The sequence below is a fragment of the Bombina bombina genome, chromosome 2 (assembly GCF_027579735.1).
Source record: "Bombina bombina isolate aBomBom1 chromosome 2, aBomBom1.pri, whole genome shotgun sequence".
Classification (NCBI taxonomy): Eukaryota; Metazoa; Chordata; class Amphibia; order Anura; family Bombinatoridae; genus Bombina; species Bombina bombina.
In genome coordinates, this window is record NC_069500.1 from 867,976,378 (window position 1) to 869,101,377 (window position 1,125,000).

Consider the following 1,125,000-nt stretch of genomic DNA (forward strand, 5'->3'; position numbering starts at 1 on the left):
AAAAGAAACGTATTTTACATTTTATTTATTTTTTTAACTTAATTTGTGCAGGGTCCATTACTGCATGTCTACAAGAAGGCAAAGTAGGAGCGTTCCTTTCAAGTGGTTGCTAGAAGACACCTGCTCTCCAGTCAGTTTATTTTTATTTATTTTTTCACCATACTCAGTAGAGGACTTTTGCTTCAAAAATCATGTGGCAGCAGAACATAAGTTTACCATGTTTTTCTATAGAAGCAGAGTTTGCAACTATGTATAACATTGCTACAAATAATGTAAGCACTGCTATCTGATGGCTAAAGACACGTACACACTACTGAAAAGCTTTTCTAAATGATTTTGATAACATCATTAAAACAAAACTTACACATACGCTAATGTATTCGAGAATTAAATTTTTGCATTAGAATGTACAGTATCTCACATAAGTGAGTACACCCTAAGGTTTTTTTTTTTTTGTTTTTTTGTTTGTTTTTTTAACAAAATTTTTTATTGAGACAAGTAAATATATAACAATAATGCCTTAAAGTGAAACAATCTGGAGGCATGAATAAATACAGATAACAGACATATTGGGATATTATAAGAATAGAATGTTGGTATCTATATGAATAAGTGGTTAGAGATAGAAAAAGGCATGGATAGTGATCTATGATGGACATGTGTTTGTCTACTGTGTCTGTTACTAAAGGTATAATGAAGAGATGTACTCATATGTCATTCAAGCTTGGTAGCGGGGAGGGATAGAGGAAAAAAAAAAGGGGGGGGGGAGAAAAAGTGGGGAAGTGTTCTGAGGTAGGGCCTACAGGTTTGTGGTCCAATTTGGGAATTTGGTAATCCATGGGGACCAGATTTCGTGAAAAGAGTCAGTCTTATCAAGAGCTTTGTACGAGTACTGCTCCATTTGACCAATGTAGTGTACAGTGGAGATAATCTGGGAGAGAGCCAGGGGTTCCTCTTTTTTCCAGGCCCTTGCCAGGGTTAGTTTAGTGGCCATAAGGACATATATTGTGAGGGCTGCTCCAGAGATGGTAAGGTTGGGCATTTGCATGTGTAGGAGGGCTGTTTCAAGAGTGAACGGGGGAGTAAGGCCAAGTGATTGGAGAAGCATGTATGTTTTCTTCCATAGCGGCTGTATTACCGGACAGGACCACCAGATGTGCAGCTGGGTGACATGAGATTTTAATTTTCTCCAACACTCGGGAGATTGTGAGTGGTATATCTTATGCAATGTAGTTGGGACTAGGTGCCAGCGAACTAGGAGTTTATAATATAGTTCCCACAGGGTGGCGCAGTGAAGGAGTTTTTTGGTTGTCTTGATTCTGGAGTACCAGACATCTAAAGTGGCAGTGAACCCTATTTCTTTTTCCCATGCTTGGTGTTGTGAAATTTTGTGGGGGGGGGGTTCGGGTTAGTAAGTATACCATAGTGGAAAGATAAGAGATGCCTGAGACTATGAGCTCCCAGCCATGCAGTCATAGGGCGTAATGTCTGTTTAGGATAACCCCACGCGCGTAAGCGGGTGCTTAGACGAAATCCTTCAAAGTGTAATCTGGGTGGGAGTTGGAGTTTAGCGCATATTGCAGGGTGTGAAAGCCAATTATCGTTTTCATAGAAGGCTGATACCTGCAGTGTTCGCAGCTGTGGCCAGAGGTCATAGTGAGCGTCTGGGAGGCAGTAAAGTGCAGCTGAGATTGTCAGTATGGGAGAAGGGTGGGGAGAGATGTCTCGTTCATTTCTGATCTGGTCCCAGAATTGTAAGGCGTGTTTAAAAACGGGGTGTAGGTTATCAATGACTCGCCTATGATGAGTGGGGATCCATATGAGATCAGCAAGGCTTATGTAGGGTGGGAGTAGTGAAGACTCTAATGTGTACCAGCTTAGTTGTCTTTCAGGGTCATTCCAGCGGAGGACGTGGGACAGTCTAGCGGCGTTGTAGTAAGAAATTAAGTTCAGAACAGCTAAACCACCCTGTAAGATCGGCTTTTCAAGTGTGCGTCCCGACGTTCTGGGCCTACGGTCCTTCCACACATAGGAAGTAATTAGACTTTGGAATCTGTGAAGGAGTGCTCTAGGGATATTATATGGAACGGATCTTAGGAGATATGTGATCTTGGGGAGAAGGGACATCTTAACCGTGGCAATGCGACCTGTCCAGGATATTTCCCGGAACTCCCATGACTCGAGGAGTCTTTTGAATTCTAGAAGCCTATCCGAATAATTCTGAGCTATAGTATTGGCAGGATCTGGGCTGAGATGGACTCCCAAAATCTTGAGTGACGTAGATTTCCATTGGAAGTGGTATGTCAACTGAAGAAAGGCAAGAGCTTTAATGGGGATGTTTAGAGGGAGGGCTTCAGTTTTGCCCACATTAAGCTTATAAAAGCTCAAGGCACCAAACTTATCCAGGATAGTGAAGACTGCTGGAAGGGACTCTTCGGGTGACGTTAAGAAGAGGGTGATGTCATCTGCATAAAGGGAGATTTTATGGGTATGAGATCCAATGAGGAGGCCTGAGGTTCAGGGGTCTAGTCTGATAGACTGGGCTAAGGGCTCTATAGCTAAAGCAAATAGAAGAGGGGACAGGGGGCATCCCTGTCTGGTACCATTTGCTATAGTAAATTTAGAGGATTGAAACCCTACTCCTCGCACAATGGCCATCGGGCAGTTATATAGGGCCTTCACTGCGGATATGAAAGTGGCAGGGAAGTGGAAAGTGCTCAGAGTTTCCCATAAGAACTCCCACCTGACCCTGTCAAACGCTTTTTCAGCGTCGAGTGACAGGGCCAGGAAGGGAGCGCCCTCTCGGTCTGCTACGTGGAGGACATCTAGTACACCCTAAGGTTTTTAAGAAAAAATTTTTTTGTAAAAATTGTATTATATCTTTTCATATGACAACACTGAAGAAATTACACTTTGCTACAATGTAAAGTAGTGAGTGTACAGCCTGTATAACAGTATACATTTGCTGTCCCCTCAAAATAACTCAACACACAGCCATTAATATCTAAACCATTGGCAACAGAAGTGAGTACACCCCTAAGTGGAAATGCCCAAATTGTCCCCAAACTGTCAATATTTTGTGTGGCCACCATTATTTTCCAGCACTGCCTTAACCCTCTTGGGCATGGAGTTCACCAGAGCTCTTCCACTTCTCCATGACAACATCACAGAGCTGGTGGATGTTAGAGACCTTGCGCTCACCCACCTTCCATTTGAGGATGCCCCACAGATGCTCAATACGGTTTAGATCTGAAGACATGCTTGGCCAGTCCATCACCTTTACCCTCAGCTTCTTTAGCAAGGCAATGGTCATCTTGGAGGTGTGTTTGGGGTCGTTATCATGTTGGAATACTACCCTACAGCCCAGTCTCTGAAGGGATGTCACAGTACATGTTGGCATTCATGGTTCCCTCAATGAACTGTAGCTCCTCAGTGCCGGCAGCACTCATGCAGGCCCAGACCATGACTCTCCCACCACAATGCTTGACTGTAGGCAAGACACACTTCTCTTTGTACTCCTCACCTGGTTTCCGCCACACACACCACACCATCTGAACCAAATAAGTTTATCTTGGCCTCATCGGACCACAGGACATGGTTCCAGTAATCCATGTCCTTAGTCTGCTTGGCTTCAGCAAACTGTTTGCGGGCTTTCTTGTGCATCATCTTTAGAAGAGGCTTCCTTCTGGGACGTCAGCCATGCAGACCACTTCAAACACAAAAGGAGAGTAAAGGAACCCTCCCCTTTAGAGTATACACATATAGCACTCCAGAGTCTAAAGAAATAATCATTCAAATTAGAGTGTGTGTCATCTCACAGAAGGACACTGTTATAATAGTATGTATGACAATGTGGGTCAGATAGTCGAATAGATTAAAAAATAACTTTTATTACTACAGTTAAAAAGTGACAACAAACAACATACAATTAAAACTACAAGAGGAGGATAAATCAGCGTGAAAAGTAGAGATAGAAACTACTCATGTAATATCAAAATAATTAGCAGTACACTGACTGATAGATAAATTATGTGAGAAAGAAAATGCTGGCAGCAATAACTAGCATTAATTTGTAAATATATCACATAATATTACATAGGTATGCATTGACAAAGACTGCTGCTAATCAGTATGAGTGCCAAATCTAAGGGAGATGAGAAGACCATATGTGAAAGTTTAATCGGCGGCTCACAGTTAATTGTATCGCATTCTGTAGTCTCCAGTGTAATGCACACAGAAGTATGGGTCACAGATAACAGTACATCACCATATGGAAAAGAATAGAGTCCAAATGGTATAAAACGTCAGAAATGTTATATGGATTATCAGCTGGTTCAATGGCACACACAGAGTGAAAAATATAATGGTGTGCACCCTTGCAATATATTCTGAGCCCTATAGTATTAATACTTGGAGATAAGATACTCCAACATGAGTAAATGTAACATTACATAGGTGTAGTAGTGATCTCCTGGTGGTTGAGTGCAACCCAGCAACTAGCAAGAGATGAGGAGGCAAAAAGCCTGATAACTCAGTATATAAGTAATTTCCATCAGAGAATGGATTCAAAAGAGTGTGATAAACCACGGTACAGGTTAAGTATTGATACAATTTTTTTTTCTCTCTAGATGGATTATGCTAGTGTGTTAGTATACACACATATCCACAGAAATAATTGCGCAAATGGTTAATGTATACATATGGCTGGTAATTAAATCAAAAGATTTATGGCACATAAAAAGAAAGTAAATAAAGGGGTTTATTATGTATATGGCCGCTTGACTTGTGTCAATATTATATTCAAGAGATTTGTAACACACAAGAGGTTCAGAAAAGGGTTAATTATGTATGTGACTACTTGGCACTGATTAATTACGCTTAAATAATAGGGGTAGAAAATAACTAGACACAAAATAACACATTGTGTCAGTTTAATCTTTGATAACACTAATAAGGCACAAAGCCAAATAATGGATTATCTGTATATATTTTAAAAGTGTAACTTTTGCAAAGTAAACACTTCTGATTATCAGGTAATATTCCGCTGTAGACGGTGTGTGCTCACACTAGTTAAACAACACTAACGATGGTGTGTGAAATATAAATTATTTCAGTTGGGAATAGATTTGTTATATGGTTGTTATAGTGATTGCACACAGTACTACCTTACAGTAATGCCTAGGCGCAAAGCCCATTAGTTGGTAGTTGCCATTTGTATTGTAAGTGTAGTTGTTGCACAGTAATCACACTTTATTGCCAGGTAGTATCTTACTATATGAAGTTTGGTGCTTACATTCAAACTAGAACCTACAAGTGTGTGATGCCTCAAGTACAAATGTGTGATAAATATATGTTAATACCCTGCTGTTGTGAATAGGCAGGTGTGGTATTGGTCACAACGGTCAGTAGTGTTAGAAACACCCCTAAATGAGCAAACCTGAATGATTAGGGGTTAAAGAGTTTAATGGGCAAAACCTGCAAACAATACCAGAATAATAAAGGTAGCTTGAAGGTTAGTATCTAATACGAACTAAACCTGTGTCATAGCGTCTGAACCGGTTTTGCAGTCTGAGTAATGCCCAATCAAATCATCAACCCAAATTAAGCAGGCATTGTACGAATGCCAAACAAAAATAAACTATCGGTCAAACTGCACAATAAGAAATAATGAGTCACGCTGATCGTGTACTCCTACTCGCTTCCTAAAACACAGGAGTTCACTGGACTCCTCACCATTGCCCTGACATGTTTCGCCGCTTATCGGCTTTTACGAAGGGTGCGCGCGTGGCTTGCGATAGTGGGTATATATAACATCAGTGTCCCTAAGTACCTCCTCCTTGCTGACGTGAGTAAATAGCATAGTTACCGTATAAACTCAAATACTAAGTACTAGTGAAGACAAATGCCTTACTGAGTCGATGCCATATATAGTTGGAAATAATACTTGTGGAAATTTAAAAGGTATCTGTGATCCTAACGTAGTGAATTGAGAGGTATTAATCAAGTGACTTTGCATAGTGTTAAACATCAAAGTAATTAGTAAAATGAAGTGTGAATTTAAGTGTATTTGGTGAATGCTGAAAAGATTACACCTGAGACCTTGTAACACTAACGAGTCACATGACACCGGGGAGGGAAAATGGCTAATTGGGCCCAATTTGGACATTTCCACTTAGGGGTGTACTCACTTTTCTTGCCAACGGTTTAGATGTTAATGGCTGTATGTTGAGTTATTTTGAGGGGACAGCAAATTCACGCTTTTATACAGGCTGTACACTCACTACTTTACATTGTAGCAAAGTGTCATTTCTTCAGTGTTGTCACATAAAAAATTTATAATAAAATGTTTACAAAAATGTGAGGGGTGTACTCACTTTTGTGGGATACTGTATTTATGGCACCTGATAAACAGCAGATTAAGAACAGCTTTTTGCTCTGCTTTCAAAATCACTTACATACTGTATCATGGCTGCTGTCTATAAATCCCCCCTCAAAGGACATTTTTATTATAAATATAATGTAATGCATTTTTAAAACAGATTAGTCAATATATTTTAAAGGGATATGAAACCAAAAATGTTTCTTTATGATTCAGATACAGGGGCTGATTTATCAATGTCTGGTGCACATAATCCGCTGTAGCGGATCATGTCCACCAGACATCGCTGAATGCCGACAACATACGTTGACGGCATTTAACATTGCACAAGCAGTTCTGGTGAACTGCTTGTGCAATGTCGCCCCCTGCAGATTTGCGGCTATTCGGCTGCTAGCAGGGGGTGACGATCAACCCGATCGTACATGATCGGGTAGATTGATGTCTGCAGCCTCAGAGGCAGTGGATAACTTAAGGAGCAGCAGTCTTAAACAGGGGTATTTGGCCCCATTCGGGCCATGATAAATTGGCCTCACAGTGTGCAATTTGAAAGCACTTTTCAGTTTACTTCTATTACCTAATTTGCTTCGTTCTCTTGCTACCCCTTGTTGAAAAGAATACCTAGCTAGACTGAGGAACAAAAAAGCACTACTGGGAGTTAGCTTCTGATTGGTGGCTGCACATATGTCCCTCTTGTCATTGGCGCAACAGTTAACCAGAGCCTCAAGAGAGGTTACCCTGAACGGGTTATTAAAAAAGCTTTTTTTGAGACCCAGGACATGAGTAGAGAAACCTTATTGAGGGGGAAATCAAGTGTCAAAGAAGAAAGACATGTCCCAAGATCAACAAAAACCCAAATTAATCACCTCATATTCAAGTCAATATGAGGAAGTGTGTCAGGTGGTAAAGAAAAATGTACTGAGTCTGATGGGCGATAAAAGTTTGAGAAAAACAATTGAACAAGGATTTATGTTTGTCCCCAAAAGGAATGTTACACTGTCTTGGCCCCTAGTATGTTGAAAACAGAAAAAAGTTCAGCCAGTTCCTGGATGCACTTTAATGGGTCATATAAATGTGGGAGGAGAATCTGCACCTCTTGTGATTACATCGATATTTCTACTTCCATTAAATCTTATATCACAGGACAGGAGTTTCTAACAAAAGGATGTGTAAATTGTAAGAGTACCTTTGTTATTTATCTAGTCGAATGTACTTTATTGACAAAAACAGTATATAGGCAGGACCACGAGAGAGGTTGGTACACGCATCAAAGAGCATTTGTCTTGTATCTCTGGTGAACGAGCTTGTTCAGCCCTCTCTAAACATTTTATTGACACACATGTAAAAACTATTAAGTGGCACGCTATCGAGCAGGTTAGGAAACCGCCAAGAGGAGGAGACAAAGTTCCAATACTCTGCAGGCAAGAGACCTATTGGATCTTAAAATTACAGAGTTTATTGCCGCAGGGCTTTAACTCAGAATTTGACATCATTCATTTTTTGCTGAGATGACGTTTTTCCTTCCCTCTTTACTTCTAGCCTGATTCTAACAGGTTGAATTCATATAAATTCTACTAACCGATTAGTGGAGATAGAGAGTATATAATCAAATAGTTATTTATGGGAATAGAGAATAATCTTCTTGCATATTATCTTAATGTATGTTTCGAGTATGCTTTTGGATGAATTGTTTTTCTCTGGGTCATAATACTATTTAATAGGATGATTGATAACTATCGATGGGCGAATGTGTAAATTTTCGAATTTCGATGTAGAACGAATGTTATTACCGAAATTTGAATTCTAAATCCGAATGTCGATAAGAACGAATATTCTTAAAAATTCGAATGTTATTTACAGTTTTCTAATGTCACTTTCGAATTCGAATGTTTATAATTATATCGAATGTCCACATTCGAAATTTCTAATTTAACATTCTATTTAACAAATACTATTCAGAAGTTCAATAGTTCATGTGGTAGGGCTGGAATCTAGTCAATTGATACATAAATAGATACAAATATATCATTTAGAATGTTTCCATATAGAATATTGCATAATTCGAATATTACATTTAAAGAAAGCATTAGAAATACTATTACAAACATATAAATTCGAATTTTTCGAATTCGAATATAAATTCGAATTTTTCGAATTTGAATATTGCATAATTCGAATATTACATTTAAAGAAAAAGCATTAGAAATACTATTACAATCTAAATTCAAATTTTTCAAATTCGAATACACGTATTGCATAATTCGAATATTACATTTAAAGAAAAAGCATTAGAAATACTATTACAATTTAAATTCAAATTTTTCGAAGTCGAATACACGTATTGCATAATTCGAATATTACATTTAAAGAAAAAGCATTAGAAATACTATTACAATCTAAATTCGAATTTTTCTAATTCGAATATTGCATAATTCGAATATTACATTTAAAGAAAAAGTATTAGAAATACTATTACAATCTAAATTCGAATTTTTCGAAAAGAATATTTTCGACTGTAATCGTAAAATTCAAAACCGAACATTCGAAAATCGAATGTTAGAATGTTATGTAAACATTCGAAATTCGAACGAACGAATGTGTTAAAATTCGTGCCGTTTTTTCGAATGTTGCGAAACATTCACCCATCTCTATTGATAACCTGGCCTTCCTTTCTTGATTCTGTATGTATATACCCATCTAATGTATATCTGTTCATATGGAAATGTCATCTGATGTGTACCTATTCATAGGGATATGCCATTTTAGCTATTTCAATATTGCCATATGTCTGTATGCTATGTGCATTATTTTATTGAGGGGTAACTTTGTTACTAGTCTACAGAATGTCAATACATAGTTATCTTATGTTCAAGCAATATAGAATATAAAATCATATAGATGTGCACATATATGTACATGTTATTATGTCCATATTTAAGACATTCCAAATATGTCTATATGTTGAAATATGCTGTGAGCTCCTTGTTAAGAATGATTTAATATGTTACAACATGTTAAAATATCGATTAATTCTGACATGAATCATCCAAATTATAAGTGCTTAAGACTTGCACTAATAACTTATATTTATGCATTGAGTCATCTTCCTAATGTTAATACTAATGTTGTTAAGTCTTTGATAAATTGTCTTCAATATCAGCTAATCATACTTAAAGGGTTATTTACATTAAATACATACTTTTATGTATGTATAATTAAAGGGACATAATACTCATATGCTAAATCACTTGAAACTGATGCAGTATAACTGTAAAAATATCACCTGATAATCTCTATGTAAAAAAGGAAGATATTTTATCTCACAATTTCCTCAGCTCAGTAGAGTAAGATCTGTGTAAAAAGTTATAATTAAGCTGCTGCCCAGCTGCAGGTAAAAAATAAATAAATGAAGAAATGAACAGCAGCCAATCAGCAGTGCTGAGGTCATGAAATTCTTTTACTGTTATCTCATGAGATTTCACTTAACTCTCATGAGATTTCATAGTAAACTTCCTTAAACTGAATAGGGAAATAAGATGAGTGTGCACGAAAGCTCACTCCCTTAGCTCTCCCGGGACATACATACTGATTTGCTGCTTAGAAGTCCTTTACAATGGGATGTGGCTACTTAGGAATTTTTGAGGTAAAATATCTTTCTTTTTTACATAGAGATGTTCAGATAATATTTTCTAGTCAACCGTTTACAGCTATGCTGCATCACTTTCAATTGTTTCAACATTTGGGTATCATGGCTCTTTAACTATCACTGATAATTTTTATTGAGAGTGTATATTCCTTGAATGTATAGGGTTACAATTTCTGGCTATTCTGTTTTTAATCCAATCAGGAAGTGATGTACAATGCTTAAATAGGTGCTTCACATGACAGGTATTAGTCTATGATTACGGTCTGGAAGACCGAAAACCGGTCAGACTCTGTTCTGCCATGGAAATTACCTATATGTCCTGTTGATTTTAACTGGAATAAAGTAAAGTGAAGTTTGTTTAAAGGCTTCTTTCTGAACTTTTATTTTTTTATTAAGTTAACCAGAGCTCTGAAGTTGCGTTAACCCAACGCACGTTAAATATAATACCACTGACACCTGCAAACCCAATATCGCTTGCATGCAACAGTTACCACGCCACTCGTAGTCTGGCCCAGTGTAAGGGAAGTGTATAAATTTGCCTTTACAAGTACTGTGGCAGGGTTTACAAGATGTCCATCACAGTCTGGCCATACAGAAAAAAATAACAGCCACCATATTTGTACAAGATGCCTGGTGCATACTAGCCAAGTGGGGAACAACTCCTCTTGCTTCTATGGGGCTGATCACTCAACTTCTCAAGTGAAATATTTTATTAACAGTGAAGTATACACATAAAAACTGACACTTACAAGATTCGTAAGTGCTAAAAAGCACATCAGTTGAGCACTGTGTAGGTACAGCTGCTGCTCCTCCACACCAGGTTTGAGATGGAAATTTTCAGGCACGGTATCCGGAACCCCTGCTCTGATGACCGTGGATAGGATTCTAAGACAGCTGGCCAGACGCTTGCTCTTTAATAGCCTAACGCGTTTCCCCCGATCAGCGGTCGGGCTTCTTCATGAGGCAGTAATGATCCTGCTCTGTGCTTCTAAGTGTAGATGCTCCAGATCTTGCTGGGTGAGGAGAAAGCCAGGGAGGGAAGCAACTAGCAAGCAGAGTGCACAGCGAGTGGTATAGTCTTCAGCTTACCTCATGAAGAAGCCCGACCGCTGATCGGGGGAAACGCATTAGGCTATTAAAGAGCAAGCGTCTGGCCAGCTGTCTTAGAATCCTATCCACGGTCATCAGAGCAGGGGTTCCAGATACCGTGCCTGAAAATTTCCATCTCAAACCTGGTGTGGAGGAGCAGCAGCTATACCTACACAGTGCTCAACTGATGTGCTTTTTAGCACTTACGAATCTTGTAAGTGTCAGTTTTTATGTGTATACTTCACTGTTAATAAAATATTTCACTTGAGTCGGCCCTGTGCGCCTTTGTTTTTTTTCTCTTTTACATGATACTGCATTGGAGCTGAGGATTGGATTGCCCAGCTGATTACAGGCAGCACGAAAACAGCCACTCAACAAACTGTTTACAATCAAGGAAAGCAACACATGCCTTTTTCTTGGAATATCCAATAAAAGAATATAATTGGACTGGACTCAATCTGAACATTTTTTTGATTGTATGGACACAACCAGTAACCGTAAGGTACTATATACCATTTAAAGGGATAACACAAATAGGCTGAAATTGGTTTCTTTAATTTGCAACTATCTGCAACTGTCTATATTCCTCTATCTTGTGTTTTTTTTATCCTGTTGTGTTTTTGATATAATTCATTTTTAGCAAGATTTATTACGTGTGTATTTAGATATAACATAGATATTGACCAGTCATATATATACATATATATTCTTTAGCGCAATCTATTTTTCTTTCAATCTTTGTGATCACTCAACTTCTACTGATTTCAAACACCCCGAAAGGCCTTTGTTAAAATGGGAGAACCTGTCACAACCTTTGCCCTGTGGCCCAGTAAGGTTTAATTACACCCCTGATTATAGTATTATCAGATTAAATTAGATTATTAGATTATGTATTAGATTAAGTCATTCAAAAAACTTCTTAATGGATGTCTCAAAGACCTATTATTATAAACACCTGGGATTATAAAGATGTATGTAATGTGTACAACTATATGTATCTTGAAAGGCTAACTAGGTAAAATCATAACAGACCGATGGCTTATAAATAAAAATAAGTGGAGCACTAAATTATCGCTCACCCACAAACGGGCAAATTTACTTCTATTATTAATTAACCAGCCATTACAAAATAAAATGTAGCTTTTTAAAAAAATAAAAAATAACTGCACCAGGCAGATGGTAGGAGTGGGATGTTAGAAAAAAAAAAAAACGGCACTGAAAAGTGCCTTTACATTGCGGTCTATGGGAACTGTGTGTTCCCAGTAAATATATATGGTATGTATATGAATAAATACATATATATTTATGTGTTATTATGTGTATATATACACATATTAACACATAAATATATATGTATATACATATATATTTTAAAATATGCTGCAATCTCTGTGCTACTTACCCTTTGCTGTGTGAGGTTCTGATGCCGCCTGACGGCATCACGAGGCTCCAATTGGAGCCTATGGAAGCACGGTCTCCTAGCAATGCAAGCTCATGTTCACATTGCACTTTACTTGTAATACCTGCGCACATTAGAGTGCGCTGGTATTACTCAGTGGAGCGCTAATATTGCTTGCATGCAATCGATATTTAGTGCTCCACTTGAAATCTAACCCTACAACTCATACATTATTTCTGGGTAGGACTATACAACACTAATGGGACATTAAACACTTTGAGATGATAACATAAAATTATAAATCATATATGGAAAACTAACTCTGCAAAATACTTTAATTATTAATTTTTTCCCCTTTTCCTGTGATTCCATTCTGAAATTGTGAGCTTTTCAGTCTCTGTTACAAATGGAAGTGCAGAACACTGTTATATTCCACACAACCATTGGCTGCACACTCTAGTGACCTATTTATAACTGTCCCTAATTGGCCACAGCAGAGAAGGTAACCTAAGTTACAACATGGCAGCTCCCATTGTTTTATAAAAACTAAAACTTTACACTTATTTTGTCAATATTAAAACAACTAATGAAACTTTAAAAAATACATCTTCATGTCATTCTTACACTAATCTTTTCTTTGGATGCATCATTCCATTTAAGCATTTATTTAGTGTTTAATGTCCCTTTAAGCATAAAAAAAACCCTCACATGTATCCAACACTCCGTTACTGGAAAAGTTGCCAGGAAGCTCTGCCTCCAGTTTTTAAAAAGTGAAACAGTAAGTATGCTGTTGTTCAGAAGCATGCCTGCTTCTGAGGAGACCAAGTTGTACTCTTCAACAAAGGATTCCACGAGAATAAAGTCAATTTGATAGCAAAAGTAACGTTTTTTGATTTTTTAATTACAAACTGTTTCTGACTCATGAACGTTTAGCTTTGACTTTACTGTCTCTTTAAAAACACTATTATTATGTATAAATGTGTGTAAAAACTCCATAGTAAATGCTATAGAAAACAGGTTTTATTAAAAAAAATAATAATAATTATACAAAAATCATTCTACATAAATAAAGTATGCTAAAATATTTTTACTTAACATAAACTATATTCTCCAATAATATGGAATTTGTTGTGTTAATATGATAACAAAATATATGATTGATAAGTAAGATATTATGGGATATATTTAACATAGTGCGAGAGGACATGATATGATGTAGTGTATCATGTCTGCTGCACATTGATAAATGCCGAGAGCATATGCTAGCAGGGGGTGTCAATCAACCCGATCGTATTCGATCGGGTTGATTTATGTCCGTGGCCTCAGAGAAGGTGAATAAGTTATGGAGCAGTTGTCTTTAGAAAAAAGGGGCATCAACTACATACAGAGCTTGATAAATTGGCCCCTATATAACAACAAGCCTGTAATGTGTCTTCTATACCACCTGGGGATATACATTATATACTTTGCATTCTATTATATACCAACAAGAAGTCTATATCGGTGTCATCTAAATCCACTGGATTTAATATAAGAAGGGGATTTATTGACCATGTAAAATGATCTAACAATTCTATCAATGTTTTTTGTGCAATGTGCACAAATGCTCGCAGTTTAGTAAATACATTTCCTGAACTTACTGCAATAATGATTTGAGATAAGTTAGATTTGGTAGCTGTAACAGAGACATGGTACAATGCCTCTCATGACTGGGAAACAGTCATACCTGGTTACATTTTGTTTTTAAAAAAAAAAAATAGAGGGGCTCTGTACATAAAATTAAATATTAAAGTAACTGAAATTGTAGAAACCAATGTCAAACTATAGAAATTGAAGAGAAACAGGTGTTTAGAATAGGAGTAGTATAGAGGCCTCAATTACAGGATGAAATATTAGGTCAATTAACTGATTACATTGCCAAAAATACAATGATGGGCAATATCAAAGTAGTGGTGTAGAATGGGAGGTACCAATTGCTAAATCAACTAGAAGTACTGTATATACTGGAATCTTTGCAAGGGGAATCTATTGCACATTTGGTAAAAGAACCAACATGTAAAGGAGCTATATTTTATTTAGTACTTAAAAACAGTGATATAGTATCTGAAGTGAATGTGGGTGAGAATTTAGGGGTCGATTTATCAAAGCTTCAACTGATAATGCGCTGGAAGTCTGCATTTAATTTGTAGCAAATTTGACCGCTGTAGTTAACAAAGCATTAAGATCGTCAAATGTTGAAATGTGTGATGTAATTTAAGCTCCTGCGATATCAATCTGACACAGATCGATGCTTCTGTTATTCGAAAGGAATACTGATCATCCGCCGTCACATTTGACTCCATTTGACCCTCATGCCAATTTATCAAACATTCAACAAGTACGCTCACGTCAATTTCGACGCAGCATACCTATCGTTCAAATTGCCACCCTTGAGGCCGCGAATGCCATAGAACTCAATGGGAGTCTGAAAACACAGAAAGGTTATGTTGAATGCTGCAAGAGAATGAAGCATATTAGATAATAAAAGTAAAAGATAACATTTATGAAAATTGTATACTCTTTCTAAATCAAACAATATTATTGCTCCAAATTTGGTGCTAAGTATTGCTTCAAATTTGGTGCACTAGTAGATATAGGGATAAAAATATAATGAGAGACAAAGATGTAACATAATCCATAAATAGTAATGTATTTATTTCAATGCAAGCAATATTGCTCCAAATTTGGTGTGAAGTATTACTCCAAATTTGGTGCACTAGTAGATATAGGGATAAAAATGAAAAATACATTACTACTTATGGATTATGTTACATCTTTGTCTCTCATTACAAAGCAAGGGGACAATATTATTGCTCCAAATTTGGTGCAAAAAGTGTTGCATCAAATTTGATGCAAAGTATTGCTCCAAATTTGGTGCACTAGTAGATAGAGGGGTCAATTTAACATGGTGCGGACAGACATGATCCGCTATAGCAAATCATGTCTGCTGCACATGAATAAATGCCGACAGCATACGCTGCTGGCATTTATCGTTGCACCAGCAGTTATTGTCTGATTGAAATATACATTTTCTGCTATCACTAACTAATCAAATTGCTCGATACTTGTGTCATTGATCACTCATCAGAAATTGTAAGTGCCATTTGTTACATTGTGTATTATACTTTGAAAGTATGTATATGTTAAATTAATATTAAAGTTAAACATTGATGATGACATTAGGGGGTCTATTTATCAAGCTCCGAATGGAGCTTGATGCCCCGTGTTTCTGGTGAGCCTTCAGGCTCGCCAGAAACAGAAGTTATGAAGCAGCGGTCTAAAGACCGCTGCTCCATAACCTGTCCGCCTGCTCTGAGGCGGCGGACAGACATCTCCAAAAATCAACCCGATTGGATATGATTGGGTTGATTGACACCCCCTGCTAGCGGCCAATCTGCAGGGGGCGGTATTGCACCAGCAGTTCAACAAAACTGCTGGTGCAATGATAAATGCTGACAGCGTATGCTGTCGGCATTTATCGATGTGCGGTGGACATGGTTCGCTTTAGCGGATCATGTCCGTCCACACAATGATAAATGGACCCCTAGGACACACAGTGTAATATTTTAGACAATGATTTTAAAATTCGAATGATGTTTGATTCAATATAATCTTAAACTTATAGCTCAAAGGGATAGTCTACCTAACATTAAACTGCTACGAATCAGATAGAGCAGAAATTAAAATCACCTCTTTACTGTCATGCTATTGTCAGTGTTTTTCTTCCTTCTCTTGAAGGGGTGTGTAGGGGTGGTGTTTAAAACTAGACTGCAATCAGGAGCGGTTACACAGGTGCAGAGAGAAAACTGGCCCAGCTCTTATAATATCCATTGATTGCAATACATATGATACCTTGATTACATGTTATATTCACAATTATTCCTGCTCAGAATAATAATACATTTACCCTATATACATATAGTGGTATAAATAAACACAGAGATATGAAAGACAACATTGTTTAGAACAAAAAAAGGAATTTAGGGACATGTAAATATAATTTCTGACAAAACACACACATATATATATATATATATATATATATATATATATAAAAAAACAAGTATGTGCAAAGATATATGTACAAATTCTAGTATTAATAATCATTTTAAAAAAACAAAAAAACATGAGATAGGCATATCATGATTTCTAGAAATACAAATACACATTAATTTATGTTAAAATATCATATCAGTTTTTTGTATAACAAATACATAGAAAATAACTTTCTATGAGATATTATTGTTTGTTCAGGTATAAATCTAGCTATTTCTTGGACATTAACAGATGAAAAATAAAAGATTAGCTTTAGAGAAATGTGCTTGTTCATGGACAGGAATGAAATTGTATGAATAAAGTTTGAAACAACAGAATATCTACAACATCAATGACTCTTATTTATCAACAGATCATCACTCTGTACTTGATGCACGTGTTTTTGACAAACTTTTTAATAAATAAGGCCGTTGTATGTAGATTCACAGCAGCGATGTCTGGCGAGCGTATTGACTCCAGCGAATGCGTCGAGATTGACACAATGATAAATAGGCCCCTAGTGATCATCAGTCTGTATGGTTTAATATTCAGCCAAAGGTATTGTTCAACCATAGTAAAACAAACTATTTAGATTTTAGAAAGGCTGATTTTTCTTACATGGGCAAATATCTAAATTATTCTACAAAAGGGATGGCACAGATTACAGGAGCACAAGAACAGTGGGAATATTTTTAAAACGCTATTCTAGATGCAACTAAACACTGTATTAGGCTTGTTTGTAGAAGCTAAAAAAAGAAAACAAATATGGTTTTCAAGAAAAGTAGCACATGCAGTTCAGACAAAAAAGACAGACTATAAAAAATTTCAGACATACTGGGGCATATTTATCATGCTCCGTATGGATCTTAAGGCCCCTTGTTTCTGCTGCTCCATAACTTGTCCGCCTGCTCTGAGGCCGCGGACAGAAATCAACCAGATCAAATACAATCGGGTTGATTGACACCCCCTGTTAGTGGCCGCAAATCTGCAGGGGGCGGCATTGCACCAGCAGTTCACAAGAATTCTGTTGGCATTTATCGATGTGCAGTGATGTGCAGCAGACATGATACGTTACTTCATATCATGTCCGCTCAAACATTGTTAAATATGCCCCACTGGCTCAGAAGAGGATAGGGAAAAATGGAGAACCCCAAAGAAATGACAAAGCAATAATTCAGAAAACCTAAAGCTGATGCAGAGGAGAGAATAGCACTATCATTAAAAAATGGAGACTAAGGGGCATATTTATCAAGCTCCGTATGGAGCTTGATGCCCCTTGTTTCCGGCGAGCCGGAAACAGACGTTATGAAGCAGCGGTCTAAAGACTGCTGCTCCATAACTTGTCCGCCTGCTCTGAGGCGGCGGACAAAAATCAACCCGATCGAATACGATCAGGTTGATTGACACTCCCTGCTAGCGGCCGCAAATCTGCAGGGGGCGGCATTGCACGAGCAGTTCACAAAAACTGCTGGTGCAATGATAAATATGCTGTCGGCATTTATCGATGTGCAACGGACATGATACGCTACTTCATATCATGTCCGCTCGCACATTGATAAATATGCCCCAAAACCTTCTTTAAATATATCAGTAAAGAGAGAGAAACTATGAGAAGAATAGTAAGACAAAAGACTGATTATGATAGAGTAGTGAATGAAGATAAACAAATGGCAAGCTGTCTAAATGATTACTTTTGTTGAGTCTTCACAACAGATGGTAAAGATAGTGAAATTCTATTAAGGGGTGTTACTTTAAATGATAATAAAGGTAGTACTTCTCTTTTTACAGAAGAAGAGGTATCAAGGGCTTTATAAAAAAAAGTAAATAAGTGTGTGGGTCCAGATAATATTTACTCAAGTGTTCAAAGAGAACTTTGATCCGTGATAGTAATTTTACAGCATTCTGGAACAACTCCTGTTAACAGTTACTGATTACATAAATCAGCTAAAGGGGAAGCTATTGTTGTTCCTCTTCATAAAAAGGGTTGTAGGGAGGATTCTGCTAACTATAGGCTGTCAGTTTGACCTCAATTTCAGGGAAATTAATGGAAAATCTTTTAAAGGAAAGACTTGTGTCTTACCTTCAGACAAACAACTTAGAAGACAAAGGACATAATTGACAGCATATCTGATCAAAGATCCATGATTCATTGCAGAAGTAACAAGTCCAAAAGGTAGTAACCATGTCTCTGGTGTCTGCATATGAGTGTACACTCTGTTCCTTAAGGTGGTTTTCAATTTTTTGAACTTCCAACTAACTATTTACAAATTGACCAATTAACCATAAGCAATTTAGTAATTGACATTTGTGTACTTAATTTTGGGTTAGGAGGGAATAGAGAGGGAAAGAAAGGGAAGGAATGGGAAAGAGAGAGAAAAAAAGGGTGTTCTTTTGTGTGGAGGTCTAATCTAAACACCCTGTTTTTTTTTCAAAACAACATTACTTCCAAAGGCTCCTGACTCTGTGCGCTATTCTCCGTGTGTCGTCTCCCCTCTCTTAAGTCTGTTTGTAACATTGCCTCCAAGTGGGCAAAGGGCTTCAATACCTAGCTCTGAATGGATGGGTCCAGTGTATCTAAAAATAATCTCCACTTCCGTAGGAAGGGACGTAACCTGCGTGTTGTGTCGAGTCTAACATCATACTGTTCCACAAAAAGTTGTTTAAGCAACAAGTGTTTTAGTTGTGCTATTGTTGGTGCCTGTCTAGTTATCCATCTTTTGAGAATACATTGTCTAGCCAGTAATGTATATAATATGAGGAATCTGTGTAGTCTCTTATGTGCGTCATCCCATTTCAGCATAAAAATTTCCACCTCTGTGAATACTATCTCTATCTGAAACGTAATCTTTAGCCAGTATTGACATTGACCCCAGAACCTCTTGATCTTTGGACAGGTGCAGAAATAATGCCGAAATGATGGAGCCGTGGCTATGCATTTAACACAACAATCCGGGATTCGCTTATCTGCGTTACATTTTTATTAAAAAAGAGGGTTTTTCAGCCCCGCCCTCTCTGCTCTACTGAGCGGGTCTGTTTTTTTTACTGAGCGCATCTGGGCAGCTGTCTAGTCACAGCCCGGCCCGATCGCGCCATTACACTCAATGTAGCTCGCTTAGTCTATGTGCAGAATTATATAACATTATTTTCTAGGTTTACTGGTCCTTTAAGCTACTGCTGGTTTCTCCTAACTGTAAGTAGGATTGTGGTTCTCCTCCCCACATCAGAAGGCAGTCATCTTACAAACAGTAGATGAAGTCAGAATAGGTGTCTTCTATACGACCTGGGGATACATCATTTATACTTTGCATACCATGCTAGTTATAGCACCAATGAGTAACCATTTGGAACTTAGTAAATTAGTAATTTTCCTGAACAATTGTACTCTGTGTTGCTACTTGAGGCACATCACCTCTAATCACTGGAAGAAAACACATTTATTTGGACTTTGGGGTATACTTTTTACTTTACTTTAATTTTTACTTTTTTTTAATAACTTTTAAAAGTCCTTTAAAAGACTAGTTAAGGGGGTAGATTTAACAAATGGCGGGCAGACATGATTTGCTGTAGCGAATCATGTCCGCCCGACATCAATAAATGCAGACAGCATACACTGCCGGCATTTATCATTGCACAAGCATTTCTGGTGAAACACTAAATTATGACAAATAAATGAAATTATCAAAAATAAAAAAGAATCTAATAGCCCTATAAAAATAAAAAAAGCCCCCCCAAAATAAAAAAAAACCCTAGCCTACAATAAACTACCAATAGCCCTTAAAGGGCCTTTTGTAGGGCATTGCCCTAAGTTAAAAAGCTCTTTTACCTGTAAAAAAAAAACACAAAGACCCCCCAACAGTAAAACCCACCACCCAACCAACCCCCCAAAATAAAAAACCTAGCTCTAACAAAAATTTGATTCAAATCAGCCAATAGAACGAGAGCTGCTTAAATCCTATTGGCTGATTTGAATGAACAGCCAATAGAATTTTATTAGCCCTAATTCCTATTGGCTGATTCAAATTTTCAGCCAATAGGAATGCAATGGTACCTCCAGTATAAAAGGGGTACCTTGCATTTCAATCCTCAGTGTGTGATGATCACATGAAGAGGACCTCCACATCAGATCGATGGACCTCCGCCTTGGACCTCCGCATTGAACCATCGCCTGGACCTCACCTTGGACCTTCGCCTGGACCTCCGTCTCCACAGGGATGAAGAATATGCTGGTCCCGCGATGGATGAAGATGGAGTCGCCTGGATAAAGATGCCGTCTGGATGAAGATGGAGCCGCTGGGATGAAGATCGTTCAAGCGGGACTTCAACAACTGTGAGTACCTAAAGAGGGGTTAGTGTTAGGTTTTTTTAAGGTTTTTGGGGGTGTTTTTTTTAAATTAGGGTGGGCACTCTTAAAAGAGTTGAATGCCCTTTTAAGGGCAGCAAAAGAGCTGTATGCCTTTTTCAGGGCAATGCCCATACAAATGCCCTTTTCAATGGGTAGATTAGGTTTTTTAGATAGTTTTTTTTTTTATTTTGTGGGTTTTGGGGGGAAATGTTAATGGGTCTTTTTTTCAGAAAAAGAGCTGATATCTTTAGGGCAATGCCCTACAAAAGGCTCTTTTAAGGGCTATTGGTAGTTTATTCTAGATTAGGTTTCTTTTATTTTGGGGTGTTTTTTTTGAAAATGGGTATTAGAATAGGAATACTTTTTATTATTTTGGATAATTTCGTTTGTTATTTTTTGTAATGGTAGGGTTTTTTTTTTTTTTTTTTAATCTTAGGTTTTAGTGTAAGGCAGCTTAGGTTTTATTTCACAGGTAAATACAAACTTACCTGTGAAATAAAAATAAAACCTAAGTTAGCTACAATATAACTATTAGTTATATTGTAGCTAGCTTAGGTTTTATTTTACAGGTAAGTATGTATTTAGTTTTAAATATTATATAGTTAATAATTGTAACTTTAATTTAGCTCTATCTTAATTATGTTAAAGTTAGGGGGTGTTAGGTTTAGGGTTAGTTTTAGGGGTTAATAGGTTTATTTAGTGGCAGTGATGTGGGAGGCCAGAGGTTTAGGGGCTAATAGCTTTATTTAGTGGCGGCGATTTTGGGGAGCTGCGGAATAGGGGTTAATAGATTTATTTAGGTGGCGGCGATATCGGGAGCGTCAAAACAGCGCTTGTATTTTGTGCGGTATGGGGCTCAATGCAACCATATCGCACGCACATGCTGGCTGTTTCAAAACTTGTAATGGCTGCGCTATAGAGGGTAAAATAACGCAACTTTTGTTGCGTTCGTTAAATTCCATATAGTGCGCATAACTCGTGATCTACCTGTTTGTGTTTTATTTTAGTTCTTTGATAATTTACATTTCCAAATCATCAAAAATCTGATCCAAGCTAAAATCATATGGCGTTCATTCATCGCTACCTTACTTTCAATGGATACTTTCTCTATGACAATGAACAGCTATGGGCTAAAAAAAAAAAGCTGCAGAAGAGTTTTGGAGCCCAAACAGTGAGAATCTGCAGCTGATGGTTAAGAAGCAGCGCCTTAACCTCTCCACCTCCACTTTTCTGACCAGAGTGATTGACAGTCTTTGCTCTCGCAGATCTTTTGGTTGATTTTATTCAATAGGAGTATCAAGGCTTTTAATATCCTATAAAAGCTAAAGCCCACATGCCATGTTAATCATGAAAACATCAGATTGCCAAGGCTTTTTGTCCATTGATTGTTCATTGAATCGTTTTATATTTTTTTATTTTTACTATTTAATTAAGCACCCTCCAACCTGTCAACATAACTGCCCAACTGCTTAACCCCCCTCCCCCCACACACCCGCTGCAATCCAGTTTCATTTGGTTGCATGCTTTCTATGGCCTAATACTATAGAAATCATCTGGGAAACTACAACTCTCAGCATCCTGCAGACTAAGAAGGAATCACTACACATGTGATCACATTGAAACGCAGTACTTCAGGAAGACATAGAGGCAGCTCTAATCAAGCCCGGATATATGTTAAAATGAAAAGGATACAAAGGAAATAAATGTCACAATTTGTGCATTGAAAATAAATTGAATAATTGCTATTTTTCATCCACCATACAAACTGCTTTCATACTTAGGGGATGAGCCTTCAAGCTCGCCGGAGACAGAAGTTATGCACAGAGCTGCTCCACAACTTGTGCACCTGCTCTGAGGCTGCAGACATCAATCTGCCCGATCCTATACGATCGGACTGATTGACACCCCCTGCTAGCGGTTGATTGGCCGTGAATCTGCAGGGGGCGGCATTGCAAAAGCAGCTCACAAGAACTGCTTATGCAATGATAAATGCCGACAGTGTATGCTGCAGGCATTTATCGATGTGTGGCAGACATGATTCGCTACATTCTGCTAGATTATGAGTTTTGCGGTACAGCTATACCGCTGACAAATTGGCCATTTCACATGGAATGGCCGGGAACGCATATTATGAGTCGCATCATTATAGCTATACCGCAAGCATTTTAACCTTTAACCCAACGTCCATTCCGGACTAATAAAAATTATGTTTGAGTGCGGGATTTTCATAGCGCCTGTATTACAAGTTGTGCGGTTGGGCTAAAATGCTTGCGTTACAGCCTATGCTGACACAATCTATACCGTTATCTAAAAGCAGTAAGTTAGGGATTTTGTGTAACAAAAATGTTTCACAGAACTCATAACTAAACTGTTACCAAGTACACTAAACACCCATAAACTACCTATTAACCCCTAAACCGCCGCCCTCCTGCATCGCAAACACTATATTAAACTTATTAATCTGCCGCCTACCCACATCACGACTATTTAATAAACCTATTAACTCCTAATCCACCGCCCCCGACATCGCAGACACTATATAAATCTAATAACCCTTAAATCGCCGCTCCCCGACATCACCGACACTAATAAAATGTATTAAACCCTAATCTGCCACCCCCCCCACATTGCCGATACCTAAATAAACCTATTAACCCCTAAACCGCTGGCCCCCCACATCGCAAAACACTAACTTAAACTATTAATCTCTTAACCTAACACCCCCTAACTTTAAATTAAAATTACAATATAACTATCTTAAAATAAATAAAAACTTACCTGTGAAATTAAAAAAAAACTAAGTTTAAACTAAATTAACCTAACTATTCTAATAAAATAAAAAAACTACCAATTAAAAAAATCTAAATTACAAATTTTAAAAAAACCTAACAGTATGAAAAAAATGTAAAAAATCTAAGATTACAAAAAATAATAAACACTGAATTACGATAAATAAAAAACTCTAAGATTACAAAAATTAATAAACAAAAATTATCAAAAATAAAAACAATTACACCTAATCTAATAGCCGTATAAAAATAAAAAGCCCCCCCCCCAAATAAAAACACCCCCTAACCTACAATAAACTTCCAATAGCCCTTAAAAGGGCCTTTTGTAGAAGAGCTGAATCCCCTTTAAAGGGCAATGCCCATACAAATGCCCATTTTAGGATTTTTTAGAGTTAGGTTTTTTTATTTTGGGAGGTTGGTTGGGTGGGGGGTTTACTTTTAGGGGGGACTTAGTCATTTTTTAAGGTAAAAGAGCTGTTTAACTTAGGGCAATGCCCTACAAAAGGTCCTTTTAAGGCCTATTGGTAGTTTATTGTAGGTTTTATTTTGGGGGGCTTTTTTTATTTTTATAGGCCTATTAGATTAGGTGTAATTGTTTTTATTTTTGATAATTTCGTTTATTATTTTTCGTAATTTCTTGTTCGTTTTTTAATTGGTAGTTTTTTATGTTATTAGAATAGTTATGTTAGGTTAATTTATAGTTTAAATTTATTTTTATTTTTTTATTTCACAGGAAAGTTTTTATTTATTTTAAGATAGTTATATTGTAATTTTAATTTCAAGTTAGTGGATGTTAGGTTTAGGGGTTTAGGTGTTACAGGGGTGTTAGGTTTAGTTTAGTTTAATTTAGTGTTTTGCGATGTGGGGGGCCGGCGGTTTAGGGGTTAATAGGTTTAGTTTATTAGTTGCGATGTGGGAGGTTTAGGGGTTAATAGGTTTATTTAGGTGTCGGGGTGGAGGATTAGGGGTTAATAACTTTTATTAGTGTTAGCGATGTCAGGGAGTGGCGGATTAGGGGTTAATCACATTATTTAGGTGTCGGTGATGGTGGATTGGGGTGTCTAGACTAGGGGCTTATGTTAGGGTGTTAGGTTAAAACGTAACTTTCTTTTCCCCATAGACATCAATGGGGTTGCGTTATGGTGCTCTCCATTCCGCGATCGCAGGTGTTTTTTTTTCTAACACTCTCTCCCCATTGATGTTTATGGGGGAAAGTGTGCACGAACACGTAAACTCAGCCCTTGGCTTTTGTGCGGTTTGGAGCTTAACGCACCCTACCGCACAGCACAAAGAGACTTTTCAGTAACTTGTAATGTCAGCGCTATGGAGAGTGCAATAACGCAATTTTTGTTGGCGTTATTTTCACACCCTGTTTAGTGCAAAACTCGTAATCTAGGTGATTAAGTTAAGAGAGGTCACTGAATTAAAAATCGGTATGTAATCCTTCAAAAGTGCGGCTGATATAAGGCTAGAATTAGCAAAGGTGGCTTACCTTTGTCCCACAATATAATCTCTGTGTGTTAATCCCCTTGGCGGGTTAGTCTGCGTCTAGAGGGATAGTATCTTGCAACGATGGGTCCTCTGTACTTGGGTGTACCTTGTATGAGGTTCCCTTTGGTGGGTGTCCCAGTGTCTAGAGGGATTGTGATATTCCAGCAGTGGTTCCGAATGGAGAAAGGTGCACGTGACTAGCTCAAATGTCACGTGAGGTCAAAGGTTAAACGGCTACAACGAGTGCAACTTTGTAGCGTTATGATTGGCAAAACAAGACTGATAAAAGATTAAATACAAGTATTATAACTTGCAGTCCTGTAAATCCTGTAGTAGCTTTGATGCCAATCCCAAATAGAAGTATTTGTGAACAACACCTTTCTTCTCAGGGTAGGTTAGAGATAAAAATTAGTTGGCACAAAGTGACAAAATGTCCAGGTCAACGTGTTTCACCCTTTCTTGGGCTTTATCAAGACATTAAAAGAAGAAAACACAATCTAATCCTATAGCTGTATAAACGAGGAGCGCCAGCAGGATAGCTCCAATAGCTATACCCCAAAATAATTAATTCTAACAAATACATATTAGGGGATAGAATGGTGAACAAAATATAGTAAAGCTATATAGATAATAATGTTAAGAATAATAGTGAAGATTTTATATATATATATATATATATATATATATATATATATATATATATATATATATATATATATATATATATATATATAAAAATATATAAAATGAAAAATATTTATCTAAAAAATTAAAATATGAATTATGAAATCAATATATGAAATGTGAAATGAAAAATTAACAATAAAGCATAAAAATAATAATGATAAATAAGTGGAATATTCACAGAAAGTCCAAAAATGAATGATATAGTCTCTGGAGCATATGGTCTCAAAGGAATCCCCAAGTCGTTGTGTGACAATAGGCCGCTCTCTCAAAAGATGACGATAAATCAGGTACAATGTCCTAAGAGACAAGAAAACAACAGGCGCCTCTTGTTTTTTTTATCAAGACATAAATTCACTGGTCACTTTTGCTCTTTAAAAATGCATCATTTCCATCTGATTGGTGGGTATCTTTTGCTAAAAAGCAGGGACGTATGCTTAGTAGCTGGCCCATTTCTTGAGCACTATATGGCAGCAGTTTTGCAAAAATGTTATTCATTTGCAAGAGCACTAGAAGGCAGCACTATTTCCTACTGCATAATGCCCCACATGCCTACCTAGGTATCTCTTCAACACAGAGGGGCATATTTATGATTGTGTGAGCGGACATGATCTGATATAGCAGATCATGTCCGCTGCACATTGATAAATGCCGACAGCATAAGCTGTCGGCATTTATCATTGCACCAGCAGTTCTTGTGAACTGCTGGTGCAATGCCACCCCTGCAGATTCACGGCCAATCGGCCGCTAGCAGGGGGTGTCAATCAACCTGATCGGATTCCATTGGGCTGATTTCTGGCGATTTCTGTCCGCGGCCTCAGAGCAGGCAGACAGGTTATTGAGCACTTCTGTTTCCTGATAAATATGCCCCAGAATATCATGGCAATGAAGCAAATTTGATAATAGAAGTAAATTGGATTTTTTTTTTTTTTTTTTAAATGTTATTCTCTGTCTGAATCACAAAAGAACATGTTTGGGTTTCACATCTCTTTAATGTCCCTTTAGATCTGTTACTAAATCTGTTCCATTACTGAGTTAAAATATATTTAAGGATCTCATGTTTTACATGTACTTAATACATAAATAATATTTATAATTGCTGCATAAGATATATTCTCAGATAGGGTTAAGAATAGAAAATCCCATTGCCCTGTGATTAGATATCTCTATACTCATTGACACAGGGCACATCTGTATATTTTGCTGCAGTTCTGATGCTGGAAATCTCTACAGTAGTGAAATTTTATAGTTTGCAGATTTCTTTCTCATTTCTAGACTATAAATTGATCAAACTGCCCTGTTCCAAAGCTTTGCCATTTTTTTTTTTTCAAACCGTATATTCACCAAAGACTTATAGCTAGATCTAAAATCTGTGCACATAAGCTTCCCCTTCTAGTTTTAGTGTGTTCTTTACAGCCCAGTGAGTAATTTGAATAAAAAATTGCTCAACATCTTAAATCATTAAACCAGAGGAAAAATACTACTAGAAAAAAGTATGGTCTTTTTGCATCACTAACATCTGCCAAATGTCTGATTGGGGAACGAGTGACTTGGCAAGTGACCTGTCTCTCCATTTATAGCTCTGATAATAACTCTTTATGCATATGCTGTACTCCAACAAGAATTTAAACACAAATTTATTTCTCAATAAGAAATGTTTTGGCCTGGAATTTTGTGATTTGCACCTGAATGGTTTTTTGATTACCAACATGTTGCCCAGGTGAAAGGGAGCAGCAAGTGACTCCTGCTGCCAAATGCCAAGGATTAAATAGAAGAAGAGCTTTAAAGGTATTCTTTCCCAGCCATTGTATTTTGTTTCCTTGTGAAATCTATTTTAATTTTAAATCACCCTATTTTTAGGTGTAGACAAACAGACATAAGATAGATAGATAGATAGATAGATTGATAGATAAATAGATAGATAGATAACTAGATAGAAATAATGTTATCATATTTACATTCACATCTCAATTTCATGTAATTGGAAATATTAAAGTAGACAACATATTTTTCTGGTACATCATATATATATATATATATATATATATATATATATATATATATATATATATATATATATATATATATATATTTATTTATTATATATATATATATATATATATATATACACACACACACACACAACATAGATAGAAAGATAGTTGCAAGATAGATAGAAATACTTTCATCATGTTTACCTTTACATCCTATTTTTATGTAATTGGAAATATTAAAATAGACAAAATATTTTTCTTGTGCATAATATATCTAAAAAACAGACAGTAGACATTATTTTATCATTTATGTTTATAGCCCACTCACTGGCACTCACAGGAAGCTGTGCTGCCCCTAGAGTCAGAGGCAGTTAACCCCAGACAGGCCTGGGTGCAAGGCCCATAGGGAAAATTACAAAACAAATTAATACAACACACAGAGAAAGTCCAGCACTAACTTACAAGCTCTCAGCTAAGATTAAAAGCAAAAATGGAAAGGTTAGTTACTGCATTTGGCTGTAAATTGTAACATATTGTTAAACGAGTAGTCCGTAGTCCGAGTAGTAGTAGTGCAGGCTATAGGTAAGGCTATAGGTAAGGCATAAAAAGTGGCAGATATTAATTTGCGAAGAGGTCTAAGATGCTATGTGTAACTCTATAAAGTTATTGCGGGGAGGTCCTTACTTATTGGTCGGTCATATCATACCAAGGACCTTAGAGAGTATGTGTATTCGTCCCAAATAAAACGGATAGACAGATAATCCTCTGTTTTATGCAATTTGGAATAGTGATACTGTTCTAATTCTATGGCGGTGGTCACCCTGTCCCTCCAGAATTGTATGGATGGTAGAGTTGGGCGCTTCCAATAATATGGGATGTATCTTTTGGCTGTATTTACCATAATAGTAAGGAGTTTAAGTCTAAGCACACAGTTTAGCGGGGGGGGGGGGAATATTTAAAGAGAAATGTCCACGGTGTGTGCGGGAGAGAGATACCAAGTACTAACTCCATCTCTCTTCCAATATGTGACCAGTATGTTTGTGCAATAGGGCACAACCACCATAAATGAGCAAAAAGTGCCCCTCTGTGTGCATCCTCTCCAACAATCAGTGCAGGATCCCGGGAATATTTTCCCTAGTTTATCAGGGGTGTAGTGCCACCTACAAAGGAGTTTCGTATTCATTTCTGCTATATTTATAGAGGAGGCAGAGGAGCTCATCTGTTTATATATTATTTTTCACATTTTAATTGGTTGGTGGTCATTAAGTTCCATTTCCCAGCTTGCTTTATAAGATGGGGGTGTACTGAGCAGTGTGAGAGAAGCATTTTGTAAGATATGGAAAGGATGCACATATTCTGGTATGGTAAGTAACATGCCGAATCAAATGGGGTTAAGGGTCGGGTCAGGTTGTGTCTATCTGCATGTGTTGAAAGATAATGTAAAAGCTGGTGGTGTACAAGCCATTTATTAAGGGTGGGTCCTATGATCTCAGTTAGCTCCTCTTTAGGTTTAAGTTTGCCATTTTGTAGGAGTAGTAGTAGTAAGGTGTAGAGATTGTCTTATATCCCCTCAGGATTTTTTCCCATGTTTTGAATGTCTCTCGAAACAAGGAGAGGGAGACCAGAGTAGCTCTATTTTAAGCCAGCACTGACCTCCCAGCTGGCTGCCCTGAGAGAGTTCATGTTCTAGGACCACCTATTCCTTGTGGTTGGCATGTTTACACCAATCCACAATTCTGGTCATGAAAGTCGCATAACAATATAGTAGTAAATTTGGGACCCCCAGTCCTCCCTCAAGTTTAGCTCAATATAGAGTTTGTGTGGTAACTCATGGGCATTTATGGTTCCATATAAATGAGTTAATAAGTTTCTGTAGATGGTAGATGGTGGTGTCAGGGATAGGTATGGGTAATGCCTGAAGGACATAAAGAATTTTGGGAAGTATTACCATTTTGATTGCACTTATCCTGCCTAACCACGAGATAGGTTTATTGGACCAGGAGTGTAAAGTGGTAATTATATGGCTTTTTAAAGGTTCAAATTTTAAGGCGACTAGCTTATTAAGATGTGGGGAAATTAGAATCCCTAAGTATTTAATTGCTGTCGGTTAGTGTCTAAATTGTTGTGAGTGAAGTATTCATAGATCCTCGGGTGATGCTTCGAGACTAATGAATTCCAATTTGGCGTTATTAATGCGGAAGTTGGACAGGGCTCCGTACTCCTTGAAAAGGAGCATTAGGGGGGAATGGATGTATTGAGATTTGTGAGTGTGAGTATAATATCATCCGCGTATAATGAGGTCTTATACTCCTGTTTTCCTATGGTAATACCAGTTATCGTGGACGAGATTCTGATGTATGTTGCCAGCTAGTATAAACAAAGTTGGGCATAATGGGCAACCCTGTCTGGTCCCATTGTTGATTTGAAAAGAGGATGATAGAGAGTCGTTCAGTTTAATTTTAGCCGTAGGGACATTATGCAGGGCGAGGATTTTATGAATGAGTTGGTCGTCTAACCCAAATCTCCTCAGGATATGTGAGAGAAATGGCCAGCTAAGGCGGTTTAAAAGCCTTCTCGGCATCTAATGACAGAACTATAGAGGGGATGTGTTTATTTTTAGCATGTTCTATAATGTTCAGGATTTTAATAGTATTATCTCGGGCCTCTCTATGAGGAGTAAAACCCACCTGATTAGTATGGATAAGGTCTGGGATGATTGTGTTTAGTCGGGTAGTGATAATTTTAGTGTATATCTTGATGTCTATATTTAGTAGTGATATAGGGTGAAAGTTTGAGGGTATTTTGCCTTGTTTGCCTGGTTTTGATAGTACTACCACATGCGCCTCTAGCATAGAAGGTGGGAATTTTGCCCCACCTGCTATTTCATTAAAGATTACCTTAGGGTGAGGTACAAGGGCTTCCTGAAATGTTTGGTAATATTTAGCAGAGAAGCCGTCTGGGCCAGGGCTTTTACCCAGTTTAAGTGACTGTATGGCAAGTACAATCTCAGTGCAGTGATGCGGGAGTTAAGGTCTTGTAACTGCGTGTCAGTGATAGTTGGAAGGGGACAGTTCAGGATAAACGGCTCCATTTTGTGTATAATTTGAGGAAAGGGAGCCTCCAAATCTATATTGTATAGGCTAGAATAGTATGTATGGAATGCTTGAAGAATGTCGAAAGTGGTTCTCTGGGGGGGTCTGCCAGGGGGATGAATTTCATAGATATGTGATTTAAGCTTCCTCTTTTTGAGGGTTCTTGCTAAACATTTAGATGCTCTATTACTTTCAAAGTGGAACAGGCTATTCGTTTTCCATTTCAAAGTGTTATATTCAATCTGCAGAAAGTCATCTAGTGCTTTCCGTATGTTCGTGATTTCGGATAATATGGAAGAGTCTGATGGTGATTGCTTGTGTTGGAATTCTAATTGCGAGAGTATGGTAGTCAGGTAGTGGTACGTCTTCCTCTGCGCATTTTTGACTTGGGATTTTAGTTTAATTAAGGAGGCATTTGTGCGCTTCCCAGACTGCAAATTGGTTGGGTGTCAAAGGGGTATTGATAAGGAAATATTCGGTTAAAGTATTATTTAATTTAGTGACATGATCCACGTTGCCTAGTAGTGTATCATCTAATACCCATAGAAAAGAATTAGTTGTATGCTCTGGCCAGTTAATGTAAAGCATGACCGCTGAGTGGTCAGACCATGGAGTAGGTGAGATGGCACATTTGGTAATTTGAGAGAGGCCCGGTTGATTAGTGAAAATGTAATCTATGCGGCTATAATATTTATTAGGGTATGAATAAAATGTGTAATCCTTCATGTTGGGGTGTAAAAAACGCCAGGTGTCATATAATTTATGAATTCTAAGATTTTTCCAGAAATATGTGAGGAATTTAGTATTTGATTTTGTGAGAGGATTGGTGCTATCCAGCTGTGGCTGGAGGGGAAAGTTAAAATTGCCTCCAAGATAAACAGGTCCCTTAGAGGTGTCTGGTGGGCGGTTAAACATTTTAGTGAAGAATGGTTTTTGGGCAGTATTGGGAGCATAGATATTGACGAGGGTTATAGGTTTACTATAGAGAAGTCCCACCAGGCCCATAAATCTGCCCTCTGTGTCTGCTACTTTGTTCAGCAGTGTAAAGGGTAATGTTTACTTGAGAAATATCTTAACTCCACATTTTTTAGTGGGACCGAGTTATGAAAGTGTTGAGTGTATGTACGTCCAAGGTATTTTGGGCAATGATTTCTCTTAAAGTGAGTTTCTTGTAAGTAAATAATGTCTGCCCCATGTTTTGCTAAGTCAGAGAGTGCCTTGGAGTGTTTACAGAGGGAGTTCAATCCATTGAAGCATTTTGAGACAAAATAACCAAGGGAGCGAGGTTCTTTAGAATTCTGAGGTGTCATGGTGTAGGGGTATGTAAGTTATGAGCTAAGGTGGCTAGAATATACTCATATCTGTTGGTGTGACAGTGGATTGATAAGACCTCTTCTGCACTGTAAAAAGACAATATTGCATAGTATGTATACAGCATAGAAAAACAATAAACTAAGAATATTAAACAAACTTTGAAATCAATAACATGAGAAAAATGAACATATCTCCAGGTTTAAAATTAGACATAAATTAGGGCAAAAGATCCTTAAAGGGGGTATAGAGAACAGAGTCTCTCATTTTTATACAACAATAATGTGTCTCTTCCTCCTCCCCGCCACACAAGGCAGCGAGGGAAGGCAGAGGTTGGCGTTCAGATCCTGGGGAGAGGTACATAATGAAGCTAACACAGAGTGGCCTGTTAATAGTGAAAACAGGGGTGAGGGGGGGTGGATATCTTAAAGGGACAGTAAACCTAAAAAATAATGTTATATAATTTTGCACATAGTGCAGAATTATATAGCATTATTTTAGTGATATCATTATAAAACCTTTTTTTCCATTTGAATTTTTTAAAAATATGCCCGTTTTACAGACCCGCTCTGTTTTACAGACCCGCAGGAGCGAGCTGCACTTAATGTTATGGCACGGTCGGGCCGGGCTGTGACTATACAGCTGGCCCGATGCGCTGAGTAAAAAAAACAGACCCGCTCAGCAGAAAGCAGAGAGCGGGTCTGTAAAACGGCATATTTTTAAAAAATTCAAAAGGAAAAAAAGGTTTAATAATGATAGCACTAAAATAATGTTATATAATTCTGCACTATGTGAATAGGGATTCTAAGTACTCAGGAAAGTCTCTTGGTAGGATAGATTCAGGGATTCCATGCAATCTCAAGTTATTTCTTCTACTTCTATTTTTGAGATCATCGATCTTATCCATGAGTGCTGCTATTGTTTCCTGGTACATTAAAGTCCTGTCGTCGATTCTTTGAATGTCTTCTCTAACCTCTTCTGTTTCTGCTTCTAGCATATCTGCTCTAGAGCCTAAGTTGTGGAGGTCTTGTTTCAGCTCTGTCAGTTCCTCACGTAGGCAGGTTCTAAAGATGTCAGAAATCTCTTGCTTTGACGCAAAGTGAGATAACATTGAAGCAGGAATGCTAGTGTGTGCATCAGGTGACAGCGAGGGCTCAACTGCCTGACTCGCCGGACTAGATGAAGGTGTATGCTTGCTGTTAGGGCCGGCAGGAGGGGAAGGGTGCTCAGCAGTGAAGATTGACAACATGGTGTGGGATTTGGTTGCAGCTTGTTTCAGTATCCGTTCTGATTTTGTTTGCTTTTTGGCCGCCATCATATTATAGTAAAATTGGGCTGTTTCATGCAGCAGTGTATAAAGCAAATCGAATCATTAGTATTATCCCTTTACAATCTCCGACGTAGCTGAGGTAGGTGTACCTGTTGTATCTTGTACCCTTTTATTGGAGGTTAGAATGGGGTTACAGAAGATCTATTAGGTGCCCACTATAGGGAGCAAGTGCTTCCCCTTGTTTCAGGCAGAGAGATGTTGAGATGACACACCAAGTAGTATTATATGCAGATCAATCGAACATCAAACAGTGAAAATGAGCATGGTGGTGGTAACTTGATGTGTTTGTACAATAGGTTGTAACAAGATGGAAAGTAAAAGGAAAAAGCCCCCTGCAGAGGACTGTTTGGCCTAAGTGCGTTACCACTGTGCTATCACAAAGTTCTGCTGTGTACCCAATGTGGCTTGTGGTATTTAGAGAGCGTAGTATGATTGTTTGTGCTCTGATCTTCCAACAGTGACCCTTAGTTGCGATGTCTAGAACCTTATGTGACAGCTGTGTATGCTAAGTATGCAGCCCATAATGCAGGGGGGGGGGGGTAGACTGATATGGCAGGAGGATTTGGCCCTTCTCCTTACTTATAAATTGCTCGTTTGGGCGTATGTAGCTTGAGATGTCCCCCTGTTACCCCTATTAGATAAGCGGTGTGGCTGTAAGTCTGGTTCATAGGCTTTACCTGACTGCATACTTCTTAACAGCATCGGAGTATGTTGCATCCGTTTCAGGAGGAGGCCGGCAAGATGGATCTCGGTTCAGCGTTGGAGTGTGGAGTGTGCTATCTATCTATTGGGTTCTTGTAAAGCGCAGCTATTCACCCGAAAGGGTCTCAAGGCGCTGAGGGTTGCAGTTCAGTCGAAGAGCCAGGTCTTGAGGTCCTTTCTGAACTTAGTTAGGGCGGTAGCTTGTCTAAGGTGCAGCGGGAGGGTGTTCCAATTTTTGACAGCCAGGTGAGAGAAGGATCTGTCTCCCGCTGTGGTTTTCCTGATGCGGGGGATGACAGCGAGGGCTTGGTTGGCCGATCGAAGTTGTCTGGCAGGGGTGTAGAAGATAATGCGGTGGTTCAAGTATTCAGGACCGATGTTTTGGAGGACCTTGAATGCGTGGATGACAAGCTTGAAGGTTATTCTTTTGTTGATGGGGAGCCAGTGCAGGTCCCCCAGGTATTTGGTGATGTGGCATTGACGAGGGATGTCAAGGATTAGTCTGGCCGAGGAGTTCTGGATGTGCTGTAGTCTCTTTTGGAGCTTGATGGTGGTGCCAGCGTAGAGTGCGTTACCATAGTCCAGTCGGCTGCTGATGAGGGAGTGAGTGACAGTCTTCCTGGTCTCGGTTGGGATCCATTTGAAGATCTTTCGCAGCAGGTGAAGTGTGTGGAAGCATGCAGAAGAGACGGCGTTGATTTGCCGGTCCATGGAGATCGATCAGTCCAGGATGACGCCTAGATTTCGTGCATGGTCAGAGGGGGTTGGAGGGTGTCCGAGGGCTGTGGGCCACCAGGAGTTATTCCACGCGGATGTGGTGGGACCGAGGAGGAGGACTTTGGTCTTGTCTGCGTTCAGCTTTAGGCAGTTGTAGTTCATCCAGGTGGCGACTGCTGTCAGCCCTTCATGGACGTTTCTCTTGGCGGTGGTGGGGTCACTGGTGAGTGAGATGATTAACTGGGTGTCGTCGGCGTAGGAGACGATGTTGAGGTTGTGTCGTCGGGCGACAGCGGAGAGAGGGGCCATGTAGATGTTGAATAGGGTGGGGCTCAGAGAAGAGCCTTGGGGTACTCCGCAGCTGATTTCTGTGGGCTTGGAGGTGAAGGGTGGGAGTCTAACTTTCTGGGTTCTGCCGGTGAGGAAGGAGGTGATCCATTCCAGGGCTTTGTCGTGTATGCCGGCATTGTGTAGTCGGTTGCGGAGGATGAGGTAGGAGACAGTGTCGAATGCTGCTGAGAGGTCTAGGAGAATGAGGGCGGCGGTCTCTCCTTGGTCGAGTAGGGCGAGGATGTCATCTGTGGCGGCAAGGAGGGGGCGGTCTCGGTGCTGTGGTTGCTCCTGAAACCGGATTGGGAGGGGTCCAGGGTGTGGTTGGCTTCGATGTAGTCAACGAGTTGCGCGTTGATGGACTTCTCGATGACTTTGGCCGCAAAGGGGAGCAAAGAGATTGGGCGGTAGTTCTTCAGATCATTGGGGTCAGCCGTGGGTTTTTTCAGTAGGGGTTTTAATTCTGCATGCTTCCAGTCATCCGGGAAGGTGCCGGTTTCGATGGAGCAGTTGATGGTGCTGCAGAGCTCGGGGTGATGGTGTCACCCGCTTTGTTGAAAATGTGATGCGGGCATGGGTCCGAGGGTGCTCCGGAGTGGATCGATCTCATGATCGTGATGGTGTCCTCTGTGGTGAGGGGGCTCCAGATGGTCAGTTCGGGGTAGGCGGTGGTGTATTTGGGTGAGATATCAGTGGGAGTTGGTGGGTAGACGGTGGTGGGTGAGTTCTGGGGCGCGAAGCTGTCATAGATGTTGACGATCTTGTGGTGGAAGTACATTGCAAGGTTATCGCAGAGGTCCTGGGAGGGCGGGATGTCGTTGGTGTTGCTGTTGGGATTGGAGAATTCCTTGATGACTGTGAACAGCTCCTTGCTGTTGTGGACGTTGGCATTGATTGTCGGTTCCTTGTGTCCCCCACGACTCGCCAAGAAGAGACAGAAGCTCCGGTATAGTTACATGAGAGCTGTATGTGGCGTATCACCTAAAGGCAACAGTTGGTAAGATGGCGTGCCTCCTTGCAGTATCCCCACACTCCAGGCGATATAGCTCTTATCTTATGCAGGGAAGAAAGTCGAGCTCCCAACCATTAGCCTCTAAATCTCAAGAGCTGTGTTAGAACATTCTGTCTGCTGTTTTAGTGCAGTCTAACTACCTAGGATTGATCATAAGAGAGATCTGATTCACAGAGCTCTGGAGTTATGCAGGCATCTTAGCTGCCGCCAGGCTACGCCCCCTTATATAACGGTTTTAAAATACTTTACAGTACTTTCAGTAGATGTTCATCAATATCAATTTAGTGATATTAAGTAGCGCAGTATGTAGGCCTTCTAAGTAAACCTCCACTTGACTGACAATATAAGATTAACCAAAATAACAGAATGATTATGTCTATGTGCAAAAGACAAGGGTGTTAGTTCTTATAAGAAAAAAGGTTGTTTGTTAAAAAGTTTGAGGGACAACAAAAAAGGCATATTGCAAAGGTGTAGAACAATAAACTGTTATTTAAGCCAGGAATTGTCCTTGCAATCATGAGGGGTGAAGAGGGTATATTCTTTAATAAATGGTAAGACTTCACAATTTGTAAAATGAGATATAAGATTAGACAGATAAGTAGGAACATAAGAATGAATAGACACATTTGAGAAGAAAGATCTTGCAGATGCGAGACTTAACAAACAGGGGGAGGTAGGAAGGAATTTAGAAATCAAAAAAAAGGATTTAAATAGCTGAATTTTGTGCAGTCACCAGAGAGTTTGAAAGAAAGAAGGAAATACAAATATAAATAATTAACAATCTTTAAGATAGGAAATAATAGTTATGCAAAACAGAAAGAGAAGCAGTCTGCCAGGAACGAACAGCAGCATCAATAGCTTGTTCTATGGCCCAGTTACCACCTGGAAGTAGCTTCTTTCTGCCCAATTGTGCTTTTCACAAAGGAAAACTTTCCTGTAGTATATCAGTCTAATCCCACCGACATGGTCAGTCCAGCCTCGAAATAGCAGGCAATTCTCCTCTGAACAAGGTAAAGGCAACCCCAGACGATCATTTTGGCCTTCTGTGGGCCTCGTCAGTGAGGTGTAGCCATATTCCTCTAAGCACACTGAGCAAGGAGTCCACGTCTGGTTCCCCCATCACCCATAGGGAGATTATCTCCAGGGTCATATTTACATATGCAAAACAGAAAGAGAAGCAGTCTGCCAGGAACGAACAGCAGCATCAATAGCTTGTTCTATGGCCCGGTTACCACCTAGACTGCATCAGCCAATAGGATTTTTTCAACCTTAATTCCGATTGGCTGATAGAATTCTATTAGCCAATCGAAATCTAAGGGACGCCATCTTGTATAATGTAATTTAAAGAAACCTTCATTCAGAAGAAGACTTCGTTCAAAGAGGATGCTTCGCGTCTGATGTCTTGAAGATGGACCCGCTCCGTGCTGGATGGATGAAGATCGAAAATGCCGTCTGGATGAAGACTTCTGCCCGTTTGGAGGACCACTTCTTCCGGCTTGGATGAAGACTTCTCCCGGCTTCGTTGAGGACTTCTTGCCGCTTCAATGAGGATTTCTGCCAGCTTTGTTGTGGATGGATGTCGGATCTTCAAAACTGTAATTGGATCTTCAGGGGGTTAGTGTTAGGTTATTTTAAGGCTTTATTGGGTGGGTTTTATTTTTAGGTTAGAGCTTTGGGCTGCAATAGAGCTAAATGCCCTTTTAAGGGTAATGCCCATCCAAAAGCCCTTTTCAGGGCAATGGGGAGCTTAGGTTTTGTTCTATGGCCCGGTTACCACCTAGACTGCATCAGCCAATAGGATTTTTTCAACCTTAATTCCGATTGGCTGATAGAATTCTATTAGCCAATCGAAATCTAAGGGACGCCATCTTGTATAATGTAATTTAAAGAAACCTTCATTCGGAAGAAGACTTCGTTCAAAGAGGATGCTTCGCGTCTGATGTCTTGAAGATGGACCCGCTCCGTGCTGGATGGATGAAGATAGAAAATGCCGTCTAGATGAAGACTTCTGCCCGTTTGGAGGACCACTTCTTCCGGCTTGGATGAAGACTTCTCCCGGCTTCGTTGAGGACTTCTTGCCACTTCAATGAGGATTTCTGCCAGCTTCGTTGTGGATGGATGTCGGATCTTCAAAACTGTAATTGGATCTTCAGGGGTTAGTGTTAGGTTATTTTAAGGCTTTATTGGGTGGGTTTTATTTTTAGGTTAGAGATTTGGGCTGCAATAGAGCTAAATGCCCTTTTAAGGGTAATGCCCATCCAAAAGCCCTTTTCAGGGCAATGGGGAGCTTAGGTTTTTTTAGTTTGGGTTTTATTTGGGGGGATGGTTGTGTGGGTGGTGGGTTTTACTGTTGGGGGGGGGTGTTTGTATTTTTTTTTTTCAGGTAAAAGAGCTGATTTCTTTGGGGCAATGCCCCGCAAAAGGCTATTGGTAGTTCAGTTTAGGCTAGGGATTTTTTTATGTTGGGGGCGCTTTTTTTATTTTGATAGGGCTATTAGATTAGGTGTAATTAGTTTAAATATCTTGTAATTTGTTTTTTATTTTGTGTAATTTAGTGTTTGTTTGTTTTTGTAATTTAGGTAATTGTATTTAATTTATTTAATTGTATTTAATTTAGGTAATTTAATTGTACTGTAAGGTTAGGTGTTAGTGTAACTTAGGTTTTATTTTACAGGTAAATTTGTATTTATTTTAGCTAGGTAGTTATTAAATAGTTAATAACTATTTAGTAACTATTCTACCTAGTTAAAATAAATACAAACTTGCCTGTAAAATAAAAATAAACCCTAAGCTAGCTACAATGTATCTATTAGTTATATTGTAGCTAGCTTAGGGTTTATTTTACAGGTAAGTATTTAGTTTTAAAAATGAATTATTTAGTTATTAATTGTAGGTTTTAATTAGATTTATTTTAATTATATTTAAGTTAGGGGGTGTTAGGGTTAGACTCAGGTTTAAAAAAAAAAAAACACACCAAAATAAAAAAGGCTAATCTAGAATAAATTACCAAGGGCCCTAAAAAGGGCCTTTTGTGGGACCTTAAAATTACCTTTTGTAGGGCATTGCCCCAAAGTTAACAGCTCTTTTGCTACAAAACAAAACAAACACACCCTAACAGTATACAACCCCCCAAACCTACAAAATAAAAATAAAGTAACACCTAATCTACCCATTGCCCTGAAAAGGGCATTTGTATGGGCATTGCCCTTAAAAGGGCATTTAGCTCTTTTTCCTGCCCTTAATCTAAAAATAAAAACCCACCCCAAAACAAAAAAATACATTACATAAAATAACAAACAATTGATCAAAAATAATAAAAATGATTCCTATTCTAATACCCATTTAAAAAAAAAAAAAACACCCCAAAATAAAAAACCTAATCTAGAATAAACTAGGTTTATTATATCATATATCAGATTTTTGTATAACAAATACATAGAAAATAACTTTCTATGAGATATTATTGTTTGTTTAGGTATAAATGTAGCTATTTCTTGGACATTAACAAATGAAAAATAAAAGATTAGCTTTAGAGAAACGTGCTTGTTCATGGACAGGAATGAAATGGTATAGATAAAGTTTTAAAAAAACAGAATATCCGCGACATTGATGACTCTTATTTATCAACAGTCCGCTCATCGCTCGCGTGTTTTTGACAGACTTTTTAATCAATAAGGGCATCGTATGTGGATTTGCGGCAGCGATGTCTGGCGGGCGTATTGACTCCTGTGAATGCACCGAGATTGACGCTTTGATAAATCGGCCCCTATGTGTTCAGCTAGGTCACAGTAAAGCATTGCTGCTCCGTCAATAAAGTATAACAAGAAAGCAAAGGAAATTTGATAAAAGAAGTACATTGGAGAGTTGTTTATGCGTATGCTCTATCTGAATAACAAAATCAAAATGTTGGATTTTAAGCATATTTTGGCTAGATTACAAGTGAAGTTCTAATTTATCATGTGCCCACAAACATTTGTGGGCGCGCAATAAATAACCAGCCATCACAAGTGTCAAATTCCCCCAAAATACAGTGGTGTGTATTTTATTAAAAAATAAAAATTATAGCATTTTTATTTTTTAATAAAATAACTGCACAAAGCAGTTTTTAATGATGAAATTTGGCTGCTGTGGGGTCTTAGAAAAAAACGTCACTGAAAATTACCTTTACATAGTGGTTTACGGGAAGTGTGTTCCCAATAAATATATATGTATATGCTTATATACATATATATAAATATATATATATATATATATGTGCTAATATATACACAAATGCACACATAAATATACAGTATTTGTATATATTCATATAAAATATATTTGCTGCCCATCACTGTGTGACTTAGCCCCTTCGCTGCGCTATTTCATATGCTGTGTCTGATGAGATGAGTATGAGGCTCCCATTATAGCTAATGGAAGCACGCTCTCATAAGCGCAATGCTTCCATGCAATGCAAATGCGAGGTCGCATTCACATTGCACCTCACTTGTAATACCAGCACACATTTGTATACACCTTTAAAAAATGCAAAAGAAATATTTTTGCCATAATGTGCAGGGCTGCTTTTGACATAAAAAAATTACACATTTATAAGTGACTATGGGGACGATTTATCAAGGGCCAAATAGCCCCTGATGCCCCTGTTTCCGCGTGAGCCTTCAGACTCGCCGGAAACAGCAGTTAAGAAGTAGGCGGTCTTAAGACCTCTGCTCCTTAACTGGTCCGCCTGCTCTGAGGCTGCAGACATCAATCCGCCCGATCTCATACAATCGGGCTGATTGACACCCCTTGCTAGTGACCAATTGGCCGCAAATCTGCAGGGGGCGGCATTGCATAAGCAGTTCACTAGAACTGCTTCTGCGTAATGTGTCGTATTTAGCGATGTTTGGCGGACAGGCATTTGATAAATCGGCCCCTTTATGTTAGTTCAGTGATTATTTGCAATTTTGTTATTATTTCTGTTTGTAGGTTTTAGCAACAATGCATTTAACATATTTACCACAGATGGCTACTAATAAGAACTGGGCTTTTTTCCCCCAGAAACAATTTAAAATGGCATTTCATCTTTTCTCATTTTCTCTTTTTTTCTTAAATAATAATAACGTCTTGCATTAATTAGCAGTTTGAATTGTTCTCATAGTGTACTGAAATGATTTATTTCAAACATGATTTTTCAGACTATCATATATAAACAAATGTGTCTACTTCTAGCAAATCACAAATGTACATGTGGATTTTTCCACAGAGAAATACTATCAAGAGCATCTGTTTGCAAAGCTGTCTCTCTTACCAAAAAATATATATTTTGTTCTGGAAATAATCCTATAGTATTTAACAGTGATTTGAAGTTGTTTTTTGTATTTTTTTCTTGCATTATCACACAATATGCTTCATAAAATATAATAATGCCAACTCCTGCTGGTACATCTGTTCCCCAGCTTAGTAGACCATAAAATATACCGTCTCTAATCCCCTAATCAGAGACCACTGCAGTATAAGAAAGTAAATCCCACATGACAAGACCTCCCTTACGTGGATCACCTGTGGGAAGTGGTAGCAGTTGGATAGGGATCTGTGATCTCTCTCAAACTGTAGACAAAGTTAAACTCATGAGACTCTCTCTTCTGCTCAACCTCTCCTCCCTTCTGCTTCTCGAACTGATGAAGAACCCTTTGCATTGCTAATCTACATTATGTTAACGGTTCTTTCTAATCAATTACCCTGCCGGAGGCTTAGTCTGAAACTAAGGATTGTTTACTGGTGTTAAGTTTGGCAAGATAGGATTTTTGTTATCAGGCAACAGATGTTCTTGAATTACCCAATAAATATCTGTACATCTGTTTTCAAATATAGGCTAAACTAAGTGATTAAATTGTTTATTCTTTGTTTCCTTTCTATGATTTTTTTCTCTAATATTCATGCTCACAAAAGATCATCACAAATTTAGGATTTATTAAGTTACAGTTTTGTTAATTATACATTGGTTAAAAAAAATATTGTACAAGGTTATCTTCAGAAAAAAAAGGAGATTGTATTGACTTTAATCTGATTTTCTCATAATAATACCAGACTAACAAAAAAATAACAAAAAAAATATGTTTTCAAGCAGTTGGTAATACATTTCATATCATACACATTTTAGTCATCAGTTTATAGATATAGTGGCCATAAACATGTATAATATACGTAATATATTTACCCAGACCTTTCCATTTGCACAAAATTCTCAGAGGATACTTTGGGGTTCTTTGTTATATATGCCAGTGCAGTACAGGTATCTTATGTTAAATGCAGCTTAAAGGGACATAATACTCATATGCTAAATCACTTGAAACTGATGCAGTATAACTGTAAAAAGCTGACAGGAAAATATCCCCTGAGCATCTCTATGTAAAAAAGGAAGATATTTTACCTCACAATTTCCTCAGCTCAGCAGAGTAAGTTCTGTGTAAAAAGTTATACTCAGCTGTTCCCAGCTGCAGGTAAAAAAAATGAAGAAATGAACAGCAGCCAATCAGCATCAGCAGTGCTGAGGTCATGAACTCTTTTACTGTGATCTCATGAGATTTGACTTAACTCTCATGAGATTTCATAGTAAGCTGAATAGGGAAATAATATGAGAGTGCACGAGGCTCATCCCCTAAGCTGTCCCAGGACAGACACACTAAAATGCTGCTTAGAAATCCTTTACAATGGGAGGTGGCTACTGAGGAACTTTTGTGGTAAAATATCTTTCTTTTTTACATAGAGATGTTCAGGAGATATTTTCTAGTCAGCTTTTTACAGCTATACTGCATCACTTTCAAGTGTTTAAACATTTGGGTATTATGGCCCTTTTAATATGTAAATTATATATACACTAGGCCAGTGCTTTCCAAACTGTGTGTCGTGACACATGAGTGTGTCGGCGGCAGTGTGTAGGTGTGTCCCTGCTTCGGCCCACATTTTTTTTAATATAAAATTCTTTTTTTGGGGGGGTTCCAACTTTCCGCCTGCCTGCTACGTGTATCACATAGTTGGCACATGATTGATACCTAGTGGGTCACAGATCATCTTAACCTATTGGCGCAGCTCAGTGGGAACTATTCCCACTGGCGGCTTTGATGGCACATTGGCTCCTGACTGCAGGTGTAGTCTCCTTAATCGGCTTGTGACTGCATGTGTAGTCAGTGAGTGGGACAGTTCACCAAATATTCAGAAACTGTATTCATCGCATCAACCTCATGCATCCCATTAAAATAGTAAGTAGCTATTGGTGTTATTAAACTTTTTTTTAATTCTTGCACATACTGTTACTTGTAAATATATTACCTTACTATATAATTTATGTATGTGTCCGTATCTTTTAAAACAAGTTAGTTTAACCTCCTGTTTGCTAGTACAACTGAATTACTGTGTCGCAAAATGATGTAGGTCTAAAAAGTGTGTCACCAACATGAAAAGTTTGTAAAGCTCTGCACTAGGTGATAAGCCTGCCCAGAGGACAGTCTATGTTTAAAAAAATACAAAACCGAAAGCTAATATTACAAAAAATTAAAAAATGTAAAATTACAAAAAAACATAAACAAAGCTATCCAAAATAAAAAATTTAAATCTAAACGAATACCCCTATAAAAAAAATAAACTCCCCCTAATCTAATACTAAACTACCAATAGCCCTTAAAAGGGCTTTTGTAGGGCATTGCCCTAAATTAAACAGCTCTATTACCTAAAACGAATTACACCCTAACAGTAAAACCCCCCACCCAATCAACCCCCCAAAATAAAAAAATAAGTCTAAAAAAACCTAAGCTACCCATAGCCTCTAAAGGGGCATTTGTATGGGCATTGCCCTTTAAAAAGGGCAACCAGCTCTTTAGTGCCCATTAAAAAATAAAAAAAGCCCTAATCTAAAAAAAACCAAAAAAAAACAAATAGGTACTCACAATTCCTGAAGTCCGACGGTGAAGGTCTTCTTCCAGGTGGTTCCATCTTAGGTTTGTAACATAGTATTTTTTTATTTTATGTAATTGGGGTTTATTTAGGGGGTGTTAGGTTAGGGGGCTTAGTAATTAACTTAGTTATTTGCTTTGTGAGGGGTTGGCAGTTTAGGGGTTTATAGGTTAATTAGGTTTATTGCGATGTGGGGGGTTGGCGGTTTAGAGGTTAATATTTTAATTATGTTATTTGCAATGTTTAATTGGCGGATTAGGGGTTAATTACTTTATTATTTTGCGTTGTGGGGGTTGGCAGTTTAGGTGTTTGTTAATATTTCTTCGGGCGCTTAGGTGTTTTTTTTGTTAATACTTCGTGCAGGTGGTTAGTTTTTTTTGTTAATACTTCGTGTGGGTGGTTAGGTTTTTTGTCCGGGCGGTTGTTATTTCGTACAGGTGGTTGCGTGTTTTCTTGTTAATATTTCATGCGGGTGCTTAGGTGTTTTTTTCTTAATGCTTTGTTTGACTACACTGCATCCAGGTGGATTTTTTTGGCTGCATACGTAGCCAACATTCCTTTGGATGTGTACGCAACTGACAACGGTGACGGACGCGTTACATACGCAATTTTAGTATAGAGATATATAACACTATGCTGTACCCAAGAAAATAACTGAAAAACGTTGACATTTAATTCACAGCCAATTATTGCTAAGTTCACTTGATGTAATTAAAGAGCATTTATTGTAAAAAATATATATACAGTATACAGGTAGCCCTCAGTTTACGCCAGGGTTAGGTTCCAGAAGGAATGGTTGTAAATCGAAACCGATGTAAATTGAAACCCAGTTTATAATGTAAGTCAATGGGAAGTGAGGGAGATAGGTTCCAGGTCCCTCTCAAAATTGTCATAAGTAACACCTAATACATTATTTTTAAAGCTTTGAAATGAAGACTTTACATGCTAAACAGCATTATAAACCTAATAAAATAGTCACACAACACAAAATATATAATTAAACTAAGTTAAATGAACAAAAACATTTGCTAAACAGCATTATAAACCTAATAAAATAATCACACAACACAGACTTCACTTGAATCTTTCTGCAAACAGTTCTTTCTATGCATTCCAATCTGGACTGAGTTATAGACAGGAAGATCTTGTTCCTTTGAAATCTGCTCGATAGCTCAGGTCTGGTTAAACTGATTAATTTTAGTTTGCTTGGCTTTGCTGCAACACAAGCGGACAGCTCCACCTACTGGCTATTTTAATAAATGCACTGCTTCTGAATCAATAGCAGTCACATGACTAGAACAAAAGGTTGTTATTCTGAAACAGTGTAAATTGAACCGTTGTAAAACGAGGGCCACCTGTATATTTTTGTTTATATTATCTTTCTCCAAAAGGATCAATGTTTTTTTAATTTTATTTTTATTTGGTTAAAGGGACATTATACACCTTGTGATTACAAGAATTTTCTGAAAGAAACTAACTTGCTTGCCAAGTGTGAACACTTTCAAAAGATATTAACATATTGTTTGCTGCAAACATTTTTTAATGGCCAAACTCCTCCTACCATTAGAGTTATTTAGAGGAGCCAATCCAAATCAGTTACAGGAGTAGAGATTGCTTTCCACTGCCATTTTGATACCAAAAGTTGCAACCCAACCGTGATCATCTGTCTCACTATAGTGAAGTTTTTGTATTAACAAATATAGTTGAATGCCATGTTATTTCATTATAGGTCTGTGACATTACCTTCTATATATAGGTCCTGGAGATAGCTCTGTATATCAAACAATATCTTTGAGGATTTTGAACCCCATATAACAAATGACAGAGAACCTGTCTGCCTAGCATTGCTGCAAGCCGGCAGCATTCACTGTCTGTAGTTATTGCGTAAGAAACTGCTTATAAAGCCACAGCCCCCTGCTCACATGCAACCAGATTATTTAACCCTGCCACTCTTGAGGTTGTGGAGAGGTTAAGTAGCAGCGGTCTTAAAGGGACACTGAACCCAAATTTTTTCTTTTGTGATTCAGATAGAGCATGAAATTTTAAGCAGCTTTCTAATTTACTCCTGTTCTCAAATTTTCTTTATTCTCTTGGTATCTTTATTTGAAATGCAAGAATGTAAGTTTAGATGCCGGCCCATTTTTGGTGAACAACCTGGGTTGTCCTTGCTGATTGGTGGATAAATTCATCCACCAATAAAAAACGGCTATCCAGAGTTCTGAACCAAGAAAAAAGCTTAGATGCCTTCTTTATCAAATAAAGATAGCAAGAGAACAAAGAAAAAATTATAATAGGAGTAAATTAGAAAGTTGCTTAAAATTGCATGCTCTATCTGAATCACAAAAGAAAAAAATTAAGTTCAGTGACCTTTTAAGGCGGCACCTACTTAAAGTGAAAGTATACATGATTTTTTTTAATCTATTTTTTTTATTGTTTAAAAAGATAGATAAAGCCTTTATTACCAAGTTGTTATATTAATATACTTTATAGCCTCTAAGTTTGCTTTCCTCTATGCCCCTGCAGGCTGCCCTTTATCCCTGGACTTTTTAATTAGCTTTTTAAATCTTGCCCAACAGCCAGATAGTGCTAGTTCAAGTGTGCCATAGAGATAACACTGTGCTCACTGCTGTGGAGAATTTATTTATTTATTTATAAAATATTTTACCAGGAAGGATACATTGAGATTTCTCTCATTTTCAAGTATGTCCTGGGTCCACAAAACATTGCATTGATACAATAGGGTACAATTAAATACAGAAACAATAATAATACACAATATATGCAAAATTTAACATAGAACAGGTAGGAAATATATAATCAACCATGACAGGTGCATTCTGTTTTGAGATATGTAGAGAGGGATCTTGTAAAGGATTTTAGGCTTTTAGAATTATATTTGTTATACAAGAACCAGCATTGATTGGCTAAAATGTAAGATTGTAAATAGCACTGAGACAAGGTAATCAGAGGTAAAAAGTTATGCAAATGGAAATGGGTAATTAAGGGATTATCTATCTTTTTAAACAATAACAATTTTTCAAGTAGACTGTCCCTTTAACTAACATTTAGGCGCACTGGCAGAACTACAGGGGTTGCAGACGTCGCAACCAATCAGCCAATAGGATTGAGCTGGCATTCTATTGGCTGTTCCAATCAGCCAATAGAATGCCAGCTCAATCCTAATGGCTGATTGTTTCAGCAAATAGGATTGAACTTCAATCCTATTGGCTGATTGCATCAGCCAATAGGATTTTTTCTACCTTAATTCCGTTTGGCTGATAGAATTCTATCAGCCAATCGGAATTGAAGGGACGCCATCTTGGATGACGTCATTTAATGGAACCTTCATTCAGCAAGAAGCCGTTGGATGAAGAGGATGCTCTGCGTCGGATGTCTTGAAGATGGACCTGCTCCGCGCCGGATGGATGAAGATAAAATATGCTGTCTGGATGAAGACTTCTGCCCGTCTGGAGGACCGCTTCTGCCCGTCTGGAGGACCACTTCTGCCGGATTTGTTGAGGACTTCGGCCCGGTTGGGTGAAGACTTCTTCTGGTAAGGTGATCTTCAAGGGGTTAGTGTTAGGTTTTTTTAAGGGGGTATTGGGTGGGTTTTAGAGTAGGGTTGGTTGTGTGGGTGGTGGGTTTTAATGTTGGGGGGGGGATTTGTAATTTTTTTTTACAGTTAAAAGAGCTGATTACTTTGGGGCAATGCCCCGCAAAAGGTCCTTTTAAGGGCTATTTGTATTTTAGTGTAGGGTAGGGCTTTTTTTATTTTGTTAGGGGGATTAGATTAGGTGTAATTAGTTTAAAATTCTTGCAATTTGTTTATTATTTTCTGTAATTTAGTGTTTGGGATTTTTTTGTACTTTAGATAATTTTATTTAATTGTATTTAATTTTGGGAATTAATTTAACTGTAGTGTAGTGTTAGGTGTAATTGTAACTTAGGTTAGGCTTTATTTTACAGGTAAATTTGTATTTATTTTAGCTAGGTGGTTATTAAATAGTTAATAACTATTTAGTAATTATTCAAAATAAATACAAACTTGCCTGTAAAATAAAAATAAACCCTAAGCTAGATACAATGTAACTATTAGTTATATTGTAGCTATCTTAGGGTTTATTTTATAGGTAAGTATTTAGTTTTAAATATGAATTATTTAGGTAATGATAGGAATTTTATTTAGATTTATTTTAATTATATTTAAGTTAGGGGGTGTTAGGGTTAGACTTAGATTTAGGGGTTAATAACTTTAAGATAGTGGCGGCGACGTTGGGGGTGGCAGATTAGGGGTTAATAAGTGTAGGTAGGTGGCGGCGATGTTAGGGACGGAAGATTAGGGGTTAATAATATTTAACTAATGTTTGCAAGGCGGGAGTGCGGCAGTTTAGGGGTTAATATATTTATTCTAGTGGCGGCGGTGTCCGGTTAGGCAGATTAGGGGTTAAAACATTTTTTAGAGTGTTTGCGATGCGGGAGGGCCTCGGTTTAGGGGTTAATAGGTAGTTTATGGGTGTTAGTGTACTTTTTAACACTTTAGTTAAGAGTTTTATGCTACGGCGTTGTAGTGTAAAACTCTGAACTACTGACTTTAAAATGCGGTATCAGTCTTGACAGGAGAGGGTTTACCGCTCAGTTTTTGTCAGACTCGTAATACCGGCGTTATGCAAGTCCCATTGAAAAAAGAGGATACGCAATTTACGTAAGTGGATTTGCGGTATTTCAAAGTCTGGCCAAAAAGTGAGCGGTACACCTGTACCTGCAAGACTCGTAATACCAGCAAGCGTAAAAAAGCAGCGTTGGGACCGGCCAACGCTGCTTTTTAAGCCTAACGCACAACTCGTAATCTAGCCGTTTGTGTATTGTAAAAAAATATATATTTTTGCTCTAGAGTCAAGATTAATACTACAGGATATTAAAATCTCATTGAAAAAAATGCATTGAGACACTTCATTCATGCAAAACTGTAAGTTCTCACTGTACAAAATGTGATTCTGCAAGTAAATATCTTTCTGTACATTGAGAACTTACAGTTTTCCATGAATGAAGTGGCTCAATTAATTCATTGTTAGAAAACTCACAATTTACAATGAACAGATAAAGGGATATGAAACCCAAAATATTTATTTCATGGTTCAGACAGAGCATGCAGTTCTAATCAGCTTTACACTTTACTTCTATTATCTAATTAGCTTTTTTCTCCTTTTGTTGAAAAGTATACCTAGGTAGGTGCAGGAGCTAGATGCTGATTGGTTGTGCCACATATATGCCTATTGTCACCCAATGTGTTCAGCTAGCTCCCAGTAGTGCAATACTACTCATTCAACAAACAAATATCAAGAAAATTAAGCAAATTTGATAATGAAAGTCAATTGAAATGTTATTTACTATCGCAAGCTCTATTTCAATTGTGAAAGAAAAAAAAATTGTTTTCATGCCCCTTTAAAAGACCACTATTGTAAATATATTATCCCTCACTATTAATCTTGATTCTAGTCCAAAACCTCACAAAATTAAAAAAAAACATGTTATTTACAATAAACAAAGAAATTGACTTAAGATCCAGTACAAGCATATTGTAGTGTGCGCTGGGGTGAAAGGTTCTTTGACTTGTCACCATTTTAGGAACATATGAGACCTTAAAGGGACATTAAACCTAAAATAATTATTTCATGATTCAGATAGAGAATACATTTTTTTTTTTATATTCATTTTTATTATATATTTCAACATGTTAATACAATTACATTTAATTTCAAAAGAGCAAAATAAAATAATTAGGCCAACAATTGACAATCCAGGTTTTTATACATATAAGCAAAAGAGAAGAGAAAAAAACAAAAAAACAAAAACAAACATAAGACCCTCTGATATTTTCTAAGCTTTTCTGGCCTATGATAACCTGATTAATAAGTTTAGCTCTATTAATCCTTGAGCTTTAAGGTTTTCCTGTTGAAATATTTTTATTTATAATTTTTAACTACCTATGTTATCTCAATTCCATACAACTACTAACAATAAAAAACTAGAGAACAAAAAACAAAAAACACAAAACAAGACAACAAAAACAAAACAGGACAAAACAACAACAACAAAAAAAAGAAGAAAAAAAAAGGGGATTTTCCTCAGTCCTTCTTCCTCCCCCCCCCCCCCCACCAGCTCCCCTGAATCTTGTCCATTCACCATAGCCCCAATAGAACCAGCTCTGTGTTTTGAAAGGGAAATATAATATAGTCTATCTCTGTGGTCGGGAGGGATTTAATAAATGGTGCCCACTTACCAAAGAATTTTCTAGTATCAGTTTCGTTGTTAATATTCGTATCACGTTGCTCTATAATGCATTGTTTTTTGAGGTAATTTTTTATTTCTACCACCGAGGGTATTTCTTTCGTCTTCCATTTTTTAAATATTAGATATCAAGCTGCTAAGATGGAGACACTTATTATCTTTTCATTCGGTTGTTGTTCTGTCTGATTGTCACAGCAGAATATGATTAAACTTGCTGACAACTCAAAAGGAGAAATCTTAAGGGAGGTATTAATCCAATATTCAAGTTTGCGCCAGAATTGTCTAATCAGGGGGCATTTAAACATCATGTGTATAATATCCGCCGCGACCAGGGAACATTTCGGACACTTATGAAAATTCAGGTTCTGAAGCTTATGACCTTTTTCTGGTGTATAGTGAAATTTATGTAACAATTTAAGATGTGCTTCTCTCCATGTCGCTGAGAGAGTGGCCCGTGCCACTTTGTGAATGGATTTTTGGATGAATTTACAATCAATATGATCTAGTGCCATAATTAATCTCCAGTCTTGAGCAATTTTCTCTAAAGTATGTTTCCCTTCTCCGGCTCCTAAAAGATAATAACAATAAGAAATGGACATGCGGCCCTTCTTAACTAATGTGAGCCAGTCCTCTAGGTCGCCCAGCTCCCAGTTCCACTCCCTCTCCCTCACTAACCCAGATACATAATGCCTTACTTGCAAAAAAGCATAAAACTCCTTGTTAGAGAGATTGAAACTATTTTTAATTTCTTCAAATGTTCTGAGACACTTATTCTCTTCATCGATAAATTGTATTATCGTTTTCAGTCCCGCTGATTGCCAATTTTTAAAGATTGCAGAGTCTATACTGGCTTGAAATAATGGATTGCCCCTTAGGGGGAGGTATTTGGAGACCTTGCAATTAAAGGAAAGGAGCTTCCCTATCTTCCACCATGCCTTTAATGGGTTAAGAATCGCTTTGATTTTCTTGATTCTAAGTGGCATGTCTTTTGGAGCGCAATGTAACAATGCGCAAGGTAAATATGGATCGCAGATGCTCTCTTCCAATGCATTGTTTAGAACATAATTATTGCCGGAGATCCAGTCTGCCGCAATACGTGCTAAAAAAGCAAGATTATAAAGCCGCAAGTTAGGTAGTGCAAATCCTGCAAATACCTTGGCGTGTGTCAATTTATTCAAGGCTATCCTGGGTTTTCTCTTCGGCCATATAAAGCTTCTAAGCCAGCTGTTTAGACTTCGGATGTCCCTATCAAATAGTATTAATGCAGTATTTTGTAATATATACAATAATTTAGGAAGGAGGGCCATTTTGAACAGGGCTATCCGTCCTGAGATAGAGAGGGGTAGGTTTTCCCAAGATCTAAGTTTATCTTTAAATATTGTCAGAATTGGGAGGATGTTGAAATTATACAAGTCAAGTGGATTCGTTGGTATTACTATGCCTAAATACTTAAATGATTCCTTAACTGTTCTAAAAGGGCTATTCAAGAAGGAGTCTTTGTTCTTTCGAAGCCAATAGATCTCTGATTTGTTGACATTTGTTTTGTAGCCAGAAAATAACCCAAATTGGTTAATGATTTGTAAGAGCTTGGGAATATTAACCCGAGTGTTTGACAAATAAACAAGGATGTCATCCGCGTATAAGGCTAATTTCATCTCCTGTCTGCCTATCATAACACCTTCCAGCTGTGACCTAATCCTGATGGCCAGTGACTCGATGGACAAATTGAAAAGGAGGGGAGAAAGGGGACATCCCTGCCTAGTTCCTCTATTAAGCACAATTTGTGAAGAAACAATGTTATTAACAATTATACTAGTAGAGGGAAGACTATACAAATTTAAGATAAATTTAAGAAAATTGCCTTTGAACCCAAATTGGCCCAGCGAAGTGAAAAGATGATCATGCTGTATCGAATCAAATGCCTTTACGGCGTCAGTTGCCACAATGGCTAAATCTGGGGTATGTTCCCCTTCCTCCCTCTCCCCCCCTTCAGCATTATAAAAATGTTCTGTTACCACTAAGACTTCTCTAATTTTAGCTGAAGAATTCCGTGAATTTAAGAAGCCTGCTTGATCTTTGTGTATAATATTCGGTAATATCGCTTGCAATCTTTTGGCCAGGATAGACATAAAAACCTTGTAGTCCACATTTAATAGGGCTATTGGTCTATATGACTCCCTTTGCGCTGGATCTTTTCTGCCTTTAAGAATGAGAGTTGTGTAAGATGCTGAGAAGGCTTTCGGTACCAGTTCTCCTTTGATGTACATAGCATTGTATACCTTATTCAGATGGGGCGCAATCTCTAACGACAACATCTTATAAAATTCACTTGGTAAACCATCCGGCCCTGCGGCCTTATTGGTGGCAAGTTCAGAAATCACTTTCTCTATTTCCTTCACCTCTATCGGGGTATTAAGGGTTTCCATTACTTCTGCAGATACTTTGGGGCAGCTAATTTTGCTCCAAAAATCCTCTGCCTGTGATAAGTCAGATTTTCTCGGAGAGTATACCTATTGATAATATTTAGCCATTTCTTTATGTATGTCTGTACTCTCTGTATGGAGCTTCCCGTCTACAAGAAGTTTTTCAATAAATGGTGACTTTCTGTCATTCCTAACCAAGTTTGCAAGTAATTTGCCAGATTTATTTCCGTATCTATATAGTTTAGATTGTAATTTTAGATCTGACTGGGTTTCTCTGTATATTGCAAATGTATCTTTGTCATTTTTAGCCTGAATATAGCTTGCCCAATTGACCGGGTTTTTAGTCAAGAGTAGGCGATTGTATGAATTGATCACAGCATTATTTAGTTCTTTTTCTCTAAATCTTAGCTTTTTGCTGATCATTGCACTATAGGAAATAATTTTGCCTCTTATAACCGCTTTAGCCGCTTCCCAGAAAATTAAAGGACGTTCCCAGTATTCCCTGTTACATTGAACATAATCCTCAAATTTGGTCCTCAGATGTGCTTTAAATTTTATATCTGATGCTAAGAAGGAGGGAAAGTGAAACTGCATGGAACCCGACCCAGAGACTGCTATTTGAAAATTCAGAGAGATTGGTCCATGATCAGAGAGAAAAATAGGTAATATCTTTGCTCTTACTTTAGCTGTGCACAACCTTTCATCAATTAAAAAGAGGTCAATTCTTGACATAGTCTTATGTGCCTTGGATAGGCACGTAAATTCCCGAGCATCAGGATTCTGAATCCTCCATATGTCTCTAATATTCAAATTTTGTTTAATTTTCGCCAGTAATTTGGATTCTAAATTATCCTTTTTGTTCTTTTTTTGTTTCCTGTTTTCCCTCAGTCTATCCAGGGGACAGTGAGGGGCCATATTAAGATCTCCTCCGAGAATTAAATATCCTTCTCTAAAGGAAAGGATTTTAGCCTGTAGCTGGTTCCAGAATTCTAGGTCTATAATATTGGGTGCATATATATTACAAAGTGAGAAAACAACCTTATCAATTTTAATCTTTAAAAATATATATCTCCCCTCAGGGTCTGTCAAGACCTGTAAAATTTCTTCCTTTAACCTTTTTCCCAATAGTATGGCCACCCCCCTTTTCTTGCCAGTACCTGGTGAGGCATAGACTTCTTTTACCCATCCCTGTCTAAGTTTCAAGATTTCCACCTGAGTTAAGTGGGTCTCCTGTAGGAAGACAATATCAGAATCAAGCCGCCTTGCGTGAGTTGAAATCGCTTTTCTTTTGATGGGAGTTGAAATACCCCCCACATTCCAGGAGATTAATTTAAGATTAGAAACTGGACCACTCATTCACCTGAGGAGGGGGGGAGACAAGAACGGGGAGCAGCAGAGGAGAGAGGGAAAAAAGGGAAAAAGGAGGAGAAGAGAGAAAAAAAAAAAAAAAGGGGAAAAAAAAATTGAACAGAACAGATTCTGCCCATTCTAACAAGCTCTTAAATCTATAATTGTAAGCCTTATCCATAAATTTTTATTTTTCCTGAATAATTAATTGATGCAGTAATTTTTCTGCCTCTTGTGGGTTGTCAAAGAAATGAACCTCGCCTTTTACATAGATTTTTAATTTAGACGGGTAGATTATTAAGGCCTGATAGCCTTGTTGAATAAATTTTGAACAGATTGAGGCCAAGTTTCTTCTTTTAGTAGATGTTTCAACTGAGTAGTCTTGGAATAAAAGGATTTTATTTTCCTTATAAATTATTGGCTGATTTTTGCGAAAATGTTGGAGTATCGTGACCTTATCTTGGAAGTTAAGTAACTTCGCTATTATCGGTCTGGGTCTGTTATCTTCCTGTCTACTTACTATTCGTCTCCCCAATCTATGTATCCTCTCTACTACTATCTGTGGGTGATTGGGAGGAATCTTAAGTAGCTGTACTAGTATTTCAGGAATGAATGTGTTTAATTCTTCAGATTGCCCCCCCTCGGGAACCCCTATGATGCGGATGTTGTTGTGCCTAGAGCGGTTTTCCAGGTCCTCAATTTTATTTTGCAATTTAGTAATAATTGCATTGTTGGTTTCAAGATTGGACCCCTGTGCTGAAGTAAGATCTTCCAGGTCGGATACCCTCTGTTCGGCCTCTTCTAGTCTGTTAGAGAATAACTTTATCTCGTGTCTGAGTAGATTAATATCTTGCTTAATCTCAGATCTTAGTGCATCAAACTTAGGAGTTAATGCCTCAGAGATACTAGACACTAGGGCCTGTACATTGGTTAATTCATTTATAGGCAAGATAGAAGCTGCAGGTATAGATACTTCCGAGGAAACTTCAGGAGCGGCCTTAATCCTCCTTTCTCTCTGTTTAGCTGCCATGACTGGTGAAGGAGTCCGGGAATGGGAGTGAAGGAATTTATCCATGTGCTGTACAATTCGTGAATAAACCAATTTCGTGAACACTTACACCATGTGCTATATTGTGCAATTTTAACAGTAAACGTGATAAAGAGAGAAAAAAAAAAAAAGAAAAAAAGGGGGGGGGGAGAGGGAGAGGTGAAGGGGGACCCAATACCCAATCAAGTGCTAGTGACGTGACCCTGGGGTAAAAAAAAAAAAAAATTAAGCCCAGGGAAAATCTGTGAATAAGTTCTACAGAGGAAAAAAAGTAAAGCAAGGAGTTTTTGCTTAAAGAATAATCCTTAAAGAGAGTGGATGGGAGTCACTTGACCAGCCAAGGTGTTGCGTATAACAAGGAGAAATCAGATAATAACAGTGGCTAAGGCGCTTCAAAATCAGCCCACCTTTAGGCTTCAGTAGTATGCTGATATAGAGCTATATGTGTGCACTATCAGGGTAGGGGAGGGCTCAGTCAATCAATACTGGGGATAAAGACGGGGGGAGAGACCCTAGGTTTCACTCCCGTCTGCCCTTCTCCTCCCAGCAAATTTGGAAAATTACACCCTTTAATCTAGAGTAAGGGTATGACCTTCTAAGAGCCCAGAGATTAATTTTATTGTTTTTCCTTTTAATCAGGATTAGTATTTAAGACTTCTGAAGTCTTCCACTGTTAACAAATTGGTTTGTCTGGGACCAGCTAAACAGCTAATTCTTTGCGCCCCCTATAAACTATTATTAAATCTAGTAATGACAGCGTTTTATATTTGAATTAGAACAAGTGTGTATTTTATAACAGTCTTATTTATATATATATATTTTTTTTCTTTCCCTTCCTCTTCCTTCCCTCCCTTCCCCCTTATTACCTTCCTCTTCTTCTCTTGTAGTGTGGTTAAAAAGATATAGTGTGAGGCCTTTAAACCTAATACATATAAGGGTAAGATACTATAAAGCCTTTGAACCCTACACAATACAACATGTTATAAGCCCTACTCTGAGGGGCCCAGAATAATGTGTTAAACCAATTGTTGATTCAATACCTTTAGGTGCTATATACCTGCAATTTCTTAAGCAGAGAGTAGTTTATTATGTTATAAACCCGTCTATGAGGAGCCCACGACACTATAATAGACCATTCAAAACTTGTTAACCATAATCTCTTATGTCAACAAAGATATATGCTTTGTGTCAATTATATAGTATTCTCATATATTGTTATTGAGAGATAGATACTTCTAAATTGCACAATTTATATACCTGTAGCCTATAATTTAGACTAAAGGTACAGCTTTATAAAAGCCAAGAGATTTGATTTTATACTTTTCCCTTTTAGTCAAAATTAATGTTTAAGACTTTTGAGGGCATCCCTCATTAGCAGATTGGGTTTAGATGGCTGATTCCCTGAGCCCCCCAAAAATTTTTGTTAAGTCTAAGTAATGTTAGCAGATGTGGGGCCTTTAAGCCTAACAAACATAAAAATGCTATGAGCCTTAAACTGCTACCAACAAGTAGATCCTTGAGCAAAGAGCAGCCCAATATGTTACAAACACTGCTCTAAAGAGCCCAGAACAACATATTAAAACATTTGTTTGTGCTGTGTACACATAAATCTTTAGGCAGGGAATATTTTAGTGTGTTCTAAATCTTTCTGTGAAAAGACCGCAGAACTATAGTAAACCCTTTGTGTCTTGATAATCATAATCTCATATATCAACCAAGATGTAAATGTTGTAACAATTATATCACATTCTAATATCTTGTCATATACTGTTATTGGGGAGTAAATGCTTCTGAAATGCACAATTTTTAACTCGAAAATTTTGCCAGAGAGAAATTTTTATGCAGAGTCCCATGAATATTTTTAGACCAGCATTAGGCAACGTTTTTTTTCTCTCTTTTCTTTTTCTGTTTTTGCCTTTTCTCTCCCTTTTCTGTTCCAGTAAAAAGTCCAGAAAAGAAAAATAAATTTTGCGTGCTAAGTTAAGTAGCAAGCATAGAACCTTTAAAGACCTCTCTTCTTCGTTCTTTATCCCTTTCTTTCTTTATGAAGCGTCAGGCTGTTTATACCGACTCTCCCCAATGTATCTTTTGCACAAATTTATGCTTCCTTTTCCTTTTCTTTCTTTTCCTTTCCCCCTTGGCTCTTATTATTGGAAGTAAAAATTTCCCAATGTTAGCCCACAGGTAAGAGGACCCTTCATGTGCCCCCTCCTGAGACCGGGTCTCAGACTCACTTCCTCCTCCGGCTTGCCACCTTCAGGATTGAATCACCTTAGGCTTGTCGCTGGATCCCCAAGGGATTCCCACGTTCCGCTCTGACTTGATGTTTATGTCTTCGCCGCCGGCCTACCTTCTCTCATGCAGCATCGGTGAGAGAGAAGGAGGTGGGACCCAAGAAAGAGGCCCGTCAGGCAGATGCACAAACCAGGCTGTATTCCTCCGCTCAGCCCCCGAACTCCTTCTGCCCTGTACCCCCTCTCGCGCAGCACCGGTGGGAGGGGGGGTGGGAGCTCCGCCAGAAGCCGGGTCAGTATCCGCAAGTATCGCAGAGCGGGGGGAACCAGTTCAGCTCAGTCGGCCACCGCTCCGCAGCAGGAAGTCTCCGCCGTCGCCAGAGGTAGGAGGGAGGGGGCAAAATGGGGGAAGCCGAAGACTCTATGGGGTAGTTCTTTCTTTTGCCTCTTTAGAAAAAAAGAGGAAGGTACTCGTTATATTATATGGTGTTGTGAGTCCTTGAAAAGATTAGGTATAGACAAAATGCTGACATCCCCAAATATATCCAGGTAATGGGATATACCTAAGAGTTTGTTTATTTGAGCAGCGGCATGTAATGCCGCTACCAGGGTTCCATGAGTGATGAAGTTAGCTATCCAAAAAGCAACCTCCCAGGCTTTGGGAGAGGCACGAAAATCACCGCCAGCAGCTGTGGGACTGGAGATCAGAGCACAGCTTCACCTGCATGCTCCTCCTCCACCGGAACCCCTCTAGAGAATACAATTTTAAACAACTTTCTAATTTACTTCTATTATCTAATTTACTTCATTCTTTAGATATCCTGTGTTGAAGAAATAGCAATGCACATGGTTGAGCCAATCACACGAGGCATCTATGTGCAACCACCAATCAGCAGTTACTGAACCTATCTAGATATGCTTTTCAGAAAAGGATATCAAGAGAATGAAGCACATTAGGTAATAGAAGTATATTAGAAAGTTGTTTAAAATTGCATGTTCTATCTATAAATCATGAAAGAAAAAATTTGGGTTTCATGTCCCTTTAATATGTTTTGGGTAGAAGACAACATTCACACATGATATCAGCTTGGCTCAACCTAAAATGGAAAGTACAAAATATTCGTTATCCCGTTGCATGAGTTAAAAATACAGTTATATACAAGCAGTAATGCAGTAATATGGACCATTCAAAATAAGGGCCATTCAATATAGTACAATTGCATAATAAACACACAAAGACAATCCAATAACTCTTACTCTGAATATTAAATGCGTATTCAAATATTTCAGAAAAATGTCAAAGTTACTTCAATTTCCCCTTCCCTTGTACCATGTGACAGCCATCAGCCAATCACAAAATGCATATACATGTCTACTGTGAACCCACGCAGATGCTCAGTACTAGCTGGTGCCTCCGACAGTGTGTGTATAAAAAGATTGTGCAAATTTTAATAACTGAAGTAAATTGTAAAGATTTTTTTTTTACATTGTATTCTCTTTCTGGGTCAATAAAGGGACACTAAACCCAATTTTTTTTCTTTCATGGCTCAGATAGAGCATGGAATTTTAAGCAACTTTCTAATTTACTCCTATTATCATTTTTTCTTCATTCTCTTGCTATCTTTATTTAAAAAGCAGGAATGTGATGCATAGGAGCCGGCCCATTTTTGGTTGAGAACCTGGGTTATGCTTGCTTATTGGTGGGAAAAGTAAGCCTCCAATAAGCAAGCGCTATCCATGGTTCTGAACCTAAAATGGGTTGGCTGCTAAGATTTACATTCCTGCTTTTAAAAAAAAAAATAGCAATAGAACGAAGAAACATTGATAATAGGACTAAATTAGAAAGTTGCTTAAAATTTCATGCTCTATCTGAGCCATGAAAGAAAAAATTGGGTTCAGTGTCCCTTTAAATGTAATTTTGAATTTAGTGTCTCTTTAAATGTTCAAACATATTTGAGCATTTTCCTTTTGCCCTTTTATAGACATTATCCCTTTAAGTTTGAACACTTATGTGAAGGTTTGATCATCATTATTCTGTTTCCTTCAGTCTTGGAAATACTCAGCAAAACATTCAAAACTAGCACATATCACATTTATATAAACTAGCCAATGTTATTGCAACCCAGATAAAAATAAATACATCCAAGAAATGTCATTCACAGTTACGAGCGGTGAAAGATATCTTTGTGACAGTAAAGTGTCCAGGTAAAAAGAACTTCTTTATTACAAGCCTATCGTAATGTTTCCCAAGTAGTTCCCTCACCAATCACAGACTCCGCTACAGTCATTAGTTGCTTCCCATGGAGGCAATGAACGTGTCACTTATACTAAATCAGTCAAGAATTTTTATAATCTGAAATAAAACATTGATGTATTTTTTTGAAAGTTTTCCCAACTTCTTAGATTTTAATCTTTTATTATTTATTGTAGAGACAGCTTAAATGGATATCATGTAAAGCAACACTATAAATGTGTTTTAAGGTAAACTTTGCATTTTGACTGCATATGTGTATGGCACAAGCGGTTGTATAATCAATGATACTGCATTAAAGAACACAATGCTCATTAAATAAAAAAAATTGATTTTCAAATACGATTCTGCATGCTATCTATAATCTGCGTGCAGTATCACTTTTCATTCACCTTGGATTTAATATTTTAGTTTTGTCTCTTTATTGTCTTTGTACAGGAAATAATATATTTTAAAACACTCTAGAATATTCACTATAATATTCGTTTTGAATATAACATTTATGCATTTTGCACAAATATGGAAACAATAGTAACAGATGAAAGTTTATATTCATATATAGCTGCTAAAAAATAATATTAAAAAAAAAAGAAAATATTTCAGGCTTAAAAGGATATAAAACCCAAAAAATTTTCGTTCATGAATCAGATAGAGAATACAATTTTAAACAACATTCCAATTAACTTCTATTATCTAATTTGCTTTATTCTTAAGATATCCTTTGTTAAATAAATAGTAATGCACATTGGTGAGCCAATGACATGAGGCATCTAAGTGCAGCCACCAATCAGCAGCTACTTAGCAAAGGATAGCAACAAAGGATAGCAAAATAATTAAGCAAATTAAATAACAGAAACATTGGAAAGTTGCTTAAACTTTCATGCTCTTTCTAAATCATGAAAGAAAAAAATGTGTGTCCCTTTAATATATAATATTGTAGAATAAATGTATGTGTCAATAAAATACAAGTGAATGATTAATAAACATTAGTATTATCATCATGACAACCTTTCAAACATAATGAAGTAATAAGTAATAAGTAATGGGGGTATGAGTTACATTATATACATTACAATATTTAAATTAACAGACTTCAAGGGACACTGAACCCAATTTTTTTCTTTCATGATTCAGATAGAGCATGCAATTTTAAGCAACTTTCTATTTTACTCCTATTATCAATTTTTCTTTGTTTTCTTGCTATCTTCATTTTGAAAAAGAAGGCATCTAAGCTAAGGAGCCATTTTGGTTCAGACCTGGACAGCACTTTTTTATTGGTGGGTAAATTTATCCACCAATCAGCAAGAACAACCCAGGTTGCTCACCAAAAATGGGCCGGCGTCTAAACTTATATTCTTGCGTTTCAAATAAAGATACCAAGAGAATGAATAAAATTTGATAATAGGATTAAATTAGAAAGTTGCTTAAAAATGCATGCTCTATCTGAACCACAAAAGAAAAAAATGGGTTCAGTGTCCCTTTAAAGGGACATTGCACTGTATTAAATATATAATGTCTTCCCAAGTATCCATTCAAGCTGCTGGAGTAAATTAAAATATTTACAAATAACTCATTTACCTTTACTTTTTCATTTGAAATAACAGTTTTTCCTGTTTAACCCACCGCCTATAGCAAAAATTTAGATAATGCAGTAATGACTGCAGAAAAGCTATGTAAAAAAAAAAAAAGAGGCATAAGAAAAAATCGACGTCACAGTGTGGGGTGGAAGAGAGAGACCAGCCTTTTTTTAAAGGGTTTTCTTGTATCAGCTTTAAATAAAATACATTTTTCTCATGTGCCGCTTGCCTGAATAGACTATCACTTAAAATAAAAAGAAGATAAATGCCCTACTGCCAGTAAATAGGCTGCCTAGCTTACGATCTAAAGGAAAAGTAGTGAAACAGATGAAAATGAAGGTGATATAGAAAATAAGCAAAGTCTGAAAATCATGTGTAACAATATAAAAATATTGTAAAATTATGTTAACAAGTAAAGGCAAAAGAAAGTTGTAGTATTAATGGCTTAGAAATCAAAAGCAGTAACATGAGAAAATGTCAGAATATTTACATGTCTTGTACTGAGAACAACACAACTGTTGCTGCTAGCAATTAGGTATTACATAGAGTAGCCAAGGTGGGGTGCAAGTCTGTAATTGACACGAGACAAATGTGTTTACCCAGCAATCACCAGATAATTTCCAGGAATGTAAGTCATGTACATATTATTTTTCAACAAAGGATTCCAAGAGTACAAAGCCCATTTGAAATTAGAAGTGAATTGAAAGTGTCTTAAAATGGCATGATCTGTCTGAATCTAGCAAGCTTCATTTTGACTTTGCTGTTCTATTAACAAGTCTTACAGCTGTCTCAAAGCTACAGGTAAAAAGTACACCTGTAGCTACAATACTTACCTTAATGAGCTCTCCAGAGCATGCTCAGGTAAGTATTAAACACACACTGCTAGGGCACAAATCTAGTCAGGATGTCTGTGGCCATGTACCTACGATTTTAAATGTGATTCAATAAAGGCTTTTTTTGTATTTTAAACAGCCCTTTTTAGGTGCCTCTTAATGTGCGGCTGTACCCTTTTTGTGCTCAGGTAAGTATTAAATCCTTAAAATAATTTAAAGTAAACAAATGAATATTGATGATTTTCATCAGTATTTTTGTTTTTGTTTTCTTTCATTTTCATTGGTGCATTCTTCGGTCAATCAAATTTTTGTGAAAAATGTGCATTTGTCCCGTAAAAAAATGCACATCTCTATTAACCCTTTGTCTGCTAAGCCGTTCCCACCTGTGTGCTATGCTGGTTTTGAGATTTTTCTTGCAGTTCACATTCACACACTTTTAGCAGTTGTTTTTGTGTGAACAACCTATACAAACTATATATTGTTTTTTTTCAGCAGACTCTGCAGATTCAAAATATATCATTATTTTATGTGTATTTGTTATCATGTTTGAAAAATAAAGCAAAACATTATAAAAAAAATAAAAAAAATTGAGAACATTTTTACTGTGTTTTTCTACTGTTTTATTGCCGGGATGTCAATTTAGTATATAATCAAAAACAGTGTTTTTAAATTTAATATTCTGTTACTGGCATTTAAACAGTTATAGCCGCCAGGGAAGTTAAGATATGGCAACTAAACTATACAATTTTTTGAAATTACACTCCCAGGCCTATCAGATGAGGGTTTATTTGTATTTATATCTCAAAACTGGAGTATGTAACAAATTCTATAATATAAAAGGCCAAGTGTGCTTGTCCGAAGCTGTCATGCGCTGTAGAGACAGCGCAAGGGCAAACACAACTGGCCTTCAACACACTGACCTGGTATCTGGACCTGGGCCGACCGTACGTGGTGGAGGCGAGGCCGGGGTGTGATGCGGGCAATTAAATAAAGGCATATTCAGACAAATTAAGAAACAAGCAAGAAAAAGACGACGGCACTACTAATGCTGTGTCCCACTAGTTTTCGAATTTCTTCTCAGAGTATGAGAAATACCAATAGTATTTAGGGAGACTGGGTGCTGTACATAGGGAAAGACTAACTAGCAAATATCAATTGCAATAAGCAATTGCAAGGATGTACTTGGGTAGCACTCACCAGCAAATAATCTATTTTAGGTCCAATACTACCATAGGTAAAGAAGCCCAAAGGAGGGTGAATTAAAACTTAACTTTTATTTCATAAGTTAAAATCTTTACAACACATTAAAATTGGCAAACAGTGTGTGGTGTGGGAATGTCGCTCCTGGAAAGGAGTTAACAAATTATATATTCTAGGTAAATTCTGAGGAGAATATCCTCACTATTGTGGGATGCTACAGTGTACCTCGGGTGTCACCCTTTTAAGTGAGATCCTGAGTTATATCTCAGGTGTAGCTAATCCACCAATAGTTGTGTTAGTCCTCAGTGTGAGGGGTGTGAATAATAATATTAAGAAGTTGAGGACCCTGACTGTAACGGTCCCTGCTTGCTATTTGCCACTTAGATATTAGTAAATAGAATAGAATTGCCACCTTACTGATTATACTGGGGGGAGTGTCAGCTGCATAATACTGGGTTAGGAGGATATTATTATGTTGTGAGGCGGTATCTATAAGGCCATATAGCACGTCTTATATTATTTGTTATACCCACTTATATACGTGGGTTCAAAAGTTTTCCCCAGCTTGTAGGGATAATGAGATTAGGCGTATTCCAGTATTAATCTGATATTACAAATATTCTGTTCTTGTGTATGGATAACTCTGTTGGTTAATTTAAATTGTTGATTGGTGCCAACAAATGTTAGTGGAATTCCATACAGAGAGCTAAACACACATATAAATCCGGTACAGTATTGGTTTATTTATTACTGGATGGAATGCTTCGTGCAAACTAATATATATAGTAGTGTGTATTGCTTATACTCGTGTGATGACGCTTAGCATCTAGGTGAGACCCTTTGTGACGAAATCGGGCAGATCTCAGCTGTAAAATGACAGCTGTGGTATTCAAAAAAGATTGCTTAACTTGATACTGACTTCCTTAGTCTCAGAGTTACTAATTTGTGTAGCTGTGATAACAGGTTACTGCCCCTGATTGGTTATGTGTACACAGACTTTCGTAGCGTCAAGTATATACCTATAGATTCCTTTGCATTAGGTTCAAGTTAGCAGTATACATCACCAGTAATAACTGTCTATATTGACCCCCAGATTTGATCTAATATATCTCATCAGTAAGTATTATATGCTGATCTCGGAGTATATAGCTTATTTAACCGGAAGGCTATCTATGGTTACCATTAATGGAGTGGCAGAACGGTTATTAAAGCCTTGATAATAAAATTAGTATTTCCGTTAAGCCTCCCCCGCTTTAATGTGAATAAATAGATCACTTCATATTCTAGGTTACGATAGCTGTGAAGCCCTTTTACCATAATATATTAATTCGTAGTGTATCTATTGTTAGAGATAGCGGTTTGTAAGGTGCAGGTACAAATACTTAGCAGCTTGTATATAGCTAGAAGGTCTCAATTGCTTTCGTAGCGTCAAGGATATATCTATAGATTCCTTTATATAAGGTTACAGATTAGCAGTATATATCGCCAGTAATTACTGTCTATTACTGTCTATATTGACCCCCAGATTTGATCTAATATATCTCCTCAGTAAGTATTTTATGCTGGTTTGGGAGTATATAGCTTATATAACCGGAAAGCTGTCTATGGTTGCCATTAAAGGAGTAGCAGAACGGTTATTTGAGCCTCGGTAATAAAATTAGTATTGCCGTTAAGACTCCCAGCTTTTGATGTAAATAAATAGATCACTTAATATTCTAGGTTACGGTAGCTGTGAAGCCCTTTTGCCCTGATATATTAATTCGTAGCGTATCTATTTTAGGAGATAGCCATAAGTAAGGTGCCGGTACAAATAGTTAGCAGCTTGTATATAGCTAGAAGGTCTCGGTTGCACATAATCTCTCACACATATACCATTTTTAAATTAAATTCTGGTTAAACATTCATACACCAAATCACACTGTTTGTTATAAGTTAAAAAGGAGAAAGGTTCTCCAGCTGCCCTGACATGTTTCGCCACGAAGGCTTTGTCAAAGGTGGGGCGCCCGCCGAACTCGGGGCTTTTTATTGGCTGACCGGTGGGAGTTACTCCCTCGTCGGCTATATTGATTGGTTCCCTGTTTCTCCTATAGTATTTGTAGGAGAAGGGGGTGTGTAGAGGGTTCGCCATTTCTGTCACCGCTTATTGGGTGCCTGTCTTTAAATCAAAGTGCCAGATTGTAATACTTGGGCACGTAATAGGGGTTGTGTACTTAAGTGAGGTGGGATTCTGCAGCGGATATAAGAAGATCGTTAGAGTACCGGAGCTGACATATCCCAAATGGGCCGTTCTACCAGTTAGAGGATCTAATAATAATTTGATCGCAACCAAAACCGAAATTGATAAAAAACAAACAGAATTAACACTTTCCATGATTTACTGTGTAGTCATAAATGATACGTATTGTTAAAGGGGAAACAGAGTGCGAAGCCATATTGTGTGAATGAGATCAGGATGTCCTCCTGTTTCAAGTAGTGATATCGTGTGAGAGAATAAAAAAAGGGGTGAGAACAGACAATAAAAATAATAATAGTAAAAGCTAGTGCCAAACGTGAACCACTTGATCTAGTGTCCCATTATTTAACCTCATTAGATTCTCGGTCCCAGGACAAAATTGTGATTTAGTCAGTGTGTGGTTATGTGCAAATGTGAGCCCAGTTGCCAAAAGGTCCTGGGCTATCCAAATGATTTGGATAGAGAAATATAACAGATCTGTCTAGATGTGGGCTTCTCAGACTTGTAGTGACATTTAATATTGGTGTCATAGGTGTGCTTGCATCATAGGGTGTGTTTGACAAATTATAAAGTGCACCTTTTACATTACTGTAAAAACGTGAGGAAGGGGTGGGTTTTTAACAAGTTTAGGATTAGTTATTTATTGGTAAATCAAGTGATGAAAGCGATAAGTGGAACCTGTTCATTTGTGGTTCCCCTTGTATACTACTATGCGATTTAATGGTCCCATTCCTATATGGTTTTTAGTGGTTAGTACTCAGTTTTACTCGAACCATATAGGGAATGGTATAGAGTTATATTAATTATATTTTATATCCTGCTCAGGCTTTCCCTTTTGGAATTCTGGTAGTGTTATATCTCATTCTCACATCCAAAGGTGTCCTGTTTGGATGTATTTTAGTGTCTCTCCACAAGGTACTTATTAGTCTCTGAGTTTGTTCATTTTTACAGAAAACAATAATAGTTATTTTGTTCATTTAATCCCTTGGGATACACACTGTCTAGCAGATATATCCACCTACACTCTGCTCTTAACAGGGCCTGTTCTATGTTGCCCCCTCTTATGCCTAAGGATATTTTTTCGATTCCTTGGCACTTTAGCTCTCTTGGATTAGAGAAATGGCGTTTAAAGAAATGGAGGGCCACTGAGGTTATGGTTTTTCCATCTTCAAGGTCCTTTGCGGCATTTTTAATGTTCCTTACATGCTCCTGTAGTCTAATTTTGAGCTGGCGGCTGGTCATTCCAACATAGGTCTTGGAGCAGCTGCAGGATAATGCATATATTATATTATCCGTTGTGCAGCTGATGTAATTCTTGATTTTGTGTGTATGGCCAAACCTATCTTGAATCATATCCGTTCTGCGGATATATTTACAAGAGGAGCAGGTGCCGCACGGGAAAGATCCTGCCCGAATGGCAGTCCTGGTTTTCCCCACTTGGTAGTGGCTACGGGATACCCTATCTTTTATGTTCAGGGTTCTCCTGTATCCTATTTGTATCTTTTCTCCTACAATTGGCTTCAGATCTGGGTCTAAAGTGAGAATGTGCCAGTGTTTGTTCAGTATTTCGTTTACAGCTTGCACTTGTGGAGTGTAAGTTAGAATTAGTCTGGTTTGTTCATCCTTTCTCTTGGACTTTTTATGGAGTAATTCTGTTCGGTTGGTATGGATTGCCCTATTTTTGGCTCTTTTGATATTTCTTTTGCTGTAACCTCTGTCCTCTAGTCGTTGCTCCAGAATTCTGGATTGCTCTTTGAAAAGATGTATATTGCTACAATTCCTTCTTATCCTCAGAAATTCCCCAACCGGTAACGATTTGGTGGTTCCGGGGGCGTGAGAGCTGCTGTTATGCAACAAGCTATTAGTTGCTGTTTCTTTTCTATAGAGATTAGTTTGTATTCTTCCCTCCTGATCTTTGAAGATTGTGAGATCTAGGAAATCTATCTCTTTTTGGCTCATTTTGTAAGTTAACTTGATGTTTAGATCATTCTGATTGAGATTATGGAGGAAACTGTCTAATTCTTCCTTACTCCCTTCCCACATGAACAGAATGTCATCTATGTACCGAATCCAGAAAGGTATTTTGTCTGTTTCGGTAGAGTGCCTGTCATTGAATACCACATGTTTTTCCCAGAAACCTAAGAACAAGTTGGCGTAGGTAGGGGCACAGGCCGTGCCCATCGCCGTCCCTTGAACTTGTAAGTAAAACTGGTTGGCAAAGGTGAAGAAATTGTATTTGAGGACAAATTCCAATAGTTTTAGGATGAACAGATCGTGATCCTCCTCTTCCGAGGAGCCTTGATTGAGAAAGAACTGAACAGCCCTAAGTCCCTTGTCATGTTCTATGGAGGTGTACAGGGACTCAACGTCCGCTGTAACAAGCCAGGTTTCTTTTCCGGCGTTGCTATTGTCCAGTCTTTGTAATACCTCCATGGTGTCTTTGACATAGGAGGGAAGGGCCTCCACAAATTCTCTCAGTCTGTGGTCCACGTATCGACTGGCATTTTCTGATAGACATTCGTTGCCAGAGACAATGGGCCTACCAGGCGGATTGGTGATATTTTTGTGAACCTTGGGGATGAGATAAAAGGTAGCGATTTTGGGGTGTCTGACTGTTAGGAACTTTACTTCATCAGTATTTATGATTCCTCTGCTACTGCCTTCTTTGATTATGTTGTTATAGATCTTACTGTATGTTTCACTTGGATTATTAAATAGTTTTTGGTAGCATTGTCGGTTTTTTAGTTGTTTTTCTACTTGTTTCAGGTACATCGGTAAAGGCCAGAGGACAATGTTGCCCCCCTTATCCGCTTCCCTTATTATTATGTCATCCCATGTCTGGATTTCTTTGAGAGCCAATTTTTCGGTTCTTGTAAGGTTCTGTTCCGGATAGCCCATTTTTAATTGTGAGATTTCTTCACAGACCACTTGATTGTATATTTCCAATTGGGTGGATAGGTTGTATTTAGGTACAAATGTGGATCTAGCCTTCAAATTTCGTCTCCAGGATTTGGATTGAGATTCATTATCCTGTAATAGGCTTTCCAAGTCTTGTAAGCTCCTCCTATCAGCTTCTGACAGGGTGGGATCAGATTTTTTTGCAAAAAATTTTTTTAAATTTAATTTTCGTATGTACAGCTGTATATCTTTTATTATTTCGAATTTGTTGAGTTGTCCAGTAGGGCAGAAAGATAGACCTTTAGATAATACAGAGATATGATCTGAAGATAAGAAGTGCTCGGACAAGTTTATAATTTTTAGTGATTTAGTCTCATCTGAGAGAAGGGACTCGGGGCTCTCTGATGTTGTCTGCCCCTCTGAGGTGTTCCTCTGGGGTAACCTCTTGACCTGGTTGGTTTTTTGTTTGAACTTCTGGCCTCTTCTGGAGGTTCTACCTCTTCTGATGTGCCTTCTTCTAAAAAATTCTTTCTCTTATTTCTGGTTGGTAAAGAGAAAGTGGCAGTAGAAGTACTTGGAGTGTCTCCATTGTTGTCATTGCCTATATTGTCCTCCCCATCCGTGTCAGAAATATCACTTTGGATTATATTAGGATGGTTGGTTCTGGGGGTACCTTTATAGAAGTTTCTCCTTCTCCACTTATATATCTTTTTCTCTTTATAATCATTAATATCTCTAAAAAGCTTGCCCTGTTTCATATCTCGTAACTCTTTAATATATTGGTCTAATTCTTTCTGATAGGTTTTGTACATCTTTTCAAAATCAGATTGTAATTCGTATTTTTTAAGTTGTGTGTATTGCTCTTGGATAGTTGTTTCTAGTTTATCATATTTTTCTTTGTCATGACGTATCAGAATGTTCATAAGTTTGACCGAGCATTCTGATAGGGCTGTTTCCCAATCTTCTGTTAATACTGGGTTCTCAAATTCAAAAGCCGGGAACAACTGAATTCTTAATCCTCTAGGGATTAATTTTTGTTGAATGTATTTGTTGAAAAATTGTTGGTCCCACCACACTTTTTCTTGTTTAAACATATTTTTATGTACCTCTTTTAGTAGGGTCTCTAGTGATCCAATAGGAGTATAGTCATCCGTGGCACTAGTTTTGAACATATTGTCCAAATCAGTAGCTCTTTTAGAGTGTCTATCTGATCTATCTTTGCCGAAAAAGTCAGCCATGATGTTGTTAGATTACCTAGGTATGTTAGGCTCTTGTAATTATTTTAATAATACTGATAAATAATGACCTTGTCTGGTTGCAGTATTTATTTAAATGTATGTGTGCTCTGTCGTCTGGAAAGCTGTGTCACCACAGTAACAGAATTAAGAAACAAGCAAGAAAAAGACGACGGCACTACTAATGCTGTGTCCCACTAGTTTTCGAATTTCTTCTCAGAGTATGAGAAATACCAATAGTATTTAGGGAGACTGGGTGCTGTACATAGGGAAAGACTAACTAGCAAATATCAATTGCAATAAGCAATTGCAAGGATGTACTTGGGTAGCACTCACCAGCAAATAATCTATTTTAGGTCCAATACTACCATAGGTAAAGAAGCCCAAAGGAGGGTGAATTAAAACTTAACTTTTATTTCATAAGTTAAAATCTTTACAACACATTAAAATTGGCAAACAGTGTGTGGTGTGGGAATGTCGCTCCTGGAAAGGAGTTAACAAATTATATATTCTAGGTAAATTCTGAGGAGAATATCCTCACTATTGTGGGATGCTACAGTGTACCTCGGGTGTCACCCTTTTAAGTGAGATCCTGAGTTATATCTCAGGTGTAGCTAATCCACCAATAGTTGTGTTAGTCCTCAGTGTGAGGGGTGTGAATAATAATATTAAGAAGTTGAGGACCCTGACTGTAACGGTCCCTGCTTGCTATTTGCCACTTAGATATTAGTAAATAGAATAGAATTGCCACCTTACTGATTATACTGGGGGGAGTGTCAGCTGCATAATACTGGGTTAGGAGGATATTATTATGTTGTGAGGCGGTATCTATAAGGCCATATAGCACGTCTTATATTATTTGTTATACCCACTTATATACGTGGGTTCAAAAGTTTTCCCCAGCTTGTAGGGATAATCAGATTAGGCGTATTCCAGTATTAATCTGATATTACAAATATTCTGTTCTTGTGTATGGATAACTCTGTTGGTTAATTTAAATTGTTGATTGGTGCCAACAAATGTTAGTGGAATTCCATACAGAGAGCTAAACACACATATAAATCCGGTACAGTATTGGTTTATTTATTACTGGATGGAATGCTTCGTGCAAACTAATATATATAGTAGTGTGTAGTGCTTATACTCGTGTGATGACGCTTAGCATCTAGGTGAGACCCTTTGTGACGAAATCGGGCAGATCTCAGCTGTAAAATGACAGCTGTGGTATTCAAAAAAGATTGCTTAACTTGATACTGACTTCCTTAGTCTCAGAGTTACTAATTTGTGTAGCTGTGATAACAGGTTACTGCCCCTGATTGGTTATGTGTACACAGACTTTCGTAGCGTCAAGTATATACCTATAGATTCCTTTGCATTAGGTTCAAGTTAGCAGTATACATCACCAGTAATAACTGTCTATATTGACCCCCAGATTTGATCTAATATATCTCATCAGTAAGTATTATATGCTGATCTTGGAGTATATAGCTTATTTAACCGGAAGGCTATCTATGGTTACCATTAATGGAGTGGCAGAACGGTTATTAAAGCCTTGATAATAAAATTAGTATTTCCGTTAAGCCTCCCCCGCTTTAATGTGAATAAATAGATCACTTCATATTCTAGGTTACGATAGCTGTGAAGCCCTTTTACCATAATATATTAATTCGTAGTGTATCTATTGTTAGAGATAGCGGTTTGTAAGGTGCAGGTACAAATACTTAGCAGCTTGTATATAGCTAGAAGGTCTCAATTGCTTTCGTAGCGTCAAGGATATATCTATAGATTCCTTTATATAAGGTTACAGATTAGCAGTATATATCGCCAGTAATTACTGTCTATTACTGTCTATATTGACCCCCAGATTTGATCTAATATATCTCCTCAGTAAGTATTTTATGCTGGTTTGGGAGTATATAGCTTATATAACCGGAAAGCTGTCTATGGTTGCCATTAAAGGAGTAGCAGAACGGTTATTTGAGCCTCGGTAATAAAATTAGTATTGCCGTTAAGACTCCCAGCTTTTGATGTAAATAAATAGATCACTTAATATTCTAGGTTACGGTAGCTGTGAAGCCCTTTTGCCCTGATATATTAATTCGTAGCGTATCTATTTTAGGAGATAGCCATAAGTAAGGTGCCGGTACAAATAGTTAGCAGCTTGTATATAGCTAGAAGGTCTCGGTTGCACATAATCTCTCACACATATACCATTTTTAAATTAAATTCTGGTTAAACATTCATACACCAAATCACACTGTTTGTTATAAGTTAAAAAGGAGAAAGGTTCTCCAGCTGCCCTGACATGTTTCGCCACGAAGGCTTTGTCAAAGGTGGGGCGCCCGCCGAACTCGGGGCTTTTTATTGGCTGACCGGTGGGAGTTACTCCCTCGTCGGCTGTATTGATTGGTTCCCTGTTTCTCCTATAGTATTTGTAGGAGAAGGGGGTGTGTAGAGGGTTCGCCATTTCTGTCACAGCTTATTGGGTGCCTGTCTTTAAATCAAAGTGCCAGATTGTAATACTTGGGCACGTAATAGGGGTTGTGTACTTAAGTGAGGTGGGATTCTGCTGCGGATATAAGAAGATCGTTAGAGTACCGGAGCTGAGAAAAGATACAAATAGGATACAGGAGAACCCTGAACATAAAAGATAGGGTATCCCGTAGCCACTACCAAGTGGGGAAAACCAGGACTGCCATTCGGGCAGGATCTTTCCCGTGCGGCACCTGCTCCTCTTGTAAATATATCCGCAGAACGGATATGATTCAAGATAGGTTTGGCCATACACACAAAATCAAGAATTACATCAGCTGCACAACGGATAATATAATATATGCATTATCCTGCAGCTGCTCCAAGACCTATGTTGGAATGACCAGCCGCCAGCTCAAAATTAGACTACAGGAGCATGTAAGGAACATTAAAAATGCCGCAAAGGACCTTGAAGATGGAAAAACCATAACCTCAGTGGCCCTCCATTTCTTTAAACGCCATTTCTCTAATCCAAGAGAGCTAAAGTGCCAAGGAATCGAAAAAATATCCTTAGGCATAAGAGGGGGCAACATAGAACAGGCCCTGTTAAGAGCAGAGTGTAGGTGGATATATCTGCTAGACAGTGTGTATCCCAAGGGATTAAATGAACAAAATAACTATTATTGTTTTCTGTAAAAATGAACAAACTCAGAGACTAATAAGTACCTTGTGGAGAGACACTAAAATACATCCAAACAGGACACCTTTGGATGTGAGAATGAGATATAACACTACCAGAATTCCAAAAGGGAAAGCCTGAGCAGGATATAAAATAGAATTAATATAACTCTATACCATTCCCTATATGGTTCGAGTAAAACTGAGTACTAACCACTAAAAACCATATAGGAATGGGACCATTAAATCGCATAGTAGTATACAAGGGGAACCACAAATGAACAGGTTCCACTTATCGCTTTCATCACTTGATTTACCAATAAATAACTAATCCTAAACTTGTTAAAAACCCACCCCTTCCTCACGTTTTTACAGTAATGTAAAAGGTGCACTTTATAATTTGTCAAACACACCCTATGATGCAAGCACACCTATGACACCAATATTAAATGTCACTACAAGTCTGAGAAGCCCACATCTAGACAGATCTGTTATATTTCTCTATCCAAATCATTTGGATAGCCCAGGACCTTTTGGCAACTGGGCTCACATTTGCACATAACCACACACTGACTAAATCACAATTTTGTCCTGGGACCGAGAATCTAATGAGGTTAAATAATGGGACACTAGATCAAGTGGTTCACGTTTGGCACTAGCTTTTACTATTATTATTTTTATTGTCTGTTCTCACCCCTTTTTTTATTCTCTCACACGATATCACTACTTGAAACAGGAGGACATCCTGATCTCATTCACACAATATGGCTTCGCACTCTGTTTCCCCTTTAACAATACGTATCATTTATGACTACACAGTAAATCATGGAAAGTGTTAATTCTGTTTGTTTTTTATCAATTTCGGTTTTGGTTGCGATCAAATTATTATTAGATCCTCTAACTGGTAGAACGGCCCATTTGGGATATGTCAGCTCCGGTACTCTAACGATCTTCTTATATCCGCTGCAGAATCCCACCTCACTTAAGTACACAACCCCTATTACGTGCCCAAGTATTACAATCTGGCACTTTGATTTAAAGACAGGCACCCAATAAGCGGTGACAGAAATGGCGAACCCTCTACACACCCCCTTCTCCTACAAATACTATAGGAGAAACAGGGAACCAATCAATACAGCCGACGAGGGAGTAACTCCCACCGGTCAGCCAATAAAAAGCCCCGAGTTCGGCGGGCGCCCCACCTTTGACAAAGCCTTCGTGGCGAAACATGTCAGGGCAGCTGGAGAACCTTTCTCCTTTTTAACTTATAACAAACAGTGTGATTTGGTGTATGAATGTTTAACCAGAATTTAATTTAAAAATGGTATATGTGTGAGAGATTATGTGCAACCGAGACCTTCTAGCTATATACAAGCTGCTAACTATTTGTACCGGCACCTTATTTATGGCTATCTCCTAAAATAGATACGCTACGAATTAATATATCAGGGCAAAAGGGCTTCACAGCTACCGTAACCTAGAATATTAAGTGATCTATTTATTTACATCAAAAGCTGGGAGTCTTAACGGCAATACTAATTTTATTACCGAGGCTCAAATAACCGTTCTGCTACTCCTTTAATGGCAACCATAGACAGCTTTCCGGTTATATAAGCTATATACTCCCAAACCAGCATAAAATACTTACTGAGGAGATATATTAGATCAAATCTGGGGGTCAATATAGACAGTAATAGACAGTAATTACTGGCGATATATACTGCTAATCTGTAACCTTATATAAAGGAATCTATAGATATATCCTTGACGCTACGAAAGCAATTGAGACCTTCTAGCTATATACAAGCTGCTAAGTATTTGTACCTGCACCTTACAAACCGCTATCTCTAACAATAGATACACTACGAATTAATATATTATGGTAAAAGGGCTTCACAGCTATCGTAACCTAGAATATGAAGTGATCTATTTATTCACATTAAAGCGGGGGAGGCTTAACGGAAATACTAATTTTATTATCAAGGCTTTAATAACCGTTCTGCCACTCCATTAATGGTAACCATAGATAGCCTTCCGGTTAAATAAGCTATATACTCCGAGATCAGCATATAATACTTACTGATGAGATATATTAAATCAAATCTGGGGGTCAATATAGACAGTTATTACTGGTGATGTATACTGCTAACTTGAACCTTATGCAAAGGAATCTATAGGTATATACTTGACGCTACGAAAGTCTGTGTACACATAACCAATCAGGGGCAGTAACCTGTTATCACAGCTACACAAATTAGTAACTCTGAGACTAAGGAAGTCAGTATCAAGTTAAGCAATCTTTTTTGAATACCACAGCTGTCATTTTACAGCTGAGATCTGCCCGATTTCGTCACAAAGGGTCTCACCTAGATGCTAAGCGTCATCACACGAGTATAAGCAATACACACTACTATATATATTAGTTTGCACGAAGCATTCCATCCAGTAATAAATAAACCAATACTGTACCGGATTTATATGTGTGTTTAGCTCTCTGTATGGAATTCCACTAACATTTGTTGGCACCAATCAACAATTTAAATTAACCAACAGAGTTATCCATACACAAGAACAGAATATTTGTAATATCAGATTAATACTGGAATACGCCTAATCTCATTATCCCTACAAGCTGGGGAAAACTTTTGAACCCACGTATATATGTGGGTATAACAAATAATATAAGACGTGCTATATGGCCTTATAGATACCGCCTCACAACATAATAATATCCTCCTAACCCAGTATTATGCAGCTGACACTCCCCCCAGTATAATCAGTAAGGTGGCAATTCTATTCTATTTACTAATATCTAAGTGGCAAATAGCAAGCAGGGACCGTTACAGTCAGGGTCCTCAACTTCTTAATATTATTATTCACACCCCTCACACTGAGGACTAACACAACTATTGGTGGATTAGCTACACCTGAGATATAACTCAGGATCTCACTTAAAAGGGTGACACCCGAGGTACACTGTAGCATCCCACAATAGTGAGGATATTCTCCTCAGAATTTACCTAGAATATATAATTTGTTAACTCCTTTCCAGGAGCAACATTCCCACACCACACACTGTTTGCCAATTTTAATGTGTTGTAAAGATTTTAACTTATGAAATAAAAGTTAAGTTTTAATTCACCCTCCTTTGGGCTTCTTTACCTATGGTAGTATTGGACCTAAAATAGATTATTTGCTGGTGAGTGCTACCCAAGTACATCCTTGCAATTGCTTACTGCAATTGATATTTGATATTCAGACAAATGTCTGATCTACCGTACAAATACAATGTTAGTCTCCACAGGCTACTGATCAGATAATATACCCTGCAACAAGATAAAGCACTCTTCAAAAACACATTCAATGTCAAAGTATATCTGAAGAGCTTATTTATGAACCTGCATTTTCAGCTTCAGAGCCTTTGAGGTCACATGAGTGCTTCAAATTGCAATTTAGGAAGCAGAGGTTATAAGACAACTGTTTCCTACCCTCCCCACCACATCTAAACTAATTAGACCAGGTTGATTGACACCCTGTCAGGGTTTTTTCCCTGCTTTCTTTGCCTTGTGCTGCTGGCAGCCATTTTACTCCCCTTTCTTGCTGAATCTGGTTCAGAGTGTGTGATGCTGCTCATTTCCTGCACGCCCTCTTATGGCCAGACTGTTGTACATCATCCGTGTGAGACAGGTTGCAGTCTCAGAATTGTGATGCCATCACTTAATATTTAAAGGGCCTCTGTTCAGTATGCTTTGCCCTTGCGTTGTCTCAGACCTGTTTGTGAGTTCCTGTGTATTACCTGGCTAGTCTGATGTCTCTTCTGGTTCCTGATCCCTGACTTGTTCATGACTTTGCTGTTCTCCTTGTTCCTGATTCCGGCTCGTCTGACTACTCGCTTTGGCTCCTGACTGGTGTGATTATTTTTGAACTTCTTGTCTCAGTATGATTCCTGGCACCCTAACATTACGCAAGGGCCATGAATCCTGATGGTGCTAATAATCCACCTTTACCTAAAATCATTTCCAGGATTGAGGAACAGGATCACCGCTTTGCACTAGCAAACCCTGCTGCACATTTGGACCAGAGTGTCCCACAAGTTATGACTGCTCCTGTTTCGCTGCTGCACCTAGTCCTACCAGGAGCATGTCTGGTTCTGCACCTCTACCTCATCGTTATGGAGGTGATCCTAATCAGTGCAGAGGGTTTTTGAACCAGATGGGCATTTACTTTGAGATGTTACCTCAGGCGTTTCCCTCTGACAGAGCTAAGGTGAGATTTCTCATCTCTTTACTCTCTGACACGGCCCTTGCCTGGGCTAATCCCTTGTGGGAGACTAATAAACCTGTGATTTTTAATTACCCTGAATTTGTGGCCTCCTTTCGAAGGGTATTTGATGTTCTGGCTCGCTCCTTCTCTGCTGCCAAATGTCTCATGTCCATTCAGCAAGGTACAAGATCTGTTGCTCAGTATGCCATTGAGTTCCGTACGCTTGCCGCAGAGGTTGGTTGGAACAATGAAGCCCTTGTTGCCGCCTTCTTTCATGGGCTTTCTGATGTGATTAAAGACGAAGTTGCTGCCAGAAGTTTACCAGAGGATCTCGAGGCTTTGGTGTCTTTTTTGATCCTAATTGACATCAGACTCAGAAAGAGGCCCTCTTTCAAGGAGCGCTTTGCGGAAGCCTCCTGTACCGTTGTCTCCTATGTTGTCGTTCCCACCCATGCCTCCCTCTCCTCCCATGTCTCCTGGTCCCGAGTCACCAAGTACTGCTGTGCCGATGCAGTTGGGATTTACACATTTCTCCGCGGCGGAGAGGGCCTTTAGGAGCAGGGAGGGGCTCTGTCTCTATTGCGGGTTACAGGGCCACCTTTTAAAGTTTTGTCCTACATGACCAGTTAAACGCTCGCACCTAAGGTCCTGTTGGGGGCAGACCTTGGGTGCTTTATACTCATCCCCGGAAATGCTAAAGGAGAAACCTTTGGTCATGGTTGTCCTTTCCTGGGTGGACTCCTCAATAGTCACCCAGGCTTTTGTTGACTCCAGTGCTGCGGGCTATTTCATTGACAGTGCTTTTGTATCACAGCACTCCATTCCTGTATTGCCTCGGTCCGTTCTGCTTGCTATTGAGGCCATTGATGGCAGGCCTCTTCAGCTTGCACTCGTTACTCACTAAACCACTCCGTTATCCATGGCTGTTGGGGCTCTCTATTTTGAAACCATCCAGTTCCAGGTGATTAACTCTCTGCATTTCCGGTTGTTCTCAGTTATCCCTGGCTCCAAAAGCACAATCCCAGTCTCGACTGCCGTAGGTCCAAAATTTTGTCGCGGAAACCAGCCAAAGTCCTGTGCACTTCTTCGGTATCTCAATTGCCTGAGGAGTACCAAGAGTTCCAAGACATTTTTGACAAGGTGCATGCCGGTACGTTGCCTCCTCACTGGTCTTACGATTGTGCCATAGACCTGCAACCCGGAGCCATTCCTCTTCAGGGCTGGGTTTACCTTCTCTTGGTTGCAGAGAATTGTGCTATGGAGGAGTATTTTGCCAATGCTCTGTTACGGGGGATCATCCGCAAATCCTGCTCTCCTGCAGGGGCTGGCTTCTTCTTCGTGAAGAAAAAGGGTGGTGAGTTAATACCATGCATCGATTATAGGGGTCTTAATCGTCTTACCATTAAGAATGCTTACCCTAATCCACTCATTATGGAACTCTTTGACCGCCTCAAGGGAGCTATGGTCTTTTCTAAACTTGATTTGAGAGGAGCATACAATCTCGTTTATTAAGGAGGCATCAGAACAAGGCTCTCATGACCACGAACGGAAAACAGCATTTAACACCAGGAGCGGGCATTATGAGTATCTTGTAATGCCCTTTGGCCTATGTAATGCTCCAGCTGTTTTCCAGGAATGTATTAATGATGTCCTACGAGATATTTTGCAACAGTGTGTTGTGGTGTACTTAGATAATATCCTCATACACTCACCCACTCTTGAGGCTCATCGTTCTGATGTTACACGGGTACTTCAGAGACTATGTGAAAACGGCCTGTTTTGTAAACTCGAGAAATGTGAGTTCCATCAGACTCAAGTAACCTTTCTATGTTATGTAATCTCCGTTGCAGGGTTCTCCATGGATCCTGACAAGTTGTCTGCAGTCCTGCAGTGGCCTCGCCCAGTTGGTCTTCACTCTATTCAACGTTTTTTGGGCTTTGCCAATTATTATAGGTAGTTTATTAAAAACTTTTCTTCCTTGGTCAAACCTATCACTGACATGACCCGTAAGGAGAATGATCCACCCCATTGGTCACCTACTGCCAATAAGGCTTTTGATAGTCTTAAGACTGCCTTTGCTGCCACTCCAGTTCTGGCTCATTCTAACCCTGTCCTGCCTTTTGTTCTTGAGGTCGATGCATCTGAGACTGGAGTGGGTGCCCTCTTGTCCTACGCCTGATGGTTCCTTGCATCCATGCGGTTTCTTCCCTAAGAAATTGTCTCCGGCAGAGTGCAATTATGAAATTGGTAACAGGGAATTACTGGCTATAATTTTGGCACTCAAGGAATTGAGGCACCTTCTCGAGGGTACTAGCGTACCAGTGCTCATTCTTACTGACCACAAGAATTTGACTTATCTATCATAAGCAAAACATTTGTCGCCCCGACAGGCCAGATGGGCGCTATTTTTTTCTCGGTTCAATTATGTGGTCTCCTACCTGCCTGGTAGTAAGAATGTTAGGGCTGATGCCCTCTCTTGTCAATTTTCGCCTCTGTCCAAGGAGGAGTCATTACCTATTCCAGTTATACCTCCTGACCATATTTTGGCCACCATACACTATTTGACTTCTTCCTTAAGGGAGGAGATCCTGGCTGCACAAACCAATGCACCTCCTGAGAAACCTAGTGGTAAGTGCTTTGTACCTGAGAATCTTCGAGCTAAACTATTGCACACCTACCACTATCCTAAAGCCACAGGTCACCCGGGGAAGAACTAAATAATTTGGTCTGTCACTCGACAACAATTCTGGTGGCCAGGTCTTCATTCTGATGTTGCTGCATATGTTGCCTCCTGCTCAGTCTGTGCACAGGATAAGGCTCCTCGACGTCTACCTGTGTGTCTTGTTCAACCTATTGCTAATGGCGAGTGTCCTTGGACACATCTTTCCATGGACTTCATTGTCGAGCTCCCTGTTTCCAATACTGTTATCCTAATGGTGGTTGACCATTTTTCTAAATTGTCACATTGCATTCCCTTGAAGAAGTTACCTACCGCTCAGGAGCTTGTTTCAATTTTTGCCCGGGAGGTCTTCCGTTTACATGGGTTACCTAAGGAGATAGTGTCGGACCGGGGTAGCCAGTTTGACTCCAGATTTTGGCGTTCCTTTTGTGCTCAAATGGGGATCCATGGGGAGCTTTCCTTCTCCTCGTCATATCACCCTCAATCCAATGGGGCTGCGGAAAGGTCTAATCAAGCTCTGGAACAGTTCCTCCATTGCTGTGTCTCAGATCACCACAATAATTGGTCTGAACTGTTACCTTGTGCAGAGTTCGCTCATAATAGTTTAATTAATGCTTCCTCCCAGTTATCCCCGTTCATGGCGAATTATGGGTTTCAGCCATCCTTGTTGCCCGATTCATTCATGTCTCAGGGAATTCCAGATTTGGAGGAGCATCTCCAGCAACTCCGTTCCACGTGGGTGCAGATTCAAGATTGCCTTCTTCGTTCTATGCAGTGCCAAAAGTTCCAGGCTGATTGTAGGCATCTGACTTTGCTGTTCTCCTTGTTTCTGATTCCGGCTCGTCTGACTACTCGCTTTGGCTCCTGACTTTGCTCGTCTGACTACCAGCTCTGGTTTTGACTCCTGGCTTGTTATTTGACATGTGGACTTTTTATTATTTTTGTTATTAATAAAGGTGTGATTATTTTTGCACTTCTTATCTCAGTCTGATTCCTGGCACCCTGACACACCCCCTGCTCTTGCTAGATTGGTTGGGCAATAGAAGAGGGTGTGATTGAACAAGAGCTCTTGTGCAATCTTACATTTTCTCAGCCAACACTGCATTGGTGTTGGCAATTATGGGCAGACAGGTACCCTGTTTGGGAATATGTCTGCCCGTACCTTCTTAAATATACCTAAAAGTATTATGTACCTGCAAATCTAGTGGTGTTTTACTAAATTTAAGAACTCCTTTAATAGGAATTATGCAGATAAAACCCACAATATCTTCTCAAAAGATCCCCCATAGACATGTTATAATCAAAACAGATGGAAGAATAGAATAGAGTCAAAATAAATGTATTAGTACAAATAATAACGCATCATTATAAAACATTCCAAACCAAAAGAAATAGGAACTAAGAGGACTTGGTGCTCAAAAGTTTTTTTTATGCATATGGAAAATATATTTTTGCATGACAAAAATTAAAAGAAAAGAACATTTTAATTTAGACTGAAACTAGCCAAAAAAAGGAAAACCAACTCATATCCAACATGTTTCTTTCATGATTCAGATAAAGCATACAATTTTAAACAACTTTAAAATGTATTTCTATTATCAAATGTGCTTCATCCATTTGGTATCCTTTTTCAAAGGTGCAGCAGCAATGCACTACTGAGAGCTAGCTTAACACATCATGTGAGCTAAAGAGAAGTCATATTTGTTCAGCTACCAATCATCTAGCAACATTGGTAAAAGCATTCTTGCTGCCATATAGTGCTCCCGAAGCGTGCACACTCCAGAGCCTAAAAAAAAAATTGCTTGCTCTATCTGAATCATGAAAAATAAAATTTGTATTGCATGGCCCTTTAAAAGCATTGTTGCTAAATGACTACAATATAGTAATTAGGAAGTGCACTTTCCTGTGCCTAGTTAGGTTTGCTCTTCAACAAAGAAGTAAATTTGATCATACAAGTAAACAGAAAGTTTTTTTTAATATATATACTGTACTTTCTCTATATGAATCATGAAAAAATGGGTTTTATAGCCCTTTAATACTACCTAGAACTCTAAGCCGACATTAAATGTAATGCAGCTAATATAGGGTAAAGTATGTCCTGAGTGTATTCTGCGTAGGATTTTCTGGCTAATATAATATGTCAAATAAAATAAGAATTTTTTTTTGCTCACAGTAACACTATATATGTTCAAGAGCAAGTCGACCATAAAGTGCATTCAACCACTTTAGATGATCTTGAATCAATAGCTGCCAAAGAAATGGGCACTAAAATCTGAAAAGAGCTGCATTATTGTGCTTCAGAGTCAACATAGTGCAAATAAATCAATCTCACTGATCCATGGGAGTGAAATAAACTTAGAATTCCCAAATTCACTTACAAATGAGCAAACATGTCAGGTCTTGAGAAAGAAGATAAACAGTATAGGGTATTTTAGTCACATTTTTATAAGCTCATTAAAGGGTTAAACATGATTGTGTTTACTGTTTAACAACATACTTTGCAGCAGATGATTTGTCAGTACAGGAAGTACCATATATGAAAAAACATATTCATTCTGTACGTATGCGAAATTATTATGGAGTAGGTAAAGTGTAAAATGAAAATGCTCTGTTGTGTTAAAACATTTTAGGGTTGGATTACAAGTGGAGCACAAAATATCACTTTTGTGAAAGCGATATTTGTGATCCATTTGGTAATACCAGCACATGCAAAAGTGCCCTGGTATTACGAGGTCGCATTCGCATTGCACAGAAGCTTTACGCTCATGAGAGCCTTGTTCTGATGCCGTCATACACGGTACAAAACCTAAGGGCAGCCAAGGGGGTACGTTGTGCAGCGATAGGAAGCAACTTTTAAATATACCTGTATATGAATATATACATATATATTTATGTGTTTTTTGTGTATAGACATATTAACACATAAATATATATGTATATAAGCACATACATATATATTTACAGGAAACACACAGTTCCCATAGACCGCAATTTAAAAGCACTTTTCAGTACCGTATTTTTTTTCTAACACCCCAGACCCGCTCACTTTAACCCCTAAAAACGGGGTTGTGGAGACTGCTAATTGCTACCGTAAGCTTGAGGTAGCAATAACCAGTCACTTGTAATGGCCGGTTATTTATCGAATGCAAGTAAACGGTCAAATTTTCCCATTTACGGGCGAGCAATAAATTAGCGCTCCACTGGTAATCTAGCCTTTAATTTTCACACTATTGCTTGCATATAACTATGTGATTAACCCAACACATAGTAAAGTCAGCTACAGAGCAACAAATCCCTTTTGGGAGCTAACTGAACAAGCTGCTGAGCAAATCACATGAGGCATATGTGTGTAGCCACCAATCAGCTCCCAGTAGTGTATGGCTGCTCCTGAGCATACCAAGATAAGATTTTCAATATAGGATATTAATTGCACTATATAGAATGATGATAATAATAGAAGTAAAATGAAAGGTCTCTTAGAATTGCATGTTCTATCTGAATCATGAAGGTTTATATCTGACTTCCATGTCCCTTTAATATAACTGTGTTGGTTATGCAAAGCTGGGGAATGGGTAGTAAAGGCATTATCTATCTTTTTAAACAATAACAATTTTAGTGTAGACCGTCCCTTTAAGCCTGCAGATAAGGGTGGGGTTATTGTCCTCTTAGATAAAGATAAGTAGAACAAATAATGCTTAAAACAACTGAATAATACGACTACATATAAACTTCTTAATCATAACCCCATTTAGAAATGTAAGGCTATCTTCGTTAATTTTGGAGTAGACTGGAAAAGGGCATTTTGAGTAAAAAAGAATTTTGATTTCATTTGTTCTGCTTTCCCTAAAGTCCCCACCTTCTATATTTTACCCAAGATCTACAAAAAACAAGAAGATCCAGCAGGGAAACCGATTGTCTCTGGTGTGGATTCTTTAAAGGGACATAATACTCATATGCTAAATCACTTGAAACTGATGCAGTATAACTGTAAAAAGCTGACAGGAAAATATCACCTCTCTATGTAAAAAAGGAAGATATTTTACCTCACAATCTCCTCAGCTCAGCAGAGTAAGTTCTGTGTAAAAAGTTATACTTCACCTGCTCCCAGCTGCAGGTAAAAATAAAAAAAAATGAAGAAATGAACAGCAGCCAATCAGCATCAGCAGTGCTGAGGTCATGAACTCTTACTGTGATCTCATGAGATTTCACTTAACTCTCATGAGATTTCATAGTAAGCTTCCTTTACCTGATTGGTGAAATAATATGAGAGTTCACAAGGCTCATCCCCTAAGCTGTCCTAGGACAGACACACTAAAATGCTGCTTAGAAATCCTTTACAATGGGAGGTGGTTACTGAGGAACTTTTGAGGTAAAATATCTTTCTTTTTTACATATAGATGTTCAGGAGATATTTTCTAGTCAGCTTTTTACAGCTATGCTGCATCACTTTCAAGTGTTTAAACATTTGGGTATTATGGCCCTTTAACTAGTAATGTATCCCTATATATAGATAGGATGCTACAACCCTATGTATGCACTACTAAATCAAACTTGAAAGCCACTATGAGCATACTACAAACACTAAATGATATAAAGTGGGAACCCAATTGGTGGCGCGTAACAGCAGACTTCACCTCATCATATAGCATTATCGAAAAAGATAAAGGTCTAAAAGCAGTTAAAAGCCTAATCTAAAGACCCACTAGATTTCATTTTGCAGGGGATAGAGCTCATATTGGATACTAACTTTTTTTGGTTTAATGACCAATACTATCTTGAAGTCAGTGGTACTGCTATGGGCACCAGATTAACTCCAAGTGATGCCAATTTGTTTATGACAGCTTGGGAGGACACATTTGTGTCTTCTTCTCCCCTTGGAGCGAGTCTGGTGTCCTATAAGTGGTGCATTGAAGATTTATTCTTTATATGGAAGGGATTGCAAAAAGAGCTGGAACTATTTATGAATGCCTTTACAACAAATGGAATATTGACCTTAAATGGCAGTGTAGTCATGATTCTATTTTATTTCTAGATTTGGAAATTTACATTAAAAATTAACATATCCATACAAAAAAAATATTTAAAACCAGTAGATGTGAATAATTAAATCGAACTTAATAGCTGTCACCTAAGGAGATGGTTACTAAATGTACCAAAAAGCCAATTTCGGAGATTAAAGAGAAATTGTAGCGAGAAGGACATTTTTAATAACCAGGCAATTATTTTTAAAAACAGATTTTTAGAAAAATTATATACAGAAACTTTTACAGATGAGGTTATCGAGGAAGTTTCACAAAAAGACAGATCAGAGTTTCTTCACTACAAAAAAGAGAAAAGTTAACTAATATCTGAAAATAATCAGGTTAGCCCTATAATTCTCAATGATAGTGTACAAAATAAGGAAGTAATTAATATCATTAACAAACACTGGGATGTCTTAAGGAAGAACAGAAGTTTATAGTGTATCTTACCCGAAAAACAAAAATTTTTTTTTAAGAAAGTACCAAATATTAAAGATAAAATAACCTCTAGTTATTTAAGAGAAGAAAAGAACACTTGGCTGAGAAGAGATGAAAAAGGTTTGTTAAATGTGTCTCATGTCTAGGATACAATTATTTTAGAACTCAAAATAAGACCTTAAAGGAGTTTCAAGCGACTAATAAGAGTAACAACAAATGATATACAATAGAACAATTGATTACCTGTCATTCGAATAAAGTTGTGTACCTTGTGGAATGCTTTTGTCATCTACAGTATGTTGGTCGTACCAGTAGAAAATTGTTCAAAAGTTTCCAAAAACACATATGTAATATAAAAAAGGGATATGATCTCCATACTGTATCTGAGCATTTCAAGAGGGTACACAACAAAGACCCTAGGCATATAGTGAAATATATGGACATTAAAAAGATAATGCCTCATTGGAGAGGAGGCAATCTAGCCAATAGCAGATCCGAGATGAGATGGATTTTAAACTTAAACACCTTTATACCTAGTGGGCTAAACAAAGACTTTGAGCTATTCCATTTATTATAGGTATACTTCCGATCCTTTTAAAATATACTTTTAAAACTACTTTTAAAATTTAAATGTTCACATTTTTTCAAACGTTTTATATTTAAATTGGGAGATAGTTGTTCCATATTTGTACACCAACTGTGATCCTTATACTATGTCTCCTTAGTATAATTTGTTTTCTTATAAGTATGTCACTTTATATATTGGTCTGTACATACACTTAACATGTGTCCTTTGAGAATGGCATAGTGGTAAAGCATCCACCTTAGAAATAGTTTATCTCCTTTAGTCTAGCAGTTAGAATCCCAAGTAATATCACATATATATCTTTTTATATTTTTACAATTTATTTTTACAATACGTTTTATAAATTTAGAATGCTGTTTATAAATAGAAATGTTATTCAATGAGATAAGGATTTTTATCTAAAATGAGTACTATAAGTATGATTCCTGAACAATACACAGATATGATATCCACATATCACGCTATAAACAAGACAATCGTGAACACCAGAAGACGATTATTTGACTGCCACGTAACAAATGACGTCATGCATTTTTGGCGAATCAGAAGATATCTGAATATTTAAAAGGCGGCACTTTTTGAAACCAATTATCCTTGAAAAAGCTGGCTATTTTCCAGCGAAATGTACGTCAGATACTGGACACTTATAGGACTTTACAAACATTTGTATCGATGGTAGGAACTTTGGGGCTATCTGATTCATTTGCTTAGAGCCATTGGCCGCACATAGAACTGTTGCTTCTAACCTTGTTCCTAGACTGACACAGTTTGTATTTTATGTCCTTTTGCTTTTAATAAACTTTATTTCCCTACCTTGGGATAACCAGAGCATTATTGGGAGTTGCTACTGAGAGCCGTGGGGCTTTATACCTGCCATACTTTCCTCTAAGAGCTTAGATATAGCTCTCGATAGTGTGAGTACTATTCCTTTTGGTACTGGTCCATACAGTCTTCACTATTGTTCTCTCTTTTCTCTCCTATATGGTCTATTATGGAATATCCTACTATTAAGCATTTATGAGACTCTAACACATCCTAATTCCATACACATTGGATTTTTCACATATCTCTTCCTATTTGGATACACTGTTTTATTATAATTTTGTTATATTTTAGTGTATACAGTTACAAAGTAATACCTGTTTTTATTGCTGGAAAAAGTTTTGTGTTTTTAACCCCACACTTAGGGGTCGGACGCTAGCAGGGGGTGTCAATCATCCTGATCGTATCATATTGGGATGATTGCAGTCCGCCTGCAGTACAACTGCTGCCTCTTAACTTTAGTTTCCGGCGAGCTTGAAACTCTGGGCATAGAAAGCCGCATCTGCTGCTTGTTAAATCCCCTTAATCTATTTCTGTAGCCACAAGAAGAGAAACAAGAAGTAATAAAAAACTTTTAAATTATATTATTATTATTATTGGTTATTTGTAGAGTGCCAACAGATTTGGCAGCCCTATAAATATAGGCAGAATACAAGATAACATTTATAGGGATCAGACGGGTAGAGGGCCCTGTCAAGAAAGTGATCTACAAACAGCATGGCTCTTAGGATTACATGCTAAGGGGTTTCAAGGGGATAGCAATGGAGGAGAGGAACTGGTATAAAGAAAGGTTAGTGTAGGTTGTATGTATCCCTGAACAGTAGAGTCTTTAGGGAGCGTTTGAAGTTTTCAAAACTAGGGGAGAGTCTTGTGGAGCGAAGCAGAGAGTTGCACAAGATGGGAGCCAGTCTGGAGAAGTCCTGTAAACGGGAGTGTGAGGAGGTAACAAGAGAGGAGGAGAGTAGGAGGTAATGAGCAGAGCGAAGGGGACGGGAGGGAGAGCATCTGGAGACAAGGTGTGAGATATAGGGGGGAGCAGTGCAGTTGAGGGCTTTGTATGTCAAAATGAGAATGTTGTGTTTAATCCTGAAGGCAAGAGGAAGCCCGTGAAGGGATTGCAAGATAGGTGCAGCAGATGAAGAGGGACGTGTAATGAGCCTAGCAGAGTAATTTATTATGGATTTAAAAGGAGCTAGTCAGCAGCTGGGGAGACCAGAGAGGACAGAGTTGCAGTAATCGAGGCAGGAAAGGATGAGAAAGTGGATTAAAATCTTAGTTATGTTTTGTGTAAGGAAATGTCTAATTTTAGAGATGTTTCTAGGGTGGAAGCGGCAGGATTTAGCCAAGGGCTGAATGTGAGGAGTGAAAGAAAGATCTGATTCAAGTGTGACCCAATGACATTGGGCATGCGGGGTAGGGGTATTGATGGAGTTGTCGCCAGTTATAGAGAGATTGGGGGTAGAGATTTTCCAAGAAGGGGGGAAAATAAGGAGCTCAGTTTTGGAGAGATTTAGCTTGAGGTAGTGAGAGGACATCCAGGAAGACATGTGAGAAAGCCAGTTAGTGGCACGTGCAAGCAAGGAAGGAGATAGGTCTGGTGCAGAAAAGTAGATTTAGGTGTCGTCGGCATACAAATGATATTGGAACCTGTGGTACTTTATTATGGAACCTAATGATGACGTGTAGATTGAGAAGAGAAGGGGGCCAAGGACAGAGCCTTGCGGTACCCCAACAGAAAGTGGTGATGGGGCAAAGGAGGCCCCAGAGAAGGTTACACTAAAGGCACGGTTTGACAGGTAGGAAGAGAACCATGAGAGGGCGGTGTCAAAAATGCCAAAGGATTGGAGGGTTTGGAGCAAAAGAGGGTGGTCAACAGTATCAAAGCCTGTGGACAGATCAAAGAGGATAAGCAGAGAGAAGTGGCCTTTTGATTTTGCTGTAAGTAGGTCGTTGGTAACCTTAACGATTGATATAAGATTAAATAATAATAACAATGAATATAAGAAGCACAGCGGGTATTTTTAAATATTTATTAGCAACAGATAAAATATTTTATATAGATTAAGCCAAAGTAGTCAAATAGTCCATCCGGTGTAGAGACAACAGTTGAATTGCTGTGTCTGTCTTTTAATAGTCTAAATCCATGTAGGGTATCAGGGTGTTTACAAGCTGTGTTGAAATCGGTTATAAACTCTCTCCTGTAGGCTGGGTCTTGTCTGCCTTTTGTGTAGTTGGTATTTTCACAAATTGGATATAAAGGAGGGAACCCCTGTCAAAGTAGTCAAATAGTCAATCCGGTGTAGAGACAACAGTTGAATTGCTGTGTCTTTTAATAGTCTAAATCCATGTAGGGTATCAGGGTGTTAACAAGCTGTGTTGAAATAGCTATAAACTCTCTCCTGTAGGCTGGGTCATGTCTGCCTTTTGTGTAGTTGGTATTTTCACAGATTGGATATAAAGGAGGGAACCCCTGTTTTGTACTTTCCGTGTAGTTGGTACGTGCTGATGGTGTCCTCACAGGGTCTTGTGTAGTCAGCTGTTGCACGGTTTGTACTTCTGGTTGTCAGATCCTCATAAAGTAATTTCAAAGTTTAAAGTATTTAATCCAGTCAGAGTTATCTAGACAATAGAGAAATAATAGATTAGTTTGGATATAACATTAGGAATGATTTCTATAAGCAAGAGAGGTATAACATACTGTGTAAAACACTAATGAATACTGATTGAAGATGTCAAATTCTCATTGTCACCAAGCAAAATGTACATTGTTTTACTAAGTCAGAACATTTTGTGGACATAAAACTTGAAAAATATCTCTGATGGCCAATTAGGTACATAAATCAGCTCCTGTAGTGATTAAACAATCACTGCGTATCATGTTGCAGACTTATAAAGGATGTACTTGAGCATCCATGGTGACAGGGGGAGAACCTCAATTTTATTTAGGGTAAATTACATAAAAAACAGGCGAATAAATAATTTATATAAATTGCATAGTTTTTAGCAATTCCTAATTACATATTTGTGCCAGATTACAAATTGAGAACTATTTAACACTTCCACTCGAGCGTTCGCTCTAGAAGTAAGCCTTTTGAGTGCGTCAGGTTAAGCTCTTATTACAAGTTGAAAGTAAAAAGTAATTACTCGCACTGTAACCCAAGGTGTGTAAAAAGCCAAACTTAGAATATTGCGTGCGCAATGACGTATTTCACTATAGTAGTTAACAGAGCAAAAAAAGTGGGGGGAAAATCGAACACTGCACTTGCGCACAAACACGATCGCATATTCTCAAGTGCGCTAACCTGACATGAAAATATGAAGAATATCTTCTATATATTTATAAATATATATTTATAAATATATATGATTGTTTTTTTGTACAATATATATCTACACATATTTATACATACATACATACATGATCATATATAGGAATAGATATATACAGATAGATAAATATATAAGAATATCTATTTATAAATACTTAGAACATATTCTGCTATGTGCAGAATATTGAAATGTGAAATATTTACTGTAAATACACAGTATAACACTTTATAAAATATGAATATTACATAAATATTATTTAATGGGACAGTCTACTCCAGAATTTGTATTGTATAAAAAGATAGATAATCTCATTATTACCCATTTCCCAGTTTTGCATAAACAACTTGGTTATATTAATATACTTTTTACCTCTTTTGACAGAATGTCCCCTTATTTCAGTTCTTTTGACAGACTTACATTTTAGCCAATTAGTGCTGATTTCTAGGTTACTCCACGTGCGTAAGCACAATGTTATCTATATTTTGCATATGAACTAAAGCCACTAGCTGTGAAAAACTGTGAAATGCATTCAGATAAGAGGCGGCCTTCAAGGGCTTGGAAATTACCATATGAGCCTACCTAGGTTTAGCTTTCAACTAAGAATAACAAGAGAACAAAGCAAATTTGATACTAAAAGTAAACTGGAAAGTTGTTTAAAATGACATGCCCTATTTGAATCATGAAAGTTTAATTTTGACTAGACTGTCCCTGTAACATGTTTTCTTCTGCTTTACAGCAAAGGACTGCTATGCAGTTATATATACAATATATATATATACAATATATATATATATATATATATATATATATATATATATATATATATATATATATATATATATATATATATATATATATATATATATATATATATATATATATATGTAACACCCTTTCCTGACCTTCCCTGAGGTGGGTGATAGTGTAATGCTGTCTACCTGTTTCGTGTATGAGAACTAAGCCTCCGCAGAGTGGGAGTAGGAGGGGGGTTGAAATCAGGTATATAAGGGATGCCTGTATGACGCAGTGCCTCCACCTATAGGGGACACCCTAGAATAATAGGGTGTGGGGTCCTATAAGATTTTAGTACAAAAAGAAAACAAGTAATAACCACACAAGAAATCTTCAAATAAAATGTTGCTTTGATTATTATAAAGTGTTTAACCAATAACATACAGTGCAACAAATACAAATAATAATATTAATCACAATATCTTCTTATGACATCAGTATACCTTTTTTTTAACTCAGAAGTCCTTCATGAGCTCTTGAAATAATAACATAACTGTTGTTGTAAAATACTTTGAGGTGCTGCTGTACAATGCAATTTCATATACTTAATAGAATTTAGTTGAGGTAATTATCCCTTGCTGCTTGTGAACAAAGCTAGAGAGCGCTGCTTGTGATCGATGCAGTGCTCAAGGAAACTTCTCCTCAGAAATACTGAATAACATAAGTCTCTACCTTATTACTGAATTCAGCAATCCACTTGCCTTATACTGCAAAGTCAGTCACTCTTTTACTACAAACAGCTGCAGAAATCTCACAGTTATGCCCTTATGTAATGTAGCTTTATAAATCCAGTCAGTGTATTTGTGCAAACTGTTCAAGCAGAATAACTTCTAGAATATTCTCTGGGTTATCTCTTTAATATACATCACACTCAGTTACTTCCTTATGTAATGCAGCTGTGCAATCCAGTCAGTGTATTTATGCAAACTGTTTAGGCAGAATAACTTCTAGAATATTCTCTGGGTTATCTCTTTAATATACAACAACTCTGCAGCACATCACACTCAGTTACTTCCTTATGTAATGCAGCTGTGCAATCCATTTAGTGTATTTATGCAACTGTTTAGGCAGAATAACTTCTAGAATATTCTCTGGGTTATCTCTTTAATATACAACAACTCTGCAGCACATCACACTCAGTTACTTCCTTATGTAATGCAGCTGTGCAATCCATTTAGTGTATTTATGCAACTGTTTAGGCAGAATAACTTCTAGAATATTCTCTGGGTTATCTCTTTAATATACAACAACTCTGCAGCACATCACACTCAGTTACTTCCTTATGTAATGCAGCTGTGCAATCCATTTAGTGTATTTATGCAACTGTTTAGGCAGAATAACTTCTAGAATATTCTCTGGGTTATCTCTTTAATATACAACAACTCTGCAGCACATCACACTCAGTTACTTCCTTATGTAATGCAGCTGTGCAATCCATTTAGTGTATTTATGCAACTGTTTAGGCAGAATAACTTCTAGAATATTCTCTGGGTTATCTCTTTAATATACAACAACTCTGCAGCACATCACACTCAGTTACTTCCTTATGTAATGCAGCTGTGCAATCCATTTAGTGTATTTATGCAACTGTTTAGGCAGAATAACTTCTAGAATAGTCTCTGGGTTATCTCTTTAATATACAACAACTCTGCAGCACATCACACTCAGTTACTTCCTTATGTAATGCAGCTGTGCAATCCATTTAGTGTATTTATGCAAACTGTTCAGGCAGAATAACTTATAGGATATTCTCTGGGTTATCTCTTTAATATACAACAACTCTGCAGCACATCAGATATGACTAGTATATCTTTTCTCTTGTATTTAGTTAACATGAAGTTATGGAGATCTTAAAACAGCAGATAATGGCTGACACTCACAGTACAAATAAAAGGTTCAAACTTCTGTCTTCAGCAGCCACATGTAGCAATGTCTGAACTGTCTCTGGAATCCATGCATTAGTCTGAATAACTTCTTTCAGCTTGGAAACAGCAACTTTCTTGCTCCACACTTCTCTTAACACCTAAGAAATCACCTCAGCACTAACAACTCCTCCCCCTTCCCCGATGGCATTTCTCTTCCTCAATACAACTATTAGAGCAGCCATCTTGGGTAAGGGCAAGGTCTTTACATATATGTGATAACAGATGAAGAGCACTCTCACTTCAAATCCAACTGCCAGGGTGCAGACAGGGAATCAGTAATTATTAGCAATGGAATGCACTCACTGGTCTTTTTAAACAAATGTGTAGTGCATTCCATTGCTTATATATATATATATATATATATATATATATATATATATATATATATATATATATATATATATATACACACACACACACACATATATGTGTACATATGTATTTATGTGTTTATATGTGTATATTATGTCTGTAAATATATACACATATATATATATATATATATACATATTTAGACATGTATATGTATGTATATCTATGTTAAAGTTCTTTGCCTGCCCTTATAACTTTTTTGTGCAATATTTTTTTTTATAATCTTTATTAGATGATTGTAAATGTACTTTGTAATGTATTTTTGATGTGTTTTGTTGTTTTGTAACACTTTGTTTTGTGAAATAGTTAACCAGAGCTCTGAGGACGCACTATTCCCACATCCATTAACTTTAATTGAACTCAAGCTATCGCGGTTATTTTCAACTTGTAATACGAGCAAAAAATCTAACATGTGCAAACACCCGTGATAAACCCCTTATCACTCGCTCGTAGCTGTTAGCCCTCCACTCATAATCTGGCACTTTGTAGAGCAAACCTAATGGCTTTAGTTTATTATTAGCGCTACAAAAACTTCCAGTGTTTAGGTTGTGCTCACCAGATGGTCCTTATCATGTGTCTGGCTGTCAGATTTATTTATTTCTTGCCCTTTTTAACAAATTGTCATAAAGTTTTGTCTGTTTGTTTTCCACTCTGGTCCTGCTGTTTTCTTTCATAAGGTATGAGAGTCCACAAGCTATTACTCCTGGGATTCAACTCCTGGCCACTAGGAGGAGGCAAAGATTCCCAAAGCTCCAAAAGCACTTAATCCCTTGTTCTGTCGAGAACTCCAATTCATCAAAAACTCCAATCTGACATCACTTCCGGTGACTTTTTTATTTTAATTTCTGTTTTGCCTCTGTCTGGGGGGGCCACCGCAGACCCTTTGGCATACACAGTCACAATTGCGACCTCTGCATCCCCTGTAGTTTCGCCCCTGTCAGCAGGGTCCACAGACAATTCTATTATTTTCTAAGGTGAAGATGACTCACATTTTAGTGATTATTTACCGTTGGTAGCTAAGTGAGCGGAGGTAATATCCAACTTTAAAATAACAATTAAAAAAAACATCAAAATGCTTTTTGTTAGTTTTTTGCTACCACGGTATTTTAAAACACCAGCCCTCGTGGACCCATAACAGTTGGCATATGAGAAGGGAATTAGAAATAATGTGTTGTCTTGTTTGAGAGGAAGACATTCAACCGCTGCGAATCTGAAGGGGGAGGCGTTGCACCAGCAGCTCACAAGAGCTGCTAGTGCAATGCTGAATACAGAGAGCGTATTGCTCTCCGCATTCAGCGAGGTCTGTCGGACCTGATCCGCACTGTTGGATCAGGTCCGACAGACCTTTGTTAAATAGGCCCCATGTTGTAGAAATGTTTGTATCGGTATGAAACGCTCCTCCTGAACAGGACATAGACAGTAAGCAAGGGTTAAACACATAGTTAATGAGCCTCTGTGCAAAAATAAAATGGTCTAATTCATTAAATAATTTTATTATTTCACTAAAATGTTCATTGAAATATGGTTGAGAAGAGAGATTGGGAAGAAAGAACGGCCAAAGTCTGAACCTTAAGATACCCCAACAAAGAAAATCAGTGAGAAGACAATGAAAGAGACGTTATTGAGATAAATAAATACAAAGCTGTATATTTGGAAATTATCCATTAGACACTTCAGCCCCTTTTTCCCTATTCCATTTTTTTCCCTGAACTCATGTTTAAAGGACCAGTAAATTCAAAATGATCATGATTCCAATAGATCATGCCGTTTTAAACAACTTTCAATTATGCTACTATCTAATTTGTATCTTTTCTCTTAGTAACATTTGTTGAAAAGCATACATAGGTAGGCTCAGAAGCAGTAATAAACTACTGGGAGTTAGCTGGTGATTCATGGGTGCATATATATATATGCTTCTTCTCTTTTGCTCACCTGGTGTGTTCAGCTACCTCCCAGTAGTGATTGTTCAATGAAGGATACCAAAAGAATGAAGCCAATTTGCTAAGAGAAGTACATTGCAAAGTTGTTTGTTCTGTCTGAATCATGAAAAAAATGGGTTTCATTGTGTCCCTTTAAGTACTGTAACCCAAGCAGTTGCTGAACAATTAAGTTGAATATCCCCAATGCTCAGAATGTGTTCGTTCTCACATGGCACTTATATGGTTTTTACTAATGTCATATGTATTGCCAGTCTGTATTATTAAAATAGGGACCAGAACCTTACACTTAAACCAAACAAACCAAAACAGAAATGATGAGAGAGAGAGAGTTTTACATTTTAAATTACAGGTAATGGGATAAAATAAATAATGAAAGTATATTGTAATGTTTATATTACAATCACATTGTTACCTCTAAAAGTACTTGTTACTGAAATGATTGCTAAACACAGAATAAACCAGACAAATAATAAACAACAAAACACAGCACTTACCAGCTTCGGACATTAGATGGCAAGGGGAGATCTCATGGATTTCCATTTGTCACAAGCTTCTGTGATGGTGAGTTCACCGCGCTAAAGAGATAAGTGGATTTGTCAGTGAGAAAAAGTAACAGTGTTACACCAATAGTAAAACTATATCTGCTGCACAACTAGGGATTGTACATTGTATAGTGCAGATAATGAGTTTGCTGATCATTTCAGTCAACAATGATGCTTGTTTTGTGTGTTTGGTCTGTACTTTATTTCTAAAGGGAAGAGCTTATTTTACTAACTGCAACAGTAACTTGCAGGATTTAGCCTCAATATTGTATTAAAGGGATATGATACTCAAATGTTGAAACACATGAAAGTGATGCAGCATAGCTGTAAAAAAGCTGACTAGAAAATATCACCTGAACATCTCTATGTAAAAAATAAAGATATTTTACTTCAAAATGTCCTAAGTAGTCATATCCCATTGTAAAGGACTTAAAGCAGCAAATCAGTATGCTTGTCCTGGGACCTGCAACGGAGCGTGCCTCATGCACACTCATGTTATTTCCATTTCCCAGTTTAAGGAAGTTTACTATGAAATCTCATGCAAAGTTAAGTGAAATCTCATGAGATTACAGTAAAAGGGTTCATGACCTCAGCACTGCTGATGCTGATTGGCTGCTGTTCGTTTCTTTTTTTTTTTTTTACCTGCAGCTGGACAGCAGCTGAAGTATAACTGTTTACTCTGGTGAGCTGAGGAAATTGTGAGGTAAAAATATCTTTCTACATAGAGATGTTCAGAGTATATTTTCCTGTCAGCTTTTTACAGTTATACTGCATCACTTTCATGTGATTTAGCATATGAGTATTATGTCCCTTTAACTGAGTTGTAGCGACAACTGAAATGTATATTACAGATTACATAACATAATGATGCAAGAGCAGAGTGAAGTGAACAGAATGCAGTCATTGTTTTTTGTCCTTACTTTTCTGCGGCTTGGCATCCTCTTCTCCCCTCTCTGTGGTGGCAGCGATTCCTGCACACTATGGCCTGTGCCAGCAGACGGGCTGCACATCTTAAGGAGAACATGGGGAGAAACAACAATTACTTTGACAAAAGCCTCAGACCAATGCAATAGAGATTTACTGTGCATTACTCTGTTATTTGGTTGCAGGTCTGTCTGATAAAGCTTTAAGGGAAATTAGACTCATAGCGTATATAGGAAATTAAGCACTGCATTACAAAATATGCTTTTGATTATCACATAACTTAACACTGTTTTTTTTGTAGCACCATTAACAAGGTCGTGGAGATCAAAAGCATTTCAGGTATACACCCCCTAAAATGCCTGGTGGGATCCATGTTCCTGATCTCATTTTCTGTGGCCAATTAGGGACAAATGTAAAAATAATTGCACTCTGTGCTAACTAATCACTGTGCAGAATGTTGCAGATTCAGTTAACTTAACTATACTTAAGTATGATGTACGTACTTCATCATACTTTTAGTCATTTTTTTAACAAAATGTACATTATTTTGCAATGTTCTCTGCTGAAGCCAATTATGAAAATATGTAACAGAGTTGAACTAAATTCTGCAGTGTGCACTTCCAATTCTCAAAACTGGGAAAAAAAACATTTTTAGAAATTCAGATAGAGCTTGTCATTTTAAACATTTTCGATTTATTTCTATTTTCTTAAAGCATAAACCAAGGTACGCCCATAAGTCCTCAGGAGTCTGCACATGTATTTAGTGCTCTATGGCAGCAGTATTGCAACAACATATAGCATTGCTTCAAATATTGTTGCTAATGCTGCTGCCACAGAGTACTAAAGACATGTGCACTCATAGGTTTACACTTCAACAAAATATATGAAAAGAACAATGTAACTGATGTAAGAAGTAAATTGGAAAGTTGCTTAATATTGCACACTTTATCTAGATCATGAATGTTTATTTTGACTTTACTGTCCCTTTAAATTACAGTAAAAGGAGGCAAAGTAAATAATGAAAGAATATTACAAAGTACAGTATATTTAAACACAATTAAACATTTTATATCACGTGTTTCATGTCCATTTGTAACGGTTATATTTTTCCCATTTTGTCGCTAGGTGATTTGAGATAATTGTTACATACCTCTAAAAGTACTTAATAGAGAAATGATTGATAAAGACTGATTGAATAAACCAGACAGATAATAAACATTAAAACAAAACTCTTACCAGGTCAGGACGTTCAATGATAAGGTGAGATCTCATGGATTTCCATTTCTCACAAGTTTCTGTGATGCTGAGTTCACCGCGCTAAAGAGATGTGTAGAAGTATTGGTGAGAACAAGTATACTTGACATTGATGCTTGTTTTGTATTTTACTTTGATTTTATACCTTATATATATATATATATATATTGTATAGTATATATATATGTGTGTGTGTTTTATACTGTACATATAAAATTGTTAATGTTATTACTTTTTTGCGGCTTAGCTTTATCGTCTCCCCGCGCAGTGGTGGGAGGGATTCACCCAGGTTATAGCCTCTGGTTGCATCAGAAGCTGAGTCATATATGTTCTTCTTTAGATCTGTCAGTGAAACAAATAGTTAAATTAAAGTTACATCATTCTATTCATTAGTAATACAAACAGAGAGATAATTTTCATTAGATTTTTTTGGCTGAAGTTACCCACTAAGAGATATAAAGTATTTTCGTACTATAGGGACATGAAAGCCAAACATTTTCCTTCATGATTCAGATAGAGAATACAATTTTAAACAACATTCCAATTTATTTCTATTATCTAATTTGCTTCATTCTTCAGATATCCTTTGTTAAAGAAATGGCAATGCACATGGGTGAACCAATCACACGAGGCATTTATATGCAGCCACCAATCAGCAGCTACTGAGCCTATTTAGATATACTTTTCAACAGGTTGGTTGACATCCTCTGCTAGCGCGAATGTGCAGGGGGCAGCATTGCACAAGCATTTCACTAGAAATGCTTGTGCAATGATAAATGCTGACATCGTTTGCTGTCGGCATTTAACGATGTGTGGAGAACATTGTCCACTACAGCAGATCATGTCTGCCCGCACATTGATAAATCTACCCCAATGTGTTCAGCTATCTTCCTGTAATAATCTGCTGATCCTTCAACCAGGAATACTAAAGGAATGAAGCACATTTATTAATAGATGTAAACTCAAAAGTTGTTTAAAATTGTTTGCTCTATCTGAAACATGAGAGAATATTTTTGGGTTTGATATTATTTTAATCAGAAGATAAAGTAAATTGGAGGTATGGAGAAATCCTCAAATAGAATCAGATTAGTTCTGAACTGACTTAAAGGGACATATCAATGGACTAATAAAATGCTCTAATTCATCATTTATTTTTTGCAGTAATGTGTGTTATTCACTATGCAATGCCCTTCCTAAGCAGGCCATGTACAGTGAGTCGATCAGCCTTGCAGGCCTTAAACACATAGTTGCAGGTCTAATTAAGCCATTTTATTATTTCACTAACATGTTCATTAAAATTAAATTGATAAGAGAGACTGGATGAGTGAGAGGCCAAAGTCTGAACCTTAAAGGGACATGAAACCCCAAAAAACTAAATTTATGCATACCTGATAAATGTATTTCTTTCCGGATACGAAGAGTCCACGGCTTGAGTAATTACTGTTGAGAATATCACTCCTGGCCAGCAGAAGGAGGAAAAGAGCACCACGGTTAAACTGTTAAGTATCACTCCCTTACCCACAATCCCCCAGTCATTCGACAAAAGGGAAATGGAGAAAAAGGAGTAACACAAAGTGTAGAGGTGCCTGAGGTTATAGTCAAAAGAACAACTGTCTTAAAATAAAGGGTGGGGCCGTGGACATATCCGAAAATAAATACATTTATCAGGTAAGCATAAATTTTGTTTTCCTTTCCTAAGATATGGTGAGTCCACGGCTTGAGTAATTACTGTTGGGAACCAATACCAAAGCTAGAGGACACGGATAAATAGGGAGAGAAAAGACGGGCAGTCCTAAACAGAAGGCACCATCGCTTAAGGAACCTTTTCCCAAAAGAAGCCTCAGCCGAGGCAAAAGTATCAAATTTGTAAAATGTTGAAAAAAGTATGTAGAGAAGACCAAGTTGCAGCCTTGCAAATTTGTTTCACAGAAGCTTCATTTTCGAAGGCCCAAGAAGAGGAAACAGCTCTTGTGGAATGAGCCGTAATTCTCTCAGGAGGCTGCTGTCCAGCAGTCTCATAAGCCAAACAAATTATACTTTGTAACCAAAAAGAAAGAGTAGAAGCAGTAGCTTCCTGACCTTTATGTTTCCCAGAGAAACAGACAAAGAGGATCCTTAGTCGCCTTTAAGTAGAATTTAAGAGCACGTACAACATCCAAATTGTGTAACAAATGTTCTTTGGAAGAAGAAGGATTAGGACACAAAGAGGGAACAACAATTTCCTGATTGATATTTCTATTAGAAACAATCTTAGGAAGGAAACCTAACTTAGTACGAAGAACCGCCTTATCAGCATGAAAAATAAGATAAGGAGAGAGAGCCGAGATTCTTTGAGCAGAAGAGATAACAACAAGAAACAAAACCTTCCAAGATAACAACTTAATGTCTATGGAATGCAACAGCTCAAACAGAGCCAGCTATAAAACTTTAAGAACAAGGTTAAGGCTCCAAGGGGGAGCAACAGACTTAAAGACAGGCCTGATTTTTAACCAAGACAAAAAGATTGCACATCTGGCACATCCGCCAATCGTTTATGTAGTAAAACTAATAAAGCAGAAATCTGACCCTTCAGGGTACTGACTGGCAATCCCTTCTCCAGGCCTTCCTGAAGAAAAGATAAAAATCTAGGAATTCTAATTATACTCCAAGAGTAGCCCAAGGGCTACTCATGGAGTATAATTAGAATTCCTAGATTTTTATTCACACCAATAAAGATATTTATGTCATATCTAATGGTAAATCTTTATAGTGATTCAGAAAAACCACGCTTAGACAGAATTAAGCGTTCAATCTCCAAGCAGTCAGCTTCAGAGAAACGAGATTTGGATGAAGAAAGGGACCTTGAATCAGAAGAGCCTTCCTCAGAGGTATTCTCCAAGGTGGGAGAGATGAAATCTCCACTATGTCTGCAAACCAGATCCTGCAAGGCCACGCAGGGGCTATTAGAATTACTGACACCCTCTCCTGTTTGATACAAGCAATGATACGTGGAAGGAGGGCAAACAAAGGAAACAGGTATTAAAACTTGAAAACCCAAGGAACCACCAGAGCATCTATCAGAACGACCTGTGGATCTCTTGATTTTGAACCTTTCCTTGGAAGCTTGACGTTCTGACGGGACGCCATCAAATCTAACTCTGGCACCCCCCATTTGAGGACTAAGCTCGAAAACACCTCTGGATGGAGTTTCCACTCCCTGGAATCAAAATTGTGTCTGCTCAGAAAATCCGCTTCCCAGTTGTCTACTCCTGGAATGCGGATGTCAGATACACAGCAATTGTGGGTCTCTGGTCACTGAAGAATCCGAGTAACCTCCTTCATGGCTAAGGAACTCCAAGTTCCTCCCTGGTGATTGATGTAAGCCACAGAGGTTATGTTGTCTGACTGGAACCTGATAAACTGGGCTGAGGACAACTGAGGCCAAGCCAATAGAGCATTGTAAATTGCCCTCAACTCCAAGATGTTGATGGAAGAGCAGACTCCTCCAGAGTCCAAAGGCCCTAAACGTTTAACGAGTTACAGGCTGGCATCCGTGGTCACGATTACCCAGGAAGGTCTCCAAAAGTATGTGCCCTGAGACAGATGTTCCTGAGAAATCCACCATGGGAGAGAATCCCTTGATGACTGATCTCTGAGATAGATCCGCATGGTCGCCATTCCATTTTCTGAGCATGCACAACTGGAGAGCTCTCAAATGGAATCGAGCAAAAGGAATAATGTCCATGGAAGTCACCATCAGACCAATTACCTCCATACATTGAGCCATTGAAGGATGAGCAGAAGCCTGAAGAGAGATGCAAGAGAAAATGATTTTGTTTTTCCTGACCTCTATTATGGTCCATAAGAACACTACTCTTGCAGCAGGGGAAAGGGAACTTTTTTCCAGATTCACATTCCATCCGTGGAAACGAAGAAAAGACAACAATATATCTGTGAGATTTTGCTAGTTGAAAAGATGGCGCCTAAACCAATATGTTGTCCAGGTAGGGCGCCACAGCAATTCCACCAGAATGGATCACTGCCAAAAAAGCCCCCAGAACCTTTGAAAACATTCTGGGAGCCATGGCTAGACCAAATGGAAGGGCCACAAACTGGAAATGTTTGTCCAGAAAGGCAAATCTCAGGAATCTGTGATGGTCCCTGTAAATAGAAACATGAAGATAAGCATCCTTTAGGTCTATGGTTGTCATGAACTGACCCTCTTGTACTAAAGGAAGAATGAAGCGTATAGTCTCAATCTTGAAGAATGGAACTATGAGAAACTTGTTTAGACACTTCAAGTCTAGAATGGGACGGAAAGTTCCCTCTTTTTTGGGAATCACAAATAGGTTGGAGTAGAACCCGAGACCCTGTTCCTGCACTGGAACTAGAACTATCACTCCCAGAGAGGAAAGATGTTGTATACATTTCCAGAACACCTCTCTCTTTATCTGACCTGCAGATAATCTTAAGAGAAGAAATCTGCCTCTGGGAGGAAAAGTCTTGAATTCCAATTTATAACCCTGGGATACTATGTCTACAGTCCATGGATCTGAGACGTGTATCCAGGCTTGAGAGAACTGAGAAGTCTGCCTCCCACCTGATCCAATCCCGGATCGGGGCCAAATCCTTCATGCTGATTTGGAATCAGCTGAGGGTTTCTTTTATTGTTTTCGCTTGTTCCAACACTGATTTGGTTTCCAAGAAGACTTGGATTGTTCCTGCTTGGAAGAAGAAGGGGAAGGCTTTCCTCTGAAGTAACGAAAGGAATGAAAATTACTCTGACGTCCTTTAGGCCTATTCTTCTTATCTTGAGTTAGAAAAGACCCTTTTCCATCCGTAATATTAGAGATAATTTCTGCCAAACCGGGTCCAAACAAGGTTTTGCCCTTGTGAGGAATCGCCAGAAGCTTGACTTTAGAGGAAACGTCCACAGACCAGGATTTCAACCATAATGCCATGCGGGCTAGGACAGCGAAACTAGATGTTTTAGCTCCTAGTCTAACAACCTGTAAAATGGCATCTGCAATAAAGGAATTGGCCAATTTAAGAGCTTTAATCCTATCTTGAATTTCATCCAAGGAAGTCTCTACTTGAAGAGACTCAGACAAGGCGTTGAACCAATAAGATGCCGCATAAGTCACGGTGGCAATACACACCGCAGGTTGCCATTGGAGACCTTGATGAACATAAATCTTTTTTCAAATAAGCCTCCAGCTTCTTGTCCTTTGGATCCTTAAAAGAGCAGCTATCCTCAATAGGAATAGTGGTTTTCTTAGTCAGAGTGGAAATGGCCCCTTCAACTTTGGGTACAGTATACAAGGGGGCCTATCTATCAAGCTCGGAATGGAGCTTGATGTCCTGTGTTTCTGGCGAGCCTGCAGGCTCGCCAGAAACACAGGTTTCTCCCATTCCTGTGAGATAATCTCCCTAGTATGGTACAGCACAGGAAAAACCTCAGATGTGGAAGGTTCATCAAAGAAAGTATTAAGTTTACTAGATTTCTTAGGAGTGACAATGACAGGGGTATCGGAGTCATCTAAAGTAGCTAAAATCTCCTTTAACACAAAGGTGTTCAAGCTTAAATCTGAAGGATACTACCTCAGTCTCAGAATAAGGAATTATACTGTCCGAATCTGAGATTTCACCCTCAGAAAGTCCCGATGTATCTTATTCATCAGACTTATGAGAAAGGGCAACTTGGGAAGCAGAACTGAGGACAGGCACCTTACTTTCTGAATTTCTAGATTTCCTCTTGCGTTTTCACTATAATCTGGGAATGGCAGCTAATGCCGCAGATACCGCTGAAAATACCTGGGCAGCAATTTCTGCCCTAAAAATAAACTCCACTAGGAGTTATAGAGGAAACGCAGGGCACTGCATGTGATGCCATTCAGGCTTGGGACGTAGCAGGAAAAAGCTGAGGTATTATTTAAACAGCTTTATCCTGAGAGACATTAGGCTCAAAAATGTTAACATAAAGAACAAAATTGCATAGGAGCTGCAATTTGTGCATCTGAACATAATAAGCATGAATTCATGAGAGCAGGCTCTTGCTCCATATCAGACATGTTGTGAAACAGTAAATAAACTTGTACAGATAAGTTTTAAAGATTTTAATATTGAATTAAAATAAGCCAAGGAAAAAATTCACTTTAAATTTTATCCCAAATTAGGATCGATCCCCAGCTAAAATTATGTGAGAAAAGTTAAGAAAAAACATTTAATAAACATCAAATAAACTTCTAAAATACCCCACAGGCAACCCCACACCTCAATTACTGAGGTGCCTTACCGCTAGCAATTAAGACCGGATCACCCAGAAATGGAAAAAAACAACTTTTTCCTCAGAAACGTTATGTTAGTAAAGCCGGTCATGTGACCGCAACTGCCAAGCTCAAATTACTGCTGTGATACAGAGAGGCACTAAAACTAACTTCCTGGTACACTGAGTACCAGAAATAACCGTTTTTTCAAACCGGACAGTTTAAAACGTTGCATTGTTTTATTTTAAAGCAAAGGGGTAATGAATAAGCTGCTGAAATAGAAAATTCAGCCTTACTTTAAGTTTAAACTTGTATTGTTTTATCAAGTAAAAATCGGCTAGATTACGAGTTTTGTGGTAAGAGCGCCTCGGTACTAACTTGCAAGTTATTTCCACCGCTTACCTCCCTATAGCGCTGCTATTACAGGTTTTCATAAACCCAGCGTTAGTAGGCAATATGTGAGCGTTGAGCAAAATTGAGCTCCATACCGCACTCAAATACCAGCGCTGCTTTGAGCTGGTTTTACGTGCTTGTGCACGATTTCCCCATAGACATCAATGGGGAGAGCTGGCTAAAAAAAACCCTAACACCTGCAATAAAGGAGCGTAAATTTCCGTAACGCAGCCCCATTGATTCCTATGGGGAAAGAAAATTTATGTTTACACCTAACACCCTAACATAAACCCCGAGTCTAAACACCCCTAATCTGCCGCCCCCGACATCGCCGCCACCTACATTACACTTATTAACCCCAATCTGCTGCCCCCGACACCGCCGCCACCTACATTATACTTATTAACCCCTAATTTGCCGCATTCAATGTCGCCGCCACCCACCTACACTTATTAACCCATAATCTGCTGCCCCCAATGTCGTCGCTACCTACCTACACTTATTAACCCCTAATCTTCCTCCCCCAACGTCTTCGCCACTATACTAAAGTTATTAAACCCTAAGTCTAACTCTAAGTCTAAGCCTAACACCCCTAACTTTAATATAATTAAAATAAATATAATTAAAAATTCCTATCACTAACTAAATAATTCCTATTTAAAACTAAATACTTACTTATAAAATAAACCCTAAACTAGCTACAATATAACTAATAGTTACATTGTAGCTATCTTAGATTTTATTTTTATTTCACAGCTAAGTTTGTATTTATTTTAACTAGGTAGACTAGTTAGTAAATAGTTATTAACTATTTACTAACTATCTAGTTAAAATAAATACAAATGTACCTGTAAAATAAAACCTAACCTGTCTTACACTAACACCTAACCTTACACTACAATTAAATAAATTACATTAATTAAATACAGTTAACTAAATTACAAAAAACAATAAACACTAAATTACACAAAATAAAAAAGAAATTATCAAATATTTAAACTAATTACACCTAATCTAATAGCCCTATCAAAATAAAAAAGCCCCCCCAGAATAAAAAAAAAACCTAGACTTCACTAAACTGCCAATAGCCCTTAAAAGGGCCTTTGGATGTTCCAATCAGCCAATAGAATGCAAGCTCAACCAATCGTAATTCAAGGGACGCCATCTTGGATGACGTCCCTTAAAGGAACCTTCATTCTTCGTTAGCCGTGGAAGAAGAGGATGCTCCACGCCGGATGTCTTGAAGATGGAGCCGCTCCACGCCGGATGGATGAAGATAGAAGATGCCGTCTGGATGAAGTCTTCTGCCGGCTTGGATGAAGACTTCGGCCCGCTTGGATGAAGACTTCTGCCGGCTTCGATGAGGACTTCTGCCGCTTCGTTGAGAATGGATGTCCCGTCTTCAAAAACTGTAAGTGGATCTTCGGGGGTTAATGTTAAGTTTTTTTAAGGGTTTATTGGGTGGGTTTTATTTTTAGATTAGGGTTTTTGGCACCGAAAAAGAGTTAAATGCCCAGGCAAATCCCAGCAAAAGGCCCAAGGGCTATTGGCAGTTTAGTGTAGGCTAGGGTTTTTTTTTTATTTTGGGGGGGCTTTTTTTATTTTGATAGGCTATTAGATTAGGTGTAATTAGTTTAAATATTTCATCATTTCTTTTTTATTTTGTGTAATTTAGTGGGTTTTTTTTTGTAAATTAGTTAATTGTATTTAATTAATGTAATTTATTTAATTGTAGTGTAAAGGTTAGGTGTTAGTGTAAGACAGTTTAGGTTTTATTTTACAGGTAAATTTGTATGTAGTTTAACTAGATAGTTAGTAAATAGTTAATAACTATTTACTAACTAGTCTACCTAGTTAAAATAAATACAAACTTAGCTGTGAAATAAAAATAAAACCTAAGATAGCTACAATGTAACTATTAGTTATATTGTAGCTAGCTTAGGTTTTATTTTATAGGTAAGTATTTAGCTTTAAATAGGAATTATTTAGTTAATGATAGGAATTTTGAATTAGATTTATTTTAATTATATTAAAGTTAGGGGTGTTAGGGTTAGACTTAGGGTTATTTTTAGGGGTTAATAACTTTAGTATAGTGGCGTCGATTTTGGGGGCAGCAGATTAGGGGTTAATAACAGTAATGTAGGTTGCGGCAATGTTAGGGACAGCAGATTAGAGGTTAATAATATTTAACTAGTATTTACGATGTAGGTGTGCGGCGGTTTAGGGGTTAATATGTTTATTCTAGTTGCGGCGATGTCGGGAGCGGCAGATTAGGAATTAATAATTTTATTTTAGTGTTTGCAATGCGGGAGGGCCTCGGTTTAGGGGTTAATAGGTAGTTTATGGGTGTTAGTGTACTTTTTAGCAGTTCAGTTATGAGTTTTATGTTACGGCGTTGTAACATAAAAGCCATAACTACTGACTTTCAGTTTACGGTATGGATCTTGACGGTATAGGCTGCACTGCTCACTTTTTGGCCGGACAGGCAAACTTGTAATACCGGCGCTGTGGAAGTCCCATTGAAAAAGGACTTTTCAAAAGCTGCGGTAGTTACGTTGCGTTACGGCCCAAAAAGTGTGCGGTACAGATATACCTGCAAGACTCGTAATACCAGCGGTAGTGAAAAAGAGCCATAACGATGCTTTTTCACTCAGAGTAGTCGCAGAGAGTAGCCAAATCTGGCTTCCTAACTAGGGCAGCAATTGTTAGGAAACTCAGTAAGTACCTCTTTACAAGTTCCTAACTGCTTTAAAGCCACCACAACCCGACTGCAAGGAATGACGAGGAATACGGCTATACCCCAAAACTTGCCTGTAGATTAAATTAAAAAAATTCTTCAGACACCTAAATATTACCTCCTTCATTCACCGAAGACAAATAGAATGACTGGGGGTTAAGGGTAAGGGAGTGATACTTAACAGTTTAACTGTGGTGCTCTTTGCCTCCTACTGCTGGCCTGGAGTGCTATTCCAAACAGTAATTACTCAAGCCGTGGACTCACCTTATCTTAGGAAAGAAATTTGTTTTCATGATTTAAATGGAGAATACAATTGTAAACAATTTTCCAATTTACTTCTTTTATCAAATTTGCTTAGTTCTCTTTGTATTCTTTACTGAAAAGGTTCAGGCACTGGGAGCTGCACATATATATCTATTGTCATTGGCTTACAGATGTGTTTTCAGCTAGCTCACAGTAGTGCACTGCTGTTCCTTCAATAAAGGATAATGACGCAAAATTGATAATAGAAGTAAGCTGGAAAGTTGTTTAAAATGTATGTTCTATCTCAATCATAAAATAAATATTGTTGGTTTTGTGTCTTTTTAATTTACCTGAACAAAGAACGGCAGTGAGAAGATACTGAAAGAAAACTCATAGAGATAATTAGAAACAATACAGAGCTGTTCTTTATAAAAAGATCCATTAGACCCTCCAGATTCAGATTGCACAGGCTTATAATATGGTCCATACCTCCCTTATACTTGTTGCCAGTCTGTAATGTTATTACCTTTCACTGATGTAGCATTGTCCAATACTGGTTTTTCCATATACGTGGGTCTCTTTATGTCCTTTAGAATAAAAACAAGAGGAAAATATACAGTTATTAGAAATAAGGCATAAGAAACAGCACTTTATTTGTCCATAGCTTAAGATCAAGTCAACAGAGATTTACAGCACATTAACCTGTTATTTAACTTTTGAAAAATCAAGAGCAGTTCAGGGATTCACCAACTGGAAAAGCCTAGTGGGGTCCATGTTCCTGGTCTCCTTTTTTGTGACCAATTATGGACAAATGTATAGAAGAGTGTGCTTGGTGCTAACCAATCACTGTGTAGATTGATGAAGATTCACTTAAAAGAACAGTAAATACCTTGAGATTTTAATATAAAACATTACTTACAGTATATGTAGTAAAACAAGTTTGCATTATACTTTCATTTTATATTTTGTCCTTTTTTCATGAAATGTATCTGTAAAAAAATTGTAGCGTTTCTAATTCTCAGAACTGGAATTACACACTGCCAGACTTCTCAAGGCCAACCCTGCTACATATCTTTCCCTAATTTACTTCAGCAAAAAACTAACATAATGGCCTTTTCTTCTGCAGACTCAAGCCCATGAGAATGGTGGGTGAAATTTGGCCATGGGAAAAACAACTGCAGCAAACACAATGTTAACTTGTTTTTACATTTTTTAGACTTGGCTAATATGTTAGTCAATAGAAGGACAACAGAAATGTCTGGTAATTACAATTGCGTCTCAGTAATAGTCAGACATGCACTTGTTTTATTTGTCTCTAGACTCATCTTCTCATCCATTGTCCAGTATATTAAATTAACATTCTTTTGCACAAATTATATGCTGATGTTTAAGCCCAGTGAAGGGTTAACCAGTTTACCGCTCTCGAGTTGAACCTTACCCATATGTTTCACCTCTGAGCTGGGGTCAATAATACAACAGTTACATGCCCTAACAAATTAAAGCATGCATTTTTGGCACCAGAATAGCTATTTAACCCCTTCAATGCAGATGGCGAGCTATGTTCGTCATGCACATAGCAGCCTGCAGGTTCATGACGATGCCTCTTTGTCATGCAGGGGGGTCGCCATTAAAACTCTGTTTTCAGTGATACCCTGCACTACAGGGTTTGGTGACCTAGTGGGTGCCACTCCCAGGCTTATGGGAGTGCTGGTGACGTCACCACACGTACGCACGTGTTAACGTCACAAAGATGGTTAACCCAGGAAGATCAGAGAAGCTTCTAGGGTGGAGATTCTTTAAGCCCCTCGATCTCAGCTCCCACAGTGGCTACAAACCTACAAGACCCCTGATTTAAAAAAGAATCACCTGCTTTGTAATAGAAAGCTGATAATTTAAAAACAAATTTCAACAATGTCCCTTTAAATCTCATTTTCCTCAAGAGCATACTGATGTAGGCTCAGGAGCGTGCATGTGTTTGCAACAATGAGGTCGATCAAAAACCCTTTAAAAATTTCATCTAATGATCTTTCTACAAAAATTCTCCATTAAAGGGAGACTAAACCCAATTTTTCTTTCTTTCATGAATCAGATAGAGAATGCAATTTTAAGCAACTTTCTAATTTACTCCTATGATCAATTTTTCTTTGTGCGCTTGCTATCTTTATTTAAAAAGAAGGAATGTGATGCATTGGAGCTGGCCAATTTTTTGTTTGAGAACCTGGGTTATGTTTGCTTATTGGTGGGTAAATGTAATCCTCCAATAAGCAAGCGCTATCCATGGTGCTGAACCTAAAATGGGCTGGCTGCTAAGATTTACATTCCTGCTTTTAACATAAAGATAGCTAGAGAACAAAGAAAAATTGATAAAAGGAGTAAATTAGAAATTTGATTAAAATTTCATGCTCTATCTGAATCATGAAAGAAAAAAAATTGGGTTCAGTGTCCCTTTAAAGTCTATGGGGATTTTGTAGATAAATTATTTGATAAGCTTTAATAAAAAATTGTGATTGGCCCCTAGATTTGTAACCATATTATACGAATATTATACATATAGTACCCAAGAAACGTGCACTCTCCTGAGCCTACCTCAGTATGCTATCATGGAAAGCAAATTATACAAAGGGAAATTGGAAAATGTGATAACAGATGTAAAGGGGACATGAAACACACATTTATTCTTTCAATATTCAGATACAGAATCAATTTTTAAACAGCTTTAGAATTTGCATCTATTATTTAATTTGCTTTGTTCTCTTGGTATTCTTAATTGCAAATTATACCTAAGTAGCCTCAGGAGCTGGTGGCTGACATATATGCCTTTTGTCATTGGTTCACCAGATGTGCTCAGGTAGCTCCCAGAACTGCATTATTGCTCCTTCAATACAGGATACCAAAAGAATGAGGCAAATTTGATAATAGAAGTCAAATTGAAAGTTGTTTAATCAACACACCTGATCTACCTGACATGCAGATAGCTCGTCATAAAAAAAGACTTGTAATATAACCACAAAAATTGAAACGCTTAGGATTGTGCACGAGCGACATTAATAATATAATAATAACTAGTATTTATATAGCGCCTTTCTCCCAGTGGGACTCAAAACGCTTTTTCAGCGCTCACTCTCGGAATTCACCAAATCGGCAGCTGAATAGTAATAGTTGTTATTATTACCCAATTTAATGGTACTCATTTTATCGACCTGTGACCTTGGATCTTTTAAACAGCCTTTTTTTGTTGTAGTCAGGGCATTTACCAACTGAGCTACCTCACCGGTACTACTCACATTTTTGTGATCTAGTCCTCTATTTTTATGGGGTAACTGAAATCACAAAATCTTGAATTGTACACTGATTAATGCAGTTAAATTTATTTGTTGTTTATGCCACTTGAACATAGTGCTTGTTTTTTGTTTTTTTTTATTGGTATATATATATATATATATATATATATATATATATATATATATATATATATATATATATATATATATATATATATATATATATATATATATATATATTTATTTATATTTATATTCTACTTTATTTATAAAGTGCCAACAAATTATGCAGCGCTGTCCATGGACACAAATGAGAAATGTACAACCATGATACAATATTTGTAAGAGAAGACACAATTACGAATACAGGAGGAACTGAGGGCACTATTTCCGTGGGAATTTACAATCTTAGAGCTAGTCCCTCAATTCCTCCTGTATTTGTTTGATAAATTGTGTCATCGTAGTACTTTTATAATTTGAACCCATGGAAAGCACTGCAGAATTTGTTGGCACTTTATAAATAAAGTATATATATATATATATATATATATATATATATATATATATATATATATATATATATATATATATATATATATTTAGCAAAGCGAATAAGATGTAACATTAAAGAAACACACAAAACAAGCACAATTTTCAAGTGACATAAACAACAAACTAATTAGTGTACAATTCAAGATTTAGTGATTTATTTTATAAAATTACAAATATAATTATGCCTGACCATAGAAGAAAATGTAAGAATAAGCAGACGTAATTCAATTCCATTGCTGTTGTAAACATACTTGAAAACGAGAGAAATCTCATTGTATCCTTCCTGGTAAAATATTTGATAAATAAATAAATAATTAAATAAATAACAGGTGGTAACAAGAAGAATCTCCGTTAAAGTATATAGAGCTGTTTTATGTTACCACCAGGTTACACAGTTTACAACAGCTATGGAAACAAAAACTAAAGGTGCTAATTTTACAGATTGTAGCAGCAATTTGCAGGATATTTCCCCAATAGTGTATTAGATCTGTTTTAGTAACAAAATAAAGTATATATTACAGATTGTTATTGTAATTACTTTTCTGCGGCTTGGCATTATCTTCTCCCCTTGCAGAGATAGGAGCGATACCCGCTCATCATGGGATCTGGTTGCTGGAGCAGCCGGGCAGTACATCTCCTTCTTTAGATCTGTGTAGGAAAACAAATAATTAAAGTTAATTCTCTCTATTCATTAGTAATACAGACAGACAGATGAAAGGTAGCTTTAGTTTGATTTGTTTTTTTTTTTACTAAAGTTACCCACAAAATACTGTGCTTTTAAATGAGGATAGAGAGAGAGAGAGTTGACAAACACACAAACTACACTCCAGAATTTCAGTCCTTTATCATCCGTGTGTTAGAGTTCCTCCTCACCCATACTTTTTTCTTTTTTGAAGGGAATTATTATCTTCAGAAATGCGGTACTGCCATGGGGGCTAAATTTTCCCCCTCATATGCTAATTTGTATCTTGGCAGTTGGGAAATTGAGAGCATTTATGGAGATGGTAACCCTTTCAGGTCTTACATATATTTTTACAAAAGATATATAGATGACCTTTTGTTTATATGGTCTGGTCCCCTTCAGGATATAGCCAATTTTGTTGCCTGGTCCAATCAAAATGAGCTGAATCTCAGCTTTACCTTTATTTCTGATCCCACTTGTATTGACTATCGTGATCTACCGCAAACCTATATTGGGCAACACACTCCTGCATGCTTCCAGCTGTCACCCAAAAAATCAAGCAATATACAGAGGTGCAAGATGGAAAAAACACACAATATTCTGTACAAATGAACTAAGAACTGATACTCTCCTTTAGTGCAGACCGCAGCCTTCTTGCGGTTTCTCCCTTATGACTGTGTATAGATAGATAGTGGTAGTAGATGGCGCTGGTCTATTGAATGATGTTCTCTAATGAGTGAAGAGAAAACAAGCTTGAAGCATATATGGAAGCCAATAAATATAGGTGCAGTATACTCACTCCATAAGATGAATCTGTACAGCTGAAAGGAAACGTAGCATCAGATGGCAAGAGTCCACAGGTTCCTGGTGTCAGATACTGAATTTTCAGGTTTATCCAAAAATGGACTATAAATGAATAGAGACCCAAATGACAAAAGTATCCAGTGAAAAATTGAAAAAAATGTAGTAACTTAAATAAGAAGATTACAGCTCAGCAGAGCAAAACAAGATCTTGACAATCTTTCAACAAAGGATAAAAATATTTTATTTGCTCCTCAATAATGAGCAAATAAAATCCTCAGTGAGCAAATAAAATCTTTTTATCCTTTGTTGAAAGATTGTCAATATCTTGTTTTGCTGTGCTGAGCTGGAATCCCCTTATTTATGGAGTAAGTTACTACATTTTTTTTTCAATTTTACACTGGATACTTTTGTCATTTGGGTCTCTATTCATTTATAGTCCATTTTTGGATAAACCTGAAAATTCAGTATCTGACACCAGGAACCTGTGGACTCTTGCCATCTGACGCTACGTTCCCTTTCAGCTGTACAGATTCATCTTATGGAGTGAGTATACTGCACCTATATTTATTGGCTTCCATATATGCTTCAAGCTTGTTTTCTCTTCACTCATTAGAGAAACTCATTCAATAGACCAGAGCCATCTACCACCACTGTCACCCAAAAAATACCTCATATACTGTGGCAAAAGGGCAATTCATGAGAATAAAGAGAAATTGCAGTAGACAGCAGGATTACATGCAGGAGGCTAAGTTGCTCGAGAATAGACTCAGAGGCACTATACTAAGAGTCACATCAAGGAAGCCAAATAACAAGAAGATTGTTTCTAGAGAATCTATGCTACAAGATAAACACAAAAATACAACTAAAGATTTTAAGGGTATTTATTTTGTGACCAGTTTTAGTGCACTGTACTCAGAAATTTGCAATATTGTGAGAAAACATTTTCCACTTTTGGCCGCTGATAAAAAACTTACCCATACAGTTAGGGAAGGAATTAGATGCTCATACAAAACTTGTGCCACTCTTGCTTCCATCTTGTCCCCCCACACAATTAAGGCAGAGCTCTCAACAATCAAGCTCCTGGCTTAGACATTTGGGAATGTTCAGATGTGGCCATAAGAAATGTAAGCCTTGTGATTATGCATTGATCACATCTGAATTTAGATCCACAGTAACAGGCCAAGTTTATCCTATACAGTCATGAGTAAATTGTACCAGCACAAATGTCATCTATCTTATTACTTGCACTCTATGCAATCTTCAATATGTGGGGCTCACCTCAAGGGACATCAATTCCCGGATCAGGGAACACATATCTACACTCACTAGAGGAACTGCTACCACCCCTTTGGTGCAACACTTTGCAACCAAACATGACAGCTGCCTCAATTCTTTCAGATGGTCTGCCATAGAAAAAGCTAAGGTTCCCCACAGGGGTGGTAATCTTGAGAAGGTTCTGGCTAAATGTGAGGTATATTGGATTTTCCAATTAAGATCAAGACTTCCACAGGGTCTAAACTCAAGGTTTGACCTTATTAATTATTAGGAGTCATTTTTTGGTCACACCTTTATCTGATATCTTTAACCTGACATTTAAAACCTGGAATATTTCTATAACCTGGGATTTTTCAATAGCACATATGGTTGCTCAATTGGTAAATATAAACGGTAAATGTAAATATAAATATTATCTCTCTTTCCTACACAGTAAGCAATACAGCTATCCTTCAGCTTTAAGCTGTATGTTTTGACAGTTCACCTTTTTGCAACTATGTGCTTATGTATTCCTATCTCCCTATATACTTAGGTCTTTTTATAGCTAGTAGGTCTAACCTATATTTTGTACTATATATATATATATATATATATATATATATATATATAGTATATATATATATAATACAATATATTATACATATAACCCAGTATATTACATTAAATATAATAGTATACTCCTGTGTTGTGTTTTGCTGTTGCTTATGTTTTGCTTTAGTTTATTGCATTACAATGTACAGCTCGGTTTGTATTCTATTACACCATGTTAGCGTATCCAGACCTGTATATAGTACATAGTACATTATAGTTTCCCTCTTTCTCCTTCTCTCCTTCTTTCCACTCCTGTCTGTTGCTCTAAGGGTTAATTCCTTATATTAGGATTGCTGAAGTGGGCGTGCTTTCTTTGTATCTCATTAGGTGTTTTAGCCTATCAGATTTAATTTCACCCTTTTTAATTGTACACGTGTTTAGCACCACAGGCTATGATCACGGATTTCAGCCGAAACATGTAAGCCATTGGTGCCACGCTCACTCTGCTTTTACTTTGTTTGCACTGTTCACCCAGAGTATGTTTTTGCTCTGTTTTTAAAGTTGGAAACAATAAACCTACTTTTTATTCATCTATGTGCTTTTGGGACGTCATACTTTCTACGTTTTGCTAGAGAGAGAGATAGACAGATAAATAGATAGATGTTTAGATAGAATAAGTGCTGCAAAATCTGTTGTCACTCTACAAATACCTGATAATAATAATAACAATAGATAGATAGATAGATAGATAGATAGATAGATAGGCTTTAACATATACAGTGGGGCAAAAAAGTATTTAGTCAGCCACCAATTGTGCAAGTTCTCCCACTTTAGAAGATGAGAGAGACCTGTAATTTTCATCATAGGTATACCTCAACTATGAGAGACAAAATGTGGAAACAAATCCAGGCAATCACATTGTCTGATTTGGAAAGAATTTATTTGCATATTTTGGTGGAAAATAAGTATTTGGTCACCTACAAACAAGCAAGATTTCTGGCTCTCACAGACCTGTATCTTCTTCTTTAAGAGGCTCCTCTGTCGTCCACTCATTACCTGTATTAATGGCACCTGTTTGAACTTGTTATCAGTATAAAAGACACCTGTCCACAACCTCAAACAGTCACACTCCAAACTCCACTATGGTGAAGACCAAAGAGCTGTCGAAGGACACCAGAAACAAAATTGTAGTCCTGCAGCAGGCTGTGAAGACTAAATCTGCAATAGGCAAGCAGCTTGGTATGAAGAAATCAACTGTGGGAGCAATAATTAGAAAATGGAAGGCATACAAGACCACTGATAATCTCCCTCGATCTGGGGCTCCACGCAAGATCTCACCCCGTGGGGTCAAAATGATCACAAGAACGGTGAGCAAACATCCCAGAACCACACGGGGGGACCTAGTGAATGACCTGCAGAGAGCTGGGACCAACGTAACAAAGGCTACCATCAGTAACACACTACGCCGCCAGGGACTCAGATCCTGCAGTGCCAGACGTGTCCCCCTGCTTAAGTCAGTACATGTCCGGGCCTATCTGAAGTATGCTAGAGAGCATTTGGATGATCCAGAAGCGGATTGGGAGAATGTCATATGGTCAGATGAAACCAAAGTAGAACTGTTTTGTAGAAACACAACTCACCGTGTTTGGAGGAGAGAGAATGCTGAGTTGCAACCAAAGAACACCATACCTACTTTGAAGCATGGGGGTGGCAACATCATGCTTTGGGGCTGTTTCTCTGCAAAGGGAACAGGACGACTGATCCGTGTACATGAAAGAATGAATGGGGCTATGTATCGTGAGATTTTGAGTGCAAACCTCCTTCCATCAGCAAGGGCATTGAAGATGAAACGTGGCTGGGTCTTTCAGTGAATTAAGTAAGGGCTCATCACTCTTACACTATGTAGGCACATCAGTTTAATGTTCAGTTTGTGGGATTCCATCGTATCAATCATTAGGACTATTTTTAATACTTAGCAAAGGTTACACTATATAATCAGTAAGCTACAAGCATAATGTGTATATGTAAATTCATCTACCGTAGCGCTAAATACTTTCTGAAAGATAGATGTTAGCTAATGCAGCAATAAATATGGGTGCACGTAGAATTCGGTAGATAAAGCGAGTGATTTTAGCTAACTTAGCATAATACCATTGCAAATACATTGATTGTAGCAATAGTAACAAAGTACAGCTAACGATCAGTGATTGGGCAAACAGTTGGTTACTTGCAGCCAATCGGAAGTTGAGTTTCACCTACCAGTATGTTCACATAAGATCGCATGGGATTCGCCATGGGATGGGCGTGTACATAACACGCGATGTGATTGGATAGATAACTCATACATTAGGTATTTAAGGAACCGTTAGCGATACACTCGTCTTGTCAATTCTATCTTGCACATTGAAAAAGGCCACTACTCGGCCGAAACGCGTTTGTGTGAAGCATGCTAGTTTGAATGGTGTTTGATTTTAATTATCTTTATCTTTTGACACTCCACTCAATAAGTAATTTTTCTGCAAGGGACTCGAACACAGCATTGAAGCCATCCCTGTCACCTGAAGCCAGCGTATCCAGTTACTGGCCAGGAATACAGGGGGGTGGCTGAATCTGTGTTTATCGTCTCGGTATATTGCAGTTGGTAATTTAAATGTGTGTGTGTGGAGCACAATGGTAATTCAATAGGGATTTATCCCAGTTGTAATTTCAAATACATTTTAATGGTGGTTTAAATAAATAATATGTTTTAACTTATCTATCTCCTCAACTATTAGTTGAATTTGTCTCAACATATTTACTATAATTACAGGAATGAGTGCTAATTAACCCCTTCTTGTCCAGCTTTCCCCTACCCTGTTTATCTTACAATTTTTAAGGGTTAGCACCAGGGATTATCATATCCCTTATTCCTATATATTAATTATCACTGTGCCAAGACTCCCTTTTTATTTGTAAATGATCCCAAACACACCACCCGGGCAATGAAGGAGTGGCTTTGTAAGAAGCATTTCAAGGTCCTGGAGTGGCCTAGCCAGTCTCCAGATCTCAACCCCATAGAAAACCTTTGGAGGGAGTTGAAAGTCAGTGTTGCCCAGCGACAGCCCCAAAACATCACTGCTCTAGAGGAGATCTGCATGCAGTAATGGGCTAACATACCAGCAACAGTGTGTGACAACCTTGTGAAGACTTACAGAAAATGTTTGACCTCTGTCATTGCCAACACAGGATATATAACAAAGTATTCAGATGAACTTTTGATATTGACCAAATACTTATTTTCCCCCATAATTTGCAAATAAATTGTTTCCAAATCAGACAATGTGATTGTCTGGATTTGTTTCCACATTTTGTCTCTCATAGTTGAGGTATGCCTATGATAAAAATTACAGGCCTCTCTCATCTTCTTAAGTGGGAGAACTTGCACAATTGGTGGCTGACTAAATACTTTTTTGCCCCACTGTATATACATACATACACATGTCTAAATATGTTTATATGTATGTGTATATATATATATATATATATATATATATATATATACAGGGAGTGCAGAATTATTAGGCAAATGAGTATTTTGACCACATCATCCTCTTTATGCATGTTGTCTTACTCCAAGCTGTATAGGCTCGAAAGCCTACTACCAATTAAGCATATTAGGTGATGTGCATCTCTGTAATGAGAAGGGGTGTGGTCTAATGACATCAACACCCTATATCAGGTGTGCATAATTATTAGGCAACTTCCTTTCCTTTGGCAAAATGGGTCAAAAGAAGGACTTGACAGGCTCAGAAAAGTCAAAAATAGTGAGATATCTTGCAGAGGGATGCAGCACTCTTAAAATTGCAAAGCTTCTGAAGCGTGATCATCGAACAATCAAGCGTTTCATTCAAAATAGTCAACAGGGTCGCAAGAAGCGTGTGGAAAAACCAAGGCGCAAAAAAAATTACTGCCCATGAACTGAGAAAAGTCAAGCGTGCAGCTGCCAAGATGCCACTTGCCACCAGTTTGGCCATATTTCAGAGCTGCAACATCACTGGAGTGCCCAAAAGCACAAGGTGTGCAATACTCAGAGACATGGCCAAGGTAAGAAAGGCTGAAAGACGACCACCACTGAACAAGACACACAAGCTGAAAAGTCAAGACTGGGCCAAGAAATATCTCAAGACTGATTTTTCTAAGGTTTTATGGACTGATGAAATGAGAGTGAGTCTTTATGGGCCAGATGGATGGGCAGTGGCTGGATTGGTAAAGGGCAGAGAGCTCCAGTCCGACTCAGACGCCAGCAAGGTGGAGGTGGAGTACTGGTTTGGGCTGATATCATCAAAGATGAGCTTGTGGGGCCTTTTCGGGTTGAGGATGGAGTCAAGCTCAACTCCCAGTCCTACTGCCAGTTTCTGGAAGACACCTTCTTCAAGCAGTGGTACGGGAAGAAGTCTGCATCCTTCAAGAAAAACATAATTTTCATGCAGGACAATGCTCCATCACACGCGTCCAAGTACTCCACAGCGTGGCTGGCAAGAAAGGGTATAAAAGAAGAAAATCTAATGACATGGCCTCCTTGTTCACCTGATCTGAACCCCATTGAGAACCTGTGGTCCATCATCAAATGTGAGATTTACAAGGAGGGAAAACAGTATACCTCTCTGAACAGTGTCTGGGAGGCTGTGGTTGCTGCTGCACGCAATGTTGATGGTGAACAGATCAAAACACTGACAGAATCCATGGATGGCAGGCTTTTGAGTGTCCTTGCAAAGAAAGGTGGCTATATTGGTCACTGATTTGTTTTTGTTTTGTTTTTGAATGTCAGAAATGTATATTTGTGAATGTTGAGATGTTATATTGGTTTCACTGGTAAAAATAAATAATTGAAATGGGTATATATTTGTTTTTTGTTAAGTTGCCTAATAATTATGCACAGTAATAGTCACCTGCACACACAGATATCCCCCTAAAATAGCTATAACTAAAAACAAACTAAAAACTACTTCCAAAACTATTCAGCTTTGATATTAATGAGTTTTTTGGGTTCATTGAGAACATGGTTGTTTTTCAATAATAAAATTAATCCTCAAAAATACAAATTGCCTAATAATTCTGCACTCCCTGTATATATAAATATTTTATTATATCTTTTCATGTGACAACACGGAAGAAATGATACTTTGCTATAATGTAAAGTAGTCAGTGTACAGCCTGTATAACAGTGTAAATTTGCTGCCCCCTCAAAATAACTCAACACACAGCCATTAAGGTCTGAACAGTTGGCAACAAAAGTGAGTACACCCCTAAGTGGAAATGTCCAAATTGGGCCCAAAGTGTCAATATTTTGCGTGGCTACCAATATTTTCCAGCACTGCCTTAACCCTCTTGGGCATGGAGTTCACCAGAGCTTCACAAATTGCCACTGGAGTCCTCTTCCACTCCTCCATGATGACATCACAGAGCTGGTGGATGTTAGAGACCTTGTGCTCCCCCACCTTCTGTTTAAAGGGACAGTCTACACCAGAATTGTCATTGTTTAAAAAGATAGATAATCCCTTTATTACCCATTCCCTAGTTTTGCATAACCAACACAGTTATATAAATACACTTTTTACCTCTGTGATTACCTTGTAGCTAAGCCTCTGCTAACTGCCCCCTTATTTCAGTTCTTTTGACAGACATCCATTTTAGCCAATCAGAGCAGGCTCACTGGAACTCCACGTGCGTGAGTACAGTGTTATCTATATATCACACATGAACTAACACCCTCTACTGGTGAAAAACTGTCAAAATGCCCTCAGAGAAGAGGCGGCATTCAAGGGCTTAGAAATTATCATATGAACCTCCTAGGTTTAGCTTTCAACTAAGAATACCAAAAAAACAAAGCAAAATTGGTGATAAAAGTAAATTGGAATATTGTTTAAAATGACATTCTCTAAGTCATGAAAGTTTATTTTGGACTAGACTGTCCCTTTAAGGATGCCTCACAGATGCTCAATAGGGTTTAGGCCTGGATACATGCTTGGCCAGTCCATCACCTTTACCCTCAGCTTCTTTTGCAAGGCAGTGGTCATCTTGGAGGTGTGTTTGGGGTCATTATCATGTTGGAATACTGCCCTGAGGCCAAGTCTCTGAAGGGAGGGGATCATGCTCTGCTTCAGTATGTCACAGTACATGTTGGCATTCATGGTTCTCTGATTGAAGTGTAGCTCCCCAGTGCCGGCAGCAGTCATGCAGGCCTAGACCATTACACTCCCACCACCATGCTTGACTGTAGGCAAGACACACTTGTCTTTGTACTCCTAAACTGGTTGCCGCCACATACGCTTGACACCATCTGAACCAAATAAGTTTATCTTGGTGTCATTGTACCACAGGACATGGTTCCAGTAATCCATTTCCTGTCTTCAGCAAACTGTTTGCGGGCTTTCTTGTACATCATCTTAAGAAGAGGCTTCCTTCTGGGACGAAAGCCATGCAGTCCAATTTGATGCAGTGTGCGGTGTATGGTCTAAGCACTGACAGGCTGACCCCCCCACCCCTTCAACCTCTGCAGCAATGCTGGCAGCACTCATACGTATATTTCCCAAAGACAACCTCTGGATATGACGCTGAGCACGTGCACATAACTTCTTTGGCCGACCATGGCGAGGCTTGTTCTGAGTGGAACCTGTCCTGTGAAACCGCTGTATGGTCTTGCCCTCCGTGCTGCAGCTCAGTTTCAGGGTCTTAGCAATCTTCTTATAGCGTAGGTCATCTTTATGTAGAGAAACAATTATTTTTTTCAGATCCTCAGAGAGTTCTTTGCCATGAGGTGCTTTGTTGAACTTCCAGTGACCAGTATGAGAGAGTGTGAGAGTGATAACACCAAATTTAACACACCTGCTCCCCATTCACACCTGAGACCTTGTAACACTAACGAGCCACATGACACTGGGAGGGAAAATCGCTAATTGGGCCCAATTTGGACATTTCCACTTAGGGTTTACTCACTTTTGTTGCCAACGGTTTAGACATTAATGGCTGTGTGTTGAATTATTTCGAGGGAACAGCAAATTTACACTGTTATACAGGCTGTACACTCACTACTTTACATTATATTAAAGTGCCAATTCTTCAGTATTGTCATATGAAAAGATATAAAATATTTACAAAAATGTGAGGGGTGTACTTAATTTTGTGAGATACTGTATATACTGTATAGTATATATATATATATATATATATATATATATATATATATATATATATATATATATATATATATATTGATATACAATATATATATATATATATATATATATATATATATATATATACACAGTATATATACATACCACTACAAAAGCAGATTCCTAGAACTTCTAAGAAACTAAGACCTCCAGCACCAAAGTATGTCACCTTATAGCAATCTAAATATATTCGTTATAGGAACGGACAAGTTAGAACATATAAGAGCAAAGGAACACCTCCCATTAGAAAATGCCCACTTATATATCAGGTTCTGTTTTTTACTTCTTTTCTGCAGCATTTTCTAATGTGAGGTGTTTCTTTGCTCTTATATGTTCTAACTTGTCCATTCCTATAACAGATATATTTAGATTGCTATTAGGTGACAAACTTTGATGCTGGATAAGAGAGGTCTTACTTACTTAGAAGTTCTAGGAATCTGCTTTTGTAGTGGTAATTATTAATTATATATACTGTATACAGTATATATATATATATATATATATATATATATATATATATATATATATATATATATATAAATGGGTGTACATATATATTTAAATATATATATATATATATATTTGTTTTATTGTATACTTCCTGTTCATATTTCACATTGGTATGTATGTATTGTGTACTTGTAAAGCACGGCTAATCACCCGTAAGGGTCTCAAGGCGCTGCTCATTTTATCAACGTCGGAAGGATGAAAGGCTGAGTGGACCTCCCCGGGATCAAACCTGCAACCCTTGGGTTGCTACAGAGCTCAGCCACAGTGCCTTAGCATGCTGAGCTATCTGTCCGGCTATTTCAAGATATATATAGATATGTATTTTACATGAACATTATGAGATATATATACAGTATATATAGAAATACAGTATAGTAGGTTTGATTTAGATTTAACGCAAACAAATTTAATAAAAGTTATTAAACATGTAAAATATATTGATATATTCTATGGATTATTTCGAATTATCAGTAATACCAATCAGCTAGATTGCGAGTTTTGCGGTATGGGTGAAAAAGCAGTGTTAAGGCTTTTTTTCACTACCGCTGGTATTACGAGTCTTGCAGGTTTATGTGTACCGCACACTTTTTTGGCCGGAACGCAAATAATGGGACTTCCTTTGTGCCGGTATTACGAGTTTACCTGGGAGGCCAAAAAGTGAGCGGTACAGCCTATACCGTCAAGATCCATAACGTAAACTGAAAGTCAGTAGTTATAGGTTTTATGCTACAACGCCGTAACATAAAACTCATAACTAAAGTGCTAAAAAGTACACTAACACCCATAAACTACCTATTAACCCCTAAACCAAGGCCCTCCCGCATCGCAAACACTAAAATAAAATTATTAACCCATAATCTGCTGCTCCCGACATCGCCGCCACTAGAATAAACATATTAACACCTAAACCGCTGCACTCCCGCATTGTAAACACTAATTAAATATTATTAACCCCTAATCTGCTGTCCCTAACATTGCCGCAACCTACATTACTGTTATTAACCCTTAATATACCGCCCCAACGTCGCCGCCACTATACTAAAGTTATAAACCCCTAATCCTAAATCTAACCCTAAACCCCCTACTTTAATGTAATTAAAATAAATCTAATAAGAAATTCATATCATTAACTAAATAATACCTATTTAAAACTAAATACTTACCTATAAAATAAACCCTAAGCTTGCTACAATATAACAGGTAAGTTTGTATGTATTTTAACTAGGTAGACTAGTTAGTAAATAGTTATTAGCTATTTACTAGCTACCTAGCTAAAATAAATACAAATTTACCTGTAAAATAAAACCTAACCTGTCTTACACTAACACCTAACCTTACACTACAATTAAATACATTACATTAATTAAATTCAATTAACTAAATTATATAACAAAAAAACACTACATTACACAAAATTAAAAAATAAATTATCAAATATTTAAACTAATTACACCTAATCTAGTAGCCCTATCAAAATAAAAATGCCCCCCCCCCAAATAAAAAACCCTAGCCTAAACTAAACTACCAATAGCCCTTAAAAGGGTCTTTTGAGGGGCATTGCCCCAAAGAAATCAGCTCTTTTACCTGTAAAAAAAAAAATACAAACAACCCCCCAACAGTAGAACCCACCACCCACACAACCAACCCCCCAAATAAAATCCTAACTAAAAAACCTAAGCTCCCCATTGCCCTGAAAAGGGCATTTGGATGGGAATTGCCCTTAAAAGGGCATTTAGCTCTTTTTCCGCCCAAAACCCTAAGCTAAAAATAAAACCCACCCAATAAACCCTTTAAAAAACCTAACACTAACCCCCAAAGATCCACTTACAGTTTTTGAAGACCAGACATCCATCCTCAACGAAGCCGAATTAGTCCTCAACGAAGCGGCAGAAGTCCTCATCAAAGCTGGCAGAAGTCTTCATCCAAGTGGGCCGAAGTCTTCATCCAAGCCAGCAGAAGTCTTCATCCAGACGGCATCTTCTATCTTCATCCATCCGGTGCGGAGCAGCTCCATCTTCAAAACATCCGGCGCAAAGCATCCTCTTCTTCTGACGGCGACTGAAGAATGAAGGTTCCTTTAAGTGACGTCATCCAAGATGGCGTCCCTTGAATTCCGATTGGCTGATAGAATTCTATCAGCCAATCGGAATTAAAGGTGAATAAATCCTATTGGCTGATGCAATCAGCCAATAGGATTGAGCTTCAATCCTATTGGCTGTTCCAATCAGCCAATAGAATGCGAGCTCAATCCTATTGGCTGATTGGATCCGCTATTAGTACAGTTTTGAGAGTAACCCATTCTGGCTTGTGTTTTTCTCCATCTGTGAACCTAACGGTCTGTAAACGGATGGAAAGAGAGTTTTTTGAGGGCCAAATTGGAAGTTTCTGTCTTCACAAGCAGTGGTACATGAGTATTCCGTAACCCATCGACACTTTGATTCATACTCTGGGAGTGCCTGACTGATACTGTCTACTTACCTCATATCAATTGAGGGTACATCAAGTAAGTGCACATCTGATTGGGTGTTGAACCCTTCTCTTTGGCACTTACTACTAACGTTTGGACTGAGGACTTTTTGCACCCACCTAATTTCTTTTATTTAGATAAAATCTGCATTGATATATCTAGTCTATGTCATGATTTGTTATGCTTTCTGAATACGTAATTTATATGCTTGACATGTACATATATTTATTTGTCTTTTTATGAACATATGTCCTTTTATCATTGATATTACCATTGATGTGGCTATGGAATAATAGTCACCTGCAATAAGTATCCCTAAACACTGGTATACATTTCTATAGACTGAGCGCCATCCCTGATCTTCCTATAACTTTATTTATTTGATAAGTTTGAGGGACTTATCTACTCTTGTGGGGACTGGCTGCTATAGTTTTAGATTCATCTACATAATATACGGAAATACCAATATATCATAGTAGACTGGTTTCCCTTGCTGGCAGCATCTTTGGGGCTTACCTGTGGACTTTCTGTCCCTATATATTCTAGATTTTGTATTGACAATTGTAAGTACTTGTTATTTCTTATTACATTGTGCACTGCAGCATACTCAAACAGTATCAAGGTGTGAGGCCTGTGGGTCCCTTGGGCAAATGTCTATTCTGGTCCCTAGGTAAATGCCTTCTGTTGGTGCAGACCCCTTAGGCAGACCCAAAGGCAAATACTTATTCTGAGCTAGATTACAAGTGGCATGCTAATAAGCGCGGGTCACGAGAAGTAATATTGCAACCTTGCTAACTAGTGTGCATATTACAAGTTCAAAGTAAACGGTTGCCTTTGAGAACAAACAAAATTTGTGCTCAACGGATAAGCGCACCTGAACACCTAGTACAAAGTGTAAGGGATAAATAAAAATGTTCACCAACCTCATAAAAACACATTAAAATAAACTGTTACACTCATATATACATTTTCTGATAAAATATTTAATATAAACATTAATACATTTTGTTTATAAGGGTTAAAAAGTGATATGGTATATGGCAAAGTATTCAACTGGTAAGGGCTAGCATGTATATATACTGTATGTCTAAATATATGTATGTGTGTATATTTATGTGTGCATTCATGTATATATACATATATACATGCATATTTATATGTTTATATATACACATATAAACACACTTTTTACACATGTATGTACATATATATTTTTAGCCCTTTCCAGTTAAATAGCTTGAAACATGAAATATAATTTTTATTCCATTTTAATAATTGTCAATATTTCATTGTGTTTTGAATATAAATACTTTATATTCAATTGTTTTTCACATAGAAGAAAATGTTCATTTTATTTTTAAACATATATACTTCTATTTATATCTGCATATATATATATATTTATATATATTTATATAGATAAATATAGCTATATCTATATATACTGTGTATATATATATATATATACTGTACATATATATATATATATACCTGTATATATTCATATAGATATAGTTATTTATTTTACAAAAAAAATACAGAACTATATATGTCGAGCAACATAATTACAGAGATATTATATACTTAATTAGGGGGGCTGGCCCCCCAAATAAAAATTTTAGACTAAAAATAATTTAGGCTGATAGATATTTGTTAGATCATTTTAGTTTAGTTTAAGTGTTTAAAATGTTAGATCTAACTTGCAAAAGGTGGTATTAATAATCATATCATGGGGGCTTCTACGTATTCAGTATAGGCTGTTAGTTCCCATAATCAAAATTGGACAAAAAGTTATATAATTTGATAGATGTTTGTTAGTTCAGGTATGATCAGTCTGTTCTTTTGTTAGACCCAATTTAATTACAGTGATATTATGTATTAACTTGGGAGACTAGCCCTCCACTTAAAAATTTCATACAAAAAATCATTCAGGCTAATAGAGCTTTGTTAGATCAGGTTATATCAAGTGTTATGTTAGATCTAACAAGCAAAACCTTTCATCAGCCCCCCTTAAAACTGGACGAAAAGTATGATCAGTCAGTTGTTTTGTTAGATCTGACATATATACAGAGATCTAACATTTTAAAAACTTGAACTAAACTGATCTAACACATATTTATCAGCCTGAATGTTTTTATGTCTGAAATTTTGATTTGGGGGGCCAGCCCCCACCCTAATTTAGTATATATCATCTCTGTAAATATGTTAGATCTAACAAATCAACTGACTGATCATGGAAATACCTGTTCCGGCTTCACTGAATAACGGGTTCCTCCATAAAGATGAGTTCAAAACATAAGGATTTATTTTAAAAAGTGCACATAAAAAATAAAAACAAAACACTGGTAATAAATGTACAGATCATCCCAAAATAGGGAATGATCAAAAGGCAGCAAACAGCAGACGCGTTTCATGCGGGACTACCGCACTTGAACACTGCTTAACCGGTCAGTCTGCCAACAGTCTATTTAAAGGGATATCGCTAATTAGCTATACACATTTCAAGTTGACCCTATCATAGACTGAAAATTGGTGCTATGTTACACATGACAGATTGTATACATTAAGAGGAGGAATATAAAACATTTATACTCAAGTAAAAATATACATATTTTACCCATAATTAATTCATTAATCGACATAAACTTATTAAAATTATAAATTCTATTTCATTTCAAGAATCACTATACAAATAAATTAACACCAGCCTCCATGTTAAGACCTGATGGTGATTTTGTGTTAAGAAAAAATATCCATTTAACCTCTTTTTTACTGAGTGTGTACTCTCCCTCACCCCCTCTTTTGGAAAAAGGTACATGATCTATTGCCTGGAAACTAGCTAAGGACGGATCACACAAATGTTCATTCAACTGACTGATCATACCTGATCTAACAAATATCTATCAAATTAAATAACTTTTCATCTACTTTTTGTTAAGAGGGGGGCTGATGGTGGGTTAGCCCCCCTCCAAATAATTGTTAATATCAGCTTTAGCTTGTTAGATCTAACGTTATAAACACTTGATCAAACCTGATCTAACAAATATCTATTAGCCTGAATGATTTTTTTATTAAAATTATGATTTGTGGGGCCCAGCCCTCCTAATTTAATACCTAATAACTCTGTAATTATGTTAGATCTAACAAAACAAATAGCTGATCATACCTGATCTAACAAATATCTATAAAATGAAATAACATTTTGTCCATTTTTTTTTATAAGGGGGACTGATGATGGGTTAGCCCCCCCCCCATGGGTTAGCCCCCCCCATAATTGTTAATACCGCTACTTGTATGCTAGATCTAACCAAAACAACAATTGGTCAAACCTGATCTAAGATCTAATCAACTAAATAAAGTTTGTTTTAAAATGTTAATATGGGGGGCTAACCCAGTTGAGGTGTAAAATGGCTTTTCACGTAACAAACATAGCAGATCTGTTCTCAGATACTGTAGATTTATTGCACACATCTGTATTTCTGGCTTTTTCTGGCTTTGTCTTTCTGTTTTTTTATTTCAATTTTGAAACCTTTATATCTCAGTAACTGCTGATCATTTTTTTTCACCACAAAAACACCTACCACTCTATAAAATATATCTGCTCAACAAATTTCTTAATGATTAATGCAGCAGTTATTAATAAAGATAATTGCTTTAATGTTAAGAGAGAGGAAAAAATATTATTTTTGAACACCTAACAATTCAAAAAATAATGAATACAGTCTGAGAGTGCCCATAAAACTGCCAAATACACTGCTCTGAAAATATTGCATTGTGTTTCTAATTACTTGTTATAACCACTACAGAGTATAAACATTATGGGAAGGGGGCATTTATGTTTATTTTTGTATTTAGAAATGATGGTTTTGCTCATTGGAAACATCACTAATTGCTCTTTCTCTTTATAGTCAAAGGACAATACTTTCTAAATATTCATTTTGGGTAGTGGTTAAAAAAATCAAAGTCAACTATTTAATTTACACAAACAAACCTTAAAGGAGCAGTTTCCAATACATGTGATACCATGTAGCCGGTTGAACAAGTCAATGGGAATATGTTAAGACAAATACGGTGCAATGTCTTCTTAAACATTAAGAACCATTAATCTTATTTGCACAGTATGCAGTAAATTGTGCTTACAATTTGTATCCAATGACACATTTATCTATTTTTCTCCTTCTCCATATCAGGGTCAGACATAGAATGTCACAATTTAACCCCTTGTTATAAAGCTATTACATTTACAGAACTGGAAGCTCAAACGCTTTGTAAAAAGCCCTTTTTCAGTTTTAGGGCCTCATTAATGTTACTATAATAACAGATGTGCAGTCATAATAAATTCCAGACTTCTCATGTGTAGGAGCTCTAATGAACATATTTAGAAATCAGTAACCAATCACATTACATCTCCCTCTAAAACAGACATCCTCAAACTTGGCCCTCAAGATGTTTTGGAACTACATTTCCCATGATGCTCAGCCAGCTGATATGCTGGCTGAGCATCATGGGAAATGTAGCTCCAAAACCTCTGGAGGGCCAAGTTTGAGGATGTCTGCTCTAAAACCTACTCTGTTTTGAACAAAGTACTTAAAAAACTATGTTCTGAAACTTGTTGCATCCATTTAATAAAATGTAGGTGTATAATAAAAAAACAACCACTACTGCACTCAAAACTTGTTACTATAAAGAAGATGGCACAATGAGTTTGTTACCCATACTAAATATGCTCAAACAGTCTTATGACTGATATAAACATTTACCCAAAGCATCAAATCAACTGCAGAATTTTCTCCATCTCTTTAGTCCACCACCCCCTTGAGTTATAATATTGTTTGTAAGTATGGATACAGCTCCAGTACGTGTCATTGTAATAACCCAGAGGAGATTGTTACTAAAATACAAAGGTCATGTTGCTCTCACCCTTCAAAGTCTGGATCACACGGAGATCTATAATCTGGTTCTGTTCAATAAAAAGTTTAGTGGGCTTCATGCCTGTAGAATACATTTTCCTCCACAACAACAACAAATCTTCTCTCCTGTAGCACAGTTTGCTCCACAACAACAACAAATCTTCTCTCCTGTAGCACAGTTTGCTGCACAAGTGACAGTTGAGACTCTTCTTAGGCTTTGTCTCCATGTGACCATTATGACATCATCAACCACTGGATGTCCTCTCCTGTAAGCACAGTATGCTGCACAAGTGACAGTTGAGACTCTTCTTTGGCTTTGTCACCATGTGACCATTATGACATCTTCAACCACTGGATGTTAACACTAAACAAAAGCCCAAAAAAGGCTCTGAAATAATGATAATGTTATAGAGATCAGATTATTTAGCACTATTACACCTTATGTGACTAACTGACCCTTCATTGTGAGAGTCATCATAGTCTCTAAAATCTAATATCTGACTTCTACAGTAAACAAAAAAATAACAGTGCTGGTATCTACTTATTTACACTCACATTTTCTCTAATGTAAATTTTAATAAAAGAAAAAATATTACAACATTTATACAATAAGTAAAACGAATCATCAGTTTAGAGTGGCACTGGGCATGCAAAAACAATGACAAAAAAAGGAATGGTGAAAGAGCAACACATTACAGTGCTAAAAGTATTAGTGCTGGCTTGAGACCTGAAATAAATAGTTAGGCTAGAATAAAAGTGTAACAAAACACATTTAAAACATTAAAATAAAGTATAATTATACTCATTTATAAAAATATTAATTGTAAAATATATGTGTATAGTTGAAATAAATGTATGAAAAGTGTTTTAAAGAGATATAATACTGTATATGACAAGGTGTTTGACTGGGAAGAGCTCAAAGTTCTACACATATGTGTATATATGTGTATAGATTTTAGCAGCTCTAATTCCTATTGGCTGATTAAAAATTTTCAGTCAATCGGAAATGCAATGGATATGATCTTGAATCGCGTACCTTGCATTGAAGATTGGTCCACGTCGGATGTCTTCAGGATGGACTCGCTCCGCGCAACCGGGATCACGATAGAAGATGCCGCCTGGAACAAGATTGAAGAGGCCGTCTGGATGAAGACTTCTCGCCGTTTGGATGAGGACTTCGCCGCCGGGATGAAGATTGAAGAGACCGCCTGGATGAAGACTTCTCACCGCCTGGATGAAGATCGTTCAAGCGGGACTTAAAAAACTGTAAGTGGATCGTAGGGGGATAGTGATAGGTTTTTTTTAAGGGTTTTTTGGGTGTTTTTTTTTTTAGTTTAGGGTTTGGGCAGCGAAAGAGCTAAATGCCCTTTAAAGGGCAATGCCCATACAAATGCCCTTTTCAGGGGAATGGGTAGCTTAGGTTTTTTTAGAGTTAGGTTTTTTCTTTTGGGGGGTTGGTTGGGTGGTGGGTTTTACTGTTGGGGGTCTTTTTATTATTTTTTTTAGAGGTAAAAGAGCTGTTTAACTTAGGGGAATGCCCTACAAAAGGCAATTTTAAGGGCTATTGGTAGTTTATTGTAGGCTAGGTTTTTTTTATTTTGGGTGGGCTTTTTTATTTTGATAGGGCTATTAGATTAGGTGTAATTCTTTTTTATTTTGGATAATTTCATTTATTTTTCGTAATTTAGTTTTTGTTATTTTTTGTAATTTGGTCTTTTATATTTTTTGCAATTAGATACTTTGTAATTTTTAGAGTAGTGTTAGGATTGTTTTAATGTGTAGTTTAGTTTAATTTAATTGGTAGTTAGTTTAATTTTAGTTGAATAATTATATTAGTTTAATTGTTAGTTTAAACTTAGTTTTTTTAATTTGACAGGAAAGTTTTAATTTAATTTAAGATAAGGAAATTGTAATTTTAGTCTAAAATTAGGGGGGTACTAGTTTAATTAACTTTATTGCAATGTGGGGGGCTTTCGGTTTAGGGGTTAATAGTTTATTTTAATATATTTTGTTGTAGGGGCTTGCGGTTTAGGGGTTAATAGGTTTATCATAGTGGCGGCAGTGTAGGGCTTAATAACTTATAGTGGGGCGGACGGCAGATTAGGGGTTAATAATATTTAAATAGTGTTTGTGATGCGGGAGGGCGGCGGTTTAGGGTTTAATAACTTTATGATAGTGGTGACGATGTCGGGGAGCGACGGAATAGGGATTAATAATTAATAAACTATTGCTTTTAGATGGTGGTACAGATCTTGTCGTTTTAGGCTGTAACGCCGTTTTTGTAGCCAGAACGCAAAACTCGTAATGGCAGAGCTATGGGAATCCCATTAAAAAACATGCGGTACTGGCGTTGCATTACAGGCTAAAAGGCTTGCGGTACACCTATACCAGCAAGACTCGTAATGGCTGCTTTGCTGTTTTAATGCTGAAAATACCATATTTTTAGTGTTAAAAGACGAACGCACAGACTTGTAATCTAGCTGTTTGTTCTTTATTCATGAGAACATTTTATTTTTATAGCTATATAAATATATAACTTATGCAAATTGTGTAAAGTCTTTTTTCAATGGGACTTCCATAGAACCGATATTACAAGCTTTTTCTGGGAGGCCAAAAAGTGAGCGGTACAGCCGATACTGCAAGATCCATACCGTATACTGAAAGTCAGTAGTTATGGGTTTTACGCTACAAAGCTGTAGCAAAAAACTCATAACTAAAGTGCTAAAAAGTACAATAACACCCATAAACTACCTATTAACCCCTAAACCGAGGCCCTGCCGCATCGCAAACACTAAAATAAAATTATTAACCCCTAATCTGCCGCCCCCGACACCTACATTATACTTATTAACCCCTAATCTGCCGCTCCAGACATTGCCGCCACTATAATAAACATATTAACCCCTAAACCGCCGCTCTCCCGCATTACAAACACTAGTTAAATATTATTAACCCCTAATCTGCCACCGCTAACATCGCCGCCACCTACCTACATTTATTAACCCCTAATCTGCCGCCCCCAACGTCGCTGCCACTATACCTAACACCACCTAACTTAAATATAATTAAAATAAATCTAAATAAAAACTAATATTAATAACTAAATAATTCCTATTTAAAACTAAATACTTACCTATAAAATAAACCCTAAGCTAGCTACAATATAACTAATAGTTACATTGTAGCTAGCAATTTTACAGGTAAGTTTGTATTTATTTTAACTAGGTAGAATAGTTACTAAATAGTTATTAACTATTTAATAACTACCTAGCTAAAATAAATACAAATTTACCTGTAAAATAAAACCTAACCTGCTGTCAGGGTGCCAGGAATCAGACTGAGACGAGAAATGCAAATATAATCACACCTTTATTAATAGCAAAAAATAATAAAAAGTCCACAAGTCAAATAACAATCCAGGAGTCAAAACCAGAGCTGGTAGTCAGACGAGCCGAGTCAGGAGCCAAAGCGAATAGTCAGACGAGCCGGAATCAGGAACAAGGAAAACAGCAGAGTCAGGAACACGCCAGGGATCAGGAACAAGGAAGGACATCAGGCAGCCAGGTAATACACAGGAACTCTCACAAACAGGTCTGAGACAACGCAAAGGCAAAGCATACTGAACAGAGGCCCTTTAAATAATAAGTGATGACATCACAATTCTGAGACTGCATCCTGTCTCACATGGATGATGCACAACAGTCTGGCCATAAAAGGAAGTGCAGGAAATGAGCAGCATCCCCCACCATGCACCATAGTCAGGAAGAGAGGTGAGTAAAATGGCTGCCAGCAGCACATGGCAAACACAACAGGGAAAAAACCCTGACACCTGCCTTACAATAAAACCTAACCTTACACTACAATTAAATAAATTACCTACATTAAATACAATTACCTAAATTACAAAAAAAACCACACTAAATTACACAAAATAAAAAAAAAATTATCACATATTTAAACTAATTACACCTAATCTTATAGCCCTATCAAAATAAAAAAAAGCCCACCCAAAATAAAAAAAACCTAGCCTAAACTAAACTACCAATAGCCCTTAAAAGGGCCTTTTGCGGGGCATTGCCCCAAAGAAATCAGCTCTTTTACCTGTAAAAAAAAATACAAACAACCCCCCAACAGTAAAACCCACCACCCACACAACCAAAGCCCCAAATAAAATCCTAACTAAAAAAACCTAAGCTCCCCATTGCCCTGAAAAGGGCATTTGGATGGGCATTGCCCTTAAAAGGGCATTTAGCTCTTTTGCAAGTGCCCAAACCCCTAATCTAAAAATAAAACCCACCCAATAAACCCTTAAAAAAACCTAACACTAACCCCCGAAGATCCACTTACAGTTTTGAAGACCCGACATCCATCCTCAACTACATCCTTTCAGCCAATAGAATGCAAGCTCAATCCTATTGGCTGATTGGATCAGCCAATAGGATTTTTTCACCTTTAATTCCGATTGGCTGATTGGTTTGATTGATTGAAATTCTATCAGCCAATCGGAATTCAAGGGACGCCATCTTGGATGACGTCACTTAAAGGAACATTCATTCTGGAAGAAGATGTCGGAAGAAGAGGATGCTCCGCGCCGGATGAATGAAGATAGAAGATGCCGTCTGGATGAAGACTTCTGCCCGTCTGGAGGACCACTTCTGCCCGCAGGACCACTTCTGCCCGCTTTGATGAAGACTTCTCCCGGCTTCGTTGAGGACTTCTTGCCGCTTCGTTGAGGACTTCTCCGGGCTTCGTTGAAAATGGATGTCGGGTCTTCAAAACTGTAAGTGGATCTTCGGGGGTTAGTGTTAAGTTTTTTTAAGGGTTTATTGGGTGGGTTTTATTTTTAGATTAGGGGTTTGGGCACTTGCAAAAGAGCTAAATGCCCTTTTAAGGGCAATGCCCATCCAAATGCCCTTTTCAGGGCAATGGGGAGCTTAGGTTTTTTTAGTTAGGATTTTATTTGGGGGGTTGGTTGTGTGGGTGGTGGGTTTTACTGTTGGGGGGTTGTTTGTATTTTTTTTACAGGTAAAAGAGCTGATTTCTTTGGGGCAATGCCCTGCAAAAGGCCCTTTTAAGGGCTATTGGTAGTTTAGTTTAGGCTAGGGTTTTTTTTTAATTTGGGGGGGCTTTTTTTATTTTGATAGGGCTATTAGATTAGGTGTAATTCGTTTAAATATCTTGTAATTTGTTTTTTATTTTGTATAATTTAGTGTTTGTTTTTGTAATTTAGGTAATTGTATTTAATTTAGGTAATGTATTTAATTGTAGTGTAAGGTTAGGTGTTAGTGTAAGGCAGGTTAGGATTTATTTTACAGGTAAATTTTATTTATTTTAGCTAGGTAGTTAGTAAATAGTTAATAACTATTTAGTAACTATTGTACCTAGTTAAAATAAATACAAACTTGCCTGTAAAATAAATATAAACCCTAAGCTAGCTACAATATAACTATTTGTTATAGTGTAGCTAGCGTAAGGTCTATTTTATAGGTAAGTATTTAGTTTTAAATAGGAATTAATAAATTATTAATAGTATGTTTTCTTTAGATTTATTTTAATTATATTTAAGTTAGGGGGTGTTAGGGTTAGACTTAGGTTTAGGGGTTAATAAATTTAGTATAGTGGCGGCAATGTTGGGGGCGGCAGATTAGGGGTTAATAAATGTAGGTAGGTGGTGGCGATGTTAGGGGCTGCAGATTAGGGTTAATAATATTTAAATAGTGTTTGAGATGCGGGAGTGCGGCGGTTTAGGGGTTAATATGTTTATTATAGTTGTGGCGATGTCGGAAGTGGCAAATTAGGGGTTAATAATTTTATTTTAGTGTTTGTGATGCTGGCGGCCCCCTCGATTTAGGGGTTAATAGGTAGTTTATGGGTGTTAGTGTACTTTTTAGCACTTTAGTTATGAGTTTTATGTTACAGCTTTGCAGCGCAAAACTCATAACTACTGACTTTAGAATGCGTTACGAATCTTGGCGGTATAGGCTGTACCGCTCACTTTTTGACCTCCCAGGAAAGCTTGTAATATCGGCGCTATGGAAGTCCCATTGAAAAAAGACTTTACGCAATTTGCATAAGTTGATTTGCGTTATGGCCAAAAAAGTGTGCAGTACACCTAAACCTGCAAGACTCGTAATAGCAAAACTCGTAATCTAGCCGTAAGTTAGGTAATTATCAACATTTAAGCCTTAAAATATTTCTTCAACATTGGAGCTTTTGGTCAAAGACCTTTATAGCAGATTGAAGCTCACTTTACTGAAAGTTGAAGAAATATGCATAAAGGCTATATAAATGTCTGAGGATATACACAGGACACACTCATGTCACCAAAAACCAATGGCAAAGTCATGCATGTCTGCTATTTCTGAACAAAGGGGATCCTAGAGAAGCTTTTACAACCATTTGTCTTTTGGCTGCATTAGTTATGTGTAAATAATATCAGTGAGAAACCCAAAGTTTGTGAAAAAGTTAACAATTTTTTTACATGATTGCCTCTGGCGGCAAATCAGTGGCAAGAAATATACCAAAATGGGCCTAGATCAACACATTGGATTGTCTAATATATATATATATATATATATATATATATATATATATATATATATATATATATATACACAGGTGGCCCTCGTTTTACAACGGTTCAATTTTCAGAATAACAACCTTTTTTCCCAGTCATGTGACTGCTATTGAAAAGCATTGAGAAGCAGTGCATTTATTAAAATAGCCAGTAGGTGGAGCTGTCCGCTTGTGTTGCAGCAAAGCCAAGCAAGCTGAAATTAATCAGTTTAACCAGACCTGAGCTATCGAGCAGATTTCAAAGGAACAAGATCTTCCTGTCTATAAATCAGTCCAGATTGGAATGCATAGAAAGAACTGTTTGCAGAAAAATGCAAGTGAAGTCTGTGTTGTGTGGTTATTTTATTAGGTTTATAATGCTGTTTAGCAAATGTTTTTGTTCATTTAACTTAGTTTAATTATATATTCTGTGTTGTGTGATTATTTTATTAGGTTTATAATGCTGTTTAGCATTTAAAGTCTCCATTTCAAAGCTTTAAAAATAAATGTGTTAGGTGTTACTTATGACAATTTAGAGAGGGGCCTGGAACCTATCTCCTTCACATCCCATTGACTTGCATTATAAACTGGGTTTCAAACTGAGGGCTACCTGTATATATATATATATATATATATATATATACATATACAGTATATATATATATATATATATATATATATATATATATATGTTTGATAGGTAAATAAAAAAATAAAGCTCTATATCTCTTTAAATGGAGTGAGCAAAAATGGTAAAAATTCTTTGGTATTTTGGTAGTTTTTCTTTTAAATTCCCCTTAGCGAATGGGTTACAGCGGTTGTAAATGCTTTTCTGGGATCCCCTTTGTTCAGAAAAAGCAGACATATATGGTTTTGGCATTGCTTTTTGGCAATTAGAAGGCTGCTAAATGCCGCTGTGAACCACGCTTGTATTATGCCCAGCAGTGACGGGGTTAATTAGGTAGCTTGTAGGGATCTTGAAGGGTTAATTTTAGCTTTAGTGTAGAGATCAGCCTCCCACCTGACACATCCCACCCCCTGATCCCTCCCAAACAGCTCTCTTCCCTCCCCACCCTAAAATTGTCCCCGCCATCTTAAGAACTGGCAGAAAGTCTGCCAGTACTAAAATAAAAGGCTTTTTTAAAAAAATATATATTCTGCTGTGTAGGATCCCTCCTCAGCCCCCAACCTCCCTGATCCCCCCCAAAGAGCTCTTTAACCCTCCTCCCACTATTTGCCACCATTTTGAGTACTGGCAGCAATCAAATGTGGCTTTTTTTAAAAATAAACCTCAATTTTTCTGTAGTGTAGCTGCCCCCCCTCCAGACCATACCCCCTCCCCCTCCCAGATCACTTTTAAAAAGTTATTCCCCCCTCCTCTGCCACCCACCACCTTCTCCCACCACTTCTCCCACACACGCACACGCCCCCCCCCACCCCCGTGCACACCCAACAGTAATTTACAACTGCTTGCCAGAAGTTCCCAGCGATGGGCCGCCCACCCGCCTCCCTGCAATGGCTCCCACCCACCAACGGTCTGCACCATCGCTGGCTGATGCAGAGAGGGCCACAGAGTGGCTCTCTCTGCATCGGTGTGCCAAAAAAAGGTATTTCAGTGATGCCTCAATATGGACGCATCACGGCCATTCCTTGAAAGTGGCTGGAAGCGATCAGGATCGCTTCCACCTCTTGAAACACTGTGCGTCGTCGGTCGTTAAAGGGACACTGAACCCAATTTTTTTTCTTTCATGATTCAGATAGAGTGTGCAATTTTAAGCAATGTTCTAATTTACTCCTATTATACATATTTCTTCGTTCTCTTGCTATCTTTATTTGAAAAAGCAGGCATCAAAGCTAAGGAGCCGGACCATTTTTGGTTCAGCACCCTGGATAGTGCTTGCTGATTGGTGGCTACATGAAAGGGTTTAGTATTCCTTTAATGACAAACAAGTCAAGTCACATAAGCTGCTTGATGCTTGCCCCACCCAAGTCCAAATGAGTTTTCATATGGTGACAGGAAAGAAGAATAAAAAACTATGCAGCACTTCTTTCTTATAGATCTCTGAAACTCAAACCATGAGGATCTATGCTGGCAACATCTCGCAGTGCGCAAGATTAACTTAGAAATGTCACCACTTCTCTATCTAAACAAGCCTCACTGATCTCTCCTGCTTCACCTATATTGAGCCATATTATGAGTGGAGCGCTAATGTTTGCGTGCGAGCGATAAGGTGTTTATCATGGGTGCTTGCGCAAGTATTATGAGTTAAAAATAAATGCGATTGCTTGAGCACCATCGCAATTCATGCTAGAATGATTACCACTTTCTCAGAGCTCTGGTTGACTGTTTTGCGAAACAAAAAATTTGCACAAAACACATAAAAAAATTACATAACTTACACTCATAATAACACCATCTAATATGTTGCACACAAAAGTTATAAAGGCTCAAAGATATGAGATCCCGGGTTTTAGAAAAAAAAAAGGAAGCCAAAGGGTTTTAACATAGACGTACATACATGTCCCAATATGTATATGTATGTGTGTATATATATATATATATATATATATATATATATTTATGTGTGTGTGTACATATGTATGTATATGTTTATATATCTATTTACAGACATTTATACACATAAATACATATTTACACATATATAGATATATAAATAAGTGCACCGCAGAACTTTGCAGTTAAAGGGACACTGTACCCCAAATTTTTATTTTGTAATTCAGATAGAGCAGGCAATTTTAAGCAACTTTCTAATTTACTCCTATTATCTATGTTTATTTGTTCTCTTGCTATCTTTATTTGAAAAAGAAGGAATCTAAGCTTGTTTTGGGTTCAGTACTCTGGACAGCACTTTTTTTATTGGTGAATGAATTTATCCACCAATCAGCAAGGACAACCCAGGTTGTTCAACAAAAATGGGCCGGCATCTAAACTTACATTCTTGCATTTCAAATAAAGATACCAAGAGAATGAAGAAAATTTGATAAAAGGAGTAAATTAGAAAGATGCTTAAAATGTCATGCTCAATCTGAATCACGAAAGAAAAAATTTGGGTACAATGTCCCTTTAAGTAGATGAAAACATGTAAATGCATAAGTATGCAATATTCTTATTTAATAGTGTTAAAGTGTGTATTTCCTTAAATATTTCCCATTCCATTGTCCTGCACATAGCAGAATATGTTCTAAGTATTTTTAAATAGATATTCCTATATATATATATATAGGTATATATCTATACCTAGATATAATCATATAGACATATAGGAATATATATATATATATATATATATATATATATATATATATATATATATATATATATATGAATAAATAGAACATATTCTTGTTGTATGTGAAGAACATTGGAATGGGAAATATTTATATTTTCATGTTGGGTTAGCTCACATGAGAATATGCGATCGGGTTTGTGCACGTGTTGGGTGTTTTTTTTTACTTTTTTTGCTCTATTGACCGCTATGGTGGAATAGGTGAACGCCCACGTGATAGTTCGGCTGTTTGTGCTTATCGGGTCAGCTCACGAGCGAAAACAGTTTACTTTCAACTCAGAATACGAGCACAACCTGGCAAAATCAAAAAGCCGAACTTATATCGCAGTTAACGCTCAAGCGGAAGCATTAATTAGCGCTCCATTTGTAATCTGGTGCTATACAGCTGATTCACAAAAGAATAGACGTGAAATAGCTCAGTCCTGCTGAAAATAACACAAGGACTGGCAAAGATGAAGATATTGTTGAGCCTGATAAAGGTAGAGGGACTACAGAGACCTCTTAGCAAATACAGCGAGGTGGGGGTTAAAGGGACACTTTGCTCCAAATTGTGTGTCATCCATATAAAAATAGCAGCATCTAATTCTTTTGTTTTTAAATAAATAAATAAATAAAGGAAATAAATAAAATAAAAACCTTCTTATCAGTTATGCACTTCCTACTATTGAACATTAGCTGATATGTATGTATGTCCAGCAAATTCTTATTGGTTGTTAGGTACTTCCCTTTTTAATATTGTATTTCAAGTTAAGATCATACAAAATACACATACATAGAAAAGGCAAAAAAAAAAGAGCAGTGTCCCATTAAAGGGACAATCCGGCCAAAATTAAAATGCACATAGATGAATTTCATCTTTGAATACAAACATATTTGTTATATTTACGTATTGGCAAAAATGCTTCTAGTAAAAGTTATAACTGTTTCAGTGTTAAATTTTTTCTCTGCACATGCATGTGATGCATAGTTAGATATTCTTAGTGCACCAGCATTTCAAGTACTGCAGTTGCTCAGAGCGCCAGTGGGGCTTGTATCATGTCAGTAATTAACAAATTGAGTCATTACCAGATGGAACACCTTAGGCTTTCTGAGCAAGTACTGTGTTTAAAATGCTGGTGCACAGTGCATACTTAAATACACTTTTGAAACAGCTATAGCTTTTATTAGAAGCATTTTTGCTAATAAATGTATAATACAAAAAATCTTCTGCTTAAAAAACTGAAATGAACCCATGTGGATTCCAATTTTGGCTGGAATGTCCCTTTAAGATGTAGTATACAGGGGCGGAGCTAGCCATCAAGAGGAGAGGACGTGCTGCGGCAGAGCTCCTGCATATTCAAACATAAAAAGTTATTTTTCTGTACTTAAAAGTTATTTTTTGAGCCTAATACCCCGGTAAAAGACTTTAAAGACTTGCCACATAATCCAACACAAGTGTTTTTATTATTTTGAGGCAACTTACTACGGACCTTCATCCCTTTTCCTACCTGCCTCTATCTCGCTAAAAAGCCCTACTACAGCGAACCCAGACAGCTGCCGCATTACAAGAGGCTTTTTACAAATAAGCTCCGGAGGGTCCCGACCCTCCGGAGCTATAGTCAGCCTTGAGTGCACCCTCTGAAAAGAACTTACACGGCTTTGGTGTATACCTGGGGATTCCCCTGCCTGAACCAGACCGTCTGCCACTTAGCGGTCTCCTAGCTCTGTTGCTGTTACCCGGTGAGGAAAGCCCTGAAGATACTCTAACTGGGGCTATTGTGGCCAGTCTACCTCAAGCTATCCGGCTACGGGAGAAGGACGACTCCCGACCTTGCTGTGCGGCCCAGCCAATTTGTCAGAGGACACCTCTCCGGGAACTACTGCAGGGGCCTCCTGTGAAGAGTTTTGGACTTACCGAGTATCTCGTCCCTGGTTGTGGCCTGTGAGGATCTTGACCCAGACCCGAGACACTTGACCCAGACCCGCGACACCCGCTACAGAGGACAGCCCAACCGACAGTTGGAGGAGATCGTTGTGGTCGAGAAGCTGCACCAGGCCTTTTCCTGCCCTCCATATTGGCGCGAGTGGCGGCCATCTTGGGAGGCCTCTGATTCCAACACAGCCCAGACAGGTCCCCACGTGGCGCTTAACACTACTTGCGCCTCCACATCGACCAGACAGGCAGCGGAGGTGATCAACGGTACCGCATTGGGGTGAGATCGCGGCTGTTAAGCTGCCTTACTTTTATTTGTACGCACTCAGATCTGCCCACATTACTACCCCGGCAGCACACAGGACACAACCCAGTAGCATATTACTGCCTAAGGGAGACCCTGACCTTATTAACACTTGCCAAGGTTTTATAGTCTCTGAGCCTGGAGGCACCATTCCCACCCTCCCCACAATCCCGGCATTGTGTCACCCTGTCTGATCTCCACAAGTGTGCAACGTTCTGCAGGAGGAGATTTTAATAATTTCTAGCTCTTTGTTGGTCAGTGCAGAGGCATACCTTCATCCACCCTACCTAGGTGGCCTGGTCAGTTGAGGTTCAACGATCCCCCTTGATAAGCACAATATCTGCAAACTCATTTCACGCAGACCTGATAAGCCTCAAATACCCTCTAATTTTGCCTCCTCTGTACCTGGGGCTGCAGAACATTTGAGCCTAGATCAAGCTTCACCCCCCAGGGTAATTCACAATAGGGTAGTTTTCTCTCCAGCAACACCACTTAACTCACTTAGGCCCGTAACTGGGTGTGCAGCTGCTCTCTCTTACTCACCAGACCTACTGGGACAGCCTGAGATACTCTGTCTGACACGTTGTGGAACCTGAGCAGATGTGTTATTGCCCTATGTCTTTTAGGCCTGAAAATATCTGAATGTTTGCTATCACTGCTATGTATATAGTTATTTGATCTCTCTCCTCCCTTTCCCGCCGGCCCTTTCTGCCTGCGGGTCATACCCCAAGTACCTTACCCCATATCGTCCTGCAGGAGCAACTCCCTGCGAGAGAGATCGGCCACTCAAAAGCACCTAATGGGCAAGTCTGCAGACCCTCCTATGCTACCATAAGAGCTCAGACCCTACTATACACTTGAAGCATCCTCCTTTTTAATAAAAGGCCTTAGGACACCTTAACATGTGAGCCCCCTCAGGAACAGCCCACAACCCCGCCAACCCATGAGCACCTAACCAACATACTAGAAGTAAGCGGATTCCCATTGAAAGAAGATCAAGGAAAGTAAAGCAGCTCAGGATAGCGTTTGGGAGCCCTGACCCAGAATGTCTCAACTTCATAAAAGAAAACAAAAACCGCACAACACCCCTAAGAGAACGGTCGTTGACCATTTCCAGCACCCGAACAGAATGGCTCTGATACTGGGAGCCTTTCAGATACCCATCCTGGCAAAACTTTAACAAAAAGGGCTTCCCGACTACCATCAGTAGAGGGTGCCCCAAACAACTTGATGGACTCTATCACAACACTGCTAGCATCCCACCATGACTCTCTATCGAGGAAATTCGACAAATCTCATGCAGACCTTAAAAAAGACATAGGCAGCATTGGAGAGCGTACAGATGCGCTAGAGCGCAGACAGGAAGATCTTGCTGTGGATCATACAAATCTCCTTAGTTACTCCCAATGTTTGGCTGGTCAGATAACAGACCTAGAACTAAAATTGGCGGACCTAGAAGACAGGTCACGCCATAATAACATCTGCATCAAAGTGATTCCAGAGACTGTTCAACCACAGGATCTAGATGCCTACCTACAAGACCTGTTCAAAGCAGCACTTGGCACCGACCTGGGTAATGAAACCTTTATTGACAGAGCACATAGAGCGGCCAGACCTAGATCTGCAGATGAGGGGAAGCCTTGTGATGTTATAGCCAAGCTTCACTACTACACGTTTCGAGAAAAGATCATCCGAGTTCTTGCCAGAGAAAAGTCATTACCAGATAAGTATGCCGACCTGCAGATTTTCCCTGACCTCTCCCCACATACGCTCCAGCTCCATAGGCACTATCATCCATACACCAAGATCCTCAGAGACAAAGGCCTTAAATACAGGTGGGGATATCCAGTGTGACTGTTCATCACCAAAGACAGCCAGCAATTCCTCGCCACGATGCCACAACAGGCCAGAGAACTACTGCAGAAATGGGAACTGCTCCCACAGGACTCGGGAGACCGGGATCCTGGTCCCGCTAGGGACAGCGGACTCAGGGCCTCTGCACCGACCTGGAGGCCACTTCCACAATGGCCGGCACCCACTTCCAAAAGATCATTGGACTCAAGGGACCTATCCTTAGCTGAAGATGCATAGGGAATCCGCTTACAGCCCTATTAATACAGTTCGACATCTACCCAGAGACATTTGTGGGCTTCTCCCACGCACATCTTCCAGAGGGGACTTAAGGCCACAGATGAAGATGGGTGAGACTTTCAGATTTCAGATTTCATACCAACTTGAACTATCTAACTTTATGCTCACATAATTTAGTAGTTGAATTGATAACCTCAATGTGTACTGTATTCTAGATACAAGTTGTAATTGATTTTCCTGTTAACGCCCTAATCATAGAACACTCAGTATAAACATTAACAGTGCCTAGTATAATCAGGCACGATTATTCTTAAACTTATTACTGGCTAAGCGGGAGATATACTGTAATGTCTTATCCTAAGTATGTTTTTTTAAGTATGTTTTTTCTATTACCCTGAAATGCTTGCTCTGACTACCTGACTGTAAGGTACCACAAGAGAGATCTGACCAGCCGGCTCCGCACTACATCTTCTGACTTCCCATATGACTCTCACACCCTGCGAATCCACAGTCGACTTGCCCCTACATGACAGTGTAATTGCATCTGACTATTGGCGACACTAGTTACAATATGACAATTAAAGGAAAGCAGGGTCTGAGTGAATAAACCAGTCAGAACCACAACACCGGCAGTACGCCGGAGTAATATACCAACACGGACTTACCTGCTCTTCACTTTCTCATTCTTATCAGGCTATTTGCTCAGCCAGACGACTGTACCCCCTCTTTGACTAGGACCTACATATAACCTATCTTCTACTACACAACAGAAATTAGCTAGACCATTTGAGAGGTAATTCCCGATTTACCTTCACAGTAGGTGCAAGATGCAGCTATATCCTAGGCTCACCCCTGCTCCTTGACTGATTCAATCCTAGCTGTAGACGGAAGCACCCGCACCATTCTCACTGTAATAACAGAAGATTAGGGAAACCACAACATGCTGACTCTCTAGCCCAGTCGTGACCTAAAAGCCAGATACCTATACAGTCCTAATTGATAGATATCTAATGCCTCCTAACAAGGAGTCATCTGGTCAGATGGTGGAGCGCATTTCCCCTCTGGTTTGATTGTATGTTTTTGTTTATTGATGTTTAATATGTTGCATATTTATTTGAGTATGTTATGTTACATTAATGTTTATACTATAAAAGCAAAACTGTAACTGGGTTTGGCGGGGACAACGGCTGACCTCTGCTAACCTCCGCCCCACAAAAATAGTTGTGCCCCCCTGATAGGAATCAGGAGAGGCACTCATTGCGAAACTGATTCTTTGACACTTTTTTTTCCTTTCTCTCTTTACTCTTCCATTAGAGTAATTTTTAGGACACCTGACCTTTTGATCATAGCAGGCACCACAGCTTGGTAGACTACCGTGTCTGGCTCCTCGATAGCAAACCCTGTACTCCCCCTGCCCCTCATCTAGATTTTACCCTCTCCCTTGTCCATAACTGGCCCTAGTAATGGCACCAATACGAATAGCTACCCTTAATGCACAGGGGCTCAACTCCCCAACGAAGAGGAAACTCTTATTTAATTATATTTGTGCCCATAAGGTCCACATCCTATTCCTCAAGGAGACACATTGGTCAGGAGAATCTAGCACCATTAAGAGCTCACGATATTACCCTATCTGCGAAATAGCCTCAAATAATACAGGGAAGACCCGAGGATTGGCAATCCTGCTCAGTAGATAACTAACCTTCACACTAGAGCACATTGAGAAAGACACAGAGGGTAGATTCCTCATACTAATCTGTAAGCTCAATGGCATTCAGTACACTTTAGTCTCAGTATATGTGCCAAATGCGAAGCAGATCCCCTTTGTAAGGCAGTTCCTAGCCAGGGTAGACCAACTTAAAAGAGGCCACCTAGTCATTGGAGGAGACCTTAATATGGTATGGGACCCACATAGGGATAAGAGATCCCTCCTCACCACTCACTCAGATAGAAATATCTCGTCAACCTCCAATGCCTTCAGAAAACTCATGTTCCAGCATAGCCTATACGATGCATGGAGGTGTTTAGCCCCTACTACTACAGATTTCACACATTATTCCAAAGCACACAATTCATCTTCAAGGATCGACTATATCTTATGTGACTCCTGGTCCTTAGACAAGATGACAAACCCAACTATTCAGCCATGCACATGGTCAGACCACGACATGTTCTATCTAGACCCCCACATAACACACAATGCAATACCTGAATTCCCATGTGTCTGCATCCCCACCGTGCCTACAGCACCCACCTATTTCATAGTCCTAATGACTCTATATGTTAACCCAAAAGCCGTCCCAGTTATATATCCACTAGAATGAGCCAATAGGCTCTATATTGTTCAACAAGATCCTAAATGACGGCCTCTGTAAAAACGAGGTACGTGTACCAACCGAGGCGTGAATGCGCCTCATGTTATAAAGTTTATGTACCATGTTATATTGTTATTTACTTTGTTATAACGCATAAGCTGTATGTCATGTGATTCACCTCAATAAAAACTACTTTAAAAAAAAAAAAAAAGATGTAGTAAACAGAGATAAACTGTGATTGGTCTATTTATGGCATGCTGGTCCAATCATGGTTCTCCCTGTCAAAGCTAAACATTACTCTTTAGCTCTAGCCCAACATTTTAAGCATTCATAATTTTATTGTAAAATGTACAGTAGGGATCTGAAAAAAATAATTTAAAAATTGTATTTAACAAATAAATTTAAAATTGAAAAAAAGATACAGTAAAAGAATTATATTGTTAAATGGCAATAAAAATCATAATGAAATTGTTCTGCAAATATTTTTAATGAAAAAAAAAACCAATTACACACAATAGAAAACAGAATTTATGCTTACCTGATAAATGACTTTCTCTTGTTATGTATCGAGTCCACGGATTCATCCTTTACTTGTGGGATATTCTCCTTCCCAACAGGTAGTGGCAAAGAGAGCACACAGCAGAGCTGTCCATATAGCTCCCCCTCTAGCTCCACCCCCCAGTCATTCGACCGAAAGTTAGGAAGAAAAAGGAGAAACCATAGGGTGCAGTGGTGACTGTAGGTTAAACAAAAACACTACCTGACTTAATAGCCAGAGTGGGCCGTGGACTCAATACATAAGAGAAAGTAATTTATCAGGTAAGCATAAATTCTGTTTTCTCTTGTAAGATGTATCGAGTCCACGGATTCATCCTTTACTTGTGGGATACCAATACCAAAGCTTTAGGACACGGATGAAGGGAGGGAACAAGACAGGTACCTTAAACGGAAGGCACCACTGCTTGTAAAACCTTTCTGCCAAAAATAGCTTCCGAAGAAGCAAAAGTATCGAATTTGTAAAATGTGGAAAAAGTATGCAGCGAAGACCAAGTTGCTGCCTTACAAATCTGTTCAACAGAAGCCTCATTTTTAAAAGCCCATGTGGAAGCCACTGCTCTGGTAGAATGAGCAGTAACTGTTTCGGGAGACTGCTGGCCAGCAGTCTCATAGGCCAAACGGATTATGCTTTTCAGCCAAAAGGAAACAGAGGTAGCAGTCGCCTTCTGACCTCTCCTCTTACCAGAATAGATAACAAACAATGAAGTTGTTTGTCTAAAATCCTTGGTTGCTTGTAAATAGAACTTTAAAGCACGAACCACATCAAGATTGTGTAACAGACGTTCCTTCTTCGAAGAAGGATTAGGACACAGAGAAGGAACAACAATTTCCTGGTTAATATTCTTATTAGACACAACCTTAGGAAGAAAACCGGGTTTTGTATGCAAAACTACCTTATCTGCATGGAAAACCAGGTAAGGTGAATCACACTGTAAAGCAGATAACTCTGATACTCTTCGAGCAGAAGAGATAGCTATCAAAAACAAAACTTTCCAAGATAAAAGCTTAATATCTATGGAATGTAAAGGTTCAAACGGAACCCCTTGCAGAACTGAAAGAACTAAATTCAGACTCCATGGCGGAGCCACAGGTCTATAAACAGGCTTGATTCTGACTAAAGCCTGACTAAATGTTTGAACGTCCGGTACCTCTGCCAGACGTTTGTGGAAAAGAATAGATAAAGCAGATATCTGTCCTTTTAAGGAACTAGCTGATAATCCTTTCTCCAATCCTTCTTGGAGAAAAGACAATATCCTGGGAATCCTAATCTTACTCCATGAGTAACCTTTGGATTCACACCAAAAAAGATATTTTCGCCAAATCTTATGGTAGATTTTCCTGGTGACAGGCTTTCTAGAGATTTGGATGCTTGAAAGGACCTTGTATTAGAAGGTCCTGCCTCACTGGTAGCATCCATGGTGGGACAGATGACATGTCCACTAGGTCTGCATACCAGGTCCTGCGTGGCCACACAGGCGCTATCAGAACCACAGAAGCCCTCTCCTGCTTGATTCTGGCAACCAGATGAGGGAGGAGAGGAAACGGTGGAAAAACATAGGCCAGATTGAAGGACCAAGGCGCTGCTAGAGCATCTATCAGCACCACCTGGGGATCCCGGGACCTGGACCCGTAAAGAGGAAGTTTGGTGTTCTGACGGGACGCCATCAGATCCAATTCTGGAGTGCCCCATAGCTGAGTCAGCTGGGTAAATACCTCCGGGTGGAGTTCCCACTCCCCCGGGTGAAAAGTCTGATGACTTAGAAAATCTGCCTCCCAGTTGTCTACTCCTGGGATGTGAATTGCTGAGAGATGGCAGGAGTGATCCTCCGCCCACCTGATTATTTTGGTTACCTCTGTCATTGCTAGGGAACTCCTTGTTCCCCCTTGATGATTGACGTAAGCTACAGTCGTGATGTTGTCCGACTGAAATCTGATGAATTTCGCCGCAGCTAGCTGAGGCCATGCCTGAAGTGCGTTGAATATCGCCCTCAGTTCCAGAATGTTTATCGGGAGAAGAGCTTCTTCCCGAGACCATAAGCCCTGAGCTTTCAGGGAGTCCCAGACTGCACCCCAGCCTAACAGGCTGGCGTCGGTCATTACAATGATCCACTCTGGTCTGTGGAAACACATTCCCTGAGACAGGTGATCCTGAGACAACCACCAGAGAAGAGAATCTCTGGTCCCCTGGTCCAGCTGTATTTGAGGAGACAAATCTGCATAATCCCCATTCCACTGTTTGAGCATGCGTAGTTGCAGTGGTCTGAGGTGTATCCGAGCAAAAGGGACTATGTCCATTGCCGCTACCATTAGTCCGATTGTCTCCATGCACTGAGCTACAGATGGCCGAGGAATGGAATGAAGGACTCGGCAAGTGGTTAAGAGTTTTAACTTTCTGAACTCCGTCAGAAATATTTTCATATCTACCGAGTCTATCAGAGTTCCTAGGAAGGAAACTCTTGTGAGGGGGGAGAGCGAACTCTTTTTGATGTTCACCTTCCACCCGTGAGACCTCAGAAATGCCAATAGGATTTCCGTGTGAGACTTGGCTCTTTGGAAAGATGATGCCTGAATTAAGATGTCGTCTAGATAAGGTGCTACTGCTATGCCCCACGGTCTTAGAACCGTCAGGAGGGACCCTAGCACCTTTGTGAAAATTCTGGGAGCAGTGGCCAACCCAAAAGGAAGAGCCACAAACTGGTAATGCTTGTCCAGAAAGGCGAACCTGAGAAACTGGTGATGATCTTTGTGGATAGGAATGTGCAGATACGCATCCTTTAAATCCACGGTGGTCATATATTGACCCTCCTGGATCATTGGTAAGATTGTCCGAATGGTCTCCATCTTGAATGATGGGACTCTGAGGAATTTGTTTAGAATTTTGAGATCTAGGATTGGTCTGAAAGTTCCTTCTTTCTTTGGAACCACAAACAGGTTTGAGTAAAAACCCAGCCCTTGTTCTGCAACTGGAACTGGGTGGATCACTCCCATTGTATGTAGGTCTTCTACACAGTGTAAGAACGCCTCTTTCTTTGTCTGGTCTGGAGACAAACGAGAAATGTGGAACCTTCCCCTGTGGAGGGGAGTCCTTGAATTCTAGAAGATATCCCTGGGATAAAATCTCTACGGCCCAGGGATCGTGTACATCTCTTTTCCAGGCCTGAGCGAAGAGAGAGAGTCTGCCCCCTACTAGATCCGGTCCCGGATCTGGGGCTACCCCATCATGCTAGCTTGGAGGCAGCTGCAGGCTTCTTGGCCTGTTTATCCTTGTTCCAGCCCTGGTAAGGTTTCCAGGCTGCCCGGGTTGTGCAGCGTTACCCTTTTGCTTTGAAGCAGGGGAGGATGAAGCGAGACCGCTCCTGAAATTCTGAAAGGAACAAAAATTATTTTGTTTGTTCTTTGTCTTGAAGGACTTGTCCTGGGGGAGAGCATGGCCTTTTCCCCCAGTGATTTCTGAAATAATCTCTTTCAATTCAGGCCCGAAGAGGGTCTTTCCTTTGAAAGGGATGTTCAATAGTTTGGATTTTGATGACACATCTGCCGACCAGTACTTTAGCCATAGCGCCCTGCGCGCTAAAATGGCGAAACCTGAATTCTTTGCCGCTAACTTAGCTAGTTGGAAAGCGGCATCTGTGATAAAAGAATTAGCCAGCTTAAGAGCCTTAATTCTGTCCATAATGTCCTCATATGAGGTCTCCGTCTGGAGCGCATCTTCCAGCGCCTCGAACCAGAAAGCAGCTGCAGTGGTTACAGGAACAATGCATGCAATAGGTTGGAGAAGAAAACCTTGTTGAACAAAAATTTTCTTAAGCAAACCCTCTAATTTTTTATCCATAGGGTCTTTAAAAGCACAACTGTCTTCAATTGGTATAGTTGTGCGTTTAGCAAGTGAAGAAACAGCCCCCTCCACCTTAGGGACCGTCTGCCACGAGTCCCGCATGGGGTTAGATATGGGGAACATTTTCTTAAAAACAGGAGGGGGAACAAAGGGAATACCTGGTCTATCCCACTCCCTAGTAACAATATCCGCAATCCTCTTAGGGACCGGAAACACATCAGTGTAAACAGGAACTTCTAGGTACTTGTCCATTATACACAATTTCTCTGGAACCACCATAGGGTCGCAGTAATCCAGAGTAACTAATACCTCCCTGAGCAATAAGCGGAGGTGTTCTAGTTTAAATTTAAAAGCCAACGTATCTGAATCTGTCTGAGGAGAAACCTTTCCTGAATCGGAAATTTCTCCCTCAGACAGCACATCCCTCGCCCCCACTCGCAGAGTGTTGTGAGGGTATATCGGATATGGCTACTAAAGCGTCAGAATGCTCATTATCTGTTTTTAAAACCGAGCTATCACGCTTTGCAGGTAACACGGGCAGTTTAGATAAGAACACCGAGAGGGTATTATCCATAACTGCCGCCACGTCTTGCAAGGTAAAAGAGTTAGACACACTAGAGGTGCTAGGCGTCGCTTGAGCGGGCATAACTGGTTGTGACACTTGGGGAGAGGTTGAAGGGCTAACCTCATTACCTTCTGTCTGAGAATCATCTTGGGCCACATTTTTAAGTGAACAATATGTTCTTTAAAGTGTATAGACATATCAGTACAAGTGGGACACATTCTGAGAGGGGGTTCCACCATGGCTTCTAAACACATTAAACAAGGATTTTCCTTGGTGTCAGACATGTTTAACAGACTAGTAGTAATACAAACAGGCTTTGAAATCACTTTAATCAAGTAAATCTATACTATTACCCTAACACTGCGCTAACTGACAACTGCTGTAGAACCTATTGTAACTTATTATCAACCGGCTGAACTCTACACACTTAAACGCTTACAGGATTTGCATACACAGTAACAATTCACAATGTGAAATATAGTTTTAAGTGAGCCAATTGCTAAGCACTCCTTATACACACTATAACAATACAGTAGATATGGACAAAATTAAATATCAATTGAATATCAATTGAATTGACAAATGTAACACAATATTCAAAAGTGAAAATAAAACACAATCTAACTATCACACATAACTTTTAACACAAACTAAAAAGTAGCATAACAAATGCTACCTATCTCACCTCGATGTCCCCAGGAGTATGGTAGATTTGCACATATATTCGAATGTCAGAGTAAAGATCCTCCTGCCTCTGTTATTGAGAGCGGTGCTGCTTTGATGCTCGTTAGACGCTGAAGAGCGCCCACACTACGGGAAGCTGTGAACACAAAAAAGGAACAGAGCGCAACTGCAACTCAAGGTAAAACTTTTATTTTTATGTCATGCGCTAAAAAACAAATTGCACTTACAAGAAGTTGGCAATATTAAAGCCTTTAGGTATTAACAATCCGCTGGATCACAGTTTTTCTGTTAGCTCCTCACACTGGGATCAGTTCTGGCGTCTCCGTGAAATCCCCAGGATCAGATGTCAATAACCCAAATGGTGACAGATAAGCAAATACTTGTAAGAACAACTGAATGTAAATGTCCATCAACAGTGTCCCTATTAACGTCTACGCGTTTCGTCCTCCTTAGTCGGGACTTTCTCAAGACTCAGGGTATGGTAACTTCTTTCGCGGGGATCCTCTTCTTAAACATCCAGCTGTATTTCCATTGGTTGAACTCTAGACCAATCGTAGACTCCGATCCGACACACCCACCAACAAACAATGTGTCTCGAATGCGGTACGTCAGACAGGAGTCGCCGATGTTGATATTTTGATTAGAATTTAAAGCACCACCTTACACAAATTGAATATTGCAATACAACTGAATAATACAAAACATCAACAACATCATATAATATTTTAAAATATACGAACATAACATTATATTGTACTTTCGAATAACACTTTGTAAGGCTCTTGCTTACTATAACCTCTGCTAATATTTCTTAAAGGGATATTATTAGTGATTCCTTAAAGGGATATGCACTTTACCTTCTCCCTTATGTACCTCCTATTACTAGTAATGGAGATGTACCAACACCAATTCTAAACCTCTCTAATGTGTGCTTACCTATAATTAAAAAATTATTTTGTTTTAAGAATTTAAAAATTTAAAAAATATATAAGCTGGTGAAACCCTAAAATTTTAAATTTATATTTATAAATATAAAAATACTGACTAAGATTAATATATAAATTTAAATAGTTGCTACTTATTAAATTACTTTGTTCTCTTTGGAGTAGTTATTACTTATAAAAGTATACCTATAATTATTGCTTAATAAATTGTTAAAATCAAATCATGAATGCTTCAAGCATTCATGATTTGATTTTAACAATTTATTAAGCAATAATTATAGGTATACTTTTATAAGTAATAACTACTCCAAAGAGAACTAAGTAATTTAATAAGTAGCAACTATTTAAATTTATATATTAATCTTAGTCAGTATTTTTTAAAATTTTAGGGTTTCACCAGCTTATATATTTTTGAAATTTTTAAATTCTTAAAACAAAATAATTTTTTAATTATAGGTAAGCACACATTAGAGAGGTTTAGAATTGGTGTTGGTACATCTCCATTACTAGTAATAGGAGGTACATAAGGGAGAAGGTAAAGTGCATATCCCTTTAAGGAATCACTAATAATATCCCTTTAAGAAATATTAGCAGAGGTTATAGTAAGCAAGAGCCTTACAAAGTGTTATTCGAAAGTACAATATAATGTTATGTTCGTATATTTTAAAATATTATATGATGTTGTTGATGTTTTGTATTATTCAGTTGTATTGCAATATTCAATTTGTGTAAGGTGGTGCTTTAAATTCTAATCAAAATATCAACATCGGCGACTCCTGTCTGACGTACCGCATTCGAGACACATTGTTTGTTGGTGGGTGTGTCGGATCGGAGTCTACGATTGGTCTAGAGTTCAACCAATGGAAATACAGCTGGATGTTTAAGAAGAGGATCCCCGCGAAAGAAGTTACCATACCCTGAGTCTTGAGAAAGTCCCGACTAAGGAGGACGAAACGCGTAGACGTTAATAGGGACACTGTTGATGGACATTTACATTCAGTTGTTCTTACAAGTATTTGCCTATCTGTCACCATTTGGGTTATTGACATCTGATCCTGGGGATTTCACGGAGACGCCAGAACTGATCCCAGTGTGAGGAGCTAACAGAAAAACTGTGATCCAGCGGATTGTTAATACCTAAAGGCTTTAATATTGCCAACTTCTTGTAAGTGCAATTTGTTTTTTAGCGCATGACATAAAAATAAAAGTTTTACCTTGAGTTGCGGTTGCGCTCTGTTCCTTTTTTGTGTTTAATCAAGTGAAAACACACTTTGAAAAAAAACGTTATTGTGCCTTTAAGAGATAAAAAAGGCACACAATTTTGCAAAACAGTGAAAAAATGCAGCAAACTTTTTGAAATTTTTACAGTATGTACCTAACGCATTAGTAAGATTGCACCACTAGCAATATAAACGATTAACCCCTTAATGCCCAAACCGGATCGACAGAAGCCAAAAAAAAACGGTTAAAGAAACTTCAGCACCTTGCCACAGCTCTGCTGTGGCCCTACCTGCCCTTGGGAACCAGATTTGTGGGGAAAAAGCTTCTTATAGGCCCTCAAACTGCAGCAGGACCCTCCATGTGAAACAGCCTGAACTTCTAGTCAAATTAACTGCGCATCTGAGGTGCGAAATTAGGCCCCTCCCACCTCACTCCGGTGCTTGTGAGGCCTAAAGAAACACTCCCAAGTGTTTTAGTAATAGCCATGGGGTTAATAACCCCTGAAAGAAACCCAAAGGAACCTTCAAAGTGTCTCAAAAAACAATATTTTCAATAAAAACCATTTGCCCTGAAGTAGTGTCAAGCAGCATAAACTAGCCCTGTGATGTAAGCTTGAAATTCCATACTTAGTCTCTGAATACAGCTTACCCTTCCCTCATGGGGATATTAACAGTCTTTTCTAGCATTATCACAGTCTTGTCTAGAAATAAATGACTGAACATACCTTATTGCAGCCTAACCTGCAAACCGTTCCCCCAAACTGAAGTTCTCTTGTACTCCTCAGTCCTGTGTGGGAACAGCAGTGGATTTTAGTTACAACCTGCTAAAATCATCTTCCTCCCTGCAGAAATCTTCATCTACTTTCTGCTAGAGAGTAAATAGTACACACCGGTACTATTTAAAATAACAAACTCTTGCTTGTAGAAAATAAAAACTACAATTCTAACACCACATTCACTTTACCCTTCCGATTGCTTAGAGCCGGCAAAGAGAATGACTGGGGGGTGGAGCTAGAGGGGGAGCTATATGGACAGCTCTGCTGTGTGCTCTCTTTGCCACTTCCTGTTGGGAAGGAGAATATCCCACAAGTAAAGGATGAATCCGTGGACTCGATACATCTTACAAGAGAAATTGTAATACAACTACATTGTGGATGTAAAGTATCACTGTGAAATTCATAATTATAAATATGAACTTGAAGGAATATTGTTAATTGTAAAATGTTTCCTTGCATGTGCAAGTGGGCTGAACAGGGGCATTCCATGGGTGTGAAAAGATCTCTGCCTAGTCTTAGCATATTTCCTTAAACATTTACCAAGACAAACAGGATTACTTAAAGTGATGGTAAATCCTAGCGTTTCACAAATGCTACGATTTACTATCACGTTAAGAGACCATCTTGCAGTCATTTGATGATCATCAAACTACTTTAGAAGTCATTTGCACATCATCAGACATCATCAGGCTTGTAAAGTCATCAGCTAAGGTATAAAATTATGTGTGATGACATCAGAATAATTAGCAGATTTACCTTAATGTTTACATTATGAGCCTTAGCAGCCAGTGAATGACTCGAGTCATCTCATTTAAATATTTAAGCCTGTGACCCAGGATGCAGTGCCTTGAGACCCTCATGGATGATTAGTTCACACTCTATAAGTACCCAATAGCTATCTACTATATACATAGAAAGACAGAGACAGCCCCCTTTTAGAGGATTCCCTAAAGGCAGCCCCTGCAGATATTGGTGAGGTTTTGTATGTCTTCTGTGTAAGTGCTCATCTGCTTCACTTCAGAGAAATTTCGATAAAGTACATTTTAGATCAACTGATACTAGGGGGTCAATTTATCAAGCTCCGTACAGAGCTTGATGCCCCATGTTTCCGGCAAACCTTCAGGCTCGCCGGAAACAGAAGTTATGAAGCAGCCTGTCAGCCTGCTCTGAGGCGGCAGACAGAAATCAACCCGTTTGAATACGATCGGATTCATTGACACCCCCTGCTAGTGGCCGATTGGCCGCGAATCTGCAGAGGGCGGCATTGCACCAGCAGTTCACAAGAACTGCTGGTGCAATGATAAATGCCAACAGTGTATGTTGTCGGCATTTATCGATGTGCAGCGGACATAATACACTACATTGTATCATGTCAGCTCGCACATTAATAAATTGACCCCTAGATGTTGTTTCAGCAGGTTACTAACTATTTTTTCATTACTACTCACTTTTCATTCCTTCTACAATCAACAGTGATGACAAAAAAAACAATATGTAGTCTCTCCTAACTATTATTATTGCCATTTTTTTTTTAAATCAATTTCCAATATCTCTGCTTTGCAGTGGGATTAATTCCATAGTCCATAGTCTGGCTATACCCATGAGCCAGTGTCAATACTGTGTCATTATATAGTGCTGGGTGTTATTATAATGATGCAGATACCACTGATCCTATAAACCATCCGTCCTCTGGCTATACCCATGTGCCAGTGTCACTACTGTGTCATTATATAGTGCTAGGTGTTATTATACTGATGCAGATACCACTGATCCTATAACCAGCCCTCCTCTGGCTATACCCATGAGCCAGTGTCACTACTGTGTCATTATATAGTGCTGGGTGTTATTATACTGATGCAGATACCACTGATTTTATAACCAGCCCTCCTCTGGGTATACCCCTGAGCCAGTGTCACTACTGTGTCATTATATAGTGCTGGGTGTTATTATACGGATGCAGATACCACTGATCCTATAACCAGCCCTCCTCTGGCTATACCCATGAGCCAGTGTCACTACTGTGTCATTATATAATGCTGGGTGTTATTATACTGATGCAGATACCACTGATTTTATAACCAGCCCTCCTCTGGGTATACCCCTGAGCCAGTGTCACTACTGTGTCATTATATAGTGCTGGGTGTTATTATACTGATGCAGATACCACTGATCCTATAACCAGCCCTCCTCTGGCTATACCCATGAGCCAGTGTCACTACTGTGTCATTATATAGTGCTGGGTATTGTTATACTGGTGCAGATACCACTGATCCTATAACCAGCCCTCCTCTGGCTATACCCATGAGCCAGTGTCACTACTGTGTCATTATATAGTGCTGGGTGTTATTATACTGATGCAGATACCACTGATTTTATAACCAGCCCTCCTCTGGGTATACCCCTAAGCCAGTGTCACTACTGTGTCATTATATAGTGCTGGGTGTTATTATACTGATGCAGATACCACTGATCCTATAACCAGCCCTCCTCTGGCTATACCCATGAGCCAGTGTCACTACTGTGTCATTATATAGTGCTTGGTGTTATTATACTGATGCAGATACCACTGATTTTATAACCAGCCCTCCTCTGGCTATACCCATGAGCCATTGTCACTACTGTGTCATTATATAGTGCTGGGTGTTATTATACTGATGCAGATACCACTGATCCTATAACCAGCCCTCCTCTGGCTATACCCATGAGCCAGTGTCACTACTGTGTCATTATATAGTGCTGGGTGTTATTATACTGATGCAGATACCACTGACCATATAACCAGCCCTTGTCTTGATATACTTATGTGCCAGTGTCACTACTGTGTCATTATATAGCGCTGGGTGTTATTATACTGATGCAGATACCACTGACCATATAACCAGCCCTTGTCTTGATATACTTATGTGCCAGTGTCACTACTGTGTCTTTGTATAGTGCTGGGTGTTATACTGATGCAGATACCACTGATCCTATAACCAGCCCTCCTCTGGCTATACCTATGTGCCAGTGTCACTACTGTGTCATTATATAGCGCTGGGTGTTACTATACTGATGCAGATACCACTGATCCTATAACCCGCCCTCCTCTAGCTATACCCATGAGCCAGTGTCATTACTGTGTCATTATATAGTGCTAGGTGTTATTATACTGATGCAGATACCACTGACCATATAACCAGCCCTTGTCTGGCTATACGCATGTGCCAGTGTCACTACTGTGTCATTATATAGTTCTGGGTATTATACTGATGCAGATACCACTGATCCTATAACCAGCCCTCCTCTGGCTATACGCATGTGCCAGTGTCACTACTGTGTCATTATATAGTGCTGGGTGTTATTATACTGATGCAGATACCACTGATCCTATAACCAGCCCTCCTCTGGTTATACCCATGAGCCAGTGTCACTATTGTGTCATTATATAGTGCTGGGTGTTATTATACTGATGCAGATACCAATGACCATATAACCAGCCCTCCTCTGGCTATATCTATGTGCCAGTGTCACTATTGTGTCATTATATAGTGCTGGGTGTTATTATACTGATGCAGATACCACTGATCATATAACCAGCCCTCCTCTGGCTATACCCATGAGCCAGTGTCACTACTGTGTCATTATATAGTGCTGGGTGTTATTATACTGATGCAGATACCACTGACCCTATAACCAGCCCTTCTCTGGCTATACCCATGAGCCAGTATCACTACTTTGTCATTATATAGTGCTGGGTGTTATACTGATGCAGATACCACTGATCCTATAACCAGCCCTCCTCTGGCTATATCATGTGCCAGTGTCACTACAGTGTCATTATATAGCGCTGGGTGTTATTATACTGATGCAGATACCACTGATCCTATAACCAGCCCTTGTCTGGCTATACGCATGTGCCAGTGTCACTACTGTGTCTTTGTATAGAGCTGGGTGTTATTATACAGATGCAGATACACATCCAGTATTTCACTCAGGCTTTATTTATTCCATAACTTATCACCCAATATCGCTAGCAATCTCTTAGCAAGCCACTAACTTTATTCACACTACATATTTTTTTTATTCCTATTATTTAATCAGAAAGAAAAGATATACTGAGGTTGTGGCGGACATTGCAAGGGCTAGTCACGGACACAAGTGTCTGTGTACGGACACCTTGCCTATCCCTGCACGGAATCATCAATTACTAGTGGGAATATCACTCCTGGCCAGCAGGAGGAGGCAAATAGCACAACAGCAATATATATTACTTCCCTTACCCATAATCCCCAGATATTCTCTTTGCCTGAGTTGCAAGGAGGAGGTGAAGTTTCGGTGTCTGATACTACAATCAAGATTTTATTATTTTAAAGCAGAGTAGGTTTACTCTGATCTTTCCTGGGGTCTAGCCTTAGACCATGTCAGTCTCTTCAGTAGGGTAGTGGTGGCTTTTAAGCAATTGGGAACTTAAGGGGTACAATCCCCACTGCGTTTTCTCAAACAGTTTTGCTTCCCTATTTAGATTAAGCTTACTCAGTCTCTCTTTTTCCACAGGTCCATGTGAGGGATGGCGTCCTCTCAAACCTGGTGAGCTGTCCTTCTGCCGGACAGATTGGAGTTCAGGTAAGTGACAATATATTGGTCCTTAATATGGGGACAATCTGGCACTTCAATAGTTAAAGCTACATAGGGATGTGTGCACCACTGGTCCTAGTGAGGGTTAATTGTACAAGCAGGTAAAGCAGGCACTGTGGAGAGTGTTTTTTTTAAAAAAAACTTTATTTTGGGCTCAGTATCTGTCCGTAGATCTGGTTTGGACTATGTTGGTAGTGTACCATTTTCATGTATAAGTTTCTACGGCATTATCTGTAATGGCTATGCTATAGATCATAATGGCCGCCGGGACTGCCTCTGTATACAAATGGTTTGTCGCCTTGTCTGTTTCCATTCAGACAGAAACTCCTTTTAAGGAGATCCAGGACAGGATTAAGGCCCTTAAGTTAGCCAATTCCTTTATTACCGATGCTTCCTTACAAGTCATTTATCTGGGAGCAAAAATGTCTGTTTTTGCAGTTTTAGCTTGCAGAGCCTTATGGTTAAGTCTTGGTCTGTGGATATTTCATCTTAGTCCAAGCTCTTAGTGATCCCCTAAACGGGTAAGATCTTGTTTGGGCATGGCTTGGCTGTAATATTTTTTCAGAAGTAAAGGGTTTGTTTCTTCCTCAAGATAAAAAGAATAAGCAGAAAGGACGTCAGAGTAATTTTCGTTCCTTTCGTAACTTTAGAGGTAAACCTTCTCTTCCTTCCTCCAAGCAAGAACAGTCTGAGTCTTCCTGAAAGCCTAGTCAGTCTTGGAACAAGGGGAAGCAGTCTAAGAAGCCAGCAGCTGATTCCAAGTCAGCATGAATGGTTGGGCCCTGATCCAGGAGCAGATCCAGTTAGAGGAAGACTTTCTCAATTCGCTCAAGCCTGGATACAAGATGTTCCGGTTCCCTAGGCATTGGATACCTTATCCCAGGGGTACAATATAGTATTCAAGACTTTCCCTCCGAGAGGCAGGCTCCTTCTCTCAAGATTATCTCTAGACCAGATAAAGGGAGAGGTGTTTTTAGTTCCGTTCCTCTGCAGGAAGAGGGTTTGGTATTCTACTCAAATCTGTTCGTGGTTTCCATAAAAGAGGGAACTTTCAGACCAATTTTAGACCTCATATGTCTAAACTAGTTCCTCAGAGTACCGTTCTTTAAGATGGAAACTATATGTTCCATTCTTCCCTTGGTCTAAGAGGGTCAGTTCATGACGTCCATAGACCTATAGGATGTGTACCTTCATGTTCATTTTCACAAGGATCATCACAAGTTTCTGAGATTCATCTTCTTGGACCCAGAATTTTTTCAAGGGTTCTTTGGGCTCTTTTGGCTGTAATCCGGTCTCTGGGTTTTGGAGTGTCGCCATATCTGGACAACATTCTGGTTTAGGAGTCGTCTTTTTTGTATATATATATTTATTCATCTTTATTTGGTTTTTGATACAGTGAAAAGTGAACTATGAACAGTAAACTCAATTCTTATACATTGTATAACATCCATCTGGACTGTAAATTAGTCTCCTCACTACAATTGTCTACATAAATTTCGAGCAATTAGTGTACTTCTGAGAATTTATAACCAATAAGACTATTACGTATACATAAGAACAAATACATACCAAATAACAATAATAACTAAACTACCGAATCTCTAACTCATGAGGGCCAACCTACTGTTCTTACATTGTATATTAGTCATTGAACCTAAATTAGGAACATCTCTTTACTTGACTTAGAAACATACTGCTAGATTACGAGTCCCAACGCTGCTTTTTAACGCCCGCTGGTATTACGAGTCTGGCAGGTAGAGGTGTACCGCTCACTTTTCTTCTGCGACTCGAACATACCGCAAATCCCCTTACGTCAATTGCGTATCCTATCTTTTCAATGGGATTTGCCTAACGCTGGTATTACGAGTCTTGGAAGAAGTGAGCGGTACACCCTCTCCTGTCAAGACTTCTACCCCATTTAAAAGTCAGTAAAGATTTTTATGGGCTAACGCGTAACATAAAACTCTTAACTAAAGGGAAAAAAAGTACACTAACACCCATAAACTACCTATTAACCCCTAAACCGAGCCCCCCCCACATCGGAAACACTTTAATAAATATATTAACCCCAATCTGCCGACCGGACATCGCCGCCACTTTAATAAATATATTAACCCCTAAATCGCCGCACTCCCGCCTCGCAAACACTAGTTTAATTTTATTAACCCCTAATCTGCCGTCCCTAACATCGCCGACACCTACCTACATTTGTTAACCCCTAATCTGCCACCCCCAACGTCGCTGCTACTATATTAAAAGTATTAACTACTAAACCTAAGTCTAAACCTAACCCTAACCCCCCCTAACTTAAATATAATTTAAAATAATCTAAATAAAATTACTACAATTAAATAAATGAATCCTATTTAAAACTAAATACTTACCTATAAAATAAACCCTAAGCTAGCTACAATATAACTAATAGTTACATTGTATCTAGCTTAGGGTTTATATTTAGTTTACAGGCAACTTTGTATTTATTTTAACTAGGTACAATAGTTTTTAAATAGTTATTAACTATTTAATAACTACCTAGTTAAAATAAATACAAATATACCTGTAAAATAAATCCTTACCTAAGTTACAATTACACCTAACACTACACTATCATTAAATAAATTACCTAAACTACCTACAATTAATTACAATTAAATTAAATAATCTAAAGTACGAAAAACAACAAACACTAAATTACAGAAAATAAAAAAATAATTAAATTTTTTTAAAACTAATTACACTTATTCTAATCCCCCTAATAAAATAAAAAAGCCCCCCAAAATAATAAAATTCCCTACCCTATACTAAATTACAAATAGCCCTTAAAAGGGCCTTTTGTGGGGCATTGCCCCAAAGTAATCAGCTCTTTCACCTGTAAAAAAAAAAAATACAATACACCCCCAACATTAAAACCCACCACCCACACACTCAACCCTACTCTAAAACCCACCCAATCCCCCCTTAATAAAACCTAACACTAACCCCTTGAAGATCTCCCTACCTTGAGACATCTTCACCCAGTTGGGCACAAGTGGACCTCCAGAGGGGCAGAAGTCTTCATCCGATCCGGGCAGAAGAGGTCCTCCAAGCGGCAGAAGTCTTCATCCAGGCTGGATCATCTTCTATCTTCATCCATCCGGAGCGGAGCGGGTCCATCTTCAATCCAGCCGACGCGGAGCCATCCTCTTCAAACGAAGTCTAAGCGAAGAATGAAGGTTCCTTTAAATGACGTCATCCAAGATGGCGTCCCTTGAATTCTGTTTGGCTGATAGGATTCTATCAGCCAATCGGAATTAAGGTAGGAAAAATCCTATTGGCTGATTGGATCAGCCAATAGGATTGAGCTTGCATTCTATTGGCTGTTTGGAACAGCCAATAGAAAGCGAGCTCAATCCTATTGGCTGATCCAATCAGCCAATAGGATTGAAGTTCAATCCTATTGGCAGATCCAATCAGCCAATAGGATTGAGCTTGCATTCTATTGACTGATTGGAACAGCCAATAGAATGCGAGATCAATCCTATTGGCTGATTGCATCAGCCAATAGGATTTTTCCTACCTTAATTCCGATCGGCTGATAGGATTCTATCAGCCAATCGGAATTGAAGGGGCGCCATCTTGGATGACGTCACTTAAAGGAACTTTCATTCTTCAGTCGCCGTCGGATGGAAGAGGATGCTCCGCATCAGATGTCTTCAAGATGGACCCGCACCGCACACTTTTTTGGCCTTACCGCAAAACGACTTACGTAAACTTCATAAAGTCTTTTATCTATGGGACTTCCATAGCGCCGGTATTACAAGTCTGTCCTGGGAGGCCAAAAAGTGAGCGGTACACCCTCTACCGCCAAGATTCCTACCGCATTTGAAAGTCAGTAGTTATGAGTTTTATGGTACAACCCTGTAACACAAAACTCATAACTAAAGTGCTAAAAAGTACACTAACACCCATAAACTACCTATTAACACCTAAACTGAGGCCCTCCCGCATCGCAAACACTATAATAAAATTTTTAACCCCTAATCTGCTGCTCCGGACATCGCCGCCACTATAATAAACATATTAACCCCTAAACCACCGCACTCCGCCTTGCAAACACTAGTTAAATATTATTAACCCCTAATCTGCCGCCCCTAACATAGCCGCCACCTACATTATATTTATTAACCCCTAATCTTCTGCTTCGGACATTGCCACAACTTACATTATATTTATTAACCCCTAATCTGCCGCCCCCAATGTCGCTGCAACCTACCTACACTTATTAACCCCTAATCTGCCGTCCCAAATTTTGCCGCAACCTACCTACACTTATTAACCCCTAATCTGTCGCCTCCCAACGTCGCCGCCACTATAATAAACATATTAACCCCTAAACCGCTGCACTCCCGCATAACAAACACAAGTTTAATATTATTAACCCCTAATCTGCCGTCCCTAACATTGCCGCCACTATACTAAATGTATTAACCCCTAAATCTAAGTCTAACCCTAACACCCCCTACCTTAAATATAATTTAAATAAATCTAAATAAAATTACTATCATTAACTAAATAATTCCTATTTAAAACTAAATACTTACCAATAAAATAAACCCTAAGCTAGCTACAATATAACTAATAGTTACATTGTATCTAGCTTAGGGTTTATTTTTATTTTACAGGCAAGTTTGTATTTATTTTGACTAGGTAGAATAGTTATTAAATAGTTATTAACTTTTTAATAACTACCTAGCTAAAATAAATACAAAAGTACCTGTAAAATAAAAATAAACCCTGTTAGATACAATGTAACTATAAATACAATTAAATAAATTAAATTAGCTAAAGTACAAACCCCCCCCACTAAATTACAGAAAATAATAAACAAATTACAAGATATTTAAAATGATTACACCTAATCTAATAGCCCTATCAAAATAAAAAAGCCTCCCCAAAATAAAAAATAACCCTAGCCTAAACTAAACTACCAATAGCCCTTAAAAGGGCACTTTGCGGGGCATTGCCCCAAAGTAATCAGCTCTTTTACCTGTAAAAAAAAATACAAACAACCCCCCCAACAGTAAAATTCACCACCAACACAACTAACCCCCCAAATAAAATACTATCTAAAAAAACCTAAGCTCCCCATTGCCCTGAAAAGGGCATTTGGATGGGCATTGCCCTAAAAAGGGTAGTTAGCTCTTTTGTGGCCCAAACCCTAATCTAAAAAATAAAACCCACCCAATACACCCTTAAAAAAACCTAACACTAACCCCCTGAAGATTGAATTACTGTTCTGAAGATCCGACATCCATCCTCAAGGAAGCGGCAGAAGTCTTCATCCAACCGGGCCGAAGTCCTCAACGAAGCCGGGAGAAATCTTCATCCAAGCCGGGCGAAGTGGTCCTCCAGACGGGCAGAAGTCTTCATCCAGACGGAATCTTCTATCTTCATCAATCCGACCCGGAGCGGCTCCATCTTCAAGACATCCGATGCGGAGCATCCTCTTCATCTGACGGACTAACGCCGAATGACGGTTCCTTTAAGTGACGTCATCCAAGATGGCGTCCCTTAGATTCCGATTGGCTGATAGAATTCTATCAGCCAATTGGAATTAAGGTAGAAAAAATCCTATTGGCTGATTGGATCAGCCAATAGGATTGAAGTTCAATACTATTGGCTGATCCAATCAGTCAATAGGATTGAGCTCGCATTCTATTGGCTGATTGTAGGTGGCGGCGATGTCCGGAGCGGCAGATTAGGAGTTAATAAGTATAATGCAGGTGTCCGCGATGTTGAGGGTGGCAGATTACGGGTTAATAAGTGTAAGATTAGGGGCTTTTAGACTTGGGGTTCATGTTAGGGTGTTAGGTGTATAAGATAAGATATAACATAAATTTTATTTCCCCATAGGAATCAATGGGGCTGCATTACTGAGCTTTACGCTGCTTTATTGCAGGTGTTAGACTGTTTTCAGCCGGCTCTCCCCGTTGATTCCTATGGGAAAATCGTGCACGAGCACGTTACACCAGCTCACCGCTGACTTAAGCAGCGCTGGTATTGAAGTGAGATTTGGAGCAAAATTTTGCTCTACGCTCACTTTTTGACTTTTAACGCCGGGTTTGTAAAAACTCGTAATACCAGCGCTGCAGGAAAATGAGCGGTGAGAATAACGTGCAGGTTAGCACCGCACCCCTGTTGCCGCAAAAGTCGTAATCTACCCGTTAGACTCTAAAAAACAGCCAAAGTGATCTACTAATAATAGACGTTGGTGGTTATTAACTGGATATCAACAATACAATATGTGCTTATCCTAAGACACGTAACGTTCTGATATATACGTGTTTGTGATAAACTTTCTTGCAAAAATAACCTAGTTGTGCATTCAAAATTCTGACTGTATTACTTGTAATCCATGTGGATCCACAATGAGTCAGGAAGTCAGTTTGGTTAAGTACGGTAGTGAAATACTTGCAGATAGTGCCTGGGCTCTTGCAGATCCAAAACTCAGTGTCTGGGCTCTGTTAAAAAGTGGCATGTATGAATCCAAGTGCCTAAAATGAATTGAGGAACGGTGATCTGATAAACTTTCTTTGCTGAGTGAAGCAGGGATAGTATGTTACTGTAGTGGAAACCTGAAAAAGTATTGCAGCGTGAGGTGTTGTTTGCAGTCTTACTGCGCTCACGTGATGTGCTTTCCTGATGAATTTTCCTATGGCAAGCTGGAGTGCTCAAAGTGACACTGGTCTGTTGTAAATCCAAGTAACTGTCCTTGACAGGTGTATTGGATTATATATATATATATATATATATATATATATATATATATTAGATATTTTTTTGTCTATAGCATAGAGCTTTATCTATATATTTATCTCCATTAGTTTGTAGCAGCTGGCCAAGCGCTCCTGTATCTACCTCCCACATTCCTCTATCTGAATCGTGACAGAAAACATTTGTGTTCCCTGTCCCTTAAGGAAAAAACAAAAAACAATGCTGTTAACAAGGTAGCTTAAAGGGACAGTCTACACCTTAGTCATCTTCAAGTCTTAATTTCGATTAAGCTGCAAATAGCCTCCTGCACCCCTTTCTATATCATGCAGCAAGAACAGTAAAAAAGTTATTTTAAAAGGAATTTTGTTTCTGGCCAATTTGAAATGGTTGCCAAGCTCCGCCCACTGATGACAGTACGATCTGAGCTGCATATTAAGTCCAATCACAAATGGCTCACTAGTTGGATTCAGCAGATTGACAAAGATATTCAGCAGAGTGCCCAGATGCAGATTTTATCATGGCATCATCAGTGGGTGGAGTCTGGTGACTATTTCAATTTGACCAAAAAAAATATTCTTTTTAAAATAACTTTTTTACTATTTCTGCTGCATGATATAGAAAGGGTGCAGGAAGCTATTTGCAGCCTTATCTTAGTTAAGACTTTAAGATGACTAAGGTGTTGACTGTCCCTTTAATTAGCATTGGTTATACTAATAATGCTAGTCCTAAATTTGCAGCGCTGTAAAATTAACAAACATATAAATAACAGTTACTGGTTACATACACATAGGCAATAAGTCATATTGACAAATTGTTGAGTGTGGTTTCAGCTCCACCCTCATTCATCACTGAAGTACTCCAAAACATCAAAGGTGCAGTGAATTTGCAAGACAGAACCATTGACAAATGCCCAGTGATTTCTGAAGCAGATAATAAGGTCCCTATAAGTACCCCATGCACCCTCAATATTACATTTTGTGGTTAAATGTATGCAGCCCCAAATGATATGGTCTAGAATCACCCCTGACCTTTGCATAAATCATATATAATAATACATACATACATGCATATGAAATTAAATAAAAATAAACTTCAAATAAGATCTGTGACCCTCCTGCCCCTTTGCCAACACTCATACCCACATCAAATGATACTCTTCTTTTTGCACTGATCTGCTTTTGTCAGTCCAATGCCCATAGTAGACCTCCATACCCAGTGGCACCTCTTCCAGCCATTTATTAACATCAGACCATGCAGATTCTCTCTCAGCACCATCAGACCTTTTGATCTCAGATATCTGACCCTCTATCAACCTCTTAACTTTTCCATACACCACCCTACTGATGTGGGCAGTTTTGGTTTCCTCTGTGCGTGGCCCTGCAAAGAGTGAAGAGAAGAATAGCTTAAAGAGATATAGAACAGTCGGTTTCCCTGTTGTAATAAAAAGCACTAAGCACTGGGTTATACTTAACACAAGCCATTGCAATATATATTATTCATCATTTCAAAATTATTTATTTCTTTTATTGTTTACTTAATTTGTGCAGGGTCCATTACTTCCCAAAGGGTCTGTGGTCTCTACAGGAAGGAGTAGCTTTTTAAAAAGCACTAAGCACTGGGTTATACTTAACACAAGCCATTGCAATATATATTATTCATCATTTCAAAATTATTTATTTCTTTTATTGTTTACTTAATTTGTGCAGGGTCCATTACTTCCCAAAGGGTCTGTGGTCTCTACAGGAAGGAGTAGCTTTACCTTTGAATTGGTTTCAAGTAGGCACCTGCACTAGCTCCAGCCAGTTTCTTGCCAATGCTCAGTAGAGGACTTTTGCTGGAAAAAATAATGTGACAATAGAACTTAAGTTTTATAATGGTAGCTCCCTTTTCCGAAAGAATCAAACAAAACTAAATTTCCTAAGGAAGAATTTGCAGTTGGTTTTCTTTTTAATTGCTTGTCAAACCCATTTTGGAAAGGTGAGCAAGCTGATATATTTATTTCCTTTTTATGTATATCAGTGAAGTTAAATATCACATATCTCAATTATAAAAAACGCCTGGTTTCACATGTATATGATTAAAATAATGTGTTCAAATACATATATATTGCGGAATTTAAAAAGATATGTTGTGAATATTGTGTTATTGTTTGTGAAGCTACCTATGGGATAGCTCTGATTTTACTAAAACTAATTAAGTAGGAAGTAATTCTATAAACGTTTGCAATATGTTTTTTTCCCCCCACTTATAAAGTCTCAAACTTTTTGTTGGTACGTTACAGCTTTTCATGGAATACTGACCTAAATTGAAAGTGAACAGAGCAGGCAGCTGCCGGCCCATCGTTGCTCTGTTAAGTTAGGATGGAGACTCTATAATCCCCTTGGATTTTATATCTACCAAAACAGCTTGGCCCCATCAGCAAATTGCAGTGGCATATGGTCCAGGTTTATGAGTAATCTGGCACGCGCTTAAGGCAAGGACGTCATCTTTCAGCAAATGTGGAAAAAAAATATATGTGTGTGCTTTATTTTTTTTATTATTTTTTTTTTAATGTAGAATATTTTTCTTAGATAATTGAATCACTTTAGGAAATGTAAAAAAAAAAAATCAGATGCCAACAATTTATCTAAAAAATAAGACAGGTAAAGCCATATTTCTCTATATTTATATGTTTGTGTATGCTGAATATTTGTTAATTACAATACAGAGCTAACAGATTACATATTTAAGGGATTTGACAGATTTAATTGTTTTTGTCCTCTCTTCTTCACTTAACCCTCCCCCACAGCCTTATCATTTCTATTTATATAATTTGGTAATGTACAAATCATGTCTATTTTTTTTTTTATTCTAGGCTATTGTACGGTTTGCCAAAATTCATGGTCAATTAAACATGAACTATAAATACAGTTCAAATGGTGTGTACTATTCTTGATTAGATACATTCTATAATGCTTTATTGCTGAGTATGTCAGAAAAACAATTAGTCAGAAACATTTATAAAGGAGCAAATTATTAGACTGCGTGGATTATATCTAGTATAGGCTTTGCCTGTTTTAATATTTAAATGTTGAATATAAAAAAAAATATCCATGGAGTTGTTTCTTTGATTAAACTCATCTAGATTTAATTTAGCAAAATCAATAGTTTCTTCAACTTTGTTCTGTTCTTGTATGTTCTCCTTAAAGGGACATATAACCCATTTTTTTTATTTCCTGATTCAGATAGAGTATATGATTTTAAACAACTTTCCAATTTATTTCTATTATCAACTTTGCTTTGTTCTCTTGACATTCTTTGTTGAAAAATATACCCAGGTAGGCTCAGGAGCAGCAATGCACTACTGGGAGCTAGCTGCTAATTGATGGCTGCCTCTTGCCATTGGCTCACCCTTAGGGGTAGATTTACCAAGCAGCGGATGCTGCTATCTACCCCCGTACTTTCCATCTCGACAGAAATGTAAGTTAAGAAGCAGCAGTCATAAGACCGCTGCTTCTTAACTCGACCGCCACCTTTGAGGCGGCAGACAGCAATCAGCCCGATCAGATACGATCGGGTTGATTGACACTCCCTGCTAGTGGCCGCGAATGTGCAGGGGGCGGCATTGCACAAGCATTTCACTGGAAATGCTTGTGCAATGATAAATGCTGACAGCGTATGCTGTCCGGATTTTGGACTTTACCCGTAACATATACATTCCATAGTTCACAAAAAGCAAAAACAAACATTTATATAAATACTAGCCTTGTGCATGGCCAAAAAATTAGTTTCGGTTCGGATCGATTCGGATGTTTTCGAATTTCAGTTCGGATCGATTTGAATTCGGAAAAATTCAAATGAATTAGTTTCGGATTTGTTTCGGATTCATTCGGATTCGAATAAATTCGGCTGGATTCAGTTCTGTTCAATTCGGAAATTCAGAATTTCGGTATGTGTTAGGTGGGATGTGCTGTGTATTAGACTAGTATTATGTACTGTATATTAGGTGTAACCCATAGCAGAGTGATATAACCTAATATACTGTACAATACTAGTGTAATCCATGGCCATCCGAATGTAACGAATAAATCCGAACTAATTCGGATTTATTCGGTAGATTCGGTACTACCGTAATTAGGAAATTCGAATCGATCCGAATCTCTGAATTTAACAACATAATTGAAAAATTATACCTAATCCCTATGAAAATAAAAAAGCCCCCCCCCCCCCAATAAAAACACCCCCTACTCTAATAAACTACCAGTAGCCCTTAAAAGGGCTTTTTGCAGGGCATTGCCCCAAGATAGTCAGCTCTTTTACAACAAAATACACAAAGCCCCCCCTAACAGTAACCCCCCCACTGACCAAAACCCCCCAAATAAAATAACCTAACACTGAAAACCCAAACCTACCCACTGACCTTAAAAGGGCATTTAGCTCTTTTACTGCCCACCCTATCTATAGCTACCCACTGATCTTAAAAGGGCATTTAGCTCTTTTACTGCCCACCCTATCTAAATAAAATAAAAAAATAAAAAACCCTTTAAAAAAAACCTAAGTCTAAACCCCAGGTTGCTACTCACTGTTCTTGAATTCCGGCGGAGAAGGTCCTGTTCCAGGCGGTGAAGTCTTCTTCCAAGCGGCGACCTCCTCTTTCTTCTTCCTGGAACATCCTTCGCTGAGCGGAGTTGAAGAATAGCTGATTTGAATAGCCAATAGAATTTCAGTAGCTCTCATCCTATTGGCTGATTTGAACAGCCAATAGGATTTGAGTAGCTTTCATCCTATTGACTGATTTGAATTTGAAGAATCAAATCAGCCAATAGGAATTCAAGGGAAGCCATTTTTAGCGGGGGCTTTGTAATTTTGTTAGGGGGGGCTTTGTGTATTTTGTTGTAAAAAAGCTGATTATCTTGGGGCAATGCCCTGCAAAAAGCCCTTTTAAGGGCTACTGGTAGTTTATTAGAGATGGGGGTGTTTTTATTTTGGGGGGGCTTTTTTATTTTCATAGGGATTAAGTATAATTTTTTAAAATTTGGTAATTTTCTTTTTTATTTTATGTAATCTTAGATTTTTTTATTTTCTGTAATTGTAGCTTAATGGGACAGTCTACTCTAGAATTTTGATTAGACTGTCCCTTTAATTTATACTTAGTTTATTTTTATTTTAAAGTAGTGTTAGGTTTTTTAATTTAGTAGTAACTTTAGTATTTTGTAAATTAGGTAATTTGGGTTCATTTAGGGGGTGTTAGGTTAGGGTGTGTTAGGTTTATTGCGTTGTGGGTTAATGGCGGATTAGGGGTTAATAGTTTTAATAGGTAGTTTGCGTTGTGGGTTAATGGCGGATTAGGGGTTAATAGTTTTAATAGGTAGTTTACGTTGTGGGTTAATGGCAGATTAGGGGTTAAGAGTTTTAATAAGTAGTTTGCGATGTTGGGGTTGGCGGATTTAGGGGTTAATAATTTAGTTATTACTTGTGGTGGGGGTTTGATGGCGGATATAGGGGTTAATACACTTTATTAGTTATTGCGGTGGGGGATTGCGTAGATAAACGTTGCGCATGCGTTAGGTATTTTTGCAGGCATTTTCGGGAGTTACGGTGCTCCCATACTCAGTGCAAGGCTTGCTACGGCTGCCTTTTATGGCGAGGTAAAAATGGAGTAAGATTTCTCCATTTTTGCCACGTAAGTCCTTGCGCTGAATATTGGATACCGATTTGCGACGCGGTCCCATGTTAGCCTATGGGAGTAAAAATTGCGGGCGACGGGTAAAATATGCGTGCCGCATATATATGCAGCACTGTTTATAGGATACCAAACCCGCGCAAAAACCGGCGTCGATTAACTTGTAATCTAATTGGAGTTTTACTCACTTTATTATACCAAAAATGAATTATATTCCAGAATTTTTGGATTTTAGGACAACTCCAAAAGCAGTGATATATATCTGCAGTAGTAAAATTACATTTTCAACAAGAGGTTAAAACTCCTCTATCCCATTTTGATTTCATGTAGGACGTAACATACATTTTATTTATTATTTTTATAGGAGATTCTCTCCAGGCTGATGAGATAGTTGCTTTATCTACTAATTTATAACTTCTTTGAATAGCCTCTACTTGTTTTTCACTACTTATTAAATTCCAGTTGCTGTAAATCCTTTATATATTGTCCTAACCATGAGTCTTTTTAAGAGTCTTGTATAAGATGGAAATCGATCTCTTACCCATTTTATATAAATTAATTATAGGGTCTAACAACAAACCGGTCCAGTCGTCAGGATCCCTGATTAATTCTGAAAAATAATGACGTATTTGCAAGTAAGCAAAAAATTCTTTATGTTTAAGATCATATTCTTTTATAAGATCCTCAAAAGTTTTGCATCTCAGTCCCTCTTTTTCAATACATATAAATAAGCCCTCTCTCGTCCCATTTTTTTAAATTTTTGGATTTTAATGCATATGAAAAATCAGGATTCCCAACAATTGGTAGGTATTTAGAGCAAGAAACATTAATTCACATAGGTTTACACCACGCAAAACAACATTCCTTAGGCTAACTAGGGCTTAGATTTAGAGTTTGGCGGTAGCCGTGAAAACCAGCTTTAGAGGCTCCTAACGCTGGTTTTAGGCTACCACCGGTATTTGGAGTCATTCAAAAAAGGGTCTAACGCTCACTTTTCAGCCGCGACTTTTCCATACCGCAGATCCCCTTACGTCAATTGCGTATCCTATCTTTTCAATGGGATCTTTCTAACTCCGGTATTTAGAGTCGTGTCTGAAGTGAGCGTTAGAAATCTAACGACAAAACTCCAGCCGCAGAAAAAAGTCAGGAGTTAAGAGCTTTTTGGGCTAACGCCGGTTCATAAAGCTCTTAACTACTGTACTCTAAAGTACACTAACACCCATAAACTACCTATACACCCCTAAACCGAGGTCCCCCCACATCGCCGCCACTCGATTACATTTTTTTAACCCCTAATCTGCCGACCGCCACCTACGTTATACTTATGTACCCCTAATCTGCTGCCCCTAACACCGCCGACCCCTGTATTATATTTATTAACCCCTAATCTGCCCCCCACAACGTCGCCGCCAACTACCTACAATAATTAACCCCTAATCTGCCGACCGCAAAGCGCCGCTACTTAAATTATCCTTATGTACCCCTAATCTGCTGTCCCTAACACCGCCGACCCCTATATTATATTTATTAACCCCTAATCTGCCCCCCTCAACGTCGCCTCCACCTGCCTACACTTATTAACCCCTAATCTGCCGAGCGGACCGCACCGCTACTATAATAAAGTTATTAACCCCTAATCCGCCTCACTAACCCTATAATAAATAGTATTAACCCCTAATCTGCCCTCCCTAACATCGCCGACACCTAACTTCAATTATTAACCCCTAATCTGCCGACCGGAGCTCACCGCTATTCTAATAAATGTATTAACCCCTAAAGCTAAGTCTAACCCTAACACTAACACCCCCCTAAGTTAAATATAATTTTAATCTAACGAAATTAATTAACTCTTATTAAATAAATTATTCCTATTTAAAGCTAAATACTTACCTGTAAAATAAATCCTAATATAGCTACAATATAAATTATAATTACATTGTAGCTATTTTAGGATTAATATTTATTTTACAGGCAACTTTGTAATTATTTTAACCAGGTACAATAGCTATTAAATAGTTAAGAACTATTTAATAGTTACCTAGTTAAAATAATAACAAAATTACCTGTAAAATAAATCCTAACCTAAGTTACAATTAAACCTAACACTACACTATCATTAAATTAATTAAATAAAATATCTACAATTACCTACAATTAAACCTAACACTACACTATCAATACATTAATTAAATACAATATCTACAAATAACTACAATGAAATAAACTAACTAAAGTACAAAAAATAAAAAAGAACTAAGTTACAAAAAATAAAAAAATATTTACAAACATAAGGAAAATCTTACAACAATTTTAAACTAATTACACCTACTCTAAGCCCCCTAATAAAATAACAAAGCCCCCCAAAATAAAAAAATGCCCTACCCTATTCTAAATTACTAAAGTTCAAAGCTCTTTTACCTAACCAGCCCTGAACAGGGCCCTTTGCGGGGCATGCCCCAAGAAGTTCAGCTCTTTTGCCTGTAAAAAAAAACATACAATACCCCCCCCCAACATTACAACCCACCACCCACATACCCCTAATCTAACCCAAACCCCCCTTAAATAAAACTAACACTAAGCCCCTGAAGATCTTCCTACCTTATCTTCACCATACCAGGTTCACCGATCGGTCCAGAAGAGCTCCTCCGATGTCCTGATCCAAGCCCAAGCGGGGGGCTGAAGATGTCCATGATCCGGTAGAAGTCTTCATCCAAGCGGGGCAGAAGAGGTCTTCCATCCGATTGAAGTCTTCATCCAAGCGGCATCTTCTATCGTCATCCATCCGGAGCGGAGCGGCAGCATCCTGAAGACCTCCGACGCGGAACATTCATCCTGGCCGACGACTGAACGACGAATGACGGTTCCTTTAAATGATGTCATCCAAGATGGCGTCCCTCGAATTCCGATTGGCTGATAGGATTCTATCAGCCAATCGGAATTAAGGTAGGAATATTCTGATTGGCTGATGGAATCAGCCAATCAGAATCAAGTTCAATCCGATTGGCTGATCCAATCAGCCAATCAGATTGAGCTTGCATTCTATTGGCTGTTCTGATCAGCCAACAGAATGCGAGCTCAATCTGATTGGCTGATTGGATCAGCCAATCGGATTGATCTTTATTCTGATTGGCTGATTCCATCAGCCAATCAGAATATTCCTACCTTAATTCCGATTGGCTGATAGAATCCTATCAGCCAATCGGAATTTGAGGGACGCCATCTTGGATGACGTCCCTTAAAGGAACCGTCATTCTTCAGTTGGACATCGCCGGATGAAGATGGGTCCGCGGTGGAGGTCTTCAGGATGGAGCCGGTCCTCATCGGATGAAGATAGAAGATGCCGCTTGGAAGATGATGGTTGCCAGTCCGGATCTACTCTTCTTCCCGGATAGGATGAAGACTTTGGAGCCTCTTCTGGACCTCTTCAGCCGCCGGATGATGGATCGCCAGCCCCCGCTTGGGTTGGATGAAGATTTTGGAGCCAGGACCGATCGGTGAACCTGGTATGGTGAAGACAAGGTAGAATGATCTTCAGGGGCTTAGTGTTAGGTTTATTTAAGGGGGGTTTGGGTTAGATTAGGGGTATGTGGGTGGTGGGTTGTAATGTTGGGGGGGTATTGTATGTTTTTTTTACAGGCAAAAGAGCTGAATTCTTTGGGGCATGCCCCGCAAAGGGCCCTGTTCAGGGCTGGTAAGGTAAAAGAGCTTTGAACTTTAGTAATTTAGAATAGGGTAGGGCATTTTTTATTTTGGGGGTCTTTGTTATTTTATTTGGGGGCTTAGAGTAGGTGTAATTAGTTTAAAATTGTTGTAATATTTTTCTTATGTAACTTGGTTCTTTTTTATTTTTTGTACTTTAGTTAGTTTATTTCATTGTAGTTATTTGTAGGTATTGTATTTAATTAATGTATTGATAGTGTAGTGTTAGGTTTAATTGTAGGTAATTGTAGGTATTTTATTTAATTAATTTAATGATAGTATAGGGTTAGGTTTAATTGTAACTTAGGTTAGGATTTATTTTACAGCTAATTTTGTAATTATTTTAACTATTTTAGCTATTAAATAGTTCTTAACTATTTAATAGCTATTGTACCTGGTTAAAATAAATACAAAGTTACCTGTAAAATAAATATTAACCCTAAAATAGCTATAATATAATTATAATTTATATTGTAGCTATATTAGGATTTATTTTACAGGTAAGTAGCTTTAAAAAGGAATAATTTATTTAATAAGAGTTAATTTATTTTGTTAGATTTAAATTATATTTAAGTTAGGGGGGTGTTAGTGTTAGGGTTAGATTTAGCTTTAGGGGTTAATACATTTATTAGAATAGCGGTGAGCTCCAGTCGGCAGATTAGGGGTTAATGTTTGAAGTTAGGTGTCGGCGATGTTAGGGAGGGCAGATTAGGGGTTAATACTATTTATTATAGGGTTAGTGAGGCAGATTAGGGGTTAATAACTTTATTATGATAGCGGTGCGGTCCGCTCGGCAGATTAGGGGTTAATAAGTGTAGGCAGGTGGAGGCGACGTTGTGGGGGGCAGATTAGGGGTTAATAAATATAATATAGGGGTCGGCGGTGTTAGGGGCAGCAGATTAGGGGTACATAAGGATAATGTAAGTAGCGGCGGTTTACGGAGCGGCAGATTAGGGGTTAAAAATAATATGCAGGGGTCAGCGATAGCGGGGGCGGCAGATTAGGGGTTAATAAGTGTAAGGTTAGGGGTGTTTAGACTTGGGGTACATGTTAGGGTGTTAGGTGCAGACGTAGGAAGTGTTTCCCCATAGCAAACAATGGGGCTGCTTTAGGAGCTGAACGCGGCTTTTTTGCAGGTGTTAGGTTTTTTTTCAGCTCAAACAGCCCCATTGTTTCCTATGGGGGAATCGTGCACGAGCACGTTTTTTAGGCTGGCCGCGTCCGTAAGCAACTCTGGTATCGAGAGTTGCAGTTGCGTTAAAAATGCTCTACGCTCCTTTTTTGGAGCCTAACACAGCCATTCTGTGGACTCTCAATACCAGAGTTATTTTAGAGGTGCGGCCAGAAAAAAGCCAGCGTTAGCTACGCGGGTCGTTACCGACAAAACTCTAAATCTAGCCGTAGATTTTTTACTCATTCCGGTAACTTACTTCATGTACAATGAAGTAATGCTCTAAGAGAGTATGGTTTACTCTAAGAGAGTTGTTGTTCAAAGTTAAGGGGGTTATAATAATCTGATTCAGAAATCTAATCAAATGTAATCTTTCCTATACAAACCAAGTTGTAAAGTTCAAGGTCTGGTACAGATAACCCATCATCATTCCTAAAGAGGGTTACTTTCTTCAGCACCAGAGCCTTTCTCTTTTTATCACATAAAAATCTTAAAGTCTGTTTAAAAAATAAAAGGTCCTTTCTAGTAATAAACAGAGGTAAGCTTTAAAATAAATATAAGATCTTAGGAAATATCAGCATTTTAATTAGGTTAATACTACTAATCAGGGAGAGTGGGATTTTAGACCATTTGAACAGATCTTTTCTAATTTCAGCCCACAATTGGGAATAGTTCAGTAGGTCCTTACCTATCTTAATACCAAGGTATTTAATATAATCGTTCACCTCTATAGAAGGAGATTTTTTATAACTATCATTGTTGTTATAAAGTCACAAGATTTCTGATTTACCTGGATTAACTTTATAGCAAGAGAAAGATCTGAATGTATCCATAATCTGGATTAAATTTGGAATATTCTTTTGAGAATCCCTAAGGAAGACCAACAGATCATCTGCATATAAGGCTAGGGTAACCTTTTCCTTCCCAATCCATATACCATCCATACAGCTCCTTTCTAACCAACATTGCAAGTGGTTCAACTGCTAAATTGAATAAGTAAGGGGATAAAAGACAACCTTGTCTAGTCCCTTTTTGAAGGCAGATATAAGAGGTAGGACAGCCATTAACTAAGACAGAAGCTTTAGGATTATTGTAAATTAGTTGTACAAATCTTAGAAAAGGAACCATTAAATCCAAACTTTTCCAAAGTATAAAATAAATGGTCCCACGTAAGAGAATTACATTTTTTTTCAGCATCTGCCGCCACTATAGCAATATCTGATTTTATATTAGGTTTCCTTCTTTGTAACTTTTTCCAGTACTATTTGATAACTAATTATAATTTCCTTAAATTATTGTCATAAAGCCAGTTTGATCTTTATCTGTTAGTGAACCCAGAATAGGCTTCAATATTTGCGCAATTATACTAGTCAGTATTTTATAGTCACTATTGGTCTATATGAACTGATCTGTTCAGGATCTTTATCTTTTTTTAATATTAAAGAGAACAGAGACAATGTAAAATAGTTAGAATTCGTAATCCCTTTGTTATATTACCTATTAAATAAAGATATCAGTAATGGATTAATGTCATCAGCCAGAACCTTATACATCTCTACTGGAATCAGGCCCAGGCGCTTTATTCATTGATGCACTCTTAAAGGGACATAAAACAGGTTGAGATCTGTGCATATCCTAAAAGGGCTAATTCATTTAAAATAGTTTGTATAAAAAAATTGTTTAACAATTGCTGGCAAGTATTTTAAAATAATTTTCAAAAATAAGCAAAATTAATTACATAGCTAAGCTGCCTCTTCTATCTTCATCCAGACAGTATCTTCTATCTTGATCCCGGCGGCGCAGAGCAGGTCCATCCTGAAGACATCCAGGGCGGAGCATCCTCTTCATACGGTCGCTGCCGTACACTGAGGACGGTGGTTTAGGGGTTAACAACTTTATTATAGTGGTGACGATGTCGAGGAGCGTCGGAATAGGGGTTAATCATTTTTTTAGTGGCAGCGATGTCGGAAGCTGCAGATTATGGGTTAATAGGTTTAATATAGTATTTGCGATGCTGGAGGGCCTTGGTTTAGGGGTTAATAGGTAGTTTATGGGTGTTTAGTGTACTTTGTAGCAGTTTAGTTATGAGTTTGATGTAACAGTTTTGTAGCATAAAACTCATAACTACTGCTTTTAGATTGCGGAACGAATTGTGTCGGTATAGGCTGGAACGCAGGTTTTTTAGCCACACTACAAAACACATAATGGCAGCGCTATGGAAGTCCCATAAAAAAAAATTTTTTTTTACGTGTACGGGAGTGACGTTGCGGTACAGGCTAAAAGGCTTCCAGTACAGCTATACCAACAAGACTTGTAATGGCTGCGGTGCTGTTTTAACGCTAAAATGTCCATTTTTTCAGCGTTAAAACAGGAACGCAAAACTTGTAATCTAGGTGTTTGCTTGTAATAGGCGCATTGATCTTATTTATATTATCAAAGGGATATTTGTGGGATTTTAATTTTACCCCAGTAATCCTGCTTAGCTTTATAATCGATCGGAGTAGCAGAAAATACCTGCTTAAAATATTCTGTTATATTTTAACTTATACCTTGAATGTCATGGTATCTTCCTACAAATGTATTAATTACTTCTATCTATTGTCTTTTCTGTTTAATCTTAACCAAATTAGCAAGATATTTCCCAACTTTCCCCCCAAACCTATAAAAGAAAGCTTTAGTTTTTAAGTCATCTGTCTTAGTTTTTTTATTTAACAAAAATATTTTTCCTTTTTAACCAGATTATATTTATCCCAGTGTTCTTTAGTAGGGTCACTAATATAAACATTATAACAGTCGCCTTAAATGTTTCCCATAAAATGCCAGGTTTTTATCAACATATAAGAAATTAAAGTTATAAAATCCTTTCCATTTCTCTCTCATTCACATTTTAAAATGATGATTGGAAGTGAGATACCTTGGGAAAAAAACTCCCAATTTTTATTTTTGTTGTGAACCAGATACCTTGGGAAAAAAAATTCCCAATATTATTGTTGTTGTGAGCCCCGATTTGCTGATATAATGATATAATTACATGTTCTGACAAGACAATGGGGACGATTTATCAACTGTAAATGCGCTGGAAGTCCACGTCAAATTAGACGCAAAGTTGATCCGCCCTAGTTAACACAGCGTCAATGTTGAAATGTTCGACATAATATAAGCTCCCGTGAGATCAATCCGATGCAAATCGTAGCTTGCGTTATTCGAACATAATACAGATCATCCACCTTCACATTAGACTGTATTTGAGCGTATTACTAATGATCCACCTTCACATTAGACTCTGACCCTCTTGCCAATTTATCAAACATTCAACATATTCGTTCGCGTCTATTTCGACGCAGCGTACCTATGCTTCAAACCGCCACCTCTGAGGCAGCGAATGCCATAGAAATAAATGGGAGTCTGAAAAGGACATGCAGAATATTTCTAAATTTGCTATACTTTTATGATGCGGAAGGAGGATATTATGAACCATCTGAATCATGAAGTATAAGAAAAAATGTTTCATGTCCCTTTAACCTTTTGTGATAACAAAATATATTAATATCTGCCCTAATTACTAAATAAAATCAAGTAGAGAGATGTTATAATCACGTGTAATTTTAAGGGACAGATTAATTTCAAAAGTATTTTTAGAAATATTTGGTTTATTCTTATTCTTATTTATTTTTATTTGTTTTTCCATCATTTTAGCCTGCCATGTAAGTTTATAATGACTAAACAACCTATAATGCCTGTCTGGCAGCAGCACTAGGGATCAAAATTAAATAAATACTTTACATAATATTTAAAAAAAATATTAAAAAACTTCCTTTTTTTTATAAATCTATTTGCACCATGTTTAACACATGGAATACAAGTCCCACTCACAAATTTGAAGCAATACTTCGCACCAAATTCGGCGCAATACTCAAACTCCTAAAAAACCCACAGTAAAATTTTCCACCACTTTTTATTGGGAAATGCATAATCACGTGATTAATTAAATCAGCCAATCTGATTTAAATATACATTTTCTACGATCACTAACGAATCAAATTGCTCTATACTTGTGTCATTGATTACTCATCAGAACTTGTAAGGGCCATTTGTTACATTGTGTATTATACTTTGTGCTTGTTCATGGACAGTAATGAAATGGTATAAATAAAGTTGGACAAAACAGAAAAAACTGTCTTCATTTGATGGACATTCAGGGTAGATCATTTGAAAAATAAGGATATCCGCAACATCGATGACTCTTATTTATCAACAGTGCGATGCTAATTGCTCCGGACTTGCCGCGCATGTTTTTGACAGACTTGTTGATAACTAAAGCAGTCTAATGTAGATTTGCGCCAGCTATGTATGGCGAGCGTTTAGCCCATCGCAAATGCGTCGCGATTGATGCCTTGATAAATCTGCCCCAATTTCCTTAATGTTTGCCTTAATTCCCATAACTAAAATTTTCCCTGTTGCAAGAAAGATATCTAATCTAGACAGTGTTTTGTATGATTTAGATTGACAGGAATACATTCTGGTATCAGGATTTTGAATCCTCCAAATATCTTAAGCCTAAAGTAGTGCAGAATTTTTTAAAGAGCTTTGCTTCTTGTTTACTATTCCAATTTAGTGAGGTTTTTAACAATGATTTCATCACAAAGTTAAAGTCTCCTGCAGCAACTAGATTCTTGGCACAGAATTGTAAGAGTTTTACCAACATCTTACACCTAAAATCTTTATCAAATTTATTGGGTCTTTATAGATTGCAAATTACTAACTGTAGTCCCTCAATTTCTAACTGTAAAATAATATATCTTTCATCATCGTCCTGCTCTCCAAACTTTTTGTTAATTAAAAGTGCTACTCCTTTTCTTCTAAACTTACAAGGTGTGGCTATAACTTCTCCTACCCAACCAAACTTTAGTTTAACTAGCTCCTTCATTTTTAGGAGACAATCTCATCTCATCTTTATCCGCTTATCCAGGGTCGGGTCGTGGGGGCAGCAGTTCTAGCAAGGCGACAATGTTTTTAGGGGACAATGTCCGAGTTATATTTCTTTGTTTTAAAATAAAAAGCTATTTTATATAGAAAATTGTGAGTACATTATGGGCTAGATTACGAGTGGGCAAAGACTGTTGTGTGCAAGGAATAAGGGGTATATCGTGGGTATTACGAGTTGAAAGTAAATGTGTTCGCGTAGGCATAGAATGACTTCAGAGCTCTGGTTAACTGTTACACTTGACAAAAAAGTTGCACAAAACATCAAAAATCCATTTAAAAGCACAGTTACATTCATAAAAATACTGTCTAATAAAAATGATTTACAAAAAAATATTGCATAAAAAAGTTATAAGAGCTCAAAGATATGAGATCTTCTAAGGTGTTAGGAAAAAAAGGCAGGCAAAGTGCTTTAACATAGAGATACATACAACATGTCTAAATATGTATGTTTGAATATATGTTTATGTGTGTACATAGGAATTTACATACTTATTTTGTTTTTATTTTTTTATTTTTTTGTTTTAGTTCATTTTCGTGAATGGTCACATTCATCCGAAAATTTTCGTTTTAACTAATATTGTCGTTTTAAACTACAGTGCACATTTTGAAGCTGTAACATCATAGAGCATTGTTGTACGATCACTGAACAGTCCATCGCAGTTTGAAGGGTAGACATTAAGCATGTCTCTGCTCCCTCATCCTGGCAATAGGTGAAGGATAGGATATTTGTTTTCATTATAGCACCTAAAGTGTAGCGTGCATAACTTAAGGCGTAGAGGTAGTAAGGCAGCATTTTTAGAGAGTGTAGGGTGGCAGCAGCAGGAAGAGGTATAGTGTGTAGAACTCAAGGTGTGGAGGAAGTCAAGCAGTATTTGTTGAGAGTGTTGAGTGGCAGGAGCAGCAGGAAGACAGTCTCAGTAATTGGTACGAAGACTATCTGCTCCCTCATCCTGGTGGTGGGTGAAGGATAGGATATGTGTTACAGCACCCAGAGGTTAGCGTGTAGAACTCAAGGTGAGGACTGTAACAATGAAGGCGTGGGTGGAGGGAGTGGAGGAGGCTATGGATACTTCTAGTGGTTTAGTCACAGTAGCAATGCTGTTGTACTTCCACTACTACTTTTTTTAAGTGGGTCAGACTCAATAATAAATATTTTACGTGGTGGCTATGGCTGAGATTCAAGAAAAGAAGAGCTAGCATGATTTTTAAGTGGTGCGGTGCCGCCGCCAACACTACTGGTCCCAGCCTCTGAAAAACACACCATCCACCTCTGTCGCTAGCACTACTGCTGGTGGCAGTGGGTTGTACCATTATTGCTGTTGTGGCTGTGACTGTAGTGGGGGCTGCCACTGATGGTGTTGTGGCGCATGTAGTACCTGAGGAACGGATCAGTCTGCTGCAGATGCACTTGGAGGTGGCAGGGCCCTTCTTGTCAGGGTTATTTTTATTTGTTATTAAAATTAAAAGAATATTTTGCTGCCAGCAGATTATACGTCACGGTGTAGTGAAGTGAAATGTGCTGCTTGTGTTTTATTTTACTTAGTAGCTTAGTAGGTAATACACTTATAGTGACCATCTACACCTTAGTCATCTTAAAGTCTTACCTTAGATTAAACTGCACTGAAAACTAAAATGTCCATTTTATTAGACACAACCAGTCCACTATCGGCATTTATCGATGTGCGGCTGACATGATATGCTACATCGTATCATGTCTGTCCGCACTTTAATAAATCGGCACCACTGTCATAAGTACACCTCAGCTTGGGTAGGGAACTTTAACTTTAATTTGCATTTATAAAAAGAATAGAGACTGATCATCTTTCATTGCTTAAAGAACTCCACCCAAGCTCAGTTATACTAATGACAGTGTACTAAAGTTGTATATAAAGCCAGTGAGTCATTCGATTATAAAGAGAACATTGCTATTAATGAGATACCTTATTATTTGCTGTTGTTAAAAAAAAGTGGTTGGAGGGGACCTTCTGCCTTCCGGAAGCTCACTCCCCACCACTATAAAAAGCATGCTGGGAACTAGTGTCCAGAACTGCAGTGTAACAATACTGAGAGGGAAACAGTGAACTATAAATTCCAGAATGCTATGTAACTCTAGCAATAGTGTGCTTCTTCCTCTAAAACAGAGCTACAATTAGGGGAATCAAAAGAAAAAAATGGACATTTAGTTGTCTTTTTTTCCTGCAGTTTGTTCTCTGGGAGGGGAGGTGCCCCTCCCTGTGGACACCTATGCACCAGATGTGTTCAGATAGCTCCCAGTAGTGCATTGCTGCTTTGGAGCTGACTCTAATTATGTGTTTAATCCATTTGCAGGGGTTAAACACACAGTTATATATAAACAACAGTGCACTAAAACAGTACTATGATATATTGGAGAATTTTGTTTTTTTTGCACTTTAATATCGTTTTAAGAGAATAATAAAAGAGAAAATATCTAAGGAGAAGAGTTGGTCAGAGAACAGGTGACACCTCTTCATTTATTGTGGAACTTCATGGTCATGTAAGGACGTTTCTGCAGCACTTGTGCAGCCAAACAATTGAGGAATCTTAAGTTCTCTGAAATTCCAAGAATCCCACAGACATTTGAATAACTTAAAGGGACAGTACACTGTAAAATTGTTTTTCTATGAATGTATTTTCAATGACTTGTTATACCAGCTGCAGAGTATAAAATTTATGAGAAATTGCATTTTCGGGTTTATTTGTGTATATGAAGTAGCTGGTTTTGTGCTTTGAAACCACAGCCTATTACAATGGGTTGAGCTTCAGGTAATATCAGATCTCATTATGTTATCACTTTTATGTACACAGACTTGCTTCATTATCTTATATTTGTCTAGAAAACTAAAGCTCAATACTTAGAGAGAACAATGGAAAATTATAATTTTATTACTTAACTTTCATGCCCCCCACTGAGAGTGTAATCTCTTCTGCTGGCTGTGTTTACTTAGGCTATTCAATAGAATATACTCCAGTATAGAAACTTTCAGTATTGGTTTGGATACCACAGGCTAAATCAGCTATTTCAAATGCCAAAATAGGGGTAAAGGAGCTACTTGTAAACAATTTAAAACACTCCAGCATGTAAAATTGGGAACAATTTAAAGGGGAGAACATTTTGGGGTGAACTGTCCCTTTAAATCTTAAATCATCCTGGACTGATCTGGCATGATTGGCAGGCCCTGCTCTTGCAGGGGAGGGGCTGTACAAGTAAATACTTGCACAATGCTAAAAGTGATTGGTCAATGTTACCTATCTTCCCTGAACAAATGGGCTGATACATTTTGATAATGTTTATGGCTTTAAGTTTAGCAAATATTTAAATAAGTACTGCATTGTAAAATAAATGTTTTATACTATTTACACTCTAATTAGGTGGCCAAGCACTATAGTGCTGGACACCTATTGTTTTTGCTCAGATTATTATTATTATTATTATTTTTATTATTATTATTATTATTATTATTATTATTATTATTTTTATTATTATTATTATTATTATTATTATTATTTTTCCGCCGTTTTTTTCAAATGCTTATAATAACAACAGCATAACTCAAAAACTCATGAAACTTGGCACAGTGCTAGAGATCTATGCTGTGCATAATCCTATGCAATATAAATCTCATAGGTCATGTGATCTAGCAGCCATATTGTTTTTTGCGACAAATTTTGACAAACGCTTGAAAATCTTCTTCTCCAGAACCGCTTATGTTACAGTTGTGAAACTTGCTGTGTGCACTACTGTACTGACCTAGAATAAAGTTTGTTCAAGACAAGTGATTTGGTCACATGATTTAGCTGCCATTTTGAAATGTGCGAAAATCTTTAAACATCTTCTTCTCTGAAACCGCTAAGTTCAATAAAACGCAATTTTGCACATGTACTCTTTGCGAGGTCATCTACCAAGATTGTTAAAACTGTGAATTTTTCATAATCAACATGGCTGCTATGAGCGATTCGCCTTTTTATCGTTGTTTAATTGCGTAAATTTGCACTTTATGCATTATATTTGCACTATTTAACTATATTACAGTGCAGCAGACACATGATTACACACAGTTATGACCCCTAAAGCCAATATTGCAGGTAAAAGTCGTACTGCGCAGTCGCCTTCGTGAAATAAAACATTTGCAAATTCTCATGAAACTTCTGCAAATTGTAGAGGTCTATAGTGAGCATTAGTATGTGCAATTTGAAAGCCATACAATGCATAGCTTGGCGGCCATTTTGTTTTGAATGCGCTGTTTTTAAAAACTACAAAAATCTTCTTCTCCGAAACCGCTTATGGCACAGACTTGAAATTTTGTTTATAGAGTTATCTTATGACTTACATTCAGATTTGTTCAAGAGAAGTTGATACGCCATGTGGTTTGGCAGCCATTTTGAATAGTTAAAAAATGCTTAACGATATTTTCAAATTAATAATAAAACAAAAACCGCTTTACCAAAATGCTTTATTTTTGCCATGCTTATTGACATCTATGGTGACAACTATTATGCATAATATGGAGACTGTATATCATATATTCTGGCAGCCATTTTGTTTTTTGCGAAAATTTTGAAAATTTATTTTCTCTGCAACCACTTATGTTAGAACTGTGAAACTGTATGTATAAACTTATATTGTGACATACAGTTACATCTGTTCATGTTGAAAGTATTGGTCACATGGTATGGCCGCCATCTTGAATAACGCAAAAACTTCGAAAATGTGTTTTCTTTGCAACCGCTTATGTTAAAGCTTTGATATTTGCTGTATAAACATATAATGTGACCTAGAGTTACATCTGTTCACGCTGAAAGTATTGGTCATATAGTGTGGCAGCCATCTTTAAAAACGCAATAATTTAAAAAATGTGTTTTCTTTCCAACTGTTTATCTTAGAACTGAAAAAACTTGCATTATAGCTATATATTGTGACTTAGCTGCTTGTATGCCATTGCATAGGTAATGCGCTTGGCCACCTCTATTGCTGCTTGCAGCTATATTTAGGTGGCCAAGCACTATAGTGCTGGACACCTATTGTTTTTGCTCAGATTATTATTATTATTATTATTATTATTTTTATTATTATTATTATTATTATTATTATTATTATTATTTTTCCGCCGTTTTTTTCAAATGCTTATAATAACAACAGCATAACTCAAAAACTCATGAAACTTGGCACAGTGCTAGAGATCTATGCTGTGCATAATCCTATGCAATATAAATCTCATAGGTCATGTGATCTAGCAGCCATATTGTTTTTTGCGACAAATTTTGACAAACGCTTGAAAATCTTCTTCTCTGAAACCGCTTATGTTACAGTTGTGAAACTTGCTGTGTGTACTGCTGTACTGACCTACAATAAAGTTTGTTCAAGAGAAGTGATTTGGTCACATGATCTAGCTGCCATTTTGAAATGTGCGAAAATCTTTAAACATCTTCTTCTCTGAAACCGCTAACTGCAATAAAGCGCAATTTTGCACATATACTCTTTGCGAGGTCATCTACCAAGATTGTTAAAACTGCAAATTTTCCATAATCAACATGGCTGCTATGAGCGATTCGCCTTTTTATCGCTGTTTAATTGCGTAAATTTGCACTTTATGCATTATATTTACACTATTTAACTATATTACAGTGCAGCAGACACATGATTACACACAGTTATGACCCCTAAAGCCAATATTGCAGGTAAAATTCGCACTGCGCAGTCGCCTTCGTGAAATAAAACATTTGCAAATTTTCATGAAACTTCTGCAAATTGTAGAGGTCTATAGTGAGCATTAGTATGTGCAATTTGAAAGCCATACATTGCATAGCTTGGCGGCCATTTTGTTTTGAATGCGCTGTTTTTAAAAACTACAAAAATCTTCTTCTCCGAAACCGCTTATGGCACAGACTTGAAATTTTGTTTATAGAGTTATCTTATGACTTACATTCAGATTTGTTCAAGACAAGTTGATATGCCATTTGGTTTGGCAGCCATTTTGAATAGTTAAAAAATACTTAACGATATTTTCAAATTAATAATAAAACAAAAACCGCTTTACCAAAATGCTTTATTTTTGCCATGCTTATTGACATCTATGGTGACAACTATTATGCATAATATGGAGACTGTATATCATATATTCTGGCAGCCATTTTGTTTTTTGCGAACATTTCTAAAATCTATTTTCTCTGCAACCACTTATGTTAGAACTGTGAAACTTTATGTATAACCTTATATTGTGACATACAGTTACATTTGTTCATGTTGAAAGTATTAGTCACATGGTATGGCCGCCATCTTGAATAACGCAAAAACTTTGAAAATGTGTTTTCTTTGCAACCGCTTATGTTAAAGCTTTGAAATTTGCTGTATAACCATACAATGTGACCTAGAGTTACATCTGTTCATTCTGAAAGTATTGGTCATATAGTGTCGCAGCCATCTTTAAAAACACAATAATTTCAAAAATGTGTTTTCTTTCCAACTGTTTATCTTAGAACTGCAAAAACTTGCTTTATAGCTATATATTGTGACTTAGCTGCCTGTATGCCATTGCATAGGCAATGCGCTTGGCCACCTCTATTGCTGCTTGCAGCTATATTATTATTTGTTATTGCTTGTATCATTATAATTATTTTTCCGCCGTTTTTTTCAAGTGCTTATAAAAACAACAGCATAGCTCAAAAACTCATGAAACTTGGCACAGTGCTAGAGATCTATGCTGTGCATAATCCTGTGCAACATAAATCTTATAGGTCATGTGATGTAGCAGCCATATTGCTTTATGCCACAAATTTCGACAACCGCTTGAAAATCTTCTTCTCCAGAATCGCTTATGTTACAGCTGTGAAACTTGCTGTGTGTACTGCTCTACTGACCTAGAATAAAGTTTGTTCAAGAGAAGTGATTTAGTCACATGATCTAGCTGCCATTTTGAAATGTGCGAAAATATTTAAACATCTTCTTCTCTGCAACCGCTAAGTGCAATGAAGCGCAATTTTGCACATCTGCTCCTTGCAACGTCCTCTACCAAGTTTGTTCAAACTGTGAATTTTCCATAATCAACATGGCTGCTATGAGCCATTCGCCTTTTTATCGCTGTTTAATTGCGTAAATTTGCAACTTATGCATTATGTTTACACTATTTAACTATATTACAGTGTAGCAGGCACATGAGTACACATAGTCACAATCCCTAAAGGCAATATTGCAGTTAAAATTCGCACTGCGCAGTCGCCTTCGTGAAATAAAACATTTGCAAATTTTCATAAAACTTCTGCAAATTGTAGAGGTCTATAGTGAGCATTAGTGTGTACAATTTGAAAGCCATACAATGCATAGCTTGGCGGCCATTTTGTTTCGCATGCGCTGTTTTTAAAAACTATAAAGATCCTCTTCTCCGAAACCGCTTAAAGCACACAGTTGAAATTTTGTTTACAGAGTTATCTTATGACTAACATTCAGATTTGTTCAAGAGAAGTTGATAGGTCATGTGGTTTGGCAGCCATTTTGAATTGTTCAAAAACGCTTAACGATATTTTTAAATTAATAATTTAACAAAAACCGTTTTGCAAAAATGCTTTATTTTTGCCATGTTTATTGACATCTATGGTGACAATTACTGTGCATAATATGGAGGCTGCATATCATATTATCTGGCAGCCATTTTGTTTTATGCGAATATTTTGAAAATCTATTTTCTCTGCAACTGCTTATGTTAGAACTGTGAAACTTGCTGTATAACCTTATATTGTGACCGAGAGTCACAGTTGTTCATGTTGAAGGAATTGGTCACAAGCTGTGGCAGCCATATTGGTTTACACGAAAATTTCGAAAACGTGTTTTCTTTCCAACCGCTTATGTTAAAGCTTTGAAATTTGCTGTATAACCATATAATGTGACCTAGATTTATATTCTGTTCATGCTGAAAGTATTGGTCATATAGTGTGGCAGCCATCTTTAAAAACGCAATAATTTAAAAAATGTGTTTTCTTTCCAACTGTTTATCTTAGAACTGCAAAAACGTGCTTTATAGCTATTTTTGTGACTTAACTGCTTGTATGCCATTGCATAAGCAATGCGCTTGGCCACCTCTATTGCTGCTTGCAGCTATATTATTATTTGTTATTGCTTGTATTATTAAAATTATTTTTCCGCCGTTTTTTTCAAATGCTTATAATAACCACAGCATAACTCAAAAACTCATGAAACTTGGCACAGTGCTAGAGGTCTATGCTGTGCATAATCCTATGCAACATAAATCTTATAGGTCATGTGATCTAGCAGCCATGTTGCTTTTTGCGTAAAATTTTGACAAACGCTTGAAAATCTTCTTCTCCGGAACCGCTTATGTTACAGTTGTGAAACTTGCTGTGTGTACTGCTGTACTGACCTTGAATAAAGTTTGTTCAAAAGAAGTGATTTAGTCACATAATCTAGCTGCCAATTTGAAATATACGAAAATCTTTAAACATCTTCTTCTCTGAAACCGCTAAGTTCAATGAAGCACAATTTTGCACATGTGCTCTTTGCAAGGTCCTCTACCAAGATTGTTAAAACTGCGAATTTTTCATAATCAACATGGCTGCTATGAGCGATTCGCCTTTTTATCGTTGTTTAATTGCGTAAATTTGTAATGTATGCATTATATTTACACTATTTAACTATATTACAGTGCAGCAGACACATGATTACACACAGTTATGACCCCTAAAGGCAATATTGCAGTCAAAATTCGCACTGCGCAGTCGCCTTCGTGAAATAAAACATTTGCAAATTTTTATGAAACTTCTGCAAATTGTAGAGGTTTATAGTGAGCATTAGTATATGCAATTTGAAAGCCATACATTGCATAGCTTGGCGGACATTTTTTTTCGAATGCGCTGTTTTTAAAAACTACAAAAATCTTCTTCTCCGAAACTGCTTATGGCACAGACTTGAAATTTTGTTTACTGAGTTATCTTATGACTAACATTCAGATTTGTTCAAGAGAAGTTGATACGTCATGTGGTTTGGCAGCCATTTTGAATTGTTCAAAAACGCTTAACGATATTTTTAAAATAATAATAAAGCAGAAACCGTTTTACAAAAATGCTTTATTGTTGACATGCTTATTGATATCTATGGTGACAACTATTGTGCATAATATGGAGACTGTATATCATATATTCTGGCAGCCATTTTGTTTTTTTGTGAAAATTTTGAAAATCTATTTTCTCTGCAACCACTTATGTTAGAATTGTGAAACTTTATATAACCTTGATTTGTGACATACAGTTACATCTGTTCATGTTGAAAGTATTGGTCACATGGTATGGCCGCCATATTGAATAACGCAAACACTTCGAAAATGTGTTTTCTTTGCAACCGCTTATGTTAAAGCTTTGAAATTTGCTGTATAACCATATAATGTGACCTAGAGTTACATCTGTTCATGTTGAAAGTATTGGTCATATAGTGTGGCAGCCATCTTTAAAAACGCAATAATTTCAAAAATGTGTTTTCTTTCCAACTGTTTATCTTAGAACTGCAAAAACTTGCTTTATAGCTCCTGTATATATTGTGACTTAGCTGCTTGTATGCCATTGAATAGGCAATGCGCTTGGCCACCTCTATTGCTGCTTGCAGCTATATTTTTATTATTGTTGTTATTATTATTATTATTTACATTTATTTGTAGAATCACAATATTCTACAGTGGATGCATAATCATTGGGGTATACAGAACAATACAATTAGACTTCTCAATGAAATTGATACAGGAGAACAAGGGCCCTGCACCACATAGCATTGCAAATCTAGGTACAGATGTAAAAGTGCTTGTAGTCTGAGCTAACCAATCACTGTGTAAAATGTTGCAGGCTCAGGTACATTTTACCATTCTTAAATGTTAAAAGTGAAAAAGCAACTCTTCAATTAACTTCTATTTTCAAATTTGCTAGCATTCTCTTGTTATCCTTTGTTAAAGTGAATGTCAATTTTGATGCTAAAGTGCCCGGTTTTTAAAAATTCGATTAAAAACAGGGGCACTTTAATTCATCAAAATTTATATTTCACTCCTGTTGAGAAAAAAAAAATACCTTTTAATCTTCACAGCAGCTCCAGCTTCCTCCGGTTGTTGCAAGCCATTTCTGATGTCAGAAAAGATGGATAGGTCATAATCCAATTACGGCTTCCCCCCCCCCCGGGGGGAATCAGTGTCTGATTCAACACTGTGATTGGAGGAAGCCGGATTCCTCATTTTAGACCCAGCAAGAGACTTTGCGACGGGTAGAGGAAGCTGGTGCTGCTGTGTAGATTAAAAGGTAAAACATTTTTCTCAACAGTGAGTGAAATGTAAATGTTGATAAATTAAAGTGCCCCTGTTTTTAATCGAATTTTTAAAAACCGGGCACTTTAGCATCAAAATTGACATTCACTTTAAGGAAAAAATATATATACAGTTGTATGCAAAAGTTTAGGCACCCGTGACAATTTTCATGATTTCCATTTATAAATAATTGGGTGTTTGGATCACCAATTTCATTTTGATCTATCAAATAACTGAAGGACACGGTAATATTTCAGTAGTGAAATTAGTTTATTGGATTAACAGAAAATGTACAATATGCATCAAAACTAAATTAGACAGGTGCATAAATTTGGGCACCCTTTTCATTTTGTCGATTTGAATACCTGTAACTACCTAGCACTGATTAATTGGAACACACAATTGGTTTGGTGATGTCATTAAGTCTTGGACATCATAGACAGGTGCATCCAATCATGAGAAAATGTATTTAAGGTGGCCAATTGCAAGTTGTTGTTCTTTGACTCTCCTCTGAAGAGTGGCAACATGGGGGCCTCAAAACAACTCTCAAATGACCTGAAAACAAAGATTGTTCAACATTATGGTTTATGGGAAGGCTACAAAAAGATATTGCAACAATTTAAGCTGTCAATGTCCACTGTGAGGAACATTGTGAGGAAATGGAAGACCACAGGCACAGATCTTGTTAAGGCCAGGAGTGGCAGGCCAAGTAAAATATCGGAGAGGCAAAGGATGGGGAGAATGGTCAAAAACAGAGTCGCTTGTGATTGAGTTATTTGGTCATAACAAGGGACGTTAAGCATGGCGGCAAAAGAACACAGCGTTCCAAGACAAACACTTGCTACCCACAGTAAAATTTGCTGGATGTTCCATCATGCTGTGGGGCTGTGTGGCCAGTGCCGGTACTGGGAATCTTGTTAAAGTTGAGGGTCGCATGGATTCCACTCAATATCAACAGATACTTGAGAATAATGTTGAGGAATTAGTCACAAAGTTGAAGTTATGCTAGGGATGGATATTTCAACAAGACAATGACCCAAAACACTGCTCAAAATCTACTCTGGCATTTATGCAGAGAAACAAGAACAATGTTCTGGAATGGCCATCCCAGTCCCCAGACCTGAACAATATTGAAAATCTGTGGGGTGATTTGAAGCGGGCTGTCCATGCTCGGCAACCATCAAACCTAACTGAACTGGAGATGTTTTGCAAGGAGGAATGGTCTAAAATACCTTCATCCAGGATCCAGACACTCATTACAGGCTATAGGAAGCATCTAGAGGCTGTTATTTCTGCTAAAGGAGGCTCAACTAACTATTGATGCAATATTTCTGTTGGGGTGCCCAAATGTATGCACCTGTCCTATTTCGTTTTGATGCATATTGCACATTTTCTGTTAATCCAATAAACCTCATTTCACTACTGAAATATTTCTGTGTCCTTCAGTTATTTGATAGATCAAAATGAAATTGCTGATCCAAACACCCAATTATTTATAAATGAAAATCATGGAAATTGTCAGGGGTGCCTAAACATTGGCATACAACTGTATATGTGCATTGATGCACCTACCTAGGTATGCTTTGCAACAAAGGATACCAAGTGAACAGAGCAAACTTGATAACAGTAGTAAACTGCAAAATTGTTTAAAATTGCATGCTCTTCCAGAATGTGAAAGATTATTTTTTTACTTTACAGTCCCTTTAAATTGATTTACATGTATGTGCAGACCCAGAAATAAAATAAAACCACTTGTACAGAGAGATAGATAGATGGACACATGATAGACATCCCTAGATTATATAGATAAATTACTAGATGATAGATGATAGATAATAGATAGATTGATAGATCAATAAATGATAGACATAGATAGATTATATAGATAGATGATATACAGTATATATATTGTAGATAGTTGGATAGATAGATAAATTATTGACAAATTTAGAATAAATAGACAGTTAGATAGATAAATAAAGGTGAAAGGTAGTTTTCTGTGGTAGTCATAGGTTTCAAGCATGCAGATGATGGTTTGAAAGTGTACGTCAGAGGTAGGCTAAGGTCAGAAGCTGGATTGTCAGATAGCTTGAGCAACACCACACGAGAAAGATCCAGAAATCAGGTGCACAGTTCCAAATATCCAAAGCCATGAAATTAGTCGAAATCTGGCAACACAAAAAGTGGTTAGATATCAATTGGAATTCAGAAGTCAGTCTAAGGTCAAACCAGAGTAAAAGTGTAGAAGTCAGGAATGCCAGGGTCATCTTAAAAGAATAACTGAGCATTAAGTGTTGGGGCCTATATATCAAGCTCCGTATCCTTCAGGCTCGCCAGAAACACAAGTTATGAAGCAGTGGTCTAAAGAGTGGAGAACCTTAGATCATCTCACCTAAAAGGAGAGCTTTAGATCATCTCACCTGAGAGGAGAGCTTTAGATCATCTCACCTGAGAGGAGAGCTTTAGATCATCTCCCCCGAGAGGAGAGCTTTAGATCATCTCACTCTATCTATCCAACTATCTACAATATATATACTGTATATCATCTATCTATATAATCTATCTATGTCTATCATTTATTGATCTATTGATCTATCTATTATCTATCATAATAGAGAGCCTTTGATCTTCTTACCTTAGAGGAGAGCTTTAGGTCATCTAACCTGAGTGGAGAGCCTTAGATCATCTCACCTAAAAGGAGAGCTTTAGATCATCTCACCTGAGAGGAGAGCTTTAGATCATCTTGCCTGAGAGGAGAGCTTTAGATCATCTTGCCTGAGAGGAGAGCTTTATATCATCTCACCTGAGAGGATAAATGCCGAAGAAGGGTAGTGTACAAGCGCTAAGGCAATCCCCAAGCTGTATCCAAACAGAGATCCTAACCAACCTCCAAAAAATATATGCACAAATAGTAAGAAGTGAATACAGCGCCAACAGGAGGCCAAGGGATAAAAATACTCACAGCGAGGTGCAAAAAAATACTCACAGAGAGATAAAAGATTATTTAATGGACCAAGTTAAAAGGCATCAGTAATAAAAGACTATATGTAAAAAGCACATATAAATAAAAGTGCAGGAATATCTTACAAGGGCGGCTCAAAGGGCCAAAGCTGATAATTACAATAAAAACAGAGATAATAACAGGTGATCAGTGCATTTTTCTATGTTTTGAACACACTTTTTGAACACTATCTTTTGAACATTATTGTTTGTACTATTGTTTATAGATTTTTTGTTTGATGTACTTGTTTTAGTTTATCTTAGGATTACTCTGTTTCACTAGTTTACACTCTTATTCTGGTGTACCACTCACACTGATCACCTGTTATTACCTCTGTTTTTATTGTAATTATCAGCTTTGGCCCTTTGAGCCGCCCTTGTAAGATATTCCTGCACTTTTATTTATATGTGCTTTTTACATATTTTTACATATAGTCTTTTATTACTGATGCCTTTTAACTTGGTCCATTAAATAATCTTTTATCTCTCTGTGAGTATTTTTTTGCACCTCGCTGTGAGTATTTTTATCCCTTGGCCTCCTGTTGGCGCTGTATTCACTTCTTACTATTTGTGCAATGATAAATGCCGACAGCAGATGCTGTCGGCATTTATCGATGTGCAGCGGACATGATCCACAATATCGGATCATGTCCGCTTGCACATTAGTAAATAGGCCCCTATGTCTCAGGCAATTTATAGGTTCCTGTGACTATTATGATTCTCATTCCATGGCCATTTAATTTCTACCATGCACACAGTAAACTGCTTCATCTGCCAGCCATGAGATTTTCTCCATGGTGTCTACACTGGAAGTGACATCTTCAATGCACATTGAATCCTGCATCAAACTTCTACCTGGGACTTTCTCAGAGCAAGATGGGGACGGAAGGCCTGATGAAGAGAAATTACACCAAATATTTGTTTTTTTTAACCTTATATTTTAATTTAGGAGTATTTCCTTCACATACAGAACCATGCATAGTGAGATAAACAACTCTCCATGTAAATGTTGTATTTCCAAAATTCTTTTAGGGACCTGCCGCACTGACAAGACTTCTTATATCATATTACCTGAGAGGTGAGCTTTAGATCATCTCACCTGAGAGAAGAGCTTTAGATCATCTCACCTGAGAGGAGAGCCTTTGATCCTCTTACCTTAGAGAAAAGCTTTAGGTTATCTAACCTGAGTGGAGAGCCTTAGATCATCTCACCTAAAAGGAGAGCTTGAGATCATCTCACCTGAGAGGAGAGCTTTAGATCATCTTGCCTGAGAGGAGAGCTTTATATCATCTCACCTGAGAGGAGATCTTTAGATCATCTCACCTGAGAGGAGAGCTTTAGATCATCTCACCTGAGAGGAGAGCCTTTGATCCTCTTACCTTAGAGGAGAGCTTTAGGTCATTTAACCTGAGTGGAGAGCCTTTGATCATCTCACCTAAAAGGAGAGCTTTAGATCATCTCACCTGAGAGGAGAGCTTTAGATCATCTTGCCTGAGAGGAGAGCTTTATATCATCTCACCTGAGAGGAGAGCTTTAGATCATCTCACATGAGAGGAGAGCTTTAGATCATCTCACCTGAGAGGAGAGCCATAGATTATCTCACCTGAGAGGAGAGCTTTATATCATCTCACAAGAGAGGAGAGCCTTAGATCATCTCACCTGAGAGGAGAGCTTTAGATCATCTCACCTGAGAGAAGAGCCTTAGATCATCTCACCTGAGAGGAAAGCTTTAGATCATCTCACCTGAGAGGAGAGCCATAGATCATCTCACCTGAGAGGAGAGCTTTAGATCATCTCACCTGAGAGGAGAGCTTTAGATCATCTCACCTGAGAGCCTTAGATCATCTCATCTGAGATGAGAGCTTTATATAATCTCACCTGAGAGGAGAGCTTTAGATAACCTCACCTGATAGGAGAGTTTTAGATAATCTCACCTGAGATGAGAGCTTTACATCATCTCACCCGAGAGGAGAGCTTTAGATCATCTCTCCTGAGAGGAGAGCTTTAGATCATCTCTCCTGAGAGGAGAGCTTTAGATCATCTCACCTGAGAGGAGAGCTTTAGATCATCTCACCTGAGAGCTTTAGCTCCTAGGGGCACACAGTGATGTCTGATAACCCTTGTAAGTGTTCCAGACTGGAAATTAACCCTCTTGCTGTCCCTGGACAGGACATTAATAAAGGCAAAAGGGTGATTTGAAGCCTTACAGAAAGGGTTGGAGAAAGATAGATAAAAAGTTCCTTTCATAGCTTTAGACATTACAATCTATTAGAAAACCCTGCAATAACCCATTTATCACAAAAATTTTCAACTAATTTGTTCAATTCAAAGACAGTATTCCAATCCATCTGGAAAAAGAGTTTAAAAAAAGCTTTTTGCATTTTGGTCACAGGATGTAGATTTCTTGACTGTTTGAGCACATTAAACATTTTACACACATTTGAACCATATATTAAAAACAAAACATTTTCCTGATTTATAATAGAAAATATAGCTTGTGACGGATTCCGGCTACCCCGACTGGGTAGCTCCACCAAAGAATTCTCCCGATACCTGGAACCTGCCGCTATGTAGCAGAGAAAGTGATTCTAGAAGAACCCACCGAAATAACTAGACAGACTAGCATTCAGATGAAAATACGAAGTACCCTTTATTGATAAAAACACACAACATTTGGGGGCGGAGCCTGGCCAAGCAGGGAAATGGCCGCACACTAACTAGGCTCCGTAGCCAAGTTTCTCCTAAGGGGGTCTAAACACCAAGTTCCCGGTAACTTAAATTGCTCCCACACTATCTAGAGCATCCCTGAGTACCTGGGATAGATCTGATTCAGATATAAGACAACAGCGTGCGAGACGTGAGCAAAGAGGCATTTGTAGCGGCCCAGATCACCTACTCTACATGCAGCTGCCTTAGATCACATAACCCTCATGTGATCCAACCATCGCTTGTGATAAAGAATGTTACCCGACTGAGCTGTCAGCCGACATACCAACTTAACTCCACTACATAAAAGCTCACCGCAAAAAGACCCGGAATCGGCAGACGCCATTGCGACGCAGGCCCAGATCTAGGCAGCAAGACACACTACGCAGTTACTGCGTAGCTCCGGTTGCGGACTTTCACCCGACCGGACAAACATCAAAGCACTGATTTGGCCTGCAGCATATGACTTCAAAGCGGCAGCCTCTCGACACACTGGGCCCTTGATTTAGAAAGTGAGTACTACTCCGGTGAGGGCCAGCAATCTAACAAAGTAAAGGCAAGACAAGAACACAAGGAGACCGGAGGTAAAGTACATACAGCTCCCATCATCCATCAACACCCACAGCCCTACAAAAACAAAATAAGGCGCAAAGATAGGCTTTATGAACATTAAACCAAACTTTGCCTCACATCAGACACAGCCTATATTTGGTGCGGCACGTACAATTTAAGCTGAAGCACCCTAGGCCTGCTTTGACTCTTCAAACAGGGGCTCTCTGGTCAAAACAGGGGTGATTTGGAATGCCCGGTAAACGGGCACCTAGAATGGAAAAACCAATGAAAAATACCACCCTCAATCAATATTTAAAAACAGTGGAATCCCAAACTGAAAAAGGCCCTGATCCCTCTGAGACACAAGCTCAGGCCTCAATGCAGGACACATCACACAACAATAGCCCCTTTATAACAAGAGAAGATCTTAAAAACCTATCATCCAAGGATGATATTAAAGAAGTGCTGAACGAGGTCAGGGGCTTGTTTGGTGAACTAAGAAAAGATATCTCTCAAATAAAACAAAAAGTTGCCAAATTGGAAAACATACAGACTTTGTTATGTGATGATGTACAACAATCTACAAAACAAATACACAACCATGAAGAAAATATTAACTTTTTATTAGACAAAATCGAAGATCTCGACAACAGAAACAGACGAAACAATTTGAGAGTCAGGGGGATCCCTGAATCCATCATCCCATCTGCCATATCTGGCTGTCTGCAAGATTTGTTTCGCACCATCAAAGGCACCCCATCTGCACCAGATATGATCCTAGAAAGGGCGCATAGGGCCCTTAGGCCTAAACCAGCGGGGAAAGCTCCACCAAGAGACATCATAGTCCGCTTCTTGAATTTCCTTGACAAAGAAGAAGTACTGAAGAGCGCAAGTGTTAAATCCCCTGTCACATATGCAGGCATCAAGATTCAAATATTCTCTGACATTAGCCCTGCCACCCTCCAGAAACGCCGAGACCTGAGATTTATTACAGATACTCTCCGGGCAGAAGGTATTCAATACCGCTGGGGGTTCCCAGTAAGTTTAATTACCACAAAAAATGGGGAAACGACAATTTACCGTGGACCAGATGACCTTCATAGGCTTAATGAAAAATTTGGCCTAAAGATCTCTTTCCCAGATACAGTAGCAGACGACTCTAGAAACACTTTCTCCTCTCAACCAGATGATAACCAACCTTCTGCTCCCCCGCCTAGATGAGGTATCGTATACAGTTTAGATAACCACTTTAACAACCATTACCTCCTTTGGAAAAGACTTAATAGTTCATGCCTTAGGTGGCTGTATAAAAGATAGAGACTAGAATGTGAAACTTTGTGTTTTCTTTAAAGGACATTGGGGTTTACACATATCACCCCAAACTGGACTTTTCCTTTTAATCACTGTTATAAAATAGTAAATGTCAGTTTACATGCAATGTGTAAGCCTTAGATTACTTTAACTCATTCCAGATTAAAAGCAGTCTACCAAAATAACTATGTTTATGTTACTAACCTAATCTGTTTTAGATAGCAATGTTAACTTACCCATGATATACAGGTATTCTTTACAGCCACATTATAATGTTAACTCTTATTAGATTCATGAGTTGCTGGTTCTCTAGATTGTAATATTTTATTTGTAACCATTGATGACTTGATGTGTTCACCAGTTTGAATTGACATTTTATCCTATCTTCAAAGACAGCTGGGTTTATGTTGGTAATGGAATAATAAGATATGCACATAATACATAACTAGCTAATGGAACAGCATATACGCACTGTGCATACAAAATGTACTAGCTTTATAACTAATCCTGAGCATAACAGAGTTGTTTAATAATTTACCTTTCCATCTTCTGTCGATGAGAGCATATGAGTCTATATAATATATTATCATATTTACTGTTTGTTTACTTATGACAAGTTCATCGGCTTAATTAGGTTTGCCATCTTTTTCACTCTGTAATATATCTTCATCTCCATCCTGCTAACCCCTAGAACATTACTAGACACCGATTTAAACATTTCTGATAACACACAACCAACAATTTATGCTTCCACACAACGCCAGAAATACCATGACACTTAGAAAACCACACTCCTAGACTAACATGCTAAACAACTGTCTGGCTCTCCATGCTACAAACCAAAAAGAACCATTTCGAATCAGATTGACTTTTTCTATATGGACCCCCTAGACCGGGAACTACACTGTTTATAACACAAGACGTATACCCTTCAACGACCCCTAGGAGACAAGGCTCTTTCCTCTCCCTTTTCACAAGTAACCGTACTCACCTCTCAGTAGGAAGGTTACGAGAAACACTCTTTACTACTAAACCTATAGAAACTTTTCCCCTCTTACTCTCTCTCTCAGACACTCCTTTTATCACCTTTTCATTTTTCCACTACACTAACTCACACTTAACCCTTCTTACCCCCCACACCCACCTCTCCTCAACCACTTCTCCCTCCCTCTTCCCCCTTTTTTTTTTTTTTTCTCCTTTCTCCCCAATAATGGCATGTAAAACCATCAAATTCATAACCATTAATGCTAAGGGTTTAAATAGCCCCACGAAACGTAACATTGTATTGAAAGACCTCAACAGATTAGGTGGGGATATTGTCCTACTGCAAGAATCTCATTTTAGGAAAGGCCACGAACCAAAGTGGCACAACAAAGACTACCCCACTGCCTTCTTTGCCTCTGGCCCTAATAAAAAGAACGGTGTAGGTATTTTAATTAAAGGATCTATACCATTTCAATTGATACATACAGACAAAGACCAGGAGGGCAGATTTATTATTATCCATGGGCTACTATACGGACGCCCTATCACAATTGTAAACACCTATTTTCCTAACAAAGACCAAAAGACATTCATGAGACACCTGACTAATCACATAATGGACCAGAAGAAAGGCCCACTCATTATGGGAGGGGACTTTAACACCCCTATGGACCCTAAACTAGATACATCAGGAGGTAGTTCTACTATACCTAAAAGAGACCTCAAGTGCATTAACCATCTCCTCAGAGAATTGGCTGTCCATGACGTATGGAGGCTATCTAACCCGACTAGAAAAGACTACACCTTTTTTTCTCACCCCCATGGGGTGTACTCCCGATTAGATTATTTCTTTGCGGACCCACTAATATTATCCACAATAAAAATGTCTAAAATTCTACCTATCACCTGGTCAGACCAGTCTTGTGCGTGGTAGAATGGCCAGAAACACCTCTTGCCCCGTTCCAATGGCGACTAGATGATCATTTATTGGACGACCCTCTGGTCAGAATAGACCTAGAAAAAGCCATCCCAGAATATTTCCAAATTAACAAAGCTAATGTGACCTCCGAAGTGAACAGGTGGGAAGCACACAAATGTGTGATCAGGGGGATTCTGATTAAACACAAAGCCAGAATACGCAAATTACACAGAGAAAAATATAATGATTTGCTACATAGTCTATCAGAGGCAGAAAGAGCTCATAAACAGAAACCAGAGGATACAACCCTTCTAGACCTACTATCACAAGCCCGCACAAAGGTTAGGGACTTTCTACACCTAGACCAACAAAAGCAATCCCTAGCACTTAAACAGCACTTTTACACATATGGGAATAAGGCAGGCCGCTTACTCGCTAGATCCCTCAAGCGCAAACACTTAAAATCATATATCCTCACTTTAACAGACAAAAAAGGACACACTAAGACTGACAGCTTCAGTATAGCAGAAACTTTTAGAAAATATTATGAAACTTTATACAACATTGCCAGACCTTCAGATATTAAGAATCAAGACCATAGGTATCAGGGATCTCCTGACGTACATAAATATGTCTCTGACTTGGAACTTCCCCACTTAGACTCAACAGATTCAACATCACTTGACCGCCCTATCACATGCGAGGAAGTCTTACTAGCAATAAAACACACCCCAACAGGAAAGAGTCCCGGACCTGATGGTTTCGGCAGTAAATATTACAGAATGTACTCTACTGACCTAACACCCCATCTCACACAATTATTTAATATCATTGATGAAGTGGGCGGCTTCTCCAAGCATATGCTTGAAGCACACATCACGGTCTTACCCAAACCGGGTAAACCGCCCACAAAACCCGAAAATTTTAGACCAATCTCCCTACTTAACACAGACGTAAAAATTTATGCTAAAATACTGGCGGACAGACTCAATAGGATACTCCCCAAACTAGTGAACCCTGATCAAGTAGGCTTTGTACCAGGTCGCGAAGCAAAAGACAACACGTTAAGGATACTCCAACTAATCTCATATGCCCGAAATAAACAGATCCCTATGATTTTGGTTTCTACAGATGCCGAGAAGGCCTTCGACAGGGTCAGTTGGGGCTTTCTCGGCTCTGTTTTACAACATATGAACATTAGCAGCAAATTTATTTCCAAAATATTCGCACTGTACTCTAATCCTACAGCTAAGGTGAGAGTTAACGACATCCTGTCGGATCCCTTCCAGATCACCAACGGAACGAGGCAGGGGTGCCCATTGTCCCCAATCCTATTCGCCCTTTCCGTGGAAGCATTAGCTCATAAAGTTAGGCAAAACCCCCAGATTAGTGGCATCAAAATTAATGACTCAGAACATAAAATGGCGCTATACGCCGACGATATCTTGTTTATGCTAACCAACGCAGAGACCTCTTTGACAACACTACTTGACGAATTTGGCGTATATGGTAGATTCTCTAATTTCCATCTAAATGCTTCCAAATCGGAAATTTTAAACATTAATGCACCCTTGGAAACTATACTCAAAATAAAATCTAACAGCCCCCTGGTCGTCCAACCTCACAAAATGAAATACCTCGGCATACATCTGACGGCAGATCCAAAAGACCTATTCACACACAACTACAAGCCACTACAAGAACAAATCACAGCTGATTTATCCAGCTGGAGCAACAAACAGATATCATGGTTGGGTAGAGTCCAAGTAGTAAAAATGACCATCTTACCTCGCATTCTGTATGTATTACAAACACTACCTTCTCCATTACCCAGACACTACATACCAAACCTTCAAGAGATCATAGGACAATATATTTGGCAAAAACTTAGGCCTCGCATCCCAAAAGCTACTATGTTCCTCCCTAGACACAGAGGAGGACTAGGGGTACCAAACATAGAAACCTACAGACACGCAACAATTCTGCAACGCCTGGTGGAGTGGTGTTATAACTCAACAGACAAACGGTGGATCCAACTTGATAGAACAATTCTAAACTCAGAAAATATGGGAATATGGGCTTGGATTACTCCAAAACTAAGACCCATAGAAATCTCAAAATACCCACTGTGGAGCGAGCTGTTCCTACTATGGGACAAACTCCTTAAAACGTCCAATCATCTCTCCACCATGCTTTCCCCAATGACGCCATACAGGAACAACCCTGACTTACCGACCACAGGCTTTCCCCCCCCGAACAACCCCTCCCCACACATACAAGAACTCACCCTAAAAAGTATACTAGAAGGTGGCAAACTGATACAAAGGGAAAATTTGGCGAGCTCTGGGGGGGGTCCTCCCCCACCATGGTTCGCCTATACACAATTAGCACACTTTGTTCAAACACATAAGAAAAGGGAAGAATTCAATCGCCCCCTAACCAGATTCGAAAATTTATGTTCCCAACAAATCCAACCCAGACACACTATATCTAAATTGTACAACATGCTTCTGACCAACAGCGGCAAAGCATATCCTTCCTTCACCCACAAATGGGCTAAAGACCTAGAAAGAGATATCAGCCAGGAGGCATGGGATCAGGCCCTACAATGCAATAAAGAAGCCACAATTTCCTCTAACATAATGGAAATGAATTTTAAATTACTGGCGAGGTGGTACCTTACACCAGCCAGAATACGTCATATATACAAAAAGAGTAGTGGCAGATGTTGGAGGGGTTGTGGGGAAGAGGCAGACTTAGTACACATTTGGTGGACATGTAGGGATATGGAGAGTTTCTGGTCTGGGATATTCTCCGAAATAGACACCAAACTCAATATCCAATTACAAAAAGACCCAGGCATCCTTATCTATCTCGACATCCCTAAAATCCGTAGTAAACCTAAAAAACTCCTACTATATATTATGTTAAACAGTGCTAAACTCCTAATACCACAAAGATGGAAATCAAGTGCAGTTCCTTCTCTTGAACACTGGAAAGAGCAGGTCTCTTCCATGCTTCAGATAGAAAGATATCAACATATGAAAAACGGTACAATGGAAATACATGAGGCAATGATGGAACTATGGATTCCATCTATGGCTACCTGCCATGGTTAAACAACTATACCCCCTTAGACGGAATAATTTTTTACCCCAATCTCCCTTTTTTTTTTTTTTTTTTTTTTCTTTCTTCCCCTCCCCCTTCTCTCCTCCTCCTCCCCCTTGACCCCCTACTCCATTCCTTCCCTCCTCTTTCCCCCCCCCATCCCCTTCTTCTTCCTCTCTATCTCCCTTCTCCCACATATACACCTTTACTGATACTTTTTTCTTGATATTAACATTCTGTACCTACAGAAGACTTATCAAAATAGTTATCTAAGAATTGTTATATGAATACTAATGAATAGTTAACTTGTTAAGCTATAACTTATTACTATGTTAATGTTCACAATAAAAAATGAAAAATGAGCTTTGGAAACACCAGAAAGGACAAAAAGACACAGACCACCAACTCAATATAACATCGCTGATTGTAATGTATAATATGTGTAAACATGAAACAGTCTGTGCCTCTGTATTACCCTTTATTGTATGTTATAATTTTCCTTTTTGCTCAATAAAAACTATTGAAATAAAAAAAAAAAAAAAAAACACACAACATTTATACACAAACTCTTCTTGATAAAAGCCTTATCAGTCCCTAAAATCTCCCGCCATTCCCACCCCTCCAAACAGGCTGGCGCCTCTATAGAGCCTCATGTACTTCCAGTGTCCAACGGTATATGAATGGTGCATTCAGGATGATCCTAGGGGAGCGGCGGCACTTCAAGGGTATCGTTGGAAAGCTCTTGGTCCACAGCTGCTACAGTCCAAAAAGCGACATGATCCATTGCTGGGGGCCGGAGCTGTGGATGACCAAATGTACACCAGGAATGTCCCTGGGAAGAGGGTGTAAAAAAGGGGGATCCGGGATCCCCTGGTTCCCAAGAGAGCTCCCTTCCAGAAATCACCCTGCCTCTTGTCCTTCCCATGGGGGACCAACCTCAAAAGAGTGGAGCTTTGGGAAAAGGAGCCGCTGGAGTGACCTGGGTTAAAGATCACCGGAAATCCCAGTTGTCATGGCCAACCTGCAGTTCCATTGGCCTGGCCGGCCGAAGAGGGATGTGGCGGTCAAAGACTAGCTCTTCCAAAATGAGGTTCAAACACAAGAATACAACAAAGGGAAGGTCTAGGAGATCGTGAATGCTCCCAATTGCTTAAATCCGGGGAGAAGCACAAGGGGAGTAGGTGGTAGGGGGGTAGAGGTTTAACCCTTGCAGCCCGGCATTCATGACAACTCCCCCCTTCCAGTTTGGCAGACCCGACTAGATCCACACACCGGTCGGCCTGGGGCTGTCCGAGCAGCTTATGCTACTTCAGTCTGCCGGGAAAGTCCATCAGTGTTCCCATCACTTTTTCCTGGTCTGTACCGCAGCAGAGTTAGATTATCCCCGGAAACTCTGTTAAGCCATACAAGGGTATAACACAAACAAATGGGGAGTGTTTGCACACACACACCAAAGCAGCGCAATAAACCTAGAAGTTATAATTTAAATATCATATAAAAAACATAACAATTGTTATTGTATAAAATATAAATACAAATATCACAAAGTCCAATGATGTAGATACAAGGAAAGTTCTTTATACTTATTCTAAAAAGATCATAAAGCAAAAGACTCCAGCAGCTCCTCTAGGACAGGTGATTCCACAGACCTTGATTGCAAAATACGTTTTTCTCTGAAATTAGAGAAGAGAGGAGCGCAGACTCAAATGCAGAGTAATAACAGTTTTAATATAACACACACGACAAATGGCCACTCACAAGATAAAAGTTAAAAATCAGCATATGTGCAACATTAACACAAAAGACTTATCGTCTCAGGTCAGCCTCCTTCTGTATTCCAAAGATGTCAAAATTGGCGTGTCCCTCCAGTGTTTTCCAAACACAGCTCAGTTGTCAGATTGTGTCCGTTGAAAAATGTCTCCAAACAAACATTTGTCGTGTGTGTTATATTAAAACTGTTATTACTCTGCATTTGAGTCTGCGCTCCTCTCTTCTCTAATTTCAGAGAAAAACGTATTAAGCCATACAAGGGGATTGTGGTCTGTGAGGACGGTGAAGGGCCTCCCTTAGAGTTACGGCTGTAGCTTCTTCAGGACCCATGCCAGGGCTAGACACTCTTTTTCCACCGCCGCATAGCCTACTTCTCTGGGCAACAGCTTCCTACTGATGTAGGCTACGGGGTGGTCCTGCCCTTCTTCATCCACCTGGCTTAACACTGCTCCCAACCCGAACATAGAGGCATCTGTGTGGACACAAAAACGTTTGGTAGAGTTAGGAGTGGCCAGTACTGGAGCAGAGATTAAGGCAGTTTCACACTCGGGGGACCACAGGACCTGTCGGGGCAGTCGATTATGGGTCAGGTCGGTCAGGGGTTTAGCTAGGGCACTGTAATTGGGGACAAAGTTCCAGTAGTAACCTGCAGTTCCTAGGAAAGCTAACACTTGGGTTTTGGTCCTGGGAGTGGGCCAGTTGGCCACTGCTTCAACTTTAGCTGGCTCTGGCTGCTGCTTCCCACAGTCCACTCGGTGGCCCAGGTACTGGACCTCCGAGTGTCTGATAGTGCACTTGACGGGCTTCAAGGTCAGCCCGGCAGCTCTGAGGCGATCTAAAGCAATGTCTAGGTGTACCAAATGGTCCTCCCAGGTATCACTATAGATGGCGATGTTATGCAGGTATGCACAGGCATAGTCCTGGAGGCCATCCAGAAGGCGATCCACCATCCTTTGGAAGGTGGCTGGGGCGTTCTTCAACCCAAATGGCATGACTTTGAACTGATAGAGGCCGAAGGGGTTGATGAAGGCAGACTTGGGTGCAATGTAAAGATAAATTATAAGCGCTAGAGAATAGAACCCAGCTTAACTAGTGAATTCCCCTCCAGGAAGACAGAAAAAGTGAGAGCAAAAGAAAAATGGAAGTTAAGCGCTAAAAGCGAGGGTTAAAGAGAGGACTGTAAGGTGAATTTATCTGTAGCCGATCGTGGTATTACGTCATCATATACCAGAGAGGAACACCTTAGTCGCTACTAGCGACCGCAAAGTTGAATACATCTAAGGATTTCCTAGTCACTACCTAGCGACCGCCAAGCATTTCCAATTAAAGAATTCTAGTCATTCTTAACGACCGCAAAGATATACTTCTAATCCTAGTCGTACAAACGACCGCCAAGTCTCTACACCTAAGGATTTACTAGTTGCTACTAGCAACCACAGGAAGCATACCCCGTTTTTAGTCGCTATACCGCAACCGCACAGCCTACATAGCCTGAGGATCACCTTCCCTTATTTCTATATATAAGGAAGAATTGAGTCATTTTTATTGACCGCAAAGTATCCTATTGATCCCCCCAAGACTTCCACACCCTTTGTGGAATAGGGGCTACTACGAAAATTCTGCACGTAATCATCATAAGTGACGTCATAACGGTCAGGCAGGAGCCACATAAAAGGCACACTCAGTATTATCTGGTAACGCCAAGCCGTATACAACGCGGCCTCTATCCGACAGTTACCTTTGCTTTTTTACTGGATATCCAAGGAGACACATTATTGCTCCATTGCTGCTAATACTATTTGAAACGCAAGTACTATATACCACAATGAGTTTTTTTATCAGCTGTTACTATTAGTAACGATTAAGGGAGACGTCCCTGCATTTTTAGATACATATGTTTTAGATATGCCTACTATTTGACATATTGTTTTAGTCATTTATTTTAATAAATTGTATCTATATTTATACCTACTTTGTATCTTGTATTTATAACCCTCACCACATAGTCCTCTATACACATTTTAGTCGGTTAAAATATTATTTATATATTTTTTTATTATATTATTTTTATAGTATTTGAAACCTACAAAGCACTCGCTATCTCTTGCTCTGTCTATAGAATAGACCTATAATTGGGTTATATTTCTACACCACACGCCATCCCATTACTTTACTCTTATATATTTAGAATACAGTCCTCTCTTTAACCCTCGCTTTTAGCGCTTAACTTCCATTTTTCTGGGGACAGACTCAGGGTCTAAAGGGATCTGCCAGTATCCCTTGCAGAGGTTGAGGGTGGTCAGTAAGTTGCCGCAGGCTATTCTGTCTAAAAGGTCATCAACTCGGGACATTGGGTAGGTGTCGGCGGTGGTTCTGTCATTGAGCTCACATAGTCAATGCAGAACCATGTAGTCCTGTCTTTCTTGGGTACCAGCACCACCGGGGAAGCCCAGGGACTGTTGGACGGTTCAACAACCCCTAGGTCCAACATTCTCCGGAGCTCACGGTGCATGCTGTCCCTGACTGCCTCTAGGACCCTGTAGGCTGTCTGTCACAGGGGAGCCTGTCCCGGGGTCTCCACTCAGTGTATGGCCACTGTGGTGTACCCAGGGACAGTAAAGAACATATCTCGCCTGTCTTGCAGGAGATGCTGGACTTGCTGCCTCTTGTCTAGGGGTATGTTGGCTACTCCTTGGGGGTCTCAATTTGTCCAGGGACCTCTGGGATAGGAAGGCTCTCAGAGTGCTCCACCGTTGGGGTGCAGATAGCTGCCACATCTATGGCCCTTTCTATGTATGCCTTTAACATGTTCACATGAAAGGTCCGGCAGACCCGATCATCTGAGCATTTGGCTACCAGGCAGGTGGTGTCATTCAGTTGTTCCACCACTCTGTAAGGTCCCTGCCTAGAGGCCTGTAGCTTGTCCATTTTGACAGGCTTCAAGGCGAGGACCTTCTGCCATACTGTTAGGGTCCGGGTATGAGCATTCTGGTCGTTCCATCATTTCTGTTTATGTTGGGCAACCTGAAGGTCCTCTTGCACCCTGTCGGCGAAATCCTTCAGTCGGTCCCTGAGTTGGAGAACGTACCCCATAATGGAGTGTTCTTTCACTCCTGTAGTCCCTTCCCAGTGGGCTATCACTAAGTCAAGGGGTCCCCTTATCTTCCGGCCATATACTAACTCAAAGGGGGACAAGCCGGTGGATTCCTGAGGCACCTCTCTGTATGCAAAGAGGAGGTGCAGCAGGAATCTTTCCCAGTCCTTGTGAGTGGCCGAGAACATCCTAAATGGCTGCTTTAGGGTCCTGTTGAACCGCTCACATATCCAATTTGTCTGGGGATGGTATGGGGCACTGTGCAGAGGTTTGATCCCGCACAATCTCCATAACTGTTGGGTGATTTTTGAAGTGAACTGCATTCCCTGGTCAGAGATCACCTCCCGGGGGAAGCCTACCCTGGTGAATATCTGGAAAATTGCATCTGCTACTGTCTCCGCCTGGATATTGGCCAAAGGGATTGCGGCCGGTATCAAGTGGCATAGTCCCTTACTGTAAGGATGTACTTTTTCCCTGAGGGGCTGAGATGAGCTAACGGACCCACTATGTCTACTGCAACCCTGCTAAAAGGTTCATCAATAATGGGGAGGGGATGCAGAGAGGCTTTAGTATGGTCCCCGGTCTTCCCTATTTACTGGCACACTTTGCAAGACTTACAGTAGTCTCCAATATCTGCTGTAGCCCCTGGCCAGAATAAGGTTTGGGTCAGGCGGTGGTTGGTTCTGGACTTTCCTAAATGTCCAGATAGGGAAATATCATGCCCTATCTGTAGTAGGTCAGACCGAAACTTCTTTGTTACAACCAGCTGTCGTTTGGGCACTGGCCCTTTTCTTCTCACAGAGATCCGGTACAGGAGCCCTCTCTCCCACTGGAAACACTCCCCCCCCCCGGGGCCCTGGGGGTCGGTACCTACTCGGTCTCAGTAAGGGGCTAAGGTTGGGTCACTCAAGGTCTCCTGGGCAAAGTCATAGGGAGGCGCCCATGAGAATCTGTCAGGGGGAAGCGTTGGGGTCAGAGTAGAAGGTCGGGGCAAAGTAGGAGTCGGGCAGAACGTCTCACCTGGGTTCCCAGATTCAGTGCATTGTCTTGGCGACCTGGCCTGCTGGTGGGTGGTTACTTGGCAGGTATCCTGGGAGTTATTCCCCACAAAGGCTGAGGCAAGGTGGCAGAGGTCATTCCCCAACAAGACCTTGGAAGGTAGCTGTTGCATGATGCCCACCTATACACCATGGGAGCTGGCTCCCCAGTTCAGGTGCACCCAGGCTGTGGGGATCTCCAATACGGCACCTCCAGCTACCTGAACAGCAAGGTTCCTCCCTGCTCAGCTAGATTTGGGGACCAGGTTGGGTTGGATCAGGGAGATGGTGGCTCCAGTGTCCTTTAATCCCTGGGCTGCCTGCTTATTGACCCAAACGTCCTGGCGATGGTGCTTATCTTCGGTTATAAGGCTGACTTCATGTAGGACTCCAACTTCTTCCTCTGCCCATTCGCTGCATACATGCAGTGGGCAGGGGCTTGATAGGCCATGCCTGGTGTGTTCCCCCACTGGACCGGTGAGGGGTTTCTAGGTGGCTGTGCAGGAGGGTTCCTGGAGGACCGTGCCGAACAGTGCAGTTGGATGTGGCCAGATTGCCCGCATGCATAACACCTCCGGGAGTTATTGGCCCAGGGTAACAGCAAGCGGTCAGGCCTGGGGTGGCTGGGGAGCTGCTGGAAGATGAGCAGGGGTTGAAGCGGAGTGGGTTACTGGCTGGGGATCTGGGGTAGCCTGCCACCAGGTATCCGCATACTGATCTGCCAGTGTGGCTACTTGGTCAGCTGTTTGTCCTTTACCCAGTCCCATATCTTGCCTGGGGTGCATTTGTAGAATTGCTCCAAAAGAATGAGCTGTACCGCTTCATCAAGGGTGGTTATGTGGCAATCGGTGATCCAAGAGTACAAGGACCAGGCTAACTGGTGGGCCCACTTGGTATATGGCTGCCCCTCTTGTCTCTGAAGTTCTCTGAATTTCAACTGGTGTGCCTCCGGCGTGAGTCCATAGTGGGCAAGGATGCGCTCCTTCACCCGGTCGTAATTAGTTTGGTTTTCAGAGGGGATAGTATGAAAAGCCTCCAGAGCCCTGCAAGACAGTTTTAGGATCAAGAGTGTGACTCTATTGGCAGTGGCAACACCCTGCAACTGACACTGGGCCTCAAAGAGCTGGAGGAAGCGATCAATATCCTCTCCCTCCTCGTCCTGAAAGGCTCGAAAAAGCCGCATAAGGTAGCTTCTTTGGCCAGGTAGATGGGTCCAGGGGATCCGGCACAACCCCCCCCCCCCCATAGCTCCAGCATGTGTACCTTGGTGGCTTCAGTAATTACCCGAGTAATGATTTCCTCCGGCGGGTTAGGTCCATAGAGAGCCAGTCACCACTGAACCTGTATCTGTAGGTTAGAATCCATCGTCTCCGGAGTTGAGACTGTACTGGGATGCCTACTGCCTTGGTCATTATCCGACCCACCGGCCGGCTTGTTAGCCCGATCATCCTCCATCAGCTCGGCTATGATCACCGCATTTACCATCCGATTTCTTATATATTTTTTTGATCCTGACTGGTGTAAGGTACCAGCGGGATAAGAATTTATAGTTGGATTCTAATGTTCTGGCTGAGACTGAGGCCTTGGTGTGATTGTGGAATATTTTTTGCCAGTCTGTGTCTGTAAGGGCGTGGTCCAGGTCCCTGTTCCATTGCCTAACGAAGGTAGGTGTGTGAGAGTCCTTATGAGATATCAGTAATCTGTACATAATAGATATCAAATGTTTAGGAGTGTGTGTTAGTAAGCATAATGACTCCAATAGGGTCAATTGTCTTAACATACCGTCGGCTCTTTTATGTGTGAGCAGATAGTGTTGTAGCTGTCTATTGAAGAACCATGATATGCTCAGGCCCGACTCCAACAGATCCCCCAATTCTTTAAGTTTTTTATTTGAAATTAGCCTGTGGAACATTGTCTGATCTAGTTGTGTCTTATTTAGAGCTGTCTGGGGGATATTGGAAAAAGGGATATCTGGATTTTGGACAAAGGGAGTGAGAGGCGAGGGGTTGGAAGAGATGTGTGGGTATTCTACTAGGGATTTGTCCCATACTGAGAAAAATTCCCTCAGAAGTGGATATTGCATGGCCACTTTGGGCCTGTTTTTATTGGAAATCCATCCTAATGAGCCCACATTTTGTGCTCTCAGAATGTGCCGTCCTAATTGGACCCACACTTTATCTTTAGAATTGACGCACCATTCCACCTGTTGTTGGAGATTAATAGCCTTTTTGTATACTGAGAGGTTTGGAATGCTCAAGCCCCCCTTTTCCTTAGGTAGGTATAAAGTGTTTTTGGAAATCCTAGGTCTAGTGCCCCCCCAGATATAGTCTTCTAGCTGTCCCTGTAATTTTAATAGATATTGACCAGGAAATGGGATTGGGAGGGTTTGGAGATAATATAAAATCCGGGGAAGAATATTCATCTTTACCACCCCAATTCTGCCCAGCCATGATATTTTCTTGTTTTTCCAAGACGAAAGGTCTCCTATAATTGCTTTGGTTAATTGAATATAATTGGCCTCAAATAGGGTCTCTACTTTGGGGGTTAATTTGATTCCTAGGTATCTGAGTGTTCGTGTTTTGATCTTTAAGTTACATATATATCCGATAATCGGCATAATTCCGTCTGGGGCAGATTGATATTTAGGATTTCTGATTTGGTATGGTTTAGGTGAAAATTAGAAACTCTACCGTATTCATCAAATTCTCGAAGAATTTCTGGGATAGAGATTAATGGGTCAGCCAACGAAAGGAGGATATCGTCTGCATATAGCGAGACCTTGTGTTCATGGTCTCCTATTTTAATCCCAGATATTTTCTGGTTGTCACAGATTTTTTGCGCCAGTGCTTCTATTGATAGGGCAAACAGTAGGGGAGACAGGGGGCATCCCTGACGTGTCCCGTTTGAGATTTTAAAGGGGTCTGATAGAATATTGTTAATTTTTACCTGAGCAGTTGGTGCCGAATATAAAGAAAAATTTTTATGTACAAAGGCTTGACCAAAGTTCATTTTTGACAGGACAGCTTTAAGGAAATCCCAGCTAACCCTGTCAAAAGCCTTTTCGGCGTCAGTGGAAACAAGAACCGACGGGATGCTATTAAGTTGTGCATAGTTCACTAAGAGGGTAGCCTTTATGGTGTTATCCCTGGCTTCTCTCCCAGGGACAAATCCCACCTGGTCTGGGGAGATTAATTGTGGCAAGAACTTATTCAGTCTTGATGATAAAATTTTAGCAAATATCTTCAAACCTACATTAAGAAGAGAGATCGGCCTGAAATTTTCAGGCCGATCTGTTGGTTTACCCGGTTTCGGGATGGTGGTAACATGCGCGAGGAGCATGGATGACGGGAAGTCCTGATTGTTCCCAATACTATTAAACAGGGAGGCTAAGCGAGGGGACAACACATCTTTAAAAGTTTTAGAGTATTTTACACTAAAACCATCTGGGCCTGGGCATTTTCCTGCTGGTAGGCTTTCTATAGTCTTGATCACTTCCTCTACAGAGATGGCAGTGTCTAAGCTATCTCTCTCCTCCACAGATAGAACCGGGAGAGACAAAGAGTCCAGGTAAGAGTCAGCAGGGTACCTAAAGGGTATCCCATCACTGTCATGGGGAGGAAGATCGTTTTTTTGTAAGTTGTATAGGTTCTGATAGTATGATCTAAGTACCTCGGCTATGGATGGACTGTCTGAGCAAGGTTGATTGTGATGATTGAATATGGAATGGATGTGGGATTTGGCTTGTCTCCTCTTTAAAGCCCTAGCTAGGAGTTTTCCGGGTTTGTCTCCGGACTCATAGTACTTCTGTTGTAGTTTTAATGCAAGAATTTGGTGTTCTCTAGCATGTATATCCTGAATGTCTTTCCTGGCCTGTATAAGTTCTTGTGTAACTAGGGGATCTGAAGGAGTCAGTTTATGTCTGGGCTCTAATTCCCTAATTTGTTTGAGGAGAGCTGTGTATCTAAGTCTAATCTGTTTGGAGTGGTAAGCTTTCTGCTGAATTAGCTCCCCTCTGAGCACGCATTTGTGCGCCCCCCAGACAACGTGGTCCGGTACCTCTCCATTTTCGTTATTGTGGAAGTATTCCATCAATTTTGTCTCAATTTGGGTTTTGATCAGTTGGTTGTTCATCATAAAGTCATCAAATCTCCAGACAAATGGTTTGTCTGGTATTGAAGGCCATTGTATTTTACAGACGACTGGGGCATGGTCTGACCAAGTCATAGGAAGTATCTGGGTGTCTATAACCCCTGCTAAGGTCAACTGGTCCGTGAAGATGTAATCAATTCTGGAGTATGCTTCGTGTGGGTGGGAGTAAAAGGTATAGTCACGCCTAGTGGGGTAAAGCATACGCCAGGTGTCATGAACCGCCAACTCCTCCAATCTGGCATTACACTGTCGGAGGGTTTTTTTGGTAACTGAGGTTGCCATTTTAGAAGTGTCCAATACAGGGTTAAGTGGAACGTTAGAGTCTCCTCCTAATATCAGAGCTCCTTTACGGAGTTCAAGGACTTTGTTAGTGAGAGTGGTCATAAATTTGTTCTGGTGTTGATTCGGAAAGTAGGCATTAACTAGTGTAACCAGTCTATTAAATAGCATGCCTGTTACAATCAGGTAACGGCCTTCAGGGTCCCTTTCTATGTGTATAAGAGAGAATGGGGAGGAATGCTTTATCAGAATGCCTACTCCATTTTTCTTTGAAGGCCCAGAGGCGAAAAAGGAGGTTGGGAATTTAGGGTTAAACCATTTAGGTTCTTTACTTCTGCAGAAATGAGTTTCCTGCAAAAATATAATATCGCAGTGGGCGCGAATGCTATCTCGAATTAAGTGCGACCTTTTTTCTGGGATGTTTAAGCCCTTTGCGTTTAGTGTCATAAAAGTCAAAGTGTGTGAACCGTTTGAAGGCATGATGGAGTAAGAGGAGGGAAAAAAAAAAAAAGGGGGAGGGAGGGGGGAAGGAGTTTTGAAGGGGGAAGGAGTCAAGGGGTAAGAAAAGAAGTAGTTTAGTTTAGGAAATAGCTTTTGGATAATTTATCCAGAGGAGAAAGGAAGATTAGAATAAATGAGAGTCGGACAGCTCTCCACCAGGAGTGGCCGGCCGGAAATCAGAGTTAAAGTAAGCGAAAGAGAAAAAGTGTAAGGAGTAAGGGATCTGTATCCCTGCGCCCGATGCAGGCTTTTCTCCTCTCTTTTTTTAAAAAGAGAAGAAAAGTGAAGTAGATAAAGGATGAAAGGAAGAGTTGTATGAACCTGCCCGTAGGGGGTCTTTAAGGGAAGCCAGGGGTGTCAAAGGGTGATAGGGTACACAGTGAAAGATTGACATATAGTACATAACAGGTATCCATTTGAAAAAACAACACTTAAATAAGTGAAACCCTTCTCGTAAATGCTCCTAGTGGGTAACTTGCAGCTCAACGCACCATTTTTTGTATAGGTTTTTGCATCAGGGCCGCCAAGATCATTATACATAAACCTCTGTGTAATGGGACAGAGAGGTACATAATAAGGAGAGAAAACAGTTTCAATTATACCATGGTGCCAGTTTAGACCATATAGCAGAACGGATACAACAGTGGGAGTGTAACACATGTAACAATTTGAACAGATATTAACTAATAGAACAATGTACAATTCTAACATAGGTGGGTGGTAAGGTAGATCACTGTAACATAGATAGAAGCATTATCATTTCCTAAAACATTACACATGCCTGACTATGGTTATTAGCTTATAGTACAACGCACCATTATCGTATAGGTATACGCGTCAGTACTGACATGTCCGCGGTGCATTCTGCTCCAAGTGGCCATCTGTGGCTCCCTGCGACAAGTTACGTAATGATAAGGAGAAAACAATTTCGTGCATATCATGGTTCATACACATATTACCTAATCGCACTGGCATAGTAATGAGTCACCCTAAATAATTATTGGTTGATGGATAACTATACAACCTTAGCATATACTTGCGGCAAAGACCCCCGGTGTGACGGGAGAGCAGACACCTCAACTACAAGGTTTCCCCTGTGTGGTTGTCTATCAATATTTACTTGCAGCACAACGCACCATTATTGTATAGGTGTATGCGTCAGGGCTGGCAAGGCCATAGAACACAGAGTTTTATGCTGCAGGGCATTTAGGCACTTAGATAAAGGGAAAAAATAGCTTCACATAAAATGAGGTTCAAACCTAAAGTAAGGAACATTGTGATCATAACAATTAGAACATAACATAGATAACAATTCAGGGAGTTAGTAGCAAAGTACCATTTTGATTACTACCTGTCAGTGCAATCGTCCGTAAGAGTCCATGTTAATGATGGGGAACCTTCCAGGTACCCTGGGCATAGCATTAGTCTAAAGACTGGGCAGAAGATAACATCAACTCAAAGGCTCCAGTCTAGAGTCCCAATGGACCCCTCTTGTGAAGGAGACGGAAGGGGGGATCTAATCATTCTGGTCCCTTCTAGTAGAAGAATCCTCTGCAGGGGTAGGTATGTTGATGTCCAAGATGTTACAGAAATCCTGTAGGTCTGCTTGAGTTCTGTATATAGCTTGTTTCCCATTTCGGGTAGCGATAAGGCAGACAGGGAAACCCCACTTATATTGAATTCTGTGTGCTTGAAGTGCGCTGGTTACAAACTTTAAATCTCTCCTTTTCTGTAATGTTATTTGACTTAAGTCAGAGAATATTTGGATGGGGATGCCGGCATGCGTGAGGTCTTTGATAGATTGTGCTTTCTGGGATACCTCTTCCTTATCTTTGTAACACAAAAATTTCACAATTATATCCCTTGGAGGAGCTTTAGGAGACGGTTTGGGTCTAAGGGCACGATGAGCTCTTTCTATCTGAATGTCTGGGGAGCCTGGAGTGCCTTTTATAGTGCGAAACAAGTCCTGCAAATAGCCCTCTAATGCCGAGTTGTTGACAGATTCTGGGGCTCCTCTGATCCGAAGGTTGTTGCGTCTTCCTCTATTGTCCAGGTCTTCAACCCTGGACAACAGGAATTGGATGTCTCCTTCTTGTTCAATAGCTCTTTGAGTATTGGATGTCATCTGTGCCTGCATATTTTCCTGCTTTCCCTCCAAGACACCAACTTGTTGGCTAATTCGATGAAAGTCTTTTTTTAAATCGCCGAATAGGGATCTCATTTCAGATAGCACTATATTAATGTCAGCTTTGGTGGAGTGTACACTGAGGTCCTCTCCAGGTGTTGATTCCTGTGGACGTGTGTCTGATGTCGCACTAGCAGCAGCTGTCAAGGGAGGGACAGTGAGTGGGTTTTCAGTTCCCGTTGCGTCAGAGCCAGAGGCGGCCATTTTGAGATAGTTGGTGAGATTAGTACTTTTAAGTCCTTTTTCCCCAATTGGTGTTTTTCCTGAGAGACATTATAAGCTGTGGGTATATATGTTTACTCCTCTCTGTGATATATTTAATATAGTAAAGATCAAATCTGCAGAGGTAGTACACCTGTGGGGCAGAACAGGGGGTAGAATGTTGTATCCTGGTAGGGGTGGTGCAGAGAGGGTTCGTGAGTATAAACTATATTGTATGGGCTTGTAGTGACAGCAGAGGCAAACAAATATAGAAAAAGAAAGACCCCTTAGGACCAGAGACAGAGTCCTTAACAGTGCTATTGCCCCCTGCTTAACGAGTGAAACCAGGACAAGCGGGCTTGTATGGTCTAGGCCTTTCAAAAGTAAGTGGTATGCCTTTAGGGATGACACACAGGGAAGATTGATTCGTGATCAAAAAAGAAAAAAGGAATGTCCTCCCCTTTATGGATTACACATTTTACCATAATGTGAACTGTGGGGTCAAGATAATAAGTCCTTTATGTGTCATTCACCGGTCATAAGTTTTCTCCCTGTATAAACGTCACCTTTATTTCCTTCACACTATGGCTGTGCAAAGCTGCCTCTGTCCCCTGTAGCGACAGGGTTTAAAGTATTATGGTGTGGGTTTATCGGGCTGTCTCATTAAGGTATATATCGCTGCTCTGTCGGCTTGGATTCTATCTCCTCCTATTGTATTGAGGTGTTATATTAGAGGATTAGACAAGCGGGCGGCCTGGAGCACTCTTCCTCCCATGTGTATCTTGCACTACGGGGTTGTGACCGGCTCTCCCACGTGGCTCAGGCCCCTGTTTGGTCTCAATTAACTTAAGGTACCCGTTTTCAGAGGTCCGGTGTCAGGCGGAGGTTAAGGAGCTCAGCCGGTGCCGTTGCAGGGGAATGAGCGGGTCTTGTCCGGTTTCCGATTCAGCTCATGCGGCCAATCTTCTAAGCATTCCGGTCCCAAAGTAAGCAAGAGGGACTCCGGTGGTTGATGGCAGATCCTTACTGCGGTTCAAGCTGGAGCGCAGGGAGCCGCAGTGCTGTTTTAGGCCGCAGACAGGCCGTGATCAGTAGCAGCGCTGTGTAAGCTTCCGAGGGTCCGCTTGTGAGGTCAGTTCTGTGCAGGGTATGTTCATGTGGTATGGCCCCTGTTTTAAAGTTGGATTAGGTCATTACTTCCTAAGATAGTGGGTCTGCATCAGGCGCAGGGCATGAGAGCCAAGAGCTAAGCAGCCATGTCCCTGCGTGGCCAGGCTCCGCCCCCACAAATGCCCACTATATTTTTACATCCCGAAAGGTCTTCAGGTGATGGTTTGGATCTTCCAGGTAGACCGAAGCATTCCACCTCTGCCACCACTATGAAGAATTCCGGCTACCCCGACTAGGTAGCTCTGCCAAATGATCCTCCCGATACCTGGAACCTGCCGCTATGTAGCGGAGAAAGTGATTCTAGCAGAACCCACTCAAATAACTAGACAGACTAGCATTCAGGTGAAAATACAAAGTACCGTTTAATGATAAAAAACACACAACATTTATACTCAAATTCATCTTGAAAAGTGCCTTATCAGTCCCTCAAATATCCCTCCCATTCAGACAGGCTGGTGCCTCCATAGAGCCCCATGTCCTTCCAGTGTCCAGCGGTACATGAATGGTGCATTTGGGGTGATCCCGGGGGAGCGGCGGCACTTCCAGGGTGTCATTGGAAAGCTCTTAGTCCCCAGCTGCTACAGTCCAAAAAGCGACATGATTCATGGCTGAGGGGCGGAGCTCTGGACGACCAAACGTACACCGGGAGGGTCCCTGGGAAGAGGGGGTTAAAAGGGGGGTCCGGGATCCCCTGGTTCCCAAGGGAGCTCACTTCCAGCAATCACCCTGCCTCTTGTCCTTCCCACGGGGGACCAATCTCCAAAAGAGCAGAGCTCTGGGAAAAGGAGCCGCTGGAGCGACCTGGGTTAAAGGTTACTGGGAATCCCAGCTGTCGAGAGCAGTTCCATGGGCCTGTAGTGGTCAGAGACCAGCAGAGGGATGTAGTGGTCAGAGACCAGCTCTTCCAAGATGAGGTTCAAACACAAGAATACAACAAAGGTAAGGTCTGGGAGATCACAAATGCACCCAATTGCTCAAATCCAGGAAGAAACACAAGCGGGGTAGGTGGTTAGAGGTTTAACTCTTGCAGCCCGGTATCCTTGACATAGCTAAAAACACACTTTAAAACTACAACACTTCTACAAAACTAAAATACAATCATCAGAAAGTTAATTTTTTTGTTGCAATAGATTTTTTTATGTTTTAAAACGTTAGTTACAAAATACTCAAAATGATATGAAAACATAATTTATGCTTACCAGGTAAGTTCCTTTCCTTCCAGATAGGGAGAGTCCATAGCTTCATTCCTTACTGTTGGGAAATACAACACCTGACCACCAGGAGGAGGCAAAGACACCCCAGCCAAAGACATAAATATCCCTCCCACTTCCTCATTTCCCCAGTCATTCTGCCGAGGGAACAAGGAAAAGTAGGAGTAACATTAGGGTATAAATGGTGCCAGAAGAATAAAATAAATAATAAGGGACCGCCCATAGACAAGAAAACAGGTGGGGGCCGTGGACTCTCCCTATCTGGAAGGAAAGAAATTTATCTGGTAAGCATAAATTATGTTTTCCTTCCGAAGATAGGGAGAGTCCACGGCTTCATTCCTTACTGTTGGGAAAACTATACCCAAGCTCCAGAGAACACTGAATGAATAACGAGAGGGAACAAAAAGGAAGAGGCGGACCCTATTCTGAGGACACCACAGCCTGCAAAACTTTTCTCCTGAAAGCTGCTTCAGCCGAATCAAAAACATCAAACTTGTAAAATTTTGAAAAAGTATGTAAGGAGGACCATGTAGCCGCCTTACAAATCTGATCCATAGAGGCCTCATTCTTAAAGGCCCAAGAGGAAGCAACTGCTCTAGTGGAATGAGCCATTATCCTCTCAGGAGGACGATGTCCTGCTGTCTCGTAAGCTAAGCGGATGACACTCCTTAACCAAAAAGATAGGGAAGTTGATGTAGCCTTCTACCCCTTACGCTTCCCAGAATAGACAACAAACAAAGAGTAGCCTAAAAATAGAACTTCAAGGCGCGAACCACATCCAAATTGTGAAGTAAGCGTTCCTTCGATGAAGCAGGATTAGGACACAAGGAAGGGGCCACAATCTCCTGATTGATGTTGCGATCTGACACAATCTTAGGAAGAAAACCTAATTTAATACGTAAAACTAACTTATCTGCATGAAAACTCAGATAAGGGGGTTCACATTGCAAAGCAGAGATCTCAGAAACTCTGCGCGCAGAGGCAATAGTCAATAAAAAGAGAACCTTCCAAGATAACAATGTAATGTCAACGGAATGCAAAGGCTCAAACGGAACCTGTTGCAAAACCCAAAGAACAAGATTAAGGCTACAAGGAGGAGCCCCAGATCTAAACACAGCACTGATCCCAATCAGAGTCTTAACAAAGGACTGCACGTCTGGAATCTCAGCCAGTCTCTTATGCAATAAAATCGACAGGGACGAAATCTGTCCCCTCAGGGAACTAGCAGAAAGGCCCTTCTCCACCCAATCCTGGAGAAAAGATAAGATCCTGGCAACCTTAACTCTGTGCCAGGAAAACCCACGCTCTTCACACCAGAATAAGTAGGTCCTCCACACCTTGTGGTAGATACGCAGAGTAACTGGTTTACGAGCTTGAATAAGAGTATCAATGACACTCTCAAAGAAACCTCTCATGGCTAAGACTAACACCGAGATTACGAGTTTTGTGGTAACAGGGGTGCGTTGCTAACGAGCCTTTTTTCCCACCGCTCACTTAAGACAACGCTGGTATTACAGGTTTTTTTAAACCTGGCGTTAGGCGCAAAAAGTGAGCGTAGAGCAAACTTAAGCTCCAAATCTCACCTCAATACCAGCGCTGCTTAAGTCAGCGGTGAGCTGGCTAAACGTGCTCGTGCACGATTTCCCCATAGGAAACAATGGGGCTGAGCTGGCTGAAAAAAAAACTAACACCTGCAAAAAAGCAGCATTCAGCTCCTAACACAGCCCCATTGTTTCCTATGGGGAAATGAATTTTATGTCTGCACCTAACACCCTAACATGAACCCCGAGTCTAAACACCCCTAATCTTACACTTATTAACCCCTAATCTGCCGTCCCCGCTATCGCTGACACCTACATTATATTATTAACCCCTAATCTGCCGCTCCGGACACTGCCGCCACCTACATTATACTTATGAACCCCTAATCTACTGCCCCCAACATCGCCGACACCTACATTATATTTATTGACCCCTAATCTGCCCCCCCAAACGTCGCCGCAACTATATTAAATTTATTAACCCCTAATCTGCCCCCCCCATGTCGCCGCAACTATATCAAATTTATTAACCCCTAATCTGCCGCTGCCAATGTTGCCGCCACTATTATAAATTTATCAACCCCTAAACCTGTGTCTAACCCTAACCCCCCCTAACGTAAATATAATTTAAAGGGACAGTCTAGGCCAAAATAAACTTTCATGATTCAGATAGAGCATGTAATTTTAAACAATTTTCCAATTTACTTTTATCACCAATTTTGCTTTGTTCTCTTGGTATTCTTAGTTGAAAGCTTAACCTAGGAGGTTCATATGCAAATTTCTTAGACCTTGAAGGCCACCTCTTTTCAGAATGCGTTTTAACAGTTTTTCACCACTAGAGGGTGTTAGTTCACCTATTTCATATAGATAACACTGTGCTTGTGCACGTAAAGTTATCTGGGAGCAGGCACTGATTGGCTAGACTGCAAGTCTGTCAAAAGAACTGAAATAAAGGGGCAGTTTGCAGAGGCTTAGATACAAGATAATCACAGAGGTTAAAAGTATATTATTATAACTGTGTTGGTTATGCAAAACTGGGGAATGGGTAATAAAGGGATTATCTATCTTTTAAAAAAATAAAAAATCTGGTGTAGACTGTCCCTTTAAATTAAACGAAATACATTTACCATAATTAAATAAATTAATCCTATTTAAAACTAAATACTTACCGATAAAATAAACCCTAAGATAGCTACAATATAACTAATAGTTACATTGTAGCTAGCTTAGGATTTATATTTATTTTACAGGCAACTTTGTATTTATTTTAACTAGGTACAATAGTTATTAAATAGTTATTAACTATTTAATAACTACCTAGCTAAAATAAGTACAAAAGTACCTGTAAAATAAATCCTAACCTAAGTTACAATTACATCTAACACTACACTATCATTAAACTAATTACCTAAACTACCTACAATTAATTACAATTAAATTAAATAAACTAAATTACGAAAAAAACAACACTAAATTCCAGAAAAAAAAAAGAATTACAAGAATTTTAAACTAATTACACCTAATCTAATCCCCCTAATAAAATAAAAAAGCCCCCCAAAATAATAAAATTCCCTACCCTATACTAAATTACAAATAGCCCTTAAAAGGGCCTTTTGCGGGGCATTGCCCCAAAGTAATCAACTCTTTTACCTGAAAAAAAAGACAATACCCCCCAACATTACAACCCACCACCCACACACTCAACCCTACTCTAAAACCCACCCAATCCCCCCTTAAAAAAACCTAACACTAACCCCTTGAAGATCACCCTACCTTGAGCCGTCTTCACCCAGCCGGGCACAAGTGGACCTCCAGAGGGGCAGAAGTCTTCATCCGATCCGGGCAGAAGAGGTCCTCCAAGCGACAGAAGTCTTCATCCAGACGGCATCTTCTATCGTCATCCATCCGGAGCGGAGTGGGTCCATCCTCAATCCAGCCGACGCGGAGCCATCCTCTTCAAACGAAGTCCAAGCGAAGAATGAAGGTTCCTTTAAATGACGTCATCCAAGATGGCGTCCCTTGAATTCCGATTGGCTGATAGGATTCTATCAGCCAATCGGAATTAAGGTAGGAAAAATCCTATTGGCTGATCCAATCAGCCAATAGGATTGAGCTTGCATTCTATTGGCTGATTGGAACAGCCAATAGAATGCAAGCTCAATCCTATTGGCTGATTGGATCAGCCAATAGGATTGAACTTCAATCCTATTGGCTGATTGGATCAGCCCTACCTTAATTCCGATTGGCTGATAGAATCCTATCAGCCAATCGGAATTCAAGGGACGCCATCTTGGATGACGTCATTTAAAGGAACCTTCATTCTTCGCTTGGACTTCGTTTGAAGAGGATTGCTCCACGTCGGCTGGATTGAAGATGGACCCGCTCCGCTCCGGATGGATGAAGATAGAAGATGCCGTCTGGATGAAGACTTTTGCCGCTTGGAGGACCTCTTCTGCCCGGATCGGATGAAGACTTCTGCCCCTCTGGAGGTCCACTTCTGCCCGGCTGGGTGAAGACGGCTCAAGGTAGGGAGATCTTCAAGGGGTTAGTGTTAGTTTTTTTAAGGGGGGATTGGGTGGGTTTTAGAGTAGGGTTGGGTGTGTGGGTGGTGGGTTGTATAATGTTGGGGGGGGTATTGTCTTTTTTTTTCAGGTAAAAGAGCTGATTACTTTGGGGCAATGCCCCGCAAAAGGCCCTTTTAAGGGCTATTTGTAATTTAGTATAGGGTAGGGAATTTTATTATTTTGGGGGGCTTTTTTATTTTATTAGGGGGATTAGATTAGGTTTAATTAGTTTAAAATTCTTGTAATTCTTTTTTTCCCCCTGTAATTTAGTGGGGGTTTTTTCCGTAATTTAGTTTATTTAATTTAATTGTAATTAATTGTAGGTAGTTTAGGTAATTAGTTTAATGATAGTGTAGTGTTAGGTATAATTGTAACTTAGGTTAGGATTTATTTTACAGGTACTTATTTTACTTTTGTACTTATTTTAGCTAGGTAGTTATTAAATAGTTAATAACTATTTAATAACTATTGTACCTAGTTAAAATAAACACAAAGTTGCCTGTAAAATAAATATAAATCCTAAGTTAGCTACAATGTAACTATTAGTTATATTGTAGCTAGCTTAGGGTTTATTTTACAGGTAAGTATTTAGTTTTAAATAGGATTCATTTATTTAATTGTAGTTATTTTATTTAGATTATTTTAAAATATATTTAAGTTGGGGGGTAGGGTTAGGTTTAGACTTAGGTTTAGGGGTTAATACCTTTAAAATAGTAGCGTCGACGTTGGGGGTGGCAGATTAGGGGTTAATAAATGTAGGTAGGTGTCGGCGATGTTAGGGACGGCAGATTAGGGGTTAATAAAATTTAACTAGTGTTTGCGAGGCGGGAGTGCGACGGTTTAGGGGTTAATATATTTATTAAAGTGGCGGCGATGTCCGGTCGGCAGATTAGGGGTTAAATTATTTATTGAAGTGTTTCCGATGGGGGGGGGGGCCTCGGTTTAGGGGTTAATAGATAGTTTATGGTTGTTAGTGTACTTTTTAGCACTTTAGTTAAGAGTTTTATGTTACGGCGTTAGCCCATAAAACTCTTAACTACTGACTTTTAAATGCGGTAGAAGTCTTGACAGGAGAGGGTCTACCGCTCAATTCTTCCAAGACTCGTAATACCAGCGTTAGGCAAATTCCATTAAAAAGATAGGATACGCAAATGATGTAAGGGGATTTGCGGTATGCTCGAGTCACGGAAGAAAAGTGAGCGGTACACCTGTACCTGCCAGACTCATAATACCAGCAGGCGTTAAAAAGCAGCGTTGGGACCTCTAAACGCTGCTTTTTAAGGCTAACGCAAGACTCGTAATCTAGGTGTAAGTGTTTAATCTCCATGCAGTCAGCCTCAGAGAATGTAGATTTTGATGAACAAATGGACCTTGTATCAGACAATCTATGCAACAAGGTAACTTCCTCGGAGGTGATAAGGACATCCCCATTAGATCCGCGAACCACGTCCTTCACGGCCACAATGGAGCAATCAGAATTACTGATACCTGCTCCTGCTTGATGCGGGCCACCACTCAAAGAAGAAGTGGTAATGGAGGAAAATGTTATATGTGTTTTAACCTCTAGGGCACTGCTAGTGCATCTATTAGATCTGCTTGGGGATCCCTCAACCTCGACCCGTACCTGGGTAGCTTGGTATTGAGATGGGACACCATGAGATCTATCTCCAGCGTCCCCCACTTGCTGCATATCTCTGCAAACACCTCGGAATAGAGAAACCATTCCTCTGGAAGGATTGCCTGCTGAGAAAATCCGCCTCCCAGTTGTCCTCACCCAGAATGTGGATCGTTGACAGCGAACAGCTGTTGGCCTCGGCCCTCTCCAGAATCTGTGATACTTCCTTCATCACCAAGAAACTTGTTGTTCCCGCCTGATGGTTGATGTAAGCCACCAAGGTTATATTGTCTGATTGGAATCTGATAAACTAGGACGAACCCAGAAGTGGCCAAGCCTTCAAGGTCTGATTGCCCGTAGTTTCAAAATATTGATCGGGAGGGAGGACTCCTCCTGAGTCCACAACCCCTGTGCCTTCCTGGCACCCCTAACAGCTCCCCATCTGGATAGGCTTGTGTCTGTAGTCACAATCTTCTAGGATGGTCTTAAGAAGCATGTCCCTCGAGACAGATGATCTGGACAGAGCCACCAAGAGAGCGATTCTCTCGACTGGCTGTCTAATACAATCTGTTGAGACAGATCTGAAGGATTGCCATTCCACTGCCTTAGCATGCTCAGTTGTAACGGTCTGAGATGGAACCTGGTAAAAGGAATTATGTCCATGCAGGACACCATGAGACCAATAACCTCCATACACAAAGCCACAGAGGGACTCAAGGAGGTCCGGAGGGCAAGACATGCCGAAGTTAGCTTGCGTCTCTGGTCTGTTAGAAATATCGTCATGTATATGGAGTCTATTATAGTACCCAGGAATTCCACCCTGGTACTTGAGAGAAGAGAACTCTTTTCCAAGTTTATCTTCCAGCCATGTGATCGAAGAAGACTGAGAAGGGACTCCGAGAATTCTTCCGCAAGATGAAAGGATGGTGCTTGCACCAGAATATCGTCCAAGTATGGGGCTACTGCAATACCCTGAGTTCCGGCAATGGCTAGAAGAGCCCCCAGAACCTTCATAAAGATTCTTGGAGCAGTAGCTAGGCCAAACGGAAGGGCAATGAACTGGAAGTGCTGGTCCAGGAATGCAAACCTCAGGAACTGAAAGTGTTCCCTGTGGATTGGAACATAACGGTAGGCGTCCATCAGATCTATAGTGGTCATAAACTGGCCTTCCTGAATTAAAGGAAGGATGGACCTTATTGTCTCCATCTTGAAGGAAGGGACACTGAGAAATTTGTTTAAGCATTTTAGGTCCAGAATTGGGTGGAAAGTTCCCTCCTTCTTTGGGACCACGAAAAGATTTCAAATAAAACCTCAAACCTCTTTCTTTGAAAGGCACTGGGACAACAACTCCTAAGGAGGATAGATCCCGAACGCACCCTAGAAAGACATCCCTCTTTTCTGGTCTGGTAAACAGATTTGAGAGAAGGAATCTGCCCTTGGCGGATGAGATTTGAAGCCTATCTTGTATCCCTGAGATACCACCTCCAGGACCCATGGATCCTGTATGTCCTTGAACCAGGCGTGTGAAAAAAGAGACAGTCTGCCCCCTACACAATCCAATCCCGGATCGGGGGCGGCCCCTTCATGACGATTTGTTTTAGGTGGGCTTCTTATTCTGCTTGGATTTATTCCAGGACTGAGCCGGCTTCCAAGTACTCTTGGGTTGCTCGTGCTTGGAGGAGGATTGTTGTTAGGGTTTGTCAGAACAAAAGGAACAAAAATTGGAAGATTGTTGTCGCTTAGACTTGTTCTTCTTATCTTGCGGTAGGAAGGCACCCTTGCCTGCAGTAACCGTAGAAATATAAAAAAGATATTGCAGAACTAGAAAAAGTTCAGAGAAGGGCCACAAAGCTAATAAGGGGATTGGAGAAATTAACCTATGAGGAGAGGCTAGCCAAACTGGGTCTGTTCTCTTTAGAAAAAAGGCGCTTGAGAGGTGACATGATTACTTTATATAAATATATTCAAGGCCCATATACAGAGATGGCAGAAGCTCTTTTTATTCCAAGAAAATTGGTTCTGACAAGAGGTCATAATTTAAGGTTGTAGGAAAGGAGATTTAATCTCCTGCAACGGAAACGTTTTTTCACTGTAAGAGCAATAAAATTGTGGAACTCATTACCAAAGGAGGTAGTGAATGCCAATACCATAGATACATTTAAAAATAGTCTGGATAAATTTCTGTATATAAACAAAATTCATGGATATGATTGCTAGTATTAAATGGGTCACATTTTAATGGGGTTATTTAAGCTTAACTGGAGCTTTTTGTAAGTATTTTAGATTTGTATAGGTTGAACTCGATGGACTTCAGTCTTTTTTCAACCTTATCTACTATGTTACTATGTAAATAATGGAGTCCAGGCCTGGACCAAATAAAAAATAGAGAAAGGAGTCTGGACATAGAAGTCATATCCGCAGACCAAAACTTCAACCAAAGCGCCCGGCGGGTTAGGACCGCAAAGCCAGAGGTCTTTGCATTTAAACAAATAATTTGCATCACAGATAAAAGAATGAGCAATTCTCAGAGCTTTAATTCTGTCTTGAATATTCTCAAGGGAAGACTCCCCCTCAATGAGTTCCGACAAAGAGCCACACCAGTAGGTAGCAGCTCCGGAAACCGCGGCAACTGCCGGTTGAAACAAAAATCTGCATGTTGAAACATCTTTCTCACAAAGGTTTCCATTTTCTTATCCATCGGCTCTCTGAACAAAGAACCATCCTCAAGAGGTATAGTAGTACATTTAGCAAGCGTAGAGATAGCACCATTCACCTTAGGAATGGAGCCCCACAAATCCAGTTGAGAGTCCACGACTGGGAAGAACTTTTTAAAAGTAGACAAGGGGGAAAAGGAAGAACCAATTCTTTCCCAATCGTTCTTAATAATGTTTGCCATCTCAACCAGCACAGGAAAAATCTAAGGAACCTTCCTGTCTTCGTAAACTCTGTCTAAATCAGGTATCATAGGTTTTTCAGGCAGAGCGGCCTCTGGAACCTCTAAAGTAGACAGAACCTCCTTTAATAAAAAAACACAAGTGCTCAATTTTTAATCTAAAGGATGGTTCTTCAGCAGCAGGAGACTTAGACACTAAGGACTCCGACCCAGAAAGTTCACCATCTGAAGCTACAGAGGTTAACTCATCATGGGATAACTGGGACATAATAGCTAAATACGATAACTATTTAGATGAGAGCTGTGTTTAACCTTTCTCTTGCGTTTGTTAGAGCGAGGTAATGCACTGAGGGCCACAGATACCGCCGTTTGTAACTGCGCGGCAAAGTCCGCAGGAAGAAGGCCCCCTCTGAATGGAGGATTATATGTGCTACGGGGAACTGCACGTGGAGTGGATAATGTAGCAAGGGTAGTAATCTCACGGGATGCCAAGTCTTGAGAGGTAGACGGCTCAGAGGGACTAAGAGACTTAGCAGGCTTGTCGCCCTTCTTAGACTTTATAACGGTGTTAAGGCATGTGGAACATAATTGAGTGGGCTGGAAAACCACGGCCTCCTCACAATATAAACAGGTAGGATTTAGTACAGAAGGAGCACCTTCTAACATGTCAGAGTCCTCTATAGCTCAGGTTATACCACAGAAGGACACAAAAATGTTTTTTTATTATAGAAAACTGCACCTTTATACTCCCAGTGGCTAGGGAACTCACCACCTACTAGACCCAGACAGTTAACAGAGGAAATGCTCTCCTCAGGTTCAAGTCTCAGCTGGAATGGAGGAAATGAACATAGACCACACCCAGTCACATGGAGTGCAAAACAGTACTTCCCCTGTTAATGCAAGTACAGCAAGTAATAGGAGCGATGCAACACTTTCAAAATCAAAAGTGAAACCTGTTTGTTCCATGCCAAAAACACACAGTTTATCAGCCCAGGAAAAAATCACACAAAGCAGCATGTAAATAATTAATGCACTAATTAATTAACCCCAACTGTTCAATAAACCCTCTTCAGAGGATATTAACCCTGGATCCTATAAAGGTATAAAGGAGACACACTGTGACCCTGTTATAGCGTTTTATGTGTAAAAATTGAAACAATCTTACCTCCAGAATCCATGCTGTGGCACAGAACACAGCCTCTCAAGTGTGACAGTCTTATAGCAGTGCTATTGACATGGACTTGAGTGAGAGAAAACAGGCAGTGAAACTTGTCAACACTGATTGCTTAGGAGCTGTTAGCAGTAGTCTGGATGGTTTCACAGAAAAACTTTCCCTGCATCTCCAGACTCCAACTTTTATCAAAATCTCGCTGAGAGGTTGACATGACTACATAAAACTCCAGTCCTATCACAAAGGGCAGATACCCTTTTTCAGGACTCTCCGAATCTTCTGATACTTCTCTGCCACCTTCTTATGTGACGAAAGGCAAAGAATGACTTGGGTAATGAGGAAGTGGGAGGGATATTTAAGCCTTTGGCTGGGGTGTCTTGCCTCCTGGTGGCCAGGTGTTGTATTACCCAACAGTAAGGAATGAAGCCGTGGACTCTCCCTATCTAGGAAGGAAAGTATTAATTATATATGTCATGAATTATTATTGGTTAATTTAAAAAAAAAAAAACACCCTCATATATAATAGGTTTACAGGATACTCACTGGGAGCTCACTGTTCAGCCCCTACGATCTCGGTAAACATTGAGAGTGATGCCTTCCATCTCAGCATCCCATGTGGAGGAACGCAGAGACTCCGGTTCCCCTTCAGTTGCGCCTGCAGCCCTCTAGGCACACATGGAGGACTCAGGTGTGGGAGTTCCTATAAAAGCTCACTCAGCCCATCACTCTTGGCCTAATGATCTAAAGCTCTCTGGGCTGGCGAGATTATTAAAGAATGCTCGCCGGTACTTCTATTTCCTTGGTGGAATTATCTAAAGCCACTTTTTACCCTTAAAACAGGGTGTCTCGCTAAGGGGCGTATACTGCATTTTTGTATGAAAAGTACACAATAAAATTTGTATTTTAAACATAGTCGAAACAAATAATTTAACTATTCACACAAAAATAAGCATGGAAATATTGTATTATTAAGGTGCATCAAAAACTGTAACAAAATTCTTCACCAAAAATCGTATTTTACCAAAAACTTAGAATTTGTATGTAAATTACACAGGAATAAATGGTATTAAATATGCACAGTATAAATCATACTTTTAGTACACTGGATGTGCAAAAAACACAGAAATGTGTACTTATAAATACAAAATGCAAAGCACAATTGTTGTATTTTTGTAAAATGGGTTGAACATGGGCGTTCCATGGGCATATATGAAATTGTCTCTCTAATGCCAGTGTAATTCTGTAATGATTTTCGCACAACAGATCTCACAGTTTTTTCTTGTCAACTAAAAGGTGGCAAACTTTTCTCAAAATACTACAAATACTTAATACCCTAATAGAAAAACACATGCATACGAAAATATACGTGAATGTAAAATGCTATACACAGACAGGTTATAGAGATGAAAGATTACACAACTTCAGATTTCCTATAAATTATCAACAAGGTGAAAAAAAAGTTAACATGTGTAATACTATAGAACACAGAAGCAAAAGTGTTTATTGATGAGCACCTTTTGAATAGTGATTTATAAAGACAGCTTTCTATGGACACATCTAACTATAACACAGTTTTAATTGTTTTGTTCTTTTTCATATTCTTCTTTTAATTGGTAAATGAAAATAGAATTGATGGTCCTTTGGTATTCACAGACAGAAAGAATCTGGATACAATCTTATTGCAATGATTTGCTAATGAATTCTCCTTTCTAGCTTCAGAGGTATAAAACCTTAGGTCTATCATCATCAACACTTGATAGCAAGTCTTATGCTTTTATCTGCATCATTGTAACAATATTCAGCTAGTGTCCTTGGGTTATTAATGGAGATGAGTAATCAGTAATCAATATAAGAAGCCTACACCGTTATAGAAAAATAACTAGTTATTCAAACTACATACGCAGCAATGTTAAAATTACATTAAGGTAGATTACCCTTATATTCCAACTTATAATATATCTATCATTAAAAAGTCTATCGGCTAGATTACGAGTTTTTGTCGGTAAGGCTTGCGGGGCTAAGGAGCCTTTTTTTCCCACCGCTCCCTTAAGACAACGCTGGTATTACAGGTTTTTTTAAACCTGGCGTTAGCCGCATGAAAGGTGAGCGTAGAGCAAAATTTAGCTCCACATCTCACCTCAATACCAGCGTTGCTTAAGTCAGCGGTGAGCTGGCAAAACGTGCTTGTGCATGATTTCCCCATAGGAAACAATGGGGCTGAGCTGGCTGAAAAAAAAACCTAACACCTGCAAAAAAGCAGCGTTCAGCTCCTAACGCAGCCCCATTGTTTCCTATGGGGAAAATAAATCTGTGTCTACACCTAACACCCTAACATGAACCCCAAGTCTAAACACCCCTAATCTTATACTTATTAACCCCTAATCTGCCGCCCCCAACTTCGCTGACACCTACATTATATTATTAACCCCTAATCTGCCGCTCCGGACACCGCCGCCACCTACATTATCCCTATGAACCCCTAATCTACTGCCCCCAACATCGCTGACACCTACATTATATTTATTAAACCCTAATCTTAGGGTGACCATATTGCCGCTTTAAAAAGGGACACATATGAAAAATACATATGTCAGGGCTGTTTTTTAGGGCTGTTTAAAGAAATGTTTTGTATAAGAACCCTGACATGTGTATTTTTCATATGTGTTCCTTCTTAAAGCGGCAATATGGTCAGCCTACCTAATCTGCCCCCCCCCAACATCGCCGCAACTATATTAAATTTATTTACCCCTAATCTGCCACCGCCAACGTCGCCGCCACTATTATAAATTTATTAACCCCTAAACCTAAGTCTAAACCTAACCCTAACACCCCTCTAACTTAAATATAATTTAAATTAAACTAAATAAATTTACCATCATTAAATAAATTAATCCTATTTAACACTAAATACTTACCAATAAAATAAACCCTAAGCTAGCTACAATATAACTAATAGTTACATTGTAGTTATCTTAGGATTTATATTTATTTTACAGGCAACTTTGTATTTATTTTAACTAGGTACAATAGTTATTAAATAGTTATTAACTATTTAATAACTTCCTAGTTAAAATAAAGACAAATATACCTGTAAAATAAATCCTAACCTAAGTTACAATTACACCTAACACTACACTATAATTAAATTAATTACATAAACTACCTACAATTAATTACAATTAAATTAAATAAACTAAATTACGGAAAAAAAAACACTAAATTACAGGAAAAAAAAAGAATTACAAGAATTTTAAACTAATTACACCTAATCTAATCCCCCTAATAAAATAAAAAAGCCCCTCAAAATAATAAAATTCCCTACCCTACACTAAATTACAAATAGCCCTTAAAAGGGCCTTTTGCGGGGCATTGCCCCAAAGTAATCAGCTCTTTCACCTGTAAAAAAAATACAATACCCCCCAACATTAAAACCCACCACCCACACACCCAACCCTACTCTAAAACCCACCCAATCCCCCCTTAAAAAACCTAACACTACCCCCCTGAAGATCTCCCTACCGTGAGCCGTCTTCACCCAGCCGGGCACAAGTTGACCTACAGAGGGGCAGAAGTCTTCATCCGATCTGGGCAGAAGAGGTCCTCCAAGCGGCAGAAGTCTTCATCCAGGCGGCATCTTCTATCTTCATCCATCTGGAGCGAATCCATCTTCAATCCAGCCGACGCGGAGCCATCCTCTTCAAACGAAGTACTAACGAAGAATGAAGGTTCCTTTAAATGACGTCATCCAAGATGGCATCCCTTGAATTCTGATTGGCTGATAGGATTCTATCAGCCAATCGGAATTAAGGTTGGAAAAATCCTATTGGCTGATCCAATAATCAGCCAATAGGATTGAGCTTGCATTCTATTGGCTGTTCCAATCAGCCAATAGAACAAGCTCAATCCTATTGGCTGATTGGATGAGCCAATAGGATTTTTCCTACCTTAATTCCGATTGGCTGATAGAATCCTATCAGCCAATAGGAATTCAATGGACGCCATCTTGGATGACGTCATTTAAAGGAACCTTCATTCTTCGTTAGGACTTCGTTTGAAGAAGATGGCTCCGCGTCAGCTGGATTGAAGATGGATCTGCTCCACTCCGGATGGATGAAGATAGAAGATGCCGCCTGGATGAAGACTTCTGCCACTTGGAGGACCTTTTCTGCCCTGATCGGATGAAGACTTCTGCCCCTCTGGAGGTCCACTTGTGCCCGGCTGGGTGAAGACGGCTCAAGGTAGGGAGATCTTCAGGGGGGTAGTGTTAGGTTTTTTATGGGGGTATTGGGTGGGTTTTAGAGTAGGGTTGGGTGTGTGGGTGGTGGGTTTTAATGTTGGGGGGTATTGTATTTTTTTTTACAGGTGAAAGAGCTGATTACTTTGGGGCAATGCCCCGCAAAAGGCCCTTTTAAGGGCTATTTGTAATTTAGTGTAGGGTAGGGAATTTTATTATTTTGGGGGGCATTTTTATTTTATTAGGGTGATTAGATTAGGTGTAATTAGTTTAAATTCTTGTAATTCTTTTTTTTCCCTGTAATTTAGTGTTTTTTTTTTCATAATTTAGTTTATTTAATTTAATTGTAATTAATTGTAGGTAGTTTAGGTAATTAGTTTAATTATAGTGTAGTGTTAGGTGTAATTGTAACTTAGGTTAGGATTTATTTTACAGGTACTTTTGTATTTATTTTAGCTAGGTAGTTATTAAATAGTTAATAACTATTTAATAACTATTGTACCTAGTTAAAATAAATACAAAGTTGCCTGTAAAATAAATATAAACCCTAAGCTAGATACAATGTAACTATTAGTTATATTGTAGCTAGTTTAGGGTTTATTTTATAGGTAAGTATTTAGTTTTAAATAGGAATAATTTAGTTAATTGTAGTAATTTTATTTAGATTATTTTAAAATATATTTCAGTTAGGGGGGTTAGGGTTAGGTTTAGACTTAGGTTTAGGGGTTAATATGTTTAATATATTAGCGGCGACGTTGGGGGTGGCAGATTAGGGGTTAATAAATGTAAGTAGGTGTCGGCGATGTTAGGAACGGCAGATTAGGGGTTAATAAAATTAAACTAGTGTTTGCGAGGCGGGAGTGCGATGGTTTAGGGGTTAATATATTTATTAAAGTGTCGGGAATGTCCGATCGGCAGATTAGGGGTTAATATATTTATTAAAGTGTTTCCGATGTGGGGGGGGGGCCTCGGTTTAGGGGTTAATAGGTAGTTTATGGGTGTTAGTGTACTTTTGAGCACTTTAGTTAAGAGTTTTATGTCACGGCGTTAGCCCATAAAACTCTTAACTACTGACTTTTAAATGCGGTAGAAGTCTTGACAGTAGAGGATCTACCGCTCAATTCTTCCAAGACTCGTAATACCAGCGTTAGGCAAATCCCATTAGAAAGATAGGATATGCAATTGACGTAAGTGGATTTGCGGTATCCTCGAGACACGGAAGAAAAGTGAGCGGTACACCTGTACCTGTCAGACTCGTAATACCAGCGGGCGTTAAAAAGCAGCGTTGGGACCTCTTAACGCTGCTTTTTAAGGCTAACGCAAGACTCGTAATCTTGGCGCTTATTTGCAGTCATACCCAGTTGATGTCTTCTCCGCTGTTTAAGGAGAAAAAAAAAAACGAAACAAATCATGGCTTTTTTAAAAAGTATACAAGGGTAGATTAAATAAAATTAGAATATATTTATTAAAAATGTGTCTCTGTTTATCACATAAAATTATCAATTAACATTTGTAAATTTATTGTGCACCATAACATGTTCAGGCAAATATACATTAAAGTCAAACAGCTAAAATGGAGAGAACATATAATGGCATGTTACAAATTTTACACAGTAAAATAATGCTCTAATAGGTCATTCATCAAACATGTGACCTTCCTTGATTTGTGAACACATGCAGACTGGGAGAGAATGTGGGATTTATGGCAATACCCAGAGGATCCATAAGGTACATTGATAATCCTCACCTTGGAATCACATACCATCTTCACATTGGGAGAATGGTATTGTTCCCTGTTGCAGAACTGCTCCTCTTAATGTAAATTGTGGGTAGTCTATTGACCAAAGACATATAGGTATTCTGAAAATCCTAAAAATTGTTTTATGGTCCCTGCATTCTATTCTCCTGGTTTGAAAAAGTTGTAGTAGGGCTATGTGCACCGTAATAAGATGCCAGGTGAAAAAAATGGCTCATGCTCACAACCACATTGGACCTTAAAATAGAGTTTTATCATGTGGGAGATTTATATAAATGTCTTCTGTTTCTTGTATCCCATAACGGTTTACTTAACGTTAATGCGCTGTATAATATGTTGGTGCTCTATAAATAAACAATAATAATAATATATCCCCTCCACTGGTAATACATAGAAAAGTTAGTGGGTGGGTTCAATTTCCAACAATTTTGATTGGTTATCTTGATTAACCAATCTGTACTGGGTTAAAAATAATAATAACATAGAGAAGGCAGGAGTAGTGGGCAGACCCAACAATCTGAGACGTTGCATAAAATACAACATATTTCACTTCCTAGGAAATTGTTATGCCTATATACTAGACATGCACATTCCTTTTGGATGCATGTATACAATGGCAAATGCTACTAACCAATAAACAAACAGCCCTTAAACGGAAAACAAACAAACCGATTGCATACAAGAGAGAAAAAAATAGTTGTCAAGTTAAAATTGTTACTCTAAAGGCTGAAAAGACTTTTTTACAGACATAAAAGGCTAAAAAAGTTCAACTTTATACTATTCAACAACAATTTAGCAATGTCCTTCTCAGTTAATTCAGCCAATAAGTTTTAACTTGGGCAGTCCTGATCGTCTTTTTGTGCTGCTGCTGGCTTGTACCAGTAGCATTAGCTTCTGCACTGATTTCATTTAAGTTTAAGCTGCTGTCCAGCTGTTCCTCTGCTGTCCTGAAGATGCTTTTCATATGAAATTGAGGAAAAATTGGATGTCCACCGGAGACACTGGAACATGTTTGAATCAACTCCCAGAAGAAAGCAGCAAACACCAAGAATTAGATGATAAATCGATGGGTAGTCAGGAATCAGGCTAGGGTTCAGCAATGGGTAAGCAGACAGGAACCGTTTATCACAGCAAAAGGATACAAGCAGAAGTGTAATACAAAATACAGGTCCATAGGTCAGCAGCCAGATAGACAGATAGGCAGAGAGCATAACCAGGAGACACATCAGGATCAAATGTGCAGGTCAGAAACAGTACACTAGGACTTTCATAGGGAATAACATTATGGGCCAGATTACAAGTAGGGCGCTAAATTTTTTCTGCTCGTGCACAAACACCACTAAAAGAAAGCTTTTAATGCAGGCGGATTATAGCTCATATTACCAGTTCAAAGTAAATTGTTTGCATGCGAGCAAAACCTGACGCGCACTAACAGCTGGACTTTGGATATTACAACTGCGTGAAATTGTTCTCCTCATAACCTGCGTGCTCTTTAAAAAAAAAAAAAACAGTTCTTCACATAGAAGAATTTTTTCTTTTTTCAAAGAAGCTTTATTGAAAATGTATAGAAATATAACGTTTTCCATATTTAACTGCTTATACACAATTGTCGAATTCTCAGCACGCAGTGCCTTGGCAATAAACTCTTATCAATTCTAACACATAGTGTCTCGTTGTGCTTATCTCCACCACTCTCTCAAGGTCATCGTCCATATGTGGGTGGTGTGCCACTCGGCATCTTTCGTGGTTTTAAAAGTCCAAATGTATAAAAAGAGAACACAAGAATGCAAAAAATACAAACACACTGGGACATAACCTGCATTTCAATTTTAATTCCTACTACTGAAAGTCCTCAATTGTATTTGGTTCAACCTGATGTGCCTCTCCCCTTTCTCTGTCACCCCCCTATTAGAATAGGTAATTGATCCCTTGCAGCAATTCACTAGGTTTTCTTCCCCCCTCCTCCTCTAACCTAGATGTGTCATACATTCCTTCCAACTCATCATAAGTTCATGCATGTCTAAAGTGTCATTCTGCATGTGGTGATATCTTTCAAGATGTAATAGGGTGTCAACCTGCCTGGATATTTATAACTGGATTCTTGTACCCCAGCGGAGACTGAGGCCCGTTTTGTGGTCTGAAAGGCTATCAACCAATACTGCACATCGATGTCTATTTGCAGTTCTCTCTCCCACGCTTTAGTGTAAGAAGGTAGTGTTTGTGCTTCCTCTATCAGGAGTAGTCTGTATAAGTGGGAGATCGCATAGGTTGTTGGTGTCTCACGCATGCAAATGATCTTGAATTGGGTCGTCTGTCTGGTGAGGTTGTGTTTTTGTTTATAGGTTGTCAAGAAGTGACTCAGCTGTGTGTGTGCCAGCCAGTTCATAAATAAATTTTATCTTGACTAAGATCTAAGAAATTGCCAGTGTACCCTAATCAAATGCTTCTCAGCATCTGTGGAGACAAGGGCCATGGGTATTTTTTGTGTTTGGGCATATGATATCAACTGGAAGGTCCTTAGGCTGTTGTCCCGAGCCTCTCGGCCTGGCACAAATCCCACCTGGTCTGGGGAGGATCTTATTCACTCTAGTAGCCAGGATTTTCATTAATATCTTAATGTCCAGATTTAATAGGAATATAGGTCTGTAACTTTCAGGCTTCTCTGAATTCTTCCCTTGCTTAGGGATCACTGTTATATGTGCTTCTAGCATCTGGTCTGAGAAGCCCTTGTCTTTTAATAAGGAGTTAAATAAGGCAGTCAATTGGGCCAGCATGTGGTGCAGGTAAGATTTATAGTATTTTATGCTCAGACCGTCTGGGCCTGGGCTCTTTCCATTGGGCATTTGCTTAATTAGCTGATTTTGTCAGCTGTTATTTGCGAGTCAAGCTGTTCAATGTCATCCCCGATTCAGTGAGTTTAAGTGTACATAACCTAGGAATCTGTCAATGTCAGAGGGAGAGAAGCAGCACGGCTTATAGGAACATGTCCAGAGATCAGCAGGGGAATCCGTGAACAGTCAGAGTGCAGATCGCACTACCAGTTTGACTGACGAACGAAGTTGAGGTCTTGAGGTGCCAGCCAAGGAAAAGGGGACTGAGCGTGTCCCAAAAACTAGCACAAAAACAGAGAGGCAGCACACCAGGAATCCATATAAAAAGCGGAGCTTTATTCCCTGAATGAAGACACACAAAAAAAACAAGCATGGGGAGGGGGCGTGGCCTTATGCGTTTCGTGCTGTGCGACACTTAGTCATAGGATAATAGGTAAGTATGAACAAGGTGAGTAAATACCCTGCCACCGCCAATCAGAGTTGCATACTCATTCATGGGAGTGACAACGTATGTGAATACAATGCAAACGAAAGGAAATAAAATTACATAAAAATTATATGAAATTTAAACTAAATTAGACCCATTCCAGTAGCAAATAACAAAAATAACAAAATAACATAATATAATACCCCTGATAATAGATTTAAAATCTTAAAGTGGAGTATGTTGATTACTAACCCGATTGTGGGAATGTGTTAAGCATGTTAGTAATTCATAAAGGATAAGATTTCAATCAAATACGGTGGAATATTGCCACTCAATTAAACACACAGACACACAATACGGTAAACTTTGAAGATATGTTAAAAGTATAACCATGTTAACCAGTGTACGAGTCCTAATAAAAAAATAAATCATCAAACATATACCATATCTCATACACAATGAATCAAAATAATATCAGATGACTTAACAATTTAGATGTCATCTTCTTTTGCATTTTATGATGACATCTAAATTGTTAAGTCATCTGATATAATTTTGATTCATTGTGTTTGAGATATGGTATATGTTTGATGATTTATTTTTTTATTAAGACTCGTACACTGGTTAACATAGTTATACTTTTAACATATCTTCAAAGCTTACGGTATTGTGTGCCTGTGTGTTTAATTGAGTGGCAATATTCCACCGTATTTGATTGACATGTTATCCTTTATGAATTACTAACATGCTTAACACATTGCCTTAATCGGGTTAGTAATCAACATACTCCACTTTAAGATTTTAAATCTATTATCAGGGGTATTATGTTATTTTGTTATTTTTGTTATTTGCTAGTGGAATGGGTCTAATTTAGTTTGAATTTCATATCATTTTTATGTAATTTTATTTCCTTTCGTTTGCATTGTATTCACATACGTTGTCACTCCCATGAATGAGTATGCAACTCTGATTGGTGGTGGCAGGGTATTTACTCACCTTGTTCATACTTACCTATTATCCTGTGACTAAGTGCCGCACGGCACGAAACGAGTAAGGCCATGCCCCCTCCCCACGCTTGTTTCTTTTGTGTGTCTTCATTCATGGAATAAAGCTCTGCTTTTTATATGGATTCCTGGTGTGCTGCCTCTCTGTTTTTGTATCTGTCAATGTTATCCTGCATGTGGTCATTCTGTATATTATACATTTTACCGTAATATTGTCTAAGTGTCTCAGCTATGTGGATACTATCTCTATGCATCTGTCCCTTTTCGTCTACCAGCGAGTGTATTTGGGTATCTAACTGTTTTCTTTTGAGGGTTCTGGCTAGTGAGGAACCAATTTTGTCATTTGTGTCAAAATATCGCTGCTGCAGCCTGGACGCTTTTCTCTGATATTCCCTTATCAGGTGATTGTTGAGATCACGCCTGGCGCAGGTCAGTCTTTCTAGAATTTCTGTGGAGTCTGGATTATTTTTGAGCTTTGATTACCAGTACCTGGGGCGCGATCCGATATAGATCGCAGTTTGCGGCGCAAGCGAGGGAACCGGCGTCGCCCGCAGTTTCAGCTCGCAACTCGAGCTATCCCATATAAGTCGCCGTCAGATGCTAACGTGCCGTAAGTCTGACAAACCAGCGATGTCCAGAAATCTGCGTAAGTACAAATTTCTGGCGTCGCCAGTGACTTGCGCCACGTTAGAAACTGCCGGCGCCTATAAAACCTGACTAAAGTCTAAAACACCCGCACTGTCTAACACGCCTCCCTAACATAGCCCGACAAGTCTAACACGCCTCCCTAACATAGCCCGCACTGTCTAACCCTCTATCCGCTATCCCCCCTCACTAGTCTAACAATAAAAAAGTTATTAACCCCTAAACCGCCGCTCCCGTACCCCGCCGCAACCTAATAAAGTTATTAACCCCTAAACCGTCGCTCCCGTACCCCGCCGCCAGCTATATTATATCTATAACCCCCTAAAGTGAGCCCCTAACACCGCCGCCATCTATATTAAAATTATTAACCCCTAATGTAAGCCCCTTACACCGCCGCCATCTCTATTAAAATGATTAACCCCTAATTTAATCTACCTACCCCGCCGCCAGCTATATTATCTATATTAACCCTAAGTATATTATAGTTAATATAGGTATTACATTATATATATTAACTATATTAACCCTAATTATATTAGTGTTAATATAGTTAATATAGTTACTATAGTATTTATATTAACTATATTAACTCTATCTAACCCTAACACCCCTAACTAAATTTATATTAAATTAATCTAATTCATGTATAAACTAAAATATTCCTATTTAAATCTAAATACTTACCTATAAAATAAACCCTAAGATAGCTACAATATAATTAATAATTACATTGTAGCTATGTTAGGGTTAATATTTATTTTACAGGTAAATTGTTAATTATTTTAACTAGGTATAATAGATATTAAATAGTTATTAACTATTTAATATCTACCTAGTTAAAATAATTACCCAATTACCTGTAAAATAAATCCTAACCTAAGTTATAAATACACCTACACTATCAATAAATTTAATAAACTACAAACATCTATCTAAAAATACAATTAAATTAACTAAACTAAATTACAAAAAAAAACAAACACTAAATTACAAAAAATAAAAAAAAATTACAAGATTTTTAAGCTAATTACACCTATTCTAAGCCCCCTAATAAAATAATAAACCCCAAAATAAAAAAAAATCCCTGCCCTATTCTAAATTAAACAGATTCAAGTTCAATCCGATTGGCTGATCCAATCAGCCAATCAGATTGAGCTCGCATTCTATTGGCTGTTCCGATCAGCCAATAGAATGCAAGCTCAATCTGATTGGCTGTTCGGATCAGCCAATCGGATTGAACTTGAATCTGATTGGCTGATTCAATCAGCCAATCAGATTTTTCTAACTTAATTCCGATTGGCTGATAGAATCCTATCAGCCAATCGGAATTCGGCGGACGCCATCTTGGATGACGTCATTTAAAGGTACCTCATTCGTAGTACAGCAGTCGGCCGGGATGGATGCTCCGCGGCGGCGGAGCGAAGAAAGAAGATTGAAGATGCCGCCGGAAGAATGAAGACTTTGCTGCCGCTTGGAGGAAGACGTCGCCGGAGGAAGAATTCTTCTTTGCCGCTTGGAGGAAGACATCGCCGGAGGAAGAATTCTTCTTTGCCGCTTGGAGGAAGACATCGCCCGGATCGGATCAGGAGTTCGGCCCGGTGTGGTGAAGACAAGGTAGGGAGATCTTCAGGGGGGTAGTGTTAGGCTTTTTTAAGGGGGGTTTGGGTGGTTTTAGAATAGGGGTATGTGGGTGGTGGGTTGTAATGGGGGGGGGGGATTGTATTTGTTGTATGCAAAAGAGCTGAATTCTTTGGGGCATGCCCCACAAAAGGCCCTTTTAAGGGCTGGTAAGGTAAAGAGCTTTGAAATTTGTTTAATTTAGAATAGGGCAGGGAATTTTTTTTATTTTGGGGGTTTATTATTTTATTAGGGGGCTTAGAATAGGTGTAATTAGCTTAAAAATCTTGTAATCTTTTTTTTATTTTTTGTAATTTAGTGTTTGTTTTTTTTTGTAATTTAGTTTAGTTAATTTAATTGTATTTTTAGATAGATGTTTGTAGTTTATTAAATTTATTGATAGTGTAGGTGTATTTATAACTTAGGTTAGGATTTATTTTACAGGTAATTGGGTAATTATTTTAACTAGGTAGATATTAAATAGTTAATAACTATTTAATATCTATTATACCTAGTTAAAATAATTAACAATTTACCTGTAAAATAAATATTAACCCTAACATAGCTACAATGTAATTATTAATTATATTGTAGCTATCTTAGGGTTTATTTTATAGGTAAGTATTTAGATTTAAATAGGAATATTTTAGTTTATAAATGAATTAGATTAATTTAATATAAATTTAGTTAGGGGTGTTAGGGTTTGATAGAGTTAATATAGTTAATATAAATACTATAGTAACTATATTAACACTAATATAATTAGGGTTAATATAGTTAATATATATAATGTAATACCTATATTAACTATAATATACTTAGGGTTAATATAGATAACATAGCTGGCGGCGGGGTAGGTAGATTAAATTAGGGGTTAATCATTTTAATAGAGATGGCGGCGGTGTAAGGGGCTTACATTAGGGGTTAATAATATTAATATAGCTGGCGGCGGTATAGGGGGATTAGATTAGGGGTTAATAATTTTTATATAGGTGGCGGCGGTGTAAGGGGTCAGATTAGGGGATAGATAAGGTAGATGGCAGCGGTTTTAGGGGCTCACAGTAGGGGGTTAGTTTATGTAGATGGCGGCGGGGTCCGGGAGCGGCGGTTTAGGGGTTAATAACTTTATTAGGGATTTCGGGGGGGGGATCGCGGTTGACAGGTAGATAGACATTGCGCATGCGTTAGGTTTATTTTAGAAGATCGCGGTTGACAGGGAGATAGACATTGCGCATGCGTTAGGTGTTAGGTTTATTTTAGCAGCCAGTTTAGGAAGTTACGGGGCTCCAATAGTCAGCGTAAGGCTTCTTACGGCTGCTTTTTGTGGCGAGGTGAAAATGGAGTACGTTTTCTCCATTTTCGCCACGTAAGTCCTTACGCTGCATATTGGATACCAAACTGCGCGGGTTTGGTATACCTGCCTATGGCCAAAAAAACTACGGGCGACGGCAGAAATATACGCGCGTAACTTCTAGGTTACGCCGTATATGTGATACCAAACCCGTGCAAATATTGGCGTCGCCGGCTTTTGCGGGCGACGATTTTTATCGGATCGACCCCCTGATCTGAAAGGTGGTTGAGTTAACAAATTGTCTATTGTTTTTAGTTTCTTTAGCTTTTTGCCTAATGAACTCCCTCCTTAGTACACACTTATGTGCCTCCCATTCTATGTGTGTTGCTACCGTTCCCATTGTATTTTCCTGGAAGTAGTGACCTATTGTGGTATCAATCTCCAATTTGGTTAATGGGTTATCCAGCATATGTTCTTCTAACCTCCACATGAATGGTTTTATGGGGGTACTTGGCCATTTGATGATGCACATAACTGGGGCGTGGTCCGACCAAGTAGTCGGTAATATGTTGGATTCTTCTACTAGTGCTAACCCTATCTGATCTGCGATGAGGTAATCTATCCTAGTGTACACATGGTCGGGATAGGAATAAAATGAGTAATCTCTTACTTGTGTTTTTTTTGTCCTCCAGACATCATGAAGTTTTAGTTGTTGTAGTTGGGAGTGTACAGCCTTAATAACTTTCTGTGGGGTACTGGTTTTGCCTAGGGACGTGTTCTGAGATGGGTCTAAAGGTAGCTTCAAATCCCCTCCTAGCAATATAATGCCTTTTGAGCATTCCAGTAATTTTTGTGTCACCTGCTTAAGCACCGCCCGCTCGTCCTGGTTCGATAGACGTTTACTAATGTTGCATATGAATTATAAAGCAAACCAGTGACCACCAGGTAGGAGCCGTTTGAGTCTTTGATGACATTTGTTTGGCTGAAGTGTAAGGTGTTTCGTATAAATATTCCAACTCCTCCTCTTTTTGAGCTGCCTGAGGCCAGGAACACATTCTTGTATCTATTGTGTATATATTTAGGTTCCCTTCCCTTTTTGAAATGGGTTTCTTGGATATATATTATGTCTCCTGACTCCCTGTGTAGTTGATTGAATGCTATTGATCGCTTTTCTGGATTGTTTAGTCCTTTCGCATTTATAGTTATCAGCTTCAAAGGTTGTGAGGGCATGGTGTCAATGTGCTCTGGTCTGAGATCTAGTTAACCAATTATGTACTCTATTCTGAGCAACTGCACTAGTATCTTGAGGGGTAAGCACTATATGAATTGGTTACTGGCTTGTCCCCCTTTTCTCCCCCTTTCTTTTTTGTTTCTTTTTTTTGTTGGGGGGGAGAGGCACAATGTAGGACAAAAAGTATGTGTGAGTAACAGTTACCCAGAATTACATTCGGCAACCCTAGGAACCCAAAACCCACACCCAAGCTACGGTATAAGGCTATGTCAGGTGTGTGCGGTATGTAAGTTTAAACTAACAATAAAGGTATTACAAAACAATAGAAGTAATACAAAACAATAGAATTCAATACAATGGAGGCAGTATCCCTGTCCCCAAGTCTGACCTGTAAAGAAAAGATTAACATTATAAGCATATGACCTGTGTTCAGCAATGCACTTCCAGAGTCCCTTTTTGTTCAAACCATGAACTAACAGTCACTTCTAGGTTCATTATCCTTGCTGTTCTGCACTCGCTCTTCTCCTAGTTGTGACTTTTCTATCGCTGTACTTGTCGTCCCTGCTTGATGTGCACAATGTCGACGTTCCTGGGGTGTGGGCCTTTGTCCAGTCTTCTAATGGGTTCTGGTGGTGAAATGTTGAGCTGGAGGGCTTCCCAGAATTGGGGCAGGCAGTTATGCTCCCTTTGGTGGCAATTATTACTGACCGGGAAGCCCCATTTGTAGACAATCTTCTGTTCTCTCAGGATGTTCGTGATGTAATGGAGTTCTCTCCTTTTTTGCAGGGTGGTCGAGCTGAGGTCTTGGAAGATTTGTGTCAGGATAGGTAAAGTCCAGAGTTAGACCCAAATGCTAGAATGAGGTAAATAACACCCTAGCACAGTGAGTATATACCAGGACCTGACCCTGCGACAGCTGTAGTTTGATATACTCACAGTAATAGACTGGAAGATGACACAGCAGGGTCAGGAGAAGAAACTTCGTGTAGAAGGGGTTAACCAATAGAGTAATCAGGCAAGCAATGTCCAGCAACGTGTAATCAGGCAGGTAAGGGTTAACCAAAAGAATAGTCAGGCAAGCAATGTCCAGCAACGTGTAATCAGGCAGATAGGGGTTAACCAATAGAGTAGTCAGGTAAGCAATGTCCAGCAACGTATTATCAGGCAGGTATGGGTTAACCAATAGAGTAGTCAGGTAAGCAATGTCCAGCAACGTGTTATCAGGCAGGTAGGGGTTAACCAATAGAGTAGTCAGGTAAGCAGTGTCCAGCAACGTGTTATCAGGCAGGTAGGGGTTAACCAATAGAGTAGTCAGGTAAGCAGTGTCCAGCAACGTGTTATCAGGCAGGTAGGGGTTAACCAATAGAGTAGTCAGGTAAGCAGTGTCCAGCAACGTATTATCAGGCAGGTAGGGGTTAACCAATAGAGTAGTCAGGTAAGCAGTGTCCAGCAACGTTTTATCAGGCAAGTAGGGGTTAACCAATAGAGTAGTAAGGTAAGCAGTGTCCAGCAACGTTTTATCAGGCAGGTAGGGGTTAACCAATAGAGTAGTCAGGTAAGCAGAGTCCAGCAACGATTTATCAGGCAGGTAGGGGTTAACCAATAGAGTAGTCAGGTAAGCAGAGTCCAGCAACAATATCAGGCAGGTAGGGATAAGGGTTCAGGATAAGCAGGAAAATCCAAAGATAAATTTGTACTCACAGAGCCCACGAGTAAAACAAACAGGCACCGATGAGAGGAGACGCCGGAATAAGAAGGCCTCCTGACGTCATCGGAAGGCCGACAGGAACAGGGTTGCTAAGCAACCAATGAAAGCGCTACCGCGCTGAGCCAGAGGAAGCGATCAGCAGCGGCGATCGCGACAATTTGTATACGGTTTCCTGCATGAGTGATGTCTTGTTTTTGTCTTGCGCATCTCAAGATCTCTTCCTTATCCTTAAAGTGTAATATTTTGATTATCACATCTCTTGGTGGAGCCTTAGGCGGGGGCTTTCCTCTTAATGCACGGTGTGCTCTTTCTAGTATTATATCTGGTGCAACGCCTGCAGGCACCCCTCCAATGCAGCTGGTAGTATGGATTCCGGTATACCCCGTGTCCTTAAATTGTTTCTTCTAACCCTGATGTCAAGGTCTTCAACTTTCTCTAAGAGGTGGTGTATGGTTTCCTCTTGATCGTATGCCAATCGTGAGATGTGTTGAATGTCAGTGTCCATTATATTGTGGTTTTCTTCTAAATTAGTGACTCTTTGCGTGACACGTGTTAGGTCCCTCTTCAGCTCTCCATACCAATTTTTGACTTCTGTCACTATTTCCTTCAGGTCACTTTTAGTACACAGTGGCAATAGATCTTCTTTTGTGAGGCCTGTGGTGGTATGTGCTGGTGTAGTGTTTGCTACTTCAGGGGGGGTTACTCTACGGCGGGTCCAGGGGTTTAAGGTATTGTTGTAACATCTTGGAGCGTGGCGTGTTGTCAGGCTTATTTAGTTTTCTGCCAGGCATATTTGGCGTTCTTCTCAATAAGGGGTGAGGTCTGAGAGTGAGGTGTCTATCATTGGTTAAGTGCCTATATGCTCCCTTATTGTGCAGTTTTATCTGTGCTGTAATGTGCAGCTTGTGAATGCTCCTAAGGGTCAGCGGTACTTTATAAATGAGCTTCCTTCCCCTTATTTATATAAAGCTTTGCATATGGGAGGCTCTTAATGTACTTATTTGTTATGAGCTTACTGTCCCCTGACGTATCTTGGTCTCCTTTTAGCTTAATGCCCGTTTATATTATCCCTGGGAGGTGTCTGTGTATGAGCCTGCTGCTGTATTCCTTTTTGCTTATTTGCAGCTTTGTTGTGGCCTACTCCGTGTTATACACGGTATGTCCCTCTCCTGGCTTCCACGGTAACACTTTGAGATATAATATGTGTGCCGTTTTTCAGGGGTGATTGCCTCTGGGGCTTTAGATATTGGGGTTTTAGGCTTCTGTTACTTTCTGCGGGCGATCTAGGCCCCACGTGTACTGCAGTCTTACCCTGTTAGGCCTGTGGAACTGATCGTGACCGGCGGCTGCATTTTGTACCCTGCGCTGTCCTCTGTGTTCCAGTTGCGGTCCTCTCCCTTACAGGTCGGTCGCCTGAGTCAGGTACCTTATTCCTGGGAGTGCTGCCGTTGCGGTGGTTGCGTGCCTGCTCACTTTCCTGATGCTGTCGGCTTCCTTTTCTCCTGCTGTGCTGTGATGGCGACTTCTGATGTTGTTGCATGTATTTTGATCATGCTTGGTGGACTTGGGCCTAAGAGCTGTCTGGCTACGCTGTCATCTTCCAGAAAATTTTATTTTTATTTTTAAAATACATATTTATATATAGGATTATTTATTGGTAAAATATATATCTATACCTATATATCTATATTAATAGATACATGTATAGATAGATTTAAAAATACTTTGAACATTTAAAATATTTACAGTAAAAACACTTTCAAACATTATTAAATATTAAAATTGATTAAAAAATGATTTTTCAACTTTTAAGGTATTTGAATGAAAAGGGTCCCAAAGTGTATATATTTATGTATATATGTAATGCACATATAAATACATATAAAAACACACACACACATATATATATATATATATATATATATATATATATACATACATAACCATACACATATTTAGACATATACAACATAGCCCTTTCCAGTCAAATACCTGGACATATCCTATATACCTTTGAAATATTATAAAAAAATATATTAATAATTATTTTTTATAAACCCTTAGGGGCCTATCTATCAAGCTCCGAATGGAGCTTGAGGGCCCGTGTTTCTGGCGGACAGACATCGCCGGATTTCAACCCGATCGAGTACGATCGGGTTGATTGACACCCCCCTGCTGGCGACCGATTGGCTGCGAGTCTGCAGGGGGCGTCGTTGCACCAGCAGCTCACAAGAGCTGCTGGTGCAATGCTGAATACGGAGAGCATATTGCTCTTCCCATTCAGCAAGGTATGTCGGACCTGATCCACACTATCGGATCAGGTTCGACACACCTTTGATAAATATCCCCATACCCTTTACTTGAGTTCTTCAGTTGCGCTAACCTGACAAGAGTAAATTTAGTTAACACTCGAGCGAACTCATTTACTTTCAACTTATAATATGGGTGCAAGTTTATGATATTGTGACTCGATAATAATAGCACACCACTTGCAATCTATACCTATGTTGATAATTTCCCACCGATTTCCATCCAAAATGGTAGTTGAGCTTCTTGAGTGATAACAATGCAATATTGTTTCTTTGTTAAAAGCCTGCAGTCACGAATGCTCCTGAAAAGGCCTTTTCATATGTTAAGTACCTGTTCTCGAAATAGAAACTGGGAGGTCACCCAAAACTGACTGATACAATAACCTAATTACAGTAGATCTGTGCATTCAGATACTTTTTCAGTATCCAAATGCTGAAGGAGGCTTTTTTTTGGAGCCGGATTTCTACTTGTGAAAGTGCAATACACTGAGAGCTTTGCAACTCCAGTCTTAGGCCCCTATTTATAAAGCCGTCAACCGCAAATACGCTGGAATTCCGCAGCGTAATTGTGGCAACCCTGATTCCCCTTATTTATCAAAGCCTACGATCCACCGGTCTCAGTCCGACACAGATCGATGCTTACGTCACTACAGATGTTCCGAATGCAAATTTGGCACTATCTGACTACTTTTGCTAGTTATCAAATTTCTACCAGGTACGCTCGCCACTATTCCGGCCCAGCGTACCTGGTTTTCAATCCGCCACCCTGGAAGCGGCGGATGCCATAGGAATCAATGGGAGTCTGAAAGCAGCAAAGCTCATGTTCGCTGTTCCCCGATATCCCATTGATTCCTATGGGAGAATAAAGTTACGTTTACACCTAACACCCTAACATGTACCCCAAGTCTAAACACCCCTAATCTTCCACCCCCAACACCGCCGCCACCTACATTATACTTATTAACCCCTAATCTGCCCCCCCGACACCGCTGCCACCTACATTATACTTATTAACCCCTAATCTGCCGTCCCCAACATCGCCACCACTATATTAAATTTATTAACCCCTAAACCTAAGTCTACCCCTAACCCTAACACCCCCTAAATTAAATCTAATTTAAATAAATCTAAATAAAATTACTATCATTACCTAAATTATTCCTATTTAAAACTAAATACTTATAAAATAAACCCTAAGCTAGCTACAATATAACTAATAGTTACATTGTAGCTAGCTTAGGGTTTATTTTTATTTTACAGGCAAGTTAGTATTTATTTTAACTAGGTAGAATAGTTACTAAATAGTTATTAACTATTTACTAACTACCTAGCTAAAATAAATACAAATTGACCTGTAAAATAAAACCTAACCTAAGGTACACTAACACCTAAGTAATCAGCTCTTTTACCTGTAAAAAAAAAATACAAACAACCCCCCCAACAGTAAAACCCACCACCCACACAACCAACCCCCCAAATAAAATACTAACTAAAAAAACCTAAGCTCCCCATTGCCCTGAAAAGGGCATTTGGATGGGCATTGCCCTTAAAAGATTAACCCCCTGAAGATTGACTTACCGGGAGACATCTTCATTCAAGCCGGGCAGAAGTGGTCCTTCAGACGGTAGAAGTCTTCATCCAGATGGCATCTTCTATCTTCATCCATCCGGCTCGGGTCCATCTTCAAGACATCCGACGCGGAGCATCCTCTTCTGTCGACGACTACCTGACGAATGAAGGTTCCTTTAAGGGGCGTCATCCAAGATGGCGTCCCTTAGATTCCGATTGGCTGATAGAATTCTAAGGTAGAAAAAATCCTATTGGCTGATTGGAACAACCAATAGAATGCAAGTTAAATCCTATTGGCTGATTGGATCAGCCAATAGGATTGAACTTCAATCCTATTGGCTGATTGCATCAGCCAATAGGATTTTTTCTACCTTAATTTCGATTGGCTGATAGAATTCTATCAGCCAATCAGAATCTAAGGGACGCCATCTTGGATGACATCACTTAAAGGAACCTTCATTCGTCGGGTAGTCGTCGGCAGAAGAGGATGCTCCGCGTCAGATGTCTTGAAGATGGACCTGCTCCGCGCCGGATGGATGAAGATGGAAGATGCCGTCTGGATGAAGATTTCTGCCTGTCTGGAGGACCACTTCGCCCGGCTTGGATGAAGACGCCTCATCCCCCCTGAAGATCGACTTACCGGGGGTAAGTCAATCTTCAGGGGGTTAGTGTTAGGTTTTTTTAAGGGTGTATTGGGTGGGTTTTATTTTTAGGTTAGGGCTTTGGGCCGCAAAAGAGCTAACTGCCCTTTTAAGGGCAATGCCCATCCAAATGCCCTTTTCAGGGCAATGGGGAGCTTAGGTTTTTTTAGTTAGTATTTTATTTGGGGGGTTGGTTGTGTGGGTGGCGGGTTTTACTGTTGGGGGGGGTTGTTTGTATTTTGTTTTACAGGTAAAAGAGATGATTACTTTTGGGCAATTCCCCCGCAAAAGGCCCTTTCAAGGGCTATTGGTAGTTTAGTTTAGGCTAGGGTTTTTTTATTTTAGGGGGGGGCTTTTTTTTATTTTGATAGGGCTATTAGATTAGGTGTAATTAGTTTAAATATCTAATAATTTGTTTTTTATTTTCTGTAATTTAGTGGGGGGTTTTTTGTACTTTAGATAATTGTATATAATTTAGTTAATTGTATGTAGATTATTTAATTGTATTTAATAGTAGTGTAGTGTTAGGTGTTAGTGTAACTTAGGTTAGGTTTTATTTTACAGGTCAATATGTATTTATTTTAGCTAGGTAGTTAGTAAATAGTTAATAACTATTTAGTTACTATTCTACCTAGGTAAAATAAATACAAACTTGCCTGTAAAATAAAAATAAACCCTAAGCTAGCTACAATGTAATTATTAGTTATATTGTAGCTAGCTTAGGGTTTATTTTATAGGTAAGTATTTAGTTTTAAATAGGAATTATTTAGTTAATGATAGTAATTTTGTTTATATTTATTTAAATTATATTTAAGTTAGGGGGTTAGACTTAGGTTTAGAGGTTAATAAATTTAATATAGTGGCGGCGACGTTGGGGACGGCAGATTAGGGGTTAATACGTATAATGTAGGTGGTGGCGGGGGTGTAAGGGGGGCAGATTAGGGGTTAATAACATAATGTAGGTGGCGGCGGTGTAGGGGGGGCAGATTAGGGGTTAATAACATATTGTAGGTGGCAGTGGGCTCCGGGAGCGGCAGGATAGGGGTTAATAAGTTTATTAAAGTGGCGGTGAGCTCCGGGAGCGGCGGTTTAGGGGTTAATAACTTTATTTAGTTGCGGCGGGGTCCGTGAGCAGCGGGATTGGGGTAAAACAGTATAGTATAGTGGCGGTGTTTAGTGACAGTATACCAATAAAGCTGGGAAAAAGCCGAAGAGCAGCAAGATCGATGACTGTTAGTTAACAACAGTCCGCTGCTCATCGCCCCGTACTTGGTGCACGGCTTTTTGACAGCTTTTTTGGTAACTTTGGAGAGCGTATTCAGGTCCGCAGCTGCAATGTTAGGCGATCTTAGGCGAGCGTATTGGTGCCGGCGAATGCAAGAAAGTTGACGGCCTGATAAGTAGGCCTCTTAGTGTGTTAAAAATTTCACAAGGAGAAATCCGGCTCCGAAAAGACTTAAACGCTGCAAGCGGCCACATTCTTCTGCATTCAGATACTAAAGAAGTATCCGAATGCTCATATCTAATTTATATCTCTTAAAGGACTTGAAACCAAAAATTTTACTTTCATTACTCTGATAGAGAAAACTATTTTGAACAACTTTCCAATTTACTTCTATTACTTAATTAGCTAGCTTCCTTCTCTTGTTATAACTTGTTGAAAATGTTCATCTTGGCAAGCTCAAGAGCAGTAAAGAACCTAGGTTTCAGCTGCTGATTGGTGGCTGCATATATATTCTGATTGTCATTGGCTCACCCATATGTTCAGTTAGAAAACAGTAGTGCATTGCTGATCCTTCAACAAATGATACCAAGAGAATTAAACAAATTAGATAATAGAAGTAAATTAGAAAGTTGATTAAAATTGTATTCTCTATCTGAATTATGAAATACAATTTTGGGGTTTCATGTCCCTTTAAGGATATAGTATAGGTCTATTTATGTAACCCCTTTTTAAGAGAAATTCTCATTTACCTGTATGACATTAACCTATTGTAATAAGAATCCATGTTCATCACTGATTAACCATTCCTTATGTATACTTCCTTAGTCACTTAAAGGGACAGTATAGTCAAAATTAAACTTTCATGATTCAGATAGGGCATGCAATTTTAAACAACTTTCCAATTCACTTTTATCATTAAATTTGCTTTGTTCCCTTGGTGGTATTTTTGAAAAGCTAAACCTAGGTAGGCTCAAACTGATTTCTAAACTGTTGAAAACCGCCTCCTAGCTCAGAGCATTTTGAATGTTTTTCACAGTTAGACAGTACTAGTTCATGTGTGTCATATAGAAACATAGAAACATAGATATTGACGGCAGATAAGAGCCATAGGCCCAGCAAGTCTGCCCCACCTTACCTAACAGTATAAACTTATCTAGTTCGTAGGATAGCCCTATGCTTGTCCCATGCATTTTTAAAGTCCCCCACAGTGTTTGTTGCTACTACCTCTTGAGGAAGTTTATTCCATAAATCAATCACTCTTTCTGTAAAGAAGTGCTTCCTCAAATTACTCCTGAATCTACTACCCTTTAGCTTGAGCTCATGACCCCTTGTTCTTGAATTTTCCATTTTATGTAAAATACCCACAGCCTCAGTTTTACTAAACCCTTTAATGTACTTGAAAGTTGCTATCATATCACCTCTTTCCCTTCTCTCCTCTAAGCTATACATATTTAGGTCATTGAGCCTATCCTGGTAAGTTTTATTTTTTAGACCATGTACCATTTTGGTAGCCCTCCTTTGCACAGATTCAAGTTTGTTAATATCCTTCTGAAGATATGGCCTCCAGAACTGCACACAATACTCAAGATGAGGCCTAACTAATGATCTATAAAGTGGCATAAGAACCTTACTATTTCTGCTGCAAATACCTCTACCAATACATCCAAGCATTCTGCTAGCCTTACTCGCTGCCTTACTACATTGTTTACTAAGTTTTAGTTAGCATTGAGCTCACGCCTGTGGAAATATTTAGATTGGCTAAACTGCATGTCTGCTAAAAGCACTGAGATAAGGGGGCAGTCTGCAGAGGCTTAGATACAAGCTAATCAAAGAGGTAAAACATATATTAATATAACAGTGCTGGTTTATGCAAAACTGGGGGATGGGTAATATAGGGATTATCTATCTTTTTAAACAATAAAAATTCTGGTGAAGACTGTCCCTTTAAGGACACCAACATCTACAAATGGTGTTTTTCATTTTAATATTTGATTGTAAGTCGCACTGTCATCATTGTCACTAACAGTACTGTCGTCTTTAACCCCTTAAGGACCAGCGACGTACCCTGTATGTCGCTGGACTCTTTTTGGGACTTGATTGTTTTATAGCGCGGTCTTGCCACCAGCGTTAAGACTGCTCTATTCCACAAAGCCTTCTGGAGGGAGGGCATTAATAGCGTATTCTTGCTAGACTTGTGCTATTATGTCCTGAAAAAACCCTTAACGACCAGTGACATACAGGGTACATTGTGGTAATTAAGGGGTTAAAATCAGGTTTTAAAAAGGGGTTGCACAATCGAGACTTCCATAGGAATAATACGTTGGTTTGATGGGCAGACTGTGCATTATTTTTCTATAACTATTGTATATGGTTGCATTTAAATTTTGTATTATTTTGTTTTACAATAAATTGTTTAATCTGGAAGATGAAGTCCCAAGAAACCCAATTTGTGCCATAGCTCCAAGACAACTGATGCACTCACTTTCTGCTCCTCCAATTGCTCTCATGGACTCTTGGCAGTGCTCGGCTCTCTAGAGGGAGTTACCCCACCACCTTGTCCTCAAATACTCTGCCCCTGTTGTGCCGATAGGGCCCCTTACAGGGATAGGTTTGGGAAATGGTCATGCAGAGTTGCTCATCCAATCAGGAATAGAGAGGCCATATAATCACCTTGCTTTCAACACTTATATTAGTGCAAAATCATCCTCCACACTCCATTTTGGATTATAGTTATGTGTCAAAAAATAAAAAAATTTGAGTTTTCTTAAAAACCATCAGTTTCTTTATTTTTTTTTTTTTTAAATAATTTTTTTATTGAAGTTAAAGCATATATCGTCTAAACAATGTCTCGCCCTAAGGCAGAAGTTACAACAAAGAGAATAATACATTGTCTATATATAGGCATTATTGAGAAAGCAATATGCACATACAGCAAGATAAAATACATTTCAAGTCTGGTTATGGAGATAGACAATATTTTTGGCGAGATGAAATAAAACTTCTTTTTATAATATCAGCGTATGAACTCCACAGTCTAATAAAATATTACCTAAGACCAAAATATCAGCCTGTGGAGGGTTAACATAAGTATCAGCCACTCTTGGGCCGAGATATATAGGCGGAAGGGGATATTCAGCGGGTAAGCACCGCTATATGTATAGGAAAAGGGGTGGGAGGGCAGAGCCTTATATAAGTAAGTATAAGTAGCATAGGGTACCGGGTACCTGGGGTGGGCTTAGCAGAGCCCAACCGTAGAGACCGTAGGTCTGGCTTCCGGATTACTAAAAAGATAAGATAAATTAGATATGTCTTAGAAAATTAGTCTACTCAGGAGTAGGCAGTGGGGCAAAGTGACATCATAACACTAGGTGGAGTATCTAAATAGTGGCAAAAGGTTACTCTGCTGATACATTCAGGGGGACTCAAAAGTTACATAAATAACCCACAAACAGATGCATACATGTCACAGTGGCAGCACTTCACATAGGTGTTCAGAACTGACCCTAACAGGCCCATTTATCAAGCTCCGTACGGAGCTTGAAGGGCCGTGTTTCTGGCGAGTCTTCAGACTCGCCAGAAACACAACTTATGAAGCAGCGACCGCTGTCCGCCTGCTCTGAACAGGCGGACAGGAATCGCCGGACATCAACCCAATCGAATACGATCGGGTTGATTGACAGCTCCCTGCTGGCGGCCGATTGGCCACGAGTCAGCAGGGGGCGGCGTTGCACCAGCAGCTCTTGTGAGCTGCTGGTGCAATGTTAAATGCGGAGAGCGTATTGCTCTCCGCATTTAGCGAGGTCTTGCGGACCTGATCCGCAGTGTCGGATCAGGTCCGCAAGCCCTTTGATAAATGGGCCTGCAAGAGTAATGAATCAAGTAACATATAAATTTATCCAAACATTACGTATCAAACGTGTCGACCAGCTGAAATGGAGTATGATACATAATACACCTTCCATATAACATTTGAGAAGATATTAAACAGTTATGTCTTGTAAATATAAGAACAAACATTTCTCGTTTTGGTGTCTAATAACAGTTAAGAAGATACAAAACAGTTATATCTTGTGCATTAAGTGTAATATATTAATAAGGTGTCCTAATTATTGAACAAACATATCCATTATATGTAAGCTATACATTTATAAAAGCATGTTAATGCCACAGTATAGTGGAGTTAATATTGTCATATATGCACTATATTGTCACTACATAGCAGGGCTGGATAAACGTATCCCATAGCTGGCATGTTACCGTTATAAGGCAGCAGCAGATTACTGCAATAAGGACTCTACAGGAAAACTCGAGGGTTAATACTTAAAATTATATATACCTTAGTCAGGTAGGAATAGAAGAATTCCTCAAATATCTTAATTCAGGGCCATAGCGGCTCTTGGGAGCAGTGTAATACCAAAATGCAACCTAACTTATATGGTTTAAAGCAAGAATGTATTATGTGGCAAATGACCAGCAAGTGTGGAGACAGTGGAGGTAATGGCATAGAACATGTAACCATTGTGTCAATATCTATAAGGTACTTACTCACATAATAGAGTGCATCAATCTATATTAAAAAAAAAAAAAATTTCCCCTACCTTAGAGTGCTAGGCGTGTAATACTGCCACTATGCAATACTACTTATATTAGATTATCTATATAGCTAACCTAAAAATTTAAAGGCAAAATATTTGCGCCAAAATGTGTCTCTTTTACACTTGGGAGTTGAGCACCGTATTATAAACAGGCAATTTAGTATAGAAAGAGGGCCTAAATGAGCACTTTATTTGCTTAAGCAACAACTTCAGACAGCATAGTTTTCCTCTGTGTGCATAAATTTATACTACAGATCTAGAGATTGGCCATAATACACACCACACACCTCCAAGCTGCATAGCTAGCTTAGTAGGTATCTTGAACATTTTAACCTTATCTGGGGCTAAGCATATATGAGAAAAAAGGAATAAAAACATATAAAAGATAAGAAAAATTCCCAGAACTGCCATCCAAAATTTTAGCAGGTACTGACTGCAAATATCAGACATTGTGCATTCTGATGTTTCAAGTGATACACCCAAAATCAAGAAAATTCTATTATCTGTAACAGTATTAGACATATATTCTGTAGGAGGATAAAAGTAAATCTCTGCTGATAATTTAGGCAGAGGGTAAAATGTCATTACTGAGTCTGCTCGATCAAGATATAGCTCCTAATAGAGTAGAATACACTGGCTTTCAGCTAAGAGTTAAATGATGCATGTATCCAAACTAGGTATAAACAGTGCAGAGGTTTTAAATATGAATAATATTTGTGGGGGTTACTAAAACCTAACTTTAACTATAATTGAGTAGGTTATGTAATGAAACAACTTGATAGATCTGATTAGTATACAATTATATAGTAGATTTGTTGTGTTTTCTTCAAATTGCTAACTGATAAACTGATAAGATAACAACAATTAAGGTAAATTATATTATATGTTCCTCCCCTATAGCTATGGATCTGAAATAACCACAAATGCAGGCAATAATACAGTAAATGCAAACAATAGCAGTTAACAGGTTAATTTCTATAGTATATTATTAAATATAGCATATGCATGGGTTAACGATCCTAAACTGCTAAACTGCTAGGGGAACAGACATTAATACCACCAAAAATAAGCCTGAAGGGCCTGCTTGTATGTTCAGCTGGTGGCCATCTTAGCATGTATACATAAGGTATAGTAGAATGTCTCAAATTCAATTGTATCCTGTTTGACAGCGAGCCGCGGTATCAAGACCGCCATGTCAGGAGTCAGTTAGACCATTCCCCTAAATGAGGGGCAAAGAGGTGATTGAGCGTACAAATAGCAGAGTGTGGATAAGGCGTTATACAGTCTAGCTTAGTATTCGGGGCCTCAAATGTCAGTACACATGTAACAGACCCTCCCAATAAAGAACCCGAAACTTCTAGCCGATTCCTCTTCTGTAGCGGTAGGAGGTAAAATGCCCATAACGATCAGGCATTGGGATCCCGGTGTAGAAACATGCCCCAAGAGGATTCAGATAGTCGGTGTGTGTCGCCATGCTCTTGTATCCAGATTTGTGCACGCTGAATCACTGCATCTTTGCTCCCAAGGGAGGCCAATCTAACTCTGCGTGTACACCCGCACGTTAAGATCACTTCGCCGTTCGTTCAGGGTGATCTGTGGTGGCTCGTATCTGTTAGCGCAAAGCTGCTTGTTTATTACAGCCCAGGTGGTTGCGGGTTTCGCTGGGGCAGCGGGTTCCGGGTCTTCCAAAGACTGGGTATGAATAGTGTTAGACGATCTCCGTTGATCGCCGCCATTTTGGATCCTATTTGGGCCAAGGAGCCGCATACTGAGCTGTATTAGTAAATCACTCATCTCCGAATAGTGAACTTCCAGGGTCACACAGCAGCGATCCTCAAATGTATCTAGTGCTAACGCCATATCCATTTTCTTAGTGGCAATGCAAGGGTTCATCTAGCTCTTCAGGAGAGAAGAACCTTACCCGGTCTGACCAAAATGCAAGGCCTCAAACTTCGCTGCAGTCTGTATAGGTTAAGATGCCTTAAATTCAGGGTTTGTGCTCAGATTAATAAGCAGAAATGATTGATTTTGGTATCTGTAAAGTTTATGGGTCTAGCTCACTTGAAAATCAGTTGCAAAAACATCTTTAACTAGGCACAGTACAGGAGCTCCATGAATATGCGTCTGCTCTCCTTGCTAGTCCGCTCCGCCCCCCAGTTTCTTTATTTTGAATCATTTTAAAGCATTTCTTAATTTGTCCCATTTTGGGCAAGTGTGTTAAGGGATTTTTAAAGTAAAAATGAAAGGGACACTGAACCCAATTTTTTTCTATCGTGATTCAGATAGAGCATGCAATTTTAAGCAACTTTCTAATTTACTCCTATTATCAAATTATTTTCATTCTCTTGGTATCTTTATTTGAAATGCAAGAATGTAAGTTTAGATGCCGGCCCAATCTTGCTGATTGGTGGGTAAATTCACCTACCAATAAACAAGTGCTTTCCATGGTCCTGAACCAAAAAAAAAGCTTAGATGCCTTCTTTTTCAAATAAAGAAAGCAAGAGAACGAAAAAAAATTGATAATAGGAGTAAATTAGAAAGTTATTTAAAATTGCCTGCTCTATCTGAATCACGAAAGAAAAAAGTTGGGTTCAGTGTCCCTTTTAAGCTTTCATGATTCACACAACGTGTACACTGAAATAAATATTATTACAAAAATCCAATCAACTTCTGCTATCAAATTGATCTCTATCTATTGGTCTCTTTGGTTTTAATTTAGCTTCTTTCCATTAAAGCTCACTGGGGTAAGGTCAGTAATAGACATGTATACAGAGTACTGTATGGCAGCAACAATACAACAATATTGCAACAATGTTATACAAATAGTGTTATAGAAACATACATACTTCAGTATGCTCCAATGGAAAGGAGCTAAAGGTAACATTTATAAGAGAAATAAATAGATTTTTTTTTAATTCTACACCTCTGATTCATGAAATTCATTTTTGACATACACGTCCCTTTAAAATTTGCCACCCCTGCCCTAAAGGGACACTGAACTCAATTTTTTTCTTTCGTGATTCAGATAGAGCATGACATTTTAAGCAACTTTCTAATTTACTCCTATTATCAAATTTTCTTCATTCTCTTGGTATCTTTATTTGAAATGCAAGAATGTAAGTTTAGATGCCGGCCCATTTTTGGTGAACAACCTGGGTTGTCCTTGCTGATTGGTGAATAAATTCTGAGAAAAAAAAAAGCTTAGATGCTTTCTTTTTCAAATAAAGATAGCAAGAGAACGAATAAAAATTGATAATAGGAGTAAATTAGAAAGTTGCTTAAAATTGCATGCTCTATCTAAATCCTGAAAGAAAACATTTGGGTTCAGTGTCCCTTTAAACAGTTCTGCAATCCTGCAAGTGATAAAGGCTTTTAAATTCAATTCTTTTTGGAATATTATATAATATTTTTCTAAATATGCTCTTTCTTAGTGAGTGGATAATACACTAAATACACATTTTGTCTTACATTCAGTAAAGCTTTATTTTGTCCTAAAGGCATTATATTATTTTTTTACTGACACTGTCAAGGCATATTTTTTCTGTCTCCATGTTGAATTTCTGTTTATTGTTTTCTTTCTTAAGATGCACATACGCTACTTTTCCATTTTTGCCAACACTTTCTAGCTTTTTTTACTTTAGGCCTGTAATTTCTTGAGATGCACTGACAGTAATAAATAATGACACACATAAACTTGTCATGGGTGGGCTTCTTGTTTCTCTCTCAAAGCAGGAAAACTATCTGACAGGGGACTGGTTTGCTTTTACTTCACAAATCTGACACCTGTAGCTTTGAAGACTAAAGGTTGTTTCGCTGCCACATTATATAGTGTTATTGCTGGAGGGTAAATGTGTTTGCAGTTTTGCTATTGTAATATGACATGATACAGGCGTTAGCAATTCAAACATACACTTTATTCTTCAGTCCTTGCATAAACATTGGATTCTCCAAAGATCCAGCATTTTGCAGTCTGATATGTGCTCTCAATATACAGTCATATAGAGTGCTTCTTAAATATTATAAGGGTGAAATTAATTCAACGTACATGTGAACTACAGAACACTGTACTCAATAATACACATTTCTTCTTTCAAAGATCTGGGGCGCGATCACATATACGGCGCAGGTTTCGGCGCAAGTGTGGGAACCCGCGCCACCCGTAATTTCACCTTGCACATCGGAGTATTACATATACTGCGCCGTTAGATGCTAAACTGGCATAAGTAGGACAAACTGGCGATCCTCTGAAATGTGCGCAAATACACATTTTAGTCGTCGCAAGTAACTTACGCCAGTATTTTATCCACGAAAAGTGTAAATAAAGAGTAGTTTTATGCAAATTAGGCTAACACTCGTAAAAATGAAACGGGATTTCATATAAAAATGCGACACGTAATTATAATATGCTATTCAAAATTCATATATAAACCCATATATAAAGAGATGAAGATAATACAATTATGATTTTCCATTGTTCTCTCCTCCAAGTATTGTTGATTGTTTTGAGAAGAAATTTAAAGTATATAAGCAAGTATATGTCCACAATGTGATAAAGTACCTACAAGCTCAATCCATTTGATTATGTTGTGGCTTCAAACTATTTCAAATACACAAATAAACCTTAAAAAAACAATATCATAGTCATAGTATACTATCCCTTTAACCTTGAGATGCTGCTTAAATGTATGTGTTTGTTAAGGCTTCCAGGGAGTTACGTTGCTTTTTTAGTCAGTGCAAGGGTTCCTGCGCCTGCAATTTGTGGCGAGATAAGAATGGAGTAGATTCTCTGAATTCTGCGCGCGTAAGTCCTTACGCTGTATATTGGATACCAAATTGCGTGTCTGTTCTATGTTAGTCTATGGTTAAAAAAATACGTCAGACGGGTGAAATATATGTGCGTAACTTGTATGCTACGCCGTATATGTAATACCAAAATCGCGTAAAAACTGGCGTCACCGGCTTTTGCGGGCGACGCTGCATATGTAATGGAGCCCCATATTTATATGTTTAGGCCTGGGCTGTTTTAAACTAAATTAGACTTGGCTTTGGGTACCTGATATGGCACTAAATCATCTTCATGACACAACTAATGCATACCTCCCAACATTCCCAAAGTTTTTCCTGGACAGAGAGGTGTGGGAAATTTGTGGGCAGTGGCCCACCTGCCTTTTGGTGAGTGGAGGGACGTGAAGTGTCTTTGACAGGGCTGATTTGTGTCATGGATGGCACTAGGAAAGTCCCTGAAAAACAGGAAATTGCCATAGCCAAGAAGTAATGGGAGAAAAACAGGTCAGACATTCCAGAATCTGAGATAGTTTGGTGGTCTGTTAATGCTGTAAAAGGATACAATGGGGTATATTTATCATAGTGCGAGCGGATTGGCCGCTAGCAGGGCGTGTCAATCAGCCTGATTAGACCGCTGCTTCATAAAGCTTTCTGGGCTGGCAAGATTATTAAAGAATACTCACCAGTACTTCCTTGGTGGAATGATCTAAAGCCACTTTTTACCCTGAAAACAGGGTGTCTTGCTAAAGGTTGTATACTGCATTTTTGTATGGGAGGGGGATGCACACATTACAAAAGTGCACAATGAAAATTGTCATTTAAAAATCCTAAAAAAATAAATAATTGAACAATTCACTCAAAAATATGCAGGAAAAAATTGCATTGTTAAGGTGAATCAAAAATCATAAAATTGTTTGCCAAAAATCATATTTTATCAAAAACGTAAAATTTGTATGTAAGTTATACAGGAATAAATCGTATTAAATATCTACAGCGTAAATCGTAATTTAAGTACAATGGATGTGCAAAAAACACAGAAATGGGTACAGGGCCATCTTTAACACAGGGCAAAAGGGGCAGCTGCCCAGGCCCAGTCTTTGTTGTGGGCCCAAGAAACCTGGTTCATGCCAGACTGCTGATGTCAGTCCTAACACACACAGTCAGTCCTAATACTGTCAAAGTCAAAAGTTCTCTGCTTAGATGTATTTGTGAAAACATGCCGGTATCATGTGACATGCCAAGCTAGTGCCATGTGCTGTTTTAGGTGTGCACTGTGCAGCATTGAATGTTAAGCATCCAGCCAATCCCACTGCATCAGAAAAGGTCCTGCTGCGGTTACCCTTGTTACCAGGTAAATGCTCTGGTGGTGGGGATTGTTCAGGGTAAGGCTGACTGTAGGCCCATGCAGCAGAAAGCTGGAGTGGCAGGCACGTGAGGATTTGAACATCTGTGCAGCTGCAGACACTGCTCTCTTCAGTCTTGAGGCTGTGTGACTCGTGTTACACTGTATCCATGCAGCCTTGGACAGACAGTATCCAGTCTGCTTGTCCCCTTAGCCCTGCTCTTTCTGCTGTGGCCCTCAGATCAACTAACTGAAGTTTGTTAGGGGAACAGTGCTTTGCAGAAAGGTGTCAGTGGGAAGACTTGGTGCACACACGCCTCCAACCCCATGCAGCATCTTCTAGTGCTGAGTGCGATGGAAGTGACATGTGCTTCTGTGGCTGATGTATAGTGGCATGCTGATACTTCACACACTAAGGTAAGGTTTATTTTTATAGATTTTTTTTCTCTCTGTCTTAGATTTTACAGCTTCCCATAATAGTTCTGCTGTTCCAGTCAGTAAACTTATATTTACAAGGGTGAAGGCAATTGCCTACTGGGAAGGTGTGTACATATAAGCACTCATCATCTAAGTTAGCCTTTATAGCAAAAGTAAATACGTTGTCAGAATTATTAACGACAGATATGCATATAGGTCACAAATGTCTTCCCTCATAGAGGAACAAAAAATATTTAAAAATCAACACTTTATTGGTTTAATTAAAATGGCAAAACAAACATTAAAAACACTGTGGAAAGGCAAAATGTGCTTCAGACATAGGGGGATATTTATCACGCCGTCAACCGCAAATACGCTGGAATTCTGCAGTGTAATTGTGGCAAGCTTGATTCTACCTAGTTATCAAAGCCTACAGAGCGGCAAAAGTTGAAATCTGTGATGTAACATACTATCCGCCTGTCTCAATCATCGACACAGATCGATGCTTGCATCATTACAGATGTTCCAAATACACATTCGGCTCTATTTGACACTTTGTAAAAGTTATTGTCACGGATAACAGACAGGGTACCCCCGAGAGATCCAACAGCTGCTCTCGGGAGAGGCCAATGTTCGTTACTCTCAGTTACGTCCCGCTCCCAAATTCTGGGTCTTCTGTCAACTTTTCCAATAGTAACCCAGGGCCGCCAAAGCCCTCTGTGTGGGAGCAATCCTCCAGCCATGGCCGTGCTTCCAGTAGCCGTCCTCCACCCACATATCTGCCCGGACCAGTCGATCTAGTTCCGATAGCCATTCCTCCATGGGCTGCTCTCCCAGGAAAAGCACTCGCAAGTCCCACCAGACCCAGTACCTCTCATCATCTGTGGGGAGGACCTTTCCATCACAATGCTTTTCTTGTTGAAGCCTCTACCTCCATAGTTGCCGGCGGACAATACTCCTGCAGCTCAGCTGGTCCAGTTCAGAACCAGGACCGTCCAGCTGGGTCAGTGCCTCCTGTACTCTCCTTAGGTACTCTGCTTCCATGGTTACCAGCTACTGTGGCCCTTCTCTGTCAGCAGGAATCGTGTGGAAGAAGCAGATCCCACCGCTGCCACCAATGTGATGGATACCCCAGCTACCTCCACTGGTAGCTCCGCCAAACTGGTCCTGCTTCCTCCCTGCCGACTGCAGCTATGTAGCTGGCAAGTGACCACAGCCTATAGCCACCCCTGATGCCCGACAGCACCAGTACTCAGTGTCCCACCCTGTGGCAGACTCCAGCTACCCCGACTGGGTAGCTCTGTCAGAGGGTCCTTCCTTTGCCTGGAACAGGCAGTAGCCCACCAAAATGACTAGACAGACTAGCATTCAGGTGAAATAAGAATTGACTTTATTGGGACAAACACACATCTTTTATACACACACACACATCTTGATAAAACAGGGAGACAATGCCAGTTTTCCCGCCATTGCCGCCCCTCCAGACTGACCGGCGCCTCGATAGCAACCATAGTCCCACAGAATCCCAGGACACAGTGGTGACGGTTTTGGGGTGATCCCGGGGGAGTGGCGGCACTTCCAGGGTGTCATTTGAAAGCTTTTGGTCCCCAGATGCCGCAGTCCAAAAAGCGGTGTTATTCGTTATTGGGGACCGGAGATACAGCCCGTTGAAGTTATGGGGGTAGGGGTGTCCAAAACCCCCAGTTCTCAAAGCAGCTCCCCTCCGGTAATTCCCCCACCTCTCGTCCTCCCTAGGGGCTACTAATCCCTAAAAGAGCGAAGCTCTGGGGCACATGGTTGCTGAAGTGACCAGGGGTAAAGTTAGCGGGTGTCCTGCTGTTCTGTGGCCGACCGGGAGTTCCAGGAGCCCGGACAGCCTGAGAGGGGTTAGGGGGGTGTCCGTTGTGAGGCGGCCGACCGGGAGTTCTAGGAGCCCAGCCAGCCTAGGAGGGTTTTCCAGGTCATAGACCAGCTCTTCTCTAAACAAGTTTGGAACACAAAACCATGCAAACAAAAGCTTCCAGAGATTGTGGTTGCTCTGAGGAGCCCAAAACCACTGAGAAACAACAGGGGTGGGGGGTAGCCTTAGCTGTCTGGTATCCATGACAGTTATAAAATAGTTAAAAGGTACGCTTGTGGCTATTCCGGCCCAGCGTACCTGGTTTTCAATCCGCCACCCTGGAGGCCGCGAATGCCATAGGAATCAATGGGAGTCTGAAAGCAGTGAAAGCTTATGTTCGATGCTGCCAGATATCCCATTGATTTCTATGGTAGAAAACCAGTTACCTTTACACCTAACACCCTAACATAAGCCCCGAATCTAAATACCCCTAATCTGCCGCCCGACACCGCCACCACTAAATAAAGTTATTAACCCCTATCCCGCCGCTCCCGGACCCCTCCGCAACTAAATAAATGTATTAACCCCTATTCCGCCGCTCCTGGACCCGGCCGCAACTAAATAAAGGTATTAACCCCTATTCCGCTGCTCCCAGACCCCACCACAACTAAATAAATGTATTATACCCTAAACCCCTGGCCTCCCACATCACTTCCACTAACTAAACCTATTAACCCCTAAACTTCCAGCCCCCCACATCGCCATAAACTAAATTAAGCTATTAACCACTAAACCTAACAACCCGCTAACTTTACATTAAAATTACAACATCCCTATCTTATAATAAATTAAAACTTACCTTTAGAATTAAATTAAACTATATTAAACTATTAATTAACTTACCCTATTATACTAAAATTACATTAAACTAGCAATTAAATTAACTATATTACATATTAAAAAAAAAAACTAATCCTACTCAAATTATTTAAATCTACTATTAAAAATTACTAAGTTAAAAAAAAAACCCCCCACAGTATCAAAAATAAAAACGAATTACATTTAGCTCTTTTACATGCCTAGACCCTACTCTAAAAATAAAACTCACCCAAAAAAACCTTAAATAAACCTAACACTTACCCCCGATGATCCACAGTTTTTGTAGTTCCACTTGAAGGATCCATCCAGCCGGCAAGAAGTCTTCTTCCGGACGGCAAGAAGTCTTCATACGGGCGTCCTCTTCCATCTTCATCCAACCGGCGAAGTCTTCATCCATGCGGCCTCTTCTATCTTCATCCATCCGGCACGGAGCGGGTCCATCCTGAAGACATCCGGCGCAGAGCGGGTCCATCCTGAAGACATCCGGCAAGGAGCTCTTCTTCAATACGTTCTCCGCTGTAAACTGGATCTTGAATGCAAGTGACGTCATCCAAGATGGCGTCCCTTGCATTCCTATTGGCTGAAAGGTTACAATCAGCCAATAGGATTAGAGCCGCTAAAATCCTATTGGCTGTTCCAATCATGTGTATGCTCTGGAGAGTGTGTGTTTGTGTGTACATGTGTATGCTCTGGAGTGTGTGTACTTGTGTATGTGTATGCTCTTAAAAGTGTGTGTTTGTGTGTACATGTGTATGCTCTGGAGAGTGTATGTTTGTGTGTACATGTGTATGCTCTGGAAAGTGTGTGTTTGTGTGTACATGTGTATGCTCTGGAGAGTGTGTGTTTGTGTGTACATGTGTATGCCCTGGAGAGTGTGTGTACTTGTGTATGCTCTGGAGAGTGTGTTTGTGTGTGCATGTGTATGCTCTGGAGAGTGTGTGTACATGTATATGTGTATGCTCTGAAGAGTGTGTGTTGGTGTGTACATGTATATGTGTATGCTCTGGAGAGTGTGTGTGTATATGGGTTAAGGGAGTTTGTTATGTTAGGCATTCCCTTGGTATCCATGAAAGTGGTAATTTTGCTGTACAGTAAATGTCTAAACAATAAATATGTAGTGAATATCCCAAAACTGGTGAGATGCTTTTAGGGGGGCCCAAAATAAATTCTTGCACCGGGGCCCTGTAGACATTAAGGCCGCCACTGATTTTTACTATGCGATTGCGATGCCGTGCATTGCATTAAATATTTATGTGCTTACTAAAAATATATCAATACATTGAAAAACAAAATTTAATTAATTAATTAGTAAATATATTAAATTAATCCATAGTGGAGGAATTTATATATTTATTTACTTATTAGTATTGTTTAGGTCCAGTTTCGCATATTGCAATTTTTTTTTTTAAATGATTAGCCCAATAGTGGATGATCCACTGCTGGACTAATCATTTATAAAATTTTATAAAATAAATAGATTTTGTTGTTTTTTTGGGAAGTTGGGGTGGAGAGCGAAATTGCATGGGCAGGGGGGCCCAAGAAAATGTTTGCCCAAGGTCCAGTCAATATTAAAGACGGCCCTGAATGCGTACTTATAAGTACAAAATACAAAGCGTAATTGTTGTTTTTTCATAAAATGGGCTGAACATGGGCGTTCCATGAGCGTATATGAAAATGTCTTTCAAATCCCAGCGTAATTCTGTAAACATTTTTGCTCTACAGATCTGTTTTTTTCTTGCAACTTAAAAGATGGCGAGCTTATATCAAAATACTCAAAACGCTAATACTCTGAAAGGAAAACGTATGCATACAAAAATAACAGCGATTTTAAAGTACAGTGCACTGAAAACGGCATAATTTGATTTGTATTAGGTGTAATTAAAGTTTAAACATATGCCCGGTACTCCCTGTGAACTTTGTCCTTCATTGCAAACTTTTACATAGCATAGAGTTCTCATTATTTCTAGGGGAGAAATCTCGCCACCCTTTTTTTTATACAATTCCATGAGGACTGTCCCTGCGAGTGCAGGAGTGGGAAAACACATCTAGACCGGCTAGTTTTTAAAGAGACAGTCAACACCAGAATTGTTCTTTAAAAAGATAGATAATCCTTTAATTACCTATTCCCCAGTTTTGCATAACCAACACAGTTATAATAATACACGTATTACTTCTGTAATTACCTTGTATCTAAGCCTCTGCAAACTGCCCCCATATTTCAGTTCTTTTGACAGACTTGAATTTTAGCCAGTTTGTGCTGACTCCTAGGTAACTTCACGTGCATGAGTTCAATGTTATCTATATGACACACATGAACTAACGCCCTCTAGTGGTGAAAAACTGCCAAAATGCATTCAGATTAGAGGCGGCCTTCAAAGTCTAAGAAATTAGCATATGAGCCTACCTAGGTTTAGCTTTCAACAATGTACTTGTTGTAATTATGCCATGCGACTAGTATTAGTACAATGATACAGTCCTGTAGACCGCTCTATCTTTTGTAAAAAAAGCAGCTGTACTTTTCTAATAGGTTAGTCAATTGTTCTACAAACTTGCTAGCCTTCATCTCCATGTTGTTTGCAGTGTATAGCAGTGTACAGAGGACACTGTGTGTCAGTGGAAGCCCAAAAGGTAAGTCATGGGGGGGGGGGGGGAAACAAGCAGCAATCCTAATAATTCAAGACTTCTTTGGAGAGAAAATCTTCTTATAATCAGAAAGATGTCAGAATGAAATTTAGATGGAACCTTAGACTTAAGATATCCCTTAAATACAATAGGAAAGCTGGAGCAGCTCAAAATTTTGCATCCAAACTGACTAGTTTGTATATATATATATATATATATATATATATATATATACACAGTATATATATATATATATATATATTCTAAATCTATGCATAGATTGCTTTGCTCCATTTACAAATTGTATTTTTACTATTGCTTTAAACTCTTTGCCACTCCCCCTCCTCAAAAAATATTGATCTTAACTGTTGTTGAAGAAGAATTCCTGGGTAAGGCGGTACAGATATTTGTCTAGTTGTTGTTGCACGCAGCTTGCTGTAGAGGAAGTACAGAGTTTTAGTTCAAAGCTTCAATAAAGAAACAATTTAAATCAGGACTTAACTGATAAAGGGACATACAATTTTTAGCACATAGCAAATCAGCCCTCATTTTAAAAGAAATGTTTAAAAAATATATTTCACACCGTCTTTCTGTAAGCATAATTTACATGGTTTTGCAAATCAGGGACGGACCGGCATCAGGACCCCCGAGCCCCACTGTCACCCCTCTATCTTGCCATAGGACCCCACACCCTCGTCAGAAGAGGAGCAACCTTGAAGAAATGCGCTCCGCATGCGCACAAGGCTCACTCCATGACCTCCCTGACCTAGGATGTGACCCTACGACAACGGCGGCACACTGGGAAAAGTCTACTTTAAAGAATGTTAAGGTTGCATACTTTGATTTATTCATTCAAATTGTAATATATTGACATTGAGATAATAAATACTAATTGTTTACATACAGAAACCCTACTGCTTAAGATACCGCTATGATAAAAGTTAAGGCTTGCAATGTACCTCACCAGATATTTAACTATGGCATTGTGCTGATGCAGATGTAGTGTGAGCAAACTTTAGTTTTTTTTTAACTCCCTGTAAACCTGTTTGTGGCTAACATCTTGTGCAGTATTTGCCATTACAAATTGCCTCTGGATACAGAGTGAAGTTTTTGGTTAGTAATTCTAATTTGGGGTCTAGAGTATAACCACTCCCTATGATATTTTAAGGTAATTTAAAAGGATATAGTTTCTCCTTTATGTGTTCACAATGACTTGTTTGACAGCTGCAGTGTTTACAATGTCTGTGAAATTTCATCTTTAGGTATATTGTTGTATATGAAATAGCTGTTTCTGCTTATTGGAACCACAACCCAGTGAAATGGGCTGAGCTTGAAACTATCTTATATGTCAAGCTATTTACACATAGTCCTCCATATCTTATCAATGTTTACTCAAAGGCCAAAACTTGATCCAAACAATGGAAAATGAACATTTTAGTATCTCTCTGTCACTCCCCTTACTGGGAAAAGGATTTCATCTAAATGTTCTAGTTTTTCTATAACCAGTACTTAAGTTACTGAAATGTTCATTATAGGTGGGGATACAACAGACAAAAATCACTATTTTAAATTTCAAAATAAAGGTAAATGTGTTATATGTAAACAATTTAATACACTCCAGCAGGTAAAATAGATAATTTGGAACACATTAAAAGAGAAAAAAATTACAGACCCTTTAAGGTACAGGTATAATGATCTACATTTGACAAATATACCCTGCTTAGCTGCACTGTCCTATTACTGCTTTGGAACTACTGCAATGCATGAGCTAAAGAACATGAACAAATGTATGTTGAACAAGCCATGGGGGCCGATTTACCAAATGGCGGGCAGACATGATTCGCTGTAGTGAATCATGTTCGCCCGACATCGCTGAATGCCGACAGCATATGTTGTCAGCATTTAACATTGCACAAGCAGTTCTGGTGAACTGCTTGTGCATTGCCGCCCCTTGCAGATTGGCGGCCAATTGGCCGCTAGCAGGCGGTGTCAATCAACCAGATCGTATCTGATCGGGTTGATTGTTGTCTGCAGCCTCAGAGGCGGCGGACGAGTTAAGGAGCAGCGGTCTTAAGACCCCTGCTCCTTAACTGCTGTTGATAAATCGGCCCCATGGACTTCAATAAAGAATAGCATACTAGGAAGTTGTTGAGGATAAAGACTGTATAAAGAAACATTGAACACTAAATAAATGCTAGGTAGAATGATGCATTCAAAGAAAAGATTAGTCTGAGAATAACATGTAGATGTAATTTTAAAGTTTCATTAGCTGTTTAAATATTGACAAAATAAATATGAAGCTTTAGTGTCTATAAAACAATGGGAGCTGCCATGTTGTAACTTAGGTTACTTTCTCTGCTGTGGCCAATTAGGGACAGTTATAAATAGGTCACTAGAGTGTGCAACCAATGGCTGTGTGGAATAGAACAATGTTCTGCACTTCCATTTCTAACGGATTTCAAAAGCTTCCAATTTCAGAATGAAATTACAGGAAAAGTAGACAAAATAATTAATGAAAGTATATTGCATTTTTTATATATATATATATATTTGATTTATCATTTTATATCACCATTTCAAAGTGTTTAATGTCCCTTTAAGTTCTGTGTGTCTGAGACCCTCATCTATAAATTGCAAGATTTTATAATACCAGCATCATAAGCAGTAGGGTTTCTCTTTGTGAACAATTAGTATTTATTATTTCAACTATAAGATGTTACTTTTTTTAATTACAATTTGAATTAAAAAATCTAAGTGTGTAACCTTAACATTTTCTTTTTCAATTATTTGATTATATGGTTGTTGGTACCTGAGACAATTGGCTGATCCACATGTAGCCCCATGTCTCTCTCGTTTCTTTTTTAATTTTGATATTTTAATAATAGAAAACTTAAAAAAATCAAATCTATTAACAATGTGAAACTTGATGAATCTATCAATGTTTTAAAAGTGGAGAACTATCTAAACATGTGTGTTGCTTTTATATAGTTACATACATTTTGACTTACACAGACATTCCAGACAAAATTGAAATCCACATGGATGCATTTCAGTTTTGAATAGAAGAATTTTTATAATATACATGTGTTAGCAAACATGCTTCAAATAAAAGCTATAGCTGTTTCAAATGTGTATTTAAAGGGACAGTCTAGTCAAAATTAAACTTTCATGATTCAGATAGGGCATGCAATTTTAAACAACTTTCCAATTTACTTCTATTATCTAATTTGCTAAATTATTTAGATATCCTTTGTTGAAGAAATAGCAATGCACATGTGTTAACCAATCACACAAGGCATCTATGTGCAGCAACCAATCAGCAGCTACTGAGCATATCTAGATATGCTTTTCAGCAAGTGATATCAAGAGAATGAAGCAAATGAGATAATAGAAGTAAATTAGAAAGTTGTTTAAAATGACATGCTCTTTCTAAATCACGAAAGAAAAAAAATTGGGTTTCATGTCCCTTTAAGAATGCAACGTGCACCAGCATGTTTAACAAAGCACTTGCTCAGAGACCATAAGGTGCTTGTACCATCTGTTAATGACTCAATTTGTTAATAGCTTACATGATACAAGCCCCACTGGCGATCTGAGCAGCTGCAGTATTTAAAATGCTGGTGCACTGAGAATATCTAGTTTTGCTTCACATGGACGTGCAGAGAAAAATGTTAACACTGAAACAGTGATCACTTTTACTAGAAGATTTTTTCCCCCCAATACATGTATATTGCAAATGTTTGTATTCAAAGATGTAATTAATTTATGGCATTTAAATTTAAATTAAAGGGACATTAAACCCACATTTTTTCTTTCATGGTTCAGATAGAGAATACCATTTTAAACAACTTTCTAATTTACTTCTCATATCTAATTTGCTTCATTCTCTTGATATGCTTTCCTGAAAAGCATATCTAGATAGGCTCAGTAGCTTCTGATAGGTGGCTGCACATAGATGCCTCATGTGATTGGCTCACCAATGTGCATTGATATTTCTTTAACAAAGGATATCTAAAGATTGCAGCAAATTAGGTAATAGAAGTAAATTGGAATGTTGTTTAAAATTGTATTCTCTATCGGAATAATGAAAGACAATTTTTGGGTTTCATGACCCTTTAAATTCAAAAAGAAGAAAAAATAGGGGCTTGATTAGCACTCATTCCTATTATGTGAAGTAACAAAATTAAAACATACACTTTAATCAATATATATACAGTATATATATATATTCAAACAGGGAGATACCCTGACCCAGTTACCCAACACCCACACACTATAAAAACCGTGGGTCACTCCCCTATATTCCTGTCCGATAACTGGAAGCATATCTAGATAGGCTCAGTAGCTTCTGATAGGTGGCTGCACATAGATGCTTCATGTGATTGGCTCACCAATGTGCATTGATATTTCTTTAACAAAGGATATCTAAAGATTGCAGCAAATTAGGTAATAGAAGTAAATTGGAATGTTGTTTAAAATTGTATTCTCTATCTGAATAATGAAAGACAATTTTTGGGTTTCATGACCCTTTAAATTCAAAAAGAAGAAAAAATAGGGGCTTGATTAGCACTCATTCCTATTATGTGAAGTAACAAAATTAAAACATACACTTTAATCAATATATATACAGTATATATATATATTCAAACAGGGAGATACCCTGACCCAGTTACCCAACACCCACACACTATAAAAACCGTGGGTCACTCCCCTATTTTCCTGTCCGATAACTGGAAGCGTTGGCTTCAGGTGACAGGAGTGACCAACACGGTAAATTAGAACAAATGCGTTTCGGACGTCATACTGCCCTTTCTCAATGTAAGAAAATAATGAACTATTGTATTATTAATGGAATAATGGTACATGCAATCTGTGATTTGTTGAGTTTAGTCCTGTTTCTTTGGTGCTTTCAATTTTGGGACCATTTTCTTGTTTTAATTTTGTTTATCATTGTGAAATGTTGAAATGCAAATACAAAGAAAAGAAAAAAAAATACAGGAAGTGCATGAAAAGAAAGCTCAAATACAAATGTAAATATAAGGAAACCTGTGTTTTACTTCTTCAAAGGGATATTAAACAGTATGCGATTCTAATATAAAATGTGTAATTGTGTGTAGTTAAAAAAAGTTGCAATATATTTTCATTATTTACTTTGTCCTCTTTTTGCTGTAATGTAGCTGTAAAAAAATGTTTCTAAATGCCACAGTTTCTCTATAAAGTACTGGGAACTGCCATGTTTAAACTTAAAGGGATACTAAACCCAAATTTTGACTTTCATGATTCAGGTACAGCATGCAATTTGAAGCAACTTTCTAATTCACTCCTATTATTCCTCGTTCACATGCTATCTTGATTTTGAAAAGCTAGACTGTAAGCTTAAGAGCCATCCCATTTTTGGTTCAGCACCTGGGTAGCGCTTGCTGATTGGTGGCTAAATGTAGCAAACCAATCAGCAAGTGTTAACCAGGTGCTGAAGCTCCTAACCTTACATTACTGCTATTTCCAATAAAGACAACAAGAGAACAAATACAATTTGTTAATAGGAGCAAATGAGAAAGTTGCTTAAAATTGCATGCTCTATCTGAATCATGAAAGAAAAAATTTGGGTTTAGTATCCCTTTAAGTTCCCCTTATCTATCTCTCCTGCTGAGGACAATAAGGGATAGATATAAAAGATATAAACATATATAGAATATTCACTTAAAAGAACATTAAACACTAAGGGCCAGATTACGAGTGGAGCGCTATCTTAACATGCAAATGTAAAGGGGCAAATTTGCCCGTTTACAGACGCACGTTAAATAACCAGCCATTACAAGTGAGCATAGCAAGCATCTTTATTTTTTTAAAACTGCATAAGCAATTATAAGGGGTTAAAGTGAGGGAATGTGGGGTATTATAAAAAAAAAAACGGCACCTAAAGTGCCTTTACATGGAGTTCAGTGGGATGGGGAACTGTGTTTTCTCTATAACTACTGTATATATGCATATGCTTATATACAATATATTAATATGTATATATACACATATAAACACATAAATATATATGTATATAAGCATATACATATATATTTATTTATTGCTGCCCAACACTTGCCAATTTGCCCCCTGCGCTTCGCTAGGTGGTTTGCCATGGCTGCCGGCATGACAATGAGGATCCAATTGGAGCCTATGGAAGCGCGCTCTCGTGAGTGCTTGGTTTTACTGAGTTGAGAGCGCAAATATCCTGCTCGCGTAAGCACAATATTGCGCTCCACTCGTAATCTGGCCCTAAATAAATACTAAATAAAATGATGCAGTCAAAGAAAAGATTAGTCTAAGAATAACACATAGATGTATTTTTAAAAGTTTTATTAGTTGTTTAAATAATGAGAAAATAAATGTAAAGTTTTAGTGGGGGCTGCGATATTGTAACTTCAGTTACTTTCTCTGTTGTGGCCAATAAAAAACAGTTAAAAATAGGTCACTAGATTGTGCAGCCAATGGCTGTGTGGAATATAACAGTGTTCGGCACTTCCATTTCTAACAGGAACTGAAAAGCTCACAATTTCAGAATGGAATTAAAGGAAAAAATAAATAATGAAAATATATTGCACAGTTTTTTCTACATACAATTTATCCTTTTATATTACCATCTCAAAGTGTTTAATGTCCCTTTAAAGCGACAATTTTTTCACAGATATCCACAGGAACAAATAACACAGGAATTACATTTACAGGGGAATACACTACACGTGTGTTTTTGTGTGCCACTTTAAATATGATAATTTTTAGTTATTTTAAGCTAAATATATTTTAGTATATATTTTTACGGTGTAATATTAGACACAAGATAGTTTCCTCTATTAGTGCATTTAAACCATAATATACAGATAAAATAATCACCAACTATTTTATCTTTCACACGGTTTGCATTCTAGAAAAATTACTTCAGTAGTGATTTTTTTTCATTTCAATTTATTTTTATTTAAAAAGACAAAACTATACATACATACTCATGAATATATATTCTTAACTCGCATGACACACAAAGTTTGCAGTCTAAAATCATGCACTTTCCATAATGCAGTATTTATTTGTACAATATCTATAACAATATGTATATTTTTTTTTACTTTTGATGCTGTCTCAAAAACATATTGGAAAATTTATAAATATATATATAAAAAATATCAAATAAAATCAGAAAACAAACCTTTAATGAAGCTGTAAATAGTTGGAACCATTCATTGGATTTTCAATGTATGTCCTTTAAATCTTTATAAATCTAATTTAATTGTATTACACAAAAATTAATTTTTTTATATTTTTCATTAACACCAATGAATAGTTGAATTTGAAATACATTTACGTACCTAAATTGAGACCAGTCTTAAGTATGTAAATTTTGGTTTGGCCTGTAAGAAAACCAAATGTATAAAGATTGATAAAACTGATATCTAATAATACTTCTCAACCTTTATCTTTCAGTCTATTTTAAGTTGAAAACTTATTTGAATTTGTATATAGTTTGGACTAAAACATAAATTCAATTTTATAATTTATTACACATTATAGACCAAACTAAAGAATATTTCTATGTAAAAAGCAATACAATATTACATTCAGAAAAGTATTTTCTTTTACTATTTGATAGCCCTTTGGAAAATACTGAAGCACACTTAGAATATCAAATAATATTTTCAAATTAGAAAATGACCTAAAATTTACATTATCAAATAATTTATTTTTATTCTATAGATAATCTTTTGTTATCGGTTGCCATTGACCATTTATAAAAATCATTCTATTATCTGTAGAAATTAGTATGAAAGGTTTTAGGTTTAAAACATAAAAACGTGTAACTAATGAAATAACGCTTATTAAGAACAATTCTTTTTAAAAAGGGTTTTTACCTCTTCTTTAAGTTTTCAGCAATGCTTCAAAATTTCTATGATCTTAATTTTAAATATCAAAATAGCAAATTAATTAAATGTTGTACTCTGAATGGGTGGATGAGGTGCTTTATATATTATTAAAATTAAGAACCATAGGTTTTATAGCTAACACTACAAACATTAAAAATGAATGAAATATAAATAAACATGGTGAGTTAATCTATAAAATATTTCTTTGTAAAATACAGAAATGATAACCGTGGTGTAATAAACATTGGAAGCATTTGCTAAAAAAAAACGGAAGTGCAGGGCTGTCTATGGTGTAAGTTGTACATATGAAAAATAATATATGTTTATTTATATATATGATAAACACTAAAGCTCAGAACCTATTTGCACGCATTGTTGACATAGTCCCCCCCCCCGCAAAAAAAAAAAATCAGCTCAAGCACAAAGTGTATATAAGAGAGACACTATTTGGGCAGTGCCATATCTTTGGACAACGACCAAGAGAATTATTTATGTCCCTTGCAATTTTGATGAAAAAAAAAAAAAAAAGGATAATTAGACCAGGAAGCATTGCTCTTCCCATCTTGCGCACATGTATGCCCACCAATTGTGAAATGCTCGCCTTTTCCCCTCAAATGTGATGGTTGTTGAACTTATTTTTAGTGTCATTTGATAAGCCTCCCTGCTCGCAGAGAGACATCCCACTGACCCAGCCACTGGTCATTGTCTATACCAGTTCCCATCAAAGCAGGCGCGCTTTGTCAGGTTTCGACTCGAATATCCATTTTGCATCTGAAGTACAGTATCGAAAGTGACTAGATCATTTGAGCCTTTTTCTTCAGCTGCTGCCTCCTTCCTCCCCCACAGTGTTTCCGCTCACGCTAACATAATTTAGAATCGTCAACGTGACACAACGCTGTTTTTCTTCTAAAAAAAAAATAATATATAATAAATTACAATACATACATTTTGATTGTGAAGGGTGGCACACTTGTCTGTGTTTAAATTATTAATTGATAAAAAGAGGTCTTTTCCCTGTTGAATCATAGCCAATGCACAATTCTTTCGAAATATGAGTAATACGCATACAGTGGTAGGTCATTCAATGTCAAAAGGCATAAAAAAGATGAGCAAAATCTTCACAGGCTGCTGCTTGCTGTTGCCTTTAATTATATTAATTAAACTTTGAAATTCTCATGCAATGAGAGTTGCTGAATTGTGACGCTGAAGAGCCTTTGGAGATTTGGGGGAGGGAATGCAGCCCAACATCATGAATTTGGCTATTTTATTTTATTTTTAATCATAATTTTGTTTGCAAAAAAAATATATGTAAAAAAATAAAAATAAAAAGAATCTATAGCACAGCCTATGACTACAAGGTATGGTTATATATTATAATCTTTTATGCCCTGTTGAACTTTGGCAGGCAAAATAGGTAAATATGATCCAGTTACCAAAGTGTCATGGGTCTTGATGTATCAGTCCGTCCAACTTAGTTCAAGATCTTTGGTTAAAGGCTGTCTTTCTGCAGGATAACGCTCTATTAATTTTCTTCCTATCTCAAGTGCATAATGAAAGAAAGGTGTCTTCAAAACTGCCTATCGATGCCTCCAGGCATATGTCTACTTTGTCATGTGTGTGCACTTCTCAGTGTTACAATGGCAAGATTTGTAGTCAGAAGGTACCCGTAAGGCACACTGAGATGGGGATATTAAAAAAAAGATTCTATGCAATGACATTGCTATCAGCCAACGAACTTTTGCACTTGCTTAGCCGGGTGGGAATTATATTCCTCCGCTCCTGGCCAGAAGTCTCGATTTTAATGGAAACACTGGTTTTATATCCTTGCAGCTTTGTGTTTCCAAATAAACGTGGAGCATCCATTGGCCATTTCTGAATAACTGACTTCTGGCTGTTTTGTTTTTGGTAACTTGATAGTACATCACTTCATCTTTTAAGATACTCTGCATTGTAATATTTCTATACTTGTGCATTTAGAAACGAGAAAACAAAATATAATTATAAAAATAAAAAAATTAAAAATAGTTTTAGAAGTCCATGTGTTCCAAGGCAAGGCACATTTTTTTCAGTGGTGTTTATCAAAGGTATTATATATGTTTCTTGCTTGAAGGCTAATCAGGTAGGGCAGTTTTCTCTCAATTTAACTGGATGGAACCCTTGAGAAGTTTACACAACGACCCTGGGGAAAATACAAAAATACAAATTAGAATTAATAACAAAAATAACAAAAGCAAAAAAAGGCATTTCTATATACAGTCACTCGAGTTTATTAAATTGTATTTTCCTTCTATTTGTTGAAATATAAAATGTTAAACAAAATCCTTAATATGATGCAAACTGACATAAATTTCCCTTGCAACTCCTAAAATCAGTTTTAGGTTTTTAAGGTAAAGTGCATTGTGCCTTCATTCTAAGGGGCTGATTTATCATTGTTTGTAGCGTATCATGTCCGACAGACATCGCTGAATGCCGACATCATACGCTGTCTGCATTTAACATTGCACAAGCAGTTCTGGTGAACGGCTTGTGCAATGCTGCCCCCGGCCGCTAGCAGGGGGTGTCAATCAACCCAATCGTTTAGGCAGCGGACCAGTTATGGAGCAGCGGTCTTAAGACTGCGAAACGGAAACAGGCATCAGGGGATAAATCGGCCCCTAACTCATTTTAATGCACTCTGGATTGTATTACTAAGAGAAGTTCCAGGACAGATACGATCTTTAAACAGGCTGGTTATATGTATAAGAACCTGATATATATATATATATATATATATATATATATATTATATTATAACAAAAGGATGTGAGGGACTTTATTTGGTACTATTACGTTTTACTATAAACCACAAAGTGAACAGTGCTAAATTGGCACGCTGAAACACTATAATGCCCATATTAGTTTTGCTTTTGTGATAGACCCAGCGCAAATACATGGTAGAAAATAACATATTTCAAAGAATTAGGTGCTATTTTGTATTAAACACCTATTTGTTGGAAGCCTCATGAAAAAAGGTATTTTAAAAACTGGTAAACTATTATTGTAATTACAGGTAAATTGCTCAAGTAGCTATGTCAAGCTTATACACAATTAGCTAGATTACAGGTGCTTTTTGAGCTTCTCGGGTTCCGCTCGTATTACAAGTTGAGAAATTCTTTATTTTGTGCTAGCGGTAGCCGAAAAGCGCATAAATCGCTAGCAGAGTTTTCTCGTGCATGTGTTCCCCCATAGAAATCAATGGAGAAAGAAAAGTGGAAAAACCCAAACAACCTACCATAAGCTCCTAGCCTAATAATTCCTAAACCGCCATCCACCCACAACGCAAAGTATCTAAATAACCTATTAACCCCTATACCGTCATCCCCCCACATCCCAAACTATCTAAATGATCTATTAACCCCTAAACCACCTTCCCTCCACATTGCAAAATACCTAAATAAAATATTAACCCCTAAACCTCCATCCACCCACAAATCAAAGTAATAAACTATCATCTAAACCCCCTAACTTAAGTCAAATTAAAATACCCATAAATTAACTTAAGAAATATCCTAACTACCTTAAAATAAAACTTGCCTGTAAAATTAAATCAAAACCTAATCTTACCTACAAAAAAAAAAAAAAAACTACCATTACTGAAAAAAATAATTGCATTACAAAAAAAAATAAAAAAAAATCATATTATTCATATGCAGGGATGAGTCTACTCTTCCTGCCTAACCTCATCAACAGAGCTAAACTAAGAGCTTCTAATTAAGTTTTAAAAGCTTTTATACTGGATCTTTAGATCAGTATCTGTGAATATTCTTCTTTATAGTAGTGTCTATTACATACAGTTATGTGAAAATTGGTGTATACTGTCCCTTTAATGTGCAATTTGATGTTATACTGCTGACTTTACATTTTTATATATATATATATATATATATATATATATATATATATATATATATATATATATATATATATATATATATATATATAAATCCAGATAGTGCACTCTCACTTGCCAACCATAAATACAGACCAGGGTGCTTAAAGTAATATTCAATTAAATCAGATAATAAGCACTCACTGGATTTAAGCACAGCACACTTTTATTAGGCAGTGACGTTTCGGTGCATTCACCCCGAAAAATTCACATTTTGGGTTGTCTGAAGAAGGGGTGAATGCCCTGAAACGTCACTGCCTAATAAAAGTGTGCTGTGCTTAAATCCAGTGAGTGCTTATTATCTGATTTAATTTTATATATATATATATATATATATATATATATATATATATATATATATATATATGTCTATTATGGTATAGCTAAATAATGCAAAAAATACCTTGCATTGTTTTATAAAATACATATTCTCGATATCTGGATATTTATTTCTTTGTAAAAAAATAATAAAAAAAATATATTATTAAAAAACAAACAAATAAACAAACTGAAATTTCCAGTTTCAAATGAGTTTGATAACTCATATCTATATAATTAAAACACCATCTAGTAGAATTTGAAATGGACACCATACACTTCCACAAAATGCCTTATTAAAAGGGACAGTCTACTCAAGAATTATTATTGTCTAAAGAGATAGATAATCTCTTTATAACCCATTCCCCAGTTTTGCATAACCAAATCGGTTATATTAATATACTTTTAATTTCTGTGATTACCTTGTATCTAAGCCTCTGCAGACAGCCCCCTTAGCTCAGTTCTTTTGACAGACTTGCATTTTAGCCAATCAGTGCCTTCCCATAAGTAACTCCACGGGCGTGAGCGCAATGTTATCTATATGACACACATGAACTAACACCCTCTAGCTGTGAAAAACTGTCAAATGCATTGAGATGAGGTGGCTTTCAAGGGCTTATATAGGTTTAGCTTTCAACTAAGAATACCAAGAGAACAAAGCAAAATTCATGATAAAAGTGAATTGGAAAGTTGTTTAATATTGCATCCCCTATCTGAATCATGAAAGTTTCATTTTGACTACACTGTGTTGCAAATGGATAGCATTCTTGTAAACCTGCTGCCATATAGTGTTCCAGACAGGTGCACGCGGCTGAGCTTATGACCCTGCTTTTCAACAAAAGATAACAAGAGAACAAGGACATTTTGATAATAGAAGTAAATTAGAAAGTGGTTTAACCTTGTATGCTCTATCTGAATCATAGAAGAAAAAAATGTGAGTTTTATATCTCCAACTAGTGTATGCATGAAAGCTTTTAACATTATCAATCCAGAATTGAGGAATTCTAACTTCTGCAGTATAATATTCAGTTACTGTTTCAATGTCAAATACCAGGTAAATATAAATAATGTTACTTAACCCCGTAACAACAGGGTACGTCGCTGGTCTTATGATGGGGCTTGTGTTTGTTGATAGAGTGGCTCTCGCTGCCAGAGGCGTGACCATGCTATAACAGAAGGCCTGCAGGAGGTTATAATAGTGCAGTCTTGCTGCTGGCAGCAAGACCCATACTATAACGGGCCATAAAACCCTTAAGGACCAGCAATGTAAAGTCGAAAGGCCCATTTTAGGTTCAGCACCTGGGTAGCGCTTGCTGATTGGTGGATAAATGTAGCCACCAATCATCAAGCGCTATCCAGTATTCTGAACCAAAAATGGTCTGGCTCCTAAGCTTTCATGCATGCTTTTTCAAATAAAGATACCAAGAGAATGAAGAAAAATTGATAATAGGAGTAAATTGGAAAGTTGCTTAAAATTGCGTGCTCTTTTCGAATCATAAAAGATAAAAATGTGGGTTTAGTATCCCTTTAACACAGGGGCTCCCCTGTATACGTGTGCATCTAGTCAATTTATCTCAATATATTTGTATGCTAAGGAAATAGTCACCTCAGTGATCATCTGACTATAGTGTCCTCAAAGAAGGATTTATCCTGTGTAAAAATAAAGGGTTTTGGGAATATTTAAAGGGACACTAAACCCAAAATCTTTCTTTCATGATTCAGATAGAGAATAGAAATTTAAACAACATTAAAATTTACTTCCATAATTTATTTTGCTTCATTTTTAAAATATCCTTATTTGAAGAAAAAGCAATGCACATGGTGAGCCAATCACATGATGCTTCTATGTGCAGCAACCAATCAGCAGCTAGCGAGCATATCTAGATATGCTTTTCATCAAAGAATATCAAGAGAATAAAACAAATTAGATAATATAAGTAAATTAGAAAGATGTTTAAAATTGCATTCTCTTTCTAAATCATAAAAGAAAAATATGTGGGTGGCATGTACCTTTAAATGTAAACAACTAAAGATAAGTGCTCAACCAGGAACAAACAATACCTCAGTAGCTTGTTCTTTGGTGGGTCACCGCCAGGGAGGAGCCTCTTTTTGCCCAATTGTGCTTTTTACAGAGGAGAACTTTACTTTAGTATATCAGTCTGGTGTCACCTAGCAAGGATGGACCAGCCTTAAAATTCAAGGCAATCCTCCTATGAACAAGGAACATGGCAAGCCCAGATGATCATTTTGGCCTTGTTTAGGAATATTTCATTATTCTGATCTGTGGATTAGAGCTATCTTGTGCCTCTATTCTAATAAATTACTATTTTATTTTGGTCAAGTAATCCCTTTTTACTACAGTGATAACCTCACTATAAACCACTGAAAAGTGCATTTATTTGAAAGATGGTTTTGGGGGTCTCTAGACCTTTTTGATCACCTGCTACATCCACTTCCTACAAAATGTGTTAATCATTTATTTTTTTTAGAAAATGGCGCTTACTTATTTGTTCCCCAAGACATACACTGTATGAAAGGGCAGGTGATTACCTTTCAAACAGTTGTTCTTGGGGGTTTGTAGATGATCAGGGAGATTAGTTTTTTTTTTTTTTTAAAATAGCCATCTCCATCCTATCCTCCAGTTAAAATGTTTTAGCCATTTCCAGATTTCCAGGTCTAATTTTATTATTATAATTTGATTGAAAAAGTTTTAAAATTAAAAGTATTTATTATTGATGTTTATTATTTATGTGGAAGTGTTAATTTGCTTTGAGTACACTTTTTTATTGGTTGATTTTTATTTAAAGGATCGAGAATATGGAGGCAATCTTAAAAAGTTGCTTTGATTAACACTTCTCTTGAGTGGGTAATAACCCCTTTTTATAATAAGGTCTAAGTGACACCAGCACACTCACTTGTGGAGACGTCCTTTACATGCCCAGATTTTCCCAAGTGAGGCCTAAACCAATGCCCCTTGTAGGGACCTAATTGTACAGGGCGGCCACAATCAGCTCTGAAAGTCCCCCCCCCCCCCCCTTCCCAGGATGATGACACGTAGTTGTCTTTTGCAGTTAAAGCATTAATTCACTTTTTTAACTTACAAAACTATCTCAATTCAATGAATGAGGGAAATTGTGTGTTGCTGTTTGCTTTATGTACATTACAGAAACAAACTTGAGAACTATAATTGTATAGTCAAACCATACCTCAAGATCACCGAGGCAATGTTCAACTCAGTCTTTTATTTTTTGAGTCAGTCAAATTGAACACAATTAAAGGGACACTGAACCCACATTTTTTTCTTTCGTGATTCAGATAGAGCATGAAATTTTAAGCAACTTTCTAATTTACTCCTATTATCAAATTTTCTTCATTCTCTTGGTATCTTTATTTGAAATGCAAGAATGTAAGTTTAGATGCCGGCCCATTTTTGGTGAACATCCTGGGTTGTCCTTGCTGATTAGTGGATACATTCATCCACCAATAAAAAAGTGCTGTCCAGAGTTCTAAATAATAAAAAAAAAAGGTTAGATGCCTTCTTTTTTAAATAAAGATAGGAAGAGAACAAAGAAAAATTGATAATAGGTGTAAATTAGAAAGTTGCTTAAAATTGCATGCTCTATCTGAATCACGAAAGAAAAAATTTGGGTTCAGTGTCCCTTTAAGCTGAGGAATAATAAGCGCTATTATTTATCAGCTGACACTAATCAATTAAGTCTAAAGCTTTGCGCTCAAGTAATTTGAGCCCTTTTTTGAAGGGAAAAAAGCAATGCATAAATATTATTATATATTTGTTTTCTTTATTGTTCCTACAATATACCGACACATTAAAATGTAATCAATAAAAACAGAAACTAAACCTATAATATCACCATGAGATCTCAAAGCACTTTGTTATGGGTTTCAAAGATAATAATAATAAAAAAGAAATCGAGAGTGGCAAGTGATATTATTTATACTCTTGTAGCTTTTATGCCATGTTTCATTATGCTGTCTTTTCTGCACTATAAATGCCCAGTAGGGCTGGATATTTAATCTTAGAGAATGTGCCGGTCGTTTTACACAGTTCTCAGAGAATATTATATCATGCAGTGTTAACACCCCATCAGTGTGTGCTGACAATTCCGTTTCAGGTTAAGTGTCCATATCCAGGACATGTCTAAACATTTGGAACCTGACATCACGGCTTCTCTATTTTCTCACTTTTGCCAGCAAAACGTTAAGTAGAAGGAGTTCATATTCGCCGGTCTGCAGGGCATTAAGATTCCACTGACATTAACATTCCTGGGCTTCTTTACTAGCTCCCTGCAAACGATATATTTTACTGCTATAACTGTGATATTATTACGCTCACCTCGTAAATATTTCTTGACAAGCTGAAGCATACAACTTCACTTTTGATTCTTTTTCTATAGATGCATAAAGCTGTTGGCAAAGCCTTCACAAGACTATTTCTTGGCCCATAATAATAGGTTAACCTTAAAGGGACACTGAACTCAAAAATGTTGTTTTGTAATTCAGAAAGAGCATGCAATTGCAACTTTCTAATTTACTCCTATTATCAATTTTTCTTTGTTCTCTTGCTATCTTTATTTGAAAAAGAAGGCATCTATGCTTTTTTTGGGTTCAGTACTCTGGACAGCAATTTTTTATTGGTGGATGAATTTTTCCACCAATCAGCAAGGACAACCCAGGTTGTTCACCAAAAATGGGCCGGCATCTAAACTTACATTCTTGCATTTTAAATAATGATACCAAGAGAATAAAGAAAATGTGATAATAGGAGTAAATTAGAAAGTTGCTTAAAATTCCATGCTCTATCTGAATCATGAAAGAACAATTTTGGGAACAGTGTCCCTTTAAAGGAGCAGTGGCATCAGACTTAGAAGTATTTTATTTTTAGATGACTGATCCTCAGTTGCTGATCAGATCTACCGTCTATTTCCCTATATCTGGCTTTATTTAAGGAACATTAAACACCTTGAGATTTGTATATAGAATGTTTATGTATAAGGAAACAACTTTGCAATATATATCCATTTTTTATTTTGTCCTCTTTTCATGTAATTTGATCAGTAAATTGAGCAATTTCTAATACTCTGAAATTGATATGCACCATGCTGTCTATTCAGTAATAACTCTGCTACATATCTGTTCTTTATTGGATTTAACTGATAACAACTATAAATACATACTGTATAACCTGATTGGCTCCTCCAAATAGGCTATTGGTGGGTGGAGTTTGTCTATGTGAAATGAAAATTTCAGAAAAACGGATATTCATTTGTTTCAAAAAAGGTTAATATCTTGTGTTTACTGTCCCTTTAACATCATTTAAGGGACAGTAAGTACTTTGAGATTGTCATATAAAATGCCTAATTATGCTGTGTAAAACTACTTTGTAACACACTTTCATTATTTATTTTGCCCACTTTTCCTGTCATTTCAGCAGCTACTGAGCATATCTAGATATGCTTTTCAGCAAAGAATATCAAGAGAATAAAACAAATTAGATAATAGAAGTAAATTTGAAAGATGTTTAAAATTGCATTCTCTTTCTAAATCATGAAAGAAAAAAATGTGGGTTTCATGTCCCTTTAAAGGGATATGAAAGTTAATTTTCTTCTTTCATGTTCAGATAGAGCATGTGATTTTTAACATATTTATAATTTACTTCTATTATCAAATTTTCTTCGTTCTCTTTGTATCTTTTGTTTAAAAGCAGAGGAGTGCACGTGTTTTCTTTTGTGCATATGTTAGCATTAGAGCTGTAATTTTTCGACTGTTATGGCCCTGAAACTCTTTGAATGAGGGATGTTGGGTCAAGATTTTTTTTTGCAAAATAATAAACATGAAACCCAAAATTTTTCTTTCATGATTCAGATAGAGCATGCAATTTTAAACAACTTTCTAATTTACTTCTATTATCAAATTTTCTTCGTTCTCTTGGTATGTTTTGTTGGAGCACTATATGGCAGCAGTTTTGCAAGAATGTTAAACAAGAGCACTAAATAGCAGCACTGTTTCCTTGCATGTAGTGCTTTATATACCTACCTAGGTATCTCTTCAACAAAGAATAATATGGGAACAAAGCAAATTTAATAATAGAAGTAAATAAAAAACTTTTTAAAATTGTATGCTTTGTCTGAATCACAAAAAACTTTTTGGGTTTCATATCCCTTTAAATAGCTACCATTGTCAATCCCCAGTAAAGAATAGTTTATCAAAATCATTGTTAAAGTTATGGCAAACCTTAGCTAATTAAATGCCATATATGTAATCTTTGCCATTAAAAAAGTATATGTGTACTTTTTGTAAAATCTATCCGTGAAAAGGGTTAAATCCGTGCCTACAGTAACGCTTCTATTACAATGTTATGCGCCCACTGGGATGAACTTTTTTTTTTCATGACAATTCAATGAACATCCAATCAGTGTGTGTGTCATATGACATTCTTGAAGTTCAACCCTATGAAAGACCTTAGGACGCCTATGTCTAGAGTGGGTGGGACTGCTCTCTATGTTACAGCCCAGGCAAGAGAGGAAATGAAGGTGGGGCGGAGGAACAGACAATACCAAGTAGAATTATAAATCTTTTATTATAAAATATATATATTCTTCAAAAAAATAAATATGCAGTTTTGCTTGTACACTAATATATTTTTCATTGCAACATTCTTAAAGTCTGAAATTTAACATCACTTTACTCTTTAATCCACTAAATGCACAATTCAAATACTGTTAATTTTAAAGACAAGTTCTTTTATAAAAAATAAACTGTATTTAGTTAGAGAATTTATTTGTAACAAATACCCAATATTCATAGAGCCTTTCCATAAAGGGGAGGTTATTGGTCAAGTAGGATGTGTCCCACTAGCATGGCAGAAGGGGACAGGTCGAGGTTAGAACAGTGGCATGGTTGGGTCAGGGCGTAACCTAGGCAGATTTCGGGGAATTCCCTGAAAACCAGGTCACAAAGAAGCCAGATCTCCCAACCATCGACAATCCCACAGGATTTGGGACAAGTGGAAAGTCTGGGTTAACCACTCCTGTAATGCCCCCTTATTGCACCAGATTAGTATATGACCAGTGATTGGAGTATTCACATGTCTGCTTTCTCATTTGCTCATCAATTCTATCCTTATTTTAGCGTGATAGAGCATCACCACTCTGACAAGTACAGTACGTAGAGCATTTTATAAGATTTGTTGTCCAAGCTCTAACACTTCCGCATTGCTACCAGTGAGGATGTATAGCATAAAATATCAATACGCCAGTTTCCTTTACTTTTTCTATGAACTTAGTTATGTGTAACAATGTTCTCATGAAACAATCACTTTTAATGTTTAACGCCATCAGGTTATATTGTATTTAAAGGGACATTACGCTAGATTTTTCTTTGCATTAATGTTTTGTAGATGATCCATTTATATAGCCCAGGTTTATTTTTTTAATGGATAGTTTTGCTTATTTTTAAATAACATTGCTCTGATTTTCAGACTCCAAACCAAGCCCCAAAGGTTTAGGAGAATACAGACGTATACCTACTCCAGCTTGCTTCTGTTTGTGTAAAGGGTCTTTTTATATGCAAAGGAAGGGGGAGTGTCTGCTATTTCCCACTTGCAGTGGGTGTTCCAGTAACCTTTTAAACAGAGCTAAACTGGAAGCTTCTAAGTAAGTTTTTAAATGGTTTTATACTTGATTTTTATAACAGTATCCGTGCATATTATTCGTTATAGTAGTGTCTATTACATGCAGTTATATGAAAATCGGTGTATACTGTCCCTTTAATGAAACTCTACCTTTAAAGAATCACTTTCACTCAGTCTGCTAAGTTTAGTCATTTATTTTTAAAGTTAGAAAAGGGATAATTTCTATACCTTTATTGTGCATTATAAAAATAGTGGAAAATAATGAAAAAATCTTGTTCTAGCACATGCTGTATGTAACAGTCCTCTAGATGCCACTATGATCCAGCTGTCAGCTTCGTCTGCCATCACAATGAAATCTGAAAGATCTTTTCGAGTTATAATGAATTTAGAGTTAATGACACTGAACTCTGGGTCTCCATTCCAAACACAATTTTTTTCAATAATACCTTTGGAACTAGAAGGAAACAACTCACTTTAAAGAAACAGCCTAATGCCAAAAAATGACATGATTTAGTTCATTAGAGCATGTTATTTTTTGCATTACTGGCTAGATAATTATGGTTTTAACCCCGACAGAAGGGTGAAACACACAGGCAAAGTCCTGCTCTTGAGCTGAAAGCCTTGCAGGTCTCAGACAGGAGATGGTCAGTTAGCCAATCAGAAGTTACGGTTGCTTAACCCTGCCATCACTGGGTTTATTCTGCTTGGGAGCTGCAAGGCCTATAGCTACCAGGTGATACTTTACCTATGTATAAAATACAAAGCGCCAGATTATTAGCTAATATTCAAAATGTTACCTTTTTATTGCACAAATTATCATTAAATATATTTATCTTAAATTATGTCATTAATTTGTGCTTTGGATAGCAGAAAATTATATAATATTAGCAAATATTACACTGCCCCCACACAGCTACTCCAAAATGCCACCAAGCTGGCAACATTTTCTATGGAGAACACTGCAAACCTTTTCCATCCCAAGCAGTTTGGATAAAGGGTTTTGCACCTGTATGACTATAAAATGGCAAATTAAATAGAAATGATTGTATGATTATACATAACAGTGGGGCAAAAAAAGTATTTAGTCAGCCACCAATTGTGCAAGTTCTCCCACTTAAGAAGATGAGAGAGGCCTGTCATTTTCATCATAGGTATACCTCAACTATGAGAGACAAAATGTGGAAACAAATCCAGGCAATCACATTGTCTGATTTGGAAAGAATTTATTTGCATATTATGGTGGAAAATAAGTATTTGGTCACCTACAAACAAGCAAGATTTCTGGCTCTCACAGACCTGTATCTTCTTCTTTAAGAGGCTCCTCTGTCCTCCACTCATTACCTGTATTAATGGCAATTGTTTGAACTTGTTATCAGTATAAAAGACACCTGTTCACAACCTCAAACAGTCACACTCCAAACTCCACTATGGTGAAGACCAAAGAGCTGTCGAAGGACACCAGAAACAAAATTGTAGACCTGCACCAGGCTAGGAAGATTGAATCTGCAATAGGCAAGCAGCTTGGTGTGAAGAAATCAACTGTGGGAGCAATAATTAGAAAATGGAAGACATACAAGATCACTGATAAACTCCCTCGATCTGGGGCTCCACGCAAGATCTCACCCCGTGGGGTCAAAATGTTCACAAGAATGGTGAGCAAACATCTTAGAACCACACGGGGGGACCTAGTGAATGACCTGCAGAGAGCTGGGACCAACGTAACAAAGGCTACCATCAGTAACACACTACGCCGCCAGGGACTCAGATCCTGCAGTGCCAGACGTGTCCCCCTGCTTAAGCCAGTACATGTCCGGGCCTGTCTGAAGTATGCTAGAGAGCATTTGGATGATCCAGAAGCGGATTGGGAGAATGTCATATGGTCAGATGAAAACAAAGTAGAAATGTTTGGTAGAAACACAACTCGTCGTGTTTGGAGGAGAGAGAATGCTGAGTTACAACCAAACAACACCATACCTACTGTGAAGCATGGGGGTGGCAACATCATGCTTTGGGGCTGTTTCTCTGCAAAGGGAACAGGACGACTGATTCGTGTACATGAAAGAATGAATGGGGCCATGTATCGTGAGATTTTGAGTGCAAACCTCCTTCCATCAGCAAGGGCATTGAAGATGAAATGTGGCTGGGTCTTTCAGCATGACAATGATCCCAAACACACCGCCCGGCCAACGAAGGAGTGGACTCGTAAGAAGCATTTCAAGGTCCTGGAGTGGCCTAGCCAGTCTCCAGTTCTCAACCCCATAGAAAACCTTAGGAGGGAGTTGAAAGTCTGTGTTGCCCAGCGACAGCCCCAAAACATCACTGCTCTAGAGGAGATCTGCATGCAGGAATGGGCCAACATACCAGCAACAGTGTGTGACAACCTTGTGAAGACTTACAGAAAACGTTTGACCTCTGTCATTGTCAACAAAGGATATATAACAAAGTATTGAGATGAACTTTTGATATTGACCAAATACTTATTTTCCACCATAATTTGCAAATAAATTCTTTCCAAATCAGACAATGTGATTGTCTGGATTTGTTTCCACATTTTGTCTCTCATCGTTGAGGTATACCTATGATGAAAATTACAGGCCTCTCTCATCTTCTTAAGTGGGAGAACTTGCACAATTGGTGGCTGACTAAATGAAAATTGGTCTCCCCATAATATGCTTTCAGTTACTTGTTGTACAATGTATGAGAAATGGTTCCTTTTGGTTGACTATTGTATATGAAATAGCTGCTTCTGCTAATTGAAGCCACAACCCAATAAAAAGGGCAGAGTTTGGTAAGAAAACATACTTCTATCTTATCTGTCTAATTGACTTTAGTGATTTAGAGTATATAATTAAAAAAAATAAAATTCTAATTTACTTCTATTTCCAAATTTTCTTTGTTCCCATGGTATTCTTGTTGAAGAGAACACTACATTGCAAGAAATAGTGTTGCTATCTAGTGCACTTGCAAATGGATAACATGCTTGCAAGCTGCAACCATATAGTGTTCCGGACATGAGCATGCACCCTACTTTTCAACAAAAAATACCAACAAAAGTAAATCTGATAATCAAAGTAATTTAAAAAGTTGTTTAAAATTGAATGCTCTGGAGCCGATTAATAATTAATCATATTAATGTGCAGGCGGGCATGATCCGCTGTAGCGAATCATGTCCACCCCATATTGATAAGTGCCAACAGCATAAGCTGTAGGCATTTATCACTGCACAAGCATTTTGTGTGAAATGCCGCCCCTGCACATTCGCGGACAATCGGCCGCTAGCAGGGGGTGTCAATCATCCCGATTGTATCCAATCAATATTATTGCTATCCGCCACCTCAGAGGTCTTAAGTCTGCTGCTTCTTAACTTAGGCTTCCGTCGCGCACGGAAACAGCTGCAATTGCAGCTTCATAAATCGCCCCCTCTATCTGAATCATGAAAGAAAAATTGAGGGTTTCATATCCCTTTAATAGAACATGTTTTATTGTCTTGCAGAAAAAAAGCTCGACCTAACATCTCTCATTTAAAGAGTATTGTAACCCACCCCCGTCAGATGCAGATTGTGAGTTAAAAGCCCATAAGAGTCGAAAAATTACATATTCTAATGCTAACATATGCACACAAAAAAAACTTGTAAACAGTGAAAGAAAAATATAAGAAAAATAAAAAGACATACTACGGCTTAGCTGAATCCCTGGAGATAGTTAATTTATCATTGCCATATTCCACACAGCCATTGTTTGCACAGTTCCGCATTTGGGCACTTTATTAACTTGTCGTCAGCAAAAGAGATTAGTTAAGGTAGAAATCCAGTGTTCAACAGGGTGGAGCCAATTACTTTATAGAAAATAACAAAATTTATGTAAGAACTTACCTGATAAATTAATTTTGTTCATGGTGGCGAGAATCCATGAAACCCAACTATTTTTGGGGGGGTTATAATTTTTTTCTATAAAGCACATTATTTATCCTGTTCCTCTTTGTTATGTTTTTACTCCTTATACACCTCACTAACTTGGCTATACGTTAAACTGAGGTATGAGTGAGGTGGGAGGTGTATTTATAGGCATTTGAGGTTTGGGAAACTTTGCCCCCTTCTTCTGGTAGGAATGTATATCCCATTAGTAACTAGCTTGTGGACTCTCGCCACCTATATAAAAGAAAAAAGTACTTTATAAAAACTAAACTTTACACTTATTCCTTCTATTTTTAAACAACAAACAATTATACATCTATTAAATCATTATATCTAGAATTTATTTATTGGTTACTGTCCCTTTAAATTCTATAAAACATTTTCTGCACTGCCACTAGTACATTGAATGACTAATTATTTGGAAATGACAGAAAAGTAGGCCTGGTTTTTGCAGACTTTTAAATTGTTCCCAGCGTGGCCATTAAAACGAATGCATATCGAGCTAATCAGCTTGTTACGTTAGCAGTTAACAAGCTCTATAGTAAATATGCCTCTGCAGATTTATTAGCAAAACATGCCTAATATACAGAGATTGCCTTCAGCATGTTAATATCTTAAAATAGGACAAACCAATCACCCAGTTGACTTCATGAATTACTTGTTGGGAATTGTTAACAAATACGTTCTAACCATATCACATAACAAGCATTTCTGCAGATTGATGGAACTGCAACTAGTCTATGTTCACAGGTAATTTTCTGTTGAGTCTCATCATCTGACATATAAACTACACAGTTGTTAATGTTTTCTGTATTTGGTCAGTCAAATAAAAAGCAAACTGCACCAGTTAAAATAATGAGCTACAAAGTTCAAGTTACAAAGTTTTAATATCTTACTAGACATTAAAATTGTGATTAGGCACTAGGACCTTGATCACATACTTGGCGCCATTTTTGTTCTCAAATCGCGCAATCACAAACCCGGAGACAAGTTAAGCGGGTAGATTTTTCACGGCGTGTGCATTTATTACTCCCATAGACTAACATAGAACTGGCGTTGGCAGTCGATATCACAAAGGCAGCGCATGGACTTACGCACGCAGAATGGATATATTTTACTCCATTTTTAGCTCGCCACACATAGGCAGGCGCAGCAACCCTTGCACCGTAAAAAAGCAGCGTAAGTCCATATAAGGCTTAACAAACACCTAGCGCATGAACACTCACATACATTTGAGCCACACATATCAAACAGTTAAACCTTTCCTGGCCACTTATATTCTGTATGTGTGTCAAACCAATGACAAACAGGACAACCTTTCACCTGCAGCCTTAAAACACCTGACAGACAATGCACACCCTGATTACCCACCATGTTTCCCTTGCAGTCGGTTTGCATGTTGGTTTATTAATTTCTTTGGGTTTGGATTTTTATGTGTGAATTCAACATAAAAAAACTAATCTTTATATTTAACTTACTGACACAATGCAAGGTCTTCAGCACTTTCAATAATTTATTAACACATAGGAATAGCCACGTTTCGGGGTCACAGCCCCTTATTCATGCTTGCATGAATAAGGGGCTGTGACCCCGAAACGTGGCTATTTCTATGTGTTAATAAATTATTGAAAGTGCTGAAGACCTTGCATTGTGTCTGTATATTTACTTGGACTTAGCAGCGTTCTAGGGTCATTTGTGCACTTATTCCAGAGTGTGTGCTGTTCCTATTGACTCCTTTATTTATTTTTAACTTACTGGCAACACCAGAAATGTGTAGTTGTGCATATTTCTAAACCTTGCCAGTTTGGCCTACTTATGTCAGTATATCATATGACGGCATGTTTTATGTGATTCACCAAATGTATGTATGTATTGGGTACTTGTAAAGCGCAGCTAATCACCCGTAAGGGTCTCAAGGCGCTGCTCAATTTATCGAACTCGGAAGGATGAAAGGCTGAGTGAACCTCACCGGGGATCGAACCCGCCACAGTGCCTTAGCATGCACTGCCTTAGCATGCTGAGCTATCTGTCCAGCAAGGTAAACTTACATCGCATGCGAGGTAAACTTACAGGCGATGTGGGTTACGCAACATATGTGATCACGCCCTAGATTATTTTATGTAGTGTAAAAAGTATATAAGGGATCTAAATTGTCATAAAACAGCATCACTATTAAAAAAAAAAAAAAGTAACACAATGTTCAAGGCAATTTGTATTATTGTATTTTTTTTATTCCAATTCATGAGATATTCTAAACCAAATTTGTATACAATTAAAAAGTTACAATATTTATGAAAATATTTTTCCAAACAAGTTTAATGTTTACAGTAGATATAATTAAGATTTAAATTATACTCTCAACGTGTTGAACATTAAACTAAATGCATTGAAACCAGGATTTGACAAGTTTATTTAAAGGGATATGAAACACAAAAATGTGATTCAGACAGAGTGTAACATTTTAAAAAGTTTCCAATTTACTTTTTTTTTTTTTTTTTTTTTTTATCAATTTTGCTTAGTTCCCATGATATTCTGTGTTGAAGAGATACCTAGATAGGTTTCTGGAGAACTACATGGCAGGAAATAAGTATTACTTTATTTGACAGATTTTAATCTACTAATTTAAAATTAAGTTTTAGTATTTTGTTTCTATTCTCTTTCTTTACTTTAGGACAGGGATGGGGAACCTTGGTGCTCCTGATGTTTCAGAACTACATTTCCCATGATGCTCAACTGGATTTCAGAGTGCCTAAGCATCATAGGTAATGTAGTTCTGAAACATCAGGAGCACCAAGGTTCCCCATCCCTGCTTTAGGACAGTGATGGCGAACATTGGCACCCCAGATGTTTCAGAACTACATTTCCCATGATGCTTTGGCCCTCTGCAGTCCACTCGAGCATCATGGGAAATGTAGTTCTGAAACCTCTGCAGTGCCAAGATTCGCCATCACTGCTTTAGGAAATAGTGCTGCCATCTAGTGTTCTTGCAAATGGATAACATTCTTGCAAAACTGCTGCCTTATAGTGCTCCAAAAATGGGCCAGCTCCTAAGCATACATGCCTGCTTTTAAACTAAAAAATAAGAGAATGAGGAAAACAGTGCTGTTTTTTTCTAACACCTCACACCCGCCAACTTTAACTCCTCATAACTGCTTTTTGCAGTTGCTTTTTTTTTTTTATTTAAAAAAAAAAAAAAAAAAAAAAAAAAAAAAGAATATTCTTTATTTTGGGGGCAATTGGGGGTTATTTTGAAAATTAACCAGAGGTCTGGCCTATGGTTAATTTTCTGAGCATTAATTGCTACCGTGAGCTCGCGGTAGCAATAAACAGTCACTTTTAATGTTTCCTGTATATAGATATGTCTATATATGTGTACATATGTATTTATGTGTTTATATGTGTATATATGCATTTGCAGACATATATACACAGAAATACATATGTACACATATATAGACAGTTAAGTAGATGAAAATATGTAAAAGCATATGTATGCAATATTCATAGGACCACTCAATGCAGTAAAAACAGAATTTATGTTTACCTGATAAATTACTTTCTCCAACGGTGTGTCCGGTCCACGGCGTCATCCTTACTTGTAGGATATTCTCTTCCCCAACAGGAAATGGCAAAGAGCCCAGCAAAGCTGGTCACATGATCCCTCCTAGGCTCCGCCTACCCCAGTCATTCGACCGACGTTAAGGAGGAATATTTGCATAGGAGAAACCATATGTTACCGTGGTGACTGTAGTTAAAGAAAATAAATTATCAGACCTGATTAAAAAAACCAGGGCGGGCCGTGGACCGGACACACCGTTGGAGAAAGTAATTTATCAGGTAAACATAAATTCTGTTTTCTCCAACATAGGTGTGTCCGGTCCACGGCGTCATCCTTACTTGTGGGAACCAATACCAAAGCTTTAGGACACGGATGAAGGGAGGGAGCAAATCAGGACACCTAAATGGAAGGCACCACGGCTTGCAAAACCTTTCTCCCAAAAATAGCCTCAGAAGAAGCAAAAGTATCAAATTTGTAAAATTTAGAAAAAGTGTGCAGTGAAGACCAAGTCGCTGCCTTACATATCTGATCAACAGAAGCCTCGTTCTTGAAGGCCCATGTGGAAGCCACAGCCCTAGTGGAGTGAGCTGTGATTCTTTCAGGAGGCTGCCGTCCGGCAGTCTCATAAGCCAATCGGATAATGCTTTTAATCCAGAAGGAGAGAGAGGTAGAAGTTGCTTTTTGACCTCTCCGTTTACCAGAATAAACAACAAACAAAGACAAAGTTTGTCTGAAATCCTTAGTAGCTGCTAAGTAAAATTTGAGAGCACGAACTACATCCAAGTTGTGCAACAAACGTTCCTTCTTTGAAACTGGATTAGGACACAAAGAAGGCACAACTATCTCCTGGTTAATGTTTTTGTTAGAAACAACTTTTGGAAGAAAACCAGGTTTAGTACGCAAAACCACCTTATCTGCATGGAACACCAGATAAGGAGAAGAACACTGCAGAGCAGATAATTCTGAAACTCTTCTAGCAGAAGAAATTGCAACCAAAAACAAAACTTTCCAAGATAATAACTTAATATCAACGGAATGTAAGGGTTCAAACGGAACCCCCTGAAGAACTGAAAGAACTAGGTTGAGACTCCAAGGAGGAGTCAAAATTTTGTAAACAGGCTTGATTCTAACCAGAGCCTGAACAAAGGCTAGAACATCTGGCACAGCTGCCAGCTTTTTGTGAAGTAACACAGACAAGGCAGAAATCTGTCCCATCAAGGAACTTGCAGATAATCCTTTTTCCAATCCTTCTCGAAGGAAGGATAGACTCTTAGGAATCTTAACCTTGTCCCAAGGGAATCCTGCAGATTCACACCAACAGATATACCAAATTATGTGGTAATTTTTCTGGTTACAGGCTTTCAGGCCTGAACAAGAGTATTAATAACAGAATCTGAGAACCCTCGCTTTGATAAGATCAAGCGTTCAATCTCCAAGCAGTCAGCTGGAGTGGGTCGAACGGACCTAGAACAAGAAGGTCTCGTCTCAAAGGTAGCTTCCATGGTGGAGCCGATGACATATTCACCAGATCTGCATACCAAGTCCTGCGTGGCCACGCAGGAGCTATCAAAATCACCGACGCCCTCTCCTGATTGATCCTGGCTACCAGCCTGGGGATGAGAGGAAACGGCGGGAACACATAAGCTAGTTTGAAGGTCCAAGGTGCTACTAGTGCATCCACTAGAGCCGCCTTGGGATCCCTGGATCTGTACCCGTAGTAAGGAACTCTGAAGTTCTGACGAGAGGCCATCAGATCCATGTCTGGAATGCCCCACGGTTGAGTGACTTGGGCAAAGATTTCCGGATGGAGTTCCCACTCCCCCGGATGCAATGTCTGACGACTCAGAAAATCCGCTTCCCAATTTTCCACTCCTGGGATGTGGATAGCAGACAGGTGGCAGGAGTGAGACTCCGCCCATAGAATGATTTTGGTCACTTCTTCCATCGCTAGGGAACTCCTTGTTCCCCCCTGATGGTTGATGTATGAACTTGGCCCTCGCTAGCTGAGGCCAAGCTTTGAGAGCATTGAATATCGCTCTCAGTTCCAGAATATTTATCGGTAGAAGAGATTCTACCCGAGACCAAAGACCCTGAGCTTTCAGGGATCCCCAGACCGCGCCCCAGCCCATCAGACTGGCGTCGGTCGTGACAATGACCCACTCTGGTCTGCGGAAGGTCATCCCTTGTGACAGGTTGTCCAGGGACAGCCACCAACGGAATGAGTCTCTGGTCCTCTGATTTACTTGTATCTTCGGAGACAAGTCTGAATAGTCCCCATTCCACTGACTGAGCATGAACAGTTGTAATGGTCTTAGATGAATGCGCACAAAAGGAACTATGTCCATTGCCGCTACCATCAAACCTATCACTTCCATGCACTGCGCTATGGAAGGAAGAGGAACGGAATGAAGTATCCGACAAGAGTCTAGAAGTTTTGTTTTTCTGGCTTCTGTCAGAAAAATCCTCATTTCTAAGGAGTCTATTATAGTTCCCAAGAAGGGAACCCTCGTTGACGGAGATAGAGAACTCTTTTCCACGTTCACTTTCCATCCGTGAGATCTGAGAAAGGCCAGGACAATGTCCGTGTGAGCCTTTACTTGAGGAAGGGACGACGCTCGAATCAGAATGTCGTCCAAGTAAGGTACTACAGCAATGCCCCTTGGTCTTAGCACCGCCAGAAGGGACCCTAGTACCAATGAGAAAATCCTAGGAGCAGTGGCTAATCCGAAAGAAAACGCCACGAACTGGAAATGCTTGTCCAGGAATGCAAACCTTAGGAACCGATGATGTTCCTTGTGGATAGGAATATGTAGATACGCATCCTTGAAATCCACCTTGGTCATAAATTGACCTTCCTGGATGGAAGGAAGAAGTGTTCGAATGGTTTCCATCTTGAACGATGGAACCTTGAGAAACTTGTTCAAGATCTTGAGATCTAAGATTGGTCTGAACGTTCCCTCTTTTTTGGGAACTATGAACAGATTGGAGTAGAACCCCATCCCTTGTTCTCCTAATGGAACAGGATGAATCACTCCCATTTTTAGCAGGTCTTCTACCCAATGTAAGAATGCCTGTCTTCTTATGTGGTCTGAAGACAACTGAGACCTGTGGAACCTCCCCCTTGGAGGAAGCCCCTTGAACTCCAGAGAATAACCTTGGGAGACTATTTCTAGCGCCCAAGGATCCAGAACATCTCTTGCCCAAGCCTGAGCGAAGAGAGAGAGTCTGCCCCCCACCAGATCCGGTCCCGGATCGGGGGCCCGCATTTCATGCTGTCTTGGTAGCAGTGGCAGGTTTCCTGGCCTGCTTTCCTTTGTTCCAGCCTTGCATAGGTCTCCAGGCTGGATTGGCTTGAGAAGTATTACCTTCCTGCTTAGAGGACGTAGCCCTTGGGGCTGATCCGTTTCTGCGAAAGGGACGAAACTTAGGTTTATTTTTGGTCTTGAAAAGACCTATCCTGAGGAAGGGCGTGGCCCTTGCCCCCAGTGATATCAGAGATAATCTCTTTCAAGTCAGGGCCAAAGAGTGTTTTCCCCTTGAAAGGAATGTCAAGCAATTTGTTCTTGGAAGACGCATCCGCTGCCCAAGATTTTAACCAAAGCGCTCTGCGCCACAATAGCAAACCCAGAATTTTTTCGCCGCTAACCTAGCCAATTGCAAGGTGGCGTCTAGGGTGAAAGAATTAGCCAATTTAAGAGCACGAATTCTGTCCATAATCTCCTCATAAGAAGAAGAATTACTAATAATCGCCTTTCCTAGCTCATCAAACTAGAAACACGCGGCTGCAGTGACAGGGACAATGCATGCAATTGGTTGTAGAAGGGAACCTTGCTGAACAAACATCTTTAGCAGACCTTCTAATTTTTTATCCATAGGATCTTGGAAAGCACAACTATCTTCTATGGGTATAGTGGCGCGCTTGTGTAGAGTAGAAACCGCCCCCTCGACCTTGGGGACTGTCTGCCATCAGTCCTTTCTGGGGTCGACTATAGGAAAACAATTTTATAAATATGGGGGGAGGTACTAAAGGTATACCGGGCCTGTCCCATTCTTTACTAACAATGTACGCCACCCGCTTGGATATAGGAAAAGCTTCGGGGGGCCCCGGGGCCTCTAAGAACTTTTCCATTTTACATAGTGGTTCTGGAATGACCAGATAATCACAATCATCCAAATTGGATAACACCTCCTTAAGCAGAGCGCGGAGATGTTCCAACTTAAATTTAAAAGTAATCACATCAGGTTCAGCTTGTTGAGAAATGTTTCCTGAATCTGAAATTTCTCCCTCAGACAAAACCTCCCTGGCCCCCACAGACTGGTGTAGGGGCCCTTCAGAAACCATATCATCAGCGTTCTCATGCTCTACAGAATTTTCTAAAACAGAGCAGTCGCGCTTTCGCTGATAAGTGGGCATATTGGCTAAAATGTTTTTGATAGAATTATCCATTACAGCCGTTAAATGTTGCATAGTAAGGAGTATTGGCGCACTAGATGTACTAGGGGCCTCCTGTATGGGCAAGACTGGTGTAGACGAAGGAGGGGATGATGCAGTACCATGCTTACTCCCCTCACTTGAGGAATCATCTTGGGCATCATTTTTACTAAATTTTTTTATGACATAAAATACATATAGTTAAATGAGAAGGAACCTTGGTTTCCCCACAGTCAGAACACAATCTATCTGGTAGTTCAGACATGTTAAACAGGCATAAACTTGATAACAAAGCACAAAAAACGTTTTAAAATAAAACCGTTACTGTCACTTTAAATTTTAAACTAAACACACTTTATTACTGCAATTGCGAAAAAGTATGAAGGAATTGTTCAAAATTCACCAAAATTTCACCACAGTGTCTTAAAGCCTTAAAAGTATTGCACACCAAATTTGGAAGCTTTAACCCTTAAAATAACGGAACCGGAGCCGTTTTTATATTTAACCCCTTTACAGTCCCTGGAATCTGCTTTGCTGAGACCCAACCAAGCCCAAAGGGGAATACGATACCAAATGATGCCTTCAGAAAGACTTTTCTATGTATCAGAGCTCCACACACATGCAGCTGCATGCCATGCTGTCCTCAAAAACAAGTGCGCCATACCGGCGCGAAAATGAGGCTCTGACTATGATTAGGGAAAGCCCCTAAAGAATAAGGTGTCTAAAACAGTGCCTGCCGATATAATCATATCAAAATACCCAGAATAAATGATTCCTCAAGGCTAAATATGTGTTAATAATGAATCGATTTAGCCCAGAAAAAGTCTACAGTCTTAATAAGCCCTTGTGAAGCCCTTATTTACTATCTTAATAAACATGGCTTACCGGATCCCATAGGGAAAATGACAGCTTCCAGCATTACATCGTCTTGTTAGAATGTGTCATACCTCAAGCAGTAAGAGACTGCACACTGTTCCCCCAACTGAAGTTAATTGCTCTCAACAGTCCTGTGTGGAACAGCCATGGATTTTAGTTACGGTGCTAAAATCATTTTCCTCATACAAACAGAAATCTTCATCTCTTTTCTGTTTCTGAGTAAATAGTACATACCAGCACTATTTTAAAATAACAAACTCTTGATTGAATAATAAAAACTACAGTTAAACACTAAAAAACTCTAAGCCATCTCCGTGGAGATGTTGCCTGTACAACGGCAAAGAGAATGACTGGAGTAGGCGGAGCCTAGGAGGGATCATGTGACCAGCTTTGCTGGGCTCTTTGCCATTTCCTGTTGGGGAAGAGAATATCCTACAAGTAAGGATGACGCCGTGGACCGGACACACCTATGTTGGAGAAATTGCATACTTAACAAGTGCATAATAAAAATATGATTTAACACCTACTCTGAATTTCAAATAAGCAGTAGATTTCTTTACTTACAAAATATAAATTATGCTTACCTGATAATTGTATTTCCATCGTGAGGAGGAGAGTCCACTGCTTCATTCATTACTTTTGGGAAATCAGAACCTGGCCACCAGGATGAGGCACAGACACCCCAGCCAAAGTCTCAAATACCTCCCCACTCCCCTCATCCCCCAGTCATTCTGCCGAGAGAGCAAGGAACAGTAGGAGAAATATAAGGGTATAAATGGTGCCAGAAGATAATTAAATTTAGGTCCGCCATCCGGAGTTACAGGTAGGAGCCATGGACTCTCCTCCCCAATAGGGAAATAAAATTATCAGGTAAGCATAATTTATGTTTTCCATCTAAAGGGGAGGAGAGTCCACGGCTTCATTCATTACTTTTGGAAAACATATACCCAAGTTTTAGAGGACACTGAATGAAACCGGGAGGGTAAAAATGCGGACCCTAATCTGAGGGCACCACAGCCTGTAGAACCTTTCTCCCAAAAACAGCTTCCACAGAAGGAAACACGTCAAATTTGTAAAACTTTTTAAAAGTGTGTAAGGAGGACCAGGTAGCCGCCTAACAAATCTGCTCCATAGAGGCCTCATTCTTGAAGGCCCAAGACGAAGCCACAGCTCTAGCTGAATGAGCCGTGATCTTCTGAGGAGGCGTATGTCCCGCTGTCTCATAGGTCAAGCGAATCAAACTCCTCAACCAAAAAGACAAAGAAGTTAAAAAATGTCCTCTGCCCCTTGCGCTTCCCAGAATACACCACAAAAAGAGATGTAGACTGTCTAAAATCCTTTGTAGCCTGAAGATAGAACTTCAAGGCACGAAACACATCCAGATTATGAAGTAACCTCTCTTTAGAAGAAGAAGGGTTGGGACACAAAGAAGGAACAATTATTTACTGATTGATGTTATGTTTACACAGCACCTTCGGAAGAAACCCCAAACTGGTGGGAAGAACAGTCTTATCCGCATGAAAAACCAGATAAGAAGGCTTGAATTGCAAGGCAGCTAGCTCTGATACTCTGCGCGCCGATGCAATAGCCAACAGAAGAGAACCTTCCAGGACAGAATCTTAATGTCAACGGAATGCATAGGCTCAAACGGAACCCTCTGCAATATCTTAAGGACCAAGTTTAAGATCCATGGTGGAGCAGACTGCCTAAATACAGGCCTGATTCTAGAAAGAGCCTGAACAAACAATTGAATGTCAGGAAGCTCAGTGAATCTCCTGTGCAACAAGACTGATAATGCTGAAATCTGTACCCTTAAGGAACTAGCGGCAAGACCCTTCTCCAAACCCTCCTGGAGAAAGGACAGAATTCTGAAAACCTTCCCCTTGTGCCAGGGATATCCATGCTTCTCACACCAGGACAAGTAAGTCCTCCACACCTTATGGTAGATGCGAAGAGTGACTGGCTAGGGTAGATGGACCCTATTCCAGCAGATCCCTGCAACAGGGTAACCTCCATGACGGAGAGGATGACATCCCCACCAGGTCCGCAAACCACATCCTCCGTGGCCACGAAGGAGCAATCAGGATGGCCGGAGCTCGCTCCTGTTTGATACGTGCCACTACACGAGGTTGTCCACTCCTGGGATGTGGATCGCTGAAAGCTAGCAGCTGTGGGACTCTGCCAAATTCAAAATCCGAGACACCTCCTTCATTGCTAATGAGTTCCTCGCTCCCCCCCTGATGGTTGATGTAAGCCATCGAGGTAATGTTGTCGGTCTGGAATCTAATGAAGCTGAGCGACTACAGAGAAGGCCACGCCCCCAGAGCATTGTAGATTGCTCAAAGTTCCAGAATATTTATTGGAAGGAGAGACTCCTCCCGTGTCCATTCTCCTTGTGCCATCCTGGCACCCCAAACAGCACCCCATCCTGCGAGACTCGCATCCGTGGTCACTATCTCCCAGGACGGTCTCAAAAAGGATGTCCCCAGGGACAGATGCTCTGGACGTATCCACTAAGAGAGGGAGTCCCTGGTTCGACCATCCATGGATATCCACTGAGATAGATCTGAATGATCGCCGTTTCACTGTCTCAACATGCACAATTGAAGAGGTCTGAGATGGAACCTGGCGAAAGGGATGACGTCTATGCTGGAGACCATGAGCCCGATCATCTCCAGGGCTCGAGAAGGACTGAAGGGCAAGACAGGTGGATGCAATCTTCCTGCGTCGTTGGTTTGCGAGATATATTTTCATGGACATAGAGTCTATTATCGTGCCCAGGAACTCCACCCTGTTGCTGGGAACCAGGGAACTCTTTCCTGAGTTGATCTTCCAACTGTGAAATTGGAGCAAGAAAAGACGAGCCCTCTGTGAGGCTGAATGACTGTGCTTGGACTAGGATGTCATCCAAATAGGGCGAGCCTCAAGGCTCACCAGAAACACGGCTCTTCAAGCTCCATACAGAGCTTGATAGATATGCCCCAATGTGTGGAGCGCAAATTAACGCTTCAGCTTAAAGTTAATTGCGCTACAATTTAGCTTTTTGTGCTTGTCGGGTTGCGCTCATTTTACAAATTGAAAGTAAACGTTTTTCGCTCTCGCACTAACCAGAAAACTGCAAAAACCTGAAGTTAAAATATTATGTGCGCATTCACCCTTAAAAGTCAATGGAGAAAAAAAGTGGAAAAAACATCCCACTCTCTCGCAAACCCGATTGCATATTCTCATTTGCGCTAACCCAACTTGAAAATATGAATATTTCACATGCCAATGGTCTTCAAATAACAGAATATGTTGTATTTATTCATAAATACATATTTCTATATATATCTGATATTATTTTGGGAAAAAATATATATACCTATATATAAAAAGTAAGTGAGTTGAGTCCAGCACCATAGGTTTTGTAAAATTTCTCTCCAACCTGTGTGCTCATTACCAAGGAGTATCAGCCAAACTCCAGCATATACAGTCCATATAGAAAACAAGGTAACAGCACCACAGTACAAAAAATCTTCTTTTATAGGTGAAAAATCTTTATTTGAGGTATAACAACCAATAAAAAGCGACGTTTCGGACCTACATGGTCCTTAATCATGCATGATTAAGGACCATGTAGGTCCGAAATGTCGCTTTATATTGGTTGTTATACCTCAAATAAAGATTTTTCACCTATAAAAGAAGATTTTTTGTACTGTGGTGCTGTTACCTTGTTTTCTATATACTTATATATAGATGATTATATAAAGGTATAGATACAATGCCTTGCAAAAGTATTCACCCCCTTGACTTTTTACCTATTTTGTTATATTACAGCCTTAAGTTCAATGTTTTATTAATCTGAATTTTATGTGATGGATCAGAACACAATAGTCTAAGTTGGTGAAGTGAAATGAGAAAAATATATACATAAAACTATTTTTTTAGAAATAGAAAACAGAAAATTGGCATGTGCGTATGTATTCACCCCTTTTGTTATGAAGCTCATAAAAAGCTCTGGTGCAACCAATTACCTTCAGAAGTCACATAATTAGTGAAATGATGTCCACCTGTGTGCAATCTAAGTGTCACATGATCAGTCATTATATATACACACCTTTTTTGAAAGGCCCCAGAGGCTGCAACACCTAAGCAAGAGGCACCACTAACCAAACACTGCCATAAAGACCAAGGAACTCTCCAGACAAGTAAGGGACAATGTTGTTGAGAAGTACAAGCCAGGGTTAGGTTATAAAAAAATATCCAAATCTTTGATGATCTCCAGGAGCACCATCAAATCTATCATAACCAAATGTAAAGAACATGGCACAACAACAAACTTGCCAAGAGACGGCCGCCCACCAAAACTCACGGACCGGGCAAGGAGGGCATAGATCAGAGAGACAGCACAGAGACCTAGGGTAACCCTGGAGGAGCTGCAGAGTTCCACAGCAGAGACTGGAGTATCTGTACATAGGACGACAATAAGTACGCTCCATAGAGTTGGGCTTTATGGCAGAGTGGCCACAAGAAAGCTATTACTTTCAGCAAAAAACAAAATGTTTTGAGTTTGCGAAAAGGCATGTGGGAGACTCCCAAAATGTATGGAGGAAGGTGCTCTGGTCTGATGAGGATAAAATTGAACTTTTCGTCCATCAAAGAAAACGCTATGTCTGGCGCAAACCCAACACATCAAATAACGAACACCATCCCCACAGTGAAATACGGCGGTGGCAGCATCATGCTGTGGGGATGTTTTTCAGCAGCCGGGACTGGAAAATTGGTCAGAGTTGAGGGAAAGATGGATGGTGTTAAATACAGGGACATTCTTGAGCAAAACCTGTACCACTCTGTGCGTGATTTGAGGCTAGGACAGAGGTTCACCTTCCAGCAGGACAATGACCCCAAACACACTGCTAAAGCAACACTTGAGTGGTTTAACGGGAAACATGTAAATGTGTTGGAATGGCCTAAAACCATCCAACTTGAAGGAGCTGGAGCAGTTTTGCAAGGAGGAATGGGCAAAAATCCCAGTGGTAAGATGTGGCAAGCTCATAGAGACTTATCCAAAGCGACTTGGAGGTGTGATTGCCGCAAAAGGTGGCTCTACAAAGTATTGACTTTAGGGGGGTGAATAGTTATGCACATTGACTTTTTCTGTTATTTTGTCCTATTTGTTGTTTGCTTCACAATAAAATAAAAAACATCTTCAAAGTTATGGGCATGTTCTGTAAATTAAATGATGCAAATCCTCAAACAATCCATGTTAATTCCAGGTTGTGAGGGAACAAAAACACGAAAAATGCCAAGGGGGGGTGAATACTTTTGCAAGGCATTGTATATACAGATATATATAGGAATATCTATTTAGAAATACATAGAACATATTCTGCCATGTGCAGAACATAGAAATGTCAAATATTTACAGCGAATACATAGTTAAAACCTTTATTAAAAATCAATATTGCATAAATATGTTTTATCATGTTGGCTCCAATGCACTTATAAAAGTTTATATATGTATACATATGTATTTATGTGTATATTTATATATATATATATATATATATCTGTAAATACATATATACACATATAAATACATATATACACATATAAATACATATGTACACATATATAGACATATCTATATACACATATATATATAAATATACACACACACACTGTATATATATATATATATATATATATATATATATATATATATATATATATATATATATATATATACATACATATATACAGGTGGCCCTCGGTTTACGCCTGTTCAATTTGCGCCGTTTCAGAATAACAACCTTTTTTTCAGTCATGTGACTGCTATTGAAAAGCTTTTGGAAAGCAATGCACTAATTAAAATAGCCAGTAGGTGGATCTGTCCGCTTGTTTTGCAGCAAAGTTATGCAACTTAACAGCCTTAAATTGATCTGTGTAGATAGATCAGACCAGATCTATCGAGCAAAAATTAGCAGGCACTTCCCTATTATCTTCCTGTCCAGCTGCTTGAGGTGAGGGTGCCTAACTGCTTATTAATCACTGCAGATTGAAATGCATAGAATAGGTGCAGACCCAATATTATCTAACATGCTAACAATGCAGAGAACTGATTGCAGAAAAATGCAAGTAAAAAAAAGTTTTTATTCATTAAACTTAGTTTGATGATGATACAATCTATATTATTAGGTTTACAATGCTGTTTAGCATTTAAAGTCTTCATTTCAAAGCTTTAAAAATAATTAGGTGCTACTTATGACAATTTTGAGAGGGGCCTGGAACCGAATTCCCTCACTTCCCATTGACTTACATTATAAACTGGGTTTCAATTTACAACGATTTCGATTTACAACCATTCCTCCTGGAACCTAACCCCGGCGTAAACTGAGGGCTACCTGTATATATATATATATATATATATATATATATATATATATTTTAGCATTTATATGTATAAATCTCAATGTTATGAGATCTTTGACGCCATATAACATTTTTTGTGTGAGTGTAACTATACTTTGTAATGTATTTCAACTCGTAATACTAGTGGTAAGTCCGACCAGCGTAAACCCCTGCAATAAACCCCTTATCGCTCTGGCACAAATGTCTGCGCTCCACTGGTAATCTGGCCCTGTGTGTATTAAATTGTTTACACATACAGTAGCTTTCTTACCTTTATTTTTCATTAGAAATAGCTCATTCTGTCTGTTGAAACCTCCACCTATACTGAAAATTTCAGTTCTGCAGTATTGGTTCTAGAAACGCTATGCAAACAAGAAGTTTAAAAACTGAATCATAAAAGAAAAAAATTGGGTTTCATGTCCCTTTAAGCAAACTTGTTCCCTTCAGCTATATTAAAAAAAAATATTTTTAATTAATAGACGCCGAGACTTAAATATAGAAATGAAGGTTCTGAAAACGTTGAAACTTCTTCTGAGTATCGAACCCAATTGTAAAAAATGTATAATTTAAAATGAGTTCTAGAAGCTTTAAGGTTCTGAATTATGTCGTGCAATGATTAACCCCTTAACCCAATATGATGTCTATATACATCATGCGGTACTTTGCCTATCGTACCACATAACGTAAATATACGTCTGAGCTGCAGGAAGCTCCAGCAGTCTCGGCTGTTGAGTTACAGCCGAGAGCTGAAGTTCTTAAGCTCCAGGCACCTGCCCGCATATGGAACCGGATCATGTTATGGTCCCATATGAAGGCAGATGCCAGATTGTTACAGACGGTGACACTGTGTGTGTCACCTTCTGTAACAATCATCTGCTGGTGCCGGTGTGGGAGGGAAACCGGGATGTGGATGGGCCATCCAGTATCGGAGGGGTGAGGGAGGGGGAGAGAGTGGGATGGCCTAACACTGCAGAAAATAAAATGAATGGAGAGGGAGGGAGGGAGGAATGGGGAGCTACACTACAGAAAAAAGTTTGGGTGGGCGGTCTCTAACCAACGATCGTGGGGGGTCCCTACACTACAGAATTGTTTTTATATTTTTAAATGTATATATTGTTACTGGCATACACCTGCTAGTTCTAAACATGGCCGGAATTAGTGGGAGGAGGAGGGCTATCGAGCAATTTGTGGGGGGGGGATCAGGGAGGTGCGAGGGTTGCAGGAAATAAATAAATAAATAATAAAAAAAGAGGGGGGAGAGAACTGTTTATGAGAGATCAGAAGGTAGGAGATGTCAGGTGGGAGGGTAATCTTTACACTACAGCTAAAATTAAACTTACAAACTACCTGATTAACCCCTTCACTGCTGGGAATAATAGAAGTGCGGTGCGCAGTTGCAATTAGCTGAATTCTAATTCCCAAAAATCAATGGCAAAGCCATATATGTCTGCTATTTCTGAACAAAGGGGATTCCAGAGAAGCTTTTACGACCATTTGTGTCATGATTGCACAAGTGGTATGTTAATAATTCAAGAAGTGAGAAAGCTAAATTTGTGAAAAAGTTAATTTTATTTACATTATCACATTTTGCAATGACATGATGGCACGAAATATACTAAAACGGGCATAGATACCTTGAGTCTACTTAAAAAAAAAATATATATATAGTTTTGACAGGTAAATAAAAAAGACTCTATTTCTGTTTAAATGAAGCAATATCCAAAATACTAAAAATTCTCCAGGATTTTGGCCAAGTTCTTCTCTTAAATTCCCAGTAGTGAAGTGGTTAATGAAAATCTATGCTAATAAGCATTGACAATATATTTTTTTTTTCAAAAAAGTTGGGAAGTCTAATCAAGATGTACAAAAGCAATTCAGAAAAATGCTAAGCAGCAAGTAAAAACTAATTTGACCTTATTTTCCTTAACCAATGTGAATTCACTGTTATTGAGATACTAGAAAGTTGTTTAATACACACGCATCTGCCTCATATAAACATGGATTCTCATATTCCACACATATAACTATAAATATTAAACATAATCTACAAAGAATTTACAAAAAAATACACACAGTAAACTCTAACCGAGCTGAAATATAATATTCTCTGCAATGTTATGCTACCCATGGGTGATTTCATCTTCTGCTATATTGGGTAACTGCACTGCAATCTTGTTTCGGCTATGATGCAAATCTATGTAGTTTAACCAAGAGCAAAGTCATTTTATCAATGAAAAAATAGTAAAGAGCTGTATTAAAGAATTATTCCAACTCAGAGCAAATTGATACCTTGTTACAGCTTAGAAGAAAAGTGAAATTAATTTTGAAATAAGAAAACAGCTGCAGCTGTTTTCTGCTTTCAGATGTAATTTTATTTATTCCCTCTTTATCGGTGGTACCTGTTTTTATTGTTGGTAGACAGAGTCTGTGTATACGCTCGGTTTTTTTTTTTTTTTAACCATCTTTCTTTCCCTCTTGCTTTTTCTGAATGCACTTCGAGATAAATGCCAGTCATTTGGCCAGGGCTAACTCGCAGAAGGAGCAACAAGCACAGATGGTACTAATGCATAAATGTAATCTAGCAAAAGGATGCCAGCGCCAACCTAGAGAATGTTCCAAATAACTGCAGCGCACTTACAGGCATACAGCAATTGGCAAGGTTAAAGCAGAGATTTGTGAGAGCTCACCATTCCCAAGTCAACAATGGAAAGTCTAAAACAAATGAGCATATTTTATTTATTTAGTTTTCTTCCTCACGTGTCACATGGAAATTGCGTTGAAACATACTGTAGGTGTAAAGGAAGTTACAGTATATTACAGCAATTTGAGTGAATAGGCACCGTTGCTCTGCATTGGCTAATAAAATTGGTTTTATTGGGTCGATAAAAATGGTTAGGCAACTTAGAAATTAATATAATTTAATGCAATTAAAGAAATTGGCTTTTATAAATATATGTTTAATTCTGATAAATCCTAGTTATAAACATGGAATACAAGAGTGTTAAACCGTATATATAGATGTGGGCTGTCTATATTTGAGATAACTTTGTTGATTTTACTATCTAAACCAGGGGTATGAAGCTCACTGTATCTAGGGGAAACTGGCCAAATGTTCTTCTCCCATGGGGGCCACTTAAACAGAGTGAGTGCTCTGGAACTGGAAGTGACATAAAAGGGACAGTCTGGCCAAAATAAACTTTTATGATTCAGATATAGCATGTAATTTTAAACAATTTTCCAATTTACTTTTATCACCAATTTTGCTTTGTTCTCTTGGTATTCTTAGTTGAAAGCTTAACCTAGGAGGTTCATATGCTAATTTCTTAGACCTTGAAGGCCACCTCTTTTCAGAATGCATTTTAACAGTTTTTCACCACTAGAGGGTGTTAGTTCATGTATTTCATATAGATAACACTGTGCTCGTGCATGTGAAGTTATCTGGGAGCAGGCACTGATTGGCTAAACTGCAAGTCTGTCAAAAGAACTGAAATAAAGGGGCAGTTTGCAGAGGCTTAGATACAAGATAATCACAGAGGTTAAAAGTATATTAATATAACTGTGTTGGTTATGCAAAACTGGGGAATGGGTAATAAAGGGATTATCTATCCTTTAAAACAATAAAAATTCTGGTGTAGACTGTCCCTTTAAGCCAAGTAGTAAGGCAAGATAGGAGCTGTAGTCCACAATAGTCATACACAGTGTATATTTATCTTGTGAGTCAGACAATAAAAAAAGAGAATAACTCCTGGATAAGGTAAAACAATTCAAGTTGTACGCATCAGCGTAATCAATAAACATACCATGCATAGCCTTTTGGAAGGACAAGATTAAAAGTTCATTGTTTATTAGAATATAGTAAAAAGCGGAAAACTCACACAGGGGTTAGCGGTCAGCAAGATGCTTATGTCATCTGACGCGTTTTGCACATGCCCTGCGCTTTCTCTTGACACTGACATAGAAAAAAGCTAGACAGTAAAATTATGCATTTTACAATGTTGACAGCTTGTTGTGAACAACTCAGTGCAGCAATGTGTTAAATTACTTGCACAACTGTGACACATAACCAGGCCACATGGTGGGCAGAGCCAAAATGCACCAGAGACAAAAATGAAAGCATAGATCAGCTGACATACAAATGCAACAGCTGCACAAACTATTCCCCAAGCAAATGTTTATACCCCTCTGTCTCTGGCACCTGTCTGCATTGTCTCATGTGTGCCCTTTTGGTGTTCCATGGAAAAAAATCCAGGGAAGCTTATACAGTGCCCATTTATTTTGTTGTACATGCTTAAAGACAGTTGAGGGTTAAAAGCATTAAAGGGCACTCAAGTCAAAATTAAACTTTCATGATTAAGATAGAGCAGCAATTTTTAACAACTTCTCAATTTACTTTCATTACCAAAATGTGCATTCTTTTTAGATTTACAGTTTTTGAGTCACCAGCTCCAACTGAGCATGTGCAAGAATTCACAGAATGTACGTATGTGCATTTGTGATTGGCTGATGCTTGTCATATGATACAGGATGAGTGGAAATAGACATAACTTTGAAATGTAAAGCAAATACAAATATAGCACTCACAACGTTTAATAAGTAAATAATTTGTATTAAGCAAAGGATGAAAAGCAAAAATTAAAACTTTTATTTATATTCCTAATAAAAAATGCATATGCCTACTACGTAAGGTAAAGTGACAAAGATCGAGTTGTAACAAGATAGGAAGCCCAGGATCTGAGTAAAACCTAAATGGTAGGTGACCTTGGAGATTCTATGGGGCCTATTTATTGTGTGTCAGCAGGATCAGGTCCGACAGACATTGCTGAATGCGGAGAGCAATACGCTCTCCGCATTGCACCTGCAGCTCTTGTGAACTGCTGGTGCAACGCCGCCCCCTGCAGATTCGCGGCCCCTATGTGTTAAAGAACCTCAGTGTAAATATATTGGCCTCTATTTATCAAGGTATGGCGGACCTGATCCGACAGTGCGGATCAGGTCCGCCAGACCTCGCTGAATATGGAGAGCAATACGCTCTCCGTATTCAGCATTGCACCAGCAGCTCACAAGAGCTGCTGGTGCAACTCCGCCCCCTGCAGACTCGCGGCCAATCAGCCGCCAGCAGGGGGGTGTCAACCAACCCGATCGTACTCGATCGGGTTGAATTGCGGCAATGTCTGTCCGCCTGCTCTGAGGAGGCGGACAGGTTATGGAGCAGCGGTCTTTAGACCGCTGCTTCATAACTGGTGTTTCTAGCGAGTCTGAAGACTTGCCAGAAACACGGGCCATCAAGCTCCTTTCGGAGCTTGATAGATAGGCCCCATAGTCTGAGCTCACCAAGAGATATAATCTATGTCAAATGATTGCTCAAATCATTGCCGTATGTACCCTGGTGCCGTAACTGAGCCTCAAATAATGTCTCATATATAGGTACTCTCTGGTGATTTACTTTCTGGTGATGCCAGAGACCTATACATTTGGGTTACCAACAGTGATGCTTTGGTGTGGGGAGCCAGAACTCCTATCAGGAAACAAAAAGAGCTGTATTAGCTTTCCAGCATGAGATAAAATAATGCCTCTTGGTGGGAGCCGATTATTTTCACTCCAGACATACCAGAGACCTATACCTGTTAATTACAGATAATAGGGCATTAGTATAAGGAGTCACGGCTCTCTGGTGATACCAGAGACCTATACCTTTTAATTACCGTTAGTAATGCTAAGTGTAGAGAGTCAATACCAAGAAAGGCTGTATTTGCTTAGTGTAAGATAAACAATGCCTCTAAGTAGGAGCTAATTATTTTCTCTGGAAATACCAGGGACCTATACCTGTTAATTATCGATAATAAGGCATCATTTGACATAGATGATAACTCTTGGTGAGCACAGACAATATATTTACACTGAGGTTCTTTAACACATAGAATCTCCCACCTACCATTTAGGTATTACTCAGACCCTGGGCTTCCCATCTTGTTTCAACTTGATCACTTTACCTTACGTAGTAGGCAAATGCATTTTTTTTACAACCTAGTTACCCCCTTACCCTTTCTTTTATTAGGAATATAAATAAAAGTCAAGTTTTAATTTTTGCTTTTCATCCTTTGCTCAATACAAATTATTTACTTATTAAACGTTGTGAGTGCTATATTTGTACTCTTTTTTTTTTTTTTTAGTCTTTATAACTGGTTTGCTTTAAATTATCTATCAGTACAAGCACCATCCCCTTTCAGAAAATTACTATTGAGTAATGACATATATGGGAATGTTTATTTATTTATGAGTAGTGCCATTGGTAGTTCTGTTACATTATAACTTTGAAATGTGTCAGAAGTTCAGACTAAGAAGCCGATTTACCATCTGTCGGACGGACATGATACGCTGTAGCGATCATGTCGGCCCGACATCGCTGAATGCCGACAGCATACGCTGTCGGCATTTAACATTGCACAAGCAGCTCTGGTGAACTGCTTGTGCAATGCCACCCCTGCAGATTCGCAGCCAATCGGGCCAGTAAACATAGAAAATAATGTGATATAATTCTGCACATAGTGCAGATAATAATCGATTATGAAAATAGTTGCCAACGAATCTCATAATCGATTAGTTGGTTTGCAATAAGTTGGTCTGTGCTCTGCACCAGTTGCTTCACTACAATGAGCTCCTGCACATGGTGTTTTATGGTTCTGTCCATAGCCTAAAGGACGTCTACTTTTCACTCTTTTGGACAATATAAGTTTCTTTTTAAGTTTACAACTGCTCCTGTCTTATGTGCAACCCATAAATAATAGGAGTCATCATTTGGATTCTTTATATTAAATCTGGTAATTTGTGACTATGCTTTGCATGATATAGTGCCAAGCTTGTTATTTACCCTTAGCCCTAGATTGACGGTTATTTGAACTGATGTGCACTATTATTTGTTTGCACAATTATTAGTGGATTGCTTGCTATTGTTGATTATATGTACTATATAGAAAAATGTGTATGACTTTGACCTGTTATTGATATATAGTCCTTTACTTACTTTACTTTTTTTATATTTTTAATAAATTGTGATAATATGTACCAGATTTAACCTCTATAAGTATATATCTATTATTTTTAGAGCGGACTAGATATTATTTTCCTAATTTTTATAGCTGGCTATTTACCATTGCATATAGATATTCAAGATGTTTTTTATATTAGAATGAAGTCCAGGCTTACTTTATTAAGAGGCCCCTTGTCAAGGTGGAAAACACTTTGCATTGGTGAAGCGCTAACAAAGATAAATATCCAACTTTGGCAAAAACCCTACTTATGCATCTCAGGCACCTCAACACCATGTGAGCACCTCTTCTCTGCTGCAGGCAACATAACTTGTAAAAAGAGAGCCAGCCTCAGCCAGGAGCTTGTGGACATGTTGACATTTTTGCATTTCAATGCAAAGTTTCTAAAAGAGTGAATAACAGAATGTTATAAACACTGATATAGTTTACATTTTCTAGTTCTACCTCTTTTCAAACAGTTTGTGGTTTTGTTTTGCTTAATTTTGAAAAAAATGTGTACTGGACAAACAGTTGTGTTAATGTTAAGTTTTAGTCTGAAGTTTATACTTGTAACACTCAGTATGTGGATTTTATTTAAAATATATGAAACAATTATTGATTCTTTTTTTGTTCGATTAGTTGATTCATCGAAAAAATAATCGGTCAATTAATTGATTATGAAAATAATCGTTAGTTGCAGCCCTAAAGGGAAACATTTGTTTCTTACTGAAATTCCTATTTTTAATTTTCTGCACAGTCAAAAAGTCCAGTGAATAGATTATTTTTCTACAAGTCATCTTTGTAATATGGCCAAACAAGATAAAGAAAAAACACTAAACGCATATGTAGTCAGCAAGAAAATAAGTAATTGGAATAAGATGTCAGTATTGAGATGGGACTGCTTGTTTGACAGTATGCCATTTGGACATTGCTTTAGTCATGTGGTTCATTTCCAAATCTCTCAAAGGGTGGTACAAGTTAAACTTAAATGATGAAGCTAATGTGCAAAGAAATGTGTCTTGGCTATAACTGCCAGAGCAAAGCAGCTCACAAAAATAATGTCATAGAAGCAAATAAAACATTCTAGGGCGGAAAAAAGTCTATAGCTTATTAAATTAGTGCTTACAAATTATCTCAAGTGTTTAAACATAATTGCAGTAAAACATTCAAATCAAAGCCATGGTCTATAAAATATTAACACGCAATCTTAAAGGGATTCTAAACCCAAATTTTTTCTTTGACGATTCAGATAGAGAGGGAGAAATATCAAGCAGCGGATAATGCTTGCTCCGCCCGATGTTTCCGGCTCGCCGGAAACACAAGTTAAGAAGCAGCGGTCGTCAGAGATGGCAGACTGCAATCATTCTGATCACATACAAATGGGATGATTGACACCCTCTGCTAGCGACCAATTGACCGCGAATGTGCAGGGGGCGGCATTGCACAAGCATTTAGTGATGCAGGGTGGACATGATTTACTATAGCCAATCATGTCTGCCCGGGGTTTGATAAATCTACCACAGAGCATTCAATTTTAAGCAACTTTTTAATTTACTCCTATTATCATTTTTTCTTTTGTACTCTTGCTATCTTTATTTGAAAAAGCAGGAATAAGGAGCCGGCACATGTTTGGTTCAGCACCCTGGATAGTGCTTGCTGATTGGTGGGTACATTTTAGTCAATCAGCAAGCGCAACCCAGGTGCTGAACCAAAAATAGGCTGGCTCATATGCTTACATTCCGGCTTTTTCAAATAAAGATAGCAAAAGAACAAAGACAAATTTATAATAGCAGTAAATTAGTAAGTTGCTTAAAACTGCATGCTCTATCTGAATCGTGAAAGAAAAAAAAATTGGGTTTAGTGTCCCTTTAACCCCTACAAGAACATTTCATTTCCCCGGCCAGTGCTAACATAAAGCACTGTAGAAGTTACATTTCATGACGGTGTCGTACAGATGGGCACATTCATCTTCTTAGCCAAAACAAAGAGCTGAAGGGACCAGTCAGTAATTGAGAGGGGTGAGTTTTGCGGTTAGCGGATTAACTAGTGATGAGTTGTATAGGCCAGGGGTTAATTGTGGTGATTGGAGGGTTTGATGATGGCAAGGGTTAATTATGATGGTGAGACTTCAAAGGCAGTACACAATACAGCCGATAATAAATTGGCCCCTAGTGGTATTAGGGTGGGTATAAGGTGGCAGGGGTTAACTAAGGTAGAGGAATCCACTGAAGTTCATGGGATTTTTATTTATCAGAATTATCATAGCAAATTTATATCAATGATAGACAACAATTTTTTTGCCGGACAACCCAATATTGAGAATTAATTTTACTAAGAAGCATATAAATTAGAGAGGACTTTGTTTCTCATCTATTTTCTTATAAAACCATAGACCCTTAATTTTAATGTGTATCGTTAAAGGACCATTAAATACGGTAGATTTGTATAATTTACAAGTGCATAACAAAAAGACAATGCAATATCACTAATGGGCCCATTTATCAAAGCCCAGACAGCCAAGGTTCGCTTCCACGATCACTTCTGCTTGTGCAATGCTGCCCCCTGCTCACGCTAGCCCAATGGTCAGCAACAAGGGACTGTCTATCACCCCAGGTGAATGTGTCCGGCATGATTTTAATCCGCCAGCTGGCAGACAAGTTCGGAAGCAGAGGTCTGATGACTGCTACTTTTTAACTATCGGCTACATACGCAGCTTGATAAATGGAGCCCTTAGTCTGAATGTTAAATGAGCATTTTTTTTTTTTTAAAGGAACATAGTCATTTTTTGTTTTATTTAAAAGAGGGCTTTTTAAAATGTTTCACATTTTCTTTTTAATTATAATTTTTTTTATTACAACTTGTGCAAACAGATGGTACAGTAGACGCATTTAAACAAACAGAGATTATTAATCTGGAATATTACAAAACCCCAAAATGTTAAAGGGAATGTAAATTTTGATGCTAAAGTGCCCGGTTTTTAAAACTTTGATTAAAAACAGGGGCACTTTAATTCATCAAAATTTACATTTCACTCCTGTTGTGAGAAAAAACTTACCTTTTAATCTTCACAGCAGCTCCAGCTTGCTCCGGTCTCACAAGCCATTTCTGATGTCAGAAATGATTGATAGGTCATCCTCCAATCACAGCTTCCCCCCCGGGGGATTCAGTGTCTGATTCACTGCTGTGATTGGAGGAAGCCGATGCCTCATTTTAGACCCAGGAAGAGGCTTTGAAACGGGAGGAGGAAGCTGGAGCTGCTGTGAAGATTAAAAGGTACGTTTTTTTTCACAGCAGGAGTAAAATGAAAATTTTGATGAATTAAAGTGCCCCTGTTTTTAATCGAAGTTTTAAAAACCGGGCACTTTAGCATCAAAATTTACATTCACTTTAACTTCCCTTTTCCCTAATCCAATTACTACCAGAGAAGCCTGCATTGCTTATCATACTCGGAGCCAACCTAGTTGCTAAGGTGGTAGGCCTTTTACAAACAAATTTGCAATTATGATGGATATTATTTAAATGGTCATCATCTTTTAGGATATATAGATTCTTTTTCAGTATCCTACAGATATCTTTAAACGGTTTGGTGTATTTAGTAGTGAATACAACGGTATCATTGGAGAAATCCCTTTCCTTTTTCATGCTGTGTCTTATTTCTTACACTATTGAATGATTCATATAGAGCTCTTTCATTGTAACCCCTTTGTTTTAGTCTGTTAGTCAATTCCCTGGACTGTGTGTTAAAACTTTCATCTGGGTTAGTATTTCTTCTCATACGAATGTACTGTCCTCTTGGTATTGAACGTATAAGATGAGGGGGGTGACAAGATTGTGCGTGCAAGATAGTGTTACCAGCTGTAGGCTTACAATAGGTATCTGTGATTATTTCGCCTGTTTGTGCATTCCCTGTGAGAGTTAAATCCAGAAAGTATACTGTAAACTGTTGGAGATTACCGGTGAATCTCAAATTGAGATCATTGGTGTTAAGGAATTGTAAAAAGATAGAAATATCAAAAGGTGCTTCAACAATAAACACTAAATCATCACTATACCTCATGTATTTAACAATTTGATGAGCAAATGGGTAACATGTTGTATATAAATAATAATCCTCCCACCAGGCAACGAATAAGTTAGCGAACGAGGGGGCAAATTTTGCCCCCATCGCTGTGCCACAGACTTGTAAAAAATACTCATTGTTAAACATGAAAAAATTGTGTTTGAGTAGGAATTCTAGTATTTCACAAAAGAAAAGATTAAATTCAACTGAATACTTAGTAACTGTATCCAAAAAGTAGTGTATAGCTCTAATCCCCAGTGAGTGTGGAATACTAGAGTACAATGCCGTAGCATCAACCACAATCCATCTGTAATTTTCACTCTACCTAAGATTTTGTAAGGAATTCAAAAGATGAGTAGAATCCCTAAGATAACTATTAAGATTTTTGACTAATTGTTGAAGAACCGAGTCAACCCATTCCGACAATGGCTCAAATAGCGAGCCAATTCCGGAACATATCGGTCGACCGGGCGGGGGACGACGACGACGACACAACAAATCTTTATGTGTTTCGGGCACACAATGGACAATTGGGACTAGGGGGAAAGCAGGAATCATGGATTTAACTTGTGCATCGGTGAAAATACCTAAGGCTACACCGTGTTCAATGATTGTTTGGAGCTTACTTCTGAATTCCTGAGAAGGATTTCTACTAGGTTTCCTGTAGGTTTTATTGTCTGAAAGTTGTCTATTGGCTTAGTTAGAGCCTCATTCCATTCTGTTTGTAAAGCAGGATCCTCAAGATCAGAAGAGGGATATTCCTCTACTGATTTTGAGGATCCTGCTTTACAAATAGAATGGAATGAGGCTCTCACTAAGTGCTCGCTCACCTTAATGGACATTGTTAATAGGAGTAAAACTTCTAAAAGGGATAAACTAAAGGAACTAAAGACAGATGCCAAGTATGGAGACTTTAAAAGCAATCTCAAACTGAGAATACAGAAGTCCGATGAGGAACTGGCACAGAGAAAAGGCAATACATTTAATAGAGATTTGGAAGATTACACAAACAACAAACTATATAACTGGTCAAGATTCCAAATGAAACCTAGAAGAAGGTTTAATCAGAACATGGGAAGCAAAAAAGTTCAACAAGTGTCTAAAGAAGATACTAAGTTGAACACTCCAAAATCAATTCTAAAACATAAGCCTAAATGAAAGGTTGCTTTTTCCTCCACTGACACTTCCGATCAAGACTCTTACGTGTCAGATGGTAGTGCAGCTTCCCTACCCTCTACCCATTCTCTCTCCCCCTTCCTCACCTCCTTCCTCTATTTCTCTTTCCTCCTGCCCCCTCTTGTCGTTGCAGGTGTAAAGCGACAGTGATTCAGATGTGGAGGACCAACCAGTGGTACGCCCTAAGGATAAAGCTATACCTTTGATCCCTTTAGGAGACGCACTAGGAGGGCAGGCAGAAGAACCAAAAAAATCAGCAAGGAAACAGAAAAAAATCATGAAGGACTATCGGTCATAAATCTGTCCAGGGTCACTTTGACAGATGAAGAGGTTTCTCTCCCAAGCAAAGGATTGGGTTTTGCCCCAACAAATACTTTTTCTTTTAGAACTTTGATTGATGTTAACAAATTCATCAGAAAACTGACTCTTAAGAGATGTTTCAAAATACATGAAGGTCAAAATGATTAATCTAGTAATGTTATTATTGACAAAAGAGATGTAACTATTAATCCGAATGTTACTGATAATGAACCTCTGGACTTCAGGTTTGGTGACTTCATCACCCTTAATGAATTAAAATCTTGTGAAGACCAGTTTGGTCCATGTGACTTAGGGGTGTCTACCCCAAATCTGAAGTCCACAGATTTCCATCCTACTAATTTTAGGGGTCACTTTATTAATCTTTTCCAAAAACAAGTTCAGAAGGAATTGCAATATATAGAAGCTTCTGTCAGAGGTCAACACATACACTCTAATCTTACCCAAGCAGAAAAAAAAGCCCTACAAAGCCTACAGTCCAACAACAGTATTGTCATAAGGGCCTCAGACAAGGGGGGGTAACGTGGTCATCCTTAATAAAGACGACTACATCAAAAAAGCCAATAGACAACTTTCAGACAATAAAACATACAGGAAACTTTGTTAGAAATCCTACTCAGGAATTCAGAAGTAAGCTCCAAACAATCATTGAACAAGGTGTAGCCTTAGGTATTTTCACTGATGCACAACGTAAATATATGATTCTTGCTTTCCCCCTAGTCCCAATTTTCCATCATGTGCCCAAAACACATAAAGATTTGTTGTCACCCCCTGGTTGAATTTCCGGAATTGGCTCGCTATTTGAGCCATTGTCAGAATGGGTTGACTCGGTTCTTCAACCATTGGTCAAAAATCTTAATAGTTATCTTAGGGATTCTACTCATCTTTTGAATTCCTTACAAAATCTTAGGTAGAATGAAAATTACAGATGGATTGTGGTTGATGCTACGGCATTGTACTCCAGTATTCCACACTCACTGGGGATTAGAGCTATACACTACTTTTTGGATACAGTTACTAAGTATTCAGTTGAATTTAAAGGGACACTGTACCCAAAAATTTAATTTCGTGATTCAGATTGAGCATGATATTTCAAGCAAATTTCTAATTTACTCCTATTATCAAATTATCTTCATTCTCTTGGTATCTTTATTTAAAATGCAAGAATGTAAGTTCAGATGCCGGCCCATTTTTGGTGAACAACCTGGGTTGTCCTTGCTGATTGGTGGATAAATTCATCCACCAATAAAAAAGTGCTGTCCAGAGTACTGAAACCAAAAAAAAGCTTAGATGCCTTATTTTTAAAAAAGTTATAGCAAGAGAACGAGGAAAAATTGATAATAGGAGTAAATTAGAAAGTTGCTTAAAATTGCATGCTCTTTCTGAATTACAAATGAACAAATTTGGGTTCAGTGTCCCTTTAAGGTTTTCTTTTGTGAGATACTAGAATTCCTACTCAAACACAATTTTTTCATGTTTAACAATGAGTATTTTTTACAAGTCTGTGGCACAGCGATGGGGGCGAAATTTGCCCCCTCGTTCGCTAAGTTATTCGTTGCCTGGTGGGAGAATTATTATTTATATACAGCATGTTACCCATTTGCTCATCAAATCGTTAAATACATTAGGTATATTGATGATTTAGTGTTTATTGTTGAAGCACCTTTTGATATTTCAATCTTTTTACAATACCTAAACACCAATGATCTCAATTTAAGATTCACCGGTGATCTCCAACAGTTTACAGCATACTTTCTGGATTTAACTCTCACAGGGAATGCACAAACAGGCGAAATAATCACAGATACGTATTGTAAGCCTACAGCTGGTAACACTATCTTACACGCACAATCTTGTCACCCCCCCTCATCTTATACGTTCAATACCAAGAGGACAGTACATTCGTATGAGAAGAAATACTAACCCAGTTGAAAGTTTTTACACACAGTCCAGGGAATTGACTAACAGACTAAAACAAAGGGGTTACAATGAAAGAGTTCTATATGAATTATTCAATAGTGTAAGAAATAAGACACAGCAAGAAAAAAGGAAAGGGATTTCTCCAATGATACAGTTTAAAGATATCTGTAGGATACTGAAAAAGAATATATATATTCTTATATAATAGATGACTATTTGAATAATATCCATCATAATTGCAAATTTGTTTGTAAAAGGCCTCCCACCTTAGCAACTAGGTTGGCTCCGAGTATGATGAGCAATACATGCTTCTCTGGAAGTAATTGGATTAGGAAAAAGGGAACATACAAATGTGGCACAAGGACCTGCATGACCTGTGATGTCGTGAGTCAGAATGGAATGTTCATAAGCTCTGTGACTCAAGAAAGTTTTCACGTAGATTTCTATGCGAATTGCAGGACATCATTTGTTGTGTACCTTCTGGAATGTACCCTTTGCTCCCAACAGTATGTAGGCCAAACTAGGCATGGTGGTGGGAGTGTCATGGTCTGGACCTGCATGAGTGCTGCCGGCACTGGGGAGCTACATTTCATTGAGGGAACCATGAATGCCAACATGTACTGTGACATACTGAAGCAGAGCATGATCCCCTCACTTCGGAGACTGGGCCGCAGGGCAGTATTCCAACATGATAACGACCCCAAACACACCTCCAATACAACCACTGCCTTGCTAAAGAAGCTGAGGGTACAGGTAATGGACTGGCCAAGCATGTCTCAAGACCTAAACCCTATTGAGCATCTTTCAGGGAATCCTCAAATGGAAGGTGGGGGAGTGCAACATCCACCAGCTCTGTGATGTCATCATGGAGGAGTGGAAGAGGACTCCAGTGGCAACCTGTGAAGCTCTGATGAACTCCATGCCCAAGAGGGTTAAGGCAGTGCTGGAAAATAATGGTGGCCACACAAAATATTGACACTTTGGGCCCAATTTGGAGATTTCCACTTAGGGGTGTACTCACTTTTGTTGCCAAAGGTTTAGACATTAATGGCTGTGTGTTGAGTTATTTTGAGGAGACAGCAAATTTACACTGTTATACAGGCTGTACACTTACTACTTTACATTGTAGCAAAGTGTCATTTTTTTCAGTGTTGTCACATGAAAAGATATAATAAAATATTTACAAAAATGTGAGGGGTGTACTCACTTTTGTGGGATACTGTATATATATATATATATATATATATATATATATATATATACACATACATATATATACACACACACACACAGTCGTATGCAAAAGTTTAGGCACCCCTGACAATTTCCATGATTTTCATTTATAAATAATTGGGTGTTTGGATCAGCAATTTCATTTTGATCTATCAAATAACTGAAGGACACAGTAATATTTCAGAAGAGAAATGAGGTTCATTGGATTAACAGATACTGTGCAATATGCATCAAAACGAAATTAGACAGGTGCATAAATTTGGGAACCCCAACAGAAATATTGCATCAAAATTTAGTAGAGCCTCCTTTAGCAGAAATAACAGCCTCTAGACGCTTCCTATTGCCTGTAATGAGTGTCTGGATTCTGGATGAAGGTATTTTGGACCATTCCTCATTGCAAAACATTTTCCAGTTCAGTTAGGTTTGATGGTTGCCGAGCATGGACAGCCCGCTTCAGATCACCCCACAGATTTTCAATGATATTCAGGTCTGGGGACTGGGATGGCAATTCCAGAACATTGTACTTGTTCCTCTGCATAAATGCCAGATAGATTTTGAGCAGTGTTTTGAGTCGTTGTCTTGTTAAAATATCCAGCCTCTGCGTAACTTCAACTTTGTGACTGATTCCTCAACATTATTCTCAAGTATCTGCTGATATTGGCTGCAATCCATGCGACTCTCAACTTTAACAAGATTCCCAGTACCGGCACTGACCACACAGTCTTACAGCATGATGGAACATCCACCAAATTTTACTGTGGGTAGCAAGTGTTTGTCTTGGAATGCTGTGTTCTTTTGTCGCCATGTATAACGCCCCTTGTTATGACCAAATAACTCAATCTTTGTTTCATCAGTCCAAAGCACCTTCTTCCAAAATGAAGCTGGCTTGTCCAAATGTGCGTTGGCATACCTCAAGCGACTCTGTTTGTGGCGTGTGTGCTTCTTCCGCATCACTCTCCTATACGCTGAATTGTTGAACAATGCACAGTGACACCATCTGCAGCAAGATGATGTTTGTCTTGGAACGCTGTGTTCTTTTTCTGCCATGTATAACACCCCTTGTTTTGGCCAAATAACTCAATCTTTGTTTCATCAGTCCAAAGCACCTTTTTCCAAAATGAAGCTGGCTTGTCCAAATGTGCGTTTGCATACCTCAAGCGACTCTGTTTGTGGCGTGTGGGCTTCTTCCTCATCACTCTCCTATACGCTGAATTGTTGAACAATGCACAGTGACACCATCTGCAGCAAGATGATGTTGTAGGTCTTTGGAGGTGGAATGTGGGCTGTTTTTGACCGTTCTCACCATCCTTTGCCTTTACAATATTTTACTTCTGGCCTTAACAAGAACTGTGCCTGTGGTCTTTCATTTCCTCACTATGTTCCTCACAGTGGACACTGACAGCTTAAATCTCTGCTATAGCTTTTTGTAGCCTTCCCCTAAACCATAATGTTGAACAATCTTTGTTTTCAAGTCATTTGAGAGTTGTTTTAAGGCCCCCATGTTGCCACTCTTCAGAGTACAGTCAGAGAGAACAACAACTTGCAATTGGCCGCCTTAAATACCTTTTCTCATGATTGGATGCACCTGTCTATGAAGTTCAAGGCTTAATGGGCTCACCAAACCAATTGTGTATTCCAATTAATCAGTGCTAGGTAGTTACAGGTATTCAAATCAACAAAATAACAAGGGTGCCCAAATGTATGTCTAATTTCGTTTTGATGCCTATTGCACATTTTCTGTTAATTCAATAAACCTCATTTCACTACTGAAATATTACTTTGTCCTTCAGTTATTTGATAGATCAAAATGAAATTGCTGATCCAAACACCCAATTATTTATAAATGAAAATCATGGAAATTGCCAGGGGTGCCTAAATGTTTGCATATGACTGTATATATATATATATATATATATATATATATATATATATATATACACATACATACACATACACACACATATATTAAAAACTAAAAAAAAACTAAGTGAAGAAGAAAGTTATTTCAACTATATTTATTAAGAATAAAAAAAAAAACATATTTACTTTTTTTAAAGGGATATGTTGTATGTCAAGGTGTTTGAGTGGGAAGGGCTAAAAAGTTGTAACTTTAGAATCTATAGAAAGAAGTATGAATGGAAGATAATACACACATGCTCAAACAAAGTATGGGAATTCAGCACTCTTAATTTTTAACGTAGAAAATTATTATATTGAATAAGAAAAAAGGTTCATTCAACGGGTAGCAAAATGACTATAAGCATAAAGTGCTAGATTCAAAGTGGCACAGTAATGATAGCGCAGGATGCGATAAGCAATATCGCTAAACTGCTCTAACATTAGAGCAACTTGATATTACAAGTCCACGGTAATCCCATTTACCAGAAAAGGGTTAGCGAAGCTGACCTAGCTGAGCACAGGGATATTCAAAGTCTAAGGCGTCGGGCCTCCCCTCTGATTAAATTTACAAGACAGCGCCCCCCCCATAATAGATGGTACTTTATTTTTGTGCTTTAAAGGAATTTGTAATATTTATTTATAGATTTAATCTGGGGAATTTACATTAGTTTTAGTGTTTACACACAGTTATTAAAAGCTCCTCAGTCAAAAGACTGCTTTACTCAAGTTTCAATTTTCAACTTTTTGCTTTTCTGTTAAATAAAAGTTACTGATCCAGACAACAAATGCAACGTAGTCTCTGAGCGATTTTGACCTCATTGCTTTTCTTCCATCTACATTCTGCCCTTTGCCTTATACCACCACAAATTGGCAAGTGTCATTAATATTTCTTAAAAACCATTCTATGTATTGTCAAAGTTAGCTGCTACTTGTGGTTTCCATAGTTTGAAGTATCAATTCTCCTGCGCCTCTCCTTATCTACTTTCGCACTCCCTTATACATTTAATGGATATCGTGACCAAGCTAAATGGCACTCATATTACAAGCTTGTGCAAAATTGCACTACAATATTTAGCACGAGACTTGAAGTAAAGTGAAAGGGTTAAAAAAAAAATGTATGCTTACCTGATAAATTTCTTTCTTTCTTTCCGGTTTTGGAGAGTCCACAACGTCATTCCAATTACTAGTGGGAATATCACTCCTGGCAAGCAGGAGGAGGCAAAGTTGTTAAGTGTCACTCCCCTACCCATAATCCCCAGTCATTCGACCAAAGGGAAATGGAAAAAGGAATAACACAAAGGTGTAGAGGTGCCTGAGGTTTAGTCAGAAAAAACTGTCTTAATTAAGGGTGGGGTCGTGGACTCTCCATATCCGGAAAGAAATACATTTATCAGGTAAGCATAAACTTTGTTTTCTTTCCTAAGATATGGAGAGTCCACGACGTCATTCTAATTACTAGTGGGAACCAATATCCAAGCTAGAGGACACGTGAATGAAAAGGGAGGGAGAACAAGACAGGCAGACCTAAACAGAAGGCACCACTGCTTGATGAACCTTTCTCCCAAAAGAAGCCTCAGCAAAAGCAAAAGTATCAAATTTGGAAAACATATGCAGAGAGGACCAAGTTTCCGCCTTGCAAATCTGTTCCACAGAAGCTTCATTTTTGAAAGCCCAAAAAGAGGAGACAGCCATAGTAGAATGAGCTGTAATTCTCTCAGGAGGCTGCTGACCAGCAGTCTCATAAGCAAAACGAATCATACTTCTCAACCAGAGGGAAAGAGAAGTAGCAATAGCCTTCTGACCCTTACACTTTCCAGATTAACAAACAAACAGGGCAGAGGACTGGCAAAAATCTTTAGTAGCCCGTAGGTAGCATTTTAGAGTGATTTCCTTATGTGAAGAAGGATTAGGACAGAGAGAAGGAACAACAATTTCATATTAGGACAGAGAGAAGGAACAACAAATTAATATTTCTATCCGAAACCATCTTAGGGAGAAACCCCAATTTAGTACGCAGGACGGCCTTATCCGCATGAAAGATAAGGTAAGGCGAATCACACTGCAGTTTAGAAACTCTCCTAGCAGAAGAAATAGCAACAAGAAACAAAACCTTCCAAGATAATAACTTAATGTCTATGGAATGCATTGGCTCAAAGGAAGACTGTTGCAAAACTTTAAGAACAAGGTTCAGGCTCCAAGGAGTAGCAACAGGCTTAAACACAGGTCTGATTCTGACCAAGGCCTGACAAAAAGATTGAACATCTGGCACATCCGCCAGACGTTTATGTAAAATAATAGAAAGTGCAGAAATCTGACCTTTCAGAGAACTGACTGATAACCCTTTCTCCAGACCTTCCTGGATAAAAAACAAAATTCTAGGAATCCTGATCCTACTCCAAGAGTAGCCCTTTGATTCACACCAATAACGAGTGACAGGCTTGCGAGCCTGGAGCATTGTCTCAATGACCGACTCAGAAAAACCACGCTTAGCCAGAACTAAGCATTCAATCTCCAAGCAGTCAGCTTCGGAGAAACGAGATTTGGATGGAGGAATGGATCCTGAATTAGAAGGTCCTTCCTCAGAGGCAACCTCCAAGGTGGCAGAGATGACATCTTCACTAGGTCTGCATACCAGATCCTGCAAGACCATACAGGAGCTACTATTAGAATTACCGAAGCTCTCTCCTGTTTGATACAAGCAATGACCCGTGGAAGGAGCACAAACAGAGGAAACAGATATACTAGACCGAAATCCCAAGGAACAGCCAGAGCATCTATCAGAGCGGTCTGCGGATCTCTTGACCTTGAACCATACCTTGGAAGCTTGGCTTTCTGCCGAGACGCCATCAGATCCAACTCCAGCAACCCCCCCCCCCACACGAAGGTTAACCTGGAGAACATCTCTGGGTGTTCATCCACTCCCCGGGATGAAATGTCTGTCTGTGTCAGGGTTCCTTTAAGTCTCCTGTGGAATCAACAGAAATAGTTCAAATAAGCTTGTATAAGATGTAACTGTAGGTTTGTGCACCTTTAAGTAATTCCTAATTTGTATGTAGCTAGCAATAAACACCCAAGAATCATTGCTTTGCATCAGAGTGAATAAAATGAGCTTTAATATACTTAATGGAGAGTTAAACACTATGTCACAGAGTGGTTTAAACAACTCCCCATTAAGCTTAATGAGGAATATATTCTCAACTACCTTTAACTATAAAAAGTTTGAGGATGTCTTTAAGAAGACAGATTTGTTTATAAGTAATGTAAGACAAATTGTTACTGTAACAGGACAATTTAGGCCAAGCCAGGCTCAACTCCAAGATGTTTATGGGGAGAGCAGACTCTTCCCGAGTCCATAGTCCCTGCGCCTTTAACGAGTACCAGACTGCTCCCCAGCCTAACAGGCTGGCATCCGTGGTCACGATCACCCAGGAAGTTTTCCGGAAGCATGTGCCCTGAGACAGATGCTCCTGAGAAAGCCACCATGGGAGAGAGTCCCTTGTCGACTGATCTAGAGCTATCCTCTGAGAAAGATCCGAATGGTCTCAGTTCCATTGTCTGAGCATGCATAACTGCAGAGTTCTCAAATGGAATTCGGCAAAGGGAATGATGTCCATGGAAGCGACCATCAGATCAATTACCTACATACATTGAGCTACTGATGGCCGAACTGTATAGACTGAAGAGAGAGGCAAGAGGAAAGAATTTTAAATTTTCTGACCTCTGTCAGAAAAATTTTCATAGATAGGGAATCTATTATGGATCCTAAGAAAACCATCCTTGTAGCTGGAACAAGGGAACTCTTCTCCAGATTCACTTTCCATCCATGGGAACGTAGAAAAGACAACAAGATCTCTGTATGAGAGTTTGCTTGTTGAAAATATGGCGCCTGAACCGATATGTCATCAAGGTAGGGCGCCACTGCAATTCCCCGAGACCTGATCAATGCCAAAAGAGCCCCCAGAATCTTTGAAAAAATTCTGGGAGCTGTGGCAAGGCCAAACGGAAGAGTCACAAACTGAAAGTGTTTGTCTAGAAATGCGAATCTCTGGAACTTGTGATGATCTCCGTGGATGGGAACATGAAGATACGCATCCTTCAGGTCTATGTTCGTCATGAACTGACCCTCCTGGACCAATGGAAGAATGGTTTCCATTTTGAAGGAAGGTACCCTGAGAAATTTGTTGAGACACTTTAGGTCTAAAATGAGTCGAAAAGTTCCCACTTTTTTGGGAACCACAAACAGATTTGAATAGAATCCTAAACCCTGTTCCCTTACTCGAACTGGAACAATCACTCCCAAGGAGGAACGGTCCTGAACGCAGTTCAAGAATGCCTCTCTTTTTACCTGGTCTGCAGATAATCTTGAGCGATGGAATCTGCCCCTGGGAGGGAAAGTTTTGAATTCTATTTTGTAACCCTGAGATACTATGTCCACAGCCCAAAGATCTGGGACATCTCGTATCAATGCTTGACAAAACAGGAAAAGTCTGCCCCCCACTTGATCCGATCCTGGACCGAGGGCTGACCCTTCATGCTGACTTAGAATCAGCTGAGGGTTTCTTTGAATGCTTCCCCATGTTCCAAGACTGATTGGGCTTCCATGAGGACTTGGGCTGCTCCTGCTTGGAGGAGAGAGAAAGACTTTTGACCTTTGAATTTACGAAAGGAACGAAAATTACTTTGACACCCTTTAGGTCTGTTCTTCTTATCTTGTGGTAGAAAAGACCCTTTTCCACCCGTAATATCAGAAAATATTTCTGCCAGACAAGGTCCAAACAAGGTTTTACCCTTGTAAGGAAGTGCGAGAAGCTTGGGCTTGGAGGTAACATCAGCTGACCAAGATTTTAGCCACAAAGCCCTGCGGGTTAAGACAGTGAAGTCCGACATCTTGGCTCCCAGTCTAGTATTTTGCATGTTAGCATCAGAAATAAAGGAATTGGCTAGTTTGAGAGCCTTGATCCTATCTTGGATCTCCTCTAACGGAGTCTCTACTAAAATTGATTCAGACAAGGCATCACACCAATAAGATGCAGCACTTGCTACTGTGGCAATACAGACTGCAGGTTGCCATTGAAGACCCTGATAAACATACATCTTTTTCAAATAAGCCTCCAGCTTCTTGTCCATGGGATCCTTAAAGCAGCAGCTATCATCTATAGGGATCATCGTTCTCTTAGCCAGAGTAGAAATAGCCCCTTCTACTTTAGGCACCGTGCGCCATGAATCTTTAATGAAGTCAGCAACAGGAAACATCTTTTTAAAAACGGAAGACGGGGAGAAAGGTATCCCTGGCTTCTCCCATTCCTGTGAAATAATCTCTAGCACACGGTCTGGAACAGGAAACACTTCCACAGAGGAAGGAAAATCATAGTATTTGTTAAGTATACTAGATTTTTAGGGTTGACAATGACAGAAGAGTCAGAGTCATCCAAAGTAGCCAATACCTCCTTTAACAGTACAGAAAGGTGTTAAAGGGACAGTCTACCATGGAATTGTTATTGTTTTAAAAGATAGATAATCCCTTTATTACCCATTCCCCAGTTTTGCATAACCAACACAGTTATATTAATACACTTTTTACCTCTGTGATTACCTTGTATCTAGGAACCTTCTTCCAGCCCCCTGATCACATGACTGTGACTGTTTATTATCTATTGTATTAAATTTAGCATTGTTTGTGCTAAATCTTAAATAACTTTCTGCGCCTGAACACAGTGTTATCTATATGGCCCACGTGTACTTTCTGTCTCTTTGTGTTGAAAAGAGATTTAAAAAGCCTGTGATAAGAGGCAGCCCTCAAAGGCTTAGAAATTAGCATATGAGCCTACCTATGTTTAGTTTAAACTAAGAACACCAAGAGAAAAAAGCAAATTTGATGATAAAAGTAAATTGGAAAGTTGATTAAAATTAAAAGTCCTATCTGAATGATAATTTAATTTATACTAGACTGTCCCTTTAAAGTTTAAATCTGAAGTTTACTTCTTCAGTATCAGATGAAGGAATTATACTGTCCGAATCTGAGATTTCACCCTCAGAGGCTATGGAGGTATCCTCCTCATCAGACTTATGAGGGAGGACAACCTGCGAAGGAGCAGTTGGAACAGACATCTTGCACATCATGCAACATGGGAAAAGCAGATAATGCAAAATCTGAAGGCATATAAACTCTTCCAGGAGGCTGAGAGGAACTGCAGAGCACTATATGTGATGCCATTGAGGCTTGGGACATTTGAGGAGAAAGCTGTGGCATTGCCTGAACAGCATCACCTGGAGAGACATTGGGTTCAGAGAGCAACAATTTACCTTTACATTGAAGCGTTCTAGCTAAGTAAACAGCACAAAACTGCATAGGCAAACCAATTTGTGCATCTAGGCATAATAAGCATTTGTCAAAAGCAAGTGATTCTTGATCCATATCCATATTGTTAAAAAGAAATTTAAAGCTACTGTCATTTTAAGAGTTTCTTTTTGCCCATAACGCAACAAAAACAGAATTTATGCTTACCTGATAAATTTCTCTCTCTTGTGATGTATCGAGTCCACAGATTCATCCATACTTATGGGATATTCTCCTTCCCAACAGGAAGTGGCAGAGAGAGCACCCACAGCAGAGCTGTCCATATAACTGCTCCCTTAGCTCCACCCCCCAGTCATTCAACCGAAGGCTAGGAAGAAAAAGGAGAAACTATAGGGTGCAGTGGTGACTGAAGTTTTTAAAATAAAAATATACTACCTGTCTTAAATAGACAGGGCGGGCCGTGGACTGGATACATCACAAGAGAAAGAAATTTATCAGGTAAGCATAAATTCTGTTTTCTCTTGTAAGAAACAAAATTTCCAAGATAGAAGCTTAATATCTATGGAATGCATAGGTTCAAACGGAACCCCTTGAAGAACATTAAGAACCAAATTTAGGCTCCATGGTGGAGCAACAGGTTTAAATACAGGCTTGATCCTGACCAAGGCCTGACTAAACGCTTGAACGTCTGTGACATCTGCCAGACGTTTGTGTAAAAGAATAAACAAAATTCTAGGAATCCTAATCTTACTCCATGAGTAACCCTTGGATTCACACCAACAAAGATATCTGCGCCAAATCTTATGATAGATTTTCCTGGTGACAGGCTTTCTAGCCTGAATCAGGGTATCAATGACCGACTCAGAGAAACCACGCTTTGATAGAATCAGGCGTTCAATCTCCAAGCAGTCAGACGCAGAGAAGTTAGATTTGGATGCTTGAATGGACCTTGGATTAGAAGGTCCTGCCTCATTGGCAGAGTCCACGGTGGAACAGATGACATGTCCACCAGGTCTGCATACCAAGTCCTGCGTGGCCACGCAGGCGCTATCAGAATCACCAAAGCTCTCTCCTGCTTGATTCTGGCAACCAGACGTGGGAGGAGAGGAAACGGTGGAAATACATAAGCCAGATTGAAAGAACAGGGCACTGCTAGAGCATTTATCAGTACTGCCTGGGGATCCCGGGACCTGGACCCGTAACAAGGAAGTTTGGCGTTCTGTTGGGACGCCATCAGATCCAATTCTGGTGTGCCCCATAGCTGAGTCAGCTGGGCAAATACCTCCAGATGGAGCTCCCACTCCCCTGGATGAAAAGTCTGACGACTTAGGAAATCCGCCTCCCAGTTCTCTACCCCTGGGATATGGATTGCTGAGAGATGGCAAGAGTGATCCTCCGCCCATCGGATTATTTTGGTTACCTCCATCATCGATAGAGAACTCCGTGTTCCTCCTTGATGATTGATATAGGCTACAGTCGTGATGTTGTCTGACTGAAATCTGATGAATTTGGCCGCAGCTAGCTGAGGCCATGCCTGAAGCGCATTGAATATCGCTCTTAGTTCTAGAATGTTTATCGGGAGGAGAGATTCCTCCCAAGACCATAAGCCCTGTGCTTTCAGGGATTTCCAGACTGCACTCCAGCCTAGCAGGCTGGCATCTGTCGTTACTATGAGCCACTCTGGCCTGCGGAAACACATTCCCTGAGACAGGTGGTCCTGAGACAACCACCAGAGAAGAGAATCTCTGGTCTCTTGGTCCAGATGCAGTTGAGGAGATAAATCTGCATTATCCCCATTCCACTGTTTGAGCATGCATAGTTGCAGTGGTCTGAGGTGTAGGCGGGCATAAGGAACTATGTCCATTGCCGCTACCATGAGTCCGATATACACTGGCCGAGGAATGGAATGAAGAGCTCGGAAAGTGATTAAAAGTTTTGATTTTCTGACCTCCGTCAGAAATATTTTCATTTCTACTGAGTCTATCAGAGTCCCTAGAAAGGAAACTCTTGTGAGAGGGACGAGAGAACTCTTTTTTTATGTTCACCTTCCATCCGTGAGATCTCAGAAAAGCCAACACGATGTCCGTGTGAGACTTGGCTAGCTGGAAAGTTGACGCCTGAATTAAGATGTCGTCTAGATAAGGCGCCACTGCTATACCCCGCGGTCTTAGAACCGCCAAAAGGGACCCTAGCACCTTTGTGAAAATTCTGGGAGCCGTGGCCAACCCGAAAGGAAGGGCCACAAACTGGTAATGCCTGTCCAGAAAGGCGAATCTAAGGAATTGATGATGATCTCTGTGAATATGGATGTGTAGATACGCAATCCTTTAAATCCACGGTAGTCATATATTGACCCTCCTGGATCAGAGGAAGAATAGTCCGAATAGTCTCCATCTTGAAAGATGGTACTCTGAGGAATTTGTTTAGAATTTTGAGATCCAAGATCGGTCTGAAAGTTCCGTCTTTTTTGGGAACCACAAACAGGTTGGAGTAAAAAACTATCCCTTGTTCCACTCTTGGAACTGGGCGGAACACTCCCATGGTATGTAGGTCTTCTACACAGCGTAAGAACGCCTCTCTCTTTGTCTGGTTTGCAGACAATTGAGAAATGTGAAATCTCCCCCTTGGGGGGGGAGTCTTTGAAGTCCAGAAGATATCCTTGGGACACAATTTCTAAAGCCCAGGAATCGTGAACACCTCTTGCCCAAGCCTGAGCGAAGAGAGAGAGTCTGCCCCCTACTAGATCCGGTCCCGGATCGGGGGCTACCCCTTCATGCTGTCTTAGAGGCAGCAGCAGGCTTCTTGGCCTGTTTACCTTTGTTCCAAGCCTGGTTAGGTCTCCAGACTGACTTGGATTGGCCAGAATTCCCCTCTTGCTTTGCTGCAGGGGAAGCTGAAGCGGGACCTTTGAAGTTCCGAAAGGAACGAAAATTATTTTGTTTGGTCCTCATCTTATTTGTTTTACTTGAGAAAATAAAAACTAACATTTTTGTCACCACACTCCCTTTGCCCTTCCTAGCAGTTAAGCAGGCAGAGAGAATGACTGGGGGGTGGAGCTAAGGGAGGAGCTATATGGACAGCTCTGCTGTGGGTGCTCTCTCTGCCACTTCCTGTAGGGAAGGAGAATATCCCATAAGTATGGATGAATCCGTGGACTCGATACATCTTACAAGAGAAATAAAACCTAACCTGTCTTACACTAACACCTAACCTTACACTACAATTAAATCAATTACATTTATTAAATACAATTAACTAAATTACAAAAAAAAAACAAACACAAAATTACACAAAATAAAAAACAAATGATCAAATATTTAAACTAATTACACCTAATCTAATAGCCCTATCAAAATAAAAAGCCCCCCCAAAATAAAAAAAAACCCTAGCCTACAATAAACTACCAATGGTTCTTAAAATGGCCTTTTGCCGGGCATTGCCCCAAAGAAATCAGCTCTTTTTACCTGTAAAAAAAATAACAAACAACCCCCAACAGTAAAACCCACCACCCACACAACCAAACCCCCCAAATAAAATCCTAACTAAAAAAACCTAAGCTCCCCATTGCCCTGAAAAGGGCATTTGGATGGGCATTGCCCTTAAAAGGGCATTTAGCTCTTTTTCCTTGTCCAAAACCCTAAGCTAAAAATAAAACCCACCCAATAAACCCTTAAAAAACCTAACACTAACCCCCAAAGATCCAACGAAACGGCAGAAGTCTTCATCCAAGCTGCAAGAAGTCCTCAATGAAGCCGGGAGAAGTCTTCATCCAAGCGGCAAGAAGTGGTCCTCCAGACGGGCAGAAGTCTTCACCCAGACGGCATCTTCTATCTTCATCCATCTGGCGCATAGCGGCTCCATCTTCAAGACATCCGGGCGCGAAGCATCCTCTTCGGACGACGGCGACTTAAGAATGAAGGTTCCTTTAAGTGACGTCATCCAAGATGGCTTCCCTTGAATTCCGATTGGCTGATAGAATTTTATCAGCCAATCGGAATTAAAGGTGAAAAAATCCTATTGGCTTATAAACTTAGCTAGGGTTAGAGCAGTGATTCATAACTATCCCAGGACAGACTGTTTCGTAGTCGCATTCTATTGGCTGTTCCAATCAGCTGATGAGCAGCAACAACTATGAAACAGTCTGTCCTGGGATAGTTATGAATCACTGCTCTAACCCTAGCTAAGTTTATAAGCTGTGTGAATAGCAATACTTTGGCGTTAAGGGAATCTGCTGAAAAGCAGATTTGAAGTAAAAAGCTGTGTCATTGTGAACCTAGTTTACATATCTTACCTAGAATCCTTTGCTGCATTGGAAACAATGTATTCCAGAGGTTTTCTGTGGGAAAAACAAGCCTTCTGGCATGTCTAGATTTGTTAATGAACTACACAATGAGTTATTTTCTCTATTATATAAACATACACACACAGTATATGTATATACAATATGGGCTAGATAAGTTAAGTGGAGCGCTAAATTATTGCATGCCTGCAATTGTGCAAATGTGCCCGTTTGCTGGGTGTGCAATTATTTACCAACCATTACAAGTAGCTTGCGGTAGCAATTAGCGCTTTGAAAATTAACCAGAGATTAGATCTCTGGTTAATTTTCTAAAAGTGCCCCAAATGCCTTCAAAATAGAGGGCATTATAATTTTTTATTAAAAAAAGTAGCATTTGAAGCGCACTCTCATGAGTGCAATGCTTCCTAGCAATGTGAACTTGAGCTTGCGTTCCAATTGCTATTTACTTGTAATACCAGCACACATTGTGCGCTGGTATTACAAAGTGTAGCGCTAATTTAGCGCTCCACTTGTAATCTAGGCCTTTATATCTATATAAATATATATCTGTATATATTCATATACAGTGGGGCAAAAAAGTATTTAGTCAGCCACCAATTGTGCAAGTTCTCCCACTTAAGAAGATGAGAGAGGCCTGTCATTTTCATCATAGGTTTACCTCAACTATGAGAGACAAAATGTGGAAACAAATCCAGACAATCACATTGTCTGATTTGGAAAGAATTTATTTGCATATTATGGTGGAAAATAAGTATTTGGTCACCTACAAACAAGCAAGATTTCAGGCTCTCACAGAACTGTATCTTCTTCTTTAAGAGGCTCCTCTGTCCTCCACTCATTACCTGTATTAATGGCACCTGTTTGAACTTGTTATCAGTATAAAAGACACCTGTCCACAACCTCAAACAGTCACACTCCAAACTCCATTATGGTGAAGACCAAAGAGCTGTCAAAGGACACCAGAAACAAAATTGTAGACCTGCACCAGGCTGGGAAGACTGAATCTGCAATAGGCAAGCAGCTTGGTGTGAAGAAATCAACTGTGGGAACAATAATTAGAAAATGGAAGACATACAAGACCACTGATAATCTCCCTCGATCTGGGGCTCCACGCAAGATCTCACCCCGTGGGGTCAAAATGATCTCAAGAACGGTGAGCAAACATCCCAGAACCACACGGGGGGACCTAGTGAATGACCTGCAGAGAGCTGGGACCAACGTAACAAAGGCTACCATCAGTAACACACTACGCCAACTCAGATCCTGCAGTGCCAGACGTGTCCCCCTGCTTAAGCCAGTACATGTCCGGGCCCATCTGAAGTATGCTAGAGAGCATTTGGATGATCCAGAAGCGGATTGGGAGAATGTCATATGGTCAGATGAAGCCAAAGTAGAACTGTTTGCTAGAAACACAACTCGTCGTGTTTGGAGGAGAGAGAATGCTGAGTTGCAACCAAAGAACACCATACCTACTGCGAAGCATGGGGGTGGCAACATCATGCTTTGGGGCTGTTTCTCTGCAAAGGGAACAGGACGACTGATCCGTGTACATGAAAGAATAAATGGGGCCATGTATCGTGAGATTTTGAGTGCAAACCTCCTTCCATCAGCAAGGGCATTGAAGATGAAACGTGGCTGGGTCTTTCAGCATGACAATGATCCCACACACACCACCCGGGCAACGAAGGAGTGGCCTCGTAAGAAGCATTTCAAGGTCCTGGAGTGGCCTAGCCAGTCTCCAGATCTCAACCCCATAGAAAACCTTTGGAGGGAGTTGAAAGTCCGTGTTGCCCAGCGACAGCCCCAAAACATCACTGCTCTAGAGGAGATCTGCATGCAGGAATGGGCCAACATACCAGCAACAGTGTGTGACAACCTTGTGAAGACCTACAGAAAACGTTTGACCTCTGTCATTGACAACAAAGGATATATAACAAAGTATGAAGAGATGAACTTTTGATATTGACCAAATACTTATTTTCCACCATAATTTGAAAATAAATTCTTTCCAAATCAGACAATGTGATTGTCTGTATTTGTTTCCACATTTTGTCTCTAATAGTTGATTTATACATATGATGAAAAATACAGGCCTCTCTCTTCTTAAGTGGGAGAACTTGCACAATTGGAAACTGACTAAATATTTTTTTGCCCCACTGTAGATATATAGGTACAAATAATATATTTTTTTAAAATACACATACATATATTTAAAAATGAAAAAAACATTTTCTTCTAAGTTAAGAACATTATTTGAAGTATTGCTAACACACCTTTGGCTTTAGCACAGTTGGTCTAGCGCACCTTCGGGTTTGAGCATGAGCCATAAAAAGAAAAAGCTTTTTTTTTTAGCACCCATAGAAGTCTTTAGGATAAGGGAGTTAGCACAGTCGCGATATCCAACCACCAGATGTCCGCTGCTCCTTAACTCGTCCGGCACCTCTGAGGCGGTGGACAGCAATCCGCCTGATCGCATACTATCGGGTTGTTTGACACCCTCTGCTACCGGCCGATTGGCAGCAAATGTGCAGGGGGCGGCATTGCATAAGCATTTCTAGTAAAATGCTTGTGCAATGATAAATGTCGACAGCGTATGCTGTCGGAATTTATCGATGTGCGGCGGACATGATCCGCTACAGTGGATTATGTCTGCTCATACTTTGTTAAATCGGCCCCCTAAGCTTAATCAATAGTGCAATAATAAATGTTCTAGCACAACAGTGTGATAATAAATGTTCTAACACATTAGAGCGGTTTACAATTGCTCCTTTATGTTCCTTCAAGTTTTAGTGGTGGTCACCAAATTCAGCTAATCTGAGACTTCATCAACTGAGTTATAGTCGCTAAGGAAAGCTATATGTCTGACCTCTGGCACAGAACATCATCACTTAATCTATTGTTTTTAAATATGCCATAAAAAAGCAGCACGGCCTTGTCATGGCAGTATCGTATGCTGATTGAAATGCCTTCAGAAACTGAGGTGAAATACGTTGTTGACACGTCTGGCAAAAATAATGGGCACAATAATCACAATATCAGAGCCATTATTTAAACCGCAGTATTGATCATAACTGTCCATAGAACATAAAATGTGTGTAATTGAGACGTCCATTTTTATTCCAGGTAGGAAACCCTTTATTCAAACTGCTTGGGACCAGAAAAGGTTTGGATTTTGGAATATTTGTGTATTTGCGTCTGTAAAATGGGACTAAACAATAATTTCTTAGGTCATTTAGGCAGTAACCTAAAGGTAATTTTATATCATCTTTATTACTTTTGTATATATATTACCCTCATAAAGATAGTAAAGTACTGTAATTAGAATGGTAACAGTTGTTTTAAATATGTATATATTGAATCATTAGCATTTTAGAACACAAAAAAAAATCAAACAGAGGAGTTTAAAGGATCACCAAACACAATAGAACAACATAATAAACTAATTTTCTAATTTTTTTTCTAACAAATGTCAAAGCTAGTTACATTTTCCTTCCTAATGCATCATGTGACAGAAATCAGCCAATCACAAAGTGCGTACACCCTGTGAATCTTGCAGATGCTCAGTAGGAGCGGGTGTCTCAGAAAGTGTGAAAATAAAAAGATTGTGCACATTTAGATAATAGAAGTGAATTGGAAAGTTGTTTAGAACGTTGTGCTCTATCTGAATCATAAAAGTTTAATTGTGACTTGACTGTCCCTTTAAGACTTAACTATGGGGGGAAATGGTAGAATTTCATTAAAAAAAAAAAATGAATAAAAAAAGTTTTGATTTTGGAATAATTCTTGATTTTGGAATTCCGGATTTAGGGATTTGTACTTGTCTGTATTATTATTTTGTATATAAAACAGAGGTTTTAGGAAGTGCTGTTTTATTAAATAAAGTCCTCAGACGTAAAAGTACTAAGAGGGATAACTACATTTACTGTCTCTTTAAAAAAATAAACATGGTATTTTTGTAACCATCTTTATAGAAATAGTGTTATGTTTATGGTATATAGTGATTATAGAGATTAAGCAGTTGAACTTTATTATATTTATATATGTACTTAAAGGGACATGATACCCAAATGTTGAAACACTTGAAAGTGATGCAGCATAGCTGTAAAAAGCTGACTAGAAAATACCACCTGAACATCTCTATGTAAAAAAGAAAGATATTTTATCTCAAAATGTCCTAAGTATTCACACCCCAGTGTAAAGGAATTTAAGCAGCAAATCAGTATGCCTGTCGGGGGACCTGCAAGGGAGCGTGCCTCATGCACACTCATATTATTTCCCTATTCAGTTTAAGGAATTTTACTATGGAATCTCATGAGATCACAGTTCATGACCTCAGCACTGCTGATGCTGATTGGCTGCTGTTCATTTCTTCCTTTTTTTTTTTTATCTCCAGCGGGACAGCAGCTGAAGTATAACTGTACACAGAGCACTTACACTGCTGAGCTGAAGAAATTTTGAGGTAAAATATCTTCACTTTTTTCCTAATGATGTTTAGGTGATATTATTCAAACACACCAAAAGCAAATGTTTATTGCAATAGTGAAATGTAGTCTCATAGAACAATATTGAAGAAAATTGTTTTTATATGATTATCAGTCATCTTTATTGAGAGAGAACTGAAGTACCAATCTTTATAGAAAATTTGAAACGTGATTTCCGAGTTAGAATAATAATACAGTTTCCTCTTTAATTCACTTTTATAATGTTAACAGGAAGCAGCACCAGATGTCAATCATATTCTGCTACAAGGCAAGAGATGACATTGGTCTAGATTCATAAAAATTTGTTTGTTACTTTTAAATTAATATCTTGCTGCAACATCAACGCTCAAAAGTGCACGATATTGAAAAAGATTTGTACTCGTCAGATCAGTCAGTGGTGTAAAATCAGCTCCATTGAAATCAATGGCACTGCTTCTTTCTGACAATTGTTAAAGGGACAGTAAACTCCAAAAAAAAATTTGTTTAAAAAGATAGATAATCCCTTTATCACCCATTCCCCAGTTTTGCAAAACCAGCACTGTTATATTAATATACTTTTTGCCTCTGTGATTACCTTGTATCTAAGCCATTGCAGACTGCCTCCTTATCTCAGTTCTTTTCACAGACTTGCATTTCAGGCAATTAGTGCTGATTTAAATAACTCTGCGGGCATGAGCACAATGTTCTTTATAGGAAACACATGAACTAACGTCCTCTAGCTGTGAAAAACTGTCAAATGCATTTAGAAAAGAGGCGGCCTTCAAGGGCTTCGAAATTAGCATATGAGTCTACCTAGATTTAGCTTTTAACTAAGAATACCAAGAGTACAAAGCAAATTTGATGATAAAAGTAAATTGGAAAGTTGTTTAAAATTGGATGCCGGATATAACTTTGCATAGAGGAACTAGCCAAGGCTGCCCACTCTCTCCCCTTCTTTTTAATATTGCTATTGAACCTTTAGCTATATTTGTTAGACAACATCTAGAAGGAATTAAAATAGGTAATAAGGAATTAAAAATTGCACTCTATGCGGAAGATATTCTTATATATATGTCTAATACTCTTATTAATATACCCAGATTTCTCTCAATAGTACAACAGTGTGGATCTTTTGCGGGTTATAAAATAAATATAACAAAGTCTGAATTTCTTTGGATTAACCAGACAGGGGATTTGTGTACAAACATACCTTTTTCTGTAGTCCATGATTCTTTCAAATACTTAGGTATAGCTATATCTTTTAATCCGGATAGATGGTACTCTCTTAATATAATCCCAATTCTAAATAAAGTTAAAGACACCCTCAAAAACTGGCATAATTTACCCCTCTCCTTGTCTGGACGTATAGCAGCCTATAAGATGATTCTCCTTCCTAAAATACTCTATATTCTTCAGAATATCCCTTTTCTCTTAAAGAGCAAGGAGTTAAAGCTGTTTAACTCTCAACTGAGCTCTTTTTTATGGCAAAATAGGAGGCCTAGAATCTCGCTTGTGAAACTCTCTCTCCCAGTAAGATATGGAGGCCTCGCCTTTCCGGATCTCAGGGCTTATAATTATGCTTTTTTAGCTTGTGTGGTGACTGACTGGTTGTTCCTAAGAGACTATGTTACAGATAACGATCTTGAAAATAACATATCGAATCCTTTTTCCCTCGTTGCCCTCATTCATTCTGATACTCCTTCTATTCCATCTGAAATAAAAAAACTGAGATCCTTATACAATCCAATTTTAGCATGGAAAAAGATCTGCAATATATTAGTCATAGAATATCACGTATCCAGGTACATCCCATTTTTTGGGAATCCTCAATTTCAACCGGGTCTTCTCTCCACTCTCTTCGCAAAATGGAAGGCGGAGGGTTTCTCCAAGGTATATCAAATATTAGACATGGGGAAAAGCTGTATCAAGTCATTTGACACTCTTAGAACAGAATTCAATCTCCAACATAGATTTTTTTTTGCTTATCTCCGTGCTAGACATTATGAGTTGAAACTCATAAACGATTACGGCTGAAATTGGTCCCTAGGGACCATTGAGAACTGGCTTGTCCTTGTTAAAAATGGACACACGTCAATCACTCCTTGCTATATGGCTCTGACCTCCGATAGAGGTACAATTAACCTTGATAGAATTTGCCTTAAGTTGTCTGCATTGTTGAATCAAGAACTGGATTCCAAATTACCTCATCTCTCAATTCAAGAAGCTAGTTGAGTAACTCTCTCCGCTACTTGGAGGGAGTCTCACTTGAAATTGCTCTACATGTCTTATTTCACTCCAGAAAAGGGATTTAAATGTGGAAATATAAATTTTAGTGCCTGCCCTAAATGTTCCCTCCCACAGGCGAATCTTCTGCACATGATATGGATCTGCCCAAAAATCAGAAACTTGTGGCTCAAAGTTCAATTTTGGCTTCGTAAAAAAAAAAAGGAAAATGTGGACAGTCCCTAGTATTCTGGAAATTAAAAAGTGTTTAAAAAAACAATGTATTCTTGAAAAACTTGACATTACTATGGATAATGAGGAAGGTATTACTAGGTTCTTCCTTAAATGGTCATTATTTATAAAAGCACTCCCGTCTGCTGAAATTGAATATCTAATATATCATTTCTGAAACTCTGACCTGGTTCTATTAGGATTATGGTAAATAGTTCTTCTCCCCCCTCCCTCCCTATCTGAATCATGAAAGTTTAATTTGGACTTTACTGTCCCTTTAACTACCCACAGCATAGGACCATTTTTACACTGTCAAAGATACTGGCATTACAAAAATGTTTTTAAAACATTATTAAATAAACAATTAAAAACAACATCCTATATAAAACACCCCACCATAACGTATGCATAAAAAACTAGAAAAAAAAGTTAAAGAAAATTAAAGGGATGTGAAACAGCATGAGATTGTAATACAAAAGGTTTTATTACATATAGTTAAAAAAAACTTTGTAATACATGTTCATTATTTATTTTGTCCCCTTTCCCTGTAATTTAACTGTGAAGGTTGTTTTCTAAATTACAAAACGTTTCTATAAAATAATTGGCACCGGGAGGCGGCGCTAGCTGGCAACTGAAACAGCAGCATATGAGAGGAGCTCCGAATAAAAAAGTGTATTAAACTAATAAAAAGCAGCTTTCTGAGGCCACTAAGTGCCACCTGGCAGCATCCTCAACAAAGGGGTAATAAATAAAATCAAATTTGAAGTTTTAGAAAAAACGCAACTTGAACTGGAATTTGAGAACCGGAGCAAATTCAGGAAAGGCCGCGGCTGCGGCCTACTCCGGACTGAAAGGCCACCCCAAAGAAGACAAAAATCTCTGAGATTGTAAAGGCAGCTCAAACTAGGTAGGGCAACTACACTGAGAGATCAAGTTAAGAAGAAAAGAAGCTAAAATAAGCCTTTTTAGATCCGGAGCAAAACGGAGACCCTCACAACCAGCAAGCCCAGTAGCCTCACTGAATAAAAGTGGTGGAAGCAAGGCCAAAGATATCCAAGCTGGGATAGTGTATAGAAGTATAAGAAGTCCAGGAGCAAAAGAGGCATCCAGAAATATTAAGAGTCCCTGCAGAGGGGTAAGTGGCGGGAAAAAAACGCCATTTTATTTACACATCTTATGTCAACAGAAGCTTTATACCTGCAATAGTCTTACTTAGGACTACATCGAGCTGCAGGGATTTAAAAGTATATAATCTACAATTCAAAGGAGGGGACAAAGAAACACCTCTAACCATAATTCTAAATAGCAGAATACCATTTACTTGATAAACCATGATCAACCTGAATCTGAGTATACAACACCCCCTTTCCTTTTCCTGCCGTTCTGAGGACAGGCAGGTCATATCCCCATTCCTTTTCCCGTAATCGCCCTGTGAGGGTAAAAGCCCCGGGGGGTAGTGTGTAGCTGAAGACAGTGAGATTTGCGGCAAGTAAATAACATCTCAAATAGTGGTATGCCAAAAGGCCTAACTTAAGGCAACTGAAACTTAAAATCCAATAACTTATAAAAGCCGGGGCATCTGAGATATTGAAGATGATATTGGGGCTGTGAAAGGAGAACTCTATTCCCTGAACTGCTAGATGTGAAAGTGTGGAGTCAGGACACGCATAGAGTAAATATCTAAGATCATAGAACATGACAATGGTAGCACCCTGACTTTCTATCAAGAATCAAACAATAGAAACTAAGATCCAAGGACTTACACACAAGAGCAATGTCCTACACTAGTAACTAATGACCACACAATGAGGACATAGTGGACCATATGACCTGAATAGATGTACTCTAAATAACCTTCAAACAAAATCATTTAACAGCATCTGCACACATTTGATACGGTTGTGCCTTACTGAACTTAGATCAGATAGCTTCTCTATACTCCTTCTATAGCCACTCCTACAAAGGAATCAAAGGAAATATAAACATCATGAAAAGCAGAAATCACTCAGTTAAGGATTATCTCACAAAAGCACAAGCGAAACCGAAAATGCCAGATAAAAACACATCTCCCACTAAAGAAAATACCAGTCAAGACCAAATAGAAACAGATGAGAACAATTCCATAAATATCTCCAATAAGGAACTGCTCATACAAATAAAAGAGATATTCCAAGAAGAATTCAAATCGGCTCTATCAGAGCTGAAGAAAGACATTCGAGAAATCGGACATAGAACATTGGACATAGAAGACAAATTGGATGAACTTTCGGGAGAAGTGCCACAAATACAAACTACACTCCTAGACCATGCTATATACATAAGAAAACTGGAGGATCAGGTAGAAGATCTAGAAAACAGATCAAGGAGATTGAACTTAAGAATCAGAAATCTACCTGAAAGTTTCAAGAATTTGCCAGATGATGTGACTAAACTATTTCATTGGCTAGCCCCGGAGATAGAAATACCGATGCTTCTCATGGATAGAGCTCATAGAGCTCTCACTAAACCCACTCAATCAACAACTTGAGATATCATTGTGAAGATGCATTACTACCATATCAAAGAGGAGTTGCTGAAAGCAGCAAGAACAGCAAGAAACCTCAAATATGAAGGCCATGAGATCCAGATTTACACAGATCTTTCACCTACAACTTTGAGGAGGAGGGAAATGAAACCGGTAGTGCAGATCCTCATTAAAGAGAACATCAAATATAGGTGGAACTTCCCCTTCAAACTTATGTTTACATATCAGAATGGTACCCATGAATGCTCATCTAACGAGGAGGGATTGCTTCACCTAAAGAACTTACAAGTAATCTCAGAAGCGTCGGAAGTAAACCCCTCTCCAAAACCACAAAGAAAACCCCCACAAAAAGAATGGGCACAAAGGGGAAAGCATGGCAGGGTAAACAAGACCAAGATGGGAACCAGTTACGAAACTGAACTTAGAGCACCAAGCAGGGGTAATACTCCTCCTCCATGAATTTAGACAGCATAAAAGCATATGCAGTGCTTTTGAGACAATATAAAAAGAAATTGTGGGAGTCTATTTCCCATTTGAACAATCTTATACACAGACTAATTGGTCCAGTATCCTTTAAGTTATGAAGGTTTTACATTTAGAATGTTTAGTTCTCCCTCTAGGAGGTTATATCTTAGCAAAATTCCCCCCTCTTTCCCTTACCCTCTCCCTCCAAACTTTCCTGCCCCTTCACATCCCCATCCCCTTTTCCCTTAACAGGTCAAAATTTTAAAAATACTTTTCTAAGTTCACTATGTCCTTAAAAGTTACAGATGATTACTGTGACACATACTGTTTTCTTTGTTGTTGTATTGTTTATGTTAAGGTTAACAAATATGTTGGGTATCCAACAAAATGTTCTTATAATTGCACAGATTGTACATTATTCAAATACTGAGTACTACAAAACTGGTAAGATTATCCATGATAAAGAAGTCATTCTACAAATAAAGGTTTGCTATAGCTTAAATTACTCTAGCTGGGCACACAAGGTAAGATGTTTGCTACTACCTACATTCCCCGGATTTAATAGAAAGCCAAGCAGCCCTGCAACACTATATGGGAATTAAAGTAATATCACACAATGTCAGAGGCCTGAACTCTGACGTTAAACGTAAGAAAGCTATAGTTGAGTATAAGCCTCTTAAGGCCCAAATTGTTATGTTACAGGAGACTCATTTCACCACCCAGTTTACGCCCAAATATTGGGATAAATTATTCCCCATACAATATCATGCAATTAACAAAAGGAAAAAATGTGGAGTCTCTCTCTTACTACACACATCTTTGAACTTTAAAGAGTTAGAGGTGGTTAGGGACAAAGAAGGGAGGTTTCTTATTGTGAGAGGGGTTATCCAAAACACACCAATAGTCTTGGTTAATGTATATGCTCCAAATACCAACCAGGCCACTTTCATCTCAAAACTTAATAAGCTTCTCATACAATGGAGAAAATATAAAACTATAATAGGGGGAGATTTCAATTTGACACTTGATAATACATTAGATAGATCTACGGATGAAAATGAGACACGCTCAGGATCTAGAACCTCCCAGAAAATTTTAAACGACTTTCTCCTAGACCAAAATCTTATAGATAGGTGGAGATCCCTTAATAAGAAGGTAAGAGACTACACATATTATTCAACAGCTCATAAGACACTCATAAGACATATTATTCAACAGCTCATAAGACACTCATAAGACTCACAGTATAGAACCATTAGCGATTAAAATTAGGGACAATCAAGATATTACAGAGATTCAAATGGGTTCACATGACTACAAAATTATACTAACACTTACTAAGCAGCTTCTGTCCCTACCACCCCTTTACTCCACCATTCAAAAATTTGGGAAATTGTCAGGATACAAGATCAATGAGTATAAGTGTGAAGCGATAGGAGCGTAGATCCCTCCCCAGACGAAAAAAATTATTGGAGATCAATTTCTCTTTTAAGTGGCCTAAAGATAAGCTAAAATATTTGGGAATTTACTTGACAGCTAGAACACATAAATTATATGAGGAAAATTATACTACAATGTTTAAAAATATTAGAAAATTACTGGATAAATGGTCCAAATTTAAAATATCCCTATTTGGAAGAATTGTCACGACGAAGATGACAGTTTTACCCAAAATTCTATATCTTTTCAGATCTTTACCAATAACAGTACCGATTCGAGAATTGCTTACAGTTCAGAAAGACATTTTACAATTTCTATGGCAGGGAAAGAGGGCACGAATAAATAAGCAGGTTATGTCCAGAAATAGGAAGGAGGGGGGTGTAGGGATACTGAACATGATATCATATTATTATGCTGCACGTATGGCTCAAACACTGCATTGGAGTAAGTCTGTGGGAGATAAACTATGGGTCCAGCTGGAGTCTGATCTCATTGGGGTTAATCGGATAGATAATATCTTTTGGACTACCAAGAAGGAGAGGCCACACAGAAAAGACAAATTTATAGCCATAGAACACACTATAAGATTATGGGATAAACTCACACATAAATTCCCCTTACTTAACCAAAAATCTACACTAACTCCTCTAATCATGTTGGGATCGCCAATGGAAATATCCATTGGTGCAAAATGGTTAAACAAAGGTCTCTACAGAATAGCAGATGTATTAAGGCAAAACAAACCCATTTCCTATGAACATTACATAAACTTAGATTATATAGTAGGACCTCAATGGTTCCATTATGCACAGCTGATTTCAAGAATTAAAGAGGTGTTAGGGGGCGGGTTTGAGGGTCCAGACACAGCTTTTGAGAGGATTTGGCTATCAAAGCAGAATTTTAAAATCACAATATCCAAGCTTTACTCGATATTTAATACTGCTAGAAAAACAGACAAACCTGCTTTTATTATAAAGTGGGAAAACAAATTAATTAAGAGCTGGCCAGTAGACCAGTGGGAAACAAACCTACATAGAGGTATGGCATTCACAGTGAATGCATCCCTAAAAGAAAATTATATGAAAGTGGCTTTCAAATGGTATCTACACCCAACAAGGTTTCATAGCACACCAGATACAGATACAAATTATTGCTATAGAGGATGTGGGGAGTTAAACACTTATCTCTATATGTGGTGGAGCTGTCCTAGAGTTAGTAATATTTGGGAGGATGCCGCAAAATTCATCAGTATACTTTTATCTAAGGATATTAACCTAAAACCAGAACATGCTTTACTACACTTCCCAAATGAAGAAATTCTTAACCACCATCGTAAGTTAACAAATGATTTATACTATCACTAGACTGGGTATTGCCAAACACTGGAAGTCGGAGCCCCCTTCTTTTACACATATACTAAGCAAATTAGAATATCATTATCATAGAACGGCACTCTCAGCAAAAATATTAGACAAAGAAGACCAATTCCTCGTTGAGTGGGAACCTTTTATTATGTTTTATGAGAAAACTAGAAGATGTCAGGGTGAGGGAAGGGGTCTGTCAGATATAGGGAATGTGTTATGATTTATATTTGCAGAGTAGGATGAAATTAGCAATTTGAATGACTAATTTGTAATGAAAAGACTTGACGTACAAAACTTTACAAAATAATTATACATATGCTGTACAGCTGTGCATTGATATGTTATGTTGCATTTATTTTATTTATGTTTGTATTTGTATGTTTCTTTTACTCTTTTTCTGGAAAATAATAAAAATTATTGCAGTAAAAAAATAATTGGCACCGCCATGTTTGAACTTAAGTTGCTTCTTATTGGTTTCCTCTGCTGAAGGTAATTAGGGACAGATATAAAGCAAGCAATGGAAGAGACTGTCCAAACAAGGCTGTATGGAACATGGGATAATCAAAACAAAATAGTGATAAACAGAAACTAGATCAGACATGGAGGTGCCCATTGCTTTATAGAAACTGAACCTTTATACTTAGATTTTCAATATTTAAACAACTAACATAATTGTAAAAAATATATTTACATATTATTCTAAAGTCTTTGTGCTCAATACATCATTATTAGAGACTAGGTGATAAGCCTGTCCAGAGGGCAGTGTATGTTTAAAAAACTACAAACCCCAAAGCTAATGTTACAAAAAATAAAAAATGTAAACTTACAGAAAAAAATAATAAACAAAGCTATCCAAAAGAAAAAATTTAAACCTAAACTAATACCCCTATAAAAATAAAAAATCCCCCCAAAATAAAAACACCCCCTAATCTATCATTAAACTGCCAATAGCCCTTAAAAAGGACTTTGTAGCCCTTAAAATGGACATTGCCCTAAAGAAATCAGCTCTTTTACATGTAAAAATTACAAAGTATCCCTAAAAGTAAAGTCTAAAAAAAACGAAGCTACCTATTGCCCCTAAAGCGGCATTTGTATGGCCAATGCCCTTAATAGGGCATTCAGCTCTTTTATTGCCCTTAAAAGGGCAATCAGCTCTTTCACAGCCCAAAAACCCTAATCTAAAAAAAAAGACACCCCAAAAAATAAAAAAAAGCCTAAAACTATGCCCCAAATAGGTTCTGAAGTCCGGCAGTGAAGTTCTCCTTCCAGGCCGCCACTCCGGAGCCGCACATCGGGAAAGACCGCTCCGCGTTGCCTTCGCTCCAGATGAAGACAGAAGATGATGGATCCGCCTGGAAGAAGACCTTCTCCACCGGACTTCAGGAACGGTGAGTACCTATTTGGACGTTAGACTTAGGCTTTTTTTTTAAGATTAGAGATTTAATGGGCTTGTAAAAGAGCTGAATGCCCTTTTAAGGGCAATGCCCATACAAATGCCCCTTTTTTATTTTGGGGGGTTTGGTGTTGGGGGGGACATAGTATTTTTTTAAATGTAAAAGAGCTGTTTAACTTAGGGCAATGCCATACAAAAGGCCCTTTTAAGGGCTATTGGTAGTTTAGTTTAAATTAGGGGGTGTTTTTATTTTTGGGGGGCTTTTTATTTTTATAGGGATTAGGTTTAATTTTTTTTATTTTTGATAATTTTGTTTATTTTTTTCTGTAATTTTATACTTTATTTTTTGTAATTTTAGACTTTTTTTGTAATTTAATGTTAGGTTTTATTTTTAAATTAATGTTAGGATTTTTTTTTATTTTTTTTTTCCAAGCTGATTTTTTTTTTATTAAGGTTTGAAAAACAGTTACAAAGCAGATGAAAATTTGCCATACTAAAACAGAATTAAAAACAATATAAAATGAAGAGTGCAAATATATATATGGGTACATTATTCACACCATACAAGTAAAAATAGTATATATATTTACATATTGTCATGACTTCATAATAGTCAAGAATAGGCAGATCTAATGAAAACCTCCTTTTTTTTCCTCGTATAAATATAAAGGGACTGAAAGGGAGAAGTTAAAGACTGACTTGTTAATGTCTAGCCCCAGATGTGGTCATCCAAACTACATACAGGTATACCCCACTTTACAGCGCTTCACTTTACAGCGATTCGCTAATACAGCGCTTTGTGGAGCTGAAGTTCAACCTCCAAGGATTTTGAAACAGTGCTGTAATCATTGTGAGATTGCGAGAAAAGTGACTGGCACCATTTTGTTATGCTAAGTTCACTCTGTTTACAGCATTACAGTGCAATCTGTGTCTCAGTGTTATAGTCTGGCAAATTTTACTATAGTCATTGTCACTATTTTACAGGTACAGTATTTATTGAATACTAATTGAATACTGTGCTGTGCTAGTGTTACACTAAACATAGCATTATTGTACCCCTAATATATGTTAGTTCAAACAAGTTTTCAAGTCTTTAAACACACTGGCAAGTGAAAAGAAAGCTAAAACTGCCTTGTTTCACTTTAAGGCGGTTTTCACTTTACAGCGGGGCTCCGGTCCCTAACCCGCTGTATGAGCGGGGTATACCTGTATGCCATATGAGTAGCTAAAATGCTTAAGTTATATATGCTTCTGTTTCTAGCCCAGTGAGCTCTGTTGGTGGTAAACGTATTATACCTTCACAGCATAGGGGTCTGTAAATCTTACTACCGATTACCATGTATGCATATCCCTAGAGGGGGAAATCTGTTACCAGCATTATAGACTGACGCATAGCACATTAAACATAGCACAAAACATGAATTAGACCAGAGGGCCTGAATGAATTAAGTTGAGACATAGAACAAACAGTCAATTTACAGAGAGCGCTTTTCAGGGCAAGAAACATTTAGTACTTTGGGAGTTGTATCCCTAATTTACATACTAATTAGGAGACCTTACAATATATCATACTGGAAATTTTCTGTCTCTCTAATTATCAGGAACTCCTGAATGAACGATGTACAAATAACAGATCTTACTAGAGTGATCATAATACCTACAACCTCGCAAGACCTATGTATATACTGTGATAATCATCTCCATTTGTATAGTAGAGACTATGCAAAGAGTGAAATATAACAACCAAACGTATAACATATTTACACATTAGAAATCTACTGCAGTATTAGGTCATCAGATCGTGAAAACCAAGTTAATAAGCGTTAATTTCTATAGTCCGGTCTGCTTTTAATATTAGATTATGTCCGGGGATCGCAGACAGCCAATTATGTCAGCTTTTGGGGCTTACCCGATCCCTCTTCTTCTGGAAAATGTCCCAGGTCTATTAAGTATCTTGAGGATGAGGATCTCCCATATAGGCCAAGTGTCGATCTTTAACTCAAAATAGCGGCGTGACTGCAAATCAGACGAGCGGCTCCCTGCACCATGCAGCCTTCCATATAATTCGAGGTGACCATCGGCTGATTTATTCATGGCAAGGAGAGCTAATGCGCGTGTCGGTATAACCGCCATACTAACATGGATCTCCTGGATAAGCTCGTCAGCATCTGGAACTCCCTCCTGGTTCCTTGGGTGTGCAGAACTCCCGGACACTAGGCCCTGCAGATTCAACTCCCTAATTCTGCTCACGGTACTGTGCATATAGGCCGAGGTCATCTCTGCACTGACAGCCGTGTCTTCCCTGCAACGCTCCTCCGGTGTGCTCCCCTGTTCGGAGCAGACTGCACTCAGCTGCTGTTGTTCTGAAGCTCCAGAAAAGCAATGCCTCAGTAACTGAATCAGTTCCGAAAAGTGTTCCTCTAGTGTGTTACAAATATTTTCTCCCCATGTCGTTGCTGCGGACTCCATCGCGATCTCCGCACAACCCATCTGGATGTAGCGTAGGAAATACCACTATTTTACAAGTCAGTCTCTTATATGTAGTTGTTTATTCTTTTGGAAAACTCCCAAATTTGAAAAGTCAGTACAGCTCTACGGCTGTTTTAGCCTGATGTATCAGGAAACTGGGGGGGGTAAACAGAGTGCCAGGCCGTGAATAGGCCACCGCTGCACACTTTATCTATTCCGGTCTGCCTGGCTGGAGTTCGAGATATAAAGTGCAAAATTTCAATCTTCGTATATTAGCTTACATATAGCACTTGATGCAAACTTGAATGTCCGTTCTCATGAGCGATAAGCAGCAGGTTTATAAACACAATATCACAGCCGTTTCTGTAAAGCAGCCATCTTGGTCGGTGTCAGGACCCGCCCCCAGGATTTTTTATTTTAATTGTAACTTAGTTTATGTAATTGGGATTAGTTTAGGGGGTGTTAGGTTAGGGGGCTTAGTAATTAAAATAGTTATTTGCATTGTGGGGGGTTGGCGGTTTAGGAGTTAGTAGGTTAATTAGCTTTATTGCTATTTGGGGGTTTGACGTTTAGGGGTTAATAGGTTAATTAGGTAGTTGGCTTTGTAGGGTTTGGCAGTTTAGGGGTTAATGTTGTATATTTTATTTAGTTGGCGTTATGGGGGTTTGGCGTTTTAAGGGTTAGGTTTTTTTTAATACTTTGTGCGGGCGGTTAAGGATTTTTTGTTTATACTTTGTGCGGGCGGTAAGGTGTTTTTTTTTCTAAATACTTTGTGCGGCGGTTATTTTTTTCTTGTTAAAACTTCGCGTGGGTGTTTTTTTTTTTTTAATACTTTGTGCGGGCGGTTAGTTTTATTTTTTTTTCATACTTCGTGCGGGCGGTTAGTTTTATTTTTCTTAATGCTACTTTGTTTGCCTAAGCTGCATCCAGGTGGATTCTTTTGGCTGAGCGCGCAGCCAACATTCTTTTGGCTGCCTCGTGCAGCCAACCTTCCTTTTGAGGATGCATGCACAACTGGCGACATCGACGGACACGTTACAAATCGGATTATAGCATAGATGGGCGAATGTTTCTAAAAATTTGAAATTTAAAAATGAATTTTGATACATTCGTTTGTTGAAATCGAATTTTTAATGTTTAGATAACATTCTATTTATGAATTTTCGTTTTTCGAATTTTTCAATAACATTCAAAAATATTAGAATATTAGAATGTTTAGCTATATATTTTATTACATTCATTTTCGAACTGTAATATTCAAATTTGATTTCAATTTCAAAATAATATTTCTAGTGTACAACTGTGTTTTATAAATGTAATATTCAAATTTGAATGGTCATAATAAATCGAATATACACATGATTTTCGAATTCAAAATCTAAAGTAATATATGAAAACTGTAAATAACATTCGATTATAGAATTTTAAGAATATTCGTTCTTATCAACATTTGATTATGTAAATCGAATTTCTACAATAACATTCGTGCTAACATTCAAGTTTTAATATAAACACATTCGCCCATCGCTAATCATTATGTCTACCATGTATTTACTGTTTAGCATCCCTATAAAATTAAATAATAAAAAAAAAAATTACATCCTTATCAGTCAGTTTAAGATTGTGAAACACAACTCTAAGGCAAAATACTTAAGTTGCTGTTCATGTAAAAAAAAATCCTGACTACACCTCAAGACTGAAGTGAAATCATTTACTGTGAATCCAGTCTTTCTATTGCAGCAAGAGATTCTGGGTAAGGATTTCAAGGTCATTTATATTTAGTTTTCATTTATTTATGGGAATTAAATAATTTTAATTGCAACAGCTTCTCTTGCTTGTAAAGAATGGCACTGCAAATTATCCTATTAACTAGCTGATGATTTAAGCTTTTATCCTCCTAGATATATTAGTGTTTAGCCAATAATACCCTGTAATTGTTTACATTTATTTTCAGTGTATTAAAGGGATAGTAAACTCCTTTTTCTTTCATGATTTAGATAGAGCTGCAATGTTTAGCAACTTTCTAATTTACTCCTATTATCAATTTTCTTTGTTTTCTTTCTATCTTTATTTGAAAAGCAGAAATGTAAATCTTAGCAGCCAGCCCATTTTAGGTTCAGCACCCTGGATAGCGCTTGGTTATTGGTGGTTACATTTACCCACCAAAAAGCAAGTGCTACTCAGGTGCTGAACTAAAAATGGGCCGGCTCCTAAGCTTTATATTCCTGATTTTCAACTAAAGATAGCAAGAGAACAAAAAAAATGATAATAGGATTAAATTAGAACGTTGCTTAAAATTGCATGTTCTATATGAATCATGAAACAAATCTGTGTTTAGTATCCCTTTAACACAGCTTCTATATTTTTCCTCATTTAAAGGGACATTGAAGTGCAAGCAGTCCCTTTAATTCCTTAGAGCATGTCATATTTTTAACTTTTCACACTTAAACTGCCAGTGATTGCTTAGGGATTATGCAATTACCATTGCTGTTTGTCTCAATTACTTTTTTTTTTTTGCAAGGGTTAAACAGATAGGGCCAGATGAGTGCAAACGTTTGCAATAATTTGCACGCAGGTTAAATTGTGCTGGTAATACGAATTGAAAGTAAACGCAATCACTTGAGCGAAATTCAAGTTAATGCTCTGTGGATAACCACGTCCTACCTACATTTAGTCACCAAACAGCAGGTGCTACCCAGGTGATGAACCAAAAATGGTCTGGCTCCTTTTCTAACATTCCCGCTTTTTCAAATAAAGATAGCAAGAGAACAAAGAAAGCTTTATGATAGGAGTAAATTAGAAAGTTGCTTAAAATTGCATGCTCTAATCTAAATCAAGGAATAAAAAATTGGGTTTTATGTCACTTTAAAGGGAGAGGAAACCCAATTTTTTTAAACTTCTATATATATCAAAGCTATTCGTAATTGGTACCCGTTTAATGTTTTCTTTACTTTTCTTGCAATTTTAATATGAAAAATAATACTCTGCCAAACCCATTTTATCCTCATACTCTCGTGCTAACCTGATGTGTGCAAAAATCCGAACTTAGAATATCACGAACACGTAATATTCCCCCATAGAAGCCAATGATGCAAAAAAGTGGAAAAAAACCCCAAAACTCTACTCACGCATAAACCCAATCACATATAAGTGTGCTAACCCGACATGAAAATGAATAATTCACATACCAATGTTCTTCACATAAAATATGTTTTATTTATTCATAAATACATATGTCTTCATATATCTGATGGTATTTTGGTACAATATATATATATCTATACCTATATATATATATATATATATATATATATATATATATATATATATATATATATATATATATATATAGACATGTATATGTATGTATCCCTATGTTAAAGTCTTCTGCCTGCCTTTTTTTGTCTAACACCAAAGACTTCATATCTTTGTGCCCTTATAACTTTTTTGTGCAATATTTTTTTATAAATTTGTAATTAGATGGTGTTATTATGAGTGTAACTGTACTTTTAAAGGGACATTAAACCCACATTTTTTCTTTTGGGATTTAGAAAGAGTATGCAATTTTAAACAACTTTCTAATTTACTTCTATTATCTAATTTTTTTAATTCTCTTGACATACTTTGCTGAAAAGCATATCTAGATAGGCTCAGTAGCTGCTGATTGGTTGCTGCACATAGATGCTTCATGTGATTGGCTCCCCCATGTGCATTGCTATTTCTTCAATAAAGGATATCTAAAGAATGAAGCAAATTAGATAATAGAAGTAAATTGGAATGTTGTTTAAAATTGTATTCTCTACTTCAGTGATTTTTAACCTTTTTTTGCCGTGGCACACTTTTTTACATTAAAAAATCCTGTGGCACACCACCATCCAAAAATTTTAAAAAAATCACACATTGTAGCCTAATACAGCATATATATATATACATACACACAAACACACACATACTGTATGTATTGTGCTGTTATGCCATGCCTCCTACAAACTACCCCTGCACTGGGAGTAAAAAACAAGCAAAGTTTAAAAAATATGTCACACTGTTGTCAGTCTGCCGTGGCACACCTGAGGATCTCTCACGGCACACTGGTTGAAAAACACTGCTCTACTTGAATAATGAAAGAAAATTTTTGGGTTTAGTGTCCCTTTAAATATACTTTGATGTGTTTTGTGACACTTTTTTGTTTTGCAAAACAGTTAACTAGAGCCCTGAGGTCGCACTATTCCTAGGAGCGTTAACTTCAATTGTGCTAAAGCGATCAAGTTTACTTTCAACTTGTAATACGAGCACTTCATCTGATGTGCGCAAACAGCCGCATTTAATGCTATATTGCTTGCGTGTTACTGTAAGCACACCATTCAAAATCTGTCCCACTATGGGCCCTAATACGATGTTCTACCTAGGTAGAAACATCATGGCAGCCTGCATGTGCATTAAAACTATTTTATTGGCAATGCATGCACAGATACGGCCCCTTTCTTCTCTCTCGAGTGGCGCATCACAATCCAAGCTTTGATGACATATCAGCTGATGAGCTCATGGGTTTAATAAGAAAAACAAATATGGTTGTGGTGGGTTTTAGACACTAGTGCACATCTGAATACCATATCAAGCAAGTGCGGATGCATTGTGAACTGAACCTAATATTAAAATATACAGACCCAGCTGCTTCGCAATTGGATGGGGGTGGGCGGTTGCTAGATTTACATAAACTACGCCTCCTTTTATGTGCGGTCGTTACCGCTCATTTCATACAAATTTAAACATAAAGTTTAAGGTATTTACAAGATTCGTTTAAAAAAAAAAAAAGTTTTTTGTATTACATATATAGTATTTTAATAAGGTTCACCTGTGCATTATTTTACAACCCTTTAAAGTGACATTAAACACTAAGTACATTTTATAAACACAGTATCCTCTGCCTCGCTCTGTTCAACGATGCCACCATGTTAACATCTAGCTTTCACTGCTTTTCAGTGGTGACGTGTTTCCGTATGTTCAGCAACTCTCCTCCATATACCTTCAGTGAAACCTAAGTTCCAAAATGGCTGCACACAGAGGAAGTCACATGATATGAATTTAGTGTTTAATATCCCTTTAATACTTCTATTTCTTTGGCATTTTCATAGTTTCATTAAAGTGAATGTAAATTTTGATGCTAAAGTGCCCGGTTTTTAAAACTTTGATTAAAAACAGGGGCACTTTAATTCACCAAAATTTACATTTCACTCCTGTTGTGTCAAAAAAACTTACCTTTTAAACTTCACAGCAGCTCCAGCTTCCTCCGGTCTCACAAGCCATTTCTGATGTCAGAAATGATTGATAGGTCATCCTCCAATCACAGCTTCCCCCCCTGGGGGATTCAGTGTCTGATTCACTGCTGTGATTGGAGGAAGCCGGATGCCTCATTTTAGACCCAGGAAGAGGCTTTGAAACGGGTGGAGGAAAATGGAGCTGCTGTGAAGATTAAAAGGTAAGTTTTTTTTCACAACAGGAGTGAAATGAAAATTTTGATGAATTAAAGTGCCCCTGTTTTTAATCGAAGCTTTAAAAACCGGGCACTTTAGCATCAAAATTTACATTCACTTTAACAAGCATTTAAATAGTAATTCGTAACATTATTGCTCAATATCTTCAGATAGAGTATGCACAGAAAGATACTTTTTTTTCGGCTACAGCAAAAAAGCTCACAATATTCAATCAGTCTTAACTGTGTACGATGTCAAAAGCACTTACTACACAAGCGAAGATCTGTGTTTCTTTTGCCACACACAATAAATCTTTAGCGTCTTCACTTGATACGCATCACTCCACTTGATCTCGAGAGGCATTGTCCCTGTGCAGTTCTTTTTATCAGCTAACAAGGTCACTTTTGAGAGGCTGAACACCAGTTTTTAAAACACATAATATTCTAAACTATTTTTTAACCATTGTGGTACAGTTTAGCTTTTTGCAAAACTTGGAAGCAAAAACAGAATTTATGCTTACCTGATAAATTACTTTCTCCAACGGTGTGTCCGGTCCACGGCGTCATCCTTACTTGTGGGAATATCTCTTCCCCAACAGGAAATGGCAAAGAGTCCCAGCAAAGCTGGCCATATAGTCCCTCCCAGGCTCCGCCCACCCCAGTCATTCGACCGACGGACAGGAGGAAAAATATAGGAGATACCATATGGTACCGTGTAGTTAGAGAAAATAATTAATCAGACCTGATTAAAAAACCAGGGCGGGCCGTGGACCGGACACACCGTTGGAGAAAGTAATTTATCAGGTAAGCATAAATTCTGTTTTCTCCAACATTGGTGTGTCCGGTCCACGGCGTCATCCTTACTTGTGGGAACCAATACCAAAGCTTTAGGACACGGATGAAGGGAGGGAGCAAATCAGGTTACCTAAACGGAAGGCACCACGGCTTGCAAAACCTTTCTCCCAAAAATAGCCTCCGAAGAAGCAAAAGTATCAAATTTGTAAAATTTGGCAAAAGTGTGCAGTGAAGACCAAGTCGCTGCCTTACATATCTGATCAACAGAAGCCTCGTTCTTGAAGGCCCATGTGGAAGCCACAGCCCTAGTGGAGTGAGCTGTGATTCTTTCAGGAGGCTGCCGTCCGGCAGTCTCGTAAGCCAATCGGATGATGCTTTTAAGCCAAAAGGAAAGAGAGGTAGAAGTCGCTTTTTGACCTCTCCTTTTACCAGAATAGACGACAAACAGAGAAGATGTTTGTCTGAAATCTTTTGTAGCTACTAAATAGAATTTTAGAGCACGGACTACGTCCAAATTGTGTAACAAACGTTCCTTCTTTGAAACTGGATTCGGATACAAAGAAGGTACAACTATCTCCTGGTTAATATTTTTGTTAGAAACAACCTTTGGAAGAAAACCAGGCTTAGTACGCAAAACCACCTTATCTGCATGGAACACCAGATAGGGCGGAGAACACTGCAGAGCAGATAACTCTGAAACTCTTCTAGCAGAAGAAATAGCAACCAAAAACAAAACTTTCCAAGATAACAACTTAATATCTATGGAATGTAGAGGTTCAAACGGAACCCCTTGAAGAACTGAAAGAACTAGATTTAAACTCCAGGGAGGAGTCAAAGGTCTGTAAACAGGCTTGATCCTAACCAGAGCCTGAACAAATGCTTGAACATCTGGCATAGCTGCCAGTCGTTTGTGTAGTAAGACAGATAAAGCAGAAATCTGTCCCTTTAGAGAACTTGCAGATAATCCTTTCTCCAAACCTTCTTGCAGAAAGGAAAGAATCTTAGGAATTTTTACTTGTGGGAATATCTCTTCCCCAACAGGAAATGGCAAAGAGTCCCAGCAAAGCTGGCCATATAGTCCCTCCCAGGCTCCGCCCACCCCAGTCATTCGACCGACGGACAGGAGGAAAAATATAGGAGATACCATATGGTACCGTGGTGACTGTAGTTAGAGAAAATAATTAATCAGACCTGATTAAAAAACCAGGGCGGGCCGTGGACCGGACACACCGTTGGAGAAAGTAATTTATCAGGTAAGCATAAATTCTGTTTTCTCCAACATTGGTGTGTCCGGTCCACGGCGTCATCCTTACTTGTGGGAACCAATACCAAAGCTTTAGGACACGGATGAAGGGAGGGAGCAAATCAGGTTACCTAAACGGAAGGCACCACGGCTTGCAAAACCTTTCTCCCAAAAATAGCCTCCGAAGAAGCAAAAGTATCAAATTTGTAAAATTTGGCAAAAGTGTGCAGTGAAGACCAAGTCGCTGCCTTACATATCTGATCAACAGAAGCCTCGTTCTTGAAGGCCCATGTGGAAGCCACAGCCCTAGTGGAGTGAGCTGTGATTCTTTCAGGAGGCTGCCGTCCGGCAGTCTCGTAAGCCAATCGGATGATGCTTTTAAGCCAAAAGGAAAGAGAGGTAGAAGTCGCTTTTTGACCTCTCCTTTTACCAGAATAGACGACAAACAGAGAAGATGTTTGTCTGAAATCTTTTGTAGCTACTAAATAGAATTTTAGAGCACAGACTACGTCCAAATTGTGTAACAAACGTTCCTTCTTTGAAACTGGATTCGGATACAAAGAAGGTACAACTATCTCCTGGTTAATATTTTTGTTAGAAACAACCTTTGGAAGAAAACCAGGCTTAGTACGCAAAACCACCTTATCTGCATGGAACACCAGATAGGGCGGAGAACACTGCAGAGCAGATAACTCTGAAACTCTTCTAGCAGAAGAAATAGCAACCAAAAACAAAACTTTCCAAGATAACAACTTAATATCTATGGAATGTAGAGGTTCAAACGGAACCCCTTGAAGAACTGAAAGAACTAGATTTAAACTCCAGGGAGGAGTCAAAGGTCTGTAAACAGGCTTGATCCTAACCAGAGCCTGAACAAATGCTTGAACATCTGGCATAGCTGCCAGTCGTTTGTGTAGTAAGACAGATAAAGCAGAAATCTGTCCCTTTAGAGAACTTGCAGATAATCCTTTCTCCAAACCTTCTTGCAGAAAGGAAAGAATCTTAGGAATTTTTACCTTATTCCAAGGGAATCCCTTGGATTCACACCAGCAGATATATCTTTTCCATATTTTATGGTAAATCTTTCTAGTTACCGGTTTTCTGGCCTGAACCAGAGTATCAATCACCGAATCTGAAAACCCACGCTTTGATAGAATCAAGCGTTCAATCTCCAAGCCGTCAGCTGGAGGGAGACCAGATTTGGATGTTCGAATGGACCCTGAACAAGAAGGTCCTGTCTCAAAGGTAGCTTCCATGGTGGAACCGATGACATATTCACCAGGTCTGCATACCAAGTCCTGCGTGGCCACGCAGGAGCTATCAAGATCACGAGACCCTCTCCTGTTTGATCCTGGCTACCAGCCTGGGAATGAGAGGAAACGGTGGGAACACATAAGCTAGGTTGAAGGTCCAAGGCGCTACTAGTGCATCCACTAGAGTCGCCTTGGGATCCCTGGATCTGGACCCGTAGCAAGGAACCTTGAAGTTCTGACGAGACGCCATCACATCCATGTCTGGAATGCCCCATAATTGAGTCAACTGGGCAAAAATCTCTGGGTGGAGTTCCCACTCCCCCGGATGGAATGTCTGACGACTCAGATAATCCGCTTCCCAGTTTTCCACACCTGGGATGTGGATCGCAGATAGATGGCAGGAGTGATTCTCCGCCCATTGTATTATTTTGGTTACTTCTTTCATCGCCAGGGAACTCCTTGTTCCCCCCTGATGATTGATATACGCAACAGTCGTCATGTTGTCTGATTGGAATCTTATGAATCTGGCCTTTGCAAGCTGAGGCCAAGCCCTGAGAGCATTGAATATCGCTCTTAGTTCCAGAATGTTTATCGGGAGAAGAGACTCTTCCCGAGACCATAGTCCCTGAGCTTTCAGGGATTCCCAGACCGCACCCCAGCCCACTAGACTGGCGTCGGTCGTGACAATGACCCACTCTGGTCTGCGGAAGCTCATTCCCTGGGATAGGTGGTCCAGGGATATCCATCAAAGGAGTGAATCTCTGGTCTTCTGACCTACTTGAATCACTGGAGACAAGTCTGTATAGTCCCCATTCCACTGTTTCAGCATGCACAGTTGTAATGGTCTTAGATGAATTTGCGCAAAAGGAACTATGTCCATTGCTGCAACCATCAACCCTACTACTTCCATGCACTGAGCTATGGAAGGACGTGGAACAGAATGAAGAACTTGACAAGCGCTTAGAAGTTTTGACTTTCTGACATCTGTCAGAAAGATCCTCATTTCTAAGGTATCTATTATTGTTCCCAGGAAGGGAACTCTTGTTGACGAAGACAGAGAACTTTTTTCTATGTTCACCTTCCATCCGTGAGATCTGAGAAAGGCCAGAACGATGTCTGTATGAGCCTTTGCTTTTGAAAGGGACGACGCTTGTATTAGAATGTCGTCCAAGTATGGTACTACTGCAATGCCCCTCGGTCTTAGAACCGCTAGAAGGGACCCGAGTACCTTTGTGAAAATCCTTGGAGCAGTGGCTAATCCGAATGGGAGGGCCACAAACTGGTAATGTTTGTCCAGAAAGGCGAACCTTAGGAACTGATGATGTTCTTTGTGGATAGGAATATGTAGGTACGCATCCTTTAGATCCACGGTAGTCATAAATTGACCTTCCTGGATAGTGGGTAGAATCGTTCGAATGGTTTCCATTTTGAACGATGGTACCCTGAGAAATTTGTTTAGGATCTTTAAATCCAGAATTGGTCTGAAGGTTCCATCTTTTTTGGGAACTACGAACAGATTTGAGTAAAATCCCATTCCTTGTTCCGTCATTGGAACTGGGTGTATCACTCCCATCTTTAGAAGGTCTTCTACACAATGTAAGAACGCCTGTCTCTTTATTTGGTTTGAGGATAAGTGAGACATGTGGAACCTTCCCCTTGGGGGTAGTTCCTTGAATTCCAGAAGATAACCCTGAGAAACTATTTCTAGCGTCCAGGGATCCTGAACATCTCTTGCCCAAGCCTGAGCAAAGAGAGAGAGTCTGCCCCCCACTAGATCCGGTCCCGGATCGGGGGCTACTCCTTCATGCTGTTTTGTTAGCGGTAGCAGGCTTCTTGGTCTGCTTACCCTTGTTCCAGCCTTGCATCGGTTTCCAGGCTGGTTTGGACTGTGAGGCATTACCCTCTTGCTTAGAGGATACAGAATTAGAGGCCGGTCCGTTCCTGAAATTACGAAAGGAACGAAAATTAGACTTATTCTTGGCCTTGAAAGGCCTATCTTGTGGGAGGGCGTGGCCCTTTCCCCCAGTGATGTCTGAGATAATCTCTTTCAATTCTGGTCCAAAGAGAGTTTTACCCTTGAAGGGGATGTTAAGCAATTTTGTCTTGGATGATACATCCGCTGACCAAGACTTTAGCCAAAGCGCTCTGCGCGCCACAATTGCAAACCCTGAATTTTTCGCCGCTAATCTAGCTAATTGCAAAGCGGCATCTAAAATAAAAGAGTTAGCCAACTTAAGTGCGTGAACTCTGTCCATAACCTCCTCATATGGAGTCTCTCTACTGAGCGACTTTTCTAGTTCCTCGAACCAGAACCACGCTGCTGTAGTGACAGGAACAATGCACGAAATGGGTTGTAGAAGGTAACCTTGCTGTACAAAAATCTTTTTAAGCAAACCTTCCAATTTTTTATCCATAGGATCTTTGAAAGCACAACTATCTTCGATAGGAATAGTAGTGCGCTTGTTTAGAGTAGAAACTGCCCCCTCGACCTTAGGGACTGTCTGCCATAAGTCCTTTCTGGGGTCGACCATAGGAAATAATTTCTTAAATATAGGAGGGGGAACAAAAGGTATGCCGGGCTTCTCCCACTCCTTATTCACTATGTCCGCCACCCGCTTGGGTATAGGAAAAGCGTCGGGGTGCACCGGAACCTCTAGGAACTTGTCCATCTTGCATAATTTTTCTGGAATGACCAAGTTGTCACAATCATCCAGAGTAGATAACACCTCCTTAAGCAGTGCGCGGAGATGTTCTAATTTAAATTTAAATGTCACAACATCAGGTTCAGCCTGTTGAGAATTTTTTTCTGAATCTGAAATTTCCCCATCTGACAAAACCTCCCTCATGGCCCCTTCAGATTGGTGTGAGGGTATGACAGAACAATTATCATTAGCGCCCTCCTGTCAGTGTTTAAAACAGAGCAATCGCGCTTTCTCTGATATGCAGGCATTTTGGATAAAATATTTGCTATGGAGTTATCCATTACAGCCGTCAATTGTTGCATGGTAATAAGCATTGGCGCGCTAGAAGTACTAGGGGCCTCCTGCGTGGGCAAAACTGGCGTAGACACAGAAGGAGATGATGTAGAACCATGTCTACTCCCTTCATCTGAGGAATCATCTTGGGCAATTTCATTATCTGTGGCAGTACTGTCCTTACTTTGTTTGGACGCTATGGCACAATTATCACACAATTTTGAAGGGGGAGACACATTGGCTTTCATACATATAGAACATAGCTTATCTGAAGGCACAGACATGTTAAACAGGCTTAAACTTGTCAATAAAGCACAAAAACCGTTTTAAAACAAAACCGTTACTGTCTCTTTAAATTTTAAACAGAGCACACTTTATTAATGAATATGTGAAAATATATGAAGGAATTGTTCAAAATTTACCAAAATTTCACCACAGTGTCTTAAAGCATTAAAAGTATTGCACACCAATTTTAAGAGCTTTAACCCTTAAAATAACGAAACCGGAGCCGGTTACAGATTTAACCCCTATACAGTCCCAGCTACAGCCTTTGCTGTGAATTTACCAAGCCCAGAGGGGAATACGATACCAAATGACGCCTTCTAGGAACTTTTCCAACTACTTTCAGGTCCTCACACATGCATCTGCATGTCTTGCACTCAAAAACAACTGCGCAGTAATGGCGCGAAAATGAGGCTCAGCCTACAACTGGGAAGGCCCTTCCTGACTGGAAAAGGTGTCTAACATAGTGCCTGAAGTTAAAAAACGTTCCCCAAGTTTATAAGTGTGAATTATCAGCATAAACATGTATAAAATGTCCAAATAAAGCAATCGATTTAGCCCATAAAAGTGTCTACCAGTTTTATAGCCCATATTAAGCCCTTTATTCTGTTTGAGACTAAGAAAATGGCTTACCGGTCCCCATGAGGGGAAATGACAGCCTTCCAGCATTACACAGTCTTGTTAGAAATATGGCTAGTCATACCTTAAGCAGAAAAGTCTGCTAACTGTTTCCCCCAACTGAAGTTACTTCATCTCAACAGTCCTATGTGGAAACAGCAATCGATTTTAGTTACTGTCTGCTAAAATCATCTTCCTCTCACAAACAGAAATCTTCATCTTTTTCTGTTTCAGAGTAAATAGTACATACCAGCACTATTTTAAAATAACAAACTCTTGATAGTAGAATAAAAAAAAACTACAACTAAACACCACATACTCTTAACCATCTCCGTGGAGATGTTGCCTGTGCAACGGCAAAGAGAATGACTGGGGTGGGCGGAGCCTAGGAGGGACTATATGGCCAGCTTTGCTGGGACTCTTTGCCATTTCCTGTTGGGGAAGAGATATTTCCACAAGTAAGGATGACGCCGTGGACCGGACACACCAATGTTGGAGAAAAAGACCTGTACTACGTTCTGATTAAAATACTGGCTTTGGTTGGCACACTAGACTCTTTAAACAACTTTCCAATTTGCTTCCATTAAGAAAATGTGCACAGTCTTTCTAGATTTATACTTTTTAAATCACCAGCTCCCACTGAGCATGTGCAAGAATTCACAGAATATAAGTATGTGCATTTGTGATTGGCTGATGGCTGTCACATGATACAGGAGGAGTGTAAATAGGCATAACTGAAATTTGTAAGAACAAAAATCTACTACTCATTTGATTCAGACTAAGTGCTATTGCATTGTTTTTTTATCACGCATTTGTTGTTTATGCAAATCTACTGTATTTGCTGGTCCTTTAAAGGGACATTAAACCCACATTTTCTCTTTCATGATACAGATGAAGAATACAATTTTAAACAACTTTCCAATTTTCTTCTATCATCTAATTTGCTTCATTCTTTAGATATCCTCTGTTGAAAAAATAGCAATGCACATGGGTGAGCCAATCACACAAGGCATCTATGTGCAGCCACCAATGAGCAGCTACTAAGCCTATCTAGATATGCTTTTAAGCAAAGGATATCGAGATAATAAAGCAAATCAGATAATAGAAGTAAATTAGAAAATTGTTTAAAATGGTGTGCACTTTCCAAATCATCAAAGAAAAAAATTGGGTTTCATGTCCCTTTAAGGTATATGTATGAAATTTGATGTATATATATATATATATATATATATATATTTATATATATATATATATATATATATATATATATATATATATATATATATACACGCACACATAGTAGTAGCTAGAGCAACCCTCACAGTTTTCTAAGTATTGATTGATTGCATTGATTTGCAGGGCTGGAACATAACATATAGCATATTTTATTTCCTGTGATGTAGCCAGAAAGGGACCGATAAAAATAAGGTCCTACACTGAAGTATTTACTGTATAGAATGTTGCAGGGTCAGTTTCTGAATCCTGAAAAGAGGCACTTCAGTTTCTTTGGGGGGCAGTGGAAAAAACTAAATTTTCTGAGTTAAAGGGACACTAAACACCTTTTAATTACTAGACATTTCTGTTGTCTTGCTATAAAATATATCAGTCAAGTCAACAAATTAACACCTTCCTTGCTGCAACTGTTTTTCAATACAAAAGACCAGTCTCACTTGCCTTATTTGGAAATGCCAATTTATGCTTGCATCTGCTGACAGCACAGCTAATCCAAATCATTATTAGAGTTAATCGCAATCCTTAAAGGGACATTAAACCCAATTTTTTTCTTTCATGATTCAGGTAGAGAATACAATTTTAAACAACATTCCAATTTACTTCTATTATCTAATTTGCTTCACTCTTTAGTAATCATTTGTTGAAGAAATATCAATGCACATGGGTGAGCCAATCACACAAGATATCTATGTGCAGCCACCAATCAGCAGCTACTGAGCCTATCTAGATATGCTTTTCAGCAAAGGATATCAAGAGAATAAATCCCATTAGATAATAGAGGTAAGTTAGAAAGTTGTTTAAAATTGTATGTTCTTTCTAAATCATGAAAGAAAAAAAAATGTGTTTAATGTCCCTTTAAAAACAGTTTTTTAAATTATTAAATTACAAAAATCCCTGTAGACATTAATGGTGAATTTTGTTGAAAAGTAATTAAATTGTTATTGGTCCTTATGTTGCATCTTGTGTCTAACATTTTTTTTTTTTTATTAACATTCAAGGTTCAAAGAACTACAAAGTGCACACTTTAACCATATTCACAGAAGAATATATCGTAAAAGGAAGCACTTTCAACATACGTTTTAACTATAGGTGCAACTTAGAAATGTTTAAAATGTTGAGCAGATTTTTGCTCTCTATTGGTTTAATCCTTGTATATTATCTGAAATAATTTTTACTGTGGTGCCTCCAAATAAGTCTAAATTATGTGAGGGAATTAACACAAATAAGCTATTTGACATGCAGTTGTTAGTAAACAATGACAGACTATTGCTCGAGCAATAAAAATGTCTACTTGGATTTCTTTGCTCCACTTTTAATCTAGACACATACGGTTTACTTGCGCTAATAACAATTCCTAGAATGACCCAAATTTTCCATTTTTTTACAGTAATGCAACAAGTGTAGTTCTTAATACAAGTAATTTCAAATATCAGAATCAGAGAATACAGATAACTATGCAATGCAGTTGTATAGGTACTTCAGACAATAATAAACCTCTATAGTGCATTGTTTATTCTAGTGTCAGTATCCTGCCAAAAATGTATAAACAAAACCGTCTACTGAAGAAAAAAATATATATATATATATATAAAAAGTATTTTCTCAGTAAAAAGTTGTTTACATCTATGTTTATGGCAAATTTGAACATAATGTCTGTCCAAGGACCAAAATGGGATTTAAAGCAGATAGGGAGATGGGATGACTGGACGGGATAAGCATTTTTTAACAGCCAAATTTTGTTTCTATGTATGTTGAGCACTCGCCAAGCACAGATGCTTGGAGATGGATACATTTAGTCAATTTAAAAAGTCACAGGAAATCGCAGAGGGCCCATTAAATCATTGAACTGTGGATAATGTGGGGGCATTTATTTATATTACTATGACAATTTATTATAAAGATATGATAATACTAGTTTTTGCCCAACTGAATAAAACTTTTAACTAACTAAATTTTCTTCATGCTGTGTTATTTATTAATCAGTTTTATAAGTAGAGAAAAGACCTTTATCAACTTTTATCACACGGTCAGAGGGGATACTTACTATCTGCTTACGGCTAATGGTCCCTAACCTTCGGATATATTCAAATTCTTATGATATTATTTGTCTACAAACATGTCTCTAGGCTTTAAAGGGACAGTCTAGTCAAAATTAAACTTTTATAATTCAGATAGGTAATGTCATTTTAAACAACTTTCCAATTTACTTTTATCATCAAACTTGCTTTGTTCTCTTGGTTTTCTTAGTTGAAAGCTAAACCTAGGTAGGCTCATATGCTAATTTCGAAATCCCTTGATGGGCGCCTCTAATCTAAATGCATTTGAGAGTTTTTCACAGCTAGAGAGCGTTAGTTCATGTGTGCTATATAGATAACATTGTGCTTACGCCGTGGAGTTACTCATGAGAGGGCACTGATTCGCTAAAATGCAAGTCTGTCAAAAGAACTGAAATAAGGGGGCAGTCTGCAGAGGCTTAGAAACAGAGATAAAAAGTCAGCACTAATTGCCTGAAATGCAAGTCTGTCAAAAGATATGAGATAAGGAGGCAGTCTGCAGAAGCTTAGATACAAGGTAATCACAGAGGTAAAAAGTATATTTATATAACAGCGTTTGTTATGTAAAACTGGGGAATGGGTAATAAAGGGATTATCTATCTTTTAAAACAATAACAAATTTGGAGTAGACGGGCCCTTCAAAGAGACATCAACACAAAATACATTTCATTCACCTCCTAATCATGGGTGCTGCCATTATGGAACCTAGATTACACTGCAGGTATCTGAAGGAGAGCTACTGCACATGTGCAAACTGGTCAGTACTGGAATGTAGTAAAACATTTCAATATGGCAGCAACCATGACTAGGGGGAATAACCTCAATACTATGCTTATAAAATGTGATTTGTGTTTAAAGGGATATGAAATCTAACATTTCTCTTTCATGATTCAGACAGAGCATGCAATTTTAAACAACTTTACAATTTACTTCTATTATCTAATTTGCTTCATTCTCTTGGCATATTTAGTAGAGAAGCATACCTAGGTAGGCTCAGGTGTAGCAATGCATTACTGGGAGCTAGCTGCTGATTGGTGGCTGGACACAAATACCTATTTTCATTGGTTCATGATGTGTTCAACTAGCTCCCTGTAGTGCCTAGCTGCTCCTTCAACAAAGGATACCAAGAGAATGAAGCAAAATCAACAATATAAGTAAATTTGAAAGTTGTTTTTTGTATCATATGCTCTATGTGAAAAATGTGGGTTTCATGTCCCTTTAATTCTGCCACAAAACACTCTTTCATTACAAAACATTAGTTTCTTAAGTATTAAGTCACAAAATTATTTTCTTTAGCAGTTTCGGGTTTTGTTATTAAAACTAGCAAGCAATAATTGTTTACTTTAGGTCTTAAAAAGCATGACATTTTTAAGTGGTATTTTGGATTTTGCACAAGAGCAACACTTAAAGGTACATTAAACCCAAAAAAATTATTTCATGATTCAGACAGAGAATACAATTTTAAACAACATTCCAATTTACTTCTATTATCTAATTTGCTTCATTCTTTAGATATCCTTTGTTAAAGAAATAGCAATGCACACGGGTGAGCCAATCACATGATGTATCTATGTGCAGTCACCAATCAGAAACTGCTGAGCCTATCTAGATATGCTTTTCAGGAAAGAATATCAAGAGAATGAAACAAATTAGATAATAGAAGTAAATTAGAAAGTTGTTTAAAATGGAAGTCTCCATCTGAATCATGAAAGAAATAAATTGGGTTTAATGTCCCTTTAAAGGGATATGATACCCAAATGTTGAAGCACTTGAAAGTGATCTGTGAAAACCTGACTAGAAAACATCACCTGAACATCTCTATGTAAAAAGATATTTTACAAAAAAATTTCCTCAGTAGCCACATCCCATTGTAAAGGGATTTTAATAAGCCAAACAGGCTGCTAGTCTCAAGACTTGCAAGGGGGCGTGCATAGGGCATGTGCAGGCACAGTCATGATATTTACCTCCTCGGTTTAAGGAAATTTACTATGAAATCTTGCAAGATTTCAGAAATCTCAAGAGATCACAGTATGACATCAGCACTGATGAATCTGATTGGCTGAATGAATTTTGAGGTAAAATATCTTCCTTTTTTACATAGAAATGTTCATGTGATATTTTCTTGTTAGCTTTTTACAGTTATGCTGCATCACTTTCAACTGATTTAGCATAATGAGTAGTATTATGTCCCTTTAACTAACCACTTGTAATATAAGAGAAATGAGCAAGCTAATAGAGCTCTCCGTTATCTATTATAATAATATGGTGGGTGCTAAAAAAGCCACATTGAGATGCTATTGGTGTGTTTTCCCTGCTCAAGCACAAGATAACGCACCCTGAACCATCGATTACCTGCACAAGGGTAATCTAGCCGTGTTTTTAATTCCACAGCCTTTACTAATACTTAAAGGGATAGTAAACACCAAAAATGTTATTGTTTAAAAAGATAGATAATCCCTTTATTAAACCATTCCCCAGTTTTGCATAATCAACACTGTTATTGAAATATACTTTTTAGCTTTGTAATTACCTTGTATCTAAGCTTCTGCCAACTGCCTCCTTATCTCAGATCTTTTGACAGACTTGCATTTCAGGCAATTAGTGCTGACTCTTAAATAACTTTGCGTGCATGAGCACAGTGTTATCTATATGAAACACATAAACTAAAGCCCTCTAGCTGTGAAAAACTGTCAAATGCAAAGGCGGCCTTCAAGGGCTTAGAAATTAGCATATGAGCCTTCCTAGGTTTGGCTTTCAACTAAGAATAACAAGAGAGTAAAGCAAATTTGATGATGAAAGTATATTAGAAAGTTGTTTAAAATTAGGAACCCTATCTGAATCATAAAAAGTTTAATTTGGACCTTACTATCCCTTTAACAAGAATTAGGCTGGTGCTAAGTTTTAGATGCTCATTTATGAGGTATTCTAAATGTTTTCATGATATAAAAACATACTCTCTATTACAATCATAAGCAAGGCAAGTGAGGCTAGGAGGCCCATTTATCAAGCTCCGAATGGAGCTTGAGGGCCCGTGTTTCTGGCGAGTCTGAAGACTCGCCAGAAACAGCAGTTATGAAGCAGCGGTCTAAAGAATCGCCACAATTCAACCCGACCGAGTATGATCGGGTTGATTGACACCTCCCTGCTGGCGGCGGCGTTGCACCAGCAGATCATGTGAGCTGCTGGTACAATGTTGAATACGGAGAGCGTATTGCTCTCCGCATTCAGCGAGGTCTTGCGGACTTGATCCGCACTGTTGGATCAGGTCCACAAGACCTTTGATAATTCGGCCTCTAGGGCTGTATTTATTTCTAAGCCAATAGGCAGAGGGATTGGTTTTACCATCATACACCTAAAATATCCTTTCTAACTTTAAACAGTCATTTTGGATATCAGGACCAGCTAAGATTGCATCACTAGGTCAGCAGAAACCTAAATACACCACTGTGTGACACTAATGAGCTATATTTTTTATATTCCATATTGTGCTTCGGAATCCAGTTGCAAGGCATCAACTACACATACTGGTCTTCCCAATATCTTAGTGAAGGGGTTGCCAACCTTTCGGACCTCAGGGACCACTAAACTCAATATTTTAAATCCTGTGGACCACTAACATGATTTTTTTTAAAAAGGTACAAACCTGTACCTGTACATAACTAGTATAACCATAGCTAAGTTTACATTATCTATATAGTTACACATTTTTTAGAATTATTTTTTGGAATTAACTAACTGAATGACAGAACAGAGAGAATACTTCTAAATGGCAGATGAAGGGTGAGTGCCAACTTTTGAGCTGGAAACATATTTTTAATATCTTCTTTTTTTATATACTTTAATTCCACTATTTCAAGCCAAGACTATATACCAACCTCTGCTGGCTTTAGAATGGAATCATCTTCCTCTGAACAGTGCGCCAGACGGAGGAGATAAAAATACAATCTAGCTATGCAAGTTGCGCAGTACTACGCAATGTGCATAGGGAGATTGTAATTTAACTCCCCCTCCGTCGGTTTTCGCTGATGTCCAGCCAGGCACTGTAGGGAGTTGCGGCACGACAGGGGTGACACCATCAGAGGAGATTAATTCCTGCTTGATGGTGTCAAGGACCACCAACATCTTCTCGTGGACAACTAGTGGCCCATGGACCACTGGTTGGCAACCACTGTCTCAGTGCATCTTGACCAGTTACATGTCAAGCTAATCAGCATGCAAACAGTAAAGAAAATACATAATGCATACAATGGTCAACAGAGAAAAATGATAAATGATCAATATTAATATTTAATCAATCAGATCTAGTTATTGATTTTGCTTTTTTCTAGTGACCTAACTTGAGATATTATATAAAACACTGGAGTTCAACAACATTATATTTTGTCAAGGTTAAAAACCTTAAAGCGATAGGAAAGTCAAAATGAAATGTGCATGATTTAGATGGAGAATGGAATTTTAAGAAAAGGTTAAATGTACTTCAATTTTTACATGTTTTTTTTTTTTTTTTTTTTTGGTATACTTTGTTGAAAAAGAATATTTACATATCTTACACTACCGGGAGGTTGGTTCCCAGAAGTGCATTGCTGAAGCCCACTTAAAGGGGCAGTAAACCTAGAAAATAATGTTATATAATTCTGCACATAGTGCAGAATTATATAACATTAGCTTAGTGCCAGCTTTGTAAAGCAAAGGGTTAGATTATTGCGGTACACTGTCTAATCACAGCCGGCCCGATCGTGCTATTAAACTCAATGCAGCTCGCTCGTGCTCTGGTAGCTACATTGAATTTAATAGCGCAATCTGGCGAGCTGTGACTAGACAGCGTGCCCGCGATGCGCTTAGGAGATGAAAACAGACCCGCTCAGTAGAGCCAGAAGCGGTGTTCTGTTTTTGTTGTAAAATATCTATCTAACCCTTTGCTTTACAAAGCTGGTGCTAAGATAATGTTATATAATTTTGCACTATATAACATTATTTACTAGGTTTACTGCCCCTTTAAACCATCTGTTTAATCCCTTTGCAGGTGTTAAAACACACAGTTATAAAAAAGCAATGCTGCAAAAATAAAATACTATAACATATTAGAACAGTTTTTATTTTGCACTTGATATCGATTTAATGCATGTGACCTGGACATTAGAAAATGGGGTATATGATAGCTATGATTTCAGCGCAGGTGACTTTATAAATGTGTTCATTTAGAATGGTGCATTAGTTCCAATTACACATATACACCTTTAAAATTAGATCAGATCTGCCTATGGATCCCATACCAGATTTGCTGTCATTCCAATTCTAGTTTAAAAAAAAAAAAAAAATGTCAGCGTTATTTCAACTAAATCTAAAAGGAGTAAAAAAAAAAAAAAGGACAATATATTCACTATCTCTTTGTCACTTTTGCTTCTGCACTGGCTTTTGGAAAGTCTGCTACTGTAAATAGATGCTGACAGGTAGTAATTATTCAGATTCAATTCAACAAGAATGTCTACAATGAAGTGTCAGTAGCAGGTCATTAATGCTGACAAAAGCTGGAGTCGGCTCTAACAGCTGTCCTCTTCCCGGGTGGGCTGACCGCACCTGCCATCACACAGTCTCCCAGGAAGTGAGACTGGACACAGTTCTGTGCTACTATAGCAGGTACAACCTCTATGAATACTAATAGCTGTTCTTATGAGTTATCTGAGCAGTAATCCTTTATGTCTTGAGACTACATAACGAGCACGGGAAAAAAAAGACACTAGCGAAAGCTTGACAAATGTTTGTTAAAACCCCTAGTAGGACATCATTAGGAGGCCAAAATGGCAGTTTAATGTGTGCAAATTTATTTTCGGATTTTTGTGTGTAGAAAATAAAATGAGTTGCAATAGAACAGGGCATGAACTGACAGAAAAAATGGCATAAGGCCACATACAATGATTATGTGCGAATAGTTTTACAGGAACAGAAAATGTATATGAATGTGTGTGTGTGCATATATATAAATATATATATATGTATGTGTGTGTGTATATGCATATACATTATATATATATATATATATATATATATATATATATACTATGTGTGTGTATGTATATATATATATACACACACAAACATATATATATATATATATATATATACAGTATACACACAAACATATATATATATATATATATATATACTGTATATGCATATACACACACACACATTCATATATATATATATATCTTGTCTAAAGAAGGAGAGCTGAGTTCCTGAAACGTCACCAATAATCATCATGTTTACATAGTGTGTGTGGATTCATGTTGTATATTATAAGTATATACAAACATACATATATACATACACACATATATATCTGATGAATAGGCTGTGATCCTGAAACATTACTGTTTTCACTCAAAAAAAATGTTCAAACTTTCTACAAATCAGTGCAAACCTCTCCACTACTGGATATACACACACACACACACACACACACACACACACACACACACACACACACACAAACATATATATATATATATATATATACAGTATACACACAAACATATATATATATATATACTGTATATGCATATACACACACACACATTCATATATATATATATCTTGTCTAAAGAAGGAGAACTGAGTTCCTGAAACGTCACCAATAATCATCATGTTTACATAGTGTGTGTGGATTCATGTTGTATATTATAAGTATATACAAACATACATATATACATACACACATATATATCTGATGAATAGGCTGTGATCCTGAAACATTACTGTTTTCACTCAAAAAAAATGTTCAAACTTTCTACAAATCAGTGCAAACCTCTCCACTACTGGATATACACACACACACACACACACATATATATATTAATATAGGATAATTTCATTTTGGTAATAGGACAATTTGCTTTACATCTAATTAATGTCACTACACAAATAATTAGCTTTTCTCAGAATAATAAAATTAATGTGTGACCTAATAATACTTAGTTTTCGGCTACAGAGCAGGACTGCGCTTTAGAGAAATGTTCCTATTCTCAGATATTTAGTCCTCATTAGTTTCTGTTTGTATCATGTTCCCTGAAATGTCAGCTGCCATCATTGCTTTCAACCTCTATCACTTCCTTCTTTATACACATCGTAACCCTTACAAACTCGCTGTCTTTCTCCCTTGTTCCTTAATTACAGCCTTTTCACATAGTCATAATGCTTTTCATTTGATTTGAGAAGACAGCAAACATTTACCGTAACCTGCAACGTCAGTTGGGTAAAGAAAATAGTCTGTAAATTGCTTTAACATTTATCTTTTTTCTTCTCTGAACTGTTTTACCAATTATTTTTTTTCACGTGAAAGAAAATATTGTTATTATTGTTATTTTAATCCATATGTAAGCATAGTAATTACGTTTTTACTAATCAATGTGTTTCAAATATGGAAACCACTAAGTTTTTTTATTTAAAATTATATTCAGAATATAATAAAGAATTTCATATTCACTGTATATTACGGTGCTTCCCCCCCCCCCCCCCCCATTTCCTTCTTCTATGCTTTGGTAACATAGAGAGTGGTTCCACTTGCTCCCCAAGTAGAGATCAATGTGAGTTCAACCAATGAACGGAGTTTCAATGTGTGTGCGGATTCATAGCGCATGCGCCGCTCTGTTACTGGCTTTTTTTTTTTTTTTTTTAAGAGGTGCCATATCTCTAAGGATTAGATGCTGCAGTTAATTTAAAAAAAACACCACTCAATGGTCAAGTGGTCGGTGGTGCTCTCAGAAAAGGAACCAATAATACAATATATCTTTTCAATGGTGTAATAAAAGTAATGAATGAACCTTGCACTAAATTTTTTTTAATGTATTTTAAGTTTTTATTTTGCACAATGTCTAAATTTACCATCAGTTTAAACATTCATGATTCAGATAGAGCATGCAAGTTTAAGCAACTTTTCAACTTGCTTTTCTTTGTTCTCTTGGCATCTTTTGTTGAAGAGTAAAGCGAAGTAGGATAATTGGAGCTTAGGAGTGCGAACGTGTCTTTAGCAATCTATAACAGCAATGTCTGCAACATTTGCTATAAACATATTTGTAAACACTGCTGCCAGATGGCTAAAGGCACGTGCACACTCCTGGGCTCACCTAGGATTACTTTATAACAGAGGATACCAAGAGAACAAAGCAAAATTTCCCATAGAAGAACATTTTAAAGTCGTTTAAACTGTCATGCTCTATCAAGCCCATGTAAGTTTAATTTTGACTTTACTGTCGCTTTAAAGCTGAGTAAAAATAAAAGTAAAAGTGTCCATTTTATTGAGAATTCTTTTCAATAGAGAATGTGACAATTTTGTACATACAGTATATGATTCTAAGGGGTCAATTTATTATTGTGCGGACGGGCATGATACGATGTAGCGTATCATGTCCGCTGCACATCAATAAATGCCGACAGCATACGCTGTCGACATTTATCATTGCACCAGAAGTTCTTGTGAACTGCTGGTGCAATGCCGCCCCCTGCAGATTCGCGGCCAATCGGCTGCTAGCAGGGGGTGTCAATCAACCCGATCGTATTAGATTGGGTTGATTTCTGTCCGCTGCCTCAGAGCAGGCGCACAGGTTATGGAGCAGCGATCTTTAGACCGCTGCTTCATAACTTGCGTTTCTGGCGAGCCTGAAGGCTCGCCGGAAAGACAGGGCATCAAGCTCCGTACGGAGCTTGATAAATTGACCCCTAAGTAACAAGATTTGTGTTTGCCTTTAATGGTTTCTTACAGCTACTCTTTTTACTGTCATCTGCATGGTGAAAAAAAACAGCCAATCAGCATCATAAACTCACAAGATTTCCTACTTGACTTTCTTAAATTGAGGAGGGAAATAAAGAGACCGTGGGGATGATTTATCAATGTCTGGCCGACATAATACGCTGTCCGACAGACATCGCTGAATGCTGACAGCATACGCTGTCGGCATTTAACATTGCACAAGCAGTTCTGGTGAACTGCTTGTGCAATGCTGCCCCCTGCAGATTCGCGGCCAATCGTCCGCTAGCAGGAGGTGTCAATCAATCCGATCATATAGGATTGAGCGGATTACAGACCGCAGCCTCAGAGGAGGTGGACCAGTTATGGAGCAGCGGTCTTAAGACCACTGCTTCATAACTGCTGTTTCCGGCGAGCCTGAAGGCTCACACGGAAACAGGCGCATCAGGGGCCATTCGGCCCTTGATATATCGGCCCCTGTGCCTGCACATGTCAAATGCACAATCCCTTGCAAGTGTGGGACAAGCGTCATAATTGGATGCTTAAAGTCCCGTTACAATGGGATGTGGTAACTGAGAACATTTTTAGGTAAAGGCCCCCATTTATTAAACCTTCATCAAATTAAAGGCAACTGAAGTGAACTGATCAGCATCACATTGATCTGCTAAAATAATTTATCAAAAACAAACAAACAGATCTCTTTGTGTCAATTATAACGCAATGACACGGAAATAGGGATGGGGGAATGTGTCAAAAGTACAATTAGTTTGACAAAAAAACCTTAAAATTAGTTCAAGTGATTGTAAAGTTTATAGATATATCTAAAAATAATCTTAAAAACAGGGGCACTTTAATTCATAAAATTTTACAATGAAGCTTCTTTTTAAAAATTCTTACCTTTGCTTTATGGAAAACAGACTGTCGATCCTCCACAAGCTGGACGTCAAAGGCGGCACGCAACGATTGGAGGAAGCCGGATTCATCATCGAGCAGGAGATGCGGGCGGAGGATCAGCATTATGTTTTCCATAACGCAAAGGTAAGTATTTTAATAAAGAAGCTTCATTGTAAAGATTAATGAATTAAAGTGCCCCTGTTTTTAAGATTATTTTTAGACACCGGGCACTTATTCATTAAACTTTACAATCACTTTAAACCAAAGTTATTGCCGGTTTTAGAATGTTACTTTCATTTTTGAATGTTCATAATAAAATATCCACATTCGACATTTCGAAGGTAACATTTGATTTAACAAATACTATTCAGAAGTTTAATCGTTCATGTGGTAGGGAATTTAGTAAAATGATAAATAATAGATACAAATATATCAATTTGAATTTTTCTTTATTGCATAATTTGAATATTACATTTAAAGAGAGCATTAGAAACACTATTAAAAATATATAGATTCAAATTTTTCTAATTTGAATATTGCATAAATAGAATATTACATTTGAAGTTAGCATTAGAAACACTATTACATTAAACGAATATAAGAATGTTGTGTAAACATTCAAAATTTTAAACAACTGAACAAATGTGTTAAAAAAAACATTTGCCCATCCTAACATGCAAACTAATAAGAGATTGTAGACACGAATATGTTAATTTATCAAACCCTTATCAGACTTGAAGCTATATAGTAAACATGTGAACAAAAAGTAAAGATTTTCGTGGGAAATTTGTACCACCATGCGGTGTGGCATTCTTATATATATATATACATACACGTATATAAGAATAGTTTGATCTTATAATCATTCTATTTTAGTTGACATAACCGAAATAGTCCAATGGCCTCATCTATTGAATTTGGTAGGATTCAGAGTGGAAGAAGCATACATAATGTGGTTTAGATCTAGGTTTAGATATCACAAGTGGAGAGCAAAAATATTAGTGCCATTGTACGTGAATATTGTGCAATCAATAGTGCTTCTGAATTAGTGCTCATATTACAAGTTTAATGCTATTTACAAAATTTCCATGTTGACATGTGCAGGTGCTAAGCCAAGGGTGCGCTAAGCTGAAGGTTTGCAATTACTGGAGTTCTTCACATAGTTCTGTGCTATACTATTGGTAATAATAATGCTTTTTTTTCAGATCTTAAAAATCACATCAATCATTTTACAGCATTATTTTTCGTTTGCTCTCAACACAACAATCAACTTGCTATACAAGTTCAAAGAGTGCACTAATAGCACTTCCTACACTATCCATAAAAAGTATTTCAGCCATGTTAAGATGCTTGGTTGAAACATTTAACCATCGTCTTGTAATACTAGATTGTACTTTATTCTAGGTTGTGCAAAATATAACATACCCTGTGCTATTCGTTACACTCCACTTGTAATCTAATAGTTAACTGTTGTGGTATTTTTATTTTTATTTTTAGAAAAACACTGAACAACTTGCATACACATCTATTATCAAATTTTAAGACAAACTATCATATTATAAGATGATTTGATTACATTAGTTCACTATTAGGTGGAAAAAACAAACTATTATCTAGCTTATATTAACTTGAAAAAAATAACATTTTATAAATGTGTAGATTTTGTTATAACTGGTAAAAAACATTCACAAGAATGGTCACAATATTAAACCAAGTAGAAGATTTTTTTACCTGTCTGGATGTTAATTAATACCTTATCAAATATTCATGTGTAAAATATTATATAAAAGTAGATGGAAGGAAAAAGTTGCTCTTAAATTAAAAGAATTGGATGAAGAACTATAAAAACACCTCCCCATAGCTTTATAGTTTAGAGAGAGTTACCATTAAACCATAGTGACCATAATGATATATTTGTACCTCTGTATTCGAGCATGCATTTGTGTATGTGTATATATATACAGCCTTCAAAGATAATGAAGAGGAGATTGACAGCTACCACCAAGTGTTTGAGACACAGTGTGAGTTGCAGGTGGTAGCCGATGCCGACCGAATCAACTTCCTACTCGGAAATTTGTCCGGCCGAGCCCTAGATGCTTTCCACACTGTTTCTTCGGGGGACAGAAAATACTAAGGCCAAGTAAAGGAGCGCATCCTTGCTCATCATGGCCTAACAGAAAAATGTGGGGGAGGGATAGCGCTAACGAATAGCTGAGAGCCAAAATATCTAAAAAACTCTAATGAGATAGTGTATAAATATTATAAAAAATCGAATTAAAATTAGCCAAGAAAAAAGAATTGGATATATATGTACAAATAAATCAATATTTATTAATATAAGATAAATTCTAACAGATAACTCCTATAAAAGATGCCGGCATCAGGTAAAAAATGTATCTAAAAAACTGCAATAAGAATGACCATCTGAGACTCACAAACAAACAAAATCAATAGCAGCATATATGACTAAACAGAATTATTAGCAGCATGCATAACCAAACAGAATTATTGGCAGCCTATATGACAAAAACAAATAAAATAACCATAAAGTGCTTAATATCAGTATTCCCAAAATGGAGCTGATCCGTGGGTGATACTGTTTACCAGTGTGGTCCGTGGGTGGAAATGTTTACCGGTGTATCGATACAAAGACCGGGTAAAAACGGAGTGATGTGATGAGTAACTTGATCTTCTTTCTGTGTGGCTTTCCTCCGTATTTCAGCCTGTTCTTAGCCAGTTTCTATCCGTCCTCTGCAGCAGGTATCCAGCGTGTGGAAATGGTTCCAGAGGGGTCAAGTTCCGGGTTAAAGTTCAGTTCAGATTTCCAAATAGTAAAGCGCCGTTGCGCAATATTTCAGCCTATAAAAAATAGACCTTTAAAAAAGCACTCTGGGTTCGTTTTCTATGGGTCCTGGGGCAGGAATTACACATGCAGAGACGGCTCACCTATGATCAGTGACCGCTCAATGTACCTGTCCTATCCACCAACGATACCTCAGCTAGTAAAGAGATATAAAATGTATCAAGGTATAGTAAGCAAGTTCTACGCGTTTCAGCCTCCAGGGGCCTTTATCAAGATGCTTACTAAATGTTTAGGCCATTTTAAATAGCCCTCTCTCTTTTCTCATTGGATGATACCCAGCCAATAGTGAATAAGCTATTGGAGATATGTGAATCATTGTGTTACAAACACTTTAGTCAAAAACGTTACATTGTTTTGTAAATTCATATGTTTATACTTAATTTTAAGTATCTTTTATTTGATTCATTTGATACAATAAATCCAATCTTGGCAACCTCTTATTGAATATGGAAACACTATAAAAAAGTTAATAAATATATACGGAAAAAATATATAAAAATTTGAGATGATTCTACCCCTACTAAGTTGCTAAATGGTTAAGGTAGTTATATGTGTGTGTTAATGTGGTGATGTTAGAGATATCGAACAATTGTACAGAGTAATAACAATTTCATGAAGTTTGTATAAAATTAGGAATTAGTTTATAATAAAAATAATGAAATATAAAATATAAAATCATACACGTATAAAAAAGGGTATTTAAAATTCTTTTTTGAAAAATTTGAAAAATTGGATCTTCATATTAGCCTACTAAGATCCATTTCGGAGTTCAGGCCATGGGGGTGGAGGGTTTTAAAATTGAATATAAATTCAGCTTCCTTTTTTAGTAATACATTGTTGATATTCCCTCCCCTATTCCCAAGGTTAATTTGTGTTACACCCCAATATTTAAAATCTTTTAGACTCCCTTCATGTTTTTCTTTAAAATGGTTATATAATTTTGTTTCTGAGGAACCGTGCTCTATTTTTAAAATATGTTCCCTGATGCGATCTCTTAAAATCCTACTCGTCTGTCCAAAATAGAACAGATTACATGAACATTTGATGCAATAGATTATATTCTTATCTTATCTATATTCTTATCAGACTAAAGTGTTTGTAACACAATGATTCACATATCTCCAATAGCTTATTCACTATTGGCTGGGTATCATCCAATGAGAAAAGAGAGAGGGCTATTTAAAATGGCCTAAACATTTAGTAAGCATCTTGATAAAGGCCCCTGGAGGCTGAAACGCGTAGAACTTGCTTACTATACCTTGATACATTTTATATCTCTTTACTAGCTGAGGTATCGTTGGTGGATAGGACAGGTACATTGAGCGGTCACTGATCATAGGTGAGCCGTCTCTGCATGTGTAATTCCTGCCCCAGGACCCATAGAAAACGAACCCAGAGTGCTTTTTTAAAGGTCTATTTTTTATAGGCTGAAATATTGCGCAACGGCGCTTTACTATTTGGAAATCTGAACTGAACTTTAACCCGGAACTTGACCCCTCTGGAACCATTTCCACACGCTGGATACCTGCTGCAGAGGACGGATAGAAACTGGCTAAGAACAGGCTGAAATACGGAGGAAAGCCACACAGAAAGAAGATCAAGTTACTCATCACATCACTCCGTTTTTACCCGGTCTTTGTATCGATACACCGGTAAACATTTCCACCCACGGACCACACTGGTAAACAGTATCACCCACGGATCAGCTCCATTTTGGGAATACTGATATTAAGCACTTTATGGTTATTTTATTTGTTTTTGTCATATAGGCTGCCAATAATTCTGTTTGGTTATGCATGCTGCTAATAATTCTGTTTAGTCATATATGCTGCTATTGATTTTGTTTGTTTGTGAGTCTCAGATGGTCATTCTTATTGCAGTTTTTTAGATACATTTTTTACCTGATGCCGGCATCTTTTATAGGAGTTATCTGTTAGAATTTATCTTATATTAATAAATATTGATTTATTTGTACATATATATCCAATTCTTTTTTCTTGGCTAATTTTAATTCGATTTTTTATAATATTTATACACTATCTCATTAGAGTTTTTTAGATATTTTGGCTCTCAGCTATTCGTTAGCGCTATCCCTCCCCCACATTTTTCTTTTTGAACTAAGGGTGTACTTCATGAGGTTAGCACACTCCATATTGGGATTAGCTAGGAGAGCATAAGTGTAGTATCCCTAATCACACTCTACATTTTTAGCTTTCATCATGGCCTAACGCCAGAAGCTCACCGGCAGAAATTCAGGGAATTAAGGAGGGCAGAGGGGCAGCCTTTCACAGAGGGGACACACCTGTTCACCCGTTCCCTGGACTCTTGGTTCACAAGCTGCAAAGTAACCACCCTGGCCGAAGCCACACAGCTCACCCTGCTGGAACACTTTTATAACCACTCTCTGACGGAGATAAAACAATGGGTCCAAGATCGGCGGCCCAAGACAGCCGACCAAGCTGCCATTCTGGTCAGTACCTAGATGCCCGGCGTCAGGCCCACCCTCCTGGGGCCTCCACGGTACCCCCAGACACGGCCAGCACCTGTCCGCCCCCTCCGGGCCCATTTCATTCCGGGAATACTGCAGGTGTGGTCAGACGGGCCACTTCAAATGGAACTATCCGGCACAGCAGCCAAGGCATCCCTCTCAGGCTCAGTGGACCATGGCCCCTGCCGGAGGCTACCGGGCCGCCGCCCACTGTTTGAACACAGAGGGCCCTACGGATTATGCCGACTGGGCAGAAGAAGAGGTTGGGGTCCTGCATGAGGTGGACCCTGCAACCAGTGACAACCGCCAGCACCATTGTCAGGTCATCTAGATCAATGACCGACCGACCGGCCGGCCCAGGGATTACGAGAGAGTGGAGCAACTGTTACCCTTAACCAGCCACACATGGGCCTAGATTTGGAGTTCGGCGGTAAAAGGGCTGTTAACGCTCCGCGGGCTTTTTTCTGGCCGCACCATAAAATTAACTCTGGTATCGAGAGTTCAAACAAATGCTGCGTTAGGCTCCAAAAAAGGAGCGTAGAGCATTTTTACCGCAAATGCAACTCTCGATACCAGAGTTGCTTACGGACGCGGCCGGCCTCAAAAACGTGCTCGTGCACGATTCCCCCATAGGAAACAATGGGGCTGTTTGAGCTGAAAAAAAACCTAACACCTGCAAAAAAGCAGCGTTCAGCTCCTAACGCAGCCCCATTGTTTCCTATGGGGAAACACTTCCTACGTCTGCACCTAACACTCTAACATGTACCCCGAGTCTAAACACCCCTAGCCTTACACTTATTAACCCCTAATCTGCCGCCCCCGCTATCGCTGACCCCTGCATATTTTTTTAAACCCCTAATCTGCCGCTCCGTAAACCGCCGCCACCTACGTTATCCTTATGTACCCCTAATCTGCTGCCCTAACACCGCCGACCCCTATATTATATTTATTAACCCCTAATCTGCCCCCCACAACGTCGCCGACACCTGCCTACACTTATTAACCCCTAATCTGCCGAGCGGACCGCACCGCTACTATAATAAAGTTATTAACCCCTAACCCGCCTCACTAACCCTATCATAAATAGTATTAACCCCTAATCTGCCCTCCCTAACATCGCCGACACCTAACTTCAATTATTAACCCCTAATCTTCCGATCGGAGCTCACCGCTATTCTAATAAATGGATTAACCCCTAAAGCTAAGTCTAACCCTAACACTAACACCCCCCTAAGTTAAATATAATATTTATCTAACGAAATAAATTAACTCTTATTAAATAAATTATTTCTATTTAAAGCTAAATACTTACCTGTAAAATAAATCCTAATATAGCTACAATATAAATTATAATTATATTATAGCTATTTTAGGATTAATATTTATTTTACAGGTAACTTTGTATTTATTTTAACCAGGTACAATAGCTATTAAATAGTTAAGAACTATTTAATAGTTACCTAGTTAAAATAATAACAAATTTACCTGTAAAATAAATCCTAACCTAAGTTATAATTAAACCTAACACTACCTTATCAATAAAATAATTAAATAAACTACCTACAATTACCTACAATTAACCTAACACTACACTATCAATAAATTAATTAAACACAATTCCTACAAATAAATACAATTAAATAAACTAGCTAAAGTACAAAAAATAAAAAAGAACTAAGTTACAGAAAATAAAAAAATATTTACAAACATAAGAAAAATATTACAACAATTTTAAACTAATTACACCTACTCTAAGCCCCCTAATAAAATAACAAAGCCCCCCAAAATAAAAAATTCCCTACCCTATTCTAAATTAAAAAAGTTACAAGCTCTTTTACCTTACCAGCCCTGAACAGGGCCCTTTGCGGGGCATGCCCCAAGAATTTCAGCTCTTTTGCCTGTAAAAAAAAACATACAATACCCCCCCCCCCAACATTACAACCCACCACCCACATACCCCTAATCTAACCCAAACCCCCCTTAAATAAACCTAACACTAAGCCCCTGAAGATCTTCCTACCTTGTCTTCACCATCCAGGTATCACCGATCCGTCCTGGCTCCAAGATCTTCATCCAACCCAAGCGGGGGTTGGCGATCCATAATCCGGTCCAGAAGAGGCTCCAAAGTCTTCCTCCTATCCGGCAAGAAGAGGACATCCGGACCGGCAAACATCTTCTCCAAGCGGCATCTTCGATCTTCTTCCATCCGGAGCGAAGAGGCAGGATCCTGAAGACATCCAGCGCGGAACATCCATCCGGACCGACGACTGAACGACGAATGACTGTTCCTTTAAGGGACGTCATCCAAGATGGCGTCCCTCGAATTCCGATTGGCTGATAGGATTCTATCAGCCAATCGGAATTAAGGTAGGAATTTTCTGATTGGCTGATGGAATCAGCCAATCAGAATCTAGTTCAATTCGATTGGCCGATCCAATCAGCCAATCAGATTGAGCTCGCATTCTATTGGCTGATCGGAACAGCCAATAGAATGCGAGCTCAATCTGATTGGCTGCCCCGCAAAGGGCCCTGTTCAGGGCTGGTAAGGTAAAAGAGCTTGTAACTTTTTTAATTTAGAATAGGGTAGGGAATTTTTTATTTTGGGGGGCTTTGTTATTTTATTAGGGGGCTTAGAGTAGGTGTAATTAGTTTAAAATTGTTGTAATATTTTTCTTATGTTTGTAAATATTTTTTTATTTTCTGTAACTTAGTTCTTTTTTATTTTTTGTACTTTAGCTAGTTTATTTAATTGTATTTATTTGTAGGAATTGTGTTTAATTAATTTATTGATAGTGTAGTGTTAGGTTAATTGTAGGTAATTGTAGGTAGTTTATTTAATTATTTTATTGATAGGGTAGTGTTAGGTTTAATTATAACTTAGGTTAGGATTTATTTTACAGGTAAATTTGTTATTATTTTAACTAGGTAACTATTAAATAGTTCTTAACTATTTAATAGCTATTGTACCTGGTTAAAATAATTACAAAGTTGCCTGTAAAATAAATATTAATCCTAAAATAGCTATAATATAATTATAATTTATATTGTAGCTATATTAGGATTTATTTTACAGGTAAGTATTTAGCTTTAAATAGGAATAAGTTATTTAATAAGAGTTAATTTATTTCGTTAGATAAAAATTATATTTAACTTAGGGGGGTGTTAGTGTTAGGGTTAGACTTAGCTTTAGGGGTTAATACATTTATTAGAATAGCGGTGAGCTCCGGTCGGCAGATTAGGGGTTAATAATTGAAGTTAGGTGTCGGCGATGTTAGGGAGGGCAGATTAGGGGTTAATACTATTTATGATAGGGTTAGTGAGGCGGATTAGGGGTTAATAACTTTATTATAGTAGCGCTCAGGTCCACTCGGCAGATTAGGGGTTAATAAGTGTAGGCAGGTGTCGGCGACGTTGAGGGGGGCAGATTAGGGGTTAATAAATATAATATAGGGGTCGGCGATGTTAGGGCAGCAGATTAGGGGTACATAGGGATAACGTAGGTTGCGGCGGTTTACGGAGCGGCAGATTAGGGCTTAATAAGTGTAGGCAGGTGTCGGCGACGTTGAGGGGGGCAGATTAGGGGTTAATAAATATAATATAGGGGTCGGCGATGTTAGGGGCAGCAGATTAGGGGTACATAGGGATAACGTAGGTGGCGGCGATATGCGGTCGGAAGATTAGGGGTTAATTATTTTAAGTAGCTGGCGGCGAAGTTGTGGGGGGCAAGTTAGGGTTTAATAAATGTAATACAGGGGTCGGCGGGGTTAGGGGCAGCAGATTAGGGGTACATAAATATAACGTAGGTGGCGGTCGGCAGATTAGGGGTTAAAAATTTTAATCGAGTGGCGGCGGTGTGGGGGGACCTCGGTTTAGGGGTACATAGGTAGTTTATGGGTGTTAGTGTACTTTAGGGTACAGTAGTTAAGAGCTTTATAAACCGGCGTTAGCCAGAAAGCTCTTAACTCCTGCTATTTTCAGGCGGCTGGAATTTTGTCGTTAGAGCTCTAACGCTCACTTCAGAAACGACTCTAAATACCAGCGTTAGAAAGATCCCATTGAAAATATAGGCTACGCAAATGGCGTAGGGGGATCTGCGGTATGGAAAAGTCGCGGCTGTAAAGTGAGCGTTAGACCCTTTAATCACTGACTCCAAATACCAGCGGGCGGCCAAAACCAGCGTTAGGAGCCTCTAACGCTGGTTTTGACGGCTACCGCCGAACTCCAAATCTAGGCCATGGTCACCAATTTGGACCAAATGGGGAAAACCCTTGCAGTATGTGTGGCTGGGGGTACTGTGCTCCAGATCCCTACTGCCTGAGTGCACCTGGATTGGGGTGCTGGCAACAGTGCTATGGAAGTGGGGGTTATGAGCCATCTGTCCACCGAGGTCTTGTTAGGAAATGACCTGGGCCAACTTGCTTCAGCCTTTGTGTGGGATAACGCCACGGAAGCTTGCCCTGTCACAACCCACCAGCAAGCCGGGTGCCAGGCCACAGCACACGATCTGGGGACCCAGGTAAGCCACTCCGCCCCGACTCCTGCCCTACCGCCCGACCAGATCTCCTGGGTGTCCCCCACTGACTTCGCCCAGGAGACATTGAGCAACCCGACCCAGCTGCTTACCGTGACCGGGTAGGGACTGACCCTAGGGGCTCAGAGGGTGACCATTTTGAGTGGGAGAAAGAGCTCCTATACAGAGTACAGAGAGAAGAAGGGCAGTTGCCCAAGCGCTAGCTGGTCGTACAGTAGAAATATTGGTACGAGCTGCTGCATATTGAGCACGACATACCACTAGCAGGACATCTAGGAGTCACTAGGACCCTTCGCTGACTGACTCAAACCTTCTTTTGGCCAGGGGTCACAGGGGATGTCAGACAGTACTACCAGGCCTGTGACATTTGCGTAGAGTAGGCAAGACAGGAGACCATCCCAAAGCATCCTTGCACCCCCTCCCTATCATTGACGAACCCTTCAGCAGGATAGCTGTAGATATTGTTGGCCTTACCCGAAAACAATTGCCCCAACAGGTCCTGTGGTCCCCCGAGTGTGAGGCCGCCTTCCAAAGCCTTAAGACAGCCATGATTTCTGCTCCTAACCCCCCCAAACATATTTGTGTCCATACAGATGCCTCCATGTTCGGGTTGGGAGCATTAGTGAGCCGGGTGGACGACGAGGGACATGATCACCCCGTAGCCTACATCAGCAGGAAGCTGTTGCCCAGAGAAGTAGGCTAGGTGCGGTGGAAAAAGAATGCCTGGCCCTGGTGTGGGTCCTGAAAAAGCTTCAACCATACCTGTATAGACATGCCTTCACCGTCCTCCATGGGGACAATGGACGCTTGTTGCAGTGGAATTTAGCCTTGCAGTACTTTAACTTCACTATCTAATATCGGCCAGGAAAGAGCAACGGGAATGCTGATGGACTTTCCCAGCAAACTGACTTAGGATATCTCACCAGACAGCCCCAGGCCGACCCGTGTGGAGCTAGCCGGGTCTGCCAGACTAAAAGGGGGGAGCTGTCACGGATACTAGGACTGCCAAGGCTACCCCCCACCCCCCTTCTACATGGCTCCCTCCTTTCATGGCTTACGGGATCTCCCAGACTCTTGCTATCTGTTGTTTTGCTGTTTGTACTTTGTCAGGAAAGAGTTGATCTCTGACCGGGAAAACCCTTCTTGGCTGGTCGGGCTCTTGGAACTGCCGGTCGGCCGCATCACCCCGGTCACCCGATTATATTTACTCCAGGTCACTCCAGCGGCCCCTTGCCCCAGAACTCCACTCTTTTGGTGATTGGTAGTCCCTAGGGAGGACCAGAGGTGGGGTGATTGCCAGAAGGGAGCTCCCTTGGGAACCGGGGGTTTTGGAAACCCCTACCTCCATATCTTTCCCAGGCTGTAACTCCGGTCCCCAGTAACATGCCGCTTTTTGGACTGTGGCCTCTAGGGACCGAGAGATTTCCAATGACACTCTGGAAGTGCAGCCGCTCCCCCAAGATCACCCCCGAAACTGCCACCTCTTTATCACTGGGACTCTATGGAACTATGACTGCTATGGAGGCACCAGACTGTCTGGAGGGGCGGGAATGGCGGGAGATATTGGAATCACATAAGGCTCTGACTGTGTATATAAGCAGTGTGTGTTTCACAATAAAGTCAGTTCACCCGAATACTTGTTCTGTCTGGTTATTTGGGTGGGCTCTGCTATAATCACTATGCTCCACTACATAGCAGCATGTTCCAGGTATAGGAAGGATCCTTCTGGTGGAGCTACCCAGTCGGGGTAGCCGGAGTCCGTCACACACACACATATATATATATATATATATATATATATACACACACACACACCACATATTTAAGAACTGATCATATCATCCAAGGACTTTTAATATACATTATTTCCTATATTTATTCTTTTCTATTCCAAATAATAAAAATGACTGGTTTGTTTCTTTTTCAATTTTGTTGGAAAAAGCCCTGGTGATGTTAAAACAGAAATATAATTAATCTGCAAAATTATCCATATTAATTGTATTATTTACATTCCACATTTGCATAGTCAGCCCTTAAGGCACTCTCAAGTAGGAAATCACACTCTCTGGTGAAATTATATTAAGAGTAAATACATTCTCTAATCTATATTCATAAATAATTTGTATATTAAAACATGTTAAACCATATTGTGTTGTTTTTTAAAAATCAGTTACATCTGCAAGGTATAAAGTAATAATCATCCCAAAGAGAAGAATGATCAACATTTCTCTTAAGAGCACTTTAGGCTTGTATTTTAATCACTGGCCTGAACGTGCTGCCAAGGGATGGGCTTGGTTGTTTTCAAGTAGACACCTCCTGGCATGGAAAGACGCCCTACAGCACATATATTTTAATGGCCCATCAAGTGTCTTCTGGTGCTGGAAAGTGTCTTTTGGGATTATAAGAGGGGTGAACATTTATTGTACAACATTACAAATATTAGTAAGCAGAAGCTCATAATGCTGAGGGGGACATATTCAAATTGTCGGTGCTTGTTAGGAAATAAGAAATACAAAAGACAGTGATTTGAGTTAATGCTAGTGTGGAGGTGTACAAAGTTCATGAGAGATGCATGAAATTATTAATAGCACTGGGAATTAAAGCTGTGCTGGTCTTAAAAAGAGAACAGCCATATAAAATGGTATGCTTGAAATGCACTTTAAATTATATGGAAAAAAAAAGTCTGACCTCAGTTTTCTATATAAAAAGACATGCAACACCAAAACGTTCAGCAATGCCTACAAGCCATGGCTAATCATATGATCAATATAGCAGTAATATGGTAAAGGTGCATACAAAGGGGTATATTTATTAATGTGCGAGCGGACATGATGTAGCGTATCATGTCTGCCGCACATCGATAAATGCCGACAGCATACCAACAGCACTAGCAGATTCGCGGGCAATCGGTCGCTAGCAGGGAGTATCAATCAACCCGATCGTATGCGATCGGGTTGATTTCTGTCCACGGTCTCAGAGTAGGCGGACAAGTTATGGAGCAGCGATCTTTAGACCGCTGCTTCATAACTTGTGTTTCCTGGCGAGACTGAAGGATAAATCAGTCCCAAAGGGTTTGCAAAATATAAGGCTGGACGTATATTTTTGGAAACCTCCAAGCCAGCCCCTAAACGCACTCTTTTTGCATGAAGAGATACAAACAATTAAATGACAAATTGCCTCACAATTTATTTAAAAAGAAGACCCCCCATTTTTATAGTTGTTCTTTGTCAAATAGGACTTAGTACTGAAGATGCACATTTGCACTATATAACGCTATAAACCCCAGCAGTAGTGTATAGAGCACAAGCACAGCCTCACTACTATATCTTTGCTGGCAAAGAACAACTATCCAGGTATGGGAGTGCACTCCACATCATTTTACTGAAAGTATCTCCATTTGTGGAATAAATTAAAATAATTTGAATATGGTCTGGTTTGAATGCTTTACAAAAAGTATGTACCTGTCTTCTTGTGCACCAATAATACTGTAATATTGTATTGAACTGATAATTAAAAATGTATCACATCAATTGCACATTATTGTGGAGTCCATTGCCCCTTTAATGATTGACTGTTCTTTCTAAAAAAAAAAGTAAAGCTTATGTTTTCTATAATTCAAATAATTTCTGTCATACAGCTTTCAGTGATACTTGATGTACAAATGAATAGATGCTACTGATAATTATTTGTCTAATGCTCTTATAGTGCATATGCTCTAAACCAGTGGTCTCAAAGAACAGGCCCTGGGGCCATATGTGGCCCAAAATACAGTTTACTCTGGCCCGCCCTTGTTTATTAGGACATTATTTATTTGAGCCCAATCCATTGTTTTAGGGCTCTAAGAGGTGTAACAAGTTGAAGTTCTATACAGGCACTCACAAGATAAATATAAAGACAAGCAGGCATTGCCCATTGTAGATTCCCACCATGTACTGGTTGGATAAATGTCACATTTTACAGTTATATGGTTCCAGAATGATCACTTCACTTGGCACTCATAAGATAACTATACACAACTGTGTATGCCAATTGTGGACTACCATGCACTGCTACTTGGGTAAATATCACTTCTAGTTCCTATAATATCCAGTTTCAGAGCACTCACTCTGTTCAAGTGGCCGCCATCGGAGAAGCACACTTGGCCATTGGTCCCCAGATACAATGAGCTTGATACCACTGCTTTAAACAGGGGGTCTTGCATCATGCAAGTACTGGAAATGAAAATGAGGGCACATTTTGCATTACAATCAACGGTAACTGGGTTATGTTCACATATTTAGCTTTTAAAATTAGACCAATGGTTTCTAAATATGTGCTCAGGTATCCATAATGGGTCAGGAAACAATACATAATAAAAAAAGGGAGGGGGGGGGGAATAAATACCAGTAAAGATATCTAAGATTTTGACATGTTGGCCTTTCTGATAACAAATTTCTACACTACTGTTTCAGACTCCAGATGCACAAAAATATGTATACTTCTTACACGAGGGACACTGAACCCAAAATTTTTCTTTCGTGATTCAGATAGAGCATGCAATTTTAAGCAACTTTCTAATTTACTTCTATTATTAATTTTTCTTCATTCTCTTGGTATCTTTATTTGAAAAGCAAGAATGTAAGTTTAGATGCCGGCCCATTTTTGGTGAACAACCTGGGTTGTTCTTGCTGATTGGCGGATTAATTTAACCGACCAATAAACAAGCGCTGTCCAGGGTTCTGAATTAAAAAATAGCTTAGATGACTTATTTTTCAAATAAAGATAGCAAAAGAATGAAGAAAAATTGATAATAGGAGTAAATTAGAAAGTTGATTAAAATAGCATGATCTATATGAGTCACGAAAGAAAAAATTTGGGTTCAGTGTCCCTTTAACTAAAGCTCCAGAACAGCAATGCACTACTGGAAGCCAGCATAATATATCTGGTAAGCCAATCAAAGGAGGCTTATGTGTGTAGCCAACAATCACCAGCTGGCTCCAAGTAGTGCACTGCTGCTCCCAAGCCTTCCTATTCATGCTTTTTAGCAAAGGATATCAAGAGAACAAAGTACATTTGATAAAAGAAGTAAACTGGAAATTTGTTTAAAATTGCATATGCTGTCTGATTCATAAACTTTAAGTAAGCTTTTTGCACGTGTCGGGTGATGCTCCTATTACAAGTTGAAAGTAAACTGTTTTTGCTCGTGCGCTTACCTGATGTGCGTAAAAAGCCGAACTTAGAATATCGAGCACCCGATAACGTACTCCATCATGGAAGTCAATAGAGCAAAAAAAGTGGAAAAAAGCCTAATACTCACGCGCAAACCCAGTTGCATATTCTCAAGTTCGCTAACCCGACATGAAAATATTAATATTTTGCAGTCCAATGTTCTTCACATAGTAGAATATGTTCTATTTTTGTAAAACGAACCGACGGGCGCAATCACCCGCGATAAACCCATTTTATTTTTAAAAAGGTAAAACCGATGATAATTCAATACACAGGCCTGCCAAAGCAATACAGTTATATGACACTTAAAAGAAAAAACAGCCCATTAATAACTTGGTGAGGTAATGCATTTATCTTATGCACAAAATCCCCATAAAATCTATGCTTATCGGATAGTCGCCAATAAGCATTTTCTTTCTGAATGACCTAACATTGGGTTTCATCCCAAAATTTCCTCAGTTGCCAACCTGGCTAATAAAACGCTCCAGTGATTTTATCAGGCGCATATGATCTCTGTCGATCTGCTGAGGGGAGCTCAGGTCACTTAATCAAAATGCACTGGTGTTTGTAAAGTACACCCTGTACAGCAGTATAAATATAATTATCATCATACTGGTTTTTATACTTATTATATAATACACCTATATTGTGACATTTTTATTAACACTGATTTTAGCTTATTTTGTCTTTGAATGGAGACTAAACATAAAATACACTGTTTTGTTAGTAACATTTTATTTTAAACACACAGGACTAGATTACAAGTGGAGGACTAATTTATTGTGCAGCCATAATAAAAGGACATGAACCCCAATATTTTTCATTCATGGTTCAGATAGAGCATGCGATTTTAAACAACTTTACAATGTACTTATTTTATCTCATTTACTTTGTTCTCTTGGTTTCTTGTGTTGAAAAGCATACATAGGTAGGCTCAGAGGCTGGAAACTAGCTGCTGATTGATGGGCGCACTTATCTGCCTAATATCACTGGCTTAACAATGTGTTCAGCTAGCTCCCAGTAGTGCATTGTTGCACCTTTAATAAAGGATACCAATATATTGAAGAAAAATGTTGTGTTTTGTGTCCCTTTAAGCATAGGATAATTTCTCAGGAAACCAATAATGAAAAAAGAACTTCCCATTAACAATGAAAATGGTTGAATGTGAATTCCTTAAAGGGACAGTCTAGTATAAATTAAACTTTCATTATTCAGATAGGACTTTTAATTTTAATAAACTTTCCAATTTACTTTTATCATCAAATTTGCTTTTTTCTCTTGGTATTCTTAGTTTAAACTAAACATAGGTAGGCTCATATGCTAATTTCTAAGCCTTTGAGGGCTGCCTCTTATCACATGCTTTTTAAATCTCTTTTCAACACAAAGAGACAGAAAGTAAACGTGGGCCATATAGATAACACTGTGTTCAGGCACAGGGGGTTATTTAAGATTTAGCACAAAACAATGCTAAATTTAAGACAATAGATAATAAACAGTCACAGTCATGTGATCAGGGGGCAGGAAGAAGGTTCCTAGATACAAGGTAATCACAGAGGTAAAAAGTATATTAATATAACCATGCTGGTTATGCAAAACTGGGGAATGGGTAATAAAGGGATTATCTATCTTTTAAAACAATAACAATTCTATGGTAGACTGTCCCTTTAACAATGAAAAGGGCTCATATGCAGCTGTAGCATGCCAATGATTATCAAACAATAGATAGTGATCAACTCAATTTTTATTTAATCTCCTGCAAAGAGAAAGTCAGACATGTGCTGTGCCATTGCAGATAAGGATTAAGGTGGTGAACAAATAAGAAGGAGGCAGTTCCAGGAGTGCAATCTTTATTGTTTAAACCTTCTGAAGGTGTATAGTTAAAAGAAAGTAATTTGTTTAAAAATTAAATGTTCTAAAGAAACACTACACCAGAATTAAGATTACATCACAGGTTGAAGGACCTGGCGATTACATCACAGGTTGACGGACCTGGCGATTACATCACAGGTTGACGGACCAATCGATTACATCACAGGTTGAAAGACCTAGCGATTACATCACAGGTTGAAGAACCTAGCAGTAACATTACAAGTGGAAGGACCTAGCCTTTACATTACAGGTGGAAAGGCCTAGCAGTTACATTGCAGGTTGAAGGACCTAGCAGTTACATTACAGGTTGAAGGGCCTAGCCGTTACATCACAGGTTGAAGGGCCTAGCAGTTACATTACAGGTTGAAGGACCTAGCAGTTACATTACAGGTTGAAGGGCCTAGCAGTTACATCACAGGTTGAAGGGCCTAGCAGTTACATCACAGGTAGACGGACCAATCGATTACATCAAAGGTTGAAGGGCCTAGCAGTTACATCACAGGTTGACGGACCAATCGATTACATCAAAGGTTGAAGGGCCTAGCTTTTACATCACAGTTTGAAGGGCCTAGCAGTTATATCACAGGTTTATGGGCCTAGCAGTTACATTACAGGTTGTAGGGCCTAGAGATTACATCACAGGTTTAAGGACCTATCAAATACATCACAGGCTGAAGGGCCTAGCAGTTACATAACAGGTTGAAGGGTCTCCATGTGTAGCATGTAGTGATGCTTACAGGTGACATGTGCGAGAATGCCACTTTAACAAATTATACACAATTGTATGAAAAAGTATGCATTTAAAGATTATTATTTCAAATTAATATCAGAATATTTATAATTGCTGTAATATAGAAAAAAATATAACATTAACCCAGTGACTACACAGATGTACCCTGTATGTCAGTGTCTTTAAGGGGATTTTAGCTCTGTAATGGCGTGGGTAAATGTGATATCACATGCCTCACTACCTATTTAACCCGTTAGAGTAAAAACAAAAGCCGACTTACAGGGTACTATGTCTATCATTAAGGGATTTAAGGGACATAAACCCCCACATTTTTCTTTCATAATCCATCATTTATTATTATCATTAAATTTAGTTCATTCTCTTGCTATTCTTTGTTGAAGAAGCAGAAATGCACTACTAGGAGCTAGCTGAACACATCAGGTGAGCCAACGACAAGAAGCATATATGTGCAGCCACCAATAAACAGCTAACTTTTAGTAGTACACAAAGTAACAAAGGATACCAAGATAATGAAGCAAATTCGATAAGTAAATTGGAATGTTGTTTAACTCCTTCACTACTGGGAATTTATATTCACATTTCACTGTATTCTCTGTAACGTAGGGTGCCGCTACTCCCTCCAACGCTGTGCTGCCCACCCGCCTCCCTCCATCTGTCCCTTACCTCCTTGCAATAGAGAACAATATAAAGTATCATGCTATGCAAGTCATAATTTCTTATCCTGTCCATAGAATAAACACAAAATATAAATTAATGACAAGTATAATATTTATATATTACATAAAATATAATATAAATAAAATAATATTAACTACTTATACCACAGTTCAGATAGGTTAAAATACAGTTTTTATATCTTCGATTCTACCTTTTAGTATGTTAACATTTTTTAACATTGCTAGCTAGCTGCATATTCCCAACTGATGACGGTAGGATCCTTGTTGTTTCTTAATAGAGATGGATGGCCTCACATCCCACTGAAACTAATTATTATAATGAGCTGTCTTAATAAATATGTCTTAGTGAATATGGTGATGTGATCCATGGTGGTGGATACCCCACTGTCTTTTTTTGTCACAGTTGGAAAGTCTTAGTAAATCTTGGCCTATAACTTAAAGAGACATGAAACCCAAAAATGTTCTTTAAAGGGACACTGAACCCAAATTTTTTATTTCATGATTCAGATAGAGCATGCAATTTTAAGCAACTTTCTAATTTACTCCTATTATCAATTTTTCTTCGTTCACTTGCTATCTTTATTTGAAAAAAGAACGCATCTAAGCTTCTTTTATGTTTCAGTACTCTGGACAGCACTTTTTTATTGGTGGATTAATTTATCCACCAATCAGCAAGAATAACCCAGGTTATTCACAAAAAATGGGCCGGCATCTAAACTTACATTCTTGCATTTCAAATAAAGATACCAAGAGAAGGAAGAAAATTTGATAATAGGAGTAAATTAGAAAGTTGCTTAAAATTGCATGCTCTATCTGAATCATGAAAGAAAAAAATTTGGTTTAGTGTCCCTTTAATTATTCAAATAGATGACACAATTTTAAGCAACTTTCTAATTTATTTCTATTTTCTAATTTGTTTCATTCTCGTGCTATCATTTATTGAAGGAGCAGCAATGCACTAATTGTTTCTAACTGAACACATATATATGCAGCCACCAATCAACAGCTAGAACCTAGGTTCTCTGCTGCTCCTGAGCTTGCCTAGATAAACCCTTCAGCAAATGATAACAAGAGAAGGAAGCAAATTAAATAATAGAAGTAAATTGGAAAATTGTTTAAAATTGAATTCTCTATCTGAATCATGGAGTGAAAGCAAAGTCAAGGTGTGCTTCATCCAGGAAAACAAAGTACTATCACAAAATACATGAAGATCAGCAATTCCTATAGAATACTGACACAAACTATTCATTCCAAAACATTATGTAAATATAATAATGATAAGTTTTATTGTGTTCCCAGAGTTCTAAATACAGAACCATTCATCTTAATACAAATATTATTATCTTTATCTGTAATTTGCCAAGTCGGCAGCTTTATACAGATGAAATATAAAGACAAGACTGAAACAAAAGGATTAGGTCTACTCCCTAGAGAGCTTAAAATATTATATCTTTATTATTCTACAATACTTTCCAAATGTATTATAATAAAGCATATGCGTATCAGAATTATAAAGCTTCCTAAGATTATACAGCTTAGCAATATAACATATTATGCACAATTATGACCCACATTAACATAAGGATTATAATTAAACAAAATTTAAAATGTGTCCTCTTTAGACCAAACTCCCTTCCTCCATCTTTAATGGGCCTTACTTAAATTATTAATAACTGTGCTCTTTTTGTTGATCCTGTCTGCCCAATTTTTGAATAATATGTATAATAGGTTATATTGCTTCACTCATTGATTGACATGTTAGCTTTCTTATGTTAAAATTTTAAGAAACATATCTGTGCTACCTTCACTTGAATTGTCTAAATGTGTTATTGTTTTAACTTTTCTTTATTATTATTAATATTATTATTATTATAATTATTATTAAAACAGAGCCACCTATAGCCAAAGAGTATGGCCCTATTGTAGTTTTATCCACCTTTACTTCTCTATCTCTAAACATCAACAATATAGTTGGTTTTCCATTTCAAATGGCTCATTTCTTAATGTTTGTGTGATACTGTATATAACTTTTGGTCTGTATTGATCTGCGACACTTAAACTCAATGACAAATATATATTGTAAAATGATTTTTTAATGTTATTTCATTCATTTAAATTTTATCGTATTAGTTATTTGATTAATATTTTCATTAATTTTATTTTTTATTAACACATTCTGAAATGTATTCTTTTTCTTTTCAGTAACAAATATTTGATAGTATGATGATGATGAAAAACCAATACTAATTGCTTTATTAATATAGTGTAAATGTATATCTAAACCTTGAACTTTGATATATTTTTATTAGTTGTTATTAAATAAAAGGAGAAATCTTAAAGTGAATGTAAATTTTGATGCTAAAGTGCCCGGTTTTTAAAAATTCGATTAAAAACAGGGGCACTTTAAGTCATCAAAATTTACATTTCACTCGTGTTGTGAAAAAAAACTTACCTTTTAAACTTGACAGCCGCCCCAGCTTCCTCCGCCTGTCGAAAATCCTCTTCCTGGGTCTAAAATGAAGGATCGTCATCCTCCAATCACGGCGTTGAATCAGACACTGATTCCCCAGGGGGGGAAAGCCATGATTGGAGGATGACCGATCCATCATTTCTGACGTCAGAAATGGCTTTGCGACGACCGGGGGAAGTTGGAGCGGCTGTCAAGATTAAAAGGTAAGGGTTTTTTTTACGAGTGAAATGTAAATTTTGATGAATTAAAGTGCCCCTGTTTTGAATCAAATTTTTAAAAACCGGGCACTTTAGCATCAAAATTTACATTCACTTTAATTTGCATGCTTATTATATGATAAAATACAAAAAAAAATTGAAGAAAAATATAGGTGATTTTATTATATTCAGTGAGTATTAGACAGCAGTGTTTAATTAGCACGTATTACAAAATTTACAAAATAATCTTTTTGTATTCTCTTTATTTTTAAACTAGTGTCAATCCCAAATAAAATGGCTTTTTTGAATTTGGTCTGATGTAAGATTTGATGGCAACATACATATATAAATATGCAATTATATTCAGATGTTACGGTGTTGAAAATTAATTGCTAAAACACATAATCCCTTGTAGGGTGTCCTGTAAGTCAGAAAACATTCACATGTTTGTTTTTAAACTCTTTAATACATTGTTAATATTTTAGAGAGATATTCAACTAAAGTAAAAAAAAAAGGAAAATATAAAATTAAGATTTTTCTCTTTATTAGTATCAAATAAATTATAAATTACTACTACAACTAATACAAGAGATAATTATTTAAAATGCATTAGTCAATAAGTCAGTTATAAATATACTATTATTATTTATTTCAAATTGTGTGCACTTGATTTATTATTGTTCAAATATGTAGTTTTAAAATGGCCCTTTTACAACGGATTCATTTTTTATGTTTGTTGAGAGGAAAGTATATAACAACTGTTTACATACTAAAATAACAAAGTTCCCTAAATACACAGACTCTTGGGAAGCCATTTATTCAAAGCATATGTCACACTGACTCTAAATCATTTAGAGGCAATAGAATACAGTTAAAAGTATTTACTAATTCTAAACAGTTTGTGATCTAAGCACCAAGAAAAAAAACCTAAAAAAACAAGACAAGTGATAGCTTTATCATCTACCAATAACATATCTTCTGGGCACACTCTTAATTTTAAATTTACAGTCAGCCTTTACTGGAAGAAAAAAATTTCAATTTTCATTTTTTTTTTTTTATCAAGAGCATCAGATGTGCACGTGCGGATACCACCTAATTAATAAGACAGATTAAAATCTCTTGGCAATCAATTATGATTAACAACAGAAGTCAGTCCCCACCCCCTGAGCTTTCTCTTCTGTGTCATGAAAACAAGGGGTCGTGAAACTTTAATCCTGTTATCTGCAGCCTTCTCCATCAGCAAAGCCTACAGATTAACACAGCAGACATTATCGAATTTACAACCAGCCGCTCGGACATCTGCCCTACTTTCAAGCAGTTAATGGAAAAGGAACTAATCTGGTTAAGAGCCGTAGAACTAGTTCATAAATCTTAGAGCAGAAGACAGTTAAAGCTGTCATGTCTCCCATGGAAACCGTATTAAACTGTCAAGTTCAGCTAGCCATTTATTGAGGGTAGTCAGCCTATCTACAAACTGGACTAATGAGCTACAAAACACCATTGTGTGCCTACTCAAGCAGAAAGGCTGTTATGTCTGTCCAGGAGTGGTCATTATGTGTACAGGCTGCCTTGCACTGGTACTTCTGTCTTACTGATTCACAGTCTTTTTATAACATTGTTCATTTCTAGAGATCATGCCAAGCATTTCAGCCATTTTTCAATTGACATCAGGGCAATAAAGGTAACTATGGTTTATGAATAATTTATTTTTTTATAGAATTATATACTTTATGGGTACAGCTGCAAAAGTATCTACCCTGTAGTAATAGAGGTAAAATCACTACCTAAATTCAATTGACTATGGAAAAAACATTCAAAACAGAAATGGAAAAAAAAAATAATTTTAGAAATATGATTAAACATCTTATAAGCATGGCACATTTATGACGGGAAGGGTAGAGAACATTTTATTAGCATTAAAGAAACAAAGTGAACAGATTTCTTCAAACTATAAAACACATTTCCTCATAATAATAGTAAAGTAAAATTAAAATATTCACCATTGAGCCATTTTGAACCCCTGTGCCAAAGCCATTTTTGGCCTTTTGAACTCATTACATTAAAACATAGTTTAAGTATATTTTTTTTGTAGGTTATCCACAATCATATGTTGTTGTTTTTTTTTTTTTGGGGGGGGGGGTTTAGCAGACTAATTTTGTAAAACTTTATTAAAACATTTTTACATTATACAAATAGTATACTACTATTTTGCATCTGCCCACCTTCCGAAAATATGTAAGATCCTACACCTATGTTTATTACTTAATAAATAAATTAATAATTGGAATTAGAAGATAATATTTATCCAAACAATTTTTTTTGTTATGTTGCACCATATTAATAATTAGAAAATATCTAACCATCATTATATTAGATGTATTTTTAAAAACTACAGAAAATTAAATTTCACAGAAGGTTAACTTTAATAATTTTGCCAGGGCAAATAACCTGTCTTAAATCATTCATATAACATAAAATATTTAATAAAAAATACCATATGTAAAATACTTGCACCAAAAAATGTTCTATAAAGATTTTTAGAGATTATTTGGATGCCTAAAAATTTGTATTTTCTAAATGAAATAAGGATCCATGGGCCCTGACAACAGGTGACGATTCAACATTACGAACACATCCAAGTATAAAGGGACAGTCTACTTTAACATTTGAATTGTTTAAAAAGATAGATAATCCCTTTATAACCTATTCCCCAGTTTTGCATAACCAACACGGTTATATTAATATACTTTTTACCTCTGTGATTACCTTGTATCTAAGCCTCTGCAGACTGCCCCTTTATTTCAGTTCTTTTGACAAACTTGCATTTAGCCATTCAGTGCCCTCTCATAAGTAACTCCACGGCTGTGAGCACAATGTTATTTATATGGCACACATGAACTAACACCCTCTAGCTATGACAATTTGTCAAATGCATTCAGATAAGAGGCAGCCTTCAAGTGCTTAGAAAGTAGCATATAAGCCTACCTAGCTTTAGCTTTCAAATAAGAATACTTGAGAGAACAAAGCAAATTTGATGATAAAAGTGAATTGAAAAGTTGTTTAAAATTACATGCCCTATTGGAATCATGAAAGTTTGAAGAGAAAGTAAAGTCAAAATTAATATTTTGTGATTCAGATAGAGCAGGCAATTTAAAACAACTTTCCAAATTACTTCTATTATCATTTTTGCTTTGTTCTCTTGGTATTCTTTGTTAAAGACTAAACCTAGGTAGGCTGACAAGAGTTTAGGAATGTGAACCGTGTCTATAGCAGTCTATGACAGCAGTGCTTATAACAATGCAAAACATTGCTATAAACAAGGTTGCAAACACTGCTGCTAGATGGCTTAAGACACATGCACACTCCTGAACTCACCTAGGGATACTCTTTAACACAGGATACCAAGAGAACTAAGCAAAATTGATAATAAAAGTAAATTGGAACGTTGTGTTTAAATTTAATGTTCTATCCAATCAAATTTAAGTTTGATTTTACTGTCCCTTTAATTTTGACTAGACTGTCCCTTTAATGTCTCCCTTTTCTCTTCATAGCTTACAGCTTGTTCCTCTAAATCAGTTTTACTGGAATAACATATTACATATTTGTATTTATTTTATTTAAAAAATAAAAAGTATGATAAAAATGCTCCATTTCTTTATACATCAGCTGCTGCCATATAGTTTCCTTCAGTGTGTACAATGCTTGCACCTTCCTCAGGCTCTTCCCCTGCATCTTTCCTAATTTCATATCAGAAAGAAAACAGCAAACCAGTTCGAGGCAGTAAGAGATGCATTTAATTTGTGCTTGTAAAATATTATGAAATAGTGCAGCAAGGTTCCTCTTACGCGTTTCGTGTGTAAAAAAACACTTCGTCAGAGAGGTCCTAATTTCACCTTCCTATGCCTATATACTATACCTTGGCAACCGGCACAACTGCTGGTCAGCGCAAGAAGAAGTCCAAAGGAGGACAAGAAATGCCAATTTTTATTATTATCAACTTACTTGCTGCATGCAGCTTGGGTTGACAAAAAGATATGGGAAGGGGCATGACAAGGATGACAAAGCAATTCAATTAGGAATCCCAAAGAGTCACCAAAGTAAAGATGTTCTGGTAACATAGATGTAATCCATAATGTAAAAAATGATAGAATGACATCCCTGCAGATACTGGGCCTTCTGCAGGGATTTCAATACAAAAAAAAAAAATCCATAATGGTCACAACAACTGCAGCACCAGCAGACCAGGAACTTGCGATCAGCAAAATACTGAACTAACCCATGGCCTTGTTGCATTTCCATGAGGTCTGGCATTGGCTGAAAATTACATTAACATTATGGCTGGTTTCACAACAAACATATTACATTTATTGTACATATGGGGTTTTGTGAAGTATTTTTACATACTGGTTGGTAATATTATTATTAGTGTTAAATATTAGGTTTGCATAATTACTTTGTGCATATTATGAAGGTATAAATGAGTTGATTTCATGTTAGCTCTACTGGGCATAATATTCAAGTTGCAGGTTATAAAGGACAGTTATAAAGTACTGTGAGTGCGTTCTAATGAAGTTATAACATTTTAATAAATCACCATGAATCAGTATTTTTAGGACTAGCCAAATTAAACCATAGAATCTGAGAGGATTTAAAAAGAAAAATTGTATAGGAAGAGTTATTTTTTCAATGGACCACTGTGTTTTGCTAGCCACTTTACACATTTACTCAAAGGGGTAGATTTACCAAAGGTCGAGTGGACATGATTCGCTGTAGTGAATCATGTCCGTTCGACCTCGCTAAATGCCGACAGCATATGCTGTCGGCATTTAACATTGCACAAGCATTTCTGGTAAAATGCTTGTGCAATGCCACCCCCTGCTCACTGGCAGCCAAGCCGCCGCAGGCAGGGGCCATTAATCATCCCGATCGGATTGGAATGATTTCAGTCCACCTACCACCTTTTAGGTTCTCACAACCGCCGCTCCTTAAAGGGACAGTCAAGTCCAAAAAAAACTTTCATGATTCAGATAGAAAAAACAGAATTTATGTTTACCTGATAAATTTCTTTCTCCTACGGTGTGTCCGGTCCACGGCTTCATCCTTACTTGTGGGATATTCTCTTCCCCTACAGGAAATGGCAAAGAGAGCACACAGCAAGAGCTGTCCATATAGCCCCCCCCCTCTGGCTCCGCCCCCCAGTCATTCGACCGACGGTTAGGAGAAAAAGGAGAAACTATAGGGTGCCGTGGTGACTGTAGTGTATGGAATACATTTTTTAAACCTGACTAAAAGCCAGGGCGGGCCGTGAACCGGACACACCGTAGGAGAAAGAAATTTATCAGGTAAACATAAATTCTGTTTTCTCCTACATTGGTGTGTCCGGTCCACGTGTTCATCCTTACTTGTGGGAACCAATACCAAAGCTTTAGGACACGGATGAAGGGAGGGAGCAAGTCAGGTTACCTAAACGGAAGGCACCACAGCTTGCAAAATCTTTCTCCCAAAAACAGCCTCCAAAGAAGCATAAGTATCGAATTTGTAAAATTTGGCAAAAGTATGAAGAGAAGACCAAGTTGCAGCCTTACAGATCTGATTAACAGAAGCCTCGTTCTTGAAGGCCCATGTGGAAGCCACAGCTCTAGTAGAGTGAGCTGTAATTCGTTCAGGAGGCTGCCGTCCGGCAGTCTCATAAGCCAATCGGATGATGCTTTTCAGCCAAAAAGAAAGAGAGGTAGCAGTAGCTTTCTGCCCTCTCCTCTTACCAGAATAAACGACAAACAAGGATGATGTCTGTCTGAAATCCTTAGTTGCTTCTAAATAGAATTTTAAAGCATGGACCACATCTAGGTTGTGTAACAAACGTTCCTTCTTCGAAACTGGATTCGGACACAGAGAAGGAACAACTATTTCCTGGTTATTATTCCTGTTGGAAACCACCTTTGGAAGAAAACCAGGCTTGGTACGTAAAACTACCTTATCTGTATGGAATACCAGATAGGGAGAAGTACACTACAAAGCAGATAATTCAGAAACTCTTCTAGCAGAAGAAATAGCAACCAAAAACAGAACTTTCCAAGATAGTAACTTAATATCTATGGAATGCATGGGTTCAAACGGAACCCCCTGAAGAACTGAAAGAACTAAATTTAGACTCCAAGGAGGAGTCATAGGTCTGTAGACAGGCTTGATTCTAACTAACGCCTGTACATCTGGCACGGCTGCCAGACGTTAGTGTAACAAAACAGACAGAGCAGATATCTGTCCTTTTAAAGAACTAGCTGACAAACTTTTATCCAAACCCTCTTGGAGAAAGGAAAGTATCATAGGAATTTTAATTTTACTCCAAGAGAATCCCTTGGATTTGCACCAACAGATATATTTTTTCCATATCTTATGGTAAATTTTCCTAGTCACAGGTTTTCTGGCTTGGACCAGAGTATCTATAACTGAATCTGAAAACCCACGCTTAGATAAAATCAAGCGTTCAATTTCCAAGCAGTCAGTTGCAGAGAGACTAGATTTGTATGTTCGAATGGACCTTGTACTAGAAGATCCTGTCTCAAAGGTAGCTTCCATGGTGGAGCCGATGACATATTCACCAGGTCTGCATACCAAGTCCTGCGTGGCCACGCAGGAGCTATAGAATCACAGAGGCCTTCTCCTGTTTTATCCTGGCTACAAGCCTGGGAAGGAGAGGGAACGGTGGAAACACATAAGCTAGGTTGAACGACCAAGGCGCCACCAATGCATCCACTAGTGTCGCCTTGGGATCCCTGGATCTGGACCCGTAGCGAGGAACCTTGGATTTCTGATGGGACGCCATCAGATCCATGTCTGGAATGCCCCATAGTCGAGTTAACTGGGCAAAGACCTCCGGATGGAGTTCCCACTCCCCCGGATGGAAAGTCTGACGACTCAAATAATCCGCCTCCCAGTTGTCTACTCCTGGGATGTGAATTGCAGATAGGTGGCAGGAGTGATCCTCCGCCCATTTGATGATCTTGGATACCTCTCTCATCGCCAAGGAACTCATTGTTCCCCCCTGATGATTGATGTATGCTAGAGTCGTCATGTTGTCCGACTGAAATCTTATGAATCTGGCCTTCGCTAGTTGAGGCCAAGCCAGGAGCGCATTGAATATCGCTCTCAGTTCCAAAATGTTTATCGGGAGAAGAGACTCTTCCCGAGACCATAGACCCTGAGCTTTCAGGGAGTCCCAGACCGCTCCCCAGCCTAAGAGACTGGCGTCGGTCGTGACAATGACCCACTCTGGCCTGCGGAAACTCATTCCCTGAGACAGGTGATCTTGAGTCAACCACCAGCGGAGTGAGTCTCTGGTTAACTGGTCTACGTGAATCTGGGGAGACAAGTCTGCATAATCCCCATTCCATTGTTTGAGCATGCACAATTGTAATGGTCTTAGATGAATTTGAGCAAAAGGAACCACGTCCATTGCTGCAACCATTAATCCTATTACCTCCATGCACTGAGCTATGGAAGGCTGAGGAATAGATTGAAGAACTTGACAAGCGTTTAGAAGCTTTAACTTTCTGACCTCTGACAGAAAAATCTTCATTTCTACAGAATCTATTATTGTTCCTAGAAAAGGAACCCTTGTGGACGGGGACAGGGAACTCTTTTCTATGTTCACCTTCCACCCGTGAAACCTGAGAAAGGCTAAAACAATGTCTGTATGAGCCTTTGCTTTGGAAAGGGATGACGCTTGGATTAGAATGTCGTCTAGGTAAGGTGCTACAGAAATCCCCCTCAGCCTTAGAACCGCTAGAAGGGACCCTAGTACCTTTGTGAAAATTCTGGGAGCAGTGGCTAAACCGAATGGAAGAGCCACGAACTGGTAATGTTTGTCCAGAAAGGCGAACCTTAGGAGCTGATGGTGATCTTTGTGGATAGGAATATGCAGGTACGCATCCTTTAAGTCCACGGTAGTCATATATTGACCCTCCTGGATTGTTGGTAAGATCGTCCGAATGGTTTCCATTTTGAATGATGGAACTCTGAGGAATTTGTTTAAGATTTTTAAATCCAGAATTGGCCTGAAAGTTCCTTCTTTTTTGGGAACTACAAACAGGTTTGAGTAAAAACCCAGACCTTGTTCCGCTGTTGGAACTGGCTGTATCACTCCCATCTTTAATAGGTCTCCTACGCAATGTAAGAATGCCTGTCTCTTTATCTGGTCTGAAGATAAGCGAGACATGTGGAACCTTCCCCTTGGAGGGAGTTCCTTGAACTCTAGGAGATACCCCTGAGAGACTATTTCTAGTGCCCAGGGATCCGGAACATCTCTTGCCCAAGCCTGAGCAAAGAGAGAAAGTCTGCCCCCTACTAGATCCGGTCCCCGATCGGGGGCTACCCCTTCATGCTGTCTTGGTAGCAGCAGCAGGCTTCTTGGCCTGTTTAGCCTTGTTCCAGCCTTGCAATGGTTTCCATGCTGGTTTAGGCTGGGAAGCGTTACCCTCTTGTCTAGAGGCTGTAGAATTTGGTGCCGGTCAGTTCCTGAAATTGCAAAAGGAACGAAAATTAGATTTGTTTTTAGCCTTGAAAGGCCTATCCTGTGGGAGAGCATGTCCCTTTCCCCCAGTGATGTCTGAAATAATCTCCTTCAATTCTGGCCCGAAAAGGGTCTTACCTTTGAAAGCAATATTAAGCAATTTTGTTTTGGACGACACATCCGCCGACCAAGATTTTAGCCAAAGCGCCCTGCGCGCCACTATTGCAAAACCTGAATTTTTCGCCGCTAATTTTGCCAATTGAAAAGTGGCATCCAAAATAAAGGAATTAGCCAACTTTAGTGCGTGAATTCTGTCCATGACTTCATCATATGGAGTCTCCTTTTGGAGTGAATTTTCTAGTTCCTCGAACCAAAAAGACGCCGCCGTGGTGACAGGAATAGTGCACGAAATCGGTTGAAGAAGGAAACCTTGCTGAACAAATATCTTTTTAAGCAATCCTTCCAATTTTTTATCCATAGGATCTTTGAAAGCACAACTGTCCTCAATAGGGATAGTTGTGCACTTGGCTAACGTTGAAACTGCCCCCTCTACCTTAGGGACCGTTTGCCATGCGTCCCTTCTGGGGTCGACAATGGGGAACATTTTCTTAAATATAGGAGGGGGAACAAAAGGTACACCTGGTTTCTCCCACTCCTTAGTCACTATGTCTGCCACCCTCTTGGGTATCGGAAAAGCATCGGCGTGCACTGGGACCTCTAAGAATTTGTCCATTTTGCACAACTTCTCTGGAATCACCAAAGTATCACAATCATCAAGAGTAGCTAGCACCTCCTTAAGCAGAGCGCGGAGATGTTCTAGCTTAAATTTAAATGCCACAATATCAGGTTCTGCCTGCTGAGAAATTTTTCCTGAATCAGAAATTTCTCCCTCAGACAGACCCTCCCTCACTGCCAACTCAGATTGATGTGAGGGTATAACAGATAAATTATCGTCAGCGCCAACTTGCTCATCCTCTGTATTTAAAACTGAGCAATCACGCTTTCTGGGAAATGCTGGCAGTTTGGATAAAAGATTTGCTATAGAATTATCCATTACTGCTGTTAATTGCTGCATAGTAACAAGCATTGGCGCGCTAGATGTACTAGGTATCGCCTGTGCGGGCAAAACTGGTGTTGACACAGAAGGAGAGGATGATGAACTATCCCCACTACCTTCATTTGAAGAATCATCTTGGGCAACCTTATTAAATGTGACAGAACTGTCCTTACTTTGTTTGGACGCCATGGCACAATTTGCACATACATTTACAGGGGGAACCACCTTGGCCTCCATACACACAGAACATATGCTATCTGAAGGTACAGACATGTTAGGCAGATTTAGGCAGGCTATTATGCAATAAAAAACGATTTTACACAAAACCGTTACTGTCTCTTTAAATAATAAAAGGAACACACTTTATTTCTGAATGTTCAAAAAACTATGAAGGAAATATCCGATCTTTATAAAATGTACACCCCAGTGTCTTAATGCTTTGAAAGTATTGTACACCAAATATGAAGTTTCTAGACCCTTAAATAAGCAAACCGGAGCTAATTGTTCAATTAACCGGTTTAAACACACTACAGTCCCTGCCACAGACTTTGCTGCGGCTTTTACCTTCCTTAGGGGTTATTCACCACAGAAATAAGCCTTCCGGAGTCCGTTTCTCAGCCACAGGACCCTCTCACATGAAGCTGCATGCACTGCCTTTGGAAGTAACTGCGCAACTGAGGCGCGAAAATGAGGCCTCCTTCCTCTGCATACCAGAGTGAAGGGGCCTTTCTGACTAGATTAGGCGTCTAAACCAATGCCAGGCATAATTAAAACGTTCCCAAAAGTGTTTCTAATGTCATAAAACACTCCAAATGTCATAAGAATATGATATAAGCAAATCGATTTAGCCCACAATAGTGTCAACCAGCATAGAGCCCAATTTATAAGCCTTTAATCTGTTACTGAGTCTAAGAAAATGGCTTACCGGTCCCATAAGGGAAAACTGACAGTCTTCTAGCATTACTATGTGTTGTTAGAAAAGAGACTGGTCATACCTGAAGCAGATAAGTCTGCAAACTGTTACCCCCAACTGAAGTTCTCTGGTTTCAACAGTCCTGCGTGGTAACAGCAATGGATTTTAGTTACTGGTGCTAAAATCATACTCCTCTTTTAACAGAACTCTTCATCACTTTCTGTTGTAGAGTAAATAGTACAAACCGGCACTATTTTAAAATAACAAACTCTTGATAGAAGAAATAAAACTACAACTAACACCACATACTCTTTACCATCCCCGTGGAGATGCTACTTATTCAGAGCAGGCAAAAAGAATGACTGGGGGGCGGAGCCAGAGGGGGGGCTATATGGACAGCTCTTGCTGTGTGCTCTCTTTGCCATTTCCTGTAGGGGAAGAGAATATCCCACAAGTAAGGATGAAGCCGTGGACCGGACACACCAATGTAGGAGAAAAGAGAATGATAGGTCAAACTCTGGAGGTGCGCTAGGCGCCAAGTGGATGAAGAACAAAAGATGGACGAAGATCAAAGGCTGCTCTCTCAAATATAACGACAACGACCAAAACCAATCCTGAATGGAATGAGAAGAGGCGCCAATAGGGTGATAACGTATAAACAAAAGTCAATTGCAGCAAGCGACGATGATTATACTCACAAACAAGGCGGCACTGATTTGCGCCAGACACAGCGGACCGGGACCTGTTCGTCGCCCGGCAGACCAGCACTCAATAGGAAACTCCAGAAGGTCACGTGGGACCCTTCAGCCAATCAGGTACGGGAACACATCCACACCTTACTCCGAGCGGCCGCTCCACCAATCCTCAGACGATCTGGATACACACCTTCCTCCCCTGAGATCACAGCGGAATACCCGTATTCAGTGAATACTTTGAGGGATACACAGGGCGGGTGGTGCTAGCGTCCGATATCCACCAGACCCAGGAGCTTAGATATGAAATCACAGGAAAAGGACTCCAAAGGGGTATAATTAAAATGGTTTAATATGAAAGTTTAAAAAGTTAAAAAGAAACCAGCAACGCGTTTCTCGGCTGCACAGAGCCGTTTCATCAGGCTGAGAAACGCGTTACTGGTTTCTTTTTAACTTTTAAAACTTTCATATTAAACCATTTTAATTATACCCCTTTGGAGTCCTTTTCCTGTAAATTTTCATGAAACTTCTGCAAATTGTATAGGTCTATAGTGAGCATTAATATGTGCAATTTGAAAGCCATACATTGCATAGCTTGGCGGCCATTTTGTTTCGTATGCACTGTTTTTTTAAAAGCTACAAAAATCTTCTTCTCCTAAACCGCTTATGGCACAGACTTGAAATTTTGTTTACAGAGTTATGTTATCACTAACATTCAGATTTGTTCAAGAGAAGTTGATAAGTCATGTGGTTTGGCAGCCATTTTGAATTGTTCAAAAACGCTTAACGATATTTTTAAATTATTAATAAAACAACAACCGTTTTACAAAAATGCTTTATTTTTGCCATGTATATTGACATCTATATTGAGAACTATTGTGCATAATATGGAGGCTTTATATTATATGATCTGGCAGCCATTTTGTTTTACGCGAACATTTCGAAAATCTATTTTCTCTGCAACCACTTATGTTAGAAGTGTGAAACTTGCTGTATAACCTTATATTGTGACCTAGATACACAGTTGTTCATGTTGATGGAATTAGTTACAAGCTGTGGCAGCCATATTGATTTACGTGAAAATTTTGAAAATGTGATTTCTTTGCAACCGCTTATGTTAAATCATTGAAATTTGCTGTATAGCTATATGGCTTGTATGCCATTGCAAAGTCGATGCGCATGGCCACCTCTATCGCTGCTTGCAGCTATATTTAAATTTGCTTTGTTCCCTTGGTGGTATTTTTGAAAAACTAAACCTAGGTAGGCTCAAACTGATTTCTAAACCGTTGAAAACCACCTCCTAGCTCAGAGCATTTTGAAAGTTTTCACAGTTAGACAGTACTAGTTCATGTGTGTCATATAGATAACATTGTGCTCACTCCTGTGGCGTTATTTAGGAGTCTGCACTGATTTGGATAAACTGCATGTCTGTCAAAAGCACTGAGATAAGGGGCAGTCTACAGAGGTTTAGATACAAAGTAATCGAAGAGGTAAAAAGTGTATTAATATAACAGTGTTGGTTATGCAAAACTGGGGAATGGGTACTAAAAGGATTATCTATCTTTTTAAACAATTATGGTGTATACTGTCCCTTTAACTTCCGTTTCTAGCTGTCCAGAAATAAAGGGGCATCGATGCAGCATCTGCTGCTTAATAAATCGACCCAAACTCTTAAAGGTGAATTATTTGAATGCTTTTAGATGATTTTGATCGGTATCAGACATTGGTGATCTATTCTGTACTTTGGTGAAATTTAAACCAATTGTGCCATACTTTCAACCCTTTAAACTCACTTTGTGAGTAAGAAAAAGAGAAAGAAAGAAAAATAGAGAGGCTAAGAGGCCCATTTATCAAGCTCCGAATGGAGCTTGAGGGCCCGTGTTTCTGGCGAGCCTGCAGGCTCGCCAGAAACAGCAGTTATGAAGCAGCGGTCTAAAGACCGCTGCTCCATAACCCTGTCCATCTGCTCTGAGCAGGGGGACAGAGAATGCCACAATTCAACCCGATTGAGTACGATTGGGTTGATTGACACCCCCTGCTGGCGGCCGATTGGCTGCGAATCTGCAGGGGGCGGCATTGCACAAGCAGCTCACAAGAGCTGCTGGTGCAATGCTGAATACGGAGAGCGTATTGCTCTCTGGATTCAGCGAGGTCTGTCAGACCTGATCCTCACTGTCAGATCAGGTCCAACAGACCTTTAATAAATAGGCCTCTAAGACTAAAATGTGATGAAATGTAGGTGTTTGAGGCGTAGAAGTTGAAGCCAAAAATCATACTCTCTTGACAGTTGCAAAAGAGGGGATAAAGGCTACAAAGGCAGCTCCAAATGGTCACATAAAGCCTGTATGTACCAGTTGCTTATTATTTATCTAGTAAGTATAATTAGATTTTTTAGTATAATGTTTGGATGCTATTAAACATGTTGGTTACTTATGCTACACTATGATTATTTTGTGCATTCTTTTTTCCTTCATTTTATTTTTTAGAGTCTTATGATATATTGCTTTAATTTAGTAATATTAAGTCTAAGAAGTCATAACTACAGTCCTTTTAAAGTGAATCTGGTCCTTCACACTGTGACAACTTGACATGGCTGCTTTAAAATGGAATTTCTGCAAATAAATACGCAGTATTCTTCTACTGCTTAAAGGGACACTGAACCCAATTTTTTTCTTTCGTGATTCAGATAGAGCATGACATTTTAAGCAACTTTCTAATTTACTCCTATTATCACATTTTCTTCATTCTCTTGGTATCTTTATTTGAAATGCAAGAATGTAAGTTTTGATGCTGGCCCATTTTTGGTGAACAACCTGGGTTGTTCTTGCCGATTGGTGGATAAATTCATCCACCAATAAAAAAGTGCTGTGGAGAGTTTTGAACCAAAAAAAAGCTTAGATGCATTATTTTTAAAATAAGGATAGCAAGAGAACTAAGAAAAAATGATAATAGGATTAAATTAGAAAGTTGCTTAAAATGACATGCTCTATCTGAATCACAAAATTAAACATTTGGGTTCAGTGTCCCTTTAATAATCAATGGTTAATTAAATCAGAGCCCCATTTCATAAAATGGACTAAATGTATTAAGGATTCAAAGAATTCTTCTCAAAAGAAAATCTCATAATTAATATTATCCTCTGATGTTGACTCACAAGGGTTTGAAGAGAGACTTATTTGGAACTTTAATAAATCTAGGCAAATGAGAGAGATATTTAACATGTTTATAATAAATTAATGTGCTATGGATTAATTTAATCAAATCACAGAATGGTTTGACATCTCACTCACAGGTACTTGTTATATTAATTTAATTTGAGATAAATAAAACCATTTATAGACTACAACAAGCTCTAAGTGTGAGCTATAAAATTATACCAGATGTGTTAATGATGTAATTTTTATTCTTTTTCACAATATGTATATGTTGTTTTAGTTTAGCAGCAGATGTTCAGCAGTTTTTACGCAGTTAACATATTCTAATGCATGTTAAGTAATCAGAGAGGAAAACAAAAAAATAAAAAAGTATAATTTTGGAAATAAGTGAAACGCATCAATAACTCAGGGGTAAGTGAAATAAATTGCTATTTGATACATGGGTATTTAATTATTTTAAGATAATATCTTGAAGGTTAATGTGACCTCAAGGTAAGGAGAATGGGTCTTTAGAGACTGTAATTATGACAGCTTATTGAATTACTTTCTTACTTTTTATACTCTGTTCCAACTCAATCAGTTTTCTAAAGCAAAAAAAAAAAAAGTTACTAGCGATGCATCATTTATAAATTACCTTGTTAGTGAATAAAACAAAATACTGCTTTGAAAATAATACAAACTCCTGCTGTGGACTCCAGCATGTTTGATGGAAACCCATCAAAAGAGTTCATGGCTTAATGGAGGTTGTTTATATGGGGACATCGATCTGTACCTGCTGTCCCCTGTCACTCCCTGGAAACTTGGCGGCAGATGTTGTTGCGATAAGTTGCCTCTGAAGTGGTTTTCTGTCCTGGTCTCCTCACCACAACAGAGTCAAACTATATTAGATCTCTTTATTTGTGCCTGAGGCAAGTTTGGGAGCGCAGCTGTGTCCACCCCCTTTTTACCTTTGGTGTTGAAGCCCCCCAGGCAGCAAGTGTGAGACCAAAACTGTTCTGCCACTCTTAACTACATCTGCTGACAATCCAGCAGCCTCGCTGCAGGCTGGTGAAGACCCACACGCCTCTGCTCTGAACAGATGTCAGACACAACCTGCTAGCTAACACCTGTATAAGCCTCCATAACCTTGCGGTTTGCTAGCTGAAACATTTATGACTCCCAGGAATTCCAGGCACAATCAAAGTCCTATCCTTTTTTGTGACTCGACTGTGGGCGGCTTTCTTAAACTGTGGGCCAAAATCAAAACTAGAACGCATCCAAGGGAGTAAAAAAAACAAAAAAAAAAGCACGACACTTATGAAGCATCACTGACTTTGATACTTTCTGCTTAAACTTTAATTACTATTTGAATTAATTGGTGATTTCTTCTACAAATATTAAAAAAGCCAGGAATATAAACAAAACATATATAATCCATTTACCCTCTTGTAAAGTGATTTTCCAACATTTGCTTTTAAATTGCCATGTTTGCTTAATACAGATATGAAAGAGAAAAATAAATCAATCAATCAGCTTTAATATCCAATTAATTATTTAAGGATAGCGTTTCTGAATATAAAGCATGCTGTTAAGTTGGATTCCTGTTCTTATTTGAATGGCATCCTAAAGACAATAACATATCTATGTTTCATCAATCAGTAATAAGTTCAACGCTTTCTCAAGGCAATTGGAAATTTGCCACTTTTTTTTCTTCTTTCTATCCTTTGCCAATAGCATGACAGATAACACAGCCTCTCTTTCAAGTGCACAGCACAATGAAAATGCCACCTCTGTTAAGGGGTTCTAACGTGACTTCTGGTTAACAGTCTGAAAAGTCTACAAAGGGCATGCTTTAGTTGAAAAATAGACAAATAGTTTGACAGACATGGATCTCACCATTCTTCCATACATATGTCGGTTTTTACAGGCACATTCATTTGTTACTGCTTTTTTAGTGACAAATAAAAGTTCTTTATCAGAATAAACATGGGGATTATTATTACTAAACAATTTTTTTAATGACTTTTAAATCGTTTAAATCAAAGGTTTAGAAATGTACGTTATTCAAGGTCAGTGAGAACAAGTGCACATTCAATTGTTTACATGTTAGCGTTCATTATATGTTGCTTTCAGCAATATATCTCTTCAGGGTGGCTTTTGCACATGAATGAGCAAAATATTGTTACATTGTTCTTTCCTGCGCCAATTAGTTAAATAACGTGATCTTGAGTTAATTGTAACATCTGAATTTGGGGATGTGACTTCATTACATAATTAAAGGGACATGAAACCCAAATTTAGAAAGAGCATGCAATTTTAAACAACTTTCTAATTTACTTCTATTATCTATTTTGCTTCATTTTCTTGCTATCCTTTTTCTGAAAAGCATATCTAGATAGGCTTAGTAGCTGCTGATTGGTGGCTAAACATAGATGCCTCGTGTGATTGGCTCACCCATGTGCATTTCTTCAGCAAAGGATATCTAAGGAATGAAGCAAATTAGATAATAGAAGTAAATTGAAATGTTGTTTAAAATTGTATTATCTACCTGAATCATGAAAGAAATATTTTGGGTTTAGTGTCCCTTTAAATATTTTAAAATCTGCCAATTTTAGTGTTTCTTTTTTATTATGTATATGTGTTGAAATTTAAAAAATTTTTTTTTATTTAAATGGGCAAAAAACAAAAGCAATTTATTTATTTGGATACATTTAAATGGGAAATAATCATCGCCACTTCATTATAAATTAGAAGAAACATTTATCAAAGAAAAGTACATAAAAAAAAAAAAGGAAGTGCAACTTTAATGAAGCAAATTTATTAATGTGCACATTTTTGTTTTTGTTTTAAATACAATCGTATCTAAGTACTGGTATAAAAAATCTTGGTATTATCTATTAAAATTACCTCTGACAGTTTTTACTATTTAGTAATTAATTATTATCAGTGGGGGGAAAAAATGTGCTGCTGTACGACATATTTTACCACTTCAGTAAAACATAAGTGTGAAATTAATCAATACAGCCTTATTTTATTTATTTTTTGCCAAGAGAGCTAATTTACAATCATCGTGCTAAAGTTAGGGCGGGTTGCGATAAGCAATACTGCGACCGTGCTAACTTGCAAGCTTATTACAAGTTAAAAGTAAAAGGTGTGCTCAAGCGCAAACAAAATTTGCACTCATTGGGTTTGCTAGAATGAAGTGTAGGGAGTAAATAGAAGTTGCACCAAACACAACATACGTACATTAGAATAAAGTGTTACACTCATATATACACTATCTTATAATAAAGGGTTAAATATATGACAAGGTGTTTGGCTGGAAAGGGCTATTATGTATATACATATGTGTATATAGTGTATATACAGCATGTGTATATATATATATGTGTGTATTTATGTGTTTATATATGTGTGTGTGCATATGTAACATAGTAACATAGTAGATAAGGTTGAAAAAAAGACTGAAGTCCATCGAGTTCAACCTATACAAATCTAAAATACTTACAAAAAGCTTCAGTTAAGCTTAAATAACCCCATTAAAATGTGACCCATTTAATACTAGCAATCATATCCATGAATTTTGTTTGTATACAGAAACTTATCCAGACTATTTTTAAATGTATCTATGGTATTGGCATTCACTACCTCCTTTGGTAATGAGTTCCACAATTTTTTTTTTTTTTCAAATTCTTTTTATTGAGGTTAAATATAAAAGTCAACAGAAAAAAAGAAAAAAAATTATAACAATCAAGTTGTCGACAAATAAACAAATCTGTTGCATCACAGTTATAACAATGACAATTATAAATAAACCTCCTGATTTCTATTTTCTAATACATAGAGATGGAAAATTTTAAACCTCTCTTTATCAATGTACAAGTAAAATAACGAAAAAAGAAGACACAAAGATTATTACAAATATGAGCAGCAAATTAGCTATTATTAACTGATCGTTCTGAACTAACGTCCTAGACATTTCTCATCAAGAAGCAAACATAACAAGATATGATTTTATATCTCTACCCTGTGTATCTAAAATCATGAACCATAATCTTTTTTCATTAATATGCTTTCCTAAATTTTCCTTCTCGAAACACAACAACAAATATGGAAACAAAATAAGACAAAGCAACAAGACAAAACTAGACAATACAACAAAACAAAAAAAAAAAAACAAAAAAAAAAAGGGGAAAAGGGGAAGACCATACACCGGGGTATTCCTCTTCCAATCCCTATCCCCACCACCGCCTCGTCCCCACCCCGCCCCCCCCAAAGCGCCAACAACTAAGATTCTCTCATGGTACCATTAATCCAAATATGTGGAAAGATATCCAGTAGCGTTAATTCCGCAAAGGTTTGTGAGGAAAGAAAAGGCGACAAAATCCTCTTTTGCAAAGAATGTGGGTAAGATAAAATAACTGGTGTCCATTTCCAAAAAAACTTCTTGATCCTTGTCTCAGACGCTTCATGAAGATGAAACGATTCGAAAACAATTTGATCTTGTAGTGACCTAAAGACCATAGCTAATCCCGGTATCCGCCTAGATTTCCAATTTTTGAGTATACAATATCTAACCGTGAGAATAATGGTATTTAAGCTATTTATGGTATTCACATTAAGAGCCTCCTGTGGAGGGGATAGAAAGATAATATCCTCCGCAGATAAAGCACATGATATTTTATATAATTTATTAAACCAGAAGATAATCTTCAGCCACAGTTGTCTTACCATAGTACATGTCCAAAACATATGGAGTACATCGGCTCTAACATGTGAACAACGAGGACATAAATTGACCAAAGACGGAAACATTCTAGAAATTTTCCACGGGGAAAGATAAAAATTATTAACCAGCTTCATGTGAGATTCATTCCAAGAAATCGGGACTTTGCACTTGTGTAGAGAGTCAAAACTCTGAGTAATCTTATCATGATTTATCGAGGGAATTAGCGTGAGCCATGATTTACAAATGTTGTCCTTAAATTGGATTATTTATAATAGGAAGCCATTCAGAGAACAAGTAATCTATATCTAGTATTACACAAAACTTCTGCCAGGCCAATACTATATTCCTAATAGTGATGAGACAGCTAACATTCTGCGGTAATTTCTGGACAGCAATATGTAGTATAGCCTTTAACGTAAATGGGGTGATCAGATGGTTCTCTATTTCTACTGATGAGACTAGGTTAGTCCCAGCTAACCAATCTATTGCCGTTTTAACCATTACAGTCAGGTTATATAATTTAAGATTGGGAAGCGCCAAACCCGCAGATCCGTAATTTTGCATTAGTCTGGCCAGTGCAATTGCGCGGCCTTTTATTATTCCAAATAAATTTGGAGATTAGGGTGTTAAAAAGCTTTAAATCCTTATTTAGTATAAATAGAGGCAGATTCTGAAGAGGATATAATAAACGTGGAAAAATAATTGATTTTATCAGATTTACTCTAGCTGTGATAGACAATGGAAAGGTGGCCCATAGATGTAAATCAGATCCAATTTTTTGAAACAAAGGCTCAAAATTAGCCTTATACTAAAATTTAGGATTTTTATGTAAAATTAAGCCTAAATATTTAATAACATCAACCATTTTAAATGGGATATCAATGCCGGCTATCAGAGGGTTATTTATACACATTAATTCGCTCTTTTCTAGGTTAATCTTATAGCCTGAGAAGGAACTGAAAATTTCTAGCACGCGTATGATCATGGGGATAGACTGATGGATATTGGTAAGAAAAACCAACACGTCATCTGCATAAAGCAATGTTTTAAGACGGTATGGGCCGAATGGGACTCCCTCCAATACATCTCTAAATCGGATCGCAAGCAGTTCCAGCTCTATGTTGAAAAGTAGAGGAGATAGAGGGCACCCTTGCCTGGTGCCTCTCTGTAGTATTATTTTAGGAGATAAGAAGCCATTAATAAGCAAGAAGGAGATTGGATTATGATATAATCTAACAATAAACTTGACAAATTCCCCTTTTAAGCCGAATTGAACCATCGCTCTGAAGAGATGTTCCCACACAATCGAGTCAAAGGCTTTAACCGCGTCCAAAGAGAGTATAGCAGTCTCTTGCCATGAAGGCTTCTTCTTCTCCCTATCCACATTCCAAGCATAATCTAAGAAATTAATCAATTTGCGAGTATTCTTTACTGGATTTCTAGCCACCATAAATCCAGTCTGGTCAGGATGGATAATTTTAGCTAAACTAACAGAAAGTCTTGAGGCAATAATAGCCATTAAAATCTTGTAGTCTGTATTCAGCACCGAGATTGGCCTGTAAGAGGCCAAATCTTCGGGATTTTTACCTTTCTTCAAGATGAGAGAAATATTAGCAGCGGAAAAGTAGCTAGAAATCACATTATTCGACCTATAATAGTAATTAAATAAGTTTTCTAAAGTGGGCAGGAAGACCTCGCCAATACATTTATAGAACTCTGCAGGGAACCCGTCTGGTCCAGGAGCTTTATTCATTTTCAAGTGGTCTATGGCTTTTTTGATTTCATCGATAGATATTGGAGCATTAATTAAAATTAAATCCTCGCTACTAAATTGAGGTGTCTTTATCATGGACCAGAAAAGATCTTGATTAATATTATCTACCTTAACTCCAGAGTATAGCTGTTGATAGTAATCAAAAAAAGCCCCCATGATTCCATTAGTCTCCGTGTATCTTCCCTTATCAGTTTGAATTACAGAGATAAGATTTTTCTTTTTTCTAACCTTAATGAGTCTAGCCAAATATTTAGCAGAGGATCCGTGGGTTCCTTTAAATTGGAGATTCATTTTTGCTTCTTCTTCTAAAAGTTTTTGTTTTAAAAATAAATCTCTTTCCTTCCTATTATCTTGATATTTTTTCCAATTTGCCGAGGTACGGTTTAGGCAATATTTACTATATGAATTCTTGACTTTATTCATACTTTGAATTTCCCATGCTTTACTCTTTTTTTTTTGCTATACTGAGATAAGTTTGTATTTCTGCCCGCATTACTGCTTTAAAAGCTTCCCAGAAAATTTCCGGTTTATTAGAATAACTCACATTATCGGCATAGTATTGCTGCCACCGTGATCTAAGAAAATTAACAAATTTCGGATTAGTGTACAGATATCGAGGAAAGTAAAAACTAGGTGTTTGGGTCCGTTGTTTTAACCTAGTAAAAAGAGTCAAAGAAATAATAGCATGATCTGAGATAATAATATCTCCAATTCCTGCCTCTAATTTCTGAATAGACAGATTCTCCGTAATTAAAAATAAATCAATTCTCGAAAAGGTGCCATGTGCTTTGGACTCACAGGAAAATGATTGTTTATCTGGATTTTTTAGACGCCAAACATCTACTAATTTTAACCTGGCACAAAATTGTGATAAATATTTTGCATTTTTTACATATACTGATCTATTTTTATTAGACAATCTGTCTAGCACGGGACACAAAGTGGCATTGAAGTCACCCCCTAAGATTAAATTTTCTGTAATAAAAGGAAATAATTTAATTTTTATTTTTTCCCAAAATTCTCTAGAAAACTGATTTGGAGCATATATATTACAAAATATAAATTTAATGTTTTTTATAAAAACATGGATAAGTATATATCTTGCAGCTGGGTCTTTTTCTACCTTCTCAATCTTATATTCCAGTTCTTTATGGAAGAGAATAGCAACCCCACATTTTCTAGATGGACTAGTCGTAGAAACTACTTCCCCTACCCATTTTATCTTCAATTTAGCTGCTTCATGTTCATTAAGGTGTGTCTCCTGAAGGAGAACAACATCTGGATTATAACTTGCTAGGGTCCTAATGATCAGTTTGCGTTTAATTGGAGAGGATATTCCTCCTATATTCCAAGATAATACTTTAGTTCCTACCATGATCTAGCTTAAAATTCAATAGCTAATTTATGAGAGAACAATTCATTTGGGGCGAGCTGAGGGCGCGGCATGAGGCAGAAGGGAAGCGGTGGAGAGAGAAGAGACAAGGGGAGAGGGAAAAAAAAACAAAAAAAACACATACCTCAACCCTAGAATACTATAGAACAACATAACAACTTCGCTATCCTTGTATCGCATTAAATAATTCGTTTTCAGCAATATTAAAAAAGAAACCATAGACATTGGCTAATGAAATTCCCTGCACTTAGCTGCTCTCAATATATTTTTTAATTTCTGTAACATCATCAAATACATGTCTGGTACCAGACTGATCCTCGACTATAATTCTGGCAGGGTACACCATTCGGGCCTTTAGCCCTTTATTTATTAATTGTGTACAGTGAGGGGCCATCTGTCTTCTCTTAGATGAAGTTTCAAAAGAGAAATCCTGAAATAATAATATCCTGCTGCCTCCAAATACTGGGGGCTCAGCTTTTTTAAATAGTTTTAATAGGTCAACTTTATCTTGAAATTTAAGAAGTTTGAATAGACAGACTCTATTTTTTGCAACTCCATCCAGAGAAGACCTCTTGGGACCCAATCTATGCGCACGCTCAATTGTGAGTGGCAACAAATGGGATGGCATACCAAGAGAGAGGGGTAATGTAGTGGATGTAAATTTTACTAAGTCCTCAAATTCTGACTGTTCTGGGAGTCCTACTAGTCTAATATTATTACGCCTGGAGCGATCCTCAAGATCCTCCAGGCGTAACTGCATATTTTTGATTTTGGATTCTTGTTTTCGTAGGGTATCAGCCTGAACATGCGTCTGATCTTCTATATCAGAGATCCTGGTCTCTGCTTCTGTTAATCGGGCTGAGAACTGTCTTACCTCAGCCGATAATGAGCCTATTTCGGTAGCAATTGAACCCAGCTCTTTTTTAATATCTTCAAATTGTGGTGAAAATACTTCTGAAATTTTGGTTATAAGAGCTTGCGAATCAAATGGGGACCTAGTGGCCTCCATTGTGCTATCTAAACTGGTATCAGTAATTTTACTTTTTTTGTCTTTCGTTTTTACAGGCATTATGGGAGAATTAGATTTCCCCTGCGTGATAAATTTTTCCATCCAAAAATGTGAATAAAGAGAAGAAAACCTTGCCTAGTCCGTAAAAAAAAGCCAGGCAGTAACCTGTGAAGTAAACGTGCGAAAAAACAACCCAGATACGTGGTAGAATAAAACAAGATAAATGTGTGTATATAGAAACAACCCTCCTCTCCCTATCTTCTTAATTATGTATGTGCGTTAGCACTAGCCTATGGCTATGTGTCTCGTGTGTGTTTTAATTGAGTGTTCTCTGTAACACTCCACCTGTGTTGAAAAAAAAAAAAAAATCAAACAGAAGTGAATAGGGCCTGTGATCTCTAGGACAGAAAAAGCTTTTTCTTAAAGATAATCTGCAGGATTTACAATAAAGTTATGCTAAATAAAAAAAAAATCTTTTCCCTTTCTTTGTCATGGTAACCAGTTATCAACCAGATTCTGCGCAACTAAATAAGAGATATGAAAAGTATCAAAAGGGATATTAAAATTATCAAGATCTTCTTAAATAAATGACTCAAGAGCCATTAACATTATATATGTATAGACAACTTGAATGGGTTAACTATTAAGTTAATCTAAACCTTGTAACACCTAGATTTATAATCGAAAATAAAAGAGAACTCTGCAAAAATAAAGAGTGCCTGGGTCCGGTAATAAACTAATGGCTCCCAGTTCCTAGCCCTTATTTCATTAAGGCACTATAAAGTACTTATACCATACACTTTAAGTACAACTACTATTATATTATGATACCAATATTATAATTATGGACAAATAATAAGAAAAGAGAAAAGGATTAATAGGAGATCATAATGGTTACAAATAAGTAAATTACTCCTTTCTTTTTTTTATCTCTTTTTTTTTTTTTTGCAAGGTAGCGTCCATAAAGAGTTTTTGAGCAAAGGTTATAAACTCTGGCTTTCTCGATAGCGTCCAGCGTATTGTTTCAGGGGTGAAGATATATGCAGTTACTCCTTTCCTCCCCTTTTTAAATAGTTCTAGTAAATAGTCTTAGCAGCATTCAAACATGGGGAAATCCTCATATTCTGTAGCGATGTATTACTAGGCCTCCACCCACCACTGAATAATATACACACAAACAAAGATTCCAGCAATTAGATTGCAACAGGCGTTTGTCACTCACGTGTATATATCGCCCAGATTGTTTGCTCAGTCCTCAGGGAGTATTCTGGGGCTCTTGTTATTGTTTCCAATCAGCAATCTGCTACCCTCTTCAAGCAATGCAATTTCTGGGTGGTTTAACAAGCCTGTATAAGCTCCGAATGGAAATGATGGGCGTCGTCTGCTTCCTGGCACACCTCCGCTTCCTATTGGGTGGGTGGAAAGGCTCGCACAATGGGCCGCTTACCGATTGGCCGGAAATCTTACACTGTTATGTCCCTGAACACTAGAGACTGATACCTTTGCTCAAGTTACTTTCAATGCTCCCAGAGAAGTTAGCGTTCTGTAGGTGTCTTTGGTGTCCTAGGGGGTATTGCTACCCCACAACGGGCACGACTGATCCTCAGGGTTTATTCCATTCAGGTAATCTGTTTTCACTGCCAGCTATCGTTCTTTCAAGAATACTGGTCTGTGGCTTGAGTAGAAAAAAGTGTCTTATTATAGTAGATACATGTTGTACATACTACGATGAGCAAGAAGCAGGCACAAATCAATAAGCACAATACTTAGGTTGCCAGTTCTTGACAGAGTAGCGAAGTTGCAGCTTTGACAAAGAAGCCAAAATTGAGTCTTTTGTGGGTTTCCCGTCTGGGCTTGAATAGTACTTGCCCGGCTCCCTAGGATGCTGTCCGCACCAACAACAGGAGATAAGACGCCAGAAGAGAGTAGTATGGAGCTGATCAACCTTCGGCTCTCAACGCCGACACAGCGTGTTCACACTGCACAGCTCCTCCCACCGGAAAAACCTCGAGTTCCACAATTTTATTGCTCTCACAGTGAAAAAACGTTTCCGTTGCAGGAGATTAAATCTCCTTTCCTCCAACCTTAAATTATGACCTCTTGTCAGAAACAATTTTCTTGGAATAAACAGAGCTTCTGCCATCTCTGTATATGGGCCTTGAATATATTTATATAAAGTAATCATGTCACCTCTCAAGCGCCTTTTTTCTAAAGAAAACAGACCCAGTTTGGCTAGCCTCTCCTCATAGGTTAATTTCTCCAATCCCCTTATTAGCTTTGTGGCCCTTCTCTGAACTTTTTCTAGTTCTGCAATATCTTTTTTAGCAATTGGTCCCCAGAACTGCACTCCAAACTCAAGGTGAGGTCTTACCAGGGCTTTATATAATGACAGAATTATGCTTTCCTCCCTTGAATCAATGCCTCTTTTAATACATGCTAGTATCTTATTAGCCTTTGAAGCCGCTGCCCTGCATTGTGCACCCATCTTTAGCTTGTTATCTATTACTACTTCCAAATCCCTTTCCTCCTGTGTTTGGCTAAGTCTTGTCCCATTTAAAAAATACGTAGCCTGCTTATTTTTACTTCCAAAATGTAGAACCTTGCATTTTTCCGTATTAAATCTCATTTTCCATTCACTTGCCCATAGTTCTAATTTTAGCAAATCCCTTTGTAAAGAAAGTTCGTCCTGCTCTGACCTTATGACCTTACTTAACTTAGTATCATCTGCAAAAATAGAGATGTCGCTATTTAATCCTTGCTCCAAGTCATTTATAAAAATATTAAAAAGAACAGGGCCCAGTACTGATCCCTGGGGGATATATGTGTGTGCATATATATATATAAACATATACATATACTGTATATATATATATATATATATATATATATATATACATACACACATACATACACACACACAATTTGGAGACATTCCCAGATAAATAGGGGGACATAACATGTTGAGATCAGTGTATATCCTAAAAGGACTAATTAATTAAAAATAAAAAAAATTATTTAAAAATTGCTGGTAAGTATTTTAAAATAATTTTCTAAAATAAGCAAAATGAATTACATAGCTAAACTGCCTGGAGCGGCCAACTCCAACCCTCTTATCAGTGTTTAGACACGGGCATTGTATTTCAACTGAGTTCACAGCTTTTAGGCATGCTCCAGCAGATAATCCCTATTCACTTTTGCATTCTACCAAGAGAGCAATAGATATAGATACAGCCATAGAAGGAAATGTGGGGGGGAGTTAGAGCTTTAAAATTCAGAAACTAAAAAGAAAGGGTTAATGGCGAGGCACTGCAGTAGAAATTTGCAGGTAAAGTAATTAAAGTACATATTATTATATTTTGTCTCTATCCCAACTTGTTTTATGTCCCTTTAAACATTATTATTTATTCCATTTTAATGTTTTATCATGTTTTATTGTATTTTAATGTAAATATTTCACATTCCAATGTTCTCTAGATAGACGAAAATGTTCTTTGTATTTTTAAATAGTGAAACCAAAGATACAGACAGAGAAGATTGTTTCTTATAGACAGGGAAAAAAAAGTAATTTGGGGGGGGGAATTTGTACCTGTAACTTAAAGGGACAGTTTACCCAAAAATACCCCTTTAATTTGTTCCAAAAGATCTATTTTACCTGCTTGAGTGAATGAAATGGTTTATAAGTATCTCCTTTAACCTTATTTCGGCATTTGAAATAGCTGATTTAGCCTGTGGTATCCCCACCTATACTGAAAGTTTTTGGACTTAAATCCAAGTTATTGACAGACAATGTAAACACAGTCAGCATAAGAAATTACACAGTTTCTCTGTGCTGCAGGAATTTAACAGTTGCAAGATATATCTTGCCACTCCCTGCCCGAACGAGATGGTGGGTACAAAGCTCTTTGAATCTTACCATTTGCCAGCGGCAATGTTGCAGAAAGTTTTATTAAATCTAGCTTAAAATGTCATTAAGAATTGTTAATTAAAAACTATGAATACTAATTATCTACATATGCAGAAATAAACTAACTAAAAGTATGTATACTAGTTATTTTATGATTAATTATTTACTTGCATATTAATAGAAACAAAATATTCAAATACATTACTGTTACTTTTGGAAAGACAGCATTGGGTAAAATAGACATGCAACTTGATTCATGTCAGCATAATGGAAATATTGGCCTGGAGAAATAAAATGTATCATGTGTGAATAAAGGTTAGAATTAAAGTTAAAGGGACAGTCAACACCAAAATTGTTATTGATTAAAAAGATAGATAACGCCTTTACGACCCATTCCCCAGCTTTGCACAACCAACATTATTATATTAATTTACTTTATAACATATAAACCTTTAAATTTCTAAGCCACTACAGACAGTGTCTTATCACGTTTTTTTTTTTTTTTTTTTTAGCTTTTCACAATAGGGGAGTGCTAGTTCATGTAGCCCATATAGATAACATCATGAGTTATGGATGACACTGCACTAATTGCCTAAAATGCAAGTCAATACATAATAAATAAATATCCATGTGGGGGGGGCTGAGCCAACCGTCAGAGCAAGCAGACGTACCTTGGCTGAGCTCTGTACACATAACCCATAATTACCCACTTTATTGTACTTATTTGGTCAATCCCAAACTATTCTGTCACTAACAAACTACCAGGCTTGACATCTACCGGATCGGTTTACCTCTGGTGGTTATAAGAGACAATTGGCAGCTGCTAACAGAGCAGATGCGCAAGGGGAAAGCTGAAGACAGTACCGCCATTCGACTGACATGCCACACAGCTAAGAGGCGCTTGTAAATAAGGCAACCGATGGATAAGCCCAGCCCTAAGAGTTAATAGCCCTACAACCTAGGGGCTTCGATCCACAGCCAAACACGGACTATCTGATACAATGTCCATAGGACGCACCCGGCATATGACCTGGCTTGCTGAACCGAATCCGGCACTGTGAGCGACATAGTATTGGGCCTAGGTTCCTGCAGCATCGGATCTGGTCTCCATTAGATCCGCTCTCTCTGACGGTGGTAGTAGCCTAAAGAAGACACAGAGGGAAATAAAAAATAGCAACAAGCGGAAAACGTTTGCATTCTTAGGCCGCACATTATACACCCACGTTGTGCACCTAAGTAAATTAGTCGGCAAACTAAATAGAAGCAACGTGCCACTAGCCTCCAACTCAAGTAGCCCTAATACATCGGCTCACATCGTGACCCTCACAGCGGATTTCTGCTGGAGAATACTAGCAGAATATAGTGAAGGGGCAGTGAAGAAGATAACCGAGTCCTAAGACCAACATCTCATACCTCATGAGTACTATACAATATATAAGGGTCTTGCTATATTCTATTAAGGGGAAAAGTGAAAATAAATCCTAACAAATTTGGGGACATGTTAATCACACCATACTCCAGATAACAAGAATAATAAACCCAACTGTGCATTCTACACCCTAAGCTGACTGGGGAACTGCAGTTTACCAAATTAGGCCCAATAATATTCCTGTGCACATAATAGAGTAACCACCTTTCTGCCTAGTTCTGCGAAATCTCAAATCTACTACACCAAGGTCCTAAGGCATTCATTTTGATTGCATAAGAGATTTTCTAGACCTATACTGTAGACACAGTGTAGAATATCTGGACTGTTTACATGTTACATGAGATACTCGCCATAGTAAATTTGGGCAGCTTTAATAGTGGATTGCTAGGATATCCCTCTCCCCCCTTTCCCGCCCTGTGTTTTAGAGCGGGTTATATCCACTTCCCCTTTGCCGACTTTGTCCAGTGGGGACAATAGGACCCTGATAGGGAGACCTGAGCACATACTATTTAACCTGACTGGCCTATATACACCGAGGCTTCACATTCTTTTCTGGGCTAGCTCTATCTTTCAAATATGTCTCCCCCCACCATGTAAATGGCCTAAACTAAACAGGTCTATCCTACCTGGGAGACTGCTTTAATATACTGGGGGAGGAGAAGGGACGGAGATATCCTTTATTACCATGCCACAAGGTTCCAAAAAGAAGCCACTTTCCTCAGGATCAACCAGAAAATCCTTGGCAGATCAGTTTAAAGTTATCCCTACCGTCTATCGCGTCTATTAACTCTAACCCCATCCAACAGCCACCTAACGCAATGGAAGAAATTACTGCAACAGATATCGTGGAGACCCTGACCAAAAAGTTAAATGCACTACAAGACTCTCTTACAAAGCTATTAGAGGGTCAGTAGCCGAGCTGAGACGCGATATAGGGGTCATAAATAAACAAACTGAAGCGTTGGAACTCAAACAAGAAGACTTGGCAGTCAAACAAGCTAACATTATTGCTTACTCTCAAAATCTAGTTGATCATGTAGATATACTTAAAGCCAACATTGCAGATGTGGAAGACTGTTCCCAACGGAACAACTGTAAGGCTTTGTGGGCATATCAGAAGATGTTTTACCTAGTGATTTAGAGGACTTTATCCTAGAATATTGTAAACATCTAAAATCACCCAAAGACCCCTCTGACGCCCTAATTGACAGAGGCCCATAGAATCCCTAGAGGAAGAAATGTCCCCATGGACAAACCACGGGATGTCATTTTTCATTTCCATTATTTCACCTATAAGAGCGGCCTTCACGCCCCATCTCTACCACCAGGGGTTAGACATATTTAGATATTCCCAGACCTCTCACAATACACAATGAGAAAGAGAGGGTCTTTTCGTGAGATTACTAAGGCTTTAAGAAAACAGGGTATACAATTTCGCTGGGGATACCCGAACTAAACTCCTTATTCACAAGGGATGGAAACTCTTATATCGCTGGACTTACCAGAAAAAGGTAAAGACTTACTTAATCGTTGGGGCTCTGAATCCACACAACCTCCTGGTCAATCACTGGATACAAATAGTCAAACAACAGATATACAAGATTATTTACTTCCAAGAAGAGATAGACTAAGTCCCACAGCCATGGAATGGAATCCACTACCTCAGAGACCTCAGCCATCCAAAAGACAGAACCTTGAGGCAGATCCTATATCTGAGCATTAGCTTTAAAGCCCTTCTTATTTGCTGGACTTATCTATGATTCCCCGTTGACTCTGAACACTCAACAGTAATGTATACTTTAAAGTCAAATGTTAATCTGTTTTATTATGCTAACTTGTTTTTTTTTAATTTCGGTTGGACTGTTCTGCTTAAAATATTGTAAACTAATTTCAAGCTTGTTACTTGTTATTTGTTGCCTATAGTATTTTACTTATTTGATGTTAGCCATATCAAATGTAACATTTAAAAACAATCTCACATAATATACCATTAGTATCCAGTTATACCTTTAGAAAACTCACTACTGTGAGGAACTGCTTATACTCAAATTACATCAAATGGCTCTGGCCTGCGCTGGTCGCGGACTAGATCCCAAGAAGCGAATTAACGTAAATAAAAAGCAGTAGACACATATATAGACCCATTGGATGCATACTGAGAACTACTATACTGGGTCCAAATATTAACCAATAATGTTCCTTGCTACAAAGGATGTCTAATGCTTTTATTCTGACCTAGAGGTTAAAATGTACACGGTTACACCTCACTCAAAAAGGGAAAAAGAGAGGAAAAAAAAAATGGAAATATAAATCCGACTAACCACAGGTCCTGTTTTACTCCATAAATAATTGCACATAATTATTCCCATGGTTCACTCTCTTTTATAATAGTTGGAACAAATGAAAAGCAGGGATAGACATATTCTGATACACCATATTATTAATGTTTTCCCATGTTGATATTGTTTGTACCATTTGATAGGCAGACCCACAGTCTACCAATATAGTAAAAGATACACTTTTGTCTGTGAGAGTAGCTGATCCCTGGGACACAAGGCAACTGTACTAAAAGCATGGCTTCCACATACAAACACTTGATTGTAGCAAGCCAAAGGGCACAGCATCTAAATTAAATGTTATGTTTGAATGTTTATTGTTAAGCTACTATAAACTGTTATTATAAGGTTCTCCTTCAATGTTTTGAGTTCTATTAACCTTACCTTGATTTGCACCTTAGTATACACATTGTCCTTATATTAACTATATAAATAGCAAATTATTTACAGGCAATCCTTTAACCATTATAATATATGCGATCTCCTACCTAATATACTTGATCTCTTAACCTGTGTTGGGGCCAGATGGAAGACAACCCAGGGAGGGAGACTGGGCCCATCTCACATTCCAACAGGGGATTCTCCCTCTTTATTTCCTTTTTTTTGCCTTCCGTCTGGCCCCAACAATAGGACTTATACCCCCTCACCTATATACCTACCGGAACATACATAAAGTCTCCTAGAGAGATGGACTATCCTATGACTATTAGATCCCTTACTTATTTTCACTACCCCTATAATATAACAACTTACCTCCCCTTCTAAAGCCCATTCAGTGAGTCTGAGAAAGTGTATGTAACATTCTGTTTTCTCTCTCCAAACACTTAGTTTAATCTAGTCTCCAAGGAAACCAAATTCCTACTTAATCAGACAACGCACATATATTACTAACTCTTAGTTCCCCTAAACAAACAGCTCCGCCATAGAGCTTACTTTGTAAGCAAGGGAAATTACATTGTATAGAATTACTACAATTATACCTGTACATAATCTGAATCATTGACATAGACAATTCACCTTGGCGGTCATCTGTGTAACTAGCTACTAACTATCTCTCCAATTACCATTAACACCGGTGACCCTTAGAATAGTTCACCTGAGAATATTACATCTAAAAATTTGGAGAGGAAAATTACAATACTAGCACCAATGTAATAATGACATGTACATGAGTGATCACCCTTATTATTATGCTTAGTTTCTGTTCTTAACAATTAAGAAAAATATGTTTATAAAAGAACATTATACTTGTTAATCATGTATAAATTGACAATTTCATGCATTGTAATATTGTTTTACTTCTAAAATTCAATTAAAAGAATTAAAAAAATAATAATAAATAAATATCCGTGTGATCAGGGGGCTGTCAGAAGATGCTTAGATACAAGCTAATCACAGAGGTAAAAAGTATATTAATATAACCATGTTGGATATGCAAAACTGGGGAATGTGTAATAAAGGGATTATCTATCTTTTGAAACAATAAACACTTTGGAGTTGACTGTCCCTTTAAAGGGCCATTTAACCTTGCTTTGGGCGGTGAATGTGCTTTGTCCAACACTCCCTAGTGAGGCCAAAAAGCAAAATCTGTAACCTAGGTATTTTAAAAAGCTGGAAATTGCCTAACCCAGCTTTTTGATTTACAGCAGTTGTGTCTCACATAATTTGTTTTTTGTGTCTAGGAATTGTGGGACAAACACAGTTTTACACAAAAGCAAGAGGTGTTTAATGAACTATTTTTCAGTATATTTCCAATTTATGTCATTTTTTGTGGATATGGAAATCAAACAGGATCCAAGTTTGTAGATGGGTTGTACATTATTTATGAAACACTGATATTCTTTCATAGGTATTTGTTGGTGCAGTATGTTATAAGCTACCATTACAGATCTAAATGTTTTGTAGTTATTAGGTTTTACTTTTTTTTGTTTCAAAATGTATGATATTTACTGTACAATTTAAAATTTAGGCCAAAATAAACTTTCATGATTCAGCTAGAGCATGTAATTTTAAACAATTTTCCAATTTGCTTTTATCACCAATTTTTCTTTGTGCTCTTGGTATTCTTAGTTGAAAGCTTAACCTAGGAGGTTCATATGCTAATTTCTTAGACCTTGAAGGCCACCTCTTTTCAGAATGCATTTTAACAGTTTTTCACCACTAGAGGGTGTTAGTTCATGTATTTCATATAGATAACACTGTGCTCGTGCACGTGAAGTTATCTGGGAGCAGGCACTGATTGGCTAAACTGCAAGTCTGTCAAAAGAACTGAAATAAAGGAGCAGTTTGCAGAGGCTTGGATACAAGATAATCACAGAGGTTAAAAGTATATTAATATAACTGTGTTGGTTATACAAAACTGGGGAATGGGTAATAAAGGAATTATCTATCTTTTAAAACAATAACAATTCTGGTGTAGACTGTCCCTTTAACATTCTCAATCTAAGACATGCAAGAAATTATTTTTAACAATACAGTACATTGAAAAATAATTCAATTTTTTTTTCTCTGCAAATTCTTTCCAGTCTGATAGCTAGGTGATAGTGTATTGTTATGCAGAAAGTGCCTGCCAGATAGTAAACCATGTGTGTTGCTACAATCTGTTACCAGAAAACACATTCTGACTTTGCTATTTTATCTTGGCAAAGGATTCTCAGAATACAGAAATTAAAGAAAGACCGCTGTGGTCTGGTTAGAACCTCTGGCAGCAAAGGGAGATAATGTGCGACATCAGAATTACACTACGGAGAATCCTAGCCCTTGGGAAGCAATTTATATCTAGTTTAGAAGTTATTTAGCTCATATGTACAGTATATGTCTTGCTTTTTGTTAGGAATATAAATCTGCTAGCTAAGATTTGAGCACAGCAATGTATTTAAAGGGACCTGAAACCCAATTTTCTTTTCTTCATGATTTAGATAGAGAATACAATTGTAAATAACTTTCCAATTGACTGGTTTATAGCAGAGATGGCCAACTGGTTGCCAGTGGTCTGCACACAGTCAACAATAGATGTTGTGTCCCCTTGAAAAAGTGGATTTTTTTTTTTCCTTTGGGGACTTTGTATGACCAGGCAAACAAGGTAGCGGCAACTCATAAGCACCTTATGGAGTGGAAATGAGTACAGGAGAACAGAAGGCAGATAGTACCCTGTAATACTACCTAAATCTATTGCTGTGTACGTGGGCATTGCTAGGAAATATGGTATAGATAATGGGATTTACAAATATTTACGCTGCCCTTAAAGGTCAAATGAAACTCACAATGTTACTTTCATGATTTAGCTAGAACATACAGGGGCCTATCTATCAAGCTCTGTATGGAGCTTGATGCCCCGTGTTTCTGGCGAGTCATCAGACTCGCCAGAAACAGCAGTTATGAAGCAGCGGTCACAAAGACCGCTGCTCCATAACCTGTCCGCCTGCTCTGAGCGGACAGACATCGCAACAATACAACCCGATCGAGTACGATCGAGTTGATTGACACCCCCCCCTGCTGGCGGCCTATTGGCCGTGAGTCTGCAGGGGGCGGCGTTGCACCAGCAGCTCTTGTGAGCTGCTGGTGAAATGATGAATACGGTGAGCGTATTGCTCGCCGTATTCAGCGAAGTCTGGTGGACCTGATCCGCACTGGCGGATCAGGTCCGCCAGACTTTCATAACTAGAGGCCACAATGTGAAACTACTTTTGAATTTATTTTCTCAAATTTGCTTCATTCTCATGATACCCTTTGTTAAGCAGCAGCATTAAACTACTGTGTGCTAACTGAATACATCAGGTGAGCCAATCACAAGAAGCATATATGTGCATTCACCTATCAGCAGCTAGCTCCCAGTAGTGCATTGCTGCTACTGTACCTACCAAGATATTCTTTTTAACAAAGGATACCATAAAAATGAAGCAAATTTAAATCTGTTTAAAACTGAATGCTCTACCTGAATCATGAAAGTTTAATTTTGACTTTACTGTCACCTTTTTTAAGGCTTCTAAAATATTGAGCTCCTGCCCCAATGTATTAAAAAGTTAGCTATAATTGATCAGTTTACCATTTTATACCCTTTAATTTTGACTTCCATTAACCCATTAATGGTTGTAAGATACACAATTTCTAGAAGGAATCAGAATTACTTTACCTGTGATATACATAACTCACTATGACAACTATAATAGATCATTGTTACTTTCAATCCATAGAAAACACTAAAAGGCAATTATTTAAAGGGTAATTGTACTAAAAAACCATATATCATCCATTAGTGTGATAACGGCAGCATTTAAAACATGTTGATTTTTTTTGCTTCAAAATCTATGAAATAAATGTTGTTTAAATTAAAATTTAAAGATATGAAGCAGTATACTACCCATGAGCATTGGCATATGGGTACTTCCTGCTAAGGCTTATTGGCTGATAGGTACTTCCTACTAATGCTTATTGGCTGATAAGTATAAATGCTCACTGTACTTCTTAGCCAATAAATATCAGTAAGATTTAATTATAAACCCTTAGGTATTATTAGGAAGTATGCAACCGACAATGCGGTATTAGTTTCAGTTTAAATAGCTTTTACTTCATATTGTTAAAGAAAGAAACCCAAAACAAGCATCATGCTTATTTCACATGGATAACAGAATATATACATTGTCCCATGGACTTGCATGTTACAAGTTAATATATATTATATATATATATATCAATGTTAAAGGGACAGTAACACCTTGTAATTACCAGACATTTCTGTTGTGTTGCTATAGAACAACAAATCAGCCATTTACCCCACTTACCTTATTTGGAGGAACCATTTGGGCTTTAGTCTGCTGAAAACAAGGCTAGCCCCGGTTATAAAGATAGTATACAGTACTCTGTTTAGCAGTTGTTATCGTTAAAGACAATTACTGAAAGATATGTGGGAGAGTTAGCCTTAAGATGTCAGCAGGGTGCAATTCATGTTCTGAGAACTAGAAATTGCTAGATTTTCAGAGCTTAATTACATGAAGAGAGGGCAAAATAAATAATGAAAGTATATTGCAAAGTTGTTTTATTATGAATAGCTAAACATTGCTTTCTGTACCTTTAAGTTTATAAGCTAGGACCAGTAAATAAGAGCATTTAATAATAGCTCTCTCAGGGTACTTTGGAGCCCTTGCACAGCAGGTTCACTCATGCAAGCCTGCTAACTGTGAGTTAAAAGGACATGAAACCCAAAAATTGTCTTTCATGATTCAGATAGAGAATACAATTGTAAACACCTTTCTAACTTCTTTTATTTAATTTGCTTCCTTCTCTTGTTATCCTTTGCTGAAAAGTTTATCTAGGCAAGCTCATGAGCAGCAAAGAACCTAGGTTCTAGCTGCTGATTGGTCGCTGCATATAAATACCAATTTTCATTGGCTCACCCATGTGTTCAGTTAGAAACCAGTAGTGCATTGCTGCTCCTTCAACAAATGATACCAAGAGAAAAAAAAATTAGACAATAAAAGTAAATTAGAAAGTTGTTTAAAATTGAATTCTCTATCTGAATCATTAAATACAAATTTTGGGTTTCATTTACCTTTAACCCCTTAACGTCCGACGACATGCAGGGTACGTCCTCCAAAAAAATACCCTCAACGACCGAGGACGTACCCTGCACGTCGTCGGAATTGGAAAGCAGTGGAAGTGATCCTGATCGCTTCCAGCCGCTTTCCGGTTATTGCAGTGATGCCTCGATATTGAGGCATACTGCAATAACCCTCCTTGGCCATCCTATGCAGAGAGAGTCACTTTGTGATCCTGTAATGCAGAGGGGGGCGGAATCGTGGGCGGGGTAGCCGGGGGCACGCACAGGCGCGCGCGCATGCACGGGGGCGGGCTCGTGCACAGGGCGGGAGCGGGTGGGAACCGCTACACTACAGAAAATGTTTGCAATAAAAGTGGGAGGGGGCAAATAAATAAAATAAATCGCATATAAGGGACCTGGGAGGGGAAGCTACACCACAGAAAAAAATTTGGGTAATATGCCAGTACCCAAGATGGCTCCAAATAAGTTAGAGGGGGGAGGGTTAGAGAGCTGTTTGGGGGGGGGATTCAACACAGCAGCATATGCAAATATGCTATAAATAAAAAAATGATAGATAGATTTTATTTTAGTACTGGCAGACTTTCTGCCAGTACTTAAGATGGCGGGGACAATTGTGGGGTGGGGGAGGGATGAGAGCTGTTTGGGAGGGATCAGGGGGTGTGATGTGTCAGGTGGGAGGCTGATCTCTACACTAAAGCTAAAATTAACCCTGCAAGCTCCCTACATTCTCCCTAATTAACCCCTTCACTGCTGGGCATAATACACATGTGGTGCGCAGCGGCATTTAGCGGCCTTCTAATTACAAAAAAGCAATGCCAAAGCCATATATGTCTGCTATTTATAAACAAAGGGGATCCCAGAGAAGCATTTACAACCATTTGTGCCATAATTGCACAAGCTGTTTGTAAATAATTTCAGTGAGAAACCTAAAATTGTAAAACATTTTACGTTTTTTTTTATTTGATTGCATTTGGCGGTGAAATGGTGGCATGAAATATATCAAAATGGGCCTAGATCAATACTTGGGGTTTTCTACTACACTACACTAAAGCTAAAATTAACCATAGAAGCTCCCTACATGCTCCCTAATTAACCCCTTCACTGCTGGGCATAATACACATGTGGTGCGCAGTGGCATTTAGCAGCCTTCTAATTACCAAAAAGCAACGCCAAAGCCATATATGTCTGCTATTTCTGAATAAAGGGGATCCCGGAGAAGCATTTACAACCATTTGTGCCATAATTGCACAAGTTGTTTGTAAATAATTTCAGTGAGAAACCTAAAGTTTGTGAAAAAATTGTGAAAAAGTGAACATTTTTTTTTTATTTTGATCGCATTTGGCAGTAAATTGGTGGCATGAAATATACCAAAATGGACCTAGATCTTCAAAAAAAAAAAAAAATTATATACATGCCAAGGGATATTTAGGGATTCCTGACAGATATCAGTGTTCCAATGTAACTATCGTAAATTTTGAAAAAAAGTGCTTTGGAAATAGCAAAGTGCTACTTGTATTTATTGCCCTATAACTTGCAAAAAAAGCAAAGAACATGTAAACATTGGGTATTTCTAAACTCAGGACAAAATTTAGAAACTATTTAGCTAGCATGGGTGTTTTTTGGTGGTTGTAGATGTTTAACAGATTTTGGGGGTCAAAGTTAGGAAAAAGTGGGTGTTTTTTTTCTAATTTTTCCTCATATTTTATAAAAAAAATTTTATACTAAATTACAAGATATGATGAAAGTCCATTTAATGGCGAGAAAAACAGTATATAATATGTGTGGGTACAGTAAATGAGTAAGAGAAAAATTACAGTTAAACACAAACACCGCAAAAATGTAAAAATAACCTTGGTCCCAAACGGACAGAAAATGGAAAAGTGCTGTGGTCATTAAGGGGTTAAGAAGCAGCAGTCATAGCTGGTGAGGTAAATCACCTCACACCCCTTTATACTGAGTGATTGACAGTTGGGAGAGCAAGGGCAGGGCTGCACAACCAATTGCTTGTGAAATAATGAGGTACAGGTTTCCTAGCTGGGAACTTTGTCCACCCACCAAATGATAGATTGAGCCAGCTAATTGTCCAGCTATACATGCATGACGAAACTAAAGAAGATAGATATCTAGGGCAGGTTAGTAATTAGTACACAATGACTGACCTGCAGGTGTTGCTAGGTATAGGGTAGTGCTATAAGTGGAAAAAGAATACAGTTTAAAAAAAAACCAAACATATACATTATTATTTTTATCCTACCTCATCTCCTTGTTGAGGTCGCATCAGTGAAACTCGATCATATTGTCTCTGCAACAACGCCCAAAGTGCATCAAGGCGACCCTTAAAGAAATAAAACATTTTTATTGTAAAGCATAGTAATTTATCTGTGATATAACATAATTTATATTTGATAACAAGTACCAGTTTCATCTAAAACTATTAAAACATGCAAAAAAATTAGTTAAGTTTGAGGTCCAATAATTCACAGTTTGTTATTTAAACACCATAATTATTTGAAAGACTATCACAAAAAAAAGCTTAACAGATACTCAAGGGGTAAAAGCTAACGAATCTTCTAACAGTAACTAGTTTTAATCTTATTTCTCAAGATACATCAATAAACAGTAACAGAATTGTATTCAAAATATTACAAACAAATTTAATAGTTTGCTAATACCATCCACTCCATTGTTTAAAGGGCCATGATACCCAAATGTTGAAGTACATGAAAGTGATTTAGTATAGCTGTAAAAAGCCGACTAGAAAATATCACCTGAACATCTCTATGTAAAAAAGAAAGATATTTTACCTCAAATTTCCTAAGTATTTGCACCCCACTGTAAAAAAACTTTAAAGGAATGGTAAACTCCATTCTGCCATCTTTCAGTAACCAATAGTTTGTCAGAAAATTAATTAGCATATGTTTTTTCTCTAAATGAAGTGTATGTAAAATATTCTGTAAATCTATAACTTACTCCTATGTTCGTCGCGTTCCCCCGCTGGCCCCCCTTGCTAGAATAAATCAATAGCTCTGACACGTCCAATGAAAATGTGTATCTACGGGCTTGTTTTCATACGTCATTATGGGAGGCAACTATCGTCGCGGTTAGATATGCGCATGCGCAAACTAAATTAATTACCCTCAGCGTATAATTTGTGCATGCATATACCGAACAATCAAAATTGAATGCTCGTTTGTGCTAGGGGTAACATAAGCTACACAGCGTTCTTGTTCACTATCCATGAACGAAGTAAAAACAATGAATCTCGTGATTCAATGTTTACTTTGTTCATTGACAATTCAGAATTTGCGCATGAGCTCTTTAATACCCATATCGGGAGCGTGCTGAGGCAGTGATGTATGCAGCCAGTGGAACTGCTGCACACGTCACGGAGATGAAAAATAAATATAACATGGGGCGGAGTTAAATAACGTAACGGACCAAGATTAGAAGAGAAGAAAATAAAATAATGCAAGTATCGAAGAAAAAAAATAACATAGCGTTTCAACTTGTATTAATATATATTTTTGATTTATGCATCGCACATAACATTGACTTTACCATTCCTTTAAGCAGCCAGTCAGGATGCTTGTCCCAGGACAAACTAGGGAGTGTGCATCTGGCATGTTCAGGCACAGTCATGTTATTTTACTGTTCAGTTTAAGTTAGTTCTATGAAATCTCATGAGATCACAGCAAAGGCAAAGCATTACCTCAGCACTGCTGATGTTAGGTTTTTTTTTTGTTTGTTTTTTTCAACTTGCAGCTGGACAGTAACTGAACTATAACTTTTTACACAGAATTTACTCTAGTGAGCTGAAGAAATTTTGAGGTAAAATATCTTCCTTTTTAATATAGAGATGCTCATGTGATATTTTCATCTCAGCTTTTTACAGTTATACTTCATCACTCTCAAGTGATTTAGCATATGAGTATTTTGTCCCTTTAAAGAACCTTTATAACACATTTGCTGCTGTGATATCCTTGTTCTTTAAATGTAATGCCATATGGTAAAAACAATATTTTTATTGTATACAGCTATTAAAATATAAAAAAAATATGACAAATATGTTTGGTTTTCTTAAAGGAACATACATCTGGTTTGAAATGCTCATCTATGTAATTCAAACGCCGTTAGAATAATTTTTCCAATATTTTTCGGTTTTCAAAAATGCTTCTTTGAAAATGTGTCACACTTTTGTGATTTTTCTTGCATACGATTCCCAATACCAATAGGGTAGAAGGTCACATGTACATGAATGTTTTTCTTTCATATTTGCCACAAGTCTTGCATGTACCTTATTGCTTGACTTCACAGGCAAAGCATAAGCAAAAAGCAGAATTTGTGTGTACACTATTTATAACCCTATCGCTAACAGGAAATGTGTTAGATGCTTTCATTCATTTTCAAGAAATCATTTCCCAAAACATACCTGTACATGGGCAGGCTTATACACAGACTACAGATGGCTCTGGGGGTCAGTACTAAATACATATTCTTTTAATAAATGTCATTATTTATAGATAAATGTTTAGTTTTTTTGGAATGTGCAGCAGAAGCATCTCACACTTAAAGGGACATGAAACTCAAAATGTTTCTTTCATGATTTAGGTAGAACATACAATTTGAAACAACATTCCAGTTTGCTTCTATTATCAAATTTCCTTCATTCTCTTGGTATCATTTGTTGAAGGAGCAGCAATGCACTACTGGTTTCTAACTGAAAACATGGGTGAGCCAATCACAATCGGCATATATATGTAGCCACTAATCAACAGCTAGAACCTAGGTTCTTTGCTGCTCATGAGCTTACCTAGATAAACCTTTCGGCAAAGGAAAACAAGAGAAGGAAACAAATTAAATAGAATAAATTGGAAAATTGTTTAAAATTGTATGCTCTGTCTAAATCATGAATGTCTAATTATGACTTTTTTGTCCCTTTAATAATATTTTCTAAAGCACAACCTGAAGCCAGTAAAATCTTAAAGACATCATCGCCAATGCAATTAATGACATCACTGGAGATCCACAGCAGGGCCATTAATATTAATGTAAAATATATCTGCCAAGTAAGTATAAGGAGCTTCCACCTGCCTCGAGCAATAACATAACAGAAAAATAATGCAAAACATTAAAAAATAAGAGATTTTTTTAGTAGTGATGACCAGTTCCATCTTGATTGGCTCAGAGGTGGAAAGTGGGGCATAGATCTTACTGTCTCTTTGTGCATGCATTAAAAACCCCATCTATCTTTTAACCATCTGCACCTATATACATGTCAGTATAGTCCTTAAGGTCAACCAAATGCATGATGTGTTCACGGGTTCAGATTGCCCTTTTATCTTACCGTATCTGAAAACTTACTTTAATTGGCGTGTACCATTTTGTTGAAGGCAGCTGTGAGGTATTTTTAGGCTTCTGAGGTCTGGGTTGAAAAGGTTCTTCTTCATCCTCGGGCAATGTCACTACAGCATTTTTGGCTTTTTCCAATCTTGCACCTTCTTCTGTAGAGCCTTTATCGCCCCAACGTACCTAAACAATAGAGAGGTTTTGTTTTTATACTGAATCTAGTAAATTATTTGCAAAATTATTCAGCAAAACGTTATTAAGAAAAAACAAAGAAAACTTCTATTATCAAATTTTGCACAGTCTTTTTATAGTCACACTTTCTGGGGAACAAGATCCTACTGAGCATGTGCAGAAGCTCATAGGGTATATGTATTTTAGTCTGTGATTGGCTGATGTCTGTCACATGATACAGGGGGCCGGAAAATGAAAGAAAAAAATAAAATTTACTGCTTATCTGAAATTCAGAGTAGGTGTTATTGCATTGTCGTTTTATTATGTACTTTTTAATTATGTAATTCTGCAGCATTGAGTGGTCCTTTAACTGTTTCTAGTGTATGTATGTATGTATGTAAGCAGGGCTTGCAATGCTTATGCATCCTATGATTGAAGAGACAGACAACCAATAGAAATGCAGAGACAGGTTAGCATTCATGACATAAGACTAAATATTAAAAATATATTTTACCCTAAATTGGCTCCATCCTATAAAACAAAATTTATGCTTATCTGATAAATTTCTTTCTCTTGTGGTGTATCCAGTCCACGGGTTCATCCATTACTTGTGGGATATTCTCCTTCCCAACAGGAAGTTGCAAAGAGGACACCCACAGCAGAGCTGTCTATATAGCTCCTCCCTAACCCCCCACCTCCAGTCATTCGACCGAAGACAAGTAAGAAAAGGAGAAACTATAGGGTGTAGTGGTGACTGTAGTTTTAAAATAAAAACACCTGCCTTAAAGTGACAGGGCGGGCCGTGGACTGGATACACCACAAGAGAAAGAAATTTATCAGGTAAGCATAAATTTTGTTTTCTCTTGTAAGGTGTATCCAGTCCACGGGTTCATCCAGTACTTGTGGGATACTAATACCAAAGCTTAGGACACGGATGAAGGGAGGGACAAGGCAAGAACTTAAACGGAAGGCACCACTGCCTGCAAGACCTTTCTCCCAAAAATAGCCTCCGAGGAAGCAAAAGTATCAAATTTGTAGAATTTAGAAAAAGTATGATGCGAAGACCAAGTCGCCGCCTTACAAATCTGTTCAACAGAGGCCCATGTTTAAAAGCTAAGTGGAAGCTACCGCTCTAGTAGAATGAGCTGGAATTCTTTCAGGAGGCTGCTGGGCAGCAGTCTCATAAGCAAACCGGATTATGCTTCTCAGCCAAAAAGAAAGAGAAGTTGCTGAAGCCTTTTGGCCTCTCCTCCTCCCAGAGTAGACAACAAACAATGCAGATGTTTGATGAAAATCCTTAGTAGCTTGTAAATAAAACTTTAAAGCACGAACCACGTCAAGATTGTGTAACAGACGTTCCTTCTTTGAAGAAGGATTAGGACACAGTGACGGAACAACAATTTCCTGATTGTTATTCTTAATTAGATACTACCTTAGGAAGAAACCCAGGATTGGTACGCAAAACTACCTTATCTGCATGGAAGATTCAGATAAGGGGAATCACACACTGTAAGGCAGATAGCTCTGAAACTCTTTGAGCCGAAGAGATAGCTACTAAGAACAGAACTTTCCAAGATAAAAGCTTGATATCTATGGGATGCAAAGGTTCAAACGGAACCCCTTGAAGAACTTTAAGAACTAAATTTAAACTCCATGGCGAAGCAACAGGTTTAAACACAGGCTTGATTCTAACTAAAGCATGACAAAACGCCTGAACGTCTGGAACATCTGCCAGACGCTTGAGCAAAAGAATAGACAGAGCAGAAATCTGTCCCTTTAAGGAACTAGCTGATAATCCCTTTTCCAATCCTTCTTGGAGAAAGGATAAAATCCTAGGAATCCTGACCTTACTCCATGAGTAACCCTTGGATTCACACCAATGAAGATATTTACACCATATCTTATGATAGATTTTCCTGGTGACAGGCTTACGAGCCTGAATCAAGGTATCAATGACCGACTCGGAGAAACCACGTTTTGATAAAATCAAGCGTTCAATCTCCAAGCAGTCAGACGCAGAGAAATTAGGTTTGGATGTTTGAATGGACCTTGGAGTAGAAGGTCCTGCCTCAGTGGCAGAGTCCATGGTGGAAAGGATGACATGTCCACCAGATCTGCATACCAAGTCCTGCGTGGTCACGCAGGTGCTATCAAAATCACCGAAGCTCTCTCCTGCTTGATCTTGGCAATCAGTCGAGGGAGGAGAGGAAATGGTGAAAACACATAAGCCAGGCTGAAGGACCAGGGTACTGCTAGAGCATCTATCAGTGCTGCCTGGGGATCCCTTGACCTGGACCCGTAACAAGGAAGCTTGGCGTTCTGACAAGACGCCATCAGATCCAGTTCTGGTTTGCCCCATAGTTGAATCAGCTGGGCAAATACCTCCATATGGAGCTCCCACTCCCCCGGATGAAAGGTCTGCCGACTTAGAAAGTCCGCCTCCCAGTTCTTTACTCCTGGGATATGGATAGCTGAGAGATGGCAAGAGTGAACCTCTGTCCAAAGAATTATCTTGGAAACCTCCATCATTGCCAGGGGACTCCTTGTTCCCCTTTGATGGTTGATATAGGCTACAGTCGTGATATTGTCCGACTGAAATCTGATGAATCTGACCGCAGCTAGTTGAGGCCAAGCCTGAAGAGCATTGAATATTGCTCTTAGTTCCAGAATGTTTATCGGAAGGAGGGCTTCCTCCTGAGTCCACGAACCCTGAGCCTTCAGGGGAGTTCCAGACTGCGCCCCAGCCCAGAAGGCTGGCATCTGTCGTCACTATAGTCCAATCTGGCCTGCGGAAACTCAATCCCCTGGACAGATGGACCCCGAGATAACCACCAGAGAAGATAATCCCTGGTCTCTTGATCCAGATTTAGCAAGAGGAGACAAATCTGTGTAGTCCCCATTCCACTGATTGAGCATGCAAAGTTGCAGTGGTCTGAGATGTAGGTGGGCAAACGGAACTATGTCCATTGCCGCTACCATTAGGCCGATCATTTCCATACACTGAGCCACTGACGGCCGAGAAGTGGAATGAAGAGCACGGCAGGAAGTTAGAAGCTTTGATATCCTGACCTCTGTCAGAAAAATTTTCATTTCTACTGAATCTATCAGAGTTCCTAGGAAGGAAACTCTTTTGAGAGGAGAAAGAGAACTCTTTTCTCTGTTCACTTTCCACCCGTGAGACCTCAGAAAGGCCAGAACAATGTCCGTATGGGACTTGGCGATTTGAAAAGTCGACGCCTGGATTAGAATGGCGTCTAAGTAAGGAGCCACCGCTATGTCCCGCGGCCTTAGAACCGTCAGAAGGGACCCTAGAACCATCCTAAAGATTCTTGGCGCCGTGGCTAACCCAAAGGGAAGAGCCACAAACTGGTAATGCCTGTCTAGGAAGGCGAACCTGAGGAACTGATGATGATCTCTGTGAATCGGAATGTGGAGATAAGCATCCTTTAAGTCCATGGTAGTCATATATTGACCCTCCTGGATCATAGGGAGGATGGTTCGGATTGTCTCCATCTTGAAGGATGGGACCCTGAGAAATTTGTTTAGGATCTTGAGATCCAAGATTGGTCTGAAAGTTCCCTCTTTTTGGGAACTATAAACAGGTTTGAATAGAAACCCTGCCCCTGTTCCTCCCTTGGAACTGGATGGATCACTCCCATAACCAGTAGGTCTTGAACGCAATGTAAGAATGCCTCTCTCTTTATCTGGTTTGCAGATAATTGTGAGAGATGAAATCTCCCCTTTGGAGATGAACCTTTGAATTCCAGAAGATATCCCTGGGAAACAATCTCTAGTGACCAGGTATCCTGGACGTCTCTTGCCCAAGCCTGGGCGAAGAGAGAGAGTCTGCCCCCGACTAGATCCGGTCCCGGATCGGGGGCTACTCCTTCATGCTGTCTTAGAGGCAGCAGCAGGTTTTTTGGCCTGCTTCCCCTTGTTCCAAGCCTGGTTAGGTCTCCAGACTGGTTTGGACTGGGCGAAATATCCCTCTTGTTTTGCATTAGAGGAAGCTAAAGCTGCGCCACTCTTGAAGTTTCGAAAAGGAACAAAAATTATTCTGTTTGGTCCTTAATTTATTGGACCTATCCTGAGGAAGGGCGTGACCTTTTCCTCCGGTAATATCAGAGATGATCTCCTTCAGGCCAGGACCGAATAGGGTCTGTCCTTTGAAGGGGATGTTAAGAAGCTTAGACTTTGAAGTAACGTCTGCTGACCAGGACTTAAGTCATAGCGCCCTACGTGCCAGAATGGCAAAACCTGAATTCTTAGCCGTTAGTTTGGTTAAGTGAAAAACGGCGTCAGAAATAAAGGAATTAGCTAACTTAAGAGCATTAATCCTGTCTAAAATATCATCTAACAGGGTCTGTACCTGTAGAGCCTCCTCAAGAGACTCGAACCAAAAAGCCGCTGCAGCAGTAACTGGGGCAATGCATGCAAGAGGCTGGAGAATAAAATCCTGATGTATAAAAATTTTTCTTAAGGAGACCCTCCAATTTTTTATCCATAGGATCTAGGAAAGCACAACTGTCCTCGACAGGGATAGTTCTACGCTTAGCTAGGGTAGAAACACCTCCCTCCACCTTAGGGACCGTCTGCCACGAGTCCCGTATGGCAACATCTATGGGAAACATCTTTTTAAAAGCAGGTGGGGGAGAGAACGGCACACCTGGTCTGTCCTATTCCTTAGTAATAATTTCCGAAAACCTCTTAGGGACTGGAAAAACATCAGTGTAAACAGGCACTGCAAAGTATTTGTCCATTTTACACAATTTCTCTGGAACTACAATGGGGTCACAGTCATCCAGAGTCGCTAAAACCTCCCTGAGCAATAAGCGGAGGTGTTTGAGCTTAATTTAAACGCTGTCATTTCAGAATCGGACTGAAGTAAAGCCTTACCTGAATCTGAAATGTCACCCTCAGATAGAAACTCCCTTGCCCCGGCTTCGAAGCCTAGTGAGGGTATATCGGACACAGCTATTAAAGCATCAGAAAGTTCTGTATTTGTTCTAGCCCCAGAGCTGTCTCGCTTTCCTTGTAACCCTGGCAGTTTGGTCAATACCTCTGTGAGGGTAAAATTGCTGCCATGTCCTGTAAGGTAAAAGAATTAGACGCGCTAGATGTACTTGGCGTCACTTGGGTGGGAGTTATAGGTTCTGACACATGGGGAGAGCTAGATGGCATAACCTCCCTTTTTTCAGTCTGAGAATTCTCTGGTGATAAATCTTTTAAAAGCCATAATATGGTCTTTATAGTTTTTAGATACTTCAGTACATTTGGTACACATTCAAGAGGGGGGGTTCCACAATGGCTTCTAAACATATTGAACAAAGAGTTTCCTCTATGTCAGACATGTTTAACAGACTAGTAATGACACCAGCAAGCTTGGAAAACACTTTAATAAATGTGAAACAGCAATTAAACAAAAATGGTACTGTGCCTTTAAGGAGAAAAAAACTAGCACTTAAACTGCAAAAACAGTGTTAAAATGTAGTAAAGTCTTCAAAATTTTTACAGTGTGAGTAAGGGACATTGCACCCTCTTGCAAATGGATGATTAACCCCTTAGCCCCCAAACCGGATTTAAAAAAAACGTCAACCACCGGTAAAAAACAGTTAAGCACCTTGCCACAGCTCTGCTGTGGCTCCTACCTGCCCTCAAAAACGATTAGGGAAGAAATAAGCCCTCTATAATGGTCTTCAGATGCAAGAGGACTCCTCTAGGGAAGCTGGATGTCTCAGTCTGAAAGAAACTGTGCAAACTAAAGCGCGATAATAGGCCCCTCCCACCGTGTACCTCGATGTCAGAGGGGGCCTTAACGAAATACTCCTAGGAGTACTCTGACTAGCCATGTGGAAAACTAGGCCCCAACTAAAGACTTATCACCCTCAGAGAAAAAAACGTCCCATTTATGAAACCTGTAAACGTTTTGTCACTAATTAATATGAGAATTAACATGAGTATTACCCTATTTTGTAAGCATGATCCCAGTCGTTTGAAAATCACTGCATCTAGCTTACCTCAAATACACAAGGTTCTGTCAGCATTTTCTAGAACTTATCCTTTCTCTAGAAATAAAAATACTGAACATACCTCAAAGCAGGTAATCTGCAGACCGTTCCCCCCCAACTGAAGTTATCCCATACTCTTCAGTTATGTGTGAGAACAGCAATGGACCTTAGTTACAAACTGCTAAGATCATCAACCTCCAGGCAGAACTCTTCTATTTCTGCCTGAGAGTAAAACAGTACAACGCCGGTACCGTTAAAAATAAACTCTTGATTGAAGGTAAAACTACACTAAGTCACCACATATCTCTTTATACTTCCTATCTTGTCGAGAGTTGTAAAGAGAATGACTGGAGGTGGGGGTTAGGGGAGGAGCTATATAGACAGCTCTGCTGTGGGTGTCCCCTTTGCAACTTCCTGTTGGGAAGGAGAATATCCCACAAGTAATGGATGAACCCGTGGACTGGATAACACCTTACAAGAAGAAAATAAGTTCGTAAGTATTGTTCATTCTCAAATAACCACACACAGCCCTTTGGTTCTAATTATCATCAGCAAAATAACTTTTCAGAAAACTGCTTACTTTATACTGTTGTGATTGTGCCGTAAGAAAAATTTGATTGGCCCGCCTCTGCTGGGAGGCATGTCCTTTTATAAATAAAATTTGTGTGTGCTTGAGGCAGACAGCTGTGCTGGTGAGCTTGGGAAACAGCCAACAGCACAGCGTATCAGAATGTAAAATTAACAGACTGTTCCGTGACCTTATTTTACAACGTAAAGTTTTTACATCAAAAACACATTTTCCATTAAAAATATAGGGACAGAATCTATTTCTTATTTTGTTCCTGCATTTGCATCAAATTAACCTTCTAGTGTAAAAATCATATACTCACTTAAAGTTCCCTTTTATTATGCTTAAAGTGATTGTAAAGTTATGCACTTAAGACATAGTATATAAAATGAATCTTAAAAATAGGTGCACTTTCATTGATTACATTTTTACGGTTCCTTATTAAAATAATTACTGTTTAGTTATGGCAAACATCTCGCCGTTCCTCCACCCGAATCTCATACCTAATTTAGTTGATTGATGAGGAATCCGGCTTCATCCAATAGTTGCGTGCCCCGCCGAGCTGGATACCAAACGGGACACGCAATGATAGGATGAAGCCGGATTTGTCATTGATCAACTAAACACAGTATGAGATGCGGGCGGGGGAATGGCGGGATGTTTGCTATAACTAAATGGTAATTATTGTACAAAGGAACCGTCTTTAAAAAATGTAATGAATGAAAGTGCACCTGTTTTTAAGATTCATTTTATATACTATGGGGACAATTTATCAAGTTCCGTATGGAGCTTAATGCCCCTGTTTCCGCGCGAGTTTTCAGGCTCGCCAGAAACAGCAATTAGGAAGCAGCAGTCTAAAGACCACTGCTCCATAACTTGTCCACCTGAATACGATTGGGCTGATTGACACCCCCTGCTAGCGGTCGATTGGCCGCAAATCTGCAGGGGGTGGCATTGCACCAGCAGTTCACAAGAACTGCTGGTGTAATGATAAATGCCGACAGCGTATGCTGACGGCATTTATCGATGTGTGGCGGACATGATACGCTACATCGTATCATGTCTGCTTGCACAATGATAAATCTACCGCTATGTCTTAAAGTGCAAACTTTACAATCACTTTAAATTCAGCAAAGATGAAAAGCACACTGTTGTGCAGCCATTTTGTTCCTGACAAGAACACAACAAGTGAGCTAATCAGATAAAGCATATGTACTTAAACACCATTTGCTAGCCATGTCCTGAAGTACGCCAGGTGCATGAGAGCTGTTTTGTGCATAGTTGGAGGTTAAATTGTTACTGGTTTTATACACATATTAAAAGTTATATATAACATTAATAAAAAAGGTCACAAAAAGAATATAAAGCAGGGGTCATCAATTGTGGCCCTCCATCGTTTTGGAACTACATTTCCCATGATGCTCAGCCAGCATTTCAGCTGGGAAATTCAGTTCCAAAATCTCTGGAGGGCCACAATTGATTACTCCTGATATAAAGAATGCAGCCACTGCAAAACTGTTTAAAGGGACATGAAACACCAATTTTTTTCTTTCATGTTTCAGATAGAGCATACAATTTAAACAACTTTCCAATTTAATTATATGCTTCATTTTGTTCATTCTTCACTGGAAAACTGTTAAGCTCCTGCTTAATATCAAAGCTATGCTTACCCAAAGTGCACTTATACAGCTGTCAAAAAGCCAGCAGCATCTCTGCTCTATGAATGCGCACTACTTTTGTCACAGAATGCAAGAACACCTGTGATCCAAGATGGCGGTGTTCAGTAAGAAGATATGGAGCTTGATCAACCAGCACCAGTAAGTGGTAAAATAAGAGAGCGCTGAAACATGAGTAAACAACAAATAGCACCAATAGTATTGCAAGTAGTTACTACTGCAGTTGTGCCCAGCAGTTTAATATAATTAGTTTAATTACACCCTGTTGGTGGCTGCATCACTCAATTGTGAGGCTCCATGCTGTATACTATAAAGGGAATATTAATATAATACTCAGTAAAAACTGAGTCTTATTCACTATAATCTTTGGCCTTTGTATTTTTGTATAAATGTATTTAGCAGTATGATATTTACAAGCTATGATTGAAAGGGGATCTGTGAGTGAGTCAACGGCGCACAACTTTTCAGAATCTTAGCAGTGTGAGATGCGCATGGGCGGATGCAATATTTAAATGAGATGACTCGAGTCATTCACTGGCTGTTCATGCTTGTGAATATTCAGTAAGGTAATCTGCTAATCATTCTGAAGTCATCACTCAGAATGATTTACCTTAGCTGATGACTTTACAAGCCTGATGATGTGCAAAAGACTTAAAGGGACATAATACTCATATGCTAAATCACTTTTAACTGATGCAGTATAACTGTTAAATGCTGACAGGAAAATATCACCTGAGAATCTCTATGTAAAAAAGGAAGATATTTTACCTCACAGTCTCCTCAGCTCACCAGAGTACGTTCTGTGTAAAAAGTTATACTCAGCTGCTGCCCAGCTGCAGGTAAAAAAAATTAAAAAATTAAGAAATGAACAGCAGCCAATCAGCATCAACAGTGCAAAGGTCATGAACTCTTTTACTGTGATCTCATGAGATTTTACTTAACTCTCATGAGATTTCATAGTAAACTTCCTTAAACTGAATAGGGAAATAAAAAGAGTGTGCACGTAAGCCCACTCCCTTAGCTGTACCGGGACAGACATACTGATTTACTGCTTAGAAGTCCTTTACAATGGGATGTGGCTACTGAGGAATTTTTTAGGTAAAATATCTTTCTTTTTTACATAGAGATGTTCAGGTGATATTTTCTAGTCAGCTTTTTACAGCTATGCTGCATCACTTTCAAGTGTTTCAACATTTGGGTATCATGGCCCTTTTGATGATCATCAAATGACTCCAGGATCGTCTCTAGAGTAATCCTGTTTGTCTTGGGAATATACCTTTTTAAACTGTGTAAAGACTGCAAACAAATGTGAAGCTGTTCTTTATTGTGCAAGCTAACCCCAATGTGCAATGTACAGCTGTCAAAAAGCAGATCACGTTACTGATCTGTGGAGAGCTCACTGCTTCAGCACAGGACGCCTCACCAACCAGCCTGTAAAGGGTTAAAATAAGAAAACAGATTTAAAGGAACACTGTACTGTAAAATGTTCTCCTCTTTAATTTAATGTGTTCACATTAGATTTATTTACCTGCTGGAGTTTATTAAATTGTTTGCAACAATTACTTTTACCTTTATTTTGTCATTTGAAATAGCTGATTTTGCCCATTGAAACCCACCACCTATACTGAAAATACTAATATTGACTGTATGCTATGCAGAAAAGCTTTGCAAACAGGATATGAACAGTGTAAATAACGCTCCCAGTGGGGTGTAGTAAATATATTTTGTATCTGAAATAGGGCCAGCCCATTAAATGGACATATTCTTAAAAAAGAGGTGATGGGTTTTAATGAGCAAAAACAGCTGCTTAAAATATAAAAATAAACACAAGGGAACAATTTTCTATACCCTTTGAAGACAGCTGCACAAGAGGAAAAAACATGTTACTGTAGTTGTCCCCCCAGCAGTTTTAATGTATCTTTCCCTTTTACAAATGTCCGTTATTGCCAACACTAATGGCATTTATTTAGTTTGATAATTTCATACTATACATTTAAAGGGACCATCAACACATTAGATTTGCCTAATCAACAAATGCAAGATAACAAGACAATGCAATAGCACTTAGTCTGAACTTCAAATGAGTAGTAGATATTTTGATAACAAATTTCAAAGTTTATGTATATTTCCACTCCCCTTGTACCATGTGATAGCAATCAGCCAATCACAATGCATATACGTATAGACTGGTGAATTCTTGCACATGCTCAGTAGGATCTGGTGACTCAAAAATTGTAAATATAAAAGACTGTGCACATTTTTTTAATGGAAGTAAATTGGAAAGTTGTTTATAATTACCTGCTGTATCGGAATCATGTAAATTAATTTAACCTGAGTGTCCCTTTAAATTAAAAACACCACTTACAAAGCAATCGTATTCTATAGTACACACATCATTCTAAGTAGCTATCTACTTCCAGTTCTGCAATAAGCAATTAACACTATGATCAGTCGCATCCTGTCATTCTTTCTGAACTAAAAGTTAACATATTTGAAACACATTTTCAGATAAAGCTCCAACAATGGGTCTTTGTTTTATAATTTATTTCAGAGAGCTTCATTTTATAGCAGCTGGCTCTTCTTTACTCTACAATTAATTGTGTGTGACTTTAATTCCTTCATAACACTAAAAACAAAGCTCCTTACATTTAACTGAATGAAAACAACATGATGTCTCACTGGAAATAAAGATCAAATGAAGGCAAACAGAATAGTTTCTTTCATGAAATCTGTACAAGGGTAAGAAACTGATGTCATACAGAATTGGTATTTGAAGAACCATTAGTAAATCATAAGAACTGATCAGATTGGAGAAGCTGTGCTCATAATTGTTACTATCCATCACAATTTCCATGCAAAGTGTATCCTGTGCCTTTTCACAGGGTATTCATTTACAAAGCTTTCCAATTCTATCTGAATTATGAAAGTTTCATTTTAAAGGGACAGTATACAATAGAATTTGTATTGTTTTAAAAGATAGATAATCCCTTTATTACCCATTCCCCAGTTTTGCATAACCAACACAGTTATATTAATATACGTTTTACCTCTGTGATTACCTTGTATCTAAGCATCTTCTGACAGCCCCCTGATCACATGACTTTTTATTTATTATCTATTGACTTGCATTTATGTACTGTGTTGTGCTAACTATTAAATAACTCCTTGGGTATTAACTCAATGTTATCTTTATGGCCCACATGAAACTAGGCAGTCTCCTTTTGTGAAGAAGCAAATAAAAAGAACATAATTTATGCTTACCTGATAAATTTATTTATCTTGTGATGTATCGAGTCCACAGATTCATCCTTACTTGTGGGATATTCTCCTCCCCTACAGGAAGTGGCAAAGAAGCACGCACAGCAGAGCTGCCTATATATAGCTCCCCCCTTAGCTCCACCCCCCAGTCTTTGACCGAGGCTAGAAGAAAAAGGATAAAAAACCATAGGGTGCAGTGGTGACTGAAAGTTTAAAAATATAAATATATATGCCTGTCTTAAAAAACAGGCGGGGGGCCGTGGACTCGATACATCACAAGTGAAATAAATTTATCAGGTAAGCATAAATTATGTTTTCTCTTGTAAGATGTATCGAGTCCACGGATTCATCCTTACTTGTTGATACCAGTACCAAAGCCTTTAGGACACGGATGAAGGGAGGGACAAGACAGGGGACCTTAAACGGGAAGGCACCACTGCTTGTAGAACCTTTCTCCCAAAAATAGCTTCCGAAGAAGCAAAAGTAAGCCGAATTTGTAAAATTTGGAAAAAGTATGAAGCGAAGACCAAGTCGCCGCCTTACAAATCTGTTCAACAGAAGCCTCATTTTTAAAAGCCCATGTGGAAGCCACAGTTCTAGTAGAATGAGCAGTAATCCTTTCAGGAGGCTGCCGTCCAGCAGTCTCATAGGGCCAAACGAATGATGCTTTTCAGCCAAAAGGAAAGAGAGGTAGCCGTAGCCCTTTGACCTCTCTGTTTTACCAGAATAAACAACAAACAAAGTAGATGTTTGACGAAATCTTTAGTTGCTTGTAAGTAAATTTTTAAAGCACGAAACACATCAAGATTGTGTAATAGACGTTCCTTCTTAGATGAAGGATTAGGACACAAAGGAAGGAACCACAATCTCTTGATTGATATTCTATTAGAAACAACCTAGGAAGAAACCCAGGTTTGGTACGTAAAACCACCTTATCTGCATGGAAAACAAGGTAAGGGTAATCACATTGTAAAGCAGATAGCTCAGAAACTCTTCGAGCCGAAGAGATAGCTACTAAAAACAAAACTTTCCAAGATAGAAGCTTAATATCTATGGAATGCATAGTTCAAACGGAACCTCTTGAAGGAACTTTAAGAACTAAGTTTAGGCTCCATGGCGAGCAACAGTTTTAAATACAGGCTTGATTCTGACCAAAGCCTGACTATATGCTTTAACATCTTGGGACATCTGCCCGACGTTTGTGAAGTAGAATAGACAATGCAGATATTTGACCTTTAAGAGAACTAGCAGATAATCCCTTCTCCAAACCTTCTTGGAGAAAAGACAATATCCTAGGAATCCTAATCTTACTCCACGAGTAACCTTTAGATTCACACCAATAAAGAATTTGCGCCAAATCTTAAGATAAATCTTCCTGGTGACAGGAGTATCAATGACCAATTCAGAGAAACCACGCTTTGATAAAATCATGCGTTCAATCTCCAAGCAGTCAGACGCAGAGAAATAGATTTGGGATGCGTGAACGGGCCCTTGAATTAGAAGGTCCCGCCTCATTGGCAGAGTCCACGGGGTGGAACCGAGGACATGTCCACTTAGGTCTGCATACAGTACCAAGTCCTGCGTGGCCACGCAGGAGCTATCAGAATTACCGAAGCTCTCTCCTGCTTGATTCTGGCAGATCAGACTGGGATGAGAGGAAACGGTGGAAATACATAAGCCCAGATTGAAGGACCAAGGCACTGCTAGACATCTATCAGTACCAGCCTTGGGATCCCGGGACCTGGACCCGTAACGAGGAAGTTTGGCATTCTGACGAGACGCCTCAGATCCAATTCTGGTGTGCCCCATAGATGAATCAGCTGGGGCGAATACCTCCGGATGGAGTTCCCAATCCCCCGGATGAAGAGTCAGAACGACTAGGAAATCCGCCTACCAGTTCTCTACTCCGGGATGTGGATTGCTGAGAGATGGCCAAGAGTGATCCTCCGCCCATCGAATTATTTGGTTACCTCCATCATCGCTAGAGAACTCCTTGTTCCTCCCTGATGAATTGATAGAAGCTACAGGTCGTGATGTTGTCCGACTGAAACCTGATGAAGTTTGGCTGCAGCAAGCTGAGGCCGACGCCTGAAGCACATTGAAAATTCGCTCTCAGTTCTAAAATGTTTATCGGGAGGAGAGCTTCCTCCAGAGACCATAAGCCCTGTGCTTTCAGGGGAGTTCCAGACTGCACCCCAGCCTAGCAGCTGGTATCTGTCGTTACAATGAGCCACTCTAGCCTGCGGAAGCACATTCCCTGAGACAGGTGGTCCTGAGACAACCACCAGAGAAGAGAATCGCTGGTCTCCTGGTCCAGATGCAGTTGAGGAGATAAGTCTGCATAATCCCCATTCCACTGTTTGAGCATGCATAGTTGCAGTGGTCTGAGGTGTAGACGGGCAAAAGGAACTATGTCCATTGCCGCTACCATGAGTCCGATTACCTCCATACACTGAGCCACTGATGGCCGAGGAATGGAATGAAGAGCTCGGCAAGTGGATAAGAGTTTTAACTTTCTGACCTCTGTCAGAAATATTTTCATTTCTACCGAGTCTATCAGAGTCCCTAGGAAGGAAACTCTTGTAAGAGGGAAGAGAGAACTCTTTTTATATGTTCACCTTCCACCCGTGAGATGTCAGAAAAGCCAACACGATGTCTGTGTGAGACTTGGCTACCTGGAAAGTCGACGCCTGAATTAAGATGTCGTCTAGATAAGGCGCCACTGCTATGCCCTGTGGTGGTAGAACCGCCAGAAGGGACCCTAGCCGTGGCCAACCCGAAAGGAAGGGCCACAAACTGGTAATGCCTGTTTAGAAAGGCGAATCTGAGGAATTGATGATGATCTCTGTGAATAGGGATGTGTAGATACGCATCCTTTAAATCCATGGTAGTCATATATTGACCCTCCTGGATCAGAAGGTAGAATAGGTCCGAATAGGTCTCCATCTTGAATGATGGAACTTTGAGGAATTTGTTTAGAATTTGAGATCCAAGATTGGTCTGAAAGTTCCCTCTTTCTTGGGAACCACAAACAGGTTTGAATAAAACCCTAGCCCCTGTTCTCCTTTGGGACTGGCGAATCACCCCCATGGTATGTAGGTCTTCTACACAGCGTAAGAGACGCCTCTCTCTTTGTCTGGTTTACAGACAATCGAGAAATGTGAAATCTCCCCCTTGGAAGGGAGCCCTTGAATTCCAGAAGATATCCCTGGGACACAGATTTCTAAAGCCCAGGGATCCTGAACATCTCTCGGCCCAAGCCTGAGCGAAGAGAGAGAGTCTGCCCCCTACTAGATCCGTCCCGGATCGGGGCTACCCCTTCTTGCTGTCTTAGAGGCAGCTGGCTCTTCGTGGCCTGTTTAACGTCCCTTGTTTCCAAGCCTGGTTAGGTCTCCAGACTGACTTGGATTTGGGCAAAATTCCCCTCTTGCTTTGTAGCAGAGGAAGCGTGAAGCGGGAATCCACTTTTAAAGTTCCGAAAGGAACGAAAATTATTTTGTTTGGCCCTCATCTTATTTGATCTATCCTGAGGGAGGGCGAAGACCTTTCCCTCCAGTGATGTCTGAAATAATCTCCTTCAGTTCTGGGCCCGAATAGGGTCCTTACCTTTGAAAGGAATGTTCAAAAGTTTAGATTTAGATGACACATCAGCAGACCAGGACTTAAGGCCAGTAACGCCCTGCGTACTAAAATGGCAAAACCTGAATTCTTTGCCGCTAATTTAGCCAGTTGAGAAAGCAGCATCTGTAATAAAAGAATTAGCCAACTTAAGTGCCTTAATTCTGTCCATAATTTCCTCTAATGGAGTCTCCAGTTGAAGAACCTCTTCTAGAGCCTCCAAACCAGAAAGCAGCTGCAGTCGTTACAGTAACAATGCATGCAATAGGTTGGAGAGAAAAACCTTGATGAACAAAAATTTTCTTTCAGGAGACCCTCTAATTTTTATCCATAGGATCTTTGAAAAGCACAACTGTCCTCGATAGGTAAGTTGTACACTTAGACAGAGTAGAAATAGCTCCTTCCACCTTTAGGAACTGTCTGCCATGAATGCCCTTATGGTATCAGATTTGGGGAAACATTTTCTTAAAAACAGGAGGGGGAGTGAACGGGAATACCTGGTCTATCCCACTCCTTAGCAATAATATTCACAATCCTCTTAGGGACTGGAAAAACATCAGTGTAAAACAGAACCTCTAAGTATCTATCCATTTTACACAATTTCTCTAGGACCACTATAGGTTCACAATCATCTAGAGTTGCTAAATACCTCCCTAAGCAATAAGCGGAGGTGTTCAAGCTAAATTTAAAGGCCGTCATATCAGAATCTGTCTGAGGAACGTCTTTCCTGAATCAGAAATTTCTCTCCTCAGATAACAAATCCCGCGCCCCTTCAGAGCATTGTGAGGGCATATCAGAATCGGCTACTAAAGCGTGAGATGGGCTCAGCATTTTTTCTTAACCCAGAGCTTCCCGCTTTCCTTGTAAACCAGGCAGTTTGGGCTGTATTCATAACTGTGGCCATGTCTTGTAAAGTAAATGAATGTGACGCACTAGAGGTACTTGGGCGTCACTTGTGCGGGGCGTTACTGGTTGTGACACTTGGGGAGAGCTAGATGGCGAACCCTCATTTACTTCTGACTGAGAATCATCTATTGCTCTATTTTTAAGTGCTAATATATGTTCTTTATAATTTATAGACATATCAGTACATTGGGACACATTCTAAGAGGGGGTTCCACATGGCTTCCAAACATATTAAACAAGGAGTTTCCTTGGTATCAGACATGTTAAACAGGCTAGTAATGTAACAAGCAAGACTTGGGAAAACACTGTAATCAAGTAAATAACACTTAGAAATAAAACGGTACTGTGCCTTTAAGAGAAAAAAAAGCTGCACAAGTTCTTGCAAAACAGTGTAAAAAAACAATCTTATTGAGATAGGAAATTAAAGGACCAGTCAATACAGTAGATTTGCAAAATCAACAAATGCATGATAACAAGACAATACAATAGCACTTCAAATGAACTTCAAATGAATAGTAGATTTTTTTTCTCATAAATGTAAAATTTGTCTATTTCCACTCCTGCTGTATCATGTGACAACCATCAGCCTATCACAAACACATGTATAGTTCTGTGAATCATAGGAAAGTCAGGAGTAGCTTTATCATTGGTTGTACCAGCACTGCTATTTTTGAAATTAAAAAAATGTTCTTTTAATCATGCAGATAGATGAGTAATTCCTTAGGCGCTGGGCCTATACTGTACAGCAGCTTTTTGCAGGATTATTGAACTTTTAAAATTTTGCATCCCTCATCTTTTGAATTCCATTTTGGCAGTTTTTAAGTGATTTTCACGTTTTTTTTTCTTCAGTGTGTTTTTCTTTTGTGTGTGTACTTCGTTAACAAAATACTTGTGCAATGATAAACGCCGACAGCGTATGCTGTCGGTATTTAACAATGTACGGCGTTGTCTGCCCGACACTTGATAAATCGGTCCAAGAAACTAGATTCTAAAGTGAATTAATTTCTGCAAGTAATGCAAAAGCATTTGCACGGTCACTATAATTTTTACAGCTAGAACCCATATTAGTTGGGTATTAAATTTTTTTTTTTATATATATATATATATATATATATATATATATATATATATTGCGTGAAAAGAGAACAAAGGGTTAAATAGTGCTATTCCTTACAATTTTGAGTACATATACATACATATATCAGTGTGTCATATGCAAACACATTAAGCTGCAACTTATGTATAGAGTTCAAGTGTTAAAGAAAAAACAGGTGATATATGAGAAATCAAAGTTCGTTAGAAATATGAATAACTTTTTGGCGTGTGAAGCCTTACAATCCTAGTGAGAAACTTCTGAAATCACTACTTACAAGATTTTACCCCAATCTTATGACGTAAGTTTAAAGGGCACTACAGGGGGCGCGCTCCTTTCCGGCCCTAGTGGTTATAGATATGTCTGTGGTCTGTTAATCCGTTAACTCCAGACTCTATTTCTCTTGTATGGAATCCCTCTCGTGCTTCTTAATAATATGGGTAGACTCCCAGATTTCTCTTTTTTTTAAAAATATTGATCTAAAAATGAAATCTATATAACTCCAGGTTTTTACTAAATCGGTGAAACCTTTGATGTTTAAAGCCAATACTAACTCACTTTGTATTTGAAAATACTTTGTGAGTAGAGTACAGTAATTAGAATAACCCCTAAAAACATATCATCAACTTCTTAAAAATCTAAATATGTATTTATGTAATTGTTTAAGGATTTTTTATTTCAACTTCTTTCATGATTCAGATAGCGCATGCAATTTTAAAGCAACTTCTAATTTACTCCTATTATCAAATTTTCCTTCATTCTCCTTGGTATCTTTATTTTGAAATGCAAGAATGTAAGTTTAGATGCCGGCCCATTTTTGGTGAATAACCTGGGTTTATTCTTGCTGATTGGTGGATAAATTCATCCACCAATAAAAAAGTGTTCTGAACCAAAAAAAGAAGCTTAGATGCTTCTTTTCAAATAAAGATAGCAGAGTGAATAAAGAAAAATTGATAATAGGAATAAATTAGAAAGTTGCTTAAAATTGCATGCTCTTTCTGAATCACAAAAGAAAACATTTGGGTTCAGTGTCCCTTTAACTAAATATGCAATATAAAATATTCAGAGCTGACACTAACGATGTATAAGTACTGTTTTTGTTTTGTTTTTTGCATATTTAGTAACAAATGATAACCAAATTTTTATATATATGGTTTCTTTGTTTGCACTTTATAAGTTGTTTATAATAGAAAATGTCTCATTGCTGTATTTCGATTTGTTTTGAGATAAGTATTTTATTTAGGAATAATTTCAAATAGCACAATCGCTAAGTGTTGTATTATAGGTTCAATAGGTTTCTGAAAGACAATCAAGTTGGTTTTGAATGTTACCAAAATTGAGTGACAAATTGTTAAATCCCACGATCTGCTATATTTCCAAACAGCCGATCTCGTGACCTCATATCAACCAATAGTAACCATGCACCAATGAAAGGTCCAATATGGACTCACGTGACCTTTCCAACCGGCATTGCCTTTAAGAGAGTAACTGACCACAATTTTCTTTTTAAAGCAGATAACAAGCCGCAAACTTTATATAGCCACTGAAGAAGAAGGAAGTATCTTTAAAGTCATCCTTCAAAACCGTAGACAGAGTAACAAAAATAGACTTTTGTTTACACCCGGGTCATCCGGTTTTTTTCTTATACACCAATAGCTTTCCAGGAGAGTTTTGTGACCAGACGTTCCTGAAGTGTAAAGACAGTGTAATGTGCCACTTTGTATTTTATTGTCAATCAATTACCTCATAATTTATTGAGGGTGTAAAATTTAAGCAGGTTTTTTAAAGATATATGCTTTAAATAAACTTGTTTGAACTGTATTACACTATTGCCGGCTTTTTCTGCTCTTTTTTATCGATACCCATCAGAGAAATCTGGAGTCTACCATACTATAAGAAGCACGAGAGGGATTCATAAGTTTCCATACCAAGGGGAATATTGGAATCTGGAGCGATCAACGGGACCATAGACATATCTATAACCACAAGGGCCGAAAGGAGCGCCCCCCCCTGCAATGCCTTAAACTTACCTAATAAGAATTGGGATAATATCTTGTAAGTAGTGATTTCAGAAGTTTCTCACTAGGATTTCCTGTGTTCTTTAGTCTTGTCCAGCCTGTGACCCAGTAGTTTTTTCTCTCCTTGCTTTTGCGCCTTCTTCCTGTTCTCTTTTTGTCTCAAAATACCTGACTCTGCCATTGCAATAACATGGGTATTCATGCCATAGAATTGACAGAGCAAAGAGAGGAGGGCGGCATTGTAATTTATGTTGAAAATTCCACAAAGTTCACCCTCTTAACAAAAATCTCGCTCCTCCTGCCACCTTTGATTTCCTTTCTGGCACAATTGAGATCCGGTGCAGTAAATCAATCATTGTTGCAGGAATCTACCGCCCACCTAGCTCCCCTGTACATTCCCTTTCTGACATAGCACATCTCCTTAGTGAAACCATAGCTCAAAACCCAAACAGTGAAATTTTGGTTTTTTGCAGATTTTAATAATTGATTGGCTGAATCCAAAAAATAACAGTTGTCGCTCGCTGTTAAACCTTTGCAGCTAACTCAATTAATCTCCTCCCCAACTTGTATAAACATCAAAAGTCATAATCATACCCTGCTCGAGCTGGATTCTCTCCACTTCTCCCTACCGAACCCAGGAGCATGTGTTCTCCCTACAATTTCAGTGACCACTGCTTAGTGTACTGCGTGCGCAAAATAAAGGCAACTAAGTCCTCTCCGAAGGTTAAAATCACAAGGTCCTTCAAAAAATGGTAATCTTCAACATTTCTACATGACATCACGAACCTCCCCTGGCACAGATTAAACCTAATCCCAGATCTAGACTCTGCAGTTGAATTCTTTCAGTCTGAACTTCTACAAGTTTGGAATTTAACATGCCCCGCTGCGTAAGGGTGAGAGTAAAAGGAGCACACTTGAATTGTATCACAGCTGACCTCATTCAAATGTAACCGTTTCGGGATTCATTTTGGTCAAAGTTCAAGCATACTGGCTCTATGAACGATCACTGTGTATATAGACAAGGCGAAATATATGCACTAAACAAACAAAATGTGGCCAAGGCCCAATATTTCTGTGAAAATCTGACAATAACATATCTAACCCTAGAAAGTTGGAAACTCATAATTAACTTACAAAATCCACCAATCCACTCCCAACCCTCCACTGTCAATGTGGATAACCAAACCTGCAACTCCCCTTAGAAGTAGCAAATGCCTTTAACAATTATTTTGTCGGATGCTCCACCACCCTGATTGACAAACTAATAAATGGCAGGCATCCTGAACTACAAATGTGGGTTCAGGCCTAACTAAAACAGCAAAGACCCAATAGAGAGAAGTTCAATTTAGACCTGTACCCATCAATGTCATTAAGAAACACCTTAATAAGCAAAAATGAAAAACCAGTCTGGACCTGATCAAATCCCAGCAATGCTGTGTGACGCTCAGTGCGCTGGCAATTGCTTAACCTGTCACAACCCTAATAAACGAATCCTTGATGTCTGGATACATACCCAAACTTTGGAAAACTGCAAGAGTAGTGCCTATTCAAAAAAGTGGGGAGTTAACCTTGGTTTCTAACTATCGCCCTATAATCATTGCTCCCAGTATTGTCAAAATCTTAGAAAAATGCGTCCATCAACGCAATTATGCGAGTATTACCAATAATCTAACTATCTGACCCCTGATCAATCAGGTTTTCCGCCGAATTCAGCTCCACTACAACTGCCCTCCTAAAAAGTTTGTGCAACGACATCCAAACTGGCATGAACAAGGGAGACCTAACTGGAGCTATATTTCCTTGATTTTGCAAAGGCCTTTGACACAGTAGACCACGACATACTACTGCTCAAACTAAAAAACTCTGGTATTGCTGATCGTCCGTTAACCTGGTTTCGATCATATGTATCGATCGATCACAATAGTCTCCCTTTCTGACAGTGACTCCTCCCTCTCCCGTGTGGTGTTCCCCAAGGTTCCATTCTCGGCCCCCTGCTATTCACATTATTATAAATGATCTGCCTAATGTCTGCAAATCCTCAACTGTACACATGTACGCAGATGACACGGTAATCTATGCAAACAATTTCCGATCTGCCGCAGCTTGAAGCAGTGCTCCAAGACCAGTTCACAGAGGTAGAAAAGTGTATCTCAAAAAACAAACTGTTCCTAAACACTGACAAAACCGTCAGAATGATCTTTGGAGACGGGACCTAAATTACACAAATTACAAAATTCCCATCTACGCATCAAAACAAAATCCAATTGCACACTGACCGCAGTCCACTCTTTCAAATACTTGGTTCTGTTATTAGACTCCCAATCTATCTTTTTGCCTCCACATAGAAAAACTTGCATCTAAACTTTATCCAAAGCTAGGTGCCCTGTACAGAAACAAATCCTCCTCAGCCCTACAGTAAAGGAAAAGATTTACAGCAAATGCTGATGCCTATCATGGATTACGGGGACGTAGTATACGCACCTGCACCGCAAACTCACCTTAATAAACTAAATACATTGTATAACTCGTTCTGCTGCTTTGTGCTACAATGTAACTACAGACCCACCATTGTGACATGCTAAAAGAACTTAAAGGGACATGACACCCACCATTTTTTCTTTTATGATTTAGAAAGAGAATGCAATTTTAAACATCTTTCTAAATTTCCTTATATTTTCTAATTTGTTTTATTCTCTTGATATTCTTTGATAAAAAGCATATCTAGATATGCTCACTAGCTGCTGATTGGTTTGCTGCACATAGAAGCCTCGTGTGATTGGCTCACCATGTTCATTGCTTTTTCTCAAATAAGGATATTTAAAAAATGAAGCAAAATAAATAATGGAAGTAAATTGTAATGCTGTTTAAATGTCTATTCTCTAGTCTGAATCATGAAAGAAAGATTTTGGGTTTAGTGGCCCTTTAAATGGCTGATGATGGAATCCAGACGCACACCCTCCGTCTTTCCTGCCTTGTGTTTAAGAGCCTTTCTGGGAAGCTCCCACCCTACCTGAGCAGAATGCTCTCCCCTGCTATTCCCACCTCCTATAACCTCCGATCTAGTATCAGCACATTATTTAGCTTGCCTCAAAACAAAAAGAAAGCAGCTCAATCCTCCTTTTCCTACAGAGCACCACAATTATGGAGCGACCTCCCTCACACTTTCAAACCTTCCCCAAGCCTAATATCCTTATAGAGAGATCCCTCTCTGCATATCTCAAAATAGAATGCACCTGTCTTGGTTGATTATATATTTCCTACCTGTTCTATGTTTAAATGTTTGTGTATATTGTGCATTATTATGTGTTTTTGAATTCTATTGTACCCTAATGTATTAATGCAATGTTTTGTGGACCATGGACATACTTGAAAACAAGAGAAATCTCAGTGTATCCTTCCTGGTAAAATATTATATAATATTATATATACACACATATACATACACAGTATATACAGTAATATATATATATATATATCACAACTTCACTTTGCAATAACTAATGATCACTATACTGTCAATCACAAGCTCAAAGTGAAACTCACGCCGTATTATAAGTTATAGTAATTATTGTACTTGAGTGATATTACACTGGAAATATTAACCAAAGTGAAAAGATTGTGACTGTTTCATACAGGACGAGATAACACACAAAACCAGCCTGTTTTAGTCACACTGTTTCTAGATGTTTTTAGAAAAGTACATTGCTTGTGTGCATAGACAGAACTCACTGACGCCATTTTAGATGTACATATTATACATTGGCCTAGAGACATTAAAGGGGATACAAAACCCCCCAAACATATTTTGGTGATTTACACCGTACATAGAATTTTTTTAAAAACGTTTCCAATTTACTTCTTTTATCAAATTTTTTAATTCCATGAATATATTCTTTTAAGAGATACCTAGGTAGGTATCTTAGAGCACTACATAACAGGAAATAGTGCTGCCATCTAGTGCTCTTGCAAATGGATAGACTGTTGCAAAACTGATTTCTTATAGTGCTTTAGAAACATGCATGATCCTAAGCTTACATCCCTGCATTTAACAAAACATACCAAGAGCACTAAGGAAATTTGATAATTCAAGTAAATTTAAAAAGTTGTTTTAAAATTGCATGCCTATTAAAAAAAATATATCTGGGGTTGCATGTCCCTTTAACCCCTTAATGACCACAGCACTTTTCCATTTGTTGACCGTTTGGGACCAAGGGCTATTTTTACATTTTTGCGGTCTTTGTGTTAGCTGTAATTTCCCTCTTACTCATTTACTGTACCCACACATATTATATACCGTTTTTCCTCGCCATTAAATGGACTTTCAAAAGATTCCATTATTTTCATCACATCTTATAATTTACTATAAAATAATAATAAAATATGAGGAAAAAATGGAAAAAAAACACACTTTTTCTACTATGGGACCCCCAAAATCTGTTGCACATCTACAACCACCAAAAAACACCCATGCTAAATAGTTCTAAATTTTGTCCTGAGTTTAGAAAATACCCAATGTTTACATGTTCTTTGCTTTTTTTGTAAGTTATAGGGCAATAAGTACAAGTAGCACTTTGCTATTTCCAAACCATTATTTTTCAAAATTAGCGCTAGTTACATTGAACACTGATATCTGTCAGGAATCCCTGAATAGCCATTGACATGTATATATTTTTTTTTAGTAGACAACCCAAAGTATTCATCTAGGCCCATTTTGGTATATTTCAAGCCACCATTTCACCACCAAATGCGATTAAATACAAAAAATCGTTCACTTTTTTACTAATTTTTTTTCACAAACTTTTGGTTTCTCACTGAAATTATTTACAAACTGCTTGTGCAATTATGGCTTAAATGGTTGTAAATTCTTCTCTGGAATCCCCTTTGTTCAGAAATAGCAGACTTATATGGCTTTGGCGTTGCTTTTTTGGTTAATTAGAAGGGCCGCTAATGCCGCTGCGTCATTCACACGAGTATTATGGCTAGCAGTGAAGGGGTTAATTAGGTATCTTGTAGGGAGCTTGCAGGGTTAATTTTAGCTTAGTGTAGAGATCAGCCTCCCACCCTGACACATCACACCCCCCTGATCCCTCCCAAACAGCTTCTCTTCCCTCCCCCACTCCACACAATTGCCCCGCCATCTTAAGTACATGGCAGAAAGTCTGCCAGTAGTAAAATAAAAGCTATCCTTATATTTTTTATATTATTTTTTTTGAGCATATTTACATTTGCTGCTATGTAGGATCCCCCTTAGCCCCCAACCTCCCTGATCCCCCCCAAACAGCTCTAACTAACCCCCCCCCTGCCTTATTGTGTGCCATATTGGGTACTGGCAGCTGTCTGCCAGTACCCAGTTTGAAATTAAAAAGTTTTTGTTTATTTTTATTAAAAAAAACAACTATTTTCTGTAGTGTAGCTGCCCCCCCCACAACCCCCCACCCCCAACCCTCTCCCAGATTACTACTTTTATTCATTTATACCCTCTCTCCCACTGAGTCCTTATAATTGTTCCATAGTGTAGGGTTCCCACCCGCACACGCGCGCACGCACGCTCCCGTGCACGCGCGCGCATTCTGGCACGCACCCCACACGCGATCCTGCCTCCCTCCTCCATTGATCGCCGCCCACCCACCTCCCTGGATAAGCTCCCACCCACCAACGAACACCGCGATCAATGGCCGATGCAGAGAGGGCCACAGAGTGGCTCTCTCTAAATCGGACTGCTCAAAACTGTTATTGCAGGATGCCTCAATATCGAGGCATCACTGCAATAACATGAAAGCGGCTGGAAGCGATCAGGATCGCTTCCAGGGCTTTCAAAGACCAACGACGTACCCCGTACGTCGTTGGTCTTTAACTGCATTTTTTTGCAGGACGTACCCCATACGTCGTTGGTCGTTAAGGGGTTAAAGGGACACTGAACCCAATTTTTTTTCTTTTGTGATTCAGATAGAGCATGCAATTTTAAGCAACTTTCTAATTTACTCCTATTATCAAAATTTATTCGTTCTCTTGCTATCTTTGTTTGAAAAAGAAGGCATCTAAGCTAAGAAGCCAGCCAATTTTTGGTTCAGACCCTGGAAAGCACTTGTTTATTGTTGGGTGAATTTATCCACCAATCAGCAACAACCACCCAGGTTGTTCATCAAAAATGGGCCGGCTTCTAAACTTACATTCTTGCTTTTCAAATAAAGATACCAAGAGAATGAAGAAAATTTGATTATAGGAGTAAAATTAGAAAGTTGCTTAAAATTGCATGCTTTATCTGAATCACAAAAGAAAAAATTTGGCTTCAGTGTCCCTTTAAGGCTATATTTGTATTTGTTTTATAGTCATTCACTATTGGTTGGTCCTGAAATTTAAATATATATTAATTGGCCAGTTATAAGTAATGTTTCACAGCACATGAGATTCAGCAGACAAGCGAGAATACACAAATCACGATCGCAGCATCAGGAAAACTGGTATGCAAATCACTTTATGACATGCCTGTATGTATTTAATATTTGCATGAATGTAGTTTTAATTTACACTATTATCTCATTATTAAATTTTTTTTTTTTTTTAAGTAGTGCATCATAGCTTATTGTGGAAGGAGTGTTTGTTCACTTTTAAGATCCATTGTACAAATGTTCTGGCAGCGACTTTTCTCGTTTTCAATAGTGGGCGTTTAAACTTTACTCACACTGAACGCACCATTGAAACTACTGAGTCACTTCAAGTTCTCACTGTACTTAAGGGGATCGTGTTTTACAGTGCGAGAAAAGTGTAAAGCCCTACTACTGTAAACAGGATTAGTCTCTGCCACTTTTTTTATGTGAGATATTAATAACCGTACTGCTAATCTTTTTACAATAAATGAAGTTAGCTAAAATATATAATGAACAATGTTACAGTACAATGCATATCAATAATACATCCTACACACATGCACTGTATACCCATAATGCCCCAGCTCAAATGTATAAAGAATTCCTTTTCAAGTATTACATCTCTTTTGGAAGTGAAAAGGTTAAAATTCACACAGGTAATTTGTTAATGTTATTTCAAACTGTATACTCGTATAGATGAAAACACCTGTATTCTTAAAGATAGACCTGCTGAATGGACATTACATCAGTTATTTGCATTTATTTAAGTTACAACTGGTAGGTTTCTGATAAAATTGCAACGTTTAACACGGTTTACATGCTATACTGGCAACTTGTGCTTAAATGATTGTGCAAACAAATTATTTTTTTTTTTAAAATTCAGCGTTTAATACGTGTGCACAAATGCTAGTGTTATATTAACAGTATCAGTTTCTTTCTGAGGCAAAATACTCTAGAAATCTTGTTCAAAATACTAAACTTGTAATCTAGGCCTATGGGGCCTATTTAAGAACGTGCGAGCGGACATGATCCGATATTGCGCATCATGTCCGCTGCACATTGATAAATGCCAACAGCATACGCTCTCTGCATTTATCATTGCACCAGCAGTTCTGGTAAACTGCTGGTGCAATACCCCCACTGCAGATTCGGGGCCAATCGGCCGCTAGCAGGGGGTGTCAATCAACCCGATCATATTGGATCGGGTTGATTTTCGGCGATGTCTGTCCGCCGCCTCAGGGCAGGCAGACAGGTTATGGAGCAGCAGTCTTTAGACCGCTGCTTCATAACTTGTGTTTCTGGCGAGCCTTTATACTGAGCTTGATAAATAGGCCCCTATATGTCAAACAAAAGATGATCATAAGTAGGGTTGCCATATTGCTGCTTTAAGGGAGGACACTTATGAAAAATGCATGTCAGGAGCTGTTTAAAGAAATGTTTTGTATAATGTTCTATTATAAGAACCTGAAAGATGTATTTTTCAAGTGTCCTCCATTAAGCTGGCAATATGGCAACCCTAATGATAAGGATGCTCATTTATTATTGCTATGAAGTGTTTAGACATTTAAACATGTTAAATGCAGATCTGTTCCATCTAAATGTTTCAGGATGTAGTATAAAGTTTTGTTTTTTTAAAAATGGGAGCTCCTTTACTGAATAAAACCAACCTTTTCTGTTGGAGTTGGCCCTTAAATTATAAATTTACTAATAATTATATGGAATTATTAAAGGGACAGTCAAGTCCAAAAAAAACCTTTCATGTTACAAATAGGGCATGTCATTTTAAACAACTTTCCAATTTGTTCTCTTGGTATTCTTAGTTGAAAGCTAAACCTAGGAGGTTCATATGCTAATTTCTTAGACCTTGAAGGCCGCCTCTAATCTAAATGCATTTTGATTGTTTTTCACCACTAGAGGGCATTAGTTCACATGTTTCATATAGATAACATCGAGCTCATGCACGTGAATTTAACATGGAGACAGCTCTGATTGGCTACAATGCAAGTCTGTCAAAAGAACTGAAATAAGGGGGCAGTCTGCTGAGGCTTAGATACAAGGTAATTACAGAGGTAAAATGTGTATAATTATAACTGTGTTGGTTATGCAAAACTGGGGAATTGGTAATTAAGGGATTATCTATCTTTTAAAACAACTAAAATTCTGGTGTTGAATGTCCCTTTAACTGTGCACTTCAAATATGTATTTTACTATTGTTAAAAAAAATTAAATTCAAATGTATTAGATAGACATCATCAATACTGAATAAATTAGCTGCCATGTTTTACTTTAAATGTGGTGTTTTTGTTTGTTTTTGGGTGGATTTTTTCCCATAATATTGTTTACTAATTTTATTAGTTTTATTAATTCAAACTTTAGCTTTTCTAATGGATTGAAATGACTTTGAGAAGATATGGAAGTGTGACCTAAATGCAGTATGTGGAATACAAGTCACCTATGTGAGCAAGCTTTATATACGTGAGGCAGTACTTATGTACTAAATCAATGACAACATCACAAACCTCCATTCTTTTGATGCCACCAACACCTCGACCACCATAATAAGATGCATCCACTGTAGGCCACTTTTTAGGAGGTAGGACCTCTTCTTCTGGTTCCTATTAAAAAAAAAACACAACAAAACCTGAATGTTTTCCATTTTTGTGTGGATCTAACCTACAAGATGCTGCTCCATGGGAGTTATATTGAAATGTTTGATGGCTACTGGTTATGCATTTTTTTAATATTAACATTCAATTGATTAGGCTTCCTGAGAAACAGGTTCTATACAACAGACTAACAAAATACAGGCAATAAATTCAAACTGTAGATTAGGAGGCCGATTTACCAAATGTCTGTCGGACCTGATCCGACATTGCCAATCAGGTCCGACAGACCTCGCTGAATGCGGAGAGCAATACTCTCTCCATATTCAGCATTGCACCAGCAGCTCCCAAGAGCTGCTGGTGCAACGCCGCCCCCCTTGCTGATTCGCGGCCAATGGGCCGCCAGCAGGAAGGTGTCAATCAACCCGATCGTACTTGATCGGGTTGAATTGTGGCGATTCCTGTCCACCTCATCAGAGCAGGTGGACAGGGTTATGGAGCAGCAGTCTTTAGACCGCTGCTCCATAAATTGGGTTTCTGGCGGGTCTGAAGACTCGCCAGAAACACAGGCCCTCAAGGTCCGTACGGAGCTTGATAAATGGGCCTCTTAATCTCCAGGTACATAAAAAAGCTCTTCAATTAAAAAAAACAAAACCTTATTCATATTTTTATTCTAATTTACTAAAATGTGAAGAGGTGTTCAGTTATTAGTCAATACATAAATATATGAGAAATAAGATGAAAATGAATGTTGTGCAATGCAATATATACAACAAACGTCAAACTAAAAGAAATGCATTTTGATACTGAAGTTAATTTGAGGTCTGTACCTCCACTGGAGCCGGAGGAGGAGGTGGCGGATCCTTGATAACCTGGAAGGAAACAAGCACATATGGATTAATACTTGATACTGCAAAGAGCATTAGTTTGCTACATTTCAGCGCACACAGTATTTTTATGTGCATTTAAAGGGACAGTTAAAGGGATTCTAAACCCAATTTTCTTCTTTCGTGATTCAGATAGAGCATGAGATTTTAGGCAACTTTCTAATTTACTCCTATTATCAATTTTTCTTTGTTCTCTTGGTATCTTTATTTAAAAAGCAGGAATGGGATGCATAGGAGCAGGCCCATTTTTGGTTGAGAACCTGGGTTATGCTTGCTTATTGGTGGGTAATTGTAAGCCTCCAATAAGAAAGCGCTATCTATGGTGCTGAACCTAAAATGGGCTGGCTGCTAAGATTTACAGTACTGTAAGCTTTAGAGCCAGCCCATTTTTTGTTCAGAACCTGGGTAGCACTTGCTGATTTGTGGCTAAATGTAGCAAACCAATTAAGCGCTACCCAGGTGCTGAATTAAAAATGGGCCAGCTCCTAACCTTTCATTACTGCTTTTTCAAATCAAGATAACATGAGAACAAAGAAAAATTGATAAAAGGAGTAAATTAGAAAGTTGCTTAAAATTACATGCTTTATTTGAATAATGAAAGAAAAAATGTGGGATTAGTATCCCTTTAAGTCAAATGTAAACTTAAATAGATACAGAATAAAATTGTAAACAATTCACCAATTTATTTCACCATTTGGTTTCACCAACGTTGCTTAGTACTTTTGGAAATGAATAATCTTAAGTGAGCTGAGGAGAGTACTCATGTGTGCCATCTTGCAGCATTGTTTGCAACACTGTTTATAGCAATGTTATACATTGTTGCAACTACTGCTGCCATAGAATGCTAAAGACACATACACACTCCTTAGCTCCTGTATGTCTACCTAGGATTACTATTCAGCAAAGGATACCAAGAGAATAAAGCAGATTTGATAATAGAAGTAGATTGGAATGTTGGTTAAAACTGCACACTCTATCTGAATCATAAATATTTAATTTTTACTTTGGTGTCCCTTTAAGGTAAAAGACGGAGCACACTTAGGGGTAGATTTATCAAGCAGCAGATGCTGCAATCTACCCCCAAAGTTTCCGGCTCGTAAGACTGCTGCTCCTTAACTCATCCGCCACCTCTGAGGTGGCGGACAGCAATCATCCCGATCAGATACGATCAGGATGATTGACACCCCCTGCTAGCGGCCGCGAATGTGCAGGGGGCGGCATTGCACAAGAATTTCACAAGAAATGTTTGTGCAATGTTAAATGCCAACAGCGTATGCTGTCGGTATTTAGCAATGTCGGACGGACATGATTCGCCACAGCGAATAATGTACGCCGCCACTTGATAATTCGGCTCCTTAGACCTAGTTTGCATTGAGGTGGTAAAGTTTGGAAACTGGTGATGAAAACATTTATCTCCATTAAAGTCTATAAAAAACATAATTTATGCTTACCTGATAAATTTATTTCTCTTGTAGTGTATCCAGTCCACGGATCATCCATTACTTATGGGATATTCTCCTTCCCAACAGGAAGTTGCAAGAGGATCACCCACAGCAGAGCTGCTATATCGCTCCTCCCCTAACTGTCATATCCAGTCATTCGACCGAAACAAGACGAGAAAGGAGAAACCATAGGGTGCAGTGGTGACTGTAGTTTAATTAAATTTTAGACCTGCCTTAAAATGACAGGGCGGGCCGTGGACTGGATACACTACAAGAAAAATACATTTATCAGGTAAGCATAAATTATGTTTTCTCTTGTTAAGTGTATCCAGTCCACGGATCATCCATTACTTATGGGATACCAATACCAAAGCTAAAGTACACGGATGATGGGAGGGACAAGGCAGGGTTTAAGAGGAAGGAACCACTGCCTGAAGAACCTTTCTCCCAAAAACAGCCTCCGAAGAAGCAAAAGTATCAAATTTGTAAAATTTTTAAAAAGTGTGAAGCGAAGACCAAATCGCGGCCTTGCAAATCTGTTCAACAGAGGCCTCATTTTTAAAGGCCCAGGTGGAAGCCACAGCTCTAGTAGAATGAGCTGTAATTCTTTCAGGGGGCTGCTGTCCAGCAGTCTCATAGGCTAGGCGTATAATATTCTGAAAGCCAAAAGGAAAGAGAGGTTGCCGAAGCTTTTTCACCTCTCCTCTGTCCAGAATAAACGACAAACAGGGAAGATGTTTGACGAAAATCTTTAGTAGCTTGTAAGTAAAACTTCAAGGCATGGACTACGTCCAGATTATGTAAAAGACGTTCCTTCTTTGAAGAAGGATTAGGACACAATGATGGAACAACAATCTCTTGATTGATATTCTTGTTAGAAACCACCTTAGGTAAAAACCCAGGTTTGGTACGCAGAACTACCTTATCTGCATGAAAAATCAGATAAGGAGAATCACATTGTAAGGCAGATAGCTCAGAGACTCTCCGAGGAAATAGCCATCAAAAAAAGAACTTTCCAAGATAAAAGCTTAATATCAATGGAATGAAGGGGTTCAAACGGAACTCCTTGAAGAACTTTAAGAACCAAGTTTAAGCTCCATGGGGGAGCAACAGGTTTAAACGCAGGCTTAATTCTAACCAAAGCCTGGCAAAATGCCTGGACGTCTGGAACTTCTGCCAGACGCTTGTGCAAAAGAATAGACAGAGCAGAAATCTGTCCCTTTAAGGAACTAGCTGATAATCCTTTGTCCAAACCCTCTTGGAGAAAGGACAATATCCTAGGAATCCTAACCTTACTCCATGAGTAATTCTTGGATTCACACCAGTAAAGATATGTACGCCATATCTTGTGAAAGATTTTCCTGGTAACAGGCTTTCGTGCCTGTATTAAGGTATCAATGTGAATGATAAAAAAAGAAGGCGCCACCATAGTGCACAATCAGATGATAATAACACGCCAATAAAACAAGTAAGACCGTACTTACAAGCTGTATGACACTTGAGAAGTGTCACAAACGCCTTCTGGACTGTTAGGAGTCGTCCAGCTAACTCACACTGATGGCTTTCAGAAATCCTCTGGGGTGTGAGGGCGGTGATGGCAAAAAGCAAACAGCATCCAGCAACAGAAGTTTCACAGAGCCGGCTCGTCTTGTACTATCCACTGTTATTGTAGATACATTTGTGGATACAATGTAACAGATGGATCAATATGATGAGTACATGAATGAATAAAGGATACTTTGTGGCAAAAGTCTTGTAAAAGCAAACAGACTTTATTTGGAGTACATAAGCACAACGTTTCTCGGTCTCTCCTGACCGTTTCCTCAGGTGCAATATACATAATAGTTAAAACCACGAACTTTTATTGCCGAATTTTCGGCGTCTACTAAAAGGAACTGCACATGCGTGAAGGTATCAATGACTGACTCGGAGAAGCCACGCTTTGATAGAATCAAGCGTTCAATCTCCATGCAGTCAGTCTCAGAGAAATTAGATTTGGATGATTGAAAGGACCTTGTATTAGAAGGTCCTGTCTTAGAGGCAGAGTCCATGGTGGAAAGGATGAAATGTCCACTAGGTCTGCATACCAGGTCCTGCGTGGCCACGCAGGCGCTATTAGAATCACCGATGCTCTCTCCTGTTTGATTTTGGCAATCAGTCGAGGGAGCAGAGGAAACGGTGGAAACACCTAAGCCAGGTTGAAGGACCAAGGCGCTGCTAGAGCATCTATCAGCGTCGCTTCTGGGTCCCTGGACCTGGATCCGTAACAAGGAAGCTTGACATTCTGGCGAGACGCCATGAGATCCAACTCTGGTTTGCCCCAACGATGAATCAACTGAGCAAACACCTCCGGATGGAGTTCCCACTCCCCCGGGTGAAAAGTCTGATGACTTAGAAAATCCGCCTCCCAGTTCTCCACGCCTGGGATATGGATTGCTGACAGGTAGCAAGAGTGAGTCTCTGCCCAGCGAATTATTTTTGAGACTTCTAACATCGCTAGGGAACTCCTGGTTCCCCCTTGATGGTTGATGTAAGCCACAGTCGTGATATTGTCCGACTGAAATCTGATGAACCTCAGTGTTGCTAACTGAGGCCAAGCCAGAAGAGCATTGAATATTGCTCTTAACTCCAGAATATTTATCCACGATCCCTGTGCCTTCAGGGAGTTCCAGACTGCACCCCAACCTAGAAGGCTGGCATCTGTTGTTACAATTGTCCAATCTAGCCTGCGAAAGGTCATACCCTCGGACAGGTGTACCCGAGACAACCACCAGAGAAGAGAATCTCTGGTCTCTTGATCCAAATTTAGCAGAGGGGACAAATCTGTGTAATCCCCATTCCACTGACTTAGCATGCATAATTGCAGCGGTCTGAGATGTAGGCGTGCAAATGGCACTATGTCCATTGCCGCTACCATTAAGCCGATCACCTCCATACACTGAGCCACCGAAGGGCGCGGAATGGAATGAAGAATACGGCAAGCATTTAGAAGCTTTGATAACCTGGACTCCGTCAGGTAAATTTTCATCTCTACAGAATCTATGAGTCCCTAAGAAGGAGACTCTTGTGAGTGGGGATAGAGAACTCTTTTCCTCGTTCACTTTCCACCCGTGCGATCTCAGAAATGCCAGAACTATCTCTGTATGAGACTTGGCAATTTGAAAGCTTGAAGCCTGTATCAGGATGTCGTCTAGATACGGAGCCACCGCTATGCCTCGTGGTCTTAGAACCGCCAGAAGTGAGCCCAGAACCTTCGTAAAGATTCTCGGGGCTGTAGCCAACCCGAAGGGAAGAGCTACAAATTGGTAATGCCTGTCTAGAAAGGCAAACCTTAGGAACCGATGATGATCTTTGTGAATCGGTATGTGAAGGTAGGCATCCTTTAAGTCCACTGTGGTCATGTACTGACCCTCTTGGATCATGGGTAGGATGGTCCGAATAGCTTCCATTTTTAAAGATGGAACTCTGAGGAATTTGTTTAAGATCTTTAGATCCAGAATTGGTCTGAAGGTTCCCTCTTTTTTGGGAACCACAAACAGATTTGAATAAAAACCCTGTTCTTGTTCCGTCCGCGGAACTGGATGGATCACTCCCATTACTAGGAGGTCTTGCACACAGCGTAGGAATGCCTCTTTCTTTATCTCATTTGCAGATAACCTTGAAAGATGAAATCTCCCTTGTGGAGGGGAAGCTTTGAAGTCCAGAAGATATCCCTGAGATATGATCTTCAACGCCCAGGGATCCTGAACATCTCTTGCCCACGCCTGGGCGAAGAGAAAAAGTCTGCCCCCTAGTAGATCCGTCGCCGGATAGGGGGCCGTTCCTTCATGCTGTCTTAGAGGCAGCAGCAGGCTTTCCTGCCTGCTTGCCTTTGTTCCAGGACTCGTTAGGTTTCCAGGCCTGCTTAGATTCAGCAAAAGTTCCCTCTTGTCTTGAAGCGGAGGAAGTTGATGCTGCACCTGCCTTGGAATTTCGAAAGGCACGAAAATTAGACTGTTTGGCCTTTGATTTGGCCCTGTCCTGAGGAAGGGTATGACGCTTACCTCCAGTAATGTCAGCAACAATTTCTTTCAAACCAGGCCCGAATAAGGTCTGCCCCTTGAAAGGAATGTTGAGTAATTTAGACTTTGAAGTCACATCAGCTGACCAGGATTTGAGCCATAGCGCCCTACGCGCCTGGATGGCGAATCCGGATTTCTTAGCCGTTAGTTTAATCAAATGTACAATGGCAGCAGAAACAAATGAGTTAGCTAGCTTAAGAGTTCTAAGCTTGTCAACAATTTCAGTCAATGGAGCTGTATGGATGGCCTCTTCCAGGGCCTCAAACCAGAATGCCGCCGCAGCAGTGACAGGCGCAATGCATGCAAGGGGCTTTAAAATAAAACCTTGTTGAATAAACATTTTCTTAAGGTAACCCTCTAATTTTTTATCCATTGGATCTGAAAAAGCACAACTGTCCTCAACCGGGATAATGGTACGCTTTGCTAAAGTAGAAACTGCTCCTTAGGGACAGTCTGCCATAAGTCCCGTGTAGTGGCATCTATTGGAAACATTTTTCTAAATATAGGAGGTGGGGAAAAGGGCACACCGGGCCTATCCCACTCCTTACTAATAATTTCTATAAGCCTTTTAGGTATTGGAAAAACATCAGTACTCACCGGCACTGCATAGTATTTATCCAGCCTACACAATTTCTCTGGCACTGCAATTGTGTCACAGTCATTCAGAGCAGCTAATACCTCCCCAAGCAATACACGGAGGTTCTCAAGCTTAAATTTAAAATTAGAAATCTCTGAATCAGGTCTCCCCGAATCAGAGACGTCACCCACAGACTGAAGCTCTCCGTCCTCAGGTTCTGCATATTGTGACGCAGTATCAGACATGGCTCTTACAGCATCTACGCGCTCTGTATCTCATCTAACCCCAGAGCTATCGCGCTTGCCTCTCAATTCAGGCAATCTGGATAATACCTCTGACAGGGTATTATTCATGATTGCAGCCATGTCCTGCAAAGTAATCGCTATGGGCGTCCCTGATGTACTTGGTGCCATATCAGCGTGCGTCCCTTGAGCGGGAGGCGAAGGGTCCGACACGTGGGGAGAGTTAGTCGGCATAACTTCCCCCTCGACAGACCCCTCTGGTGACAATTCTTTTATAGATAAAGACTGATCTTTACTGTTTAAGGTGAAATCAATACATTTAGTACACATTCTCCTATGGGGCTCCACCATGGCTTTTAAACATAATGAACAAGTATCCTCTGTTTCAGACATGTTTGTACAGACTAGCAATGAGACTAGCAAGCTTGGAAAACACTTTAAAGCAAGTTAACAAGCAATATAAAAAACGTTACTGTGCCTTTAAGAGAAACAAATTTTGAAAAATTTGAAATAACAGTGAAAAAAGGCAGTTACACTAACAAAATTTTTACAGTGTATGTAACAAGTCAGCAGAGCATTGCACCCACTTGCAAATGGATGATTAACCCCTTAATAACAAAAACAGAATAATAAATGACAAAAACAGAATTTATGCTTATCTGATAAATTACTTTCTCCAACGGTGTGTCCGGTCCACGGCGTCATCCATAACTTGTGGGAATATTCTCTTCCCCAACAGGAAATGGCAAAGAGCACAGCAAAAGCTGTCCATATAGCCCCTCCCAGGCTCCGCCCCCCCCAGTCATTCGACCGACGGTTAGGAGAAAAAAGGAGAAACTATAGGGTGCCGTGGTGACTGTAGTGTATAGAGAAAGACATTTTTCAAACCTGATTAAAAAAACCAGGGCGGGCCGTGGACCGGACACACCGTTGGAGAAAGTAATTTATCAGGTAAGCATAAATTCTGTTTTCTCCAACATTGGTGTGTCCGGTCCACAGCGTCATCCATAACTTGTGGGAACCAATACCAAAGCTTTAGGACACGGATGAAGGGAGGGAGCAAATAAGGTTACCTAAACAGAAGGCACCACGGCTTTCAAAACCTTTCTCCCAAAAATAGCCTCCGAAGAAGCATAAGTATCAAATTTGTAGAAATTGGCAAAAGTGTGCAGAGAAGACCAAGTCGCTGCCTTACATATCTGATCAACAGAAGTCTCGTTCTTGAAGGCCCATGTGGAAGCCACAGCCCTAGTAGAGTGAGCTGTGATTCGCTCAGGAGGCTGCCGTCCGGCAGTCTCATAAGCCAATCTGATGATGCTTTTCAGCCAGAAAGAAAGAGAGGTAGCAGTAGCTTTTTGTCCTCTCCTCTTACCAGAATAAACGACAAACAAAGAAGAAGTTTGTCTGAAAACCTTTGTTGCTTCTAAATAGAACTTTAAAGCACGGACTACATCTAAATTGTGTAAAAAACGTTCCTTCTTTGAAACTGGATTCGGACACAAAGAAGGAACAACTATTTCCTGGTTAATATTCTTGTTGGAAACAACTTTTGGAAGAAAACCAGGCTTGGTACGCAAAACAACCTTATCTGAATGGAACACCAGATAGGGTGGATCACACTGCAAAGCAGATAATTCAGAAACTCTTCTAGCAGAAGAAATAGCAACCAAAAACAGAACTTTCCAAGATAGTAACTTGATATCTATGGAATGTAAGGGTTCAAACGGAACCCCTTGAAGAACTGAAAGAACTAAATTTAGACTCCAGGGAGGAGTCAAAGGTCTGTAAACAGGCTTGATTCTGACCAAAGCCTGTACAAAAGCTTGTACATCTGGCACAGCTGCCAGTCGTTTGTGTAACAAGACAGATAAAGCAGAAATCTGTCCTTTTAAAGAACTCGCTGACAATCCCTTATCCAAACCTTCTTGGAGAAAGGAGAGGATCTTAGGAATTTTAATCTTACTCCAGGAGAATCCCTTGGATTCACACCAACAGATATATCTTTTCCATATTTTATGGTAAATCTTTCTAGTCACAGGTTTTCTGGCTTGGACCAGAGTATCTATCACTGAATCTGATCTTTATCGGGAGAAGAGACTCTTCCCGAGACCATAGACCCTGAGCTTTCAGGGAATCCCAGACCGCGCCCCAGCCTAATAGACTGGCGTCGCTCGTGACAATGACCCACTTTGGTCTGCGGAAACTCATTCCCTGAGACAGGTGTTCCTGGGACAACCACCAACGGAGTGAGTCTCTGGTCATCTGGTCTACTTGAATCTTTGGAGACAAGTCTGTATAGTCCCCATTCCACTGCTTGAGCATGCACAGTTGTAATGGTCTTAGATGAATTCGAGCAAAAGGAACTATGTCCATTGCTGCAACCATCAACCCTACTACTTCCATGCACTGAGCTATGGAAGGCTGCAGAATAGAGAGAAGAACGTGACAAGCGTTTAGAAGCTTTGACTTTCTGACCTCTGTCAAGAAGATCTTCATTTCTAAAGAATCTATTATTGTTCCCAAAAAGGGAACTCTTGTCGCCGGAGACAGGGAACTCTTTTCTACGTTCACCTTCCACCCGTGAGATCTGAGAAAGGCTAGAACAATGTCTGTATGAGCCTTTGTTTTGGAAAGAGACGACGCTTGAATTAGAATGTCGTACAGATAAGGTGCCACTGCAATACCCCTTGGTCTTAGAACCGCTAGAAGGGACCCGAGCACCTTTGTGGAAATTCTGGGAGCAGTGGCTAGCCCGAATGGGAGAGCCACGAACTGATAATGTTTGTCCAGAAAAGGCGAACCTTAGGAACTGATGATGATCTTTGTGGATAGGTGTCAGCCCTGTGGAAGGTAATCTCACCCCTGTAAAGGAGAGAGGGAATTTTTAGGACCGACAACTGCAGGCTTAGGAGTGTTGTGAAAGTATCAGTGATTCTGTGTAGGTGAGGGAAGGCAGCAAGGTTCAGAATCATTAGATACAGTTCACTTTTATTATAAGGATAGGTGTGACAATGGCTGAGACCTCAGAGCGTATAGCCCCACTCAGTATTGACAACCCGGTTCCCACATATAACAAACATGCAATTGCAACGTTAAAGTTTTAGATAGACAATAACTGATCATATTTGGCAGCAGACATAGTTATACGAAATTAAGGCAAAACAGAGCTCATGAGATTTAGGCTGTACTTAGGTATTGAGACTGAACAATTAAGAATATAAGTAGTATTAGAGCTTTTAATTATGAAGGTAACCTAACTAAGATTCTGAGACATGTCAGGAGTAATTACTGAATATTCATAAGTTACTGCGGTATAGGTATGAAGGAAGCGCTTTTGAAACTTACTAATAGAAGTAATGGGTGAGCGGTGTCCGGACAGAGAGAAGTTCCCCTGCAGAGTTTGGGAAAATTGCAGCGTGTGCGATGGCGTGTGACGTCACCGCTTGCCGGTTCCGGTCTTGTGTTTGGTAGAGAGGTGAGCTGCGTCTGTCTCAAAGGTTGCAAGGAGGTTAGAGGGTGAGAAGCTGGATTCAACAATCAAGCAATTTGGTATGAGTAGGAGGGAAATTTAAACTGCTTGTTGGGGAGGAGTTATGTAAGTGTGAAAAGACACAGCTATACAAAGGATAAGGCAAAGAACTTAGGCAGTTATGACAATAGGAATATGTAGATACGCATCCTTTAAATCCACGGTAGTCATATATTGACCCTCCTGGATTGTAGGTAAAAATTGTTCAAATGGTTTCCATTTTGAACGATGGAACTCTGAGAAATTTGTTAGAATTTTTAAATCAGAATTTGGTCTGAAAGTTCCCTCTTTTTTGGGAACTACAAACAGATTTGAATAAAAGCCCTGACCTTGTTCCACAGTTGGAACTGGGTGTATTACTCTGTCTCTTTATTTGGTTTGAAGATAAGTGAGACATGTGGAACCTTCCCCTTGGGGTAGTTCCTTGAATTCTAGAAGATAACCCTGAGAGACTATTTCTAGTGCCCAGGGATCCTGGACATCTCTTGCCCAAGCCTGAGCAAGAGAGAGAGTCTGCCCCCTACTAGATCCAGTCCCCGGATCGGGGGCTACCCCTTCATGCTGTTTTGGTAGCAGCAGCAGGCTTTTTGGCCTGTTTACCCTTGTTCCAGCCTTGCATTGGTTTCCAAGCTGGTTTAGTCTGGGAAGCGTTACCCTCTTGTCTACAGGCTGCAGAGTTGGAAGCTGGTCCGTTCCTGAAATTGCGAATGGAACGAAAATTGGACTTATTCTTAAGCCTTGAAAGGCCTATCTTGTGGGAGGCATGGCCCTTTCCCCCGTGATGTCTGAAATAATTTCTTTCAATTCAGGCCGAAAAAGGGTCTTGCCTTTGAAAGGGATATTAAGCAATTTTGTCTTGGAAGATACATCCGCCGACCAAGACTTTAGCCAGAGCACTCTGCGCGCCACAATTGCAAACCCTGAATTTTTTGCCGCTAATCTCGCTAAACTGCAAAGCGGCGTCTAAAATAAAGGAATTAGCTAACTTAAGTGCGTGAATTCTGTCCATGACTTTACTCATCACCTCATACGGAGTCCTCCCTACTGAGCGACTTTTCCAGTTCCTCGAACCAAACCACGCCGCTGTGGTGACAGGAATAATGCACAAAATAGGTTGAAGGAGGTAACCTTGCTGTACAAAAATCTTTTTAAGCAAACCCTCCAATTTTTTATCCATAGGATCTTTGAAAGCACAATTGTCCTCAATGGGAATGGTCGTGTGTTTGGCTAGTGTAGAAACCGCCCCCTCGACCTTAGAGACTGTTTGCCATATGTCCTTCCTGGGGTCGACCATAGGGAACAATTTCTTAAATATAGGAGGAGGGACAAAAGGTATGCCTGGTTTCTCCACTCCTTATTCACTATGTCCGCCACCTGTTTAGGTATCGGTAAGGCATCAGGGTGCACCGGGGACCTCTAGGATCTTGTCCATCTTGCACAATTTTTCTGGGATGACCAGATTGTCACAATCATCCAGAGTAGATAGCACCTCCTTAAGTAATGCGCGGAGATGCTCTAATTTAAATTTAAATGTCACAACATCAGGTTCTGTCTGCTGAGAAATTCTTCCTGTATCAGAAATTTCTCCATCTGACAAACCCTCCCTCACTGCCACTTCAGACTGGTGTGAGGGTATGACAGAAAAAATTATCATCAGCGCCCTCCTGCTCTACAGTGTTTAAAACAGAGCAATCCCGCTTTCTCTGAAATGCTGCATTTTGGATAAAATATTAGCTATGGAGTTATCCATTACTGCCGTCAATTGTTGCATAGTAACAAGCATTGGCGCGCTAGAAGTACTAGGGGTCGCCTGCGCGGGCATAACTGGAATAGACACAGAAGGAGAGGATGTAGAACTATCTCTACTTCCTTCATCTGAGGAATCATCCTGGGCAACCTTACTATTTGTGACAGTACTGTCCTTACTGTGTTTGGACGCTATGGCACAATTATCACATATATTTGAAGGGGGAACCACATTGGCTTCCATACATACAGAACATGATCTATCTGAAGGTACAGACATGTTAAACAGGCTTAAACTGGTTAATAAAGCACAAAAACCGTTTTAAAACAAACCGTTACTGTCTCTTTAAATGTTAAACAGGGCACACTTTATTACTGAATATGTGAAAAACTATGAAGGAATTATCCAAATTTTCACCACAGTGTCTTAATGCATTCAAAAGTATTGCACCCCAATTTTCAAGCTTGTTAACCCTTAAAATGTGGAACACCGGAGCCGTTTGCAATTTTAAACCCCACTACAGTCCCAGCCACAGCCTTTATTGCGACTTCATCTATCCCAGGGGGGTAAACGATACCAATTCAAGCCTTCTAGGAACGTTTTCAGTGGATACCAGACCCTCACACATGCAGCTGCATGCACTGTACTCAAAAGTAACTGCGCAATAATGGCGCGAAAATGAGGCTCTGCCTACTATAGTGAAAGGCCCTTCCTGACTGGGAAGGTGTCTTAACTAGTGCCTGGCGATAAAAACGTTCCCCAAACAATAAAAGTGTGAAAATTACTTCAAACTTTAAAAAACAACTTAAATAAACAATCGATTTAGCCCTTAAGAGTGTCCACAAGTTAATAGCCCATAATAAGCCCTTTATTCTTTCTATAGTCTAAGAAAATGGCTTACCGATCCCCATGAGGGAAAATGACAGCCTTCCAGCATTACACAGTCTTGTTAGAAAAATGGCTAGTCATACCTTGAGCAGAAAAGTCTGCAAACTGTTCCCCCCAACTGAAGTTCTCTCAGCTCAACAGTCCTGCGTGGGAACAGCAATTGATTTTAGTTACTGCTGCTAAAATCATACTCCTCTTTTAAACAGAACTCTTCATCTCGTTCTGTTTCAGAGTAAATAGTACATACCAGCACTATTTTAAAATAACAAACTCTTGATAGAAGAATAAAAAACTACAACTAAACACCACATACTCTTCACCATCTCCGTGGAGATGCTACTTGTTCAGAGCGGCTAAGAGAATGACTGGGGGGGCGGAGCCTGGGAGAGGCTATATGGACAGCTTTTGCTGTGCTCTTTGCCATTTCCTGTTGGGGAAGAGAATATTCCCACAAGTTATGGATGACGTCGTGGACCGGATACACCAATGTTGGAGAAAACGTTTTTTAAACACAGTCACAACAACTGCCACAGTCTACTGTGATTGTTACCCTCCTCAAACATGACTTTGAAGCCTTTTGAGCCCTTCAGAGATATCCTGTATCATGCAGAGGGAAGCTGAATGTCTGTCAGTATTTTTAGCTGCACAGAAAAGCACTAAAATAGGCCCTTCCCACTCATATTGCAACAGTGGAAAGCTTCAGGAAACTGTTTCTAGGCAAAATACAAGCCAGCCATGTGGAAAAAACTAGGCCCCAATAAGTTTTATCACCAAACATATATAAAAAAAGGATTAAACATGCCAGCAAACGTTTTAAAATATACTTTTATAAGAGTATGTATCTCTATTAATAAGCCTGATACCAGTCGCTATCACTGCATTTAAGGCTTTACTTACATTAATCCGGTATCAGCAGCATTTTCTAGCAAATTCCATCCCTAGAAAAATATTAACTGCACATACCTTATTACAGGAAAACCTGCACGCTATTCCCCCTCTGAAGTTACCTCACTCCTCAGAATATGTGAGAACAGCCATGGATCTTAGTTACTTCTGCTAAGATCATAGAAAATGCAGGCAGATTCTTCTTCTAAATACTGCCTGAGATAAACAGCACACTCCGGTACCATTTAAAAATAACAATCTTTTGATTGAAGAAATAAACTTAGTATAAAACACCACACTCCTCTTACGACCTCCATCTTGGTTGAGGCTTGCAAGAGAATGACTGGGTATGACAGTTAGGGGAGGAGCTATATAGCAGCTCTGCTGTGGGTGATCCTCTTGCAACTTCCTGTTGGGAAGGAGAATATCCCATAAGTAATGGATGATCCGTGGACTGGATACACTTAACAAAAGAAATATTATTTATGTTACCACTAGTTTCCAAACTTTACCACCTCAATGGAAACTAGGCCTTAGTGGGCAACTGTGTATAGAGTGTGCATGAATATGACTGTCAGCAGGAAACTTAAAGGGACATTCTAGTCAAAATTAAACTTCCATGATTCAAATAGGGCATGCGATTTTAACCCCTTGAGTGCTAATGACGTCACAAATTGTCTCAGTCAGGTGCTAATGACGGCTCAGTGCCGTCACTAGCACTCTCCCACTTTGAGGGAGATCTGGGGGCTCATACCGGCTCCTACTCCGGCAATCGGGTCTGCATAGTGACAGGCATCGCGGGGGCTTCACGTTACGTGTGGTGACGTCACGCGCAATGACGTGATGACGTCACCGTGCAACTTTATTTAACATTAACAATGTTAAATATAGGAGCAGGGGGCATGCTGCTTAGAAGCCTGTATCTCAGGCATCTAAGCAGCTTCAGACCCACAAGACCCACCGTTGGAAAGGTAATCACCTAACCTTTCCAACAGTGTAAGTATTGGGGATCTGAAATAAAAAAAAGTAAAAAAAATATATATTTAAAAATATAAAATAAAAAAAAAAAACTTTAAAAAACCATAGCACCCAGGTGGGAAAGTGCTTAGCACTCAAAGGGTTAAACAACTTTCCAATTCACTTTTATCATTAAATTTGCTTTGTTCCCTTGGTGGTATTTTTGACAAGCTAAACCTACGTAGGCTCAAACTGATTTCTAAAACCGTTGAAAACCACCTCCTAGCTCAGAGTATTTTGAAAGATTTTCACAGTTAGACAGTACTAGTTCATGTGTGTCATATAGATAACATTGTGCTTACTCCTGTGGAGTTATTTAAGAGTCTGCACTGATTTGGCTAAACTGCATGTCTGTCAAAAGCACTGAGATAAGGGGGCAGTCTACAGAGGTTTAGATGCAAAGTAATCACAGAGGTAAACATATATTATTATAACAGTGTTGGTTATACAAAACTGGGTAATAAAGGGATTATCTATCTTTTTAATCAATACAAATTATGCTGTAAACTGTCCCTTTAAGAGGTTACAATTCCTCAAATGGGCATAAACCAACAAAACAAACAAACAAACAAATATAATCACTTAATGACCAAAAATATCCCAGATTTTTACTACAAAATAACCTTACTGCTCCCAACTACACTGTCATTTTTAACATTAATTATAAAGGTTGCTTTGTAGTTTTATGTAGCTTTAAATAAAATAAAATCTTCGGAAAGCACCATGAGTGACTAATAAACAAACTCCATGAGTTATACTAACCAATCTGTGCTGCCCCACCTCTCTCTGATAGGACTAGCCACGTCACATGATATAAAACACAGAACTTTGTACATATTCTCCATTACACTGAACAGGAGTAACCTGGGTTCTTCCCCCCCCCCACACACACACACATACACACATACACACATAAATCAAGCATAGCAAGTGGTAAGAGGCAAGTTGAGTGCAAGAGGTACATGCCACATACCTCAACTGTATAATACCATAAGGCACCTCAATTACATATTTTTCAATCATTTGAAAAGAAAAAAACTGGGTTCATATTGTAAGGGGAGTAACTAGAAATGCTTGTGCAATGATAAATGCAGACAACGTATGCTGTTGGCATTTGGCGATGTCGAGTGAACACGATTCGCTATAGCAAATCATGTCCGATCGACATTGAATAAATGTATCCCATTATGTCAGCAAAAATGTATGTTCAAATAGTACTTTACCTAAAATTTCCATTTTTTATTAAATAATAAATGTCACATGCTTGTCACATTTAAAGCGAGCAAACATTTTTAGACAGTACAATACTTTTTTGTTCTTTTCTTATAGTTCCTGTTTAAAATATGCCTCATTTGTCTAAGGGTTTTTTAATATCTTGGAAATTCCATGCCTATATATAAACAAAGGTTATGCTTACCTGATAAATTAATTTTCTTTCATGATGGCGAGAGTCCACAAGCCTGTAGAACTGGACTTTGATCCCACATATGATGGCTTGTGGACTCTCACCATCCTATGAAAGAAAAACATAATTTATGCTTACCTGATAAATTCCTTTCTCCTGTAGTGTAGTCAGTCCACGGGTCATCCATTACTTATGGAATATATCTCTTCCTAACAGGAAACTGCAAGAGAATTACCCAGCAGAGCTGCTATATAGCTCCTCCCCTCACATATCATACTCAGTCATTCGACCAAAGCAGACGAGAAAGGAGGAACCATAGGGTACAATGGTGACTGGAGTTTAATTAAAATTTAGACCTGCCGTAAAAAACAGGGCGGGCCGTGGACTGACTACACTACAGGAGAAAGGAATTTATCAGGTAAGCATAAATTATGTTTTATCCTGTTAAGTGTAGTCAGTCCACGGGTCATCCATTACTTATGGAATACCAATACCAAAGCTAAAGTACACGGATGAAGGGAGGGACAAGGCAGGAACATTAAACAGAAGGAACCACTGCCTGAAGTACCTTTCTCCCAAAAATAGCCTCCGACGAAGCAAAAGTGTCAAATTTGTAAAATTTTGAAAAAGTGTGAAGCGAAGACCAAGTCGCAGCCTTGCAAATCTGTTCAACAGAGGCCTCATTTTTAAAGGCCCAGGTGGAAGCCACAGCTCTAGTAGAATGAGCTGTAATCCTTTCAGGAGGCTGCTGTCCAGCAGTCTCATAGGCTAAGCGTATTATGCTACGAAGCCAAAAAGAGAGAGAGGTAGCCGAAGCCTTTTGACCTCTCCTCTGTCCAGAGTAAACGACAAACAGGGAAGAAGTTTGACGAAAATCCTTAGTTGCCTGCAAATAGAATTTCAGGGCACGGACTACGTCCAGATTATGCAAAAGTCGTTCCTTCTTTGAAGAAGGGTTAGGACACAGAGATGGAACAACAATCTCTTGATTGATATTCCTGTTAGTAACTACCTTAGGTAAGAACCCAGGTTTAGTACGCAGGACTACCTTGTCTGAATGAAAAATCAGATAAGGAGAATCACAATGTAAGGCAGATAACTCAGAGACTCTTCGAGCCGAGGAAATAGCCATCAAAAACAGAACTTTCCAAGATAACAGCTTGATATCAATGGAATGAAGGGGTTCAAATGGAACGCCTTGAAGAACATTAAGAACTAAGTTTAAGCTCCACAGATCTCTCACAGCTTCCTTTTTAGTTAGGCTGCAAGAGAATGACTGAGTATGATATGTGAGGGGAGGAGCTATATAGCAGCTCTGCTGGGTAATTCTCTTGCAGTTTCCTGTTAGGAAGAGATATATTCCATAAGTAATGGATGACCCGTGGACTGACTACACTTAACAGGAGAAATAGTACCCTACTCTTGAGAATCATTGAATCTACTGTTTGGCAGTCAACTATGTTGAAAACAAAATAATTTACTTTATAAATATATTTTACAAGCTATTGTGATATGATTCAATGTCATGATTGGGAATGTAAAACAACTACAGAGACATTTCAACCGTACAATGTAATCTTTATGAATTTACAATGAGGTCAGTACTTTATAAAATATTAATTGCAAACTATATAACCCTACAGAAAGCAAAGATAAGTTTTTGAGTCTGTCAATAATGTCCCAGTTCATAAATATTTGAGCCAACGCAGATGTTAAAGTAGAAATAGCACTCTTTAATACAGGCTTGCTGCCACCAGTACTGTACAACAGCAACAAATGCTATCTTGGGATATCTTCAACTGCTACAACAAACTACTGTCTATATTTCTGGGAGTTTTTTTTTTACATCAATGGTTCCAAAAAAACAGTGACTACATCTGCCACACATTTAACTATGTATCATAAATTTAAATACAGTTGTCTTTCAACTAAGAAACATTTAAGCATTTTCCCGTTTCATTCAGTGAAAAGAAAAAAAAAAAACTATTGAAGGTGAATTATTATTTTTATATTTTATGATGTGTTTAATGTTGTAAATGGAAAAGAGATTTGTAGGCTGTTTTCCCTATTATGTTTTAAAATGGTACTAAATAGCACACTGATCACTCACTAGATACTGGTAGATACAACAGAATCAATACAGCAGCAGATGTTTTAACCCAGAAAGAGAATTATATTTTTAATTTCTTTCTTTTTCTACCTCAGATGTTTGTAGATTTTATACATACATAGTGATGGAATCAGCTTACCTATGCATTAGCCACTGTTTTTTTTTTATTTGTATTTATTTATTTATTTTAAATGTGCTATTATGTAAAAAAAATATATGATTGCTTAGATGACTTTGTCCCAGACAAATTTATAATTTTGCATTTGATAATCTGGGTACACTTAGGATATCTAAATGCAAGTGCTAGACATCACTATATAACAATTCTAAGAGATTATAAAAGCAATTTTAAAACTATTACCATGGGGGTTTTTTTTAGGAAAGAACTATGAAAATGGAGAATAAAAGGTCTTCAATTATAGATTAAACTGAAAATTAATATTTTTTAAAAAATATATTTTTTATATGCAATGGATTAAGCATAACAGATGACAGACTATAATGGACTACAAAGCATCAAATTAATGCTGAGGCTTTTGTATAATTGTTTCATAATGATGGAGTAATATTTTCTTTTAACAGTGATTTTTTCCCCCCAAATCTTCATGAGCAAATGGATAGTAACTTCGAAAATGGTAAAGACTCCACCAACATTTTTTTTATAGATAATATATAGAATTATTAATGCAGTTTGGCAATACTAAATTCTTAGTATTTTCTTATATATATATATATATACAGGTGCAAACCCATTTATCCAAACTGCTTGGTACTGGAAAAGGTTTGGATTTCGGAATATTTGCATCTGTAAAATGGGATAGGTTGGAGAGGGGATGAAACGAAGTGTAACCAACAATATCATCACTTAGGCAATATTTAAGTCATTTTAATACTTTTGTATACATAGTACCATCAGAAAAATAAACAAAATGTATTTTCAGAAAGGTAAAAGTTGTTGTTTTAAATAAATACAGACTAGCATTTGCATTGTAGAAAATAAAAGCCAAACCAAAAGATGCAGGAAGAGAAGACTGCGATTTACTGGTGGGGAAAAATGGTAAAAAAATTTTTTTTACAAATATTAATGAAATCATCTGGATTTTGGAATTCCAGATTTTTACATTTGTATCTGTATTTCAAGATTAAGCAATGGAGCACACAGTACTCAGTTTGAAGCAGATACAATTCAGTATGTATTTTTTATTTTATTTGGGGGGGCCTATCACAATCTATCATTCGATAATTTGATAATTATCTGAGTGTTAACAGCTGCAATTGAGCTCTTTTTGATGTCAACACGATCATAATCAAATATTTTCATTGTTTCTCAAAAGCACTTTTTACATTATCGGTTTTGAGAAAAAACGTGCCAATCCTGTTTGTTCTGATCTCAATACAAATTATAGATAATTATTGACACATTTTTAAGGCCAGATTTTAGAGCATAATATCGCTAATATTTTTGCGGTCCACTTGTAATCTGGACTATAGTCTTCTAGAGACAAATGGTCTTAAATACAGATGAGTTGCTTGAGTCCTATGACTGTTTAACGGGATATGAAACCCCAAAATTGTATTGATAGAGCATACAATTTTAAAAACATTTCTAATTTACTTCTATTATCAAATTTGATAATTCGTTCCCATGATATTCTGTGTTGAAGAGATACCTAGGTAGGTATTTGGAGTACTCAAGGCAGGAAATAGTGCTGCTATCTAGTGCTCTTGCAAATGGATAACATTCTTGCAAAACTGCTGCCATATAGTGATCCAGAAATGGGCTGGTTCCTAAGTATGCGTCCATGCTTTTCACCAAAAGATACCAAGAGAACAAAGAAAACTTAATAGAAGTAAATTAGAAAGTTGTTTTTTTTTAAAATTGTATGCTGTATCTAAATCATGTCCACTTACACTTACAGCAGCATTCCTCCAGTATTAACTGATACAGAGCCATACTAGAAAGTTAAAAATATGCATCTTTAAAGAAGCAAAAATGGGCAAAATAAAGTAATTAAAAACAAGATATATGATATTTTTGTTTATTATATATAATTCACATAGATGTAAAAAATGTCTTTATGTAACTTGTATAGCTTTAAATTTCCCAACTTACCAGTTTGCAGCAGAGAGGCCAAAACCACCAAAGCAATCCAATGGCTATGAGGATAAGGATGACCAAAATTGCAATGACTGCTGCTAAGCCATTGGTCTGAAAGAAAGAAAAAGAAGCCCGCCAAGCTGATATTATCAAATCAAGTAAATCTGTGCTGCAGTTTTTGTGTCTCTTTCTTTAGAGAACAGTGTACAGCACAAAAAAAGTTTGCTAGCTGGGTGGCATTACGAAGTAACCGCGTGGGGGCAATGTAATACTTTGTAATATTTTTAATATGAGATCCTTTTAGCCAATGCCGACTTACATTTTAGCTGGGTGGTAAGTAAAATCAGTTGAATAGTGCAACCATTAAAAAGGGGAGAATACTGGAGAATTAAGTGAGACTTTATGAAAGGCCTGTCGGACATGATACGACATTGCGGATCATGTCCGACAGACCTCGCTGAATGCGGAAAGCAATACGCTCTCTTGTGAACTGCTGGTGCAATGCCGCACTCTGCAGATTCACGTCCAATCGGCCGCTAGCAAGGGGGTGTCAATCAACCCGATCGTATTCGATCGGGTTGAATTGCTGCGATCTCTGTCCGCATCTTCAGAGCAGGCGGAGAGATTATAGAGCAGCAGTCTTTAGACCGCTGCTTCATAACTGGTGTTTCTGGCGAGCCTGAAGGCTCGCCAGAAACACTGGCCCTCAAGCTCCATATGGAGCTTGATAAATGGGCCCCTTAAAATAAAGGTAAACTTTCACGAATGAGTGCCCGGTTTTTAAAAATAATATTAAAAAACATAATTTATGCTTACCTGATAAATTTATTTCTCTTGTAGTGTATCCAGTCCACGGATCATCCATTACTTATGGGATATTCTCCTTCCCAACAGGAAGTTGCAAGAGTTCACCCACAGCAGAGCTGCTATATAGCTCCTCCCCTAACTGCCATATCCAGTCATTCGACCGAAAACAAGACGAGAAAGGAAAAACCATAGGGTGCAGTGGTGACTGTAGTTTAAATGAAAAACAGAATTTATGTTTACCTGATAAATTACTTTCTCCAACGGTGTGTCCGGTCCACGGCGTCATCCTTACTTGTGGGATATTCTCTTCCCCAACAGGAAATGGCAAAGAGCCCAGCAAAGCTGGTCACATGATCCCTCCTAGGCTCCGCCTACCCCAGTCATTCGACCGACGTTAAGGAGGAATATTTGCATAGGAGAAACCATATGGTACCCGTGGTGACTGTAGTTAAAGAAAATAAATTATCAGACCTGATTAAAAAAACCAGGGCGGGCCGTGGACCGGACACACCGTTGGAGAAAGTAATTTATCAGGTAAACATAAATTCTGTTTTCTCCAACATAGGTGTGTCCGGTCCACGGCGTCATCCTTACTTGTGGGAACCAATACCAAAGCTTTAGGACACGGATGAAGGGAGGGAGCAAATCAGGTCACCTAAATGGAAGGCACCACGGCTTGCAAAACCTTTCTCCCAAAAATAGCCTCAGAAGAAGCAAAAGTATCAAACTTGTAAAATTTGGTAAAAGTGTGCAGTGAAGACCAAGTCGCTGCCCTACATATCTGATCAACAGAAGCCTCGTTCTTGAAGGCCCATGTGGAAGCCACAGCCCTAGTGGAATGAGCTGTGATTCTTTCGGGAGGCTGCCGTCCGGCAGTCTCGTAAGCCAATCTGATGATGCTTTTAATCCAAAAAGAGAGAGAGGTAGAAGTTGCTTTTTGACCTCTCCTTTTACCGGAATAAACAACAAACAAGGAAGATGTTTGTCTAAAATCCTTTGTAGCATCTAAATAGAATTTTAGAGCGCGAACAACATCCAAATTGTGCAACAAACGTTCCTTCTTTGAAACTGGTTTCGGACACAGAGAAGGTACGATAATCTCCTGGTTAATGTTTTTGTTAGAAACAACTTTTGGAAGAAAACCAGGTTTAGTACGTAAAACCACCTTATCTGCATGGAACACCAGATAAGGAGGATAACACTGTAGAGCAGATAATTCTGAAACTCTTCTAGCAGAAGAAATTGCAACTAAAAACAAAACTTTCCAAGATAATAACTTAATATCAACGGAATGTAAGGGTTCAAACGGAACCCCCTGAAGAACTGAAAGAACTAAATTGAGACTCCAAGGAGGAGTCAAAGGTTTGTAAACAGGCTTAATTCTAACCAGAGCCTGAACAAAGGCTTGAACATCTGGCACAGCTGCCAGCTTTTTGTGAAGTAACACAGACAAGGCAGAAATCTGTCCCTTCAGGGAACTTGCAGAAAATCCTTTTTCCAATCCTTCTTGAAGGAAGGATAGAATCTTAGGAATCTTAACCTTGTCCCAAGGGAATCCTTTAGATTCACACCAACAGATATATTTTTTCCAAATTTTGTGGTAAATCTTTCTAGTTACAGGCTTTCTGGCCTGAACAAGAGTATCGATAACAGAATCTGAGAACCCTCGCTTCGATAAGATCAAGCGTTCAATCTCCAAGCAGTCAGCTGGAGTGAAACCAGGTTCGGATGTTCGAACGGACCCTGAACAAGAAGGTCTCGTCTCAAAGGTAGCTTCCAAGGTGGAGCCGATGACATATTCACCAGATCTGCATACCAAGTCCTGCGTGGCCACGCAGGAGCTATCAAGATCACCGACGCCCTCTCCTGATTGATCCTGGCTACCAGCTTGGGGATGAGAGGAAACGGCGGGAACACATAAGCTAGTTTGAAGGTCCAAGGTGCTACTAGTGCATCCACTAGAGCCGCCTTGGGATCCCTGGATCTGGACCCGTAGCAAGGAACTTTGAAGTTCTGACGAGAGGCCATCAGATCCATGTCTGGAATGCCCCACAGCTGAGTGACTTGGGCAAAGATTTCCGGATGGAGTTCCCACTCCCCCGGATGCAATGTCTGACGACTCAGAAAATCCGCTTCCCAATTTTCCACTCCTGGGATGTGGATAGCAGACAGGTGGCAGGAGTGAGACTCCGCCCATAGAATGATTTTGGTCACTTCTTCCATCGCTAGGGAACTCCTTGTTCCCCCCTGATGGTTGATGTACGCAACAGTTGTCATGTTGTCTGATTGAAACCGTATGAACTTGGCCCTCGCAAGCTGAGGCCAAGCCTTGAGAGCATTGAATATCGCTCTCAGTTCCAGAATATTTATCGGTAGAAGAGATTCTTCCCGAGACCAAAGACCCTGAGCTTTCAGGGATCCCCAGACCGCGCCCCAGCCCATCAGACTGGCATCGGTCGTGACAATGACCCACTCTGGTCTGCGGAATGTCATCCCTTGTGACAGGTTGTCCAGGGACAGCCACCAACGGAGTGAGTCTCTGGTCCTCTGATTTACTTGTATCTTCGGAGACAAGTCTGTATAATCCCCATTCCACTGACTGAGCATGCACAGTTGTAATGGTCTTAGATGAATGCGCGCAAAAGGAACTATGTCCATTGCCGCTACCATCAACCCGATCACTTCCATGCACTGAGCTATGGAAGGAAGAGGAACGGAATGAAGTATCCGACAAGAGTCTAGAAGTTTTGTTTTTCTGGCCTCTGTCAGAAATATCCTCATTTCTAAGGAGTCTATTATTGTTCCCAAGAAGGGAACCCTTGTTGACGGAGATAGAGAACTCTTTTCCACGTTCACTTTCCATCCGTGAGATCTGAGAAAGGCCAGGACAATGTCCGTGTGAGCCTTTGCTTGAGGAAGGGACGACGCTTGAATCAGAATGTCGTCCAAGTAAGGTACTACAGCAATGCCCCTTGGTCTTAGCACAGCTAGAAGGGACCCTAGTACCTTTGTGAAAATCCTTGGAGCAGTGGCTAATCCGAAAGGAAGCGCCACGAACTGGTAATGCTTGTCCAGGAATGCGAACCTTAGGAACCGATGATGTTCCTTGTGGATAGGAATATGTAGATACGCATCCTTTAAATCCACCGTGGTCATGAATTGACCTTCCTGGATGGAAGGAAGAATAGTTCGAATGGTTTCCATCTTGAACGATGGAACCTTGAGAAACTTGTTTAAGATCTTGAGATCTAAGATTGGTCTGAACGTTCCCTCTTTTTTGGGAACTATGAACAGATTGGAGTAGAACCCCATCCCTTGTTCTCTTAATGGAACAGGATGAATCACTCCCATTTTTAACAGGTCTTCTACACAATGTAAGAATGCCTGTCTTTTTATGTGGTCTGAAGACAACTGAGACCTGTGGAACCTCCCCCTTGGGGGAAGCCCCTTGAATTCCAGAAGATAACCTTGGGAGACTATTTCTAGCGCCCAAGGATCCAGAACATCTCTTGCCCAAGCCTGAGCGAAGAGAGAGAGTCTGCCCCCCACCAGATCCGGTCCCGGATCGGGGGCCAACATTTCATGCTGTCTTGGTAGCAGTGGCAGGTTTCTTGGCCTGCTTTCCCTTGTTCCAGCCTTGCATTGGTCTCCAAGCTGGCTTGGCTTGAGAAGTATTACCCTCTTGCTTAGAGGACGTAGCACTTTGGGCTGGTCCGTTTCTACGAAAGGGACGAAAATTAGGTTTATTTTTTGCCTTGAAAGGCCGATCCTGAGGAAGGGCGTGGCCCTTACCCCCAGTGATATCAGAGATAATCTCTTTCAAGTCAGGGCCAAACAGCGTTTTCCCCTTGAAAGGAATGTTAAGTAGCTTGTTCTTGGAAGACGCATCAGCCGACCAAGATTTCAACCAAAGCGCTCTGCGCGCCACAATAGCAAACCCAGAATTCTTAGCCGCTAACCTAGCCAATTGCAAAGTGGCGTCTAGGGTAAAAGAATTAGCCAATTTGAGAGCATTGATTCTGTCCATAATCTCCTCATAAGGAGGAGAATCACTATCGACCGCCTTTATCAGCTCATCGAACCAGAAACATGCGGCTGTAGCGACAGGGACAATGCATGAAATTGGTTGTAGAAGGTAACCCTGCTGAACAAACATCTTTTTAAGCAAACCTTCTAATTTTTTATCCATAAGATCTTTGAAAGCACAACTATCCTCTATGGGTATAGTGGTGCGTTTGTTTAAAGTGGAAACCGCTCCCTCGACCTTGGGGACTGTCTGCCATAAGTCCTTTCTGGGGTCAACCATAGGAAACAATTTTTTAAATATGGGGGGAGGGACGAAAGGAATACCGGGCCTTTCCCATTCTTTATTAACAATGTCCGCCACCCGCTTGGGTATAGGAAAAGCTTCTGGGAGCCCCGGCACCTCTAGGAACTTGTCCATTTTACATAGTTTCTCTGGGATGACCAACTTGTCACAATCATCCAGAGTGGATAATACCTCCTTAAGCAGAATGCGGAGATGTTCCAACTTAAATTTAAATGTAATCACATCAGGTTCAGCTTGTTGAGAAATGTTCCCTGAATCAGTAATTTCTCCCTCAGACAAAACCTCCCTGGCCCCATCAGACTGGGTTAGGGGCCCTTCAGAAACATTATTATCAGCGTCGTCATGCTCTTCAGTATCTAAAACAGAGCAGTCGCGCTTACGCTGATAAGTGTTCATTTTGGCTAAAATGTTTTTGACAGAATTATCCATTACAGCCGTTAATTGTTGCATAGTAAGGAGTATTGGCGCGCTAGATGTACTAGGGGCCTCCTGAGTGGGCAAGACTCGTGTAGACGAAGGAGGGAATGATGCAGTACCATGCTTACTCCCCTCACTTGAGGAATCATCTTGGGCATCATTGTCATTGTCACATAAATCACATTTATTTAAATGAATAGGAATTCTGGCTTCCGCACATTCAGAACACAGTCTATCTGGTAGTTCAGACATGTTAAACAGGCATAAACTTGATAACAAAGTACAAAAAAACGTTTTAAAATAAAACCGTTACTGTCACTTTAAATTTTAAACTGAACACACTTTATTACTGCAATTGCGAAAAAACATGAAGGAATTGTTCAAAATTCACCAAATTTTCACCACAGTGTCTTAAAGCCTTAAAAGTATTGCACACCAAATTTGGAAGCTTTAACCCTTAAAATAACGGAACCGGAGCCGTTTTGAACTTTAACCCCTTTACAGTCCCTGGTATCTGCTTTGCTGAGACCCAACCAAGCCCAAAGGGGAATACGATACCAAATGACGCCTTCAGAAAGTCTTTTCTAAGTATCAGAGCTCCTCTCACATGCGACTGCATGCCATGCCTCTCAAAAACAAGTGCGCAACACCGGCGCGAAAATGAGGCTCTGCCTATGCTTTGGGAAAGCCCCTAAAGAATAAGGTGTCTAAAACAGTGCCTGCCGATATTATTATATCAAAATACCCAAATAAAATGATTCCTCAAGGCTAAATATGTGTTAATAATGAATCGATTTAGCCCAGAAAAAGTCTACAGTCTTAATAAGCCCTTGTGAAGCCCTTATTTACGATCGTAATAAACATGGCTTACCGGATCCCATAGGGAAAATGACAGCTTCCAGCATTACATCGTCTTGTTAGAATGTGTCATACCTCAAGCAGCAAGAGACTGCTCACTGTTCCCCCAACTGAAGTTAATTGCTCTCAACAGTCCTGTGTGGAACAGCCATGGATTTTAGTGACGGTTGCTAAAATCATTTTCCTCATACAAACAGAAATCTTCATCTCTTTTCTGTTTCTGAGTAAATAGTACATACCAGCACTATTTCAAAATAACAAACTCTTGATTGAATAATAAAAACTACAGTTAAACACTAAAAAACTCTAAGCCATCTCCGTGGAGATGTTGCCTGTACAACGGCAAAGAGAATGACTGGGGTAGGCGGAGCCTAGGAGGGATCATGTGACCAGCTTTGCTGGGCTCTTTGCCATTTCCTGTTGGGGAAGAGAATATCCCACAAGTAAGGATGACGCCGTGGACCGGACACACCTATGTTGGAGAAAAATTACCTGCCTTAAAATGACAGGGCGGGCCGTGGACTGGATACACTACAAGAGAAATAAATTTATCAGGTAAGCATAAATTATGTTTTCTCTTGTTAAGTGTTTCCAGTCCACGGATCATCCATTACTTATGGGATACCAATACCAAAGCTAAAGTACACGTATGAAGGGAGGGACAAGGCAGGTACTTAAACGGAAGGTACCACTGCCTGAAAAAAAAAATCCTTTCTCCCAAAACTAGCCTCCGAAGAAGCAAGGTATGAAGCGCAGACCAAGACACCGTCTTGTAAATCTGTTCAACAGAAGCCTCATTTCAAAAAGGCCCAAGTGAAAGCCACAGCTCTAGTAGAATGAGCTGTAATCCCTTCAGGAGGCTGCTATCCAGCAGACTCATAAGCTAAACGAATTATGCTTTTAACCAAAAAGAAAGAGAGGTTGCTGAAGTCTTTTGACCTCTCCTCTGTCCAGAGTAGACAACAAACAAGTAAATGTTTGATGAAAATCTGAAGTAGCTTGTAAGTAAAACTTTAAAGCACGAACCACGTCCAAATTGTGAAATAGACGTTCCATCTTCAAAGAAGGATTAGGATACAAGAATGGAACAACACTCTCTTGAGTGATATTCTTGTTAGATACCACCTTAGGTAAAAAACCCAGTTTTGATACGCAGGACTACCTTATCCGTACGGAGGACTAGATAAGGAGAATCACATTGTAAAGCAGATAACTCGGAGACTCTACGAGCCGAGGAAATATCTACCAAAAAGGAACTTTCCAAGATAAAAAGTTTGATATCTATAGAAAGAAGAGGTTCAAACGGAACTCCTTGAAGAACCTTAATAATCAGGTTTAAGCTCCATGGCTGAGTAACAGGTTTAGACACAGGCTTGGTTCTAACCAAAGCCTGACAAAATGCCTGAACGTCTGGAGTATCTGCCAGACGCTTGTGCAAAAGAATAGACAGAGTAGGAATCTGTCCTTTTAAGGAACTAGCTGACAACCCTTTTCTCAAAATCATCTTGGAGAAAAGATAGTATCCTGGGAATCCTGACTTTTCTCCATGAGTAACCCTTGGATTCATATGACTAAGATATTTATGCTATATCTATGTTAAATTTTCCTAGTGACAGGCTTTCATGCCTGTATTAAGGTATCAATGACTTACTCGGAGAAGCCATGCTTTGATAACATCAAGAGTTCAGTCTCCAGGCAGTCCATCTCAGAGAAGTTTAATTTAGATGGTTGAAAGGACCCTGAGACAGAGAGTCCTGTCTCAGAAGCAGAGACCATGATGGAAAAAATGACATGTCCACCAAATCTGCATACCAGGTCCTGCGTGGCCACGCAGGCGCTGTTAAAAACACCAAAGCACTCTTCTGCTTGATCTTGTACAAAGACCTCCGGAGGGAATTCCGACTTCCCCAGGAGAAAAGTCTGACGACTTAGAAAATCCACCTCCCAGTGAATTATTTTAAGACTTCTAACCTCGCTAGGGAACTTCTGTTCCCCCTTGATGGTTGATGTAAGCCACAGTCGTGATATTGTCCGACTGAATCTGATGTACCTCAGAGTTGCTAACTGAGGCCAAGCCTGAAGAGCATGGAATATCGCTCCCAGTTCCAGAATATTTATTAGAAGGAGGGTCTCCTCCTGAGTCCACTATCCCTGAGTCTTCAAGGAGTCCCAGACGGTATCCCAACCTAAAAGGCTGGCATCTGTTGTAACAACTGTCCCATCTGACCTGCGGAAGGTCATACCCTTGGACAGATGGACCCAAGATAGCCACCAGAGAATAGAATCTCTGGCCTCTTGGTCCAGATTTAACAGGGGGACAAATCTGTGTAATCCCTGTTCCATTGACTGAGCATGCATAGTTGCAGCGGTCTGAAATGTAGGCGTGCAAACGGTACTATGACCCTTGCCGCTACCATTAGGCCGATTACATTCATGTACCAAGCTACCGAAGGGCGCGGATGGAATGAAGAACACGGCAGAAATTTAGAAACTTTGACAACCTGGACTCCGTCAGGTAAATTTTCATTTCTACAAAATCTATCAGAGTCCCTAGGAAGGAAACCCTTGAGATTGGGGATAGAGAACTCTTTCCTTGTTCACTTTCCACCCATGCGATCTCAGAAATGCCAGTACTACGTCCGTATGAGACTTGGCAATTTGGATGTTTGACGCCTGTATCAGGATTTTTGTCTAAATAAGGGGCCACTTCTATGCCCCGCGGCCTAAGGACCGCCAAAGCGACCCCAGAACCTCCATAAAGATTCTTGGGGCTGTAGTTAACCCAAAGGAAAGGGCTACAAAACTGGTAATGCCTGTCTAGAAAGGCAAACCTGAAAAACGATGGTGATCTATATGCATCGTAATGTGAGGATAAGCATCCTTCAAATCCATTGTAGTCCACTATTGACTCTCCTGGATCATAGGTAAGATGGTACGAATAGTTTCCATCTTAAATGATGGAATTCTGAGGAATTTGTTTAAGATCTTTAGATCCAAAATAGGTCTGAAGGTTCCCTCTCCTTGGGAACCACAAACAGATTTTAGTAAAAACTCTGACCCTGTTCCTCTCTTGGAACTGGATGGGTCTCGTACACAGTGTAAGAATGTCTCTTTCTTTATCTGGTTTGCAGATAATTGTGAAAGGTGAAATCTCCCCTTTTTTGGGGGAAGCTTTGAAATCCAGAAGATATATCTGGGATATAATTTCCAATGCCCAGGGATCCTGGGCATCTCTTGCCCACGCCTGGGGAAGAATGAAAGTCTGCCCCCTACAGGATCCGTTACCGGATAGGGGGCCGTTCCTTCATGCTGTCTTAGAGGCAGCAGCAGGCTCCTTGGCCTGCTTATCTTTGTTCCAGCTCCGGTTGTCTCCAGACCGTTATGGACTGAGCAAGTTCCCTCTTGATTTGCCTTAGAGGAAGTTGATGCCACACCTGCCTTGAAGTTTCGAAAAGGCACGAACATTAGACTTTTTTGGCCCTTGATTTGGACCTGTCCTGAGGAAGGGCATAACCTTTTCCTCCAGTGATATTAACAATGATCTCCTTCAAAGCAGGCCCTAATAGGGTCTGCCCCTTGAAGGGAAGTTAAGTAGCTTATCTATTAAAGTCACGACAGCTGACCATGATATAAGCCATAGCGCTCTGCGCGCCAGTATAGTAAAAACAGAATTCTTAGCCGTTAGTTTAGTCAAATGAACAAAGGCATCAGAAACAAAGGAATTGGCTAGCTTAAATGCTCTAAGCTTGACAAGTATATTCATCCAATGGAGTCGCTACCTGTAAAGCCTCATCCAGAGACTCCAACCAGAACGCCGCAGCAGCAGTGACAGGAGCAATGCATGCAAGGGCTGCAGGATAAAACCTTGTTGAATAAACATTTTCCTAAGGTAACCCTCTAATTTTTTATCCATTGGATCTAAAAAAGCACAACTGTCCTCGACAGGGATAGTGGTACGCTTAGCTAGAGTAGAAACTCTTCTCTCCACCTTAGGGACTGTCTGCCATGAGTCCCGTGTGGTGGCATCTGTTAGAAACATTTTTCTAAAAATAGGAGGGGAAGAGAACGGCACACCTGGTCTATCCCATTCCTTATTAATAATTTCTGTAAACCTCTTTAGGTATTGGAAAAACATCAGTACACACCGGCACTGCATAGTATTTATTCAGTCTACACAATTTCTCTGGCACTGTGATTGTAACACAGTCATTCAGAGCCGCTAAAACCTCCCTGAGCAGCAAGTGGAGGATCTCAAGCATAAATTTTAAATGTAGAAATATCGGAATCAGGTTAAATCATCTTCCCTGAGTATAAAATATCACCCACAGACTGAAGCTCCCCTCAGCTTCTGCATATTGTGAGGCAGTATCAGACATGGTTCTTGACGCATCTGTATGCTCTGTATCTACCCCCAGAGCTATTTTGCTTTCCTTTAATTTCAGGTAGTCGGACTAATACCGCTGCCAGAGTATTATTCATAACTTTCGCCATGTCTTGTAAAATAAACGCTATGAGCGCCCTTGCTTGGCGCCATTTGAGCGTGAGTCCCTGAAGCGGGAGTCGAAGAGTCTGTCAAGTGGGGAGAGTTAGTCGGCATAACTTCCCCCTTGACAGAATCCTCTGGTAAAATAAACGCTATGGGCGCCCTTGATGTACTTAGCGCCATTTGAGCGTGAGTCCCTGAAGCGGGAGTCAAAGGGTCTGACACGTGGGGAGAGTTAGTCGGCATAACTTCCCCCTCGACAGAATCCTCTGGTGATAATGTTTTTAAAGACAAAAAATTATCTTTATTGTTTAACATGAAATCAGTACATCTGGTACACATTCTAAGATGGGGTTCCACCATGGCTTTTAAACATAATGAACAAGGAGCTTCCTCTATGTCAGACATGTTTGTACAGACTAGTAATGAGACTAGTAAACTTGGAAAACACTTTAAATCAAGGTAACAAGCAAATATAAAAAAACGTTACTGTGCCTTTAAGAGAAACAAATTTTGTCAAAATTTGAAAAACAGTGAAAAAAGGCAGTAAATCAAACAAATTTTTTACAGTTTATGTAATAAGTTAACAGAGCATTGCACCCACTTGCAAATGGATGATTAACCCCTTAATGCAAAAAACGGATCAAAAAAACGACATAGACGTTTTTTAACAGACACAACAAAACTGCCACTGCTATGCTTTGGATTACCTTCCCTATAAACGATTTTGGAAGCCTTTTTAGCCCTTTAGAGATGTCCTGTAGTATTCATGGGACTGCTGAGGGAAGCTGGATGATTCATTTTGTAATTTTAACTGCGCAAAAAAGCGCTAAAATAGTCTCCTCCCACTCATATTACAACAGTGGAAGCCTCAGGAAAACTGTTTCTAAGCAAAATTTAAGCCAGCCATGTGGAAAAAACTAGGCCCCAATAAGTTTTATCACCAAACATATATAAAAAACGATTAAACATGCCAGAAAACGTTTTAAATTACACTTTTATAAGAGTATGTATCTCTATTAATAAGCCTGATACCAGTCGCTATCACTGCATTTAAGGCTTTACTTACATTACTCCGGTATCAGCAGCATTTTCTAGCAAATTCCATCCCTAGAAAAATATTAACTGCACATACCTTATTGCAGGAAAACCTGCACGCCATTCCCCCTCTGAAGTCACCTCACCCCTCAGAAATGTGAGAACAGCAATGGATCTTAGTTACTCCTGCTAAGATCATAGAAAACGCAGGCAGATTCTTCTTCTAAATACTGCCTGAGATAAACAGTACCATTTAAAAATAAAAAAACTTTTGATTGAAGAAATAAAACTAAGTATAAAACACCACACTCCAATTACGACCTCCATGTATGTTGAGAGTTGTAAGAGAATGACTGGATATGGCAGTTAGGGGAGGAGCTATATAGCAGCTCTGCTGTGGGTGAACTCTTGCAACTTCCTGTTGGGAAGGAGAATATCCCATAAGTAATGGATGATCCGTGGACTGGATACACTTAACAAGAGAAATAGGGGCACTTTCATTCATGAAAGTTTACATATCAGCGTTTTCGTTAAAATACTTACCTTTTCTTATTGCAAGCTAGAGCAGCGATTCCCCCACAGGCAGGGCGTCTCTTCTTGTGTCAGCAATGACGAATCTGGCTTCCTCCAATCACGGCTTCCAACCCAGAGCAAACATTGCCTCGGGCCACGCTATGATTGGAGGAAGCCGGATTCGTGATTGCTGACGTATGAAGAGACAAGTGGCTATAAGAAGCACTTAACAGGCTTTTTAATAAGGAAAGACACCAATCAGCAAGCGCTACCCAGGGTGCTGAACCAAAAATAGGCTGGCTCATAAGTTTACGTTCCTGCTTTTTCAAATAAAGATACCAAGATAAGGAAGAAAAATTAATAATAGGAGTAAATTAGAAAGTTGCTTAAAATTGCATGCTCTGTCTGAATCATGAAAGAAATTAGCCATATAAACAGACTAAATAATTCTAAACAAAAAGTAATTGAAAAATGTAATGCAATACATTTCTGAATCACAGTTAAAATATAATATTTTCAGATACCTTTCAAATGAGATTGTATCTTACCCTAAAAGAAAACACAATCCTATCACTCTAATAACTTGCAGAATTATAGATTGAGCAAACTTTACATAATTTTAGATTTCTCTTTGAACTTCTATAGGTGTAATTTTCATATAATGTTTTGCCATTAATGTATCATTAATAAGCATAAAGCTCAGAGGCATATATTATACATATCAACAGCTACAATAGTGTATAATATTTTACTGTCATATTTTCTAATATTTATTATTTTGCCTTTGTGATTACTTGTTTTGGACAGCAACAAATAAGCTGCAGATCGTCCACTTGGTCATTAACATTATCTAAACATTCCAGGGGTGACTAATTACTGTTCATCAACACAGCTGCTGTTATGGAAACAATTCGTTGTTATGCTCATTCAGATGTGTACCATGCCGAAACAACTACACCAGTCATTACAGTAACACTTTCAGTGGAACATTGATAAGCGAAAACTACTTGGTTTTAATTTAAAGCTGACCTAACTTGCCATTTCCAAACCAGATGCCACTTTTCCATCAAATAACTATCTATTTTTCGGCAAGGATATTAGAGGTAAATGTCATTGCTGAGACACTTCACACCATTTCATACACAGATATCAGTCCAGCCAAACTTTGTAATTAAAAGTAATGTTCATTTTGATAAAACTGGGTCCAACATTAAAATAGGTGATGTTCTGATTTCACAATAAATCTTAGTTATGCATATTCAGAGGCATGACTAAGGTCTCATTGTGAGATCACAATATTGGACCCTGCTGTATAAAAATAAAGATCAGTTTTAATTAAAACGTTTAGACACACTGATATGTCTGTGTATGCAGTGGTGAATTGACTGGCAAGCTCCACTGCTAGCACTCTGAGAAGGCCAGTATTTTAAAGGGACACTAAACCCAGTTTTTTCTCTTATGAGTCAGATAGAGCATGCAATTTTAACCAACTTTCTAATTTACTACTATTATCAAATTGTCTTCATTCTCTTTTTATCTTTATTTGAAAAACAGAATTTATGTTTACCTGATAAATTACTTTCTCCAACGGTGTGTCCGGTCCACGGCGTCATCCTTACTTGTGGGATATTCTCTTCCCCAACAGGAAATGGCAAAGAGCCCAGCAAAGCTGGTCACATGATCCCTCCTAGGCTCCGCCTACCCCAGTCATTCGACCGACGTAAAGGAGGAATATTTGCATAGGAGAAACCATATGATACCGTGGTGACTGTAGTTAAAGAAAATAAATTATCAGACCTGATTAAAAAACCAGGGCGGGCCGTGGACCGGACACACCGTTGGAGAAAGTAATTTATCAGGTAAACATAAATTCTGTTTTCTCCAACATAGGTGTGTCCGGTCCACGGCGTCATCCTTACTTGTGGGAACCAATACCAAAGCTTTAGGACACGGATGAAGGGAGGGAGCAAATCAGGTCACCTAAATGGAAGGCACCACGGTTTGCAAAACCTTTCTCCCAAAAATAGCCTCAGAAGAAGCAAAAGTATCAAACTTGTAAAATTTGGTAAAAGTGTGCAGTGAAGACCAAGTCGCTGCCCTACATATCTGATCAACAGAAGCCTCGTTCTTGAAGGCCCATGTGGAAGCCACAGCCCTAGTGGAATGAGCTGTGATTCTTTCAGGAGGCTGCCGTCCGGCAGTCTCATAAGCCAATCTGATGATGCTTTTAATCCAAAAAGAGAGAGAGGTAGAAGTTGCTTTTTGACCTCTCCTTTTACCAGAATAAACAACAAACAAGGAAGATGTTTGTCTAAAATCCTTTGTAGCATCTAAATAGAATTTTAGAGCGCGAACAACATCCAAATTGTGCAACAAACGTTCCTTCTTTGAAACTGGATTCGGACACAAAGAAGGCACGACTATCTCCTGGTTAATGTTTTTGTTAGAAACAACTTTCGGAAGAAAACCAGGTTTAGTACGTAAAACCACCTTATCTGCATGGAAAACCAGATAAGGAGGAGAACACTGCAGAGCAGATAATTCTGAAACTCTTCTAGCAGAAGAAATTGCAACCAAAAACAAAACTTTCCAAGATAATAACTTAATATCAACGGAATGCAAGGGTTCAAACGGAACCCCCTGAAGAACTGAAAGAACTAAGTTGAGACTCCAAGGAGGAGTCAAAGGTTTGTAAACAGGCTTGATTCTAACCAGAGCCTGAACAAAGGCTTGAACATCTGGCACAGCTGCCAGCTTTTTGTGAAGTAACACAGACAAGGCAGAAATCTGTCCCTTCAAGGAACTTGCCGATAATCCTTTCTCCAATCCTTCTTGAAGAAAGGATAGAATCTTAGGAATCTTTACCTTGTTCCAAGGGAATCCTTTAGATTCACACCAACAGATATATTTTTTCCATATTTTGTGGTAAATTTTTCTAGTTACAGGCTTTCTGGCCTGAACAAGAGTATCAATAACAGAATCTGAGAACCCTCGTTTTGATAAGATCAAGCGTTCAATCTCCAAGCAGTCAGCTGGAGTGAGACCAGATTCGGATGTTCGAACGGACCTTGAACAAGAAGATCTCGTCTCAAAGGTAGCTTCCATGGTGGAGCCGATGACATATTCACCAGATCTGCATACCAAGTCCTGCGTGGCCACGCAGGAGCTATCAAGATCACCGACGCCCTCTCCTGATTGATCCTGGCTACCAGCCTGGGGATGAGAGGAAACGGTGGGAATACATAAGCTAGTTTGAAGGTCCAAGGTGCTACTAGTGCATCTACTAGAGTCGCCTTGGGATCCCTGGATCTGGACCCGTAGCAAGGAACCTTGAAGTTCTGACGAGAGGCCATCAGATCCATGTCTGGAATGCCCCACAATTGAGTAATTTGGGCAAAGATTTCCGGATGGAGTTCCCACTCCCCCGGATGTAATGTCTGACGACTCAGAAAATCCGCTTCCCAATTTTCCACTCCTGGAATGTGGATTGCAGACAGGTGGCAGGAGTGAGTCTCCGCCCATTGAATGATTTTGGTCACTTCTTCCATCGCCAGGGAACTCCTTGTTCCCCCCTGATGGTTGATGTACGCAACAGTCGTCATGTTGTCTGATTGAAACCGTATGAACTTGGCCTTTGCTAGCTGAGGCCAAGCCTTGAGAGCATTGAATATCGCTCTCAGTTCCAGAATATTTATCGGTAGAAGAGATTCTTCCCGAGACCAAAGACCCTGAGCTTTCAGGGGTCCCCAGACCGCGCCCCAGCCCATCAGACTGGCGTCGGTCGTGACAATGACCCACTCTGGTCTGCGGAAGGTCATCCCTTGTGACAGGTTGTCCAGGGACAGCCACCAACGGAGTGAGTCTCTGGTCCTCTGATTTACTTGAATCGTCGGAGACAAGTCTGTATAGTCCCCATTCCACTGACTGAGCATGCACAGTTGTAATGGTCTTAGATGAATGCGCGCAAAAGGAACTATGTCCATTGCCGCTACCATCAAACCTATTACTTCCATGCACTGCGCTATGGAAGGAAGAGGAACGGAATGAAGTGTTTGACAAGAGTTTAGAAGTTTTGTTTTTCTGGCCTCTGTCAGAAAAATCCTCATTTCTAAGGAGTCTATTATTGTTCCCAAGAAGGGAACCCTTGTTGACGGAGATAGAGAACTCTTTTCTATGTTCACTTTCCATCCGTGAGATCTGAGGAAGGCCAGAACTATGTCCGTGTGAGCCTTTGCTTGAGGAAGGGACGACGCTTGAATCAGAATGTCGTCCAAGTAAGGTACTACTGCAATGCCCCTTGGTCTTAGTACCGCTAGAAGGGACCCTAGTACCTTTGTGAAAATCCTTGGAGCAGTGGCTAATCCGAAAGGAAGTGCCACGAACTGGTAATGCTTGTCCAGGAATGCGAACCTTAGGAACCGATGATGTTCCTTGTGGATAGGAATATGTAGATACGCATCCTTTAAATCCACCGTGGTCATGAATTGACCTTCCTGGATGGAAGGAAGAATTGTTCGAATAGTTTCCATTTTGAACGATGGAACCTTGAGAAACTTGTTTAGGATCTTGAGATCCAAGATTGGTCTGAACGTTCCCTCTTTTTTGGGAACTACGAACAGATTGGAGTAGAACCCCATCCCTTGTTCTCCTAATGGAACAGGATGAATCACTCCCATTTTTAACAGGTCTTCTACACAATGTAAGAATGCCTGTCTCTTTATGTGGTCTGAAGACAATTGAGACCTGTGGAACCTCCCCCTTGGGGGAAGCCCCTTGAATTCCAGAAGATAACCTTGGGAGACTATTTCTAGTGCCCAAGGATACAGAACATCTCTTGCCCAAGCCTGAGCGAAGAGAGAGAGTCTGCCCCCCACCAGATCCGGTCCCGGATCGGGGGCCAACATTTCATGCTGTCTTGGTAGCAGTGGCAGGCTTCTTGGCCTGCTTTCCCTTGTTCCAGCCTTGCATTGGTCTCCAGGCTGGCTTGGCTTGAGAAGTATTACCCTCTTGCTTAGAGGACGTAGCACTTGGGGCTGGTCCGTTTCTACGAAAGGGACGAAAATTAGGTTTATTTTTGGCCTTGAAAGACCTATCCTGAGGAAGGGCGTGGCCCTTACCCCCAGTGATATCAGAGATAATCTCTTTCAAGTCAGGGCCAAACAGCGTTTTCCCCTTGAAAGGAATGTTAAGCAATTTGTTCTTGGAAGACGCATCCGCTGACCAAGATTTCAACCAAAGCGCTCTGCGCGCCACAATAGCAAACCCAGAATTTTTCGCCGCTAACCTAGCCAATTGCAAAGTGGCGTCTAGGGTGAAAGAATTAGCCAATTTGAGAGCACGGATTCTGTCCATAATCTCCTCATAAGGAGGAGAATCACTATCGATCGCCTTTTCTAGCTCATCGAACCAGAAACACGCGGCTGTAGTGACAGGGACAATGCATGAAATTGGTTGTAGAAGGTAACCTTGCTGAACAAACATCTTTTTAAGCAAACCTTCTAATTTTTTATCCATAGGATCTTTGAAAGCACAACTATCTTCTATGGGTATAGTGGTGCGTTTGTTTAAAGTAGAAACCGCCCCCTCGACCTTGGGGACTGTCCGCCACCCGCTTGGGTATAGGAAAAGCTTCTGGGGGCCCCGGGACCTCTAGGAACTTGTCCATTTTACATAGTTTCTCTGGGATGATCAAATTCTCACAATCATCCAGAGTGGATAACACCTCCTTAAGCAGAGCGCGGAGATGTTCCAACTTAAATTTAAATGTAATCACATCGGGTTCAGCTTGTTGAGAAATTTTCCCTGAATCTGAAATTTCTCCCTCAGACAAAACCTCCCTGGCCCCCTCAGACTGGTGTAGGGGCATATCAGAACCATTATCATCAGCGTCCTCATGCTCTTCAGTATCTAAAACAGAGCAGTCGCGCTTACGCTGATAAGTGGGCATTTTGGCTAAAATGTTTTTTGATAGAATTATCCATTACAGCCGTTAATTGTTGCATAGTAAGGAGTATTGGCGCGCTAGATGTACTAGGGGCCTCCTGAGTGGGCAAGACTGGTGTAGACGAAGGAGGGAATGATGCAGTACCATGCTTACTCCCCTCACTTGAGGAATCATCTTGGGCATCATTTTCAGTGTCACATAAATCACATCTATTTAAATGAGAAGGAACCTTGGCTTCCCCACATTCAGAACACAGTCTATCTGGTAGTTCAGACATGTTAAACAGGCATAAACTTGATAACAATGTACAAAAAACGTTTTAAAATAAAACCGTTACTGTCACTTTAAATTTTAAACTGAACACACTTTATTACTGCAATTGCGAAAAAGTATGAAGGAATTGTTCAAAATTCACCAAAATTTCACCACAGTGTCTTAAAGCCTTAAAAGTATTGCACACCAAATTTGGAAGCTTTAACCCTTAAAATAACGGAACCGGAGCCGTTTTTATCTTTAACCCCTTTACAGTCCCTGGTATCTGCTTTGCTGAGACCCAACCAAGCCCAAAGGGGAATACGATACCAAATGACGCCTTCAGAAAGTCTTTTTCATGTATCAGAGCTCCTCACACATGCGACTGCATGTCATGCTTCTCAAAAACAAGTGCGCAATACCGGCGCGAAAATGAGGCTCTGCCTATGATTAGGGAAAGCCCCTAGAGAATAAGGTGTCTAAAACAGTGCCTGCCGATATTATTTTACAAAAATACCCAGATTAAATGATTCCTCAAGGCTAAATATGTTTATATATGAATCGATTTAGCCCAGAAAATGTCTACAGTCTTAACAAGCCCTTGTGAAGCCCTTATTTACTCTGTAATAAAAATGGCTTACCGGATCCCATAGGGAAAATGACAGCTTCCAGCATTACATCGTCTTGTTAGAATGTGTCATACCTCAAGCAGCAAAAGTCTGCTCACTGTTCCCCCAACTGAAGTTAATTCCTCTCAACAGTCCTGTGTGGAACAGCCATCGATTTTAGTAACGGTTGCTAAAATCATTTTCCTCTTACAAACAGAAATCTTCATCTCTTTTCTGTTTCAGAGTAAATAGTACATACCAGCACTATTTTAAAATAACAAACTCTTGATTGAATAATAAAAACTACAGTTAAACACTAAAAAACTCTAAGCCATCTCCGTGGAGATGTTGCCTGTACAACGGCAAAGAGAATGACTGGGGTAGGCAGAGCCTAGGAGGGATCATGTGACCAGCTTTGCTGGGCTCTTTGCCATTTCCTGTTGGGGAAGAGAATATCCCACAAGTAAGGATGACGCCGTGGACCGGACACACCTATGTTGGAGAAAAGGAGGAATAAAAGCGTAGGAGGAGCTTTGGCAAATAAGTTTTCTTAAAGGAACATAAAACCCCCACAAATAACATATATATGACATTCATTTTTAAACAAATTTCCAATTTACTTCTGTTATCAATTTTACTTCATTCTCTTGGTATCCTTTGTTGAATCAGCATCTAGCTTCCACCTCCTGGGCCAACCTAGGTATGCTTTTCAACAAATGCTACTAAGAGAACTAGGCATAATAGATAATAGAACAAAATTGGAAATGTAATTAAGAAATGCATAATAAATAGACAAATGCAAATTTAACGTTGTGTGATATCTCAGGAATAGTTTATGCCTGGTTTGAAATTTTAGGTTTCATTCCAGTTATCTACTTGCTGAATCAGTGTTACAGGTCCAGCAAGATGTTTCTTTAAAAGATAGGCAAAAGACACTGCATGTAAAAACAGAATTTATGCTTACCTGATAAATTACTTTCTCCAACGGTGTGTCCGGTCCACGGCGTCATCCATAACTTGTGGGAATATTCTCTTCCCCAACAGAAAATGGCAAAGAGCACAGCAAAAGCTGTCCATATAGTCCCTCCTAGGCTCCGCCCCCCCAGTCATTAGACCGACGGACAGGAGAAAAAAAGGAGAAACTATAGGGTGCCGTGGTGACTGTAGTTAAAGAAGGAAATTTATCAAACCTGATTAAAAAACCAGGGCGGGCCGTGGATCGGACACACCGTTGGAGAAAGTAATTTATCAGGTAAGCATAAATTCTGTTTTCTCCAACATTGGTGTGTCCGGTCCACGGCGTCATCCATAACTTGTGGGAACCAATACCAAAGCTTTAGGACACGGATGAAGGGAGGGAGCCAATCAGGTTACCTAAACAGAAGGCACCACGGCTTGCAAAACCTTTCTCCCAAAAATAGCCTCCGAAGAAACAAAAGTATCCAATTTGTAGAATTTGGCAAAAGTGTGCAGAGAAGACCAAGTCGCTGCCTTACATATCTGATCAACAGAAGCCTCGTTCTTAAAGGCCCATGAGGAAGCCACAGCCCTAGTAGAGTGAGCTGTGATTCGTTCGGGATGCTGCCGTCCGGCAGTCTCGTAAGCCAATCGGATGATGCTTTTCAGCCAAAAGGAAAGAGAGGTAGCAGTAGCTTTTTGACCTCTCCTCTTGCCAGAATAAACGACAAACAGAGAAGACGTTTGTCTGAAATCCTTTGTTGCTTCTAAATAGAAATTTAAAGCAAGGACTACATCTAAATTATGTAACAAACGTTCCTTCTTTGAAACTGGATTCGGACATAAAGAAGGCACAACTATTTCCTGGTTAATATTCTTGTTGGAAACAACCTTTGGAAGGAAACCAGGTTTAGTACGCAAAACAACCTTATCTGAATGGAACACCAGATAGGGCGGATTACACTGCAGAGCAGATAACTCAGAAACTCTTCTAGCAGAAGAAATAGCAACCAAAAACAGAACTTTCCAAGATAACAGCTTGATATCTATGGAATGTAGAGGTTCAAACGGAACCCCTTGAAGAACTGAAAGAACTAAATTCAGACTCCAGAGAGGAGTCAAAGGTCTGTAAACAGGCTTGATCCTGACCAAAGCCTGAACAAAAGCTTGAACATTTGGCACAGCTGACAGTCGTTTGTGTAACAAGACAGATAAAGCAGAAATCTGTCCTTTTAGAGAACTCGCTGATAATCCCTTGTCCAAACCTTCTTGGAGAAAGGAAAGGATCCAAGGAATTTTAATCTTACTCCATGAGAATCCCTTGGATTCACACCAACAGATATATCTTTTCCATATTTTATGGTAAATTTTTCTAGTTACAGGTTTTCTGGCTTGTACCAGAGTATCTATCACAGAATCCGAAAACCCACGCTTAGATAAAATCAGGCGTTCAATTTCCAAGCCGTCAGCTGGAGAGAAACTAGATTTGGATGTTCGAATGGACCTTGTACTAGAAGATCCTGTCTTAAAGGTAGCTTCCATGGTGGAGCCGATGACATATTCACCAGGTCTGCATACCAAGTCCTGCGTGGCCACGCAGGAGCTATCAAAATCACTGAGGCCCTCTCCTGTTTGATCCTGGCTACCAGCCTGGGAATGAGAGGAAACGGTGGAAACGCATAAGCTAGGTTGAAGGCCCAAGGCGCCACTAATTCATCCACTAGAGTCGCCTTGGGATCCCTGGATCTGGACCCGTAGCAAGGAACCTTGAAGTTCTGACGAGACGCCATCAGATCCATGTCTGGAATGCCCCATAATTGGGTCAACTGGGCAAATATCTCCGGGTGGAGTTCCCACTCCCCCGGATGGAAAGTCTGACGACTCAGATAATCCGCCTCCCAGTTTTCCACTCCTGGGATGTGGATTGCAGATAGGTGGCAGGAGTGATCCTCCGCCCATTTTATGATTTTGGTCACTTCTCTCATCGCCAGGGAACTCCTTGTTCCCCCCCTGATGATTGATGTAAGCAACAGTCGTCATGTTGTCTGATTGGAATCTTATGAATCTGGCCTTTGCTAGTTGAGGCCAAGCCCTGAGAGTATTGAATATCGCTCTCAGTTCCAGAATGTTTATCGGGAGAAGAGACTCTTCCCGAGACCATAGACCCTGAGCTTTCAGGGAGTCCCAGACCGCGCCCCAGCCCACTAGACTGGCGTCGGTCGTGACGATGACCCACTCTGGTCTGCGGAAGCTCATTCCCTGGGACAGGTGATCCTGGGTTAGCCACCAACGGAGTGAGTCTCAGGTCTTCTGATCTACTGGAAATAACTGGAGACAAGTCTGTATAGTCCCCATTCCACTGTTTCAGCATGCACAGTTGTAATGGTCTTAGATGAATTTGCGCAAAAGGAACTATGTCCATTGCTGCAACCATCAACCCTACTACTTCCATGCACTGAGCTAAGGAAGGTCGTGGAACAGAGTGAAGAACTTGACAAGCGTTTAGAAGTTTTGACTTTCTGACATCTGTCAGGAAAATCTTCATTTCTAAAGAATCTATTATTGTCCCCAAGAAAGGAACTCTTGTCGACGGAGACAGGGAACTTTTTTCTATGTTCACCTTCCACCCGTGAGATCTGAGAAAGGCCAGAACGACGTCTGTGTGAGCCTTTGCCTTTGAAAGAGACGACGCTTGTATCAGAATGTCGTCCAAGTAAGGTGCCACTGCAATGCCCCTTGGTCTTAGAACCGCTAGAAGGGACCCGAGTACCTTTGTGAAAATCCTTGGAGCAGTGGCTAGCCCGAATGGGAGAGCCACAAACTGGTAATGTTTGTCCAGAAAGGCGAACCTTAGGAACTGATGATGATCTTTGTGGATAGGAATATGTAGATACGCATCCTTTAGATCCACGGTAGTCATAAATTGACCCTCCTGGATCGTAGGTAAAATCGTTCGAATAGTTTCCATTTTGAACGATGGCACTCTGAGAAATTTGTTTAGAATCTTTAAATCCAGAATTGGTCTGAAGGTTCCCTCTTTTTTGGGAACTACAAACAGATTTGAGTAAAACCCCAGTCCTTGTTCCACAGTTGGAACTGGGTGTATCACTCCCATTTTTAACAGGTCTTCTACACAATGTAAGAATGCCTGTCTCTTTATTTGGTTTGAAGATAAGTGAGACATGTGGAACCTTCCCCTTGGGGGTAGTTCCTTGAATTCCAGAAGATAACCCTGAGAAACTATTTCTAGTGCCCAGGGATCCTGAACATCTCTTGCCCAAGCCTGAGCGAAGAGAGAGAGTCTGCCCCCTACTAGATCCGGTCGCGGATCGGGGGCTACTCCTTCATGCTGTTTTGGTAGCAGCAGCAGGCTTCTTGGCCTGTTTACCCTTGTTCCAGCCTTGCATTGGTTTCCAAGCTGGTTTGGTCTGCGAAGCATTACCCTCTTGTCTAGAGGCTGCAGAGTTGGAGGCCGGTCCGTTCCTGAAATTGCGAAAGGAACGAAAATTAGACTTATTCTTGGCCTTGAAAGGCCTATCTTGTGGGAGGGCATGGCCCTTACCCCCAGTCATGTCTGAGATAATCTCTTTCAATTCTGGCCCAAAGAGGGTTTTACCTTTGAAAGGGATATTAAGCAATTTTGTCTTGGAAGATACATCCGCTGACCAAGACTTTAGCCAGAGCGCTCTGCGCGCCACAATTGCAAACCCTGAATTTTTCGCCGCTAATCTAGCTAACTGCAAAGCGGCATCTAAAATAAAGGAATTAGCTAACTTAAGTGCGTGAATTCTGTCCATAACCTCCTCATACGGAGTCTCTCTACTGAGCGACTTTTCTAGTTCCTCGAACCAGAACCACGCTGCTGTAGTGACAGGAATAATGCACGAAATAGGTTGCAGGAGGTAACCTTGCTGTACAAAAATCTTTTTAAGCAAACCCTCCAATTTTTTATCCATAGGATCTTTGAAAGCACAATTATCCTCGATAGGAATGGTAGTGCGTTTGGCTAGTGTAGAAACTGCCCCCTCGACCTTAGGGACTGTCTGCCATAAGTCCTTTCTGGGGTCGACCATAGGAAATAATTTCTTAAATATAGGAGGAGGGACAAAAGGTATGCCGGGCTTCTCCCACTCCTTATTCACTATGTCCGCCACCCGCTTGGGTATTGGAAAAGCGTCAGGGTGCACCGGGACCTCTAGGAACTTGTCCATCTTGCACAATTTTTCTGGAATGACCAGGTTGTCACAATCATCCAGAGTAGATAGCACCTCCTTAAGTAGTGTGCGGAGATGCTCTAATTTAAATTTAAGTGTCACAACATCAGGTTCTGCCTGTTGAGAAATTCTACCTGAATCAGAAATTTCCCCATCTGACAAAACCTCCCTCATGGCCACTTCAGATTGGTGTGAGGGTATGACAGAGCAATTATCATCAGCGCCCTCCTGCTTTACAGTGTTTAAAACAGAGCAATCGCGCTTTCTCTGAAATGCAGGCATTTTGGATAAAATATTTGCTATGGAGTTATCCATAACTGCCGTCAATTGTTGCATAGTAACAAGCATTGGCGCGCTAGAAGTACTAGGGGTCTCCGGCATGGGCAAAACTGGTGTAGACACAGAAGGAGATGATGTAGAACTATGTCTACTCCCTTCATCTGATGAATCATCTTGGGCAACTTTACTATCTGTGGCAGTACTGTCCTTACTTTGTTTGGACGCTATGGCACAATTATCACACATATTTGAAGGGGGAGACACATTGGCTTCCATACATACAGAACATAGTCTATCTGAAGGCACAGACATGTTAAACAGGCTTAAACTTGTCAATAAAGTACAAAAACCGTTTTAAAACAAAACCGTTACTGTCTCTTTAAATTTTAAACAGGGCACACTTTATTACTGAATATGTGAAAAACTATGAAGGAATTGTTCAATTTTAACCAAATTTTCACCACAGTGTCTTAAAGCATTCAAAGCATTGCACCCCAAATTTCAGACTGTTAACCCTTAAAATGAGGAAACCGGAGCCGTTTACAGTTTTAACCCCCTTACAGTCCCAGCTCCAGCCTTTGCTGCGACTTCACCAAACCCAGGGGAGTATACGATACCAAATGAAGCCTTCTAGGAACCTTTTCAACTAATTCCAGACCCACACACATGCAGCTGCATGTCCTGCTCTCAAAAGTAACTGCGCAGTAATGGCGCGAAAATGAGGCTCTGCCTACTACAGAAAAGGCCCTTCCTGACTGGGAAGGTGTCTAAACCAGTGCCTGACGTGAAAAAACGTTCCCCAGAGATATAAAGTGTGAATTTCAACATCAAACTGTATAAAATGCCCAAATAAAGCAATCGATCTAGCCCATAAAAGTGTCTACCAGTTTTATAGCCCATATTAAGCCCTTTATTCTGTTTGAGACTAAGAAAATGGCTTACCGGTCCCCATGAGGGGAAAAATTACAGCCTTCCAGCATTACACAGTCTTGTTAGAAATATGGCTAGTCATACCTTAAGCAGAAAAGTCTGCCAACTGTTTCCCCGAACTGAAGTTATCTCATCTCAACAGTCCTATGTGGAAACAGCAAACGATTTTAGTTACTGCTGCTAAAATCATACTCCTCTCACAAACAGAACTCTTCATCTTTTTCTGTTTCAGAGTAAATAGTACATACCAGCACTATTTTAAAATAACAAACTCTTGATAGTAGAATAAAAAACTACAACTAAACACCACATACTCTTCACCATCTCCGTGGAGATGCTGCTTGTTCAGCGGCAAAGAGAATGACTGGGGGGGGCGGAGCCTAGGAGGGACTATATGGACAGCTTTTGCTGTGCTCTTTGCCATTTCCTGTTGGGGAAGAGAATATTCCCACAAGTTATGGATGACGCCGTGGACCGGACACACCAATGTTGGAGAAAAAAGTGTCAATGCTTTTAAAAACATTATTTTTTCTAACAGGTGTTATTTCCTTGATAAGTTATTATTAGTTAAAGGGACACAGAACCCAATTTTTTTCTTTCATGATTCAGATAGAGCATGCAATTGTAAGCAACTTTCAAATTTACTCTTATTATCAAATATTCTTTATTCTCTTGCTATCTTTATATGAAAAGCAAGAATGTAAGTTTAGAAGCCGGCCCATTTTTGGTTCACAACCTGTGTTATCCTTGCTGATTGGGCAGCACCAATAAACAAGTAATGTCCAGGGTCTGAACCAAAAATTGTCTGGCTCCTTAGCTTAGATGCCTTCTTTTTCAAATAAAGATAGCAAGAGAACGAAGAAAAATTGATAATAGGAGTAAATTAGGAAGTTGCTTAAAATTGCATGCTCTATCTGAAAGAAATTTGGGTTTAGTATCCCTTTAAGTTTTTCTAAAGGTTTGTGATATACCCTATAGATAGTTAAGGTCAACAATGCAGAATTAAAACTTAAGGGACCAGATTACAAGTGGTGCGCTATTCAGCAGTTATGCTCAAATGCAAACACCGCCAGAAGAAAACTTTTAATGCGAGCCGGTGTATTACAAGTTGAAGATAAAATGTTTGTGCATGAGTGAAAGCTGTCGTACCCTAATTTGAGGGCTAAGAATATTGCAGCTGTGCTAACTTCTTCTCCCTATAGACTTTAATGGAGAGCACAAACTTGAAAAAAAAACTAACACTTATCGATGTAGTTAAACCTACCGAAGGTAGTTATGAATGTTTTACATTCCAATGTTCTTCACACAGTTTAAAATGTTCTTATTTTACTTTTAAATAAATTAGCGCTGGGGAATCTGTTGGCGCTCTACAAATCACTGATAATAATAATAATAATAGTAGATTTTTTTCGGACAAATTTCAAAGCACGTTTTGTTTCTCCTTCCCACTGCATCATGTGACAGCCTTCAGCCAATCACAAAATGCATATATTTTGTAAATCTTGCACATGCTCAGTAGGAGTTAATGCCTCAGAAAGTTTGCATATAAAAAAATATTGTACATATTTCGATAATAGATGTGAACTGGAAAGTTGCTTAAAATTGTGTGCTCTGTCTGAATCATAAAAGTTTAATTTAGTCCTTTAACTAGATCTTCCTTTTATATAAATTACTTATGCAAGCAATTTTTACTGCCAAAATTACCAAACAATGATTTTGCACAGATGTTGTTAACTGGAACTGATGCTACTGAATATACAATCTGAAATTATTTTATATGAGATATGGTAGAGTGAAAACAAATTCACTTGTATGATCCACAAGTTAAAGGGATAGGACATGCAAATTTAAGCAACTTTCTAATGTACTCCTATTGTCAATTTATCTTCGTTCTCTTGCTATCTATATTTAAAAAGCAGGAATGTAAAGCTTAGAAGCCGGACCATTTTATGTTCAGCACCCTGGATAGCGCTTGCTTATTGGTGGCTACATTTCGCCACCAATAAGTAAGCGTAACCCAGGATCTGAACCAAAAATGGGATGGCACAGAAATTCTTAACTGGAACTGATGCTACTGAATATACAATCTGAAATTATTTTATATGAGATATGGTAGACTGAAAACAAATTCACTTGTATGATCCACAAGTTAAAGGGATAGGACATGCAATTTTAAGCAACTTTCTAATTTACTCCTATTGTCAATTTATCTTCATTATCTTGCAATCTTTATTTAAAAAGCAGGATTGTAAAGCTTAAGAGCTGGCCCATTTTTGGTTCAGAACCTGGGTTACGCTTACTTATTGGTGGCTAAATGTTACCAATAAGCAAGCGCTATCCAGGGTGCTGAACATAAATTGGGCCAGCTCCTAAGCTTTACAAACCTGCTTTTTAAATAAAGATAGCAAGAGAATGAAGAAAAATTGATAATAGGAGTAAATTAGAAAGTTGATTAAAAATGCATGTTCTATCTGATTTATGAAAGAAAAAAAATGGGTTTGGTATCCCTTTAATAAATGCTCCCACTAACCACAGCTCTGACCTACTCATGAATTAAACATTGTATGTTTTACTTACACAGCTAGAAGCAGTGATGGTCTGAGGGTTGGTTATAGCAGTTTTCCCTTTATTTACACTCACCCAAACGTCCATAGTTCTAAAAGAAAAAGAAAAGTCTTCAGTAAGATATTTACAGTTTTGTTAAAAATAAATGTTGAGTAAACTGTTTCATATATATATTTAATTCAATATTCCAAATAATGTAAGACAAATAATGGTTTACTCATCCAGTATACTTTTGCTACTAATATCCTTTACTTTTGTTTAGCATCAACAGAACAGTTGGGTAAATACACTTCCATTTTCTGGAGCCACCTCCGCCTATACAGTCTCCTATTTTATTCTTTATTCTATGGGGCCGATTTGTTAAGGGCCAAATGGCCCCTAATGCTGCCGTTTCCGCGCCAATCATGTCCATCCTGCATCGCTAAATGCTGACAGCATACGCTGTCAGCATTTAACATGGTGAACTGCTTGTGCAATGCCGCCCCCTGCAGATTTGCGGTCAATCTACCGCTAGCAGAGGGTGTCAATCAACCCGATCGTATTCGATCGGGCGGATTGATGTCCGCAGCCTCAGAGGCAGCAGTTAAAGGGCCATAATACCCAAATGTTTAAACACTTGATAGTGATGCAGCATAGCTGTAAAAAGCTGACTAGAAAATATCACCTGAACATCTCTATGTAAAAAAGAAAGATATTTTACCTCAAAAGTTCCTCAGTAGCCACATCCCATTGTAAAGGATTTCTAAGCAGCATATTAGTATGTCTGTCCTGGGACAGCTGAAAGGATGAGCCTCGTGCACTCTCATGTAATTTCCCTATTCAGTGTAACATTGAAATCTCATGAGAGTTAAGTGAAATCTCATGAGATCACAGTAAAAGAGTTCATGACCTCAGCACTGCTGATGCTGATTGGCTGCTGTTCATTTATTCATTTATTTATTTTTTACCTGCAGCTGGACAGCAGCTGAGTATAACTTTTTACACAGAACTTACTCTGCTGAGCTGAGGAGATTGTGAGGTAAAATATCTTCCTTTTTTACATAGAAATGCTCAGGTGATATTTTCCTGTCAGCTTTTTACAGTTATACTGCATCAGTTTCAAGTGATTTAGCATATGAGTATTATGTCCCTTTAAGGAGCAGTGGTCTTAAGACTCCTGCTTCTTAACTGTTGTTTCCGGCAAGCCTGAAAGTTTGCGCGGAAACAGGTGCATTAGGCACCATTCGGGGCTTGTTAAATCAGTCCCATGGGTTGGAGAAACCGGAGAGGCAGTAAGTTGTTTAACTAAAGTCCGTTGTGTGAAAAAAAGCATATAATTTCTTTCATGTAATTAGCAAGAGTCCATGAGCTAGTGACGTATGGGATATACATTCCTACCAGGAGGGGCAAAGTTTCCCAAACCTCAAAATGCCTATAAATACACCCCTCACCACACCCACAAATCAGTTTTTACAAACTTTGCCTCCGATGGAGGTGGTGAAGTAAGTTTGTGCTAGATTCTACGTTGATATGCGCTCCGCAGCAAGTTGGAGCCCGGTTTTCCTCTCAGCGTGCAGTGAATGTCAGAGGGATGTGAGGAGAGTATTGCCTATTTGAATGCAGTGATCTCCTTCTACGGGGTCTATTTCATAGGTTCTCTGTTATCGGTCGTAGAGATTCATCTCTTACCTCCCTTTTCAGATCGACGATATACTCTTATATATACCATTACCTCTGCTGATTCTCGTTTCAGTACTGGTTTGGCTTTCTACAAACATGTAGATGAGTGTCCTGGGGTAAGTAAATCTTATTTTCTGTGACACTCTAAGCTATGGTTGGGCACTTTGTTTATAACGTTCTAAATATATGTATTCAAACATTTATTTGCCTTGACTCAGAATGTTCAACTTTCCTTATTTTCAGACAGTCAGTTTCATATTTGGGATAATGCATTTGATTTAATCATTTTTTCTTACCTTCAAAAATTTGACTCTTCCCTGTGGGCTGTTAGGCTCGCGGGGGCTGAAAATGCTTCATTTTATTGCGTCATTCTTGGCGCGGACTTTTTTGGCGCAAAAATTCTTTTTCCGTTTCCGGCGTCATACGTGTCGCCGGAAGTTGCGTCATTTTTTGACGTTATTTTGCGCCAAAAATGTCGGCGTTCCGGATGTGGCGTCATTTTTGGCACCAAAAGCATTTAGGCGCCAAATAATGTGGGCGTCTTATTTGGCGCGAAAAAATATGGGCGTCGCTTTTGCCACATTATTTAAGTCTCATTTTTCATTGCTTCTGGTTGCTAGAAGCTTGTTCTTTGGAATTTTTTCCCATTCCTGAAACTGTCATTTAAGGAATTTGATCAATTTTGCTTTATATATATATGTTGTTTTTTCTCTTACATATTGCAAGATGTCTCACGTTGCATCTGAGTCAGAAGATACTACAGGAAAATCGCTGTCTAGTGCTGGATCTACCAAAGCTAAGTGTATCTGCTGTAAACATTTGGTAGCTATTCCTCCAGCTGTTGTTTGTATTGATTGTCATGACAAACTTGTTAAAGCAGATAATATTTCCTTTAGTAAAGTACCATTGCCTGTTGCAGTTCCTTCAACATCTAAGGTGCAGAATGTTCCTGATAACATAAGAGATTTTGTTTCTGAATCCATAAAGAAGGCTATGTCTGTTATTTCTCCTTCTAGTAAACGTAAAAAATCTTTTAAAACTTCTCTCCCTACAGATGAATTTTTAAATGAACATCATCATTCTGATTCTGATGACTCTTCTGGTTCAGAGGATTCTGTCTCAGAGGTTGATGCTGATAAATCTTCATATTTATTTAAAATGGAATTTATTCGTTCTTTACTTAAAGAAGTACTAATTGCTTTAGAAATAGAGGATTCTGGTCCTCTTGATACTAATTCTAAACGTTTGGATAAGGTATTTAAAGCTCCTGTGGTTATTCCAGAAGTTTTTCCTGTTCCTAATGCTATTTCTGCAGTAATTTCCAAAGAATGGGATAAATTGGGTAATTCATTTACTCCTTCTAAACGTTTTAAGCAATTATATCCTGTGCCGTCTGACAGATTAGAATTTTGGGACAAAATCCCTAAAGTTGATGGGGCTATTTCTACCCTTGCTAAACGTACTACCATTCCTACGTCAGATGGTACTTCGTTTAAGGATCCTTTAGATAGGAAAATTGAATCCTTTCTAAGAAAAGCTTATCTGTGTTCAGGTAATCTTCTTAGACCTGCTATATCTTTGGCTGATGTTGCTGCAGCTTCAACTTTTTGGTTGGAAACTTTAGCGCAACAAGTAACACATCATGATTCTCATGATATTATTATTCTTCTACAGCATGCTAATAATTTTATCTATGATGCCATTTTTGATATTATCAGAGTTGATGTCAGGTTTATGTCTCTAGCTATTTTAGCTAGAAGAGCTTTATGGCTTAAAACTTGGAATGCTGATATGGCTTCTAAATCAACTTTACTTTCTATTTCTTTCCAGGGTAACAAATTATTTGGTTCTCAGTTGGATTCCATTATTTCAACTGTTACTGGTGGGAAAGGAACTTTTTTACCACAGGATAAAAAATCTAAAGGTAAAAACAGGGCTAATAATCGTTTTTGTTCCTTTCGTTTCAACAAAGAACAAAAGCCTGATCCTTCATCCTCAGGAGCAGTTTCAGTTTGGAAACCATCTCCAGTCTGGAATAAATCCAAGCTAGATCTAGAGTTGACTGGAGTAATTATGCCAGTTCCAGTTCCGGAACAGGGGATGGGGTTTTATCAAATCTCTTTATTGTACCAAAGAAGGAGAATTCCTTCAGACCAGTTCTGGATCTAAAAATATTGAATCGTTATGTAAGGATACCAACGTTCAAGATGGTAACTGTAAGGACTATCTTGCCTTTTGTTCAGCAAGGGAATTATATGTCCACAATAGATTTACAGGATGCATATCTGCATATTCCGATTCATCCAGATCATTATCAGTTCCTGAGATTCTCTTTTCTGGACAAGCATTACCAGTTTGTGGCTCTGCCGTTTGGCCTAGCTACAGCTCCAAGAATTTTTACAAAGGTTCTCGGTGCCCTTCTGTCTGTAATCAGAGAACAGGGTATTGTGGTATTTCCTTATTTGGACGATATCTTGGTACTTGCTCAGTCTTTACATTTAGCAGAATCTCATACGAATCGACTTGTGTTGTTTCTTCAAGATCATGGTTGGAGGATCAATTTACCAAAAAGTTCATTGATTCCTCAGACAAGGGTAACCTTTCTGGGTTTCCAGATGGATTCAGTGTCCATGACTCTGTCTTTAACAGACAAGAGACGTCTAAAATTGATTGCAGCTTGTCGAAACCTTCAGTCACAATCATTCCCTTCGGTAGCCTTATGCATGGAAATTCTAGGTCTTATGACTGCTGCATCGGACGCGATCCCCTTTGCTCGTTTTCACATGCGACCTCTTCAGCTCTGTATGCTGAATCAATGGTGCAAGGATTACACGAAGATATCTCAATTAATATCTTTAAAACCGATTGTTCGACACTCTCTAACATGGTGGACAGATCACCATCGTTTAATTCAGGGGGCTTCTTTTGTGCTTCCGACCTGGACTGTAATTTCAACAGATGCAAGTCTCACAGGTTGGGGAGCTGTGTGGGGATCTCTGACGGCACAAGGAGTTTGGGAATCTCAGGAGGTGAGATTACTGATCAATATTTTGGAACTCCGTGCAATTTTCAGAGCTCTTCAGTTTTGGCCTCTTCTGAAGAGAGAATCGTTCATTTGTTTTCAGACAGACAATGTCACAACTGTGGCATACATCAATCATCAAGGAGGGACTCACAGTCCTCTGGCTATGAAAGAAGTATCTCGAATTTTGGTTTGGGCGGAATCCAGCTCCTGTCTAATCTCTGCGGTTCATATCCCAGGTATAGACAATTGGGAAGCGGATTATCTCAGTCGCCAAACGTTGCATCCGGGCGAATGGTCTCTTCACCCAGAGGTATTTCTTCAGATTGTTCAAATGTGGGAACTTCCAGAAATAGATCTGATGGCGTCCCATCTAAACAAGAAACTTCCCAGGTATCTGTCCAGATCCCGGGATCCTCGGGCGGAGGCAGTGGATGCATTATCACTTCCTTGGAAGTATATCATCCTGCCTATATCTTTCCGCCTCTAGTTCTTCTTCCAAGAGTAATCTCCAAGATTCTGAAGGAATGCTCGTTTGTTCTGCTGGTAGCTCCGGCATGGCCTCACAGCTTTTGGTATGCGGATCTTGTCCGGATGGCCTCTTGCCAACCGTGGACTCTTCCGTTAAGACCAGACCTTCTGTCACAAGGTCCTTTTTTCCATCAGGATCTGAAATCCTTAAATTTAAAGGTATGGAGATTGAACGCTTGATTCTTGGTCAAAGAGGTTTCTCTGACTCTGTGATTAATACTATGTTACAGGCTCGTAAATCTGTATCTAGAGAGATATATTATAGAGTCTGGAAGACTTATATTTCTTGGTGTCTTTCTCATCATTTTTCTTGGCATTCTTTTAGAATACCGAGAATTTTACAGTTTCTTCAGGATGGTTTAGATAAGGGTTTGTCCGCAAGTTCTTTGAAAGGACAAATCTCTGCTCTTTCTGTTCTTTTTCACAGAAAGATTGCTATTCTTCCTGATATTCATTGTTTTGTACAAGCTTTGGTTCGTATAAAACCTGTCATTAAGTCAATTTCTCCTCCTTGGAGTTTGAATTTGGTTCTGGGAGCTCTTCAAGCTCCTCCGTTTGAACCTATGCATTCATTGGACATTAAATTACTTTCTTGGAAAGTTTTGTTCCTTTTGGCCATCTCTTCTGCCAGAAGAGTTTCTGAATTATCTGCTCTTTCTTGTGAGTCTCCTTTTCTGATTTTTCATCAGGATAAGGCGGTGTTGCGAACTTCTTTTGAATTTTTACCTAAAGTTGTGAATTCCAACAACATTAGTAGAGAAATTGTGGTTCCTTCATTATGTCCTAATCCTAAGAATTCTAAGGAGAAATCGTTGCATTCTTTGGATGTTGTTAGAGCTTTGAAATATTATGTTGAAGCTACGAAATCTTTCCGTAAGACTTCTAGTCTATTTGTTATCTTTTCCGGTTCTAGAAAAGGCCAGAAAGCTTCTGCTATTTCTTTGGCATCTTGGTTGAAATCTTTAATTCATCTTGCCTATGTTGAGTCGGGTAAAACTCCGCCTCAGAGAATTACAGCTCATTCTACTAGGTCAGTTTCTACTTCCTGGGCGTTTAGGAATGAAGCTTCGGTTGACCAGATTTGCAAAGCAGCAACTTGGTCCTCTTTGCATACTTTTACTAAATTCTACCATTTTGATGTATTTTCTTCTTCTGAAGCAGTTTTTGGTAGAAAAGTACTTCAGGCAGCGGTTTCAGTTTGAATCTTCTGCTTATGTTTTTCATTAAACTTTATTTTGGGTGTGGATTATTTTCAGCAGGAATTGGCTGTCTTTATTTTTCCCTCCCTCTCTAGTGACTCTTGTGTGGAAAGATCCACATCTTGGGTAGTCATTATCCCATACGTCACTAGCTCATGGACTCTTGCTAATTACATGAAAGAAAACATAATTTATGTAAGAACTTACCTGATAAATTCATTTCTTTCATATTAGCAAGAGTCCATGAGGCCCGCCCTTTTTTTGTGGTGGTTATGATTTTGTATAAAGCACAATTATTCCAATTCCTTATTTTATATGCTTTCGCACTTTTTTATCACCCCACTTCTTGGCTATTCGTTAAACTGATTTGTGGGTGTGGTGAGGGGTGTATTTATAGGCATTTTGAGGTTTGGGAAACTTTGCCCCTCCTGGTAGGAATGTATATCCCATACGTCACTAGCTCATGGACTCTTGCTAATATGAAAGAAATGAATTTATCAGGTAAGTTCTTACATAAATTATGTTATTCCCATAAACATTAAGGTTTGACGACTTGGAGAATGTGACAAATAAAATAAAAAATATCTCTTAAATCACATAAATACTGATAATACATGAAATTAGTAGATCTCCTATTCTTCCATCTCTCTGTAACAATATCATATTTTTCATGGTGTATCATTCTCTGGAGTAGGATTTTATTGTCCTGTTGTGTTGTTTTAATACAATAAATTTCATAAACGCCCAAAAAGGGCTGAAGTGTAACAATTAGTGATACAATATAAAAATGTATCACATACAAATGATCCTATAATTTCAAAGAATCAAGAAACAATTATTATTATTATTCTTTATTTATAAAGCGCCAACAGATTCCGCAGCGCTGCCCTTGGGTACAAGGATAAAAGTACAACGGAGAAACAATACAATAAGAGACAAAATTTTACAGACAAATACAGGGGGAGTTGAGGGCCCTATTCCCGTGGGAACTTACAAATAATAAGTCCAAAAAAGGTTGTAGGCAGATTACACCAACCAACTTTTTGGACAGATTTTTTTTTTTTTTTTTTAAATCTAAGATCAACATTACTTATACAGGGTGTCCCAAAAAATGTATACACACTTGTAAATATTATGGGGTAGATTTATCATATATCGATGGGACATGATTCGCTATGGCGAATCATATCCGCTTGACATCGCTATATGCGGATAGCATACGCATTTCTGCATTTAACATTACACAAGCATTTCTAGTGAAATGCTTGTACAATGCCACCCCCTGCTCACTGGCGGCCAATCGGACGCTAGTAGGAGCTGTCAATCATCCTGATCGTAAAAGGTGGAGAACAAGTTAAGGAGCAGCGGTCTTACGACTGCTTCTTAATTTCCTGAAATGATGGGCCTCTGAAGCAGCATGCACTGCTTAATAAAAGGAGCCCTATGACTCACTCAAACTTTATTTTATTTTATTAGAGGTCCAACTTATTTGAAATAATGGAAGAAGCGACATTAAAAGGACATGAAACCCAAAATTTTTCTTTCATGATTCAGATAGAGAATACAGTTTTAAATAACTTTCCAGTTTACTTCTATTATCAAATGTGCTTCATTCTCTTGGTATTATTTGTTAAAGGAGCAGCAATGCGCTACTGGTTTCTAACTGAACACATGGGTGAGCCAATGACAATTGTTATATATATATATGAAGCCACCAATCAACAGCTAGATCCTAGGTTCTTTGCTGCTCCTGAGCTTGCCTAGATAAGCCTTTCAGGAAAGGATAACAAGAAAAGGAAGCAAATTAAATAATAGAAGTAAATTGGAAAGTAGTTCAAAATGTTATGCTCTGTCTAAATCATGAATATCTAATTATGACTTTACTGGTTCTTTAAGTTTTGAGAAAAATAAATGTATCTTAAAGTGCTACTGGAAGCGCAAGAACGTTGCTATCGTGATGTGAGGGCCTATCTTGATGAAAATTTGCCGAACAGATGGATTGGGTGAAGAGGTAGCATTGAATTCCCCAAACCTCACACCTCTGGACATTTTTTTATATGGGGATATGTCAAAGATAAGGTTTATAGCACAAAACCGCCAACAATCAATAAGTTGAGAGCAGCAATTGAAAGAAAATGCATCAAAATTCCAAATGAAGTGACTTGTGATGTTGGCAATTCCATCTGTCCATGTTATCAGCAGTGCCTGGACCAGAACAGTCGTCAGCTCGAACACCTGGGATAACTCAAAAGATTCTACACTTGCCGTCTTTAATTTGCATTATAAAACGAAAATATATCAATAAACGTATTTATAATCATTCAAGTATATACATTTTTTTATATTATATATTATCATATATAATATACACACATATATATATATGAAAAATGTATTTATACTATTGCATTCTAAAGTAATATTATCTCATTTGTATGTAATACATTTTTATATAGTATCACTAAGTGTTACACTTTAGCCCTTTTTTGGGCGCTTCTGTCATTTTTTTGTATTGTATCTTTTTTTAGGAATCTTGTAGGACATTCCTTTTACAGATAACGTGTCTAACCTTTATTATAGCGCTGGGTATCAATTGTGTATCTAAATCTGTGGTGCTGTTTCAGTCTTGGGTGTCCATATTTCCACTAACTAAATCATTCCTTTAAAGGGACATTCCAGTGTAAAAATAATTTATTTCTTTTAAACACATTATTTTTAAACAAATGTTTTTTTTTTTTTTTTTTACTATGTTTTTATCACCTACAAAGGGGATAGAATACATAGTCAAAGGGTGCTTGTTTGTAACTCCAGATAAGAATACAGCTATTGAGCAAATGTAAAGTAGATGCTATACATGCTTATAATCCAATCAATAGCTGTATTCCCATCTGGAGAAGAATGGGGGACTTCCATGAGTAAAACTTTGAATATTTGTCGAACCCTTTTGAAGGAGTTAAAATATATATATAAAAAAGAAGGGAATTTGTTTCTAAATAGCATGTTCACAAATACAAAGCTAATTTCTGGGCTCTGGGCTACAGGCTACATATGCTACATCTAATCCATAGTACTCACATCATTGTTATCAATTTTGATCTGCTCCTAATTGCTCATTGCATTAGGAGACAGCATCTCTCTCCCCTGTGGCATTTAGCACTCAGGTGCACACTATCATTGACAGTAATATCTATCTATCTATCTATCTATCTATCTATCTATCTATCTATCTATCTATCTGTCTGTCTGTCTGTCTATCTATCTATCTGTCTGTCTGTCTGTCTGTCTATCTATCTGTCTGTCTGTCTGTCTGTCTATCTATCTATCTATCTATCTATCTATCTATCTATCTGTCTGTCAGAAATGCCTCAGTCACTTCCGCATTCTATAAAGTTAGGTTTCCTTTTGCGGACATATATTTTCCATTGGCTACCTATTAATAAAAAAATAATATATATTGCTAATTATTTTAGATTGGTAAGGTTGCTAATTCACAATTGATGCTTAAGATACATCAAATGTTTCTGCATTTCTTTGCCATCAGAAGGACAATTTAGAAATGACCACTGAAATGACCACTGAATTGATGCAGGCTGCTCTCTTTTTTTAGCTTTTTTATCCAGTAAATGAGGCTACATTGTTAAACAGTATATGGCCTTATGCCACGTACCTGATTGAGAATTTCCCATCAACTGAATTATGGTTGACATTTCAATCTACGTTAACCTATTTGCAAAGTATTCATTCGCTACTTGTTTTACGAGTGTACAATAAAAGATTGTCATTTTATGATCCATTAAAAAAAGATGAAAAAAAATATTAAATAAAATTGTAAAAGACATTTGCTGAAAGTAATAAATAATTTACCTCTAATTTTCATACATAGAAAATTAAACTGGCAACTGTTCAAAAAGTTATTAAAATTATAATGACTGGAGATATTTTGAAATCAAGTACTGGCATTAAAATAGATAAATTGCAGTAGTAGGTTAAAAATAATGGCACGCTTGATTAGTGAGCGCTACATTATTTGTATAGAAAAGGGCAGAGGTTTGTAATGTCCAATAGGAAACTAATGAATAAAGTGATTTCATAAACTCTGCGAGAAGAACGGACTACTCAGAGGTTTGTCAGCAATGCTAACTGGGATAAAAAAAAAAAGAAGAGGAATTTAATGTTTAAAGGGATAGAAAAACCCAAAATTTTCTTTCATGATTTAGATAGAATAAACAATTTTAAAAAACTTTCCAATTTACTTCTATCATCAAATTTGCTTATTTCTCTTGTTATCCTTTGCTGAAGTAACACCATTGCACTGCTGGCAGCTAGATGAACACATCTAGTTAGCCAATCACAACAGACAAATGTGTGCAGGAAGCAATCAGCAGCAGCTCCCAATTAGTGTAGGATATGTGTGTATTCTTTTTCAACAAGGGATACCAAAGTAGGGATCTATCAATTGCCCTGGAAATAGGAATGGAGTCCGGATTTGTGAGACCTGTTTTACCATTTTATTTATAGGGTTTGTTGTGGCCAGTAATTCTATACTTCTTTATTTTAACCAACCTTCCAATTTACTTTTGTTATTAAGGGACACTCAATCAAACTTCAACTTTCATTATTCAGATAGAGCATGCCATTTTAAACAACTTTCCAATTTACTTCCATTAAAAAAATGTACACAGTATTTTTAGATTTAAACTTTTTGAGTCACCAGGTCCTACTGAGCATGTGCAAGAATACGTGTGTATGCATTTGTGAATGGCTGTCACAAGGTACGTGTATGCATTTGGCTGATGGCTGTCACATGGTACAGGGGGAGTAGAAAAAGACATAACTTTTAAAATTGTCAGAAAAAAAATCTACTACTCATTTCAGACTAAGTGCTATTGCATTGTCTTGTTATCTTGCATTTGTTGATTATGCAAATCTACTGTGTTGACTGGCCCTTGATTCTCTTAGCGTCCTTTGTTCCTTTCCGGTTAAGCCAATGACAAGAGACATTATGTACAGCTACCAATCAACAGTGAGCTCCAAGCAGTGCTGCTCCTGAGCCTACCTTACAATAGAATTCAAAGAGAATGAAGCAAATTTGATAATATAAGTAAATTGGCAAGTTGTTTAAAACTACATGCTTCATCTAAATCATGAACGTTTAATTTTGGCTATGTTCTCCTTTCAAAGTCGCTCTAACATTTTTAAAACCATATTTTAAGGCAGTCAGGCAACTTCAACATATCAACTTCAGCTGCCAGCCACATTTTGTGAAGCTCATATCTTCCCGTCTATTGTAGGCAAAACTGGAGTGCCCTTGACATATCTGACTAGCGCTGTTATCTTTTGGCATGGAAGTTCAATCAGCTGTCTTCTCTTACTTTAATGTTAACATTCTGCCTCTCTTTACTTTAGAAGTATATTTAATGATTCATTTCAAACACATTTTCCTAGTAGACGCTCTACCCAAAAGCTGTCAACCAATTATTCGCACTGATAAAGTTTTACATTTTAAAAGAGAACACTTTAAATATTACCAAACTATTTTCTTTCTTTTTTTAAAAATGAAGTTAGTTTTCTAAAACCCTGCGTGTATTTTTACTACTATCCATATACATTTTATTATTATTATTATTATTATTTATTTAATTTTTTTATTTTTTTTACAACTGTTTCCAAAACCTGTAATACTATTTATACTGCAGTTTTAGCATCAGGAGAAAAAGTTACAAGTCCACTCAATCTTACATATACTTGTCTGCTGCAATTTATTACTAATATGGGACTAGGAAGCTCATAGAAATTTCCAGACACACATACCAGACATCCCAACTCTCCCGGAAGTCTCTCGCATTTTAATAGCAGCTCCCTGATACCCGCAAATGAAATACAATATCCCGGAAATGTGGTTAAAGTGAATGTCAATTTAGATTAATCGGTTCCCGGTTTTTAATAATCCTATTAAAAAAAAACATAATTTATGCTTACCTGATAAATTCCTTTCTCCTGTAGTGTAGTCAGTCCACGGGTCATCATTACTTCTGGGATATTAACTCCTCCCCAACAGGAAGTGCAAGAGGATCACCCAAGCAGAGCTGCTATATAGCTCCTCCCCTCTACGTCACACCCAGTCATTCGACCGAGAACCAAACGAGAAAGGAAAAACTATAGGGTGCAGTGGTGACTGGAGTATAATTTAAAAATTTAGACCTGCCATAAAAAACAGGGCGGGCCGTGGACTGACTACACTACAGGAGAAAGGAATTTATCAGGTAAGCATAAATTACGGTATGTTTTCTCCTGTTAAGTGTAGTCAGTCCACGGGTCATCATTACTTCTGGGATACCAATACCAAAGCTAAAGTACACAGATGACGGGAGGGACAGGCAGGATCTTTATACGGAAGGAACCACTGCCTGAAGAACCTTTCTCCCAAAAACAGCCTCCGAAGAAGCAAAAGTGTCAAATTTGTAAAATTTGGAAAAAGTATGAAGAGAAGACCAAGTTGCAGCCTTGCAAATCTGTTCAACAGAGGCCTCATTCTTAAAGGCCCAAGTGGAAGCCACAGCTCTAGTAGAATGAGCTGTAATTCTTTCAGGAGGCTGCTGTCCAGCAGTCTCATAGGCTAAACGTATTATGCTACGAAGCCAAAAGGAGAGAGAGGTAGCAGAGGCTTTCTGACCTCTCCTCTGTCCAGAATAAACGACAAACAGGGAAGAAGTTTGGCGAAAATCTTTAGTTGCCTGTAAATAAAATTTCAGGGCACGGACTACATCTAGATTGTGTAGAAGTCGTTCCTTCTTTGAAGAAGGATTAGGACACAATGATGGAACAACAATCCTTGATTGATATTCCTATTAGTGACTACCTTAGGTAAGAACCCAGGTTTAGTACGCAGAACTACCTTGTCTGAATGAAAAATCAGATAAGGAGAATCACAATGTAAGGCCGATAACTCAGAGACTCTTCGAGCCGAGGAAATAGCCATTAAAAACAGAACTTTCCAAGATAACAATTTGATATCAATGGAATGAAGGGGTTCAAACGGAACACCCTGTAAAACGTTAAGAACTAAATTTAAGCTCCATGGTGGAGCAACAGTTTTAAACACAGGCTTAATCCTGGCCAAAGCCTGACAAAAAGCCTGAACGTCTGGAACTTCTGACAGACGTTTGTGTAAAAGAATGGACAGAGCTGAGATCTGTCCCTTTAAGGAACTAGCAGATAAACCCTTTTCTAAACCTTCTTGTAGAAAAGACAATATCCTAGGAATCCTAACCTTACTCCATGAGTAACTCTTGGATTCGCACCAATGTAAGTATTTACGCCATATTTTATGGTAAATCTTTCTGGTAACAGGTTTCCTAGCCTGTATTAAGGTATCAATTACTGACTCAGAAAATCCACGCTTTGATAAAATCAAGCGTTCAATTTCCAAGCAGTCAGCTTCAGAGAAATTAGATTTTGATGTTTGAAAGGACCCTGAATTAGAAGGTCCTGTCTCAGAGGCAGAGACCAAGGTGGACAGGATGACATGTCCACTAGATCTGCATACCAGGTCCTGCGTGGCCACGCAGGCGCTATGAGAATCACCGATGCTCTCTCCTGTTTGATCCTGGCAATCAATCGAGGAAGCATCGGGAAGGGTGGAAACACATAAGCCATCCCGAAGGTCCAAGGTGCTGTCAAAGCATCTACCAGGACCGCTCCCGGGTCCCTGGACCTGGACCCGTAACAAGGAAGCTTGGCGTTCTGGCGAGACGCCATGAGATCTATCTCTGGTTTGCCCCAACGTCGAAGTATTTGGGCAAAGACCTCCGGATGAAGTTCCCACTCCCCCGGATGAAAAGTCTGACGACTTAGGAAATCCGCCTCCCAGTTCTCCACTCCTGGAATGTGGATCGCTGACAGGTGGCAAGAGTGAGACTCTGCCCAGCGAATTATCTTTGAAACTTCCATCATCGCTAGGGAGCTTCTTGTCCCTCCTTGATGGTTGATGTAAGCTACAGTCGTGATGTTGTCCGACTGAAACCTGATGAACCCCCGAGTTGTTAACTGAGGCCAAGCCAGAAGGGCATTGAGAACTGCTCTCAATTCCAGAATGTTTATTGGAAGGAGACTCTCCTCCTGAGTCCATGATCCCTGAGCCTTCAGGGAATTCCAGACAGCGCCCCAACCTAGTAGGCTGGCGTCTGTTGTTACAATTGTCCAATCTGGCCTGCTGAATGGCATCCCCCTGGACAGATGTGGCCGAGAAAGCCACCATAGAAGAGAATTTCTGGTCTCTTGATCCAGATTCAGAGTAGGGGACAAATCTGAGTAATCCCCATTCCACTGACTTAGCATGCACAATTGCAGCGGTCTGAGATGTAGGCGTGCAAAGGGTACTATGTCCATTGCCGCTACCATTAAGCCTATTACCTCCATCCATTGAGCCACTGACGGGTGTTGAATGGAATGAAGGACACGGCAAGCATTTTGAAGCTTTGTTAACCTGTCTTCTGTCAGGTAGATCTTCATTTCTACAGAATCTATAAGAGTCCCCAAGAAGGGAACTCTTGTGAGTGGAAAGAGAGAACTCTTCTCTTCGTTCACCTTCCACCCATGCGACCTTAGAAATGCCAGTACTAACTCTGTATGAGACTTGGCAGTTTGAAAGCTTGACGCTTGTATCAGAATGTCGTCTAGGTACGGAGCCACCGAAATTCCTCGCGGTCTTAGTACCGCCAGAAGAGCGCCCAGAACCTTTGTGAAGATTCTTGGAGCCGTAGCCAATCCGAATGGAAGAGCTACAAACTGGTAATGCCTGTCTAGGAAGGCAAACCTTAGATACCGGTAATGATCTTTGTGAATCGGTATGTGAAGGTAAGCGTCCTTTAAATCCACTGTGGTCATGTACTGACCCTTTTGGATCATGGGTAAGATTGTCCGAATAGTTTCCATTTTGAACGATGGAACTCTTAGGAATTTGTTTAGGATCTTTAAATCCAAGATTGGTCTGAAGGTTCCTTCTTTCTTGGGAACCACAAACAGATTTGAGTAAAACCCCTGTCCGTGCTCTGACCGCGGAACCGGGTGGATCACTCCCATTAGTAAAAGATCTTGTACACAGCGTAGAAACGCCTCTTTCTTTATTTGGTTTGTTGACAACCTTGAAAGATGAAATCTCCCTTTTGGGGGAGAGATTTTGAAGTCCAGAAGATATCCCTGAGATATGATCTCTAACGCCCAGGGATCCTGGACATCTCTTGCCCAAGCCTGGGCGAAGAGAGAAAGTCTGCCCCCCACTAGATCCGTTCCCGGATCGGGGGCCCTCAATTCATGCTGTCTTAGGGGCAGCAGCAGGTTTTCTGGCCTGCTTGCCCTTGTTCCAGGACTGGTTAGGTTTCCAGCCTTGTCTGTAGCGAGCAACAGCTCCTTCCTGTTTTGGTGCAGAGGAAGTTGATGCTGCTCCTGCCTTGAAGTTACGAAAGGCACGAAAATTAGACTGTCTAGCCCTAGGTTTGGCTCTGTCTTGAGGCAGGGCATGGCCTTTACCTCCTGTAATGTCAGCGATAATTTCTTTCAAACCGGGCCCGAATAAGGTCTGCCCTTTGAAAGGTATGTTAAGTAATTTAGATTTAGAAGTAACATCAGCTGACCAGGATTTTAGCCACAGTGCTCTACGTGCCTGAATGGCGAATCCGGAATTCTTAGCCGTAAGTTTAGTTAAATGTACTACGGCATCTGAAATAAATGAATTAGCTAGCTTAAGGGTTTTAAGCTTATTTGAAATCTCATCTATAGTTATTGAGTCAAGAGTCTCTTCCAGAGACTCGGACCAAAATGCGGCCGCAGCCGTGACAGACGCAATACATGCAAGGGGTTGCAATATAAAACCTTGTTGAACAAACATTTTCTTAAGGTAACCCTCTAATTTTTTATCCATTGGATCTGAAAAGGCACAGCTATCCTCCACCGGGATAGTGGTACGCTTAGCCAGAGTAGAAACCGCTCCCTCCACCTTAGGGACCATCTGCCATAAGTCCTGTGTGGTGGCGTCTATTGGAAACATTTTTCTAAATACAGGAGGGGGGGGAAAAGGGTACACCGGGCCTATCCCACTCCTTAGTAATTATCTCTGTAAGCCTCTTAGGTATAGGAAATACGTCAGTACTCGCTGGTACCGCATAGTATCTATCCAGCCTACATAATTTCTCTGGGATTGCAACAGTGTTACAATCATTCAGAGCCGCTAATACCTCCCCTAGCAGTACACGGAGGTTTTCTAGTTTAAACTTAAAATTTGAAATGTCTGAATCCACTCTATTTGGATAAGATCCGTCACCTGCAGATTGAAGCTCTCCGTCCTCATGTTCTGCAAATTGTGACGCAGTATCTGACATGGCCCTATTATTATCAGCGCACTCTGTTCTCACCCCAGAGTGATCTCGCTTACCTCTAAGTTCTGGTAATTTAGACAAAACTTCAGTCATAACATTAGCCATGTCCTGTAGTGTGATTTGTAATGGCCGCCCTGAAGTACTCGGCGTTACAATATCACGCACCTCCCGAGCGGGAGATGCAGGTACTGACACGTGAGGCAAGTTAGTCGGCATAACTTCCCCCTCGTTGTTTGGTGAATGATGTTCAATTTGTACAGATTGACTTTTATTTAAAGTAGCATCAATGCAATTAGTACATAAATTTCTATTGGGCTCCACCTTGGCTTTTGCACATATAGCACAGAGATATTCCTCTGAGTCAGACATGTTTAACAAACTAGCAATTAAACTAGCAAGCTTGGAAATACTTTTCAACTCAATTTACAAGTAATATGAAAAAACGTACTGTGCCTTTAAGAAGCACAGAAAAACATAATTTATGCTTACCTGATAAATTCCTTTCTTCTGTTGTGTGATCAGTCCACGGGTCATCATTACTTCTGGGATATAACTCCTCCCCAACAGGAAATGCAAGAGGATTCACCCAGCAGAGCTGCATATAGCTCCTCCCCTCTACGTCAGTCCCAGTCATTCGACCAAGAATCAACGAGAAAGGAGTAACCAAGGGTGAAGTGGTGACTGGAGTATAATTTAAAAGATATTTACCTGCCTTAAAACAGGGCGGGCCGTGGACTGATCACACAACAGAAGAAAGGAATTTATCAGGTAAGCATAAATTATGTTTTCTTCTGTTATGTGTGATCAGTCCACGGGTCATCATTACTTCTGGGATACCAATACCAAAGCAAAAGTACACGGATGACGGGAGGGATAGGCAGGCTCATTATATAGAAGGAACCACTGCCTGAAGAACCTTTCTCCCAAAAATAGCCTCCGAAGAAGCAAAAGTGTCAAATTTGTAAAATTTGGAAAAAGTATGAAGCGAAGACCAAGTTGCAGCCTTGCAAATCTGTTCAACAGAGGCCTCATTCTTAAAGGCCCAAGTGGAAGCCACAGCTCTAGTGGAGTGAGCTGTAATTCTTTCAGGAGGCTGCTGACCAGCAGTCTCATAGGCTAAACGTATTATGCTACGAAGCCAAAAAGAGAGAGAGGTAGCAGAAGCTTTTTGACCTCTCCTCTGTCCAGAATAAACGACAAACAGGGAAGAAGTTTGGCGAAAATCTTTAGTTGCCTGCAAGTAGAACTTGAGGGCACGAACTACATCCAGATTGTGTAGAAGACGTTCCTTCTTTGAAGAAGGATTTGGACACAAGGATGGAACAACAATCTCTTGATTGATATTCCTGTTAGTGACCACCTTAGGTAAGAACCCAGGTTTAGTACGCAGAACTACCTTGTCTGAGTGAAAAATCAGATAAGGAGAATCACAATGTAAGGCTGATAACTCAGAGACTCTTCGAGCCGAGGAAATAGCCATTAAAAACAGAACTTTCCAAGATAACAATTTTATATCAATGGAATGAAGGGGTTCAAAAGGAACACCCTGTAAAACGTTAAGAACTAAGTTTAAACTCCATGGCGGAGCAACAGCTTTAAACACAGGCTTGATCCTAGCTAAAGCCTGACAAAAAGCCTGGACGTCTGGATTTTCTGACAGACGCCTGTGTAACAAGATGGACAGAGCTGAAATCTGTCCCTTTAATGAACTAGCTGATAAACCCTTTTCTAACCCTTCTTGTAGAAAAGACAATATCCTAGAGATCCTAACCTTACTCCAGGAGTAATGTTTGGATTCGCACCAGTATAGGTATTTACGCCATATTTTATGGTAAATCTTTCTGGTAACAGGCTTCCTAGCCTGTATCAGGGTATCAATAACCGACTCAGAAAAACCACGTTTTGATAAAATCAAACGTTCAATTTCCAAGCAGTCAGCTTCAGAGAAGTTAGATTTTGATGTTTGAATGGACCCTGTATCAGAAGGTCCTGTCTTAGAGGTAGAGACCAAGGCGGACAGGATGACATGTCCACTAGATCTGCATACCAAGTCCTGCGTGGCCATGCAGGCGCTATTAGAATCACTGATGCTCTCTCCTGTTTGATTTTGGCAATCAATCGAGGAAGCAGCGGAAAGGGTGGAAACACATAAGCCATCCCGAAGTTCCAAGGTGCTGTCAAAGCATCTATCAGAACCGCTCCCGGATCCCTGGATCTGGACCCGTAGCGAGGAAGTTTGGCGTTCTGGCGAGACGCCATGAGATCTATCTCTGGTTTGCCCCAACGTCGAAGTATTTGGGCAAAGACCTCCGGATGAAGTTCCCACTCCCCCGGATGAAAAGTCTGGCGACTCAAGAAATCCGCCTCCCAGTTCTCCACTCCCGGGATGTGGATTGCTGACAGGTGGCAAGAGTGAGACTCTGCCCAGCGAATTATCTTTGATACTTCCACCATTGCTAGGGAGCTTCTTGTCCCTCCCTGATGGTTGATGTAAGCTACAGTCGTGATGTTGTCCGACTGAAACCTGATGAACCCCCGAGTTGTTAATTGGGGCCAAGCTAGAAGGGCATTGAGAACTGCTCTCAATTCCAGAATGTTTATTGGAAGGAGACTCTCCTCCTGATTCCATAGTCCCTGAGCCTTCAGAGAATTCCAGACAGCGCCCCAACCTAGTAGGCTGGCGTCTGTTGTTACAATTGTCCAGTCTGGCCTGCTGAATGGCATCCCCCTGGACAGGTGTGGCCGATGAAGCCACCATAGAAGAGAATTTCTGGTCTCTTGATTCAGATTCAGAGTAGGGGACAAATCTGAGTAATCCCCATTCCACTGACTTAGCATGCCTAATTGCAGAGGTCTGAGGTGTAGGCGTGCAAAAGGTACTATGTCCATTGCCGCTACCATTAAGCCGATCACCTCCATGCATTGAGCTACTGACGGGTGTTGAATGGAATGAAGGACACGGCATGCATTTTGAAGCTTTGTTAACCTGTCCTCTGTCAGGTAAATCTTCATTTCTACAGAATCTATAAGAGTCCCCAAGAATGGAACTCTTGTGAGAGGAAAAAGAGAACTCTTCTTTTCGTTTACTTTCCATCCATGCGACCTTAGAAATGCCAGAACTAACTCTGTATGAGACTTGGCAGTTTGAAAGCTTGAAGCTTGTATTAGAATGTCGTCTAGGTATGGAGCTACCGAAATCCCTCGCGGTCTTAGTACCGCCAGAAGGGCACCCAGAACCTTTGTGAAGATTCTTGGAGCCGTAGCCAATCCGAATGGAAGAGCTACAAACTGGTAGTGCCTGTCTAAGAAGGCAAACCTTAGATACCGGTGATGATCTTTGTGGATCGGTATGTGAAGGTAAGCATCCTTTAAATCCACTGTGGTCATGTACTGACCCTCTTGGATCATGGGTAAGATTGTCCGAATAGTTTCCATTTTGAACGATGGAACTCTTAGGAATTTGTTTAGAATCTTTAAATCTAAGATTGGCCTGAAAGTTCCCTCTTTTTTGGGAACCACAAACAGGTTTGAGTAGAACCCTTGTCCTTGTTCCGACCGCGGAACCGGATGGATCACTCCCATTATTAACAGATCTTGTACGCAGCGTAGAAACGCTTCTTTCTTTATCTGGTTTGTTGACAACCTTGACAGATGAAATCTCCCTCTTGGGGGAGATAATTTGAAGTCTAGAAGGTATCCCTGAGATATGATCTCTAGTGCCCAGGGATCCTGAACATCTCTTGCCCAGGCCTGGGCGAAGAGAGAGAGTCTGCCCCCCACTAGATCCGGTCCCGGATCGGGGGCTCTCGGTTCATGCTGTCTTTGGGGCAGCAGCAGGTTTCCTGGCCTGCTTGCTCTTGTTCCAGGACTGGTTAGGCTTCCAGCCTTGCCTGTAACGAGCAACAGCTCCTTCCTGTTTTGGTGCAGTGGAGGTTGATGCTGCTCCTGTTTTGAAGTTCCGAAAGGGACGAAAATTAGACTGTCTAGCCTTAGCTTTGGCTTTGTCTTGAGGTAGGGCGTGGCCCTTACCTCCTGTAATGTCAGCGATAATCTCTTTCAAACCGGGCCCAAATAAAGACTGCCCCTTGAAAGGTATATTAAGTAATTTGGACTTAGAAGTAACATCAGCTGACCAGGATTTTAGCCACAGCGCCCTACGTGCCTGTATGGCGAATCCTGAGTTCTTAGCCGTAAGTTTGGTTAAATGTACTACGGCCTCCGAAATGAAGGAATTAGCTAGTTTAAGGACTCTAAGCCTGTCCGTAATGTCGTCTAGCGTAGATGAACTAAGGTTCTCTTCAAGCGACTCAATCCAAAATGCTGACGCAGCCGTAATCGGCGCGATACATGCAAGGGGTTGTAAAATAAAACCTTGTTGAACAAACATTTTCTTAAGGTAACCCTCTAATTTTTTATCCATTGGATCTGAGAAAGCACAGCTATCCTCCACCGGGATAGTGGTACGCTTAGCTAAAGTAGAAACTGCTCCCTCCACCTTGGGGACCGTTTGCCATAAGTCCCGAGTGGTGGCGTCTATTGGAAACATCTTTCTAAATATTGGAGGGGGTGAGAACGGCACACCGGGTCTATCCCACTCCTTAGTAACAATTTCAGTTAGTCTCTTAGGTATAGGAAAAACGTCAGTACTCGCCGGTACCGCAAAGTATTTATCCAACCTACACAGTTTCTCTGGTATTGCAACGGTGTTACAATCGTTGAGAGCTGCTAAGACCTCCCCTAGTAATACACGGAGGTTCTCCAATTTAAATTTAAAATTTGAAATATCTGAGTCCAATCTGTTTGGATCAGAACCGTCACCCACAGAATGAAGCTCTCCGTCCTCATGCTCTGCGAGCTGTGACGCAGTATCAGACATGGCCCTAGCATTGTCAGCGCACTCTGTTCTCACCCCAGAGTGATCACGCTTGCCTCTTAGTTCTGGTAATTTAGACAAAACTTCAGTCATAACAGTAGCCATATCTTGTAATGTTATCTGTAATGGCCGCCCAGATGTACTAGGCGCCAAAATATCACGCACCTCCCGGGCGGGAGATGCAGGTACTGCCGCGTGAGGCGAGTTAGTCGGCATAACTCTCCCCTCGCTGTTTGGTGAAATTTGTTCACATTGTACAGATTGACTTTTATTTAAAGTAGCATCAATACAGTTAGTACATAAATTTCTATTGGGCTCCACCTTGGCATTGGAACAAATGACACAGATATCTTCCTCTGAGTCAGACATGTTTAACACACTAGCAAAAAACTTACAACTTGGTTATAATCTTTTTTTAGCAAAAAACGTACTGTGCCTCAAAGAGGTACTAACGATTAAATGACAGTTGAAATAATGAACTGAAAAACAGTTATAGCATCAAACTTTAAAACAACAAAACTTTTAGCAAAGGTTTGTTCCCATTAGTAAAATAATAATAATTAAATTTGACATAAAAAATACAAAGCAACGTTTTTATTCACAGTCACTATAAGAATTCTCACAGCTCTGCTGAGAGAATTTACCTCCCTTCAAAGAAGTTTGAAGACCCCTGAGATCTATCAGAGATGAACCGGATCATGCAGGAAATATAAAAGTAACTGACTGGTATTTTTTGATGCGTAGCAAAGAGCGCCAAAAACGGCCCCTCCCTCTCCCACACAGCAGTGAAGAGAAACGAAACTGTCACAATTAAAGCAAAAAAACTGCCAAGTGGAAAATAATGCCCAAATATTTATTCACACAGTACCTCAGCAATGTAAACGATTCTACATTCCAGCAAAAACGTTTAACATGATAAATAGTTATTAAAAAGGATTAGTGACCTTTAACAGAGTAGTTCCGGTGAAATACCATCCCCAGAATACTGAAGTGTATACATACATGTCATTTTAACGGTATGGCAGGATTTTCTCATCAATTCCATTCAGAAAATAAAAACTGCTACATACCTCAATGCAGATTCATCTGCCCGCTGTCCCCTGATCTGAAGCCTTTACCTCCCTCAGATGGCCGAGAACAGCAATATGATCTTAACTACTCCGGTTAAAATCATAGTAAAAAACTCTGACAGATTCTTCCTCAAACTCTGCCAGAGAAGTAATAACACGCTCCGGTGCTATTTTAAAATAACAAACTTTTGATTGAAGTCATAAAAACTAAGTATAATCACCATAGTCCTCTCACACATCCTATCTAGTCGTTGGGTGCAAGAGAATGACTGGGACTGACGTAGAGGGGAGGAGCTATATGCAGCTCTGCTGGGTGAATCCTCTTGCATTTCCTGTTGGGGAGGAGTTATATCCCAGAAGTAATGATGACCCGTGGACTGATCACACATAACAGAAGAAAGAACTATGACAGTTGAATAACAATGAACCGGAGAAATTATAAAAAACAAATTTTTCCCGGTAAAGGCATAAATTTAGCAAAGGATTGCCCCCATTAGCAATGGATAACTAACCCTTAATAGCAGAAAAAAATGTACAAAATATAAACGTTTTTTATCACAGTCAAAGCACAATCTCACAGGTCTGCTGTGAGTGATTACCTCCCTCAAAATAATTTTTGAAGACCCTTGAGCTCTGTAGAGACGATCCGGATCATGCAGGGAGAGAAACAGACTTGTGACTGAATTTCTGATGCGTAGCAAAAGCGCCAAAATAGGCCCCTCCCCCTCACACACAACAGTGAGGGAAGTTCAGTGAACTGTCTTAAATTAAAATAAACAACAGCCAAGTGGAAAAACAGTGCCCAAAACAATTTTTCACCCAGTACCTCAGATAATTAAACGATTTAACATGCCAGCAAAACGTTTAAAATCAAATAATATGAATGTCATTAAAAAGCCTGCTGCTAGTCGTTCCCACTGCAAGTTAGGCTAAAAGTTATATGCATATAGTATTATCCCAGTGAAGTGCCATTCCCCAGAATACTGAAGTGTAAACATATATACATAACAGCCTGATACCAGTTGCTACTACTGCATTTAAGGCTGAACTTACATTATATCGGTATTGGCAGTATTTTCTCAGTCAATTCCATTCCTCAGAAAATAATATACTGCAACATACCTCTTTGCAGGTGAACCTGCCCGCTGTCCCCTGATCTGAAGTTTACCTCACTCCTCAGAATGGCCGAGAACAGCAAAATGAATCTTAGCTACGCCGGCTAAGATCATACAAAAACTCAGGTAGATTCTTCTTCAAATTCTACCTGAGAAGGCACAACACACTCCGGTGCTGTTTTAAAATAACAAACTTTTGATTGAAGATATAAAAACTAAATATAATCACCACAGTCCTCTCACACATCCTATCTATTAGTTGGGTGCAAGAGAATGACTGGGTGTGACGTAGAGGGGAGGAGCTATATAGCAGCTCTGCTTGGGTGATCCTCTTGCACTTCCTGTTGGGGAGGAGTTAATATCCCAGAAGTAATGATGACCCGTGGACTGACTACACTTAACAGGAGAAAAGGGCACTTTAATTCATCAAAATTTACATTTCACTAATTTTCTTCAAATACTTTACCTTTTAATCCTGACAGCCTCTACAGCGCTTCCTCCGCCCGTTGCAAGCCCTCTTCGCGGGTCCAAAATGACGAATCCGGCTTCCTCCAATCATGGCGTTGCCTCAGGCCAAGATTCCCCCGGTGGGGGGGAAACCGTAATTGGAGGAAGCCGGATTCGTCATTTCTGATGTATGAAGAGGCTTCCGACAGCCGGGGGAATCACCGGAGCGGCTGTGAAGATTAAAAGGTAAGTATTTGAAGAAAACAAGTGAAATATAAATTTTGATGAATTAAAGTGTCCTTGTTTTTAATAGGATTATTAAAAACCAGGCACCGACTCATCTAAATTGACATTCACTTTAACCTCTTCATATCAGCTGTGCATTACACACATAACCATTCAAGCAGCTGCTCTCTGTGTCACAAAACTGCTTTGACATCACAGGCCCTTTAACCAGAACGGGAACTAGTCGCTACCTTCTCTTTATATCAACTTTATTAGTTTTTGCCCAAATTAAATATGTCAATCTGTAAGTTAACTGATTTGTTTCGGGACCGGAAAGCTAATTTGTTTTGGGAGCAGAAGTGAGTGTATTGTATACTGCTAAATACAGGTAATTATTATTGCTGCATAGAACTGTCTGTGTGATGTAGTTAATAAAGGCATATGTAGATATGTGCACTGTGTGTGTGTATTACAGGCAGTTTCACATAAATATGTTTAGGTTTTGTATGCGGCTTGTCAGGAACCTGTGTATAGTCGGGAGAGGGCTGTAGGTATATAATAATGCTTTGTGTGTTGGTTTTCTTTATATGGGGAGAAGAATATATTGTTTGGTAGCTGTGTGTGTGTGTGTGTGTGTTGGGGGGGGGGGGGGGGCACGCAGTAGCCGGTGAAGCCACCTCCCTGAAATTAGTTTTTGCTGGCTTGGACTTCTAAACACACACACACTTCACCACTATTAAATACAAAAATTTAACTTAAAAATACAATTAAAGGGACACTGAACCCAAAATTTTTCTTTTGTGGTTCAGATAGAGCATGCAATTTTAAGCAACTTTCTAATTTACTCCTTTTATCAATTTTTCTTTGTTCTCTTGCTATCTTTATATGAAAAAGAAGGCATCTAAGCTTTTTTCTTGGTTCAGAACTCTGGACAGCCGTTTTTGATTGGTGGATGAATTTATCCACCAATCAGCAAGGACAACCTAGGTTGTTCACCAAAAAATGGGCATCTAAACTTACATTCTTGCATTTTAAATAAAGATACCAAGAGAATAAAGAAGAATTGATAATAGGAGTACATTAGAAAGTTGCTTAAAATGTCATGCTCTATCTGAATCACAAAAGAAAAAAATTGGGTTCAGTGTCCCTTTAATAATTAAAGATGTCAACAATGTAAATAAATAAACTTTTTTATATAGTTCCAAAACAAATGGAACAGATTGTCACATTTGTTTACTTGGGAATTCTTGATAATTAGCTTTTTTAATATAAAAAGTGTATTCTGCACCCAGTGGAGCGACATCTGGAACAGATGAAAAATCGATGAGAGTTCAAAAGATAGTGAGAAGCAGTTTGAAGTCAAACCATTTGAAAAGTCATACTTACATATGGGAAATAGATTGCAAAGGATGGAAAAACAATACCAAAAATGTGAAATCCAGTTGGAAGAATATAATGTAAAAAAGAAAAAAACGCACGAAAGGATCACTATGAAATTAATAAATATTTTTAAACAGATAAAGACTATTTATAGACTTTGGTGGTTTAAACTTTGATGTTACAAGTTACCAAAAGATGTAACAAAACTTCTGCAGTTAACTTATTAATCACTGCGTAGAAAGTTGCAGAATCAGATATAGTTCCCTAAGTATTATCGGGGCATAGCTTGTCAAAAAGTTGGCAAAATAAATAATGATTTTATACTGCAATGCTGTTTTAATTTCCTCAACTAAACATTCTGGACTAGAGTACAAGTGCAAAAATATTAGCGCTATGGGCCTAGATTAGAAGTGGAGTGTAATCACTATAACGAGAAGCACAGAGATTATCAGGAGGTTGCAATATTTTTACTGATTGAACCGGTATTACGCTCATATTACAAGTCCATGGTTAACCCTTGCCCTCAAGAGATAATCGCATTAATGTTGGAAATATTAACTAAAGTGAAAACCTCTGGTAAAGTCATTGTGGCTGCTCATACAGCACTCCAGAAACCACAAATCTCTCTGGTTAGGCTTTATTTTCACATTATTTCAAAACCTTTTATAGAGAACATTGCTTTTGTACATAGACGCAACACACTAATGCCATTTATAGATGTTCTGAAAGAGACAGTGTACTGTAAAATTAATGTCCCTTGATGTGTTTATAATGACTTGTTATACCAGCTGCAAAGTTTAACATTGATGGGAAATTGTTCCTTTAGGTATATTTTTTATATGCAACAGCTTGTGCTGCTAACCGGATCAACAGCCTAATCAAATAGGCTGAGCTTGAGCGTATCTCTCTATTTACTCACAATCCTCCTTATCTTTCTCTTGTAAGGTGTATCCAGTCCACGGATCATCCATTACTTGTGGGATATTCTCATTCCCAACAGGAAGTTGCAAGAGGACACCCACAGCAGAGCTGTAATATAGCTCCTCCCCTAACTGTCATAGCCAGTCATTCTCTTGCAACTCTCAACAAGCTAGGACGTTGTAGGAGAGAGTGGTTAAATATAGCTAGTTTATTTTCTTCAATCAAAAGTTTGTTATTTTTAAATAGTACCGGAGTTGTGCTATTTTATCTCAGGCAGTAAATAGAAGAAGAATCTGCCTGAGGTTTCTATGATCTTAGCAGGTTGTAACTAAGATCCATTGCTGTTCTCACATATGTCTGAGGGGATTACACAGATGAGGTAAAACTTCAGCGAGAGAATGGCGTGCAGTTTATTCTGCTATCAGGTATGTACAGTTATAATTTTTTCTAGAGATGGAAAACACTAGAAAATGCTGCTGATACCGGATTAATGTAAGTTAAGCCTGAATACAGTGATTTAATAACGACTGGTATTATGCTTACTCCCAGGGGTAATACCCTAGTTATGATATTGCAATATAAAACGTTTGCTGGCATGTTTAATCGTTTTTATATATGCTTTGGTGATAAAACTTTATTGGGGCCTAGTTTTTTCCACATGGCTGGCTTAAATTTTGACTAGAAACCTGAGGCTTTCCACTGTTGTAGTATAAAAGTTACAGTTGGTGCAGTTAAAATTACAAACTGTGACATCCAGCTTCCCTCAAAGGCCCTCTGAATGCTATAGGACATCTCTAAAGGGCCCAAAGGCTTTCCAAAGTCCTTTATTGGGGAAAGTAGGGCCACAGCTTGCTGTGGCAGTTGGTTGTGACTGTTAAAAAAACGTCTATTTCATTTTTTTGATCCGTTTTTTGAACTAAGGGGTTAATCATCCATCCAGTGGGTGCAATGCTCTGTTAGCCTATTATACACACTGTAAAAATTTCGTTTGATTTACTGCATTTTTTCACTGTTTTTCAAATTCTGACAAAATTTGTTTCTCTTAAAGGCACAGTACCGTTTTTTATATCTGCTTGTTAACTTGATTTAAAGTGTTTTCCAAGCTTGCTAGTCTCATTGCTAGTCTGTATAAACATGTCTGACATAGAAGAAACTCCTTGTTTATTATGTTTAAAAGCCATGGTGGAACCCCCTCTTAGAATGTGTACCAAATGTACTGATTTCATTTTATGCAATAAAGATCATTTTCTGTCTTTAAAAATTTTATCACCAGAGGAATCTGACGAGGGGGAAGTTATGCCGACTAACTTTCCCCATGTGTCAGACCCTTTGACTCCCGCTTAAGGGACTCACGCTCAAATGGCGCCAAGTACATCTAGGGCGCCCATAGCGTTTACTTTACAAGACATGGCGGCAGTCATGGATAATACACTGTCAGCGGTATTAGCCAGACTACCTGAACTTAGAGGTAAGCGAGATAGCTCTGGGGTGAGACAAAATGCAGAGCATACTGACGCTTTAAGAACCATGTCTGATACTGCCTCACAATATGCAGAAGCTGAGGAAAGAGAGCTTCAGTCAGTGGGTGATGTTAATGACTCAGGAAAGATACCTGATTCTAATATTTCTACATTTTAATTTAAGCTTGAACACCTCCGCGTGTTGCTTAGGGAGGTTTTAGCTGCTCTGAATGACTGTGATACCATTGCAGTGCCAGAGAAATTGTGTAGACTGGATAAATACTTTGCAGTGCCGGTGTGTACTGATGTTTTTCCAAATACCTAAAAGGTTTACAGAAATTATTAATAAGGAATGGGATAGACCAGGTGTGCCGTTCTCTTCCCCTCCTATTTTTAGAAATTTTTTTCCAATAGATGCCACCACACGGGACTTATGGCAGACAGTCCCTAAGGTGGAGGGAGCAGTTTCTACTCTAGTAAAGCGTACTACTATCCCTGTCGAGGACAGTTGTGCTTTTTTTTTAGATCCAATGGTTAAAAAATTAGAGGTTACCTTAAGAAAATATTTATTCAACAAGGTTTTATCCTACAGCCCCTTGCATGCATAGCCCCTGTCACTGCTGCTGCGGCGTACTGGTTTGAGTCTCTGGAAGAGGCTTTACAGGTAGCGACTCCATTGGATGACATACTTGGCAAACTTAGAGCACTTAAGCTAGCCAATTCTTTTATTCTGATGCCATTGTTCATTTGACTAAACTAACGGCTAAGAATTCTGGTTTTGCTATACAGGCGCGCAGAGCGCTATGGCTTAGATCATGGTCAGCTCACGTGACTTCAAAATCTAAGCTACTTAACATTCCCTTCAAGGGGCAGACCCTATTCGGGCCTGGTTTGAAGGAGATTATTGCTGATATCACTGGAGGAAAAGGTCATGCCTTTCCTCAGGACAGGTCCAAATCTAGGGCCAAACAGTCTAATTTTCGTGCCTTTCGAAACTTCAAGGCAGGTGCGGCATCAACTTCCTCTAATGCTAAACAAGAGGGAACTTTTGCTCAATCCAAGACGGTCTGGAGACCAATCCAGACCTGGAAAAAAAGTAAGCAGGCCAAAAAGCCTGCTGCTGCCTCTAAGACAGCATGAAGGAATGGCCCCCTATCTGGTAACGGATCTAGTAGGGGGCAGACTTTCACTCTTCGCCCAGGCGTGGGCAAGAGATGTTCAGGATCCCTGGGCGTTGGAAATTATATCCCAGGGATATCTCCTGGACTTCAAAGCTTCCCCCCCAAAAGGGAGATTTCACCTTTCACAATTATCTGCAAACCAGATAAAGAGAGAGGCATTCTTACACTGTGTACGAGACCTCCTAGTTATGGGAGTGATCCATCCAGTTCCAAAGGAGGAACAGGGACAGGGTTTTTACTCAAATCTGTCTGTGGTTCCCAAAAAAGAGGGAACCTTCAGACCAATTTTGGATCTAAAGATCTTAAACAAATTCCTCAAAGTTCCATCATTCAAGATGGAAACTATTCGTACCATCCTACCAATGATCCAGGAGGGTCAATATATGACTACAGTGGATCTAAAGGATGCTTATCTTCACATTCCGATACACAAAGATCATCATCGGTTTCTCAGGTTTGCCTTTCTAGACAGGCATTACCAGTTTGTAGCTCTTCCCTTTGGATTAGCTACAGCCCCAAGAATCTTTACAAAGGTTCTAGGGTCGCTTCTGGCGGTCCTAAGGCCGCGGGGCATAGCAGTAGCCCCTTATTTAGACGACATCCTGATACAGGCGTCAAACTTCCAAATTGCCAAGTCTCATACGGACGTAGTACTGGCATTTCTGAGGTCGCATGGGTGGAAAGTGAACGAGGAAAAGAGTTCTCTATCCCCACTCACAAGAGTTTCCTTTCTAGGGACTCTGATAGATTCTGTAGAAATGAAAATTTACCTGATGGAGTCCAGGTTATCAAAGCTTCTAAATTCCTGCCGGGTTCTTCATTCCATTCTGCGCCATTCGGTGGCTCAGTGTATGGAAGTAATCGGCTTAATGGTAGCGGCAATGGACATAGTGCCGTTTGCACGCTTACATCTCAGACCGCTGCAACTATGCATGCTCAGTCAGTGGAACGGGGATTACACAGATTTGTCCCCTCAACTGAATCTGGACCAAGAGACCAGGGATTCTCTTCTCTGGTAGTTATCTCTGGTCCATCTGTCCAAAGGTATGACCTTTCGCAGGCCAGATTGGACAATTGTAACAACAGATGCCAGCCTTCTAGGTTGGGGTGCAGTCTGGAATTCCCTGAAGGCTCAGGGATCGTGGACTCAGGAGGAGTCTCTCCTTCCAATAAATATTCTGGAACTAAGAGCGATATTCAATGCTCTTCAGGCTTGGCCTCAGTTAGCAACTCTGAGGTACATCAGATTTCAGTCGGACAACATCACGACTGTAGCTTACATCAACCATCAAGGGGGAACAAGAAGTTCCCTAGCGATGTTAGAAGTTTCAAAAATAATTCGCTGGGCAGAGATTCACTCTTGCCACCTATCAGCTATCCATATCCCAGGTGTAGAGAACTGGGAGGCGGATTTTCTAAGTCGTCAGACTTTTCATCTGGGAGAGTGGGAACTCCATCCGGAGGTTTTTGCACAACTGATTCATCGTTGGGGCAAACCAGAACTGGATCTCATGGCATCTCGCCAGAACGCCAAGCTTCCGTGTTACGGATCCAGGTCCAGGGATCCCAAGGCGACACTGATAGATGCTCTAGCAGCGCCCTGGTCTTTCAACCTGGCTTATGTGTTTCCACCGTTTCCTCTGCTCCCTCGACTGATTGCCAAGATCAAGCAGGAGAGAGCATCAGTGATTCTGATAGCACCTGCGTGGCCACGCAGGACCTGGTATGCAGATCTAGTGGACATGTCATCCTTTCCACCATGGTCTCTGCCTTTGAGACAGGACCTTCTACTTCAGGGTCCTTTCAACCATCCAAATCTAATTTCTCTGAGGCTGACTGCCTGGAGATTGAACGCTTGATTTTATCAAAGCGTGGCTTCTCCGAGTCAGTTATTGATACCTTAATACAGGCACGAAAGCCTGTCACCAGGAAAATTTAACATAGGATATGGCGTAAATATTTTTATTGGTGTGAATCCAAGGGTTACTCATAGAGTAAGGTCAGGATTCCCAGGATATTATCTTTTCTCCAAGAAGGTTTGGAAAAAAGGGACATATTTCTGCTCTGTCTATTCTTTTGCACAAGCGTCTGGCAGATGTTCCAGACGTTCAGGCATTTTGTCAGGCTTTAGTTAGAATCAAGCCTGTGTTTAAACCTGTTGCTCCACCATGGAGCTTAAATTTGGTTCTTAAGGTTCTTCAAGGAGTTACGTTTGAACCTCTTCATTCCATAGATATCAAACTTTTATCTTGGAAAGTTCTGTTTTTGGTAGCTATTTCCTCGGCTCGTAGAGTCTCTGAGCTATCTGCCTTATAATGTGATTCTCCTTATCTGATTTTTCATACGGATAAGGTAGTCCTGCGTACCAAACCTGGGTTCTTACCTAAGGTGGTATCTAACAAGAATATCAATCAATAGATTGTTGTTCCATCCTTGTGTCCTAATCCTTCTTCGAAGAAGGAACGTCTATTACACAATCTGGACGTGGTCCGTGCTTTAAAGTTTTACTTACAAGCTACTAAAGATTTTCGTCAAACATCTGCTTTGTTTGTTGTCTACTCTGGACAGAGGAGAGGTCAAAAGGCTTCGGCAACCTCTCTTTCTTTTTGGCTAAGAAGCATAATCCGCTTAGCCTATGAGACTGCTGGACAGCAGCCTCCTGAAAGGATTACAGCTCATTCCACTAGAGCTGTGGCTTTCCACTTGGGCCTTTAAAAATGAGGCTTCTGTTGAACAGATTTGCAAGGCGGCGACTTGGTCTTCGCTTCATACTTTTTCAAAATTTTACAAATTTGATACTTTTGCTTCTTCGGAGGCTATATTTGGGAGAAAGGTTTTACAGGCAGTGGTTCCTTCCATTTAAGTACCTGCCTTGTCCCTCCCTTCATCCGTGTACTTTAGCTTTGGTATTGGTATCCCACAAGTAATGGATGATCCGTGGACTGGATACACCTTACAAGAGAAAACACAATTTATGCTTACCTGATAAATTTATTTCTCTTGTGGTGTATCCAGTCCACGGCCCGCCCTGTCATTCTAAGGCAGGTATTTTTTAAATTTAAACTACAGTAACCACTGCACCCTATGGTTCCTCCTTTCTCGGCTTGTTTTCGGTCGAATGACTGGCTATGACAGTTAGGGGAGGAGCTATATTACAGCTCTGCTGTGGGTGTCCTCTTGAAACTTCCTGTTGGGAATGAGAATATCCCACAAGTAATGGATGATCGTGGACTGGATACACCACAAGAGAAATAAATTTATCAGGTAAGCATAAATTGTGTTTTTCTCTCACTATATACACAGATAGGCCAGAACTTAGAGATAACAATGGGAAAATTTATATTTTATTATCTCTCTATCTTAAACCCCCACTGAGAGCTTGGTTTCTTCTAAGCGTTCTTGTTTACCTAGCTTTTCTATACCAAGTACTGATTGATTGGAGATACAAGAGGCAAAAGCAGCTTTTCAAATTATAAAATAAATTAAAACAATTTGATACACCCTAGCAGTTAAAATGGATATTAGGGAACAAAAAAATAACATTTTTTTTCCCAATACACTGTCCCTTTAATATACAATGGTCTAGATTTAATACGGCTGTTTTTGAAAGAAAAAACATGATTGTTTAATCCATTTGAGCTGGAGTATTTAAGGTATACAGTACATGGGTCTATGAGATATAAATTATATGCATAATACTATAAAAATCTTCATTATATGTTTTTTCTTAGTTCGTTTATAATAAAATATTTATTTTGAATTTTGGCATTTTTTTATGTTTTTGGTTTAGAAACAAGATTAACAGTACAGGATATTATTACCCCACATAAAAAAAATAGTTGTCCTGGTCACTATACTGTGTTTTGAAACAATTCTGACACTACAAAACTTGTTTTGTAAAAAGGCGCTATTTCAACCATTGAAATTGCTTTCTCGCTGTACCAACCGTGTTTATGCAAACTGTATCACACTTTACCAAGTGCATACATTTAATATTTATGTAAAGCAGTTTTATATGGTACATATGCACAAGCAAAGACATGCAAATGCACTTGATGAGACATTAAACCCAAAAATGTACTTCTATTATCTTCTATTTTGCTTCATTTTCTTTGTATCCTTTGTTAAAAAGCATACCTTTGTAGGCGCAGGGGCTAGGAACTAGCTGCTAATTGGTAGCTGCACAAATATTCCTCTTATCATTGGCTTGCCAATGTATTCAGCTAGCTCCTTCAATAAAGGATACCAAGAGAATGAAGACAATGTGATAATAGAAGTAAATTTCAAAGCTGTTTAAAATGTATAATCTATTTGAATAATGAAAGAAAAATTTTGGGTTTCATGTCATTTAACTCTTTTTGCATTTGTCAGTCTTTCCAACTTCCAATAAGAGTGTTAAGATCCTTGGGGCATGGAATCTTTAGCAAATGTGTTCTGCGCTGTTCTATACACATTAAGATACAAATACAGCCTTTTTTTTGAAATGGCAAAGCTATACAAATAAAAATAAACTTACATATTTACACTTCACTAACACCGGGGGAAATTCTGTCTATCAATATATTTAAAGGATCAATCAATGTAGCTGAATTGCATAATTAACAAGTACATAATAAAAAGACAAGGCAATAACACTTTGAATTTCAAATAAGCTGTAGATTTTTTTCTGACAAATTTATCTTTTCTACCATTTTCCAGCCCCCTGTATCATGTGACAGATATCAGCCAATCACAGACTAATATACACTGTGAGCTTGTGTACATGTTCAGTATGAGTTTGTTCCCCAGCAAGTGTGAATAAAAAGACTGTGAAATTTGATAAAAGAAGTAAATTGGAAAGTGTCTTAAAACTGCAAGCTCTTTTTGAATCATAAAAGTTTATTTTGACTTGAGTGTCCCTTTAATTCAAACTTGGATATGCAATGCAATATAATGACTACAAAAGTATTAAGTATAAGCCGTTAAAATATTAAAGTATTTACAGATTTAGAGATATTTTTTATGCTGAAACAGAACTTGTAGACAATGGCCTTGATTCATTAAAACCCATTTAGGAATCTAAAAAAAAGCATCAAGACTCAAAAATTGTACAATTCAAAGAGATTTGTAATTGCCCCATGATGGGGGAAACCAGATATGGACTCCTTGCCCAACGTGCTTAGAGGGATATGGCTGTACCTCACTGACGAGGCCAAAACAATAATCCCTGGGGTTGCTATGTTCCTTGTTCAGAGGAGAATCGCCTGGTATTTCCGCGCTGGACTGACCTTGTTAAGCGGGATCAGAGTGATATAGGTGGTAACTCACCATAGAACAAGCTACTGAGCTGTTGTTAGTTCCTAGTAGAGCCCTTGCGGACGATTTATCATATGTCTGACCGACATGATCCGCTGAGTAGGCTACTAAAGTTACATTTATGAGGAACAGAAATTCCCTTGGTTAGGGGGAATTGAAAGTGGGAACGAGTGTCGGGCTCTTAAATTCCCTACAAGATAAACCTACGTATCTCAGTAGGGCAGTGCCTGATACCAGAATATACTAGGTAATATTTATTGAGAAAAAAGAAAGGTATCGTGTGGCACACTGTTTAAAGAGCCTGAGTAGCTATATCATAAGTTAGCACGAAGATTATTGATAATTAGTTAAAATGTAACTTTTATTTAGACAAAAAATAAAAAAACATTATAAATACATGAGAGAATTGTCTTAAATTAAAAGCATAAATGTAGATATCATTAACAAAAGCACAAAAGAAGCAGTGCGAACGCCTGACGCGCGTTTCGCCAACTGCCTTTGACAAAGCAGTTGGCGAAACGCGCGTCAGGCGTTTGCACTGTTTCTTTTGTGCTTTTGTTAATGATATTTAACTTATGGTTTAACTAATGATTTAGATTTAATACTTGTTGGCCTCTTTAGGCTTTTTGTTATCTAGTCAACTAAAACATATGGGTAAACCAGGGGCATCCTAAATTTTGAAAAACATTTGCTTTAGTGTTTGATATTTAATAGCAGCACTTGATACTCTCGCATCGCTGCGTCTGTCCTTAACAAAAAAACCCACAAGACTTGAAATATGTTAAGAACCACGTATAACCCAGCTTCCGATAGCAAGTCACTAATCTGAGTTTACAGCAGCATCATATGCTAACTTACTGCCGCGTTAGACTCTAACACCCTCGAATTTTAACATGTAAATGTGTTAAGTGCACCATATAAACCAGCGAGTAATAGGAAGCTACGTGGTCTGGGGCGAGACATAAATCAGCAGCGTGTTATATTCCCAAACTGCAACACTAAAATGTAATAATCGTTAATGGATATTTAATATGCTATGTGCTTCGTTAGATCGAGCACTCTATAAATAGTTACTGTGGTGGTTTTTTGCATACAGAACTACGTGCTCCTGTCACGATTGTGTATTACCTACAACCTTATATCTGATGGTTAGATGCTCACTGCACCGTTATATGTATCAGCTTTTTCATAAGTAATTTCCAAGTATATTAGGTAATAGCGGCAGGACTCTGTGCCTTCGGCACGACTATACATCCCCAAATTACCTGAGTTATGATTTAATAATCAATCCATACTTTCTTGTCCCTGGTACCTATAGTATTCAGTTTACTAGTAGATAATCCTAGTGATATCCCGAAATGTACTTACACAAATAAATAGTTACCAGTTTTTCTGGATTAAGCACTATCCTAATATTATTAGTGCTTATAACACTGATACCACTATTGATATGATCAAATATATAGTTTAAGTACACCAGGGTTAAAGTATACTACCTGAAAGTTATTGTGAACTACACTGACTTAAATTTGTGGGAAGCAACACTGTCTGTGTTCACTATACACAAAAGAAGCTAGTCCACTCTCATCCTCACTATAGGGCAGTTTCTTTCGGAACTAACCTATGAATTAATTTTTAACCGAATCAACTACACTATACACATGCTTCTCCATGTATCAAATGTAGCCTTTTAACTGCTGGCATTAATTCTGTCACCTCCATAGATGTTCTAGTGCTATTCCCCTCTACTACTCAATTAATTTTGTTCCCAACATCCTTTTGACACAGGGTGTACTAGTTTAAGAGTATGACATTATGTTATAGAGTAAATGCACTGTACAAGGTCATCACACACTTTTCTTCTTGGCTACATTTATGCTTTTAATTTAAGACAATTCTCTCATGTATTTTTAATGTTTTTTTTATTTTTTGTCTAAATAAAAGTTACATTTTAACTAATTATCAATAATCTTCGTGCTAACTTATGATATAGCTAATCAGGCTCTTTAAACAGTGTGCCACACGATACCTTTCTTTTTTCTCAATAAATATTACTAAAGTTACATTGTCTGATTGGAATCTGATAAACTGGGACGAACCCAGTAGGGGCCAAACCCACGCCAAACGGCTCCCCAGCCAGATAGACTGGCGTCCGTAGTCACAATCTCCCAGGACAGTCTCAAGAAGCACGTGCCTTGGGACAGGTGATCTTGATAGAGCCACCAAGAGAGCGAGTCTCTCGACAGGCTGTCCAGAACTATCTGTTGTGACAGATCGGAATGGTCACCGTTCCATTGCCTCAGCATGCATAGCTGTTAAGGTCTGAGATGGAATCTGGCAAAGGGAATGATGTCCATACAAGACACCATGAGTCCAATCACCTCCATACACCGGGCCACCAAAGGTCTCAAGGAGGCCTGGAGGGCAAGACATGGTGGTATTAGCTTGCAACGTCTCTGATCTGTTAGAAAGATCTTCATGGACACTGAATCTATAACTGTGCCAAGGAAATTTACTCTGGTGTCTGGAGTAAGAGAACTCTTTTTCCAAGTTTATCTTCCATCCATATGACTGAAGAAGACTTAGAAGAAATTCTGAGTGATCCCTCGCTAGATGAAAAGATGGTCCCTGTACCAAGATATCATCCAGGTTAGAAGCTACTGCTATACCTCGGGTTTTGGCAACTGCTAGAAGAGCCCCCAGAACCTTTGTGAATATCCTGGAGCAGTAGCTAAGCCAAACAGAAGTCCTATGAACTGGAAGTGCTGATCTAGAAAGGCAAACCTCAGGAACTGTAAATGATCCCTGTGGATAGGAACGTGAAGGTATGCATCCTTCAGATCTATGGTAGTCATAAACTGTCCTTCCTGAATCAGGGGAAGGATTGATCTTATAGTCTCCATCTTGAAGGAGGGGAAACTGAGAAATTTGTTTAGTCACTTCAAGTCCAGAATTGGATGAAAAGTTCCCTCTTTTTTAGGAACCATGAAGAAGTTTGAATAGAACCCCAGACCTCTTTCTGATGCAGGTACCGGGATAATTATTCCTAAGGAGACTAGATCCCGTACACAATCTAAAAAGGCTGTCCTCTTCTCTGCTCTTGTAGACAGTCTGGAGAGTAGGAATCTTCCCCTGGGTGGATGAAATTTGAATCCTATCCGGTATCCCTGAGATACGACCTCCAGAAACCAAGGATCCTAAACATCCTGAAACCAAGCATCTGTCTATAGGTTCTCTAAAGGAAGAGCTATCCTCAAGAGGGATAGTAGTATGTTTAACTAGCATCGAAATGGCGCCATCCACCTTAGGGATGGAGCCCGACAGCTCTAATTGAGAGTCAGGGACCGGGAACAATTTTTTAAAAGTAGCCGAGGGAGAAAAGGATGTTCCAATTCTTTCCCATTTAGGACCGGAAAAGTTTGTGGGACCTTTCTGTGTTCATAAACCCTATTCAATTTAGGGATCTTAGGTCCCTCAGGTTGTAATAACACAGTAGAAAGAGAAACGATATGAAAATAAACGTTTTAAATATAGAACGGCACCTTTACAAAACCAATGGCTGGGGCACTCACCACCTCCTAGATCCAGACAAGTTATCAAGAAATGCTCCTCAGGGGTGCACTCTGCAGCAGGATCATAAGGAAGTAAATGAAGCCGCACCCAGTCACATGGTGCGCAAGGCAGGACCTCCCCTGCTATGAAAAAGTGTGTGAAGCTATTAGGAGCTGAGCAACTCACAAAGTGAAAGTGAAACCTGCCTGTTCCAGCCAAAAGTACACAGTCTAAATGAGCTCTGAAAACGTTCTTCACAAATGATCCAATCTCTGGTTAATTTTTGGAGCGCTAATTGCTACCGCAAGCTCGCGGCAGCAATAACCAGCCACTTGTAATGGGTAACTATTGCTGCCTGCAAACGGGCAAATTATTTTTAGCGCTCCACTTGTAATCTAGCCCAATTTGTTTACTGTTCCTTTAAAGAGACATTAAATATTTTGAGATGGTAATATAAAATGACAAATTGTATATGTATAAAAAAGTCTGCAATATACTTTAATGATTTATTTTGTCCCCTTTTCCTGTAATTCCATTCTGAAATTGTGAGCTTTTCAGTTCCTGTTAGAGCTGGAATGGAAATGCAGAATACTGTTCTATTCCACACAGCCATTGGCTGCACACTCAAGTGACCTATTTATAACTGTCCCTAATTGGCCACAGCAGAGAAGGTAACCTAAGTTACAACATGGCAGCTCCCATTGTTTTATAGACACTAAAACTTTACACTTATATTGTCAATATTTAAACAGCTAATTAAACTATATAAAAATACATTTACATGATATTCTCAGACTAATCTTATATTTGAATGCATCATTCTATCTAACATTTGTTTAGTGTTTAATGTCTCTTTAATTCTGTCTGAGACTTTTAGACAGATAGAACAGTGAGGTAAATAGTTATTTTGGCTGCTGTCAAAATAGGTAGCTCTACATAACCTTTACACTATGCATTTTTAAAAGATAAGTCGAGTAGCCCGAATGCCCACAGATCTCACATTGTAAGGCTATTCAGCTGCCTGTTTAAAGCTTCTTCTCCAGTGTGCTGTTAATTATTTAAACACAGAGAAAACAGGGTAAATGATCAGCACATCTGTCACCCACACAGAGAGAACCCTCACTCAGTGCGAGGCCAGATGTGTTTATTTTCAGCACGCACTAACTAGCTACTTAATGTGTTGGAATCCTTAGCCAAAAGTTAATTAGGCAAAAACACTAAACATTAGTTATCTTACATGACAGCCTTCTTTTTTTTAACATTTTTGGGTACAGATATTATCAGGAATGCTGAAAATATACTGCTATAACTAAACAAAATACATTGAAAAATGCAAAAGCTTGAATGTTTCTATTACACCAATATTCATTAGTAAGTATAGGTTTAAGCACAAGAGGTTAAAACTGGTAAAAAGCATGTACTACATTTGCTTCTGTGCCAGTCCTGAGCAGAACAAGGACAGTAATTGGTGGCTACATGTGTACGGTGCCCCTGATTTGCTCATGGAGTTATGCAGTTAAAGGAAAAGTCAATTTTTATTCGATCTCTTGGTATCCCATTTTTGGTTCAGCACCTGGGTAGCGTTTGCTGATTGGTGACTACATTTAGACACCAATCCGAAAGCGCTACCCAGGTGCTGAACCAAAAAGGGGCCGGCTCCTATGCTTACATTTTTACTTTTTCAAATAAAGATACCAAGAGAATGAAGAAAAAATGCTAATAGCAGTAAATTAGAAAGTTGCTTAAAATCGCATGCTCTGGGGCCGATTTATCATGGCCCAAATGGGGGCGTATACACCTGTTTCCGCGCGAGCCTTTAAGGGTCGCCGGCAACAAGAGTTAAGAAGCAGCGGTCTTGGGTGCTTGTTGGTTTTTCTATCAGTTTTCAAATTAATCCAATCCAATTGAAACAACAGAATCAATTAGAAAAAAAACTTGAGTTATGAAATTATATTTGCAGGGTTTTAGTGTTTTTTATTGTTTCGCTTCTGAGTTGAAACATATTTATGTAAAGGCCACTTTCAGGTACTTTACTTATGTTAATGGTGCTTTGCAAGGCTGTTGTAGAGTAAACTCTAGTAAATTCTAATCATTCCGTTTCATTCTCCGATATTAGATCAAACGGTAACAGCAGTTTTCTTTTTATTATTACCAAAGTGATCACAATCGTTCAAAGTGAAACACATCCAAAATTGGTTGTGGTTTGATATTTTAAAAGAAGTTTTTAAAAAAAAAAAATTAATTAAGAAAAACAGAATTTATGCTTACCTGATAAATTACTTTCTCCAACGGTGTGTCCGGTCCACGGCGTCATCCTTACTTGTGGGATATTCTCTTCCCCAACAGGAAATGGCAAAGAGTCCCAGCAAAGCTGGCCATATAGTCCCTCCTAGGCTCCGCCCACCCCAGTCATTCGACCGACGGACAGGAGGAAATATATATAGGAGAAACCATATGGTACCGTGGTGACTGTAGTTAGAGAAAATAATTCATCAGACCTGATTAAAAAACCAGGGCGGGCCGTGGACCGGACACACCGTTGGAGAAAGTAATTTATCAGGTAAGCATAAATTCTGTTTTCTCCAACATTGGTGTGTCCGGTCCACGGCGTCATCCTTACTTGTGGGAACCAATACCAAAGCTTTAGGACACGGATGAAGGGAGGGAGCAAATCAGGTCACCTAAACGGAAGGCACCACAGCTTGCAAAACCTTTCTCCCAAGAATAGCCTCCGAAGAAGCAAAAGTATCAAATTTGTAAAATTTCGCAAAAGTGTGCAGTGAAGACCAAGTCGCTGCCTTACATATCTGGTCAACAGAAGCCTCGTTCTTGAAGGCCCATGTGGAAGCCACAGCCCTAGTGGAGTGAGCTGTGATTCTTTCAGGAGGCTGCCGTCCGGCAGTCTCGTAAGCCCATCGGATAATGCTTTTAAGCCAAAAGGAAAGAGAGGTAGAAGTCGCTTTTTGACCTCTCCTTTTACCAGAATAAACAACGAACAAGGAAGATGTTTGTCTGAAATCTTTAGTAGCCTCTAAATAGAATTTTAGAGCACGGACAACGTCCAAATTGTGTAACAAACGTTCCTTCTTTGAAACTGGATTCGGACACAAAGAAGGTACAACTATCTCCTGGTTAATATTTTTGTTAGAAACAACTTTAGGAAGAAAACCAGGCTTAGTACGCAAAACCACCTTATCTGCATGGAACACCAGATAGGGCGGAGAACACTGCAGAGCAGATAACTCTGAAACTCTTCTAGCAGAAGAAATTGCAACTAAAAACAAAACTTTCCAAGATAGTAACTTAATATCTATGGAATGTAAAGGTTCAAACGGAACCCCTTGAAGAACTGAAAGAACTAGATTTAGACTCCAGGGAGGAGTCAAAGGTCTGTAAACAGGCTTAATCCGAACCAAAGCCTGAACAAATGCTTGAACATCTGGCACAGCTGCCAGTCTTTTGTGTAGTAAGACAGATAAAGCAGAGATCTGTCCCTTTAGAGAACTTGCAGATAATCCTTTCTCCAAACCTTCTTGTAGAAAGGAGAGAATCTTAGGAATTTTTATCTTATTCCATGGAAATCCTTTGGATTCGCACCAACAGATATATTTTTTCCATATCTTATGGTAAATTTTTCTAGTTACAGGTTTTCTGGCCTGAACCAGAGTATCTATAACAGAATCTGAAAACCCACGCTTTGATAGAATCAAGCGTTCAATCTCCAAGCCGTCAGTTGGAGGGAGACCAGATTTGGATGTTCGAATGGACCCTGAACAAGAAGGTCCTGTCTCAAAGGTAGCTTCCATGGTGGAGCCGATGACATATTCACCAGGTCTGCATACCAAGTCCTGCGTGGCCACGCAGGAGCTATCAAGATCACCGAGGCCCTCTCCTGATTGATCCTGGCTACCAGCCTGGGAATGAGAGGAAACGGTGGGAATACATAAGCTAGGTTGAAGGTCCAAGGTGCTACTAGTGCATCTACTAGAGTCGCCTTGGGATCCCTGGATCTGGACCCGTAGCAAGGGACCTTGAAGTTCTGACGAGACGCCATCAGATCCATGTCTGGAATGCGCCATAATTGAGTTATTTGGGCAAAGATTTCCGGATGGAGTTCCCACTCCCCCGGATGGAATGTCTGACGACTCAGAAAATCCGCTTCCCAATTTTCCACTCCTGGGATGTGGATCGCAGACAAGTGGCAGGAGTGATCCTCCGCCCATTGAATTATTTTGGTCACTTCTTTCATCGCCAGGGAACTCTTTGTTCCCCCCTGATGATTGATATATGCAACGGTCGTCATGTTGTCTGATTGAAACCTTATGAATTTGGCCTTTGCTAGTTGAGGCCAAGCTCTGAGAGCATTGAATATCGCTCTCAGTTCCAGAATGTTTATTGGGAGAAGAGACTCTTCCCGAGACCATAGACCCTGAGCTTTCAGGGATTCCCAGACCGCGCCCCAGCCCACCAGACTGGCGTCGGTCGTGACAATGACCCACTCTGGTCTGCGGAAGCTCATTCCCTGGGATAGATGGTCCAGGGTCAGCCACCAACGGAGTGAATCTCTGGTCTTTTGATCTACTTGAATCATTGGAGACAAGTCTGTATAATCCCCATTCCACTGTTTGAGCATGCACAGTTGTAATGGTCTTAGATGAATTCGTGCAAAAGGAACTATGTCCATTGTTGCAACCATCAATCCTACTACTTCCATGCACTGCGCTATGGAAGGACGAGGAACAGAATGAAGCACTTGACAAGAGCTTAGAAGTTTTGATTTTCTGACCTCTGTCAGAAAAATCCTCATTTCTAAGGAATCTATTATTGTTCCCAAGAAGGGAACTCTTGTAGACGGGGACAGAGAACTTTTTTCTTTGTTCACCTTCCATCCGTGAGATCTGAGAAAGGCTAGAACGATCTCCGTATGAGCCCTTGCTTTTGACAGAGACGACGCTTGTATTAGAATATCGTCCAAGTAAGGTACTACTGCAATGCCCCTTGGTCTTAGAACCGCTAGAAGGGACCCTAGTACCTTTGTGAAAATCCTTGGAGCAGTGGCCAACCCGAATGGGAGGGCCACAAACTGGTAATGCTTGTCCAGAAAAGCGAACCTTAGGAACTGATGATGTTCCTTGTGGATAGGAATATGTAGGTACGCATCCTTTAGATCCACGGTAGTCATAAATTGACCTTCCTGGATGGTGGGTAGAATCGTTCGAATAGTTTCCATTTTGAACGATGGTACCCTGAGAAATTTGTTTAGGATCTTCAAATCCAAAATTGGTCTGAACGTTCCCTCTTTTTTGGGAACTACGAACAGATTGGAATAAAATCCCATTCCTTGTTCCTTTATTGGAACTGGGTGTATCACTCCCATTTTTAACAGGTCTTCTACACAATGTAAGAATGCCTGTCTCTTTATTTGGTTTGAGGATAAGTGAGACCTGTGGAACCTTCCCCTTGGGGGTAGTTCCTTGAATTCCAGGAGATAACCTTGAGAAACTATTTCTAGCGCCCAAGGATCCTGAACATCTCTTGCCCAAGCCTGAGCAAAGAGAGAGAGTCTGCCCCCCACTAGATCCGGTCCCGGATCGGGGGCTACTCCTTCATGCTGTTTTGTTAGCAGTGGCAGGCTTCTTGGCCTGCTTACCCTTGTTCCAGCCTTGCATTGGTTTCCAGGCTGGTTTGGGTTGTGAGGCATTACCCTCTTGCTTAGAGGATGCAGAATTAGAGGCTGGTCCGTTTCTGCAAAAAGGACGAAAATTAGGCTTATTTTTAGCCTTAAAAGACCTATCCTGTGGAAGGGCGTGGCCCTTTCCCCCAGTGATGTCTGAAATAATCTCTTTCTATTCTGGTCCAAATAAAGTTTTACCTTTGAAAGGGATGTTAAGCAATTTTGTCTTGGATGACACATCCGCTGACCAAGACTTTAGCCAAAGCGCTCTGCGCGCCACAATAGCAAACCCTGAATTTTTCGCCGCTAATCTAGCTAATTGCAAAGCGGCATCTAAAATAAAAGAGTTAGCCAATTTAAGTGCGGTAACTCTGTCCATAACCTCCTCATATGGAGTTTCTCTACTGAGCGACTTTTCTAGTTCTTCGAACCAGAACCACGCTGCCGTAGTGACAGGAACAATGCATGAAATTGGTTGTAGAAGGTAGCCTTGCTGTACAAAAATCTTTTTAAGCAAACCTTCCAATTTTTTATCCATAGGATCTTTGAAAGCACAACTATCTTCGATAGGAATAGTAGTGCGTTTGTTTAGAGTAGAAACTGCCCCCTCGACCTTGGGGACTGTCTGCCATAAGTCCTTTCTGGGGTTGACCATAGGAAATAATTTCTTAAATATAGGGGGGGGGAACAAAAGGTATGCCGGGCTTTTCCCACTCCTTATTTACTATGTCCGCCACCCGCTTGGGTATAGGAAAACCGTCGGGGGGCACCGGAACCTCTAGGAACTTGTCCATCTTACAGAATTTCTCTGGAATGACCAAGTTGTCACAATCATCCAGAGTAGATAACACCTCCTTAAGCAGTGCGCGGAGATGTTCTAATTTAAATTTAAATGTCACAACATCAGGTTCAGCTTGATGAGAAATTTTTCCTGAATCTGAGATTTCTCCATCAGACAAAACCTCCCTCATGGCCCCTTCAGATTGGTGTGAGGGTATGACAGAACAATTATCATCAGCGCCCTCTTGCTCTTCAGTGTTTAAAACAGAGCAATCGCGCTTTCTCTGATAAGTAGGCATTTTGGATAAAAGATTTGCTATGGAATTATCCATTACAGCCGTTAATTGTTGCATGGTAATAAGTATTGGCGCACTAGATGTACTAGGGGCCTCCTGCATGGGCAAAACTGGTGTAGACACAGTAGGAGATGATGTAGTATCATGTTTACTCCCCTCATTTGAGGAATCATCTTGGGCAATATCATTATCTGTGGCAGTACTGTCCTTACTTTGTTTGGACGCTATGGCACAATTATCACATAAATTTAAATGGGGAGACACATTGGCTTTCATACATATAGAACATAGCTTATCTGAAGGTACAGACATGTTAAACAGGCTTAAACTTGTCAACAAAGCACAAAAAACGTTTTAAAATAAAACCGTTACTGTCTCTTTAAATTTCAAACAGAAAACACTTTATTACTGAATATGTAAAAAAGTATGAAGGAATTGTTCAAAAATTACCAAAATTTCACCACAGTGTCTTAAAGCATTAAAAGTATTGCACACCAAATTTCAGAGCTTTAACCCTTAAAATAACGGAACCGGAGTCGTTTTAAAATTTAACCCCTATACAGTCCCAGCTATAGTCTTTGCTGAGACCCAACCAAGCCCAGAGGGGAATACGATACCAAAAGACGCCTTCTAGAAGCTTTTTCAGTGATTCTTAGATCCTCACACATGCATCTGCATGCCCTGCTCTCCAAAACAACTGCGCAGTAATGGCGCGAAAATGAGGCTCAGTCTATAACTAGAAAGGCCCCCTGACTGAAAAAGGTGTCCAACACAGTGCCTGCCGTTTTATAAACGTTCCCCAAGATTATAAATGCCAAATGTTAGCCTAAATCTGAATAATATGCCCAAATAAAGCAATCGATTTAGCCCATAAAAATGTCTACCAGTTTTTTAGCCCTTATTAAGCCCTTTATTCTGTATGTTTGACTAAGAAAATGGCTTACCGGTCCCCATAAGGGGAAATGACAGCCTTCCAGCATTACACAGTCTTGTTAGAAATATGGCTAGTCATACCTTAAGCAGAAAAGTCTGCTAACTGTTTCCCCCAACTGAAGTTACTTCATCTCAACAGTCCTATGTGGAAACAGCAATCGATTTTAGTTACTGTCTGCTAAAATCATCTTCCTCTTACAAACAGAAATCTTCATCCTTTTCTGTTTCAGAGTAAATAGTACATACCAGCACTATTTTAAAATAACAAACACTTGATAGAAGAATAAAAACTACATTTAAACACCAAAAAACTCTTAACCATCTCCGTGGAGATGTTGCCTGTGCAACGGCAAAGAGAATGACTGGGGTGGGCGGAGCCTAGGAGGGACTATATGGCCAGCTTTGCTGGGACTCTTTGCCATTTCCTGTTGGGGAAGAGAATATCCCACAAGTAAGGATGACGCCGTGGACCGGACACACCAATGTTGGAGAAACCTTGTTTACTGCTTTGGCAACATTTTCATTTAAAATCAAGAATACAACAACATGAAATTAATTTCCATAACAAGAAAGTGGCTGGAACTACTAAGAGAATTTGAAAATATCAGTGAAAGTTCCGAACCTCACTGTACAGACTGAAAGATAGTGACACAAGGTTCTAGATACTGTAAAACGTTATTTGAGACTTATGTTTACTGTAAAAATCTGTGCAAAAGATCTTGGTCGCCAATTAAAAAGACGTAATGGCAAATGGTTAATCCCTATCACAAATAGTGATAAGATTGCTGATAGAAAATTGTTTAAGAAGATGAAATTACTGTAATCACGAAAATCTGAGTATGAAATAAAAACAAACATTTTTAAGAGCACGATTGCTAAACTGCCTTTCTTCATTTCTTTATGTTGCAGTTGTAATTTCAGCTTTCACACGTTTCATGCAGGTCTCAGCTGTATGGGATATCACGTATATGGCTATTAAATACAGATAGATATGTAAATGTATGATGTCCCGCCCACTACTGGCGTATAGTACTGAATATAGGTGTAATGATTCTAGACATTGGGGCTGATTTAACATTGTGTGGGCGGACATGATCCGCTGTAGTGGATCATGTCCGTCGCACATCTAGGGAAATGCTTGTGCAATGCCGCCCCCTGCACATTCCTGGCCAATCGGCCGCTAGCTGGGGGTGTCAATCATCCTGATCGTATCTGATCGTGATGATTGCTGTCCGCCACCTCAGAAACTCCTCAGGGACAGTTCACCCAAAAATGTTCTCCCATTTAAATTGTTCCCAATGATTAATTTTACCTGCCGGAGTGTATTACATTGTTTATAAGTATCTCCTTTACCCCTATTTTGGCCTTTGAAATAGCTGATTTAGCTTGTGGTTTCCCAACCTATACTGAAAGTTTTGATACTGGAGTATCAGCTATTGACAGACTATGTACACACAGCCATCAGAAGAGCACCCATGGATGTCTTGGGTTCTTTAAACCAGGGCGACAGGGACTAAATTTAAGGCACCAGGGAGCCACTACATTTGTTAAGCCCCAAGCTAAGATACTGGGGGATATTTAGCAAAGGTCTGGTGGACCTGATCCGACAGTGCGGATCAGGTCCACCAGACCTCGCTAAATGCGGAGAGCAATACGCTCCTCAGGGACAGTTCACCCAAAAATGTTCTCCCATTTAAATTGTTCCCAATGATTAATTTTACCTGCCGGAGTGTATTACATTGTTTACAAGTATCTCCTTTACCCCTATTTTGGCCTTTGAAATAGCTGATTTAGCTTGTGGTTTCCCAACCTATACTGAAAGTTTTGATACTGGAGTATCAGCTATTGACAGACTATGTACACACAGCCATCAGAAGAGATTACACTCTCAGTGGGGGGCGTGATAGTTAAATAATAAAATTATAATTTTCCATTGTTCTCTTTAAGTATTTTTTTTCTAGACAAATATAAGATAAGGAAGCAAGTCTGTGTACATAAAAGTGATAACATAATGAGATCTGATATTACCTGAAGCTCAACCCATTGTAATAGGCTGTGGTTTCAAAGCACAAAACCAGCTACTTCATACACATAAATAAACCTGAAAATTCAATTTCTCATACATTTAATACTCTGCAGCTGGTATAACAAGTCATTAAAAATACATTCATATAAAAACAATTTTACAGTGTACTGTCCCTTTAAGTTTCCAGCGAGCCTAAAGGCTCGCGTGGAAACTGCAGCATTCGCAGCATAATAAATTGGCCCCCATATATTTATCTGTATATCTAAAATGGAGTCTGTGGCCATTTCAAGAGTGTATCGCTCATGCACAGGATAATAAAATTATTCCAAATAATCTTGGAATATAGGCAAACATGTTGAAAAGGCAACTTTTGCACTTTGTGTGTTGAATTCAATGTGTCCATTTTGTTGCCAAAGTAAAGCTCCTGGTCAGGGGGAAATGGGAATACCAAATCTACTATCTGCTTGAATCCAATCCAAACTTTTCTAAATACAGAAATGGTGTTATTGATTGGATTATAATCGCTCAGAACTTGAAAAACACAGATCAGGAGCCAAAAAAATGCCCATAAAAAGGATTGTAGAGATTGAAATAGACCCCAATGACAAAACATTTTCTCAACACCAATACATTTTTTACCCTATATAAGAATCTGCTCAGCTCTAGAATTTTTGCTGTGTAGTTGATTCTGGAAACTGAGTGACAGACAGGATAAGATTTTTTTAGAAAACAAAACATAAATAGTTTATGGAGTAAGCTTTGGCAGGATGTAGGCTGTATGAGTGGCACAGTTAGAACATTACATTGTAGAAAACACAGATTTTATGATTGCAAGTTTGCTGTAAAGAAACAATAGACCAGGAAGCCAAAATTGTTAAAGGGACAGTAAAGTCAAAGTTTTTCTTCAGAGGACACCGCTGGTCACAGCAACCTGTTCACATCACAAGTGAAACAGCATGAGGTGACTCCTTTATTTGAAAAACGGAATCTATTCTAATCCATTTATTTCACGCATCTCAATACAGCAAAAATGAATGACAATAGCTTGCAAAGAACAAAAAACATTATATAGCAAAAAAAATTACTACATATATCAGAATTGTAACAATTCAAGAATATTATAAAGCACAATGGTTTTCAATGACAGATTGCTAGTGCAGATGACCTCATATGAACAACAGTTCTGTAATATTTTGTTATGTAATGACCAGGTTAGTGAAGGCAGTGTTCAACAAATTTGTTCAAAATCTAGGAGCCAGCACAAAAAATTAGGAGCCAAAAACAGACTTTTGCCCATTTATATTACACACAAACATTATGTAATAACACAATACAAGCTGTATTTGTATTTCACAGCTGCATGGCCTAGAAAGGAAATCAAGACACTAAATGTTAGGAGTGGCTGATGGCAGCCAGTGTGGTGAAGTGGGGGGCACCCATGGATGTCTTGGGTTCTTTAAACCAGGGCGACAGGGACTAAATTTAAGGCACCAGGGAGCCACTACATTTGTTAAGCCCCAAGCTAAGATACTGGGGGATATTTAGCAAAGGTCTGGTGGACCTGATCCGACAGTGCGGATCAGGTCCACCAGACCTCGCTAAATGCGGAGAGCAATACGCTCTCTGTATTCAGCATTGAACCAGCAGCTCTTGTGAGCTGCTGGTGCAACGCCGCCCCCTGCAGATTTGAGGCCAATCGGCCGCCATCAGGGGGGTGTCAATCAACCCGATTGGGTTGAATTGCAGCGATGTCTGTCCGCCTGCTCAGAGCAGGCGGACAGGTTATGGAGCAGCGGCCTTTAAACCGCTGCTTCATAACTGCTGTTTCTGGCGAGCCTGCAGGCTCGCCAGAAACACGGGCCCTCAAGCTCCATCCGGAGCTTAATAAATGGGCCCCATAGTGTGAAAGGATGAACAATGATTGAATCTATAAAAAAAATATAATTATGTGACAATATTGCTGACATGGCAGATTTGCTAGGCAAAGGTTGCAGCAATAATTAATATATTAATAACATCATTAAAAAAGGTATCTTTACCAGAGCCTTTTCAGACCATGAAGCAATCCCAGCTCGCTTTCCCTTATATGTTTATAATTGTCTCTTCCCAACTTATATTACTTGTTCCTAAAATAAATTACATTAAAAACCCAGCTATTTAGAAATGCTAATCTCTCCTCTATTTTTAATCATATCCAAAATAAATCTTGAAATGCCTAGACTTACTGCTACAACTACAATCCACATGACAAACTACTCTAAACTATATGGGGCATATTTATCAAGCTCCATATGAATGGAGTTTGATGCCCCGTGTTTATGGCGAGCCTTTAGGCTCGCCAGAAACACAAGTTATGAAACGGCGGTCTAAAGATCGCTGCTCCATAACCTGTCCGCCTGCTCTGAGGCGGCAGACAGATATCGCCGGAAATCAACCCGATCCTATACGATCGGGTTGACTTGACACCTGCTGCTAGCGGCGGCGTTGCACCAGCAGTTCACAAGTACTGCTGGTGCAATGATTAAAGGGACATAATACTCATATGCTAAATCACTTGAAACTGATGCAGTATAACTGTAAAAAGCTGGCAGGAAAATATCACCTGAGTATCTCTATGTAAAAAAGGAAGATATTTTACCTCACAACTTCCTCAGCTCAGCAGAGTCAGTTCTGTGTAAAAAGTTATACTTCACCTGCTCCCAGCTGCAGGTAAAAATAAAAAAAAAATGAAGAAATGAACAGCAGCCAATCAGCATCAGCAGTGCTGAGGTCATGAACTCTTACTGTGATCTCATGAGATTTGACTTAACTCTCATGAGATTTCATAGTAAGCTTCCTTTACCTGATTGGTGAAATAATATGAGAGTTCACGAGGCTCATCCCCTAAGCTGTCCCAGGACAGACACACTAAAATGCTGCTTAGAAATCCTTTACAATGGGAGGTGGGGCTACTGAGGAACTTTTGAGGTAAAATATCTTTCTTTTTTACATAGAGTTGTTCAGGTGATATTTTCTAGTCAGCTTTTTACAGCTATGCTGCATCACTTTCAAGTGTTTAAACATTTGGGTATTATGGCCCTTTAATGTCGACAGCATATGCTGTCGGCATTTATCGATGTGCAGCGGACATGATCCGCAATATTGGATCATGTCGGCTCGCACTTTCTTAAATAGGCCCCTATGTCTCTGCAACCTCAACATTTAGACTGTAAGCTCTTCGGAGCAGGGCCCTCCTCTTCCTGTACTAGTTTTCTTTAGTCTGCTGTGTATTTATATCTTACCACAAATCTATGCCATTGTATACCTCTACCTGTGTAGCCAGCGCTACAGAATATTGCGGCACTATACAAATACATAATAATTATTTATTATTTTCAAAAGTTTAATCATTTAGTTTTAATATTTTGTTAATACAAACGCATTACAAATATTAACACAATATATATCACCCATCGATTTTTATTTTTTTATATAAATACTCACTGTCCTGCTTCATGTAGAACCGCAACTGGACAAAGCATAGTTTGGGAGTGGACAGAGATTGGTTTGGCATCTGTAAAGAACAGAAAAAAAATAATTGGCAAATAATACAGTTGTGATATTAAAATTATTACCTCTAAGTGCTGGAAACCAGATAACCAGATTGAATGGTTGCCTATTTCCCCCACAGCAGTACTGTGGCCACACAATAAAATACATATATAATTTGATTTTGTGTACCACAATAACAGCCTAAAGGGACAGTATACACTCATTGTCATATAACTGCATGTAATAGACACTGCTATAAAGAATAATATACACAGATACTGATATAAAAATCCAGTATAAAACTGTTTAAAAACTTACTTAGAAGCTCTCAGTTTAGCTTGGTTTAAAAGGTAGCTGGAAAGTCCACTGCAAGTGGGAAATAAGACACTCCCCCCTCCCCATTCTTATGCATAAGAAAAGACCCTTTACACAAACAGGAGCAAGCTGTAGAAGGTAGCTGACGGTATTCTCATAAAACTTTGGGGTTTGGTTAGGAGTCTGAAAATCAGAGCAATGTTATTTAAAAATAAGCAAAACTATACATTTAAAAAAAAAAAAAACTTTATGGGCTATATAAATAGATCATCTACAAAACATTTATGCAAAGAAAAAATGAGTGTATAATGTCCCTTTAAGTAAAACTAAAAATAAACATTTTGCATGATTCAGTCATGCTTTAGCTCAAGACTATGGCCTCTATTTATCAAAGCCTGGCGGACCTGATCCGACAGTGCGGATCAGGTCCGCCAGACCTCGCTAAATACGTAGAGCAATACGCTCTCCGTATTAAGCATTGCATCAGCAGCTCACAAGAGCTGCTGGTGCAACGCCGCCCCCTGCAGACTCGCGGCCAATGGACCGCCAGCAGGGGGGTGTCAATCAACCCAATCGTACTCGATCGGGTTGAATTGCGGCGATGTCTGTCCGCCTGCTCAGAGCAGGCGGACAGGTTATGAAGCAGCGGTGGACCGCTGCTTCATAACCGGTGTTTCTGGCGAGCCTGCAGGCTCGCCAGAAACACGGGGCCTCAAGCTCTATCCGGAGCTTGATAGATAGGCCCCTATATGAGCACTAGTAGTAGATCTTTAGTATTCTAAAATGTTCTTACATTTTTAACATTTACACTTTATGGTAGGTCTACATGCGCGCTAATCCGGTGAGCGCAAATTTAGAGTGACACCGTATATTTTCAACTTGTATATGTGCTACTATATTTTAGCTACTCCTCCCTAAGGTGTCACCATAATTGTAGGAAGGTTATGCTATGATGCGCACCTTTCTTCTCTTCCTGTTTACAGATTGACTTCATCACCTGTGGTTTCAAGTGGTGCAGCCTCATAGTTGGTATTGTCTTCAATAGTAACTGTCTTACATACAAAGGGGCCTATTTATTAAAGGTCATGCGGACCTGATCCGACAGTGCGGATCAGGTCCGCAAGACATCGCTGAATGCGGAGAGCAATACGCTCTCCACATTTAACATTGCACCAGCAGCTCACAAGAGCTGCTGGTGCAACGTACGGAGCTTGATAAATGGGCCCCAAAGACTTTTTCACATCATATTATTGTTACATTGTTTTTATATTTTACAGCTATTTGATTGCCATAGTATCACTCAATTTAGAAAATGTTCACAAACTTCAATTAGTTTTGAATAATTGTTTAGATAAGAGATTTAATCAAACCATATATATTTCTCATTGTAGCTTGTGCGTCCCTTTGAGATATATATTTATTATATCTCTGGTAACTAATTTTATAGATAGATGATAGATAAATAGAATCTAGGGAGATAGACAGTAGTTGGTAGATAAATAGTGACATCAACAAAAGTGCATGTGGGTGACATCATATGAGGAGAAAATCCACACTACTGCAGGGAAAAAGTTAGCCTGGAGCTCGATAGTAGATAGATAGATAGACAGACAGACAGAGAGCGATAGATAGATAAAATAGATATGATAGATATTATAGATAGATATAGATAGAGATAGATAATTGGGGCAGATTTACCAAGTGCCAGGCAGACATGATTTGCTGTAGCGAATCAAGTCCACCCGATATCGCATTTCTTGTGAAATGCTTGTGCAATGCCGCCCCCTGCACATTTACGGACAAACGGCCGCTAGCAGGGGGTGTCAATCATCCCGATCGTATTGGATCGGGATGATTGCCGTCCGCCTAAAAGGTGGCAGACAAGTTAAGGAGCAGCGGTCTTACGAGCTGGAAACTTCGGGCGTAGAAAGCAACATCCACTGTTTATTAAATCTACCCCCTAGTGTACATAATTTTTTTTAATATCTAAGAATCTCACAAGAATTTTATCAATAAACAGATGTAATGGGCTGTATTTTATTTTTCACTTCAGTTGCAAATGAGCACATATGTTAATATAAGCAGTCCTTATATGCTTTCCCAAAAGGATGGTAAATATTCTGTATGTATACATTTGTATCTTGCCTACAGAATACTCACGAATCACTGTTGAGTTTGCTTGGTAGGAACAGGTAACATTGTCTACATGCCGGCCTAGTAAAAATCCATTTCCTGACAAAACAACTTGAAATTCCTCTGGAAAAAAAAGAGAATGTATAATCTTTAAGTTTGAAGTCACATTGTTCCATTTCTTAAAACAAACATGTAAAAGTCATATTTAGACAGAAAGAAGGGCAATCCAATAAATTTAATAACAAACTATTTGTCAATAAGTGGTGAAGAAATGAAATGATTAATGGATAAAGAAATTATCAATTTTTCTAATTTTAATATTATAACAATTTTTAAGAAATAAACAATTATATATTTAAGAGAGTTTCTAGATTTTAAAACCTATTCATATCTTTGTATTTACTCAGACATTAGTGCGAGTTGTATCAGAATACAAGGGACCAATTCTGAATTCTTATTTTATATATATATATATATATATATATATATATATATATATATATATATACACACACACATATATTTATTATTTATTTTAATTATAGCCAAAAAGCCAAAATCACCATTTTATTTAAAGTACAGAAGCAAGAAATAAGTTGGCCTTGACCTAATAAGCAAAACAGTAACATAATTCATGCAAACTAAACCTGATAAATTTATATTAAAAAAAAAAAAAATTATTGAGGTCAAGAAGTACAGATAATACAAGTATGCATCATATTTGATCTGAGTTGTACATAAAGGTTATAGTCCTTCTTCCCCTTATTTCAATATGATAGGTCACTTTTGGACCTGTTAAACAGTTTGAGTCCGAGTCCAAGGGGTTATAGTTAAACCTAAAAGATAATAAACAGTAAAGAAAAAAATTGAATCTAGAAAAAGATTAGTGCTAAAAAGGTCAGGTCATTTAGAATCTCAAGATGTAAGTACCAAAACTAAACATTTTTATAGTGCGTGTTGAAATATTACAAAAGACAATAATTTAGATATCATATATTTATCCAGTATGGTCTGTTTGGTGAAATCCTGGAAATTGCATAAAGGTCTAATCTTAGTGGTTTATGCCAGTATTGATTACGTCATGGAATTTAGTCTATGAGCTGAGTGTGTATAATAATTTCTAGCATCCTTGATCTATGTGGTGTATTAATGAAGTCCTCTGGTAGACGTATTTCGGCTTACAGGTGCTTTCCTCTGAACATATCAAGGAGATTGAGTGCCAGAAATAAAGATTAGGTAGAAATGTGGGGTTAATTAGTGAAAAAACTCAAAAATTTAGGGACATATATTGACATCCGGTGTTATCGCAACTTGATTCTTTTGTCATGGCCCGGCCATAGTGTCGAATCTTATCTAGGAAAATAGCTCCAGAGGTCAAACTAAAGTTAAGATGTGCATTACAGTGAGCCCTCATGTCCCTGCAAAAAATAAAAATGGTATCCGTATCTTTATGGCGGTATAGTAGAGATATGGTTGGTCTGAACTTTATATTAATAGGTTTTGGGTGCTAATTATTACAAGCATCTATTAGTGGCTGTATTAAAGGTCAAACAGAGGTGGGATTTAGCAAAAAATGGTCAGGGTGTTCTGTGAATCTAACAGTGGTTCCCTAACATATATGCTGCTGAATGTGGTGGTATGCAAACAATAGTTGTATTATTATCAGCGTTGAGACAAATCCACTTTTAGTGATATATTATTATAGGACTATTGAGGTGATTGTTTCTCAGGTCTAAATGAGCAGATCATAAACATATCTAGGAAAGTTTAACCTTAGTACAATAGGAGATTAAAAAAAAAATAGGTTTACCGCAATTTCCTGTTAATATTACTGGAAGAAACCTCTGGAAAGGATAAAACAAGGCAACATAAACGGAACTTGTCAAACCAAGACATCTATATGCCAACATGGTAATTAGAAGATTGTAAGTTATCCATCTCCTGTTTCAGGGAAATATCCTCCTCTGTAGGGAAAACAAGTGCTCTGATAGAAGATCTTTGAGTTAAATTGCTTGTTGTTTGTGTGCACTAGATCGTGCAGGTGGAGAATGAGATTCTGTATAGCTTTGGCAGGGTACTGCTCAAACCGCTGTGATATGAGGCACAGGAGCAAGTCTGCTTTGATGCCCAGATGTCCATTGACAACTCAGTCTTCTGTGTAAATAGGAGAGTCCGGTTGCAGCATAAGGTCAATATAGGGACTGGCCAAGGGGAGTACCGGCAGACAAAGTGTGAATCATTTTGATGGTTGTGTTGATTCGGGAGTCCCCCCAAGCTCCCATAAAGGCAGAGTACTTGAGGCATTCTTTGTTGTCAGCATGATCCTGTGGGTTGCATTGGCGGTCATCGCGGATGGTGGTGCGGATGTATATGGTTCTGTTGTAGCAGCATGTGGTTGTATAGTTGCTGGCCTATTGCTGTTACCTCAGAGAGTGTAGACTTCCTTCTGGGATGTATTAATTAAGAGAGAGTGGGTTCTCTTTATGCTGGGGTATCGCCTCGTGGTATGGCTGCTGCGGAGAGGGTATTGGAGTTTTTAGGTGTATGGAACACCTCTGGTGGTGGATTACAACGGGAGTGTTCATGGCTGTCATCTCACCCCACAGAGGGATTGCGTCCAGAGCATCAGTAGTAATAGCAAGTTTTCCAGCATTAAGAGCACAGCAAATAGTTTGATGGATATTGTTTTTTCACGTATCTCTATGATACAGGTTGTTTATGGTGTTTGTTCACTATGAGATGATTTAGATATTGGCGGTTTTCTAGAAAATCAGCTCGAGCTCTAAGAGGATGCAACCACTCAGGATCGCTGTTCGGACACGCCCCAAATGTATTATTTTCATGATAGTGAGAGTCCCTGAATCATCACAAAAGGGATACATATCATGTCCTCCAAGAGGAGGCAAACAAACAGCGTTCCATAAGATGGTGAGAGTTTACAAACATGGGATCTAAAAACCATGTCCATAAGACTAGAATAAGGCAGGGCCAAGAAGCCAGACATGCTACTATGCAGTACTTTTCTGCCAGAGGCCACCTAATCTGAGGCAATATCAAAATGGTAGAACTTAGAAAATAGAGGACCTTTTATAGTTAAGGAAAGTATCATTACAAAGGGCACAAGAAGTAGCCACTGCTCTAATAAAATGATTAGTAATACACTCAGGAAGCGACTTACTCACAAACACATAGACTTTTCAGCTTAAAACCTTGAGCAAAGCTGCCAATGTAGTAGCTGTAGCCTTGTGACCCTTGCAGGGTCCAGAAAAGTGAACAAAGAGGGCAGAGGAAAGTCTAAAAGTCTTAGTTGCTTCCTCTTAAAATGTAAGAGCCTGATCAACATCAAGGGTGTAAAAAATGCTCATTATTTAAAGGGCAGAACAATAAACTCAGAAACAAGGCAAGCCAAATAAATGGATAGCAAAAAAAGAATTGTCCAAGACAAGAGCTGAAGATTTAGACCATGCATAGGATTAAAAGGAAGATAGTTGAAGAATCTTTAATACCAAATTGAGACTCTAAGGCAGAGTCACTTGTCATATAACAGGTATGATACAGATCAGAGCCTGAACAAAAGTCTGTATATATCAAAAAGTAAAATGAAACAAAACAGACAATGCAGAAATATGACCCTACAGAGAAACCTTTCTCCAAACCTTCCTGGAGAAATTCCTAGGCACACACAATGCTATATATATTCTGCATATCTTGTGGTAGATATCTGTGGTTAAAGACTTTCTCTCAATCATCTTGTAAGACACGCCTCTCTCAGCCAAAGTCATATATTCAATCCCCAAGCCATCCAAGCTAAGGTCCAAAGGTCCTGATGAAAGACAGAACTCTGAGAGGAAGACACCATAGTAGGCAAGAGGACATCAGAACAAAATCTGCATGCCAAGTTCTGTGAGGTCATGTAAGAGCAATCAAAATGACTGACAGATCCTGCTAGATTCTGGCTATAACTATGGGTAGCAGAACATGGAGGAAATATGTATATCAGCTTGAATGGCCTTTGCACCATTAAGGCATCCACCAGAGCTGCCTGAGGGTCCTGGCACAATAGTTAGTAAACTTGTAGTTCAAAGAGAGGCAATAAGATCTATCTCTGGACTTCCTCAGCTCCTCACAATCTGGTTGAAAACCTCCTTATGTAAAGACAATTATGTGGATAAAGGCATTGGTAACCTCCGAAATGTCGACTCTTGGACCATGGATGGGCGACTTCACACTTATGGAGGTATGCCCTTCTGATCATGCCGGGCTGACCCCCTACCCGTTCAACCTCAGCAGCAATGCTGGCAGCACTCATACGTCTATTTCCCAAAGACAACCTCTGGATATGACGCTGAGCACGTGCACTTAACTTCTTCTGAGTGGAACCTGTCCTGTGAAACCGCTGTATGGTCTTGCCCACTGTGTAGCAGCTCAGTGTCAGGGTCTTCTTATAGCCTAGGCCATCTTTATGTAGAGCAACAATTCTTTTTTTCAGATCCTCAGAAAATGGCTAATTGGGCCCAATTTGGACATTTCCACTTAGGGGTGTACTCACTTTTGTTGTTAATGGTTTAGACATTAATGGCTGGGTGTTGCGTTATTTTTAGGGGACATCAAATTTAAACTATTATACAGGCTGTACACTCACTACTTTACATTGTAGCAAAGTGTCATTTCTTCAGTGTTGTCACATGAAAAACATAATTTATGCTTACCTGATAAATTTATTTCTCTTGTAGTGTATTCAGTCCACGGGTCATCCATTACTTATGGGATATATTCCCTTCCCAACAGGAAGTTGCAAGAGGATCACCCAAAGCAGAGCTGCTATATAGCTCCTCCCCTCACATGTCATATCCAGTCATTCGACCGAAACAAGACAAGAAAGGAGAAACCATAGGGTGCAGTGGTGACTGGAGTTTTAATTAAAATTTAGATCTGCCTTAAAAAAGACAGGGCGGGCCGTGGACTGAATACACTACAAGAGAAATAAATTTATCAGGTAAGCATAAATTATGTTTTCTCTTGTTAAGTGTATTCAGTCCACGGGTCATCCATTACTTATGGGATACCAATACCAAAGCTAAAGTACACGGATGATGGGAGGGACAAGGCAGGAACTTAAACGGAAGGAACCACTGCCTGTAGAACCTTTCTCCCAAAAACAGCCTCCGAAGAAGCAAAAGTGTCAAATTTGTAAAATTTTGAAAAGGTGTGAAGCGAAGACCAAGTCGCAGCCTTGCAAATCTGTTCAACAGAGGCCTCATTCTTAAAGGCCCAGGTGGAAGCCACAGCTCTAGTGGAATGAGCTGTAATTCTTTCAGGGGGCTGCTGTCCAGCAGTCTCATAGGCTAAACGTATTATGCTACGAAGCCAAAAGGAGAGAGAGGTTGCCGAAGCCTTTTGACCTCTCCTCTGTCCAGAGTAAACGACAAACAGGGAAGAAGTTTGACGAAAATCTTTAGTTGCCTGTAAATAGAACTTCAGGGCACGGACTACGTCCAGATTATGCAAAAGTCGTTCCTTCTTTGAAGAAGGATTAGGACATAATGATGGAACAACAATCTCCTGATTGATATTCCTGTTAGAAACTACCTTAGGTAAAAACCCAGATTTAGTACGCAGAACTACCTTGTCTGAATGGAAAATCAGATAAGGAGAATCACAAAGTAAGGCAGATAACTCCGAGACTCTTCGAGCCGAGGAAATAGCCATCAAAAACAGAACTTTCCAAGATAAAAGTTTAATATCAATGGAATGAAGGGGTTCAAACGGAACTCCTTGAAGAACTTTAAGAACCAAGTTTAAGCTCCACGGAGGAGCAACAGTTTTAAACACAGGCTTAATCCTAGCCAAAGCCTGACAAAAAGCCTGGACGTCTGGAACTTCTGCCAGACGCTTGTGCAAAAGAATAGACAGAGCAGAAATCTGTCCCTTTAACGAACTAGCTGATAAGCCTTTTTCCAAACCCTCTTGGAGAAAGGACAATATCCTAGGAATCCTAACCTTACTCCATGAGTAACTCTTGGATTCGCACCAATACAGGTATTTACGCCATATCTTATGGTAGATTTTCCTGGTAACAGGCTTTCGTGCCTGTATTAAGGTATCAATAACTGACTTGGAGAAGCCACGCTTTGATAGGATCAAGCGTTCAATCTCCATGCAGTCAGTCTCAGAGAAATTAGATTTGGATGATTGAAAGGACCTTGTATTAGAAGGTCTTGCCTCAGAGGTAGAGTCCATGGTGGACAGGACGACATGTCCACTAGGTCTGCATACCAGGTCCTGCGTGGCCACGCAGGCGCTATCAGAATCACTGATGCTCTCTCCTGTTTGATCTTGGCAATCAGTCGAGGTAGCAGAGGAAACGGTGGAAACACATAAGCCATGTTGAAGAACCAAGGAGCTGCTAGAGCATCTATCAGCGTCGCTCCCGGGTCCCTGGACCTGGATCCGTAACGAGGAAGTTTGGCATTCTGGCGAGACGCCATGAGATCCAGTTCTGGTTTGCCCCAACGATGGACCAGTTGAGCAAACACCTCCGGATGGAGTTCCCACTCCCCCGGATGAAAAGTCTGACGACTTAGAAAGTCCGCCTCCCAGTTCTCCACGCCTGGGATGTGGATCGCTGACATTTGGCAAGAGGTAGACTCTGCCCAGCGAATTATCTTTGAGACTTCTAACATTGCTAGGGAGCTCCTGGTTTCCCCTTGATGGTTGATATAAGCCACAGTCGTGATGTTGTCCGACTGAAATCTGATGAACCTCAGTGTTGCTAACTGAGGCCAAGCTAGAAGAGCATAGAATATTGCTCTTAACTCCAGAATATTTATTGGGAGGAGTTTCTCCTCCTGAGTCCACGATCCCTGAGCCTTCAGGGAATTCCAGACTGCGCCCCAGCCTAGAAGTCTGGCATCTGTTGTTACAATCGTCCAATCTGGCCTGCGAAAGGTCATACCCTTGGACAGATGGACCTGAGATAGCCACCAGAGAAGAGAATCTCTGGTCTCTTGATCCAGATTTAGTAGGGGGGACAAATCTGAGTAATCCCCATTCCACTGACCTAGCATGCACAATTGCAGCGGTCTGAGATGCAGGCGCGCAAATGGCACTATGTCCATTGCCGCTACCATTAAGCCGATTACTTCCATGCACTGAGCCACTGACGGGCGTGGAATGGAATGAAGGACACGGCAAGCATTTAAAAGTTTTGATAACCTGGCCTCCGTCAGGTAAATTTTCATTTCTACAGAATCTATCAGAGTCCCTAGGAAGGAGACTCTTGTGAGTGGTGATAGAACTCTTTTCCACGTTCACCTTCCACCCATGCGACCTCAGAAATGCCAGAACTATCTCTGTATGAGACTTGGCAATTTGAAAGCTTGACGCCTGTATCAGGATGTCGTCTAGATACGGAGCCACCGCTATGCCTCGCGGTCTTAGAACCGCCAGAAGTGAGCCCAGAACCTTTGTAAAGATTCTCGGGGCCGTAGCCAACCCAAAGGGGAGAGCTACAAATTGGTAATGCCTGTCTAGAAAGGCAAATCTTAGGAACCGATGATGATCTTTGTGAATCGGTATGTGAAGGTAGGCATCCTTTAAGTCCACTGTGGTCATGTACTGACCCTCTTGGATCATGGGTAGGATGGTCCGAATAGTTTCCATTTTGAATGATGGAACTCTTAGGAATTTGTTTAAGATCTTTAGGTCCAAAATTGGTCTGAAGGTACCCTCTTTCTTGGGAACCACGAACAGATTTGAATAAAATCCCTGTCCTTGTTCCGTCCGCGGAACTGGGTGGATCACCCCCATTACTAGGAGGTCTTGTACGCAGCGTAGGAATGCCTCTTTCTTTATCTGGTTTTCTGATAACCTTGAAAGATGAAATCTCCCTTGAGGAGGGGAAGCCTTGAAGTCCAGAAGATATCCCTGAGATATGATCTCCAACGCCCAGGGATCCTGGACATCTCTTGCCCACGCCTGGGCGAAGAGAGAAAGTCTGCCCCCCACTAGATCCGTTTCCGGATAGGGGGCCATCCCTTCATGCTGTCTTAGGGGCAGTAGTAGGTTTTCTGGCCTGCTTGCCCTTGTTCCAGGACTGGTTAGTTTTCCAGGCCTGTCTGTAACGAGCAACAGTTCCTTCCTGTTTTGGAGCGGAGGAAGTTGATGTTGCTCCTGCCTTGAAGTTTCGAAAGGCACGAAAATTAGACTGTTTGGCCTTTGATTTGGCCCTGTCCTGAGGAAGAGTATGACCCTTACCTCCAGTAATGTCAGCGATAATTTCTTTCAAGCCGGGCCCGAATAAGGTTTGCCCCTTGAAAGGAATATTAAGCAATTTAGATTTAGAAGTCACGTCAGCTGACCAGGATTTAAGCCATAGCGCTCTGCGCGCCTGGATGGCGAATCCGGAGTTCTTAGCCGTTAGTTTAGTTAAATGTACAATGGCATCAGAAACAAATGCATTAGCTAGCTTAAGTGCTTTAAGCTTGTCCATAATTTCATCCAATGGAGCTGTGTGAATGGCCTCTTCTAGAGACTCAAACCAGAATGCCGCAGCAGCAGTGACAGGCGCAATGCATGCAAGGGGCTGTAAGATAAAACCTTGTTGAACAAACATTTTCTTAAGGTAACCTTCTAATTTTTTATCCATTGGATCCGAAAAAGCACAACTATCCTCCACCGGGAGAGTGGTACGCTTAGCTAAAGTAGAAACTGCTCCCTCCACCTTAGGGACCGTCTGCCATAAGTCCCGTGTAGTGGCGTCTATTGGAAACATTTTCCTAAATATAGGAGGTGGGGAAAAGGGCACACCGGGTCTATCCCACTCCTTGCTAATAATTTCTGTAAGCCTTTTAGGTATAGGAAAAACGTCAGTACACACCGGTACCGCATAGTATCTATCCAGCCTACATAATTTCTCTGGAATTGCAACTGTGTTACAGTTATTCAGAGCCGCTAAAACCTCCCCTAGCAATACACGGAGGTTCTCAAGCTTAAATTTAAAATTAGAGATCTCTGAATCCGGTTTCCCTGGATCAGATCCGTCACCCACAGAATGAAGCTCTCCGTCCTCATGTTCTGCAAACTGTGACGCAGTATCGGACATGGCTCTCACAGCACCAGCGCGCTCTGTCCTTATCCAAGAGCAATCGCGCTTGCCTCTTAATTCTGGCAATTTAGATAATACTTCTGTCAGGGTATTATTCATAATAGTAGCCATGTCTTGTAAAGTGATTTGTATGGGCGTCTCTGATGTACTTGGCGCCACAATATCACGCGCCTCCTGAGCGGGAGGCGAAGGTACTGACACGTGAGGAGAGTTAGTCGGCATAACTTCCCCCTCGTTGTCTGGTGATAATTCCTTTACAGATAAAGACTGACCTTTATTATTTAAAGTGAAATCAATACATTTAGTACACATATTTCTATGGGGCTCCACACTGGCCTTCAAACATAGTGAACAAACAGATTAATCTGTGTCAGACATGTTTAAACAGACTAGCAATAAGACTAGCAGACTTGGAAAACACTTTAAATAAATTTACAAGCAATATAGAAAACGCTACTGCGCCTTTAAGAAGCACAAAAAAACTGTCACAGTTGAAATAACAATGAACCAAACAGTTATAGCAACCAAATTTTCACAGTAAATGTATTAAGTTAGCATTGCACCCACTTGCAAATGGATGATTAACCCCTTAATACCCAAAACGGATAAGCAATAGAGAAAAAAACGTTTTTTAACACAGTCAAACACACTGTCACAGGTCTGCTGTGACTGATTACCTCCCTCAAAATGACTTTTGAAGTCCCTTGAGCTCTCTAGAGACGTCCTGGGTCATGCAGGAAGAAGCAGGAAGACTGAGACTGAATTTTTACTGCGCAAAAAAAGCGCTAAAATAGGCCCCTCCCACTCATTATTACAACAGTGGGAGCTTCAGTTAACTGTTTCTATGCAGAAATATAAGTCAGCCATGTGGAAAAATGTATGCCCCAATAAGTTTTATCACCAATGTACCTCACAAAAACGATTAAACATGCCAGCAAATGTTTTAAACATCCTTTTTTAAAGAGTATGTATCTCTATTGATAAGCCTGATACCAGTCCTTCTACTGCATTTAAGGCTTATTACATTACTTCAGTATTAGTAACATTTTCTTAGTCAAATTCCATTCCTTAGAAAATTACTTTACTGTATATACATTAATCAGCCTGATACCAGTCGCTTTCACTGCATTTAAGGCTTTACTTACATTACATCGGTATCAGCAGTATTTTCTTAGTCAATTCCATTCCTTAGAAAAATATTTTACTGCACATACCTTATTTGCAGGAGACCCTGCACGCTATTCCCTTTCTGAAGTTACCCCACTCCTCAGAATGTGCGAGAACAGCCAGTGGATCTTAGTTACTTCTGCTAAGATCATAGAAAACGCAGGCAGATTCTTCTTCCAAATACTGCCTGAGAAAAAACAGCACACTCCGGTGCCATTTAAAAATAACAAACTTTTGATTGAAGAAATAAACTAAGTATAAAACACCACAGTCCTCTCACGACCTCCTATCTAGTTGAGGGTTGCAAGAGAATGACTGGATATGACATGTGAGGGGAGGAGCTATATAGCAGCTCTGCTTTGGGTGATCCTCTTGCAACTTCCTGTTGGGAAGGGAATATATCCCATAAGTAATGGATGACCCGTGGACTGAATACACTTAACAAGAGAAAGATATAATAAAATATTTACAAAAATGTGAGGGGTGTACTCACTTTTGTGAGATACTGTGTGTGTGTATATATATATATATATATTAGGGATGCACCGAAATGAAAATTCTGGACCGAAACCGAAACCGAAAATTCAGGATGCCCTTGGCCGAAACCCGAAACCGAAACCGAAACTGACTTTTTTTTTCAAAAATGATTTTAAAATAGTTTTTTTTCTATAATTTTATATTACAGTTTTTAATGAATTTAATGGATCTGAAATAAAAAAAAATACAAGCCAATAAATAAATAACCATTAACCACACTGAAATTGGACAAAAAAATAACTTTAAAAAGCAATATAAATAAAAATCTGTTAAATCTGTTTCTGTTATATATGAATGAGTGAAGAATAATATATTGTTGATTATTTAATATCAATATACATTCTTCATTCAGTTCTATGTAACAGAATCAGATTTAAGAGATTTTCTTTTGGTTTACTAGTTATCCAAATTTAGTATAGTCCTAGAAAACCTTTCTATCTATGCAAAACAGTAAGGGCTAGACAATTAAAACTTGCAAGAAATGGTTTACACTGCAGTATTAATATTTATTGGCAGATCAGGAATACTGCATGTGTAATAGTTATGTTATACACAGCTCACACACACTAATTACAGACTAAATAACAGCACAGAGCTACAGCTTGGTATTTGTTAGGTTTAATAAAGAGCAGATACACTTTGTATTAGATATTTAGCTTATAACTAGATATACTGTATATGGGTTATACACAGTAAATAGTTGTTATGCACAGCTCACACACTAATTACAGACTATATAACAGCACAGAGCTGCAGTTTGGTATTTGTCATGTTTAATAAAGAGCAGATAAGCTGTGTATTCGATATTTATGGGTTATACACAGCTCACACACACTATGTACAGGCTATATAACAGCACAAAACTGTAGTGTGGTATTTGTTGGGTTTAATAAAGAGCAGATAAGCTTTGTATATTTAGGTTATGAGTAGATATATATATATATATATATATATATATATATATATATATATATATATAGGTTATACAGTAAATATGTTATACACAGCTCACACACACACTATTTACAGACTAAATAACAGCACAAAAAAGTCACACATGTGGTACACACACTAAGTAAAAGCCCTGCTTGTATAACTGTTTACTAGGGATTTAAAACGTAGAAGCTTTGTCTATTACTGCAATTATTCAGCATTTTGTGGAGGAAGAGTTGCTCCGGTTCAGCAGTTTAGCTCTGTTAGAGACAACGGAGGTTTGATTTACAACAGCATAACACAGAGCAACCCCCCTCTACCTCCTCACACTACACAACTGTAAATCAAACCTCCGTTGTCTCTCACAGAGGTGAACTGCTGAACCACTGAACCGGAGCAACTCTTCTTCTACAGCACTAAGCAAACAGTACACCGGAGCCTTTCAGAACAGGAAGTGCAGATTTTGCAAAAAGAGGAAGGAACCGCTCTAGGTAGGAAAGGAGGGAGGAGGCTGTGCTGCAGTGAGTGGTGTTGTGGGAAATGTAGTTGCTAATTAAACGGCCGAGAAGGCCTCTAGCTACACCATCCTTAATTTTAGGTGCAAGTAGATGCAGTAAGCGGCGGCCAGTAAGTGTAGGTGTGGGGCAGATAGAGCACGCAATTTTCGGCCGGTTTGCCCCTCTTTCGGCCCGAATGGGATAGGCTCATTTTCGGCCGAAAATTTCGGCTGCCGAAATTTCGGTGCATCCCTAATATATATATATATATACACACACATACACATATATATATATATATATATATATATATATATACACACACATACACAGTATATATAAATATATATATATATATATATATATATATATACACACACACATACACAGTATATATAAATATATATTGATACCTATTTATAGATAATTATATATAGGTATCGATATATACATATATACAGTATATATATATATATATATATATATATATATAGGATTATCTACAGTATATATAAATACATAGAACATATTCTGCAATGTGCAGAATATTGTTTTGTCAAATATTTACAGTAAATACACACTATAACACTTTTTTAAAATATGAATATTGTATAAATATGATTTTTTAAGTTTTCATCTAATTGCCTGCAAAGGGCTCCAATGCACACGCACACACACACACATATATATGTATACAGTACATGTGTGTTTATGTGTGTATCTATATTTGTACATACATATATACACAAATGCATCCATACACACTCATACAGTGGGTATTGAAAAGAATCACCCCCCCCCCCCACCTTGAAAATAATCACATTTTGTTGCTTTGCAGCCTGAAATAAAGACAGACACAGTTTTTGTTTATCCAGTTTTAATTACTCAGTGCCCCCTATAATATCCAAGTGAAAGATATAACACCACCATGTCAGGCAAAAACAAAGACCATTCAAAAACAGAATCACTGAGTTGCAAAAAAGATCACCCTCTCCTAAAATTACTTGTAAACTCAATCAGGTATAGTTAATCACCTTCTCAATGGCACACACAAAGCCATTTGACCTTCAACTGTGATCAGCTGTGGGCATATTGATAAGCTCAAAATTAAAAGAGCTTTCCTAGAGCATCTCAGTCCCTGGTAGTGCAACTAAAGCAAACAATCAACTAAGGTTGGCAAGGCACTGTCAAAAGATCTCCGGGATAATGTTGTGGAAAGGCACAAGTCAGGAGATGGATACAAGAAAATATCAAAGGCTTTATCAATGTCTAGAAGCACAATGAAGTCTATTATTAAGAAGGGGGAGATATTGGTACAACACTGAACCTCTCTGGATCAGGACGTCGCTCCAAACTAGATGAAAGAGCCAGGAGGAAACTGGTCAGAGAGGCTACCAAGAGGCCCACAGCAACTCTGAAGCAGTTGCAGGAATTTATGACAAAGAGTGCTTATTGTGTGCATGTGACAACAATATCACAAATTCTCCACAAATGTGGTTTGTATGGGAGGGTTGCAAGAAAAAAGCCATTCCTCAAGAAAGGCCACATGCAGTCACGACTGAGCTTTGCCATAACACACCTAGGAGATTCTGATTCCACATGAAAAAAGGTTGTACATACATATATATACACATAAATGCCTCCATACACACACATATAAACACACACATACAGTGGGTATTGAAAATAATCACCCCCCCCCCTTGAAAATAATCACATTTTGTTGCTTTGCAGCCTGAAATAAAGACAGACACAGCTTTTGTTTATCCAGTTTTAATTACTCAGTGCCACCTATAATATGATGAGACAAAAATTGAATTATTTGGTCTCAACACCAAACGATATGTCTGGAGGAAATCCAATACAGCTCACCATCCAAATAACACCATACCTATAGTAAAGCATGGAGGTGGAAATGTCCTGTTATGGGGGTATCTCTGCAGCAGGCACTGGGGCACTTGTCAGGATAGAAGGAATAATGGAAGAGGCAAAATACTATCAAATTCTTGAGGAAAATCTGCTGTCCTCTGCCAGGAAGTTGTCAATGGGAAGAAGGTTTACCATCCAACATGACAATGACCCAAAGCACACAGCAAAACTGACCACACAGTGGTTAGAGAAAAGGGTGAATGTCCTTGCATGGCCTAGTCAGAGCCCAGACTTAAACCCCATTGAATATCTGGCTGGACTTGGAGACTGCAGTCCACAAATGGTCACCATCAAATGTAACAGAACTGGAGCAGTTCTGCAAAGAAGAGTGGGCAAATACTGCACAGAATAGAAGCTGGTAAAGGAAAAATCTTTTTAAATTTTGAAGCTGGATTAAAAGGAATACCTGGCATGGAACATTCCTTAGTAATTATTTCTGTAATAGCCTTTGCTACCGGAAAAACCTCTGTAATCTTAGCAGCAAGGCAAAATGCTTGATAGACTTTTCCTCCTGTGGTTTACTCCTATGTGGTCGAGAAACACGTTGTAAATAAAACCTTTTCACTTTTTCCAATCACTTTAGATGTCGCTTTGTTCTGTCTTTGTTCGGATGTATTGCTTTTGTGGCGGTCGGATCCTGCTTGCCTTTCTCCTCAGTCTTTGTTGGTCACCTGCTCTCTATCTACAGTCCTGGGAGACACCCACTGCATGCAAAGCCCTGCTCAAGAGTGGATACCAGCGTCCACGCAGGGTATATCGCAGGAGGAGCCTTTGATTTGCAAACTACAGCCGGAGGTACCGGTCAGAGTGCTGACCACTGCAAGTGTAGGTCCGCTCAATTCGCACCTTATCATTCCATAGGTGAAAACACAATTGAGTGATTTTCATTCTACCTTACTGTGCAATGTTGTCAACAGATAAACACTATTAGGGGCCCCTTGTTTTCCTTTTGACACAATAGATTATGTCTGTCCACCAAGATATTGAAAACAAATGTATATTTTATTATTTTTAACCATATTTTTAATTCTTGGTGTGGCAGCTATATGGCTTTTGTTTCCATATTAAATATGTTCAGAGATTGACACAGCAACACCATCCATGTATTAATCATAAAACATGAACCAAAATGGTTTAAGCATTTTACAGACCCTAGTTCCTTTAGTAAGATACAGCAGAAAGATTACATGTTTTACAGCAACAAAATGATCAATAAACTAAGATATACCTGAAGATATTTGTTTGTAGATGAATTATGAAACCAAAGATTAGAGATGATACAAAAAAACCATACAAAGGTCAAAGAAACAGTGCACAGTTTTTTTACACAGGGTAAGTTTAGTATACCTGTCCTCAATCACTTTTATTTATTTTTTTCAGATCAACATCCTTTCCATAAAAAAACACTTTTCCATGAATATTTATCTGACTACAAGCTAGAATAGCCCAAGCTTCAAAGGTTTATTTTATTTTGGTGCTAGCACAATATAGTATCCAGAGGCATAAAAGGAAAGCAAGTTAATGCAGCCTGCAGTCAACTGAAATGTAATCTTAAAAATAAATAAATATCTTACCCCCAACACATACAGACGATGGATCCACAGACAAAATTTCTGTACACGATTTCTTCAAAATCTACAGAACAAATATGCATATTTTATTAATATTTATTGTGTATTTCAAACAAAATTACAAAGTGAAACGAACACAATAATGAATAAACAACATTGGCTTTTAATATATATATATACATACATACATACAAACGTACAAATCATTGACCTTTTTTGTCTTTCTACTCTTTATTGATATTCAAAGGACTAGAAAGATCTAATTTCCATGAATAAGATGTAGGCATATATGTGAAATTATATTTATTTTATACAATGTAATATAGTGATTAAACTATGTATCTTAAAAAAATAAGTTAAGAAATGTATTAAATTACTTTAAAGATGTTTTTACACTTTTTCTCACAATTTCTTGAAAAGTAATAGGATAAAATAATAATAATAATAATAATCTATTAGATAAAAAAATAGATTGATACTTTAAATGGGATGAGTAAGATTGTTGCTATTTGTGAGATTTTCTACACCTGTTGGGGGTGGAATTTTATGCTATATTTACTTTTTTTCTTTTTTTTTTTACTTTATTTATTCAGTTGTACTTGAGTGCACACATTATCAGCAAACAAAATTTATTTATGTATTTAACATGTTTGATGATCACTTGGCTTGAGAAACATTTCCATGTTTGCTAAGATCTGTGCTCAATTCTATAAATAAAAACACACTCCGTATAGGAGCTGGTACCAAGGAGTGAACTCAAAACATCAAAAGTAAAAAAAAAAAGTGAGGGGTAAAAAAAGATGAAGCCTATTCCTATACGCAAGTGATGTACAGTAAGTACATTAACATTTATTTAAAACATCAGAGTTTAAACAATACACAACCAAATAGAAATTAATAAAATTGTGCAATATATACACATTATATGTATATATATATATATATATATATACATACATATATACACACACACACACATATATATATATATATATATATATATATATATATATATATATATATATATATATACACACACACACACACACACATACATATATATATATATATATATATATATATATATATATATATATATATATATATATATATACACACACACACACACATACACATATACACACACCATACAAAATATATAGAGAGGTTCAAATTAGAAAAAACATAAATATGAAAAATAATTTTTTTTTTTATAAATTAGGATATCCACACAAAAAATAATATATATTTTTAAAAAGTATATATAAAAAAAAACCTTCACTGTTGTGAAAAATTATAACTGAAATAAATTTTCCATTCCAGCTACTACTCTATTGAGATGTTCAATAGGAAATCTTCCGTATCGTTAAGTATATCTCAATTAATGTCAGATAAAGGGAAAACAAGTCATGTAACAGTCCACAAGTGACCAGTTAAGATATAAGTACAACTTTAATAAGCACAATATCCCTTTATAATTATTTAATACCATGCAAAATATATTAAAATAAATAAAATAAATAAATAATAAGTCACAGTAGAATTCCAACATGACACAATGTCCCTAGAAGCAAATGTAGTGCACCAGTAAATAAGTCACTGTGGAGTTCTCGATTAATCGTTTTACGTAAATAAAACATGACTGATTTTGTGAGGACGCTCCTCAGTTTATCAAAAGTTAATATACTTATATTATATACACATATCATTCTAATAGACGTCCTATAACGCACCCACCTGGGTACTAGCTATAATGAATAGTACAAAATAATAAAGGGTATTTACTCTCAGAATTTGAAAAAATATTAGTCACAATTTGCATTTAAAGGGATCACTTTCCAATTTTTTGAGAGAATGTTGAAAATTATTTGTAAAATATCAAATCAATATTGACTAATATTTTGCAATTCCTAACAGTGCAGACCCCAGTGAGACAGATATATAGAAATACTATATAAAAGGGATGCAGTGTAACATAAATACGAAAATGCAAAGACATTACTTATATGAATGTAACTAGATTCTAAACAGGATGCTCATCTAAATCTGTTTTCCTCAATCAGCTTAATACGATTACAATATTTATACAACTGCATATTCCTAAATATAGCAATGTTTTCAAGTGGAAAACGAAAGGATGTAAAATATATGCAGTCCAACGATAAAAGAGATAGATGGTTTGCAGATGAAGCGAGCAACTAAATATCTTCCTGTATGTGTTAAGTGCTACTAAATAAAAAAAAATAAAAAAATGCTGTAATAAAAATGAAACCCGTGAATGTTTTATTCCTGTTCTCTATCCATTCCTATATACTCTCAGGCTGGCTCAAGCAGAAAGAAATGAAAACAATCCAGCAACAGGATTACAAATATATTACCATGTATGTTTATTATTATTATCATCATTAAAGGGACGTGAAACTCAAAAAATGTCCATAATTCAAAGAGAATATATCATTTTAAACCACTTTCCAATTTATTTCTATTATCAAATTTGCTTCATTTTATTAGTATCCCTTGTTGATGGAGCTGTAATAAATTACTAAGAGCTAGCTGAACATATTGGGCTAGCTGCCAGTGGTGCATTTCTGCACCTAAGTCTACCTAGGTATGTTTTTAAACATAAAATATCATGGGAACAAAGCTAATTAGATAATGGAAGTAAATTGGAAAATTGTTTACAATTGCAGGCATTATCTAAATCATGAAAGAAAAATGACGGGTTTTATGTCCCTTTAATTTGTAAAGTGCTGACATATTCCACTGGGTTGAGTATATGATCAAAGTTCATACAATATGTTACACTTAGGTGCAATGCAAAATAAGACAGTCCAGCTCCAAAGAGTTTACAATTTAGACATTAAGGGGTCAATTTATCAAGCTCCATATGGAGTTTGATGTCCCGTGTCTAGAGACCGCTGCTCCATAACCTGTCTGCCTGCTCTGAGATGGCGGACAGAAATCAACCCGATCGAATACTGCTGGTGCAATGATAAATGCGGACAGCATATGCTGTCGGCATTTATCGATGTGCAGTGTATCGTGTCCGCTCGCACTATAATAAATTGACCCCTAAGGGTTGAGCTGAAGATTTCAGTAGTTAAAAAAATTAACTATGTCTAGGGCAGAAATCTGACCAGAAAGAAAGGGGTTAAAATAATCTCTTAAACATACAATAATCTTAAAGGGACAGTGTACACACAACAAGGCAACAGTTGATTGTATGAATAATGTTCAAAATAAATAAGATTGTATTGCCATGAAAAGTATATTTAAGTAATGTGAGATATTTTACCTTAATTATTTTCATTCTAACACCGGTGCAATGTGATGTAGGTCCACCCTTAAAAAAGGGGCAGAGCCAACATATCAAGCAGACACGCCCCCCCCGGCAAAATGTGTCATGTAAAATAACATTAGGCGTCCACTTATATACAGCGCGCATACACTAGTTCAAGATAGTCCGTATGCAGCTTGCATGTGCCACTCTCTCTGCAAGTCCCAAGGCTATTCGTAAAGGACACAAGTCTCTCCATATGCTGCCCCCAGTCCGTTTCTACCCCATAGTCATTTTACCCGCAGAGATGCCTTTTCTCCAGATGATCGCAAAGTTAATGTAACAGAGGATGCATCTTGGTTATGAATGACAAAGGGTAGAAAACTTACTGTAAAATAAGTGACCTTATTACTAGTGTGCATGATAGTCGGTAAGCAATTATTAGAAAAAGGAAACGTTTATATTCAGCCTGGCGCAGCTCTGGAGCCCCAGCTCGTACGCAAAGTGGAGACAGGCTGTGTACAAGCTTGCAAAGGCTGTGAACAAGCAGGTTACGAATATATACATCTGACAATACTGGGCTTGGTTAGGGGGCTTAAAACACACTAACATTTGTTTAAAAATATATATAAATATGCTTTATTGATTTTTTTTTATCTGGACAGACTATATTATAGTGATGGTAAACTCTCAGCTTTATAAAAACAGATTCTGAATGTTAGTGATATTATAGACGGAGTTTTGTTCATCAGTAATGAAGATGCGCTATGACTTACTTTTTTATATAAATATGAAATTCAAATACCTGCGCTCCGCCAACCATTTCAAAAGTCAATTTTTCGGTGTGCTATAGTTTAAATTATTGTCCAACCAGCACTCTAGCTACAACAAAAGGTGCCCAAAGGAGAGAGTGCTGATTGGAGAACAATTCGGACAGTTAGCTCACAAAAAAATTGACTTTAAAGTGGGTGGAGGAGGGCGGGTATTAGAATTTCATATCTATATTAAAAAGTAAGTTATAGCGCATCTTCATTACAACTGATGAATGAAACTCCATCCAAAATACAACTAACATTCCGAATCTGTTTTTATAAAGGGGAGAGGTAACCATCACTTTAATGGTGGTCAGCGGATTAATAGGGGGAAAAAAAGTTTAGTGTACAATGTCCCTTTAAAGGTGTATTAAAGGTAGAATTAAACTTACATCGTTCAGATAAAGGGGTAGATTTATAAAGCAGCGGATGCTGAAATCTACCCACGTAGTTTCAGGTTCCTCTAAAACTGAGGATAAGAAGCAGCGGTCTTAAGACCGCTGCTCCTTAACTCATCTACTACCTCTGCGGTGTGCACAGCAATCATCCCGATGGGAGGGATACGATCGGAATGATTGACACCCCCTGCTAGCAGCCACGAATGTGCAGGGGAAGGCATTGCACAAGCATTTTACGAGAAATGTTTGTGCAATGATAAATGCCGATTGCGTATGCTGTCGGCTATAACGATGTGCGGCGGACATGATCCGCTACAGTGGATCATGTCTGCCCGCACAATGATAAATCGGCCCTAAAGTGTGCAATTTACTCCTATTATTACATTTACTTAATTCTCTCCTTCATTAAAACATGCTTAGGTGAGTTCAGGAACAGCAATGCACTACTAGAAGCTGTCCCTTATGGTCACCCAAGATGACTGCAGACTTGTTTGTAAATTAGCACCGTTTATTGAAGTTGAATTTAAGTCATGTTTGTGTGCTCCATTTGTTTAAACCTTACATTTTATATTCTATGTTCTTCACTACATACTGATAGTATTGAAGATTTAACATTGTCATTTGGATTTTTTAAATTCCCTGTTTATTTCTCTAATTAGTATTGAAAGAGCTTAGTGGGAGTCTTTCTTCCAATTTGCATGCCCCAATCAGATGATGCCTTAGGGTATATACATGTTCAGTACCTAAATGGAATCAGGTCACAGATGAAGGTGTGAGATGAAACGCGTCTGTCCCCTTTTTCTCTCTACATGTAGTTTTTATTATTTTGTTTTTGTATAATTCCATGTCTAATAAACTGTCTTTATTTTTGCTTTGACCCCGTGCTCCGTTTTTCTTGATTTTTCCTACACTATTAGAAGCTAGCTGGTGATTGTTAGCTGTGCACATGTCTCTTATCATAGGCTCACAAAATGTGTTCAGGTAGTTCCCAGTCGTGCCCTGCTGCTCTGAAGCTGTTTTTAACTATGTGTTTAAACTCATTACCTCCTGCTTTTTGGATGGACTGAATGCTAATAATATTTTTTACATTTTTATTCGCTTAAAAACAAATCAAAAATAGAATAACAGGATACTAAATAGAATAACAGGATACTAAGAGAACAAAACAAATTAGATAATAGAAGTATATTGGAAAGTTGTTGTTTTTTTAAAATCGCATTCTCTATCTGAATCATGAAAGAATAAAATCGGGTTTCATGTCACTTTAAAAACTGGGACTGCCCAATTGCAAGACACACTGTTTTAACGGTAAAAAACTGACTTTATATAAGGAGACCAGTAGCTTTATAATACTGGCGAGATGTCTTCTAAAATATCACAAGTCCAGAGAGCATTACAGTATCGGGTCCTCTGCGTCATATACTTTGAATTTCATAAATAGAAATGTGTGGAAATGTGTTTCTCCCTTGTTATAGAAGTAACTATTTAGTATTATCCATTTTGCCTCTTGACTCAAAAAGCCTAAAATATTTACTATTTGGCTCTTTACAGAAGAAGTTTGCCGATCCCCACGTTTAAAATATTCAGCTTTTAGATAAATACATTTTAAAATAGCTGCCACACAAATAATGAGGAAGACAGTAAAATATTTCTCAGTGGTGAAAGGTTTAAAAAAGGAAATACAACAGACCACAACAGATTTTAATGTAAGCCTCGGGCAGGAAATATTTCTAAGCTTTCATAAAAATATATCTCGTAGCCATCAAATGTAAAATAACTGACAGGTGATATAGACTCAGAGGGTGAATAGAGAACAGCATCGGAATACATCTAGTTACTCAAAGAAAACATTCCAAGAACAAATTATCTCCAATCTATGTTTGCCTTAGGGGCTCAACAAAGAGAAAAGAAATAGCATAAAGAACAAAAAAAAAAATAATACAAAACTTAGTTATAACAAAAATTAACCCTATAGTCAATACATTAATTATCAAAACATTTTTACAATGTAAAGATCGCATCTACTTTATTGTGCAGGACTAGGATTTTATATTGAAAACTAACATGGAAGTGAAAAATATACCAAGGACTATAAAGCATAACTTATAATAAAGACATTTTGCAACACAAGATATATTGAAGAAAAAAAAAATCGCTTTAGCTTTTTTTCTATCATCTATACCCAGTACAAATGCAAGCTGCGGTCCTTGGAAATTTACAAAGGTGTTGATTGATAGGTAAGATCAGTTCAGAACACAGTCTAAATGGGATACTAAACCCAAGTTTTTTCTTTCATGATTCAGATAGAGCATGCAATTTGAATCAACTTTCTAATTTACTCCTATTATCAAATTTTCTTTGTGCTCTTGCTATCTTTATTTAAAAAGCAGGAATGTAAATCTTAGGAGCCGGACCATTTTTGGTTCAGAACCTTGGTTATGCTTGCTTATTGGTTTGCTAAATGTAGCTACCAATAAGCAAGCACTATCTAGGGTGCTGAACCTAAAATGGTCTGGCTCCTAGGATTTATATTCCTGCTTTTTAAGTAAAGATAGCAAGAGATCGCAGACAAATTGATAATAGGAGTAAATTAGAAAGTTGCTTAAAATTGCATCCTCTATCTGAATGATGAAAGAAAAAAATTGGGTTTAGTGTCCCTTTAACTACACCTCACTAAGGTCGAGTGCAAATGCTGTGTCCCCACTTCCCATTTCAACAACAAGAGGATCTTCTTCTCCGTCACAAGTCATCCTTCCTTTCTAGTTAGCATGTGCCAGAGGATATGCATTTGGGCAGCTACACTTAACCCATCATATTGTAAAAGCAAATCCATACACATTCATCTACACTATTTGAAGGGTGCATTAAGAGCGGTCAGAAATGATAAGGTGGAGCCCAGGCCACACCAGTACCCCAGTAGCAAAGTCAATAGTGACTGCAGGCCTAGATGGGCCAACTGGAAGTGCAGGCTCAATCTCAGTAAGGTCCTCTGAGAATCCTGTAGTTATGCCCCTGGTTCAGAGCATACTTACTAATCAGTAGGGTTAGGAAAAGCCTCCTAGTAACAGACAGGCAGATTTTATATTAAAGAGATATGAAACCCATTTTGTTTCTATCATGATTCAGATAGAGCATGTCATTTTAAACAACTTTCTAATTTACTCCTATTATCAATTTTTCTATGTTCTCTTGCTATCTTTATTTAAAAAGCAGGAATGTACAGCTTAGGAGCCGGACCAATCAGTAGGGTTAGGAAAAGCCTCCTAGTAACAGACAGGCAGATTTTATATTAAATAGATATGAAACCCATTTTGTTTCTATCATGTCATTTTAAACAACTTTCTAATTTACCTATATTATCATTTTTTCTAAGGTCTCTTGGTATCTTTTGTTGAAAAGAATGGACATAAGCTTAGGAACCGAGCCATTTTTGCAAAAATGTTATCCATGTGCAAGAGCACTAGATAGCAGCACTATTTCCTGCCATGTAGTGTTCAAGATGCCTACCTAGGTATGTCTTCAACACTGAATATCATTGGAACTAAGCAAATTTGATAACAGAAGTAAATTGGAAAAGTTTTTAAAATGGTCTGCTCGGTCTAGATCACAAAAGACAATTTTTGGGTTTTATATCCCTTTAAGAAATGTTCTTAACAATAAATTGCCTGCACTCCTCAAGGAATGGATGAGTGATGTGAAGATGGCCTATAGCTAAGAGAAATAGGGGCCCAGTTATCAGAGTGTCATGGAAGAGAAAAGTGTCCTAAGATATTTAACACTGAAGGCCAGATTACAAGTGGTGCGCTAATTTCCCCCCCGCTCAAGTGCTAACTGATCTGAAAGTAAAAAATTAGCATGGTCAGATTAGCGCAAATATTACAAGTTGTGTAGTTATCAATCACACGCTAACCTGAAATCGAAGGTGCATTAGAAATACTTTAAATTCCTATGTTCTTCACATAGAAGAAATGTTTGTTTTCTTTAATGTCTTTTCATTTTTAAATATATATTTCTATATATAGTTAACATGATTGTGATCTGTGTGTGTGAATATTTTTTTTGTAAAATGTATATCTATACAAATATCTATACTATAAATATATATATATATATATATATAAAACATACACACACACACACACACACACATATATATATATACATATATATATATATATATATATATATATATATATATATATATATGTATACATACACACACACACAATACTCATTTGAGTTATGGGGAAATTAAAATCCTCCATTACATGACAGCTAGAGATATAGAATTATTGAAAAGAATTACACAGAATTACTTTGTATACACCGTTACCAATGTACCAGGGAACTCTTGGTAAGAAATGCATTTAAGATATTCAACATCTCACGCTAAAGCAATGTCGGCCCCGCTAACCCTTCTTTGGCAAATGGGATTAACCATGGACTTCTAATATCAAGTTGTGAGCTAATGTTAGCTCAGTCCAGCGATATTGCTTATAGCATCCTGCGCTATTATAAGCGCCACTTGCAATTTGGCCTAGATACATTTTAAAAAGCATAGTATTGAGGTTATTCCCTAGCAATGAGTGCCACCATATTGAAATCTAGCTTTGATTGCATTTCTATGCTGATGTATTTGCATCTGGAAGATGAAAGAAACAAGAGAGACGCCTGTGTGTACCAGTAGATAACCAAATGATCATTTTCAAAGAGCCCTAATCAGGGTACTCACATTTGCAAAGAGCACTCAGACAGTGCTATTGGAAACAGGCTGGATGTTTGACAGCAACCCAGCTCACTGATTGCAGAAACAAAATGACATCAAATCTGGAGAAGATAAGACAAAACAGGGCGCCTGTGTGTACCAGTAATAGACCAAAAAGATATCAGTGTAGATTCTCATTCAGTATACTCACATTTGTGAAGAGCACTCAGACAGTGCTATTAGACACAAGCTGGATATTTAGCAGCAAACCAGCTTACTGATATGATGGGAACACAGGCACTGGAACACAGGGACACAGGAACACAGGTATTCCAAAATATATAGAAGAGTCTCAAAGGATAGACTATAAACTAAAACTACAGAATATACTGCAACAAATGCAGCCTATAACTAACTCCCTAAGGAGTAACAGGTAGGTAGGAAAGGCACGGTTCCAATGTATAATGAACAAAATTTAAAATTGATTTAATGTAAATCAAAAATACAAAAAATACAGATAAAAATATAAAACAATGAAACCAGAAGGCAGGGGTTGCTAGCTACCCTCCTTCAAATATGCAACGCGTTTCTCAGTGCTTTACCCCACTGTTTCATCAGGCAACTGTATTTGCATTCTCCTTTAGATACCTGCTGTGTAAGCTGGGTTCAAACATTGCCGCCCCTATAAAAAGACAGACGTGTATGAAACATATTTACTACTTAATGCCCCTTTAAGGAAGGATGAATGAACTAGAAGGAGGCGTAATAAGATCTGCAAAACAAGATTTTATGCTTTTTTGTGGTTTTAACCAGTGTCAAAAACTCGATTTTTCTGAAATATTGTAATCATGTGCAGTGTTCTCACCAAAAAATGTTGCAAGCCGGTAAGCAATATAAAATAGAGACAGTGTAATACTTTGCATTATTGTACGATTTTCTGTTATTTATAAATATTAATTAAGATATCCAAAGCACACATGATATGCCTAATTTAACAAAAATTGATTTAATAATAATTTGTTCAATAAACATTTAAAAAAAATATATTATCTAGCTTAAAGGAATAATCTAGTCAAAATTAAACTTTCATGATTCAGATAGAGTAGGCAATTTTAAGTAACTTTCTAATTCTCCTATTCTTTTTTTTTCATTCTCTTGGTATCTTTATTTGAAAAAACAGGAATGTAAGGATAGGGGCCGGCCATTTTTGGGATATAGTTGTCCTGTTTTTTTTTTATTACTCAAATTAACCTCTTGCTAAGTGACTTTAAGGTACAAAACAGATGTCAACCTGAGTTTGAAGACTTTTGAAATGTGATTTATTTTTAATAGCAAGCATTTTTTAGGCTTCATTCACTTAAATACATGTGTTATATTATGTTTTTATTGAATAATTTTACAAACTATACATTGATAATAATTTGCCAATTAATTACACCTCGCAGCTTTTAGCACCTAATATATTGTTCATTAGTTTTTATTAAATCTATTCCAATGATTAATACAAATTTTTGTTCCTAGCATTTTATTTAATGAAAGTGAAGCATGGAACATAATACATAATTTCCTTGCCAAATATAATATTATACTTTTATTAAAAAGCAAAGTAAAGAGACAAAACTCACTCCTTTGAGACTTAACTGTAAAACAGTTATTAAATGTATATATATATATATATATATATATATATATATATATATATATATACACACATATATATATATATATATATATATATATAATGCATAGCAAAAGTGTTTTTATTTCTTATTTGAAAGGGGGAAAAAAAGATAAATAAGATCATTTTATACATAATATCAGCCAAGCAAAGTTGTTTACATTTCAATTTTTAATTGACATTTAGAGACAAATAAGAAAATGTTCCTAATACCTTTCTCTATGAACTGTCTTTTTCTTTAACCCTTTGGTGGTAGCACTTTCCCACCGAAGACCCCCAAGACTTACACTGTTGGAAAGGTTAGGCGATTACCTTTCCAATGATGGGTCTTGGGGGTCTGTAGCTGCTTAGATGCCTGAGATACAGACTTCTAAGCAGCATGCCCCCTGCTCCTATACTTAACATTGTTAAGTATAAATAAAGTTGCGTGGTGACGTCATCACGTTATTGCGCGTGACGTCACCACGCAAAATGGGAAGCCCCGGCGATGCCTGTCACTCTACAGGCATGATCGCCGGGGTAGGAGCAGGTGGGAGCCCCCATATTTTCCTTAAGGTGGGAGAGTGCTAGTGACAGCTCTGAGCCGTCATTAGCACCAGAGTGGGAAACTCTGTGACGGCTCAGAGCCGTTATTAGCACTCAAAGGGTTAAACAAAATACCTGTTAAAAAAAATCTCTAAAGGTTAAATAGGTTGAAACCGAAATGAACATGGGTGCATTTAGATTTTAAATAGAAGCATTTTTGCAATATACTTCCATAAGTAAAAATGCTTCTAGTAAAAGGTTTTACTGGTTTTCCACGGCATACGCACATATGCTATGAGAGCCTCATGCACCAGTATTCAAACAGCAGTGGCTTACATAATACAAATTACAAATGAAGTTTTCACTGATGCAATAAACACCAGCAGGCATGGAGGCCAATTTAACAAATGTCTTGCGGACCTGATCCGACAGTGCGGATCAGATCCGCAAGACATCGCTGAATGCGGAGAGCAATACGCTCTCCGCATTCAGCATTGCACCAGCAGCTCACAAGAGCTGCTGGTGCAACGCTGCCCCCTGCAGACTCACGGCCAATGGGCCGCCAGCAGGGGGTGTCAATCAACCCGATCGTACTCGATCGAGTTGAAGACTCGCCAGAAACACGGGCCGTCAAGCTCCGTTCGGAACTTGATAGATAGGCCCCATGGTGTTTGATCCCTAATGCTCTAGTCACAACTAAGATATGCGCGTATGCTGCTGAAACAGTCATATTGTATACTAGAAGCATTTTTGCTAATGAAAGTATATTGCAAAAAATGCTTCTATTTAAATCTGAAATGCCCCCATGTATATTTCAGCTTTGACCTCTCTAACCCATTTAAACATTTTTTTTATAGGTATTTTATTTAAAGGGGAATGAAACCCCAAAAAATTCTTTCATGATTTAGATAGATCATACAATTTTCAACAACTTTCTATTTTACTTCTATTATCAATGCCTCCTTCTTCTCTTGGTATCTTTTGTTGAAAAGTAGGGACATATGCTTAGCAGCCCGCCCATTTCTGGAACACTATATGGCAGCAGTTTTGCAAGAATGTTATCCATTTGCAAGAGCACTATATGGCAGCGCTATTTCCTGTCCTTTAGTTCTCCAGATGCCTACCTAGGTATCTCTTCAATACAGAATATCGTGGGAACGAAGCAAATTTTATAATAGAAGTAAATTGGAAAGTTTTTTTAAAATGGTCTGCTCTGTCTGAATAATAAAAGAACATTTTTGGATTTCATATCCCTTTAAATAAGACGGTTCATTGAGAAAAGTATTAAGAGCCAATGAAGAAACGGTTACAAATATTCTTCTCTAATTAACTAGTTGGAATTTCCATACATGCAGACATTTTTTTGTAATATTTCAAATGCATTCTGTTTCATTCTGAAAACAGTGTAAAACTTTTTTCTCTCTGTACTATTATAATAAAAATAGTTTTTAAATGATACTTTAATGTCTTGCCAGACATCTGCGTTCTCAGATTCGTGCCACGACAACACAGAATGACAGAAACTTCCTGAAACTGCAGTGTCCTTATGACACAAGCTAAAAGGGAAATATGGCATAGAACTTTTGAGCATTTGTGATGTGATTATTAACCTCAAAAAAATAATAAAATAAAAATAAATAATCCTAAATATGTTTTCTTGTTGTTTCTTTTTTTTTTTTACAAAAATTTAAGATTATATAAGGCATTAAAGGGACATGAAACCCAACATTTTTCTTTCATGATTTAGGTAGAACATACAATCTTAAAACTACTTTCCAGTTTACTTATTATCAAATTTGCTTCATTCTCCTGGCATCATTTGTTGAAGGAGCAGCAATGCACTACTGGTTGCTAAATGAACACATGGGTGAGCCAATTGAAATCAGTATATATATATATATATATGCAGCCACCAATCAGCAGCTAGAACCTAGGTTCTTTGCTGCTCCTGAGCTTACCTAGATAATCCTTTCAGCAAAGCATAACAAGAGAAGGAAGCAAATTAAATAATATAAGTCAATTGGTAGGTTGTTTAAAATTTGTATGTTCTGTCTAAATCATAAATGTCTAATTATGACTTTACTGTGCATTTAAGTTACTTTTTGTGTCAGATTTATAAGATCTTAATCATTTGAGCAATTATAAGGTCTTAATCATTTGAGCATTTAATTTTCCCACTAATGACCATGCAAGTCAATATGTTTAACCCTCACAAAAGGGTTAAAACATAGTTAAAGTGCTGCTGGTCGTCACCAGCAGACAGGACGGTCAGCCAATCAGATGCAGCATTCATAAGACCCCCACCAATCACTGACTGTGCCTGCTTGGGACCAACAGTTGTCTCCAGCTAACGTACAATACTTTAACGATATGTTTAACTGCTTTGCAGGGTTGAGCATATTGACTGCAGCATCAGTAGGGTTAAAGTCACATACTCTAATAATTAAAATTTTGTGCTGCAATGCCCATTTATTTGCCCAGAGAATCAAACTTTTTTTTCTCCATTTAGTGTTCTTTAAAACTATTATGGATAAGGAAACAGTTTAAAAAATGGTTGTACAATGTTTCTAGGCATATTTGTTTCTACTTTCAAATGTCGGAGATACAGGCTTCTAAGCAGCATGCCCCAATCTCCCTATACTTGTCCATTTTCAACTTTAAATAAAGTTTGCGTTTTGACGTCATCACGCATAACGTCACTGCGACAAACGTGAAGCCCCGGCGACGCCTGTCACTATACAGGCCAGATCGCCGGGGTGAGAGTCAGCGGGAGCCCCCAGATTTCCCTCAAGGTGGGTGAGTGCTAGCGACGGCTCTGAGCCGTCGTCAGCACCTGACTGAGACAATTTGCGACGGCACAGAGCCGTCATTATCTCTCAAAGGGTTAAAGCACAGAAATGTTACTGATTTTTGTTAATATTACTTGTATTTTATTGAGGACACTCACTTATAGGAAAGCAAAATAAAAAGCTGTGTTTGGAATATTAATATTTCAGATTAATTGTCCAATAGTTCAGGGAGTACATTTTTTTTTTATCACGTTGCTATTTATTTTTGTTTATCTGAAGCATCATCATAGTGGAATGTTGCAGTTTTGTTGTGTTGTCAATGGCAACAATACATTTTATTTCATGTCATGATTTTTCTTTAGTATGCATAAAATTCAGTGAATTTGACAAACAGCCCTTTGTCTTTATAACCATAATTTCTAGCCCATGTCTGTTTTTGTAGCCTAAATTCAATAAAACTCTCAGCTCACATGCCTAGAAGAGAAACCCCTCTTGGAATCTGCAGAGAGATGCAAGCTGGATTCCCAGAAAGTAATAGAAAACAATTGCGGTTCCTTGCACTAATAATGTCCTTCATTTGGGTTAATGTAAATCAAACTTCATTATTGTAATGAGGTTTACCTTATCTTTAATTTTTCTTTGAGCTGTTTGAATTGTTGTCCAATCAACGCTCTCCCCATATGGCACTTATGTTGTAGCTAGAGCAGTGATTGGACAACAATTCAAACCTTTTGCTCACAGAAAAATTGAATTTTGAAGTGGGCGGCGGAGCTCGGGGTATTTGAATTTCATTTCTATATTAAAAAGTAAGATATAGCGCATCTTCATTACAACGGATGAACGAAACTGCATCTAAAATATCCCTAACATTCCAGATCTGATTTTATAAAGGGAAGAGTTTACCATCACTATAATGCTTGTCTTGTATTTTCAGCTAATCTTGCAAACTATAACACTGACTGTTGTGACTGTTAAGGATTTTTAAAGGACATTCTGGTCAAAATTTAAAGGGGCACTAAATTCAAAATTGAAGTTTCATGAATCAGAAAGAGCATGCAGTTTTAAGGGACTTTCCAATTTACTTCTATTATCACATTTTGCACAGTCTTTTTATAAACACAATTTCAGAGGCATCAGCTCCTACTGAGTATGTGCACAAGTTCACAGGGTAAACATATACTAGTCTGTGATTGGGCTGATGGCTGTCACATGATACAGGGGGCGGGGCCAACAAATTGAAATTCAGAGAGTGTTATTATGTGCTTGTTGATTATGCAACTCTACTGTATTTAGTGATCCTTTAAATGCACATAGATGAATTACATCTTTGAATAGAACCATATTTGCAATATACATGTATTGCCAAAAATGCTCATAGTGAAAGTTATAACTGTTTTAGTGTTAACACTTTTCTCTGCATGTGAAGCATAGCTAGATAATCTAAAGGCACCAGCATTTTAAATACTGCAGCTGCTCAGAGCACCAGTGGGGCTTGTATCATGTCTGCTATAAACAAATTGAGTCATTACCTATGCTGTGTTTAAAATGCTGGTGCACGGTGCATAGTTAAATACACCTTTAAAACAGCATTTTTGTGAATATATTATTATTATTCTTTATTTATAAAGCGCCAACAGATTCCGCAGCGCTGTGCATGGGTAACAAAGATAAAAGGACAGTACAATATGAGTCACGAGACAAAATTTAACAAACAAATACAGGGGGAATTGGGAGCCCTGTTGTTGTGGGAACTTACAATCTAAATTGATCCATGTGGATTTCAATATTGGCTGGAATGTCCCTTTTTCATACTTTTGCTGTTAGAAAAAATATGCCGAAGAAATTCTCCTGTTTAGCCTTATTCCTGACAATGCAAGACATTAATACATAGAAAGGGATGCAAATTTAAAACCTTGCTTTCATAACCACACTGCCATAAATACTAAACAAAGTGCAAATTCCAGTGTGAATAAAATTACTCAGTGAAATGAGCTTTATTCCCATTAGACTGTACGTTTTGGATTTTATGATTTGTAGTGTAGATTGGAATACGAATTTAAATCAACACATTTTTAACTTATATTACTTGCTGTAAATGGCACAAAATAGAGTAAAACTGATAAGAGTAATACGTTCTAATGCATGATTTTACCCTTGTCAGCAAGAAAATGTAGTCTAAACAATAAGGCATATTTTTCTTTAAAGGGATATGAAAATTTTTTTTTCTTTCATGATTCAGACAAAACATACAATTTTTTTAAAAGTTTCCAATTTACTTTTATTATCAAATTTGCTTTGTACTCGTGTTATTCTTTGTTGAAGACATATCTAGATAGGTACTGTGCACATGCCTGGAGCACTACAGAGCAGGAAAAAGTGCTGCCATCTAGTGATCTTACTAATGAATAACATTCTTGCAGAACTGCTGTCATATAGTGCTGCAGACACACACGTGCACACTATTGAACTTATTTGCCTGATTTTTAAGAAAGATACCAAGAAAACGAAGAAAAATTGATAAAAGAAGACATTCGGAAATTTGCTTAAAACTGCCCCTTTTCCCTTTATCATGCAAATTATCTTTCTTAAAGGGACATAATACTCCTATGCTAAATCACTTGAAACTGATGCAGTATAACTGTAAAAAGCTGACAGGAAAATATCACCTGAGCATCTCTATGTAAAAAAGGAAGATATTTTACCTCACAACTGCCTCAGCTCAGCAGAGTAAGTTCTGTGTAAAAAGTTATACTCAGCTGCTCCCAGCTGCAGGTAAAAATATTAAAAAAATGAAGAAATGAACAGCAGCCAATCAGCATCAGCAGTGCTGAGGTCATGAACTCTTACTGTGATCTCATGAGATTTGACTTAACTCTCATGAGATTTCATAGTAAGCTTCCTTTACCTGATTGGTGAAATAATATGAGAGTGCACGAAGCTCATCCCTTCAGCTGTCCTAGGACAGACACACTAATATGCTGCTTAGAAATCCTTTACAATGGGAGGTGGCTACTGAGGAACTTTTGAGGTAAAATATCTTTCTTTTTTACATAGAGATGTTCAGGTGATATTTTCTAATCAGCTTTTTACAGCTATGCTGCATCACTTTCAAGTGTTTCAACATTTGGGTATTATGGCCCTTTAATCAATGGACCGGCTAACAATTCAAACAAGCTTTATTGCCTCTAGTCTAAGGACTAAGGGCTCGATTTATCAAAGCCCTACGGCTGCAAGTTCTCACAAGAACTAGCTCGCCGTAATTTATCAAGCAGCGGTCACCAGACTGCCACTTCCTTAACCTCTTCACCACCTCTAAGGTGGCGAAATTCAATCTCCGCGGTCGAGTCCGACCGAGGAGTTTGACAGCTCCTGCCCGCACGTGATTGGCTGTGCGCAGGCAGGGGGCGGGATTGCACGCAAGCGCAAAACTGCGCTCGTGTGCAATAGTGATTACCTGCGGGTAATTTTGCCATGCCACAGGCGAGCTGAGGCATAAAGGGGCGCGTATACGTACCCCTGTACGCCTCAGCTTTGATAAATCTAGCCCTAAGCCATACTCCATATATAAGCACAGATAAACTACCACTTTGTTAATGCAAATACATTTGTTTTAATGAGAACTGGTGACATTAAAATCTAGTTGCTTTGAGACAAATAAAAACACATGGCTATTACTAAAACTACATACATTAAAGGGACAGTCTACACTAAAATTGTTATTGTTTAAAAAGATAGATAATGCCTTTACTACCCATTCCCTAGCTTTGTACAACCAACATTGATATATTAATATACTTTATAACATTTAAACCTCTAAATTTCTGCCTGTTTCTAAGCCACTAAAGACTATCACATGCTTTTGTATTTGTTTTACACAACAGGAGACTGCTAGTTCATGTGAGCCATATAGATAACAATATGTTCACGCCCTAGGAGTTATTTAAGAGTTAGCACAACACAGTACTAAATGCAAGTCAATAGATAATAAATAAAAAGTCATGTGATCGGGGGCTGTCAGAAGATGTTTAGATACAAGGTAATCACAGAGGTAAAAAGTATATTGTTATAACTGTGTTGGTTATGCAAAACTGGGGAATGGCTAAGTAATAAAGGGATTATCTATCTTTTACAACGGTAAAAATTATATTGTAAACTGTCCCTTTACAAGAAACTAGAAGCCATGGCAAAGGATACACCACGTAGAATTGTAGGGCATTCTTCACAGCATGACATTAATAGGAAAAATTTATTTTAACTGGCAGCTCCAAAGACCAGTGTTATTTGTTTAAGCTTGTGATGTAAGAAAGAATGGACAATTATGACAGGACATGTCACTACCATACAAGTAAATCCATCCATTTAAAAGGTAGAAACCTTGTCACTTAAGCTGTTGTCAAATCAAATGTCCTTTTCTACATGCTTTGTAATATGTCATAGACTATCACCGTAACGACTTACAGGCTTACAAAAGAAAGCATTCATTTCCAGACCGCTGAATCTGTTTAACATATATATTCAATAAGTTATGGTCTCATCCAACCCTGGTAGAAACTGGTCCCTGATCTTATTGGATTACCTTCCATTTTTTTTGACAGTTACAGCGCTCTGTTACAGACTTAAAAAAAAAGGAAAGGACAAAAAAAAATTTTTTTTTTACTAGTATTGAATGCAATTTTAACATATCAAACAGAATAACATGAACTCCTGCTTAAGATCTATAATAAAATGTAATACGTAAATAATGTTGCCCTAATTTAGCAAATAATTTTGTGTGAAATAAAAATACAGTGTTCACCCAAGGACCAATTGAATAGGCACACCAACTGGCTGAGTTTGCTGACTACCCGGCTAAAATTTAAGCCAATATTAAAGGGACACTGAACCCAATTTTTTTTTCTATCGTGATTCAGATAGAGCATGCAATTTTAAGCAACTTTCTAATTTACTCCTATTATCAAATTCCTTTCATTCTCTTGGTATCTTTATTTGAAATGCAAGAATGTAAGTTTAGATGCCGGCCCATTTTTGGTGAACAACCTGGGTTGTTCTTGCCGATTGGTGGATAAATTCACCTACCAATGAACAAGTGCTTTCCATGGTGCTGAACCAAAAAATAGCTTAGATGCCTTCTTTGTCAAATAAAGAAAGCAAGAGAATGAATAAAAATTGATAATAGGAGTAAATTAGAAAGTTGTTTAAAATTGCATGCTCTATCTGAATCACGAAAGAAAAAATTTGGGTTCAGTGTCCCTTTAAGCTAAAATCAACTAATATTAATTTGTTTTTTCAATTTTTATTTTTTGCACAAATTAGTATTAAATTCATTTATGTTAAATTTGGCATTTACATTGTGCTTTATAGATAGATTAAAGGATCATGAAACCCCAAAAAAATATTTAATGATTCAGATAGAGAATACAATTTTAAACAACTTTCTAATTTACTTCTAGTATCTAATTTGTTTCATTCTCTTTGTATAATTTGTTGAAGGAGCAGCAATGCACTACTGGTTTCTAATTGAACACATAGGGGAGTCAATGGCAATCAGTATATATATGCAGCCACCAATCAGCAGTTAGAACCTAGGTTATTTGCTGCTCCTGAGCTTACCTAGATAAACCTTTCAGTAAAGGATAAAAAGAGAAGGAAGTAAATTAAATAATAGAAGTAAATTGGAAAGTTGTTTAAAATGATATTTGCTATCTGAATCATGAAATAAATATTTTGGGTTTCATGTCCCTTTAAGTAACATTTAGTAATAAAAGAAAATTATAAAATATTACAAAGTATTACACTACCCCTATCTGGTTATATCAAAATACCACCCAGCTGGCAAAACTTTATGTTGAGAACACAGAGTAGATTTTGATGTAACTTTCAATTAGATTTCTGTTCTCAGTTGTTTTTATAGAACAAAACTTTATCACTAAAGGTCTTTTACAAAGAAAATAACAATATGTTACTTACTGAATTGATGATCCCCCTCAGAGCTGCAAATCCACCTTCTACCGGAAACACATGATCTTTGGAGTCAGCAATTTTTACTAGCTTTAGGGAATAAATGAAAGGTAATCACTTTACATTCAGCCTTTATAAAACGTCTAACAAAATGAGAAAGGTAGAAAAAAACAACTATTGTAGTGGCATGTAAAGGGTTAAAGGGACACTTTAGTCAAAATTAATCTTTCATGATGCAGATTCAGACAATTAAAAAAAAAAAAGATTTCTATTTAATTTCTATTATAAAATGTAATTCTCTTGGTTGAAAAGTAGCTCATTTCCATGAAAGCATACTGAGGTAGACTTAGGAGTGCGATCATGTCTAACAATAGTAACAATGTTCTAGATCCAGTGCTCATCACATGCACACTCCTGAGACGACATCAGTATGCGCTCATGGAAAGGAAACCAAGAGAAACAGGTACATTTGATAAAAATAAAAAAAATATCCAATTTACTTTTATTAACAATTTTACTCTGTACCTGAATCATGAACGCTTAAAGGGATACTAAACCCAACATTTTTCTTTCATGATTCAGATAGAGCATGCAATTTCAAGCAACTTTCTAATTTACTCCTATTATCAATTTTTCTACGTTTTCTTGCTATCTTTATTTAAAAAGCAGGAATGTGATGCATAGGAGCTGGCCCATTGGTGGGTAAATGTTGGCCTCCAATAAGCAAGCGCTATCCATGGTGCTGAACCTAAAATGGGCTGGCTGCTATGATTTACATTCCTGCTTTTAAAATAAAGATAGAAAGAGAACGAAGAAAAATTTATAATAGAAGTAAATTAAAAAGTTGCTTAAAATTTCATGCTCTATCTGAATCATGAAAGAAAAAAATTGGGTTTATGGTCCCTTTAATTTTAACATATATTATTGCACTTTTACATTGTTTAAATGTTATGTGGGTTCATATCAAAAGGGTATCTGAGCATCCTGAGGGGTTAATAATTAGGGACTGATGATCTAAAAATCGCTGCTCTGGCCAGATTATCTAAGAAGTCTGTCATCAGTACTATGAAGTCCCTCAAAGAGTTTTATAAAGATCAATTTTAGCTTGAGAGCCGTTTACCTTGCTATGCAGGTTCTGGGTGTGAAGGACAAATTCATTACAATACAATGCTCAAAAAAGAACCCAAAGATTTTGTGTGATTTCTTCCCATGCCAGCTTTTTTTGATCATTAGTAGGGATGGGCGAATGTTTCTAAAAATTTGAAATTGAAAACGAATTTTGATACATTTGTTTGTTCGAATTTCAAATGTTTATATAACATTCTATTTTTGAATTTTCGTTTTTGAATTTTTTAATAACATTCGAAAATATTAGTTTGAATAATAGAATGTTTAGCTATATATTTTATCACATTCAATTTCAAAATAATATTTCTTGTCTACAACTGTGTTTTATAAATGTGACTTTCGAAAACTGTAAATAAACATTCCATTATAGAATTTTTAAGAATATTCGTTCTTATCAACATTCGATTATGTAAATCGAATTTCTACAATAACATTCGTTCTAACATTTGAATTTGAATATAAACACATTCGCCCATCCCTAATCTTTAGGCTTTTAGTGGTGAGGTTCAAAAAAGCATAACAGGTATCACTGAGAATTTACTTGATTTGTGAAACAAAGCTCACCAAAGTGGGAGCTTATTCTACTATAAAGTGACAACCAGGAAGACTTTTCTGAAGGTGTGAGAGAGGCTTACTGAATTCTGAACAAAGTATTTGGGACATATGCAAATAATTCTGGTGCTTAAAGGGATACTAAACCCATTTTTTTTCTTTCATGATTCAGATAGAGCATTTCATTTTCAGCAACTTTCTAATTTTCCCCTATTATCAACTTTTCTTTGTTCTTTTGGTATCTTCATTTGAAAAGCAGGAATGTAAGCTTAGGAGTCGGCCCATTTTTGGTTCAGCACCTATGTAGCGCTTGCTGATTGGTGGCTAAATGTAGCCACCAATCAGCAAGCGCTACCCAGGGTGCTGAACCAAAAATGGGCCGGCTTCTAAGCTTATGTTTCTGCTTTTTCAAATAAAGATACCAAGAGAATGAATAAGAATTAATAATGGGAGTAAATTAGAAAGTTGCTTAAAATCACATGCTCTTTCTGAATCATGGGTTTAGTATCCCTTTAAAGGGGAAGAGTGAACACACAGTTTAATCTATCTTTCTTTGAATTAAATTAACATTTGCAACAGTACACAAATATATGCACAATGTCAGTTTTGCAAATCAAGTAAACTTAAAGGACCAGTAAACTCGGCATTTCAACAACGCATAAAAAAGGTTTCATTATTGAAAAACATTAATGCAATATACTGTACATTCACTATTTATTTGCATTGAAAAATGTACTTGTTCCATCTTCTCCCAGGGAGGTTTGAGTTAATACTTTTAGGCAATGTATCTGTTTTGTTAAACCCCTCCTACCTCACATTCTCTGTACACATTTGCATTTTTAAAGATGGATTATCAGTTTTGCATCAACAATCATGATAGGATATTGTGAATACATAAATATATTTTTATATTTAGCTATTATATAAAGATTAAAAAGGAATTTATATCTATTTAAACAGACAGTAAAATCAAAATTAAACTTGAATAATTCAGACAGAGTACGTAGTTTTAAACAACTTTCCTTATTATTTCTATTATAAAATTTGCTTTGTTTCATTTTGTATCCTTTGTTAAAGACTAAATCGTAGGTATGCTAAAAGGAGCTTAGGACGTTCACGTGACTATAGCAGTTTATGGTAGCAGTGTTTGCTACTATGTATACCATTGATATAAACAATATTGCAAACACTGCTGCCAGATGGATAAAGATGCATGCATGCTCCTAAGCTTAACTAGGATTACTCTTTAAAAAAAAAAAAAAAAAAGGATATCAAGGGAACTAAATTGATAATAGATCTAAATTGGAAATTTGCTTAAAATGTCATGCTCTATCAAATACATTCAAAATTATGTTTTACTTTACTCTCCTTTTAAATACCTGTTAAATATATATTTTTTTACTAACTAAGCTGAATCAGTGATAACCACCTTAAAAGTGACATTAAACATTAAAATGCTAGATAGCATGATGCATTCAAAGAAAAGATTAGCCAGAGAATAACATGTATATGTATTTTATAAGGTGTTATAAGCTGTTTAAATATTAACAAAATAGTACGATCAGGTTGATTGACACCTCCGAATCTGCAGGGGGCGGCATTGCACCAGGAGCTCACAAGAGCTGTTGGTGCAATGCTGAATACGGAGAGTTTATTGCGCTCCGCATTCAGCGAGGTCTGGCGGACCTGATCCGCACTGTCGGATCAGGTCCGCCAGACCTTTGATAAATATCCCCCTATATTTGCATATTAGTTTGTGATTGGTGAGCAAGGGTTCTGTTCTTCTGGTGGACAGTAAAATCAGTAAAAAGAAAAACATAAAATAATATGCTCATTTGACAAAATAAAGCTGCATTATTCATTGCAAAATTCTTGACAGATACATTGTTACGCAGCTTACAATTTATGATTAATGTCCCTTTAACGGGACATTAAACACTTTGAGATGGTAATATAAAATAATAAAGTGTATATATAAAAAACAAAATGTATGCTTACCTGATAAATTTCTTTCTTTCCGAATATGGAGAGTCCACAACGTCATCAATTACTAGTGGGGATATCACTCCTGGCCAGCAGGAGGAGGCAAAGTGCACCACAGCAAAGCTATTAAGTGTCACTCCCCTTCCCACAATCCCCAGTCATTCGACCGAAGGGAAATGGAAAAAGGAATAACACAAATGTGTAGAAGGTACCTGAGGTTTAGCTAAAAATAACCGTCTTAAATATAAGGGTGGGGTTGTGGACTCTCCATATCCGGAAAGAAAAAAAAAATTATCAGGTAAGCATACATTTTGTTTTCTTTCCTAAGATATGGAGAATCCACAACATCATAAATTACTAGTGGGAACCAATACCCAAGCTAGAGGACACAGATGACTAGGGACGGAAAACAAGACAGGCATACCTAAACAGAAGGCACCACCACTTGAAGAACCCTTCTCCCAAAAGAAGCCTCAGCCAAGGCAAAAGAATCCAACTTGTAAAATTTGGAAAAAGTATGCAGAGAGAACCAAAAAGCTTAATTTTTGAAAGCCCAAGAAGAGGATACAGCCCTAGTGGAATGAGCTGTAATTCTCTGCTGACCAGCAGTCTCATAAGCAAAACGAATCATACTTCTCAACCAGAGAGAAAGAGAAGTAGCAGTAGCTTTCTGACCTTTACGCTTTCCAGAGAAACAAACAAACAGGGCAGAAGACTGGCGAAAATCCTTAAGTCGCCTGTAAGTAGAATTTTAGAACACACACAACATCCAAGTTGTGCAACAAACGTTCCTTATGAGAAGAAGGATTAGGACATTAAGAAGGAACAACAATTTCCTGATTAAAATTTCAATCTGAAACCACTTTAGGTAGAAATCCCAACTTAGAACGAAGAACCACCTTATCAGCATGAAAGATAAGTCGAATCACACTGCAAAGCCGAGAGTTCAGACTCTCCAAGCAGAAGGGATTGCAATAAGAAACAAAACCTTCTAAGATAACAACTTAAAGGGACATGAAACCCAAAAATTTTCTTTCATGATTCAGATAGAGAATACAATTTCAAACAACTTTCCAATTTACTTATATTATTTAATTTGCTTCTTTCTCTTGTTATTCTTTGCTGAAATGTTTATCTAGGAAAGTTCATGTGCAGCAGAGAACCTAGGTTTTAGCTGTTGATTAGTGGCTACATATATAAACTGATTGTCATTGGCTCACCCATGTGTTCAGTTAGAAACCAGTAGTGCAAGTGCACGGCTGTTCCTTCAACATATGATACCAAGAGAATAAAACAGATTAGATAATAGAAGTAAATTAGAAAGTTGTTTAAAATGGTATTCTCTATCTGAATCATGAAATATTTTTTTGGGTTTCATGTCCCTTTAATATCTATGGAATGCAATGGCTCAAACAGAGCCTGCTGCAAAACTTAAAGAACAAAGTTAAGGCTCCAAGCAGGAGCAACAGACTTAAACACAGGCCCGATTCTGACAAAAATATTGAACATCTGGCACAACCGCCAGGCACTTGTGCAGCAAAATAGAAAATGCAGAAATCTGACCCTTCAGAGAACTAACTGACAATCACTTCTCCAGACCTTCCTGGAGAAAAGACAAAATCCTAGGAATCCTGACCCTACTCCAAGAGTAGCCCTTGAATTACCACCAATAAAGGTATTTGCACCATACCTTATGGTAAATATTTCTAGTAACAGGCTTGTGAGCCTGAATCATAGTCTCAATGAAAAACCACGCGTAGACAGAACTAAGCGTTCAATCTCCAAGCAGTCAGCTTCAGAGAAACAAGATTTGGATGAAGGAATGGACCCCGAGATAGAAGGTCCTACCTCAGAGGTAACCTCCAAGGTGGAATATATGACATCTTCACTAGGTCTGCATACCAGATCCTGCAAGGCCATGCAGGAGCTATTAGAATTACCTATGCTCTCTCTGTTTGATACGAGCAATGACTCGTAGAAGGAGAGCAAACTGATTAAACGGATATGTTAGACTTAAATCCCAAGGAAACGCCAGAGCATCTATCAGGGCGGCCTATGGATCTCTTGACCTTGAACTGTATCTTGGAAACTTGGCGTTCTACTGAGATGCCATCAAATCCAACTCCAGCACCCCCATTTGAGGGTTAACCTGTAGAGCCCACTCCCCGGAATAAAAAGACAGTCTGTTCAGGAAATCCTCTTCCGAGCTGTCCACTTCTGGAATGTGGATGGCAGAAAGACAATCAGGAACTTCTGCCCACTGAAATATCTAGGCCACCTCCTTCATGGCTAAGGAATTCCGAGTTCCTCCCTGGAGGGTGATATAAGCCACTGAGGTGCTGTTGTCCGACTGGATCCTGAGAAACCGGACTAAGGACAACTGAGGTCAAGCCATCAGAGGATTGTAAATCGCTCTCAACTCCAAGATGTGTATGAGGAGAGTAGACTCCTCCCGAGTCCATAGTCCCTACACCTCTAACAAGTCCCAGACTGCTCCCCAGCCAAGCAGACTGGAGCCCATGGACCCAATCACCCAGGAAGGTCTCCAGAAACCTGTGCCCTGAGACAGATGTTCTGAGAAAGACACCACGGAAGAGAAGTTCTTGTCGACTGATCTAGATCTATCCTCTGAGACAGATCCTAATGGTCTAGAAGCTTGTTGAGACACTTTAGGACTAGAATGGGTCGGAAAGTTCCCTCTTTTTTGGGAGCCACAAACAGATTAGAATAGAATCTTAGGCCCTGTTCCCTTACTGGAATTTGAACTATCACTCCCAGGAAGGAAATGTCCTGAACACAGTTCAAGAATGCCTCTCCTTTTATCTGGTTTACAAATAATCTTGAGAGGTGGGATCTGCCCCTGGGAGGAAAAAGTTTTGAATACTATCTTCTAACCCTAAGATACTATGTCCACAGCCCAAGGATCTGGGACATCTCGTAAACATGCTAGATAAAACAGAGAAAGTCAGCTCCCCACTTGATCTGATCCCGGACCTGGGGCAAACCCTTCATGTTGACTAGACTCAGCTGCGGGTTTCTTTGAATGCTTCCCCTTGTTCCAAGACTAATTGGATTTCCAAGAAGACTTGGACTGATCCTACTTGGAAGATGAAGTTACGAAAGGAACAAAAATTACTTTGACGTCCTTTAGGACTGTTCTTCTTGTATTGTGGTAGAAAAGACCCTTTTCCACCCGAAAACTCAGAAATGCTCTCTGCCAGACCAGGCCCAAACAAGGTCTTACCCTTGTAAGGAAGCGCCATAAGCTAGGACCGAGAATTTAGCCACAAAGCTCTGCTGGCTAAGACAGTGAAGCCAGACATCTTGGCTCTAAGTCTAATAATCTGAATGATAGCATCAGAAATAAAGGAATTGGCTAGTTAAAGAGCCTAAATCCTATCTTGGATCTCCTCCTATGGAGGCTCTGTTAAAATTAATTCAGACAAGGCATTGCACCAATAAGATGCAGTACTTGCTACAGTGGCAATACAAACTACAGGTTGTAATTGAAGACCCTGATGAACATACATCTTTTGTAAATAAGCCTCCAGCTTCTTCTTTTAAAGTCGGGGAGAAAGGTATCCCTACTTCTGCCATTCCTGTAAAATAATCTCCGTCACACGGTCTGGAACAGGAAAAACCGCCACAGAGGAAGTAAAACATAGTAGTTAATAAGGTTACCAGATTTTGTAGGGTTGACAGCAACAAAAGTATCGTAATCGTCCAAGAAGCTAATACCTCCTTTAGCAATACACGAAGGTGATCAAGCTTAAATCTGAAGTTTACTTCTTCAGTATCAGAAAAAGGAATTAAACTGTCCAAATCTGAGATCTCACCCTACTGAGAAATCCTCCTCATCAGTCTATGAGGAAGGACCAGCTGTGAAGCAGCAGTCGGAACAGACACATTACATTCTGAAAAATCTTTAGATTTCCTCTAGCGCTTCCCCTACATGGGAAAAGCAGATAATACTGCAGATATCGCCAAAGATACCTGTACCGCAAAATCTGATGGCACATACTAGGAGACAGAGGAATTGCAGGGCACTATATGTGTAGCCATTGAGGCGTGGGATGTTTGAGGAGAAAAACGGTGGCAATGCCTAACAGCAGCATCCTGAGAGACATAAGGCAAAAAAAAAAAAAAGCTTATCCTTATTTTTAAAATTTTTCCAAACATGAGGGACAAAATGGCATACTAAAGCAATTGTAGTCTCAAGACAAGATAAGCATATTTTCAATAGGAACGGACCACAGTTCCAAATTCATTACAAAAATGCCCCAAAAACTTTATTTATTAAAAACTTATTAAATAAATAAATATGTACTTTTACTTAAAAGTTATTTTCAAAAGTCGTGATTTGCTAAGTAAGACTGAGCATAATTGTAGTGCAGAAAACACTAACATAAAATCAAACAATGTCTTTCTCCATCTTAGGAAGAAAAAGAGCTGTACACTGACAGGAAAACGAGTCGATACATACAAGGACTCGTAATACTGACAGAGAAAATGGCGCCGCTTCGTTCTCAGTTGGCGAAGGAGAAGGCGTCACGTGATCAGCCAGAAAAAATGAAGTGCCGAACAAAAAAAAAAAAATACCTAGTAAAAAGACATATAATGAAAAACTCAGTGGTAGACGCTCTACCTCTGAGCTACGTCTTAAAAATATACAAGCTAAAGAGGCAAAACAAAGAGTAATAGAGCTAATTAAAGCACAGCAGTGAACGGTCAAAATACAAGATGTACTTTCACTTTAAGGAGATTAGTTAAACGTGAGAGATACAAGATCGTTTAATCCAGAATTGCTAGTACTCGTTGCACTTTCTTAACAATAAAGTCAACTGAAACTTAATTGCAAACAATGTCTTTCTATTTCCGTTCCAGAAGAAGAGAAAGAGCTGCAGATTTAAAGAATAAAAGAATCCGTTACAATACAAGGTCTCGAAACACTGAGAGCCGGATAACAATGGCACCGCTTCGAATCTCAGCCAGAGAAGGAGAAGAGTCAAGTGATCAGTAGAGAAATGAAGTGCGCCGTTTATAACAGCGCGATTCATTCTCACTGCAGCCAAATCAATTTTTAGTAAAAATGACAGAGTAGACGCTCCACCGCTGCATAAAACATTAATAATACCAGCTCAAAGGGCAAATCTGTGTTAGTGATTGTGCTACTAAAATCGCAACAGAGAAAACGGACCTTCCACTTAGTGCTACACATACAGTATCTCACAAAAGTGAGTACACCCCTCACATTTTCGTAAATATTTTATATCTTTTCATGTGACACCACTGAAGAAATGACACTTTGCTACAATGTAAAGTAGTGAGTGTACAGCCTGTATAAGTGTAAATTTGCTGCCCCCTCAAAATAACTCACACAGCCATTAATGTCTAAACCGTTCGCAACAAAAGTGAGTACACCCTTAAGTGGAAATGTCCAAATGGGGCCCAAAGTGTCAATATTTTGTGTGGCCACCATTATTTTCCAGCACTGCCTTAACCCTCTTGGGCATGGAGTTCACAAGAGCTTCACAGGTTGCCACTGGAGTCCTCTTCCAGTCCTCCATGACGACATCACAGAGCTGGTGGATGTTAGAGACCTTGCGCTCCCCCACCTTCCATTTGAGGATGCCCCACAGATGCTCAATAGGGTTTAGGTCTGGAGACATGCTTGGCCAGTTCATCACCTTTACCCTCAGCTTCTTTAGCAAGGCAGTGGTTGTCTTGGAGGTGTGTTTGGGATCGTTATGTTGGAATATGTTGCGGCCCAGTCTCCGAAGGGAGGGGATCATGCTCTGCTTCAGTATGTCACAGTACATCTTGGCATTCATGGTTCCCTCAATGAACTGTAGCTCCCCAGTGCTGGAAGCACTCATGCAGGCCCATACCATGACACTCCCACCACCATGCTTGACTGTAGGCAAGACACACTTGTCTTTGTACTCCTCACTTGGTGGCCGCCACACACGTTTGACACCCCCCGAACCAAATAAGTTTATCTTGGTCTCATCAGACCACAGGACATGGTTCCAGTAATCCATGTCCTTAGTCTGCTTGTCTTCAGCAAACTGTTTGCGGGCTTTCTTGTGCATCATCTTTAGAAGAGGCTTCCTTCTGGGATGACAGCCATGCTGATCAATTTGATGCAGTGTGCAGCATATGGTCTGAGCACGGACAGGCTGATCCCCCCACCCCTTCAACTACTGCAGCAATGCTGGCAGCACTCATACCGTCTATTTCCCAAAGACAACATCTGGATATGAGCATGTGCACTCAACTTCTTTGGTCGACCATGGCAATGCCTGTTCTGAGTGGAACCTGTCCTGTGAAACCGCTGAATGGTATTGCTCACCGTGCTGCAGCTCAGTTTCAGGGTCTTGGCAATCTTCTTATAGCCTAGGCCATCTTTATGTAGAGCAACAATTCTTTTTTTCAGATCCTCAGAGAGTTCTTTGCCATGAGGTGCCATGTTGATCTTACAGTGACCAGTAAGAGAGTATGAGAGCGATAACACCAAATTTAACACACCTGCTCCCCATTCACACCTGAGACCTTGTAACACTAACGAGTCACATGACACCGGGGAGGGAAAATGGCTAATTTCCACTTAGGGGTGTACTCACTTTTGTTGCCAACGGTTTAGACATTAATGGCTGTGTGTTCAGGTATTTTAAAGGGGAAAGCAAATTTACACTGTTATACAGGCTGTACACTCATTATTTTACATTGTAGCAAAGTGTCATTTCTTCAGTGTTGTCACATTAAAAGATATAAAAAAATATTTACAAAAATGTGAGGGGTGTACTGTACATGTGGAAAAACTCCAACATATGAAAAAGAACTAAAATAACAGCCTCTGGGGATGATTCCCACAATATAAGGAATTAACCCCTAAGTCTCACACATTTAATAAGTGTCTGCCACTGCCCAATAAAATCCTTCCTAAAGGATTAAAGTGTCCCAATAAAAACAGCAGGAAAACCCTTCTTAGTGCAAGTCTCCAAACCTAAAAGATAGAAGCACTTACCTGCAATCTAGGCAGGACGACAGCTTACAAGGTGTGAAAGGACACATACTCCTTACAGGGACCTGTAGAAAAAGAAAGAACAGAGTAAACCTACTCTGGCTTTCTATACTAGGGCAGTGTCAGGATGCCAGTAATCAGACTGAGATGAGAGGTGCACAAATAATCACACCTTTATTAATAACAAAAATACTAAAAAGTCAAATAACAAGCTAGGAGTCAAAACCAGAGCTGGTAGTCAGACGAGCCGAGTCAGGAGCCAAAGCAAGTATAGTCAGAAGAGCTGGAATCAGGAACAAGGAGAACAGCAAAGTTAGGAACAAGCCAGGGTTCAGGAACCAGAAGAGACGTCAGACTAGCCAGGTAATACACAGGAACTCACAAACAGGTCAAAGACAACGCAAGGGCAAAGCATACTGAACACATCACAATTCTGAGAATGCAACCTGTCTCACACGGATGATGTACAACAGTCTGGCTATAAAAGGGCGTGCAGAAAACACACTCTGTACCAGATTCAGTAAGAAAGGTGAGTAAAATGGCTGCCAGCAGAACATGGCAAACAAAGCAGGGAAAAAACCCTGACAGTACCCTCCCCTCAATGACCCTTTCTCCACGGGATGACAAGAGACTTATTGGTGAAACGGGAATGGAAGACATGGAGGAGGGCGGGAGCATAAACATCAGAGAAGGGAACCCATGAAACGTAGCCCCTTCCAGTGAACCAAATAATGTACGCGGCCCATGGACATACGAGTCAATAATGCTGCTGACCTCATATTCGTCATGGTTGTCAACAGAGATAGGATGGGGACGGGGCAACACAGTGGTAAACTGATTAGAAACCAATGGTCTCAAGAGGGAGACATGAAAAACAAGGTGCGGGCAGACGCCTACGATCTGGCTGGAACTTTTGGCGCTGCATAGAAAATGAAGGCAATCCTGAATCTGCACCCACGTGGAACAGAGTTGCTGGAGATGCTCCTCCAAAGTTGGAATACCCTGAGACATGAATGAATTGGGCAACAAGGATGGTTGAAACCCATAATTCGCCATGAACGGGGATAACTGGGAGGAAGCATTAATAGCACTATTACGAGCTAACTCTGCCCATGGTAACAGTTCAGACCAATTATTGTGGTGATCTGAGACCTAGCAACGGAGGAACTGTTCCAGAGCTTGATTAGACCGTTCCGAAGCCCCATTGGATTGAGGGTGATATGCCGAGGAGAAGGAAAGCTGGATCCCCATTTGAGCACAAAAGGAATGCCAAAATCTGGAGACAAACTGGCTACTCTGTTATGACACAATCTCCTTGGGTAACCCATGTAAAGAAAGACCTCCCAGGCAAAAATTGAAACAAGCTCCTGAGCAGTAGGCACTTCTTCAAGGGAATGCAATGTGACATTTTGAAAAACGGTCAACCACCATTTGGATAACAGTATTGCCATTGGAAACAGGAAACTCGACAATGAAGTCCATGGAAAGATGTGTCCAAGGACTCTCACCATTAGCAACAGGTTGAAGAAGACCCACAGGTAGACGTCGAGGAGTCTTATTCTGTGCACAGACTGAACAGGAGGCCACATACGCAGCAACATTAGAACGAAGACCTGGCCACCAGAATTGTCGAGTGACAGACCAAATCATATGGTTCTTGCCCGGGTGACCTGCGGCTTTAGGATAGTGGTAAGTGTGCAATAGTTTAGTTTAAAGATTCTCAGGTACAAAGCACTTACCACTAGGATTCTCAGGAGGTGCAATGGTTTGTGCAGACAGGATCTCCTCCCCTAAGGGAGAAGTCAAAATAGTACATATGGTGGCTAAAATATGGTCAGGAGGTATAAATGGAATAGGTACAGACTCCTCCTTGGACAGAGGCGAAAAATTGATGAGAGAGGGCATCAGCCCTAACATTCTTACTACCAGGCAGGTAGGAGACCACATAATTAAACCGAGACAAAAATAGCACCCATCTTGCCTGTCGGGGCGACAAACAAATTCTTGTGGTCAGTAAGAATAAGCACTAGTACGCTAGTACCCCTCGAGAAGGTGCCTCCATTCCTTGAGTGCCAAAATTATGGCCAGTAATTCTCTGTGGCCAATTTCATAATTGCACTCCAAGCGGTGATCCTGTTCATCTATCCTGGAAATTATGGTAGGTAAAGGTGGATTATTAGCACCATCAGGATTCATGGCCCTTGTGTAATGTCAGGATGCCAGGATTCAAACTGAGACGAGAAGTGCAAAAATAATCACAACTTTATTAATAACAAAAATAATAAAAAGTCCACAAGTCAAATAAACCAGGAGTCAAAACCAGAGCTGGTAGTCAGACGAGCCGAGTCAGGAGCCAAAGCGAGTAATTAGACGAGCCAGAATAAAAAGAACAGCAAAGTCAGGAACAGAAGAGACGTCAGACTAGCCAGGTAATACACAGGAACTGGAACACAGGAACTCACAAACAGGTCAAAGACAACGCAAGGGCAAAGCCTACTGAACAGAGGGCCTTTAAATAATAAGTGATGACATCACAATTCTGAGACTGCAACCTGTCTCACACGGATGATGTACAACAGTCTGGCCATAAGAGGGCGTGCAGGAAATGAGCAGCATCACACATACTGTACCAGATTCAGTAAGAAAGGTGAATAAAATGGCTGCCAGCAGCACATGGCAAACAAAGCAGGGAAAAAACCCTGACAGGCAGCAATATGTTAGAAAACAAAGCAAGGCCCACCTCACAAGTTCCTAACTGCTTTAAAACCACCACTACTCTACTGCAGAGATTGACATGGACTACAGCTGTACCCAAAAATGTTGCTTGTAGCGGAAAGAAATCCAATATTTTTCAGACACCAAACTTCACCTCCTCTATTGCCAGAGGCAAAGAGAATGACTGGGGATTGTGGGTAGGGGAGTGACACTTAACAGCTTTGCTGTGGTGCTCTTTGCCTCCTCCTGCTGGCCAGGAGTGATATTCCCACTAGTAATTGATGACATTGTGGACTCTCCATATCTTAGGAAAGAAATATACATACTTTCATTATTTATTTTGTCCCCCTTTCCTGTAATTCCATTCTGAAATTGTAAACTTTTCAGTTCCTGTTAGAAATGGAAGTGCAGAACACTGTTATATTCCACATAGCCATTGGCTGCACACTCTAGTTACCTATTTATAACTGAAAAAGTAATAACTTTAAAATTTGTCAGAAAAAAATCTACTACTCACTTGAAATTCAGACTAAGCGCTATTGTATTGTCTTGTTATCATGCGGTTGTTGATTATGCAAATCTACTGTATTTACTGGTGCTTTAATGGAAAGGTTGGACACTGAGTTCAAAATTAATTATGAGGTAGAAATAAGGTTGTTTCTGTGTAGGGTGATGAGAGTGAAGTAAAAGCAGATTCACAAATGCAGATCTGTTACTTGATATTTCATTTGCAATGTGAAATAATTTGAATATATACATGATAATCCATTAGATGAGTTTTGTGTAGAGTATATTCTACAATTAAACAACCATATGGCACGTCTGTATATGATTTCCATAGTTGCATATAACAAAGAAACAAGTGAACAATGTGTTTCTGTAAAGGTTTTATAGGAGTGATATCACACAGTAGATTTTATTTTTTTTCTGTTTTCAGAAACATTCTATGGTCACTTTAATCTAAACAAAGTACAGTTTATTGAAGCCATATGCTTATCTGGATTCCAGCACAAACATTAAACTAATTATCTCATTGCATTACTCCGCTGATCATAAGAACTTAGCTAATGCTCTGAAAGGCCACTAATTGCTAAAGTGAATAATGCAAATAATCTTCTACTTTGTCGTCAGATTCAGAGATTCTATAAAGGATGATGGTTAATAAACATAGAAATATAAATTTTGAAAGCAGCTAAGAACCAAAATGCCAATGGGTATATATATATATATATACATACATACATATATATATATATATATATATATATATACACACACATATATATATATATATATATATATATATATACATATATATATATATATATATATATATATATATATATATATATGTATATATATATATATATATATACCCATGACTTTCATTTATAAATAACTAGTGGGAAAGCCTGCCCAGAGGGCGGTCTATTGTGGCGTCGGAACCACCTTGCCATCCGGGTGGATTCCAAAAATGTCAGGGTGGGGAAAAACAGAATTTATGTTTACCTGATAAATTACTTTCTCCAACGGTGTGTCCGGTCCACGGCGTCATCCTTACTTGTGGGATATTCTCTTCCCCAACAGGAAATGGCAAAGAGCCCAGCAAAGCTGGTCACATGATCCCTCCTAGGCTCCGCCTACCCCAGTCATTCGACCGACGTTAAGGAGGAATATTTGCATAGGAGAAACCATATGGTACCGTGGTGACTGTAGTTAAAGAAAATAAAATATCAGACCTGATTAAAAAAACCAGGGCGGGCCGTGGACCGGACACACCGTTGGAGAAAGTAATTTATCAGGTAAACATAAATTCTGTTTTCTCCAACATAGGTGTGTCCGGTCCACGGCGTCATCCTTACTTGTGGGAACCAATACCAAAGCTTTAGGACACGGATGAAGGGAGGGAGCAAATCAGGTCACCTAAATGGAAGGCACCACGGCTTGCAAAACCTTTCTCCCAAAAATAGCCTCAGAAGAAGCAAAAGTATCAAACTTGTAAAATTTGGTAAAAGTGTGCAGTGAAGACCAAGTCGCTGCCCTACATATCTGATCAACAGAAGCCTCGTTCTTGAAGGCCCATGTGGAAGCCACAGCCCTAGTGGAATGAGCTGTGATTCTTTCGGGAGGCTGCCGTCCGGCAGTCTCGTAAGCCAATCTGATGATGCTTTTAATCCAAAAAGAGAGAGAGGTAGAAGTTGCTTTTTGACCTCTCCTTTTACCGGAATAAACAACAAACAAGGAAGATGTTTGTCTAAAATCCTTTGTAGCATCTAAATAGAATTTTAGAGCGCGAACAACATCCAAATTGTGCAACAAACGTTCCTTCTTTGAAACTGGTTTCGGACACAGAGAAGGTACGATAATCTCCTGGTTAATGTTTTTGTTAGAAACAACTTTCGGAAGAAAACCAGGTTTAGTACGCAAAACCACCTTATCTGCATGGAACACCAGATAAGGAGGAGAACACTGCAGAGCAGATAATTCTGAAACTCTTCTAGCAGAAGAAATTGCAACCAAAAACAAAACTTTCCAAGATAATAATTTAATATCAACGGAATGCAAGGGTTCAAACGGAACCCCCTGAAGAACTGAAAGAACTAAATTGAGACTCCAAGGAGGAGTCAAAGGTTTGTAAACAGGCTTGATTCTAACCAGAGCCTGAACAAAGGCTTGAATATCTGGCACAGCTGCCAGCTTTTTGTGAAGTAACACCGACAAGGCGGAAATCTGTCCCTTCAGGGAACTTGCAGATAATCCTTTTTCCAATCCTTCTTGAAGGAAGGATAGAATCCTAGGAATCTTAACCTTGTCCCAAGGGAATCCTTTAGATTCACACCAACAGATATATTTTTTCCAAATCTTGTGGTAAATCTTTCTAGTTACAGGCTTTCTGGCCTGAACAAGAGTATCGATAACAGAATCTGAGAATCCTCGCTTCGATAAAATCAAGCGTTCAATCTCCAAGCAGTCAGCTGGAGTGAAACCAGATTCGGATGTTCGAACGGACCCTGAACCAGAAGGTCTCGTCTCAAAGGTAGCTTCCAAGGTGGAGCCGATGACATATTCACCAGATCTGCATACCAAGTCCTGCGTGGCCACGCAGGAGCTATCAAGATCACCGACGCCCTCTCCTGATTGATCCTGGCTACCAGCCTGGGGATGAGAGGAAACGGCGGGAACACATAAGCTAGTTTGAAGGTCCAAGGTGCTACTAGTGCATCCACTAGAGCCGCCTTGGGATCCCTGGATCTGGACCCGTAGCAAGGAACTTTGAAGTTCTGACGAGAGGCCATTAGATCCATGTCTGGAATGCCCCACAGCTGAGTGACTTGGGCAAAGATTTCCGGATGGAGTTCCCACTCCCCCGGATGCAATGTCTGACGACTCAGAAAATCCGCTTCCCAATTTTCCACTCCTGGGATGTGGATAGCAGACAGGTGGCAGGAGTGAGACTCCGCCCATAGAATGATTTTGGTCACTTCTTCCATCGCTAGGGAACTCCTTGTTCCCCCCTGATGGTTGATGTACGCAACAGTCATCATGTTGTCTGATTGAAACCGTATGAACTTGGTCCTCGCTAGCTGAGGCCAAGCCTTGAGAGCATTGAATATCGCTCTCAGTTCCAGAATATTTATCGGTAGAAGAGATTCTTCCCGAGACCAAAGACCCTGAGCTTTCAGGGATCCCCAGACCGCGCCCCAGCCCATCAGACTGGCGTCGGTCGTGACAATGACCCACTCTGGTCTGCGGAATGTCATCCCTTGTGACAGGTTGTCCAGGGACAGCCACCAACGGAGTGAGTCTCTGGTCCTCTGATTTACTTGTATCTTTGGAGACAAGTCTGTATAGTCCCCATTCCACTGACTGAGCATGCACAGTTGTAATGGTCTTAGATGAATGCGCGCAAAAGGAACTATGTCCATTGCCGCTACCATCAACCCGATCACTTCCATGCACTGAGCTATGGAAGGAAGAGGAACGGAATGAAGTATCCGACAAGAGTCTAGAAGTTTTGTTTTTCTGGCCTCTGTTAGAAAAATCCTCATTTCTAAGGAGTCTATAATTGTTCCCAAGAAGGGAACCCTTGTTGACGGGGATAGAGAACTCTTTTCCACGTTCACTTTCCAGCCGTGAGATCTGAGAAAGGCCAGGACGATGTCCGTGTGAGCCTTTGCTTGAGGAAGGGACGACGCTTGAATCAGAATGTCGTCCAGGTAAGGTACTACTGCAATGCCCCTTGGTCTTAGCACCGCTAGAAGGGACCCTAGTACCTTTGTGAAAATCCTTGGAGCAGTGGCTAATCCGAAAGGAAGCGCCACGAACTGGTAATGTTTGTCCAGGAATGCGAACCTTAGGAACCGATGATGTTCCTTGTGGATAGGAATATGTAGATACGCATCCTTTAAATCCACCGTGGTCATGAATTGACCTTCCTGGATGGAAGGAAGAATAGTTCGAATGGTTTCCATCTTGAACGATGGAACCTTGAGAAACTTGTTTAAGATCTTGAGATCTAAGATTGGTCTGAACGTTCCCTCTTTTTTGGGAACTATGAACAGATTGGAGTAGAACCCCATCCCTTGTTCTCTTAATGGAACAGGATGAATCACTCCCATTTTTAACAGGTCTTCTACACAATGTAAGAACGCCTGTCTTTTTATGTGGTCTGAAGACAACTGAGACCTGTGGAACCTCCCCCTTGGGGGAAGTCCCTTGAATTCCAGAAGATAACCCTGGGAGACTATTTCTAGCGCCCAAGGATCCAGAACATCTCTTGCCCAAGCCTGAGCGAAGAGAGAGAGTCTGCCCCCCACCAGATCCGGTCCCGGATCGGGGGCCAATATTTCATGCTGTCTTGGTAGCAGTGGCAGGTTTCTTGGCCTGCTTTCCCTTGTTCCAGCCTTGCATTGGTCTCCAAGCTGGCTTGGCTTGAGAAGTATTACCCTCTTGCTTAGAGGACGTAGCACTTTGGGCTGGTCCGTTTTTACGAAAGGGACGAAAATTAGGTCTATTTTTTTGCCTTGAAAGGCCGATCCTGAGGAAGGGCGTGGCCCTTACCCCCAGTGATATCAGAGATAATCTCTTTCAAGTCAGGGCCAAACAGCGTTTTCCCCTTGAAAGGAATGTTTAGTAGCTTGTTCTTGGAAGACGCATCAGCCGACCAAGATTTCAACCAAAGCGCTCTGCGCGCCACAATAGCAAACCCAGAATTCTTAGCCGCTAACCTAGCCAATTGCAAAGTGGCGTCTAGGGTGAAAGAATTAGCCAATTTGAGAGCATTGATTCTGTCCATAATCTCCTCATAAGGAGGAGAATCACTATCGAGCGCCTTTATCAGTTCATCAAACCAGAAACATGCGGCTGTAGTGACAGGGACAATGCATGAAATTGGTTGTAGAAGGTAACCCTGCTGAACAAACATCTTTTTAAGCAAACCTTCTAATTTTTTATCCATAGGATCTTTGAAAGTACAACTATCCTCTATGGGTATAGTGGTGCGTTTGTTTAAAGTAGAAACCGCTCCCTCGACCTTGGGGACTGTCTGCCATAAGTCCTTTCTGGGGTCGATCATAGGAAACAATTTTTTAAATATGGGGGGAGGGACGAAAGGAATACCGGGCCTTTCCCATTCTTTATTAACAATGTCCGCCACCCGCTTGGGTATAGGAAAAGCTTCTGGGAGCCCCGGCACCTCTAGGAACTTGTCCATTTTACATAGTTTCTCTGGAATGACCAACTTTTCACAATCATCCAGAGTGGATAATACCTCCTTAAGCAAAATGCGGAGATGTTCCAACTTAAATTTAAATGCAATCACATCAGGTTCAGCCTGTTGAGAAATGTTCCCTGAATCAGTAATTTCTCCCTCAGACAAAACCTCCCTGGCCCCCTCAGATTGGGTTAGGGGCCCTTCAGAGATATTAATATCAGCGTCGTCATGCTCTTCAGTAACTAAAACAGAGCAGCCACGCTTACGCTGACAAGGGTTCATTTTGGCTAAAATGTTTTTGACAGAATTATCCATTACAGCCGTTAATTGTTGCATAGTAAGGAGTATTGGCGCGCTAGATGTACTAGGGGCCTCCTGAGTGGGCAAGACTCGTGTAGACGAAGGAGGGAATGATGCAGTACCATGCTTACTCCCCTCACTTGAGGAATCATCTTGGGCATCACTGTCATTGTCACATAAATCACATTTATTTAAATGAATAGGAATTCTGGCTTCCCCACATTCAGAACACAGTCTATCTGGTAGTTCAGACATGTTAAACAGGCATAAACTTGATAACAAAGTACAAAAAACGTTTTAAAATAAAACCGTTACTGTCACTTTAAATTTTAAACTGAACACACTTTATTACTGCAATTGCGAAAAAACATGAAGGAATTGTTCAAAATTCACCAAATTTTCACCACAGTGTCTTAAAGCCTTAAAAGTATTGCACACCAAATTTGGAAGCTTTAACCCTTAAAATAACGGAACCGGAGCCGTTTTAAAACTTTAACCCCTTTACAGTCCCTGGTATCTGCTTTGCTGAGACCCAACCAAACCCAAAGGGGAATACGATACCAAATGACGCCTTCAGAAAGTCTTTTCTAAGTATCAGAGCTCCTCTCACATGCGACTGCATGCCATGCCTCTCAAAAACAAGTGCGCCACACCGGCGCGAAAATGAGGCTCTGCTTATGCTTTGGGAAAGCCCCTAAGAAATAAGGTGTCTAATACAGTGCCTGCCGATATTATTATATCAAAATACCCAGATAAAATGATTCCTCAAGGCTAAATATGTGTTAATAATGAATCGATTTAGCCCAGAAAAGTCTAAAGTCTTAATAAGCCCTTGTGAAGCCCTTATTTACGATCGTAATAAACATGGCTTACCGGATCCCATAGGGAAAATGACAGCTTCCAGCATTACATCGTCTTGTTAGAATGTGTCATACCTCAAGCAGCAAGAGACTGCACACTGTTCCCCCAACTGAAGTTAATTGCTCTCAACAGTCCTGTGTGGAACAGCCATGGATTTTAGTTACGGTTGCTAAAATCATTTTCCTCATACAAACAGAAATCTTCATCTCTTTTCTGTTTCTGAGTAAATAGTACATACCAGCACTATTTCAAAATAACAAACTCTTGATTGAATAATAAAAACTACAGTTAAACACTAAAAAACTCTAAGCCATCTCCGTGGAGATGTTGCCTGTACAACGGCAAAGAGAATGACTGGGGTAGGCGGAGCCTAGGAGGGATCATGTGACCAGCTTTGCTGGGCTCTTTGCCATTTCCTGTTGGGGAAGAGAATATCCCACAAGTAAGGATGACGCCGTGGACCGGACACACCTATGTTGGAGAAAAATGGCTTACGCTGCATCCAGGTGGATTCTTTCACCACCCTGACATTTTTGGAATCCACCTGGATGCAGCTTACACTGCATCCAGGTGGATTCTTTCACCACCCCTTTTGCTCTCCCTCTCCCCTCTCATTTGCTTTCTCTCTCTCTCCTTCCCCCTCTCATTTGCTCTCTCTCTCTCCCTTCCCCTCTCATTTGCTCTCTCTCTCTCCTTTCCCCCTCTCATTTTCTCTCTCTCTCTCCCTTCCCCCTCTCATTTGCTCTCCCCTCCTCTTTTGCTCTCCCTCTCCCCTCTCATTTGCTCTCCCTCTCCCCTCTCATTTGCTCTCTCTCCCTCTCCCCTCATTTGCTTTCTCTCTCTCTCCCTCCCCCTCTCATTTGCTCTCTCTCCCCTCTCATTTGCTCTCCCCATCCCCTCTCATTTGCTCTCCCTCTCCCCTCTCATTTGCTCTCCCTCTCCCCTCTCATTTGCTCCCCCCATCCCCTCTCATTTGCTCTCCCTCTCCCCTCTCATTTGCTCTCCCTCTCCCCTCTCATTTGCTCTCCCTCTCCCCTCTCATTTGCTCTCCCTCTCCCCTCTCATTTGCTCTCCCTCTCCCCTCTCATATGCTCTCCCTCTCATTTGCTCTCCCTCTCCCCTCTCATTTGCTCTCTCTCTCATTTGCTCTCTCTCTCATTTGCTCTCCCTCTCTCATTTGCTCTCCCTCTCATTTGCTCTCCCTCTCCCCTCTCATTTGCTCTCCCTCTCCCGTCTCATTTGCTCTTCCTCTTCCCTCCTCCGTCTCATTTGCTCTTCCTCATCCCTTCTCTTTTGCTCTCTCCCCCCTTCTCTTTTGCTCTCTCCCCCCTTCTCTTTTGCTCTCTCCCCCCTTCTCTTTTGCTCTCTCCCCCCTTCTCTTTTGCTCTCTCCCCCCCTCTCTTTTGCTCTCTCCCCCCTTCTCTTTTGCTCTCTCCCCCCTTCTCTTTTGCTCTCTCCCCCCTTCTCTTTTGCTCTCTCCCCCCTTCTCTTTTGCTCTCTCCCCCCTTCTCTTTTGCACTCTCCTCCCTTCTCTTTTGCACTCTCCCCCCTTCTCTTTTGCACTCTCCCCCCTTCTCTTTTGCACTCTCCCCCCTTCTCTTTTGCACTCTCCCCCCTTCTCTTTTGCACTCTCTCCCCCTTCTCTTTTGCACTCTCTCCCCCCTTCTCTTTTGCACTCTCTCCCCCCTTCTCTTTTGCACTCTCTCCCCCCTTCTCTTTTGCACTCTCTCCCCCCTTCTCTTTAGCTCTCTCTCCCCCCTTCTCTTTAGCTTTCTCTCCCCCCTTCTCTTTAGCTCTCTCTCTCCCCTTCTCTTTAGCCCTCTCTCTCCCCTTCTCTTTATCTCTCTCTCTCCCCTTCTCTTTAGCTCTCTCTCCCCCCACTCTTTTGCTCTCTCCCTCCCCCCTCTTTTGCTCTCTCTCTCCCCCTCTCTTTTGCTCAATCTCTCCCCCTCTCTTTTGCTCTCTCTCTCCACCCTCTCTTTTGCTCTCTCTCCCCCCTCTCTTTTGCTCTCTCCCCCCTCTCTTTTGCTCTCTTCCCCCCCCCTCTCTTTTGCTGTCTCTCGCCCCCTCTCTTTTGCTCTCTCTCTTTTGCTCTCTCTCCCCCTCACCCCTCTCTCTCCCCCTCCCCCTCTCTTTTGCTCTCTCTCCCCCTGTCCTCTTTTTTCTTTAATTAGGGCACTCACACTGCCTCCCCTTCCCTGCTCAGCCGCCAACCCGCCACCCACCCACACCTCCCGCCGGCACCAGCAGAAGATTGTTACAGACGTTAGAGGCGGAGCACTGATCGGGTTCCGGCTCCATATGCAGCAGATGCCTGAAGCTTCAGAAGCTCCAGGTCTCAGTTGTTTTGTTACAGCTAAAAGTTGGAGCTCCTGAAGCTGTCTCGTCGCTGTGAGGTTGCTGCGCACGCATCCAACATTCCTTTGAGGATGCGTGCGCAACTGCCGACGGATATTACAAACCAAATAATAGTATAAATTGGGTGTTTGTATCAGTGAAATGAGGTTTATTGGATTAACAGAAAATGTGCAAAATGTATCCAAACGAAATTGGACAGGTGTAAAAAATTTGGGCACCCCAACAGAAATATTGTACCAATATTTAGTAGAGCCTCCTTTAGCAGAAATAACAGCCTCTAGATGCTTCCTATAGCCTGTAATGAGTGTCTGGATTCTGGATGAAGGTATTTTGGACCATTCCTAATTGCAAAATCTCCAGTTCAGTTAGGGTTGATGGTTGCCGAGCATAGACAGCTCGCTTCAAATCACCCCACAGATGTTCAATGATATTCAGATCTGGGGACTGGGATGGCCATTGCAGAACATTTTACTTGTTCCACTGAATAAATGCCAGAGTAGATTTTGAACAGTGTTTTGGGTCAATGTCTTGTTGCAATATCCAGCCCCAACTTAATTTCAAATTTGTGACTGATTCCTCAACATTATTCTCAAGTATCTGCTGATATTGAGTGGAATCCATGCGACCCTCAACTTTAACAAGATTCCCAATACCAGCATTGGCCACAGAGCACCACAGAATTAATTCAAGGGTGCCTCAAATTTGGGACTGATTCCTCAACATTATTCTCAAGTATCTGCTGATATTGAGTGGAATCCATGCGACCTCAACTTTAACAAGATTCCCAATACCGGCATTGGCCACACGGCCACACAGCACCACAGCATGATGGAGCATCCACCAAATTTTTCTGTAGGTAAAAAGTGTGCGTCTTGGAACGCTGTGTTCTTTATCCGCCACACATAACGCCCCTTGTTATGACAAAATAACTAAATCTTTGTTTCATCAGTCCACAGCACCTTCATCAAAAATGAAGCTGGCTTGTCCAAATGTGCGTTTGCATACCTCAAGCGACTCTGTGGCGTGTGTGCAGAAAAGGCTTCTTCCGCATCACTCTCCCATACAGCTTCTCCTTGTGCAAAGTGCACTGAATTGTTGAACGATGCACAATGACACCATCTGCAGCAAGATGATGTTGTAGGTCTTTGGAGGTGGTCTGGGGCTGTTTTTGACCATCGTCACCATCCTTTCCCTCTTCAATATTTTACTTGGCCTGCCACTTCTGGCCTTAACAAGAACTGTGCCTGTGGTCTTCCTTTTCCTCACTATGTTCCTCACAGTTGACACTGACAGCTTAAATCTCTGCAATAGCTTTTTGTAGCCTTCCCCTAAACCATAATGTTGAACAATCTTTATTTTCAGGTAATTTGAGAATTGTTTTGAGGTCCCCATGTTGCCACTCTTCATAGGAGAGTCAAAGAGAACAACAACTTGCAATTGGCAACCTTAAATACCTTTTCTCATGATTGGATGCACCTGTCTATGAAGTTCAAGGCTTAATGGGCTCACCAAACCAATTGTGTGTTCCAATTAATTCAAGGGTGCCCAAATTTATGCACCTGTCTAATTTCATTTTGATGCATATTGCATATTTTCTGTTAATCCAGTAAACCTCATTTCACTACTGAAATATTACTGTGTCCTTCAGTTATTTGATAGATCAAAATGAAATTGCTGATCTAAACACCCAATTATTTATAAATGAAAATCATAGAAATTGTCAGGGGTGCCTAAACTTTTGCATACAACTGTATATTTAGAAGGATCCAAGACAAGAACCCTGGACCCGGGACCCAGAATCATCCTAGAACGAATGATGCCCTCAGGGAACACAAGATACCCCTTCTGAAACAATCAGACCGCACAGGGGAAGAGAACTGGTAAACCTGGAGAAAGGGTAAAGGATTCACTAGTAATTCTTAGCCCAAAGGGAAGAGAACACCCTTAGCCGGAGGTCACAAGGAGCTAGGCCGCGACAAAGTCACGCATTTCTCTAGAGCCGAAAGGCCCCAAGGGCAACACTAAGGGAAATGAGAACGAGAACAGAGTCACCTGAAAGAGAGTAGAAAGAAAGGCTAGTCTCCATAATCCTTTCAGATTAACGTTCCAGAGGACCACACCCAAGGGAGAAGAATGCAAAGCATCCCAAACCCAGGCAGAAAAACATCCCCTAAGCAAAAAGCTTGGAAAAAGAGACAACACCTTCTATCGCCCCGATATGGAGACGACTAACTCCCAAAGGAAGACAGAGCCTCACGGCTTTCACTTCCTAATTAAGCGGCCAAAACCACTAGAAAAAAACAGACAAAGTCCAGAAAGTCTCGACCCAAAGGAAGAGAACCTCTAAAAGGAACAAGTCCTAAAAGGACACTTCCAAAGAGACCATGAAAGGCAAAACCGTAAGAACAGCGGCATGAAGGACCTAAATCTTCCAACTAACAACGGGAAGGAACACTCTAGTTCCCGGAAAAATCGGAAATGACTGAGCATGTCGCCGGAGATCTCAACGGAGTCCAGGCCCAGTAGATTGAAAGGCGAATGAGGACTGAACCAATATCCGATGCCCCTAAGCAACCATGGACCCTCAAGTCCTCTCAGGATGCTAGTTGAAGCTTGTAAAATAAAACAAGAAAACAACACAAATCACATTGTGATCACTAGGCGCCCTCAGCAGACCAACCTGACATAAAAAGGCGCCACGTGTCTGAACAAGGCCTCAAAGACAGAAGGATATGCACCCAGTCAGGACTAGCCTGAAACCAAGGGCCCCAGCACTGTCAAGGCCACATAGAGTCTCCCGCAAGATGAAGGGATAAATAACAGTCAGACAGACTTTTGTAAGCAGAGTGACCACAAAATCGCAAATATCAATTCCAGAGAAGAAAGTTCCCGAAGGAAACACACCAGAACATGAGCTTTAGACCAAATAAAAATCATCCTCACTGGATGAAAATAAAAGATAAGGCAAACCGTAGGTTATCGCCCAGGAAGAATGGACAGACCCGCAGGACCAGCCCAACAGGGGTCCGAGACTTCCAAGCTCAGAACTGGAAAAGAATACACAAATAACAAAAAGACTATAAGGAGATTACTTCATCCCCTTATGTCTATGCATGCAAGCCAGTCGAAGATTAAGACTGAGAATCCCCAGACCCATTAAGAGTGGGATCCTCCAGCAACACCAAAAATGTGCCTTAGTAGAACACGAAGGCGCACCAATCTATAATAAAGGTGCAACATACCTCCGCCGGGAGGGCAGAACTGGACCAGGCGATCCCATGCCTGACGAGCTCCGGTTAATGGAATACGGACAATATCATAAGCACACTCCCGGGAGGTGCAGATGCGCCAAAGATATGGCCATGCAGAACCCTGTTGTAACCTCCGGTGGGAACAGGCCACACTCCCTAGAAGGATAATTATTGTTTGGGTTACCTGCATGCGTAGTAAGAGTTGGTGGTAGGGAACTCGTCTCATGGGAAATAGAATCCCCAGAGGCGGATGGCTCAGTGGGCACCCGATTCCCCGATCCCGAGGAACAGAGCACTCTAAAACAGCATTCAGAACATAACTGATGGGCATGTATCACCCGGGCCAATTCATATTCTTCGCAAGAAGTAGAGTCTGAATCAGAGACATCCATCTCCAAAAAATCCGAATCCTCCTTAACTGGGACACTGAATAAAAAAAATGGACCAATAAGAAAAATCTAAACGGCACCTTACACCCCCAATGTCTGGGGCAATCACCACCTCCAGAGAACCAAACACCAGCGGACTAGGATTTCTCTGTCGCCACATGGTCAGGAATGCGGAAATGGAGTCACAAGGTAAACCGTGCAGTCCATGCAAAAGCGTGCCTGACCATAAAGGCCGTGTCACTAGACATAGGCCGTTATGTTCCAAAATAGCCATGAGCAGATGCAACACTACACAGTAGCAGACAGAATCACATAACAAACATGATTATAAACCCCCCTGTTCAATAACCCCCCTCAGGAGATATTAACCCTTGATTCCTATGTTAAAGTTATCCCGAAAGGCTGTAGCCCCTCTCGGATAAACAGTTGTAATTACAATACATCCATAATGAAAGTAAAATGAAACGATCTTACTGGAATCTAAGTCGTAAAAACAGGAACACAGCCCTTCAAGTGTGACAGATAGTAGCGTCGCTTCTGCCATGGACTTGAGAGAAAAAGCAGGCAGCGAAACTCGTCAACGCTGATTGCTTGTGGAGCTGTTTATATGAGTCGGGATGGTTTTACAGAAAGACTCTTCCTGCATCTCCGAACTCTAACATTCACCCATGCTCTCACTGAGAGGCTGACAGGACTACTTAAAACTTCAGTCCCATGCCGAAGAGTACTAGCCTCCATAAGAGACTATTGAAACTTCTGCCAACCTCCTGGGACGAAAAGCAAAGAATGACTGGGGGGATGAGGGAAGTGGGAGGAGTATTTAAGCCTTTGGCTGGGGTGTCTTTGCTTCCTCCTGGTAGCCAGGTTCTGAATTTCCAAAAGTAATGAATGCAGCTGTGGACTCTTTCCATTTATGAAGAAAAAATAAAACAAAAACATAAAAAAAAATCACTTTGTATTGCATATAGCCACTTGTGTAACATTTCTGCTCTATGTGTGCTGCTGGGGGGTCAGATCCCTGCTCTGACAATTAAAGAGGTCAAATTATTTATTTGTATGTTACTGGTAGCCAAGGAGGATAAAGTTACTGTTACATTATGAAACAAAATATACAGTGGGGGCAAGTGCGGAGTCTAAGAAAGAGCTTTGGGAATGGGCTATTCTGTAACCACACCTACTACCAGTGTCATTTACAGGTTGTCCAGTTTTTTTATTGGACGGCAGCTGACAACCCTATACAGAATACTTCTGTCTGGACACTGAATATCTAAAGTTCATATTCTTATTTTCAAAATATAATCAAATGAAAGTAATGATACCCCATGTAAAAAAATGTTTTCAAATGCATTAATTGTGTTGGTTAAAGGTAGGCTCATGATTGTCATACTGATGAACAGCATTTAGAATGTGAAGTAAAAGCAGTTAAAAGTTACATACTAAGTAATATTGCAATACTAGCTGTAAACTTCTTACTAATGTAGCATGTAGTCAAACACTGCATATCTATCAGCCAAAGATAATTAGCCGGAAATAAAATCAGCCAAAGGTCATTAGCAGAAAGCAAATATCAGCCATTAAGAGTGAGAATTATTTGAAAGTGAATAACTGATACTGTTGCATTCCATTGATATTTGTCAAATATTAACTCAAAATGCCTTTCTTCTATTGGTATCCTTTGTTGACAACTTATGGGAATGGAGAGATTCAATAAATTCAATAATTCAATTAATTCAATAATTAATGAATTAGCTTTCAATTAACTTTCACTTTGGTCACGTATATTTTGCTTTTGTGATGCTCTGTGAATATCCCTGTAACCCTTAGAAAAGTCTGTGATATGCCTATTTCTTATAGATTTCTATATGCTTAATTACTAAATGAAGCAGTTTTACTAAATAGAAAGCAGCTATTACAAAAATAAGCAGTATCATCTGAGCTGTTTTGGGTTTTTTTTGCATGGGAATCCAGATTTGAATAGAAACAGAATTTATGTTTACCTGATAAATTACTTTCTCCAACGGTGTGTCCGGTCCACGGCGTCATCCTTACTTGTGGGATATTCTCTTCCCCAACAGGAAATGGTAAAGAGCCCAGCAAAGCTGGTCACATGATCCCTCCTAGGCTCCGCCTACCCCAGTCATTCGACCGACGTTAAGGAGGAATATTTGCATAGGAGAAACCATATGGTACCGTGGTGACTGTAGTTAAAGAAAATAAATTATCAGACCTGATTAAAAAAACCAGGGCGGGCCGTGGACCGGACACACCGTTGGAGAAAGTAATTTATCAGGTAAACATAAATTCTGTTTTCTCCAACATAGGTGTGTCCGGTCCACGGCGTCATCCTTACTTGTGGGAACCAATACCAAAGCTTTAGGACACGGATGAAGGGAGGGAGCAAATCAGGTCACCTAAATGGAAGGCACCACGGTTTGCAAAACCTTTCTCCCAAAAATAGCCTCAGAAGAAGCAAAAGTATCAAACTTGTAAAATTTGGTAAAAGTGTGCAGTGAAGACCAAGTCGCTGCCCTACATATCTGATCAACAGAAGCCTCGTTCTTGAAGGCCCATGTGGAAGCCACAGCCCTAGTGGAATGAGCTGTGATTCTTTCGGGAGGCTGCCGTCCGGCAGTCTCGTAAGCCAATCTGATGATGCTTTTAATCCAAAAAGAGAGAGAGGTAGAAGTTGCTTTTTGACCTCTCCTTTTACCGGAATAAACAACAAACAAGGAAGATGTTTGTCTAAAATCCTTTGTAGCTTCTAAATAGAATTTTAGAGCGCGAACAACATCCAAATTGTGCAACAAACGTTCCTTCTTTGAAACTGGTTTCGGACACAGAGAAGGTACGATAATCTCCTGGTTAATGTTTTTGTTAGAAACAACTTTTGGAAGAAAACCAGGTTTAGTACATAAAACCACCTTATCTGCATGGAACACCAGATAAGGAGGAGAACACTGCAGAGCAGATAATTCTGAAACTCTTCTAGCAGAAGAAATTGCAACTAAAAACAAAACTTTCCAAGATAATAACTTAATATCAACGGAATGTAAGGGTTCAAACGGAACCCCCTGAAGAACTGAAAGAACTAAATTGAGACTCCAAGGAGGAGTCAAAGGTTTGTAAGCAGGCTTAATTCTAACCAGAGCCTGAACAAAGGCTTGAACATCTGGCACAGCTGCCAGCTTTTTGTGAAGTAACACAGACAAGGCAGAAATCTGTCCCTTCAGGGAACTTGCAGATAATCCTTTTTCCAATCCTTCTTGAAGGAAGGATAGAATCTTAGGAATCTTAACCTTGTCCCAAGGGAATCCTTTAGATTCACACCAACAGATATATTTTTTCCAAATTTTGTGGTAAATCTTTCTAGTTACAGGCTTTCTGGCCTGAACAAGAGTATCGATAACAGAATCTGAGAACCCTCGCTTCGATAAGATCAAGCGTTCAATCTCCAAGCAGTCAGCTGGAGTGAAACCAGGTTCGGATGTTCGAACGGACCCTGAACAAGAAGGTCTCGTCTCAAAGGTAGCTTCCAAGGTGGAGCCGATGACATATTCACCAGATCTGCATACCAAGTCCTGCGTGGCCACGCAGGAGCTATCAAGATCACCGACGCCCTCTCCTGATTGATCCTGGCTACCAGCCTGGGGATGAGAGGAAACGGCGGGAACACATAAGCTAGTTTGAAGGTCCAAGGTGCTACTAGTGCATCCACTAGAGCCGCCTTGGGATCCCTGGATCTGGACCCGTAGCAAGGAACTTTGAAGTTCTGACGAGAGGCCATCAGATCCATGTCTGGAATGCCCCACAGCTGAGTGACTTGGGCAAAGATTTCCGGATGGAGTTCCCACTCCCCCGGATGCAATGTCTGACGACTCAGAAAATCCGCTTCCCAATTTTCCACTCCTGGGATGTGGATAGCGGACAGGTGGCAGGAGTGAGACTCCGCCCATAGAATGATTTTGGTCACTTCTTCCATCGCTAGGGAACTCCTTGTTCCCCCCTGATGGTTGATGTACGCAACAGTTGTCATGTTGTCTGATTGAAACCGTATGAACTTGGCCCTCGCTAGCTGAGGCCAAGCCTTGAGAGCATTGAATATCGCTCTCAGTTCCAGAATATTTATCGGTAGAAGAGATTCTTCCCGAGACCAAAGACCCTGAGCTTTCAGGGATCCCCAGACCGCGCCCCAGCCCATCAGACTGGCGTCGGTCGTGACAATGACCCACTCTGGTCTGCGGAATGTCATCCCTTGTGACAGGTTGTCCAGGGACAGCCACCAACGGAGTGAGTCTCTGGTCCTCTGATTTACTTGTATCTTCGGAGACAAGTCTGTATAATCCCCATTCCACTGACTGAGCATGCACAGTTGTAATGGTCTTAGATGAATGCGCGCAAAAGGAACTATGTCCATTGCCGCTACCATCAACCCGATCACTTCCATGCACTGAGCTATGGAAGGAAGAGGAACGGAATGAAGTATCCGACAAGAGTCTAGAAGCTTTGTTTTTCTGGCCTCTGTCAGAAATATCCTCATTTCTAAGGAGTCTATTATTGTTCCCAAGAAGGGAACCCTTGTTGACGGAGATAGAGAACTCTTTTCCACGTTCACTTTCCATCCGTGAGATCTGAGAAAGGCCAGGACTATGTCCGTGTGAGCCTTTGCTTGAGGAAGGGACGACGCTTGAATCAGAATGTCGTCCAAATAAGGTACTACAGCAATGCCCCTTGGTCTTAGCACAGCTAGAAGGGACCCTAGTACCTTTGTGAAAATCCTTGGAGCAGTGGCTAATCCGAAAGGAAGCGCCACGAACTGGTAATGCTTGTCCAGGAATGCGAACCTTAGGAACCGATGATGTTCCTTGTGGATAGGAATATGTAGATACGCATCCTTTAAATCCACCGTGGTCATGAATTGGCCTTCCTGGATGGAAGGAAGAATAGTTCGAATGGTTTCCATCTTGAACGATGGAACCTTGAGAAACTTGTTTAAGATCTTGAGATCTAAGATTGGTCTGAACGTTCCCTCTTTTTTGGGAACTATGAACAGATTGGAGTAGAACCCCATCCCTTGTTCTCTTAATGGAACAGGATGAATCACTCCCATTTTTAACAGGTCTTCTACACAATGTAAGAATGCCTGTCTTTTTATGTGGTCTGAAGACAACTGAGACCTGTGGAACCTCCCCCTTGGGGGAAGCCCCTTGAATTCCAGAAGATAACCTTGGGAGACTATTTCTAGCGCCCAAGGATCCAGAACATCTCTTGCCCAAGCCTGAGCGAAGAGAGAGAGTCTGCCCCCCACCAGATCCGGTCCCGGATCGGGGGCCAACATTTCATGCTGTCTTGGTAGCAGTGGCAGGTTTCTTGGCCTGCTTTCCCTTGTTCCAGCCTTGCATTGGTCTCCAAGCTGGCTTGGCTTGAGAAGTATTACCCTCTTGCTTAGAGGACGTAGCACTTTGGGCTGGTCCGTTTCTACGAAAGGGACGAAAATTAGGTTTATTTTTTGCCTTGAAAGGCCGATCCTGAGGAAGGGCGTGGCCCTTACCCCCAGTGATATCAGAGATAATCTCTTTCAAGTCAGGGCCAAACAGCGTTTTCCCCTTGAAAGGAATGTTAAGTAGCTTGTTCTTGGAAGACGCATCAGCCGACCAAGATTTCAACCAAAGCGCTCTGCGCGCCACAATAGCAAACCCAGAATTCTTAGCCGCTAACCTAGCCAATTGCAAAGTGGCGTCTAGGGTAAAAGAATTAGCCAATTTGAGAGCATTGATTCTGTCCATAATCTCCTCATAAGGAGGAGAATCACTATCGACCGCCTTTATCAGCTCATCGAACCAGAAACATGCGGCTGTAGCGACAGGGACAACGCATGAAATTGGTTGTAGAAGGTAACCCTGCTGAACAAACATCTTTTTAAGCAAACCTTCTAATTTTTTATCCATAGGATCTTTGAAAGCACAACTATCCTCTATGGGTATAGTGGTGCGTTTGTTTAAAGTGGAAACCGCTCCCTCGACCTTGGGGACTGTCTGCCATAAGTCCTTTCTGGGGTCGACCATAGGAAACAATTTTTTAAATATGGGGGGAGGGACGAAAGGAATACCGGGCCTTTCCCATTCTTTATTAACAATGTCCGCCACCCGCTTGGGTATAGGAAAAGCTTCTGGGAGCCCCGGCACCTCTAGGAACTTGTCCATTTTACATAGTTTCTCTGGGATGACCAACTTGTCACAATCATCCAGAGTGGATAATACCTCCTTAAGCAGAATGCGGAGATGTTCCAACTTAAATTTAAATGTAATCACATCAGGTTCAGCATGTTGAGAAATGTTCCCTGAATCAGTAATTTCTCCCTCAGACAAAACCTCCCTGGCCCCATCAGACTGGGTTAGGGGCCCTTCAGAAACATTATTATCAGCGTCGTCATGCTCTTCAGTATCTAAAACAGAGCAGTCGCGCTTACGCTGATAAGTGTTCATTTTGGCTAAAATGTTTTTGACAGAATTATCCATTACAGCCGTTAATTGTTGCATAGTAAGGAGTATTGGCGCGCTAGATGTACTAGGGGCCTCCTGAGTGGGCAAGACTCGTGTAGACGAAGGAGGGAATGATGCAGTACCATGCTTACTCCCCTCACTTGAGGAATCATCTTGGGCATCACTGTCATTGTCACATAAATCACATTTATTTAAATGAATAGGAATTCTGGCTTCCCCACATTCAGAACACAGTCTATCTGGTAGTTCAGACATGTTAAACAGGCATAAACTTGATAACAAAGTACAAAAAACGTTTTAAAATAAAACCGTTACTGTCACTTTAAATTTTAAACTGAACACACTTTATTACTGCAATTGCGAAAAAACATGAAGGAATTGTTCAAAATTCACCAAATTTTCACCACAGTGTCTTAAAGCCTTAAAAGTATTGCACACCAAATTTGGAAGCTTTAACCCTTAAAATAACGGAACCGGAGCCGTTTTGAACTTTAACCCCTTTACAGTCCCTGGTATCTGCTTTGCTGAGACCCAACCAAGCCCAAAGGGGAATACGATACCAAATGACGCCTTCAGAAAGTCTTTTCTAAGTATCAGAGCTCCTCTCACATGCGACTGCATGCCATGCCTCTCAAAAACAAGTGCGCAACACCGGCGCGAAAATGAGGCTCTGCCTATGCTTTGGGAAAGCCCCTAAAGAATAAGGTGTCTAAAACAGTGCCTGCCGATATTATTATATCAAAATACCCAAATAAAATGATTCCTCAAGGCTAAATATGTGTTAATAATGAATCGATTTAGCCCAGAAAAAGTCTACAGTCTTAATAAGCCCTTGTGAAGCCCTTATTTACGATCGTAATAAACATGGCTTACCGGATCCCATAGGGAAAATGACAGCTTCCAGCATTACATCGTCTTGTTAGAATGTGTCATACCTCAAGCAGCAAGAGACTGCTCACTGTTCCCCCAACTGAAGTTAATTGCTCTCAACAGTCCTGTGTGGAACAGCCATGGATTTTAGTGACGGTTGCTAAAATCATTTTCCTCATACAAACAGAAATCTTCATCTCTTTTCTGTTTCTGAGTAAATAGTACATACCAGCACTATTTCAAAATAACAAACTCTTGATTGAATAATAAAAACTACAGTTAAACACTAAAAAACTCTAAGCCATCTCCGTGGAGATGTTGCCTGTACAACGGCAAAGAGAATGACTGGGGTAGGCGGAGCCTAGGAGGGATCATGTGACCAGCTTTGCTGGGCTCTTTGCCATTTCCTGTTGGGGAAGAGAATATCCCACAAGTAAGGATGACGCCGTGGACCGGACACACCTATGTTGGAGAAATCATCATTGTTTGTCATAAGTACTCACCTGATCATAAACAAAATTGAAAACTCCGACACAGTAGACTCTTGCGCCCAAAAGCCGTGCTTTATCAGCCTTGTTAAAAAAAAAAAAAAAAATAGTATTATTTTATTAAACAACAGTTATATTTATTAAAGGCAGGGCTCAAAATTTCAAGTCCTAAGCTACTAGCCAGGACAAAATCTCATCCACACCACACCCCCTCTTTGCATATGTTTAGCCATTGTTAAACAGTTTGTAATAGTTTTTATTTTATACCATAACAAATTAAATAATTTTACATACAGTAATAAATTAACAAAAAATATGTTTATACCAGTTAGAAAAATCAACTAGAGGTTCTGGAGAAGACAACAGCTGGATAGAAAAAGGGAGTTGTTGAACATAGAGAGTGCAGACAGTGCTATCAGTCATGGAAGGTCATAGCAGACACGAAGATAAAAAATGTTTTAATAATTATCCTCCCCTTCTTGACTCCCTCTTATCTCCTATCTCTCTTTTTACCCTCTCCCTTCTCTCTTAGGCCATATCTTCTCTTCACACTCATGTCTCTTTGCTCTTTTTTCTCCATACTCTCTTAAAGTGAAGGTAAAGTTAACCTCATCTCTATCTATAATATCATTAATTTTTTAAAAATAATATGACTTTCATCCATCATATTTGATATAAATCTCTATATTTCAATATTATTACCTTTAAAATTTGATTTTTTTTCGTTCCCAAATTCAACCTGTAAAAATTTTTTATTTTTTACTTTCAATCACGTGTTTTTCTTAACCAACTGATTTTTTGGCGGTTAGGCGGCCGTCAACCGACGTCATCCACCCCTTTACTCGTCGCCGCATATGCAAATTATTTTTATTTAGGTTTTTTAGGTATTTTTATTTAGGTTTTCTCAACCCTGCGTGCTCCTGTTTCGCGCATGTGTGCTTCCTACTACCAATACTACTTTCAATCACGTTTTTTTCTTAACCAACTGATTTTTCGGCGGTTAGGCGGCCGTCAACCGACGTCATCCACCCCTTTACTCGTCGCCGCATATGCAAATTATTTTTATTTAGGTTTCTCAACCCTGCGTGCTCCTGTTTCGCGCATGTGTGCTTCCTACTACCAGGTGGGAATCCCTAAAGACTACGTCATCTCTTTTTACAGATGCCTTTTATAACTTGCTCAAGTTGTAATAATGTGCCTTGTTACCTGCACAGCCTTGTTACCTGTCTGTATGATCAAAGACAGGAGCTGCATTTATTGATATCGTTGAAACGTTTCTTAAAAACATCGATCTATCAACTCGGTATAGTTCAATTGGGCAAACAAAGTTAATAGATCGATGTTTTTAAGAAACGTTTTAGCAATAAGCAATAAATGCAGCTCCTGTCTCTGATTGCATAGTAGGGAATGAATATACCTATTTATTCACTACTATGTTACAAGGCAAATTAGCGCATGCGCATTTTAAAGTAATGGGATGGCCATTGATTACCATCGGCGAGTAACGCATGCGCAATTGAATTCGGGGTTGTGCACGCGCATTTGAGAGCGGGTGGGACCGCTGAAGATGAACTAAATGCCTAAGGAGGAAGTAGGGCTTGGGAGGAGCCGGGAGATTAACGGTAGGGAATTGGAAATTAGTTTTTTAATAAAAATATTTGAAAAATAAAAAAAATGACTTAGCGACTATTATAAGGTGATAGGGAGAAATTGTATATTGGATTGAATAAACAATAACTTTACCTTCACTTTAACTCTACTTTTTTCTCCACTTTTCCTCTGCAATCTCTATCTCTTTCTCTGCCCCAATTACCCTTTCAGAAGTAGCAGTCTAATCACTAATGGAGTCCCTACAGCCCTAGAGGAATAACATATACTTGCACTTTCATGGCTATATAATATCCTTTTAGATAATAGTTTTAGCACACATCCCAAAATGTGTTTATTAGTGCTTCAATAGGAATGTACATTCTGCAAATACAATGTGCTAACTTTGCTACTTACAAGATGCCACCAGACTTCAGACTCAACATTCACTAACTAACTTTCATTCGCCACAATTAAATTTCCACTCACCAATGGCTAGTGAAAAATTTGAGCCCTTTTAAAAGGCCAAATTCAACAGAATTTAAAGGGACATTGTAATGTATACCTTTAAGGGGGAGAAAAGTTTAACAGTAAAACGTTTCTTTACAAAAAAATTTACAGTACGACCTATTGTATACCTTTAAGGGTTACAAAATTTCTGTAGTGGCTATATAAAAGCTATGTAAACAAGAGGCAATGGCAGAAATCAACCTCCCAGTGGGGGGTCCAGAGAGAGTCAAGCCCATCTGAAAGGGTGTTCCTGCAGCAGCTGCTTTGAATACAATGACCTTGTATTAGCAGCTTGTCTTAAAACATTGTGACCTTAAGTAGAGCACTCACCTCTTTAACTGTCAACACAGGTATCTGACCCTCCAACTTGCCGTCTGTCAGCGTAATAACAATACTGGCAGTACTTTTTCCTCCTGCCTTCTCAATTTGTTCATTTGCCTAAAAAATTTAAACAGAGTATAGTTTCAAGTGAACTTAATCCATGAAAAAAACATAAATTATGCTTACCTGATAATTTCATTCCATCGAGGGGAGGAGAGTCCACGGCTTCATTCATTACTGTTGGGAATTAAGAATCTGGCCACCAAGAGGAGGCAAGGCACCCCAGCCAAAGGCTTAAATACCTCCCCCACTTCCCTCATCCCCCAGTCATTCTTTCGAGGGAACCAGGAACAGTAGGAGAAATATCAGGGTATAAATGGTGCCAGAAGATGATTACATTTAGGTCCGCCTATCCGAGATATGGGCAGGAGCCGTGGACTCTCCTCCCCTCGATGGAAATTAAATTATTAGGTAAGCATAATTTATGTTTTCCATCTAAAGGGGAGGAGAGTCCATGGCTTCATTCATTACTGTTGGGAACATATACTCAAGCTCTAGAGCAGTGATTTGCAACCTTTTTTTTGCTGTTGCACACTTTTTTACATTAAAAAATCCTGCGGCACACCACCATCCCAAAATTTTAGAAAATCACACATTGTAGCCTAATACAGGATATATATATATATATACACACACACACTGTGCTGTGCTGTCATGCCATGCCTCCTACAAACTTATTAACATATTGACATTCATTCACAAACAATCATAATGATTGTCTGTGAATGAATGTTAATGTCATGGTTGTAAATGATGCCTGATGAGCCTGTCGCATATCTCCCAATATTTCAAAATTTGAAAGAGAGACACCCCCTCACTGTTGTCAGTCTGCCGCGGCACACCTGAGGATCTCTCACGGCATACTGGTTGAAAAACACTGCTCTAGAGGACACTAATAAGAAGGCACCACAGCCTGCAAAACCTTTCTCCCAAAAACAGCTTCCGCAGAAGCAAAAACGTCAAATTTGTAAAACTTTGTAAAAGTATGTAAGGAAGACCAGGTTGCTGCCTTACAAATCTGCTCCATAGAGGCCTCATTCTTGAAGGCCCAGGACAAAGCCACAACTCTAGTTGAATGAGCCGTGATCCTCTGAGGATGCTTATGTCCCGCTGTCTCATAAGCTAGGCGAATCAAGCTCCTCAACCAAAAAGACAAAGAAGTAGCAGAGGCCCTTTGCCCCTTGCGCTTCCCAGAATACACCACAAAGAGAGATGTAGACTGCCTGAAATCCTTTGTAGCCTGAAGATAAAACTTCAAGGCACGAACCACATCCAGGTTATGAAGTAACCTCTCCTTTGAAGAAGAAGGATTAGGACACAAAGAAGGAACAACTATTTTCTGATTGATATAACGGTTAGACACCACCTTGGGGAAAAACTCCAACCCAGTGTGAAGTACAGCCTTATCCGCATGAAACACCAGATAAGGAGGATCACTTTGGAAGGCAGCTAGTTCAGATACTCTGTGTGCCGATGTAATAGCCAACAGAACAAAACACAAACAAAACCCTCTGCAAAACCTTAAGGACTAAGTTTAAGCTCCAAGGCGGAGCCGACTGTCTAAAGACAGGCCTGATTCTAGACAGAGCCTGAACAAAAGATTAGATGTCAGTGAGCTCAGCGAGTCTCCTAAGCAACAAGACTGATAATGCAGAAATCTGTCCCCTTAAGGAACTAGCGGCAAGACCCTTCTCCAAACCATCTAGGAGAAAGGACAGAATCCTGGATACCTTCACCTTATGCCAAGGATATCCATGCTTCTCACACCAGGACAAGTAAGTCCTCCACACCTTATGGTAGATGCGACGAGTGACTGGCTTCCTTTCCTGAATTAGAGTATCAATCACACTTTCAGAAAAGCCTCTCTTGGCTAAGACTAGGCGTTCAATCTCCAACGCAGTCAGCCTCAGAGAATCTACATTTCAATGTTGAAAGGGGCCCTGTGACAGCAGATCCCTGCGATAGGGTAACCTCCAAGGCGGAGAGGATGACATCCCCACCAGATCCGCAAACCACATCCTCCGCTGCCACGAAGGAGCAATCAGAATGGCTGAGGCCCGCTTCCGTTTGATGCCTGCCACTACACGAGGTAGAAGTGGTAACGGTGGAAACATGTAGCTCTGCCTGGGGATCCCTGGACCTCGACCCGTATCGATGTAGCTTACAATTGAGTCTGGACACCATGAGATCTATCTCCGGCAATCCCCATCTGAGACAAATCTCCGCAAACACCTCAGGGTGGAGAGATTATTCCCCCAGATGGAAGGCTTGTCTGCTGAGAAAGTTTGCTTCCCAGTTGTCCACACCTGGAATGTGAATCGCCGAGAGCGAGCAGTCGTGGGACTCTGCCAACTCCAGAATCCAAGACACCTCTCTCATTACGAGGAGCCTCCTCGTACCCCCCTGGTGGTTGATGTAAGCCACCGAGGTAATGTTGTCGGTCTGGAATCTGACGAAACTGACCGACCCCAGAGAAGACCATGCCTTCAGAGCATTGTAAATTGCTCGTAGTTCCAGGATGTTGATCGGAAGGAGAGACTCCTCCCTGGACCACTTTCCTTGTGCCATCCTGGCACCCCAAACAGCTCTTCATCCTGTCAGACTGGTGTCCATGGTCACAATCTCCCAGGACGGTCTCAAGAAGAATGTCCCAATGGACAGTTGCTCTGGACGAATCCACCAAGAGAGGGAGTTCCGAGTCCGAGCATCCATGGATATCAGCTGTGATAGATCTGAATGATCGCCGTTCCACTGTCTCAACATGCACAATTGAAGGGGTCTGAGATGGAACCTGTTGAATGGCATGACATCTATGCTTGAAACCATGAGCCCTATCACCTCCATACATTTAGCCACCGACGGGCTAGTGGAGAACTGAAGGGCCAGACAGGTGTATGCAAGCTTCCTGCGTCGCTGAACTGTGAGAAATATCTTCATAGACATAGAGTCTATTATCGTGCCCAGGAACTCCACCCTGTTGCTGGGAACCAGGGAACTCTTTCCTGAGTTGATCTTTCAACCGTGAGATTTGAGCAAAAGAAGAAGAGCCCTCAAATGATCCTCTGCGAGGCTGATCGACGGCACCTGAACTAAGATGTCATCCAGCTAAGGTGCCACTGCAATGCCCCTGGATCTGGCCACTGCAAGCAGCGCCCCCAGAACCGTTGTGAAGTCTCTCGGGGCCGTCGCCAGACCAAAAGGAAGGGCCACAAACTGGAAGTGTTGGTCCAGAAACGCAAATCTTAGGAACCTGAAGTGGTCTCTGTGAATTGGCACATGCAGGTAAGCGTCCTTCAAGTCTACAGTTGTTATGAACTGTCCCTCTTGAACTAGGGGCAGAATAGATCTGATCGTTTCCATTTTGAACGATGGAACACTCAGAAAGTTGTTTAAACACTATAGGTCCAGAATCGGGGCGGAACGTGCCCTACTTCTTTGGAACCACAAAAAGGTTGGAATAGTACCCTAGACCCCTTTCTGCTAGGGGCACTGGTACAATAACACAGAGAGGCGAGATCTCTCACACACTCCAGAAAAGGATCTCTCTTCTCTGGTCTTGAAGACAGGGTTGACAGGAGGAATCTGCCCTCGGGCGGATGGGATCTGAACCCTATCCTGTAACCCTGGGAGACAACTTCTAGAACCCAAGGGTTCTGAATGTCCTGCAACCATGCGTCTGAGAATAGAGATAATCTGCCCCCTACGTGATCCGGAGACCGGTCGGAGGCCGCCCCTTCATGCCGATTTCGTCTCAGCGGGCTTCTCGGCTTCCAAGATCCCTTGGACTGGTCCGCTTTCGCTGTGGGTTGCTGGTGCTGGGCCTTGACCGCACGAAAGGGACGAAAAGTAGATCCCTTAGGCTTAGCCTTCTTATCCTACGGTAGGAAAGCTCCCTTGCCTCCCGTTACCGTGGATATGATCGAATCCATCATCACAGATGAAAAAATTGGCGGCCTTCACGCCTTAATCTTTTCCTGTATCTCGTCGATGGAGGGCTCCCCCTCAACCATTTCACACCAATATGTCACAGCTCCAGCGACCACCGCTGGGGGGGGGGGGAGAGAAGAAAGAAAGAAAGAACCTAATCGTTCCCATTCATTCTTAATAATATTTGCCATCTTAACGGGAACTGGGAAAGTCTGAGGTACTACCCACCGTGTCCTCGTATACCTTGTCAAGCTTAGGAATCGCAGGTTCCTCCAGGATCTTAGGTTCTAGAACCTCCAGAGTAGCAAGCACCTGCGGCAGCAGAAAGCACAAATTCTCCATCCTAAATTATAACCAGGCTCCTCCGCAGTCGGAGGTTTAGATGACACTGACTCCGACCCAGAAGGAGCCTCCTCTGAAGAGTCGGAGGGGGCTCATCGTATAGAGCCTCTGGGTCATCCATCGGCGTAGACAAACCCTGGGTCGGGCCTCCATGATACACCCTACGCTTGCGCTTAGCAGAACGTGGTAAGGCATGGATCACATTCAAAAACGCCGATTCCAGTTGGTCCGCAAAGTCTGACGGTCAACAAATCTCTCCCGAAGGAGTAATAGTTGGACCCCGGGGCGCTGCATGTGCAATCAGAGATGAATGTAGGGAAGCACCTCACAGGACAAAGAACCCTCACAATAAACACAGGAATGAGACTTTGTTAAAGAGGGAGAGCCCTCTAACGCGTCAGAGTCCTCTAACGCGTCAGAGTCCTCCATAGCTTGCGCTTTTGTTCAGACTAACTTAAATTACAAAAAGGCACCTTTATACCTCCAATGGCCGGGGCACTCACCTCCTAGGACCCAGACTACAGAAACCGTTAAGTCACATGCGCCACAGATCAACAGAGAAAGAGAGATAGGCACACCTGATCACATGAAGTGCCTGGCAGGACCGCCCCAGCACTAGGGAAAAACGCGCCAAAAAGGGCCGAGCAATGAACCCACTAGTATCCTGAAAGTTCCACACATTGCCAGAGCCTCATCTCGCACATAACGCAGCAATGACACAATAAACAATATCATTTATAAACCCCCCTGTTCAATAATCCCCTTACCAAAAATATTAACCCTTGATTCTGTAAAGATAAAAAGGCGCCACACTGTGACCCTGTCTTCTATGTTATCATTAATAATAAAAAATTAAACAATCTTACCAGAAATTATGCCGTGGAACAGGTACATGGCCCTTCAAGTGTGACAGGTTCATAGCCTCGCTCCTGACATGGACTTGAGTGTAGAAAGCAGGCAGCGAAACTCATCAACGCTGATTGCTTGTCGAGCTGTTAATATGAGTTGGGATGGTTTCGCAGAAAGACTCTTCCTGCATCTCTGGACTCTAACTTTCGCCCAGGCTCTCACTGAGAAGCTGACAGGACTACTTAAAACTCCAGTCCCAATGCAAAGAGTACTACCCTCCATAAGAGACTACTCCAAAACTCTGGCACTTCTCTGCCATCCTCCAGTTACGAAAGGCAAAGAATGACTGGGGGATGAGGGAAGTGCGGGAGGTATTTAAGACTTTGGCTGGGGTGTCCTTGCCTCCTCCTGGTGGCCAGGTTCTTAATTACCAACAGTAATGAATGAAGCCGTGGACTCTCCTCCCCTTTAGATGGAAAATCTATATCGATAGTAGGTGTCAGACAATTTTCATTCAAACTCCACATTTTTTCTTTCATGATTGAATGTACAGTTTATGTATTAAAAAAAAAAAAAAAAATCAAATTTATTTTGATTACCAAATTTATTTTGCTCTCTTTGTGTCCTTTGTATAGAAAGCTTATAGTCCTCATATAAAAACAAAATGTATGCTTACCTGATAAATTATTTTCTTTCGGAATGATTATGGTCCACAGTCCTCCATGACATATGGGATATATTTTCCGCCACTAGGAGGTCAAGAACCCATATCAGGGCTTAAAATTCCTCCCACCTACCGTCTTTTTCTTAGTTTAACGTATAGCCGAGTAAAGAATAGGAAACATATAGGTAGGAAAGGCAAAGCAAGGTCTGTAGGTGTCATTGAACTATCACCCAAACATTGAAATGGGCGGAGCCTGTGGACCACAATCATTCTAAAAGAAAATAATTTATAAGGTTAGCATAAATTTTGTTTTCTTTCGTAAAATGATGGTCCACACTCCTCCATAACATATGGGATTAATTCCCAAGACGACGGTCTATGTTATGGAAACTATGGCCTTAAGGAGTTTCCTGCCAAAAGCTGCTTGTTAAAAAGCAAAACCAAAGCAATAAAATCTTTAAAAAAGTATGCAGAGAAGACAAGTTGCAGCTGTGCAAATCTGCTCCAAAGATGCATAAGTTTAAAAAATCCACAATGCTGCAACTGCTCTTGAGAAAGATCTGTAATACGCTTAGGAGGCGACTTTCCGGACTTCAAGTAAGCCTTGTAAATCCCTTTTTGAGCCAAGAGGCCCTCGCTACCTAAGTAGCTTTCTGCCCCTTACGAGTACCAGAGTAGAGTGTTGACTACCTCAAGATTATGAAAGAGTGGCTACTTAGAGTTAGCAGGATCTTAACACAATGAAGAAACAACCATTTCTTGATTGGCATTTCCCTTAGGAGCTATCTTAAGGGGGAAAACCTTTTCCTTGTGAATCATTAGAAATGGAGAATTACAAGAGAAGGTTAACAGCTCAGAAACCTTCCTTGCCTTGAAGAGATTGCTAATAGTAAGATTACTTTCCATGGTAAAAGTAGATATAAATAGAATGCATTGGTTCAAAGAAACAACCTTGAATGCCGAGAAAAGTAGATTCAGATTCCTGGGTGGAGAAATAGGATTTACAATCGGCCTAATTCTAACACCTGGACAAAAGTCTGAACCTCCTGAAATTTATCTAACTTCCTATAAAAAGGAAAGACAAAGCAGAAATTTGACCTTTGAGAAATTAGCAGTCAACCCCTTGACATGGCCATCCTTAGAAAAACTGAATGAGTCTAGGAATCCTAAAGGAATATCAAGAAAACTCTCTGGCCTGCATCAAAGATTTAATAACCAAATCTATGTCTCAAAACTAGGCATTCAAGATCCACGCCATTAAAGATTAGATTAGAGAGATTAGAGATCCTGAGGAAAAAGAAGACCTTGAGACAACAGGTCTTGTCTCAGAGGAAGAAGTCATGGAGAGCAAGAAACATCTGCACTATATCCACATACCAAGTCCTACAGAGTCAGGCTGGAGCAATTAATATTACTGACTGACTTCTGTATGGTTCAATTATGATTCTTCGAAACAGGTATGCTAGATGAAAGGCCCGTGGACACACCAATGTGTCTATTAGGAGAGCCTTTGGATCTTTTGATCTCACACATTAGCTTGGATGCATGTGATTTAAATGAGAGGTCATCAGATCTTTGTCCTGTAAGCCCATTTTGATCTCTAAGAGATTGAAGATGTCCTAATGGAGAGACCACTCTCTTGGATAGACCGATTGACTGCTGAATTATCCACCTCCCAGTTGTTCACACCTAGCATGTGAATTGCCAATAGGGATCAACAAGTCCTTTCTGCCTAATACAGAGTTTGACACTTCCTGCATGGCCAGTGCACTGTGGATATCCCCCTCCATGATTTATGTAGGCCAGTGCTAAGGTGTTGTCTGACTGCAAACTGATAAACTTTTCCTCCCTCAATAGGGGCCAGGGCTGAGAGCCCGAAGATCGCTGGAAGTGCCAGAATGTTAATTGGTAACCTTGCCTCTAGAGAAAACCAAACTCCTTGCACTCTTCAAGAAACCCAGACCGACCCCCAGCCAGAGAGACTGGCATCCATTGACACAATAGGCCAAGAGGAAGGAAGGAAGGATGTACCAATGGTCAAAGACAGTCTTTGGCCTAGATTTGGAGTTCGGCGGTAGCCGTCAAAACCAGCGTTAGAGGCTCCTAACGCTGGTTTTGGCCGCCCGCTGGTATTTGGAGTCAGTGATTAAAGGGTCTAACGCTCACTTTTCAGCCGCGACTTTTCCATACCGCAGATCCCCCTACGCCATTTGCGTAGCCTATCTTTTCAATGGGATCTTTCTAACGCTGGTATTTAGAGTCGTTTCTGAAGTGAGCGTTAGAGCTCTAACGACAAAACTCCAGCCGCCTGAAAATAGCAGGAGTTAAGAGCTTTCTGGCTAACGCCGGTTTATAAAGCTCTTAACTACTGTACCCTAAAGTACACTAACACCCATAAACTACCTATGTACCCCTAAACCGAGGTCCCCCCACACCGCCGCCACTCGATTAAAATTTTTAACCCCTAATCTGCCGACCGCCACCTACGTTATATTTATGTACCCCTAATCTGCTGCCCCTAACCCCGCCGACCCCTGTATTACATTTATTAACCCCTAACTTGCCCCCCACAACGTCGCCGCCAGCTACTTAAAATAATTAACCCCTAATCTTCCGACCGCAAATCGCCGCCACCTACGTTATCCCTATGTACCCCTAATCTGCTGCCCCTAACATCGCCGACCCCTATATTATATTTATTAACCCCTAATCTGCCCCCCTCAACGTCGCCGACACCTGCCTACACTTATTAACCCCTAATCTGCCGAGCGGACCTGAGCGCTACTATAATAAAGTTATTAACCCCTAACCCGCCTCACTAACCCTATCATAAATAGTATTAACCCCTAATCTGCCCTCCCTAACATCGCCGACACCTACCTTCAATTATTAACCCCTAATCTGACGACCGGAGCTCACCGCTATTCTAATAAATGCATTAACCCCTAAAGCTAAGTCTAACCCTAACACTAACACCCCCCTAAGTTAAATATAATTTAAATCTAACGAAATAAATTAACTCTTATTAAATAAATGATTCCTATTTAAAGCTAAATACTTACCTGTAAAATAAATCCTAATATAGCTACAATATAAATTATAATTATATTATAGCTATTTTAGGATTAATATTTATTTTACAGGCAACTTTGTTATTATTTTAACCAGGTACAATAGCTATTAAATAGTTAAGAACTATTTAATAGTTACCTAGTTAAAATAATAACAAATTTACCTGTAAAATAAATCCTAACCTAAGTTATAATTAAACCTAACACTACCCTATCAATTAAAATAATTAAATAAACTACCTACAATTACCTACAATTAACCTAACACTACACTATCAATAAATTAATTAAACACAATTCCTACAAATAAATACAATTAAATAAACTAGCTAAAGTACAAAAAATAAAAAAGATCTAAGTTACAGAAAATAAAAAAATATTTACAAACATAATAAAAATATTACAACAATTTTAAACTAATTACACCTACTCTAAGCCCCCTAATAAAATAACAGAGCCCCCCAAAATAAAAAATTCCCTACCCTATTCTAAATTAAAAAAGTTACAAGCTCTTTTACCTTACCAGCCCTGAACAGGGCCCTTTGCGGGGCATGCCCCAAGAATTTCAGCTCTTTTGCCTGTAAAAAAAACACATACAATACCCCCCCCAACATTACAACCCACCACCCACATACCCCTAATCTAACCCAAACCCCCCTTAAATAAACCTAACACTAAGCCCCTGAAGATCTTCCTACCTTGTCTTCACCATACCAGGTTCACCGATCCGTCCTGAAGAGCTCCTCCGATGTCCTGATCCAAGCCCAAGCGGGGGCTGAAGAGGTCCATGATCCGGTCAAAGTCTTCATCCAAGCGGGGCAGAAGAGGATCTTCCATCCGATTGAAGTCATCATCCAGGCGGCATCTTCGATCTTCTTCCATCCGGAGCGAAGCGGCAGGATCCTGAAGACATCCAGCGCGGAACATCCATCCGGACCGACGACTGAACGACGAATGACTGTTCCTTTAAGGGACGTCATCCAAGATGGCGTCCCTCGAATTCCGATTGGCTGATAGGATTCTATCAGCCAATCGGAATTAAGGTAGGAATTTTCTGATTGGCTGATGGAATCAGCCAATCAGAATCAAGTTCAATCCGATTGGCTGATCCAATCAGCCAATCAGATTGAGCTCGCATTCTATTGGCTGTTCCGATCAGTTAGGTTTATTTAAGGGGGGTTTGGGTTAGATTAGGGGTATGTGGGTGGTGGGTTGTAATGTTGGGGGGGGGTATTGTATGTGTTTTTTTTACAGGCAAAAGAGCTGAAATTCTTGGGGCATGCCCCGCAAAGGGCCCTGTTCAGGGCTGGTAAGGTAAAAGAGCTTGTAACTTTTTTAATTTAGAATAGGGTAGGGAATTTTTTATTTTGGGGGGCTTTGTTATTTTATTAGGGGGCTTAGAGTAGGTGTAATTAGTTTAAAATTGTTGTAATATTTTTATTATGTTTGTAAATATTTTTTTATTTTCTGTAACTTAGATCTTTTTTATTTTTTGTACTTTAGCTAGTTTATTTAATTGTATTTATTTGTAGGAATTGTGTTTAATTAATTTATTGATAGTGTAGTGTTAGGTTAATTGTAGGTAATTGTAGGTAGTTTATTTAATTATTTTAATTGATAGGGTAGTGTTAGGTTTAATTATAACTTAGGTTAGGATTTATTTTACAGGTAAATTTGTTATTATTTTAACTAGGTAACTATTAAATAGTTCTTAACTATTTAATAGCTATTGTACCTGGTTAAAATAATAACAAAGTTGCCTGTAAAATAAATATTAATCCTAAAATAGCTATAATATAATTATAATTTATATTGTAGCTATATTAGGATTTATTTTACAGGTAAGTATTTAGCTTTAAATAGGAATCATTTATTTAATAAGAGTTAATTTATTTCGTTAGATTTAAATTATATTTAACTTAGGGGGGTGTTAGTGTTAGGGTTAGACTTAGCTTTAGGGGTTAATACATTTATTAGAATAGCGGTGAGCTCCGGTCGGCAGATTAGGGGTTAATAATTGAAGGTAGGTGTCGGCGATGTTAGGGAGGGCAGATTAGGGGTTAATACTATTTATGATAGGGTTAGTGAGGCGGATTAGGGGTTAATAACTTTATTATAGTAGCGCTCAGGTCCGCTCGGCAGATTAGGGGTTAATAAGTGTAGGCAGGTGTCGGCGACGTTGAGGGGGGCAGATTAGGGGTTAATAAATATAATATAGGGGTTGGCGATGTTAGGGCAGCAGATTAGGGGTACATAGGGATAACGTAGGTTGCGGCGGTTTACGGAGCGGCAGATTAGGGGTTTAAAAAAATATGCAGGGGTCAGCGATAGCGGGGGCGGCAGATTAGGGGTTAATAAGTGTAAGGCTAGGGGTGTTTAGACTCGGGGTACATGTTAGAGTGTTAGGTGCAGACGTAGGAAGTGTTTCCCCATAGGAAACAATGGGGCTGCGTTAGGAGCTGAACGCTGCTTTTTTTAAGCTCAAACAGCCCCATTGTTTCCTATGGGGGAATCGTGCACGAGCACGTTTTTGAGGCCGGCCGCGTCCGTAAGCAACTCTGGTATCGAGAGTTGCATTTGCGGTAAAAATGCTCTACGCTCCTTTTTTGGAGCCTAACGCAGCATTTGTTTGAACTCTCGATACCAGAGTTAAATTTATGGTGCGGCCAGAAAAAAGCCCGCGGAGCGTTAGCAGCCCATTTACCGCCGAACTCCAAATCTAGGCCTATGTGTCCTCAAGAAGAAAACTGACTGATAGAAAATCCAAAGCAATCTTTATGCCAGATGTAAATAATTATTTGACCACTGAGGTAGCATAGCCTTTAAAGGGGGTCTTAAGTGAAAAGGGGGCAAAATAAACTGTGTCTGAAGCAGCTACCATAAGACCCACTGCCACCATGCACTGAGCTACCAAGCTCTGAATCCTTACATTGCAAAATTCCATCAGTAAACTAGATGCATAAGGATTGAGTCTAATATGACTTATGTAAATGCTACCCTTATAGCAGGATATAATGAGCTCTTGGGTACATCGATACTCCAACCATGGTCTTGAATGAAGACAGAAGCTGGTGAGTAGGAGCAATAGCTATTGACAGGAAATAAGCTTGCACTAGTATGTCATTCAGATAAGGAGCAACTGAAATGTCCTGATTCTGTTCACTGACAAGATTTCATCCAATACGGGGTTGCAACAAACCTTAGGAACTGAAAGTAATCCCTGTGTATATGGATGTGCAGATAAGACTCATTGAGGTCTATAATAGCACTAAACTGACCATTTGGATGAAGGGTAAAAACAGTGAGGAGTGTTCCCATTAGGAGATGTTAAAGGGACATGAAACCCAAATTATTTCTTTCATGATTTAGAGAATGCAATTTTAAACAACCATCTAATTAACTTCTATTATCTAATTTGCTTCATTCTCTTGATATACTTTTGCTGAAAAGCATATCTATATAGGCTCAGTAGCTGCTGATTGGTGGCTTCACATACATGACTGGTGTGATTGGCTCACCCATGTGCATTGCTATTTCATCAACAACGGATATCTAAAGAATAAAGCAAATTAGATAACAGAAGTAAATTGGAATGTTGTTTAAAATTGTATTCTCTATCTGAATCATGAAAAAAATATTGGGGGGTTTAATGTCCCTTTAAATCCACCACAGTACTGTAGGTCCCTTTGGACAATAAACAGATTGGGGTAAAAACTCTTGACCCTGAAGTTACACAGGTACTGGCATTAATTATTCCCATAACCGCCAAATCCTTTATAAAAGCTGCCGCCTCTGAAGGATCTTTGGCAACATGAGATAGGACCGCTGGTCAATAAGGAGGACTCTGCTTCAAAGAGAACAAAACTCTAAATCTCTTGAAGGATAAAGAGAACCAGTACAGATATCCAAATTTTTTGCTGATGGATCCAAAAATATATAAAAACTTATACATAAGTTTATACAAAGTTTATTAAATCTGTACATGGCATAAGCATCAGATGTAGTATACATGTACCTACTTAAGCATATGCACATATGTAGCCTTACAGACTAGAGGAGCAGCACATATAGACCAACAGATACACATTTTAAATCCAGGTCCAGAATAAGCAGAAATTGTGTATACTTAGAAAGTAAATACACAATGTACTTAATTCAAGAAAATATTCATGATTAAGTGCTCTTCTCTGGATTGATAGAGAAAAAGCCTGGAAACACTGAGGGGGCGGAGCTACTGCCAGGAGAAAAGCTGGTGCTCATATAACATAGTACAAATACTTCTAGTTCCTTTTTAATAAACAGTAGTACACCACACATAATAACCCCATGGAAGTGTCAAAACATTGGTCCCCAGTTTAACTGGAGCCTCCTCTATAAAACCGCATATTGCAAATGCCGGTCTTCTTAACGGGTCACACACCTAAATATTAAAAGTGCCCCCAAAAGCACCCCCAGAGTTGCCAGAGGGCTGCAAAGGGTCAGATAATGCTCCCAATGATGATAGAACCGTTAGGGACCTGATAGGGAGAAAAGATTGTGTCATTAGGAGAGCAGGTTAAGTCCACTGGCTATGCTGTACATGTGTCAGAATACCTACAAATAGCCTCTGGGCTGTGTGTGTGTGCTGTGTAAAGTCACTTACTTTATGCAGAACCCCTCTAGTGGCTTACTAGGCATGTCAAAGCAGCTGCAGCAGTATCCACTAGAGAGCCACCCAGTGCAGGTATCAAGTACCGCAGACGATTGCAGTAGGAAATGCCGGAGTCCTTCAGGGGGAGGCTAGGGATCAGTCCCTGTGATGCCTAAGGATAGTTATAGCTGAAGTCCCATTAGGGAAATGCTGTGCACATACTAGGGTATTCCTGTGTCCCTGCATAATTAAGATGCTGCAAAGAGTCTTTTCTTTATTCTTTGTAAATCATAATCCCCAGGGACTCTAGGTCTCACATAGGTCTGAGCTCTCAATTTGTAATCCATAAGCAAGTAGCTGGAACAACCTCTATCCTCAACCATCTCCTACGAGGCCAAGAACAAAACTAAGAGAGAAATGGGAGGGATTTTAAGCTCTAATAGGTTCTTGACCTCCTCCTAGTGGAGGGAAATATATCCCATGTGTTATGGAGGACTGTGGACCATCATCATTTTACAAAAGAAATCCATAATGCTTTGCATTCTTGGGCACATATTACAAGCCAATCATAAATACATATGGTGCGAGCGGTAGTATACGCACAAAACTATTCATGTCAGATAATGCAGGTACATAATTTCCCTCAGGTAATAGATTTTTAGGAGGGCTTGCACTAAAATTATTCTATGATAACACTCCAGTTCAAAGCATATAGAGAGCGAAACGTTTGCTCAAGCTTTTAGTCAACTGTTATACACCGAACATGTTTTTAAATGCACAATAGCAAACAAACTTATATTCCAGAAGCCTAAAAAGAGAATGTGGTATTTCAGATTGCCAAAGAGCACAAAGCTGTAATGAACTCGCTTGTATCGCTTCCCATTAAAAACTATTAGGTGCGTTAAAAATAATTTGGTTACATTTTAAACCAACAACTATCTCTATGTTAAAGCCCTTTGCCTGCCACACCTGAGATCTCATATCTTTGAGCGCTTATAACCTTTTTTACGCAATTTTAAAAAAATAATTTTTATTAGATAGTGTTAATATGAATACAACTGTACTTTTAAATGTATTTTTGATGTGTTTTGTGACACTTTTTTTAAAGGATGCACAATTCCGACGCACGTTAACTTCAACTGCGCTCAAGCGATCACATTTACATTCAACTAATTAATTACAAGCGCTACATCCGATGCAAACAAACAGGCGAGATAATCCCCTTTTCGATCACGCGTAACTGTTAGCGAGCCACTCGTTATCTTGCCCTTTATGGGTTTAACGTCCTTTTTACACTGCAGTGTACCAAGAACAAAATTATCTTTAAGATTTTTTTTTTCCATCTAGTCAAAATTAAACTTCCATGATTAAGATAGGGCGTGCAATTTTAAACAACTTTACAATTTACTCTTATCATCCAATTTACTTTGTTCTCTTGGTATTATTTGTTGAAAACAAAGGTAGGCTCATATGCTAATTTCAAAGCCCTTGAAGGCCACCTCTTATCACAGTGCATTTTTACAGTTTTTTACAGCTAGACAGCACTAGTTCATGTGCGCCATATATATAATATTGTACTCACTCCCATGGAGTTACCTAGGAGTCAGCACTGATTGGCTAAAATTCAAGTCTGTCAAAAGAACTGAAATAAGGGGGCAATCTGCAGAGCCTTAGATACAAGATAATCACAGATAAAAACATAATTTATGCTTACCTGATAAATATATTTCTCTTGTAGTGTATCCAGTCCACGGATCATCCATTACTTGTGGGATATTCTCCTTCCCAACAGGAAGTTGCAAGAGGATCACCCACAGCAGAGCTGCTACCTAGCTCCTCCCCTCACTGCCATATCCAGTCATTCGACCGAAACAAGACGAGAAAGGAGAAACCATAGGGTGCAGTGGTGACTGTAGTTTAATTAAAATTTAGACCTGCCTTAAAAGGACAGGGCGGGCCGTGGACTGGATACACTACAAGAGAAATAAATTTATCAGGTAAGCATAAATTATGTTTTCTCTTGTTAAGTGTATCCAGTCCACGGATCATCCATTACTTGTGGGATACCAATACCAAAGCTAAAGTACACGGATGATGGGAGGGACAAGGCAGGAACCACTGCCTGTAGAACCTTTCTCCCAAAAACAGCCTCCGAAGAAGCAAAAGTGTCAAATTTGTAAAATTTTGAAAAGGTGTGAAGCGAAGACCAAGTCGCAGCCTTGCAAATCTGTTCAACAGAGGCCTCATTTTTAAAGGCCCAGGTGGAAGCCACAGCTCTAGTAGAATGAGCTGTAATCCTTTCAGGGGGCTGCTGTCCAGCAGTCTCATAGGCTAAGCGTATTATTCTCCGAAGCCAAAAGGAGAGAGAGGTTGCCAAAGCTTTTTGACCTCTCCTCTGTCCAGAGTAAACGACAAACAGGGCAGATGTTTGACGAAAATCTTTAGTAGCCTGTAAGTAAAACTTCAAGGCACGGACTACGTCCAGATTATGCAAAAGACGTTCCTTCTTTGAAGAAGGATTAGGACACAATGATGGAACAACAATCTCTTGATTGATATTCCTGTTAGAAACCACCTTAGGTAAAAACCCAGGTTTGGTACGCAGAACTACCTTGTCTGAATGAAAAATCAGCTAAGGAGAATCACAATGTAAGGCAGATAACTCAGAGACTCTTCGAGCCGAGGAAATAGCCATCAAAAACAGAACTTTCCAAGATAAAAGCTTAATATCAATGGAATGAAGGGGTTCAAACGGAACTCCCTGAAGAACTTTAAGAACCAAGTTTAAGCTCCACGGGGGAGCAACAGTTTTAAACACAGGCTTAATCCTAACCAAAGCCTGACAAAATGCCTGGACATCTGGAACTTCTGCCAGACGCTTGTGCAAAAGAATAGACAGAGCAGAGATCTGTCCTTTTAAAGAACTAGCTGATAATCCCTTGTCCAAACCCTCTTGGAGAAAGAACAATATCCTAGGAATCCTAACCTTACTCCATGAGTAACTCTTGGATTCACACCAATAAAGATATTTACGCCGGGGGGCGGAGCCGACTACCAAGCTGAGCAGTCGCATGTTACAAGAGCTCTGGCACTAAACCTTGTTTTTAAGAGATTTTTGGAGTTTTTTTTAGTAACTGGGCAAATAATTCTGATCCTCTTATAAAGATCCACGGTAGCCCATCTCATAAATCGAGTACTAAACCGGATTTGGTGATCAGAAAGAGGAACTTTGGCTTGAAATGCCTATTCTAAAGACGCCATGTGAACACAGTGCTCAGACGCAAGTCCTAAGATTCTAACACCAGCATGGAAGTTGGACTTTCTACTATATAACTAGAGTAAACATTGGATTCTTTACTACTACTATAGGTTGGAACGGACTCTGAAAAAGTGTGACCTGCACAGCAAAGCAAAATAAAAATATAAGTTGCGTCGTCTACTGAACAACATGGAGGGCTCACATGACGCAGTATGCCAGACAGGCACCCTGAAGCTAGTCATCTCCCTCCTGAAGGATATGGCCGTCCGCTTAGATCAGCACTATACAGCTTGCTCGGCTGCCCTGCAAAATGCTGCTAGTACACCCCTCCTCCCATCGGCTGACCCAGGTCTTACCTATGGCTTATCAGATATCAGACGGTTCAGGCAAGAGGAGCTGGGGGAACATGAACTACACAGGATTCCAGAAGCGAATCTATGCCTAGATGATAAGGCGCAATTTACCGCATTCACCGATACCACTTCAGTAGCTCCAGAGATGCCTCAGGGTCCCGTAGCATCACACGCCTTATGGACAGCAGCTAGCATCTACCGGAAGCCATTCCCACACAGCAATCCAGCTTTACACCCTGGGAACGCTCAGTTACCGCTGAGTACCGTCTATATCCCAGATATACCAGATATTTGCAGCTCCTCAATACCGCAGCTCCCTCTGGAGCGGATGCCTCTTCCTGTAGGCATAGGCTAAGGAACGGATCGTGACATTACACCCTGAGGGGTTAAGTTGTCTGACACGCAGTAGGTCTGGCGTGTCAGCACCCGAACTATCAGGTCATCCCAGTACTTAGACTCTACTACACAAGTCTGGACATATCATGTACGGATGCTAAACTGAGGACACCTCCATGTGTATGTTTAAATTTAACAATAACTCTCAACTCATTATGCCAGTTACCTTGATAATTCATGCACTTGTTTTTCAGTGTTTATTGTATGGCTTGCTAATGATATTTTTATTCAGTTATGTTAACCCATGTTAAGCAAGGATGGTTGAAATGATGATTATTTGTGCATATAAATACAACCAGCTGAATGTTTGAGCCACATATTGTTGTTGAAAATGCTCTCTGCTGTGTATCTTCAGCTCAGTTATAGGCAAAGTTTTTACTAACTGCTGCTTTATGTTATTGTTAAGCATCAGAACCTCCAATAGAATAACTCTCACATAACTATGCTAACATTGAAGTGTTAAACTCTAGGATTTTTTTCTCCCCTGATCACTGGTATAGAGATTGTCAATGGGACATTTTATTTTTGTCTAACTGCCAACTATGGCTCAGCTTATTGGTTTCTGTTATACATTATCATCCTTTCTCACTTTGGTTTCCTTTTTACCCTAGTCTGTCTTTAGTACATATTTTAGTTAGAGTTATACTAAATTAATACTTATTCAAGTTTAATACTTAGATCTACACCTTCATACGCATAGGAGGGTAGGTGAAACAGTAACTGATACCATTTGCTTCCATATATCTTTCTATGTAGACTTACCTTCCTCAGAATTCACACTACCACAATAATATCTCAGATATTGTATGCTAGATGTATGAGACAAATGGATAGTATCACATCAAGGTAGCTTTTGAATTTGAACTCTCCTTTATATACTACTATTCATTATAGAGTGGCTAGCTAGATAGCTATAAAACATTTAGGACTCCTACATGTAAATGATTTAATTTAATAATAGTGTCCATTCTACTATGCCTCTCAGCTATCTAATTGATTTGCTTTTGTCCTAACATCCATTATACAGCTTTATTTAGTTGGAACCTTAAGTTGGAAATCTATAGGGCACAAACAGTACTTCTCCCCCCTCGCACCTATATGTTAATTTAGATTCTATAATGTAACCTAGTATTGTAGGGTGCTGGTCTTCCATATTGCCTACACATCCACATAAGAAAGTGTAAACTACTTCTAGAACATTTTTATGCTTTAAACACGAGATAATATCTTACAGTAGCTATGTGGCCTTATAATGTTTTATAATCATGTGTACCTAGTATCTCCAGATTATAACTTAACAACCAAGGTCACTACAGTAAACCTTTGAACTTAATAATGTCTATGCTCTGTTTGTGACCGTGATAGGTATATAGGCCCCATCTAACACACAACCCGCCCGTATCCCTCACCCTGGCCACTTACTACTGCCTTTGACAGGGCAGGATAGATGCTCCCATTTATAATTTGCTTGTTACATATATATTAACTTTCATGTTCACCCAGTTACTATAAAGTTTGATACGTTACAGTCGAGACTAAAAGTATTGTGAGGCATCTATATTATTTAATCTATTTTCCTTATACCAAAATCTATCTATTTACTTAGATATGCAGCTTCTGGAGATATCTTAGGGTAAAGTTATCTACCATCTACCTTACATCCCGATATATTCGGTTGTGTAGGTATCGGTTTTGTTGCCTAGATGTTGTGTTCTATTTATATTATAAGTTATTTGCTATCATTATCTGCGAATGTATGATCCCTAATTTATCTATGCCCCTGCTTACATTATTGGTACATGATATTTGCTCCGGTTGAGCCTCTCTCCTCCCTTTCCCGCTGGTACTCAATGCCTGCGGTTCATATCCCCCCTCCTTTTTCCCACATTGCCTATAGGTGGCACTCCCCTAGGAGAGGGGCTCACCCAAAGTTCCCCTAGGCTCCAACCACTCTAACGTCCCTACTCCATATAATATAATATTGTAGAGTGCAATTTCTATTTATCTCATAGAAAGCGAATTTGTTTGCATTAATTGCTGGACTAGGATTCAGCTACCTTCTACTTAACTGTCACCCCTCACTTTTTGTAAACAACATGTCCTTCCTCCCCTCGGACAATTCACCCTTTGACTACTGTGGAACGAGAGCCTAGCTCTATTAGATAGTAGCACATGTCTACTCATTCCACCTAAATAGCTAAATTAGACCCCGTCTCATTAACCTAATTAATACTCTCATGCTTTCTGATACACATTTAAAGTTGATCTAATTACACTTGCGGTTTTAGCTTATGTGTATATGTTTTCAAGCTCCCTTTATAGGAGTACAAGAGTTTAGATGAGTGTGGTTATGTTTGTATTAGGTAATTATCCTTTAGTTCCAACTAAATTTACTCCTGGTGTGGTCATACTGGCTGGCTCCGCCCTCCATTCCCCCCTTCATCCCCCCCCCCCTATTACATTTTGAGCGGCTCCTGCCCACTGCATCCCCCTTCCTCATAAAACTATAGAGCTACCTCCTCCCTAGTCTCACTCTTATATGAATTGATATCTTATTCTTCTTTATATATAGCTAGGAGAGGACCATTCTTGCTTATACTACATTTATAATACTCTAAAACAAAACTGAAGTCTTTCTATGTAATACCCCACTTTTTAAAGGAAATACCTGTGATACTAGAATGCATTGCTTTCCTAATTATGCTGTGTATACATTGACTTGTAAATGTTTTGGGGCGCACCCTATACTCTGTATTTGTTTATGACTTCAATAAAAAAATCATTTAAAATAAAAAAAAAAAAAAAAAAAAGATATTTACGCCATATCTTATGGTAGATTTTCCTGGTAACAGGCTTCCGAGCCTGTATTAAGGTATCAATGACTGACTCGGAGAAGCCACGCCTTGATTGAACGCTTGATTCTATCTCCATGCAGTCAGTCTCAGAGAAAGTAGATTTGGATGATTGAAAGGACCTTGTATTAGAAGGTCCTGCCTCAGAGGCAGAGTCCATGGTGGAAGAGATGACATGTCCACTAGGTCTGCATACCAGGTCCTGCGTGGCCACGCAGGCGCTATCAGAATCACTGATGCTCTCTCCTGTTTGATTTTGTCAATCAGTCGAAGGAGCAGAGGAAACGGTGGAAACACATAGGCCAGGTTGAAGAACCAAGGAGCTGCTAGAGCATCTATCAGCGTTGCTCCCGGGTCCCTGGACCTGGATCCGTAACAAGGAAGCTTGGCGTTCTGGCGAGACGCCATGAGATCCAGTTCTGGTTTGCCCCAACGATGGACCAGTTGAGCAAACACCTCTGGATGGAGTTCCCACTCCCCCGGATGAAAAGTCTGACGACTTAGAAAATCCGCCTCCCAGTTCTCTACGCCTGGGATGTGGATTGCTGACAAGTGGCAAGAGAGAAACTCTGCCCAGCGAATTATCTTTGAGACTTCTAACATCGCTAGGGAACTCCTGGTTCCCCCTTGATGGTTGATGTAAGCCACAGTCGTTATGTTGTCCGACTGAAATCTGATGAACCTCAGTGTTGCTAACTGAGGCCAAGCTAGAAGAGCATTGAATATTGCTCTTAACTCCAGAATATTTATTGGGAGGAGTTTCTCCTCCTGAGTCCACGATGCCTGAGCCTTCAGGGAGTTCCAGACTGCGCCCCAACCTAGAAGGCTGGCATCAGTTGTTACAATCGTCCAATCTGGCCTGCGAAAGGTCATACCCTTGGACAGATGGACCCGAGAAAGCCACCAGAGAAGAGAATCTCTGGTCTCTTGATCCAGATTTAGTAGAGGGGACAAATCTGAGTAATCCCCATTCCACTGACTTAGCATGCATAATTGCAGCGGTCTGAGATGCAGGCGCGCAAATGGCACTATGTCCATTGCCGCTACCATTAAGCCGATTACTTCCATGCACTGAGCCACTGACGGGCGTGGAATGGAATGAAGGACACGGCAAGCATTTAGAAGTTTTGATAACCTGGACTCCGTCAGGTAAATTTTTATCTCTACAGAATCTATAAGAGTCCCTAGGAAGGAGACTCTTGAGAGTGGTGATAGAGAACTCTTTTCCACGTTCACTTTCCACCCGTGCGACCTCAGAAATGCCAGAACTATCTCTGTATGAGACTTGGCAATTTGAAAGCTTGACGCCTGTATCAGGATGTCGTCTAGATACGGAGCCACCGCTATGCCTCGCGGTCTTAGAACCGCCAGAAGTGAGCCCAGAACCTTTGTAAAAATTCTCGGGGCAGTGGCCAACCCGAAGGGAAGAGCTACAAATTGGTAATGCCTGTCTAGAAAGGCAAACCTTAGGAACCGATGATGATCTTTGTGAATCGGTATGTGAAGGTAGGCATCCTTTAAGTCCACTGTGGTCATGTACTGACCCTCTTGGATCATGGGTAGGATGGTCCGAATAGTTTCCATTTTGAATGATGGAACTCTGAGGAATTTGTTTAAGATCTTTAGATCCAAGATTGGTCTGAAGGTTCCCTCGTTCTTGGGAACCAGAAACAGATTTGAATAAAATCCCTGTCCTTGTTCCGTCCGCGGAACTGGATGGATCACTCCCATTACTAGGAGGTCTTGCACACAGCTTAGGAATGCCTCTTTCTTTATCTGGTTTGATGATAACCTTGAAAGATGAAATCTCCCTTGTGGAGGAGAAGCTTTGAAGTCCAGAAGATATCCCTGAGATATGATCTCCAACGCCCAGGGATCCTGAACATCTCTTGCCCACGCCTGGGAGAAGAGAGAAAGTCTGCCCCCCACTAGATCCGTTTCTGGATAGGGGGCCGTTCCTTCATGCTGTCTTGGGGGCAGCAGCAGGCTTCCTGGCCTGCTTGCCCTTGTTCCAGGACTGGTTAGGTTTCCAGGCCTGTCTGGAATGAGCAACAGTTCCCTCTTGTTTTGAAGCGGAGGAAGTTGATGCTGCTCCTGCCTTGAAATTTCGAAAATTAGACTGTTTGGCCTTTGATTTGGCCCTGTCCTGAGGAAGGGTATGACCCTTGCCTCCAGTAATGTCAGCAATAATTTCCTTCAAGCCAGGCCCGAATAAGGTCTGCCCCTTGAAAGGAATGTTGAGTAATTTAGACTTTGAAGTCACGTCAGCTGACCAGGATTTAATCCATAGCACCCTACGCGCCTGGATGGCGAATCCGGAATTCTTAGCCGTTAGTTTAGTCAAATGAACAATGGCATCAGAAACAAATGAGTTAGCTAGCTTAAGCGTTCTAAGCTTGTCAATAATTTCATTCAATGGAGCTGTATGGATGGCCTCTTCCAGGGCCTCAAACTAGAATGCCGCCGCAGCAGTGACAGGCGCAATGCATGCAAGGGGCTGTAAAATAAAAACTTGTTGAATAAACATTTTCTTAAGGTAACCCTCCAATTTTTTATCCATTGGATCTGAAAAAGCACAACTGTCCTTAACCGGGATAGTGGTACGCTTTGCAAAAGTAGAAACTGCTCCCTCCACCTTAGGGACCGTCTGCCATAAGTCCCGTGTAGTGGCGTCTATTGGAAACATTTTTCTAAATATAGGAGGTGGGGAAAAGGGCACACCAGGGTATCCCACTCCTTGCTAATAATTTCTGTAAGCCTTTTAGGTATAGGAAAAACGTCAGTACACACCGGCACCGCATAGTATCTATCCAGCCTACACAATTTCTCTGGAATTGCAACTGTGTTACAGTCATTCAGAGCAGCTAATACCTCCCCAAGCAATACACGGAGGTTCTCAAGCTTAAATTTAAAATTAGAAATCTCTGAATCAGGTTTCCCCGAGTCAGAGATGTCACCCACAGACTGAAGCTCTCCGTCCTCATGTTCTGCATACTGTGACGCAGTATCAGACATGGCTCTTACAGCATTTGCGCTCTCTGTATCTCTCCTAACCCCAGAGCTATCGCACTTGCCTCTTAATTCAGGCAATCTAGATAATACCTCTGACAGGGTATTATTCATGATTGCAGCCATGTCCTGCAAGGTAATCGCTATTGGCGTCCCTGATGTAATTGGCGCCATATTAGCGTGCGTCCCCTGAGCGGGAGGCGAAGGGTCTGACACGTTGGGAGAGTTAGTCGGCATAACTTCCCCCTCGACAGAACCCTCTGGTGATAATTCTTTTATAGATAAAGACTGATCTTTACTGTTTAAGGTGAAATCAATACATTTAGTACACATTCTCCTATGGGGCTCCACCATGGCTTTCAAACATAATGAACAAGTAGGTTCCTCTGTGTCAGACATGTTTAAACAGACTAGCAATGAGACTAGCAAGCTTGGAAAACACTTTAAAACAAGTTTACAAGCAATATAAAAAACGTTACTGCGCCTTTAAGAAACACAAATTTTCCCAAATTTTGAAATAACAGTGAAAAAATGCAGTTACACTAACGAAATTTTTACAGTGTATGTAATAAGTTAGCAGAGCATTGCACCCACTTGCAAATGGATGATTAACCCCTTAATACCAAAACGGAATAACAAATGACAAAAACGTTTTTTAAACAGTCACAACAACTGCCACAGCTCTACTGTGGCTTTTTACCTCCCTCAATACGACTTTTGAAGCCTTTTGAGCCCTCCAGAGAAGTCCTGGAGCATGCAGGAAGAAGCTGGATGTCTGTGTCTGTAATTTTTGCTGTGCAAAAAAACGCCAAAATAGGCCCCTCCCACTCATATTACAACAGTGGGAAGCCTCAGGGAACTGTTTCTAGGCAAAATTTAAGCCAGCCATGTGGAAAAAACTTAGGCCCCAATAAGTTTTATCACCAAACATATGTAAAAAAACGATTAAACATGCCAGCAAACGTTTTAAAATACACTTTTATAAGAGTATGTATCTCTATTAATAAGCCTGATACCAGTTGCTATCACTGCATTTAAGGCTTTACTTACATTACTTCGGTATCAGCAGCATTTTCTAGCAAATTCCATCCCTAGAAAAATATTTTAACTGCACATACCTTATTGCAGGAAAACCTGCACGCTATTCCCCCTCTGAAGTTACCTCACTCCTCAGAATATGTGAGAACAGCAAAGGATCTTAGTTACTTCTGCTAAGATCATAGAAAACGCAGGCAGATTCTTCTTCTAAATACTGCCTGAGATAAACAATACACTCCGGTACCATTTAAAAATAACAAACTTTTGATTGAAGAAATAAACTAAGTATAAAACACCACAGTCCTTTTACGACCTCCATCTTAGTTGAGAGTTGCAAGAGAATGACTGGATATGGCAGTGAGGGGAGGAGCTATATAGCAGCTCTGCTGTGGGTGATCCTCTTGCAACTTCCTGTTGGGAAGGAGAATATCCCACAAGTAATGGATGATCCGTGGACTGGATACACTTAACAAGAGAAAAGTATATTAATATAACTGTGTTGGTTATGCAAAAATGGGGAATGGGTAATAAAGGGATTATCTATCTTTTTAAACAATAATTAGAGTATACAGTCCCTTTAAGTACTGAAATAGTTAAACTTACTAGTTTGAAGCCTTCATGCATGTACGTGTCCCCTGTAGGTTTTTCTTTACTCAGCTCTTGAAGTCCCTTTTTGATTATGTCTCTGCCAAAAGTGAATGAAAAAAATAAATATAACATGCAATAATACAATGTGTGCTCCCCTTAATTAATAAAAATTAAAAAAAAAAAAACAATTGCATGGACAAAAAACTAAAATAAAACAATACTTAAGGGTTTGATTTACAAACACTTCAAAGTATTCTCCATTAAAAAAAATCCATCTGCTTCCTGCTAAAGAATTTATTTACTAATATTTTAAAATGAAATTTTACTGAATGTGTTCCTTAGGGTAATACAAATAGCTTTGTCTCATTGCAGAGTTCTTGAGTAATTATGCTCAGGCACTCTGGGAAGGCAAATTGACTATTTCTACATGAAATAACTGTTGTTACTGTGATACTCATTATTCTATGAATAAACACAAATTAAGAATACAATTATATTTCTATACTATGAAATCCCACAAACAGCAAAATAAACACAACTCTAACCAACTCAAAATAAGGGTGTGATAAAAAGAAAAACGTAGAGCATGCATGGACCAACTGGACCAACCGAGAGAGTTGAATACATGTACACTGTATGTTCTGCGGCTGCAACTGTTGTACCACTTTGTTATACATCAATAAAGTTATTTTGAAACCAAAAAAAAATAAAAAAAAATAAGGGTGTGATATATACTTTAAAGCAGTGTTTCTCAACTCCAATCCTCAGGATCCTTAACAGGCCAGATATTCATTATATCTTAAAGGGACAGTTTACTCAAAAATGTTCTCCCCTTTAATTTGTTCCCAATGATCCACTTGACCTGCTGCAGTGTATTTAATTGTTTACAAGTAGCTCCTTTACCCTTATATTGGCATTTGAAATAGTTGATTTAGCATGTGGTATCCCCACCTATTCTGAAAGTGTGTGGCCGCAGGTCCAAGCTATAAATAAGCTTTGTAAACACAGCCAGCAGAAGAAATTACACTCCCAGTGGGATATAGAAGAGATAAGGTAATAAAATGTTGATTTTCCATTGTTCTTTCCAAGTACTGGTGATTGTTTTATGGACAGATATAAGATAAAGAAGCAGGTATATGTACACAATGTGATACAGTAATGAGATCTGATTATACCTAGAAGCCCATTTTATTAGGTTGGGGCTTCAAAACACAAAATCAGAGCTTTAATATACATAAATAAACCTTAAAAAGCTAATTGTCATACATTTTTTACTCTGCAGTTGGTAAAAAAAAGCAATTGTAAACACATTAAGGGAAAAACTATTTTACAGTATACTGTCCCTTTAATTAGAGCACAGGTGAAGTAATCAGCTGATCAGTAACCATGGTTACTAACCTGCTCTCACCCATCAGATGATTATTTCACCTGTGCTCTAGTTAAGATATAATGAATATCTGGCCTGTTAAGGGTCCTGAGGACAGGATTTGAGAAACACTGCTTTAAAGGGACATAAATGTCAAAATTAAACTCATGGTTCAGATACAGCATGCCATTTCAAGAGATGTTTCAATTTACTTATTTATTATTACATTTACTTGATTCTCTTGGTAACTTTTGTTAAAAAGCATACTTAACCCATTTTTTATTTTATGATTCAGCTAGAGCATCCAATTTAAAATAACTGATCACTGATTGGTGGTTAAGCAGATATACTTTGTGGCACAAGATGTGTTCAGTACATCCCAGTAGTGCATTGCTGCTCTGGAGTTCACTTTACCATTATACATTAGATTTTTCTTTGCATAAATGTTTTTTTAGATGATCCATATATATAGCCCATCTGGGGGTGTCTTGGTAAAAATGTATAGTTTTGCTTATTTTTAAATAACATTGCGCTGATTTTCAGACTCCTTACCAAGCCCCAACGTTTTAGGAGAATACCGATGTATACCTACTCCAGCTTGCTGCTATTTGTGTAAAGAGTCTTTTCATATGTAGAGGAAGGGGGAGTGGGTAGTGTCTGCTATTTGCTATACAGCCACTTTCAGTGGGTGTTCCAGCTAACCTTTTCAACAGAGCTAAACTGGGAGCTTCTAGGTAAGTGTTTTTTAAAATGTTTTATACTGGAGTTTTATATAAGTATCTGTGCATATTATTCTTTAGAGTAGTGTCTATTACATGCAGTTAAATGTAAATTGGTGTATACTGTCCCTTTAAACCTCTCTGCAGGGGTTAAAAACAGTTATAGGTGAGCAATAGTGAAATATTAAAATGTCCTAACACATAGGAGCATTATTTTTCCCACTTTTATGTCCCTTTGAAAATTTTGAACCACTGCTGAACTAATTTACGTGTGCACAGTCAAAGCATATTTTACAAGAATCTTCATGAAAATCACAACAACAAAAAAGATAGGAAAGTTTGCTTTATTATTGTTAAAAATTTAAAACAGAAAAAAACATTATTTGACTGTTTCTAAGCTTCACTCATTCCAGAGAGGAAATCGTATATCTCCAACTCTTAAAGGGCCATAATAATCGAAAAATTACAAGCTCTAATTTATTATTGATCCTACACTACTGTGTGTTTAGCTCCCGCAATGGGGATAAAAACACAACAGAAATACCGCTCGAGACCCATAATGCCTGTGATCCAACCAGCAGCATTAGTCACAAGACTCAGCTGTGTAACTACCACTGCTGATTGGACCAGCTGTAGTTACCGCTCAGGACCAGCAGGAGTGAACCCTTTGCAGGTGTTAAACTCACAGTAGTGCAGGGTCAATAGACTTAAAGGGACATAATACTCATATGCTAAATCACTTGAAACTGATGCAGTATAACTGTAAAAAGCTGACAGGAAAATATCACCTGAGCATCTCTATGTAAAAAAGGAAGATATTTTACCACACAATTTCTTCAGCTCAGCAGAGTAAATGCTGTGTAAAAGGTTATACTCAGCTGCTGCCCACTTGCAGGTAAAAAAATAAAAATAAATGAAGAAATGAAGAGCAGCCAATCAGCATCAGCAGTGCTGAGGTCATGAACTCTTTTACTGTGATCTCATGAGATTTCACTTAACTCTCATGAGATTTCATAGTAAACTTCCTTAAACTGAATAGGGAAATAAAATGAGTGTGCACGACGCTCAATCCTTCGGCTGTCCCGGGACAGACATACTGATTTGCTGCTTAAAGTCCTTTGCAATGGGGTTAGAATACTTAGGACATTTTGAGGTAAAATATCTTTCTTTTTTACATAGAGATGTTCAGGTGATATTTTCTAGTCAGCTTTTTACAGCTATGCTGCATCACTTTCAAGTGTTTCAACATTTGGGTATCATGGCCCTTTAAATGACATGCTCTAATGAATTAAAGCATGTCATTTTTCAACTATGATGGCCCTTTAATGGTCAAGATAAAAATATTTAATGCCAGTTGGTATAATGCTGTCTAATAATTTGAACTTCATAAGGGTAAAATTTAACATTATCCCCTTATCATTGTTTATTGTCCACTTTTTTAATTATAGAATTGTGTAAAATGGTACTAAGCTTAATATGTGCCAGCCCTGCTTGGCTGATTACAATCTACATTTTCGAAAGTTAAAGGGACAGTAAACACTCAGATAAAGCATACAATTTTAAAAGACTTTCTCATTTACGTCTGTTATCAGATTGTGTGCAGCCATTTTTTCCTAGTGAGCATGTGCAACAGTTCAGAGTGTATACATATAAGTGTCTGTGATAGGCTGATGATATACAGGGCCAGCAAACTAAGAAAAATTGGAAACTTCTTAAAAAAATATGTTGCTCATTTAAAATTGTACTCTATTGTGTTTAACGATCCTTTAAATAACTTTCCATATACTTCTATTACCTAATTTGCACTATATATCAGCAGTTCTCCATTTGCAAGAGCACTAGATGGTAGCACTGTTTCCTGCATGAAGTGCTCTCCAGACAGACACCTACCTAGATTATTTATTCAACACAGAATATCATGGGAACAGAACAAATTTGAAAATAGAAGTAAATCGGAAACTTTTTTAATGGTATGTTCTGTCTGAACCATAAAAGAAAAAAATTGGGTTTAGTATCCCTTTAAGTCTCCCTAACGGAAAAAGGGGCAACCAGTCGTGGACTCCTTGCTCAGTGTACTTAGAGGAATATGGGTACACCTATTAGCTGGACAGATAGCTCAGCATGCTAAGGCACTGTGGCTGAGCTCTGTAGCAACCCAAGGGTTGCAGGTTTGATCCCCGGTGAGGTCCACTCAGCCTTTCATCCTTCTGAGGTTGATAAAATGAGCAGCCCCTTAAGACCCTTACAGGTGATTAGCCGCACTTTACAAGTACCCAATTCATACTCCTCATTGACAAGGCCCAATAAAGGCCAAAACAATCGTCTGAGGTTGCCATGTTCCTTGTTCAGAAAGGAATTGCCTGGTATTTTGGAGCTGGACTGACTGTAATAGAAGGTATCAGACTGATATGCTACAGGAAAGTTCTACTCTGTGAAAAGAATTACTGGGCTAAAAAGCTGCACCCAGGTGGTAAATCGCCATAGAACAGGCTAACAATGTTATTGAACTGGTTGTTCGTTCCTGTGAGTGTGCTTCTCTGTGTATGTGTGTGTGTATATATATATATATATATATATATATATAAAACTACCAGGCCGTGGAGACATCTTCAAAACTGCTTCCACAGACAGGGGCATGCTCCTGCGCTTTTTTTCCAACAAAAGATACCAAGAGAAAGAAGACAACTTAATAATACAAGTAAATTAGAAAGTTGTTTAAAATTGCATACTCTTTCTGAAACATGAAAGAAAAATTGTACCTTTAAAAGAAAATGAGGACTTACACAATGCAAAACATTAACTAAAGAATTTCGTTATTTCTTACAAAATAAGCTTTAATTTGTGCAAGTTAAAATACTTTGAGGGATGTCTTTCCCTATTAATCCACTTGCTAAAAATGCTTCTGGTCCCATGTTACAGATTGTTATTGTGTCCAATGACACCCACAAGTTTTGCTATATGAATAACAGCCGAACTAACATAAAATTACTGGTTTAACTTGTGGCTGGAGACATAATGTAGTGCCAATTGCTACTTTAAAAATAACTGCCATAAAACATTATGAGTGTCATGTGCTAGTTCAAGGATCATAAACTCACATATTTTTTTCATGTTTTTAAAAGAGCAGGTTTTAACATTAGTATTATGTTGTCCATCAAAAAATATGTTATCTTTAAGGGACATGAAACACAGGCTTTTCATTACATGATTCAAGATAGATCATAAGATTTTAAACAAATTTCCAATTTACTTCTATTATCAAATTTGCTTCATTTTCTTGGTTATCCTTTGTTGAAGGAGCAGAAATGCACTACTGGGAGCTAGCAGAAAGCAATGAGTAAGCCAAGGACAAGAGTTAGCCACTAATCAGCAGCTAGCTCCCAGTAGTACAATGCTGCTCCTGAGCCTACCTAGGTATGCTTTCAACAAAGGATACCAAAAGATTGAAGCAAACGCTTAACAGAAGTAAGCTGGAAAGTTGTTAAAATCACATGCTCTGTCTGAATCAAGTTTAATTTTGAGCTACTGTCCCGGTCTCACAATTTGGGTTTAACTTCAACTTTCAAGGAACACACATCACCTTGTAATTACAAGCATTTCCTGTAGGTTTACAATACAGTCTTTATAAAGTCCAAATAGTGAGCAGTGAGCGTTGGTGTTGATGAAAAATCATGACCACACCCCCGAACGACCATAGCCAGCCTAGGGTTCCCAACCCTCCTGTATTTGCTAGAAAAAGTTTTTTTATTAGTATTAAAGAGTCTTTTTTTAATGGTGTTGCATTTAACTATTTGGCATGGGAAGTGTCGGAAAACATAAATCATGCTTACCATTTAATTTCCTTCTGTACAAGGAGAGTCCATGGCATCATTCCTTACTGTTGGGAAATACTGAACCTGGCCACCAGGAGGAGGCAAAGACACCCCAGCCAAAGGCTTAAATACCTCTCCCACTTCCCCTATCCCCCAGTCATTCTGCTGAAGGAACAAGGAACAGTAGGAGAAATATCAGGGTATAAAAGGTGCCAGAAGAAAAACATAATTTATTCATACCTGATAAATTTATTTATTTCTTGACACGGTGAGTCCACGGATAATCTTAATTACTGTTGGGAATATCACTCCTGACCAGCAGGAGGAGGCAAAGAGCACCACAGCAAAAGCTGTTAAATACCACTCCCCCTACTCACAAGCCCCAGTCATTCGACCAAAGGGAAAGGAGAAAGGAAGTAATCTAAGGTGCAGAGGTGCCTGAATTTTATAGAAAAGCAAACTGTCTGAAAAACAGGGCGGGCCGTGGACTCACCGTGTCAAGAAATAAATAAATAAATGTATCAGGTAATGACACGGTGAGTCCACAGATCATCTTAATTACTGTTGGGAACCAATACCCAAGCTAGAGGACATGGATGATAAGGGAGGGACAAGACAGTTAACCTAAACAGAAGGCACCACTGCTTGAAGAACCTTTCTCCCAAAAGAAGCCTCTGCTGAAGCAAAAGTATCAAATTTGTAGAATTTAGAAAGATGACCAAGTCACAGCCTTGCAAATCTGATCTACAGAAGCTCCATTTTTGAAAGCCCAAGAAGATGAAATAGCCCTTGTGAAATGAGCCGTGATTCTCTCAGGAGGCTCCTGACCAGCAGACTCATATGCCAAGCAAATAACACTCCTCAACCAACAAGAAAGAGAAGTCGCCATAGCTTTCTTACCCTTACGCTTCCCGGAAAAAAACAACAAATAAAGAAGAAGACTGGCGAAAATCCTTAGTCGCCTGCAAATAATATTTCAATGCACGAACCACATCCAGGTTGTGCAACAAACGCTCCTTATGAGAAGAAGGATTAGGACACAACGAAGGAACAACAATCTCTTGATTAATATTCTTATCAGAAACAACCTTGTGAAGAAAACCCAAGGCAGTATACAGAACTACCTTATCAAAGTGAAAAATAAGAAAAGGCGACTCATACTGTAAGGCTGAAAGCGCAGAAACTCTTCGACCCGAAGAAATAGCCAGAAACAAAACCTTCCAGGATAACATCTTAATATCCAAAGAATGCATAGGTTCAAACGGAGACAGTTGAAGGACTCTAAGAACCTAATTAAGACTCCAAGGTGGAGTAGCAGACTTAAACACAGGCCGAATTCTAATCAAAGCCTGACAAAAAGAATGAACATCTGGCACATCCGCCAGGCGCTTGTGCAATAAAATAGATAAAGCAGAAATGTGACCCTTCTCCAAACCCTCCTGGAGAAAAGACAAAATCCTAGTAATCCTAACTCTACTCCACGAGTAGCCTTTGGATTCACACCAATACAAATATTTACGCCAAATCTTATAATAAATCTTCCTAGTCACAGGCTTACGAGCCTGAATCATAGTCTCAATGACTGACTCAGAAAAACCACGCTTAGAAAGAATCAAGTGTTCAATCTCCAAGCAGTCAGCTTAAGAGAAACGAGAGTTGGATGAAGGAAGGGACCCTGCAGAAGAAGGTCCTTCCTTAATAGAAGACGCCAAGGTGGAAGAGAAGACATCTACACCAGATCTGCAAACCAGATTCTGCAAAGCCGTGTCGGAGCGATGAGAATCACTGGTTCCCTCTTTTGTTTGATCCGAGCAATGACCTGAGGAAGAAGAGCAAACAGAGGGAACACATATGCCAGACTGAAAGTCCAAAGAACTGCCAGAGCATCTATCAGAACAGCCTGAGGATCCTTTAACCTCGACCCGTACCTCGGGAGCTTGGCATTCTGATGAGATGCCATAAGATCCAACTCTGGCTGCCCCCAACTGAGAATCAAGCTGGAAAATACCTCTGGATGAAGTTCCCACCCCTGGAATGTGGATAGCAGACAGACAACAATTGTGAATCTCCGCCCACTAAATAATCTTGGCTACCTCTGTCATGGCCAAGGAACTACGAGTTCCCCCCTGATGATTTATGTAGGCCACTGACGTTATGTTGTCCGACTGAAACCTGATAAACTGGGTGGAAGCTAGTTGAGGCCAGGCTAGAAGAGCATTGAAAATTGCTCTCAGTTCCAAAACATTTATTGGAAGAACCGACTCCTCCCGAGTCCATAGACCCTGATCCTTTAATGAACCTCAGACAGCACCCCAGCACAGCAAACTGGCATCTGTGGTCACAATCACCCAGGTAGGTCTGCGAAAGCAAGATTCCTGAGAGAGAAGATCCTGAGACAACCACCATGGAAGAGAATCTCTGGACATCTAATCTAGAACAATCTTTGGAGATAGATCCGCATAATCCCTGTTCCACTGCCTGAGCAAGCATAACTGCAGAGGTCTGAGATGGAACCGAGCAAACGGAATGATGTCCATGACTGAAACCATCAGACCAATAACCTCCATGCACTGAGCTACTGACGGCCGAGGAAGGGACTGAAGAGCTAGACATGTATTGAAAATCTTTGACTTTCTTGCTTCTGTCATAAAAATCTTCATCTCTAGAGAATCTATAATGGTCCCCAAAAATACCACTCTTGTAGCCGGAATTAAGGAACTTTTTCCTAAATTCACCTTTCAACCGTGGGAGCGCTGAAAAGACAACAACAACTCAGTGTGAGAGTTTGCTAGTTGAAAAGATGGAGCCTTAACTAGAATGTCATCCAGATAAGGAGCCACTACAACACCCTTCAATCAAAGCACCGCCAACAATGCTCCCAGGACCTTTGAAAAAATTCTGGGAGCTGTTGCCAGAGCTACAAACTGAAAATGTCTGTCTAGAAATGCAAATCTTAAGAACCTGTGATGATCCCTGTGAATGGGAATATGCAGATATGCATCCTTTAAATCCACTGTGGTCATGAACTGACCTTCCTGAACCAAAGGAAGAGTGGAACAAATAGTTTCCATCTTGAAAGACGGAACCCTGAGAAACTTGTTTACACTCTTGAGATCTAAAATAGGTCTGAAAGTTCCCTCCTTTTTGGGAACGACGAAGAGATTGGAATAAAAACCCAGACCCTGTTCCTGAACTGATAAAGGAACTATCACTCCCATGTCGGAAAGATTCTGAACACAACGTAAGAACGCCTCTCCTTTTATCTGATCTACAGATAACCTGGAGAGAAGAAACCTGCCTCTGAGAGGAAAAATCTTGAACTCAAGCTTGAGCGAAAAAAGAGTCTGCTCCCGACAAGATTCATTCCCAGATCAAGGGCAGACCTTTCATGCTGATTTTGAGTCAGCAACAGGCTTCCTAGACTGCTTCCCCTTATTCCAAGACTGATTTGACTTCCAAGATGGCTTGGACTGTTCCTGCTTGGAGGAAGAAGAGGAAGATTTACCAGAGAAGTTACGAAAGGAACGAAAATTACTCTGCCGATCCTTCTGTTTATTTCTTTTAACCTGAGGAAGAGAATGCCCCTTCCCTCCTGTAAAATCAGAATTAATCTCAGCCAAACCTGGCCCAAACAAGGTCTTACCCTTGTAAAGAATAGACAAAAGCTTAGACTTAGAGGACACATTCGCAGACCAGGATTATAACCATAAAGCTCTGCAAGCTAAAATGGCAAAACCATCTGCAATAAAGGAATTAGACAACTTTAAAGCCTTGATTCCATCTTGAATTTCTTCAAGAGGAGTATCTTGCTGAATAGAAACAGACAATGCATCAAACCAATATGCCGCCGCACTAGTAACCGTAGCAACATATGCAGCCGGTTGAAATAGTTACCCCTGGTGAACATAAATACTTTTAAGCAAAGCTTCCAATTTCTTATCCATAGGATCTTTAAAGGAACAGTTGTCCTCAATAGGAATAGTGGTCCTCTTAGAGTGGAAACTGCTCCCTCCACCTTAGGAACCATCTGCCAAGATTCCTTAATAGAATCAGCAATAGAAAACATCTTCCTAAAAATTGGAGAAGGGGGAAAAAAGGAATTCCAGGCTTCTCCCATTCTTGTGCAATAATATCTGAAACACGATCTGGCATAGGAAAAACTCCCACCAAGGAAGGGACATAAAAAAAAACTTATTAAGATACTAGATTTCTTAGGAATAACCATGACTGACGCCTCAGAGTCATCCAAGGTAGCCAAAACTTTCTTGAGTAAAAAACAGAGGTGCTCTAGCTTAAACCTAAAAGAAATAACCTCAGGTTAAGAAGAAGGATTTACACTATCAGAATCTGAGATCTCACCCTCAGACGCTACTGAAGTATCTTCCTCCTCAGACTTATGAGAAGAAACACTAGACACAAGAGTAACAGAATCAGAAACCTTATACTTCCATTTGCGCTTCCCCTGCAACATAGGAAAAGCAGACAAAGCCTCAGATACTGCCGAGGATATATGGGTAGCCATATCCTGCAAGGAAAAACCAACCTAAGACAAAACACAGGGCACTGCAGAAGATTGGGATGTTTGAGGAGAAATCTGCGGATTAGCTTGAACAAGAGACTCCTGAACAACATCCACCCTAGACAATGAAGGCTCGGAATCAAAAAGTCTATCCTTGTAATGTAATGTTCTCTCAATACAAGAGGAACAAAAAGGGATAGGAGGCTCAATGTTAGTATTTAAACATAGAGAACAAGCAACAGCTTGCAGGGCCTCTTGGTCCATCTTATTCCAAAGGAAACATTCTTAATAAAAAAAGTTCAAAACAGAATTTTAATGAAACAAAAAAAACCTTACTGTCCCTTTAAATTTTATACAGACTTTTTTTTTTTAAACAAAAAAAAATCCTTAAATAAACTGCACAATAAATCTTGCAGCAAAATCTTTCACAAAATGAATGCAAAAAGGGACACAAACATTATAGTTCCTGAAATTCAGACAGAAACTTAAATACAAACAGAGCAGCAGCCCCACAAAAAGACAACAGGCAACCTCTACACCTCAGCAAGCTCTGCTGAGGTGCCTACCTGACCTCCTTGCTGCCGGAAACAAAGTCAGAAAATGATCCGGACCCCCACATAACCGCACCGGAGAGAACGCTGAACCACCTCTGAGGAGCTATGCAACAGAGCTGCAACATCCAGGAACAACAGGAAACAGCTAAAAGGGCCCGCCTAATGTGGGCATGGCCTAACAAACCTCCCAGTAGCCTTTAATACACAAACAAAAAAACATGTACACCAAAGTGAAAACATAATAAACTGAGCCTCCAAACATCCCCAGTGCCTGCAAAAACTGCCATACAATAAACCATTAACCTAAAAGGCTGATTGTATATTTACACAGTATTAACTGTCAAAGTGCCAAATTCTCCTATATCAAAGTAGGGTAAAGAAATAGGCACTTACCTCAAAAATCTGTCCGGCAGCAAAACAGCTCACTTTGTATGAGAGGGGCTTCCTACCTCGCATGGACCTGTGGAAAAAAGAAAAAGGTTGAGTAAACTTACTCAAACATTCAACCAAGGGCAGCATGAAACTACTTGGGAGGCGCAGTAGGGATTATACCCCACAAGTTCCCAAATGCTTAAAAGCCACCACTTGCTCTACTGAAGAGACTGACATGGACTAAGGCTTGCTCTGCTTAAAAAATAACAAACTCTTGATTGAAGAATCAGACACCTTTACCTCTCCTAACTTTACCCCTCCTTGCAACTGATACAAGCAAAGAGAATGACTGGGGATTGTGGGTAGGGGGAGTGGTATTTAACAGCTGTTGCTGTGGTGCTCTTTGCTTCCTCCTGCTGGTCAGTAGTGATATTTCCAATAGTAATTAAGATAATACATGGACTCACCGTGTCATTAGAAAGAAAGTATAATTTAGAGGGCCGCCCATCAGAGAACACGTGCGGGGGCCATGGACTCTCTTTGTACAGAAGGAAATGAAATTATCTGATAAGCATAATTTATGTTTTCCTTCTTAATACAAGGAGAAAACACTGCATCATTCCTTACAGTTGGGAAACATATACCCAAGCTCTAGAGAACGCTGAATGATAACGGGAGGGACAAAAAGAGAGGCGGACCATAATCTGAGGGCACCACAGCCAGCAAAACCTTTCTCCCGAAGGCTGCTTCAGCTGAAGCAAAAACATCAAACTTGTAAAATTTAGAAAAAGTATGTAAGGAAGACCAGGTAGCCACCTTACAAAAACAGAATTTATGCTTACCTGATAAATTACTTTCTCCAACGGTGTGTCCGGTCCACGGCGTGATCCTTACTTGTGGGATATTCTCTTCCCCAACAGGAAATGGCAAAGAGTCCCAGCAAAGCTGGCCATATAGTCCCTCCTAGGCTCCGCCCACCCCAGTCATTCGACCGACGGACAGGAGGAAATATATATAGGAGAAACCATATGGTACCGTGGTGACTGTAGTTAGAGAAAATAATTCATCAGACCTGATTAAAAAACCAGGGCGGGCCGTGGACCGGACACACCGTTGGAGAAAGTAATTTATCAGGTAAGCATAAATTCTGTTTTCTCCAACATTGGTGTGTCCGGTCCACGGCGTCATCCTTACTTGTGGGAACCAATACCAAAGCTTTAGGACACGGATGAAGGGAGGGAGCAAATCAGGTTACCTAAACGGAAGGCACCACAGCTTGCAAAACCTTTCTCCCAAAAATAGCCTCCGAAGAAGCAAAAGTATCAAATTTGTAAAATTTGGCAAAAGTGTGCAGTGAAGACCAAGTCGCTGCCTTACATATCTGGTCAACAGAAGCCTCGTTCTTGAAGGCTCATGTGGAAGCCACAGCCCTAGTGGAGTGAGCTGTGATTCTTTCAGGAGGCTGCCGTCCGGCAGTCTCATAAGCCAATCGGATGATGCTTTTAAGCCAAAAGGAAAGAGAGGTAGAAGTCGCTTTTTGACCTCTCCTTTTACCAGAATAAACAACAAACAAGGAAGATGTTTGTCTGAAATCTTTTGTAGCCTCTAAATAGAATTTTAGAGCACGGACTACGTCCAAATTGTGTAACAAACGTTCCTTCTTTGAAACTGGATTCGGACACAAAGAAGGTACAACTATCTCCTGGTTAATATTTTTGTTAGAAACAACCTTAGGAAGAAAACCAGGCTTAGTACGCAAAACCACCTTATCTGCATGGAACACCAGATAGGGCGGAGAACACTGCAGAGCAGATAACTCTGAAACTCTTCTAGCAGAAGAAATTGCAACCAAAAACAAAACTTTCCAAGATAGTAACTTAATATCTATGGAATGTAAAGGTTCAAACGGAACCCCTTGAAGAACTGAAAGAACTAGATTTAGACTCCAGGGGGGAGTCAAAGGTCTGTAAACAGGCTTGATCCTTACCAGAGCCTGAACAAATGCTTGAACATCTGGCACAGCTGCCAGTCTTTTGTGTAGTAAGACAGATAAAGCAGAAATCTGTCCCTTTAGAGAACTTGCAGATAATCCTTTCTCCAAACCTTCTTGTAGAAAGGAGAGAATCTTAGGAATTTTTATCTTATTCCATGGGAATCCTTTGGATTCACACCAACAGATATATTTTTTCCATATTTTATGGTAAATCTTTCTAGTTACCGGTTTTCTGGCCTGAACCAGAGTATCTATCACAGAATCTGAAAACCCACGCTTCGATAGAATCAAGCGTTCAATCTCCAAGCCGTCAGCTGGAGGGAGACCAGATTTGGATGTTCGAATGGACCCTGAACAAGAAGGTCCTGTCTCAAAGGTAGCTTCCATGGTGGAGCCGATGACATATTCACCAGGTCTGCATACCAAGTCCTGCGTGGCCACGCAGGAGCTATCAAGATCACCGAGGCCCTCTCCTGATTGATCCTGGCTACCAGCCTGGGAATGAGAGGAAACAGTGGAAATACATAAGCTAGGTTGAAGGTCCAAGGTGCTACTAGTGCATCTACTAGAGTCGCCTTGGGATCCCTGGATCTGGACCCGTAGCAAGGAACCTTGAAGTTCTGACGAGACGCCATCAGATCCATGTCTGGAATGCCCCATAATTGAGTTATTTGGGCAAAGATCTCCGGATGGAGTTCCCACTCCCCCGGATGGAATGTCTGACGACTCAGAAAATCCGCCTCCCAGTTTTCCACACCTGGGATGTGGATCGCAGACAGGTGGCAGGAGTGATCCTCCGCCCATTGAATTATTTTGGTCACTTCTTTCATCGCCAGGGAACTCCTTGTTCCCCCCTGATGATTAATATACGCAACAGTCGTCATGTTGTCTGATTGGAACCTTATGAATCTGGCCTTTGCTAGTTGAGGCCAAGCCCTGAGAGCATTGAATATCGCTCTGAGTTCCAGAATGTTTATCGGGAGAAGAGACTCTTCCCGAGACCATAGACCCTGAGCTTTTAGGGATTCCCAGACCGCGCCCCAGCCCACTAGACTGGCGTCGGTCGTGACAATGACCCACTCTGGTCTGCGGAAGCTCATTCCCTGGGACAGATGGTCCAGGGTCAGCCACCAACGGAGTGAATCTCTGGTCTTCTGATCTACTTGAATCATTGGAGACAAGTCTGTATAGTCCCCATTCCACTGTTTGAGCATGCACAGTTGTAATGGTCTTAGATGAATTCGTGCAAAAGGAACTATGTCCATTGTTGCAACCATCAACCCTACTACTTCCATGCACTGCGCTATGGAAGGACGAGGAACAGAATGAAGCACTTGACAAGAGCTTAGAAGTTTTGATTTTCTGACCTCTGTCAGAAAAATCCTCATTTCTAAGGAATCTATTATTGTTCCCAAGAAGGGAACTCTTGTCGACGGAGAACTTTTTTCTATGTTCACCTTCCATCCGTGTGATCTGAGAAAGGCTAGAACTATGTCTGTATGAGCCTTTGCTTTTGACAGGGACGACGCTTGTATTAGAATGTCGTCCAAGTAAGGTACTACTGCAATGCCCCTCGGTCTTAGAACCGCTAAAAGGGACCCTAGCAACTTTGTGAAAATCCTTGGAGCAGTGGCTAACCCGAATGGGAGGGCCACAAACTGCTAATGCTTGTCCAGAAAAGCGAACCTTAGGAACTGATGATGTTCTTTGTGGATAGGAATATGTAGGTATGCATCCTTTAGATCCACGGTAGTCATAAATTGACTTTCCTGGATAGTGGGTAGAATCGTTCGAATGGTTTCCATCTTGAACGATGGTACCCTGAGAAATTTGTTTAGGATCTTCAAATCCAAAATTGGTCTGAAAGTTCCCTCTTTTTTGGGAACTACGAACAGATTGGAATAAAATCCCATTCCTTGTTCCTTTATTGGAACTGGGTGTATCACTCCCATGTTTAACAGGTCTTCTACACAATGTAAGAATGCCTGTCTCTTTATTTGGTTTGAGGATAAGTGAGACATGTGGAACCTTCCCCTTGGGGGTAGTTCCTTGAATTCCAGGAGATAACCCTGAGAAACTATTTCTAGCGCCCAGGGATCCTGAACATCTCTTGCCTGAGCAAAGAGAGAGAGTCTGCCCCCCACTAGATCCGGTCCCGGATCGGGGGCTACTCCTTCATGCTGTTTTGTTAGCAGCGGCAGGCTTCTTGGCCTGCTTACCCTTGTTCCAGCCTTGCATCGGTTTCCAGGCTGGTTTGGGTTGTGAGGCATTACCCTCTTGCTTAGAGGATGCAGAATTAGAGGCCGGTCCGTTCCTGAAATTGCGAAAGGAACGAAAATTAGACTTATTTTTAGCCTTGAAAGACCTATCTTGTGGAAGGGCGTGGCCCTTTCCCCCAGTGATGTCTGAAATAATCTTTCAATTCTGGTCCAAATAGAGTTTTACCTTTGAAAGGGATGTTAAGCAATTTTGTCTTGGATGACACATCCGCTGACCAAGACTTTAGCCAAAGCGCTCTGCGCGCCACGATAGCAAACCCTGAATTTTTCACGGCTAATCTAGCTAATTGCAAAGCGGCATCTAAAATAAAAGAGTTAGCCAATTTAAGTGTGTGAACTCTGTCCATAACCTCCTCATATGGAGTCTCTCTACTGAGCGACTTTTCTAGTTCCTTGAACCAGAACCACGCTGCTGTAGTGACAGGAACAATGCACGAAATTGGTTGTAGAAGGTAACCTTGCTGTACAAAAATCTTTTTAAGCAAACCTTCCAATTTTTTATCCATAGGCAAAACTGGTGTAGACACAGTAGGAGATGATGTAGTATCATGTTTACTCCCCTCATCTGAGGAATCATCTTGGGCAATTTCATTACCTGTGGCAGTACTGTCCTTACTTTGTTTGGACGCTATGGCACAATTATCACATAAATTTAAATGGGGAGACACATTGGCTTTCATACATATAGAACATAGCTTATCTGAAGGTACAGACATGTTAAACAGGCTTAAACTTGTCAACAAAGCACAAAAAACGTTTTAAAACAAAACCGTTACTGTCTCTTTAAATTTTAAACAGAAAACACTTTATTACTGAATATGTGAAAAAGTATGAAGGAATTGTTCAAAATTTCACCACAGCGTCTTAAAGCATTAATAGTATTGCACACCAAATTTCAGAGCTTTAACCCTTAAAATAACGGAACCGGAGCCGTTTATAAATTTAACCCCTATACAGTCCCAGCTATAGTCTTTGCTGAGACCCAACCAAGCCCAGAGGGGAATACGATACCAATTGACGCCTTCTAGAAGCTTTTCCAGCAATTTTTAGATCCTCACACATGCATCTGCATGCCCTGCTCTCAAAAAACAACTGCGCAGTAATGGCGCGAAAATGAGGCTCAGTCTATAACTAGGAAGGCCCCCTGACTGGAAAAGGTGTCTAACACAGTGCCTGCCGTTCAATAAACGTTCCCAAAGTTTATAAATGCAAATTGTCAGCATAAATATGAATAAAATGCCCAAATAAAGCAATCGATTTAGCCCATAAGAATGTCTACCAGTTTTTTTAGCCCATAATAAGCCCTTTATTCTGTTTGTTTGACTAAGAAAATGGCTTACCGGTCCCCATGAGGGGAAATGACAGCCTTCCGGCATTACATGGTCTTGTTAGAAATATGGCTAGTCATACCTTAAGCAGAAAAGTCTGCTAACTGTTTCCCCCAACTGAAGTTACTTCATCTCAACAGTCCTATGTGGAAACAGCAATCGATTTTAGTTACTGTCTGCTAAAATCATCTTCCTCTCACAAACAGAAATCTTCATCCTTTTCTGTTTCAGAGTAAATAGTACATACCAGCACTATTTTAAAATAACAAACACTTGATAGAAGAATAAAAACTACATTTAAACACCAAAAAACTCTTAACCATCTCCGTGGAGATGTTGCCTGTGCAACGGCAAAGAGAATGACTGGGGTGGGCGGAGCCTAGGAGGGACTATATGGCCAGCTTTGCTGGGACTCTTTGCCATTTCCTGTTGGGGAAGAGAATATCCCACAAGTAAGGATGACGCCGTGGACCGGACACACCAATGTTGGAGAAATCTGATCCATAGACGCCTTGTTCTTAAAGGCCCAAGAGGAAGCCAGTGCTCTAGTAGAATGAGCCGTAATTCTCTGAGGAGGTTTATGTCCCGCTGTTCCATAAGCTAAGCGGATAACACTCCTTAACCAAAAAGATAAGGAAGTGGAAGAGACCTTCTGACCCTTACGCTTCCCAGAATAGGTAACTAACAAGAATGAAGTTTGTCTAAAATCCTTAGTAGCCTGAAGATAAAATTTCAAGGCACGAACCACGTCCAAATGATGAAGCAAACGTTCCTTCGAAGAAGGATTAGGACACAAGAAAGGAACCACTATCTCTTAAATTGATGTTGCGGTCAGACACGACCTTAGGGAGAAACCCTAACTTAGTACGAAGGACAGCCTAATCCAAGTGGAATACCAGATAAGGAGGCTCATATTGCAAGGTGGCAATTTCAGATACTCTGCACACAGAAGCAATAGCCAGTAGAAAAAGAGCCTTCCAGGACAACAACTTAATGTCAATATCATGCATAGGCTCAAACGGAGCCCGTTGCAAAACCTTAAGAACCAGATTCAGACTCCTAGGAGGAGCCGAAGATCTAAACACAGGTCTGATCCTAATCAGAGCCTTAACAAAAGACTGAACATCTGGAAACTCAGAGAGCCTCTTGTGCAGTAAAACAGACAAGGCCGAAATCTGTCCCCCCAGTGAACTGGCCGACAGACCCTTCTCCAGTCCATCCTGGAGAAACAGAAGAATCCTGGCAACCTTAACTTTATGCCAAGGAAATCCACGCTCTTCACATCAGAATAAGTAGGTTCTCCACATCTTATGATAGATGCGACGAGTAACTGGCTTACGAGCTTGAATGAGAGTCTCAATAACTCTCTCAGAAAACCCGCTCTTGGCAAGGACTAAGCGTTCAATCTCCAGTTAGTCAGCCTCAGAGAATCTAGATTTTGATGAACAAAAGGACCCTATTCCAGCAGATCCCTGTGACAAGGTAATTTCCATGGAGGAGAAGATGACATCCTCACTAGATCCGCGAACCACGTTCTTCGCGGCCACGATAGAGCAATCAGTATTACTGATGCCTGCTCCTGCTTGATGCAGGCCACTACCCGAGGAAGGAGTGGTAATGGTGGAAAAAGGTAGACCAGATTGAACCTCCAAGGCACTGCTAATGCATCTATTAGCTCCGCCTGAGGATCCCTGGTCCTCGACCCATATCTGGGTAGCTTGGTATTGAGACAAGACGCCATGAGGTCTATCTCCGCATCCCCCACATGTTGCATATCTCCGCAAACACTTCGGGATAGAGAGACCATTCACCCTGATGAAAGGATTTTCTGCTGAGAAAGTCCGCTTCCCAGTTGTCCACACCCAGAATGTGGATCGCTGACAGTGAATAGTTGTGAGCCTCCGCCAACTCCAGAATCCGAGATACTTCCCTCATTGCTAGGGAGCTTCTCATTCCCCCCTGCTGGTTGATGTAAGCCCCCAAGGTTATATTGTCTGATTGGAATCTGATAAACCGGGACAAACCCAGAAGAGGCCAAGCCCTCAGAGCATTGTAGATTGCTTGAAGTTCCAAAATGTTGATCATGAGGGATTGTTCCTCCTGAGACCACAGGCCCTGTGCCTTCTTAGCACCCCAAACAGCTCCCCATCCTGATAGATTTGTGTCCGTAGACACAATCTCCCAGAATGTCCCCGGGACAGATGATCTGGACAGAGTCACCAAGAGAGAGATTCTCTCTAATGGCTTTCCAGGGAAATCTGTTGAGACAGATCCGAATTATCGCCGTTCCACTGCCTCAGCATGCACAGCTGTAATGGTCTGAGACCGAACCTGTTAGGGTATTATGTCAAAATGAAAAAAAGGAAAGAGGCGCCATATGTGTGAATCGGTAACACAAGGCAATCAATAATGAACTGAATACACAGGGTACTCACATGTGACAAAGGCACTCCCTTGTGCCTATTGGAGCAGGCTGGATTTTATTCAGCAATCCAGCAAGCTGAACACAGGCGTATCTAGGACTCCAAAGGCACTTTAAAGCAGGATCAGGAGAGAACCTCTAGGATCTCGGAAGCTCCAGAATCACAGTATCCCAAGATCTGCAGCAAATGGAAGTGAGAGGGCAACAAGACACCCTTCTTGGTAGCGTAAGCTAGGAGAATGAACACTAAGCACTGAGAGTTTAAAACATTCCAATTGGATTTATTAAAAAGTATATAAAACCAAAGTTAAAAACAACTCATGCTTGTTTTAAGAATAGATACAATTATGCAATGCGTTTCTCTGAAGAACGGTTTCATCAGGCATATAAGATTAATGGATCAAAGGTTCATCAGGCAACTTGGCCTCTGGAACCTCTACTGTCGACAGAAGAAAACGTAAATGTTCATTTTTAAATCTAAAGGCTGGCTCCTCCACAGCCAGAGGCCTAGAGGTAGCAGACTCCGATCCAGAAATTTCACCCTCTGAAGACTCAAAGTGTGACTAATCCTGGAATACTTGAAAGGCAGACAAGTCTAATAAATCACTGGATGTCCTCTGGACCGGTGAGCTATGTTTAACCTTTCGCTTGCGCTTGGTAAGGCAAGGTAAAGCACTAAGAGCCTCAGACACTGCTGTCTTTAACTGCGTGGTAAAGTCTGATGGTAAAAGGCTCCCTCCAGACGGAGGATCAGGCATGCTATGGGAAGCTGCATGTGGCGATGGAGATGACTGATGGGTATGCACCTCACAGGACGGCGAGTCCTCAGAGGTGGACGGATCAGTAGTACTAAAAGGGTTAACCTTTTTAGACGTATTAACCTTGTTGATGCATATTGAACATAGTTGAGAGGGCGGGCATACCAAGGCCTCCTCACAATATAGACAGGTATTACTATTAGGAATAGAGGGAGTACCCTCAAGCATATTAGAGTCCTCCATAGCTTGCACTAAGAGTAGGACACAAAATAAATGAAACTCTTTATTTCTCACAAAACGGCACCTGTATACTCCCAATGACTGGCACACTCCCCACCTCCTAGACCCAGGCAAACAGAGAAACAATCGTCTTCTCCGACAGCTAGCTCAGTCAGGAAAGAGAAAACGAAAGTGTGACCACACCCGGTCACGTGGTGCGCAAGGCAGGACCACCCCTGCTATGAGAAAAAGCGTGCCAAGCTACAAGCTGTGCAACATTCAAAATGAAAGTAAAAACATGTATGTTCCGTTACCGCATAACAACAAAAAAATCTCACACATAAAGCAGCATAAAATCAAAGTCTTACATTTGATTAATCCCCACTGTTCAATAACCTCCCTCCGGAGATATTAACCCATGATTCTATTAAGATAAAAGGAGCCACACTGTGACCCTGTCTTCAGCATTTTCAACATATGTAAACATTTAAACGATCTTACCAGAATCTGTGCTGTGGAACAGAAACACAGCCTCTCAAGTGTGACAGTCTTGTAACATCGCTCCTGACATGGACTTGAATGAAGAAAAAGCAGACAGTGAAACTCGTCAACACTGGTTACTTAAAAAGATGGTCAATTTTACACTATTGATCATTAAAATTAGAATCCACATGTATTGTTCATCTAAATCGCACATATTAACTGTAGCTAACGTTATTTCTAAATATATATATTCTTATTTTAGTTTCTTACTCGTTACGATCATTGCTCCTCCCCATGATTCACTTCCTTGAATTTGCTTCCTCCCGGCGACAGATCTAACCGCCCCTCCCCACGTCACTGCCCTGGCATTACAGCCTTCATTACGCTCTACGCGCATGCGTTAGGAGACTAGTTAGGATGCGATTCCGGAGCTAGGGCATGCGCATAATTGATTAAGAGCGTAGTTAGGTTGTGATTCCGGAGCTAGGGCATGCGCAGAATTGATTAAGGGCGTATTGCTTTAGGGCTGAGTCGCCGAGTGGCCTGTACTGTCATTGGCGAATAAAAACACGTGACCGCTCTAAAAACAATGGCGGACGATCGACGGGAGGAGGATGGATATTAGTAAGGTAGGATAATTATATTCAATATCGCTGAAAATATAATGAATATGGCGAAATGATGAATGAAAGTCACATTATTTTATTAGTTCAATTAGGATCGCAAGATGTAGTTAGTCATACTTGACCATCACTTTAAGGAGCTGTTAGCAGGCAGTCTGGATGGGTTCGCAGGAAGACTTTCCCTGCATCTCCAGACTCTAACTTTCGTCAATGCTCTCACTGAGAGGCTGGCAAGACTACTTAAAACTCCAGTTCCATATCAAAGGGCATGTACCCCTCCTGAGGAACACTCCGAAAATCTTCTGACACTTCTCTGCCATCCTCCTGTGATGAAAGGCAAAGAATAATTGGAGGGTAGGGGAAGTAGGAGAGATATTTAAGCCTTTGGCTGGGGTGTCTTTGCCTCCTCCTGGTGGCCAGGTTCAGTATTTCCCAACAGTAAGGAATGATGCCATGGACTTTCCTTGTATTAAGGAAGGAAATGTGAGAAAAGCAAACTTTGGAGACCTATTTACTTTATAAGCTGAGAAGCGCTGACACCGCCTGCACATCAGTATGTGGCTTGTGACTAATGTGCAGACTCCAGAGGATGGCATCATAGTTTCTCAGTTGATAAGGTAATCAAGCCTTAAACCAGGGGTTAACAAATATGTTTAAAATATAGGAGCCATTAAGAATATATAGGAGCCAGACAGTGGTATTTGTATATAAATATATGGAGAATAACCCAAGAAGATAGGAGCCTGAGTAAAATTTTAGGAGCCAGTGGCTCCCTGGATCCTGGGTTTGTCGGGCCCTGCCTTAAATCATGCAACTTTCTGATTGTTGCATTATCTCTCATATACTGGGGTCCCCTGATATTCCTGTGTCTTATCTGCATAAACATCTGGAGAAGTCAACCTTTGCTGTCCACCAACCACAGTAGTACAATCTGGTAGCCCCTCACTACACTCATGTTTACCAGCTAACTTATCAATTGCATTGAGTACCCACCCACTATGGCATCATGAAACCCCTAATGCACACACTCATGCCTACCAAATTTGTTACCCATCTTTCACTACCACACCCTTCTCTTTTGCATAAAACACCTACACAGCCCCATCTTGACCTACAAATCCTACAGGAAGACCTTCATCCAATACCACATATTCCCAACTGAAATATTTGCGGTGTGATCTCCATATGCAATTGCCTATCCTGTGTGTGTCTGTTTATGTGAGTGCTTGTGTTTGAGTTTGTATAATTGTTTCTGTGTGTGAATGAGTGTTACTGTGTGTGAGTGCTTGTTTGTATTTCTGTGTGTGTATGAGTGTTACTGCGTGTGAGTGCTTGTTTGTATTTCTGTGTGTGAGTGGGTGTTTGTATTTATGTGTGTGTGTGAGTGATTCTGTATGTGAGTGCTTCTGTGAATGTGTATGCTTGTGTGAGTGTTTCTGTGTGTGAGTGCTTCAATGTGTTTATGTGTGTGTGTGTGTGTGTTTGTGTGAGTGTTTGTGTGTGTTTGTGAGTGTTTCTGTGTGTGTGAGTGAGTCAATGTGTTTATATGTGTGTATGCTTATGTAAGTGTTTCTGTGTGTGTGTATTTGTGAGTTTCTGTGTGTATATGTGTGTGTCACAAACTTTACATCATTTTCAAGTCTGATTACACTCAAGTCCTATTGTCCAACCTAAGTGTGTGTGTGTGTTTCTGTATGTGTGTGAGTGAGTATATCTGTGTGTGCTTCTGAGTTGTTAAATTATTGAATTAAGTTTTTTTTTCAGTAACAAATTTATAGTGTGTGGACTTCCTGTGTGAAATTTTGTTGGTTCCTAAGTCTCCCTTATTTTCTCAAGAAAAGTTGGCAACCCTATATCAGGTCCTCTTAGATGTCTACAAGTTCCTCGATATGTCTCCTGTTCTACCTGGCAAGAGAGATATTGTCCGTTCTATCTGGCAAGATTACTTTTCCATTACAATACAGATATAGTAATATTTTACACTTACAAACATTTACATAAACCGTGTTTCAAATATGCTTCCAAAATTGCTGCTTTTGTAATTGCTTTAACTTCTTAGCAAGAGGTTCTAATGTATCAACTTTACAAAGCTAGTTTTCAGCTTTTCAGTTTTTCATATATAAAAATACTCAGATGAGCCTTTCTTTATGTATGGGTAGTGAGGCAAATACCTTCTTTGCTCTTGAAAGCAAAGAGCTACAGGAAGTAAAGACAATTATTGCATTTAGACCAATGTAACCACTTAACCCATACTTTAACTTCTGATCCAACGGAAAACCCTCAATGCCTCAGTCACAAAACATTTTATTCATCAGATGTATAATTTAAAGAGACAAAACAGTGCAAAAAACCTTAAATTATGCTTACCTGATCATTTTCTTTTCTTCAGATGGAAAGAGTCCACATCTGCATTCATTACTTTTGGGAATTCAGAACCTGGCCATCAGGAAGAGGCAAAGACACCCCAGCCAAAGGCTTAAATACCTCCCCCACTTCCCTCATCCCCCAGTCATTCTGCCGAGGGAACAAGGAACAGTAAAAGAAATATCAGGGAGAAAAGGTGCCAGAAGAACAAAAATAACAGACGCCCCACAGAAAAATACTGGCGGGGAGCTGTGGACTCTTTCCATCTGAAGAAAATAAAATTATCAGGTAAGCATAATTTAAGTTTTTCTTCATAAATGGAAAGAGTCCACAGCTGTATTCATTACTTTTGGGAAAACAATACCCAAGCTATAGAGGACATTGAATGCAAAAACAGGAGGGTAAAAGAGGCGGCCCATTCTGAGGGCACCAGGCCTGAAAACCCCTACCCAACGACATCCCGCTTCGTCTGAAGCCGAGAACAACTTTGAAAAAAAGGAAAAGGCCCAAGGATACTGACTGCAGATAGTCCACAAGCCTTGCTAGAGACTGCAGGAACTAGACTCGACTGAGTCAACAGCCTCCAGGAGACACCGTCACCCAGCAGTCGGTCTCCAAACAACACACCCCTTACTAAAGAAAGGGAACAAGCTACTGTATTCTTCCACAAAGAAGAAAAGACACAGAGAAAACATGAATGTACTTGTAAAGCGTGGCTAATCCCCCTTAAGGGACTCAAGGCACTCAAAGGAGAAAGGCTGCGGTGCAGAGTAGCCACAGTGCAGAGTAGCATTAGTATGCTGAGCTAGCTGTCCAGCAAGCATAAAGAACTCCAGACCAACAGAGACTTCCCCCCGTCTCCTAGAAACAAGGGGAGTCAACGCCCAGCCCCCAGAAACACAGAAACCACGGGATAAGGCCGGAAGTCTGAAACAGAGAGGATCTTCCCCTAACACAGTGCAACGCACTCTAAAATGCAACTGAAGACGAAGGTCCCCAAGTCGCAAAAAGGTAGCTCAGAATACCGAAATATTCAGAAACTAAACCTCGTGCAGCAAGCTCAGATAGGTCTGATGAACAACACCAGAGGCAAAAACACTGCACGCTGCAGTCATCTAAAAATGACTCTGAAACTTAAATACTTGCAGGGCAAGCAGAAAGCAGCTGAATAGAAGATCCTTCCGATTGCTAAGTATCCACCAACCAGTGAATAACGTTACCGGCTAAGAGCCGCCAGTCCTTCTCACAAATCTTGAACATGGAGAAAGGAGAAACCTCAAGAGACTTACCGTACCTCGAATGCTCCAAGAACGAATTTAGCAGAGCAACAGATCTCAGATCCTGCTCCAACACCGGACCAGCCCAAGCGACAGACATGTCTGATAGACAGGGGGGACAGAAAGACCCCAACCATCAGCCCCCAGGGAATGGAAAGAAAAAGAGGGGACTCACCCACCCCAAAAGAGCTCGGGTGCCAACCCAATCCGCTCCTCCAAAATAAAGCACTCCCAAAGAGAACCCCCTGGGACCTGGAACAGAGAAAAGTGCAATAGATCCGTAGGTAGACCTGTCACAGCTCTCTTAGACAGTCTCTACGTAGAGAGATCAAATTTCAACAGGTGGAACAGAGCCCACAGAGCAGCAGATGCTGCCCCTTACAGAATTAAGCCACCTGATCCAACCTCCTACACACAGGGCAGGACAAAGACCCTCCAGAGAGAAGAAACCCCAGCTCATAAGGAAGACAAACCATCCCCTCAAAAGGGAAGGGCACAGGTAAGAACAGTGTACATGTCCACAAGACATTATTATTATTATTATTATTATCGGTTATTTGTAGAGCGCCAACAGATTCCGCAGCGCTATTAACAAAGGCGTAGTACAAAAAAAAAACAGTTATAGGGATCAAATGGGTAGAGGGCCCTGCCAAGAGTTGCACTGTTGTAGTCAGCTCTTGAGAAGGTGATCAACAAACAACTGGACTCTTAAGCTTACATGCTAGGGGGGTTCAGGGGATAGCAATGGAGGAGAGGAACTGGTATAAAGTAAGGTTAGCGTAGGTTGTATGCATCCCTGAACAGTAGAGTCTTTAGGGAGCACTTGAAGCTTTTAAAACTAGAAGAGAGTCTTGTGGAGCGAGGCAGAGAGTTCCATAAGATGGGAGCCAGTCTGGAGAAGTCCTGTAAACGGGAGTGTGATGAGGTGACAAGAGAGGAGGAGAGTAGGAGGTCTTGAGCAGAGCGAAGGGGACGGGAAGGAGAGTATTTGTAGACAAGATCTGAGATATAGGGGGGAGCAGTGCAGTTGAGGGCTTTGTTTGTCAGAGTGAGAATTTTGTGTTTGATCCTAGAGGCAAGAGGAAGCCAGTGAAGAGATTGGCAGAGAGGTGCAGCAGATGAAGAGCGACTTGTAAGGAAGATGAGTCTGGCAGAGGCATTCATTAAGGATTGTAAAGGAGCTAGGCGGTAGGTGGGGAGACCAGAGAGGACAGAGTTGCAGTAATCGAGGCGGGAGAGGATGAGAGAGTGGATTAAAATCTTAGTTGTGTCGTCTGTAAGGAAGTGTCTAATTTTAGAGATGTTTTTAAGGTGGAAGCGGCAGGCTTTAGCCAAAGACTGAATGTGAGGAGTGAAAGAAAGATCTGAGTCAAATGTGACCCCGAGACATCGGGCATGCGGGGTAGGGGTAAGGATGGAGTTGTCGACAGTTATAGAGAGATTGGGGGTGGAGAGTTTTGAAGAAGGGGGGAAAATAAGGAGCTCAGTTTTGGAGAGATTTAGCTTGAGGTAGTGAGAGGACATCCAGTTGGAGATGTGAGAAAGACAGTTAGTGACACGGGTTAGCAAGGAATGAGAAAGGTCTGGTGCAGAGAAGTAGATTTGGGTGTCGTCGGCATACAAATGATATTGTAAACCATGGGACTTTATTAGGGAACCTAGTGATGACGTGTAGATTGAGAAGAGAAGGGGACCAAGGACAAAGCCTTGCGGTACTCCGACAGAAAGTGGTGACGGGGCAGAGGAAGCCCCAGAGAAGGCTACACTAAAGGTACGGTTTGACAGGTAGGAAGAGAACCACAAGAGGGCTGTGTCACATATGCCGAAGGATTGGAGGGTTTGGAGCAAGAGAGGGTGGTCAACAGTGTCAAAGGCTGCGGACAGATCAAGGAGAATAAGCATGGAGAAGTGGCCTTTTGATTTTGCTGTAAGTAGGTCGTTGGTAACCTTAACAATTGCTGTTTCTGTGGAATGATGGGGACGAAATCCAGATTGCAATGGGTCAAGGAGGGAGTTTATTGTAAGGAAATGGGAAAGGCGTGCATAAGCTAGTTTTTTGAGAAGCTTTGATGCAAGAGGGAGGAGGGAAATAGGGCGGTAGTTGGATGGGGAGGTAGGATCAAGGGAAGGTTTTTGAGGATAGCTGTGAACAGTGCATGTTTCAGCGATAAGGGAAATATACCGGTGCTGAAGGAGAGGTTGAAAGTGTGTGTGAGTATAGGGGTAAGGGTGGCAGAGAGGGAGGGAGACATGAAGTCATAGTATGATCAAAACACGGACTGAATGAAAAAATCATCCAGACACCACTGTTGACCCAACAGAGAAAAAACTCCCCATGAAGAGGAGCACACTCCGTCCGAAGGACAAGTCAGTCCTTAAAGTTTATAACCAGTACCCGAAGGTGGATATGAACTTTGGCCTTCCTGCTTGCAAGCCCAATGAGCTAGCCTCTATGTCGCAACATAGGGTCCCTGAAAAAACTGGGTCATCCCGAACCAGTCCACAGGATCATAAGTCTCAAGACTAGAACCCTGGACCCAGAATCGTCCTAGAACAAATGACACCCCCAGGGAACACAAGATACCCCGTCTGAAGCAATCAGACCTCACAGGGGATGGGAACCGGAAAACCCGGAGAACGGGTACAGGACTCACTCGTAATTCCCAGCCAAAAGCAAAGAGAACACCCTTAGCCGGAGGTCAACATCCGCCCAACAAGGTGCTAGGCTGCGACAAAGTCACACAATTTCTCTAGAGCCCAAAGGCCCCTAGGGCAACACTAAGGGAAATGAGAATGAGATCAGAGTCACCCAAAAGAGAGTAGAAAGAAAGGTTAGTCTTTATAATCATTTCAGATTAACATTACAGAGAACCACACCCAAGGGAGAAGAATGCAAGCATCCCGAACCCAGGCAGAAAACATCCCCTAGCAAAAAGCTTGGAAAAAGAGACAAAACCTCCTATCGCCCCCGATATGGAGACGACTAACTCCAGAAGGAAGATAGAGCCTCACGGCCTTCACTTCCTAATTAAGCTGCCAAAGCCGCCAAAAAAACGGACGAAGTCCAGAAAGCCTCGACCCAAAGGAAGAGAACCTCTAAAAGGAACAAGTCCTAAAAGGACACTTCCAAAGAGACCATGAAAGGCAAAACCGTAAGAACGCCGGTATGAAGAACCTAAACCCTCCAAACCTCCAACCCACAACGGGAAGGAAAAATCTAGCTCCCGGAAAAATCGGAAATGACTGAGCATGTCGCCGTGGATCTCAACGGAGTCCCGGCCCACTAGATTGAAAGGCGAATGAGGACTAAACCAATCCCCCATGCCCATAAGCAACCACGGACCCTCAAGTCCTTTCAGGATGCTAGTTGAAGCTTGTAAAATAAAACAAGTAAACAACATAAATCATATTGTGATCACTAGGTGCCCTCACCCGACCAACCGGACATAAAAAGGCACCACGTGTCTGAACTAAGCCTCAAAGACGGAAGGATTTTTACCCAGTCAGAACCAGCCTGAAACCAAGGGCCCCAGCACTGTCAAGGCCACATAGAGTCTCCCCCAAGATGGAAGGATAAAGAACAGTCAGACAGACTTTTGTAAACAGTGCAACCACAAAAACGTGAGTATCAATTCCAGAGAAGAAAGTTCCTGAAGGAAACATCACATCCACAACATGAGATTTAGACCAAATAAAAATCATAACGATAAGGCATCCTGTAGGTTATCACCCAGGAAGAACGGACAGACCCGCAGGACCAGCCCAACAGGGGTCCGAGACAGAACTGGAAAAGGATACACAAATAACAAAGACTATAAGAAGACTTCATGCCCTTATGTCTATGCATGCAAGCCAGTCGAAGATTAAGACTGAGAATCCCCAGACCAATTAAGAGTTTGATCCTCCAGCAATGCCAAAACGCAGATTAGGGGTTAATAAAATGTAACTAGTGTTTGCGAGGCGGGAGTGCGGCGGTTTAGGGGTTAATATATTTATTACAGTGGCGGTGATGTCCGGTCGGCAGATTAGGGGTTAAAACTTTTAAGTGTTTGCGATGTGGGGGTGGGCCTCGGTTTAGGGGTTAATAGGTAGTTTATGGGTGTTAGTGTACTTTTTATCACTTTAGTTAAGAGTTTTATGTTACGGCGTTAGCCCATAAAACTCTTAACTACTGACTTTTAAATGCGGTAGGAGTCTGGACAGGAGAGTGTCTACCGCTCACTTTTTCCAGCAATCGTAATACCGGCGTTAGGCAAATCCCATTAAAAAGATAGGATACGCAATTGACGTAAGGGGATTTGCGGTATGCGAAAATCGCGGAAAAAAAGTGAGCGGTACACCTGTACCTGCCTGACTCGTAATACCAGCGAGCGTTAAAAAGCAGCGTTGGGACCCCTCAACGCTGCTTTTTAAGGCTAACGCAAGACTCGTAATCTAGGCGCATGTGTTTTAACAGTATCCTTGGAATGGCCAAAATCTGTAAAGACTATAAAAAATATTGAGCCACCTTATAGCAGTAAAATAATACTTGATATACCCACATACTCCGAGTCAATTTTTCCAAACCAATTGAACCACAGATCTCTTTATCAGCCTCAAGAATTATTGATGGGACTCCAGAAAGCAAAACAACATTGAAATAAACAAAAATATAAATCCCATACAATTTTCCATTCACAGCCAAATGCAGAACAAAAACCTTCTCAAACTATAAAAAAATCCTACACTACTGCACCTTTTTAATGGGCATACTTTTCTACAATGATACATTTTGTTTTATAATATCTAAGAGCACAAAATACTTCCACAGTACTCTAACTAGGAAAACATTTCTTTATGGCATCTTTTCTGCAGCAATTAAATTGTCAGGACTTCTATCTCATTCTACATTTCTGCCACGTCTTCAACTGTGCCTTTAAGGATTTACTCTATCACTTAACTCCACCCTATTTATAGCCGACCTAGGCCCTATCTACTTTGCTTAGTATTGAAGCATTACAGCCTCTATGTACCTAGCCTCAAACACTCTGTGAACGCTGTTCTCTACCAAGTGCTGCTCTTTTGCTTTCCTGACCTAGGAACCTACCTAATCCACCTAGCTGCTTGCCACCGAGTCCGTCTCCTGCAATTCACCAACTTGCTTACCCAAGTGCCTCCTCTACTGTGTGTCCAAATTGCACACCTCTCTCCTGTCAGCTCGGGCCGCAGCTCCTCTCTCACTTCAGCGCAGTTACACACAAGCCGGGCGCCCTCTCTGCCGGAGCGGTGACGTCATCCGCCTGCTGCTTATTCCTCAGGATACCAGCGCTGCATCTAAACCGGCTCTGCTCATTCACGCCGCATGTAAGTTCAAACTACCATACCCTGTTATGCTGCATTGACTTTTCTCTATGTACCATATCCAAGTCAAACCTTAGGTTTAAGACTGTTATTCAGCAACGCTTACCTGCTCTACTCGCAAACCATGATAATAGTCAGCTCTGATACTTCTGTTACCTATCTATATATTTATAGCTTAACCTGGCTACCAGCTTGTGTTCTTTATAGTTTGCTTATTCAGGCCTGTACTATCATTTGTTTATTTTCACTTTATTGGATCCATATGCATTATTACTGTTTTTTTCACAATACTTAAACTTGCATACTTTGCATATAGGGATTTACTGGCAATATTTCTCCCTCCTGCAATTATTTAGTGCTTAGTTTCAGCACAGGTGGCAGGCATAGGGTTAAGTAGCCCAAAATCCTTTAACAATAATTCACAGCTTGGTGATACACGTATACTGCTGCTTTCCCTAGTAGCTCTATGCAGTATTCAGTATCTTTCTGCTACACTTAACACCTATTATTTGATCTCAGCAAATTGTGGTCCTAAATCCTGATTGGTTCTTGTCTGTGATTTTAGATACCAGATTAGGACTCTGACAGAATACTAAGCCCTTTTGAATCATGGACCCAGCAGAGATCAACGCAAATATGCAAGCCTTAAAACAAAGGCTTGATTTGGTAACAGATGGCCTTAATACTCTAAAGTTAGAGAATGACACCCTCAAAGCTTATATTAGGGATGTAGTGGACAAAAGAGTTCCTGTTGTTGAACCCCAGGTTAGTCCTCCCGAAAAGTTTTATGGAGACAGGTCACTCTACAGGGAATTTAAAAATGCATGTCTGTTGTTGTTTGCACTCAAACCACATACCTACCCCAATGATAGGATCAGAGTACTCACCACTATATCCTATTTAAGGGGAGAACCCCGTAACTGGGCAAACTCATTTTTTGAGAATAATGACGAAGCTATGGGTCAACTGTATGAAGACCCATATAAACAGCTTACAGCTGAAAATGCAATGCGCAGTCTCAGACAAAGAAAAAGGGTTGTAGAGGACTACATTACAGAGTTCAAAAAATGGGCAAAAGATTCCCAATGGAACAACTTGTCCCTCAGGAACCAGTTCAGGTTAGGGCTCTCTGATGGGATTAAGGATGAGCTATCACGTTCAGATCTGCCCCCTACCCTAGAAGAGCTTATGTCCCTGACCATTACCATAGATAGAAGCCTTAGAGAAAGGCATCAGGAAAGATCCTCACATGACCCATACCAAAAAAAACCTGTAACTACTTCTCATATCTCTACCTCATCAAAAGCTTCTATTGAACCCATGGATATCGGTTTTGTAAAAGGCCCACTAACCCTTTAGGAAAAGCTCAGAAGACGGTCTAACAACCTGTGTCTCTACTGCGCATCTGATGACCATACAGTGAAAGATTGTCCATCCCTTCTGAAGCAAAACAAGGGTAAGACCTTCCATCATTCTTACTGCTGTACCACACAGGATATCAATGCCTTGTACCTAAAACTACCCCTTCTTTTGCAGTGGGATCAGCTACGTCTTCCCGCATCCGCGATAATTGATTCCGGTGCTACCGCTTCCTATATAGACAAAGGTTTCACTGAAGTTAATAAAATACCCTTAATGCAAAAAAGGTCTCCTGTCTTTTTGAGAGGTATAGATGGCAAAACTATAAGTACAGGCCCCGTAAAATACCATACTATCCCTCTACTTGTAACAACACATGATCACCACAGAGAATACATCTCATTCGACGTTATCTCTTTACCTCTTTCTCCCATGATCCTTGGTGTTCAATGGTTACACACTCATAACCCACACATTAACTGGTTTACTTCCTCAGTCTTATTTAATTCTGCTTATTGTGTTAAAACCTGTTTTCCAACTTCTATTTTACACACTTCTGAACTTCCCCATGACTTCTTCCTACCAGAGGTTTATCAAGACTTTGCAGACGTTTTTAGTAAAAAAAGAGGCAGACAGTCTACCTCCTCATAGGAAGTACGATTGCCCCATCGAAATCCACCCGGGTTCTGAGATCCCTTTTGGGCACATATTTCCCCTTTCTAATCCAGAACTAACACACCTAAAAAATTATCTTGACGAAAACCTTAAGAAGGGTTTTATCCGACCCTCAACCTCCCCCGCAGCGGCAGGTATATTTTTTGTTAAAAATAAAGACGGGTCCCTCAGACCAATAGTTGATTACCGTCAATTAAATAAGATAACCGTCAAGAATAGCTACCCATTGCCTCTAATCCCTGAACTTATAGAGAGACTAGAGGGAGCTAAATATTTTACAAAACTTGACCTCAGGGGTGCCTACAACCTTGTCCGAATTAGAGCTGGGGACGAATGGCTGACGGCGTTTCGGACTCGTTACGGCTTGTTCGAGTACGTCGTCATGCCATTCGGGTTATGTAATGCCCCCGCAACTTTCCAGCACCTCATCAATGATTTGTTCAGAGATATCCTAGATATTTTTATTGTTGTATACCTGGACGACATTTTGATCTATTCCAAAACCTTTGAACAACATGTGTCCCATGTTAGACAAGTTCTGTCTAGGCTCAGAACTAATTTTTTGTATGCCAAAGGTGAGAAGTGTATATTCAATTCTCAGTCAATTTCATTTCTAGGTTATGAAATTACCCCCTCAGGTATACGCATGGAGAACAACAAAATAAATGCTGTTCTAGATTGGCCTACTCCAAAAACACGACGTCAGGTACAGTCCTTCATGGGATTTGCTAACTTTTACAGAAAGTTCATAAAAAACTTCTCTAAGTTAGCAATCCCATTGACCAGACTCACAAAAGCCAATATACCTTTTAAATGGACAGAAGAGTCACAAAGAGCATTTGATTTGTTCAAACAGAAATTCACGAGTGCACCCATCTTGCACTTTCCAGACCCAAAACTCCAATATGTCCTAGAAGTTGACGCTTCCAATTATGCAGTTGGAGCGGTATTATCCCAGAGACAGGACATCAAAAAACCCTTGCATCCAGTTGCTTTCTTCTCACGGACCCTTAATCCTGCTGAACAAAATTATCCCATCGGGGATAAGGAACTGCTCGCTATAAAACTTTCATTGGAACATTGGCGTCATCTTCTAGAAGGCACTACCATCCCAACGTTAATTTATACTGATCATCGGAATCTTCAATACTTGAAGTCCACTAGAACTCTCTCTTCAAGACAGGTCAGATGGAACCTGTTCTTCTCTCGTTTCAATTTTCTGATAACTTATCGACCCTCTGGAAAAAACCACAAAGCAGATGCTCTCTCGCGCCTACCTCTGGACACTCCTTCCCAACTTCATCATCAATCCTTGCTTCCATCACAAAATTTAATCTGTTTCGCTTATGATTCTATTCCTATTGTTCGTGAGGAACAACAAAGAGACCAATTTAAACCTCTACATCTTCTACAACTCAAACCAGATGGATGTTATTATCACAAAACCCAGTTATATATTCCTCCCATTCTCCGACCATCCTTATTACATTATGTCCATGATTCCTTGCTAGCTGGACACCCTGGTATTGCCAAAACACAAGAATTAGCTAAGAGAAATTATTGGTGGTCAAATATGACCTCTGATATTGTACAGCATGTGACGTTGTGTGCCACATGTACCACTTCCAAAAGAAAGAAACAACCTCCATATGGCTTGTTGTTGCCACTACCTACTCCAAAAAGACCTTGGTCAGAAATTGCTCTGGATTTTGTAGTGGACTTACCACTATCCTCAAAATATAACACCATTTTAGTTGTCGTGGATATATTCTCTAAGATGTGTCACTTCATTCCTTTTAAGAAATTACCTACCTCTCTGGAAACAGTTCACCTCTTGATCTCCAATGTTGTTAAACTTCACGGTTTACCCAAGACGATCCTCAGCGACAGGGGCACGCAATTTTCCAGTAGACTTTGGAACGAGTTCTGTAAATTATTCAAGATTGATAGACGATTGACTACTGCTTATCATCCCCAGTCCAATGGACAAACTGAACGTTGTAACCAGTGGCTCAAACAATTCCTACGTTCTTTCTGTTCCACTCAACAGCATCTCTGGGCAGACCACCTACCCTTCGCAAAATTCTGCTATAACAACACGTTACATTTTACAACAAACCAAACTCCATTCTTCTCTAACTACGGATTCCATCCCAGTTTTCAGCTACTTCCTACTCAGGACTCCTTATCCCCCACTATCTCTGAATTATCTGATACAATCTCTTCCAACTTCAGGATTATTGAATCCTCTATTGAGAATGCTAAGAAGACATATAAAAAGTATTACGATAGACACAGGACCCCTCCTCCGCAGTACGCTGTAGGCGACTTGGTTTGGCTCTCTACCAAGAATCTCAGGATGAACACGCCCTCGAAGAAACTCTTTCCCTTGTACATAGGACCATTCCCGATTGAAACCGTTGTTAATGTGAACGCCGTTCGGCTCACGCTACCTGACACCCTAAAAGTCCATCCAACATTTCATGTCTCCCTGTTAAAGCCATATCGAGACGTCAGAGACTCCTCATCACATCTCTACCATCCCCCTGTCGTTATTGATCCTGAGCTGGAATATGAGGTACGAGAGATTCTCGATTCTCGTGTTTTTCGTGGTGCCTTACAATATCTTGTAAGTTGGAAGGGCTTCTCACGAGATGATGACTCTTGGGAGCCAGCCACCAGCATCTCTGCCCCTAGGCTGGTTACCCGTTTCCACCAGAGGAATCCCGATTCTCCTGGTCCTTGATCACCGGGGGTGCTCCTTGAAGGGGGGATCCTGTCAGGACTTCTATCTCATTCTACATTTCTGCCACGTCTTCAACTGTGCCTTTAAGGATTTACTCTATCACTTAACTCCACCCTATTTATAGCCGACCTAGGCCCTATCTACTTTGCTTAGTATTGAAGCATTACAGCCTCTATGTACCTAGCCTCAAGCACTCTGTGAATGCTGTTCTCTACCAAGTGCTGCTCTTTTGCTTTCCTGACCTAGGAACCTACCTAATCCACCTAGTTGCTTGCCACCGAGTCCATCTCCTGCAATTCACCAACTTGCTTACCCAAGTGCCTCCTCTACTGTGTGTCCAAATTGCACACCTCTCTCCTGTCAGCTCGGGCCGCAGCTCCTCTCTCACTTCAGCGCAGTTACACACAAGCCGGGCGCCCTCTCTGCCGGAGCGGTGACGTCATCCGCCTGCTGCTTATTCCTCAGGATACCAGCGCTGCATCTAAACCGGCTCTGCTCATTCACGCCGCATGTAAGTTCAAACTACCATACCCTTTTATGCTGCATTGACTTTTCTCTATGTACCATATCCAAGTCAAACCTTAGGCTTAAGACTGTTATTCAGCAACGCTTACCTGCTCTACTCGCAAACCATGATAATAGTCAGCTCTGATACTTCTGTTACCTATCTATATATTTATAGCTTAACCTGGCTACCAGCTTGTGTTCTTTATAGTTTGCTTATTCAGGCCTGTACTATCATTTGTTTATTTTCACTTTATTGGATCCATATGCATTATTACTGTTTTTTTCACAATACTTAAACTTGCATACTTTGCATATAGGGATTTACTGGCAATATTTCTCCCTCCTGCAATTATTTAGTGCTTAGTTTCAGCACAGGTGGCAGGCATAGGGTTAAGTAGCCCAAAATCCTTTAACAATAATTCACAGCTTGGTGATACACGTATACTGCTGCTTTCCCTAGTAGCTCTATGCAGTATTCAGTATCTTTCTGCTACACTTAACACCTATAAGTTGATCTCAGCAAATTGTGGTCCTAAATCCTGATTGGTTCTTGTCTGTGATTTTAGATACCAGATTAGGACTCTGACATAAATCACCCCCCCCCCCTTCCCACAAACCCAAGTTTCTGTCAGCTAGAGGCAGAGAATTCAGTCTCTGTAACAGGATGACATCAACTTAGCAGTGCAAAAGTGCGAGATTCCAAGTGTGCCCTGTGAGGGTGTTAAAGGTACATTTCAGCCAAAATTGGAATCCACATGGATGCGTTACAGTTTTGAATAGAAGCATTATTGTAATATACATGTATTAGCAAAAATGCTACTATTTAAAAGTTATAGCTGGTTCAAAAGTGTATTTAAGTATGCACTTAGAGCAGTAGCCAGGCCAAAAGGAAGAGCCACAAACTGGAAGTGCTGATCCAGAACGGCGAATTTTAAGAACTTGAAGTGATCCTTGTGTTTTGGCACATGTAGGTAAGCATCCTTCAAGTCTATCGTAGTCATGAACTATCCCTCTTGAAATAAGGGCAGAATAGACCTTATGTCTCCATCTTGAACGATGGGACCGACAGAAACTTGTTGGCACTTTAGGTCTAGAATTGGGCGAAACGTACCCTCCTTCTTTGGGACCACAAAAAAGTTTGAGTAGTACCCTAGACCTCTCTCTCTGATAGAGGTAACGGCACAATTACTCCTAGGGAGGAGAGATCCCTCACGCACTCTAGAAAAGCTTCTCGTTTTTCTGGTCTTGAAGACAGGTTTGATAAAAGGAATCTGCCCCTGGGTGGATGAGATTTGAAACCTATCCTGTAACCCTGAGCGATGACCTCTAGAAACCAAGGGTCTTGGACATCCCCCGACCAAGCCACAAAGAGGGATAGTCTGCCCCCAACACAATCCAACGCCAGATCGGGTGCCACCCCTTCATGATGACTTTGGTTCGGTGGGCTTCTTGTTCTGCTTGGATTTATTCCAAGATTGAGATGGTTTCCAAGTTCCATTGGACTGATCAGGCTTCGCGGAGGGCTGCTGGCATTGGGTTTTATCCGAACAAAAGGGACGAAAATTAGGACCTTTTCCTTTAGGTTTATTCTTCTTATCCTGCAGTAGAAAGGCACCCTTTCCCCCAGTGACCGTGGATATGATAGAGTCCAGGCCTGGACCGAAAAGAATCTTCCCCTTAAATGGAAGGGAAAGCAATCTAGATTTTTAAGTCATGTCTGCAGACCAAGACTTCAGCCAGAGAGCCCTACGGGCTAGAACAGAAAAACCTGATGTTTTTGCATTCAGGCGAATAATCTGCATGTTTGCATCACATATGAAAGAATTAGCTACCCTCAATGCCTTAATTCTTTCCTGGATCTTGTCGAGGGGAATTACCACCTCGATCATCTCCGCTAGAGAGTCGCACCAATAGGTAGAGGCTCCAGCTACCACAGCTACCGCCGTTGCCGGTTGAAACAAGTACCCTGTGTTTCTAGCTTCTTATCCATGGGCTCCTTAAACGACTAACTATCTTCAAGCGGGATAGTAGTGCGTTTAGCAAGCGTGGAGATAGCTCCATCCACCTTAGTTACAGATCCTCACAACTCTGAGAGTCTGGAACGGGGAACAATTTATTTTTTTTAGGGATAGAAGGTTCCTCGGGTAATTTAGGTTCCGGAACCTCTAACGTAGCCATCACTTCTTTTAACAAAAAGCGTAAGTGCTCGATCCTAAATCTAAAATCTGGTTCCTCCGCAGTCAGAGGTTTAGAGGCAGCAGATTCTGACCCAGAAAGGACCTCCTCTGAACTATCAGAGGCGTAATCTATTATCAGATAAATCCAACAAATTAGCAGATGACCCCTGGGAAGGATAGCAATATTTGACCTTCCGCTTGTGCTTAGCAGGGCGGGGTAAAGCACTGAAGGCTGTTCAGAAAAGTCTGGCAGTAAAAGGGCCCCTCCCGAAGGAGGATTAGCAGTGCAATGGGAAGCTGCATGTGTAGTAGAAGATGATTGCAGGGAACGCACCTCACGTGGCGGAGACCCCTCAGAGGTGATTGGCTCAGTGGTACTAAACATCTTTATCTTTTAAGATATAACTAACTTATCGAGGCATGTGGAACATAATTGAGCAGGCGGGTATACCGTAGCCTCCTCACAATAAACAGGTATTACCTTTAGCAAAAGAGGGAGTACCCTTTAACGCATCAGAGTCCTCCACAGCTTGCACTTTTAAGATGGACACTAGAACAAGATAAATGGCACTTTTATACCCCCAATGGCCGGTGCACTCACCACCTCCTATGACCCAGGCCTCCACAGAGAAACCACTTCTTCTCCTGTAAACTGTACGGTCAGAAAAGAAAAAGTCAATGAGACCACACCCGGTCACATGGAGTGCCATGCAAGACCGCCCCTGCTCCAAGAGAGAAACACACCAAACAGGCCACGTAGTTATCTAAAAAACAAAAGTAAAAGCTAAATGTTCCACACCTGCCTGAGCCTCATCTCACACTTATCGCAGCATAAAACATAATAAAGCAAGTTATGCATAAATGCCTTCTGTTCAATAACCTCCTTCGGGAGATATTAACCCTTGATTCCATACAGATAAAGGAGTCACACTGTGACCCTGTCTTCTTTATGTTATCATATGAGATAAAATGAAATGATCTTACCGGAATCTCTGCCGTGGAACAGACACACAGCCTCTCAAGTTTGACAGTCTTGTAGCATCGCACCTGACATGGACTTGAGTGACAGAAGCAGGCAGTGAAACTCGGCAACACTGATTGCTTAGGAGCTGTTAATACGAGTCTGGATGGTTTCGCAGAAAGACTCTCCCTGCATCTCCAGACCCTAACATTTGTCAATGCTCTCACTGAGAGGCTGACAAAACTACTTAAAACTCCAGTCCCATACCGAAGAGTACTTCCCTCCATAAGAGACTATTCGGAAGCTTCCAACTCTTCTCTTCTCTGCCATCCTCCAGTGACGAAAAGCAAAGAATAACTGGAGATGAGTGGAGTGGGGGAGGTATTTAAGCCTTTGGCTAGGGAGTCTTTACCTCCTCCTGGTGGCCAGGTTCTGTATTCCCACAAGTAAGGAATGAAGCCGTGGACTCATATTAAGATGGAAAACAGAATTTATGTTTACCTGATAAATTACTTTCTCCAACGGTGTGTCCGGTCCACGGCGTCATCCTTACTTGTGGGATATTCTCTTCCCCAACAGGAAATGGCAAAGAGCCCAGCAAAGCTGGTCACATGATCCCTCCTAGGCTCCGCCTTCCCCAGTCATTCGACCGACGTAAAGGAGGAATATTTGCATAGGAGAAATCATATGATACCGTGGTGACTGTAGTTAGAGAAAATAAATCATCAGACCTGATTAAAAAACCAGGGCGGGCCGTGGACCGGACACACCGTTGGAGAAAGTAATTTATCAGGTAAACATAAATTCTGTTTTCTCCAACATAGGTGTGTCCGGTCCACGGCGTCATCCTTACTTGTGGGAACCAATACCAAAGCTTTAGGACACGGATGATGGGAGGGAGCAAATCAGGTCACCTAGATGGAAGGCACCACGGCTTGCAAAACCTTTCTCCCAAAAATAGCCTCAGAAGAAGCAAAAGTATCAAATTTGTAAAATTTGGTAAAAGTGTGCAGTGAAGACCAAGTCGCTGCCTTACATATCTGATCAACAGAACCCTCGTTCTTGAAGGCCCATGTGGAAGCCACGGCCCTAGTGGAATGAGCTGTGATTCTTTCAGGAGGCTGCCGTCCGGCAGTCTCATAAGCCAATCTGATGATGCTTTTAAGCCAAAAAGAGAGAGAGGTAGAAGTTGCTTTTTGACCTCTCCTTTTACCAGAATAAACAACAAACAAGGAAGATGTTTGTCTGAAATCCTTTGTAGCCTCTAAATAGAATTTTAGAGCACAAACTACATCCAAATTGTGCAACAAACGTTCCTTCTTTGAAACTGGATTCGGACACAAAGAAGGCACGACTATCTCCTGGTTAATATTTTTGTTAGAAACAACTTTCGGAAGAAAACCAGGTTTAGTACGCAAAACCACCTTATCTGCATGGAACACCAGATAAGGAGGAGAACACTGCAGAGCAGATAACTCTGAAACTCTTCTAGCAGAAGAAATTGCAACCAAAAACAAAACTTTCCAAGATAATAACTTGATATCAACGGAATGTAGGGGTTCAAACGGAACCCCCTGAAGAACTGAAAGAACTAAATTGAGACTCCAAGGAGGAGTCAAAGGTTTGTAAACAGGCTTGATTCTAACCAGAGCCTGAACAAAAGCTTGAACATCTGGCACAGCCGCCAGCTTTTTGTGAAGTAAAACAGATAAAGCAGAAATCTGTCCCTTCAAAGAACTTGCAGATAATCCTTTCTCCAAACCTTCTTGAAGAAAGGATAGAATCTTAGGAATTTTTATCTTGTTCCATGGGAATCCTTTAGATTCACACCAACAGATATATTTTTTCCATATTTTATGGTAGATTTTTCTAGTTACAGGCTTTCTGGCCTGAACAAGAGTATCAATGACAGAATCTGAGAACCCTCGCTTTGATAAAATCAAGCGTTCAATCTCCAAGCAGTCAGTTGGAGTGAGGCCAGATTCGGATGTTCGAACGGACCTTGAACAAGAAGGTCCTGTCTCAAAGGTAGCTTCCATGGTGGAGCCGATGACATATTCACCAGATCTGCATACCAAGTCCTACGTGGCCACGCAGGAGCTATCAAGATCACCGATACCCTCTCCTGTTTGATCCTGGCTACCAGCCTGGGAATGAGAGGAAACGGTGGGAACACATAAGCTAGGTTGAAGCTCCAAGGTGCTACTAGTGCATCCACTAGAGTCGCCTTGGGATCCCTGGATCTGGACCCGTAGCAAGGAACCTTGAAGTTCTGACGAGACGCCATCAGATCCATGTCTGGAATGCCCCACAATTGAATTATTTGGGCAAAGATTTCCGGATGGAGTTCCCACTCCCCCGGATGAAATGTCTGACGACTCAGAAAATCCGCTTCCCAATTTTCCACTCCTGGGATGTGGATTGCAGACAAGTGGCAGGAGTGAGTCTCCGCCCATTGAATTATTTTGGTCACTTCTTCCATCGCCAGGGAACTCCTTGTTCCCCCCTGATGGTTGATATACGCAACAGTCGTCATGTTGTCTGATTGAAACCGTATGAATTTGGCCTTTGCTAGCTGAGGCCAAGCCTTGAGAGCATTGAATATCGCTCTCAGTTCCAGAATATTTATCGGGAGAAGAGATTCTTCCCGAGACCAAAGACCCTGAGCTTTCAGGGGTTCCCAGACCGCGCCCCAGCCCACCAGACTGGCGTCGGTCGTGACAATGACCCACTCTGGTCTGCGGAAGCTCATCCCTTGTGACAGGTTGTCCAGGGTCAGCCACCAACGGAGTGAATCTCTGGTCCTCTGATCTACTTGTATCGTCGGAGACAAGTCTGTATAATCCCCATTCCACTGACTGAGCATGCACAGTTGTAATGGTCTTAGATGAATTCGCGCAAAAGGAACTATGTCCATTGCCGCGACCATCAAACCTATTACTTCCATGCACTGCGCTATGGAAGGAAGAAGAACAGAATGAAGTACTTGACAAGAGCTTAGAAGTTTTGATTTTCTGGCCTCTGTCAGAAAAATCCTCATTTCTAAGGAGTCTATTATTGTTCCCAAGAAGGGAACTCTTGTTGACGGAGATAGAGAACTTTTTTCTACGTTCACTTTCCACCCGTGAGATCTGAGAAAGGCCAGGACAATGTCCGTATGAGCCTTTGCTTGTGGTAGAGACGACGCTTGAATCAGTATGTCGTCCAAGTAAGGTACTACTGCAATGCCCCTTGGTCTTAGCACCGCTAGAAGGGACCCTAGTACCTTTGTGAAAATTCTTGGAGCAGTGGCTAATCCGAATGGAAGTGCCACAAACTGGTAATGCTTGTCCAGAAAGGCGAACCTTAGGAACCGATGATGTTCCTTGTGGATAGGAATATGTAGATACGCATCCTTTAAATCCACCGTGGTCATGAATTGACCTTCCTGGATGGTAGGAAGAATTGTCCGAATGGTTTCCATTTTGAACGATGGAACCTTGAGAAATTTGTTTAGGATCTTGAGATCTAAGATTGGTCTGAATGTTCCCTCTTTTTTGGGAACTATGAACAGATTGGAGTAGAATCCCATCCCTTGTTCTCCTAATGGAACCGGATGAATCACTCCCATTTTTAACAGGTCTTCTACACAATGTAAGAATGCCTGTCTTTTTATGTGGTCTGAAGACAATTGAGACCTGTGGAACCTCCCCCTTGGGGGTAGCTCCTTGAATTCCAGAAGATAACCTTGGGAGACTATTTCTAGCGCCCAAGGATCCAGAACATCTCTTGCCCAAGCCTGAGCGAAGAGAGAAAGTCTGCCCCCCACCAGATCCGGTCCCGGATCGGGGGCCAACATCTCATGCTGTCTTGGTAGCCGTGGCAGGTTTCTTAGCCTGCTTACCTTTGTTCCAGCCTTGCATTGGCCTCCAGGCTGGCTTGGTTTGAGAAGTATTACCCTCCTGCTTAGAGGATGTAGAACTTGAGGCTGGTCCGTTTCTGCGAAAGGGACGAAAATTTGGTTTATTTTTAGCCTTAAAAGACCTATCCTGAGGAAGGGCGTGGCCCTTACCCCCAGTGATATCTGAAATAATCTCTTTCAAGTCAGGGCCAAACAGCGTTTTCCCCTTGATAGGTATGTTAAGCAATTTGTTCTTGGAAGACGCATCCGCTGACCAAGATTTTAGCCAAAGCGCTCTGCGCGCCACAATAGCAAACCCTGAATTTTTTGCCGCTAATCTAGCTAATTGCAAAGTGGCGTCTAAAGTAAAAGAGTTAGCCAATTTAAGAGCGTGAACTCTGTCCATAATCTCCTCATAAGAAGAATCTTTATTGAGCGACTTTTCTAGTTCATCGAACCAGAAACACGCTGCTGTAGTGACAGGAACAATGCATGAAATTGGTTGTAGAAGGTAACCTTGCTGAACAAACATCTTTTTAAGCAAACCCTCTAATTTTTTATCCATAGGATCTTTGAAAGCACAACTATCTTCTATAGGGATAGTAGTGCGTTTGTTTAGAGTAGAAACCGCCCCCTCGACCTTGGGGACTGTCTGCCATAAGTCCTTTCTGGGGTCGACCATAGGAAACAATTTCTTAAATATAGGGGGAGGGACAAAAGGTATGCCGGGCCTTTCCCATTCTTTGTTTACAATGTCCGCCACCCGCTTGGGTATAGGAAAAGCTTCGGGGGGCCCCGGGACCTCTAGGAACTTGTCCATCTTACATAATTTCTCTGGAATGACCAAATTGTCACAATCATCCAGAGTAGACAACACCTCCTTAAGCAGAGCGCGGAGATGTTCCAATTTAAATTTGAATGTAATCACATCAGGTTCAGCTTGTTGAGAAATTTTCCCTGAATCTGAAATTTCTCCCTCAGACAAAACCTCCCTGGCCCCCTCAGACTGGTGTAGGGGCATGTCAGAACCATTATCATCAGCGTCCTCATGCTCTTCAGTATTTTCTAAAACAGAGCAGTCGCGCTTTCGCTGATAAGTGGGCATTTTGGCTAAAATGTTTTTGATAGAATTATCCATTACAGCCGTTAATTGTTGCATAGTAAGGAGTATTGGCGCACTAGATGTACTAGGGGCCTCCTGTGTGGGCAAGACTGGTGTAGACGAAGGAGGGGATGATGCAGTACCATGCTTACTCCCCTCACTTGAGGAATCATCTTGGGCATCATTTTCTCTAAATTGTTTGTCACATACATCACATCTATTTAAATGAGAAGGAACCTTGGCTTCCTCACATACAGAACATAGACTATCTGATAGTTCAGACATGTTAAACAGGCATAAACTTGATAACAAAGAACAAAAAACGTTTTAAAATAAAACCGTTACTGTCACTTTAAATTTTAAACTGAACACACTTTATTACTGAATATGTGAAAAAGTATGAAGGAATTGTTCAAAATTCACCAAAATTTCACCACAGTGTCTTAAAGCCTTAAAAGTATTGCACACCAAATTTGAAAGCTTTAACTCTTAAAATAACGGAACCGGAGCCGTTTTTATATTTAACCCCTATACAGTCCCTGGTATCTGCTTTGCTGAGACCCAACCAAGCCCAGAGGGGAATACGATACCAAATGACGCCTTCAGTAAGCTTTTTCTATGTATCTGAGCTCCTCACACATGCATCTGCATGCCTTGCTTCCCAAAAACAACTGCGCATTAGTGGCGCGAAAATGAGGCTCTGCCTATGATTAGAGAAGGCCCCCAGTGAAAAAGGTGTCCAATACAGTGCCTGCCGTTTCTTTAACATAATTCCCAAGAATAAAATAACTCCTCAAAGCTATAAACTATTAAAAATGCTTATAAATCAATCGTTTTAGCCCAGAAAAATGTCTACCAGTCTTTAAAGCCCTTGTGAAGCCCTTTATTCTTATTTAATAAAAATGGCTTACCGGATCCCATAGGGAAAATGACAGCTTCCAGCATTACCAAGTCTTGTTAGAAATGTGTCATACCTCAAGCAGCAAAAGTCTGCTCACTGTTTCCCCCAACTGAAGTTAATTCCTCTCAACAGTCCTGTGTGGAAACAGCCATCGATTTTATTAACGGTTGCTAAAATCATTTTCCTCTTACAAACAGAAATCTTCATCTCTTTTCTGTTTCAGAGTAAATAGTACATACCAGCACTATTTTAAAATAACAAACTCTTGATTGAAGAATAAAACTACATTTAAACACCAAAAAACTCTTAACCATCTCCGTGGAGATGTTGCCTGTGCAACGGCAAAGAGAATGACTGGGGAAGGCGGAGCCTAGGAGGGATCATGTGACCAGCTTTGCTGGGCTCTTTGCCATTTCCTGTTGGGGAAGAGAATATCCCACAAGTAAGGATGACGCCGTGGACCGGACACACCTATGTTGGAGAAATATAATTTAAGGGCCGACCATCGGAGAACACGGGCGGGGGCAGTGGACTCTCCTTGTATATAAGGAAATTGAGTTATCTGGTAAGCATAATTTATGTTTTCCTTCTTAATACAAGGAGAGTCCACGGCTTCATTCCTTACTGTTGGGAAACTTATACCCAAGCTCTAGAGGACACTGAATGAGAACGGGAGGGACAAAAAGAGAGGCGGATCCTAATCTGAGGGCACCACAGCCTGCAAAACCTTTCTCCCGAAGGCTGCTTCAGCTGAAGCAAAAACATCAAACTTGTAAAATTTAGAAAAAGTGGACCAGGTAGCCGCCTTACAAATCTGATCCATAGACGCCTCGTTCTTAAAGGCCCAAGAAGAAGCCACTGCTCTAGTAGAATGAGCCGTAATTCTCTGAGGAGGTTTATGTCCCGCTGTCTCACAAGTTAAGCAGATAAGACTCCTCAACCAAAAAGATAAGGAAGTCGAAGAGACCTTCTGCCCCTTACGATTCCCAGATTAGGTGACAAACAAGGAAGAAGTTTGTCTGAAAACCTTAGTAGCCTAAAGATAAAACTTCAAGGTACGAAACACGTCCAAATTATGAAGTAAACGTTCCTTTGAAGAAGAAGGATTAGGACACAAAGAAGGGACCACAATCTCTTGATTGATGTTGCAGGCTGACACGACCTTAGGGAGAAACCCTAACTTGGTACGTAGGGCAGCCTTATCCAAATTAAACACCAGATAAGGAGGCTCACATTGCAATGCGGCAATCTATTATACTCTGCACGCAGAAGCAATAGCCAGTAGAAAAAGAACATTTCAAGGCCAACAACTAGCTCAGAGCAGGTGGACAGGTTATGGAGCAGCGGTCTTTAGACCGCTGCTTCATAACTGCTGTTTCTGGTGAGCCTGCATGCTCGCCAGAAACACGGGCCCCATGGTAGAAATACCACTCAGGACCCACAGCTGTGTAACTAGCACTGTTGATTGGCTCAGTAGCATTTTCTGCTCATCCACTCTCATCCGTTATAGACTGTAGAAATGCAATAATAAGGGTTATTTAATAATAGGAAATGCCACGTTTTACCCCCTGACTTGTGACAACACTGTTGACTGTTGACTCTCAACATTATAAAATATTTTGTTTAAAGTCGGATGATTTAAATGTTATGTCCGAATCATTCTATTATGATTATGCTTATTTATTGTATTAACTTTATTTAATAAAATATATACTCACATACCATGGTTCACTCATACTCATGTATGAACATATAACTCAGATATAATGTATTTGCAATACATGTAATTTTAAGAAACTTCTGTTATCAAATTTACTTAGTTCCCTTTAGTATTCTTTTTTTAACAACATATATATATGTACATATCGGTAGCAGCAGCAGTGCACTACTGGGAGCTAGCTGATGATTGGTGCCTACACACATTTGTCCCTTGCATTTGGCTCACAAGATATGCACAGCTAGCTCCCAGTTTTCCATTTTCCTTTTCAAATAAAGATACCAAGAGAAGAAGAAAAAAATCATAATAGGAGTAAATTAGAAAGTTGCTTGAAATTACACGCTCTATCTGAATCATGAAAGAAAAACATTGGGTTTAGTATCCCTTTAGGGAAGTTTACTATGAAATCTCACGAGAATTCAGTAAGATTTTATGAGATCACAGTAAAGCTATGCATGACCTTAGCACTGCTGATGCTGATTGGCTGTTTTGTTTTGTTTTTTTCCAACCTGCAGCTGGACAGTAGCTGGAGGATAAATCAGCATTTACTATTGTGAGAATAAATTTTGAGGGAAAATATCTTTCTTTTTTACATAGAGATGTTCATGATTAATTAAATTACTTTTACGATGGGCGGTTGGAGGGGGTTATTTTAGAACAATTAATTAAATAAAGGTATGTTTTAGTACATATTCACTTAGAAATCATGAATTAATGCCCATTTCATTTATTTCAAAGATACAGGCTAGCGTTTCAAAAATTCTACCATTTACCATCACTTTCAATTTTGAGGTCCATGTTCTTTTAAAAAAGGATTTTGTTTTAAAATACAGATTTCCTTTACAAGCTCATTTTTTGGCTACATTGTGTTCAAACTGATAAAAATTAATCTGCTGACTCTTGTGTAATTATGTTGATTCTGTTATTTATTTATTTTTTTTCTTCTGCTTCAGAAACAGATTTTATGTCTCAAAAATAACTCTCACGCCATTACTTTTTTTTTTCTAGATAATCAGAATGTCCTCATGCTTAAGTCAGATGGTGAAGAAAAAAACATAAACTTCTTCTCAGTTTAATATGGAGTTATTTACAAAAAAAATACATATTTTCAATTCAACATATGTGCAAAAAAAATAACAGAGGACCAAAATAAGAATCCCCTGTGCTTATTCTGTTTATCAACACAAAGCTAGGAACCAGATTTGTTAGGCTTGATATATAAGAAATAAAAAATACAGAAAAGGGCTATTGACAGTTTAATCACAAAAAAAGTGGTGATATACAACAGATATCACTCCAGGTGCCATATAAATTACTCCCAATGGGGTCGATTTATGAAGCAGCAGATGCTGCTTTGGACCCATTCTGCTTGAGGTCCGCATGAAGCAGACGTTAAGAAGCAGTGGTCTTAAAGGGACATGAAACCCAAAAATGGTCTTTTATGATTCAGATAGAGAATACAATTTTAAACAACTTTACAATTTACTTCTATTATTTAGTTTGCTTCCTTCTCTTGTTATCCTTTGCTGAAAAGTTTATCTAGACAAGCTCAGGAGCAGCAGAGAACCTAGGCCCTAGCTGTTGATTGGTGGCTGCATATATATATTGATTGTGATTGGGTCACCCATGTGTTCAGTTAGAAACAAGTAGTGCATTGCAGCTCCTTCAACAAATGATACCAAGAGAATGAAACAGATTAAACAATATAAGTACAATGTTTAAAATTATATTCTCTATCTGAATGATGAAAGAATTCTTTGGGGTTTTATGTCCCTTTAAGACTGCTGCTCCTTAAAGGGCCATAATACCCAAATGTTTAAACACTTGAAAGTGATGCAGCATAGCTGTAAAAAGCTGACTAGAAGATATCTCCTGAACATCTCTATGTAAAAAAGAAATATATTTTACCTCAAAAGTTCCTTAGTAGCCACCTCCCATTGTAAAGGATTTCTAAGCAGCATTTTAGTGTGTCTGTCCTGGGACATCTTAGGGGCTGAGCATCGTGCACTCTCATATTATTTCACCAATCAGGTAAAGGAAGCTTGCTATGAATATCTCATGAGAGTTAAGTCAAATCTCATGAGATCACAGTAAGAGTTCATGACCTCAGCACTGCTGATGCTGATTGGCTGCTGTTCATTTCTTCATTTTTTTTTTTTTTTTACCTGCAGCTGGCTGCAGCTGAGTATAACTTTTTACACAGAACTTACTCTGCTGAGCTGAGGAGATTGTGAGGTAAAATATCTTCCTTTTTTATATAGAGATGCTCAGGTGATATTTTCCTGTCAGCTTTTTACAGTTATACTGCATCAGTTTCAAGTGATTTAGTATATGAGTATTATGTCCCTTTAACTCGTCCATCACCTCTGAGGCGGCGGACAGAAATCAGCCCGATCGGATACAATCGGGTTGATTGACACCCCCTGCTAGTGGCCGATTGGACGCGAATGTACAGGGAGAGGCATTGCACAAGCATTTTACAAGAAATGCTTGTGCAATGATAAATGCAGACAGCGTATGTCCGCCCGCACATTAGTAAATCAGCCTCAATGTGTCAAACCGGCTTAATACTTAAAGGGACAGCAAAGTCAAAATTAAACTTTTCATGATTAAGGTAGAGCATGTGATTTTAAACAACCTTCAATGTAGTTCTATCATCAAATTTGCTTTGTTCTCTAGACCTCCTTTGTTAAGAGTAAAGCTATGTAGGCTGATAGAAGATCAGGAGTGTCCACATGGCTTTAGCAGTCTGTGGCAGAAGTGTTATTACTATCTATGTATAACATTGCTATAAACAATGTTGCAAACACTGCTGCCAGATGGCTAGGTACACGTGCACGCTCCTGAGCTCACCTAGAATTACTTTTTAATAAAGGATACCAAGAGAACTAAGCAAAATTGATCAACAGAAGCAAATTGAAAAGTTGCTTAAAATTTCATGCTGGGGTAACCGGGGACTGTGGTACAGAATGTATTGAAGGGGAGCTCTATAACATGTGAGTCGCTGACTATTCTTAGTAATTGTGTACATACTGAACAACAATAGCAAAAAAAATCAAAACAATGTTTACTGTCCCTGTGAGCCATCCAAAGCACAAATTAATTACATAATTTAACATAAATTGATGTAATGATAATTTGTGCAGCAAATATAGAAAATATTTAATATTAGTTTAAGCTTAATATTGGCTTAAATTGGTCAGTAAAATCAACCAGGTAGTGTGTCTATTATAGGTCCTGGTTGAAAACAGAACACCTTTTGCTTTTGTGTAAATGTTTGCTTGTTCCACATTCCCAACAGAGGCCAAAAAGCAAATTCTGTGACCTGAAATGCTGCAAAGCAAATAGCTGGTTTAGGCAATTTGCAGCATGTTGAAACTCTAGGTTACAGGATTTGCTTTTAGCCTCTTTAGGGAGCGTGGGATAAGCACAACTTTTTTTTAACAAAAACAAGAGCTGTTTAATGTCTTTTAATTCCTACTACATTTTCATAACGCAAAATAATATTCAATATGTCTAAGGGGTAAAGTGAATTTAGTAACGCAACTCCAGTTCAAAATGGCTGCTTGTCTCCTGTGCTTTGCCCCAAGGCAAAACATGCTGTGATTTGAGATCTCATCGCAGAAAATGCAGCATGTCTGCAGAAAGAACTGGACACATACAGGAACTATTAGTGCTTTAACTTCAGACTGTTCTCTTCAAGCAGCGCTGTGCTCTGGCTGCACTTAAGTTTTCCTTAACACAGCACAGCCAGAGTGAAGTGCTGTGTGAAGACAACAGTCAAATATGGAGCAGCACTGCCGAGCAGTAGCGCACTGATTGATTACTGTTTCTCAGGAATTTTTTTCAACCTGCCCCTAGCCTTTCACAGTCGGCAAACCTGTGATTCCTAAATGTAAGACGTTTTTGTGAGCGATGCACCTCGTTATTATTACCTTTTTACCTTATAGTTATCTGATGTTAGACCAAGAGCAAAGGAAACAAATTTATTAAAGAGACATTTTAAAAACTTAACAAAACTTCTATTTGCATCTAATTTGCAATGCAATTTTCAACTGCTGCAATATATTCTAAAACTTGAATTGCTTTATTCTTTAGTTAAAAAACACATTGCAGCTAAGCTGATACTTTAGTGTAACAGCCTAATTTAAATTTAATTTCAAAATGATCTGCAGGACATCTTTCACTAAAAATAATTAATTGCAGAAAGTGAAAAAAAAGTTCTGCCTCTGGGGTGCTTTGCTGTCCATCACTACCAGATACTACATGTGAGCAATATATGTTTCCATTAGTAATTACAAGGCTCAGTTGCAATTCTCATTCATCAACTGTGTTTCTCAATAAAACTCAAAGAGGTTTCTCTAAGGGTATGCACAATGCAAAAACATGTCATTTGCATGCAAGTCTTTTTGCAATGCAGTGCTTAAAGGGACAGTCAACACAAAAATTGTTTATTGTTTAAAAAGATAGATAACACCTTTACTACCCATTCACCAGCTTTGCACAACCAACATGGTTATATTAATATTCTTTATAACATTTAAACCTCTAAATTTCTGACTGTTTCTAAGTCCCTAAAGAAAGCCCCATGATCACATGCTTTTTGTATTTGCTTTTCACAACAGGGGAAGCTAGTTCATGTGAGCCATATAGATAACATTGTGCTGATGCCCGTGGATTCAAACAACACAGCGTTAATTGGCTTAAATGGAAGTCAAGAGTTAATAAATAAAAAGTAATGTGATCAGGGGGCTGTCAGAAGATGCTTAGATACAAGGTAATCACAGAGGTAAAAAGTGTATTACTATAACCGTGTTTTCTGTGCAAAACTGGGGAATGGGTAATTAAGGGATTATCTATCTTTTTAAACAATGAAAAAATTTGAGTTGACTGTCCCTTTAAAAGGACATGATACACACATTTTTTCGTTCATGATTCAGATAGATTATACATTTTTAAACAACTTTCCGATTTACTTCTGTTATCAATTTTGATTCTCTTAGTATCTATTTTTTTATCAATGCACTCCTGTGAGCTAGCTGAACACATTTGTAAGCCAATTAAAATGGGCGTACAAATTTAGCCACGAATCAGCAGCTTGACCCAAGCTAGATATTCTTTTCAAAGGATACCAAGAGAATGAAGCAAAATAGATGATAGAACTAAATTGGAAAATTGTTTAAAATTGTATGCTCTATCTGAATCATGAAATAAACATTTTGGGTTTCATGTCCCTTTAATTGATATGTACAATAAACTACATTTTCTGTCTATTTAAAGGAATAAACCATTTAATTACTTTTCTGCTTGATTTGTAATAAATATACACAATAGTCAAGTATAAAATCTTTATGGATAAATTAACAGTTGCTGCAACTGTTTTTTAATGATAAAATTACCTTTTTTGGTGAAGCTATTCCAAACTTTTTACTTCAGTGGACATGGCTAGCAATTTCCATTTGCATTGTTTTGCAGTATCTGATCACCTCTGATAAAGCCAGTTAGGACAGATATGTAGCTAGGTTGGCTTGTGTAGTCTGCGGTGTGCACTTCCAATTCTCGACTTGGAGAGATTTTGCTCAATACATATATCTTTGTTTCTTTAAAGGGACAGGAAACCCAAAAATTTTCTTTCATGATTTGGATAGAACATGCAATTTTAAACAACTTTCCATTTTACTTCCATTATCAAATTTGCTTTGTTCTCTTTTTATCCTCTGCTGAAGGAACAGCATTAAACTACTGGCAACAAGATGAACACATCTAGTCAACCAATCACAAAAGACAAAAGTGTGCAGGCACCAATTAGCAGCAGCTCCCACTAGTGTAAGATATGTGCGTATTCTTTTTTAACAAGAGATACAAGAGAATGAAGCACATTTGATAATAGAAGTGAATTTAAAATTGCATGCTCTATCTGAATCACGAAAGAAAAAATTTGGGTTCAGTGTCCCTTTAATTTTGACTTTCCTATCCCTTTAAATTTTGACCATTAATTTTCAACAATACGCTCAGTAGAAAACAGTGAAGCACTGAACTAAAATACAGAGCATAAGGATATATATATGTACTGTTTAATACTAAACATTACAAAAAAAATAACTACAACATATTTGTTCAAAATGCCGAACCAATTAATGTTGTCACACTCTACTGAATATTACAAATAGTGAAAGGGAAAATATTTACATAGCATTTGTTAATATTTCTTTTATTTATGGAAAGCAACACATTTGCCAGTGTGTATATGTGTTTGATATTTCAATATTAAATTATGCAATGTACTTTTAATATGCAGAATAAATTGTTGTAATGATTATTGTTTAATGTTCTTAAAGTTAAAGAATATACATGTATGTATAAGTGTATATATATATATATATATATATATATATATATATATATATATACAGTATGTATACAGGGCTCGACAAACCCAGGAGCCAGGTAGCCACTGGCTCCTAGAATTTTACCCATGGCTCCTAACTTTTTGGGTTATTCTCCATATTTCAATATAAAAATACCACTGTCTGGCTCCTAAATGTACGACTGGCTCCTAAATTTTCAACACATTTGTCGACCCCTGAATACTGTATATATACTGTGTATATATACTGTTTGTGTATATATATATATATATATATATATATATACACACACACACACACACTACTTTGTGCATATTGTGATAATTAAATTATATATAGTTTTAAAATTACATACTCTAACAAGTTACAACATGTCATTTTTCAACTATTATGGCCCTTTAAGTTATCTAAAATTATGTAAGACGTAAAAATCTCCTTCACTCACTACACAATTCCAAACTCTGTAAGCATCATCACAACAGAAACTGTGTGTTGGGAGTATTATAAAATGGGTTTCCATGGGACTTCCGGTGGGAGGGTGTAGAGTGTGGAAGCAGAGGACAGGAGCTCTGCTGCTTTTGGCCCTAAATATTTGAGAGAAATCTCAGGCAAACACCCTAAAAAGTGCTGCTGACCTTGGCAGGGAAGATAAACACCTGTCCGGTCACAAAGCAGCTAGGAATCGGACATCGGATTCCCCCGCCTCATAAGCCATTGGACAGAGGCAGAAGGGAACGGCTTCAGCTGCAGTAACAGAGACGCTTACCCCATAGAGACTCTGAACACCCACAAATCCACACCGGGTAAGCGGCAGGCGATTGCTGTCAGGGGTGAACCAGGGATGCTGCAAAGGCTATCTCACAGGCTGGGAGGGTTGATGCGGCCACCGGGAAAACCGCCATCTTGCCCCCAATATACAGGCTACAGGCTCTGAGTGCAAAAACGGAGCGGCTTGCACCCGACAAGACACAGCAATAAACAGCTCTCAGTGTCAGAGGCTGGAAAAGGCCGGAACCTTGGTGATATGTTTAAACAAATAAAGGCATAAGGTATACTCTATAGGGGGTTGAAGATTACACCTTCCACTTAATGTTCAACAGTGTTTAATGTAAGGAGGTTTGTGGGACTGTTGTGAGCAAGGATCAGACTCAATTGAGTGGCTCAAGACATAATAAAACAAAGGGACAAGTATACTATTTGAGTGATCAAGCTTAATAGGACTGCACACACTGAATGACCCTCTGATGGCCACGTGACAGCCTTACTTAACTATCAGCAGGGAGAGATTAAACTGACAAGATCAAACTTTTCCTTTTTGCTCCTCTTGCTGGGAGACAGCACAAGGGATTATAAACAAAATAAGACAATAACATAAAGAAACACCACCTGCCACCCCTGACACCTATTGCACTTTGTAGAGAAGTGCACGACCTGCGGAGGCTAAACAGTGACTTCAAATTAGGATAGTTCTAGATCCCCAACGAACTATACCTCCTACTACTGAAATTATGCAGGGCTAGAGGCGATGATTCCATAACCCCCCCTCTCACCCACCGCCTATTACAGCCCATACTGAAGTTGGACTATTTATCACTCTGTGCCTAAAAAGACACCTATAAAGACATTCGAATCAGCAAGCAAACAAGCGCAGTAAAATACCTCAGCTGAGGAACGGGGTGGGGGAACTCTTGGATCTGTATGCAAAAATATTATATCTCATATAGTAAAAAAACAGACACAATGGCGAACAGATTGAAACATGCAGATAAGAAAAAGAACCAAGCGGAACCGCTACAGTCCCCTCCAGGTGTTGAAGAGGCCCTGACCATTAATGCTGGAGATACCCACCCAATTGTTGCTCAGATATCTGCACTATTTCTACCAAAAATAGAGCAGCTACAGACGGGAATGGATTCGCTCACAGCAGAAGTTAAAACTTTTAATGGCAGACTAACTCAAGTGGAACAAAGGGTGGCAGAGGGAGAAGCTCGGCATAGAGAAACGGAAGCCACTGTCCATACACTACAACAACAAACCGACCGATTATGGGCAAAAATCGATGACCTGGAAAACAGGTTGAGAAGAAATAATCTACGAATAGTGGGATTTCCGGAATCCCTTCCAGGGGCACAGTTAATAGAGTTTGCAGAAACCACCCTTCCAGAGTTGCTACACATTCCCCAATCAAACCTTCAGTACACTGTGGAAAGGGCCCATAGAGTTGGGGACCCGAGAAGACAAAGCGACAATAATCAACAGCCGCGGCAGGTTATGGTAAAGTACCTTAACTTCAAAGCAAAAATAGCCATCCTCCAGGCTTACAGGAAGATCCCATCCCTAGAGTTTGAAGGAAGGAAATTGTATCTATTCCAGGACTACTCTGCAGCAGTAGCAGCCAGAAGAAAATAATTCTCGCCCTACTGCAAACAACTGATAGAGCAGGGCAGAACAGCGGGGCCTGCTATACCCAGCCAGACTACGACTGCATACGACAAGAGGACCCTTGCTCTTTGAGTCGCCAAAGCAACTCAAGCTCCATTTACAGAGGGAGAATGAACAACAGCATACATCTGACCACAGAAGATCTCCCTCGACTTCAAGGAGCTGAGGCCCGGTGTCAGGAACACAGAAGAAAAGAAGTAAAGCATTCCAGGGACTGAACCATGTAGAACTATATCCTTTTCATTTGAGGGGGGGGATTTTTCTTCATAGACAAAGAGACTCTGTTGATCACTGAATTGTTGGGAGGAACAAGGGAAAAGAAAGTTATTGTTCTATTGTTCTGTTTAATAATTGTTTTGTATAGCAGCAGGTTAAGACTAATCAGGCGCTACCCCAGGGGGAAAAGAGGACAGACCCGAGAAAAATCATGAGTAAGTAACTCTAGTATACTTAGATTTATCCCAGCAGCTGCACACACCCCATCACACACTCACACACTGATAGACGGTCACTAATACAGGACATAGCCATACTCTCTTAGCAGAATGAGAATCACTATATGGAACGTAGGAGGGATATCGCCCATTAAAAGAAAGACAATCCTAAAACAGCTTAATGCCAAAAAGACAGACATTGCAATATTATAAGAAACACACCTCTCGCAAAAAGAGCACCAGAAGCTCAAACAAAGCTGGGTAGGGGAGGTACTTTACACCCCTTATGAGGGGAAAAGAGCGAGAGGAGTGGCAATCTTGTTCCGTAAGGGTCTAACTTACAATATTACGCAGACGGTGACTTGATTGCCAAATTACAAATAGAGACACAACAACTAGTACTCTGTGGGATCTATGGCCCCCAAACGGGCAAGAGGGAATTCCTAAACCACCTGCAAAGTCAGCTTATACACTTCTCGGACCTCCCCATCGTGGTGGGGGGAGACTATAATATTGCACTGCACACACCAGCTGACAGATTCCGTAACCCCAACAGTGACCCTCAACCACCGCACCCATGGGCGGGATCCAAGAGAGAAACTAAAATACTGAAAAACTTTAGGAACTCGCTATCCCTTATAGATGTCTGGAGAGAGAGAAACCCGGAGGTACGTGATTATACATGCTCACTCCCGTCTAAAACCACTCTCTCCCGCATAGACTACTTTTTAATATCCAAACCTCTCTGCTCTAAGGTTGGGGAGATAAGAATAGACGCTATCACTATCTCAGATCACGCCCCAGTTACAATGGAGCTGCTCACTGACACGCCACAGAGAAAGGCCCACAGGTGGAGTTTCCCTACACACCTGTATCATGACCTGAACTCCAAAAACATTTAATGGGGGAATGGTTAGTGTACAAAGAGCTAAACAGCCAACATCTGAATGATATACCTCTCTTTTGGGAAACCGCAAAGGCTGTGTTGAGGTGAGTAGTCACAGCATACACGGCAAAGCTAACTAAAACCTGTAGGGCTAGAGGGGAGTTGCGCCTACGTCAACTGTTAAATGCCAGAAACCAATACCTACGACACCCAACAGAACAAAATAGACTCAAATATAGAAACATCAAGGCCCTTAGAGACACGCATCTCATACAATCATCGGTTAATGCCCAGAACCGAATGTATGCAAAATTCTACCGCTATGGGAATCGTACAGGGAAGTTGCTGGCCAAAATCACAAAGTTAGACAGAAAACCTAATATAATAACAGCCATCAGAAATGAGGACAAAATACTGACACAAGAAAAAGACATACAGAGAGCATTCACTGATTACTACTCCAATATATATAGCTCCCAAGAGGTAAATGCAGAGAGGAAACAACATTTTTGGAAAAATATGATCTTTCCACAGATAGACGACAGACAGCTACAAAGACTAAATTCCCCAATAAGCCCTCTAGAGGTCATTAGATCAATTGAAGCGTTGTCCCTAGAGAAGACCCCTGGACCCGACGGGTTACCAGGGGAATTCTACAAAATGCTTAAAAATGAGACATCAGAGACACTCACACTACTCTATAATGCGATCTTGGAAGGGAGGGCAAACATGTCCATTAGGTTTACAGAGGCAAATGTGAGAGTTATTCCTAAACCAGACAGAGACCCACTACTGACGTCATCCTATAGACCGATATCCCTGCTCAATTCGGACTACAAACTGCTTACAAAAATTTTGGCCAACAGACTAGCAGGGACACTCCCTTCTTTGGTACACCAGACTGGATTCGTGAAGGGTAGATCCTCGGTTAAAAATATGAGGAAAATTCAACTAGTACTCACACACTACTGGGAGAAAACCAAAAAAGATAAGGCCCAAGATACTGAAGATGCTTGTTTGATACTTGTGGATGCCGAAAAAGCATTCAACAAGATACTGTGGGATCATTTGATCACCACACTAGGGAAATTTGGTATACAGGGAGCCTTCATGAAAGCAATACATAGCATTTACAACGAACCTCACGCAGCGATCCTGATCAGTGGCACACCATCCAAGCCATTCCCGCTTATGAGGGGTACAAGGCAGGGATGCCCTCTGTCCCCACTCCTCTTTGACCTCGCACTAGAGCCACTAGCAATAAAAAATCAGACGAGACACAGAAGGTTTAAGTATAGGCAAAGAGACGATTCATTTGTCCCTCTTTGCGGATGATATGATCTTATATACGAGAGACCCCAGACGAAATATCCCTCATATAATGTGCATTATTGCCGAGTTTGGGGACATTTCGGGATACTGTGTAAATAGAGAAAAATCAGAGCTTCTATGGTTGCAGAATAGGAGACCTACAGAACCCCTAAGAGACACCTTTAAAATAGTGACCAACACATTTAAGTATTTAGGCATCACCCTAGCTAGAAATCCTGCCCAGTGGTACGAGATCAACTTCCGACTACTGTTCAAAGACCTACGACAAATGCTAACAAACTGGTTCGCACTACCGCTGACTCTGTCAGGGAGAGTGGGATTAATTAAAATGATACTATTCCCTAAATTACTATACACCATGCAAATGCTCCCAGAGCTCATACAAAAACAAGACCTAAAGATTTTAAATAGGAACATACTACACTTCCTGTGGAAGGGGAAAAAACATAGAATAAGCTTTCTCAAAATGACGTGCCCACCAGAGAAGGGAGATTTTGGGCTCCCAAAAATTGAACATTATAATTGGGCAGCATTAGCTAAATATGTGATGGACTGGCTACTAGATAGGGGACACTTTACTAACCACAAACTAGAGGCGGAACTCATTAAACGTTGGTCCCTAAAAATGCTTCAACACATGACACGCACACAACTAGATGCGACAGCGGGGGGTGCAGCTCTTCTTCTCCATCCTATAAAATCGTGGTGGAAGATTTGCGGGCACTGGGAGTCTCGCACCGACACATCATATATCTTCCACTGCGAGGCAACCCAGATTTTCAGGCAGGGTTCACTACGAAACCCTTCATGCAATGGGAGGAGTGGGGAGTAACGACTCTCAGGCAGGTATTGTCGGAAAACCAACAAGCAGTCAAACCATTTAGAGACTTACAGACAAGCTTCAATATACCAAACAAACACCACTTTGCTTTTCTCCAGATGAGACACTATGTACAAGATCTTCTAAAAACTGGAACCATGCCAGATGCCAAATGTGACATTTATAAACTTCTGACGCTGACCAAAGGAGGAATGACCTCCATCTCCCATACTTATAGGGCACTACAAACTAAACCCGACAAGGTAGCTGAAACACGACTCCAAGCCATCTGGAACAAATTGACTGGACAGACAACAATAGACAAACAGATTGAAAGCAGTTTCACAAAGGTAAGGAAGGCAACACTGTCCAGTGACATACGAGAGTCGCACACGAAACTTCTACATAACACATACATAACACCCAAAATGCTCCATAAATGGAACCCTGAGACTACAGGTTTGTGCCCAAGATGCTCATACCTCAATCCAAACATCATACACATGATCTGGCATTGCCCGAGATTAACAAAATTCTGGGAGATGACACAAAGATGGATAGAGAGTATTACCGAAGAAAAAATTGACTTGACAATGGAAATGGTGCTTTTTTTACACACACAACCTGAGATACGACAGCACACACAACTTCTCCACAACGTAATATTAGTGGCCAGAAAACTCATTCTCAAACACTGGACAGCACCCTCACCACCACACCTAACACACCTCAGACAAGCAATGCAACAGCAGATGATATATGAACAAGTAGACACGCAGGGAGATATCAAGCTAAGAACCAAACACTTTCTGGCCAAATGGGAGCCACTTATCTGTAGCCTAGACCTATCACAGCAGAAACAGATTATCTACCCACTTAGAAACTCAGAGTACGTGCTGGAGGCCCAACTTCCATTAGTAACCCATGAGAAGGTTGAACAGACTGAAAGGAGAGGTAGAGAATAGACCCTGGGGGGGGGGCGCCTCTAGGAAAGACTGACGAGTACAGACTCCGAGGTTAAGATGAAAGGAAGTGGTAGGAAAGAGGTAAGAACTGTTCATATAAATTGTTACTTGATTGTTAAAAAATTCTTCACAAGAGGCAAAGCAAGTGTGGACTATATCCAACAGCCAACCTGAAGCAACGAACTTATCCAGGCCTACTAATAAGCTCACAGAAGGATGTAGATCTAAGCTGTTTAACGAGGACATATGAGACAGACACACTAATAGACAGTATTTTGGTGTTTAACAAATTGTTATAAGGAAGGACGTATATAAGTTAGAATAGGAGTAGATGGTAGATAGAGAATAGAACTTAAACGGAGTCCAGAGGAAGCAAGATAATAAAAAATGTAAAAGTCCCAGTGCAGTTGTTGTGGCAATATTCTTCACTGTATTTTACAAAGTTTATTCGTATTTACAATGTTTGTCACTGTGAATTGTGCTGGAAAATAAAAAAAAAGTTTAAAAAAAAAATGGGTTTCCATGGCCGAGCAACTGTACATAAGCCCCATATAAACAAGCACAATGCCAAGCATCAACTGGGGTGGTATACAGCATGCTGACTGTGGACTCTGGAGCAGTGGAAATGTGTTGTCTGCGGTGATGAATTACGCTTTACTATCTGGCAGTCTGATGGAAGAATCTGGGTGTTGCGGATACCAGGAGAACACTACCTACCGGAATGCATACCAGTAGAGCACTACCTACCGGAATGCATAGTGCCTACTGTAAAGTCTGGAGGAGGGATAATGGTCTGGGACTCTTTTTTAGGGGTTGGGCTAGGCCTTAGTTCCAATGAAGGGTAATCTTAATTGTACAGGATACAAAGTAATTTTAGACAACTGGGTGCTACCAAATTTGTGGCAAGTTGGGGTAAAGCCCTTTCTTGTTCTAGCGTGACTGTGCCCCTGTGCACAAAGAAAGGTCTATGAAGACAATGTTTGATGGGTTTGGTGTGGAGGAACTCAAGTGGTCTACACACAGCCCTAAAATCAATCCCAATAAACACCTTTAGGATAAATTGGAACACTGATTACAAGCCAGACCTCATCCAACATCAGTGCCTGGCCTTTAGACATACTCTTTTGGCTGAATGGGCACATCCTATAGACACACTCCAACATTTTGTGTAAAGACTTCTCAGAAGAGATGTCATAGTAGCAACGGAAGGGGTAAACTCCAAACTAATTCCAAAAATCTCATATAGGAGTGATGGTCAGGTATCCACATACTCTTCGTCAGTACTGTGAAAAAGTTTTAGGCAAGTGTAAAAAATGCTTTTAAAAATAGAAATAATAAAAGTTTATTTTTTATCAAATAACAAAATGCAAAGTGAGTGAACAGAAGAAAAATATAAAACCAAAACATTATTTGTAGTGACTACCCACTGCCTTCAAAACAGACTCAATTCTTCTAGGTACATCTGTCTGAGATTTTGTAGTCATATAGTCAGGTGCACGATTAAACACTTATACTAAACAGGTGCTAATGATCATCAATTTAATATGTAGGTTGAACGACAATCATTAACTGAAACAGAAACAGCTGTGTAGGAAGAATACAACTGGAACAGCCAAACACTGCTTACAAGGTGAGGTTGCTGAAAACAGCTTAATATTAAAAATCATACACTATGGCTTGACTGAGTACAGCAACAAGACACAAGGCACTTATACTGCCTCAGCAAGGTCTCTCCCAGGCAGAAATTTCAAGGTTCCAGATGTGCTGTCCATGTTCTTCTGAAGAAGCACAAAGAAACAGGCAATGGTGAGGACCGTAGACGCTGCAGTTGTCCAAGTACAGTGCAGCAGATGAAAGACACATCATGCTTACTTCCCTTTGCAATCCTTTGCAATTGCAAGATGTCCAGCTGTACCATAAGCTCAGAATTGGCAAAACCAGTGGGACCATGGTAACCATTCTACTGTCTGGAAGAAGTCTGTCCAAAAGTGGTCTTCATGGAAGACTTGCAGCAAAAGGGCCATGTCTCCGACATGGAAACAAGGCCAAGAGACTCATCTATGCATTAAACACAGGGACTTGGTTACAGAAAAATTGCAGCAGGTGTTTTGTACTGATGAGTCAAAATTTTAAATATCTGGCTGAAGCAGAAGGCAGTTTGCAGGTAACAGTGAAGCATGGTGGAGGTTCCCTGCAAGTTTGGGGCTGCATTTTTCAAATGTAGTTGGGGGATTTGGTCTCCTCAATGCTGAGAAGTACAGGAAGATACTTATTCATTATGCAATACCATCAGGGAGACATTTATTTAGGGTTGCCATCTATACCATGTTTCCTGGACAGTTATGAGTTACACATGTTGCAGGGTGTGCAGAAAGGAACAGGCATTGTGCCTCTGGACAGCAAATAGTGCTGCTTTACAACACTATTCATGTTCCTCCCTGCACATCCCTGCACAATGGGTAACTCATAACTGTCCAGGAAAACATGGACAAGGTGGCAATCCTACATCCATTGGCCCTAAGTTTATTCTGCAGCATGAGAACAACCCAAAACTTACAGCCAAAGTCATTGTCTTCAGAGTAAAGAAAAACAAGGAGTCCTTGAAGTGATTGTGTGGACCCAATAGAGCCCCGATCTTAACATCATGGAGTCTGTCTGGGATTAGAAACACAGAAACAACTGAGATTGCCTAAATCCACAGAAGAACTGCGGTTAGTATTTCAAGATGTTTGGAAAAACCTACCTGCCAAATTCCTTTAAAAAATGGTGTGCAAGTTTACCTAGAAGAAGAATGTATGCCGTTTAAAAAGGCAAAGGGTCGTCACAGCAAATATTTATTTGATTTAGATTTTCTTTATGCTCACTCAATGAGAAAAATAAACTATTAACATTTATATTTTTGAAAGCATTTCTACTTTACAGCATTTTGTACACAGAGATAGAGAAAAAGAGAATATATATATATATATATATATATATATATATATACAGTATCTCACAAAAGTGAGTACACCCCTCACATTTTTGTAAATATTTTATTATATATTTTCATGTGACAACACTGAAGAAATTACACTTTGCTACAATGTAAACTAGTGAGTGTACAGCCTATATAACAGTGTAAATTTGCTGTCCCCTCAAAATAACTCAACACACACCCATTAATGTCCAAACCGTTGGCAATCTGATCCCGCCTATTACGGTGAGTACGGCGCCGAAATACCAGGCAATTCCTTTCTGAACAAGGAACACAGCAACCCCAGACGATCGTTTCAGCCTTCATAGGGCCTTGTCAGATATATATATATATATATATATATATATATATATATATATATATATATATATATATATATAAAAAGCAAAATAGAAGGGAGCAAAGTGTAATTTATGAAAGCAACAAGGATTTATTAAAGTGATGATAAACTGAAAGCAATGTCTACTTCTCATACGATTCTAAAATTAAAATAAACATGAGTTTAAGTTATGAAAAATTAAAATTTTCACTGCTAATACCTTTATTTTCAATGTAATAGCTACTATTTATTGCTATCCGCCGACAGCCCAGAGACAAACTACATTTTTTTTTCTGACGATAATTGCGTGGTCCAATTAAATCCATGGCGTTTTGGCATTTTCGCATCGGGTAGAAAAAAAATTATTCCTTTGCGCATGCGTTAGTGACGTCATGCAGCTTCTGATCGTTCCTTACTCGCATGCGTATTTTCACTATGAAGCTATCTGCACACAGTTCCTTGGAATATAGATATTCAGCGTAATAGTTCACAATTGGTCATCACTTCGTCATCAATATTTCTATTGCAGGTGGAGCCGCAATAGAAATAACTGTGAGAAGAGAAGGAAGTAGAGGGGGCAGAGCATACAAATCAAGCAAAGGATAAGTAAAAATGTAAATGTATTAACTAAATATAATACATTTTAAATTAAAAATACAGCGACTAATACCTACTAGATAGGTTTAAGAAGATTAGATGATTTTAACTAGTAAAAATTCCAACCTCAAACAGGTTGAGGTATGATAAGAGCTCATAAGGTATATGGATTCTCACAGCGGAGTTCAAGGTAGAAGTATCCAAGCAGTTCTCCTGCAATCTATAAAGATCGTCCCATGTGAGATGGAGTCCTGCAGGGTCCGCAGAGTTACAGTCAAATCCTTATGTCTCCAAGACAAATATTTTAAAAGCAAATAAACCACCACAAACTACACCAGCTGCTCAATGTTTTGCCGGCTCAGAAACAGCTGATCAGTGTGGTGTGAAGACGGTGTGCATGGCCTTACGTGTTTCATGGGGGAACTCTCTGCTTCATCAGAGGCTGCATATACCTCCTGGATTGGGCGCTCATAGTCTTATATAATATATATATATATATATATATATATATACATATATACACTCACCAGCCACTTTATTAGGTACACCTTGCTAGTACCGGGTTGGACCCCCTTTTGCCTTCAGAACTGTCTTAATTCTTCGTGGCATAGATTCAACAAGGTGTTGGAAACATTCCTCAGACATTTTGGTCCATATTGACATGATAGCATCACGCAGATGCTGCAGATTTGCAGGCTGCACATCCATGATGCAAATCTCCCGTTGCACCACATCTCAAAGGTGTTCTATTGGATTGAGATCTGGTGACTGTGGAGGCCATTGGAGTACAGTGAACTCATTGACATGTTCAAGAAACCAGTTTAAGATGATTTGAGCTTTGTGACATCGTGCATTATCTTGCCGGAAATAGCCATCAGAAGATGGGTACACTGTAGTCATAAAGGCATGGTTAGCAACAATACTCAGTTAGGCCATGGCGTTTAAACAATGCTCAATTGGTACTAAGGGGCCCAAAGTGTGCCAAGAAAATATCCCCCACACCATAACACCACCACCACCAGCCTGAACCGTTAAGACAAGGCACCATGGATCCATGCTTTCATGTTGTTTACACCAAATTCTGACCCTACCATCTGAATGTCGCAGCTGAAATTGAGACTCATCAGACTTGGCAACGTTTTTCCAATCTTCTATTGTCCAATTTTGGTGAGCCTGTGCCGATTGTAGCCTCAGTTTCCTGTTCTTAGCTAACAGGTGTGGCACCCGGTGTGGTCTTCTGGTGCTGTAGCCCATCTGCTTCAAGGTTCGACGTGTTGTGCGTTTAGAGATGGTATTCTGCAAACCTTGGTTGTAACAAGTGGTTATTTGAATTACTGTTGCCTTTCTATCATCTCTAACCAGTCTGCCCATTCTCCTCTGACCACTGACATCAACAAGGCATTTCGTCGACACAACTGCTGCTCACTGGATATTTTCTCTTTTTCCGACCATTCTCTGTAAACCCTAGAGATGGTTGTGCGGGAAAATCCCAGTAGATCAGAAATTTTTTAAATACTCAGACAAGCCCATCTGGCACCAACAACCATAACACGTTCAAAGTCACTTAAATCCCCTTTCTTCCTCATTCTGATGCTCGGTTTCAACTTCAGCAAGTCGTCTTCAGCACGTCTAGATGCCTAAATGCATTGAGATGATGCCATGTAATTGGCTGATTAGCAATTTGTGTTATCAACCAATTGAACAGGTGTACCTAAAAAAGTGGCTGGTGAGTGTGTGTGTGTGCATATAGATTATATATATATATATATATATATATATATATACACACACACACACACACATGTCCTTTTTTATTTGGTTAGTAACAGCATTTGCAAACGAGGGTTTTTGGTACATTTTTAAAGCAAAAAATTAAGCATGCTGCCTGTTTTTCTATGGCCCACTAGCTAAGAAAAGTTTCAACATTTTTAAATTTTAGAAAAACAAAATCAAAAGGAGAATACAATGTTGTGAAATGTCAAAATTCATATATTAAATTCAAATTTACAAAAATGAGTTTTATGGGAACAAGTCACTCGTTTATGGCTTGTTTAGAGCTACTTTCACACTACAACTGCAGATTTGAGAAGTTGTGACATAGAACGTATGTGGCGATATTATCTCTTTATTGAAAAAAAAACAAAGGATGGCAGAGCACGGATAATGCACTAAAGTTTATTTAGGGAAACATGAATTAAAACAAAAATAAAAATTATACTTGCCAGTATACAGAAGGGCTTAACATGTTTCAGCTTGTGCCGTCCTCAGAAGCTTAATCATACTTTAAATTAGGATGTTAGATATTTATCAATTTTTTCTTGACATTAATTTTTTTTTTTATGTTTTTTAACACCAATAATTCATAATGTCTGCTTGAGTATTAAACCCTAATGGTATCCTAGTACGAAGGGTGAAGATCCAACAGGCTTCCCTCCTTGAAAGTAGAACATCAATATTGCCTCCTCTTGGAGGTCTCCTAACTCTATCTATTACCATCCACTTTAAAAAAAAATACTTCACGGTCATGCTATTCTATAAAGTGAGCAGCCAATGATGAGCATTGATTAGAGGTAGAAATGTCATTCAGATGATCCCTGATACAAACCCTGACTTCCCTAGTGGTCATCCCAACATATTGTTTTTTTGCACTCAATAAGATAAACCACATAGTTGGTCCTACAATTAGTACAGTTTGTTAAATCATATACTCGATGAGTATTCTTAGATTGGAATTGCTTTGTCACCACAGCGTGATACATATCTTTTTTTATTTGGTTAGTAACCGCATATGCAAATGAGGGCTTTTGGTACTTATCTAGAGCAACAAATCAAGCATGCCGCCTGTTTTTCAATGACCCACTAGCTAAGAATAGTTTCAACATTTTTAAATTCTAGAAAAAAAAATCAAAAGAAGAATAAAATGCTGTGAAATGTCAAAATTCATATATTAAATTCAAATTTCAGTGTTTATGAAATAGGTTTTATGGGAACAAGCCACTCGTTTATGTCTTGTTTAGGGCTACTTTCACACTACAACTTCAGATTTGAGAAGTTGTGACATAGAACGTATGTGGTGATCTTATCTCTTTACACTGCTACTAGGCACATTACAATATACATCAACACAATATTTCCATTACGATCGTCTGGGGTTGTCATGTTCCTTGATCAGAGGAGAATTGCCTGGTATTTCGGGGCTGGACTGACCTTACTTGGCGGGATCAGACTGATATACTTCAGGAAAATTTTCTTCTGTGAAAAGCACACTGGTCTAAAAGAGGCTGCTTCCGGGTGGTAAATCGCCATAGAACAAGCCACTGAGCTGTTGTTCGTTCCTGGTAGAGCGCTTCTCTCTTTGTATACAATATTTCCATATTATAGGTAAACAACGGTCAGAAAACAGGATATTTAAAACGGAATTTCATCAAAGTGCCCACATCTATCACCAAAGCTCACTAGCTATAAATGCCTATATCAATAGAAACAAACTAATCAATTGCAGCAAAACAACAATCAAATGTAGCCAAACAATTGGGAAGGCCATACTCCATAAGAAATGTCCAAAATATCTCTAAAGATGTGTGTAAATTCAGGCCCAGGCAGCTCACTGTAAAGGAATATGGCTCCTCTCCCGTGATCTTCAATCTGAAAACAGCAAACAAAAACAGAGGCACCAGTTTGCTGTTTTCAAAATGAAAATAAGACTGCAACCAAAATACATTTCTGATTGGCTTATTTGTTTGTAATATATTTTGAATTTCATCCATAAACAAATTGTGGAAAGGTGTCTTATCTTGTTATAGAAGTAACTAAATAATATCCTTGATTTTGCCTCTAGGCCAACAAAGCCAATTACGGAAAAAGTTTGCTGTCCGTTATCTTAATCAAACAATATCCTTCAATAAAGCTCATGTCTAGGTGAATTTCATCCTTTGCTACGTTTTAATATTAATAAAATATGTGTATTTGCAAATGAAACATGATCATTAATTTTATTTTCATAACTATAGTTGGACGATTATGTATTCCTGCACTGGAAAACGTAGCCATGATTTATTAAACAAAACAACAAGGGAACAGATATTTATCTCTCATTCAGTCTTGTCATAACAAGAGTAAAATTATGCACAATAATTCTGTCTGGCTCTCCCTCTGTGGTAGTGAACTAGGCCCACGAGTCTATGATATGCCAAGAAACAGCCAACAATCAATAAGATAAGAATATGTGGAAGAAAAATTGAGGCACATGTATTTTTAATGGGCCTAAGGCAGCAGTAAACACATTCAAAAAATATTCTGTGCATTTTGGAACTTGGTAGAATTATTTGACTACAGTTAAATTAATATGTTAAGCGTCAGCAAACATAAAAATTGTTGCCAAAGCATTTGCCAGACTGATGTTATTATTTACCACAGATAGCTAGCAATTCTTTTAAAATGTTAAAAATCATCTGGAATATTTTTTAATTCCCTATTTGCTGAGTTCATTCTCTTTATTCAACTTTTTTTTTATTCTATTGAAGTCAAATGGTTCACTCAATTAAACTGCATACTACTTACTTCATAGACTCCCTCTTATATTTATTAGAGGCTAAGGGGTAGATTTATCAATAGTCGAGCGGACATGATTCGCTGTAGAGAATCATGTCCACTCGACCTCGCTAAATCCCAACAGCATACGCTATCTGCATTTAACATTGCACAAGCATTTCTAGTGAAATTCCTGTGCAATGCAACCCGTTGCTCACTGGCAGACAATCGGCCGCTATCAGGGGCTGAAAATCATCCCGATCGTATCGGATCAGGATGATTTCAAACCATAAGGAACAGCGGTCTTATGACCGCTGCTTCTTAACTTCTGTTTCAGGCGATGGGGCTCCGAAGCAGAATCCGCTGCTTAATAAATGGAGCCCTAAGACTGATCACACCGAGAATAACTGACTGGAAGTTTTTTTTTCCTTTAACACAGGAACAGTTGTTTTTAAAATTGTTCTTCCATTAATGTGTTTGCAATTACTTTTTTAACCAACTGTAGAGTATAAAATGTATGATATTTGCTTTTTTAAGGCTTATTTGTGTATATGAATTAGCTGATTTTGTGTTTTGAAGCCACAGTCTAATAAAATGGATTGAGCTTGTAGGTATAATCAGATCTCATTACTTTATCACATTGTGTACATATACATGCTTCTTTATCTTATATATGTCTGTAAATCAAAGACCAATACTTGGAGAGAACAATGGAAAAACATAATTTATGCTTACCTGATAAATTTATTTCTCTTGTAGTGTATCCAGTCCACGGATCATCCATTACTTGTGGGATATATTCCCTTCCCAACAGGAAGTTGCAAGAGGATCACCCACAGCAAAGCTGCTATATAGCTCCTCCCCTCACATGTCATATCCAGTCATTCGACCGAAACAAGACGAGAAAGGAGAAACCATAGGGTGCAGTGGTGACTGTAGTTTAATTAAGAATTTAGACCTTAAAAGGACAGGGCGGGCCGTGGACTGGATACACTACAAGAGAAATAAATTTATCAGGTAAGCATAAATTATGTTTTCTCTTGTTAAGTGTATCCAGTCCACGGATCATCCATTACTTGTGGGATACCAATGCCAAAGCTTAAGTACACGGATGATGGGAGGGACAAGGCAGGAACTTAAACGGAAGGAACCACTGCCTGTAGAACCTTTCTCCCAAAAACAGCCTCCGAAGAAGCAAAAGTGTCAAATTTGTAAAATTTTGAAAAGGTGTGAAGCGAAGACCAAGTCGCCGCCTTGCAAATCTGTTCAACAGAGGCCTCATTTTTAAAGGCCCAGGTGGAAGCCACAGCACTAGTAGAATGAGCTGTAATCCTTTCAGGGGGCTGCTGTCCAGCAGTCTCATAGGCTAAGCGTATTATGCTTCTAAGCCAAAAAGAGAGAGAAGTTGCCGAAGCCTTTTGACCTCTCCTCTGCCCAGAGTAAACGACAAACAGGGCAGATGTTTGACGAAAATCTTTAGTTGCCTGTAAGTAGAACTTCAAGGCACGGACGACGTCCAGATTATGTAAAAGACGTTCCTTCTTTGAAGAAGGATTAGGGCACAATGACGGGACAACAATCTCTTGATTGATATTCCTGTTAGAAACCACCTTAGGTAAAAACCCAGGTTTAGTACGCAGAACTACCTTGTCTGAATGGAAAATCAGATAAGGAGAATCACAATGTAAGGCAGATAACTCCGAGACTCTTCGAGCCGAGGAAATAGCCATCAAAAACAGAACTTTCCAAGATAAAAGTTTAATATCAATGGAATGAAGGGGTTCAAACGGAACTCCTTGAAGAACTTTAAGAACCAAGTTTAAGCTCCACGGAGGAGCAACAGTTTTAAACACAGGCTTAATCCTAACCAAAGCCTGACAAAATGCCTGGACGACTGGAACTTCTGCCAGACGCTTGTGCAAAAGAATAGACAGAGCAGAGATCTGTCCATTTAAAGAACTAGCTGATAAGCCTTTGTCCAAACCCTCTTGGAGAAAGGACAATATCCTAGGAATCCTAACCTTACTCCATGAGTAACTCTTGGATTCGCACCAATAAAGGTTTTTACGCCATATCTTATGGTAGATTTTCCTGGTAACAGGCTTTCGTGCCTGTATTAAGGTATCAATAACTGACTCGGAGAAGCCACGCTTTGATAGAATCAAGCGTTCAATCTCCATGCAGTCAGTCTCAGAGAAACTAGATTTGGATGATTGAAAGGACCTTGTATTAGAAGGTCTTGCCTCAGAGGTAGAGTCCATGGTGGACAGGATGACATGTCCACTAGGTCTGCATACCAGGTCCTGCGTGGCCACACAGGCGCTATCAGAATCACCGATGCTCTCTCCTGCTTGATCTTGGCGATCAGTCGAGGGAGCAGAGGAAACGGTGGAAACACATAAGCCAGGTTGAAGAACCAAGGAGCTGCTAGAGCATCTATCAGCGTCGCTCCCGGGTCCCTGGACCTGGATCCGTAACGAGGAAGCTTGGCGTTTTGGCGAGACGCCATGAGATTCAGTTCTGGTTTGCCCCAACGATGGACCAGTTGAACGAACACCTCCGGATGGAGTTCCCACTCCCCCGGATGAAAAGTCTGACGACTTAGAAAATCCGCCTCCCAGGTCTCCACGCCTGGGATGTGAATCGCTGACAAGTGGCAAGAGTGAGACTCTGCCCAGCGAATTATCTTTGAGACTTCTAACATCGCTAGGGAACTCCTGGTTCCCCCTTGATGGTTGATGTAAGCCACAGTCGTGATATTGTCCGACTGAAATCTGATGAACCTCAGTGTTGCTAACTGAGGTCAAGCTAGAAGAGCATTGAATATTGCTCTTAACATTGAATATTTATTGGGAGGAGTTTCTCCTCCTGAGTCCACGATCCCTAAGCCTTCAGGGAATTCCAGACTGCGCCCCAGCCTAGAAGGCTGGCATCTGTTGTTACAATCGTCCAATCTGGCCTGCGAAAGGTCATACCCTTGGACAGATGGACCCGAGATAGCCACCAGAGAAGAGAATCTCTGGTCTCTTGATCCAGATTTAGTAGAGGGGACAAATCTGAGTAATCCCCATTCCACTGACCTAGCATGCACAATTGCAGCGGTCTGAGATGCAGACGCGCAAATGGCACTATGTCCATTGCCGCTACCATTAAGCCGATTACTTCCATGCACTGAGCCACTGACGGGCGTGGAATGGAATGAAGAACACGGCAAGCATTTAAAAGTTTTGATAACCTGGCCTCCGTCAGGTAAATTTTCATTTCTACAGAATCTATCAGAGTCCCTAGGAAGGAGACTCTTGTGAGTGGTGATAGAGAACTCTTTTCCACGTTCACTTTCCACCCATGCGACCTCAGAAATGCCAGAACTATCTCTGTATGAGACTTGGCAATTTGAAAGCTTGACGCCTGTATCAGGATGTCGTCTAGATACGGAGCCACCGCTATGCCTCGCGGTCTTAGAACCGCCAGAAGTGAGCCCAGAACCTTTGTAAAGATTCTCGGGCCGTAGCCAACCCAAAGGGGAGGGCTACAAATTGGTAATGCCTGTCTAGAAAGTAGTGATGCACCGAAATGGAAATTTTGGACCCAAACCGAATCCGAAAATCCAGGATGCACTTGGCCGAAAACCGAAACGGATACCGAAAATGTCTTTTTTCAAATTATTATTTATTTTTTTTAGTTTTTTTTTTTGCATAATTAGAGCCAATAAAAAAAATCCCACACTTTTATTGAAAGTAACACACTAAAATTGGACAAAAATTTCTTAAAACAATAATATGCTACACAATAATTTTACCAAGAAAAAAAAAAACTGGCAAACAATAATGCCATTTTCAGCCAAAATGTTTCTGCAACCAAAATTTTGGTGCATCCCTACTTAAAACAATTATAAATATCAATATACTGTATTATTCTTCATTTAGTTCTATGTAACAGAATCATATTTAACAGGGTTTTTTTAACTAATTATCCAAATAAAGTATAGTCCTAGAAAACTCATTATATGCAGAACAGTAAGTCAAGTAATAAACTTAAACAGCAGCATCAAATTTGAAACATGCTACACAATAATTTTACCGAAAATGACAGGCTAAAAAAACGAAAACCAAAATAGCCAAAAATGCTATTTTCGGCCGAAACTTTCTGCGGCCGAAATTTCGGTGCATCCCTACTAGAAAGGCAAATCTTAGAAACCGATGATGATCTTTGTGAATCGGTATATGAAGGTAGGCATCCTTTAAGTCCACTGTGGTCATGTACTGACCCTCTTGGATCATGGGTAGGATGGTCCGAATAGTTTCCATTTTGAATGATGGAACTCTTAGGAATTTGTTTAATATCTTTAGGTCCAAAATTGGTCTGAAGGTACCCTCTTTCTTGGGAACCACGAACAGATTTGAATAAAATCCATGTCCTTGTTCCGTCCGCAGAACTGGATGGATCACCCCCATTACTAGGAGGTCCTGTACACAGCGTAGGAATGCCTCTTTCTTTATCTGGTTTTCTGATAACCTTGAAAGATGAAATCTCCCTTGAGGAGGGGAAGCCTTGAAGTCCAGAAGATATCCCTGAGATATGATCTCCAACGCCCAGGGATCCTGGACATCTCTTGCCCACGCCTGGGCGAAGAGAGAAAGTCTGCCCCCCACTAGATCCGTTTCCGGATAGGGGGCCGTTCCTTCATGCTGTCTTGGGGGCAGTAGCAGGTTTTCTGGCCTGCTTGCCCTTGTTCCAGGACTGGTTAGGTTTCCAGGCCTGTCTGAAATGAGAAACAGTTCCTCCCTGTTTTGGAGCGGAGGAAGATGATGCTGCTCCTGCCTTGAAATTTCGAAAGGCACGAAAATTAGACTGCTTGGCCTTTGGTTTGGCCCTGTCCTGAGGAAGGGTATGCCCCTTACCTCCAGTAATATCAGCAATAATTTCCTTCAAGCCGGGCCCGAATAAGGTCTGCCCCTTGAAAGGGATATTAAGTAATTTAGATTTAGAAGTCACGTCAGCTGACCAGGATTTAAGCCATAGCGCCCTCCGCGCCTGGATGGCGAATCCGGAGTTCTTAGCCGTTAGTTTAGTCAAATGTACAATGGCATCAGAAACAAATGAGTTAGCTAGCTTAAGTGATTTAAGCTTGACCATAATTTCATCCAATGGAGCTGTGTGAATGGCCTCTTCCAGAGACTCAAACCAGAATGCCGCAGCAGCAGTGACAGGCGCAATGCATGCAAGGGGCTGCAGGATAAAACCTTGTTGAACGAACATTTTCTTAAGGTAACCTTCTAATTTTTTATCCATTGGATCCGAAAAAGCACAACTATCCTCAACCGGGATAGTGGTACGCTTTGCTAAAGTAGAAACTGCTCCCTCCACTTTAGGGACCGTCTGCCATAAGTCCCGTGTAGTGGCGTCTATTGGAAACATTTTTCTAAATATAGGAGGCGGGGAAAAGGGCACACCGGGTCTATCCCACTCCTTGCTAATAATTTCTGTAAGCCTTTTAGGTATAGGGAAAACATCAGTACACACCGGTACCGCATAGTATCTATCCAGCCTACACAATTTTTCTGGAATTGCAACTGTGTTACAGTCGTTCAGAGCAGCTAAAACCTCCCCAAGCAATACACGGAGGTTCTCAAGCTTAAATTTAAAATTAGAGATCTCTGAATCAGGTTTCCCTGGACCATATCCATCACCCACAGAATGAAGCTCTCCGTCCTCATGTTCTGCAAACTGTGACGCAGTATCAGACATGGCTCTTACAGCACCAGCGCGCTCTGCATCTCTCCTAATCCCAGAGCTATCGCGCTTGCCTCTCAATTCTGGCAATCTAGATAATACTTCTGAAAGGGTATTATTCATGATTGTAGCCATGTCCTGTAAAGTAATTGCTATGGGCGTCTCTGATGCACTTGGCGCCATAATAGCATGCGCCTCCTGAGCGGGAGGGGAAGGTACTGACACGTGAGGAGAGTTAGTCGGCATAACTTCCCCCTCGTCGTCTGGTGATAATTCTTTTATAGATAAAGACTGACCTTTATTATTTAAAGTGAAATCAATACATTTAGTAAACATATTCCTATGGGGCTCCACACTGGCTTTCAAGTCTGGGGGCGCGCACGTGCACGAGGGGGCGGGGGCGGGCGCGTGCACGGGGAGGGAGCGGGTGGGAACCGCTACACTACGGAAAAAATGTGTCCCAAAATAAAAGTGGGACAAAATTTAAATATATAAAAAAAAACCTTAGGTGTCATTTAGGTGGTGGGGGTTGGTCCGTGGGGGGGGGGGTTTGGGGGATTGAGCTACACTACAGGAAAAAAAATAAAAAAAATAAACATTTGATTGTTCAAACTGGGTACTGGCAGACAGCTGCCAGTACCCAAGATGGCCCCCAATAAGGCTGAGAGGGAGGCTTAGAGAGCTGTTTTGGGGGGGATCAGGGAGGTTGGGGGTTAAGGGGGGATCCTAAACACAGCATATGTAAATATGCTTCTTCTTTTTTTTCTTAAAAAAAAACAAAAAAAACTTTTATTTTAGTACTGGCAGACTTTCTGCCAGTACTTAAGATGGCGGTGACAATTGTGGGGTGGGGGAGAGAAGGGAGCTGTTTGGGAGGGATCAGGGGGTGGGATGTGTCAGGTGGGAGGCTGATCTCTACACTAAAGCTAAAATTAACCCTGCAAGCTCCCTACAAACTACCTAATTAACCCCTTCACTGTTAGCCATAATACACGTGTGATGCGCAGCAGCATTTAGCGACTTTCTAATTACCATAAAGCAACGCCAAAGTCATATATGTCTGCTATTTCTGAACAAAGGGCATCCCAGAGAAGCATTTACAACCATTTCTGCCATAATTGCACAAGCTGTTTGTAAATAATTTCAGTGAGAAACCTAAAATTGTGAAAAAATTAACGTTTTTTTACTTTGATCGCATTTGGCGGTGAAATGGGGGCATGAAATATACCAAAATGGGCCTAGATCAATACTTGGGGTTGTCTACTACACTACACTAAAGCTAAAATTAACCCTAGAAGCTCCCTACATGCTCCCTAATTAACCCCTTCAATGCTGGGCATAATACACGTATTGTGCGCAGTGGCATTTAGCAGCCTTCTAATTACCAAAAAGCAAAGCCAAAGCCATATATGTCTGCTATTTCTGAACAAAGGGGATCCCAGAGAAGCATTTACAACCATTTATTCTATAATTGCATAAGTTGTTTGTAAATAATTTCAGTGAGAAACCTAAAGTTTGTGAAAACATTTGTGAAAAAGTGAACAATTTTTTTTATTTGATCGCATTTGGCGGTGAAATAGTGGCATGAAATATACCAAAATGGGCCTAGATCAATACTTTGGGATGTCTACTAAAAAAAAATATATACATGTCAAGGGATATTCAGGGATTCCTGAAAGATATTAGTGTCCCAATGTAACTAGCGCTAATTTTGAAAAAAAGTGGTTTGGAAATAGCAAAGTGCTACTTGTATTTATGGCCCTATAACTTGCAAAAAAAGCAAAGAAGATGTAAACATTGGGTATTTCTAAACTCAGGACAAAATTTAGAAACTATTTAGCATGGGTGTTTTTTGGTGGTTGTAGATGTGTAACAGATTTTGGGGGTCAAAGTTAGAAAAAGTGTGTTTTTTTCCATTTTTTTCTTCATATTTTATAATGTTTTTTATAGTAAATTATAAGATATGATGAAAATAATGGTATCTTTTGAAAGTCCATTTAATGGCGAGAAAAACGGTATATAATATGTGTGGGTACAGTAAATGAGTAAGAGGAAAATTACAGCTAAACACAAACACCGCAAAAATGTAAAAATAGCCTTGGTCCCAAACGGAGAGGAAATGGAAAAGTGCTGCGGTCATTAGGGGGTTAATAAGCCTGATACCAGTCGCTTTCACTGCATTTAAGGCTTTACTTACATCTTTATTAATAAGCCTGATACCAGTCGCTTTCACTGCATTTAAGGCTTTACTTATATTACTTCGGTATCAGCAGCATTTTCTTAGTCAATTCCATTCCTTAGAAAAATATTTTACTGCACATACCTTAGTTGCAGGAAACCTGCACGCCATTCCCTTTCTGAAGTTACCTCACTCCTCAGAATGTGTGAGAACAGCAAGTGGATCTTAGTTACTTCTGCTAAGATCATAGAAAACGCAGGCAGATTATTCTTCCAAATACTGCCTGAGAAAAAAAAACAGCACACTCCGGTGCCATTTAAAAATAACAAACTTTTGATTGAAGAAATAAACTAAGTATAAAACACCACAGTCCTCTCACGACCTCCTATCTAGTTGAGGGTTGCAAGAGAATGACTGGATATGACATGTGAGGGGAGGAGCTATATAGCAGCTTTGCTGTGGGTGATCCTCTTGCAACTTCCTGTTGGGAAGGGAATATATCCCACAAGTAATGGATGATCTGTGGACTGGATACACTTAACAAGAGAAATTAACATTGTATTACCTTATCTCTTCTATACCCCACTGTGAGGGTAATTTCTTCTGATGGCTGTGTTTACACAGCCTATCTATAGTTTGGACCCCAGAATAAGGTGGAGATACCACAGGCTAAATCATCTATTTCAAATGCCAATATAAGGGTAAAGGAAATACTTGTAAACAATTTAACCCCTAGCACTCTCTCACCTTGAGGGAGATCTGGGGGCTCCCACCCGCTCCTACCCATGCGATCTGGACTGTATAGTGACAGGCATCGCCAGGGCTTTACATTTTGTGTGGTGACATCCAAGCAATGACGTGATGACATCACCACGTGACTGTATTGAAAAATTACAATGACAAGTATAGGGAAAGGGGGCATGCTGCTTAGAAGCCTGTATCTCATACATCTAAGCAGCTACAGACTCCCAAGACCAACCATTGGAAAGGTAATCACCTAACCTTTCCAATGGTGTAAATCTTGGGGATCTGAAAAAAAAAAATCAAAAAGTTACAAAAAAAAATATTTAAAAAAATAAAAAATACAAAAACCCTTAAATCAGCTTTGCAACCAGGTGGGAAAGTGCTTAGCACTCAAAGGGTTAAAATTGTATGTTCTACCTAAATCATGAAATAAATATTTTGGGTTTCATATCCCTTTAAATGGATTGGATAGAGCATGACAACTTTTCAATTTACTTCTGTTATCAATTTGGCTTATTATGGCTTTTGTCTTTGTTAAAGGGACAGTCTACCATAGAAATGTTATTGTTTTAAAAGATTTATTACCCATTCCCCAGTTTTGCATAACCAACACAGTTATATTAACCTCTTAAGGACATATGACGGAATTTTCCGTCATAAAACAATTGAGCAATCTGAAAGCTGTGTCCTTAAAGGGTTAATATACGTTTTACCTCTGTGATTACCTTGTATCTAGGAACCTTCTTCCAGCCCCCTGATCACATGACTGACTGTTTATTATCTATTGTCTTAAAGTTAGCATTGTTTTGTGCTAGATCTTAAATAACCCCCTGTGCCTGAACACAGTGTTATCTATATGGCCCACGTGTACTTTCTGTCTCTTTGTGTTGAAAAGAGATTTAATAAGCATGTGATAAGAGGCAGCCCTCAAAGGCTTAGAAATTAGCATATGAGCCTACCTATGTTTAGTTTCAACTAAGAATACCAAGAGAAAAAAGCAAATTTGATGTTAAAAGTAAATTGGAAAGTTGATTACAATTAAAAGTCCTATCTGAATAATGAAAGTTTAATTTATACTAGACTGTCCCTTTAAAGAGTTATCCTAAGAGAGCTCAGGAGCGTGCACATCTCTTTAGCCATCTGGCAGTTATGTTTGAAACAATGTTTATAGCAATGTTATACATAGCTGCTGCTGCCATAGACTGTAGACTGTTAGCTCTTTGAATCAGGGCCCTGTTCCTCCTGTATTAGCTTTGTTTAGTCTGTTATGTTTTTGTGTCTTATCACAAATCCTTGTCATTGTATACCCCTATCTGTGTACTCGGCGCTAAGGAATTTTACAGCGCTATAAAAATAAATGTTGATAATAATAATAATAATAATAGACTGCTAAACACATTTGCACACTCCTAAGCTTTTATCAGTCTACCTAGATTTACTCTTCAACAAAGGATACCAAAAGAAAAAAAACTATTCTCATAATAGAAGTAAATTGGAAAGTTGCATAAAAGTTTAATTTTGACTTTACTGTCCTCCCTTTAGGGTAAATCTGGTATTAAAAATAAAATTAAATCAAAACTGTTATGGACCTGGAACTTGACATCTCAAAAGCAGAGTGTACTATGAACTCACACAACTCTTTATTTTAAAGGGATATAAAGCAACACCAGGGTAATGCTGTAATGAGCATGGTATAGAAAAGGTCCAGTCACCCTGGGCTAAATTTTAGATGAGACTGTGGCAGTCGGTTAAGTGAGGGGATCCATTGTTGTCTTGGTGGCTCCAAACCAAGATACCTGGGTGTCTAATGCTAGATAGTAAAATATATCATTTTTCATTGCAATAGTCTATGTGTATTTCTTTCCTTTCAATCAACAACAGAACCATTTTTAATGTTGTAAGATTACATAATTACCTCAGATTGAATTAAATAATTAATTGTTTGATTTAAAAAAGTGGTTAATGCATATGTATCACAGTATTAACCATTTTAGTGCAAGAATCAGGCCATGGTCACAACTAAAGTCAATATTAAACTTTCATGATTCAAGTACAGCATCCAATTTAAAAAAAAAAAAATCTTTACAATTTAATTCAAATAACAAAATATGCACAATCTATTCATAAACACATTTTCTGAGGCACTGAGCATGTGCAAGATGTGTATGCATTTTGTGATTGGCTGATGGCTATCACATGGTACAGGAGGAGGGAAACAGAATTAACTTTGAAATTTGCCAGAAAATAAATCTACTACTCATTTGAATATTACATTGTCTTTTATCATGCATTTGTCAATTATGCAATTCTACTGTTTTTAATGGCCCCTTAAACTTAACATCACCTTATAGACTGCATTTTGTGTATATATATATATATATATATATATATATATATATATATATATATATATATATATATATATATATATATAGTGGATATAAAAAGTCTACACACCCCTGTTAAAATGTCAGGTTTCTGTGATGTAAAAAAATGAGACAAAGATAAATCATTTCAGAACTTTTTCCACTTTTAATGTGACCTATAAACTGTACAACTCAATTGAAAAACAAACTGAAATCTTTTAGGTAAAGGGAAATAAAAAAATAATAATAATAATATGGTTGCATAAGTGTGAACACCCTTTTATAACTGGGGATGTAGCTGTGTTCAGAATTAAGCAATCACATTCAAAATCATGTTAAATAGGAGTCAGTACACACCTGTCATCATTTAAAGTGCCTCTGATTAACCCCAAATAAAGTTCAGCTGTTCTAGTAGGTCTTTCCTGACATTTTGTTAGTCGCATCCTACAGCAAAAGCCATGATCCGCAGAGAGCTTCTAAAGCATCAGAGGGATCTCATTGTTAAAAGGCATCAGTCAGGAGAAGGGTATAAAAGAATTTCCAAGGCATTAGATATACCATGGAACACAGTGAAGACAGTCATCATCAAGTGGAGAAAATATGGCACAACAGTGACATTACCAAGAACTGGATGTCCCTCCAAAATTGATGAAAAGACGAGAAGAAAACTGGTCTGGGAGGCTGCCAAGAGGCCTACAGCAACATTAAAGGAGCTGCAGGAATATCTGGCAAGTACTGGCTGTGTGGTACATGTGACAACAATCGCCCGTATTCTTCATATGTCTGGGCTATGGGGTAGAGTGGAAAGACGGAAGCCTTTTCTTACAAAAAAAAACATCCAAGCCCGGCTAAATTTTGCAAAAACACATCTGAAGTTTTCCAAAAGCATGTTGCAAAAGGTGTTCTGGTCTGATGAAATCAAAGTTGAACTTTTTGGCCATAATTCCAAAAGATATGTTTGGCGCAAAAACAACACATATCACCAAAAGAACACCATACCCACAGTGAAGCATGGTGGTGTCAGCATCATGATTTGGGGCTGTTTTTCTTCAGCTGGAACTGGGGCCTTAGTCAAGGTAGAGGGAATAATGAACAGTTCCAAATACCAGACAATATTGGAACAAAACCTTCAGCCTTCTGCTAGAAAGCTAAACATGAAGAGGAACTTCATCTTTCAGCATGACAACGACCCAAAGCATACATCCAAATCAACAAAGTAATGGCTTCACCAGAAGAAGATTAAAGTTTTGGGATGGCCCAGCCAGAGCCCAGACCTGAATCCAATTCAAAATCTGTGGGGTGATCTGAAGAGGGCTGTGCACAGGAGATGCCCTCGCATTCTGACAGATTTAGAGTGTTTTTGCAAAGAAGAGTGGGCAAATCTTGCCAAGTCAAGATGTGCCATGCTGAAAAACTCATACCCAAAAAGGCTGAGTGCTGCAATAAAATCAAAAGGTGCTTCAATAAAGTATTAGTTTAAGGGTGTTCACACTTATGCAACCATATTATTTTAGTTTTTTATTTTTATTTCCCTTTACCTAAAATATTTCAGTTTGTTTTTCAATTGAGTTGTACAGTTTATAGGTCACATTAAAGGTGGAAAAAATTCTGAAATGATTTATCATTGTCTCATTTTTTTACATCGTTTTACAGAAACCTGACATTTTAACAAGGGTGTGTAGACTTTTTATATATATATATATAGTTATATATATAGTTATAGTTATAGTCCAGCCTGTATAACAGTGTAAATTTGCTGTCCCCTCAAAATAACTCAAAACAGCCATTAATGTCTAAACCGTTGCCAACAAAAGAGAGTACACCCCAAATTGGGCCCAAAGTGACAATATTTTGTGTGGCCACCATTATTTTCCAGCACTGCCTTAACCCTCTTGGGCATGGAGTTCACCAGAGCTTCACAGGTTGCCACTGGAGTACTCTTCCACTCCTCCATGGCGACTTCACAGAGTTGGTGGATGTTAGAGAACTTGCGCTCCCCCATCTTCCATTTGAGGAACCCCACAGATGCTCAATAGTGTTTAGATCTGGAGACATGCTTGGCCAGTCCATCACCTTTACCCTCAGCTTCTTTAGCAAGGCAGTGGTCCTCTTGGAGGTGTGTTTGGGGTCGTTATCATGTTGGAATACAGCCCTGCGGCCCAGTCTCTGAAGGGAGGGGGATAATGCTCTGCTTCACTATGTCACAGTACAGGTTGGCATTCATGGTTCCCTCAATGAACTGTAGCTCCCTAGTGCCGGCAGCACTCATGCAGGCCCAGACGATGACACTCCCACCACCATGCTTGACTGTAGGCAAGACACACACGCTTCATACCATCTGAACAAAATAAGTTTATCTTGGTCTCATCAGACCACAGGACATGGTTCCAGGTATCCATGTCCTTAGTCTGATTGTCTTCAGCAAACTGTTTGCAGGCTTTCTTGTGCATCATCTTTAGAAGAGGCTTCCTTCTGGGACGACAGCCATGCAGACCAATTTGATGCAGTGTATGGTCTGAGCACTGAGAGGCTGACCCCCCACCCCTTCAACCTCTGCAGCAATGCTGGCAGCACTCATATGTCTATTTACCAAAGACAACCTCTGGATATGACGATGAGCATGTGCACGCTACTTCTTTGCTCAACCATGGCGAGGCCTGTTCTGAGTGAAACATGTCCTGTGAAACCGCTGTATGGTCTGGCCCACCGTGCTGCAGCTCAGTTTCAGGGTCTTGGCAATCTTCTTATAGCCAAGGCCATCTTTATGTAGAACAACAGTTCTTTTTTTCAGATCCTCAGAGTTCTTTGCCATGAGGTGCCATGTTGAACTTCCAGTGACCAGTATGAGAGAGTGTGAGAGCGATAACACCAAATTTAACACACCTGCTCCCCATTCACACCTGAGACCTTGTAACACTAACGAGTCACATGACACTGGGAAGGGAAAATAGCTAATTGTGCCCAATTTGGACATTTCCACTTAGGGGTGTACTCACTTTTGTTGGCAACGGTTTAGACATTAATGGCTGTGTGTTGAGTCAGATATCATGTCATTTCAAATTCAATTCACATAGCAACCCAAAACTAAACCTAATGGAGAACAAATAACTCACATGCAGTCAGTAGATAATATATTGCCGTTTCAATAAACAAAAGCTAGCATTTGATGTAACCATAACTATAAACTGTAGCTTTAAAAGTACAATAGTGTTGAAATATTTGTTATGTTAGTACTCATGTATCCATTGAGAAATATTGTGTAACAGAATTGCAAAAATGAGTCAGTATAATGTAATGTTATTAGATCAAAACATTAGGCAATATCCCTTTATTTTAGATTGCTCTTCTGAATACTATATATAAAAAAAATTATCTTAAAGGGGCATGACACTCTCTGAGATTGTAGTATGGTATGTTTAATGATAGTAAATCTATTATCATCCCCTTTTTCTGTAATTTAATTTTGAAATTGTGGGGTTTCAATTTGGCACTTGGTGCATTTAACACTTTTCTGTCTGGCTATCAGGTAGTGTGGCAGCTGGGCCCAGCACTCCCCTTGAATATACCCAGAATGCAGTACTTGTGAGACTATACACCACATGAAGGGAAACTAAAGCAACAGGTAGAAGTTGGGAAGCCCAGGGCTAGGGGTCTGATATTATTGTTATTATTATTACTAATATTTTTATTATTATCCTTAAAATAATATTTTTTTTAAATGTTTAAAACCTTTTAAACCATCATTTATTAGTAAAATGTGCACTTTTGCATTATGGTTTGAAAAGACTCATCTCACCCCTTCAAGCTAATTAGAGACAGATACAAACACGATACTATATTGATCAAACAGTCACTGTGTAGAATGTAGCAGCCTGGAGTATGCACTTCCAATTCTCATTAGAACGGGAAAAAACACACTTTTTGGGGAGACATTTTTACTGCAGATAATGAAACATTAATTCAATTGAATGTTTAATGGTGAATATTATTTTCAGCCAAACGTTAGTAACTAGTATAGAATCAAAATACAAAAGATGGGGGGAAAAAAATTCCACATGCATTTCTTTCATTCAATACATTAATTATTTAACAGTTTGCTAATAAAATTACCCACAAACGTTACTGCATCACAAATCAGAATTCCGACAGAAAACACAGGTCAATTCAGATGGTCAAAAAATGTACATTATAATACATTTTATTGATTGGTTTCCATAGCAACCACATCAGATGAGCAGACTGTATTTCAGTTGTCATTTTTCCATTTGTGAAAAAAATCATAAAAAACGAATCAATAAATATAAAAAGCAGTGAAGAAGGAAAAATAGGGTGGACTGGTAAGCATATATAGATAATATATGTTTATACAATTCCCTGGCTAGGTAAATTAGAGTTGCCTTTTTAAAGTCTGGTTCCATATCTATGCATTTATCTATCTTTTGTGTAGCGAGTTCTACACATTCCATTAATAATGCCATAATGTTTAAAGTGGTTACCTTTATACACTAAGCAAAAAATAAAAATAGATAGATTTTCAAGTGAATCAACATTGCTACCATATAGATCAGATGTAATATTTTTAACCTGAATGGTGTTTAAGCAGCCACAAAGCAAATAAAAATAGCTTTTTCAGGAGTACATATGTCATATTTTTTCATCCAACAACAAACTTGACATATACAAATGCTTGTATTATATGTGTGATAAAAACTTTTTGAGTACAATCTTCATTTAATAAAACCTGTAGCTTATCTCTGCTATTTTTATCTTTATTTTTAAATTGTGATTTAGAATTTTTAGATGTGGGAACTATAAACCAAATTCTCAGTAAGTAAAAAAAAATACCTTAAAGGGACAGTAAAGTCATAATTAGATAGTCATGATTTAGACAGAGCATACAATTTTACACATCTTTCTAGTTTACTTCTATTATTTAATTTGCTTCCTTCTCTTGTTATCCTTTTGCTAAAAGTTTTATCTAAGTAGGCTCAGGAGCAGCAAAGAACCTAGGTTCTCACCCATGTGTTCAGTTAGCAACCAGTAGTGCATTGATGCTCCTTCAACAAATAATACCAAGAGAATGAAGCAAATTTGATAATAAAAGTAAACTGGAAAGTTGTTAAGAATTGTATGTTCTACATAAATCATGAAAGAAAAATTTTGGGTTGCATGTCCCTTTAAGTTAGCCCTATTCTGGGTTCGATTACAAGTGGATCACTATTTATCGCTCCCGCTTGTGTGTTAACTCTGCTAGAAGTAAGCTTTTTGCAAGTTAAAAGCAAAAAGTTATCGCTCGCTGGCTAACCTGACCAACGCAAAAAGTCAAACTTCGAATATCGCAACAGTGTTAACATATTCCGCCATTGACTTCAATGGAGCGCGAAAAGTGGGCAAAAAAACATAACACCCTCCTCGCGTGAAAACCCGATCGCATTTTCTCAAGTGCGCTAACCCGACATGAAAATATTCCAATGTTCTTCACATAGCTAAATATGTTCTATTTATTAATAAATACATATTTCTATATGTATCTGATGTTTTTTGGTAAAATATTTATCTATACCTTTATATATATATATATATATATATATATATATATATATACACACAGTATATAGAAACTTCAAAGAAAGAAGAGGCACTTAAAGGACTTAATGAACATTATTTTTATTATTAGTAATTAATCAATAAAGGTTCAGTCAACATTGAGCGGTCCACACATATTGATTACAAAACAGTCTTGATAAAGGTCACTGTGAGGACTGAAATGTTGACTGAACCTTTATTGATTAATTACTAATAATAAAAATAATGTTCATTAAGTCCTGTGAGTGCCTATTATTTCTTTGAAGTTTCTACCTATCTATCATAGAGAGCACCCAGGAAATTCACGAGTACAGGGAGTGCTTGGAAACCAGAATTATATATATATATATATATATATATACACACATATATATATATATATATATATATATATATATATATATATATATATATAAGAGAAGAGGCTTGCACTCACTGGATTTTGAAAAAGGTGCTTTATTCAGCACAAAAATACGTTATATATATATATATCATGTATATAGATATAGATATATACAGATATTTATAGTAAAATGTATTTATAAAAACATAGAATATATTCCCCTAAGTGAAGAACAGTGAAATATTTACAGTAAATACACAGTATAACACTTTATTACATATGAGTATTGCATAAATATGTTATTACATGTTTTCAGCTACTGAACTGCAAAGGGCTCCAATGTATCTCTGATGAAGCGCATGTGCCCATGCGCGAAACGCGTAAGATTGGAGTTCACCTTGTATCCAGAAAGCCTACCTTGCAATAAAACTTTTTCCTGACACCTGGGCTCAGCTCTCCTTCTTCCTCATTATATATATATATATATGTGTGTGTGTGCATGTATGTGTTTATATGTATACAGGGAGTGCAGAATTATTAGGCAAGTTGTATTTTTGAGGATTAATTTTATTATTGAACAACAACCATGTTCTCAATGAACCCAAAAAACTCATTAATATCAAAGCTGAATATTTTTGGAAGTAGTTTTTAGTTTGTTTTTAGTTATAGCTATTTTAGGGGGATATCTGTGTGTGCAGGTGACTATTACTGTGCATAATTATTAGGCAACTTAACAAAAAACAAATATATACCCATTTCAATTATTTATTTTTACCAGTGAAACCAATATAACATCTCAACATTCACAAATATACATTTCTGACATTCAAAAACAAAACAAAAACAGAATTTATGCTTACCTGATAAATTACTTTCTCCAACGGTGTGTCTGGTCCACGGCGTCATCCTTACTTGTGGGATATTCTCTTCCCCAACAGGAAATGGCAAAGAGTCCCAGCAAAGCTGGTCACATGATCCCTCCTAGGCTCCGCCTACCCCAGTCATTCGACCGACGGACAGGAGGAAATATGCATAGGAGAAACCATATGATACCGTGGTGACTGTAGTTAGAGAAAATAATTCATCAGACCTGATTAAAAAAAAACCAGGGCGGGCCGTGGACCGGACACACCGTTGGAGAAAGTAATTTATCAGGTAAGCATAAATTCTGTTTTCTCCAACATAGGTGTGTCCGGTCCACGGCGTCATCCTTACTTGTGGGAACCAATACCAAAGCTTTAGGACACGGATGAAGGGAGGGAGCAAATCAGGTCACCTAAACGGAAGGCACCACAGCTTGCAAAACCTTTCTCCCAAAAATAGCCTCCGAAGAAGCAAAAGTATCAAATTTGTAAAATTTGGCAAAAGTGTGCAGTGAAGACCAAGTCGCTGCCTTACATATCTGGTCAACAGAAGCCTCGTTCTTGAAGGCCCATGTGGAAGCCACAGCCCTAGTGGAGTGAGCTGTGATTCTTTCAGGAGGCTGCCGTCCGGCAGTCTCATAAGCCAATCGGATAATGCTTTTAAGCCAAAAGGAAAGAGAGGTAGAAGTCGCTTTTTGACCTCTCCTTTTACCAGAATAAACAACAAACAAGGAAGATGTTTGTCTGAAATCTTTAGTAGCCTCTAAATAGAACTTTAGAGCACGGACTACGTCCAAATTGTGTAACAAACGTTCCTTCTTGGAAACTGGATTCGGACACAAAGAAGGAACAACTATCTTCTGGTTAATATTCTTGTTAGAAACAACTTTAGGAAGAAAACCAGGCTTAGTACGCAAAACCACCTTATCTGCGTGGAACACCAGATAAGGAGGAGAACACTGCAGAGCAGATAACTCTGAAACTCTTCTAGCAGAAGAAATTGCAACCAAAAACAAAACTTTCCAAGATAATAACTTAATATCTACGGAATGTAAGGGTTCAAACGGAACCCCTTGAAGAACTGAAAGAACTAAATTTAGACTCCAGGGAGGAGTCAAAGGTCTGTAAACAGGCTTGATCCTAACCAGAGCCTGAACAAATGCTTGAACATCTGGCACAGCTGCCAGTCTTTTGTGAAGTAAAACAGATAAAGCAGAGATCTGTCCCTTCAGAGAACTTGCAGATAATCCTTTCTCCAAACCTTCTTGTAGAAAGGAAAGAATCTTAGGAATTTTTATCTTGTTCCAAGGGAATCCTTTAGATTCACACCAATAGATATATTTTTTCCATATTTTATGGTAAATTTTTCTAGTTACAGGCTTTCTAGCCTGAATCAGAGTATCTATTACAGAATCTGAAAACCCACGCTTTGATAAAATTAAGCGTTCAATCTCCAAGCCGTCAGTTGGAGGGAAGCCAGATTCGGATGTTCGAATGGACCTTGAACAAGAAGGTCCTGTCTCAAAGGTAGCTTCCATGGTGGAGCCGATGACATATTCACCAGGTCTGCATACCAAGTCCTGCGTGGCCACGCAGGAGCTATCAAGATTACCGAAGCCCTCTCCTGATTGATCCTGGCTACCAGCCTGGGAATGAGAGGAAATGGTGGGAACACATAAGCTAGGTTGAAGGTCCAAGGTGCTACTAGTGCATCCACTAGAGTCGCCTTGGGATCCCTGGATCTGGACCCGTAGCAAGGAACCTTGAAGTTCTGACGAGACGCCATCAGATCCATGTCTGGAATGCCCCATAATTGAGTTATTTGGGCAAAGATTTCCGGATGGAGTTCCCACTCCCCCGGATGGAATGTCTGACGACTCAGAAAATCCGCTTCCCAATTTTCCACTCCTGGGATGTGGATTGCAGACAAGTGGCAGGAGTGATCCTCCGCCCAATGAATTATTTTGGTCACTTCTTCCATCGCCAGGGAACTCCTTGTTCCCCCCTGATGATTGATATATGCAACAGTAGTCATGTTGTCTGATTGAAACCTTATGAATTTGGCCCTTGCTAGTTGAGGCCAAGCTTTGAGAGCATTGAATATCGCTCTCAGTTCCAGAATGTTTATCGGGAGAAGAGATTCTTCCCGAGACCATAGACCCTGAGCTTTCAGGGGTTCCCAGACCGCGCCCCAGCCCACCAGGCTGGCGTCGGTCGTGACAATGACCCACTCTGGTCTGCGGAAGCTCATTCCCTGTGACAGATTGTCCAGGGTCAGCCACCAACGGAGTGAATCTCTGGTCTTTTGATCTACTTGAATCGTCGGAGACAAGTCTGTATAATCCCCATTCCACTGTCTGAGCATGCACAGTTGTAATGGTCTTAGATGAATTCGTGCAAAAGGAACTATGTCCATTGCAGCAACCATCAATCCTATTACTTCCATGCACTGCGCTATGGAAGGACGAAGAACAGAATGAAGTACTTGACAAGAGCTTAGAATTTTTGATTTTCTGACCTCTGTCAGAAAAATCCTCATTTCTAAGGAATCTATTATCGTTCCCAAGAAGGGAACTCTTGTTGACGGGGACAGAGAACTCTTTCCTTTGTTCACCTTCCATCCGTGAGATCTGAGAAAGGCTAGGACGATGTCCGTATGAGCCTTTGCTTTTGACAGAGACGACGCTTGAATTAGGATGTCGTCCAAGTAAGGCACTACTGCAATGCCCCTTGGTCTTAGAACCGCTAGAAGGGACCCTAGTACCTTTGTGAAAATTCTCGGAGCAGTGGCTAATCCGAATGGAAGTGCCACAAACTGGTAATGCTTGTCCAGAAAAGCGAACCTTAGGAACTGATGATGTTCCTTGTGGATAGGAATATGTAGGTACGCATCCTTTAAATCCACGGTGGTCATAAATTGACTTTCCTGGATGGTGGGAAGGATCGTTCGAATGGTTTCCATTTTGAACGATGGAAACCTGAGAAATTTGTTTAGGATCTTGAGATCTAAAATTGGTCTGAATGTTCCCTCTTTTTTGGGAACTATGAACAGGTTGGAATAAAAACCCATCCCTTGTTCTCTTATTGGAACTGGATGAATCACTCCCATCTTTAACAAGTCTTCTACACAATGTAAGAATGCCTGTCTTTTTATTTGGTTTGAAGATAATTGAGACCTGTGGAACCTTCCCCTTGGGGGTAGTTCCTTGAATTCCAGGAGATAACCTTGAGAAACTATTTCTAGCGCCCAAGGATCCTGAACATCTCTTGCCCAAGCCTGAGCAAAGAGAGAAAGTCTGCCCCCCACCAGATCCGGTCCCGGATCGGGGGCCATCCCTTCATGCTGTTTTGGTAGCAGTGGCAGGCTTCTTGGCCTGCTTACCCTTGTTCCAGCCTTGCATCGGTCTCCAGGCTGGTTTGGGTTGTGAAGTATTACCCTCTTGCTTAGAGGATGTAGAGTTAGAGGCTGGTCCGTTTCTGCGAAAGGGACGAAAAACAGAATTTATGTTTACCTGATAAATTACTTTCTCCAACGGTGTGTCCGGTCCACGGCGTCATCCTTACTTGTGGGATATTCTCTTCCCCAACAGGAAATGGCAAAGAGCCCAGCAAAGCTGGTCACATGATCCCTCCTAGGCTCCGCCTTCCCCAGTCATTCGACCGACGTAAAGGAGGAATATTTGCATAGGAGAAATCATATGATACCGTGGTGACTGTAGTTAAAGAAAATAAATTATCAGACCTGATTAAAAAACCAGGGCAGGCCGTGGACCGGACACACCGGTGGAGAAAGTAATTTATCAGGTAAACATAAATTCTGTTTTCTCCAACATAGGTGTGTCCGGTCCACGGCGTCATCCTTACTTGTGGGAACCAATACCAAAGCTTTAGGACACGGATGAAGGGAGGGAGCAAATCAGGTCACCTAGATGGAAGGCACCACGGCTTGCAAAACCTTTCTCCCAAAAATAGCCTCAGAAGAAGCAAAAGTATCAAATTTGTAAAATTTAGTAAAAGTGTGCAGTGAAGACCAAGTCGCTGCCTTACATATCTGATCAACAGAAGCCTCGTTCTTGAAGGCCCATGTGGAAGCCACGGCCCTAGTGGAATGAGCTGTGATTCTTTCAGGAGGCTGCCGTCCGGCAGTCTCGTAAGTCAATCTGATGATGCTTTTAAGCCAAAAAGAGAGAGAGGTAGAAGTTGCTTTTTGACCTCTCCTTTTACCAGAATAAACAACAAACAAGGAAGATGTTTGTCTAAAATCCTTTGTAGCATCTAAATAGAATTTTAGAGCACGAACTACATCCAAATTGTGCAACAAACGTTCCTTCTTTGAAACTGGATTCGGACACAAAGAAGGCACGATAATCTCCTGGTTAATGTTTTTGTTAGAAACAACTTTCGGAAGAAAACCAGGTTTAGTACGCAAAACCACCTTATCTGCATGGAACACCAGATAAGGAGGAGAACACTGCAGAGCAGATAACTCTGAAACTCTTCTAGCAGAAGAAATTGCAACCAAAAACAAAACTTTCCAAGATAATAACTTAATATCAACGGAATGTAAGGGTTCAAACGGAACCCCTTGAAGAACTGAAAGAACTAAATTGAGACTCCAAGGAGGAGTCAAAGGTTTGTAAACAGGCTTGATTCTAACCAGAGCCTGAACAAAAGCTTGAACATCTGGCACAGCTGCCAGCTTTTTGTGAAGTAACACAGACAAAGCAGAAATCTGTCCCTTCAAAGAACTTGCAGATAATCCTTTCTCCAAACCTTCTTGAAGAAAGGATAGAATCTTAGGAATTTTTATCTTGTCCCAAGGGAATCCTTTAGATTCACACCAACAGATATATCTTTTCCATATTTTATGGTAGATTTTTCTAGTTACAGGCTTTCTGGCCTGAACAAGAGTATCAATGACAGAATCTGAGAACCCTCGCTTTGATAAAATCAAGCGTTCAATCTCCAAGCAGTCAGTTGGAGTGAGACCAGATTCGGATGTTCGAACGGACCTTGAACAAGAAGGTCCCGTCTCAAAGGTAGCTTCCATGGTGGAGCCGATGACATATTCACCAGGTCTGCATACCAAGTCCTGCGTGGCCACGCAGGAGCTATCAAGATCACCGATGCCCTCTCCTGATTGATCCTGGCTACCAGCCTGGGGATGAGAGGAAACGGTGGGAATACATACGCTAGTTTGAAGGTCCAAGGTGCTACTAGTGCATCTACTAGAGTCGCCTTGGGATCCCTGGATCTGGACCCGTAACAAGGAACCTTGAAGTTCTGACGAGAGGCCATCAGATCCATGTCTGGAATGCCCCACAACTGAGTAATTTGGGCAAAGATTTCCGGATGGAGTTCCCACTCCCCCGGATGAAATGACTGACGACTCAGAAAATCCGCTTCCCAATTTTCCACTCCTGGGATGTGGATTGCAGACAAGTGGCAGGAGTGAGTCTCCGCCCATTGAATGATTTTGGTCACTTCTTCCATCGCCAGAGAACTCCTTGTTCCCCCCTGATGGTTGATGTACGCAACAGTCGTCATGTTGTCCGATTGAAACCGTATGAATTTGGCCTTTGCTAGCTGAGGCCAAGCCTTGAGAGCATTGAATATCGCTCTTAGTTCCAGAATATTTATCGGGAGAAGAGATTCTTCCCGAGACCAAAGGCCCTGAGCTTTCAGGAGTCCCCAGACCGCGCCCCAGCCCACCAGACTGGCGTCGGTCGTGACAATGACCCACTCTGGTCTGCGGAAGCTCATCCCCTGTGACAGGTTGTCCAGGGACAGCCACCAACGGAGTGAATCTCTGGTCCTCTGATCTACTTGTATCGTCGGAGACAAGTCTGTATAATCCCCATTCCACTGACTGAGCATGCACAGTTGTAATGGTCTCAGATGAATTCGCGCAAAAGGAACTATGTCCATTGCCGCGACCATCAAACCTATTACTTCCATGCACTGCGCTATGGAAGGAAGAGGAACAGAATGAAGTACTTGACAAGAGTTTAGAAGTTTTGATTTTCTGGCCTCTGTCAGAAAAATCCTCATTTCTAAGGAGTCTATTATTGTTCCCAAGAAGGGAACTCTTGTTGACGGAGATAGAAAACTTTTTTCTACGTTCACTTTCCACCCGTGAGATCTGAGAAAGGCCAGGACGATGTCCGTGTGAGCCTTTGCTTGTGGAAGGAACGACGCTTGAATCAGAATGTCGTCCAAGTAAGGTACTACTGCAATGCCCCTTGGTCTTAGCACCGCTAGAAGGGACCCCAGTACCTTTGTGAAAATTCTTGGAGCAGTGGCTAATCCGAACGGAAGTGTGAATTGACCTTCCTGGATGGAAGGAAGAATTGTTCGAATGGTTTCCATTTTGAACGATGGAACCTTGAGAAACTTGTTTAGGATCTTGAGATCTAAGATTGGTCTGAATGTTCCCTCTTTTTTGGGAACTATGAACAGATTGGAGTAGAACCCCATCCCTTGTTCTCCTAATGGAACAGGATGAATCACTCCCATTTTTAACAGGTCTTCTACACAATGTAAGAATGCCTGTTTTTTTATGTGGTCTGAAGACAATTGAGACCTGTGGAACCTCCCCCTTGGGGGAAGCCCCTTGAATTCCAGAAGATAACCTTGGGAGACTATTTCCAGCGCCCAAGGATCCAGAACATCTCTTGCCCAAGCCTGAGCGAAGAGAGTCTGCCCCCCACCAGATCCGGTCCCGGATCGGGGGCCAACATCTCATGCTGTCTTGGTAGCAGTGGCAGGTTTCTTGGCCTGCTTACCTTTGTTCCAGCCTTGCATTGGCCTCCAGGCTGGCTTGGCTTGAGAAGTATTACCCTCTTGCTTAGAGGATGTAGCACTTGGGGCTGGTCCGTTTCTGCGAAAGGGACGAAAATTCGGTTTATTTTTAGCCTTGAAAGACCTATCCTGAGGAAGGGCGTGGCCCTTACCCCCAGTGATATCAGAAATAATCTCTTTCAAGTCAGGGCCAAACAGCGTTTTCCCCTTGAAAGGAATGTTAAGCAATTTGTTCTTGGAAGACGCATCCGCTGACCAAGATTTTAGCCAAAGCGCTCTGCACGCCACAATAGCAAACCCAGAATTTTTCGCCGCTAATCTAGCCAATTGCAAAGTGGCGTCTAAGGTGAAAGAGTTAGCCAATTTGAGAGCATGAATTCTGTCCAAAATCTCCTCATAAGAAGAATCTTTATTGAGCGCCTTTTCTAGTTCATCGAACCAGAAACACGCTGCTGTAGTGACAGGAACAATGCATGAAATTGGTTGTAGAAGGTAACCTTGCTGAACAAACATCTTTTTAAGCAAACCCTCTAATTTTTTATCCATAGGATCTTTGAAAGCACAACTATCTTCTATGGGTATAGTGGTGCGTTTGTTTAGAGTAGAAACCGCCCCCTCGACCTTGGGGACTGTCTGCCATAAGTCCTTTCTGGGGTCGACCATAGGAAACAATTTCTTAAATATAGGGGGAGGGACGAAAGGTATGCCGGGCCTTTCCCATTCTTTGTTTACAATATCCGCCACCCGCTTGGGTATAGGAAAAGCTTCGGGGGGCCCCGGGACCTCTAGGAACTTGTCCATCTTACATAATTTCTCTGGAATGACCAAATTCTCACAATCATCCAGAGTAGATAACACCTCCTTAAGCAGAGCGCGGAGATGTTCCAATTTAAATTTGAATGTAATCACATCAGGTTCAGCTTGTTGAGAAATTTTCCCTGAATCTGAAATTTCTCCCTCAGACAAAACCTCCCTGGCCCCCTCAAACTGGTGTAGGGGCACTTCAGAACCAATATCATCAGCGTCCTCATGCTCTTCCGTATTTTCTAAAACAGAGCAGTCGCGCTTTCGCTGATAAGTGGGCATTTTGGCTAAAATGTTTTTGATAGAATTATCCATTACAGCCGTTAATTGTTGCATAGTAAGGAGTATTGGCGCACTAGATGTACTAGGGGCCTCCTGTGTGGGCAAGACTGGCGTAGACGAAGGAGGGGATGATGCAGTACCATGCTTACTCCCCTCACTTGAGGAATCATCTTGGGCATCATTTTCTCTAAATTTTGTGTCACATAAATCACATCTATTTAAATGAGAAGGAACCTTGGCTTCCCCACATACAGAACACAGTCTATCTGGTATTTCAGACATGTTAAACAGGCATAAACTTGATAACAAAGTACAAAAAACGTTTTAAAATAAAACCGTTACTGTCACTTTAAATTTTAAACTGAACACACTTTATTACTGCAAATGTGAAAAAGTATGAAGGAATTGTTCAAAATTCACCAAAATTTCACCACAGTGTCTTAAAGCCTTAAAAGTATTGCACACCAAATTTGAAAGCTTTAACTCTTAAAATAACGGAACCGGAGCCGTTTTTATGTTTAACCCCTATACAGTCCCTGGTATCTGCTTTGCTGAGACCCAACCAAGCCCAAAGGGGAATACGATACCAAATGACGCCTTCAGAAAGCCTTTTCTATGTATCTGAGCTCCTCACACATGCATCTGCATGTCATGCTTCTCAAAAACAACTGCGCAATAGAGGCGCGAAAATGAGGCTCTGCCTATGATTAGGGAAAGCCCCTAGAGAACAAGGTGTCCAATACAGTGCCTGCCGGTTATTTTACATAATTCCCAAGAATAAAATAATTCCTCAAAGCTATGAAGTATTAAAAATGCTTATATATCAATCGTTTTAGCCCAGAAAATGTCTACCAGTCTTAAAAGCCCTTGTGAAGCCCTTTATTCTTATGTAATAAAAATGGCTTACCGGATCCCATAGGGAAAATGACAGCTTCCAGCATTACATAGTCTTGTTAGAAATGTGTCATACCTCAAGCAGCAAAAGTCTGCTCACTGTTTCCCCCAACTGAAGTTAATTCCTCTCAACAGTCCTGTGTGGAAACAGCCATCGATTTTAGTAACGGTTGCTAAAATCATTTTCCTCTTACAAACAGAAATCTTCATCACTTTTCTGTTTCAGAGTAAATAGTACATACCAGCACTATTTTAAAATAACAAACTCTTGATTGAAGAATAAAAACTACAGTTAAACACCAAAAAACTCTAAGCCATCTCCGTGGAGATGTTGCCTTTACAACGGCAAAGAGAATGACTGGGGAAGGCGGAGCCTAGGAGGGATCATGTGACCAGCTTTGCTGGGCTCTTTGCCATTTCCTGTTGGGGAAGAGAATATCCCACCAGTAAGGATGACGCCGTGGACCGGACACACCTATGTTGGAGAAATTAGGCTTATTTTTAGCCTTAAAAGACCTATCCTGAGGGAGGGCGTGTCCCTTTCCCCCGGTGATGTCTGAAATAATCTCTTTCAAATCGGGCCCAAATAGTGTTTTGCCCTTGAAAGGGATGTTAAGCAATTTTGTCTTGGAAGACACATCCGCTGACCAAGACTTTAGCCAAAGCGCTCTGCGCGCCACGATAGCAAACCCTGAATTTTTCGCCGCTAATCTAGCTAATTGCAAAGCGGCATCTAAAATAAAAGAGTTAGCCAATTTAAGTGCTTGAACTCTGTCCATAACCTCCTCATACGAAGATTCTTTATTGAGCGACTTTTCTAGTTCCTCGAACCAGAAACACGCTGCCGTAGTGACAGGAACAATGCATGAAATTGGTTGTAGAAGGTAACCTTGCTGAACAAACATCTTTTTAAGCAAACCCTCTAATTTTTTATCCATAGGATCTTTGAAAGCACAACTATCTTCGATAGGAATAGTAGTGCGTTTGTTTAGAGTAGAAACCGCCCCCTCAACCTTGGGGACTGTCTGCCATAAGTCCTTTCTGGGGTCGACTATAGGAAATAATTTCTTAAATATAGGGGGAAGAAAAAAAGGTATGCCGGGCCTTTCCCACTCCTTATTTACTATGTCCGCCACCCGCTTGGGTATAGGAAAGGCGTCGGGGGGCACCGGAACCTCTAGGAACTTGTCCATCTTACATAATTTCTCTGGAATGACCAAATTGTCACAATCATCCAGAGTAGATAATACCTCCTTAAGCAGTGTGCGGAGGTGTTCTAATTTAAATTTAAATGTTACAACATCAGGTTCAGCTTGTTGAGAAATGTTTCCTGAATCTGAAATTTCTCCCTCAGACAAAACCTCCCTCCTGGCCCCTTCAGATTGGTGTGAGGGTATGTCAGAACAGTTATCATCAGCGTCCTCTTGCTCTTCAGTGTTTAAAACAGAGCAATCGCGCTTTCTCTGATAAGTAGGCATTTTGGATAAAATGTTTGCTATAGAGTTATCCATTACAGCCGTTAATTGTTGCATGGTAATAAGAATTGGCGCACTAGATGTACTAGGGGCCTCTTGTGTGGGCAAAACTGGTGTAGACACAGAAGGGGATGATGTAGTATCATGCTTACTCCCCTCATTTGAGGAATCATCTTGGGCAATATCATTATCTGTGGCATCATTGTCCCTACTTTGTTTGGACACTATGGCACAATTATCACATAAATTTAAATGGGGAGAAACCTTGGTTTTCATACATATAGAACATAGCTTATCTGATGGTACAGACATGTTAAACAGGCTTAAACTTGTCAACAAAGCACAAAAAACGTTTTAAAATAAAACCGTTACTGTCACTTTAAATTTCAAACTGAACACACTTTATTACTGAATATGTGAAAAAGTATGAAGGAATCGTTCAAAATTCACCAAAATTTCACCACAGTGTCTTAAAGCCTTAAAAGTATTGCACACCAAATTTCAAAGCTTTAACCCTTAAATTAACGGAACCGGAGCCGTTTTTACATTTAACCCCTATACAGTCCCAGCTATCTGCTTTGCTGAGACCCAACCAAGCCCAGAGGGGAATACGATACCAAATGACGCCTTCTATAAGCTTTTTCAGTGGTTCTTAGCTCCTCACACATGCATCTGCATGCCTTGCTCTCCAAAAACAACTGCGCATTAGTGGCGCGAAAATGAGGCTCTGCCTATAACTAGAAAAGGCCCCCTTCTGAAAAAGGTGTCCAATACAGTGCCTGCCATTTTTCTAAACAATCCCCAAGATTATAATAACTATTAAGAGTTATAATCTGCAAAATATGCTTAGCAAAGTAATCGTTTTAGCCCAGAAAAATGTCTACCAGTTTTTTAAGCCCTTATGAAGCCCTTTATTCTTTTACTTAATCTAAGAAAATGGCTTACCGGTCCCCATAAGGGGAAATGACAGCCTTCCAGCATTACATAGTCTTGTTAGAAATATGGCCAGTCATACCTCAAGCAGAAAAGTCTGCCAACTGTTTCCCCCAACTGAAGTTACTTCATCTCAACAGTCCTGTGTGGAAACAGCAATCGATTTTAGTAACGTTTGCTAAAATCATCTTCCTCTTACAAACAGAAATCTTCATCTCTTTTCTGTTTCAGAGTAAATAGTACATACCAGCACTATTTTAAAATAACAAACACTTGATTGAAGAATAAAAACTACATTTAAACACCAAAAAACTCTTAACCATCTCCGTGGAGATGTTGCCTGTGCAACGGCAAAGAGAATGACTGGGGTAGGCGGAGCCTAGGAGAGATCATGTGACCAGCTTTGCTGGGACTCTTTGCCATTTCCTGTTGGGGAAGAGAATATCCCACAAGTAAGGATGACGCCGTGGACCGGACACACCTATGTTGGAGAAAACAAATCAGTGACCAATATAGCCACATTTCTTTGCAAGGACACTCAAAAGCCTGCCATCCATGGATTCTGTCAGTGTTTTGATCTGTTCACCATCAACATTGCGTGCAGCAGCAACCACAGCCTCCCAGAACCTGTTCAGAGAGGTGTACTGTTTTCCCTCCTTGTAAATCTCACATTTGATGATGGACCACAGGTTCTCAATGGGGTTCAGATCAGGTGAACAAGGAGGCCATGTCATTAGATTTTCTTCTTTTATACCCTTTCTTGCCAGCCACGCTGTGGAGTACTTGGATGCGTGTGATGGAGCATTGTCCTGCATGAAAATCATGTTTTTCTTGAAGGATGCAGACTGCTTCCTGTACCACTGCTTGAAGAAGGTGTCTTCCAGAAACTGGCAGTAGGACTGGGAGTTGAGCTTGACTCCATCCTCAACCCGAAAAGGCCCCACAAGCTCATCTTTGATGATACCAGCCCAAACCAGTACTCCACCTCCACCTTGCTGGCGTCTGAGTCGGCCTGGAGCTCTCTGCCCTTTACCAATCCAGCCACGGGCCCATCCATCTGGCCCATCAAGACTCACTCTCATTTCATCAGTCCATAAAACCTTAGAAAAATCAGTCTTGAGATATTTCTTGGCCCAGTCTTGATGTTTCAGCTTGTGTGTCTTGTTCAGTGGTGGTCATCTTTCAGCCTTTCTTACCTTGGCCATGTCTCTGAGTATTGCACACCTTGTGCTTTTGGGCACTCCAGTGATGTTGCAGCTCTGAAATATGGCCAAACTGGTGGCAAGTGGCATCTTAGCAGCTGCACGCTTGACTTTTCTCAGTTCATGGGCAGTTATTTTGCGCCTTGGTTTTTCCACACGCTTCTTGCGACCCTGTTGACTATTTTGAATGAAACGCTTGATTGTTCGATGAACACGCTTCAGAAGCTTTGCAATTTTAAGAGTGCTACATCCCTCTGCAAGATATCTCACTATTTTTGACTTTTCTGAGCCTGTCAAGTCCTTCTTTTGACCCATTTTGCCAAAGGAAAGAAGTTGCCTAATAATTATGCACACCTGATATAGGGTGTTGATGTCATTAGACCACACCCCTTCTTATTACAGAGATGCACATCACCTAATATGCTTAATTGGTAGTAGGCTTTCGAGCCTATACAGCTTGGAGTAAGACAACATGCATAAAGAGGATGATGTGGTCAAAATACTAATTTGCCTAATAATTCTGCACTCCCTGTATATATATATATATATATATATATATATATATGTGTGTTTGTGTGTGTGTGTGTGTGTATGTATGTGTATATATATATATATATATATATAAATATGTGTGTGTGTGTGTGTGTGTGTGTTTATGTATGTATGTGTTTATATGTGTGTGTGTATATATATATATATATATATATATATATATATATATATATATATATGTGTGTGTGTATGTATTTATGTGTTTATATGTGTATATATGTCTGTAAATACATAAATACAAATATAAATACAATATTGCTTGCATGTTACTGTTAGCGCGTCACTCGTAATCTGGCCCTCTGTTTGCAATAATGTTTTTAATTATTTGTTTAAAGGGACCTGAATTACCATTCGTGATTCAGACAGAGCATATCATTTTAACCAACTGTCCAGTTTGCTTTGTTGTCTTGGTATGCATTGTTAAAAAAGCATACCTAGGTAGGTTCAAGAGCAGCAATGCACCTCTGGGAGCTATCTGCTTATTGGTGGCTGCACATATATGCCTCGTGTTATTGGTTCACCAGATGTGTTTAGCTAGCTCCCAACAAAGGATACCAAGAGAATAAATCAAATTGTATAATACAAGTAAACTGGAAAGTTGTTTAAAATTGTATGCGCTATCTGAATCATGAAAGATATTTTTTGGGTTTCCTGTCCATTTTAAAAAAGTTTCCAATTTGTGTCTATTATCAAATTTGCTTTGTTCTCATGATATTCTGTGTTGAAGAGATACCTAGATAGGCATCTGGAGCACAACATGGCAGGAAACAGCGCTGCCATATAGTGCTCTTGCAAATGGATAACATTCTTGCAAAGCTGCTGCCATATAGTACTCCAGAAATGGGCCGACTCCTAAGCTTTACATCCCTGCTTTTCAACAAAAGATACCAAGAAGACAAAAAAAAAATTGCATGTTCTATCTATATCATGAAATAAATATTTTGGGTTGTATGTCCCTTTAAAGGACAATAAAACTCAAAAACATAAATTAATGATCCAGATAGAACATATCATTTTAAACATCATTCCATTGTATTTCTGCTATCAAATTTGCTTCAGTCTCTTGGTATCCATTGAAAGAGCCGCAATGCACTAATGGGAGCTAGCTAAACAATCCAAGTGAGCCAATGACAAGAGGCATATATGTGCAGCCACCAATCAGCAGCTAGTGCTGAGTAGTGAATTTCTGCTCATAAGCCTGCTTAGGTATATTTTTCAACAACAGATACCAAGAGAACAAAGCAAATTAGATAATAGAATTAAAATGGAAAGTTGATTAAAATTGCATGCTCTATTTGAATCATGAAAGTTTAATTTTGCTGTTACTGTCCTATTAAATTAAAGGGATTTCAAACCCAAAATGTTTCCTGATTTAGATAGAATATAAAAAAATGTAAACAACTCTTCAGTTAACCTAGGCTCTTTTCTGCTCTTGAGCTTTCCGAGATCAAACTTTCAGCAAAGGATAACAAGAGAAGGAAGCAAATTAAATAAAAGTAAATTGGAAAGTTGTTTAAAATCGTATGTCTAATTAGGACTTTACTGTCCCTTTAAGTCCTCATTTGGCTCCTGATTTGGCACAGACAAATTTGACCAGAAATAATCTATAACCCTTGCACACATTTCTTTAAATTCAGAAAGCACTAAAATTGAGCACACAAAAAAAGAAAATACTAACTACTAAAAGTGAAGGTACTTTTCATCTGATCTAGATGGACTCTAACTGCTAAAAATGTAAAGAAGGCTGCAAGATAGAACCCTGCAGAGTCCATGACCCAAACTGCTGCTGTGCAATTATGTTCTTGGAAGCAGGAGCTGGCATATTTTCTCAGAATAAAGAAAAAGAAAATCATACATTTTCTGTAGGTCTGAACTAATAAAGTATAAAATAGAAGAAGCACATCCTATTAGCATAAAATAAATCTTTAATAAAGTAGAATTTTCCAATAAACTCAAAGTTTATTTAATACAACATGTCTAGGTGTGCATGCAAATATGGTAAAGATATTTAAAGGGACACTGAACCCAAATTTTTTCTTTTGTAAAAGAGCATGCAATTTTAAGCAACTTTCTAATTTGCTCCTATTATCAATTTTTCTTCATTCTCTTGCTATCTTTATTTGAAAAAGAAGTCATCTAAGCTTTTTTTGGTTTCAGTACTCTGGACAGCACTTTTTAAATGGTGGATGAATTTATCCACCAATCAGCAAGGACAATCTAGGTTGTTCACCAAAAATGGGCCAGCATCTAAACTTACATTTGTGCATTTCAAATAAAAATACCAAGAGAATGACGAAGATTTGATAATAGGAGTAAATTAGAAAGTTGCTTAAAATTTCATGCTCAATCTGAATCATGAAAGAAAAAAATTGGGTACAGTGTCCCTTTAAAGATACAAAGGTAAATTTAAGGGACATTCAATTCAAAATTAAACGTTCATGATTCAGATAGAGCATGCAATTTTAAACAACTTTCCAAATTACTTCCATTAACAAAACGTGCACATTGTTTTTATATTTACACTCCTACTGAGCATGTGCAAGAATTCACAGAATATACGTATATGCATTTGTGATTGGCTGATAGGTGTCATATGATGCAGGGGGAGTGGAAACAGACATAACTTTGAAATTGCATTGTCTTTTTATCATGCATTAGCTGATTATAAGATAGTTTTAGATGCCTTTTTTTTTTTAGTTTTTCTTTTCAACAAATCAATTTGCAAATAGTTATGTTTAAACAATTTGATAAACTGTTTGTCAACATACCTGTCTCCAGTTAATGGCAGAATAACTCTAGCCTGTGTAGAAAACACTATGAAGGACAATCTCATTCGAGGGCTGGGAATAAAAAAAAAAAAAAAAAAAACAGTATTTAAAACCAACACAGGACTGAACAATTTTTCACATCAATTGGCATTTCTTTTGTCTTTTATGGACCAATCAATTTCAAGACATTTCAAGAGATGGCGGTCTCAGTCAACTTACTGCTGGTCAGGTGTCCAAACTGCATAGAAGGAACATCACAGTTAGCGCTAATAGGCTACAAGTTGACACACACACAGCAGGGAAGCTACAGCGTGAAAAGATATGGAAGTTGAGGCATAATGACAGGGCATTGTGGGAAATTGTTAAACAATGCTCATACTGCACACTGGGTAAACTTCTCCACAAACTTTCTTAGTTTGAATAAAGCTTACATACTTAAAGGGACATTCCTGTCAAAATTTGAATGCACATAGATGACTTACATCTTTGAATAGAAATATATATGCAATATACATGTATTGGCAAAAATGCTTCTAGTAAAAATTATCATTGTTTTGGTGTTTAAACATTTAAATTGGAAAGGTTAGTCACCGCATCTGGTGTGGTGCCTGAGCTTGTCCCATTTGGCCAGCTGCGGTGACTAACCTTTCCATTTTAAATCTTAGCTGTGAGCTAGCTGGTGAGTGCTGGGTTTCCTTTATGTGTTGTATTTGTTTTGTAATCCCCCATGGTTCTTGCACCCACTCCTGTCTGGGGTTAACTGCCTATGACTCTGGTGACGACACAGCTTTTTGTGAGTGCTATTTAGCACCCAGGGCTGGCATGCTGCTGGGTCATGGGATGTGTACCTGGTCCGGTTTTGGAGTGCAGTCCCCCTTCCGTGTTTTGTATGTTGCTGGGTGATTACATATACCTGTGCACCACTCCCTTGTTCCTAGTTTGTCTGGCTTTGAGAGCCTGCATTGTGTGGCTGTGTTAGGGACTCAGGTGTTGGAAAGGACCTTGACGTGGTGCCTGAGCTTGTCCCATTTGGCCAGATGCGGTGACTAACCTTTCCATTTTAAATCTTAGCTGTGAGCTAGCTGGTGAGTGCTGGGTTTCCTTTATGTGTTATATATATATATATATATATATATCTTTAAAGATAGCATATATCCTGAAAAGGGCAAATTTCAACTGTTCCAGCCCTGTATATAATGCACAGATAGACAGACATAATTTAACTAAAGATGCTTTGCAATGCAAAAAAGGAAAGGCTGTTTTTGCTTTTTTTTTTAACGGTTAATGGTGCCACGTGCACTTCTGTAGGTTTATATTCCGAGCTTACTACAATTGTTTTTTTTTTTTACTTTAAGATGCAAGCCAATACCGTGAAATGCAAAAGTAAATGATAATAAAAATGTAACAATAAATGTAAGTACAGGGAAATATGCTTTTAATCTACTGCAAGTGCAACAAGAGTTAAAGGAAGGAAACGTGAGTAATCACAGAAAGGAAGGAAGGAAAAAAAAGGAAATAAACAATCTCTGTATTTTTTTTTCAACCTAAACATTAAAAGCAAAGTAAAAAAATGACACTATGTGGTTTTGTGTTAAAACAAGAAACGTGTCCAAAATGTTAAGAAAGTCAATATGTAGGTAAATTTATTTCAAAATTAAATACAGGAAAGGAATGTCTGAAAGTAATTTATAGTGTTGTTTAGGTCTCCGAAATCCTCCTTTTTAATGTGAGCTGAGTTGTCTTGTCCGTAATTTGTATTTAGATGCACAATACGGAGATGCATGAATAAGCACCATTCAGGTCTTTAGACAGATAGAGTGAGTGGAACACCAGTCAACGAAAAAATCTGAATGTTACTCTGTAGACCCAATTTTCAATCTGATTTCAACAGTCTTAGTCTATCTAGATAATATGAAATGTTTTCTGGAAGACTGGTCACCCTTTAAAACTTGCATACAGCCAGGCATCTGGATAATCCAAGCATGGATTAACCAAGTCTGACTGCATTTGGCATGCTTCAAAAATAGCCATACAAGATAATTATCAGTTATACAATAGTGCAGTTTATCAAGATTGATCGCTCTTGGCAGGCAGAGCAGTGAATTCTGAACTGCACACTGACCCATACACTTCATAAAGCATTATTATTTTTAATTGAAAAAAGTATAGCAATAAGTAAGACAGAAATCGCTCGTATTGACCTAGAATAAAGCAGATTGTATAATATATATCTCCTAAAGGTCTTCGGAAGTCAATGTTTATTTAAAATGCTTGAGTTCTACAGTTAAAAAAAAAAAAAAAAACGATTTTTTTGATATTTACTTGCATACAATTTCGCTTTCAATTAAACGCTAGTTAAGCATTTTATGAAACATTGTTTTCTATGTTGCAGAGATAGAATAAAATTAGACATATATTAAATTAATCTAGGATGATTGTGCTGGTGGATACAGTATGACCTGAATCATTAGTGCATCAGACGAAGGGCCCGATTAGCTAAAGGCGTCAGGGCTTGCGAGAATTAAAAAAAAAAAAAAATCACCAATACTATGGAATTTCTCAACTCCAGTCTTCAGGACCCTTAACAGGCCAGATATTCATTATATCTTAAAGGGACATAATACTCACTTGAAAGTGATGCAGCATAACTGTAAACAGTTGACAGGAAAATATCACCTGAGCATCTCTATGTAAAAAAGGAAGATATTTTACCTCACAACATCTTCAGCTCACCAGAGTAAGTGCTGTGTAAAAAGTTATACTTCAGCTGTTGTCCAGCTGCAGGTATGAAAAAAATAAAAAATAAGAAATTAACTGCAGCCAATCAGCATCAACAGTGCTGAGGTCACAAACTCTTTTACTGTGATCTCATGAGATTTCACTTAACTCTCATGAGATTTCATAGTAAACTTCCTTAAACTGAATAGGGAAATAACATGAGTGTGCATGAGGCACGCTCCCTTGCCTGTCCCGGGACAGACATACTGATTTGCTGCTTAAAGTCCTTTACAATGGGGTGTGAAAACTTAGGACATTTTTAAGGTAAAATATCTTTCTTTTTTACATAAAGATGTTCAGGTGATATTTTCTAGTCAGCTTTTTACAGCTGTGCTGCATCACTTTCAAGTGTTTCAACATTTGGGTATCATGGCCCTTTAAATACATAATTCCTTTAAGGACCCAGACTGCACTATTTTGCACTTTGCGATAATTCTATTATTCTGCACAAAGGGGGTTTCTAGAGCACAGGTGAAATAATCATCTGAAGGTGAGAGCAGGTTAGTAACCATGGTTACTGATCAGCTGATTATTTCACCTGTGATCTAGTTAAGATATAATGGATATCTGGCCTGTTAAGGGTCCTGAAGACTGGAGTTGAGAAACATTGTTCTAAAGGCAGTTGTTACCTTTAGAACAGTGGGTCTCAGATTTAGGTAAGTGAACAAGATACATGCAATTCAGTAGGGCTCACAAAACCAATTCATTTAAAAATTGCATGAAATGAATAAAGGAAATCGTGAAATAAAAAAGACACCGTAAAAAACAGAATTTATGTTTACCTGATAAATTACTTTCTCCAACGGTGTGTCCGGTCCACGGCGTCATCCTTACTTGTGGGATATTCTCTTCCCCAACAGGAAATGGCAAAGAGCCCAGCAAAGCTGGTCACATGATCCCTCCTAGGCTCCGCCTTCCCCAGTCATTCGACCGACGTAAAGGAGGAATATTTGCATAGGAGAAATCATATGATACCGTGGTGACTGTAGTTAAAGAAAATAAATTATCAGACCTGATTAAAAAACCAGGGCGGGCCGTGGACCGGACACACCGTTGGAGAAAGTAATTTATCAGGTAAACATAAATTCTGTTTTCTCCAACATAGGTGTGTCCGGTCCACGGCGTCATCCTTACTTGTGGGAACCAATACCAAAGCTTTAGGACACGGATGATGGGAGGGAGCAAATCAGGTCACCTAGATGGAAGGCACCACGGCTTGCAAAACCTTTCTCCCAAAAATAGCCTCAGAAGAAGCAAAAGTATCAAATTTGTAAAATTTAGTAAAAGTGTGCAGTGAAGACCAAGTCGCTGCCTTACATATCTGATCAACAGAAGCCTCGTTCTTGAAGGCCCATGTGGAAGCCACGGCCCTAGTGGAATGAGCTGTGATTCTTTCAGGAGGCTGCCGTCCGGCAGTCTCGTAAGCCAATCTGATGATGCTTTTAAGCCAAAAAGAGAGAGAGGTAGAAGTTGCTTTTTGACCTCTCCTTTTACCAGAATAAACAACAAACAAGGAAGATGTTTGTCTGAAATCCTTTGTAGCATCTAAATAGAATTTTAGAGCACGAACTACATCCAAATTGTGCAACAAACGTTCCTTCTTTGAAACTGGATTCGGACACAAAGAAGGCACGACTATCTCCTGGTTAATGTTTTTGTTAGAAACAACTTTCGGAAGAAAACCAGGTTTAGTACGCAAAACCACCTTATCTGCATGGAACACCAGATAAGGAGGAGAACACTGCAGAGCAGATAACTCTGAAACTCTTCTAGCAGAAGAAATTGCAACCAAAAACAAAACTTTCCAAGATAATAACTTAATATCTACGGAATGTAAGGGTTCAAACGGAACCCCCTGAAGAACTGAAAGAACTAAATTGAGACTCCAAGGAGGAGTCAAAGGTTTGTAAACAGGCTTGATTCTAACCAGAGCCTGAACAAAAGCTTGAACATCTGGCACAGCCGCCAGCTTTTTGTGAAGTAAAACAGATAAAGCAGAAATCTGTCCCTTCAAAGAACTTGCAGATAATCCTTTCTCCAAACCATATTGAAGAAAGGATAGAATCTTAGGAATTTTTATCTTGTTCCATGGGAATCCTTTAGATTCACACCAACAGATATATTTTTTCCATATTTTATGGTAGATTTTTCTAGTTACAGGCTTTCTGGCCTGAACAAGAGTATCAATGACAGAATCTGAGAACCCTCGCTTTGATAAAATCAAGCGTTCAATCTCCAAGCAGTCAGTTGGAGTGAGGCCAGATTCGGATGTTCGAACGGACCTTGAACAAGAAGGTCCCGTCTCAAAGGTAGCTTCCATGGTGGAGCCGATGACATATTCACCAGGTCTGCATACCAAGTCCTGCGTGGCCACGCAGGAGCTATCAAGATCACCGATGCCCTCTCCTGATTGATCCTGGCTACCAGCCTGGGGATGAGAGGAAACGGTGGGAATACATAAGCTAGGTTGAAGGTCCAAGGTGCTACTAGTGCATCTACTAGAGTCGCCTTGGGATCCCTGGATCTGGACCCGTAGCAAGGAACCTTGAAGTTCTGACGAGAGGCCATCAGATCCATGTCTGGAATGCCCCACAATTGAGTAATTTGGGCAAAGATTTCCGGATGGAGTTCCCACTCCCCCGGATGAAATGTCTGACGACTCAGAAAATCCGCTTCCCAATTTTCCACTCCTGGGATGTGGATTGCAGACAAGTGGCAGGAGTGAGTCTCCGCCCATAGAATGATGTTGGTCACTTCTTCCATCGCCAGGGAACTCCTTGTTCCCCCTTGATGGTTGATATACGCAACAGTCGTCATGTTGTCTGATTGAAACCGTATGAATTTGGCCTTTGCTAGCTGAGGCCAAGCCTTGAGAGCATTGAATATCGCTCTCAGTTCCAGAATATTTATCGGGAGAAGAGACTCTTCCCGAGACCAAAGACCCTGAGCTTTCAGGAGTTCCCAGACCGCGCCCCAGCCCACCAGACTGGCGTCGGTCGTGACAATGACCCACTCTGGTCTGCGGAAGCTCATCCCCTGTGACAGGTTGTCCAGGGTCAGCCACCAACGGAGTGAATCTCTGGTCCTCTGATCTACTTGTATCGTCGGAGACAAGTCTGTATAATCCCCATTCCACTGACTGAGCATGCACAGTTGTAATGGTCTCAGATGAATTCGCGCAAAAGGAACTATGTCCATTGCCGCGACCATCAAACCTATTACTTCCATGCACTGCGCTATGGAAGGAAGAGGAACAGAATGAAGTACTTGACAAGAGCTTAGAAGTTTTGATTTTCTGGCCTCTGTCAGAAAAATCCTCATTTCTAAGGAGTCTATTATTGTTCCCAAGAAGGGAACTCTTGTTGACGGAGATAGAGAACTTTTTTCTACGTTCACTTTCCACCCGTGAGATCTGAGAAAGGCCAGGACAATGTCCGTATGAGCCTTTGCTTGTGGTAGGGACGACGCTTGAATCAGTATGTCGTCCAAGTAAGGTACTACTGCAATGCCCCTTGGTCGTAGCACCGCTAGAAGGGACCCTAGTACCTTTGTGAAAATTCTTGGAGCAGTGGCTAATCCGAATGGAAGTGCCACAAACTGGTAATGCTTGTCCAGAAAGGCGAACCTTAGGAACCGATGATGTTCCTTGTGGATAGGAATATGTAGATACGCATCCTTTAAATCCACCGTGGTCATGAATTGACCTTCCTGGATGGAAGGAAGAATTGTCCGAATGGTTTCCATTTTGAACGATGGAACCTTGAGAAACTTGTTTAGGATCTTGAGATCTAAGATTGGTCTGAATGTTCCCTCTTTTTTGGGAACTATGAACAGATTGGAGTAGAATCCCATCCCTTGTTCTCCTAATGGAACAGGATGAATCACTCCCATTTTTAACAGGTCTTCTACACAATGTAAGAATGCCTGTCTTTTTATGTGGTCTGAAGACAATTGAGACCTGTGGAACCTCCCCCTTGGGGGAAGCCCCTTGAATTCCAGAAGATAACCTTGGGAGACTATTTCTAGCGCCCAAGGATCCAGAACATCTCTTGCCCAAGCCTGAGCGAAGAGAGAAAGTCTGCCCCCCACCAGATCCGGTCCCGGATCGGGGACCAACATCTCATGCTGTCTTGGTAGCAGTGGCAGGTTTCTTGGCCTGCTTACCTTTGTTCCAGCCTTGCATTGGCCTCCAGGCTGGCTTGGCTTGAGAAGTATTACCCTCTTGCTTAGAGGATGTAGCACTTGGGGCTGGTCCGTTTCTGCGAAAGGGACGAAAATTTGGTTTATTTTTAGCCTTGAAAGGCCTATCCTGAGGAAGGGCGTGGCCCTTACCCCCAGTGATATCAGAAATAATCTCTTTCAAGTCAGGGCCAAACAGCGTTTTCCCCTTGAAAGGTATGTTAAGCAATTTGTTCTTGGAAGACGCATCCGCTGACCAAGATTTTAGCCAAAGCGCTCTGCGCGCCACAATAGCAAACCCTGAATTTTTCGCCGCTAATCTAGCCAATTGCAAAGTGGCGTCTAAAGTAAAAGAGTTAGCCAATTTGAGAGCATGAATTCTGTCCATAATCTTCATCGAACCAGAAACACGCTGCTGTAGTGACAGGAACCATGCATGAAATTGGTTGTAGAAGGTAACCTTGCTGAACAAACATCTTTTTAAGCAAACCCTCCAATTTTTTATCCATAGGATCTTTGAAAGCACAACTATCTTCTATAGGGATAGTAGTGCGTTTGTTTAGAGTAGAAACCGCCCCCTCGACCTTGGGGACTGTCTGCCATAAGTCCTTTCTGGGGTCGACCATAGGAAACAATTTCTTAAATATAGGGGGAGGGACAAAAGGTATGCCGGGCCTTTCCCATTCTTTGTTTACAATGTCCGCCACCCGCTTGGGTATAGGAAAAGCTTCGGGGGGCCCCGGGACCTCTAGGAACTTGTCCATCTTACATAATTTCTCTGGAATGACCAAATTCTCACAATCATCCAGAGTAGATAACACCTCCTTAAGCAGAGCGCGGAGATGTTCCAATTTAAATTTGAATGTAATCACATCAGGTTCAGCTTGTTGAGAAATTTTCCCTGAATCTGAAATTTCTCCCTCAGACAAAACCTCCCTGGCCCCCTCAGACTGGTGTAGGGGCACTTCAGAACCAATATCATCAGCGTCCTCATGCTCTTCAGTATTTTCTAAAACAGAGCAGTCGCGCTTTCGCTGATAAGTGGGCATTTTGGCTAAAATGTTTTTGATAGAATTATCCATTACAGCCGTTAATTGTTGCATAGTAAGGAGTATTGGCGCACTAGATGTACTAGGGGCCTCCTGTGTGGGCAAGACTGGCGTAGACGAAGGAGGGGATGATGCAGTACCATGCTTACTCCCCTCACTTGAGGAATCATCTTGGGCATCATTTTCTCTAAATTTTGTGTCACATAAATCACATCTATTTAAATGAGAAGGAACCTTGGCTTCCCCACATACAGAACATAGTCTATCTGATAGTTCAGACATGTTAAACAGGCATAAACTTGATAACAAAGTACAAAAAAACGTTTTAAAATAAAACCGTTACTGTCACTTTAAATTTTAAACTGAACACACTTTATTACTGAAAATGTGAAAAAGTATGAAGGAATTGTTCAAAATTCACCAAAATTTCACCACAGTGTCTTAAAGCCTTAAAAGTATTGCACACCAAATTTGAAAGCTTTAACTCTTAAAATAACGGAACCGGAGCCGTTTTTATATTTAACCCCTATACAGTCCCTGGTATCTGCTTTGCTGAGACCCAACCAAGCCCAAAGGGGAATACGATACCAAATGACGCCTTCAGTAAGCTTTTTCTATGTATCTGAGCTCCTCACACATGCATCTGCATGTCTTGCTTCCCAAAAACAACTGCGCAATAGAGGCGCGAAAATGAGGCTCTGCCTATGATTAGAGAAGGCCCCCAGTGAAAAAGGTGTCCAATACAGTGCCTGCCGGTTATTTTACATGATTCCCAAGAATAAAATAACTCCTCAAAACTATGAAGTATTAAAAATGCATATATATCAATCGTTTTAGCCCAGAAAAATGTCTACCAGTCTTTAAAGCCCTTGTGAAGCCCTTTATTCTTATTTAATAAAAATGGCTTACCGGATCCCATAGGGAAAATGACAGCTTCCAGCATTACCAAGTCTTGTTAGAAATGTGTCATACCTCAAGCAGCAAAAGTCTGCTCACTGTTTCCCCCAACTGAAGTTAATTCCTCTCAACAGTCCTGTGTGGAAACAGCCATCGATTTTAGTAACGGTTGCTAAAATCATTTTCCTCTTACAAACAGAAATCTTCATCTCTTTTCTGTTTCAGAGTAAATAGTACATACCAGCACTATTTTAAAATAACAAACTCTTGATTGAAGAATAAAAACCACATTTAAACACCAAAAAACTCTAAGCCATCTCCGTGGAGATGTTGCCTGTACAACGGCAAAGAGAATGACTGGGGAAGGCGGAGCCTAGGAGGGATCATGTGACCAGCTTTGCTGGGCTCTTTGCCATTTCCTGTTGGGGAAGAGAATATCCCACAAGTAAGGATGACGCCGTGGACCGGACACACCTATGTTGGAGAAAAAGTTAATTTGAAAATAAAAGTGAATTTAAAAGTATATTTGAATGACATGCTCTATCTCAATCATGTACATTGAATTCTGACTTTCCTATCCCTTTAATGCACATAGAAATCCTAATAAAATAACAATGCATGAGAGGTGAGATTGTCTCAAAATATAAAAAAATCTTTATACATCTATACTATAATTGTGTTTGTAATGTCTGTCGCCATCGGCAGTTGCGCACGCATCCTCAAAGGAATAATTAACAACATTTAAGCTGCGCTTCTTTGCACAGTGAAAAAAACTAACCACAGCGGTTTCAAATTAAATTAGTAACTTAATATAGCAAAATAATACAGTTAGTTAAATGTATATAATCCGTGGGTCAAACGTGGATATGTTGAAAATCCCCAGTGAAGCATATGAATAACAATGTGATCTTAAGTATAACCACTTGTGTTTTTTACACCCAACAGTGCAGGAGAAAATGTGGAGTACAACTAAGTACTATACTTCCCAAATGTTGCTGGGATCTTTAGGCACTGCTCTCATACAACAATCAGGGCTGTGCTCCTGATTCCCATAGGCACTGTAGCAATACTAAAAAGAAAGAGAGCGCAACCCACTCTAAGGGTAATACAGTTTTAATTTAAAGGGACACTGAACCCAAAAATGTTCTTTCGTGGTTCAGATAGAGCATGCAATTTTAAGCAACTTTCTAATTTACTCCTATTATCAATGTTTCTTCTTTCTTTTGCTATCTTTATATGAAAAAGAAGGCATCTAAGCTTTTTTCTTTGTTCAGAACTCTGGACAGCAGTTTTTGATTGGTGGATGAATTTATCCACCAATCAGCAAGGACAACCTAGGTTGTTCACCAAAAATGGGCCGGCATCTAAAATTACATTCTCGCATTTCAAATAAAGATACCAAGAGAATAAAGAACATTTGATAATAGGAGTAAAGTAGAAAGTTACTTAAAATGTCATGCTCTATCTGAATCACAAAAGAAAAAATTTGGGTACAGTGTCCCTTTAAGAATACAAATACAAAGCATTGCTGTGAATGCACGTACAAGATTAAAAGTTTAAAAAAGCACAGTCACCACTCCACAGTCTGTTTCCCCGGCGTCTGCATATGTCTCAGATGTTTGTGTATCTGTGAGCTCCTTCCTATGCTTTCCGGAAAGCCTCGGGATGCCGCAACAGATGAAAACGATACACAGGAGCAGCAAGTCCGGTATCACATTCTTCCACGAGTTGGCGACATTACCTTAGTATTCGGCTCAGCTGCAGGACTTTGTAGCAATGTGGTCCCTAAATATATACAGCACTGCACAGGCCTTTGTGTTTTGAGTTTAGATGGTGCCAATGAGAGACTGAGAACGAAGGTGCGCGTCTGTGCCGGGATTTCAAAGAAACCACTGACCGGTGGATTAACTATCACCTCTTGAGAAAGTCAGGCCGGTGCCTGACGAAAAGCGTAGAGACAACTACACAGTCGCCCACCACAGCTGGAGGATACCGGACTTGCTGCTGCTGCTCCTGTGTATCGTTTTCATCTGTTGCGGCATCCCAAGGCTTTCCGGAAAGCATAGGAAGGAGCTCGCAGATACACAAACATCTGAGACATATGCAGACGCCGGGGAAACAGACTGTGGAGTGGTGACTGCTTTTTTAAACTTTTAATCTTGTACGTGCATTCACAGCAACGCTTTGTATTTATATTCTTAATTTAAAACTGTATTACCCTTAGAGTGGGTTGCGCTCTCTTTATTTTTTGTATTGCTACATCCTCAAAGGAATGTTGGATGTGCTCGCAGCCGCCTCGCGGCGACAGACAGCTTAAGGAGCTCCAACTCTCAGCTGTAACCTAACAGCTGAGAGCTGGAGTTTCTGAAGCTTCAGGCATCTGCCGCATATGGAGCCGGAGCGTGATCGGTGCTCCGCCTCCAAATGAGGCCAGATGCCTGATCGTTACAGACGGTGACACTGTGTGCGTCACCGTCCGTAATGATCTTCTGCTGGTGGAGGTGTGGGCAAACTGACCTGACGTGGACGACCGGGTGTGAAGGGGGCGGGGATGGACGGGCATGACAGGGGCGGGGCCAGGCGGGAGCGGCCGTGGCTGTCTTTGTGAGAGCGCACAAGAAGGATGAGAGAGAGCAAAAGAGGGGGGAGATAGATAAGGGTGAGAGAGAGCAAAATAAAAGGGGGGATAAAGGAAAAGAGAGGGGGAGAGAGCAAAATAGGGGAGAGAGAGCAAAATAGGGGAGAACAAAAGTAAAAGAGAGGGGAGAGAGAGCAAATGAGAGCTGGAGAGAAAGCAAACGAGAGGGGAGGGAGAGCAAATGAGATGGGAGAGAGAGAGCAAATGAGAGGGAAGAGAGAGCAAAAGAGAGAGGGGAGAGGGAGCAAAAGAGAGGGAAGAGAGCAAAAGAGAGGGGAGAGAGAGAGCAAAAGAGAGGGGGGGAGAGGGAGAGAGCAAAAGAGAGGGGGAGAGAGAGAGAGCAAAAGAGAGGGGGAGAGAGAGAGAGCAAAAGAGAGGGGGAGAGAGAGAGAGCAAAAGAGAAGGGAGAGAGAGCAAAAGAGAGGGGGGAGAGAGAGTGCAAAAGAGAGAGAGCAAAAGAGAGGGGGAGAGAGAGCAAAAGAGAGGGGGAGAGAGCGAAAAAGAGAGGGGGAGAGAGCGCAAAAGAGAGGGGGGCGAGAGCGCAAAAGAGAGGGGGGCGAGAGAACAAAAGAGAGGGGGGCGAGAGCACAAAAGAGAGGGGGAGAGAGAGAGCAAAAGAGGGGGGGAGAGAGCAAAAGAGGGGGGAGAGAGAGAGCAAAAGAGAGGGGGGAGAGAGAGTGCAAAAGAGAGAGAGCAAAAGAGAGGGGGAGAGAGAGCAAAAGAGAGGGGGGAGAGAGCGAAAAAGAGAGGGGGAGAGAGCGCAAAAGAGAGGGGGGCGAGAGCGCAAAAGAGAGGGGGGCGAGAGCACAAAAGAGAGGGGGAGAGAGAGAGCAAAAGAGGGGGGGAGAGAGAGAGCAAAAGAGGGGGGAGAGAGAGAGCAAAAGAGAGGGGGGGAGAGAGAGCAAAAGAGAGGGGGAGAGAGAGAGCAAAAGAGAGGGGGGGAGAGAGAGAAAAAGAGAGGGGGGAGAGAGAGAAAAAGAGAGGGGAGAGAGCAAAAGAGAGAGGGGAGAGAGAGCAAAAGAGAGGGAACTAAGATAATATACTCAGATTATATAAACAGGATAATCTGATTTGTATTGGCTGCAGTTTTTTTATTCTGAATGGATGCCCCCTGCTACCTGCTAACTTCACTCTCCCAAGTGAAGTTCCTTGAGGGTAACCCCTGCGAGTGTCTTCAAGGTTTTTCACATCCCATCCAGCAAATTTTAAATAGTCAGACCCTTTGTTACAGGGGCAGTAAATGTAATATGTATTGCAATGTATCACTGCAATATATATATACTAATGCTATTAAAGGGATACTAAACCCACATTTTTAAATGTTGCCACCAATCAGCAAGCGCTACCCAGTGTACTGAACCAAAAATGGACCAGCTTTTAAGCTTAGATTCCTGCTTTTTCAAATAAAGATAGTAAGAGAATGAAAAAAATGATAATAGGAGTAAATTAGAAAGATGCTCTATTTGAACTATGAAAGAAAAAATATGGGTTTAGTATCCCTTTAATGCTAAAAGGGGTCTTAAAATATGAATACAATAAACAGGAGTATATATTTGTTACAATTTTATTTTTTAAAGAGTTGTCAAATTCCATAGCACTGGGTACATGAATAGGGGTTACACAATGACACCGACATGTTATACAAGTACAGACACATAAAATACTATACATTTTTGACCCTTTAATTCATTATAGAGTTAACAATAAAGACATATCCAAACTTTGTAATATCAATTTTAAAGGGATTTAAAAGACAATAGCTGTAAAAACACAACATACTATTGTGAGATATTTAGCAATATAAACTGATTTTTTTTTTGTGGTAAATGTAGCTTTATTTTTTTCACATGAAAACTAACATTTTTTATACCCTAATATTTGATTATTTAATAATACTTCAAAATAGGGATTAATATATTTGTAATATACTCTTCTGCAAAAATGTCCTGTAAAACTTTAATAATACTTTCCATCACCTGTGTGTACAATGAGAGTGCAAAAACACCATTCAAGGCCTCACACTTAGGCCCAAATACATACAGTTCTGAATAGATGATGGCAGCACACCAGTAATTCCAGAAATCTTCAGATTTATTTATTGATGTTTTGTCCATTGGAGCTGTATTAAATAAATCTGAAGACGTCTGGAATTACTGGGGTGCTGCCATCATCTGTTCAGAAATAAATGTCCTGTAAAAACGTCTCACACCTATCATTAGCAGCTGAGCCAAATGCAGGTGCTCTCTGAGCACCTATTATATGACCCATAATGCTACAAGCAATCTGTGTCTTAAATTCAAGTGCATGCTTCTTACCTGTGTACATTTCAATGCATTTCTTTCATAAAATGTACTTCATTCTCTTAGTATCAGTTGTTGAAAAGCATACCTAGGTAGGTATGGCTGATTCCAATCTTTACAACCGTGATTATATATATATTGTTTTGAAATTGGAACAATATAAAACACAATACCATTTTCTAAACTGGAAAAAAAAGCTTATCGGATATGAGCAAACATCAGTTTTGCTTTCTATGGCCTAGATTTAGAGTTTGGCGGTAGCCGTGAAAACCAGTGTTAGAGGCTCCTAACGCTGGTTTTAGGCTACCGCCGGTATTTGGAGTCAGTCAGGAAAGGGTCTAACGCTCACTTTTCAGCCGCGATTTTTCCATACCGCAGATCCCCTTACGTCAATTGCGTATCCTATCTTTTCAATGGGATCTTTCTAACTCCGGTATTTAGAGTCGTGGCTGAAGTGAGCGTTAGAATTCTAACGACAAAACTCCAGCCGCAGAAAAAAGTCAGTAGTTAAGAGCTTTCTGGGCTAACGCCGGTTTATAAAGCTCTAAACTACTGTGCTCTAAAGTACACTAACACCCATAAACTACCTATGCACCCCTAAACCGAGGTCCCCCCACATCGCCGCCACTCGATTAAATTTTTTTAACCCCTAATCTGCCGACCGCCACCTACGTTATACTTATGTACCCCTAATCTGCTGCCCCTAACACCGCCGACCCCTATATTATATTTATTAACCCCTAACCTGCCCCCCACAACGTCGCCGCCAGCTACCTACAATAATTAACCCCTAATCTGCCGACCGCAAAGAGCCGCCACCTACATTATAGCTATGTACCCCTAATCTGCTGCCCCTAACACCGCCGACCCCTATATTATATTTATTAACCCCTAATCTGCCCCCCTCAACGTAGCCTCCACCTGCCTACACTTATTAAACCCTAATCTGCCGAGCGGATCTCACCGCTACTATAATAAAGTTATTAACCCCTAATCCGCCTCACTCCCGCCTCAATAACCCTATAATAAATAGTATTAACCCCTAATCTGCCCTCCCTAACATCGCCGACACCTAACTTCAATTATTAACCCCTAATCTGCCGACCGAATCTCGCCGCTATTCTAATAAATGGATTAACCCCTAAAGCTAAGTCTAACCCTAACACTAACACCCCCCTAACTTAAATATAATTTAAATCTAACTAAATAAATTAACTCTTATTAAATAAATTATTCCTATTTAAAGCTAAATACTTACCTGTAAAATAAATCCTAATATAGCTACAATATAAATTATAATTATATTATAGCTATTTTAGGATTAATATTTATTTTACAGGTAACTTTGTATTTATTTTAACCAGGTACAATAGCTATTAAATAGTTAAGAACTATTTAATAGCTAAAATAGTTAAAATAATTACAAAATTACCTGTAAAATTAATCCTTACCTAAGTTACAATTAAACCTAACACTACACTATCAATAAATTAATTAAATACAATATCTACAAATAAATACAATGAAATAAACTAACTAAAGTACAAAAAATAAAAAAGAACTAAGTTACAAAAAATAAAAAAATATTTACAAACATCAGAAAAATATTACAACAATTTTAAACTAATTACACCTACTCTAAGCCCCCTAATAAAATAACAAAGACCCCCAAAATAAAAAAAATGCCCTACCCTATTCTAAATTACTAAAGTTCAAAGCTCTTTTACCTTACCAGCCCTGAACAGGGCCCTTTGCGGGGCATGCCCCAAAGAATTCAGCTCTTTTGCCTGTAAAAAAAAACATACAATACCCCCCCCAACATTACAACCCACCACCCACATACCCCTAATCTAACCCAAACCCCCCTTAAATAAACCTAACACTAAGCCCCTGAAGATCTTCCTACCTTGTCTTCACCATGCCAGGTATCACCGATCGTTCCAGGCTCCGAAATCTTCATCTAAGCCCAAGCGGGGGCTAGACATCCATCATCCGACGGCTGAAGAAGTCCAGAAGAGGCTCCAAAGTCTTCATCCTATCCGGGAAGAAGAGTAGATCCGGACCGGCAACCATCTTCTTCCAAGCGGCATCTTCTATCTTCATCCGATGAGGACCGGCTCCATCTTGAAGACCTCCATCGCGGACCCATCTTCTTCTTCCGACGACTTCCCGACGAATGACGGTTCCTTTAAGAAAGTTTAAGGGACGTCATCCAAGATGGCGTCCCTCGAATTCCGATTGGCTGATAGGATTCTATCAGCCAATCGGAATTAAGGTAGGAAAATTCTGATTGGCTGATGGAATCAGCCAATCAGAATCAAGTTCAATCCGATTGGCTGATCCGATCAGCCAATCAGATTGAGCTCGCATTCTATTGGCTGATCGGAACAGCCAATAGAATGCAAGCTCAATCTGATTGGCTGATTGAATCCTATCAGCCAATCGGAATTCGAGGGACTCCATCTTGGATGACGTCCCTTAAAGGAACCGTCATTCGTCGGGAAGTCGTCGGAAGAAGAAGATGGGTCCGCGGTGGAGGTCTTCAAGATGGAGCCGGTCCTCATCGGATGAAGATAGAAGATGCCGCTTGGAAGAAGATGGTTGCCGGTCCGGATCTACTCTTCTTCCCGGATAGGATGAAGACTTTGGAGCCTCTTCTGGACTTCTTCAGCCATCGGATGATGGATGTCTAGCCCCCGCTTGGGCTTAGATGAAGATTTCGGAGCCTGGAACGATCGGTGATACCTGGCATGGTGAAGACAAGGTAGGAAGATCTTCAGGGGCTTAGTGTTAGGTTTATTTAAGGGGGGTTTGGGTTAGATTAGGGGTATGTGGGTGGTGGGTTGTAATGTTGTGGGGGGGGGGTATTGTATGTTTTTTTTTACAGGCAAAAGAGCTGAATTCTTTGGGGCATGCCCCGCAAAGGGCCCTGTTCAGGGCTGGTAAGGTAAAAGAGCTTTGAACTTTAGTAATTTAGAATAGGGTAGGGCATTTTTTTATTTTGGAGGTCTTTGTTATTTTATTAGGGGGCTTAGAGTAGGTGTAATTAGTTTAAAATTGTTGTAATATTTTTCTGATGTTTGTAAATATTTTTTTATTTTTTGTATCTTAGTTCTTTTTTATTTTTTGTACTTTTGTTAGTTTATTTCATTGTATTTATTTGTAGATATTGTATTTAATTAATTTAGTGATAGTGTAGTGTTAGGTTTAATTGTAGGTAATTGTAGGTATTTTATTTAATTTATTGATAGTGTAGTGTTAGGTTTAATTGTAACTTAGGTTAGGATTTATTTTACAGGTAATTTTGTAATTATTTTAACTATTTTAGCTATTAAATAGTTCTTAACTATTTAATAGCTATTGTACCTGGTTAAAATAAATACAAAGTTACCTGTAAAATAAATATTAATCCTAAAATAGCTATAATATAATTATAATTTATATTGTAGCTATATTAGGATTTATTTTACAGGTAAGTATTTAGCTTTTAAATAGGAATAATTTATTTAATAAGAGTTAATTTATTTCGTTAGATTTAAATTATATTTAAGTTAGGGGGGTGTTAGTGTTAGGGTTAGACTTAGCTTTAGGGGTTACTACATTTATTAGAATAGCGGTGAGCTCCAGTCGGCAGATTAGGGGTTAATGATTGAAGTTAGGTGTCGGCGATGTTAGGGAGGGCAGATTAGGGGTTAATACTATTTATTATAGGGTTAGTGAGGCGGATTAGGGGTTAATAACTTTATTATAATAGCGGTGCGGTCCGGTCGGCAGATTAGGGGTTAATAAGTGTAGGCAGGTGGAGGCGACGTTGTGGGGGGAAGATTAGGGGTTAATTAATATAATATAGGGGTCGGCGGTGTTAGGGACAGCAGATTAGGGGTACATAGGGATAATGTAAGTAGCGGCGGTTTACGGAGCAGCAGTTTAGGGGTTAATAATAATATGCAGGGGTCAGCGATAGCGGGGGCGGCAGAATAGGGGTTAATAAGTGTAAGGTTAGGGGTGTTTAGACTCGGGGTACATGTTAGGGTGTTAGGTGCAGACGTAGGAAGTGTTTCCCCATAGCAAACAATGGGGCTGCGTTAGGAGCTGAACGCAGCTTTTTTGCAGGTGTTAGTTTTTTTTTCAGCTCAAACAGCCCCATTGTTTCCTATGGGGGAATCGTGCACGAGCACGTTTTTGAAGCTGGACGCGTCCGTAAGCAACTCTGGTATCGAGAGTTGAAGTTGCGTTAAATATGCTCTACGCTCCTTTTTTGGAGCCTAACGCAGCCATTCTGTGGACTTTCAATACCAGAGTTATTTAAAAGCTGCGGACAGAAAAAAGCCAGCGTTAGCTACGCGGGTCGTTACCGACAAAACTCGAAATCTAGCCGTATATGAGTGTATCCTTCCAAACTGGATACAGGTCACTAAACAAGTGGACGATTCTGCCTGGCCTATATGGTATGGTTCAAAGTTGCACAGATGGAGTGCTTTAAGCTGAAAAATTAAACGTTAAAAAAAAAAAAATATATATATATATATATATATATATATATATATTAGGGCCGCAACTAACGATTATTTTCATAATCGATTAATCGGCCGATTATTTTTTCAATTAATCGACTAATCGGATAAAAAGAGTCAATAATAGTTTTCTATGTTTTAAATAAAATCCACATAATGAGTGTTACAAATATAAACTTCAGACTAAAACTTTACATTAACACAACTGTTTCTTCAATTTTTAAGCAGCAGAGCACAGTTTTATAATCAAACAAAACAAAACCACAAACTGTTTGAAAAGAGGTAGAACAAGAAAGAGTTAGACTATCACTGTTAATAACATTCTGTTATTCACTCTTTCAGAAACTTTGCATTAAAATGCAAAAATCTCAACATGTCCACATGCTTCTGGCTAAGGCTGGTTCTCTGTTTGCAGCTATATTTCCTGCAGCAGAGAAAAGGCTGTTGAGGTGTATAAGTAGGTTTTTGCCAATTTCACCAAAGTGGGATATTTATCTTTGTTAGCTCTTCACCAATGCTAAGTGTTTTTTTTACCTTGGCAATGGGACTCTCAATAAAGTAACCCTTGACTTCATTCTAACATAAAAATATCTTGAATATCTATATGCAATGGTAAATAACCAGCTATAAGGTTAGGGGAAATATCTAGTCCGCTCTAAAAATAACGAATATATACTTATAAAGGTTAAATCTGGTACATATTATCACACTATATTAAAAATATAAAAAAACAAAATACAAAATCAAAAGCGCTAAGGACTGTATATCAATAACAGCACAAAGCCTTACACATTTATTTATACAGTACATATAATCAGCAATAGCAAGCAATACGCTAATAATTGTGCAAACAGATAATAGTGCACATCAATTTAACTCCCATCAATCTAGGGGCAAGGTGTAAATAACAAGCTCAGCAGTATATCATGAAAAGCATAGTTCCAAATCACCTGATTTTATATAAATGATACAAATGATGACTCTTATATCTGGGTTGCACATAAGCCAGGGGTAGTTGTAAACTTATACTGTCCTGAAAAAGTGAAAAGTAGATGTCTGTAGACGTCCTTTAGGCTAAGGACATAACCATAAAACACAATACCATATGCAGGAGTTCATTGGAGTGAAGCAGCTGGTGTTGTGCACAGACCAACTAATTGCAAACCAACTAATCGATTATGAGATTCGTTGACATTATTTTCATAATCGATTATTATCGATTATGACGATTAGTTGTTGCAGCTCTAATATATATATATATATATATATACACACACATATATATATATATATATATATATATATATATATACACGTTTTTTTAAGCCTTTTAGCATAACAAGGAAAATCTTGTACTTATTCTAATAAAAATAAATAAATAAAACTATTTAAAGGGACATTTCACACTGGGATTGTAATATATATACACACATATATATTATGTAGTAAAAAAAAACAATGCTGCTTATTTAATATACTTTTATTATTTATTTTATCCCCTTTTCCTGTTATTTAACTCTGGAATATAGAGGACTTTTCAATTCCTGTTAAAAAAAAAGAAAAAAAAAGACTCCAGACTTGACTTTGATATATTCCAAACAATTATTGGCTACACACTCTGCTGACACATTTATAGCAGTCCATAATTGGTGAAATGGTGGTCCCTGTTGCTTTATGAACCTTATAACTTTACACATATTTTTTATTGATTTTCTTTTTCAATACGTCTACATATTATTCTCAGGCTAATCTTTAATTTAATTACATAATTCATTTAAAGGGATACTAAAACCATTTTTTTTCCTTTCATGCTTCAGATAAAGCATGTACTTTTAAGCAACTTTCTAATTTACTCCTATTATAAATTTTTCTTTGTTCTCTTGCTATCTTTATTTGAAAAAGCAGAAATGTAAGGTTAGGAGACGGCTCCTTTTTTGTTCAGCACCTGGGTAGAGCTTGCTGATTGGTTTGCTACATTTAGCCACCAATTAACAAGCGCTACCCAGGTACTGAACCAAAATTGGGCCGGCTCTTAAGCTTACATTCCTGCTTTTTCAAATAAAGATAGCAAGAGAACAAAGAAAAAATGATTTAATTACTTCTCTGTCCCACCCCCTAGTGGGAGCGTGATTTCCGCTAAACCTTTCCTGTTTACATAGCTTTTCCATAAATAGTACATTTTCTGCATGGGCAGGGATACAACCGGCAAAAACAGCTACTTCACATAACAAAATAAAGGTAAAGGATTTGTAAACATTTGAATATGCTCTAGCAGGTAAAGTGGGTTACTGGGAACAAATTAAAGGGGAGAAAATAGTACATGTAAATGTACTGTTAGGCACCCCTGACAATTTCCATGATTTTCATTTATAAATATTTGGGTGTTTGGATCAGCAATTTAATCTATCAAAAAACTGAAGGACACAGTAATATTTCAGTAGTGAAATGAGGTTTATTGGATTAACAGAAAATGTGCAATATGCATCAAAATGAAATTAGACAGGTGCATACATTTGGGCACCCCAACAGAAATATTAAATCAATATTTACTAGAGCCTCCTTTAGCAGAAATGCAGCCTCTAGATGCTTCCTATAGACTGTAATGAGTGTCTGGATTCTGGATGAAGGTATTTTGGACCATTCCTCCTTGCAAAACGTCTCCAGTTCAGTTAGGTTTTATGGTTGCTGAGCATGGACAGCCCGCTTCAAATCACCCCACAGATTTTCAATGATATTCAGGTCTGGGGACTGGGATGGCCATTCCAGAACATTGTACTTGTTCCTCTGCATAAATTCCATAGTAGAATTTGAACAGTGTTTTGGGTCGTTGTCTTGTTTAAATATCCAGCCCTGGTGTAACTTCAACTTTGTGACTGATTCCTCAACATTATTCTCAAGTATCTGCTGATATTGAGTGGAATCCATGCGACCCTCAACTTTAACAAAATTCCCAGTACCGGCACTGGCCACACAGCATGATGTAACATTTTACTGTGGGTAGCAAGTGTTTGTCTTGGAATGCTGTGTTCTTTTTCCGCCATGCATAACGCCCCTTGTTATGACCAAATAACTCAATCTTTGTTTCATCAGTCCACAGCACCTTCTTCCAAAATGAAGCTGGCTTGTCCAAATGTGCGCGACTCTGTTTGTGAAAAGGCTACTTCCACATCACTCTCCCAAACAGCTTCTCCTTGTGCAAAGTGCGCTGAATTGTTGAACGATGCACAGTGACACCATCTGCAGCAAGATGATGTTGTAGGTCTTTGGAGGTGGTCTGTGGACTGTTTTTGACCGTTCTCACCATCCTTTGCCTCTCCGATATTTTACTTGGCCTGCCACTTCTGGCCTTAACAAGAACTGTGCCTGTGGTCTTCCATTTTCGCACCATGTTCCTCACAGTGGACACTGACAGCTTAAATTTATGCAATAGCTTTTTGTAGCCTTCCCCTAAACCATAATGTTGAACAATCTTTGTTTTCAGGCCATTTGAGAGTTGTTTTGAGGCCCCCATGTTGCCACTCTTCAGAGGAGAGTCAAAGAGAACAACAACTTGCAATTGGCCACCTTAAATACATTATCTCATGATTGGATGCACCTGTCTATGAAGTTCAAGGCTTAATGGGCTCACCAAACCAATTGTGTGTTCCAATTAATCAGTGCTAGGTAGTTACAGGTATTCAAATCAACAAAATCACAAGGGTGCCCAAATTTATGCACCCGTCTAATTTCGTTTGGATGCATATTGCACTTTTTCTGTTAATCCAATAAACCTCATTTCACTACTGAAATATTACTCTGTCCTTCAGTTATTTGAAAGATCAAAATGAAATTGCTGATCCAAACACCCAATTATTTATAAATGAAAATCATGGAAATTGGCAGGGGTTACCTAAACTTTTGCATACAACTGTATATCTAATGTTTATATTATATAAGACATCAGTGATGGGTGATAGCGTTTGCAACATAATGGGAATATGTGTTTACACACAATTCTCTGGAAACAGTTCTGATTTTGAAATCTTAAGTTTGATTATGCATTCAGTAAGGAATGTGTTGTTTTTTTTTTTTTTGCTGAAATGCTCTTTACACAATGGGTCACATGAGGATTCCCAACTTTAATTTTCCTTCAGAAGGAAAATGTAAAAGTGGAAATGTCATGTGACTCTTAATTTGATTCACTATAATTGCCAGACAAAGACTCATCTACCAGCTTTATTTACTGGAAGAAAAAAAAGAGAAAATGAGTTTGATAGCAGATACTGAAAAAAAAAAAACTTGACATGCATTAAAGGGACATGAAATACCTTGTAATAACAAGACAGTTTAAAAAGTATACGTTATTAAAGCACTTTACATTTTTCATATTGTTTTTTAAACTTTTTAAATCCAGTTAGTGTTTCAGTTTTGCCAAAGAAGAGTTTGCTAAGGAACTTGGATACCCCAGCAGCTTTAAACAGACAGTTAAAGGGACACGAAACCCAAAAAATTTTTTCATGATTCAGATAGAGAATACAATTTTAAACAACTTTCTAATTTACTTCTATTATCTAATTTGTTTCATTCTCTTGGTATGCTTTGTTGAAGGAGCAGCAATGCACTAATGGTTTCTAACTGAACACACATGGGTGAGCCAATGACAATCAGTATATATACTGAGCCACCAATCAGCAGCTAGATCCTAGGTTCTCTGCTGCTCCTGAACTTGCCTAGATAAACCTTTCAGCAGAGGATAACAAGAGAAGGAAGCAAATTAAATAAAAGAAGTAAATTGGAAAGTTGTTTAAAATTGTACTCTCTATCTAAATCATGAAGGAAAAAATTTGGGTTTCATGTCCCTTTAAAACTAAACTTTCAAGATTCATTTAGAGCATGAAATTAACCTTTAATATCAACTTTCCTTTGTTATCTTTATCCTTTGTTGAAGAATAGGCCCAGGAGTAGCATTAAACTACTGGGAGCTAGCTGAACATATCTGGTTAACAATGACAAAAAGCATATTTGTGCAGATAACAATCACTAGCTAGCTCACAGTAGTAAATTGTTGCACCTTAGCCTAACTAGGTAAGCTCTACAACAAAGCATACAAGAGAACAAAGCAAATTTGACCACTGAAGTTAATTGCAAAGTTCACAACCTCATTGATATTTAAATGCACCCTGATTCTGCCACATTACTTAAGAATGTCTTTGCTCCAAGATGGCAGCCCCCAGTACAAAGAGACGGAGCTTCATCATCGGACAACTTTTCAGGGGTTAAAATAGGAACATGGCTTTAAAGAAAGCTGCAGCAACAGGACGGAAATCAATAGCATAGTGAGTAATATTTATTCTATTGTAGTTGTGTCCAGCAGTTTAATGTTCCTTTAAGTTTGACCTTACTATTCCTTTTAAAATCGCCATTGTTCTGGAATCTATAAATCTGCGAGTAGCTTTCTGTGGGTGGCTTTGGTAATGCTAACGTTTGATTTGCAATGTGGCGCCCCATTATTTCTGCTTTCCTGTAGTGATATTATCAAAGCGTTTAACTTTCCTTTAAATGCACAGATCTTTTTGTCTTTATCTAATATGTTGCATTAAATAGTTTCCTGTATTTTTGCAAGTGGAAACTAGAGATGTTTAAAGGGACACTGAACCCAAATTTTTTCTTTCATGATTCAGATAGAGTATGCAATTTAAAGCCACTTTCTAATTTATTCCTATTATCAATTTTTCTTCGTTCTTTTGCTATCTTTATTTTAAAAGAAGACATCTAAGCTTTTTTTTTTATTCAAAACTCTGGACAGCACTTTTTTATTGGTGGATGAGTTTATCCACCAATTAGCAAGAACAACCCAGGTTGATCACCAAAAATGGGCCGGCATCTAAACTTACTTTCTTGCATTTCAAATAAAGATACCAAGAGAATGAAGAAAATTTGATAATAGGAGTAAATTAGAAAGTTGCTTAAAATGTCATGCTCTATCTTAATCACGAAAGAAAAAATTTGGTTACAGTGTCCCTTAAAGTAAATATCTATACAATTTGTAAATTAAACATTGTAATAAGAACCAAAATAAATGGTGTCATTCCACTGAATATGTTCACTAGCCATGAGATATATTATTGTTAGTGACTTGTATATTGCTACTGTCACCAGAGGTGGGGCAAGATATAGATAAAAGGGATAAAAAACCCAAATATTTTCTTCTGTGATTCAGATAGAGCATACAATTTAAAAAATACAAAATCCTGTTTGCTTCTAGTATCAAATTTGCTTCATTCCCATGGTATTCTTTGTAGAAGAGATACCTAGGTAGCTGTGTGGAGCACTACGTGGCAGCAAATATTGCTGCCATCTAGTGCTCTTGCAAATGGACAACATTCATGCAAAACTGCTACCATTTAGTGCTCCAGACACGTACCCGCTTCTGAGCTTACATCTGTTTTTCAACAAAAGATACCAAGAGAATTCAGAAAATTAGATAACAGAAGAAAATTAGATAACAGAAAAAAATTAGAACGTTTGCATGGTCTATCTAAATCATGAAAGAAACATTTGAGTGTTGTCTCCCTTTAAAGGGACATTAAACACCTCTAGCTTTTGTGGAAAAAAAACTGTCCCACGCTACTTTGAAAGGCCAAAATGTAAATTCTGTAACCGAGGTTTTTAAAATGTGGCAAATTAAATAAATAGTTTAGTCACTTTTCAGCATATTGAAAACCTAGTTTGTAGAATTTACTCTTTGGCCTCTCTAGGGAGTGTAGAACAAAGCACAACTTAAAAAGACACTGAACCCCCAAAAAATATTTTGTGATTCAGATAGAGCATGCAATTTTAAGCAACTTTCTAATTTACTGCTATTATCAAAATGTCTTCGTTTTCTTGCTATCTTTATTTGAAAAGGAAGGCATATAATCTAAGAAGCCAGACAATTTATGGTTCAGGACCATGGACAGCACTTGTTTATTGATGAGTGAATTTATCCACCAATCAGCAAGAACAACCCAGGTTGATTTCCAAAAAATGGGCCACATCTAAACTTACATTCTTGCCAAGATACCAAGAGAATAAAGAAAATTTGATAATAGGAGTAAATTAGAAAGTTGCTTAAAATTGCATGCTCTATCTGAATTATAAAAGAAAAAAAAATTAGGTTCAGTATCCCTTTAACAAGGCAAGAGGTATTTAAAAAAAATGCAATTTATTTCTATCTTTAAATTTACTTTGTTTTCATGATATCCTATGTTGAAAGTAGGTAGGTTTAGGAGCCTGCGCATTTCTGGAGCACTATATTGCAGCAGTTTTGCAAGAATCCTTTAAACAATGTTAGAAATTTTCAAGAGCACTATATGGCAGCAGTGTTTGCTGTTATACAGTGCTCCAGACACATGCATACTACCTACCTAGGTATGCTCTTTAACAAAGTATATCTATATATAATAACAAAGCAAATTTGATAACAGAAGTGAATTGGAAACTTCTGTTTCTATCCGAGTCATGAAAGAAATATTTTTGGGTTTTATGTCCCTTTAAATCGATACGAATGAAACAGCTGTATATGAGTGGGCTCTTAGGCTCTGCACTTCTGAACACTTCTGAAAGCTATCCTGAGCAGCACCAGATATGCACATGTGGATTAAGGTAGAAATCCAGTCAGTATTTTTAATGTCAATGTAGATAATAGAGAATAAATATAGAAATAAAGAACCTGTTATTGTAAAACTTCTTCAGAATGTGTTGTTATCTAATTATAAACCGATGATCCACATGTAAAATGGCTAAAACAAGCCAATCCAATTAGCTAAAAAAGCACCAACACAAACTAAAGAATAAGAATTAGAGACTTAGGGGCCGAATTATCAAAGTGTGAGCGTATCATGTCTGCTGCACATAGATAAATGCAGACAGCGATCATTGCACAAACATTCTTTGTGAACATTTTGTATGTTAATGCTTTTGAGCTTGAATTTATTTGGAACAATAATCCTTTTTACTATAGTATTGCTAAATATGGAAGATATATTGATGATGTTTTAATTTTATGGAAAGGGGATGAAGCATCAATAGACAATTTTCTAAATTTTGTCAATAATAATGATTATAATTTGAAATTCACAAAATCTCATTCTAATAATCAAATTGAATTTTTGGACTTGATCTTATACAAAGATCATGATAACAAAATAGCAGTTAAACATTTCAGAAAGACAACAGATAGGAACAGTTTTATCCAAGCTAAGAGCGCACACAAAATGAGTTGGATTCAAAATGTCCCTTACAGTCAGTTTTTACGCTTGAGAAGGAATTGTACTTACTTAGAGGATTTCACAATGGAAGCAGATATATTAGAAAACAAATTTTTAGAAAAAGGTTACAGTAGGGAGATCATCACCCTAGCTAGAGATAAAGCCTTAGCAAGAGATAGAGATTCCTTTTTTAAGAAAACAGACAAACAAATAAATCAACCAATTGGAACGAAGGTGCATAATGAATTAATGACATCACTTTCAACCAATATTAAACCAATCAGGTTCATTACTACTTACGAGTGGTCCAAAAAATTGGAAAAAATTATACATAAACACTGGCCTCTACTAATGACAGACCCACTATTGAAGTCTAGTATTAAAGAAAAAACAGTTTTCACATATAAGAAAGGCAAAAGTCTGAAAAATATACTTGCACCCAGTAAACTCAAAAATAAGAAAGAACAGAAAGTAGTTAATAACTCTACCAAAGAGAATTGGTTAACCACCTGGAAAGGTACTTTAAAATGTGGTAAAGCGAGATGCAACATGTGTGCACATGTAGATAAATATAGACAAACAAACACTTTGAAAAGCGCCAAACACATATAAACTTAAAACGCTGCTAAATAAGCAAAAACTAGGAATATTTCCCAAAAGATTGCATATAAATACCAAAGGAATTAAAACATACAGTAAAAAAGTTGATAGTAATGAAAATAAAGCTTCCTACTTTATTGCAGTGTATGTCTCTTTAAATGCTCGTGTGGCAATGTCCAAAAGTGGAAGCAGAAGCAGTTCTCTTTTTTCCCCTTATGCAGCTCCTTTTAAATCACTGGTGTGATAGCGATGAGATAGAAACTAGAAAGAGAAAAATATGGAGCGCAAGGAAGAAAGCAGAAAAAAGATCATTGTGCAGTATATCAATATTAAAATAACAATTTATTAATAGCAAAAAACAGACTCACAAACAAACCCTCAAACAATATGAGGTATGTGGCAGCGTGTTGTATAGATGTTACTATACGTATTCCCAATATCCAGTTTCTCCCTCCTGGTTAACCTGGCTATATCCGTCCAGACTCAGAGTTATTAGTGGGAAGTCAGGATATATCGTTTGTAGTCCTTCAGAACAAAAAGCTTCCCTCCTGCGGTAGTGAACCTGTGTAGCCGGCAACAGATTCTCCTAGCCTAGAGGGTTTACAACGTAGCTGCAACGTGTGCGTGTGGGCGTGGCCTTACGCGTTTCGCGGGACTCCTCCCGCTTCGTCAGAGGCTTATAAGCCTCTGACGAAGCGGAAGGAGTCCCGCGAAACCTCTGATGAAGCGGGAGGAGTCCCGCGAAACGCGTAAGGCCACGCCCACACGCACACGTTTCAGCTACGTTGTAAACCCTCTAGGCTAGGAGAATCTGTTGCCGGCTACACAGGTTCACTACCGCAGGAGGGAAGCTTTTTGTTCTGAAGGACTACAAACGATATATCCTGACTTCCCACTAATAACTCTGAGTCTGGAAGGATATAGCCAGGTTAACCAGGAGGGAGAAACTGGATATTGGGAATACGTATAGTAACATCTATACAACACGCTGCCACATACCTCATATTGTTTGAGGGTTTGTTTGTGAGTCTGTTTTTTGCTATTAATAAATTGTTATTTTAATATTGATATACTGCACAATGATCTTTTTTCTGCTTTCTTCCTTGCGCTCCATATCTTTCTCTTTCTAGTTTCTATCACATGTAGATAAAACATAATTTATGCTTACCTGATAAATTCCTTTCTTCTGTAGTGTGATCAGTCCACGGGTCATCATTACTTCTGGGATATTAACTCCTCCCCAACAGGAAGTGCAAGAGGATTCACCCAGCAGAGCTGCATATAGCTCCTCCCCTCTACGTCACTCCCAGTCATTCGACCAAGGACCAACGAGAAAGGAAAAGCCAAGGGTGAAGTGGTGACTGGAGTATAAATTAAAAAATATTTACCTGCCTTAAAACAGGGCGGGCCGTGGACTGATCACACTACAGAAGAAAGGAATTTATCAGGTAAGCATAAATTATGTTTTCTTCTGTTAAGTGTGATCAGTCCACGGGTCATCATTACTTCTGGGATACCAATACCAAAGCAAAAGTACACGGATGACGGGAGGGATAGGCAGGCTCTTTATACAGAAGGAACCACTGCCTGAAGAACCTTTCTCCCAAAAATAGCCTCCGATGAAGCAAAAGTGTCAAATTTGTAAAATTTGGAAAAAGTATGAAGCGAAGACCAAGTTGCAGCCTTGCAAATCTGTTCAACAGAGGCCTCATTCTTAAAGGCCCAAGTAGAAGCCACAGCTCTAGTAGAATGAGCTGTAATCCTTTCGGGAGGCTGCTGTCCAGCAGTCTCATAAGCTAAACGAATTATGCTACGAAGCCAAAAAGAAAGAGAGGTAGCAGAAGCTTTTTGACCTCTCCTCTGCCCAGAGTAAACGACAAACAGAGAAGACGTTTGTCGAAATTCCTTAGTTGCCTGTAAGTAAAATTTTAGAGCACGGACTACATCCAGGTTGTGCAGTAGACGTTCCTTCTTCGAAGAAGGATTTGGGCATAAAGAAGGAACAACAATCTCTTGATTGATATTCCTGTTAGTAACTACCTTAGGTAAGAACCCAGGTTTAGTACGCAGAACTACCTTATCCGAATGAAAAATCAAATAAGGAGAATCACAATGTAAGGCTGATAACTCAGAGACTCTTCGAGCCGAGGAAATAGCCATTAAAAATAGAACTTTCCAAGATAACAACTTTATATCAATGGAATGAAGGGGTTCAAACGGAATGCCCTGTAAAACATTAAGAACAAGGTTTAAACTCCATGGTGGAGCAACAGTTTTAAACACAGGCTTAATCCTGGCCAAAGCCTGACAAAAAGCCTGGACGTCAGGAACTTCTGACAGACGTTTGTGTAACAGAATGGACAGAGCTGAGATCTGTCCCTTTAATGAACTAGCAGATAAACCCTTTTCTAAACCTTCTTGTAGAAAAGACAATATCCTAGGAATCCTAACCTTACTCCAAGAGTAACCTTTGGATTCACACCAATATAGGTATTTACGCCATATCTTATGGTAAATCTTTCTGGTAACAGGTTTCCTAGCCTGTATTAAGGTATCAATAACTGACTCAGAAAACCCACGTCTTGATAAAATCAAGCGTTCAATTTCCAAGCAGTCAGCTTCAGAGAAGTTAGATTTTGATGTTTGAAGGGACCCTGTATCAGAAGGTCCTGTTTCAGAGGTAGAGACCAAGGTGGACAGGATGACATGTCCACCAGATCTGCATACCAAGTCCTGCGTGGCCACGCAGGTGCTATTAGAATCACTGATGCTCTCTCTTGTTTGATTCTGGCAATCAATCGAGGAAGCATCGGGAAGGGTGGAAACACGTAAGCCATCCTGAAGTCCCAAGGTGCTGTCAGGGCATCTATCAGGACTGCTTCTGGATCCCTGGATCTGGACCCGTAACGAGGAAGCTTGGCGTTCTGTCGAGACGCCATGAGATCTATCTCTGGTTTGCCCCAACGTCGAAGTATTTGGGCAAAGACCTCCGGATGAAGTTCCCACTCCCCCGGATGAAAAGTCTGACGACTTAAGAAATCCGCCTCCCAGTTCTCCACTCCCGGGATGTGGATTGCTGACAGATGGCAAGAGTGAGACTCTGCCCAGCGAATTATCTTTGATACTTCCATCATAGCTAGGGAGCTTCTTGTCCCTCCCTGATGGTTGATGTAAGCTACAGTCGTGATGTTGTCCGACTGAAACCTGATGAAACCCCGCGTTGTCAACTGGGGCCAAGCCAGGAGGGCATTGAGAACTGCTCTCAATTCCAGAATGTTTATTGGCAGGAGACTCTCCTCCTGACTCCATTGTCCCTGAGCCTTCAGAGAATTCCAGACGGCACCCCAACCTAGAAGGCTGGCGTCTGTTGTTACAATTGTCCAGTCTGGTCTGCTGAATGGCATCCCCCTGGACAGATGTGGCCGAGAAAGCCACCAAAGAAGAGAATTTCTGGTCTCTTGATCCAGATTCAGAGAAGGGGATAAGTCTGAGTAATCCCCATTCCACTGACTTAGCATGCACAGTTGCAGTGGTCTGAGGTGTAGGCGTGCAAAGGGTACTATGTCCATTGCCGCTACCATTAAGCCGATTACCTCCATGCATTGAGCCACTGACGGGTGTTGAATGGAATGAAGGGTGCGGCAAGCACATTGAAGTCTTGTTAACCTGTCCTCTGTCAGGTAAATCTTCATTTTTACAGAATCTATAAGAGTCCCCAGGAAGGGAACTCTTGTGAGTGGAACGAGTGAACTTTTCTTTTCGTTCACCTTCCATCCATGTGACCTTAGAAATGCCAGTACTAACTCTGTATGAGACTTGGCAGTTTGAAAGCTTGAAGCTTGAATCAGAATGTCGTCTAGGTATGGAGCTACCGAGATTCCCCGCGGTCTTAGTACCGCCAGAAGAGCACCCAGAACCTTTGTGAAGATTCTTGGAGCTGTAGCCAATCCGAATGGAAGAGCCACAAACTGGTAATGCCTGTCTAGGAAGGCAAACCTTAGGTACCGGTAATGATCTTTGTGAATCGGTATGTGAAGGTAAGCATCTTTTAAATCTACAGTGGTCATGTACTGACCCTCTTGGATCATAGGTAAAATCCCAGAATACTGAAGTGTAAAGTATACATACATGACATTATATCGGTATGGCAGGATTTTCTCATCAATTCCATTGTCAGAAAATAAAAGCTGCTACATACCTCTATGCAGATTCATCTGCCCGCTGTCCCCTGATCTGAAGTTTACCTCTCCTCAGATGGCCGAGAAACAGCAATATGATCTTAACTACTCCGGCTAAAATCATAGCAAAAACTCTGGTAGATTCTTCTTCAAACTCTGCCAGAGAGGTAATAACACACTCCGGTGCTATTTTAAAATAACAAACTTTTGATTGAAGATATAAAACTAAGTATAATCACCATAGTCCTCTCACACCTCCTATCTAGTCGTTGGGTGCAAGAGAATGACTGGGAGTGACGTAGAGGGGAGGAGCTATATGCAGCTCTGCTGGGTGAATCCTCTTGCACTTCCTGTTGGGGAGGAGTTAATATCCCAGAAGTAATGATGACCCGTGGACTGATCACACTTAACAGAAGAAATAACCAACTTTTTCCAATTCTGAATTAACCGAAACTTTGAACATTACGTCTAGAAAAAATTGTGATTCTACATATGTAGTTTATCTACTTCAATGCGGGTGTGGCCTACTTTATGTAGGCCGCACGAAAAGAACAATAAGACGAAGGACAAATGAACATATTTATAACATTAAAGAGAAATTTTTGAAACACAGTGTATCAAAACATTTTCTAGATCACCATGGAAGCAACCCTAAGTCATTGAAAGTACAGGTCATAGATTGGGTCCCGCCAAACATGTCAAATAGATTACTAGAATTGAGAAGACTAGAAACAAAATGGATTTACAAATTAAAGACCCTTCAACCGTTAGGGCTAAACATTGATATTGACATAGCTGCGTATATGTAGATAGTCAGGTATCATGTATAACTAAGATCTCCCATACATACAGTTTCACATAATAAGAACAATTCAAACTTGATTATACAAACAAATACAGTCTATATAATTTTATAAAAATTTTTACTGATCTAATGTATCAAGTAGCTTTTATATTTTCCTTCTTATAGAAATATAATTTTTGTAAACGTTTTAGGGTATGATACGTGAGGGGTTTTTAATCTCATTCTCAATTCCAACTTTAATTTATTTTTTTATATATTTCTTAAATTCCCCTGTTTTATCAGTTATATGCAATTTTTAAATATTTGTTATTGCAACCAACAAATTTGTATATATGTTTTTATAGAATTTATCAGGTTGAGTGCGGTATAGCTTATTTAGAATAATCAATTGTTTATTAACTAACTTTTTAAAGACCTGCATTGTTTAATCTTTAGATGGTTTACACTGAGATAAATTTAAAGCGATTGCATATTGCTAAATGATATATACATTTAGTATTATTTTTATAATTTGTGAGTAGAGAATGTGACAATCCTTTTTATATATAGGACAGATAACTACTAGGGCAGTATCAAGTTAGTTTTCCATATATAAAATATATATACACGATTATAAACAAATATGTTTGTTTTAAGGAGCAATCACTAGTGGCTATCGGATATCTGCCAGGCAGGAAGTAAATTTTAACCCAACTAAGGCATTTTTAGGAGCCTATGGTTTTTCAGGCAAGTAACCCGTAAGTAGCGAGTGCATCACTAAATAGTCCTTGAACTTATTACTTTCCATATACATATACAATCATTGATATAAATGTCATAGAGATCGCGGTAGCTTTATTTAAGCAAGTGCTTTATGGGTTATAACGATAATTGACTATCTGTTGTTTAAGTTATAAATTCACTGACGAGCAGGAACAAACATCGACACATTGCATAATATTATGTAAATTGTATACACGATTAGGATACGATCTAACACTGTTTTGATTCCGAATCTCTGTATTATATAAATTGTTAATATTTTGTATCTCTTTTGTCAGTACCGAATGTACATTGTAATTATGTTAGGCCAATCACACAACGAGAATGTAACACACCCCGGTAAGCCTTAGGGGCGTGTTTGTTTTGTATGGACAGTTTAAAAGTCCAAAGGCTACAAAGTGACCAGTATACATTTACCTCTTGATAAAGCCCGACCGTGGTTCAGGGGAAACGCGTCGAGGAACAGGACATTATTCCTTCACGTTTCTGTGGACGGCTATTGTGGTACTAGCAGAAGGCAGTCCGGACGCCTTGCAGCTACCTGAGCCGGTGTTGGGAACTTTGTGATACCATCTGTACCAGCGCACACAAGGGGGCGGTTACAACATATGAAAAATGCCTACTATTGTTTTTAATCTAGTAAGTGCAACAGTGTGAGTTCGTGTGTTTTTATGTAAATAAACCTTCACTTGAATCGTACCCTGGGGGCGCTTCTTTTTTCTTTTCTTTCATGATTCCTTGTGAACTGCTTGTGCAATGCCGCCCCCTGCTTATTCGCGGCCAATTGCCCGCTAGCAGGGGTTGTCAATCAACCCGATCGTATCCGATCGGGCTGATTGCTGTCTGCCACCTCTTAAGAAACGGATGCATGTGGTTGAATATGGGGCATGATAAATCGGCCCCCATAGGGGCCGATTTATCAAGTGTCTGGCGTACATCGATAAACATCGATATACGCTGTCGGCATTTATCATTGCACAAGCATTTTGGGTGAAATGCCGCCTTCTGTATCCGATCGGGATGATTGCTATCTGCCACCTCAGAGGTGGCGGCTGAGTTACGGAGCAGCGGTCTTACAACCGCTGCTTCATAACTTTTGGCTTGCGCGGAAACTGCTGCATTTGCAGCATGATTAATAGGCCCCCTTAGTATTAGATAAAAATAGACAAATAACAACTATAATATAGTAGTAGATTTAATTATTAAAGCCACTATATAATACCATTACATTTTATTTGCATCTGTGCACCTTATTATGTCTGCATGTCATGCTTCTGTGTAAATTTGTCTGTTAAAAGTTAATAAATATCAGTATTCACATTTATAATTTCTTATTTTATTGCTCCCTATAATCTTAGCAGGCCGCCCCCACAGCCCAACAGCTCCTGTCTTCAGAAAGCGGTAAAGTCCACAAGAAGGCTGCCGCCTGCCTGTTTTCATCGTTTATTTAGCTTGCCCTCGAGCTACGCTGTCTACGTGGTTTTAATTGTGTCTATATTTTATCTCATTAATAATTATTAATTAATCATATAAATAAAAAAAAGTCCCATTAATAAATTGTAATTTATTCTTTTGATAAAAATAAAACTTTTTCACAGTTCTCGTTTATCTGAAAGAGTGTGTTCTCGCATAGGACAGGCAATTGCTACTACAAAATAATTAATGAATAGTGAATCACAATGCTATACACAGTGCAATTCACTGTTTCCATTGTGTGTGCCAAAAGGGAGAAATATGTGTTGTTTTGTTTTAATTTAACGGCTTGCATTGGTCTATGAGTACGGCTTGTTAGCCAAAATGCATTACACTATACCCAACACCTTTTATTTTTGCTGATTTTACATTAGAGTGCCTTTAACAGATTAAAAATACATGTTGAAGCTTTATTCTAATTGGAGAACGGGTCTATTAGTGTTTGTTTTTCCAGTGGTTATAACATGAGACGTGTATGCTCTTTGCAAAATCGCTATCTACTGTATTCTGTGGTTATCTTTGGGAGAACACTTAAAATGATTGACATATGTCAATTGCTCTTCACATAAAGATATGAAGCAACATTTTTGGAACATAAGCATCTGATTATTATTATTATTAATAATAATAATAATGTTTATTTATAAAGCGCCAACATTTTACGTAGCACTATATAGAGGTACAATACATTTATTATGGTACAAACGGTATTAGAGTTACAATGACAACTTATACAAGGGTATGTTACAAACTTATTTACAAAAGATAGAAAACCAGCGAGTCATTCAAGCGCTTAAAAAACAGCTTTATTAACAAAAAATGCATAAAATATTGAAAAAATACACAATCCTCCACTGCGAGCACTATTCTTGTCTTACGCGTTTCGACCAGAAAGCCTTATTAATCATAGACATAATAAGAAAGATTCCCAAATCCATTTATATACTGTATGTAAAAACTTAGTCTAATTGGTGCTTGCTGTGAATCAATTAACTAAGATCTCAACAGGCTTAAAGGGACAACAATAGCCTTTTTGAAATTAAAAGGACATAATCCTAGCACTATGAGCAACTCATGCAGCTCTTACAATGTTTTTTAAGAAAGTAAATGAGCCTTGATGTTAGTGAAATACAATGATATGTTACATATAACAATTAAATGGATTTTCCACTTTATAATATACACATCAAAACTTTTAAATAGAACCATAGCTAACTTGGGGAATTAAATTTAAGATGGGAAATAGGGGCTTTCTTAAATTTGCCCTGCCCTTGAGCACAATCAATAGCAAATGCACTTTTATACAAAGTGAGCTACAGTTTGAAAGACTCTCAATCTTACAATATAAAGGATTATAGTAATGAGCTATGATACCTCTGGCACTATGTAGGTTTTAATTCCTATTATTTAATATATTGATAAATGCAGCACTCACATTTAACACAACAAAGCAAGCAGAATATCAAGCAAAAGATATTGCCCTAAGTATTATAATCAGTTACGCAGCATCATTAAATAGCCTGTACTAAAGTATGGTATGGCATTTGAGCCTGCTACGGCACTGTCCTTGAGGTCACCAAACTAACAGGCATCTGCATTTCCCCTAGGGATGCCATGTCTGCTGGTGAGTCAGACGAAACGCGTTGAGGTCAATAGTCACGTGTCCGGGTCCCTAACGTACCCACACACAACAGGAAGGTTTGGCAGCTTGTTGCTTTGTGCACACCACAGAAGCTGTTTATCCAGAATACCATCACACCTGATGCAGTTTCGGATTGGGGGAACAAATGGAGACTTTTATATATGCCTACTTTTTACTTACATCTAAGTTTCATTTTATCTTGCACTATCTTGTCTGTATAATAAATTTACTACCCTTAGAGTGGGATGCTCTTTGTTTCTTTTCCTTTTTATTTGGTAAGTGTACATACCTTCTAAGGCAGTGTTTCTCAACCACGGTCCTCAAGTACCCCAACAGACCAGATTTTCATTATAGCTGAACTAAAGCACAAGTGAAATAATCAGCTGATGAGTGAGAGCAGGTTAGCAACAATGGTTACTGATCAGCTGATTATTTCACTTGTGGTCTCGTTCAGCTATAATGAAAATCTGGTCTGTTGGGGGTACTTGAGGACCGTGGTTGAGAAACACTGTCCTAAGGGACACACGTGTGTGTGTGTATTTTACAGACTATACATAATGGGGCATATTTATCAAGCTCCGCATAGAGCTTGATACCCCGTATTTCCGGCGAGCCTGAACAGAAGTTATGAAGCAGCGGTCTAAAGACCGCTGCTCCATAATCTGTCCGCCTGCTCTGAGGCTGCGGACAGACATCACCAGAAATCAACCCGATCGAATACGATCGGGTTAATTGACACCCCCTGCTAGCAGCCCAAATCTGCAGGGGGCAGTATTGAACCAGAAGTTCACAAGAACTGCTGGTGCAATGATAAATGCAGAGAGTTTATGCTGTCGGCATTTATCAATGTGCAGCAAACATGGTAGTGTTTGATCTTTAACACTTGCTTACAGCTAACTATTTACTAAGACTAGATTGTTGTAGGAACTTTTATATCCCCTAAAAAAGACATAAAAGGGCAAGAAGAAAATGCTCTAATGTGTCACAGCATTTTATTTGTATTTTGATTCTTGCACATACCTATGTGTTTAACACCTCCAAAGGAGTTAAACTTGTAATTAAATTTAGCTCTAAAGCAGCAATGCACTATTAGGAGCTAGATAAACACAGCTGGTGAGCCAGTGACAAGAGGCATATGTATGTAGGCACCAATTAGCAGCTAGCTCTCAGTAGTGCATTGCTGCCCCTGAGCCTACCAAGCTATGCTTTTCAACATCAGCATTTCTGATGCATAAATTAAAAATTTACTTTATTTTTTTTAAAGAAATTAATCTGTAACGTATGCAAACTTTATTGACAAGTGTCCCTATAGATGTTTGCCTTATTGAATTGCAACCAAGTGCAATTACATACAGTTTAACTATAAGAAGATTATTTAGCTATAAAATATGAGCTAAACTATTTAAATGTTTTCAATATACCTTCTTTAACCCCTTCATGTCGGGGGCAAGTGTTTAACCCCTTAACGACCAAGGACGTACGCCCTACGTCCTCAAAAATACACTTAATGCTTGAGGACGTATGGCGTACGTCCTCGTTCTGGAAAGCAGCTGGAAGCGATCCTGCTCGCTTCCAGCTGCTTTCCGGTAATTGCAGTGATGCCTCGATATCGAGGCATCCTGCAATAATCCCCATTGGCCATCCGATGCCGAGAGAGCCACTCTGTGGCCCTCTCTGCACTGGACATCGATGGCCGGTATCGTTGGTGGGTGGGAGCCAGTCTGGGAGGCGGGTGGGCGGCCATCGATGGGCCGTGTGGAGTGGTGGGGGGCAGGATCGACGGGGGCGCACACAGGCGCGCGCGTGCACGGGGGGGGGGGGGGGGGCGGGCGTGTGCACGGGGTGGAAGCGGGTGGGAGCAGCAGCAGCTACACTACAGAAATTTTTTTCATGAAAAGTGGGGTAAAATGTAATTAAAAAAAAAATCTAAGAGATCTGGGAGGTGGAGGGGGTTTTACTTTGGGGGAAGCTACACTACAGAAAAAAAAAAGAAGGAAAAAAATGCATTTTTTTTTGTGGAAACTGGGTACTGGAAGACAGCTGTCAGTACCCAAGATGGCTCCCAGTAAGGTAGAGGGGGAGGGTTAGAGAGCAGTTTGGGGGGGATCAGGGAGGTTGGGGGCTAAGGGCGGATCCTACACATCAGCATATGTAAATATGCTAAAAAATATATAAAAAAAAAATAAAAGATAACTTTTATTTTAGTACTGGCAGACTTTCTGCCAGTACTTAAGATGGCGGGGACAATTGTGGGATGGGGGAGGGAAGAGAGCTCTTTGGGAGGGATCAGGGGTTCTGATGTGTCAGGTGGGAGGCTGATCTCTAGACTAAAGCTAAAATTAACCCTGCAAGCTCCCTACAAGCTACCTAATTAACCCCTTGACTGCTAGACATAATACACGTGTGATGCACAGCAGCATTTAGTGGCCTTCTAAGTACCAAAAAGCAATGCCAAAGCCATATATGTCTGCTATTTCTGAACAAAGCGGATCCCAGAGAAGCATTTACAACTATTTGTGCCATAATTGGACAAGCTGTTTGTAAATAATTTCAGTGAGAAACCTAAAGTTTGTGAAAAAGTGAACAATTTTTTTTTTGATCGCATTTGGCGGGGAAATTGTGGCATGAAATATACCAAAATGGGCCTAGATCAATACTTTGGGTTGTCTACTACACTAAAGCTAAAATTAACCCTACAAGCTCCCTAATTAACTCATTCACTGCTGGGCATAATACACATGTGGTGCGCAGCTGCATTTAACAGACTTCTAATTACCAAAAAGCAACGCCAAAGCCATATATGTCTGCTATTTCTAAACAAAGGGCATCCCAGAGAAGCTTTTACAACCATTTGTGCCATAATTGCACAAGCTGTTTGTAAATAATTTCAGTGAAAAAACTTAAAATTGTGAAAAAATGAAAAGAAAAAATATTTGATCGCATTTGGCGGTGAAATGGTGGCATGAAATATACAAAGATGGGCCTAGATCAATTCTTGGGGTTGTCTACTACACTAAACTAAAGGTAAAATTAACCCTAGAAGCTCCCTACATGCTCCCTAATTAACCCCTCCACTGCTGGGCATAATACACGTGTGATGCGCAGTGGCATTTATCGGCCTTATAATTACCAAAAAGCAATGCCAAAGCCATATATGTCTGCTATTTGTGAACAAAGGGGATCCCATAGAAGCTTTAACAACCATTTGTGCCATAATTGCACAAGTTGTTTGCAAATAATTTCAGTGAAAAACCTAAAGTTTGTGAAAAAAATTGTGAAAAACAGAACAATTTTTTTTATTTGATCTCATTTGGCAGTGAAATGGTGGCATGAAATATACCAAAATGGGCCTAGATCAATACTTTGGGATGTCTTCTAAAAAAATGTATATACATGTCAAGGGATAATCAGGGGTTCCTGAAAGATATCAGTGTCCCAATGTAACTAGCGCTAATTTTGAAAAAAAGTGGTTTGGAAATAGCAAAGAGCTACTTGTATTTATTGCCCTATAACTTGCAAAAAAAGCAAAGAACATGTAAACATTGGGTATTTCTAAACTCAGGACAAAATTTAGAAACTATTTAGCATGGGTGTTTTTTGGTGGTTGTAGATGTGTAACAGATTTTGGGGGTCAAAGTTAGAAAAAGTGTGTTTTTTCCATTTTTTCCTCATATTTTATATATTTTTTATAGCAAATTATAAGATATGATGAAAATAATGGTATCTTTAGAAAGTCCATTTAATGGCGAGAAAAACATAATTTATGCTTACCTGATAAATTCCTTTCTTCTGTTGTGCGATCAGTCCACGGGTCATCATTACTTCTGGGATATAACTCCTCCCCAACAGGAAATGCAAGAGGATTCACCCAGCAGAGCTGATATAGCTCCTCCCCTCTACGTCAGTCCCAGTCATTCGACCAAGAATCAACGAGAAAGGAGTAACCAAGGGTGAAGTGGTGACTGGAGTATAATTTAAAAGATATTTACCTGCCTTAAAAAACAGGGCGGGCCGTGGACTGATCGCACAACAGAAGAAAGGAATTTATCAGGTAAGCATAAATTATGTTTTCTTCTGTTATGTGCGATCAGTCCACGGGTCATCATTACTTCTGGGATACCAATACCAAAGCAAAAGTACACGGATGACGGGAGGGATAGGCAGGCTCATTATACAGAAGGAACCACTGCCTGAAGAACCTTTCTCCCAAAAATAGCCTCCGAAGAAGCAAAAGTGTCAAATTTGTAAAATTTGGAAAAAGTATGAAGCGAAGACCAAGTTGCAGCCTTGCAAATCTGTTCAACAGAGGCCTCATTCTTAAAGGCCCAAGTGGAAGCCACAGCTCTAGTGGAGTGAGCTGTAATTCTTTCAGGAGGCTGCTGTCCAGCAGTCTCATAGGCTAAACGTATTATGCTACGAAGCCAAAAAGAGAGAGAGGTAGCAGAAGCTTTTTGACCTCTCCTCTGTCCAGAATAAACGACAAACAGGGAAGAAGTTTGGCGAAAATTTTTAGTTGCCTGCAAGTAGAACTTGAGGGCACGAACTACATCCAGATTGTGTAGAAGACGTTCCTTCTTTGAAGAAGGATTTGGACACAAGGATGGAACAACAATCTCTTGATTGATATTCCTGTTAGTAACTACCTTAGGTAAGAACCCAGGTTTAGTACGCAGAACTACCTTATCTGAATGAAAAATCAGATAAGGAGAATCACAATGTAATGCTGATAACTCAGAGACTCTTCGAGCCGAGGAAATAGCCATTAAAAACAGAACTTTCCAAGATAACAATTTTATATCAATGGAATGAAGGGGTTCAAATGGAACACCTTGTAAAACGTTAAGAACTAAGTTTAAACTCCATGGCGGAGCAACGGCTTTAAACACAGGCTTGATCCTAGCTAAAGCTTGACAAAAAGCCTGGACGTCTGGATTTTCTGACAGACGCCTGTGTAACAAGATGGACAGAGCTGAAATCTGTCCCTTTAATGAACTAGCCGATAAACCCTTTTCTAAACCTTCTTGTAGAAAAGACAATATCCTAGGGATCCTAACCTTACTCCAGGAGTAACGTTTGGATTCGCACCAGTATAGGTATTTGCGCCATATTTTATGGTAAATCTTTCTGGTAACAGGCTTCCTAGCCTGGATCAGGGTATCAATAACCGACTCAGAAAAACCACGCTTTGATAAAATCAAGCGTTCAATTTCCAAGCAGTCAGTTTCAGAGAAGTTAGATTTTGATGTTTGAATGGACCCTGTATCAGAAGGTCCTGTCTCAGAGGTAGAGACCAAGGTGGACAGGATGACATGTCCACTAGATCTGCATACCAAGTCCTGCGTGGCCATGCAGGCGCTATTAGAATCACAGATGCTCTCTCTTGTTTGATTTTCGCAATCAATCGAGGAAGCAGCGGGAAGGGTGGAAACACATAAGCCATCCCGAAGTTCCAAGGTGCTGTCAAAGCATCTATCAGAACCGCTCCCGGATCCCTGGATCTGGACCCGTAGTGAGGAAGTTTGGCGTTCTGGCGAGACGCCATGAGATCTATCTCTGGTTTGCCCCAACGTCGAAGTATTTGGGCAAAAATCTCCGGATGAAGTTCCCACTCTCCCGGATGAAAAGTCTGGCGACTCAAGAAATCCGCCTCCCAGTTCTCCACTCCCGGGATGTGGATTGCTGACAGGTGGCAAGAGTGAGACTCTGCCCAGCGAATTATCTTTGATACTTCCATCATTGCTAGGGAGCTTCTTGTCCCTCCCTGATGGTTGATGTAAGCTACAGTCGTGATATTGTCCGACTGAAACCTGATGAACCCCTGAGTTGTTAATTGGGGCCAAGCTAGAAGGGCATTGAGAACTGCCCTCAATTCCAGAATGTTTATTGGAAGGAGACTCTCCTCCTGATTCCATAATCCCTGAGTCTTCAGAGAATTCCAGACAGCGCCCCAACCTAGCAGGCTGGCGTCTGTTGTTACGATTGTCCAGTCTGGCCTGCTGAATGGCATCCCCCTGGACAGGTGTGGCCGATAAAGCCACCATAGAAGAGAATTTCTGGTCTCTTGATTCAGATTCAGGGTAGGGGACAAATCTGAGTAATCCCCATTCCACTGACTTAGCATGCACAATTGCAGCGGTCTGAGGTGTAGGCGTGCAAAAGGTACTATGTCCATTGCCGCTACCATTAAGCCGATCACCTCCATGCATTGAGCTACTGACGGGTGTTGAATGGAATGAAGGACACGGCATGCATCCTGAAGCCTTGTTAACCTGTCTTCTGTCAGGTAAATCTTCATTTCTACAGAATCTATAAGAGTCCCCAAGAATGGAACTCTTGTGAGAGGAAAAAGAGAACTTTTCTTTTCGTTCACTTTCCATCCATGCGACCTTAGAAATGCCAGAACTAACTCTGTATGAGACTTGGCAGTTTGAAAGCTTGAAGCTTGTATTAGAATGTCGTCTAGGTACGGAGCTACCGAAATCCCTCGCGGTCTTAGTACCGCCAGAAGGGCACCCAGAACCTTTGTGAAGATTCTTGGGGCCGTAGCCAATCCGAATGGAAGAGCTACAAACTGGTAGTGCCTGTCTAGGAAGGCAAACCGTAGATACCGTTGATGATCTTTGTGAATCGGTATGTGAAGGTAAGCATCTTTTAAATCCACTGTGGTCATGTACTGACCCTTTTGGATCATAGGTAAGATTGTCCGAATAGTTTCCATTTTGAACGATGGAACTCTTAGGAATTTGTTTAGAATCTTTAAATCTAAGATTGGCCTGAAAGTCCCCTCTTTTTTGGGAACCACAAACAGGTTTGAGTAGAACCCTTGTCCTTGTTCCGACCGCGGAACTGGATGGATCACTCCCATTAATAACAGATCTTGTACACAGCGTAGAAACGCTTCTTTCTTTATCTGGTTTGTTGACAACCTTGACAGATGAAATCTCCCTTTTGGGGGAGATAATTTGAAGTCTAGAAGGTATCCCTGAGATATGATCTCCAGCGCCCAGGGATCCTGAACATCTCTTGCCCAGGCCTGAGCGAAGAGAGAAAGTCTGCCCCCCACTAGATCCGGTCCCGGATCGGGGGCTCTCGGTTCATGCTGTCTTTGGGGCAGCAGCAGGTTTCCTGGCCTGTTTGCCCTTATTCCAGGACTGGTTAGGTTTCCAGCCTTGCCTGTAACGAGCAACAGCTCCTTCCTGTTTTGGTGCAGTGGAGGTTGACGCTGCTCCAGGTTTGAAATTCCGAAAGGGACGAAAATTAGACTGTCTAGCCTTAGTTTTGGCTTTGTCTTGAGGTAGGGCGTGGCCCTTACCTCCTGTAATGTCAGCGATAATTTCTTTCAACCCGGGCCCAAATAAAGACTGCCCCTTGAAAGGTATATTAAGTAATTTAGACTTAGAAGTAACATCAGCTGACCAGGATTTTAGCCACAGTGCTCTACGTGCCTGTATGGCGAATCCAGAGTTCTTAGCCGTAAGTTTGGTTAAATGTACTACGGCCTCCGAAATGAATGAATTGGCTAGTTTAAGGACTCTAAGCCTGTCCATAATGTCGTCTAGCGTAGATGAACTAAGGTTCTCTTCCAGAGACTCAATCCAAAATGCTGCCGCAGCCGTAATCGGCGCGATACATGCAAGGGGTTGCAATATAAAACCTTGTTGAACAAACATTTTCTTAAGGTAACCCTCTAATTTTTTATCCATTGGATCTGAAAAAGCACAGCTATCCTCCACCGGGATAGTGGTACGCTTAGCTAAAGTAGAAACTGCTCCCTCCACCTTAGGGACCGTTTGCCATAAGTCCCGAGTAGTGGCGTCTATTGGAAACATCTTTCTAAATATTGGAGGGGGTGAGAACGGCACACCGGGTCTATCCCACTCCTTAGTAACAATTTCAGTTAATCTCTTAGGTATAGGAAAAACGTCAGTACTCGCCGGTACCGCAAAGTATTTATCCAACCTACACATTTTCTCTGGTATTGCAATGGTGTTACAATCATTGAGAGCTGCTAAGACCTCCCCTAGTAATGCACGGAGGTTCTCCAATTTAAATTTAAAATTTGAAATATCTGAATCCAATCTGTTTGGATCAGAACCGTCACCCACAGAATGAAGCTCTCCGTCCTCATGCTCTGCAAGCTGTGACGCAGTATCAGACATGGCCCTAGTATTGTCAGCGCACTCTGTTCTCACCCCAGAGTGATCACGCTTGCCTCTTAGTTCTGGTAATTTAGACAAAACTTCAGTCATAACAGTAGCCATATCATGTAATGTTATCTGTAATGGCCGCCCAGATGTATTAGGCGCCATAATATCACGCACCTCCCGGGCGGGAGATGCAGGTACTGCCGCGTGAGGCGAGTTAGTCGGCATAACTCTCCCCTCGCAGTTTGGTGAAATTTGTTCACATTGTACAGATTGACTTTTATTTAAAGTAGCATCAATACAGTTAGTACATAAATTTCTATTGGGCTCCACCTTGGCATTGGAACAAATGACACAGATATCATTCTCTGAGTCAGACATGTTTAACACACTAGCAATAACTTGCAACCTGGTTATAATCTTTTTTAACAAAAACGTACTGTGCCTCAAAGAGGTACTTAAACGATTAAATGACAGTTGAGATAATGAACTGAAACAGTTATAGCATCAAGTTTAAAATAACACAACTTTTAGCAAAGGTTTGTTCCCATTAGTAAATAACTAAATTTGACATAAAAAATTATAGAGTAACGTTTTTATTCACAGTCAATAAAAATTCTCACAGCTCTGCTGAGAGAATGTACCTCCCTTCAAAGAAGTTTGAAGACCCCTGAGATCTGTCAGTGAACCGGATCATGCAGGAAATATAATAGTAGCTGACTGGAATTTTTTGATGCGTAGCAAAAGAGCGCCAAAAACGGCCCCTCCCCTCACACACAGCAGTGAGGAGAAACGAAACTGTCACAATTTAAAGCAGACAACTGCCAAGTGGAAAATAATGCCCAAACATTTATTTACTCAGTACCTCAGTAATGTAAACGATTCTACATTCCAGCAAAAACGTTTAACATGACAATATTTATTAAAAGGATTAGTGACCTTTAACAGAGTAGTTCCGGTGAAAAACCATTCCCAGAATACTGAAGTGTATACATACATGTCATTATAACGGTATAGCAGGATTTTTTCATCAATTCCATTCAGAAAATAAAAACTGCTACATACCTCAATGCAGATTCATCTGCCCGCTGTCCCCTGATCTGAAGCCTTTACCTCCCTCAGATGGCCGAGAACAGCAATATGATCTTAACTACTCCGGTTAAAATCATAGTAAAAAACTCTGGTAGATTCTTCTTCAAACTCTGCCAGAGAAGTAATAACACGCTCCGGTGCTATTGTAAAATAACAAACTTTTGATTGAAGTCATAAAAACTAAGTATAATCACCATAGTCCTCTCACACATCCTATCTAGTCGTTGGGTGCAAGAGAATGACTGGGACTGACGTAGAGGGGAGGAGCTATATCAGCTCTGCTGGGTGAATCCTCTTGCATTTCCTGTTGGGGAGGAGTTATATCCCAGAAGTAATGATGACCCGTGGACTGATCGCACATAACAGAAGAAAACTGTATATAATATGTGGGGGTACAGTAAATTAGTAAGAGAAGAATTACAGATAAACACAAACACCGCAAAAATGTAAAAATAGCCTTGGTCCCAAACGGACAGAAAATGGAAAAGTGCTGTGGTCATTAACCCCTTAACGACCGAGGACGTGCAGGGTACATCCTCAAAAAAAAGTCACTTAACGACCAAGGACGTACCCTGCACATCCTCGGTCTGGAAAGCAGCTGGAAGCGATCCTGCTTGCTTCCAGCTGCTTTCCGGTTATTGCAGTGATGCCTCGATATCGAGGCATCCTGCAATAACCTTTAGTAGCCATCTGATGCAGAGAGAGCCACTCTGTGGCCCTCTCTGCACCGGACATCCATGGCTTTCATCGTTGGTGGGTGGGAGCCTGTGTGGGAGGCGGGTGGCGGCCATCAATGGCCCAGGTGATGTGGAGGGGGGCGTGATCGTGGGCGTGGATGCCCGGACGCGCGCACGGACGTGCACAGGGAGGCGGGGGCGGGCGCGTGCATGGGGAGGGAGCGGGTGGGAACCTCTACACTACAGAAAATATTTACTGAATAGTGGGGGAAAAGGGGGGGGGAAGGTAAATAAAAACAAAAAAGGGTCATCAGGGGGTGTTGGGTTGCTCTGTGGAGGGAGGAAAGCTACACTACAGAAAAAAACGGGAGAAAAAAAATAAAAAAACATTTTTTTCTGCAAACTGGGTACTGGCAGACAGCTGCCAGTACCCAAGATGGCCCCCAATAAGGCAGAGGGGGAGGGTTAGAGAGCTGTTTGGGGGGGGGATCAGGGAGGTTGGGGGCTATGGGGGGATTCTACAAATGTATGTAAATATGCCAATATATACAGGGAGTGCAAAATTATTAGGCAAGTTGTATTTTTGAGGATTAATTTTATTATTGAACAACAACCATGTTCTCAATGAACCCAAAAAACTCATTAATATCAAAGCTGAATAGTTTTGGAAGTAGTTTTTAGTTTGTTTTTAGTTATAGCTATTTTAGGGGGATATCTGTGTGTGCAGGTGACTATTACTGTGCATAATTATTAGGCAACTTAACAAAAAACAAATATATACCCATTTCAATTATTTATTTTTACCAGTGAAACCAATATACCATCTCAACATTCACAAATATACATTTCTGACATTCAAAAACAAAACAAAAACAAATCAGTGACCAATATAGCCACCTTTCTTTGCAAGGACACTCAAAAGCCTGCCATCCATGGATTCTGTCAGTGTTTTGATCTGTTCACCATCAACATTGCATGCAGCAGCAACCACAGCCTCCCAGACACTGTTCAGAGAGGTATACTGTTTTCCCTCCTTGTAAATCTCACATTTGATGATGGACCACAGGTTCTCAATGGGGTTCAGATCAGGTGAACAAGGAGGCCATGTCATTAGGTTTTCTTCTTTTATACCCTTTCTTGCCAGCCACGCTGTGGAGTACTTGGACGCGTGTGATGGAGCATTGTCCTGCATGAAAATCATGTTTTTCTTGAAGGATGCAGACTTCTTCCTGTACCACTGCTTGAAGAAGGTGTCTTCCAGAAACTGGCAGTAGGACTGGGAGTTGAGCTTGACTCCATCCTCAACCCGAAAAGGCCCCACAAGCTCATCTTTGATGATACCAGCAAAAACCAGTACTCCACCTCCACCTTGCTGGCGTCTGAGTCGGACTGGAGCTCTCTGCCCTTTACCAATCCAGCCACGGGCCCATCCATCTGGCCCATCAAGACTCACTCTCATTTCATCAGTCCATAAAACCTTAGAAAAATCAGTCTTGAGATATTTCTTGGCCCAGTCTTGATGTTTCAGCTTGTGTGTCTTGTTCAGTGGTGGTCGTCTTTCAGCCTTTCTTACCTTGGCCATGTCTCTGAGTATTGCACACCTTGTGCTTTTGGGCACTCCAGTGATGTTGCAGCTCTGAAATATGGCCAAACTGGTGGCAAGTGGCATCTTGGCAGCTGCACGCTTGACTTTTCTCAGTTCATGGGCAGTTATTTTGCGCCTTGGTTTTTCCACACGCTTCTTGCGACCCTGTTGACTATTTTGAATGAAACGCTTGATTGTTCGATGATCACGCTTCAGAAGCTTTGCAATTTTAAGAGTGCTGCATCCCTCTGCAAGATATCTCACTATTTTTTACTTTTCTGAGCCTGTCAAGTCCTTCTTTTGACCCATTTTGCCAAAGGAAAGGAAGTTGCCTAATAATTATGCACACCTGATATAGGGTGTTGATGTCATTAGACCACACCCCTTCTCATTACAGAGATGCACATCACCTAATATGCTTAATTGGTAGTAGGCTTTCGAGCATATACAGCTTGGAGTAAGACAACATGCATAAAGAGGATGATGTGGTCAAAATACTCATTTGCCTAATAATTCTGCACTCCCTGTATATATATATATATATATATATATATATATATATATATATATATATATACCTTTTATTTTAGTACTGGCAGTACTTAAGATGGCGGGGACAATTGTGGGGTGGGGGAGGGAAGGAAGCTGTTTGGGAGGGATCAGGGGGTCTGATGTGTCAGGTGGGAGGCTGATCTCTACTCTAAAGCTAAAATTGACCCTGCAAGCTCCCTACAAACTACCTAATTAACCCCTTCACTGCTAGCCATAATACATGTGTGATGCGCAGCAGCATTATCGGCCTTCTAATTACCAAAAAGCAACACCAAAGTCATATATGTCTGCTTTTTCTGAACAAAGGGGATCCCAGAGAAGCATTTACAACCATTTGTGCCATAATTGCACAAGCTGTTTGTAAATAATTTCAGTGAGAAACCTAAAATTGTGAAAAAAACTGAATTTATGCTTACCTGATAAATTACTTTCTCCAACGGTGTTTCCGGTCCACGGCGTCATCCTTACTTGTGGGAATATCTCTTCCCCAACAGGAAATGGCAAAGAGTCCCAGCAAAGCTGGCCATATAGTCCCTCCTAGGCTCCGCCCACCCCAGTCATTCGACCGACGGACAGGAGGAAAATATATAGGAGAAACCATATGGTACCGTGGTGACTGTAGTTAGAGAAAATAATTCATCAGACCTGATTAAAAAACCAGGGCGGGCCGTGGACCGGACACACCGTTGGAGAAAGTAGTTTATCAGGTAAGCATAAATTCTGTTTTCTCCAACATTGGTGTGTCCGGTCCACGGCGTCATCCTTACTTGTGGGAACCAATACCAAAGCTTTAGGACACGGATGAAGGGAGGGAGCAAATCAGGTTACCTAAACGGAAGGCACCACGGCTTGCAAAACCTTTCTCCCAAAAATAGCCTCCGAAGAAGCAAAAGTATCAAATTTGTAAAATTTGGCAAAGGTGTGCAGTGAAGACCAAGTCGCTGCCTTACATATCTGATCAACAGAAGCCTCGTTCTTGAAGGCCCATGTGGAAGCCACAGCCCTAGTGGAGTGAGCTGTGATTCTTTCAGGAGGCTGCCATCCGGCAGTCTCGTAAGCCAATCGGATGATGCTTTTAAGTCAAAAGGAAAGAGAGGTAGAAGTCGCTTTTTGACCTCTCCTTTTACCAGAATAAACGACAAACAGAGAAGATGTTTGTCTGAAATCTTTTGTATCTTCTAAGTAGAACTTTAGAGCACGGACTACATCTAAGTTGTGTAGCAAACGTTCCTTCTTTGAAACTGGTTTCGGACACAAAGAAGGTACAACTATCTCCTGGTTAATATTCTTGTTGGAAACAACCTTTGGAAGAAAACCAGGCTTCGTACGCAAAACAACCTTATCTGAATGGAACACCAGATAGGGCGGAGTACACTGCAGAGCAGATAACTCTGAAACTCTTCTAGCAGAAGAAATAGCAACCAAAAACAAAACTTTCCAAGATAATAACTTAATATCTATGGAATGTAGAGGTTCAAACGGAACCCCTTGAAGAATTGAAAGAACTAGATTTAGACTCCAGGGAGGAGTCAAAGGTCTGTAAACAGGCTTGATCCTGACCAGAGCCTGAACAAATGCTTGAACATCTGGCACAGCTGCCAGTCGTTTGTGTAGTAAGACAGATAAAGCAGAAATCTGTCCCTTTAGAGAACTCGCAGATAATCCTTTATCCAAACCTTCCTGCAGAAAGGAAAGAATCTTAGGAATTTTTATCTTATTCCATGGGAATCCCTTGGATTCACACCAACAGATATATCTTTTCCATATTTTATGGTAAATCTTTCTAGTTACCGGTTTTCTGGCCTGAACCAGAGTATCTATCACAGAATCTGAAAACCCACGCTTTGAAAGAATCAAGCGTTCAATCTCCAAGCCGTCAGCTGGATGGAGACCAGATTTGGATGTTCGAATGGACCCTGAACAAGAAGGTCCTGTCTCAAAGGTAGCTTCCATGGTGGAACCGATGACATATTCACCAGGTCTGCATACCAAGTCGTGCGTGGCCACGCAGGAGCTATCAAGATCACTGAGGCCCTCTCCTGTTTGATCCTGGCTACCAGCCTGGGAATGAGAGGAAATGGTGGGAACACATAAGCTAGGTTGAAAGTCCAAGGTGCTACTAGTGCATCCACTAGAGTCGCCTTGGGATCCCTGGATCTGGACCCGTAACAAGGAACCTTGAAGTTCTGACGAGACGCCATCAGATCCATGTCTGGAATGCCCCATAATTGAGTCAACTGGGCAAAGATCTCCGGGTGGAGTTCCCACTCCCCCGGATGGAAAGTCTGACGACTCAGATAATCCGCTTCCCAGTTTTCTACACCTGGGATGTGGATCGCAGATAGATGGCAGGAGTGATCCTCCGCCCATTGTATTATTTTGGTCACTTCTTTCATCGCTAGGGAACTCCTTGTTCCCCCCGGATGATTGATATACGCAACAGTCGTCATGTTGTCTGATTGGAATCTTATGAATCTGGCCTTTGCAAGCTGAGGCCAAGCCCTGAGAGCATTGAATATCGCTCTTAGTTCCAGAATGTTTATCGGGAGAAGAGACTCTTCCCGAGACCATAGTCCCTGAGCTTTCAGGGATTCCCAGACCGCGCCCCAGCCCACTAGACTGGCGTCAGTCGTGACAATGACCCACTCTGGTCTGCGGAAGCTCATTCCCTGGGATAGATGGTCCAGGGTCAGCCACCAACGGAGTGACTCTCTGGTCTTCTGATCTACTTGAATCACTGGAGACAAGTCTGTATAGTCCCAATTCCACTGTTTGAGCATGCACAGTTGTAATGGTCTTAGATGAATTCGTGCAAAAGGAACTATGTCCATTGCTGCAACCATCAACCCTACCACTTCCATGCACTGAGCTATGGAAGGACGTGGAACAGAGTGAAGAACTTGACAAGCGCTTAGAAGTTTTGACTTTCTGACATCTGTCAGAAAAATCCTCATTTCTAAGGAATCTATTATTGTTCCCAAGAAGGGAACTCTTGTTGACGGAGACAGAGAACTCTTTTCTATGTTCACCTTCCATCCGTGAGATCTGAGAAAGGCCAGAACGATGTCTGTATGAGCCTTTGCTTTTGAAAGGGACGACGCTTGTATTAGAATGTCGTCCAAGTACGGTACTACTGCAATGCCCCTTGGTCTTAGAACCGCTAGAAGGGACCCGAGTACCTTTGTGAAAATCCTTGGAGCAGTGGCTAACCCGAATGGGAGGGCCACAAACTGGTAATGTTTGTCCAGAAAGGTGAACCTTAGGAACTGATGATGTTCTTTGTGGATAGGAATATGTAGGTACGCATCCTTTAGATCCACGGTAGTCATAAATTGACCTTCCTGGATAGTGGGTAGAATCTTTCGAATGGTTTCCATTTTGAACAATGGTACCCTGAGAAATTTGTTTAGGATCTTTAAATCCAGAATTGGTCTGAAGGTTCCCTCTTTTTTGGGAACTACGAACAGATTTGAGTAAAATCCCATTCCTTGTTCCGTCATTGGAACAGGGTGTATCACTCCCATCTTTAACAGGTCTTCTACACAATGTAAGAACGCCTGTCTCTTTATTTGGTTTAAGGATAAGTGAGACATGTGGAACCTTCCCCTTGGGGGTAGTTCCTTGAATTCCAGAAGATAACCCTGAGAAACTATTTCTAGTGCCCAGGGATCCTGAACATCTCTTGCCCAAGCCTGAGCAAAGAGAGAGAGTCTGCCCCCTACTAGATCCGGTCCCAGATCGGGGGCTACTCCTTCATGCTGTTTTGTTAGCAGCAGCAGGCTTCTTGGCCTGTTTACCCTTGTTCCAGCCTTGCATAGGTTTCCAGGCTGGTTTGGGCTGTGAGGCATTACCCTCTTGCTTAGTGGATGCAGAATTAGAGGCCGGTCCGTTCCTGAAATTGCGAAAGGAACGAAAATTAGACTTATTCTTGGCCTTGAAAGGCCTATCTTGTGGAAGGGCGTGGCCCTTTCCCCCAGTAATGTCTGAGATAATCTCTTTCAATTCTGGCCCAAAGAGAGTTTTACCTTTGAAAGGGATGTTAAGCAATTTTGTCTTGGATGATACATCCGCTGACCAAGACTTTAGCCAAAGCACTCTGCGCGCCACAATTGCAAACCCTGAATTTTTCGCCGCTAATCTAGCTAATTGCAAAGCGGCATCTAAAATAAAAGAGTTAGCCAACTTAAGTGCGTGAACTCTGTCCATAACCTCCTCATACGGAGTCTCTCTACTGAGCGACTTTTCTAGTTCCTCGAACCAGAACCACGCTGCTGTAGTGACAGGAACAATGCACGAAATGGGTTGTAGAAGGTAACCCTGCTGTACAAAAATCTATTTAAGCAAACCTTCCAATTTTTTATCCATAGGATCTTTGAAAGCACAACTATCCTCGATAGGGATAGTAGTGCACTTGTTTAGAGTAGAAACTGCCCCCTCGACCTTAGGGACTGTCTGCCATAAGTCCTTTCTGGGGTCGACCATAGGAAATAATTTCTTAAATATAGGTGGGGGAACAAAAGGTATGCCGGGCATCTCCCACTCCTTATTCACTATGTCCGCCACCCGCTTGGGTATAGGAAAAGCGTTGGGGTGCACCAGAACCTCTAGAAACTTGTCAATCTTGCATAATTTCTCTGGAATGACCAAGTTGTCACAATCATCCAGAGTAGATAACACCTCCTTAAGCAGTGCGCGGAGATGTTCTAATTTAAATTTAAATGTCACAACATCAGGTTCAGCTTGTTGAGAAATTTTTCCTGAATCTGAAACTTCCCCATCTGACAAAACCTCCCTCATGGCCACTTCAGATTGGTGTGAGGGTATGACAGAACAATTATCATCAGCGCCCTCCTGCTCTTCAGTGTTTAAAACAGAGCAATCGCGCTTTCTCTGATATGCAGGCATTTTGGATAAAATATTTGCTATGGAGTTATCCATTACAGCCATCAATTGTTGCATGGTAATAAGCATTGGCGCGCTAGATGTACTAGGGGCCTCCTGCATGGGCAAAACTGGTGTAGACACAGTAGGGGATGATGTAGTATCATGTCTACTCCCCTCATCTGAGGAATCATCTTGGGCAATTTCATTATCTGTGGCAGTACTGTCCTTACTTTGTTTGGACGCTATGGCACAATTATCACACAATTTTGAGTGGGGAGACACATTGGCTTTCACACATATAGAACATAGCTTATCCGAAGGCACAGACATGTTAAACAGGCTTAAACTTGTCAATAAAGCACAAAAAACGTTTTAAAACAAAACCGTTACTGTCTCTTTAAATTTTAAACAGAGCACACTTTATTACTGAATATGTGAAAAAGTATGAAGGAATTGTTCAAAATTTACCAAAATTTCACCACAGTGTCTTAAAGCCTTAAGAGTATTGCATACCAATTTTCAGAGCTTTAACCCTTAAAATAACGGAACCGGAGCCGTTTACAAATTTAACCCCTATACAGTCCCAGCTACAGCCTTTGCTGTGACTTTACCAAGCCCAGAGGGGAATACGATACCAAATGACGCCTTCTAGAAACTTTTCCAACAACTTTCTGGTCCTCACACATGCATCTGCATGTCTTGCTCTCAAAAACAACTGCGCAGTAATGGCGCGAAAATGAGGCTCAGCCTACAACTGGGAAGGCCCTCCCTGACTGGAAAAGGTGTCTAACACAGTGCCTGCCGTTAAAAAACGTTCCCCAAGTTTATAAGTGTGAATTATCATCATAAACATGAATAAAATGTCCAAATAAAGCAATCGATTTAGCCCATAAAAGTGTCTACCAGTTTTATAGCCCATATTAAGCCTGTTATTCTGTTTGAAAACTAAGAAAATGGCTTACCGGTCCCCATGAGGGGAAATGACAGCCTTCCGGCATTACACAGTCTTGTTAGAAATATGGCTAGTCATACCTTAAGCAGAAAACATAATTTATGCTTACCTGATAAATTCCTTTCTCCTGTAGTGTAGTCAGTCCACGGGTCATCCATTACTTATGGGATTATATCTCCTCCCTAACAGGAAGTGCAAGAGGATCACCCAAGCAGAGCTGCTATATAGCTCCTCCCCTCTACGTCATACCCAGTCATTCGACCGAAAACCAAACGAGAAAGGAGAAACTATAGGGTGCAGTGGTGACTGGAGTTTAAGTTAAAATTTAGACCTGCCGTAAAAACAGGGCGGGCCGTGGACTGACTACACTACAGGAGAAAGGAATTTATCAGGTAAGCATAAATTATGTTTTCTCCTGTTAAGTGTAGTCAGTCCACGGGTCATCCATTACTTATGGGATACCAATACCAAAGCTAAAAGTACACGGATGACGGGAGGGACAGGCAGGATCTTTACACGGAAGGAACCACTGCCTGTAGAACTTTTCTCCCAAAAACAGCCTCCGAAGAAGCAAAAGTGTCAAATTTGTAAAATTTTGAAAAAGTGTGAAGTGAAGACCAAGTTGCAGCCTTGCAAATCTGTTCAACAGAGGCCTCATTCTTAAAGGCCCAAGTGGAAGCCACAGCTCTAGTAGAATGAGCTGTAATCCTTTCAGGAGGCTGCTGTCCAGCAGTCTCATAGGCTAAACGTATTATGCTACGAAGCCAAAAAGAGAGAGAGGTAGCCGAAGCTTTTTGACCTCTCCTCTGTCCAGAATAAACGACAAACAGGGAAGAAGTTTGTCGAAAATCTTTAGTTGCCTGCAAATAAAATTTCAGGGCACGGACGACGTCCAGATTGTGCAGAAGTCGTTCCTTCTTTGAAGAAGGGTTAGGGCACAATGATGGAACAACAATCTCTTGATTGATATTCCTGTTAGAGACTACCTTAGGTAAGAACCCAGGTTTAGTACGCAGAACTACCTTGTTCTGGTAAGGAGAATCACAATGTAAGGCCGATAACTCAGAGACTCTTCGAGCCGAGGAAATAGCCATTAAAAACAGAACTTTCCAAGATAACAGCTTGATATCAATGGAATGAAGGGGTTCAAACGGAACACCCTGCAAAACGTTAAGAACTAAGTTTAAGCTCCACGGCGGAGCAACAGTTTTAAACACAGGCTTAATCCTGGCCAAAGTCTGACAAAAAGCCTGAACGTCTGGAATTTCTGACAGACGTTTGTGTAAAAGGATAGACAGAGCTGAGATCTGTCCCTTTAACGAACTAGCAGATAAACCCTTTTCTAAACCTTCTTGTAGAAAAGACAATATCCTAGGAATCCTAACCTTACTCCATGAGTAACTCTTGGATTCGCACCAATGCAAGTATTTATGCCATATTTTATGGTAAATTTTCCTGGTAACAGGTTTCCTAGCCTGTATTAAGGTATCAATCACTGACTCCGAGAATCCACGCTTTGATAGAATCAAACGTTCAATCTCCATGCAGTCAGCCTCAGAGAAATTAGATTTGGATGTTTGAAAGGACCCTGAATCAGAAGGTCCTGTCTCAGAGGCAGAGACCATGGTGGACAGGACGACATGTCCACTAGATCTGCATACCAGGTCCTGCGTGGCCACGCAGGCGCTATTAGAATCACAGATGCTCTCTCCTGTTTGATCCTGGCAATCAATCGAGGAAGCATCGGGAAGGGTGGAAACACATAAGCCATGTTGAAAACCCAAGGTTTTCAGTACCGCTCCCGGGTCCCTGGACCTGGATCCGTAACAAGGAAGCTTGGCGTTCTGGCGAGACGCCATGAGATCCAGATCTGGTTTGCCCCAACGCCGAAGCAGTTGGGCAAATACCTCCGGATGAAGTTCCCACTCCCCCGGATGAAAAGTCTGGCGACTTAGGAAATCCGCCTCCCAGTTCTCCACGCCTGGGATGTGGATCGCTGACAGGTGGCAAGAGTGAGACTCTGCCCAGCGAATTATCTTTGAGACTTCCATCATCGCTAGGGAACTCCTTGTCCCTCCCTGATGGTTGATGTAAGCCACAGTCGTGATGTTTTCCGACTGGAACCTGATGAACCTCAGAGTTGCTAACTGAGGCCAAGCCAGAAGAGCATTGAAAACCGCTCTTAATTCCAGAATGTTTATTGGAAGGAGTTTCTCCTCCTGAGTCCATGATCCCTGAGCCTTCAGGGAATTCCAGACAGCGCCCCAACCTAGCAGGCTGGCGTCTGTTGTTACAATCGTCCAATTTGGCCTGCTGAAGGGCATCCCCCTGGACAGATGTGGCAGAGAAAGCCACCATAGAAGAGAATCTCTGGTCTCTTGATCCAGATTCAGCATAGGGGACAAATCTGAGTAATCCCCATTCCACTGACTTAGCATGCACAATTGCAGTGGTCTGAGATGCAGGCGTGCAAAAGGTACTATGTCCATTGCCGCTACCATTAAGCCGATTACCTCCATGCATTGAGCCACTGACGGGTGTTGAATGGAATGAAGGACACGGCAAGCATTTAGAAGTTTTGTTAACCTGTCCTCTGTCAGGTAAATTTTCATTTCTACAGAATCTATAAGAGTCCCCAAGAAGGGAACTCTTGTGAGTGGCAATAGAGAACTCTTTTCTACGTTCACCTTCCACCCATGCGACCTTAGAAATGCCAGAACTAACTCTGTATGAGACTTGGCAGTTTGGAAACTTGACGCTTGTATCAGAATGTCGTCTAGGTACGGAGCTACCGATATTCCTCGCGGTCTTAGTACCGCCAGAAGAGAGCCCAGAACCTTTGTAAAGATTCTTGGAGCCGTAGCTAACCCGAAGGGAAGAGCTACAAACTGGTAATGCCTGTTTAAGAAGGCAAACCTTAGGTACCGATAATGATCTTTGTGAATCAGTATGTGAAGATAGGCATCCTTTAAATCCACTGTGGTCATGTACTGACCCTTTTGGATCATAGGTAAGATTGTCCGAATAGTTTCCATTTTGAACGATGGAACTCTTAGGAATTTGTTTAGGATCTTTAAGTCCAAGATTGGTCTGAAGGTTCCCTCTTTTTTGGGAACCACAAACAGATTTGAGTAAAACCCTTGTCCCTGTTCCGACCGCGGAACTGGGTGGATCACTCCCATTATTAAAAGGTCTTGTACACAGCGTAGAAACGCCTCTTTCTTTATCTGGTTTGCTGACAACCTTGAAAGATGAAATCTCCCTTTTGGAGGAGAAGCTTTGAAGTCCAGAAGATATCCCTGAGATATGATCTCTAACGCCCAGGGATCCTGGACATCTCTTGCCCAAGCCTGGGCGAAGAGAGAAAGTCTGCCCCCCACTAGATCCGTTTCCGGATCGGGGGCCCTCACTTCATGCTGTCTTAGGGGCAGCAGCAGGTTTTCTGGCCTGCTTGCCCTTGTTCCAGGACTGGTTATGTTTCCAGCTCTGTCTGTAGCGAGCAACAGTTCCTTCCTGTTTTGGAGCGGAGGAAGTTGATGCTGCTCCTGCCTTGAAGTTACGAAAGGCACGAAAATTAGACTGTTTAGCCCTTGGTTTGGCTCTGTCTTGAGGCAGGGCATGGCCTTTACCTCCAGTAATGTCAGCGATAATTTCTTTCAAACCGGGCCCGAATAATGTTTGCCCTTTGAAAGGTATGTTAAGCAATTTAGATTTAGAAGTCACATCGGCTGACCAGGATTTAAGCCACAGCGCTCTGCGCGCTTGAATGGCGAATCCGGAGTTCTTAGCCGTAAGCTTAGTTAAGTGTACTACGGCATCAGAAATAACATAATTTATGCTTACCTGATAAATTCCTTTCTTCTGTTGTGTGATCAGTCCACGGGTCATCATTACTTCTGGGATATAACTCCTCCCCAACAGGAAATGCAAGAGGATTCACCCAGCAGAGCTGATATAGCTCCTCCCCTCTACGTCAGTCCCAGTCATTCGACCAAGAATCAACGAGAAAGGAGTAACCAAGGGTGAAGTGGTGACTGGAGTATAATTTAAAAGATATTTACCTGCCTTAAAAACAGGGCGGGCCGTGGACTGATCACACAACAGAAGAAAGGAATTTATCAGGTAAGCATAAATTATGTTTTCTTCTGTTATGTGTGATCAGTCCACGGGTCATCATTACTTCTGGGATACCAATACCAAAGCAAAAGTACACGGATGACGGGAGGGATAGGCAGGCTCATTATACAGAAGGAACCACTGCCTGAAGAACCTTTCTCCCAAAAATAGCCTCCGAAGAAGCAAAAGTGTCAAATTTGTAAAATTTGGAAAAAGTATGAAGCGAAGACCAAGTTGCAGCCTTGCAAATCTGTTCAACAGAGGCCTCATTCTTAAAGGCCCAAGTGGAAGCCACAGCTCTAGTGGAGTGAGCTGTAATTCTTTCAGGAGGCTGCTGTCCAGCAGTCTCATAGGCTAAACGTATTATGCTACGAAGCCAAAACGAGAGAGAGGTAGTAGAAGCTTTTTGACCTCTCCTCTGTCCAGAATAAACGACAAACAGGGAAGAAGTTTGGCGAAAATCTTTAGTTGCCTGCAAGTAGAACTTGAGGGCACGAACTACATCCAGATTGTGTAGAAGACGTTCCTTCTTTGAAGAAGGATTTGGACACAAGGATGGAACGACAATCTCTTGATTGATATTCCTGTTAGTAACTACCTTAGGTAAGAACCCAGGTTTAGTACGCAGAACTACCTTATCTGAGTGAAAAATCAGATAAGGAGAATCACAATGTAATGCTGATAACTCAGAGACTCTTCGAGCCGAGGAAATAGCCATTAAAAACAGAACTTTCCAAGATAACAATTTTATATCAATGGAATGAAGGGGTTCAAATGGAACACCTTGTAAAACGTTAAGAACTAAGTTTAAACTCCATGGCGGAGCAACGGCTTTAAACACAGGCTTGATCCTAGCTAAAGCCTGACAAAAGGCCTGGACGTCTGGATTTTCTGACAGACGCCTGTGTAACAAGATGGACAGAGCTGAAATCTGTCCCTTTAATGAACTAGCCGATAAACCCTTTTCTAAACCTTCTTGTAGAAAAGACAATATCCTAGGGATCCTAACCTTACTCCAGGAGTAACGTTTGGATTCGCACCAGTATAGGTATTTGCGCCATATTTTATGGTAAATCTTTCTGGTAACAGGCTTCCTAGCCTGGATCAGGGTATCAATAACCGACTCAGAAAAACCACGCTTTGATAAAATCAAGCGTTCAATTTCCAAGCAGTCAGTTTCAGAGAAGTTAGATTTTGATGTTTGAATGGACCCTGTATCAGAAGGTCCTGTCTTAGAGGTAGAGACCAAGGTGGACAGGATGACATGTCCACTAGATCTGCATACCAAGTCCTGCGTGGCCATGCAGGTGCTATTAGAATCACTGATGCTCTCTCCTGTTTGATTTTCGCAATCAATCGAGGAAGCAGCGGGAAGGGTGGAAACACATAAGCCATCCCGAAGTTCCAAGGTGCTGTCAAAGCATCTATCAGAACCGCTCCCGGATCCCTGGATCTGGACCCGTAGTGAGGAAGTTTGGCGTTCTGGCGAGACGCCATGAGATCTATCTCTGGTTTGCCCCAACGTCGAAGTATTTGGGCAAAGATCTCCGGATGAAGTTCCCACTCTCCCGGATGAAAGGTCTGGCGACTCAAGAAATCCGCCTCCCAGTTCTCCACTCCCGGGATGTGGATTGCTGACAGGTGGCAAGAGTGAGACTCTGCCCAGCGAATTATCTTTGATACTTCCATCATTGCTAGGGAGCTTCTTGTCCCTCCCTGATGGTTGATGTAAGCTACAGTCGTGATATTGTCCGACTGAAACCTGATGAACCCCTGAGTTGTTAATTGGGGCCAAGCCAGAAGGGCATTGAGAACTGCCCTCAATTCCAGAATGTTTATTGGAAGGAGACTCTCCTCCTGATTCCATAATCCCTGAGTCTTCAGAGAATTCCAGACAGCGCCCCAACCTAGCAGGCTGGCGTCTGTTGTTACGATTGTCCAGTCTGGCCTGCTGAATGGCATCCCCCTGGACAGGTGTGGCCGATAAAGCCACCATAGAAGAGAATTTCTGGTCTCTTGATTCAGATTCAGGGTAGGGGACAAATCTGAGTAATCCCCATTCCACTGACTTAGCATGCACAATTGCAGCGGTCTGAGGTGTAGGCGTGCAAAAGGTACTATGTCCATTGCCGCTACCATTAAGCCGATCACCTCCATGCATTGAGCTACTGACGGGTGTTGAATGGAAAGAAGGACACGGCATGCATCTTGAAGCTTTGTTAACCTGTCTTCTGTCAGGTAAATCTTCATTTCTACAGAATCTATAAGAGTCCCCAAGAATGGAACTCTTGTGAGAGGAAAAAGAGAACTCTTCTTTTCGTTCACTTTCCATCCATGCGACCTTAGAAATGCCAGAACTAACTCTGTATGAGACTTGGCAGTTTGAAAGCTTGAAGCTTGTATTAGAATGTCGTCTAGGTACGGAGCTACCGAAATCCCTCGCGGTCTTAGTACCGCCAGAAGGGCACCCAGAACCTTTGTGAAGATTCTTGGGGCCGTAGCCAATCCGAATGGAAGAGCTACAAACTGGTAGTGCCTGTCTAGGAAGGCAAACCGTAGATACCGTTGATGATCTTTGTGAATCGGTATGTGAAGGTAAGCATCTTTTAAATCCACTGTGGTCATGTACTGACCCCTTTGGATCATAGGTAAGATTGTCCGAATAGTTTCCATTTTGAACGATGGAACTCTTAGGAATTTGTTTAGAATCTTTAAATCTAAGATTGGCCTGAAAGTTCCCTCTTTTTTGGGAACCACAAACAGGTTTGAGTAGAACCCTTGTCCTTGTTCCGACCGCGGAACTGGATGGATCACTCCCATTAATAACAGATCTTGTACACAGCGTAGAAACGCTTCTTTCTTTATCTGGTTTGTTGACAACCTTGACAGATGAAATCTCCCTTTTGGGGGAGATAATTTGAAGTCTAGAAGGTATCCCTGAGATATGATCTCCAGCGCCCAGGGATCCTGAACATCTCTTGCCCAGGCCTGGGCGAAGAGAGAAAGTCTGCCCCCCACTAGATCCGGTCCCGGATCGGGGGCTCTCGGTTCATGCTGTCTTTGGGGCAGCAGCAGGTTTCCTGGCCTGTTTGCCCTTATTCCAGGACTGGTTAGGTTTCCAGCCTTGCCTGTAACGAGCAACAGCTCCTTCCTGTTTTGGTGCAGTGGAGGTTGACGCTGCTCCTGTTTTGAAATTCCGAAAGGGACGAAAATTAGACTGTCTAGCCTTAGCTTTGGCTTTGTCTTGAGGTAGGGCGTGGCCCTTACCTCCTGTAATGTCAGCGATAATTTCTTTCAAACCGGGCCCAAATAAAGACTGCCCCTTGAAAGGTATATTAAGTAATTTGGACTTAGAAGTAACATCAGCTGACCAGGATTTTAGCCACAGTGCTCTACGTGCCTGTATGGCGAATCCAGAGTTCTTAGCCGTAAGTTTGGTTAAATGTACTACGGCCTCCGAAATGAATGAATTAGCTAGTTTAAGGACTCTAAGCCTGTCCATAATGTCGTCTAGCGTAGATGAACTAAGGTTCTCTTCCAGAGACTCAATCCAAAATGCTGCCGCAGCCGTAATCGGCGCGATACATGCAAGGGGTTGCAATATAAAACCTTGTTGAACAAACATTTTCTTAAGGTAACCCTCTAATTTTTTATCCATTGGATCTGAAAAAGCACAGCTATCCTCCACCGGGATAGTGGTACGCTTAGCTAAAGTAGAAACTGCTCCCTCCACCTTAGGGACCGTTTGCCATAAGTCCCGAGTGGTGGCGTCTATTGGAAACATCTTTCTAAATATTGGAGGGGGTGAGAACGGCACACCGGGTCTATCCCACTCCTTAGTAACAATTTCAGTTAATCTCTTAGGTATAGGAAAAACGTCAGTACTCGCCGGTACCGCAAAGTATTTATCCAACCTACACAGTTTCTCTGGTATTGCAACGGTGTTACAATCATTGAGAGCTGCTAAGACCTCCCCTAGTAATACACGGAGGTTCTCCAATTTAAATTTAAAATTTGAAATATCTGAATCCAATCTGTTTGGATCAGAACCGTCACCCACAGAATGAAGCTCTCCGTCCTCATGCTCTGCAAGCTGTGACGCAGTATCAGACATGGCCCTAGTATTGTCAGCGCACTCTGTTCTCACCCCAGAGTGATCACGCTTGCCTCTTAGTTCTGGTAATTTAGACAAAACTTCAGTCATAACAGTAGCCATATCATGTAATGTTATCTGTAATGGCCGCCCAGATGTATTAGGCGCCATAATATCACGCACCTCCCGGGCGGGAGATGCAGGTACTGCCGCGTGAGGCGAGTTAGTCGGCATAACTCTCCCCTCGCAGTTTGGTGAAATTTGTTCACATTGTACAGATTGACTTTTATTTAAAGTAGCATCAATACAGTTAGTACATAAATTTCTATTGGGCTCCACCTTGGCATTGGAACAAATGACACAGATATCTTCCTCTGAGTCAGACATGTTTAACACACTAGCAATAACTTGCAACCTGGTTATAATCTTTTTTAGCAAAAACGTACTGTGCCTCAAAGAGGTACTTAAACGATTAAATGACAGTTGAGATAATGAACTGAAAAACAGTTATAGCATCAACTTTAAAATAACACAACTTTTAGCAAAGGTTTGTTCCCATTAGTAAATAACAATAACTAAATTTGACATAAAAAATTATAGAGTAACGTTTTTATTCACAGTCAATATAAAATTCTCACAGCTCTGCTGAGAGAATGTACCTCCCTTCAAAGAAGTTTGAAGACCCCTGAGATCTGTCAGTGAACCGGATCATGCAGGAAATATAATAGTAGCTGACTGGAAATTTTTGATGCGTAGCAAAAGAGCGCCAAAAACGGCCCCTCCCTCTCACACACAGCAGTGAGGAGAAACGAAACTGTCACAATTTAAAGCAGACAACTGCCAAGTGGAAAATATGCCCAAACATTTATTCACTCAGTACCTCAGCAATGTAAACGATTCTACATTCCAGCAAAAACGTTTAACATGATAATATTTATTAAAAGGATTAGTGACCTTTAACAGAGTAGTTCCGGTGAAATACCATTCCCAGAATACTGAAGTGTATACATACATGTCATTATAACGGTATAGCAGGATTTTCTCATCAATTCCATTCAGAAAATAAAAACTGCTACATACCTCAATGCAGATTCATCTGCCCGCTGTCCCCTGATCTGAAGCCTTTACCTCCCTCAGATGGCCGAGAACAGCAATATGATCTTAACTACTCCGGTTAAAATCATAGTAAAAAAACTCTGGTAGATTCTTCTTCAAACTCTGCCAGAGAAGTAATAACACGCTCCGGTGCTATTGTAAAATAACAAACTTTTGATTGAAGTCATAAAAACTAAGTATAATCACCATAGTCCTCTCACACATCCTATCTAGTCGTTGGGTGCAAGAGAATGACTGGGACTGACGTAGAGGGGAGGAGCTATATCAGCTCTGCTGGGTGAATCCTCTTGCATTTCCTGTTGGGGAGGAGTTATATCCCAGAAGTAATGATGACCCGTGGACTGATCACACATAACAGAAGAAAAATGAATTAGCTAGCTTAAGGACTCTAAGCTTGTCTATAATCTCATCCAATGGAGCTGAGCTAATGGTCTCTTCCAGAGACTCAAACCAGAATGCCGCCGCAGCCGTGACAGGCGCAATGCATGCAAGGGGTTGTAATATAAAACCTTGTTGAACAAACATTTTCTTAAGGTAACCCTCTAACTTTTTATCCATTGGATCTGAAAAAGCACAGCTATCCTCCACCGGGATAGTGGTGCGCTTAGCCACAGTAGAAACTGCTCCCTCCACCTTAGGGACCGTCTGCCATAAGTCCCGTGTGGTGGCGTCTATTGGAAACATTTTTCTAAATATAGGAGGGGGTGAAAAAGGCACACCGGGTCTATCCCACTCCTTGTTAATAATTTCTGTAAGCCTCTTAGGTATAGGAAATACATCAGTACACACCGGTACCGCATAGTATCTATCCAGCCTACATAATTTCTCTGGAATTGCAACCGTGTTACAATCATTCAGAGCCGCTAAAACCTCCCCTAGTAAAACACGGAGGTTCTCAAGCTTAAATTTAAAATTTGAAATGTCTGAGTCCAGTTTACTTGGATCAGATCCGTCACCCACAGAATGAAGCTCTCCGTCCTCATGTTCTGCAAATTGTGACGCAGTATCAGACATGGCTCTATTATTATCAGCGCACTCTGTTCTCACCCCAGAGTGGTCGCGTTTACCCCTAAATTCTGGCAATTTAGATAATACTTCAGTCATAACATTAGCCATGTCTTGCAAAGTGATTTGTAAGGGCCGCCCTGATGTACTTGGCGCCACAATATCACGCACCTCCTGAGCGGGAGACAAAGGTACTGACACGTGAGGAGAGTTAGTCGGCATAACTTCCCCCTCGTTGTCTGGTGAAATTTTCTTTACATGTACAGATTGGCTTTTATTTAAAGTAGCATCAATGCAATTAGTACACAAATTTCTATTGGGCTCCACATTGGCCTTTAAACATATTGCACAAAGAGATTCCTCTGTGTCAGACATGTTTAAACAAACTAGCAATTAGACTAGCAAGCTTGGAAAATACTTTTCAAATAAATTTACAAGCAATATAAAAAACGTTACTGTGCCTTTAAGAAGCACAAAAAACTGTCACAGTTGAAATAACAATGAACCAAATTAGTTATAGCAACCAAATTTTCACAGTAAATGCATTAAGTTAGCAAAGGATTGCACCCACCAGCAAATGGATGATTAACCCCTTAGTACCCAAAAACGGATAACAATTTAATATAAGCGTTTTTATCACAGTCAAAACACAGTCTCACAGGTCTGCTGTGACTGATTACCTCCCTCAAAACTAGTTTTGGAGACCCCTGGGCTCTGTAGAGACGTCCTGGATCATGGAGGAAGAAATAGGAAGACTGTGACTGAATTTTTACTGCGCAATAAAGCGCCAAAATAGGACCCTCCCACTCATAATACAACAGTGGGGAAGCTCAGTAAACTGATTTTATTCATAAACAAACGACAGCCATGTGGAAAAATAATGCCCATAAAGTTTTATCACCAAGTACCTCAGAGAAAAACGATTAACATGCCAGTAAACGTTTTAAATATAAAATTATGAAATGTTATTAATAAGCCTGCTGCTAGTCGCTTTCACTGCAGTGGAGGCTCAAATATAAGTTAAATGTATACAGAATTTTCTTAGTGAAGTTCCATTCCCTAGAAATACCTCAGTGTAAACATACATACATATCAGCCTGATACCAGTCACTACTACTGCATTTAAGGCTGCACTTACATTACATCGGTATCAGCAGTATTTTCTCAGTCAATTCCATTCCTTAGAAAATAATATACTGCAACATACCTCCTTGCAGGTGAACCCTGCCCGCTGTCCCCTGTTCTGAAGTTACCTCACTCCTCAGAATGGCCGAGAACAGCAAATGGATCTTAGTTACGACCGCTAAGATCATACACAAACTCAGGTAGATTCTTCTTCTAATGCTGCCTGAGAAAGAACAACACACTCCGGTGCTGTTTAAAATAACAAACTTTTGATTGAAGAAATAAAAACTAAGTTTAACAACCACAGTCCTCTCACACGTCCTATCTATTAGTTAGGTGCAAGAGAATGACTGGGTATGACGTAGAGGGGAGGAGCTATATAGCAGCTCTGCTTGGGTGATCCTCTTGCACTTCCTGTTAGGAAGGAGATATAATCCCATAAGTAATGGAGGACCCGTGGACTGACTACACTTAACAGGAGAAAAGTCTGCTAACTGTTTCCCCCAACTGAAGTTACTTCATCTCAACAGTCCTATGTGGAAACAGCAATCGATTTTAGTTACTGTCTGCTAAAATCATCTTCCTCTCACAAACAGAAATCTTCATCCTTTTCTGTTTCAGAGTAAATAGTACATACCAGCACTATTTTAAAATAACAAACTCTTGATAGTAGAATAAAAAACTACAACTAAACACCACATACTCTTAACCATCTCCGTGGAGATGTTGCCTGTGCAACGGCAAAGAGAATGACTGGGGTGGGCGGAGCCTAGGAGGGACTATATGGCCAGCTTTGCTGGGACTCTTTGCCATTTCCTGTTGGGGAAGAGATATTCCCACAAGTAAGGATGACGCCGTGGACCGGACACACCAATGTTGGAGAAATTAAAGTTTTTTTTTTAATTTGATCGCATTTGGCGGTGAAATGGTGGCATGAAATATACCAAAATGGGCCTAGATCAATACTTGGGGCTCTCTACTACACTACACTAAAGCTAAAATTAACCCTAGAAGCTCCCTACATGCTCCCTAATTAACCCCTTCACTGCTGGGCATAATACACGTTTGGTGCGCAGTGGCATTTAGCAGCCTTCTAATTACCAAAAAGCAAAGCCAAAGCCATATATGTCTGCTATTTATGAACAAAGGAGATCCCAGAGAAGCATTTACAACCATTTATGTTGTAATTGCACAAGTTGTTTGTAAATAATTTCAGTGAGAAACCTAAAGTTTGTGAAAAAAAACATAATTTATGCTTACCTGATAAATTCCTTTCTTCTGTTGTGTGATCAGTCCACGGGTCATCATTACTTCTGGGATATAACTCCTCCCCAACAGGAAATGCAAGAGGATTCACCCAGCAGAGCTGTACATAGCTCCTCCCCTCTACGTCAGTCCCAGTCATTCGACCAAGAATCAACGAGAAAGGAGTAACCAAGGGTGAAGTGGTGACTGGAGTATAATTTAAAAAATATTTACCTGCCTTAAAAAGAGGGCGGGCCGTGGACTGATCACACAACAGAAGAAAGGAATTTATCAGGTAAGCATAAATTATGTTTTCTTCTGTTATGTGTGATCAGTCCACGGGTCATCATTACTTCTGGGATACCAATACCAAAGCAAAAGTACACGGATGACGGGAGGGATAGGCAGGCTCACTATACAGAAGGAACCACTGCCTGAAGAACCTTTCTCCCAAAAATAGCCTCCGAAGAAGCAAAAGTGTCAAATTTGTAAAATTTGGAAAAAGTATGAAGCGAAGACCAAGTTGCAGCCTTGCAAATCTGTTCAACAGAGGCCTCATTCTTAAAGGCCCAAGTGGAAGCCACAGCTCTAGTGGAGTGAGCTGTAATTCTTTCAGGAGGCTGCTGTCCAGCAGTCTCATAGGCTAAACGTATTATGCTACGAAGCCAAAAAGATAGAGAGGTAGCAGAAGCTTTTTGACCTCTCCTCTGTCCAGAATAAACGACAAACAGGGAAGAAGTTTGGCGAAAATCTTTAGTTGCCTGCAAGTAGAACTTGAGGGCACGAACTACATCCAGATTGTGTAGAAGACGTTCCTTCTTTGAAGAAGGATTTGGACACAAGGATGGAACAACAATCTCTTGATTGATATTCCTGTTAGTGACTACCTTAGGTAAGAACCCAGGTTTAGTACGCAGAACTACCTTGTCTGAGTGAAAAATCAGGTAAGGAGAATCACAATGTAAGGCTGATAACTCAGAGACTCTTCGAGCCGAGGAAATAGCCATTAAAAACAGAACTTTCCAAGATAACAATTTTATATCAATGGAATGAAGGGGTTCAAACGGAACACCCTGTAAAACGTTAAGAACTAAGTTTAAACTCCATGGCGGAGCAACAGCTTTAAACACAGGCTTGATCCTAGTTAAAGCCTGACAAAAGGCCTGGACGTCTGGATTTTCTGACAGACGCCTGTGTAACAAGATGGACAGAGCTGAAATCTGTCCCTTTAATGAACTAGCTGATAAACCCTTTTCTAAACCTTCTTGTAGAAAGGACAATATCCTAGGGATCCTAACCTTACTCCAGGAGTAACCCTTGGATTCACACCAGTATAGGTATTTACGCCATATTTTATGGTAAATCCTTCTGGTAACAGGTTTCCTAGCCTGTATCAGGGTATCAATAACCGACTCAGAAAAACCACGTTTTGATAAAATCAAGCGTTCAATTTCCAAGCAGTCAGCTTCAGAGAAGTTAGATTTTGATGTTTGAATGGACCCTGTATCAGAAGGTCCTGTCTTAGAGGTAGAGACCAAGGCGGACAGGATGACATGTCCACTAGATCTGCATACCAAGTCCTGCGCGGCCATGCAGGCGCTATTAGAATCACTGATGCTCTCTCCTGTTTGATTTTGGCAATCAATCGAGGAAGCAGCGGGAAGGGTGGAAACACATAAGCCATCCCGAAGTTCCAAGGTGCTGTCAAAGCATCTATCAGAACCGCTCCCGGATCCCTGGATCTGGACCCGTAGCGAGGAAGTTTGGCGTTCTGACGAGACGCCATGAGATCTATCTCTGGTTTGCCCCAACGTCGAAGTATTTGGGCAAAGACCTCCGGATGAAGTTCCCACTCCCCCGGATGAAAAGTCTGGCGACTCAAGAAATCCGCCTCCCAGTTCTCCACTCCCGGGATGTGGATTGCTGACAGGTGGCAAGAGTGAGACTCTGCCCAGCGAATTATCTTTGATACTTCCATCATTGCTAGGGAGCTTCTTGTCCCTCCTTGATGGTTGATGTAAGCTACAGTCGTGATGTTGTCCGACTGAAACCTGATGAACCCCCGAGTTTTTAACTGGGGCCAAGCCAGAAGGGCATTGAGAACTGCTCTCAATTCCAGAATGTTTATTGGCAGGAGACTTTCCTCCTGATTCCATTGTCCCTGAGCCTTCAGAGAATTCCAGACAGCGCCCCAACCTAGTAGGCTGGCGTCTGTTGTTACAATTGTCCAGTCTGGCCTGCTGAATGGCATCCCCCTGGACAGATGTGGCCGAGAAAGCCACCATAGAAGAGAATTTCTGGTCTCTTGATTCAGATTCAGAGTAGGGGACAAATCTGAGTAATCCCCATTCCACTGACTTAGCATGCACAATTGCAGCGGTCTGAGGTGTAGGCGTGCAAAAGGTACTATGTCCATTGCCGCTACCATTAAGCCGATCACCTCCATGCATTGAGCTACTGACGGGTGTTGAATGGAATGAAGGACACGGCATGCATTTTGAAGTTTTGATAACCTGTCTTCTGTCAGGTAAATCTTCATTTCTACAGAATCTATAAGAGTCCCCAAGAATGGAACTCTTGTGAGAGGAAAAAGAGAACTCTTCTTTTCGTTCACTTTCCATCCATGCGACCTTAGAAATGCCAGAACTAACTCTGTATGAGACTTGGCAGTTTGAAAGCTTGAAGCTTGTATTAGAATGTCGTCTAGGTACGGAGCTACCGAAATCCCTCGTGGTCTTAGTACCGCCAGAAGGGCACCTAGAATCTTTGTGAAGATTCTTGGGGCCGTAGCCAATCCGAATGGAAGAGCTACAAACTGGTAGTGCCTGTCTAGGAAGGCAAACCGTAGATACCGGTGATGATCCTTGTGGATCGGTATGTGAAGGTAAGCATCTTTTAAATCCACTGTGGTCATGTACTGACCCTTTTGGATCATGGGCAAGATTGTCCGAATAGTTTCCATTTTGAACGATGGAACTCGTAGGAATTTGTTTAGAATCTTTAAATCTAAGATTGGCCTGAAAGTTCCCTCTTTTTTGGGAACCACAAACAGGTTTGAGTAGAACCCTTGTCCTTGTTCCGACCGCGGAACCGGATGGATCACTCCCATTAATAACAGATCTTGTACACAGCGTAGAAACGCTTCTTTCTTTATCTGGTTTTTTGACAACCTTGACAGATGAAATCTCCCTCTTGGGGGAGATAATTTGAAGTCTAGAAGGTATCCCTGAGATATGATCTCTAGCGCCCAGGGATCCTGAACATCTCTTGCCCAGGCCTGGGCGAAGAGAGAAAGTCTGCCCCCCACTAGATCCGGTCCCGGATCGGGGGCTCTCGGTTCATGCTGTCTTTGGGGCAGCAGCAGGTTTCCTGGCCTGTTTGCCCTTGTTCCAGGACTGGTTAGGCTTCCAGCCTTGCCTGTAACGAGCAACAGCTCCTTCCTGTTTTGGTGCAGTGGAGGTTGATGCTGCTCCCGTCTTGAAATTCCGAAAGGGACGAAAATTAGACTGTCTAGCCTTAGCTTTGGCTTTGTCTTGAGGTAGGGCGTGGCCCTTACCTCCTGTAATGTCAGCGATAATTTCTTTCAAACCGGGCCCAAATAAGGACTGCCCCTTGAAAGGTATATTAAGTAATTTGGACTTAGAAGTAACATCAGCTGACCAGGATTTTAGCCACAGTGCCCTACGTGCCTGTATAGCGAATCCTGAGTTCTTAGCCGTAAGTTTGGTTAAATGTACTACGGCCTCCGAAATGAATGAATTAGCTAGTTTAAGGACTCTAAGCCTGTCCATAATGTCGTCTAGCGTAGATGAACTAAGGTTCTCTTCCAGAGACTCAATCCAAAATGCTGCCGCAGCCGTAATCGGCGCGATACATGCAAGGGGTTGCAATATAAAACCTTGTTGAACAAACATTTTCTTAAGGTAACCCTCTAATTTTTTATCCATTGGATCTGAAAAAGCACAGCTATCCTCCACCGGGATAGTGGTACGCTTAGCTAAAGTAGAAACTGCTCCCTCCACCTTAGGGATCGTTTGCCATAAGTCCCGAGTGGTGGCGTCTATTGGAAACATCTTTCTAAATATTGGAGGGGGTGAGAACGGCACACCGGGTCTATCCCACTCCTTAGTAACAATTTCAGTTAATCTCTTAGGTATAGGAAAAACGTCAGTACTCGCCGGTACCGCAAAGTATTTATCCAACCTACACAGTTTCTCTGGTATTGCAACGGTGTTACAATCATTAAGAGCTGCTAAGACCTCCCCTAGTAATACACGGAGGTTCTCCAATTTAAATTTAAAATTTGAAATATCTGAGTCCAATCTGTTTGGATCAGAACCGTCACCCACAGAATGAAGCTCTCCGTCCTCATGCTCTGCAATCTGTGACGCAGTATCAGACATGGCCCTAGTATTGTCAGCGCACTCTGTTCTCACCCCAGAGTGATCACGCTTGCCTCTTAGTTCTGGTAATTTAGACAAAACTTCAGTCATAACAGCAGCCATATCATGTAATGTTATCTGTAATGGCCGCCCAGATGTACTAGGCGCCATAATATCACTCACCTCCCGGGCGGGAGATGCAGGTACTGCCGCGTGAGGCGAGTTAGTCGGCATAACTCTCCCTTCGCAGTTTGGTGAAATTTGTTCACATTGTACCGATTGACTTTTATTTAAAGTAGCATCAATACAGTTAGTACATAAATTTCTATTGGGCTCCACCTTGGCATTGGAACAAATGACACAGATATTTTCCTCTGAGTCAAACATGTTTAACACACTAGCAATAACTTGCAACCTGGTTATAATCTTTTTTAGCAAAAACGTACTGTGCCTCAAAGAGGTACTTAAACGATTAAATGACAGTTGAGATAATGACTGAAAAACAGTTATAGCATCAACTTTAAAATAACACAACTTTTAGCAAAGGTTTGTTCCCATTAGTAAATAACAATAACTAAATTTACATAAAATTACAGAGAAACGTTTTTATTCACAGTCAATATAAAATTCTCACAGCTCTGCTGAGAGAATGTACCTCCCTTCAAAGAAGTTTGAAGACCCCTGAGATCTGTCAGAGATGAGCCGGATCATGCAGGAAATATAATAGTAGCTGACTGGAAATTTTTTGATGCGTAACAAAGAGCGCCAAAAACGGCCCCTCCCTCTCACACACAGCAGTGAAGAGAAACGAAACTGTCACAATTTAAAGCAAACTGCCAAGTGGAAAATAATGCCCAAACATTTATTCACTCAGTACCTAGCAATGTAAACGATTCTACATTCCAGCAAAAACGTTTAACATGATAATACTTATTAAAAGGATTAGTAACCTTAACAGAGTAGTTCCGGTGAAATACCATTCCCAGAATACTGAAGTGTATACATACATGTCATTATAACGGTATAGCAGGATTTTCTCATCAATTCCATTCAGAAAATAAAAACTGCTACATACCTCAATGCAGATTCATCTGCCCGCTGTCCCCTGATCTGAAGCTTTTACCTCCCTCAGATGGCCGAGAACAGCAATATGATCTTAACTACTCCGGTTAAAATCATAGTAAAAAACTCTGGTAGATTCTTCCTCAAAGTCTGCCAGAGAAGTAATAACACGCTCCGGTGTTATTGTAAAATAACAAACTTTTGATTGAAGTCATAAAAACTAAGTATAATCACCATAGTCCTCTCACACATCCTATCTAGTCGTTGGGTGCAAGAGAATGACTGGGACTGACGTAGAGGGGAGGAGCTATGTACAGCTCTGCTGGGTGAATCCTCTTGCATTTCCTGTTGGGGAGGAGTTATATCCCAGAAGTAATGATGACCCGTGGACTGATCACACATAACAGAAGAAATTGTGAATTTTTATTTGATCGCATTTGGCGGTGAAATGGTGGCATGAAATATACCAAAATGGGCCTAGATCAATACTTTGGGATGTCTTCTAAAAAAAAAATATATACATGTCAATGGATATTCAGGGATTCCTGAAAGATATTAGTGTTCCAATGTAACTAGCGCTAATTTTGAAAAAAAAGTGGTTTGGAAATAGCAAAGTGCTACTTGTATTTATGGCCCTATAACTTGCAAAAAAAGCAAAGAACATGTAAACATTGGGTATTTCTAAACTCAGGACAAAATTTAGAAACTATTTAGCATGGGTGTTTTTTGGTGGTTGTAGATGTGTAACAGATTTTGGGGGTCAAAGTTAGAAAAAGTGTGTTTTTTTCCATTTTTTCCTCATATTTTATAAAACTTTTTATATTAAATTATAAGATATGATGAAAATAATGGTATCTTTTGAAAGTCCATTTAATGGCGAGAAAAACGGTATATAATATGTGTGGGTACAGTAAATGAGTAAGAGGAAAATTACAGCTAAACACAAACACTGCAAAAATTTAAAAATAGCCTTGGTCCCAAATGGACAGAAAATGGAAAAGTGTTGTGGTCATTAAGGGGTTAAGGGGTTAAAGGGATATACAACCCAAAAAATGTATTTCATGATTCAGATAGAGCATACAATTTTAATCAATTTTCCAATTTAATTCTGTTATCAATTTTTCTTCATTCTCTTAGTTTCATTTATTTAAGGTGCAGCAATGCACTGCTGGGAGTTGGCTAAACACATCAGAAAACCAATGACAAGAGGTATATATTTGCTGCCACCAATCAGCAGCTAGCTTCCAGTTCCTGACCATATCTAGATATAATTTTCAATAAAGAATACCAAGAGAATGAAGCAAATTAGATAATAAAAGTAAAATAGAAAGTTGTTTAAAACGGTATGCTTTATTTGAATCATGAAAGAAACTGTTTGGGTTTCATGTTCTTATAAGATAAGAATGATGTAAACACTTGCTTGAAAAATGAAATCACGTGAACGTCGATGCAATCACCTGATTTGAAGGCTGGGATCGATCATTAACTAAAAGGAGGAGGGTGCTGGACACCAAAAAAAGATAGGACGTTCCAAGACATCCTAACGTTGTTAAAGCCCAGGGCTATAAGACAGCATAGAAACTCCTAACGGCGTCTAGGGGTTAAAGATCACACAATAGAAAAGGGATTTCAATTAGCTAAAACAGTCTCACAATTAAAAAATAACTTTACCTCACAAATCTTTCTGTGAGATGTTCCACAAATCCATAGATATCAGGCCAATGATTCGCCACACTTCCAGACCTTAAAAAAAAAAAAAAACGTACAGATATTAGTTAAAATCTACATTTTGTTAAAAAAAAATTTAAATAAATGTAAAATAGGCTAGGGCATAGCAAGTATATGTTAATTTATGTAGCTGTGGCTTATTCTAAAAGACAGCCTAATAATAAAAATAAAATTGTGGAACTCATTACCAAAGGAGGTAGTGAATGCCAATACCCTAGATACATTTAAAAATTATTTGGAGACATTTCTGTCTATAAACAAAATTCATGGATATGATTGCTAGTTTTAAATGGGTCACCTTTTAGTGGGATTATTTAAGCTTAACTGGAGCTTTTTGTATATATTTTAGATTTGTATAGGTTGAACTCGATGGACTTCGGTCTTTATTCAACTACTATGTTGCTAATACTGAAGAAAAAAACACAGCAATGATACTTAGCATTTAAGTACAAATCTACTAATATTGCTATTATAAGTATTATAATTATTACTATATTAAGTATTATTTTTACTATTATAAGTATTATTATTACTATTTTTAGACTTTATGTAGTGCCAACAAATTCTACAGTGGTACATTAACAGGACATAAAGAAGCAATATACATGTCAAGCAATTGAGCATTTTAATATTTTCACTCCAGAGTTGAGCAAGGCCAGCGATTGTCAACTACACATATATGCCACCCCTGATTGGCTCAGCAGCTGTGTTGAGTTCTGTAACAATAGTGCTTACAAGGTCCTTAGCTGACTTTAACGATATGTTTAACCCCTTTGCAGGGGGTTAAAACATCATTCAAAGCAGATAAATGTGCAATAATAAACTCTTCAAGCAAATTAGAGAATTTTGTTGTTGCTGCTTCCTGTCCCTTTAAAGGGACATAATACTCATATGCTAAATCACTTGAAACTGATGCAGTATAACTGTAAAAAGCTGACAGGAAAATATCATCTGAGCATCTCTATGTAAAAAGGGAAGATATTTTACCTCACAATCTCCTCAGCTCAGCAGAGTAAGTTCTGTTTAAAAGGTTATACTCAGCTGCTCCCAGCTGCAGGTAAAAAAAAATAAAAAATGAAGAAATGAACAGCAGCCAATCAGCATCAGCAGTGCTGAGGTCATGAACTCTTTTACTGTGATCTCATGAGATTTGACTTAACTTTCATGAGATTTCATAGTAAGCTGAATAGGGAAATAATATGAGAGTGCACAATGCTCATCCCCTAAGCTGTCCCAGGACAGACATACTAAAATGCTGCTTAGAAGTCCTTTACAATGGGATGTGGCTACTGAGAAACCTTTGAGGTAAAATATCTTTCTTTTTTACATAGAGATGTTCAGGTGATATTTTCTAGTCAGCTTTTTACAGCTATGCTGCATCACTTTCAAGTGTTTAAACATTTGGGTATTATGGCCCTTTGAATAGAACATGAACAAATAAAAGAAAAAACATTCTCATTCTGAAGGAACTAAAGTTAGCTCTAGAATGCCAAGCGCTTCTACTCCAGAGCTAAGCACAACCTAGCAGCTACACACATATGCTGCCCCTGATTGGTTCTGTGGTTGTGCCTGAGCTGACTTTAAACTAGATACTGTATATAGTGTGAAAAATCTAGTCTTGGACTTTTTGTATCCCTATTTTCTTAAAGAGACATTAAACACTAAATAAATGCTACATGGAATGATGCAGTCAAAGAAAAGATTAGTCTGAGAATAACATCTAGATGTATTTTTTAAAGTTTAATTAGCTGTTTAAATATTGACATAAAAGTGTAAATTTTAATATCTATAAAACAATGGGAGCTGCCATGTTGTAACTTAGGTTACTTTCTCTGCTGTGGCCAATTAGGGACAGTTATAAATTGGTCACTAGAGTGTGCAGCCAAGCTCTCTCTCTCTCCCCCCTCTCTTTTGAGCTCTCTCTCTCTCCCCTCTCTTTTGAGCTCTCTCTCTCCCCCCTCTCTTTTGAGCTCTCTCTCTCCCCCCTGTCTTTTGCGCTCTCTCTCTCCCCCCCTCTCTTTTGCGCTCTCTCTCTCTCCCCCTCTCTTTTGCGCTCTCCCTCCCCCCTCTTTTGTGCTCTCTCTCTCCCCCATCTCTTTTGTGCTCTCTCTCCCCCATTTCTTTTGCGCTCTCTCTCCCCCCATCTCTTTTGCGCTCTCTCTCCCCCTCTCTTTTGCGCTCTCTCTCTCCCCCATCTCTTTTGCACTCTCTTTCCCCCCCCCCCTCTCCTCTCTCTCTCTCTCCCCCCTCTCCTCTCCTCTCTCTCTCCCCCTCTCTCTCTCCCCCTCTCTCTCTCCCCCCCTCTCTCTCTCTCTCTCTCTCTCTCCCCCCTGTCTTTTGTGCTTTCTCTCTCCCCCTCTTTTGCTCTCTCTCTCCCCACCTCTCTTTTACGCTCTCTCTCTCCCCCCTCTCTTTTACGCTCTCTCTCTCCCCCCCTCTCTTTTACGCTCTCTCCCCCCTCTCTTTTGCGCTCTCTCCCCTTCTCTCTTGCTCTCTCTCTCTCTCCCCCCTCTCTTTTGTGCTCTCTCTCCCCCTCTCTTTTGTGCTCTCTCTCCCCCTCTCTTTTGCGCTCTCTCTCCCCCTCTCTTTTGCGCTCTCTCTCTCCCCCTCTCTTTTGCGCTCTCTCCCCCCTCTCTTCGCACTCTCTCCCTCCCTCTTTTGCTCTCTCTCTCCCCTTCTCTTTTGTGCTCTCTCTCTCCCCTTCTCTTTTGCTCTCTCTCTCTGCCCCTCTCTTTTGTGCTCTCTCTCTCCCCCCTTTTTTGCTCTCTCTCTCTCTCCCCCCCTCTTTTGCTCTCTTTCTCTCCCCCCCCCCTCTTTTGCGCTCTCTCTCCCCCTCTCTTTTGCGCTGTCTCCCCCCTCTCTTCACGCTCTCCCCCCCCTCTCTTTTGCTCTCTTTCTCTCCCCCATCTCTTTTGCGCTCTCTCCCCCTCTCTCTCTCTCCCCTCCTCTCTCTCTCTCCCCCCTCTCTCCCCCCCCCCCTCTCTCTCTCTCTCTCTCCCCCTCTGCTCTCTCTCCGACTCTCCCCTCTCTATCCCGCGACCGAGCCCGGCCACGCCCCCTTCACGCCCCTTTCCAGCCATTCACGTTCGGCCACGCCCCTTCACGTCGGTCACACCCCCGCTCACGTCCAGCCACGCCCACTTCTGCCGCAGATGATGGATCAGCTAAGGAGTAAGACTCAAAGGCCAGGTGTGTTTGTCCTCGTGCTGTCTCTACTGCCCATGACAGCTTCGGACAAACACACTTGGCCTTTATTATATAGGATATATATGCTTGAGAACAATTAGTCATGTTCATTTTGAAAGAAAGAGTGGAGGATTCTTAACATTATAGTTAAAATATGAATTACGCTATTTGTCCTAAATTTTTAGATAATAGACAGTTTCCAATAAACATACATTGGAAAGTTGTTTAAAATCACATGTTCTATCTGAATCATGAAAGAAAAAATGAAAAAATTCTTTAGGTTTAGTCCTGTATTTGAAAAAGATAAATGAAGCCAGAACACATTGTACTCAAGAGCATGCACATTCAAATGGGCTGATCCTGCAAAAAAAGCAGACCTGCTCATCTTATCTCTCCCTACAAAAAGGCCATTTTTATTATGGGTGGTAGATTAAGTGAGAAAAACATACAGGAGCAACGTCTAATACATTAAGGGCTAGATTGAGCACAACATATCGCTTCCGCGAAAGCGATATTTGCACTTAACTTTGTAATACCAGCGCACGAAAATGTATGCTGGTATTACAAGTGAGGTGCAATGCGATCGCTACCTCGCGTTTGCATTGCAAGGTAGCTTTGTGCTCGCGAGGGCACGCTTCCATAGGCTCCAATGGGAACCTCATTCGGATGCCGTGAGACATGGCATGAAAACTAGTGCAGTGAAGGGAGTAAGTTGCGCAGCGATGGGCAGCAGATATAAATATATATTATATGAATATATACGTGTGTGTGTGTGTGTCATTTTAAATTAGGGGGAGATAAAAGGCGAGTTTAAAATCCTCCACTACGCACAAAATATATAAAAAATAACTCATTGTGTAGTTCATTAACAAATCTAGACAGGCCCAGAGGCTTGTTTTCCCACAGAAAACCTCTGAATTACATTGTTTCCAATGCAGCAAAGGATTCTGGGTAAGATATGCAAATTAAGTACACAAATGAGATTTGTTAATGAACTACACAATTAGTTATTTTTTTATATATATATATATATACACATAAATATATACAGTATATTTACAGTATATTTACAGGGAACACACAGTTCCCATAGACCACTATGTAAAGGTACTTTTCAGTGCCGTTTTTTTTTTTCTAACACCCTGCACCCGCCAACTTTAACCCCTCATAACTGCTTTTTGCAGGGTTTTTTTTTAATAAAAGAAATGCTAAAAAAAAATAATAAAAAAGAAAGAATATACTAGATTTTGGGGGCAATTAGGGGTTATTTTGAAAATTAACCAGAGGTCTGACCTCTGGTTAATTTTCTGAGTGCTAATGTAATGGCTGGTTATTTAGTGCATGCCAGTAAACAGGAGAATTTGCGCGTTTGCAGGCGCGCGATAAATAAACGCTCCACTTTTAATCGAGCCCTAAATGTTACTCAGCATTGCAAACACTTGTAAAAAATATAGTACAACACCCCTTTAAGCAGAAGATTTTGTATGGTCATATCTCCTTTGGCGTGATCAGTTAAGGACAGATATAAATAATCTTCTGCATTGATCAAGCAATCACTGTGCAGGGTGTTACAGTGTTAAAGTTCTGCTTCCTGCATAGTCTTTTCAAAGCTTTCATGGGGAAATGGAAAACACACACAATTGTTCTATAATCTATAAAACATAATACACAAGTGCATCCAAGATTCAAGTGAAATTCATTTAATAATACACCCCTGTCTGCTTAAAGTGATGGTAAATCCAAGTGTACAACAAATGCTAGGATTTACCATCTCTAAATATCAAGTGATGAGATATGTTAAAAATGGTGCTAAACTCACCCTTCTGTGCCGTTGCACAGCACTAAACTTAACGGTTCCTTCAATGAGGTGACATATGCACCTCTGAACCAATATCAGGAAAGAAAAACGCTGGGGCCCATAGTATGTCCATAAGTTTATTGGATACAGGCTTTCATATACAATGAGGTGAGCCCCTTAAGTGGCGCGTTTTGCGCATGCGTACATGCGCTTCATCAAAGAACCAATAGCCGTGTGTCAACTGACAGTGTTCTGTATGAACACACGTCTATTGGTTAAGAGGTGCAAGCAGCACCTCATTGGTAGAAGAGTGATGTGCCGTGGGCCGCCGGAGCCACTGAGTTTAGCGCTGTGCAACGGCACAGAAAGGGTGAGTTTAGCATCACTTAAACTCCACTTAATTTTTAGTGATGGTAAATCCTAGTGTTTGTTAAACGCTTGGATTTCCATAACTTTAAGGTGCACTTACAGGAATAAAACTTTAAAATGCCTTAAAACACAAAATCAGAAACATCCACCTGCATATCGATCCCTCTGCACTTCCGTCTCTATGGCAGCGTCCCTGGGATCTCCAACAAACTTGACCACTAATTAAGTCTCTGAATGTTGGTTTCAATAGAAAACATCCACCTCCGTAACAGATCCCCTATACGCATTTCGTCTATACTTCTTAGAGTTGGTCAAGTGTAATGCTTACACTTATATATTATACTTATTCCTTACAAATAATATCAATTGTTACAAAAACGTTTTCTATAGCTGTTTACTTATAACATAAAAGCCTGTAGATAGATATTTTTGTAACAATTGATATTATTTGTAAGGAATAAGTATAATCTTAAACTTTTTTAATTTGTTAATGGCGTAATCTTTTATATTATAGAAAGTTGCTTATTGCTATATTTTACAAAGCAAGATTATCATACAATGTATTCCATAACAGTGTGTAACATGAGGTGTATGTTTATATCACATGATGGGTGATGATGCTTGAATAAGGACACCTATATTTAAATGTAGCCAGCAGGTAGTTAGACTACTCCACGTGCTAATCCGGAGGATGTTCGATTGGTCCTGAAGAAGAAAAGACGCTAGGCCTCACATATTTTATAGATTGTAACTATTTTGAACCTCACAATGGGTCCCGATACTCAATAGCTGCACTGCGTCTCTCTTTCCGGAACCGGATTGGGCTAATTTTGCCAACTATCTCTGGACTGCCTTATTTTGAGAACTGAACTGTAAAATGAACTTTTATATGATGAAATTATTTGGTAATATAATTTTTTATTGCACCTTAAAGGGATACTAAACCCACATTTTTTCTTTACTGATTCAGATAGAGCATGCAATTTTAAGGAACTTTCTAATTTACTTCTATTATGTTTTCTTCATTCTCTTGCTATCTTTACTTAAAAAGCAGGAATATAAAGCTTAGGAGCCGGCCCATTTTTAGTTCAGAACCTGGGTTATCCTTGCTTAATGGTTTGCTAAATGGATCTACCAATAAGCAAGCGCTATCCAGGGTGCTGAAACTAAAATGGGCTGGCTTCTAAGCTTTATATTCCTGCTTTTTAAATAAAGATAAAAAGAGAACGAAGAAAACTTGATAATAGGAGTAAGTTAGAAAGTTCTAAAAAAATTGCATGCTCTATCTAAATCACGAAAGACAAAATGTGGGTTTAGTATCCCTTTAATTGTATTTAAGAACACATAAATATATGTAAGAGGTGTAAGTATATCATACTACATTAGTCACCTTAAGAAGACCTGATTTGTGCTGATAGTTATTTTTTTGTAGTACCATTGTTCTATACATAAATTGCCACTCTAGAGCTACAGAGAACTGCTGGACCCAAATAGAAAATAGCAAGTGAGCCATTTAGCAGCGGCAGTCGCACATACTTGCCAATCTATACTCAGATTTCAAAATGTCAGCACCCATATAGGATATAACCTAAATATTATACTTATTAAAGTATTTTATGTTTAATATCCCTTTAAACACACAGGGCCAAATAATCTAAAGCTCTCGGTCATGTCGAATGATCTAAGAAGTCTTGTCAGTACACAAAGGTCCATCAAATAAATTTCGACATAGAAATTTTACATTGAAAGATGTTTATATCTCACTATGCAAGGTTCTGTATGTGGAAAAAAAGGCTGCTATGAGGTCTCAAAAAAATCCCCAAAATTTTGTGTGATTTCTCCCCATGGTGATGAGTTTTTGATCATCGAGCTCATAGAGTTCAGTAGCCAGCAGTGCAAAAATGACATGCTCTAGCCAATCAGAACATTTAACTGTTCCACTACAATGTCCTTTTAAGCATAAAAAATTATGACATTCTTAGTTATTTTATGTGAAATTATATTATGTTATCGGTTTCCTGCAATTGTTTCATAATTAATCATTTCAACACGCTGCAGTTATTTCAACCTCCGTCACCAAGACACATTTCTGTGTGGAAATGTTAGCTTGCACAAAACAAAGTCCTAAGTGCAGATTAAAGTGATGGTAAATCCTAGTGTTTTTGAAAGGCTAGGATTTACCAGTGGAACAAATAAAGGGTACTTTCAGTCATGAAGTATAAAATACTTAATGCTAAAAGCGCCTTTATTTGTCTGTAGCGTATGCCGTGCTGAGCGCCTAAGGCCGCCCAGGGCAGAAAACTATTTTTCAATGAGGTGATCTTAGCCAATAGTGTGCTAGCTATCCAGTACAACGTCAACTGGCCCGCACAGCTATTGGCTAAGAGGTGGAAACGTCACCTCATTAAAACAAAGCATTCTGCTGTGGGCGGCCTAAGGCGCTCAATGAGGCATACACTGCCGGCAAATAAAGGAACTTTCAGCATGAAGTATTTTATAGTTCATGACTGAAAGTCCACTTTATTTGTTGCACTGGTAAATCCTAGCGTTTCACAAACGCTAGGATTTACCATCACTTTAAATATCCGTTATACTTACAGAAATATTGAATCTGTTATGGAGATTTCATAATTAAACTGAAATAAATGTATCATTTACCTGTATTATAATGTTCTTTAAAATCCAATAAATAATAAGTGCGAGCGGACATGATACAATGTAGCGTATCATGTCCGCTGCACATCGATAAATGCTAACAGCATATGCTGTCGGCATTTATCATTGCACCAGCAGTTCGTGTAAACTGCTGGTGCAATACAGCCCCCTGCAGATTTGCGGCCGCTAGCAGGGGGTGTCAATCAACCCAATCGTATTCGATCGGGTTGATTTCTGTCCGCCGCCTCAGAGCAGACGGACAGGTTATGGAATAACGGTCTTTAGACCGCTGCTTCATAACTTCTGTTTCCGGTGAGCCAAGCTCCGTACGGAGCTTGATAAATTGACCACTTATATTCTGTTTGTTAAAGGAACATAAAAGTCAGAATTGATACGTGTATATACTTGTATATTTTTTATAGTTATTTCTGTTTTAGGGACATATGTATTTATAAGGGCAGTGCAATTATTTCCATGATGCAATCAATCATGACATGACGCTGTGCATTATCTGAATCGCATGAGGCTGCAAACAATTCCTTAACTTCACATCTGCCACACAAATGCTTCAGCCCAGCAGCAGCACTGATCACTGCTTCAGGGGGGCAGACCAGGAAGCGTCAAATCAGTGTCACAGTACGTAACACTACTGCCGCCATTTTACTTACCTCATGATTTGCTGCTCCAGTCCTGAGGTGAATATAGACAAGGAAGGTGGCGGAATGGCATAGCTCTTTTCTCTGGCCTATTCACTCTGCAGTGCAAACTGCAACGGAAACAAGCCGCTGTTTTGATCAGTTAAATGCTTTTTTTTCATATCGCAAAGCCCTAGAACATATACTATCTGCTTGCCCAAGACGCCTCCATCGATTATTGCACCAGCGAGCCAGAGGTGCTGTGTATCATGTCAGAGATCAATTTAGATCATGCATACCACCACTACCTCACTGAGGGCTAGATTACAAGTGGCGCGATATTGTTAGCGTGGGCGCGACATTGCGATATCGGGCCTGCATTGAATGGAAAGGACCATAATTTATATATACACAGTACACACATATAGTATCTAAATATGTATATGTGTGTATGCATTTGTATTTATATGTTTATATGTGTACATATGTACATACATACATATATACACATATAAACACATATATACACATGTATACACATATATACATATGTATATATACTTTGGAGCCCTTTCTACTCAAATACATGAAAACAAGAAAAAACATTTGTATTCAATATTAATATGTATTATGGTTTTTACCAAAAGCAAGATGAGGTTTGAATTAAAAAACAAACCCACTAAAATAGATGATCAAATTGCTATTTATTTTACATTCCAATGTTCTTCACTTAGAAGAAAATGTTATTTACATTTTTATATATATATATATATACACACACATACATATATATATATATATATATATATATATATATATATACACACACACAAAAATGTATATATTCATATAGATATATAGGCATACATATACAGTATATTTTATAAAAATAAAAAACAGATCTATACAGAAAAAATATATAAATAAAAAGAACATTGTATCCTATGTGAAAAACATAAGAATGTAAAATATTTATTACTCAATTTGGGTTAGCGCTGTAGGTCTAACGCAGTGTCCGGTTAGCTCGCAAGCGTTAAGTTGCACTCTCCATTAAAGTGTATGGGGAAAAGATATCCAAAGTCCTAAAGTTAGCGCTCCTCAGCTTTAAATTTACTTTCAACTTGTAATATATATGTTAAAGCCCTTTGCATGCCTTTTTTTGCTGAGACCTCATATCTATCTGTTTAATCAGTCACTATTAACAGGAGCTGTCCCAGATGATTGGAGAATAGCAAATGTAATACCCCTTCATAAAAAGGGCAGTAGAGAAGAATCTGGCAACTACAGGCCAGTTAGTTTAACTTCAGTAGTAGGGAAATTAATGGAAAGCCTCTTAAAAGAAAGAATTATGACTTACATAAAGACAAACAATTTAGAGGACCAAAATCAGCATGGTTTTACTTCAGGGAGATCATGTCAGACTAATCTAATTGACTTCTTTGATTATGTAACAAAAGTATTAGACAAGGGAGGAGCAGTTGATGTAGCATATCTAGATTTCAGCAAAGCATTTGACACCGTCCCACACAATAAACTTATTCACAAACTATATCTCCTTGGTCTAGATTCAAAAATTGTGAACTGGGTGGAATGCTGGCTTAAGGACAGAAAACAAAGTGTCTTAGTAAATGGAGTTCATTCAGCAGAGGGGGCTGTTACTAGTGGTGTTCCTCAGGGGTCAGTTCTGGGGCCTGTTTTGTTTAACATATTTATCTGCGATATCAGCAAAGGGCTACAGGGGAAAGTATGTCTCTTTGCAGATGATACAAAAATTTGCAAAAGAGTGGATGTTCCAGGGGGGGTAGACAAAATGAGAAGTGATATACAACAATTGGAGGATTGGACAAATGACTGGGGTCTAAAGTTTAACACAGCAAAGTGTAAAATAATGCATTTAGGGAAGAAAAATCCAAATGTTAATTACAGACTCAATGACACTTTACTGACTGTTACAGACGAGGAACAGGACTTGGGAATTATTATTTCAGATGATTTAAAACTTAGTAAACAATGTAGTAATGCAGCGAGTAAGGCTAGCAGAATGCTTGGATGTATTGGTAGAGGTATTTGCAGCAGAAATAGTAAGGTTCTTATGCCACTTTATAGATCATTAGTTAGGCCTCATCTTGAGTATTGTGTGCAGTTCTGGAGGCCATATCTTCAGAAGGATATTAACAAACTTGAATCTGTGCAAAGGAGGGCTACCAAAATGGTACATGGTCTAAAAAATAAAACTTACCAGGATAGGCTCAATGACCTAAATATGTATAGCTTAGAGGAGAGAAGGGAAAGAGGTGATATGATAGCAACTTTCAAGTACATTAAAGGGTTTAGTAAAACTGAGGCTGTGGGTATTTTACATAAAATGGAAAATTCAAGAACAAGGGGTCATGAGCTCAAGCTAAAGGGTAGTAGATTCAGGAGTAATTTGAGGAAGCACTTCTTTACAGAAAGAGTGATTGATTTATGGAATAAACTTCCTCAAGAGGTAGTAGCAACAAACACTGTGGGGGACTTTAAAAATGCATGGGACAAGCATAAGGCTATCCTACGAACTAGATAAGTTTATACTGTTAGGTAAGGTCGGGCAGACTTGCTGGGCCTATGGCTCTTATCTGCCGTCAATATCTATGTTTCTATGTTTCTATGTTTCTTGAGCCCTTATAACTTTTTAATGCAATTTTTTTAATTAATTTTTATCAGTTATGTGTGTAACTGTACTTTTAAATGTATTTTTTTGTGTATTTTGTGCAACTTTTTTGTCTTGCGTAACAGTTAACCAGAGCTCTGAAGTCGTGCTAACCCAAAGCGCATTAAATTCGGTTGTGCTCAAGCAAACGCGGTTACTTTCAACTCATATGTGCGTTATTTCCGTTGTGCGCAATAAGCCGAAAAAATCCAATTATAGCTCACGCGCAACAGTTAGCACACCACTCGTATTCAGTAAAATCAGAAGGTTGGTGAACCCATTAAAAAGGTCCTGTGGATAACACTGCAAGTATATCACAAACATGGTTCTTGTGCAAAATGAAATACACTCACGCACATTTCAATTTTAACTAATATGTTCAGCTTGCCAATTCTTATGCTTGTGTGAACCCGATTCAAAAAAAAATGTTCTAACTCTCATAACATTTTACTTAACAGACTCAATAAATAACATATGAATTTATAAAAGTCTGTTAGTGAAACATTAGGCTTAAAGTGACATTGCATGCAATGGTTTAAAGATCTACCGCTAGAGGTGAAAAGTTCTTCATAGTGGTACCCCGCATTTGTGGTTTACAAGACTTAAGTTGTTGTGGGTAAGAGTAATTCTTGTTAAATAACTGCTCTGGGTATATCTGGTAAATTGTGTAATTGTTCTATAATACTGTATAAAATATATATTAAAAAATATTTTTTTATTTTTTATAAGGGTGAGATTTACCAAAAGCAAGATGAGGTTTGATTTAAAAAAAAAAAAAACCCACTAAAATAGATGATAAAATTGCTATTTGTTTTGAAATTCATTTATTGCATGCATATATTACTGTACTGAGATTTTTTTTTTGTATGCTTATAAGGAATGTCACTAACCAATAAAGCAATTGGAGTTCTGCTTATCAGAGGAATTTGCATGGATGCATTTCACTTTTGAATAGAAGCATTTTTCTAGTATATATGTATTAGTAAAAATGCTTCTAATAAACGTTATAGCTGTTTCAAAAGTGTATTTAAGTATGCACTGTGCACCAGCATTTGATTCACAGCACTTGCTCAGTACTTGCACCATCTGTTAATGTCTCAGTTTGTTAATTGCTGACATGATACAAGCCCCACTAGTTCTCTGAGCAGCTGTAGTGTTTAAAATGCTGGTGCGCTGAGAATATCTTGCTATGCTTCACATGCACGTGCAGAAAAAAAGTTATAACTTTTACTGGAAGCATTTTTGCCAGTACATGTATAATGCAAATATCTTTCTATTCAAATACGTAATTCATCTATGTGCATTTAAATTTTGACTGGAAATCCCCAGTTGAATACAGACAAGTACTTCCTGCTAGCTTCAAAAACAAAATAAACAGCTTAAAAGGACAGTAAACATTGTGTTTGATGTAACAATTCAAATTAGGTGTTTTCTAAAATGTGTGCCATATAGATAAGTGTTCTCACTTCTGTGGAGTTATTTATGAGTCAGCACTAATTGGCTAAAATGCAAGTCTGTCAAAAGCACTGAGATAAGGGGGCAGCGTGCAGTGGCTTAGCTACAAGGTAATCACAGAGGTAACAAGTATATTATTATAACAGTGTGGGTTATGCAAAACTGGGGAATGGGTAATAAAGGGATTATCTATCTTTATAAACAATAAAAATTCTGGAGTAGACTGTCGCTTTAAATAGGTTTAATTGTGTTAGTAATGTCTATTACATATCTCAAATGCCATATTTTCGATCCAACAAACATTTAGTTAATAATAGAAATAATTCTGCGTTTCTGGTGGATCTTTTTGTTGAATGTCTATCACAGCTGCAAAACATCAGTTACTTAAATAACAATTCTTATGTGATTTGTTATTTCTTTGGCTAACTAACCCAAGAGATTAAAACATATTTGCATCATTAAGTTCATAGTTAATACATTGATAACATGATTAGCACAGACTATTGGCTACATGCCATTATGATTATCTTCTATATACTTTTACAGCCGCAAACATGACAAGCAGTCATGAAAGCTAGAAAAATCACTGGAGTCAAGAGATAAACTCTGATTTGGCATTTTATACGGAAAAAGAAAAAAAGGAAAAGTTTCAAAGCTTTTGTAGAAATATGGACACAACTTTTGTCAGTGTAATTTGAAAAGTGTTGCAAAATTAAATTAAAGGGACGGGAAGCTATACAAAAATAAAACTAAACTGATGTGCACGTGCCGCACATAATTTTAAAAAAGGAAACTCATTAGCATAAAAATATTGACTGACGTGTATATACGTTTGGATATAACAAACAAAAAGTCCAGGGCCGGGAATTTGCCACCTTTTGCTCCCCGCTCAAGATGCTCATGCATTTCCAACATGTACCGTATATGATACGTCACTATTTAAGGGCTAAATGTAGCCACCAATCAGCAAGCGCTTCCCAGGTTCTAAACCAAAAAATGGGCCAGTTCCTAAGCTTACATTCCTGCTATTTTTTAAAAATAAAGATTCCAAGAGAACGAAGAAAAATTGATAATAGGAGTTAATTAGAAAGTTGCTTAAATTGCATGCTCTATCTGAATAAAGAAAGGAAATAAATTGGGTTTCATATCCCTTTAAGGGCTAGATTAAGTGGAGAGATAATTTATTGCAAGCCAGCAACGAAAAATATTGCGGCAATGAAAAATATAAAGTTAAAGGCCATAGTTGTGGGAAAAAAAGTACATACTCTAATTCAAGAGAGCATGTTGTTTAGGCAATTGGGTGCCTGCAAATCTATGTGTTTAACTCCTATAAATGGGTTAAACACATAGTTAAAGTACCACTCGGGATTTGCAGCGACCTAATCAGCAGTGCTAGTCGTACAAACCCAGCTGGGCAACTAGAACTGCTGACTGGCTCACTAGATAGATAGATAGATAGATAGATAGATAGATAGATAGATAGATAGATAGATAGATAGATAGATTTTATATAATAAACATTTAAAGTTAATAATTTGGGGTTTTTTGCTTCTTTAATATTTGAATTAATCCACTATCAAATGATTATGCATTGGATAATACTAAAAAAAAAAATCTGAACTGCATGAATACTTATCCTTATTATACACAGCATCCTGATCCCTGGCCAGAGAATGGTCGACTAACATCTGTTTGACCTATCTTGCACTCAGGGGAGTAGTGAAATTGACATCAACACATATACAATGAGATCAGATCAGCACATTGAAGGGAGGGTACTTTTTTATTAGTATCTAAAAAAAAATGTATTTAGCCAAGTAGATTAACTCTTTTAGAACCTGCACACACATATATAGCATTAGACTTTATAAACACTGCACACATATTTACATTACATTTTACACACATACTCTTTCTCTCTACAGCTTGCACACATATATGACCCTGCAAAATACCATCCACATACACAGCATATTGTCCTCACCACAGGCAGACACTATACCCTGAACCCATCTCAGTCTGCACACACAGCACCCTCCCCTCCCCAGGCCCCTAGAGCCATAACTCACTTGTCCAACACGAAGTACAAATCGAATGCTCCCTGGCAGGAAGGTTCTTCTGCCCCAGCAAAAGGGTACAAACAAGGCAGCAGAACCAGTAGCATTAACTGGGCGCCCAGTAACCACCCTACATGGTGCTGTTTAGTCCTACAGCACCTCACCATCCTCTCTGCACGCTGTGGGGTGGGGTCTTTAACAGATAATAAATGAATCAGTAGAAAACACAGCAGCCTCTTCTGACTTCTTTATGTTTCTTTCTATACTCCACTCACTGTTTCTTCACACGCGGCTTCCCCTGCACGTCTTGTTTATATTCCCTGTGTTTATATTTCTTTATTCACCTCCAATTATGTTCTAGTTTCTCAGTCCGTCCCTGTATACAGTACTAGCACTTTGTCCCTATGTGCCTCTCTCTCTACTCCTCCCCTTCTATGTATCTTTTTTTTTTTCTTCCTCTCTTCCTTTCCTTTATATTTTTTTTTACTTCAATCTTCTCTCTCACTCTCTTTCCGGCCAGTTTCTTCAAATCATAACACAGATATTTTGCAGTGATGATGACTACTTCCAGTCTGTTGTTTTGTCCTCTCAAAGAGTTTGGTTTATTCGCTGGAAGTTTGGAGAGATTTTTTTTTCAGTTGGTGACTGCTGTGTAAATTGTATCTCACCCTTTTATAGAAGTGCAGAGGGGAGGATGTGATTAAGAACAGATCATTTTGTTTTATGCCTGCAGGGCTGATTGAATATGTGCCTGAGAGGGGAGGAAATTTACACTGTATATAGTGTCTGTGTGTGTATTATAGTAAAGTTTATGCTAACTGTAGAACTGCAAAAAAACAAAAGGTAAATACAGTGGATAGTAAAATATTCAGATTATTAGTTTTTGCAACTGTATAACAGTTTTAAGACACTGCTTAGACAGTAGTAGATATTTTAGATGGATATAAAACCCACATTTCTTGCATAAATCAAAACATACAATAAAAAAAGTTTCCAATTATCAAATATCCTTAAAGGGACACTGAACCCAATTTTTTCTTTTGTGATTCAGATAGAGCATGCAATTTTAAACAACTTTCTAATTTACTCCTATTATCAAATTTTCTTTGTTCTCTTGCTTTCTTTATTTGAAAAAGAAGGCATATAAGCTATTTTTTGGTTCAGAACCATGGAAAGCACTAGTTTATTGGTAGGTGAATTTATCTACCAATCAGCAAGAACAACACAGTTTGTTTACCAAAAATGGTCCGGCATCTAAACTTACAATTTTGCATTTCAAATAAAGATACCAAGAGAATGAAAATAATTTGATAATAGGAGTAAATTAGAAAGTTGCTTAAAATTGCATGCTCTATCTGAATCACGATAGAAAAAAATTGGGTTCAGTGTCCCTTTAATTTGCATGGAATTCTTTGTGGAAATTGACAGTAAAGTAAAGATATAACTCATGATTTAGACAGAGCATGCCATTTTAAAACACTTTCCATTTAACTTGTATTATCTAATTTGTTTAATTCTTTTGGTATCCTCTGTTGAAAAGCATACATAGGTAGGCCTAAGAGAGGCAATGCACTACTAGCTTCTGATTGGTGGCTGTACATATATGGTTCATGTGTTTTGCTCACCAATATATTCAGCAAACTCCCAGTAGTGCATTGCTGCTCCTTCAACAAAGTATACCAATGGAGCAAGTATTTGATAATAGAAATAAATTGGAAAGTTGTTTAAAATTGTATGTTCTACCTAAATCATGAAAGAAAAACTTAGGTTTTATGTTCCCATAAGAACATATTGTTCCTCTGTCTGGAGCATTTTAAAGCAACATTCTGTGCATACACTGCTGCCATCTAGTGCTCTTGCAAATGTATAACTTGGTAAAAGCATTCTTGTAAAACTGCTGCCATATAGTGTTCCAAACATGTGCATACTCCTGAGCCTACTTACCTGCAAAAGAGAACAATGTAAGTTTAATAATAAAAATAAACTGAATTATTTTTTAATTATTTACACTCTATATGAATCATGAACAAAACATTTTGAATTTCATCCCACTTTAAAAATTGTATGGACATTACCTTTAATCAAAATACAGCCAATAATAATAATATACATAATCCAGTCATGGCATTAATTTTACACTGTCCTACCAGTGTTTTGTAAGTAGTGCTACAACAGTAGGAGGGGCAAGTCATTGGCCATGAAGGGACAGTGTCTGGGCGTATCATGGCAGAGATGGTGTTTCCATGAAAACTGTGACATTTGCCCTAACAGAGGAAGCTGCAGAAGGGATACTAGGCAGACCTCCCAACCAATGACAATCTCGCAATATCCTGGATGGTTGGGAAGTATGAAACTGTAGTGATATAACCCGGCCCATTCTTAGGTGTTCTTAAACCCTTTTGCTGCTCAGCCATTTTCACACCCTTATGCTAGAGTATTTTTAGTTATTTGGCCACCATTACATTTACACATTTTCAACCTTTTTTCCTTGTACCCAGACAATGTAGACCAAGCATTTTTAGAGAAACTTTAGTTTTCAGAAATATCAAAAATGAGAAAATGCCAACATATGAAATGCAAAAAAAAACAATAAATACAGTATATATATATATTATGTCAGTATATTTATGAAAATCTTAGTAGTGCTATCCAAATAATATATATAAGTTTATGGCAGGGTTATAAACACAATACAAAGAAATAGAAACCCTTATCAACCATGCACCTACTAGACCATACAATTAATATAAATATCTGAATTCTTTTATTTAGTTAATATCCATAAACATATTGAACTATATTTGCAATAAAAGGAAACTAAATAAAAGTTTATATGCGTTAGAACCAACTCTTAAGATATGCTATTCTTCTTACAAAACCCAGAACAATATACCTTCACAATTCAGCCTTATTTATTTATTTAACACAATGGGACTAAAAACCTTGAACATCCAAGCAATACAATTCTAAACAGTGTTTATAAAACAATAGGATAATATATATATTCTGCTATTTAACTGCAATTTATCCTAATACAAAATTAACTGACAATATCAGAACTTGCATAGATGAGTTACTTGGTCAATCAGACGCAGATTTAAACAATATATATATAGGTTGTGAAATGCTAACTTAAAAAGAAAAACACACTGCTTCTTTAAATCTATTAAATACAAATTAACTATGCATATAACTTATCTTACAAAAACCTTGTATACATCACCCAAATAAACAGCAATCCGGTTCCCAATGTTTTGCAACAGATCCAATTCGTAGCGGTCTTTAGGTCATCTCATTTGAAAGAAGGTTTTTGCACAAATCAAGGATAAGTTTTAAGCTCCTTGCTGAAGTGAACTTTTTTTTTTTTTTTTTTAGGTATATCGCAGCCAAAATCAGATCACTAATTTTCAACAAGTTACAGACAACTCTCTCTTGTGCATTCAACACTCCCATTATATAATCATTGATGACATCATGTGGGTGGCACTACGGGAGCTGACCTTCCCATTGGTTATCTGGGAAGTCTAAATCGGATTGGCCCTTGGAAATTTCATTTTTAACAGCCAGAAAGAACCTTCTGGCTGTAGTTCTCGCAACATAACACCAGGTGGCAGCATACAGTACAACATAGCAATACAATACAGCATTTCTGACATTTTTAAGCAAGTTAATTTTTTTTTTATAAAATGGTTATTTAATCAGATCACACTCTCTGCATTAATCATATATAACCCCAATTACAGATGGTTAATATTAGGTTATTTTTTCTGATTATTCTGATACCAAATATGTTATATTATTAACATTTTATTATATTAAGGTAATTTAACACTGCTAATTATTAGCTTAAAATGCATTATAATTTTATCAGTATTCTGGCATTTCTTTGCAAATAACAGCTTATTTTTATATCTCCAGATTGGTAGTATTTAAAACTCCTGATATTTGCATCCACCCAGATATAGTATGTGACATTTCTGTGTATTTCTTCCTGAATACATAAATCCTGTTTATGTCGATCTGAAATAAAAATAAATGTTAATAATCACTTCTCTTCAGGTCCATAAACATCTATTCATGTTCTTAAACACACAGAGGCTAAGATATTCATGCCTTCAAAATATATATATATATATATATATATCATTCAATCTTTTACTTTCCATATATATATATATATATTTAGATGTTAATGTTTGATATCACATAAATATACATCTCATATCCATTAAAATATATATAGTTGTTTTGAAATCATAATGTAAGTCATGGGCCTTCACTGTATTATCCTAACATTCTAACTTTTCAGTAACTTCAGTTGCCAGACTTTTTGTCTCATACTCACCACATGGGGTCAATCCATGAGGAGTTGTAAGAGTCTTTAAAACAGCATATTTCCTGTTTAGCCAGCAGTGCAGATGTGTATTTGATTTTATTTGTGTCACCTTCCCCCAAGAGGGGTTTTTGCAGTAAGTCTTCAAATAGAGATTCAGTGAGATAGAACTGTTGTATCACACGTGTCAAATTCCAAAGGGGTCCTTGAACACATTCTTTTCTCACCTCACCAAATGTTCTGAGGTTATAAAAATCTGCATATATAGTCAAATGAATAGGGTCACTGAGCTATTTCCTTTAGAAAAGAAATGTTTGTGTTTCAAAAAGGCTCTACTGATCGTCAATCCTGATAGACGTGTATTAGAAGCTGTGTTCAACAAACTCATGTTTAATTAATCCTGAGTTCTCATCTAACATATACAGTGTATAAAATATACATATATATATATATATATATATATATATATATATATGTACACATATGTAATATTCATCATAATATTCATATACTCTGACATAAATCCCCCTTCCAACTTCAAATAGATGTAGGACACATGTATTTGAATTGGCTTAAAGTCAGTGGTATTTGATGAGGATCAACCGTATACCTCATAGACAGTCTCTTATGAAGAAAGTTTGTTATTTTGAGCTTTCATGTTTATCAGTTAGGCATCTTTAAATTACAGTATGTCTTTAGTGCATTTGGGGATATGACACTTCATTCTCCCTCTATGACTTGTAGTTGGGACCTGGGATGACATGCCCGCAGTTGATTTATATGTACCCATTTATCTATGAAACCTTCATTTTTGGGGATCCGTATTTTATAGGCCACTGGAGATATTTTGTCAGTAATGACAAAAGGACCTTTCCATGAGGGAAGAAATTTCTTCTCCCTAACCTGATCTCTTCCAAAGTTATAAAGATAAACTTTATCATTTATTTCATATTCCTTTTTGGATGTTTTGAGATCATAATAGGTTTTAGTGGCAGTTGCGGCTCTTTCTAAATTCCTTTGAGCAAATGCAAAGGCATATTGCAGGTGTCTCCTTAGGTTTTCCACATATTGATGTGTATTGGCAGCGTTTATCAAATTTTGGTCTGATGTACGGTACAGCAGATGCTGAGGTAGAACCATTCTTCTACCAGTCATCAGCTCAAAAGGTGACATCTTGGTAGCACTACTTGGAGTTGCTCTTAATGCCATTAAGACTAGAGGTAGTTTTATATCCCAGTCTTTACCTGTTTCACTCACAAACTTTTTGAGGATTTTAACAATGGATTGGTTGTAACGCTCTACACCACCACTTGAGGCAGCTCTATAAGCAATATGGAGCTTTCTTTTAACCCCTAGTATTTTCCACATTTTTGTCATCACTTCGCTAGTGAAGTGGGTCCCCCGATCTGATTCGATTCTTTGGGGCAAACCAAATCTGGAAAATACATGGTTGATGAGCAATGCTGCACATGTTTCAGCACTATTGTTAGGTGCACTAATGCACTCTACCCATTTAGTGAACAGGCATGTCACTGTTAACATGTACTTGTTACCTCTTGATGACCTTGTTACCGGACCAATAAAATCAATTTGTATATCTGACCATGGCATTACCATCCCCCTTTTCTGCAATGGCGCTCTATGCGTTGGTGCAGTGGGTTGGAACTGTGGACAGATTAAACACCCTTGACAGTAGGTTTGAACATCTTTCAACATGTGTGGCCAAAAAGCGTAGTCACGCAATATTTCGTACGTGAGTTTGGCACCGCGATGACCAGATGTGGGAGCATCATGGGCATGTTGAAGCATTAGACCTCTGAACTTGGTGGGTACTACCCACTGTTGGATGCCAGTTTTGGAGGTTCTAATTAACAAACCATCCTGTAATTTGAATTGTGATTTAGATTTTATTAAGATTCTCAGATCTTCTTTGCCAATACAATCATCTTTTGAGATGGGGTTGCTTTCAGGATCTTCTATGTGTTTATAGAAGATGCCTACAATGGGGTCTTCTTTTTGACTAGTGATCAGGTCCTCACTAGGAGAATCCTGACTCCATTGTACCAAGTTAGGCTCACTCTGTTGTTTTGCCTGGTTTCTGGTAATGGCTTCTACCTGAATTGCACCCATTAAGTGTTCAATATTAAGGAGTTCTCCAGTTATGGCTCCTTGTTTGGCTAATGAGTCCGCAAGGTCATTGCCTTCCTTATCAGGACCTAAAACTCTGGAATGACCCTTGGTCTTTTTCCAGTGTATGGTTAAATCATTGGATACTACCAGATTATCAATCTCGCAGAACAATTTGCCATGCTTGACTGGTTTGTTATTGCTTTTCTGCATGCCATTTCTTTTCCAAGTTGGCAGGTATTCAACAAAACTGTCACGCACATAATTTGAGTCAGTTATGATCACAAATTCATGAATACCATGTTCAATAGCCATTTCAATGGTTTTGAAAACAGCAGTTAGTTCTGCAACTTGACTGGATCTTGGTCCAATGTTGAAACCTACAGATATATTTGAGAATCCATTTGCCCCAGTTATACCAATGCCAGCGACTAGTCTGCGCTCATTATCAATAGTGGCATGGTAAGAACAACCATCAACATATACCCAAGGTAATGTTTGACAATGGTCTTCATTGTACATTTTATATGGGGAAAGCAATTGTTCTTCCAGAAAATCATCTTCTGATAATTTTTCCCCAGGATCTCTAGCAGTACAGTCGTGGAGCTCAGCAAGCCCTTGTGCGACTGGATTCTTTTTATTCTGCTTGTAGCGAATTTCTAAGGGCCAGCCTTGTAAGGAAAGAGTCCACGCTGTTATGCGGCTGTTAGACAAATTCCCATCTCTTATTCTCTCACTTTGCAAATATAGCAAAGGCTGGTGGGCCGTTTCTACAATAATTTTCTCGCCCTGTATATAGCTGCGGAAATTTTGTAGAGCCCATACAGTAGATAAGAGGGCTTTTTCGCAATCGTTAAACTTTATTTCTACTGGGGATAGATTTTTGCTCGCATAAGCAATGGCTTTGTTCAAATTATCATGCTTTTGGTATAACACAGCACTCATGCTTATATCTGTGTAACCTGTCTCTAAGAAGAAAGGTTTGCCACCTTCAGGGTATGCTAAGCAAGGTGCTTGAGTGAGTTTTCTCTTCAGCTCTCTGATGGCTGTCTCTTGAGACTCACTCCAGTGCCATTTCACATCTTTCTTCAGAAGAAGTAGTAGTGGTTTAGTTAATTCCGCATAATTATCAATGAATTTGCGAGAATAATTTGTCATACCCAGAAATGATCTCAATTCCTTTAAGTTAGTTGGGTTTTTAGAATTCACTATCGCTTCTACCTTTTTCTTCTGGGGATTTAATCCGTCAGAAGTAACTTCATGTCCCAAGAAGTTTACACGAGTGCGGCACCATTGAGCTTTTTGCAGGGATAATTTGACACCTGCCCTTTTAAGTTGGCTGAGGACGTGTTTAAGCTCTGCAATGTGTTTTTCAAAGTCTGTGCTTTTGATTAAAACATCATCCACATAAGATAAGGTCCCCCTTTCCAGTGCGTCAGGCATAGCCTTATGCATGAATACAGCAAATTCATGTCCAGAATTTATGTATCCAAATGGAAGTCTCTGGAATGCATACTGAACCTTTTGGAAGGAGAATGCTAGCTTATATTGGTCCTCTTCATGTACCTTTATGGTCCAATATCCCTGTGCACAATCAATGGCAGTGAATATTTTGGATCCCTGCATTTGTGCTAGGCACTGGTCAATGTATGGTACAGGCCAGCCAGACATGTATACTCGTTTGTTTAGCTGTCTTAAGTCAGCACACAAACGCCATTGTCCATTGGGCTTAAGGACACCTAGAATAGGATTATTATAAGAGCTGTGCATCTGTCTGATAATACCTCTTTCTTCCAAATTCCTTATGATCTCTGCAAGAGAATCATATGAGGCTAAGGGAAGTCTGTATTGTTTGACAAATACAGGTGGCGCATTAGGATCTGTTTGTATTCTTGCAATGTGCAAGTCTGTAGTACCACAGTCATAAGAATCCTTAGCGAAAATATCCTTGTATTCCATTAGGAGTTCTCGCAGCTGTTGGCGTTCATCATCGCTAGAACAGCCATTGGCTAAGGATATTTGCTCTTCGACTATTCGCTGAAATCCTGGAAAGATTTCAGGCTGTCCTATTTCATAGGCTTCTTCTAACCTAGAGGTGAGATCCCCTTGATTATAATTTACATTGCTCCCATGACTCTGGGTATTGGGGTAATCTTGCTGTTGGATTGGCTGATCAAACACTAGAGAGGCTTCTTCAATTTTACAGATGCCTTCCTCTGAGCTGAAGGGATAAATAGACTGAATATTAAATAGACCCTCTGGCATAGATGCAAAGGATTGTTCTATTAATTGTTCTTCAGTTAGGTATCCTTCAGGTATTAGCCCAATTACATTATTCTGGAATCCAAAAGTGTAATAACTTGATTCCAGTGCATATCCTATGGTAGTTCCCTTGGATAATGTTATATCCTGTGGGGTCATGTTATGCACAATAATATTTATTGGAACAGTTCCAATATTCACCATAGGAGTGTAGGTTACTGAGACACCCAGATTTTGTATTCTATGGGAGAGGCAAATCAGTGTTTCAGAAGTTTTTAATTTCTGACCTCTCTTTACCTGTAAGGGTAAAAGAAATTTATCAGCCCCAGCAGGAATTATAACATCGCTAGATACCTGCATATTCACAGCATATGGCAATTGCTGGTTTGATTTCAGGGCTGCATTTTCATCCTGAAATACTTCAGGGTCCCCCTTTAACCTGCTCCAGAGGCAAGAATTAATCAAATCTATTTGTATGGCATATCTATGTAAGATATCATTGCCAATGTATATTTGATTATGGGGAGTATTTAAAACTAAAAACAGGTGCTTCACTGACTTATTACCAATAGAGATAGATAATAAGCACTTAGCTGTGATGTTATAGCTTTCAGACCTGTCATCCAGGCCGTTGACACAGTGGTCTTGGGGAGAAAGATATTTAATCACTTTAGGTTCAGCTATTTGCGCTAATAAACCTTCGCTTATATAGCTAGCTTCCTGTTTTAAATTTATTTTAGCATACTTGGTTTTACCAAGGTCATGCACTTGTATAGGGATAAATAGATCCTCTTTAACTCTCTCAATCCCTGTGAGGTATTGAGTGTGGCCTCCCCCCTTAGGGATTTTATGATCCCCCTTGTGGAGTGCTATGGTTAATACATCGCCATCTAGGGAAATATTCGCTATCTTTCCAGGCGAAATTTTAAAAGTATTACCATCAGAGCCACTAAAAGGAGTCTGATCATCTATTTGTAGAATAGTGATTTCAGGTGTAGAGTTATTCCTGAAATGAATCTCCACAGCATCTGGTTTCTCTTCCACCACGTGACAGCTGTGTCGGGTGCGAGATGTACCAGATTTTTCATAATTGATAGGCCGTTTAACTTGCGACCAAATTACATTATTTATGCAATCAATTATGGTGCTTAATCGCTTCAGGAGATCACTACCAATAATTAAACGATCAGTTGGCAGATCCACTATAATGACAGGGTGTCTTATGACCCTGTTCCCCAATTTAAATTTTAACCAGGCAATACCGTAGACTTTTAGGGAATCACCCCCAACACCTATCAGAGAACCGTCAAATTCTTTTATTTTAGGTTTGTGGGGTGTTAGCTCATTTAGCTGTGTGTAGTACCTGTGGGATAAGATAGTTGCCTGTGACCCAGTGTCAATTAATCCCCTGATAGGGTTGGAGACTGAATCTTGCAGCTCAACTAGTACATAATATCTTCCTGCAGTTTCTATCATTTCACACATAAAATTTGCATTCTTGTACATCTGTGGGCTTCGCCACGTTTTACCTGGATCCGCTGTGTCATTCGATGCAGAGGAAATTTCATACCTACCTGTTTCCCCTATGACAAGGTCAGCTGGGTTCTTGTGTACTGCATCTGTAGAAATAATGTTAAGAGAACACTGCAGAGGAAAAGTTTGGTTAATTTTTCCCGGCTGATGTCGCTCATTGTCACAGCTAATTTGTCCGTTTCCGGTCTGTGGGGAGATAACATGATTAGTATCATTGATATTTATTACTACATTTTGTATATCTCTCCCCTCCCCTTCAGGTGATACTGCAGTATTTATGACTGTGCCTGTGGTCCACTGCTGACCACTGGCTGTACCCCTAAAAAAGTATTGTTCGGTTGCTGAGCCGTAGATTTTTGACTCATATTAGCGATTTGTTCGCTCAACCGATTTAATTGGGTAAACAGCATATCTACCTGATTGTACAAGTTACCTCTACCCCTGGGCCTATCTCTTGGTGCCCCATTGTACTGATTCCTGGACCATTGGGTTCCCTCAGAATCAGGGCCACTATTTCTATTCTGGCGTGGTTGCCCCTGGGGTTCAGCTTGTTCAGTATTAATATTTTGGGAAGCATTATATACCTGGGGTGTCTGGTTACCCTGAGAATATCTTCGCCGTCTATTGTATCTACCCTTGCGCGGATACCAATTATTTGGTGAGTATTCTCTTTGTGAGTAATTATTCACCTGATTATGTCCCCCACTTTGGTTATAGTCTCCCTGCGCCTCAACCTGTGTAGGGGGAGGGGCAGAATTAAACCTCTGTGGAGATGGCCTGTTTTGACTGGCCACCTCTGCATAAGTCCTCTTGTTAGACTCCAAATTGAGGGGGCTAGGTGACACCCTAGTTTCTGCCACAATTTTGGGTTTTGACTCCTTTTTAACCCCCTGCTCACTGGACTGCTGAATAGAGTATAACTTCGTACTCTCTTTGATCAGCCATTCCAATGAGCAGTCCTCATCAAAATCTCTAGCTAAGTTGATTTTGATGGGTGTAGGCAATGCTTCAAAAAATAAATTTACAAATTCTGAGCCATCAAATCTGGGATTATCTTCAGCCATACTGTACGCATTTTTCAATACAGAAAGGAATTCGACTGGACTCTGATTCGCACGACACTTTAAACCATATACCGCTATTTTCGCGGCAGTTTTAGTGCGATATTGCCCGAATTCTTTTCTGCATTGTTGTTTTACCCCATTCCAGGAATGAATATTCATATCCTTTAGTGAAGCAAAGAATTTGTGATGCTTACTGTCAAATACCCAAGGCAGAAATTCAATTTTCAATTTCTCACTTGTAACATTCATTATAGCTAACGCATTTTCAAAAGCCTGTAAATGATCAATTACAGATGTTGTTCCCTTATTGGAGAATATAGGTACTGCGCGTTGTACGAAAGTGATTATTTTATGGGAATCATAGACTTTATCAGACTTATTTTGGGATTCTCTGTTAGAGTTTCCCTCCCCCGCATCAGCTGCGCTACAGCTGTCCTCTGGATTTACATCCTGAGGGGATTGTCTATTTGGGAAATCTACTTCTGACCAGTTAGGGGTCATTTGTCTATGTTGTTCTATATATTTTCGTACCTCGTCCCTGACGCGTTCGCTAAAGGAGTTAGCATTATCTGTATTATTCTCATTGCTAATATAGGGGTTTTCATTATGGCGATATGACCTTTTTAAATCGCTTAATTCTCTCTGGCTTTGCGCAAGCTGTTTATTTAAATCTTGTATCTGCGCGATTAAGTCCATATTGTGCTTATCTAAGGTGGCTAGGTTTTGGGCAAATTCATCCATTTTATTTTTGGCTATTTTTAAACCCTCTTCGCGTCTGCGCGAGGAACGAATACTATTTTCTAGCTCCTGTATTTGCAATCGTTTGTCTGTGACACAAAACGACATTTCGTCAATTATGCATATTAAAAGGGGCCAAGATTTTAGTATTAGTTTTTCTCGCTTTTTGGGATCTTTGCATTGATTAATCATTAATAATTCCTGGAAGAATTCATTCTCTTCATTCCACATATTATTATTAACGGTAATATTTTTAGCCCTAGTTTCAAGCATATCCATAAAATCATTTAATTCACCCGCAATATTAAACTTCCCTTTAAGGTAACTTAAGATATCTTTCTTAAGGACCTGACCTTTAGTAATAGGTATGGTTATGGGACCAATTTCATTGCTATGTATAGAATTAAATGAGTCACTTCTGGCTACAGACATTATTATATTGGTTTAGTACTTAGTTAAACTAAAACGCTAATACAATTTTTGCCAATAAAAAGAGAGAAGGAAAAATTTTATATTTCAAAAAAAAATATATTATTAATTTTGAAATATGAAAAATTAATATTCCGAAATATGAAAAATTAATATTTTTGATTAACTTTGAAAATATGAAAAATCAATATTTTTGATTAATTTTGAAATATGAAAAATTAATATTTTTATTAATTTTTCAAAATTAATCTTTAATAATATTTCAAGATATTAATACAATCTCGAAATATGAAAATTAATATTTCAACTTTTCAAAAAAAAATTATATCTTCAAAATATTAATATCGAAATATGAATTATTATTTTTTTTTCTCTTTTATAATAATTTCTATTTACTTACAAATATATTATATCAATTATGATGGATATTATTAAATCTCAGAAAAAGTGCCTCCAATTATTATGTCAGTATATTTATGAAAATCTTAGTAGTGCTATCCAAATAATATATATAAGTTTATGGCAGGGTTATAAACACAATACAAAGAAATAGAAACCCTTATCAACCATGCACCTACTAGACCATACAATTAATATAAATATCTGAATTCTTTTATTTAGTTAATATCCATAAACATATTGAACTATATTTGCAATAAAAGGAAACTAAATAAAAGTTTATATGCGTTAGAACCAACTCTTAAGATATGCTATTCTTCTTACAAAACCCAGAACAATATACCTTCACAATTCAGCCTTATTTATTTATTTAACACAATGGGACTAAAAACCTTGAACATCCAAGCAATACAATTCTAAACAGTGTTTATAAAACAATAGGATAATATATATATTCTGCTATTTAACTGCAATTTATCCTAATACAAAATTAACTGACAATATCAGAACTTGCATAGATGAGTTACTTGGTCAATCAGACGCAGATTTAAACAATATATATATAGGTTGTGAAATGCTAACTTAAAAAGAAAAACACACTGCTTCTTTAAATCTATTAAATACAAATTAACTATGCATATAACTTATCTTACAAAAACCTTGTATACATCACCCAAATAAACAGCAATCCGGTTCCCAATGTTTTGCAACAGATCCAATTCGTAGCGGTCTTTAGGTCATCTCATTTGAAAGAAGGTTTTTGCACAAATCAAGGATAAGTTTTAAGCTCCTTGCTGAAGTGAACTTTTTTTTTTTTTTTTTAGGTATATCGCAGCCAAAATCAGATCACTAATTTTCAACAAGTTACAGACAACTCTCTCTTGTGCATTCAACACTCCCATTATATAATCATTGATGACATCATGTGGGTGGCACTACGGGAGCTGACCTTCCCATTGGTTATCTGGGAAGTCTAAATCGGATTGGCCCTTGGAAATTTCATTTTTAACAGCCAGAAAGAACCTTCTGGCTGTAGTTCTCGCAACATAACACCAGGTGGCAGCATACAGTACAACATAGCAATACAATACAGCATTTCTGACATTTTTAAGCAATTTAATTTTTTTTTTATAAAATGGTTATTTAATCAGATCACACTCTCTGCATTAATCATATATAACCCCAATTACAGATGGTTAATATTAGGTTATTTTTTCTGATTATTCTGATACCAAATATGTTATATTATTAACATTTTATTATATTAAGGTAATTTAACACTGCTAATTATTAGCTTAAAATGCATTATAATTTTATCAGTATTCTGGCATTTCTTTGCAAATAACAGCTTATTTTTATATCTCCAGATTGGTAGTATTTAAAACTCCTGATATTTGCATCCACCCAGATATAGTATGTGACATTTCTGTGTATTTCTTCCTGAATACATAAATCCTGTTTATGTCGATCTGAAATAAAAATAAATGTTAATAATCACTTCTCTTCAGGTCCATAAACATCTATTCATGTTCTTAAACACACAGAGGCTAAGATATTCATGCCTTCAAAATATATATATATATATATATCATTCAATCTTTTACTTTCCATATATATATATATATATTTAGATGTTAATGTTTGATATCACATAAATATACATCTCATATCCATTAAAATATATATAGTTGTTTTGAAATCATAATGTAAGTCATGGGCCTTCACTGTATTATCCTAACATTCTAACTTTTCAGTAACTTCAGTTGCCAGACTTTTTGTCTCATACTCACCACATGGGGTCAATCCATGAGGAGTTGTAAGAGTCTTTAAAACAGCATATTTCCTGTTTAGCCAGCAGTGCAGATGTGTATTTGATTTTATTTGTGTCACCTTCCCCCAAGAGGGGTTTTTGCAGTAAGTCTTCAAATAGAGATTCAGTGAGATAGAACTGTTGTATCACACGTGTCAAATTCCAAAGGGGTCCTTGAACACATTCTTTTCTCACCTCACCAAATGTTCTGAGGTTATAAAAATCTGCATATATAGTCAAATGAATAGGGTCACTGAGCTATTTCCTTTAGAAAAGAAATGTTTGTGTTTCAAAAAGGCTCTACTGATCGTCAATCCTGATAGACGTGTATTAGAAGCTGTGTTCAACAAACTCATGTTTAATTAATCCTGAGTTCTCATCTAACATATACAGTGTATAAAATATACATATATATATATATATATATATATATATGTACACATATGTAATATTCATCATAATATTCATATACTCTGACAATTATATATATATACAGGTAGCCCTCAGTTTACGCCGGGGGTTAGGTTCCAAAAGGAATGGTTGTAAATCGAAACCGTTGTAAATTGAAACCCAGTTTATAATGTAAGTCAATGGGAAGTGAGGGAGATAGGTTCAAGGCCCCTCTCAAAATTGTCATAAGTAACACCTAATACATTATTTTAAAAGCTTTGAAATGAAGACTTGAAATGCTAAACAGCATTATAAACCTAATAAAATAATCACACAACACAGAATATATAATTAAAAACAAAGTTAAATGAACAAAAACATTTGCTAAACAGCATTATAATCCTAATAAAATAATCACACAACACAGACTTCACTTGCATTTTTCGGCAAACAGGATGTCTTAGTCACAGAGAAGAAGCTCCTTTTGCTGCTGTGTGGCATTTTTATATATATATATATATATATATATATATATATATATATATATATATATATATATATATATATATATATATATATAGTTTGCTGGACTGTGAGCCTGCATTGTGTGGTTGTTTAGGGACCCAGGTTTTTGGAAGAGACCTTGACGTGGTACCTGGGCTTGTACCATTTGGCCAGATGCGGTAACTAATTCTTCCATTTTTACTTTTTACCTTAGTTGTGAGCTTGTAAGTGAGTGCTGGACTTTCTCTGTGTGTTTTATATATATATATATATATATATATATATATATATATATATATATATATATATATATATATATATATATATTTATATATATATACATTTCTAGTTAGGAACAAAAGGAAAGTTTACATACTGTATTTTTTTTGCTGAAACAGGAATCAATCAACCGCCATTGCTGGATATAGTTACTGCATAGTGTAAATTTGAACTTCTGAAGCCTTTCCAACTTACAGAAAAGCATTTCCTGCCTTTAGGCCACTGGTTTTCAAACCTGTCCTCAGGCCTCTGTAACAGGCCACATTTTGAGGATATCTGAACTGGATCACAGGTTAAATAACCAGCTTATTTAGTAAATATGGTTATTAACCTGTGTTCACCAAAGGTAATCCTGAAAACCTGGCCTGTAGGTGAGGTCTGAGGACAGGTTTGAAAACCAGTGCTTTAGAGTAATGGTTTTAACTGCATGAATGAAACAACAATTCATTTTGAAATGAATAACAAAGACTACAGCAAAATTAGTGATATTTTTCATTTGTCCAAATCCAAATGTACATGTATAGTAAGTACATTAGGTAAGTGATTGCCATGTTTATGCCACTCACCTACTCATATTGGGTATGAGACCCCCACATGGGAAAGAGGGATTTCCTCTCTTCTAAACTGGGGTCTCATTGTGTTTTATGGGGGGTGGAGGCCCTTCCTACTACCGAAACATCATGATGATCAAATTAAAATTAAAGGTGTGTGTCACCCCTTATGTAAAAGATGGAAAATCATGCTTCACAGGATTTAAGCAGCTCTAATTCCTATTGGCTGATTTAAAATTTTCAGCCAATAGAAATGCAACGGTACCCCCAATATAAAAGGGGTACCTTGCATTGAATCCTCAGTGTGCGGCGGACAATCGCATGAAGAGGACCTACACATTGGACCGATGGACCTCTGCCTCAACCGCTCCGCCTCCACAGGGATGGACAAGATGCTGGTCCCGCGATGTATGAAGATGGAGCTGCCTGGATGAAAATGCTTCACCGCTGGGATGAAGCTCTTTCCCCAGACTTCAGCAACTGTGAGTACCGATTTTGGGGTTAGTGTTAGGTTTTTTTGTTTTTTTTGGGGTGGTTTTTTTTTTAGATTAGGTATTTAATGGGCCGAAAAAGAGCTGAATACCCATACAAAAGCCCTTTTCAGGGCAATGGGTAGATAAGGTTTTTTTTAGTTAGTTTTTTTTATTTTGTGGGTTTGGGGGGTGGGGTTTGTAATGTTAGAGGGTGTTTGTTATTATTTTTAGCAAAAGAGCTGTTCACTTTAGGGCTATGCCCTACAAAAGGCCCTTTCAAAGGCTATTGGTAGTTTATTATAGATTAGGGATTTTTTATTTTGGGGTGGGTTTCTTTTTAACAGGGTATTAGAATAGGAATCATTTTTATTATTTTGGATAATATCCGGCCAGATTACAAGTTGTGCTTTATGAGGGGTGCGGTACTAACTTGCATGTTATTGTCACCGCTTACTTACCTATAGCGCTGGTATTACAGGTTTTTACATTCATTCCAGAAGAAGCCGTCAATTGAAGAGGATACTCCGCGCCGGATGTCTTGAAGATTGAGCCACTCCGCGTCAGAAGGATGAAGATAGAAGATGCCGTCTGGGTGAAGACTTCTGCCCATCTGGAGGACCACTTCTGTCGGCTTCGTTGAGGACATCTTGCCGCTTGGATGAAGACTTCTCCCGGTAAGTGAATCTTCGGGTGTTAGTGTTAGGATTTTTTAAGGGTGCATTGGGTGGGGGTTTTTTTTAGGTTAGGGCTTTGGGCCGCAATAGAGCTAAATACCCTTTAAAAGGCAAAGCCCATCCAAATGCCCTTTTCAGGGCAATGGGGAGCTTAGGTTTTTTTAGTTAGGGTTTTATTTGGAGGGTTGGTTGTGTAGGTGGTGGGTTTTACTGTTGGGGGGGGTTGTTTGTATTTTTTTTTACAGGTAAAAGAGCTGATTTATTTGGGGCAATGCCCCGCAAAAGGCCCTTTTAAGGGCTATTGGTAGTTTAGTTTAGGCTAGGGTTTTTTATTTTGGGGGGGCTTTTTTTATTTTGAACGGACTATTAGATTAGGTGTAATTAGTTTAAAGATCTTGTAATTTGTTTTTTATTTTCTGTAATTTAGTGGGGTCTTTTTTTTGTAATTTAGCTAATTGTTTTGAATTTAGTTAACTGTTAATTTTGGGAATTTATTTAATTGTAGGGTTAGGTTAGGTGTTAGTGTAAGACAGGTTAGGTTTTATTTTACAGGTAAATTTGTATTTATTTTAGCTAGGTAGTTAGTAAATAGTTAATAACTATTTAGTAACTATGCTACCTAGTTAAAATAAATACAAACTTGCCTGTAAAATAAAAATAAACCCTAAGCTAGCTACAATGTAACTATTAGTTATATTGTAGCTAGCATAGGGTTTATTTTATAGGTAAGTATTTAGTTTTAAATAGGAATTATTTAGGTAATGATAGTAATTTTTATTTATATTTATTTTAATTATATTAAAGTTAGGGGGTGTTAGGGTTAGACTTAGATTTAGGGGTTAATAAATTTAATATAGTGGCGGCGATGTTGGGGACGGCAGATTAGGGGTTAATAAATGTAGGTAGGTGGCGGCGATGTTAGCGACAGCAGATTTGGGATTAATAATATTTAACTAATGTTTGCGAGGCGGGAGTGCAGCGGTTTAGGGGTTAATATGTTTATTATAGTGGTGGCGATGTCCGGAGCAGCAGATTAGGGGTTAGTAATTTAATTTTAGTGTTTGTGATGCAGAAGGGCCTTGGTTTAGGGGTTAATAGGTAGTTTATGGGTGTTAGTGTACTTTTTAGCACTTTAGTTATGAGTTTTATGCTACGGCTTTGTAGTGTAAAACTCATAACTACTGACTTTAAAATGCGGTACGAATCTTGACGGGATAGGGTGTACCGCTCACTTTTTGGCCTCCCAGGACAAACTCGTAATACCGGTGCTATGGAAAAGACTATACCCAATTTGCGTAAATTGATTTGCGGTAAGGCCAAAAAAGTGTGCGGTGCCCCTAAATCTGCAAGACTCGCAATACCAGCGGTAGTAAAAAAGCAGCATTATGAGGCTTAAAGCTGCTTTTTTACTCATAACGCAAGACTCGTAATCTAGCCGATCGCTTGTTATTTTTTGTAATGGTAGTTTTTTTATTTTTTGTAATTGTAGTTTAAATTTTTTAGTAAACTTACGGCCAGATTACGAGTTTTGCGGTATGAGGGGTGCGGTACTAATTTGCACGTTATTGTCACCGCTCACTTACCTACAGCGCAGGTATTATTTTACAAACCCGGCGTTAAAAGGCAAGAAGTGAGCGTAGAGCAAAATTGTGCTCCATACCGCACTACAATACCAGCGCTGCTTAAGTCAGTGGTGTGCTGGTTGTACGTGCTCGTGCGCGATTTCCCCATAGACATCAATGGGGAGAGCCGGCTAAGAAAAAGTCTAAAACCTGCAAAAAAGCAGCGTAAAGCTCAGTAACGCAGCCCGATTGATTCCTATGGGGAAGCACATTTTATGTTTACACCTAACACCCTAACATTAACCCCGAGTCTAAACACCCCTAATCTTAATTTATTAACCCCTAATCTACCGCCCCCGACATCGCCGACACACACATTATACTTATTAACCCCTAATCTGCCGCTCCGGACACCGCCGCCACCTACATTATACTTATTAACCCCTAATCTGCTGCCCCCAACATCGCCGACACCTACATTATATTTATTAACCCCTAATCTCCCGCCGCCAATGTCGCCGCAACCTACCTACACTTATTAACCCCAAATCTGCCGCCCCCAACGTCGCCGCCACTATAATAAACATATTAACCCCTAAACCGTGGCACTCCCGCATCGCAAACACTAGTTAAATATTATTAACCCCTAATCTGCCGTCCCTAACGTCGCCGCCACTATATTAAATTTATTAACCCCTAAACCTAAGTCTAACCCTAACCCTAAAACCCCCTAACTTAAATATAATTAAAATAAATCTAAATAAAAAACATAATTTATGTAAGAACTTACCTGATAAATTCATTTCTTTCATATTAGCAAGAGTCCATGAGCTAGTGACGTATGGGATATACATTCCTACCAGGAGGGGCAAAGTTTCCCAAACCTCAAAATGCCTATAAATACACCCCTCACCACACCCACAAATCAGTTTAACGCATAGCCAAGAAGTGGGGAGATAAGACAAAAGTGCGAAAGCATAAAAAATAAGGAATTGGAATAATTGTGCTTTATACAAAAAAATCATAACCACCACAAAAAAGGGTGGGCCTCATGGACTCTTGCTAATATGAAAGAAATGAATTTATCAGGTAAGTTCTTACATAAATTATGTTTTCTTTCATGTAATTAGCAAGAGTCCATGAGCTAGTGACGTATGGGATAATGAATACCCAAGATGTGGATCTTCCACGCAAGAGTCACTAGAGAGGGAGGGATAAAATAAAGACAGCCAATTCCGCTGAAAATAATCCACACCCAAAATAAAGTTTAAATCTTATAATGAAAAAAACTGAAATTATAAGCAGAAGAATCAAACTGAAACAGCTGCCTGAAGTACTTTTCTACCAAAAACTGCTTCAGAAGAAGAAAACACATCAAAATGGTAGAATTTAGTAAAAGTATGCAAAGAAGACCAAGTTGCTGCTTTGCAAATCTGATCAACCGAAGCTTCATTCCTAAACGCCCAGGAAGTAGAAACTGACCTAGTAGAATGAGCTGTAATCCTTTGAGGCGGAGTTTTACCCGACTCGACATAAGCATGATGAATCAAAGACTTTAACCAAGACCCCAAAGAAATGGCAGAGGCCTTCTGACCTTTCCTAGAACCGGAAAAGATAACAAATAGACTAGAAGTCTTTCGGAAATTTTAGTAGCTTCAACATAAAAGCTCTAACTACATCCAAAGAATGCAACGATCTTTCCTTAGAAATCTTAGGATTAGGACACAATGAAGGAACCACAATTTCTCTACTAATGTTGTTAGAATTCACAACCTTAGGTAAAAATTAAAAGAAGTTCGCAACACCGCCTTATCCTGATGAAAAATCAGAAAAGGAGACTCACAAAAAAGAGCAGATAAATCAGAAACTCTTCTAGCAGAAGAGATGGCCAAAAGAATCAAAACTTTACAAGAAAGTAATTTAATGTCCAGTGAATGCATAGGTTCAAACGGAGGAGCTTGAAGAGCCCCCAGAACCAAATTCAAACTCCAAGGAGGAGAAATTGACTTAATAACAGGTTTTATATGAACCAAAGCTTGTACAAAACAATGAATATCAGGAAGACTAGCAATATTTCTGTGAAAAAGAACAGAAAGAGCAGAGATTTGTCCTTTCAAGGAACTTGCAGACAAACCTTTATCCAAAACATCCTGAAGAAACTGTAAAATTCTAGGAATTCTAAAAGAATTGCAAGAAAAATGATGAGAAAAACACCAAGAAATGTAAATCTTCCAGACTCGATAATATATCTTCCTAGATACAGATTTACGAGCCTGTAACATAGTATTAATCAGAGAGTCAGAGAAACCTCTATGACTGAGAATCAAGCGTTCAATCTCCATACCTTCAAATTTAAGGATTTGAGATCCTGATGGAAAAAAAGGACCTTGTGATAGAAGGTGTGGTCTTAACGGAAGAGTCCACGGTTGGCAAGTGGCCATCCGGACAAGATCCGCATACCAAAACCTGTGAGGCCATGCTGGAGCCACCAGCAGAACAAACGAGCACTCCTATAGAATCTTGGAAATTACTCTTGGAAGAAGAACTAGAGGCGGAAAGATATAGGCAGGATGATACTTCCAAGGAAGTGACAATGCATCCACTGCCTCCGCCTGAGGATCCCTGGATCTGGACAGATACATGGGAAGCTTCTTGTTTAGATGTGAAGCCATCAGATCTATTTCTGGAAGTCCCCACATTTGAACAATCTGAAGAAATACCTCTGGGTGAAGAGACCATTCGCCCGGATGTAACGTTTGGCGACTGAGATAATCCGCTTCCCAATTGTCTATACCTGGGATATGAACCGCAGAAATTAGACAGGAGCTGGATTCCGCCCATACCAGAATTCAAGATACTTCTTTCATAGCCAAAGGACTGTGAGTCCCTCCTTGATGATCGACATATGCCACAGTTGTGACATTGTCCGTCTGAAAACAAATGAACGACTCTCTCTTTAGAAGAGGCCATGACTGAAGAGCTCTGAAAATTGCACGGAGTTCCAAAATATTGATTGGTAATCTCACCTCCTGAGATTCCCAAACCCCTTGTGCTGTCAGAGACCCCCAAACAGCTCCCCAACCTGTCAGACTTGCATCTGTTGAAATCACAGTCCAGGTTGGAAGAACAAAAAGAAGCCCCCTGAACTAAACGATGGTGGTCTGTCCACCACGTCAGAGTTTCGTACAATCGGTTTTAAAGATATTAATTGAGATATCTTTGTATAATCCCTGCACCACTGGTTCAGCATACAGAGCTGAAGAGGTCGCATGTGAAAACGAGCAAAGGGGACCGCGTCCAATGCAGCAGTCATAAGACCTAGAATTTCCATGCATAAGGCTACCGAAGGGAAAGATTGAGACTGAAGGTTTCGACAAGCTGAAACCAATTTCAGACGTCTCTTGTCTGTCAGAGACAGAGTCAAGGACACTGAATCTATCAGGAAACCTAAAAAGGTTACCCTTGTCCGAGGAATCAACGAACTTTTTGGTAAATTGATCCTCCAACCATGTTCTAGAAGAAACAACACTCATAAAAGACTGGAAAGGTTCTTTCTAGTGAAAATGAGCAAAGGGAATTAAATCCAATGCTGTGGCCATAAGACCTAAAACTTCTGTGCATATATAGCAACTGAAGGAAATAATAGAGACTAAAGGTACCGACAGACGGAACCCAATAGAATTATCCCTTGTCTGATAGAGACAAAGACAGTGACACAAACTATCTGGAAACCTAAAAAAGGTGACCCTTGTGTGAGGAATCAAGAGCTTTCTAAAAAAAAGATCCTCTAACTATGTCCTGAAGAGCAAGTGAATCATATGAGATTCCGCATCCTCAGAAAATAATCTGAATGAAAACAGAAAAATGAAAATATGCATTTATTGTATCTAATGAAAACAAATAATGCTATCAATGACCATAAAAAGGCAAAATAGTTTGAATAAAACTCCAAACCCGGTTCCTAAAAAAGGAACTGGAAGAAATACCCCAGAAGATTCCAGGTCTGAGCAGCGCTTGAACCCCATGGGTGCCCAGCCATGCTTCAACAGTACCCAAAATATATAGGACAGAAACACACTTAAAGAAAGTGTTAGCCTTACTGGAATAAAATCAAAGAAATTTGGACAAAATAGAACCAAATAAATTTCAAAGAAGTCTTAACCTGCCCCTTACCAGCCAAACTGGAATACGGCATGTACATCGCAATATTAGGGAGCTGATTTCGAACCCCAATTATAAACATGTTACTTGGGAGAGAACTCAGGAATTCGTTCCTTAATAAGAACAACCAAACTAGTATAAGCTTAAAGTTTTAGTCTTAGAACTCAATCTTGAAGCCCAGAGTAACAGTTAAGAATTGAATCCAATTATAAAACAAATAATTGATTATCTTAGAACAAAAGAAATATGGATTTTTTTTTTAATTTTTTTTTTAAAAAATCACAAAATTCTTCTAGCTAAAATAGCTAAAGACATAGATTAACCATCATTTGCGAAAATATTCAATAAAATGAAGACACAAATGAAATTATTAGCATGATAGTCCAGTTTAAAGGACCAGTCAATATAGTGGACTTGCATAATCAATAAATGCAAAACAACAAGACAAATGCAACAGCACCTAGTCTAGTAAATGTTGTCCCTTAACAATGCTAAAATAAATCACAATCTGATACTTGATCTTAAAGTAAACAGAAAAAATGAAGCAATTGCAATATCCAAATAAATCACAGGACCAAGAAAAGTACCTGAAACTAAATAATTTTCCATAAATAAGATACAACTATCTAAAGGAAAATAAATACTATTTTGCTAAAGAAACAATAGCATAATTAGTAGAAGTAGAGATAGCCCCAATAAATTGGAGAACCCTCCAAATTGAATTTAACTGCTGGCAAAGAATATAGTTTAAAACCTTCGAAGAAGGAATAAAAGAAAATTCTCAGCCTATTCCATTCCCTAGAATGGGGAATTGGAAAGAAAACCTCTGAAAACACAGAAGAAATAAATAGGCAGAAATAGTGTCAGCTAGTCTTAAAGAACTAGTTACCTTAATATCCAAAATAATCAACACCTTTTCAACAAAGAACAAATGTACTTTAATAATAGAAAAATAATAAAAAGTAGATTTGTTAGTGTCAGTATCTGATGAAGAAAATTTCTGAAAGAGAAAAAACATCATCAGAGAAGGATAAATCAGTATGTTGTTGGTCATTTGAAACTTCAATAATTAAAAAAGAAGTGAAAAAGACCTAAACATTTTATCAGAAGGCATGAAGTCAGACAAAGCCTTTAAAATAGAATCAGAAAAATATTTTTTATAAATCTTCTAAATATTTCTTGTACATAAGATGTAAGAATGGAAATATATAAAGCATAAATACTAATGGATTCTGCATGTAAAAGTATATCATAATAACTTATTACAAAACATAGCTAAAGATAAACATTTATAACATTTAAAATAAATTAACTTAGCTTTGGTAGAACTGAAACTCAGTTAAGCGTTTATCCAGAAGTGGCTTCTGATTCAGGGTCAATCTGAGACATCTTGCAATATGTAATAGAAAAAACAACATATAAAGCAAAAATGATCAAATTCCTTAAATGACAGTTTCAGGAATGGGAAAAAAATGACAATGAACAAGCTTCTAGCAACCAGAAGCAATAAATAATGAGACTTAAATATTGTGGAGACAACAATGACTCTCAAATTTTTTAGCGCCAAAAAAGCCGCCCACATTATTTGGAGCCTAAATGCTTTTGGCGCCAAAAATGGCGCCACATCCGGTAACGCCGACATTTTTTTGCGCAAAAAAAAGTCAAAAAAATTATGCAACTTCCGGAGACACGTATGACGCCGGAAATGACAAGAAAATGTTTGCGCCAAGAAAGTCCGCGCAAAGAATGACGCAATAAAATGAAGCATTTTCAGCCCCCGCGAGCCTAACAGCCCACAGGAAAAAAAGTCAAATTTTAAGGTAAGAAAAATGATTTATTCATATGCATTATCCAAAATATGAAACTGACTGTCTGAAATAAGGAACGTTGAACATCCTGAATCAAGGCAAATAAATGTTTAAACACATATATTTAGAACTTTATAAAAAAGTGCCCAACCATAGCTTAGAGTGTCACAGAAAATAAGACTTACTTACCCCAGGACACTCATCTACATGTAGTAGAAAGCCAAACCAGTACTGAAACGAGAATCAGTAGAGGTAATGGTATATATAAGAGTATATCGTCGTTCTGAAAAGGGAGGTAAGAAATGAATCTCTACGACCGATAACAGAGAACCTATGAAATAGACCCCGTAGAAGGAGATCATTGAATTCAAATAGGCAATACTCTCTTCACATCCCTCTGACATTCACTGCACGCTGAGAGGAAAACCGGGCTCCAACCTGTTGCAGAGCGCATATCAACGTAGAATCTAGCACAAACTTACTTCACCACCTCCACAGGAGGCAAAGTTTGTAAAACTGATTTGTGGGTGTGGTGAGGGGTGTATTTATAGGCATTTTGAGGTTTGGGAAACTTTGCCCCTCCTGGTAGGAATGTATATCCCATACGTCACTAGCTCATGGACTCTTGCTAATTACATGAAAGAAATTACTATCATTACCTAAATAATTCCTATTTAAAACTAAATACTTACCTATAAAATAAACCCTAAGCTAGCTACAATATAACTAATAATTACATTGTAGCTATCTTAGGGTTTATTTTTATTTTACAGGCAAGTTTGTATTTATTTTAACTAGGTAGAATAGTTACTAAATAGTTATTAACTATTTACTAACTACCTAGCTAAAATAAAAAAAAACCTGTAAAATAAAACCTAACCTGTCTTACACTAACACCTAAACCTACAATTAAATACATTCCTTAAATTAAATACAATTAACTCAATTCAAAACAATTAGCTAAATTACAAAAACAAACAAACACTAAATTACAGAAAATAAAAAACAAAATTACAAGATCTTTAAACTAATTACACCTAATCTAATAGTCCTAGCAAAATTAAAAAAAAACACCCAAAATAAAAAAAAACCTAGCCTAAACTAAACTACTAATAGCCCTTAAAAGGGCCTTTTGCGGGGCATTGCCCCAAAGAAATCAGCTCTTTTACCTGTAAAAAAAATACAAACAACCACCCAACAGTAAAACCCACCACCCACACAATCAACCCCCCAAATAAAACCCTAACTAAAAAAACCTAAGCTCCCCATTGCCCTGAAAAGGGCATTTGGATGGGCATTGCCCTTAAAAGGGCATTTAGCTCTATTGCGGCCCAAAGCCCTAACCTAAAAATAAAACCCACCCAATACACCCTTAAAATTTTTTAACACTTACCCCAAGTGGCAAGATGTCCTCAACGAAGCCGGCAGAAGTGGTCCTCCAGACGGGCAGAAGTCTTCACCCAGACAGCATCTTCTATCTTCATCCTTCCGACACGGAGCGACTCCATCTTCAAGACATCCAGCGCAGAGCATCCTGTTCAATCGACGGCTTCTTCTGGAATGAATGTTTATTTAAGTGACGTCATCCAAGATGGCGTCCCTTAGATTCCGATTGGCTGATAGAATTCTATCAGCCAATCGGAATTAAGATTGAAAATCAGCCAATAGGATTGAGCTTGCATTCTATTGACTGATTGGAACAGCCAATAGAATGCAAACTCAATCTTATTTATATATATACATTAGATCTGTTTTTATTTTCATATTTTCAGAAAGTTAAGTACATTCTTTGGGGTAAATTTGTATTTGTATCGTATCATGTCCGCCGCACATCGATAAACGCCGACAGTATACACTGTCGATATTTATCATTGCACCAGCAGTTCTTGTGAACTGCTGGTGCAATGCAACCCCCTGCAGATTCACGGCCAATCGGCCACTAGCAGGGGGTGTCAATCAACCCAATCGTATTCGATCTGGTTGATTTCTGTCCGGCGCCTCAGAGCAGGCAGACAGGCTATGGAGCATCAGTCTTTAGACCTTCTGTTTCATAAATCTACCCCATGGTACTTACATTTCTGTGTGGCTTGCTCTGGGGTTATTTAGCTCCCCTCAGCAGAAATAGAACTATTGAACCTTAAGTGGGTGAGACTCTGTGACAGAGGAGACTTCTCAGGCCCAAAGGCCACCATTCAACCCTCCATTGGTTTTAATTTGCTTTCATTAAACAAAGTGTATAGCTTATATACATTTAAATACAGTGTGTGTGCGTATGTTTATTTATTAAACAATATTAATTATGAGGGGGGTGGATGTCTTGGTAAGTCCCACACTTTTTATGTAGGACTTGACACCTGTATGGCACATTCCTTTTAATGGAAGAGATATGAGAACACTCCTCTCTTTGCAAACTGGGGTCTTATAATGCCTCTTTGTTTTAGTGAGATTAGGGCTACAATGGTAATCACCTGGCAATTAGAGAGGAATTTGACTTTTCATTTAAAAATTCCCTCTTCAACATGAGGGGTCTCATGCCTCTCTAGTTAAATCTGAAGGAGATATAGGGGCCGATTTATCAAGGGCTCGCCGGAAACAGCAGTTATGAAGCAGCGGTCTTAAGACAGCTGCTCCTTAAATGGTCCACCTACTCTGAGCGGCAGACAGCAATCAACCCGATCAGATACTATCGGGTTGATTGACACCCCCTGCTAGAGGCCGATTGGCCGTGAATCTGCAAGGGGCTCCATTGCACAAGCAGTTCACCATAGTAAAGGTGATTTTTTTTAAAGTGGGAACCTGTGTTCCAGGGAGACAAGTGGTCCCTCATTTGAAAGAGGGTATTCTCCCCTTTCAAATGAGGGTTGCATCTCTGCCTAGCACAAAGGGGAAATAGAAACTCTGTTAGAGCCCGCTTCTTCTCAGGGAAAACAGTACCTTAAATGCTGCTGAATGTTATTACCATTTTTACAGTTGACACCTGAATCTTAAAGGGTCATATGAAAGAACAGCTTTCAAAGGGGGTGTTTCATGTCCCTGTACGTGGCCTGGGGTTAAATTGTTGGTTTTCAAAACCTCCCTAGCTGCATTTTCAATAAGAGAAAAATGGTGACATCAAGGAAAGTTTCTACTATAGCCAATAATGCAGTTGAAGATTGCAGCCTCCTCTCCCTGCTGCAGTGCAGGGCTTTCTAGGTTCTCCATTGAAAGGGGGGCCTCTCAGGAGACCCCACTATAAAGCGGCTAAAACCCAATTCTTTCATGATTCAGATCTTAAATAAACTTTCCAATTTACTTCTGTTATCAAATTTGCTTCCCTATCTTGGTGTCCTTTGTCGAGGGAGCAAGCTAAACATATCTGGTGAGCCAATAATAAAAGTGCAGCCACCAATCAGCAGGTGGTATGCTTTTCAACAAATTATACCAAAAGGACAAAGCAAATTTGTTTATAGTGATAAATTGTTTATACTAGGCACTATTTAAATCATGAAAGAAACATTTGGAGTTTCATGTCTCCTTAAGGTTTAAAATCCTTCAGCTGATATATTAAAGGGACAGTAAAGTAAAAATTAAACTTTCATAATTCAAAGCATGTCATTTTAAACACCTTTCCAATTTATTTCTGTTATCAGATGTGTTTTGTTCTCGTGGTATCTTTTATTGAAGAGTAAAACTAGGTAGCATTTGTAGCTTTGTTATACAATGTTGCAAACCACTGCTGTCATAGAGTTCTAAAGACACGTGCACACTACTGAGCTCTTATGAACCTTCCTAGTTTTACTCTTCAATAAAAGATACCACGAGATCAAAGCAAATGTGATAACAGAAGACATTTGGAAAGTTGTTTAAAACCACATGCTCTATCTGAATCATAATTGTTTAATTTTGACTTTGCTGTCCCTTTAAGAACACTTAATATCAAACACTATAGGCTAGAAGTGTAACGATATTTAGCACTCCCACTCAAGCATAAACTTCGCTAGAAGTCATTTTTTTTTGCTCATATTGGGTAACGCGCATATTACAAGTTAACAGTTAACCAAAGGACTTCACTAACTTATTCTCCCCATCAACTTCAATGGAGAGCACAAAATAAAAAACTAACACTTATTGCTCATGTGCTAACCCAACAAGAGCTATGAATATTTAACAGTCCAATAGATATGTAGGTATAGATATCTGCTTAACGTTATCAGATATATATATATAGAAATACATATTTAATAATAAAAATTTAAAAAAAATTCTATGTGAAAAGCATAAGAATGTAAAATGTGAATAATACGCATTGGATTTCACGCTTTAGGTCTAACAGGGTTGGGGTAACGCACATGAAGAATTAGTAATCTTAAAGCGCTTTCTTGATATATTGAATATTAAAAAATAATAATAATTGTCAAAAATTATTATACATACTGTAAAATATATATATATATACATACATACAGAGAGAAATGCACTCAAAGTAACGAACAACAAGCTCAATACCATTGTTAGTCTGTTCTATGGTGATTTACCACCTGGGTGCAGCTTCTTTTAGCCCAGTAATGCTTTTCACAGAGTAGAACTTTCCTGTAGTATATCAGTCTGATCCCGCCTATTACGGTCAGTCCAGCGCCGAAATACCAGGCAATTCCTCTCTGAACAAGGAACAAAGCAACCCCAGACGATCGTTTCGGCCTTCATTGGGCCTCGTCAGTGAGTTGTAGCCATATTCCTCTAAGCTTACTGAGCAAGGAGTCCACGTCTGGTTGCCCCTTTTTCCTTTAGGGAGACTAAATACATACAGAGAGAAGTGCACTCACAGGAACGAACAACAAGCTCAATACCATTGTTAGCCTGTTCTATGGCGATTTACCATCTGGGTGCAACTTCTGGGTGCTTAGAGGAATATGGCTACACCTCACTGATGAGGCCCAATGAAGGCCGAAATGATCGTCTGGGGTTGCTGTGTTCCTTGTTCAGAGAGGAATTACCTGGTATTTCGGCGCTGGACTGTAATAGGCGGGATCAGACTAATATACAACAGGAGAGTTCTACTGTGTGAAAAGCATTACTGGGCTAAAAGAAGCTGCACCCAGGTGGTAAATCGCCATAGAACCAGCTAACAATAGTATTGAGCCAGTTGTTCGTTCCTGTGAGTGCACTTCTCTCTGTATGTATTTAGTCTCCCTATGGGAAAAAGGGGCCAGATGTGATATACTACAGGAAAGAACTACTCTGTGAAAAGCATTACTGAGCTAAAAGAAGCTGTGCCCAGGTGGTAAATCGCCATAGAACAGGCTAACAATGGTATTAAGCCAGTTGTTTGTTCCTGTGAGTGCACTATATTCTATGGACTATTTAGAAATTTTTACAGCATGTATAAACATGTTATTATTAAATATAAATAAGTGTTCAAAAGTTTAGGGTCACTTCGAAATGACCTTGTTTTCCAAAGAAAAGCACATTTTTCGTCCATTAAAATAACATTAAATTGATCAGAAATACTGTGTAGACATTGATAATGTTGTAAATGACTATTGTAGTTGGTAACAGATGATTTTTAATGGAATATCTACTTATTCGTACAGAGGCCCATTATCAGCAACCATCTGTTCTGTGTTCCAATGGCACATTGTGTTTGCTAATCCAAGTTTATTATTTAAAAAGGCTAATTGCTCATTAGAAAACTCTTTTGCACTTATGTTAGCCCAGATGAAAACTGTTGTGCTGAATAAAGAAGCAATAAAGTTTGCCTTCATTACACTAGTTGAGTATCTGGAGCATCAGCGCTAGCGCTGCGGAATCTGTTGGCGCTCTACAAATAACCGATAATAATAATAATAATAATAATCAGCAATTGTGCGTTCAATTAAAGGCTCAAGATGGCCAGAAACAAACTTTCTCCTGAAACTAGTCAGTCTATTTTTGTTCTGAGAAAATCAATGTTATTCCATGCGAGAAACTACTCCCTTCACAGAACAGCGTAAACTGGTTCTAACCAGAATAGAAAGAGGAGTGTGAGGCCTCAGTGCACAACTGAGCAAGAGGGCGAATAGTGTCTAGTTTGAGAAACAGACGCCTCACAGGTCCTCAACAGGCAGGTTCATTAAATAGTAACACCAGTCTCAATGTCAACAGTGAAGAGGCGAATACGGGATGCTAGCCTTCTAGGCAAAGTTGCAAAAAGGCCAAAAAAAAGAAAAGATAATGGGCCATATTACATGTGGAACGGTATTTAACGCTCCCACTCTCCCACTAACTCAGCTAGAGGTAAGGTTTTGCGTGCGTTAGGTAGCGCTCATATTAAAAGTTGAAAGTAAAAAGTTATCTCTTGCGCGCTAAAAGCCAAACTTAGAATGTTGCAGGCACATTAACGTATTCCCCCATAGAAGTCAATAGAGCAAAAAAGTGGGAAAAAAACACCCTACTCACGTGCTATCCTGGTTGCATATTCTCAAGTGCGGTAACCTGACATGAAAATATGAATATTTCACATTCCAGTGTTCTTCACATAGAAGAATATGTTCTATTTATTCATAAATACAGATTTCTATATATATCTGATGGTATTTGGCACAATATATATCTATGCCTATATATACATGATTATATATAGGTTTAAATATATACAGATATATAGAAATATCTATTTATAAATACAAAGAACATATTCTGATATGTGCAAAACATTGGAATGTGGAATATTTACGGTAAATAAATAGTTAAAACCTTTATTACATATGAGTGTTGCATAAATATGCTTTTACATGTTTTCATCTACTTAACTGTTAAGGGCTCCAATGTACATATGTATTTATGTGTATATATGTCTGTAAATACATATATACACATATAAATACATGTGTACACATATAAACACACAAACACACACACACACATACATATATATATATATATATATATATATATATATACACACACACACACATACATATACATATATACATATTTAGACATGTACTGTATATGTATGTATCTTTATGGTAAACCCCTTTGCCTGCTTTTTTTTCCCATCACCTGAGACCTCAAATGTTTGGGCCCTTATAACTTATTTTGTGCAATATTTTTTTGAATATTTTTTATTAGAAAGTGTTATTATGAGGGTAACTGTACTTTGTAATGTATTTTTGATGTGTTTTGTGCAAATTTTTTGTTTCCCAAAACAGTTAGCCAGAGCTCTGAAGACAAGGTAATCATTCTAGCGTACATCGCGATTGCGATCCGGCATTCGTGTTTACTTGCAACTTATAATGCGAGCACTAAACCGGACGCACACAAACACCCGCGATGAACGTCTTTTCACTCAAGCATAACTATTAGCACGCCACTTGTAATCTGGCCTTAAAATGGGCAAAAGAACAGATATACTGGAAATAGAAAAAACAAGTGTTACAGACAGAGGAATATAAGTTTGAGGTGTTCAGATCACAAAGAAGAACATTCGTGAGACGCAGACCAAATAAAAAGACCTAGAGGAGTGCTTGATGCCGTAAGTCAAGCATTATGGAGGCAATGTAATGGTCTAGGGGTGCTTTGGTGGTGATAAAGTGGGCGATCACTCCATTTTGCGACCATTGGATGAGTATTAAATTTGGCTTTTGCCTATTTTTATATTGAATTGACTAATTAATCTTTCCCTTCTGGTAAACTATAGAGATATTTTTCAACTTTAGATCATCAGTCATTTGAAATATCTTAGTAATAGGATCAGATATGTCTGGTAGAAGGTTCAAGTCAGTCGTATTTATAACCATATATTGTAATATTGGTCTTGCGAATTCTGATCATAATTTACATTGAACTTTTCATTTCTTATATAATTATAGAGATATAGAAATGACAATTAATGCTGAGTAAATTACGATAACCTCAGAAATGACTAGTTTATATGAACAAATACTCCATATGACCCCAAATTAAGTTTCTATTTTGTACAGGCATTTAAGAATTGTATAGGTGCACTGAATACTTTGGGGCTAAATTATCAAGCTCGGAATGGAGCTTGATGCCACTTGTTTCCGGCGAGACTTCAGGCTCGCCAGAAACAGAAGTTATGAAGCAACGGTCTAATGACCGCTGCTCCATAACTTGTATGTGTGTTCTGAGGTGGCAGACAGAAATCAACCCAATCAAATACAATCGGGTTGATTGACACCCGCTGCTAGTGGCCGATTGTCCGCAAATCTGCAGGGGGCAGTATTGCACAAGCAGTTCTGGTGAACTGCTTGTGCAATGATAAATGCAGTCAGCATACATCGTATCATGTCTGCTCACACTTTGATAAATATGCCCCTTTGTTGTAAATTGTAATATGAAATGAAAAGTGAAGAGGGTGGAGAAATGATTGCTTACACACTGCAAAACATTACTTAAGTTCTCAAGACTATTTTTAGAGGATGTAAAAATAACTAAACAAAGCAGAGAATTAAAAATGGATGGAAAAGAAATAAACGCAACTGCAACGCTTTGGAAACACGTTCGCGAAATGGGTTCTGTACAATTCTTGTAATTGTTAAATATTCAAATGTCTGTTTTGTTATGTTAAAGTAGTCTCATTTGATGGAATGGTATTTGTCCTTGGACATTCATGGGTGTTCTCAGGGTGTGGTCAAAATGTAACACCTACACTGGGACTTAGCATGAAAGATTTAAATAGACACAATTGCTTGTGTGAAGTATATTGTCTCGCTGTTATGCCTCAATTTATCAAAGCTAATGAGGTTCTCTCTAATGATGTTGTGAACTTAAAAATTTAGGTTTGCAAACTGCAGACTCGAACTTCCGCTATTGTTCGCGAACCGGCGAACCGCCATTGACTTCAATAGGCAGGTGAACTTTAAAACCCACAAGGACTCTTTCTGGCCACAATAGTGATGGAAAAGTTGTTTCAAGGGTACTAACACCTGGACTGTGGCATGCTGGAGGGGGATCCATGGCAAAACTCCCATGGAAAATTACATAGTTGATGCAGAGTCTGGTTTTAACCCATAAAGGGCCTAAATCACCTAACATTCCTAAATTGTTTGGAATAACGTGCTTTAAAACATCAGGTATGATGTTGTATCGATCAGGTAATGTAAGGGTTACGCCCGCTTCACAGTGACAGACTAAACTCTCCGTGTAACGCACCGCAAACAACCGCAAACAGTCCATTTGCACAACCACAAGATAGATAGATTTGATGGATAGATAGATAGATAGATAGATAGATACATAGATTACATAGCTCAATAGATGCAATATACATATGATAGATACAAATTACATAGATCAATAGATGCAATATACATTTGATAGATACGAATTACATAGATCAATAGATGCAATATACATTTGATAGATTCGAATTACATAGATCAAAAGATGCAATATACATTTGATAGATACGAATTACATAGATCAATAGATGCAATATACATTTGATAGATACAATTGATAGTTAGATAGAGTCGATAGATAAATAGATAGATTGAAAGATATCTAATTTCCCTGACAGAGTATAACAATAAGACATGCGGTCTGGGACCCGTGGTGTGTTAAGTAGTACTATTCTTAGCAGTTTACTACTACCTGTTACTCCCCCTATCGGGGGAGGTCTATATGGCCTGTATTCTTGGAACAGGGAGATGGAAGAAGATGATTGGTCTGTCCTCCTACTTCAAATTTGTCCTAAACACAAGTGGCTGTCTCAAAACAGTCCGGCCACGAGATAGATAGATTTGATAGATAGAAAAACATAGATTGATAGTTAGATAGAATCGATAGAAGATAAATAGATAGATTTGATAGATATATAATTACCCTGAAAAAGTATAATAATAAAACATGCGGTCTGGGACCCATGGTAACTAGATTGTGTTAAGTAGTACTATTGTTAGAACTTTAATCCCTGTTACTCCCCCTATCGGGGGAGGTCTATATGGCGTGCATGATTACCCTGACAAAGTATAACAACAAGACACGCGGTCTGGGACCGATGTTAACTAGGTTGTGTTAAGAAGTACTGTTCTTAGCAGTTTAATCCCTCTTACTCCCCCTATCAGGGGAGGTCTATATGGCCTGCATGATTACCCTCACCAAATATAACAACAAAACATGCGGTCTGGGACCCATGGTAACTAGGTTGTGTTAAGTAGTACTATTCTTAGCACTTTAATCCCTGTTACTCCCCCTATCGGGGGAGGTCTATATGGCGTGCATGATTACCCTGACAAAGTATAACAACAAGACACGCGGTCTGGGACCCATGGTAACTAGGTTGTGTTAAGTAGTACTATTCTTAGCACTTTATTCCCTGTTACTCCCCCTATCGGGGGAGGTCTATATGGCCTGCATGATTACCCTGACAAAGTATAACAACAAAACATGCGGTCTGGGACCCATGGTAAATAGGTTGTGTTAAGTAGTACTGTTCTTATTAGTTTATTAATACCTGTTACTTCCCCAATCGGGGGAGGTGTATATGGCCTGCATGATTACCCTGACAAAATATAACAACAAAACATGCGTCCTGGGAGCCATGGTAACTAGGTTGTGTTAAGTAGTACTGTTCTTAGCACTTTAATCCCTGTTACTCCCCCTATCGGGGGAGGTCTATATGGCCTGCATGATTACCCTGACAAAGTATAACAACAAAACATGCGGTCTGGGACCCATGGTAACTAGGAGGTCTATATGGCCTGCATGATTACCCTGACAAAGTATAACAACAAAACATGCGTCCTTGGAGCCATGGTAACTAGGTTGTGTTAAGTAGTACTATTCTTAGCACTTTCATCCCTGTAACTCCCCCTATCGGGGGAGGTCTATATGGCCTGCATGATTACCCTGACAAAATATAACAACCAAACATGCGGTCTGGGAGCCATGGTGGTACTGGTATAACTAGGTTGTCTTAAGTAGTACTATTCTTAGTAGTTTAATCCCTGTGATTGGTCTGTCCTCCTACTTCAAATTTGGCAAAAACACAAGTGGCTGTCTCAAAACAGTCTGGACACGAGATAGATAGATTTGATAGTTAGATAGAATCGATAGAAGATAAATAGATAGATTTGTTAGATATATAATTACCCTGACAAAGTATAATAATTAAACATGCGGCCTGGGATCCATGGTAACTAGGTTGTGTTAAGTAGTACTATTCTTAGCACTTTAATCCCTGTAACTCCCCCTATTGGGGGAGGTCTATATGGCCTGCATGATTACCCTTACAAAGTATAATAACAAGACATGCGTTCTGGGACCCATGGTAACTAGGTTTTGTTTATATTAGTACTATTCTTAGCACTTTAATCCATGTTACTCCCCCTATCTGTGTAGGTCTATATGGCCTGCATGATTACCCTGAGAAAGTATAACAACAAGACATGCGGTCTGGGACCCATGGTAATTAGGTTGTGTTTAGTAGTACTATTCTTAGCACTTTAATCCCTTTTACTCCCCTTATCGGGGGAGGTCTATATGGCCTGCATGATTACCCTGACAAAGTATAACAACAAAACATGTTGTCTGAGACCCATGGTAACTAGGTTGTGTTAAGTAGTACTGTTCTTAGCACTTTAATACCTGTTAGTCCCGATATCGGGGGAGGTCTATATGGCCTGCATGATTACCCTGACAAAGTATAATAATAAAACATGCGGTCTGGGAGCCATGGTAACTATGTTGTGTTAAGTAGTACTATTCTTAGCACTTTAATCCCTGTAACTCCCCCGATCGGGGGAGGTCTATACGGCCTGCCTGATTACCCTCACCAAATATAACAACAAGACATGCGGTCTGGGACCCATGGTAACTAGGTTTTGTTTATATTAGTACTATTCTTAGCACTTTAATCCCTTTTACTCCCCCTATCGGGGGAGGTCTATACGGCCTGCCTGATTACCCTCACCAAATATAACAACAAGACATGCGGTCTGGGACCCATGGTAACTAGGTTGTGTTAAGTAGTACTGTTCTTATTAGTTTAATACCTGTTACTCACCCCATCGGGGGAGGTCTATATGGCCTGCATGATTACCCTGACAAAATATAATAATAAGACATGCGGTCTGGGACCCATGGTAACTAGGTTGTGTTTTAAGTAGTACTATTCTTAGCACTTTAATCCCTGTTACTCCCCTATCGCGGGAGGTCTATAGGCCTGCATGATTACCCTTTCAAAATATAACAACAAGACATGCGGTCTGGGACCCATGGTAACTAGGTTGTGTTAAGTAGTACTATTCTTAGCACTTTAATCCCTGTTACTCCCCCTATCGGGGGAGGTCTATATGGCCTGCATGATTACCCTGACAAAATATAACAACCAAACATGAGGTCTGGGACCTATGGTGGTACTGGTATAACTAGGTTGTCTTAAGTAGTACTATTCTTAGCAGTTTAATCCCTGTGATTGGTCTGTCCTCCTACTTCAAATTTGGCAAAAACACAAGTGGCTGTCTCAAAACAGTCTGGATACGAGATAGATAGATTTGATAGTTAGATAGAATCGATAGAAGATAAATAGATAGATTTGTTAGATATATAATTATCCTGACCAAGTATAATAATTAAACATGCGGTCTGGGACCCATGGTAACTAGGTTGTGTTAAGTAGTACTATTCTTAGCACTCTAATCCCTGTAACTCCCCCTATCGGGGGAGTTCTATACAGCCTGCCTGATTACCCTCACCAAATATAACAACAAGACATGCGGTCTGGGACCCATGGTAACTAGGTTGTGTTAAGTTGCACTATTCTTAGCACTTTAATCCCTTTTACTACCCCTATCGGGGGAGGTCTATACGGCCTGCCTGATTACCCTCACCAAATATAACAACAAGACGTGCGGTCAGGGAACCATGGTAAGGTTACTTCCTTTTGCACAATCAAGTATACCAGTTGCAGACAGAGGTTCTGACTCTGCATTATGGCTGCACCTCTCCCTAAAAGAGGGATCTGTTACAGAGTCTGTGGGCCTGTATGCAAAGAGCTGGCCTGCCTGAAAGGAGCAGCAAGGCAGAGGGATCGATTCATGCCTATAAGAAACCAGAGGGCATGATACCTGCTGGAAGTGTGCAGTGAGGCAGAGGGATCTATTCCTGCCTAGAAGCAGACAGGCAGAGGGGAAGCTACTTGTCTGGGAGCCCACTGAGACCAGCCCAGCTGGGGGAGATACAGCCGCTGGCTTGACCCCGGTCTCAGCCACGATAGCCCTGGTCCCACTATTTGGAGGCAGAGGGATCAATTCCTGCCAAGAAGCAGCCTGACAGGGGGATTTATTCCTGCTTAGAAGCAGACAGATAGAGGGGTTGATACCTGCCAAGAAAGAGCTGCAGTGCAGAGAGGATGCTACCTGACTGGGAGTCCACTGAGACCAGCCCAGCTGCGGGAGATACACCCACTGGCTTGACCCCGGTGGCCACCCCTGGGTTTGGACAGAGGAAGGGAGACCCCCTAGTGGAGTAACGCTACATGCGGGAGATGCAAAAAGATGCTTGGACCCCCAGTACAGGTCGTTCTCCTTCAGCCTTTTTAGACGAGGGTCCCCGACCCTCAACAGAAACAACAGCATGAAACACCACATATGCCATCCTTTAGCACAATAGTACAGGGATGGCATCGATTTTAGGAACCCAGAGATAATTTTTAGGAATCGGGAGATGGAAAAAGATGCTTGGACACCCAGTACAGGTCGTTCTCCTTCAGCCTTTTTAAACGAGTGTCCAGGACCGTCAACAGAAACAACAGCATGAAACACCACATATGCCATCCTTTTGAATAATCCAGTACAGGTATGGCATCGATTTTAGGAACTCAGAGATAATTTTTTGGAACCGGGAGATGGAAAAAGATGCTTGAACAGTACACCCAGTACAGGTCGTTCTCCTTCAGCCTTTTTAGACGAGGGTCCAGGACCCTCAACAGAAACAACAGCAGGAAACACCACATATGCCATCCTTTTGCAAAATAGAGTACAGGTATGGCATCCATTTTAGAAACCCGGAGATTTTTAGGAACCGGGAAATTGAACAAAAAAAAATGATTGGACACCCAGTACACTTCGTTCTCCTTCAGCCTTTTTATATGAGAGTCCCGGACCCTCAACAGAAACAACAGCAGGAAACACCACATATGCCATCCTTTTGAATAATCCAGTACAGGTATGGCATCGATTTTAGAAACCCGGAGATCATTTTTAGGAACCGGGAAATTGAAAAAAACAAACATGATTGGACACCCAGTACACTTCGTTCTCCTTCAGCCTAGGGTCCCGGACCCTCAACAGAAACAACAGCAGGAAACACCACATATGCCATCCGTTTGAATAATCCAGTACAGGTATGGCATTGATTTTAGAAACCCAGAGATAATTTTTAGGCACCGGGAGATGGAAAAAGATGCTTGGACAACCTGTACACTTCGTTCTCCTTCAGCCTTTTTAGACGAGGGTCCAGGACCCTCAACAGGCACAACAGCATGAAACACCACATATGCCATCCTTTTGAACAATCCAGTACAGGTATGGCATCGATTTTAGAAACCCGGAGATAATTTTTAGGAACCGGGAAATTGAACAAAAAAAATGATTGGACACCCAGTACACTTCGTTCTCCTTCAGCCTTTTTATAAGAGGGTCCCGGACCTTCAACAGAAACAACAGCAGGAAACACCACATATGCCATCCTTTTGAATAATCCAGTACAGGTATGGCATCGATTTTAGAAACCCGGAGATAATTTTTAGGAACCGGGAAATTGAAAAAAAAAACATGATTGGACACCCAGTACACTTCATTCTCCTTCAGCCTTTTTAGACCACGGTCCAGGACCCTCAACAGAAACAACAGCAGGAAACACCACATATGCCATCCTTTTGAATAATCCAGTACAGGTATGGCATTGATTTTAGGAACCCGCAGATAATTTTTAGGAACCAGGAGATGGAAAAAGATGCTTGGACAGTACACCCAGTACAGGTTGTTCTCCTTCAGCCTTTTTAGACAAGGGTCCAGGAACAATAGAGTACAGGTATGGCATCCATTTTAGAAACACGGAGATAATTTTTAGGAACCGGGAAATTGAACAAAAAACCATGCTTGGACACCCAGTACAGGTCGTTCTCCTTCAGTCTTTTTATAAGAGGGTCCAGGACCCTCAACAGAAACAACAGCATGAAACACCACATATGCCATCCTTTTGCACAATAGAGTACAGGTATGGCATCGATTTTAGGAACCCGGAGATAATTTTTAGGAACCGGGAGATGGAAAAAGATGCTTGGACAACCAGTACACTTCGTTCTCCTTCAGCCTTTTTATAAGAGGGTCCCGGACCCTCAACAGAAACAACAGCAGGAAACACCACATATGCCATCTTTTTGAACAATAGAGTACAGGTATGGCATTGATTTTAGGAACCCCGGAGAAAATTTTTAGGAACTGGGAAATTGAACAAAAAACCATGCTTGGACACCCAGTACAGGTCGTTCTCCTTCAGCCTTTTTATAAGAGGGTCCAGGACCCTCAACAGAAACAACCGCATGAAATACCACATATGCCATCCTTTTGCACAATAGAGTACAGGTATGGCATCGATTTTAGGAACCCGGAGATCATTTTTAGGAACCGGGAGATGGAAAAAGATGCTTGGACAACCAGTGCACTTCGTTCTCCTTCAGCCTTTTTAGACAAGGGTCCCGGACCCTCAACAGAAACAACAGCAGGAAATACCACATATGCCATCCTTTTGAACAATAGAGTACAGGTATGGCATCGATTTTAGGAACCCGGAGAAAATTTTTAGGAACCGGGAAATTGAACAAAAAACCATGCTTGGACACCCAGTAAAGGTCATTCTCCTTCAGCCTTTTTATAAGAGGGTCCAGGACCCTCAACAGAAACAACAGCATGAAACACCACATATGCCATCCTTTTGCACAATAGAGTACAGGTGTGGCATCGATTTTAGGAACCCGGAGATAATTTTTAGGAACCGGGAGATGGAAAAAGATGCTTGGACAACCAGTACAATTCGTTCTCCTTCAGCCTTTTTATAAGAGGGTCCCGGACCCTCAACAGAAACAACAGCAGGAAACACCACATATGCCATTCTTTTGCACAATAGATTACAGATATGGCATTGATTTTAGGAAACCGGAGATAATTTTTAGGAACCGGGAATATTGAACAAAAAACGTGCTTGGACACCCAGTACAGGTCGTTCTCCTTCAGCCTTTTTATACGATGGCCCACGACCCTCAACAGGCACAACAGCACGAAACACCACATATGCCATCCTTTTGTACAATAGATTACAGATATGGCATTGATTTTAGGAACCGGAGATAATTTTGAGGAACTGGGAATATTGAACAAAAAACGTGCTTGGACACCCATTACAGGTCGTTCTCCTTCAGCCTTTTTATACGATGGCCCACGACCCTCAACAGGCACAACAGCACGAAACACCACATATGCCATCCTTTTGCACAATAGATTACAGATATGGCAATGATTTTAGGAACCCAGAGATAATTTGGAGGAACTGGGAATATTGAACAAAAAACGTGCTTGGACACCCAGTAGAGGTCGTTCTCCTTCAGCCTTTTTATACGATGGCCCACGACCCTCAACAGGCACAACAGCACGAAACACCACATATGCCATCCTTTTGCACAATAGATTACAGATATGGCATTAATTTTAGGAACCCGGAGATAATTTTGAGGAGCCGTGAATATTGAACAAAAAAACGTGCTTGGACACCCAGTACAGGTCGTTCTCCTTCAGCCTTTTTATACGATGGCCCACAACCCTCAACAGGCACAACAGCATGAAACACCACATATGCCATCCTTTTGCACAATAGATTACAGATATGGCATTGATTTGAGGAACCCAGAGATAATTTAGAGGAACCGGGAATATTGAACAAAAAACATGCTTGGACATCCAGTACAGGTCGTTCTCCTTCAGCCTTTTTATACGATAGCCCACGACCCTCAACAGGCACAACAGCATGAAATACCACATATGCCATCCTTTTGCTCAATAGATTACAGATATGGCATTGATTTGAGGAACCAGGAGATAATTTAGAGGAACTGGGAATATTGAACAAAAAACGTGCTTGGACACCCAGTACAGGTCGTTCTCCTTCAGCCTTTTTATACGATGGCCCACGACCCTCAACATGCACAACAGCATGAAACACCACATATGTCATCCTTTTGCACAATCGAGTACAGGTATGGCATTGTTTTTAGGAAACCATAGATAATTTTTCTGAACTGTGAGATGGAAAAAGATGCTTGGTCAGTCCTCCTACTTCAAATTTGGGGCACTGCGCGTGCAATCTACTGTGCCACCAGATATGAGTGGTGTGTTAATGACTGAGTACTATTCTTAACAGTTTCATCACTGTTATGTGCCGTTTTTTGGTTTGGGTTTTGTAGCCACAGTGCAGCACCAGAGGCCAGAAAAATTGATGTTTGTAAAACAGTTAGAAAGTGCCCTAAAACCTTGCGGCTTGAACACTAGTTGTTGGCGGATAAGTCACGCAAGTCATCCTGCATTCTAAGAAAAAATACGCCAGCGTGTGTACCATTTGTAGCCCAAGGCAGCTCATCTCATCATCAGGACTTTTTAACTCAAATGTATCGCCCAATGTCAGTCCCTTCGGGATCCATCCCTCATTCATTTTAATAAAGGTGAGATAATCAAGACTTTTTTGACCTAGGGGACTTCTCTTCTCAGTGACAAAACCTCCTGCTGCACTGAAGGTCCTTTCGGACAGGACACTTGAAGCGGGGCAGGCCAGAAGTTCAATTGCAAATTGGGATAGCTCAGGCCACAAGTCAAGCCTGCACACCCAGTAGTCAAGGGGTCTATCTCTCCTCAGAGTGTCGAGATCCGCAGTTAATGCTAGGTAGTCTGCTACCTGTCGGTTGAGTCTTTCTCTGAGGCTGGATCCCGAAAGGCTCTGGCGATGCATAGGAGTTAAAAAGGTCCACATGTCCTCCATCAACAACACGTCAGGAAAGCGTCCTGTCCTTGCCGCCGTGGTCATGGAAGGAGGAGGAGGATTACTTTCATCTCTTCCCCTGTTAGATTCCTGTTGTGCTGTGACATCACCCTTATACGCTGTGTAATTTATTAATTTATTTTTTAAATGCTTCATCCTTTCCGACTTGCGGGAATTTGGTAACATTTCAGTCACTTTATGCTTATACCGGGGGTCTAGTAGTGTGGACACCCAGTACAGGTCGTTTTTTATACGAGGGTCCCTCAACAGGCATGACAGCATGAAAGACCCCATTTGCACAAGGTTGGATGCCGAGCTAATCATGTCCCGTTCCTCGTCCTCACTGATGTCACTGAAGGTATCTTCTTCCCCCCAGCCACGTACAACACCACGGGTACCAGATAGGTGACAACAACGAGCACCCTGGGATGCCTGTTGTGCTTGGTCTTCCTCCTCCTCCTCCTCAAAGCCACATTCCTCCTCTGACTCCTCTTCCTCACAATCCTCTTGCTGCGTTGCCGCAGGTCCAGCAAGCGATGCTGATAAGGCTGTTTCTGGTGGTGATGGACACCACAACTCTTCCTCTTCCTCTTCACGCTCATCTATGGCCTGATCCAGCACTCTTCGCAGGGCACGCTCCAGGAAGAAAATCCAAGGAAGAAAACAAATGGTATGATGTCGCTGATGATGCCTTTGGTGCGACTGACAAGGTTAGTCACCTCCTCAAAAGGACGCATGAGCCTACAGGCATTGCGCATGAGCGTCCAGTAATTTGGCAAAAAAATCCCCAGCTCCCCAGAGGCTGTCCTAGCACCCCGGTCATACAAATATTTATTAACAGCTTTTTCTTGTTGGAGCAGGCGGTCGAACATTAGGAGTGTTGAATTCCACCGTGTCGGGCTGTCGCAAATCAAGCTCCTCACTGGCAGGTTGTTTCAACGCTGGATATTGGACAAGTGCGCCATGGCCGTATAGGAATGCCTGAAATGGCCACACACCTTCCTGGCCTGCTTCAGGACGTCTTGTAAGCCTGGGTACTTATGCACAAAGCGTTGTACAATCAGATTACACACATGTGCCATGCACGGCACATGTGTCAACTTGCCCAATTTCAATGCCGCCACCAAATTACTTCCATTGTCAGAAACAACCTTGCCAATCTCCAGTTGGTGCGGAGTCAGCCACTGATCCACCTGTGCGTTCAGGGCGGACAGGAGTGCTGGTGCGGTGTGACTCTCGGCTTTTAGGCAAGTCAACCCCAAGACGGCGTGACACTGCCGCATCCGGGATGTTGAATAGTACCTGGGGAGCTGGGGGGTGCCGTTGATGTGGAGCAAGACGCAGAAGCAGAAGAGGACTCAGCTGAGGAAGAGGTTATGGAAGAGGATGGAGTAGGAGGAGTAGAGGAGGTAGCAGCAGGCCTGCCTGCAAGTCATGGCGGTGTCACCAACTCCTCTGCAGAGCCACGCATTCCATGCTTGTCAGCCGTCAGCAGGTTTACCCAGTGTGCAGTGTAGGTGATATACCTGCCCTGACCATGCTTTGCAGACCAGCTATCAGTGGTCATATGGACCCTTGCCCCAACGCTGTGTGCCAGACATGCCATTACTTCCTTTCACACAATCGAGTACAGGTTTGGGATTGCCTTTTGTGAAAAGAAATTTCTGCCAGGTACCTTCCACTGCAGTGTCCCAATAGATACAAATTTTTTGAAAGCCTTAGACTCCACCAGCTTGTATGGTAAAAGCTGGCGGGCTAAGAGTTCAGACAAGCCAGCTGTCAGACGCCAGGCAAGGGGGTGACTTTGGGAAATTGGCTTCTTACGCTCAAACATGTCGTTGACAGACACCTGACTGTGGGCATATGACCAGGAACTACTACGTAAGAGAGACTCAGTGGAGGATGGTTGAGAGGGGGCAAGGAGTACAGCAGTGGTTGACGTGGCTGAAGATGCTGGACCAGGAGGAGGAGGGTGGCTTTGAGTTTGTGTGCTGCTTCTACTCATGTGTTCTTCCCATCAGCATTTGTGATGTGAGACCATGTGCCTTCGCAAAGCAGTTGTACCTAGGTGGGTGTTGGACTTCCCACGACTCAGTTTCTTTTGGCGCAGGTTGCAAATGGCATCGCTGTTGTCAGAAGCAGACACACAAAAAAAATGCCACACTGCTGAGCTCTGCGATGACGGCATTCTGGTGGTGGCAACAGCATGCGTTGATTGGCGTCGGCGTGCTGTCTGGCTGACCCCGGGTGCTGATGTATGCTGTCTGACTGTGCCACTAGCTCCTTGCGACGACCTCCCCCTGCTTCCAACTCGTCCCCTCCTCCTCCTCTCTTTCTCCTCATCTGAACTTTCCCCCTCTTCTTCTTCTCTTCTAGCAGGCACCCACGTGACATCCACGGACACATCATCATCAACCGCTTCACTTGTATCTGACACATCAACAAAGGAAGCAACAGCGGGTACAACATCATCATCACACCGTACCTCCATGTCTGTAATGCTGCCTGACTGAGACATATCACTGTTATCTACATCCTCTGTCAATGATGGTTGCGCATCACTCATTTCTTCCAACTGATGTGTCAATAACTCCTCTGACAGATCAAGTGAAGCGGCTGTGGTGCTAGTGTTGGTGGTGGCGAGAGGCGGGCGAGTGGCACTGGTCACTTGAGAGGTGCCCAAAGCACAGCTGGAGGTGGATGGTGCGTCAAAGTTAGGAGGACTAGGAGCGGAAGCTGTAGAAGATTGGGTGTCCTGTGTTAGCCATTCAACTACGTCCTCCTCAGAACTTTTCGCGTCCCCCCTGGCACCTGGCCTCTGAACAATGTGCATATTTGTAGGGTCTAAAGGAATCACAGCACCACGACGGCACCTGCGGGGTGGCCTGCCTCTGCCTGTCATTTTTTTTAAATGTACACTTACAATACTATTAAACAAATTATGAGTGGTGGCACTGGGCAAGTGGGCACAGTATACGCTGTGAGCCTGACACAAAAAAACAGACTGATGTTTCAAAGGCAAAAATGTTTATTTTTTAAATATTAAAAGTACTGTGACAACAAATATGATTGGTGGCACTAGTTGGCAAGTGGGCCTGGCTGGCACACACGCTGGGAGGAAGGCAACTGCAATTAGATTACACTAGCTGACTGATGCTTCACAGTCAAAAAATGTTTTTTTAAATATTTACAATACTGTTAGAACAAATATGATTGGTGGCACTAGTTGGAGGAAGGCAACTGCAATTAGATTACACTAGCTGACTGATGCTTCACAGTCAATTTTTTTTTTTTTAAATATTTACAATACTGTTAGAACAAATATGATTGGTGGCACTAGTTGGCAATGGCAAGTGGGCCTGGCACACATGCTGGCAGGCAGGCAACTGCGATTCACAGTCAAAAAAGTTTTTATTTTAAATATTTACAATACTGTTACAACAAATATGATTGGGGGCACTAGTTGGCTAGTGGGCCAGGCACACACGCTGGCAGGCAGGAAACTGCAATTCAATTGCACTAGCAGACTGATGATTCACAGTCTAAATTTTTTTTAATTTAAATATTTACAATACTGTTAAAACAAATATGATTGGTGGCACTAGTTGGCAAGTGGGCCTGGCACACACGCTGGCAGGCAGTCAACTGCAATTCAATTGCACTAGCAGACTGATGATTCACAGTCAAAAACGTTTTTATTTTAAATATTTTCAAACCTGTTAGAACAAATATGATTGGTGGCACTAGTTGGCTTGGCAAGTGGGCCTGGCACACACGCTGGGAGGAAGGCAACTGCAATTAGATTACACTAGATGACTGATGTTTCACAGTCAAAAAAGTTTTTATTTGAAATATTTACAATACTGTTATAACGAATATGATTGGTGGCAGTAGTTGGCAGCAAGTGGGCCTGGCACACACGCTGGCAGGCAGGCAACTGGAATTCAATGGCACTAGCAGACTGATGATTCACAGTCAAAAAACGTTTTTATTTTAAATATTTACAATACTGTTACAACAAATATGATTGGTGGCACTAGTTGGCTAGTGGGCTTGGCACACACACTGGCAGGCAGGCAACTGCAATTCAATTGCACTAGCAGACTGATGATTCAAAGTCAAAAAAGTTTTGATTTTAAATATTTTCAAAACTGTTATAACAAATATGATTGGTGGCAATAGTTGGCAGCAAGTGGGCTTGGTATACACGCTGGCCGGCAGGCAACTTCAATTAGATTACACTAGCAGACTGATCTTTCACAGTCAAAAAATATATTTTTTAAATATTTACACTACTGTTATAACAAATATGATTGGTGGCACTAGTTGGCAAGTGGGCCTGGCACACACGCTGGGAGGAAGGCAACTGCAATTAGATTACACTAGATGACTGATGTTTCTTAGTCCAAAAAGTTTTTATTTTAAATATTTACAATACTGTTATAACAAATATGATTGGTGGCACTAGTTGGCAAGTGGGCCTGGCACACACGCTGGCAGGCAGGCAACTGCAATTCAATTGCACTAGCAGACTGATGATTCACAGTCAAAAAAGTTTTTATTTTAAATATTTACACTACTGTTATAACAAATATGATTTGTGGCACTAGTTGGAAAGTGAGCCTGGCACACATGCTGGCAGACAGGAAACTGCAATTAAATAACAATAGCAGACTGATGTAAAAGTTTGTTTTTAAAAAAGTTACACTAATGTTACAACAGATAGGAGTGATGGCACTCAGGATAGAAGTAGGCACAGTATGTGCTGGCAGCCTGACACACAGGCTGGCACTAGTGGCAGGCTGCCCTGGCAACTAAAATTAAATAACACTAGAAGACTGATGTAAAAGTTTTTTTTTACTAAATTTAAACTAATGTTACACCAGATAGGAGTGGTGGACTGGCACTGAGGATGGAAGTAGGCACAGTATATGCTGGCAGCCTGACACACAAGCTGGCACTAATGGCAGCCAGGCTGGCCTGGCAACTAATATTAAATAACACTAGAAGAGGACTGATGTAAAAAAAATTTTTTAAAAAAATGTACACTAATGTTACAGGCCTGATGGAAAATGAAATTAGATTACACTAGCAAAATGATTTAAAAGTTTTTTTAAAAAAAATTACAATAATGTTAAGCAGATATGAGTGGTGGCTGCTGGCACAGCAATTAACCACAGAATCCTGACACACAGGCCTGATAGAAAATGAAATTAGATTACACTAGCAAAATGATTTAAAAGTTTGGTTGTTTAAATTTACACTAATGTTAAGCAGATATGAGTGTTGGCTGCTGGCACAGAGCAATTAACCACAGTATATGCTGTGTGAGCCTGAGACACAGGCCTGATAGAAAATGAAATTAGATTACACTAGCAAAATGATTTAAAAGTTTATTTTTTTTTAATTTACAATAATGTTAAGCAGATATGAGTGGTGGCTGCTGGCACAGCAATTAACTACAGAAGCCTGACACACAGGCCTGATAGAAAATGAAATTAGATTACACTAGCAAAATGATTTAAAAGTTAAAAGTTGTTTTTTTTTAATTTACAATAATGTTAAGCAGATATGAGTGGTGGCTGCTGGCACAGCAATTAACCACAGTATATGCTGTGTAAGCTTGACACACAGGCCTGATAGAAAATGAAATTAGATTACACTAGCAAAATGATTTAAAAGTTTGGTTGTTTAAATTTACACTAATGTTACGCAGATATGAGTGGTGGCTGCTGGCACAGAGCAATTAACCACAGTATATGCTGTGTGAGCCTGAGACACAGGCCTGATAGAAAATGAAATTAGATTACACTAGCAAAATGATTTAAAAGTTGTTGTTTTTTACTTTAAAATAATGTTAAGCAGATATGAGTGGTGGCTGCTGGCACAGCAATTATCCACAGTGTATGCTGTGTAAGCCTGACACACAGGCCTGATAGAAAATGAAATTAGATTACACTAGCAAAATGATTTAAAAGTTTTGTTTTTTAAATTTAAAATAATGTTAAGCAGATATGAGTGGTGGCTGTTGGCACAGCAATTAACCACAGTGTATGCTGTGTAAGCCTGACACACAGGCCTGATAGAAAATGAAATTAGATTACACTAGCAAAATGATTTAAAAGTTTTTTTTTAAAATTTAAAATAATGTTAAGCAGATATGAGTGGTGGCTGCTGGCACAGCAATTAACCACAGTGTATGCTGTGTAAGCCTGACACACAGGCCTGATAGAAAATGAAATTAGATTACACTAGCAAAATGATTTAAAAGTTTTGTTGTTTAAATTTACACTAATGTTAAGCAGATATCAGTGGTGGCACTAATCACAGTATATGCTGTGAGCCTCACACACAGGCTGAAAGCCAGGCAAATGCAAATAAAATTACAAATAAAAAAAAAAAATGACTGAAGTTCTAGCCCTAAAAAGGGCTTTTTGGGGTGCAGTCCTTACAGCAGAGATTAGATGAGTCCTTCAGGACTGCAGTGGACACTAAATACACTAGCCTAGCTATCTATTTCCCTATAATGTCAGCAGCAGCAACACTAAAGCTCCTCTCACTAAGAAAGTAAGATCGTAATGAATCTAAAATGGCTGCTGCCAAGGAGCTGGGAGGGTCTGTGAGGGAGTGTCTGCTGCTGATTGGCTCATATGTGTCAGAAGGCTGTGAGATACAGGGTCAAAGTTTCCTCAATGATGACAAATAGGGGGCGGATCAAACATTGCATATGTTCGCCCGCAGCGGCGAACGAGAACAAGCTATGTTCGCCGGGAACTGTTCTCCGGCGAACAGTTCGTGACATCACTAGTTGTCTCTAGACATATGCGTTTCATTTAGTTCCGTATTAGAATTCGGCCAAATTCGCCAAATTCGGAGATTCGAATCGATTCAAATTTCCGAATTACCCTAGCAATGAAACTAAACTAATCTGAATGCATTTGTAATGAATAAATCCGAATTAGTTCTGATTTATTTGTTACATTCATGGACTAATCACAATTCAGTATAAAAATGAAATTTAGTGAGATTTAGTGAGATAGAACAATGAAATAATTCCATTTGTGTAACTTGGAACCATCTGAATCAAAATAACACATACCAAACTTCTGAATTTACGAATCAAATCCAAAACGAATACCTCCGAATTCGAATCGATCCGAAACGAAATTCAAAAAAATCTGAATCGGTCCGAAACAAATTTTTCTGCTGCGCACATATCTAGTTGTCTCTTTTATTTTTATTTTAGTTAACTTTTTTTCATGTTTTTATTGTAGATAATGGTAGTGTGGACTGTTTATAATTTTTTTCATTATTTTTTATTTGTCTGTTTTGTAATTTTTTTTCAAACATTTTTGTATCCTTTACAGTGGAAGTGGTTCTATGTCGCGAAAAGTTAATGTTTGTGAAATTCTCTTTGAATCTTGATTTTATTATTTGAAATAGTTTGTTTTGCTCATTAAACCATCATGTCCATAAAAATCAGCTGATCCTGCAGGGTATAGCAGACCTACTAATGTTATCTATTTTTAAAAATATTAAGGTGTTTGAGATATAAAAATCTCTGTTTTTCTCCTACCTCCCACTGTGAGATTAATTAGTGCTGTTGCCTCCGGTATACAGGTTTACATAGCTCTTCTACATATAATATATTTGTTATTAATATTTTCATTGTAGGTGGTGGTTTCTACAGTTCAGATAACAAAATAAACGTATTTGCAGAAAGAAAAATACACTCCAAAAGGTAAAATTATTAAATTGGGAACACATTAGAGAGGGGAAATGTTTAGAGTACAATGTCCCTTTAAGTGTAAGATGTAATGTTAAAGGGATACTGTACCCAAATTTTTTCTTTTGTGATTCAGATAGAGCACGAAATTTTAAGCAACTTTCTAATTTTCTCCTATTATCAAATGTTCTTTATTCTCTTGGTATCTTTATTTGAAATGCAAGAATGTAAGTTTAGATGCCGGCCCATTTTTGGTGAACAACCTAGGTTGTCCTTGCTGATTGGTGGATAAATTCATCCACCAATCAAAAACTGCTGTCCAGAGTTCTGAACCAAGAAAAAACTTAGATGCCTTCTTTTTCTTATAAAGATAGCAAGAGAACGAAGAAAATTTGATAAAAGGAGTAAATTAGAAAGTTGCTTAACATTGCATGCTCTATCTGAATCACGAAAGAAAATTTTTGGGTTTAGTGTCCCTTTAACCCTTGCCCCTTTTTGCAAATACAAGTAAAGCTGTAAATGAAAAAAGAGTAGTGTCCTTGAATAGTTTAAAGTCTAGGGAATGTCCATGTCTACAAAAGAGTATAACATACACAGTTTATACAAATGATTAATAAGTAAAGTATTCTGCATAGCACACATTAACAGTAGAGGTGAAACAGAAACAACGTTCTGTATTTTTACAGAAATAAACAAATAGCAGCTCTGAAATGTGCACAGTAATATGCCAGATACCATTTAAAGAGACTACCATATCTAATGTCTTTATTACAAATAGAGAGACAAACTGTAGTAATGAATGCAAATACAAATAAGACAATATGAGACAAATAACAGTAAATAAATGTGCCTGGCTATCTAACAGTATTGCTTAAAGGTACATGAAACCCACATTTTTTCTGTCATGATTCGGATAGACAATACAATTTTAAACAACTTTCTAATTTACTTCTATTATCTAATCTGTTTAATTCTCTTGGTATCATTTGTTGAAGGAGCAGCTATGCACTACTGGTTTCTAACCGAAAACATGGGTGAGCCAATCACATTCAATATATATATGTAGCCACCAATCAACAGCTAGAACATAGTTTCTCTGCTGCATGAACTTGCCTAGATAAACCTTTCAGCAAATGATAACAAGAGAAGGAAGCAAATTAAATAATAGAAGTAAATCGGAAAGTTATTTAAAATTGTATTCTCTATCTGAATCATGAAATACATATTTCGGGTTTCATGTCCCTTTAAGTCCTTGTTGACTATCTCAAGCAATTACAATAGTAGTAAAGCACACTTTTGTAGGTATCCTCCTTCCTAACAGAACTGCAGAAGGATGTACAGTCTTTTTATTGCTGGTGCATGTTAGGACCTTTGATAAGTGCAGAAACGGCATATATTAGCCGAAACATCTGGAACGGCGATCTGGATGGAATCTGTCCTTCCTGACCTTTCACTCTCACCATGCGGTTCCTTCTCCAGGAGGGGGTGCTGTGTGGAATGCGCCACGCACATCAGCAGATAAGGCCTACATAACTTGTGTACCCAAAGGCTTGGGAAACATCAGCTTCTTGCTCTGGGCTATTCAGCCTAATCTAAATAAATTTAAAACTAGAACAGTTAATTTCACCCCTCAGAGACTGGGAAAAAAACTATTTCTTGCTCTGGAGCTGAGCTTAAATAATTTAACTTCAGTAAGATGGGGCACCACACACTGTTCTCACACACTTGAGTACTGACCTATGTCCTGAAGCAGCTTTGCTCGAGCAAGTAGACATCACTCATTGGATCCTTTCCAGCTGACCTCCTTCATAGTAAGGAGAAAGCAATTCACTTTCTCCACCAATTCCTATGCATCATTGACTCCTCCTCTCTGCCCTCCCACCCAATACATTCTTGAAGCAAGCAAAGGAACAGGCTGATTGGTCCCTGTGATTGGTCTGTCCTCCTACTTCAAATTTGGCAAAAACACAAGTGGCTGTCTCAAAACAGTCTGGACACGAGATAGATAGATTTGATAGTTAGATAGAATCGATAGAAGATAAATAGATAGATTTGTTAGATATATAATTACCCTGACAAAGTATAATAATTAAACATGCGGCCTGGGACCCATGGTAACTAGGTTGTGTTAAGTAGTACTATTCTTAGCACTTTAATCCCTGTAACTCCCCCTATCGGGGGAGGTCTATATGGCCGGCATGATTACCCTTACAAAGTATAATAACAAGACATGCGTTCTGGGACCCATGGTAACTAGGTTTTGTTTATATTAGTACTATTCTTAGCACTTTAATCCATGTTACTCCCCCTATCTGTGTAGGTCTATATGGCCTGCATGATTACCCTGAGAAAGTATAACAACAAGACATGCGGTCTGGGACCCATGGTAATTAGGTTGTGTTTAGTAGTACTATTCTTAGCACTTTAATCCCTTTTACTCCCCTTATCGGGGGAGGTCTATATGGCCTGCATGATTACCCTGACAAAGTATAACAACAAAACATGTTGTCTGAGACCCATGGTAACTAGGTTGTGTTAAGTAGTACTGTTCTTAGCACTTTAATACCTGTTAGTGTCAGGGATTTATCTCTTTTCCTACTGTGCCTTTAAGGATGTCAACTCACTACCACTATTTAAGGCTCCTCCCAACAGAACTCATTGCTTGGTAATTTGTTGCTCAGTGTGAAGCTGCTTCAGAAGAGACCTAGCCGTTTATACTACTTTGTATTTTCAACTTATTGCTTCACAGGAGTATCTGCCTATTTGAATCAACTTGCAGATTCTCTTTTGTGCTTGAAGATTTACTCCGTTTGTTCACTAAGAGATTTCTCAGTCTCTCTCCTGTAGTGAGGTTGTTCCCCTGCAGCGTGTGACGTCACGCTCCTGATTCTCCCGCCGCGGATCTCTGCCAGGCTTACTGCGATACTCCTAGGACTTGTTGCTGTGTGGTAACTGTATCGCTATGTGCTAATATCATCTACAATATTTCTAGTCTATATATATTGCATTCTATGAACTGTGTGTATTGCTGCAACCTCATTTTTCCTTCACTTGCCATATATTGTGGAACGCTCATTTGCTGGATTTCCATATTCGCTTCATATATCAAATATGCACTAAACCTTTTTACTGCTATTTACCATATTACAAACAAATAACTGTGACAAAGATTATTACAAAGTACCATTATTCATTATCGGATTGCATAAGCATAATTCAAACTTTACGCAATTAACCTCTATTGTGCTTGAAATGAACTGTTTGCTCTAACTTAAACTATATCAGTTTCCTCAAGTTTACCACAGCTTATAATACTCTGATTGAACAACTCTGCAAAGTATTAATATTCATTATCAAAGTATGGTTTACAAAATGACCAGAGGTTGATTTATTCACTTATCAGAGTACTGTGTTAATTTCAATGTGTTTGTTAAAGCCTGCTGCATAAACTATTTCCATTGCAACTCTGTTTGAATTAAGGCACCTGCACTAATTAACTCTTTCACTACTGCTGCAGTCAATCCTATAAGACTTACTCTCTTTTCTGCTTTAAGCATTTATTGTTGCGTGAAGGTTCCGGTTTCACTCAGCAACCCTGCTGTAGTGACCCTCAGATCAATGAGCATATCAGGGTTCCCTTAAGTTAAATCTGTGGGAATCCGAGGTAAGGTGTGAGACTGAGTGGTCCTGCATAAAGCAGGGGCTGTAATTGTAGTATTCTCTAAAAACAACTAAACATATCCTTACATATTACCAAGCCATAAAAAAGGAATACTACTAACAGCTAAAATCATGGATGTAAGTGAACTGTCCAGGAGAGTTGGTTCTTTAGCTCAGAGTATGGATCACATGATTCAAGGCTTAAGGGATATACAACTAGAGAATCAGAGTATAAAATTTTTTATTAATGATCATCTTGCAAACACAACTACTAATGTTGAGTCATGTCCAGAACCCATTGTTAGTCCACCAGAAAAGTTCTCTGGGGACAGAGCTATGTTTAGGGATTTCAGGAATTCCTGCACTCTGCTTTTTACTTTGAAACCTAAGTCATACCCAACTGACAGGATTAGAGTTCTAACTGTAATTTCATTTCTCAGAGGTGAGGCCAGGTCTTGGGCCAACGCTTTCTATGAAAAAAATGATCCTATCCTAAATTCACTAGAAGATTTTTTTTCTGCAATGTCTCTTTTATATGAAGATCACAATAGAAAAAATACTGCTGAAACTGTCATTAGGTCTCTAAGACAGGGCAAAAGAATGGTAGAAGACTACATTACTGAATTTAAAAGATGGGCTCCTGACACCCTGTGGAATATTCCTGCTCTACGCAATCAGTTCCGTTTGGGACTCAATGATGTAGTTAAGGATGAATTGGCAAGGGGTGTGATTCCAGAGGACTTGGATGAATTGATGACTCTCTCTATTGGCATAGATTGTCGGCTTAGGGAAAGGAAGTCAGAGAGATCCCATTCAGAGACTACCCCCAGAAGAAACCCCAACTATCATCACTCAACACCTTCCACAGCATTCACGAGACCCATAGAAGAACCCATGGATGTTGCAGTTATTAGGGGACCCTTGAGACCTAAGGAGAAAGCTAGGCGTAAGCTACTAAACCTATGTCTATACTGTGCTGAAAAGAACCATGCTGTTAGGGACTGTCCCTCTCTGATTCGACAAAAGAAGGGTAAGACTTTGTCCAATGACCATACTGTTAATTTAGTTGACAGCATAAAATCTCATCTATCTATTTATGTCTCCCTACAGTGGTCCCATCAGAAGATAAACGTTCAGGCCATAATTGACTCTGGGGCTTCTGGGAATTTTGCTGATAACACTTTTGTTGTTAATAATCACATCCCACTAATAAAGAAGAGTGTTGCTTTAGCTATTCGTCTGGTTGACGGTTCATTCTTTAGCTCTGGTCCCATAACTCACCACACTATCCCACTCAAAGTTGTTACCCCTTCAGGACACACAGAGCTTATTTGTTTTGATGTTCTTCCATCTTCTGTCTATCCATTAATCCTTGGACTGAATTGGTTAATAAAGCATAATCCCACTATATCGTGGTCCACAGCATCAGTAGTTTTTGATTCAAACCACTGTAAACAATCCTGTTTTGGGGTACACACACTTTGTCATATCACTGAACATAAGTTACCAGAATGTTATAGTGAATTTGCTGATGTTTTTGATAAAAAGGAGGCTGAGTCTTTACCTCCACACAGAGACTATGATTGTCCTATTGATCTTTTACCTGGAAGCTCCATACCATATGGACATATATATCCATTGTCACAGCCAGAATTAAATCATTTAAAAGAATATTTAGATGATAACTTGAAAAAAGGCTTTATTAGACCTTCCACATCCTCTGCAGCTGCAGCAATGTTCTTTGTAAAAAACAAGGATGGCAGTCTTAGACCCATCATTGATTATAGGCAGTTGAACAAATGCACAAAAAAGAACAGATACCCCCTGCCCCTCATACCTGAACTTATTGAACGTTTACAAGGTGCCACAGTTTTTACTAAACTTGACCTCAGAGGTGCTTACAATCTGATTAGGATGAGGGCAGGGGATGAATGGTTAACTGCATTTCGTACTAGATACGGTTTATATGAATACACTGTAATGCCCTTTGGGTTGTGCAATGCCCCAGCGACTTTTCAATGTTTTATAAATGATGTCTTTCATGATTTGTTAGATATCTGTATTGTCGTATACTTGGATGACATCTTGGTTTACTCAAATTCTCTACAGGATCACATTTTACATGTCAAACAAGTGTTGGCACGTTTAAGGGCACACCGTCTTTATGCAAAGCTTGAAAAGTGTATTTTTAATACAAACACCATATAATTCCTTGGTTATTGCATCTCACCAGCTGGAATTTCAATGGAGTCAAGCAAAGTAGAAGCTATCACTAATTGGCCTATTCCTCGTAATAAAAAAGATATTCAAAGATTCCTTGGCTTTGCGAACTTTTATAGAAAGTTCATTAAAGACTTTTCACTTATTGTTAGACCTCTCACTACGTTAACACGTAAACAAGTTAAGTTTGTATGGAATCAAGATGCTGATCATTCCTTCAATACTCTAAAAACTAAATTTGTTTCAGCCCCTATTTTACAGTTTCCAGATCCCACATGTCAATTTACGCTAGAAGTCGATGCTTCTGAGTTTGCTGTGGGGGCTGTTTTATCTCAAAGATGTTCTGAAAAAGAACCTTTACATCCTGTCTCCTACTATTCTAGAACTATGAGTTCAGCAGAGATTATCTATGGAATCGGTGATAAGGAACTTCTCGCAATCAAATCAGCTTTGGAGTTCTGGCGACACCTCCTAGAGGGTGCAACATATCCAATCACCATCTATACCGATCACCGTAATTTAGAATATTTAAAATCAAACAAGACCCTCACTGCTCGTCAGGTTCGATGGAGTTTGTTCTTCTCTCGTTTTGACTACGTCATTACTTATAGACCAGGTTCAAAAAATATGAAAGCTGATGCTCTTTCTAGAAAAGACCCTCGTCCTACTGATGTGGTTTCTCCTTCATCTATCATATCTCCGGATAGAATTATTTGTTTAACAACTGAGTTTAAAACCATCTTACAAGAACATCTGAAGGATGATTCATCTTTAGGTCATTTGGATGTACTAAAACATTCCGACAACTTATACTATCATGGCACTTTATTGTATATACCTCCTTCTCTCAGGAATGTCATACTTACCTCTGCTCACGACTCTTTATTGGCTGGTCATCCTGGAGTTCATAGAACTGCTCATTTGATTAAAAGGAATTACTGGTGGCCAAAGATGAATGATACTATTAAACAATATATTGATTCCTGTATGGTATGTACAACTAAGAAACATCAGCATAAGAGTCCTTATGGTTACCTTCTCTCTTTACCAGTACCAGACAGACCCTGGGCAGCGATTGCTATGGATTTTGTTGTTGATCTGCCCTCGTCAGCTAATTATAATACCATATTGGTAGTAGTGGACTTATTCTCTAAAATGGCTCATTTCCTTCCACATAGAGGATTGCCTACGTCTTCAGAAACTGCTTCACTATTTTTGAATCACATTGTAAAACTACATGGTTTACCTGAAACAATCACCACAGATAGAGGTACGCAATTCACCTCGAGGTTTTGGAATCAATTGTGTTCCTCTCTTAACATTACTAAACGTTTGAGTACCGCTTATCATCCACAAACGAATGGTCAAACAGAAAGAACAAATCAAACATTAGAGCAGTACCTTCGTTGCTACTGCACTCAACAACAAGATAACTGGCTTTCTCTACTTGCTACTGCTGAATTTGCTCATAATGATGCCGTAAATTCATCAACTAAAATGACACCATTTTACATCAATTATGGATTTCATCCCTCATACTATCCAAATCAGATCAACAATTCCGACATGCCTATAGTTAATGATCTTGTTAATACCATTGCTACCAATTTCTCAACATTGAAACAAGTTTTACTAGAAGCCCAGGCTGTTCAGAAACATCACTACGACCTACGTAGATCCAAGCCTCCAGATTACAAGATTGGTGACAAAGTCTGGTTAAGCACTAAACATTTACGCTTACAAGTTCCATTTAAAAAACTGGCTTCCCTATATTTAGGGCCTTATCCGATACAAAAGATCATCAATGTTAATGCTGTAACACTTAAACTACCAGATTCCATGAAGATACATCCCACATTCCACGTTTCTCTTTTGAAACCTTACAGTGCAATCAGAGATTCAACTCAAAATGAGACGGTGGATCCTACAGTCATTGATGGCATGGAATATGAGATTGAGTCTATCATAGACTCTCGTTACCATCGTAATCAACTTCAGTATCTTGTCAGTTGGAAGGGATTTGGTCCTGAGGAGGACTCTTGGGAGCCTTCCAATAATGTCTCTGCACCACGTCTTGTCTCTTTGTTTCATCGTAGACATCCTGATCGTCCTGGTCCTTGATCCGCGGAGCGGCTCCTTGGGGGGGGTGTCCTGTCAGGGATTTATCTCTTTTCCTACTGTGCCTTTAAGGATGTCAACTCACTACCACTATTTAAGGCTCCTCCCAACAGAACTCATTGCTTGGTAATTTGTTGCTCAGTGTGAAGCTGCTTCAGAAGAGACCTAGCCGTTTATACTACTTTGTATTTTCAACTTATTGCTTCACAGGAGTATCTGCCTATTTGAATCAACTTGCAGATTCTCTTTTGTGCTTGAAGATTTACTCCGTTTGTTCACTAAGAGATTTCTCAGTCTCTCTCCTGTAGTGAGGTTGTTCCCCTGCAGCGTGTGACGTCACGCTCCTGATTCTCCCGCCGCGGATCTCTGCCAGGCTTACTGCGATACTCCTAGGACTTGTTGCTGTGTGGTAACTGTATCGCTATGTGCTAATATCATCTACAATATTTCTAGTCTATATATATTGCATTCTATGAACTGTGTGTATTGCTGCAACCTCATTTTTCCTTCACTTGCCATATATTGTGGAACGCTCATTTGCTGGATTTCCATATTCGCTTCATATATCAAATATGCACTAAACCTTTTTACTGCTATTTACCATATTACAAACAAATAACTGTGACAAAGATTATTACAAAGTACCATTATTCATTATCGGATTGCATAAGCATAATTCAAACTTTACGCAATTAACCTCTATTGTGCTTGAAATGAACTGTTTGCTCTAACTTAAACTATATCAGTTTCCTCAAGTTTACCACAGCTTATAATACTCTGATTGAACAACTCTGCAAAGTATTAATATTCATTATCAAAGTATGGTTTACAAAATGACCAGAGGTTGATTTATTCACTTATCAAAGTACTGTGTTAATTTCAATGTGTTTGTTAAAGCCTGCTGCATAAACTATTTCCATTGCAACTCTGTTTGAATTAAGGCACCTGCACTAATTAACTCTTTCACTACTGCTGCAGTCAATCCTATAAGACTTACTCTCTTTTCTGCTTTAAGCATTTATTGTTGCGTGAAGGTTCCGGTTTCACTCAGCAACCCTGCTGTAGTGACCCTCAGATCAATGAGCATATCAGGGTTCCCTTAAGTTAAATCTGTGGGAATCTGAGGTAAGGTGTGAGACTGAGTGGTCCTGCATAAAGCAGGGGCTGTAATTGTAGTATTCTCTAAAAACAACTAAACATATCCTTACAGTTAGTCCCGATATCGGGGGGAGGTCTATATGGCCTGCATGATTACCCTGACAAAGTATAATAATAAAACATGCGGTCTGGGAGCCATGGTAACTATGTTGTGTTAAGTAGTACTATTCTTAGCACTTTAATCCCTGTAACTCCCCCGATCGGGGGAGGTCTATACGGCCTGCCTGATTACCCTCACCAAATATAACAACAAGACATGCGGTCTGGGACCCATGGTAACTAGGTTTTGTTTATATTAGTACTATTCTTAGCACTTTAATCCCTTTTACTCCCCCTATCGGGGGAGGTCTATACGGCCTGCCTGATTACCCTCACCAAATATAACAACAAGACATGCGGTCTGGGACCCATGGTAACTAGGTTGTGTTAAGTAGTACTGTTCTTATTAGTTTAATACCTGTTACTCACCCTATCGGGGGAGGTCTATATGGCCTGCATGATTACCCTGACAAAATATAATAATAAGACATGCGGTCTGGGACCCATGGTAACTAGGTTGTGTTTTAAGTAGTACTATTCTTAGCACTTTAATCCCTGTTACTCCCCTATCGCGGGAGGTCTATATGGCCTGCATGATTACCCTTTCAAAATATAACAACAAGACATGCGGTCTGGGACCCATGGTAACTAGGTTGTGTTAAGTAGTACTATTCTTAGCACTTTAATCCCTGTAACTCCCCCTATCGGGGGAGTTCTATACAGCCTGCCTGATTACCCTCACCAAATATAACAACAAGACATGCGGTCTGGGACCCATGGTAACTAGGTTGTGTTAAGTTGCACTATTCTTAGCACTTTAATCCCTTTTACTACCCCTATCGGGGGAGGTCTATACGGCCTGCTTGATTACCCTCACCAAATATAACAACAAGACGTGCGGTCAGGGAACCATGGTAAGGTTACTTCCTTTTGCACAATCAAGTATACCAGTTGCAGACAGAGGTTCTGACTCTGCATTATGGCTGCACCTCTCCCTAAAAGAGGGATCTGTTACAGAGTCTGTGGGCCTGTATGCAAAGAGCTGGCCTGCCTGAAAGGAGCAGCAAGGCAGAGGGATCGATTCATGCCTATAAGAAACCAGAGGGCATGATACCTGCTGGAAGTGTGCAGTGAGGCAGAGGGATCTATTCCTGCCTAGAAGCAGACAGGCAGAGGGGAAGCTACTTGTCTGGGAGCCCACTGAGACCAGCCCAGCTGGGGGAGATACAGCCGCTGGCTTGACCCCGGTCTCAGCCACAATAGCCCTGGTCCCACTATTTGGAGGCAGAGGGATCAATTCCTGCCAAGAAGCAGCCTGGCAGGGGGATTTATTCCTGCTTAGAAGCAGACAGATAGAGGGGTTGATACCTGCCAAGAAAGAGCTGCAGTGCAGAGAGGATGCTACCTGACTGGGAGTCCACTGAGACCAGCCCAGCTGTGGGAGATACACCCACTGGCTTGACCCCGGTGGCCACCCCTGGGTTTGGACAGAGGAAGGGAGACCCCCTAGTGGAATAACGCTACATGCGGGAGATGCAAAAAGATGCTTGGACCCCCAGTACAGGTCGTTCTCCTTCAGCCTTTTTAGACGAGGGTCCCCGACCCTCAACAGAAACAACAGCATGAAACACCACATATGCCATCCTTTAGCACAATAGTACAGGGATGGCATCGATTTTAGGAACCCGGAGATAATTTTTAGGAATCGGGAGATGGAAAAAGATGCTTGGACACCCAGTACAGGTCGTTCTCCTTCAGCCTTTTTATACGAGTGTCCAGGACCGTCAACAGAAACAACAGCATGAAACACCACATATGCCATCCTTTTGAATAATCCAGTACAGGTATGGCATCGATTTTAGGAACTCAGAGATAATTTTTTGGAACCGGGAGATGGAAAAAGATGCTTGAACAGTACACCCAGTACAGGTCGTTCTCCTTCAGCCTTTTTAGACCACGGTCCAGGACCCTCAACAGAAACAACAGCAGGAAACACCACATATGCCATCCTTTTGAATAATCCAGTACAGGTATGGCATTGATTTTAGGAACCCGCAGATAATTTTTAGGAACCAGGAGATGGAAAAAGATGCTTGGACAGTACACCCAGTACAGGTTGTTCTCCTTCAGCCTTTTTAGACAAGGGTCCAGGACCCTCAACAGAAACAACAGCAGGAAACACCACATATGCCATCCTTTTGAACAATAGAGTACAGGTATGGCATCCATTTTAGAAACCCGGAGATAATTTTTAGGAACCGGGAGATTGAACAAAAAACCATGCTTGGACACCCAGTACAGGTCGTTCTCCTTCAGCCTTTTTATAAGAGGGTCCCGGACCCTCAACAGAAACAACAGCAGGAAACACCACATATGCCATCTTTTTGAACAATAGAGTACAGGTATGGCATTGATTTTAGGAACCCCGGAGAAAATTTTTAGGAACCGGGAAATTGAACAAAAAACCATGCTTGGACACCCAGTACAGGTCGTTCTCCTTCAGCCTTTTTATAAGAGGGTCCAGGACCCTCAACAGAAACAACCGCATGAAACACCACATATGCCATCCTTTTGCACAATAGAGTACAGGTATGGCATCGATTTTAGGAACCCGGAGATAATTTTTAGGAACCGGGAGATGGAAAAAGATGCTTGGACAACCAGTGCACTTCGTTCTCTTTCAGCCTTTTTAGACAAGGGTCCCGGACCCTCAACAGAAACAACAGCAGGAAATACCACATATGCCATCCTTTTGAACATTAGAGTACAGGTATGGCATCGATTTTAGGAACCCGGAGAAAATTTTTAGGAACCGGGAAATTGAACAAAAAACCATGCTTGGACACCCAGTAAAGGTCATTCTCCTTCAGCCTTTTTATAAGAGGGTCCAGGACCCTCAACAGAAACAACAGCATGAAACACCACATATGCCATCCTTTTGCACAATAGAGTACAGGTGTGGCATCGATTTTAGGAACCCGGAGATAATTTTTAGGAACCGGGAGATGGAAAAAGATGCTTGGACAACCAGTACAATTCGTTCTCCTTCAGTCTTTTTATAAGAGGGTCCCGGACCCTCAACAGAAACAACAGCAGGAAACACCACATATGCCATCCTTTTGCACAATAGATTACAGATATGGCATTGATTTTAGGAACCCGGAGATAATTTTTAGGAACCGGGAATATTGAACAAAAAACGTGCTTGGACACCCAGTACAGGTCGTTCTCCTTCAGCCTTTTTATACGATGGCCCACGACCCTCAACAGGCACAACAGCACGAAACACCACATATGCCATCCTTTTGTACAATAGATTACAGATATGGCATTGATTTTAGGAACCCGGAGATAATTTTGAGGAACTGGGAATATTGAACAAAAAACGTGCTTGGACACCCATTACAGGTCGTTCTCCTTCAGCCTTTTTATACGATGGCCCACGACCCTCAACAGGCACAACAGCACGAAACACCACATATGCCATCCTTTTTCACAATAGATTACAGATATGGCAATGATTTTAGGAACCCAGAGATAATTTAGAGGAACTGGGAATATTGAACAAAAAACGTGCTTGGACACCCAGTAGAGGTCGTTCTCCTTCAACCTTTTTATACGATGGCCCACGACCCTCAACAGGCACAACAGCACGAAACACCACATATGCCATCCTTTTGCACAATAGATTACAGATATGGCATTAATTTTAGGAACCCGGAGATAATTTTTAGGAACCGTGAATATTGAACAAAAAAACGTGCTTGGACACCCAGTACAGGTCGTTCTCCTTCAGCCTTTTTATACGATGGCCCACAACCCTCAACAGGCACAACAGCATGAAACACCACATATGCCATCCTTTTGCACAATAGATTACAGATATGGCATTGATTTGAGGAACCCAGAGATAATTTAGAGGAACTGGGAATATTGAACAAAAAACATGCTTGGACACCCAGTACAGGTCGTTCTCCTTCAGCCTTTTTATACGATAGCCCACGACCCTCAACAGGCACAACAGCATGAAATACCACATATGCCATCCTTTTGCTCAATAGATTACAGATATGGCATTGATTTGAGGAACCCGGAGATAATTTAGAGGAACCGGGAATATTGAACAAAAAACGTGCTTGGACACCCAGTACAGGTCGTTCTCCTTCAGCCTTTTTATACGATGGCCCACGACCCTCAACATGCACAACAGCATGAAACACCACATATGTCATCCTTTTGCAAAATCGAGTACAGGTATGGCATTGTTTTTAGGAAACCATAGATAATTTTTCTGAACTGTGAGATGGAAAAAGATGCTTGGTCAGTCCTCCTACTTCAAATTTGGGGCACTGCGCGTGCAATCTACTGTGCCACCAGATATGAGTGGTGTGTTAATGACTGAGTACTATTCTTAACAGTTTCATCACTGTTATGTGCCGTTTTTTGGTTTGGGTTTTGTAGCCACAGTGCAGCACCAGAGGCCAGAAAAATTCAGTTTTGTTGCAGCCGCTGCTGTAGCAGTGGCCAGAAAAATTGATGTTTGTAAAACAGTTAGAAAGTGCCCTAAAACCTTGCGGCTTGAACACTAGTTGTTGGCGGATAAGTCACGCAAGTCATCCTGCATTCTAAGAAAAAATACGCCAGCGTGTGTACCATTTGTAGCCCAAGGCAGCTCATCTCATCATCAGGACTTTTTAACTCAAATGTATCGCCCAATGTCAGTCCCTTCGGGATCCATCCCTCATTCATTTTAATAAAGGTGAGATAATCAAGACTTTTTTGACCTAGGCGACTTCTCTTCTCAGTGACAAAACCTCCTGCTGCACTGAAGGTCCTTTCGGACAGGACACTTGAAGCGGGGCAGGCCAGAAGTTCAATTGCAAATTGGGATAGCTCAGGCCACAAGTCAAGCCTGCACACCCAGTAGTCAAGGGGTCTATCTCTCCTCAGAGTGTCGAGATCCGCAGTTAATGCTAGGTAGTCTGCTACCTGTCGGTTGAGTCTTTCTCTGAGGCTGGATCCCGAAAGGCTCTGGCGATGCATAGGAGTTAAAAAGGTCTGCATGTCCTCCATCAACAACACGTCAGGAAAGCGTCCTGTCCTTGCCGCCGTGGTCATGGAAGGAGGAGGAGGATTACTTTCATCTCTTCCCCTGTTAGATTCCTGTTGTGCTGTGACATCACCCTTATACGCTGTGTAATTTATTAATTTATTTTTTAAATGCTTCATCCTTTCCGACTTGTGGGAATTTGGTAATATTTCAGTCACTTTATGCTTATACCGGGGGTCTAGTAGTGTGGACACCCAGTACAGGTCGTTTTTTATACGAGGGTCCCTCAACAGGCATGACAGCATGAAAGACCCCATTTGCACAAGGTTGGATGCCGAGCTAATCATGTCCCGTTCCTCGTCCTCACTGATGTCGATGAAGGTATCTTCTTCCCCCCAGCCACGTACAACACCACGGGTACCAGATAGGTGACAACAACGAGCACCCTGGGATGCCTGTTGTGCTTGGTCTTCCTCCTCCTCCTCAAAGCCACATTCCTCCTCTGACTCCTCTTCCTCACAATCCTCTTCCTGCGTTGCCGCAGGTCCAGCAAGCGATGCTGATAAGGCTGTTTCTGGTGGTGATGGACACCACAACTCTTCCTCTTCCTCTTCACGCTCATCTACGGCCTGATCCAGCACTCTTCGCAGGGCACGCTCCAGGAAGAAAATCCAAGGAAGAAAACAAATGGTATGATGTTGCTGATGGTGCCTTTGGTGCATGAGTCTACAGGCATTGCGCATGAGCGTCCAGTAATTTGGCAAAAAAATCCCCAGCTCCCCAGAGGCTGTCCTAGCACCCCGGTCATACAAATACTCATTAACAGCTTTTTCTTGTTGGAGCAGGCGGTCGAACATTAGGAGTGTTGAATTCCACCGTGTCGGGCTGTCGCAAATCAAGCTCCTCACTGGCAGGTTGTTTCGACGCTGGATATTGGACAAGTGCGCCATGGCCGTATAGGAATGCCTGAAATGGCCACACACCTTCCTGGCCTGCTTCAGGACGTCTTGTAAGCCTGGGTACTTATGCACAAAGCGTTGTATAATCAGATTACACACATGTGCCATGCACGGCACATGTGTCAACTTGCCCAATTTCAATGCCGCCACCAAATTACTTCCATTGCCAGAAACAACCTTGCCAATCTCCAGTTGGTGCGGAGTCAGCCACTGATCCACCTGTGCGTTCAGGGCGGACAGGAGTGCTGGTGCGGTGTGACTCTCGGCTTTTAGGCAAGTCAACCCCAAGACGGCGTGACACTGCTGTATCCGGGATGTTGAATAGTACCTGGGGAGCTGGGGGGTGCCGTTGATGTGGAGCAAGATGCAGAAGCAGAAGAGGACTCAGCTGAGGAAGAGGTTATGGAAGAGGATGGAGTAGGAGGAGTAGAGGAGGTAGCAGCAGGCCTGCCTGCAAGTCATGGCGGTGTCACCAACTCCTCTGCAGAGCCACGCATTCCATGCTTGTCAGCCGTCAGCAGGTTTACCCAGTGCGCAGTGTAGGTGATATACCTGCCCTGACCATGCTTTGCAGACCAGCTATCAGTGGTCATATGGACCCTTGCCCCAACGCTGTGTGCCAGACATGCCATTACTTCCTTTCACACAATCGAGTACAGGTTTGGGATTGCCTTTTGTGAAAATAAATTTCTGTCAGGTACCTTCCACTGCAGTGTCCCAATAGATACAAATTTTTTGAAAGCCTTAGACTCCACCAGCTTGTATGGTAAAAGCTGGCGGGCTAAGAGTTCAGACAAGCCAGCTGTCAGACGCCAGGCAAGGGGGTGACTTTGGGAAATTGGCTTCTTACGCTCAAACATGTCGTTGACAGACACCTGACTGTGGGCATATGACCAGGAACTACTACGTAAGAGAGACTCAGTGGAGGATGGTTGAGAGGGGGCAAGGAGTACAGCAGTGGTTGACATGGCTGAAGATGCTGGACCAGGAGGAGGAGGGTGGCTTTGAGTTTGTGTGCTGCTTCTACTCATGTGTTCTTCCCATCGGCATTTGTGATGTGAGACCATGTGCCTTCGCAAAGCAGTTGTACCTAGGTGGGTGTTGGACTTCCCACGACTCAGTTTCTTTTGGCGCAGGTTGCAAATGGCATCGCTGTTGTAAGAGGCAGACACACAAAAAAAATGCCACACTGCTGAGCTCTGCGATGACGGCATTCTGGTGGTGGCAACAGCATGCGTTGATTGGCGTCAGCGTGCTGTCTGGCTGACCCCAGGTGCTGATGTATGCTGTCTGACTGTATCACTAGCTCCTTGCGACGACCTCCCCCTGCTTCCAACTCGTCCCCTCCTCCTCCTCTCTGTCTCCTCATCTGAACTTTCCCCCTCTTCTTCTTCTCTTCTAGCAGGCACCCACGTGACATCCACGGACACATCATCATCAACCGCTTCACTTGTATCTGACACATCAACAAAGGAAGCAACAGCGGGTACAACATCATCATCACAACGTACCTCCATGTCTGTAATGCTGCCTGACTGAGACATATCACTGTTATCTACATCCTCTGTCAATGATGGTTGCGCATCACTCATTTCTTCCAACTGATGTGTCAATAACTCCTCTGACAGATCAAGTGAAGCGGCTGTGGTGCTAGTGTTGGTGGTGGCGACAGGCGGGCGAGTGGCACTGGTCACTTGAGAGGTGCCCAAAGCACAGCTGGAGGTGGATGGTGCGTCAAAGTTAGGAGGACTAGGAGCGGAAGCTGTAGAAGATTGGGTGTCCTGTGTTAGCCATTCAACTACGTCCTCCTCAGAACTTTTCGCGTCCCCCCTGGCACCTGGCCTCTGAACAATGTGCATATTTGTAGGGTCTAAAGGAATCACAGCACCACGACGGCACCTGCGGGGTGGCCTGCCTCTGCCTGTCATTTTTTTTAAATGTACACTTACAATACTATTAAACAAATTATGAGTGGTGGCACTGGGCAAGTGGGCACAGTATACGCTGTGAGCCTGACACAAAAAAACAGACTGATGTTTCAAAGGCAAAAATGTTTATTTTTTAAATATTAAAAGTACTGTGACAACAAATATGATTGGTGGCACTAGTTGGCAAGTGGGCCTGGCTGGCACACACGCTGGGAGGAAGGCAACTGCAATTAGATTACACTAGCTGACTGATGCTTCACAGTCAAAAAATGTTTTTTTAAATATTTACAATACTGTTAGAACAAATATGATTGGTGGCACTAGTTGGAGGAAGGCAACTGCAATTAGATTACACTAGCTGACTGATGCTTCACAGTCAATTTTTTTTTTAAATATTTACAATACTGTTAGAACAAATATGATTGGTGGCACTAGTTGGCAATGGCAAGTGGGCCTGGCACACATGCTGGCAGGCAGGCAACTGCAATTCAGTTGCACTAGCAGACTGATGATTCACAGTCAAAAAAGTTTTTATTTTAAATATTTTCAAACCTGTTAGAACAAATATGATTGGTGGCACTAGTTGGCTTGGCAAGTGGGCCTGGCACACATGCTGGGAGGAAGGCAACTGCAATTAGATTACACTAGATGACTGATGTTTCACAGTCAAAAAAGTTTTTATTTGAAATATTTACAATACTGTTATAACAAATATGATTGGTGGCAGTAGTTTGCAGCAAGTGGGCCTGGCACACACGCTGGCAGGCAGGCAACTGCAATTCAATGGCACTAGCAGACTGATGATTCACAGTCAAAAAAGTTTTTTCATTTTAAATATTTACAATACTGTTACAACAAATATGATTGGGGGCACTAGTTGGCTAGTGGGCCAGGCACACACGCTGGCAGGCAGGAAACTGCAATTCAATTGCACTAGCAGACTGATGATTCACAGTCTAAATTTTTTTTAATTTAAATATTTACAATACTGTTAAAACAAATATGATTGGTGGCACTAGTTGGCAAGTGGGCCTTGCACACACGCTGGCAGGCAGTCAACTGCAATTCAATTGCACTAGCAGACTGATGATTCACAGTCAAAAAAGTTTTTATTTTAAATATTTTCAAACCTGTTAGAACAAATATGATTGGTGGCACTAGTTGGCTTGGCAAGTGGGCCTGGCACACACGCTGGGAGGAAGGCAACTGCAATTAGATTACACTAGATGACTGATGTTTCACAGTCAAAAACGTTTTTATTTTAAATATTTACAATACTGTTACAACAAATATGATTGGTGGCACTAGTTGGCTAGTGGGCTTGGCACACACACTGGCAGGCAGGCAACTGCAATTCAATTGCACTAGCAGACTGATGATTCACAGTCAAAAAAGTTTTGATTTTAAATATTTTCAAAACTGTTATAACAAATATGATTGGTGGCAATAGTTGGCAGCAAGTGGGCTTGGTATACACGCTGGCCGGCAGGCAACTTCAATTAGATTACACTAGCAGACTGATCTTTCACAGTCATAAAATATATTTTTTAAATATTTACACTACTGTTATAACAAATATGATTGGTGGCACTAGTTGGCAAGTGGGCCTGGGACACACGCTGGGAGGAAGGCAACTGCAATTAGATTACACTAGATGACTGATGTTTCTTAGTCCAAAAAGTTTTTATTTTAAATATTTACAATACTGTTATAACAAATATGATTGGTGGCACTAGTTGGCAAGTGGGCCTGGCACACACGCTGGCAGGCAGGCAACTGCAATTCAATTGCACTAGCAGACTGATGATTCACAGTCAAAAAAGTTTTTATTTTAAATATTTACACTACTGTTATAACAAATATGATTTGTGGCACTAGTTGGAAAGTGAGCCTGGCACACACGCTGGCAGACAGGAAACTGCAATTAAATAACAATAGCAGAGAAAAAGTTTGTTTTTAAAAAAGTTACACTAATGTTACAACAGATAGGAGTGATGGCACTCAGGATAGAAGTAGGCACAGTATGTGCTGGCAGCCTGACACACAGGCTGGCACTAGTGGCAGGCTGCCCTGGCAACTAAAATTAAATAACACTAGAAGACTGATGTAAAAGTTTTTTTTTACTAAATTTAAACTAATGTTACACCAGATAGGAGTGGTGGACTGGCACTGAGGATGGAAGTAGGCACAGTATATGCTGGCAGCCTGACACACAAGCTGGCACTAATGGCAGCCAGGCTGGCCTGGCAACTAATATTAAATAACACTAGAAGAGGACTGATGTAAAAAAAATTTTTAAAAAAAATGTACACTAATGTTACAGGCCTGATGGAAAATGAAATTAGATTACACTAGCAAAATGATTTAAAAGGTTTTTTTAAAAAAATTACAATAATGTTAAGCAGATATGAGTGGTGGCTGCTGGCACAGCAATTAACCACAGAATCCTGACACACAGGCCTGATAGAAAATGAAATTAGATTACACTAGCAAAATGATTTAAAAGTTTGGTTGTTTAAATTTACACTAATGTTAAGCAGATATGAGTGGTGGCTGCTGGCACAGAGCAATTAACCACAGTATATGCTGTGTGAGCCTGAGACACAGGCCTGATAGAAAATGAAATTAGATTACACTAGCAAAATGATTTAAAAGTTTATTTTTTTTAATTTACAATAATGTTAAGCAGATATGAGTGGTGGCTGCTGGCACAGCAATTAACTACAGAATCCTGACACACAGGCCTGATAGAAAATGAAATTAGATTACACTAGCAAAATGATTTAAAAGTTAAAAGTTTTTTTTTTTAATTTACAATAATGTTAAGCAGATATGAGTGGTGGCTGCTGGCACAGCAATTAACCACAGTATATGCTGTGTAAGCTTGACACACAGGCCTGAAAGAAAATGAAATTAGATTACACTAGCAAAATGATTTAAAAGTTTGGTTGTTTAAATTTACACTAATGTTAAGCAGTTATGAGTGGTGGCTGCAGGCACAGAGCAGTTAACCACAGTATATGTTGTGTGAGCCTGACACACAGGCCTGATAGAAAATGAAATTAGATTACACTAGCAAAATGATTTAAAAGTTGTTATTTTTTAATTTAAAATAATGTTAAGCAGATATGAGTGGTGGCTGCTGGCACAGCAATTAACCACAGTATATGCTGTGTAAGATTGACACACAGGCCTGATAGAAAATGAAATTAGATTACACTAGCAAAATGATTTAAAAGTTTGGTTGTTTAAATTTACACTAATGTTACGCAGATATGAGTGGTGGCTGCTGGCACAGAGCAATTAACCACAGTATATGCTGTGTGAGCCTGAGACACAGGCCTGATAGAAAATGAAATTAGATTACACTAGCAAAATGATTTAAAAGTTGTTTTTTTTTACTTTAAAATAATGTTAAGCAGATATGAGTGGTGGCTGCTGGCACAGCAATTATCCACAGTGTATGCTGTGTAAGCCTGACACACAGGCCTGATAGAAAATGAAATTAGATTACACTAGCAAAATGATTTAAAAGTTTTGTTTTTTAAATTTAAAATAATGTTAAGCAGATATGAGTGGTGGCTGTTGGCACAGCAATTAACCACAGTGTATGCTGTGTAAGCCTGACACACAGGCCTGATAGAAAATGAAATTAGATTACACTAGCAAAATGATTTAAAAGTTTTTTTAAAAAATTTAAAATAATGTTAAGCAGATATGAGTGGTGGCTGCTGGCACAGCAATTAACCACAGTGTATGCTGTGTAAGCCTGACACACAGGCCTGATAGGAAATGAAATTAGATTACACTAGCAAAATGATTTAAAAGTTTTTTTTAAAAAAATTACAATAATGTTAAGCAGATATGAGTGGTGGCTGCTGGCACAGCAATTAACCACAGAATCCTGACACACAGGCCTGATAGAAAATGAAATTAGATTACACTAGCAAAATTATTTAAAAGTTTGGTTGTTTAAATTTACACTAATGTTAAGCAGATATGAGTGGTGGCTGCTGGCACAGAGCAATTAACCACAGTATATGCTGTGTGAGCCTGAGACACAGGCCTGATAGAAAATGAAATTAGATTACACTAGCAAAATGATTTAAAAGTTTATTTTTTTTAATTTACAATAATGTTAAGCAGATATGAGTGGTGGCTGCTGGCACAGCAATTAACTACAGAAGCCTGACACACAGGCCTGATAGAAAATGAAATTAGATTACACTAGCAAAATGATTTAAAAGTTAAAAGTTTTTTTTTTTTAATTTACAATAATGTTAAGCAGATATGAGTGGTGGCTGCTGGCACAGCAATTAACCACAGTATATGCTGTGTAAGCTTGACACACAGGCCTGAAAGAAAATGAAATTAGATTACACTAGCAAAATGATTTAAAAGTTTGGTTGTTTAAATTTACACTAATGTTAAGCAGTTATGAGTGGTGGCTGCAGGCACAGAGCAGTTAACCACAGTATATGTTGTGTGAGCCTGACACACAGGCCTGATAGAAAATGAAATTAGATTACACTAGCAAAATGATTTAAAAGTTGTTTTTTTTTAATTTAAAATAATGTTAAGCAGATATGAGTGGTGGCTGCTGGCACAGCAATTAACCACAGTATATGCTGTGTAAGCTTGACACACAGGCCTGATAGAAAATGAAATTAGATTACACTAGCAAAATGATTTAAAAGTTTGGTTGTTTAAATTTACACTAATGTTACGCAGATATGAGTGGTGGCTGCTGGCACAGAGCAATTAACCACAGTATATGCTGTGTGAGCCTGAGACACAGGCCTGATAGAAAATGAAATTAGATTACACTAGCAAAATGATTTAAAAGTTGTTTTTTTTTACTTTAAAATAATGTTAAGCAGATATGAGTGGTGGCTGCTGGCACAGCAATTATCCACAGTGTATGCTGTGTAAGCCTGACACACAGGCCTGATAGAAAATGAAATTAGATTACACTAGCAAAATGATTTAAAAGTTTTGTTTTTTAAATTTAAAATAATGTTAAGCAGATATGAGTGGTGGCTGTTGGCACAGCAATTAACCACAGTGTATGCTGTGTAAGCCTGACACACAGGCCTGATAGAAAATGAAATTAGATTACACTAGCAAAATGATTTAAAAGTTTTTTTTAAAAAATTTAAAATAATGTTAAGCAGATATGAGTGGTGGCTGCTGGCACAGCAATTAACCACAGTGTATGCTGTGTAAGCCTGACACACAGGCCTGATAGAAAATGAAATTAGATTACACTAGCAAAATGATTTAAAAGTTTTGTTGTTTAAATTTACACTAATGTTAAGCAGATATCAGTGGTGGCACTAATCACAGTATATGCTGTGAGCCTCACACACAGGCTGAAAGCCAGGCAAATGCAAATAAAATTACAAATAAAAAAAAAAAATGACTGAAGTTCTAGCCCTAAAAAGGGCTTTTTGGGGTGCAGTCCTTACAGCAGAGATTAGATGAGTCCTTCAGGACTGCAGTGGACACTAAATACACTAGCCTAGCTATCTATTTCCCTATAATGTCAGCAGCAGCAACACTAAAGCTCCTCTCACTAAGAAAGTAAGATCGTAATGAATCTAAAATGGCTGCTGCCAAGGAGCTGGGAGGGTCTGTGAGGGAGTGTCTGCTGCTGATTGGCTCATATGTGTCAGAAGGCTGTGAGATACAGGGTCAAAGTTTCCTCAATGATGACAAATAGGGGGCGGATCGAACATCGCATATGTTCGCCCGCAGCGGCGAACGAGAACAAGCTATGTTCGCCGGGAACTGTTCTCCGGCGAACAGTTCGTGACATCACTAGTTGTCTCTAGACATATGCGTTTCATTTAGTTCCGTATTAGAATTCGGCCAAATTCGCCAAATTCGGAGATTCGAATCGATTCAAATTTCCGAATTACCCTAGCAATGAAACTAAACTAATCTGAATGCATTTGTAATGAATAAATCCGAATTAGTTCTGATTTATTTGTTACATTCATGGACTAATCACAATTCAGTATAAAAATGAAATTTAGTGAGATTTAGTGAGATAGAACAATGAAATAATTCCATTTGTGTAACTTGGAACCATCTGAATCAAAATAACACATACCAAACTTCTGAATTTACGAATCAAATCCAAAACGAATACCTCCGAATTTGAATCGATCCGAAACGAAATAAAAAAAAATCTGAATCGGTCCGAAACAAATTTTTCTGCTCCGCACATATCTAGTTGTCTCTTTTATTTTTATTTTAGTTAACTTTTTTTCATGTTTTTATTGTAGATAATGGTAGTGTGGACTGTTTATAATTTTTTTCATTATTTTTTATTTGTCTGTTTTGTAATTTTTTTTCAAACATTTTTGTATCCTTTACAGTGGAAGTGGTTCTATGTCGCGAAAAGTTAATGTTTGTGAAATTCTCTTTGAATCTTGATTTTATTATTTGAAATAGTTGGTTTTGCTCATTAAACCATCACCTGTTATTCTTATGGACATGTCGATAAAAATCAGCTGATCCTGCAGGGTATAGCAGACCTGCTAATGTTATCTATTTTTAAAAATATTAAGGTGTTTGAGATATAAAAATCTCTGTTTTTCTCCTACCTCCCACTGTGAGATTAATTAGTGCTGTTGCCTCCGGTATACAGGTTTACATAGCTCTTCTACATATAATATATTTGTTATTAATATTTTCATTGTAGGTGGTGGTTTCTACAGTTCAGATAACAAAATAAACGTATTTGCAGAAAGAAAAATACACTCCAAAAGGTAAAATTATTAAATTGGGAACACATTAGAGAGGGGAAATGTTTAGAGTACAATGTCCCTTTAAGTGTAAGATGTAATGTTAAAGGGATACTGTACCCAAATTTTTTCTTTTGTGATTCAGATAGAGCACGAAATTTTAAGCAACTTTCTAATTTTCTCCTATTATCAAATGTTCTTTATTCTCTTGGTATCTTTATTTGAAATGCAAGAATGTAAGTTTAGATGCCGGCCCATTTTTGGTGAACAACCTAGGTTGTCCTTGCTGATTGGTGGATAAATTCATCCACCAATCAAAAACTGCTGTCCAGAGTTCTGAACCAAGAAAAAACTTAGATGCCTTCTTTTTCTTATAAAGATAGCAAGAGAACGAAGAAAATTTGATAAAAGGAGTAAATTAGAAAGTTGCTTAACATTGCATGCTCTATCTGAATCACGAAAGAAAATTTTTGGGTTCAGTGTCCCTTTAACCCTTGCCCCTTTTTGCAAATACAAGTAAAGCTGTAAATGAAAAAAGAGTAGTGTCCTTGAATAGTTTAAAGTCTAGGGAATGTCCATGTCTACAAAAGAGTATAACATGCACAGTTTATACAAATGATTAATAAGTAAAGTATTCTGCACAGCTCATAGGCAAACATTAACAGTAGAGGTGAAACAGAAACAACGCTCTGTATTTTTACAGAAATAAACAAATAGCAGCTCTGAAATGTGCACAGTAATATGTCAGATACCATTTAAAGAGACTATCATATCTAATGTCTTTATTACAAATAGAGAGACAAACTGTAGTAATGAATGCAAATACAAATAAGACAATATGAGACAAATAACAGTAAATAAATGTGCCTGGCTATCTAACAGTATTGCTTAAAGGTACATGAAACCCACATTTTTTCTGTCATGATTTGGATAGACAATACAATTTTAAACAACTTTCTAATTTACTTCTATTATCTAATCTGTTTAATTCTCTTGGTATCATTTGTTGAAGGAGCAGCTATGCACTACTGGTTTCTAACCGAAAACATGGGTGAGCCAATCACATTCAATATATATATGTAGCCACCAATCAACAGCTAGAACATAGTTTCTCTGCTGCATGAACTTGCCTAGATAAACCTTTCAGCAAATGATAACAAGAGAAGGAAGCAAATGAAATAATAGAAGTAAATTGGAAAGTTGTTTAAAATTGTATTCTCTATCTGAATCATGAAATAAATTTTTCGGGTTTCATGTCCCTTTAAGTCCTTGTTGACTATCTCAAGCAATTACAATAGTAGTAAAGCACACTTTTGTAGGTATCCGCCTTCCTAACAGAACTGCAGAAGGTTGTACAGTCTTTTTATTGCTGGTGCATGTTAGGACCTTTGATAAGTGCAGAAACGGCATATATTAGCCGAAACATCTGGAACGGCGATCTGGATGGTATCTGTCCTTCCTGACCTTTCACTCTCACCATGCGGTTCCTTCTCCAGGAGGGGGTGCTGTGTGGAATGCGCCACGCACATGAGCAGATAAGGCCTACATAACTTGTGTACCCAAAGGCTTGGGAAACATCAGCTTCTTGCTCTGGGCTATTCAGCCTAATCTAAATAAATTTAAAAGTAGAACAGTTAATTTCACCCCTCAGAGACTGGGAAAAAAACTATTTCTTGCTCTGGAGCTGAGCTTAAATAATTTAACTTCAGTAAGATGGGGCACCACACACTGTTCTCACACACTTGAGTACTGACCTATGTCCTGAAGCAGCTTCGCTCGAGCAAGTAGACATCACTCATTGGATCCTTTCCAGCTGACCTCCTTCATAGTAAGGAGAAAGCAATTCACTTTCTCCACCAATTCCTATGCATCACTGACTCCTCCTCTCTGCCCTCCCACCCAATACATTCTTGAAGCAAGCAAAGGAACAGGCTGATTGGTCTTTAACAAAACAGGTTACTTAACCTTTTAGGAACCCTGGGGTCACACATGCATAACATATCTCATGCCCATATGATCATAGTACTAACATGACTGAATATTAATCATGACAGCATGAAGGGTAAACAAAATTTGAACCTTGGCCATGAAGTTACGCTCAACCCCATGTCTACTAAAGAACTCCAGTCAGACTCAATGATCCTGAAACCCTTACGTCAGCCACATGTTCACATCAGACCCCTGACCTGCAGATCCCCTATAGGCCACAAGCCTTCATTAAAGGGACAGTCTACACCAGAATTTTTATTGTTTTAAAAGATAGATAATCCCTTTATTACCCATTCCCCAGTTTTGCATAACCAACACAGTTATAATAATATACTTTTAACCTCTGTGAATATCTGGTATCTAAGCCTCTGCAAACTGCCCTTTTATTTCAGTTCGTTTGACAGACTTGCAGTTTAGCCAATCAGTGCCTGCTCCCAGATAACTTCATGTGCACGAACACAGTGTTATCTATATGAAATACATGAACTAACACCCTCTAGTGGTGAGAAACTGTTAAAATGCATTCTGAAAAGGCCTTCAAGGTCTAAGAAATTAGCATATGAACCTCCTAGATTAAGCTTTCAACTAAGAATACCAAGAGAACAAAACAAAATTGGTGATAAAAGTAAATTGGAAAATTGTTTAAAATTACATGCTCTATCTGAATCATGAAAGTTTATTTTGGCCTAGACTGTCCCTTTAAACCTCAGACTAGCATAACTGATAACTGTGCATTTTTGTGTGTTATGTATACAGAATCATAGCTCTCTAGTCAATAAATACTACAGTGGTGGACATCATTCAGAAATTCCTACAGGAAAGTGGTCATAGGGACTTTATTAGCCAAACAACAAAATAGAAAGTGAATGATCGTTTTTGTATTTATAAATAAAATCACAAGTCTCAGCTTCTGATCACAAGAATTAGCAGGTCTATCTACACCAAGCCATGTGTTGGGCAAGTGCAATCTGTTACCAAGATAGAGTAGTAATAGTATCAGGAATCACATAATACTTATAATCCCAGAAAGGCTTTGCAGACTCTATACAACTTTGTACTTGTACAACCCTTCTTAGAATTTATATACAGCATGGAGCTTTCCAGGGGGGGGCACAGCTTAAAGGGACAGAAAGGTCAAAATTGAAATGTGCATACATGCTTCTAATAAAATGTCACTTTTTTTCTGTTGTATGCGCACATATCCTGTGAGGGCCTGTGCACCAGTATTCAAGCTCAGAGAACTGAAGATGGTGTGCTTCTGTGAAGACATAATTTGTGCTATACAAGCCACCACTGACTTTCTGAGGTGTAGTGTTTGACTACTGGTGCACAGGCCCTCACAGGATATGTGCGCATGCTGCAGATAAACAGTGAAAACTTTTACTAGAAACATTTTTGCTAATGGAAGTATAAATGCTTCTATTTCACATTATAATGCAGCCAAGCACATTTCATATTCGAACTTTCTATCATTTTAACAAGCAGCTTTTGAAGAAAAATTCCCCATATAGATTTTTCAATGTTTTATACATAAATTTAATTATAAAGGAGTTGCTATGTTTTTGTTATTTGAATTGCAACATTTTGAGAGGTAAATGTCATTTTGCTTTTTATTTTATTTAGTTTTTTAACAGGCGCTTCAAATGTTACATTATGATGATATTTATATACAGAATAAAACTCCAGTCTCCATGTTTAAAGGGACACTGAACCCAAATTTTTTCTTTTGTGATTCAGATAGAGCAGTGTTTTTCAACCAGTGTGCCGTGGCACACTAGTGTGCCGTGAGAGATCCTCAGGTGTGCCACAGCAGACTGACAACAGTGTGACATATTTTTTAAACTTTGCTTGTTTTTTACTCCCAGTGCAGGGGAAGTTTGTAGGAGGCATGGCATAACAGCACAATACATACAGTATGTGTGTGTTTGTGTGTATGTGTATATATATATGCTGTATTAGGCTACAATGTGTGATTTTTTTTTAAATTTTGGGATGGTGGTGTGCCACAGGATTTTTTAATGTAAAAAAGTGTGCCACGGCAAAAAAAAGGTTAAAAATCACTGAGATAGAGCATGCAATTTTAAGCAACTTTCTAATATACTCCTATTATCATTTTTTCTTCGTTGCAATCTTTATTTGAAAAAGAAGCTTCTTTTTTGGTTCAGAACTATGGACAGCACTTTTTGATTGGTAGATTAATTTATCCACCAATCAGCAAGAATAACCCAGGTTATTCACCAAAAATGGGCCGGCATCTAAGCTTACATTCTTGCATTTCAAATAAAGATACCAAGAGAATGAAGAAAATTTGATAATAGGAGTAAATTAGAAAGTTGCTTAAAATTGCATGCTCTGTCTGAATCACAAAAGAAATAATTTGGGTTTAGTGTCCCTTTAAGGCAGCGAGTGACAGGAAGGAAAGTGAATAAAGTACATTTACTATCAGAACAGTATCTGTGTCTACTAAGAACCTAAATCAAAAGATTTGCTGGAAGAGAAATGGAGAAATAATCATGTTAATTAAATCCTGCATGGAAGAAGGTTTTTTGACCCCACTTAGGCCATGTAATGTGGTTATTTAGTGGTCAGGGGGAGGGTGTGTACCACGTAGGGCGGTTTTAAGGTGGGTAGCAGAAACTAAGTTTGAGTGAAAACCAGAAGCTCCCTCTTTCCCTAGGTTGGATCTATCACAGCCAAGTGGAGGTGGTGTGATTGCCTCCTTTTTGTAGTTTTAATTTGAGCCACGAGATTGCACCTATTTTATTGGCAGGAGAGAAATTGGTTGCAGATGTGCCTGTTAGTTAAGCCAGTGGACGTCACATTTGTTTAACAGGCAAACACCTTTGGGTATTTACTTATATGGTTGTGTTTACAATGTTTACAGTTACTTATGTATTTATTGATGTTAATAAAGTTTGGTTGCAACTGTGGTAATTGAAAAGAATGAACCACTAGGGTGGAAGTCATAACACTTTAGAAAAATAGTATGATGCAAAGTGTGGGCAACATTGAAAGATTTCCTACCAAATTTAATTGAATATGTCACAGAGAAGAATGTACATTATACCATAATTTCCAAAAGTGATCATTTATTCTTAGGTTTAGTTTGTTTCTGTTCTTGACTGAACCAAAAAAAAGTCTCTCTGGTTTACAAATGTAAATGATTACAAGCTTGTTTTCCTAGCAAATGTTTGCAAAAATGCACTAAAGTAAAAATTGCCAGCAAAGTTTGGACAATCTCATTTACATGTTGTCCAAAATGAGTCATCTGGCTCATGCAAATCATTTCACAAGGCTAAAACCAAGCACTCAAGCACAAATCGACTAAAGTTCAATGCTGAACTATAGTGATTATTTACTAAATGTCGATAAAAGTTGAATTTAAAAATGTGAGTTATAAAGTTCTGTTTTTTTCTTGTACTTTTAACATATATCTAGATATGTACCATAGAAGAACATAACACTGATTTAACTAAAAAAAAAATTCTCTGGCAATAAACACATATTTTAGAATATATCTTTATATTTCAAGAGGTTTGTTCTGACCTTTGGACTTTTGAAAGTAAATACTGGATTTGTCAAATGTTTACCTTTTCATCCAGTATTTCATGAGATGAATTTTTGCCACCTTTTATATAAGCAGATTTAAAGTTCTTCCTCTAGAGCAGGTATTTTTATACCATTTAGTACATTGTTTATATTAGACATCCATTTTTTCCTTATTTTTTTTGTTTTGAATAAAATCTACTTTATAAGGGCATCCTATTAAAAAATGTAAATGCACTTAAGCAAGCACAATATCTGCATGAGGCATATGAACATATCTTATATATTTCTCATGCACAGTAAAATTAATTATTGAAACAGTGGTAGCTTTTACTAGAACCAATACAAGTGCTTTGAATAAATTACTCTTATCATAACTAAATTGAACTGAAATGCATTTAAATTTTGATTAGAATGTAACTTTAATTGCAAATACTATTGAGACGTCTTCCTGCAGAGGGAGCTCTCAGCCAGTGTGCAATTGATATATTGGAATGCAACATGCAATTCTGCTAGTTTGAATTTCTATTAATAATTAATTTAAAATAAGTGCTATTAATCAACTTATTTTCCTGCAAAAATCATATACATATATATATATATATATTTTAATATGTTCTATGCCCCTTTTTTCCGGCGATTGACACCCCCTGCTAACGTGAATCTGCAGGGGGTGGTATTGCACTATTAGTTCTGGTGAACTGCTTGTACAATGATAAATGCAGACAGAGTATGCTGGCGGCATTTATCGATGTGCAGCGGACATGATACGCTACATTGTATTGTGTCCGCTCACACTTTAATAAATATGCCCCTAAATGTTTTAGAATCACCCTCTTCTTAGATCTGTTTTGTCTTCAAAGTAAAGTCAAACATGGGCATGAAGGAAAATTCCTGGTTTCAGTTCTCACTTTTTAGGAAATATCAAACATTAATTTTGCACCCTCCCTTTTAAATCCCAAAAGCCATGGAGACACGGTTCCTATAATTTTATAGATATCTGTATAAAAACACAATAATAACTCTAGAATTTTAACTGGCTCCTGACATGCAGGTGGTGAGAGGGACACTTTCACAGGGCCTGTTGCTTTGGGGGCCCTACAATATCATGTGGGCGGTTATGAGAAGGTGCAATGTACAGTTTAGTTTATGACATATAGGGGCCGAATGATCAAAGTTTGGCGGACATGTTACGCTGTAGCGTATCATGTCCGCCAGACATCGCTGAATGCGTACAGCAGATGCCAATTGGCCGCTAGCAGGGGGTGTCAATCAACCCGTTCATATTCGATTGGGTTGATTGCTGTACGCCGCCGAGAGGCGGTGGATCCTGTTAAGGAGCAGCGGTCTTAAGACTGCTGCTTCTTTACTCCTGTTTCCGGCGAGCCTGACGGCTCGTGCGGAAACAGGGCGAGTTGGCCAATTCGGGGCATAGTAAATTCTTTATATAGGTAGCACTCAGGGCCGCCACTAGAAATTTTGGGGCCCCTTACTCAACCATTGATCAGGGCCCCCCTCCTTTGACATGTGCAATTTTTGACCAAGTGACTAAAATGTATATGCACTTTATTCTTAATTGTCTATTTAAACTTGGAAATGTTGTAAAGGTAGTAACATACACACACACACACACAGACACACTCATACACTGAAACACACAAACACACTCACACATAAGGATTCACATATAGACACTCTAGCAGACACACAAAGAAACACACTCAGACACAGAAACCCAAACAGACACTTAGCACTTGTTTACATTGACCTGACAAGTAATGAGGTAAACTACAGTTTTGTAAAAAAAAGGAGATTTAGAAAACAAAATATGGAGTTCTGATTATCTTTTTGTAAAGGAAGATGACAACTAAATTATGACTACAGCATGCAGTGGCTGAAAGGAAGGGCCCTGAACTGCCTAAACAATAATTTAAAGGTTAAATGGTGGAGTGGTTACTTCCAGAAAGGTCTTGTTAGTCTCAAAGTCTGTAGAAAGATGTGAATAATTAGTAGTAAGGTCAAAATGTCCTAAAAAGGAACAGACAATGGACACACACACACAAACTCAAACTTGCACATACACCCAAGGAAACACCGACAGAGACAGCCTCAGAAAACACGCAAAGACATATACACACATACACACACAGAGACACCCACAGAAAACACACAAAGACATACACACACACACACACACACACAGAGAGACAACCACATGAAAAACACAGAAAGACATACATACACACACCCTCACTGAGACATCCACAGAAAACACACAAAGACATACACACACCCTCACAGAGACACCCACAGAAAACACAGACATACATACATACATACATACATACACACAAACACCCTCACAGAAACACCCATAGAAAAAGCTCAAAGACATATGCACACACCCTCACAGATATCCACAGAAAATGCACAAAGACATACACAAGGTAACACCCACCCTCACAGAGAGACCCACAGATAAAAAATACATACACATAGAGACACAAACCAAAGCACAAAGACATAAACACATACACCCACAGAAACACTCACAGGAGGAAACATTTATGCACCTTGCATCCCCTAAATCAACAGTGTGTGACATGCATGATAAAAAAAATGCAGAAATTAAGAGATCACTTTTTAAAGAATCATATTTGTAAATGTGCAAACAAAAATAATTCTGTGAATTCAAAATTGTACATTAATGAGCTGGGTAGATGGCTAGATGAAGAAAAGTACCTTTAAAAGGTTGACATATGTTTGTTTGTTTTTTTCCCATTTTCCCCAACCAAGAGCACCACTTCAAATATAGTGTACAAATTTTCCCATCTGTCAGCTGTACTTATGGATTTTGAAAATGCTGTACTCAATATGGTCTTGGTAGGACCATAAGCTGTGGTACTCATACCATTAGATCTGGTTAAATGCAGGATTTAGGCTTGTTGGTATGTATTTCAAAACTAAGTCAGCTGTAGTGTAAACTGAACAGTTTTAAGTTAACCTGTCTCATTTCAAACACTGAGCAATCTTAGTCTGAGAGTATAAAATTTTATGCAGATGTAAAAATCTTAGATAAAATGCCTCCTTGCATCTGGAAAGTCCTTGCATAAAGGGGCAGTAAACTGGAATGTAATATATATATATATATAAAATGCATATCTGCCAAAAGGGCATCTACCATTTGTGTATTGTGGAGGAAACATTTCTGCATGGTTTTAAATATAGAATTTCTACAGCATTGTCAAATAATCATAAATACACTGCTGCTAAAAAATGTGTTTTTATGGACCCCTAGCCCCACCATACAACTACTACCACACTGAAGTTACAATCCAAAATTGCACAAATAAATAAAAAACATTTGCTAAGTAAGTCCTACCTCCTCTTCAAATGAAAGTGATCTGCCGTCTGACTCAGGCACACACTGTACAAAGTGCCAAGTCTGTCTCACACTGAGCATAGTGATTTAGTGCACACTAAGAAATCCTCTCAAATGCTAATACTTTACTCCTTGTAATAAAATTTCCCATGCTCAATTAGCACTCTGCTATAGTACCCACTGGTGGCTGCCAAAATTAAAAAAAAAATATATATATTTTTTTTTAGTTCTTGCCTCATGGGCCCCCCCTGGCTCATTGGGCCCCTGACAGGAGTCACCACTGTCACCCCCTGATGGCGGCCCTGGTAGCACTGAATGTTGGGATAGGGGTGGGCCATACAGGGAGAGAGGAATACAGTTTCTGATCTGAGGGCCCCATAAATGTATCTTGCCCAGGGCCCCACAAATGCAAAACTGGACCTGCTAAGCTGGATATAAATTTGCCAACTCTAGGGATAAAAGAAAAGAGATTGCAATGTAAAATGTTTAAAAAGCCATTATATTAGAACATGTCATTTTAGCACTATGAAACCTGCAACCATATGTGTTTAACCCTCCCTAAAAGGGGTACATATAGAGTTGTATTTTTCGTCTGAAATATGTGGGATTTCCAGTTCTAAGAAATCCAGTGCACATGACAAGTTTAACCCTGGCACATATCTGTCGCTAATTGAAATATACTTTATAAAGCATTGTTTTTCCAACCTGTGAGAACAGAATGTAATTGCCAGAATATAGTATAATAATCTACCAAACCTTTTCCCTGCCAAAGATTTGTTAGATTTAATTCCACAGTAGAAGACTGCAAAGTTTCATTATAGATAGCACCCAGGAAGGCATATTTTTTTTTAGCAATTCAAGGTTATCATAGAATGAATCTAAGAGGAGGAGCCCACACAAGGGGTTCTACTTTAAGTAGTGATGTAACAATATGCAACAGTGTGTGTGGAATTAATATGAATAGTATACCGAAGGCAAAACTCTTTAAACTGGGAGCAGTTACCTGTGGTTTTTAGAGTCTGAATCTGCATAATAAACCCCTGCAGCTTCACCTGCCCATGAAAGAATACCACAAACTTGAAGCACAGGACTACATAGATATGAGCAATATGTTGAGTCTGATGCATCAGCCCCCCTTGCACTAGTTGTAACAGTAAGGATCACAGTTGAGATGGCTCTTGAGGTATTGTTAATATCCTCAGACAATGGGGCCTATCTATCAAGCTCTGTATGGAGCTTGAGGGCCCGTGTTTCTGGCGAGCCTTCAGACTCGCCAGAAACACCAGTTATGAAGTAGCGGTCTAAAGACCGCTTCTCCATAACCTGTCTGCCTGCTCTGAGGAGGCGGACAGACATCACTGCAATTGAACCCGGTCGAATACGGTCTCGAAAATTGGCCGCAAATCTGCAGGGGGGGTGTTGCACCAGCAGTTCACAAGAGCTGCTAGTGCAATGCTGAATGCGGACAGCGTATTGCTCTCCGCATTCAGCAATGTCTGTCGGACATGGTCCGCTGATCGGATCATGTCAGACAGACAGATAATAAATAGGCCCCAATAACTTGACTGTTGTGCCAAGAATATAACTGCTCAAGGTTGATAACAAATACCAAGAGAATGAACTGACAGGACTGAAGTAGCCTTATAGATACACATATGAGATTAGTGGCAATGCAAGGCAGTGTAAATTAAAGTCAGATTCCAGTATAGTTCAAGCTAGAGTAAAGCAGGTTATGACCAGTTAGATTTTATAGATAACTAAAGAGATGGCTGATAGGTTCTATAGGGAGACTATGGGTAGCAATTCAACCAGACAAAAAAAGGCATTAGTAGAAATTCAATCAGTAAAAAAACAAGTAACTCTGCGTTTCCCTCATATAGTACTTGCAGCAAATAATTACACTTTGATGCTGGGCAGTGCACTAAATTACGTTAAGGGTGGAGCACTATCTTTGCAAGCAAGTTAAATTGCCCTCGTATTACAAGTTGAAAGTAAATGCAAAAAACGCATGAGCACAATCGCAATTTACGCTAGAATGATTACAAAACTAAAAAGTTGCACAAAACACATCAAAAATACATTACACAGTACAGTTACACTCATAATAACACCATCTAATAAAAATATGTTTATAAAAATATTGCACAAAAAAGTTATAAGGGCTCAAAGATGAGGTCTCAGGTGTTACAACATAGACATACATACATATACATATATAAATATGTATATGTATGTATGTGTATATATATATATAGAAATGAGTTCTCCCCAAATACGAGGACAAAGGCGGCTGAAGAATCATCCACGGCTGGTTCAAAAAGTTTATTGAGGCAAGGTGCTTAGTACAAAAGGTGAGGGCAAAGCCTTAACACCTGACGCGTTTCGCGCATGCGCACATGCGCTTCATCAGAGGTGATATGTTCAAGGTATGTGTTGGCCTATATGCAGCAGAAAGACCAATCATGTGCTTTGTTTAATCAAGAACTTGTATTTGCACCTGAAGGTAAGGTGTCAAAGTCATTTGCTGCAAATAGGTCACTCATTCAATTTCCTTAATTACTATGTATCAAACAACACAGTAAACATTTTTACAAATATTTAGTACCAATACCATTGTCAATATATAGAAAATATACATTCTAAGCCTATATAATTCGTTATGCAAAACGAATTTAGTAAAGGATATAATATTCAAAGAAAAAATTAAAAATAAAAATAATAATAAGAATAAAAATAAAAGTAAGCAGTTAGCAGTGCATATAAAAGAATATATGAATACTTAAATAAAACAATATTATATAAATAGATAACTCAGAAAGAAACTGGTAGTTGATTTAAAGATGCTGACTTGTTGATAATAGTATCAGTTACTGTGAACCAGTGACTATTCAAAATTATAGGCTAGTCACTATCACTGCATCTAGGAAACAATCAACCAGTCTCAGTGTAAAATGGGAAAACACATTATATTAGTATAAATCAGACAATATACCAATATATATGATTATGATAAAAAAAGAAATTTGTACAGAAATAGAGAATACATAAAAACATAAATATAATGTTACAACACACATAATTGATTTCGGATGTGCTAAATTTCTTTATAATTTTTAGACTATTAATATTAGTAACTCTAGAAATTATTTGGAGATTAGGGAATTTAAAGATATAGAGATTAAATGTGGTCCTAGGTGTCTTTTATGTTTTATAGGTGAAAAAAACTCTTAGTATGAGATTGATATGCAATGTTTTCTTCTATTATTGTGATATTATGAATTATGTTATGAATTTATCATTCAACAAATAGATCAACATCCATCCTTTTATTAATTCCTTCTGGGACTCTGGTGTGCAACTTTATAATCCAAAAGATCTCTTTTTTTCTTAAACTTTTTTCCCTATTACCACCCCTAGGGTGTTTTTTGATAATATCAATGCCTATGAATGAAAAGTATTTTTGTCCTATGCCATGTAATCTAAAATGTTTAGCGACCGGTGTTTTTGGTTCTTTTTCATCTAAAGAGCGCAAATGCTCTCGGATTCTTTCTTTTAGTGGGCGGGTAGTTATCCCAATGTATTGACTGAAACAAAATAAACAGTTAATGAGATAGATGACATACTGTGAATTACAATCAATTCTATCTCGGATATGGAACATTTGTTTGGTAATGTTAGAAGAAAAGGTTTCTGTCACAGTAATGCACGTGCATCCTTTACATGGTACATGGCCACATTTGAAGCACCCTGGTTTTTGGCTAAGCCAATGTGAGCCTGTTTTTTCTTTATCTGTAAACTGTTTATTAGTTATTTCTCTTATAGTGGGTGCTTTTTGTGCTATACATTTGATTCCTGATGTTAGAATGTTATTAAGTGTTTCATCACCTTTTAAAATTGTTAAATTATGTTTATGTATTGTCTACTGAATTGAGTAATGAATAGGAGATTTTGATCAGGAGATATAGATTTATCATTTTTTTCAGATTTCTTATGGCATCCTTTAAGTAGTTCTTGTCTATTTAGATCTGCCACTTGTTTCTCTATCTTAAGCAGCTGGTTCCTATGGTATCCTCTATCTGTTAGTCTATTTGTTAACTCCCTTGCTTGCAAAAGATAATCTGTCAGTTCTGTACAATTCCTTCTTAAACAAAGGTATTGTGCTTTTGGAATGCCTCTTTTTAAATGATTAAGATGGCAGGAATCAGCTCTCAGTATCGTGTTTCTAGCCAGTGGTTTTCGGAAGGTACATGTAGAAATTTTGTTGTCTATGACTCTCAGACTCAGATCTAAAAAATCAATCGACTGTTTGTGTATCTGTGCTGTAAAAGTCAAATTGTATTCATTATTATTCATAAAATCTACAAATTTATCTGCTGTGCAGTCATCCCTGATGTCCCAGATAACTATAATGTCATCTATAAAGCGGCCATATATTATAACATTATCCTTATAAGGAAATAGGTCAGAAAAAATCATGTTAAATTCCAGCCACCCCATATAGATGTTTGCTAGCGCGGGGGCAAATTTTGCCCCCATCGCTGTACCCCGTCTTTGTAGATAATAAGTGCCTTGAAAAATAAAGAAATTGTGTTGTAAAAGGAATTCTGTTATTTGGACAATAAATGATATAAATTCGTTACTATAATCTGAATATCTATGTAACATAAAGTCTATAGCCTCCAATCCTTTTGAATGAGGGATGTTGGAATAAAGAGCCGTAACATCAATAGTTGCCCATGTATAAGTTTCTTTCCAAATTATATCATTAATCTGTGTCAGTAGATGTGTGCTGTCCCTAATATATCCTGGTAAAGCCAGCATGATAGGTTGAAGTATGTGGTCGAGCCAACCACCCAATCTTTCACACAGGGACACATTACTGGCCACAATGGGTCGTCCAGGTGGATTTTTGAGTCCCTTATGTATCTTAGGTGCAATGCGAAAGTATGGGGTGGTTGGCTGTTCCACATATAAATAATCAGTTAGTTCCTTATCCATGAAACTATGTTCAATGGCATAATCAAATAGATGACTTAGTTTGTTTTTGAAGGAGGTGGTGGGATTGAACGTTAGTTTGGTGTATAACATACAATCTTTTAATTGGTTCTCAACTTCCCCAATATAATCACTTTTGTTCAAAACCACCACTGCCCCTCCCTTATCAGCCTGGACTATATATATAAAGCCAAGAAAGAGCACTCTCACCCAATCCACAACTGCCAGGGTGCCAGCGGGTCACATACACAAGACATAAAAAGGCACTCACTTTTTTTTTTTTTTTCAAATAGTATTTAATAATAAGTGTGATGTTTCGGGGGGACACTCCCCTTCCTCAGAGTCTAAGGAAGGGGAGTGTGTCCCCAAAACGTCACGCTTATTATTAAATACTATTTGAAAATGACCAGTGAGTGCCTTCTTATATCCTGTGTGTATATATATATATATATATATATATATATACACTGTGTATATATATATATTATATATATATATATATATATACACTATATATACAGTATATATGTGTGTGTGTGTACATATGTAGTTACGTATTTATGTTTTTATATGTATTTACAGACATACATACACACATAAGACATATGTATAAGTGTATTGGAGCCCTTTGTTGTCAAGTATATGATAACATGTAAAATCATATTTATGCAATATTCATATTTAATAAAAGTTTTAACTGTATATGTACTGTAAATATTTGACATTCCAATTTTCTGTACATAGCGGAATATGTTCTAAGCAAAGCAGAATATATTCAAAGTATTCCTATATGTATCTGTAAATAGCTATACCTATATATATATATATATAAAACTATATATATTGTACCAAAATATAATACACTTGAGAATATGGAATTGGGTTTGCGTGTGATTAGGGTATTAGTTTTTTTTTTCTCCATTGACTTGGGGGAATAGGTTATCGTGCACACGATATTTGAAGCTTGTTTTTTTGCGCGCATCGGGATATCGCGCGCAAGGTAACTTTTTACTTTCAACTTGTATTATGAACACAACCCGAAATGCACAAAAAATCGTAAGCTAGTCCATACTGTCAAAAATAATGTAAATGCAATAAAGAAGCATGTGTCCCCCTTTGTAAAGAAAAGACACAGTTCAGCCTCATTCCAGCCCTGTACGTGAGTCTGTATTTCATTCTGCATCATTCATCTTAATATAAAGCGCAGTAAATATTTAAAATGGTAATAACTCAAATGTAATAACCAGCTTCCAAGAGAAAAAATATGTTTATTTTAAAAAGTTAAAGTATCCAACTGTAGAATAATTTATCTAGAAATGTCTTGAAAAGGTCCGGACAATCCAACTTTTTTTCTCTCTCTCTTTCTTAGTGCAGGATCTACTAAATCCATGCAGTGAATAAAGAACAGCTGCCAATGGTGAGGGACAATAACATAAACCATAGCTTTAATCCTGATATTTTTGTTACATGAAATGTTCACTGGCATAATGCCATATGAAATGGAAAATATATAAACTGAATGACTGGAGCTTTCTTTGTCTGTTAACTCCTCTTTTAACCTGAGGTAGGTGACCAAATTACCCATTTACTAATCTACATGGAAGGAAAGTAACCATAACATTCTTAACTGGACTTTAAACACTAAATAACTGCTAGATAGAATAATTCATTTAAAGAAAAGATTAGTCTGAGAATAACATGTAGATGTATTTCTTATAGTTTCATTAATTGTTTAAATAGTAACAAAATAAGTGTAAAGTTTTAGGGGCATATTTATTAAGCTCCGTATGGAGCTTAAAGCCCCGTGTTTCTAAAGACCGCTGCTCCATAACCTGTCCGCCTGCTCTGAGGCCGCGGACAGACATTGCTGAAAATCAACCCAATCCAATATGATCGGGTTGATTGACACCCGAGTGGCCGCGAATCTGCAGGAGGCTTCATTGCACCAGCTGCTGGTGCAATGATAAATGCCGACAGCGTATGCTGTCAGCATTTATCGATGTGCGGCTGACATGATCCGCAATATCGAATTATGTCCGCTTGCACAATAATAAATATGCCTCTTAGGCCTCTAGTTATGAAGCCGTCTACTTAACTGCATTTGCCGGCCCAATACGCTCGCCTAGGCTCGCCTACCATCGCCGCCGCGGACCTGAATACGTTCGCCAAAGTTATAAAAAAATCTGTCAAGAAGCCGCGCACCAAGTACGGAGCGATGAGCAGCGGACTGTTGTTAACTGACAGTCATCGATCTCGCTGCTCATCGGCTTCTTCGCAGCTTTTTTGATAGCCTGTCACTAAGCACCCACACTAAACTACACTGTTTTACCCCCTAAACTGCCGCTCCCGGAGCCCCCCACAACTAAATAAAGTTATTACCCCCTAAACCGCCGCTCCTGGACCCCGCCGCAACTATAATAAATGTATTAACCCCTAAATAAAACTTACTATTATTAAATAAATTATTTCTATTTAAAACTAAATACTTACCTGTAAAATTAACCCTAAGATAGCTACAATATAACTAATAATTATATTGTAGCTATTTTAGGATTTATTTTTATTTTACAGGCAACTTTGTATTTATTTTAACTAGGTACAATAGTTATTAAATAGTTATTAACTATTTAATAGCTACCTAGTTAAAATAACTACACAATTACCTGTAAAATAAATCCTAACCTAAGTTACAATTAAACCTAACACTACACTATCATTAAATAAATTAAATAAATTACCTACAATTACCTAAAATTAAATAAATTAAATAAACTAAACTATAGTACAAAAAAAACAAAACACTAAATTACAGAAAATAAAAAAATTACAAGAAGTTTAAACTAATTACACCTAATCTAAGCCCCCTAATAAAATAATAAAGCCCCCCAAAATAAAAAAATGCCCTACCCTAGTCTAAATTACAAAGTAACCAGCTCTTTTACCAGCCCTTAAAAGGGCTTTTTCCGGAGCATTGCCCCAAAGTAATCAGCTCTTTTACCTGTAAAAAAAAATACAACCCCCAACATTAAAACCCACCACCCACATACCCCTACTCTAACCCACCCAAACCCCCCTTAAAAAAACCTAACACTAACCCCCTGAAGATCACCCTACCTGGAGCTGTCTTCACCCAACCGGGCCGAAACCTTCATCCAAGGTGCGCAGAGGAGGTCCTTCATCCGGTAGAAGTCTTCATCCAGACGGCATCTTCAATCTTCATCCATCCGGAGCTGAGCCATCTTCAAAGGAGCCGATACGGAGCCATCTTTTTCAACCGACGACTGAACGACAAATGAAGGTTCCTTTAAGAGACGTCATCCAAGATGCCGTCCCTCGAATTCCAATTGGCTGATAGGATTCTATCAGCCAATCGGAATTAAGGTAGGAAAAGTTCAATCCGATTGGCTCATTGGATCAGCCAATCGGATTGAACTTCAATCTGATTGGCTGATTCAATCAGCCAATCAGATTTTTCCTACCTTAATTCCGATTGGCTGATAGAATCTTATCAGCCAATCGGAATTCGAGGGACGCCATCTTGGATGACGTCCCTTAAAGGAACCTTCATTCGTCGTTCAGTCGTCGGTTGAAGAGGATGGCTCCGCGTCGGCTCCTTTGAAGATGGATCTGCTCCGCTCCGAATGGATGAAGATTGAAGGCGCCCCGCCTGGATGAAGACTTCTACCGGATGAAGGACCTCCTCTGCACACCTTGGATGAAGATTTCGGCCCGGTTGGGTGAAGACGGCTCCAGGTAGGGTGATCTTCAGGGGGTTAGTGTTAGGGTTTTTTTAAGGGGGGTTTGGGTGGGTTAGAGTAGGGGTATGTGGGTGGTGGGTTTTTTTTTTACAGGTAAAAGAGCTGATTACTTTGGGGCAATGCCCCGCAAAAAGCCCTTTTAAAGGCTGGTAAAAGAGCTGGTTACTTTGTAATTTAGACTAGGGTAGGGCATTTTTTTATTTTGGTGGGCTTTATTATTTTATTAGGGGGCTTAGATTAGGTGTAATTAGTTTAAACTTCTTGTAATTCTTTTTTATTTTCTGTAATTTAGTGTTTGTTTGTTTTTGTACTATAGTTTAGTATATTTAATTTAATTTAATTTTAGGTAATTGTAGGTAATTTATTTAATTTATTTAATGATAGTGTAGTGTTTGATTTAATTGTAACTTAGGTTAGGATTTATTTTACAGGTAATTTTGTAAGTATTTTAGCTAGGTAGTTATTAAATAGTTAATAACTATTTAATAACTATTGTACCTGGTTAAAATAAATACAAAGTTGCCTGTAAAATAAAAATAAATCCTAAAATAGCTACAATATAATTATTAGTTATATTGTAGCTATCTTAGGGTTTATTTTTTACAGGTAAGTATTTAGTTTTAAATAGGAATCATTTAGTTAATACGAGTAATATTATTTAGATTTAGTGTTAGACTAGGGTTAATAATTTAAAATAGGTGGCAGCGGTATAGGGGGGGCAGGATAGGGGTTAATAACTTTAATATAGGTGGCGGCGGGGTCCAGGGGTGGCGGTTTAGGGGTTAAACAATTTATTTAGTTGCAGCGGGGTCCCGGATCCGCAGGATAGGGCTTAATAAGTTTATGTAGGTGGCGGCAGTATAGGGGGCGGCAAATTAGGGGTTAATATGTATAATGTAGGTTGCGGCGGGGTCCAGGAGCGGCAGTTTAGGGGTTAACATGTTTATTATAGTTGCGGCGGGGTCCGGGAGCGGTGGTTTAGGGGTTAATAAGTTTATTTAGTTGCGGCGGTGTAAGGGGGGGCAGATTAGGGGTGTTTAGACTCTGGGTACATGTTAGGGTGTTAGGTGCAGACATCTCCCATAGGAATCAATGGGATATCGGGCAGCAGATTTTGCTATGGTCAGACTCCCATTGATTCCTATGGGATCCGCCACCTCCAGGGCGGCGGATTGAAATCCAGGTACGCTGGGCCGGAATAGTGCCAAGCGTACCTGCTAGTAGTTTGATAACTACCAAAAGTTGTCAGATTGTGCTGAACTTGCGTTCGGAACATCTGTAGTGACGTAACCATCGATCAGTGTCGGACTGAGTTCGGCGGATCGTAGGTTACGTCACTATATTCTACTTTTGTCAGGCAGTAGGGCTTGATAACTATGGCGAATCAGCATCGCCACAAATACGCTGCGGAATTCTAGCGTATTTGCGGTTGACGGCTTGATAACTAGAGGCCTTAGTGTCTATAAAACAATGGGATCTACTATGTTGTAACTTAGGTTACTTTCTCTGCTGTGGCCAATTAGAGACAGTTATAAATAGGTCACTAGAGTGTGCAGCCAATGGCTGTGTGGAATATAACAGTGTTCTGCACTTCCATTTCTAATAGGAACTGAAATGCCCACAATTTCAGAATGGAATTACATGAAAAGGAGGCAAAATAAATAATGAAAGTATATTGCAGGCTTTTATATATATATATATATACTTACTTGGGATACATATATACATACTTGGGATGAAAGAAGCAATTACATTCTTAAACAATGATGGATAGTTCCACACAGTATTTTTTCTATTGTTTTTTTTTAAGACAACTCTTTTTTAAATAAAGATTCTATAGCCACAATCTAGAATTACACAATTTTCTTTATTTATAGTGCTAAAGTTAGAATAAAATACTGAATTACTTCTCAATTGATTATAGTGAAGAATGAGCTGGCAACTTGATGTGGGGCAGGTAGAATTGTTTAACTTTTTACTGCTTTTTCAGTCATTACACCTGTCAAGGGTAAACACACCTCTTGTTTTGGTTATGCTGGGACCCGATGTGCAGAGGTAGTGGAGAGTATTTTTTGCAGGTATCAAGACAGAGCAGGTCAGGATCAAACCAGAAGTCTGTCCAATCAGCAACAGAACAGGTAAGGGCAAGGCAATACAGTAGTCCAGATAGCCAAGCCAGGGGTCAAGGATCCAAAGACAACTAGGGTACAAGGGAAACCAGCAAACACAGAATGTCAGGAAACACAGACACCAAGGGGCCGATTTATCATGGGCTGAATGGCCCCTGATGCCCCTGTTTCCGAGCAAGCCTTTAGGCTTGCCGGAAGAGCAGTCATGAATCAGCGGTCTTAAGACCGCTGCTCCTTAACTGGTCCGCTGCCTCTGAGGCTGTGGACATCAATCCACCCTATCCTATACGATCGGGTTGATTGACACCCCCTTCTAGCGACCAATTGGCTGCAAATCTGCAGGGGCGGCATTGCACAAGCAGTTCATCATAACTGCTTGTGCAATGTTAAATGCCGACAGCGTATTCTGTCGGCATTCAGCAATGTCTGTCGGACATGATACGCTACAGCGTATCATGTCGGACAGACATTGATAAATCGGCCCCCAAGTGCCATTCAATATTTTTTATATTGATGTTTAGTAGAAATACAGATGTACCTCAGAGTTATTGCGGGTTTGGTTCCAGACCACTGCAATAAAGCAAATATAGCAATAAAGTGAGGGACACTAATTACCTTAATTAAAAATACTTTATTGCTAAAAAATAGGTGTGTATATATGTGTATTTATGTGTTTATATGTGTTTATATGTGTATATATGTTGAAAAAATGGCTCCGATAGACTTGCTCAGCACAGGGTTGCCACAAATCGTAAGAGCAATATCTGTCAAGTGCAATGAAACGAGGTATGCCTGTGTATTGCCTACAATTCTAAAAGGCAGCATCCATATGCTACAGTCTCATCAACACAGGGAGTGTCTTGAATAACGTGAACAAATTTCAATTATTTTTTTCAAGAACAGATGATCTGCTAGTATATATTCTCTCTTTTTTGACAGATAGATAAATTTTAAAGATTTATGGGTGTTATATATAGTTGAGGTATATATTTAATTATTAAACTGTATTCCACTTTTAGGGAAATTCCTAATACACTTAGGGTTAGATTACAAGTGGAGTGCAAATTTCTCACATGCCCGCAAACTGGCAAATTTTCCCGTTTGCGGGCTCGTGACAAAAAAAAACAGCCATTACAATTGGCAGGTTATTGCTACCACAAGCTTGCGGTAGCAATTAGCGCTCAGAAAATTAACCAGAGATCCGATCTCTGGCTAATTTTCTAAAAGTGCCCTAAATGCCCTAAAATTAGAGGGTTTTATAGTTCTTTATTTTAAAAAAAACCCAACTACACTAGGCAGTTATAAAGGGCTAAAGTTAGTGGGAGTGGGATGTATATGCTTATATAAATAAATATTTATGTGTTAATATGTGTAAATACACATATTAACACATACATTTATATGTACTGTATATAATCATATACTGTACATATATATTTAAAAATGCTGCCTATCGCTGCGCTACTTACCCCCTTTGCTGCTCTAGTTTCTTTTGCTGTGTCTCACGGCATGAGAATGAGGCTCTTATTGGAACCTACAGAAGCATTCTCTAATGAGCGCAATGCTTCCTAGCAATTCGAACGCAAGGTGCATTGTGCTCAACTTGTAATACACGCGCACATTAGTGTGCCCTGGTATTACTCAGTGGAGCGCTAATATCAATTTCACGAAAGCAATATTTAGCGCCCACTTGTAATCTGGCCCTTAGTAAATAGACTTTTTGTCCTGAGCTCTCACTTTCTTTTCAATAAAATCTGAAAATTTTACTTAAGGAAAATACATTCCTGCAGCAACTCCACCTACCATGAGGGAAACGGTGAGTTCTAGAGAAGTCAGTATGAGCTTCACCTTGGCTTCCTCCTTCAATAGTAATAAAATGTTTGTAGGAGAAAAAAGATCTGGACCCAGACCTATAGCACCAGGTCCTATGTGAAGAACATTGAAATGTGATATTTACAGTAAATACATAGGGGCCGATTTATCAAGCTCCGTATGGACAGCTGCTCCATAACTTGTCCGCCTGCTCTGAGGCGGCAGACAGAAATCAACCCGATCAAATACGATCGGGTTGATTGACACCCCTTGGCCACGAATCTGCAGGGGCGGCATTGCACCAGCAGTTGACAAGAACTGCGGGTGCAATGATAAATGCCAACAGCGTATGCTGTCAGCATTTATCGATGTGCAGCGGACATGATACGCTACATCATATCATGTCCGCTCGCACATTAATAAATATATCCCATAGTTATATATAAATATTGCATAAATAGGATTTTTCATGTTTTCAGGTAGTTGACTGCAAGGGGCTCCAATACTTACAGTATATATGTCTATATATGTATACATATGTTTTTATATGTTTATATGTGTATATATGTCTGTAAATACATATATATGTACACATATAAATACATAAATACACAAATAAACATACATACATATATACAGTGTGTGTGTATATATATATATATATATATATATATATATATATATATATATATATATATATATATATATATATATATATATATATATATATATTAAAGCCCCTTTCAGCCTTTTTCCCCCTCACACATGAGACCTAATATGTCTGAGCCATTATAAAAAATTTTTTTGTCCAAGACGTTTTTCTTTTGGAAAAATAACAAATGTTTACAATAACATTAAATAAAGGTATTTCTAAAGCGTAACAATGAAGTACAACAGTAAAGTGCTTTTAGGTTAAAAGTCCATATATCATACATGAAGGTACTACTATTCCAGTGCGTAGGTTCAGTGCAAGAGCCTGTGTAAACCAAGTTTCTGCATTACGGTTTTGAGGAAAATACATAAATGACAGTTTACTTTTGTTAACATTATACACAAGAGAGGTATTGACTGTAAACTTTAAGGGTGTCTGAGGACAAGACCCAATGGGAGGGTTAGTGTGGTTTAATGGATTCTAAGCTTGTGTCGTTCTTTGTGCTGATTTCATGATGTAGGAAGCTCTCAACCTGGTCCTCCCACTCTCTTTCTGTCGGGGTTGTGTAGGATTTCCAATGCCTCAGAATTAGGGATTTGGCGCTGTTTAACATAAGTATCAGTAGATCCCAAGCAGTGCTGTCATGTAACTTAGGTAGGAGTAGAAATAATAAAATCTGTGGGTCGTTTAGCAGTTGTTTGCTTATTACATCTGACATGCGCTCGAGAACTGCCAACCAGAATGCATCCAATTTATTACATTGCCACCATATATGTGTGGGAGTACCTACTTCTCCACAACCCCTCCAACACTTGTTACTAGCTGTTTTGTAAATAGTGTGTAGTCTGCTGGTGATAAGATACCATCTTGTTATGAATTTAAAATAGTTTTTTCAAGACCTCTTGTGGATACTGACGAGCACTTTGTGGTATTAAAGGCTGTCACCCAGTCTTTGGTATCGATGATAGTGCCCAGTTCCTTGTCCCATGCGTTAGTGTAGGAAGGCAAGAGTTGTGGTTCTTTTATTAGTAGTAATTTGTACAATTTTGATATGGCGTGTTTTGGGGTGTTTTCTGAGTGGCATAGGTTCTCAAATAGGGTGAGGTTTCTAATTAAGTGGTGCTTCTTGGGATGAGTGTCTACATAATGGCAGATTTGGGAATAAGCCTAGCAATTCAGAGACATCTCGAGTGCATCTCTTGGATGGTAGAGAGGGGTCTGTGTGTTTTATTTTCTCGGAAGAGCAATATTGTTTTACCCTTAATGTGATAGCTGGAATCTAGTAAGGTGTCTTTTTAATTCCAGGGCAGTTCTGGGTTATGACATATGGAGTACATGGGAGACAAGGTGTTGGAGATGTTAGTGGATGTATTTATTAGTTTATCCCATGTAGTGAAGAAGTCCGTGATGAGTGAGTATTGTGCAATGTTAGTGGGTCTGTGTTTGTGAGGTATCCAAGCTGCTAGTCCTGCATTACATAGGTCCAATAAGGGTCCTATCAATCTGAACTCATTTCTTATTTTTATTATTTGTGCACCAATCCAATATTTTGTGCAGCATTATAGCCTCTTTGTAAATAAGAATATTGGGTATGCACAGCCCTCCCCTGTCCCTCGGCAAATACATATTCTTTCTTGCAATTCTGTGCCTGGAGCCCTGCCAGATGTTTTGCTCTATGAGTGAATGTATTTTGTTAAGATGTTGTGTGGGGAGGTGTAAGGGGTGTAGTTTGCAGCAGATATAGAAGTCGTGGCAAGATGTTCATTTTTACAACATTTATTCTGCCTATCCAAGATATTGATTTGCTTTTCCAGCTTGATAAGTCTGTAGTTAACGTTTTTTCCATTGTTTTATAATTAGCTGAGTAAATTTTTTGGATATCGGGTGCTAATTGGATGCCCAAATATTTCAGTTTAGATTTTTGCTTCTTGAGAGGGCAGCTTGGGATCAGTTGATTAAGTTCTCTTTCCCCATAGTTTATGTCTAAATACTCAGATTTTGTTAAGTTTAGGAGGAAGCCGGAAACCCGACCGAACTCCTCAAATGCCTCAAGAACGTTTGGTAGGGAAGACTCTATGTGGGTGAGCATGATGAGGACATCATCTGCGTATAATGCCAGTTTGTGCTCCGTGTCTCCAAGTTGGATTCCTGTAATAAGATTGTTATTTCTGATCTGCTGTGCGAGAGCTTCAATGAAAAAGGCAAATAAAGCAGGCGAGAAAGGGCAGCCTTGCCTTGTACCATTGTGTATATTGAAGCTGTCAGACAGGATGCCGTTAGCTTTGACCTTAGCAGTGAGGTGGGAGTACAGAAAGAAGACCAGGTCTAAGAATTTGTTGCCGAATTTCATTTTCTGCATTACTGTTTTTAGGAAAAGCCAATTAACATGGTCAAAGGCTTTCTCTGCGTCCGTGGAAACTATAATGGTAGGGGTGTGGGTGACTTGAGCGTGGGAAATAATCTGTAGTGTTTTGATGGTGTTATCTCTAGCCTCTCTTCCCGGTATGAAGCCCACCTGATCTATGTTGATTAATTTGGGTAGGTATCTGTTTAGTCTCGTGGCAAGTATCTTGGCGAAAATCTTTATGTCAGAATTTAAGAAGGATATAGGGCGGAAATTTTCGGGTCTATTTGGCATTTTCCCTGGTTTGGGAAGGACTGTAATTTGGGCATTAGAGTAAGTTACCTGAGAAACCTCCAGTGTGCATTAATAAATTGAAGGTGTTTGTTAAGGGAATGGAGAGGTGATGGGTGTATGTCTTGGCGTATTCATGTTGAACCCATCCGGGGCTTGGGCATATCTTTAATCACTTTTTGTGTTTCTTCCACCGAGATATGTAAATTTAGGCTATCTGATTCATCCCTATCTAAGGTCGGCAGGTCTATGTCTTTGAGATAAATTTTCATGTCTTGTTGGGTGGAGGTGTTGTCTAGATTGTACAAGGCCACATAATACTGTCTGAACACTTCTGCTATGCTTTTGCTATCCCTTTGAATTTCTCCATGTTTGTTTATTATGGAATGTATATGTGCATTTAGTTGGTTTCTCTTAAGTGCTTTGGTGAGTAAAGACCCCACTCCTTTCTTTTGGTGCTCTTTAACAAGGTGGTCTTTGAGATCTTTCCTGGATTGTGTTATGGAATCTAGTATACTGGTGAGAGGTGGTTGTTTATTGTGTTATTTTTCCCAGAAGCTAATTTGGGACGTGCTGGAATTCATGAATTGCCAATTCGTCTTTTTTTCCCTCGCTTTGTGTGCTATCAGCTCTCCTCTTATAACGCACTTGTGTGCTTCCCAAAGGGTGGTTGAGGTTATGTGGTCAGTGTCATTTTCTTTAAAATAATTTTATATGGACTGGTCTACAGTCTGTTAGGTTAGTGTGTTCCCTAGGAGGAAGTCGTCCAACCTCCATATAAAGGGGGGCTGGGGCATGTCCGGCCATGCCACCACGCATTGTACGGGGGCGTGGTCCAACAAAGTGATTGGCAGGATCTGCGAGTTGGTAATCATGGAAAGGCCAATCTGGTCCATGTGTATGTGATCGATTCTGGTGTATGTGTTGTGTGGGTGTGAGTAGAAGGTGTAGTCCCTAGTGTCCGGGTTGATGGTTCTCCAGATGTTGTGTAACCTTAGTTGGTGCAGGTTATTCGATACCGATTGTAAGACTCGTTTAGTGGTATTGGTGATTCCTGTAGAGGTGTCTATTCTCAGGTTCAGTGATAAATTAAAGTCACCCACCAGGAATATTGTCCCCAGGGCATGTTCTAATAGGAGGTTAGTTATGTGTCTGAAAAGGAGGTGCTGTTCATTATTTGGGAGGTATATGTTTGCAAGAGTGATCGGCCTATTGAATAACAAGCCTGTCAGAATGAGGTACTTGCCGTCTTTGTCTTTCTCTGTGTGGGTCGCTTGGAAGTGTAGAGAGTTTTTAAGTAGTATACCCACTCTTCCCTTCCTGGTACCGCCCGAGGCCAAGTAGCTCATTCTATATTTTTGAGTCAGGAGCTTAGGTTCATGTCCTTTCTTAAAGTGCGTTTCCTGTATAAATAGGATATCACTATAAGTTTTGTAAAGGTCTCTAAAGACCATGGACCTTTTTCTGGGCTGTTTAACCCTTTCACATTAATATAGGTAATAGATATTGTGTGTTTCATTGTGGATCTAATATAGATGGGTGTGTGTGTGCAGGCTGCAAGAGATCTTGCCTACTTGATGTATGTTTTTCGCTGTGTCTGATACAAGACAGGGAAAATGTAATACCGTTGCTCAACAAACAAAAACAACTGGTTAAAAAAAACAACAACAATACAGCTTTTCTTGAGATGTGCATTAACAGTGAAAGATAATATAAACACAGTACAAGAACACGTGTTAAGGCAAACTTAAGTCTTTTTTTTTCTTATCTTTTCTTTTTAACTGAATGTCAGGGTTTCTTCCCTCCTTTGTTTGGCATGTGCTGCTGGCAGCCATTTTACTCACCTCTCTTGCTGACTCTGGTGCATACTGTGTGATGCTGCTCATTTCCTGCACTTCCTTTTATGGCCAGACTGGTGTTCATCATCAGTGTGAGACAGGATGTAGTCTCAGAATTGTGATGTCATCACTTATTATTTAAAGGGCCTCTGTTCAGTATGCTTTGCCCTTGCGTTGTCTCAGACCTGTTTGTGAGAGCTCCTGTGTATTGCCTGGCTGTCTGAAGTCCCTCATGGTTCCTGATCCCTGGCTTGTTCCTGACTCTGCTGTTCTCCTTGTTCCTGATTCCGGCTCGTCTGACTACTCGCTTTGGCTCCTGACTCGGTTCGTCTGACTATTCGCTTTGGCTCCTGACTCGGCTCGTCTGACTACCAGCTCTGGTTTTGATTTCTGGTTTATTTGTTTTGTGGATTTTTTATTATTTTTTTGCTATTAATAAAGGTGTGATTATTTTTGCACTTCTCGTCTCAGTCTGATTCCTGGCACCCTGACACTGAAAAGTTCACTTAACAGTAAGTTACAGTCCTGCAACAATGAATAAACAATTGGGGTAGTATCCCCACTTCCAAACCTAAAGAATTATAGGAAAAAAGAAAGTTATTGCATACGATCTGTAGTCGCCATGGCTGGGAGAAAAGGTCAGTCTGAGGTGGGTGATGCTGCGGTTCTAGTGGGCATCAAGACCTGGTCCATAGGATTAGATGTGAAGTGAAGTCTTGGACTTGCAGAGTTAGGAGTCTCGTGTAGGGTTTTTTTGTCCTCTGAGCATCTCTAGAGGGGAATTGTCGGTCCTCTGGGTGAATAATGTTGAGTTGAAGAGTTTTGTTAAATCTTGGCCGGTCCTCCAAAGATTTGAAGGTGGCTGTCGTGTCTCCCCTTGAGGCGGTAATGCTGACCGGGAATCCCCACCGGTATGGAGTCTGCTGCTCCCTCAGTACTGTAGTGATGAAGCCCAGCTTCTCCTCTTATGCAGTGTTGCTGGACTGAGATCAGCGAATATCTGGATATGGATTCCGGCATGCATGACTTTTTGTTTTTGTCTGGCCAATCTCAGGATTTCTTCTCTGTCCTTATAGTCCAGTAGCTTCACAATTATGTCCCGTGGAGGCATCTTTGGGGAGTTTGCTCTTAGGGCCCTGTGGGTTCTTTCAATGCATATGTCAGTAATTCTTTTTTGTCCTTTCAGGGTCCTGAACAAGTCCTGGAGGCATCCATCAATGGCGTTTGGCTGGATTGACTCTGGGATCTCACGTATGCGCAGGTTGTTACACCTGCCTCTATTGTCCAGGTCCTCGACTTTCTCCATCAGTTGATGTATAGTTTCTTCCTGATCGTATGCGGTTTTGGAGATATGCTCTATGTCATTATTGACCGTGTTGTGGCTCTCTTCCAAGACCAATACTCTTTGGTTGATTTTAGAAATGTCTCTTTTAAGCTCCCCATACCAATTTTTGATTTCTCCTATGATGTAATATCATCTTTTGTGCATAGATTTTGCAGATCATCTTTCGTGAGGGCAGGCGGGCTTATAGTTTCTTTCTCTTGTTGCTGGTTTTCCAAGGTGGCTGCCATTTTGGGAGTTTTTGCAACAGGGTCTTGGTGTTTGAGGAATTGTTGCATTAATTTGGTGCTGTTTATGTTGTTGGTGTTAGTATTTCTGTGACCAGGCATATCCAGAGGCACTGTGTATCAGGGCAGGTACTGTTGGCTGAAAGCAAAGGGATGCTAGGCGGTGAAGCAGTAGAAAATGAGTATGTCCCTTCATGTTGTCACAGTCTGGGCCATGATGTTGTGTGCTTGTTGATTAAGTTAGAGGGCCAGGCTCCCCATGTGGGATTATGGCCTGTATACTGGGGTTTGGATTAAGGGTTCTGGATAGTGTGGGCCCCAGATCTTATATCTCATATACCCCAGATAAGTAAAATTATGCCAATGCAGGCATTGTGTATATCCACTTATGTGAGTGCAAAAATAGATCACCTCTGTGTTCCTCCAGGGGCCCATTTGCAAGGGAGTCTGCTTTGGCTGTATGGTGCTGGTTCTGTTGATGGAGCACTAAGTCAGAGCCCTGTGTGATAGATCTCCCTCTGAAAATGGAGCAGAAGGAGGCAGCAGCTAAGGGACAACTTCAAGCTTTATCCCCTTGTGAGGCACTACACTGTGCTCCGCTCGTAATTTGTGGTAGCTGAGGAGCTCTGGTCATGCAGCGTGCAGGGTCGCACTTCCGGTTTTGGAAAAAAGGCTTTGTTTTTGTGCTATGGTGTCAGAATGAGCCGTTTTTAGGTCCAGGGTGCTCCCAGGTCTTTCAGGCACCTCTGTTGCCGGTTATGGAGCGGTCACTTAGTCGTATGTTGGTCGGTTTGGGAGTGGGGCTTAGGAGCTACTAAGTTATGCGGCCATCTCCCTGAATGGCTAGGCTCCGCCCCCCCCTTATAATTTTTTAATGCAAATTTTTTTAAAAAAATTAAAAGACAGTTATTATGACTGTAACTGTAATTTTAAATGTAATGTTTGATGTGTTTTGTTCAACTTTTTTGACTTGCGTAACAGTTAACCAGAGCTCTGAAGTCGCGCTATCCCAGCTATTTTAACATTTCAATGTAATTCACATAAATTACATTCTTCATTAAAAAAAAAATGTTTGGTTTAGAATACAAGTTGTGCACTAACATTAACGCGCATACTATATAAGAATATTGTGGGAGCATTCATTACAAGTTGAAAGTAAAACTCATTAGATCAAGCACAATCAAATTTAAGGCATTTATCTATCTATGTGTGTGTGTCTAAATAATAATTCTATAATAATATTTAATAATGGGTTTTACTGTGTATTTACTGTAAATATTTCACATATAAATGTTATTTGTTATATATATATATACCTGTCCTGGAAAAAACATAATTTATACTTACCTGATAAATTAATTTCTTTCCTGGCATGGATATTCAATTACTAGTGGGAATTCGACTCCTGGCCACCAGGTGGAGGCAAAAAACACCCCAGCAAAGCCTTAAGTATCATCCTATTACCCACAATCCCCAGTCATTCAGCCGAGGAATTATGGAAAGGGAAGAAGACTCAAAGAGTATAGAGGTGCCTGAGGTTTAGAAAAATTACAAAAAGCCATTTTAAAAATAAGGGCAGGTCGTGGACTCTCCATGACAGGAATGAAAATAATTTATCATCAGGTAAGTATAAATTATGTTTTCTTTCTAATGGCATGGAGTGTCCATAAATCCATTCAATTACTAGTGGGAATCAATACCAAAGCTAGAGTCCACAGAATGGAAGGGAGGGATACACAAGACAGGCAAACCTAAACAGAAGGCACCACAGCTTGAATAATTTTCCTCCCAAAAGAAGCCTCAGCTGAGGCAAAAACATCAAATTTGGAAAAAGTATAAAATGATGACCAAGTTGCCGCCTTGCAAATCTGTTCCACGGAAGCATCATTCTTAAAGGCCCAAGAGGAAGCGACAGCCCTAGTGGAGTGAGCCGTAATTTTCTCTGGAGGCTGCTGTCCAGCTGTCTCATAAGCCATTCGAATAACACTTCTCAACCAGAAGGAGAGAGTAGAAGTGGCCTTATGACCCCTCCGTTTACCTGAAAAGACAACAAAAAGAGCAGAAGTTTGATGAAAATCTTTCATAGCCTGTAAATAGAACCTTAAAGCATGCACAACATCCAGATTGTGTAATAACCACTAATTCTTAGAGGAAGGATTAGGACTAATGGAAGGAACAACAATTTCTTGGTTGATATTGCGTTCTGAGACCACCTTAGGTAGAAACCCTAATTTAGAATAGAGAACTGCCTTATCCGCATGTTGAATAAGATAAGGAGAATCACACTGTAGAGCCAAAAGCTCCGAAACTCTACTGGCAGAGGAAATTGCCAGCAGAAACAAAACCTTCTAGGACAATAACTTGATATCAACAGAATGCATAGGCTCAAATTGAGCCTGCTGCAGAATTTTAAGAACCAGATTAAGACTCCAAGGAGGAGCATTTGACTTAAACACAGGCCTGATTCTAACCAAAGCCTGGAGAAAAGATTGAACATCTGGCAAAATTGCCAGGCGCTTCTGCAGAAGAATCAACAGAGCTGATATCTGACCCTTTAGGGTACTGACTGATAAACCCTTCTCCAGGCCCTCCTGAAGAAAGGACAGAATATGGGGAAATCTCACCTGATTCCAAGAAAAACCCCAAGATCCGCACTAAAGAAGGTATCTAGGCCATACCTTATCATAAATCTTACGAGAAACAGGCTTAGGAGTCTCAATAACCTTCACAGAAAAACCTTGTCTGGACAAGACTAAGCATTCAATCTCCAAGCAGTAAGCTTCAGAGAGACTAAGTTGGGATGGAGGAAGGAACCCTGAAGTAGAAGATCATTCGTCAGAGGCAAGATCCAGGGGGAATGATGACAACTTCACTAGGTCCACAAACCAACTTCTGTGAGGCCACGCTGGAGCTAGTAGAATCACCAAAACCTCCTCCTGTTTGATACAAGCTATCAACCTAGGAAGAGGGAAGAGGGGCAACCGGAGGAAACAGATACATTAGACAGAAATCCCATGGCACTGCCAGGGCATCTACCAGAGCTGCTTGAGGATCCTCTGATCTTGCTCCGTATCTTGGAAGCTTGGCGTTTAGTTGAGATGCCATCAGATCCAGCTCCGGAACTGCCCACTAGAGGGTTAACATCAAGAAAACATCCGGATGGAGAGCCCATTCCCCTGGATGAAAGTTCTGCCTGCTAAGATAATCCGCATCCCAGTTGTCCACCCCTTGGATATGAATGGCAGAGAGATGACAATTGTGAGACTCTGCCCACTGAAGAATGCGAGTCACCTCCTTCATAGCTAACATGCTCAGAGTTCCTCCTTGGTGGTTGATATATGCCACCGAAGAGATGTTGTCCAATTGAAATCTGATAAACTGGACTAAAACTCAGTTGAGGCCATACTGATAGAGCATAGAGAATTGCTCTCAATTCTAGGATATTTATAGGAAGGACTGTCAGTATATGGCTGGGTTATAATACAATATATTTAATAATTATCCTTTAAAATAAAACCCCAATAAAATGCATATACAAAACCATAAAATTAATATAAATTCCTAAGTTCTTTGTATTAGTTAAAATTTATAGACACATTGAATTATACTTGTAGAAAACCAGATCTGAATCAAACTATACACGTTTAAACTATTATAATATGCTATGCAAAGATCATAAAATTTACCATATTCACAATTGAATTTCATTAAAATACCACAATGAGATACCAAGATATTAGCCACTAACATTCAGACTGGTACAATTAAGTTATTGAACCCACAAATGATTCTAATACAAATCTAATTAGAATGCCAGAAGTATATATATTCTTAATGTAAATAGTCAGTTACTATGTTATCTGAGACAAAATAAATTCTTTAGTAGCAATAAAGTAAATTCTAAAATATATATATTTATATATATTTTCAAAAATAAATTACTTGCACCAATGATTGGTTAAACACTATACAGGACTATGAATGCAAACTAAAAATACAAAATGCTCTTTTAAACCTCTCTACTGCAGCAATAATGAATATATTTGTTTTAAATATTACCTATATTTATCAACCTCTTATACTTTACCAAAAATAACCAAATCGATATTCAGCTTCCAATATTCTTTGTTTCGCCTAATATGAAAATAAGTGTATTTGCAATATGGATAGGAAAAGGTAGCCCAATTTGCTTAAAGTAACTGTGTTCCAACGCAGCCAATTATTCAGTTACTAGTCCTCCAGCAAAAGTCAGCACCCTCCTTTCTTCTCTTGCATTTAGCTTATATTGTCTTAATAATTGGTGAAACAATATGGGAGGCCCTTCGGAGCTGAACATCTCATTGGTCACCTGAGAGGTGCCTCTCTGATTGGCTCTCTATGTGCTCTAAGAGACAATTCATTTGGCTGTCATAACAGCTATAATCCCCTAGGGGTCAGCAGACGGCCAGCAATATAGTCTTAATATTCATTTTTGCTATATTTCAAATATCTCCCTATATAATGATTATTTAACATACTATAACTTATTGCATTAATAAAACTCTCTTGTCAGTATCTATATTTCATTTTGCATAACAGATCATTTACAATTTGATACCAAACTCCAATATTTCCTCAATTTCTATGTTAAAATAGAAAATATCCACATATATCTGTGTTTATGACTAAGGACATCTTGTATTCCTGTAAAACAAAGGGAAAAATTGTCAAATATGTATACATCTGTTTGCAGTATTTATCTAATATGTTACTATTAGTCATTGCTTTTTAGGTCCACAAATATCCCTTTCTATGCTTCCAAAAATACAGAGGTTAAGAATTTTATGCTTAATATGTTGTCTGAATATATATATATAAAAACCCAGCAGATTACATATTGTTATACAACAAACAAAATTATAACAGCTGTATTAAAAAAATGAATTCAAATAGCTACACTGTAACATGTGTTTCTGCCTGGCCAAACTTCCATTGTCTAGAATTTATGGATTCAAACACAATAGGGGGCCCTTAACATCTTGCATACACTTAGGCCATGTCTGTTTATTTACAGGGTCTGATAAGTTTATCATTATCTTGGGCAGGAAATCAACTTCAAACAGAGCAGCCACATGGTGACATCTTCTTTCAAAATAACTGCCTGATCTGATTAGACCACGTGTCTTTTCTTTGATCTCACCTGGATGCATTGTAATTAGGAAGAAGGGGTGTCTCACCCAGCCAAACCAATCTCACATTGGATTTATAGCTACAAAATGGAATATCAAATATCTATGATATATATGTAGCTTAGTTAAGATATATCTGTAGCTTATTTAATGTTACTTACAGATACCCTGACAGGGCAGACTCCTCCTGAGTCCAAAAGTCCCTGAGCTCTTAGGGATCCCCAAACTGCTCCCCAGCCTAACAGGCTGGCATCCTTGGTCACAATCTCTCTAGAAGGTCTCAGGAAACAAGTGTCCTGAGACAAAAGGTCCTGGGAGATCCACCAAGACAGAGACATCTTTGTCTGAAAGTCTAAAACTATCCTCTGAGAGAGATCCGAGTGGACTCCATTTCATTGATTGAGCATACATAACTTTATAGGTCTCCGATGGAAGTGGGCAAATGGAATAATGTCCATCAACATGAGACCAATTAATTCCATTCATACAGCTAGTGATGAATGGACAGAGGACTGAAGAGAACAACATTCATAGATACCGAGTCTAAGATTATCCCCAGAAAACATACCCTGGTACTTGGCACCAAGGAACTTTTCCCTAGCTTCACCTTCCACCCGTGAGAGCGGAGAATAGCTAACAGAGAATCTGTATGGGATCTTGCTAACTGAAAAGATGGTGCCTGAACCAAGATATCATCCAGGTAAGGAGCCACCACAATCCCTAGAGATCTGGCCACAGCCAAAAGAGCCCCTTGAACCTTTGTAATGTTTTGAGGATCAAAACATCTGATTATCCGATAATAAGTCCCAGAGAGGACAAATTCCTAAAGCAGTCTAAATCACTGCCCAAGGATCTGGAACATTGCAAATCCAAGCCTGCTGAAAAAAGGAAAGCCTGCCCCCTACCTGATCCAAAACTGGATCGGGGTGGCCCCTTCATGCTGACTTAGCCTCAGTTGAAGGCTTTCTTGATTGCTTACCCTTGTTCCTGGGCTGGTCAGATTTAGAAGACGAGGAAGATCTCAGTCCCTTGAAGTTATGAAAGGAACAAAAATTAGAAATCTGACAACTCTTGACTCTATTCTTCTTATCCTGTGGTAAAAAAAACTCCCTTTCCACCAGTAACCGTGGAAATGATCTCTACCAGACCAGGACCAAATAAAACAAGATCCCAGGAGGGGAACCAGAGAGGCGCGCTAAACAATGTTGGGATATATATGTATCTAATCCAAAATATTTTCTAAATGTTCCAAAGTTACCAAGTTACTGTTCGTAGTAAATATTTTCTGTAGTTAGTAGTTTAACCATTTATATCATTTGGACACACACACACATTTTTTACAATACTATCACCTCGGTAAATATTACACTCACAATTCCAGTATTTTTTCCGATTTCGATATTATGTTTTCCACTGAATAACCATACAGATTGGATATATTTATATATTTAAAGATCTATTTTTCATTATTGAGTATTTGATGTATTTTCATGGTTTAGTCATTTTTCATGAATCTTCGTATCCATCATATATTCATATATATTTTTTTCTTTTGTTCATTGATATACTGTTGATTATCATCAGTGAATAAATTTATTAACATGAGACAGCTAGCTCTAACTAGATATACTGTTTAGGAAGCAGGATTTACACCAATATCACTTTTACACATATCATTCCGTATAGAACATTTTTATAGCTAACAGCCCGCTAGCTCACACTCTTTAGATATAGTTGCAGACGGAAATTACACGTTTTTAAGATAAGCAAAATTATTTTATTGTTTTCTTCAATAACCTTTTTAAAAAAAAAAATCCGATGCTAGTGTGTTTTCTCTTATAATTGTGAGCTCTAATAGAACGAACATATTTATTAGAAAGAGCTATCTGTGAGAACTTTGAAATCTGTTATATTTCTGTATTTTTTAATATATTTCAGCCAATCCAATTGGTTCTATATTCCCAGTGATATATTAAGAAAATTATATTTTTATATGTTTTAAAACGATGTGCAAAGATAGCAAGTCTATTTTCCTCATCAGTATAGATTATAGCAGTGTACTGTGTTATAAAACTCCAATATTGTTGATCGCATATATATTGATTAGTAATATCTATATGCAGATGGGATTGTGCGAAACTAACTTCAAGACAGTAGTTAAGGTTACAGTGTGCGATGCCTGTAAAAACATCTATGTAATTATCTTTGTACTACTTGTTGTTTGAATATGCCGGTGCGTTTTCCATTGGTTCCTACATTAGTGACAACTTCCGTTTTTATTGACCGCAAGTATATATAAGGTTACCTTTTGTAAATGTTTCATATTCGCTTTTAATTACCTGAAGAAACAACCAGTATATTGGTTGAGAAACGCGTTGCTACAATTAAGCGTTTTATATCTTTTAATATTGGAAGTTGTCCTTCACTTTTTACTGCTTCACCGATTTGAAACAGAATATTTCAATCATCAATAACAGCTGTGCAGCTCCTGTTTGCAGCGGAGATCGGTATTGGTGAGACTGGCTTCAGTGTACTAGCCCACTGTATGAGTGCTAGTCTGCTCTTTTGCATCGGTCATTGTACGGTGCATATACATCTGGTAAGCGCATACAGATTACCATTGTTTCTTCTCACTATATGAGACAAACTACCCTATGAGGCGCCCTCTGTTTATCTTGTCATTCAGGACCAAATAAAGTCTTACCCTTAAAAGGTAGAGACAGAAGCTTGGTTTTAGAAGTCACATCCACAGACCAACATTTTAACCAAAGGGCTCTGCTGGCTAGTATCGCAAAACTAGAACTCCTGGCTCCCAGCCTAACAACTTGCATACTGGCATCACAGATAAAAGTATTAGCCAACTTTAGAGCCTTGATCCTATCCTTGATCTCCTCTAGAGTAGTCTCTTCTGAAACTAGATCAGACTAAGAGTGACACCACTAAGAGGTTGCACCAGCAACTGTCGCAATACGAGCAACTGGTTGCCACTGCAAACCCTGATGAAGAAACATTTTTCAATTTCTTATCCATAGGGTTTCTAAAAGAGGAACTATCCTCAAGAGAAATAGTAGTTCTCTTGGCTAAGGTAGATATAGCGCCCTCTACTCTAGGAACTGTGCGCCACAGATCTTGCACTGAATCAGCCACAGGAAACATCTTTTTAAGCACAGGAGACGGGTTAAAAGGAACACCCGGCTTCTCCCATTACTGAGATATAATGTCAGACATGCGATCCGGAACAGGAAAAACCTCCACAGATTTAGGTTTGACATAAAAAAACTGTATTCAGTTTATTAGCCTTTTTAGGGGCTTCTGCAACAGTTTCAGAGATATCCAAAGTAGCTAAAATCTCCTTCAAAAGTAAACGGAGATGCTCCAGTTTAAATTTAAAATGAACCTCCTCAGAATCTATTGTACTAGGAACTGTAGATTCTGAATCAGAGATCTCGCCTTCAGAAGCTGCAGAGGAATGATCCTCGCTAGCTAACTGAGAAAGACTAGTCAAATCTTGGCGGAATCAGAACCCATAGAAATGTTCTTAGATTTCCTCTTCCCTTTACCAGAACTAGGTAAAGCACTTAGGGCTGCAGAAACTGCAGAAGTCAACTGTGCAGCAAATCTTTAGGCACATACTTTCAGAGACTGACTGAGAGGAAACGCAGGGCACTGCATGTGATTCTGTCAAAGACTGGGACATGTTAGAAGAAAGCTGAGACAACTCATGAACAGCATTATCTTGAGAAAAAGAAGGATCAGATAAGGAATCCTTAGATAATAAAAACTTTATTAAGGCAAGGGGAACAAAAATGCACAGGAGGTATAACCTGGGCATCAGCACAATAAAGAAGTGACAGGCAGGAAAAACAATCTTATGGCAGAAAAACCACACTGATTCCTTGATAATACTGGCTTCCAAACAGCCAGTACAAACAAACAGTTCAGTACTCAGGAAGTAACTGAGCGGTCATATGATCACAAATTCAAAAGTAAGTAACAGACTTTCTTAAAGAGATATTACCGAAACAAAATAAAAGGTGACATTTGTGCAAAAAAATCCCCATAGCCAAAAACAAAAAAGCCCTCCCATGACAGAACAGTGCCGAATTGCTGCCCAATAAATTCCCAACCTTTAAAAGGGATAATCAGTCCCATAAGGATCCACCTTGTTCTCTAAGTATCCTTTTTTTTTTTTCAAACAAGGAACTCCTAAGTGCTGCATCCTTCTCACCTAGAAGGTGAAAGCACTTACCTATGGAACCGCTGTAGGGCAGGTACAGCAAACAGGTGGGACAGAATTCTCACTGACATAGACCTGTAGATAAAGAAAAAACAGAGTAACCAACCCTGCTTTTCTATATAGGGGTAGCAAAAATGTTGCAAGGTAAGCAAAGACCACCTCGACATCTTCCAACTGATTAAAGCCACCATTACTCTTACTAAAGAGAATTATATGGACACAGCATAGCCCCAATCCTTCCTTGCAGGGAATAGTACCCATTAAAGGATTAACAACTTGATTTCTTCAGACACCTTCTTCTCACATCACCTACAATGTCACGCAGGCAAACAATGACTGGTGATTGTGGGTAATGGGAGGATAATTAAAGCTTTGCTGGGGTGTTCTTTGCCTCCACCTGGTGGTCAGGAGTTGAATTCCCACTTGAAATTGATGGACTCTCCATGCCATTGGAAAGAAAAGGGACCACTGAGCAATTATCAGTGTCTCAGGTTTTATTATTTATAGCTATGTGTTTAAGTAAAATGAACATTTTTGTTTTATTCTATAAACTACTGACAACATTTCTCCTAAATTGAAAAATGCAAAGAAAACAAGTTCATATTCATTTTCAAAAAACACAATACTACTTTGGTGGAATAAACCTGTTTTTTTAATCACAGCTTTCATGCGTCTTGGCATGCTCTCCACCAGTCTTTCACATTGCTGTTGGGTGACTTTATACCACTACTAGTGCAAACGTTCAAGCAGCTCGGCTTTGTTTGATGGCTTGTGACCATCCATCTTCCTCTTGATCACATTCCAGAGGTTTCCAATGCGGTTCAGGTTTGGAGCTTGGTCTGGCCATGACAGGGTCTTGATCTGGTGGTCCTCCATCTAGACATTGATTGACCAGGCAGTGTGACATGTAGGATTGTCCTGCTGGAAAAAAAACAATCCTTATAGTTGGGGAACATTGTGAAAGCAGAAGGAAGCAAGTTTTTTTTACTGATTCATGCGTCTTTCACAAAAATAAATCTGCCCAACAATTTCCTTCATTCTCTTGGCATCCTTTTTGTGAAAATCATACCTAGGTAGGCTTCTAGGCTGAGAGCTAGATGTTGATTGGTGTTTGCAAATATATGCCTCTAATCATTGGCTTACCTATGTGTTCAGCTAGCTCCCATGCATTGCTGCTCCCTCAATAAAGGTTATACCAAGAAAATTAAGCAAAAATTATAATAGAAGTAAATTGACATATTATTTAAAATTGTATGGATCATGAAAGAAAAAAATTGTGTTTCATGTCCCTTTAAGAGTACGATATATGATTTGAAGATCATTAGGGACTGAGCAGCTCCCTTGTAATCCATCTCTTGTTTGATACTTTCTGCTGCCTATTATTTTTTTTAATAATATATATATTAGTATTCTGCCTTTTGAATTATCAACATATAACATGGTTTATGCCTATTGAGAATATGGGGCAGATTTACCAATGTCTGTCCGACATGATACGCTGTAGCGTATCATGTCTGACAAACATCACTGAATGCCGACAGCATACGATGTTGGCCTTTATCATTACACAAGCAGTTGGCCGCTAGCAGGGGCTGTCAATCAGCCCGATCATATAGGATCAGGCGGCTTGAAGACCACAGCCTCAGAGGCAGTGGACAAGTTATGGAGCAGCGGTCTTTAGAGCCTGAAGGCTCGTGTGGAAACAAGGGGAACAAGGTCTATTCGGCCCTTGTTAAAGTGAAAGTCAACCATAGCGTTTTTGAAATGCTAGGGTTGACTGTTGAAACAAATAAAAGGCACTTTCATTCATGAAGAATAAGATACTTAATGCAGAAAGTGCCTTTATTCGTTTCAACCATTCACCGTTCTTAGCTGCTACGGCAGCCCACGGCCCAAATTTTTTTTGCTAAGAGGTGATATTTTCATCTCTTAGCCAATAGCCGTGCGGTAAATCCGGTTTGGCGCCCATGGGAGCCGAATTTACTGCATGGCTATTTGCTAAGAGGTGAAAATGTCACCTCTTAGCAAAATATTATTTTGCCGTGGGCTACTGTAGCAGCTAAGAGCGGCAAACGGTTGAAACGAATAAAGGCACTTTCTGCATGAAGTATCTTATACTGTACTTCATAAATGAAAGTGTCCTTTATTTGTTTCAACAGTCAACCCTAGCGTTTCAAAAACGCTATGGTTGACTTTCACTTTAAATCTATCCCTATGTGACAACATATGATAACCGTTAATCTAATTAATTTATTTTACAAGCTTGTTTAAATAAAATATACCAATTAAGATTGCTCAAGAATCAATATCACATTTTTTTAGAGCTAAATTATAAGAAAAAGGGACAAAAATAAATAATATATATCGCATAACTGTTTTATTATGCATAACTAAACATTCTAGATACAAATCTCATGGTATTTACTGTCTCCTCAAAACACTGGTCAAAATTAAAATATCCTTACTAGAGGATCCATATGATAAATATTACCTTATTCTTTTTTATACAGAATTTCCATTATGATAAAGATAAATGACAGATAAGCAACTCAAGTTGTAAAGTATCACATGTTTGATTTCCTTTGATAAAACATTCTGATTAATTTTATGATGTTGCATTTAATACCCTTGAAGGCTTTTAATAAATGTGACAATCAAATTAGTAACTAGCATGTGCTTAGGGTCCTAGAATCTGTTCTCCTGCTCAACAATTATGTGCTGCATAACTATGCCTGAACAGAAACCTTGGGCTGTGCTAATTAGTAGTTCATTGCCTGTTCAATGAGACCCCACAATGTTTTTACTTTGTTTGTCTTCCTTGCTTCGCTTTTAAAATGAAAATTAAAGGCATAATGAAGTTATCTTTATTTTTGTTTGATCTGAGAGATGTTTTTTTAAATATATAACACATTTTTTTTAATCACATGCTCTTGTACTGAAAATAAAATCTAAAAGGAGCATTTTAAAATATATTATTGTTTGTCTTTTAAAAAAATGGTCTTTTTTTCCTATGTGTACGTGCGCTGCATCTTTTTTATGCATTAAAACATCTGTAATATTATTAATATTTGTATTATAATACTATTATCATTTATTTATAAAACACTAGTATATAATGTAGTGCTATGACATTAGGTATAATATTGTAGTACAATAATCAAAAGAAGTTGAGGTGGGTCAGAAGCAGGAGAATCCTGAAGATTCAATGCATCACTGAACAGACACATTTTTGGCCAAAAGTATGTGACCATCTGACCAGCACACCTACATAAGCTTGTTGGATATCCCATGAATATTGAGCTGGCCTCCCCCTTTTGCGGCTATAATAGCCACAACTCTTCTGAGAAGGCTTTTCACAAGATTTTGGAGTGTGACTGTTGCTCATTCAGCTAAAATAGCATTTTTGAGATCAGGCACTGATGTTGCACTAGAAAGTCTGGTGCCTTCACAGAGATGGAGTAGCAGGATCTTCCCAAAACCGTTTCCATAAATTGAAAGCACCCAATTGTCTAAAATGTCTTTGTATCCTGTATCACAAAGATGCCCCTTCTGAGGAACTAAGGAGCTTAGCCCAAACCTTGCAAAACAACCTTAGACTATTATCCCTCCTCCACCAAACTTTACAGTAAGCACTGTACATTCTGGTAGGTAGTGTTCTGTCAGATAGTGAAGCGTGATTCAGCTCTTCAGATAATATTTCCACTGTTTCAGATATCGTGCATGTTGATATGAGGCATTTGTACAGCTACTTGGCCATGGAAACCTATTTCATGAAGTTTCCCACTCAGTTCTAGTGCTGATGTTGCCTCAATATGCAGTTTGTAACTGTGTAGTAAGTGATGCAACAGTTAATAGGCGATTTGCACTTCAGCATTTGCCAGCCTCCGTCTACAACATTATGGTTGGGCTGTTTTTGCTCCTAGATCTTTACACTTCACAATATTAGTGCTTAAAGTTGACTGGGACAGATCTAGTAAGGCAGAAATCTCAGAAAATGACTTGTGGCAAAATTGGCATCCTATAACAGTGCCAAGTTCAAAGTCACTGAGCTTTTCAGTTCACCAATGTTTGTCTATGGAACTTTCACGGCTATGTGCTGGATTTTATGCACATGTTAGCAATGTGTGTGGCCGAAACAACTGAACTCAATTATATAGTCTGGGTGTCATATAGCAGTGGCGTATTTAGGTTTTGTGCTGCCTTAGGCAGTCAAAATTCTGCTGCCCCCCCACCCAAAAGTTTTAGGCCTTTTTTTCCACTTAATATTTTATGGAGTTAGTGTATAAAATGTTTTTTTTTTTTTTTCATAACAATTCAAAAGAAAATGGTCTAGCAAAACAGTTGCATACAGGTGGGTTGAATTGCATGCATCTCATACCATTTTCTCCCTGAGAGAAGGGAGAGAAAAGAAGGGGAGGGGAGAAAAGGGAGAGAAATGAAAGAAGGGAGAGAGATAGAAGGAAAAAGTGGAGAGGGAGAGGAGAAAAGGGGGAGGAAAGAAGGGAGGGACAGAAAGGAGTGAAAGAAGGGAGCAAGGGAGGGAGGGAAAGAAGGGAAAGAACGAAGAGAGGGAGTTGAGGGAGGGAGTGAATTAAGGGAGGGAGAAAGGGAAAGAAGGGATAGAGGAAGGGAGGGAAAGAAGAATACACTTTGAAACAATCACTGCCCTTTGCATGCAACAACATACATTAATTACCATCATTCAAGTAATGAAACTTTTTAAGTGTCCGTTTACTATTTACTCCGTGGGTTCATGAATGCAAAGAAAGCTAGCTATTAGTAGCTAACATACATTAGCACTGTGAGTTTATGATTAGACATCACAAGCTGATCTAAGCAGTGCACAGATGCATCCAGTCTGTTAGATACTAAGACCTGCAATAAGCACGGCGCTCGCAGACCCATCACAGCTGACAAGGTGAGGCAGCATATCGGCACCTATCTTCTCCTCCAGCCTCACGTTGTAAGCATATCCCCGGGCAAGTTTCTCACCAAGAACGCTTCTACTGCAAAAATGCCGGTGGCTCTAAATGAAGCCACAGTTTAAAGGAGCACTGCTTGTGAAGAGTGACTTTATTAAGTGCACAAACAAAAATAAATCTCAGCGCTCCCTTCAACACAGAAAATATATGTTTGTGCACAATATTCTAGTAGCACCCTTCAAAGTAAGACTCTTCTTGTTAATAACACTTAAAATAACACTACAATAAATACTCCTAAAACATTCACTAGAAATAATTTAATTTACTATTTAAAATCCCATAAAAAGTGTCATGAAATATATTACCATATACAAAGAAGTATAATTTCCACTGAATGAATGTTGTAAAAAACTGGTACTTGATAATAAAAGTTCACAAGAAGTCTTTCCTCTGTCTTTAGCTTTGTTTTGGTTCAGGCTGATCAGTGTGTGGTCCAGATCTCCTGGTCCCGGCAAAGAGAAGGTAACTGAAAAATACAAAAACACACAGCGCCCACCGATTCAAAGTAGCTTTATGAACAATTTATTTGATCACCTAAAATAAAAATTTCACACTTACAAGATAGCAGTGTAAAACAAGCCCTTCATATATATGACAGCCGTAGTCCGTTAGTCCTTTTAGTGTGTCTTAGCCTGCATGTCTTGGATCCCTTCACTGTATGTTTCACTGCTGTAGCTGTTTGCTTTCTTTCAGCAGCACTTTCTGTTGTTTACCGCTGGCGGTTTCATAAAACCGGGGTTCCGACTTCAACTGGCTTTGGTGACTTTGGCAGATTCACCGGCTGTCCCTTAGTTACCCAACGCGTTTCCTTTGCATTCATGCAAACTTCTTCAGGGGTATTAAATTGCTGATACTCCTTTCCATTAAGCCTGATCTTAAAAATCCTCTTGACCGGATATAATCACCGGCACCTGCACAGGTGTATTTATTAAGCGCACGTGCCTTGTCTTCTCTGTAAAAGCCTGCACTGTACTGTGTGCTGACTTTTAGAGAGAGGATAGGACAGATGTGCTGCCCCTCCGAAATCTGCTGCCCTAGGCACCGGCCTTGTTGGCCTAGGCCATAATACGCCCCTGCCATATAGTGTGTGGTTTTAAGGAATGGCTGAAACTAGAGTCAAGTCTTAATGAGTGAGGTAAAGCATTCCACATAATAAGTACAGCTTTGGAAAAAAGAACATGAAGAGGTTATAAGAGATAAAAAGTAGGTTATCAATAGAGCAGAGAAGGTAGGTGTGTTTTATTTACTTAATGTCCCTTTTAAGTTATATATTCCACTCTTGAATTTTCTATCCCCTCCAACAAGCAATGTTATCACCATTATATTATTTATGTTACATAAATTATTACAAACACATCTATACCACGTACACATTATCATCTTCTCTCTGTACTGTAATGTAATTAACAAGAAATCTATTGAAAATTTGTTACGAGCAGATCGCAAAATATATTTGCGCTCTACTCAGTAATACCAGCGCATGTAAATATGCGCTGGTATTACAAGTTAGATGCAATGCGAACGCATTGCACGGAAGCTTTGAGCTCATGAGGGAGTGCTTCAATAGGCTCCAATGGGAGCCTCGTTCTCATACAGTGAAACACGGCATGAGAACCTGGCGTAGAGAAGGGGGTAAGTTGTGCACCTATTGGCAGCAGATTCAAATATATAGGCATATGCTTACATACATATATATTTATGCGTTTAGATGTGTATATACACATAATACATAAATATGTATGTATATAAGCATATACATATATATTTACAGGGAACACACAGTTCCCCATAGACCGCAATGTAAAGGCACTTTTCAGTGCTTTTTTTTATAACACCCCACACCCTCCTACGTTAAGCCCAAAAAACAGCTTTGCGCAGTTATTTTTAATAACCTTAAAGATGCTTCACTTTTTATTTTAATAAAGGCAAACTATACATAATTTTGGGGCCAAATGGAGGGCAATTATAAAAGTAACCAGATCTCTGATCTCTGGTTAATTTTATGAGTTCTAATTGCTTCTGCAAGCTTGTGGTAGCAATAACCAGCCACTTGTAATGGCTGGTTATCTATTGTGCGCCCATAAATGGGCAAATTTTCCCATTGATGAGTGCACGATTAATTAGCATTCAACTTGTAAGCTAGCCCTAAGGCTGAAAAAAATCAACTGCAACCATTACTTAAACTCTGAGTTTGGATGCAACAGAAGGTCTTGTGATATTGGAAATATCTATAGAGGTTGAATTGTCAAACTTTGCACTAGAAGAAACCAAAGTCTGCAAGACCAAAAAAGAAAGGATTACAAAATTTTTTACCTTTTTCTTCCAGATTCTCTAAGTAGATAAGGAATGAGAGGAAATAGAGAAAATACATAGATCAGAGTGAACTCCCAAGGCAGAGTATTGACTTCTAGAGCTTGAACATCTCGGGTAAACAGATATATTGTGGAATCTGACAAAAGAGACTAGAAGCCATAGATCCACCTATGGAATTCTTCACTTATCCACAATCTTCTGAAAAAAGCTGAATTGTGGACTTCCCATTCTGTTGATAAGATCTTCTTCCTGCAAAGGAAGTCTGCGTTCAAATACATAGAACCTGAAATGTGGATGGCTATCAGAAGCTTGTGTTGAGCCCAAACAAATATAGAAAAGATCTACTTCAGGGCTGACTTCTTGTTTCTCTATTGCAAAATGAGCTAATCTGGTTCTAAAAGAAGTAGACTTCTGGACAGATTTAAATTCTGAAGCCACTAAAGAGCCAGATGTCTCTAGAAATAACAGATTAAGGGCTCCATGTACTAAGCCGTCAATTCATCTGTCATTGTAGACACGGATAAACTCGCCGTTACTCGCCGCGGGCGAAATGGTGTCCGCTGTCGCTATGTACTAATAATCCCCCAATAAATAGACACGTCTAGCCCGCCGCGAGCAGTGGCGGATTATTGATAAATTTGACGCCTCGCTCGCCGCGACTAAGCTGATGTACTTAACTTTCAGTTGAATTGTCTGGCCAATTATTAACACGTGACAAGCATGGTGTCACGAACGTCATAGTAGTCGCTGGAATAGAATTTTGCTCCTATAAAAGTTCAACTTATCTAAACAACTTTATTATTGTTCAAAATTTTTTGAAGAGTGATTACAGAGATTGGGAGCGCAATTTATGTACATGGAAATGAGAGACAAATTAGACGCCAGTTATGATTTGCGACATTTCCAGTATTCTGTCTTCTAGACCACATTTGCATCACACGGAGAATAAACAAATACAGAAGTGTCTCCATAGCTGCCGAAATGAACAATGTAAGTACAATGCTGATATTACTGCCTTTTACATATGTCTAGACTGGCGTCTAGAGTGACTTTCCTATTGTTTTGTACCTTGCCCGCCACCTAAAAGGTGGCGAGGCAAAAATAACGAGGTGGGAGCGGAAATTGTTGCGAGCGGACAAATAGATTTTTTAGTACATTCGTTTTTGGCGAGTTGGTGGTCAAATGTGTCTAATTACAGTGAAAAATGGAGAGGTAGTGAGGTTTGGCGGATAAGTACGCTCGCAATTTTAAAGATGCGAGTTTGAACATAGTTGACGACTTTGTACATATCAGTTTGCGAGTTTTGACGCAAGATTTGTTGCGGGTAGCTCGCTGACTGCTTAGTACATGGAGCCCTAAGATACTAGAAAATATATATCCCCTAGCTTGCTAAAAAACTTTTTATGAACTAAAATTAAAGCTCCAGTTTCATAAATTCTTTAGGGAGTGATGATATACCAGAGCAGTAAGAAAATCTAGTTCAAATGTCTGCAAACTTGAAAGTAAATTGGATTTAAAAACATGAAAAGCTGAAATAAAAAATGACCTCTCTTGCCCCTAGTCTGGGACAGAGAATCTCAATCTTGAAAGTGAAGAGGAAAATAAACTTATGTAAGAGAGACCCTTTTGGCTGAAAACAGGCAGGTTTAGTGTTGCAACTGAAACACACATCCAGCTTCTGAGAGACCGGTCTGTTAATTACATCTGTGACTGTCCCTTAAATTACAATAGGACTACAGGAAAAAAGGTTTACTCTAGATCAGACCACAAACCAGGCTGTTACCTTCAAAATTTACTCATGAAGTAATTCTGTAAAAAGAGCCAACATTCTGACTTTCTTTGCCTGTAAAGAAAACAGATTTGATTTTTTGTTTTTTTATAATAAAAATTAAAATTAACACACTAGGTGCTATTATTATTATTGTTATCGGTTATTTGTAGGGCGCCAACAGATTCCGCAGTGCTAGATTACAAGTGGAGCTCTAAATTGGCCCGTTTGCGGGAGCGCAATAATTAACTAGCCATTACAAGTCTCATGCCATTACAAAAAACAATCTTATCATGGAGAGGGACTCCTAGCTCTGCCCACCTAAGAGTCTAGGCAGAACTAGGAGGAGGAGGAGGGGGTAGTGTCTGGGAGTCACCTATATACAGGTAAGTAGTGGAGTGAGCAGTTCTGTCCATGTCCCTTTAGGGAGGGGTTCTCAATGGTAGGTATTACTAGGGAGGGCCAAAATATATATATTTATATATACACAAGTCCTTGTCTGAGGAATGGGAGCAAGTCCCCAAAACGTCACTTCTTTGAAATCCAGTGAGTGCTGTCCGTTTTTTGCAATATACATATAAACTCAGTCCAGCAATTGCACTATCTGGATTTAAATCACAGCAACCTTTTATTGTGTAACGTTTCGGAGCATTGACTCCTTCCTCAGACGGAGTGAATGCTCCGAAACGTTACACAATAAAAAGTTGCTGTGATTTAAATCTAGAGAGTGCAATTGCTGGACTGAGTTTATTAGATAATTTTTTTGCACCCTGGTATTTGTCCTTTGAGCGGGTGGGAGTGCGCTTCTTCAACTATTTTGTTATATATATATATATATATATATATATATATATATATATATATATATATATATATAATGTTTTTATAATGCAGATTTCATGTGGGCAATCACAGCTATATACAGTACATGCCAAAGGTGGTCTTAACATTTACATATGAGATAAAAGTGAATATATTTTGCCTGACTGAATTTGAGTGTTAAAATTATCACAACCTCACAATATTTGTTTGTGTAATTTGCGATAATGATAGCACTCCACTTGTAATCTAAGCCTAACTATAAATTCATTTTTTAATTATGAATTATATATTTTACTATTTAGAAAACAACAATCTAACTGCACAAATTCACATGTCAGTTTGTTGCTGTTCAATTAAAATTTCAGTAGATTCATATTTACATATTATATCTCCCATAGAGGAGCATGTTGAGGTATTCTAATTTCTATTTTAACATTAGTTGCTGGCAGTGACATTAAATAACCCTAAAGTTGTAGGGATATTTGTAATGAAACATTTAAAATGCATTTATGTTGTTGATAAACTGAAACTAAGTATTCAGAACTTCCAAAGGAGATTAATGTTTTATTAGACTGTGGTTAATAAATCATTTATTTATCTTACGTTTTTATGACATTAACAAACTTAAAAAAAAAAAGGTCTTGTTTTTCATGGTTGTGATCAACTACTAAAATAAACAACACAAAAATGATAGAATGTTTGGTCAAAAGAATATTTTTTTGTGATAGTAGTGTTCAATTACATTTCAATGCTTAATTCAAGAATACACAAATCATTATCAAGAAACAGAGGCAGCATAAAACAATACTCAAGTCATATTAAATAAAGGATAACAAGACTGAATTTGATGAAAATGTTTTCTTGAATAACAAGAGCCTGGTCATCATTACTAAAAAGTAATAGAGAGGAAACAGAACTAGATAGTACAAATGACAACTAAACACACAAACTGCAGCTTCATTGACTCCCTTCTTTCCCATCAACATGCCATTAAAGGGACAGACTACTTGAAAATAGGGATGTCGCGAACCTAAAAATTTCGGTTCGCGAACTGCGGACTCGAACTTCCGCAACTGTTCGTGAACCGGCGAACCGGGCGAACCGCCATTGACTTCAATAGGCAGGCGAACTTTAAAACCAACAGGGACTCTTTCTGGCCACAATAGTGATGGAAAAGTTGTTTCAAGGGGACTAACACCTGGACTGTGGCATGCCGTAGGGGGATCCATGGCAAAACTCCCATGGAAAATTACATAGTTGATGCAGAGTCTGGTTTTAAGCCATAAAGGGCATAAATCACCTAACATTCCTAAATAGTTTGGAATAACGTGCTTTAAAACATCAGGTATGATGTTGTATCGATCATGTAGTGTAAGGGTAACGCCCGCTTCACAGTGACAGACCAAACTCCCTGTTTAAAGGTACAGTCTACACCAGAACTTTTATTGTTTTAAAAGATAGATAATCCCTTTATTACCCATTTCCCAGTTTTGCATAACTAACACATTTATAATAATATATTTTTAACCTCTGTGATTATCTTCTATCTAAACCTCTGTAAACTGCCCCTTTTTAGATAAATTGCAATTAGATTACACTAGCAGACTGATATTTCACAGTCAAAAAAGTTTTTTTTAAAAATATTTACACTACTGTTATAACAAATATGATTGGTGGCACTAACTCGGCAAGTGGGCCTGGCACACACGCTGGCAGGCAGGCAACTGCAATTAGATTACACTAGCAGACTGATTTTTCACAGTCAAAATTACACAGGCAAAAAAAAAAAAAAGATGTTCTAGCCCTAAAAAGGGCTTTTTGGGGTGCTGTCCTTACAGCAGAGATCAGATGAGTCCTTCAGGACTGTAGTGGACACTGAATACACTAGCCTAGCTATGAATTTCCCTATAAAATCAGCAGCAGCTACACTATCCCTCCTCTCACTGAGAATGCAGGATCAGAATGAATCTAAAATGGCTGCTGTCCAGGAGCTGGGAGGGTCTGGGAGGGAGTGTCTGCTGCTGATTGGCTGAAATGTGTCTGCAGACTGTGAGATACAGGGTCAAAGTTTGCTCAATGATGATGAATAGGAGGCGGATCGAACATCGCATATGTTCGCCCGCTGCGGCGAACGCGAACAAGCTATGTTCGCCGGGAACTATTCGCCAGAGAACTATTCGCGACATCACTACTTGAAAATTGTTATTGTTTAAAATTATAGATAATTCCTTTATTACTCATTCCCCAGTTTTCATAACCAACACTGTAACATTAATACACTTATTATCTCTGAAATTACGGTTCGCAAAGCCTCTGCAGACTGCCCCCTTATTTCAGTTCTTTTGACAGACTGGCATTTCAGCCAGTGAGTGGTGACTCCTAAATAACTCCACGGGAGTGAGCACAATGTTATCTATTTGACACACACGAACTAGCACTGTCTAATAGTGAAAAACTGTCAAAAAGCACATTTTTCAACGAGTTAGAAATCAGTTTGAGCATACCTAGGTTTAGCTTTCAAAAACGAATACCAAGATAACAAAGCAAATTTAATGATGAAAGTAAATTGGAAAGTTGCTTAGAATTGCATGCCCTATCTGAATCATGAAAGTTTAATTTTGACTAGACTATCCCTTTAAGCTTCTATGCCAGGAGAAGCCTAAGGATCAGGGGCGCGATCCGATATAAATCGCAGTTTGCGGCGCAAGCGAGGAGACCGGCGTCGCCCGCAGTTTCAGCTCGCAACTCGAGCCATCCCATATAAGTCGCCGTCAGATGCTAACGTGCCGTAAGTCTCACAAACCAGCGATGTCCAGAAATCTGCGTAAGTACAAATTTCTGGCGTCGCCAGTGACTTGCGCCACGTTAGAATCTGCCGGCGCCTATAAAACCTGACTAAAGTCTAAAACACCCGCACTGTCTAACACGCCTCCCTAACATAGCCCGCACTGTCTAACACGCCTCCCTAACATAGCCCGACACGTCTAACCCTCTATCCGCTACCCCCCCTCACTAGCCTATCAATAAAAAAGCTATTAACCCCTAAACCGCCGCTCCCGTACCCCGCCGCAACCTAATAAAGTTATTAACCCCTAAACCGCCGCTCCCGTACCCCGCCGCCAGCTATATTATATCTATAACCCCCTATAGTGAGCCCCTAACACCGACGCCATCTATATTAAAATTATTAACCCCTAATGTAAGCCCCTTACACCGCCGCCATCTCTATTAAAATGATTAACCCCTAATTTAATCTACCTACCCCGCCGCCAGCTATATTATCTATATTAACCCTAAGTATATTATAGTTAATATAGGTATTACATTATATATATTAACTATATTAACCCTAATTATATTAGGGTTAATATAGTTAATATAGTTACTATAGTATTTATATTAACTATATTAACTCTATCTAACCCTAACACCCCTAACTAAATTTATATTAAATTAATCTAATTCATTTATAAACTAAAATATTCCTATTTAAATCTAAATACTTACCTATAAAATAAACCCTAAGATAGCTACAATATAATTAATAATTACATTATAGCTATGTTAGGGTTTATATTTATTTTACAGGTAAATAGTTAATTATTTTAACTAGGTATAATAGATATTAAATAGTTATTAACTATTTAATATCTACCTAGTTAAAATAATTACCCAATTACCTGTAAAATAAATCCTAACCTAAGTTACAAATACACCTACACTATCAATAAATTTAATAAACTACAAACATCTATCTAAAAATACAATTAAATTAACTAAACTAAATTACAAAAAAAACAAAACACTAAATTACAAAAAATAAAAAAAAGATTACAAGATTTTTAAGCTAATTACACCTATTCTAAGCCCCCTAATAAAATAATAAACCCCCAAAATAAAAAAAATTCCCTGCCCTATTCTAAATTAAACAAATTTCAAAGCTCTTTACCTTACCAGCCCTTAAAAGGGCCTTTTGTGGGGCATGCCACAAAGAATTCAGCTCTTTTGCATTCAACAAATACAATCCCCCCCCCCATTACAACCCACCACCCACATACCCCTATTCTAAACCCACCCAAACCCCCCTTAAAAAAGCCTAACACTACCCCCCTGAAGATCTCCCTACCTTGTCTTCACCACACCGGGCCGAACTCCTGATCCGATCCGGGCGATGTCGTCCTCCAAGCGGGAAAGAAGAATTCTTCCTCCGGCGATGTCTTCCTCCAAGCGGCAAAGAAGAATTCTTTCTCCGGCGACGTCTTCCTCCAAGCGGCAGCAAAGTCTTCATTCTTCCGGCGGCATCTTCAATCTTCTTTCTTCGCTCCGCCGCCGCGGAGCATCCATCCCGGCCGACTGCTGAACTTGGAATGAGGTACCTTTAAATGACGTCATCCAAGATGGCGTCCGCCGAATTCCGATTGGCTGATAGGATTCTATCAGCCAATCGGAATTAAGTTAAAAAAATCTGATTGGCTGATTGAATCAGCCAATCAGATTCAAGTTCAATCCGATTGGCTGATCCAATCAGCCAATCAGATTGAGCTCGCATTCTATTGGCTGTTCCGATCAGCCAATAGAATGCGAGCTCAATCTGATTGGCTGATTGGATCAGCCAATCGGATTGAACTTGAATCTGATTGGCTGATTCAATCAGCCAATCAGATTTTTTTAACTTAATTCCGATTGGCTGATAGAATCCTATCAGCCAATCGGAATTCGGCGGACGCCATCTTGGATGACGTCATTTAAAGGTACCTCATTCCAAGTTCAGCAGTCGGCCGGGATGGATGCTCCGCGGCGGCGGAGCGAAGAAAGAAGATTGAAGATGCCGCCGGAAGAATGAAGACTTTGCTGCCGCTTGGAGGAAGACATCGCCGGAGAAAGAATTCTTCTTTGCCGCTTGGAGGAAGACATCGCCGGAGGAAGAATTCTTCTTTGCCGCTTGGAGGACGACATCGCCGGAGAAAGAATTCTTCTTTGCCGCTTGGAGGAAGACATCGCCGGAGGAAGAATTCTTCTTTGCCGCTTGGAGGACGACATCGCCCGGATCGGATCAGGAGTTCGGCCCGGTGTGGTGAAGACAAGGTAGGGAGATCTTCAGGGGGGTAGTGTTAGGCTTTTTTAAGGGGGGTTTGGGTGGGTTTAGAATAGGGGTATGTGGGTGGTGGGTTGTAATGGGGGGGGGGATTGTATTTGTTGAATGCAAAAAAGCTGAATTCTTTGGGGCATGCCCCACAAAAGGCCCTTTTAAGGGCTGGTAAGGTAAAGAGCTTTGAAATTTGTTTAATTTAGAATAGGGCAGGGAATTTTTTTTATTTGGGGGGTTTATTATTTTATTAGGGGGCTTAGAATAGGTGTAATTAGCTTAAAAATCTTGTAATCTTTTTTTTATTTTTTGTAATTTAGTGTTTGTTTTTTTTTGTAATTTAGTTTAGTTAATTTAATTGTATTTTTAGATAGATGTTTGTAGTTTATTAAATTTATTGATAGTGTGGGTGTATTTGTAACTTAGGTTAGGATTTATTTTACAGGTAATTGGGTAATTATTTTAACTAGGTAGATATTAAATAGTTAATAACTATTTAATATCTATTATACCTAGTTAAAATAATTAACTATTTACCTGTAAAATAAATATTAACCCTAACATAGCTATAATGTAATTATTAATTATATTGTAGCTATCTTAGGGTTTATTTTATAGGTAAGTATTTAGATTTAAATAGGAATATTTTAGTTTATAAATGAATTAGATTAATTTAATATAAATTTAGTTAGGGGTGTTAGGGTTAGATAGAGTTAATATAGTTAATATAAATACTATAGTAACTATATTAACCCTAATATAATTAGGGTTAATATAGTTAATATATATAATGTAATAACTATATTAACTATAATATACTTAGGGTTAATATAGATAACATAGCTGGCGGCGGGGTAGGTAGATTAAATTAGGGGTTAATAATTTTTATATAGGTGGCGGCGGTGTAAGGGGTCAGATTACGGGATAGATAAGGTAGATGGCGGCGGTTTTAGGGGCTCACAGTAGGGGGTTAGTTTATGTAGATGGCGGCGGGGTCCGGGAGCGGCGTTTTAGGGGGTAATAACTTTATTAGGGATTTCGGGGGGGGGGGGGGGGATCGCGGTTGACAGGGAGATAGACATTGCGCATGCGTTAGGTGTTAGGTTTATTTTAGCAGATCGCGGTTGACAGGGAGATAGACATTGCGCATGCGTTAGGTGTTAGGTTTATTTTAGCAGCCAGTTTAGGAAGTTACGGGGCTCCAATAGTCAGCGTAAGGCTTCTTACGGCTGCTTTTTGTGGCGAGGTGAAAATGGAGTAAGTTTTCTCCATTTTCGCCACGTAAGTCCTTACGCTGCATATTGGATACCAAACTGCGCGGGTTTGGTATACCTGCCTATGGCCCAAAAAACTGCGGGCGACGGCAGAAATATATGCGCGTAACTTCTAGCTTACGCCGTATATAGGATACCAAATCCGCGCAATTATTGGCGTCGCCGGCTTTTGCGGGCGACGATTTTTATCGGATCGACCCCCAGTTGTTTTGTAGGACTGAGGTAAACTGAACTGTGGATCTTTAGAATTTAGACTGTTGCTTCATAATTGTTCAATTAAGTTAGTATTTTTGGATCACCGTTTTCAGTTATAGATTAATGTATGAAGACTGGTATTCTGAAAATATGACTTCTTCCTGTGGATTTGGAAGGGTTTAAAAATGTGTTCAGCTTAGATTGTTTACTCCACTATTACCATATATGGCATTGGAATATTTAAGTAACTTCAAATTTAAATTAAAAGTTCAGGTAAAATTAACCTTTCATGATTCATATAGTGCATGCAATTTTAAACCACTTTTCAATTTACTTCCACTATCTAATTTGCTTTGTTCTTTAGGTATTTTTTGTTGAAAAGTGTACCTAGGTAGACTCTGTGAAAGCAGTTCATTACTGGGAGCTAGCTGGTGATTGGTGGCTACACATAAATTCCTCATGTTATTGGCTCACTCAATATGTTCAATAAGCTCCCAGTAGTGCATTACTTCTCCTTCAACAAAGAATACAAAAAGAATGAAGTAAATTTGATAATAATACATTGGAAAGTTGTTTAAAAATGTATGTTCTGCCTAATTAATAAAAGAAAAAATGTGGGTTTCACGTCCCTTTAAATTCCTTCAGATGTAAAATTAGCAACGTGTTTCAAACATTTTATTTCTGCTTCATGTCATTATTCACATGCATATTTATTGTAATACAGACTTCCAATAGAATCTCACAATTTTTACTAATCACATTCTATATACATTTTGCGACTTGATTAGTGGATTCTTTCTGCCACTTGAATTAAGAATATTGAAGGAAATCTACAACTAATTTGGTGTACATTTTATCTCTGCATTGTGTCTTCTGAACTTTTAAAAAATTGCTTTTTTTCAGATGGTAGTAGTGAGCATATTACATTATATTTCTCCTCCCCTATATTCTAATGTTTTGCAGATGGTAGTCACTATATAAACCCTAGATATTTACTATTCTTAGATTTAATGTTCTGCAGACATATCTAACTTTGAGGTCATATTAAATAACATATTGATTATTTAGGGCCTATTTATCAAGCTTTGTATGGAGTTTGAAGCCCTGTGTTTCTAAAGATCGCTGCTCCATAACCTGTCCGCCTGCTCTGAGGCGGCAGACAGACATCACCGGAAATCAACCCGATCCAATACGATCGGGTTGATTCACATGAATCTGCAGGGGGTGGAAGGGCCGTCACTAGAAATTATGGGGCCCCTGACTTAACCATTGATCAAGCCCCCCCCCCTTCTTTGACATGTGCAATTTTTGACCAAGTGACTAAAACGTATATGCACTTTATTCTTAAGTGTCTATTTAAACTTTGAAATGTTGTAAAGGTAGTAACATAAAAACACACAGACACACTCATACACTTAAACACTCACACATAAGGATTCACATATAGACACTCTAGCAGACACGCAAAGAGACACACTCAGACAAAAACACCCAAACAGACACTCAGCACTTGTTTACATTGACCTGACAAATAATGAGGTAAACTACAGTTTTGTACAAAAAGGAGATTTAGAAAACAAAATATGGGGTTCTGATTATCTTTTTGTAAAGGACGATGCTAACTAAATGATGACAACAGCATGCAGTGGCTGAAAGGAAGGGCCTCAGAAAACACACAAAGACATACACACACACACAGACACCCACAGAAAACACACAAAGACATACACACACAGAGAGACAACCACATAAACACAGAAAGACATACATACACACACCCTCACTGAGACATCCACAGAAAACACACAAAGACAAACACACACCCTCACAGAGACACCCACAGAAAACACACACCCTCACAAAGACATCCACAGAAAACACAGACTTACATACATACATACACACACCCTCACAGATACATCCACAGAAAACACAGACATACACACCCACCTTCACAGAGGCATCCAGAGAAAATACACAAAGACAAACATACACGCACCCTCAAAGAGACACCCATAGAAAAAGCTCTATAGGATAAAAAACTTGCAAGATTGATGCCTTAGGAACCCGTACTGAGGCCTGTTTTGTTTAACATATACAGTATTTATATGTGATTTTGCTAGTAGGTTTCAAAGTAAATTATGTATTTTGCAGATAATACTAAAACATGTAGTGGTGGGTGTAGTTATAATACATATAAATAACTATGTGCATCTAAACTTTGAAGATTCAAAGTATAACTTTCTGCGGTTACAATAGAAAATATAAAGGAATTAATGTAGATTTATTTTATTAACAAAAAACAGTTGAGGAAGGAAATTAGATTATTATTAATCCAGATGATATAAAAGTCAACAGATTAGTTGATTGCATTTATAGAAAATGTATGTTTGTTATACCAGGTATGAAGTACAGCTCAGTAGCTTGTTCTACCACCTAGGAGCAGCCTATTTTAGCCAAGTTGTGCTTTTCTCAGAAGAAAACTCTCAGTCTGAGCCTGACAAGTAAGGTCAGTCCAGCCCTGAAATACCAGGCAGTTCTCCTTTGAATAAGGAACATGACAACTCCAGATGATCGTTTCGGCCTTCTGTGGGCCTCGTCAGTGAGTTGAAACCATATTCCTCTAAGCACACTGGGCAAGGAGCCCACGTCTGGTTTCCCCCATCATCCATAGGGAGACCTCTCCAAGGTCATAATAAAAAGAGAGAAGTGCTCTACCATGAATGAACAACAGCTCAGTAGCTTGTTCTATGGTGAGTTACCACCTAGGAGCAGCCTCTTTTAGCCCAGTTGTGCTTTTCACAGAGGAAAACTTTCCTGGGGTTCTTTGTTCAAAGGAGAATTGCCTGGTATTTCGGGGCTAGACTGACCCTACTCAGCGGGATCAGACTGATATACTATCACATACAAAAAAACTGAGTAACAATCCCAGCACCCAATATACATTGGAGTTAAAAAGGTTGTTGGATATGGCCAAAGATAAGGAAATATTATCTAACAAAGAAATTAACTATTTACTAAAGACATTTCCAAAAATTCTGCTGTTATACTGTCTTCCGATAATAGCTGGCATTGGATCTCTTACGGCAAATCTGTCAGAATACTTAGACATTTACTTGCAAAAATATGTAAGAACTCTTCCTTCCTACTTAAAACACTGATAGAAATAAAGATCTTACCGGTCACTAATCATTTTCAAAATGTAATAAGGCAGATCTAAGTTGTTTTTCATATATGGGTGATGATAAACACCAAAAAAACTGATGAGGTGAAAATTCACATAGGGAGCTTTTAAAAAAGGAAGGACGATGGATTTTCTTTTAAAGACACTTCAACCTACTGGTTTAAATATAGAATTTGATATACACTGTTTTATAAATGATTAAAATACCACCTTCCCCCTATATGAATTTCCAGTTTTATATAGTGCTATATTGATTACATTTTATAGTATGATATTACCATCACTTTTTCCCCTTTCTCTCTCTCTGGGAATGTTTTTTTTATATTTTTCAATAGTTGTTTCTGTGTTTTTTTCTTAAGATATCCCCTCTTTTTTATATTTTTTTATTAATATTTTTTATATTAACATTTTCTCACACCTACACATAAAACTTCTATTTCTCCATTTTTTTCTTATTAACATAGTAACATAGTAGATAAGGTTGAAAAAAGACTGAAGTCCATCGAGTTCAACCTATACAAATCTAAAATACTTACAAAAAGCTCCAGTTAAGCTTAAATAACCCCATTAAAATGTGACCCATTTAATACTAGCAATCATATCCATGAATTTTGTTTATATACAGAAATTTATCCAGACTATTTTTAAATGTATCTATGGTATTGGCATTCACTACCTCCTTTGGTAATGAGTTCCACAATTTTATTGCTCTTACAGTGAAAAAACGTTTCCGTTGCAGGAGATTAAATCTCCTTTCCTCCAACCTTAAATTATGACCTCTTGTCAGAAACAATTTTCTTGGAAAAAACAGAGCTTCTGCCATCTCTGTATATGGGCCTTGAATATATTTATATAAAGTAATCATGTCACCTCTCAAGCGCCTTTTTTCTAAAGAAAACAGACCCAGTTTGGCTAGCCTCTCCTCATAGGTTAATTTCTCCAATCCCCTTATTAGCTTTGTGGCCCTTCTCTGAACTTTTTCTAGTTCTGCAATATCTTTTTTAGCAATTGGTCCCCAGAACTGCACTCCAAACTCAAGGTGAGGTCTTACCAGGGCTTTATATAATGACAGAATTATGCTTTCCTCCCTTGAATCAATGCCTCTTTTAATACATGCTAGTATCTTATTAGCCTTTGAAGCCGCTGCCCTGCATTGTGCACCCATCTTTAGCTTGTTATCTATTACTACTCCCAAATCCCTTTCCTCCTGTGTTTGGCTAAGTCTTGTCCCATTTAAAAAATACGTAGCCTGCTTATTTTTACTTCCAAAATGTAGAACCTTGCATTTTTCCATATTAAATCTCATTTTCCATTCACTTGCCTATAGTTCTAATTTTAGCAAATCCCTTTGTATATATATATATATATATATATATATATATATATATATATATATATATATATATATATATATATATATATATATATATATATATATATATAAGGTTTTATCTTTTGAGAAATAATAAAATCATGTATATCTTTTAAATGTATGTATGTATTTTTAATGTATTATTATACAATATAGAATTTGTAAAATGTGTTCTATCCCATATTGTTTTTATAAAATACCTCTTTCACTGATTAATTAAAACAATATTTCCCCCTTTTTTGTATCAAGCACTTCTTTTTTTAAATATTTTTTTTGTATATATTAATTCATATCAACCTCATAGGTGTATATATAATATGTCTATGAATAAGGCCAGAGGGCCAAACGCATAGGACGTATATGGATTAGCTGACATCCTGTTTTTGCTATTATTTTGTGGATTTTAAGCTTTTGTGTACTTATGGAAATAATAAATAACTTTTATTCAAAAGCGCTTTTCACCTTGATTCACTGGTGTTCTTTATAATTTGTATATATAATAACCCCCGTAAGATCGACATCTTTATATTTGTTAAATTGTATGTCTGTATTTCCCGAGAATAATTGATGTCTGCAAAAAAAATCAATTACTTTTTATAGAGATATTGCACATTCTCCTTTAGAGCTTGAAAAGGGCCATTTCGGGCTGAAACACGTTGTTCTTTGTTTTGTCCTATTTGGGCTTCCGTAGCCCTGTTTGTACTGAGTGTACTGAGGCGTCAAGTTTCGAGCAAACGCCAAATAGTACTAAAACTGTAAATGGATACACGGAGAGTTGTCCCTACAAGTTATCTGGAGAAAGTGCCTGAGAAGGATTACATTTGTGAACAACACCCAAACCATTGCCGTTGTAAGTAAGACTTGTCACCATATAGCTTGGTTTTATTTTCGCTTCTCATTGGAATCTTTTTATATTCCAGCGCTCCTGGCACCTATAAACTCCTTTATATTATCGGTAGACATATGTGAAATCTTTTATTGGATCTTCCCATTGGATGTATTATTTTTACTATTTGTTTTGTTTTTTATTTCTGTTATTTTCTATTTCGCCATTATTTGATGGCTTTTATATGCTGATACTATGCTTTTGTGAGCAAAATTTTGTCAAATTGTGTTTTATGTAGTGTTTTTTATGCAAGTGTACACATTGTTTTGTTTATTATATTTTTAACACTTTCACTTTCATTGTTAATTCTGCCATTTAGGGCACAATCAAATATACGGCGCAAGTTTCGGCGCAAGCGAGGGAACCCGTGCCGCCCGTAATTTCACCTCACACATCAGGGTATTACATATACTGCGCTGTCAGATGCTAAACTGGCATAAGTAGGACAAACTGGCGATCTTCTGAAATGTGCGCAAATACACATTTTAGTCGTCGCAAGTAACTTACGCCAGTATTTTGTCCACGGAAAGTGTCAATATAGAGTAGTTTTATGCAAATTAGGCTAACACTCGTAAAAATAATCCGCGATTTCAAATAAATGTGACACGTAATTCTGCTATTCAAAATTCATATATAAACCCATCTATAAAGAGATGAAGGTAATACAATTATGATTTCCCATTGTTCTCTCCTCCAAGTATTGTTGATTGTTTTGAGAAGAAATTCAAACGCCTAGATTTAGAGTTTTGCGGTAGCCGTCAAAACCAGCGTTAGAGGCTCCTAACGCTGGTTTTGGCCGCCCGCTGGTATTTGGAGTCAGTCATTAAAGGGTCTAACGCTCACTTTGCAGCCGTGACTTTTTCATACCACAGATCCCCCTACGCCAATTGCGTATCCTATCTTTTCAATGGGATCTTCCTAACGCCGGTATTTAGAGTCTTGGCTGAAGTGAGCGTTAGAAATCTAACGACAAAACTCCAGCTAACGCCAGTTCATAAAGCTCTTAACTACTGTGCTCTACAGTACACTAACACCCATAAACTACCTATGTACCCCTAAACCGAGGTCCCCCCACATCGCCGCCACTCTATTAAATTTTTTTAACCCCTAATCTGCCGACCGGACCTAACCGCTACTCTAATAAATGTATTAACCCCTAAAACTAAGTCTAACCCTAATACTAACACCCCCCCTAAATTAAATATAATTTAAATCTAACAAAATAAATTAACTCTTATTAAATAAATTATTCCTATTTAAAGCTAAATACTTACCTGTAAAATAAACCCTAATATAGCTACAATATAACGAATAATTATATTGTAGCTATTTTAGGATTAATATTTATTTTACAGGCAACTTTGTAATTATTTTAACCAGGTACAATAGCTATTAAATAGTTAATAACTATTTAATAGCTACCTAGTTAAAATAATTACAAAATTACCTGTAAAATAAATCCTAACCTAAGTTACAATTAAACCTAACACTACACTATCAATAAATTAATTAAATAAAATACCTACAATTACCTACAATTAAACCTAACACTACACTATCAATAAATTAATTAAATACAATACCTACAAATAAATACAATTAAATAAACTAACTAAAGTACAAAAAATAAAAAAGAACTAAGTTACAAAAAATAAAAAACATATTTACAGACATTAGAAAAATATTATAACAATTTTAAGCTAATTACACCTACTCTAAGCCCCCTAATAAAATAACAAAGACCCCCAAAATAAAAAAATGCCCTACCCTATTCTAAAATAAAAAGTTCAAAGCTCTTTTACCTTACCAGCCCTTAAAAGGGCTTTTTGCGGGTCATGCCCCAAAGAATTCAGCTCTTTTGCCTGTAAAAAGAAAACATACAATACCCCCCCCAACATTACAACCCACCACCCACATACCCCTAATCTAACCCAAACCCCCCTTAAATAAACCTAACACTAAGCCCCTGAAGATCTCCCTACCTAGTCTTCACCACACCGGGTTCACCGATCGGTCCAGAAGAGCCTCCGAAGTCTTCATCCAAGCCCAAGTGGGGGCTGAAGAGTGACGTCCATCCTCCGGCTGAAGTCTTGATCCAAGCGGCGGCTGAAGAATTCCATCTTCGGGCAGAAGTCTTCATCCTATCCGGACAGAAGAGTAGATCTGGACCAGCAAACATCTTCATCCAAGCCGCATCTTCTATGTTCTTCCATCCGATGACGAGCGGCTCCATCTTCAAGACCTCCAGCGCGGATCCATCCTCTTCTTCCGACATCCTAAAACAGAATGAAGGTTCCTTTAAGGGACGTCATCCAAGATGGCGTCCCTCGAATTCCGATTGGCTGAGAGGATTCTATCAGCCAATCAAAATTAAGGTAGGAAAATTCTGATTGGCTGATTCAAGTTCAATCCGATTAGCTGATCCAATCAGCCAATCAGATTGAGCTTGCATTCTATTGGCTGTTCCGATCAGCAGATTAGGGGTTAATAAATATAATATAGGGGTCGGCGGGGGTTAGGGGCAGCAGATTAGGGGTACATAGCTATAACGCAGTGTACGGAGCGGCAGATTAGGGGTTAAGAAAATATGCAGGTGTCAGCGATAGCGGGGGCAGCAGATTAGGGGTTAATAAGTGTAAGGTTAGGGGTGTTTAGACTCGGGGTACATGTTAGGGTGTTAGGTGCAGACATAGGAAGAGTTTCCCCATAGGAAACAATGGAGCTGAACGCTGCTTTTTTGCAGGTGTTAGGTTTTTTTTCAGCTCAAACTGTCCCATTGTTTCCTATGGGGGAATCGTGCACGAGCACGTTTTTGAAGCTGGCCGCGTCCGTAAGAACCGCTGGTATTTAGAGTTGCAGTGGCGGTAAATATGCTATACGCTCCTTTTTTGGAGCCTAATGCAGCCCTTCTGTGAACTCTAAATATCAGCGGTATTTAAAAGGTGCGGCCAAAAAAAAGCATGCGTAGCTAACGCACCCCTTTGGCCGCAAAACTCCAAATCTAGTAAATAAGCAAGTATATGTCCACAATGTGATAAAGTACCTACAAGCTCAATCCATTTGATTATGTTGTGGCTTCAAACTATTTCAAATACACAAATAAACCTTAAAAAAACAATATCATAGTATACTGTCCCTTTAACCTTGAGATGCTGCTTAAATGTATGTGTTTGTTAAGGCTTCCAGGGAGTTACGTTGGTTTTTTAGTCAGTGCAAGGGTTGCTGCACCTGCAATTTGTGGCGAGATGAGAATGGAGTAAATTTTCTGAATTCTGCGCGCGTAAGTCCTTACGCTGTATATTGGATACCAAATTGCGCGTCTGTTCTATGTTAGTCTATGGTTAAAAAAAAATACGGGCGAAGGGTGAAATATACGCGCGTTACTTGTATGCTACGCCGTATATGTAATACCAAAATCACGTAAAATCTTTTGCCGGTGACGCTCTATATGTAATGGAGGCCTTAGTTACTAATTAAGCCACATTTTTGTAGCACATAGTACATTCTCTTGTTATGGAGATATTCCACTTAGTTTTGCACTTTTTGGGCGAATTAGGGATCCTCCGTTCCTGTACTTTGTTTTTAGTAACGCTTCTACAGCGCAAGTATCTATCTGTTTCTATCTTTTGACTAAACTCATAGCATTGCAAGGTTTCTAGTGCTAAAATGACATGCTTTAACAAATTAGCACATGTAATTTTTCCACAAGCAAAAATTTGAAGATATAAAACTATTTTTTACATATGCATAGTAAATACCTTAAGCACAGTTGCAAATTTTCTGCAAACAAATAAATGATGTTAGAGCATTTAGTATAATACTTTTGTTCACAACATTTGCATTGAATTGCAGTCCAAAGTCCAAAGATTTTCCCCTTAAAAATCTTCTAATTGTATTGCCTCTGCAGTAGCCAATTAGGGAAAGATATTAATATGCTACTACACTGATTAGTCGTTGTGTATAGTTTTTTAGGTTTAGTGTCCACTCCTGAAGTCCATAGTTTCCACTACAGCCTCTCTAGGGGAAGTGGAAAAACTGTCAAAAATAATGAAAAAACATGGCAATTTTTTACAGTTATTAAAATTTCATTGATAAATTCAGAAGCTTAAATAATGTGTAAACTATCTAATATGGAATATTAGTTTCAACAAGAAACTATTCTGCACTACTGTGCAGAGTTAAAGGGACATAATACTCATATGCTAAATCACTTGAAACTGATGCAGTATAACTGTTAAAAGCTGACTGGAAAATATCACCTGAGCATCTCTATGTAAAAAAGAAAGATATTTTACCTCACAATCTCCTCAGCTCAGCAGAGTAAGTTCTGTGTGAAAAGGTATACTTCACCTGCTCCCAGCTGCAGGTAAAAAAAAAAAAATGAAGAAATGAACAGCAGCCAATCAGCATCTGCAGTGCTGAGGTCATGAACTCTTACTGTGATCTCATGAGTTTTGAATTAACTCTCATGAGATTTCATAGTAAGCTTCCTTTACCTGATTGGTTAAATAACATGAGAGTTCACGAGGCTCATCCTTTCAGCTGTCCCAGGACAGACACACTTAAATGCTGCTTAGAAATCCTTTACAATGGGAGGTGGCTACTGAGGAACTTTTGAGGTAAAATATCTTTCTTTTTTACATAGAGATGTTCAGGTGATTTTTTCTAGTCAGCTTTTTACAGCTATGCTGCATCACTTTCAAGTGTTTAAACATTTGGGTATTATGGCCCTTTAATCTATAATTTAGATTTATAAACCTTTATGTGACATCATATTTAAAAAATACAATAAAAAATGTGTGCTTCTTGATTTTTAAACTGGAAACAAAAATGGATATTACAAGTATGATTATCATAGCTAATACTTATGGCATAATACTTATCTGTTTATTTTGTAGATATGTTTATTAAGAAAGAGGTAAACAAAAACAATATATTACCAGGAAAAAAAAAACACTCCAAAACTATTAATATACAAAACCTAGCTTTTATAGCAAATTTCATGACTAGGCCTCAATAAATTGTCATGCCAGATGTAGCAAAGTCGTAATGTTTTGAACAGAATTCCAGAAAACCCAACAGATATGCTGATATGCTGCCAAGTAAGCAATAGATATCTGTTATGCTTAATGTAACACATCATTAACAATTTATCACACTTCCATTAATAATAATTAATGGAATAGGATTCTTATTAATAATGCAGAAGAAAATCTCTTCACCATAATTTATTAAATTATGTTTTCTAAAATTTAAATTTTATTTATTTTTCTTTTTTCAAAAAAATAAAATTTAATCTGATTAACAATACAATGAAATATATGTTTTTTCTAGTTTCTCTTTGCAACTCATGAAAATAGTTTAACTTCTAATATTTTTTTATATTAATTCTGCATCTGTTATTTCATTTGTTGTTTTAAAGTCATTTTAATAAATTTTACATTGTCTAGGTTAGTAAAACTAAAGAAAAATACAGATGTTACCAAAATACCAAATAGCCAAAGTTCACGAGCATATAATCTCCACAAAGAGCGCAGAACAACCCGCCTCCATATTGTAAAAAATGGCTCCAGTTATATCCTAAAGTCGCAGGGGTCAATTTATTATTGGCCGATTGGGGCCAATTCAACCTGTTTCTGCGAGCAAGCCTGTAGGCTCGCTGGAAACAGGAGTTAAGAAGCAGCGGTCTATAAACCGCTGCTCCTTAACTCATATGCCACCTGTGAGGCTGCGTACAACAATCCACCCGATCCTATACGATTGGACTGATTGACACCCCCTGCTTGAGGCCGATTGGACACTAGAACTGCTTGTGCAATGCTGAATGCGGACAGGGTATTCTGTCTGCATTAAGCAATGTCTGGCGGACATGTTTCGCTACAGGATATCATGTCCGCCAAACTTTAATAAATTGACCCCACAGACTCCAATACTGGTAAGCTCACCTTCTCCTCTAAGTGTGTAGTCATACGACTTAACCAGGAATTATACAGTAGAAACTCAGCCCTGCTGAGCCTACTCATGAATCCGCTTCGGTAAACCTCCAGCATTCGTCTTGTGTACTCCTTCTACTGTCACCACTCAGCCACACCATGCAGCTTGCGATGCGTCATGGCTTCCAATGACAGGGAGATCACGTGTGAGCCAGGAAACCAATTGGTGGAAGGCGGCTATCCCAATTTCCAACGGACCGATCACTGGCAAATATCAGCAATCAGAAACAGTGAAAACGATTGGTCCATTCATAAAAACAGCTTTTATTCAAATGCTTAAAACAAAGAAAGCAAGGAAGTACAACAGGGTGCTGTGTGTCAGTCAGGCTTACGCATTTCGGCGAGAGCCATAGTCATAGCCTGACATGTCTGGCACACAGTACCTATTTAAAGACATAAAATGCCATTCATTGGCTTAAAGATAATTACAAAAAACACACCCTCATTTAAAGATATAGAAAATCATTATACCTGTATGTTACATATCCAAGTGCAAATGATTCATCGTTATACAACTCACACACTGTTACATATTTGAATGCATATTATATCTACCCTTATGAATACTAGGGAAAATAGTGATTCAAAAATGAATTAATAATTATAAAAATATTACTTTATAAGTAAATACTTAATCCCTTCAAATCGGGTAAAAAAATGCATATTTCTATTTATGTTCCCTCAGATATGCAGCATCTTTAATTAGAAAATAAGACTGTTAGAAAATGTATAGTTACAGAAAGTAAACAGACACTGGGATAAATATTTCACATAATCATATTCTAGGCAACGATAGTCCACAACATAATAATAAAAGAATATGCTACTGGTAAACAAATATTGATGGCAAATCTTCACTGCCAATAATTTATTAAATCGTAATCAGAATTTAATCCAAGGGGTATACAAGTTTTTAATTTGAAAATCCAGTACATTTGTTGCTCCTAGAAATTAGATATTAGAAATAATCAGGAAAATTAATTACAATTGCATGCTTTACCTGAATCATGAAAATTTAATCTTGACTTTCCTGTCCCTTTAAGAGTATAGTTTATTTGTTTCAAATCATCACCCACTCAATATTTTATAAGTGATAAATTGCAGATACATCTTTCTGAGTTACCTTTCAATGTACCCAATGGCATAGCTTCAACATCAGCCCTTTAATTTTATGTCATCTTTGCCAAATTTGGTTGTCTCTTCTAAGCAGACCCAAGTAACAGTGTTTATTCCCTTTACCATCAGTAACAAAGAAAAAAGGGATATGAAACCCCAAAAATGTTCTTTTGTGATTCAGACAGAGCATACAATTTAAAAAAACAAAAAGTTTCCAATTTACTTCTATTATAAAATGTGTTTTGTTCCCATGGTATTCTTTGTTGAAGAGATACCTAGGTAGATGTCTGGAGCTATACATGGCAGGAAATAGTGCTGCCATATATTTCTCTTGCAAATTTCTAACATTCTTGCAAAACTGCTGCCATATAATGCTCCTGAGCTTATGCCCCTGCTTTTCAGCAAAGGATATCAAGAGAATGAAAAAAACATGATAGTAGTAAATTAGTTTTGTTTAAAATTGCATGTTTTATCTGAATCATGAAATAAAAATTTGGGGTTTCATATTCCTTTAGCACAATTTTTGCCAGTAGCAAATACAGATTAGTGATTTAAGATTTAATCACCCTTTTTGCTAGTAACAAATGTAAGGCAGTGATTTAACCCTTATGCAGTAACAAACACAGAGCTGGGATTTCACATGATTATAGCAGAAATTTAAACCCCTCCTACTTAGAGCTTCTGGAGCAGTGAGGTCAAACCTTGGTACTCCAGATGTTTCAGAACTACATTTCCCATGATGCTCGACTGGACTTCAGAGTGTCTAAGCATCATGGGAAATGTAGTTCTGAATCATCTGGAGTGCCAAGGTTCACCATCACTGTTCTAGAGTCTTTAGGGAAGAGGCATAAATTATCCCTCCATGTGCCCCAAGACTTACAGAGCCAGGACGACTAACCCTCCTCATGCCCCAGACAAACTAAAGGCTCCCTAAAGACTTAACCGAATGTAGTCCCACCTGCAACACAAACAAAAGGGGAGGGAGGGTGGGAGGCTGGGAAGCTTCTTGAGTCCAGGTGAAAAGATATGGCTGAACTCCTGTCTTCTAACTATAAGGTAATAAACTCCACTTCCCTCAACTAGCAAACAATATTGTAAACACACAACACACTCACAAAGTTTCTAAGGGCCTTAACCTTTAGGTATGTTACAAGATAAGATACACTACACTTGTACTTTAAAAAAAATCTAAAAAACAAACAAACAAACAAAAAAGTTGATAAATAAACATTATTAATATGTAATAGACTTATCTATAAAAAAATAAGCAATTTTTTTGATATTTTTTTTTTTATTGAGGATCAGGTTCATACAATTGTCAACGTATATCAATGTAACAGTGAAACATTGGACTGTACAAAAACATCGACCAGTTACATAACAGCGACCGGCTGGCATCCGGTAGTTAAACTTATAATATCCAACTTCAGGTACAGTAGGTAAAATATTAAGTTCACAGTAACATATTAACCAGAAGCCTGAACCTCAGATTTATCAAACTACTTATATTAAGTAAAATCTTATGCGGTTCAAACTGGTAAAGAAAATCTGTGATCAATGCGATCCCTGTAGCGTCCGTGGTGTGGAGAGTTGTCTGGGTAGGTAAGGGGAATGGGAAAAGGAGAGGGAGAGAGAGGGGAGAGAGGAAAACAAAAAGGGGGGGGGGTGGCCCAAGGATGTCGTGAGTGGGGGCTCTTGTAAATCTGGAAAGTTCTCGGCCCAGATGGACCAAGTTTCCAGGTAGAAGTCAACCTTATCAAGAGTTCTGTGTGAATATAATTCCATCTGCCTAATATATTCTACAGTGGAGAAGACCTGTGCGATAGAGGGTGATTCTTTATTTTTCCACATTCTTGCTATAGTTAATTTGGTGGCCATGAGGAGGTATATTGTAAGTGCATCTGTGGCTAAAGTTAGGCGTGGGAATCGCAAGTGGAGCAGCGTGACTTCTGGTTTAAACGGTAAGTTAATATTCAGCAAAATGAAGGTCCTAGAGAGCCTTCGCCAAAAGGGTTGGATCCTGGGACAGGACCACCACACATGTAAGGAGGTACCCAACTGCCCACAATCTCGCCAACACATGGGGGAGTGAGTGCCATATATCCTGTGTAGCGTGCAGGGTACCAAATGCCATCAGACTAAAATTTTATACTGGAGCTTCCAGAGGGTAGCGCAGTGTAGAAGTTTCTTAGTCACAAGAATGGATTTATGCCATGTGTCGGTGTCTACCTTTGAAGCCAATTTCTCTTTCCCAAGCCCTATGTTGAGAGATTTTAGACAGCGTAGAAGGTTCAAGGAGTAGGTTTTAATGGAAGGAGAGGGCAAGGTTAATGTCATTTACCTGAGTCCGTTTTTGGTCTCCCACCTCGTTAGTGATCTTAGGTTTTGTTTGGGAAATCCTCATGATTTCAGCCATGAGCCGAGGTGAAAGGCCTCAAATTGTAACAATGGGGGGATTTCAAACTTTATACAGAAGTGGGGATGTGAAAGTCACCCATCCCGGTCATAGAAATCCATGATTGTGGAGAGTGGAAGTCTCCGCCAAAGCTCGAGGTGTGCATCTGCAAGACAATACAGGGCACTCATCAGAGGAAGTGCCGGGGAGAGATGCGGTGCTAGTTCCAAATTATGTCTCGTCTGATCCCAAAACTTGAGAGCGTCTACTAGTATTGGGGATATGTTGTCTAGTCTATCTCTGTGATGAGAGGGGATCCATAATAAGTCAGAAAGAGCAAGTCCCGCTGGTAGTACTGAAGTCTCAGCATCAAACCAGTGTGGATGGTCATTCATAATATTCCAGTTAATTAAGTGTGCTAATCGGTTTGCAGTATAATATAAGATAATGTTAGGAAGGGCTAAGCCCACGTACACAATCGGCCTCTGCAGTGTGGACCTGGAAGTTCTAGGTCTGTTATCCTTCCAGACGTAAGTGGTCACAAGGCTCTGTAGTTTGTTCAAGATGGGCCTAGGAATATTGTAAGGAATACACCTGACGAGGTGAGTTTGGGTAAGGACATCTTGATCGCAGCTATACGCCCCGTCCAGGATATTTCCTTGAATTCCCATGTTGAAAGTAGGTTCTGAAATTCTATTAATCTATCTGCGTAATTTTTAGCAATGGAAATGACTGGGTCATGGCTCAGGTGGGTGCCCAGAATTTTAATGGAGTGTGAGTTCCATTGGAATTTATACATTCTTTGTAAGAAGACTAACTCTTGGCTAGGGCTGTTAATGGGCAAGGCTTCAGTTTTATTAATGTTTAATTTATAAAAGCTTAATCTACCAAAGCTGCTGAGGAGTCTGAAAACTGCAGGAAGAGAAATATCCAGTGAGGTGAGAAACAGGGTAATATCATCCGCTTAGAGTGAGATTTTATGGGTTGATGTTGTCAGGGAGGCTCTGGAGATTTGGGGGTCCAATCTAACTGCCTGCACTAATGGTTCAATCACTAGTGCAAAAAGAAGGAGTGAAAGAGGACAGCCCTGCCGTGTACCATTTGTTATACAAAAAGTTTCAGATCTAAAGCCTACTCCCTTCACTCTAGCGGAGGGGGAGGTGTAAAGAGCCTGTACAGCGTGAATAAAGGTGTCTGTGAGGTTAAAAGCCTGCATCACCGTCCATAAGTATTCCCATCTTACCCTGTCAAATGCCTTCTCGGCATCAAGAGACAGGATGAGGAATGGAATCTTCTCACTAGAGGCAATAGATAAAATATTAAGAATTCTTCTGGTAGCATCTGGTCCTTCTCTCTGTGGGACGAAACCCACCTGATCAGGGTGGATCAGTGAACTGATAACTCTTGATAATCTATGGGCTAGGATTTTAGCATATTGTTTTGTGTCTAAGTTGAGGAGGGATATTGGACAGTTTCCTGGTTTCAGGATTGTACTGATTGTTGCTTCTAAATATTCTCTGCAAAAAGCGTCCTTATACATTATCTCTCTATATAGCTTACATAACAAAGGTGCTATAAGGGGCTGGAACACTTTATAAAAGCGAGCTGTGTAACCATCTGGCCCTGGGGATTTGCCAAGCTTGAGGTCTTTAATTGCTTTCTGTATCTCTTCTAGTAATATGGGGTCAGCTAGTAATCTAATGTCTGTCAGGTGGGACGAAGGGTGGTCAAGTCCTCCCTCAATGTTATATAGGGAGTGATAGTAGGATCTAAAGGTGTCTCCAATATTCTTAGGGGAGTACACTGGATTGTCTGCGCCACTGCTTATAGACAAAATTTTGGCTTGCGCTGTGGAGAGCCTAAGTTTAGCAGCCAACAATGAAGAGGCTTTATTACCATGGTGATAAAAAAATATTTTGAATTTCTAGCATGTGATGTGTTTTTTGGAACTCTAAATCTTGAACTTGCTTGGAGAATGCTGCAATATCATCTGTAATAGAACTGGAATAGGAGCTTACGTCTTAGTGTTCGCAATTCTGCAGTGAGAGTGGCTAATGAGGTTCCCTACTTTTTACGTGTAATCCCCTTAGATAAGCCTTGAGTGTGGCCCATAGTGTTTCAACCGAGGTCTGAGAATTATCATTAATATTAAGAAATTCTGTTATTTTCTCCTGTAGTTCCAATTTAAAAATAGGGTCAGTAATAAGTTGATCTCTCAATCACCACTGAGGAGGAGTGGAGCTCGTTATATGTGGCCCGAGTAACAAAATTACAGCGTTGTGGTCTGACCAGTAGAGTGGTAATAGTTTTATGAAAGATACATTATTTAGTAGTCGGGAGCTAGTGAAAAAATAGTCAATACGAGTGAATGATTTATGCGGGGAAGAATCTAGTGGATTCATTGCTCTCCAGCAGTCATACAAATCAAATTGGCTTATTAGATTTTGAAAGGCCCTGGAGAGGGGGTGGGTTGCTCTATCCGAGGTGGATATCTTAGTACCCGCTCAGTATAGAACATGATCCCAAATTAGATTAAAATCCCCTCCTAATACCAATTCCCCCTGCTTCACAGCAAATACCGACCTAAGTAGTTTCAACAGAAATCTAACTTGTTTGGAGTTAGGTGCGTAGACATTCACCAGGGTCATCAAGTGGTGATTTATTTTACAAAGATGTATAATGTAGCGGGCCTGGGAATCAGATTCTGAGTAAATAGGTGTATATGTGAAATTATTGCTAAGGTATATGGCAACCCCTCTGGACTTGGACTGGAAGGAGGCCTTTAAGACTATTGGGTATCCTCTAGTAGTGCGCGTGGTACCTGAATCCGAAATTCAATGAGTCTCCTGTACGAAAGCTATATCTGTCTTGGATTTTCGCATAAAGTTCATCAGGAGGCTGTGCTTCGTGGGGGAGTTAAGGCCCTGGTTGTTGATAGTGAGAAGACGGAGACCATCCAATCTGTAAGAGAGGAGAGGAAAAAAAAAGGGGGAGCAGGGTAGATAGAGGGAGAGGTAAGTAGCAGTATCAGGGGGTAGGGAAGGAGATAGCAGTGTTGGCTGTCTGTTTTGCTACCGATAATATGTCAGTAAATATATGGGTAGGGATCTAAAAGTGTAAGGAGTCTAACCGTATTGCGAAAAGTATAAGGTATGTTGAAGTGAAACAGCAGTCTAAAGCCGCTTAGAAATGGGGGAAGGGAAAAAGAGGAGACGGAGTGCGGGACACACGGTCCCTATTAAAAAATAGAGGTGTTGTAGTGCTACAGAGAAGTAAGAGTGTCAGGGATTCATCTCTTTTCATGCTGTACCTTTAAGAAAGTGAACTCACTAGCCCTATTTAAGGCACCTCCCAACAGAACTCATTGCTTGGTAATTTGTTGCTCAGTGACAAGCTGCTTCTGAAGAGACCTAGCCGTTTATACAACTTTGTATTTTATTACATTGCTCTCTAAACTCACCCTGAGTTTCTGCTTGCTTGAATCTACCTGCTTGTGCTCTTTTGTGCCTGGAGATTTTCACCGTTTATTTCAGTCACAGACTTCTCTATCTCTCTTGTATTGAAGTTCTCCCTGCAGCGTGTGACGTCACGCCCGACATTCTCCCGCCGCGGCTCTGTCTCAGGCTCTCTGTGGTACCGCTGGGACTGTTTGCTGTCAGGTAACAGTATTACTCTGCTCATTGCCATCTCCTGTAATACTGGTCTGTATATTCTGCATTATACGAACTGTGTGTACTACTGCAACTTCATTTATCTACAAGCTTGCCATATTAACTGTGTAACGCTCACCTGCTGGGGAATCATATATGCTACAGATGACAAATATGCATTTAACTATTTCCTCTACTTACTAACTTGCATACAAAGAACTGTCACAAAGATACATATTGCTACCATTTTTCCATAAACGGACTTCCTAAGCATACTTTAGTCTTTATCAACTTACCTTCATATCCGCTCGCAAATGACTGTTTGTATAACTTCAACTTTACCTGTTTCATGAGACCAACACAGCTTCTTATGCTTTCATTGAACAAGTTTGGATATAACTACTATTCATTATCAAATTATGGATTATATAACGCTCTCAGCTTGATTAGTTCATTCAGAGATCAAAGTGTTGTGTGATTGTTGGTGTGTTTGTTAAAGCCTGCTGTATAAACTTTATGTTACACTGCTTGTGTGATTGAATCAAAGCACCTGCAGTAATTAACTCTTTCACTACTGTTGAAGTTGCTATCCTCTATGAATTACTCTCCTTTCTGCTGCTAGCAGTCATTGTTGCGTGAAGGTTCCGTATTCACTCAGCTACCCTGCTGTAGTGACCCTCAGATCAATGAGCATATCAGGGTTCCCTTAAATTCAATCTGTGGGAATCCGAGGTAATGTGTGAGACTGAGTGGTCCTACATTAGCAGTAAGCTGTTGTAGTAGTGTTTTCTATAAAAACTTAGCAAATCCTAACATATTACCAAGCCTTAAAAAAGAATACTACTAACAGCTAAAATCATGGACATAAGTGAACTGTCCAGGAGAGTTGGTTCTCTAGCTCAGAGTATGGATCACATGATTCAAGGCTTAAGGGAAATTCAATTAGAGAATCAGAATATAATTTTTTTTATTAATGATCACCTTGCTAACAAAACTCCCAATGTTGAGTCAACCCCAGAACCCATTGTTAGTCCGCCTGAAAAGTTCTCTGGGGACAGATCTATGTTCAGGGATTTCAGGAATTCCTGCACTCTTCTTTTTACTTTGAAACCTAAGTCATACCCAACTGACAGGATTAGAGTTCTAACTGTAATTTCATTTCTCAGAGGTGAGGCCAGGTCTTGGGCCAATGCTTTTTATGAAAAGGATGATCCCATTCTAAATTCCCTAGAATAATTTTTCTCTGCTATGTCTCTCTTATATGAAGATCAGAATACTGCTGAAACTGCCATTAGATCTTTAAGGCAGGGCAAAAGAATGGTAGAATATTACATTACTGAATTCAAAAGATGGGCTCCTGACACCCTTTGGAATATTCCTGCTCTACGCAATCAGTTCCGTTTGGGGCTCAATGATGCAGTTAAGGATGAGTTGGCAAGGGGTGTGATTCCAGAGGACTTGGATGCCTTGATGACTCTCTCTATTGGCATAGATTGTCGACTTAGGGAAAGGAAGTCAGAAAGATGTTATTCGGAGAATACCACCAGAAGGACTCCTAATTATCATCACTCAACTCCTTCCACAGTATCTACCAGATCCATTGAAGAACCCATGGATGTTGCAGTCATTAGGGGACCCTTGAGACCCGAAGAGAAAGCAAGGCGTAAGCTTCTAAACTTATGTTTATACTGTGCTGAAAAGAACCATGCAGTTAGGGACTGTCCCTCTCTGATTCGACAAAAGAAGGGTAAGACTTCATCTAAAGACCATACAGTTAATTTGGTTAACAGCATAAAATCTCATCTATCTATTTATGTCTCCTTACAGTGGTCCCATCAGAAGATAAACGTTCAGGCCATAATTGACTCTGGGGCTTCTGGGAATTTTGCTGATAACACTTTTGTTGTTAATAATCACATACCACTAATAAAAAAGAATGTTGCACTAGCTATTCGTCTGGTTGACGGTTCATTTTTTAGCTCTGGTCCCATAACTCACCACACTATCCCACTCAAAGTGGTTACCCCTTCAGGACACACAGAGCTTATTTCGTTTGATGTCCTTCCATCTTCTGTTTATCCACTAATCCTTGGATTGAATTGGTTAATAAAACATAATCCCACTATATCGTGGTCTACAGCATCAGTGGTTTTCGATTCAAATCACTGTAAGCAATCCTGTTTTGGGGTACACACACTTTGTCAAATCACTGAACATAAGTTACCAGAATGCTATAGTGAGTTTGCTGACTTTTTTGATAAAAAAGAGGCTGAGTCCTTACCTCCACACAGAGACTATGACTGTCCTATTGATCTTATACCTGGAAGCTCCATACCATATGGTCATATATATCCGTTGTCACATCCAGAGTTAAATCATTTAAAACAATATTTAGATGACAACTTGAAAAAAGGGTTTATTAGACCTTCCACCTCCTCTGCAGCTGCTGCAATGTTCTTTGTAAAAAATAAAGATGGCAGTCTTAGGCCTATTATCGATTATAGGCAGTTGAACAAATGCACAAAAAAGAACAGATACCCCCTGCCCCTCATACCTGAACTTATTGAACGCTTACAAGGTGCCACAGTTTTTACTAAACTAGACCTCAGAGGTGCCTATAATTTGATCAGGATGAGGGCAGGGGATGAATGGTTAACTGCATTCCGTACAAGATACGGCCTGTATGAATACACTGTAATGCCCTTTGGGGTGTGCAATGCCCCAGCGACATTTCAATGTTTTATAAATGATGTCTTTCATGACTTGTTAGATGTCTGTATTGTCGTATACTTGGATGACATCTTGGTTTATTCAAATTCTCTACAGGCTCACATTGTACATGTCAAACAAGTGTTAACACGTTTAAGGGCACACCATCTCTATGCAAAGCTTGAAAAGTGTATTTTCAACACAAACACCATATCATTCCTTGGATATTGCATCTCACCAGCTGGAATTTCAATGGAGTCGAGCAAAGTGAACGCTATCACTAACTGGCCTATTCCACGTAATAAAAAAGATGTTCAAAGATTCCTTGGCTTTGCGAACTTTTATAGAAAGTTCATTAAAGATTTCTCTCTTATTGTCAGACCTCTCACTACGCTAACACGTAAACAAGTTAAGTTTGTCTGGAATCAAGATGCTGATCATTCCTTCAATATTCTAAAAAGTAAATTTATCTCAGCCCCTATATTACAATTCCCAGATCCCACATGTCAATTTACGCTGGAAGTTGATGCTTCTGAGTTTGCTGTAGGGGCTGTTCTATCTCAGAGACACTCTGATAAAGAACCTTTGCATCCTGTCTCCTACTATTCTAGAACCATGAGTTCAGCGGAGATAAATTATGGAATCGGTGATAAGGAACTTCTTGCAATCAAATCAGCTTTGGAGTTTTGGCGACACCTCCTGGAGGGTGCAACATATCCAATCACTATCTATACTGATCACCGTAATTTAGAATATTTAAAATCAAACAAGACCCTTACTGCATGCCAGGTTCGATGGAGTTTGTTCTTTTCTCGTTTTGATTACGTTATAACTTATAGACCAGGATCCAAAAATATGAAAGCCGATGCTCTCTCTAGAAAAGACCCTCGTCCTACTGATGTGGTTTCTCCTTCATCTATCGTACCTTCGGATAGAATTATCTGTCTAACAACTGAATTTAAAACCACTCTACAAGAACATTTAAGGAATGATTCATCTTTGGATCAATTGGATGTACTAAACTTATATTACCATGGCACTCTATTGTATATACCTCCTTCTCTCAGGAATGAGGTACTTGCCTTTGCCCACGACTCCTTGTTGGCTGGTCATCCTGGAGTTCATAGAACTGCTCATTTGCTTAAAAGGAATTATTGGTGGCCCAAGATGCATGATACTATTCAACAGTACATTGAATCCTGTGTGGTATGTACAACTAAGAAACATCAGCATAAGAGCCCCTATGGTTACCTTCTCTCCTTACCAGTACCAGATAGACCTTGGGCAGCGATTGCTATGGATTTCATTGTTGACCTACCTTCATCTGCTAATTATAACACCATATTAGTAGTAGTGGACTTATTCTCTAAAATGGCACATTTCCTACCACATAGAGGATTGCCTACAGCATCAGAAACTGCCTCACTTTTTCTGAATCACATTGTGAAATTACATGGTCTACCTGAGTCAATTACCACAGATAGAGGTACGCAATTCACTTCAAGGTTTTGGAATCAACTGTGCTCCTCTCTCAATATTTCCAAGCGTTTGAGTACCGCCTATCATCCACAAACGAATGGTCAAACAGAAAGGACAAATCAAACATTAGAGCAGTATCTTCGTTGCTACTGCACCCAACAACAAGATAACTTGCATTCTCTACTTGCTACTGCCGAATTTGCCCATAATAATGCTGTAAATTCGTCAACTAAAATGACACCATTTTATATCAACTATGGATTTCATCCTTCATATTACCCAAATCAGATCAACAATTCCGATATGCCTATAGTCAATGATCTTGTTAACACCATTGCCACTAATTTCACAACATTGAAACAAGTCTTACAAGGAGCTCAGGCTGTTCAGAAACACCACTATGATCTACGTAGATCCAAGCCCCCAGATTACAAGATTGGCAACAAAGTCTGGTTAAGCACTAAACATTTAAGGTTACAAGTTCCTTTTAAAAAACTCGCTTCTCTATATTTAGGGCCTTATCTAATACAAAAGGTCGTCAATGTTAATGCTGTAACACTTCAGCTACCAGATTCTCTGAAGATACATCCCACATTCCACGTTTCACTCTTGAAACCGTACTGTACAATGAGAGACACAACTCAGAATGACACGGTGGATCCTTCAGTTACTGATGGCATGGAGTATGAAATTGAGTCTATCTTAGACTCTCGTTACCATCATAATCAACTCCAATATCTTGTCAGTTGGAAAGGGTTTGGTCCGGAGGAGGACTCTTGGGAACCTTCCACTCATGTCTCTGCTCCCCGTCTTGTCTCCTTGTTTCATCGTAGAAATCCTGATCATCCTGGTCCTTGATCCACGGAGCGGCTCCTTGGGGGGGGGTGTCCTGTCAGGGATTCATCTCTTTTCATGCTGTACCTTTAAGAAAGTGAACTCACTAGCCCTATTTAAGGCACCTCCCAACAGAACTCATTGCTTGGTAATTTGTTGCTCAGTGACAAGCTGCTTCTGAAGAGACCTAGCCGTTTATACAACTTTGTATTTTATTACATTGCTCTCTAAACTCACCCTGAGTTTCTGCTTGCTTGAATCTACCTGCTTGTGCTCTTTTGTGCCTGGAGATTTTCACCGTTTATTTCAGTCACAGACTTCTCTATCTCTCTTGTATTGAAGTTCTCCCTGCAGCGTGTGACGTCACGCCCGACATTCTCCCACCGCGGCTCTGTCTCAGGCTCTCTGTGGTACCGCTGGGACTGTTTGCTGTCTGGTAACAGTATTACTCTGCTCATTGCCATCTCCTGTAATACTGGTCTGTATATTCTGCATTATACGAACTGTGTGTACTACTGCAACTTCATTTATCTACAAGCTTGCCATATTAACTGTGTAACTCTCACCTGCTGGGGAATCATATATGCTACAGATGACAAATATGCATTTAACTATTTCCTCTACTTACTAACTTGCATACAAATAACTGTCACAAAGATACATATTGCTACCATTTTTCCATAAACGGACTTCCTAAGCATACTTTAGTCTTTATCAACTTACCTTCATATCCGCTCGCAAATGACTGTTTGTATAACTTCAACTTTACCTGTTTCATGAGACCAACACAGTTTCTTATGCTTTCATTGAACAAGTTTGGATATAACTAATATTCATTATCAAATTATGGATTATATAACGCTCTCAGCTTGATTAGTTCATTCAGAGATCAAAGTGCTGTGTGATTGTTGGTGTGTTTGTTAAAGCCTGCTGTATAAACTTTATGTTACACTGCTTGTGTGAGTGAATCAAAGCACCTGCAGTAATTAACTCTTTCACTACTGTTGAAGTTGCTACCCTCTATGAATTACTCTCCTTTCTGCTGCTAGCAGTCATTGTTGCGTGAAGGTTCTGTATTCACTCAGCTACCCTGCTGTAGTGACCCTCAGATCAATGAGCATATCAGGGTTCCCTTAAGTTCAATCTGTGGGAATCCAAGGTAATGTGTGAGACTGAGTGGTCCTACATTAGCAGTAAGCTGTTGTAGTAGTGTTTTCTATAAGAACTTAGCAAATCCTAACAAAGAGCAAACAGAGCAAACAGAACAAACGATGAAAGTGAAGAGAGGGTTCACAAAGTCATGTGATCTGCAGTGAGTGGAAAAGAAAAGAAGATAGAGTACAGTAAGGGGAGACAGGAGGGAGTGCACTCCCCCAGGCAGGTGATGGAGTAGAGTAGGGTTAAGGAAAAGTGTGGCATAGAGCCTGGGCATGCAGAAAAGGAGATAAGTTAAGGGAGTATCACGATAAGTCAATCAGAGGGAGCCTAATCAGGTTTCAAAAAGGCCTCAATCCGGAGGTGCTATTGACTAAACACTAATAAGTGAACATATTGAGTGTTGAGAGTCCATAAGAGGACAGACAGTTATAAAGACAGAAAAGAAATTAATCACGTTATTTTTGAAACAATAGTGTTTTGGTTAGTGAGGAAAAGAGAGTGAGAGGGAGTTAAGTGTTGCATAGAAGTGGCTTGGTTCTACTATGTCATCTATCGAGATTCCGACAAAGTCTTCTATCAAAGAGTTTAGTCAGATAGTACTGGGTAAGTGGTTATGTCCAAAACATTAGAGAATTTACATACTCAAAGATTATGAAGGTAGTGTGGAGTATAGAGCAAATTGTACCTAGGGTAACCAAATTATAGGCGCTAGACAAGGTAAATGGCTATCATAAGACTTCTAAACACAACATATATAGGCTTGGCATACTGAAACTAAACCATAAGAATAAATACAGATGAAAAAACAGAGAACAATGAGTAAAAATATACATTTTGAATAGTGAGGCATTATAAAAGTCTCAAGTTATCCATCAGGTGTGAGAAACATAATACAAGTGAGCTGTTACTATGTTAGGGGGTAAGATATGTACCCGTTCGTTTGCTCATGTTGTATTCGATAGATGTCATCTGATTTCTCCCATCACTTGCTGTAGGGATCTCATACAGTAGAAATGAGCTATTCAGAGTCAGGAGGGTAAGATATGTACCTGTATGTGAGCTCATGCTATGGATTAAGGACACCGGCCGTCATCGATGTAAGGCATAGTGCAAGCCTTAAAGAAGTAATCTAGGGGCCCAGAGTGTCTTTTCTTTTATTCTGCAAAGTGGATCTCTTAAAAAAGGAGGGGCCGTATAATTGCTGAAGAATTTAGAGCAAGGTCTGCAATAAGTAGAAACTAGCTATTCAAGAGTAGGAGGGTAAGATACATACCTGTATGTGAGCTCATGTTACAAATCAGAGAACTTGAACTGTTATTAAGACGGGGTGTGGTGTGAGCCATTAAGGGGGAATCTTCGAATGCAGAGTGTCCTTTCTTTTGGCTTGTGAAGAGGTTCTCCTGGGTAGAGGCTGCCAATCAGAAGCTGAAGAGTTTAGAGTTCTAGGTTGCTCAGAGGGTTTAGGGGCATGATCTGTATCTTGGGTAAGGCCCAGTGATTGAAGTATTTTCATTCCTTGTTCCGGGGAAGTGATCACGTAGGACCGATCTCCGTGCTAAAAAAAAGATCTTGACGGGAAAGCCCCACCTGTATTTGAGGTATTGGCGACGTAGGGTCTGTGTGAATTGCTGGAATGTGCTTCTCTTAGCCAGGGTGTACGGAGATAGGTCAGGAAATATTTGGACTGAGGTATGTGGTTCTTTCAGAGTTTTATTCAGGAAAGATGCTCTTAAGACTTTCTCCTTAAACATGAAATAATGTAGCCATAGTATAACGTCCCTTGGAGTGTCTGAGGATGATTTTCCCGGACGTAGAGCTCTACGGACTCTATCTATGAGAGACTCCTGTTTCGTGGTGGAGCCAAGTAGCTCTTTGAAGAGACTAGAGAGGTATTCGTGAAGAGATCTGTCTGACCAACTTCCTCTGGTATACCTCTGATGCAAAGATTATTTCGTCTGGACCTCCCTTCCAAGTCCGTCAACTTGGCTTCAAGGTCTGAGATCTGTTCAGCTAGGTTTTGAGAATATGAGAGAAGGTTAGTGTGATCTATGTTCATGTTTTTGTTCAAGCGTCTCGGTTCGCTCCCCTAGAGAGGCAATATCCCTTTTCAATTTACTGACCGACTGTCTGAGGTCCTGTTTGAGGAAGTTGTAATGAGTGCTCATCTTTTCCGATAGCGCTGTTATAGAATCAAGTATAGTGGATTGAGATATTCCAAGACATTCTTTGTGAGGATTCCCAGGCCTAGCTGAGCCGCTATATGTGGCGGCAGCATCTCTAGAGTCGTTGTCTGTCCCCTCTGGGTCTGAGATTATTTTGCTGTGGAAATTGTCATTCAGAGTCCTCTTAGGGTTGTCTTGGTGCTTCAGTTTTTTCCTCATATTATGCGCCATTATAGATGATACAAAGAGAGCACTGATGACTTGTGAGTGGTATGGCGTTTATACGTAAGGATTAGATGTGAGGTCTTCCTTAATTATAATTGAGGCTGGGGGGTGTACCTACCCAGCTCCCCCACTTTTTAATTTTTAGCTCTGCATATCTAAAGTAGCTATTGCATAAGAGGAGGGGTGTAGGTAATTAGTGTGATGAATATAATCTATTTGAAGCCAAGGCAAATATGAAAACTTTCGCTTCTGTATATGATGATGTGTTCTTCAGTATGTAGCCGCCCTCCGGGGAAGGTGTCCCCTATGGGCAGAGCCGGAAAAAAGGTAGTAATTGTAACATTAACAGTATTAACTTGAGTAACTGTTAAATTTAAAGACAATAAAATTGTGTTTTGTAACACCAAATCAGAAAGTAAACACTATGTGAAGTGACACCAGGTTGATTTGGTGTAAATTAAGCCTTTTAATATTGGTAGGATTCTGAACTGTTTAGCTAACAGTCAGATACAAACAGCACAGGAAATTAGTAAGTTAGCAAGGTACTTTGTAGTTCAGGAATAAATGCAAGTAGTAGTCATACAGTCATTAGACATAGAAATCTTATACTTTAGTTAACTAACCAGATTAGATATGCTTGTCTCCCTTCAGTTGAAGCTGCAGCTGACATGCAGAGATGAGATCCTGTGTTAAGGGAGAGAGGCGCGGTGTTTGGAGTGTGATGTCACCACAATCACTTATCCAGAGCTCAGAAGGATTTCTGACAAAATTAAAACTGAAACAATTATGGAACAAGGTTTGAGAGTTACCTTTGATGAGATTGGATATTACACTCCTTAGTTAGGTAAATCAGTCTGTGAAAATGTGGAACAGGCTGCAGTCTGATTAGCTGAGTGCAGCTGGAAGTCTGTGAAAACTGCAGGCATCCGGTTCAGGGAGAGATGAAACAGAAAGGCTGAATCAGTCTGAAATATAAATAAACACTCTGAAAGGATTAGATTAGGTTTGCTCACACAGATAGAAATAGTTGAATAGTACTTTGAAATCCTTAGGTTGTTTAAAGTATAGTTAAATTGGTAGTTAGCTCAGGAACAAGTATGTCTCTCAGGGAGTTTTACAAATTACTAAGCAAAGCTTGGGGGTGTGAGCAGGTGTGATAAAGGGAGTGTGTACCTGTGATTGGTTAGTACACCTTAAAGGAAAAGCAGCATAACTGAAATACTCTGACAGGACCCCCTCCTCAAGCAAGCTGATCCTCAGCTTGAGGTCGAGGACGGTCTGGGTTGCGACGATGGAAAAGGGATACCAATCTAGGTGCAGAAAGATTGCTAGATGGTTCCCAACTATCCTCCTCCTCTGTGAAATTTTTCCATCTAATTAGATATTGGAGAACCCCACCGGACATTCGGGAATCCAAGATCCTTTCAACTTCAAAGACATCATTTTCAGATGGTACCAACGTTGTGGGCAATGGGGGAACAGAAGACCTAGTGGGATGGTAGGGTTTCAACAGAGAAACATGGAAAGTGGGGTGGATCTTCATGGTTGTTGGAAGCTGTAACGTGACAGCATTGACATTTACCACTTTAGTGATAAGGAAAGGACCACAATATTTCTGAGTGAACTTTTTACTAGACATGTATGCACGGCTAAAAAATTCGGTTCGTTTTCGGTTCGGATCGATTCGGACTTTTCGAATTTCGTTTCGGATCGAATCGGATTCGGCAAAATTTGAATAAATTCGTTTCGGATTTATTCGGATCCGAATAAATTTGTTTCGGATTTATTCGGATTCGGCTGAATTCGGTTCTATTCCGTTCCGAAATTCGGTATGTTTTTAGTACACTAACACCCATTTAGTACACTAAGTCACTAACACCCATAAACTACCTATGAACCACTAAACCGAGGCCCCCCCACATCGCAAACCCTATAATAACATTATTTAACCCCTAATCTGCCGATCGGATATCGCTGCAACCTACATTATAGCTATTAACCCCTAATCTGCTGTCCCTAACACCGCCGACCCCTACATTATAGTTATTAACCCCTAATCTGCCTCCCCCAACGTCGCCGCAATCTAACTACAAGTATTAACCCCTAATCTGCCGACCCGATATCGCCGCCGCCTACATTATAGCTATTAACCCCTAATCTGCTGTCCCTAACACCGCCGACCCCTACATTATAGTTATTAACCCCTAATCTGCCTCCCCCAACGTCGCCGCAATCTAACTACAAGTATTAACCCCTAACCTGCCGACCCGATATCGCCGCCGCCTACATTATAGCTATTAACCCCTAATCTGCTGTCCCTAACACCGCTGACCCCTACATTATAGTTATTAACCCCTAATCTGCCTCCCCCAACGTCGCCGCAATCTAACTACAAGTATTAACCCCTAATCTGCCGACCCGATATCGCCGCCGCCTACATTATAACTATTAACCCCTAATCTGCTGTCCCTAACACCGCCGACCCCTACATTATAGTTATTAACCCCTAATCTGCCCCCCCCAACGTCGCCGCAATCTAACTACAAGTATTAACCCCTAATCTGCTGACCCGATATCGCCGCCTACATTATAGCTATTAACCCCTAATCTGCTGTCCCTAACACCGCCGACCCCTACATTATAGTTATTAACCCCTAATCTGCCCCCCCCAACGTCGCCGCAATCTAACTACAAGTATTAACCCCTAATCTGCCGACCCGATATCGCCGCCGCCTACATTATAGCTATTAACCCCTAATCTGGTGTCTCTAACACCGCCGCCACCTACCTACAATTATTAACCCCTAATCTCCCGCCCCCAACGTCGCCGCTACTATAATAAGGTTATTAACCCCTAAACCTAAGTCTAACCCTAACACTAACACCCCCTAACTTAAATATAATTTAAATAAAACGAAATAAGTTTACTATAGTTAAATAAATGAATCCTATTTAAAACTAAAGACTTACCTGTAAAATAAACCCTAAGATAGCTGCAATATAACTAATAGTTACATTGTAGCTATTTTAGGATTTATTTTAATTTTACAGGCAACTTTGTATTTATTTTAACTAGGTACAATAGTTATTAAATAGTTAATAACTATTTAATAACTACCTAGCTAAAATAAATACAAATTTACCTGTAAAATAAATCCTAACCTAAGTTACAATTACACCTAACACTACACTATCATTAAATTAACTAAATAAATGAATCATATTTAAAACAAAATACTTACCTGTAAAATAAACCCTAAGATAGCTGCAATATAACTAATAGTTACATTGTAGCTATTTTAGCATTTATATTTATTTTACAGGCAACTTTGTATTTATTTTAACTAGGTACAAAAGCTATTAAAAAGTTATTGACTAATTAATAGCTACCTAGTTAAAATAATTACAAAATTACCTGTAAAATAAATCCTAACCTAAGTTACAATTAAACCTAACACTACACTGTCATTAAATAAATTAACTACAAGTACCTACAATTATCTACAATTAAATAAACTAAAGTACAAAACCCCCCCACTAAATTACAAAAAAAAACAAACACTAAATTACAAAAAATAAAAAAATATTACAAGAATTTTAAACTAATTACACCTAATCTAAGCCCCCTAATAAAATAACAAAGCCCCCCAAAATAAAAAAAATGCCCTACCCTATACTAAATTACAAAAGTTAACAGCTCTATTACCTTACCAGCCCTGAACAGGGCCCTTTGCGGGGCATGCCCCAAAGAAAACAGCTCTTTTGCCTGTAAAAAAAAAACACAATCCCCCCCACCACATTACAACCCACCACTCACATACCCCTACTCTAACCCAAACCCCCCTTAAATAAACCTAACACTACCCCCCTGAAGATCTCGCTACCTTGAGTCGTGTTCACCCAGCCGGGCCGAAGTCTTCATCCGATGGGGCAGAAGAGGACATCCAGACCGGCAGAAGTCTTCATCCAAGCGGGGCAAGAAGAGGTCTTCCATCCATCAGAAAAGTACAAAAAAACAAACAAACACTAAATTAGCAAGAATAATAAAATATTACAATAATTTTAAACTAATTACACCTAATCTAAGCCCCCTACTAGCTATTAATATAGCTACAATATAACTAATAGTTACATTGTAGCTATTTTAGGATTTATATTTATTTTACAGGCAACTTTGTATTTATTTTAACTAGGTACAAGATCTATTAAATAGTTAATAACTATTTAATAACTACCTAGCTAAAATAAATACAAATTTACCTGTAAAATAAATCATAACCTAAGTTACAATTACACCTAACACTACACTATCATTAAATTAACTAAATAAATGAATCCTATATAAAACTAAAGACTTACCTGTAAAATAAACCCTAATATAGCTGCAATATAACTAATAGTTACATTGTAGCTATTTTAGCATTTATATTTATTGTACAGGCAACTTTGTATTTATTTTAACTAGGTTCAATAGCTATTAAATAGATATTGACTATTTAATAGCTACCTAGTTAAAATAATTACAAAATTACCTGTAAAATAAATCCTAACCTAAGTTACAATTAAACCTAACACTACACTATCATTAAATAAATTAACTACAAGTACCTACAATTAAATACAATTTAAAAAACTAAACTAAAGTACAAACCCCCCCCCACTAAATTACAAAAAATAAAAAAATATTACAAGAATTTTAAACTAATTACACCTAATCTAAGCCCCCTAATAAAATAACAAAGCCCCCCAAAATAAAAAAAAAAATGCCCTACCCTATACTAAATTACAAAAGTTAACAGCTCTATTACCTTACCAGCCCTGAACAGGGCCTTTTGCGGGGCATGCCCCAAAGAAAACAGCTCTTTTGCCTGTAAAAAAAAACACAATACCCCCCCCACATTACAACCCACCACCCACATACCCCTACTCTAACCCAAACCCCCCTTAAATAAACCTAACACTACCCCCCTGAAGATCTCCCTACCTTGAGTCGTGTTCACCCAGCCGGGCCGAAGTCTTCATCCGATGGGGCAGAAGAGGACATCCAGACCGGCAGAAGTCTTCATCCAAGCGGGGCAAGAAGAGGTCTTCCATCCATCAGAAAAGTACAAAAAAACAAACAAACACTAAATTAGCAAGAATAATAAAATATTACAATAATTTTAAACTAATTACACCTAATCTAAGCCCCCTACTAGCTATTAATATAGCTACAATATAACTAATAGTTACATTGTAGCTATTTTAGGATTTATATTTATTTTACAGGCAACTTTGTATTTATTTTAACTAGGTACAATAGCTATTAAATAGTTAATAACTACCTAGCTAAAATAAATACAAATTTACCTGTAAAATAAACCCTAACCTAAGTTACAATTACACCTAACACTACACTGTCATTAAATTAACTAAATAAATTAATCCTATATAAAACTAAATACTTACCTGTAAAATAAACCCTAATATAGCTACAATATAACTAATAGTTACATTGTAGCTATTTTAGCATTTATATTTATTTTACAGGCAACTTTGTATTTATTTTAACTAGGTACGATAGCTATTAAATAGATATTTACTGTTTAATAGCTACCTAGTTAAAATAATTACAAAATTACCTGTAAAATAAATCCTAACCTAAGTTACTATTAAACCTAACACTACACTATCATTAAATAAATTAACTACAAGTACCTACAATTAAATACAATGAAATAAACTAAACTAAAGTACAAAAAAAACAAACACTAAATTACAAAAAATAAAAAAAATTACAAGAATTTTAAACTAATTACACCTAATCTAAGCCCCCTAATAAAATAACAAAGCCCCCCAAAATAAAAAAATGCCCTACCCTATACTAAATTACAAAAGTAATCAGCTCTATTACCTTACCAGCCCTGAACAGGGCCTTTTGCGGGGCATGCCCCAAAGAAAACAGCTCTTTTGCCTGTAAAAAAAAACACAATACCCCCCCCCACATTACAACCCACCACCCACATACCCCTACTCTAACCCAAACCCCCCTTAAATAAACCTAACACTACCCCCCTGAAGATCTCTCTACCGTGTCTTCACCCAGCGGGCCGAAGTCTTCATCCGATCGGGCAGAAGAGGACATCCAGACCGGCAGAAGTCTTCATCCAAGCGGGGCAAGAAGAGGTCTTCCATCCATCAGAAGTCTTGATCCAGGCGGCATCTTCTCTGTTCATCCATCCGGAGCGGAGCGGCAGCATCCTGAAGACATCCCACGCAGAGCATCCTCTTCTTTCTTGATCCGACGACTAGGTGACTGTACCTTTAAGTGACGTCATCCAAGATGGCGTCCCTTGAATTCCGATTGGCTGATAGGATTCTATCAGCCAATCGGAATTAAGGTAGGAAAAATCTGATTGGCTGATTCAATCAGCCAATCAGATTCAAGTTCAATCCGATTGGCTGATCCAATCAGCCAATCAGATTGAGCTCACATTCTATTGGCTGATCGGAACAGCCAAAAGAATGCGAGGTCAATCTGATTGGCTGATTCCATCAGCCAATCAGATTGAACTTGAATCTGATTGGCTGATTGAATCAGCCAATCAGATTTTTCCTACCTTAATTCCGATTGGTTGATAGAATCCTATCAGCCAATCGGAATTCAAGGGACGCCATCTTGGATGACGTCACTTAAAGGTACAGTCACCTAGTCGTCGGATCAAGAAAGAAGAGGATGCTCTGCGTGGGATGTCTTCAGGATGCTGCCGCTCCGCTCCGGATGGATGAACAGAGAAGATGCCGCCTGGATCAAGACTTCTGATGGATGGAAGACCTCTTCTTGCCCCGCTTGGATGAAGACTTCTGCCGGTCTGGATGTCCTCTTCTGCCCGATCGGATGAAGACTTCGGCCCGCTGGGTGAAGACACGGTAGAGAGATCTTCAGGGGGGTAGTGTTAGGTTTATTTAAGGGGGGTTTGGGTTAGAGTAGGGGTAAAGTACAAAAAAAACAAAAACTGTTTTTGTTATGAACTTGTTCAACAGGAGCTGAGGAATTTCTTATTTCTGTTAAGAGATCTGAAGTGAAACCAATGAATTTTTCTGCTGGTATAATAGCAGTTGGAGTTGGAGAGTCATCGATCTTTAGAAGTTGTCTTGAGAGGGCATCAGCCTTTCCATTTTTGTTAGCAGGTCTGTAAATGATGTGAAAGTCAAATCTAGAAAAGTATAAACTCCATTGCACCTGACGTGAGGACAGTGTTTTGTTATTTTGGAGGTATTGTAAGTTCTTGTGATTCCTTATAAATTAATATGGGATGCTGGGCTCCCTCCAAGAGATGTCTCCAAAATTCTAGTGCCCTCCTAATAGCTAGTAGTTCTTTATCACCAATGGTATAGTTCTTTTCAGCAGGAGACATAATCTTGGAGAAAAAGGATACAGGATGAAGTGGGGAGCTTTCTGAAGTACGTTGTGATAGAATGGCACCGATTGCGTAGTCTGATGAGTCTACCTCCAAAACATATTGTAAATTTACATTTGGAAATCTTAAGATTGGTGCTGAGATGAATCGATTTTTTAAATGTTGAAATATTTCAGTATGTTTCTGGGTCCAATGGAATGATACTGTGGAGCCGGTAAGTTGCGTGAGTGGTTTTACTATCCCCGAAAAATCTCTAATAAATTTGCGATAGTAATTAGTGAAGCCTAAGAATCTCTGTAGTTCTTTTTTATTGGTTGGTACTGGCCAGTTTCTAACGGAATCTACCTTTTCGGTTTGCATCTGAATTCCTGAGGAGGAAATTGTATAACCTAAAAATGAAATTGTTGATTTGTGGAATGAACATTTTTCCAATTTAGCATATAATTTATGTACTTTTAATCTGGCAAGCACCCAACGTACATGTTTGATGTGATCTGTCATATTGTTGGAGTAAATGAGAATGTCGTCTAGGTAAACGACTATGCATATATCCAGTAAGTCACGAAAAATGTCGTTAATGAAATGTTGGAAGGCTGCGGGCGCATTACAAAGGCCGAATGGCATCACTAAATATTCATACAGACCATACCTGGTTCGGAAAGCAGTGAGCCATTCGTCACCTTCTCTAATGCGAATTAAATTGTAAGCGCCGCGCAGGTCAAGCTTTGTGAAAATCTTGGCATTGGTAAGTCTTTCAACTAGTTCCAGAATTAATGGTAACGGATATCGGTTTTTAACGGTTCGTTTATTTAGCTCTCTGTAATCAATTATTGGTCTCAAACTAGAATCCTTATTTGTCACAAAGAACATACCTGCTGCTGTTGGGGATGAAGATGGTCTAATGAAACCTTTTTTAAGGTTATCTTGTAGGTATTGTTTTAAATAATCGAGTTCGGCTTGACTTAATGGGTATAAATGGCCAACTGGTAGGGTGGAACCTGGTATTAGTTCTATAGGGCAATCGTATACCCTATGGGGAGGTAAAGATTCAGCTTTGGTTTTGCTAAAGACATCTGCAACTCATTATAAACTTTTGGGATGTTAAATTCTTCAGTAGAAGTTAGCATGATAGATTGTTGAGGATAACAAGTATTCTTACAATATGCAGAGTGTAAAGATAACTTAAATGTAGACCAATCTATTGTGGGATTATGAAGTTGTAACCAATGAACCCCTAAAATAATTGGAAAATGAGGAGAAGGTATGACATCAAAGGTGATGTATTCTGTATGTCCTTCAGGTGTAAGTACAAGTAGTGGGACAGTGTGGTGTGTGACTGGACCTTCTGTTAGTGTTGAACCATCAATAACTTTGAGGGACACCGGTATCTTTTTCAAAACAGTTGGAATTTTATTTTTTGTTACTATAGTAGCATCAATGAAATTGCCAAAGGCGCCCGAATCAATGATGGCAGTTGTCTCCAATCTTCTAAGGTCCCACTGTAGTAAAAGAGAGAGGTTACAGTAAGCTGTTGAACTGTTACTATAGTGTGAATTATGTAACATGATTAACTTACTCTTCTTGTTCTTGCGAAGAACTGGGCATTCAGAAACGGTATGGTTAGGGCTGGCACAGTACATACACAGTTGTTTAGATCTTCTTCTCATCCTCTCCTCTGGGGTAAGCGGCCCTTTAATCACTCCAATTTCCATAGGAGTAATGGTTTCTGAACTGATAGTAGTAGTTGGAGAATAAGAAGATGCATGAGATTGTGGTGTTGTTTCTGTCTGCATTCTTTCTGCCTTTCTTTCTCTTAGTCTTCTGTCTATCTGTGTGGCTACCTTAATCATAGCTTCTAAAGTATTGGGCATTTCTATACGAGAGAGTTCATCCTTTATACTTTCGGATAACCCTAACCTGTACTGATTTCTTAAAGAAATCATACTCCAAGAGGAATCAGAAGCATGCAACTTGAATTCTGCGGTGTAATCTTCAATAGGCTTCTTCCCTTGCTTTAGTTGTCTCATTTTATGTTCAGCTGTTAGTTGTACATCTGTATCTGTATACAATTCATCCAATGCATTAAAAAAATCTGTTAATGAATTTAGGATAGGTGAATTGGTTTCAAATAATTGATCAGCCCATTTCCTAGGCTCTGCTCTTAAATATGATACAGTGGTAAGAACCTTCACTCTATCAGTGGGATAAGTGAGAGGCTTTAGGTTGTACAATAGATAACATGCATTTTTAAACTGTCTGTAATTCCTTCTGTCACCAGAAAATGCTTCTGGCAAACTCACTTGTGGTTCAGGTGTAGGAAATCTTTGTTCTCTATTGTCCTTGAACATATCCTTTAACACTTTATTCTCCACTTGTAAGTTTCTAATAGCTTGCCCCATCTGGTCGATTTTCTGACTCAAATTATAAACAACCTGGGGTAATTCAGCTGGATCCATAACTTTAACCAGCTTACTTTTCTTTTTCAGGCTTAGTAATATGTAACATTAACAGTATTAACTTGAGTAACTGTTAAATTTAAAGACAATAAAATTGTGTTTTGTAACACCAAATCAGAAAGTGAACACTATGTGAAGTGACACCAGGTTGATTTGGTGTAAATTAAGCCTTTTAATATTGGTAGGATTCTGAACTGTTTAGCTAACAGTCAGATACAAACAGCACACGAAATTAGTAAGTTAGCAAGGTACTTTGTAGTTCAGGAATAAATGCAAGTAGTAGTCATACAGTCATTAGACATAGAAATCTTATACTTTAGTTAACTAACCAGATCAGATATGCTTGTCTCCCTTCAGTTGAAGTTGCAGCTGACATGCAGAGATGAGATCCCGTGTTGAGGGAGAGAGGCGCGGTGTTTGGAGTGTGATGTCACCACAATCACTTATCCAGAGCTCAGAAGGATTTCTGACAATATTAAAGCTGAAACAATTATGGAACAAGGTTTGAGAGTTACCTTTGATGAGATTGGATATTACACTCCTTAGTTAGGTAAATCAGTCTGTGAAAATGTGGAACAGGCTGCAGTCTGATTAGCTGAGTGCAGCTGGAAGTCTGTGAAAACTGCAGGCATCCGGTTCAGGGAGAGATGAAACAGAAAGGCTGAATCAGTCTGAAATATAAATAAACACTCTGAAAGGATTAGATTAGGTTTGCTCACATAGATAGAAATAGTTGAATAGAACTTTGAAATCCTTAGGTTGTTTAAAGTATAGTTAAATTGGTAGTTAGCTCAGGAACAAGTATGTCTCTCAGGGAGTTTTACAAATTACTAAGCAAAGCTTGGGGGTGTGAGCAGGTGTGATAAAGGGAGTGTGTACCTGTGATTGGTTAGTACACCTTAAAGGAAAAGCAGCATAACTTAAATACTCTGACAGTAGTGGGTATGACCCGCAGGCAATGAGGTCCTGTGGGAAAGGGAGGAGGGGGCTACTTTAAATACCTAAGAGGTAATCCCCAAGTTATAGCTGGTTTGCAGGAGACTAATGAAATAACCCTCAGGGGTGCTGGGTTTAGGGTGTCTGTTCTGTGTGGGGTCAGATATATATACTAAGGCCCCTGGTATTGTGTTGTAGTCCTTCTTCGCTTATGGTATCCCACTGAGAATAAAAGGGATATTAATTGTGAATATCAAGATCACTCCACGGTGTGACCTCCAGACATATATCTAGGTATTTCAAAACAAATAGCCTTATAAGACCTTAATGGTAATACTAGGTCAGGTGGGTTACTGTGTTGGTTATGGAAGCTGCTAATGAAGGCTCAACAGTCCCCTTTATGTTAATCCTGCTGCAAGTTACTGTTCAATTTTTAGACTCACCAGGAAGGAACAGTGTCTACCCAAGGGCCATCTCCTCTATAAGAATAAAGTGTCCAGCAAGATATTACTATGGGCCGTTATGGGGTTCGATCAATTAGCCTGCTCAGTTTAATTCAGGTGCACTTGTTTTAACAACCCCTGTGGGTAGATGGGCTCCAGGCCGATTTAGGTCACTATAGCAGATGGCGTGCTCGTGTAAGTGGAACTGCGTACTTACTTGAGTAAAATGGCGGCTTTCTCTTTAATTCCCCTATGCCTCTAGAGCTTGACTCTGCGCCGTCTTCTTCATCAGTACCGTGGAGTGCATAATCCAGAGAAGCCTCAGAGCTCAGTTTCAGCCCAATGAAGGAGAAAGTCCCCTAAGGCCGCAAATGTCAGCACGGCAGTCACCACCAGGCAACGTAGGTCATGGTGCGGAGTAAGGCTGTGTGGCCCCTCTGTGGCTCCTCAGACTGTCAATCTGGATTCTTCTCTTAGTCGCTGCAGGTCTAGATGGGCTCCGTTGTTATGGGTTGTTATATCTGCCCTCTGGCAATGTCAAGTGTGGTCCTGCACTGCTCTGAGGGGCTCCGGTCTGTATGCCCAAGGCTGGAGTAGTACTGTAGTATCCCGGCAGTAGGTAAATGCACTCTATGAGTACTTTTCAAAAAAAGTCACTCTGTCCTCCCAACAGTAAAGGTGCGTTGGGATAGCTTAATAGGTGGTTATATTAACTTTTTTTACCCACTATAGAACAAATTTCAGATGGAGCTATATTGAAATGCGTCTGTTCTGTAAGTCAGTTAGCTCCAGCCCCCAAAATAAGCAATTTTAATAATTTATCAGTAACCATAGATTCTGGGTAGTTTAGAAGTTAAAGGGACAGTCTACACCAGAAATGTTATTGTTTTAAAAGATAGATAATCCCTTTATTACCAATTTCCTAGTTTTGTATAACCAACGCAGGATACGTTTCCATTGAGCCGTTAAAGATGGAGCTGTAAGATAATGAAGCAGCCGACAGGTAAAAGTAATTTACGACTCCATTTTAGTACCAGATTTCCATTGAAAACATTTCCGCTTTGCGAGCGGTTGCTCTATTCGTGTAGGTGTAAGTTAGCGTTGTGTTAACGCTTCGACCCGATGCCGGATTTCTAAAACATTAATAGGTTACTATGGTAACCCGACCTTACACTACACTTGAGCATATACGGCGCCGCATATCACATAACGCATGTGCAATATCTACCTTTCAACCACAACCCCCCCATCGCAATAACTAATGTATTAACCCCTAATCCGCCAACCCCCATACTGCAAAGTATTTATCAAAGTTATTAACCCCTAAACAGCCATCCCCCCACAACGCAAACTATCTATTAAATCTATTAACCCCTAATCAGCAGTGCCCCCATAACGCAAACTATCTATTAACCCCTAATCCGCAATGCCCCCACAACGCAAACTATCTATTTAATCTATTAACCCCAAATCGATATGGGGGCATGGCGGGTTAGGGGTTAATAGTTTTAATATCTAGTTTGCGTTGTGGGGCATGGTTGTTTAGACTAGAGGTTAATACATTTATTAGAAGTTGTGATGTGGGGGGGATGGCGGATGGCGGATAGAGGGGATAGTAGATTTCAATGGGAAAAAGGTCTCAAAGAGCAACTTTTTCCTGTTTTACACCTAGTTGAGCTGGGTGTTAATTTTGTTAGTGTATCGGCAGCCTCCGACAGTGTATTTACGATTGGAAACTCGGGTATAATTTAAATATTTTAGCGGCTTCCTATACTTTGTATGGGACACAATAATGTTTTCGGCAGCCGGAGTCCAGTTGCTGAAATTGTGTTATAACAGCCCGCATATTTATCGGTTTGTGAGTGCACGCAAACGAAATTACGGCTCAATGGAAATGAGCCTACAGTTATATAAATACACTTTTTACCCCTGTGATTATCTTGTATCTAAGCCTCTGGAAACTGCCCCCTTATTTCAGTTCTTTTGACAGACATGCATTTTAGCAAATCAGTGCTGTCTCCTAGGAATTCTTCAAATTCAAATCAGCCAATAGCAAGAGAGCTGCTGAAATCCTATTGTCTGTTCAAAACAGCCAAATAGGATGAGAGCTACTGAAATCCTTTTGGCTGATTTAAACAGCCAATAGGATTTCAGTAGCTCTCATCCTATTGGCTGTTCAAATCAGCCAATAAGATTTCAGTAGCTCTCATCCTATTGGCTGATTTGAATTTGAAGAATCAAATCAGCCAATAGGAATGCAAGGTACGCCATTTTTAAACGGGTACCTTGCATTCAACTTAAGTGTATGGTGGTGATCGTATGAAGAGGACGCTCTGAAAGCTCCGATCCTCCCCGCCAGGATTAAGATAGAAGACGCCCCTGCGATGGATGAAGATGTTGCCACCTGGATAAAGATTTCTCGCGGCCTGGGTGAAGACTTCTCGCTGCCTGGATGGAGATGGATGTCCGGACTTCAGGAACCATGAGTAGATATTCTGTGGTTAGTGTTAGGTTATTTTGTTTTTTTTGGGGGGTGTTTTTTTTTAAGATTAGGCCTTTGGGCTTTTAAAGTAGCTTTAGGGGCAATGGGTAGCTTAGGTTTTTTTTAGACTTAGGTTTTTTATTTTGGGGGTTTGGTTGGGTGGGGAGTTTTACTGTTGGGGGGACTTTGTATTTTTATTGGTAAAAGAGCTGTTTAACTTAGGGCAATGCCCTACAAAAGGCCCTTTTAAGGGCTATTGGTAGTATATTGTAGGTTAGGAGGTGTTTTTTTTGGGGGGGGGGTTATTTTTAAAGGGCTATTAGATTAGGTATAATTGTTTTTATTTTTGATAATTCCGTTTATTATTTTTTGTAATCCTAAGAGTTTTTATTTTTCGTACTTTAGTGTTTATTTTTTTGTAATCCGAGACTTTTTAAATTTTTTCATAGTATTAGGATTTTTTAAATTTGTAATTTCGGTTTTTTATTTTTTCGTAGTGTTAGGTTTTTTAAATATGTAATTTAGGAATTTTAATTGATAGTTTTTTTATTTTATTAGAATAGTTATTTTACATTAATTTATAGTTTAATCTTAGGTTTTTTTTAATTTCACAGGTAAGTTTTTATTTATTTTAAAATAGTTATATAGTAACTTTAATTTAAAGTTAGGGGGGTGTTAGGTTTAGGGGATCATAGTTTAATTTAGTGTTTTGCAATGTGGGGGCCCGGCAGTTTAGGGGTTAATAGGTTTATTTAGTTTGGCGATGTCTCTCTCTCTCTCTCTCTCTCTCTCTCTCTCTCTCTCTCTCCACCCCAACAGATTACTAAGATCCCAATTTTATTTAAAAAGAATAGTTGTTCCTTGATGTTGTTTGCAGGCAATTTTTTGCAGCAGTTCAAAAAATGTTGTGCTTTTGAGAATGGATGTGCGCCAATACCTTTTTGTTTGTGTAATTACTGGGTCATATTGGCAGCACTCCCTAAGATGTGTATATAAACTTTTTGTAAGGTGTGCTAAACCAAATTTAGCATTTGTATTAAAACATAATCAGGAAAACTGACCATCTACCATTGGTTAAAGCACCCCACCCAAGCTCAGGTGTGCTCATGAGTGTAATAGAGTTGTGAATATTAAGCCAGGGAGTCTCATTCTATTGTGAAGAGTAAAAGCAGGAATGATTCAGCCCTCTGTGGCTAAAGGACTGTAGTGTTAGGACCAGTCTATATTGGGGCACCTTGTAAGTGTTGACTGGTTAAGCAAAATATGGCCCTATTGTGTGACTAAGATCCCAATTTTAATAAAAAAAAAATAGTTGTTCCTTGATGTCGTTTGCAGGCAATTTTTTGCAGCAGTTCAAAAGAATGTTGGGCTTTTTGTATGTATATATATATATATATATATGTATATATATATATATATATATATATATATATATATATATATATATATATATATATATATATATATATATATATATATATATATATAGTGTGCTCAACATTAAGGAGTACACCCCAACAGATTTGTCAGGAAACCTTTACTTACCTTTCAGAAACAACATATTCTATGGGACACTATACTACATAATACAAATGCGGGCTACTGATTGCAACCAAGATTTGTTAATTTGCACCCACAACAAAGTATTTTTTCCTAACAAATGCATTCAAGGCCATGTTGAAAAAATGAATACACCCCAATGAAAGTCATAGGAGCAAAGCTAAATGTCTGAGAACAATTTCCTAATTAACAAAAATTAATCTACAGGTGAGTCTAATTATTTATTAAACATGTGTCCAGCAGACAGTTGATTATAAAATGGCATTACTTACCAAAGGAAACACCTTCCCATGTCATGCTCCTGCAATGACACCACATGGAAGAGAAAAGTCACAAGGCCTGAGAAAGAAAATAATTTCTTTACACAAGAAAGGTGAAGGCTACAAGAAGATCAGCAAATCTTTACTTATCAGTCAGAATAATGTAGCAAAAATGATACAAAATGTAACAAAGATGGAACTGCAAGCATCTCACAAAGACGTCCAGGCCGTCTGCGGAAGTTAACATCTTGACAGGAGTGTCTTCTGATGAGAAGGGTTGAAGAAAATCACCATGCAAGTTCACTGCAGTTAGCTTAAGAAGTAGAACGCCAAACTTGGGTAATTATTTCCCTTGACACAATACAGCATACACTGCAGAGGAATGCCATGAATGGGTGTAGTCCACGAAAGAAGCCTCTCCTAAAGCCCATGCACAAAAAAGCCTGCCTATAATTTGCTAGGACACATGCTGAAAAAGAAGACTACTGGGACTATGTACTCTGGAGGGATGAGACCGAGATAAGTGTGTTTGGAACTGATGTCTTCAAAACTGTATGGCGTCGCAAAGGTGAGGAGTACAATGAAAAATGCATGGTGCATACAGTAAAACATGGTGGTGGCATTATCCTTCTGTGGGGCTGCATGAGTGCTGCTGGTGTTGTGGAGCTGCATTTAATTGATAGTATCATGAATTCACAGATGTACTGCTCTGTATTGAAAGAGAAGATGCTACCATCACTCCATGCCCTTGGTCGTCATGTAATTTTCCAACATGACAATGATCCAAAACACACATCTAAGGCCACTGTTGCATTTCTGAAGAAGAACAGGATGAAAGTGATGCAGTGGTCAAGTATGTCTCCTGATCTGAACCCAATCGAACACCTATGGGGAATTCTGAAGGGACAAGTTGAGCATCAAGCTCCATCTAGCATCCAGGCTCTAAAAGAGGTCGTTCTTGAAGAATGGAAAAAGATAGATGTTGCAATATGTCGTCAACTTGTTCATTCCATGCCTAGAAGACTTGGTGCTGTCCTTTATTTATTTTATTTATAAAATATTTTACCAGGAAGGATACATTGAGATTTCTCTCGTTTTCAAGTATGTCCTGGGACCACAAAACATTGCATTGATACAATAGGGTACAATAAAATACAAAAACTATAATAATACACAATATATGCAAACATTTAACATATACCTGGTAGGAAATATGTAATCAACCATGACAGGCACATTCTGCTTTGAGATATGTAGAGAGGGATCTCTTAAAGGAGCCTTACAAATCATGGAGGTCATACAAAATACTAGATGTAGAAGTTTTTGTTGTGGGGTGTATTCATTTGTACATCACCTACAGTACTTTGAGTAAACCTGAAGATTTTGTAATCTACTTTATATTATTAACCCTACTTACTTCATGTAATGAGCTAAACAAATGTTCTATAAAACTCAGTTTTGTCAAAATTCTGGAAATTGTTCTTGTGTTCTTTGAGATTTTGATTACAATCTTACTTTTCAAAAGTTTTATGCTGAGCACTATATATATATAGCCACTATATATACTAAATAGCCACTTGTAATCTGGCCCATTATGATTAAAAGACATTTCTGTGGTTGTTGCTATAGAATAATGTGCCAGGCAAGTCTTAAACTAACAATTAACATTATTTTTTACTGCAATTGTTTTTCAATAACCAAACTTTATCATTTGCATTATTTGGAGGAGCCAACCTGGCCTTTAGTCTGCAGACAACAAGGTTAATCACTGTCATAAAGTTAGTTTACAGCAAATTATTTTGCAGTTGTTATCTGATACAGCCAATCATGGACTGATATATATCAAGATTAGCCTTGAGAAGTCAGCTGGGTACATTTCCAAGTTCAGATAATTAGAAATGCAATGAAAATATATTGTAAAGTTGTTTTAATATGCACAACTAAATAATTTATATAAAAATCTCTAGGGGGACGATTTATCAACCCTTTGTCAGACATGCTCCAATCAGCGGATCATGTCTGACAGACATTGCTGAATGCGGAGAGCAATATGCTCTCCGCATTCAGCATTGCACCACCAGCTCTTGTGAACTGCTGGTGCAACGCCGCCCCCTGCAGATTTGCAGCCAATTGGCCGCTAGCAGGGGGTGTCAATCAACCCAATTGTATTGGATCAGGTTGATTTCACGCGATCTCTGTCCGCCTCCTCAGAGCAGGCGGCCAGGTTATGGAGCAGCGGTCTTTAGACCGCTGCTTCATAACTGCTGTTTCTGGTGAGTCTGAAGGCTCGCCAGAAACACGGCCCTTCAAGCTCCATTTGGAGCTTGATAAATAGTCCCTTAGGTGTTTACTGTGTCTTAATGGCTAAAATATTTACATATTACAAGTTGAAAGTAAACGCAATCGCGTTATTCCATAGCAAGGTAACAGAAAGTCTCCCTTTAAGGTCAATATTCACATTTGTGTGCAACATAATTCATATGCAGTAGGTGACCATAATCAATAAAACAGTAATAACATACATAGGACCAGATTACAAGTTGTGCACTATTTAGCGCTTTCACTTGTGTGCAAACACCGCTAGAAGTTAGCATATGTATTACAAGTTGATAGTAAAATGTAAAGTTCAGGACTTTGGATATCGTGACCACACTAACTTCTCCCCATAGGGGCCGATTTACCATTGTGAGGATGGACATGATCCGCTGTAGCGGATCATGTCCGCAACCATCGATAAATGCTGACAGCATACGGCATTTATCATTGCACAAGCATTCCTCGTGAAATGCTTGTGCAATGCCACCCCCTGCAGATTCAATGGAGTATTATTAAGAAAACATTTTTTTTTTCTCGCATGCTAACCCAACACCTCATTAGAGCTACAGCGCTAAGACCGAAGGTTTTCATTCCAATGATCTTCACATAGAAGGAAATGTTCTTTTTATTTTTAAACATGTATTTATATATATATATATATATAATTACTTTAACCCCTTAATGACCGCAATGTACCATGGATGTCGCCGGTTGTTAAGGGTTTTCTTGTTTATAATAGCGTGGGTCCTGCCGCAAGCGGTGGTTCTATGCTATTATACCCTCCTTTTTTCTGATTACCGCAAAATAGCGCAAAATCCTCTTACTAGCCCATAATGAATAAAATCTGTACATTTATTTTATAGGCAAAAAAACCCACAATATTTACGAACATCCAGGTTTGTCACAATGACTCATGCCAGTCTGCAGACTTATACAAGCACAGTTGGATCAGCAGCCTGAAAACCAGATGTGACAATTTCCTGTATTTGATTAAGATGATTTCCTAATTATATTCAAGCTGTAGTAAAGTCTTTTCCTTTCAAGGCTTTTTAAGTCTTACTCACTGCATCAGCAGGCAATTATTACCAGCTAAATTAGTGGGAAGCTTTTACATGCAGGTACTAAATATGAACAATTTTCTCATATCACAGTGCATGAAACGTGCTTGGAAGTTTCATCACATCGACTAGGATGTTTACACATTTCTATAAATTGTTATTCATTTATGCTATCTAAATACTTTTTCACTGTATTGTAAAAATACTATATAATGATGATAGTAAACTACTTCAAAAATACCTTATTATTCTTTATTTTTATATACCATAATATTCTGAGCATTTATATAGTTGGGAAAAATCAATAAATCACAGAAAAAGATGCATATAATATAGAAGAATGTTAAAGAACATGTCCAATAATTGTTTATAAGTAGTGATGGGCGAATGTTTTGCAACATCCAAAACATTTTAACACATTTGTTCGTTTGTTTCGAATTGTAAATGTTTGTACAACATTCTAACATTTGTTTAATGTAATAGTATTTCAAATGCTTTCTTTAAATGTAATATTTTCATTAAGCTACAGGGAGTGCAGAATTATTAGGCAAATTAGTATTTTGACCACATCATCCTCTTTATGCATGTTGTCTTACTCCAAGCTGTATAGGCTCGAAAGCCTACTACCAATTAAGCATATTAGGTGATGTGCATCTCTGTAATGAGAAGGGGTGTGGTCTAATGACATCAACACCCTATATTATTAGGCAACTTCCTTTCCTTTGGCAAAATGGGTCAAAAGAAGGACTTAAAAGGCTCAGAAAAGTCAAAAATAGTGAGATATCTTGCAGAGGGATGCAGCACTCTTAAAATTGCAAAGCTTCTGAAGCGTGATCATCGAACAATCAAGCATTTCATTCAAAATAGTCAACAGGGTCGCAAGAAGCGTGTGGAAAAACCAAGGCGCAAAATAACTGCCCATGAACTGAGAAAAGTCAAGCGTGCAGCTGCCAAGATGCCACTTGCCACCAGTTTGGCCATATTTCAGAGCTGCAACATCACTGGAGTGCCCAAAAGCACAAGGTGTGCAATACTCAGAGACATGGCCAAGGTAAGAAAGGCTGAAAGACGACCACCACTGAACAAGACACACAAGCTGAAACGTCAAGACTGGGCCAAGAAATATCTCAAGACTGATTTTTCTAAGGTTTTATGGACTGATGAAATGAGAGTGAGTCTTGATGGGCCAGATGGATGGGCCCGTGGCTGGATTGGTAAAGGGCAGAGAGCTCCAGTCCGACTCAGATGCCAGCAAGGTGGAGGTGGAGTACTGGTTTGGGCTGGTATCATCAAAGATGAGCTTGTGGGGCCTTTTCGGGTTGAGGATGGAGTCAAGCTCAACTCCCAGTCCTACTGCCAGTTTCTGGAAGACACCTTCTTCAAGCAGTGGTACAGGAAGAAGTCTGCATCCTTCAAGAAAAACATGATTTTCATGCAGGACAATGCTCCATCACACGCGTCCAAGTACTCCACAGCGTGGCTGGCAAGAAAGGGTATAAAAGAAGAAAATCTAATGACATGGCCTCCTTGTTCACCTGATCTGAACCCCATTGAGAACCTGTGGTCCATCATCAAATGTGAGATTTACAAGGAGGGAAAACAGTACACCTCTCTGAACAGTGTCTGGGAGGCTGTGGTTGCTGCTGCACGCAATGTTGATGGTGAACAGATCAAAACACTGACAGAATCCATGGATGGCAGGCTTTTGAGTGTCCTTGCAAAGAAAGGTGGCTATATTGGTCACTGATTTGTTTTTGTTTTGTTTTTGAATGTCAGAAATGTATATTTGTGAATGTTGAGATGTTATATTGGTTTCACTGGTAAAAATAAATAATTGAAATGGGTATATATTTGTTTTTTGTTAAGTTGCCTAATAATTATGCACAGTAATAGTCACCTGCACACACAGATATCCCCCTAAAATAGCTATAACTAAAAACAAACTAAAAACTACTTCCAAAACTATTCAGCTTTGATATTAATGAGTTTTTTGGGTTCATTGAGAACATGGTTGTTGTTCAATAATAAAATTAATCCTCAAAAATACAACTTGCCTAATAATTCTGCACTCCCTGTATAGTCAAATAAGAAACATTTAAATTGATATATTTGTATCTATTATGTATCAATTTACTAAATTCCCTCCAATATGAACTATTGAACTTCTGAATAGTATTTGTTAAATCAAATGTTACATTTGAAAAATTTGAATGTGGATATTCGATCTAATAATGAACATTTGAAAAGAAAAGAAACATCTGAAAATTGGAAATAACATTTGTTTAATGAATTATAAAGAGTTTTCGTCCTTTCAACTTTCGCTTATCCAAAATTATTGTCCACAGGACTTTTGACAGATTCGCCCATCACTACTTATAAGTGGGTTGTGTAGGGATTAATAATAATAAAATTGTTTGATGTAGGTCTTAAACATAACCATAATTTATAAGTTGTAAAAAAGCTTAGAGTTTAGATCTAAGAAATATATTTAAAAGCCCAGAGGTTCAGGCCTACTAAATTATGTGTATCATGCCACATAACTCCACTTGTATTAGGTGGACATAAAACTGAAATGAATAGAAGCATTTTTGCTACTATTCAACACTGAAATGCACTTACACACATTTTGATTTTGAATAGTATGCCCCTGTTAGGTATCAGATTTTAAAGTTCAAATTTAGCTGGAACCAAACCAATGCTGCTTTCACTAGAATATGAAATTTTCAAGTCAATCTTAAAGGGACAAAAAGGTCAACATTAAACTTTCAAAATTCAGATAGAGCATGCAATTTTAAAAGACTTATCAATATACTTCTTTTATCAAATTTAAATTGTTCTCTTGGTATCCCTTGTTAAAGTGTGTGGTATCCTATTGCTGTTCCTAAAGTGCTGTCACTATACTTTTTCTTTGTGTGTTTCAGAGTCGTACACATTTTTTTTAAACATTGTAAAATTTCAGATTTTATATATATATATATATATATATATATATGTAATAATGTAAAACAGAAAAAAAACTAATGACTTGTTAACACCCCTACCAAATTTATCCCTTAGAAAAGTGTAGACTCCAATCCAAATGCTAAACTTTTATTGCTTACATAGGATAAGATCCAATCAAAAAAAGATTTAATCTTGAAACAAGCTGATAAGGGCAGCACCACTGTGGTAATGAGGAAATAGGATAATAAAAATTAAGTTTATCAACAATTAAACATGAGAGATGTGTACACCTTTATTCTAGCTAATCTCATTTTTAAAATCACTAAGGAAATAAAAAGTGTAGTTCAATTGACAAAAAGACATCCAAATTGTTAGGGGTTGAGGACCCTAAGACTCCGGTACTATACACTCTTCCCAAAATTCATAAGTCCATGGTTAGTCCATCTGGACGTCCTATAGTAGCCGGTACTGATTATGTTTTTTTTCACATGTGGCTGTCTTTTTAGATAGGATCTTAAGACCATTAGTAGAACAATCCAGTACCTTTATTAAGGATAATAATGATTTTTTAAATAAATTAAATGACCTACAGTTATTTACTGACAAGTTTATTCTTTTTAGTTTAGATGTCAATAGCCTCTATAGATCAATCACTCATGAGAGTGGTTTGGTGCTGTAAATTCAGCATTACATTCTGCAGGATTATATGGCAACTTCATTTTGTTATGTTATTATTGGAATTTATTCTCTACAATAATTATTTATTGTTTGAAGATTCTTGTCAATAGAAACAAGATACAATGTTATCCCCAACTATGCAAACATTTTTATGAATGTCTTTGAAGAGATGTTTGTCTTTGAAAATTCTTTATTTCATCACTATGGCGCCAATTTGTGGCGCTATATTGATGATATTTTTGGTATTTGGGTGGGCGACATTAGCACCCTTGAACAGTTTGACAATTACTTAAATAACTCAACTATACATATTAAATTTGTCTGGAGTGAAGTCAGTATTGACTTCCTGGATCTCACTGCCATTAAAGATGGTTTTAGTTTTAAAACTGATATTTATAGGAAGGACACTGACCGTAGTAGTCTACTTCATTATGATAGTGTTCATCATCCATCTTTGAGTATGTCTCTCCCACGTAGTCAAACGCTCAGAGTGAAAAAAAATTGTATCTGATGTGCGCAAGTTAGGAAGCATTGCGCTCACGAGAACACGCTTCTATAGGCTCCAGTGGTAGCCTTGTTCTGATGCCGTCAGAGACATCACTGAACCTAAGCGCAGTGAAGGGGATAAGTAGCGCAGTGATGGTAGCAATATTAAATATATATGTATATGATTATATACTTATATGTTTATGTGTTAATATATGTAGAATTTGCCCACTTGTGGGTGCTCATAAATTAGTGCTCCACTTGTAATCTAGCCCTTTTTAAGTTGCAACTTTGACTATGCTTTGCCTAACCCCTTGTACATTGCTGGATTGGTTGCCTTTCTATTGCTGACCTGGATTGTGGCCTTGACTACGCTCAAGCCTGACCCCTTGTGACTGTTACTTGTACTACAATGGATTGTATCCTTTACCAGTACAATTTTTTCTTGGTCAGTATCTCTAGATTTATATAGTACTATACAGTCCGGACTGCATCCAGAGCTTCAGGCTGGTTGTAACTCCTATCTCTACCTTAATCTCTGTGTTGCTCCATGCCTTACCTATACTTTGTGTGGGTATTGTACTTAACACCATATCTCTCCACCTGACACTAAGGCAGGAGTGACTTCCAATCTCAATTGAACATCTTTGCAGACACTATATTGCAATGGAAAGGTTTCACACTTTACAATTTTAGTACTGTTGAAATCTAGTATAAGAAGCTATCATAAGTCCTTGTAATAGAAACCAGTAGTAGTTGTTTTCAGATATAGATCCCGCCAAACTGGAAAAAGTGCTTTTACAATCAATAAATGTAAATTTTGTAAAAAGTAATACAAGTAACAATATAGTGATTGAGCAAACATGTTCAGTGTGCCCATCATGCCTACATACAATTGTCATTGTGGTGGTTTTGCAGTGGTGAGGATTGAACTGGATTGCAATAGGCACCTCTTGAACTCATGATTGCACAATGCAGTATTAAAGGGACACTGAACCCAATTTTTTTCTTTCGTGATTCAGATAGAGCATGCAATTTTAAGCAACTTTCTAATTTACTCCTTTGATCAATTTATCTTCATTCTCTTGCTATCTTTATTTGAAAAAGAAGGCATCTAAGTTGTTTTTTTTGGTTCAGAACTGTGGACAGCACTTTTTTTATTGGTGGATTAATTTATCCACCAATCAGCAAGCACAACCCAGGTTGTTCACCAAAAATGGGCAGGCATCTAAACTTACATTCTTGCATTTCAAATAAAGATACCAAGAGAATGAAGAAAATTTGATAATAGCAGTAAATTAGAAAGTTGCTTAAAATTGCATGCACTATCTAAATCACGAATGAAAACATTTGGGTTCAGTGTCCCTTTAAAGGTTGGTTATTTAGACACCAATATTAATAGTGACAATCACAACAGTGCACGTTAGAAACAAACATTACCAGGAAGAGATTGCTCCAGTCCATTTCAAGCTGTTGATGTCCTGATCTCACTTTTACTGCAGATTCCTTTAACACATATACATATCTAAATTAATCTATACATAAGTAAATGTGTTCCCTGGCTACTGCTGAAGGACAGTACAATATTGATAAATAGAGCTGTAAGGAATCAATACCATTTATGTTAATACACCTCAAAAACTGTCCCTTTGGTCATTTCAGAGTGTCTTGAATGTGTGCAATATAATAGAATATTTCCAAATAGTCTTGGAATAATTGCAAAGATGTCCAAAAGACCATTTTGGGGCTATATCAAGTACCTTGAGGTGTTGAATTAGAAAAGGCAAAACTGGTCTTGAAGAACTGTTGAAATGCCACAGAAAACACGATTGTGGGTTCGACAAATAGCCATAAACATGGTATTGTGATCGTGTGGCCTTTTTGTCTAGAAGCATATTTGGTTAAGAACCTGGGGCGCAATATCTGAAGCCACAAGATCACCAGTTTTTATGCCATTAGTTTTCTCCTTACTCAAATTCTATATATAATTTTTATAAGGACAGAAAATAATGAACATGTATGAAAAGCAAATCACAGGATATGACTTTTAAGACAGATATTTTACTCAATAGTAAAGAGAAGTTGTATTTTAATTCAAAGAATTAGATTTAGTAATAATTGTGACTGTCAATATCATATACAGTAACAACAAAAACTGTGACGAATGATTTCGCAATGTCATAATTTTGATTTTCACAGATTATAAGGTATTCATTATGTATGTTTCAATATAACTTCCATTCTTGCGCAATTCTTGCTTTGAGGTTTTACAAATATTTGTTTATATTGTATAATGGTAAAATTACTCTTAAAGCATTTAGTAATAATTAGATTTAGATTAGATTTAGTAATAATTGTGACTGTCAATATCATATACAGTAACAACAAAAGCTGTGACGAATGATTTCGCAATGTCATAATTTTGATTTTCACAGATTATAAGGTATTCATTATGTATGTTTCAATATAACTTCCATTCTTGCGCAATTCTTGCTTTGAGGTTTTACAAATATTTGTTTATATTGTATAAAGGTAAAATTACTCTTAAAGCAAAGATAAAAACAAATGATAATCTATTCATGAAACTAAGTCTGACATCTTAAAAACTTCTAAGTATTAAAATAAAAATTTAAGCTCCCTTTTGTACCCAAGAAATTATAATCAAGTTGGAAAATGTTAACGTTTTTAGTAGATGTACTGGTGTTAAAAATTATATATCTTTATTTATTTAACTCATTTACTGTGGATGATGACATGTGGTCGTCTTGTGGTTTCCGCTTGTATTACAAGTTGAAAGTAAATGCGAACATGTAAGAGCAGTCGCGATTTACGCTAGAATGATTACAGTGACTGGTTAACTGTTATGCGAGTCACAAAATGCAATTACAAAGTAAAAAAAATACATTACAAAGTACAATTACACTCAAAATAACACAATCTAATAAAAGTGATTTTAAAAAATTGCAATAAAAAGGGCTCAAAGATTTGAGATGTCAGTTGTTAGATAAAAAACAGGCCAAAAGTTCTATTACATAGGGATCCATAGGAACACATGTATAAATATATGTAAGTTTATAAATATATATGCATGTATTTCTATACATATGTATATGTATTTATATGTGTATATATGTATTTACAGACATATATACACATATAAATACAGATATACATATGTATAGAAGTAATACATATATCTCATTTTAATCCTGCGCTCATGCTTGCGCGAGCTGGCGGCTGTTATTTTTTTTTATTCAAAACAAGGCTCCTTTAAAGTCTATGGGGGATACGATCCTATATTCGCAACTTCGTAAAGTCTTTTTTTCTGTGCGAGGATGAGACCACAAGAGCACAAAAGTTTTGCTTGAGACCTGTAATACGTGCGCAACTGGGTACACGATCGTAAACAAAAAGGTGGGCACAGATAAAGCACACGTGTACTCACAAATTTGCACTCCACTCGTAATGTAGCCATATGTCTTTAACACATTAAAAATTAATAAAAAAATATATTGCAAGTTTATAGCTTTTTAACTGGGAAGGGCTCATCTCACCAATAAAAGAGCGGCTAGACATGCATGTGTGAATATGTTCGACTTTGTGGTCATATATTTTGTTTAGATCATTCAAATATTCCTGCAAAGTTTAAAGGGCCATAATACCCAAATGTTTAAACACTTGAAAGTGATGCAGTATAGCTGTAAAAAGCTGACTAGAAAATATCACCTGAACATCTCTATGTAAAAAAGGAAGATATTTTACCTCAAAAGTTCCTCAGTAGCCACATCCCATTGTAAAGGATTTCTAAGCAGCATATTAGTATGTCTGTCCTGGGACAGCTTAGTGGATGAGCCTCGTGCACTCTCATATTATTTCCCTATTCAGGTTAAAGGAAGCTTACTATGAAATCTCATGAGAGTTAAGTGAAATCTCATGAGATTACAGTAAAGGAGTTCATGACCTTAGCACTGCTGATGCTGATTGGCTGCTGTTCATTTCTTCATTTTTTTTTTTGTACTTGCAGCTGAGCAGCAGATGAGTATAACTTTTTATACAGCACTTACTCTGCTGAGCTGAGGAGATTGTGAGCTAAAATATCTTCCCTTTTTACATAGAGATGCTCAGGTGATATTTTCCTGTCAGCTTTTTACAGTTATACTTCATCAGTTTCAAATGATTTAGCATATGAGTATTATGTCCCTTTAATCATTGTAATACAAGTTAGGCCCATGGAACGCCTATACCTTCTCTTCTCTATGTAGATACATCACATAGAAATCACATTAACAGTCCCTTTGACCTGGGGCATTACATGTGTGTAGGTTTAGCTATTTATATGCAATATATTGTAATATCGCTTATTATATATTGTTATTTTTTTTTAAACTTTGCCTACTGTGAAAAACGTTTTTTTTTTTAACAGTGTGGGATATTAAAATCTCACAGAAAGAAGTGGCTGCAACTTTTTCAAGTAAACAATAATGGGCTTTAAAATGTTCACACACTAGAAATCATGTTTTTTTTAAAAATTGTGATGTTTTCATCTATGAAACAATTAAGCTGTTTTAATCACACCAAACTAAAAGTATCAATGTAAAGTAATCCCCCGTTTTAGGGATTTAAAGTTTGGTGGAGGAGGGATAATGATCTGTGGCTGTTCTTCAGTGCTTTGGCTGGGCCCATTAGTTTCAGTGAAGGCTAATATTAATGCTACATGATACAAAGACATTTTAGACATTTGGGCACTTCCAACTTTGTGGCAACAATTTTAGGAAGGTCCATTACTGTTCTAACATGACTGTGACCATGTGCACAAAGCAGAGTCCACAAAGACATGGTTTGATGAGTTTTGTGTGGAGGAACTCAAGTGGCCTGCAGAAAGCCATGATCTCAACCCCACTGAACACCTTTGGAATAAATTAGAATGCTGATTGTGAGCCAGACCTTCTCTTCCAACATCAGTGCCTGACCTTACAAATGGCTAAATAGGCACACATTTCCACAGATACATTTTAAAAGGTTATGGAAAGCCTTCTCAGAAGAGTTGCAGCTTCCCAGAAGAGTTGCATCTGTTACAGCCGACAAGTTTGGGAGGGGGATTCTATATATGTCTATTGTTGTAATGATCAGTAGGATCTTTACTGTCCTTTTAGTGAGGACAGAGTTCCTATGAAGATTGATAGAGGTTTTGGTGTAGGCTAGGTAATCCAGGGAAGGATTTCCCAGGAATCCCTAGAACATTACTATTAGCCAGGAGTATAGAAAGAGTTAATTCATGTGTCCTTAAACCACTCAATCTAGTCTGAGGCTGTGGCAATATAGGTATGTGTAGATTTGATAAACACAGTGTACTTATAACGAACTCTATACTGAGCAAGGTGACAGCGTATATACAGCAAACAATATACTGAGCAGGATGTTGATAGTCTTACAAGATATAAGATAAATTACTCAGACCTGGTATATGTTGAAGCGGTAGTCCGGTTTGACTCACAGAATACCTTGAAGTCCATTAGAGTGTTTCAGCAGAATGAAAGCCACAGGAGCGTGAGGAGAGGTGGAAGCGTTCAGGCAGGGAGAAGTGCTGACGGCTGTGTCTGATGACGTAAGCGGCAGCGTGTACCGCACAGACACAGCTGATCGCGGGGAAGTTGCGCTGAAGCCTGTAGTTAGTTCTGAACGAGGAGAGAGGAAGATAAAGTCAGGTTAGTAAACTTGTAAATCCCCCAGGTAGTTTAGTGAGTGGTTGAATTCAAGGAGACTGCCAGGAATATCCTATACAGGGAGCCTGCACAGGATGTAGCTGAAAGCAAAACAATAAAGCAGCATTGGAGCATGGGTAGGAGGTGCCTTAAATAGGCAGGTGCTTAAAGGTACAGCGAGACAGCCTTAATCCTTACAGAGCCCCCTCCCCAAGGAACCACAGCGTGGGTCAAGGTCTCGGGCGATCCGGGTTTCGCCTGTGAAAAACGGACACAAGGCGAGGAGCCGAAACATTGGAAGCAGGCTCCCATGAATCCTCCTCATGTCCAAAACCCTTCCAATGAATGAGGTAATACAGAATCCCTCCACGGATACGGGAGTCCAGGATGCTGTGTACAACAAATTCCTGATCCGGAGAAGGAAGTGGAACTGGATGAAGAACATCAGGAGATGAAGCAGATAGAGTACTAGGTTTAACCAGGGATACGTGAAAAGTCGGATGAACCCTGAAACTAGATGGGGAGCTGTAAGGTCACGGTAGAAGGATTGCTGATCCGTACTATAGGGTAAGGACCAATAAACAACTTTCCCCAATTTCCTGCAGGGGTATGAGAGTCTCAAATTTTTTAGTGGAGAGCCAAACTTTCTGACCAACAGTATACTTGGGACTGTCCTATGACGGAGGTCATAGTACTTGGACTGGCTTACTTGTGCTCGTAGTATATTGTCACGGACAGTAGAGAACAAATTGGAAATGTCATTGACAAGGTCATTAACCAAAGGACATGGTGTATCAACCTTGGGGAGTAGAGTGAAACGAGGGTGTAACCCATAGTTAATGAAGAAAGGAGAAAAACCAGTGGAGGCATTTTTGTTATTATTATACGCGAATTCAGCGAGTGGAAGGAATGTTGCCCAGGAATCTTGTTGATGTGCAGCAGTACACCATAGGTACTGCTCCAACCACTGGTTCACTCTCTCAGTCTGACCGATTGGTCTGCGGATGGTATGCGTGGTAAGTTTTTGGTCTATGTGAAGAGATTTACACAAGGATCTCCAGAATCTGGAGGTGACTGAGTTCCGCGGTCACTGATCACTGTTAAAGGAAAACCGTGCAACCGATAAACGTTCTGTATAAATAAGTCACAAGTGGTTTTGGAGGTAGGTAGAGATGGTATGGGGGGATGAAATGAGACATTTTCGAGAATAAGTCCGGTAACCACCATGATTGGTGGTGTAATTGTTTGATTTTGGGAGATCAACAATAAAATCCATAGATACAGTTTCCCAGGAACATGGGGTGCTGGCAATGTTAGTAGAAGACCTACTGGCAGTTGTCCTAGATGGGTTTAGAGGTAGCACATAATGGTACATTGATCCAAAAATTCCTTGAGATCGTTCTTAAGATTGCCACCAGTAGGATCTAGTGAGTAGGTCCGTAGATTTTGTCTCTTGCCCATATGACCTGCTAACGGAGAGTGGTGTATAGAGTGCAAAACATCTTTACGAAGGTGTAAAGGAACATACAGACTTGTGTCGTTACTAAAAACTCCAGTAGAATCAAGTATCAATTCTTGACGTGGAATTGTATGTGTCTGTGGCAAGGGCTCTTTTGAAAAGAGGTTCAAGACCTGTTAAAATGCCTATTATACATTCTTAGGTATGATAGTAGTCGCTGTGGTGCATTGTAAGGGTTTAGGCGGCTTGTCTGGATAGGGCGTCAGCCTTACCATTTCTGGTACCTGTCTTAAGTGATATGTACTGAAAACGAGAGAAGTAGAGGCTCCATCTTACTTGTCTGAGGACAAGGTACGGTTAGATTGTAAGTACTGCAAAATTTTATGATCAGTGTAGATGACTGTAGGTTGAATAGCTCCTTCCAAGAGGTGTCTCCAATGATCAAAAGAACATTTTATAGCCAATAATTCTTTTCTCCGACCGGGTAGTTTGAACTCGGCAGGTTGTAAGAGTCTGGAGAAATATGCCACTGGGTGTAACGGATCCTTGAATGATTATTTCTGAGAGAGGATTGCCCCTATGGCAAAATCAGAGGCATCCACCTCAAGTATGAAATTGTTTCTTGCATATCTGGATACGTGCAAAATGGTGGCTGAAATGTGAATTTTGTTTTTAGATTGTCAAAACTGACTGAGTCTGATGTTTCCAGACAAACGTGCTGATTAAGTTTGGTGAGTTGAGTCAATGGTCCTAGTGAGGGTTGCAAAAGGCTGGGATAAACTTTTTATAGATAATTAGAAAATCCGAGAAAGCGCTGTACATCTTTCTTTGTTTGGGGTATTAGGCCAATCTAAGATTGCCTGTACCTTATCATTTTGCATCTTTATCCCGTCAGGGGGAGATATCATATCCGAGAAAAGATATGTTTTGAGACTCAAATATGCATTTTCTAATTTTGCATATAGGCTGGAGAGGACTTCCCTGGACGTGTACTCTATGTAAATACAGGTTTTGTGGAGAAGATCAAGATATCGTCCAAATAGACAACTATATACACATCCAGAATGTCTCTGAACAGATCATTGATAAGACATTGGAATGTTTGCTGGAGCGTTGCATAATCCGAATGGCATTACTGTATATTCAAATAGACCGTATCTAGTTCGAAACGCAGTGAGCCATTCGTCTCCAGCCTCTCATTCGTATCAGATTATAGGCGCCACGAAGATCCAATTTGGTGAAGAACCGGGCTCCCCTCAATCTTTCTATCAATTCAGGAATTAAAGGGAGGGGGGTACCTGTTTTCCCTCGTACGCTTATTTTAATTCTCTATAATCGATAATGGGTCTCAAAGTACCGTCTTTGTTTGTAACAAAGAAAATCCCAGCCCCAGCTGGGAGGTACTGGGTCTGATGAAAACCCTTTCTAAGATTCTCATCAATGTAGTTCTTTAAATGATCCAACTCTGGCTTAGAGAGTGGATAAAATGTGGCCGTATGGGATGGAACCCCAGGTAATAGGTCAATAGGGCAATCGTAAGCCCTGTGGGGGAGGGAAGAATCTCGGCATCTTTTTTATCAAATACTCACGTAATCAGCGTACTGAGAAGGTAGGAGGTTTATATCAGACTGGCATAGTATAGATATTGTCAGGTAGCAGAGATAGTAGGGGTAGGACTTGGGAATGTAAGACTGAGGTTATCCCAATCTAGAACAGGTTTATGGGTACACAACCATTCTATACCGAGTATAACGTCAAAGATAGGGGAAGCGATAACATCAAAGACACAAGAATTTGTTACAGTGTTATTAACAGTTACCTGAATAGGTTCAGTTTGATATACGACAGGCCCAGAGGAAGTAAGGACCCCATCAATGACCTTCACAGAGACCGGATCTTTTTACACACAATTGAAATTTTATTTCTTTTCACAAAACCTAGATGGATGAAATTTCTACAAGAGCCTGTGTCTATAATAGCTTCAGTGGATGTCTGGAAGTGATCCCACTGTAGAAGAATCGGAACAGTGATATAAGTGCTTTTGACAGACTTTAGCATAGAATTAGTATGTGATGATGATAACCTACCCTTCTTATTCTTAGAAAGTATAGGGCAATCCTTCACTTCATGAGAGGGGGGGAAGCACAGTATAAGCATAGACTATGCATTTTTCTTCTTGCCTTTTCCTGTGAGGTGAGGGCCCCTTCATGAATCCAATATCCATAGGTTGAGGACTTTCTTTCACCTGTAAGAGTGAGTAGGAAGAAAATTCTTAGAACTAGTAGCCTTTTCATTTCGACGTTCTCTAAGGCGTCTGTCGATATTGTATAGTGAGCGTAAAGAATTCTTCCAGGGAGTCAGGGATACCAATACGTGACAGGTTCGTCTTTTATTTCTTCGGATAACCCTAGATGGAATTGTGTCTTGAGGGAGACCCTCATTCCAGCCTGAATCACGTGCAGAGATCTTGAACAGTGTGATGTAATTTTCCACTGGATTTTTCTTCTGTTTTAATGACCTGAGAGTATTTTCGGCAGAGACCTGTTTGAAGGGGTCATCATACAGTGCTGGCCATCTGGGTAAAGAAATTAGAGAGAGACCCTAGGACATGGTCTTGATTCTCATAGAAGGAGTCAGCCCCAAGCCCTAGGCTCCCCCCTTAGGTAGGAAATGACTGTTAAGACTCTGACCCTTTCAGTTGGGTAAGTACGTGGCTTTAGGTCAAATAGTAATAACATGAATTCCTGAACTCCCTGAAACGAGCTCTGTCTCCAGAGAATTTCTCAGTAGGGGAGACCAAGGGCTCAGGTGTTTGTTCAGGGAGAATTGGCTTGGAGCTAGTACCTCCCGTAGGCAGGCTTTTAAGGCCTGATTCTCAACTTGGAGCTCATGAAAAGAGCTTGATAAGGCATCCAGTCTATCAGACAAAATTTGGACTCTATCCGTACTCTAAAAATTCTATAAACACCAAAACCTTTATAAAATCTTTTTTATGGCTGCTTTATTATGTAATGATCAGTAGGATCTTTACTGTCCTTTAGTGAGGACAGAGTTCCTATGAGATTATAGAGGTATTTGGTGTAGGCAAGGTAATCCAGGGAAGGATTTCCCAGGAATCCCTAGAACATTACTATTAGCCAGAGTATAGGAAAGGAGTTAATTCATGTGTCCTTAAACCACTCAATCTAGTCTGAGGCTGTGGCAATATAGGTATGTGTAGATTTGATAAACACAGTGTACTTATAACAACTCTATACTGAGGCAAGGGTGACAGCGTATATACAGCAAACAATATACTGAGCAGGATGTTGATAGTCTTACAAGATATAAGAATAAATTACTCAGACCTGGTATATTTGAAGCGGTAGTCCGGTTTGACTCACAGAATACCTGAAGTCCATTAGAGTGTTTCAGCAGAATGAAAGCCACAGGAGCGTGAGGAGAAGGTGGAAGCTTCAGGCAGGGAGAAGTGCTGACGGCTGTGTCTGATACGTAAGCGCAGCGTGTACCGCACAGACACAGCTGATCACGGGAAGTTGCGCTGAAGCCTGTAGTTAGTTCTGAACGAGGGAGAGAGGAAGATAAAGTCAGGTTAGTAAACTGTAAATCCCCCAGGTAGTTTAGTGAGTGGTTGAATTCAAGGAGACTGCCAGGAATATCCTATACAGGGAGCCTGCACAGGATGTAGCTGAAAGCAAAACAATAAAGCAGCAGTGAGCATGGGTAGGAGGTGCCTTAAATAGGCAGGTGCTTAAAGGTACAGGCGAGACAGCCTTAACCCTTACAATTGTTTTGGAATGGTATGTCCCACAAGCTCACTGTCAGGGTGCCAGGAATCAGACTGAGACAAGAAGTGCAAAAAATATTCACATCTTTATTAATAGCCAAAAATAATAAAAAGTCCATAAGTCAAATAACAAGCCAGGAATCAAAACCAGAACTGGTAGTCAGACAGCCGAGTCAGGAGCCAAAGCGAATAGTCAGACAGTCGAGTCAGGAACAAGGGAGAACAGCAGAGTCAGGAACAAGCCAGGGATCAGGAACCAGGAGGGACGTCAGACAGACAGTAATACACAGGAGCTCTCACAAACAGATCTGAGACAACGCAAGGGCAAAAGCATACTGAAAAGAGGCCCCTTTAAATAATAAGTGATGACATCACAATTCTGAGACTGGCATCCTGTCTCACACGGATGATGGTACACCAGCCTGGCCATAAAAGGGAAGTGCAGGAAATGAGCAGCATCACACAGTATGCACCAGAGTCAACAAGAGAGGTGAGTAAAATGGCTGCCCAGCAGCACATGGCAAACAGATCAGGGAAAAAAAACCCTGACACTCACATGGGTGTGATTGTCAGGTATCCACATATCTCTCTCTTTCTCTCTCTCTGTTGCTCTCTTTCTTTCTCTCTGTCTTCCTCTCTCTCTCTCTTTCTCTTTTTCTCTCTCTCTTTATCTATCCTTCTATTTCACTCTCTTTATTTTTCACTCGCTTTCTCTCTCCATTTTCTCTCTCTCTCTCTGTTTCTCACTCTCTCTCTTTCTCTTCTTTCCAGATCTTCTAGTTTTCTACGGTCTCCCCAGTTTCACACATTGCATGGCCCTGCCTCCGCTCAATACCCTGTCTATGACTAGCCTCTGGCAGACCTATTGCCCCACTTCCTCTTGCTTCTAATCATCAGCTGCAGGTGAGTCAAACATAGAGACTGTAGGAAATCCTGGACTGGTTCCTCACCTACAACATTCTCTCACATCTAAACAGTTCAATACCTTCTCGTTAATACAGCCAAGTACACTTATTGGAAATATATGTTTAATCTTCCACAATTCCTTGTGTTATTATCTCCAGGTTGAGACTAGGGGTCCCAATTTCTCTTAAAGCTCTATAAGATGTCTCGTCAGTAATACTAGGTTGACAAGCTTGGGAACTGTAGATCTCATTAAAGGGAAGGTTCACTAACATGCTTTATCTGAAGAATGAGACGTCTACAATATAGTGATCAGTAAAATAAAGTGATGATTCTTCTCCAGCATGTTGAGAATCTGGCTTTAGGAGAGAGATACAAATCGCTGTATTTAAGCCATATTGATTAATCAGAAATGTGAGTATGTTCAATTTTGACAGCAAGCCCAGTGTAAAACCTCTTAAGATTCCCTCTTTAAACATGCAACAAAAAAACATCACTGACATTAAATACTGCTCCTTTAATTGTTAGATTGCAGTGTCCACCACTTGGTTTATTAAAGTACTATTTTTGTTGGCATTTGATACTAGTTCTAAATATGAACAAATAAGACAACTCTTATTGCACTTTTTGTTTTATTCCAATAATAAAAAAAAAAAAATCTCATAGACATATTCATACCCAAGGTTCTGCCCATAGAAGAATTATGTTCTATTTTTCTTAAAGAGATATTTTAAAGGGACATGAAACCCAATTTTTTTTTCTTTCATGATTCAGATATAGCATCAATTTTAAACAAGTTCTTTCTAATTTACTTCTATGTATCTATTTGCTTCATTCTCTTCATAATCCTTTGCTGAAAAGCATATAACAGAGACTTTTGTAGCCTGATTGGGCTGCACATAGATGCCTCGTGTGATTGGCTCACCCATGTGCATTTCTAATTTCGTCAGCAAAGAATATCTTAAAGAATGAAGCAAATTAGATAATAAAGTAAATTGGAATGTTGTTTAAAATTGTATTCTCTATCTGAATCATGAAAAAAAAATTGGGTTTAGTGTCCCTTTAAATATTTATCTCATGGATTTTTGCACAAATCTACATTTATACACATTAGTTATATATAGGTAGGAGATATATACAGATATATACAGGAATATCTATTATTAAAAATGGGCAAAACATTGGAATGTATATGTTTACAGTAAATGTTTACAGTAAATATCCAATTAAACACTTTATTAAAAACTTTGGTCTCGCACTGCAGGTTTTTGCTGCGCATGACTGCATTCAGACAAACAGCCCTAGCCTTTTATAATATAAGGATGAATATTGCATAAATATGATTTTTCATGTTTTCATCTACATGAGCTACAAATGGACTCCAATACACTTATAAACACATAATACAAATGTATACATATATATTTAAGTGTTTATATGTGTATATATGTCTGTATATACATAAATACACATATAAATACATAAATACATATGTACACACATATAGAATTTACATATTAGACATAATAAATTTACATATACATTTTAGACTGGTATAGCAGTCCTTTTTGTTTCTAACACCTGAGACCTTATAACTTTTTATGTTTTTAAAATAATTTTAATAGATAGTGTTTTATGAGTATGGTAACTGTAGCTTTTAAATGTATTTTTTATGTGTTTTTGGTGCATTTTAAAAACCAGAGCTCTGGAGGTTGCGGTTATCATTCTAGCATAAATCGCTATTGCGCTCAAACATTCACATTTATTTTCAACTTGTAATTACGTGCGGAATTTAAATTGTGCCAAACGGCTGCAAAAAGCCTGATAGTCCTCGTGCGCAATGCGATAGCACTGCACAGTGCACTGATAACCTACCCCATATTCAGCTATAAATGGGCAAAAACTATTTTACAAAGAAGCCATATACAGAGAGTGAGATACAAACAAACTTAACTAGCTTTTAATATATCTGTATATGCAGAAAAATATCTACATTATTTATACATATATAATGCATCAAACTTGTACAAATTGTTTAATGTAATTTTAGAATAAAAAAATGTAGAAGTGGTTCTACTACAGTTTATGAAGAATGCCATGAAAATTGCAAAACAGGTTTTCTGCTTTGACACAAACGTTGTCTATTAATTATTCCAATTTATCCCAATGGTCCCAATTTATCAGAAATCTCAGCCCCTGTTAGTTCTTTCAGAACTTTTGTTTACCTGTTACCGCTTTCCTGTAATTTCCTTCCTTGGTTACAGAATACCAGCACTGCTTTCCAGATCTCTCTACCCTGAATATCCACACTGGCTTTGTCCCATTTTTTCAACACATTTTATGTCCCAGTTTCAAGAAAGGGAGTTTGACTAGCCCAATCATAAAGGGTGATTAGTCTGTTTCTTACCCGTTACCATGACATCAAACATCAACTATCCTCAGCCACCATGCTTACGTTGATCCTGGAAGACCTCTCTAGTAGTAAAGGTAAGGAAGGGCAACCTCATGCTAATGGGTTCCAAATCCTCCAATGCCAAGTACTGTCATATTGTACACATTTTATAGTTTTATATTCATTCCCACAGCTTGCTTGAATGTGAACATGTCTACACAATTAGCCTTTGTTTCATTGAATCATTAGAGTGCATATGTCTATATATTTAGTGTAATGAACAGACGATTACAAGTAAGGATGGGTACTGCAAGTGAACAACAAAAAACTACTAAGGTGTGAAAAATTGCACTGGACAAAAGCAGAGGTCATAGTAGGAATGATCCATGAGTCCGTTTTGGATACATTTATAATGTGTTTGGTCAAAAAACATTTGCACACTGATTGAGGGAAAGAGTTTGGGTTCTTATAAAGCATCTATTCATCTTCTGCAAGGGGGAAATCTATATCTCTTGGGGTATTTCATAACATGCGTATAAGCCCTCTTAATATTAGACCATCCCATGGGGAAAAGAGAAAGGAAATTAACAAAGTGTGCACAATCCAGTAAAATTGAAAACAACACGTAAAAGAGCAAGATGTTATTCAGCAGGTCATGTGTGCTGCTGAAATAGTTGAAAACGAATCTGTTAATGTGAAACGCGTTGTCTATTGGATTGGAATACCTCTGTGGAATATGCCCCATGCTAGCAATTTGGAATTAAAAATGTAATAAACAAGCTTTCAAATGTTTTGAAACATTATAATTAAAACCTAATTATTCTAAATAAGAATTGACCTTTTGATACCATAAATCATTGATGGCGAAGTATTAAGGGCTGCATATAAAGTTCTGGCTATTACTATATTTCCTAAAAATGTCCAGTGGCACAGGGACCATATTTATAAAAGGTTACAGGGTATCCTCTATCTGCGTTAACCCTCCAAAAGGCCACTTTTCCCAGCCACCAAAAGTAGACAGTTTTAATTATTAAAGGGACTGTAAGGTCAATATTAAACTATTATGATTCAGACAGAGCGTCCAATTTTAATCAACTTTTCAATTTACTTCTATTATCTAATATACTCTGTTCTATTGGTATCCTTTGCTGAAATGTATACATAGGTATGCTGAAGAGCAACTATACACTATTGGGATTTAGCTGCTGATTAGTGGCTGCACATATGTGCCTCTTGTCGTTGGGTTACCTGATGTGTTCAGTTAGCTCCATGTATTGCATTTTTGCTCCTTCAACAAAGGATGCCAAGACTACAAAGCAAATTTGATTATAGAAGTAAACTGTTTAAAATATCATGCTCTGGCCTCTAGTTATCAAGCTCCGTAAGGAGCCCCTGTTTCTGGCGAGTCTTCAGACTCGCCAGAAACAGCAGTTATGGAGCAGCGGTCTTTGTGACCGCTGCTTCATAACTGCGGACAGACATCGCCGGAAATCAACCCGATCGAGCACGATCGGGTTGATTGACACCCCCCTGCTGGCGGCCAATTGGCCGCGAGTCTGCAGGGTGCGGCGTTGCACCAGCAGCTCTTGTGAGCTGCTGGTGCAATGCTGAATACGGAGAGCGTATTGCTCGCCGTATTCAGCGAGGTCTGGCGGACCTGATCCGCAGTGTCGGATCAGGTCCGCCAGACCTTAATAACTAGAAGCCTCTATCTGAACCATGAAAGAAAAAATTTGGGTTTCATGTCCCTTTGAGTAGAACAGTCCTTGTTTATGTTGCTTTGTAAAAATATGTTTAGCATATATGAAAATACAATTGTATATATACAGAGCACAACATCATCCAAATATACATTTTTCATCTAACGGATGCAACATTTTAAAAGTTGATTTTGTAGTCTGGAGAATTACATTGCAAAATCATACTTAGTTATTTTGGCAAATAAAGTGAAAAACAAATTGAAATTATTTTATTTTTTAAAAAAACACTAAAAACATTATACTTATTAAAATAAAACTCTCATTAAATATGAAGAAAACAGATTGCATAACCAGCAAGAATATCAACCTAAAAAAAAAACAGTTGCACTGGTTTCTATTCACATACAGCAAGCAATATGTATAACAAAGGCACCACAGCATTTGCATAATTGTTTTTAGGATTCTTGGCAGTTGGCATACACCATGATATTTTCTTTGCCAGCACCACTGAAAGCCGGTACATATGCCATTTGAAGTGCCATATGCCATAGGAAATTATAGTTTTGCCTTCACTTATGTGCTGCTTTCTGTTAACACTGTAAAAATCAGATTAGGATCAGAATAATTAATCTTACACGTTAACAAAAAATATATATATATAAAGAAAAGCCAAAAAAGTGGAATTTGAAGCATATTTTAATAGTTATCAATATTATCAATATTGTTATAAAATCTATAATTCAAATAATATACGAGCAACTTTGAATTGCTTAGAATGCTTAGAATTGGAAAGAATTTGACAGGGATAGGTAATTAAAGGGATACTGAACTCAAATTTTTTCTTTTGTGATTCAGATAGAGCATGCAATTTTAAGCAACTTTCTAATTTACTCCTATTATCAAATGTTCTTCATTCTCTTGGTATCTTTATTTGAAAAGCAAGAATGTAAGTTTAGATGCCGGCCCATTTTTGGTGAACAACCTGGGTTGTTCTTGCTGATTGGTGGATAAATTCATCCACCAATAAACAAGTGCTGTCCAGGGTTCTAGAATTTCTTTTTCAAATAAAGATTTCAAAAGAACAAAGACAAATTTATACTAGGAGTAAATTAGAAAGTTGCTTAAAATTGCATGCTCTATCTGAATCACAAAATAAAAAAAAATTGGGTTCAGTTTCCCTTCAAATTAATTTTATATATATATATATAAAAAAAAGAAGTCATAATTGGTAGATCATAAAAATTAATTAATCAAATCATGAATATTAATTTAGCTTGACAGACTTCAGTCTTATATTTCCAAGTTTTAAACAGTACAAGATTAATAGAACTGCATTTTTTTTTATATTTTTAATGCAACCTTGTATCTGATGTTCAAGAAAAAAATACTTTTTTTATACTTCATCGTTTCCTTATTTATTAATAAATACTAGTTTCATTTTAAAGAAACTTTACACTCAAAATTGTTTATTATTGTATATATAAAATAACATTTTTTTTTTCTATGTGTTAAAACCGTTTAAATTGATTGCACACCTTATCACTACGGACATATTGTTCACTGACAAATACGGAAATGTCACCCAGGGATAATAAATTATTATATATAGATCCAAAAATTTTACAGTACTCAATAAACAAAGTGGCAAAAACTACGCTCTCCACCACCTGGCAGTAAGCGCATACCAAGCTTCTTCACAAGGCATATTATACCCCGGAGAAGGGCTATAGAATTCATAACTTGGAGTTTAATAGATGTCCTAAATGCCTATTTCCAGCAGCCGATCTGGAACATATGCTATCGCAATGTCCCAAAACAAGAAAGGTGTGGTATAAATTAGAATTCTGGCTGAACAGGGTGCTGAAAGTCCCCCCACTGACCTTATCTTTATATCAGATCATATTATGTTTAGGGAAAGTAAAAGAACGACATATGAATGAAAAGTTGGTAACATTGTCTATTTTAGCTACTAGATATTTAATATGCAAAAAATGGAAAATGCGAACAGTGCCCAGTATCTCTGAAATTAAAAACTGTCTCAAAAAACAGTGCATACTTGAACAAAGGGATATAGATATAGACAATGAAGCAGATATTAAGAATTTCTTCAACAAATGGGCAGGGTATATTAAAACACTCCCTGAGAATGAAAGAGAATATGTGATTTTCCCCTTCCAAAACTCAGAAATAGTCCTGTTGAGTGTTTGGTGAGGGGAGTCGGGGGAGAAGAGGATAATTTAAAGGGACATTAAACACTAAATACATGCTAGATAGAATGATGCATTCAAAGAAAAGATTAGTCCATGAGTAACATGTAGATGTATTTTTTTAAAGTTTCATTAGTTGTTTAAAAAGTGACAAAATAAGTGTAAAGTTTTAGTGTCTATAAAACACTGGGAGCTGCCATGTTGTAACTTGTGTTACCTTCTCTGCTGTGGCCAATTAGAGACAGTTATAAATAGGTTACTAGAGTGTGCAGCCAATGGTTGTGCTGGATTTAACAGTGTTCTGCACTTCCATTTCTAACAGGAACTGAAAAGCTCACAATTTCAGAATGGAATTACAGGCAAAGAGGACAAAATAAATAATGAAAGTATATTGCAGAGTTGTTTTATATATACAATTTATCATTTTATATTACCATCTCAAAGTGTTTAATATCCCTTTAAGACCTTTTTTTTTCTCTCCTTCCCCTTGGTGTTGTGTCTTGTCTTGCCCCGTGGTGGAGCTGTGTTTTTCCCTCCCTCCCTCCCTCTTTTTTTTTTTTTTGTCTGTGTTGTCTAAAGGTGGTTTGTTTTATGTGTAGTATGTAGGGGAAACCCCAACAAATGATGAGCTTTGAAGATAGGTATTCTTATGAGATGAGTTATAAAGATAGTAAAGTCTCCTTTTTTAGGAGAATTCTTAGTCTTGTACTATATAATATGTATATAAAACGGTCTGAATATTGGAAAGACACTATTTTTTTTTATTTTTTTTCCTCTGTTCATAGCTTTGTACAAAAGCACTTTGTGTTGGTTAACAAATAATAAAAATCAGAATATCATGATCTATCTGAACCATGAAAGGAAATATTTGAGTTTAACACATCTTTAAATGTGATATTCGAATTATGTAATAGTTAAAACAGAAATATTGGGGGGATGGGGGTTTTTTCTTTTCTTTCTTTTTTTTCTCCCTTAATTAAAATGTAAAATGCAATAACAGAGAAATGTGATTCTACTAATATTTAACTTTTTGTTTTTGACTTAGAGGTCCTGCGTGACGCTCAATTTGCCTTAGAAAACATATATTTTTGTAAATATAATGTATTGCTGTGATAAATAAAATTAAAAAAAAAATTTGCATGCTCTATCTGATACACAAAAGAAAAAAAAGTGGTTCAGTTTCCCTTCAAATGAATTATATATATTATATATATTATATATAAAGTATATAGATATATATATATATATATATATATATATATAATATATATATATAATATATATATATATATAAAAGAAGTCATAATTGGGTAATGAAAAAAAATAATTAATCAAATCATGAATATTAATTTAGCTTGACAGACTTCAGTCTTAAATTTCAAGTTTTAAACAGTGCAAGATAATAGAACTGCAATTTTTTTATATTTTTAATGCAACCGTGTATCTGATGTTTAAGAAAAAAATACTTTTTTTTATACTTCATCGTTTTCCTTATTTATTAATAAATTACTAGTTTCATTTAAAGAAACTTCACACTCAAAATTGTTTATTATTGTGTATATTGTGTATAGAAAAAGAACCTACTACGGACATATTGTTCACTGACAAATACGGAAATGTCACCCAGGGATAATAAATTATTATATATATTTTTTAAATAAGGCAATGCGATCTACTAAATTAAATGCATGAGAATACTGTAGTTTATTTTCAAAAATATAATATAGTTGAAATAAATTATTAAATTCCTCCTTCCAGCTCACATTCTGACATCCACCCCCTTTCTAATCATTGTTGTAGTGCAGTGACGTATATAGAGGTATCACCCTTTATACATCTGGAAGTTGCCAGTTGCCCTCCACAAAAACACTGGACAATCGGTAGACCTGTGATTGGGCAAAAGTGACAGGTGGTTCACACAATGGCCCCTCCCCAAAGCTCTTTGTTAGTCCACACCCACTTTTGAATCCTTTTAGCTGCCAGTAACACACAAACTACAGTGATTTGATGCCTCCCGTAACTGCCAGTAGCACACACAGATAGTTGCCAGTAAAAACCACAGCAGAGATTTTACCCCATTGACTAAAAGGAACAGAATGAGAGAATTACCAATGACATATAAGACAGCAAGTTTTTTGTTTTTTTACCCTTTAGCTACATATTTGAAATGCAAAGAGGCCTTTACAATTTAGCTGCCAATCTGGGGATTTAGAAAAAAAAGAACATTTTGTAGAGATTTTATTGGAAAGCCTGGTAAAATACTGGACTGTCCAGTTAAATAAAGGTCGCCTGTTAACCCTAACCTGGGACTGAATACGCACACCCAGCCTCTGGTACACAGGAGGTAGTATGCACAGTTTGTCCACTGTGCAACTAAGCACAGCTCAATGAATCATCAATGTTGCAGCATCAGCATGGGCTGATGTGGTCAGTGGCAAAAAATGTACTATAATTTATTAAACAAAAAATATTTCCAGATCAATTTAAATAAAAAAGATTCAAAAACTTGTTTATCAGTAAACAACACATAATTTAAAAATTGATTTGAGGTAATGCTGATCACATTGTACTATATCAGCGGTTCATTGATGACCTGCTTATCATCTGGTCATCGGATGAATCAGACGCAAGCAAATTTGTATCTGATATTAGCATCAATGACGTTGGTCTAGCATTTACTGCTGAATGGAACAGAGATAGGATTAATTTCCTTGATGTTACCCTGATTGGCGATATGGGGAGTGGAAAAATTGTTTCCACTCTCTATAGGAAACCCATTTCAGGTAATAGTCTTTTACATGCTCATTCTAGTCATCCTAGACATGTATTTAAAGGCATAGCCAAGAGTCAGTTCTTAAGAGTGAAGCGAAATTGTACCCTTGATAGTGATTTTCTATCTGAAAGTAAACAACTCAAAGATAGAATGATCGCCAGGGGATATCCCAAACAAACAATTAATAAAGCTTTCTTTGAGACTAAGGAATTAAAACGTGATGTTTTACTTACAACAAAGGGGAAACAAAACAAAGCAAATCAGATGGATGATAATAAACCTAAGTTTATTACTTCCTTTTCCAATCAATACGATGCAATTTGTACCATTGTTAAGAAAAATCTTCCTATTCTTATGGGAGATAAGTCACTCAGACATATTATAGATAAGGGCTGTATGTTTGTCCCCCGTAGAAATGTCACCTTGGGAAACATATTAGCACCTAGTATGCTTAGGAGTGACAAAACAGTGACCAGTTCTTGGTTACATCACAATGGGACATTCAAATGTGGTCGTAGGAATTGTGGCTCCTGCGATCACATTCGTAGTAGTGAAATATTCCAATCTACTGTTACTGGCCAAACTTTTTCTACTAAAGGTTGTATAAACTGTAGAAGTACATACATCATCTATCTGGTGGAATGCAATCTTTGCAGGAAACAGTACCTAGGAATAACCACAAGGGAAGTTGGTAAACGCATTAAAGAACATTTATCTTACATATCCAATAAGGTTACCTGTTCAGCACTATCTAAACATTTCATTGAAATACTTGGTCAAAGCACCAAAACATTGAGATGGCAAGCAATTGAACAAATTGGGAAACCTCCAAGAGGTGGAGACAAATTCCCAATTTTGTGCAAGCAGGAAACTTATTGGATATTTAAGATGAAGAGTCTGTTACCCCTAGGATTCAATTCTGAGTTCGACATTATTAATTATTGGCAAAGATGATTAACCCCTTAATGACAACTGACGTACCAGGTACGTCATGCATTAACAAGTAGTTAATGACAATGGACGTACCTGGTACGTCAGTTGTCTAGGAGAGTGCTGGAAGCGATCGCAATCGCTTCCAGCAGCTCTCAGGGTATTGCAGTGATGCCTCCATATGGAGGCATCCTGCAATACCTTTTTAGAAGACTCCGATGCAGAGAGGGCCACTCTGTGGCCCTCTCTGCACCGGTAGTTCGTTGGTGGGTGGGAGCGCAACAGGGAGGTGGGTGGGCGGCCCATCGCTACCCGGCATCCGGTTCCTAGAAGTGCAATGTGCACGCCGGGTGCCGGGATCGTGTGGGGGGCGCGCGTGCGCGTGCGCGCGCATTAGCTGGCCACTGACACCAATGAGGGAAGAGGGGGGGGGGGGAAAGATTTTTTTTTTAAATCATATAAAAGGATCTGGGAGGGGGGTAGGGGTATTGTGGGGGGCTGCTACACTACAGAAAACCCCCCAAAAAAGAAAAAAAGAAAAAAATACTTTTGTTTTTGTGCAAATTGGGTACTGGCAGACAGCTGCCAGTACCCAAGATGGCCGCAATTAGATAGGGGAGAGGGTTAGAGAGCTGGGGGGGGGGGATCATGGAGGTTGGGGCTAAGGCAGGAGTCCATCACAGCTAAAATATTTTATTTTTTTTATAAAAAAAAAAAAAAACTCCTTTTATTTAGTACTGGCAGACTTTCTGCCAGTACTTAAGATGGCGGGGACATTTGTGGGGTGGGGGAGGGAAGAGAGCTGTTTGGGAGGGATCAGGGGGTGGGATGTGTCAGGTGGGAGGCTGATCTCTACCCTAAAGCTAAAATTAACCCTGCAAGCTCCCTACAACCTGCCTAATTAACCCCTTCACTGCTGGGCATAATTTACGTGTGGTGCGCAGCAGCATTTAGCGGCCTTCTAATTACAAAAAAGCAATGCCAAAGCCATATAAGTCTGCTATTTCTGAACAAAGGGGATCCCAAAGAAGCTTTTACAACAATTTGTGCCATAATAGCACAAGCTGTTTGTAAATAATTTCAGTGAGAAACCTAAAATTGTGAAAAATTTAAAGTTTTTTTTTTATTTGCTCGCATTTGGCGGTGAAATGGTGGAATAAAATATACCAAAATGTGCCTAGATCAATACTTTGGGTTGTCTTCTAACAAAAAATATATACATGTCAAGGGATATTCAGGGATTCCTGACAGATATCAGGGTTCCAATGTAACTAGCGCTAATTTTGAAAAAAAGTGGTTTGGAAATAGCGAAGTGCTACTTGTATTTATGGCCCTATAACTTGCAAAAAAAGCTAAGAACATGTAAACATTGGTTATTTCTAAACTCAGGACAAAATTTAGAAACTATTTAGCATGGGTGTTTTTTGGTGATTGTAGATGTGTAACAGATTTTGGGGGTCAAAGTTAGAAAAAGTGTGTTTTTTTCCATTTTTTCCTCATATTTTATTATTTTTTTTGTAGTAAATTATAAGACATGATGAAAATAATGGTATCTTTAGAAAGTCCATTTAATGGCGAGAAAAACGGTATATAATATGTGTGGGTACAATAAATGAGTAAGAGGAAAATTACAGCTAAACACAAACACTGCAGAAATGTAAAAATAGCCATTGTCATTAAGGGTAAGAAAATTGAAAAATGGTCCGGTCATTAAGGGGTTAAGCAGCAACTTTGGAGTGCTGTATTACCAAGTTTCTTGGAGATAGATTAATATAATTTTAATATTGCTTTATCTTAATGTACGTTTCGAGAGTAATATGTGAGATTAATAAACATATGTCCAATGAATGGTAACATATTGCCATTAATTTGATTCAATATTTATTGAATATTATATATATCTTTCCCCATATCCCACATATGATCCATCTTTATTAGAAGGGAATCAGACATAGATCAATATACTATTTTTAGCATTAATATATGCATGTTCTTGCTAACTATAAACTTGATTATAAATATTTGTATATGCTAGAATATGTCTTTAATTCCCATCTGACAAGGTTTTGTGTTCTATAGGAGATGAAATATGTATGTGTATGTATAAATATGTACACACATATATTTCCATGTTCATCTTTTAATTAAACAAAACACATCTGTGTATCTAATATATATGTTAAGTAATGACATGATATTTGCTGGAAGGGATCTAAAAAGGGTCTATTATTGTCCTCTCAATCACTTTTTGTATATATGGTTTAATTATTGTATAAGTATATCCATTTAACAAATGAGTGATATTGATGTCAGTACATATGGGGTTAAAATTTCTGCTTGTGTTGTTTTTAGCCAATTAGGATAAGTTGCATGCTATTTAAATGTATGTTGCACATGTTTTGAATCAGTCTATGATTACGGTCAGGGAGACTGAAACCGGTCAGTCTTTGCTCTGAAATTTTAAAGCTTGTCCTGTTGTTTTATCCTGGAATAAAGCAATTTTGATACACTCTTGGAAGACTGCTGAACTTTCTTTATTTTACTCAATTGATTTGGATATGTTAACCTTTACTCTCACTTTAACACTAACAGACCCCAAAAGCATAGCATCAAGAAAGCATTTTTTCACCTGCACAGGAATATCCTTTTTTTTTAAAAATGTATTTTATAATGCCCAATTTTAGTTAAAAATGTCCCTTTAAAAGAACATGAAACCCAAAAATTTTCTTTCATGATTCAGATAGAGAAAACAATTTTAAACAACTTTCTAATTTATTTCTATTTACAAATTTGTTTCATTCTCTTGGCATCATTTGTTGAAGGAGCAGCAATGCATTAATGGTTTCTAACTGAACTCATGGGTGAGCCAATCACAATTGAGATATATATGCAGCCACCAATCAACAGCTAGAACCTTGATTATCTGCTGCTCATGAGCTTGCCTAGATAAACCTTTCAGCAAAGGATAACAAGGGAAGGAAGCATATTAAATAATAGAAGTAAATTGGAAAGTTGTTTAAAATTGTATTCTCTATATGAATCATGAAATAAAAATGTTGGGTTCCGTGTCCCTTTAAAGGGACATTAAACACCAAATACATGCTAGATAGAATGATGCATTCAAAGAAAAGATTAGTCCATGACTAACATGTAGATGTATTTTTTAAAGTTTCATTAGTTGTTTAAAAAGTGACAAAATAAGTGTAAAGTTTTAGTGTCTATAACACACTGGGAGCTGCCATGTTGTAACTTGTGTTACCTTCTCTGCTGTGGCCAATTAGGGACAGTTATACATAGGCCATTAGAGTGTGCAGCCAATGGTTGTGCTGGATTTAACAGTGTTCTGCACTTACATTTCTAACAGGAACTGAATAGCTCACAATTTCAGAATGAAATTACAGGCAAAGAGGACAAAATAAATAATGAAAGTATATTGCAAAGTTGTTTTATATATACAATTTATCATTTTATATTACCATCTCAAAGTGTTTAATGTCCCTTTAAGTTTGCATGGCTTGAAAACATGATGATTTTACACTTAGTAAAAACATTGAGGTCCTGGTAATAATATGAAAATGCCTTGTATTGTATTCTAAATAATAAAGGAGTTTGATATGATATAAAATTCATCTCCACACAAGACCTTACATAAACTGCTTTGTGGACAGTCACAGGAAGTGATACATCCACATACATCTGCACCAGCATGTGATATAGGGAAATTCCACTTGAATAAGGAATTTATGTTGCCTTTTTTTTTGGTTCAATTATAACAAATATTGGTCTAGTCTAAGGAATCATAAACAATTCTGACTAATAATTTATCCTAAACATATCACTAATGCAGACTCAAGCAGTGAATTGTGAAATACACATTTTCTTCTTTAGAATCATATACATCAACAAGTGTGCCTGAAAAAAGCCTGAGGGGATTTAAGTAAGCCATTACGGATGGGTACTAACATGCATGTGTGCATCTTGGCATGCTGTATAATAGCTTCAAAAGATAAATAAGAAAAATTGTTTAATGTCAACTTAGGAATGTTAAAGGGACACTAAACCCAAATTTTTTCTTTAGTGATTCAGATAGAGCATGCCATTTTAAGCAACTTTCTAATTTACTCCTATTATCAATTTTTTTTCATTCTCTTGGTATCTTTATTTGAAATGCAAGAATGTAAGTTTAGATGCAGGTGATTGGTGGGTAAATTCATCCACCAATAAAAAGTGCTGTCCAGAGTTCTGAACTAAAAAAAAGCTTAGATGCCTTTTTTTCAAATAAAGATAGCAAGAGAACGAAGAAAAATTGATAATAGTAGTAAATTAGAAAGTTGCTTAAAATTGCATGCTCTATCTGAATCATGAAATAAAAAAAATGGGTTCAGTATCCCTTTAAGGAAATAGTAAATGTTATAGCAAAATGTTCATGATTAAAGGGATAGGAAAGTCAAACTAAAACTAGCATGATTCAGATAGAGCATGTAATTTTAAGACACTTTTAAATTCACTTCTATTTTCAAATCCTCTTGGTATCCCTTCTTGAAATAGAATACACACATACCCCACACTACTAGGAGCTAGCTGCTGATTGGTGCCTGCACACATTTGTCTTTTGTGATTGGCTAACTAGATGTTTTCATCTAGCTGCCAGTAGTGCAATGATGTTCCTTCAGCAAAGGATAACAAGAGAATGAAGCAAATTTGATAATATAAGTAAATTAGAAAGTTGTTAAAAATTGTATGTTCTATCCAAATAATGAAATAATTGGGTTTTCCTGTACATTTAAAGGGACAGTCAAGTCAAAATTAAACATTCATGATTCAGATATGCATGCAAAACTTTCCAATTTACTTTTATCATCAAATTTGCTTTGTTCTCTTAATATTCTTTGTTGAAAGCTAAGCCTAGATAGGCTCATAATGCTAATTTGTAAGGCCATTGAAGTTGCCTCTTATTTCAGTGCATTTTGATATTTATTTTTACAGCTCAACAGAGCTAGTTCATGTGTGCCATATACCGTAGATAGCATTGTGCTCACTCCTGTAGAGTTATTTATGAGTCAGCACTGATTCGCTAAATTCTAAGTCTATTAAAAGCAGAAATAAAGGGGCAGTCTGCAGAAGGTATCCCAGAGGTAAAAAGGGTATTAATATAACTGTGTTGGTCTATGCAAACACTGGGGAATGGTTATAAAGGGGATTATCAATATTTTTAAACAATAACAATTCTGGATAAGACTGTCCCTTTAAAATCTGTATTTGCAGTAATGTACAATAGCTATCTAAGCAGCCTTACAATGTTGAGGTAAAATTGCAAATACAATTTTACCTCAAAATGTTCCCTGCTGCTACTGCTATGGGACCCGAAACCCTGGCACACTGCACTTTCTTCTGATTGCTATTGTACATAACTGCAACTACAGAGTTTTAATCGTAAACACTTTGTTGTAATGTTTACTAAGCCTGAAAATATTTATTCTAACCAAGAAAGAAAAAAATTGTGTATATTATTGTTGCACTCTGCTAAAAAAAAGTGTTGCAAAAAGATCTTATGTTGTACACAAAGCTAATGCATTGTGCTCAATAGGTCATACTCGTATATTATATGGAGAAATGGGCTAAAAAAAAAGGGGTGTTTTTTGTAAAATTGTGTTGCATAAAATATGAGGAAGGTACTGCAAGTTGCATTGATTGGAAGAGCACTCAGCGTGAATACAAAGGAGCCACAGCGCCAGCAGAGCCACTGGAGATGTTGTGGGTTGTGAGAAACTTCTAGCCTCAGATTACAGAGGTATCTGTTTCTACTCAGGGTTACCAGACAATCTCAGTTTTAATGGGGGAAGTCCCAGGGGTTTTTAATGCCCTGCCCTGGGTGCTCCATAAATCATTTGTCAGACAGGAAAATATCCCAGTTTTGGCTCTAACATTAAAGGGAAGAGTGTACTGTAAAATTGTTTTCTCCTAAATGTGTTTACAATGACTTGTTAGAGTTTAAAATGAATGGGAAATTGTACCTTTAGGTATAATTGTGTATGTGAAATAACCGTTACTGCTAATTGAAACCACAACCCAATTAAATGGGTTGAGCTAGCAGGGAAAGCAGACCTCATTTTCTTTTCTGTCTAATTATAAACACAAGTCCTCCAATACTTACAGAAAACAATGGAAAATTAACATTTTAGCACCTCTCTGTTACAAACACCATCTGGGAGCATTAGTTTAGCTAAACCTTCTTGTTTAAATGTTTTTTTGTTTAACCAGAACTTTAAGAGACACAAAACCATTGGGATAGAGACAAAATATAATAATATGTACTTTAATACTTTACCTGCAAATTTATACTGCAGTGCCTCGCCATTAACTCTTTATTTTAAGTTTCCGAATTGTACAGATCTAACTCCCCCCACACATTTCCTTCTATGGCTGTATCTAGTATTCTATTGTAGCTTTGGTAAGAATGCAAAAAATGTACAGTGGTTATCTTCTGGAGCATGCCTAGAAGCTGTGAACTCGATTGAAATACAATGACTATGTCTGAACTCTGATAGGAGGGTGGAGATAGACTGCTCCAGACAGCATGGCTATTTAAGTATTTTTTGCTTATTTTTGAAAATTATTTTAAATTTACATTGCCATCAATTTAAAAAAAATGTTTCTGCAAACTATTTTTTACTTAATTAGCCTTTTAGGATAGGCACAGATCTCAACAGTGTTTTTTTTTTTATAATATAGTATTTGTATTTTATTGGTACACCAGTATAAGGGGCAACAGAAAAAAAAAACAGGGGAAAATATTAATACATTTTTTACATAATTGGGGGATTAATACAACTTAAACTTTCGCATACAATATTTCATGCAGTTAAGTCTAAAAGAAGAAGAAGAAGATAAACTTATCTATAATTATTTGTATGCTGCTCAGAGGTCTATCTTAATTTAGTGTAACATAATCTAGCCTAGCAGTAACCCTATAGGTCTTATCCTTAACCTAAGGCAATTTCTCTGTTTAACTGAAGTTTCTTTATGTACCCTGTATAACTATCTTATTCATCCTACTGTGTACCATTTTCTATTATCGTAAAAGTTACATCTTTATTCAAAAGGATAATACATCCGAAAATAAATCCGGAGAAGAGGAAAAAGAAAAAAAAAGAGAAGGAAGAAAAAAAAAAAAAGGGGGGGGGGAGAGGAGGTAAATTCCGCTTTACCATACACCAAGCAAAACAAGATCGGTATTCCTAAAAGGGTAGATCAGATGATCGATCTCTGTTGTCGGGAAAGATTTAATAAATACTGACCATTTCTTAAAAAATTTTCTTAACATCTTCCTCTTGATGTGGGTCTATATCAAGCTGCTCTAATATGCATTGCTTTTTTATACAATTTTTGATTTCTGGAATGCTTGGTGGTTCTCTCTTTTCCACTTCTTAAAAATTGTGTATCTGGTTGCAAGAATAGCTGTATTAATAATTTTACAATTGGCCCTTACCTTGTTTTAGTTCAGGGGGTATAGAAATAGTATTTGCTCGATTGACAGGACTATCGGGGAGACTCCTAATGATCTATTCAGCCAATATTCTATCTTAAGTCATGTCTGTCTTATTTTTGGACAAGCCCAAATTATATGTACTAGAGTTGCTTCTGGTTAGCAGACATTTGGGGCATTTATATAAATTTGAGTTCCATACTTACTTCCTTTAGCAGGTGTGTAATAAGCCGTTATAAAGTAATTTTACATGTGATTCTCGCCAAGTTGACGAGAGTGTGGTTAGAAGAACCCTAGATATAGATGTTGAATTACTTCTGAATTATAAATACTATCTGGAATTCCGGATTCCACTTGAAATATATTTGTTTGCACATTTATAGGTCCCTTACCGAGTTTAGAATATGATATATTGTAGATATTGACATGCTACCAAATTTTGCTGTTGCCTAGCCAATTTTCTATTTGTCCCAGATTCCAATTAAAGCCAAAGTCGTTTACTAATCCGAATACATAGTGCCTAGCTTGGAGATAAGCGAAAAAATCTTTTTGAGGGAGACAAAATTCTCCTCTAACATTTTCATATGATTTGAGGCATCCTCTTTCTAGATCTATCATTTGATGTATAAATTCTAAACCCCGACTCTGCCACCTGCTGAATACTGAAGACTGTAATCCAGGTGTAAATTGGGGATTGCCATTAAGAGGTAGAAATTTGGACACTCTTGCATCTATCCCTATGATCTTACATATTCGCCACCATGCCATGATTGGGTTAACAATGGTTCTAATTTCTTAATCTCTTGGGGTAGAAGGACTGCGTTTATAATGAGTTAATGCCATGGGCAAAAAGGGAAATGTTATATTTTGATCTAGCTCATTATTTGTAACATAGTCTCTCTTGTGAACCCAGTCAATAACAGTTCTGGCAAGGAAAACGTAGTTATAAATTTGTAGATCTGGGGAGTGCCATACCACCAAACTTTTTTGGGAGCATGAGTTTTTGTAATGCAAAGATCTCAACAGTTTTATGGCACTTTAAGTTCAGAAATGTTCAGTATGGGTGGAGAAACAAAAGACAAAATCAGAAATTTCAAATGGGAAAATAAAGGTGAAGGAGCTATTTGTAATCAATTTAATACACTCTAATAGGTAAAATGGTAATTAGGAACACATTGAAGGGGAGAAAATAATAGTATAAACTGTCCCTTTAATTACTAATGATGAGAAATCCTGATTTTATAAAATAATAAGGATAATAAGATAAGTATAAAATAAATACCTAAGTTATGTATTTATTTTATCATTATTTTATAAAACCAGGATTCCTTAATAATTATTCTTTCCCACATCCCACAACAATTCAACTCTTAGGGCTGTAGGGGAATAATCATTAATTAATCAATAATAATTATTATTCAGTTATTTGTAGCACTGTCAGTAGTGATACTGGCACTGTGCAAGCAATTGATGGTCAGAGATAAAAGTGGGAGTGGCCAATGGTTCACCACAATTGTATACTTCAACTATTAAGCAATAGTTAATAAAATCTGAAAATTAAGTCACGTGACTCATGCTATGTAACGAGACTATTGGTGTAGGTGGTTTAGATATAAGAGCAGCTAAGGACTCCCCAGCTGCGGTGAACAGACCAATCAGGGCCCTGAATGGTCTGTTTACCGCTGCTGGGCTCAATGACTATCCAAAGCCCCTTGAAGTGATATAGAAAAGCAAATTTCGGTTTTAATTTGATCTGACAGTGACCATTTAAACATAGATGTTAATATATATGTGTTTCTGTTGCATGAATGTATATCAGCACTGCTTACAGGCAACAGACATCTTTGACGTGTGACTGGGGAAGGGAAAAGTTAAGCGTTAACTTATTTGCTGGTGGACTCCTTGGGTTACCAGTACGCCTGATCTCTAGTGACATTTGTAAACAGCACTGGCTTATATGTGTACATATCCTTTATACAAGAATGTGCAATTCCTTCTTATATATTAAGCATGATTATATAGATTACATTTTATAAAATAGCACTGTTGGGTAATGGGTTGATTTGAAGTTGTTTGTATAGATATTTAGCAGTAACATGTGAGCCTTCTTAAAGGGACATGAAACCCATTTTATGATTCAGACTAGAGTATAGTATTTTAAACAACTTACTTTTGTAATTTAATTTGCTTTTTTCTTTTTGTATCCTTTGTTGAAGAAATAGCAATGCACTAACCAGCTGAACACCGGATGAGCCAATAACATGAGGCATAACTGTGCAGCCACCAATCAAAAGCCCCGGAGCCCTGGAAGTGTTTGTCAACACAGGGGTTGAAGAAAAAAGAATGCATTTAGATAGCACTTAACTCTCCCTGCAATGTGGTAAATGTAACATCGTGTCTGGAAATGTGCTGAGGTGATGTGTTTAAAATATAACCTTTATTGGTTTAAAGTTAAAATTCAGAGAACACACAAACAACACACGATTAAAATTATAAAAGAATTTAAACGGTTCGAACTATAGATACTGGTAAAGGGTTAATGGGAAGTGTCACAATCAGATAAGTGGAGTGGCACTGACGATGGTGTGGAATATTGTAATCTTTCCACTAGGTGATCTGGTATATAGGTAATTGTAAATTACTGTGATCTGGGAACAAGAAGATCTTGCACCTATTGTGTTGCACTAGTGATAAACCAAGGTCTCACTGTTGTATCGTGCTTGAAATAAGGATCACGTATTATAGCTTTATATTGCCTTATAAGATAAAAGCAAGGGAAAAGGTACTGTGATCTTGGAACAAGAAAATCTTGCACCTATTGTATTTTAGGATAGGTAAGCTAGTGATAAACCAAGGTCTCACTGATGTATAATGCTTGAATAAGGATCACGTAATATAATTTTGTTGTTGTCTTATAAGGTTAGGAACAAGGGAAATTATAATGGATATGTGTCTAAACTGGTAAATCAAGTAATCAATATAATGACAGATAATAATCAAGTTCGATTATCTCAAAGTCACTTGTCAGTGGCTCATTTAGGAGAAGGTTTAATGCCTCACGCTTCTATTGCATCATGGGATTTGTATATAAAATTAGAATGGAAATTCGACTTGTGTCAAAAAATAGTATAATAGGTTTTTATATCTAAAGTAGACTCAAAGATTGATAGATTTTTCTATTATGTCCACACAGTCTATGACAATTGGAATCTAGTTGTCTTGGTCTTGGATACTAGTATTAATATATAATTTGTTGAATATTACATATGTTAGTTTACTAGGTATCAGAAGAGACGATTATTGAAGGGATAGAAATATTGAATGGTCACTAGTCAGTGGCTCATTTTGAAAAAAAGCCTCATATCTCATATTTATATTGCATAATTTATTTCTATATCAGTGGAATATGAGTGGAGATTCCAATGTATCTTCAACTAATATAATGAGCTTTATGTGGGATGGGCTCAAAGATTTATTAATATGTTAGTGATATCCAAACATTAGTCTACAATCAACAATGCATGATACGGTTTTTGTGATTTAAGTGTTAGAAACCACAGCATAAGTTTTTGTTTTATTGGTCACACAAGTTGTAAGTTAACTGGATGTCAGAGAAGACCATATACTGATAGGTAGACAGTATTATGTAGGGATATTCAAATCTGTTTCACAATGAAATAATATCAACTAAATGTTTCTAGTCAGTTATTCTGATTCGGATAGCTTTCGTAGTTATGTCTGATATAAAGACAGACGTAATGGTTTTATATTTAAAGTATCCCTCAATGGAATTATGTTGTACGATTATTGTTTAAAATATATTTAAACAAGTAGTTGAGCTATGGAATCTGGTGCGCTTCTCAATTGGATTAGAATTTGAGATTCATATGTGCCGGATTAAATATCTATATTGTATCACAAAAATTGCAAAGGTGCTTGCTAAACTCAGTTAGACATAATTCATTCACACTCCAATATATTTTTGTTACTATGTTGCAGTCGATTTGTAGACTGCACAGATCACTAATGGTAAATTACAAAAGTAGTTGCTACAATCAGTTAGACACCATTCATGCTCACTAAAGTATATTTAAGTTATTTTGTTGCTGCCGTGGTGTGGACTGCCCAGATTACTTTGGGTTAATGTTAATTAGAGCAGCGAATAGTGAATAACTTAAGCGTTCTACAAGATTGCATTATTATACAATAACAGCTTCAATGGTTGTTTGCTGTCTATTACAATATGTTAGATTACTAGTATATCTTTAGATAGTCGCTGTTAATGCGGCTTTGTTTCTTGAAAGTATACACACACATACTACGGTTAGTTTCCCATTTACCCTGGTATTTGTCAAAGTATTTCTTTACTTATAGGTAAACAGGATACGGATATTTGAGGAAACCTTTGGATATTTGTTGATTCTTCACCACGCACAACGTGCACAGATATACTTTGGAACACATTATCAAGTAGCTTTGAGGATTAATTTGATTTTTGATTTTTCATATAAACTTGGCTGATGTCAGAATTTTGGAATATTATGTTTTTTTCACTTGCTTTATGACATTTTTTGTGCACATTTCCGCATTTTATATATATTTTATATTTTTATATTTTAACCTTTTGAATAACTTTTTTACACATTTCACAGGACCCCACTTATTTTACTTATCTGGAACTCTATCATCTACTTTTTTCATTGACTAGATATTTTTATTCAACGTTTTCACATTTGATACTTCTATGGACTAATCATCCACTTAATCTATTTTGATATCAATTTGACTTCATATGTCCATTTTTGCATATGCACTTTGTTACCAGTGTTTGAACCGCTTACCTTGTTTTTAAGATTTGCATTAATTTTAAATCATCTGTATATCATATTGCTTTTAATCATTTGTCTATTATAGTGTTTTTTTATCATGGATCCATGAATTTTAGCTTTGTATTTCTAGGATTTACTATACCATATTGTTTAATTCAATTGAATATTAAAATTAAATGAGGGTTGAAAAGAGTTCAACCACCCCTCCCCCTGACATGTTTCGCCGTCTTAGTGGCGGCTTTTTCGAAGGTGTTGCGTGCCCGCGTTCACGCGGTGGTTTATCACCATGGCTCTACCAAGCAAAAACTCATCAATAATCTCCATCAACGTATCCCTTTCAGGGAAACATAAGAAACATCAGTCCTGCACACCAGTCAGAAAAAGGATGGCTTCTGATTGGTTTGAGATTGAGTCTGGAGGTGGAGCCAAGGTGATAAACACCCGTGAACGCGGGCACGCGCCACCTTCGCAAAAACCGTAGCATGTGTGTGTATACTTTAAAGAAACAAAGCGCATTAACAGCGACTATCCTAAAGAGTATACTAGTAATCTAACGTATTGTAATAGACAGCAAACAACCATTTGAAGCTGTTATTGATAATAATGCAATCTTGTAGCAATGCTTAAGTTATTCACTATTCACTGCTCTAAATTAACATTAACCCAAAGTAATCTGGGCAGTCCGCACCCCGGCAGCAACAAAATAACTAAAATATACTTTAGTGAGCATGTATGGTGTCTAACTGATTGTAGCAACTACTTTTGTAATTTACCATTAGTGATCTGTGCAGTCCTAAAATCGACCTGCAACATAGTGTAACAAAAATATATTGGAGTGTGAATGCAATTATGTCTAACTGAGTTTAGCAAGCACCCTTTGCCAATTTTTGTGATACAATATAGATATTTAATCCGGCACAATATGAATCTCAAATTCTAATCCAATTGAGAAGCGCACCAGATTCCATAGCTCAGCTTACTTGTTTAAATATATTTTAAACATAATCGTACAACATAATTCCATTGAGGGGATACTTTAAATATAAAACCATTACCGTCTGTCTTTATATCAGACATAACTACGAAAGCTATCCGAATCAGAAAACTGACTAGTGTCAGTATATTTATGAAAATCTTAGTAGTGCTATGCCAAATAATATATCATCTTATGGCAGGGTTATGACACAATACAAAACAATAATTTTCCTTAAAATTAGAAACCCTTAATCAACATGCATCTACTAGAACAATAAAATTAATATAAAATACCTGAACTCTTTTATTTAGTTAATATCCATGAACATTTTTGAAATATCATTTGCCAATACAAAGGAATATGAACCATAAATTTATATGCGCTTGAAAACTATTTAAATATGCTATGCAACGTCTTATACACGCTTATCTTTAGAACCAACCTTATTTATAAAATAGCCTTTAACATCCAAGCAATACAATCTCTAACTGTGCCCTCCTTAAACAATAGGATAATATATATATTCTGCTATTTAAACTGCAATTTATCCTAATACAAATATTGGACTATAAAACACCAGAACTTTCATAGATAAATCACTTAGTCTTCCAGATGCAAATTTAAACAATACCTAGGCTTATAAAAATATTAACTTGAAAAACACACTGCTTCTTTAAATCTTTTAACTGTACTTTAAACTGCAGTGACTTAGAATTTAACTAATAGTCTTGCCAATAACCTTGAATACGTTACCAGGGTAAAAAGCAGTTGATATCCAATATTCCTTAATAGGAATTGTTTCACCTCAGAATTCCAAAAAGTATAATTTGCAGTCAATGAGAAAAGTGGTAGATCAGCTTTGCCAAAGTAAAATGGTCTTTTTCACACCCAGCAGGAACCAGTTTTCAAGTTTAGCTCAGCAGAAAATCTCCTCTCTTTATGTTTGCAATCACTTTATATGGGTTCTCCTCACTGGTAAATTGGAAACGCCCCAAAACGGAAACCTTGTTTCGGATTGGCCCTCGTGCTGGTCCCTGGTCCGCCCTTAGAGTCTGAAACATGTTTACCATGGCAACGTATCTTTTGGACAGTTAAATCTCTTAACTGTCTTACCAGTATTGGCCCTTAGGTGGCAGCAGGTATCCCAGACAAAACAATTCAGCATGACTATACATACAAATCCATTTAACCAACATTTTTAGACAGTGAAATAATTTCTTTAAACTATGTAATAACTGCCATAATTCTTGTATTAATCTCTCCCAATATTAATTATAGGTGAGAGCAGCATCAGATCAATTTCCTGATCGTTTTGATATGAAAGTCATGTTTTATATTATTAACATTTTATTATATTAAGGCAATTTAATACTGCTAATTATTAGCTTAAAATGGCATTATAATTTTATCAGTATCCTGGCATTTCTATAGAAATAACAGCCTATTTTTATATTTCCAGATTGGTAGTATTTAAAACTCCTGATATACTGCATTCATTCAGATATAGCATGTTATATTTCTGTGTATTTCAAATATGGGATTATTACAAATTTCATTCAATCTTTTACTTTCCATATATATATTTAGATGTTAATATTTGATATCACATAAATAGACATCTCATATCCATTAAAATATATATATTTTCCTGGAATTATATTTTATTTGAAATCTAACTATAGTTGTTGGAAGCATGTAAGTCATGTTTTTCTCTGTGTTATCTTAACCCAGACGCAATGTCTGTGTCACGTGTATTCTGGTGTTATCAGCCACACAGCCTGAGTCATTTAACAGGCAGCTGTCAATTTTCAGCTCCTTTGTTGGCAGGAAGTCCATATATGAGTGTGTATCCAGGCTTTTCGTCTCTTACTCACCACATGGGGTACAGAGTGCTATGAAATTTGCACTTCCTAATTAAGAAGCAAATGTTTTCCTCTTGTCTCTTGGGATCTGTTGTCTGCAGCTCAGCCTGGAGATGCATATTCAATTTGTGAAGGTTTCTGAGTGAAATCCTGACATCAGAATTTAAACCTTATTCCAGTAATATCTGATACAAATATGGTTTCATACATAAACATATTTCCCTGTCCTATTGACATACATATATATATAAATACAAAACATGGAAGGGAACTGCACTCCAAGACCGGATCAGGTACACATCCTGTGACTCAGTAACATCCAGCCCTGGGTGCTAAATAGCACTCCAAAAAAGCTGTGATGTCACCAGAGCCACAGGCAGTTAACCCCAGTCCGGAATGGGTGCAAGAACCAAGGGAGATTACAAATAAAAAGTAATACAACACATAGAAACACCCAGCACTCACCAGCTAGCTCACAGCTAAGATAAAATCACTGAAATGAAATAGAAGACACACAGCGCCCACCGAATCAAGGTAGCTTTTAAAACAATTTATTATGCGCAAGAAATAAAATATATACACTTACAAGATTGTAGTGTTATAGATGCCTTTAAAAGATTATGTTGTCAGCAAGAGTCCGTCCATCCACAACCAGCTGATAAGCTTAGAGTTCCGTATTCAAGGGCTGCTCACACAGTCTTGCCGCCTCAGCTGTTCTCCCACAACAGCGTGTGATGTTCTGCCCAGAGAGCGGCTTGTATACTTCCACTTAGCTTAACGCTGGGATAACGTGCTTCAGGACACTGCAATGCTTTGTCCTATTTAACCCAACGCGTTTCTTTTGCAAGCGTGCAAACTTCCTCAGGGGTATTTCTCTCTCCTTTGCTTGACTGTAAATGTAAATACAATGTCCGACCTTTAACATCCTAAACCGGATGTTACCTGTCCACAGATCCAACACCGGTACAGGTATATAATTCTACTGGGTCCTAATGCCCCTTTTCTCTTTATAAAATTTTGGCAGACCATTAACAACTTGTCATATACATATATATTTACACAATAAAAAACTAACTTAATTTATGTATTCCACTAAAACGGATGCCTGTATTTAATTAAAAAATTATATATTTATAGCTGTAAAAACCTGCAAATAATGTGTCCTGTTTAAATAATGTTTTTTTTAAAAATTATTATTGCGGACACACTGGTTCCTCCTTCTTTTGTTCCCAACCCATATAAAATATGTGCTTATTATTTTCTCAGAGATGTATTGTATAAAGAAAGGCAACTTGCAACCCTAACTTTTAATGTTCATATAAAGGCTGCTAAGTCTAAATCAATATTAAGGCCCATTGGATGGAGACTTTTTAACTCCGTAATCCAAAAGGTCTCCCTCCTTCTTAGCTTTGTAAGGCGATTAGTTCCTTCAACTTTGTGGGGAACCCAGTCAATGACTGTGATCTTTAATTCTTCAGGATTACTGGAATGAAACTCTCTGAAATGATCCACTACACTGTGTTTCACCACTCCTTTTTTAATATTATTTTTGTGTTCCCAAAATCTAGTTTTTATTTTCCTTTTTGTTCTACCTAAGTAGATTTTATTGCAGGGACAAACTAGCTGGTACACTACATAAGTTGATTCACAAGTGCACCTATATTTCATCTCATAGCTAGTATCACCTTTTGCATTAAAGAATATTTTGGACTGTAATACATGTGGACACATGTTGCAGTCCTTTTTCCTGCATTTAAACATGCCCTGTTCGGGAGTTAGCCAATTTGGATTCGGGACAGTTCTCTGTATTTCTTTTAATTTTGATGGTGCTAGAAAATATTTTAAATCCCTATTTTTTCTAAAAACTAATTTAGGCTTTTCCCCTAATATAGGGCATAGAATTGGATCTTGTTTTAAAATGTTCCAATTTTTGTTAAGAATTCTGCGAATTTGGTTTGACCCCTCAGAATAAGTTGTTATAAATAAGGGTTCATCTCCACAACTATTTGTTTTATTGTTATTCTTATTTTTTGGGATTAATAACTGATCCCGGGGTATTTGGTCAGTTTTCTTCATGGCCTTTGTTAGCCATTCTTCTTTATACCCTTTGTCCCTAAACTTATTTGTTAAAATATCCGCTTCTCTAACAAAATCGGATTGTTCAGTACAATTTCTTTTGAGGCGTTGATATTGACCTAACGGTACATTTTGAATCCACCTCATTAGGTGACCACTGTTGGCACTAAGAAAGTTGTTTCTATCTGTTTCTTTTCTATAATTCTTTACACCAATTCTATTTGAATTCCCAATGTATAAAGTTAGATCTAGGAAATTTATACTGTTTTCTGATATCACCTTAGTAAATTTTAAATTAAATGTGTTGCAATTTAGATGTTCAACAAATTTTTCCGCCTCCTCGACATCCCCTTCCCAAACAAATAATAGGTCATCTATAAACCTATAATATTTCTTTATATTTCTCAGATAGGGATTATTGGACCATATATATTTTTCTTCATACTCCCCCATATATATATTAGCATATGAGGGAGCCATGGTGGTCCCCATGGCTGTTCCCTCCAGTTGTTTATAAAATTGTTTTTCAAACAAAAAATAATTATGCTCCAGGATAAACTGTATTCCCTTTATAGTGAAATCAACCTGTTTTTCCATCATATTTGTCCTAGCACAATAAATTTGAGGGCTCTCTGTGGACTGCTGGGTCCTTGTGGATTTCTTGTGATGTGTCAGCATTGTACACATCTATTCCCCATCAGAAAGGTATTAAGGCTGTGGCCTCCCATTGTGCTAGGACAAATATGATGGAAAAACAGGTTGATTTCATTATAAAGGGAATACAGTTTATCCTGGAGCATAATTATTTTTTGTTTGAAAAACAATTTTATAAACAACTGGAGGGAACAGCCATGGGGACCACCATGGCTCCCTCATATGCTAATATATATATGGGGGAGTATGAAGAAAAATATATATGGTCCAATAATCCCTATCTGAGAAATATAAAGAAATATTATAGGTTTATAGATGACCTATTATTTGTTTGGGAAGGGGATGTCGAGGAGGCGGAAAAATTTGTTGAACATCTAAATTGCAACACATTTAATTTAAAATTTACTAAGGTGATATCAGAAAACAGTATAAATTTCCTAGATCTAACTTTATACATTGGGAATTCAAATAGAATTGGTGTAAAGAATTATAGAAAAGAAACAGATAGAAACAACTTTCTTAGTGCCAACAGTGGTCACCTAATGAGGTGGATTCAAAATGTACCGTTAGGTCAATATCAACGCCTCAAAAGAAATTGTACTGAACAATCCGATTTTGTTAGAGAAGCGGATATTTTAACAAATAAGTTTAGGGACAAAGGGTATAAAGAAGAATGGCTAACAAAGGCCATGAAGAAAACTGACCAAATACCCCGGGATCAGTTATTAATCCCAAAAAATAAGAATAACAATAAAACAAATAGTTGTGGAGATGAACCCTTATTTATAACAACTTATTCTGAGGGGTCAAACCAAATTCGCAGAATTCTTAACAAAAATTGGAACATTTTAAAACAAGATCCAATTCTATGCCCTATATTAGGGGAAAAGCCTAAATTAGTTTTTAGAAAAAATAGGGATTTAAAATATTTTCTAGCACCATCAAAATTAAAAGAAATACAGAGAACTGTCCCGAATCCAAATTGGCTAACTCCCGAACAGGGCATGTTTAAATGCAGGAAAAAGGACTGCAACATGTGTCCACATGTATTACAGTCCAAAATATTCTTTAATGCAAAAGGTGATACTAGCTATGAGATGAAATATAGGTGCACTTGTGAATCAACTTATGTAGTGTACCAGCTAGTTTGTCCCTGCAATAAAATCTACTTAGGTAGAACAAAAAGGAAAATAAAAACTAGATTTTGGGAACACAAAAATAATATTAAAAAAGGAGTGGTGAAACACAGTGTAGTGGATCATTTCAGAGAGTTTCATTCCAGTAATCCTGAAGAATTAAAGATCACAGTCATTGACTGGGTTCCCCACAAAGTTGAAGGAACTAATCGCCTTACAAAGCTAAGAAGGAGGGAGACCTTTTGGATTACGGAGTTAAAAAGTCTCCATCCAATGGGCCTTAATATTGATTTAGACTTAGCAGCCTTTATATGAACATTAAAAGTTAGGGTTGCAAGTTGCCTTTCTTTATACAATACATCTCTGAGAAAATAATAAGCACATATTTTATATGGGTTGGGAACAAAAGAAGGAGGAACCAGTGTGTCCGCAATAATAATTTTTAAAAAAAACATTATTTAAACAGGACACATTATTTGCAGGTTTTTACAGCTATAAATATATAATTTTTTAATTAAATACAGGCATCCGTTTTAGTGGAATACATAAATTAAGTTAGTTTTTTATTGTGTAAATATATATGTATATGACAAGTTGTTAATGGTCTGCCAAAATTTTATAAAGAGAAAAGGGGCATTAGGACCCAGTAGAATTATATACCTGTACCGGTGTTGGATCTGTGGACAGGTAACATCCGGTTTAGGATGTTAAAGGTCGGACATTGTATTTACATTTACAGTCAAGCAAAGGAGAGAGAAATACCCCTGAGGAAGTTTGCACGCTTGCAAAAGAAACGCGTTGGGTTAAATAGGACAAAGCATTGCAGTGTCCTGAAGCACGTTATCCCAGCGTTAAGCTAAGTGGAAGTATACAAGCCGCTCTCTGGGCAGAACATCACACGCTGTTGTGGGAGAACAGCTGAGGCGGCAAGACTGTGTGAGCAGCCCTTGAATACGGAACTCTAAGCTTATCAGCTGGTTGTGGATGGACGGACTCTTGCTGACAACATAATCTTTTAAAGGCATCTATAACACTACAATCTTGTAAGTGTATATATTTTATTTCTTGCGCATAATAAATTGTTTTAAAAGCTACCTTGATTCGGTGGGCGCTGTGTGTCTTCTATTTCATTTCAGTTACTACACCTTCGTCGGACGAAAAGACATCCGGTTTACACACTAAGCAGCAACCGATCAAGTGCAGGAAATCTGAAAGGAGCTTCAATATTCTTTTAAGGTTCAATATAAATAGCACATACTGTCTGGACATTTTTTATGGACATTGTTGGTTAAATTGAATATATATATAATATTGTAATTTTTTACGTATGAATATTTTAACCATTTTAACCATTTCAATGTTATTATAGATTTTAAAGACAGATTGTCCCACACACACAAAATAGGTAGTATAAAACGGATATTTTAATCTAAAAACTAGAAAAATTAAATCTTAAATTTCTGAAAAAAATCTTCTGTGCACAGTCGGGCAGGGGAGATAGACTATTGCAGGGAGCGCTGAGATTTAACATTGGGTTAAGATAAAATCACAACTGGAAAGGTTAGTCACCGCATCTGGCCAAATGGGAAAGCTCAGGCACCACGTCAAGGTCCTTTCCTTAGCCTGAGTCCCTAACACAGGCACACCATCATGCGAGCTCACAAAGCTAAACAAACTGAGAACAAAGAAGGGGTGCACAGGTGGCTGTAATCACCCATAGAAAATACAAAACATGGAAGGGAACTGCACTCAAAGACCAAATCAGGTACACATCCTGTGACTCAGTAACATCCAGCCCTGGGTGCTAAATAGCACTCCAATATATATATATAAATATGTATTTACCTGTGCCCTGACACTAGAAACATTTAGTTGATATTATTTCATTGTGAAACAGATTTGAATATCCCTACATAATACTGTCTACCTATCAGTATATTGTCTTCTCTGACATCCAGTTAACTTACAACTTGTGTGACCAATAAAACAAAAACTTATGCTGTGGTTCTAACACTTAAATCACAAAACCGTATCATGCATTGTTGATTGTAGACTAATGTTTGGATATCACTAACATATTAATAAATCTTTGAGCCCATCCCACATAAAGCTCATTATATTAGTTGAAGATACATTGGAATCTCCACTCATATTCCACTGATATAGAAAAAAATTATGCAATATAAATATGAGATATGAGACTTTTTTCAAAATGAGCCACTGACTAGTGACCATTCAATATTTCTATCCATTCAATAATCGTCTCTTCTGATACCTAGTAAACTAACATATGTATATTCAACAAAATATATATTAATACTAGTATCCAAGACCAAGACAACTAGATTCCAATTGTCATAGACTGTGTGGACATTATAGAAAAATCTATCAATCTTTGAGTCTACTTTAGATATAAAAACCTATTATACTATTTTTTAACACATTCAAATTTCCATTCTAATTTTATATACAAATCCATGATGCAATAGAAGCGTGAGGCATTAAACCTTCTCCAAAATGAGCCACTGACAAGTGACTTTGAGATAATCGAACTTGATTATTATCTGTCATTATATTGATTACTTGAATTTACCAGTTTAGACACATATCCAGTATAATGTCCCTTGTTCCTACCTTATAAGACAACACCAAATTATATTACGTGATCCTTATTCAAGCATTATACATCAGTGAGACCTTGGTTTATCACTAGCTTACCTATCCAAAATACAATAGGTGCAATATTTTCTTGGTCCAAGATCACTGTACCTTTTCCCTTGCTCTTATCTTATAAGGCAATATAAAGTTATAATACGTGATCCTTATTCAAGCACGATACGACAGTGAGACCTTGGTTTATCACTAGTGCAACACAAAAGGTGCAAGATCTTCTTGTTCCCAGATCACAGTAATTTACAATTGCCTATATACCAGATCACCTAGTGGAAAGATTACAATATTCCACACCATCGTCAGTGCCACTCCACTTATCTGATTGTGACACTTCCCATTAACCCTTTACCCGTATCTATTGGAGAATATATAGTTTGAACCGTTTAAATTCTTTTGTAATTTTAATCGTGTGTTGTTTTTGTGTTCTCTGAATTTTAACTTAAACCAATAAAGGTTATATTTTAAACACATCACCTCAGCACATTTCCAGACACGGATGTTACATTTACCACATTGCAGGGAGAGTTAAGTGCTATCTAAATGCATTCTTTTTTCTTCAACCCCTGTGTTGACAAACACTTCCAGTTAGTCTATGCATAAGCACTCCAGCTTTTGAAAGGTAATCCTTTCCAATATATAAGCACTCCCCAATTTCTAGTATAGTGCTGTTGCACTTTTGTCTTTTTTCAAGCCCCCTGAGCCTACCTAGGTATCATTTTCAACAAAGGATACCAAGAAAAAAAAATAGATAATTGAAGTACAATGGAAAGTTGTTTAAAATTGCATGCTCTACCTGAATCATGGAAGAACAACTTTGGGTTTAATGTCCCTTTAAACTACCTCAGCTAACATTACATTATTTAAGAGTAAGAATGTTCTGAGCCATATTGTACCAATGCATTTATGGGTTTTTTTGCGGGGGCGGGGGGCGGGGGGTTAGTGTTTGAGTGACAATGTAAACCTATGCATTGTCTAGCTATGGTGTATTTTGGTGAGACCTTGACATTGTACATTTTTTTGTCCTTGAAATGATTAAAATACTATAGTTCCATAACATATTTATTTCATAGATAAAATATAAGCCAGAGCCTATTATATCAAAATTTGTATGTGTTCAAGCAATTTTGTCAATACATTCCAGTAAGATGTTAAATCTCTGTAGTGTACCCCAAAATATCACTATTGAGATATCTATAAATTTGACAACAATATTATTATTAAAAATTAATATTTAATCTCAATATAAAATATTCCTAATTTCTGATCAGTTAATCTTTATATACACCTTGATTATATTTATGTAGTAGCTGAATATCGCCTATGACCAGTTATAGCTATCAATTTATCAATAGAATATTAAAAAATAAAGCAGGCTATAGAGATATTTAGATTAATTACTATTCAATAGATATTGTCTATTATCCCACGTATGGACATAGTATTTCTATAAATTAACCTTAACTCAAAATGAATCACTTAACAAATATCCCACATGAATTTTACAAGAACAATTTGTATTTAACCAGTAACACTTACTCCAATGCCAAAATATGGACTACTAACTTAGCAATGCTTAGTTAAAAATATAACCAAATATTTCAACACAAATCTTACCAAATCTCAATAAATCTAATAGAACTTCCAGAAAAATATAATTAAACTATTTGCCCAAAATTGTCTTATAATACTTTAAATAATCAACCAGAGATTGTTATACAATTATCAATATGCGAGTTCAGCTTTTTTAATCAGAGTTTTCAAAAGACATACGTGAAGGTATTTTTGCAAAAAGGATATCACAAACACAGAAAGTTATTCCAAACCAGGCCCCAAACCAAAGCGTGTTTTTATGTTTCTTCCCTTCTTTGCATAGATTTTTGTCTGTGACCGACTCCACCTTCAATTCTAAATCACCCAATGGAAAATCTCTGATTATGCCCTTAGCTTTCATTGGTTAATTCACTGGTTATTCAATTTTCCAATTGAATACCTTTGGCTGCAATTCTAATATTGGACACTGGAGGGGGCAACAGGCAACTGTAGTGTAGTTCAATTTTTCAGCTACAGGGAAGATATATCCGTTATATATTTTTAAACCGTATTATTATTATTTCCTAGTATTAATAAACTATCTGGTCAATTTGATATGGTAATATTTAATTTGACTGAGCGTGTGTATTTCAATTGCAAACATGGGGTACTCTGATATCTCTCAATACACGTAATATGAATATACCTTTTGGATGTATGCCTCCATAAAGTTCCATTCATAATATCTCAAAAGATGTGCTTAAAAAGTCATATTCTATTTGGGGACTTAAAAGGATTTAAATTCATAATTTCAGTATGAGATTAATTACTATTTCAATATTAAATTAGTAAGTACTTCTTTCATCAGTATTTGATCGTATATTTTGACTTTGTTACTTTTTCCAGTCATTCACATATTTTATACATTTATGTAGTTAGAAGTCTGTTGGAACTAATATAATTATATATATATATATATATATATATATATATATATATATATATATATATATATATATATATATATATATATACACAAAACACAGGAATGGACCCACTCACAGACTGGACTGGGTACACATCCTAAGCCACAGCAAACTCCACAGCCCTGAACACTGACAGGCAGCTGCAAAGTTTTGGATAATTTGAACAGCCAATAGGATTTCAGTAGCTCTAATCCTATTGGCTGATTTCATAATTTCAGCCAATAGGAATGCAAGGTACCCCAAATTGATTGCGGTACAACGGATATCGGATGAAGAGGAGCCTCCATGCCGCCGAGGACCACCGCTGAGAACTGCCGCCGTTGAGGACTGTCGCTGAGGATCCACGCGTCAGGTAAGACAGCTCCCCACCTCCGCTCCGCTAGTGAGGACCGCCGCTGAGGATCCACAGCTTCGCACCTCCGCTCCGCGCCACCTTCGCTCCGGATGAAGATAGTAGATGATGGAGCCGCCTGGAAGAAGACCTTCTCCGCCGGACTTCAGGAACAGTGAGTACCTATTTGGGGCTTAGTGTTAGGATTTTTATTTATTTATTTATTTATATATATATTTTTTTAAAGATTATGGATTTAATGGGCTGGAAAAGAGCTTATTGCCCTTTTAAGGGCAAAGCCCATACAAATGCCCCTTTAGGGGTAATAAGTAGCTTAGGTTTTTTTAGTGTTAGTTTTTTTATTTTGGGGGGTTTGGTGTGGTTTTTACTGTTAGGGGTAATTGGTAATTTGTTTAGGTAAAAGAGCTGTTTAGCTTAGGGTAATGCCCTACAAAAGCCCTTTTAAAGGCCATTGGTTGCTTAGTATTAGATTAGGGGGTGTTTTTATTGGGGGGTATTTTTATAGGGGTATTAGTTTAGGTTTAAATTTTTTATTTTGGATAGCTTTATTTTTTTCTATAAATTTAAATTTTTTATTTTTTGTAATTTTAGCTTCGGGGGTTGTAGTTTTTTTTTTAAATAGACTACCATCTGGGCAGGCTTATTGCCTAGTCTAACTATAAACAACTTTCTAATTTGCTTCTATTATCTCATTTGCTTTGCTCTCTTGGTATCATTTGTTGAAAAATATACCTAGTAGCTTAAAGGGGCAGTCTAGTCAAAATTAAACTTTCATGATTCAGATAGGGCATGTAATTTTAAACAACTTTCCAATTTACTTCTATTATCTAATTTGCTCAATTCTTTAGATATTCTTTGTTGAAGAAATAGCAATGCACATGTGTGAGCCAATCACACAAGGCCTCTATGTGCAGCAACCAATCAGCAGCTACTGAGCATATCTAGATATGCTTTTCAGCAAGTGATATCAAGAGAATGAAGCAAATGAGATAATAGAAGTAAATTAGAAAGTTGTTTAAAATGACATGCTCTTTCTAAATCACGAAAGAAAAAATTTGGGTTTCATGTCCCTTTAAAGGGCCACTAAACCCAAAATCTTTCTTTCATGATTCAGATAGAAGATACAAATTTAAACAACATTACAATTAACTTCTATTATTTATTTTGCTTCATTTTTTAGATATCCTTATTTGAAAAAAAAGCAATGCACATGGGTGAGCCAATCACATGAGGCTTCTATGTGCAGCAACCAATCAGCAGCTACTGAGCATATCTAGTTTTCAGCAATGAATATCAAGAGAATAAAACAAATTAGATAATAGAAGTAAATTAGAAAGATGTTTAAAAATGCATTCTCTTTCTAAATCATGAAAGAAAAAATGTGGGTATCATGGTCCTTTAAGAACTAAGAGTTAGATGCTGATTGGTGGCTGCACATAAATGTGTCCTGTCATTGGCTCACCAAGTGTTTATCTAGCACCCGGTTTTTCATTGCTGCTCTTTCAATAAAGAATTTCACAAGAATGAAGCAAAATGAATAATAGAAGTAAATTGTAAATTTGCATAAAATTGTATAATATATCTAAATCATGAAAGAAAAATGTTATGTTCCATGTTCCTTTAAAGTTGTTACTGTATTTAAACAGCATATGCACATATGCAGTGAGTTCCTCGTGCACCAGCATTCAAATACCATACCTTCTCAGCATTAACTTGTATAACAAAAAAAGACTTCACTGATGCGATACACACCACCAGCAGTTCTCTGAGCAGGTATGCTGTTTGAATCTTTAGCCTGTAGTCACACATCCCAATTGCAAAAAAAAAATGTTTCCATTTAAAATTGAAATTAATTCCCAAACATTTCTTTCAGGTTTGCCCTTTCTATCCATTTAGTTGTTTTTATTCACAATAAAAATGATCTTCTTGACAAGACTATTTGTAGATACTGAATAATATCGCATTACACTGAACCCCAATTGTTTTCTTTCATGATTCAGATAGAACATGCAATTTTAAGCAACTTTCTAATTTACTCCTGTTATCAATTTTTCTTCATTCTCTTGCTATCTTTATTTGAAAAGCAAGAATGTAAGTTTAGAAGCCGGACGATTTTTGGTTCGCAACCTGGGTTGTCCTTGCTGATTGGACAGCACCAATAAACAAGTGCTGTCCAGGCTCTGAACCAAAAATTGGCTGGCTACTTAGCTTAGATGCCTTCTTTTTCAAATAAAGATATCAAGAGAACAAAGAAAAATTGATAATAGTTGTAAATTAGAAAGTTGCTTAAAATTGCAGGCTCTATCTGAATCATGAAATAAAACATTTGGGTTTAGTGTCCCTTTAAAAGAATAGAAAGTCAAAATTAAACTTGCATGATTCAGATAGAGCGTGTAATTTTAAGACACTTAAATTCACTTCTATTTTCAAATGCACTTTGTTCTCTTGGTATCCCTTGTTGAAAAAAAAAGCATGCACATATCCTACACTGGTGGGAGCTAGCTGTTGATTAGTGCATGTACACATTTGTATCTTGTTTTTTTTTTTAAGTTTCCTGTCCCTTTAAAAACAACTGTAAAAAAAAAAAAAAAAAAAATTGTTAGGATTTGCATTAACTCCACACCAACAAATACAAATTTATATATCCTTTAGAACTTATCCTGTATACATAAATACACGCTGGGTAATACAGTGCCATTTATTGTGATGAAAAAGAAAAGAACCATTTGTATCTAATGATGATCTAAATTACTAACATCTCATTTTTAGGATTTTATGGGCCAGATTACGAGTGGAGCGCTATCTTTAGCGTGAGGAACATAAACGCGATCGCAAGATCGTAGTGTTCTTTAAACTCAAATCCATATTACAAGTTGCTCGCTGTTAAAATTATCGCATTTAGCTCTTTTTGCTGCCCAGATAAAAAAACAAAGTACGGAAGAGAGTGGCATGAGTAAGCACCACTAGGGTGAGCGAAACGCGTCGGACTGTCTGTTCACCTGTTCCCTGCCATGTCGGTTAGCACTTTTTAACTTTTTCAAGGAATAAAGTTTATTGATTTAAAAAAAAAAAATCGGCTCCGTTGCAGTGCCTGACACTTTATTCTGTACTCTGTTTATCTACGCGGTTTGATCCACCACTTAGGCTACGGCACTTGAAGCGACAGGGGTTGTGTTTCTGCTTACCAGCGACTCTGCTTCTGGTCTTCTCTGTAACTCGCCGAGAGCTTGTTTCTTCGCACAAAAAAAAAACAAACAAACCCTAATCTTTAAAAAACAAACATCCAAAAACAAAAAACCCATAACACTAAAGTCCAAGATGGTACTCACCAAAGATGATGATGATGGCGCTACATCATCATCCCGACGGTGGTCTTCTTTTCTTCATCCCGGTGGTGGCGGCAGCGGTGGTCTTCATCTTCAGAGCTTGAACAGAGAGGTCCTCTTCATGCAGTCACTAGCCACACACTGAATGCGAGGTACCCTTTTTATATGAGTACCCTTGCATTCTTATTGGCTAATTTGCATTTATTTTGGGGTTTTAGAATAGGCATAATTATTTTTTTATTTTTGGTCATTTCTTTGTTATTTTATTTTAAGGTTATTATTTGCTATTTTTTGTAATAGTTTTTTTCTGTTGTAATGTTATTTTTTTTTGTATTCTTTTTTATTTTCTAAAGTAATGTATTTTTTTGGGTATTTTTTTTTTTCATTTTAATAGAAATGTTAGTTTTTTTTATTTTAATAGTAATGGTAGGTTTTTTATTTTAATAGTAATGTTATTTTTTTAAATGTTAATAGTAATGGTATATTTTCGCTTAACTTAGGGGGTGTTAGGTTAGGGTGTTCAGATGTTAGTGGGTTATTTTGAATTGGGGGGCTGGCGGTTTAGAGGGTTAATAGTGTAGTGTTTTTTCTTCTAATGCTAGATTTGGCGAGACGACGCAGAGGGCACGTGATAGGATAGTGCAACACAAATCTAGCATTAGAAGAAAAAATTTGGAGGCCCTTGTGGCATGCCATTTTTTAGAGGGAGATCATTCCATTGCACAATTAAAGGGACACTGAACCCAATTTTTTTCTTTCGTGATTCAGATAAAGAATGCAATTTTAAGCAACTTTCTAATTTACTCCTATTATCAAATTTTCTTCATTCTCTTGGTATCTTTATTTGAAATGCAGGAATGTAAGTTTAGATGCCGGCCCATTTTTGGTAAACACACTGTGTTGTTCTTGCTGATTGGTGGATAAATTCACCCACCAATAAACAAGTGCTTTCCATGGTCTTGAACCAAAAAAATTGCTTAGATGCCTTCTTTTTCAAATAAAGAAAGCAAGAGAACGAAGAAAAAATGATAATAGGAGTAAATTAGAAAGTTGCTTAAATTTCCATGCTCTATCTGAATCATGAAAGAAAAAATTTGGCTTCAGTGTCCCTTTAAGGTTCCGGATAATAGACTGGGAACCTCCCCCGAGTAAGGGTTCAGTATAGGGAATCCCTCTTAAAAAAAGAGAGAAATGCTATGGATACAAAAACTTGATTCATTAACCCCTAAGGGGATGAATAGAGATTATGATTTGAATCTATTCTTGTGACAATATATGGTTGTTTTCTATGATAATCTGTATATATAACAGTAAGTGTGATGTATTTTTTAATTTTTAATTTAAAATAACTGAGGGCTAGGATCCCTTTACTAAAAGAATTTTGATGCAAGTGATGATGATGTATTAAGGTGGGAGGAGCTACACCTGTGTAAAGGTACTTAAAGTGAAGATAAACTTTGGTGAATGAAAGCCCATTTTTTAAAAATACTATTAAAAACAGGGGCACTTTCATTCATCAAAGTTTACAAAGCAGCCGTTTTGTTAAAAAAAGTAACTTTTTTTTTTTCACTGCTACAGCAGCTTCCCCCACATAGAGATCCTCTATTCACACGTCAGCAATGACTAATCCTGCTTCCTCCAATCACAGCTTTCCCCCTAGGGTAGTCATTGCCTGAGGCCATGCTGTGATTGGAGGAAGCCGGATTAGTCATTGCTGACGTGTGAATAGAGGATCTCTAGGTGGGGGAAGCTGCTAGCAGTGAAAAGAAAGAAAGGTAATATTTTTTAACATAACGGCTGCTTTGTAAACTTTGATGAATGAAAGTGCCACTGTTTTTAATAGTATTTTTAAAAAACAGACTTTCATTCACCAAAGTTTACCTTCACTTTAAGGTGAAGTGCTGCATTACACTACAGACATGACTAAGGGTTGAGAGCCTGAAACGTAGTCTTGTATTTTGTACCTACTCCTGGTGAAAAGAAATAAAGGAAATTTGATATAATTGGTTGTGCTTCCTTTCTTTGGAACTTTTGAGCTATTACAAGGTATGCAGTAACCTTTCTGGCATGCACAACCTGACGGCTTGAGTTCTTGAGTGCTGGATCCCATTTGGCACAATAATTAAACAGCCATATATGTGCAGCCACCAATTCTTTCATTCTTCAGCCACCAATTAGCACCTGAACCTACCTAGGTATGCTTTTCAACAAAGGATACCAAGAGAACAAACTAAATTAGATAATAGAAGTAAACTAGAAAGATGTTTAAAATTGCATGTGCTCTCTCTTAAATTATGAAAGAAAAATATGTGTGTTTAATATCCATTTAATAAATCTAGACCAGTGTGTATAAAAACAGATATTAATGTGATACAGAGGACAAATAAAATGTCATTGTTTTAAATGTGTTTTTATTACAACATCAAACATCCATCTTTCTTAGAAAACAAAGATTCTTTAAACTTTCAAAAGTAAACCTTTTGTCTGTGAAATAGCATCTGTCATTCACCTTCACAGCTTTATAACTTGTCCCATTGGGAATTGCAAATTATGTCAATATTTTGTTTAGCAGTATGCACTTGAGAAATAAGTACAATTACAAAAGGTTTTAATTAAGCAACCTTTGAACATAAATTTGGCATGTTTTCTAATGTTATTATAATAACCTTTGATTATGCATAAACGTTTTGTAACTTTATCTTGCCACTAGTAGAAACCTACATATATATTAAATACAAACATTTTTAGAACTCATAGGGATATTAAAACATTTTAAAAAGTGCATTAAAAATTAATCAGTGCATTGCAAAACATCTGCATCCAAAAGAAACATTTTAAAGGCATTTTAACAGGTAATTTTGTTTTGCAATCCATGGATACACTTGCTACTGCTCTGATCAAGGGAATTGCAAAGTTTTTTTAATCTATGCCTACTTAAATAATTCACGGCCAATTAAATTGTAAGCTTAGCATTTTTGCAATGACTATATTTGGGGTTGCCACCTTTAGTTCAGGCCAAACCCAAAGACTTCTGCATCATTCACTGCACAGCAAAAACATTATGCATAATAACACATATACACTCTCGCTTACTCTCTTATAACTCTCTCACACAAACAACACACAATCTTTCAAACACAAACTCTCTAACACACACACTCACTCACATACACACACACTCTCTCACACACATGCATTCTCACACACAAACACACACACTCACTTTCACACAAACACACACTCACTCTCACATACACGCACTCTCTCTCACACACACTCACTCTCACACAAACACACACTCACTGTCACATGCACGCACTCTCTCTCACACACACTCACTCTCACACAAACACACATTCACTCACACATACACGCACTCTCTCTCACACACATACATGCACACTCTCTCTCACACAACCACAAACTCACACAAACACACACTCACTCTCTCACAGAAATACACACTCTCTCACACACATACACACACACAAACATACTCTCTCTCACACACACACCAGCACATACTCTCTCTCTCTCTCTCTCTCTCTCTCTCTCACACACACACACACACACACACATACTCTCTCTCACACACACACCAGCACATTCTCTCTCACACACACACACACACACACATACTCTCTCTCACACACACACCAGAACATACTCTCTCTCTCTCACACACACACACACATACTCTCTCTCTCACACACACCAGCACATACTCTCTCTCTCACACACACACACAAACATACTCTCTCTCACACACACACCAGCGCATACTCTCTCTCTCTCTCTCTCTCTCTCTCTCTCACACACACACAAACACACACAAACATACTCTCTTTCACACACACACCAGCACATACTCTCTCTCTCTCTCTCTCTCTCTCTCTCTCTCACACACACACAAACATACTCTCTCTCTCACACACACCAGCACATACTCTCTCTCTCACACACACACAAACATACTCTTTCTCACACACACACCAGTACATACTCTCTCTCACACACACACAAACATACTCTCTCTCACACACACACTCTATCACATTCTCTCGCTCACACACACACACAAACATACTCTCTCTCACACACACACCAGCACATTCTCTCTCTCACACACAAACACACCCACACTCTCTCTCCCACACACACACACAAACTCTCTCTCTCACACACACACCAGCACATACTCTCCCTTACACACACACAAACATACTCTCTCTCACACACACACCAGCACATACTCTCTCTCTCTCACACACACACAAACATACCCTCTCTCACACACACACCAGCACATACTCTCTCTCTCTCACTCACTCACACACATGCACATACTCTCTCTCATACACAAACACATTCTCTCTCACACACACAAACTCTCTCTCACACACACACAAATATACTCTCTTTCACACACACCAGCACATACTCTCTCTCTCTCTCTCTCTCTCTCTCTCTCTCTCTCACACACACACACACATAAACATACAATCTCTCTCACACACACACCAGCACATACTCTCTCTCTCACTCTCACACATGCACATACTCTCTCATACACACGCACATACTCTTTCTCACATACACACGCACAAACTTTCTCTCACACACACATATATGCACATAGGAGACATTTTACATTTAGCTTACACTCAACTTTAAAAAACAGGATATTTAAGTGTACAGTAATTTTGTGTAGATTTTAATGGACAGCCTGTCCAGTTGAATAATGCACACCTGGCATCCCTACAGACAGAGGTACCCAGAGCCATGCAGTGCTGCTTGAGGAGGAGGCACTGCCCTCTGTTGGTAAGGCTGGAATCTACATACTCTTCAATAAAAGCGGAAGTTTTTCATCCACTTCCGTGAGTACATTCCATTTAGCGCAGTTTGAAATCCATACAGTATTGCACTATCTGTCGATTCTCTTCATTCAGAAATCTGCAGAAAGAAATCACTACAGAAAGGCTATCTACGAAAGAACAGCTCAGCCGAAGGAAAAAAAAAACAATATTATCATGCAACCTTCTTAAAGAATTGGGCTAAAATTAGTTTAAAAAAATATGTGTTGTCTTTTTAAAAACACAATAATTTAAACTTAAAAGGTCACAGAAAAGGCTAAAATAGTATATACTAAAAAAAAAAGAGCTACATGATATAGAGGGGAAAAGCTAATAAAAAGAACCAATGTCGTATAACAGGTGCTCCCGGCCTCCTCTTCCTAATCTTGCTGACTAGCTGTGAAATCAGTCACTTTTAGAACAATTAGAACAAACAAATAGGTCAGAAAAATTTGGCCCAAAGAATGCACATCTTGTTTATCATGAAAATCAGTGTATAGAGTCAAATTTGAATAAAATAACATAATTTATGTAAGAACTTACCGAATAAATTAATTTCTTTCATATTGGAAAGAGTCCATGAGCTAGTGACGTATGGGATATACAATCCTACCAGGAGGGGCAATGTTTCCCAAACTTCAAAATGCCTATAAATACACCCCTCACCACACCCACAATTCAGTTTAACGAATAGCCAAGTAGTGTGGTGATAAAGAAAGGAGTAAAAAACATCAACAAAGGAATTTGGAAATAATTGTGCTTTATACAAAAAATCATAATCACCATAAAAAGGGTGGGTCTCATGGACTCTTGCCAATATGAAAGAAATAAATTTATCAGGTAAGTTCTTACATTAATTATGTTTTCTTTCATGTAATTGGCAAGAGTCCATGAGCTAGTGACGTATGTGATAGTAACACCCAAGATGTGGAACTCCACACAAGAGTCACTAGAGAGGGAGGGATAAAATAAAAACAGCCATTTTCCGCTGAAAAATTAAATCCCCAACTAAAAAAATAAGTTTTTCTCATAAATGAAAGAAAAAAACTTAAAACATAAGCAGAGGAATCAAACTGAAACAGCTGCCTGAAGAACTTTTCTACCAAAAACTTCTTCCGAAGAAGAAAATACATAAGAACGGTAGAATTTAGTAAATGTGTGCAAAGAAGACCAAGTTGCTGCTTTGCAAATCTGATCAACTGAAGCTTCATTCTTAAAAGCCCACAAAGTGGAGACTGATCTAGTAGAATGAGCTGTAATTCTCTTGAGGCGGGCCTGACCCGACTCCAAATAAGCCTGTTTAATCAAAAGCTTTAACCAAGATGCCAAGGAAATGGCAGAAACCATCTGGCCAGAAAAGATAACAAATAGACTAGAAGTCTTCCTGAAATTTTTAGTAGCTTCAACATATATACAAATATTTCAAAGCTCTTACCACATCCAAGGAATGTAAGGATCTCTCCAAAGAATTCTTAGGATTAGGACATAAAGAAGGGACAACAATTTCTCTATTAATGTTGTTAGAATTCACAACCTTAGGTAAGAATTTAAATGAAGTCCGCAAAACCCCTTATCCTGATAGAAAATCAGAAAAGGACATTCGCAAGAAAGAGCAGATAATTCAGAAACTCTTCTAGCAGAAGAGATGGCCAAAAGGAACAACACTTTCCAAGAAAGTAGTTTAATGTCCAAAGAATGCATAGGCTTAAAAGGAGGAGCCTGCATAGCCTTCAAAACCAAATTAAGACTCCAAGGAGGAGAGATTGATTTAATGACAGGCTTGATATGGACCAAAGCCTGTACAAAACAGTGAATATCAGGAAGCTTAGCAATCTTTCTGTGAAACAAATCAGAAAGAGCAGAGATTTGTCCCTTTAAGGAACTTGCAGACAAACCCTTATCCAAACCATCCTGAAGAAACTGTAAAATTCTAGGAATTCTAAAAGAATGCCAGGAGAGTTTATGAGAAGAACACCATGAAATATAAGTCTTCCAACCTCAATAATAAATCTTCCTAGAAACAGATTTACGAGCCTGTAGCATAGTTTTAATCACTGAGTCAGAGAAACCTCTATGACTAAGCACTAGGCGTTCAATTTCCATACCTTCAAATTTAATGATTTGAGATCCTGATGGAAAACCGGACCTTGAGACAGAAGATCTGGCCTTAATGGAAGTGGCCAAGGATGGCAACTGGACATCCAAACAAAATCCGCATACCAAAACCTGTGAGGCCATGCTGGAGCTACCAGCAACACAAACGATTGTTCCATGATGATTTTGGAGATCACTCTTGGAAGAAGAACTAGAGGTGGAAAAATATAAGCAGGTTGGTAACACCAAGAAACTGTTAACGCATCCACTGCTTTCACCTGAGGATCCCTGGACCTGGACAGGTACTTGGGTAGTTTCTTGTTCAGATGGGAAGCCATAAGCTTTCTAGAAGACCCCACATCTGAACAATCTGAGAAAACATATCTGGATGGAGCGACCACTCCCCCGGATGTAAAGTCTGACGGCTGAGATAATACGATTCCCAATTGTCTATACCTGGGATATGAACCGCAGAAATTAGACAGGAGCTGGATTCCGCCCAAGCAAGTATCCAAGAAACTTTCATAGCTTGGGGACTGTGAGTCCCACCCTGTTGATTGACATATGGCCACAGATGTGATATTGTCTGTCTGAAAACAAATGAGGCGGTTCTCTCTTCAACAGAGGCCAAACCTGAAGAGCCCTGAAAATAGCATGGAGTTCCAAAATATTGATTGGTAATCTCGCCTCTTGAAATTCCAAACCCCTTGTGCTGTCAGAGATCCCCAGACAGCTCCCCAACCTGAAAGACTTGCATCTGTTGTAATCACAGTCCAGGTTGGATGAACAAAAGAGGCCCCTTGAACTATACGATGGTGATCTAACGACCAAGTCAGAGATAGTCGAACATTGGGATTTAAGGATATTAATTGTGATATCCTTGTATAATCCATGCACCACTGGTTCAGCATACAAAGCTGGAGAGGTCTCATGTGAAAACAAGCAAAGGGGATCGTGTCCGATGCTGCAGTCATGAGACCTAAAACTTCCATGCACATAGCTACTGAAGGGAATGATTGAGACTGAAGGTTCCGACAAGCTGAAACCAATTTTAATCGTCTCTTGTCTGTTAGAGACAGAGTCATGTACACTGAATCTATCTGGAAACCTAAAAAGGTGACCCTTGTCTGAGGAATCAAAGAACTTTTTGGTAAATTGATCCTCCAACCATGTCTTCGAATAAACAACACTAGTTGTTTCGTGTAAGATTCTGCAGAATGTAAAGATTGAGCTAGTACCAAGATATCGTCCAAATAAAGAAACACCGCAATACCCCGTTCTCTGATTACAGAGAGTAGGGCACCGAGAACCTTTGAAAAGATTCTTGGAGCTGTCGCTAGGCCAAATGGAAGAGCGACAAATTGGTAATGCTTGTCTAGAAAAGAGAATCTCAGAAACTGATAGTGATCTGGATGAATCAGAATATGAAGATATGCATCCTGTAAGTCTATTGTGGACATATTATGCCCTTGCTGAACAAAAGGCAGTATAGTCCTTATAGTCACCATTTTGAAAGTTGGCACTCTTACATAACGATTCAAAATTTTCAGATCCAGAACCTGGCCTGAATGAATTCTCTTTCTTTGGGACAATAATAGATTTGAATAAAACCCCAGACTCTGTTCCTGAAACGGAACTGGTATGAATTACCCCTAGAAAGCTCCATGGTCTGAAACAGAGCTTGAGCCTTTTACTGGCTTTGCTGGTATGCGTGAGAGAAAAAATATTCTCAGCAGGAGGTTTTACTCTGAATCCTATTCTGTACCACTGAGAGACAATACTGTGAATCCATTGTTTTTTGGACAGAATTTGCCCAAATGTCTCTGAAAAATCTTAATCTGCCCCCTATCAGCTGAGCTGGAATGAGTGCCCGCACCTTCAATGCAGACTTGGGGGCTGGCTTTGGTTTCTTAAATGGCTTGGATTTATTCCAACTCGAAGAAGGTTTCCAATTGGAACCAGATTCTTGGGGGAAGGATTGGGTTTCTGTTCCTTATTTTGTCAAAAGGAACAAAAATGGTTAGAAGCTTTAGATTTACCCTTAGGTCTTTTATCCTGAGGCAAAAAAACTCCCTCCCCCCCAGTGACAGTTGAAAAAAATTGAATCCAACTGAGAACCAAATAACTTATTACCTTGGAAAGAAAGAGATAGTAATCTAGACTTCGATACCATGTCAGCATTCCAATATTTAAGCCACAAAGCTCTTCTAGCTAAAATAGCTAAAGACATAGATTTAACATAAATTTTTGATGATATAAAAAAATGGCATCAAAGATAAAATGATAACAATGCTAGACAAATTAGGATCGATTTCCTGTTGCGCTAAACTTTCTAACCAAAAAGTTGATGCAGCTGCAACATCAGCAAAGAAATGGCAGGCCTGAGAAGATGACCAGAATATAAATAGGCTTTTCCTTAGATAGGATTCAAGTTTCCTATCTAAAGGGTCTTTAAAAGAAGTACTATCTTCCATAGGAATAGTAGTACGTTTAGCAAGAATAGAAAAAGCCCCATCAACTCTGGGGATCTTTTCCCAAAACTCCAATCTAACTGCTGGCAAAGGATATAATTTTTTAAACCTTGAAGAAGGAAGAAAAGAAGTACCAGGCCCTATTCCATTCCTTAGAAATCATATCAGAAATAGCATCAGGAACTGGGCAAAAACCTCTGGAGTAACCACAGGAGGTTTATAAACAGAATTTAAATGTTTACAAGTTTTTAATATCAAGAGGACTAGTTTCCTCAATATTCAATGTAATCAACACCTCTTTTAACAAGGAACAAATATACTCACCACACTTGTGGGTGTGGTGAGGGGTGTATTTATAGGGCATTTTGAGGTTTGGGAAACTTTGCAACTCCTGGTAGGATTGTATATCCCATGGCGTCACTAGCTCATGGACTCTTGCCAATTACATGAAAGAAATAACCTTTATTAGTATTGATTAAAATTGGATAAACTTGTTAAAATCACAAAACGGCTTCTATAGTAATGTTTACTGATGTGATGCTGATGTAGTCAATGTTTCTAAGTCAGATAGTATCTACAGTTTGTGTTACAAGTGTAGTTAGTAGGATGACATACTGGGCTGAATATTTTTATTCAACCCGGTAAGGACAATTTCTAGTGAAGTATTCCTAAGGAGGATGGGTTTGATTTATTGCTCTAATTCAAGTAGTTTCTTTATAAAATGTATTTTTTTTATCTTATGGGGCATTACTGTGAGGATTATTATTAGTTAGTAATTGAATCAATGATTTATTGTTAAGTATTGATCTGTGATTGCTCTACTGTTGTGTCTAGATAATTCAATTATCTGCATACCCCTCACTTGGTGACATACTGCTGTACGTACAGGTTGTGCAAGATGTGCTATTAAATGCATTCTTTGGGCCAGATATTTATGACCTATTTGTTTGTTCTAATTGAATTAAATGCACAAACACTCTAGACCCTCAAAAAAATAAATATTTTTTGTTTTAAAGATTTATATTCATATTAAACAATCTTTAAATATAGGGCATTCCCACTTAATTTTGTTAATTTTGTGTATTGCTATAGTTTTGCTTTCTTTTTTTCTGTAGACACGTTACTGTCCCCCTTGGGTAAGAAAATGTTGCTGTGTCTAGGATAGTTGCGCTCCATACGGTCTCTTTCCAAATCTTGCCGACTTTGAGAATTCACTTTGCTTCCCTTGGATTAATGTTATTTAACTACCTCCAAAACTGCTGCTCCTAGACTGAGGGTGTTGTGAATTCCTTCAGGAGGAAAATGCTGCTGTGTCAAATGTGTACAGTCAATATTGTACGCATCTGACAAAGTGTCTGTGCGACACCGAAACAATACGCCTATGCTGTTTTAATAGTTGGATTAAACTTTGCGTTTTATGGTACAAGTCCAGTGGGTGCTCTATTTTATTACGCTGTGGATATTTTGCGTTGGAGCACTCTGGTAGTTGCAGTTTTTGGAATATGGAGTGTATATCTTTGCATGTTAGTTCTATCTATCATCTATCTATCTATTTATCTATCTATCATGTATCTATCTATCTATCTATCTATCTATCTATCTATCTATCTATCTATCTATCTATATATCTATCATCACCTAGATATCTATTTATCATCTATTTATCTATCTATCATCTATCTATCCATCTATCTATCTAGCTATCTATAATCTATATCTATCATCTTCTATCTATCATCTATTTATCATCTATATCTATCATCTTCTATCTATCTATCTATCTATCTATCTATCTATATCTATCTATCTATCTATCTATCTATCTATCTATCTATCTAACATCTATCACCTATCTATCTATTTATCATTCTATCTATCTATCTATCTATCTATCTATCTATCTATCTATCTATCTATCTATCTATATATCTATCATCACCTAGATATCTATTTATCATCTATTTATCTATCTAGCATCTATCTATCTATCTATCTATCTAGCTATCTATAATCTATATCTATCATCTTCTATCTATCTATCATCTATTTATCATCTATATCTATCATCTTCTATCTATCTATCTATCTATCTATCTATCTATCTATCTATCTATCTATCTATATCTATCTATCTATCTATCTATCTATCTATCTATCTATCTATCTATCTATCTATCTAACATCTATCACCTATCTATCTATTTATCATTTTAGCTATCTATCTATCTATCTATCTATCTATCTATCTATCTATCTATCTATCTATCATCTATCTATATATCTATCAATCAATCAATCTGCCTATCTATCTATCTATCTATCTATCTATCTATCTATCTATCTATCTATCATCTGTCGGTATATATATGTATATATATATATATATCATCTATCTTTCTGTCTATTTGCTTTTGTGCTCTCTAGGAAGCATGGGACGAACAACATATTTTTACAAAAGCAAAAGGTGTATAATGTCCCTTTAAACTGCACTACAAAGTACGTTTGCCTGATAAGATCATTCACATATCAGTTTGAAGTATGGTTTTGGTTTGGATAAGCGCTGTACACATTGCTTTTCAGCACTTTGCAGCTGCCAGTACCAATTGTGAATATGAGTATTTGGCAAGATGAACTCTGCCTTTTGGCTTCATATATCCGAGATCCTGGATATTGATACATTAAGCATCAATGTGGTTAGTATACAATAATAATCATGTGTGTCTTGATGGTTGCTTAAGGGCCAATTATAGTTATCAAATATTATGTGCCATATTCTGTAATTCATGTTCAGTTTACATTCAAATTCCTGTCAAGGTAAAACCTGTGTTGGAGACGAGACTACATCTAGTTGGCTGCACCTTTGTTGTTACAAAAACATATACTTTAGCTTCAGTCCAAATTATTATTATTAGCCGTTGAAATAACAAGTTATTCTGAAAAGTGTAGAGATGATTGTCGGTAAAATATTAATATTTGTGCTTTTGAAAGAAGAAATAGAAATGATGATGTTAGTTATTTAACATATTGACTAACAGATAATTATGGCATCTTATTTTATTACTGAAAGAACAGAAATTAAACATATTCAAATATATATTGAATGAAAAAGTTGTAATCAACAAGCTTTATGTCTGATACTGCTGTATCAACTTTGATTGGCTTATAAGAACATTTCCTACAGAACCATTAGTAGAGCAAGATATGCCTCCACATGCCTGACAATTGGTTCATTACATACAGCATCAATAGTTAAAAAAAAGTTTAAGAACAAAATGACAACATATGAAATTTGTATAAAATTATGTTTCTAGGAGGCTTCAGCATGTCTTATACCAAGTACTCGACATGTGTTTTTTCCCCTTACGAATGAAAATTTGTAACAAAAAACAGATTTTCTTTTAATTTTCTCTAAATGAATGACCGAACAAATGCACTAACTAAATTTAAAGAAAACAAAGAAATACTGATGAAATTCGTCATTATTCATTAGTTTTTCTTAAATTAGCTTTAGGATTTCAAATACTTACCTCTTGCATGCTGGAGAGCAACGCTAAAGTTTAGGCTGACCATATTGCCGCTTTAAAAAGGGACACATATAAAAAAATACATATGTCAGGGCTGTTTTAAGGGCTGTTTAAAGAAATGGTTTTGTATAAGAACCCTCACATATGTATTTTTCATATGTGTTCCTTCTTAAAGCGGCAATATGGTCAGCCTACGCTAAACCCTTCTTCTTAGAGCCCGGGCTATGCTAAAAGGAGGCTTAGCTCTACGGATCACAGGGCCTGTGTTGAAGGAGAAGGTAATTTAGCGCTTTGCCTTGGATCTGCCACGCAAAGCTTCCTATTAGCGCGGCCCCGGGCTCTAAGAAGAAAAGTAGCAATTATCACGGCTCTCCAACACACTAGTGGTAAGTGTAACGCTACAGGTGAACTTTTTTATTTGTAACAAAGGAACATTTACATTCGTTTATTTAAAATTAATAGAATTGTTCCAGAAATATTCATTATTCATTTTGTTTAAAATGAAGCAAATACCGAATAGTGCAGCAGGCAAATATTCAGGAAAATTAATTTTCCCAAAAATTCTTACAGAAACAAACCAATTTTTTTGGGCGCTGTACATGTCTACCAAGCACATATAAGTATATAGATGTTTTAACATTGCAATAGTTCAATCCTTGCTTGCTTCCATTTTTGCACGTTGGATAGAGCACATAACAGACTTCTATGGGGGTGCACAATATAATTCATGTTTGATGGCATTCGAGCACTAAGCTAATGGTGAGCAAAAAAAACGCTCAAGTAGTGAATTTCTTCCTTTAGTTCTGTGCTATAAAATTTTAATGAAACTTAAGCATAAAAAATTTCACACATACATACACTACATGAGTCCCAGAGGGTGGCGAACTGCAGTAATTGCGCTGTTTTCAGTGTCCTTTACTTGCATAAATATTTATATATATATATATATATACAAACACACACACTCTCAGGAAAGAACAACCAGCTCAATACCATTGTTAGTCTGTTCTATGGCGATTTACCACCTGGGTGCAACTTCTTTTAGCCCAGTAATGCTTTTCACAGAGTAGAACTTTCCTGTAGTATATCGGTCTGATCCCGCCTATTAAAGGGACTCTAAACTCCAAAATTTTCTTTCATGATTCAAATAGAGAATACAATTTTAAACAACATTTCAATTTAATTCTATTATCTAATTTGCTTTATTCTTTAGATATCCTTTGTTGAAGAAATAGCAATGCACATGGATGATCCAATCACACAAAGCATCTATTTGCAGCCACCAATCATATCTGGATATGTTTTTTTAACAAAGGACATCAAGAGAATGAAGCAAATTAGATAATAGAAGTAAATTATAAAGTTGTTTAAAATTGCATGTTCTTTCTAAATCATGAAAGAAAAAAATTGGATTTCATGTCCTTTAAGGTCAGGTAACCACCGAAATACCAGGCAATTCCTCTCTGTACAAGGAGAGTAACCATTTCCGGCCTTCTGTGTGTATTTATATATATATATATTGTGACAGAACCCAAGGCATAGTAATGGAAGGTGTCTATATTCCCTCAAAAGTGTTGCAGTGCTCCACCCCGCAGTTTGCAAGTAGCACATTATGTCAAAAAGTCCAGTCCAGGAATTCTGTCTGACTCAGCTAGCTACTCACCTGCATGTGGTAATTAACAGCAGGTGCTAATAAAATCCCCAGTCAGGGGTTGAGATTTAGATTTGCCTGCAGTAAAGGAAAACTGCAAACACTCTCCTGAGAGACTGAGAGGAATTATCTAAAGGACAAAGTTTGAAAGGTCTGTGCAATATTACTTTTGTGAAAAGCTACTTAGTGCAGACAGTTGTACTTGTTAGTAAGTGCTCAGTGGAGCAAGCCTCTTTTGTTTTGTTTATGTTTATTTTGCCAGACCTGATAATAAACAGACTGTATTTTATAAAGCTACAACCTTGTGTGGTGTTTCCAGCTTTGAGGACTGTGTGTTTCCAAGATCCCAGGTCACATATGGTGGAGAATGCGGGCAACACACTAATAGTCTGTTAAGGAAACAATACCACACTTAAAATGGAGGAAGTTGTAAAGGCTTTACTACAGGCTACGGCCTCACAGCAACAGGCCACTGCCACACAGCAGCAAGCTACTGCCAGCCAGCAAGAAATATTGCAGGTGCTACAAAAAACTGGTATTAACACAAAGAGAGGAACAGCAGAATATCACACGTACCATGCAGTCAGGAGATTCGAGGCCTAGCTGAAAGACTGGGCAGGTGTGCTGCAGAAATTCCAAACAGTTCTAAGACTCTGAGAGTGAGTAACTATTTGCAAAAGATGGTGGCTACAGATGATGTGGAGGCTTATCTGAAGGCTTTTAAAAGGACAGCCGAAAGAGAAGGGTGGCCTGCGTCTGAATGGGCAAGTCTCCTTGCGCCATTTCTGAGTGGAGAACCTCAGAAGGCATATTATGATTTGGAGCCTGAGCAGGCCAGTGACTATAAAAAAGCTAAAAACAGAAATCTTGGCCCGCCTGGGAGTAACGACAGCAGTAAGGGCCCAGCGATTTCACTCCTGGACTTACAGTCAAGACAAAGCCGTGCGGTCACAGATGTTTGACTTGATACATCTTGCCAGGAAATGGCTACAGCCAGAGGTCAACTCAGCTAGTCACATTGTGGAACAGCTCGTGATGGACCGGTTCCTGGGAGGATTGCCTGTTTCCCTGCGGCGGTGGGTCAGCCAGAGTGAACCTAAAACTGCTGACGGTCTAGTTGCCCTGGTGGAACGCTATTTGACTGCCGGAGAGTTTCTACAAATCCCCAACCAGGAAAGACCTAGAACCCCGAAGATCCAGAGTCCCAGTAAATTGGGTAAGACTGTTCCGGGGGAAAAGGGGGTATCGGGAGGGAGCAGATGGGTTTTTACAACCCGAGGGACATTACTGCAAGGGACAAGAGTTTTGTGAGGCAGGAAGGGTCCACAATAGCCTCAAAGATGTTGTCTAATGCTAATATTAAATGTTTTCAATGTAAAGAGTATGGACATTTTGCAAAGGACTGCCCTGAGAATGATGTTGCTATGGAATGTAATGTTGGCAATATGAGAGACAATTATTCATTGTACACTCGCTCAGTGTATGCAATTACCAAAAATGATTGTTTAAATGGCCACCCTTGGTGCACTGTAAGGGTGGAGGGAAATGAAATTAAAGCTTTGCTGGATTCTGGTAGCATGGTTACGCTCATAGACAGGGGTCTGTTGAGAAATACTCCTATTGATAATTACCAGAACCTAGATATTGCTTGTGTCCATGGGGACATACACAAGTATCCAACTGCTAAAGTACTTATTGAAACTCAAAATGGCCCTATAAATCATAGAGTTGGTTTAGTGGATAAATTAGTCCATGAAATGATAATAGGCAGAGATTTTCCCCATTTTTTGAGTCTATGGGATGCTGCTGAGGAAAATTCACCGGATTCAGTAGAGGGCGCTGTTTGTGACTTTCCCTTTTCTGATTTATTGGGGGATGACTTAGACAAAATAACTCCTGCTAGAGGGAAACACTCAACCCCTATGGAAACCCTAGTTGGAGGTAATACTGAACAGAATAATACAGGTCAATCTAATATATCTGAACCTGATGTAGAAATAACTGACCTAGAGGTTAGCCCAAGTAACTTTATGGGCTGCACAATGAGAGGATCCAACTTTAGCTGTGGCTAGAAACTATATTTCCATAAGAAATGGCACCCCCCATTAATACTGATAAAGCGCTCACCTATCCATACTTTGAAGTGGAAAATGATTTACTGTACAGAGTTGGGAAAAAGGAGTCTGTCAAGCAGCTGTTAGTACCCCCAGGCATATCGACACACTGTATTAAATCTGGCACATAGCCACATACTTGGGGGGCACTTGGGGATTGAAAAAACCAGAGAGAGAATTCTTAGGAGGTTTTATTGGCCAGGTGTAATGGCATCTATCACAAACTATTGTTCTTCTTGTCCTGAATGCCAATTAACTGCCCCTCTTACAGGCATACCGTAGCCCCTTGGTACCCTTACCCCATAATTGAGGTCCCATTTGAACGCATTGGTATGGATTTTGTGGGTCCTCTTGTAAAGTCTGCAAGGGGGGCACCAGTATATATTGGTAATAGTAGACTATGCTACACGTTACCCTGAGGCAATACCCATGCGTACTACTTCAGCAAAAGCAATTGCTAAGGAGTTAATGTTAATGTTCAGGCCGTGTTGGGATTCCCAAAGAAATAGTAACAGACCAAGGCACTCCATTTATGTCGAGAATTACAAAGGAGTTGTGTAATTTCTTCATATAAAGCATCTGAAAACATCCGTATATCACCCACAAACTGATGGTCTGGTAGAACGATTTAATAAAACACTAAAGGCTATGCTCAAAAAAGTAATTGATAAAGATGGGAAAAACTGGGATTTCCTTTTGCCTTATTTAATGTTTTCCATCCGAGAGGTCCCTCAAGCTTCTACTGGGTTTTTCGCCCTTTGAACTTTTGTATGGAAGACACCCCAGAGGGTTGCTAGACATAGCTAAGGAGACTTGGGAACAGGAGTCAAACCCCTCACAGAAGTGTGATTGAACATATAACTCAGATGCAGGATCGGATGACAGCCATTATGCCCATAGTTAGAGAACACATGGAAAATGCCCAACAACACCAGCAGAACAGCTATAATAGAAATGCCAGGGTTTGTGTGTTTAATCCAGGAGACAGAGTACTAGTCCTGGTTCCCACTGTAGAGAACAAATTTTTGGCAACATGGCATGGGCCATATGAAGTCATTGACAGAGTGGGGGAAGTAAATTACAAAGTAAGACAGCCTGGGAGGCGAAAGGAGGTACAGATTTACCATGTGAATTTACTTAAACCGTGGAAAGAGAGAGAAACACTTGTGGCTATAAAAACAGCAGACCTCCCTACAATGGAGGAGAATTAACCCGTAGTCAATATCTCAGAAACCCTGACTATCCACCAGAAGAGGGAGGTAAAAGACTTCATCAGATTAAATAAAGATGTTTTCTCCTCAGTCCCAGGAAGAACTACGATAATAGAGCATGGACATTGTCACTGAACCGGGAAAAAAGGATAAATCTAAAGCCATATAGAATACCTGAAGCCCGGAGGGAAGCAATCAAATTGGAAGTAAAGAAAATGCTGGGACCTTGGGGTAATTGAAGAATCCCAAAGTGACTGGAGTAGCCCAATTGTGCTTGTACCAAAGCCTGATGGCACAATCAGGTTTTGTAATGATTACCGGAAGCTGAATGCAATATCCAAGTTTGATGCATACCCCATGCCAAGGGTTGATGAACTTGTGGAGAGACTCGGGAGAGCCAGGTACCTGTTACCACATTGGATTTGACCAAGGTTATTGGCAAGTGCCGCTTACAGGACGGGCAAAGGAAAAGACTGCCTTCTCTACTCCAGATGGGCTCTTCCAATACAAGGTGGTACCTTTTGGGCCTACATGGTGCTTCCAGCAACATTTCAAAGAATGATGGAGCCGGATCTTAAGGCCACGATGCTCATTATGCTGCAGCTTCTTAGATGACGTGGTCATACATAGCGAAGATTGGGAGTCTCACTTGCCAAAAGTGCAAGCTGTCCTTAATTCCATAAGAAATGCCGGTCTGACAGCAAATCCGAGTAAATGTACCATTGGCTTGGAGGAGGCCAAGTACCTGGCTATTCCATTGGAAGAGGAATAGTAAAGGCCACAACTTGCTAAAGTTGAAGCCATAAGGAATTGGCCACGACCTATGACGAAGAAACAGGTCAGAACATTTCTTGGGGCTTGTTGGCTACTACAGAAGGTTTATCTCCAACTTTGCTACTATACCGGGTCCTTTAACTGGACCTCACTAAAGCTAAAAAGCTCCAGTAATAGTGAAATGGTCCTCTGAAGCTGAACAGGTATTTCAAATCTCAAGGAAGCCATCTGTAGACAACCAGTGTTTGTCACCCCTGATTTTTCAAAGGAGTTTGTTTTACAGACGGATGCCTCTGATGTTGGGGCTTGAGCAGTGCTTTCCCAGGAAACCTCAAAGTGAAGAGCACCCAATACTATACCTGAGGCCGAAACTTCAACCTAGAGAAGAAGAACTATTCAATTGTTGAAAAGGGAGTGTCTAGCAATTAAATGTGCTGTTGAAACTCTCAAATATTATTTGTTGGGCAGAAAATTTAGACTAGTTACTGATCATAGCACCTCTCAAATGGATGAGTCAAAATAAGGATAATAATAGTAGAGTTACACGCTGGGTTCCTTAGTTTGCAACCCTATCTCTTCTCAGTAGAACACAGGGCAGGAAGTAAACAGGGTAATGCTGATGGCCTTTCACGTATGCATACGCTTTTGGCCATGGTCGCTCACCCCACTAGTCTGAGCTGGCGGGGAGGATGTGTGACAGAACCCAAGGCATAGTAATGGAAGGTGTCTATATTCCCTCAAAAGTGTTGCAGTGCTCCACCCCGCAGTTTGCAAGTAGCACATTATGTCAAAAAGGTCCAGTCCAGGAATTCTGTCTGACTCAGCTAGCTACTCACCCTGCATGTGGTAATTAACAGCAGGTGCTAATAAAATCCCCAGTCAGGGGTTGAGATTTAGATTGCCTGCAGTAAAGGAAAACTGCAAAAACTCTCCTGAGAGACTGAGAGGAATTATCTAAAGGACAAAGTTTGAAAGTCTGTGCAATATTACTTTTGTGAAAAGCTACTTAGGGCTTCCATGTACTAAGAGGCGGGCGGACCAGGCTTTCTTAACCTCGCGAAGCTGTCCGCCCGCCTCCGCTACATCACGGGCAGCGGATCTATTGATCCGCTTGCCCGTATGTACCATTACACACCTCAGCGGAGTGTGGTAATGCCCGCCCCTTCAGTCGCGCGACCAATCACGCGACTGAAGGGGCTGTCAATCAAACGAGAGCGATCGAGCTGCTCTGGTGATTTTGCTTCGCCACCATAAGAGGTGGCGTAGGGTGTAGGAAGCAGCGGTCTAATGACCGCTGCTTCTTACATTGCGGGAAGACAGGCTCGCATATGCGAACCTGCCCCGCAAAGGCTCCGGAGCAGCTTTCCGCTGCTTCGTACATGGAGCCCTTAGTGCAGACAGTTGTACTTGTTAGTAAGTGCTCCAGTGGAGCAAGCCTCTTTTGTTTTGTTTATGTGTATTTTGCCAGACCTGATAATAAACAGACTGATATTTTATATAAGCTACAACCTTGTGTGGTGTTTCCAGCTTTGAGGACTGTGTGTTTTCCAAGATCCAGTTCACAATATTTATATATATATATATACAGTGAGGCCTCGGTTTACGAATTTAATTCGTTCTCCGGGTCGTTTCGTATTTTGAAAAATTCGTAAACCGAAACAACGGTTTCCCATAGGAATGCATTGAAAATCAAATTAATGCGTTCCGGAGGTCCGAAAAAAATCAAGTAAAGTGTGCCCAAAAAAGGCTCCAAAAGGCTCCAAAAGGCTTAACAACTTGCTGCAAATGGCTCCAATGTCTTCCCAAAAGGCTCCACAACTTGCTGCAAAATGGCTCCAAAAGGCTTAACAACTTGCTGCAAATGGCTCAAAAGGCTCAACAACTTGCTGCAAAATGGCTCCAAAACCTCTCCAAACACCTCTACACTGGTACCCAAACTTCATTAATTCAATCATACTTGAGTATGCAGGGGGCACAGGGGCCACTGGTTTCGTATTGCGAAAAATATTCGTAAACCGAGGGGGGCAAACCTGGCATTTTGACCGCATTTTGTTTCGTATTGCGAAAAGAAATTCGTAAACCGAGTCAAATTTTCTTCAAATATCGATTTCGTAAACCGAAAATTTCGTATACCGAGTCGTGCGGTAAACCGGGGCCTCACTGTATATATATACATATATTCATTTATTTAGTGCATTATGGGACAGATTACAAGTCGAGCGCTAAATATCGCTTTCATGAAAGCAATATTTTGCGCTCCACTGTGTACTACCCAGCTCACGCTAACCGAAAATATGTCGGCATCCAAGCTTTGCATTCTGTTTTTCAATTAACGACTGCAAGAGAACAAAGAAAAAATTGATAATAGGAGTAAATTAGAAAGTTGCTTAAAATTGCATGCTCTATCTGAATCATTAAATAAAAAAGTTGGGTTTAGTATCCCTTTTAAGACAGTGTATATATGAGTTGCCTTCATGTGTACAAGATACTATGCAAGTGCTGCAGAGACTAGACAGCATAAATTTAAATCAAACCACGTGGTTTTGGTCTCTTTTATACTTCCATAAACCAAGAAGCAGGCATAAAAGCAGTACAATACTTTTACAACAAAAATCTGAAGAGGATTAGGCACATGATGAATTTTATTGTCAAATTATTAAGATTTATTCTACAATATAACTTCTTTCTATTTGACAATCGATTCTTTCTCCAACCCACGGACAGTCATGGGGGACTGCATGTGCCCCCACCCTACGGCAAATTTATTTCTCGGTTGGTGGGAATCTGAGCATGGTTTTACACAGATGAAAATATCTGTCACACAGAGAAAATAGCTATGTGGTTTAGGTTTATAGATGACATTTTCCTTCATCTGGGAGGGGATTTACAGTACATAGAACTAAGTGATTGTCTAAGTCTCTTAAATAATAATAACTTGAATATCAAATATACGAAGCAAGTCAGACCAAAATAATTTTTTGGATGGTTGAGTATCACTAAAGATTGTGAAGGTAACTTGCACACTGATCTATACAGAAATCAATAGCCTATTATTTAATACAAGTGCACATGCCCCCAGGAACTATCAGGCGATTACCAACAGGGTGAATTCCTTAGATTAAGGAGAGAACTGTTCAGATGAAATTATATACAGATCAAGAGTCAGTGGCTTAGAACAAAGATTGATTAATTTGAGGATATATTAAAGATAGCATCAAGAAAGCTCAATTACAGAGCTTAAAGGTACGTGAAAACCCAAAAATTTTCTTTCATGATTTAGGTTGGACATAGAACTTTAAACAACTTTCCAGTTTACATCTATTATCAAATTTGCTTTATTCTTGTGGTATGCTCTGTTGAAGGAGAAGCAATGCACTACTAGTTACTGACTGAACACATGGGTTAGCCAATGACAATTCGTAAATATATGCAGCCACCAATCAGAAGCTAGAACCTATGGTTCTTTGCTGCTTCCTGAGCTTTCCTAGATAAAACCTTTCAGCAAAGGGAACAAGAGAAGGAAGCAAATTAAATAATAAAAGTACATTGAAAGTTGGTTTAAAATTGTCTTCTCTATCTGAATCATGAAATAACATTTTTGGGTTTCATGTCCCTTTAACACAATAGAAGAGAAGAATTACTATAAAAAAAAAACTAAAACTAGCAGTAATGTTCCAAGATTGATACTTACATATAACTCACAAACACCTCAGATACAGGCGTGACCAAAAATGTTAGAGATATGAATCTTCCAGCAGTAATTTAAAGAAAGAATATGAAAATTCCCTTCACACCAGGGTCACTTCAAATGTGTGGTAATTGTAGCACTTGCAAGGTATATGCGCCAAAACCACTACAATCATGGATAGAATTGGACAGATCCACAAAATCCAAAGATACATTAGCTGCAATACAGAAATGCCCTTTTTGAGGCAACGGTTAGATTAGGGTTTTTTGTTTAGGTTTTTTTTTATTTGGGGGGGGGTTGTAGTATTGTTAGGGTGGTAATTTTTATGTTTAAAGAGCTGCTAGCTTTGGGACAATGCCCTGCAAAAGGTAATTTTAAGGCTATTGATTGTTTATTTCTAGATTAATCGCCTAGATTTAGAGTTCTGTGTTAGCCGTCAAAACCAGCGTCAAGGGTCCTAACACTGCTTTTTACCCGCCTGCTGGTATTTAGAGTCAGCCAGGAAAAGGGGTCTAAACGCTCACTTTCCAGCCGCGACTTTTTCCATACCGCAGATCCCTTTACCCCAATTGCGTATCCTATCTTTTCAATGGGATCTTCCTAACGCCGGTAATTTAGAGTCTTGGCTGAAGTGAGCGGTAGACCCTCTACCGACAAGACTCCAGCCGCAGAAAAAAGTCAGGGGTTTAAGAGCTTTATGGGCTAACGCCGGTTAAAAAAGCGCTTAACTTACTGTGCTCTAAAGTACACTAACACCCATAAACTACCTATGTACCCCTAAACCGAGGCCCCCCCACATCGCCGCCACTATAATAAAAAAATTTTAACCCCGTAATCTGCCGACCGCAGGACAACGCCGCCACCTACATTATCCCAATGTGCCCCTAATCTGCGTGCCCCTAACATCGCCGACATCTTCATAATATTTATTAACCCTAATTTGCCCTCCCCAACGTCCGCCGCTACCTTACCTACACTTATTAACACCTAATATGCCGACCGGACCTAGCCGCCACTATAATAAATGTATTATCCCTAAACCGCCTCACTCCCACCCGCAACAATATCGCAAACCCTATAATAAATTTTTATTAACCCCTTATCTGCCCTCCCCTAACATCTGCGACACCTAACTTCAAGTATTAACCCCTAATCTGCCGACCGGACCACGCCGCTACTCTAATAAATGTATTAACCCCTAAAGCTAAGTCTAAACCCTAACCCTAACACCCCCCCTAAGTTCATATAATTTTATTCTAAGAAATAAATTAAATCTTATTAAAAAATGTATCCTATTAAAGCTAAATACTAACCTGTAAAATAAACCCTAATATAGCTACAATATAACTAATAATTCATTGTAGCTATTTTAGGATTTATATTTATTTACAGGCAACTTTGTATTTAATTTAACCAGGTACAATAGCTATTAAATAGTTATTTACTATTTAATAGCTACCTAGTTAAAATAATTACAAAATTACCTGTAAAATAAATCCTAACCTAAGTTACAATTAAACCTAATACTACACTATCAATAAATTAAATTAACTAAACTACCTACAATTACTACAATTAAATCAACTAAACTAAATTACAAAAAAACCCCACTAAATTACAAAAAATAAAAAAAAGATTACAAGAATTTTAACTAATTACACCTACTCTAAGCCCCCTAAAAAAATAACAAAGCCCCCCCAAAATAAAAAAATTGCCCTACCCTATCTAAAAATAAAAGTTTTCAGCTCTATTACCTTACCAGCCCTTAAAAGGGCTTTTTTGCGGGGCAAGCCCCAAAGGAAATCAGCTCTTTTGCCTGTAAAAAAAAACATACAATATCCCCCCCCCAACATTACAACCCACACCCACCACATACCCCTAATCTAACCCACCCAAAACTCCCCTTAAAAAACCTAACACTAAGTCCCCTGAAGATCTTCCTACCCTTGTCTTCACCCAGCCGGGTACCATCTGATCCGTCCGAAGTCTTCATCCTACCCGCGCAGAAGAGGTCCTCTAGAGGGTCGGAAGTCTTCATCCAGGCAGCATCTTCTATCTTCTTCCATCCGGAGCGGAGTGGGTCTATCTTGAAGCAACCGGCGTGGATCCATCAATCAGCCAATCAGATTATTTCCTACCTTATTTCTGATGGCTGATTGAAATCCTATCATCCAATCGGAATTCGACGAGGACGCCATCTTGGATGACGTTCCCTTAAAGAACCTTAATTTGGTGTTAGGACGTCGTTAGAAGAGGATGAATCCATGCCGGCTGCTTCAAGATGGACCTGGCATGGTACCTGGGCTGGGTGAAGACAAGGGTAGGAAGATCTTCAGGGGCTTAGTGTTAGGTTTTTTAAAGGGGGGTTTGGGTGGGTTAGATTAGGGGTATGTGGGTGGTGGGTTGTAATGTTGGGGGGGGTATTGTATGTTTTTTTACAGGCAAAAGAGCTGATTTTCTTTGGGGCATGCCCCGCAAAAAGCCCTTTTAAGGGCTGGTAAGGTTAATAGAGCTGTTAACTTTTTATTTTAGATTAGGGTAGGGCATTTTTTTATTTTGGGGGGGCTTTGTTATTTTTTTAGGGGGCTTAGAGTAGGTGTAATTAGTTTTAAAATTCTTGTAATCTTTTTTTCTTTTTTGTAATTTAGTGTTTTTTTTATAATTTAGGTTTAGTTGATTTAATTGTAGGTAATTGTAGGTAGTTTAGTTAAATTAATTTTATTGATAGTGTAGTGTTAGGTTTAATTGTAACGTAGGTTAGGATTTATTTTACAGGTAATTTTGTAATTATTTTAACTAGGTAGCTATTAAATAGTTAATAACTATTTAATAGCTATTGTACCTGGTTAAAATAAATACAAAGTTGCCTGTAAAATAAATATAAATCCTAAAATAGCTACAATGTAATTATTAGTTATATTGTAGCTATATTAGGGTTTATTTTACAGGTAAGTATTTAGCTTTAAATAGTATTCATTTTTTTAATAAGATTTAATTTATTTCGTTAGACTAAAATTATATTTAACTTTAGGGGGGTGTTAGGGTTAGGGTTAGACTTAGCTTTAGGGTTAATACATTTATTAGAGTAGCGACGAGGTCCGGTCGGCAGATTAGGGGTTAATACTTGAAGTTAGGTGTCACAGATGTTAGGGAGGGCAGATTAGGGGTTAATAAAATTTATTATAGGGTTTGCGAGGCGGGAGTGAGGCGGTTTAGGGGTTAATACATTTATTATAGTGGCGGCGAGGTCCGGTCGGCAGATTAGGGGTTAATAAGTGTAGGTAAGGTAGCGGCGACGTTGGGGGGGCAGATTAGGGGTTAATAAATATAATATATGGGGTTTGGCGATGTTGTGAGGCAGCAGATTAGGGGTACATAGGTATAATGTAGGTTGCGGTGGTGTCCGGAGAGGCAGATTAGGGGTTAAATAATAATATGCAGGGGTCAGCGATAGCGGGGGCGGCAGATTAGGGTTAATAAGTGTAAAGGTTAGGGGTCTTTAGACTCGGGTGTGCATGTTAGGGTGTTAGTGCAGACTTAGAGAGTGTTTCCCCATAGGAAACAATGGGGCTGCGTTAGGAGCTGAACGCTGCTTTTTTGCAGTGGTTAGGTTTTTTTTAAGCCCCAAACTGCCCCATTGTTTCCTATGGGGGGAATCATGCACGAGCACACGTTTTTCTAGCTAGCCTCTACCGTAAGCAACGCTGGTATTGAGAGTTGAAGTGGCGGTAAATATGCCTGTACGCTCCCTTTTTGGAGCCTAACGCAGCCCTTCAGAGAACTCTCAATACCAGCATTATTTAAAAGATGCGGGGGGAAAAAAACACGCGTAGCTAACCCCTTGGCCGCAAAACTCTAGATCTAGCCGTAAGGTTTTTTTTTTTCTGGGGTGTTTTTTGGGGGGGAGGGTGTATTAGAATAGGAACATTTTTTTTATTATTTTGGATCAGTTTTGTTAGTTAATTTTTGTAATGGCAGTTTTTTATTTTTTGTAATTGTAGTGTTTATTTTTAATGGTAGTTTTTATTTTTTTATTTTGTTTTATTATTTTTTAGTAATGTTAGTTTTTTTTTTAGTTTAAGCTTAGGTTTAAATTTTGTTTTCACATGTAAAATGTTCTATTTATTTTAAGGTGGTTAGTATATTGTAACTTTTAATTTAGGTGTATTTTAATTTTATTAAAGTTAGGGGGTGTTAGGTTTAGGGGTTAATAGTTTAATTTAGGTATTTGCATTGTGGGGGGGATGGCGGTTTAGAGGTTAATAGCTTTATTTAGTGTTGGTGATGTGGGGGATGGCGATTTAGGCTTTAATAGTTTAATTTAGGTGGTTGTGATACAGGAGGACGGCGGTTTAGGGGTTAGTAGGTTGATTTATTAGTTGCGATGCGGGGAGTGGCGGTTTAGGGGATAACAGCTTTATTTATTATTTGTGATGCGGGGGTGGCAGTTTAGGGGTTAGTAGTGTAGTTTATGGGTGTTAGTGTACGTTGTAACATATTTTTGATGTGTTTTGTTTTGTTATTGTTGTTTTTTTTACTTTTTTGTTTTGCAAAACACATAACTACAGGTCTTTGAATGCGGAATAGATCGTTGCGTAAAGGGCCATAACGATCGTGGGAAAGCCATACTGTGCGACTTGTAATCCGGGCCTATAGTGCACTGTTGCATAATAATTGTTACACAACAAATATCGTTATCTGTATCATGCATTGTAGTAGTGACACAATCACTATCAGGAATATTATTCATCATAATTACAATGGCACTATCAAAGGCAATCTCCCATTAATATCTATAAATTATTGTATTGTACAATTAATTCTCTATTTGGGAGTGGTGCTTTGCATCAGAAGTGTATTAGGTTTGTTTGTGGATGAAAGAAAGAATCCACTACAGTATGCATTCCAGCACTCTCTGCCCAGACTAATGAAGCAGAACAATTGATTTAAAATGTAACCTTTATTGTATATAACTTAAAAATGGACAATTAAAACTATTATGGCAAATAAGTACTGTATATGTAGAGTGTGGCACAAAATAATGTCTATTGTGCCTTTAAATTCTACATATAAATATGCCACACCATAATAAGGTCCTAGGAGTTAATAAATAATTGTAATTTTGTAAAATAGTCTATGTTGTATGCATCCCTGAACAGTAGAGTCCTTTAAGGAGCGCTTGAAACTTTCGAAACTAGGGGAGAGTCTTGTGGAGCAAGGCAGATAGTTCCACAAAATAGGGGCCAGCCTGGAGAAGTCCTGTAGAATGGGAATGTGAGGAGGTAACATAGAGGAGGAGGTAATGAGCAGAGTGAAGGGAACGGGAGGGAGAGCATCTGGAGACGAAGTCTGAGATATAGGTGGGAGCAGTAAAATTGAGGGCCTTGTATATCAGAGTCAGAATTTTGTGTTTAATTCTGGAGGCAAGATTAAGCCAGTGAAGGGTTTGGCAGAGAGGTGCAGCAGATGAAGAGCGAAGTGTAAGGAAAACAAGCTGGCAGAGGCATTCATTATGGATTGTAAAGGAGCTAAATGGCAGCTAAGGAGACCAGAGGGGGATGGAGTTGCAGTAGTCAAGGCAGAAAAGATTGAGAGAGTGAATTAAAATCTTAGTTTTGTCTTGTGTTATGGAATGTTGAATTTTGGAGATGTTTTTAAGGTGGAAGCGACAGGAATTGGCCAAAGACGGAATGTGTGAGGAGTGAAAGATCTGGGTCAAGGTGTGACCCCAAGACATTGGGCTTGTTGGGGTTGGGGTAATGATGGAATTATCAGCAGTTATAGAAAAATGGGGTTGGAGATTTTGGATGAAGTGGGTAAATAAGATCTCAGTTTTGGAGAGATTTAGCTTAAAGTAGTGAGAGGACATCCAGGATGAGATATGAGAAAGACAGTTAGTGACAAGCATTAATAAGGAAGGAGATAGGTCTGGTGCAGAGATGTAGATTTGGGGTGTCATCAGGACTTTAAAAAGGAACCTAATGATGACGTGTAGAGTTGAGAAGAGAAAGGGACCAAGGAAAGAGCCTTGTGGTACCCCCAACAGAATGTGGGTAAAAAGGAAGAGGATGCACCAGACAAGGCTACACTAAAGGTATGGCTAGACAGGTAGGAAGAGATCCATGAGAGAGCTTTATAACAACTGCTGAAGGGTTGTAGGGTTTGAGAGGGTGGTCAACAGTATCAAAGGCTGCAGACATATCAAGGAGGATTAGCAGAGAGAAGTGGCCTTAAGAATTTGTTGCAAATAGGTCATTGGTAACCTTAATGATTGCTGTCTCTGTGGAGTATTGGGGGTAAAATCCAGATTGCAGTGGGTAAAGGAGGGAGTTTAATGTAAGGAAATATGATAGATGTGTGTCTATTAGTTTTTCAAGACGCTTTGACGGAATGGGGGGTGTAGGGAAATAGGGTGGCAGTTGAATGGGGGAGGTTGGATCGAGAGAAGATTTTTTTGAGGATAGGTGTGACCAGTGTATGATTTAGAGATTAAGGGAAATATACCCGGTGCTCGAGGGAGAGGTTGAAAATGTGTGTGAGTATAGGGGAGAGGAAGGAGAGTATGCTGTGAGGGGATAGGATCATGAGGACAGGTAGTGAGGTAAGAGGACAGTATAAGGGCAGACATTTTTTCCTCAGCAACAGGGGTAAAAGAGCTGAATTTATTGCTTTGTTGGTTTTGGATGATTGCGAGATTTTGAGAGGATTGGAGACTGTTACTATGTTCAGAGATGACTTTATAGTAATCATTATAGTATTATAGTATTATTGGTGGTCAGTGGGTGGCGCTTTAGTTTAGTTTTACAGAAAAATAAACCATAGTTACATAAATATAAGTGTATAAATAAGCAAATGTGTGCTGTAACGTGGACAAAACTATTTTTTACTATAAAAATACAGTTGCACACCGCAAGCTCTCTCTTATGACACACAGTGTGAGAAACACTGCTATAAGTAGCCACCTGTGTAAAATATTGGCACAATTCATGTGCAAATACTTCTGTTTAGTTGTTATCTCTTATGACAACATATTTCTACTGACTATAGTTTTAAAAATATACACACACACAGTTTTTAAAACAACTTTAAAATGTACTTCTATGATCAATTTGCTGTATTTTCTTGGTATTATTTGATGAAGGAGCAGCGATGAACTTGGAGCTAGCTGAACATACTGCGTGAGCTAACGAAAGAGGTATATAAGTGCAGTCTACAAAGCAGCAGCTAGTTCCCAGTAGTACATTGCTGCTTCTGAGCCTATTGAGGTATGCTTTTCAGCAAAGAATATGAAGAGAAGTAAGTCAAATAATAGTGGTAAATTGGAACGTTTGTTTAAAATTACATGCTTTAACTAATTTTGTGTTTCATGTTCCTTTAAAGGGACAGTAAAGTCCTAATTAGGCATTCATGATTTAGACAGAGCATACAATTTCAAACAACTTTCCAATTTACTTCTCTTATTTAATTTGCTTCCTTCTCTTGTTTATCCTTTGCTGAAAGGTTTATCTAGGTAAGGTCAGGAGCCGCAAAGAACCTAGGTTCTAGCTGCTGATTGGTGGCTGCATATATATAAAACAGATTGTTATTGGCTCACCCATGGGTTCAGTTAGAAACTAGTAGGGCATTGCTGCTCCTTCAACAAATGATACCAAGAGAATGAAGAAAATGTAATAATAGAAGTAAACTGGAAAAAGTAAATTGTGTGTTCTACCTAAATCATGAAAGAAATTGTTTGGGTTTCATGTCACTTTAAAGGGACAGTCTACACCAGAATAGTTATTGTTTTAAAAGATAATCCCTTTATTACCCATTCCCTAGTTTTGCATAACCAACACAGTTAAATTAGTATACTTTTTACCTCTGTGATTACCTTGTATCTAAGCCTCTGTAGACTGCCCCCTTATCTTAGTGCTTTTTACAGACTTACATTTTAGCCAATCAATGCTGGCTCCTAGGAACTCCACATGTGTGAGCACAGTGTTATCTATATGAAACACATGAACTAACACCATCTAGTAGTGAAAAACTGTAAAAATGCCCTGAGATGAGAGGTGGCCTTCAAGGCTTAGAAATTAGCATATGAACCTCCTAGGTTTAGCTTTCAACTAAAAATACCAAGAGAACAAGCAAAATTGGTAATAGATGTAAATTTGAAAATTGTTTAAAATTGTATGCCCTATCTGATTAATGAAAGTTTGTTTTGAACTAGACTGTCCCTTTGAGATAAACATAATATTCAAAGTAATTTAAAAAGTAATTATGAGCAAGTTTGTACTGTTAAATTAGATTTCCACTGTTTAAAGTGGGTGCAGTCCAGCCAATCAAATAGCATTTTGGTCAATTCCCTTTAAAAGATTATGATTTTATTCCAACTATAAAGATAAAAATAGAAGATGCATGGGTAATGTTGCTTACTTTAATTTGAAATCAACAAAAAAAAATGTTAATATGCTGTTTAGCATATTTTGTTTCTTGGCTACACCATTTACAGCCATTTGTGATGAAGAAATGACACTAAGCGGAATGTATTTCTGTCTTTCAAATTAATATCCATTTCAAGATGATATTCATAGAATATCTTACTGATGAATCTCATTGTTATCGAGATGCATTCTTGTTACTGTATGAATATGTGTAAGGCTTCATTTCCTTTTCTGAAACATCTCAAGCTAAATTTATTACATCTCAGCCCCACTGTGGATGGGAGCCATCTCTGAACGGATGTGCATTTAATCTGGCAGCAAACGAATGACTGGCATTGGAAACTACTGCCAGGACTTTGGCATATCATTAATAGGACAACCTGCTGCAATGAAAGCCATCCACACCTACCAGATGTGCGGCTAGAAGCCTTGCCAGCTTGTCATACAATACTGTGGTGTAATGCACTATACCCCAATACCAGACATTGGCTTTACTGATTGCACTTGTCATTAATGCACAGAATTTGTCTATTAAGACAAATGTATTTGATGTTGTAAAGGCAGATTTGCAGACCTTAAAAGACCTCTCAATTGTTTCAACTAGTTATTACAATTATGTGAATCAGGAAAAATGTACATAAATTATATACATCCATCTGTTATTTATCTATAATCATCTATCTACTGTATCTATCTATCTATCTATCTATCTATCTATCTATCTATCTATCTATCTACCTATCAATCATATATATATATATATATATGTCAATTATCTATCTATAATCATCTATCTATCTATCTATCTATCTATCTATCTATCTATCTATCTATCTATCTATCTATCTATCTATCAATCATCTATCTATAATCATCTATATATCTGTCTATCTATCAATCTATCTATATATCTATCTATCTATCTATCTACCTATCAATCATATATCTATCTGTCAATTATCTATCTATAATCATCTGTCTATCTATTTTCTCTCATCATCTATCATCTATCTATCTATCTATCTATCTATCTATCTATCTATCTATCTATCTATCTATCTATCTATCTATCATATATCTATCTCTATCATCTATCATCAGCTATATATCATCTATCTACTTATTATCTATCTATCTTTCTATATATGATATATCTTTTTATAATATATCTAATCTATCTATCATCTCTCAATCAATCAATCAATCAATCAAGCAATAAATCTATCAAAACTATCATCTATCTGTCTATCTATCTATCTATCTATCTATCTATCTATCTATCTATCTATCTATCTTTCTTATCTACCACTTTATAGATCAGCTAGACTATATCTGCATATAGAACAGAAAGAACACATCCCCCGTTTTTTAGACCCTCATTACTATCAAGTACATCAACATTTGTGAATACAGGTACTTGTATGTACTCAATTGCCTTATTATTGTGATGGCACACAGCTGGTTGTCATGATATGACTATCCATACCATAGCAATACAATTCAGTTATCAATAACATTGTTGAGCATTTCAAGCTTAATACACTGACACTGATTAGTACTAACCTGCAACAGGAAATCATTTGGTCTTTCCTTTTCTGCCCTCCATTGGACGTCAGAGATAATGTATTTTCATATAGTTAGTACCTTTAGCATATAAGGATTTCTAGTTTAAATATGACAACAAAAAGGTCTTATACAACTGAAAATATGTTTAGCTGTATTTTTATTTATTTATTTTTATGTGGCAAAGTATTTGGATAACGTCTCTCTCACTCACTTTTTAAATCGCTCTCATCTCTAGAAACCTCTTTATAGGGTTCAGCTTCGCTTCACTGTCTCTAAGCTATTATTTGAAGAATGGGTACTAATATTTAATGGTAAATGTGTATGACTGAATTTACTATATTATTGATTAAGTATTTTCTTTATTGTTTCTGATGAAATATTATCTGCATTGTCTTGGCTGATAAAAAATAACACTGTGCAGTGTGAATTTAAGCTTTTTCTCCAAAGGGACACTGAACCCAAATTGTTTCTATCTTGATTCAGATAGAGCATGCAATTTTAAGCAACTTTCTAATTTACTCCTATTATCAAATTCTTTTCATTCTCTTAGTATCTTTATTTGAAATGCAAGAATGTAAGTTTAGATGCCGGCCCATTTTTGGTGAACACACTGTGTTGTTCACCTACCAATAAACAAGTGCTTTCCATGGTTCTGAACTAAAAAAATAGCTTAGATGCCTTCTTTTTCAAATAAAGCAAGAGAACGAAGAAAATTTCATAATCGGAGTAAATTAGAAAGTTGTTTAAAATGGCATGCTCTATCTGAATCACGAAAGAAAACATTTGGGTTCAGTGTCCCTTTAAGTTGCTGGTTGTATTGCATCTAAAGCAGGTATTTATTGTATTTTCATTTAAACATGCACATAAGTTTAAGTCAAAAGAGATCACATACACCTTGACAATTTTCATGCAGTTTTTAGGATTTCTGGTTATTCCTACTGCGATTATGATTATATTAAAATACCCAGTGTGCCTACAAAATGTATATTGAGAAACTGATGGGTTGTTAGGAAGTCAAATATTTTTTTATTAAGCCCCTGTTTATGATCCATGAAAGTGTATCTATGCTGCTTTATGTCTAGAATATAAACAGTTTGGCTTCACTGCCTGTTCATTATATTACAGATACACTATGTTACGGTACCAACTGTGTACCAAGGGTTAACCCCAGATGAACAATGTCCTGCATGGACAATCAGCAATTCACAACCCAGCCAGTTTCAGGTTTAAAACAGAATGACAACTTTATTTGAAGGCAGCACACAGATTTATACAGGTTTTTGACCCCCCCTCAGATGGGGGTTGAAAGAATGTTGTACATTAGATAAAAGGGAGAAGCGCCCTTGACATGATACAATAGGATTATATTACTTAAACACTTCAACCACAGGACACTCTTGACTCTCCTTATCACTTAGGCGTTTCTCTCTGGGGGTGATCAAACAATAGAATGCTAAGCATTAATTAGATTGTAGCTGGAGCCAGCCACTTGTGGTTAGAAAATAAAGTTAACACTTTCAGTCCTGACTGAAGGGTCTGTCACATAGCTCCCCCCTTGTGGAACACTCCGGCAGACCCGGCTTGACCCTTTTGCGGGTCAACCTGGGGATGACCGGACTAAGGGGTGGTAGGCATGTCAGTTTGCTGGGACAATCCATCTGTATTCCCGTTATGAGAGAGAATCCCTGTCTGTATAAATAAGGGTTCAACCTCTTCAGTGCCCCGACTAGGGCTAAACAGTCCTTCAAAATATCATCGGCTTCTTTACGTGGTTTTTGTACCTGCTCTTTATAGGTATCCACAATCCCTTCATACTGACATAGGGTGCCCTTGAGTTTGCTGCACCTCCCTATGAGCCAGCGTCAGCTTCTCCTCCAGTGTCACTAAGTTTGTCCTTAATGTTTCATGTTCCACTCTCAAGCTGGTGTTTTCTGCAGTCTGTCGGTGCAGCTTGTCTAGCAGAGATTCCTGTTCTAAACGTGCTTTTTCCTCTGCACTCCTCTTCTCTCCCGCTAGCACTGTTACATGATTATTTAACGTGACCATTTTATCCTCTACGTGACTCTTCTCCTTCATCAGCGCATTGTAACGTGACTCCCACATATCAATAGCGGATAGAGATTTACTGAGCTCAGCGTCCTGGGGCTTAGCAGCAGGGGGGTCAGTCTCTGCTGCACGGATCTGAGCACGGGTAGTCACAGGGTTAACATCAGCGGGACCCATGGGAGCATAGGCAGAAACAAGGGGGACCAAGGTATTTCCAAGGAGAACATCAGCTGGTAAATCCTTCATGACCCCCACATTCACAGGTCTAGCGCCCCCTCCCCAATCCAAATGCACCCTGGCAACAGGCAGCGGAACACAGTGCCCCCCTGCTACCCTCACAGCCACAGTGTCTCCTGTGTGCTGTTTCTCAGACACCAAGTTCTTTCGAAGCAAGGTCATGGTAGCACCAGTATCCCGTAGACCACTGACCTCCTTCCCATTCACTTTAACCAGTTGCCGGTTATTCCGGTGGGCAGCTTGCACAAGGTCTGCCTCATGTAGGATGCCCCAGCATTCTTGCGCCTCTACGTAGCGGGCCGCAGGCTGAGGGTTACGTGGGATTCCGCCGGCGGGTCTTCTCCAGGACTGTGCTTGGTTCGCTGCATTTAGGGGACACTCTGGTCTTTTGTGCCCTAGTTGCTTACATCCAAAGCACCGAATCGGTTGTGAGTAGCCCCGCGAATTGAACCAGGCTCTCTGAGGGTAGTTCGTGGCCCGAGACCGTGTGGTATAGCGGTGCGCTGGGGGTTGGTAACTGGCAGGTGCTGGGGTGACTGGGGGTCTGTACTCCACTCTGGCAGGGGGCTTAGTGGTAGCAGTGTCCAGTTTGCGGGCATCCGTATACTCATCTGCCAAGCGAGCCGCTTCATGCAGGGTGGAGGGTTTACGGTCCCGAACCCACTCTCGAACTCCTGGCGGTAACTTGTCGAAGCAATGTTCCAACAGGAATAGCTGCAGCACCTCTTCCCCAGATACGGCTTGGCACCCCGCTATCCAGTGAGCTGCTGTGCGGTGCACCTTACATGCCCACTCAAGGTAGGAATCACCAGCCAATTTAACAGTGTCTCTGAACCGCCTCCGGTATGCCTCCGGTGTAACCGCATACCTGGAGAGCAGAGCCTTTTTCACAGTATTATAATCCCCGACTTCCTCATCTGGAATGGCCCGAAAAGCCTCACTGGCCCGGCCGGTATAATTTTCCGGATAATATCGTGACCCAGTCCTCTGCGGGTACCTTGTGTAGTGCACATTGCCTCTCAAAATCTGCAAGGTACCCATCAATCTCTCCTTCTGTTTCCAGGAAGTTTTTAAAAGCTGCAAAATTTACTTTTCCCTTTTCCACTGGGGTTGCTGTGACTTGGGCTGCTGCAGCGCCGCTTTGGCGAAGTAGGTTGGCCTCCACAGCTGCTATGACCCGGTCGATAATTTCGGCAGATGGGTTGGGGCCATAATATGCCAGTCTTATTTTAAACCGCCCGATCAAAGCTTGCTTCTTCAGGGGTTCTGTCTGATATGCTGGGCCCATTGGTTCCTTCTGTCCCTGGTACTCTTTCCATCT

At 39.1% G+C, this 1,125,000-nt stretch overlaps 1 protein-coding gene across 1 annotated transcript; it reads right to left on the reverse strand.

Annotated features, from left to right (window-relative positions):
* Positions 1–275,888: 275,888 nt before the first annotated feature.
* On the reverse strand, positions 275,889–860,883 carry ANTXR2 (ANTXR cell adhesion molecule 2). Its single transcript, XM_053703194.1, has 17 exons — positions 860,254–860,883; positions 845,341–845,412; positions 771,597–771,668; positions 669,964–670,045; positions 644,920–645,027; positions 642,508–642,576; positions 608,370–608,450; positions 588,222–588,282; positions 572,506–572,601; positions 569,983–570,052; positions 518,500–518,578; positions 490,308–490,403; positions 470,235–470,276; positions 469,321–469,416; positions 441,133–441,300; positions 438,026–438,106; positions 275,889–279,034 (listed from the first exon to the last, which is right to left on the reverse strand). Exons 1-17 carry the CDS (start codon positions 860,406–860,408, stop codon positions 278,996–278,998), a joined length of 1,467 nt encoding a protein of 488 aa, XP_053559169.1. The 5' UTR covers positions 860,409–860,883; the 3' UTR covers positions 275,889–278,995.
* Between the last annotated feature and the right edge of the window lie 264,117 nt (positions 860,884–1,125,000).

Excerpts from the sequence above, each read along its gene's own strand:
- ANTXR2 (XM_053703194.1), bottom strand. The coding sequence starts at position 860,408 with ATGGTGAGGTGCTGTAGGACTAAACAGCACCATGTAGGGTGGTTACTG. Across the intron at positions 771,669-845,340 it reads CTCACAGAAAGATTTGTGAG|CCCTCGAATGAGATTGTCCT; the intron begins GTAAAGTTATTT and ends TTTTATTCCCAG. Across the intron at positions 670,046-771,596 it reads CTGCCATTAACTGGAGACAG|AGACATAATCAAAAAGGGAC; the intron begins GTATGTTGACAA and ends CACTTTTGGCAG.